Source organism: Homo sapiens, chromosome 10, assembly GCF_000001405.40.
Source record: "Homo sapiens chromosome 10, GRCh38.p14 Primary Assembly".
Classification (NCBI taxonomy): Eukaryota; Metazoa; Chordata; class Mammalia; order Primates; family Hominidae; genus Homo; species Homo sapiens.
Window position 1 is genome coordinate 87,981,835 of NC_000010.11, and position 1,153,433 is coordinate 89,135,267.

Sequence of the window (1,153,433 nt, forward strand, 5' to 3'; positions counted from 1 at the left end):
AACACCTGGGACTCGAAGTGTGTGCCACCACACCCAGTAAATTTTTTTTTAATTTTTAGTAGAGACGGGGTTTCACCGTGTTGCCCTGGATGGTCTTGAACTCCTGAGCTCAGGCGATCCATCTGCCTCGCCCTCCCAAAGTGTTGGAATTACAGGCGTGAGCCACTGGATCCAGCTTCCACAGACTTTCTTTGCGCTGCTTGGTCCAACCCTCGCACCTCTTTTATTCTCAGAAACTTCCTTTGCCTTCTACTGAATAGAGAAAATTAAGGCTATCATGCTGCCTGGACTGCTTCAACATCCTGTCCTTCTTTTCTCTATTATCAACCAACTCTCTACCTCCCTTGACCTGCCTCCCTCTCATTTTAGAGGAAAAAAATATTTCCTTTCTTGGTTTTTTTTTTTTTTCCCCAAGAGGGAATTTCGCTCCTGTTGCCCAGTCAGGAGTGCAATGTCACGAGTTCGGCTCACTGCAACCTCTGCTTCCCGGGTTCAGGTGATTCTCCTGCCTCAAGCCTCCTGAGTACTTGGGATTACAGGCATGCACCACCATGCCCGGCTAATTTTTGCATTTTTAGTAGAGACAGGGTTTCACCATGTTGGTCAGGCTGCTGTTGAACTCCTGACCTCAGGTGATCCGCCCACCCCAGCCTCCCAAAGTGCTGGGATTACAGGCGTGAGCCACCGTGCCTGGCCTCCCTTCTTGTTTAAAGCTAACTTTTCTACAGTGCTCTTTCTTTCCCAGGACAAAGATTGTGTTTTATTGGATTATCTCTTTCTCTTCTTATTTTCAACATTTGACTCTCTTTTGGATCATTTCTTGGAGTTGAAAAATATTCTTAAATCTCTCCATTTTTATCAATAAACAGAGAAAAAAGAAAGCTTTCTCTATCTTGTATTCTATTTAGTTATCACTCTCCTCTTTCTCTTAAAACTCAAGTTCAAAAAGGAAAATCTACCCTTGTCTCTACTTCCTCACATCTCATTCACTAATTTTTCTATTTGTAATATCTACTATTTTAATTTAGTTACAAATGCACATATGTGAAAGAATATATGTAAAATAATATATTTAATATCAATTTGGATATATTCTATACCCCCCTGACCCAATCATTTCCACTGACCTTTTCCTTCCCTCCACCCCAATCACCAGCTCCCATTGTAATAGGCTTGATTCTGCCATTTCCAGTTAGCAAAGATCTCGCAAACCTGTGTTTTCCAGCATCCACCTCTCTATCACCTCCAGAATTTTCACTCACTTATTTTTTTTTATTTTTTTTTTTTATTTTTTTTTTGAGACGGAGTCTCGCTCTGTCGCCCAGGATGGAGTGCAGTGGTGGGATCTCGGCTCACTGCAAGCTCCGCCTCCCGGGTTCACGCCATTCTCCTGCCTCAGCCTCCCAAGTAGCTGGGACTACAGGCGCCCGCCACTACGCCCGGCTAATTTTTTGTATTTTTAGTAGAGACGGGGTTTCACCGTTTTAGCCGGGATGGTCTCGATCTCCTGACCTCGTGATCCGCCCGCCTTGGCCTCCCAAAGTGCTGGGATTACAGGCGTGAGCCATCGCGCCCGGCCCACTCACTTATTTTTATACTACTTCTACTTCAGCATATTTAAACCTCATAAGTCTTAAAGTCCACTGAACCTAACTCTTTTTCATTATTCATTTCCCCTCTTCTATCCTTACATATGTTCCTACCCATTTCCTGGTTCATCATTATAATCACTCTCTTATAGCACATTATTAATTTCTTTGACACTCTCTTTCTCACTCATTTGCCTGGCAAATCTGAAATTGTGTATGTGCTACTGTATGCCTACACCTCAGCAGGGTGAAACACAACTGTGCTTTTTGGTCTCACTGGATGTTAATCCCCAAATATCAAAAATAGACATCACCACCCCACAGTAGTCTTACTTTTTCCTGATACTTTTCCTGGTACATTTACTTTCGCATTCTCTAAGATAACAATTTTATGACTTCTCACTCTTCAAACTTCCAAAACTGTGATCAGTGACTCAAACTTACATTTTATACACATCACCATGGAAATTATCACATGGAAACACTCACATCTTCTTACCACAGAATCTACTAACCTATCAGAATCAGTACCATGCTCCGTGCCTTTCTTCTTGTTACAGTCAATGAGTGATTTTACTCATTTCAAAGACCAATCTCTTCATATTGAATTATATCTCTTCTAGTGGTTTAAAACCTTTTTAATGCAATCATTTTCTCTAATTAGCAATTCTTTTCTTTATACTTGCTCATTCTTATTACCATACAAGCTCAAGTACTTCTACCACATAAACTCCCAAATCCTTAATACACCATACAAAACCTTCCATCATCTGGCTGCTCTTATCTTTCCATTTTCATCTCCCTGTGTCCTACTTTCCAGTTTCCATACAATTTGTCAAATGATTCTTCTGCTATGTGTGTCTAGGCCTTTGGTTACATTCAGTGCACAAAAAGCATGAAAATATGACCATAATCAGGAGGAAACCAATAATCCATTCACGATAATGCCCAGCAAACTAGGAATAGAGAGGAACTTCCTCAACTTGATAAAGAACGTCTACACAAAACCTGCTACTAACATCACACTTGATGGTGAGAAACCAGATGCTTTTCTGCTAAGATCAGAAACAAGGCAAGGATGAACTCTTTCACCACTGCTTTTAAATATCATCTGGAAGTCCTCGCTAATGAAATAAGAAAAAAGGAAATGAAAGATGTGTAGACTGGGAAGGAAGACATGAAACTGTTTTTGTTTGTAGATGACATGATTGTCTATGTAGAAAATCTGAAAGAATCATTAACAACAATGATAACCTTCTGGAACTAATAAGTGATTTTAAGAAGGTTGCAGCACGCAAGGTTAACATACAAAGTCAATTGCTTTCCTATATACCACCAATAAACAAGTGGAATTTGAAATTAAAAACACAATACCATTTACATTAGCACCCCTGCAAAATAAAATACTCAAATATAAATCTAACAAAATATGAACAAGATCTATGTGAAGAAAACTATAAAACTTTTATGAAATAAATCAAAGAACTACAAAAATGAAGAGATATTCCATGATCATGGATAAAAAGTCTCAATATTGTCAAGATGCTAGTTATCCTCAACTTGATACACAGATTCAATGCAATCCAAATCAAAATCTCAGCAAGTTAATTTGTGGATATTGACAAAATGATTCTAAAGTTTATATGAAGAGGCAAAAAATCCAGAATAACAAACACAATGTTAAAGGAAGAGAACAAAGTTGGAAGACTGACACTACCTAACTTCGAGATTTACTGTAAATGTACAGTAATCAAGACTGTGGTATTGGTGAGAGAACAGACAAAATAGACCAATGGAACAGAATAGAGAGCCCAGAAATAGCCCCACATAAATATAATCAACTAATTTTTGACAAAGGAGCAAAGACAATGCAATGGAGAAAGAACAATCTGTTCAATAAATGGTGCTGGAACAACTGGACGTCCACATACAAAAAAAAAAATAAATCTAGACATAGGCCTTATATCCTTCACAAAAATTAACTCAAAATGAATCATAGACTTAAATGTAAAATGCAAAGCTATAAAACTCCTAAGATAAAACAGAGAAAAAAAACTAGGCTGGGTGAGGTGGCTTACACCTGTAATCCCAACACTTTGGGAGGCTGAGGTGGGCAGATCACTTGAGGTCTGGAGTTCAAGACCAGCCTGGCCAACATGGTGAAACCCTGTCTCTACCAAAAATACAAAAATTAGCTGGGCATGGTGGCATGCACCTGTAGTCCCAGCTACTCAGGAGGCTGAAGCAGGAGAATCGCTTGAACCCGGGAGGGGGAGGTTGCAGTGAGCTGAGATAGAACCACCACAGTCCAGCCTGGGTGACAGAGTCAGACTCTGTCTCAAAAAAAAAAAAAAAAAAAAAAAAAAAAAAAAAAAAATTCTAGGTGACCTTGGGTATGGCGATGACTTTTTAGATACAACACCAAAGGTATACTCCATGAAAGAAATAATAAGCTGGAATTTATTATGTTAAAAACTTCCGTTATGTTTTTATATCTTCACATAAACACATAAACAGTCAAAAGAATGAAAAACAGTCAAAGAATGAGAAAACAAAGCCACAGAGTGGAGTAAAATATTTGTAAAAGACATACCTGATAAAGGACTATTTCCAAAATATATAAAGAACTACTAGGTTTCAACAATTAAAAAAGAACAACACAATTAAAAGTGGGCAAAATATCTAAACAGACACTTCATCAAAGAAGATATACAAATGGCAAATAGGCATATGAAAGGATACTCAGCAGCATATGTTATTGGTAAACTGCAAATTAAAACGAGATACCACTATAACCTATTAAAATGGCAAAAATAAATATCCAATGCTGGTGAGCATGTGGGGCAAAAGGAATTCTCATTCATTGCTGTTGGGAATGCAAAATGGTACACGTACATTGAAAGACAGTTTGGAAGTTTCTTATAAAACTAAACACACTCTTATCATAACCATATAATCCAGAAATTGTGCTCCTTGGTATTTACCAAAATCAGTTGCAAACTTATGTCCACACAAAACATACACATGACCCAAATGAGTTGCAAACCTACGTCAACACAAAAGCCCGCTCATGAGTCTTTACAGCAGGTTTATTCATAATTGTGAAAATTTGGAAGCAACCAGGATGTCCTTCAGTGGGTGAATGGATAAATAAACTGGGATGCATCTAGAAAATAGAGTATTATTCAGTGCTAACAAGGAATAAGCTATCAACTCAGGAAAAGACATGGAAGAACATTAGATGCATATGACTGAGTGAAAGAAGCCAATCCAAAAAGACTACATACTGTATTACTCCAACTATATGACATTTTGAAAAAGGCAAAACTATGGAGACAGCTTAAAGATCAGTGGTTGCCAGGGATTAGGGGTGAGGAAAGGATGAATCGGTAGGGCACAGAGGATTTTCAGGGCAGTAAAATTATTCAGTATAACACTATAATGGTAGATACATCATTACACATTTGTCCAAACCCACAGCATATATAACACCAAGAGGGAATCCTGACATAAACTAAAGACTTCGGGGTCATAAGGACGTGCCAGTGTTAGTTTGTTGAGTGTAACACATTTATGACTGTGGTGTAGGCTGTTGATAGTAGTGGAGACTATGTGTTTGTGGGAGCAGGGCTATATTAATGCTTTCTGTTCAATTTTGCCATGAATCCAAAAACTACTCTAAAAAATAAAGTCAATTATTGAAAAAAAATCAACCAATAAAAAGACACAGAAATAACAGAGATATTTTAAAGAATATTACAGTTATTATAAATCTTATATGTTAAAGGATGTAAAACAAAACATCAAAATAATGAAGAGAAAAATGGAACAGATAAAAATACAAATAGAAGTTACAGAGCTAAAAAATAAAATATCTGAAATAAAAGTACCGAATGAGGTTGAGGTTAAGAGCAATGTAGACACTGCAGATGAAAGATTAGGAAACGCAAGGGCATGGAAACAGGTGTTATCTAAAATACAGCAGAGTGGGAAAAGACTGAAAATAAAAATGACTAGAGCTTCAGTGAGTTGTGGGACAAAATTATATAATCTAATCTACAGGATTGTTTTCACAAAAGGAGAAGAGTAGGGAGAACTGAAATAAATATTCAAGGAAGTAATAGCCATAAAACTTTCAAATGTGATAAAAATTATAAGCCCATAGATTCAAGAATAAACATAAAGAAAACCACATCAAGGTATATCACAATCAAATTGTTGAGAATCAGTGATGAAGAGAAAAACCTTAAAAAGAAGGTGGGTGGGGTGGGGGAAAGGCACCATCTTCATCTGTTTTATGATGTTATAGCTGAATACCTGAGATGGGGTATAATTTATAAAGAACAGAAATTTATTTCCTACAATTCTAGAGGCTTCCCAGCCTCTAGACCTCTTGGACTTCCCAAGGAAAAGGTGGTGGCAGGTTTGGTGTCTGGTGAGGGCCTGGTCTCTGCTTCCAAGATGTTTTCTTGAATGCTGCATCCTATAGAGGGGAGGAACTCTGTTTCTCACATAGCAGAGTTGCTTAAGAGAGAGAACCCAGCTGGGCGCGGTGGCTCACCCCTGTAATCCCAACACTTTGCGAGGCCGAGGCAGGTGGATCACCTGAGGTCAGGAGTTTGAGACCAGCCTGACCAATATGGTGAAACCCCGTCTCTACTAAAAAAAAAATACAAAAATTAGCCAGGCATAGAGGTGTGTGCCTGTAGTCCCAGCTACTCAGGAGGCTGAGACAGGAGAATCACTTGAACCAGCAAGGTGAAGGTTGCAGTGAACTGAGATTGCACCACTGCACTCCAGCCTTGGTGACAGAGCGAGACTCTGTCTCAAAAAAAAAAAAAAAAAAAAAAAAAAAAAAAGGGAGAGAGAGAACCCATTTCCAGAACCCCTTTTATTAAGGCATTAAACCCACTCATGAGATCTCTCAAAGGCCCCACTCATCAATACCATTACATTGGCAATTAAATTTCAACACGAATTTTGAAGGGGACCAACACTCAAAGCATAGCAGATATCTTATAGAGAAACAAACATAAGAAGAGCAGTTTTCTTGTTGTAAACCATGTAGGCTACATGACAGTGGCATGATATCATTTTAGAGCTAAAGGAAAAAAGGTCAACCTAGCAATCTAAATCCAGGGAAAATATCTGTCAAAAATGAGGGGAAATGAAGACTATTTCAGAATAAAGGAAACTAAAAAATCAATTGCCAGAAAACTTGAAGAAGGAAAATGATATCATATTTGGATCTACACAAAGAAGTAAAGAACACCAGACATAGTAAGATTGTAAGTAAATATAAAATAAAATTTCTCTTATTTTTTAGCCATCTTAAACATAATTGTATTAGTCAAGATTTTCCAAAGAAACAGACCCAGCTGCATGTGGATCGATGGAGAGATAGATATAAATTTGTTTTAAGGAATTGACTCACAAAATTGTGGAAATTTGGTAAGTCCAAAATCTGCAGGGTAGGCTGGAAGACTAGAGGCTCAAGAAAGAGTGACAATTTTAGTCCAAAGGTAGAAGCTGTAATCCCAGGAGAGCCAGTGGTATAGTTCTAGTCCAAGTTTGAAGTCCTGAGAACAAGGAGGGCTGATGACATAAGTTCTAGTTCAAGGGCAGGAGATCATTGTCCCAGCTTAAAAACAGTCAGGCAGAGAGTGGATTCTCCCTTACCACTAACCATCCTTCCTTGATTCTATTCAGACTCCAGTGAATTGGATGAGGTGCATCCGCATTGAGGAGGTCAATCTGTTTTACTCAGTCTACCTATTCAAATGTTAATCTCTTGCAGAAACACCCCCAAAGACCATGCAGAATAATGTTTAATTAAACATCTGGACCCCCCATGGCCCAGTCAAGTTGACACACAACATTATTACAGGCAGTTTGCTGGCAGAATTCCTTCTTGCTCAGGAGAAGTCAGTCTTTGTTCTATTAAGGTCTTCATCTGATTGGATGAGGCACATCCACATTATGGTAGGTAATCTGATTACTCAAAGTCCACTGACTTAAATGTTCATCTCATCCAAAAAACACCTTCAGAGAAACACATCTAGAACAATGTTTGACCAAATATCTGGGCACTGTGGCCCAGTCAAGTTGACATGTAAAATTAGCCATCGCAATAATTGACTATTTAAAATAATAACAATGTACCATAAAATTTATAACATATGTAAAATTGAAATTTGTAATTTAAAATTGGTAAATATGAAGCATGACAAGCAATAGAAGGAAATAGAAGTATACTGTGGTAAGGTCTTTACACTATACTTGAGGTGGTATAAAATTACTTGTAGGTAGACTATGATTTGTTAAAGATGTATATTATAAATCCCAGGGCAACCACATCAAAACTAAAACAAAAAGGTGTAGCTGAATGCCAGGCATGGTAGCTCATGCCTATAATCCCAGCACTTTTGGAGGCCAAGGTGGGGAAGATCAGTTGAGCCCAGGAGCTTGAGACCAGCCTGGGCAACATAGCGGGACCCTGTCTCAACAAAAAATACAAAAATTAGCCGGCCATGGTGGCATGCACCTGTAGTCCCAGCTATTCAGGAGGCTGAGGTGGGAGGATCACCTGAGCCCTAGGAGGTTGAGGCTGCAGTGAGCTGAGATTGCATCACTGTACTCCAGCCTGGGTGATAGAGTGAGACCTCATCTCAGAAAAAAAAAAAATGTGTAGCCATTAGTGAAGATAAATGCTATCATAAAAAACAAATACTCAATCCAAAAGAAAGCAAGGATGGGGGAAAGGGAATAAAGAACACATGGAACAAATAGGAAATAGCAATAAGATAGATTTAAATTTAACCATATCAATAATTCATTATGTGTAAATGGTCTTAATACTCCAATTTAAAGGCAGAGATTGTTAGATTGGATAAAGAGAAAAACTATACTCAACTATGTGCTATAATGCAACTAATATTTCATATAAAGACAGGTTAAAAATTAAAACAATGGGAAAATATATACTATGCAACTACTTATCAAAAGAAATCTGGAGTGGCTTTATTAATATCAGAGAAGATAAACTTAAGAACAAGGAACATTACAAGTATTAAAGAAGGGCATTTTCTAATGATAAAGGGGTCAAGTCAACAAGAAGCCACAGCTATTTTAATTGTGGGTGCAGCTGATAACAGGGCTTTAAATATATTAAACAAAAGCTAAAGACCTGAAAGTACACATAGAAAACACTACAGTTATAGTTGGAGATTGTATTTGTAAATATAAAGTTAACTAAAATTAGGCAAAATTAATTTAATTTTCATTTATTTTGAATGTGTATTTCATTCATGGTTTAAAATCAGAAGGATATCTAGTGAAAGTCTTAACTACACTGTCACACATTTCTTAGCCAGTTCTCATTGAAAACAACCACTGTGACCATTTTTAAAATATTGCCTTAAGATATTTTACGTATATGTAAAAAATTTTATTCTTTTTCTTTGCTTTCTTTTTTTGACAGAGTCTCACTCTGTTGCCCAGGCTGGAGTGCAGTGGCGCGATCTCGATTCACTGCATCCTTCGCCTCACAGGTTCAAATGATTCTTGTGTCTCGGCCTCCTGAGTAGCTGGGATTACAGGCACGTGCAACCACACCCGGCTAATTTTTGTATTTTCAGTAGAGATGGGGTTTCACCATGTTGGCCAGGCTGGTCTTGAACTCCTGACCTCAAGTGATCTGCCCGCCTCGGCCTCCCAAAGTTCTGGGATTACAGGTGTAAGCCACTGCACCCGGCCCTCTTTTTTTTCTTTTTTAAAATTCAAATGGTAGCACACTATTCACATTTCAGAACTCCATTTTATTTTACCACTTATTAATGTTTTGATTCCATGACTGGTACATAAAACTCTAAGTAAGTTTTAGGGCTTGTCACTTTCTGCATAGCTCTGTGAATTCTTCTTTTGTATGCAATTGTGCATGCTATGGTTTGAAATTTTTAAACACGTTTCAGTGCCCCAGGGAGAGTGTATTCATTTTTTTTTAATTGAGATGTAATTCACACACTGTAACATTCACCTTTTTAAAGTGTACACTCGTGGTTTTTTGCTATACTCAGAAAGTGGTGCAGTCACCACCCCTTTCTTTTCCAAAGCATTTTCATCACTGTATCCACTAGCAATCATTCTCCATTTCCCTTTCCCCTATACTCTGAAACCAGTAATCTACTTTATGTCTCTACAGATTTGTTTTCTCTGGACAATTCATACAAATGGAGTCATATGATAATAGCCTTTTGTGTCTAGCTTCTTCACTTAGTATAATATTTTCAAGTTTCATCTATGTTGAATAACTTCATTCCTTTCTGTGGCTAAATATTTCATTTTGTGACTATATCATATTTTGTTTGTATTAAAATTTTAAACATTCTTCTTAACAATATACATCCTTGTATAATTCAATCAATACAGGACCAGGTGGCACTATCTAGTATACATTACAATAGAAGCCCCCTTAGGTTGTGAATTTGAAAAGGCCTATTTTCAATATATTACAATTTGATACTTTTTATAGGGATATTTAGACATGAGTTAAACACACTTAGGAGAATCAAGAAACCTTGCCACAGGTTTCTGGGAAAGATGGCAGTTTACATATAAGTTTCTGAAGCTTTTCTCAGAACTGGAAATGGCCAAGAGACTTTCAAAAAAACAAAATGCTCCCAACTAATTTGTTTTGAAACCAGGGAATGTTGCCAACCACATTCCACAAAATTCAAAGAATTTCTATTAGTTATGGTGCAATGAGCCCGGACTGAAGAGACAGAGAAAGGAAATCCTGGAAACCTAACTGGAACCCCTTAATTTAGAGAGAGGCTGAGGCAGAGTGGGAGATGTGGCTGTAAGAGCATAGCTTATACTGGGCCGGGCGCGGTGGCTCTCGCCTCTAATCCCAGCACTTTGGGAGGCCAAGGCGGGCAGATCACGAGGTCAAGAGATCGAGACCATCCTGGCCAACCAACATGGTGAAACCCCGTCTCTACTAAAAATACAAACATTAGCTAGGCGTAGTGGCGCACGTCTGTAGTCCCAGCTACTCGGGAGGCTGAGGCTGGAGAATCGCTTGAACCCGGGAGGCGGAGGTTGCAGTGAGCCGAGATCGCGCCACTGTACTCCAGCCTGGGCGACAGAGCGAGATTCTGTCTCAAAACAAAACAAAACAGCAAAACAAAAAAGAGTACAGCTTATAGTAACAAACAGTAAATTGAGTATTTTCTTTGATTCGTCTTCTCAGTAACTTAGGGCTTCACTTCAAGGAAAAGAAGGACTTTCCCAAACAGAACTATCAGTGCTCACTTTCCCACCAAGAGAAAGGGAATCTGTATCAAATGGTGGGTGTACCAAGAGCGACTATCAAACCAAAGAGCAATGGACATGGGAATCTACCTTCCTATGAGACAGGGTGAAATATAGAAGTCAAATAATAAAGATTATTTCCTCTTCCTCACCTGATCCCAGGCAGGCCTGGCCTCAGCTCTCTCCAATATTCTTTAGATTTCTTTTAGAACAGTTATGAGAAGACCATACATCATCAGCCCTCCAAATGGATCTAAGAGGCGATTTTTAAGTGGTGCCTAGGATTAATAAGGAGGCTCAGGAGAATACATACACACTATTTAGGGTAAGTATTCCAGTCCTGTGTTTACCTCCATATTTCTAAATAATATGTCAATACTCTCTTTGCTTTTTAACTTTAGAGATTATATTGGCTTCTCATTTTGGTAGTTGCTGTTTAGCACACATATCTCCCAAGCCCCAACTCTTATCCCTTTTTAATCCTCTGGAATAGTTATATCACTGTTTCTACTTAAATCACTATTAAATATTTTTATTAATGGACTAAATTAATACTGCTGTCAGCTTGGCCAAGCAGTGTACTGATTGTTTCTTTTTCTTATTCAACTTTCTGTTTTTCCTGTACATAGTAATTGCCTGATTTATTTTCATTTGTTCATTTCCTTGTACCTTGCAGCCTTTGCTAATTTTTCTTCCTTCTTTCAGTATGATGTCTGACATGGTCAAATCTGGCAGGAATCTATCCATTTCATTTATTTTTCTGAAGACCATCCTGTGATCTTCACTGATTACCCTCTAGGCCTGCTATCCAGCTGTCATTCTGGGACTTTCCTTTGCTTTTCTCCTGTGTTAGGTTCCCTATTTCCTGCCTATTGTATCCTCTTTCTTAGTTTAATCCCTATTTTCAGTGATGCTTATAATTCTGGAGCTTCCTGAGAAAAGGTGCAGAGGAAGTTAATTTTGGGGGTGACTTTGCATGCCTGAAAATATGTTTTTTTTTTTTTTTTTTTTTTCTAATTCCTGTAATCCCAGCACTTTGGGAGGCCAAGGTGGGTGGATCACCTGAGGTCAGGAGTTCAAGACCAGCATGGCCAACATGGCGAAACCCCATCTCTACTAAAAATACAAAAATTAGCTGGTGCTAATTACAGGCGAGCACCTGTAATCCCAGTTACTAGGAAGGCTGAGGCATGAGAATTGCTTAATCCTGGGAGGTGGAGGTTGCAGTGAGCCGAGATCGCACCACTGCACTCTAGCCTGGGTGAAAGAGACTCTGCCTAAAAAAAAAAAAAGATGTTTTTTTCTATTCTTATACCTATTTAAGAGTTTTAGTTAGGTACTGACTTGCAAGTGGCAGCTCATTTACTCATTTACCCTCAGAATTTAGAATACGTGTTCAATTTATCTTCCCTAGGTATATTTAGAAAATACTTAAATCGCAAATATTAGGTACCAGACACTGTTCTGCACGCTTATAAATACGAACCTACCTTATCCTCATAACAACACTATCATTACTCACAGAGTATAGAGTCAGGATTCAAACCCAGCAGCCAGGTTTCCAACCTTTCCCCTATGCTGCCACCTCTGATATAGCTGTTGTAAAGCCAAATACCATTTGGATTTCTGTCATTTCTATGGGACCTGTTTTTCTGTCTGGAAGCTTTTAGGATCTTCTTTTCATTTTTGATGTTCTAAAATTTTATGATAATGTGTCCTAGGGATCTTTTAATATTCATTGTGTGTAATTGTGGATCCTTTTAATTTATAGTTTTATGTCTTTTAATTCTGGGAATTAAGTGTGTGTATATAAAATAATTTCCCTCCCATTATTTTCTCTGTTCTTCTTCCTTTCTGGAACTCATCTTCTGGATTGATCCTGTTTTTTTCATCAGAGCTGCTGGCATTCATTACCACTCAGATGTGCCTACTAACATAGGCTTCATCAGAGGCTGGACTGATAATTTGATTGCAAAAAGCTTTCTCTTTTTTTTCTAAATTCTGGGAGGAAGTTTTCTGTATTATTATTAACAAGTCCTTAATTTCAAAGAAAAGTGAGGGATTTTCTTGGTTTGTATCTTCCAATTGCTCTATTGATTTTTAAAAAGTCATTGCAGTTGTATTTTTATTTCCAAGATCTCTTTCTTGTTCTCTGAATTTTTCTGTCTTTTTTTTTCTTTTTCTTTTTCTTTTTTTTTTTTTTTGAGACAGAGTCTCACTCTGTTGCTAGGATGGAGTGCAGTGGTGTGATCTCGACTCACTGCAACCTCTGCCTCCCGGGTTTGAGCGATTCTCCTGCTTCAGCCTTCCGAGCAGCTGGGACTACAGGTGTGCACCACCATGCCCAGCTTATTTTTGTATTTTTTAGTAGAGACGGGGTTTCACCATGTTGGCCAGGATGGTCTCAATCTCTTGACCTCATGATCTGTCTGCCTCGCCTCCCAACGCTTGTTGGGATTACAGGTGTGAGCCTCTGTGCCTGGCCGAACTTTTCTTTTATGTGGCTTCCTGTTGCTGATTTATACACACAATATATTCTTATCATTCTGAGAGGAGTAATTACAGTGTTTTAAATTTCAAGAGTTCTTCAGCTTTTATACTTTTTTTCCTCTTCAAGTTCCTTTTTACAGTTTGTTTGAATCTCTATTTTTATATTACTGTAAATGTCTGGAAATACTTGGTTGTCCATTCATATTGTGGCGCAAGAGATCCAAAATCCCAAGGCTCAATTTTCCATTTTTCTCCCTTTTTTATAGTACTGGATAACTCCATTTTCTGTGTCTTTTCAGGGTTAGGCAGAGTCAATCAACTTTCTTCTCATCAGTATCTCTCTGCAAGCACTTGTTTCACTTTCTACTGTTCCTATAGGTAGTTACTATCCTTCCACCTCTTTTCATCTTCATATTTTTGTTGGCTACAAATGTCTCTAGCATTCATTAAAGTTGGAATTTGTGTTTCTGTTCTCATTCTCTTTGTTGTTTGAAGGAGATTTCTGAGAGAAGTGTGTAGAAGTATCTTCATTTTGCCATTTTAAATGAAAGTCGACCACTGTTCTTGAAACACCTTTCTTTCTTGGCTTCTGTGACTCCACAGTCTTTGGGTCCTCCTTACATCTCTTCCTTCTCTACTACATGTCTAAACTTTGGAGTCCCTTAGGTTGTGGTGTTTGGCTACCTACTCATCTCCCTCTATACTTCTACCCAAGGTGCTCCAATCCATTCATGTTAAATACCTCTGTATCCTGATGACTTCTCAAGTTTCTATTTCCATCTACTATTTCTCCACAGAGTCTCCATGTTATCTATTTTTCACATGCATCTCAAGCTTAACATGTCCAAAACTGAATTCTTGATTTTCAGCCCTAACCCTGTTCTTCCCCTAGTCTTTCACATCTCAGTAAACAGCAGCACCGTCCACCTGGTTGTTCAAGCCAAAGGCCTAATATTTTTTTCTCCTTATTTAACAACCTTCTCTCCACCACATTTAATCCAATCCATTTAATCTAAGATTCTTATTCCAAAGTATAACTTTAGTCTTTCTCTCTTAATTCAAACTGCTATAATTTCTTACTGGGATTACTGACAAACCTTCCTAATTGGCCCTTGCTTCTCCTTTTTTCTTTCAACCCCATTCTTCAGATAGCAGTCCTAATAAACTTGAAGCATCGATCAGACCATGTCAGTCCTTTCCCCTAAAGATCCTAATAACTTCTCCTGGCATTTCCAAGAATGTCCAAGCTTGTACAACACTGGGAATGACCTGGTTTTTTCCAACCTCTTTATCTCCTGCAGAGTGATTAGGGTGGAGAGGAACTGGAGTGTTTCTGACCTCAGAGCTTTGCATGTGCTGGTATTTTTACCTTGTTCATTGTATTTTTTTTGAGACAGAGTCTTGCTCTGTCTCCCAGGCTAGAGTGCACTGATGTGGTCTTGGCTCGCTGCAACTTCTGCCTCCTGGGTTCAAGCAATTCCTGTGCCTCAGCCTCCTGAGTAGCTGAAATTACAGGTGTGCACCACCACGTCCGGCTAATTTTTTGTATTTTTAGTAGAGATGGCTTTCATCACGTTGGCTAGGCTGGTCTCGAACTCCTGACCTCAGGTGATCTGCCCACCCCAGCCTCCCAAAGTGCTGGGATTACAGGCATGAGCCACTGCACCTGGCCTAAATTTTATCTTAAATGGTACTTCTCAAGAGGTCTAGGGAATCACCCAAACAAAAGAGGTTCCCCAAAGTATTCTTTCTGATAGGACTCCCTTTTTCTTAAATGACTTTCCCCAGTTCACATTGGATATTTCTTTGCTTACTTGTTTAAAGATTTTTCACACTAGAAGATGAAACTGCAGGCTAGTGCTAAGATTTTTTTCTTTACCTTTATCTCAATAAATATATTTTGAAAATTATTTTATTTATCTATTTAAGATGGGATCTTGCTCTGTCACCCAGGCTGGAGTTCAGTGGCGTGATCACAGCTCACTGTGGCCTCCAACTCCTGTGTTCAAGCAATCTTCTCACCTTAGCCTCCCGAGTAGCTGGGACCATAGGTGCACGCCACCACACTAGGCTAATATTTTATTTTTAGAAGTGGTTTCAACTGTATTGCCCAGGCTGGTCTCGAACTCCTGTACTCAAGGGATCCTCCTGCCTCAGCCTCCCAAATTGCTGAGATTACAGGCATGTGCCGCTGCAACCCGTCTTATTTTTTAAATTAAATGAATGATTTCTAAAGTAAACAACAATGAAACGAAACAAAACAAAAAATGGGATATATAAAATATTCTGCCACATAAAAGTAGAAGATTACCATAGCATTCCCCAAACCAAAGGCTGAACATACTCCAGAAAAGACAGTTCAGTTTTAGGGAGCATTTGCTTAGAAATTTCAGGATACTTAAACAAATTATGATTTCTTTGAATAAGCGATAGAAGATGTTATGGTAAGACAACAGAATGAGAATAAAAAAGAAATGTAAGACTAAAATGTAAGGGAACAAGTAAGACCACAACAGACATTATAATGGCATATGAAGCAATGAAGAGTGGAATTACCACTGCAGAGAATCAAGCCAGTTAAATGAGATAAGTATAAGAAGCTTTGTAAGAACATAGAGGAAATAGGCAAGAAGACTAGAGAGTTAGAAGGAATATAAAAGATACAGGAGACAAATAATAATGGTGTAGCATGTGGATAATTGGTGATCCCAAAAGGGAGAGAACAAATAAAACAAAGATGTTTCTGAAAAAAACAATGATCCAGATATGCCTGTGGCTAATGTATAATTAATGACAAAATGAACAACACCTAGAATTGTCTTGGTGACGTTCTTGCCTTTAAAGTTTTATGGAATTATTCATTCAAAATTTAAATATAAGTAAATAAAACCTCTTGAAGTGAGAAATCATGGTATGGAAGGGCTAGTGACAGTAATAAGCCTTGAAACTATTCAATTTAGAACAGGGTACATAAAACTATGATAAACATCGTATATTAGGCCACTCTTGTGTTGCCATAAAGAAATGCCTGAGACTGGGTAGTTTATAAGCAAAGAGGTTTAATTGGCTCATGGTTCTGTGGGCTATCCAGGAAGCATGCTGCTGGTATCTGCTCTGCTTCTGGGGAAGCCTCAGGAAGCTTACAATTATGGCAGATGGTGAAGCAGGAGCAGGCACATCACATGGCACAAGCAAGAGCAGGAGAGAGAGAGTTGTGTGGGGGAGGTGCCACAACTTTTCAGTGACCAAATCTCATGAGAACTCACTATCATGAAGACAGTATCAAGCCATAAGGGATTTGTCCCCATGATCCAAATACCTTCCACCAGGCCCCACCTCCAACACTGGGGATTACAATTCAACATGAGATTTGGGTGGGGACAAATATCCAAACTATACCACATGGTTACCTAAAAGATTGCAAAAGTCACATTATTAAAAACTGCAGGTCAATATCCCTGATGAACTTCAATGCAAAAATATTCAATAAAGTACTGGCAGACTGAATCTAGCAGCTCATCAAAAGGCTTATCCACTACAATCCAGTTGGCTTCATACCCAGATGCAAGGCTGGTTCAATATATAAAAATCAATAAATGTAATTCATCACATAAACAGCACTAAAGACAAAAACCACATGATTATCTCAATAGACACAGAAAAAGCCTTCAATAAAATTCAACATCCCTTCATGTTAAAAACTTTCAGTAAACTAGGTATTGATGGAACATACCTACAAATAAGAAGAGCCATTCATGACAGACCTACAGCCAATATCATACGGAATGGGAAAAAGCTGGAAGCATTCCTCTTGAAAACCGGCACAAGACAGGATATCCTCTCTCACCACTCCTATTCAACATAGTATTGGAAGTTCTGGCCAGGGCAATCAGACAAGAGAAAGAAATAAAACGTATTCAAATAGGAAGAGAGGAAATCAAACTATCTCTGTTTGCAGATGACATAATCTTATATCTAGAAAACCCCATCATCTTAGCCCCAAAACTTCTTAAGCTAATAATCAACATCAGCAAAGTCTCAGCATAGAAAATCAATGTGCAAAAATCACAGGCATTCCTATACACCAACAATAGACAAGCAGAGAGCCAAATCATGAATGAACTTCCATTCTCATTAGATACAAAGAGAATAGAATACCTAGGAATACAGCTAACAAGGGAAGTAAAGGACCTCTTCAAGGAGAACTCAGACCACTGCTCAAGGAAATCAGAATGGACATGAACAAATGGAAAAACATTCCATGCTCACAGGTAGGCAGAATCAATATCATGAAAATGGCCATACTGCCCAAAGCAACTTATAGATTGAATGCTATTCCCATTAAATTACCATTGACATTCTTCACAGAATTAGAAATAACTACTTTAAAATTTATATGGAACCAAAAAAGAGTGCATATAGTGAAGACAATCCTAAGCAAAAAGAACAAAGCTGGAGGCATCATGCTACCTACTTCAAACTATACTACAAGGCTACAGTAACTGAAACAGCATGGTACTGGTACCAAAACAGACATATAGAACAATGGAACAGAATACAGAACTCAGAAATAAGACTGCACATCTACAACTATCTGATCTTCAACAAACCTGACAAAAACAAGCAATGGGGAAAGGATTTCCTACTTAATCAATGGTGCTGGGAGAACTGTCTAGTCATATGCAGAAAATTGAAACTGGACCCCTTCCTTACACATTATACAAAAATTAACTCAAGATGGATTAAAGACTTAAATGTAAAATCCAAAACTATAAAAACCCTAGAAGAAAATCTAGGCAATACCATTCAGCACATAAGCATGGGCAAAGATTTCAAGGTGAAAATGTCAAAAGCAATTGCAATGAAAACAAAAATTGACAATCGGGATCTCACTAAACTGAAGCACTTCTGCACAGAAAAAGAAACCATCATCAGAGTGAACAGACAACCTACAGAATGGGAGAAAATGTGTGCAGTCTATCCATCCGACAAAGGTCCAATAACCATAATCTACAAGGAACTTAAGCAAATTCACACTAAAAAGCAAACAACCCCCTTAAAATGTGGGCAAAGGACATGAATAGACACTTCTCAAAAGAAAACATTTATGTGGCCAACAAACATATTAAAAAAAGCTCAGCATTACTGATAATTAGATAAATGTAAATCAAAACTATGATGAGATACCATCTCATACCAGTCAGAATAGAGATTATCAGAAAGTCAAGAAACAACAGATGCTGGTGAGGCTGTGGAGAAATAGGAACACTTTTATGCTGTTCATGGGAATGTAAATTAGCTCAACCATTGTGGAAGACAGTGCGGTGATTCTTCCAAGACCTAGAACCAGAAATACCATTTGACACAGCTATCCCATTACTGGGTATATACTCAAAGGAATATAAATTATTCTGTTATAAAGATACATGCACACATATGTTCATTGCAGCACTATTCACAATAGCAAAGACATGAAATCAACCCAAATGTCTGTCAATGATAGACTGGATAAAGAAAATGTAGTACATGTACACCATGGAATACTATGCAGCCATAAAAGGGAATGAGATCATGTCCTTTGCAGGGACATGGATGGAGCTAGAAGCCATTATCCTCAGCAACCTAACACAGGAACAGACAACCAAACAGCACACCTTCTCATTTATAAGTGGGAGCTGAACAATGAGAACACATAGACACAGGGAGGGGAACAACACATGATGGGGCCTGTTGGTGGGGTGTGGGAAAGGGAGAGCATCAGGAAAAACAGCTAATGCATGCTGGGCTTAATACCTAGGTGATGGGTTGATAGGTGCAGCAAACCACCATGGCTCATGTTTACCTGTGTAACAAACCTGCACATCCTGCACGTGGATCCCAGAACTTTAAAACAAAAACAAACAAACAAAAAAAAAACCCATCACATTATCGAAAAAGAAGGATCACTGCGCAAACAATGATAATACTCTAAACATATACAGTGTTAACATTTACAATAATTTGCTGAGACAAAAGTCCCAAACCTTACCTCTCCCAACTGGCTAGATGGCAGGTAGAAGGGGAGGCCATAGGAGGAAGTATTTTTCATATGAAATGTCAATAGATACTCTTCAATTATAATATAGATTGAGAATATTGAAGGGAAGCATGGATTTAAGTAATTTTTTAAAAAGATAACTACTGGCAGAACTAAAACATTTCAAATTATTATCGAAGGAAAACACATCAGTGAAACAGATAAAAGTTAGAAAATAGTAATAAACATTTAAAAACACACAACAACATGACAGAAATAGGACCAAGTGTATATTACTTAAAAAAAATAAAAATGAAGTAAAATCACCTAAGAAAGAAAGAAAGTACCACACTGGGTCAAAAACGAAATCCAATAAGGTAATACCTAGAAGAGACATCTACAAGGAGTAACAAAGGAAGTGTAACCACTATTTATTGATTCAGTAGATCAATGAATCAAATTATTGCATGCCTACCATGTGCCTAGCACTGCTCCACATGCTGGGTTAAAAATGTAAGAATTAGCAAAACATGACATACAAATACAAACAAAAATAAAGCAGGAGTCCCAATTTTGACATAGGAGTATTTTATGTTCCTGTAAAAATCAACAAATAGGACAAAAGGATTACTGTTTTATTGCTGACATATAGAAACCTCAATAAATACCTAATTGTAGTGAAATTATGTACAATAAAAAACAACATAATGATAAAATACATAATGGAAAATCTGTTTGCGATGCGTGAAGAAAAAAATCTGTGGTGGGAGAACATTAGCATATTCCTGTGAGTCATTAACTAACCAAAGAGGAACAAATATGCATTATACTAGAGAAACTGAATAATATAATTAATGAGATTTATTTGAATATATAACAAATTTTATTGTTTGCCAAAAAACCTTTCTCCTTTTTTTTTTTTTGAGATGGAGTTTTGCTCTTGTTGCCCAGGCTGGAGTGCAATGGCACGATCTCAGCTCACTGCAACCTCTGCCTCCTGGGTTCAAGCGATTATCCTGCCTCAGCCTCTCAAGTAGCTGGGATTACCGGCGACCGCCACCATGCTTGGCTAATTTTTGTACTTTTAGTAGAGACGGGGTTTCACCATGTTGGACAGGCTGGTCTCGAACTCCTGACCTCAGGTGATCCACCTGCCTCGGCCTCCCAAAGTTCTGGGATTATAGGCATGAGCCACCATGCCCGGCCCAAAATCCTCCTTTTTGTGTCCACAGGACACTAAATGACAAATTCTTAATTCAAAATGACTCATGTATTTAATTTTATTTTAAAAATCTGTATCTGTAAACAAATATATTCATATAGATAAAAATAAAGCAAGATGGAGATTGCAGAATTAATGGTACTTTTACTGGGTGGTGGTATTTCTAGTTATCAATATTTTCCTTTTATGTATATGCATTTTCTAACATTTCTGCAATGAAGAGGTATATAATCATACATCTTAAAATTATACTTTAATTATAATTATAATTTAAAAAAGATAAAGGAGACAGCTGGAAAATCTATGCTAAATGAAGTATTAGAAGAGAGATGGACTGTCACAAAAGAAAGGTGATTAGTAGGAAGGAGGAAGTGTGCACAGAGGGAAGAAACCTTCAGCGTGTCTTGGGAAGCTTTATTAAACTACAAGAACTGAGAGAAATCCAAGAAAAATGCATTGTTAGTTCATATATGGAAAAGGAAGCCAAAGTGGTATATAACTAGAATGGAACTTCTCATCACAGGCAGAGCACGTTCCCAGAGCATACTGCAAAGTAAAGAACAGAAAGAGAAATAGATCTCAAAGGACTATAGATATTAAAATTAATGCTAACCCTGGAAGGATTATGTTACTATGCTGTTGATTTTGGAAAGTGAGGGAAATTTCAAGCCTCTTGAAATTATAAAAGACACAGTGGTATATTAACAAGAACCCGGTGGAATTGACATACTTGAGTCAGAATTCAAGGTTTGCCACTTAACCAGCTTGTAACCTCATTACTTAAAGGTCTCTTGCCCTCTGTTTTCTTATCTATAAAATAGAAAGATATGCTTTCTTTGAATGACTATACCGTTGAATCATCCAAAAAGCACATATACACATACATGTATGTACATATATATGAATATATGTATATATACACAGACATATGTAGCATCAGGCATAAGTGAATCCTGAGATGGTTAGGAAAAGCTTTCAAAAGAAATGGAATTGGATCTTGAAAGATTAATTTACTAATTAATATGTATTGAATACTTACCACAAGCCAGGCACAGGGGCCACTGAGGGAAACAATAGGAACGGCCACTGCCCTCAGGAAGCTTCTATTCCAGTGATGAGTAAGACTTTTTAAGGCAAAGAAGGTGCATCCCTGAGCTAGAGAATAGTGGAAGCTGGATTACATTCTATATGTCAAATACTGTAAAAACCTTGACCCAAATTGGTCTTAATTATTCACTAAAACCTTTAAATCACCCATTTACCTAGTATAGCAGTTTATGGGCAGAAAAATGTATTTACCCAACAAACAATGGCATGCTTCTGTAAACTCAGTACTCTGAGAGTCCTTTAAAGATAACATAATAAGAGCATGCGTATTATTTCTTTAAGAAACTCGTAGTGCAGTAGGAAAGTTAAGACATATGGAGCCATGTCTACAATGTAGTGCAAAATATTAGAGAAGGGACTAAGGTGGTGCATGAGAACAGAAAGGTTATGTTGGATAGGGAGGCATCATGGGAATTCCATAGAGGGATATTGGCATTCAAAATACACCTTGCAGGAAAGCCAGAATCTGGACATACTAATCCTTGGGCAGGAGGAAGTGTGATAGAGCACACTCCTGAGATATGAAAAGGGATGAAAAAAGGCCAGAGAAGAAAAATAAGTTATCAATAATCAAATAATTGGATTTGATTAGATTGATAATAATCACAGCATCATTTTTTTTCTTTCTACATAATTTCAAAGATTATGGTTTGGGCAGTAATAATGCAGGCCTATAGAACTGAATAGGTAATTATGGGACATTGGTAAAGATCAAATTCTTAAGTGTTAATTTCTTACTACCTATGATCAGCATTTCTTAAGACGAGTGGGAAATTAGGACCCACATGTTGAGTAAGATGTTCATGAGAATGTCAAGGAGCCTTGTCAACCTTGATGGACAACTGATGTTAAAAAGACAATAAAGTAATTCTCATAATTTAATGGAAAGAGATTGCTATTTAATGCCAGAAGAGGAAGAACTAATATATGCAAAGGCCTGTAGAAATGAGGAATATGAACAAAATAATCCCCTTTTTGTTTCAGGAAAATGTAAAGTAGTGCCCCAGGGACTGTTGGCAAATATTATCATCTTTGAAAGCTACTGCTTAACACAAATTCCGGGAAGCTGGAGGCTTCTGGGTAATGTGAATCACAAGGAAAGAATGCCCCATTTTGTGGCTGAAACTTTTAAATGGGATACTGGTTGATCTCAGTAAAGAAGTCTGGGGGTCAGAGTTAGTTTGGAAGAATTTTCAGCCTGTTGCTGTAGAGGCTGCTACACAGGGCCCTGACTTTGGTTTGCTTCTTTTTTGGCCTGTCTGATTAGAATGTTCCATGTGACCATCTGCTGTGGGAACCACTCACATCTCTAGGGACATGATTCTTTCTCCTCAATATATAGAATTATAACTGTTAAGAATTTTGCTGAAGATGTAGCTTAAGTAGGCACATTGGCTCACGCCTATAATCCTAGCACTTTGGGAGGCCGAGGCTGAGGTGGGTGAATTGCTTGAGCCAAGAGGTTGAGACCAGCCTGGGAAACATGATGAAACCCCATCTCTACAAAAAATACAAAAATTAGGCCAGGCATGGTGGTGCATGCCTGTAGTCCCACCTACTCGGGGTGCTGAGGTGGGAGGATCGCTTGAACCTAGGAGGCTGAGGTTGCGGTGAGCCGAGATCATGCCACTACACTCCAGCAAGGACGACAGAGCCGAACTCTGTCTTAAAAAACAAAACAAAACAACAAACACAGTGTAACAGGGTTCTACTCATTCTTTTAAATGAATATTTATTAAGCACTGATTGTATACATGGTTCCTGCCTTTGAGAATTTTTATTTCATTTAGTGGCAAAATATACATATTTCATATTTATATATATTGTGCATTTCACTGACTGGATCTTGAAAGAGAGAGAGCTATATAATATAAATATAACATTTAATAAATATAAAATATAAATTTATAAATAATAAATATATAAAATTTAATAAATATAAAATGTAAATATAAAATTTACCTTATATGTATCCTGATATGTGTATATATATCCTGATATATGTATATTTATGTTTTTTATATATATATGTATATATATGTGTGTATATATATATATATATTTTTTATTTATTTTTATTTTTTTGAGATGGAGTCTTGCTCTATCGCCCAGGCTGAAGTTCAGTGGCACGATCTCGGCTCACTGCAAGCTCCGCCTCCTGGGTTCACGCTATTCTCCTGCCTCAGCCTCCCAAGTAGCTGGGACTACAGGCACCCGCCACCATGCCCAGCTAATTTTTTGTATTTTTTAGTAGAGACGGGGTTTCACCATGTTAGCCAGGATGGTCTCGATCTCCTGACCTTGTGATCCACCGCCTCGGCCTCCCAAAGTGCTGGGATTACAGGCATGAGCCACTGTGCCCGGCCATATATATTTCTTTAAAGTAAAAATCCTGGCCAGTGCTAACTCATCATCCTACTTTAAAATAAACAAATATATATGTATATTGAGGTTGATATTTCTCTATATATTTATAAATATTTCTACAGAAATAAATATACATATATATACACACAAGTATCTAGTCAGTGAAATGCATGAAAAATGATTATAATGTGATCAGTGGTGTAGTAGGTCTCTATAGTAAATGCTATGGGAAGAGGCTGTATGAACCGCTTTGTGCTAGAGATAGCTTCAAAAAAGATATTATCTGAGCCTCTTTGTGAGGAATGGGAGGTTGGTGGTAGGAAAAGGCAGGGTGAAGGGTGGGGGAAGGAAAACACTTTGGGAGAGAGGGTAAAAGACTTGGATGGGCAAAGGCTTACACTATATGGTCAAGGAATTACAAAGAGCTCCGTGGGGTTAGAGCATCAATGAATGGGAATAATGCAGGACATGAGGCTGGAAAGAATTTGGGACCTGGCCAGGATCGGCCTTGTGCTTAGGATGAGGCATGAGCATTGGCCAGGACTGGCGAGAGTGTCATTGAAAGTTTCTACACAGATCTACGCCACGTGAAAATGTACTGAGCAAGAGACTGAAGAGAGGGAGGTGAGTTAGGAGGAGTAAAGAAAGGAGAAGACTTTCCTTTCTTTGACTTGCCACTGCATAGCAGACGGAGGGCAGGGAAACCTAGCAATGCCAACAATGTAGAATGTGTAGGATTTGGGGAACTAAATGTAAATGGTGAGGGGAGATAAGGTAATTCCCAGGGCGCCTGCTTGAGTTGAGTAAGTTGAGTAACCAATTGATAATGATGGTGCCATCTACTCAAGAAGAGTAAATTTGGTATTTTTCTTTGTGGTTGTCCCTATATGTTGATTTTTATTTTTGGCTGTAGTTCCAGAAGGTGATGGAATTCAACAAGCTGATGGGATTCAAAATGGAAAATGTTAAGCCTACCTAAATGGTGGCTGCCCCATTGCTGTTAGGGAGAGAGTAGATGGCACACCCATTGCTTTCTCCATTAGCAGCTTGCTTCCTAGAGAGACACAGATTATGCAAGCATAGAATAACAAGGCAAAGTGACAATTACAGAGTAGAGGTTGCTGAGCTGGGGGAGGAGTTAGCTTCCAACTTTGCTGGGGATAGAACCTGAGGTGGAGTGTTGCTAAAGGCTTCCTGTAGAAAGGGACTCTTTTTGTTTAATTAAAATTTTTTGTTTATAATTATTATTGGTACATAATAGTTCTATATATTTATGGAGTACATGTGATGTTTTGATATAGGCATACAATGTGTAATGATGAAATAATGATAATTGGGGTATCCATCAGCTCAAGCATAGACAAAATTTACTTCATGAACAACCTAAATGTCCATCAATAGACAAAAGGATAAAAAAATGTGGTACATATACATAATGAAGTACTATTCAGCCATAAAAAGAATGAAATCCTGTCATTTGCAACAACATGAATGGAACTGGAAGTCATTAAGTGAAATAAACCAGACACAGAAAGATGAATTTTACATGTTTTCACTCATATGTGGGAGCTAAAAATTTTAAAAACTGAATTCATGGAGATAGAGAGTAGAATGATGCTTATCAGAGACTGGGAAGAGTGGCAGGAGTGGAGGATAAAGTGAGGATGGTTAATGGGTACATAAATACATTTAGAATGAATAAGTTCTAGGGCCAGGTGTGGTGGCTCATTCCTGTAATCCCAGAACTTTGGGAGTACGAGGCAGGCAGATCACGTGAGGTCAGAAGTTCTAGACCAGCCTGGCCAACATGGTGAAACACTGTCTCTACTAAAAATACAAAAAATTAGCTGGGCATGGTGGCCTGCACCTGTAATCCCAGCTACTCGGGAGGCTGAGGCACAAGAATCGCTTGAACCTGGGAGGAAGAGGTTGCAGTGAACTGAGATTGTGCCACTGCACTCCAGCCTGGGTGACAGAGTGAGATTCTGTCTCAAAAAAACCCCTCAAACATGAATAAGATCCAGTCTTTTGTAGCATAATAGGGTGACTTTTTTTTTTTTTTTTTGAGACGGAGTTTCACTCTTATTGCCCAGGCTGGAGTGCAAGGGTGCTATCTTGGCTCACCACAACCTCCGCCTCCTGGGTTCAAGTGATTCTCCTGCCTCAGCCTCCCAAGTAGCTGGGATTACAGGCATGTGCCACTACGCTCAGCTAATTTTGTAATTTTAGTAGAGACAGGGTTTCTCCATGTTGGTCAGGCTGGTCTTGAACTCCCGACCTCAGGTGATCTGCCCACCTTGGCCTCCCAAAGTGCTGGGATCACAGGCATGAGCCACCGTACCTGGCCAATAGGGTGACTATTGTTAACATAATTTATTGTATAGCCTGAGCAACATAGTGAGACCCTGTCTCTACAAAAAATAAAAAAAAATTAGCTGGGCATGGTGACATGCACCTGTGGTCCAAGTTTCTAGGGAGGCCAATGTAGGAGGATCACTTGAGCCCAGAGATTGAGGCTGCAGTGAGCTGTGATCACGTCACTGTACTCTAGCCTGGGTGGCAAAGTGAGACCCTGTCTCAAAAAGAAGAAAAAATTTATTGTATATCTAAGTATAATTAAAGAGTGGAACTAGAATGCTCCTAACATGAAGGGACTCTTGAGCTGAGGCTTGAGGGATATGTGGAAGTTTTACAGGTGAAAAAGTGAGAAATGTACATGTAAAGACATAACATACGAGAAAATATGGCTTATTTAAGCAACGACAAATGGTCCAGTTTCATTAATACTAGTATGAGAGGGGAAGAATGACATGAAATGAGGCTAGAAAGGTAATCAGTAGCAGAACAGTAAAAGTAAGAAGTTACCATTTTTACCCTATAGTTGATGAAGAGGCATTGGAGAATTTTGAGGAGGATCTTGATAGCTGATCTGATCACTTGCTCATTCACTCATTCACTCACTCACCAAATATGATCTAGGTTCAATGTTGGGCCACTCTGGTAGCAATGTGAAAAATGAATAAATAAAAGATATTTGGCAGAGAACACCAGCTGTTTTCACCAAATGTACTTCTGCCTGGATACACAGCCAGACCACACATCTCAGTCTCTCTTGCAGTTAGGTGTGGTCATGTGACCTTAGTCTAGTCTATGGAATGTGTGCAAAAGTGAGTTGTGTTGTATTCTGTCCAGGCCCATTAAAACCTCACGTGTGCTGGGTTTTATGCTGGCTGACTGAGTTGAGATCTTGGAAACCAAGTCATGGAGATACTAGTGCTGTCACCAGAATAGGCCTCCCTACTGTCTTGAAACACATACTGGACTGTTAAGTGGGCCAGAAGTAAACATTTATGTGTTTACTTATAAGTTGAGTCATTGTGTATTTGGATCTGTTGCCATTGCTCAGCCTATCCTAATAACACAGAGTGACATAAGAAATTGGGTGAAAACATGAATATCTCAGCTGGGGGCAGTGGAAGTGGGGATAGAGAAAAGTAGGGGAGATAATAAATTGCTATTTAGGACATAGAGTCAACAGCATCTGAAAGATGGTTGGCTGTAGTTGGTGAGATTGGAGGCCAGGTCCAGCATGACTCCAAGGTTTCTGACTTGGGCAACTATACCAAGAAATCCCACAAAGACTAACATTATATCTTACCTTTACCATTTTGACTTGTGTTATTATTATTTAAAATTTCATAAGCTTTTTTTTGAGACTGGGTCTCTCTGTCACCCAGGCTGCAGTGCAGTGGTATGATCATGGCTCACTGCAGCCTCAGCTTCATAGGTTCAAGCAACCCTTCTGCCTCAGCTTCCCAAGTAGTTGGGACTACAGGCACACATCACCACACCTGACTCATTTTAAAAAAAACTTTTTTTGTGGAGAGAGGGTCTTGCTATGTTGCCCAGAATGGTCTTGAACTTCTGGCTTCAAGTGATCTTCTGCCTAGGCCTCCCAAAGTGCTGAGATTACAGGCATGAGCCACTGCACCCAGCCAATATAAACATGTTTTGATTCAAAGGATGTAATATTCTTGCTAAAGATATCTAGCTAGTATACCATTTACACTTATAAACTATTATAAATCAGTTAGTATTTATATTATATTTCCTTATTTAACTATTTGAAATATTTTAATTGTTTTTGTATGTGAAAATAGACAGCTTTTCACAACTGACATTATTATAATTTTACTTTTGTAGTAATACATATTTTTCAACTAACTGATAGAATTTCTGCATATATAGTTTTCAAGATTTTCACTCTGTTACATGTCAAACGTTTATATTTGAAAGTGAGTATTTTGATGTTAACAATAAATCTGAATGACAGACTTTTTCTATACTACTGTGATGTGGTCAAATATGATGGAAACCTATGTGATCACATGGTTGTCAGTATGCACAAGTTCAGGGGTGCCAGAAGTAGCAATGAAGTTGGCATTCAGTTATTTGGTCTTTATTGTTATTTATTTATTTATTTTGAGATGAAGTCTTGTTCTGTCGCCCAGGCTGGAGTGCAGTGGCGTGATCTCGGCTCACTGCAACCTCCACCTCCCGAGTTCAAGTGATTCTCCTGCCTCAGCCTCCCGAGTAGCTGGGATTACAGGTGCGCACCACCATGCCTGGCTAATTTTTGTATTTTTAGTAGAGATGGGATTTCACCATGTTGGCCAGGCTGGTCTTGAACTCCTGCCCTCAGGTGATCCGCCTGCCTCGGCCTCCCAAAGTGCTAGGATTACAGGTGTGAGCCACTGCGCCAGGCTAGTTATTTGGTCTTTCAAAGCTGAGCACTGAGGTAGAAGGACACTGAGAGAATGTCTAGATTAATAAGAGAATGAGGAACGAATAACTAATTAATTTAATAAATATTTATTTAGAGTCCATTATGGGTCAAGCACTGTTCTGGGTATTGGGATATGTTAGTGAAAAACACAGACAGATCTCTGTCTTTATGGAACATACATATTCTCATGTGATGGAATCAAGAAAAGTGAGGAAGAGAAAGCTTCAAGGAGGGAGGTATGATCAACAATTTCAAGTCTAAACAAATTAAAATAGGACTGAAAAATGTCTGTTGGGTTTGGCAGTTAAGGAGTTAAGCTGCTGGTCTAGAGGAATTATTGTATTGGAAGCCAGATTACCATGGGCTGAGTGTGAATGGGAGGTGAAGAAGTAGTGTCTTAGTCCATTTCTGCTGTTATAAGGAAATACTCTAGGCTGGGTTATTTACAAACAACAGAAATCTATTTCTCACAGTTCTGGAGGCTGGGAAGTCCAAGATTGAGGTACCAGCAGATTTCGTGTCTGGTGAGGGCTCATTCTTGAGAGATGGTGCCTTCTATGTGTCCTCACAGAGCAGAAAGGGCAAGGCAACTCCTTTCAACCTGTTGAAAATAAGGTCACTAAGCCCTCATGACTTAATTACTTCCTAAAACATTCCTCCTCTTAATGCTATCACATTGGGTATTAGTATTTTGTATAGTTTGGCTTTGTCCCCACTCAAATCTCTAATTGTAGCTCCCATAATTCCGCTGCGTTGTGGGAGGGACCTGGTGGGAGGTAATTGAATGATAAGGGCAGGTCTTTCCTGTGCTGTTCTTGTGACAGTGAATATGTCTCATGAGATCTGATGGTTTTATAAAGGTGAGTTCCCCTGCACATGCTCTCTCTTGCCTACTGCCATGTAAGACATGACTTTGCTTGTCATTCGCCTTCTGCCATGATTGTGAGGCCTCCCCAGCCATGTGGAACTGTGAATCCATTAAACCTCTTTCCTTTATAAATTACCCAGTCTCAGGTATGTCTTCATTAGCACTGTGAGAACAGACTAACACAGTATTCCAACATATAAATTTTGAGGGGACATGTACTTTCAGGCTATTGTATAGGAATCATTTAGAAGTTCAGCTATTAAGAGAAGGGGAAAGGTCAGTAGCTAGAAGAAAGGCTGAAAGGATATTTGTTGTAACCTGGGAAAGGCTTGAGTGTGTTATGCTGATGGTACAAAGGAGTGTCAACATCTGGAAGAATAAGGAGAATTAGTAAGAGGTCAGTGGTCAGGCATGAGGCGAGGTAGAGGTAGAGAGATCTTTGAAAGTGCCAAAGTCGATGGGAAGGAGAGCTGTAGGGAGAGAGTCTCCTTAGGTTGCTGGAATGACCTTAGCAATATGCTCTCCACTGTCACTAATGGGAAACAGTGACACACGTGGCACTTATTTTCAAGAGCCATGGCAAGAGATGATCTCCAACTCCTGGGTCCTTATTAGGATCCAACCTGCCTAAGCACAGTGCTTCCTTCCAAACCACAGAAAAGACAATCAGAAGTGGTGGGGACGCCACTCAAACCTGAAGCCACCGTGCAGGAAACTTAGGCCTTAGAAATGAGGAAATGGCAGGATTCCTTCTGCTTCATTTTGGTTTTCAGAAAATGAGGAGTTCTGCATAGGAACTTGGAGTGACAGACTCTGAGTGGTAGGATAAGGTCAAGCAGCTTGTTCACTGTTCAAGGGCACCTGGGCTAGGGAACAAATGGGGACCGAAAATCCTCTGTTCATCAAACTCATGCCTGGGGCATAGGACTGCAAAGAGACCTCTCTCTCTCTCTCTTTTAAAGAGACAGGGTCTCACTATGTTGCCCAGGCTGGTCTTGAACTCTTGGCCTTAAACAATCCTCCTGACCCAGCCTCCCAAAGTGCTGTGATTACAGGCATTAGCCACTGCCCTTGGCTTATTATTGTTATTATTTTCTAATTCATACAGACTGCTAGCAGCAATCCTGGCCAAACTCACATACTACTATAGAAGCTCTACCTACTGACTCAGAAATTATTCCTTATCTTTAAGGAGCTTAATTCCACACTCTTGAACACCCGGAACACAATTCTGTTCCCAGGGTGTAGTAGGGACTTCTTGAGTGGGTATTTTTAGAAGTGCTATTTTTGATAACCAAGTAATCATCCACAGATGCGTCACACAAGCAGTAATGTGAATATTAAAGAAACACGTGGGAAACATCTACAACCTCATTAGAAAGCAAAGAAAGTAGAATAGAGCAGCCTCGAGGCAACATTTTATACATAATCATATCAAAATTGAATGATTATGCCCTATGTGGGGAAGTGGGTGATAAAACTTACACTCACAGGGCAGCTGGCATCATTTGAGGACAAACCTGTTTGGAAAGCAGCATGACAACATGCAGCATGAATAATAAAGATGCCCCTCTTCTTTTTCCCCACGAAGTTATCCCATGCCTGAACATTTATCCCATGTTACTAATTCAGAAAAAAGCCTTATATATATGATATGAAGTTGTTCATTGCAATGTTATCTATAATGTCAGATAAATAGGAACTCAAGAAATAAATCATGCACTGATCAAGGAATAAATGAATAAGTTCCACGAAAGGAACATTCCATATAGGGTAGCTTCATAATAATGGTATGCTTCCAGAAGCCATATGTGCAAAATGTGTGCCACTCAAATACCATATACAAATTATACAGTGGTGTCTTTTGTTTTCACAAGTAATCTTAAACAAATTTTTTGCAAGGAAAAAAATCTAGGCATTGTTTAAATGCTTCCAATAGAGTAGTGAGTAGTGGTTCTCAAACTTAATTGTGTATCAGAATCACCTGGATCATCCCCCACTGCCCCTCAGAGATTCTGATTCAGTAGGTTTGGGTTTGGGCCTGAGCATCAGCTTTTTTTTTTTTTTTTTTTTGAGATGGAGTCTCACTCTGTCTCCAAGGCTGGAGTGCAGTGGTGCGATCTCGGCTCACTGCAATATTCACCTCCTGGGTTCAAGCGATTCCCCTGCCTCAGCCTCCCGAGTAGCTAGGATTACAGACGCGCACCACCACGCCCAGCTAATTTTTGTATTTTTAGTAGAGACGGGGTTTCGCCATGTTGGCCAGGCTGGTCTCGAACTCCCGACCTGAGCTGATCTGCCCACTGCGGCCTCCCAAAGTGCTGGGATTACAGACATGAGCCACCGCGCCTGGCTGAGCATCAGCATTTCTAACACATTCCCAGGAGATGCTGATGCTGCTGGTCCTGACACTTTACTTTGAGAAACACTAGTTTAGAAAAACTAGCTTTTGCCCAGGGAATCACAATTATCACTAAGCATCTAAGTAGAAAGCAAAAACAAAGACATACATTCCTTGAGGTCACAAATTGTGTCTTGCTTATCCATGCATCCTCGGCAACCTGACTCCATGCAGTGTCTACATAAATGCTTTTTGAATTGAGTTGCATCCATAGGCAGAAATTTCAATAAACAGTGGGGATCTTCACTTTCCAATTTCTTGTTATCAACTGGGTCATAGTAGCATTCATGTTGAAGCCATCACGGTCAGCACAGGCACTCTGAGCTGACCCTTAGAATAGTCAAACTGCTGCTGAGACTGGGCAATGAAGTAGGTGATGAATTTTGCTGTTGTTATATTCTGTGCCTCTTAGAACACTGAATTCTTAGCAACAGAAGCTGAAAAATCAACCCACTGGCCTAGCAGTGAGGAATGGTAAAGAGAAGTGCCTATGATGTCAGCAGACTTGAGTTTATAAAAGAGATGTACTACAATTAAATAAAATACTTCAATTACAATTAATATCTTTATACAAGCTTCTTTGTATTTTCCGAAATTGTGGAAATGCTAGTCACATGCTTTCAAATTGCTCTGCAAAAGGATTTTGCCAGGGATTTTAAATTTTACTTCTAGTAATAAAGTTTCTTTATAACTTTGCTGATATTGGATGCTATTAATCTTTTTATTCTTTATATTTTAGGGAAAAGTTATTTTTACTGTTTTAAGTTGCATTTCTTTGACTCTAGTGAGGTTAAGCAAATCTTATGTTTAAAGCAAATCATCTATTTGTATTTCTTGTGTGACTTGCTTGCTCTAATTTTTTGCTTATTTTCAATGCAGTTGCCTGTCTTTTCCCTACTTATTTGTAATTAGTTTTTCTGAATCGTAAGTAGTTATGCATTGTTGGTTATATGTTTTCTCAGTCCGTTGATTGTCTTTTAACATTTTTATGGTGCTTATCAGACACATATTTAAATTTTTATACAATTGATGCCATCATTTTTGGTTTTGGCTTCTGGGTTTTCTGACCCACATGAAAGATTTATAAGATTAAAAAAATACTTTTTGTATTTTAACCTTACACTTTATTTTAAAATATTTTGTTCTTTAATCAATCTGGAATTTATTTTTAGTATGGCACGAGGTAGTGATCTAATGAATATCCATTTTTATAATATCATAACTATACTTTCCCCATGAAATGCTACTTTATTTACAATCTTTTTTTTTTTTTTTTTTTTTTGAGACAGCGTCTCGCACTGTTGCCCGGGCTGGAGTGCAATGGCGCGATCTCGGCTCACTGCAACCTCCACCTCCCAGGTTCAAGCGATTCCCCTGCCTCAGTCTCCTGAGTAGCTGGGATTACAGGCATCTGCCACCATGCCTGGCTAATTTTTTGTATTTTTAGTAGAGATGGGGTTTCACTATGTTGGCCAGGCTGGTCTCGAACTCCTGACCTCATGATCCGCCTGCCTTGGCCTCCCAAAGTGCTGGGATTACAGGCATAAGCCACCACGCTTGGCTTACTTTTATAATTTTTAAGCTCCCATAGACATGTAGCATTTTTGAATATTTTGTATCAGTGGGCTAACTCTTTATTCATTAGCTAATACTACCTATTTTAACCTTGGCTTTTTGTTAGAGATTGTGGTGAGCCAAGATTGCACCACTGGACTCCAGCGTGGGGGACAGAGCAAGACTCCATCTCAAAAAAAAAAAAAAAAAGTTTTCCCTTACTGTTATTTAAAAAATTATTGGCTTCTCTCATTCATCTTCTTTTTAAAAATTAAAATTAATTAATTAATTCATTAATTTTTAGAGACAGGATTTTGCTTTATCTCCCAGGCTGGAGTGTTGTGCTCAAACATAGCTCATTGCAGCCTCCAATTCCTGGGTTCAAGCAGTCCTCCTGCCCCAGTCTCCCTAGCATCTAGGACTACAGGCATTCTCCACCATGCCCAGCTAATTTTTTTATTTTTTATTTTTTTTGGTAGAGGTAGAGATGAGGTCTCACTGTGGTGCCCTGGCTGGTCTCAAACTCCTGGCCCCAAGTGATCCTCCTGTCTCGGCTTCCCAAAGTGCTGGGATTATGATGTGAGTCACCATGCCCAACCCTCATTTTCTTTTATATAAAATTTAGAAGCAGTTCGTCAACTTCCAGAAAAGTTTGTGTTGGAATTTTGATTAAAAAATGTATTTTCTGTTTTGCAGTGGGCAGATGTATGCAAACCTATCCTAAAGTTCAAGGAAGCTGAGAGGCCGAAGAAAGAGGCTGACAAATCTAGTTTCTCAGAAAGAAACCTTTAACAGGGATTTAGGAACAGAAGCCATGTCTGGGTCTCAGACAGGGCAGGATGAGATGGTGAGTTCTTTGTGCCATTACCCCTGAGGCCCAGGGCTTATATACCATAGGAGAGGGGTGGTTTGGAAGAGATGTGTAGCGCCATTGAAGTACGAGAACATCAAGATTGTTTGACCTACAGGCAGGATTTATAGTAGTAAGTACCTGCTTTTATGCAAGGGACAATGTAGAGAAACTGGAACTCTCAGAGCCCTCTTGGAACTGGGGTTAATCAGAAGCCAACCTGGTGAAGTAGCATCCAAAGTGAAGTTGCTTCACCCGCCACAATTTCTATTTAAAACAACAGTATATTTCATTTATTTAGATTTTCTTTTATGTCATTCATATTATTCTTGAATGTTTCTTCTTGGGTTTATTCCAAGTTTGTTGCTTTAGGAATAGTACAGTATCTTTTTTCTTTTAACTTTCTAACTGATTATTATAGACAATTAGATATTCTATTAAATTTTGTGGTCTTGTACTAGCCATATTTACTCTCAGATGAGTTTCAGAAATTTCTTAGTTTATTCCCCTAATTTGTTACTTTATGTAGACAATTATATTATCTTCAAAGAATCATCACGTCTTTTCCTTTCTCATATACATATTTCATTAAAAGTTTTTTCCTATCTTATTTAATTTGTTAGCATGGCTAGTAAAATATTTATCGATTGCAGGGATGGCAGGTTTTCTGGTGCTTTGTATTATTTATTTGTTTATTTTTGAGACAGGGTCTCACTCTATTACCCAGGCTGGAGTGCAGTACCAGGATCACAGCTCACTGCAGCCTCAACATCCTGGGCTCAGGAGATCCTCCCACCTCAGCCCCCCAAGTAGCATGGACTACAGGTGTGCACCACCATGCCCAGTAAATTTTTTATTTTCGTAGAGTCAGGGTCTCACTATGTTGCCCAGGCTGATCTCCAGCTCCCGGCCTCAATCAATCTTCCCACCTCAGTCTCCCAAAGTGCTGAGATTACTGGTGTGAACCACTGTGCCTGGACCATATCTTTTACTTTAATGGGAATTTTAAAATGTTTTGGCATTAAAATGGTGCTTTCTATAGGCTTCTACTATATTCCCTTCCAACTTTTGTTAAGTTAAAGAAATGTCCTCTTATTCCTTTTCTAAGTTTCTTTCCTTTTAAAATTGAAATGTGTATTGAAATTTACCAAGTGCTTTTAAGCACTATTGAAATTTGTATATCATTTACTTTGATCTGTTATTGTTATTCTACCTGTATTCTACCTGTACAGGAATATTCTACCTGTATTCTACATAGAATACATAAAATAAATTCTACATATTTTACTTAGAATACACAGAGTAAATTCTACTTTGTCATAACATTTTATTCTCTTAATAATCTGCTGGATTCAGTTTTTCAAATAGTCTATTTGTATGAGCTCATTAGTGAAATTTGCTTATGAAGTATTAATCACAAGTTGATTGACCCAAGGCACCTTCCAGTCCTTGTGTCTATTCAATCTCAATTGAGGTTGTTGTGTGCTCTTCTAGTCTTTATAGTATTTTTCTCTTGCATATGTTTCTATTTTCAAACAATTACTCATGATTTCTAGTCACTGATGAGACTTTCTCCTATTTTCCAGGGCTTGTTGGGCTTATCCTTGTAATATTAAAAATATTTGGATGGGAGGATCAGCGGTCATCTGTGTTCAGTCTATTATCTTGAACCAATTCCAGTATAGTTGCTGCTGTATTTAAGAAAAATTTTATGCCTGTTTTATAACTTTCTGCCCCATTAAATTATCTTTTTTTGGACTAATAGTTTTGTATTAATTGTTCTGAGTGTTTTAGAAAGGGAATGATATTATATAAAAGCAACTTTAGGCTCGGTGCAATGGCTCACACCTGTAATCCCAGCACTTTGAGAGGCCAAGGCAGGGGGATCCCTTGAGCCCAAGACTTTGAGCCTAGGCAACATAGTAAGATCCTGTCTCTACAAAAAAATGAACAAAATTAGCTGAGTGTGATGGCATGCACCTGTAGTCCCAGCTACTTGGGAGGCTGAGATGAGAGGATGGCTTGAGCCTGGGAGGTCAAGGCTGCAGTGAGCCGAGATCACGCCACTACATCCAACCTGGGTGACAGAGTGAGACACTGTCTCAAAACAAAACAACAATAAAAATTTGTATCTCTTTTCCAAAAAGGATATCTTTTTTTTTCCTTTCCATGATCTTATTTTATTGGCTAGAGATTTCAGACCATGTTGAATGTGTATGGGGACAGAGGGTATCCTTATTACTAAAGTTAATAGGGCTCAATTTTGTACATGTATAGAATATTTGCTGCTGGTTTTGTAGACATTTTTTATCTCATTTGAGTTATATCTTTGTTCCCTTTACTTCTAGGTTACTAAGTAATTTTTAAAAAACTATGTATTGCTGTTGAATTATTATCAAATTCCTTTTTGACCTTTATTCAGAAGGTCTTCCTTCACCCCCCTTGACTTATTAAAATAAATAGATTTCCTAATTGAGGGAGATCACCGTCATCCTTTTCTCCATGGTTTTCTTTCATCATCACCCTATTGTCTTTGCAGTGCAGGATGAACAGCAAGACCCTGACAAGCAAAAGGGTGTCTTCAGCCAGTGAAGATGGCAAAATGGATAGACAGAAGTGTGCTTTTCTAGTTGTTTATTTTTTTTGTCTTTCCCATCATGTTAAAAAAATTTTCATCACTCTCCAAAATCCCAGTCCATCCCCAAATAAAACAAGGCCCTGCAGAGAGTCAGCTTTCTGGCTAGAGTGCAAGGTACATGCTGTAGCCATTGGACAAAACGAAGCCAATTGGGTAACAGGATAGAAACCATGACCCTGGCTCTTTATCGATGAAATAACCAGGCACAGACATCACAGGTTTTCTCTTTGCCAGTTCAAAATGCCAAAAAGGGATGCAGGGGAAGAATTAATGAAGATTCTCTCTGATGTAGCTTCTGTACTCCCTCCCCATAGCGTGTGTTTGCTTTTTGAGTAGGGGATTTGATTCTGAAATACACCATACTTGGCAATTTTCTTTAAAGCTTAAACTCTTAGAACTAAGTCTCAGGATTTTCGATGGCCATGGGCAAATGCTTTTTTTGTGGATACTGTTTGATGAATGTGCCCAGTTGACGCCTATGCTCACAATTTCCACAAGGAACATCCTGAACCTTTCTAACTAAACACAAGGCTAATGAATTATGTGTGGGAAACTCTCTCTACCTCTCTCTCTCTCTTTTTTAAGTATGTAGCAGTCATGGAAGTTGAGCCATCTTTCCATTAGTGCATGATTGCAAATGTCTTTCTTAGTATTTAACTACAGGATAAGACAATGGCCTAAAAACTAGGCCCTAGAGATGAGCCTAGTAGGCTAGTTTCCCAAATTGTGAGAGAGTATTCAGGATGTTCTTGCTACCCAACAGTATATTCCATGGAGGTAGATCTAGGAAACTCTGATAAGACTTCCGGGCTGCCACACTCAAGACCTCCAGCACCTTTGCCACTTGAACCAGTGAAGAGTCTCACAGCCTGCCCTAACCACAGCTCCCTTCTGAGAGGAAAAGCTGCTCACAGTGAGTGGTCATAGTTATGGTATTTATCCCCATTCCTACTGCCCCTATTCACACATATACATAACAAGCTAACTTAAGGGTGACCCAACCATAGGCTAGTGACCTTCCTCCAAATGCTTTTATTTATTCTATTATTTTTATTTTAGAGGCAGAGTCTTGGTCTGTCACCCAGGCTGGAGTGTAGTGGCATGATCTCAGCTCACTGCAACCTCCACCTCCCCGGTTCAAGCAATTCTTGTGCCTCAGCCTCCTGAGTAGCTGGGATTACAGGCATGTGCCACCATGCCAGGCTAATTTTTGTATTTTTAGTAGGGACAGCATTTTGCCATGTTGGCCAGGCTAGTCTTGAACTCCTGACCTCAAGTGATCTGCCCATCTCAGCCTTCCAAAGTGTTGGGATTACAGGCATGAGCCACCGTACCTGGACCCCCAAATGCTTTTAAACGAATCACATTGCTCTCTCAGCAAGGAAGAATTGGAACACTGAGAGACTAAGCCAGTTAGGTATCACAGGTGAAGTTGGGGCAGGCTGGATCTTAAGAGACCAAGTACAAGTTAAAGTTTTGAGGGAGAAAAGACTGAGAAAGCAGAGGACAGTGGATGGTAAGAAAGAGAAGAAAACAGATGTGCTGAGAAAAGCAGAGAAGTCCTACACATTAAGTGGCCATGGTTCCTATTGCTTCCCAAGCTCCAGTTCTCATGAGGCACCAGGATGTATTATAGTTTACCGTCTTTGGGAATCTATGAGATTCCTATGTATTCTCATAATATTAATCCTTTGTATGTGTCAACTTGAGTGTTCTTGCAATCAAAAGACCTGGCCTAAGATATGGGCAATGTGGGAAATCCACATTTAGGCAGGCAGTGGAAACTTTAAAACTCTGTCTTTAGTGCCAGCCAGTTACTTTTAATTTGTTTTCCTCATCATAGGAAACCTTATAGAATTGGAGTGTGAATTTCTTGGTGCAGGATGGGAATGCCCAGAGCTTGAGGATTTAGGGTTTACTGGCAGGGCTGAGATCTCTTCACACTCCTACTCAAGAGGCATGACTATCTTCCATCACCTCAAGAAGGTTTTAACTAATGCTTTCAAGATGTGAGTGATTGGTAATTTACAAATGATGCTGGGTAGACTGTCTCTGACATATCCACTTGCACCTCCAGAACTCTTTATATGAGCGATACTCACTTCTCAGTTCATTTGCTCAGTAAACAAAAGATCAAAGGGGAAAAAAAGGTAAGAATTAATAGTAGGAAATGAGCATTTTAGAGAAATGTCTGAAATCAGCTGAGTGCAGAAAGAGAAAGCTTGAATGTGATAGACATCAGCTCTAGAAATTTTCTGAACACTCTAGGATTCTTATGAACCTGCAGCCATCCTTCAAGGCCCAATTCATAGGGTATTCTTTTCTTGAATTGGGAATTGAAGGGTGGATAGGATTTAGATATGCTGACTTGAGAGCAGTGGCATCCCTTGTGGAGAAAATAGCATGAGTGAAGATCTGGAGAGGGTCGAGGCCACTATGTGTGGAAAACTAAGGACAATTCAGTTTAGCTGTGGGGCTAAGGGTACACAAATGGAGGAAGACGCATGTTAAACCAAAAAAGTAAATTGCGGCTTAACCCCTGTAATGGCCTCTAGGCAGGCAAAGTGAGTATCAGAGTTTCATGAGTGAGGGAGGGAGTGATTCATTAGCTGCCTTTAGGAATATTAACTTGGAAACACTGTGTTGTGAGGATTAGAGTGAGGAAGGAGTGGACATTGGGAGATCTGGCGCAAGATAAGAAAATAGGCTGGGTGTGGTGGCTCATGCCTGTAATCCCAACACTTTAGAAGGCTAAGGTGAGAGGTTCCCTTGAGTCCAGGAGTCTGAGGCGAGCCTGGTCAATGCTGTGAGACCCCCATCTCTACAAATAATTTTTTTTAATTAGCTGAGAGTGATGGCATGTGCCTGAAGTCCCAGCTACATGGGAGGCTGAGGCGGGAGAATGGCTTCAGTCCAGGAAGTTGAGGCTGCAGTGAGCTATGTTCTCACCACTGCACTCCAGCCTGGGTGACAAGGGAAACCCCATTTCAATCAATAATAATAATAACAATAATAATGTAGTTTTAATAAAAGGAGAACAGGAAGAGAGCAGATGAAAAAGAAATTAAATTACAGAGAAATGGCTCAAGTAGGCCTTGAAAAGAAGCAGTCTGTGTTACCCTTGGAAGTTGCCTGCTTGTGTTGTTGGCAGGATAATGGTACTTTTAGGAAAGTGGAGAATGCCAGAGAAGGAGAAGGAAGTGAGGAGGAGGAAGAAATAGGGGAGGAGAACTCATTCTTGAATCAGTTTAAGAAGCTTCAAAGACTCAATTGATGAGTGAACATCAGATTTAAATACACCCTGTCTCCATTAGGGAGATACCCAGAAAGATGCACTATGTCATGGCTAAATTAGGCTGAGTTTCATGTCTGCATGAAGAGAAGTGTATTGGTCTATGTCTGTAACATATATATCACTAAATTTTTCAATGTTTTTGTAATTTGTATAAAAATCTCAAAAAAAAAAAAACAGTCTTTTTTTTTTCCCAAGGGGATTAAGCTATCCTATGGCGTATAGCCTTGGGTTTTTATTTCATTGTAATAATTTTCTAGTCACTTAAAAAGTTCTTGCGTATTTAGAATTTATTACTCCAAGTTTGAAAAATCTAAGGCTTTGTGTCTTAGCACATTGCATCTCTGTTAAGACATTCTTTCCACAAAGACATTAGAAGGATCTCTGGAGGTGACTGATGAAACAATAATTTTGAGTGGATTTAGGGTTTTAATTACTGTTTTATTTAATTGTGAGTGGGCACTGTGGAAAAAAAATCCATCAACAAAGGAAACAATTGTTCCAAAGAATTACATCTGCATTTATTCTCTGTCAAAAATTTCTCATTAAAAATGTGTTTCTTTAAAAGTAACTCAAAGCAGCTGATGAAATACAAGAGCATGGAAAGTTTCAAATCCCAGTGCAAACTGGATTCATCCAAGATCATTTGCCAGAGACTTGACTCCATGGTAAAGAGCTTCTCACCATTTCTCACATCCATTAACTGGGTTTCATACTTACGCTCAGATGCTGGCAGTTTTATTTCCATAGGTGGATATTTTCCACTCAAACACTTCCTTTTCATAATACTTTTGATGTCTCTAGAGCATTAATACTGTTTGACTTTTCTCTTTAGTGATGACTCTGACTCATGTTTTTTTTACTTTAAGAGAGTGGGTGAAGAAAGAAAGAAGCCATAGGCAGCTCTACTAAAGAGGTGAAAATCCTAAAGACCATTCCACAATGTCTGAACCACCATCAAAGACTAGTGTGTGAGAAATGACAGTTACTGAGATTATTCCCAAACCATTCTCTAGTTTTTTTGGAAAGATCAGGCCTGCATGAGAGGCCACTGGGGTAAATCTTACAAAAAAATAAGACTGTAGGAAAAAATAGAACTACCATTTGATCTAGCTGTCCCTCTTTTGGGCATAAACCCAGAGATAATGAAATCACCACCTTTTTAAGATATCTTCACCCCCATGTTCACTGCAGAATTATTTACAATAGCCAAGATATGGAAACAACCTAAGTGTCAATCAGTGGACAAATGGATAAAGAAACTGTGGTGTGTATATACAATGGAATATTATTCAGCCCTAAAAAAGAGCAAGATCTTGCCATTTGCCACAACATGGATGAGCGTGGAGGATATTATACTAAGTGAAATAAGCCAGACACAGAAATACAAATACTGCATGATCTCATATGTGGAATATGACCTCACATGTAGAATATGCTGTCACATGTGGAATCTAAAAACAAATTCACTGTTGGGCCCTGTGACTCATGCCTGTAATCCCAGCACTTTGGGTGGCTGAGGTGGGAGAATCACTTGAGACCAGCCTGGGTAACATAGTGAGATCCTATCTCTACAAAACAAATTTAAAAGATAGCCAGGCATGATGGCACCCACCTGTAGTCCCAACTACTGAGGAGGCTGAGGTGGGAGGATAGCTTGAGTCCAGGAGGTCGAGGCTGCTGTGAGTCATGATCATGTCACTACATTCCAGCCTGGGTGACAAAGTGAGACTCTGTCTCAAAAAAAATAAATAAATAAAGTAAATACATTGAAAATATTTAGAGACAGAGAACAAAACAGTGATTACTGAGGCAGGGGTAGAGAGTGAAGACGAAATGGGGACATGTGGGTCAGAGGATAGAAAGTGGTAGATATGTAGGATGAACGAGTCTAGAAATCTCATCTACAACATGAAGATCTTAGGTAATTAAATTGTGCTGTGTATAGAATTCACTGTAAATGAGTAGATTTTAGCTGCTCTTGCCATGGGTAACTATGTGAAATGACGACTATGTTAATTTGTTTTCACTATAATAACCTTTTTACTATCTCTGTATATCCCTTAACATGTTATATACCTTAAATATACATAAAAACGTTTATTTTTTTAAAAAGATTACAGAAAAACATCTCTTTGAAGCTGGCACTGCTGATGAAAACTAAAGCAATAGATGGAGAAAAGAGGACGATAAAGAAAATTTGGGCTGATATTCTCCAGAAAAGGAAAGGGTGGCCACCTTGTCAATGGATTTGTTGAGCACCCATTATGTGTGGGAAGGGATTACCAAACGCTACAGAAATCTCTGTCTTGAGGTCATGTAACAGTCTATTGAGGGAACAAGGCACATATATACCAAAATGATTTAAATAGCAAGGTAAGAGTAGCATAATAATTCTCAGCAGCTACTGAGCGTTGTATAGACATTGCTTATTTAATACTTACCAAATCAGCCCATGAAGTAGATGGGTTTGTTAAAATGTATTTGCTGACTGGCAACAGAAAAGCCAAAAAAATATATACTGGCTTAAACAAGTAAGGAGGTTATTTATATCATGCTACAAAAAGCCTAGAGTTTGTTGCCCTGGTTAGGACCACCTGGGACACAGTCTCCTCCATATTTCTGCTCTACAGCCCTTAGCTCCACAGTCATAGTTGCTGCCCATTCAAGCATCACATCTGTGTGTAAAGCAGGATGAAGGATGGTGTAACGGGCGTGGGGCACTTATATAAGAAAAGGAATGTTTTCCCAGAAATTCAAGAATACTTCCTCTTATATACTATTAGCCAGAACAATGTCAGTAGGCTACCATCAGCTTTAAGGAAGCCAGTTGCTTGAGCATTTTAGCTGGGCACATTGTTACCCTGAACAAAACTGGGGCTCTATAAGAAGGAAAAATGAGGAGAGAACTTACATTGGGAACATAAATAGCAGTGTCTGCCATGGTGGGTTGACTATGTCATTTTACAGATAATAAACTGAGGCTCAAAGAGGTTAAATGGTTTGCTCAATTTATCATACAACCAGCAAATAGCAGAGCCAGGGTTAAAACCCAGATGTGAGTGAATCCAAAGTTTTTACTCGTAACTCCCATTCATTACTGTCATGTGGCGCTTCAAATGAATGATATAAATAACTTGATGGTAAATGCAGGGTGGGAGTAGATCAATACGATTTTGGTAGGTAGAAAATAGGGAGTAAAATCATGCAGAGAGAAAGATTTTTCCTACTGTTGGAGGCCTTTGGGGGACAGGAAAAAGTCCAAATTGATTATCAGAGAGTTATTGTTAGGGAAGAATGGGAAGAAAGCTCAGAAAGAAGTGCTGGGACACCAGGCTTCCTTGATAGCTCCCAAGTAACAAGTCCAAAATGGAATTTCTGATTTCTCTGTTCCCTAATCCACTTTATTCTCCATCTTTTCCCATCTCAGTAAAATTCACATTTATATGCCCAGCTGGTTAAACAGAAAATCTGAGGGTTGACATTCATCCTTCTGTTGCCCTCACTCTCACATCTGCAAGTTCTGAAGTATTTACCTCCAAAATATCTCTCACTATGTCCTTTCTGTCACTATCTCTGCCCCTTGCTCATCCAGCTTGCCACCAGCGTGTGCTTGAGAATGGAAACAGCCTCCTCCTAATGGGTCTGCTTGCTTCTTCTCTTGTCTCCTTTAGCCAGTTCTCCACTTGGCAATCTTGAATGAACTTTAAACATTGTAAGCCAGATCATATGACAGCATCCACTTAAAACCCTCCTGTGGTTTTTGTTGCACTTGGAAAGGACCCCAACTATGTCTTTGGCTTAGACCCCAGCTTTGTTTGTGACCCTGCACAGTCTAGTACTTCCTTACCTTTCCAATCCCATCTTGCACCGCATTCACCTTTGCTCACTCTTGGGCTCCAATTACAGTAGCTTCTTTGCAATTGTTGAAATGCTTCTTGCCTTGCCCAAGATCCTTCTTTATGGTTTGGAGTACTTTACCCCTGGTCAACTCCTGTTTCTTCATATTTATGCTTAAACATCATCTCCTCAGGCGGGGTTCCCCACGTGCTCTCTCTAAATCCAGTCCCTCTTGTTCTTCTCTATCAGAAACTTAATGATTTCATTTTTTTTCACATTCAGATTACTTTCCTACATATGTAATTATACCTTTATTTGTTATTTGTTTACCTTTTTCTGGTCTGTCTCCCCTGCCCCCTATTAAGAACAATGAGGGCAGAAGCTGTATTTGTTTTGCTGCTGCTATATATCTGGTAACACAGTGCTTGGCACAGAGTAGGTGCTCAATAAATGTTTGAATGAATGAATGAGTGAATGAATAAACAACTGACAAGATTGACTTGGCAAAGTCTCAAATGCCAGTAGAATGTGTTGCACACACAATTAGAAATAAAGCTTGTGGGCCGGGCGCGGTGGCTCACTCCTGTAGTCCCAGCACTTTGGGAGGCTGAGGCGGGAGGATCATGAGGTCAGGAGATCGAGACCATCCTGGCTAACACGGCGAAACCCTGTCTCTACTGAAAATACAAAAAATTAGCTGGGCGTGGTGGTGGGCACCTGTAGTCCCAGCTACTAGGGAGGCTGAGGCAGGAGAATGGTGTGAACCTGGGAAGTGGAGCTTGCAGTGAGCCTAGATTGCGCCACTGCACTCCAGACTGGGCGACAGAGCCAGACTCCGTCTCAAAAAAAAAAAAAAAGGAAATAAAGCTTGTGGCCGGGCACGGTGGCTCACGCCTGTAATCCCAGCACTTTGGGAAGCTGAGGCAGGCAGATCACCTGAGGTCAGGAGTTCGAGACCAGCCTGGCCAACATGGTGAAACCTCATCTCTACTAAAAATACAAAAATTAGCTGGGCGTGGTGGCGGGCGCCTGTAATCCCAGCTACTTGGCAGGCTGAGGCAGGAGAATCACTTGAACCTGGGAGACGGAGGTTGCAGTGAGCCGAGATAGTGCCATTGCACTACAGCCTTGGGGACAAGAGCAAGACTTTGTCTCAAAAACAAAACAAAAACAAAAACAAAAACAAACAAACAACAACAACAACAAAAAATCACAAAAGAAATAAAGCTTGTTAAAGCAATGTTTGACAAGAAGGATTCATTTTATTTACGAGAATCAAATCCAAATGGCAGGTGGGGGATGTCTCTATAGCAGTTACCAGGATGGTCTCTGATAATTTTATGGAAACAATAAGAACTACATGTATTTAATTCTATTTTAATTTAACCATTCTATGTTCAGGGGGTAGAATTTTGATGATGACAACTACTTCCTCTTCCCTGGAGCACTGTTGAGAAACATTGCCCAGTGTGGCCCTGGGGAGCAGTTTCTGTTCTGGCCTGATCTGGATTCCTCTTCTCCCAGCTTCTGCTGACCTCCTTCTGACTCTGATGCTGGTCCTTAACCGACACTTGTCCTTAACCTACGCTGCCTGCTCAGGAATCAGTCACTTCCTTCTTTCAGGGTCTTTATTACTTACTATTTGCGGATGATTCTTGGTGTCTGAAATGTGATTGCTCAAATTTCACTTTACATAAGTCTGCACCAGTTGATATTTAGAAAAGTTTTACTTCCCTCTAATATATGCGCAAAAAACTGCCTGCTTGTTCAACATCTATACCTGAGTTCTTTGCCTCAGTAATAACAAGGATGATATCTACAGCAATAGTAACATAGCTTCTACTATTTAGTACTTACTATGTAAAAGGCATTGTGCTACTCCTTTGAGTAATTAACTTAATATTTTCCACAGGTGAAGAAGCTGAGGTATACAGCATGTATTAAATAGAGTGTGATAACTACTGTAACACACAAAGCCTTATTTTATTGCTCATGTCCATGTACCTTAGTGGTCAAGGGTGTCTACTCCACATAGTTATTCACGGATTCAGGCTCCTTTCATATGGGTCTCAGAATCCTCCCTTAGGTCCTCTGAATCTGGTGGCACTGACAAGACAAAGGAGAGAGGAAGTGGAGATCATACAAAAGGGTTTAGAACCCAGGCCTAGAAGTAGTGTATTCCTTCTGCTCAAATTTTATTGGCCAGGAATCAATTACATGCCTTTGTTGAAATGCAAGGGGGCTGGGAAATATAATCTTCTTATACACCTAGGAGAAGAGGAAACAATTTTGGTGAGTATCTAGCCAGTCTCTGCCACACAGAAATTAAACAACTTGTCATACAATAAATAAGTGCAGATCTGGGACTCAAATACATATTGGTTGGACTAGAAGCCTAAGCTGTTAGGCACATGTCTATCCTCTCTTTACCTGTATATGTACATTTTTTAATATAAAAACTTTTATATATATATGAAAATACATTTTTAAAGACTGTGCTGCAGCCACATGGTGAAAGCAAGTTTATAGTCTGCTCTTCGTCAGGAAGACTCACTACCTGATTAAGGGCCAGGCTGAAAATGTCTTCTTTGATGAGACAGAAAAATGCATGCTGTGACACTTCCTGTGTGAAGCCATATAACCTTCCTTTTCATGTCAGCAGCTCAGGGATCCTGTTCCTGCTTAACCTATTCCAGCCAGAGATCATGAGATCATATTAGACTAAGGACTTTGGACCTTATCCTGTGGCCAGCCTGCTAATGAAACTCTTAACTGGATGCATTTAAAATGCAAGTGATAGTCTCTCTTTGCTGTATGGGGAGGGCCTTACACCAGTGTAATGGGTATAACTTTGTTCTATAAGTTCAGGTGTGTAAAAAATGTACTTTACATTTTCCTTTAACTCAAATTACCATATTTTATTAATTCCAATACATGCCTTTTTGTATGCTAACATCTCTGAAATGTGGATCTAATAATTGATGGCATGTTTGAATTGCTATTTGCTGGGTGGCAGTGCTGATTTATTTGCCATTGTCTGTATGTGTGTGAACATGGTCATAGGTATTTAGATATTGTTACCTCTTTAGTTGAATAATATGCACTGTTGGTATTACCCAGGCAGAGTTTAGTTGCTGTTTGCAATATTTTCAAAAAGATTATCCTGAGTTTCAGCAATGAAATGAAAACTTATAATGAACAGAAAGGCTCAGAAACAGTAGTGGAGTGTAAATATAGTAAAGCAAAAAAAAATTATAAGAATCACTTCAAAGCTACAGTGTCATACAGAGTAAGAGAATTAAATTACTATAAGTATACGAAACTGCGATACAGAGTTATGTTAAAAAGCATTGCATGTTAGTACATGCCAAGCAAGAGCGCACTCACATTAAACCTTTTTGTTTTTTTTGTTTTTTTTTTTCTTTGAGACGGAGTCTCCCTCTGTCGCCCAGGCTGGAGTGCAGTGGCACAATCTCAGCTCACTGGAAGCTCCGCTTCCCGGGTTCACGCCATTCTCCTGCCTCAGCCTCCTGAGTAGCTGGGACTACAGGCGCCCGCCACCGCACCTGGCTAATTTTTTGTATTTTTAGTAGAGACGGGGTTTCACCGTGGTCTCGATCTCCTGACCTCATGATCCGCCTGCCTCGGCCTCCCAAAGTGCTGGGATTACAGGCATGAGCCACTGCGCCTGGCTCACATTAAACCTTTAACAATGGGTGACAACATCTTGGAAGAAAACCTGGAGTCAAGAGTGAGGATACTAGTAAGAAATGTTTCATCACCAACAGAGAAAAATAGTGAGGAGAAAAATATAAACAGTGATGTGGAAGAGTTAGACTCTGAATGAAGAGATATGTTTAGGAATTTCTTAATACATTTATTTTCTTTTTTATGTGTACAAGAGTGACATGTAATAAAAGTCTACGTCCCAACAAGTCTTAAAGGGCTTCTCCAGCAAGTATAAAATAAAAATTTGAAACAAAGAGAAAGCATTGTTTCATAGATTAATTGGGGGCATCTTTCTTTCTTGGTGGCACACAAATTAATGATGTATTTTACAATCGATGGCATTTTAGTATCAATGAAATAGCTAACCTCTCATTTGCACTCCCATTCCTTTGAGTATTGGAAATTAAATTTCAGTCAGTTAAGCACCACCTCTTCCCATGATTACCTTGCATTTCCTGGGGGCTTACGTATGGAAGCCCCTGAGATGACCATCATTCGGCCTGGTTCCTGGTCCTCAGGCAACAGAGATCATTGCTAGGGACATTTCGTTCTCATCTCAGAGCTCTTTCAAAGCTGGCTGGCTCTTTCTGCTACTTCTGTGTCTCTCTTGGATGCAGTTCCTTGGACACAGGAACTTACTAAGGCTGATAAGGCCCTAGGCTTATCAGTGGGCCCTTGGGAGCATAAAAGGTATTCTGTCCCTCCATGTCCTGCTGGGTGGCTGGGTAGCTGAGTACTGGTAGAATTCACTCCTCGTGAGTGCTCTTAGGCATACAGGAATCCAGCCTCTCTTCTGCATCATTTTGGCATGGGGAAACTTAATTGCTTTGGGCTGCTTAGATCTCACATGGCCACATTTTCTCCTATGACATCTTGCAGCCTCCATGACTTTACCTGGAGAAAGGGGCACACATATCATCAAGCCTGCATGGGGTTTGAGGCATTTCCCTTCCCATTCCCACAAGGTCAGTGGGTTGGGCCAGGCTGCAGGACCCACTGTCGGGGATCCACCGGTGTCCAGCTCTCTTAGCTTGCTTTCCACGTCTCCCTTTCATCCTAGTCTGGGCAATGTTTTCTAATATGGAGGGTCAGCTAGACTTTCTCTCAATTTATGTCCCAAATTCTTCTACTCCTCACTAGCTTTGGGCTCTAAAACCCAGGCCAAGAACAGAATTGTGGTTTTCCTTTCTAAGACAGGGTCTCATTTTGAGATAGGGTCTTAGGTTTTCCTTTCTTTTTGAACAAGTGGTTCTGAATGCACAGCTCACTGAATGGAAGAAAGGTCTGAGTGAAAAGAAACATGATAAAACCACACTGAGGAGCATTTCAAAATACTTTCCTAATGCAAATTCTTACAGTGCCTACTCTTTCACTCTTATTTTAACATGTTCTTTTTGGTCAGTTTCTTACATTGCTTGTTTTCTATATCAGCAACCTGGTGGCTGATTTCAATGATCCATCAAGGCTCCTTCCATTTATTTTCCCTAATCACCTCAGTAACCAGGGTGAAGGTATAGCCATTCTCTTCCGCCTCTTCTCTCTTTTTTTTTTTGAGATGGAGTTTCACTCTTGTTGCCCAGGCTGGAGTGCAATGGCGTGACCTTGGCTCACGGCAACCTCTGCCTCCCAGGTTCAAGCAGTTCTCCTGCCTCAGCTCCCGAGTAGCTGGGATTACAGGCATGCACCACCATGCCCAGCTAATTTTGTATTTTTAGTAGAGACGGGGTTTCTCCATGTTGGTCGGGCTGGTCTCGAGCTCCCGACCTCAGGTGATCCACCCGCCTCGGCCTCCCAAAGTGCTGGGATTATAGGAATGAGCCACTGTGCCCAGCCCCTCCTCCTCTTTTTATTTTTATAATATAAGGTTTATAATTTCTATTTCATTGAAAGAAATGAGTAACATACAGACTAGTAGAAGAAAGGGAAAAAAATACATAAAACTTCACTAAGACATCCCCTGGTTGGTGACATTCTGTTGTTTTTCCTTCTAGTTATTTTTTAATGCTTACTTGGCGTGTGCGTGTGTGTGTGTGCGATTAGCATTACATCAGACATAGAACTGTATATCCGGTATTGTTCATTCAACACTATGACTATTTTTCCTTATTATTATAAAATCTTCAGAAACATCAGTGAGTTGACGCAGCAGAGTTTACTCAAACCATTTGCCTAGTATGGAGCATTTAGCTTATTCTCACTGTTGTGAGAATATTTATACATAAATAATAGCATTATGATTGATATCCTTGTGCATGAAGTTTTTCCTACATTTCTGCTTATTTTCTTGAGTTAGTCTCCCAGAATTGGGATTACTAGAAAGACTACCGTTATAAAAACATGCTATTTCCCTGGACTTCATGCAGTATTTCCTCTCCAAATACGAAAATCTTTTACCTGGATACCCTATATCACAGGCTGTACTTGATGTTTCCAGTGGGGAAAAAAATCCAACTGCTGCTGATGCAAGAACATTGTATATCCTCACAAAGGCAAGACTGATGATACAAAAAATATAAAGCCAAAATCTTTGTCTGTTCTTTCCCCCTTTATCGATAGTTATAATAACTTCTCTGAGAGCAGTATATACTATTTGAGTGGAAGATTTCCACAGGCTTCTTTCGTTCACCTCCAGCTTCCTTAGATCTTGACGGCTTTTTCTGATCTCGTAACAATAATTTGCCATTTATCCATAGGAGGAGATGTTCTGTACCTACAAGTGGAAAGTCTGACTCAAATAGTTACTTCTAAAGTTATATTATTTTAAAATCTAAGCTGAAGTTCCATGGTGGATTTAACTTTGAAGAAACACCCAAAGCCAATCCATTCAAAGCATTGTGTTCTCCAAGCAGCTACTGTAGGTGGCTGAGCTCATACTCCAACAATGTGTCATCACTCCAGATGTCTTAGGCCTCCTCTTCTGAAACTACTGTCAAAATCTCTGGCACGTTTTTGAATATCCTCAATGAAGAAAAATCTTAATCTTTTTTGAGGAAGAATTGGATCTTTTGAAACTTTCAGTAGTTTTCAGAATCTAACTGAGTGGACAATGAGATGAGTGGGAAAATGGGCAAGATTTAAAAAAATAAATCACCACAGTACTATTACAAAACCATGAGGCTGATTTTCTTGTGTGACTAGTAAATAGCACAGAATATGAAAACAATTCTCCCAGAGTAAGGAGTCAGATTTTAAGCTGCAGTAGATCATTAGGATATGAACATTAAGGAACCTGATGGCCAGGTTGAGACACTTATACTCTGAAGTGTATGTGTATATATTTAATTTAGGCTCATTCCTTATGAGTGATGCCATTTAAATGAAAACATGTGCATATTTTTAAAGAAAACTCAGCTTGAGATAAAGAAATAAAACAAAATCTATGTATTGACATTCATGGGCTTAATTAATTATAACAGTCCAGGGAGGACTCTGCGTCTTTTAAAACAATGTCATTTTATTCATTTAAAATAAGTACTACATACTTTTTATACAGAATTTGGAAAATCCAGAAATTTCTTTACTCAGAGCTATTCCCTCATAATATATATATTTTTAATATACTTAATTTTTTAGAGCAGTTTTAGGTTCACAGCAAAATTGAGCAGGTCAGAGAGTTCTCATATACCCACTTCCCTAACACGTGCAGATCCTCCCCCATTATCAACATTTCCTGCCAGAGTAGACATTTGTTACAACTGATGAACCTGCATCAAGATAACATTATCATCCAAAGTCCATAGTTTACAGTGGGGTTCATTCTTGTATATAGCATGAGTTTGGACAAATGTATAATGACATGTATCCACCAAAGTATGACATAGAATAGTTTCATTGCCCGCCAAATCTACCACGCTCCATCTCTTCATTATATTTTGATCTAAATATACCTTAGATTGGGTTCTCTGGAAACAGACTCTGAGAATTGCCTGCTGAATGCTTACTGGGAGCATGCTTTCAGGAGATGCTCCTTGTAAGAAAGTAAGGAAGGACCGCGCTGTGCAGAGGAGAATCTGACTCCAGATGCAGTTGCAACTGAGACTCAGCCAATCATGGAGGGAGCTGTGGAGCTGGGACGGCCCTTTAGAATTGACCCAAAGTAAAGTAACTGGCCCGGCTTTTGTATCCTTGCATCAGTGAGTCATTGGCCCCCTAGAGGGGCTAATTCTGGATGATTCTATTTTTTGGGGCCAAGGACAATTCCCAATAGGGGATGCAGCTGTGTGCTATCAGCAGTGATATTCCCAGCAGCTGGAGAGGGACAGGTACTTCACAAAGGGGAGTTGGGCAAAGACTGCATTCGGTATCCACTGCAATGTCATGTTAAAATTGGGATCATACAGTCCATGCAACTTCTCCACCTACTTTTTCACTCAACACTATTTGATGAATTTTTCCCATTTTGTTAACCTCTCTTTGAAATCAACATTTTAAATATCTGCTTATTTTATCATATGAAAGTATCATTTATTTAACTGTTCTCTTATTGTTGAACAATTAATTTTTGACACATTTTCACTATAATAAATAATATAATGAACATCTTTATATCTTTGTAATATACATGATACTAATAAAAATAAACTGTATTTAATTGAGAATGCTTACTATTGACTATGTCAGGCCAATATCTTTCTTGCCTTCCTTGTGGAGTTTTTACGAGAAATAAATGAGAGGCTGGATGCGGTGGGTCACGCCTTTAATCCCAGCACTTTGGGAGACCAAGGCAGGCAGGTCACTTAAGGTCAGGAGTTCAAGGCCAGCCTGGCCAACATGGTGAAACATGGTCTCTACTAAAATACAAATATGAGCAGAGCATGGTGGTGTGTGCCTGTAATCCTAGCTACTCAGGAGGCTGAGGCGTGAGAACCTCTTGAACCTGCGAGTGGAGGTTGCAGTGAGCCAAGATTGCACCAGTGCTCTCCAGCCTGGTTGAAAGAGAGAGACTCGGTCTCAAAAAAAAAAAAAGAGAGAAAATAAATGTAAATTATGTTGCACTTTTAAACTCATTTGATGTTAACTTTGTGATGCAGAGACCATTGTCATCTCCATTTTTCAGATGAGGAAACTTAGGCACAGAGGTTAAGTAGATCATCTAAGTGAGCATTAGAATAGTACAGGCACTATAAATCCAGAGTTTGAGCAAAACATGATACTATTTCCCTCATCCTGCTTTTCTGGTGCTTTTCCTAAGTTTATAACCTTAGAAGGAGAATTCCATAGTCAAGGGCTTGACTTACTTTAAAGCTCATGATAAGAATTGCCAGGTTATTTCCCAGAAGTAATGAGAACTTCCACCAGCAGAGTATGAGGGTTTTATTTCTCCATAGTCAACAACAAAGAACCCAAATTCTTAATTAGAACCATGATAAAGAATAAGTAATCTATTTTCTTGTCTTCCCTCAGGCATTATGAACATTCATTGTTCTTAAGCAGGCCTTTCCCTGGTTTGTTAGCATGCTCAATTATTTCAAGATCATCTTCTAAGTGTTCACTAAAATGGATGACATACATTTCAGAGAAGAATTTTTTGTTTGTGGAACGAATGCATGAATGAGGACAAGGAGAGGCCTGGATCACAACTTTGTACTGGAATATCAGGAGTTGTGTAAAGCAAGGAAGCGGAGACTCTGCAGAACAAAGCCCCTTCAAGACAAGGAAGTGATTTGTGACAATTGACCATTTTTCACATACTCTTCATTGGGGTCTTTTAAAATCTCAGTTGAATTCCTTATGTAATAAGCACTCATTGCAGTCCCTTTACCTGCCAGACTCTATCATGTGCTTGAAAACATTGATGTTTAATTCTGGAAGGAATTCAGGGTCATGTGATCCCATCCCTTATGACACAGAGGAGGAGCTTCAAGCCAGTGCCACCTCGTTGGGGCCTTTCCCTCTCCTGGGGGTGGACTGTAGGAGATGTGGGGAGGGGAGGATGGTTCTGTTTTCCTCCATTCAAGGTCAGAGGAACTCTTCAGAAATGTCTTAGAAGGCAGTCAGAGTTATTTTGTATTATTTTAGCATTGACTTAGACTGATCTTACCCTCACATAACTCCATAGTTAGTTCATTTCTGAATTCTGAGAGATTTCTTTGGAAACCCACAGTTTTTCCCTCACTTCTAAGCTTTGGCAACCTCTTTAAGTTCATTTACTTGCCATTCCCTCTACCATATAGGTTGTTGTGAGGCTGAAATGAACCCAAAGTATTTAAAATTCTTACAGTAATACTTACAAACAGTAAACAATTTATAAATATTGACTTTGGTTTCCTCCCTTCTTCTCTGCTCCCCATTTTCCTCCTTCCCAGAATGGTGTATAGCTGTGAGATATTTCTGAACCTCAACTTCCTCATCTAAAAATCATAAATTATACTTTACTATATATTCACCACACAGGGTTTTAGTGGGGATCAAATGAGGTAATCCATCTAAAGCAACTTTCACAGCACCTGGCGCAGAGCGGGCAGTCAATAATTTGTAGCTGGGATTACTTTAAAACCTGTTAATGTGCTTTAAGTCAGTTATCGAATTTTCTGCGCTGTCTAAAAGAATGAATCATATGCACTTGATTAATTTTCAGCCCTGTTGAATTTATTTCTTTTCTGCTCAGCTTTCCTGAGGTACAATTGACAAATTAAAATTGTGTATATTTAAGGTGTACTATGTGATGTTTTGATATACAGTAGTTCCCCCTAATTCATGGTTTTTCTTTGCATGGTTTCAGTTACTCACAGTCAACTGAGGTCTGAAAATCAGTGAATATAGTACAATAAAATATTTTGAGAAAGAGCGAGAGAGACCACCTTCATATAACTTTCATTATAGTATATTGTTATAATTGTTTATTTTTTTGCTAGTTTTCATTGTTACTATCTTACAGTGCCTAGTTTATAAGTTAAACTTTATCATAGATATGTATGTGCAGGACAAAACATAGTACATGTAGGGCTAAGTATTATCTGTGGTTTGAGGCACCCACTGGAGATCTTGGAACATATTCCCCTTGGATAAGGGGGGACAATTATATGCATAGGTTTGGAGTGATTTCACAATTAACATATCTGTCACCTCATACAGTTATTTTTTTTTTATGATTAGAACACTTAAGACCTGCTCTCTTGGCAAGTTTCAAGCATACAGTCTAGTATTAACTGTAGTTACCAGGTTGTATATTAGATCTATAGAACTTACGTCTTTTATGACTGAAATTTGGTACCCTTTGACCAAAATCTCCTCCCTGTATTGTATCCTGCATCCCCTGACCACCTTTCTACGCTCTGTTTCTATGAGTTTGATTTGTTTAGAATTCATATGTAAGTGATATCATGCATTGTTTGTCTTTCTGTGTCTGGCTTACTTTACTCTGCATAATGTCCTCTGGGTTCATCCATGTTGTCTCAAATGGTAGAATTTTCCTTGTTTTTTCAGTTAGCTCTGTTGAATTTAGATAAAGTATAAAGTTGATATAGAACGAGCATAACATAGATTTCATGGATGAGGTTAATTTCAGCCCTGTTATCTTCAATTTCTGTGTTTTTCTCATCTCTTTTTAAAATTTTTTTTCTTTCCCTTTCTCTTAGTCTCTATTGTTTTCTATTCATGATAACTGAAGTTCCCTTTTCCTATGGTTCAGTTTGAGTAGTAACTTGTGCCAGTGATAAGCAACTGAAATGACTGATGCCAGGCCATTGGCCTCTTGGTTGCTGAATATGTCAGATTCATTCTCCTGGCATCTGGACACTGCTGGACCCTCTTTTCCTGGGCCCGAGGAACAGCATTCCCTCTTTTTTTTTCCCTGTCTCTCTTCTCTGTAAAAAGGCCCCTCAGGGGCTTTTCCTCTTCCTTTACTACTGCTAAGTTCAGAAGTGCCCTGAATTTCCTGTGCAACTGTCTTCTCTCCTCACCTCCTACTCTTTCTGGGTAAGCTTCTCTCTTCCTGTGAGGGCTTCATCTGTATTGTGTTAAGCCCCAAATCTGTGCCTCTGACCTAGACTTCTCAGCAATGTTTAGTGAGAGGACATCTCATCTTGGGTATGCCACTGGCCAGTCCAACTCAATGGGTAGAGAATGAACCCATCATCGTTTTCCCCCAAACCAGCTCTACAACTCCAGCCCACAACCACTCTGCAACCACTAGTGCAAAGGTTGGTAGTTCAGAGGACACAATAGAGGGAATAAATGATGTATTTTGACTTTTCCAACTAGACTCTCACTTTAAAAATGTCATCTTCTCTATAAATACTGATTCAACCCATAATTCTTTTCTCTGCACCTATCTATGTTATATTATAGAATTGATTTTATTCTATTGCTGTGCTTCATTTATGTTTCTTTCCTTTTAGACCAGGGGTCAGTAGAATTTTTTGGTAAAGGGCCAGAGAGTAAATATTTTAGGCTTTACAGGCCATATGGTCTCTGTTGCAACTACTCAACTCTGCGGTTTTAGTGTGAAATCAGCCATAGACAAAACAAATGGATGAGCGTGGCTGTGTTCCAATAAAACTTTATTTACTGAAACAGGCAGTGGGCTGGATCTGGCCCACAAGCCAAGAGTTTACCGACCCCTGGTCTAGACTGTGGACTCCTAGAGAGTTACTTCATAAGAATTTAGAGTTTAGAGAGCCTTTTACCTGCCAGATGATGCTAGAGGTCTGAGAATCTAGAGACAAATGCTCTTCAGTTCCTGACCTCAGGGATCTCCCATGGAGACCAAGCGTGTGCTGTGGTTGAGGTGCAGATTAGTCTCCTAGGGCTGTCCTAACAAAGTGTCACAACTGGGAGGCTCTAAATAATAGAAATGTATTCCTCACAGCTCTGGAGGCTAGATGTCTGAAATCAGGGTGATGGCAGAGTTGGGTCCTTCTGGGTGCTGTGAGGGTGAGTCGGGCCCATGCCTCTCTTCCAGCTTCTCGTGGCTCCTTGACTTTGTAGATGCATCACTCCAATCCTCTACCTATACCTGGAGTTCTCCATGTGTCGTTCCTTTGTACATCTGTCTCTGTGTCCAAATTTTCTTTCTTTCTTTCTTCCTTTTTTTTTTTTTTTTGAGAAGGAGTCTTGCTGTGTTGCTCAGGCTGGAGTGCAGTGGCACAATCTTGGCTCACTGCAGCCTCTGCTCCCTGGGTTCAAGGAATTCTCCTGCCTCATCCTCCAGAGCAGCTGGGATTACACATGTGTGCCACCATGCCCAGCTAATTTTTGTATTTTTAGTAGAAATAAGGTTTCACCATGTTGGCCAGGCTGGTCTCGAACTCCTGACTTCAAGTGATCCGCCCGCTTTGGGGCCTCCCAAAGTGCTGGGATTACAGGCGTGTGCCACCACATCTGGCAAATTTTTTATTTTTAGTAGAGACGGGGTTTCACCCTGTTGGCCAAGCTGGTCTCGAACTCCTGACTTCAAGTGATTTGCCCTCCGTGGCCTCCCAAAGTGCTGGAATTACAGGCGTGAGCCACTGTGCTTGGCCTCCAAGTTTTCTTATTTTATCAGGACACTAGTCAGATTAGGGACCACCCTAATGACCTCATTTTAACTTGATTACTTCTGTAATCTGTAAGATTCTGTTTCCAAATAAGGTCACACACAAAGAGTCAGGACTTCACAATATCATCTTTGAGGGACACAGTTCAATCCATAATAAGGTGTATATATTAATATTTACCATTTGTATACCAAGAGAACTGAGGTGAGGAGGATTCATCCTGCTAAACAATGGGGGAGAAGAAAACGGAGGGCACAAAAACCAACACAACATTTGGCCTGGATGGATGACTAATATCTTGCTAGACTACAGAAATAGGAAAGGAAATTCCAGGTTGAGCAAACAACTTGAGCAAATGCAGGAGGGCAGGATCATAAGAACAAGAAATGTCTTTTGAATAATTACCCTGGTACAGCTGCAAAATGGTGAGGTTGGTAGAAGGGGCTCAAGTTGATTCTAGAAAGATAAGCTGGGGCAAGACCAAATGTGTGTAGGCTTCAAGAGCTGCTTGCATGATGTTTGTTGACTGAATGAAGTATCGAAGTCGAAAATGGGAACAGTGGTTGTGACAAATTCTTGGCTACGAAATCCCTTTCATTCAGTCTCTGGGGGCTAATTGTTGCAAGTACTTGTCAGCGTCTGGACCACTATCCTGCAATCTCTTTCACCAGTGCACTTGGGTTCACAGCTCCCTCGTAATTTTTATGCTTCCTTATGTGTTAGAAGAATGCAATGACAGTATAACTGAAGGTCTAGCCCATAAGCAAATATTCTCTGATGGAAATATGCAATATGTTTGTCTTTTGGTAATAATAATAGCTAACATTTGTTAAATGTTTACTCTGAACCAGCCACTGTTATAAGCATCTTATGTATTAACTCATTTAATCCACATGCTCCTGCATGAGATTCTAGTATCTCCACTTAATATACCAAGTAACTGAGCTTCAGAATGGTGAACTGGCCAATGTAACCCAGTTGGTAAATAACTATTCTCTAATCATTAGATTATATGCTTACTTCTCCCTTTGGCCTTCCTGTCCCCTCTCTCCTGCCATACTTGTCTTCCCATGGCCCCTCTTGGGTCATTCAGTTTGCTTTTGTTCACCTCCAATCATCCATCAATTAGTGTCTGATGTTCAGATTCTTCTCTGTCTCTTACTTCCCGTTTTCTCCCCTATTCTTATGCTTTTCCCCATTTCTTGGTCTTTCCTTCACTGTCCCTGTATTGGCTTATTAGTTTTTCCTACTTCTGGTGTCAGCAATAGATCCAGTTATTTTAAAGGACCTTTCCTTTTTCTTAATCCTCATTTCTAAATTCTTACCAGCTGCATATAAAAACATAGCCCCAGCCAGGTGCGGTGGCTCACACCTGTAATCCCAGCACTTTGGGAGGCCTAGGCAGGAGGATCACGAGGTCAGGAGTTCAGGACCAGCCTGGCCAGCATGGTGAAACCCCGTCTCTACTAAAAATACAAAAAATTAGCCAGGCATGGTGGCGGGTGCCTGTAATCCCAGCTACTCAGGAGGCTGAGGCAGGAGAATTGCTTGAATCCGAGAGGCGGAGTTTGCAGTGAACCAAGGTCGTGCCACTGCACTCCAGCCTGGGCAACAGAGCGAGACTCCATCTCAAAAAACAAACAAACAAGCAAAACAAACAAACAAAACAGCCCCTGCAGACCTCATAGCTAACACAATCCCTGGTTTTGGAGAGGTGGCGGATAGTCAATGGGCTGCATATTCCAACGTAAAAATAAGAAATGTCATTGTAGCCATGTAAGTCTCATTAAAGAGGATTATGGAAATGCTGACAATAATAAATTTGTAAGACACGTAAGAGTGTATAAAATACTGCCGCATCTTGTGCTAGTAGCCTAATTTCTGGATTACTGTTTTTCTGACATTTTACACAAGGCTTCATTTTACCTAGTTCAGTATTTAAGATTGAGATTTTTTTCCTAAATGTGTCATTTCTGATTCCATCGAAGGAGTAAGTTTAGAGAAACCTCATGGCTAATCATGCAACAGTAGCTTGCCGGAATAAAGGCCATGACGTTTTGGAATTTTAGAGGAGTGAGTCTTGAGACCAACTCTAGGATGGTGGTGAGAGGGAGGAGGGGTGGACAATGGGGCCATTTTCAAAATCATTACACTAGGTTAAGTTAGATTTTTCCTATAAAGCCTCCCTGAGGTGCCCTTGTGTTTTTTTATCTGGCAACTTTCTTGGATAGAAAATAAACAGAGGACTTTTGGCTCCTGTTCACCACTGTACCTACAGAAAGCAACGTTTTGGAACTTGCAAGCAGCTTATGTGTGCATGAGTGTGCGTGCAGGAATTTTCTGGAGAGGCATGAGGCACTACTTTAATTCCCATGGATGCTGTTTGTTCCCCAGAACGGAAAATGTTCTATTTTTGGCCACAAGACATTTCTGAGAAAAAAAAAAGTTAAACAAAGCATGGCGACAAGCTCGTTCGTGTCGTTGTCTGAGTTTCAAGAAGAGTTTGGTGCGTTTCAGGGAAGAACTTCTTCATGGAGGCAAGGGGTTGGAAGTGATAAGAGAAACTCTTTAACTTGGAATCCTGAGATAGGACTTGGGTTTCTGGGCAGAGGTTGCACAGGTGGGTGGGTCCTGGCTGTGAAGGCTGCAGCCTGGCCTTTGATTGGGGGTGGCAGGTTGACAGGTGCAGAAAAAAATTCTGTTGCACCTGAAAAAGGTAAACACTTGAAGATAGGTATTCTCTGCCTGGCTGCTTAGAATGAACTTATCTGGGGCTACAACCTAATATTTCCCCCAAAGCAAGAAAGCCCTGTTTGCATCCCTGCCTTAGCATTCCTGTTGGCCACAAGCCTTTGTGGGGAAGGACTTCTAGGGGCAGGTTTCCAGCAGCCTCTGATCTCCAGATAACTTGACCGGGCCAGTCACATAGTGAATGAAATCATTTTGGGCCCTTCCCCCATCAGACACTTTTCCAGGAAATAGCTTTTTGCTGCCATGACCTCTTTTGCTGCTGTTTGATATCCTTGATATGAAAAATGTGAATGGAGACGAGCACCCCATTAACCAGCAGCTCTTAGGCAGCATTGCTTGTTGGAGGTATCTTTTCACAGAGGTGAGCCGGCAGCGCCCTGGGCATTATGGGAGCATCCTGAAGGTACGGGGCCTCGTGCTGCAGCCATTGGAGTGGCTGGCAAGAGTGATCACAGAAACTGTAAAGCCCTAAGCCCCTGGAAATGGAGCGCCCTGCGGCTCTGATTAAGGCTTGTGGAGAGGGAGCTGTATAATTGGATACCCTGAAGCAAACCTCGAGCAGAATCCTGTAAGGCAGCTTGGGATTTTCTCTCCCCAATGTGCTGTTGAAACATCCGTGAATTCCAGTTGGTGGTTGTTTTCATCTGCTTCAAGCCTAGCCCTTGGGTACAGATGCAGCCGTGTTTCTGGGTAATGTTTCATTCTTGGTAGGAAGGGCTGTTTCCTTCTCATGAAGTGATTCGATATCTTTGGAGTTACGAAATGAAGTGCTGGTGAGACCTGTTGTTACTTGTTGTTCCTTAGGCAGAGCGTTTCTGAGGAGCCCTGTTCTTGAAAGCAGCACTGAATTGACGCCTTGCGAGCTTGGGAGTTTTCTTCTTGGTTAACAGTCTTTTGAAACATGTACTTGGGATTCAGGAACTTGCATTGCACGGGTTCAGAAATGTGTCTGTCCCGCATGACCTCCGTTACTTGGAAGCAGCTGGGTATCTTGTGCCTTTATCCTCATGTATTCAACAAATATGTATCAGGTGCCTACTATGTGCCAGGCACTAGGGCAATTACCAGGCAGTCTTGCTGATGGGGGAGACAGACCATACATAAATATCTTCCCATGCTGGAGAGTACTAAGAACAGAGCCAGAGAGAGAATAGTGGTAGATATATTTCTGGCAAGGGTGGGCAAGGATGTTCTTTCTGGGGTGTGTGTGTGAAATTTAAGGTAATATCAAAAGAAGCCAGTAATGTGAAGAAAGGGGGATGGGAATGAGACTTTCGGGTAGAAGAAACAGCAAGTGGGCAAAGGCCCTGAGGTGAGAGAGCTACACCTGCCTGAGGAGCCTAATAGCACCTGTGAAGCTGGAGCACAGAGGAAAGATGAGAAACCCCTGAGATGAGTTTGGAGAAGTAGCCATGGGGCTGGATCACATAGTGCCCTGTGGGCCAAGAAAGGAGTGTGAATGTTAACCTAAGAGTGTCGGAGGGCCTCTGGAGGGCTTGAAGCAGAGGCGTGACATGATCTTCCTACAGTTTGGAAAGAACAGTCGCTGCTGTGTGGAGACTGGATGGGGTTGGAGGCAAGAGTGGATGCTTTAGAAGGCTCTTCCCAATGTCCAGGCAGGAGCTGACAGTGGTTTAACCCTGGGCCAGAGGGGTGGGGTGGGATGGCAGCAGCTCCTTCCTATCTATGTTCATTCTGGTCTCCTTCCATGTATTGTCCTTCTCACCACTGTTTTCTGGGGGAAAAGCTGGCCTTCTTTTACAAGAGCTTCATGGTGGACTGCTACTTTATTTATTTATTTATTATGAAACAGAGTCTCGCTCTGTTGCCCAGGCTGGAGTGTAGTGGTGTAATCTCGGCTCAATGCAACCTCCGCCTTCCGGGTTCCAGCAATTCTCGTGCCTCAGCCTCTCGAGTAGCTGGAATTACAGGCACGCGCCATTATGCCAGGTTAATTTTTGTATTTTTAGTAGAGACAGGGTTTTGCCATGTTGGCCAGGCTGGTCTTGAACTCCTGACCTCATGTGATCTACCCACCTCGGCTTCCCAAAGTGCTGGGATTACAAGCATGAGCCACCATGCCCCACCAGGACTGGTACTTTAGACTCTTCCAAAGTTATTTAAGTAAATTGATCCATGTGATTATCTCAGTAATCCTGTGAGGGATACAGGGAGCTTAGGATATTGTCCTTCTGTGACAGATAAGCACGAGGGAGGTTCTGGAGGTTATAGAGAGTTCCTAGCAGAGCCAACTTCCTGCACACCCAGCCCAGGCCTCTCTGCTGCTCCATGGGACCTAACCTGTAGACTTTTGGTTTTGTACTGTCACTGTGGATTATGACTTTTATTTCTAAAAAAAAATTGTTAAAAAGGTAAAATCTGATTCAGGGAAATACAAAAGAAACACCCTTTTTTTTTTTTTTTTTTTTTTGAGCCAGAGCCTCTTTCTCTCACCTGGGCTGGAGTGCAATGGTGTGATCATGGCTCAATGTAGCCTCGACCTCCTGGGCTCCAGTGATCCTCCCATCTCAGCCTCCCAAGTAGCTAGGACTAAAAGCCTGTGCCACCAAAGATTTTATTTAATTCATTCATTAATGAGGGAACCAGTAAGATGGCATATCCTGTTCAAAGACTAAGAAGTGAGGATATTTATAGGCAATTTAATAAAAAAATTGTTAGGATAAGATTACTGGGTTAGATATAAACTGGTTAATGTCCAACAGGCCACAAATCTTTGAGGTTATATGTTCCAGCAGACAGAAATGATCAGTGTCTCTACTGGACAAAAATATACAAGATAATAGATAAATTCACTAAGTCAGAGACCTTAAGTCACTGGCAAGCAATGAAATGAACTAAGTATATTCTCCTGGGAAATTCTCTGGAGGACTTGGAAAGGTGTGCCACTCACCATTTTTGCCTTATTTCCAAGTTTTAGCTAATTTTTATGACCCCGTTACTCAGAGCAGCGATTCCCTTGGTATAATGCCTTTAAGATGATGTTTATGGAACACCTGGGGATTGAGGTCAAAAACCAATAAGGAATGGATACATTAAAATGCAACTCAAACTCCCCCAGAATGAGTTGGGACTCAGTCATTTATCAGACATCTATTGAGTCCTGCTCATGGGTATGCAGAGCCCTGTGCTAGGCTGTGGGAGCACAAAGCTTAATACAAAACAGTTCCTGCCCTATGGACCTCATAGTCTAGACAGGGAGGCAGACACGTAAACGGACACATTCCAATTCATCGTGATAAAAGCCAAGCAGAGATGTGGGGATTGTGTGGGCGCTGGGAAAGAGAGCGGTGCCCTCACCCTGAGAGATCCAGGGGCACTTCACAGAGAAGTTTTGGTTTGAGGGATGGGCAAAGGGTTGCCAAGTTGAGAAGGGGTGTCACAGGGAGGGCCATTTACGTGGGATGTCAATGACCACCCTGATAAATAGCATGGATGTGAGTAAAGAGATTTACATTTTTGGTATGGCAGATTTTAAAATTTATCCTCAATTCTCACAGCTAGTCTTAGAACGCTGAGGTTCTGGGGGGTGGGGAGGGAATGGGAGTGGAACAGGGAAGGAGAAGTTGGAGTCTCTTGGGCAAGCTTGCAAAATTTTCTTCAAATATTAGGTCAAATTCTCTATAAAAACCCTATTTAAAAGTTTTTGAAAGACTTTGAAGTCCCAAAGAAGCAGGAAGTTAATTAGAGTGGCTTTGATATCTTAGGGTATGTTTTAACAGCTGCTTAAGACAGTTTAAACAATAAGAACTTATGTGGTTTGGGATGCGTCTGTGATAGTCAGCCCCGGCCAGAGTGTAATATCATTGCATCTGAGAGTTAACAGCAGTTGGCTTTAATTTTAGAAAGAGTTCAAGCCAAAAAGTTCTCTAAAACCCAAGAGAGGAACTTCTAAAGAGGAAGATTGCTCTTGAAGAATGTGTTTGGGGGTCAAAGATGAATTGAGTAGGGAACAAATGATCTTAACTTTGTCCTCGCAGGAGCACAGAACATGCCCTTTTCTGAGCAATTCTCTTAAGTTGTGTTTAACCAGGGACATTTGTTGGCAGCCGCCATTTGCAAAGGGGTCCAAATGAGGTGAATTAACATCTGTAAGGAACACTTGAATAACACAAAGGGTGTCCAACCAATTTACATTTCCTGGGAATTGTCATTGTGCTTGAAGTAGTTTGTTTCCTTCCTCAATACCCTCAGCCTTCTTCAATATTTAAGACGTTTTTGACATACTGTTTCTTAGCCTCTTCCCCTGGTTGGATCTCCTCTATGCTGGAGAAGAACATGTTGAGAAATACTATGATGAACAGTAAGGATCTGCCTGGGGAACGGGATTTCAAGAGACGATGGGAAGGCTTGCTCTGGTGGCCCTATGTTGCTGCTGCTGCTAGGGTGCTGATGACGGCCATGATGATTGTGGTGGTGGTGGGTAGTTGATAGTGATGATAATGATGATAATGATGTTAGCTAACATTTGAGGCTAATATTTATATGATAGGCACTGTGCTGAGCATTTTATACTCATTCTCATGTGGTAGGTATATTTCCTCCATTTTACAGATGTGGAAACTGAGGTTCAGAGAGTGCCAGTGACTTGTCCATGCGTCCTTCCATCCATCTTATATTTGGCTTCCATTGAGTTTCCTACTTCTCCACAATTTACACAGTAGTATATTGCATCGTCTACCTTCATATGCAAAAATAGACTAAAAACATAAAAGTGGTTTGTAATAATACCACATGTTCTCACTTATACATAGGAACTGAACAGTGGATACTCATGAACATAAAGATGGCAGCAATAGGCACTGGGGACTGCTAGAGGAAGGAGGGCAGGGATTGAAACCTGTTGGGCACTATGCTCACTAACGGGGTGACAGGATCATTCATACCCCAACCTCAGCATCATGCAATGTACCCATGTAACAAACCTGTACATGTACCTTCTGAGTGAATCTAAAGTAAAAGTGGAAATTATGTTTTTATAAAAGTGGATGTAGAGAGGTACTTTTGGTAATGGGCCAACGACTGGCTGACAGATGACTATATTATTCCATTCAAGAGAGACAAATCTATTTTCCAAAAATACTTCCTTGGGAATGTCATGCCAGTCTTCCAAGGATTTCCCATTTTCCACAAAATAAACATGAAATTCTTCTGCCTGGACCATGCGTCCTGGCCACTCTGGTGGGATATGAGTCTGGGGCCTAATTGAGTCCTTGCTTGCTGCTGCAGTTGGAGAGTGTCTTGTGAAGGTTACTGTTTGTTTCTTTAAAAAGTGCCATCAGCACATCTTTTCTGAAGAAAAGCTTGGGTTTATTAATAAAATGAAATGAAAACTACACAAGACCACATTTTGGCAGCACACACACTCACGCTGAATGGACTGAGAAAAGATTGGCATGGGTCCTTCCTCAAAGGTAATGTGACTGTTTTTAAAAGTCTATCTTTGGTAGTAGCCATGTGAAGAACTTTAAAGTAGTTAGCTTTGTGAGTAGGGTGCATTTGTAAATGGGGAAATTCATAAAATGTCCATGCATAGACAATTCACTCCCACAATTAGTGAAGTTTTCTTGATAAAGTGTTGACCTCAAACTACTTCTCTACTTTTTTTTTTTTTTTTTTGCAATTCCTTCCTTCTTCCTTTCTTTTCTTTTCCTTTCCTTTCCTTTTTTTTCTTTCCCTTTCCCTTTCTCTTCCCCTTTCCTTTTCCTTTCTCTGTTCTTTTCTCTTTTTTTTCCCTCCTCTATAGACATTATAAGGTGAGTGAATGGGCTGCTCAAGTTCAGTGAGGGAAAGGGTATAAAAGATGCATAAGGAAAGTTTATATAGAAAACATAAAGGGAGTCATCCTTCTTAAAGGAGTAACATTTCCCATATAAAGGAGAGGGCTATGACTAGGTGTTCTCCAGCTCAATGTCTGCCATAAACCAGGGGCATGAGGTACAAAAATAAGGGAGGCTCTTAATTTGGCAACTTCTCTTTTGTCCTGTGCTTACTGGAGTTTTTGCCTATTTCTCAGGAAGCCTTCAGTGTTCATTGTGTGGGGGATGTTCTTTGAGGTCCCTGTCTCCTCTGATTTTACATAGTGTGGTAGGTTCTGATTCTTTCTTTGTCTGATTTACTGGGATAGGCTTTTCTCCTGACCTGTGACGCACAAATTTGGGTGGAAAATTTTGTCTAAAGTCTACACGTTACTCTGGAAAACAGAGCTTGGTTCTTCTTTCCTTTTGGCTTTAAATTTGGCTTTATCTTGCTTTTATTGGTCCTTGAAGTTCTAATAACCTATAGGTAGAAGATATTCATAGTATGACATCACTTCATCAAAAGCAGCCTGAATTCCATGCACTGTAGTAAGCCCTCTGTAATTCATAACCTATCCTATGTTTCTTGCTTGAGGGATTACATCAGCAATGACATGTTAGGAATCAGCTAGTGGGATGACTTGGGTAGGGACTGCTGCTGTTGCTTCAGAAAGCTAAAAGGAATGGGCTCTTGAGTGTGCAAATGGATGCATTTCATTACTACCATTTTATTTAAGAATTCTGGTGTTTCCAGATTTTCAACAGGTATTAATCTTTGAGGATGAGAAATCAAAACTCCCAGGAATTCTTAGGAATTCCTCAAATCCTAAGTTATTCTTAAAATATTTCAACATTCTTTGTGTTCATTTCTTATTATGATGGACATCTAAGAAAAATGTATTTAATAAGTTGGAAACATTAATTTTAGTAGTACATGTTGAGTATCCCTTATTTGAAATGCTTGGGACCAGAAGTGTTTTTTCAGATTTTGGAATATTTGCATTATACTTACTGGTTGAGCACCTCAAATCCAAAAATCTGAAAGCCAAAATGCTCCAGTGAGCATTTTCTTTGAGTGTCATGTAGGCTCTTAAGTAGTTTCAGATTTTGGAGCATTTCAGAGTTTGGATTTTTGGATTTGGGATGCTCATCCTGTAGTTACAAAGAACTTTAGCCTATAGTAAATATTCAAATGCTTGAAAATGCCAGCAAACATTATTGGGTAGCATTTGAAATTGAAATCACCAGTTTAAGGGCTTATTTTGTTGCCAAAAATTTTTATTCTTTGGAACACAACTTATAGGATTTTTATAAAGTATATATGCATATAAATTTATTAATATCACATTTTTTCCCCAAAATGACTCACCATTGTCAACAAACACAATCACAAACACATCCTTACAACATGGCCACAGCTGCAGGCAAGGTTGGTTAGGTTAGGGTGGCTTTCCTCCTATGTGTGCTGTACCAGTTCCTGGAAATGTCAACCTTAACCTTCAGCTGCAGGCTTTCATTTTGCTACGATGTTAGTGGAGTTCTTCAAACACGTGTCTTTGTATTGATTGTGAAGCTTTAATTCTTGCAGTAGAATTATAATACTTTTTCCTATTTTCCTGATTTCTTAATTAGCTTTTCTTGGGATTTTCGATTCTGAAAAACATATATTTCCAGATACATATTGGGAAATAATTCTCTCATGGAAACATTAAAATATTTAAGTTAGTTTCTATATTCCATCCATTTCAATATTACATGTCCGGTCTTGGATAGGATCACTCTTTCTGGGAGTAACTCAGGACACCACTGTTCAAAATGAGAGGACTCACTAAAGAAAGTTTCCACTAGCTGATCATGGACATCTACCACCACCATTATTCGATAGTGTTTGCAAGGTCTTCCTCCAGCAAAGAGCTACTTTAAAAATGTAAAAGTGGCCAGGCATGGTGGCTGATGCCTGTAATCCCAGCACTTTGGGAAACTGAGGCTGGTGGATCACAAGGTCAGGAGTTTGAGACCAGCCTGACCAACATGGTGAAAGCCTGCCTCTACTAAAAATACAAAAATTAGCCAGGCATGGTGGCACGTGCTTGTAATTCCAGCTATTCAGGAGGCTGAGGCAGGAGAATCGCTTGAACCCGGGAGGTGGAGGTTACAGTGAGCCGAAATTGGACCATTGCACTCCAGCCTGGGCAGCAGAGTGAGACTCTGTCTCCAAAAAAAAAAAAAAAAAAAAAAAAAAAAAAAAAAAAAAAAAAGGTAAAAGCTGGACCACAGCAGGCAGGGAAAATTCATACCTGGAATGGTTTGGAAGAAAATATTGATCTGAGAGCCCTCTGGGCCTTTGATGAAAATGGCTGCATTGGGCCATGTTGGTTACCTCATTTTATTATGGAGAACAGAATAACAGTAAGAGTATCAGATCACCTGAATTAAATTCCTGACACTAGTTGTGAGACACCGAGCAAGTGGCTTAACTTCTCTAGACCTCAGTTTTCTTGTCTGTATGGCCCTCATAGAGTGGGTGTGGGGATTAAGGCACGTGATAACTATGCACTAAGAAGAACCTGCTGTTTTCTTCTAGAAAATAACACATGGGATTACCGAGAGTGCATCTGACCAGCACTTGTTTTCATTATTCAGAGCTCTAAATGTTACTGGTGGTACTCACAGCTACATGGCATGCAGAGTCTGGCCATCTGACCTGGCACCATACATTCCTAAAAGGGTGTTGCCATGTTCAGGCTGAAGCCCTCAAACCAAATACAAACAATGGTGCCAGGAAAGGACCTTATGTTTGGTGACTTCTCGTCTTGACACATCACAGGACTGCTAGAGGCAGCTTTGGACTTAAGCGTTGTCCGGAACACATAGACGGAACAGACTGAATCGATGAATGGTGAGGCAGCCTTGAGACCAGCTGCAGGGCAGTGTGACCTCCCCTATGCCAGGGCAGCCTTTGAGGTGTTCTGCCCTTGTTCCTCTCCACATTTCCAGCTGTAAGTGCAGGTTTTGTAAAAGAAAGAGTCGAGAAGAGTTTGTCTTCAGAATCTATCTCAAAGAGATGGAGGACCTTTCAGTTACAGTCACATAATCTGAAGTCAGAGTCCCTTGGCTGGTTTGGTTCTCGGGTAGCCAGTAAAGAGTTTGCACTGGTTTATTGTAGGAAGGTTTAAATTAAGAGTACAAGTGCAAACTTTATTACACGTAGATTTAAAACTACTTTCTTCTCCTAATGGCTGTGTGATTTCGGATGAGTTCGTTATTATCTCTCAGGTTCTGTCTCCTTGGTTAAAAAAATGGGAATAACAATAGTACCAATCTCACAAAGTTATCTTGAGAGTTAAATAGAATCATATATGTAAAAAGCTCTCAATAGATTAGAGTTTCAGTTTTAGAAGGTATAAAGAGTTATGAAGAAGGGTGGTGGTGATGGTTATATAACATTATGAATATACTTAACACCATTCAACTGTTCACTTAAAAATGGCTAAAATGGTAAATTTTATGTTGTATGTATTTTACCACAATAACAAACTTGGAAGGAAAAAAGCTTTCAACAGAGATCCTAGAACACAGTGAACACTCAAAAAATATTAAGTATTTTTATTATTACAGTTGAGTCAAGGAGGTGTACCAATACTCCTCAGCATGCTTTAATGCGGCATCCTTTGGAACATCAAAAGTGATTTTCTCATAAAAATCTGGTAAAGAAGGGAATTAGGTGAGTTTAGTCATCCCTGGGGACTGAATTGTCTATCATCCATGCCTATATTTGCACAACCTGTTGTTCTTGGATGTGAACAGCATGGGGGTGGGTGGGTGAAAAGAAGGGAGAGATTGCTATGGGAGAGGGAGAGACCCCCTGTGTTAAGTGATTAGATATGGAAGAGGTAGGTCACAAGACTCCTGCCAACACCACTAGAGGTTGACGGCTGGGAAATCTTTAGCCTTTTCCTGTCAGTTGTTTAACTTATTCCAACCCATTTAACTTATTTGAATCCTGGCCTTGTTAAATCACAAGATTATTTTTAGAGGCTCTTGAGTAGTCTTTATGAATAAGGCTTTTAAATAGCACCCCAATCCACCACTCGTCATGCCTTGATGGCAGGAACAGTCTTTGCAAAGACCAGGTTTATCTAGTCTTTGCAAGGACCAGTGATAAGACTTCAGAAGATGCAAATATCACATTTCAGTGGGACCAGGCAGAAAATTATTCTTCAGTGTTGCTCTGATCAAAGACTGGCAAAGATGGATATTTAGGAAACAGCTCTGATTTTCTGATCCATCCTTATATTTCTGATTCATTAGTTATTAAAATGAAATTAAAAAGTATGAAGCCAGAAGCTTCCAGGGCCTCTTTCTCAGGCTACACCATGCACACTGCTGGGCTACTCCCACCCCACTTATAAAGCATGCACCATCAGCAGTCTCTGACTATACACAGTGCTCAGAATGTCTTCTCAGACCATATCCCTATTCCCCAAATGGAGGGATGGATTCCCAGCACCTATGCATACTGTGTGACTTCCCCACTTCCTGGAATGATTTCTGATTCAGTGCTTGTATGATAATAGTCAACAACATAGTAATAAAGTAGCTGTTTTCAGTGCCTTGTATGTGTTAGGCACTTACATCACTAGATATAATATAATGATATAATATATCACTAGATATAATATAATGATATAATATATCACTAGATTTAATATAGTGGTATACTATATCACTAGATATATTGTATTATTTCATTTAATCCTCAAAACTGGTTAAGTATCTCTAGCTTACAGATGAGGATATTGAGTTTTGGAGAAGACCAGTGATTTGCAATGAATGGAATTGGAATTTAAACCTAGATCTGTTTGACTCAAGGCCTTAGTCTTTAACTGCTCAACAGTGGGTAAGTGGACCTGGGCATAGCAGCAATCCCTCATTTTGGAGGATTGGAGCTACATATCAATGTATATGGCTTAGGAGTGTCTCTTCTTGACACCAGCCACGCCCTGCCATTTGACTCGGAGTACACGTCTCTCTCGGCTTTCTTCCTAAGACAGATGTTATCTCCATATTTTTGCCCCCAGGTGTGAACTACTGGCAGCTCTTGCCTTGAGCTTATGATATACACTTGTTGGCTGACATTTTAGTCTTGTGGTAATTAGCTAAGAACTTGACCCTGGAGTCAGATTCAAACTACAGCCCTTCTACTTGCTAGATCTGTGGCCCTGCAAAAGTTGTTTAATCTCTCTCAGTTTTCACATCTGTAAAATGGGAATAGTAGCAGCATGCAATTCGTGGGACTATTACGAAGACATGAGGTAAAGGCTTAGAATGGCAAATGGTTCATGGTAGCTGCTTAATACAATTATTCAAACTTGGGAGAGTTCACTGAATGTTACCTATAGCTAAAAACATGCTAAGAATTTGCATACTGTCCACTACAATCTTTAATTCCTTGACTTTGGTGTGATTCTTTTTTAATTTTTATTTTTTGAGACAGGGTCTCACTCTGTTGCCCAGGCTGGAGTGCAGTGGTGCGATCATGGCTTGCTGCAGCCCTGGCCTCTCAGACTAAGAGGTCCTCTCACCTCAGCCTCCCAAGTAGCTGGGATTACAGGAGCATGCCACCACACCTGGCTAATTTTTGAAGTTTTTTCTAGAGATGGGGTCTCCCTATATTGCCCAGGCTAGTCTTAAACTCCTGGGCTCAAGGGATCCTCCTACCTTGGCCTCCCAAAGTGCTAGGATTACAGGCATGAGCCACCATGCCTGGCCTGATTTGATTCTTTAGCAAATATTTATTGAGTGCTTATTACATGCTGCATACTGCACATATAGATGTCATGGATACAGAGAAGAATAAAGCCCCAATTGTCCCTGCTCTCAGGAAATGTGCTATGCCATGGGGTAGACAGTCCTGTTAGGACATACATTTAACTCAATGTGCTAAGAGTGCAGGGCTCATTAGGAGCCTGGAGGAGTGTACATGGATTAGCCTGGCTATTCAAGGAAGGAAGAGCAAAGAGTTAGCTACACGTGGAAAGATGGGAAAGGATTTCTATGCAAAGAGAACATATACTAAATATACAAAGGTGGGAAACGACCATGTGGTGAGAGGACCTATGAGTGGTTTCCTGATGTTGGAATATGCATTTTACACTAGGAAATGAGGCTGGAGACAAATGTGGGCGTGTGGAGCTTGGGTTTTATTCTGTAGGACATAGTGTGGGGGCACTAAAAGGATTTTAGTGGGGAAATTACAGTATAGAGTGAGGGTGTAAGGTGGTTGGAGGTCAAGACTGGAGCAGGGAGAGCAGGCAGGAGGCTTTTGACAGACAGAATGGCACAAACCGGAGCAGCCAAGGTGGGAATGAGCGAAAGGAATGAGTGGAGAAATATTTAGGAGGTGAGACTGCAGGACCCATAATTGATTGGATTTGCAGGAGCGGGAAGGAAAGGAGTCTTTGATGATTACCTTTTGCTGTTGTAAATCCTGAGTTAATGTACCCCTTCCCTGGGAGTTTTCATTTTAGAGGATGCTTCTTATTCTATATTTTCAGAAGGATCAGTTAGACAATTAGTTGCACAGGCTCCTAATGTTCAGTAGGGAAGCTACCTAAGGAGTTGGAGTCAGTTCTAAGCAGTCAACTTAAAAGGCAGTGGAGATACAGCATTTAGTGTCTCTGTGTCTCAGTTTTCTAATCTGTAAAGTCAATGCTCGCTCCATTGGATCCATGTGAGAACTAAATAAGACAAAGCTTTTATAATAGTATCTCCTGTAGAGCAAACCCTCAAAATAGTTGAGTTACAGTTAGTATTATGCTTTTTACTGTTATTCATTTTATAGCATAGCCTCATGAATCTGATTACCTAGGTTCAAACCCAAGCTCTGGGTGAAATGGAAAAAAGTTACCTAATGTCATTAAGCCTCAGTTTCTCATCTGTAAAATGGGGAAATAATAGACAATAATAAAAAAAAAAAGGGCCTATTGCATAGGCTTGTGTGTAGACGGGATGAAGGAATGCATACCAAACATGTAGCTCAGATCCTGGCTCACAGTAAGAAGTCGGGAAATGTAAGCTACGGCTCTATTCCTTGTTGTGTGCTAGGCACTTTTGTGTATGAGATACAATTTCATTTCCCCTGCATCCAATAGAGTGGGTTATATGATCCCCATTTTATAGATGAGGAGATTGAAGCATGGGGAGGTTAAGCAATTTGTTCAAGGTCCGCAGCCATAGATGATCTGGTATAAGTTATTCCATTTAGAATGACTTGATACTTTTAGAATCTTTAGGAAAGTTCCTGTAGGCCCATAGGAAAAGGAGTTTATAGTTACACCTAGTTCATGACTATATTAATTTATGTCAGAAGGGAATTAGAATCATCATCAAAAGTTAGAGTTGGAAGTAACTTTATTGAGTATTTGGAAAAATGAATTGCAACCTCATGTCTCCTGATGTGTAGTTTAAAACAAAACAAAGCAACAACAAACAACAACAACAACAACAATCCAACATACTACCAAATTTATGCCAAAACCCCAAATGGAAAACAGGTAATGTGGTTCTATGCTGGCTGGAGGACAGGCAGGACAGTTTGAGCCCTTTCCCCCACCTGTTCTAAAAGGGTGTCACAAAGCCCCAAGGCACACTTTAAAAATCACAAATCAGAAAAATCCGTGTTTGACTAATGAGGAAACTGAGGGTAGAGGCAGAAAGTGACTTTCCAATGTCACACACCAGGGACTCATTGGAGTCAAGGTTAGCAATTCATCTCTTTTGGTTGGCCCAGCTGTACAGTCACTGGTGTTGCCACCCCTTCCATGTGCTATGCAGACTGTTGAGGAAGGATGCTCCCTTTTGGACAAAAGCCTGTATTAATGTTCACAGTACTAATACTTAATTTATTTTTTTATTTTTTTTGTGCTTTTTAAATTTTCTATAATAAATATGTATTGCTTCTATAATCAGAAGAGATAACTTTTGGTTTTTAATTAATTAATTTTTTTTAAGAGATAGAGTCTTGCTCTGTCCTCCAGGCTGGAGTGTAGTTGTGTAATCATAGCTCACTGCATCCTCCAACTCCTGGGCTCAAGCAATCCTCCCACCTTAGTCTGCCAAGTAGCTAGGACTACAGGTGCGCACCACCATGCCCAGCTAATATTTTATTTTATTTTATTTTGTAGGGATGGGGTCTCCCTGTGTTGCCCAGACTGATCTCTAACTCCTGGCCTCAAGTGATCATCCTGCCTCAGTCTCCCAAAGTGCAGGGATTACAGGTGTAAGCCACTGTGCCCAGCCAGAAAAGATATTTTAAAAAATACTAAATTGATGAAGAGATGATTTGTATGCCTGGCATGGGGAATCCCAAGTTTTTGGACTTTTCTCATCTCTTGTGATTTCTCTGAGTGCTTGTTGTGATGATTTTGGGTTGGGTCTGGAGGCTGCTCCAGAGAGATATTATGTTGTTCTGTGATGGCGTGTTTGCTCTCTATTTGTTTATTTTTGATACTGCCCAAAGTAAGGCCCAGCATTAGAGACCTCCTCTCAACTGTCCCTAATCTTCCCCTCTAGTATCATCTCTTAAGACTCTAGTTAAAAATGGCTAATTGACTGTCAACCACACCAAGTCAATTGGTGCCAATTGCTGCCTTTCAGTTTTTACCCATATAGTTCCACCTGTCTAAGAATGCCTTTTCCCCCCAATCTCTGCTATTGAAGTACTGATACTGCCTTTCAAAGGCCCATTGCACACCCATTTCACTCATTCACTGATTTATTAATCTATCAACAAATATTTATTAAGGGCCTCCATCTGCCAGGCACTGACTGTTCTATGCCCTTGGATTAGAATGGTGAACAGAATAGACATGGTCTCTTTAATTACACAGGTAAATCTTCAGTGAGAGCCTGATAGTAAGCAAGTAAACATATGGAGTTCATACATCCATCTATCCATCCAATTTCAAAATGTGGTAAGTGCAATGAAAGAGGATAACGAGTGGCCCTATTTCAGGATGGGTGGTCAAAGAAGGCCTCTCGGGAGAAGTGCCCTTTGAGCTGACACTTGAAGAATATAAGGGAAGGACTGTGGGAATGAAGAGGGAAGAGCTTTTTAGGCAGAGGTCCTCAGCTAGAAGAGTTGGAAGAACTGAAGCAAGCCCAGCGAGGCTGGAGCAGAGTGGATGACTAATGACCACTCAAGTGCTAAATGTTTCACTGATGCATTTTGTATATTATTTGTCTCCCTCTGCTAGAGTGCAAAATTCAGGAAGGAAGGTATTTTTGTCTGATTTCTTTACTACTTTATCCTCAGTGTCTAAAACAGTGCTTTGAACATAGTAGGCACTCAGTAAATATGTTCGAGTGAATGAATGCATGAATAAATAAATAAGAGTGTGATGGAAGAAAACTGGAGAAGTAGGCAGGGATGACATCATACAGGGCCTGTGGGTTATGATAAATGCTTGGATTTTATTTTCATGAAGTGGCAAATAACGGGAATTTTAACGGAAGAATTACATGACCTAAGATAGCCTTTAAATATGTCCCCACCTGACTTTTAGGTGGAAAAAGGGTTGGAGGTTGGCAGTTGAAGAAGCAAGTTAAAAGTCTATTGCAGTAACTTGGCAGGAGGCATCATGGTACTGTTGGCAGTGTGGATGGAGAGGAAGAGATGAATTCATGATGGTTTTTGGAGGACAGACAATAGCAGGATTTGCTGATGGATTTTGTGGTTGACATTGTAGATTGATTTCCTAATATCCATTCTCCCTTTCTTTCCTATTAATATAATGTTATAGAATATAAATAATGTAACATTTATAATGTAAGTGTGGTTTGGGGGTGACAATGTACCTAACTAAAAAGAAAATTCTGTATTTTCCAGCTTCTCTTGCAACTAAGGGTAGTCATGTGATATAGTTCAGACCAATGAGATGTAAGAGGGAAATGCTGCATAGGGGATTCTGGAAAAGCTCTTTAAAAGGAAGTGGATTTAACTGCCAAATAAATTTTTCCCTTTGTTCTTCCTCTTCTTCTTGCTTGAATTGCAGATGCCATTTGGAGTAGCTACTTTGAGGACAAGAGACAAAAAGCCTGAGGAGAAAGTCACCATGAAGGAAACAGAAAGATTAAACAGCATGCGTGATCTTTGATTCAGAGTCCCCATCTCACCCTGGACTGCCTTCCTTTGGAATTCCCTTGTGGAAAAAAAAATTAAACTCTTATTTGGTTAAATAATTGTAAGTTAAATTTAGTTTATGTATCACCAAACTTATTTCTAACTGATTCAGATTGGATGTGGGAGAAGCAAGATAGGATAATTCTATTTTTTCCCCCTTCCCTCAAACAACTGTTTAAATGGAAGACTGGGTGAGGAACAGATTTTAAATGGAGGTTGTGTATGTCAGTATGTATATGTTTGTGTCTCTGTGTGTGTGTGTGTGTGTGTGTGTGTGAGAGAGAGAGAGAGAGAGAGACAGAGAGAGAGAGAGAGAGAGAGAGAGAGAAGATGAAATCCAAGACTTCCATTTTGGATAGTTAAAGCTTGAGATATCTGTTAGATATCCACATTGCAATGTTAACCAAACAGTTGGTTTTGTGACCTTGTCTTTCAAAGAAGAGTCTGGAATAAAGATAGAAATCTGGCAGTTGTCAGCATAGAGATGGTATTTAAAGTCATATAAATGGCTGAGATTTCCCAGAGCAGGAGAGTATGTAGATGGAAGAGCAAAAGGCCCATGGCTAAACCCTGAAAGTGTCAGCATTTAGAGGTGAGGAGAGGAAGAGTTGCTGTAGAAGAAGAAGGAATAGCCTGTGGGGATCACCAGGAGGGCAAAGTTACGTCAAGACAGTGGGTTTCCTGGGCCCACCTCGTTTTTGTGTGGCACACTCACGCAAATGGACACTTTTTACACCTTGCACTGGATATTAGTTCTCTTCTTGTGTGTGGGCTGCTTTCCCTCTTGTTGAGATTTCAGGTCTCCAGGGACTGGGGTCATGTCTGTCCTTTGTAGTTCCCCAAACCAGGCACAGCACTTCACCTTGAGGTGATGCTTGCTAATGCTTGGCAATGGTAATCTGTGCCCGCTGGGGGCAGGGAGAAAAAAGGGGGTGTTTAGAAACAGAAAGCTAGTTTGGAAAATGAAAAAATTGGAAAGTATGCTCAATCCTAGGTTGAAAGTCTCCTTGAGCAGCAGAATGAGATACATTATCTGACTAGAGAGAAGGCTTTTTAAGAATTTTGAGAGCATAGGTTGACTATAGGTCATAGGGCCTAGGAAAAATCGGAAAGATGAAAGAAGAGATGGTGCAGAATCCAAGAATTTCATTGTGTCAGGGTTCAGGTGGAGAGAGTAGCTTTCACCAGAAACACTAAGGGCTTATATTAGAAGTTGAGCAGGAAAGGACGGCGTGTTCCCAGGGCTGGGATGAGCTCATGATGGCTGCTGGGGTGAAATAAAGAGGAAGGAACAATAAAACCAAGACTACATGCTGACCCACAGTTATGGCATAGGCTTATTCTCGAGATTTCCTACAGTGGTCTTTGGCACAAAGTGCTGATGTCCTATTATGGAGGCCTAGGTTGTGGGAGGGAAGTGAAGCCCTGGGCTAGAAGGCCAAACTCCAAATCCTTCATTTATTCACACATTCATTCATATTTGGTATGCAATTACTATAAGCAAGTCCTGAGGATACGGTGGTGTAAAAGGCAAAACATATACCTGATTTCATGGAACTCACATTCTAGGGGTGGTTTGTGTATATATGAGAACAGTAACTAGAAAAAAATAATGAACAAGGTATTTTATGTAACGATAAGAGCTATGAAGAAAATCAGACATGACGATTTTCAGCTAGAGCTACCCAAAGCATGATCTTTGAGTCAACAACAACATATGAGCAATCAGTTTGTTAAAAATGCAGAATCTCAGAAGACGGCCTAGACCTACTGATTCAGAATCATCATTGTAACAGGATCCCCTTGTCATTTCTTTGCATGCTAATGTTTGAGAAGCACTGAGCTAGACAGTGGGAAATGGAAGGTTTCTCTGCCTAGGTGACATCTGAGCTGAGACTTGAATGAAGAAAAGCTGTCCATGTAAAGATCTGGGAGCAGAAGGATCCAGGCAGAGGAAATGGAAAGTACAAGGGGCTGGATGAGAGAACAAGCTTGGCTTGTTCGCAAAACAGAGAGACCCGTGTCTTCATCATGGAGCACCTCTTCTCCTCTCTCCTTACCTGGTTAGTCCTCACCCAGCTGTCAGACCTCAGCCTAGACCTCACTTCCTCTGGGAGCCTTCCCCGACCCTCAAACACCCTTCCTGTCCAGCCCCACCCACCCAATTCTAGTCCAGCATGAGAGTGGTCTGGCTGTTTTCCTCCCCAGCATGCCTGTGATCTTAGTACTGAATAGGTGGTATGTAATTTTGTTTAATGACAATTCAAATGAAAGTGAGAAATCTAGAAAGACGGAAGAGGCAGGCTATAGAAGCAGTTCATACCACATCTTTGTTTATGGGCAACGTTGGTAACTCTTGAAACCTTGTAGCCATAGCCTGGGCAGAAGCACCCCAGCCTCCTCTCTGTGGAGTCTTCGCACACTCCCTTTCTTTTGACCCTCATTGCTCTGAGATCTGTGGTCAGACACTCTGTAAATATTTCCTTTCAAGCAAGGATTCAGGGTGCAGCAGAGCTTATGGGCTGCTAGAAAGGCCATGCTATTGAATAAGCTACAATGCAATATGCTGGATGCAATCAGGTAGTGGAGAACAAGTAACTGTTGGAGCTCAGAGAAGGGCTGGGCACCAAATTCTGGAGAGATTTAGGAGGTTCCACTGGAGCTGGCTCTTAAGAGAGGAAGAAGAATTTTTTAAGTTCAAGGGGGTGGTGGCAAGGTGGCAGTAATTGGTGGTGAGGGTGATGGAGGGCAGTGATGGTGGTGGTGGTGGTGATGCTGGCTTTGAATGACGTGGGTGGCGATGATGGGAGATGGTGATGGTGGTGGTGATGACAGTGATGGTGGAAGTGGGTGGGAGTGGTGAAAAGGGTGATGGCATCAGTGGCCAGGTTGCTGTGGTGATGGTAGCAGTCATGGTAATCATGGTGATGGTGAAGTGTATTCTAGACGGAGGTCGCAGCATGCCCACGAACGTAAAGTCATGAAAGATCTCTTTAAGTCTAAAAACATGGTAGGGTGGCCACAGATGGACAGGTTGGAGCCAGATGTAAAGGCCTTGTGGGCCAAGACGAACTCATTTTCATTAAAGTTGAAGTAGGTAATGAGCTTGAAGAGAACTGGCTGCACTGTGAGGGAGGAAGTGATGTTTCCTGTTATAATTACCTTTCTCGTTTTATTTATTTTTAAGATAGAGTCTCACTCTGTTGCCCAGGCTGGAGTGCAATGGCGAGATCTCAGCTCACCGCAACCTCTGCCTCCCGGATTCAAGCTATTCTCCTGCCTCAGCCTCCTGAGTAGCTGGGACTACAGGTGTGTGCCACCACGCCCGACTAGCTTTGGTAGAGACGGGGTTTCACCATGTTGGCCAGGCTGATCTCGAACTCCTGACTTCAGGTGATCTGCCCACCTTGACCTCCCAAAGTGCTGGGATTACAGGTGTGAACCACCATGCCCGGCCCCTTTCTCGTTTTATAATTGTCCAGTGGGACACCAATAGGGAAGGGTCAAAGGAATGTATGGAATATACACAAATCTACTTCTCCTTAAATCCAGCATCCTAGAAACTGGAAGAATTTCCCCTTTGGGGCAAAGTAATATTGAAATTATTCAAGAAAGATATTTAGTTATCTCCTTTGTGTGTTTTCATCTACTCAGTCATTCATTAATTTCTTTACTCATTCAAAATGTTTTTATTGAATACTTGCAAAGTTCAATGCACAGGGTATGATGGCCAAAAAAACAAATAAATGACATATTCAGCCCTCAAGGAGATTACAATCTAGTGGAAATACAGGGATAGGACTGGGCAGAGTGCACAGCATTGAGAGAGTCCTGTGTGCTGAGCCTGACTTTGCAGACCAGGGCAGCTCATTAACTTCTTCATTTGTCACTTTCTTCCTGAGTCTTTATTGTGTTCATGCTGTGTTAAAGAATAAGAAGATAAGCAAAATAGTTCTTGCCCTAAGAAGCAAGACGTCTACAGTCTAAGGAGGAAATGTCTCCCGACCTCTTTACTCCTCATCTATATTATTTATATATTTGTGTATAGGGGGAGGTTGACCAGAAGATTTTTAAGGTCCTTTACAAATTTAATATTTTATGACAAGGAGATTCAAGATTTGTAGAGAGCACCTTCATTTTATATATAAACCCAAGTTAAAGTCTATATTTTATGCTAACTTTGCTAGATGCTCTAAAAGTACAGACCTCCCCTCCCCATCCCCCACCTCCTCACACAGAGTAAGTTATTTTGAATCCTTGTAAAATCTTATGGTGGATTTATGTGGGGTTGGTAGTCAGTTTTCAAACCTAGGTGCAGGGCGCATGGGCATCCGAGGGAATTTCAGGATCCTGAAGGACGTGGTTTGGGACGTAGTCACGTAATGAAAGAGCTGGTTGTTCTGTGTTCATGCTAGGGAATGTGGTTTGAGTGGCTGTGGGAACTTCAACTTTGTGACTTTCTGTGTAACTGAAATCTCAACCCCCAAGTGTGTCGCAGTGACTTCTCTGACACAGCACATGTAACTCAGCTCTCTCCTGATGTCTGTTTTTCTTGCTCTCAGGAGAAGAAATGGCCTAAACAATCTTCATTGGCCAGCAGTTGAAAAAATATTTGTTTTGGTTTTGTTGAGCACTTTCCCTGTTGAAACATGAACATTTTGAGGGGAGGGGAGATCCCCATTGTGTACGTTTGATTCATTTATCCTTAGCAAATCAATTGTTTCAAGTAGAGCCTTTATGTCCAAGAAGGCTATAGAAAGCTTTACTGCCCTTTTCCTTTCAAACAGGAAGTTGCATTTGGCCAAAAGTAAACAAATGTGAACCCGGGAAGGTTTGTTTAGTGTCTAATGCTGACTTCAGGACCTGAGAATGGAGTCTGTGCTTGGCAAAAATGCCTTCTCTGGGATCTGTCTGGGCCAAAATATTCTCTGCTTATGACCTGGCCTTTGTGCTCTGGTAAACATCCTCCTCTTACCAGCCCCCAGAAATTCACTGCCAAAGGCCACAGGCAGTTTTGCTTGCTTATCAGAAATATTCTAAAGGTGATGGCAACTTGGAAACATACTTTCAGCAGGACTTAGCTTTCTGGAGAGTGGCCACTGTGAAAATGGCCTGTAGCTTGGAAATCTCAGGGGGTGTGAATGTAATTTGACATTCTTTGTGCACAGGCATGGGCTAGCCCCTCTGGGTGAAGAAGCTTTCAGGAAAGTGACTGTTACTACTCAGCTAACAATGTAGTGCTGAGCACTTTGCAGGACCGAGCTCACGAAAGTCTCACACAAGTCCTAGGAGGAAGGTGCTATTATTATCTCCAGTATACAGATGAGAGAACTAAGGCTTGAGAAGGCCATGAAACTTGGCCCAAGCTCACACAACTAGTCAAGTGTCAGAGCCCTCAGCTCTCTCTGCCTTCTGATTTAGAGATTTTAATTAGTGCAAGTTCAATATCTAAACTCTAGGAAGTTGCTAAGTATTTGGGGTAGAACCACATGATTCAGGTGATGATCAGTGTATGACACTTTACTATGACAGGCCAAAGAATTGAGTAAGTAGCATTTAAAGTTTTTACTGAATGGGATTAATGTCTTGTTCCAGGAAGGATTGAAGGCAGCTGATATAAACTGGGCAATATGTGAGTAGGTAGAGATGGTGAGCTCCAGAGGAATTTGGGATGATTCTCAGAGGAGGGACTCTGGTTGGGCCTTGAAGGATGAGTGGGAATTAGGTAAGTAAAGAACATTTCAGATTTGGGGAATCAGAATCAACTCTCTTTTAGGAGGCTTGCATTTGAAGCTACTCCATGAAAATGTTCTAAGTACACACAGTGACCTTTCTTGGGCTATGCTCCTACACTTGCTGAGCTCTTATATTCTTGAGAGATGTTTTATCAGCCTAAGCATGCAAAGAAACATGTGACCTGTGAAGTAATCCTTCACCAAGAGCACGTGCCAAAGCTGGTCAATATTGGGCCAGAAATTCTCCCCATCCCACCCCACCCTGCCCTGTCATTAACCAATTCTCCCCACATCCTAGTGTCACTAGTCTTTTCATGGTTCTGAAAACATGTTATTGCTTAAGTGCATTTCTCTACCATACTTTACAGACATTATCACTAGTCCTCACAACTGCTCTAATAAGGTAAATGACATTAGGCCCATTTTACAGTGGAGGAAACTGAGACTGAGAGGTGTTAAGAACTTTGCCCAAGTCATACAACTTCTTGGTGGTGGAAGCAACTAATTCATGGAAGAAACAGATCTGATGCCAAAGCCCGTGTTCTCTCTACTCTACCACATACTCTCCTTAGAACCGAATGAAGACTCCCCAGGCAGTTTTTGCTAGTATTCTGGATTTGTTTAAAAATCCTCGTAAGATGTTAACAACTTTAAGTCCTGTGGTGGTATGGGGGACCTGAACACCTGGGTGCATTTTCTTTTATTTACTCTAACAGGGACACAGACCTCTGGCTTCTTTCATAGAAACCCCCCTTTTTGAAATGTCTCTGTTTTGTTCATTCAGGAGAACAGATCAGCATCTCTCATGCAAGGCCTGGCTCTGTGCCCATCTCACTTTTGCAATGAATTTAGCAACATCTGCTTTGCCCATTAAAGTGATTTTTCTCTTCCTGGCCCTGAGCCTGTATGCTTGCTGCAATTGATTACTAGCAATTTCCTTCCCAAACCAGAGAGTTCAGTGAACTCTAAATTGAATTGTTGCTCACTGGTCTCCTTTGGACCAATTGCATATGGCTTACGTGCAAAATGGTCAAGCCACTCAGTTCCCGAATCTATAGGCTGATGATTCTGGTTAAACGTGGGAGAGGACCTGATGAGTGACATTTCCCATTTTTGCACACAGTGGCCTAGGACTGTGGTCACTTCTGTGTTTCTCAATTTCAGGTGGGGGGAGGGGATGAAGCCACCTTGCTTACAGCAAGGCTGTTGAAGTACACACCCTCTTTCCTTTCAGTCATATTGCAGCACCAATGGCCTCAGATGTAGTTGCCTGGAAACCTTGTTTCAGAGACATCTGAGAAACATATATCTAGCTCCAGAAGTGGCTTAGAAAGACCTCAGGAAGATGCATATCACTGTACTCTTTTGAAGGCAGCAGTGGGTCCCTTTAAGTGGTTCAGGCAGCTTTTTAAGATAAAGCAACGCCCAAAGTGATGCTGAGCCTGTATACCTGGCCTGCTGCTCCATCTTGATTGGCGGATATCTAGTTATCCTTTGAGATGTAGTCTGAGTGTTACCTCTCAGGGAGTCTGCCCATGTCTCACTCAGCCCTGTATTCCCAATATCTAGCACAGTGAGTACATGTAGTGCACCCTCAGTGAAAGGACAAATGAGTGAAGGATGCTGCTCTTCTCGTGAGAAGATTTTAAACTGGTACTTTGCTCTGAGCTGTCCTTGAAGTGTCTCTCCTTCCCCACAGCCATGATAGCTTTACACAGGGACAGTGAGGAGTTGTTGGTTATTTAGAGAAGTGAAAGTCAGGAGTCTCCTCTGCCACATAGTCCTAAAAAAAAAAAACAACAAAAAACCCAAAACAAAGGAACTTATTACTGACCAAATTACTTCCATATATCAGGGAGGTTAATTTAAAGCTAGGAATCTATAAATAAGAAAAAGGTAGCATAAATGACTAACATCAAATAGTATTGACAATTGCTGGAAATCATTTGAGTCATTGCACATTCTGTCTCTTTGAGCAGACATTCCCCGTTTCCACCACAATTGCTGACTGCATACCTACCAGTATCAGCAGCCACTTCTGAAATGATTATCGCAGACGAGACTGCAAATATCCTATTCTTGCAGAACTCTGTCACAAACATCTTTAGCATCGAGCTTGGGGCTTTCTGCCTTTATTTCTGGAAGAGATCTCATTTATAGTATTACTATAGTGGAAAAAGATGAGAAAAAGCAGAGTATTCCGAAAAGCATGGCTCAGCTTGAAACTATGCGATCCATACCTCTTAACCAATGGGAGCTGCAACTCCAAAGTGTTTAGGGAGTCCTAGGGTTTTTAGCTTCTAGAAAGGCCTTAGGTCTTTATTTCTTCATTTAATCCCTGCACATTGGCAGGTGGCCCCTGTAGACCTACAGAGGAAATGGGCTAGTGAACTTCAAGGGAAACTTAGCTGGGCTTCATATGGCGATATGAAGTTAGGGAAAAGACATTCAGCATTTTTTTTCTAGCTTTGAGAACCTAACAGGAAAAAGGCTGGGGAAATATTCCAATTGTCTACTCTTGGACTTTACTATCCGTTTATCAGATGCAATTAAACTGGGTATCTTTCCTTTCTCCAGTCCCTGGCAGTAGAGAGGAAAGACCTCAGCCCCCCATGTAATGAAAGGAGATGGTCTGTGCTTAGTCATGCTGTTTCAGTTCTGCTGCCTGTCACCCTGGTAGCTGGGATTAAAATACATCCTTCCCCTTTCCAGAGTTTCTTGCTCAAACTGAACAGGACTTTTCCAAGAGAAATGGATCACTCTAAGGTTCAACTCCTCAGGCCCAGGCTCCGTCCAAAATTCCAGGTTGAACAAATCATTAAGGATAGGTATATGTTACAATCTACCCAGCGCTAACTAAACCTCCTCCACCATCAGATCGCCACCACTGCCATCAAAATGGCAGTTCACATAAAATTAATGCTGATCATGTGCCAGACGCTGCATAAGCACTTAACATATGCGATTTCATATGTGATCATCAGACAGCTCCATAAGGTAGGTTTTATAATCACTTTATACAAATAGAGAAACTGAAGGTCTTAAAATTTAATTTTTTTTTTTTAGGCAACAAGTGTTCATTGAGAGTGTGGGGCATGGTGCGAAATTCTGGGGACAGCACAGTCCCCCTGGGCTCTCAGTGAAAGCACATTGAAACTCGTGTGCTGCAACAGGTTACAGAGGAAGTCTTTGAGCGCTTCATGTGTAGCGGGTTTAATTCTTCTTTTTTCTTGATTTTCACACGCCCCTGCACTTCCTGCTCTTTCCTGGGCCTGGAAGCGGAAGTACTGAAATACTGAGACAAACTGTTCTTATGGTTTTTAGAGGTTGGTCAAAACCAGGAAGGACAAGACATCAGAAGGCTGGTTCTCTCTGGGTTTTCTCTGAGTAGGGGATAAGAGCTGGGTCTTGGGTCCCTTGACCATGTTTTTATTCTTCCTTTGAATTGGTTGGGCTCGGCAAAGTCAGTCAAGAACTTGATCTTAGCTGCAGCTGCATTGTTCAATGACAGGCTGATTATTGTGTTTTCAACTTCATTTTTCATCGATAACTGAAAGGATATGTCTTTAGTGGAAGGTGATGCTCATATTGATTTTGTGACTTCAGATTGGTATATGCACTGATTTATTTATCCAACAAATATTTATCAAGCATCTACTTGCATGTCCTTCATGAAAAGCCCTGATAGAGCTTATATTCCAATGGAGGAAAGAAAGTAAACAAAACAGTTAAATATGCAGCATGTGAGAAGATGAAATTACTATGGCGGAAATTAAAGTGAAGGGAGGATGGGGAATGTTTGGCTGGCAGGTATTGCAATTTTCATAGGGTTGTTAGGGAAGGCCTCAGGAAGAAGGTAATAGCCGAATGAAGATCTAAAGGAGTTGAGGGAGCAAGCTATGTGGATATGGGGGAAGAGGGCTCTAAGCAGAGAAAACAGCAAGTGCAAATGTCCTGAGGCTGGAAGCTGCCTGGTGTGCCTCAGGAACAGCAAGGTGGCCAGTATGGCTGGAGCACCATCAGGAAGGGGGAGAGAGGAAGGACCTATAGTCAGAGGAAATGGGGTCATATTGTGTCATGAGAATCCTGAGAACAGAGGAAGTCCATGAGGTTGTTCTGTGAGTGAGACAGGGAGCCTCTGGAAGGTTTTAGCAAAGAAGGGTTGTGATCTGACAAAGTAATGTTGAATTAGTTATTTTTGCAGAAGCACTGATGCCTCCTGCTGACACTGACTTGTGCATGAGAAGCAAGAGATAATGAATTTGAGATTTGATTGAGCCTCCTGACCCTCTGTGGGTACCACTCCCATTTAAGTGGAGGCCAGGAAGGCTCGGAGAGTTTTAGTGACTTCCTCATGCCATTAGCCATACAAGTAGTAAGTGGATGAGGTAGGTAAGGTAAGCGACATAGTTTAAGAATGCCTTATGGCTGTGCTCCTTCTAGAGGCTCAAGGAGAGAGCCCGTGTCCTTGCCTTGTATTGTGTTCAGAGGCTACCCACATTTCTTGGCTGTGGTCCTCTTCCTTCATCTCTAAAGCTAGCGGTATCACATCCCTATGACCCTTCTTCCTTTGTCAAGTCTCTTTCTCTGACCTTAGCTGGAAAACATTCTCCACTTTTAAGGGTTCATATGATTAAGCTGGGCCCACCCAGATAATCCAGAGTAATTTTCTCTTCTCAGAGCTTGTAACTTTAATCACACCTACAAGGTTGCTTTACAATGTCAGGTAACATATTCACAGGTTCTGGAGATTAGGGCATGGGCATTTTTGAAGGACTGCTATTTTGCCTAGAGCACCATAATTATTAAACACTTTCCATGTTTTATTACATTTAAATATGATGACAGCTACAACAGGCAGGCAAGAATGTTATTCCATTCTTTTCCCCAAGGTTAAATGGTTAGTGCATGTCAAGGAAATTTGGAAAAGCCTGTGATAATTAAGGGCAAGTCAGCTTATTAACAACAGGACTCAATGCCTTAAATTAACTAACACATTGTGAGTCTACAGAAAGTGTGGTTGTGGGAGGGGGTAGGAAATGGAGAGGGTAGATATTAGAATATAGCACTTGATCTTGGGTCCTTTGGCATCTTTAAATAGAAATTTGAGAGCTTAGTGGTCTGTGAACACACTGTAAAAATGCTACCCTAGACTATAAGCCATCCACAGGGCAGGAATTATCATTTGTTCCTCTTTATACCTTTGGGTTCTGGCAGAGTGCCTGGCTTATTAGTGATGCTGAATAAATATTTTATTCCTGAACTGAATTTCCTTCATTCCTCATGCCCTACATTTCGAGCTTTGAAGCACTTTCAACACTTTGTTCTATTTCTAACCAATTGTATATTTTATTGTGCATCATTCATGTGCCTTGGGTGGTGGGGATACCCAGACTTGTAGGATAATTCCCTACATTTTTCTAGTACTTGTCACTTTCAAAGTGTATTTACTTGTATAACTTTAAAATTAACTCTGCAAGACAGGTATTATTTGCTAATTTTATGGATAAGGAAATGGGGTAAGAGAAGTTTTCGGCTCATCTGATATTATCCAGCTGCTTCTGCGGTGGTATCTTAGCTGAACACTAGAAATTCTCATTTCATAGTTGCTAGTTTAGAATATGAGTTTCCTGTGGCTGCTCTAACACATTACCACAAATTCGAAGGTTTAAAACAACAGAAATTTCTTCTCTCACAGTTCTGGAGGCCAGAAGCCTGACATCAGTTTCACAGAGTCAAAATCAAGGTGTTGGCAGGATACTCTACAGTCCCTCTGGAGACTTTAGGTGAGAATCCATTCTTTGCTTTTTCCTGGTGGCTGCTGGCATTCCTTTGCTTGTGGCTGTGCCATTTGAAGGCCAATATCTTCAAGTGTCTCGATGCTATGTCTTCACATAGCCTTCTCCTATGGGTGTCTCCTCCACTCTGTGTCAAATATCCATGTAAAAAGGTTGCCTGTGATGGCATTTACAGCCTACCTGAATAACTCAGGACAATCTTCCCAACTCAAGATCCTTATCTTAAAACAACCCTTTTTCCAAGTAAGATAATACTCACAAGTTCTAAGGATTAGGACCAGATTCTTTTGGGGACCATTTTTCAGGCTTCCACAATACTTAATGTTCTCCCACCACCAAAGAAAATCTGTCTCTTTTATTTTCTTTATTTTGATGGTTATGAACGTAATTCAAGTTTCTTATCAAAAAGTGTCTTACTGAAAAACTCATAATTTAATATAGAAATGATTAATAATTAACCCTTGACATTTGGTATACTTCGTTTTGCTTTTTGCTGTGCCTAAATTTGCATGTGTGAATAAAATAAGGGTTATCCTCTGGGTCTTGTGTCGTTTTCACTTCCCCCGGTCGTTTTTCCTGACCACACGTTCTTCTCTTGAGGCAGGCATGGGCCCCTAAGGGATTTACATCACGCCACTTACAAGTGTTTGTTTGACTCTACAGTTTCAGCACACATGAGTCAGAGGAACAGGAGAGCTCTAGTTATCTAGTTATCCTTGGACGTTCCCTATCCATCTCCCTGCTTTTAATCAAGTCACAAGTCCTAAAGATTCCCTCTGCAAAGTCATCATTTGGCTACCCTAAATTCACACTTCTATTATGCTTCTCCTAGGGAATAACAAGAACCAGAGCTGGGGTGACAGTAACCCGTACTTCACCCATTTCCAGGGTTACTTCCCTCCAGCGCATCTCCAGTCCTGTTTTCAGCTCTCCATTGCCTGCCCCCTCCCCTGCCATTTGCATTAAATTAAGTGGAAAATTCTCAGTCCACTATTTAAGGCTAGTTATGTTATAACCCCACCTAATCATCTAACTGACTTGCATTCTATATCCCAGCTAAATAGACAGCAGGGACTTTCTGCCCTCATATAACTTCCTGGTCTCTGTACCATTGCTCAAGCATTTCTCCTTCTCTGGAATGCCTCCCATCCCTCTCCCCACTTTTTTGGTTGTTGAAATTCTACCGTCTTTCCTGGCTTATCTCAGATGCCATCTCAAATCTCCATGAAGTCTTTCTTGACCTTACCCGGCAGGCGTGACTTATCATTGAGCCTCTTCTATGGGACTTTGTACCTCCACTTTGGGGCTTATCCCATTTTACAGTTATTTGTGTGTTTGTCTTCTCTTTCCTACTAAATTATACTCTCTTTAGGCCAGGGACTAGGTCTCACTCTTTGTGAAGTTCTCCATGGAATGTTAGTGCCTTCTGAAGTTCCCAGAGCACACTTAGTGTCTTCTGAATGCTGGCCAAGTTGTCGGCAAGAGCATATGCAGTCAGGGCAGTGCTTTGCTTAATATGTCATTGCTGGGGTGAGTGAGAGAGCAAGTGCTCACTGAGGGGTAATTAGAACCCCTTGTATTTCTATGGACCACACTGATTTTTATTTCCACGTGCATTATCTTGGTGATTCACAAACACCAGTGAAGCCATCTCACTACCTTTGCTGTTTCTTTGTACCACCTCCACTATTATTTTGTTAGCATATATTTTTTGAATTGATCCACCTTGCCTATAACAAGCCTTGTCTTAAGCTATAAAAATCCTTGAAAATACTGGGTTTGATGTGATACCTACGCACATTAAATAATTACAAAACAATTAAGCATCTTCACCACATAATAGTATAAGGACTACACTTTGGAAAACCCTGCCTGAGACAGTGGTGGGACTTAAACAAGGTCACAGAGCCATTCTCATTCCACTGGCATATATCCTCAAAATACAAGGCCTAGAAATAGAACATATAGAGTCTGTGATACTGCATGCTCCATCAGGACAGAGGCCAAGACTGTTTTGCTCACCATCCTATGGCAGGCCCTCTATAATTATTTCTTGAATCAGTGTAGAACTTGGACATGCAGACACACATGCACACGTGAACTTGCACACGCACATGGAAAGTCAAAGTTAGTGGCTTTTCAATGTTTTGATTCACTATTGACTTTCCTCATCATGTTTTCCTCAGACCTTAATTTAATGGAGTGATATTTGTTTTCCATTCCCCCCAGCCTTTGGCTTCACCTGTGAAACTTAGCAAGCTGCTGCTGCAGTTGCTGTGCTGGGACCGGCCAGCCAATCCCTGGCTTGTTGCTTCCTCTGCCACCTCCTTTGGGGCAGTTCCCTTGCCCCTCTGTCCACTCACATCTGCCACACAGCTGTGAAGCACTTCCCAATACGCAGTGCACGAGAAATGCTTCGTAATTCCACCCAGGCCTTTTGATACTTGCTATGGTCAGTCACAAGAGCATCTGTCTCTGTGAATCTCTGAAGTGTCCTCACAGAAGAAAACAATTGCTCTGAAGAGATATTACAGACAGGAAATGCAGCATGGCAGTGTCACTTCAGGGTGACAGAGCTGCTCCAAGTTCCCTTTCTCCTCTACTGAATTGTTTAAGCACTTTGTTCATGTTAGACCCAGACTGGGACAAAGATGGATGCTTATACGTTGGGGATAGATTTTAACAGAATTTCTTCAGTGGAGTGCTCTGCTTCCTTGTTCTTCAGGAATGTGACAGATTGTGGGGAGAGATTGCCTGGTGTGAAAAGTGAGGGTTACCTGCAACTCCTTTTGCTTTCCCACCTCAGACCCCAGTGGAGCAAGGGAATGGGGAAGGGAGGCATGATGGGAGACCACAGGTTCTAAGACAGGTTGAGCATCCCCCGTCTGGAAAACGAAAGTCTGAAGTGCTCCAAAATCCGAAAATTTTTGAGCACTAACATGACACCACAAATGGAAAATTCTGCACCTGACCTCATATGATGGGTTGCATGCAAGATGTCTTACAGTCAAGACATAGTCACAACTTTGTTTCACGCACAAAATTATTTAAAATATTGTATAAAATTATCTTCAGTCTATGTGTACAAGGTGTATATACAACAAAATAATTTTGTATTTAGACTTGGGTCCCATCTCCAAGATATCTCATTATGTATATGCAAATATTCCCAAATCCAAAAATCTCCTGGTTCCAAGGATTTCGGATAAGGGATACTCAACCTCTAGAAGCAGCATTCATCAGCTCCAGGGTCAAAAAGAGTGGAGTTCAAATCTCAGCTCAGCTGATGTTAGCCTGTATGTTTCTTGCTTCAGTTTTATCACCTGTAGAAGGGGAAATGATTCCTGTTTCCCGACATTGCTGACAATGAGGATATATTGGAGGGAAACCATCTTATCACAAAGTATGGCACATAGTGGGTACTGAGAAATGTGAATTCCTTTCTCCTTGCTGCTAAATATTCCTGCATCATTTGGATCAACTTATTCTGGCATCCCGCTCTCCATTAATGTTTATGATGTCTTCCAATGCCGTGAGCTACAAAGACAAAACAGACACAGATGAAGCGACTTGAAATTTTTATAAGGTTGAGTCCAAATGTGCTTCTAGTAGAGCTCAAATTCGGTTGTGATGTTTACAAGAGGTTTCCAAGCACTGGGTAGGAGGCTGCACATAAAGGTCTTTAGCCTGCCTCTCCATTTAGAGATTCCGTAATTGGTACTCTTTGATCTCACATCATACGGAAGGTATCCATATAATTTGTTGTCCAAACTTGGAAACTTTTGAGAGCAAAAGGGGTTGCTATTAAAATCACACCTAGACCACATGTGTAAATTAGGACGCTCAGGTTAATAGAGTGTATTTTGATCCTGATTAGGGTGCACAACTTTGGCCCGAGCTCAGTGCAAGTTATACAAGTTCATTTACCCAGCTTTCATGTATTTTAAGTCATGCCAGTTCTTCTTTTCCTCTTTAGCCAATGACACTTGTTATCTAGGCAGGGACTTTGGGAAGGAAGGTTAACAATGTATGGCACATGATATAGGTAAATAACACACCAGATGTACATAAAGAGACATATGAAAGCCAGAGGGTGAGCCAGTCCAGGATCCAGATAGTCCTGCAGCTCCCCGCAGTGCCCCCCACCTTCCCCTTGTAGCCACCGTGACAATCAGCTGCCGAGGGAAGTGTCGTCTGGGGAAAGGCCAACCAGATGCTGCTCCCAGAAAATCCAGGCCAAATTTGACATCTGTTTGTGGTCTCAATGGTTGGCTCTAATGTTCCAAATTCATGAGGATGAAAATTAAAGGGAGAACTTTCATCACTGCAGTCCTCAGGTACCAAGTGAGCCTCTCAAATGTCTCTGGGGACCAAGATGCTGCAGCAGGTAGCTTAAACTTTACAATGAGTGCTGCCTAAATGGGGACAGGGATGTGGGAGGCAGGCCCAAAAGCGCAGACTGTGAGCTTGAAGGGGCCCTTAGGGATGTTTTGAGGCAAAGAGGAAGAAGATATGGGATTACAATGAGTAGATTTGGATTTTCCTGTCTGTTAGAGAGGAACCTTGGTGTTCTCACCTGGAAATTGGGGATAACCAATTTCCACCAATGTTCACTGTCCAGAGTCACTGGAAAGGTAAAATGAGATAATGAACAGGAAGGAGCTTACAAACCACAAATTCCTATATAAATGCCAGATGTCATCATTATTGGAGATCCTCAATTAAAACCCCTGAATTCACAGATAAAAACCTGAGGTTCAAGGAAGTCAAGATTCTGGCTCAGTGTCAACAAATCCATCAATAAGAAGGGATGTCAATGGCATATTTGTGATGAGGGAGGGGGACAAGTTCCTTCACAGGGAGGGATGTCCACGATGTGTGTGTGATGGGGGAGGGAGGACAGGTTCTTTCATAGTGGGGGACTGTTCATGGCATCTGTGTGATGGGGGAAGGAAAGTCCCTTCATGAACTGGGAAACAGTCCACGGCATATGTGTGATGGGGAGGGGGAAAAGTCTCTCTATGGAGGGGGATGCCCATGACATATGTTTGATGGGGGAGGGGGACAAGTGCTTTCATAGGAGGGGGACTGCCTCTGGCATGTGTGTGATGGGGAGGGGGACAAGTCCCTTCATGGGGGGATGTTCATGGCATGTGTGTGATGGGGAAGAGTTGACTGAGAAGGTAAAATTGAACTAAAACAGAAAACCAGGGACAAATCAAGAAGGCAAAAAATATTTTCAAGGAATGTAATTTAAATTTGTGCTAGATGAGATGAGAAAAATGATGCCATGGTTATTTTTTTAGGCAGCAGGAGCCTTCACATCTTTTAATTCCTCATCATCATGGACACTGACTAGAGTTGATTTCATCTGGACCTTTTCATCATGAGGCTTTGAGGCTATAGCCGATTATACTGGTAATCCAGCTGTGTCATCTCTGATTAAAAAGGCTCCTTGGGCTTGCCTGTCCTGCTCTTACACTAACGCATGCAACGGGGGCCTGGCCAGGTTGCAAAAGGATATGAGGGCCAGAGAAGATCTATCTTTAAGTAGGAGACGGTTGAGGCAGCTTAACAGAGCAACTAAGAGCACAGACCCTGGAGCCAGACTGGCTGGGGAAGAATCCCAGTGTTGCCGCTGACCAGCTTTGCCACCTTCAGCAAGTTACCTAACCTTTCTGTGCCTTGGTTTTCTCATCAGTAGAGTAAGAATATAATCAGTCTTCACATGATGTGAGGCTGAAACAAGTTAATACATTTTAAATGCTTAGAAAGGTACCTGGCAAACATTCAGCTCTATTTATTGTTTGTTATTTTATTAAAAATAAAATGAATGTTATCGATGGACATGGGTGAGAAGCAGTGAGGAGTAGAAAGAACATAAGCTTGGCCATCAGACAGACTTGCATTTGAATCCTGATTCCACAACCTTTTAAAATCAACATTTATATTTTTCTAATTATAAAAGGCATATGTATTTATAGCAGAAAATTTAGAAAATACAGGAAGTAAAGACCAACCCTAAATGTACCACAGGCAGATGGCCACCATATTTCGTGTTGTTGGCAATGATATTTGCACTGGAGCCTTGCTCTGATGCTAGTGGCTTCTTGGTTTTTATTATTCCTCCTCTCTTTGTATATCCCTCAGAGAGATATCTAGGAATCATTTCAGGGCGAGGCACTGTGAATGCTCAGTAAAGAAAATATTTTTTGACAATGAGAAGACCTTTGATATGTAACTCAGAGCCTTTAATCCACACTCTTTTTATAGTTTGTTCCTGACATTTAGGAGCTAGGGTTTCTGGTGATAAAGCATGCCAAACATTTAGATTGAAACTTATAAATTCCTTCTTCCAACTTCCCTGCTGTAATTACTTAGCTGCCCACATTATTGTTGTCAATTGCCAAGGGTGGCTGGTGAGTGAGAGGTAGGTTATTTGTACCTGGTGTGGGTCACACTCCCACTTGGTCTGAGTGTTTTGTTTAATGCTCCACAAGAAGGCCATCGATGGGTAACAGAGTAGAAGTAATAGGAGAAGTCTACTGGGTGATGATTTGGCAGCTCAAGGAAAGTTGTAAATTAGGCTCTCAGAAGGGAACTTTCTGGCAAACTCAGTGAACAAACACAAGGTATGCGCTGGCCAGAACTTGTAATAAGCTGACTTTCTCTTTCACTGGTGGTTTCCTCTTGTTGGTTTTTTGGTGAAGTGGTTAGACGTGTTAACTATTGCCCAAACAGAATATGGACTGTTCTGGGGTTGGGGATGCAGGGGTGGCCAACAGTGGGGAAGAGGAAGGGTGTAAATGTATGGATCCACAAGTCCGAGCAGTCTTCTATGATATTGGAGAAGGGTTGACAGTGTAACCAAATCTATGCCTGGTCACTATCCGTGAGCAACGGCGCACGGACTAAGTGCTCCCAATAACCCTTCTCTCTGCTTTCAACTTCAGGGGTGCAGAGGGCCTATAATGTAAAATCATGACACTGATAGAAACCTTAAGGAGGTTTCTCTCATTTCTCCCATTTAGTAAGCAAACTAGACCTTGTCATATATGGCGAATCCAATTGTGTAAGTTAATTTTCTTATCTTTAGTCATTGTAACAGCAACCTACACTAGTGGTGAAGCTAGAAATGGGTCTATCTTTCCCACCGAGGCCCATGTGAATATGGCCAAGTACCCACTTTAATTAGGGCAACCAAACATTTTAATTTGCCCAGGGCAGTCATAATTTATGCCTCTTGTTCTAAAGAATACATATCTATAAAACCCCCCTTTATTCTCAAAAATTTCCCAGTTAAAATAATAAATTATATGGGTCCCCCAACATGAACAAAATCAGGGAGGAGCCCTCCAACACACAGGCCAACTTTTCACACTGTCGCTTTGCTCAGAAAAAGTTCCATTGTCTCTAAAAGACTCTTAGCCCTGGGGTCATGGGCTGATTTCTTTTTTTTTTTTTTAATTTCTCTAGCAATATTGCTCCCCAACCAGGGACCACTGCCTTTTAGTGCATTGTTTTTCAAACTCTTTTCAGCAGCAGAATCTATTTTTTCAGATGAAAAGTTAGGCAGAGCTCCAATGTTTAAAGCAGATAAAGTAGAGCTTTTCCTGGTTGAAGTGGGGGCGGGAAGCTCAGATACCCACACATTTGGCCTCTCTTGTTCTTTCCTTCTGGTGTGGGTCCCTACTGAATTTTATGGTTTTGTGGAACATAGATTAAAATTTACCACCAGAGCATAACGCTACCATCAATTTAATGTGTTGCCAGTTTCTCGATGAAATAGTTTTGTTCCTTAGTAAAGTCAGGTTAGCAATACCGCATTTATTTTACCTTGGCATAAGTTAATAATGATCAGGCTCTTAAAAAATATTACCCCAGGTCTCACCCTCAATTCTAAGTTAGGCTACTCCATCGCCTTAATTCTTCCAACCAATGGAATCTTGACTACTTGTTTTGATGTCCTCTCCACGGAACATGTCTGAGGAATGACCATACCATGGCCTGTTTTACCAACCACAGGTCTCCTGGCCCCTGATCATGGTAATCCTCTGATCTCACTTGTTCCCTTTCTGGGCCCTTCTGCCCAATTCTAGCTTTATGGCTTCTCCTCTGTAACCTTATCGTTTGTCTAGGATTTGAAATGCTGTTCCAGCAGACTTATTTTTCTCCTCATCGTCTCAAATCTTGAGCAGGTCATCCTAGGTCCCCTCTTTTGTTGAATTCTCAGTCTATTTAAAAATTCTCTGTATTTTTAAAAATGCCTTCACAGAACCCATCATACATTAAAAACCCTCCCTCACTGAATCTCAGGAGTCCCTTCCAGCTTTGCCAGTTCCATTATTTTAGACAGCTTATCCAAATACAGTCTTTCATCAGAAACAGCCGCATACGTACTATTCCACACCTATATTTCAACCACAGTTGACTCACCAGCCTGAGGACCCCCGTCAATTCTCAATGATTCTGGGGATCAGGTTATTTTTCTTGGCACAAATCCAAAGCATTGAGGCTAGGATTCAATATTAAGCTGATCTCCCTAGGATGTCATTAAGAGGGTTTAGTTACTGAAACACCAAAGGATATTGTCATAACACAGCAATTTCATTCAAAATGGCCTCATGCCCCAGATCGTTGCAACTGCTGCATTATAAATCTCTAATGCCCTTGGGGTGGGGGTTGGGTGGAGTGGAGGCTCATCAGCAAAGGATGCCTTTGCATATTTGTTTATTTATTCAAAAATGTTTAAAATGAAGTATTTTCTTGACAGCTGATTTGAGGTACTAGTAATTGCTTCTAGATATATAGAAATATCCAAAGGTTTTCTTCAACTTTTTCTTATTTGAGATATTTGTGAAAAAGTCATTTATACCTTGAATGATATACATTCATATATATTGCACATTACATATAGAAAAGTTGGTCTGGATTTTTTTAAAAAGGATTTTTTTTCTGTATTTAATAAGCTCTTGTCATGCAATTCCTCAAACTTACATACTCTTATAAGGGGGAAGAATCAAAAAATAATTTCAACTTAAATCAGAGGATAGGGTCTCTCAACCTTGGCAATATTGACATTTTGGGCCAGATTTTTTCTTTGTTGTTGGGTACTGTCCTGTGCATTGTAGGGTTTAGCAGCATCCTTGACTTCTACCCAGTAGATACCAATAATATGCTCTCTCCGACCCAGCTGTGACAATCAAAAATGTTTCTGGATATTATCAATATGCTTTGGGGTGCTAAACTGATCTGGTTGAGGACCACTACCATAGAAAGCGGAATGATGCAAGAGGAAGAATTGTACATAGAACAGTCTATGGCATGATAGCAACTTCAACTCCAGCCCCATCCATCAGGGGTGATGGGGATCAAGAGTTGGCTTGCTTGCAGAATGAGGCAACATGGAACTATGAGAGATTTTCTTCCAACAGACGCTGGTATTTCTATTAAGTTTCTCCTTTTACAATTTTTTAAAGCACCTTTTGCCTTTGGAAGTAACCTCATGTAGAAAGCATGCAGAGTTCTAAAATGCTAAGTAACTGATATATATATATATATATATATATAAAATATATATTTATATATATTATGTATCTTTTTATATTGTATATATAAATATATATATATATTTAGGTAAAGCCAACAATTCAGGGATGTACTTATATCAGTTAGTTTTTGCTTCTAAGCAAACCAGTCCAAATCTCAGTGGCTAAAAAAGACACTTACTGCTCATGCATCAGGTTGGCTGGGGTTCCACACATCCAGGTTGGACTTGACTGGGCAGCTCTGCTTCCCAGTGTAGGTCTCTGGGTCAAGTGGGGCTGCAGCAGCTGGATGAGCTCTGCTTCATGTCTCCCTCCTTGTCCTGGGACCAGTGGGCTACTTGGGGGATGTTTGGCTCATGGTGATGGCAGAGGTATAAGAGGATAAGCAGAAACACATAAGACTTCTTGAGACCTAGGCTCAGAACTAGGATACCACCACTACTGCCTCATTTCATTGGCCAAAGCAAATCGCATGGCTGCCCCTTTAGTGGGGAGAGCTGCAAAGTCATATGGCAAAAGGCATATGGATACAGTGGGTGGGTGGTGGGGACGTGTGTGTCAGGGGAAAAGAACCATGGTCAATGACACGATCTATCACAGCTCTTACGTTTAGAGTAATAATTTTGCTTTTATATAATTTCAGAACTGCACTCCTTATTTTTTTTCTGGACACCTCTGTAATGAGAGAATATAATCACAGGACCGTTTTAAGAATGGAATCATCTGGTAGGGAAGAGTGAGCCAAACAAACTCTCAGAAATTTTATTTTAACTCCAGTTAGCTCAGTCTTGTATGAATTAAGCAGCATTATATTTCTGTGGTTTTTAGAAAATGGAAAAAGCTGGATTTGTCCAACACAGGGGCAGAGAAGAAATGCATTTTCAAAGATGTTTGTGAGATTAAAATGCAAAAACACCTATTTTTAAGGATTGGCAGATTGCAGATGTGTTGGCCAGAGGAATGTTGAGTGAAAATCTCTGGAATGTTTTAGCAACCTTTAAAATTTATTACCAGGAAATGTGTGCTGCTTGCCTTCTCTGCATCTTTTCAAAAGGTCTCTTGTAAATCCAGTCAAGCCTAGTCCAGGTAGGGAGGTTTGGAAACAGTGATAAGTAAAAGGCATTCTCTGCTGCTGTGCCTCAGCTCCAGCCTGACCAAACACCGTTAATATGTAACCCGAATCTGACCACTTCTTTTATGTTTACATTTGGTTTCAGTGTTATTTTTAACTGGTGAAAGAGCAGTTCAAAGTCATTTTTTTTTTCTTGGCACTTACCATAATCTCTCAAGGCTCAGTAGCAGAATGGCAATAAGTCACGTCAGGGGTCTTTAAACCTGGTGGAATTAAAAATCACTTACCTTATTACACATGTGAATGTGCTGAAGATGGATGGGTCAGGGTTTTCAAGGATAAGACATTATATCAGAAATCATGTTTAATTGTTTTTACTGAGACCTTAGATTTTGAGGATGGTCTACACATTTGGCACAATTCATCCAAAATGGGGGTGTACTCCACATCTATCAGAAGAGCTCAGAAACAATGAAACCAGACCAAACCAAAATGCTGAGCATGTAAGTACTGGAGAGGATACAGAGCAATGGGAACTTTCAAATATTGCTGTTAGAAATGTCAAATGGTTCAGCCACTTTGGAAAAGAGTTTTATAGTTTCTTAGTAAAATGTATGCTTACCATAAGACCCAGAATCTCACTCCTAGGTAGTAACCCCAAATAAATTAAAACTGTGTTCACACACAAACTTCTACATGGAAGTTGATTATGGCTTTAATTGGTGAATGGATAAACAAACTGTGGTGCATCTATACAGTGGAAAATTACTTAGCAATACATAGGAATGAACTACTGATACATGAAATTACATGGTTAAAGCTCAAAGGCATTATGCTGAGTAAAATAAGCCAGACTCAAAAGGCTATAAACTGTGTGATTCCATGTATATGACATTTTGAAAAAAAGCAAGCCTATAGAAAAAGAGAATATATTAGTGATTGCCAGAGGTTAGGGTCAGGGGCTAGCTATAAAGGGGCATACAAGAAATTTGGGGGGTGATGGAATTATTCTGTATCTTAATTGTGGGAGTGGTTACTTGACTGCATATGTATATCAAAACTCACAGAACTGCACACTAACAAGGGTGAATTTATCCTAAAATAAGCCTAATTTGTAAAAACTTGTGGTCCCCCAGAATCTCCTGTTTTTATATTTATCAATATAACATATATATTTGTATGGCCACCAACTCATGCCTGCTTCTTTGGAAATGGTTTCCTGCCCACAGTCCCTGCTGAAAGAATGGGCATAGACTATGCTTCTTCTAGCTGATTCCATATCCAGACCCCACTCGATGGGACCATGGGTAGACATCTACCCTGAACTGAAACAGTAAGATGCTCTCTGTTGAGAGTTTAAGAGACATTGAAATCCAGCCCAGAGGGTGTAGATTTTGGCCTGCAGGTATGTTTTGTTTGGCACAGTGTTTAAAGAAAATTAGTTGCCAGCATAAAAAAGTGGGAGATTTCACATAGAAATCCAGATTTCCGGCTTCTCTTGAAGAAATGGGAGGATCCGGTAAAATGGTCCCAAATTCCTGCATGAAGACAATGGCTGGAGCTGAGATCCATTGCCCCCTTCACACCAGTATGCACTCTCCATCTGCACAGCTCCTGCCACTCCCTGTGTGAAGCCCAGGGGTGGCTGTGCTGGTGCTATTAGTGGGCTTTTATAGTTATAGGAAATAGAAAATCTTTCTTATATTTTTTTCTGTATCAAAACTGGGAAAACTGAAGATAGGCCATATTTTATGAAAAATGGGAATAAGCATATGACTTTGTGAAAGTAATGACTCTTCTAGTGGCTTATAAGAAACAAACTAAATGTGTCTGCTGAAAGAATATACACTGATTCCTTTCTGAAACAAATGTAGCTTTCTGCACTCATCCATGCTGCCTTCCTGGTCTCTGTAGGGATTTGAGTTTGCCCTGCTCTCCCAGTCAAAAGGTTTCTGAGTAAAAGAGTGCTAAGGTTGCATAAAGTTGAAGATAAATAGGCACCATGACGAGCTATATCCACATGCAAGCTTGTGTCACTGGGGAGGAGAAATTGAGAGCCTTACAAAGAAGCAAGTCTATAGAGATTGAAAAATAAAGTGTGTGTGTGTGTGTGTGTGTGTGAGAGAGAGAGAGAGAGAGAGAAATTGAGAAGCATACAGCTGTTCAAAGGAGAGTATAAGTGAATTTTCTTTAATCACTTATAGAAGGAGGTGGGATTATAACCGAAGTCCTCCGATCAGTGCTTCTCAAACTTTAACAGGCACACATATCCTGGGGAGCTTGTGAAAATGGCCATTCTCATCCAGCACATCTGGAGTGAGGTCTGAGATTCTGCATTTGTAATGAGATCCCAGGTGATGTCAATGCTGCTGACCACATTTTGAGCAGCAAGGCCCCAAATCATACAGTCTACAAAGAAATGGTAAAAATTTACCAGCCTCAGTTTTGCTTTTTAACCACCATCTCTCCATTGAAGGACTTGGTATAATCAGTTTACGGTCACTTACCAAAGAATATCACTCCCCCTGAACAAGGTGCTATTTACAGGTTAGTGGGTGCTGGCACTCTGGAAAGAAAGAATAATTTTGTGATTGCCTGGCTGGCACCTTAAGAGAAGCCATCTGGATTAGCAGCCCAGCTGAGGGACTGTGCACCCTCCCTGCTTAGTCTTGGCTGGTTTGCTCTGTGGCCTTAGGCAAATCACCATAGTCTCTGCTTTCTCACCACTCAAACGGAAGTTAAGTTTTTGACCTTGTAGGATATTGTGAAAGATTTAATTAGCATTTGTGAAATCTTGCAAGATCTATAGAGGAAAGGTACTTCAGAAGAACACAATAATTTATAGTCACTATCATCATTTCATTACCAGTTTAGCTGATCTGCCAGGCAAGTCAGTCTAAAGGAAGCTGTCTCTGTAATCTACAACTCCCTCATGGTTGAAAATACTGCAAGGAGGAACATTACAGCTATCTGTGGAAGAAGAGAAATTGTGCTTCTTTTTCACAATTCCTGATATTACTCAGGTGTCTACCACTTCAGGTTTTAATATAATAGTTTTTTTCTCATGTAATGAAGGAAGATTCTCTTTTTAATTGTCCCTTCCTTCCAAATATGGGCCACTGTGATATCTGTTTAAAACTTTGGGGCTCTGGTTTGAAAGAAATGTTTTCTCATCTCTCTTTCTCTAGAGAAGCTCTGTCCAATAGAAATGCAATATGACAACAAAAGCAATTTAAAAATTCCTAGTAGCCACATTAAAAAAAAAATCAGATAAAATTATTTTTTAGAATGTGCTTATTTAACCTCATATTTCTAAAATTTTTTAATGTGTATAAATATAAAAATTGTTGAGATATTTTGCCTTTTTCCGGTATTGCCTTTGAAATTTGGCATATCTTACACTTGCAGCACGTTTCAAATGGGATGCTAAATTTTCCTTAAGAAATAGTCCTGGCTGGGCACGGTGGCTCATGCCTGTAACCAGCACTTTGGGAGGCTGAGGAGGGCGGATCACGAGGTCAGGAGTCCAAGGTCAGCCTGGCCAAAATGACAAAACTCTGTCTCTATTAAAAATACGAAATATTAGCCAGGCATGGTAGTGCACACCGGTCATCCTAGCTACTAGGGAGGCTGAGGTATGGGAATCTCTTGAACTCAGGAGGCAGAGGTTGCAGAGAATCAAGATTGTGCCACTGCACTCCAGCCTTGACAACAGAGCGAGACTCTACCTCAAAAAAAAAAAAAAAAAAAAAAGAGAGAGAGAGAGAGAGAGAGAGAGAGAGATAGTTAATCCTGGTTTAAACTTCCTAAAGTTTACAACTGAAAAAGTAGATTCACATATCCATATTATTCTAAACATTTTTATTTTTTCCAACTGAATAGAGTATCAGGTTTTAAATTTAAATGTCAAGTATGAAATGAAATAACACTTAAAAATCAGTTCCTTGGTGGGGGTTGGGGGGTACTGGTCATATTTCAAAGGCTCACATGTGGCTAGTGGCTGTCCTATATTGGACAGGGCAAGGCTAGACTCTCAGTGAGGGCTGCCGAAGGCATGAGATTGCAGAAGGCCTATTCCTGCTCCACCAGTAGTAGTTTATGTGTGTCCTTTGTCAATGGCATTGCCTCAGAGCAGACAAACCCTGTCAATGTGGTGAGAAGGCCTTCCCTCTGTCAATGCACATTATTTGCCTTCTACTATTTATGGCATTGCTGGTTATCGCTCTTCTGTCTCTCAGAATGGCTCTGTTCTCCAAAGGGACCTTGCAAAGATCCAAGCTGGGTGCCACTAGCCTAAAACAGCATCTACCCAAAAACAGCATCTACCCGCTCATGACTCCACTTATTCTTTCAACAAATATTTATAAAGCAAGTTTCTATGCCCAGCCCTACTAAACTTCAGCAGCTGCTTCAGCTATGAGAAAGGATGACGAGGTCACTGCCCTTATGAAATTAATGCCTAGAAGTGGTAGACAATAAATGGAAAAAGACAAATAACAAATGAATAGCAATACAATATTGGTAAAGAAAAGTACAGGTCTCCTTGAGACCATATGATCAGGAATCCTGTTGGAGGCTCAGTCAGTCTTCCTTAAGAAAATGATATTTCCACTGGGTCCTGAAGGGATTGGGCAGTGAAGAGCTGGGAGAGGGGTCTAGTCTAGGAAGACAATATAACAAATTCAAAAAAGTGGCAGAAGGTAGGGTGACTAGAGTGTGATGGGCCAAGAAAAATGGGGAGATAAGTAAAGGCCAGTTCTGAAGGGCCTTGAAGGCCTCAAGAAAGACTTTAGTCTTTGTCCTAACAGACTGGAGGTCACCAAAGGCTTTTAAGAATAATTTGATCAGATTCAGATTCCCCTTTTAGGCTTTACAAGATGGCATGTGGCTGCAGATCTTCCTTGTGATTGCCACCCTAAATTCAAACTGGCTGACAATGACTGTGGAAGAAAAATGACACTTTCATTTCATTACCTGTTTACTGGAAACAGCCCCCAGAAATCTCTGAAAAAGAAATACAAAGGCAGTCTGATGGCACTGAAGGAGTGACATAACAAAGGAAAACAAAACAAAAAACACAATGAACAGACAAAACCCTGCACATTCCAGCTCAAATTTAAATTGAGTCTGCCAGGGTTAAGACTCATTATTATTGTATTATCAATGGTGGTACTAGTATTAATAATGATGACCATTGCTACTATTTATTGAGGGCCCATTGCTTGTTAGTTTTATATATATACATAAATATATATTAGTTTTAATCTACAGAAAGACCTGCCTGCATAATAGATATTATTCCTATTGAAGCGGCATCATTGTCTGGGGTAAATACCCAGGGTTCGTCATCTCACGCCAAGAAGATTAAGGACACGGACACACACGAGGAGTGAGTTTAGGAACAAAGGTTTAATAGGCAAAAGAAAGAGAAAGGAGAACAGCTCTCTCCCTTGCCAGAGAGAGGTGAGCTCCTGAAAGGAAAAAGCTGGCCTGTGGGGCACTGCGCTGGATTTTATAGGCAGGCTTGAGGAAGCAGTGTCTGATTTATGTAGGGCCCACAGATTGGCTCTACCAAGTATGAGGTTTACATAGGGAGGGAAAGGCTGGTTGCCCCATTCTAATCTTATTATGCAAATGGGGTCTTTGCCTGGCTGGTGCCATATTGTCTTCTCCTTACTGTACACATGGTTTGGCAAAGAGAAGGGAAGATGGAGCCGCCATTTTGAACATGCTTAGTCCCAGGTAGCCTTTTCCTATTGGCACTACTGCCGGCGTTCACCCGTGCAAGCTTCCAGCTTGCTTGTCTATGTCTGCAGCTCGATTTTACAGGCTGTTCTTTGTTAGAAAAGAAAATGATTTGGGGGCTGCTTTTCATTAAAAGGAAAACCTTATGGAGGACTCCCGTACCCTCACTGTCTGCCTAAGTAATTTCTTCTTAACTCCTATATCACTATTTCATTTGATATACTAGGAAAGGGAGTTACACAAATGTTAAACAACTTGTCCAGAGTTGAGTTGGTAGTTCTAGTGGAGTTAGTATTGGAACGTATGTCTGTTTGGCTTCCAAGCCCTGATGTGTCCACGTCATCATTTTCCCTCTGACAGTTAGAGGCCAGGTGAGTTCTGACTTGAGCATCTGAGAAACAATACGAACGTGTTCACACAGGAAAAACACGATTTACTTTTGTGGCAGAAGTCAAGGCTCGACAGCAGTGTTAGGATGTTCGATACCTACTGAGACTTTGGATAGACTCACCCTCAAATTGTTCTTTCCAACATGCATCTTTTCCAAATGTTGTGTATGTAGGTCAATTTTTCTCTTTCCCTCTTATGCTCTGTAAGTTTGGGCCTTTTCTTTTTCCCTCTTGCTTCTCTATAGGTCAAGTACTTTATCTGCTTTTGTTGACTAGAGCTGGGCTCCCTTTCTGTAGCTTGTGCAATAGCTCAGCAGTCTGTAACTGGACATGACCTCCTTCTCCTGCTAGGGTGGTACGTGTGGGCAGCTTGTGCTGATACACATTAGGCACATGTTCTGTTCTAAGGCACAACAGACACAGCTGACAGACAGCATGAAGGAATGGCCCTCAGCACAAGGAGCTGCTACGTGCATTTGGGCAACACCTTCCTGCCAAGCTTGCAGAATACTTGGGCATTTTAATCTATTAATCTCTAATACTATTCTCAGAGGAGGAAAGTGACTACCATATCCCCACAAAAGGAAACAAGCTTGATTTAATAGTTAAGGGTGTGTATAAAAAGGCTTGTTCAAACTTCATTTATCCCACAAAACATTATTGAGCATCTAATATGGTCTAGGAATGACTCTAGGTGCTAGGATACAGCCATAAGCTAAACTGATTAAAAACAATCAAGCAAGTCAGCCATCAAACAAACAAACAGAAAAAAAAAAAACCCTTTCCAAATGGAGCTTTTATTCTAGTAGGGGAAGGCAGACAATATACCAAATAAAACATAAAATACAGAGTGTGTTTGATTTTGGTAAAAAATAAAAGAAAAATGAGAGTGAACATTTAGGGCAATCAGAGAAAGCCTCATGAAAAGGATGGCATTTGGACAGAGACCTGAAGAAAGTAAGGAGAACAATGACGGGGCAATCTGAAGAGAGAGCATTCCAGGTGGAGGAAACAGTAAGTGCAAATGTCTTGAGGCAGGAGTGTGCCTTGAGTGTTCTGTAACGGAAAAGAGACCAGTGTGGCTGGGACTATCTGTAGCAGAAGATGGGGTTGGAGAGATTATGGAGGCTTACAGGGCCTCTCAGTCACTGTTAAGACCTTTGGCTTTTCCTCTGAATGACATGAGAAGCCACTGGAGGCTTCTTAGTGGAAAGTAGCATTTTTCAGGACCAGCAGTGTGGAAAACAGACAGTGCAAGCACAAGGATGGAAGCAGGCGGGACAGTCAGGAAGCCATTGCCATCATGCTTGTGAGTGATGGCAGAGCTTAGACAAGGTAAGAGCAGGGGAGATACTGAAGAGTGGCTGAATTCTGCATATATTTTGAGGAACAGCCAACAGGATTTGCTGATGGATTGGATAAAGTAAGTGGATTATTTGAAGTTATTTTTTTCTCCCTACCCAAAAGTTATTGTAGCTATTTTCAGGCATAGATAGAAAACTACCTAGATGGTTTATTAGCCTTGGTTGGATACTTTTTTTTCTTTTTTTGAGACGGAGTCTCACTCTGTTGCCCAGGCTGGAGTGCAATGGTGCAATCTCGGCTCACTGCAACTTCCGCCTCCCAGTTTCAAGTGATTCTCCTGCCTCAGTCTCCCAAGTAGCTGGGATTCCAGGCATGCACCACCACGCCTGGCTAATTTTTGTATTTTTAGTAGAGACAGGCTTTTGCCCTGTTGGCCAGGCTGGCCTCGAACTCCTGGACTCAAGTGATCCGCCCACCTCGGCCTCCCAAATTGCTGGGATCACAGGTGTGGGTCACTGCACCTGGCCGGTTAGACATTTCTTATATTCCTTTAGACAATGTTTTAATGTATATGATATAAGTAAACCAAACCTTCTTATAAAAATCATATACAAAATGAAAACTCCCATTTGCTATCTCATGCTTCTTTTCTAAAAAATAGGTAATCCCTATTATGTTTGATTTTTTTATGTGTGCATTTACGTGTTTGAAAATTTATAGTTTCATTCTTTCATGTTGATGGGATCATATTGTTCACATTAATTTTTGCTTAATATATCTTGAAGACCTTTCCAAACTAGTACATAAAGACCCATTTCATTCTTTTAGATTACTTAGAAAATCCTCTAGAAATGCAGCTGACTCATTTCACTCCTGTCTCCTAATCACTGTCTACATTGGAAATCAAAGACAAGCACCCACATGCCCTAGGCAGAGTCTCTACTTCCAGAAAACATCCACAAGATGACATTTTAGAGTTGAGGGAATGATCCCAGCACGCATAGCCAACCTATTTGAAATGTCTTTCTTGTTCTTGGAAGGGATCACAGGGGCCTTGAGTCATTTTAAACTGCTTCTGCTGCAGAAAACTCTTTGGGCATTTTGTGCCCCTGGTTTCCCAAATCTCACTCCCTGGCATGCTTGGCTTGAGAAAGGTAAAAAGCCCAGGGTGGCAGGCTGGTCTGGCATTAAATGGTAAGTGAATTTGCCAAATCAAAACGGAAGCATCTGGCTCGACAAGGATAAGTAATGCAAATGAATGAAAAGAGCATGTATCTATGCTTTTCCCTTGGTTATTAGATATTGCATTCATTGTTATTTGTTGTAACTGTATGAAATTACAGGAAAATTACAAAATACAGAAAAAAGTTAAATGATAATCACCAGAAAGCCCCTTTCCTGCGCTGCCGCCTGCCTCCCCTGGCACCGCCGCCTGCCGCCCCGGAAGACTATTTGGGTATTTACAAGAGAATTAGAAATTGAGATTGTGGCTTACCTATCCTACATGGTCACCATAGTAAAAGCTTCTAACTCTGCCTGCCTCTTCTGCCTCTGTGTATGAATGTGTCATGAGGCAGGTAGGAGGGAGCACAAACACATCCTATTGGAAAACCAACTCCAGGAGTGCGCTTTCCAACACTGGGGACTCTTCATATGGGACGCAATATTATAATGCTAGAGGAAGTTGTGTTAGTTGACCAGGGTTTCCAGCAGTTGGAACAATGCTCAAAATTCAGCATCTGCCCTTCCCCCTGCTATACTACCCCCTGTCCCCCACCGAGGCAACTAGAACACAATCATGCCTTCTTCTCATGTTTGTTCACCTGTTTTCAATTAATGGCAGGGACCTAGTCCCTTAGCTTAGTTGGATTGGTACCTGCAGGATAGGAGACACAGCCAGGTGGGTGGGAGGAGCTGGGTCACAAGACACATTGGAGCTCAGTTCTTCCCAGCACAGCTGGGCTGGGTGTTTGCCTTGGCACCCAGTGCCACTCCACTCAGCTCTGACATGATGGCTGGAAACACTGGCCTGGAATAAAGTGGGAAGCATTCATGCATATTGTGCCAACAGGGTGCTGCATCAGCTGTTCTAGCTACTGAGTGCTAGTCATCTAGCCTTTTGCCTTTGGTGCAAATAATTAGGCTTATTATGGGTATTGAGTTGTCAAAAAAAGGCTTCTGTTTTATGACCAGCAATATTTATTAAACATAAGAATAGTGCTACAATGTGGGGTCTTAAGAAGTTATTAGACAGAGTCCTTGCCCTCAAGAAAAGACTCATAATCCAGTGGCAGGGAGAGAATGTGAGAGAAATAGAGAAATAGTATTTTCAGGCAGCAAGTGGTGAGTGCTACATGAATAGAACAGAAGTTAAACATTCATGGTGGTCAGCAGAAGAAGACATGACTATGTGCTAAAGTGGACATGAGATCAAAGCTTCATGAAAGAGGGAGAATTTGGTGTGGGACTTAAAGGAAGTCCAGGGTTTAGAGAAGTGGAGATGAGAGTTAGAAAATGTCAGGCAGACAAGACAGTTCAGGTAGAGGCTCTAGAGGTGGAAAGGAGATGTGCAAGAAGTAATACTGGTAAATATTGCAAAGGAAGAATCAAAAAGCACAAAAAAGTAGGAAAAGAGAGGAAAGGCAGGAGACATTTTAAACTTGTAAAGATAGATTATTGGCAAAATGATTGTCATTAGCTGAAGTGGGGATTTCTGGAAGAGTCATTAGTTTTGGGGGAAATGACTTTGGGAGTTGCTAAATTGAAGGATGAGAATGCATGTATGAAGGGAGTCTAGTCCAGGAGGGAAATCAAGACATATTTGGTAGTTCCAGTCTCCTGAAAACTCAGGTACCAAATGTCATGCACAGTGACTGGAGAGACATATTTGGAAGTCAGTTTCAAGGCCCAGTAAAATGATATGACTGGATGAGATCTCCAAAGATGGAGCAGCAGAAAACCACTGTCTGAATCTTGCTTGTGCACACGCGTCAGGGGGTGGAAGGAGGAAGTGGACACAGCAGATGTGGCGTACTGGCTTGCGTGGTCGTAGTAGGGTTAAAAGGTTCCCAACAGAAAAGGGAGGAGAGAGAGCCAAAGTGGAGCACTGTTGCCTTCTGGATTGCCACTGAGAAGCTGAGAAGGAGCACTGAGAATAAGCCACTGAACACCGCAACTAGAAGTCTTTGGTGGCTCTTGAGAAAGCAATTTCAGTAGTGAGCGCATCAGTTTAGCAGGTGTTTGGAGTGAATGGTAATGAAATAAATAGAGGACACATAGACCAGTGGTTTTTTGAACTTGGCTTGAACACTGTAATCACCTGGAGGGTTTTTAAAAATTACAAATTCCTAGACCTCACATCAGACCTTATGAGTCAAATCTTTAGTTGACAGGCCTAGGAAACTGAGTTTTTGCAGATGACTTAGATGAAGCCAGTTTATAGTCAGCATTTGTGAACCCACTGGGAGGTAATAAAAGATGAGAAATAGGAGACACTTGAGGGGACGGTAGGGTTGAGGAAGTTTTCTGGGTAGTATTTTTTTCTTGTTTCTTTTTAGAAAACAGGAGACTCAAGCTCCTTTTCCAGGCAGTGAAGATATGAGTGAGACCAAGTATCCTCATGGAGAAATCAGCTCTAGGAAATAGGAGAGGGACCTCCAAGCCAGGTGGGTGAAATCAGGCCTGGGAAGAGATAGATGGCAAGGTGGTAGGAGGTGGAGATTAAAGTGAGAATTCAAGGAAGTGAAGGCAACTCCTGCAATCTTTCCAAATTAAGCTTTGTGTAGTCTTTGAAGAGTGATTCAATTCACCTAAGAACCTTGCATATTCCTCCTTATGACTTTGTTGAGCATATTACATGGCACTTTCATAATGCCAGCTACCCAGGAAATGCAGGTTATGAAAGCTTAGAATTATGAAATGACACAGGTTGTGTGGTTAAACATGAGCTTATCTTTTGAAAGTTTCTATTTCACAGCTTCTGAGGGGATGCACTGTGCATGACTTTTGGTACCTGAGTTTTCAGGAGACTGGAACTGAAAGGAAGAATTCACCAACTACCTGTTTTAGCCCCAGGCAGCATCATCAGAGTCATGCTTGGAGGTGGAAGGGAACACCCTTGTGGCTGGGCCCACAGAACATGTTGAAAACGAGTTCTCAGTATTGTGGCAGGAAGTATTGGGTCACGAGTCGCAACTCACACCTTTCTATAGCTGGCTGTCTCAGCTCTTTGTGAAATCTGGGTCTGAAATCACCTCCTTCTCCCTTCTTCCCTGTGTCTGCACAGTCCAACTGCCCTTTGTGGATTATCTTTGCATCTCGTGAAGCACATACCTAGCATGTTCTTATGATAGCAGTGTGGTCCAGATAGTGAATAACAACCACTACAGCCTATTGAACTCTTATTCTGTGCATTTTATCTAGCCCTTCTTCTGGAATGTGCCTCTGCAAAACTTCTGTTTTAACATCTGTGACAATTAAGTGATTTTTTTCATATTATAAAAAACAATACAACAAATATTAATAACAGTGCTCATTGTATGCCAGGCACTGTTTTAAGTATTTTATGTATCTTGATGCACTTAAACTTCAGAACCACCCTGTGATGTAGTTATTCTGATCCCCATTTTACAGATGAGGGAATTGGAGCTCAGCGAGCAGACATGTGGCTCCAAAATCATATAGCTAATGAGTGATGGGTCAGTGTACTGATACCGAAGCCAGAGCTGTTAACTCATAAATGATGAAATAGATTGAAATGTAGTTCACTAGAAGGGGAAGACATCTTTAGGAATTTGCTATTGATTCAGGTTGCTCCCTGATTTTTTAGCACAAGCGTGGCAAGGCATTCTTCCAATAACCTCAGCTGAAATGCCTGCTTGGAGGACTCAGGTGCTCCATCTTCATCACGTATGTGCTGCTTGGGTTTAGAAAAGCCAGGTGGATCAGTCCCTGAAGCCTGTAATACTTTCCATCATCTCACAGAACACAAGAGTGAGGCTGACCCTCTGCCTACATCTCAGAAAACCTGAGGGACAGAGAGGTCATTTATTTACTCCTTCAACAAATAGTCCATTTCTTGCACACCTCTCTGTGACTTGTCCTGTGTTTGTGGTGTAGAAACAGAGGCATGGGGTGCAGTCCCAGGAGAGGGTGCTCGCAGGAGCACAGAGAAGACTACTCAGGGTGATCCACCCATGCCAGATGGACATACATAGGAGGGCCCTAACCCAGGTAGTGAGATGAGCATGTGTTAGTTTTGTGAACTGAAGCTTATCCCCGATATAGAGTGAAACCTTAGATTGCAGACTTTCAGGATTCAAGGTAGGAGGATGGTACATTCCCATGACGGTAGGCTACAGGGGTGCTGTGACTGTGATTTCTCTCTTGCCCATGGAGAAAAGTGTGACAAGGGCAACAGCCCTGACAACTGCTTGGTGAGAGGAGAGCATGATTATCTGGCACTGTGCCAGCAGTGCTGTGCGAGCTGGGGACTGAGGATCAGGCTGACCTTGATTGGAGGTCTTCCCCACGATTTGCTAGCCGGGTGACTTTAGGCAAGGTATTTGCCACTCTGAACCTCAGTTTCTTTATTTATAGAGATGGAGACAAGAATACCTACCTTACTGGGTTGTTGGGAGAATTCATGAGCCAATGAACATAAAGTATTCAGCATTCCTTCTAACAAATGCTCAGGAGAGACTGTAGCTAACACTCAGCCAGTGCTTACCAAAGGCCAGGCACTGTCCTGTGCCAGTGGTTCTCAACTAGGGGGTGATTTTGCCCCCAGAGGACATTGGGCAATATCTGGAGACATTTTTGATTCTCATGATTGGGAGGGAGGGTGCTGCAGATTTCTAGTGGGTAGAGGCCGGGGATGCCGCTAAACATCCTGCAATGCTCAGGACAGCTCTCCACAACAAACACTCACACCATGCAAATGTCCATAGTGCCCAACTTGGAAACTGTTCTTCGTATGTGTTAACACAAAAAATCCTCATAGGAACGCATGTGGGAGTACCATCTTTATTTTCCTGGTTTAGATCAGGAAATATTAGACAGTCCATTAAATGACTTGGAAATTAAATAGCATACTCAAGCACAAGCAGCTAGAGTAAGAGCCAGGATTTGAACCCTAGCAATCTTGCTCCAGAGTTCTTATGTTTAACCAGTTACCCTAGGTGAACTCTTGTAGGAGTGAGTCAAAAGGCAGTGTGTATGGGATATCGAGAGGCTTCCCTTTCTCCATGCCAGCCATTCTTAAACTCCTGTGAGCATCAGATGACTTGAAGAGCAGGCTAGAAATACAGATCCCAGGGCTCCACACCCAAGTGATTCTGATGCAGCTGCATTTGGGACTCTTACACTAGCCCTCAGGAAAGTTTCCACACATAATAGCAGCATGATACCAGACTTAGAGTCTTGGAGGTTGTTTTCTGAATCTCAATTTTTCAAAAAATACTATATGTAGAGCTTAACATAGTTTTAGAATGCTGTCTAAGAAAAACAAGTATAAGACAAATGCTTTTGAGGCTGGGGAATCACAATGTCTCCTTCAAGAGGACCCTCCAGTTATCTTGGTTTGCTCCTAGACCCTTTTTTTCATATGAGGACGGGACAGTTGCACGTGGCTGCTTTCCCATCACCTCAAGTGCTCAAAGCTGGACTTGTTATACCTTCTTTTCCTCACTCTCACACTTGCTCTTGATAATATTGTCCTCACTGCTGTCTCAGTTAGCCAATTACACAGGCCCTGAGCCCAAAGCACCTTGGAATTTGCCTTCCTTCCACTATGCAGCCAATCTTTAACGTCTTAAAATTCTTCTTTCAACACATTTCTCACGTTGATCATGAACTTCCTGGTTTTGTTCTTTATCACCCAGGCTTAGACTATTGTAGTAACCTCCTACCTGGGCTGCCATCCTCAACTCTTTCCTCCAATACGTCCAGCCAGGCAAATCATCTGAAAATTCAATTTTATTTTGTTTATGCATTCACTGATGTAGTCACAGGTATTTATTGAGCACTCCTCTGTGCTAGGCTCTGTCCTGTGCACACAAAGATGAATTTGACCCTATCAAGTCCCTGTCTTACTCGGAGTCTCCAGCTCCTTATACCATCACAACTGCCCTCCTACCCCACCCCACATTTCTCTGCACAGCTTCTCAGCTCTACTCATTACCCACTGGCTTGTCTTTGCTCATTACTACCTCTACAGCTTTGTCATGTTCTTCTCTACCCAAGGCATGCTTTCTCTCTTATCCATATGTCTAACTTCTATTCATCCTTCAAAACCCAGATCAAATCATGTTTCCTCAATAAATTCTTTCCTGAACATTCTTTCCCAGGACAATTTCTTCTGTCCCATGGTCTTATAGTATCTAATGTCACTATTATTTTTGGAACTGCTACTTATGCACACATGGATTCATTTTTTTGCATGTCTGGTAGGAGAAAAGGGGTTGCTGTTTGGAGCAGTTTATGGTAAAGGATTTAGCCACTCTGGGCAGCATGGTAGATGTAGACACAAAATAGGCGTCATTCTGCCAATTGTAGTTTTAAATTCCTGTGGATGGACCTCAGAGGCCAGATCTGTAGGCTACGTGTCTGGCTTACCCACTTGGACCAAGTGCTGCTACTCAGAATGGCCCAAACCCACAGAGGCCTTAGTTAGTATCTGTGTCTGGCAATAATTCCAAGAATTTCTGAATTTGCCTGTCAGTGAGTCTTCCCAGAGTTCTGTTAGCTAAACAGAAAGAGGAATGCTTTAGCAATAGCTCATATTTATGGAGTGTTTACGATGCATTGGACACTGTGTTAAGTACTTTACATGCATCAGCTTGTTCAACCCTCACAGTAACCACATAAAGTAGAGATTATTCATTTCATTTTGGATGTGAAGAAATGGAGGCTAAGAGTTAAGTCACTTGCCTAAGTTCACACGGCTGGTAGCAGGTGCAGTCACGGGAACCCAGGCCTTTCTCTTCCTACTGTTATCTTTTAACCCTTCTATGCATTCAAGGGTCAGCTACAAAAATATCAGGGACACCCAAGGCTTTCTGATTTTTAAATGAACCCTGGAACTTGTGGTATCCGTCATCTGAAAAGCTTTGTATTGAAATAAGGCTTATTTTAGAGACGACATGGTTCTAGCCGAAAAGATGTTAAGTCATATTCAGAAAAAAAAAAGATTTAAAATAACAGCTGCTTTGTCATAACCCCCTTCTATCCTCAAAGCCCGGCTCTGGGCAACCGATAAGATACTGTGTACAAGGGCACATGCATGACGTTTTCTAGGAAAACTGGTGGGTGAAAGGCTTCCTGAGAAATTTCACACTGGAAATAAACACTCTTGTAGGGTATGTTTCAAGGAAGATCTTGAAATCTTTTCTTCTGGGTACATGACTCTTGCCCTTTGTTTATAGTTGTCATTAGTTCAGGTGGTCTGAAATGCCTGATGTTGAAAATATTTGCCATTTCGAATTTCCCTTTGGCCGTGAGGGGGTGAAGGGACATCTCCTAGGCTTATAAAGGACAGAATCACATGACTTAGAGAGATGGAATTTGTACCCATTGGCAGAGGTACGGGTCTTTATGGATTTAAAGTGTGTCTATTTACAGAAGCAACCCTGATAGGGATAGTGGTTTCATAATTTTTAAAATGTGCTTTTATTTTTTTTAATAAAAATACAGATTTTGAGAAGCAAATAGCTGACATAAAGTGAGCCAACATTTTAGTCCCCCCTCCCCCGCCACCCCCCCAAAAAAAAGCAGAAAAGAATGAAGGTCTTGGTGATTCTCAATATTATATCTTTTCTTTGGAGTCAGTTATATTTTGGTAACAGTTCTTATTAAAATAATAGCAGACACCATTCTTAATAAAACTTTTTTAAAGCTGGATGAGTCCCTAAGGGAATTGCTAATGGTAAGAAGTATAAAAAATACTTCACTGAACCTGTTTTTAAATTCTCTAATGTTTAAATTCTCCTACTCTCTCAACATGCAGCTTCTCCCAGAAGAATGCCTCACCTTTAAAATTTGTCTTAATAATATGAAATATCAAGTCACTTTTACTCTTCATTTTTAATTTTAACATTAAATACGCCTTTTCCCTCTCATAGTTTTTACAGTTAATATACTTGGAATTATGTTGGAGAAATGTAATTTTGGTTTTATTTCTTTCAGAATTCGCTAATGTAAAAAATGCATTTTGAAAAATATTAGACTTACTGAGAGGTCAAATTTTTTCTTCAGTTTTTCAGAAGATGGAAGCAGTGGAATAGAATACTATTCTTCCCCAACTTGCATTAGGTGTTAAATAGCACTCTTTTTCTACTTTCCTGTTTACTTGTCGTATCTTTCCATCTATCACTCTTAGTTTGTGACTTCTATTATCAAGGATACCTCATGGTCTAAGAAGGCTGCTGAAGCTCCAGTCATTATTTTGGAGGTCTAGTTGGGCAATAGGAAGGAGAACTTCCTGAAGGACCTATTAATAACTTCTGCTTAGATCCCATTGGCCACCGCTGGCTGATGTGATGTGATGTGATGTGGATGATGTGATGTAATGTAATGTAATATATTTTTTCAGCTGGGAACATTGCCCAAGATTCTGTAGGTAAGAATAAAGAAAGAATGGATTACCAACGGAAGTCTCTGTCACAATGTCTGTGCTTTAGTCTGGCAAAGCTAAATTAAGCTGCAGCAACAAAGTAACCCCCAAATCCTGGTGACCTGATGCAACAAAGACATCTTTCTTGTTCATGAATTGCCTGATGTAAACCCAGTGGCTCTCCAGTGTAGTTCTCCAAGTGATGACTACCTCCTTTTAAGGTCCCTGCTTCTCAGCAGTGGCTTCTGGGATGCTAAGGTAAGAGAAGATAAAACTGGAGAGTCTCACAAAAGCTTTTCACTGCCCCAGACTGGAAATGACACACAGCACTTCTACTTACAGCTCTTTGGCCAAATCTAGTCTTGGAGTCCTTCCCAACTGCAATGGGCCTAGGAAGTATCATCTTCCTTGTGCCCAGGAAAGATCCTGTGATGATGACTTCTCTGTTTATGTAATTGAGTTCTATTTCCAAACTAAGACAATTATGTTACATAGATTCTGAAGCAATATAATATCCTGTTTTCAGCAACCTTTCACTAAGTGGTTACTACTTGCCAATGCATGGTGTCAGATGCTAGGGGAACAGACATGAAAAAGACACCAAGTCCCTTTCAAGGAACTTATTGATTAATAAAGGAGACATAAGCACACCTGAAGAATAATAAGGACAATAATAAAGTAAAAATAAGGTGCTATGGAGATTGAAGTTTGGGAAGATTTCTTCTAGTTGATGCCCAAGGAAAGGTTTCTGGAGGAGGTGATATTTAAAAGGGGTCTTGAAAGACTGGTAGAATTAACCTAGGTGATGTGGTTCAATCAACAGTGTCTCCTTCAAGAACTTTTCTGAATTAGTAGATATGTTGGGCTAAAATTTCAGTGCTGTCGGTGCCTAGCTATTTGATCTTGAACAAGTTTTTCTCCTCTGTAAGATGAGAGAGTTGGTGAAAATGGTCTCTATTCTCTCTTTCATCTCTGATAGTCTATCATTCTTCAATTTTTTAATTAACATTCTGAAAGCTTGGTACAGACAAAAAAAACTTTCAAAACAAAAATACATTTGATGCTTATTGAATACACTTAGAAAACAGAGAAAAGTAAAAGAGAAATCTTAATATCAGGCAATATTCACTCTCATTCACTCATTTTATTGCAGTTTCTTCTGGAATTTTTCATACATAGATTTAAATATTTTGCTTTAGTTTGTTTTGAACACAGTTGACATATAGAGCATAGGCTATACTAGAGCACTCTTTTTTTTTTTTTTTGAGATGAAGTCTTACTCACTCTGTTGCCCAGGCTAGAGCGCAGCGGTGAGACTTCAGCTCACTGCAACCTCCGCCTCCTGGGTTCAAGCAATTCTCCTGCCTCAGTCTCTTGAGTAGCTGAGATTATAGGCATGCGCCACCATGCCCGGCTAATTTTTAGTAGAGGTAGGCTTTCATCATGTTGGCCAGGCTGGCCTCGAACTCCTGATCTCAAGTGATCCGCCCACCTCATCCTCCTAAAGTGCTGGGATTACAGGCATGAACCACCACGCCCAGCCTAGAGCACTCTTTATTCTCTTAGTGAACTATAATGATTATCTCTTCAATGTTATTTCTCCTCTGTTAGAAACATCAGAAAGTATGTTAAGTATGATATTCAGGTTCATTTCTATGCCTCTGTTTGATGACAAGCTATTTAAGTGACAAGTGTTCCTCATGTACTAGTGAAACTTAGAAAAATAGAAAAGTATTGTAGTAACTTTAATCTTTGATAGCAGGCATCAGATTGCTTTTATTATAGTATGTTTTTTAAAACTTATACCTCACATTTGTTGAACACCAGTTATATGGCAGCAACTATTGTAAGTGCTTTGGGTAGATGACTTATTTACTGCTCCCAGTAGCAAATATTATTTTTCCCATTTTGCAGATGAGAAAACTGCAACTTAGAGAGATTGCATAACTTGCTTAGGGTCTCATAACTAGAAAAGTGACTGAACCAGTATCCACGTTTAGTTTCTGTGTTTTCGGAGTCTGCATAACCACTGCATGGTACTATCTGTCTCTATTGCAAGTGACAGAATCTGAACTTAAGCCAAAAGTGCTGCTATTTAAGATTCTAGAAAATCTTAGATTTTCTAGTGCTAGTTTCCAGGAAAAAAAAAAAAATGCTGCCATAGTTATAGCCCAGAGATAGTTCTTTCTTTAGGAAGGGCAGAATCCAGGTTTCCACTTGGTGTCCCTTTTGCCCATTTTTATCTTGCTCACCATTTTTTGTCCTTGCTCTTCCCTGTGTTGCATTGGTATAGAGTGTCTTACAGGTGGGATCTCTTGCCATGGTATTCCTGGCAGCTTCTCACAGCTGTGACTCAAGTGACAGGAGAGCTTTCTTTCCCAAAGTGCCCAGTATAAATTTGGGGTGGAGTCTCATTGGCCGGCTTTTCTAGGGGGCTATCCTCGAGCCAATCACAGTGGTGGGGGATAGAATATCTTGACTAATCAAACTTGAGTCACATGACCACCCTTTGAGTTGGTAGAGCAGTGGACTGGTAAATTTCAGCTCTGTCCATGTTTTATGGACTGAGAGCAGTGGGTGTTCCTCCAAAGGAAAAGTGAGGCTTTTTTTTTTTTTTTTTTTGATCAAAAGAAGGCAGAATGAGTGCTCGGTAGACAAAACCAATCGCTGTCCCCCACGCTGCCTCTGCAATTTCTCCCCACGAAGATATTTTTCCCCTGGCCTCCAAAGAACTTACACTTTGCCATGTGGTGCTACCTCCCAAGAACTCTTCACTTATGTCTTAGAAAAATAAATACACAGCCAATTTGCAGATTATACCTTCCTTAGTTCTGCTATAAATTATATGACTTGTTTTTGGCAAAGCCTGAAGTCAAAGCTGGCTTCTTCCCCCTCCTCCTCACCAGCTCAAAGAATGAGTGGCATTCACTGAGGTTGTATACAGAAGGATGAATTTGCCCACCTGAAGGGGATAGCTAAATTTATGGGAAGAATTGCAACTTTTCAAATAGTTCCAAGCATTAAGGCCAAGATGAGGAGCCTATGGGCAAGTAGGAAATTCTTTTTTTTTTTTTTTTTTCTATTGAACCCAGGCCAAACCTTCACTTATGGTATTTATGAAATCTGTGAATCTGGAGGAAACTCATTATGGTCACCTTAGCCACATTAAAATTCCAACAGTTTCTCAGCATATCCCACACAGTTTGAAAACAGCATAATGTATAGAGTTCTGGCAAAAGCTGATGAAAGAGGCAGTGGGAAAACACAACACTGGAAATCAAGAAGTGTGGGTTCTAGGCTCAGCTCTGGCCCTAACCAGCAGGGTGGTCTCAGGCTGGTCCCTTTGTGTTTCTGAGTCTTTGTTTCCTCCTCTATAAATTAAGGATTCAGTTTCTACGGGTTATTATGTGCTGAGAAACCATACCCCAGCTCAGATATTCCCTGAAAACAGAACTCACTGGGGCTTTGGAACTTCTCTCTAGAGATAAACAAATCTTGTGTCAAATCCTTTCGATATTGTTATTCCAAATCTTTTTGGAATTTTTACTCCTGGCTGTGATTTGCCTGCTTAGTACTATGCTCTTCTCTCTATAAATATACTGTATAGATTTGCTTTCACTATTTAAGAATGTGCAGTTGATTTTATTTTGAGAACCTTAAAAAGAGTTCAAGACTTTAATTGATATAACTGAAAGCATCTCAAACTTTGAGAATTCCCAATTCAAATCATTCATTGAGTAAAACTCTTTTGAGAATATTCTCAAGGCTTAAGTACTCTGTAGTCAAGCTTCCTGGTGCTTATTCAGTTTTTAGTTGGGCCACTATGTTGGGTTTTTTGATTCCTTATGAAAAGTCTGGGTGGCTTTCCTGCTATTTCCCAAAATGAATGCATTTTAAAAATCTTGTTTGTTAGAAAATTGAATGTGGGCTTTTCATATGTATACATTCATTCATCACTTATTGAGTGCATATTAGCTACTAGGTATTGTGAAAAGAATAAAGTTAGTAGCACAAATTTAAATAGCTCTGGCAAAAGAAGGCTCTTTTGAAAGTAGAGGCATAATTGGACACTAATTTCTTGAATGCTGATTCAGTGAAGCATAATTCACTTGTTACTACTAACTTCCCTTTTCTTACAGCCTGTTATACTTAAATTTTTGTTTACATTGTGATATAATTCAAATAACATAAAACTCATCATTTAAAAATGTGCACTTTAGTGGCTTTTAGTTTATTCACTAAATTAGTTTAGTTTGTGCAATCATCCCTACTGATTCCAGAACATTTCTGCCACCCCAAAAAGAAACCCCATACCCATTAGTAGTTAGTTCTGATCCCCACTCTCCCATCCCTTGACAACATGCATCTACTTTCTGTCCCTATGAATTTGCCTATTTTGGACATTCATATAATGAAATCATGTAATATATGATGTGTTATATCTGTGGTGTCTGGCTTCTTTCACTTAGCATGTTTTCAAGGTTCATCTATGTAGCAGGTAATTGTATTTCATTCCTTTTCATTGCCAAGTAATATTCCACTGTAAGAATATACTACATATTGTTTATCCATTCATCACTAGATGGACAATTGAGTTATTTCCACTTTTTGGCTATTATGAATAATGCTGCTATGAACATTTGGGTACACGTTTTTACGTGAACATATGTTTTCAATTCTCTAGGTATATACCTAGTATTGAAACTGCTGAGTTATTTGATAATTCTATGTTTTTTGTTTTGTTTTGTTTTGTTTAACATTTTGAGGAACTGTCAAACTGTTTTTTCCAAAGTGGCTGTACTATACCAGTTTATATTCCCATCATATATATAATAAAAATTAAATATTTGTAACTTCTCCAGGACTTAGGATAGTTTTCTTCCCAGTTTACTGATGATTTCAGTAAGGCAATAAACTGAAAAATGGTTTGCCAGAGACCAGATCCTTGGTTTATTCATTTCTTCAGTATTCATTGAGCCTCTATTTTGTTTCCAGTATTGTTTCTAGTACTGTGGTTACAGAGATAAATGAAACATGTTGTCTATGAGACACTGAGTCTTAAGTCTGTAAAATTTCTTTTGGAATCTTTAAAAATGGCAAAGACTCCCACTTGTGTGACTTGGTTTAGGTGGCATCTGCCCAGAACCAAAGGATGAACTGGATCAAATATCTGTCAGTACTGAACGAGTTTCTAATGGTGATCCTTAAATGTAGATCCAACTTCCTATTCTACATGATAAACTATCAATTTATATTTTATTTTCTTAACAGGGAAAATGTGTGAGCATCTGGCATTCGCTGTTTCTCTGAAACAATTTTATCATGAAATCATCTAATCCCAGGAATTTGGGAATAAGTGTATAACTTAAGTGGAGATAAAATAATAGTCCTGGGCCGTTGTATGATTCTTCACCTTTTCTAGAGTCATATTGTGTATGTTACCCTGTCCCGTGTCTCATTTGACCACAGTCCTGTAAGGTAGGCCAGGAAAGCACACATTATTTCCATTTCATGGATGATAACTGAACCTCAGAGTAATTTGCCCCAGGTCACAAGAAGGAGCCAGAAGGAGACACCTTGCTAAAGCAGTCATTCCCATATACTATTCCTTGGAGTGGCGCCAGTATTGGATAGCATTTTCACTGATGCATGAGGAAATGAAAAAGAAAGGGCAAGGCAGTGAGGTTTTTCACATCACTACATTTATTCAATTTTAAGAACAGTCTTTTATTCCAAAATTAAGTCTGTTTTATTTTTATGTTGGTAAAATGTCTCTTTTCTTTACTGAAATGTGGTGATAGTGGATAGTAACTTTTCCTTATTTTAATTTTTATTTGGCAAGACAAAATATTGGCAATCTCTATTAAAAATATATATATATACCATTCCATGAAATCTGCCTCAGAAGGGTCAGGCCTGGTTCAATCTTTCCTGGTTAATCACGTTGTATTTTCTTGTGAGCACTCTGCCCTAGGTAAAGTAGAAATTATGTTCTCTTCCAGACATGGCCATCTTTCACATGTGCCTGTGTCACACACGACCTTAACATCCAGTCTCCTGGTTTTAGCTAAACCCTCTTGGACCGCTATATTTCACAGATTCACAGATCGGTGGGAAAATATATAACCATGCAGGCAGAATGACTTATTCAGTCCTTCAGTTTCTAATTGTGAGTAAATATGTCTTACTGTTGGCTTTGTTAATTATTCTCATGACTTTTTGGAGCAGGGCTTGGGTATGATTTTTTTCTAGTAAAGTGCAATTGGCTTGTATTTGAAAGGATGTAGTAATTATTAATTTTATGCATAGATCTCTTTCTAGTGGAAAGCAAGACTTGAACCAGCTAGGTTAATTAACTTGCCCACATAACCTACTAATGTGAGGAACTAGAAGTGGAAAGACTTCTACTCCTAAATATTACTCATCAACTTCAAAGTGTAATCATGGGACCTGCATGCAAATCACCAATGGAAAAAATCCACTAGACTTTTGAGAAACATTGAGCAAAAATATGTAGTAGGATTGGAGCCTTCTGAAGTCCCCCTTGGTTGCTCCCCAGGGTTCATGTGAGGGAAGAAGGGGTTCCTGAGTGCCAGATACCCCCTACACTAAAGGACATTCAGAAGTGTTAGGTGAAGTGGGTTGCTACCCTCAAATAAGTTTGGAGAAAGAGAAAATTACACAAAATAAATTCTATTATGTAAAGTAGGAATTTGAATTTAATTTGTTACAGTGTATTGTAAATACCTAAGAGTAAGAAAGGTGCAACACTCCTCAACCTTTTGGTCTACAGAATCACCCCATTTTCCCAGTTGCTCCTCCTTGCTTCTTTCAGATGTCTCAGAACTAGACTTCTGCAGAAGGTACTGCTTTAAGTGTGTTCTCACTACCTCCTTATTTGAGTCTCATAACAGCCCTATGGGTGGTAAAATTTTCATTCCCATTTTACAGATGAAGAACCCAAGGCACAGAAAGGTTAAGAAACTTACCCAAAGTCACACAATGGCAAGGCTTGTATTCAAACCAGGCTCTTGGCATCTGAGGTAGTCTGAGAGCTCCTGCGCTGTGCTGCCTGCTATTGCAAAACAGTTCTCTTCTTTGTTGTCTTCTTTTTTCTTGATGACAGTGCGTTGCCTCATGTAAACAAAGTTAGTAATCTAACTAGAAAATAAACTGAGACTTTCACTATCCTCTGTGTGTTGGTGAATCCATTGCAGGTGTGATGGGAAGACCATGAATTTGGAGTGAAACATATCTGAGCCCACCTTGTTTTCCCAGCCACTTCTCCTGGTGTAAATTTGACTAGTTAGTTAACTCTAGGAGCCACAACTAATTCTTTGTACATTAGAGACAATAATGCTGTGACCCATCTTTTAAAGGAGTTGGCCTGGGAATATAAGTAAAGGCTTGGGGAGAGGACGGTTCATGGCCCACACCATAGGCTCTGCAAGGATATGTTTGTTATCTTTCCCTCTGTCCCACCCACCACCACCCTCTCCTACTCAGATGCTCATGTATGCTTGTTTTTCTCAAATGCTATGGATTTCCCCCCCGACTTATACTCACCTGCAACTTTATACAGAAACAAGAGTTATGGGGAAACCCCACGAGAAGCAGTACGGCATAAAACAATGAATTCAGAAAGGAGGCAAGGGTCCAGTGCAATGTTGTCTTAGGAAATTGGAAACAGCATTGAATCAAAAGAGTGGGTCCAGAGAAACCTGATTGTCCCCAATGGCCTCTTATACTAAAGGGAAATAAAAAATTGGAAAGAAAGGACAGACACTGGAGAATGAATCCTATTTCCTGTGTGCTGCAGGTTGAAGAAGCAGGAGAGCTGTGGGCTGGGGAGTCCTCTCTTGTGTGTGATCATGCCACCTGGGTTGGTCACACTGGCCTAAGGAACTTTCCCGATACCCCAGGATGCTCTCTTCAGATGACCCCAGGAATTTACCAAATTCAAGGAGTTGTCTTTGCTTCCCCAGTTTGGTTTTAAGAATGTGAATGTGGATTATAATTCCTTCTATTACTCAAATACTAGTCATCATCAGGAGAGATGGCTTCATATACTAGATAGCTATATATTCTATGTCTCCTCGGCAAAACTGAATATGTTTATTAGCAAGTAAATAGCACTGATTTAAAGAACTCAGCATTTTAAAAATTCTTTAATACTTTAATTTGAAGGATAAAGCAACAATATTAAAGATAATTTTGAAAATAGAATAAAAAAATCATGACTCTGCCAGCTTAAATTTCTGTTTTATTTTTATATATTAGATTTTATTGTTTTCCTTCTCATACAGACTTTTTTCATTATTTTAATCATAGAGCGTATTCCATTAGGTATATCATGGACCTGAGAATGTGCATCTACTTTTTTAATAATTATTCCTTTAATGGTTTATGTAGGAGGGGATAATATAGGTCCCTCTTAGAAATGGAGAATGAGTGGCTCTCAGGGACAGTTAATAATGATGTGACATTATTTGCTAAATCATGTCCCTATTGGTGATTGTTAACAGTTTTATGCAATTGTAGATTATCCTGTGTAGCAGCTAAGAAGTGCTTATAGCTACTAGAAATAGAGGCTCACCTATAGTATCTTAAACACATTAAAAAAAAAAAGCCAAATGTACTCTGTTCAGGGCTGGTCTGGTGTTGCAAGAAGGCATCAGCGGCCTAGCCTTCATTCGTTTTTCAAAAAGGGAGGTTTGCCATGCTTTTTGCATTGCTTTCAAGTTTAAAGTCACAATATGGTGCTGCTTGCACGATAGCCATAATGTCTGAATTTTAGGCAAGAAATGGGAAAAAGAGGGGAGGCAAAAGATTCCCTTTTCAACCTCCACCCACACTCTTTTCCCTTTAAAAGAACCTCCCCAAAAGTTTCATGTCAAATAGGTTCATTAGCTGTGGCATTGGGTAAGTTACAAAAACTCTTTGAGACTCAGTTTCTTAATTTCTATACAGAGAGTAATAATGTCTACCTCACTGGGTGTATGTGAAAGAACACTGCTAATCCAAAAAACGCTGTGCAATTTCAAGAGTTAAAATAACACTTGTAGTCCAATGCAGGCTGCAATAACTGAAATATTTCATATGCCTGTGTTCTTGCTGCAGAAGAACACATTGCAGTCATTTAAGATCACCCCCTTTCCCCACCCTAGAGTGCATTTAGGAAGGAGAGAAAGCAGAACTAGACCATGTTTGGTTAATGTCAAAGGGAAGTTTGAAAGCTACGAGATTCCAGGCAGTGGTAGAAGTAATGAAACCCCAAAGTCTCTCTGTGTTTCTTGCTGCCCTTGCTGTCTTGGAGGGGAATGTTACGCAGTGGAAATGGGACACTCCTAAGTTCAGAGGGAAACAGTCTTGACACAGGTGGTTCCCCAAGAACCTACAGGCCTCCAAGCCAATGGGCAAACTCCCCCATGGGTGGAGTGGCCCTTGTCTCAGTATCAAAAAATTGTAATCTCTCTGAGGGTAGGGACCCTATCTCTATTCACCTCTTTATCCAATGCCTGACACCTAGAAATCCTCAGTAAAAATCTATTTATTAATTCTGCCCCACCTATAAGACCGGCTCTGAACACTGAGAGTCAGCCTTGCGAGTGACCTACTTAAGTCCTCCTGACCCTCAGCCCCCATTGCTGACTGCAGCTAAGAAGAAATACCTTGGGTTGGTGCATATTTTGGAATAAAAATAGTTATAATGATAGTTATAGCTTAACCTATTGAGCGTTTACTGTGTGTAGGCACTTAGTACTTTACATATTGTAACTCACTGAATCCTTCCTTCTACCTTACAATAATAGTAGGTATAATGCTCATTCCGCAGAAGAGGAAACATGCTCAGATAGGGCAAGTAATTTGTCTAAGGTCACAAAGCTAAGAAAATGAGAAACCAGCTCAAAATTATTAAATCTGAACATAGATTTTCTTGGGAAATTACTGTTAAATTTCTCAAATAGATTGTAAGTGACCTTTAGAGACCTTCATTTCACTTACTTCATTTATTTATACATGACCCACCTAAGGCAAAGCATTTAGTTTCTTTAAGCGCAAGTTTCGTCATCTGAAGAATGGACAAATAATAATACCACCTCCCCCACCCCACCCCAGAGTTTCTGTGAGGATTAAATGAGATAATGCATATGCAGTGCCTGGCCCATAGTAGATGTTCAGTATATTTTTTACCATCATTTGTTAATTTGACAAGTAGTCAAATTAGTGATGCACATCAGAATCATCAGTGGAAACTTTTCAAATATTGAGGTCTGGGTCCCAAAGTGGGGTATTTTGAAAAGTTCCCCAAGTGATTCTGATTCACATTCCCTTATGAGAATCACTGCTGAATGTGACCAATATTCATTAAGGAAGCATTTTGCTCAAGGCATTTTGCTGTGTGCTAAGAGAGGTGTCAGATGCACAATAATGGCAAAAGTCACATAAAAATAAGTAAATTACTATGAGAGATGAGTGAGTCCTCCTGCAGCAATCAGGAAAGTCCTCATAGAGGCAATCACAGTGGGCTGGGCTTGAAGGCACAGCAGGGTTAGCTTGCCAAGAATGGTGGCAGGGCAGTGAGTGAAGGTAAGTGGCATGATGGTGCAAATAATGTCACTGGTGCCACTACTGGCTGGGACATGGAGTCTGGGGAGAGTCGGGAGATGAAGCCAGGTGGTTGGCTGCAGTCAGAGAATGGAAGCTCTTGGACTTCTGACCAGTTGGGTTTGCACTGCATTTAGAGGACCACGACAAGCCATTAAGATTTTCTGAGCCAGAGAGGGAAATGCTCAGAACTATCCTTTCACCTGTTAAGTCTGGCACTCAAATAAATTAGAAAGTATAGAACCCAAAGGCAAGAAATGAGCAAGGCCAGAGACATCTGTTGCATCAGCCCAGGCCTCAGAATAGGAGCTTGGACTAGGCAGGGTACTGACAGGTGGTTAGGCTAAAGGAACAACTATATAAACCTGGAGACTGAATTAGCTGTTGGGGGAGGGGTGGTGAGAGGAAGAAGAAGTGAAGATGACTTTGAGATTTGAGCCTGCGTGATGGGAAGAACAGCACTGTGACCAGAAAAAGGGAAGTGGGGGTATGAGCTGGGTGGGGGGAGGGAAGATGATGAGCTGAATGTGTTGAGCTGGAGATGCCTGGGCACAAGGTACACATATCTAGGAGTTAGGTGGCACTGTGGAGCTTAAAGGAGAGATCAGGGCTACACACAAACAAATAAATAGAACACAAAGTGAGTCAGCTGCACTGAGGGGTGTCGCTTCAGCCTTGGCAATGGTAGAACTCTGTGGGAAGGAGAGTAGAGCAGGGATTCTTAACCAAAGATCTGTGGATAGGATTTTTGTTTGAGGGTGTCTGTGAACTTTTTAACATTTTAAGCAGAATATTACTATGTATATTAAAAAGCCCACAATCTCATTGGATAAGTTACTCTAAACAAGGTTAAAACCTACTAATATATATATAGGAGAGGTGGGCTGAGATGCTTCTCATGGAATTTTCACATCGTAGGTAGGAACAAAATATTCCAGCCAATCTCTGCAGTCTTGACTGTCATACCTCAGACTGTGGTGGCTGTTTTATTATTATTTTTTTTAATCAGGGCCAGACTGTTTGGTCAAGATTGTCTTAAAAATGTTTCTTCTTTCCAAGATATTCAATGGGGAAAGAATAATCTTTCCACAAGTGTGGTGAGATAAGTGGATATCCACATGCAAAAGTATCCATCTGGACCCTCTGACTCTCACTAAATACAAAAGTTAACATAAAATTGGTCAAAGACCTAACTGTAATAGCTAAAACTATAAAACTCTTAGAAGGCAACATCCTCAAAGACATAATTTTTGTGACCTTAGTTTGGCCAATGATTTCTTAGATATGGCACCTGAAGCCCAAGCAACCAAAGAATAAACTGAACGTCATCAAAAATTCAACTTTTGTGTTTCAGGGACACTATCAAGAAAGCAAACAGACAACCCATAGAATGGTAGAAAATATTTATAAATTATATGTCTGATAAGAATCTAGAATATGTAAAGAACTTTTACAATTCAACAATAAAAAAATACAGTTAAAAATAGGCAAAGGATTTGAATAAACATGTATCCAAACAAAATATAAAACAGGCCAATAAGCACATGAAAATATGCTCAACATCATTAGCCATCAGAAAAATACAAATGAAAACCACAATGAGATACTACTTCACATTCACTAGAATGGCAATTGTCATCATGATCATCATCATCATCAGATAATATCATGTGTTGGCAAGGATGTAGAGAAACTGAAATCCTCTTACATTGCAGGTAGAGAGGTAAAAATGGTACAGCTACTTTAGAAAAACAATTTGGCAGTTTTTCAAAAAGTTAAATATAGAGTTACCTATGACCCAGAAATTTTGTTTTTAGGTATATAACCAAGATAATTGAAAACACATGTTTACACAAATAATTATATGCAAATATTTATAGCAGCATCATTCATAATAACCAGAAATAGAAACAACCTAAATGTCCACTAATTGATGAATGAATAAATAAAATGTGGCATATCAACACATATGGAATATTATTTAGCCATAAAGAGGAATGAAGTACTGATACATGCTACAACATGGGTGAGCCTTGAAAATATCATGCTAAGTGAAAAAAGCCAGACATAAATGGCAACATATTATATAATCCCATTTAAATTAAATATCTAGAATAGGTAAATCCATAGAGACAAAAAGTAGATTAGTGGTTGTCAGGAGCTGGGGGAGGAGAGGAGTTGGGAACAATAGCTAATGGGTACAGAGCTTCTTTTTGGGGTGATGAAAATATTCTGGAATTAGATAATGGTGATGGCTGCTCAAACTTGTGAATATACTAAAAACTACAGGTGGATTTTATGGTATGTGAAATTATACATCAATAAAAAATTTCTTCTGTCTTCTCAGTTTTTGGTTGTCCTTATTTGGGATGAAAATAATGTCCATTATCCAAGAAGAAGGAAGAGCATGAACAGTTACAGAGGAGGAAAAGTAAAGACAGTTGTTAGGGAATGGTAGATTTGGATGGAACATAGGTGTATGTATGGGAGAATCAGGAGAGGAAGCTGAAAAGGTTAAGTTAGGACCAGAATAGTAAGTAAGTTGGTCAGTCACTGGGTGAGTCACAAATATTTGAGGACTTACTCAGTGTCAGCCACTGTTCTGGATATGTGAACAAAAAGACCTGGTCCCCACCAACACAGGGTTGAGCAGTCTAGCTCTGGTGACATTAAACAAATACTTAAGAAATCATGAGGGTGTGAAGGGTGGGAAGTTGAGAGTGCCATAGGAACATGTTATGGGGGAGGCTACTTGGTGTGAGGGAATCCTGGAATGTTTTCCAAAGGAGCAGTTAGAGGTGAGAAGGGTCTAACTTGCTAGTGGATTTTAACCAAATAAGTAGGCAACTGGGAGCCCTTTAAAGGGGTCATGGCTGGTGAGATACATAATCAGAGCAGTGCCATAGGAAGATTTAGCCCGTCATGGTTCTTAAACTCACCATACAAGCCTTTTTGGGGTGGCAGTCTTGCTGAAACACCATGTACTGCCAGCAAAGCAGGGGAAAGACGAACCTTCCTCCAAAAGTGAAGGTTTGTGTGCTGTGTTTAGAGGACCTCTCTGGTATGCTTGCTCATCTTTCCAGAAGTTACTGGAGAAACGACACCAGTGACCTTTCATGAGAAGATGATGGACTAGCACAGCAGCCCTCTCTTCCTACTCATCATGGAAAGCAACTAACCAAGGGACTTTCTTGGTTTATTTATTTACTTTTTGGTCAGGCAGATAGAAAAGTCATCATATAGCTTCAAGTTTCAGGGTTACTTCTTCACCTTTAATTTGCCCCAATGGGAATTGTCAAAAAGAAGTAAATCATGACATATATATCCTTTAAGTGTGTGTGTGTGTACCTGTGTCAGGGAGAGTTGGAGAACAGAGCATTGAAAACAATATTGTTAAATACACACACTGTATATCATATATTAAATATTTGTTACATATATTTAACAGTATCATTCTCTCCTTCCCCACCATATATATATTCATTCATTTATCATTGCCCTTTCTTATAGAAAGGTCTCTAAGTTCTAGTCACAACAAGACTGAAAAAAGACGCAGAGGCTGAAAAAAGCAGAACTGCAGCCTTGAACCTCATGCTTTACTGACTGGCCATAGTGTTACCCTTGATGTAAAGACTAAGTTTTAGTTTTGATGTCCAAAGGTGAAGGGAGTGTTTGTCCTTCTGACCCGGAGCACAGCTTCCTAAAATTGTTCTCTTGACTCTTGGAGGAGGATCCACTGGAGTTCACTACTGGCCACTTCCACAGCAAGATATTTAAAAAAAAATTTTTTTATTTCCATAGGTTATTGGGGAACAAGTGCTGTTTGGTTACATGAGTAAGTTCTTTAGTGGTGATTTATGAGATTTTGGTGCATCCATCACCCGAGCAGTATACACTGCACACAATTTATAGTCTTTTATCCCTCACCCCCTTCCCACCCTTTCCCACGAGAGTCCCCAAAGTCCATTGTGTCATTCTCACGCCTTTGCATCTTCATAGCTTAGCTCCCACTTATGAGTGAGAACATAACGATGTTTGGTCTTCCATTCCTGAGTGACTTCACTTAGAATAATAGTCTCCAATCTCATCCAGGTCCTGCGAATGCCGTTAATTCATTCTTTTTTATGGATGAGTAGTATTCCATCATACTACTCACACCACAGTTTCTTTATCCACTCATGGATTGAAGGGCATTTGGATTTGTTTCATGTTTTTGCAATTGTGAATTGTGTTGCCATAAACATGCGTGTGCAAGTGTCTTTTTTGTATAATGACGTCTTTTCCACTGGGTAGATACCCAGTAGTGGGATTGCTAGATCAAATGGTAGTTCTACTTTCAGTTTTTTAAGGCATCTCCACACTGTTTTCTATAGTCATTGTACTAGTTTACCTTCCCACCAGCAGTGTAGGTGTGTTCCCTGTTCACCACATCCATGCCAACATCTATTATTTTTCTATTTTTTGATTATGGCCATTCTTATAGGAGAAAGGAGCCAAAGACTTTTAATTCTTGTCCCACGATCAGTGGTTCTCAAACATGGGGATAAGAATCCACCTGGGGAGCTTATCAAAATGCAATCCTGGCTGGGTGTGGTGGCTCACAACTGTAATCAAAGCACTTTGGGAGTCCGGGGCGGGTTGATCTCTTGAGCTCAGGAGTTCGAGACCAGTCTGGTCAACATGGTGAAACCCCATCTCTACTACAAATATAAAAAAATCAGTCAGGCGTGGTGGTGCATGTCTATAGTCCCAGCTACTTGGGAGGCTGAGGCATGAGAACTGCTTGAACCTGGGATGCGGAGGCTGCAGTGAGCCGAGATCACGTCACCACACTCCAGCCTGAGCGACAGAGTGAGATTCTGTCTCAAAACAAAAAAAAAAAGAAAAAAGAAAGAAAGAAAAGAAAAGAAACATGCAATTCTCTCTCCCAGATCTTTCTTCTGACTTAAGTAGGTAAGGGTGAAACCTTGAGATGTGCATTTTGGAGAGAATCCATGATCCCCCTACAGACGCCCACTTTAGGAAGCTCTGCTCTGGTTCCATGCCACCATGCAAGGTTGGCCTAACGCAGCGGCAGCAGGACTATCGTGAAGTCAGGTTTAGAATTAAATCCTGGCTTAGCAACTTGCAAACTGTGTGACAGTAGCCAAGTTACTTAGCCTCTCTGAGCTTCGTTTTCCTCATTTTCCATAAGGGGATAATAATATCCACACAAGTTGCCGTCCCAGATTTCATTTAACATAGGTCCCTTCACTGCCCTATCTCACTAGTTTGACTCATTTAGAGATTATAGGCATAATGTCAGGGAGAGGGGAGGGATTTGAGGGAAAAGAGAACTTCAAAAAAAATTTTTTTAAGCTTCTTAAATCCTACCTCATAGGAGGAAAAAAAGACAACAAAACACCATTATTAAGGGCTGACCATGTGCTAGGCCTTGTCAGTGCTAAGAAGAGTACTTTTCAGATCCAATGTAACTCAACGCTTCACTCACTTCACAGACTCTCCCCTGGGCCCTGTGGTTGGGCTTCCTGTTTCCACATCAAAATTTAGTTCAATGAGCATTTGTGAAGGGCCAGCCAGGCACCAGGCTCTATGGGAGGTCCTGAGTGGGTGAGAGGACACAAATGTGGATGACAGGTAGGCCTGGGCTCAGGGAGCTCTCCATCTACTGAGGGACACAGGTCTGGGTATAACTACAATATGGACCAAGTACTGTGGGAGCTCAGGGGAGGGAGAGACTAATTCCAACAGATGAAAAAGAAGGAAAAAATTCCATTGGGCAAGAGTTCTCATGACCAACATTTGATTGCAGGCTCCTTAAAGATGGGCTATTTTTTTTCCCTGTTGACTCTTCAGAGTGTCCTGAAAAGCCTTGGGCCCTGTGGCTCCTTGATGAGTTCATTAGACTCACTGACAAGTCCTGCAGACCTTTGCTTCTTGATGCCAGCTGTGTGCTGCTCTCTGAAGCTCCTTCTTTCACACCAAACAACAGTTTCCAGGGCTGGTGGGCGTTGGACAGTCTGGAGCGATTCTTGACTTGATTTACTAATACATACTATTGCAAGAAAACCTTTGTGAAAGTAGCCACCATCCTGTCTGCCTTTTTATTCTGAAGCTCCTCTTGCTCTCCCAGCCCCATGTTCTCATGCACACTGTCACAGTGAGTTGTTTAAGTGCTCAGATGTTATTACTTCCTGGGTAATCTACTTGGAGAGTTAAAGTTTGGCCTGTGGCCTGGGCTAGGCATTCCTTTTTCCTAGGATTGACTTTCTGGAAAGGAGGGTGATCCAGCCTGTTGGACTGAGCACAGCACTTTGAGAAAAGGGGAGCTTAGGAATGGAGCCCAGAGGAAGCCCCCTGGTTAGGAGGAGTTGTTTATTTTAGCTGTCAGGATGGCAAAGATGGTTTCTATTTGGCCTGCCCTGTTGTACTTACTGGCTGCTATTGGTTCATTTTGTTTGAAAAAAAAAAAAGGAAAGGAAAGTGGCTGATTGTTGAAGAAGCTTTCGTTCAATGGGAAAAAGTGCTTCTACCTTACAACAGGAAAAGCGTCAGCAATGGCAGGAGAAAGCAAAGTGGGCCATCTCTTCATGGAGCCATCTGGTGGCTCTTCGCTGTAAGCACCACTCCTGGAGTCTCCTGTGTGGGTGCAGAGCTCACTCCATGCATCTCTTCTCGGAGAAGTGGCCTCCTCCAGTGCAGGAAGGAAACTCCTCTCCGCCACGGTGCACCAGATGGCTGCCCACTTTGATTGGCTTCATCATGGCTTTCAGGGACCTGCAGGACCTGCCCCTGGGCTTTGTTCTCAGCCTCTACTCCAGATGCGCTTCTCCAGCTCCACCCCACCTGCCTGCCCCCTGCCCTCCTAGGGCCTTTGCATTTCCTCCCCTCTGCTCAGGATGCCTTTCTCCAACGTCTTCTTAAGGCTGATTCCTTCTCATTGCTTCTATTGCAACTCAGAGGAGCCTTCCTCAGAGAGGCCTTCCTTGACCACTCTTCCTAAAGCAGGCCCTGTCCCAAGTCACTGTTCGTGACAAGTGTCGGCTTTATTTTACTCATAGGATACTTAGTGGCATCTAAATCCTATTCATTCATGTTCTTCCCTCTTGTTTATTGCCTGTGTTAAATGCAAGAGAACAAAGCCTTATCTGATTATTTTATCTCTGTCTCCCTAACATCAAGAAAAGTACCTGGCTTGTACTGAATGTTCAGTAAATATATGCGAAAAAATGAATGAAACTAAAGACATAAAACATAGAAAGGGAGGTGCTTTAGAGCCCAGATATGTCTGTCTGAGGCTGTGCTGGACTCCTCCTCATTCCCTCTGTTTCTCCCTAGATAACAATCTATGGAAGGGGCTATTTCTCTGGCTAGCATCCATTTTTCTCTGGGATTCTATTCTGGTTGGCAGGAATTTGGTTCTTCCCACCATCAAACCCTCCCGGGTCTCTTTCTTGGTTCAGTTTTTCCTAATGTACATTCACACTCTTTAATAGCTTTAACAGTGACTGTTTATAGGGGGGAAGCTGTCTTCCAACTTTGAGGTGCTATGATTTTTAGACATTTCCAAATATTCTATATAAAACACAGAACCATCAAGAGAAATTCATACCTCATCTGATCACAATCTCCTGGTTAACTTCCTTCACTGTGGACAGCGCTTGGCCTGCATATCCACACTCCTTTGCAGCCAGCAGCTGCCTCTTCTCTTGATGCTGCCTTTTCGTTGCCTAGCCAGGAACCAAGGCTCTATCTGCCCAAGGCTCTATCTGCTCTATCTTTAGAGAAGAGCCCTCAGATTCCAGGGAGCAGCAGCTCATTTTTAGTGAGGTTTCCCCTGTACCTGGGCTGGTCAAATATTCTCCCTCGGCCTTTTCTTCAAGATTTTTTTTTCCACTCGTGTGTGTGTGTGTGTGCATTCACACACATGTGCATGGCCATTGCACCCCACATAGAGCCCCAGCCTCATCCAAATTGCTGGTTCTTCTCTTCATTATTCTCTCTTTTTCTCATCCTCATCCTTCCTGGATTCTTCCAACAAATTCCAAATTTCTTTCCCATTTGGTATTTAGAAAACATAAGCTTGAACCACCAACTCAATACACTGTGAGCATCTCACAATTTCTCCAAATTCCTTGGGGATTACTGTCTTGTAATCACTCCTGGCTTCTAACTCCTGCTTTTTAAATTTGTGGCTCTATGCTTTCTGTTGTTCTAATCCATGTTGACTCATACCTGAAATTGAGCCTCTTCCCTGAGTTCACCAACACAAACAAAAATCCCCACTTATTCATGAAAGTTTGCAGAGAAGATTTTAGAGTAGACTTAAGAGGAGGATGGAGACGGTCTTATTGCAACAGCACACAGCCACATATGAAAATAGTCATCCAAGTTCTGCCTTCCCATCCCTGAGATTTTTCACTGGCCATTGCACCCCACATAGAGCCTCAGCCTCATTCAAATTGCTGGTTCTTCTCTCCAGCCTTCTCTCTTTTTTCTCATCCTCATCCTTCCTGGGTTCTCCTGACAAATTCCAATTTTTCTTTTTAGTTATGCGGAGCAATTCAACTCTTCCCTGCCTTTCTTTCCACATCTTGCTCTGGGTCCATTTTGCATATCCAAACTCATCAAGGTACGCAGCAGATTCAAAGGGTTTCTTATTTATGAAGAGCTGCTCTCCATGGAAGGCAATTGTGGTTTAAGCAGCATTTCCTTCTCCTTTGTAAGCAAGTTATTCAAGAAAAGGCCAATAGGAACTGATGCCCTGTGTGTCATCCAAATAAAGAATCCACAAAATACCAAAACTAGGAGTGGCTTTTCTGAGGACCTACTCATTGTCTACTTACTGTCTATTTTGAGAGGGCAAATGGCTCAAAGAATCCTATGAGCCACTGAAATCAAACTGACAAAGCTTTTAGAGTCACTTTGCCTCCATAGGGCAACTAAGAGCCCCTGAGCTCTGTTTGCCCTTCTACTGGGGGTGTCTTTCCATCCTGGGTGAACTAGCAGTTTTCATGAGCTTTTCTCAGCATGAAACTTATTAAAAACAAAACAAAACAAAGAAAAGAAATCATCTTTCCACCTTTTGCACTGGCAGCGGTAGAGCTGTGTTGGCAAGGGAAGATTTACTGGGCCTGGAGTTGTTCTTGGAGCAGGTTGCTCTGTGGAGGGAATCTAGGAGTGAGAAAGAAATCAGAGTCATAGAATGTGCCAGTGGAGGGGTCCTCAGACAGCCCACAGAGAAGCGCCTCCCTTTGTAGCTGAGGAATCCTAAGCCCAGAGCAGTGAAGCGACTTATTTGCCCAAGGTCACACATCAAGGCTGTGTAATTTATGGTTCATTGTTCAATCTGGCTAGGGAAGTAGGAGCCCCTTGGTCTGCCCTGGCTGCAGAAATAGGCCCACATAAGGGGTGTCGGGGCTGCTTTAGAAAACCCACAGCACTTTGAATCAAGGAAAAATGAGTCAATTGGTTCTTCTTCTTCATTCTTGAACTTTAAAAATCTGAGTTGCGGTTCAGTATTTGAGGTGGTATGTGCATTTGGCTGAGGGGGCGGAAGGTGACAGGGAGGATTCAGAAGATGGTGATTAGGTTCTTTGAGATGTCTGGGGGAGGAGGAAGAGCACGGAAGGAGGTGGGTTCCTCCCTAGTAGTGGAAAAAGAAATGTAAGTGGGTCAATTTGATGTCAGCTCTTGCCCTTCTAGACTGCAATGAAAAGAATATGCAGTCAAGTTTTTCTTTGGCAGAATGACTGCTATGTACACTGGAATCAGAGAAAAAAAATGTTGCATAGGATGGTTTGTAGTAGAGAATCTGTTGTGACCAATTTAATTCAGCTCAACAAGAAATTGTCAAGCAGTGATTATACACCCATCACAAGGTCAGATGTCTTGTGGGGAGCAGGAAGAAAGGCTCTCCAGTATCACTATATCCAAGACCTGACAGTCTTATTAAGAAATTGAGACCCACCTACATGGAACAGATAAAAAATTGGATTCAATAGCTTAAATGCCAAAAGTCTTGGTACCGAAAATGTGTATTCTGGAAAGTTATGAGGAAAGGGGTTGGGGGAGGGGTCATGAGGAAGTGAAACCTGAGCCAGAGTGAAAGCTGTTTGTTTTGGGGACTGTGTCTTCTTCTGTGTTTTCACTAGAGAGAGGCTTTGTCCATAATAGGTGCTCACTAAAAACCTCCTCAGTGATGGAGGGAAAGTAGGTGGGCAAAAACAGAAGAGAAGATGCAGAGGTGGTCCAGAGGTTTGCAGCTGCAAAGGCCAGACAAACTTAGCAGAGCAGAGAGGGTACTTGGTAGAATTGTAGGTAGGACCAGGAGGCTGAAATGTTTTCAGATGCAGAATTTGGACTTGCTCTGTGGCCAAAGGGAAACACAGGAGAGGCAAGGGTAGGTGCTTTGGAAAGTACACGGGCCTGTGGGTGAGGATGATGTGGGTGCTATACTGGGCTCTGCCCTGATGCAGCTTTGGAGGCGCTATTGAATTCTCTTTGCCTTAGCTTTTTAACATGTCAGATACAAGGCTGGACTGTGAATTCTCTTTCATGTCTACCCTCTTAAGGAATAAATCTGAGGATGATGTGCAGGGTGGACACTTGGAGGCAGAGAAACAATTTGGTTGTGGGAATTCAGGCGCTGAAGACCTGGACCAGGGTGCTAGTAAAGGGAAAAGCAAAGGAGGGAAGGATTTGAGAAATTTGGAAGTGATTATAAGGATACCTTTAGATGTTACTTAACAGAGTAGCACAGTTTGCTTAAAGGGAAGAGAGATGTTTTAGAGGGTGGTATTTGGGGTGTGAGGTAACTGTGGGATGTCTCTGAAGCAGCTAGAAATGTAGGACTAGTGGTCGGCTGGGCAGGGCAGGCTATTTAAAAGTAGATCCTTGAAATCAGATGACATAGTTTTGAATCCTGACTCTAATGGCCCTGGGCACATGACTAGAGTAGGGTGAGCAACTCTTCCAGTGTGCATTAGGGCATTCCCAGCTTTAGCACTGAAAGTCCCATGTCTTGGGAAATTCCCCGGTCCCAGTCAAACTGGGACAGCTTGCCTGGGACCGTCCTCGTTTGAAAACCACAAGGCCTGCATGCCAGGAACTACTTTTGTGGTAGGCAAACTGGGAAAACTGGTGAAGATACTTGATCAATTTTAGCTTCAGGCTCCTCATCTGAAAAGTAAGGATAATAATATGCCTTCCTCAGAGGTTGTATGAATTAAATGAGATGATATATGTGAAGTACTCAGCATAAAGATTAGCACAAAGAAGCATAAGAGAAACATTTGTGAAAGGATGAGTTAGATGAATCCTGCAGATGAACCAGTTAGGTGCAGAGGAGATGGGTAAAGTAATCCAGTGTCAACACGGGACACCAGCAGAGTCAGCGGCTTTGTGTACAGAACTTGTAGCTGGGATTGACCTGTATTTGTGAAAGAAGGCTTGCCAAGAAAATTAGTAATGTAAACAAGGAAAATGTTAGCCCATTGAAGAGGGCAACATTTTAATAATACTTATGCTAATTATAAGTGAATAGGTACATTCCATCAAGGATTTCCAAGATTCTTTAAAGACATACATCCCTGCTTTCTGGCTCAATTGACACTGTGGCTATATGTGCTTAAATGAAATAAACCACATTTTGTTTCCATATTCATACATTCATTGGTTGAGGCACTCATTCAACAAATACTTATTGAGCATTTTTTATGTGTTAGGCACAATGCTAGGCTCTATGGAAACCACAAGAAATATAAAAAGTAGTCTGCAATCTTAGAAAATTTACTATAAAGTGGTTTTATTATACTTATTTTACTTATTTAAACATGAATCACCATTTCCCCTGCCTAATTCTTTCCCCACCAATATTGGGGACTTTTGACAGATACATATACGAATATGATTTTAATTACCTTCAAAGTTCTAGAAGCCAGAAACAGAGAAATCAGAAAGTCCCCACCAGGGCATCTTGAAGCGGTAGGACAAGAACAGGAAAGGTAGACTAGGACAGCAAAAGGACAGAGGAGGAGGGGAACTGAGAGAGAAGGGGACAGGAGCGAGGAAGGAGGGGGAAGCAGGAAGGAGGGGGGAAGCGGGAAGGAGGGGGGAAGCGGGAAGGAGGGGGAAGCAGGAAGGATGGGGGAAGCAGGAAGGAGGGGGGAAGCAGGAACGAGGGGGAAGCAGGAACGAGGGGGGAAGCAGGAGCGAGGAGGGAAGCAGGAACGAGGGGGAAGCAGGAACGAGGGGGAGCAGAAGGAGGGGGAACAAGAAGGAAAGGGAAGCAGGAAGGCGGGGGAGCAGGAAGGAGGGGAAAACAGGAAGGAGGGGGAACAAGAAGGAGAGGGGAACAGGAAGGAGGGGGAGCAGGAAGGAGGGTGAACAGGAAAGAAGGGTTTGAATGAAAGAGTCTGAGGCAGGAGAAAGTGGAGACAGCAGCAAGAGGACTGAGGAAAGAAAGGAGAAAGGAAGGAACCTGTGCATCGCGAGGCAGGTGGGGAGGGAAAGAGAACTTGAGGAGAGACAGCAATTGAGGCTGGAAGAGGCTCAGGGCTGCTGAGCCTTAGTCACCACCCAATGAATAGAAATGTTCAAATTACACACGAGGGTTGTTTTTTTTTTTCCCACAGCTAAGAGGAAACTGAGGTAAAGACCAGAGCAGAGGAGGTCTGTAATCCCACTTCAGCTCTGCCTCTCTCTCCATTTTGCCTGAGGTTAATCTGCTCCAGGCATGTGTCTGTCACCTCTTTCTGATACCACAGGAGCCAAAGATCCTGCCCTTTCTGTGTCCAGCTAAGGCTGGGTCTGCGTTGGCAGGGGCCACCTCCTCCAGGAGTCAGCAGCTCCCCTGAGCTGTGCAGGCTGCTACTTCCCCAAAGTGCTTCCCTCTCAGAACTGGCTCTGGTGCAACTTTGACAGCACCCTTCCTCCTCCTTCACCTGAAGAGGTGAAGCAGAGTCAGGGAGAACATTTGTTTTCTCCTCCTTTCTTTCATTTTTCTTCAACACTCATTCTCCCTTTCCATTTTCCTGTTTTATATATCCTAGAGGATTTCATAAAGTAAGAGATTCAAGATAAAATGCTCAACACCCTCCAAGCCTCAGAGTCCAAGAGAGGAGTTGTATGTAAGTAATCAGCTCACTTACCCTTGGAGAAGGACCAGGCTGGAAGGGCCTTCCGAGGGCATAATAGTTAGCCAAGAGCTGGGACCAGAAGGTTGAAAAATTCCATGATCCGAGCCAAGTGGTCAGATCCTCCATCAGCAAAACTCGAACGCATCTGGCTAGCCAAGCATGGCTGCCATTGTGCATCTCAGAGGCCCAGACTGGTTTATCTCTTGAGCTATGATTTCAAGGGACAAAACTATTATAGACTCTAGGCCTGAAAGGAAGCTGTGCTGCTGAATATCAATTTCTGGGCTTTAAATATATATATATAACCTATTTGAAGGATGCTAAGCTATTAAGTGCAATCAGCGAGGCAGCTCCTTTGTGAACACGCCTCTGCTGTACATCTCAGACCCTTTTGAGTCGGGGCTTCTACATTTCTGACTTGTTTTGATGCTTTGTATCATTAGACTCTTAGGATGCTTTTAGTTATTACTCGACTGCCTGGACAGTCCATATTTGGAAGAAAGTCATATAAATGGCAACTGTCCAGCATTTTCAGAGGCTCGGGGATAGCTTGGAGATGATTACATTAAATTATGCTTGCGTATCACATTATAGTTTGCAAGCACTTTCCCCATTCAGTAGCTCCCTGAATCTTGAAACAACTCTGCCAGATGGGTAGGATTATCCCCAATTTGTTGATGAGGAAATGAAGGTCTAGAGAGGTGAACCGACTAGCCAAAGTCTTACAGCCAGTGGTAGATACAGATTTCCTAACTTAAATTGTATGTTTTTCCACCAAAGCTATTGTCTGTAAATGACATACAAATGAAGACAATTATAAATATGGATTGAACTTTTACTCTTTGCCAGGCATCATGCTAAGTGCTTTAACACGCATTTTCTCATTTAGTTTTCCCAGCGGGCACCTGAAGAAATGGATATTATTATCCCCATACTACAGATGAGAAAAGTGAGACTTACTGAGATGAAGCAGCCTGCACACTGTCACATGAAGGAGTTGTAGAGACCTGTATTAGTCCATTTTCATACTGCTATAATGAACTGCCTGAGATGGGGGTAATTTATAAAGGAAAGAGGTTTAATTGACTCACAGTTCAGCATGGCTGGGGAGGCCTCAGGAAACTTACAATCATAGTGGAAGGTGAAGGAGAAGCAAGGCACCTTCTGGCAGGAAGGAAATGTGCCGAGTGAAGGGGGAAAGAGCTCCTTGTAAGGCCATCAGATCTCGTGAGAACTCTATCACGAGAACAGCATGGGGGAAACCGCCCCGATGATTCAATTACCTCCACCTGGCCTCTTCTTTGACACGTGGGGATTATGGGGATTATGAAGATTACAATTCAAGGTGAGATTTGATTTATCAAGACCTAAACCTAGCTAGTCTGATACCAGAACTGGTGTTCTTAACCCCTGATACCAAGCAGGAGAGAGAGAGAGAGCATTCAATCTGACTTGGGGCCCTGCGTTTAATTGTCTATCCATTTTCTTTGTCTCCTGTTTGAAAGTTTCCATTCCCTGGGATATCAGAAGTCCTGTTATCCAAGTCCTCTGCAGACAAAAATTAAATTGGTTGTCAGGTTTCCGGGGTTGGGGCACCAGCAGAACACAGGTTTTGGGGGAGAGAGGACAGCATAAGGCAGGGATGGAGATGGAGGAGGGGTTTCCCATTCAAGTATGGCCACAGTGACAGGGGCTGAAGGGCGTGACGGTGTCATGCACGTGCAGGGGACACAGTGCCATCCCTTCTTCCTAGCCATATGTGCTGCTCTGTCTTTTTTATAGTGCCACATATGGCACTTCCTTAATGAAATTTCTTATAATAATTTATCTGACCTGTATCATTCTGTTAGCTTTAACAAAAGAAATTCTGACAGGTTTTGATATTAAATCTAAAAATATGTTTTCAACTCACTGAGGAGCCATAAAGCAGGCTGAAATCATACTAATGATAATGGACAATCTGCTTTCTACCATCAAGTTCTGATTATTTACATGTAGCAAACCATCCAGAGATAATGTGAGCCTTGAGTCTCCTTTCAATTTTTACTAATCTTCCCGAATTTACCAAATGGGGGTAGTGGAGGCCTGAAAGAAGGCTCCCCAGGTCACCTTGGCATGCCCTTCTTGATGCCTCAGTGTGTCACATGAAGCCATCCCAGTGCAGCTGCTCATGAATCTCTGGGCTGACCCTCCTGCAGTGGGGCTGCAGGGCTGTTTCAGTTAAAAAGCTCATGGTTCAGGAAAGGGATTTGCAATCTGATTTTCACAGATGTTTCTTTTCAGGCATCTTCCCTGAAACAATCCTTGTGGCGTTCAGATGGGCAGAGTGAACAGCACTGCCCTTGAACATGGGCAGCTCCGGTAGAGCTGTGCTCTGGCCCCCTTCGTGCTATACCTCTTCCTGCAGGGCATTCAGTCTGCAGGACTGAGGGACAACATCCACTCAGAGCCCATGCCCCTCTAGACTTCAGGTGCCTGGGACCCCATATTCCTGCCCAAACAGCCCTGAACCCAACTTCACTCCCAGGTCTCTTCCTGGGTCTGACTTCCTGAGAGTCCATCCTGCTGACAGCCTGCACACTCCCTAGTTCTGAAGGGGTTTGGGAGGTTGCTGTCACAACAGCCTGTGGATGAAGTTTGGACATGTGGCCAGAGGGGTCTATCTGCATGTTAACAAGGTGCTTGCAGTGTGGGACAGAGCCAGGGGTGGCGGGAAGTGGGATGCAGCCTCAGGCTCCAGGATCCCCTCTCTCATGGGTCACGCTCACTGAGGAACTCTGAGGGGTTCTGAATTTCAACTTGGCCTTTCAGGTCATTATGAAGGTTCACTTGCCAAGGCAGGAGGATGAAACATATATTCCTCAGCAGTTTGTCAACTTGACTTACATCTGTTACACATTTAGACGTATGTCACGTGGGCCTCCATTTGTACTCTTGCTCCAGCCCATGACAATATGAGGATGGGCCTGATAGGGTGGGGACCGAGCTTGTGGACCAAACAGATGGAGTATGGGGCAGGTGGACACAAGGCTTCTTCTTGTCCCACTCTCAAGGTGATGGGTTCATGCATTTCATTGAAGAATAGGGGAAGAGGAGAACTTGGGTTCTCTCCTTGGATTTGTTATCAAGTGACTAAATATCTTGGGTAGTTCTTTTCATGGTCTCAGTTTCCTGGTCGGTTAAAGAGAGAAGAGGTAGATTAGCATTTCCCAGGGCATGTTCCTAGACAACTTGCTCTGCCAGACGACCTATGAAACAAGGATTCCATGATCAATTAAATTTAGGAAACAAATTCTTTCTTCTTTGAGAATCATAATGCAAATTTGCATAATAAAGCCTCCCATAAGTCCTGTAGCTAAAAAAAATGATTAATTTTAATTACCATAGTTTCATACACCAAAGATTTATTGAGTTCTTACTGTTTGCTAGGGACTATGCTATGTGTTTTACATGTAAATTTTATTTAACTATCACACCAGACCTATCATATAGATATTGTTAGTATTCCATTTTACAGATGTTGAAACCAGGGCTTGGAGAAGCTAGGAAACTTGCCCAGAGTCAGGAATGAAGCTTGCTATCTCTTTTGTCCAGTATAGGTCATTAAGCCATCTTATTTGTACTTTTTACCTTTGGTGGTTATCACTACAAGCTCAGAATGATCTCCTATGTACATCCTATTTATTAGAAACTATTCCTCATTATAAACATTTTTCTAAACTGAAAAAAAGATTTTGAATAATATTAAATATACAAATGACCAAAAAGCATATAAAAATATTCAATGTCATTAGTCATCAGGGAAATGCAAACTAAAACCACAGTACCATTCCATACCCACTAGGATGGCTATAATCAAAGAGCCAGAAGGGTAAGCATTGGTGAGGATGTGGAGAAACTGGAGTCATACACTGAAGGTGGGAATGTGAAATGGTGCAGTCACTTTGGAAAACATCCTTGCAGTTCCTCAAAAAGTTAAACGGAGTTACTATATGAACCAGAAATTTCATCCTAGCTATATACACAAGAGAAATGAAAATACTGTGCCCATATAAAAACTTATATATGAATGTTTATAGCAGCATTATTCATAATAGTCCAAAGGTAAAAAAACCCAAATGTCCATCAACTGATGAATAGATAAAACAAAAGATGATATGTCCATACGATGGAATATTATTCAGCCATAAAAAGGAATGAAGTAGTGATACATGCTACAACATGGGTGAGCCTTGAAAATATTATGCTAAGTGGAGGAAGCCAGATACAAAAGAACATATATCAGATTATTCCATTTAAATGAAAGATCCAGAATAGGTAAATCAATAGAGGCTGAAGATTAGTGGTTGTTTAGGGCTGAGGAGGACGGGTAGATTGGGTGGGGAGTGATAGCTAATGAATGTGGCAGTAGGGGGACTCTTTTTGTGGTAATAAAACTGTTCTAAAATTGATTGGGGTGATGATTTTATTATTCTGTGAATATACTAAAAACCATTGTTTTTTACAATTTTAATGGGTGAACTGTATGGTATGTGAATTATATCTCAATAAAGCTACACCCTTACCTCCCAAAACTCTCCGCAATATTAAAAACTATTTGAAAATGAGGTCAGCTCAATTACCCCAATATTCACAGGTTCTTATGTTTTATCTTCTCTTCTTGTCTGCATTTGCCGCGTTGAACACAGGTCCGCATGCATTCAGCTATTCACTCAAAGTGGGAAGCAGAGAGGCTAGTAGCAATGATATTTGCTCATTGGTTCCTTCACTGATTCACTCACTGATCATTCTTTTATTTTTTCATCCATCCAATGCACATCTGTTGAGCCCCTCCATATGCCAGGCACTGTGCCAGGTTCTAGGACACAGCTGTGAGAAAGATAGACAAGATCTCAGATGAAAAGGAGCTCACAGTCCACTTGGGGCAACTGAAAAGTGCACAGTCAATTGCAATGCAGTGTGATAGTGCTGACATAGAAAGCCTTGCTGTGGGGAAGGTCACGGATGCCTTCTCAAAGAAGTGATGCCTCAGATGATCACTGAGGGTGACATGTTTAGGCAATTTCTAAGGTCTCTAAACACTCAGAGCCAGGGCAGTTAGGGAGTGGGGTGAGTTAAGGTTGGAGGGGTATGTAGAGACCAGACAAAGGTGGGCCTAATGGCCATATTAAGGAGATTGTGTGGTGAGCCATTGAAGGCTTTGAAGCAGGGAATGACATATTTTAAAATTACTATAATTAAAACGTACATATTCTTTTGTATTCTCGAATGTTTCATTTTAAAAATATTTTTAATAAGTTTTGTAATTATTTTCAATGGCTGCACATGTAATCACATTGATACTCTATTTTACTGCAGTATATCTCTATTGTTGGATATTGAGGTTTTTTCCAGTTTTTGTCTCACAACCCTTCTTCTGTTTTAGTCAACATGACAATGGACATCCTTATTTTCTCATGCATATAAGCCTCTGTTCCCCATTCTGGTTAACATTGGAATGAATATTCTACTTACATAACTTTTCTAGGAGTTATTTCCAGGAGTGACTGTCAAAAAGATTGAACATTTTCTGGCTCTAATTTGGTTTCACCATCATGGTTTTAAACGGGCTATGCTAATTGATACTCTCTTTACCAGCACTAAATAACCAGGAGAATTTATTTCTTTGCACTCTCTCTCTTTCTCTTTCTCTCTCTTTTGGAAAAGGACCTTCTTTCTGTGTGTACCATTTGCTAAATTCACCTGATAATCTGTGTAAAGGCTGAACTACTCATTACATCTTAGGCATGACATGTAAAAAAGAAAACCACATAGAAATTGAGACTGTTAGTCAGGGATGGAGTCTTTGGAGAATGAAGGTGTTAGGGCCATGAGTTAAAGTAAAACTAAATTTAAATCACTGACGTTGTTGATGCAATTCTGCCAGGCTACCCTTCTCTATACATTGTTGTCAGAATTAAATTTTTTTTCCATAAGAACAATAGTGCTTTAAAAAATACTTTTTTGGGTGCTATTTCAGAGTCTTTTGTCCATCAAGAGAATCCAATATGGAAAGGCACTGGCCTTCAATATAATAAAAATTTATCTAAATAGAATGTGGCATTAATGCCTTTCTCTGAAATACTGTCAAAATAAAGATGACATTTAAACACCCTTGCTACTGCTGCACATAAAAAGAGAATTACCTCTCATTCTGTGGAGCCCTACAAGTGCTAACAATATTTACAACAGCAGTAGCAGTTATTTTAGCTGGATTTGTGTTTGCCTTTAGCAGGAAAAGTTGGGACCAGGAAGGTTTCAGCTGAAGGAGATTGTTTTGGCCAACGTTAGACAAGTAGGATGGGATATTATATAGTATGTTGGTTTCAAAATGATTGGTTTGAGACTTGAATGTTGAAATCCATCATTTCCTCTTTGAGATTTCTCTGCATGGGAGACTTTAAAGGAGGAGAAAGTATGCTATATAGGAAGTTAGGAGAACTGGAATCTAGTCTCTACTCTGCCCCTAATTAATTATTCTATTAATTATCTACAAGGTCCTGGATAAGTAACTTTTTGAGTCTTCTCATAAAGGCCACGTGGAATTACTGGTCTGAAAGTAACCTGAGATGGTTAGCACTTGCATAGCAAAGAACATTCACCTCTTCCTGTGGGTTGTCTAAACTACTGGCTAAACACATTGCCAATGCCTGGCACTGCCAATGCCAGGCAAGCTTGTCCAGGAGGCTGTGGGATTCAGTAATGGTAATGCTCATTGAGAGGTAGTGTGGAGCAGTAGAAAGAGGAGAGTGTGGACATCAGAATGCTTGAGTCTTGGCCTGGCTTCCCCTTCCTTGTTATTGGGACTTGAGCATTTTAAATACCTTCCCTGGTTTATCCAAAAGTATCCTCAGCTGTCAAATGAGTTAGCTGGTTTTGTGGTCTCCAGGAATTCCTTTGAGCTTGGGCATTTGGTGGTTCTATGATTTCTTTCTGAGAAAGTTCAGCCTTTACCTTTGTTTCTACACGGAACTTTCATGGCCTCAAATGGACCAACTCCTAGAACCAATTCCCAAAGAACTCCCTGTTGAGTTGAGGGGACTCCCCTGTGCTGTGTAGATCATACTTTTGAAGTGTGCTTGTGATGGCATATGTTATCATGTATTGTCAAGTGGAAGGTATTTTTAGAAACACAGGAAGAAAAAGACAACATTCATATTTCATTCAAGTTTTATAAGTGGTCAAATTACTGAAGGGCTTAGAGAACTAGGGATAATTACGTAGTGGTAGAATGACTGTTGGTGAAATGAACAGATATCAATAGGGTATTTAAAGATTAGGAAATTGGAACTGAGGAAAATTAGCTGGTGGCCCTAGTAGAGGACCTATGTCATTGATTTTGTTGAAAATGGATGCTGGTTGATTTTTAGCTCAGTAAGACAGACTTCACAATAGAGACTTCAATTAATGTCTCCCTACTGACAGGGTACAGGATACAGGAGACTTAGCATCATGTGAACATCTATTACTTTTTAGACATCATATTCAGCATTTGACAAGATACTTTGTCTTAGAGGGCGTGTGCACCTTATAAATAATGTCATTTTCCCGAGGCAAACAAGTGCCTCCTGATGCATGAACTGTTCACATAAGTAGATGCTTAGTGCTTGCCGGTTGCATGATTGCATCAATATAGTGAAAACTCTTCTTTCATTGTGTTCTTCATTTTCAATACAATTTCTTTTGTCATGCGATTAGATTTTATCCAAGTCTCAGGGTAGTTTTGGAAAGGAAATGTCTGGGGCTTTTTAACCAGCTTTGCTTTGGGAGGGTGAGAGTTGAAGAAGGGTGGGGAAGTGAGGAGGGGTCATTGTGTCCCAGCTAGATCCTTCTCTCTGAAGGTGATTTAGATGCAGAATTAATTGGACCTTTGAAGCATAGTCAGTACATCTTCTTCTCTTGTTTTCTACCCTCTGTCTCCATAAAACCAGCTCACTAATATGGGGCTTGAGCTTCAAGGTTTAAGGCCTTATGTTGAATTTGTAAACATTCCATCTTGAAGCTGTGCTGGGTTGAAAGAGCTCAGCTCAATGAAGAGAACCACTTCCAAATAGCTTTTCTGGGTTCTCATGACAGCCACCCACTTGGTTGTGCAATGTGGGAGGAGTTTGTTTTCATACACTGAGCCTCCTCTATAAGCTCAGGTGGCGTGTCACATTACTCCTTGGCCAAGGCACTATGTTCTTCTCATGATTAGTAAAGCCAAATTGTAACAATAGGAAGCTTAGATAATGCACTTTTTGTACCCATGGTTTATCTTTCTGAAGGCGGTTAGCAGTTAGGGAATCCCTAAGATTCCCCAATATTCTCTCTAGGCATAAGTCAGTTGCTGATTTAGAGGAATGAGGATAACATACTAAAGCGTCTTCAAAATATTACTACAGAGAACAATCAAAGCCTTTCATTAATGCACAAGCATTTATTTTCTGAGCACCTAAAATATGTCAAGCATGGGAATAACTGCAAAGCAAAGACATGGACTCTTACTTCAAAACACTCTCTCTCTCTGGTGGGGCAGATTACTGAGCAAACAGAAATTTCAATAGTGTAATGGGAGCAGTAAAAGACTACCCTTACTCAAAGGGATCAGGGCAGGCCATCCAGAGGAAGTCAGAGTTGAGCACCTCTGCAGGAACCTGTTGGTATCAACTTGAGGGGGCAACATATGCAAAATCACAGCCATAAAAAGTATGTAATTTTATAGGAACCACGAGTATGGGATGGCTAAAATACAGGTTATTTATATATATTTTGGAGTAAGGGAGAATGCATAAGTGGTGAGAGATGAAGTTGGAGAGGGAAACAGAGATAGAGCCATGAAGCCTCTGCCTTATGTATCATTTTAGGAGTTTGGCCTTTTTCCTTTACTGATAACATAGGGAAGCATGCAAAGATTTTAAGCGTGAAAATGACATTCACTTAGTAATTCAACAAATAGCACCCAGTACCTACCATGTGCCAGTTGTGGTTTTAGGGACTGAGGTTACAGCAATAGACAAGACCACTAGGTTCATGTCGGACATGATCTGATGTACATTTTAGAAGGAAGCTATGTGGCAGCAATATGGCGCTTAGATTGGGCTCAGGGACTGAGCGAGAAATGAGGATTTTAACTTCTTATTTTCTACATGCATTGAGACCATCTGGGATGTGTTGATCACAATTTTCAGTAGTCCCCAGAGAAGAACAGTAGCTTATTTGTGGTACTTAAAAAAATTGGAAACACCAGACCTGGGTAAGTACTAATGAGAAGCCTGATAAATCAGTAAGGTTGAACATTTATAGAAATAGAAGGCATAGGCTGGGCGTGGTGGCTCACGCCTGTAATCCCAGCACTTTGGGAGGCCGAGATGGGTGGATCACGAGATTGAGACCATCCTGGCCAACATGGTGAAACCCCATCTCTACTAAAAATACAATAATTAGCCAGGTGTGGTGGTGCACTCCTGTAATCCCAGCTACTTGGCAGGCTGAGGCAGGAGAATTACTTGAACCCAGGAGGCGGAGGTTGCAGTGAGCCGAGCAGGCGCCACTGCACTCCAGCCTGGCAACAGAGCAAGATTCCATCACACATACACACACGCGCACACACACACACACGAAAGAAATAGAAGGCATAATTTGTAGGTAGTAGGTTCCTAAAAAAAAAAAAACACATGAAAGATAGAGGAAATTGTGCAGTTTGGGAAGTAATCCTAGGACACACCTGTGGGGTAGTAGGAAAATTGGATAGGGATGGGGTGTGTTATACAACCAGTTACCACTATAGACAATGGAGTCTGATCTTACTAGGAATTTCTGGGAAATAGTGGAGAACACTCCTTAGAATTATCTCAACTAAGCAGCTAGGAAGCTGGGGTATTTATACACCAACTCATCATCTATCAGTGGTTAAAGCCTGTTTCTGAGGGCCTCAACAATGAAATTGGTTTGTGTGCAGAAAAACTGTACTCCTAAAGCCAGAGAGTCCCAGGCAGTTGTGGGAAGCCCCATCAGTGTACTGAGGTGAGAGCTGAGGGGATGTGGGTGGAGTGGTAATGGCATCTGCCACAGGATTTAATAATTCTTGGGTGCTTTTCTTTTGCTCATTCATAGGTACTGGACTCTCTATAATTGTACTAATATGTAAAAAACAACAATCCTAAAAATTGGGTTAGGTTAGTGGTTCTCCGCTGGGGGTGACTTACTACTCCCTCCCTCAAGGGGAATATTAGCCACTATCAGGAATCATTTATTTGGTTGTCACCACTGGGAGAGGGAGAGTGCTACTGGCATCTAGTGGGTAGGCCAGAGATGCTGCTAAATATTTTATAATGCACAGGACAGTTCCTCCCACCCCCACAAAAACATATCTAGTCCAAAATGTCAATAGTGCTGAGGTTGAGAAACTCTGGGCTAGATTAATGGTATTTCACAAATAACAACTCCAAGGTTAAGACAAGTTGAATAACTTCCTTGGGTTTCTAAACCCAGTGAATGGCCCAGCCAGGATTTGAATTGAGGTTTATCTGCTCCTAAAGCCTGTGCTTTTTGATTTATGTTGGTCTGCCTTCCAGAGAAGGAGAAAAAACCTGAATCTCAGAGACTCACTGAAAAAGCCCCAGCATTAGTACCGGTCATGGCTCCTGGGCCAGGACTTCAAAGGAGCCTGGAACTGGCTGTAACTGGAAGGAGGTGGGGGAATGAACACCTTTTCCATTTTTCCCTGGCCTCTCTCTCTCCTGGGCAAGTTGGGGCAGGCTGAGTGGGCACAGGTCCTGGATCTGCATACCAGGGCTGGCGAGGTGCCTTTCGCTGGAAGTCCTGACTCCTTCTCAATGCACAAGGACGCCCTTCTGCTGCCAAAGCTGGCTGGTGGTTCTTTCTGGAATGGCAGCTTTCCCCATCCCCCTTCAGGCTTGGGTCGATCTTCTGGCAGGCAAACGTACTAAAGAGTTACAGGTGGTGCAGATACGGTTTGGAAGGAATCCCAGCTGGGCCTCCTCCCAGAAGCCTTCTGATCACTCACCAGATAACTCTAGCTGCTTGCAGAGTCCTGGGAATCTTAGCTTCTCCAGGAAACCAGCTTCAAGGGCAACAAGAGGTTCTGAGGAGCTAGAATAATCTCGGAAGCTGAAACTGCTTTGTCCTTTTGCTTCCTTAGGTTGGAAATATTTTTGCAATACCACTGAATCCTCCAGTTTTTACCCCTTACGATGGGAAGTGAATACAGTATGAAAAGGGAGTGGGACATATGAGAGGAACGACAGGCTCAAAATATGAAGACTTAATCCAGACACCTCTGTGTCTCTGAACTTGCGTTGTTTCTTCTTTGGAGGTGAAGTACACATCGTTTTACTCCGGGCAGAGGACTTGTGCTCCTTTTGAGAACTTTCAGCTCTGTAGTGTCGAGTCTTCTGGTTTCCAGATCCACATCCTGCCCTGGGGGAATTGACATCCATCAGGTATACTGTTCTTGGTCTGTTTAATCAAACTTTCATGATGTCGGTTGGAATTTCACATGTGGAACAAGTATAGAAAAATTAAGTGATTCCAGCAGCTTAAGTCCAAAGGGATGCATTAACCTTTGATATCAAATACATTAAAACATAGTACATCTCAATAATCTGTTTTCGGAGGCACTGAGTAGTAGCTGGTTCACTTGTTCATTCATTACTTCACTTTTTTTCACTCATTCCACAAGCAATAATTGAGTACCTGCCAGGTGCTGTGGAGGATATTAAGGTAAATATGATAAAGCTCTTGCCCTTAAGGAGCTTAACATCTAATGGGAAAAGAGATCAATAGCTATCTCAGGTGGCAGGATATAAATATTACAAGAGAAATATGAAAAAGTGTAGTGATGCTATTTTGTTTTAGGCTATGAAATAGTCCTGGCATGGTGATGAGGCAGAAAATGTGGGCTATATTTTTAAGAAAATAGATACTGGAGAGGAAGAGAAAAATGGTCTTCAGTCTGAGGGATAGGTAAGGTTTGAGGATTATATATCAGTCAAGTACGCTTGGTTCCCAAATAATGTAAGTTTTCTTAAAAACTTCTTGTCCTCCAATTATTATCTCTGTTAAAGCAACAAACTTAGTGTATTAAATGTCAATACTACGCAAAATATGGCTTATGGACCCCTGCTGGTCTGCAAATTGTTAATATTCCATGATGAGAAAAGTATAGAAATTGATGATTTAGTAAGTTACGGCAATTTGACAATAATTTTGTTTGTTGACTCTAATAACTACAAAAAATTGGGGCTTATATTTTGTATATCTTTAGATAATTTTATTTTTCTAATCGTTTATTTTTATTGTGTTTTCCAAAAATAACAGTCTGTGACACATTGGAAATGAAAAAAGTGATTCCTTACCATAGATGATTTGAGAAGCACTGTATAAATGATTGCCTACATCTGTCTTCCTACTAAAATATAAGTTTCTCCAGGGCAGGAGCTGTATTTTTCATGTCTGTATTTCAGTCCCAAGCTTATGAGTAGGTGCTTCTTAATGATTTGTTGAATTGAATGAAAATATAAATGGGATTTCAGTCAACTGTAAGTAAATTATTTTCAGTTTTTGGAAAGCCCATTTGTATTTTTCAGCTTGAATTAGCTCTTGGATTCATACATTCATCCATGATGAAAGCAGTACTTGATTTTATTGTTCTAGTAATACTTTCAGACATCACAGTTGTAAGTCTGAGTTGCAATATTCTGTTCTTTTGTGACTGTGTACTTATTCACCTTATTAATGTCCTCATGAGTCTAAGAATTGAAGCCTTACTACCCTTATTCTTTTTCCATCACCCTCCAAATTCAGTATATTGGAACTTTTCCAGTTTTATATTTTTCTTAAAGTATAGAAGCAGGTCCTTTATAAGTTATTGCCTTTCACATAATGCCCATGGTTTTGCTGCCATTTTATTTACATATTCATTCACATATTCATTCACATATTCATTCATTCATTTACCACTTATTCCCAAACACTTATTAAGTACCTGTATGAGCTTGGCACTTTACTCGCACTGGAGATATAAAGAATAATAATATCCCTACCCTCAAGGAGTTTATAGTCTACTAGGGGAGTTAGGGATACAAATACAAAAATACAATAAGACATTACAGGTATTAGAATGGATATATACATGAGAAACAGAGAAGGCACAATATCCAGAGTAGTCAGTTCTCTGTTGTAGGCCAGGAGATGCTTCAGAGAACAGCTTCATGTTTCTTAAATTCAGGTGGAAATGTTAGTGACTATTTGCCAAGGAGACAGCATTGCTGGCAAAGAGCTGGCATAGGATGGCTGTTGAAAGAACTCCACCATCACCATCACCATCAACATCATGATAATCACAACTACCACAACCATGGCCACCACCATCATTATGGCCATCACCATCATTATAACCACCACTACCACTACTATCGCCATCACCATCACCATCATAATATGACCACCTCACCACCACCACTACAAAGACCATCATTATAACCACCACTACTACTACTATCACCATCATCACCATCATCGTATGACCACCTCACCGCCACTGTCACCAACACCAACGTTTACTAACATTCATCAGTTGCTTCGTATGCTTAGGCATAGTGCTGAGGAAGGACCTCATTTGGATTATCTCACGTAATCTTGCAACCTATGAAGCAGGCACTCTTAGCATTCCCAATTTATAAGTGAAGAAACAGAGGGATGGCATGGTTAAATAATTGGCGCCACTTCATGCATCTAACAAGTGACAGGATTCAAACTCAGGTTTGCTTGATTTCAACTAAGCTTTTAAGTGGGTCTCTTGCAAGTCTGAAACATTTAGCCTGATGTTTAACTTTATCATTTTGATAGGTATTTTACTGCCCAGAAGCTCTTTGTGTTATTGGCAGGCATTTTAGGATTTGATTTTTTAAGTCATCTATTCAAATGTTAAACAAGATTATTCAAAGAACAAATCTCTGGGGAACCCCAAAGTGAGCAATTTTTGACACAGTGAAGTATATGATTATCCCAATCTGTTGTGTCCTGTTTTAAAATACATTTCAAAGCCTTGAGATAGTCAGTTCTCTGATGCTATGTGACCCAATGTGGCCACAGGTATGAAATCTTATCACGGTTTTTTGAAAGTCTGAAATATTGTACATTACTAGTTATGCCTTATTCACATCCTCACTTATAGCAAACATTAATCAGGGGGTAGAGATGAGGATTGTGTTCTTCAATGATTAGTAAGTACCAAAAACTACGCTCAGCACAATCTACATTATTTTGATTTTCTCAGCCAAAATCTCCATTTTTCAGATGAAAATACTGAGACCCAGACTGATGAGGTACCTTGCTGTAGGTCCTGCTATTAGTAAGTATAGAAGCCGGGACTTGATCACTGCTCGAGATCTCTGCAGAGCCTGCAATTTTATACCACGACTCAGAAATGGGAGTAAAAATAGAAAATAGGGAATTTAGGGAAAATGTCAACTTCCCAAATGGCTCTATCTTTCAGAAGTGCTTACTTTATTTGGGCCTAATTTTCAAAAGCCTGTAGAAACAAGGCAGAGAAAATACACAGAATCATTGCCTGTGCTCATGAGTCTCTGAGCTACTTGGGGTGTGCTGGCTACCATCCCTATGGTTTCATAATGCACTTTCCCTCTCTCACCCCACATTCAGACACTGCTCCAAACAAGACAACCTGTCTGTTTTCCTGCCACAAATGGGTAAAGTTGTCGACTTACTCTATCTTGACAATTATTGTTTTGAAAGAAACTTCTAAAAGTTTAATCACAGAGAATGCTTAGTCACTGGATACAATTTCAAAGAGAATTTGGAAACAAAATAAATAGTCTTGCCTTTTCTACCCCATAAGGTGTTGTGGGGCCCAATAGGATACGTTAATTTTTGAAAATGATATGCCTTTATTCAAATAAATGTAGGAGGTGTTACCGGGTCTTGACTTTTGTACCTTATAAGCAAGGCCATCTTGCTGCAGTTGCTCTGAAAGAAGATAAATGAAGTTCAGCCAGAGATGCTGCAGGAGAGGAATGTATGGTGGGTGTGTTATTGATGAGATATGATGGTTTTCTAGTTCTGTGACCTATAATTTTCTTATAACTCTGTGCCTCAGTTTCTCTATTTGAAAGATGGAGATATTAATAGAAACTGTCCCTAGGGTTACTGAAACTATTAAGTATGCTAATACGTATAAAGGGCTTCACACAGGAACTACCTCAGAGCTGCCACAGCAGAAATGTTAGCTCTTTTATTGTTATTCTCCATCACTGCCTTGATCCACCTGCCTGAAAATCTCATCTACCCAGAACAGTGAGCCTCAAGTTGTCAACTGCCCTTTAGCACAACTTCTGATAGAAGGCTAGAAGGCTAGAAGGCTGCCTGGTTGCTGACCAAGGATTTTCTTTTGCCTCTTAAAATGCTATCATTTTCTCTGTGTAAACCATAAACACATTAACAGAAAACAGGGCCTCGTTCACTAGGCTGCCATGAGCCTAGCTCCCAGCAGCAGCAGTTCCTGATATAACAAAGTGGTTTCACCTTACTTAGGTAGAAAAGATTATGTTGATTTCCTAAGTAGAAAACTCCAAAATATTGGCCAGAGTGCTATTCCTCTCATCACTTATGTCTTCAGGTCTTTCTGAGGGAGAAAAAAAAAAAAAAAAAAACTTGAAAAGAAAAAAACTCAATGTTTCTTTTTCCGCCAGATTGCTTCTTTAATTGGTGGGTCTGAGTGTGGCCCCATTTACCCAGTGGCTGTGCTAAGGTTTAACGACTAGACCAGTGGTTTGCACTAGCACTTGTCCTAGTTATTTGACACTTTTTGCTGTAGGTCAAAGTGAGTAGACATTCTGGTTTTGCAGGGACTGTCCCCAGTGAATTGGCTCAAAGTGTTTCTTTTTAGCCACTTTATGATGTACTGTGGCCCTTTAATTCCCACCTAGCCCCACTCAGACTGCAGACATGAAGTGATTGCTTTTATAAAATGTTAATTGGAAGGATTAAACAATCATCTGCTTTTTTCCTTTCTTTTTTTTTTTTATATGGAGGCTGAAATAAAAACCGAGGAGGTACAGGGTTGCTGGTAATTGCAACCTAAAAAGGCTGGGGATTCTGAAAAACCATACTACAACATAATTTCTATAGGAGGAGGGGGCACAGCTTTGGTCAAGCCTGTTTGGAGAAGCAAGAGAGTGACTTATTAGAGCATGTTGAAAGTTAAGAACCTGGGGAAACAAACTACCAAGCCAGTGTTAAAAAGGAAGTTAACCCGATGAAGGCACTCAAAGCAGGGCAAAGAAAGTGGCTAGTGGAATATAAAGTTCCAGCCTTGACCCTTACTACATAGTTTTAAATAAACACCATGAATACACCTTTGTTGATAATTATTTTCCATTTGACTTCCTACATTTTGAATGTAATATTAGCCAATGGAATACTAGTATTCTAGGGTTAGAAGAATCATTGGAAGCCATCTAGTCCTACTCCCTGTTGAGAATATTTTGAGGGCATTTGTGTAGGCCAGGCTGTAGCTGTATCTCATCCATGTTTGTTATAATGAGATCTGGGAATTTACACTGGAAACTCTTTGTTCATTTGCAAAATTTAAATTGTTCTTGATTAGGTTGCTTCCCAGAGCACTTTTATATAATTAGAATAAAATAAATTGTGGTGGGGAAAGGTGCTTATACATCATCATTGGATTACCCATCTGCCTTTGAGATGTGGCTGTGTAAATGGTTCAGCTGTGGGCCACTTGCCATGTTGGAAACTGGTGTATTGTAGTGTGTGGGGGGTGGGTGGGGGTAGGTGCCTGGCTTAGTTTAGATATTCATGATCAGTAGAAGTTCACAAAATGTGGAATTAACTGGTAATCATTGTGTAACTTGTGATACGCTTTCTTGGGCTGGACTTCTGGGATTTCATATGGCAGGAAGAAAGAATCACAGCCTAATAACAGTAACAATAATATTCTTATATGGCAGCAAATTTTACTGAGTGCATACTGTTCTCTCTATATGTGTGTGTATGTGTGTATGTATGTGTGTGTATGCATATACACACACACATATATACATATACTGTGTATAAATATATGCATATAATTACGCATTTAATCCTTTATGACATTTCATCTTTATAACATCCTTTAAGGTAGAAACTATTATTATTCTCATTTTACAGATGAGAAAATTGAGGTATGGAAAGATTAAATGATTGGACAAGGTTATTCAAGCCCAAGTTAGATGGGGTCATATTTTAAAAATGTAGTAAAGCCTCCATTCACAAGTAGATGAACTTGGACCACAAGGAGATAATGTGGTTTTCTCAATAGCAGAGGTGAAACTGGAACACAGATCTACTCCTTGTCAGCTTCACTTTCATATGTCACTCCCTCCACTCTCTGCTGGCTAAGTGTTAAGCAAGGTGATTTCTAAGATCTTTCAGTCTCTAAGCTGATATATTTCTGAGTCGAGCAAACATGAAATTTAAGTGTTGTCCTGGAAAATCCCCCTCTACTTAAACCTTTTCCTTTCAGGGGATAGGCGTGTCTTTCCAGAAATAGAGTTCAACAGCATCAAGCTACCATCATCCAATGGAAGTGATAGGAAAAAAATTACCTAGATGACTCATTTATCTTGTGAACCATGGACTCATAAAGAAGAAAACACATAGCAGGAACATACATATGTTATTACATGCTGAGATAGTAAGGTTAAAGAAAGTTAGAGAAGGTAAGTTTACAACAGAATGGAATAAACTATGCAGATAAGCTGGAAGTACTATAGAATTCTCCAACCATCTCTCCTTCAGTGCTAGGAGTCTGATAATTACATCAAAACCAGAATTATTTGCATGCCCAGACATCTTCATGGAGACTGCCCTGTTTGTCTTTTGTTAGTCTAGCTCAGTGGTCCTTACACTTAAACATGCCTAAAAATTATTGTATAGGGCTGTATATACACAGGATAATGTATGCTGTCATGTGTGGATAAAATAGGGGGCTTTGTGAAGGGTATTTTTGACTATATGAAATTTTCCCCTGTAAGTGCAGGCTTTAAAACCTAACAATTGGAGGAGATGTATGCCCACTTTAAATCTACATGTCAAACTTATTGGCTTGTGAATTCAGTAAAATTAATAGCAACAGGAATAGCAATCATTACCATGGAGAATCATTTAGTGGGGTATTTTGCTGTTGCATAGACGTCATCAGAGAGGACATAGGAATCTTAATAGCATCTGTCAGAGAATTCAAAGGTATTAGATTTAGGGCTTTAAAAGTTTATGATTTTCTATCCAGTCAACTGACCCAAATATTATCCTCAAACACTCTTGGATCATTGAACATATGTTACATCTTTCATGAAGACTTCTTTGACTTAATTGCTTCTTTTGTTTGTTCGTTTGTTTGTTTGTTTTGTGAGACAGAGTCTTGCTTTGTCACCCAGGCTGGAGTGCAGTGGCATGATCTCAGCTCACTGCAATCTCCGCCTCCCAGTTCAAGCGATTCTCGTGTCTCAGCCACCCCAGTAGCTGGAATTACAGGCATGCACCACCATGCCTGGCTAATTTTTGTATTTTTAGTAGAGATAGAGTTTTGCCATGTTGGCCAGGCTGGTCTCAAACTCCTGGCCTCAAGTGATTCGCCTACCTCAGCCTCCTAAACTACTGGCGTTACAGGCATGAGCTTCTGTGCCCAGCCTTAATTGCTTCTTTAGTGCTGCCCCTGCACTTAACACAGAAATCTGTAGAAGTGATTATTCTCATTGTATGTTAAGGGCTTATTTGTGGATGACTATCTTCTCAAGTATCTTCCAAGGTAGAACATGTGCCTTTTTAGTGTTATTACCTCAATTTTTAGTAGAGATGGCCAACTCGCATCATTTGCTCAATAATTATTTATTGATTGACTCGATTAATCCGAGTCACTATAGCATTCTACTTTCTGAGGAATGGGAGGACTACAATCAGGGCCTAAGCTTTTAGCATACACTCAGTTTGCATTGTGCTAAATTTTCTGTTAAAAAGATAACATCTGCCTGCCCCAATAGGAGCTGGAGATTTCAGGCATCCTGCTTTGACCAGTTGGTTTATACCTGAAAGGTCTCTCTGTAGAGCTTTGGCAAGAAAACCTGTTACTAAGAAGAGGTTACAATTTCTTTCTCTAATGTGAGTTGACATTAGGGTCTGATTTGGGCCAGGGTCTGCCTCTGGCCTATAGATCTCCCAGAAAGAACCCATGCATATTTTGTCCCTAAAGACTGAATTACCATCTCTTTCTCCCTGCAGAGCTAAGGGGGCATTCTGGGATGCAGGTGGTGCTCAGGAATTTTCAGCTTTTCTTGAGGATCTGAAATTGCAGTAGTATCCTTTAGGTTGCAGTGGGTAGGCAGATATCTTTACCTGTTGGCTCTGAAAAGCCAGATCATCTATCTGATGAATGACCTAAAGTCCCTTCTTTCATATATTCCCTTTTTAACATGGTGACACTTTTCTGGCTTAGAGAATAAATGAAAAAAAAAAAAACACAAAAGAAAATAAACAAAACCCAGGAATTCAGCAATGGAAGAGATCTTGGTGATTATAGGGTCTGGTAACTTTTTTCTTTTCTTTAACTTTTCAAAAATTGTAAAATATAACATACATACAGAAAAGTATATAAAACAGATACACAATAATGTGAATAATTATAAAGCCAACACCTATGTTTCACACTGAGGTTAAGAAATAGAATGCTGCCAGCATTTTAGAAGCTTCCTGTGTTTCCTTCAGGATGACAGCTTTCTCCCTTGACCCTGGAGGGAATCACCATCCTCAATTCAATACAATACAATTCAATACAATCATCTCTTTGATCTTCTATGTAATTTGACTATCAAATTGGCATCTCTAACATTTTCTTTATGTAAATAGGATCAAATTACATACGTTGTTTTTTCATCAATATATTTGTAAGATTCACTCATGTTATTGTGTGTGGCTGTCATTTGCTTTCATTTCTCTTTAGCTTTCCAGTTGGTAATGTACCACAATTTATATCTGCAGTTGTCTCTTTTTTGGTTATTTCAGCCTGCTGTGTAGAACATTCTTTACACTCATCCTGGTGTACATGTGTGCAAGTTTCTGTAGTCTAGGGCATAGACCCAAGGTGGACACGTTTATATTATCAAACTGTTCTCCAAAGTAAGTGTATCAGTTTTTACTCTAATCACATTCTGGGCAACACTTGGTTTTGGCAGACCTTTTAATCTTTTGCCATTCTTATGAATGTGTATGGTAGTGGTATTGGTATTCTGTGGTTTTGACTTTCATTTCCTTAATTATTAATGAGGTTGAGCACTTTTCCATATGTTTATTGACCATTTGGACTTAGTAACTGTGAAGCGTCTGTTTACGACTTTTTGCCCATTTGTATTTGGTTTTCTGTCTTTTAAAATTTGATTTTTAGATATTCTTTACCGATTCTGGGATTGTATGCTTTTCAGATAATTTCTATAATTCTGTAGCTTGGTCATTTCACTTGCAATGTGGTGTCTTATGGTAAACTGAAATTCTTAATTTTAATGCAGTCAAATGTATCAGTCTTTTTCAATATGAATATTACTTTATGCATCTTGTTCAAAAAATTATCCTCTACCCCAAGATCATGAAGACCTACTGTATTTTTTTCTAAAAGCTTTATAGTTTTGTCTTTCACATTTGGCTCCATAATCCCCCTGGAGTTGACTTTTACATACAGTTTGAGCTAGGAATTCATTGGCATTTTTCTTTTTCCATTATAATTTATTAAAAAACCCTCTTTCCCCCATTAATTTGCAGTGCCACTTCTCATAAACTAAATCCATATATGTATGTTTCTGTTTTTGAGTTCTACGGTTTTATTTATCTACCCTTGAGCCAATACCACAACGTCTGTTACTGTATCTTTAAAATAAGTTTTGGTATCTGGTATACATAATTCTCCCACCTTGATTTTCTTCTTCAAGATTGTCTTAAAGAAGATACTTATTTTCCTTTTGCACTTCCATAGAAATTTTAGAATCAGCCTGTCAAAATCCTCAACAACCTATTGAGTTTTGACTGGAATTACAATGACTTTTAAAACAATGGTGAATTGACATTTTTGTAACACTAAGTTTCCCCATCCATGAACATGGAATAGCTCTCTTCTTTAATGACTGTTAATAAGGATTTCCAGTTTTCTTCATAGTAGTCTCACATATCTTTTGCTAGATTTATTCCAAGGAACTTGATATTTTTGATGCTGTACTAAATAATGTGATTTAAAAATGTTATTTTCTAGATTTTTATCAAAGGACTATAATAATACAGTTGATTTCTATATATTGAGTTTGTATCCAACAAATATGCCAAACCCTGTTATCAATTTTAATAATTTAAATATAGTTTCTAAGGGGTTTTCTACATTAAAAATTGTATTACAGTTTTGTTTCTTTCCAAACTTTATAGCTCTAATTTCTTTTCTTTTCTTTTTTTTCTTTTCTTCATGTTGTGCTGATAAGGGCCTCCAGTTCAATGATTAATAGAAGTGAAAGCAAGCTTGCATCCTTGCCTTTTTTCTGATCTCAAATGTAAATATTTTAACATTTCACCATTAAGCAAGACATTTTTGATGTAGATTTTTGTAGCTATCCTTTCTTATGATAAGGAAGTTATCTCTATACCTAATGTGCAAAGAGGATTATATATAATTTTATCATGAATGTATATTAAATTTTGTTGAATGCTTCCTTTTGTCTGTGAGATGATCATATGATTCTTTGATCTGCTAATGAAGTAAATTACATTGATTTATTTTCTAATTTTAAACAAAACTTGAATTCTTGGGATAAAGCCAACTCGGTCATTACCTATTATCTTTTCTATGTATTGCTTTAGTTAACTAATGATTTTGCTCAAGATTGCTTTCCTTTTTCATACTGAATTGTTTTGCTGGCCTCATCACATGAATTGAGAATTGTCTCCTCTTCCTCTCATTTCCCCAGAACAGAGCATAAGATTAAAGTTTTTTTGTTGTTGTTTTTTCTTGACTGTTTGGGTCTAGATTTTTTTGTTTGTTTTTTGAATGTGAGACTTTTTTAGTACAATTCAATTTCTTTAATGCTTATGAGATATTCGGATGGTATATTTTTTCTTGTGTTAGTTTTAGTAAGTTATATATATTCACAAGACATTTTTCTATTACATCAAAAAGTTTAATTTATTGGTATAAAACTATTTATAGTATTACTTGATTATCTTTGCGATGTCTGCAAGATTTGTAGTAAGGCCTTATTTTTTCCATTTATGATATAATGGTATCTTTTTTCTTTTTAAAATATCAGCTTTATCAGTGTTTTATTAATTTTCTTAGTCTTTTCAAAGAACCAATCTTAAGTTTTGTTGATAGTCTCTTGAACTATTTGTTTCATATTTTATTGATTGCTGTTCCTATCTTTACTCTTTCCCTTCTTTATATTTCTTAGGGTTTTTCTGATATTCCTTTCTTAACTTTTTGAGAGATATGTTTATTTTATTGATTTTAAGCCTTTCTACTTTCTGAATACCATACTTCATGTATTATAAGACAAACATTTTACACATTTTAACATCTTTGAAACTGAGATGCATCTTGCAACTGATGGCATGTCGTGATTCAGTTGCAAGCATTTTCTTCTCATTGTAGTACATAAATTATTGGCACATCTTACAATAGATACTATCATAGATTCAATAAAAGGAAGTATATGCAGTTGAGGCTATTACTCTCCCTTCAAGTGGTGCTTTTGCTTGGTTTCCACAAGCATGTTTTGTTAGCCTCTTCTCTCTCAGTTCTATATTTTGGATAGTTTCTTTCGTTCTTTTTTTCAGTTACTCTTACTTTCTTCTGACATGTGTAATGTGATGTTAAACATGTTCGTGTAATTTTTATTATAAATTTTTCCAGTTTTAGAAGTTGGTTTTTTAAATGACAATGCCACTCATTACCATTTTCTATTCTCTGAAGTATTTTTAAATTTATCCTTATTTATTTAAATACAGTAAACAGTTGTTGTTTTATTGTCTGTGTCTGACAATTCCACTATCTGAAGTCTTTTTGGTTTGTTTCTATTCTCTGTAGTTTCTTCTGGCTTTCTCTCATGGAGTTTTCTTCCTTTGTGTGCCTGACTATCTTTGACTGTGCTTGTCTTTACAATTTAAAAACATTTTTAAAAACCCAAGAATAATATACATACATTAAAGTGAACAAAACTTTGAATTGAATATATCCAATTTCTTAAGACTTTCTTATGACCTTTCCTAGTCAATGCCATCATCCCCTTTCTGGTAACCACTATTCTTTCTTCACCATCGTGAATCTGTCCTGCTGTAGTAGAAACTATATGTCCAGATACAGTAGAAATTATTTGTAACAACAATTTGAGAATTGTGATTGGTATGAGGAAATCTTTCAGAAGGGATTTTATTTGTTTTTTGGGTATATAGGGAAATAACAAGTTCAAATTTGTTATTCCCTAGACCACGCAAAGGACATAAACCCAGGCTATAAATACATGGGAAGGCTACTTGACCTTCAGGGGCCCAGTTTCAGAGGAGGGTGACTTACTAGAGAACCCACCTTGGGCAGAATCTGCACTTTGACTTGCGTCACCCGCAAGTCCACAAAAACTGCAGTTCCGATTTGTAGCTTTTGCTTTATACTGGCAAATGCCCTTAGGACAGAGTAACTTTGAATGTTATCTCTTTGGGTACTGCCTTTTTCTAGATGTTGTCCCAGGAATTTCTTACTATTTATTGTTCTTTAATATTTCAAATAGACTGTTTTGTTTTGATGTTCTATCTAGTTTTAAACATTGCTCTCAGAAGGAGGTTTTTCTGTTGTAATGGTATTTATTTATGTTTTAAACTTTATTTCTTTTGAGCTGTGGAAATTTTTTCTGAATTTTAGGCAGATTTATGATATATAAAATCCATAAAAGGAGAGAGTCATGCTTAAAATTATGCAGATGTTAGTGGGCCATGCATTTCTCCTAGAAGCCATTTTCTTTCTGGGATTAGGGACTGCTTCCTAGTTTCTGTTTGTATCCTGAGAGGTCTACATTTGTTTGGTTTGTTGTACCCCACCCTCTATCTTAAGGATCTTAACCAGGCCCTCTGAGTGGTCCGGCTATATTACAAAATGAAAAATAAATTGCCCAAAAGAATCACAAATATGGTTTATTTAAATTGTCTAGCAAATTAATACTTGGATGAAAATGTTGTGTTCATTCCCCTTCTAAACATAAGGCCTGGATCTAACGCTCTCCACCTACCTTGATAGGTCCTCTCTTAACTTTTGATCACTTACAATATTCTTTTGCTGGTCAGAACCCTAGTCATTCCTCATTGCCTCCAGAAAGATGAATTTATATACCTTGCCAGGCATGTGGTCCTTTCCTCCCCTCTCCTTCCCTCCCCTTCTCCTTCCCTTTTACCTTCCTCCTTCCCTTTTTCCCTTCTTCCCTCCCTCCCTCTCTTCTTTCCTTCCTCCTATTCCTTCCTTTTAGTAAATTATTGATTTTTGCCATTAGTTTCAGAAACTAGTTGTGATTACTAATGTGTCCTAGCTCCCCTGAGGCTCTGCTGTAAAATAGCCAGTGAATGAGGATTTTTTAAAGGTGATGAGTTGGCCAGTGATGAGGGAGGGCGAAGAGTGGCCGGTGGGGTGGGGTGGGGGGACACAGAAAGCATACATGTCTTGACTCAGTGTGGTTGATGGCCAGAACCCATTTTCAATCCTATGAAATCAGAGGTAGATTTACCAGACATTCTTGCTTCATAAAGTAGGCATGCTCTGTGCTCTTTGCCTCTGGATTTGAGTGGAATCCAGGCGGGTGTGTAGGAATCTTTGGTAACCCATTAGAACATAATCTATTCATGTTTTTCTCCCTCCTAGCCCATTTAGGAGAAGAAAACCTTGGTTTATTTCTCTCTCAAGTGAGGAAGATAAAGAACAAAACAAATAAAACTAAACACACATCTGAATTCCAGTCACTAAAATGATGACTTGGAGTTTTGCAAACAGAACAAGTCTTTGCATGGACTTGAGATCTTGGCCATGGAATCAAGACTGAGGGGTAAGCTTTGTTTCCCCAGTCAACTCACATATACGTAGAGCAGCATTTCTCAACTCAGCTTTTTTATACCAGTACTCTACTAGCAAAGAAGTTATAGTCAAGTTATATTTTCAAAGTCTGCATTATGACAGCAATGCATTTCATTTTCTAAATATAACACTAGATTATAATATTGATTGTACTTTTTCAAAATACTCTTCATCCCCCACCCCACTCCTATATTGTCCCTTTCTATTCCTCACCCTCTGATTTGAGGATCACTGAACAACATCATTCAGCTGTCCTACTTATGGTGCTATGAATCTAGAGCCAATTCTGGCCAAGGGTCTCAGGGTATTCTCCAAAGGAAGTTCAACAACAATCTTTGCATGCAATATGAATTAAAGTAGGAGAATTTTTGTTTTGTTTTGAGACGGAGTCTTGCTCTGTTGCCAGACTGGAATAAAGTGGCATGATCTCGGCTCACTGCAACCTCCGCCTCCCAGGTTCAAGTGATTCTCCTGCCTCAGCCTCCCGAGTAGCTGGGACTACAGGCACGTGCCACCGTGCCTGGCTAATTTTTGTATTTTTAGTAGAGATGGGGTTTCATCATGTTGGCTAGGAGGGCCTCGATCTCTTGACCTTGTGATCCACCCGCCTCGGCCTCCCAAAGTGCTGGGATTACAGGCATGAGGCACTACACCTGGCTGGAAGAAGCTAATTTTTGTCTGGTGTCCAGTGGTCAGAGAAATAGACAATTGGCAAATGAGAAGACAATGTCCAAAAAGGAAATTTTTTTCCAAGTCAAGAAATAAGCTAAAGCCTAGAATTCATCTTTGAGATTCCTCAGTGCCTAATATAGTGCTGGATGTATAAGTGGCTATCAGTAAATATGTTTAGACCAACAATTCAAATTCCCTGTGTGGACATACTTGATGGATCACCCTGTGGCTATGGTAGGAGATGTTGGATGAGGCAGCAGCAGCACAGAGGAAGGAGGAATAAAACCAGCCTTGGTTTCAAATGTCATCTCCGCCTCTTATTACGTGACCTTGGAAAAATTACTTAAATCTTCTTTGTCTCAATTGTGTCACTGTAAAAGAGGAATTAGAATACCTCACAACTTTATTATTTATAAAAATTAGAAATAGTGTAAGCAAAGTGCTTGGCGCATACACAACTCTCATTGAGTGGTGGCTGCTACTATTATTGGAAATAAAAGAACAAGAATATTAACTTAAGAAGATTTTACTAGGGAAAAGCTTCTTTAAGCAAACTCTCTTCCAAATCCGTGAAGCAGGGTCTGGCTTTGCCCCAAGTTTTTGAAACACGTAGCCTTGGTGTGAACTCTGTACCCAGTCCTTTTCTGTAATCCCTGTAGACCCCAAGTTCTGCTGACCCCAAAGTGCCTTAGTCATAGGGGAATTAATAGGACATTTGGCCAAAACCTCCAAATGGAGATCTTCCAAGGACAGAACATTCTGGAACCCATAGTGTTTTATATATTCTTCTCACAGTGGCTGGGGTCAAAACAAAGCCAGAAGGAAAACTGTGTTAGGAGACCCAGATCCAGACCCAAAGAAAGAAAGTTAAGAAGTTTTCGAATTTGCTTGTTGTAAATGATATATCTTGGCACCTAATTTAGCTTTCTCTTGGCAAACTGGCTGGTTTATTAGTAGTGAAGTTAATTTGAAAAATGAAATAACTTCCAACAAGTTAAAAAGTAATGCTTTAAAAATTTCACTGTATTAATTTTAACATTGGCTTTTCATGTTATTACGTTAATTTTATATGTGATGGTTCAAGTGAAAGGAGTTGTTCTATTTTAAATATGACATTCTATTTGTGAATACAATTCTGGAAATATTGGGAGAAACGTAATTGGTAAAAGTATTTTCTATTAAATTCTCTGGGGGTGGTGGTGGAATGTTTTCTTAAATTATTTTGGTTAGAGGGCAAACACTGTCTTTTAATGATCTTTGAATCAGCAGAACTTATTTAGCATAGAGACTGACATACAAAAGTTAATAAATAGATGCAAGAAAAACTAAAACACAGCATGAAGTGGTGGGGAGAACACTCCACACAAACCCAGAAGTCTTTCCCTTTGGCCTCAGCTCTATCACTAATATGCTGTGTGATGGAGACAATCACTTAACCTTTCTGCAGCAGACTCTTTCTTTATGCTGCAAGGCAGAGGAGTGAAATAATAGTGGTCTTAAAGAGTTGCTCTGCTTGCCTCATGTATTAGTCCATTTTCATGCTGCTGATAAAGACATACCCGAGACTGGGCAATTTACAAATGAAAGAGGTTTAATGGTCTCACGGTTCCACGTGGCTGGGGAGACCTCACAATCATGGCAAAAGGTGAAAGGCACGTCTCACATGGCAACAGACAAGAGAAGAGAGCTTGTGCAGGGAAACTCCCCTTTATAAAACCATCAGATCTCGTGAGACTTATTCACTGTCAGGAGAATAGCACAGGGAAGATTTGCTGCCATGATTCAATTACTTCCTACCAGGTCCCTCCCACAACACATGGGAATTGTGGGAGCTACAATTCAAGATGACATTTGGGTGGGGACACAGCCAAACCATATCACCTCACAAGAACAGCATAGGGTGCAAATGAGACAATGAATGTGCTTTGTACACCAGAATATATGACATAAATCATGACAAAAAATATAGAACTCTTTGCAGTTTTTTAATTTCTTAATCAAGATGCCTTCGGAGAAGTCAATCAAGTTGGGAACAGCTAATATTCTCACCTAGGCCATGCTGTATCATGACATAAATAATTGTAATAACATTGATAATGACTTATTTATTGAGCAATTATTATTATAAGCCAGATCCTGTGGTAGACAGATTACATTCTTTTCATCTTTAAAACAACCCTGTAAGTCAGGCATTGTTATTATTATCTTTATTTTAGAGATGGGAAAACAGAAGCTCAAGTCATATCCATCACTTTGTCTGTCTGACTCCAAAAGTCATCCTCTTGCCACTATGCCATATTGCCCCTCATAAAAAGTTTTAACAGGCTCTGAGCACCACTGTGATACAGGTTTCTTTACCTAGCAGATTTCATTGAATCCTCACCACAACAAATGAGGTAGAGTATTATTATTGTCCCCATTCTACAGTTGACAAAACTGAGGCACAGAGGGCCTAGGCAATGGGCTCTGTCTGATCCCAAGTGTGGCTGTTTTTCCTACACAATGTTAGAGTTTACAATACTTCTTTTTGTGATAGTGTAGAAACAGTGGGGCAAGAACTTAGGCATAATGTGTCCTATATTCCTCCCTAGCAGGTGACATTTTTATTTGTAGAAAGAAGTTAAGGAATAGCAATATTGAGTTCCAGTGGGAGCCTTTCTGCAAGGCAGAGGAGGGCCTAAAGCTAATCTCAGTGGACTTTGTGAAGGATACTAGCCCTCCGACTTTTGATTTGTCTTTCTGTTTTAGAGAAATGAATGAGTTATGAATCTTACTCCCCAAGTAGCTGCACAGAGTTCAAACCTAGACTTTTGTGCAGCAGGAAGGCAAGCACCGGACCTATGTCCAACCAATCACAAGCTCCCAGGGAGCCATCCCTTTGGAAGAGAGGGAGCGTGGGAACAAACAGGCCTGATGTCTGTCTTTTATTTTTACTATAATGGAGTCTGGTGTTCTGTGGAAGCAGCAGCAGAAGTGGCATAGAGCTGATGGAAGGAGGGGTGGCAGGCCCTGCTATAGAGATTTAAGGCAGACCTTGCCATTGACTGCTTGGCAGTGGTGAGGATTTTCTTATCCTGGTCTTGGACACTGCTACTGGAAGCCTAACGTTGATCTATGAATCACCTAAAATCTGTGAGCTATCTATACCTCTTGATTAAAATAGCCAGAGGTTTCTGTTTCTTGCAAATAAAACCCATGCCTGATTCAGTAGTCATGCAGTTCAGTCAATAGGAAGTCTCATCCACCTCCAGAGACTCTGGCCTCCAAGTGTGCACTGATCAGGGCATTGGATCAGTCTTCTCCACTGTCCTGGGCACCATAATAAGAAAATCCAAGTTCTCTATTCCCCAGAGTGCTCCTGGCATCCCTGGTGTACTGGCTTCTGAGAGCCAATAGTTAAATTTTTAGGAATTTTATGAGTCCATTGATATTTCTGGTACAGCAGTTCCCTCATCTCCATGATTTCACTTTCCTTGGTTTCAGTTACCTGGGGTTCAAAAATACAAAATGAAAAATTCTAGAAATAAACAATTCATAAGTTTAAAATTGCCTGCTGTTCCACGTAGCATGATGAAATCTGTGCCAGCCTTCTCCACCCAGACTTTGATGTGAGTCATCCCTTTGTCCAGTGTATCTGCATTGTAGATGCTCCTTGTCCATTAGTCACTTAGTGGCCTTTGCGGTTATCAAATCAAAAAGACACAGTAGAATCATGGGCCACATAACGAAGTTTCAGTCAACAATGGAACACATATAGGACAGTGGTCCCATAAGGTTATAATACTGTATTTTTACTGTATCTTTTCTATGTTTAGATACACAAACACTGTATCTTTTCTATGTTTAGATACACAAACACTTACCATTGTGTTACAGTTGCCTGCAGTATTCAGTACAGTAAAATACTATACAGATTTGTAGCCTAGGAACAATATTCTGTACCATAGAGCCCAGGTGTGTAGTAGGCTCTGCCATCTAGGTTTGTGTAAGTACACTCTATGATGTTTGCACAATGACAAAATCACCAAAAATTTATTTCTCGGAACTTATCCCTGTCCAGAAGCAACATATGACCGTATACATAGGGTTTGGTACTATCTGCAGATTCAGACATCCACTAGAGGTCTTGGATTGTATCCCCTTTGGATAAGGGGGGACTAATGAAGCTTAAAATCAGCTATGGTTGGAGTATTCACATCCTAGAAATGGGCAAATTCTACACATCAGGCCTCCCACACCTCCCAGTCCATTGTTAATTTACCAGCACATTACTGTCCTGATATCTTATAATTTTGAGCTTTTTGCTACAGACTTTTAATGAAATGTTCTGCTAAGCCTCATTCAATATTGATAACATTTGCTAAGATTTTTACTATGAATTAATCTCAAATAAAAAAATATAATTTGTAAGAACCTTGCTAGTGTTATTTGCTAATCCCTTCAACTGTTGAGACCCCTTCAACTGTTCTCCTATCTGATCCAGAAGAAATGTCACTTTCTCTGGGCCTTAACTGACCCCTCCATCCAGAATCAATTACTCCATCTTCTGAGCCATCCCCAGTACTAGGTGCATCAATGCACTTGCCTCATTATTGTTCTTAGAAAAACATTTACAGAATGCTTATACACATTAGGCTCTATTCTAGTGCTTTAGATATAGTAAGCAATTACTGAAACCTCATAACCATCCAATGAGGTAGGTACATTTGTATGTTGCTGAATTGGGCCATAGTTCCTCAGTTTCTATTTAGAAAATAAGGTCTCAGTTTCAGCTGATTTTAGTGCTAAAGTTTTAGAGCTGGGGCTGTGATTTAGGGAGGAGTGGGGACAACAAAGAACAGAGAGGGAAAGCCATTTGATAACAAAGAGATCCTCACTTCAAGGATAACCAGTTCCTCTCTACTACAGGAGATATCTTCTGGAACATTAAGGTGTGAAGAGGGGAGACTAAGATAAGACTTAAAAAGAGTAGGCTGCACTCATTAGGAATACTGTATTTGCTGGGCTGTATCAGCAGCAGAGGCTTCTGAAGAAATGGGCTCTCTCAGTTCGGGCCTTTGAACCCTACTCATCATCCATAATCCTACTCAAATGTCACTGTCTCTGGGAAGCCTTCTCTTTCTCCCTAGGCCTCACCTACTTAGCAGATTATCAAGGGCATTGTAGAATCCATCAAAGCATCTGAGGCTATTGTTGATACAGCCAGAACTCAGTCATCACTTGCTGAACACTTGAGTTTAGGCCAAGAATGAGAGAGATCTTGGAGAATCTTCCTGGGGTGGTTCTTCAAAGAAACTGCAATCTTTGCCTGCATAATCACCTCACTTCTCCACCTGGTTATGGCCATGGGAACATGACCACCATGTGCTACTAGAAAAACTTGCATCCATCTCCTATCACATCTTTTTTTCCGCAGAAGATTACTGAGATTGTGAAGTATGAAATCATGCTTCACCCACCACCACTCCAGTGATGGATGTGCCAGCGTATGTGTGTGTGTGTGTGTGTGTGTACTGCTGAACTGTCCTAGTGAAGTCCCATCTCACCAGACACCTCTCTGTGTATCATGTGACAGTTTCTTCGTTTAGAATACGGGGCCAGAGCAATGTTTGCCATCCAGGAAGCTGTGGAGAAGAGCCACAACGTGCCAAACCCAAGTGAGCATGCTAAGGAACAAGCAGTGATAACGTTATCCCAGGAGCAAAGTTCTGGTCAATTTAGTCTATAATTAGGTCAAGTTCTCTCCCACTTCCACCTCTGGTGTGTCTCTAGGAAATAATTTGCCTACCATGGTTATGTTGGGGCAGTCTCTGTTCTTCTGGACAGCCTTGGGGTGTAGCCTATGAAATAGGCCAGGATGAGCAGTCTGTATGAGCTCTTGGCTCATTGTTTAGGCTCAGTAATAGCAACCACATGGCACTGCAGAGGCCTTGCCATGCCTGGAGGGCTTGGGCCCTGCTCTTATCCAACAAGATCTGACTACAGCCAGACTGAAAGTGACATGGCCTGCTTAGTAACCTTCAATATCCTCTTACGGGATTCTCTGACTCAGAACTCACAGACAGGATGTGATCTCAGCTCCTCACATACCTTCCAGGCACATGGGCATGGTTGCATGTTTCCTCCAGTTTTAATTGGGGTGAGAAAAAATACTAAACATGTGTGTGTAGGAGACCAAGAGGAATTTCTTAGGGAGGATCTTGAAGATCCTTGGGGAGCTCCAGAGGACAGAGCTTTTGCTTCCTGACTTTTTGCTCTATTGTCTAGATCCCAGTAATTTATCCAGAGGTAACTATGGGCTTCTGGCTGGTCTCCCTGCCTTGAGTCTCTTAACCCCTCATTATCTGCCCAGAAATGTTAGAGACACCACCCTCAAGCACTGTTTCTTTCTGTCAAACCAAGTCTTCCCTCCCACATCCATTCTGGTCAGCAAAGTTATCTATTAACTTACCTGTATTCCATCTTCCCTACCTCTTACCATTCCTTCCTTTTGCTTCTCTATGGCCCGTTGGTCAGTCCCCTTGTAGTTCACCTCCTATAGCTCACCAGTTCTTCCAACTCAAAGTGGAATTTAATCCTTACTGGGAAGGCTTGCTTGTTCCACAGAGACCTTCCTAAAAATACTACCATCAGCACCAGCATCACTACCATCATCGATTTAGCACATCCTTCATGCCGGGCATTGTGTGAAGGACCTTACATGAATTATTCCATTTAATCCTCGTAGTAATCTTATAAAATAGTTACTATTATTATTTCCACTTTATGAAGGAGAAAACAGAGGATCAAAGAGATTAAGCCAGTGGTCAAAGACCTCAAGCGTATTAATTTCTAGCTCAAAGGTTTGAGTTTAGAATTGTGTGACATCAAAATGGACTCTTAACTGTGATGATATAAAGTTTCCCTATCCAAACCCATGTGCTTATTTTCTTTCCTTGAATTCCTTCAGTGTATATGTTTAGGATGCCATCTTTGGGCATTTGAATTGTTGGAGACTGGGAGGAATTTTTTAAGATTAGATGGTCTAACACTTTTTTTTAGTAGTTGATAAAACTAGCCTAGGCAACATACCAAGACCCTGTCTCTACAAAAAATAGAAAAATTAGCCAGGCATGGTGACACACACCTGTCCTTCCAGCTACTTGGGAGGCTGAGGCAGGAAGATTGCTTGAGCCTGGGAGGTTGAGACTGCAGTGAGCCATAATCGCGACATTGCACTCCAGCATGGGCAACAGAGCGAGATGCTGTCTCAAACAAACAAAAACAAACAACAAAAAAGACAAAGAAGAAACTGAAAATTAGAAGGACAAAGAGACGTATCTAGGATCCTGAAGTGGATTAATGGATTCTTGACTCAGGCACAATGCAGTGCTTGTTGTAGTATAGGATATATCATCCCTTTTGGGACTTGAAAATTTACTCTTCACATATTTTTAAATTCTATATCTTGCCCTCTCAATTACAGTATTAGTTATTTAAGGATAGAGAGTATGTTTTCTACTTAAAAATGTTTCCAATATTATGTAAAAAGTAGAAACTAAGTGTTAAAGGCAAGCAAGCAAGCTAGTTGGCAGAGAGGGAGTGCAAATGTTTACATGGTGGAGATGCTGGTAGTCCCTGGCACATAGTAATCTTTCAGTAAGTACTTTTCAAGTGAACGAATGGATGAATGAAATGGTGTTAGGAAGACTAGAGTTGAATTTGAACTGGGGGGCGGGTATTTCCAAGAATACAGATGAAGTTTTGCAACAAAGGAAGTAGATCCAGCTTTGGATGCTGCTGACAAACTAGTCTTTAAAGAAAATTACAGCACGTGTGTATAAAGAGGTGAGTCACTGGAGAAGAGTTATTGAACCTGACAGACATTGTGAAGAGAACAGCAATGGTCTCTGACTGTTCAGCAAGAACGCTGAACATCTGCTCAGCATCATCAAGACCGTCTTCTGCCTACTAACTGGTGGGATGTGCCTCTGTGCCAAACGATGGCCTCTCATGTTGGGCATCATTCATCTAAGGGCTCTGAAAGCTGTGATTATTGCAGTGGGTGAAGAGACAGGTGTTTCAGGCATGCTAGTGTAAAATATTATCTAGATCAGTGCTTTTCAAGCTTTAATGAGCATATGAATCATTTGGGCATCTTGTTAAAAGGCTGCTTCTACTGTAATAGGTCTTGGGTGGAGCCTAAGATTTTCTATTTCTCACACACTACAAGGTGTGATGAGAATGATGCTGATGCTGCTGTTCTGAGCAACCATACTTTGAGTAATAAGGTTCTAGCTGATCTATGGAAAAGTACTAGGGAATGTGACAATTAGAAGTAGTTCTATGTTGTCCTTTCAGCTTTGTCCTCTGATCAGGAATCTCCACTCTGTGGGCCAACTCTCCAACAACAGGCTGGCAATCCAATTGGTTGGTTATGCTGCTTCTATAGGGACTGATTGGATTTGGGGGTCATGAAGTTATTAAGGGAAAAAAATCAAGGAAGCATTAAAACTCATACTTCCTAGAGTGTTACACCTAAAGATCTGCACAAGGACTCATTTGCTTATGAATCACTTAGAAATTCATGTTTACTCCTAGGGCCCAGCACAGAGTAGGCCATCCAAAAATGCCAAATGAATGAAGAAAGGATAAAGAAGGAGGCTTCAATCAAAGCAGCTAGAGTCATACCACATCTCACTATTAATTTCACTTACAAGATGAAGAACTAAGCCAAAAAATCACCTATGTAAACAAAAATAGATGTCTCAAAGGCCATACATTAACTCTTAGGCATATTACTTCTGGAGAAGTTCTAAGTCAACTCAGAGCCTATTTGGGCTTTTATATTTTTAAATAAAAGAGTGAAATAGTTTATTATCATATAAACAGAGTGATGTGATTTCTCACCTTTTGTAAGATTTTATAGTTTGCAATGCACTTTAAAATAGCTTTATTGAGATATAATTCATATATCATAAAATTCACCCTTTTAAAGTGTTATTTGTACCTATTTTACAACCTATTTTATAAAGCTTGGCTGTCTATAGTAGAAGGGAAGAGGCAAGTTAGAGGGGTTTGGAGAGAACAAGAGATAGATATAGGCAGGCAAGGGCAAAAGAATAAAAGACAAGACAAAAAATATTAAATGAAGCACAGAGAAGTACTAAGAAAGCTCAGGCAGTAATCTGGAAATATTTAGTTTAGTGGAAACCTCTTTCCAACATGCTTCAAAATATCCCAAGAAGATGAGTGTATACAACCCAGTATAATAATGGATGTTCATGATGGTGCCCTTCTAGCTAATTCTAGTTGTTACATTCCCTAGTACTTTTCCATAGATCATCTAGAACCTTGTTACTCAAAATATGGTTGCTCAGAACAGCAGCATCAGCATCATTCATGATGGTCAGTTGTCAAGGAAAGGATAAGTTATACTCCACCTACTCGGCTTAAAAAGCCAAGGAAGTCTGTGACCCATTAAGACATTTTCATTACAAAGGTAATGGTGATATTTTGTCAAGTGTTGGGTGCTTTAAAAAGTAAGTCCTCAACTCTCTCCACAATGAGTCAGTTCATGGGGATTCCAGAAAGTTGATGTTTTATGGTATGGGCTGAGATATGTGACCAGAGGTCAGCCACATGCACACAGCTCTGCTGACTCAAGGGTGGAGGTCCTCACCAAGCACTGCCATGTGCATGAGTGAGGGCATCTGGGCTTTCAAGGCACATCTTTCTCCCAGGGACAACACCCTTCCTTCTTTTTTTGGACCCTGCTGTCTCCTGAGATCCTCCTGAGCATAATTTAACCCTTGCTGGGTGAGAATCAGAATGGTCCAGCAAGCGCTGGATTTTCTGTCAGAGTTTCCTTCGGTTTAAAAATCTGAAACTTGTTTGTCCCTCTGACTCTTCCCAGCTGCAACGAGGTACAAACACAAGGAGATGCAACTCAGAATGCCACTGTGCAGAGCTCTCTTAGTTTTGATTACACAACACATTTTCTAGTTTCTCTGAGGGTCTATGCCCTGGCCATATTAGGCAAGTCACTTTCTGAGCTTTAGTTTTCTAAGTTTCCTCATCTGTGACATGGAGTTGCAGCATCTGCTCTGGGCACCTCACAGGGTTAGTGTGAGGTCTATTAAAATTTTTAAAAGATAAATAAAATGTAGAGAGTGCTTACTATTTCTTCAGGCACCATGTGAAAGGCTTTGCATCTATTTCATTATAATACTTGGAAGTCAGTATTTTTATTATCCTCATTTCACAGATGAGAAAACTTCAGCTCATAGAGGTGACTGGTCCAGGATCACCATGGCTAAGAATTGGTAAAGACTGAGTTTAAATACAAGCCCTTCCATTTTAGAAATTAAATGAGATAATGCTTATAAAAGTGCATTGTAAAGGTCTATATCTATAAAGGCCTATAGAAATATATGAGATTAATACTGTTTCTAGAATTATTTTACAGAACTAAATTAGAGTCCACCTTCTACCTTCATCTTCCTAGCTTAGCCTTCCTGGTCAGCCCCCTTTCCAGGCCACAGTGAACTTCATGACCTCCGAGTCTCTTGTGCTGCTTTTCCTGACAATGCTGGGCCATAGGCATCTCTGGCTACAGGATCTTAGAGATCATGTTGGACTTGAATCTTTGACATTACTGATATTGATATATCACTGGTCTTGGCCTGACCCCACACTGGGGAGAAATGCTTCTTCCTAAAACTTTGGTAAGGAAGCATCCCAAATGTTTGCTTTTTCATTTCCTATCACGGGAAAATGCAGCCTCATTGTTTCTAGGATCAAAATAACTGGATTATACCTCCCAAAGATTCCCAAAGGCTGCTATTTCTTTTTTGAGTAAGAACTTCCACTCGCAATGACCATCTCAGATTGAAAACTGCTGCCCAGCATGGAACATGCTGCCCTGGGCCTAATCTCTGACACTCCAGTGGTAGGAAGTACCATGCTGATGGGGTATTCTCAGGAATACTTGAAAAGTTCCAGGATTTGTGAATATTTATTTCATTTCTAGACTGGCCCTTTAATGCAAAATGTCCATTTCCTTTGGTGTACTTGTTCTACACAAGAAAAAAAAATCCTCAGCCTCAGGTTTCTTCCTGGCTACTTCCTGTTTCTTTCCAATGGTCAAATCTAGTCATCCTTGCTCTGGTGTATGACTCAGTCTAAGAGTATCTCTGTGTTATCCAAGTTTATCCAGCTTATAAACATAAATTACTTCTTTTTCAATTACATTTTACAGACAGTATCCCAAACTTTTAGTATGGTTTTCTATTTAGGCTCAGAGCCAAAGTGTTTGCAGTCAATCTTTGTGCTTTTGATTCTTTTTTTAGTCGTTTTTGACTTCTATCCATTAAAACCTCTTATTATACCATTTTTTTACCAGCCATCATCCTCATAAGTCTCTGACACAAAAGAATCTTTCTGCCTGCCACAGCCAATTCCTGTTGCAACACCGTCTTGAAAGGACTCCATCAGCTCTACACCCTCACCATTTCCCTTCAAATCCCACCTGCTCCAAGTGTTTTCTTCTTGCTTAGACTTGATACATTTGCTTCTCAGATAAAGGATGGTGGTGAGCACACAGCTGGAACCAAGGAAGAAAACAGGGCCTTCGGGATGATAGCATTACTTTTCTCTAATCAATAATTCATTTTTAACTAGAATGTTTGTAGAAATTGAGACTTGGCCTTAAGTAGTTTTTCACAAGCAAAAGAAAATGAGAGAAGTCTAAAACAAAATACAGTTTGGGACATGGACCAAACAAAATGAAAACATCTTGCAGAGCGATAAAGACTGTGTAAACTTATTTATGATTCAATAGAATTGCTTTTGCAAAAAGCAAGGGCATGGCTCATGTTTTGTTTTGAAATGTATCTGTATTACATAAACACAGTAATTATGGCCTTTGACTTGTCCTTGTATGAATGGAAGTACCCTAAAATCTTACATAATTTGAATCCTGCAGTTTATGGAAGGCAAAGGCAATAAGGCACTTTATCACAGCAAATAAAATGCCTCACAAAGGAGACTATTGCCTATTCACATGTGGACAGGTCTCATCTTCCTATGGAGAAATTTACCAGGATCAGGAATTTCAGGAATGACTAACTGGCTTCTAACGTCCTGAGTGTCCATAAATGAGAATAATGCACTCTCCCCCACCCCTCAAATTCATCTTTTCTTCCCTGCCAGCCTACTTCCTGCTTTTTCTGCTCTCTTTCCCATGTCCTTACTTTATTCTTTTCATGCTCACAGGGGCTCATGTTTACTTGCTAAGCTTCGGCCTTTTCCACATTCCTCCTTTGATAGGCGAACATCCCAGCAGCTCCCCTGGGTCATTCCCAGGTGAGTCCACCAGACTTCCACAGCTTCACCCCGTGCCCTGTGTCATCATGACTAAAGCTGATCTGATCTCAGAAGTCTGAGAGCCCCAAGGTCTGAGGAACTTGCTTTAAGTTCCTCCTGCTCAAACCCATCTCAGCTGGATTCCCAGACCTCCCCTGGCCATCTTGGCTGTGGAGGTTTATTCCCTTTATGTATCCCTAACACACACACACACACACACAGTCACTCACTATATTATTACATATTATATCATTATATATAGTAATATTATTACTATTATTTATATTACTACTACCATTATTAATATCTATTATTATATGTATATAATACATATAATAGTAATAATATAAATATATATATAATGTAATATACTAATAATATAAATAATAGTAATAATAATAGTAACAATATAAATATATATAATGACATAATATATAAGAAAATAATATTATATTGTTATAATATTACCATAAGAAGGCCTTGCTAGGCATTGGCAAGTTTTCTCTTTGTTCTTCTGTCTCTCTTTTTGTGTCTGACTTTCAAGAGCCCACACCTGCCCCTTGACTCATATAAAATATCCGCTAGGAAGTAGTATTGTCACTTTAGAGTAAATTTAAAAAAAAATTGGGGGGCCGGGCATGGTGGCTTACGCCTGTAATCCCAGCATTTTGGGAGGCAAAGGTGGGCGGATCATGAGGTCAGGAGATTGAGACCATCCTGACCAACACGGTGAAACCCCGTCTCTACTAAAAATACAAAAAATTAGCCGGGCGTGGTGGTGGGTTCCTGTAGTCCCAGCTACTCGGGAGGCTGAGGCAGGAGAATGGCGTGAACCCGGGAGGCGGAGCTTGCAGTGAGCCGAGATCACGCCACTGCACTCCAGCCTGGGCAAAAGAGCGAGACTCCGTCTCAAAAAAAAAAAAAAAAAAAAAAAAAAAAAAAAAATCTGTGAATATGGAGAGGAATAAGAGCTTGAAGTTCAGGAAATGTTTAGAATCTGAGAATGTAGTCCGAATGGGGATGGGGAGATAGAAAAACAGGGAGAGGGGGAGTTGGCTTGAGGTTCCCCTCCCCTTACTCCCACCCTTCTTTTCCTTTTCCCAGAGTTCTCCTCCAATATAGCTATTATTCCAACATACAGCTTTTAGACAGCCACCACCTCCTCCTGTCAATGCAGTGCAGACTCTGCCCAGCCCCCCAACTCACCCCCCCAACAAAATTAAATTTCTTTCTAAAAAGCAAATGTAAACTGATTTGCACAGAAGGGGAGAATAATTTAAGAAATGAATTTATTATGCTTCTACTGGCATTTCTACTTTAAGGATAAAGGTTTCTTTAATGATGGTTTCTTGAGAAAGTATTTGCTAAGACCAGCTCCTGTTTATGAAATAGAAGGTTAGTAGACAACAAAGACCAATATTCTCTTCTGATGACCGTAAGAATGGCAGGACATGTTATTTGAGCAACAAAAAATGAAAATAAGTCTAATGTGGAGGTAGACACATCCATCGTAGTAGTTTGTTAAGCGTTTTTCCTTATTATAGGTGTGCTGGAGTTCAGGCTAGAGTGTGTTCTATGTACGTGCACTCATGGACTTGAATGTCATTTCTTATTGTTGCTGTTGATCACTGGCCATGGGTTCTCTCTGTAGGACCACTAGTTTGGAGAATTTAGTTTGGGGAAGGAACTTGTGGTATTTTCTCGCAGGGTGAAAAGGATCTTACATTAAAAGATTATATGTTCTAAGTTTTAACTAGTCTTTACTAGGGGTGACATGCTTCTGACAGTTTGGATGACTTTTAAGAACTTTTGCAAGGCTGCTATAAATATATTTTCAGTCATATTCATCATGAATATTCCTATACCCAGAAATAAGTTTGAAACAAAGAGAAGTATTTTGTCATTAGGTGGCCTCAGCAACACTCACTCTTTACTCTCCTAATCAAGTCTGGTCTGCCTCACACACAGGTCTTATCTAGACTTTTCTCTCTATCTTGATTTAGCTGTTGGCTCTGCAGATCCTAATGATAATTGAGATTAATCTTTAGGATATTTGTTTACTGTATATTTAGGAACTGCTAAGAAAACAGCCAATTTACAACAAGGTCTGCATACAAGATTTTCTGTCTATATGGCATTGAATTTGTCACCTAATTGTCTCCATAGGAAGTTTTATCTAAAAGCACCATGGTTTATTCCAGTGACACAGGCCTTTTCAAACTCCAGTTTGACAAAGGAAGCTCTTTTTTTGAAATACAAAAGCAAAGCAATCAAAACCATAAAATCAATAGCATGTATTTTCTTGCAGTGCTATCATTTAGAAGTGATTGAACAGATAGTGTTCAAGTTGAGGTTATTTGATTTGTTTTCTGCTTAGGATCTTCTGTCAGTCATCACTAGTTTTCTTTTTGGTGTTATTTGGCATTGTTCTATAGTCCATCAAAGCAGAAGCTTAAGAGAAAAATAACACTGAAGTTTTAGGAAGATATTTCATTGCATGTTTTACAATGTAAAAAAAATTATTGTGGAATTACAAATGATGGACCAAGAAAATTAGCAAAATGAAAAGAAACAGATGTGTGTTTATGTGTGTTTATCTCAGGCAGCAGATTATTGGGCAGGAACATTCCTGAGTAGAGTTTTTGACTCTTAGGAAAGGCTCAGGGTATGCTATGAAGGCCACAGCCATAGACAACCTAGCCATGGTTGCTCTGAATAAATCATGGATTCTGCCTAAGGCAGTGACCCTGTAGCTCAGCATTACCCAAATATATCTGTACAACATTAGTCCTCCAAGACGAATGAAGTTTCTATGGTCAAAGATGTTTGAGATGCTGATATGGTTTGCCTGTGCCCCCACCCAAATCTTATCTTGAATTGTACTTCCCATAATCCCCACGTGTAGTGGGAGGGATCCAGTGGGAGGTAATTGAATCATGGGGGTGGGTTTTTCCCATGCTGTTCTCATGCTAGTGAATAAGTCTCACAAGATCTGATGGTTTTATAAGTGGGAGGTCCCCTCCACAAGCTCTCTTGCCTGCTGCCATGTAAGACATACCTTTGCTCCTCTTTTGCCTTCTGTAATGATTGTGAGGCCTCCCCAGCCATGTGAAATTCTGAGTTCATTAAGTCTCTTTTTCTTTATAAATTACCCAGTCTCAGGTATGTCTTTATTAGCAGCGTGAGAACTAATACAGATGCAGATTCACAAACATAGTAGCAATCAGGAGTCATTTACAATATTGCTTAACCCAGTGTTCCTCAGAGCTATTCCCCTAGCTCTCTTTTCCCATCTAGTACCTATTGCTCACCTGTAAAAGTAGAGTCCTGGTGATCACACTTTGGGAAATGGCAATACCTTTTTACTCCTTAATTCCCTTCTGTGAGTCATAAGAACCATATCGACTACCTAATTTTGTTTATGAAGAGTGTGTTGTTATGGCTGGACAACTTTCTTACAATGATAACTTTAGATCTTGGCAATGTGCCACTTGTGTCTAACAGAGAGAAAAAAGAAAAAAAAATTTAAGATAACCCCAATGCTCCTAAAGAATTGTGGAATCTTTGTTAAGTCATTGAGCTCTCCATTCTGTCTTTTTACCAGTGAAATTAGGAGGCTGAACACTAGCTCCTCTCCCCTTTTCAAGGATTCTCCAAGCTCTGATATTCTGCAACCCTGATATAATGTTGCAGGTTCTTCTTTCCCCTCCCCAGCAGCATTCTCACATCCTCACACCCAGTGAGAGTCATTTCCTGATGGTCTACAGTCTGGTCAGTGTTCTATTCTCTCTGAAATCTCCAGTAACTGATTACAGGGGGTCAATGGGTTCTCATCATGTCTTTGAGGAGCTTCAAGATAACATTTTCTTGCTGAATTGTCAGTCCTTCACCTGAAAGTTTCAGAGCCACTTCCTTCCCTGAGCACGAGGCCTGAAGTTGCTTTCTGTGGAATAAGTGGGCCACTCCTAAAGGCCACCAACCCAGGTGAAATGCCATTGGATGGCAACAGTCACGTATCTTCTAGGCAGGGGCTAGGATGCCCAGTGGTGGGGGGTTCTGTCTTTGTCTTCTCTTATATATGATCCCAAGTAATTACTTTTCTTTTCCAACTTGATTTCAAATATACTACCTACTTACAGGAAATATGGAAAATTACACACACACACACACACACACACACACGGAAGAAAACAAAAATCACCCATAATAACAACGAAGAATAACATTGACCCAGGGGCTTTCTTTTTCATATAGCTCTGTCTCTATCTCTGTCATTAGGAGGGAATTTATTTCTTATTCCTGATGTTTCTTTCCATGTTGGGGAACACCCATTAGCCAAAACACTCCTAACTGCTTACCATAGCCCTTGCTTGACTCCTGGGGAGGTGGAGTGTTATTGAACTGGTGAGTTTGGGAGAGAAACAAGGTATGAACAGCCCCACTCCTACTTGTCTTTGTTTACTGGAGGGTGCTCCTGCCAAGGATATGTGGTCTCACTCGCTCTCAGCAAGCTAAGTGGGGAAGGTTTAAGGGAGGCCTGTGGAGTGGCCAGGTGGTTAAATCTGGCTGATTAGGTCCCCTGACCTAGACCTGAACTTCTGTACTCTACCAGATTCGCAGACATGCCTTGCTCTTTGTAAACCCCCTGAGTGAACACAACTCCAGTTCCCTTGTAGCCAGTCTTACCGTGCTTCAAACATACCCAGATCTTCCTGAACCCCCAGCAGTCAATGTTACATGGCAACATGATATTTCTGCTATAATGAAGTTATTATATTAATACTAATATATGTTTCTCTGATTGCTTTCATAAGCTAAAATTCCTTGAAGTAAAACGTCTAGGTCCAAGGGTGTGGACATTTTAAAGGATTTTGATATGTATTTCCATATTTGGGCTGATATTCAGATAATGGACCAAGCTCACTTTAGCATCAAAGGCATAGAGAATAGAATCCCTGTTTTGTTTTGAGCAGAAAGGCATCTTAGAAATTATCTGAAAATGTCAGCATCAGTCTTTCTTTGGTGGAGTCAACTCAATCATCAGACATCAATCTCTAATAATTCAAAATCACTGGGGGAAAACATCACAAACAAGTCTCTTATTTTTCTCCTTCCTATTCACCTCACAACCCTCCCAGTGGTCACACTGTTTCACAGGGCTCCAGTTCAGCCAGGTGGAAGGTCCGATCTCTGACTGCCTGGGGAAAGATGGTTTTAGAGTTATTGGTGCAGGACACACTCTGAGGAGCAGATTCACTGTTTCTCTAATCAGTCTGGCACCAGTGCCTTCATGGGGCAGTGCTGTAGAAGGATTCTTGCATTTCTCATCAAAAGATTAGGCTCTTAGGATCTCTTCATTTTTCTGAAAGCATTTGCTAAAGGTGTCCTCTGGAATTAGCACACATTGCCTGAAAATGCTGTGTGCTGACTGAGGGGGAAACATGGCTAGAACAGACCCTCTTTGTGCTGGGAGTACTGCCTGCTAGGGTGACCACCTGTCTTTGTTTTCTCAGGACAGTCCCAGGTTTAGCACTGACAGTCCAGGCAAACTAGGACAATCGGTTACCCTGCTCCCAAGTAAATGCCAGCCCTGAAATTCCTACCTTCAGGGTACTAACAAGTTAGACAATTAGACAGTGGAGATATTGATTTTGGAATGTCTGTTTAATATGTGGTAAAAATAATTTTGGGCTTAGAAACCAGAAGCTCAGCTTCTCTCTTCCCCTTGTTATGAGCTCTGAGATCTTGGGGGAGTTAACACTCCTCCCTGTGTTTCGTTTTTCTCATCTGTAAAACCTGAGTAGTAGACTTGCCCTGCCTGTTTCACCGAACGGCTCCAGGGAGCAAATGTAATATTGTATAAGAAGGCACTTTGTAAACTGTAAGAAGTGGGTCAGCGTAATGTGATTTTATTGTTCTAAGATATTTATGCATCAATAACACATGAGTCTCAGTTATGATTTATTCTATTTATTCTGAATTTTGTTTCTCATCCTCACAGTTAGGGGTAAACAAACACACATGTCATATGCTGTAGATGGTGACTGGGGCAAAATCTGGAGTTACAGCGAGGCTCAGGGAGCTGCTGAGATGTCATCCTTTGAAAAGGCAGGGTCATTACTTTTGGTGCCTGTAGGCCCCTCTGCCATCTGTGGGTCTCTTCCCTTTGCTGTCTCATAGGACAAAGAATGAGTTTGAGGTGAAGGTGGACTGAAGATTAATCCTATTCTGTCAGGCATGGAACAAGCTTTTCCAAAGAGCAATCAGTAAAGGAGTCAAGGATGGCAAAAAGAAGGAGATGCCTTGCCTTATTTCCTCCTTTTATTTTTTTCCATTTCCTAAGAGCCCAAGTTTGTGAAATGGGCCTCTAGTGGGAAGTGTTTTAAATGAGAAACTCCGTGGAACACAAAACATGATGGGCAATGTGAATTGCTTTTTGTGTTGAGTTTTTGGTACCCACATTTGCCTGACTGCAGTTTACTACTTGAGAGAGAGGAATAGAATGGAAAATGCTGTAGGCACTACAGAGGGCCCATTATCTCAAAATAATTCTTCCCTTTTAGAATGTCACTGCAGTAAGGCTGGGGGCAGAGAACAGATGTGGCTCCTAGTCAAGAATACTTAGAACCCAGACCAGAAATTGAACTATGGGAATAGCTGACATCCAGGACGAAAGGCCATTGTTGACTGGTTGGTACTGAGCAATAGTGTCTAGCCCCTCGAAATGCAAATGCTGTTGTTTGCAGCACAAAAGCACCAATTTTCCCTTTAACAGAGCGTGTACTATTAAAATAGCATGTCCTGTGTGTAGTTGCCGCACATTCTTTCCATTTTTTTTTTTTCTGTGTGAGTCAGAGTGCAGATTCTCGACAAGGCTGAAAAGAAAGAAAGCCATCTAATTTACATGGGCACAGAGTACCCACATCTGGATAGAGTTAGAATGAGCGGGAATTACTTGCAGCATTTAAATATAGGCGTGCAGACCTTCTTTCTTTTGACCATATGAGGCATTCACATGTAATTCCATGAAAGAAAAACCCAAAAGTCTACTTCTTATTAAAAGAGGCTGTTGTTGCTAGTGTGATTCAACCATTACAGGAACTGACCCAAACTTACAGGAATTGACCCAAACCTGGAGGCTGACATGAGTGGCATGAGGCCACCATACTCTCACCACCCTTCAGATGGTCAGAATTATACAATATTGTTGAAGGCATGCTAGTACCTACTTGTCTGTGCCAGGAGGTTGGCAGGATCTGAAATCTGTCCCAGTTGGAACTCATAAGCATTGTAGTAAGCTGCTGATGCTGGGGAAACTGGGTGGAAATTATCAATGGGGTCAGGCCCCACGCTGGATGAGTCTTGTGTGCTTTACCACCACCACTGATAGACCTGTTTCCAGTTCAAATAAGATGTGGGGAAAGGGAATATAAATAGCAGATACCCAGGCCCTAAAAATGTGAAAATGAATAGCTGATATACAGAAACCAGGAAAAATAGGGGAAAGATAAATGGCTGTCTTCTGAAACTAGGGCCTCATTAATACCTAATTACTGGCATTTAAGGAAGAACTATATAGATTTCACATATGAGTTGATACGTTTATTGATGTGTGGGTGGCAGTGGCATTACTAAAGACCTTAGTGAGGAAACTGGTAGACAATATAGAAGGTTATAATGTTAGAGAGTTAACAAGGCAGAAAGTATATATCACTTTATGGACTTGTTCTCAAAATGACCCACAAAGCATTATAACAACACTTAGCTCTATGCATTTGCTGAGTTCCACCTTCCCCATGTCAGATTTCTCTCAGATTATATCTGGTAGAATTTTAGGCATTTGGGCTTAACTTCCTCTATATGCTCCTCTCAGGCCTCTGACAGTCTTCTGAAGAAGCATGACAATATTATCATCTTTGCAGTTAGCTTTATCAGAGTTTCTTTCTGGGAGGGTAGCTGTCTTTATTTAGAAACAGTCCTTGATAAGTTGTGAATGATAAAAGTGAGACTCCTAAGGCAGGCATTGCACAGGCTGAAGAAAAGTGAAGAGAAAGCAAACTTGCTCTGCATTGGATAGAAGGTGAAAAATAAGACTGTGTGTTGAAGGAGAAGAAAGAGAGAATGAGGAGAGAAGACAATGAGATTGGAAAAGTTCCCAGCACTATGGCCATTGGGGACTGAAAAGACTTCCAAAAATAGAGATATCTGCTATTCAGTTTGAAGTTTCTTTTATTGCTGGGATGGGAAATCTTGTCTCCCCATAGTCAGGGCTTCAGTAAAGTCTACCTCTATAAATGTAAATTGCCTTTAGTGAGTGAATTTTTGGAGACCAAGGAACTGAGGAGTTTCACATTGGGTTTGATGAAATAGTGAATTGGGAGATAATGCATTAGCTGAAGTAACAGGAATTTGTAGGCAGAGGTATGGTAAGGACTGCTAAGTGATTACTGGTATCCCTCCTTTCTTTTCCTATCATAAAAAAACTGCTATGTTTTATCTGGGAATATTGCTGTCCAGGTAGAGACTGCATTTTCTTTTCTTTTCTTTTCTTTTCTTTTTTTTTTTTTTTTCTTTTTTCTTTTTGAGATGGAGTCTCCCTCTGTTGTCCAGGCTGGAGTGCAATGGCGCGATCTCGGCTCACTGCAACCTCTGCTTCCCGGGTTCAAGCAATTCTCGTACCTCAGCCTCCCAAGTAGCTGGGATTACAGGTGCCCACTACCATGCCTGACTAATTTTTGCATTTTTAGTAGATACGGGGTTTTACCATGTTGGCCAGGCTGGTCTTGAACTCCTGACCTCAGGTGATCCACCCACCTCGGACTCCCAAAGTGTTGGGAGTATAGGCATGAGACACCGCGCCCAGCCAAGAATGCATTTTCAAGCCTTTTTAAAAGTACGTGTCAACATGTGACTTAAGATGGTTAATATATGTGTAGAAACGATACGTATTTCTTTTAGGCTGTGCCTTTAAAGGAAATGAGCAAACATTCCCCTGCCACTTTCCCATTTTTGCTGGCTAGTAAATAATGAAAGAGCTGGAGCAGATATCTTGGACCCAAATATGGGTGGCAGATGTTGAGGATGATAGAGCCATCTTACTAATTCTTGCTTGCCAACATCTGGACTGTTATATGAGAGAAAAATGAAATTTTAGATGCAGTAAGTTGCAAAAGCACTATTATTTTATGTAACCTCAAGAAGAAAAATATACATACCCAGTTAAACTATGACATAATGCTTGAATGACATTGATTACAAAACACATTTCCATTTCAGAATTGTTTACAAGTGAAAATTTTGTATTTTAAAACAATACATTTCTTGTTTAAGCCACTGCACCTGGGATTCATTGTGTTAGTGGTTTATGCTATATTCCACCTAACATAGAATTTGCTATCAGAAGTGGGGTGCTGTCATAACATAACCCAAAATAAGTGGTTTAGTGGTTGGGCAGCAGGAGGCAAAGAAAAACATTGCAGGCTGAGAATCTGGTGACTCCTGTTACATCCTGACAAAATATTCAGAAAAATGTTCTCTAATAAAACTTTGAAAGACAGACTGTATGATGCTAGATCAAGAAACTTTGGTGAAACTGGTTGGAAAAGTCAGAATGTTGATGTAGTCTAGAAATTTCTTATCACTTTTAGATTGATGACATCAGTCTAGTTATAAAAGGTGACTCATAATCTAAAGTGGCAGCTTTAGCAAATGGTAGTGTTTTAGCCCAAGACTTTCCCATCACTTGCCAGCAAGACTTCCCATCCAAATGGTGAGAGCTAATCCAGAAGCAAAAATCAGATTAAGGGTGCTGCCTTCCCAACCAAATCTATTGTTTCAGATGGTCCCAAAGAAGCTATAATTAATGAGAAAATGAGAAAGAGAGAGTGAGAGTGAGAGTAAGAGAGAGAGAGAGAGAGTTGGAGCACAAAGACCAGTACATGTAAGATCAGTTTTTTTTGTTGTTTTTTTTTTTTTTAAAAAAAACTCTGTTTGGATGAACTCTTTGGCTGCAGTTAAATATATATGGAACCAATGGAACCAAATAGCCAGAAGCATAAAAATAGTTTTGAGAAATTTAATTGCCAAAAACCCACAAGTCTGGTTTCCAAAAGCCTCTTATTCTTCCATCCCTAAAACAACCCCAGTGGTATTAGTCCATTTTCATACTGCTATGAAGAAATATCTGAGACTGGGTAATTTATAAAGAAAAAGGGGTTTAATGGACTCACAGTTCCACATGGCTACGGAGGCCTCACAATCATGGCGGATGGCAAAGGAGGAGGAAAGGTATGTCTTACATGGTGGCAGGCAAGAGAGTATGTGCAACTTGCCCCCATGATTCAATTACTTCCCACTGGGTCACTCCCACGACACATGGGGATTATGGGAGCTACAACTGAAGATGAGATTTGGGTAGGGACACAGCCAAACCACATCACCAACCCTCCAAATATACCCCAAGCAGGAAATAAGTTACAAAAGCAGTACAGCTCTCAAGTCGGGCATGGTCTTCAATACTCACTTTATATGTGATAAGTGAGAATAATGGAGAAGGAAAAACTTCTAAGTAGGCAGAAGCAGGATCAAATTAAGGCAATTTATCCATTTAGGGAAGGGAGAATTTGGTAATTGCTATGGACAAATGACTGCTGTGTTTTTCCCTTTTTCTTTACATAATAGGAGTTTTAAATTGTAGTTCATTTGTTTCTACTCCATCATTGTAGACTGTGTGTGTGTGTATGTGTGTGTGTGTGTATGTGGAAGTGGAAGATAACTCTCCACTAGACCAAGAGAAATCCTATTTAGACTTGATGGAAAAGACTGCCCCTCATGGGAGAGCCCAGACTTGGAGCTAGACGGAATGTTGGGCTGGATTCCTCAGGGATGGGAAAAGTATGTTCCATTTGTTGGGGGAAAAAAAGGTGTGAATGGATATCTGAGTGGCTAGAGGCAGGATCTGATAGAGACTGCTGATTGTCCTCCAGCATCCATTTTTTCTTTCCTTTATGCATAGAATTTCCTTTTTGTAGTTTGATCTATGTCAGCCCAGGTAATGACTCCCATTCCAGGTCTTTTGCAGCTAGTTGTGCAGTGAGATGAGCTCTGGGCAATGGGGTATGAGCAGAAATAATGAGTGCCATTTCTGCACTATGCCTTTATAAGGCATAGACATGAGCTTTGTGTGTTATTTCCCTCTTCCTGCTATCTGGGATGCAGATATGATGGCAGGAGCTGGACCAGTCACCTTGAACTCAGGCATGTAATCTCAGGCATTGAAGATGGCTGAGTAGCTTTACCTTCCTTGTTCTGGAAATCTCTGGACCATTACTTAGGAGAGAGTAAACTTCTCTTGTGTTTAAGCCATTGCTGTTTTGAGCCTCTTTATTTTAGCAGCTTAGACTGAACCCCAAGTAATACAAGCCGTAACCAACCCATGAATTCACACAAATCTTGTGGAGAGCTTCTGAATTAGAGATTCAAGCCAAATCTTATCTATATCTCAAGGGGAAAATGAGGAGAGAAGATAAGATCTAGATATACTATAGGCCTTCCACTTCCCAGAACAGACCAGAAAACATAGACAGGAAATAAAGATACTAATACTGCCACAGCAGCCTCTGCCCCAAAATCTGGCCAGGAGGCAATGTGAATCTCACTCTGTCCAAAGATGTGGGTAATTTTTACATGTTTGTTCAGTGTTATCAGACTCCTTTCTGATATTATTGCTTAAAACCAATACTTTACTACTGGCATAGAGAGGAAGAGAGGCCAAAACACATATTTTTCCCCCAACAGAAAATGTCAGAGTTTTTAAACAGAGAAATGCAAGAGATATTTCAAAATTTATCAGTCACTGGACTAAATTGAGAAAGTTATGTTGTGGGTTTCTTGAGAGGTCTCATACAAAATAACAATGAACATGTATTAGGATTCTTGGAGCAGTCTTTCTATTTGAGTCACCTGGATGCTCAACTAGACGCATGCAAATAGGAAAATGTAGCTTTCTTTGCTGACTCCAGCCAGGCTCTGTCAGAAGCATTGATAAGGGCAACTGATGCAGGCTGAGAATACGGGCATTGAATAAATGCTGAGCCAATTGCTTATATCCTCATTTACTCACAGAAACATGGATGTTTTACATCCAGAGAAGCCTTGACCAATAACCTGGTTCTCATTTTACATTCATGGAAAACTGAAGTGACTTGACTATTAGAGACAGCAGTAGACTGGAACATGGTCTCCTGATATCCAGATCGTTGTTCTTTATTTTATTATTGTTAAATTTTTAGTTGACACATAATCATTGTACATATTTGTGGGATACAGAGTATAGTTCAATACATGTATATAATCAGGGTAATTTACATATCCATAACTTCAAATATTTATCATTTCTTTGTGTTGGGAACATTCAAGATCCTCTCTTCTGGCTATCTGAAAATATACAATGAATTATTGTTAACTATAATCACCCTACAGTGCTATAGAACACTGGAACTCATTTCTCTTATCTAGTTGTAATTTCATGTCTGTTAACCAGCTTCTCCTTATCTTTCCTTCCCCCTACCCTTCCCATCCTCTAATAATTACAATTCTACTCTCTACTTCTGTGTGCTTAACTTCATATGAGTGATTCTATGTCTGACTTATTTCACTTAACACAATGTCCTCCAGGCTTGGCCATATTGTGGTGAGTGTCAGGATTTCATTCTTTTTTATATCTGATATCTGATAGTATTCTACTGTGTATATAGAAAAGGCACACTACATTTTCTTTATCCATTCATCTGTTGACAGGTGAATGGGTCGATTCCATATCTTGGCTACTGTAAATAATACTGCAATAAACATGAGGGTACATATATCTCTTCAATATATTGATTTCCTTTCTTTTGGATAAATACCCAGTAGTGGAATTGTTGAATGATACAGTAGTTCTATTTTTAGTTTTTTGAGGGACGTCCATACTGTTTTCCACAGTGGCTGTACTAATTTATATTCATACCAACAATGTGTAAGAGTTTTCTTTTCTCAGCATCCTTGCAAGCATTTGATATTTTTTTTGTCTTTCTTGTAATAAGCACTGTCACTGGGGTAAGATGATATCTCATTGTGGTTTTGATTTGCATTTCCCTGATGATCAGTGATGTTAAGCATTTTTTTCATATACTTGTTGGCAATTTGTATATTTTCATTTGAGAAAGGTCTATTCAGATCCTTTCTCCATTTTTAGACTGGATTATTTGTATTTTTTTACTGTTGTTTGAATTTCTTATATATTCTAGACATTAGTCCCTTGTTGGATAAATAGATTGCAAATATTTTCTCTCATTCTACGGGTTGTCTCTTCACTCTGTGGATTGCTTCCTTGCCTATGCAGAAACTTTTTAGAGTGATATAGTCCCATTTATCTATGTTTGCTTTTGTTGCCTGTGCTTTTGAAGTCTTACTCATAAAATCTTTATCAAGACTAATGTCCTGAAGCATGTCTCCTATGTTTTCTTCTAAGAGTTTAATAGTTTGGGGTCTTACATTTAAACTTCTGTGCATTTTGAGTTGTTTTTTTTTTTTTTTTTTTTTTTTTTTTTTTTTAGATGGAGTCTCGCTCTGTCGCCCAGGCTGGAGTGCAGTGGTGTGATCTCGGCTCACTGCAACCTCCACCTCCCGGGTTCATGCCATTCTCCTGCCTCAGCCTCCCCACTAGCTGGGACTACAGGCACCCACCACCACGCCCAGCCAATTTTTTGTATTTTTTTAGTAGAGACAGGGTTTCACCATGTTAGCCAGGGTGGTCTCGATCTCCTGACCTTGTGATCAACCCACCTCAGCCTCCCAAAGTGCTGGGATTACAGGCATAAGCCACCGCGCCCGGCCGAGTGGATTTTTGTATATGGTGAGGGATAGAAATCTAATTTCACTGATACCCAGTTTTTCCATCACCATTTATTGAAGAAGCTGTCCTTTCTTCAATGCATTTTCTTGGTGCCTTTGTTAAAAAGCAGTTGGCTGTGAATGCATTGACTTATTTCTGGGTTCTCTAGTCTATTTCTTTGGTCTACATGTCTGTTTCTGTACCATTACCATACTATTTTGGTTACTATAGCCTTGTAGTATGTTTTAAAGTCAGGTAACGTGATGCCTCCAGCTTTGTTCTTTTTGCTCAGTATTGCTTTGGCTATTCATGGTTAATTGTTTCATACACATTTTAGGAGTTTCTTTTTTCTGTTTCTGTGAAGAATGCCATTGGTATTTTGATAAGGATTGCATTGAATTTGTAGATTTCTTTGGATAGCATGCTCATTTTAAGAATATTAATTCTTACAATCCAGGAATGTGAGATATTTTTCTGTTTGCTTGTGCCCTCTACAAGTTCAGTGGTTGTTTTTTTAGACTCCTTTTATGCAACAAAGTTCCATCAAAGCCAATTTTAAAAGGCTAGTGAAAACTAATTATTCTTGCTGCACTTTATACAAATAATCAGGCCAAGTATATAAACCAAATTGGTCTTTTTTTAAAAAAAAATTATGTCCATAGGTTTTGGGGGAACAGGTGGTATTTGGTTACATGAATAAGTTCCTTAGTGGTGATTTGTGAGATTTTGGTACACCCATCACTTAAGCAGTACACACTGAACCCAGTTTGAATTTCAGTGTTATGTAGTTTTCATTGTAGAGATCTTTAACCTGTTCAGAGAAATTTATTCCTTGGTATTTTTTTTTTTTGGAGTTATTGTAAATGGGATTACTTTCTTAATTTCTTTTTCAGCTAGTTCATTATTGGTATTAGAAGCATTACCAATTTTTGTAAGTTGATTTTGTATCTTGCAACTTTACTGAATTTGTTAGTTTTAAAAGGTTTTTTGGTGGAGTCTTTAGAATTTTTTTAATATGTAAGATTATGTCATCTGCAAAGAGAGACAATTTGACTTCTTCTTTTCCAATTTGAATGCTCTTCATTTTTTTTTTCTTTTGCATGATTGATCTGGCTAGAACTTCCAGTACTGTGTTGGATAAGAGCAGTGAAAGTTCTTGTTCCAGATCTTAGATGTCTTGTTCCAGATCTTAGATGAAAGCTTTCAATGTTTCCCCATACAGTATAATGTTAGCTGTGGGTTTGTCATATATGGTCTTTATTGTGTGAGGTATATTCCTTCTATACCAATTTGTTGAGAGTTTTTATCATGAAGGGATGTTGAATTTTATCACAGGCTTTTTCGGCATCTATTGAGATGATCATATGTTTTTTGTTCTTCATTTTTAGATGTGATGTATCACGTTTATTCATTTGCAGATGTTGGACCATCCTTGCATTCCTGAGTTAAATCTCACCCGATTATGGTGTATTAGCTTTTTGATATACTGCTGGATTTGGTTTGCTAGTATTTTGTTGACGATTTTTTGCAGCTACGTTCATCAGGCATAATGGTCTGTTTTGTGTATTTGTTGTTGTATCCTTTTCTGATTTTGGCATAAAGGTAATGCTGCCTTGTAAAATTAATTAGAAAGAATTCCCTCCTCTTAAATTTTTTGGAATAGTTTGCAAAGAATTGATGTTAGTTCTTCTTTAAAAGTTTGCTAGAATTCAAAAGTGAGGCCATTCTGTTGTGGACTTCTCTTTGTTGGGATACTTCTTATTAATGATTCAATCTTGTTACTTGTTATTGGACTGTTCAGGTATTCTATTTCTTCCTAGTTCAATTTTGTTAGCTTATATGTGACCAGATGTTTATTCATTTTCTCCAGGTTTTCAAATTTGTTGGCATATAGTTATTCAAGTAGCCTTTAATTATCCTTTGTATTTCTGTGGTATCAGTTGTAATGTCTCCTTTTTCATTTCTGATTTTATTTATTTGGATCTTCTCTCATAATTTTCTAGTCTAGCTAGTGGTTTGTGGATTTTGTTTATTTTTTCAAAAAAAATGAATTTTTTGTTCATCTTTTGTATTTTGGGGGCTGTATTTCATTTAGTTCTGGTCTGATTTTATAGTTTCCTTCTTTTTCCCAATTTGGGGTTTGGTTTGTTCTTGCTTTTCGAGATCCTTAGGTGCACTGTTAGGTTGTTTATTTGAAATCTCTACTTTTTTGATGTAGGCATTTACTGCTATAAAATTCCCTCTTAGTACTGATTTTGCTATAACCTCAGGTTTTGGTGTGTTATGTTTCTATTCTCATTGTTTCAAGAATTTTAAAATTTCCTTCTTCATTTCTTCATTGACTCATTGGTTATTCAGGAAGATATTTGTTAATTTCCATGTATTTGTACTTTTTCCAAAGTTCCTCTTGTTACTGATTTCTAGTTTTAGTCCATTGTGGTCTGAGAAGATACTTGATATAATTTTAATTTTAAAAAGCTTATTGAGACTTGTTTTGTGGCCCATCATATGATCTATCCTGGAGAACATTCCATATGCTGCTGAAAAGAATGTGTATTCTGTAGCTGTTAGATAAAATGTTCTGTAAAGGTCTGTTTGGTCCATTTGGTCTACAATTAAGTTTATGTTTAATTTTTTTTAAATTTTCTGTCCAGATGTGTTCAATGCTGAAAGTGGGGTGTTGAAGTCCCTCCCTGCTATTGTATTGGAGTCTATTTCTACCTTTAGATCTAATAATTTTTTCTTCATATATGAGTGTGCTCTGGTGTTGTGTGCACACATATTTAGAATTGCTATATATTTTTGCTGGATTGATCCCTTTATCATTGACCTTCTTTGTCTCTTTTTATGTTTTTGATATAATAGCAATTACTGCTTGCTTTTGGTTTCTGTTTGTGTGGAATATCGTATTCCATCCCTTCACTTTCAGGCTCTGTCTTTACAGGTGAAGTGAGTTTCTTGTAGGCATCATATAGTTAGGGATTTAAACAAAATTCATTTAGGCAGCCTTAGCCTATCTTTTTTTTTTTTTCTTTTTTGAGACGGAGTCTTGCTCTGTCGCCAGGTTGGAGTGCAGTGGCACAATCTCGGCTCACTGCAACCTCTGCCTCCCAGGTTCAAGAGATTCCCCTGCCTCAGCCTCCCAAGTAGCTGGGACTACAGGCATGTGCCACCACACCTGGCTAATTTTTTTGTATTTTAGTAGAGATGGGGTTTCACCATTTTGGCCAGCATGGTCTTGATCTTCTGACCTCATGATCCACCTGCCTTAGCCTCCCAAAGTGCTGGGATTACAGATGTGAGCCACTGCACCCAGCCAGCCTATCTTATAGTTAGCGAATTTAATTCATTTACATTCAAGGTTCTTATTGATAGGTAAGAATGTACATCATTTTGTTAATTATTTTTTGGCTGTTTTGCATATCTTTTGTTCCTTTATTACTCTCCTATTGTTTATCTTTGTGGTTTGGTGATTTACTGTGGTAATAATATTTGACTCTTTCCTTTTTCTAATTTCTGTATCTGCTCTACCAGTGAATTTTGTACTTTTGTGTGTTTTTTTTCTGTTTCTGTAATGGTAGATATTGTTCTTTTGCTTCCAGAAGTATAATTTTTGTAGGGACAGTCTTTTAATTTATGAATTCCCTCAGAGTTTGCTTGTCTGAGAAAGACTTTATTTCTCCTTCATTTCTGAGAGATAGCTTTGCTAGGAATAGTAGTCTTGTTTTACAGTGTTCTTTCAGCACTTGGAATATATCATTTCATTCTTTCCTGGCCTCTAAGAAATCTGCTGTTAGTCTGATGGTAATTCCCTTATGTGTGACTTGATGCTTTTCTGTTTTTGTTTTCAGAATTCTCTCTTCATCTTCATCTTTTGACACCTTAGCTATAATATGTCTCAGAGAGGTCCTTTGTGGGTTGAACCTATTTGGGGATATTTAAGCACCCTGTATCTGGATGTCTATATCTCTCACAAGACTTGGAAAGTTTTCAGCTATTATTTTATTAGTTATTTTTCTATGACTTTGCCTATCCTTTCTTCTGAAACTTCCATTATGCAAATATTTATTTGTGTAATGGTGTCCGTATGTCCCATATGGTTTCCTTATTCTTTCGTATTGTCTGCTTCTTTGTTTTTGTCTGACTGGGTTATTTTAAAAACCATCCTTCAAGTTCAGATATTCTTTCTTCTGTTTGAGCTCTTCTACTGTTGAAATGCTTAATTGTATTTTTTATTTCATTAATTAAATTCTTAAGTTCCAAGATTTCTATCTGGTTCTTTCTAATAATATCTATCTCTGTTGAATTTCTTATTCAGACCATGAATTGTTTTCCTGATTGGGTTGAACTGTCTATTTGTTTTCCTATATCTCACTGAATTTCCTTAAGATCATTGTGTTTCATTCATTTTCAGGCATTTCATAGATTTCCTTATCTTTGAGGTCTGTTACTGGAAAATTATTTTTTTCCTTTGTAAGTGTTATATTTCCTTGCTTCTTCATATTTCTTGTGTCCTTATGTTGATATTTGTGCATCTGGCAGAACAGTCACTTCTTCCAATTCTATAGAGTTGCTTTCGCAGGGAAAGACTTTTTCCTGTAGTGTTCTATAGTGTAGGTTGGGTAGGTTGCTCTGGCTTTGATGCTATGTGAGTGCAGTAGTCTCCATATGATTTATTTGACTGCAACTGCCTCAGTGGCCTAGGCTTTGGTTGTTTGTGGTGGCTGTGGCATGGTTTTGTTGAGGATGTGAACATTGGGTAGGCTGGTCCTTGTGCCTTTAGGTAGCACATGTGGGCATGCAGCATCCCTGCTGGAGGTGGCAGGGTCATTGGTGGGGAGCAGCAGCAAGCCATGGGTGGGCCATTTCTCTGGTCCCCAGGCAGGTGGTTCTCAGGTTCTGGAAGGGCACACATTGGCTCCCTGGGTTCTGTGGGCAGCCTTTCTGCTGCGCGGGACTTCCTGTTCCCCAGGGTGTAGGGTGCTACATGAACTTGGGTGCTGGGTTCTCAGCTGTACCTCTGGGTCCAGCTGGTGTCACAATGCTGCAGACCTTTGGATGAATGTGGTAAGATGTCAGTGAGTCCCAGGGATGTGGAAATGTTAATGTTATTGGGCCCTCTGTCAGGTTGTACTCTGGTGGTTTCTTTGCTCTCAAAATGCTATTTTGCTGCAGCAGCCTGGTTCCTGGGGAGTGAGGGCGACCAAGTGTGAATCTTCTTTCTGGAATAATGCAGCCACATTGGCTCCAGGTAGCTCCCCAGTATACTGGACTCAGGGCCTGTGAAGTCTGTGAGGACTCTCCTGTAGTTATGATTGTAGGTATCTGTGGTGAGAATGTGGATTTCTGGAGATCTTCTGCTTATCTTTTCCCTGCAGTGGGGAATCCCTCTTGACTCTGAATTCATCCTGGCTGCCTGCTTTGCTTCCCTCTCTATGCTGCCATCATGAATTTCCATGCCTTAGAGGGTCTTTGTCACTTTCTTGCTGGATTCCAGTGTTTTTCCTTAGATATTCCATACAAGAGTTATCTATTTATTGTTTTGGGTCTTTTCTATGGAGGAGGCAAGTGCTGGGAGCTTCTAGTCAGCCATCTTGATGATCCAGACTACTGTTCTGCCTCACTTTGTCAATTTAGAACTTCCACTGGAGATCTTATCAGGGGAGAAACACATACTATCTGGGGCTCCCATTAGGATTGTTGAGGGAGCTCTGAGTTGAATCTTTGATTCCATTTTAGACAAAGCCACTACTCTTCAAGGTAGTGGCTATTCACTCACTGAGCAAATATTTATAGAGATCAACTGTGAGTCAAGTGCTATTGTAGATGCTGAGGATATATTAACAATGTCAAACAGACACACTTCAGCCTGGGCAACAGAGTGAGATGTCATCTCTAAAAAAAGAAAAGAAAAGGACATACATCTCTGCTCTCCTGGAACTTATGTAACAGTAAACACAATAAATAAATTATGTGGAATGTTAAAAGTGCAGTAGAAGAAAAGAAATCAGGTAGGGGGAATGGGAGTACCAGATTGAGGGTGGTGGTGTAATTTTAAATTGGGTGACCAAGATGGGCTTCACTGAGAAGTTATTACTGCAAAGTCCTGAAGGAAGTGAGATAATGGACCATATGGATATTTCAGTGAGGAAGCATGTGGTTCAGAGAAAAGCCAGCTCAAAAGTCTTGAAGCAGGAGGGTAGCAGGCTAGTTAGTAGAATGTTAGCTTCTTGCACTCTTGGTAAATGGTCATGATTCTTTTAAAGAATCTCTCTCTCTCTCTCATCATGGATAATACTGTAAATAGTATTACTGTCTCCTTTACATGGTTCTCTTGCAACTACTATTACTAGCATATATCAGGCAGTGCTCCAAGTACTCTATATGTTTAATTCATTCAAACCTCAGAATAGTCTTTGAATTTAGGTAATATTATCTTTGTTTTACAAACTGGGAAATATAGAGATTAAATAATTGGTTTACAGTCACATAGAGATTAAAGGTCAGAGACAGGATTTGAACCCAATGATTTTGGTACCCCAGGACTTTGGCAGGAGAGCCCATACTTTTTAACCACAATGCTCTAAGGTGCCCCACCAGTCTGCTACTGATAGGACATGGTCTTCAGTCTATTCTTAGGTAGAAATCAAAGTATTTGCTATGTCTTTTAATTATTAAATCCACATTTGGAGACGGACTCTAAGTATAATCCCCAGGGTGGAGGTGAATCTTCCATAAACAGAAATGGTTGCTTAAGAAAAAACCCTATGTTTTCTTTAGAACAGAACATCCAAGTTACATGGGAATGCACCATATGATTGTTGTGAATTGAAGTCAATTTGGCACCAACAGAAATAACCTTAGGAACAAAGTTGTATACAGTATGTTCTTACGGAAACCACACTTAGAATGCAGAGTAAACTGTTAAGGATAGATCTTTCTTTCTGGAGTTGCACTAGCTGTCTTTGGGTGGGGACAGCAAATTGTTTCGTTTATAAGATTTGTACATCAAAGCTAGATCTGCTTATACTTTAAAACCAAAAGGAGGAGAAAGACTTATTTTTAGCTATCTGAAATTTAAACCAAACCCAACACTGACATATGGATGTTTCAGACTGCACCATGTCAGAAAATTTCTCAGAGATGACATTAAACAACAATATATTATTGCAGCTGTAGAGAGTCAGTGAGATCCTTCTCTTATAATTTTGTTTAATAGCTATTGGGACACTGGGATAAAGATTCGATTTTTCAGAACTAGAGCTGGGTGGCTGAGAACTAGAATTGGGTTCAGTCCCATGAGAGTGAGAATTTCACTATATCTTACAGAAACAGTTTTTGGTGCTTTAGGTTGGTCAATTGGCTGGCCAAAGGATTAGCTACTGCACTCTACTTATAAAAGAAAACTTTAATTTAAAAAATGTACGTGTGCGTGTGTTGTAGATAATATACTTATTCATTTTAGATAAGTTCAAAAATATATGTTAATCTAAAAGTATTCACCTGTAATCCCCAACCTCAGAAATAACCAATGAATATTTTGGGGTATACCTTTTTACCTAGATAGATATACAAGTATTGAACAGATGTAGAGCTAGGTAGAGATATACAGACCTGTCATACATATATCAAACAGATTTTTTTCACTCTACAAAAAAATGGGATGAAACCATCCATACTATTGAGTAACCTGTTTTTTAATTTTAATGTTTTTCAATGTGGTATTTTACTTAGCATTTTCTTATGCCAGTAATTTTTTAACACAATCACTTTTACTTATATTCCATTTAAGTTCATGCATATTCCATGCTTTATTTTACTGCTACCCTATTGTGATAGGTCCCCAAAGATCAACATGCCCTAATCCCTGGAATCTGTGAATATGTTAAATTACATGACAACTTCTTTTGTGCAGATAGAATTAAGGTTACTCATCTTTAGGCAGGGAGAATTTCTTGGGTTATCAGATGGGCCCAGTGTAATCACATGGCATTTCATAATGAAAGATGGAGGCAGAAGCACAGATCAGGGAGCTGTGATGTGAGAAGGACTGGCCCCATCATAAGCCAGGAAATTTGGAGGTCTCTAGAAGCTAGGAGCAGTTATCATCTGAGAATCAGTAAGAAAACAAAGATGTCAGTCCTACTACCAAGAGGAAACAGGGGCCTATTCTTCCCTACAACCTCCGCTATGGAATGCAGCTCCCCTGACACCTTGATTTTAGCTTGGTGAAGACTTGAAGCAGAGAACCCAGAAAAGCCCAATGGACTTCTGACTTACAGAACTTTAATATAATACATTTGTGCTGTTTTCGGCAACTAAGCCTGTGGTAATGTGTTATATGGCAATAGAAAACTGACACACCTTTTGTTGTATACCTGGGTCATTTTCAATTTCTCACTAATGAAATAAGACTGCCATGAACATCGTTGTAGCTAAACCTTGATGCACATCTTTGACTATTTATATAGGATCAGTTTATTTAAGGGTAAGTATGCATCAGTGGTCTATGAAATTTTCAGACTTTTCATGTGCAGTGCATTGCCGAATTTAAGGAACATCATTTCCTGATTGGGAGTTAGGCAAATGGATAAAGAAAGGCCATCATTCTTTTCTTTCAGCTATTGGTTCTAGCTATTTGGTTTCTATAGTGTTTACAGTATAACTCTTCTTTTCAGCTGGCCACAGAAGCCTTTGTGTTTTCTGTGTAGATGGAAATAATTGCTACATTTGTGGAATAATGGCCAACTCAAGAGCTGCTTGAAGAGATCTTTATGGTGAAGCTGCTCCCTAAAGTTTGAAATATTAGTCAAAGTGCATCAGACCAAGCTTTAGAACTGAAATGGAATTTGCTTTGCTCTTCAAACACCACTTATGCTGGCATTAGGGAAGGGTGTGGGGTAGGTCAAATATCCATTACTGGGCAAACAACTTGAAGTATGTTTATTTTATGGGGCTCTCTCCATATACATTAGAGTTGGTGAGAGGCTAACTGCCTCTTTTATGAGCCTCAAGGGTAGCTTTGCTCAAATACATCAACCACATCAGAACTCAAAAGTGTTGATTGGGAGGCAGCTAATGTAGATGAAGGATTTAGAAAAAAATATCACCCCAGGTGACCGGATGTACCTAACCATGTTCCCAGCTCAAAGCCAGCTCTCATCTTTCATGTTTAGAATGGCATAAAGTTTAAAACAATATTAGGTTTCAGATAACATATTTAACATTTTGGCTGTTTATTCTTTCTGAAGCCACACACTGATCATACTTTTTGCTTCAAAATGCGTGGGGGTCAGACTTTAGGATAACTCAGCTATATTCATATCTGAAATAATGAATAATGAGTAATACAGAAAGTAGCCACATTAATATATCATTCACTTTACAAAAATACCCATTCCAGCATTCTTTTAAAATATTCAAAGTCTCCAGGAAATTTAACGTTACACTTAATTTACAAAAATCAGAATTATACATAAGTAGTATACAGTGAAACTTTCTCTCTCTCTCTCCATGTATTTGTGTATGTGTGTGTGTGTGTGTGAGAGAGTGATTTTAAGTTCTTGTGATGTAGAACAGCTATTGCTTTTGGCAAACCAGAAACTTGTTCTTGACAAGTAATTTCATCAACAGTGAAGCTTTTTTTTGTTTGTTTTAAATTGGGACTCTAGTCAGTGACCTTAGAAACAATACCATTAGCAAGTTCAGTTGTGGAAAGGCAACCTAGTATAGTAAAAAGAACACAGATTGGGAGTTAGACAGACTGGCTTTGACTCCTACATGCCCGGCACTTACCAGTTGTGTTTTTTTGGGGAAATTTTCTGTAAACTCATTAAACTTCAGCTTACTCATCTGTAAAATGGGAACAATAATATTCATCTTGCAAAGTATGCATGCTGTCTAGCATATTAGCATGCTTCTTGACACAGATTTGGGGTTCAGTGAAGAAGGTACTTTCAGTTGTCTTGTCATTCCAGAGTAACATTATTCAGATGCAGGGGACCAAATCCATATTTTCCTTTGGATGCAAGCTATGATGGCTTGAATGCCTTGGATGTGGAAGAGAGAAAGACATATAAACAAATGAATTAATGAATAAAGCAAATAAGAGGCTGTTCTTCACTTTACATTCATGTCAGCTAATATGTGAAATTGCTCTAATAGAATTAATTTATTGGGTAGATGAAGCCTTCTTTTTCACTTTCACACAACTTCATAGACATTGAGAAAACTAATGTGTATATTAACAGTTTCCATTAAATATATAACTTTTCTATAAAAATGTAACTTCAATGCATTTAGCAAACTTCTCTGTGAAAGAACATTTTTAGTTGACATATTTGAAATTAAAGTGTCGTTTGAACTGAAATGGCACTTCCCTGTTCAAAAATCTTCAATGATTTCTCATGTTTTACAGAAAAAAATCCATACTACTTTGTTGCTGATCTTATATCAGTACTTCCTCCTATCATATTTTTCATTACTCCATTAAAGTAGTTTTTATTCATCTCAGATTGATCTGTATAATATCAAAATGCATTAGTGCTATAGGGAACATCTTGTGTTTTGCCTTTTCAGTAATATCTAATGATAACTAGTTGTTTATCCCCATTCCCTGATCCATGTAATGCCAGCTTGACCAATCAGGATGTTTCATCTTCCTTACTGTAGTGATTGGTTCAGGAACGAGTAGATAATTCAAGATGGTTGGAATCAATGGCGATACTGAGACTTTTGCGGATCAACTAGAGAGAAGTCATAGTTTTCACTGCTCTATGGGACAGCTGAGAATGGTGCACCATTTTGCTGCAACTGTTTGAGTGCCTTCCAGAATGTAAAGTTAACACAGAGGAAAAAAGAGCTGAGAGAAGATTAGAGGTAGTGTTCTGGTAGTGGTGTTTCAGTCCTTAAAGATGAACTCCTGGACTTTGTAGTGACATGAGCCAATAAATTCTCTATCTGGATTCAATTTGAAATAGGTGTTCTTCATCAGCACAGACACTTTCTGTGTGAGCCTATATTTCTCATTTCCTAAATATTCTGCCTTTTCTTCTCTACTCACTCAAGAGCTACCTGTCCTTGAAGGCCTCATTCAAGTTCCAGCTTATTGATGATACCTTATTCAACTACCCAGGCCTTGATCACTCACTCCCTGTAATACCCATAGACAATTAGTTCATTTGCGTTAAACAGTCATGTAGCTTTTTGAGTAGCTTTCTGATCTTTCCAGTATCTTTCAAGTTCTTCAATGGGTGTTTATTTGGGGGAGACATTGAAATTGAATAATCAGTATAGGTTTCTTTTTAAACTTGGTTTCAGTAATCATGCTGGGAGACAGAGATAGGTCCTTTTCTGTTCTTTTTTCTCCCCCCAGCCAAATGACTGAGAAAAAGAACTGAATTTAGCCCTCAAGTTTGCCTACACATTCATAACAACTATTAGGTCTGGGACCTTAGTCCACTGAGTTAAGATGACCCATCTTTTGCATAAATAAATAGGTCACCTGAGCAACAGTCCAAGAAGATTGCTCAGACATTGCATATAGTTGACAGTAAACTAAAATTATTGTTTATGAATGTCATACCAAGCTGATCTGGTGATATTCAAGTTTATTGCTAAAGCTCAACACTATGGAATGCTTTGCTGCAACCATAAATCTTCCTATGAAGTACCTTTTTGTGTCCTGAGGTACTCCAGATCTTAAGTGGTCAGGTAGCTTGTTGGCCACCAAGGTATCAATGCTCAGAGGCCGTGGAGAACAAAAGCATCAGAATGTTTTCAGCAACACCATTTTCTTTGTGCATTGGTCCCTTGCCTTTGTTCAGTCTTAAGGCAATTGAGATAAAGGAAGAACTGGATTTTTAAAATATCCTGTTGCCCTGCCTTTCCTAAAGCATCCACTGATCAGAAATATAGTCACTGAGGCCGAGGTTACATAGTAGACAAGAAAGGCAGATTGTTAATAATCTACTAGATTCAGACTAGGTGTGCCATGAAACACAAATATGGGGACGAGAGTGGATCTGGAAGTACTGGATTTTCCTTTTACCATCTATACAACACAGATTCATTAATTCATCCTTTGTCTTATTTTCACATTTCAGTCCTTACCACCTCTACCTCATTGGCCATTAAGATCTGCTCATTTTACCTTTGAAATGCCTTTCAGTCTATCCTTTTCTCTTCATTCTCACTGCTACTGGACTAGCTTTGGTCTCATTAAAAATGTCCCTTTAATGGTCTTTTTTCCATTTATATTGTTTTTTTAAATTCAATCTTTATACTAACAAGTTCATTTTGTTAAAACACAATGGAGATAACATACTATCTCTGCCTCAAAACTCTTCAAGGAGCTTCGTCTTCTACTTAGTACATTCCAATCTCCTCATCATAGTCTCTGGTGTCTTCCATGATGTGGTTCCAATTCATCTTTCATGTCTATTTTGGTCCATTTTATCACATAAGGACCCAGTATAGATTGGGCATTATTTTCTTTATTAAACAGACACATTCTTTGACTAAGCTCTGTCAATTAACCAAATCCTAGATACTTCAAGACCTGTTCTATGAGGAGGAGTCAGAGAAAAAAAAATGACAGGCTTAAGCTAACAAGGAAAAATAAAATACAGTATTAAATCTACTTCAATGGGCTATAAAAACCAGTAAAATTTTAATTAATGTCCTTTAAAATAAAACTGCATCAAATGCATTAAAAAACATTGGCCAAAGCACCTCCTAGTCTTGATTTTACTAAGCAATTTTAATGGAGAAGCCTTTTCTCACCAAGGGTCTGTTAATATTTCCAGGAAGCAGGTCCCCAAACTCTTCTTTCCTGGAAAATATTGCTTAACTGTACATTTCTAATGAAGCAAGTTCGGAGATTATGAGTGGAGACCAGAGGAGATAAGGAAAGTAAATAAATAAAATTAAATCTGCTGTTAAAATAAGAATATTTTCTAGCTTAATCAGCAAACACAAGGCAGAGAGTTTAAGCAGTCTTGAAACAAACCCAATGCTTTTTAATAAATGAGCAGAATAGGAAGTTAAATAAGGGATTCTGGCGCTGGGGTTCAGGGTCATGGAAGAAGCTACGTTAGAAGACCACTCTGGTTTCATGTATCTTAGCAGAATCGTCAGAGTAAAATCTGAATACCCCGATTATTTTTAAGCCCTCAGGATGGAGTTAACATCTCCCATAAATGACATATATCATATAGACGAACAGCCAAGTACTCATGCCTCACCATTCAATTCATGTAACACTTTCCCTCTCCTCAAAGAATGTGTGTTTTACACATGTCATCTCTGTTCATCTCTCGCCTCTCTGTGGAAACCCAGCAGAAGAATGTTGAGTGACTCAATCAAGGTTATGGCATGAAAGTGCTTGGGAGCTGGAAGGGAACCCAAGACACCCATTCAGTGCCATACACATGAGTTCACACTGCTGGGTAAAGCACATTGCAATTGAATGCATATTTAAGTGATATATCAGTGCTAAATGGTAACACATGTAATGCTTCCCACTTAGGATATATTCTTGGCTAACTCTGTTGGAAAATATTATATGGAGATTTCTTTACGGTAAAAAAAAAAATTTTGAGCAAAATTTAAACAAAAAAGGACAAGATCAGAAGCCCGAAATATTCCCACACCCACTTTTTGGGGAATGGTAGGGGCTCCAGCAACCTTAATTTATGGAGGCTATTAAGAGCTAAGGCAGAATTTGTACAGTTCAGGTATACTTTCTAGAGAGAATCATCAAATTAACGTAAGCAAAACCATGACCTGAAATAGAAAGTAATAGTACAAAGCAAACTCTTCATGGAAAAGAACAAAACCCTGTTACAACACTGAGCACTCAAATCTCACAACTGCCTAATCCGGGTGTTTCTGGGACTAGGAAATGTGTAGGCACCGCAGGAGTTGACAGAAAGCCCAATCTTTTGTAGGTTGAGAAACGCTGGCATCTGCTAAGAAGGCTGCTCAAAAAATATATATATATAATATATATAATATATATATAATATATATAATATATATAATATATATATAATATATATATATAGGACTTGTGCATCCCATGAAGGTAAAGAAGCTCCTGAGTATTTTGTTGTATAAACAAACAAATCAGTTTCTACATTTGTGTTGGCATTGATCGGAGTGTGACAAATTAAAAGGGGGCTGGAGAAATCTTCCTTAGAACAATCGAGAATTAACCTCCAACTTCTCCTAGCCTATATTTAGATGGAGACAGATTAGGGTCATATGGTGGGACAGACATTTGCCCCTCATAGAATATCCATATGCTCCCCACATCTCTCAGCCCCTTGGCAGGAAGGTAGCCAATGAGCTGCAGCATTTGAAAACTGATGTGCTACCTTTAGCTTTCTCTTCTGTTGTCATGGTGGCCTTGAAAGTACGTGCACCAAGATTCACAGCAATAAGATTTAAGCAGATTGAGTCCCTCAGCTGTCCTGGAGGACAAGTGGTCTGGTGGGATTGAGAAATAAGCCTTTCTGGGTTAAACCACTGAGATTTAGGGAAGTATTAGCTACCACAGCACAACCTAGCTTATTCAGACTAATACACATAGGACTGAGATAACTTTTCTTGTCTTGAGGGAACTTGAATAATTATGAATAATCTCTCTTTTTCCCGATTTACCTTATTTCTTACTTTCTGACTCTTTGACACATGGTTATGACTGTAAAATTCCAGTCAATGCTTTCACATGGGCAATAGTAGACGTTTAGTATTAATAATAAATATTTAGTATTCATGGACATTTAGCATTAAATCTGCATAAAACAAACATGCATTCCTGCAATATTGGTCCTGAAATGTTGGTGTGCATTTATTTGACACATGCCATGTCCTTTACTTGAAAATAAAAGTCCTCAGTTTCTTTTTCTTTTTTTTTGAGATGGAGTCTCGCTCTGTCACCAGGCTGGACTGCAGTGGTGCAATCTCAGCTCGCTGCAACCTCTGCCTCCTGGGTTGAAGCGATTATCCTGCCTCAGCCTCCTGCATAGCTAGGACTACAAGTGTGGGCCACCACACCCAGCTAATTTTTGTATTTTTAGTGGAGATGGGGTTTCACCATGTTTGCCAGGCTAGCCTCAAACTCCTGACCTCAAGTGATCCTCCTGCCTTGGCTTCCCAAAGTGCTAGGATTACAGGCATGAGCCACCACACCTGACCTCAGTTGTTTCTTTATCTTAAAGCCGGCAGCATTAGAGACTTTTTACTAAACTGTTAATGTGACATTTCTGATGTCAGATGTATTCTGTTTCAATAGCTGTTCTTTAAAATCAGGCTTTACAAGCAGACTATTATACTACAGGTGATTGTCCAACAGAAATTTTGGGTACGATGCTTTTCCTTTTGGACCAAATTCTAAAAGCAGTTGAGCTGCAAGGGTGCATTGTATAAATGGTCTAGACAATGCAACCAGTGGCTGAAGACCCACATAATTACTGTATAAACACTAATTTGTATGCTCTTTTGGGTTTATTTCAAAATTAATTACTTAGCTTTTTTAAAAAGCTAGCTCCAATTTCTAGGAGATGCACCATAGACACAAGACTACAGTCACCAGCTACAGTTACCAGCTGAACAACATAAATAAAAAGAACAGGAGAATATTTTAGAATTCATTGTTCATTTGACCTTTATTTTGTTAGTTAAAATGATCATGTTTTTGAGTCTCTTCTTAATTGCTCTTTGAAATCTCTGTGCTTTTTGTAGGTGCAAGAGTCTTACTTTCAAATTTGAGCTAATCCTTAAAATGATGTCAATTGAAACATCCCTTTGCTGGCAGCTAAGAGATGTGAGAGCCAGTTCTTAAACTGGTTCTTTGATCCTAAGTGATTACCTGGATTTCAGTTTTCTCGTTTCAAAAATGTTCTTAGAATATCAAGTTCTAATATTCTAAGCTTTCCTGGTATTGATGTACATTCTAAGGACACAAAGAGAACCACATATATGTATGTATATATGTACCTATCCATCTAAATAAATGTGTGGGTATGTATGCATAGATAGATGAAAGTATTAATATGTACATTCTCTTAACATTTCAGATATGACTTTAAAAGCTGTTAAGAGAGGCCAACATTTAAATACCATTTCCCTATGTCATTCATCTTATAATTATTCACATTTGCCTTTTGTGACTTTGGAGTGTCAATAACTTATTGTTTTACTCTGTGTATTTTAGGTTGATCAACAAAGTAACAACTTGGATCTCTAAAGGGATATAGTAATAATTTTGCTATATAGAAAACTTATCGTGGGGTTTAACCAGAACCTATGAAAATTACTCTTCCAAGACAATAATAATAAACAAAAAAAAATAATGAATCAGGGAGGGAGAGAGGAAGATAGGGAGGAAAGAAGGGAGATACGGTTTAGGCTGCATGGGACGCTTTCTTATGCCAGGGACTACTACTGTTCTTATTCCCCACAGTACTTGGTGCCTTGCACTGTGCCTGGCATGCAATAGGCAGTCAATAAGTATTTGCTAACTGAATGACAGTTTCAGAGTGGCTGACTGAAACAGAAGTTTTAGCATTTAAACAATGAATGACTGATTTTCAATTATTCTTATCTCTTAATGAATCTTTGACCAGGCATGCAATGCAGCGAAGCACTGGGGGATGAAAGTTTATGACATCTGTGTTGTTTTAAAGGAGTAAAAATTGTTTTTCTGTCCATTCTCTGCACCTTTACAGCTGTCTTAATCAAGGGTGGCCAGCATATTTAAAATACTGACTGAGTGCCCCTTCAGCATCCGCCCTTCGAAATGTCATAACCAGAACCATGACTCCTTCTTGGGGTTAGGGATGACTGAATGATGGTAGGAAGTGTGATCATAGACGAGGGCAGAGAGATTAGGGCCTCTGCCCTGGGATCAACCCTGTGTTTGGGGTCCCCACTCTTTGGTACTCTTTCTTCAATTTCTCTGAACCGCTGAGTTCTGAGTCTTCCCTGCCTTCAACTTATATAATTGTCTAACTCCTCAAGCTGTTTTTGTCTCCCTAGATTTTCAACTGGTGGTCTGCTGTGATGCAGAGGAACTGCTTCATTCTTTCAATCCCTCAGACCTGGACTTCTCATTCACCATCTGTTCTGATCTTGGCGACCTGCCTGAGACTTTGAGCCACATTTGAATCCTTGGCTGTTCTCTTCTGCTGCCTACACCCTGGCCTGACCCAGAGAACTTCATAAGGACACAGACAAACATAGGAGAAATAGTTACAGGACATGGCACATAAAGGGAAGGCCTATGTGAATTAGAGAGGTGAGGGATGATTTCCCAGAGGAGGTGGGACATGAAGGGTAGATTAACTCAGTTTTTCCTCTTCCTGTTGGTAGTAAGTGTTGCATGAACCCACATGTAATAAAATGGAATGTCTTTAGCATGCTATAATATATTAAGGCTCTTTATTCTTTTACAGCAAGTTTTCTAGTTTCCATACATTCTAAGATTTCTCTATTTTCCTTATATGCTATAAGCGCTTTATGGCCTGAATTGGTTGGGCATAGGTTCCTGTGTTCTCCACCCTCCTCCTCCACCCTTGTTTATACACATCTGTGCTTGCTTATTTCCCATCTTCTCAGATCATAGTTCATGGTCTGAAACAATCATCTCAGAGTTGGCTTTCCTCTTGGGGATCAACTGATTCAGCCATGTCTGCCATATTTTGTGCAGCCATCCTCACTACATCCTGAACAGGCTTCTCCAAGTGGTGAGGTCCAACGTGGGTCTTGTCCAGGGCAGACGGAAGCCCCCAGGGCCAAGTGACAGGCTTGTTCTGGCTCTGCCTGGCTCAACTCAGGGATTGGAAGGGGAGGCACAGAATTGTGCCAGGAGCTTTCTCTATGGGCTCCTCTGCTTAGACCCAGCTGGCTTGGCTTAGCAACAGTGACATCGAGGGGGCAGGATTCACATTCCCTTTTCAGAGGCTTTGGCAGCCTCTGCAGCTGTAGCGGTGGCTTGCCAGTCTTCCCACCCACACCAATCTTTAAAGGGGGCTCATCTGTTACCTTCCATTGACTCAGCAGCTCCCTTCTTTGGATGCGCATTGTATAGGGTGTCTACCTGCCATGGCAAGTAGGAGAATTTTGGAGAAGTTAAGGAATTACAGCCTGTACTGTACTCTTGGGTCTGAGTCCCAGGGAGTTCTCTCTCTTTTTAGTTTCTTTTTTTTCTGCATGTGTCTTTATCTATTAATTTTAATTAATTTTTTTCATTGACAAATAAAAATTATACATATTTATGGTGTATGATGTGATGTTTAATATAAGTTTACATTGTGGATTAATCAAATCAAGTCAATTAACCTAGAGAGTTCTACAGGATGAAATATACTTCTTGCTTAAGAAAAGGATGTTTTGATTTTTTCCCCTTTATTAAAGAAACCAAATGCAGGGATTAGAAGGCAAAGAGGTAAAACAGCTGAGCTATGCTCCTGGGGAGCCTGTGCTAGCTCCATTGTCAAGAGAGAATATGTTTTGGTTGCTTCTGTCATCAGAGAAGCTCAGTCGAAGCTACTCTCAATCTTCAAAATTAGCAGCAATGTAGTTATGTGTAGGAAAACATCCTAGACCAGGAAAGAGGAGCCCAGCTATTGCTGTGAGCCTTTGGGTGAAACACTATCTTGGGTCCAGTTTCCTCACTTGTGTGTAAAACGAGGTCTGAGATCTTGACTCTGGCTTCAATGTACTTTTGAGAACATGCCATCCCTTGATTTGTATACCTGTTGGCATTATCTACTGTGGCGTCTTCAGCTTGGGGTGCCCCATAGGCTCTTCTTCTATACCTTTGTCTCCAACTCATTATGATGAAAGAGTTTATTTAAACCACAGCACAGAGATATACACCCATGGGGTACCTAGGAGTAGCACAAGTACGTAAGGCACTTTCTCAACAAAAGAGACAGATTATCTTTATGTTCTTTGTCAGGGCAGCCCCTCTGAAACACTGTGCTTCCTATGCTGTGTTCCTTGTATTGTTTAAAGAAACATGCACCACGGGACCTTGCTGCCTGGATAACATGGACACCCCTACGGTGGATTTTAGTTTCTTCATCTGTAAAATAAGAGAATCCTATCTGCCTTGTAGGTATGAGAATCAAGTGAATTAATATTATGTAAATTATTTAGCACAGCACCTGGCACATGGGAAGTGCTTGCTAAATATCTAAGTACCCATGAAATGTTGGTAGATACACTACTTAAAAAAATAAATTAAAAGCCTTAAATAAAAGAAGTTTATTTGGAAAATCTGGGTTGATCAAAGTCAGACACATCTTTTTCTTTAGTATTTAGAATATTTAATGCCATCCCATGCGGGGGAATTTTGAAACTTCATCAGAGACTATGGAGGGCCTAGAGTATTGTTTGGAATTTTCCACACCTACTTGACTGTGGAGTTGCTTTTGTGGAACACCTAATATGGTCTCAGGGACCCTGAATGCGTTCATGGAACATAGTTTTGGGAACATGGCTCCAAGAACATGAAATCCTCTTGCTAATTTGTGCAACCTTCATCAAAAGTCTCTTCTGCTGGTTTGGTTCTCAGGGACTGCTTATCCAGAGGGATATCTGTCACTTTTGTGCTGTCTTCTACTTATACTTTTAGTATTTATAGGAAAGCTGCCATTTGTATTTACACTTTTACTTGAGTAACTACCTGCTAACTTTAAAGATTGAGAGTAGTTTAGGTGGTGGTACCCTGTTGAAGGAAGCAGTTTAAAATAAGTGTATATTGACATGGAGTTAGCATGGCTGGCTGCCTTGGTGAAAGAGCATGGACAACTAACCTACCTCCACTCATTCCTGACATCGAAGTATAGTGCTGGCTTTGTGAATAAGGAGAGGTGATCTTTGTGCTCCTGAGGTTAATGAGAGCCAGGAGCCTGGAAAATCTGGAAATTCTCCTTACACTCTTCACAGGACCTGCAAACAATCACATCTCTTACCTGTCACCCACAACTTAATGGTCAACAGGCCTCTAGAGAGCCGAGTCTGCAGGTGGAAAATGGGAACTGAGAAGAAGGGGAAAGGTGCAGCTAGACCCACAGAGCGAGTGTGTGCCTGCATGCCTTATTGACTCGCCCGAGAACTGTTTAGAGCTACGGGGATTAGATTAGGAATCAGAATCTCCCAGGATCAAGGACCTGGGTGGTCCTTTGGCTCCCCACAGAACAGAGTGCGAACACATTAGCCAAGCAGTCAGAACCTTCCCAAACGGGGTCAATTTCACTTCTCTCCCTCACATACCAATGAAACCTTCCTCTTCACTCATCTGGGACCACTATCCCCACCCCACCACCACCCTGTACATTTCTGCCTCTGAATCTTTGCTTGAATAACTTTGTTTCCATGTCTTCTGTCAAAATCATACGTATTTTTTAAGAGCAAACTCAAGAAATATCACATATGCTTCCCTGATCCTTCCTCCCATGCCTACCTAGTCTCCCTCCATCGGGACAGCCAGGTTCCCCTCTCCTATTTACTGTAGTTTCATATGCTGCATTTTGAGTTCATCTTGCTCCACTTTACATTATGAGTTTTGGGGTACACATGATCTCCACTCAGAAAATAATTTATTTGAGGGCAAGGACTGTGCTGTTTTTATCTATGTCCCTGGCCACATCTTAATGAGTTTGTGCTACAACAAAATTAGCTAAAACCAATTATTTAGACACACTGACCCACTACAATGTGGTTTTCTTAGTGTCAAAATTCGACATGCATGTGTCTATTAAGAGCTATTTATTTCGCATTGGTCATCACTACTCCTCTTGGCTAATTGTTTTGCAAGCACAGGTGATTTTTCTTATTTTTCTAAGCTTACTAAATATGAAATCACGTCTACATGCCTAATAATGGCATTCAAGACTCTCACCATCTGGGCTCAATATATCTTTTGGGCATGTGGAAATGGGGTGTAAACTCTCCAAATTCTCTTCAAAGAACAGCTGGGCCTAAAGCAGGATTTCTCAACCTCAGCCTGGTTGACACTTTGTGCTGGAGAAGGCTTTGTTGTGGAGGGGTGTACTCTGCATGACAGGATGTTTAGCAGCAACGCTGTCTCCACCCACCAGATGCAAGTAGCGTTCCTCACTGTCCCCCCTCATGCTGAGATTGTGATAGCCAAAAATGTCTCCAGATACTGTTAAATGTAGAGAGCAAAATTGCTCCTGGTTCAAAAGCACTGGTCTAGAGGTCTCCCATATTTTCCTCTGAGTCCTGGGACAAAGTGGCTCAAGCCTCCTTCTCTGATGACTCAGGTGATATCTCTCTCATCTTGGGCCAATCACAAATGAATATAGCCAGGGAGAGGCAAGTGCTTTCTGAAAAGCAAGAATAGGTCATGCTTTGTCATTCACTGGTAGAGTCAGAAGTAAGCCATAATACAAATGACTAAGAGTCAACCAAAGACAATCAGAAAGGTAATTAGACCAGTGATGTTCAAAGTCTTGTTTGTAAACCACATCTTCTGGAGAAATGATTAAAAATGGAAATTTTGCGGGTTATTATCTAGGTCTACTGTATTGAAATCTGGATTTTTAACAAACTCCCAAGGGGATTCTTATGCATCCAAGAGTATGAGAACCACTGTATTCAATAGCAATGCTTATTTACTTATCTTCAAAAATTGTTTATTTTGAAATAACCAGGGGCAGAATACTAAATAGTACAAAAAGAGGAACTAGGCTTTCATATAATAAAAAGTACTGTATCTTAACTTTGTTTTCTTTTTTAGCTTAAGTGCTTCCTAAAGACTAACACAATCCATATGTTCATGGAAAACAAAAATCCCCACCAGAATATGAGGTTGGTCAGGCATACTCGAGTGAGTCTGTCAAGCCCTAAGACCTGGTGGGTGTTGGATCCAAATTCCCTCTTCAACACAGTGTAAGCATCCAATGCATTCATCATCCCCTTTTCAAAATGCTTGGTCTGTGCGTCTTCTTTTTCCTGACCCTGAATGAGATATTTTTGAGACTTAAAAGGAAAAGTAAAAAGGAAAGCCAGCTTAGATAAGGTGCTCTTTGGCAAAAGAATAGGATAAAATGCATTGTAATTGCTTCTAAATTAGTTACCTTATCTGATTTGGGTCTGTCTTTTTATAAGCAAAGCTCAAAACACTTAACCCCTAGTTGTCCAGTTGTAGTGCAACTAAAGCCACTAAAGCTCTGAACCTAGTGAGTGGATAGACAATACTGCTTTTTGTGCAGAGAACATAATTTCACACCCCCCTCCTTTGCTACCCTCCATTGCCTGGCAACAATGCTGGGCACACCATGGGAGATCTGTAACTACTTGCTGAATGGAAGGAAGGGCTGAACAACCCTGTAGACCCTGTAGTTTGGGGTAAGAAGACATCTGGATGCTGACCTGTACACCAAGCTACATGAAGAATTTCCCCATAGTTCATTAGAGAGTGGGAGCAAGAGGGTACCCAGATGCCACACAGACCCCAAGAAAGAGCTCATCAAGTTTCCTTGCCTCTTGGGAACTGAAATAGTTAGCACTGTGGAGCTTGCCTAAATAGAATAGAAAAGAAAATGATACCAGGGAGATTTCTGCTGAAAAGACAGACCTATCCAGTTTTTCATTGGAACCATCTCCCTGATTCAAAAACAGCCCCATCATTAGAACTGCTGGACCAACTCAACAAAATGTAAATACAGCTCTATCCAGTAATGTGACATTGCTAGAGGCATTCCCTGGCTTTCTGTAATAAAATATGACCTGAGTCCTTTCCAATTTATGTTTCTAGGGTCTTTTGTCTTTTTGTTTAATTAGGATACTTGTTCCTATTTGTCATGCAGTTAGGATGGCGTCTGTGTTTACAGATTACAGAGGTGTAGATAAAATGGGGACTCTGAGACCCAAGTGCAAAGGTTTGCATTTTTCACAGAAATTTTCCAAATGCTACTTTTATAGATGGTTGAAATTTGAGACTTGAGGGATCTCTCTTTTTAGTCAGGCTTGCCTAATATTTTGGCATCCTACAATTTCGTATACTTTGTAAGGAAAAAGAAGGGGAAAGTGGGAGGGTGGGAGGGTTTGTCTTTAATTGTCTTCTTTGTTAGAGAAATGAGATGTGGTGTTTTATTCATAGGCAAAGCCCTTTCTGGCAAATCGTTTGAAAGTCAGTGGGATTGTATAGATCCTCTCTATCTATTCTATTCCCTCTACATTAGCCATTCCTTTCCAAATCAGAAAATGTCTTTGGTAGATGGAATTATTGACCTCATGCTTCAGCTGTTTTTGGGTCCACACCCTTTGCCATGTGATATTGCAGTCCCTCCCACAAAAGGCAGAGTCAATTTTTCCACTGGCTGTGACTTGCTTTGGTCAATGCAGTGTGGATGGCTGTGACCATGTACCAGTTCTGCACTTGGACTATAAGAGGCATCATTTCTCTCTCAGTTATCTGCTTCCCCTCAGCTTGAAGCCTAGAGGAATACATAAAGAACCCATAGCATGGGGCTAGGTGTAGCCAGACTTATAGCTTGAGGTAGAGCCACCTAGCTGAGCCCAGTTTAGACGAGACAATGCCCGGGTGACCTGCAGACCCGTGGGCAAGAATAAGTGGTTATTGTTTTAATTAATCCACTGAAGTATTACTTGTTACTCAGTAATAGCCAATTGATAAAATACCCTCAATCCCCTCATCTCTCCAGTTTATATATTAATTCTCAGCCCAATATGTTTTGGGGCAAATGGAGAATTTTTCTAGCCCTTTCCAAATGCTGCAAGAGCTAATTCTATACATTGGATACAGTGACATGTTGCTAGACATCAGCTCCTCCTTCTAATTAATAATGATTCTGGGAGATGGACCACATCTTCCAATCTTTTTGTCCATGGCATTGAGCTTGTACAGGAGATGAAAGTGCATGCGTGACTTTGGGATCCAATCTTGGAAATAAGTAAAGCTTCTGCCACTTAATAGCTATGTAACTTTGGCAAGGCCATTTTGTTTTTCTGAATCTCAGTTTCTCCATCTGTTGAGGTTGTTGGGAAAGAGTTGGTAGAGAGAATAAAGTGTTCAGCACATAGTAAGTGTTAAATAAATAATTGGCAGCTGTTAGTATGATTGTGTAATAAATAAATAAAGACTGTTTTCTTTTAGCATTGGTGACCTGCTCTTCTTTGTAAGGTCCTTACCTCTTCTTTCCTGCCCAATATGGCACCTTCCTGGGGCACTTCCTGGGGCCCGGCTGTTGGGTCTGCTATTGCATGTCAGCAGTGTCTCTTCCTTCCCTATTCCCTACTCAGTAGCTCCTGTCATGGTAGGTGTCAAGCAGTGGTTAGATGGTGCTCTGCAATTCTAACAACAACCACCGCAATTCGAATAATAAGAGATAATTATTGAGTTCTAACTAGATTCAAACACTACCTGGATGATGTAATTTTTAAAGAAACCCAATGACATGGATTGAATTGTTTCCCCCTCAAATTCATGTTAAAACCCTAACCCCCAATGTGACTATATTTTGAGACAGGGTCTTTAAGAGTAATTAAGGTTAAATGAGTTCCAAGGGTGGGGCCCTAATTCGATAAGATTGGTGGCCTCATTAAAGGACGAGGAGATAGGAGTTTGCTCTTGCTAAATTTGCACAGAGGAAAGGCCGTGTGTAGGCATAGTGAGAAGGCGGCTATCTACAAGCCAAGGAGAGGGTCTTCACCAGAAACTCACCATACTGGCACTCTGATCTTTACTTCTAGACTCCAGAAATGTGAGTAAGTAAGTTTCCATTGTTTAAACCACTTAGTCTGTGGTATTTTGCTAACAAAGCCCAAATGACTATAAAACAACCCCTGTGGTGAATACTATCATCTCCATTTTCCAGCAAGAAAACTGAAGTTCACAGGGAGGAAGTGATTGACTCTTGATCCCACCTCTAGCAGATGTTGAACCCAGCATTCCCAGGCCAGCAGCCCCACCCCAGGCCCTGTGCTTTTCATCACTCTGCTCTCCTGGGTAGTGAGTTGCTCTGACCACCTTAGTCATTGCAGGCAGCTTTCAGGCCTGGGCAGAATCCATACAGCCACCAACGTGTAGAGACCTGATGCCAAGAGAGCAGAGCATAGGCTCGTGCATTTCAGAGGTGGAGAGAGGCAAGCATGTGGCCTGTGAGCAGGGTTTCTTTTGATCAGGGTAGACCTTTTGGGAGCAGCCCAACGTTATTAGAGGGAAGGCTACCTAGGAAAAAGAAACCTAAAACAATACATTGCTTTGGTGTTTTGGTAGCAATAAATTCTTTATTGTGTAAATAGTTTCATACGATGCATATTTTATCAAGTTTTATGCCTGATGATATGGTTTGGATTTGTGTCTCTGCCCAAATCTCACGTTGAATTGTAATCCCCAATGTTGGAGGAGGGGCCTGATGGGAGGTGATTGGATCATGGTGATTGGATCATGGGTCACTCTTCTCATGATAGTGACTGAGTTCTCATGAGATCTGGTTGTTTAAAAGTGTGTAGCACCTCCCCCTTCTCTTTCTTCCTCCTGCTCCAGCCATGTAGCATGCCTGCTTCCCCTTCCCCTTCCACCATGATTCTAAGTTTTCTGAGGCCTCCCCAGCCATGCTTCCAGTGTAGCCTGTGAGCCAATTAAACCTCTTTGCTTCATAAATAACCCAGTGTCAAGTAGCTCTTACAGCAGTGCAAGAACAAACCAATACACCTTGCATAAGGAACACAGCTGGTTGTATGATATTATTAATACTAATAAAAGTGTAACAAGGCATTTTTGAAGTATCTCTCATTTTCTCCTCCTCAGTGATGTCAGCCTCTCTCCCTGCACTCATTCCACCATTTTGGCCCCAGCAAAGACTCCAGAGCAAACAACACCTCGGAAAGGAGAAGGAGGAAATGAAGTTGGGGAAATTGGTGTCCTACAGGAAAGGGTAGGAAATCCCACTGTTTCTGCCCCCAGTGAAAGGTGAGGAGAAGAGAAGTGGTTAGGGGTTCATGCCCTTATGTCCCCACGTCCTCCAATCTCAGAGTGGAAGCCTGAACTAGTGGGAGAGGGAGACACTGCTGTGCGGTGGAAACATCTAGATAGATTTAAGAAGAGTTGAGAATCTGAAATCTAGAGGCTGCCTTCTTTGGGTGTGGCCTGGGGGGTCCTGTGTAACTCTACATCAGATATTTGTCAACCTCAGCACCATTGACATTTTGGCCCAGATAATTCTTTGTTGTTGGCCGTCTGTCCCAAGCACTGTAGGATGTTTAGCAGCAACTCTGGCCAGTAGTACCTCCCAGTTGTAACAACCAAAAATGTCTCCCGATATTGCCAAATGTCTCCTGGAAGCAAAATTGTGCATCCCACCCCATGATGGTACTCAGAGGTGCTGGGAAGGCCAGCGGTACTGCAGAGGTCTGGAGCAAGTGACTGGATCCATGATTGTCAGTGTCATCAATGCCAGTGCAGGACGAAGACACACTCACTGCAGAGAAAAGCAAGAACCAGAGGTGGGCCTATGGGTCCCTGGCCTTCACCTCCCATATAGACCCTCTGACTCCATTTTTGGTGAGAAGTAGAGGGAAGGGAAAACATCTAGATGACCTAAACAAGACGAAGTCATTCCCCCAAAAAAGCGTTCAAGCCAGAGAGATTGAGGTCACTTAAGTTGACATATTTAAAATCTTCCCTTCCCTGACGAGTGGTGGCTCATGCCTGTAATCCCAGCATTTTGGGAAACTAAGGCAGGAGGATCCCTTCAGCCCAGGAGTTTGAGACTAGCCTAAGCAACATGGCAAGACCCTGTTTCTGCAAAAAATACAAAAGTTAGCTGTTCATGCTGGCATATGGCTGTTGTCCCAGCTACCCAGGAGGCTGAGGTGGGCCAATTACTTGAGCCTGGGAGGTCAAGGTTGCAGTGAGACATGATTGCACTACTGCACTCCAGCCTGGGTGACAGTGTGAGACTTTGTCTCAAAAATTAAATAAGTAAACTCTTCCCTTCCCAACTACCCACAGAGGTGAGGGACTCCTGAAGAATATTACATCCACAATGGCAAAATTAGAAAACTACATTTTCTTTGCACATCTGAAAAGCAGTGTGAATCCATGATGTGGTAAAGGTAGTAATAACAATAGCAGCTACCATGTATCACATGCTTACTGCACACTTAGTACTTTGCAGGGATTGTCTCCTTTAACCCTTTAACCAGCAGTCCTAGGAAGTAGATGTTTCTATTGTGGTCTTTTCCTTACCTATGAGGTCCAAGTGATGGAAAGTGATGAGGCATAGATACACACCCAGTCTAGGTGATTCCAGAGCCCAGATGCCTCATGACTCTACCACATTGCTTTCTTACTGCTGTAGTGCTTTGTATCTATGTCTGTCTCCAATTCATTCATTTATTCCTTTGTGGTACTTGTAGAACAAATCGTGCCATTCCATTTATTCTCCATAGCAATGTTTAAAGAGAGCTTTTCCAGCATTTAATTCCTATTGAGCAGGGATTTCTTTCTCTGCAGAGAGCTCAAATACTCTCAAGAACTGAGAAGGAACTAAAGGGACATTTGTTGTAGTAGATTATTCACGGTAAAGAATTTGCTGCACCCACAGCAACAAAGAACTGTTTGTGTGTAGACTGCAAGGGTCACTCTGAATACCATAAGCAGAGCATTGAACAATGAACTTATCTCCTGGTCCCGGGAAGTGGTCCACAGTAACAATGCTTTGTAGATAGAGCTACTGGCTACTCTTAGGCTTCCAGTGCCACTCTTTTTCTGAAACAGCCAAGGACTTAGCATTTTCAAAGATAAAAGTCAATTCCATTAAAATGAATCCTTTTTTTTTTTTTTAACAACTAATAGTTTCTATTTAAAAATAGCTTTTGGTCTATTTACAGTGTCTTCATGTCCCTGACCTTTCTTAGCAATCAGCTTCTTGTCTGGGTATGGAGAGCAGAGGCCATAGACCAGTCATTGGATATTGAAAAGTTTGGTTGCTTTAAGATGGTTGCATCTTTAAAATTACTGGTGTTGGTAGATTTAATTATGTTCGAAGATAATTTCTCTTTTCTATTTAAACACTGACTATGGCAAATTAGAAATGGCTGGAAATTTTCTGACATTCCTTCCATGGACCAGTGGGTTTTAGTTCTTCTCTATTTGAACCCATGTTGGCTTGTGACATTTTGATGAACAGAAGAGAGTGAAAGTGATGCATGCCAACCCTGGGCCTAGGCTTTAAAAGGACTGGCAGCTTCCACTTTGTTCTGTTGGAACACTGAGGTTCCATGGTAAAAGTCTGACTACCCTGAGGCTGTTGTGCTGTGAGAGGCACAAGCCACATACAGGGGCTCCAGCAGATAAATTGTCATGGTGGGGGTGAAAAGAAGTTGAAGAATCAGATAGGTGAGCACAGAAGCCATCCAGAATCTCAGAAATGGATCCTCCAGTCCCAGGTGCTACAGTTGACACCAAGGAGCAGAGAGGTGAATCCCCTCGCTGAACCCTTCTTAGATTCTTGACCCACAAAATTGTGAGCCAAAAAAAAAAAAGGTTGCTCTAAGTTTTGGGGTAGTTTATTACACAGTAACAGATAACCAACTTTTCAATTTCTAAAGTTTGTTACAGCAGATCCTAAGAAACTTCTCAGGTATCCAGAGATGTGAAAACACCAGGACTAACAGCTACTTGTCTTACAGCTAGGGCATTAACCATTATTTTAACAGCTTTGTGACTATCAGATAAAGCCATTTTTTGATCTTCCAATTTCTTAAGAAGATATTTATTACTGCCACTAAGTTCAGAATTGTGTTTTTACATGCTACTATAAAGACACATGCACACGTATGTTTATTGCAGCACTATTCACAATAGCAAAGACTTGGAACCAACCCAAATGTCCATCAACGATAGATTGGATTAAGAAAATGTGGCACATATACACCATGGAATACTATGCAGCCATAAAAAATGATGAGTTCATGTCCTTTGTAGGGACATGAATGAAGCTGGAAACCATCATTCTCAGCAAACTATCGCAAGGACAAAAAACCAAGCACCGCATGTTCGCACTCATAGGTGGGAATTGAACAATGAGAACACATGGACACAGGAAGGGGAACATCACACACCGGGGCCTGATGTGGGGTGGGGGGAGGGGGGAGGGATAGCATTAGGAGATATACCTAATGTTAAATGAAGAGTTAGTGGGTGCAGCACACCAACATGGCACACGCATACATATGTAACAAACCTGCACGTTGTGCACATGTACCCTAAAACTTAAAGTATAAAAAAAAAATGTATTTTTAGTTTCTTTCTCATCACTTTTACCCCACCCTGTACCAGCCCTCCATGGCAGAGCCCCTTGTGAGGGGACTCAGTCCAGCCCTGGTAGCCAGGGTCCTTCCTTTGTCCTTCTGCCACCTTATCCATGAGCAGAGTTTATTCAACTTCAAACGTAGAGAGGGCACAAAGGACATTGTGATTTGTGTTTTCAAGTTTCCTTCCTTCAGAACAGGCACCTGAGCTGTTCTACTGGGAGCCAAGAAAGGGCAGATCCCAGGACAGCAGGATTCGGGCAGGTTCCTGCATTATTTGCCTCTTGACGGGGCGCCCTGGTCCCTCAGATTCACCTCATCGTGTACACAGCTGCTACATACAGCAAACCAAAGCCCTGGATTCCCCCATGGCACACAGGGCTACATTTCTGTGGCCACATGTTCCTTGCAAACACTGGCCACATAACCTGGGGAAGGGGCAACTCACAGGATAATCCAGTTCAGCAGACTTCCTGCAGTTTAAACTGCTCTTGGTGGAGAGACCTTTCAAGAGGAGACCCTTTTGGCTTTCTCTGTCATTTCCTAGCTGAGGTCCAGGAAAAGGAGTCTCCACTACATTTGCCCTAGTCCTACTCAAGGAAAAGCACCTTAACTTTCAGAGACTAAATAGTTTTCCAAAATGGAAAAGAAAATCCACCTGTGTAAATGATGGGAATCTTATGCTCAGCGAGATAGTTGGGTTGGGAAAAACAGTTAAAACTCCAAGATGAATAGAAGGATAGCAAAAAGTGTGTGTGTGTGTGTGTGTGTGTGTGTGTGTGTGTGTGTGTATGTATATATATATATATATATATACGTATGTATATATATATATATACGTATGTATATATATATATATATACACGTATGTGTATATATATACGTATGTGTGTGTATATATATATATATATACACGTATGTGTATATATATATATATACACGTATGTGTATATATATATATACGTGTGTGTGTGTGTGTGTGTATATATATATATATATATATATATATATATATATATTTCAAGAGAGAAACTCCTAAACCTTAGACCAACATTTTAAAAGAGTGGTTCAAGGACCGTTTACATCAGAATTACACAGGAAGCCTGCTAAAATAAAGATTCCAGAGCTCCATTCTGGACCTACTGAATCAGGCTCTCTGGGGGTGAAAATAGAAATTTTCAGTGGCTCTCCAAGTGGTGCATGTGCTCACTGAAGTCTGAGAATGGTTGCCTTAGATTTATTTTACAAACAAATTTCATGAAACATTTTTTGAGAAGTCGATACAAATATTTATTATAAAATAATATTATAATTATATTAACTGTAGGAACATAGAGATACATGTTAGTTTTAATATGTGAGTAGTGTTATGTCATATATTAATATCTATACTAATATTACTATTATCCAGTTAAAGTAATACTAGCTGGATAATAACAGCCACAATAATAATGGTTAACATTTATCGAGCACTTACCAGGTGTTGTGTTCAGTCTTACACAAGTATTTTCTCATTTAATGTTCACCACGGATACTTTAGGTGCTCTCGCTTGGCATATCAGGAAATGAAGTTACACCAAGCCAGTAAATAGTGAGATAGTGATTTGAACCCAGAGCCCATTTTCCCCAATCAGCAGGTCACCCATCCTTACACCCTGGGGATCAGACCATGGTCTGTGCTTGGGCTGGAGCACTTGATCACATTCTGCCTTTTCTTATAGTGATTTATGAGTTGCCAGATCCTGGAGGGCAGGATCCAGTTTATTTCTGAAAGGCTTAGAACCCTAAGCCCTGTGCCTTGAATGTACAGATAAGCGTCGTTCAAATGTCTGTCGGAATCAGTTAAAATGCCACACTCCAAACAGGGTCAGACTTGCTGATGACAGTGGCAGCTTTCGTGTCTTGTATGCAGTTGCAGGATAGGTGCTGAGTATTTACAACTTATTTCTAGTGATAGCAGAAGGTCATCCCTGGATGACTTCTATATTTGTTTCACCCAGTAAGTACCAAAGCAATGGTTACCTAAACATTTGCAAAGTGCCAATTAGATTTCAGATGAATTCCAATGAACTACATAATAATAATGAGAATAATGACTATTGAGCACTTATCATGTGCCAAGCCTTATGCTAAATCTTTTGCAAAAATAATTTCATAGGCCTTACTGAGGTGGGTATTATTATCTTCTCCCCGTACATGAAAGTTGAATAACTTGCCCAAAGTCACCCAGCTAGTGAGTAACAAGGTTTGGATTTGAAATCCATCTGATTCCAAATAGTAGTTTTACTATTTTTCACTATTCTAATCAACTTATTTTTCCCTTCCCTTTCTTCTTTCTTTCCTTCAAAAAAAATGTATTGAATGCTTCCTCTGTATTAAGCCTGCATTAGGTGAATAATACAAAGATGAGCAAGAAAGACATGGTCCTTACCCTAAAGGGGTGTTGGGGGAAGTCGGAAGATGAAATGAACAATTGTAGCACACGGTGGTGAATGCTATGATAGAATATCCAGTGCGGTAAGAAGAGATGCATAAGAAGCCATGGCTCCTGGGTACCTTGCTCAAGCGCAGTTGAATTCTCACGGCAACTCTCTGACCTGTGTGTCAGTAGCTGCATTTGTATATGAAGACACAGTTTCAGAGGTCAGAACACTTACTCAAGGCTTCACAGACAAGTGGCAGGGCTACTATTCAAACCCCTATCTCCAAAACGCAAGGGTCATGCTCTCCTTGCTAGACCGTGTCATCTGGGACTAGCAAAAAGTAAACTAAAATGGAATGGCTGCCTTTCTCTGTGGTGGGTGATATGTTTTCTACTAAGTAAAATTGAGTTAAACTAATTTTTATCCTGAAGTGTGTGGAGGGATAATGAAGTCCCAAATTCCTGTGTTTGAGTGAGCCTCTCTGTGAACGACACAGAGGACACCCTTAAGATAATCAACAGACCCCATGTTGTTATTTGAAGTTCCGCAGTAATGGAGTTTGCTAGGAACATTATTCCTTAGTTCATATTTATTTAGATTTGAAACCTGTCCTACCTTGGATTAGTTGCAAGAATCAGTCGCTTCACTTTGGACTGTGATGAACTGACCAAAGAAGAGTACTAAATACTGAAAGAAATACAAAGAGGCCAAGGTACTAGACTGCTGGTACAAAATCAAAAAGGTCTGGTCCCAAGTGGCACTCAAGTTTTAACTGTTGACTTGCTGGAAGTTTTGGAGGCATTTAACCACTTGCTGATACTCTACATTTCCTTTTAAAAAATCAAATAGATATAATCGTGTGAAATGGCTTCAGAGGAGGGATAAGCCATCCCTCTGCTTTGAGAATATCATGTATACCCTGGAAGAGGAGATGAAGGAGACTCAGAGGCAATATTCTCTTTTAAAGGCAAATAGAAAATGTCCACTTCTCCAAACATACTGTTCATAGGATTCCAGGGCTGCTTTTGAAATCTTGTTGCAATGACCAACAGAGTAGCCTCAGAATGGCTAAGGAAAGTTTATGCCTATTGATCAAAATCAGCATCTAAGCTGTAGTAGAAGACAAGGTTCACGTGTTTTCAGAGCACTGGGGCTCAATAATTAACCTTAGCTTCTTTGGGGTTTCTGAAGTTTAATGCTGCAGTGGTTTCAGAGGTTTAGCAAAGGTTTTTCCCACTAAGTTTCTGCTGAAGCCCGTCTTTCCTTAGCCTGTGGACTGCAACATTCTGAAGCCTCTGTGCTCCACACATTGCACATTCTGAATGGCACTCTGCATTTTAGTGGTGTCTGATTGCACTTTTAAAAACCATTCCTGTGAGCAGTTTTTGGACAAGAGACAACTAATTTCCTGCATCATGTGTGGATTTCCAGAACAATGCCAGAGGGGCTAAGAACACTCTTTCTCTGTTGACTACACAAAAATATATTTAACATTTGCCCAGGGCCAGAATTTTGTCTCTTTCAGTGTATTAAAAATGCTATCCTGGAGAGCTGATATTAAAAGAAGAACATTTAATTAGACAAGTGCTTTTGAAATCGTCTTTTGAGTTCTGAGATAGCGCTGAAGAATAAAGGGCCCCAACTGGCAGGGACCCTAGTCACCTGAAAGCAAAATGTAAACAGAAAATTCTGGTTTTTCTCTGCCTTTTCTCCAAACCCCCTCTTCTCTACAACTTTCCTATTAAAGTTCAGGAATAGTTGGTTGCTGCGGTAGATTGCTAATACATCTTGCTAAAGTGAATGTCATTTTCATCTCCCGAGAACTCCAAGGAAGCCCAGACTCAGGAGAACGAAGCCATCGTTCATCTTTCAATGCTCAATAACAGGATTTAGACATCTCAATACTTTTGAAAAAGAAGGCCTTTTTTTTGTAAGAAAAAGATGACCCTGAACAAGACTGACTACAGTTTCTTATGATACATTATGTGTTGTGAAGTTAAGCCAGGGACTCTTTAGCCTTGCCTGATATAAAATTAGGGATACATGGGACAATTCTACAAGTAAAAGGTTATAAAGGTGGCCCACAGGCTAGACAGACCCCATAAATGTGTTTTGTTTTGGCCTACATACAATTTTAATACAGTTTAAAATTGATTTTTAGCATTTTAAAACGGAGAGATTATCTAAAAAGAAAACAGAAAATCTTTATGACCTTGGATTAGACAAAGATTTCTTAGATAGAACATCAAAATCATGATCCGTGAAAGAGAAACGAAGATAAGTGGAACTTCAGCAAAATTAAAAACGTATGTTACTGAAAGCCACTTAAGAGAATGAGAAGACAAGTTACAGATGGGCAGAAATATTTGAAAACCACTTATCTAGTAAAGGACATGCATACAGATTATACTAAGAACTGTCAAAACTCAGTAATAAGAAAACAAATGGCCCCATAAAAATGAGCAGAAGATTTAAATAGACACATCACCAATCAAGATATATGAATAGCAAATAAACACATAAAAAGACACTCAGCTGAACTGACCATTAGGGGAATGCAAATTAAAACCACAGTGAGATACTACTACACAGGTACTAGAATAGTCAAAATTTAAAAAGACTGGCTATACCAAGTGTTAGCAAGCATGTAGAGCAAATGGGACTCTCACACATTGCTTTAAAAGAATCTTTTAAAAAGAGAAGAAAAGTTGATAAAGCTTATGTAATTTGCCATAGCTAAAATCACAGGGCTCAAAAATTGAGCAGAGCATTTCCCAACATGATAGTCAGTCAATCCTTGGATAAAGGTTTTCTTTATGCTAGAACTCTCTGTTAGCAGGACTCTTAGTCCCCTATCACTGCTTCTAGGATACCTGTTTGCTTTACCAGGGCCTCTGGACAAGTCCATTCAGACTGCCTAGATTTTGGCACAGGGAGTCCAGAAATTCCTGTGCTGATCTAGACAACAATTCTACCCTTCCAGCCTCCCAGGGCCACATTAGGACTTCCCTGCTTTTGAGATTGATGTCTTCTGTTTATGGCTCAGCCGCCTCATCACATATGGAGGCTCACCCTAGAAGAGGGTCATCGTCTCTTCTCAGGCCGACACAGCCCCTTCCTTTGAAGTTCAGAGATTAGTATAGTCCACAAGCTAGCAGCACATCAAGCGACTGAAATGTCCCTCAAACTCTGGTGTGCTTTCTGTCTCTCTATAGGCGAATTGTACCACCCTTCCTCATGGCACCACTCTCTATTTAGCCAGGTTCTAATTTCTGCTGGGTTTCTCCTTCCATCTTCAGGTACTCACATCTTATGGAACCTGCCTTTAAGTCCTTCTGTCCTTATTTTTCTTTTTTAAGAGATGGTTTTATAAGGTTGGCTACAGGGAAATTTCCCATCATTTTGAAAATTAAAGCTCTGTTGTAATCTCAGTCTTCTTTAAGTAACTGTCTCCATACCCCAGAACTTAGTATAATAAAAAAGAATAATTTTATAAAAAGAACATATGGAAGATTAAATGAAAATAGTCAATAAAATTATTAAAAAGAAAAGCAGTGATATTTTACTAAAGAGTAATCCCCTAGAGCCACTGTAGTTACAATAATGTAGTATTGGCATAAAATACCAATGGACTAGAATAGAGAGCCAATAAATATATCCCAATGGCTATGGGAAGTTAACGTATGGCAAAGGTAATATTTCAATTTCAGGGAAAAAAAATTGCCATCTCCAATGGAAAGGTTTCACCTGAGACTGGGGACCATCCTTGACTTTCTGCTTGGATGAAAAGAAGTATAAATGCTGCTTATCTACAGAAATTTCTGATATTTCTGCAAATAAAAACCATATAACTACACAAATCTTGGAGAGTGAAAGTGAAAAAGGGGTAACTCAGCTTGAATCTGTCATGGCCAGATCAAATTTAGAGGAATGCTTCACTTTCATTGTTATTATTATTTTTTGAGAGAATAGCTCTTTGAGATGAGTGTCATTTGGCAAGCATAGGCATGCATGAATACATCCTCCCTCCCGTGTTTGTGGTGGGACAAAAGAGTGGTTTAAGTAAAGTTTTAAAAACCTAAAGAACATATACACAGAATCAGATATGATGGCTTTAAATTAATCGGATAGCTTTTCCCAGTGGTAGCTGGGAGCTTTTCCAATAAAGCTACCACTATCTGAAACATATCCGAAACTCTTCTTTTTTGCTAGCTTTTATAAAACCTGCATTGGATTATTTTGACTATCTTCAAGAGTGAAAAAAATATATTTGCTCTGGAGTTTGATTTTGGGGACTGTTCTGGGTTGAATAGGGCCCTCCAAATTCATGGCCATCCAGAACCTGTGAATGTGATCTTATTTGGAAATAGGGACATTGCAGATGTAGTTATTATAGTTAAGATGCCGTCATACTGGATTAGGGTGGGCCCTAAATCCATTATGACTGGTGTCTCATATAAAGAAGAGAAGACGCACAGAGACGAGACATCCAGGGACAACACCATGTGATGACGATGGCAGAGATTGGAGTGATGCATCTACAAGCCAGGGAATGTCAAGCATTGCTGGCAACCAGCAGGGCTAGGAAGAGGCAAGGAAGGATTCTCTTCAAGAGCCTTTAGAGAGAGAGCATGGCCTTCTAATACCTTGATTTCAAATTACTAACTTCCAGAATTGTGAGAGACTACAATTTTTGTTGTTGAAACCACCCAATGTGTGATACTTTGTAATGACAGTCCTAAGAAACATACACAGAAAATAAGTTGGATGACTGAAGAGTATTCATGCCAGGCAATTCTGCTGTTGGTTAAAAAAATCTATGATTAACCCAACAAGACTGATTTTATCTTTTAGATCTGAAACTAAACTTAAATGTCACCACTAATAATGGCTAACTTTGGTGGCAAGCCCACTCTGACTAGCAATTTTTATGCATTATCTCATTGATCCTCAAAAAGCTGTAGAGTGGCATCTTATCTCCATTTTACAAGAGAAAGAACCTCAGGAGCTGATAAATTAGGAAACTTGCCTATGGTCATGCAGCTGGTAATGGTCAGAATTCAAATTTATGGTTGTTTCACTACACCACACTGCCACTCAATGTCTGAAGATGGCTTCCAAAAATGTTTGTGCAATAGACATTTCTCTGAACTAATTGTACCGTGCCCTGAGGCGACGGATTTGCAGAACAGCTCTCTTGAATAGTAAGTGCTAGTATTTTTGTTTAAAAAATTCCCTGTCATTACTTTATAGCCTCACCTTGTCTATATTATATGGGATTCTTTGCTTGCCTAACTTATATTATCACTCCCCTGGGAGGGACTGAGACTTCTTTTCCATTTCATACAGAGTTTAAGAAGCTGTCAACACTTAGTAAATAATCAGTATTTAAGCCAGCACAGTGATCCCTACAAATTATGACCCTCAGGCTCTGAAGATGAAGAAAATGTTGAGTTGTGCAATTTTCCACTCTTCAAATAATCTTAATAGTGTGGATCATGTTAGTCCTAGTTTAATATTATAATCCAAACAACATTTGACTCTGAATGCAGAGCGAGGCTTGGGAATCACCCAGACCAGTGTATTCAGAGACGACTCATGGCAGCTGGCTGGGCTGTTTTGACCTTTCCAGTATTTGCAAACTGGCTGGGCATTTTGTCCCTCCTCTGCCTACATGACATTTACCACGCACATAATCACAGAACAATTGTAACATTTTAATGTTTTTCTTTTTCTTCTTCTTTTTGAATCTTAAGGACTAGCTCTGCCTTGTGGGTTAGGTAGATTGGGGACTTGCATGTTTGTTGCTACTCGAATTCCAGTGGAGTTGAGCTTGAGAGTGTCTATTTCCTATTCAACTGTGAATCTTCATTGTTCTGCGTCCTAAATCAAAGAAAAGTGGCTCACCTCATGTGGAAAGGGTTATTTTCAAACTCCTTGTGGGACTGTGTTCCCCCTTTTTAAGTGTGAGTGTGTCTGGGTGAGGCGAGTCCCAGTGTACATTCCATGGCACTGAAGGAGGTTGGCCTATGTGTGGTTTTGAGGATCAATGCTGGGTTGAGTCAAATCTTAAAAGTCCCCAAATAGTAGTATATTTTCTAAGAAGCATTTCAAGACTGTACTGCTGATTTCATGCCTCCTTCTTCATAACCCTTTCTTTTTGTGAAAGGAAATCTTTGACTTCCTTCTTTCTCCAAATTTGCCTCCCCATAAAATCAATTACATCTATTCTTTGCTTTAAATATCGATTTCATCGTCCCATGTTTTGTCACACTTTGTATTAAAAATCATTTAATAATGAGATGCTTTCAAGGAAACATTAAGAATTCTTGGCCTGTCATTCAAGGCCCACTACAATCCTCAATTCTCTCCCAATGCATGCATGCATCCATCCATCCATTCAACAAAACTTTACTGAATATCTAACAAGTGCCAGACATTACATTTTGTGCTTAGAGTACAGTGTGATGGAGACAGGCCTGGCCTCTGTCCTCAAGAAGTTTACAGCATGTTGGTGAAATGGAACACTAGACATGATCATGCAGAGTGCAGCAAGTGCTATGAGCAAAAAGCACAGGGTGTGCTGTAATAGAACTTGGGAGGGACACTGAAGACAAGGGACAATTTGAGGATGAAGTGCTATTTAGGCTGAAATCTAGTTTGTGAATAGGAGTCAGCCAGGTGAAAGACAGGGGAAAAGACGGGATAACATGTGTGAAGCCCAGGGGTGAGACAGCATAACATGCTGGGGAATTGAAAGAAGTTCAAAATAGCTGAAAGGTAGAGTGGGGTAGAGATGGAGCTGAGAAGGTGGGGAGTAGAGGAAGAAAACAGGGGCCAGATCCTACTGGACTTGAAAGCCTGGTGAGTTAGGACTTTCTTCAAGGTCAATGAAGGACTGCTGTAGGATTTTAAGCAGGAGAGGAAACTGATAAGATTTGCCTTTTTAAAACATCACTCTTGCTACCTTGAGGACAGTGGATCAGAAGAGACTGGAAATCCAGTTGCAAGCTGCAATTCAGATAAGAGATGATGGTATGAACAAGGAGCATGTCAGGGAGGACAAGATATGTGGACAGATTCAAGATCTTTAAATGTCAGTCTATCCCCAAAGATGTCACATAATAATTGCATTCCCATCATACATTTCCCTGCCAGGCAAACCTTGTTCCTGGCCATGGATTCAAATTCTACCCACATTGATGTCATCTTTTATGATGCCTTCTCTGACCCTCAGTCCTCAGAATCTATATAAATGGTTGCAAGACATTTTTTGTTTCCCTTACTTCACCAAGAGAACTGACTTGTAATATCAGTTCTTGTTTCCATAGCATCTTTCTCTTCTCAAGTGGGTAGCAAGCAAGATGAAGAGAAACCATGTTGATACATCATTTTTTCCCCTCCTCTTGGTACTTCCTACTTCATCTTGTGCAAGGTGTGTATGTAATACATATTTGTCCTGTGTGTATGTAATACATATTTGTCCTGTTGACCAACTGTGATCTTGCTCTCCTTCTAAAAGTTCTTCAGATGGTTCTCTTCCAGGTCTTATTTTAAATGGTACAACCAATAATCAATCTAGTAATTCACTCATTCATTTATCCATTTGCTCATACTTTTAATCATTCACTTAGCATATATTAAGTGTCTGTTATGCCGTAGGCACTATTCTAGGGCTGATTCTCTGCTTTTTTACTGAGCTGCTTATTTCATTTTGGATACTATGTTTTCCAACATAGAGACAGACTTCCTCTCCTGTTTATCATGTAAAATGAGGATTGAATGTACTAGAAATGTTTTTCTGCCATAAGCACACCTTAGCACCTGGTACCCAGATGAGCTATCTTATGGCATGGGTAAGGACTAAGTTGTGGAATGACTGTCGGTTTCCCAGGTGGAGTGTTGGCTGTCTGTAGTTGGCACATGTCTTGCCCAAGGGACCCAAACTTTGGAATTTGGATGTGCACTAGGCTGAATTAATCCTGCTCTGTTTTTTAAACAGTTCCTGATATTTGTCCAATAGAAGCAGAACAAAATAGTACCAGTTACTTCAAATGTGTGATTCAGAAGAATGTGAGTCCTAATGCAGAGCTCTTAATGTAAAGAAAAAATTTTGGCTTTTGCCACTGTCATTTCACAGCTCTCAGCCCACCATCGCCCTGCATTCTACCCTGCCAGGAATGGGCACTGGACTAGTTGCGGTTTGGGAGAGAAGCTTCTGAGATCCAAGATTCTTCTGCGCTGGCTTTAAAGTGATTTTTATGCTAACATTGCATCAAAGCCCTTTTTTGGCAAATAAATTGCCATATAAGATTAAAAATAATTTGGGGGGCAGGATTTCTACCAGGAATTGAACAAACGATGTACTGTCTGAAGCTGGTTCCAAATTCCTAATGCATCTGCTTTGTACAGTCCCCATTTCATAAAACTACAATTCCTCATTTGTCTGAGTGCCTTCTGCTTGTGTGCTAGAAGAATCATACCCCTTTATTTCTGGCCCTACAGGCACCTTCCCGAGTTTGGGAAAACTTCTCAAATAAGAACCCACAGAAGCCCTAAATAATGCAGTTGTTGCAAGCATCCTTGTTCAACATTTAGCAAGTGGTCCCGTGCTTTTTCTGATCAGGGCAGATATAAAACATCTGTCTCCTCAGCCAGTTTCCCAAGGAGAGTTCTCAATCCCTGCTCCCTGTTCCTGCCAGAGCCGCCATCTTGAATTCAGACACTTTTTCTAGTTTTCTCTTGAAACTCCCCAGTTGAAGAGATACGGCCACAGAGCATATTTAGATGTTTCTTTTGTTTGGTCAGTTATTTTTATCTGAAGGTACATGATGATTCTGTGGTTCAATTTGTAGAAATTTCTAGGATCAACAGGCTGTTGTACTGATTCTTCATTTAACTGATCCTAGACTTTTTCCCCGATTTGCTTATGCCTAGTTTAAATTTAGGTATTTCTTGATTTCGTTTGTTTATTTTTGATACTGGATCTCTATATCATTAGGTCACTTTAATTTGCAAGTAACAAAATCCTAACCTAAACTGGCTTAAACAAAAAGGGAATTCATGGGCTTACACAAACTGGAAAGCAGCATTGGGCACAGCTGGATTCAGGACTCAACAGGATAATCAGGACTCGGTTTCTCTCCATTTCTCGGCTCTGTCTTCTGCTATCATTGGCTTAAGTCTCAAGTTTCATGGGCAGTAGTTGTAGTAGTAGTAGCAGTTGGCAGTAGTGGTAGTACATTCTCTTAACTTTCAGGTTCTGTTAAAAGAAGTAAGTTTCTCTCTCCAAGATGTTCAACAAAATCCTGAATCTGCCTATCATTGGCTAGAATTTTTTTCACATACCCGTCTCTGGACCACTCCTGAGTCAGGGCAGGGAAGTCAGGCAAAGAGCCCTAGATACAGCAAAACAGAGCTAAGCTGCCTTTTACTCCAAAGTCATTTGGGGAACTGCAACTCCCTTTTCTCTTTCCTTTACCAATATAAGACTCAGGTTTGGTGTGAAGGAAAATCTGACCCTGTAAATTCATTTAAAACTCAGTTAACAGACATCGCGCCACTGCACTCCAGCCTGGGTGACAGAGCGAGACTCCGTCTCAAAAAAAAAAAAAAAAAAAAAAAAACTCAGTTAACAGGGTCTGAATGAACCATAATCATATGCATATTTATGATATTTTTACATTCATTGGTATTACCTTGTTTTTCTGTGTGATTTTTGTGGCATTGTTTTATTCAGTTTTTACCTTCATTTTCATTTTCAGTTTTCTTTCCATTTTATGCCTTATTTTAAAAACAAAATATTGTACAGTGCATTTAAAACATGTTCCTTTTTAAAAATTAATATGTCATTTTGCTTGCTATTTGTAGAGGCTGAACAAATGAATGGAATGTATTAACTTTCATATTTTTATAAAGTTTGTATAATTCAACTGTTGAAAGAGTGGTTAGTATTATCTTAAATGTGACATTTTGCTTGACTTGAAAGTAAGCAAAAATTGGTGTACAAAATCTTATATTTGAGCAATATGGTTTAGTCAAGGTATTTGTATTTAACTCAATCAAACCAACCAAAACATCCTTCTTTCTTCTCTTTGCTATCCTAATCCTTACATGCCAGGCTGAGAACACCAAGGCCTATCTATGGTAATTATTCTTAATCCTATTTGCAGGCCTAAAATTTTGGTTACAGCACACATATGAATTTTAAATAGGAGTGAGTAAACTCCTAGTATCTCTATTATTATTATTATTACTATTACTAGTTATATTAATTATAGTACAATTAATATTACTATTAGTAGTTATACTAATAATGGCTACCTATTATTGAGTGCTTACTATATGCTAGTGACCAAAGCACTTAGATTTAAAATTTCATTGACCCCTATGAGATGGTTCCATTCCTGGGTGAGGAAACCAAGGCTAAGAAAATAGACTGAACAATTCGACAAGGCTGGGAGTTTATATAACTAGTAAATAACAAACCTTGGAATTTAAATCCAAATCTGTCTAATTTCAAAGTTCCTGGTTTGTGTTTAGGTCTTTCTAACTGACAGATTTAGTCTTCAGGTCTATGGAAGAAAAATAACTTTGCCTTGGGAAGTCCTTTTCCCTAGCTCTGATGGACCAACTCTGGAGAGGGGCTTCGCTTAAATTGTAAATAATGTGTCCATGATCACTGTTTTGAGAACAAGGCACCAGTTTTGTGCATCAGACAGATTGCATGTTGCTGCTCCTCACATTTAGACCATTCATTATCTGTTAGCCCTTACATAGGGAAACCATCTGTAATTTTTTTTTTTTTTTTTTTTTTTCCGAGATGGAGTTTTGCTCTTGTTACCTGGGCTGGAGTGCAATGGCGTGATCTTGGCTCACTGCAATCTCCACCTCCCTGGTTCAAGCGATTCTCCTGCCTCAGCCTCCCGAGTAGCTGGGATTACAGGTGCACGCCACCATGCCAGGCTAATTTTTGTATTTTTAGTAGAGATGATGTTTTGCCATGTTCACCAGGCTAGTCTCTAACTCCTTACTTCAGGTGATCTACCCATCTTGGCCTCTCAAAGTGTTGGGATTAGGTGTAAGCCACCGTGCCCGGCCTCATCTGTAATTTTTGCTACTTATTCATTACTTAGTCATGTTTGGGAAAGAAAAGATCAAGGATATTGATTAAAATGAGTTGGAAATGATTGTAGAGTTCATAAAAGCTATATATCTCTATATCGTATCTTTGCAGATAAAATAGAAATGAATCAATCCATTCCTGGGTTTTAGCATATCAATAAGAATAGGAACCCTGCATTAATAATAGGCTCCAAGTCTCAAGGCATCAGGCTACAGAAGCTCTTCCAGGAAAGTAGCGTTTGCTCAAACTGCATTAAGCAGTAGAGGGAAATTTTTTGGCTAATGTAATTGAAAAGTTCAGGGGTAGTTAGCTTCAGGCACAGCTGGATCTAGGGGCTCAAATAATGTCATAAGATATCTGTATTTTTCCTATCTTTCATCTCTGATTTTGTGTCTTGGCTTAGTACTCTAGAAGGTGCTCCTTTTAAGTAATATAATGACCTCCCAGAAGCATCTAGGTTATAATCTATCAGCTTTCAAACCTAGCAGAAACACAGAATCTCTTTTCCAATAGGTCTAGCAAAAATCCTGAGAATGACACTTATTGGATTGGCTTGGGTCACACACCCACATCCTAAATTAACGGCTGAAAGCAGGGAAGCAAACTGACCTGGTGTGAGTTGTATGCTTTTCTCTGGAGCACAGAAGTGGCTCAACCCCTCAAGAACCATAAATGCTGGAAATGTGGAGAAAAAATGATTTTCCAAAAGAAAGGCAGGAAGAGGAATCAAAGGAATAAACCAACCTGCTAAACAACAACAACAACAAAAAAACCCGGGTGTTTAGCATACTTTCTCCACAACTCAATGTCTTTATCTGGAAATAATCCAACTCCACGATGCTGCAGTCCCTGGGTACCCACTGATGTGGGGGACAGGCAGAGAAAGGTGTGGTGTGTGGGCTGTTGCCCAGGCGCTGGTTAGGGCAACCAAGATAGGCTCTTGGCATTCTAGCAGTTAGTTCAGTAGGCCTGGAGGCTACAGTAATTATGAGTGAGTGCAGCTCAATTAGGGGGTGAGGGGTGGGATGGGAGACAGCAGGATCAGGCCTGGGGAAAAACAGATTGGTTTTCAAACATCCATTTGGGGTGGTTATTAAACAAGCCTTTAGAACACTTCTAAGACCAGTATTGTGCTACACCCTGCTGGGCGGCACTCTCAAGATATGACACTAGGAGATAACACCTGCTGTTACTAGTGACTAGAAAACAAGGAAGAAGCAGCAAAGTTCGTCAAACGAAACAGGACAGTCAGGGACAGACCACTCAGTTAATTAGAGGTCTTCTGAAAGGGTATGGACTCATATATTTTGCAGAAATAACCTTTTCATCAGTTGGGTTAAAATATATAACAGCTTTGTGGTTTTTGTTTTACCATTTTTAATTAAAAAATGAAAGATCACAACCTTCCTCAAAACATCTTGTCTTCCCAATGGTAGAAAGTGATCCTCACTCTAGGAGTGTGATCTGATACAGAAAGCCAAGATAACTTTGGTTCAAAGCAGGCTAACCCGGGTACACATTACTAGGTAATAGAATAAATTACAGGTTATTCAGAAAAATAAAACAGAGGGTCTCAGCTAGAAAGAGAAACTTGTAGAGATGCTCAAGGTCTGGAACTAGAGCACTATAGAGCAAATGAAAATTCTTATGGCTTTTCTAAACTCAGAAATTTAATTCAGTTTGATACTCAAGAAAATCTCTTATTGCCTTCAAATGAAAAAAAAAAAAAAAAGAGGGCTGGGCGCAGTGGCTCACGCCTGTAATCCCAGAACTTTGGGAGGCCAAAGCGGGTGGATCACCTGAGGTCAGGAGTTTGAGACTAGCCTGGCCAACATGGTGAAAACCCATCTCTACTAAAAATACAAAAATTAGCTGGTCATGGTGGCAGGCACCTGTAATCCCAGCTACTCAGCAGGCTGAGGTGAGAGAATCGCTTGAACCCAGGAGGCAGAGGTTGCAGTGAGCCGAGATCACGCCATTGCACTCCAGCCTGGGCAACAAGAGCAAAACCTCGTCTCAAAAAGAAAAACAAGGAAAAAAAAAATAAAAGACTCCCGATTTTCTGGTTTCTTGCTCTGTGATTAGCCCCAGAAAGCTGGGCTCCTGGGGCTAACTGATGCCACCTGGAATGGGTGCCCGCGCACTATGGTGGCCTGCCCTCAGTATGGACTAAAGGCAGTGCCTCCTCCATGCTAAAGCAGATGCTGGCCCAAGCAACAGCCCTGTGCCTGTCAAAATATAAGCTAAGTATGGCATATGAGACTAGAGAGGGATCACAGAACCTTAGACATTTCCAAGAAAAATGAATAATATAAGGCTAGGTCTCGGATGGTCTGCATCTTATTAATCCCCCTTTTCCACAATGGTGGGCGGGCTGCCGGGGATGTGGGCTGCAGATGGGAAGCACACTTTCCTGGGGTTTTGTTCCATTCTCCAGGCCCCTCCTAGGCACCAGAAGTATTCATTTCCTGGCATGAGCAGGGCTTGGAACACTGGTGTCCAATTTGTCCTTGGGACAGCTTGGACGGCTGGCTGGGCCCTGGAATATTTGAAAGGGCCAATGGACACCCACTGTTAGGATAAGCTATGCCTGACCCAGCCTCCCAGGCCTATCTCTTCACCTCTGGATAACCAGTGTAGGCCCCAGCTGAGCTCTCCTACCTCAATTCCCCTGCCTCTAACTCACCCCAAACAAGGTGGCTGGATTCTTCATCTTAAATCACCATTTAAAGTGGTGAGCTCTGTCTCAAAAGTCAGGAAGCCTTCCTCTTTGTTTCCAAGAGAGCATTTGAATACTTTCATCTCAGACAGGCCCCACCCTCAAGAGCCTTCAATACTCTCCTCATGCTTCCCTCCAAATCTTTGCCAAACTTTTCCCACAGCCTGGAATACTTCTTTGCCTCAACCACCTGCCCCCACCTGTCATTTACCTGCCCTATCCAGACATCCCCAGCTCTCAAGGAATTTTTCAACAGATTGTTTATATCATCCAGTATTTGCACTACTTCTTGGGTAACTAATTGTGTCCTATTTTGTATTTTTCTTTTTAACATATTTGTATACACTTATGCTGATGAGACCATGAATTTCTTCCTCTTTTGTATCTCCAAGAGGGATGACCACATAGTAAGTATTTAATAATTATTTGTTGAGTAAATGGTTACATAACTAAATGATATTGCATGGCACTCAAAACATCTTTGTTATTTGAGTAAATCACAGGTTAGAAAAATCACAGCCTAGCCTCATCATTGCTATTTCCAAGTCTAAATATGATCTATTTAGTAGGTCAACATGCCCTTCCTACCATTTATTCTCATCTGTGCAAAAAGAGGTACTAGAAATATCTTTCATCAATAGAATTTTCCTAATGTTCCTACTCTGCTTAGAAACCTACAGTGATTTCCTATTAGCACTCATGTGAATTACAAACAGCTCCCCTGACTTCTCTGGTCCTGTGACTTCTTGCTTTCATCAACTCCCAGCAAACTTAACTGTTGGTTTCTACCTAATTGTACTTCCCGGTTTCTACCTCATTTTCAGGAAGGGCACATCAGCCAGTCTTTGCTGCTTCCCTCCCTTAGTCATATGGTTGCTTTACCTGACTCCTGGGCACAGACCTAGGGCCTTCTGAAGTTTTATCTTTAAAAGCCATATAAAAGCTCCTCTTAAGGGGGAGTACCAAAAGGGAGGAATAGAACTCTAATTTACCATTCAGTGTCTGTGACTTGTTGAGATTTAAAAAAATAAACAAAAGCAGGCATATTTAAAGCATTAAAGACACATCAATTACTTCCAGCTTGTGCTATTTCCTTTTGAACTCTCCTCTTATGAATGTTACTGTCCCCCTGCTCCTGAGCTCCTTTGCCCCCTTCTGGGATCTGAGCCCACCCTTCAGGGGAATCTCCTCTGGGGAATGGGAAACCAGGAAAAGTGTGACGGTCCCTGAGCTGAGCTGGTACCCTGATGGCTCAGCACACCTTCCCTGCTACTCCCTTCCCACTGAACAAGCTGGTGTCCATCTGCAGTGAAGGGCCAAGGGTGGACAGGGCATTCTGACTTTCTTGGTGACTGAGAAGCATAAACCCTCTAATTAGCAGTTCCCGATTCACAGTTGAGGAGGCTGAAAATCCAGAAAGAGGACAATGCTGGTGCCAGTAGTTCATATGAATGAGTTGTGGCAGAAACACATCCCCAGCCCTCAATTCCACCCACGGCTATATACTTTGTTTTGAAATCTGCTTTCCTTTGCTTGGAGTCAGCTCGAAGAAGGAGCAAAGCATTTTAGGATTTTGGGGTGGGCAGGGTCAAGACTTCAGGTGCCATTAAGCCAAGGGACTGCTGGGGTCAGGGCTGCATTCTATGAACTTCCCTGGCACTTCGGTCTCATGCCCAAGACAGTGCTCAAATTATAGTGGATGCTTTCAGCTGCATGAAATACAGATATCAAAATAACTTTATTATTAAATGACATCTGAGAAGCCAGTCTTCCTTTGATAGATGAGAAAACTGGAGCCTAACAAGTTTACGTAAAATCTTTCTTGGATTTTCTTATTCGTGTATTTATTCATTCTGTAAATATTTATTTAATGCTGGCAGTGTGCAAGGCAGAGGGTCCAAGGACTCCAGTGCATTTGTAATAGAGCTGGGACCAGAACTCAGGGCTTCTCGCTCCTGCCCTAGTATTGTTTTTACTACAAAATATACTAAGACAGCATGTTTATTCATGACTGGACCTGACCATGTGTTGAGCACCTACTAAATGCCAGTTATCATGTATGGGTGTTTGACATAATTATCTCATTCAATTTTGACAGCATCCTTCTGAAAGATAGGTGGTGTTGTCTTTTGTTTGTGATGAGGAAACTGAGACCCAGAGAGGTTGCAAGGAAACCTGTGTTGGGATTCTGCAGCTAGCAAGTGACAGAGTTCGGATTGAGTTTGAGGTCGTCTAAGTGCCTAATCCAGGCTCTTTCCACTCTGGTGCATTTGCTTCTCAAGTGCTCCCAAGACTCCACCTGCTCCCATCAAAGGGCTGCACTCCTTCAGACCGGGAAGCTTTGTATATGCATCCCCCTACTTGGCATGCCCTCCTTTCTTCCTCTCTACCTTTGCAGTCCCACTTGTCCCTCGGGGCTCACATCTTGAAGAGCTCATACTTCAAGAATGTTTAGAGATGAAGAAATCTGGCCACCAAGGTTTAGCCTAGCCAAGCTTGCTGTTTAGAGAGCCATCATTCCTTCAAATGCCTTTCATTTTGTCAAGTTTTACTGACAAGCTTAGGTCAAACTGGTCAGCAGTACCACTTATATAAATGTTTGTCACTGGTCCTTTTGAAAATGAATGTAGACCTTGAACTGTCGTCTTTTCTTTTTTCTAGAATAAACTGCTTCTTGCCTGGGGGATGGTTATTTCCCATTATGCAGCCAAGTCAGAGAATGCTCTGAATAATCAAATATTCCAATGAATGGAGTTACATTACATGGATCAGCAGCTTTCAAGGAATCAGAATAAAATACACTTAACACAAATACTGTACTAAGCATAATGTAATTTTCTTGCTGGTTTTGCTGCTGATCCTGTGAGCATCAATTATCACTTAACAGGGAATCAAGTAACTCTGCCACTAACCTGCAAAGCGATTTTGGGCACACAATCTTCCATTTTGGAGTACTGTTTCCTCTTCTGTAAAACAAGCAAGTTGGATCAGATTGTGTCTGGTGTATGTGTTGCACATGTGTCATCATTCTCCACTCCTGAGCCCATGTCAGACATCACTAATCAATTGTGGCACTTTTTTTTTTCCTTTGATTTCTGACGGCCTCAGCATGCCTCTAAGCCCAGTGTTCCAGCAGCAAATCCGCTCTCAGTAGACTGGAGTAGACACATGAAATGAAATCTATTTGTTATAATTGAACTAGATGATCTCCAGGGTCTCAGCTTTTATGAGCTGCCTGAGGTGAATGCATGCTGGATGGAAAGTTGGGTGGTAGATAGTTTGTACTATCATTAAGCATTAAGTATTTTACCACTCAGCTGAGGGGTTGGGTTTTTTAATTATTATTTTTGTTTGCCTCCATTTCACTGACACATAGGCTTATGTGGCTACTGAAAACTGTGGCAGGAATTATATCTAAAATTCTGGTGGGTAGATTCAAGTGGATTGTGACAAGGGAAGTCTGGTCAGCTTGGCTCGTCCTAGGATTCAACCCACCTTGGAAGCTGTCCTAATAGAAACAGGCAGAAATAATCCAACCCACATCTGAGTTCCCTCATCCCACAGCACTAGGCTGGGACATGTCATTCTGTGTTATGGCTAGTAGGATGTGATATACAAACCTCCTGGTAGATTATAAACTCCTTGGAGTCTGGGAGGAGGCTCTAGTTATCATTTGAATTCACAGCCTGGTCCCACAACTAATAGGCTGTTTACCCCCTGACAAGTTACTTTCTCTGCCTCAATTTTCAATTTATAAAACTGGGGAAAAATAATAATAATATACCTTAGGGGTTTGTCATGAACCTCAGATGACAACATTGATGTAAATGCTTAAAAGACCTCCCGGAATATTGCTTTTTTTATTATTATAAAATCACAGCCTACACAACGCCTGATGAACAAGTGTTACTAGCATGTGTTGACTGATTTAGTTTTCAAATCACCATGAGAGGTAAGTGTCTAACCTTTGGAAGGACTGATCTAAGAAACAGCAGGGAAACAAATATGACAGGATCTGTCCACAAGACTGTGGGGAATTGAACAGGGCAGAGTTAGTACAAAGGGTTTGGATTCATCTGCTGCTGAGGCAACCAGAAATCAATTCGAGGGAGTCACACAGCAAAGGAGGCAGCTATAGTCAGCTTCCTGGCCTTAGGAGAGATTTTTATTCTTTTAACTAGCATCTTCCACTTTTGGAAGCATAGTCTCAAATCATGAAAATACTCTTGTGAGAGCACATTTTTATTTCATTGTGTCCTCAAACAAACCTGTGAGCTCAAGCTCAAGCTCAAGGCAGTATCACCCCTATATGATTAATGAGGCAAAGCTGAGGCCCAGAAAGGTTATGTAATTTGCCTAAGGATACATGGCTTGTGAGGGCAGAGCCTGGGCTGAGACTTTCAGTCTCACAATCTCCCCCATCCTCCTTCTATCCTGTTCTCTTCAGGAACATATTTCAGTTTTAGGTTTCCCGGCAGTTTTTTCTAAACACTATCAAGTAAAAGCAATTTTATTAGTTCATTGATATAAACAATGAGTTGATAAGGGACTTTTATTTTCCCCAAATCCTCCAACCCTATGTCAAATGTCAGATTTATTTTTTGGCTACGAGAAACCATAATGTAAAAATGAGCAAAAATATTCCCACAAAAGGAGTCTGAGAAGTATACCTGGGCATGACTGTGAAAAAGAGGACAGGAACAGCATATAATGCTTAATGAAACGTATAAAGGACAGTACTGGATTTTATTTGAAACACGATCTTCATGTTGCTGCCAAATAAAACAAGTATGAAATAGGCACAAACCACTGTTGGATGTGTTTCTCAAAAGACTTGGGCATAATGTGAAACCAGGAGTTCACATGTTGCCCTTTAAATAAAATACAGGAAAGTGTACTTTCTATGGAGATATGTCTTTTAGTTTTCTTCTTCACTGTAGAGATAGATTTGTGAGGGACCATTATCACTTTACCCCCCAATTCTCTTGGAGACTAGGGCATACAGTAGGCCCATTTATCACAGTTGCACCTCTACCGTGACCTGAAATGTGTGAACCTAGGTTATCATGTTTGCACACTCGAGAGCCCCAACTCTCCTTATGCTGTGGCTTCAGCTGATTAACATCGTCTGGCCCCAAGGAGAGCCACAGACTGGTAAAGCCAATCAGATCCCTTCTTTTAAGAGTTTTAAATCACAGAGAAGAAGATTCCAGTTGGTATAAATCCTTGAGTGAGGAGAAACTGGAGATTGAGGCTAAATTAGCAATATTGGACCATGCCCAAAATGAGCACTCAGAAAAAAAAAAAAAAAGGTAAGGAGAGAAACAGAGAAAAATGGAGTAGATGCACAAAGGGAGTCAGTCTGTTCAGGCTGCTGTAACAAAATACCTTAAACTGGGTAATTTATAAATAATAGACATGTATTGCTCACAATTTTAGAGGCTGGGAAGTCTAAGATCAAGGTGGCGGTAGGTTCAGTGTCTGGTGAGGGCTCTCTGCTTCACAGATGGTGTTTTCTTGCAGAGTTCTCACATGGCAGAAGGGCAAGACAGCTTCCTTTTCATCTTAACCACCTCCTAAAGCCTCACTTCTTAATACTATCACATTGGTCATTAAGCTTCAAAGTGAAATTTGGAGGACGCATTCAGATCATAGCAAAGGGTAATGAAGGCATGAGAAGATATGAGAAAGACCATGAAGGTTTTGAAAACTAGAAGGAATGGTTTCCAAACCCCGCCATGATATCTGATGGGACTTCTTTGCCACAAGATGCTGCCATGTTTTGGCAGAGAGTGGGCACTCTGTCTGTTGGATAAATTGTTGATGAAATAACCCTCCTTCTTTCTTGGGCTACTTTGAGTAGGTTTTTGTTCCTTATATCCAAAGGAGCTTCGATTGGTATTATATAACTTTCTGTAGCTGAAATAATAGGTTTGTAGCTCAATCCCACTGTCAGGCAAGCATTCTTGATTGGGGTTAATAGGGATCTCTTTATTCCCTCAGGTTACGTGCAATCTTTTCTGTTTATGTCAAGGTCATATGTATATGCATGTAATTCAAATGATAACACAAATCATTTACTGAGCACTTATTTTATGACAGTAAGTAGTGTATTATATGCATTGTCTCATTTAATCCCCAACCACTCCTATGAGATTGGACATTTTATTCTCACCATTTATAGATTAAGAAGCCAAGTCTTGGTGAGGACAAAGAAGATATTCAAGATCACCTGATAGGTATCTTACTGGAAAATCCAATGATTAAATTGCTATTGATTTGCTTCAGGCTACAATAGGAAGTATGTGGTGTATCAATGAAATGATATCTGTGTGGATATTTGGATTTAATTTTCATTTCTCTCACAGTTGGAAAAAACAATTTTCAGTTTCTACACCCACTAAATAAGGTGTACTGATATATGCCTCCTACTATCTCAGTGATGAGACCTCTTCACGAGTGTACACATACAGCTGCCAAAAGACAAAAAATTATTCAGCTTAGTGTTTTACGCTTTAGATTCTAAGGGGTCAGTAATGACATACCTTCTGAACTTTGTAAGAAAAAAAATCCAGATTTGTTACTGCCTGTTGAGCTAGCAAATGGAAGAAATTAAAGTTTCAATAACACCCTTTCCTTTTCTCAATTCCCTTCTCATTAAATAGTATAACTGTGGTTTAAAACAACTGGGAGCTGGGTGCGGTAGCTTACACCTATAATCCTAGCATTTGGGAGGCCAAGATGGGAGGCTTGCTTAAGTCCAGGAGTTTGAGACCAGCCTGGGCAACATAGCGAGACCTCATATCTACAGAAAATTTAAAAATTAGTCAGATGTGGTGGCAGGCATCTGTACTCCCAGCTACTGGGGAGGCTGAAGCAGAGGGATTATTTGGACCCAGGAGTTCAAGGGTGCAGTGAGCTATGATCAAACAACTGCACTCCAGCCTGGGCAACAGAGAAAGATCCTGACTCTACACAAAATAATAATAATAAAATAAAACAAGTAGGGACCAATATAGGGTTGCTAATGTATTATTTTACTAAGTAACTAGTTATTTAATTAAAAGTAATAAAATTTAGTTACTAAACACACAAATAGGCATAATTTAGACTAAAGGATGGCTCTTTAAATGAAATGCGCTTAGCTATATAAAATATTTACATCAGTGTCCTATTTTTTTTTTCATCTCACTAAGAACTAGGAAAACTTTGCTGTGAAATGAATTTTGTGAACTATTACTACTGGAGTGTTTTGTATTAGCTTGCAATGAAAGAGACAGAAAATTTGCTTAATATTTTAAAAATGTTATTGTGTTGGATCAATTTTTTGTGTGTACAGTTTTCCCAACTTTTGAACTGTTGAAGTTCTCCTCTGAGGCATTGCTTAAAGGCAAAGAAACTGAGAACACACAGTCATTGCCAGATATTACAATCCAAGACATATTTATTCAGCCCAATGTCAAAGACATCAAAATGGACATTTTTAGCCCTTTATCTATGCACGGTTTGTGCAACCCTTGGTTATCTAGCTTAAAAATGTTAATTTCAGTCTTCAATAAACAACTAGACTCAGAGATATTAATCCCTGCAATTAACGTCTATCCCAACTAGCCATATGCCTCTGGATATAGTTGGAGAAGAATTTCAGCTATCTAAGACTTATGAGGTCCCAGCTCCAGCTGGGACTCAAAATCATGTTTCCAGAACACAAAGAACACTTGATAAAGTTGGAGAGAGATATTTTTTGAAAATATGTCACTAGGCAGCTTGGGAGCAATTTAGCAGCACCATCCTACAGGGTATGAATTTAACCTTTGCTCTCTGAAATGAAGGTCAGCAAATTTGTTTTTACTCTACATATCTTATAATCAATTCAATGTCTGGGTAAATCAGTTTCTAAAGAAGAGGCTGTGTTTGCAGATAAGTGATACTTTCACCCTCTAATTTTTTAACCATTTAACCCTCTCTTCTCTGAATTAAAATTCTTCTCCCTTCACTTTTTTTTTTTTTTTTTTTTTTTTTTTTGGCAGTGGAGGAGGAATCTAAAAACTTAAGATGCAAAATATTAAAAGGGGAAAAATACCATACTGTTGTCTGCAGAGGGTAAAAAGAGTCCAGCAAAATGTCTTTTTTTTCCTTCTAAGAGATGAACATGTGAAAAGATACTTTAAAAATCTGTCTGTTCACCTGAAGCTTTCTTGCGAATCCATACTTTAAACCAGGGTTGACAAAGAATAGCCCATGGGCAAAATCCAACCCACTGCCTGGTTTTGTAAATAAAGTTTTAGTAGAACACAATCATGCCCATTCATTTAGTTATTATCTATGGTTTTTGGACTACAACAGCAGAGTTGAGTAGTTGCAAGAGAGGTCATATGGCCCAAAAAAGACTGAAATGTTTACTATCTGGCCCTTTATAGAACATGTTTGCTGATTCATGCTTTAAATCAAAGAAAGAGTCTTGGAGAAATGACATGGTGAAAATACATCCTTAGCCTAGATACAGCAATGGCTTAGGGGTAAAGGAGAGTAGATACTGGTTTTAATCCAAGCATTCACTTTGTAGAAACATAGAACAATATCAAGCTGATGAAATGAACAATAGTTGGGAATGCACTATAATGAGGTAAAGACATAATAACTAAATTTACTCCTCTGATTCTCCAGCAGCTTATCTAATAACAATATGCTATGGTAGCGATGAACCCAGCATCCTCAGCTAATGTCAGCCATTTGGGAATAAGAGTTTCTTCCCTGCAGCAGATGTGTGGCTCAAAGTTCACCACGAGTGCACTCACAGAGAGAGCACAGCATGTGTTGTTCTGTGAGGGACCAGTGCTGGCCTGTCAATGGAATAGCTAATTTAGTTAAAGGACTGGGGAAATAGTGGGGGTGGCAGGCTAGAACTTGGGAAAAGAAGAGTTTTAACCCTTTCTGGGTATGACTTTACTTTTCAAATAATGATAATTCTGCTGCCTATAGAATTTGAACCAAGAGAATGAAATGCAGTTTATATCATTCCTTGCCAGTCATCCTACATGGACAGCTGCCAGGAGGCTGATATGCAGAGGCGATCATTGCATGCATGGTTATTTCTGTCGTAGACGCTCGTCATCCCTTGAAATTGCTCTGCTCCTAAGATTCCAAATTCCAGCCTCTGCTTGCTTGTCTCAGAAGTCTAGTACGTGGACTAAGGAGGGTGGGCTTCCTCAACTTCCCTCTCCAACTAAAACTGCCGGGTATTCATCCTGGGCCTAGATTTTTACATCTCTCTTGGAAGAAGGGCGGAGACTCACCTCGTGGCTTGTGTGTTGCCATACTTTCTGATTTCTTTAGACCATTGCTTTGTCATCTTCAGGTTATTCCTCTCTTTCCATTTTCCTAGCAAACATGGTTTGGTCTTACTTACCATAAATATGTAAAAAATCAAAAACAAAAACAAAACTCTTTTCCTCAACTTTGCTGTTCTCTTTTGCTGCTTTCCTAGTGGCTTAAATAAGTTTATTTCTTGTACATGCAATGGCCACAGAAGATTGGGTGGCTTTTCTCAAGAGGACTTATGCTGTATTCAGTGATTCAGCAATCACGGGTTTTTCATCTTTCAGTTTTGTTGTTTCTGCACAGGGCCTCCCCCATGACCACTGCAGCAGGGATGAATCTGGCACAGGCTTTTCCCTGCCTCAGTCCAGAAAGAACCCACTTCACATTTCTCTGAAGAACTACCACATACTCTTCCACAGTGCAAGGACGCTGGGAAGTACCATTTTCCGTGTGCCTGGAACGGGAGTAGAACCAGATATTGGTGAATACAGTAATGCATTCCACAACAACTTCCATAAGGAAGTGCCACTACTTCTTCGGTGTCCACCACTGTCTTCCAACCCACATCTTCTCAAATCTGGTTTTTGCCACAATCACTCCACGAAACTACCTTTGTTTTTGCCTTATCTTTTCCTTACAGTGATCACCTTGTCTATCTAACCACATTATCTTTGCTACTTCTGCCTTGGTTTCTTGGCGGAATTTGATCCAAACTTTATCTCGTTTCTTCCTGAATTCACTTTTTGGTTTGCATAACAGCACATGTAGCATCTCAAGCTTTCCCTCATCCTTTTATACAGACCTTCTCTCAGTTTCTTTCACTGATTTCTCTTCCTCTTCCTCCTACTCAATGTAGGGAGTCCATGTAGCTCAGACTTTTCTTTGCATTCTCTATGTCCTCACCCTTGGGCTTCAGCCTTCAGCTCTGAGCATGTAACTCCTCAGTCAATCAATCAATCCATCAATCCACCCATCCATCCCCTTCTTCAGATCTAGAATTACACCTCTAAATTTCACTTACATTACACTTCCACTTTTAAATGGACATAAATTCATAAATTCATAAGGTCTAAAAATAAAAGATCTTCTTCCAACCTAACAATTTCTATTAATAGAACTGTATCTGTTAGAATACCTGGGATACATGACAGAATACCCCAATTCAAGTGCCTAAAATAAAGAAATGTATTATCTCAACTAGTGAGAAGTTGAGGTGCTTCTCTCAGCTCTGCCTCGATGTGTGTATCAGTTCTGGCTTCTGTTGGCTCCTCTCACAGTAGTTAGACCCCTCTAATAGCTCTAGTGGTCATATTTAGAGGCTATATTCAGCCTCCAGAGGAAAAGTAGCCAACTTTCTTGTTTCTGTTTAAGAGTGGCAGAAGCTTTCTTGGAAGTCTCCTTAGCAGTCTTCCCTTTGCTCCTTAAAAAAAATTACTAACAGCTTCATTGAGATACAGTTTACATATTATGTAAGTCACCTATTTAAAGTCTATAATTCAATGGCCTTTTAGTACATCCACAGAATTGTGTGGCCATAACCACAATAAATTTTATAACATTTTCATTGCCCCAAAAGAAACCCTTTGTCCATTAACAATCACTCCTTGCTCCCCTCTCTCCCCAGTCTCTGGCAACCATTAATACACTTTCTGTCCACATGGATTTATCTATTCTGAACAGTTTGTTTAAACAGACTCATATAATATGTGGCCTTTTGTGTCTCGCTTCTTTCATTTAGCATACTCTTTTGAGCTTATCATTGTTGTACTGTGAATCAGTACCTTATTCTTTTTTATTGCTGAATAATATTCCATTGTGTGGATATGCCACATTCTGCTTATCCATTTCTTGGTGGATGGGCATTGGGGTGGTTTCCATTCCTTTGCTTCTTTTGCTAAGAATTTCTGCAGCTGCTTATGCCTAATACAATCCCTGGAAAGCATGGACAAATGGAGCCACCTGGATGATGTGGACAAATGGAGCCACCTGCATGACTTGGAGAAATGGAGTTGTCTGGGACAAATCAAGACTCATTCCTCAGGTTGAAGATGAGTCAATCTTCTCTGAAGCAGTGGCCACTTAGAAGAGGCTGAATATTTGAACAAAACTGGATTTCTGTTAGAAATGAGGAAGGGAGGGCTGGTAGGGAATGTGGGATAGACAAAAACAAGCAAACAAACAAACAAAAACAAAAAACAAAGTAACAGACCTGCTGCAGGTAACAACCAATTTTTTTTGTAGTTCTGAAACTTTGTCTTTTTCTTTCTCCTGACCCGTGATATCCAACTGGTGGCCGAGCTTGTCTATTTGATCTCCATGGTTTCTTCTCTCTCGTTGCCCTCATCCACCTGAGTCGCCCCCTCTGCTTCATGCTGACATTACTTCTCAGCCATTCTTCCCTAACGGCCTCCTGCTGAGACCCGTCTTTCTGTCGTGCCTTCTTCCCCCTCCAATGCATCTCACACATCTTGGTGAGTGCAATCTTTCCACAGCGTACATCTACTGGTAATAATGTTACAGCCCCTGCTCAACTCTACTGCCTATAAAACTAAGTCCAAATTCATTACTCACACAAATAAGGTCAGTCTCAGCATCTCTTTATTTATCTGTCTTAGCCACAAATCTCTTCCTTTACTTATATAGCTCCAACCTATTATTTGAGACATCTTAGATAATAATAGCCAACATTTATTGAGATGTTGTGTGTCAGTGCTGTTCTAATACTCATGGGATTATCCCATTGGTTCCTCCCAAGAAGTCTATGGGATTGATACAATTATTAGTACCAATTAATAATTCATACAATTGTTAGTTAAATATGAGGAAATCAAGGCTAAATATGTTGTCTATGATGATATAGCCAGTAGGTAGTCAGGCCAGGATTTACTTCCAGGCAGTTTGATTCTTATGTGGAAACATCTCCTTCCTGAATCCTTTCCTGATTCCATATCCCTTTCCTTCATTACCTCCTCTAACCTCTCAACCCACCCTCAATTACTGCAATTTCTCCCTCCTTTTTAATCATATAGCATTTTCTTTATAGGGCTGAGCTTCATCCCCTTCAAATTCATATGTTAAAGTCCTGGCCCTCAGTACCTCAGAATGTGACTGTATTTGGAGACAAGGCTTTAAAGAGGCAATTAAGGTTAAATGAGGTCATTAGGTTAAGCCTCTAATTCAATATAACTGGTCTCCTTATAAAAAGAGGAGATTAGGATACAGATGTGCACGCACAGAGGAAAAACCCACGTGAGGACTCACTGAGAAGGTGGCCGTCTGCAAGCCCAGGAGAGAGGCCTCAGAAGAAACACCCTGCTGACATCTTCATCTTGGAATTCTAGCATCCAGAACAGTGAGCAAATACATTTCTGTTGTTTATGCCACCAGTGTGTGTGTGGTATTTGGTTATGGCAGTCCTTGGAAACGTATACACTTTCTGGACCTCAGTCACCTCATCTGTAAAATGGGTTGCTGGAGGATTTAGTGGAATAAATTTCTCAGCACAGTGCCAGGCACTTTCTTGTACAGCAACCAGCCAACAGCCATTTCTCCCTTCCTGTCATCCTAAGGTGACCTTTGGGGACAGAAGTGTCAGGGCTGGTAGGGGCGTAAGGCTGAAACCCCTGACCACTGGCAAATAAGCAAGTTAAGATGAGCCCAAAGAGTACCAGTAGCTACAAATAGAGACAGATTCCAAGATCAAGCACTAGGCAGACAGAAGTGAACTAGGAGACAGGGAGACATGTTGTATCTGTATCCACAAGTAACAGAAAGCCTGTCTCAAACAGAATTAAACAACAAAAAAAATTGGATGTATTTGGGCCTGCCAGTGAATAGTTCAGGGATGGGTACAGAAACTCAAAAGATGTCACAGGATTTCTGTGTGTGTGTGTGTGTGTGTGTGTGTGTCTGTCTCAGATGGCTGAGTTCCTTCTATTCCAGTTCTTCAAAAGATTCCATGTTTGTGGTTGTGAGATGTCTGTGGTGGTTCTAAGACTTCACTTGCTTGCAGTTTCAAAGTTTAGGAGGGGAAAGTTCATCCTTCTTTTAATCATCCAGGCAAGGCCTGGGACTAGATTTCCTTGCTTTTGTTTAGCTCCTCTTGAGTCGGGTGCCCAATGCTACACTCACCTCTTGGCAGGGGCAGGGGATCTGATGAGCTGGTGGCTTAGGCCTGTGTCACATGGGCCACGACTGCATCTGAACCACCCTCCAAAGAAGGTCTGAGGGAAGGGGACCAGAACAATGACCAGAAGAATGGTGATGAGATCCAGACACATGGCCACTACACCCACACCCACATAGAAAAAGAGGTGATTTTCAACAATAAAGCCAAGGAGTTCTCTTTTTCTCTCTCCATCTCTCTCTCCTTCTCCCTTTTCTACATCTTTTTCTTTTTTTAGAGACAGGATATCGCTATGCTTCCCAGGCTGAACTCCAACTCTTGGGCTCAAGGGATCCTCCCACTTTAGCCTCCCAAGTAGCTAGGACTACAGGCATGGCACCGTGCCCAGCTTCTTACTTCCACTTCTTAAAGTAGACTTCTGACTCCTAACACATTTTTGTTGTGACCTAGTTTAAGTTCATTTTGTCATCCGATCATTGGCTTTAAGGTGGCCAGTCTGCCAGCCTGCTGCAAGACTGAATGGGGCAGGGCCCCTAGTGACAGCAGTGGAGCCATCTTTCAACCAAGCCATCCTTTCCTGTCTACAAGTGCTTGACAGCCTTCTAGAGTCTCTTGCCTGCATTTCTAAGTCTCAGGCTCAAGTAGACTCAATTCCAGGTGGCACTTGTAATGTGTGACATACCAAAGACAATAGTAGTAATAATGGTTACTATTAAAGGAGTACCTACTATGGGTCAGGCACTGTGACAAGTATGTACATGTTCCAATCCTGTGTTACTCTCAACTCACCCGTGAGCATCCTCATTTTACTGATGCAGAAACGGAGGCCCAGAGAGGTTAAGCAACCTGCCTGATGTTTCGCAGGAGGAAGTGGAAGAACTGGAGTTCCAAATCAGGTCTGCCTGCGTCTAAACCCCTTACTCTTTATCACTCAGCCCCACCACACCGCCTCCACAGTTGGCAGGCCGGACTGGACTGCAGTCTGCAAGCAATTAGCGAAAGCAGCTCTCCAGCAAATCCAAGAAACAATCCAATCTGTAAAAGGGGAGGGGGAAGCCATCTTAAAAGAGAAAGCTTTTTTCCTCCCCAGCTGGTTAAGGGGGAGCAGTTTGCCACAGGCTGCTGAGGGCAAGGAAGGGGCAGAATGTTCACTGAATGTTCATTCTCCCAATTGTTTTTCTATGACATTGAGCTCACACTCCAGGGAAAATGCAGGGCCTGAGTTGAAATGTCGTCCAAAGCCATTCAGCTAGGGCTTTAAAAGGAGCTTTTGTTGGTGGAAATCTCTTTACTGACCTGACTTTCCCTGGGCTTGGGTTTGCCTGACAAAATAAAAGATGACCAGTTAAATTTGAATTTCAGATAAACAACGCGTAATCATCTGGGATAAGTACGTCCCATGCAATATATGGGATATACCTATCCTAGAAGATTATGCGTTATTTATCTGAAATTCAAATTCAAATGGGTGTCCTGTATTTTTACTTGCTAAATCTAGAAACTTTGTCAGTTTTGGACTTCAAGAGTAAGCCTGTTCCCTCTGTCTTGCTGCCCAACCAGAATCCAACAGGTTATTTTATTCCTGTGAAGGAAGCAGAATTTAAGGATGCATTCTGGAAGATGCATGCTTATGCATGCTCTATCTTTCCATCTTGCTTTTTAAAGAAAATGTTACAAAAATGATGTGGGCTTTGTAAATAATAACAAAGATAATAATAATCCTTTCAGGATCTGGGAAATGTCTTGAGGGTTTGGGGGAATCAACTTTCCACTGAAGTTCCTGGAAACCGGTCAGTACAATTTGTATTTAATAAAGAGCAGCCAACAGTGCTGCCACAGCATCTTGTGAGCGCATCCCACAGAGGAAGTGGGCGATGGCCCTGACCCCCCTGCAGCAGAGGCCCCTCCCTAAGGATTAGCCGTGAATTCCAAGCTCTGCAGGACCAAGTGACAATGGGAGATTGGGAGCAGGGAGGGAGAAGGAAGGGACCAGACGGAAAAGAGGAAGAGAGAGAGAGGAGGCTTTAGTGCAAATTCAACATCATTTCCCTCATCGCAATGCTCCCTGCTTCCCTCTCATTTATAAGTCTGGAGCACATTCTTGGCATTGAGACTCTCATGCTTGGACCCTTCTCTTCTCTTGGTTCCTGGCACGGTGAATTTGGCCATTTGCTGCAGTGATGGGCCATTCCAGGGAGTGCCCCATCTAACCAGCAGCAGGCCAGCTGTCCAAGGAGCCTTTTCAAAAGGGAAGACACCCTGGGAGGGCAAGTATTTGCCAAGTAACTAAGTGTCCCCTTGTTTCCAGGTGCTTAGTGTATGTTTGTGGGTGCGCACAGCAGTGAATACAAGGACCTATTGTGTCCTGTACTCTAAAGCTGGCTGAGGGCCTGGTAGCCAGGGTGGGTCACGATTCACTGCAACTCAACACATTTTTATTGAGCTCCTAGGTTCAACACCCTGTGCTCAGCCTGTAGGAAATGTAAAGATAAGGTCCGTCCTGAGTTTCAAGAGTCTTAAATTCTAATAGGGGATAAGGCAAAGAGACAGTAACAAAGCAGGCAGAACAAAGTCGGTATTGTCAGAGGGGTAAAAGTCAAAGCTTTTAAGATGCTCAAGACAGCAAGAAAATATATCTGCTTTTAGAAGAGACCAGGAAGGACTTCATGGAGGAGGTGGTGTTCAAGATGAGTCTTGCAGATAAGTGAGATTTCATTAGGGTGGGTATGGAGGGGTGGATATATTTGGCAATTGGTGTTTTATTGTGTTTCATGTAGAAATCCCTAACATGGGCCGGGCGCGGTGGCTCAAGCCTGTAATCCCAGCACTTTGGGAGGCCGAGGCGGGTGGATCACAAGGTCAGGAGATCGAGACCATCCTGGCTAACACGGTGAAACCCCGTCTCTACTAAAAATACAAAAAAATTAGCCGGGCGTCGGGGTGGTGGCGGGTGCCTGTAGTCCCAGCTACTAGGGAGGCTGAGGCAAGAGAATGGCGTGAACGCGGGAGGTGGAGCTTGCAGTGAGCCGAGATTGCGCCACTGCACTCCAGCCTGGGTGATAGAGCGAGACTCTATCTCAAAAAAAAAAAAAAAAAAAAAAAAGAAAGAAATCCCTAACATGGATCCAAAATGAATTCTGCTAGTGATAAATATGGTCATATGCTAGTATCCAAAGCAAACAAGCACGACTGATTTTATTACAAAGTTTTTCCTTGAGGAGTATCTAGGTGATATCAACGACTCACATGGACAGCTGAAACAAAACACCAAGCTCATGTGCCAGACATTGTGTTGTGTGATTTACATGTAATATATTACTCAATATGAATGAATGGCATTTTTCTGGATAATATTATCATATCAACTTCAAGATTAAGAATGTGGTCAAGTCAATTTATACAACCCCACTTCATCCACCCCTCCACCTAGATTCAAAAATTCTTCCATTGGTATTACAAAGTCTACTTTTTGTTCCCCTTCAGATTGTTTTCATTGATATGCCATTTTTGTCATTGTATGTATTCAGTAAAAATGACTAATATGGACAAATATATAGACAATTACTTTTTTCTCTTTATTTTTCATATATATATATAGACAGAGAGAGATAGAGAGGTTTTTTGTTGTTATTGCTGTTGTTTTGTTTTTTTGTTTTTTTTTGAGACAGGGTCTTGTTCTGTTGCCTAGGCTGGAGTGCAGTGGTGCTATCGCTGCTTACTCTAGCCTCAAGCTCCTAGGCTGAAGTGATCCTCCCACCTCAGCCTCCCTTAATTAACATTTACTTAAATAAGAAATTATGTGAAAATTTTGCTTGACTCTGATCAATATCCATTTATTTCTTTGTGATCTTTAAGTGTAGTATTTATGGAATGATTGCTACTGAACCCCTGCACTATGTTAAATACTGCTTAAGATATGGCAAGGTTTCTAAAATATTCTGAAGAAACCATGGTATAACATTGAAAATAGTTGGATTTTGCTTAATTGTGTCAAAGTTCTGGAGAAGAAAAAGCCCTGGCTTCTTTAAGAAAGAGGTGGAGGCTTTGGCAGCCTGTAAAAACTGTTGGCACACTTCTTGTCATAGAAACCACTTTCCAAGTCAAGGAAGTCTTGATAAAGGAGGAGGAGGTAGAGTTCTGAGCTGGCTCTATGGGGCCTAAGAAACCATTTCCTGATTTAGAAAAAAGGTCACAGGGAAACACTATTTTATAAGCCTTGATGGTTTAGCTTTCTTTTTAGCTAATCCTCTAGGGATGAAAAGAGGTTCTTCAACCTACAAGAAAAGAAAGGCTACCCTTGATAGTAGCCCTCCAGATATAATGAGGAGGGTGGTACCAAGGTAAATGGTTGCTCAACACAAGTGCTAGTCAGAGAGGTGGCAGTGCAAGTCAGGGCTCTACCAAGATCTCAGACAATTCATTTAGTCTATTCACACTTCAGTTTCTTCATACATTAAATGTGCATCATGCCGTTATTTCATAGAGCTGTTATAATCATTCATTTATTGAACAAATAGGTATTGAACGCTTACCATGTGCCAGGCCTGTGCAGATAAAGCAGACAGCCCCTGCTTTGATGGAATGATGAAATGAGATGATGCCTGCAGAGTCTACTGCAAGGAGTCAATAAATGCTGTGATGGAAGCTATTCTCCCAGTAGTGATAAGTACAAGCATCGAGAAAGGGCTATCTTCCAGGCTTTTTTTGTTGTTCATTGGAAGCACTGCTAAGTACAGGGCTACTTCGAAGTTCTAAAATTCAGGTAGACTACTGGAGTGTGTTTTTCTTACACTCCAGTGTAAGAAAACCCTGCTAAGATCAAGTTGGATAAAGTTGCCATTTATGATAAAGTCAGATCAAGTTGGATAAAGTTGCCATTTATGATAACAAAGTCTTATGAAGGAAACGTCTTCAAATTATATTTCTAGGGTTGGTTTTTTTTTCTTTTAAATTTCCTATACTGGCATATTTGTTACGTGAACATGTCAGTAGTTAACAAGTGGTCAAATTTTATATGTAGACACTTTGAGTCCCTCCCTCCCTCCCTCCCTCCCTTCCTTCCTTCCCTCCCTTTCTTCTTCTTTTTCTTTCATCCTTTTCCTTCCTCCCTCCCTCCCTTCCCTCTTCCCCTTCCTTCCTTCAATACAAAAGCATCATAAGTTAGATCTTGTCTGAAAAGCCTGATTCATTCATCTACAAAGGAATTGCCATAATCAAGGTGCCTCTGTCTACTACAGAAATGGATGTCATGAGCCTATTAGACATTAACAAATGTCTCTGGCAAGCAACAGAAAATGCTATAGCAGTGTTGTAATATTTGCGGTGATAATATTTATATACTTCCAATCTTATTTTATTTTATAAAATATATTATTCCCTCTTAAATACTGATGTCCAAAGCTAACTTGAGACCACAGAAAAGACTTTCTAAGACATTTCTTCTAAGCATGGGCTTATAAGAAAGTAGCAGAGAATGATGCTTTTTGTGTACTGCAAGCTTGGCTGCTATATGGCACAAATAAGGCTGTATTTCTATTACCTATCAATGAACAAATCTATCAACCAATGAACAATTATTTAGTATCTGCTTTGTGCAAGAACCATGTTGGATCCCAAGGGAGTTACCAAAAAAAGTAATTAAATAATAAAACAGAATTCTGCCCTCTGAGGACCATGTAGTTGAAGCGGTAACAAAAGGTTAATTAACAATTAAAAGTCAAGTGACAGTTGTTCCCCCCAAAATCATAAAGGGGAGAGTTTTGGGAAGGTTTTGTAAGGAAAGTACTCTTTCAAAGACAGGCAGGGTTTATTTTAGGTAACTCATTTTCTAAAACATGTCTAAAGGCAAACTAGGGAAAAATGTCTTCCTAGGAACTTGAGCTGCCATGTGGTACAAACCAGACTGTATTTCTCATATTTATCAGCCAACAGATTCAACAGTCAACAAGCATTCCTTGAATATCTGCTTTGTACAAGAACCAATGCTGGATTTTTAAAATTTGTTTTTTTAATTTTGGAACTTAATGAATTTTAGAACATATGTGTTGAATATTTGAGGACAGATTTGCAACCTCTGTAATGTTCTAGGAGAAGTTGAGCCCAATTTCCTTGAGCCAGCAGCCTCCCCAGCTTCCCAGAGCCTCGGAGGCTATGCTTTTGGCATTCCCCATAGCATAGATGAAACAAACACACCATTTGAAAGCCCAAAGTGTAAGAATGATTACATTCTGCTGAGCCCTTCTCTGATCACAGGAATTTTGCATCTGAGTAAACAGGGAGTTGAGGCTGGAGGCTGATGGATGTGAGGGGCTACTTCCTTAAACTTTAAAGCAAGCACGGTTCCTTTTATCAGACAGTGGAATTACTTTGGTTTAGAAGGAACTCATGCACAATAACCTGGTAACTCTCAAAGTGAAAATAGGGACTTGCTCCTTGTTCATTTCCAGGCTCATGGGAGCTGAACCATGAATTAAGAGTTTGGCTCATTAGGAAGGACAGACGATTGGGCACGCTGTGGAGCCAACATGTTTTATGAGGCTGGGAGTAGGTTACACAAAGTGGCACAGACTAAGAAAGGAAGATATTTGGAAATATTTTTTCTGCTTAAAGCTCTGAGATTGCAGAGGGTTTTCTTAGCTCTGTGGAATTTCTTTAACTGCCTTGGGATTTCTAGGTTTCTAAGAAGCTTGAGGTGGCTGTTAACCTAATACACAGTTGAAGGAAGCCAAGACAGCCTCCCTATGCCAGCCATGTGGTAGGATGTCTTCTTAAAAGACTCTTTGAAATCAAACATGTAAGGAAATCCTTCTTTTCTGAACTAGAGCCTCTGAAACTGGGTCAATAGCTCTCATCCTTGTCTCCTGCTTGCTTTGCTGAAGCACAGTGTAAGCAAATAAATATCAACGAATTGCTTAATGATTTTCATAAGGCTCCATCCTTTCAAGGCAAGGGGCTCTCCTGAAATGTTTGATCTGCTCTGTATGAATCTGTTTTCCAAATGGCCAGCACATGTCGAGGCCTGCTGTCCTCTGGGTTACAGGAAGATGCCTTTGATGGGTTAACCGCAGAGTAACTGAACTCTTTTCAAGTCCCTTTCCAAAGTTCCTTTGTCCTGCTGTGGATCTTGCCACTTGGATTGGATCAGCAGGAGACTGCTCCTGGCAGCAGGTTCTAGAACATTCTCCCTCTGATTTGAGCTTGGTCACTGGTTAATGCCATCTGAAATATGGCATTCCAAAGGTTGAAAGGCAAGCACCAGGCAGTGATGAAATAGTTACCCAAACTCTAGATGAGCCACTCAGACTTTTCCAGCATTCTGCACCCAATTTGTGCCTGAATGAATTTCCTTAAAGCCAGATGAAGTTATCATCATTTTCAACTGTCTTGTTATTAGCAAAACATCTCAGCAGCTGCCCGATGCTGCTTTCAGTTGGATATTACCACTTTGGTAGTGGCCTTCCACATTCTGTAGTGTCCTTTCTTTCCCAGGCTGGGTGGAAATGTTTAACCAATAACTTTCTCAATATCTTGCACATACATAATAAAATGGTAATTTGGTTTGGTTTATTTCTACAGATTTTGATACACATTCAAGTTACAGCATAATGGCTGGGACTTACATGGTTATCATCAAGTTGAGGGCAAACTGGAGAAAGTTTTCCCTTCTCCAACAAGAGGAAGAAGAAAAGGGCAATTCTGGTAGCTGCTAGCTGGTGGGTCCAGTGCCTTGGGCACAGAGGAATTATTGAGGACCAAAATATTATATTTTGTTATTTTCTACAAAATTTAACCTTTTGTGAAGAAATCTTAATGATAACCCAAAAATGTAATAACTATTTATAAAAACATAATGAAAGATATAATAGAGCAAGATGTAAGGAAATGGAGACATCTTTCCTTCTTCGCTCTGTTTTCAAAGTTAAAATACTTTTATCAATAACATTGCCATTATTAGGCAATACTTAACTCTACATTTTCTATATACTTACAAGGTAACCATGTTTTTTCTTACCTTCTGTGATTCTGGCTATCCAAAACCCTCATCTCCTTATCTATCCGTATACTGAGTAAACTGCTGGCAGCTTTGGGCTAGTGCAACAAATCTATATCAAGTAGTGACTCTGCCTGGCGCAGTACTAGCTTGGGCTTTAAAAGCCCATAATACTTTTTTTATTTTTCCTCTTGATATTAATTGAAATCAGGTGATGGCAAAAAGTCCTTTTTTTAAAAAAAAAAAAATTTAGGCTACTGGCACTAAATTCTCTTAAATAGTCATTTCCTTCTCATACAAGAAATACTTGCTAATTTCAGACCAATCTTCAAACTGTATTTTCTATTTTGGTTAATTGAATTACCATCCACCCAGCCACCTCGTCTAGAAAGCTGAGAGTCATAATAGACTCTTTTCTCTTCATTACAACCTTCCTCCCACATCCAATCAATCACCAGCTTCTATCAATCTTCCCTCTTAATTATTACTGAAATCCGCCCTCTCCTCTGTCTCTGGCATCAGAGCTTTTCTCCAGCCTTTGACATCTTGAATCTCCTATCTAGATTTGCCACCATGACCTCCTCCTAATCATTCCCTTAGCCTCTACTCTCTTTCCTCTTCTAATTTATTCTTCTCCATTTTCATACAAAGCTTATCTTTATCCAAATTAAAATTTAATAACTAATATATCATGGAGCTATGATTTAAACCAGTTGGCAAAGATTTTTTTTTTCAAAAAATCATGACTAGGTGTAAAATTTTACTGAATGTTTTTCATTATTTATCATCATATGTCTATAATAAATTATATAATTGATTTTCTTATGTTAAATTCTTACATGAAATGTAAGAATTATTTTCTATGATATTTATATATATATTCCATCTGGATTGCTTGCTAGCATTTATTTAGTACTTTGGCATGTCTGTTTGTATGTGAGGTTGATTCTCATTTTGTACTTTTCCGGGTTTGACATCAGGGTTATAATAGCTTTATAAAATATTTGTAAAATATTTTTCTTCTGGAATGGTTATTTGTTAGGGGTTATTATTTCTCCCTTTAATTTTTCAAAAAAAAAAAAAGTCCGCAAAGTTTTCTGGAGCTAGTCTTCTTTTGTGGAATATTTTTGACTATTGAATTAATTTTTTCCTCGCTGGTTATAGGTTTATTTAATGTCAATTTCTTCTCAACTTAATTTCCATAATTTATGCTTTCTAAAAATTGTACAATGTATCTAAAGTTTTAAATATATTGGCCTAAAGTTGTTCATGTGATTCTCTTATGATTTTTAAATATTTACTTTTTGTTTCAATGTCCCTTTTCATGTCTAGTACTGTTTATTTCTGCCTCTTAAAAAAATCAGTCATGCCAGGAGTTCATCTACTTACTTTTTTTGAAACAACCAGCTTTTCATTTTGTTGATCAGATGATCAGCCATTCATTCTTGACACCACCACAAGAGTAATTTTTTGGAAACTCAAATCCAGTTTTAAAAACCTATCAGTGGCTCTCCACACCATATTCAAGCTCCCACCTCCTAACAGATTCACTAGTTCATTTCTCCACACTTAGTCCTTCCTGTTCTCCCCTCCGGCAATATCAGATTCCTTCTAGGCCCCAAAATGTCAGCCCATTTCATGCTCTGTGCATTTATACAGACTTTTTTGTTGTTCTGTTTTCTATTTGGTCAAAATCTTTAAATTCCACCTCAAGTTTTCCTCTTTTCTCTCTCTGTCTCTCTGTCTCTGTAATTACTTCCTTCTCTGCTTTGTTTTTGTGCCTTACCCATATTCCTATGTTTTCCTCTATCATCATGTTTTATGTGTCTGCCTGCCTCCTGGACCAGGAGACCCTTGATGGAAGGTGCAATCTATTTTTCATCTCTGTATTCCTAGAACTTTTAACTTATTTCTCTTATCCCCATATCTTTCCTTTTTTAAACTGGAAAGGCAAAAAATAGAGAAGAGATTACCCAATGTCCCTTTCCTCTATTTTAAGAAAGGTTGGCATCCAACCCCTCCAACTAAGATGCTGACTAAACTTACTTTCCTCTTCCTCCCTTGTCAATATGCACTTAGCATTGAATCACCTATTTGCTAACATCTTCAATCTTTCAATTTTAGGCCAATATTTTCTTCTTATAGGGTCCAAAGTAGTTTATGTTCAGACATTTCAATGCATTAAAAATACCACAGTAGAATTTAATCAGGTTGCATAATGTTTTCCTCATAGCATTTATTTATAAACTTATGCACTATTTAAGTAGAAGGGAAGATAAAATTTTATGACCAATTCAACTACATTTTAAAACCTTCATATTTGGGCAAAATATTCTAAGTAGGTAATTCAAAAAAAAATCTCTGTTTTTTTTCTCATAGTTTGTCTCATCTAGGAACTTAAACTTTACAACAACCAACCTCGATATGAATTACACAGGACAAGATGCTGTTTAAAAGAAGCAGCTAAAGGGCTGTAAAAACCATAAGGGAGGCTGGGCACGGTGGCTTATGCCTGTAATCTCAGCACTTTGGGAGGCTGAGGCAGGCGGATGACCTGAGGTCAGGAGTTTGAGACCAGCCTCAACATGGAGAAACCCTGTCTCTACTAAAAATACAAAATTAGCCAGGCGTGGTGGTGCATGCCTGTAATCCCAGCTACTTGGGAGGCTGAGGCAGGAGAATTGCTTGAACCTGGGAGGTGGAGGTTGCGGTGAGCCAAGATCATGCCATTGCACTCCAGCCTGGGCAACAAGAGCGAAACTCTGTCAAAACAAACAAACAAACAAACAAACAAACAAACCCATAAGGGAGTGAGGAAACCTGGGTTTGGATACCAGCTCCACAGTTAGACTTCAAGCGGAACATTGATCAGTTTAAGTCTCATCAGTAAAACAGTGATAATAATATCTGACTCTCTAGATCCTTGTGAGGATTAAATCATATAATGTGTGGGAAAATGCCTCGCACAGTGCCAGGAACATAAGGGATACTCACTAAATTTTAAGTTAACTTGCATGCTAGGAAATCACAAATATGCCTACTTTGCAGATGATAAATTCAAATTTACAAGATTATTACTGAGGCATTCAATGTCAGCTTAATTAAAGAAAATCCCATTTTCCCTGAAGCTCTGCTGGCTTTCTGAACTTTTTGTCCTGGAACAATACTCTGTGCTAACCCATTTTATTTTCATTGGTTTAGTCAAAGGACAATGAGTCAGACACTGCAGTTTGGGAGTCTTGAGTTCCATTTTGAGCATGCATAGTCCAGTGACCTTGGACAATCAATGGGACATTTTTTTGTGAACCCTTTTTGCATTTCCCCAAAGGCAAAGCCTTAGTCCTATTCCTCCTTTCTGTCTGCTCAGCACAAACTTGGCAACATTCGTTACCAAAAATCAGGGCATCGATATTTTAATTCACAAGAAAAATCCAATTCATGTAATATCTTTATCCCTCTATGAACTGCGGGGAAAAACGGAAGTAAGCAAGCCCAAATGTTCAGCCTAAAGCATTTGCCGATATTCCTTTAAAGTAATAATCTCCCTGCAAGGCCAGCAGCTCTTTAACGGACACTTCACTTTGCTGTTGGAAAGAAAACCTTTTCTGTGTTCTCTGCCTCCACCTGAACTACTCAGTAACTGAAAGTCATTTTGTTTCTCCTATCACCCTTGGCAGCTATGTACACATTACCCATCCATTTCACTATCTAAATCAGGAGTTGAGGAAAAGTCCCTGTGGGAAGCCTGAATAGCCAGCAGCTGCGTTTGGCCTGGCCAGCTGAACTTCAGCCTGCATCTTGGCCCAACCCCAGGACTGATAACGCCTTTGCTAAGCTTTAGATTTCCCCAGCATTTGCGTGCAAAATGGAAAGGCTGGTTTCCTCTGTCCTGATGGCTTCTCTCAATGCTCTTCGGGCTTGTTAACTTGTTTTAGGCAAGAAGAGAGTGGGGGTGGGGGTTCCTGGGCCCAATCCGGGGTCTGCATGCTTCCAGCCTGCCCCAAGTTGTACAGCAAATGCTGACCTATATTCCAGTGACACACACCAGATATGAGTAGGACATAACTGCCCAGGGCGCTGCCCACTCCCTCCTCCTCCTTGTTCCTCAGCCAGGAGGGCAGCCAGATCCGTACACCATGTTCTGTCTTGTCAGCCGATGGTGTGACAGGCACCGGGGGGCTTATTAGGAGGCAACGCCCCCCCATAATATGAACCTCTGGGCCACACCACACTGTATTCTCTCCAGGAAGAGTAGCAGTAACCGAAAGGGTGCAGACAAGTTGATCTCTTGAGTTAGATCACAATGATTTCCTTCCAGCCATTGTTTTTGGACTGCTTTGCTGTGTTTCTTTAGAGTGGGCAGATGGCAGGATCCTGGAGGTGTAAAACAGCTACAAAAAACAAGATGATTCAAACAGAAGGAATATGTATAAACCCTGCTGTATCATCTCGATATTAATCAAGAGACTTGGCTTTTCCTTCCCCCTTTGCAGGATGTTTAAGGTTTTCATGCTTTTTTTTTTTTCTTTCTTTCTTTTTAAAAGAAGGACACACTGTGTAAATGGGCCACTTTTGGGGTTTTGGCTGAAAAGTTGGTGTCATTTTTGCATTCAGTTTATTTTGAGGACAAGCCCAACTGAGAGACTTTACAGCAAGACCACTTACTTTGAGTAAATGGAAGAAAGTAAAAATGGAACCTCCATAGAAAAAAAGCTAATGCTGGGTAGCAAGGATGGTGCCATCCAAAGTACAGGAACCGAGCCTAAAAGAGACAATTTCAAGTTGAGTTGTGGTTTGCCACAGTGTCCTCGTGATCAGTTGAGTGGTCAGATGTCAGGGGTGACTGAAAATAAGTTCATTTTCCCACAGGGTAAAGGGAGAGAAGAAAAAAAGGGGAAAAAAAGGAAAAGCTTTGCCCATATGAAACAAATACTTTAAAATTTCAGAGTTTATCTGGCATCAGCTCGAAGATTTACCATCATCCATGTGACTTTTGTGAAGAGCACTGAAGAAGAAATAACAGTTGTTGCTTTTGATTAGCATAACATTTTACCCCCCTCCCTTTTCTCCCTAATGATCACAAATAGTCCTTTATGGTGTGATTGCCCAGCACCATTGTTCGTTCAAAAGATCTGAGAGCAAGGGTCTTGGGCTTACGTTATTAAGGCGCTGGCAGGGAGAGGAGAGCTAGGCAGAATGATCTCAGGCAAAGAGCTGCAGTCTCAGAATCAGAACACTAACAGAACCCCGGACCTTCCTAATTCAACCTGAGGTACAGCTTGGCTTTATGATGGCAGCCGCAGAAACGTCTTTTCATGCTGCATGTGTGCAGGAGGACTCTGAGATTCAAAGAGTTAAAGTATCATCTGCAATGGGAAAAAAATGGCTTAACCACAAATTCACCCTGTGCTGGGCTAGTTGTGTGTTATTGCATATATGTGATTTTCTTTTCTTTTTCTTTTCATTTTTTTTTCTTTTCAAATACTATTCTATTTCATGATCTCATATCCTAAAATGTCTCCTTTCTAATTTAGTGAGAGGGACTTCTGGTTCACCACCTGGAACAGGGTGCTTTCTTCTATCATATATGCCAGAAAAGCATTAAAATCTCAAAGGTGAAAACCCAGAGCATCAAATCACCCATTGCAAAACCGAAGGCTTGATTCCTGATTTGGAAATCACGTAACAGGCAACCTCGAATCCCACCATCCTGATGCTTTTTCTTTCTGTTTATCTTTTTGTTCATGCATCCCAACCTAATTTCCTGATTTCACTGAGCCTGTAGCACCTTGAGCAATTCAGTGGCTATAAAATCTCCTGCCGACTTTGTTTTGGCTAGAATTGCAACCCACATGTGGGAGAATTAAGCTAAAACATCACAGAGCTAATAGCGTGCCTCTGTGCAGTGGCAGGCAGATCAGTAGAAAAAGGTGACATCATGGATATTCCGGGACTTCAGGTCTGCAGTGCAAAGCGGCTTCCTCACTACACATCAGAGTCAGAACCTGGATTTGAGACAAAAACAACTCTCCCTTCTCATAAATATCTGCTCTGGGGCTCAAAAATATTCTAAGTGCAACAGCTCAGAACTAGTCCCTTTCCCTTGGAGACTCATCTGACTTTCCAAATCCAATCACAAACTTTTTAATGGCATGTCATGAACCTCTCAGCTCATTATTTCTCTTCAAAGCCCTCCAGTTTGCCAGCTTAGAGCCTGTGAAGTGTTGTTTGATGATGTGCTGCACCATAAATAAGCACATAGGACATGCTAAAATCCATCCTTCACTACTTCTGGCTTTCCCACCAGGAATACTGCCATATAATCAGGGATGTGTGATTTGCAGCAGTTGTTCTGAACTGAGAGTTTTGTTGTTTTTTTTTTAATGCGTCCAGTGTGTAATGTAGGTAATATAACAGATTTATCATGTTTATATAAATCCCGCTTTTTTTTCCTTCCCGTTCCTTTCCCTTTCCTCCCACTCTCTCTCACGGCTAGAATTTTGGAAGCAAAGAAAGTAGGTGTAGAGACAGACCTTCTAAAATAGCCATCACAGCTTTAACCATTCCTTACTGCAAGAAATCAACGCATTGGATAATTTCCCAAGTCTCTTAACACCCAGCGTTCCCTCTGATGTCTAAGTTGTGAGCAGACAACCATTTTACATGTGTAACCAGCCATGAAGGTTAGCATACAGAATGGAGGTTACTGTTGTAATCAAATAAAGCTCACACAGGCTAATCTGACATGTGTTTTGACTATTTTTTCTAGCCGTATGGTAATTAGGCCAAAATGGAAAGCAGTTGACCCAAATAGCTGTCACTTGTATTGTTTTGTTATGAATCACGGTGAGATTAAGGAAGGATGTGTGCAAAGATCCTGAGGTGGGAAAAAATCTTGGTGACTTCAACAAGCTGAAAGAAGGTGAGAATGGCCAGAGTCGGGGAGAAAGTGGAGGAGAGATGAAGCTGGAGGAGGGCAGAGCCTGGCTTGGAGGGCCCTGATAAAGACAGGGCATTTTATTCTGAGAAAGGGCAGAAATGCACACAAATGATCAAACAAAATCACAATACATGCAACAGAGGGGGCTGGCCTCATTTGTAGAATCAGAGAGGACCCCAAGGAAGTGACATATACTTAGGAGTTTGCCAGATAAGAAGAAGGCAGTCAGATGAAGAAGGGGGAAGTGAGGGTTGAGCAGAGGGAACAACATATATAAAGGCCTTAAGGTCAGAAAAAATAGAATGAGTTCGGAGAATTGACTAGCAGAGCTGGACAGGCCTGGCATTGAGTGCCCAGTCTGCCATTTACTGTGTGACCTTGGGCCAGCTATTCTCTCTGAGTCTCAGTCGCCTCGTCTGTAAAACAGGAACAATAACAATGCCTACCTCAAGGGGTTGTGGTAAGGATTAAGTGAAGTACATTAAAAAGTGGCAAATAATAAGTGCTTGTGGTAGATAGACTAATAGCCTCCCAAAGATTCCTATATCCTAATCCCTGGAACCTGAGAGCCTGTTATGCTACCTGGCAAGCAGGTTGCATGTGGAATTAAGTTTGCAGATCTGCTGACTTTAAGATTAACCTGATCACCTGGGTAGGCCCAATATAATCACAAGGATCCTTTAAATGTTGAAGAGAGAGGCAGAAGAGTCAGTTTCAGAGTGATGAGATATGAGAAAGACTTAACCTGCCATTGCTAGCTTTGGACATGAAAAGGGGGCACTAGGCAAAGAATGCAGGCAGCCTCTAGTTGCTGGAAAAGGCAAGACAATGGATTCTCACCTAGAGCCTCCAGAAAGAAACACAGCCCTACTGACACCTTGATGTGAGCTCAGAGATGTTGTGGATTTCTGACCTCTGCAACTGTAAGATGATACGTACATGTTGACTTAAGCCACCAAGTTTTTAATAATTTTTTACAGCAGCTGTAGGAAACTATTACAGTACTTAATAAAATGTTAGCTGGTAATTTAAATTTTTCCCTTATTAAGTGATGTCCCTTTTGTGATGAGCAAGTTCAGAAAGATCTATATCACACTTACGTATCTAGAGTCTTCGTCTGGATTCATTTTCACTTTACCATCTACCTACTGTTCTCAAAATAAATGTTATACATAGTGGCAAAGAGCACAAATTCTTACTTATTGTAGTACTGACTGACTGCAAACAACAGAAATGGACTCTAACTTAATCAGGAAAGGCATTTGTTGTCAAAGTATTAGATAGTTCACAGAATTAACTGGAAGCCTGGAGGATCAGATTCAGAAAATTAGCAAGAGTCCAGAAAGATCACACAGCAGGTAAGAGGGCCAAGATCAAGACAAGGAGGGTTCAGAGGCTGCCCCTGGACACTCATTTCCAGTGGTGCTGGACTCCCAATGCCATCACTGATGCTATGGATAATTTTTCAACGCTCAATCTTTGTATTATTCAATATTCCAAGTTCTGGGCAAAAATGTCCAATTGGGATCATTTAGCTCTGACAGAGGTGGGGTCAGCCCCTTTGGTTTCCATATTGATTGATAGTACCCTCCCTCCCACCAAGATGTTTACAGCAGATGATTTCCCCAAGCATGAAGCTATTGTGGCCCAGGTAACTCCCAACATGACAAATGACCACCACAATTAACCTCTTGCAACTGCAGTTTTCTTGTCCGTACAGTGGGGATAAGAATCTCTACTACATTCCAATTGTGGAGAGTTAATTGAAGTTTCCTGAACATGCTGTCCATGTGCCTTCTGCTGTTCCTTCTGTCTGGAATGATATCTCTCCTTATCTGTCTAGTGACCCTCTACTCATTCTTCAAGACTAGTGTGCCAATCCTGGGCCTGGTCCCCTCTGATCCATTTCCTGCCTTCCCTTCGTCTGCTCTGTATTGCAAGCAAATGACCCTTGGAGGCTGTGTTTTGTAGGCTTCTGGATGGGTTATGCCAATGGAAGGCAATAGCAGAAGATATTAGGGCTGAAAGAGAAAGAAACAATTATTTCTCTTTTCCTTGGATGGTATCTTAAGCCCCAGCTGTTTCTCCCATTTTTAACTCTTTTGGAAAAGCCATGTTCTAACTTCTGCCAGGTAACCCTAAACCCTGAGCCTCATCAATACCAAATCCTCTGTTTCTCTGGCCTAGGGGTGGTAGAACTGCATTACCTGCCGTTGCTAATCTATGGGATGCCTAATCTATGGAATGTCTTGTTTGGTTTCTTAGCAATTCCATAACCTGTAATTCTGATTACTATTGCTGTGTAACAAATTACCCCAAAACTCAGTGGCTTAAAACAACCACTCCATGGGTCATGAATCTAGACAGGGTATAGCCAAGATGGTTTATCTCTTGGCCTCAATATCTGGGACCTCAGGTGTGAAGACTCAAAGACTCAGATGACTCCACACCTGGGGGCTGGAATCATCTGAATTTTATTTGCTCACATGTCTGGTGCCTGGGCTGGGATGACTCAAAGACTAAGACTGCTGGCTAGAGCATCCACACACAGCTTGACACGTGGCTTGATTCCTTACAGTGTGACAGCCTCAGAGTGGTCAGTCTGCTTTCATGGTGGTTCAGGGCCCCAAATGTGTGTGTGCCATTCAGCAAACAAGCTGAAGCTCTCTTTTATGTACTAGCTTCTGAAGTCATTCAGCATCACTTCCCACTATTCTGTAAGTTGCGATAGTCCCAAGTCCACTCAGATTCAAATGGGTGGTGGAAACACAAATCATGCCTGTGAATGGAAGGAGTGTCAAAATTTCTGGGGTCATGTTTTAAAACCATCATCCCTGGGTTACCAATCCATGGCATGAAACTGCCCATTTTACTAACTTGGAGTGTTTTCTGTTTTTCCAGTTGAACCCTAAACATTCAGTTCAGCTGTTGTTTGCGCTATTAAAGTTCCTTAAATTCCCCAATTAGAGCTGGTCTTTGTTGTCCCCACCTTTGTGCTACCGTGACTCATCATAGCATTTGGATAAACTGTGTTCTAATCACTTTGTTTCTCTCCCTCAATAGACTATAGGCTTCTGTAGGGACTGAGCCTTATTTATCTCAGTTTCCTCCATTATTAGCACATGTCTAGAACACAGCAGACAATAATATACATTGAGCAAATGAATGCATATTTCACTCTAATCCTATTGATCATCAAGAATCATTTTGCACTTAACACCCTGAGAAAATTCTTTGGAAGTCTCCATGTGGCTTTATAAAGATTTTGACCCCTGATATGAAGCAAAGGCTATGAACTCAAATGCCAACAGGGCCTGGCAGGTAAATGAATGAAATGAATGAAGCAGACAGGTATAGAGAAGAGGGTGTGAGGTGGACTGTGGGGAGCATTTACCATGTCTACCAAGGCCACCCTGTGCACAGCCCTCAACAATTCAGACCATCAGTGAGTGAGAATGTGGCTCAGTATTCCAAGAACTTCTGATATTTTTTAGAAGTCAGAGTCTCTATTTTTATTTCCTGATTTTTAAGTGTTGCAAATTAACTAAAAAATTTTAAAAACTTTGTGTGGACCAACACTCTGCAAGCCAAACCAAATATAACCAAAGGCCGGATTCCGCCCTCATTCATGTCCTCTGATTTAGAATTGCCTGGCAAGGATCCACAGATAACTTCATTAACTCAAACTTCAATAGCTTGAGATGTCATCCTAGAAATATAATTCGTGAAAGAGGCATGTAAATTTGTTAACTGGCTAGACTCTTTAACATTGTGTATTTAACATAACAAAATACACAATAATCGAATGAAATAATATGGCAAACTGCACTTGAAACTGTTAAATGTGTTTCATGCTACCCACCTTGATTGTTTTAAAAGCTACAAACCTAAAATTCATAATAATTTTATCTTTTGGGATCAAAATATTTTCTCCACATTTTGCCACTGAATAAAATGCTTGCATATTCAGAGGGAATACAGAGATAATGATGAAGAAATGAGATCACTCCTCCATGACTGCTCAGCCCCTAATAAAGATGACGGGCAGAATGATGCCTCTAACTTAAAAAATCTTAAATGTAAATTCCAGCATATAAAAGAAGAGCACTGCACTAGAAGTCCAGATAACTGCCTTCTAGTACTTGGGTTTGCCAGCATCCTGCACACAATGCCTGGCACCAGGAAGGTGCTCAGTAAGATGTGCATGAATGTGTACATAAAATTTATATGTGAGAGAATGAGCAGCATGTGACTTTGAACAATTTACCTAAATGACTTATTTCTTTATCTGTAAAATGAGGAATTTGAAAGAGCTCTTTTATCATTGATTAATGCACCCAGCACATGCTAAGCATACTAATAAACAGGTTCTCATTTAATCTCTATGGCCCCACAGCTCTAAATTTCTATAAAAACGGGCTTCCAAAGAGCATGGAATGGATTGGGTAGCTGTTATAAGGAGTTTGTTGGCATCTCTTCTCTTTAGTTTTGCACCAGGTAAAAATGGACAAAAGTCTGCAATTCACCAAAAGTCACACATGGCCAACACTACCACGTGCATACACACACGTATCTGTGGAAACACACAAAGCTGGAATGACACATTTTAGTATTTAATACCTTCTTGTGACTTAACTATGTGCATTAGAGAAGATGTTCATGGAACTGAAACCTCTGAGACCCCTTTGAAGATTCCTTTGCCCCACATTTCACCTATGCTTTGTTGAATCTGAGGCCCAGGTCCAGGAGACATCTAAATGGGTCAGCTAAGCTTTTCCCTGGCCTACAAAGCCTCTTCCAATGGTGCACCACACCACAGTGTATTTATCCCACATTTGGAGCATGTCAGAGACAACAGACCAGAAAGCCTTATGATGCTCTGCTGATATTTCTTCTCGTTCCAAGTAGCCATTCCTACTTGGTCTGGGAAGAGATAAAGTTGCTGGTCCACAGATAAAAATCAGCAGGTACACTAGCAAACTGCTGGTGGGTCACCTAACCTGCTCTGGACCTTTTTCCTTCCTTCTTTACTCCACCCCAGGACGCTTTTCCATCTCTCTTGTCTCTTCTCCCTCTATCTCGTCATATCCAATTTATGTGCCATCCCCCACAACCCGGTGCACAGTAGGTACTGTATGCATTTGATAAACTATTTAGATTGACCTCACTTGTTCTGACAAAAAACGCTGGTGGTTCTCTAAGCCGTCAATCAGAAAGTCAGATTTTATAACAAGTTGTGGAAGAGGGAAAGCCTTTATTTTCATTTTTAGGTGTCCAATCCCTTACCCCCATACAACTCCCACACAGACAAGTACACTGTGCAGTTTTCATGAACTCAGATCATGGCCAGACCTCACGAGGTGGGTGGGCAGAGGCTGTGGCCAGAGGGGCTAGGGGCTTCGATTTTCTTCCTCATCTTTACCTGCCCAAGTCTATAACTTTCTTTAGGACTCTGCAGTACTATCCTCTGCTGCAGAAAACATTCTCTGTGTGACTCCTGGAGATCCGGTTAAGTTTCTCTCATGGGTGCTAATCACCCTGTCCTTGGTCCTGTGAACATCAATCAGCCAGCACTGTCATTTCCCTTACTGGACTGGAGGTACCTTGAGCAGGGCTGAAGCTTATTCACATTCTATACACAGCTCCTATCACACTACCGGGCACATAGTAGGTGCCCAATTAATTGACTACCTTAGTGAATGTATGGCTATTTAATACATGTATTGTAGAGATAACTTTCTAAGTCTGTACTCTATAGGACATAGAGGCCTGGGCTCTGGATAAACACTGCTGAGTTGCACAAGTTGGTGATATTAAGGTTTTCAATTAAGGCAATAGTCATGGGAGCAGAAGGGAATGGGCTCTGACACCAGAACTCAGGCTTTTGGGCCTTGAACACTCACTCAAAGCCCTTAGGCTGAAGTGAATTTTTCTGGAGCTTGCTAAGATAAAAGCAGTGTTTAAGGGAACATTTGGGCATGTCTCAGGGCAGTGAACTTGAGCAATTTCAAAAACACTGGGTCTACTTTGTAGAGCGGGTTGTGGATGTGATTTACCCACTGTATTTCAGAGCCTCGGTCACTGTCCAGGCAAGAGTCTCAGGGGTCTGTCTCTGGGGTAGGAGTTAAGCTCTCACAATGCTCACAAAGTTGCTTCATAAGTCTTTGGTTTTAACATGACAGTGACCACCTGTCCTACCCAATCCCTGAGGGAAACATTAGAAGCAGCAGCACATTGACATTCAGGCTGGAAGATGCAGTGTGCCAAAGATTAAATGGAAAGACTTTTCCTGGGTTATTCTTATTGCATCCAGGGGTGGCAACTGGGGACAGGGGTGCCAGATGGACACAGAGGCTGCTGGGGTGGGTGTGGGATTATTTGTTTCTATAGAAACATTTCTATAGGACGTCTGTAGGGCCTTTGGAAGGTGGCACTGGTCTTGCCCTGAGAACCATGTGGTGCCCTTTCACAATGTTCCCAATGCCTTTTTATTACCAAAGGAGTTTTCTAGTAGCTGCCCTGTCTCTGGCCTGGAATTTACTGAGATTCTGTGAAAATGGAGTCTTCTGAATTCCAAGCCAGGTTTCTGCCTTTCCAGGAAGACAGGGTCTTAGTATCCACACACTGTGAAGAACGAGAAGCTTGGCCCCAGAGCCCTTGGCATTTTCCTGCCCCCCTCCCTCCCCTCCTCCTGGCCTGGGTTTGTCCCCCTGGGGCGTGGACCTCAGCCAGTTGTCAACTAATCCTTGCTAAGGTGTTAGGTGGCAAAGGCTCAAGGGTTATTAATCTTTGTAGGAGCTTTCCACATTAAACAAAGTTTTGTTATTAAATCAAAGGGCATTAAAAATTCACCACCATAGCATAAAAACAATTTCTTTGTGTCCTCTATAAATCCTTACCTTTAAAAGTGAGTTTAGTTATGATCATAATATATATGCAATATGTGGGACTTTTTCATAAAGAAGAACATTTTGCACATCTTCACATTTTTTAATGTCCCATTCTCACTCTCATAGTAGTTTGAAGGCAGCTTTTGCAGCATCTGTCCATTTCTTGATTTCTCCCCAGCATATCCAGCTGCCCTCCCTCTCTTCCTGCCTCCTGGCAATGAAGCGAGCCCCCAGGGCCATGGTGTAACTGTGACCCTGCCTCTACCTATGACTAACTCCTGCCACACTGAATAAACAGGAGTAGCACTAGATGCAAGATGAGTCAGAGTCTTTCTCCCCAAACTATGAAATTAAGGCCAGGAAAAGGACTTGTGTTGGTTTCTTTTTGGGTAGCTGAACCTGCAACATGTCAGCTTAGGAGTGGAGAAGTGGGTTTTCTCCAACAATGCTGTGGACCTAACAAGAGAAGAAGCTGAGAGAGGAGAATGAAGCAGATGTGCAGAGAAGGGCAGAGGTGACAGAACTTCCCTGAGGCCCAGGTATATTCCTGCTCTTGATTTCTGTGAGACACACCTGTATTTTTTGCTTAAGCCAGCTTTGTTTCATTTTTGTCACTTGCAAGCAAGAGTCCAAACTAATTATAAGAATAATAATATTAATGACATGGAACATTTGTGATGTATCAGATATTTACACACCGGGTATTTAATACCTTCAATCACCTAACGAGCTAACATAGAGATCCAGTAACCTTCTCAAGATAGTACCTCTTAATGAATTGTGGACTGGGATTTGAACCCTGATCTTGTCTGATTTTACAGTCTATGGTCTTAACTATTCCCTATGTGGACTCTCAAGGTAAGTGTGTCATCACAGAAGTGGGATGAATAGAGGGAAGAAACATCATGCCTTCCGAGAATAAATATAAAACACTCTCATTTCAGATGCCAGAAATAAGACATTTTGAGGCACAAGCCTCTTCCTGCTTAACCCCCGTCAAGTGACCCCATATAGACAGTACTGTTTTCCTTGTGTCTTGGCTTATGGATGTCCTTGCCTGGTGTTTGGTACCTCGGATGGGCCTACCCTTTCTCCAACAGCAAGGAAGACCTGTGTTGAGTCAGTTCTCTGCATACAAACATGTCTGCATGATCCAGCCGTGGTTTATTCATGATACATTTGTAAGAATTCTCCTCTTGCCATCAACTGTGCTCCTGGAACCACCTTTCATTGCTTCTAGTTGGTATATTCTTAAACATTTCAAACTAGTGGCAGTCACTCATGCATTTATTCACTATCTTTAACATGTTAGTTGACCACAGTCTATGGGCCTGTCTTAATCCCGGGAATACAGGACAAATCAAACAGCATGTCTGCCTCCTTAGAGATCACAGAGGCATTTGAAGACATTCCCTAATAACACCACACATTAACATCAGAGTAGAGGCACACACAGGCTGCCTTGGGAGCAAGGGAGGAGGAGTAGGGGTAGAGGGGTGATATGGGGTGTGTAAACTAACTCTATCTGTGGAAAAGGCTTAATGAACAACTAGACGTTGGAGGCTGTGAGCATTTGTACTAACCCAATCAACCTAAGTAAAGCAAATGCACAAGTTTTCGTCTGCTGTGATATTACGATAAATCATTTATCAGGAACAAAGGCTGAATTGCAGGGCTATGTCTCTCCATGTCTGTCTTCAAGGGCACCATGATTTTGGGAATTGATAGAATTGGTTACAAACCTTCATGTGTACTAAGAATTCCTAGCCAATCATCCAGGGATTTGCTTCAGCAGAGAGTTTTTGCGTGGAAGGACTGGTCTCACAGTTTCCCCCTAGGGCAGCACATCTCTTCAGAAATGCCAACCCAGTGGAGGGAAAGCAGCCCTGTGAGGATTCTCACATGCCCCTGGACATCTTCAAAGGTGGCAAACAGGAATCAAGAATTACGCAGAACTCATCTTCCTCTAGGATGGGTACACTGGAGCACAGTTGTAGCTGGAGTAGAAAGGCAGCTCAGGGAGGAGAATAAGTTTCAGGGAATTCAGACAAAACCAGCCCGTGGGGAATATTTTTAAATTCCAGGCAAATGATTGGATAGGAATACAATAAGCGTTCCTAGTGTAAAGGCTTTCCCTTCTCGATATTGATCTTGTGGCAACTCAGAAAGCTATTTGCAAGGAAATGGTCACTCTTTCCCTTTACATAACATTCATAAATGTGCAGCCAAATTCAATGTGTCATAGATGAAATTACCAACCCGCGTACCACCCGCCTGTCTCATGTGAGCTCGGTTTACGGTTCCAGTGTTCTCCAGCGAGCATCACAAATCCACATAATGTTCCGAGTGCTAAATTTGGAGCTCTGATGTAGCTGACAGATGTTTAAAATCACATTTAGTCGGACAACTCCCTGAGGAGGACACAGCTGCAGATGTGAAAGAGAGCAAGTTATTCCAGTTAAGGTCGGCGGGAACTCGGCCTGAAAACCTTCCGTCTCCATCCGCCTTCTTCAGACAGGAGGATATGGGCGAAGGAACTTTTTCATGCGGGGTCCGCCCACCTTCGGCCAAACCCTCCCTCACAAACCTCCATTTGAATTGTTGCCAAGATAAACATGGAGGCTGTATCTTGGGCAGAGTGTAGGGTGCTACACTTAGCCTTAATTGAGTACGAAAGAGGCTGCTTGCTTTTTAAAAACAGGCACAAAGCCACATTTTGGAGCCTGCTTTGCCCCTCTGGTGGCATCTTAGTCCCGAAAATGAATATGATTCTGGAATTTTGCTCTTCATGATCAGTTATTCAAACGTCAACCATTCTGGATGGGTTGAAGGGCCATTCACCCTCCCTCACTCCTCTGACATCTCGAATAGTTCCTCCTTCGTTTTTTAAAAACAACAAAATTAAAATTATCCTAAAATCTTTGCAAGATCACATATTTTAGGCTTGTTTCAAGACTCAGACTAAAATGGATTTGTTTAAAAAAATGGTCTGTGTATTTGATGTGGGAGACTAGTGACCTTTGGTGTGTTGTGCCAAAAAAAAAAAAATGTTTGATGTCTAAAATTTCCCTACTGAGCTTGTATTGTTTCTGGTCTCTTTCTGTGATTTTTCCATCCTCCATCATTCCCCACGTTCAAAATCAGTTCTTTATTTACTCAACGGAGGTTTTGACATAGTTATGAGCTCATCCTGATGGCAGCCTCAAATCAATGCAAATCACATTACGATGTCAAAATTGATGTGATGTGAGTGTAAGTTAAATGATTGTAAAACAATTTTAGGACAGAGACCAAGAGAGACTCTTACCATGTCAGGAGAATGGTAGGAAGGGATTAATGGGAGAACTCTGCCAGATTCATATCAGGACAATATAGCGTGCACACTATATTGGCTTTACTCCCAATTTAAAGTTCTTATAAAGGCATCCTTAGAGACCACAAAATACCCTCAGAGGAGGTTGATGGGCAGCTGGCTAGGGTGATAGAGTGGGTTTGGCTCACAATGTTTTAGGCACTGAGATGAGCAGATAGTATGTTAAGTGAATGACAACTGGGAACAAACCAAACTCAGTCAGTGCCGATGAATCCCTAGAGCCTAGTTTCTAAATGGTCAGGCTGGGAGACCTATAGCTAGGAAAGGAGATTCAGTAATGGGGTAAACAGGGGAAGAGAAATAGACTCTAGGGCCAGTGAGAAAATCTCAGGTGGATTCCTGTGCTAAAAGTAAAAAATCACACTTCCTAACTCCTTGGACTTCAGGACTCAGTCTACGATATTATCTTCAATTCATGGACTTTCACAGTCTGGAGTGGAACATTATACACCAATCCATGACTATAAATGACTTTGGGAGGGTGGAATTGGAAGAAGAAAGGGGAAGCGCATTAACATTAGAAGCAAATCTGTACTGTGTGGTTTGTTGTAATGCTTTTTCCTTTACTTAAAAAAAAATCCATTGAAATTAATTGAATGACATGTGCATAAACACACACCCTTTCCCCCACAAGAAATTTTACTGGATAAAGTTCAGGAAACTCTATAATTGACTAGCAAGTCCTTTGACCTCTGTGGGTGCCAGTTTCCTCGTCTCTGAGAAATCACAGTATTTCTGGGAGAATAAAATGCAATAGATAAGGATAGAGTTTTGAGAAGCTGAAAGGGGGGTTAGAGGGCAAAATGTTACTGCAATTATACAGGGCATAAAGGGTACTTTATAAATATTGTGACTGACGGTGACATTGGTGCAAATTCCTGTAAGAGATTCTTTTAGTCATATATTTCTCAAGGACTTTGGGCACTAAAGATAAATGTTCAGAATTATGTATTCTGGATCCTATTAAATAAAATCTAATTTGACTTGTGGACAGAGAAGTCTTTGGAGTCCGTTTTGAACCCTAACTCCACAACTCACTTGCTCTGATACATGTGGGCAGATTAGTTAATTTCTCTTAGCTTTAGTTTTCCAAGACTATAAAAAGAGGATTAATATTACCTTCCCCCTAGGACTGTTGTGGGAAATATGTGAGACAATGCATATAAACTGTCTAATCATGGCTGCTCCCATCACTGGGAGATCTCCATGCAAAGTGCAATCATTATTTGATGGTAACAAACATTCCTTCTTCTCTTTTACCAACAGAGAAACTGAAATAATGAGAAAAGTAATAAGTTGCAGCCACAGGATGAGATAAGGCAGTAGTTGGGAATAAACCCCAGGCCTAAAAGCTGCCATCAGGTCATAGTAGGAACTGTTTGATTATTTTCTGCAGAGGAACTCTTACCTTAGGAGTTTTAGGAACTACATCCACTCTTCTGATGTCTGGGTATTGGAAAAGACAGGGTCATTCCTTCACCAGAGACCTAGGGTGCTCTGCTGCTGTGATTGTGAAAATGTGGGGCAACAAAGTGCAGTCTTTAATGCTCTGTTACTGGCGAGCTCAAATCCCTGAAGCTAAAGAGCATTCCGGATGCCCTGGATTTCCCTCACATTCACTTTGTGTGGAGACTTAAATCATTCTGTAATTCTAAATACTGTGGGAACAGTAGCAAATGCTATCACACACTGGTTACTTTCTACTTATCATTATTTAAATGATCACCAACAAAGACACTGGTTTAGAAAAGCACACAGGAGTTGGCTAAGACCAGTTGGTTGGGAATCATGTCTGCCGGTCTCAACTTATGTCCATTTAGCAAAGTGAAGTCTTAAAGACAAAAGAGGGAGGAGTTTCCAAAGATTCTCACTCCTATCTGAGTGAGGAATGCAATCCCAATCTCCAACTTGGCAGAAACTATCACATCAATCTCTACAGGGCATTGATTTTAATTGGAGCCAGAGACATGGGTACTTCAAACAAAAAGAAATGGGTTATCATCACCATGCCAGGTAACTTTCAGTGCTAACACACATTTTCTCAATTTAAGTGGACATTATGTGTGCTTATGGGCGCAAAGGCTATGCATGAAAGTTCTACTTGGAAACGGTTTAAATGTCTATCTCTGGGAATCAGGTGAATGAATTTTGGCCAATCTGCACACATTTTCCACACTTGTAAATTGAGTGAGGCGGATCACTGCACTCTCACGCATAGTTACCAACTGGCTGCGTTCTAAAGTGAAAAGCCAGGTACTGAGTTGTGTGTAGAACATGCAAATTTTTTCCAAGTATATGGGAGGATTCAAAATATGGGCATAAAACTTAAATAGGATTCAACAGAAATTAAAGATAGACTTTTTTTGTTGTTGTTGTTCTTTGAGACCAAGTCTCGCTCTGTCACCAGGCTGGAGTGCAGTGGCGTGATCGTGGCTCACTGCAACCTTTACCTCCCGGGTTCAAGCAACTCTCCTGCCTCAGCCTCCCAACTCTAGGACTACAGGTAAGCGCCACCACGCCCAGCTAATTTTTGCAGTTTTAGTAGAGACGGGGTTTCACCATGTTGGCCAGGATGGTCTCGATTTCTTGACCTCGTGATCCGCCCGCCTCGGCCTCCCAAAGTGCTGGGATTACAAGCATGAGCCACAGCACCCGGCCAAAGATGGACTTTTAAGGAAAAAAAGAATTTGGTTTGGGCCTAGAGAATGTGTATGAAATTCTAACAGTACCCTACTCCTGGGCTCCCAAGAGAACACAATCTCTGCCTGTGACCAATCCCCCTCATAATTTCCTGACCAAGAAATTGCCTCAAAGAACAGGAAACATGAAGATAAGCAAACTTGAGCTGGTTTCTCTGAGTCCTGCAGCCACTTCCCTGTGGCAGTATTCTGATTTTCTTTTAACCTAAGCTATGCAGATGGACAGGTGTTATTTATGGCAAACTTAATACTATTCTTCATCAAATGTTTATCAGATAGTAGACAATAGTGTCAAGGGCTTTATCTATTTGAATTAATGCAAGTATGGAATCCTTATAGCAATTGTACAAAGGTAGCTGTAATTTACCCATCTTGCAGATGATAAAACTAAGGTTCTGAGTGGCTAGCTAAATTGACCACATCAAAGAACAAATAAAGGGCAGAATTTGAATGTGAACTCATTTGACTTTGAAACCCTGCTCTTAAACACTACCTAGTACTAGTCTGACTTCACGAACAGCATCTGTATTAAGCCTTCATGGTTGGAAGGGTTCTTGGGCTGAATTAGCCAAACAATAATATTTTCTTTAGCCTTGAATTTGTATTCTCCTCATCCTCCCTAATTTCAGTGCTTTACCAACTCATTGATACCACTGGCAAAGAGAGTTGACTTTTTTTAAAATAATAATTTCTTTAAGGAAAGCAAACCACACAAACATTTGTGTTTGCTATTTAATGGAAGGTTATGTTTGCTTAGCAGAAACTAAAAAGGAACTCTTGAAATGACTTTTAAAAATCTAACTAGAAAATGAACATGTGCTGACATGTTCTTTATTGCTTTCAGCAAAAGACAAATACTATATGTGCCCAAACCTTCCAGAGTTGCTGTGAGCAAAACCCAACACACCCAAAGTAGAATTAGGGGATGGAGATATTAACAGACTTGAGAAGAAGGATGGAATTTGCTTAGATATTCTCTGAAGGAATAGCTGCTCTACCAATTTCTGATAATGGCTGGAAACAGGAAAGGAAGTAATAATTAAAATGGTCAGTATGGAAGAAGATTGGTTTCATTCCTCTTTCTGTATTCCATAGAGATCTGGAAGATAAGCTTTAATATCAAACTTTAACATCAAGCTTTAACATCTGCTGAGTTTGAATCCTCCCTCTTCCACCTACCACCTGGGTGACCTCAATTCATTTATAAAAAGAGGATAATATTAGACACCCTCTGCCCCCCACCACACTAGTCAGGAGAGGCTTAGTTATGCTGCAGTAACAAACACCAGTTATCAGTGATTTCAAACAACAAATATTTATTTTTCATCCATGCTGTGTCCAACATGGGTCAGCAGGGGGTCACTGAGCCTTCACTACCTTATAATGATGCCTGCCCAATACAAGGCTTTAGGATCCACCATTGCAAGGGGAAAGAGTACCTCTTATTAGATGATTATACATGGAAGTGACACATGTCACTTCTGCTTAAATTTCATCCATCAAAGCAAGTCATGTGGCCACCCCTAGCTTCAAGAAGAGAACCAGAAATCTTGGTAAGCACTGGTCATGTCCACTTCTACCACACCCTCCCTTTAGGATTATTGTAGAGATTAAATGTTAATTATTATTGTTATGATTTACTTCAATACCCCTAGTGCCCACATATTAGATAATTAAAAAGAATGAACAACACAGTGACCATGACTTTCAGCAGCTCAGAATTTAATGTAGGGAACAAAATCAAACCAAAAACCAAACTACAATGTGATAAGTGCCAAAAGCCCAAAGAACTGTGTGTTGAGAGAGCAGAAGAGAATCAATGTAATCTTTTAGATGGAGGAGTGGGAAATGAGGTCTTCACATGGGAAGCTTCACTGGGAAGGTGACACTTCTGAGTTTTGACAAATGAGTAGGAGTTCATAGGGTGAAGAATAAGGAGAAAGGCAAACCGGCTGGAGAAAACCTACACAGAGGCGGAGGCAGGAGAGGGTATAGTGAGTACCTTCTGGGCAGGATTCATGCTGGGGAATTGTGGGAAGTGATGGTGGCTAGGTAGGCAGAGTCTAGACTAGCAAACGCCTTGTATATCTATCTATGCCATAGACAGGAATTTTTTTTTAATGTAGGTTTACCAGTGTCGCACCTAACAGTGTGTCTTTAACAATGAGAGCAGAATGTGCAGTGGGAAGTCCTCTAAACTCACCTCATAATCTGTTCATTAATTCTGCTGAAGGAACAATGTTCATTAGCTCTGTGAACTTTGGCATCTCAAGGTCTCATGGCCTTTATTTATAAATAAAAAGGTTTAAATAAGTGAAATTTGAGGTTCTTTCACACATTCAAGTTCAAGGAACAGGACTCAGATCGGCACCCTCTGTGGTGCTTCAGCCCCAGGAAGATGGCCATGCCAGTGTGACTCATAATTTTACCCCTCACCTAGGTTCCTGAGACACTATTTCTGATTGGCTACTAGTTTTCAGGGGTAGTATATCTTTCTGGCACAGATAATTCATGATAATGACTAAAGAAGTATAATACCTATGATAAGTGTGTAAATTTAGGCACTACCAAGCTTACTCTTTGGATTTCAAAATTTGTAACCCAGAGAAAAATATACTGTACTTTACATCACAGAATCACACATTTTCAAGGTCTCCCGTGTCTCAGAATTGCTGATTTGACTGAAAACACATTTCTGTTCTTGCACTATTCAGAGGTGCCAGAAGGGGATTCTGGTCAAAGTATGTGACTCGCGGGACATCTAGCCTTGTATTTGGTACTTGATCAAGACATTATGATTGTTATACTTCATTCTCGCCTCTATGGAGTCTGCTTGTGTTAATGTCTGATTTACCCAGGCTATTTGAGGCACTATGTTGAAGTGGTTAAGAGTGTAAATTTCAGAGACAAACTATTTCCTCTCTTAGGGCCTCAGTTTTCTCATCTGAAAAATGGAAATGATACTAGGTTTCTTCATAGGTGAGAAAACAGCTTAGGGCAATATGTGGTCTAGCACACATTGTGAGTAGTAAGTGTAATAATAATAGTAATAATAATGATAATAATAAAGATGTTGAAAGAGAGGTAAACCCAATAGATATTCAAGGAAAACTGAAGAGAATTTGAGGCAAGGGGAAGTGAAATTCATGACGAGAATTTGAGCAGGTAGGATGTGATTCTGACTCAGAGAAATTATATGGTGTCTGGAAAGGGGGCATGTGGGATCTCTGAGTGTCTAGAACAATTTTGTTACCTAAAAAATATCTTAAAGTCCTAAGCCAATGAAATTTCATATATTTGGATTTGAAGAATAATTTTTATTCTTCATATTAACATTGTTGTCAATAACAGCACCATCACAATCAAAAGTAGATTTACTGTGAAGATAATGAGGCTGTAGCTTCAGCCCCTCTCATTTGCAGGGACCCCTTCTAAAACTCTGTGTTTGCTTTGTTTTCATTTTTTTTTCTTTTTCTTGAAGAGGGTTGCCACTGCTCCCAAGCCCAACCCAAAATTGTTTTACTTCAGGGTCCTCAAAATCTGAACCTGCCTTAATTGCACTGATTGGGAAATAGGGGGGTATTGTTAAGGCCACACATTCTGGAGTCAGAATGACCTGAGTTCAAGTCTCAGCTCAGCTATTTGCTAACTAGGTTACTTTAGGCAGATGATTTAAACTTTCTGAGCCTAGGCATTCTCATCTGTCCAAGGAGAATAATGGCAATGTCTTCTTCTTCTTCTTCTTCTTTTAATTTAAATAGGTTTTTGGGAAACAGGTGGTGTTTTATTATATGAATAAGCTCTATAGTGGTGATTTCTGAGATTTTGGTGCACTCATACCCAAGCAGTATACACTGTACCCAATGTGTAGCCTTTTATCCCTCACCCACCTCCCACCCTTTCTCCCAAGTCCCCAAAGTCCATTGTATCATTCTTATGACTTTGCATCCTCATAGCTTAGTTCCCACTTATGAGTGAGAACATATGACGTTTGGTTTTCCATTCCCTTAGTTACTTCACTTAGAATAATGGTCTCCAATTCCATCCAGGTTGCAGTGAATATCATTATTTCATTCCTTTTTATGGCTGAGTAGTATTCCACAGTATATATATACCACAATGTATTTTATCCACTTGTTGATTGATGGACATTTGGGCTGGTTCCATATGTTTGCAATTGTGAATTGTGCTGCTATAAACATGCATGTGGAAGTATCTTTTTCATATAATGACTTATTTTCCTCTGGGTAGATACCAGTAGTGGTATTGCTAGATCAAATGGTAGTTCTATTTTTAGTTCTTTATGGAATCTCTATACTGTTTTCATAGCGGTTGTACTAGTTTACATTTCTACCAGAGGTGTAAAAGTGTTCTCTTTTCACCACATCCCCACCAACATCTATTATTTTTTGATTTTTTGATTATGGCCATTCTTGTAGGAGTAAGGTGGTATCACATTGTGGTTTTGATGTGCATTTCCCTGATCATTAGTGATGTTGTGCATTTTTCAGTTGTGCATTTCTTCATATGTTGGTTGCCCATTTGTATATCTTCTTTCAAGAATTGTCTATTCATGTCCTTAGCCCACTTTTTGATGGGATTGTTTGTTTTATTCTTGCTAATTTGTTTGAATTCCTTGTAGATTCTGGATATTAGGCCTTGGTTGGATGTACAGATTGTGAAAATTTTCTCCCATTCTGTGGTTGTTTGTTTACTCTGCTGATTGTTTCTTTTGCTGTGCACAAACTTACCAGTTTAATTGAGTTCCATCTATTTATCTTTGTTTTTGTTGCGATTGCTTTTGCATTCTTGGTCATGAAGTCTTTGCCTAAGCCTATGTCTAGAAGGGTTTTTCCAATGTTATCTTCTAGAATTTTTATGGCTTCAGGTCTTCTGTTTAAGTCTTTGATCCTTCTTGAGTAGATTTTTGTACAAGGTGAGAGATGAGGATCCAGTTTTATTCTTCTACATGTGGCTTGCCAATTAGCCCAGCACCATTTGTTGAATAGGGTGTCCTTTCCCTACTTTGTTTTTGTTTGCTTTGTCGAAGATCAGTTGGCTGTGAGTATTTAGGTTTATTTCTGGGTTCGCTTTTCTGTTCCATTGGTCTATGTGCCAATTTTTATACCAGTATCATGATGTTTTGGTGACTATGGCCTTATAGTATAGTTTGAAGTCAGGCAATGTGATGCCTCCAGATTTGTTCTTTTGCTTAGTCTTGCTTTGGCTATGCAGGGTTTTTCTTTTTTTTTTTTTTTTTTTTTTTTGGTTCCATATGAATTTTAGGATTTTTTTCTAGTTCTGTGAAGAATGATGGTATTTTAAAGGGAATTGCATTGAAATTGTAGATTGCTTTTGGCAGTATGGTCATTTTCACAATATTAATTTTATCCATCCATGAGCATGGGATGTGTTTCCATTTGTTTGTGTTGTCTATGACTTCTTTCAGCAGTGTTTTGTAGTTTTCTTTGTAGAGGTCTTTCATGTCCTTGGTTAGGTATATTCCTAGGTATTTTATTTTATTTTGCAGCTATCGTGAAAGGGGTTGAGTGTTTTATTTGATTCGTAGCTTGGTCGCTGTTGGTGTATAGCAGAACTACTGATTTGTGTACATTAATTTTGTATCCTCTAACTTTGCTGAATGTATTTATCAGTTGTAGGAGCTTTTTGGAGAAGTCTTCTTTAGAGTGTTGTTCTAAATATAAAATGAGATCATTCAGAAGTGCACAATTAATATTGCTTGTTATAACTGATTTGTCTTTCCCTTTTGAGTAATAGGAGGGTCTGAGTTTACTCATGGGTGTCCCAAATGGCGAATTAGTCATTCATCCCTTTAGGAATAGTTCCATGCTTTACTTTTCTCCGAATTCCTTTCCTTCATCTCCCCAGCAGCCAGCATGAGGCAGCTCACATTAGAGAAATTCACCTAGAAAATGTCATAAGGATTGTAGAAGTGACTGTAATTTCCTGGGCTTTTTTATCTAGGGCACTTTATTGGCAGAAGATGGGCTGGTAAAATTTGATGCATATGGGTAAATTCTGAGTGCTTTTTTACCAGGCTGGCTAGTCACGTGATGCTAAGCCAGGAGGTCCTTAGGATGGGCAGGCCAGTCACTTCTAGGCAGGCTCACCCACTCTAATAACAATGATTCACTTCTCCACAGGCTCCCCTGAGAAGATGAATGCTGGATTTACAGCAGATTTGTGCAAAAAGCCCTATGGAGAAAGAAACATAGGGCAGTGGAAAAATGCTCTCAAGGCTTACGTTCTTTAGAGCTTTGGAAATCAAATGGTAATGTCTGGGTCACTGGGGAGGCTGCTCCTAAAATAACTCCCCTGATTCCTGGCCAAAACAGAGGGCTTTTCCCCCTTTACAACTAACACAGGATGTTGGATGCCCAGCAGTCTCAGTATACTTTGCCTTGGCTGATTTTCATTTCTAATCCCATTGCTTTGTAAAGTGTAGAATTATTCTCTTTTGACCAAGCCAACAGTCTAGAAGTTGTGGGTGGGACTTGGTCTTGCAAACAGAAATATTCTATTGTGGTTTGCATTGTTTTTATCATGTCACAGTTCAGACTCCTACTTCCAAGGCAATCTCTTTTCTTTTAAATACACACACACACACACACACACACACACACACACACACACACCCCACACACACCACAAATGCCAAACAACTTCTACTTAAAAAAAAAAGTCATCATGCATGGCTGCCAGCATGTACATCACTCAGATTCTCCCTTTAAGAGAACCTGCTGTGAGAAAGGTAGCTGGCTGCTGGTGTCAGCTGCTATCAGAGCACAAAAGCTGGGCCATTTTCTTCCTCTAACAGTCAATCTTTGCTCTGGGGATCTGCAGTGGCCAGGCTGAGGTCATCTCAAATTTGAATCGTTGTCTTTGGTCTTCATAGCCAGTCCTCCTTCCCTCCTTCTTTGTCTCCCAGTGCAGGTGTCAGACCTGTGTCACTGTCTGAAAGCTGTCCCTGCCTACTCCTGTTCCCTGTACCCTTTATCTTTCATAGGCATTTTCCTTCTAATTTGGTCTTTGTGTCTGTTTTGCAGAGGACCCAAATTAATACACCATAAATTCTAGTTTTAGTGAATTACAAATCTCCCAGGGTGAAGACTCTAGCATCTTGTCAGATGTTTGAGCTCACATTGCTGCAAACCCAGGAAGCAATATATAAGAGATGCTATAAAGCAAAAGGAGGCTGGGCACAGTGGCTCACATCTGCAATCACAGCACTTTGGGAGGCTCAGTCAGGAGGATTGCTTGATCCCAGAGTTTGAGACCAGCCTGGGCAACATAGCGAGACCCCCTCTTCACCAAAGGGGAAAAAATTAGCTGAGTATGGTGGCGCAAATCTATAGTCCTTGCTACCCAGGAGGCTGAGGCAAGAGGATTGCTTGAGTCCAGGATTTCAAGGCGCAGTGAGCTACAATCACACCACTGTGCTCCAGCTTGGGCAACAGAGTGAGACCCTGTCTCTAGAAACAGAACAAAACAAACAACTACCCCCTGTCAAGGAGTGGTTGGACTCCTGGATGAAAATACCACCAATACATACTTTAAGTCTAACCAGGAGAACACAAAACCTACAAATTGAGCACATCTGAACAATAAAGTCAGACCTTCCCATTTTGAGTTAGGGTGCATTTTTAAAAAGATGGCCAATGGCAGAAAGGCTCAGAAAGGAGGAAGAAGTGAGGAATAGAGAATTTGGATGTGGAAGTTGAGAAGTCATGTGATTCAGTGTCTTCTTAAAGGTCTCAGAGGCCACAGAAGGGAAGAGAGCCTGCCATGGCTGTGCTGTTCCCAGAGAAATTTTGATTTTAAATATCTTGGTAAGAAAATTAAATTCTACAGCCTTATAGGGGAGAAACGTTGGTGTAAGATTTTTTCATAAACAGAAAGGTTCTGTGAATTTTGGCAGTGCTCAAAGAAGGTATTCGAGACAACACTTGGTTTTATTTTACGCTTTTCAAAGATTTTGAACTGCATATGGATTCTTCTATTAAATAATCACTAATTGGATCTCTTTTCAGACCTACCATAGTTCAGGGTTGCGTTATTTCAATATGCAAGCTCACCCTCTGAAGGCTTCTCAATGGTGGCGCTATTGGCATTTTGGGTGGACTATCTTGTGTTAGGCAGGATAGTCCCATACCTCTCAAGACCATTTAGCATCCCTGGCCTGTGTCCATTAAATGTCACTTGTGTTCCCCACTTCCCAGTCATTGAAAAAACTTGAAAGCTCTCCATATATTTCCCGATGCCCTCCTCACCTTCAAAGATGTGCTACCATGCCAGATTGGTGAAAAACAAATGAACAGACAATTCCCAATGATTAGACATGGCCAAACCATGCAATAGGACCATGTGGGAGGTGGCTGTGGGGGGGTTGATTCCATGGCCCCTGCATGCTGTATATCTCTCTCACTAGAATGACAGTTTCAAAAATGAATCAGGATGGCTTAAGCGAAAGAAGAACTTATTGATTCCTACAGGCAGACAGGCCAGGGCTGAATTCAGAGCTCAAATGATGCCATCAGGTCTCAGTTTATCTCCATCTCTTGGCTCTCCCATCCTCTGTGTTAACTTTATTCTTGACCTTCCTATGGGGACCCTGGCAGCTCTAGACTTGCCCCACAGAGTGGCATGGCTACCAGCAGCTTTGGCTCAGATCTTTTGCTTCAAGTCCAGTGGGAAACTCTTGCAATGTTCTGAGTCCCAGTCTGACAGAATGAATTTATTTCAAGTTTATTTTACCTCTGAACCAGTTGGTGTGGCCAATACAACATGAAGCACTGACTAACTCAGGCTTAGGGGTTCTGACCACTCCAGCACATGGTGGCTTGCCCCACCCCAGGCCACACGGACTGAGGGTAGTGAAAGGAAGCCTACTCAAATAAAACCTCTGGAAAGAAAGGCTGTTAAGCCCTGATGTTAGGGGGACAATCAACAAATGTTCACTAGAGTCAGAAAATTGCTGGAATCTATAATAAAGATCAGTGAAACTCAAAGAGACATATCCTCTTTGGGGAGAAAGCAATATAATGCAAAATGCAGGTGCATCAAATCTTTCAGACTTCTTTGGCCACTTTTAAACATATTTGACAACCATGAGATTGAATAAAATATTTTCATACACAGGGCCCTGGTTTGGCATTCACAGGGAGTGGATATGAACTGATACTTCTCTGAATCAAGGAGTATTTACAATGAGATTCCTGAGAATAGGTTGTCTATATGTAAATAGGGCTAGTATACTAAGCTGAGGTCCTATGCATGAAACTATTTTATTAGTCCTCCCTCCCTAATTTCATGTTTTTTCACTGCTTGCTTGATGCTTTGGCAGAAAAACCAAAGTGACAGCTATATTAGGCAGGTCTGAGCCGTCATTCTTACCCATCATCAAACTAGGGCCTGGCCTAACTGACTCCTGCTGAAACAGGAGGCTCTGGGTTTACAAGGTCTTGATCCATTATTTGGGTGACTGCCCCACAACAGGCCAAAGACAGAAGTCATGGATGTCTGAGGGGCATTTTAAAAAAGGGTTTCAGAATTGGGCAACAGGGGCCTGAGAAGTCTCCTTTATCCATGGCTTACACTGCTTTGAGGGGGCCTTAGAGGAATACAATGTGTTCCTTCTTTAACTTGTAGTGCTGCTCTTCTTTGGACTTGATTTATGTACACAACAATAGAAGGTTTTATTTGAATATAACTTCTATGACTATAGCACAGTTTGTTATTTTGTTTTATCATTATTATTATTTTTTGAGACAGAGTCTCGCTCTGTTGCCCAGGCTGGAGTGCAGTGGCAAGATCTTGTCTCATTATAACCTCCGCCTCCTGGGTTCAAGTGGTTCTCCTCTCTCAGCCTCCCGAGTAGCTGGGACTCCAGGCGTGCGTGACCACGCCCAGCTTATAGTGCAGTTTGAAATCCACTTGTCTAACCAAACCCTTCATATTTCTGACAAAGCCCTGAGAAGAAGAGTCATTTCTTTAAGCCAGCCGGGAACATGAGTCTTCTAAACTTTGAGGCCCTCTTTGACAAGAGGAGAGAGGAGTAAACGAAACAATGACACTTATTTCTACCTATAATCTCCGTTGATCGACCTTTGTACTCCACGGTGAGTCTTGCAGCTAAGAGACGCAAATTAGACCTATTTGCACTCCTAGTGCGGTCAAGTGCAGTCAAGATCTCCTTCTCCTTGAGCATCAGGTGGTGTCTCCTGGCTGCTCTCCACATCTTTTATTCTGAGGATTTAGCTGGCTTGCCTCAGTCTTCAGGCCAGGCACTCCAAAGGCAATTTAGGGGACAAGTCTTGCTTGTTAGATACTGGGTCCCTTCAGCCTCAGTTGCTGTCTTGTGCCTCAGGGGTTCCTAAACTCGAAGTGGTGGCCCAGAGTTTCCTTCAGGTGCTATGACACTGATTTGAGAAAGAAACCTAAGTTTCAGCTGCCCACTGTTTCCCTCTGTGAGCAACTTGAGTCTGGTTCCACTCAGGATCCTCTGAGAACTTAGCTCAATACTTGTCCAATAGTAAACACTCCATAATGTTTGCCTGTTTGAATCTATAATCAAAATCTCCAGTAGGAGAAGGCCCTTGTATTTCTGTTTCATTTTTTTTGCTAGTTGGTGGGAGAACACACTTTTCAAAATACTAATAGTTCACCACCGGACAAGAGATACATACAACCCCAACTTCCAAGTAAATGGAAAATACCTTTTCTGGGTACGTTTATTTGGAAAGGGTTTCTTCACTTGAAGAAAGAATTAACAAACCCCTGTTTGGGAGGATAAAACAAGAAATTCCTTTGGGATGTCTCAAGTTTCTAGAGAGCCAGGCTCTCGCAGGCTGAGGTGGCTTCCACACTGTTCATGAACTGCTCTTGGCGGGCTGGTGGCCTGTTTGATATTCTGAGGTCTAGCAAAGATTTAGCTCCAGGGGGTCATCAAGAGGTCATGGTCTTGATCATTTCCTCTGTTATTTATCTTTGGCTTGTGGTACTGGAGCCTGCCTTTGATACAGGGCATTTCTACCACAGCTGCACAGAATCAAGCATTTCAGTGATTTGGTTTGAGGTGAAGGAGGCTTGGCTTCTAATGCTGCGAAAATGTCACTGGGTACATCTGAGAATATCTAGCTCTGTCCTTCACTGATGAGCAAATTCATTTCTGGGGGTTTACCAGTGGCACTTCCCAGACTTGGGTCAGGAAAGGAATCCTCCTGGTGAGGACAGCAGTTTTCAGTTTGAGTAATTCCATTTTCAGTTCCTTCTGAGACATTTTTCTTGCTCTGAGCTGGAGATAAAAGCAGCATGTCTCAGGCCTCTAGGGTGGATCTCTACTTTTCAACACTGTTTATGACTCACCTGTGACTGCCCTCAGTGCAGCCAAGGGGACCATTTATGCTGAATTAGCCTTTGGATTTTTCTTCTTAGTGACAGCAAAACTTCCGTGACAGCAAACAAGTAAACCACAGGAACATCCCTGGTCTGCTCAGCACAGCAGGCTCTTGGGTTCTCAGAGAGCCTGGGAGGACTTTTCAGCTTGTCTTATGTGGGTTTGTTCACCCCGTCCGGTTTCATTTTTATTTAAAACAATTGGTATCTTTCATCTTGGTTGCCAAGTATGGGTTGCATATGGTTTTGACCTGATATGAAGGGCCCAAATCAAATACCCAGGACTTGGCCTGGAAAATTGGTTGTATAAGACCTGCTCTCTTGTTCCCCTAAAAAGCAGCCTAGCAAATGGAAGCAATGGGTCCCAGGAGTTCGTTTCTGTATGCGGCTCTAACTCTGCCACGAAGGCCAGGACAGATAGTGTGCAGTGCTCTGTCATGTCTACCAGAGAAAATGATGCAACATGTGCTGGAGACTTTACCATCTGTGCAAGAGTGCAGCCCTAGGCTCAATCCAAAAGAAAAAGGAAGTGGCATTATAGCAGGGATATTCCCAGTGAGTCAAATTCCCAGAACAGCCTGTCCCTCCTCAAGGTGGTCAGTGTGCCCCAGCATCTCACCTCCAGATTTGGACTAAAACAGAACTGTTGCGTGCAGGGGTTAGAGAGGACTAGAGCAGTGATGTATTTTATATATCATATTTTCTAGCAATGGTTTTCCATCTGAAACCCAGTTTACATTGTGGCCCAGGGCACAGAAACAGAAGCTTTATGAAACAAGTTACTGTTTCCATGTGTCAGCATTCTAATTTTCCTTTCCTTTTCCTGTTCTTTTTTCTGTTATTTTAATTTTTTAAAAAAGCTTCTTGACTCACTAAATTACTATAACAAACCACTTATGAGTCAAAGCCCATATTTTGAAAAACAACATTGCATTAGTGTATACAGGCAGCACCTTGGGAACATTTATAGAATATGGATTCTTGGGTCCCTCTCCAGGGATTCTAATTCAGTCATTCCTGGGCCCAAGAATCTACGTTTTATGTTAACCTGACCTAAATGTGACCATTATGAGGGCAGGAAACGGTTTTGATCCCTAACATATCCCAAGTGCTTTACATGAAGAACTTGGTACAGCACAGGCTCTTGGTCATTGGTGGTTGAATAAATAAATGAATGAAAAAGTATTGATCTTCAAATGATTCCATCCTTCAACCCCAGCCGTGCCTCCCTTTGCATCTATACTGTTGTCTTCGTTTTTTTAAGATAGATACTCAAATAGTCTCTAGACCTTTGAATTGCAAAATTGCTTTGAATCTCCAAGTTGGAAGCTGCCTTGAAAGTCTCTAATCTAGGGATTCTCAGGTGTAGAAACTTTGTCTCGCTGCTTTAGAATTCCTTGGGGAAGTTTAAGGCAAATACATATCCCTAGACCCCAGCCCTGGAGTTTCAATCCAGGTAGATAGGGTTCATGGCCCAGGAATCTGCATTCTATCCTCCCTCGGGTGATGCTGTGGCCCAGCCAGGGTTGGGATGCACTGTTCTTGTGACCTCTCCCCACTGTGGATCACTGTGGATGGTGGTCACCCAGCCTCTGCTGGAAACATTTTGGGCTGGCAGAAAGAAACTCCCAGAGGTCTGCTCCACATTGAAAAGCTCTGCTTATTGGAAATTTCTTACTGATATTAGCTTCAATCACTTTCCTACTGCTGCTAGTCTTGGTTCTGCCCTCTGGAGCACCTCAACACAAGGCCAATTGGCTGCCTGACTGCTCATTGTGAAAATACAGAAAAAATATAAAGAAAGAAATGAAAATTTTTTAAAATCCCACCACCTTGAAGACATTGAATATTTCTTTTGGTCTTAATATATGTACACACATAAATGCATGTTATACTCACTTGATGTTTTTTAGAAATGACAAGCATCCTGTATTCTTGACTTAGCATTACATATTGTGGGTTTTCTCTTAACATTATATCACAAAAAATATCCCAGATAGAAAAATTTGCTTTAAACCCACATTTTAAAATGACTGCATTAAATTCCACTGTTTTGATCTATTAGAATTTATTCAGCCATTTCCTGTTAGTGTTGATTTAGGTTATTTCCAGTTTTCCACTATCATAACTAATGCTTAAATAAACATATTGCAAATAAACCATCGTCTGCATCCTGGATTATTTCTTTAAGCCAGACTCCTAGATGAAATTTATTGAGTTAGAAAACATGCTTTAAAAAACACTTGATACATATTGCCACTTACTATGCGAACAGGATGTGAAAGTTTTCACTTGTACCAGTCATTTTAATCCCTGATTAGAATTTAGTCATTCAAAAAAAAATGCCAAATTGATAGGTTAAAAAATTACGTTTCATTATAGTTTTTAATTTGTATACTTTTTGTTTACTCATAAGGCAGAACACGATTTTAAATATAAACACACATACATAAACATACATATGTACACATTTTGATTACTCATGAGGCAAAACATGTTCATATATATTTGTGTGTGTGTATTTTTTCCCATTTGTTTTGGCATTTCCCTTAAACAGGATGTTAAAAGATAAAGAAATAGATTTAGTCTATTTTTCTGCTAGAGAGAGGGGCCTCACACTTCTTGTTGATTTGCAAATGCCCTTCTCCTCTTTGTAAGTATAAGAAATATCAACTTCTTTATTTATTGTGGTAAATATACATAACATAAAAGTGATGATTTTAACCACATTTAAATGTGCAGTTCTGTGGCATTAAGTACATTCACACTGTTGAGCACCCATAACCATCATCCATCTCCAGAACTTTTTACCTTCCCAAACTAAAACTCTGACCCACTAAACACTCACTCTCCATTGCCCTCTTCTCCCAGCCCTTGGCAACCACCATTCTATTTTCTGTCTCTGTGAAACTGACTGCTCTAGATTCCTCATATAAGTAGAATTATGTAATATTATTTTTTGTGATAGGCTTATTCCACTTTGCATAATGACTTTAAGCTTCATCCATATTGCAGCATGTCAGAATTTCCTTCCCTTTTAAGGCTAAACAATAGCCCATTGTATGTTTATACCACATTTTATTTATCTATTCATCTATCCATGGACACTGGGTTGCTTCCACCTTTTGGCTGTTGTGAATAAAGCCGCTGTGAACATTGGTGTACAAATGTTCGTTCAAGTCCCTACTTTCACTTCTTTTGGATAGATATCCAGATGTGGAACTGCAGATCATACAGCAATTCTATATTTCATTTCTAAAGAAATTGCCGTATCATTTTCCATAGTAGCTACATCATTTTACATTCCCACCGGCACTGCACAAGGGAATCCAATATCTCCACATCCTTGCCAACATTTATCTTCTGTTTTGCTTCTAAATAATAGCTATCCTAAAGGCTGTGAAGTGGTATCCTTAAAAAAAAAAATCAAATAAAACCTGACTGTGTGCTCCAATTTCCAGGAAGTCAGATGGGAAATCCAATCGCCATCATCCAGGGGCTCTTCGCACATCCTAGAATCACACCAGCACTTGGTACCTGAAAATCAAAGGAATATCCTTCAACCCCAGTGCCACCCAACACAATGGCCTCTGACACCTTGTCTACACTAATAGTGGTTCTTTGCTTTCACGGAACATATATAGACCTGGAATGGGGAGGGTTCTGGCTCTATAGGTGGTCTTGCTAACTTTTTGAGGAGCTGCCACCAAGCAGGACCCCCCATTTTACATTCTTTATCCTAACCTTGTCCCACTTATTTCAGTTATAAAAAATTCTATCAGTTGGCTTTAAAATACTCTTCATAATTGTTATCTTCTATTAATCTTCAAATTATTATTTAAAACATATAGAATATATAAAAAATTAACATATTCCTTTGAATGCAGGTCTCAGTTTTAATACATTTTAACATTTTGCCTTATAAAAACTCTTGCACAAGGGTAAAAAGAGAAATGTGCAAACATATTTATTGCAACAATGTTGCAACAGTAAAAATTTAGAGCAACCTGATGTCTATCAGTAGGGAAATGGACAAATAAATTGTGATATATTCATAAAATGGAAGAGTGTACAGTAGTAAAAATCAACGAAATATATCTATGTATATCGACATGGAAAAATACTAAAAATACAACCCTGGGGGAATAAAGTTCTAAATACATACAATATGCTGTAAAATTAAAAACGCACAGAACATTACCATAATTTATGGATACATACATATGGTATCAAAGTAGGAAAATATGGTGGTGTTACTACAATTAAAAAGACATGTAAGTTGGGCACAATGGCTCACATCTGTAATCCTAGCACTTTGGGAGGCTGAGGCAAGAAGATCACTTGACGGCAGGAGTTTGAGTCTTACTTGGGCAACATAGTAATACCTCATTAGAACAACAACAAAAAAATTAGCCTAATGTAGGGGTGTGTGCCTGTAGTCCCAGCTATTCGGGAGGCTGAGGCAGGAGGATCCCTTGAGCCCAGGAATTTGAGGCTGCTGTGAGCCATGATCAGGCCACTATACTCCAGCTTAGGTGACAGAGCAAGACACTGTCTCTAAAAATAACAAAACAAAACAAAAACATGCGAATAATAAAAAACAAAAAATAAAACAGATGGACTTTAGTCCTATCTGTATCATTTTTAACTCTTAAAAAATTGAGCTAAAATTTTAACTTTTGTTGTTTTCTCTACATTAAGGACATACTTTTATTATAAATTGTTGTATATGTATTTTTCTTAACTGGTCTGTAATCTTTTAGTTTTGTTTTCTAAGAGTTTTAAAATATAATCAAGTAGACCAATTTGTATTTTTATGATTTCTTTTGTTAATTTCTAGAACTTCTTTTGCAACCTAGAAATAGGTTAAACATTTATCTATATTCTCCTCTATATGGTTTTGGGGGAGGCATGTATTATATATTTGTTTATATTTATCCCTTTAATCCATCTGGAAATTATAGTAATATACGGTAGAATCACATTTGATTTTTTTCTAAAACTAAATACCTTGCTAATTTTCCTCAAATTATTTGTTAAATAATTATTGCTTTCTCATTGGTTTTGTATTGATTCAGTTATCACATTAAAGGGCTATTTTATAGTTATTATTTCCACTGATTTGTATCAATTCCTGAATCAACAGTAAACTGCTTATTTATCTAATTTTATCGTATGTCATAATAGCAGATGAAAGTGCCATTTTGCAGGAAGGTACTTACTACCTTCTTGCTCAAACTTGTTAGTTATTTTTACCTGTTAATTTGTTTCCAGATGGACTTAAAATTATTTTTTCAGGTTAACGAAATCCCACTGTGATTTTGTGCAACCTATAAATTAATCAGGGGATAATGGAAAAAATTCATAATATTTGCAATTTCCCTCTAGGGACATGGTATATCCTCCCTTGTTCAAATGTTTCAAAATGTCACTCCATAAAATTTTGGAAATATTTCCTTGCATAAATTCTGGATCCTAACGATAGTCCTTTGTTGATTATAAACCATGCTACTATAAAGACACATGCACACGTATGTTTACTGTGGCACTATTCACAATAGCAAAGACTTGGAACCAACCCAAATGTCCATCAATGATAGACTGGATTAAGAAAATGTGGCACATATACACTATGGAATATTATGCAGCCATAAAAAAGGGTAAGTTCATGTCCTTTGCAGGGACATGGATGAAGCTGGAAACCATCATTCTCAGAAACTATCACAAGGACAGAAAACCAAACACTGCATGTTCTCACTCATAGGTGGGAATTGAACAATAAGAACACTTGGACACAGGGCGGGGAGCATTGCAAACCAGGGTGCCTGCCGGGGAGGTGGGGGGTTGGGGGAGGGATAGCATTGGGAGAAATGCCTAATGTGGATGACGAGTTGATGGGTGCAGCAAACCAACATGGCACATGTATACCTATGTAACAAATCTGCACGTTGTGCACAGGTACCCTAGAACTTAAAGTATAATAAAAGAAAAAAAAAGATAGTCCTTTGCATTCCATTTTTTGTTAACAACATTATATATAAGATACATTTGCTTTGATTATTTTGGCATACAGAAGAGTTATTGACCTTTGAATGTTTGTAATTCAGCCACTCTACTTATTTCTCATCAATCTAAAAGTTGGTGCACCTGAGTTTTCTAGGAGTATAATCATATTAACACAATTTGTAACCACTTTGCCTTCTGTTTCCCAACATTCACACCCCTTAAATATTTTCCATGCCTTAATGCATACCCTAGAAATTTTAGAACATTGATGTAAGAATCTTTGACTTCTCCCTAATTTAATATAGATGGTTCTAGTGATTTATTCTTAATTTAATGTTTTTTATAGTTTTAAAATAGAAGTCCTTATTCCTTTAAGGTAGTATCCCGTTTCTAAATTTATCATGTTTTAGCAGCAATGTATATTAAAGTTTGCCAAATTTAACTTTTCACAAATTTTAGCAGATTTGTCAAAAATTTTCAGCATCTGTTGAAATAATTATAAAGTTTTTATTGTTTCAACTATTAACATTTCTTAGTATGAATAGTTAAAATGGTTTATTTAGTGAGTGGGTTTCCTGATTTTAGGCACATAATGAATGGGTTTCCTGCTTCTAGGCACATTCTTGTAGCTCTTTCCTATAATATAGAGCTAATTGGTTAGAGTGCTGTTCAGCCATAATGGTCAACATCTCAATTTCTCAATTAGGTGATGCTTGCCAATTTTTTTTTTCTCCACAACGGTCTCTGTATCACTAACATTCAGTTTTCTGACAGTCTTTTGGTTCACAGAAAATAGTTTTGATTATTTTCCGAAGGATAAATAAACATGGCTTATTGTAATGGTTAAAATATATGGTGCAAGTTTGAGGTTGGCAACTGTCTTGCAGAAGTGGGTGCAACTAACTCTAGGCCTAACTCTTGCCACCTTTAGAGCAATTCAATTTAAAAAGTATCGAAAAAATAAGAATGTCAGTCAATAAACCCTGCTTACATGTCATTGGTAGGTGATAAAATCACAATAACAGAATACACTGCTACAGAAGCTATGTTGATTGTTTGCACAAGGACAGCACCATTCCCCTCCCCTCTCCCACGCTAGCACACACATGTGCATACACAACATACCAACTACATAGAGATGGCCCATTTTAAGTACCATATTTCTAATGGTAGAGCAACTCTCCCGCCTTCCCCCAACCTCTTCCAAAATATAATGGGATGTAGTATAAAGTAAAGACTTTCTGAAATCACCTAATGACTTTGAATAGAAACCACATAAAGCAAATATAGATACTATTGTAATTATTGCCTCTGTTAAGGATGAGGTTAGTACATTTTTGTTCTGTGAGATAATTCTGTGTCAGCAAGATTTTCCTTTGGTACTTACTAATATTAGAATAAAAAAAGTTAATTAGTTAAGTTCATTCATTCATTCTTTGGATCAACAGATATTTACTGAGTAACTCCTATGTGCCAGGTCCCACTTTTGTGGCTATTGCAATTTTGGCAGAAAGCAGATATTGAACAAGTAAGTACACATGGGGTAAGTATCACAAGAGTGGGGAGGCTAGATCGGCTGGGGGAGAACACAGTGCCATGCAAGGTCTCTGAAAGAGCACAGCCACAAACCACAGACAGCATTTATTCATTCAAGAGTCAGTAAGAATTTTTGAAGAGGCCTACCTTAAGGTGGCACTTAAATACAGTCACCAGTGAGTTCTACAAATACTGAAGTGGCTTCCTAGCTAGATCTAAAGCTACCTATAGATGTAGTGACGGCTATCAAAGGGGATTATTTTCCTAAATCATATTTTACTATTATAATAGTAATAATAATGGCCAGCATTTATGGAGTGTTTTCTCTACGCAGGACACAATGCTTACACTTTGCATGTACATACTATAACCCTCAGAATAATCCTACAGTAGGTAAAATTGTATCCACATTTCATAGACGAGGGCCCTGCGGCTCGAGACAGAGACAAAGGAATTGGACCAAGATCATACATCTAGTAAGTGGCATATTCAGGATGTCACCGACCCCACCAGGAATTGAGCTGTTTAAAATGAAGGCCAGGGACAGGAAATGAATCTGCATACTTAGCCAAACACTTAGGAGTGTGAAATAACTCACTCCTAGTTTTCACAGTGTTTCGGAGATTCACTAATCTTCAGCAGAATCCAATCCAAGCGTGCAATTCTTTGCATTCAGCACATATGGTTGCTAAGAAAAAAGACAACGTTCTTGCAGAGAATGCTTCTATTTTATACCATCACTACTCCTGGTAATGACCTTTCCTAGTGTCTTTCCAAGGACTACATTAGAGCAAACCACCTTTTCCCCAGGTAAGCTGTCTACTTACTCACTGTAGTTGGAAAACAGAAAGTGGCCCAGAGCTGGTCACCAGGAGACACTGACTGCTATTCTGTCTCATGGTTTTGAAGCAACCTAGAGCTTTTAAGCTTCTGGGTTTCACCATGTTTTGCTGTCTATCCACTAACTCTCCTTATCATCAATTCTCCTGTGTCCTATGTGACTACAGAGGAAATTGGCCTTCACAGAGGCCTCAGAGGCACCGGGTTAAACTCTTCCTCCCCTCTCCTCTCCTCCTCCCCCCTTTATGATCAACATCATCATTGTTATTATTTACTAAGTACTTACTATGTGTTCAGCACTCTCTTAAGGTTTTATATGAACGTAAGCCTCACAACAATCTTATGAGGTAGCTATCAATAACTCATTTTGCCGATGACAAAGGAAGCTAAGTGAGATTGTTTAACTGCATCAAGGTCACACAATGAGGGGCAAACTTTAGATTAAAGCGCAGATCTAACTGCAGATGATGTGTTCTTAACTGCAAAGTTATAGGCTTGCCTTAAGGGATTTACAACGTGGCATAGGATCAAGGAACAATGGACCAGACGTGTGGATCAAAGATAAGATCATATTTACGTAAAGTGATAGGTTTAAGATTTAGAGGTTCTCCTTGGACCCCTGAGTGTCTACAGACAGATGTGTGGGGGGAGGGGTTGAACCTAAAACAGGGGTCAGTAAACATTTTCTTAAAGGACTACATAGTAACTATTTTAGATTTTGCAGGCCATATGGTCTCTGTCAAAAACACTTATCTCTACTGCTGTAGTGCAAAACAGTCACAGGTAATACACAAATGAATGGGTGAGGCTGTGTTCCAATAAAACTTTATTTACAAAAACAAGCAGCTGGTCAGCAGGCATTAAATGGTATGCAAATTCTATGTGCTCATATGCATAGTTGTCTTTGTTGTTGTTATTAGGAGATCCATAGCTTTCTATAGCTTCTTAAACAGGTTCAAAATCCAAGATGGTTAAGAACTGGTCTAAATGGTTTCCAAACCTCTCTAAGCTTAGATATTCCACAGGGTTCCATAATTCAACCAGCCTTTTACATTAACAACCCCTTAGAGATTCCTTCTCCTTAGCAGGCTCTTTTGTGGGATTCTGCTGTGAACTGTTGAGTGGACAATAATTACTGTCTATTGAGAAGGAAACGTGAGTCATACTACCATTCTACCTTCCTTGGTTTACCTGGTCAGATGATACTGGCTAAAACACAAATATATTCCAGACTGAAATACAGCAGTTTGGTCCTGCACCAGATCATCTGATGTTTGCTGAGACTTTTTTCTCCTGCCACAGACCTCTTTCTCTGTTCTGCTGAGCTTTCTGCACAGTAAGAACTTATTTGTGCTGAGCACACTAATATGCAGTTTGGATTCTGAAGTCAGCCAGGTCAACCCAGGTATGGTGTGGAGGGGAGGGATATTGCTGGATGTATTTGACTGAGGCGTCTCTGTATTTGTTCAGGGATCCTTTCTCCCCAAAGGAAACATTTCTCTTAGGACTCCCTAGCTTCACGAATTAGAGCATCTTATTCACTGCCTGTGACCTTGTCAACATGTACCTCTACTCTGTCTCCCACTCCAGGGGTCTTGTCTTCTCCTAAGTAGAATCTCTGGGTGGGGATTGCTGATTATATTCCATTGTGTACACTACGCAGCCTGGTCCCAGGCTTTGCACACGTGTGACAGGAAGAGTAAAGAATTGGTGTAAAGAAACCATACAAGTCATGTTTTAGTTTATTAGCACTGAGATCCCTGAAAGCTATGGCCAGTTTTAAATTCTTGCATCACTTTCGAAAATCAACATAAGGGTTGTCCAATCAACTTGAATAACAAACAGGATCATCCCTCTGGGATGGCTTCCAGCTTTACATTTTAAGAACAGCCACAACAAAACCCTGATATATTAAAACCTGGAAGTACAAATACTATGAATCATAAGGTGATTGCATTCATATTCCCGGTTTTTCTGAGAATGTAGAATTAGGCATAGGAGAAGAGGCAGGAAAAAAAATAGAAGGGGAGGAAGAAATGGCAGAAACTGGAAGAAAAGAAGAGAGCAAAACAAGGGGAACAAAGAAACAAAGAGGAATCAGATGGAAAGGATGAACGCACGGTGAGTCTGTACTGTAACCAGCTACAGCTGGGTTGAAATTCAGTGTCATTAGCATGCAGCTATTTCTCACAGCAAGTACCCCCCAAAGAAGGAAATAAACCAGCAAATGAAAGTAACAGGAGTATGAATCACTTAGCCAGTACTTACAGAGACTTTATCCCATATTAGACTCCTGTATATATCACATCAGGATTAGTGTTAACTCTCTGAAATGAAACATCAATAAGAAGACCACATGATGCGGACTGTACCCCCAACTAATATTTCAGTTCAGTTTTAATTAGCATGTTCATCTGGCAGCAGCATGGTGCCTGTAAATAGAAACGGGTCATGAGGGGCTTGGGCTCTTGTCCTGGAATAACATTACGTGACCCTGGTTGGCCAAGATCTGTGCCTTGGTTTCCTCACTTGTTAAATGTAAATAAGAATTCTCTGCTCTGCTTATTTCACAGAGGTGTTAGGAGGATGAAAAGTGAAAATACACACACACACACACACACACACACACACACACACACACACACACACGCTTGGATGAGTATAAAATGCCAGAAAAATGTAAAATTGACCCTGTTCTCTTCAGTTAACAAGGTAGTGGGTAGGCGGGGGGTGGGGACCATGGCATTTTGCACAGAAGGCTTGATGACTCAACGAAGTGTCTTCCTCCCCGCCCTCCCCCCAGTAATATCTGGTCTGGGATTACTGCTGCTTTCTTGATGTTTTTAGACATACTCTTCTCCTTCAGAAATGCCAAAGGTGAAAAATACTATTTCACTGCTATAATTTGTCACCCTTGCTGCCTGAGCAAGACGTGCATAGACAGTTTAGTAATTAAGCTTTTCAACACTGCATCATAAAGTTTTATTCTGGCAAAGGCTATATTTATCAGCTAACAAGTATTAAATCACCCCACTGCTCAAGCCGTTTCTCACTTGAATACGCTCCTTTCAAAACAGAACAGCTTTCCTTGGCTGGCTTGATTAATAAAAGTTCTTGTTTGGAAATACTGTGATGATGTGTGGCCCCGTGGGGCTAACATACATACACCTTGGCCACTGTTCTACCTGGTGCTGACTCCCATCTCCCAGGGGAGTTTGATATCTTAGCCTTGTGTCTCTCAGAGCATCCTGGCCAGCTGAATTTTATGGCCGTCTGGGATGGCTTCCAGGAGGAGATATTTCTACCATTTCATTTCTAATGGGGAAGAATTGAAAGAAAATCTAAATGTAAAATAAGTTTTCAAAATAATTAAAATAGCAAAGTAACAATGATCTACATATCAAGTAGGGTTTTTCCTCATATTGCCATAGTCTTATAAAAACAGATGCAGAGTTAGAAAGAATAGATATTAAAAGTCATTAGTAATGGCTTAGAGGAGTACGGTCTCCAAGCAACCCATCCCAGCTTTACAAATTCCCTCCCCCTCCTTTGGAGGACATAAATTCATAAAACAAATATAGCATTGTTTTTAAAGGTTCAGGGTGCTTTCAGTCAAATGGCTCCTGAATTATATTTGTTAAAAACAAAATAGTTAATTTGAATGACCTTTCTACCATATTTTAAGGGTAAATATGGTAGAATATGGATAAAGAAAATGTGGTACATACATAGCATGGAATATGATGCACCCATAAAAAAGAATGAGATCATGTCCTTGGCAGGAACATGGATGGAGCTGGAGGCCATTATCTTTAACAAACTAATGAGGGAACAGAAAACCAAATACCACAGGTTCTCACTAACAAGAGGGAGCTAAATGATAAGAACATATGGACACATACAGGGGACAACAGAAAGTGGGGCCTACCTGAGAGTAGAGGGTGGGAGGGAGGAGAGGATCAGGAAAAATAACTAATGGGTACTAGGCTTAACTCCTGGGTGACAAAATAATCCGTACAACAAATCTCTGTCACACAAGTTTACCTATATAACAAACCTGTATATGTATCCCTACATTTAAAATTTAAAAAATATAAATAAAGACAAATGTTAGTCAAATATGGGCGAAAATAACAAAAAATCACTATTTTTCATCATTTTATAGAGACTACAAATTTCCTTCTTCCTCCCTCTGCTTTCAAAATAAGTGACATTAACCACATGTTGGCATTTAAGTTTTTCACCAATTTATTGCTAAGAGGAAACATATAATAATATGCTATAGGGTCATAAAACCCACTTTGCAGCTATAGAAGCAAGTTCTGCCTGTGCCTGTGTATGTGTATGTATGACAGTGGACATGTAAGTGTGAAACTTTAAACACTATTACAGTAAGAAGTCTTTTGTTGAACTTTTGTTAGTTTGAGAGGCTGCAATGATTTTTCTCCTTTCAAAATGCTGAAATAGAACTCATCATTTTGCTTTTCAAATTAGCAACAGGTAGCTGGTTTGGAAGGCTGGAGATTGATTTCTCTCCAGCTAGCAAGTCGTGGGGTCAGGTCACTGAAGCATGTGGGTGATATGCTGAACCACCAACTTGGCAAATATTGAACTATTTTAAGTGCATCTATTTTCTGGTTCAGTAAATTTTTTGTTGTGTTAAATTCATTAAACTCGACACAGTCTAAATGCCACAGCACATACTGGAGAACCCATAAAGTAACAGCAACAGCTATAAAATATAGCAAAAGGTAAGGATCGATATACTTTCTCTCTGTTTCTATTTAATTTTTATCTTTCATATTAGGACTGGAATTTGTTTGAAAGTTAAAAAGTACTGTGTGGCTGGGAAAATCATGTGGAATCTTATACTTTCTGAAAATCTGAAGGAAGGTCTCTTTATCAGTCAAGTTGCCCTCCACACTAAGATGATGACATATATGACCTACAATTCAGGATCACTTAATAACTTGGGGGATAAATGAGAAATAAGAATTACACTCTGTTACCTACATTTTGGAAAAATCTTGTTTTGTATAATTTGCAAAAATATTGATTCAAGGACACATCCGAAGACTTAAGATGGGGCTTTGATAATGTGATTATTCTTTATTCAGAATTGAAATTTTCATAAGGATAATCAAGTTTTTGGCACACAAACTGTTATTGTGATTTAATGTAATTTTTTTGAGAGAGTCGTTTGTTATTTTTTAAGTACCACTTTTCCTCCAACAAGGAGTAGTCATAGCAATTCAGAAAAGTAGGGAAGGTGCAAGGTGTGAGGAATTTCCATTCTAGCATGGGTTGTAACTATCAAAATTACAAAATTGATTTTATACTCCACATGAAAAATGATAATAAGTGAAGAACAATTTTCCAGTAATTTTTCTTAGCAAAATAGAAAACAAAATAATCAATAACAGAAAATTGTGAAAATAAAAACCCAATACACATGTAGAGAATAAGGATATAGGCACTAAATATAATTCTTTAAAGCTTCCAGAACACATAGGGCAGAAGTGATGCAGCCATCAAAGTTGGACTGAGTAAATCCATCCCCTCCACATGCAAGGAAAGGTTTGTGATGCAGAGTCATTTGGCCAGGACAGTTGGCAGCAGCATTTGTAACCTGAAAAAGTAAAAAGAGGATTGCAATTGACATTCTGTGCTCTATTGTGCTGTCATGGCAACACCCACCTGGAAAAGGTTAGTCTACCTGGAGAAATCAAGATTTCTCACAAGAAGCACCAAACAAACAAAAAAAATGCACACACAAGAAACAAAAAACAAACCAAGACTCACTAAACGCCCCTCAACCCCAGTTCAAGTGTTTATATTTATATTCTTAAATGTTTAAATTTTCAGTTATTAGATAAGGTAATCAGAAGTGGGCTGAACTTCAAAATTAGTAGGGGCTATAGTCTGAAGGTTTATCCCCCTGAAATTCATATGTTGAAGTCCTAACCCCCGAGGTGATGATATTAGAAGGTGGGGCATTTTGGGAGGTGATTAGATCATGGGCAAACTCCTCATGAATGGAATCAGCTCCTTATAAAACAGGCCCAAGGAAGCTTGTTGGTCCTTTCCACCATGTGAGGACACAGCCAGAGGTGCCATCTATGAGAATGAGGGCTCTCACCAGACACTGGATCTGCCAGTGCCTTGATCTTGCTCTTCCCAGACCCCAGAACTGCCAGAAAGAAATTTCTGTTTATCAGCCACCCACTCTATGGTATTTTGCTATAGCAGCCCAAATTGACCAATACATCCTTCTTCAGTTTCTCTCCACTACTCCTCATCCCATGGTTCCTTCTTCCTCACATATTTCCTGAGCGCTGTTCTGGCCCAGGCTCCATGCTGAACATTGGAGCAGGAGAATTTTAAAATTTCACAACCTTGTCCTTAAGGAAATTTCAGTCCTGAGAGTAGACTGACCCCAAAGCAGTCTTTTTAAACAGCTTTTTATTTTCATATCTGAAAGTATGAAAAAAGACACAGAGATTGTTTTTCTGGAGAAAATATTCTCAAAATTTGGATGGATGATGGCTAATAAGCATTTGCAGTAAGGAGAATGAGTGGGAGGTGAATGTAGTTATGTTGGACACTGAGATGATTTGGCCACTGAAACACCAAAAACCCTCTAAAAAACCAGAATATGAAAACTTGTTGTAATGGCCATCTCACTTGGGACTGCTTCACTGTACAACTTCAGGGGGCTCCATTCACCTGGATGACAATATGACAGTTCTAGTCTCTCTTATACAGTGTTTTCATGGATAGTAATAGAGTAAGGCCCATGAGGATTTACTCATTTAAAAATCAGGAAAAAAAAATCAAGAAATGTAATAAATTCTATTTAAATTATGGTTCTGAGATCTTTGTTCTAGATAGGCTGAGTCAGTATATTCCCTTACAGTTTTTTTTTTTCTTCTAGAGATAGGGTCTTGCTCTGTTGCCCAGGCTGAAGTGCCATGGCATGATCATAGCTCACTGCACTCTTGAACTCCTAGGCCAAGAGATTCTCCTGCCTTAGCTTCCTGGTAGCTAGGACTGTAAGTGCACACCACCATGCCTGACTAATTAAAAAAAAATTTAGAGATGGGGTCTCACTATGTTGCCCAGGCTGGTCTTGAACTCCTGGCCTCAAGCTATTCTCCTGTCTTGGCTTCCCAAAGTGTTGGGATTACAGGCATAAGCCACCATGCCTGGCTTACAGAGCCTGCAGTTTTCTTAAAGCAGAAAAAGTTTGCCATAGATATTTTTTATTTATATGTTATATTTGCTTTTTTAAAAGAGATGGTACTATTATTTCCCTGTTGAACCTCTAAAGACATGGGCCTCTGTAGACCTGTGTCACTGAGATACAAAAGTGAAATATTAAGAGTATCCTCTCATGTTTCTGGAGGTCTCTTACAGCAACATCATCTATCACAAACATAGCTGATAATCTTGAAATCAGCAGACAAGATCTTTGAGTGGCTAAAAGAGGCAGCACATAGTGCAGTCACTGAAGCACAGACTTGGGTGATCAATTAGAGCTTTTAACCTGCTTTAGATAGAATGTTATCAAGTTGGATTATTTAATTTGTCAGTAAAACACTACAGGAAGAAGAAAACGGCTAGGATTCTAGATATTAGTGATTTCAGAATGTGATAACCAATAGTCTAATAGCAAGGGATATGTATTAGTTCATTCTCACACTGCTATTAAGAACTTCCCTGAGACTGGGTAATTTATAAAGAAAAGAGGTTTAATTGACTCACAGTTCCAAATGGCTGAGGAGGCCTCGAGAAACTTATAATCATGGCAGAAGGAAAGCAGGCACGTCTTACATGGCAGCAGGCAAGAGAGAGAGAGCATGTGAAGGAGGAACTGTCAAACACTTACAAAACCATCAGATCTCATGAAAACTCACTCACTATCATGAGCACAGAATAGCGGAAACTGCCAACATGATCCAATCACCTCCCACCAGGTACCTCCCTCAACACATGGGAATTATGGGGATTACAGTTCAAGATGAGACTTGGATGGGGACACAGAGCCAAACCATATTGGGATGCTATATAAAAACTCAAAACCCAGACAAGACTGGGAAGAATCCTGGCAGACTGGGGCAATTAAATGGAGAGGCAAATAACTTTCTGGCTCTTAATAGGAGCTGAGGGCATCAGTTATTAGTTGTCCTACAATCATTAATGTTCACCATGATGGCCCCAGCTTTCAAGAAGCAATTCTAATATGCATAAAATATTCATTGCTAGCATTTCTTGAATGTCCACTGCCTATCAAATGCTGTATATGCACACCCCATTTAATTCACATAGCAACCCTATGAGGTGGTTACTATTGTTCTTATTTTATACATAAGAAAGTTGAGGCTCAGAAAGATTACTACTTGCCCAAAGACGGAAAGTCAGTAGATAAAGAAACAGGGATTCGAACATAGCAGGCTGACTCCAGAACTTACATTTCCAGCACTTTCAGAAATATTTCCATAAAGACTCGATGAAGTAAAACAAAACAAAAATTTTTGATTAGTCACTTAGCTTTAGGCATCTGGAAAATTCACATCAATAGAATAAAGCATTCACACATATTCATATCTATACATATATGTGTGTGTCTATGTATAATTTGCATATACATAAATCTCCATTTGTGGTAAAATTTTGATACATTCCTGTTGACATCCCTGTATAGATAAACTGTGGCACTATTAAACATTGCACAAGTATTAACCAGGAAGGAGTTTAAGGAAAAAGGTTTTGCCCAGTCATGAGGTGGTAATTTATTGGTGCTGTGTAATTTAATTTGATGAGTGGTAAATGCCAGATGCCAGATCACATGGCTGGAAAACTGGGCCACTGATTAGCCAGTCGGCAGTTTGGATGAAATCAATCTCACTGCATTTAGGTGGAATCACCCATTTTGCAATTACCCAATGAGGAAAATATGAAAACATGGAGCATGTATTGGCAAGCTCCTTCACCCATGTAAAGTAAGAGCCCTGCAGTGGAGGAGCACGTAATTGTCAAAGCCACAATCTCACAATAATGCAGCCTTTGGCTATGCTTTCAGCCACAGTGAGGAACCACAGCTCAATGACTGTGTTTAAGAGAGATGTCAGGGCTGAAACAACCCCTTGCAAATCCAGGTTGCTTTGGCTCACATGTGTGCCAGGGCTGGTCAGAAAGAACTCTTGCCTGCTCTAGAGTAGCAAATGCAATGTTTCTATAAACTTAGGCGATAACTGGACTGGGTATATAAATAAAGCTGAAGAAGTGGTTTTATTTCTAAGCAATTTAAACCCATGTCAATGTGTTTTGTTATATAAAATGCAAACGCCAAAGCCCCTCATGGAGAGCTCTTCATAACCAGGATCTTACTTCCATTAAAATCTCACCTCGTGCCACTTCTCTCACCTTTGTCACCCTTGTCCTTGCCACTTCTCTCGCCTTTGTCCTATCTATATTCAAACTCAGGTTCTTTTTCTTGTACTTCTGTGGCTTGGAACAAACCATTTTGCTGGGTGATGTTGCATTATTCCTCCTCTTTGCTGACAAGTAAATTGCTCATCCTTCAAGACTCAGTATAAACATCACCTGCTCTGAGGCATTGTTGCTCAGCCAGGCAAGGTCAATGCCTTTTCAGCATGTTATTTCTATCTATTATATTACTTGCTATTTTGCACTGTAATGATGTCCATGCCTGTCTCCTCTCCTCCTAGACTGCAAGCTTCTAAGAATAGGGACTCTGACTCACTGATCTTTGTATCCAAGGCTGAGAACAGTGCCTGGACCATATGAAAGTGTGCAATAAATGTTTATTGTGTTAAAAAAAGATATTGTACACAGTTGATCAAATGAAGTTCTTGACAGAAAACCTACACAAAAAGTATTATTCAGAGGCTCCCCATATAGCTGAGGAGAAGCTCAAATGGAGGAACTATTGTATTTAGAAGACTCTTAATAATGATGAATGAAGGGGTGTCCTCTGGCCTCAGACTGTGCACTGCTTTAATGACTGTCTCCTGTCATGTATTAAGTTGAACCACATAAACTTGCTGATTCCGTCGGTCAAAAATGGGAAAATATTGTCAATTTGTATATGGTTCAGCCTAATAGTTTCTTTGCATCATGATTACTAATTGTAAAAGTTCACACAAAAAAGTGCTTTTGGTGTGAAAATGAAATTAAAGATGAAAGGAAAGAGGTAGGCAGACAAGTAGGCTGAGTATTTTCACAAAATGATAGTTGATTATTTGCAAAATAATTCAAATAATGTCCATTCTTCCTTTCATATCTATGCTAAAGCTACAGTGCGTCCCTGGACTAGGAGACATTTCCCCATAGAGAACAGTCATTTGTCTGGCCTATAGAGTGGCTTTATTTTAGGCTGACCTATTCAGCCATCCAGCCCATAATTTGGTTACTTAAACAAACCTTTCTGAAACATGGCAACAGGTGACATTCAAGTGGGTAGGCAAGAATTAAGGTTTTATAAATTCTAATTCTAGATATGAAACTAATGTGATCAGGGAGACTGGACAATGAATAATCAAGTTTTTCCTGCTACATTTCCTCACTTACACCATGAATGCAAATTATGCCACATTTCATTGAATCTAAGGCACCATAAAACACAACAATATTTTATGTACCAATGAGAAAGAAAAAATGGTGTCAACATGACACAAAACTTTATTTTATACTTAATAGAAAAGTTCTTTCAGATTTATCTACATGTATCTTTTGCAAACATAAAAAGGAAATAAAAGAGAAATACATTGGTGAAGCCATTCTAAAGGCTCGCATTTAGAGATGGACTTCTCCGAACCACTCTTTAACTCAGACATGCTGATGTCTGATATCCATGCACTTCCTATGCAGTCTGTCCTCTGTGCTGTCTAAAACACTGGCAATGTGGCATTTCTTACAAGGATGTTCCACTGAATTATTTTTTCTTGGGTTTTCTTCTGAGCTGCTGACACTGTTCTCCAAGTATGGATTATGCTTTTTTCTCTTCACTGGGAAAGAAAGGTTTTCAGACAGCAACTAGACCTCATATTCTTTCCTCAAATTGTTCTTAAGTAATTTGTTAGTTTAAATATCAAGAAGTTACAGCTGCCCACTCCAAGAGCACCAGAAATAACCAAGTTCACACATGTGAAAACTACATCTTGACTATCTCCTGGTGTATACTGATGGAGTGGCATCTTATAGTTGAAGAAATATGGCAAGTACTAAGTAAGGTGAGGGGAGAGGGACAGTAAATACTCTACAGTTTCTCAATGCATGACAAGTCAAAAGATAATGAATGGTAGGATCCTTTAAGCGGTGCTTTTTCAGTTAAGTAGCATTGTTGCTGTTAGGACTTCTAATGTCTTTAGCATTGCTGGTTTAAACACTCCACTTTCTCAGCTCACCCAAATGAGCAGCGTCAGGTGAAACTGACAGAGATATACTGGTTATCTAAGAATCCATTTGTTCATTTTCAAAGGAAGGTAAATGTACCAATTCCAGAACCAAGTCTGGTTGTCTTCCCAGATCATTCATCTTGCTGGGCAAATTTCCCCAACTGTATCACAGATTATGGGGGTGACACAGGTGCAGCAACTCCTGACAGACATCACTAATCAATTGTGGCATTCTTTCCAGGAAGCCCAACAGGGCCTCAGCATCCTTCTCTCTTCCGTGCCTCAGGCAGCCACCACCAGTCAATTGGAGTTGGCATTTGAGAGGAATTCTATATACCAACCCTGGATTAGAAGATTACAGAAGGAACACATAATTAGAAATGAGGGAACTAAATATTCTTTACTGTTTTTTTTCTCTCCTTTCCCATTAAATTACTATAGCTTGATGCATTGCCTTTCTCCAAGCCAGAGACCCTTTAATGCCAAGAAACAGATCACATCAGGAGCCATTTCCTCTAGATGCCGCTGCAAACCCAATTACAATTCCTTCTAACAACCTTCTAAGACCCCTCTCCAGGACACTACCCTTCTCTGGGTCACACAGGTGCTTTGGCTGCTGTGTGAAAATAAAATACAGGCGTTTTAGCTACAACCATAGTTCTACAAAATTGTATGCTAAAAATATCAGGGCTTGTGGAAAAAACAGATTTGGGGGCAGATGACTCAAAGCCTATGGAACTTTGAACCAAGCACTAACAAAACCAATAAACATCATAGTAAAGTGGCTAGTACAGTTAACATTCTTCCAGCTTCTGCATCTAGCTACAGTGGTACACTCTTTGCAGCCTAGATCCTGGGGCTTGTGTTTCTCCTTTGAGATATGGGTCTTGGAGGACAGTTGCTTCTAAAATAGAACATTTTGAGCTAAATTGAAAATATGATCTAGGATGCTGCCTTTTTCATCAGTCTGTCATGTTAATATAGGGGAAATATCTTTGTGGTTTCACCATCTGGACTTCCACTTTTGCTAAAGAGCTTAACATGGTAGAAAACCAGCAATTCTTTAAGCCATTGGAACAGCCACTATTTGCACTAAAGGAAAGCATGTTTGTAGATTTTTAGTTTTTATTCCTAAGACCTTCACATTTAGCAAGGCTTTATCTTTGCCTGTAAGAAAACTTACTCCAATTACTTCAAAATATAAATGAGTTTGAAACCAATATGAGTCTCCTGATACTGATCTCTTATTTCTCAACTGCATACAAGGTAACTCACATTAAAAAAAAAAAAAAAACCTAGTTGCAAAAGACTGTAGATAATTTTACCACTTTCTTATGTTATATTACCTTCCTGCAGGTCATTTTAATAAGCTTTTGGTATGCATGAGCCTTGACAGCAGATGGAGATGTCTAAGCCATCCCTTGTATTTTGATACTCACACTGCATCTTTTAATAACAATTTTCGGCCAAGCGTGGTGGCTCACACCTGTAATCCCAGCACTTTGGGAGGCTGAGACGGGTGGATCATGAGGTCAGGAGATTGAGACCATCCTGGCCAACATGGTGAAACCCTGTCTCTACTTAGAAAAAAAAAAATACAAAAATTAGCTGGGCGTGGTGGCACGTGCCTGTAATCCCAGCTACTTGGGAGGCTGAGGCAGGAGAATGGCTTGAACCAGAGTTGGAGGTTGCAGTGGGCTGAGATCATGCCATTGCACTCCAGCCTGGTGACAGAGTGAGACTCTGTCTCAAAACAAATAACAAGAAACAAAAAAAAAATTTTCATCCACTCCAATGTCTGACAGTGACTTTTTACTTAAATTGTTCCTGAATTCAGAGAAATGCTATTGTTTACTGGTTGCACACTAACTTGACTGGGGAAAACTTTGAGTAATAATCTTCTTGCCTTGGCATTTCCCCTGCTCATTGCGTATGTGAGGTATTGACCATACTGGCAATAATAAATAGCTCTGAAGGCTAAGATGGTATGGAGCTGATTCATACATTTTCTCACTTCCTTGCATTTCTCTACTCTGCTGCCATTGTAAACATAAGCCCATGCCATGGTACATAAACAGCAGAAATTGAATATTTGGTTAACTTGTTCTTTTATAGCCCCTATCTATGCAAAGCACAAAGGTAGTTTTTCCCAAAAGGCAATCTGTGGCAAGATGAAAAAAAAGTAAGAATTCTGAGCTTTTTCATGGAGCTAAGTGCATTTTATATATATAATATGTATAAATCTGTTATGAGGTTGTAACTTTATTTTTGGGTTTATTCTTTTGTTTAAATTCTTGTAGCTGTGTTTTTGCCTTTTAAATTTTTAATTGAAGAATTAAAAGATAACAATATTACCTTAGTTCCCAAAACATCTAGAGAGATTTTACTGGTCCATGAAAAAAAAAATGCTTGGAACCACTGCTCTGGGGTAAGGCTTGACACAGCTCAAAGCAGAGTCTCTGTCAGTCTGAAGAATGTTTTCCATGAAAGGGAGAGATGGCGGCTAGGGAGGAGCTAATGTGAGCTTTGAAAACCCATCAGTAATTTCCATTATCACTGGATAACCTGAGTGTGGGTGTGGTGAGTGGATGAGTAATTTCTAAAAATGGAATGAAATCTTGTATAAAACATGTTTCCCAGAAATCTGCACAATCTCTTTTTTATACAAATATTACTCTAGATAAAACTAGAATCTACAGTAACACATGGTTCGTTTGTTCACCCATGGTTAAATATTTAGGTAGTAACCATCTAAGGGTTGGAGGAAAATAGGGATTGGGGGAAAATGACTTAATCAAATGTGGAATAAATTCAAATTACATGTGGCCTAGAGAGTGAATGCGGTTCATATTGATTCTCTGTATATATCTCCCTAATCTTACCATATTCCCAAGGCATTGATTATAGCATTAATCACATGCCTGTTTACACACACAGGGAGAAGTGTCAATAAATGAAGGAGAGACCAGAACTTATTCTGATGTCAATGGAAATGCCTGTTTACCTATTTGCATATAGGAAACTAGTCCAGGCACTCTGAAAAAGATATAACTTCAGTGTTGTGGCTACAGTGGAACAATACTATTAGCCACTGAATAAAGTTCCATAATATAAGAAAGGAAGGGCTGGGACATGAAAGTTGAAAACAGGTTTTTTTTTTAAATTTATACACAAAATATTTTCTATTGGCCAAATTCAAAATGTAATGTTCCTGCTTCTACTAGGGGTGTATTTACCCTTAACGTTCTCCTATTTTTAAAAAATCCTTTTGGGGTTTGACGAAAATCCAACAAAATGTTGCTAATTCCTCTACACACAACTAACCAAAATGCAATTTGGTAAGAGATATTTGATGTTTAAAAGCCTTTTGAGTCCTTAAAGTAGCAAGCTATGGGGGCTGTGTCTTACTCATCTTTGTATTTCTGGTATCTATTACTCCACTGTATATGACTGGCATTGAATAAATATTTGCTCAAAGAATGAATGAACACAAGCCAACAAAAAAGCTAATTCAAAGTCTTGAAATTTTTATATTTTCAGTGTTCAAATGTTCTCTAAGGGTGGTGGAATTTTTTTCTCTATGGAAATAATTTTCTTTAGTTTCTGAGTCTCTAAATTTTGCTTTTCCGCCCCCACCCTCCAAATAACCATGCTATTAACCACCTTCTCTTTTGTCACACTTAACCCCTCACCACTCTATCCCAGTTCCTGAGCAACTGAATTGCCCAGGACAACACCTATTCTGATTTAATTTAAAAAATTCTTTCTTAAAACAGTTGATTCTCCATGCTCAGATTTTTGTAGTGAAGTAGAAATCATATACATATGAAATATATTTGTTATATTATTAAGAAAAGTGAGGATAAAGATTATTTCTTAACCATACACTGAATCTTATTACAGATAACTGATACTCCAAACTGGGATAATAATGATAAATTGGGGTGCTGATTATACCATTTAATCTATTTTTAGGTATCCTTCTTTGATAATTGAATCTCTTTTGGCCACAGATTTTTGAGGCTCTCAGTTCTAATCATCTTATGCTACAGTACCTAATATTCATAAAGAGCTTTATCAACACACGGGTGCTTTCCTGCAGAGATGGTACATTTTTAATTGGTTCTTATGTGTTGTGTTCATCATTTCATCTTTCCTCTGTTCTCATCTCTCCAGTGTTCTATTATATTTAACGGTGATTTCATAAACCCATTTCTTTGTTGTGCTTTAGGGAAAGACTTACTTGTATTGTGGACTCCTGATTACAGAGCTCTGTATCTGGTACTACAGAGAGCTGCTGTGAAATTACTATTGGTTGGAATACCTTAGGTGTGAAGAAAGCAATGTGGTTTGGTCAATTCTCAGTGGAGCTTTTCATTTTATTGGCATTTGTCTATTCTATTTTAATAAACCATTGGGTAGATGCAGGCAGAATGTGCCACAAATCAATTATATGATCCATGTAGCAGCTTTAGTGGGCTCAAACTGCAAAGGACATACTTTGCTGAAATTGTATATTCAATTGCTGAGGTCTACATTGACTCTATTTAGATCTATTCTATCTTTTAAAACCCTGAAAACACTGGAGCAAACTCTTTTGACGAGGACTTGTTCAGAAGAAGCACACAATAAAGAATGAAATACGGTTTTCTCTAGAACTATTGAAGTAATAATGGACAGAACAATAGTCATATTACATTATCCTTTAGAGTTTTTAATTTAATAGAAAATTGTTCTGCCCTTCAGCAAGTTGTAGTATATTCATTCATTAATTCTTCAAATATTTGTTTTGTTCCCAGTAGTTGCTGAGCACTATGAAAAGTGTGAGGGTAAAAAACCAGCTCCTTTCTGTAAACTGATTTAACAGATTTGGAATTATTTTGTTTTCATCTAAATATAAACGTTCTGTCACAATTTCTCAAAGGATCCAATTGCTTGGGAGTCTAGGATGCAAAGGACTGAAAGTGCTTTCCATGGTGAGTCCAGAGATAAGCTGAAAATCACTTTTCCTCCTGAACTGGGCCTCACTACTACCTCTTCCTGCTCTGTAGGTTGACAGCTGGTTAATTTCCTGCAGACTCGATTTTTCTGCATTTCATCTCCCATTCCCTATTTATTCTTCTTGATGACCCAGAAGCATGGCATTGACATTTCTTTCTGGTTCTCATTCATGTTAAATGGACTCAATGACTTTATATCTGGGCCATAGGATTATGGCAAAAAAGAATGCAGGCATTTTGATCTTCAGGTCTAGAAACGAACTTCCTTCTACTTTTAATAGTGTGAAAATTAAATTGAAAGTATTAAAAAATTTAATGTTGTGTTCCTCAGAAAGACAATAATGGAGAATAAAAAACAGGTGGTTTTAAAAGTCAGCTTAATTGAACCTATATACAGTAAAATTTATTTTTTGTGTGTATTGTTCTATATTTTGACAACATATACAGTTGTGTAACAGCCACTAGAAATAACAGAGAACATTTCCACCACCCCCTAAATTTCCCTTATGCCCCACTGCAGTTAATCCCTTCCTCTCAATCACAGCCCCTGCTAACACTAATCTGTTTTTTGTCTCTACAGTTTTACCTTTTCCAGAAAGTCATAAACACAGACTGAGTCTGACTTCTTTCACTGAGATAATGCTTCTGAGATTCATTTACATTATTATAAATATTTCTAGTTTGTTCCTTTTTATTACTGAGTAGTTTTTCATTTATGGATGTGTAATATTTACCCACTTAGCAGGTGATGAATATTTGGGTTATTTCCACTATTCAGCAATTATTAATAAAGCTGCTAATATTATTTGGTTATAGGTTTTTGTGAGGATGCATGTCTTCATTGTTCTTGGGTAAATCTCTAAGAGTGGGGTTGCTGGGTCACGTGGTAAGTGCATGTTTAACTTTGTAAGAAACTGCCAAAGTATTTCTCAAAGTGGCTGTGCCATTTTGCATTCCTACCAGTGATATGTGAGAGTTACAGTTGTTTCACATCCTTGCCAGCATTTGTCATCTTCAGAGTTTCTGATCTGAGCCGTGACTGGTTTCTTTCACATAGCATGTTTTCTTGTAGGCATGTCGTAGTATTTCATCATGGTTGTAATTTGAACTCCCTTAATGACCATTGATGGTCATTGTCTTTCTGTGTGCTCAGTTGCCATTCACATCTCCTCTTTTTTGTGTGTTTGGTGAAATACACATAAAATTTGCAATTAGTGACCGGTAAACACTAATCTGCTTTCTGTCTCTATGGATTTGCCTATACTGCATGTTTCATATGAATGGAATCATTCAAGAGATGTTATCTTTATGACTGGCTTCTTTCATATAACATGTTTTCAAGGTTCATTCATGTTATAGCATGTATCAGTACTTCATCCCTTTTTATGGCTGAATGATATTCCCCTGTATGGATATAATATATATTGTTTATCCATTCATTAGTTGATAGACATTTGGGATGTTTCCACTTGTGGCTAAAGTGTGTTGTTGTGAACATTTGTGTATGCAGTTTTGTTTGAACACATGCTTTCATTTCTTTTGATTATACATCTAGGAGTGGAATTGCTGGGTCATATTGTAATTCTATGCTTAACTTGAGGAACCACCAAGCTGTTTTCCACAGTGGCTGCACCATTTTACATTCCCACTAGCAAAGTACAAGTGTTCCATTTCTTCACATCCTCTCTAACACTTATTATTCTGTATCTTGTAGCCATCCTAATGGTAGTGAAATAGTATCTTATTGTGATTTTGATTTGCATTTCCCAAAGGAATAATGATTTTTACCTTTTCATGTGCTTATTGGCCATTTGTATTTCTTCTTTGGGAAAATGTCTATTCAACTCCTTTGCTCATTTTTTAATTGGGTTGGTTTTTTTATTTTTATTTTTTATTTTTTGCTGTTGTAAGAGTTCTTTATACATTCTAGATAGTAGATTCTTATCAGATATGTGACTCATAAATATTTTCTCCCATCCTTTGGGTTATCTTTTCACTGTTTTGATAATACTTTGATGAACAAAAGTATTGAATTTTGATGCAGTCCAGTCCAAATTATCTTTTCTTTTGTTGGTTATATTTTTGGTGTTGTATCTAAGAAACCATTGCCAAATCCGAGGTTATGAAGATTTACCAGTATGTTTTCTTCTAGAAGTTTTATTATTTTACCTTGCATATTTAGGTTTTTGATCCATTTTGGGTGAATTTTCGTGTGCAGTGTGATGTAAGGGTCCAGCTCACTCTTTTGTATGTGGATATCAAGTTGTTCCTGCACTATATAAGGAAAAGATTATTCTTTCTCCATTGAATGTTCTTAAGAATATTGTCATAAATCAATTGACTATAGGTATAGGTTTATTTCTGAACTTTCAATTACATTCCATTGATCTATGCCTGTCCTTATGTCAGTACCACACTGTCTTGATTACTGTAGTTTTGCAGTAAGATTTGAAAAGAGAACGTGTGAGTCCTCTAACTTTGTTCTTTTTTTCAAGATTGTTTTGGCTATCAGGGGGTCCTTGTGGTTCCGTATAAATTTTGGCTCTTTCATTTCTGCAAAGGCCATTGCAATTTTGATAGAGCCTGAAACGAGTCTGTAGATCACTCTGGTTAATACTGCCATCTTAAAAATATTACCTCTTTCAATATATGATGTGTTTTTATTTATTTAGGTCTTTTTAAATGTCTTTCAGCAATGTTTTGTAGTTTTCAGTGTAGAATTCTTATAACTCCATAGTAAATTCACATCTCTTCTTTAGTGAAGTACTCTTTTAAGTCTTTTGCCCATTTTTTAGATAATTGTGCTGTTTGTTTTTTAAATTATTGATTTGTGAGAGTTCTTTGCATATTCTGAATACTAGCCTTTTACTGATAAATGCTTTTACAGATATGTCCTTTGCAACATTTTCTCCAAGTCTGTGGCTGTCTTTTCATTTTCCTAATAGTGTCTTTCAAAGACACTGTTTTTGATTTTAATTAAGCTCAATTTATCAGTTTCTTTCTGTATGGTTTGCGCTTTTCTGTGTTCTATCTAAGAAATGTTGCCAGGCATGGGTGGTTCACGCCTGTAATCCCAGCACTTTGGGAGGCTGAGACAGGCGGATCACTTGAGGTCAGGAGTTTAAGACCAGCCTGGCCAAGATGGTGAAACCCCATCTCTACTAAAAATACAAAAAAATTAGCCAGGCACCGTGGCGTGCGCCTGTAATCCCAGCTACTCAGGAGCCTGAGGCAGGAGAATTGCTTGACCCCGTGAGGTGGAGGTTGCAGTGAGCCAAGATTGTGCCACTGTACTCCAGCCTGCGCAATAGAGCAAGACTCCATTTCAAAAAAAGAGAAATGTTTACTAAATCCAAGGTCTTAAAGATTTTCTCTTATGTTTTCATCTAGCAGTTTTAGAATTTAAGGTGTTATGTTCAGGTCTATGATCCATTTTTAGTTAATTTTTGTATATTCTGTGAAACATCAACTTTTGAATATAAAGTTGTGTCTTCCAAATTCTATTTTGTTGTTCACTAGTTCTTTAAGAAAAATGTTCAATAGGAACATTGATTTCCTCATTTAAAGTAAAGATAATATTTACTTCCTGATCTGTCAGAACAGTTGTGAGGATCAAATGAAAACAAGTATACAAGTGTTTTCTAAAATCAGAGTATAAATGTTAACTATGATTATTTCTAGCTGACAGCAGCAAAAAAAGAATGATATAAGAAGGTGTCATAATTGGGAGAAAGCCAGAACTCAAAAAATTACTGCAGTGAAGTGAGGTGTTTAAAAGCACTAGCTTTTAAATAGGACTGCATTTGAATGCCAGCTTTGCCACTTCCTAGCAGCTGAAACACACATAAGATATCTGAGCCCTCTAATCCTCAGTTTTCTCATCTATGTGATGAGGAAGGGATACAAACTCCACAAGGTGGTTGGAGTATAAAGTGAGTTAACATAAAGAGCCCAGTGAGCTACAGTGAGTAAGGAATTAATAAGTTGCATTCTTGAAAGAGAGAGAGAAAGAGAGACTGTCTAATAAAATGCTGATGTGAATTATCATGGTATACAAAAGTGCTACAATACACGATGGCAAAGACCAAGTTCAATTTCAGCCAAACTGAGCTACTGGTCATTCCTCAAGTATTCTTTGCCTCTTTTGCTTCTGAAAAAGTACATGTGTTCTTGGAACACTGCTCCAACATCACTAACTTTACCTGTCTCCCTCATTTTGAAGGATTTAGCTCAAGTGACATCTTCTTTTAGGAGCTACTTCTTACCACTTCCTCCCAAAGTCTGCTCTGTGCTCACATAGTATATTGTACATAGTTTTTGTATGGCAAACTGTACTATATCAGGATTATGTGCTTATTGGTTACCCTTGCTGATTGATTATATGGAAAACTCTTTAAAGGAAGGGAGCTGTCTTTGAGTCTTTAGAACCCAGTTCAATGTTTGACACATAGTGGAAGCTCAACAAATATGTGTTTAATGAAAAGATGAGTATATAGTATTAATTTATAATCTGGATATGACTACTAAACTTTTTTTGTTTGTTAGTTTTATAGCATAATACTGATGTTTACTTAAATAGACCAAGTAGATTTACTCTTTATGGGAAAGTGCTGAAATAGGGCCTATTTCTTGCAGAGCATCTATGCCTATGTAATAACATCCACCGTCCAATTTTAAGTATTAATGCTGGGGGCAAGTGAATATATTTAGTATTTGCCCAGTGCCAATGACACAGACTCCTTTTTAAAGTTTTTTATAAAGTATTTGCTGGTCAAAATAATTAGTTATTCTGAATAAGTGTGATACTGACTACATGGCAGAGTAAGTCCCAAGAGTATATGAGAAAAAAATGACTTCATTAAATTCTTATGTGTTAAAACATTTAATAGTTTATGTAATATGGAATTTTGCGAAAAGGGGAAATACCTGCCTATATAAACTTCAATTAAACTGTGAGTGTACATCCTAATTCAATGATCAGAATTTCTCAGGTGATGATCTCACACATATGTACTACCTCATAATAAACTGAAACAAGTGGTTAGTTATGTGCTGATGACAAGGAGGTGGGCAATTACTCAACGCAATGCTTATGATTGACACCTGTTAGGTTTCCTGATGTTGATAAATTGGGTCATACTACAGTCCACCTGTCCCAAAGGGCCCATTTTGGTTATCCGAAGGTCACTATAACTTATGATACATAGGCAAGATACTCTTGTGGCCATAATTTCTTGTTGGGAAATGTTGACTCATGGCCCAACTGTGTTAAATTATCAAACACTGGAAAATGTGCAAGTTAGTTTAGGAATGATTGGTAAGAAGCTGGAAAATCTTTAAGCTTAAAAACCAACAACAACAAACCAACTGGCAAGAGTTCCTTGTGTCCACAGGGATCTATCACTTTCATCGCACCTTGTTCTGATGTTATTCAACAGTCCCTTATGGTAATGACTAAGTGTCATAGTCCCTGGCATTGAATTGGTCCTATCCAGACTATTTACTTATGTAAAACAGAGAGAAGAGAAAAGAGATAAACTTTGAAAAGATAAAAGAGTGAGAAACAAAAGAGAAAAAGTGGGACATGTGGGCATGAAGAGAGGTAATCAAGAAAAGAGAGCAACGAACACAGAGCTAAGCTACCAACAAAGAAATGACCATCAAAGCACTGTCACCTCATCTCCTCCTCCTCTTATTACTACTACTGGTAATATTAATTGATAACTTGCTTTGTACTAATGTCTGTAGTAAATGTTTTCTACTGTGTTCTCTCATTTCACCTTAACCACAAGTCTAAGAGGCATGTTCAGTTGTTACCATTTACAGATGAGGACCTTGAGACATAGAGTTATGGTCCAGCCTGCCCAAAGGTTTGAAATGACTCTGCATTATGCCAAAGTCCAAGATCATAATTATATCACATTATTAAAAATCCAGGAATTATAAAGCACAAATATGGGAGAAAAGTCATAGGAATAGTGACAGAATAACCAAAAGAGCTTGATTTTATTATGGAAAAGAACTACGAAACAAAACACCTAATGTACTCTAACTGATAAACACAATTGATTGTTGTCTTTCAAAGTACTTATCTTAGAAGGCTATGTATTTATATCCATGACGATGAACTGGCCAATGTCTTTGAAGGTTGCCAGATTCAAAATTGCTATTAAAATCAGCTTACTGGCTACATTAAAACAGATAAACAAATATAAGCCAGTTGTATTTCTTTAGTTACCTCTAAATTTTTTTTAATTGTTAAGACTGACCATCCATTTGATTTAAATGAGTTAAGTACAAATGACTGTGGTTTTAAAAACAATAAATTGAACCTCAAGTTTCAAAGACCTGATCCAACTGATGATATGTTGAAGAATATGTGTCAGACTATGAAAGAGATGCCCAATTTTATTGAAATAAGGGTGTAGTTTGTCGAGGTGGCTGACTACTTTGAAGAGGACAACAATCTTTTGGATTTACAAGTTTGGTATATACATGATATCAGCCACTACCTTCCAGTTCCAACTCATCTAAAAGGAGAAAATGAGGGTAATAGAAAAATGCAGGGAGAGGGGGGAGGCAAGATGGCTGACTAGATGCAGCCAGGTGGAATGGCTCCCACTGAGGGACCAAGACAACTGACATGCTCCTAATAGATCTTCAGAAGGAAGGCACCCAAAGTGGACTGAGGGAAGACACAGAAGCTGTACTAAAGAAGGAGAAAGCTGGGAACACTGCATGGGGCTACTGCACACCTGGACTCATTCCTGGCCACAGTGGCTCCAGGGGAATGGGTAAGTTAAACTGGCAAGGAGCAACCTGCTCTCACCATAGGCCTGTGGAACTCTGGCAGGAGAAGATTCCTTAATCACCATGGAAATCAAGTTGGCAGGGAGAGCTGCTTAGAGAAGAGGTAGGGGCAGCAAGCCAGCTGATGTGGAGCCCAGATGGTTTGGTGCAGGAGGATCAGTAGTGAAGTACAGCCAGGGATGGCCATGCCCCTAGGCTTGACTTGCTCCTAGGAGACTTTAGCTCTAGAGGAACTGTTGGACCTGATCTCCGAAAGACAATCTTGCCCATTAGATGGGGCTATGCTGACCTGAGCACCAGCTCAGGCCATGCCTGCTTGCAGGGCAGTCCCAGGTATCCTGCGGCCCTACACTATAGCTTCTGTACTGGTGGACTGTGCCTGACGAGTGCAGAGCTGCAGTAGGGCAGCCTCTACAACCATGCACCAGCCTGCCCACTCCTTCCCTGTACTACAGCTTCCCTCAGGCCCATGGCAACTGTCCACATTGCTTTGCTTTGCTTTGCTTTGCCGGTGCATGTCTGTATGGGGTGGGTTTTGCAGTCCGCCCACCCTCCCCCTACCAATCACCATTGCAGACAGCCTTGATGGGCACAAAACCAGCCAGCCTTACCTCCATCAGTGCCCCACCCTTGTATTAATACTGCACAGAGAACAGCAGATCTTCCCCTTCCCCTTCACTCCCACTTCCAGTGCAAAGAGAAGGCACCCAGACCTGTGCCAGCCAGCACCCTGCCCCCAGGCCAAGACCACTTCCAGTGCGACTGTGTACACAGTCACCAGCTGCATTACCTCCACCAATGTGGTGAACACTCACAGGGAGGCAAGCACCCTGGCATCTGCTAATACTCTGCTGCAGCAGCCATACCTTGGTCCCACCATCACAGTGGGCTGCTAACCTTGAGGAGCCAGAGAACAAAGTTGGGGCCCACTACAAGTCTTGCAGAGTTACAGCATGCAGACCAGGAGTTGGGAGCTAAGTGTTGGCCCCCTACAGTCTTTCAGAAATGAAGCCAGTTGGTTTAATCAACCTTATGCCACAATCAAACTCTCAAGGTCATCAAATAGGATAAAAGGGGCAAAAAATCCAAAGGTCAGCAACCTCAAAGATTGAAGATAGATAAGCTCACAAAGATGAGAAGGAATCAGTGCAAGAACCCTGAAAACTCAAAAAGCCAGAGTGCCTTCTTTCCTCCAAATGACCACATTACCTCTCTAGCAAGAGTTCTGAACTGGCTGAGATGGCCAAAATGACGGAAATAGAATTCAGAATATGGATAGGAATGAAGAACACTGAGCTTCATGTTGAAACCCAATCCAAGGAAGCCAAAAATAATGATAAAACAAGGCAAGAGCTGACAGACAAAATAATTGGTATAGAAAATAACATAACTGACCTGAAAGAGCTGAAAAACACATTACAAGAATTTCATAATGCAATCACTAGTATTAGCAGCAGAATAGACCAAGTGGAGGAAAGAATCTCGGCGCTTAAAGACTGGCTTTCTGAAATAAGATGGTCAGGCAAGAATAGAGAAAAAAGAATGAAAAGGAGTGAACTAAACCTCCAAGAAATATGGGATTATGTAAAGAGACCAAATCTATAAATCATTGGTGTCCCTGAAAGAGATGAAAAGAATAGAACCAACTTGGAAAACATATTTCAGGACATTGTCCATGAGAGCCTCCCCATCCTAGCTAGAGAAACCAACATTCAAAATCAGGAAATACAGAGAACCCTAGTAAGATACTTCACAAGAAGATCATCCCCAAGATACATAATTGTGAGATTCTCCAAGGTCAAAATGAAAAAAATAATGTTAAAGGCAGCAAGAGAGGAAGGTCAGGTCATCTACAAAGGGAAATCTATCAGACTAACAGCGGACCTCTCAGCAGAAACTCTACAAGCCAGAAAAGATTGGTGGCCAGTATTCAATATTCTTAAAGGAAGGAAATTCCAACCCAGAATTTCATATCTGGCAAAACCAAGCTTCATAAGCTTAAAGAAGAAGAAGAAGAAATAAGAATCTTTACAGACAAGCAAATACTGAGGGAACTCGTTACCACCAGACCTGTCTTACAAGAGCTCCTGTAGGAAGCACTAAATATGGAAAGGAAAGACGGTTACCAGCCATTACAAAAACACACTGAAGACCAGTGACACCATAAAGCAACCACATAAACAAGTCTGCAAAATAACAAGCTAACATCATGATAACAGGATCAAGTATACACATATCAGTACAAAACTTGAATATAAATGGGCTAAATATCCCAACTAAAAGACAAAGAGTGGCAAGCTGGATAAAAAACCAAAACCCATTATGCTGTCTTCAAGAGACCCATCTCACATGCAATGATGCATATAGGCTCAAAATAAAGGGATCTACCAAGGAAATGGAAAAGAGAAGAAAGCAGGGGTTGCAATCCTAGTTTCAGACAAAACAGATTTTAAACCAACAAAGATAAAAAAAGAAGGGCATTACATAATGGTAAGGGGTTCAATTCAACAAGAAGATCTAACTATCCTAAATATATATGCACCCAATACAGGAGCACCTAGATGCATAAATCAAGTTCTTAGATACTTTCAAATAGACTTAGACTCTGACACAATAATAGTGGGGATCTTTAACACCCCACTGATAACATTAGGCAGATGATACAGACAGAAAATTAACAAAGATATTCAGAACTTAAACTCAGCACTGGATCAAATGGAGCTGATAGATATCTACAGAACTGTCCACCAAAAACAACAGACTATACATTCTTCTCATTGTCATCTGGCACACATTCTAAAATTGATCACATTATAGGAAGTAAAAAACTCCTCAGCAAATGCAAAAGAACTGAAATCATAACAAACAATCTCTCAGACCACAGCACAATCAAATTAGAAATCAAGACTAAGACATTCACTCAAAACCATATAGTTACATGAAAACTGAATAACCTGCTCCTGAATAACATCTGGGTAAATAATGAAATAAAGACAGAAATCAGGAATTTATTTGAAATTAATGAGAACAACGATACAACATATCCAAATCTCTGGAACACAGCAAAGGCAGTGTTAAGAGGGAAATTTATAGTACTAAATGTCCACCTGAAAAAGTTGGAAAGATCTCAAGCTAACAATTAACACCAAAACTAAAATAATTACAGAACCAAGAGCAAATACATACCAAAGCTAGCAGAGACAAGAAATACCCAAAATCAGTGCTGAACTGAAAGAGATTGAGACACAAAAAAACCATTCAAAATATCGATGAATTCAGGAGCTGTTTTCTGGAAAAAAATTAATAAAATACACAGACTGCTAGCTAGACTAATAAAGAAGAAAAGAGAGAAGATCCAAATAAACACAATACGAAAAAACAAGCAGGATATTACCACTGACCCTACAGAAATACAAACAACCATCAGAGAATATTATGAACACCTCTATGATTATTAACTAGAAAATATACAATAAATGAATATATTCCTGGATACATACACCCTCCCAAGACTAAACCAGGAAGAAACGGATTTCCTGAACAGACCAATAATAAGCTCTGAAGTTGAGTCAGTAACAAGTAGCCTACGAACCAAAAAAATCTCAGGACCAAACAGATTCACCATTGAATTCTATCAGATGTACAAAGAGCTGGTACCATTCCTGCTGAAACTATTCCAAAAATTTGAGGAGAAGGGACCCCTCCCTAACTCATTCTATGAGGTCAACATCATCCTGATACCAAAACGTAGCACAGACATGACAAAAAAAGAAAACTTCAGGCCAATATCCTTGAACATTGATGCAAAAATCTTCAATAAAATACTGGTAAACAAATCCAGCAGCACATCAAAATCTTATCCACCATGATCAAGTAGGCTTTATCCCTGGGATACAAGGTTAGTTCAACATATGCAAATCAATAAATATGATTCATCATGTGAACAGAACTAAATACAAAAACCACATGATTACCTCAATAGATGCAGAAAAGGTTTTTGATAAAATTCAATACCCTTTCATGTGAAAAACTCTCGATAAACTAGGTATTGAAGGAACATACCTCAAAATAATAAGAGCCATCCATGACAATCCACAGCCAACATCATACTGGATGGGCAAAAGCTAGGAGTATTCCCTTTGAAAACCAGCAAAAGACAAGAATGCTCTCTCTCACCACTCCTATTCAACATAATATTGGAAGTCCTGGCCCACCTGGGCAATCAGGCAAGAGAAAGAAATAAGGGACATCCAAATAGGAAGAGGAAGTTGAACTACCCTGTTTGTAGATGGCATGATCCTATATCTAGAAAACCTCACTGTCAGCCCAAATGCTTCTTAAGCTAATAAACAACTTCAGCAAAGTCTCAGGATACAAAATCAACGTGCAAAAATCACTAAATCACTAACATTCCTATGTACCAACAATAGTCAAGCCAAGGGCCAAATCAGGAATGCAATCCCATTCACAATTGCCACAAAAAGAATGAAACACCTAGGAACACAGCTAACCAGGGAGGTGGAAGATCTCTTCAAGGAGAACTACAAAACACTGCTCCAAGAAGACAGAGATGACACAAACAAATGGAAAAGCATTTCATGCTCATGGATAGGAAGAATCAATATTGTTAAAATGGCGATGCTGCCCACAGCAATTTATAGATTCAATGCTATTGCTATTAAACCACCATTAACATTCTTCAAAAAACTAGAAAAAACTATTTTAAAATTTATATGGAACCAAAAAAGAGCCTGAATAGCCACGGCAATCCTAAGCAAAAGGAACAAAGCTGGAGGCACTGAAACAGCATGATATTGGTACAAAAACAGACACATAGCCCAATGGAACAGAATAGAGAACTCAGAAATAAGGCCACACACCTACAACTATCTGATCTTTGACAAAAACAAGCAATGGGGAAAGGATTCCCTATTCAATAAATGATGCTGGGATAACTGGCTAGCCATATGCAGAAGATTGAAACTGGACCCCTTCCTTACACCATATGCAAAAATTAACTCAAAATGAATTAAGGACTTAAGTGAAAAACCCAACGCTATAAACACCCTGGAAGACAACCTAGGCAATCCATTCTGGACATAGGAAGAGGCAAAGATTTCATGGCAAAGATGCCAAAAGCAATTGCGCCAAAAGCAATTGCAACAAAAGCAAAAATTGACAAATGAGATCTATTTGAAGAGCTGTGTAGCAAAGGAAACTAACAACAGAGTGAACAGACAGCCTATAGAATAAGAGAAAATTTTTGCAAACTATGCATCTGACAAAGGTCTAATATCCAGCAACTATAAGGAACTTAACAAATTTACAAAAAATAAAAAAAAAACCCCATTAACAAGTGGGCAAAGGACAAGCACAGACACTTCAAAAGCAGACATACATATGGCCAAAATTCAGATGAAAAAAAAGCTGAACATCGCTGATCATTAGAGAAATGCAAATCAAAACCACAGTGAAATCTCACACCAGTCAGAATGGCTACTATTAAAAAATAACAGATGCTGGTGAGGTTGAGGAGAAAAAGGAGTGCTTACACATTGTTGGTGGGATTGTAAATTAGTTCAACCATTGTGGAAGACAGTGTGGCGATTCCTTAAAGACCTAAAATCACAAATGTCATTCAACCCAGTAATCTTATTACTAGATGCATACCCAAAGGAATATAAGTTGTTCTATTATAAGATACATGTACACATATGTTCATTGCAGTGCTATTCACAATAGCAAATACATAGAATGAACCTAAATTCCCATCAATGATAGACTGGATAAAGAAAATGTGATACATCTACACCATGGAACACTATGCAGTTATAAAAAAGAATGGGATCATGTCCTTTGCAGGAAAACATGGACGAAGCTGGGGGCCATTCTCCTTAGCAAACTAATGCGGGAACAGAAAACCACATATCACATGTTCTCACTTAAAAGTGGGAGCTAAATGATGAGAACACATGGACACATAGAGGGGAACAATACACCCAAGGGCCTATCAGAGGGTGGAGGGTATAGGGTGGGAGAAGGGAGAGGATCAGGAGAAATAATGGGTACTAGGCTTAATACCCGGGTGATAAAATAATCTGTACAACAAACCCCTATGATACAAATTTACCCATACAACAAACCTGCACGCGTACCCCTGAACTTAAAAGTTAAAAAATAAGGAAAAGAAAAAGAAAATGCATGGGAAAAAGCAAGAAAAAATTAAAATATCAATCACCACCTGACTTTTCAATGCTGAAATTAGACACTATTACTCACCAGAAATTAATCTCATGAGGGGATAATGTAAACGTACGGGTGGTCTCAAGCTCTTCTGTGTGCACATCCACTTCCCCCACCAAACAAAATCTGTAAGAAAAATTCTGCCCTTCAGCCATTGCACATTTCCCCTTTTCTCTCTTACTCCTTTTAACTCCTAGCAGTACTATGGGTAACTGAGGTAATCAGCTGGAAAAGGCCTGAAGGAGCCAAATGGAAACTTTGTATTGAAAAGGGCAAAGACTTCCTTGTTTAAGAGGTGGGAGGGGAATAAAAGGATAGAGTCAAAAGTAAAGAATGTGAATGGAAGGTTGAAGAAAGGAAAGAAAAAATGACAAGCCGACATGGCTAATTGTCAGAGAAAGTTTCTGTGGGTTATTAAGAGAGCAAAGAGAGGATTCGAGGGAGTTTTCGTTAAGAGGGCCATGCAAGGAATGAGAAGAGAGCTTTCCAAAAGAGTTGTTGTGAATGATACATTTTGGAAATTCTTTAAAGTTCTATAAGAGATACCAGTAAAGATTGGAGTTATTTTAAATACTGTTTGCGGCCAGGTGTGGTGCTCATACTTATAATCCTAGCATTTTGGGAGGCCAAGGCAGGCAGATCGCTTGAGTCCTGGAGTTCAAGACCAGCCTCAGCAACATGATGAAACCTCACCTCTACAAAAAAATACAAAAAATTAGCCGCAGATGGGGTGGAGTGTGCCTGTAGCCCCAGCTACTTGGGGGCTGAGGAGGATTGCTTGAGCCGGGGAAGTCGAGGCTGCAGTGAACTGAGGTCATAACCACTGCACTCCAGCCTGGGTGATAAAGCGAGACCCTGTCTCAAAAAATGTATGCGTAAATAAATACTTTTTGATTGCTGGATTATATCTTTTTGACTGCAACAATATGCCAAGACTGGGCCACGAGAGACTCTTGATTTATTCAGGTAATAGCGGTATAACATTTACAGCAGGTGTTCCTAACACTGGATTCATGGAAGGAATTTAGGTTGCCAATAAATCCTGATAATTGTGTGTACTTTTTGTGTTTATGTGTACATGTATTTTTTTTAATAAAGAGAATGTTTATGTTTATAGCTTTCATTAGATCCTTTAAAAATTCATGATCCTTCTCTTTAAACAACTGAAAGAGGCTTATGACTGTAATCCTAGCATTTTGGGAGGCCAAAGCAGGAGGATCACTTCAGGCCAGGAGTTTGAGACCAGCCTGGGCAACATAGCAAGACCCCGTGACTACAAACATTTTAAAAAATTAACCGGGAACAGTAGTGTGCACCTGTAATCCCAGCTACTCAGGAGGCTGAGGTGAGAGGATCACTTGAGCTCAGAAGTTTGAGGCAGGCTGCTGTAGTCAGCTCTGATCATGCACTGCACTCCAGCCTGGGTGACAGATTTAGAGCCTACCTCTGCCAAAAAAAAAAAAAAAAAAAAAAAAAAGAAAGAAAAGGAAGAGAAAAGGTACAAGCTCAGGGCAAAATATTGAGTTATTAAGTGAAGATATATAACTACAGAAGATAACTGATTTCTAATTGTACTGTACAAGCTTACTATGCTAGTCCACATCCATTTATTTTTCCAAAGATATTGAATATCAATGTATTCATTCATTTCCTGCCCCTAAGTTCCTCTCCTGATTTCCTTGGTATCTGAATGTACATTTGGAGATTAAAAAATAAAGTAATCATGAGAGTGCTACATAAGGTAAGGAAAAGGGCCACTCACATTTTCTGGAATTGAAGAAAGAGGGGGAAAATTAGAGCTAAACCTGAATGCAAATCAGAAATTTACTATAGTTTGAGAAGGGCATCATGATAGACACTGAAACAAAGGAAAGCACAGCATAAAATAATGGTCAGAGTATTACGGTTATCAAACTGATTAAATGTCCCCTGTCAAGGTACATGGAAAGACATTTTCAGTAATTCTGCTTCTAGTGAAAGAAAGAGTTAATATATCATACTTGTTACAGAAACCTTAATTCAATGCATAACAGACTAAGCATCAAGTTATATTAACTGGCTAAACATTTAAATTATGGAAGGCAAATAGCTGCAAAAGGGAGGAACTGAGAACCACAAAAAGTCTGCCATTGCTTTTCTGTTTGTTTGAACCACCTACTCAAGTGCTTTATTCAAATTAAAAATGGGATGCACAGAAACAGCTCCCAAGTCTTTCAAAAAACGCCTTCTTTCTTCACCTGCCTCTTTCCTCATTTAAGAGTAGCACCCACAAGAATGCACCATTAGCTTGCCCTAGACAAACTTCAATTTAGAGTCTTAGGAGAAGGCCGTCAGCAAATATTAGTCTCTAGGGTTTCCTGAGCAGAGTACTAGCCATATTGTAGGCATTCATTAAACGCTTATTGAATAAATGAGTTACCAAATGAAAAAATGAAAAAACATTTTTTACCCCACTGTTGCAATTGTGGATATGGATATGCGACATTAGGAACAGCACTAGGCTTGGGAGAGCAACACCAGGGAAATCAGAAACTGTCCCCACACAAAATACTCCTCTTATCTCTTGCAGATAGCAGGTGTTCCCTTAGGGAGGCTTGAGCCTTACATGGCTGATGCTCTCTCCAGAGGTTTTATGAGGAAGAAGGAAACAATGCCTCATCAAGGGGATCCATCAAGGGATTTGGGAGAAAGGAGGGTGTGGCAGGCAGAAGTAATGCCCCTACCACAGACATCCATGTCTTAATCCCTGGAACCTACAAATATGTTACGTCAATGGAAAGGAAGATTTTAGGTTGCAGATGGATTAAAATTATGAGTGAGCTGAAGCTGAGATGGGATAAGTATCTTGGACCACACAGGTGGGCCCAATGTCATCACAAGGGTGAGGCAGAAGAAAAGGTCAGAGTGGAAGAAGGATTTGACCTGCTGTTGCTGGCTTTGAAGATGGGAGGGGTCTCAAGCTGAGGAATGTGGGCAGCTTCTAGAAGATGACAAAGGCAAGAAAATGGATTCTCTCCTAGGGCCTCTAGAAAGAAATGCAGCCTGACCACACCTGGATTTTATTCCAGTGAGACCCATTTTCGACTCTGACCTCCAGGACTGTAAGATAATAAATTTGTGTTGTTTCCCACTACCAAGTTTTTGAGAATTTGTTACAACAACAATAGGAAATATAAGGTGGGTGAAGAGGATGGAAGGACTTGAGAGGCAGGTAGACTGGTTTTGTCATTATTAGCTGTGGGGATTGAAGGAAGTTATTTCATCTCTGTGAGGCTTCGTGTGCTCATCACTATAGAGAGTTAAAACTAACAAACTCATAAGACTGCTTTTAAAACATATATATTTAAAATAATCTATTTAGGGCTTATCTTTACCACTAGATACATTTTTAATTTGAATTTTTTCTATTTTTAAATTGACTTCACTTTTTTTTTTCAGAACAGTTTTAGGTTCATAGCAAAACTGAGAGGAAGTTATAGAGATTTCCAATATGCCCCCTACCCTCCCACATTTCTACCATAAATGACAATGTTATGTTCTGTAAAATGGTCCTCAAGTTACTGTGAGAAGTATATGAATAGTGGAATATGCAAACTTCTAAGTCTGGATGATAACTTACTCCCTTTCAGGTTTTGCAGCCAATGTAGACTTCATGACTTCAGAGTCGTAAATATAGTGAGATAATTTCAACATCCAAATTGTAACAAAATCATTGCTAGGGTTTGGAGGTACATTGTGTTCAAAGATTTTTATTAAATTTTGTGATATTGCACAACTTTGATTAGACCATTTTGTGGTTAGGACAAATCTATTTTTATTAACACATCAAATTTTAAGAAATAAGTAGATTTTAAATCCACTTTTTCAGTTTATTAATAAATTACGAGAAAGGCACAAGAGGAAACCTCATAAACGAATGTTTCTTTTAAAGAAGTATTTATAAATCACAAAGTGACTTGATGTGTAATATATCTAGCTTCAAAGTATATCAACAAGATTATTTCCCTGTTTTCTTTTTCAAGCCAACTTAAAATTGAGTTCAATATCACTTAAAGATAATAGCTATTTAGATTTTTCAATGCTTTTAAAAGGAAAAAGTAAAGTCTTCTAAAGTGACCATGACATGCTTAAGTAAATATTTTTCCCCAAAGATTCACTGTGTAATTTGACTTGAGAAGATATGAGTAAAACATAGACCTGCTACAATATTTTAGGAAATAATTTACTATTTCCTCTGATTTTGGAAAGCCCTTTAAAATATACAAAATCAACTGCAATTTCCCACAACACCACTTTTTCTACAGGCTTCACAGCTTGGATAACCAATAGGGCTGATAAATCAGTTCGTCAACAAGCTCAGAAATCCCAGGAAAAAAATGGACAACTCACTGCTTTTTCTCCTGTATCTGCCCTTTGCTTCGTTGTCCCCTAAATGACTTCACTACTGAGTTTACGGATCAAAAGACTTTTTCTATGAATACTCACTTCCATTGAAATATGCAGAAATTTTCAGAAAAAGTCAACATTTACTTAGTATAAGGAGCTTTAAGTTTGAACTAGTAGAGTGATCAGCAGGTTTAATTTAACCCTGAAAAACAGCTCAACTAGCTGTCCTATGCAGGTACTTATCTCTCTCCCCCAGAGAGCTCAGCTGGCAGCAGTCAAAACCAAAGTGGAAACTTAATAAAAATGAAAATTGTGGTAGCAAAATACACTTACAAGGTTAATTTGACATATTGCAAAATCTTGGGAAGTTATAGTGGTTTCTAAATATCCACAGTACTGATCTAGAAAAACCCCAAAGAAACAGCTGCATTTGGAGATATAACCTGCCTTATCTGAAGAGAAGACCTCGGAATATCAAGGTTTGTAAGTCTTGAGATGCTTGAATTTGAAGACAACATTGGTGGAAATTCTATGCACTTCTTGTTGAGAAACAGCAGGACCATAAAACCCATAGAAGTTATATTTATGTGTTGGGCAAACACATATTTGCTCCAAGGATCACATAGTTAATTTATTTCACTAGAGAGTGCAAAGGATAAAGAAGTAACATCAGTTCTGTGAGCCTGTTAAGAAAATTGTTGTGCTTAGACCACTGGATTCTTTGATTACCTGTGAATGTCTCCATTTTTGGCATTTGGTAGCAATTGGCTGAGGCAAACCCGGCAAAATGTTTTCCAGCTGCTGGAAGACTAACTCTTGCACATCCTCAATGCTGTGTTCCAAGTATGTAACTCCAAATGGGACAGTGGTGTGAATCACGAGGGAAGGCCCAATTTCTGATGACTCTGTGGCATAAGAGGATCATAAAGATGCATCTTAAAGTGGGTAGCAGGCAAGCATCTCTCAGGATTTCAATTCAGACTTAAGAACTGATCACAATAATCAAGCAATAAATGGAGGAAAAACTTATTCTAATCTCTAAAGCATAAATTAGGCATTTCTGAAATTCAAAATCAAACTTCTCTGAAGAGGAAGACAGATTAAAGAGAAGTTTTAGTGAAAAATTGTCAGATATTGCTAAAGAACTGGAAGAAAGGGTAGAAGTGCATTTAATATGAACTGCCTTGGATATAATTATATTTAGGTTTGTCTTCTCTCATTCACAAAATTGCTAGCTCTTCAGGGCAGGGTCCATTTTTTTTATACAGAGTCTATATTCTTCATAAATTCTGAGAACAAAGTATATATTCAATAAATACCTGTCTCATTCAATTAATGCTTAATGGGTTGAAATATATTTTGTTGAAATTACACAAATGTCAGAACAAAAAGAAACCAAGCTCCTCTCTGAAAACAGGCTTGTCCTCATAATATTCTTCTCTATGTTTTAATTACCATTTCTTTATGTTTTAATCAGCATTAAAAATAAAAGTCTGTCTCATTCAAAACATGAAACAACTTTCCATTTTTGTTTGCCATTGATTTTTTTGCTGTCTGTTCGTAATCACAAATAATGAATATCTGCTTTGTATCATTCACTCCTTAGTAGAATAAAGAGCAATCAAAGTCTGAGTTGAAAGAAACCTAAGTAACTGACTCTTTAGAAAGCACCATCTTGGAAGAATGTTAACAAGAATTTGTCTGCTATTATTTGTTTGAATCATGCAGAAGAGAAAGCTGAGGGGAAAACAATGATAGATGTGAAACATATGAATATAATATGAAAATTGGAACCTCCCCCTCCTGAGAGAAGAGAATATTAAAGTGTATAAGGCACTGATAGGAGATGTCAAACCTGATTCTGGAAATTCTTTAACTTGGGATTGTAAATGGTAATACAATGATCTATTTGAGTTACAGCAGTACAACTGACACAGGAAAGAAAGAGTTGACATAAGCCACTTACTCACTATGTGCCCGCTTAACCTCTTTACATTTCAGGTTTTTTTTTTTTTTTAATGAGAATAAGTTAGTAGCCACCACTTTTTTTTTTTAATGAGAATAAGTTAGTAGCCACCACATAGGTCTATGATGTGCATTAAATAACATAGTACACATGAAATACTCAGCACAGTTTCTGACACAGAATAGGTGCTTAATAAATCTAAGCTATGGGAATGGAAGCAATAAGCCAGAGACACGCGTAAAGCTTCCTCAGTGTTGCCTAAATTATAGGTGTGAGTCATGTTTTGTGAAAGTACTTCATTTTTCCTTTGCACTCAGCACAAGGAACCCTGGTTTATGAATTTTATGGCAAAACACAAGAGAAGAGAGTCCCAACATGCTGCAAACTTTTTAAAGTGAAGTGAATGCTTCCAAGGAGTTTCACATATACGAGGTGAGGGACCTGAATTCAGAATTTGTGCAGTAAATGCAATGGTAAGCTGGGCTGTACAGTATTTTCACCTCACAGTAGCTGGAACAACTTGAAAGAGGAAATAGAGGGGCCATCTCTTTGAATGTTCAATGTGTAACCTGTCAGTGAAGACTTTACAGGTTCTGTACAGAGGGAAGGACTCAGGAGTGGAAAATCTCAATTTCTTTCACAGAATACCACCACAGTGAGAAATCTATTGCATATTGCCTTAGGAAGTTTTATTTATGTTATCAGTTAATAAACTCAGGGAGGCTTGTTCACAGTGACGGGGTATCAATGCCACCCCTCTTCCATACAGTACCACATCTTCCCAGCAACAGAGAAAACTACTAGGTCAGCATTCTGAAGCAGGGAAGTTGGGGCTCTGAGTTGACTTATCTATGTCAGGCTTCAAAGGAAAATGAATGCTAGCTGCATGCTGAGAATTGGGAGGTTGCACTGACCCAGCTATTTGTTCCAGGGGAAACTCGTAAAGTCACTAAGACCAGTGATGGTGTGATGCCAGGTTTCTCCCATTTACATTAACCATCCACTCCACGGAGAGCAATAAAACATGAAATTTAAGACCTAAAGTGAAATAGTTCTCGCATAACAATGAGAGAACAACCTGCCTACTTATTTTTATTTGAATTGTACATTTATTTTGAAAATTTAGATGAAAATTTGAATAGCTATGACTGAAAACAGTAAGTTTTGGGGAAAAGCTCCCCCAACCCTAAATCAGAGTGTGTTTTCAGAAGCTAAAGTCTAAAAATACAAAGAGTCAAGCAGAATTTAAACGTGATCAAAGTTTGAAAATAGAGCAGTATAAAAAGCCACAAATATGTTAATAGGATCTAGAGCATAAATTCAGCATAATCATTATTCCTTGGTCACGGGGAAGTTAATGATGCTATTTTTCTTTTTCTTTTCTTTATTCAGTTTAACAAGAATATCACCTAGCTTTTGGCATTTTAAATGTAAAGCTCACAGTAAGTTGACAATTATTTCTCTACTTTGGGAAATCAATGGCTATAGAGTCAGAAGATAAGTATTTGAACCTCTGCATCCTTTAATAGCCCTGTAATCTTGGACAACTTAATCTCTCAGGCTTCACTTTTTTCCATCAATTAAAAGGGAGCAACACTACTGACCTTACAAGGCTGCCATGAGGATTAAATGAATTACTCACATAAAAGCCTTCCTTCAAACATAAAGTGCTACACAAACAGAAGGCATTCCTAGGTAATATTCTTGTTTCCACCTCTCCACTGTTGAAAGAGCAGCTTTAGAAAGGGATAACAGAATTGACTTCTCTCAAAGCATTAAGACTGATCATTACATCAACACCCCAGCGACAATGGAAGACTATTCCTGGGTATAGGCAGAGCAGGATTTGATTTTTTTGTGTGTGTTTCGTAAAATATACATAAAATTTACTGTTTTAACCTATTTTACATATACAGTTCAGTAGCATTGAGTATGTTCACTTTGTTCTATAACAGTCACCATCAAGCTGCTGGTTTTCAAGATGCCTGTCTAGTGACATCAGATGCCAGCTCTTTTCAGAAAGATCAAAGTTATCTGTGAATGGACAAGTTCCAAATGCAAAACTTACAGAAGAGATCCAGGACCTGACAGAGTGCCCAGGGGAAAAAGCTGAGATGCAGAAAAAAAAAGCAGCAAGGGTCTGGCAGAGATTGACCCCTGAGGAACTCAGAACCCTGTGCTAAGGGGTAGTGGGTGTGCTTCTCTGCTCCCTTCACCCCTGCAACAATTCACTGACTGTCAAACTGTTGGGGAGCCCCTCTGCCCTCTGGATCACGGGCAATGCTGTCAGTGGTGACTTGGGGGAATTTTCCAGGGGCAAAGAACCAGGTGGCCAGCTCATGTTAAGCATGCCTACACTCCCCTCAGACCTGAACTGACATGGCTGAACTGAGCCATGCTGGTTGTGCACCTGTGGTGGGACACTGCCCTGCCCAGGGAATCTCTGCCCTTGAGTCACCACACCACGAGATTCCCCACAAACATACCCCACAACCCATTCTGTCTCTGGCAAACATGGGGCTGTTGGGTCCCTGTGGAGCTGTGGGAGCCCTGGAGATCTCACCCTTGGTGGGCTGCCCTGAAGGCAATGGGGAGCACAGCCCACTAAAGTCTCCCTTGGGACAAAGGAAATGAAGGAAGTGGCACCAATCGGTGAAGGGGGTAGCACTGATGGCTAGGAAGGGTTGTGGAGAGGGAGTCATCCACCCCTTGCCACCTTTAGCCACTGTTGAGGATGCAGTAGTGGTTCTTCTGGCTGGGGGCTGGTATATGTGCACCTGGAGAAAGCACTTATCACACTTTTTGTAGTGAATCCACACTCGCTGAAAGTGAGCCCATGCTGCTTGGGCTTGCACAAAGGGCAGGGCCCAACTCCCTGACCCTACACAAAACAGCAGCATCCTGGCAATGGAGGACACAGACAAGCCACAGAGTTGTCTGCTCTGGACTGGGGGAAGGGGCTCTGCCCCAAGACCATCTTGGTGGTAGCTGCCAAAATGGTATATCAGTAGCCCATAGCCACATTGCAGCTGGGAACCAAAGGAAAAAGTCTTTATGAACTGAAGGCTGGGAGCCCTGTGACATGGTGTGATAGGGGAAGCAGCTGGCATTCCTGCCTGGTCAGGATGAGGAGCTGGTGCACTTCCCCAACTGCTCCTTCCCCAAAGACCTCAGCATGCTCCAACAAAATCTCCTCCCCTCTATATCAGGGCAGGTGCTTCCGCTCATCATCAATCTACCTGTGGGTGGGCCAGCTCTTACTCTTAAGTGCCACCTACTGGACTAGAGCTTGAACTCCACCACCAAATAAAACACCTGCTGCCAGAAGGGCTGAGTGCTAGTGTATGTGATGAGACTTCCATACCCTCAGCCAAGCAGTAGATAGAGTGTTAGCTCATATGTCAAATATATTGCTACAACAAGCAGCATCCGAGAAAGCCACCACACAAAAGCTACCCACAATGAAGGACCCATACAGCACCTTGGTCCTCTGAAAGCACCTGGAAAGGAGGCCAAATGATCATACACAACATACAACATACCCTCAAGATAAAAAAGAATTACAAAATGTAAAAGTCCTATCAAAAGGACAGAAAATTAAAAAATAAACGTGACAGATCCCTCATATGAGAAGGAATCAGTGCAAGAACTCTAGTAGCAAAAAAAAACCTAGAGTGGATTGACACCTCCAAAGTATTTCATTTGCTCTGTAGCAATAGGTCCTAACAAAAATGAAAAGTCTGAAATGGCAGACAAATAATTCAAAATATGGATTTTAAGGAAACTCAATGAGATCCAAGAGAAAGTTGAAATCCAATACAAAGAAACCAGAAAAACAATTCAGGCTATAAAAGATGAGACAGCTATGTCAAAAAAAGAAAAAAAACCCAAACAATTAGAACTTCTGGAATGAAAAAATTCATGGAAAGAATTTCAAAATACAGTTGGAAGCTTTAACAATAACCTAGACAAGCAGAAGAAAGAATTTCAGAGCTTGAAATGTGGTCTTTCAAATTAATCCAGTCAGACAAAAATAAAAAAGAATTTAGAAAAATGAAGAAAGCCTTTGAAAAATATGGGATTATGTAAAGTGAACAAACATACAACTGGTTGGTATTCCTGAGAGAGAAGAAGAAAAAGAAAGCAACCTGGAAAACATATTGGAGACAGTAATTCAGGAAAATCTTACTAACCTTGCTAGAATCATCAACATCCAGATATAAGAAATTTAGAAAACTCTCGCAAGATACTACAGAAGATGATAGTCACCAAGGCCTATAATTATCAGACTATCCAAGGTCAACATGAAAAAAAAATTCTCAAAGGGAGGCACCTGAAAAAAAGGGATAAATTACCCATAAAGGAAATACCATTAGACTAACAGTGGACTTCTCTGTAGAAGCCTTACAAGCAAGAAGAGATTGGGGGTATATTTTTAACTCTCTAAAGGAAAAAAAAAAAAAGTCAGCCAAGAATTTTATACCCTGCCAAACTACACCTCATAAATGAAGGACAAATAAAGTTTTCCCAGATGAGCAAATGCTAAGGGAACTCTTCTTTACCAGACCAGTCCTACAAGAAAAGCTCAAAGAAGTTCTAAACATGAAAACAAAAGAACAATGCTTGCTACCATAAAAGTACACATAAGGCCAAAGTACACGGATCCTATAAAGCAATTACACAATTGAGAATACAAAGTAACTAGCTAACAACACTATGGCAGGAACAAAACCTCACATATCAATATTAACCTTGAACATAACAGCATAAAAGCCCCACCTGAGAAACACAGATTGGCAAACTAGATTAAAAAAAACAAGACCCAACCATCTACTGTTTTCAAGAGACCAATGTCACACATTATGACAGCCACAGTCTCAAAACAACAGAATGGAGAAAGATCTATCACACAAATGGAAAACAAAAAAGAGTAAGGGTTGCTATTCCTGTGTGAGATAGAAGAGACTTTAAAACAAACACATTAAAAAAAAAAGACAAAGAAGGGTATTATATAATGATAAAGGGTTCAATTCAATCAGAAAATTCTACTATTTTAAATGTATGTTTACTCAACATCGGAGCACCAAGATTTAGAAAACAAATACTACTAGACCTAAAGAGAAGAGATAGACAGCCTTACAATAATAGTAGGGGGTTTCAACACCATGCTGACGGCACTAGATAGAACACTGAGGCAGAAAACAACAAAGAAAATCTGGACTTAAATTGGACTCTTGACCAAATGGACCCAGTAAACACCACAGAACACTGCATCCAACAACCACAGAATGTATGTTTTTCTCATCTGTGCACAGAACAGTCTCTAAAATTGACTATATGATTGGCCATATAGCAAATCTTAATACATTTAAAAACATCAAAATCATATCAAGCATCTTCTCAGACCACAGTGGAATAAAATCAGGAATCATACCAAGAGGAACTATCAAAAACCACATAAGAACATGGAAACCAAACAAACAACTTGCTGCTGAATGACTTTTGGGTAAACAAAAGAATTAAAGCACAAATCAAAATATGTTTTGAAACAAGTGAAAATAGAAACAAAATATCCAAATCCCTGGGATACAGCAAAAGCAGGGCTAAGAGGAAAGTTTATTCTGCTAAATGTTTACATCAAAAAGATAGAAAGATCTCAGATTAACAACCCAATGTCACATCTAAAAGAACTAGAAAAATGAGAACAAACCAAACCCAAAGATAGAAGAACAAAAGAATTAACAAAGATCAGAGCAGAATGACATAAAATTGTGACCAACAAAATATACTAAAGATCAACGAAATGAAAAGTTGGTTCTCTGAAAGGATGAACAACATTGATAGACCAGTAGCTACATTAACCAAGAAAAAGAATATTCAAATAAGCATAATCAAAAAATGACAAGGGTGACATTACAACTGATACTGCATAAATACAAAAGATTCTCAGAAGCTATTATGAATATCTCTATGCACACCACCTAGAAAACCTAGAGGAGATGGATAAATTCCTGGAAACACACAACTTCACAAGATTGAATCAAGATGAAATTAAAATGCTGAACAGACCAATAATGAGCTAGAAAATTGAATTAGTAACAAAAAATCTACAAACCAAAAAAGAAAAACAAAAATTCAGGACTAGACAGACTCATGGCCAAATTCTACCAGACTTACAAAGAAGCTGGTACCAATCTCAATGAAACGATTCCAAAACACTGAGGCGGAGGCATTCTTCCCCAACTCATTCTATGAAACCAGTATCATCCAAAATCTGGCAAGGACACAATCAAGGAAGAAAACTATAGGCCAATATCCCTGATGTACACAGACACAAACATTCTTAATGAAATGCTAGCAAATTGAATCTAGCTGCACATCAAAAAGATATTTCATCGTGATCAAGTGGGTTTTATTTCTGGTATGCCAGGATGGTTCAGCATACACAAATCAAGGTGATTCACCACATAAACAAAAACCATATTATTATCTCAATAAATGCAAAAAATGCATTCAATAAAATCCAACATCCTTTCACAATAAAAACCCTCCAACGAACTAGGCATCAAAGGAACTTAACTAAAAATAATAAGAGCCATACATGGCAAACCCACAGCCAACATCATACTGAATGGTGAAAAATTGAAAGCATTTCCCCGATATGGTTTGGGCTCTGTGTCCCCAACCAAATCTAATCTCAAATTGTAATCCCCATGTGTCGGGGGTTGGGGGTGATTAGGTCATGGGGGCAGTTTTCCCCATGCTGTTCTCATGACAGTGAGTTCTCACAAGATCTGATGGTATTTAAAGTGTTTGACGGTTCCTCCTTCACAGGTGCTCTCTCATGTGCTGCCATGTAAGAAGTGCCTGCTTCCCCTTCTGCCATGATTATAAGTTTCCTGGGGCCTTCCCAGCCATGCAGAACTGTTAGTCAATTAAACTTCTTTACTTTATAAATTATCTCTGGCAGTTCTTTATAGCAGTGTAAAAATGGACTAATACACTCCCTAGGAATGGGAGCAAGACAAGGATGTCTACTCTCATTTCTCCTATTCAACATATTACTGGAAGTCCTAGTCAGAGCAATTAGGTGTGAAGAAGATATAAAAGTAATACAAATAGGAAAAGAAGAAGTAGAATTATCTCTGCTAGCTGATGACATGATCCTATACCTAGAAAGCCTAATGACTGCTCCAAAGGACTCCTAGACCTGATAAATGACTTCAGTACAGTTTCAGGATACAAAAATAATGCACAAAAAAATCAGTTGCATTCCTATACACCAGCAACACTCAAGCTGAGAACCAAATCAAACACTCAATCCCACTTACATTTGCCACAAAAAATACTATATCTAAAAATGCATTTAACTAATAAGGTAAAAGATCTATACAAGGAGAACAACAGAATACTGATGAAAGAACACATAGATGACACAAACAAATTGGAAAACATCCCATGCTCATACAGAGGAAGAATCAAGATTGTTAAAATGATTATACTGCCCAAAGCAATCTACAGATTCAGTGAAGTTCCTACCAAATTACCTACATCATTTTTCACAGAATTAGAAAAAAACAATTCTAATTAGCCAAAGCAATCCTAAGCAAAGAGAACAAGGCTGGAGGCATCACATTACCCAAACTCAAAGTATACTACAAGGCTACAGTATCCAAAACAGCATGGTATTGGTACAAAAACAGACAAAGATCAATGGAACAGAATACGGAACACAGAAATAAATCCATATACCTACAACTAACTGATATTGACAAAGTCAATAAAAACAAACAATGAAGAAAGTACACCCTATTCAGTAAATTATGTGGGGGAAAACTGGCTAGGGATACGCAGTAGAATGAAACTGGAACACCACCTTTCACCACAGACAAAAATTAAGTCAAGATAGATTAAATACTTAAATGTAAGACCTGCAACTATAAAAATACTAGAAGAAAACCTAGGAAAAACTACTTTGGACGTTGGCATATTCAAAGAATATATGACTAAGACCTCAAGAGCAAATGTAACAAAAACAAAAACAGACAAATGGGATTTAATTAAACTAATTAACAGAGTAAATAGACAATTTACAGAATGGGAGACAATATCCACAAACTGTGCATCTGACAAAGGTCTAATATCCAGAATCTATAAGGAGCTTATACAAATCAACAAGAAAAACAAAACAAAACAACCCCATTAAAAAGTGGGGCAAGGTCATGAACAGATACTTCTCAAAAGAAGACATACAAGCAACCAACAAACATATGGATAAATGTTCAACATCACTAATCATCAGAGAAATGCAAATCAAAATCGCAATGAGTTACCATCTCACACCAGTCAGCATGGCTATTATTAAAAAGTCAAAAAACAATAGATGCTGGCAAGGCTGCAGAGAAAAGGAACGCTTATACACTGTTGGTGGGAACGTAAATTAGTTTAACCCCTACGGAAAACGGTATGGAGATTTCACAAGGAACTAAAAATAGAACTACCATTCTACTCAGCAATCCCACTACTGGGTATCTACCCAAAGGAAAAAAAAATCATTTTATCAAGAAGACACCTGCACACGTACGTTCACTGCAGCACTATTCATAATAGCAAAGTCAGGGAATCAAGCTAAGTGTCCATCAATTGTGAACTGGATAAAGAAAATGTGGTATACATACACCACAGAATACTATGCAGCCATAAAAAACGAAATTGTGTCCTTTGCAAAAAAAAAAAAAAAACTAAAACAGAAGATCAAATACCCCATATTTTCACTTATAAGTAAGAGCTAATCAATGGGTACACATGATATAAAGATGGAAAGAATGGGATATGCATTCTAGACACTGGGCACTCCAGAAAGGGTAAGGATGGGAGTGGGGAGAGAGTTGAAAAATTCCCTATTGGGTACTATGTTCAATATTTGGGTAATGGGTTTACTAGAAGCCCAAACGCCAGCATTACACAATATACGCATGTAACAAATCTGCACAGGTGCCACCTGAATTTATTTTTTAAAAGCCAACAATGACCACTATCCATCTCCTAAACTTTTTCATCTTCCTAAACTGAAACTCCATATCCCTTAAACAATAAGTAACTATTCTCCCTTCCCCAGCCCTGGCAACTACCATTCTATTTCTGTCTGTATTAATTTGACTACTCTAGGCACCTCGTATAAATGGAGTCATACAGTATTTGTCCTTTTGTAACTGGTTTATTTCACTTAGCATGATGTCCTCAAAGTTCATATATTTTGTAGTAGGTCAGGGTTTCCTTCCTTCTTAAGGCCAAATGATATTCCACCATATGTATATGTCACAATTTGCTTATCCATTCACCCTTCAATGGACGCTTGAGTTGCTTCTACCTTTTAGCTATTGTAAATGATGCTGCTATGAACATTGCTGTACAAATTCAGTTCAAGTCCCTGCTTTCACTTCTTTTGGGTAGATACTCAGAAGTGGAATTGCTGGATCATATGGGAAATCTATCTTTAATTTTTTGATAACCACATCATTTTCCATAGGCTGTACCATTTGCATTCCCACCAGAAATGCACAAGGGTTCCAATTTCTCCACATCCTCACCAATACTTATTTGCTGTTTGTTCTGTTTTTGTTTTTAATAATAGCCATCCTAATGAGTGTGAAATAGCCACAGCAGTTTTTAGTCTACAATTTTGAGTGAAGGTCAGGACACCGAATGTTGATAAAAACAGCAGCAACCCCAGCAGTAGCAGCAGCATTATAATCATCAGCTGCTAATAGAGCACTAAGATTTAGAAGGCTCAAGCATTAAATACTTACAATCAAAAGCTACAGAAGTTGCCGACTCTCCAAACAGAAATTAACATTTGTTTTGAAGTAAGCACTGTAGCTGCCTCAGATTCATGGTCATGACAGTTGTAACCATTAATAGGTTAAATGTACTTATTTAAAGAAAAAGATTGTCATAATGGGTCACATCCAACTACATGCTGCTTATCATAACACGCATTTTTAAAAATAAATTCTATCTCAATTGTGTTGGTCTCTCTATGATTGACATGGTTTGGCTGTGTCCTCACCCAAATCTCATCTTGAATTGTAATCCCTATAATCCTCATGTGTCTAGGGAGAGAACTGGTGTGAGGTGATTGGATCATAGGGTTGGTTTCCCTTCATGCTGTTCTTGTAATAGTGAGTGACTTCTCATGAGATCTGATGGTTTTGTAAGAGGTTCTCCCCACTTCGCTCCTCACTCTTTTCTCTGTCCTGCCGCCATGTGAGAAGGCCCAAGCTTGCTTCCTCTTTGCCTTCCGCCATGATTGTAAATTCCTTGAGGCCTCCCCAGCCATGCAAAACTGTAAGTCAATTAAACCTCTTTTCTTTATAAGTTACCCAGTCTTGGGTATGTCTTCATAGCTGTGTGAAAACAGACTAATACAGTAAATTGGTACCTCAGAGAGTGGGGTATTGATACAAAAATACCTGAAAATGTGGAAGAGAATTTGCAGTTGGGTAACAGGCAGAGGTTGGAACAGTTTAGAGGGCTCAGAAGAAGACAGGAAGATGTGGGGAAGTTTGGAACTTCCTAGAGACTTGTTGAATGGTTTTGACCAAAATTCTGATAGTGATACAGACAATAAAGTCCAGGATGAGGTGATCTCAGATGGAGATGAGGAACTTATTGGGAACTAGAGCGAAGGTCACTCTTGCCATGCTTTAGCAAAGAGACTAGTGGCATTTTGTCCCTGCCCTAGAGATGTGTGGAACTTTGAACTTGAGAGAGATGACTTAAGGCATCTGGTGGAAGAAATTTGTAAGCAGCAAAGTGTTCAAGATGTGGTCTGTGTGCTCTTAAAAGCATTCAGTTTTATGCATTCACAAATAGATGATTTGAAATTGGAACTTATGTTTAAAAGGGATACAGAGCATAAAAGTGGAAAATTTGCAGCCTGATGATGCGATAGAAAACAACCCATTTTCTGGGGAGAAACTCAAGCTAGCTGGAGCTGTGAGAAGAGGGCCACCATCTTCTAGATCCCAGAATGGTAGATCCAATGGCAGCTTGCACCATGCAGCTGGAAAAGCTGCAGACACTCAATGCCAGCCTGTGAAAGCAGCTGGGAGGAGGGCTGTATCTTGCAAAACCACAAGGGTAGAGCTGCCCAAGACTGTGTGAGTCCACCTCTTGCATCAGTGTGACCTGGATGTGAGACATGGAGTCAAAGGAGATCATTTCAGAGCTTTAAGATTGAATAGCTGCCCTGCTGGGTTTTAGACTTGCATGGGGACTGTAACCCCTTTATTTTGGCCAATTTCTCCCATTTGGAATGGGAGCATTTATCCAATGCCTATACCCCCATTGTATCTAGGAAGTAACTAACCTGCTTTTAATTTTACAGGCTCGTAGGTGGAAGGGACTTGCCTTTTCTCAGATGAAACTTTGGACTTGGACATTTGGGTTTATGCTGGAATGAGTTAGTTAGGACTTTGGCAGACTGTTGGAAAGGCATGATTGTGTTTTGAAATGTGAGGACATGAGATTTGGGAGGGGCCAGGGATGGAATGATATAATTTGGCTGTGTCTCCACCCAAATCTCATCTTGAATTGTAATCCCTATAATACCCATGTGTCTAGGAGAGACTGATGTGAGGTGATTGGATCATGGGGGTGGTTTCCCCTACACTGTTTTTGTGAAAGTGAGTGAGTTCTCATGAGATCTGATGGTTTTATAAGGGGCTCTTCCCCCTTCACTCCTCACTCTTCTCTCTCCTGCTGCCACATGAGAAAGGTCTAAGGTTGCTTCCCCTTTGCCTTCTGCCATGATTATAAGTTTCCTGAGGCCTCCCCAGCCATGCAGAACTGTGAGTCAATTAAACCTCTGTTCTTTATAAATTATCTAGTCTCAGGGAAGTTCATTATAGCAGAGTGAAAATAGACTAAGGCAATGCTACTTTAAGATTTGTTGATTGGCCTCATATATAGTCAGTTCTTATAAGTGTTTTATGTGTACTTGAATAGAATTTTCTAGGTATTGAATTGACATTTTGTATGTATGTATGTATGTACGTATGTATGTATTTTTGTATTTTAGTAGAGACGGAGTTTCACCATGTTGCCCAGGCTGGTCTCAAACTCCTGAGCTCAGGCAATCTGCCCGCCTCGGCCTCCCAAAGTGCTAGGATTATAGGCGTGAGCCACTGCGCCCAGCCAATTTATTTATTTATTTTTAATTTGAGATAGAGTCTTGCTCTGTCACCCAGGCTAGAGTGCAGTGGCACAATCTTGGCTCACTGCAACCTCTGCCTCCCAGGTTCAAGTGATTCTTGTGCCTCGCATCCTGAGTGGCTGAGACTACAGGCGTGCACCACCATACCCAGCTAATTTTTGTATTTTTAGTAGAGACAGGGTTTCGCCATGTTGGCCAGGCTGGTCTCAAATTCCTGGCCTCATGTGATCTGCCCAGTTCAGCCTCCCAAAGTGCTGGGATTATAGGCAGAAGCCACCGTGCCTGGCCTGAATTAACATTTTACAAAAGTTAATTAGAACAATCTCATTGATTGTATAGTTCTCATGAATTGCATTATGATTTTTTTTGTCCACTTCAGTTATTGAAAGAAGTATCTCTCCTGATGATGGTAAATTTGCCAATTTCTGCTTTCAGTCTTGACAATTTTTGCTTTATATCTAAGTTAGGTTAATAGTTTCCTGATGTTTGAATATTTTAACAATACATTGTGAACCTCTTTACAACTAGATGTGCTTTTTAAGGGGTATTTTTTCTTTGTATTTGTCCCACTTATTCAGCATGCATGTTTGCACGTTTCTTTTTTAAATTCAAAAAAGTCTTCTTTTTGATTAAACCATGTTTACATTTTATTCCATTTTCCCCTTCTACTATCTTGGAAATTATATAGTTATATTTTTAGCGAATACTGATATATTTAAGCATACATATTAAATTAAAATTGAAAGTGAACAAATACCTTTATCCTTCTCCTAAATAATACTAGAGCCTTAGATTACTAACTCTAAGTTTATATGCTTTTATTGTTCAGGATTATTTTATTTCTTTGGTTCTATCTTATACAGTTAATGTTTGTTTTTATTCATGAAAAGCGTCTTTCTTGGATCTCAGATTCTCCCTCTAGGCTCATTTTCCTCTTCCAAAAGTATTCTGTGAAGTTCTTAAAATGAACTTCTAATGGAGATAGAACTCTCTCAGATTTTGCTTTCCTTAAAATGTCTTTATTTTATCTGCATTTGTGAAATATAATTTTTCTTGGTATATAATAATAAATTGAAAATATTTTTCTCAAGACTTTAAAGATATGATACCAATGTAGTTTAGCTTCTTTTGAGACTGTTAGGAAGTCAAGTGTTTTTTGTTTTTCTTTTTTTTTTTTTGCTCTCTCACCCAGGTTTGAAGTACAGTGGTGCAATCATAGCTCACTACAGCCTTGAACTCTCAGACTCAAGCAATCCTCCTGCCTCAGCTTCCCAGGTAGCTAAGACCACCACACCCAGCTAGTTTTTTATTTTTTATAGAGACAGGGTCTTGCTATGTTGCCCAGGTGGTCTTGAACTCCTGGCCTCAAACGATCCTCCTGCCTTAGCTTCCCAAAGTGCTGGGATGTAAGTGTGAGCCACCATGTCCAGCCTGAGAGGTCTTTCTTAATTTGGCTGTAGGTCCTTTGCAGTTAATTTTTCTTTTATATCTAGCTGCTTTTATGGTTTTTTCTTTGTCTTTGATGTTGTGCAGTTTTATTCAGTTATTTTAAGATTTGAGGTTTTTTTTGGTTTACCTTTGTTGACTTCATTGGGATTTCTGAATCTGAAGACTTAATTTTGTAATTAATTTTGGAAATTGTTCAGCTATTAGTTCTCCCAATATTTCCTTATTCCCATTCTCTCTAACCTCTTTTCATGAAATTCTAATTAGGGATATACTAGATATTCTCATTCTATCTTCACATATTTTGATCTATTTTCAGTATTTTCTATCTCTATCTCTCCATGCTAAATTCTGTGTAATTTTTTGTGATTTATCTTTTAGTTCACCATTCTCCTTACATCTGTGGTTTTTTTGATGTTCAATTTGTCCTTTGAGTTTCAAATTTAAATTATTTTATTTTTCATTTGTAAACGTTCTATTTGGCTCTTTTTCAAATCTGCATGATCAATTTTGATAGTCTCTTTCTCCCTAGTCATACTGTCAGTACTCTTATTTCTTCCAACATATTCAACATAGTTATTCTATATTGTGTGTCTGGTTATTCCAAAATTTTCAGGCTTTATAAGGTTGGCTCTGGCTTTTTTTGTTGTTGTTCTTGTTGGACGACTATTGCTCATAATTGCATGGTTTTCTGTCTGTTTTGAGATATATATATATATATATATAAATATAAATATATATACACACACTATATATATACACACACACACAATTTTATATTATCTCTCTCTATATATATTTCTTTATATATGTTTATTTATAATACATATATATTTCTATTGTGAGCTCATGCTCCTAGGAACTTTATCTGAAAGATTCTTTGTGCCTGCATTTAAATAATGTTCCTTTGGAAACGTGCTTTGGTTTCTGCCAGAGGCCTTAGGGCAATATTGCCCATGACCACTTTAACTAGATTTATACAATATGCTGGCAGAATGAATTCTGGCACCAAATCTGCTTAAGGGTGGGTTTGTGGTTTGGCATCTCAGTAAGACATTTTGTTAAGTAACTTCCTCAAAATGAGATAGAATATCTCTCTTAAGCTGATGGTTTATAGCATATCTTATAATTAAATAATATAGGCTTTTTAAATAAAATCAGAAACTAAAATTCTTAGTAACACCAATAGTATTTAACATTGCTCTGGTTGGTACAATAAGATAAAAAATGGAAAAAAGATGTATAATTATTAGAAAGAAGGAAAACATGGTTGAAAACAGTAGTGAATCCAATAAACTTGATCAAGTTGAAATATTTTTACATAAAATTGATTTCCTTATATATCAGTGATAACTAGTAAGAAAAATGATTTTTAATTAATTATGCAACATCCTTTACAATTTGACAAAATGACGCTAAAGGTAAAATACAATAATAATATTTAAAATTTTTTGTAAAGAAATTCAATGAGTAGAGACTTGCTTTGTCATATATTTAAATACATTATAAAGCTACAGTAATTAAAATAGGCTGGTACTATTTAATAATAATGATGAACCAGAATAGTTATCTCTGAAAAAAATCCTAAACCATATTAAGTATTATAACAGAAACTTAACAAAGCACTGGGGAACAAATGCATTTTAATATTGGCTAGAAAATTGGATATAAGGAAAAAATTAACTTAGGTATTCTTTTTCCACTTCTGAGACACATTTCTCACCCATTTCTAATTTTCTACTTCTGTAGCCATATGAAGAATGTACCTTCTTAGGTATACAGCATCTCTGCTCCTAGGTTTGCTCTCACAACTTTATATTAAAAGTTCAAACTCCCTGGGACACCCTTATTCACATGCAAACACATCAGAGACTTTTTCCATCTGAAAAATTAAATTTTTGGCAGTGTGTATCAAGGGTCAGAGGTTGCGTTCCCAAAGGCCAGCTCTAAATTATATCTCTGACAGGGAAATAGAGGACTAAAGAAATTTAAGGAGTGGAAGACTTTAATGTTAGAGACCAAGACCAAAAAGAAATGGGTGAAATATTTCTTCAATTATTGATTCAGTCAAATGAGCATCCTGGTGTCTGGCATTTGTTGCCATGAGACACAGTATTAAGGTCTTTCAAGAGTTTACATCTTACTGGGGGAAATGAAACACATGCAAAGTAATAACAGAATCATTATCCACTAAACGGTATACTATTGATGTGTGTGCAAATGAACGTTCTAAGTAAAGGGGAGGACTTAGTTCAGAAAACAGATTCACATGAGGAGAGAAGTTGGACAAGGAGCTGGGGGCCACACTGTTTTAGGGGTGGTGGTCTGCTCTCCTTTCTCATGGCGGTGGAGGTTGATGATACGTTTGCCCTTCTCCAGTCCATTTGGAACTGGCTGGCTCAACTGCCCTCTAGCCACGAGAGTTACTACAATTTAGCTCTTTTATATGGCTCCCAGGCTCAGCAGCACCTGTAATGAAGAGCAAGCCAATCATATCAGTAAGTCCAACAAAAAAAATCTAACTTTCCCTGGATGATAAAAGATAGCCAGGGAGAGAGAGGGGAGAAAGATGGGAAAGGGAGGCTGAGAGAGAAGTAAACATGCTCCTGATGTCTCTCTCTCCTCTTTCTTGCCTTGCTAGCAGAACCAAGCCAAAGGAGCACAAAGTACTCTCTGCCTTTTGGCATTCTACCTCCTTGGCTGCGTGTCTACTGCTGGTCCCAGGTCAAGAACTAGGCCTCACTATTCAGAGGGACCACCTGCAGATTTTACTTGCTTTTTAAAAATCTCAGATCTAGTTCTTATATATAGGTTACAGCAGCCAAAATTCAGCTATGATAACACTCCTCACCAAATATGTCCTGGGCAACTTTGTTACCTCCAACTTTATCTACGGCAGGGACTTTTGTAGTATTTATAATCATTCAACACAATTTTACAGTTTTAATTGAAGAGTAAAGTTCTGGAAGTAAATACTTCTGAAATGATGGCATGGGCCATGCGGAGAAAAGATGGTTTTACTCACAGTCCTTCCCTTTACATATTTCACTCTTATACTGTCATCTTTGAGGAAAAGTACTTGTTTTACTTTCTTCCATATTATGTCCCTGGAGGTAGGGGGCTATATTAATTGATAAAAGCAGTTGTTTACATATCTAGTTAAAACCGTTGAAGAGGTTTGAATTAACAGCCTCATTTGGGAGACTTAAGGATTATAAGATCTAAAGAAGTGATAGGAGAAGGTAATTGGCCTGGAAAAGATTCAGAAAGATAAATGAATGTGGAAATTGTATTCTTGTCAGCAGACACCAAAATTGCCTGACAAACCCTTACTTCCCTTTTTACAGGTTAACTATCTATTTTAAAAGGGGGAAATGATAGAGGTGAAATGACACCCTTCTAAATGTCAGGAAATATAATTCAAGTAAAAAAGTGTGTGGTTTTTTTCTCCTCTTCCTGCTGAGGGTTATACCTACCTCTTCCTAGGAAACTATGATGTACCATTTAAGATTTATAGAAAATTCTGGAGTAATGTTTTTACCCCTAAGAAACAAGATATGATTCATTTAGCATAAGCAACTCAGGTCTCTTTCTCCATCCTGATTGTACACTTTTGAGGAATATCAATTGAGCTTCAGATCTTGAGTCTGAAATTCTGTCTCCCTACTCCCTGCCTGTATGACTTTAGGCTGCTTGTTGTTTTGTAATTTCTTAAGTCAGTGCCTCCCACAGGAACCATGACATATTAATAGTTATTAGGCAAAACAACAACAAAATTCTTTGGACGAATATATTTTTGAAATGCCTGGCTTAAATAAAATTAAGTGGAACTTCTCGGTCCCTGATATGGTTATGTACAGTGTAAATCTTTAATGGAAAGATATTATTAAATTATTTTTGGTGTTTTAAAACTACTTTTATCTGAATTACAAAACTTTTTAAAAAGTTATTCAAACATGATGAAAGTGTATAAAGTGAAAAAATAAAAGTACTGCTTTGGTATCAGAACTGGCAGCCCCATTCTCCAGGGTAACTACTGTCAGTGGTTTCTTAATACCCTTCCTGAAATTTTCTACAAATGAGCCCGCATATTTACTTCCCGTTTAATAACGGAAACACAATCTTACCATAGCTATCATTTATATCTTGCTTTTGTTAAAGCAACATATCTTGGACAGATTTCTAGCAGTTCATGGGGACCTACCTAATTTAATAACATGAATTGCCATGGTTTACTAGTCTTTCAGAGCTGGGAATTTCATTTTTTTTCCAGTTTGTTGCTGTTAGAAACAATGCTGCAACAAACACATTTATTCTGTTATGGTCTGAAGGTTTGTGTCTCCCCAAAACTCGTATGTGAAATCTAATTTCCAATGTGTTCGTATTTAGAGGTGGGGCCGTTAGGAGGTGATTTGGTCATGAGGGCTACGACTTCTTGAATGGGACTAGTGACCTTACAAAAGAGGCTTGAGGGAACTTGTTTCCCCCTTCCACTGTGTGAGGATGCAGCAAGAAGTCGCCACCTCTGAAGGAGAGAGTGAACCCTCACCAGATGTCAAATCTACCAGTATCTTGATCTTGAATTTCCCAGTCTCCAGAGCTGTGAGCAATAAATTTATACTGCTTAGAAACTACCCTGTCTAAGGTATTTTGTTATAGGAGCACAAACTAATTGACTAAGACAATTCACATACCTTTGTTGAACTTCTGTGAGACTATCTCCAGGATAAATTCCTAGTAATAGAACTGCTGAGTCAAAGGGTAAGCATATTTAAAATTATTTCTGATATAGCTAAATGGCCCTTCAAAATCACAATCCCCCCAATAGTAAATGAGAGCTCTTATTTCTCCACATTCTTAACACTGGGTAATGTTTGCTAATCTGTTAGTTTAAAACATATCTTATTTTATTTTTAGTTTTCAGTTAGTTATGTATGAGTGTGGCATTTTTGCATACAAATCCAATTTGTAAACTCTTTCCCAAAGATCTGACTTTTTCTTGCCCCACTAGAAACAACAATGCCAACCTCAGGATTACTGTACAGATTCAATCCATGTAAAGTGAGAAGTTCAGGGTTTGGCACACAATAAGTGCTCATCAAATGCTATTTGAAAAACCAACCTATCAAGCCTGACTCACTTCATTTGAAAGGATTAGAGTTACTGAGGTTTTATTGTACCTCACTTCATCAATGGGAAATGCAGATTTCAGAAAACAATGTAGATGGGAGGAAAGTGCTCTCCACACTTACAGTATTTATCACATTGTATTTTCATTGTCTATTTGTCTGTCTCCCCTCTAGATTGAGGGGTACCTGAATTTATGGATATTGTCTTATTTTACATTTCTTTTTTTTCCCTTGAAATCATGATTTTATTGAGTTGAAGGCATTTCAACCACAGGTGATTAGTATCATCTGAATCTACCCACAGCTCAATCAAGTCTAAGGCTAAAAACATTCAATCTCTTAAAAAAAAATGAGCAAGCAATTTTTCCTCTGTAGTTCAAGTTCATTGAGTTGATAACTCTTGTCCCAGAAGGAAAAAACTGCTATCTTATAAGCCACAAACTAAACATATGTAGTTAATTAACAAATTAATTAACGTGAGATACCAACTCAGTCAAAATTTCAACAACTTACATTAAAATAAGCAAAGTCTTTCCAGTCATCTTCAAATTCTTCCTAAAATTTATTTTAAAAAGTGAAACTATCAAAATATCTATTTATTTATACTTTCATCACATTTAGCAGTGAATTTGATTTATAAACTTTAAGCATAAGCTTCCATAATAAAGAATACATTGTATACTGGTACATTGACTTTTTGATTTGAGCTTTCTTTTCTTTTACTTTTTTTTTTTTTTCTTTGCGACAATGTCTTGCTCTATTACCCAGGCTGGAGTGCAGTGGCTCAATTTTGGCTCACTGCAACCTCCACCTCCTGGGCTCAAGCAATCCTCCCACCTCAGCCTCTCAAGTAGCTGGGACTGCCAGGTGTGTGCCACCATGCCTGGCTAATTATTTTATTTTTTATAGAGATGGGGGTCTTGCTCTGTTGCCCAGGCTGGTCTCAAACTCCTAAACTCAAGGGATTCACCCACTTTAGCCTCTCAAAGTTTTGGGATTACAGGTGTGAGCCACCACACCCAGCCCCTCTTTTACATTTCAGATGGCCCATGTGAATTGTTTCTAAATGTAGGCCAAAAATTTTATAATCCTCACTTAATGGTGGCTAAGAGCTGCCTCATTAGCTATATTAGTTCATTAGACAAAGACACATTTATTAAAAATAAGAAGCAGGTGGAATGTAGTGGTAACGCAGATTTAATTTGTTCAAAATAACTACATTGTGGGTTTGGAAGTATAAGAGAGGTTGCTCTGTGATCCTTTCCTGCCAAACAAAGCCTCACTATGGGTTGATTTTTAGCAATAAATATAAAGAGACTTGAAAATGTCAGTTTTGTATAAAGCTAGGATGATTGTTATTCAGTGTTTTATTCTTTTACTATTAAATTTTAGAAATGCAATTTTACATTTCTAATAGTAACTACTTTGGGGTTTGGCAATTGGTAAGCAATGAATAATTGTTGAATACTTGGATGAAGAGATGAATGAATGAGGTATCAGTTCTGTTCTCAGGACCTAAGAAGTATGGATAGATAAAGCAAGATTTTTCTCCATCTACTGAATGAACACGGCAGGGTCAGCAGTACTGGACAAAGCTATGACACATTTAGAATCTGACAGCATTGAATGCACACAGCAGAGCAATTACAGCTCTAGTTCCATAGGCAACCCTAAGAAACTTTTCTATCATTGAGGTGGAAATACTAGCTTTTAAAAAACCGACACACCTATTAGCTTCTTTTCTTCTTTAGGTCTTTGACTTGTTTATTCTAGGCCTGTGGGTACTAATAGATCTGTGGATGTATGCATTTGCCATTTTAAATAAAGGCTAGGAAGGGAAGTTTTAAAACTAATACGCATGTATGTTTGTAATCGTTGTTATTCAAGGCTACATAAGTTTGGATTTCTTATGTTTAAACAAGACACACAGACATCCTCTAAACAACTCCACATAAGATAACCATTCTGATAGGCATTTAGTTAAATATAAACAAGTGTGTAAAACCCCACACGATGAATTGAAAATAAAATGAGAACTCCCCTAAAGTTCCTACTTCCAGTTTCAGAAGATGTTTCTCCATAGCTACAACATAAGTAAATGTATACAAGTTTAGGAAATAATCTTCCAGTAAACAATGAAAAATTGTTCACACAAGAGTGTGTTCTGTCTTCGTCAGCTGAGAAAGTAAATGATAGCATTCACCAGCAATATAAACTACCTGAATAATAAACAAAATGTTATCTATTTTAGCAATACTTTCGGGTGCTGGATAGAGGCTATGGGACAGGGTAGGAAGGCAAGAGCTGGGGCTGGGTTGGGCAACTAGGGATAATTTCCTACTGATTGTAGTTGCATTCTAAAGCCCTGAGAGCGGAGTAGATGTAACATCAAGGTGTTGTGTTAAATCATCACACTAGATAAGACTTTATAATAGACTAAGCGATCAGTGGAAATGGCTGACTTAGGGGTCATTAAGCCTGACACATTAGGTCATTAGGCTGACATAGGGGTGAGGGATGACAGGCAAGGCTGGGCCTGAGAGATGGGGCAGAGAGTACTCCCTATTTTAGGGAGAAAAAAATACATTGCCCTCACAAATTGATTTTAATCTTTATTTTCCTACTGGATTGGCTTTGGGTCTCATGAAGGGGCTCAAAACAGTTCACAGATGGTAAAGGTCTTCTGTCTGGTAATCTACATAATAGATGCAAGAAATCCAGGACCCTGTTGAGGGATGGCATGATGTAGTGTAGCTAACTAACTACTGACCTCCAGGCTAGTTAGGAGGACCAGATGAGAGAACGTCTGTGTGGTGGATGTCAGCTGCTCAGCATCCACTACCTCTTTTGGGGGAACATTATCCAAATTTTGTTTTAGGGGAATCACCCCTCCTCTACTTTCAGCCTTGATGAAAGTAGCCTAGGTTACAACTAATCAGTTTATCCATCCCTCCTGGCCACAGTGACTGGCTGGATAATGGGTACATAACTAAAGCCAGGCCAATCAGGTCAATAAGACTCAATTCCAAAATTATTGTGCTTTGAGGAAAATGGTCTTGCTCTCTCTCTGTTTTTTAAAAATAATCATACTTGGCATTGAAATCCTTGGTACTACCTGGTGTCATCATGAATGAATCCAATGCAGCAGAAAGTAGAGTCAAGAAATTGAGCAGAAGCTAAGTTTGCATGATGTTGATCGAATCTATCTAGAGTTGCCTATAGCTTTACTCCTGGATTTTTCAGGAACAATAATAAGTCTCCCCACTCCTTTTCTTGCTTAAGCCATTTGAGATGAGTTTTATGTCACTTGCAACTTAAACTATTCTAGTGTGTGAAGCCTTTAGTACTGTGTCTGGCATATTTATGCTCGTTCTTACAAATATCAGTTTTATTTTCTTTTTCTTTTCCCTCTCCTTCTCCTCCTCCCATCTCCCCCAAATCTTACTTTATATCTCTAGTGTAAAACAGAAGATTAGATTTGACTATTTCCTTTAGAAAGCATGACCAAATAATTACTGGAAACACTTCTTCTGGGCCTCAATTTCTTCATATGTGAAGTAAAGGGGTTGCAGAAGTCCATCTTATTCTTTCAGCCTTAATTTTCCAGCAGTCTAAAAATCAGTTGGCAGTGATGATTTGAGAAGAAAAGTTCATCCTTCCCAACCACTCCTTGATTTTTCTAGTGTGGAAATTTGTGTCTTTAGAGAAGAGACTAAAACTAAGAAACTGCAGGGCCAAAATGATGGAAACGCTTCCCTTCAACTGAGCTTTCTCAATCCTTGAGCCACTGTGAATTTTAGGCCTTCACTTCCATCCTACTTTTGAGTTTAAATACAACGGACTATTTTGTAGTTTGGTAAGAAAAAGCACTGCATTATTTAAGAAAGCTTTGGTCTAGTTTAGCTCTGCTACTATCTAACGGTTCTTGACATAGCACATGTATGCAATTCACATACTGAAACGGACAAGTGATTCACAAGCGTCACAGATCCATGGAAAGTCATGTGTAACTAACAGCAGGTAAATTGATATATACAGAATCTGGATGACTTATAATACTTTTTAAAGATATCTTAAGATGAATCCAAGTTTATCCCTAAAATAACATTACTCTTGCTCACATGTAGTTTGATATACGTGCTCTTGAGCACGAGAGAACACTGAGCTTCTTGGGATTCCTAATAACTTGAGTTATCTTCATGAATCATGCCATGAGTTTGAATATCACTCATCATGTGAGTGACAGTAGGAAAGCTAGATTTCCTTTTTTTTTTTTTTTTTTTTTTGAGACGGAGTCTCGCTCTGTTGCCAGGCTGGAGTGCAGTGGCGCGATCTCGGCTCACTGCAAGCTCCGCCTCCCGGGCTCACGCCGTTCTCCCGCCTCAGCCTCCTGAGTAGCTGGGACTACAGGCGCCCGCCACCATGCCTGGCTAATTTTTTGTATTTTTAGTGGAGACGGGGTTTCACCGTGTTAGCCAGGATGGTCTGGATCTCCTGACCTCATGATCCTGCCCGCCTCGGCCTCCCAAAGTGCCGAGCCACCGTGTGAGCCACTGCGCCCAGCCAGAAAGCTAGATTTCTAAGGTTCTTCCATTTCCAGGATTTTGGATGGTAGACATGGTGGTGGCTGTGGAATGTGAGGATTTGTGGTAGAGACACGGACTGAGGATTTCATTAACCCAAATCTGGGAAATATGTGAGGGGAGCAAGTTAAGTTTGAACTACCACATTTGGTGTTATAATCTCTTCTTGAGCAAATAAATTTTAAAAGCTACAGCTATTTTCTTTATACAAATGACAGAATGCATAGATTAGGTAGGATATGAAAGAGAAGACTCTAGTTTCTAGGTATCAGTCAATTTCAATGTGTTGCAGAGTAGGTGGTGGGGAAAGAAGTAAGTGTTCCTGGGGTGTTTTTTATTAAGGTCTTCAGGGCAGAGATTTTTTTACTTTTATCAAAAAAGTACGATTTGGAGACAAACTAAGCTCAGGTTGAAGTCATGGTCTTCCTTAATTTCTCTAAACTTTAGTTTTCTCAACTATAAAATAGGGATAATAATATTTACCTCATAGGGTTGTTGTGATGATAAAATGCAATAAAACATGTAAAGCACACAACATGGTACCTGGCTCACAGTGACCAGGGACAAGCTGAATTAAGATTACAGGTGTGGTGTTTTAAAGATTGAGCAATGTTGTTCTAGTTTTTAATTTCATTTCTTTTTATTTTTCAAACTCCTGATACAAATTATTCTAAATTCCACTATAAATGCTTCTCTTTGGTTCATATATAGAAATAAGTTCTGCTAAAGGATGAGACACACTTAGCACACACACAAGTGAATATGTATGTATGTACTGACACAGCAAGAGGGAGGCAGAAGCTGATGTTGGGCTGTGAGGCAGACCTGTGAGGCAGATCCATGGTTTCCCTGACACCCAGATATACATTGTGTAAATGACAGCTCAAGACTCATATGCATTTCTATATCACATGGCGTTTTAGATAACATTCTCTCCCTACACCTCGTTCTTAGGACTTGAGACTTCTTTGATTATTCCAGTCACATCTAACTACTGAATTGGAAATTCTCAATATCTTGCAATAATTCAGACCTTTACAGAGGAAGCAATATCTTGAAGGTTTCCAGTGTGGAAAACCAAGGAGGTGAGATTTCCAGGTTCCCAAGCACAGGATAAAAATCCTTGTAGCTCTACAGAATCCCTGCTGCAGGGTGCCTTAGGAAGTTCTGAACCAGAGAAGTTTTCCACTTGGCCAAGAACTCATGTTAGAGTTCATTCCTCTCCATCATTTTTTAGGCTTCTGACTTTACTTGCAAGTGCAGGAAATAGATTTGGTTTTGTGAGACAGATCTCTCCTATGAAATACTTTCGTATGGAGGATAAACCTCAGGAGATTGATTTCAAATTAGAGGATCATTTCCTTTCTCTTTGATGGAGTATATATAGTCTCAAAGTTTACAAGTGTCTCTTTAAAAGAAGGTACATTTTTACATTCCTGTAAGTGTAACTCAAGGATTTCTAAAGACCCAACTAGGATTACCAGTCAGATAAAAAGACATTGTTTTATGATACTACCTCTTCAATCCAATAAACATTCCATTGCATAAACTTTAAAATATATATACTCCAGAAATTTGTAGAAATAAAAGAAAAAAGGAAAACACTAAACATGGTGATATTTTATTTATAAGGAATTCTAACTATTTATTATTATGCAGGAATATATTTTAATATTCCCTGTAGAATGTAAGTACAAGGAGAGGCTGGGTGCGGTGGCTCTCACCTGTAATCCCAGCACTTTGGGAGGCCGAGGCGGGCAGATCACGAGGTCAGGAGTTCGAGACCAGCCTGACCAACATGGTGAAACCCCATCTCTACTAAAAATACAAAATTAGCTGGGCATGGTGGCACGTGCCTGTAATCCCAGCTACTCGGGAGGCTGAGGCAGGAGAATCGCTTGAACCTGAGAGGCAGAGGTTGCAGTGAGCCAAGATCGTGCCACTGCACTCCAGCTGGGGTAACAGAGCAAGATTCTGTCTCAAAAAAAAAAAAACAAAAAACAGCAATTTGGGAGGCCTAGGCGGGCGGATCACCTGAGGTCGGGAGTTCGAGACCAGCCTGACCAACGTGGAGAAACTCTGCCTCTACTAAAAATACAAAATTAGCCGGGTGTGGTGGTGCATGCCTGTAATCCCAGCTACTTGGGAGGCTGAGGCAGGAGAATTGCTTGAACCTGGAAAGCAGAGGTTGCGGTGAGCCGAGATCATGCCATTGCACTCCAGCCTGGGCAATGAGAGCAAAACTCCATCTCAAAAAAAAAAAAAAAAAAAAAGAATGAGAACAAACAAGAATATTGGCTGTATCATTCACCAGAATACCTAGAACAATGCCTAGCCCATGGAGTGCAATAAATAGACACTGAATGTATAAACAATGAATTACTTATGTAGACATAAGTACTTTCAGAGGCAAAGAGAACATACATATATATTCCTTTTCTTGTGAAGATCATTTCACTACAGTCAATTTTTTTATTTTGATCTTTTACTTGTAAAAAGAAACGTGCCATATAATTATTTAAAAGTAACCAAAACATAGAGTACATAGAAAAATCATGGCTCATAACATGAAATTATTAAAAATGAGTATTTTGCTCTACCATACTTTAAAGGGTTTTGTGGAAAACAGCCTGAGGGAAGCATGAGAGGAAGACACCCAGGTTTACTACCAAGTGAGATGCTAGCTTAAATGTACTAAATTGTAAAATAAAACTTAAGAAAAGCTTTTTACAAATGGTAAAAGATATAACCTATTTCATACTAATCTGTGAGGTTTATAGTATTTTCATATAACCAATTTTCCTTAATATTAGGAAATATATTTAAAAGATTTTTTATATTCTCTCAAAAAGATAGTTTCTACTCACCACATATTCTAGGTGCTCCCTGAGTACTCCCAGTCTACTTGGCAGGAAAGTTGCAGCCATGTAACTATTAGGTTGGTGCAAAAGTAACTGTGGTTTTACCATTACTTTTAATACTTTTTTGGTCAATGGATTAGGAGGGAAAGTAAAGTGTATCAACCTTAGGCCAAAGCTGTTCAAAGCTCTTGTGCTTCCTCCATTTCTTTCCTATTTCCAGGCTGACTTTTGGGGCTTATCTTCCAAGTGGCAGAGCTACCAGATGAAGTAGAGCTGCTCAACCTGCATCTGACTTTGTGTAAGCCACAGTGTGTCAGCCACAAGCGCCTTTGTAGCAGTAAGATTTGGGACATGCCTATTCATCACCCTGGTTAATACATATTCCCTATTTCAAGTATAGAACTTTTAAAATGACCTACCTTAGGAATAAATGAACTCAAGAAAAGCATCTCATATTTCAGATCTCAGATTCCCAAATTGTTATCTTTTGTTTTCTGCTCCCTTGTTTTGATCAGATCTCATTAATTCACTATTTACTTAACAAACATTTCATTGAGAATTTACTGTGTATTAAGCTATGTGCCAGGTGCTAGAGATACAATGATATCCAATTTCTTAATTCATGGACCTTACAACTTGAAGGTAAAACAGGCATTAAACACATAATCACATAAATCAATGTATAGTTACAGAAAATTAAAATATAAGTATAAAATAAATCATAAAAATAAAATAGAGAAACCATTTTAATTAAATTAGGACTTCAGGAATGCCCTCTGTGGAAAGGACATTTAAACTGAGACAGTCTAGGTAGAGAACAGAATAGACAAAGGTCTCGAGGTGGAAAAAAGTATGGGAGGAAAGAGAGGTGTGACTGGAGAGCTAAGGAGTGAGGAGATAGTGAGATCAGGGGTTGGCAAACTATGGGCTTCAGGCCAAATCTGGCCTGCCACTTGTGTTTGTAAATAAAGTTTTATTAGAACACAGCCACGCCCATTCTTTTATATGTCTATTGCTTGGGTTACATCAGTAGATTTGAGTAGCTGCAACAGACTGTATGGCTTGCAAAGTCTAAAGTATCTGGCCTTTATAAAACATCTGCTGACCCCTGTACTAGATCATTCAGGACCTTGCCAGCCATGTTAAGGATGTGAGATTTAATCTCATGTGCAAAGGGAAGGCATTAAAGGGCTTTGAACAGGAAAGTGAGTGGCATGAACAGATGTGTGCTCTAAGAAAACCATTCTGGTTATTTGAAGAATGAACTGGAAAGGGGCAAGGATGGAAAAGCCAGTTAAAATAAGACAGTGTCTTGACAGTGACAGTGACGATGAAGAGAAGTGAATTCAAAGTCTATTTTTGAAAAAAATATCAATACGATTTGGTTTCAGATTGCATATTGTGGTGCAGGAGTGGAAAATATCAAGGATGATTTCGGATTTTTGCCCAAAAAAGCTAGGAGATTGGTGGCTCCATTTTCAAAAATGGGAAAGATGGGGGAGGAAAAAGTTCAGAATAATGAAAGTAGGCAATCAAGAGCCAGTGATGAACGTAAGTTTGATCTTAACATATATATATATTTTCCAAAAACAACAAAAAAGGAGTAAAACAACTCTCAAAAATATATTCTGAATTCTACTTTCTGTCCAGGGCTGGGATAATTTTCCTCTATTTTCCTTGTATTCGTTCCTTTAAAAATTCCATAGATTCTGTCCATTCAAAGAAAAGGCCACATTTAGTGAGACTGCATATATTTCAGGATCTGTTTGGGAGAAGATTTTCTTTGGCCGACACCTCCCAAGCTTCATGAAAACATCTATTTATCCTGGGACACAAGGAGATTTTCAGTCTGTTGCAGCTTTTATTTGCACTGCCAAAAGGAAAAACGAAAGGGTTTCAATAGTCCTTTAATTGAAACGTCCCTGGAGCAGAGGATTTGTCCTAACTCACATTTGGTTTTCCAGGCTCTCACTGGAGTTCTCCTTCCACAATGCCTAAAAAAGCCCTGGTTTTCTATGATGACAGTCCACTAAAATGCTCCACTTTCCCAATACTCACCAGCAGTATGCAGCCACCCCTTATTATACATTGTTATTTTGGCCTACTCAGCATTATGCCCTCTATGAAATTTTGTGTTAAGTGGTATTATGATTGGACTATTTTCCTGAATTGGGCAAGGTTTTCCCCTTGAGCCAGCATACTGGTTTGCCTCTAAGGATATCACTTTATCACTGCAGTTGCATAATTGGGTTCAGCTTTAGATTTGTAGCTGCTCAAATGAGCAAAATACATCTCAGGGCTGGGGGATTTGACCTAAAGCTTTGCTGTCATCCATTTGGTTTAGTAAAGAGAAGTTTTTGCCTTGACATTATAAAATGCTGAATTTGAAAAATTGAGACTAAGCAGATGGTGAAATTTTTATTTATGATAGTGTCAAAATATTCCTGGCTCCTTTTGTGGAGGAAATCTACTGGTTTACTGTGGACATTCTTATCTTCTTTCCTAATAAGACAAATGGAGTTACTCTTCCTGTTATATTTTGACAGGAAAAACAACGATTGGATCTGGGTATTTTGGCAAAAGCTCTTAAATCAGAGGGACTATAATCTTTATGATATTGTTAGCCACTCCCGAGAAACTACTATTATGAATACAGTAAACAAATAGGCATTTTATTTTTAATAAAAAAGAGTGAATTAGGTTCAACTGACCTCAAGGTTCTAAAGTGCCTTTCCTGACTCTGTTAAATAATGTAAGGATATATAACAACAGCAAGAATTCACTTGCTATATTTATAATAGAAATCTATTTTAGTGAGGAAAACTATATTTTAAATTCAAGGATGCTTCATTTTTTACAAACATGAATTTGGAATATTTTATACTAAAGAATTCCCCTAGTCCCACAGATCAGTTATAAATATTAATGGAATTTCAAGAGATTCTTTTCTGATTCCAGTGCTTAATATTCATTCATATTATGCAGGGAATTCAATGTCCTGTACAGTACATATGGATTCTTCTCATTATATAAATGAGCACATATATGGAATCTGTAGGGGCAATGACAATTAAAAATAGCAGGGCCCACATACGATTTTAGAGGGCATATAAAAGCCTTCTCAGCTCACTTAATAACAAGAAATTTACTGGTAATAAACCAAAGGACTCTTTAGGCTCAATTTACTCAATAATGTCACATCTGGGCAAAAAGATGGATTGGTGATTCTGAACAGAGTTAAAAATGCTAACTGATATAAAGTATTTATGAAACGCAATGAAGTGATTTCCTGTGGTGAGATTCTGCAGTCAGACTTCGAAACCTGCTCTTGAATTAGTCTCAGCTCTTTGATTTGCTAACGATTTACTTCACAGTGCTTAGTCTTCTCAGACTATTTGTAGTGTAAATTTTTTTTGGAAAAATTCTTATTCAAAAAATGATTTGACATCCCATAAAAAGAACTGCATCTAACTTCATGTTCTCTGAGTTTAATAACTTATTCAGGTAATAAGATATTGTTTAGCCTTCCTAATGTGTAAGTATAAGTATTATTTTTAACAAAGGGTGATTTTTAACTAAACCTGCACTATTAGTGTGTCATTCTCTCTTCTGTCTCTCAAAATAAAAATTTATATAACTAATGGACCAAAACCATAAAATAATTTGTATGTGACAACAATTATAAAGTTGGCATTTACTATGCACCTATGTGCCAGGCATGATATTAGAAGTTTTGGATATACTATCTCATTCAATCTTTATAACATTTCTGGGAGCCATTATAGTTACAGTTCAGGTAAGTAAGTGAAGCTCAGAGAGATTAAGAAGATTAATCATGATCACAGAGCTATTAGGTTGAATCACATGAAAATGCTGATATTGGACCATTTTTAATCTATAAAGACAGCAATATCATATGCTTCAACCTAATTCTAAGTGCTGAGTTACAGTATGAAAATAGGTCTGTGTGATTCAGAAGTCCATTGCAGTATATTAGATAATACTGGTTATTTTTTACCACTCATAATAATAAAAACCAAATCATGAATTATACAATAAAGAATTAATCACTCACCAAGTTGGGTTAATATGAACTCATCATTTATGGCAAGATTCCAATGCAAGATAGCATTTCATTTTAATATCATTCTGATATAAAAAGAGAGATAATTGCTAAACTGTGGCAGAGAAATGGCACATTTACAGAGCTTATCATATATTTTCTAAGTTAAATATCTCAGCTGGAGCACAGTTGTTCTTTAACAAACTATTAAAAAGAAATATCCTTCACAAAGAGAACAGTGGGATTCTTTGAAGTGTAACCTTGGAAATCACGGTTTGTGTTACGGGGCATCATTCAAAGCAGATGTATACTCCTCAGAGACCACAGTAAAACTGTTGCTAAGAATACTTGTTTCTCCTTTTCAGGTTTTACTGACAATACTATATAGTCAAGTATTCCCAGTGTTCTAGGCATGGTACAGAACATCCAAAAAGAGGCTTCTAATCATTCTAATTGCGAAGAACTCACATATGCTTTTCAGTGGCTTTCAGATTCAGCAATTAAACGAAGAGCTTATTCATTTTATGTGATTTAAAGGGTAGTGGTAACAGACATCTAGACTGTTTTAGAGATAAACAATTTGCTGACTAGCCATTACTTTTCCTTGCTTGCTAAGTGGGTGACCAGTGCTGAAGTATTAATTCTCAATGTTATTTCAGGAGCAGGGAAGGGCATTTCAGAGTTGCAAAAAGGACTACTGGCTCAGCAAATATTTATCAAGCACTGAATACACATTCCTATTATGCCGTGATGTTAGTGTCTCTTATTTTCAATCTTGATCAAGATAAGAAGTATCAACAGATGTGTCACATGTGTGATGGATTGTGGCATGTATTCCCACTAATGGAGAAAGCTTCTAATTTTGGAGAAAGCAGCAGGCTCTGCAGTCAGAGCGTATTACTTCTTTAGCCCATGAGACATTTAGACTGATCTGAAGAGGAATTCTTGACAGTGAGGAAAGTGGTGAAATCTTTTCTGAGGGAGCTCTAGGCAAAGGAATGATCCCATCTCTTTGGGATAATGTTGTCATGGTCCCAGATAAAAATGGACCACAATGAAGACTTGTCAAATTCTTATCCAGCTCAAGTCTTTACTGTTTCCCAGGACCTGAGGCTCACAAGCAGTCTGTGATTTACGCAGTTTTATGATACTGTTCTCAACTTGCAAAGGTTTTGAGATGCCTCCAGAATGATGAAAACCAGGCACTTATCTGGGAAGCAGAGCAGCTCACATTATTTTGAGCCCTGGGCTTACGACCCAGAGTGTTGACAGCTTCACTTCAGACCACAGTAAGGACTTAACTTCAAGATCCTTCAAAACAGCTCAGTCCCACAGACAGCCTTTTTCCAGGTTCCCTCTCTGAACAGATTGACATGGTGCAGGTATTATGGAAACAGCAAGCTGAGCTTTCTATATTTGAGATTCAGAGTATGAAGAGCTCTGTTTTAATTCAAAATAAGGTTATCAAATAGATGTCGATATTGCCATTTAGGCAGCAGACTAAATTTCTGCAAAGGAACCAACCTAAAGAAACCATAACGTTCCTATCTAAGTTCATCCTAGATATTCCAAAAAGTGTCTGGGCTATCTTAATTTAAACACCAACCCCCCCCAATAAAAAAGCAATGATGGATATAAAGCAACTGCTCACACCAGAACCATACTGAGGTTGTAGAGAGTTGTGGGAGGGCCACAAAGTAAACTAAACAGCAAACAAGTTTAAAATCTACATATTAATCCCTCTGGTCAAGCTGGAACTTCCACCACCTGGTTTTCTTTTCGCCCTTTCTTTGTTCCTTCCCCTCCCCCATTGCCTCAGGATATCTGAAATTTTCTCCTCAATTAGGCAGAGTAATTTAGCTCTCTCTCCTCCCATTTTCAAACTAGCATCTTATCTTTATAAATGCTCCCCAGAAGAAAGAATAATCCTATTAAAAGGACTGTAATTATAATAGCAAAAGTAAGTTGCTATTATATTTAATACAGCAGTTTTTTCACTACAGAATAGTTTGTTACACACTTATTACTTGACCTTTGTTAGTGGGGAGGTCTGAAAGACTGCGCCAGTTCCCACCTGTGACCCTTGCTGGTTTTCCCTCTGTCTTTACATTGGCCATCCCTATCTCTTTACAGAGCCAACACACAGTGGGGTTTCCTCTTGCTGTTTCCTTTCTCAGTTGGCAGCAGAGACGGTGGCCTCTGTCCATGTTTTCTGATGCTCTCATCTCATCTATGACCTATAAATTTCAGATCCACACATTTATTCATCATGAACAGTCATCTGATTCTCATTCCTGCTTTCCCCCGGACAAATGATGGATAGAAACTATACTCAGTCCCCACCACATCTGGCTGGCTCTTAGATTCTGAACCAATTCTTGGCCAACCTGAAGGTCTTTTATAAATCTCAGCCTGACAGCCACACATTTAGGCCTATCCACAAGGGAAAATATCATTTTCAGAGAGCAAGGCAGGCAGAACATGAGGTGTAATGTTGACACAAATGGGACTTAGGGTATTTAATGTTTAAGACTCACGTTTTAGTATGGATGCTGTATAGATCTGTAATTTGGACTTGTTTATAGCTATAGAAATGCCAGGCAGCTGTAGACTTAACCTTTTGCTATTTCTTGGACATTTCATGACTTATATGCATCTATTGAACTTTTTTGGCATCCCCAGGAGAAAGTTAAATCATATTCCCTATTAAAGTTTCTGATTTATTCATGGATTTAAATGTTCCATAGCCCTCATTTTTCATTTCCTCACCTTAAAGAAAAGAGATTATTGGGTTAATGTTGACAGAAGACCATAACTTTTCCTTTGAAAGCTCATAATATTGTCACAAGGCAACATGGCCCTTCCTGGTTTTGATCATGAGTGTGAGTTAGCATTCTATATATTGTATAGATCCGAGCATCTTTTTATATTCATGAGAACTCTTACTTGACTGCAAATTACGAGTGCAACAGAGCATCACCTTACTTCCTTCAGAATTTCTCATTTGAGCAGACTTCATGAAACTGTGTTTCATGACGGTAGGGACTATGGAGTCCTCAGTTCTTAGCACAATGCCTGGCACACAGAAGGAATTCAATACATATTTGTATATATTTGTTCAATTGAATGAGGATGAAAGACACAAATATTTGGGAGTTCAATTGTGCTGAAAGACACTTCCACAGCAGTATATTCCATAAGATGTATTTAAAGTTTATTTTTGATTTCTATAGTTAGCTGATTTTCTACTTTCATTCCATCTCTGGCATTGATTTTCATACTGAGTTAAGTTGCTTTGCAAGTGAGAGGGCAAATGTTGTCTTAGATGTAAATCTTTCCCCTTGAGGATAACTTGACAGGGAAACTAGAGGCTGAAAGGGGTCTGTTGTTTGTTTTTACTTTGTGTGCAAATGTTCTCCTTACAAAATGGGCTGGGTTATTTCATTCTCTAATAAAAGTCCCCTCCCCTTTATTTTAAATAACAGAGATGGAGTTGGGATCTACATATTCCAGGCTGGTGTGAACTCCTGGCCTCAGGCAATCCTCCTGCCTTGGCCTCCCAAAGTGGTGAGATTATAGGCATGAGCAAGTGAACCTGGTCCCCATATTTGGTTTTAAAAGTGAGAAATATATGAAATCACAATATTCTATTTTATAATTTGTGCCTATTAATTTAAATAACAAAAAATATTTATTTTTACGTATGTATATATGTGTATATACACATATTGTATATAAGTACATATATACATTGTGTATATATATATATTTTTCTTCCTGAGAGACCACCCCAAGATCTGATATTACTATCACATGATATTCTATGACAACACTAAAATAATGAGATGAATATTTGCAATTAGTATTTGACAGCTGTTAATTAAATTGCTTTAACAGATTTATAGGGAAAACATCAGTTACATAACTGAATTACAAATAACTATGTCTATTATATAAATGACAAAATGTCATGATTACTAGTCACTGCTTATTATTTTAAGATGAGGATTACTAATTTATCTGAGAGGTCTGATATTTTAAAACAAAAGCCCAAACGGGAAACCTGACAGTTTTTCATGATTATGGTTCTTCTTTTCTTTTCCTTCTCTCCTTTTCCCTTCTTCTCAGTCTTCCTTTTTTGTTCTACTTAAAAAGTTTTGCCTGTCTGGATTGCATTTTCTGCAAGTTCAAATGGTTCCATGTTCATTCAATTCTTTTTTTTTTTTAATATGTATACATTTTTATTATACTTTAAGTTCTAGGGTACATGTGCACAACGTGCAGGTTTGTTACATATGTATACATGTGCCATGTTGATGTGCTGCATCCATTAACTCATAATTTACATTCGGTATATCTCCTAATGCTATCCCTCCCCCCTCCTCCCACCCCATGACATGCCCTGGTGTGCGATGTTCTCCTTCCTGTGTCCAAGTGTTCTCATTGTTCAATTCCCACCTATGAGTGAGAACATGCGGTGTTTGGTTTTTTGTCCTTGCGATAGTTTGCTGAGAATGACGGTTTCCAGCTTCATCCATGTCCCTACAAAGGACATGAACTCATCCTTTTTTATGGCTGCATAGTATTCCATGGTGTATATGTGCCACATTTTCTTAATCCAGTCTATCATTGTTGGACATTCGGGTTGGTTCCAAGTCTTTGCTATTGTGAGTAGTGCTGCAATAAATGTATGTGTGCATGTGTCTTTATAGCAGCATGATTTATATTCCTTTGGGTATACACCCAGTAATGGGTTGGCTGGGTCAAATGGTATTTCTAGTTCTAGATCCCTGAGGAATCGCCGCACTGTATTCCACAAGGGTTGAACTAGTTTACAGTCCCACCAACAGTGTAAAAGTGTTCCTATTTCTCCACATCCTCTCCAGCACCTGTTGTTTCCTGACATTTTAATGATCACTATTCTAACTGGTGTGAGATGATATCTCATTGTGGTTTTGTTTTGCATTTCTCTGATGGCCAGTGATAAGGAGCATTTTTTCATGTGTCTGCTGGCTGCACAAATGTCTTCTTTTGAGAAGTGTCTGTTCATATCCTTCGCCCACTTGTTGGTGGGGTTGTTTTTTTTCTTGTAAATTTGTTTGAGTTCTTTCTAGATTCAGGATATTAGTCCTTTGTCAGATGAGTAGATTGCAAAAATTTTTTCCCATTCTGTAGGTTGCCCATTCACTCTGATGGTAGTTTCTTTTGCTGTGCAGAAGCTCTTTAGTTTAATTAGATCCCATTTGTCAATTTTGGCTTTTGTTGCCATTGCTTTTGGTGCTTTAGACATGAAGTCCTTGCCCATCCCTATGTCCTAAATGGTAATGCCTATGTTTTCTTCTATGGTTTTTATGGTTTTAGGTCTAACATTTAAGTCTTTAATCCATCTTGAATTAATTTTTGTGTACGGTGTAAGGAAGGGATCCAGTTTCAGCTTCCTACATATGGCTAGCCAGTTTTCCCAGCACCATTTGTTAAATAGGGAATCCTTTCCCCATTTCTTGTCTTTGTCAGGTTTGTCAAAAATCAGATAGTTGTAGATGTGTGGTATTATTTCTGAGGGCTCTGTTCTGTTCCATTGGTCTATATCGCTGTTTTGGTACCAGTACCATGCTGTTTTGGTTACTGTAGCCTTGTAGTATAGTTTGAAGTCAGGTAGCGTGATGCCTCCAGCTTTGTTAGCAGGCTCTTTTTTGGTTCCATATGAACTTTAAAGTAGTTTTTTCCAATTCTGTGAAGAAAGTCATTGGTAGCTTGATGGGGATGGCATTGAATCTATAAATTACCTTGGGCAGTATGGCCATTTTCATGATATTGATTCTTCCTATCCATAAGCATGGAATGTTCTTCCATTTGTTTGTGTCCTCTTTTATTTTGTTGAGTAGTGGTTTGTAGTTCTCCTTGAAGAGGTCCTTCACATCCCTTGTAAGTTGGCTTCCTAGTATTTTATTGTCTTTGAAGCAATTGTGAATGGGATTTCACTCATGATTTGGCTCTCTGTCTGTTATTGGTGTATAAGAATGCTTGTGATTTTTGTACATTGATTTTGTATCCTGAGACTTTGCTGAAGTTGCTTATCAGCTTAAGGAGATTTTGTGGTGAGATGATGGGGTTTTCTAGATATACAGTCATGTCATCTGCAAACAGGGACAATTTGACTTCCTCTTTTCCTAATTGAATACCCTTTATTTCTTTCTCCTGCCTGATTGCCCTGGCCAGAACTTCCAACACTATGTTGAATAGGAGTGGTGAGAGAGGGCATCCCTGTCTTGTGCCAGTTTTCAAAGGGAATGCTTCCAGTTTTTGCCCATTCAGGATGATATTGGTTGTGGGTTTGTCATAAATAGCTCTTATTATTTTGAGATACATCCCATCAATACATAATTTATTGAGAGTTTTTAGCATGAAGGGTTGTTGAATTTTGTCAAAGGCCTTTTCTGCATCTATTGAGATAATCCTGTGGCTTTTGTCTTTGGTTCTGTTTACATGCTGGATTACGTTTATTGATTTGCATATGTTGAACCAGCCTTGCATCCCAGTGATGAAGCTCACTTGATCATGGTAGATAAGCTTTTTGATGTGCTGCTGGATTTGGTTTGCCAGTATCTTATTGAGGATTTTTGCATCGATGTTCATCAGGGATATTGGCCTAAGGTTCTCTTTTTTTGTTGTGTCTCTGCCAGGCTTTGGTATCAGCATGATGCTGGCCTCATAAAATGAGTTAGGGAGGATTCCCTCTTTTTCTACCGATTGGAATAGTTTCAGAAGGAATGGTACCAGCTCCTCCTTGTACCTCTGGTGGAATTCGGTGGTGAATCTGTCTGGTCCTCGACTTTTTTTGGTTGGTAAGCTATTAATTATTGCCTCAATTTCAGAGCCTGTTATTGGTCTATTAAGAGATTCAACTTCTTCCTGGTTTAGTCTTAGGAAGGTGTATGTGTCCAGGAATTTATCCATTTCTTCTAGATTTTATAGTTTATTTGCGTAGAGGTGTTTATAGTATTCTGTGATGGTACTTGGTATTTCTGTGGGATCAGTGGGGATATCCCCTTTATCATTTTTTATTGCACCTATTTGATTCTTCTCTGTTTTCTTCTTTTTTAGTCTTGGTAGCGGTCTATCAATTTTGCTGATCTTTTCAAAAAACCAGCTCCTGGATTCATTGATTTTTTGAAGGGTTTTAATAACTCTATCTCCTTAGTTATTTAGCTTAGCTAGCTCTGATCTTAGTTATTTCCTGCCTTCTGCTAGCTTTTGAATGTGTTTGCTCTTGCTTCTCTAGTTCTTTTAATTGTGATGTTAGGGTGTCAATTTTAGATCTTTCCTGCTTTCTCTTGTGGGCATTTAGTGCTATAAATTTCCCTCTACACACTGCTGTAAATGTGTCCCAGAGATTCTGGTATGTTGTGTCTTTGTTCTCGTTGGTTTCAAAGAACATCTTTATTTCTGCCTTCATTTCATTATGTAGCCAGTAGTCATTCAGGAGCAGCTTGTTCAGTTTCCATGTAGTTGAGCAGTTTTGAGTGAGTTTCTTAATCCTGAGTTCTTGTTTGATTGCACTGTCGTCTCAGAGACAGTTTGTTATAATTTCTGTTCTTTTACATTTGCTGAGGAGTGCTTTACTTCCAACTATGTGGTCAATTTTGGAATAGGTGCAGTGTGGTGCTGAGAAGAATGTATATTCTGTTGATTTGAGGTGGAGAGTTCTGTAGATGTCTATTAGGTCTGCTGGGTGCAGATCTGAATTCAATTCCTGGATATCCTTGTTAAGTTTCTGTCTCGTTGATCTATCTGATGTTGACAATGAGGTGTTAAATCTCCCATTATTATTGTATGGGAGTCTAAGTCTCTTTGTAGGTCTCTAAGGACTTGCTTTATGAATCTGGGTGCTCCTGTATTGGGTGCATATATATTTAGGATAGTTAGCTCTTCTTGTTGAATTGATCCCTTTACCATTATGTAATGGTCTTCTTTGTCTCTTTTGATCTTTGTTGGTTTAAAGTCTGTTTTATCAGAGACTAGGATTGCAACCCCTGCCTTTGTTTTCCATTTGCTTGGTATGCTTGGTAGATCTTCCTCCATCCCTTTATTTTGAGCCTATGTGTGTCTCTGCAAGTGAGATGGGTTTCCTGAATACAGCACACTGATGGGTCTTGACTCTTTATCCAATTTGCCAGTCTCTGTCTTTTGATTGGAGCATTTAGCCTGTTTACATGTAAAGTTAATATTGTTATGTATGAATTTGATCCTGTCATTATGATGTTAGCTGGTTATTTTGCTCGTTAGTTGATGCGGTTTCTTCCTAGCATCAATGGTCTTTACAATTTGGCATGTTTTTGCAGTGGCTGGTACCAGTTGTTCCTTTCCATGTTTAGTGCTTCCTTCAGGAGCTCTTGTAGGGCAGGCCTGGTGGTGACAAAAATCTCTCAGCATTTGCTTGTCTGTAAAGGATTTTAATTCTCTTTCACTTATGAAGCTTAGTTTGGCTGGATATGAAATTCTGGGTTGAAAATTCTTTCCTTTAAGAATGTTGAATATTGGCCCCCCCTCTCTTCTGGCTTGTAATTTCTGCCGAGAGATCAGCTGTTAGTCTGATGGGCTTCCCCTTGAGGGTAACCGGACCTTTCTCTCTGGCTGCCCTTAACATTTTTTCCTTCATTTCAACTTTGGTGAATCTGACAATTATGTGTCTTGGAGTTGCTCTTCTCGACAATTATCTTTGTGGCGTTCTCTCTATTTCCTGAATTTGAATGTTGGCCTGCTTTGCTAGGTTCAGGAAATTCTCTGGATAACATCCTGCAGAGTGTTTTCCAAGTTGGTTCCATTCTCCCCTTCACTTTCGGGTACACCAATCAGACGTAGATTTGGTCTTTTCACATAGTCCTATATTTCTTGGAGGCTTTGTTTGTTTCTATTTATTCTTTTTTCTCTAAACTTCTCTTCTCGCTTCATTTCATTCATCTGATCATCCATCATTGATACCCTTTCTTCCAGTTGATTGAATCGGCTACTGAAGCTTGTGCATTCGTCACGTAGTTCTTGTGCCATGGTTTTCAGCTCCATCAGGTCCTTTAAGGACTTCTCTGCATTGGTTATTCTAGTTAGCCATTTGTCTAATCTTTTTTCAAGGTTTTTAACTTCTTCGCCATGGGTTAGAACTTCCTCCTTTAGCTTGGAGAAGTTTGATCATCTGAAGCCTTCTTCTCTCAACTTGTCAAAGTCATTCTCTGTCCTGTTTTGTTCCGTTGCTGGTGAGGAGCTGCATTCCTTTGGAGGAGGAGAGGCGCTCTGATTTTTAGAATTTTCAGTTTTTCTGTTCTGTTTTTTCCCCATCTTTGCAGTTTTATCTACCTTTGGTCTTTGATGATGCTGACGTACAGATGGGGTTTTGGTGTGGATGTCCTTTCTGTTTGTTAGTTTTCCTTCTAACAGTCAGGACCCTCAGCTGCAGGTCTGTTGGAGTTTTCTGGAGATCCACTCCAGACCGTTTGCCTGGGTATCAGCAGTGGAGGCTGCAGAACAGGGAATATTGCTGAACAGCAAATGTTGCTGTCTGATTGTTCCTGTGGAGGTTTCGTCTCAGCAGGATACCTGGCCGTGTGACGTGTCAGTCTGCCCCTACTGAGGGGTGCCTCCGAGATAGGCTACTCGGGGGTCAGGGGCCCACTTGAGGAGGCAGTCTGTCCGTTCTCAGATCTCAAACTCCATTCTGGGAGAACCACTACTCTCTTCAAAGCTGTCAGGCAGGGACATTTAAGTCTGCAGAGGTTTCTGCTGCCTTTTGTTTGGCTATGCCCTGCCCCCAGAGGTGGGGTCTACAGAGGCAGGCAGGCCTCCTTGAGCTGCGGTGGGCTCCACCCAGTTCGAGCTTCCAGATCGCTTTGTTTACCTACTCGAACTTCAGCAATGGTGGGCACCCCTCCCCCAGCCTCGCTGCTGCCTTGCAGTTCGATCTCAGACTGCTGTGCTGGCAACGAGAGATGAGCAAGGCTCCGTGGGCATGGGACCCTCTGATCCTTGCGCGGGATATAATCTCCTGGTGTGCCGTTTGCTAAGACCATTGGAAAAGAGCAGTATTAGGGTGGGAGTGACTGATTTTCCAAGTGCTGTCTGTCGCAGCTTTGCTTGGCTATGAAAGGGAATTCCCTACCCCTTGCGCTTCCCACGTGAGGCGATGCCTCTCCCTGCTTTGGCTCATGCTCGGTGTCCTGCACCCACCATTCTGCACCCACTGTCCAACAAGCCCCAGTGAGATGAACCCGGTACCTCAGTTGGAAATGCAGAAATCACCTGTCTTCTGCGTTACTCATGCCGGGAGCTGTAGACTGGAGCTGTTCCTATTCAGCCGTCTTGGAACTGCCCCCCGATTCAATTCTTAAGTGGACAATTTTGTGTTATAAAGTTCACGGCTATTTGTTTAATTGGAATAATCATGAACTCTTTTAAGTGTCACAAGGTGACAGGATTTAAAGCCTCAGGCCCATCCCAGTTATTTATAACATCTCATATTATGTCCTTCTTTTTATAAAGAGTTGACGTAATAAATAGCCATATGGAATAACACTTCTGCATATTTTGCAAAACAGCCATTGAAGGTATTATATATTATATTAGTGTTTGTTACTCAAAGATTCTAACAATAAAATTCTTGTGAGGATAAATTCTATGAATACATTCTAAGTTTGTTCATTTGCTTTTCTTCTTTTAAGATGAGTTGGATTATTTTCTTTGATAAGATATTGAAAACTATGTCATTATGGCTATTGGCCATCACATCTCTAGAATTCAGATAGATTGTCTTAATCTCCTCAGATTGCTGACTATTGGCTATTGGCCATCACATCTCTAGAATTCAGATAGATTGTCTTAATCTCCTCAGATTGCTGCCTATTGGCTATTTTATTGATCATTAACACTCCTCAGATGGTGACAAGGAAAGAATGCTAAATTTCTGATCATTTTCAGGGTTGCTTACTCATTTTATTTATTTAAGTTGCCCTAACTCCTATCTGTATTGGTAACAGAGGCTGCATTCACCTAAGTTAGACTTTTATATTTATGCCCTTTGCTTCAGAGACTATAATATCCAAATTGAAGACTGGAACTGTTAATTATAATAATACGTACCATAAATACTTACTTTCTAAATGCCACACAAAGTCTTCATATGTTCGAATCATTTAATTCTCAGTAACCCTTTGGTATTGGTATGGTATTATTTTACTTATCTTATTGAGGAGGCAACAGATAGTTTAATTTACCCAAAGTTACACAGCTAGTAAATGGTGGAACTGAGTTGAGTCTGGACTCCTGGACAGTCTAACTTCAAATTTAAGATCCTGGGATGGACCTCAGAGATCTTCTTGAGAGGTAAATGTATCTCACTTGTGGCACTATTCCTTATGTTCTCTACATGACAGATATTGCTGATTGTTGGAAGATCTTTTTCTACTGAGTCTATACCCAGCCTGGGAATCATTCTTAGTTGTTGTTCTAGGTGGCAACTACTTATTGAATGATTCTCACTTGTGTTGAAACCTATTTATCATTCACACAGGTATAATCTGTTCCTTTTACAGAACAATTTATACTAAATGTTTTAGTAGAAACTGGCTAGATGTTCACCAAATCCACTTTTTCTTCTTCCTACATATATAGGTAGACTACATTTCCAGCTTTCCTTCCAAATAAGTGTGGTCACATAACTGTGTCCTAACCAACAGAATGTGAGCACACTTGAGGTGCACCATTTCTAGGCCTACCCCTAAAAACTCCTCTGGCTCTCCTCCATCCTCTTTCCATCCACAGATTGATGCCTATGAGCACACTGACTCTGGTAGTTACCTGATGAAGTTGGCAGAGTCAAAAAATGGATGGAGCCTGGGTTCCTAAATAAAGCTTTGAAGAAAGCTACCTATCAATCACAAACACCTGTTTGGGCTTTAGGTGAGCAAGAAATAAACCTCAGTCATGTTCAGGCCATTAAAGTTTTTGGGTATGTTTACTAAAAACACTAGCGTTACAAATACAAGACCTATACAAAAGTACAACAGTAGCATTTTTCAGAACCAGAATCTGAATGTAGGTCTTGTGAGTCCAAATACTTCCCACTACGCCAATCTTACTAATTTTAAAAACTACCCAAGTTAATATGATAAACACCTTATTTTAACATAAATTTTCTCAAATTTTAACTCCATGAAGATTTGAGTTTATTGGCAACAAGGGTTCTTTCATTTCTAAAAAAAATCTCAAGTATTTCCCAATTGATGCCTTCAGGAACGAACCTCCCACTCCAATTATCTGGCCTACAATTCCTGCCCAGGTGTGAAGCATGAAAGGTGACATCAAGTCAGGGTTTCTCAAATATATACTTGGGAACCATTTCTGTGGGATGTTAGTAGGTTTGGTGCTGAAATACAATATCCCATGATAAAGTACATTTAGGAAATTCTAGATTAAAAGAAGTAAAAAGGTGTCTTTTCTGTAGGAATATCCTTTAAAAAGATAATATGTCCTGATATTCTCCAAAATAAATGTCTGTAGTATTTTGCAAATTTATTTGATGACAGAGCCCTTTTTCAAAGAGCAACTCAAGGAAATAGTGTTCCACTGAACACATTTTGGGAAACACAAACAAGGATATTGGGGCATATTCATAACTATTGTTACTTGAAGTCGGTCTAGTACATCTTGGAATCTACTCCCTCTGCCTAAGGAAATTTTGGTTCTGGCTGTGGCTTTCTACATCTACTGTACTACCTATTCCTGACTTCTAACAAATTATTATGCCTTGATCTTTGGGCTACTTCTATATCCTCTAGCTCTCTTCAAGACTTAACAACTGACTGTATTTTGTGGTCTCAACCATGCCAGACTTTGTTTATCTTGTTGCTTCTCTACCTTGACAGAACACAAATGTTTCATTGGTTGTGTATGTACATTGTAGTATTAATTATTGATTCAATCAAACACCCCACATAAAGCAAGGGTGTGGGGTAGTGTTACTGGCATAAAGAAACATCTCCTGGCCGGGTACAGTGGCTCATGCCTGTAATCCCAGCACTTTGGGAGGCCAAGGCAGTTGGATCATTTGAGGTCAGGGGTTCAAGACCAGACTGGCCAACTTGGTGAAGCCCCGTCTCTACTACAAGTACAAAAATAATTAGCTGGGCATGGAGGCGGGCACCTGTACTCCCAGCTACTTGGGAGCCTGAGGCAGGAGAATCGCTTAAGCTCAGGAGGCAGAGGTTGCAGTGAGCAGAGATCTTGCCACTACACTACAGCCTGGGCCACAGAGCGAAACTACATTAAAAAAAAAAAACAAAAAAACTCTTACTGTCCTAGTTAAATATCAATATCAATAAAATAGAGTGAAGTTACATTACATGGGCATTTGTAGTATGCGAATTCAACTAGACCCATTTAGTACCCTGGCCCCCAGATAGTGAGAAAAAAATAGTTTAAATGCAAAGCAGTTAGATTTTACGTTATGAAATGCCATTACTGGCATTCTGTCTCACTTAATTTAAAACTCGCATAATTGAAGATTAATTTCCCATACAGTTGTCAAAGAAAAGCAGGTATTTCTTTGCTTGCTGAAGTGGCACCACCATGGGCTTTAGCAAAAACATGGTTTCCAATTCATGTAGCCACTCCTTTCAATATTGTATGATTGCTGATATAAAAAATTTTTAAAATTCTATTATTTCAAATGCTTCCAATCATGAGATAATTTATTAATATTTTATGTTGTACTCTTTCAAATTTGCATAATTTTATAAATTATTACTGCACTGTACTGTGGGTGCTTTTACCCACCATCCCACTCCATTTTTATAGCAGATGTATAGTCCGTTAGGAGATATGACTCTGCTATTTCTTTCCTTCCTGTGTGCCTTTCATAGTAGAAAATATCACTGGGTCCTATAAATCCAAATCAACTTTTAATCTGGCTTCACCAAAGAAACAGAAATCTATTGAATGTTGGGAAAATAGTTGTACTGAATTTACTGAAAGATGTTACATCATTCTCTAAAATGTCATGTGGTTTTAAGAAACTTTGAAGGTAATTTTGAATGTACATGACTCTTTTTATGTGACAACTTTAGAACTTTACCTCCCATATAAGATGTGACTCTACTTGAAGATAATGGACATTATTGATTGCTAATCCAGCATTTAGTACTTCCTTCCTTCTTCCTAACAAAACTCTATTTTATTCAGGTAGCACTCCTCATAACTAAAGGAAAGATGACCCTAGTACCAGTTCCAGGAGTAGAACTGGACTTGTATAGGCTTATCACATTGCTTCCACCCTCTTTGCTAGCACCTGGTTTTGGAGTACTCAAGTAATCCAATTCTGGCCTGTGGCACATGAGGAGAAGTCTATTAAAGGGCTTCTGTAAAGATTTCCTTGATTAGTATTATTATTTATTGTTATTATTTTTTGAGATGGAGTCTTGCACTGTCACCCAGGCTGGTGTGCAGTGGCACGATCTTTGCTCACTGCAACCTCTGCCTCCTGGGTTCAAGAGTGATTCTCCTGCCTCAGCCTCCCGAGTAGCTGGAATTACAGGCGCTTGTCACCATGCCCAGCTAGTTTTTTGTATTTTTAGTAGAGATAGGGTTTCATTACATTGGCCAGTCTGGTCTTGAACTCCTGACCTCTTGATCCACCCACCTTGGCCTCCCAAGATTTCCTTGATTCTTAGAAAGGAACAGAGCCAGTGATAGTTCATTTCATTCCTAAGCATGTTGTTAAGTTCAGTGTGACTCCAACAGCTATTGCCATCTTGCTGCCAGTCCTCTGAGGATGTCAGTATTGGGAGTGGAAGAGAGCAGAGAAAGATAAAACCTAGGTCTTTGAAGAGATTGCTCAGTTCCTGAATCAATGAACCCTGAAGTCTCTCCAATCTTCTCCTTAGATAATGTATTAGTCAACTCAGGCTACCATAACAAAATACCATAGACTGGGTGACTTAAACAACAGAAATTTCTCACAGTTCTGGAGGCTGAGAAGTCCAAGATCAAGGTGCTGGTAGATTTGGCTTAGCTGGGGCTATCTTCCTGGCTTGCAGACAGCTGCCTTCTTACTATGTCCTCACATGGTGTGTGCAAGCCGGGATAGAAAGAGAGAGCTTTCTCTTTTGCTCTTCTTTTAAGGTCATCAACCCCACAGGGTTAGGGCGCTACCTTTAGGACCTCATTTAATCTTAATTACCTCCTAAAAGTCCTATCTCTAAATACAACCATATTGGGATTAGGGCTTCAACCTATGTCTGTGGAGGAGACACAATTCAGTCCATAGCAGATAATATAACAAATGTCTTTATGCTATTAAACAAGTTTAAATTTTTTTTTCTGTTATAGACAACTTAATACACCCTGACAGATATCATATCTTATGATGAAATATACACAGGATAATGTCTAATTCATGGCATATAACATGAAAAGATCAAGGGTTAGTCTCCTTTTCTCAGAACAAAGCAGTTGTAGAGTTAAAAATAGTCCATTGAAGTTCTAAGGCATTTTATGAACTGCTGATTGTACATATATGTGGTATCATGTTAACATAAACAGTCCAGCCCTAAGGGAGTTTTAAGTTATAAAAGAAACATTTTTCTAAGATCATGAGCTCTGATATAAAAACCATACTCCAGCCCAGTTCTATCATTATGAAGGTCTGGCGAGCCAAGAGACATTAGTTGGTGATTTTATCAAGCCAGACTTCTAACTAATGGCTTGGTGAAGCCATTACTGTCCCATAAAACACTGTAACAGATTGACAGGACAATTCAAGAGTTTTAGTCATTTTACATCCTTAACGGTTATTCCACAAAAAGCAGCATTCTCAGGGATCACTGCAGTCCTACAAATGAGAATACACTTTCTTCACCTTTTTGCCTAAAAGGAATCAGTTATGTTTTTCTTACAATTCAAATCTAATTTTTATAACTATCTTCAACAAAAAGGGTGGAGTGTAGATTCACCACATTCTAGTGAAGCTCTCATAAAACATTTTACCCGTTACATTGTTTATAAAGTAAATTTACCATTTTTCCCCAGATAAAATGTAAATAAACAATAAAATTATATTGAAATGAAGGATTTTCATAACATAGTAAAATTCTCCTTTAATTTCTAGCCGAGGGAGTGGAAGAGCAGCACTTATCAAATTAAAAAAAAATACCCAAACCAAACAAACAAAAACAAACTTCACCAAGAAACAAATGAGAGATACATGTGCATATAGATGCATCCATATTAAAGCAATAGAACTTGGGCCATTTTGAAATCTTAAACCTTCTGACACTATTTTCATGAACTCAGTAATATAAACCATGTGGTGAATGAAATTCTGAAAAACTTTGCTGGTTTCACTGTGTATTTTATTACTGGCCAAATGTGACATTAAATTTTATCCCCTGTGGCTTGGAGTTAAATGCTTGCTCTGTTCAGAATGGCAACACTCAATTAAACAGCATTTTTCATGATCTACACCCACCATTGTTGCTGTATTTAAGGGAAATAATAGGGGTACTGACCTATATTGCGCTTCTTATTATCAATGGAGACGAAGCGTATGCAGGGATTACTGGTGATGTACTGCCCAGCCCAAGGGACATCAATCTTCGTACCAGCTTCATAAAAGAGGCCCAGAGCATATCGAGAGGAGTAGCTCACAGCCTCCAGTTGCTGCCTTTGGCATTCACTAATTACTGTGGAAGAAAAAATAAAAGGCATCAAACTTAAAAATACCATCTTTCCTTTTAGCACATCAAATATAAAATTCCTTTAAACCAGTTACAACAGCTTCCACCAACTCCATCTCACTTACAATGAATTTTGAAAGGTAATGTAAAATAGCACCAGCTCTAATTTCTTTTTGGAATAATTATTAACTTTGGCAAATTGTTTTTATCAAGCTGAAGGTCCACATTCTTTGGAATGGCGTTCAAGGTTCTCAAAATCTGGCTCCAAATTGCTTTTCTAGTCTGGTATCCCAGTCCTTGGACTGTCTGGCCACATTATAGATTCCATACACTGACCCCTTACTACAAGTTAGGGTATTTGCTATATACTTGACATAAGCATTTCACTCTATCATAACAACAGTTTTGAAAGGTAGAGTATTATTTCCAAGTTACAGATGAGGAGGCTGATGCTCCATCTGTTATGACCTCTTAAATTATTCCATGGATACAAGGGGGGAATAACACACACTGGGGTCTGTTGGGGATGGGGGCATTGGGGAGGGACAGCATCAGGATGAAGAGCTAATGGATGCTGGGCTTAATACCTAGGGGATGGGATGATCTGTGCAGCAAACCACCATGGCACATGATTACCTATGTAACAAACCTGAGCATCCTGCACATGTACACCTGAACTTAAAAGTTGCAGAACACAAACAAAAACTGCTACACACACACACATACACACATGCACACAAATTCTTCCATGTCATAGAGTGATTTGTTTGCCTGTCATTTTTCTGCCAGTGGATTATGGGCAGAAAGATGCCAATAATTAAGTCCCTCTACTTAAGCAGAGGGACCACACCTTAGTCATCTTTGTTTATAGGTCCCTACCCTACTCATTACAAGCACACCAAAGATGAAACTTTAAAGGGATAGAAAGGCAAACACAGACATGCAAAGAAATAATGTCTGTGTCAACTTCTTCACAAAAGAAGTTGAAATGTAGGAGGTAAATAATAGGAAAAGCCTGGAAAAGGAATTGAGCAGGTTTAGGTTCAAATCCTGACTCTCCACTTACCAGATATGTGACACTGGTCAAACTACTTAATTGCTCTGATTATAGTTCTCTTGTCTATACTGGCAATAATAGTACAGAATGCATTAGTCTGTTGTGAGGATTATATGAAATAATGCATAGCACAGTGCTTGGCATATAATAAGTGTTCATTAAATAGTAACTTTTTCTACTATAGATAGAAAAAATATTTAGGAAAATGGGACAAGAAAAAATACTTAGGAAAATGGGACAGTGTTCCATCTTGAGGTGGGGAAAGAAGACATTTCTTCTACTTTTTACTTTCTATCTCCAATACCCCTACCTTTAAGGTCTCAGGGAGCTGCTTGTTTATGTATGTACAACATTAATAGTTTGGGTTTCAGAGAAGGTCATAGTTCTGTTCTGCCTTAGGAAGGCTCATTCAGACATGGAACATATGAGAAATTCTCATTTAATTGGGGTAAAATATCCTAATCTACAACAGTAGGGATAAGTGAACCTCAAGGATGAGGGGGAAACTTTAGTTAAATCTTACAGAAGTGGCTTTAGGAGGTAGAGAGAGGCAGGAAAGGGATTCAATAAATTATTATAGCACAGTAATAATCCTATACATTATTTCAGCTACAAAACATTTTTAGAACCATGACCTCATTTAGTCTTCACAAAAGCCATCCTCATTTTACATCCCCAGGAAGGTGAGATTCAGATTGGTTAACTAACCTGCTTTAGGTTACAAAGCTTCCAGATTGCGTGGTCAGGATGAAGGTAGAGCTCCCATATTAGAGTTACACATATATTCTTACTACCCTATACTTTCCTCTGCTCATCTGCAAGTCTGAGTTTCAGAATAAACTTTGACATTGCTTTCTCCTGTGACATTAATGGCTATTTTGTATTCATAAATAAAAGCCATATTTCCCTTTAACTATAATTTTCTGCCTTATTAAAAGCTGTAACTACTTGATGAACGAATGATCTGACATTGGCCTCATTACACTCAATGAATTTGGAACTTCATTTTTTAATTTAATCTGCTTTTAAAGTTATGGCTTGATATTATAGTTACTGTTTTCTAAGAGGGAGGAGGTGAAACATTAATGCTAGCAGCTGAGCACATAATCACTGTTTCCCATTTTTTAAATAAAAAAACAAAACAAAACTGTGTAGTTAGCTACTTAGTAACTGAAAGGGCCTAAAACTTTTATTTTTTTTAACCAACACTGAAGGATCAATAGGTTGACAACCAAATTGGTCCTCTCCCCACCCCCCTTTTTGCTAGCTTTTAGACAAAGTGCCAAGTGGTAAATCCCACTAGGTAGCCCTTTGAAAAGGTAATTGATATCTATATAGAAACAGCAATTAACCTTACACACCCTTGTCTATTCCAGGGGCTCTACAATTCATTCCGAGAACAGGGAGGTGAGACTTCTGACTGAAACAATCTCAATTTCTGGACATTCACTGACAAAAACTTTGTCTTCAGAGGCTTAAAAGTTTTTTATTCTTGCAAGGCGGGCAAGATCTTAAAAAAAAGTCTTACTTTGTTTAAAAAAGTTTCTAGTGCAAAATACTAAAGAAACCAGCCCTAGGTCCCACATATTTTGGCAAGCAAAACAATATTCTTTCTTATCATGTTTTCAAATAGAACAAACGACCACAAATCAAGGCTTATATAAAAAGGCCCAATTCCAATATAATAAATCTTTACCTGGCTGTCATCCTCATTTAATTCTCAGCCAATAGGATTATATAACACACACACACACACACACACACACACACACACACACACGTACGTATATGTAGGATATGTTATATATTATATATAACATATCTTACACATACATAATATAAAATATATTTTATGACTATGAGTAAAATGGCTAAAAATTGTAGTGAACAGAGTAGTTCACATGCATACTTTCATTAATGAGGAAAATTGTTCTTATTTCATTCTCCTTGTGCCAGTGTCTTTGTGTGCATGAGTGGGTTTGTGGGAGGTGAAGAGCAGAGGGAGAAAAAGAGAGAGAAGAGGAGGGTGAGAGAGAGGAACAGAAGACCTGGCTGTACTCCTGAATAACACTGAGTAAGTAATTTCATTTTCTTTGTTTCCTCACATAATTTTATTCTCTTAGTTTCCAAACCTATAAAAGAAGGCTAATAATACATATTCTGCCCATTTTCTACATTTTTTGGTGACAATCAAATCAATCTATTCATCCATCCATCCATCCATTATGCCATGCACTTTTCTAGACGTGAAGGCTGTAAAGCAGAAAGATAAAGTCCCTGCTCTCCTGTAGCCTACATACTCGTGGCAGAAAGGCCATTATAAATAAATAATCAAGTAAATGGTATGTCAGTTGGTGATAAGAACTATAAGGAAAAATAAAGCAGGTAAAGGGATACATAACAGGTTTGAGTGAGGCTATTTTATATAGACTGTCAGGGATATGTGTTACCTCTGAGGATTTTACTTGGATTTACACGGGAAGCTACTACTCGTTATGAGCCAAGGACAGACATGGCATGCCTTCTGTCTTAAAATTCTCATTCTGGCTACTGGTGAAGATACAGGGGTGCAAGAGTGGAACTGGGGCAAGCAGCTATTGCAGAAGTCTTAGATTAGAGAGAACAGTAGAGGAAGCCAGAAGTGGCTACAGTTTGGATGAAATATATAGGTGTGTGTGTGTTTGTGTGTGTGTGTGAATATGTGTATATACTCTTAAATAAAAATTATGAGAGGCTATTGATTTGGGCTAAGATCTTGTACTAGGTCCCAATAGTCCAACCTAAACTGGAGTCACTCATGCTAATGTTCCTGATCACCAAACCAAAACCTAAGCTGTTTACTTGCAAGGTCTGACCTGAGAGATTAGGGGAGAAAGTAAGTTTTCTGAAAAAAAAAAAAAAAAAAAAAAAAAAAAGGAAATCCACAGCAACCAATTAAAAGGGCCCAGTCAACCTGAGCTGAGCGGGCATAATAACCAAGTCCCCTCTGCTTTAATCCATACAAGGAGAGTAACCTTTAGTAACCTGATGTTAACCAATTTACCTTTTGCACTAGATGTTTCCTTGTTCCCGCTCAAGTTGCCTTACAAGAACCAACTCACGGCCAGTGGAGCTCTCTATTAAACCAATTCACTGCCCATGACTTCATGGCCAGTGGAGCTCTTGTCTATTTTATAGACTGGATGCTGTCTGGTTCATGAATTGCTAATAAAAGTCAACTAACTCATTAAAACTTCATTTGTTGAAATGTTGTCATTTCACATACATGCACACAATATATGTACACATAAATATATAATATATATAATGTAAATTTTAATAGAGGTTTAACATACATAGAGAAAATTATGCCTTGATGAATTTTCATAAAGTGAACACATCTGTAAAACTGGCAGTCAGATCAAGAAACAGAGCATTACCAGAACCCCAGAAGCTACCTTCTGCTCCTTTTCCAGGCACTCTCTTCCTGCTGCAGGTAATCAGTAATCAATTCCAACATCATAGATTACTTTAGCTGTTTTTGAACTTTACATAAACAGAATGATATGGTATATATTTTTTGTGTCTGGCTTCTTTCACTCAATATTATGTTTGTTATATAAATGTTGTTAGATGTAGTTGTAGTTAATTAATTCTCATTGTGGGACAGTATTGCTTATACGTATACACTACAAGTTACTTATCCATTCCACTGTTGATGAACATAGGGATTGTTTGTAGATTTTGGTTATTACATATTTAATGTGAAGAACATATGTATGTGATTCTCTAGTACTGGAATTCCGGAATCATGGAGCGCACTTAATTCAGCTTTAGTAAATACTGCCAAATGGTTTTCTAAAGTGATTGTACCAGTTTGTACTTCCACCAGGTGTGTATGAAAGCTGAGTTGCTCCACATTGTTGCCAGAATTGGCTACTATCTGTCTTTTTAATCTGGGATGTAGAGATACTATTACATTGTCGTTTTAATTTGTATTCCATGGTGACTAATATTTGAAAATCCTTGCATGTTTGTCATTCATATATGCTTTTGTCACTGCCTGTTCAAATCTTTGCCCATTTTTCTTTTGGGCTGTCTTTTTCTTATTGTGATATAGGAGTTCTTTATATATTGTGGATATGAATCTTAAATATGAATTTACTTAAAACTTCCTTCCTAAGTGGCCTGCCTTTTAACCCTCTTAATAGTATGATTTGATGAATAGAGTTTTAATTTTAATATAGCCTAACTTATTTTTTTCATTTATAGTTAACACTTCTGTGTCCTGCTTAAGATGTTTTTGCCAATAGCCTACTTCAAGATCATAAAGATATTTTCTTATGGTTTTTTTTTTCCTGAAAACTTTATTAGTTTACATTTCATGAGATTTTGGATATATTTTAAAGTAATAGGCAGCCAGGATTCCTATTGGCTTTGAAAGGTGGTGTGAGGGAAAGAGACCAAATATATCGAATACTACTTCCCCTCATCCACCCTAATTTAATAAATGATAGCTTTATTATCCTATTATTTTGGAAATTACAATATAAAAATAAGACACTAGATTGTAAGCAACTTGAGGCAAAGACTGTGCTTCATGAGCTTTGTATGTCCAGGTCCCAGGACAGTGACTAGTGCAACAATGGCATTCAATAAATATTAATGAATATATCCTCATTTCAGAAAATTTGGCAAGTAGGCAAGGATATAAAGAGGGAAAATGTAAAAATATCACCATATTTTCATTATTCTGATAAGTAACATTTTGATATTTTTCCTTTAGTGTGTTATGTTTTTTCTCTAAACATGGTTGTGATCACATCGTACATATAATTTTGCGTACCGAATTTCTGCTTACCATAAGACCAAAAGCCCTCATTGTAAATATTTTAATGCCTCTATAATATTTGATGAAATGTATGTTGCATAATTTGGTTAATCGTTTCATTAATGTTGAACATTCGTTTCCTTTTTTCCTTTATAATTAACACTATTATGCACATCTTTGTGCAGATTTTTATCTATGTTTCTAATTATTTCCTTAAGATAGATATTGAAAGTGGAATTACTGTTAAATAGATTTTCAGAAACACTATACCAATTTATAGTTTCTATTAGTGGTATACAAAAGACCCATTTCACTGTATCCTTGCTTATATTAAGTAATTTTTGTTACTTGCTAGGAAGAATAGATCTCGCTTTGGTTCTAATATAGTAAGACTAAACATTCTTCATATGACTAAAAGCCCATATATATTTTCTCTTTTGCAAACAGTCTGTTCATGTCATTTTGCTAACTGGTCTATTAGATTCTTCATGTTATTAAATTGATTTCTATTAATGGGTGATATAGGCATTCTAAATTTATTGTATATTATAAAATTTTTCCTGTTTACTTTTTAGTATTGCATATATTATAATATTTACATGGATAATCAGTTTCTTTCCTCCCTCCCCATGACTCTTCTTTCTTTGAATAGACAAGAAGTCTATTTATGCTGGTTATTCTTGCTCTCCCATGTCCATTCCTTGCCCTTCTCTGCTTTGATCTGTGCCCAGGGAGACTGGCCCCTTTATGGGCTGAATTCCCTAGAGTTCTGGTTTCTGGAAGGTTTTGGTCAATTGGTGACATAGGCAGGGGATTCTCAGGTAGGAGACAGAGGCTGGGATATTGATTCCTCCTGTTCCTTCCTGCTTTGCCAGGTGTTGGCAATGGTGAGCTCCTTTACAGCTAAAGTTCCTTTCAGGTGGCTCTTTTCCCCTGGTTCCAACTCTCATGGGGCATTGATTGGTAACCTTTTCTTCCCTCACCCATTTAGGCCTAGGAGTAGTAACGGCTTCCTGCTGTTACTAGTTCCTAGGTGCCACAACATCCCTGGCTGGCTGCCTTAACCGTGCCCACTGTTTTGTAAATACCCCTTCCTTAAATTCTTTTTTTGGAGACAGAATCTCACTCTGTTGCCTAGGATGGAGTGCAGAGGTGCAATCTTTGCTCACTGCAACCTCCGCCTCCTGGGTTCAAGCTATTCTCCTGCCTCATCCTCCCAAGTAACTGGGATTACAGGCACATGCCACACACCTGGCTAATTTTGCGGGTGTGTATTTTTAGCAGAGACAGGATTTCACCATGTTGGCCAGGCTGGTTTTGAACTCCTGACCTCAAATGATCCACCCGCCTTGGCCTCCCAAAGTGTTGGGATTACAGGTGTGAGCCAGTGTGCCCAGCCCCTTAAATTCTTTACATAAAACTCTTTCACATATACCATCTATTTCTTGCTGGGACCCTGACTGAAACAATATTTAACTATATTTTCATCTAGCTTCTTCTAGGAAAGCACTCTGAAGCCAAGTTGAAACATTATACTCTCAGGCAGTAGTAGAGATCAACCTCTTAAAACCAAATCCATGGGCCCAGGAGTATGGTAAGAATATTTTGCAATTTATAAAGGTCTATTTTTTCATAAGTAAATAAGGTACTGCTTTCAGATGCATTTCTCTTCACATTATACTGACTTTGAGGGCATGATTATGAAGATTTTAATGTTAATAGTAAAATAAACACTTTTAAAAAGTGTATCAAGGTATTTATTACCAATATTATAGTTATTGTTAAATGCTGCTCACATTGATACTTGGTGCTCAAAGCCTTTAAGCTCCCACCAGAAGTTTTGTTGTTTACAGCTAATTAGAGAAGATCGCTAATTTCCTGATTTACCACCATATATAAAGCATTTTAGCTCAGGGACAGCTGAAGTTAGGAAGCCAATTTGTATTATAACTAAGTTCTGATCAAGGAAACAGCTCTTGATTTAGTTATTACCTTTATTTTTTATGGTGAATTCCAAGAACGTCAAGAAATGTTGTGCACGAATTCAACTCCTTAGATTAGATCATCTAGCTTTGTGCACTTTGTGGGTACACAAGGACAATAGTATCTTAGCCAGAATAGCTGGTTCCTCTTGACTCAAAGTGGCTGTAGAAATAGTGCTGAAAGTCCCATTTTCCATAAACAGTTCTCCTAGCAGACCAGGAGAGTTTGAAATTTTACCACTCATGAGTCACTCCTTTCCTATAAAAGCACGGAATCAGTCTTGTTTCACTTCACCTGGAATAAATTGAATGTTAACTTGGACTCTATAGGTATAGAAGTCATTAGGGCTAGAAGCACAGTTTTAGAAATAGTCTTGGCAAGCAATAAATCTAGAGTTTATTGGTGACAGACTTCAGCAGTTATATCTATGTGGGATTTCCCTGAGGAAATATTTCTTTCATCCTGAGAAGCATCTCTGGAGTCAGAAAAATTTGGGTTTGAATTCTGTTTCTGACATTTATCTGTGTGACATTGGACGAGCTACTTAATCCCTCTAAGCATCTGTTTTCCTGTAAAATAAGAGTAATAATACTGCCTGCCTTAAAGATTGTTAAAAAAAATTAAACAAGATAATAGTAAGTGTTTAACACAATACCTAGCACATAACAAGTGTATTGCAAAAATCCAACATGACCGTACTTGATTTTAAAAGCCTTCAGGGGTGTCTATGTGTATATCACACTTTAGAAACGTTTTAAAAAAGCCTTTAGAGGTGGCATCCTAATAGTCAAGCATATCAGGACGATACTAAATCAAAGACACGTCTTTGTCTAGTAAACTGCACGGCTACACTTCACTTTTCAGAGTAGAGAATAAAAACAAAACAAAACAAAACTTTACGGAGTATTAAGAATGTCAAAAGTATTTCGGGCAATAATTTTTGAAAAATTAACATACATTGTGGAATTCTTTGGTTATCTTTCTACTTTAGAAGGCTGAATGTTCAAAGATTTGTCTTTGGAAATTAATGAAAACCAAATTTTGGATCATTACTCTAGCATTATATTTCTTAATCCTATCTCACAATCGTATAAAAATAAAGGGCACCAAAGAAGTGGCTTTCTCTGTATTGCCTTCTGCTCACTAGAGATTATTTTCTGGTAAACATTTAGGATTAAGCTGTTTTTACACTCGTGTTTATGGAGAATGCTAATCATTACCTGAATACAAATCATGACTTGAATACACCGTCTAACAGGTAAATTCCGCCTAGTTATGCATAGCTGGCTTTTTTTGGAAGTTGTCAGAAGGAAAGCATTGGTGTTATAGGACAATAAAGTTCATATCTAGCAAGATAAAGTTATCTTAATGCTTCCCAAATTGTGTGGGACCCTAACAATCAATGCTTTAAGTGGCATTTAAAAGGAAAGAAAAGAACATAAAGACACTTGAAGTTTCTAAAATACAATAATACTTAATAGATCATGACTTTTGTTCCCATAGGATAAAAATAAACAAGGCATTTTTTTAGAAGCAAGTTCTTCAGCTTCCGTGATTAAACAGGTGATCCTGCCATACTGGGGGCAGATGTCATGCCAAAAGGCCTTTGCAGCATTGTAAAGGCTCAAACTGTTAGTGTGTTACCAGTATTTGTGATTAATCAGGTCCCCTCCCCTCTCCCCCTGGCAATCAGGGAGCGTTTTCTAATCCCTGCTGATTCCCTATCTTTTTAATCATAAAGAACAATCTGTCAAGGAAAAAAGGGTTTTCTCTCTAGTCCCTGCTTTACTGCCTTTTGCCACTCTGTCCCAGCAGCCATTGTAAAAGACTATCTAGCTATGTAGATGTGACGGTAGCTGGTTTTTCATAAAATCTTATGACTTTCTCCCAATCATATGAAGTCTGCTGCTTTACAAACTACCCACTCTTCTCTTTATCCGGAGGTCCTGTGAAACCGAAATGACATTCAGTCGTTTCTATAGCAACACGTTCTAAGCATGGGATTAGAAAAAAATGAACATTTTTAAACGCAGGAACTGTTTTCTGAAACCAAGAAAGATTAGTTAACTCAAGCAACATTATTGTAGGCCTACTATGCATCCAGCACTATGCTAATCACTATAAAAAATCTCTCAACCACTTAGCAGAGTCTAGAATTAATTTTGGACTGACATGTAAAATAATTTCACTCTAGTTATTATCAGTTTTATCCTTGGGAATCTTCTCTTCACGTATTTGGCTTTCTTGTTTTCTTTACAGAACACATACACTAAGTCTGCAAACCACAATAATATGGTTGGAAAATGCTTTCCTTATTTCCATGCATTCTAAACTTTTTAGACTATTATGCCATCATTCTTTTTGTTGGGAAAAATGCTGAGTTTCAGATGGGCAAGAACATGAAAATAAAACATTGTGTGTGCTATTATACAAAATGTCACAGAATATCATACATATTTATTTTACAGCCACTCTTCCCAGCCTATCCATCTAATTACTTTATGGCCATGCCATTCATGAGCAATATAGTCATTCTAAAATCCATAACAATAAAAACTTTATTACATGTCACCTCATATTTTTATACAGATACATATTTTTACATTTATGGCTAGAGATACTTTATACCAAGGCAATGACTTGGAGAATTAATATTCTAATTAAAAAGTTTTATAGTTTTGGAAATCAGAAAGCACTGTTTGCAAACACCTGAAATCTGTGGTATTGAAGCAAAACATCAGAATCTGGTGGTATAAGCTCTAGGACACTAAACAATATGTTCATTTTGTACTTTGCAGATCCACTAGCTTCTTTTCTGTTTACATAATAACAACTCTTCACAAAGCTTAGCTAAAGCCAAAGCAAATAAACTAAACTTGGGAATAAAAAGTGTAAGAGGCAACAGCCTTCATCTTGTGGAAGCCTACAGCATTTTATTTATTTTAAAATTATGCTTTCATAACTAACAAAAATCTCAATTTGATGAAAAGCACAATTATTTTTGATCTTCATATCAGCCTACCATTTCTTTGCAAATTAGCTTTTATCTTCATATCAGCCTACCATTTCTTTGCAATGTTTTAAAAGTTAATTTTATTAATGTACTGGTGTTCACACATTAGTAAAATATTGTTCATTTTTCTTGGTTATCTTTGTTTCCATATTATTATCTTTGTTTTGTTTCCATAATATGAAAATGGGTGATTGAAATAGGTTTCAATCATTTTCCCTTATTTCCCACCTGAGATTCACGTCACTGCAAATGCTGAACCTGAAAAATTTGATGATGGAGGTTATTTTTAACTGAACACTTGCATTTCTGACCCTCAGCAAAAGACTGTGTGTGTCTGTATAAATAACTGTATAATAATATAATGTGATGTACAAATCTTATATCACTGAGCTTCAGTTAGCCCCATCTGTTAAGCAGAAGTATGATCTACCTTAAAGGGCTGTTATGAAGATTAGAAAATTAGAAATTTTATATATTAATATATAGCTGACACAAAATAGGGGCAAAAAATAATAACAATTATTGTTATTGTTGCAGGAAAAGAGTTCAATAAAATGGCCTTAACTGGTATAAGAAGTTACAATTGTTAAAAGGAGATTCAGCTGTGATAGCAAAAGAGAAAGAAAATGAAAAAGTTGTCCTGGCTCATCTCTGGAAAGACATGATATTTCATAACCTCAAGGTGTTTGCTTCTGACCTATAACTTCAATTATAGACCAGGTTATCCAAAAGTTCTCCTTATTAACAAGGTATCTGTTTTTACCAGGTGTCTGTTATTAATTAGTTAGTATATAATTTAATGCAATTAACCAAAGCACCTCTTATGCCTAGAACATAGCAGGTGGTTTACTTCTTTCTTATGACATATTCAAGACTCATGGTTTTCCCATTTTTAGAGTCAAAAACATAAATTCCTCCTTTTGCTTTCCTGCGCTAACATATCCACCTCACACACCTGTTTACTCTTTGTTTGCAGGGAAATGTGTACATCTGCTAGGGCGTGATCTCGATGATGAGGTGACATATGGGATGTCATTCCATTATTTAAAGAACAAATTCCAAAGATCAAACTTTTCTCCCCACACTTGTGAGTGATACATGGGTCTTCTCAGGGACATTAAAATGGAGCTAGTCTCACTGATTTCATGGACATTTAGCATACAATTATTGAGTTACCTGCTGAAATCTCTTCATACATATCTGGTTTCACCCTAGGTTATGAATATCCATGCAGACTATTTTTCCAAGCTTCTACGCAACTAACCTTGGCACTTACCCCCAGCTCAGGCAGCAAGCAAATTATTCTGGCTTGATGTCCATCTGATGGTTTACTCTTGCTACCTCCTACTCCCTACTATAACCACAAATGACCTCCTCCCCACTTGCTCTCATTCTTACCAGAAGTTTTCAGTTAACAGCTCACTACTAAGCCAGTTTCCTTCTTAAAGTATATATATCCTTTTAAAATTTCCAGTCTTGTTACTCTCTCTCTTCCTCTTCAATTTCTTGTCCTGTTGTCACAAGATCTCTTCTTAGCTCACCAAATTATCTTCTCTTCCCTTTCTCTTTTATTCCATTTATGAACAAGACACCAACTTCTACCACAACAACAGAACAAAACAACCCCTAGCTTCAAAGAGAACAAAAAAACCCCAAAATAAATTAAAAATGGCTTTAATGCTTAGAGTTGCAGGGACAAGAAAAACCACATTCTTTTAAAATGAAATTAGATGTCATAAAGGACTATGAACTAGTAAGAGTTCCCCGAAGTCCCCTTCCGAATCTCACAAAAGACTCCATCTCCTTCTTCATCTGGCTTTTTGTTAATAACCAATGTCCAATATAAATAGAAACATTGCTTTGTTTTGATTGTATTGCTCTTTCATTTGTGCAAATGGTAGTATTTCTATTGTATCAATGATAAACTTTTTCAGGCAAGCCTGAGATGGCAGATTACAACATTATTTCTATGGGAACACCCATTCCTAATTGGAAACAATCAGATTACCAACAGAGAGTTCATAAACTGAGAGCTGCCTGCAATGAGAACTGATTTACACTCTGGTTTCTAATTTAGAAACAATTTCACTGTGCTAGTTTCTCCTTTTGCACAAAGATTTAGGATGGTGCAGTAGGGTAAGGAAAAATGGCTTCCCTTCAGTCTGCTAGGTTCTTTGGCTGGGCTACAAATTAAATTGCCATAAAACAGATTAATAGGAGAAAACCATATTTAATAACATGTATGCATGGGAGTCCCATAAAATATGGGATTGGAAGAAGGATCAGATGATTATATAGCATCCTGAGGTACAGAAAGGAGTAGGGGCTTGGCACTTCCAGGGGATGGTGGCAACACAAGCAATGGGAGGATAAGGGGAGACAATGTATGGTGAATAAATGGTTGTCTTACGCAGACATAAGGTCTCTCACGTAATACAAGTTATCTGGGAGCAGCCCTCAGAAAAATAGGTGTTAATCTGTGGGGTCATGGTGTCCACCTCCAATCTCCTCTCCTGTGATCGAAGTTAATCTTCCTTGGTTGATAAGATTCCCAGGGAGGGGATTCATGACAATTTAGTTCCTTTTGGGGGCTGTCTTTAGGAAGACTAAAGGGAGCTCAGAGGAAGCCTCTGCCGGCATCCACTGTTCCCCAAGTGTCCTCAGTTCAAAGCAATAAACATACCAATGTGTCATATTTTGGGGTGGCATTTCCTGAATCCCTTTAGTGAAAAAAGGAGAAAATAAGAATAGGCACCTCATAGAAAAATTTACCTCTATTTCAAATAATGCATATTGGGAAATTGAATTGAATGATGAAGCAAATAAAATATTTATTTATTGTATGTAATATAGATGAGTCAATGTCGCTTTGAGAAATTTAACTTTTTAATTTGCTAACTTGGTGTTTGTATTGCATTAGCAATTGCAAATGAATATTATTCTCTTGCAAGTGTCAAAAAGATAATGTTGTGGGGAAAGCAGCTCCAACTGTTACTCAGGCATGGCTGGAAAAAGCTTGCACTCTTCATTGTCTTTTTCTAGTCACTGAATCGCCAGCTTTATTTCTATGGTGGCAGGTATACCAAAATCAGAATGGGATTACACTCACATATTAGTATATACAGCAACCTGCCTGTGTGAAATATATGCAAATCTTCCCCTACATACCATGTAGTTAACTCTACAATGAACAATATATAAATATTGTGGGTAAAGTAAATCAATATAAAATCATACATTCACATTCACAATATTTTAAAAATATCAAAATGGTTTTGGCTAAGAACATAAAACATTTTATTTTTGGAAAAGGAAGTCTGTTTCAATAGTCTTGTTAAAAATACTACCATATAAACTATGCACTTAAGATACAAAAAAAGAGTAACACTTAACTTCATAAGAAATATCAAACCATTTATTATAAATTATTCATTAAACGTAGTGAATTATTTTATATGGGAAAATTCTCTTTGAAATAATATTTGTATGGCTTCCTAAAATCAGACAAGGTTAGCTACACTTGAGTTTCTTACTTTCTTGCATATAAGTCAGAAATATTCTTTGAAAAGCTCAAATACAAGATAAGGTGTATTCTCCACATCTCTGTGTGTGTGTGTCGCATGCATGCACACACATTATCTCCACATACACACACATATACACACACACACACACACGCACACATCCTTATTGTTATTTTCTTCTCATCTTCTAAATGTATTTATTTGACTCCCAGTAGAAGACAACTGTAAGCTACAGGGAAAAAATGCAATTAAATTTATGTTCAGAAGAACATAAACAATGGGAATATGTTCTGAGAAATTCATCATTAGGTGATTTTGCATTATGTGAATATCATAGAGAGTACTTACACAAATGTAGCTAGTATAACCTACTACATACCTAGGCTATATGGTCTAGTGGATTGCTCCTAGGCTACAAATCTGTACAGATGTTACTGTACTGAATACTACAGGTGACTGTAACACATGTTACGTATTTGTGTATCTACACATAGAAAAGGTACAATAAAAATACAGTGTAGAAGATAAACAATGGTACATGTGTATGGACACTTACCATAGATAGAGATTGCAAGATGAAAGTTGCTGTGGGTGAGTCAGTGAGTCAATGGTGAATGAATGTGAAGGCCTAGGACATTGCTGTAATCTTCTGTAGACTTTATATACACTGTACACATAGGCTACTCTAAATTTATTTTAACAAATTTTCTTCAATAATAAATTAATCTTAGCTTCCTTAACATTTGTACTTTGTAAACTTTTTTTTAAACTTTCTCTTTTGTAATAACACTTAGCTTAAAACACACATTGCATAGCTGTACGAAAATATTTTCTTTATATCCTTATTTTATAAATTTGTATTTTTAATTTTTTTTTTACTTTTTAAGCTTTATCATTAAAAACTAAGACATAAACACACAGATTAGCTTAGGTATACACAGGGTCAGGGTCGTCAATATCACTGTCTTCCACCTCCCCGTACTGTCCCACTAGAAGGTCTTCAAGGAGCATTAACACACATGAAGCTGTTTATCTCCTATAACAATGTCTTCTTTAGGAATACTTACTGAAGGAACTGCCTGAGGCCATTTTACAGCTAACTAAAAAAAAAATAAGTCTAAGAAGTACACTCTAAAATAATGATAAAAAATATGGTATTGGAGCTCAGAAAACAGTACCTCAAAAGGAAGGCCTCAGAAGCAAAAGGTTCTCCCTGATCTTTTGCCATCCTGTTTCTGGCCACTCATTCTCTCTTAAGGCTGGCCATTGAAACTAGAATCCCTTCTTCCCAAGGCACGTCATAGAAACCAGAACCCTTTTCCCCAAAGCCAGCTTAAAAATATTACTTTAACTTAAAATAAAATTTTAAAATATTACTTTAACTCCCACCTCACCCCTGCCTTTCTGTATAAAAATTGGCCATAAAAAATTATCTCACCTACCTTGTTTGACTGTAGGTCATAAGACCCCCCATTCTAGAGAGGCTCCTGCCCCTTACCCAGAAGTAAGGAACGCTGCACAGAAAGGCCAGGAAGAATCTAAACAGACAGGCCTTACTGGGTTCTCCCACTCAGTCTATTAGCATTAGATCATACCCTTTTTGTCCAATCATATTTGCACATGCTATACATACTTTGTTGAACCAAAGTATAAAAATGGACTGTTTCCTTCATCTTTGTGTCTTCATTCTAAAGGCTCCCAAGTCATGTAAAATTATAATAAATTTGTATTTGCCTTTTTTATTAATCTGCTGTTTTGTCAGTTGATTTCCATCAAACCTTCAGAGGGTGAAGGAGAAGTTTTCCCTGGGTCCCTACAATAGTATAGATAAATACATAAACCAGTAACATAGTCATTTACTACCACTATAAAGTATTATGTACTGTATATATTTGTATGTGCTATACTTTTATATGACTGGCAAAGCAATAGGTTTATTTACAGCAGCATCACCACAAACATATGAGCAATGCATTTTGCTCTGGCATTATGATGGCTACAACATCACGAGGTCATAGGAATTTTTCAGCTCCATTACAATCTTATAGGACCACTAGTGTCATTAACTGGAATGTTGTTGTGTGGCACTTGACCATATATGTTTTAATGTTGAAGAGTGAATTAAATTAATAACAGGGAATTTCTTTGCTTTGGTTTACTTAAATGTGAAAATGGATTGCTATTTAAGCAGAGTGTACAAAATAAATACTTTTTTCACATTCTAGTAAAATGGCCAGTTTAATAATATTTTGAACAAAAAAAATTCCCCCCAGACCAAGGTGTTTTTTATTTAATAGGGAAAAATAGTGCTAAAATTTCAAATGATTTTTTTTTTCTTTCTTTTCTGTCACTCCTCTGGCTCTTTTTCCCAATGAATGAATGAACCTGGGAAGAATTATCAGTCTGATACGTGGTAAGTAAGTGGTTTCTAGGTATTTAATATGCCTTTTCCTGATAACTAATTTGCCAGATAGATTTTCCAAAAATGGTTGCAACAATATCTCCCATCCCTGATTCTCTTCTTAAATATGACTTTGACAACTTTTCTATCAAGAGGTAGGGTCTATATCCCCTTCCCTTGAAACTAAGAGGGTCTGTGGTTAAGGCAGAACTGACACTCAGTGACTTTTGAGCTAAGTCATAAAAGATGATACAACTTATGGCTGGTTCTGACTCAATCTTGGAACCCAGCCATCATGTTGTGAAGAATCTCAGGACATTTACAGAGGCTTCATAGGTTTCTGGCAGACAGCTCCAGCTTACAACAGCATCAACCAACAGACTTGTGAGTGAAGATGGCTCCTGAAGGTATCAGCCCCCCGCTGTCCAGTCACCTCCCAGCTTTTGAGTCTTTCCAGCCGAGACCCCAGACACCAAGGCACAGAGACAAACGTCTGCATTGTAACCTGTCCAAAATTCTGACCCACAGAGTTCTTGGCATAATATAATGATTGTTTTATGTCACTAAAGTTTGGAGTGGCTTGTCACATTGCAATAAAAAATTGCAACAACGAAGGAGGTTGATTATCTTTTCATGCTTATTGATCATTTGCATTTCTTCTGTGTACTGTCTATTCACAAATTTTGCCTGTTTGACTCTTGGGTTATTTGTCTTGCTCATATTTTCTGCATATTAATCCTACTTTTGTTACCTATATTGCAAATGTATTCAACCAGTTGCTTGCTAGGTAATAGAGAAATTTGAGTTTTATGTATCCGTTCATTGTTTTCATTTTTTAGTCTTGGGGTTTTGTATCTTTTTTTTTTTTTTTTTTTTTTTTTTTGAGACGACGGAGTCTCTCTCTGTCACCCAGGCTGGAGTGCAGTGGCGTGATCTCCGCTCACTGCAAGCTCTGCCTCCCGGGTTCATGCTGTTTTCCTGCCTCAGCCTCCCAAATAGCTGGGACCACAGGCGCCCGCCACCATGCCCAGCTAATTTTTTTTTTTTTTGTATTTTTTAGTAGAGACGGGGTTTCACTGTGTTAGCCAGGATGGTCTCGATCTCCTGACCTCGTGATCCGCCAGCCTCGGCCTCCCGAAGTGCTGGGATTACAGGCGTGAGCCACTGTGCCCGGCCGGTTTTGTGTCTTTTTTAGAAAAAGGCTTTCCCATTTGAAGAATATAAAAATATCCTATACTTTCTTCTAGCACTTTTATACCTTTTCTTATTCATCATAAGATCAGTCTCTGACTCTATCTTGAATTTATTATTTTACATGGTATGGGACAGTGAAAATCTAACTCTTTTTAGATGGATAGTCAGTTGTCTCTGTACCATTTATTTAAATCATCCATTCTTTTTCCATTGATTTGAAATGCCTCCTTTATGAACTAAATTCTTAAATAAATATATGTCTATTTCTAGACTGTCTATTCTGAACCATTAAACTGTTTGATCATTACTACAAAAGTGCCATTTTATTTTAATTTATATAGCTTTTTGATATGTTCTGATATCCAGTAGAACGCATAGTATAGTCTAATTTTTCTTCCCCCAGAAATATCTTTGCAGATTTTAAGAATTTCGTCTTTCAGATAAATTTCAGAATAAACTCGCCAAGTGCCTTGCTTGGCACTTAAGTCACAGCCTTGCTTTGACTTAATAAATTAATGTGTAGCAAACTGACATATTTATTATGTCTTCTTGTATATTAACATGGTATATTTCCCCATATATCCAGGTCATTTTGTAGATCCTTTAGCAAAGTTTTAGAAGTTTTCTTCATCTACTCACGTACAATTATTTTAGGCTTATTCCTAGGTAGTCTGTTGTTTTCGTTATTCTTGTGGATAGTTTTTTAAAAATACAATATTTTCAAATTGGCCATTGCTGAAGTATAGTAAAACTACTGAATTATGTATATATTTGTATGTGTATTTATATATATATACATATTAAAAGTATTTTTTGTTTTTTATATTCAGCTTTTAAAAAATTCTTTTATTAGTGATAATAGGCTTTCAGTTGATTCTCCTTGAATTTTCCCTCTAATTGTAGATGACCGTCCCTTTGAATTATAGATTACACTAGGTTTCTGTGATTAAACAAATATTAAGATGATATATCAAACAGAGACAGTTTTAAAGTACAAATTATATATCACTTAAAAGTTTCTAAATTTTAGAAAAATATTTATCAATGTTTTCTGAAATCTACTTTATACTTAGTTACCTAGAACAGGGGTTGGTAAACTACCATCCATGGGCCAAATCTGACCCCTGTCTGGTTTTTTTATATCCCCCCAGCTGATATAATGGTCTTTAAATTTTTAAGTGATTGAAAAATACAAAAATAACAATTTTTTGGTACATACAAATTATATGAAGTTCAAATTTCAGTATCCATAAATAAAGTTTTATTGGAACCAGCCATGCTCTTTCTTTCATATATATATCTATTATCTATGATCACTTTCCCACTACGATGGCAGAGTAGAGTAGTTGTGACATATTGACTGTATATGTTGCTTTTATTGCTTTGCAGTGCTGCTGGGTACACTACAAATCATACTGACATAGTTATCATTTGATTGTGTTTTACATGCCACGTTGTACTGTGACATCTTATTTTTTAAACTGCCATTTCATACCTATCATCTCAAAACAGTAAAAGAAGAGAAAAGTGGACTTCAAATGACAGGTACAGTGGAGTGTAGATGACTGTTATCAAATTAGATGGCAAAGCATTGTGTCTATTGTGCATGACACTTTGGCTATGCTAAAAAAATACAATATATACAGGCATTTCTAGGTTAAACACTCATCACATTATTCTCAACTCACCAGTAACCAATAGTCATAGAAATAAAAAATTAAATTGAATATATCATCACAGTAGAATTTTTTCACAAAAATAAAAAGTGCAAATAACACTGCATCAAAAATAATTTTCTGAGTAGCTCATTTGTTTCCCAAGCAAGGAAAGCTATTTACTGAGGATGAATAAATTAAATTGTGTTTGATTATAGCAGTTGAATAAATTATCCAGATAGAACAAACCTGTTTAAGACTATTAGCTTTTTGGTGAGAACAGTTGCTTGAATAGTTGAGAATACTGGAAGCAATGGCAATTGTTGATTAAAAGACAAGGCAAGTAATTTTGAGTGGTTTTCCTTGCATCTTGATGAGTTGACAGATATAGCTGATACCACTCAGTTATTATTTATTTGAGGAGTCAATTCTGAGTCTACAGTGATTAAAGAATTAGCCTAATGAATAGCCTGCATTGTAAAACTATAGGTGACAACATTTCCAAAAAAACTGAGAGAACACAAATTCTGCACAACCTGAAGGGGAATCTTCTAAGATGTGTTCCAATAGACGGTGGTAAAATATTTATTTTAAAGCAGAAAAAGGGTTTAATTGTACAAATTCATATAGCTTTTCAAAATGTAAGGCATCTTAAACCTATAGTGACTCATATTATTCATCAGCGGTGCTTTGTGGAACATCTTTAAATCTATCATGTGTAATTGAAACAGTAGTGTCAATGGTGATATTCATTTACTTTTGCGGACTTAACCATCATTAGTCCTGTAAAGTTTTGTTAGAATAGAATCTGAATATTCTACTTCTCTATCACATGGCAGAAACAATTGCTAAGTAGTAGTAACATTTCATTATGATTTGTTTGAGCTCAGGGCCAAGATTGAAATTTTTATGAATGAGATGCACCACTATCACCTATAATTGAATACTGAATAGTTTTGGAAATGAGCTTTCCTACAGACTGTTAATGTTTCTTTAAAAATTCAACCTAAAATTGTTAGGCAAAACAGCACTTACAAGTGAAATTTATACTGTGGTAAAGTCATTTCAGTGACAACTAATGTTGTTTGAATCACATGTAATGTCAAACTGCTTTCTACATTTCCTGTGCTGTCAAAAGTTAAAACAAGAAGCAAGACCTCCATTTCCACACAAACGTGCAGCAGATATATCTTTTGAGTTCAAACTACAATTCCAGCAGTGGATTTTTTTGGACTTTGATGCAAGTGCAAATGAAATTTCCTTATTTCAAAATCCATTTAACTGTGCAATTGAGGAGCTTCCACCTACCCTTCAATTGGAAGTAATTAATATAATGACATGCTAAAAGGCAAATACCAAGAGAAGAATCTAATAGAATTCTTTAAGTGCTTTTTAAGTAATGATTGTGCTAAATTAAAATCATATGTTCATCAACAGATATTAGTATTTGACAGTATCTATTTGTGTGAAAAGATATTTTCAAAGACAAAATATGTAAAACCTCATTATGAATCAGCATTAACAGATGGGCATGGGCAATTGATTCTGATGATAGGAAGCACTAACTTTGAACCCCAATTAAGTGAAATGTTATCACTCTCCCACAATAAAAGAATTCAATTTTTCTCATCAGTAGACCTATATTATAGAAAATTATACTTAACTATTATTATCAAATTTTCCATTTTTGTCAATAAAGATTTATAGAAATTTGTTTTCTATCTTGTCATGTAATTGCCCACATAATATCCTTGATTTTGACTCTTGGCCTAAAAAGTCTAACATATTTACTTTTTGGGTCTTAACAGAAAAATGTTGCCAATCCCTGACATAGACTATTCTCTTATGTCCTTTATTGTCAAAGGTGTCTACTAAAGATAATTCTCAAAATAATTGTATAAGTTCATGTTTGTTGAGTGCTTACTATGTGCAAAGCTGTTTAAGTTCAGAGACTTTCTCAAGGTCAAACACTGGTAAATGAATTAACCATTATTTAGATGGTTAACAATGATATAGATAGTACTGTAGTTATAATTCCCATTTTACACATGAAAAAACTTAGGCTCAGAGAGGCTAAGTAATTCCTCAAAGCCACACAACCTAGGCTTTGCAGCCAGGAAGATGAGATTAAATCATGCTTAATTCCCTTACCAGTGTATGACCTTGGGAAAGGCTGTGAACTTCAATTTCTCTACACTATAAATTGAAAATTATAGTACTGACTATATCATAGGGTTGATTTCAATATTAGATTAATTACTATATAGAAAGCACTTAGAACAACTATAGCTCTAGTGTGGAGTAGTCAGAAATGGCCTGGAAGTTCATTTTTAGTAAAGAGATTAATAAAATAGTTTATTATGTACCAGGAGTTGATGGAGAACAGTTCCCAATTCAGCTGTCAATTTGAGCTTTTCGCTTATGAAATCTATGCTATTGAGTTGACGTTTGTTAAGGAAAAGAACCTAATGTCTGATAAACAGGCAAAAATTAACTATTACATTTAAATGTGACTATTGCAGATGTACTAAGTAGTTGAGAAAGCCAGTTGGGGTCATACTCACTTAGGCTTACACCTAGCTTTGCCTCCTTGTTAGCTGTGTGACCTTGGTCAAATCACTTAACCTTTCTGAGCTGAGGTACCCTCCTCTATAAAATGTGGATTTTAAGTAGGCTATTATAGAGGATGATGTGAGGATTTTAAAAGACCATGCATCAAAAGTACCTAAGATGAAGCCTGATTTAAGAATGAGCTCAGCAAATGCTAGCTCATTTCCTTGGATTAGCCTTTCTACACTGACCCAAGGCTTGCAAGGCAAAGCAAAACTAAATAAAAGCAAAATGAAGTTAAAAAGCCCAAACAAATAAAAACCAATTTGTTAATTGGGTGTTGGTGGATAAAAAGACTCTGAAAGTACATCCAGTCAAATTTGAATTTCAGGTAAACTATGAAATTATTTGTAGTATAAGTATATAAGTATGTAGTGTAAGTATCCCAAGCATTGCATGGGATATACTTACACTCACTAAATTCTTCACTGTTTATTCAAAATTCCAATTTAACTGGATGTCAGGTATTTCTATTTATTAAACCCGGCAGCCTAGACATGGTAGAATTTAGTAAGCCCAGACATGACAGACTCCTGAATAGCCAAGGCACAGAATTCAAAAGAGTCAAATGTGTTTCCAACTTGCTAACTGCAAAAGCATCAAGGAAAAGGTTGACCCCACCCTCTCTGTCTCTGCCAAGCAAAGAGCCCAGATGGGAAACCCCAGGTGAGTGATTTAGCCTCCTGTGCATACTCTATGGGATCCTGGTGCAGAGGTTGCTGGGAAAACCGTGGCAGCCTGCCCTAGGTTTTCCTTCGGGTGGGGCCCTGTGGTTATGGTGTGGTGACTCTTTGTCACGGTGCCCCTGCCACGCCCTGCTTAGTCCACCTGGTGGTTGGGGGTAGGGGAGAAGAGAAGTTACAGGCAGAAAAAAAGGACTTATCAATGTAACATATTTCTTAGGTGGTTTGTGCATTGCTGTTTGGGCTTGCAAAACTTTAATTATTACTTTGATGCAGAGTGGCTGCAGATTGTCACTGCCAGGCCTGATTTAATAGCCTGCTTGCACAAAGTCCGACAGAGATTGCTTTTGTTGCACTTTCTAACAGCTCGTGATGGTGGCTTTTTTACGTTAAGGAGGAAACTCTGTGGTTAAACTGTAGCCTAGGTATTTTTAGAGCCGTTACCATGTTAACCGAAATTTCGTACATTTCACCTGCAGGATATGCAGTCGTGCTTAGGGCCTTCCTTAAACTCTAACAAAAAATATAATTTAACAGTTGTTAATACTGTGCTTAGGACCAACTCCATGTTATCAGAAAAGCTACTGACCAAATACTGGACTGCTAAGAATCCTTTTTTTGGATGGGTGGTACTGTGCCATTAGAGAGTATTTTTTTTTCCTTGATATAAAACGAGTTGAAGGAACATAACCAAAAGGCTAAAATTGGTTAGTTCTAAAGGTCAGAGCCTGAAGGCAGTGACCCATTTGTTAATCATTAAGCTTTTCTAAGCCGTCTCTGACAGAATTCTGGCTTTCTGCCACTTCTCTGGTCATTTTAAACTGCAAATTCTTGTACTGTTTCAGTTTTTAAGTAGGTTTCAAAGGTTATGAGAAAGGCATAACTTGTTAGCTATTTTTCCTTATCAAACGTCTTTAGGGTTTTGGAAGGCAGAGCTGTTCTGTGTTAAGAGAATCCTCACAGCATACCCAGCCATACAGCATTTAAAGATGGACTCTTGGGTCCTCTGAAAAGGGTGGATTTCTAGCTATCATTCCCATGTTACTTAGTTTCCATAGATAAGCAGGATGTGAGGGCTGAGGACACCCACTTAGCCATTAGGTATTAGTTCCCAAATCACTGCTATCTCAGGGTAGTTGTCTCCAATAATCCCAGCACTGAAAGTTCAAAAAACAGGAGCAAAATAACCACAATGTATTTATCATCTTCTGTCATCAGTTATAAAGTGGAAGTACTTTAAAATATTTTGAATGCATTTTTGTAAAGCCCAGTGAGGTTCCAGTGCTATGACGTTTCATTGCCAGAAAACTCAATGCCAGTTTATGCTCTAGTCCATCTGAATAAAAAGTGATCTGTACACCCAAAACACATAAACAGAACTAAATTTTATGTAGCCAAGGGACATTAAGCTGCTAAAACATTTGCTTCAATATTGAACATGGAATAGCTGTCCTCTATTTCTCAAGGGAAAAAATATACAGTCAAACCTTGCTTATCCATAACCCAAACTTCCGGAAGCCTTAAGTATTTGGAACTGCTCCAAACCCAGAAGAGGGGAGGAGTGAGAGGAATAGAGTGGGGGTGGGAGAAGTGGGGAGCAGAGAGAGACAGAGAATGAACTAGCGGAAAGCAAGCAAGTCAGCTTTTAGAAGTAGACCTGAAGCCCTAGCAACACTGAAAAGAGACCTGGAGCTTACATCTGATTGGCTTTCCAGCCAGAAGGAATAGAGAGCTCTGATTGGCTGGTGATGATGTCTCCAAATAACCAGCCTTTTTCAGGAAAGCAAATTTATGTGGCAGAAAGGACAAGAGACAGAAGAAGCACGCAAGAAGAAAAGCGAGGAGAACAGAGCAAAAAAAAAAAAAAAAAAAAAAGGAAGATTATTTGTTACAGTGGTGGAGACTGAGACAAAAATGAGAATAACAAGCCTATTTACGTAACTGCTTACAGTTTACAAAGTGCTTTTACATGTAATCATTGATATTGTCTTTACAAAGACCTGCAGGGCTCCCAGAAGTTAAATGGCATGCCCCAGGTCACCCAGCTAGTAAGAAAAATAGTGCATGTCTTCTGGCTAAAAATCTAACACTTTTGATATGGAGCAGGTGTTGTGGAGATAATGATTTAGAGTTGTCCTGTAGGACAGAGGGAAGCAAATGCTCTGACAGCAGAAAAGAAAATCAGAAGGCACGTCAGCCTGTAGTTTAGCGGGCAATGCAGACAGGAGTGAAGGGCTCCCTGTTCTTCACGACCACACACCTTGAAAACATAGATATAGGAAACATCTCTGTGGGTATTTGGAAGGGGAGATGGTTGTGGTACAAATGAAACCTATGTCTAGAGGGCTCAGAGGGCAGTCCTGAATATATTTCCCTGGGGTGTATCACAGTCGCCTTTCATTTAACACGTAGAAGTTGGATACCTAATTATTCCTTCCATCTATCCTTGAAAGCTGTTCCTTCCTCAGGCTTAGTCGACAACATAACCATTCACCCAGTTGCTCAAGCTAAGAACCTGTAAGTCATCTTTGTCTTAATTTTCTTTCCATGTTTAATTTATCAGCAAGTCCTGTAGATTCTACTTCTAAAACACACCTTGAATAAGGCTACTCTGTTCATCTCCATAATCACCATTGTTTTCTCCTTCTGAGCCACTGCAATAACTTGCTATTTGGTTTCAATACTTTCTGGCACCCTGTCTTCCCCAGCTCTTGCCTCCTTCCCTTGAAATCCATTCTCTGGACTATGCCATCCTGCTTAAAACATGCCTGAGAATAATTCAAAATCCTTCCCAGGATCTGGCCCCAGTTTAATTTGCCTCACTCTGCCTAGGACTCACTGTTCTAGCTATGGAGGCCTCCTTTTTGTTATCAGAACACAGCACAGTCTTTCCAGCTGAAGAGACTTAAATATTTTGCTGGTCCCTGTCTCCATGTTATCACATGGCTAGCTCTTTCTCCTATCTCATGCTATCTACACAGACAGTCCTACTCTCACAAGCTGTGTGAGAGTTCCCTTCATTCTCATAGAACCTTTTTATTAACTTTCTGTGACCTCTCAAACTGAAATTACTTATGTTTTTATTTGATTCCTTGTTTATCATCGTCTTTTTATATGACTTCCCCCTACTAGTAATCAAACTCCATTAAGACAAGGATCAGGTCAATTGCCCTCATCACTGTATCCCCAGAGCTTACAACGTGGTACACAGGAGATACTCAATAACTATGTGTCGAATGAATAAGTGAATAAATATCAGGGAATTAACATACCCTACATGTTACATAGTACCATGCATCAGTGGAGCCATGGATATGAGACACTGTGTTTCCTGTTTGTAACCTGTTATTTGTTAATTCCTGTCAGAGTTGAGAGCTCTGATAGTAGCTGCCATCATCTGGGGAGTTCTATGGAATCTTGCCACCATGAGTTCTGGAAAAGGGAATCTGTTTGTGTTGGGACTTGAGGGATGGTATAAATTAACTCCCAAGGTTTATTAGTAGTAAACAATTAAAATCCACCCTGAAATTGGAGCTTTACTAAAGATGGCTATTTTGTAGCATGTAGGAAATTACGATATTGGTTTACCTCCTAGGATTCAAAAAGCATTCATTCTCTTTTGGAGCCAGAAAAGGAGAGGTATGTCTCCTAACAGAACTGTGCTGGGTTTTTTTTTGTTATTGTTGTTTTCTTTTTTTGACAGTCTGTGGAGCTCACACATTGGCCATAATAAAGCCTGCTATCTATTTTTGATTTGTCAAAGTTGTGCTTGAGAGTGATTAACATACCCTTAGCAAAATGAATCATTCTATAGAGATTTAAAAGTCACGATGGAATAAATATCTTGGTCAAAGGTATTGCTGCTTTAATTACATTCATTTGTTTCAATATTTCGGTTTTAGGGATTTCTTAACTGAGTTGTTAAGGATCCTTTTAGGGATTTCTTAACTGAGTTGTTAAGGATCCTTTTGAAAGTGAAGTTTACCATGGTGCCCTCTGGTGGAATGAAATTCGCACAGTTTTTAAAGCTAAAGCCCTATCTAGTGAGAATGCATACAGAAATAAAAGGAGCAACATTAAATACAAATGTCCAAAAACTATAAGCAGGGTACTCTTGCTATTGGGGGACTACAAGATATACCTGCCTCAGAATATTTACAGATTCAGGGATAGGGCATGTAGTTGCTATAAAGGAAGAGCAATGACATAAATACATACAATTCCAAATCCATTAGAAAATGAGGGCCAGAAGCCACAGCATTTCATATCATCTGGCAACACTGACACTGACTAATTAGGTATTATATTGAGAAAGTCAGAAGAAGGTGATGGCAATTACAGCATTTGCAACAATATTCATAAATAGCTAGGAACACAAGGGGGAAATACAATTTGGTTGTGGTCTATCAAGAACCAGTGGATATTCATTTGATAGGACTTTTGTAATTAGGCTCACCATCAAAGCTGATAAAATCATCAAAATGGTAAGTGTCCCAGTGTTGGTTCCTTGAAACTGTGTTGTGACCAGACTTAGTGACTCCTTGATAAAGCAGCTTTCACGTGTCTTCACAAGGAAATAAAGTGAAAGTCTCTGGGACGCTATCTGGGTCACACACCACAGGGATCCTGCTCAGAGGATTTAGAACATTGGACCAGCTCACTAAGGAAAGATGTCAAGGCCCTTCTTTGAGGACCTAAGGAAGTTTTTAATATTCGTTCGTCTGAATGCACTAAATAAAACTCTCATTCCAAATAAGATAAAAGAGGGGAAAAAAGTGTTTGAGCATCCAATCCCCCAAAGTGTCTGCAAATTATTTAGTATTATTTCAGTACTCAAACTTCCTGAAAGGTGGAATGTGGGGCAGAGGAGTAGTGAGCAGGGACCATAGCACACATGCATTTAGTCAGCTTGTTGGTTTTCTTATTGGGGACCTTTCTTTGAAACTTGGTGCACCTCAGATTTTAAAAAACCCAAAGCCAAAAAACAACTAACAGCTGGCTCTTCTAAAGCAGTGGCTCTCAGAGGAATGGTACTGCCTTCTAGGGGATATTTTGGAAGTTTATGAGGGCCATTTTTCTTGGGAAGGGTGTCTCAAAGTATAAATTATTATGGGACTGTTAACTGACATTCAGTGGGTAGTAGTCAGGGAGGTAAGGGGAAGTTCCATATCATGTTAGATTTTACTGTCCCACCAACTATTCATGTAGATTTTTAAAAAATCTGTATGTAATGATTTAAGCCTAGGACCAAATTCAATCTTACATAAAAAATTAAATATTTCTTTTCATGGTTTTAATAGACACCTAATTTCCCATAAATGCAAATCCAATGTAAACTAACTGAAGACTATACTTTGTTTCATTTGAACCTTACTGAGAATTGTTAATCATTTTTGAAAATTATAATATCAATATCCATGGCACATATGACATTTGAATCCTCTGAAAATATAACTGCAATAATTTGTAACATCCCAATTCAAAGTGATTATACAAACAGGTGTGTCTGATTATGTCTTCCAGTGTAGTTGTCCCCAAGCATTTTCAATTATTATTATGATATTCCTTTCTTCTTCTTTAAATTACAATTAGGCAATCATATTAGTAATTTTAAAATAATGTGTACTGGCCAGGAATAGTGGCTCATGCCTGTAATCCCAGCACTTTGGGAGTTCCGAGGCCGGTGGATCACAAGGTCAAGAGGCCGAGACCATCCTGGCCAACATGGTGAAACCCCATCTCTACTAAAAATACAAAAATTAGCCGGGCATGGTGGTAGGCACCTGTAGTCCCAGCTACTTGGGAGGCTGAGGCAGGAGAATTGCTTGAACCCAGGAGGTGGAGGTTGCAGTAAGCCAAGGTCGCGCCACTGCACTCCAGCCTGGCGACAGAGCGAGACTCCGTCTAAAAAACAAAAAAATGTCTTGGTAGGTTATGTTATCCATGAATTTCATTTTAGAATAGTTAGAGATGTTATTAAAAATATTTGTTATTAAAAGAGGACATGGGGTGATAATGAAAATGGCAAAATAAGGGACTCTGAAAACCCTCTCCTCCATACAAGCAATAAAAATACTGGCAAAAATTGTCAGTGTAAACTTTTTCAGAACTCTGGAAATTAATCAAAGACTAGCAGAAATCAGGTAAGCTTTTATTTAAAAAAATGGCTGAATGTCAGTAAAAACTAAGCTTTTTTGTCTTTTACTCTGCTCTTTTCTCATTCTCCCTCCCCTGCCCCCAGCTCTGCAATAACCTGGGAAACCAACAACTTGCAATCATGATAAACACTGGCAGTCTGGCAGCCCCCGGAGGGGATAGAACAGGGTTAGCGCTCTCTCCAAACTCCATTTCCAGAGAACTATCATTATTTGACCTGTCTGATGGTTCCCTGAAATATTCCACTCATAATATTGTCTCTATGTGACTTGACTTAGAGTTCACCCAATGTGAATATTTTTCTTAACAGAAATGATTTTCAATTATTTGTAGAAAAGACTGAGTGGCAATTGTTTCACATCACTGTTGCCTGAGGCAGTACATAAGAGTTGAAGCAAATAATCAGCTTACCAAAAGCTTAAAAGGAGAAGCTGTGGAAAGATACGTCCACAGGATGATTTGAAAAGCACAGACATAATGCTGGGAAACTAGAAGTACAAGTTCATGTGTAGGGATGTGAGCATACTCAGTGCTATCTGCATGCTCAGCTAAGACCTGAGAAAGATCTAAATTCTCAACTCTGCCTAACCTTGTGGCTCTATGGAGGCAGGAAGTGAAAGTGAAGGCAGAGTTTCATACTGCCTGCTGGAGTGTTCAAGGTGTGCTCCAAATGCACACAGAGCCCTTAGGCAAAGATTGGAGGACTTGTGAGCTCCAGGAATTTAAGAAAATCTTTGTCCAATCATTAGCTGAACACTAAGTCAGCTATCAGAGACTCCAATGGCCACCTATGACAAAGAAATCACATATTAAATAATTAGCTCAAACAAAACAAGCACCAACTACAAACAGCAACTTTCACAAACCCTGGGGAGGTAGGAGATTCTGATTTCAAGAGTTGCAACATTTTTTAAAATGTAGTTTCAACAAAAAATTAGGAGACATTCAAAGAAACTAAAAGTATGGCACACATGCAGTACAAAAGCAGTCAATATAAACTGTCTCTCAGGCACATCAAAAAGCTTATCCACCATGATCAAGTGGGCTTCATCCCTGGGATGCAAGGCTGGTTCAACATATGCAAATCAATAAATGTAATCCAGCATATAAACAGAACCAAAGACAAAAACCACATGATTATCTCAATAGATGCAGAAAAGGCCTCTGACAAAACAAAATTCAACAACCCTTCATGCTAAAAACTCTCAATAAATTAGGTATTGATGGAACGTATCTCAAAATAATAAGAGCTATTTATGACAAACCCACAGCCAATATCATACTGAATGGGCAAAAACTGGAAGCAGTCCCTTTGAAAACTGGCACAAGACAGGGATGCCCTCTCTTACCACTCCTATTCAACATAGTGTTGGAAGTTCTGGCCAGGGCAATCAGGCAGGAGAAAGAAATAAAGGGTATTCAATTAGGAAAAGAGGAAGTCAAATTGTCCCTGTTTGCAGATGACATGATTGTATATCTAGAAAACCCCATCGTCTCAGCCCAAAATCTCCTCAAGCTGATAAGCAACTTCAGCAAAGTCTCAGGATACAAAATCAATGTACAAAAATCACAAGCATTCTTATACACCAATAACAGACAAACAGAGAGCCAAATCATGAGTGAACTCCCATTCACAATTGCTTCAAAGACAATAAAATACCTAGGAATCCAACTTACAAGGGATGTGAAGGACCTCTTCAAGGAGAACTACAAACCACTGCTCAATGAAGTAAAAGAGGATACAAACAAATGGAAGAACATTCCATGCTCATGGGTAGGCAGAATCAATATCGTGAAAATGGCCATACTGCCCAAGGTAATTTATAGATTCAATGCCATCCCCATCAAGCTACCAATGACTTTCTTCACAGAATTGGAAAAAACTACTTTAAAGTTCATATGGAACCAAAAAAGAGCCTGCATTGCCAAGTCAATCTTAAGCCAAAAGGACAAAGCTGGAGGCATCACGCTACCTGACTTCAAACTATACTACAAGGCTACAGTAACCAAAACAGCATCATACTGGTACCAAAACAGAGATATACACCAATGGAACAGAACAGAGCCCTGAGAAATAATGCCGTATATCTACAACTATCTGATCTTTGACAAACCTGACAAAAACAAGCAATGGGGAAAGGATTCCCTATTTAATAAATGGTGCTGGGAAAACTGGCTAGCCATATGTAGAAAGCTGAAACTGGATCCCTTCCTTACACCTTATACAAAAATTAATTCAAATGGATTAAAGACTTAAATGTTAGACCTAAAACCATAAAAACCCTAGAAGAAAACATAGGCAATACCATTAAGGACATAGGCATGGGCAAGGACTTTCATGTCTAAAACACCAAAAGCAATGGCAACAAAAACCAAAATTGACAAATAGGATCTAATTAAACTAAAGAACTTCTGCACAACAAAAGAAACTACCATCAGAGTGAACAGGCAACCTATAGCATGGGAGAAAATTTTTGCCACCTACTCATCTCACAAAGGGCTAATATCCAGAATCTACAATGAACTCAAACGAATTTACAAGAAAAAAACAAACAACCCCATCAAAAAGTGGGCAAAGGATATGAACAGGCACTTCTCAAAAGAAGACATTAATGCAGCCAAAAAACACATGAAAAAATGCTCATCATCACTGGCCATCAGAAAAATGCAAATCAAAACCACAATGAGATACCATCTCACGCCAGTTAGAATGGCGTTCATTAAAAAGTCAGGAAACAACAGGTGCTGGAGAGAATGTGGAGAAATAGGAACACTTTTACACTGTTGGTGGGACTGTAAACTAGTTCAACCATTGTGGAAGTCAGTGTGGCGATTCCTCAGGGATCTAGAACTAGAAATACCATTTGACCCAGCCATCCCATTACTGGGTATATACCCAAAGGATTATAAATCATGCTGCTATAAAGACACATGCACACGTATGTTTATAGCGGCACTATTCACAATAGCAGATACTTGGAACCAACCTAAATGTCCAACAATGATAGACTGGATTAAGAAAATGTGGCACATAAACACCATGGAATACTATGCAGCCATAAAAATTATGAGTTCATGTCCTTTGTAGGGACATGGATGAAACTGGAAACAATCATTCTCAGCAAACTATTGCAAGGACAAAAAACCAAACACCGCATGTTCTCACTCATAGGTGGGAATTGAACAATGAGAACACATGTACACAGGAAGGGGAACATCACACACCGGGGACTGTTGTGGGGTGGGGGGACGGGAGAGGGATAGCATTAGGAGATATACCTAATGCTAAATGACGAGTTAATGGATGCAGCACACCAACATGGCACATGTATACATATGTAACAAACCTGCATGTTGCGCACATGTACCCTAAAACTTAAAGTATAATAATAATAAAATTAAAAAAAAAGTATCAAGAACTTTAAAAGATGAAAAAAAAAAAAAACCTCTCTGAGGAAGCCCAGACATTGTACTTACTAGACAAAGATTTAAATAAGCCATTTTAGTTGCATTCAAAGAATTAAAGAAAACTATGTCCGAGGAACTAAAGACAAGCATGAGAATGATTTTGCATCAAATAGAGATCAATAAATAGATAGAAATATAAAATAGAGCAAAACAGAAATTCTGGAATTGAGAAGTAAAATAACAGAAGAAAAAATTTTACTAGAGGGGCTCGATAGAAGATTTGAGCAGGCAGAATAAAGAATCAGCAAACTTGAAGATGAGTCAACTGATGCTATCAAGTCTGAGGAGCAGAAGGAAAAAAGAATGAGGAAAAATGAACAAAGCCTCAGACATTTGGGGAACACCATCAAATATATGCACAGTGGGAGTCACAGGAGAGGAGAGAAAGGAGTGGAAAGAATATATATATAAATAATGGCTAAAACTTTCCAGTTTGATAAAAAATCATGAATCTACATCCAACAAACTCAACACACTCTATGTAGAATAAAATCAGAGAGATTCATACCTATATGCATCATAGTCAAACCACTGAAATACAAAGACAAAGAGAATCTTGAAGCAGCAAGAAAGAAGTGACTCATTATGTTCCAGGGATTCTCAATAGGATTAGCAGCTGATTTCTCATCAGAAACTATGGTGGTCAGAATGCAGTGGCATGACATGCAAAAAGCTGAGAGAAAAAAACATCTACCAAGAATTCTACATTCAGCAAAACTATCCTTCAGAAATGAAGGAGAAATCAAGACACTTTCAAATAAGCAAAAAAACTGTGGTAACTCATTGGCAGCAAATCTGCTCTTCAAAAACTACTCAAGGAAGTCCTTCAGGCTAAAATGAAAGGTCAATAGACTATAATTTGAATCCATATGAAGAAATAAAGAAAACTGGTAAAGATACCTAAAAAGTAAATATAAAAGAAAGCACAAATTTCTTTCTGTTTGTAGCTCTTTATCGGATTTGAAAGACAACTTTAGAAAGTAATAATTATAAATCTGTGTTAATGTGTATACAATGTACAAAGATGTAATTTGTATGACCAAGGAAGCACAACAAAACAGGGAGAGACTGGAGCTATATAGGAGCAGAGGTTTGGTATACTATTGAAATTAAGTTCATATTAATCCAAACTAGATTGTTGTAAATTAAGATATTAACTGCAAGCCCCAGGTTGACTACTAATAAAATAACTTTAAAAAATATATTAGTATTAATAATATAATAAATGACAAGAAAATTAAAATGATACACTAGAAGAATTCTACTTAATACCAAAGAAGGCAGTAATGGAGAAATAGGGGAATAAAAAATGACTTAAGACATATAGAAAACAAATAGCAAAATGGCAGACATAAATCCTATCTTATCAGGAATTACATTAAATGTAAATTAATTAAACGCTGATTTAAGGCTTAGTTTGGCATAATGGATTAAAAAAAAAAAAACCTGATCCAACTCTATGCTCTCTATAAGAGGTGCACTTTAGATCCTAGGTTGAAGGTAAAAGGTTGGGAAAAGATATACCATACAAACAAAAACTAAAATAGAACTAGAGTGGTTACACTAATACCAGAAAAAATAAAATTTAAGAAAAAATCCCTTACTAGAGACAAGATTATTTTATAATAATAAAAGGGTTAATCCACTAAGAAAATATAACAATAATACACAAATGTGCACCAAACAACAGGGTCCCAAAATACATGATGCAAAAACTTACAGAAGTGAATGGAAAAATAATATTTGAAGACATCACTTTCCCACTTTCAATAATGGATAGAACAGCCAGACAGAAGATCAATAAAGAAATAGAGGACTTGAACAACACTATAAACCAATTAAACCTGACATGCATATACAAAATATTTCACTCAATAACAGCAGAATAATACATTCTTCTCAAGTGTACATGAGACATTCTCCAGGATGAAGCCTGTGTTAGGCCATAAAAAGAAGTTTCAGTAAATTTAAAAGAATTAAAATGATAAAAAGCATGTTCCCTGGTAGCAATGAAATGATATTAGAAACCAATAATAGACAGAAACATAGACAGAAATTTGGAAAATTTACAAATACATGTGAATTAAGCAACACACACCTAAATAGGACAAAGATCTAACAAGGGACGTTAGAAAATACTTTGAAATAAATGAAAATGAAAACACAATATACCAAGCCTTACTGGATGTAGGTAAGCAGTGCTTAGAGTAAAATTTGTAGGTGTAAATGCTTATATTAAAAGAAAGAAAGATCTTAAATCAATAATCTGACATTCCAACTTACAAAACTAGAAAAATAAGAGCAAAATAGGCCCAAAGAAAGCAGAAGAAAAAAAATAATAACTATTAGAATACAGATAAACAAAATAGAGATAGAAAACAGAGAGATCAATGATTCATAGATCCAACACAATCGCTATAAAATCCCTGCTGCTTTTATTTTGCAGAAATTAACAAGCTTATTTTAAAAGTCATATGAAAATTCACACAGCTAAAATAGCCAATACAATCTTGAAAAAGAAAAAAAAAAGTGAAGGACTCACACTTCCCAATTTCAAAACTTACTACACAGCTACAGAAATCAAGACAGTGTGGTACTGGCCATAAGGTAGACATCTAGATCAATGAAATAAAATTGAGAGTCCAGAAATAAACCCATATATCTATAGTAAATTGATTTTGACTGGGGACCAAGACCACTCAGTGGGGGAAATAATGGTCTTTTTGACAAATGGTTCTGGGGCAACTGGATATCTACATAAAAAAGAATGAAGCCATGTTTTCGTACATGTTTTTAAGATTATTTGGGCATGGCAAGGCCAACAGATCAGAAGATGACTGCCATTGCAAAGACAGTTTGTTATACTCATAGATCCCAAAAGAAGAGGCACACCACACCACGGAAGGCCACACATGGGAGATCCAGGATCAACAAGAGGCAGAGGAAAAGGGAAAATTGTGAACAAGAGCCTTAACTGTAATTTTTGTGAAAGGAATAAGTGAGTCAGGGTAAGCAGATGTAGGATTGGCTACTTTGAATAATTTTAGTGGGCTTTGGAGCATAGGGGAAGTCCCTAGTTGTATGGTACCTGGCCTTAGGCAATTAAGGTAGGTGGATAGTGGCCCAGAGTGTGAGAGCTGGTTAAAGAAGATGGTTGAGGTTAAAAGCTCTGGATTGGGTGATTAGCATTTGAAAGAAATCCTCATGGGCTGGTGGTTTACTATATCTAAGAATTGACTAACTCTAAAAGGGTCAGTTCCTCCAGCATCATCAGGGCCCAAGACACTAAAACATCAGAATATAGAAAATAAAAGACATGGTTAATACAAGGTGGATATCTACTTTACACGGTCTACAAAAATCAACCCAGAATAGAGCAAAGATATGAATGTAAGAGCAAAAACTATAAGACTCTTAGAAGAAAACAGGCATAAATTTTCAGGACCTTGGCTTAGGCAATGGTTTGTTAGGTATCAACAGAACAAACAACCAAAGGGGGGCAAAAAGATAAATTGGACTTCATCAAAATTAAAAACTTTGTGCTTCAGAGACTAGAAACAAGAAGTTAAAAAGTCAACACATTGAATAGTAAAATATTTGCATATCATATATCCAATAGGGAACTTCTATCTAAAATACACAAAGAACTCTTATAATTCAATAATAAAAACATAAATAACCCAATTAAACAGTGGACAAAAAATCTGAATAGATGTTTTTTCCAAAGATTATAAACAAATGGCCAAAAAGCACATGAAAAGATGCTTAACATCATTAGTCATTAGGGAAATGGAAATCAAAACCACAATGGCATATCATTTCATACCTCCTAGGATGGCTAAAATCAAAGAGACAATAACAAGTACTGGCAGGAATATAGTGTCATTGGAACCCTCATACATTGCCACTGGGAATATAAATGGTACAACTCCTTTGGAAAACAATTCCTCAAAAAATTATACATAGAGTTACCATATAACTTAGTGATTTCACTCCTAGGTGTATACCGAAGACAACTAAAAAGAAATGTTCAGACAGAAACTTGTACATGAATGTTCGTAAAATTTTTATAGCAATAATATTTATAATAGCCAAAAAGTTGAAGCAACCCAAATGTGCATTAATTGATGAATGGATAAACAATTACGGTATATCCATACAATGGAATATTATGCAGTCAGAAGAAGCAATGAAGTACTCATTCATGCTATAACATGGATGATCCTTGAAAATATTATTCTAAGTGAAAAAAAGCAGACACACAAGTCCACAACTGTATTATACAAAACATCCAGAATAGGCAAATGCATAGAAACAGGAAGTAGATTAATGGTTGCCAGAGGTGGGAATGGAGAGTAACTACCAATGGGCATGGAGTTTCTTTTTGACGTGATGAAAATATTCTAGAATTATACAGAGGTGCTTGTTACACATCTCTGTGAATACATAAGGGTGATTTTTATGGTATGTGAATTATATCCCAATTTTTAAAAAAGGACAATGGGTTGGTATTAGCTCCCTGTGGTTGCTACTTGGTGGCTTAAAACAACAGAAATTTATTTTCTTAGAGTTCTGGAGTCTATAAGTCAGCAGTTTCATTGGGTAAAAACCAAGTTGTTGGTAGGGTTCACTGTCCCAGAAGGATCTAAGGGAGAAGTTGTTCCTTGACTCTTCCAGCTTCCGGTGGCTGTCAGCATTCCTTGCCTTGTGGCTATTTCACTCGAATCTCTTACTCTGTGGTCACATTGCCTCCTCAGTGTTTCTGTCAAATCTTTCTTTGCCACTCTCTTATAGGGACACTTGTGACTGGATACAGGGCCCACCTGGATGATCCAGGTTAAGCTCTCCATCTAAAGATCTTTAACTTAATCACATCTATAAAGACCTTTCCTTCCTTATAAGGTAACATTTACAAGTTCCAGAGAATAGAATTTAATATATTTGAGTGGCCCATTATTAACCTGTGGGGTTTCATAGGATTGAAAATTACCAATCTACAAGATAGAGTCTCTTTAGCATGACATACAGGAATCCCTATTTTCCTTTGATCTCCCTTTGTAGCTTCATTTATTTCCTCCTCAGATTCTCTGGTCTAGTCACATTGAACATAATGCAATCTTTTGTCATACATCCATGCCCTTGTATATACTGTTCACTCCACTGAATATACTCTTTCCTCTTTGTCACACTTCCAATCTTTCGGGACCTTATTAATCACCTCTCTGTGAGTACTAGGAAGTGATATCTCTATCCTCTTTACTGTGTGCTGCTTCCATTTTGAAACATATCATATGACATTTTATGAATCTGTTTACATTCCTGGTTAATCTACTAGACCATATTTGTCAAATGCAGGGATAACATCATATTAACTTCCTTATGTGTTAAGAACGGGGCTTGACATATAAAATACATGTATCTTGAATGAATGACTTAAGAGTTTATTATTGATGTGCCATTTTAAGTACCCAAGCATCAGGAACAGGCATTTATTAAATTCTACTTATTTAGGACTTTTGCTGCTTATGGGAGGGTCCTTGTTTCTCAATTTTGAGAGTTTTCAATGCCCCTATGTGACCTAGATTTGTTTAGAAGAATACCTTAACTTTTTACAAATACAGATATGTAACTCAAATTCCTTAATGTACTATTCAATATAATTTATTGAATATTATTTCCTAGATATTATAATTTTTAAATAATATTCAGTTCTTCTGTCCTTTAATGAACATTTTAATTTTCCTTCAGAAAACAATAATTCAAATTGTATTGGATGTTGAATTCCAGGAGTTCTCCCAATTTCCCCCCTACTCACCCCTTTTACCATAACCTTATGGTTGCCATTGATTTGTAAGGTAAATTTCACCTTTAGGAAAGACACACTTCAGAGAAATGCACTTCTGATTATTCTGAGAAAAATCAATTGAAAAATCAATGTGACAAAAAAGAAAAATCAACATGCTTTCCATAAACCAGAAGTTATAAATTCTTTCTAAATACAGTAAACATATTCTTAGTAAATTAACCATAATAAATATTGAGACAGGTCTTTATAACATATATGTTGAAATTCGGTCCTAGAAAACATTGGACTAGTTGAACAGAACTCAGTTACTCTTAGCATTCACAGCCTCAGAATGTCAAAATACTAAACACCAGAATAGAGTGTTCTAATTATTTATTGAAAATGAGTTTTTTAGTAAATTAAAAGTTAGTCAGAGACTTTCTTTTTCTGATGGTTCAAGATTTTGCATTGCCCAAGTGTTAGAATTATCATGAGCAATTCTCTTGCAGTTCTACTGTAGGTTAAAAGTTTTATGGCTAAGGACTTGGAAATACCACACAAAATGATGTCTTATATCATCTTTTTGTTGTTGATTTGCTTATTTTTAAAAGATAATGTGGGGCAAAATTCTGGGCAGATACAGTATAGATGTACTTACATTCTACAAAAATAGAACAACTAAGATAGCAAAATCAAAGGCCCGCAGACAACATCTAAAGCAAAATGAGGTGACAGAATGTATGTGCATAAATCATACATGGCTGCTGAATTGGGAGGGTGTTTTGCCTAATCCAACTATGGGTAGTGCACAGTGTCTGTGACTCATTAAGGTCTTATGGTGCTAGATCAATCTGGGCCAGACAAATTCTTAAAAGCATTTAACCAAAGCCCCCTAACAAGACAGGATCCTATTCCACACTATGGAGAAACTCCTGGGAAGAGAATCCAAATTGAATAGGACTGGAGCAATAAGATACAGAAAAGAGAGGGTCTAGTTAAAAATGGGGTAGGAGCAGGGAAAGCACATTTCAAAGAATGAGGATTTTTTTATCATGCCTTTCAAAAGAGGGAGCTCTAGAGTTCTGAATCAAAAAAATTTATTCTTGCCCGCACCTCCCTTCTCACAGTACAGAAACACTTACTCACTGAAACCAACTGAGCAGCAGAATAAAACTGTCCATACAAAGGCATTATAAGACAAAATAGAAAGGGCAGAATAACTTCTCTACAGATGATGAAAGTATGCCAGAGAGACACATATGGGAGTTCCAGAAGAAGAAAATCAGAGCAATGAAACAGAACAAATACTAAACTTGTTTTTTAAAAGAAATATGATCGATATTACACATTGAAAGAGTGTATCATGTCTCTGGAAAAAAAAACCAATAACAGCCATTGCTGAGACATACTCTAACAAAACTAGGAGACTTTAATAGTTTTACAGCTAAAAGTTTCTTTTTTATAATACTAATAAATCGTTGGGGTTTCCAGGCAAAAAGACCAAGTCATTTATAATGAAAAGAAACTCAGATTATTATCAAACTTTTTGACAGCAACATTTTATGCAGAAGACAATGTAGTGTAAGCCAGAGACTTTATATCTAGCCCAAATGATATTTAAGTAAAAAGATGACATTCTATTTTATAGAATGTTCTAGAAAATTCTATCTTATAGAATGTTCCTGAGTTCCTGCACCGTTACTGAGTAATCTCTAAAAGTACAAGCTATAGACAAGCAGTTACGAATGAGATATTGACAAAAGTACTGACAAGTGGGCAATTAGTTAACAAGTGGAATGTTCTTTAGAAACATTCTAGCGAATAAAGTAAAATATATTTTTTGCAATTCCTAATGAATTAACAGACCTCAGCAATAGTTAATAACAGCTTATCTCCTGATAGAATAATACAATACTATAAAGTAGTCTCTCACGGCCCCCAGTGAATCTGATCAAGCCTCTGGACATAACCATCAATTTATAGGAAATACAAGACTCAGATGAATGTTAAGTGACATCATGGGGACGTTTTCAGCCAAATGCAGACCACAGAAACCATACAGGGCAAAAATAATCCCTGGTTTCTTCAACAAAAGATTACAAGGGGAAAAATGAGAAAAAAAACCTGTAGAATAAAAGAGATTTAAGAGACATATCAGTTAATTACTTATATTGCAATTGCATTTCTATTACAAAACCTTATTTTGATCTTGATCAAACATACAAACTTATATATACATGTGCACATATGAAGATCAAAGAAATATGAACATTGGCTGGCTATTTGATGATATTAATTTTGTGATGGTGTACATGGTAAATAGAAATTATTGTTAATATTTGTGCCTGTGATAACTTTTGTTATGGTTTAAAACAAGTACCTTTATCTTGGAGAAATATACACTGAAATATTTACAGATGAAATAATATGATGCCTGAAATTTCCATCAAATAATTTTGGGTCACATTGGGATTATAGATAAAACAAGGTTGACTATATGTTGACAATTGCTGAATCTAGATTCAATATTCTGTAATTTCTATATTTGCACACACTTGAAGATTTATATAATAAGCTTTAAAATAAAAGACAATTTAGTGGGAAGGACCCATTTTAATTAATTAAAGGATTCTTGTAGCTTTTTTTTTTCCTGGCTAACTAAAATACATAAATTTGTCTAGTTTAATACAGGATGGGCTGTGCCTGGGGGCTTCACCTGTAATCCAGGTGCTTTGCAAGGCCGATGCAGGAGGATCACTTGAGCTCAGGAGTTTGAGACCATCCTGGGCAATATAGGGAGACCCTGTCTCTACAAAATAAAACATAAAAAAAAAATTAGTTGTGTGTGGTGGTGCATGGCTATAAGACCCAGTTATTTGGAAGGCTGAGGCAGTAAAATCACTTACGCCAAGGAGTTCAAGGTTACAGTGAGCTATGATCACACCAATGAACTCCAGCCTCGGCAACAGAGCAAGGCCTTGCCTACAGAAAACAAAAAAGGACAAAAAAAATGGAAGTCTAGTTCTATAATCCATACTATTTACTGATAAGATTGTGGAATTTACAACAAAAGCAGTTTTCTGTTAAATTCCTTTAAACTTCTAATTTTCATATCATTCTCATCGGCAATCCTAGCTTGTTAACTTTGTTATTATACATGAGGTATGGTTGAAAGGCTTCAGTGTATTGTAGAAAGTGCATGCAACTGAGAATCAATTGATCTTGGTTTCAATCCTGCCTCTGTTCCCAAGAATCTTTGTGACCTGGGACAAATTGTTTAATCATTCTAAGCCTGTTTCATCATCTGGATAATGAAAGAGTTCTGTAAACTTCTCTACAATTCAGATATTACCACCTCTAAGGTGTTTTTCTTTCCCCCAGACATTTTATTCTGCTGAAAAAGTACTATGGGATTTTCCTAACGTCAAATAGGTAGAAGTTTAAAATGAGGTCTAAACCCCTAAGTCATAGGCCAAGTGACAATAGAATAGTAATGTATCCAGGAGACATAATTTTAAGTTAGAAGATGAGGAAAACATGGCTTAAGTTTGACGGGAAAGCTCTAAATATAAGAATGGATCCTAAACTTATGAGGAAGTAGCAAAATAATGCTACTGTGGAAAAATGAAGCTTGGTAACACAAGATGAATAAAGAACTGCAGCAAAGAGAAACCAGGAGGTTACCCAGACACTTGACTCAGCACTTCCCAAATTCTACCTCGTTTATTCTTAGGTATTAAGTGAAATACAGTGTACTTGGGAATGGCAGGCATGAACCTGTCAAAAAGGTCACAAAATAGGCAAAGCTAAGGCAACTAAGATCACTTGGCCCAGGGAATGCTGAAGTGGAGGGAAACTACAAAAACAATTCTTCAAATTGGCAAATAAATATTCTCCAGATGAAGATAAGCAGCTGTTTTAGTCAGCTGGGTAGTATCTGGGCTTATATTACAGAAGAGAGAATTATAGTTAGGCTTAGGAAAAACTTCCTGGTACCTGGCAGTTGGAAATGTTCCTTCTCTGGGGATCTTTAAGCACAGGGCCGAATACTGCCTTGAGATGATTTTAGTGTAGCCTTCTTGAAGTTGTGAGGATAACCAAATGTTGCATATCTAGTGATTTACATTCAAATCTCATAGATGTGGGTAAAACTAATTGGTTTGGTGCAGATACAATTCTGGCAGATACAATTCGGGCAGATGTAGATCAGACCTCATTTCCTTCTCTGATTATTTCAATTTCCTACTCCCCTGAACTATCATAATTATCAACATCGTTTCTTAGGTCTATCAGCAATTGTTTTATAAATTTGGGAGCTCCAGTGTTAGGTGCATATATGTTTAGGACTGTGATATTTTCCTGTTGGACAAGGCCTTTTACCATTATATAATGTCCATCTTTGTCTCTTTTAACTGCTGTTGCTTTAAAGTTTATTTTGTCTGATATAAGAATAGCTACCCCTGCTTGCTTTTGGTGTCCTTTCGCATGAAATGTCTTTTTCCAACCCTTTACTTAAATTTTTTTGAGTCCTTATGTGTTAGGTGAGTCTCCTGAAGGGTGCAGATGGTTGTTTGGTGAGTTCTTATCCATTCTGCAGTTCTGTATCTTTTAAGTGGAGCATTTAGGCCATTTACATTCAATGTTAGTATTGAAATGTGAGGTACCATTGCATTCATCATGCTCTTTATTGGCTGTGTGCTTTGGGTTTATTTTTATTTTTTGTTCTTGCTTTTTAACTTGTATTTTTGATTTATAGGTCCTGAGTGATTTATACTTTAAAGAGGTTCTGTTTTGATGTATTTCCAGGATTTGTTTTAAGATTTAGAGCTCCTTTTAGCAGTTCTTGTAGTGGTGGCTTGTTAATGGCAAATTATCTCAGCATTTGCTTGTCTGAAAAATACCTCATCTTTCCTTCATATATGATGCTTAGTTTCGCTGGATACAAAATTCTTGGCTGATAATTGTTTTGTTTGAGGAGGCTGAAGATAGGGCCCCAATCCCTTCTAGCTTGTAGGGTTTTTGCTGAGAAATCTGCTGTTAATCTGATAGGTTTTCCTGTAAAGGTTACTTGGTGCTTCTGTCTCATAGCTCTTAAAATTCTTTCCTTTGTCTTAACTTTGGATAACCTAATGACAATGTGCCTAGGCAAAGATATTTTTGCGATTAATTTCCTGGATGTTCTTTGTGCTTCTTGTATTTGGATGTCTAGGTGTCTAGCAAGGCTGGGGAAGTTTTCCTCGATTACCCCCCAAATATGTTTTCTAAGCTTTTAGAATTCTCTTCTTCCTCAGGAACATTGATTATTCTTAGATTTGGTTGTTTAACATAAACCCAGACTTCTCAGAGGCTTTGTTCATATTTTCTTATTCTTTTTTCTTTGTCTTTCTTGGATTGGGATAATTCGAAGACCTTGTCTTTGAGTTCTGAATTTCTTTCTTCTACTTGTTCAATGCTATTGCTGAGACTTTCCAGAGCATTTCACATTTCCAAAAATGTGACCAAAGTTTCCTGATGTGGTGATCAGGGAACACTTCTACACTGCTGGAGGGAATGTAAACTAGTACAGCTGCTATGGAAAACAGTGTGGAGACTCCTTAAAGAACTAAAAGTAGAACTATCATTTGATCCAGCAATCCCACTACTGGGTATCTACCCAGAGGAAAAGAAGTCATTATTCAAAGAAGACACTTGCACACGCATGTTTATAGCAGCACAATTCACAATTGCAAAATCATGAAACCAACCCAAATCCCCATCAATCAACAAGTGGATAAAGAAACTGTGGTATATGATGAAATACTACACAGCCATAAAAAGGAATGAATTAACAGCATCTGCAGTGACCTGGATGAGATTGGAGACTATTATTCTAAGTGAAGTAACTCAGGAATGTAAAACCAAACATCGCGTGTTCTCACTGATATGTGGGAGCTAAGCTATAAGGACGCAAAGGCATAAGAATGATACAATGGACTTTGGGGACTTGGGGGGAAGAATGGGAGGAGGGTGAGGGATAAAAGACTACAAATATGGTGCAGTGTACACTGCTCAGATGATAGGTGCATCAAAATCTCACAAATCACCACTAAAGAACTTACTCATGTAACCAAATACCTCCTGAATCCCAATAACTTATGGAAAAAAATAGTCAACATCAAAAACTTCTCAAACTCCGTGTGCATGTGGAATACGCCAGCCCACTACCAATGAAAAGAACATAATATCTATCCTTTTGAGTATCTAGTCCCTATCCTCATGAAAAAAATGCAACATTTATTGTTTTTGTTGCTAGTTTGGTTAGGTTTGTGATTCATTTTTCTATGGCTATGCTCTCTTAGATTCCTTTATGATGAGAGGGTGAGAAAAAGGTGGTTATATATGGATTGATGTGAGAGGAGAAATTTAATAAATTAAATTAATAAAAAAATTAACAATAGTACAAAGAAAGAGAAGGGAGTGAGAATTAAGGTAACTAATTATCATGAGAAAAAAAGGCAGAGAAAATAGCAGAAATGAAGAAAGGACAACTCTAACTCCTTCGGTAGGTCAAGAAATACTTACTAGTACCAGAAGTAAAAGGGTAAATAAAACAGTCACAGTTCTACCCCTTGTGGTACCTACTGCTGCCCTACTACAGTTGCTGGCCTAACCTAGGGAATCACAATTGTCAGAGCTAAAAACAATAGCTGGTCCCTGCTTTGAAAGTTATTATTAGGGCACTCTGATTTCATTATTAGTATTTGCTCTGTAGCACATGGAAATCTCTTTGTGTGCAAAACATAAATGACACAGGTGACCTGACTTGCAAATTGGGTTAATATATAGCATAAAATGCTTCCATCTAAGGAAATAATTATGAATATAAACTTTGACTCTGCTGTCCTCTCTACTTTTGTGCTGGATTTTTAATGTACTTGTCTTTACCCCCACCTCCCACCCTCATTCCCAGTAGTGTGCTGATGAAAGATGAAAGAAAAAGCAAGTTCTTAAAGAGATAGGGCACATATTATATACATGCAATTATTAAATGTGTTTAAACTGCATATAGTTCTGCACCTCAACTAAGGATGTCTGGAAATTGTCCAAAATATAGTTTAAAAACATAATCATGGCGGCTTTATGTAGAGAAGAATTGTTCAATTGAATGTGAAAGCTTTTATTTCTCCATTTCCTTTTTATTTTCTTCCTTTTTTTGTTTCCTCTATAAGCATTATGCAATGAGATGAAACTTCTCCCTTTCCACATTTTAGACACTGAATAATACTGTTGCTATGGTCTGAATGTTGGTGTTCCTCCAAAATTCATATGTTAGAACCTAATACCAAATATGATAGTAGTAAGAGGTGATGCGTTTTGAGAAGAGCCCTAATGAATAAGTTTAGTGCCCTAATGAAAAGAAGTCAAAAGGAGCTGCCTTGCCCTCACTGCCACATGAGGACACCCCAAGAGAGAACCATCCTGCCTCAGCCTCCTGAAGTACTGAGGTTACAGGTGTAAGCCACTGCACCCGGCCAATAAATTTTTTTTCATAAACTACTCAGTCTAAGGTATCTTGTTACAGAAACCCAAATGAACTATTATCAATTTGGTGTTTTATATAATGCAATTTATTTATTTGGAATTTTTTTTGGCATACTATTTTTTTATAAACTTCTTTGTTTCAAGCATAATTTTTAGTAAATTATATTTCTCTATGAAAAGTTTGATTTGTTTTCATTGGGATTATGTTTTCTTAAATAATATGTTGAGAACAAAATCTTAGTGGAGACCTATTTCTGAAAATGCAATTTAAATAAATGGTAAAATACGATTATTAGCAAATTATATTTCTCTATGAAAAGTTAGATTTGTTTTAATTAGGAAAATGTTTTTAAAAATGATGTGTTGAGAACAAAACCTTAGTGGAGACCCATTTCTGAAAATGTAATTTAAATAACTAGCAAAGTATGATTCACTTTACAAAAAATGTTACTTTATACCAAATTATGTTAAGGAAATTATTTACTGTTTAAAATTTTTTCACACAGATGATGTAGATGAGAACAGGTAAAAATCTATACACAATATCCTTTAGTCATTAGTTGAATGTGCACCAAAGCCACCATTTTCAATCAGAGGGATCACAAATTACTTCTCAGTTTCAGGTATTTTATATGAATATTTTCACAGTAATGCAATGAGAAAGTTAATTTAATTAGCCCTATTTACCATTTGGGATACAAAATTGAGAAAAGAACATGTGCAAGAACACACATCTAAAAGCGTTAAACATGCATTTCTCCACCTTGTGCTATAAGAACAAAGCACATACGCTAATATTAGATGAATCATGATTCTTTCTTACTTCTGCAAGAGCTATCACATATATGAATCATTAATTTCAGTTTCAAATGATTTAAATAGAACTCAGAAAGATTCTGTGAGTCATGAGAGTCTCTAACTTAGTGATTTTACATCTTATCTCCATTTTCCTACAAGAAAACAGTTCTAGATTGCAGTCCATATCCCCCATATTTGAAAATGTATGTTACTTAAGATTTTCAAAGGATTATATAAAATAGTGGAGCCAAATAACTCACTTACTGTGCTCATAAAATGCCAGTCATTAATCTTCTAAACATACATGGTGGTGAGTAAGAAACTTCTGTCCATTAGTTGTTGGAAAAAATTAATGGCAGAGCTGAAATTCATTTCTGATGACTGGCAACTTTTGTTTTAAAATCTTTTTATTTTTCATTTTTTAAGAGAAATTGCCTTTAAGTTTGTCAGCCTAGTAGCTCTGTGTTGCATATAATAAAGAGGAAGCTTTATTTGTTTTAATATTCATTGTTAATATTAAAGGTCAGGAAACTTTTTCTGTAAAGTGTCAGACAGCAAATACTTTAGGCATTGTGGGACATACAGTGTCCCTTGCAACTACTCAGCTCTGACATTAGATCATGAAAGCAGCCACAGACAATGTGTAAATGAATGTGTGGCTGTGTTCAGCAAAACTTTACTTACAAAAGCAAGCAACAGGCTGGATTTGGCCCACTCAGCTGTAGTTGACAACTTTTGATCTATATTAGGACAATAGTCACAAAACAGTAGAGAATATAGGAAACGTTCTATGCCAAGTTTAACAAAGAATAAAAGTTCAAAGACCTTTTAAATAAGTTTTTAAAAATATTCATAGTTTTATTATTCAAATTAATTCAATCAGAGAATTTGAAATTTCGACCATAATTTAATATCAGAGTTAATGATTTTTACCATATAATTGTTTTCCTTATTATACTTTACTTTATTCTTATTTTCATTGTAACTTCAGAAAATAAAACTTGATTTTGGACCATACCAGTATAAAAGCCCCAAAGAGTTAAATTTATAAATTATCAGTATACTCTCTTGACATTTTGTTACTAAGTTCAAACAAGAAATGTGCTGTAACAACTGTGGTGAAATAATAATTTCAGTTCCAGGGAATCACAAAATGAACTTGTCCCCATAAATATATGATGAGTTATTGATTATCCTAACTTTGTTAAAACTCCAACCTTCCCTGGTTTTCATCTCAATGGTATAATGAGTTCTAAACATTTATCAACTGAGTTTGGAACCACAGAGATATTAGTGTAGATCTCATCTTTGTCATCTTGTGAACCTGAGCAAATTACTTAACCCAAGTCAGTGAGTTTCTTCATCCATAAAACTAGGTGCTTGTATCTTCATTCAACACCCCCGCTTACACTGTTGTTATTAAAGAATAAATAAGAAATAAATTCACTAAGAAATAAATTCAGTGGTCAATGCTAAAATATAACAGTTTGAGACTTAACAATACAACATCACTAGCTCTTTCTTGTGTATTGAGGTACTTCAAGGGAATCTTTATAAGAGAGTTAAAGCCATGGAAATGCACATGGACACACATGATTTCAACATCATTCTCCTCTTGGTGCTGTTACATGGCTAGGCTCAGAGTTCCTTCTCAAAGGAGGCTAAATTCTCATGATTCCACAAGACAAGTCTATTTCCTGTAACGGCCTTTGCTATTTCTCATCTCAGCCAACGAGCTCTACAGGAGTTGGTCACTGCACAGTCAATTAGCCAACCCCATGGCTCACATTATTGATTACATGTGAGCATTTGATTACATTGAGATTATGTTTTCTTAAATGATATGTTGAGAACAAAACCTTAGTGGAGACCTATTTCTGAAAATGCAATTTTCAGAATTGCAATTGATTATTGCTCCATGTTCTAGAACTTAAATATGCCCCTATATATTTATTTGCTTTTGAAAAAGTAGAAACTGTTTCCTCAGCGGACCACAGAAAAAAACACATATGTTGTACACATGTTTGTTATTAGGCAGAGTCTAATTCTGTTTCATACTGCCTTCATTATTGATTTTGCAAATCTTCCCCTTTACTCTTGGTTCATTCACTCTCACATTTGGACTGACTTAAGCCCCATCTTCTGTTTTTTTTTTTTCCACTTTTCCAATTCTGTTTTGTATGCCAAAGCACTAACACTCACACTTATGTAATTAGGCCAACAAACATGTATTGAACATACTAGGTTTCAGGCTCTATGAAAAGAACTGGGAGCAAACATACAGTCCCTCATGGAGAACATACCTAAATGGGAAGACAGATAAGCAGAACTAATGGTTAAAACATAATGTATGCATTAGATAATACTGAACCACTTCAGAGTGAGATCTAACTCTGTCTGTTTTGGGAAGAAGTAAGAAGGATATAATGGTGAGCTGAATCCTGAAGAACATACAGAAGTTTTCCAGGCAGAAAAGAGTGTTCCAAGTAGAACATGAGTCACATGCGATGACATGGAGCTGTGTGAGTGCACAGAGCAGTCTGGGAACTAGGATCATTCAACATGGCCATAGTAAAGGGCGAAGGAAGCTTTTGTGGTTAATGTGGGCAGAGATGAGCCTGGGTCACATCAGGTTTAGGAGTTTGAGCCGTTTATCTGACAGGTCACTGGATTCCACTGATGAATTTTAAGAAGGATGGTGATATGATCAGATTTGCATTTTGGAAAGCCCCTAGGTGGAGAGTAGAATGAAGCCATGAGAGATTGAAGGCAGGGGGGTCAGGTGAGAAGGCCGCTGCAATAATTCAGAGAGGAGGGCCTCAAGTTATGGCAGTAGTAGTGCAGATAGAGAAAAGGGGAACCAAAATGGAACTCTTACGTGGATCCTATTATTTTACTATGTGCCAGGTACCAGGCTTTAACTTCATAAAATCCTTAAAAACAACAGTGTAAGCGGGGGTGTTGAATGAAGATACAAGCACCTAGTTTTATGGATGAAGAAACTCACTGACTTGGGTTAAGTAATTTGCTCAGGTTCACAAGATGACAAAGATGAGATCTACACTAATATCTCTGTGGTTCCAAACTCAGTTGATAAATGTTTAGAACTCATTATATCATTGAGATGAAAACCAGGGAAGGTTGGAGTTTTAATAAAGTTAGAACAATCAATAATATCAAGTGCTGCAACAAAAGTTGAAAAAAAAATACCTGAGCAAAGTTCAAAGAATTAGGCAGTCATATATGGCGTCATAGGAAGGTAGTTTCCAAGTAGCCAGGAGGCTCGAGTCAGATGGCATAGGGAAGAGAAATGAATGAGAGGTGAGATGATGTGTAAACCTTAAGACACTTAGCAATAATAAAAATAAAGTGATCCTAAATATTCTGTAGCTTCCCAATTGCTTTCTATAGATTGTGTCTCAAAATAGTGAACTACTCAAAGTAAAGGGTAGTTACCCCTGCCTAGAATAATATCTGGCAAATAGCAGATGCTCCCTAAATATTTGTTGAGTGAATAAACTTTCATCCTTAGCACTGATTCAGAAAAGAAACTAGAAATACTTAAAGCATATGTTTTGGACACAGATCTGTTGATGATGTCCAGCCCCAAAGGAAAAGTATCCATTCACTACTGTGTTTAAGGAATCTCTTATGCTCCCTTAAAAGTGGGAGAGAATGTCAGTAACAGGAAAATATGAAGTCAGATTAACTGTCTGAGGTCATATAATGCATCGAGGTGGAGGGTTGAGACAAAGGTTTCCTGGTTCCCACTCAAAAGCTTCCAGATACCTTGCTCCCATATCCTTCTGCTCTAGTAGTAAATGTCTTTCTTTCTTTGATCTTTTCTTATGCTCTGCTCTTCACTAATCTTGATCTTATGTCCCAGCTCTGTTAATAGCTTTTGATGGCCTGAAGCTTCTTTCATTTATCACATGTGCAAATTGGAACTTAATTCCCAACATTACCTGACATGCATCCATTCACTTATTCTACAAATATTAAGTGCCTTTGTGCTAACAACATTGCTTCTGGCACTGTGAAAATAGCAAAGGACAGCGTGTTTCCCTCTCTCATAAAGCTAAGTCTACTTTTAAGGATTTCTCACCTACTTGGTATTATACCTACTGGATTTTACATCAACTGGATCTTACGTCATCCCTGCTTTGTGTTTGTGGTCTTCCTCCAGGCAGCTGACCAAATGCTCGCTGTTCTATTTGTAGCTAGGTCCAAACTATTAAGCATCACTGAGGTGAAATGATGGGGGTTGTATTTTCCACTTAATTTTAAAGGCCTCTTCCTTCCTCTTTCAGATAACTCTTTTCAGATATCTTCAGTGGTTCTTTGGTTGACAGATAGGATTTGTTTTCATTGTCTCCAATCCTTCTGCTCAGAAATGTTTCAATTTATGAGTGGATCTGCCCTATTTTATTCTCTATTACTTTTGAGGGCAGTGAAGAAGTTTTCCTATGTCAATACTTCCTACTCATCATTTGAGTATAATAGGTAAACTACTGAGAACCTGGACCTTATTTTGTTCCTCTAATTTTATCTTTTGTACCAAAAATAAACAGCCTTCACAATCACATCTGTACCAAAATTAAATACATGGGAAACACTTTCTATCTGAAGGTATTAATATAAATATCATGTCATTTTCTTATTTAGGTTGTTTCTAGTATACATACTTTCCATTTTAAAGACATTTTAGGAAGTTTTTGTTTGTTTATTTTTTGACACCTCTTCACCATGAAGCAAATATTCTGAATCTATGTGGTCTTCTGTTAACTTGTCTTTAGAGATTGTATCATTACCATTGCAAGAGTATAATAAAAACAGGCTTTCTGTGAGCATACGAAAAAAAGTGGTAAAAAAAAAAAGTCCTAGAGTTGACAAAACATGAGAGATTAGGAAATTTGAATGGCTTCATTTTAGGAATGAGGAAACCAGGTTGGAAGGATGAGGCTGTTATTTAAAGACTGGTGTTAGGGTATAGTTTCCATTTCTTTTCTTTACAACTGCTCACATGATGGGATCTTATTGCAGTATTTCTATGTGTGTGTATATATAACTCTTATCAGATTCTTGAAGAAGATTAAAAACTACCATTTGAGACTATTGATTTTAGAGTTCAGCTTGGACTATGATGCCCTCTTATGTGAAATCTGAAAATACATTTATGGATTTTGCTCACTGTGTGCATGGAAAAATTGCAAAAGCAGAAAGGCCCTTTTGAAGTTAACAATCAAATGTGGCCACTGGCAACCTTTTGGAGCTTTTTGACTCTTATTTGAATAATATATAAGATGGGAGTTGGAAGTATTGTTAGTATTGAGAAAATTTTCTTGCTCCAGAAATGGTCCGTTCTATCAACCTGCCCATTAGGGATTCATTTAGTTAACCAAAATTGTTTTTTAAATTGATTATAATTTGTTCACCAGATTGATTCTGTGCCTCTCACATCTACTGCAATGAATAAATAGAAGTTTGGTCTTGGCCAGGGAGGAATTCTTTTGAGAGGAGCATTCAGGAAGTCAGCCTGTGGGTATCTAGAGCTCTGAGAAAGATGGGTAGAGAGAAGACTGAAAAGGTGCCCCAAAACTCTGGGTTTTGATGCTGCCTTCAACCAAAATACTGCTTATATTGAAAGAAAGCGCACAGATACTGTATGTGTGAGCTCTTAGCAGACAATGCTCCTGGCATGTAGGATGGTCTTGCTTTGAACAAAGATACTCCAGGGTGTTGGAAAGGTAAAAGATTCACTGAGGATCAGGGTAAACATTCCTGAGCATATGGGCAAATGAACCTGAGAAAGGGTTTTGTGGAATGCTAAAATATTTATTTCTCCTTGCCTATAAACAATGTCAGCTCCTAACCTCTCCCCAAATAAACAATTGATGTTGGGAATAACTGGAGCTCATTAAGAAGGTTAGGAAAGGTATATGGCATTTGAAAGAACTGGCATTCAAGAGTGCATTGAGGTTGTGTTTACTTCAAAAGACAGATTATTAATTTTGACTGAATTGGCTAGACTGATGATTTCTTATCCAAAACAAAATCTCAACCATCCTATTTATTAGACTGGTGCTTTTTTAAATGACTTTTTTCCCCCCTCAACAAACTGGTCAATATAGTGAATATAGTGACACTGGTTTGTGTATCTATAGAAAAACTAAAAAAATAAAAGTTAACTTCATTATCATTTATTGGTTATGTGATTGAGCAAATTACTTGATCTCTTTAGGCCTAAGTTTTGCCATTTGTAAAATGGTGCTAATAATAGTCCCGTCTCATTGGGTTGCTGTTAGGATGAAATGAGATATGCATGTATGCTTCTTAGAATAGTATTTGGCACACAGTAAGTACTCAGTCAGTGTTAGCCATCACACTGTAAAGCCTGTCTGTTCTTGCTCCCAGACTAGAGTGCTCACACAGCACTCTAGTGCCATGCACAGATGGGTTAACCTGAAAGTTAAGATCAGGTGGTGGAGGAGAAGATATTAAGGTTTTCTAGCAGTCTTGTTTTCTCCTCCCTGTGACTGATCTGACTTCTGAACTCTTCTGTGGGTCTGATCTGTGGGCTCCTCCTTCCTTGCCCTCCTTCCACTTTCAGTGTTCTGATGGCAGTTAGCATGACAAAGCCTATTTCTGACCTTCATGACCCCTACTTCCATTCTTGTTTCTGTCCTAATGAGTAGGGCACATTAAAAAACTCCTACTCTCCTTTGCTTGGAGAATACTATACAATGAATTCTAGGTAGGTGAAGTTTTCAAAATTATTCAGTTGCTACCTGATAACCTGACCTTATTTTTTCTCTTTGTTCTATGAAAAAAATATATCTGAATTATATATATATATATAATTTTTATTTTATTTTATTTTTATTTATTTATTTTAGATGGAGTTTCGCTCTTGTTGCCCAGGCTGGAGTGCAATGGCGTGATCTTGGCTCACCGCAACCTCTGCCTCCTGGGTTCAAGCGATTCTCCTGCCTTAGCCTCCTGAGTAGCTGGGATTACAGGCATGTGCCAACACGCCCGGCTAATTTCGTATTTTTAGTAGAGATGGGTTTTCTCCATGTTGGTCAGGCTAGTCTCAAATTCCAGACCTCAGGTGATCCTCCCACCTTGGCCTCCCAAAGTGCTGGGATTACAGGAGTGAGCCACTGCGCCCAGCCCTGAATTATATTAATTGGCAAAGTCTATTAGATTTCTTTTGAGGACTTTCATTATTTTATTTTTATATGTGTTTCTTTCTTCAAATGTTTTACAATAAGCATATGCCATTTTTGTACTTGAAAAACCCCACATATGCAAATATAATCATATTACTCCTCTGCTTAAAATTCAATTTGTCCTATGTGTCCTAGCTCCCATCCTATTGAAAACTGGATTAAAAAGGATGTGGCAATTTTACAAATATCCTATTGTCTTTTTATGGCAATGCAGTTGCTGAATGACTGACTGAATTCTTGGAAACCCAGGAAACAGAATATTGGGGCCCCAAGATGATCTCTTCCCACTTAACATCTGGAGCTTAATTAAGGGCAAAGATCAAATCTTAAAAAAGTTTATGTTTATTGTTTATAAACCAGATTCTTGTCCTATGTCTCTCTATGAGAATTTCCGCAAGGAAAGTTTCTGAATTCTTTCACAGATTTCCCTGTGGGAATTCTCAGAGAGTTATATAGGATGAGAATCTGGCCTTCCTAGACTTTATGATATGTTTGGAAAGGGGAGTGGGAGCCCAGCTAAGTTATTTTTATTTTCTGCAGTATTCTTCTGGGAGAAGTTGTAATTTTTGAATCAAGATTTTATATGTTTTGAAATTTCCAAAGCCTTTTGAACAGCAGGGTCTAAACACTATTGTATTGTTTAGTAGCCTCAAACTTGGATTTGTACTTGTGGTTTGAGAAGATATTTCACAAATTTTTTAAATTTGGTGTTTCCTTTTATATGCTTCCTACAGTTAGAAAACCTTGGTATAAAATGCCATATTTATGTTGGAATTTGGATTTAAAAGCCTTTGATTAATAAAGTGGTTCTTTTTAAAACAGCAAGAGTCCACATTTATGGAGAATTTTTATCAGTAAAACTTTACATAAAACAGCTGTAAACAGTCTACTACGTTAATTTGACAGGCAAATTAAAAAATGGTATAACAGTGTGAAAGATAATACAGCATGTTTCCCAAAAAGGTCAAAGTGCCAACAGAGCTGAATAAAATGGTACTCTTGTTCCTTGAGGCCACTCAAAGGCCAGCTCCTGAAATATGAGCCATAGCCCTTTAAATATCTGTGTTATTATGACAATGCCAAGGACTTTAGCCATAACTTCCACATCTAGCCTAGAGGATGGGAACAAAGAAAGTGCATTAAAAATGTTCTTCAAGCTTAGGACATCAGCAAGTTATTTTCTTTGGAATCTTTACCGTTTTGGCTTTTTGTTGTTCATGTGTCACAACTTTATGCACTATAGAAGCCTTCTCTTTAAGATGCAGATACGAATACTGTTTTAAGTGATCATGTTGACATTCCTGCCTCACTCTATGTTGTATAATTACTCACTTTCCCTTTTGGAGTTAGTGATCTGAAACTGATTTCTATTGACTTTTAAAATACATAAAAATATTCACATAAAATGAAGCCAAGTTTTAGTAAGAATGTCCAGAATGGAAAGTTCAGGATGGAAAAAGTGAGCTTTTGTCTTTTTTTTTTTTTTTTTAAATTCCTAGGTGGAGATGTAGGAAGAAACAGCCACATTTTTGCCTCATCGAAGCTAAAGATTCAACAGAATTTTTTTACTGCATGCCTATATGTGCTAAATGCTTTCCCATGTTATCTTGTTTGTTTCTTGCAATAAATTAGTTATCCTGGTAAGTAAGGATAACTAACTTGGAGTTAAAGTTCAGGAAATAAAAGCTCAGAGGTAAAATGACTTTTCCTCAGTCACTCAGATGTATGTGGCCCATTTGAAACTTGGATCTAACCTTGACTCCTAACACTGGGCTCTGCTCACTATAATACAACATAAAACTTGAAGACAGTATATTAGTTAGTTTAGAAAAGATGCATTGTTAATCCATCACATTGTGCTATACCTGTGAATACTTCTTTCATTATGATGTTATTGAAAATAGCAGTGTTTCCTCAACTTTAGCCATCCAAAATGGCTGTTTGTTTCATCAAAGCCTTACAAAATCTGATGTTAAAAATATCCTGAAGAAATAGCTAAAAAGGCTCTCATTTGAGATAAGAATCAAACATACAATTTCTTTCTTCTGTCTCTATTAGCAGAGTTCTCATGGAATTGCACAAGTGGTTCAAGCAGTCAGGATAAGTTGGTTACACCTCTCCATCTACTAAAACTTAACCACATCTCGGGGTATGTGTGTATACAATGGAGTATATACTACAAATGGTGTTTAAGTTCCTGGGATAAAGAAGTCTTTACAAATGGTATGGAGAACCTAGGAGTTTTCTATTACAGCAGATAACCTGTTGGTTCCAGGGAAAGAGAGTCCTTTCTGTAAAGGACTGTATATACTACAGATACCCCTAAAAAGCAATTTTCTTAATGACTTTGCTCTGAGAGCCTGGCCTACTTTCTCCTGTTCTCTCTTGCTGAGCCCTGAAAGGTGAGCCCCAATTTGCGCAGAGTTGCTTAACCACTCCACTGGCCAACCTTAGGGTTAGGGAGGCCTAGATTCCTTAGGATTCCCTTTAAATCTGACCTCAGATTGTTTGCTAAAGCCTATTGCAGGGTTCATATGGTGCAAAGTGGGGCATTAGCAGCCCCCTCCCACCCACAGACATACTATCTAAGTGCAAATGGTGTCCTTGCTGTGCAAATGGTATTTAAAGGAAGTCTCCTAGCTCTTCCTTCCAAGAAAGCTGATGCTTCTGAAACCTCTAAACCCAGAACTAACTCTAGCCAAAAGGAATCTAGAAACATAATGCAAGAATTCTGTCTTAGAGATCATTCATATGGCCACTGCCAGAAGACTAGTCTATCAGGGGCCACTCTCCCAGGATCTGAGTACTCCTCTGTCCATCAGGAACTCTGACTTCACCATGGAGAACAAGAGGTGAGGAGAGTCGAGGAAAACAAGACTGATTCAATGTTTTCTTTTTTTTCCAAGTCACGATCTTTATTTTTCAGGTTTAATTCCTGTTTCTTTTTATTCTTTTGCATTTTTAAAGATGTAACAATCAGAAGGAAAAAACTATTAAACTATTCAGTTGCCTTTTGAAAAAAAATTTGATTTCTTCATTTACAAATTTTGAAGAGTGCTTTCTTCCTCATGATTCCTTTCTGCTGCATAAAGACACTTAATAAAAAAGGCACTGGCTGGGGGCGGTGGCTCACGCCTGTAATACCGGCACTTTGAGAGGCCGAGGCGGGCGGATCACCTGAGGTCAGGAGTTTGAGACCAGCTTGGCCAGCATGGTGAAACCCTGTCTCTACTAAAAAAAAGTACAAAAAATTAGCCATGCATGGTGGTACATGGCTGTAATCCCAGCTACTCTGGAGGCTGAGGCAGGTGAATCGCTTGAACCTGGGAGGTGGAGGTTGTGATGAGCTGAGGTCATGCCCTTGCACTCCAGCCTGGGCAACAAGTGTGAAACTCCATCTCAAAATAAATAAATAAATAAATAAATAAATAAATAAATAAATAAATAAATGAATGAATAAATAAATAAATAAAATAATAAGAGCATTGGATTTAGAGTCAGAAGGTCCAATCTTGGCTCTACCTAGATATGTAGTTCATGTCTATTAAGATCCTGGAGGAGGGCTAGTATATAATAGGCGTGCAATTTATAGAGCCAATATTTTTATTATTATACATAATATCATGTAAAGACTAGATCTTTCTTTTTGGTCACCAGAGTGCCATATAAACTGTTAAGACGTACAGTCCATTAAATATAAAGCTGGCTGATGCTAACTGATTTTTCAATACAGCTATCTTAGTTTTCTAGGTCTATTGTACAAATTATCACAAATTTGATGGCCTAAAACAATATAAATTTATTCTTACACAGTTTTGGAAGCCAGAAGTCCAAACTCAAGGTGTTGTAGGGTCATACTCCTTACAGAGGCTCTAGTGGCAAATCTGTTCCATAGCTCTTCTAGTTTCAGATGGTTGCTGGCTTCTTTACTTGCAGCTATGTCACTCAAGTCTCTGCCTCTTTTATCACATTGCCTTCTTCTCTGCGTATCTCTTAGGAGGACATTTATTGTATATAGAGCCCACCTGGATAATCCAGAATGACCCTCATCTCAGGAGCCATAACTTAATTACATCTGCTAAGACAATTTTTCCAAATAAGATAACATTTACAGATTCCAAAGGTCATAATGTGAACATACGTGGGGAGGAAGCATCCTTCAATTTACTACAATAGCAGTTTGAGTTTAGGCGCTAATGCTATGTTTGAATTATAAGGGTGTGTCTGGCTTTGGTTATGTTTTAGAAAGTTACTTGTGCCTGAGCACATCACCTGAATGCCTGGCTACTCTTAATCAGATCAAGTCTATACCTATAACCCTAAAATAGAGAGGGCCCAAAGGGCCCCTTCTTGGGAAGTCTCAGGCAAGCCCTTGCATGTGGTCCAAAATGTTTCTGAGGCATATGCTGAGACCACTGAGGAACGTCCCACCCCTGTTTCATGGGATAAGAAAAGTATCAGTTCCTTGGGAGATGAGAGGCTGCAGGAACAAGCCTATCACTCTCTGCCAGCAAAGTAACAGCTTGGAGAGGTAACCAAACCCTTAACTCCCCCTTTCTGCCAAGGGTCCTCCCTTTTCTTCATTACTTGGTTTCAGGTGAACAGGAAGCGTTATTAATATTGTTGATGATATTTTACCCATAGCCTATGATTCTGTGTGCCCTGTCCTTTCTGTGTAAAGCCCTACTCATAGAATAAAAAGAAGCTTCTCTTTATTCACCTCTGAAAGAAAAATATGTAGCGTTTAATCAGACTAGCAAACGCTAACAATTAAGGATCCAACATATTGCTGTTTACCCAAGCTTTAAAAGCTAATCATCTGTGACACGGCCTTGTCCCTCATGCAGTCACTCTGTAGGCAGTTCTAATATCTTCAAAAAGCTTCTCATATGTGTTCATTTCACTGCCATCTCCCTGGTGTGTGCTGTCTACAAGTCTGGACTTGTGAAGTGGTCTTCTAATTAGATCACCTGCCTCTAATCACTCTCCTTTCTAATCCATATTGTATCTTATTATTGAATTAATCTTCCAAAAATACTCCTCCTTTGCCCCATTACATGTATGATCAGTGAAAAACCTCCGATGGCTGTCTTATTGGCTACAGAAGGAAATACCAATTTTATATCATGGCATTTAAGGTTCCATATAACCTAGATATAACCTGTTGCTCCAGCCAGTCTGATCCACTGTCCCAATTACGTTTCCTCTGACCTTTGCTGCTGGTCATTCTTCCACCTAGAACATTCTTTATCTTTGACTCCTCCTCCTCCTCTCTTAAGAAGCTCCCCGCAAAAGCCCCACACATCGCTTTCCTCTTTACTGCTCATTATACAAGATCACACCATATTGTGATTCATCTTTGATGTACATGTCTTGTCTTATCTGTACTTGGTTTCTCAAGGGCAAGGTTGTGTTGGTTTTTTAAGAATAGCTTTCTACACTCAACACTTCTACTGTCCTAGCTAACTCTTGAGAAGGATAAAGCTTCTGGAGGGAGAAGCTCTATCTTTATTTCATTAACTTCTGCTCTGTTTAAAACAGTTACTTAAACATTAAATGATAGCTCCAAATACTAAAGGTAGCCGTCCTATCGGAAGAATGAAAATGCACTATTCCCTTATATCTTACCTTGTTTTCTGCTAACACTGCCTTATTCAGTGCACTTATGCTTTAAAAACCATTTTATATGGAAGGATGGGGGATACGAATTCGAAGCCTGAAAGAAAAAAGGAGCTTCCCAAGTTATATATAACACTTTATATTTCAAAACCAATCTATACCTTATAGCAAATCACTAAAAATATTTCAGTATTTCCTTGAAGGAATTAGAAATGGAATTTTGTGATGGCCTGGATTTATTTCCTTTAATGAAACAGGGTATGCTGCTTCCTTATACTTTCTTTCGGGTAACTGGAAATTTTGAGGTTTAACAAATTGAGTTTCATTAGGGTCTTCTGTTTACTAATTGTGGCTAAACCTCAGAACCTTTGGTTCAAAAGTGTTGCTATTTCGTGATTTGGCCCTCCTCAAGTGACAAGTTTGATAGAAATCCCATAAAAGATAAGATTAAGAAAAAGAACAATGGAAGAAATTATTTTCTTTCTGTGTTGTTGCCATTATATAGTTATTGCCATTTTTCCAATTAGATGGCCCTTTTTTTTTTTTGACACAAGGTCTCATTCTGTCATCCATGGTGGAATGCAGAGGCATGAGGCATGATTGTTGTTTATTGCAGCCTCAAACTTCTGGACTCAAGCAATCCTCCCGCCTCAGCCTCCTGAGTAGCTAGGACTACCACCACGTCCATCTGGTTTTTAATTTTTTTAAAGAACGGTCTTCTATGTTGCCCAGGTTGTCTCAAACTCTTGGCCTCAAGTGATCCACCCACCTCACCCTCTCAAAGTGTTGGGATTATAGGTGTGAGCCACGGTGCCTGGCCTAGTAGGCTTTTATAAAGAAAACACTTTTCGAAATGCAACAAACAATAGTTATAAATCCAAAAATCACTGAATACTAGTTCTGTTTTAAGGTAAGGCATTCTATTCTCTTCATGCTTCCAAACCATCCTACATGAAATCTAATTTCTATTTTCCCTAGTGGTACTGTTAATGACCCTGACTTGTAAAGAATGGCATGATTAGGCTTGCTTTGCGTTTGCATATATGCTACACGTATGCTGACATACAACCTGTCAGCATTTTCCATATCTCTTATATCATTAGAACAGGTTCTGTTCATTTGGACCCAGAAGTTTTATTAATAGACACTGTTGTATAGCCAGTGCTTTTAACACTTCTTTAGAAACTAATTTCATGGAAGTGGACAAAGATTAACTTTGTTAAGATTAATTACTCAGTATTCACCACATCTGAAGGAATATTGACCAAGAGATTTGCTTTACTGAACAAGGAGTGTGGTGCTGAGTTTATGGGTTTAAGAATCTCCTGAAATTAGCACAATTTATACTTGCAATAGATTTGTCAGATGCAATCTCAGATTTCAAACTGAGGCTTTTATGTAAATGCTTACAAAGCCTACTTATTGGATTTATAAAAAGCTGACTATATTGGCAATCTTGCTATTTATCTGTTAAACCTTGTTTGTTGGTTGATCTGCTTTCAATAAATAGGACTATGCATTGGTACTCCAAATTCTCCTCAATTCCTTGTGTCCTCACACTGTGTTAATTCTTATTGCAGTGCTATCTACAGCAGGTATGGACCCTTCCCCTGGAAATACTCTCAGCAATCCACTACAGAATGTTGTGGGGTCAAGAGCACAGCTTGGTGCAGTGTTGAAGAGCTCTTGAGCCAGGCATCTGGGCTTTGAATCTGGCTTGGTCACTCACTGTGTGACCTAGGGACAAGTGTCCCTCTCATGTCTTGTTTTTCTTATCTCTCATGTAAAGTCTTGTCTCACCACCTCATTTCCACCCCCTGCCCTCCCTTACCCTGTTATATTTCCCTTCATGGCTTTGATTACCACATGGCATGATGTGTGTTTGTCTACTTTGTTAACTCTCTGAATCCCTCCATCGGAACTGAAGGTCCATGAATGCTGAAGCTTTGCTTGTTCCACCAACATGCATAATAGTGCCTGGCACATACCAGGTGCATCTATATAAGTTGACAGAGGGATGAATAAATGAGTGAATGGAAAATGGAGATAGCGGCTGAATGTGCAAAATATCAGTTCTTTTTGACACTCTGGAAGACTGGATGAAGCAAGGAAAAACTGGAAGTTCAACACTGGATAAAGGAAATAATCCAGGAATGGTAAGAAAAGGTGTTTGATAACTAGAGGAGAGGAATAGGTGGCTTGAATGTAGTTTCATAAAAATGCATGGACTATGCATCTGTCAGATGCAGACCACAAGAAAAGCAGCATGCAAACTGAGCTGAAGTAGAGGTTACCTAAAAGAGATGGCTCTATGCCCAGCTGATGACTTGAGGCAGCCCACACCAATCATAAAGTGTTCTATCACATCTAAAAACAAATGGGACTTGATTCTCCTTTATGGATATACAATCAAAGGCAAATGTCAATAGGGTAACGAGTAAAAGAAGCTGCTAATCTAGCCTCCATATAATGCTGACACATTACTCAGATGATAGTAAATACACGATGACTAGATATAAAAATTTTTAACGCGTGAATGCAGAGTAAGGAAAATGCATAGGACCCGAGCTGTTGAGCACTGGGGCAGAGGAAGTGTTCAGTATAAAAGACAACCTTGGTCCTTGGCACAAGATCTTTGTGCTGCTCTGAGATTTGGAGCAACGTTTGGTCATGCTTTTTTCTTCATCTACATTTTTAAAAGACTCATTCACTAGAATATAAAATATGTAACAAGAACTTACATGACCTTCCAGCATCCTGCTCGTTTTTCACACTGCTTTGGATTTGGTAGCTCCATGTATTAAGATAATCAGGATGCTCAAATATATTGCCACACACCGTAAAACTGGGTGATATCCATGCCACAGCCATTGGCAGCATGTTACTGAAAGTTTTGAAGGGGAGGAAGGGAACTGTGCATATAATATTTCACCCCCATCTATTCTTTCCCCACGCTTCATCAGAACAGATGGCAGAGATGCATTAGTTGTCTCGTTTTGTTTTGAAATGTTTCATTGTAAAATAAACAATTCTTCAGTAGAGTTTTTGTTAGTACATAAAACTAGACTTAGAGTAAAGTTAAATGCCTTTTCCCCACTACCCCTGCCCCAAAGCATAAATAAAACAAAAATTAAAAGATGCATCAAACCAAATACAAATAAAGCAAAAAGTCAAAAGGAGCTAATAAAGTTGAAACTGCTGGCAACTTCTGTCTTTGTCCTAATGTGTTTCTGTACAATGAATCTTCCTATTTACCCACAAATTAATGTTTTCATTATGCTGCATTTAGTTTTATATTGCCTGGCAGTATGTCTAAGGTGGCTTTGAGTAAGCCACCTCATTAACAATGATTTATTGGGTATTCCACCTAGTATGAGGTACAGAAGTATAAGACATGATCATTGCTCTCAAGGAATTTAAAATCTGTTTAAGTATTTTTCTTAAAAATGATAGCTAAAAATACAAAACTGTATGTGTTAAGTGACAGCTAATTGGTTTAGACATCAGCTGCTATAGAAGGTTAGAAAAAGGTGAAATGACTTACACTTAGGGTAGAGAAAAAAACGTTGATGTGAGGTGTGAGCTAAAGATTCAGATAAGTAGAAAAAGACATTCCAAAAAGAATGGTAAGAGTAGGGCACAGATACAGGAAAACACAAAGTGTGTTTGGAGTAGGGGGTCAATGAACTGTGGCAGGAATGATAAAATTAGGGAGGGAGAAAGACCTAGAATAGAATGCACAAGTGTCCCTGAAAATTTTAAAGTTCCAGAATTATCCCAAAACTAACTTGGAAGTTTACTCTGTTGCTGGACAGAGGGCTAGAATAGTATACTTTCAATATGACTTCATTCATTCATTTAGTTTGTTATATGGCAGTTTAGCGGTATGTGTATTAGGTGCTGTAGACACAATGAAATTAGAATATGGCTCTTTGTACTCAAGAAGATCACAGTCTAATGTGGAACACAGAGAAGTACACAAGAATTAAAACCCATACTGAAGGTCATACCATGTCAAACTTGGGGCACATTTGGCAGTTCACCAAAATCCTGTTCCAATGAAGTAGGCTCATGTGAATAGTGGGAAACACAGAATAGAGGCCAAGGAGGGAGTCATCATCATTTATGTCTTCAATATTGTAACATAGGACATTTGTACTGACAACTTATGAGGGCTGTAAGTTATATATAGAAAACATTCCCCCCAATTCCCCCTTTTTTTACTGTTGGGAAAAAGAAAAGGAGGAGATACAGGGAAAAAAAATTCACAAGAGGAAGTCAGGCCCCCTTAATAAGCAAATGTTTTTAGAAGAGAAAAAAGATGAAGAAATTTTGTTATTTCTAATTGCTAGCATTTAATCATAGCTATCACTCACAGATCACATACTACTTGCCTGGCACTGTTCTAGATGCTTTGCATGTATTAACTCAGTTACCACAACAACCCCATGAGACAGGTACTATTATTATCCCCTTCCATACATACCTTCTTAGAGATGGCCAAGGCACCAAAGACAGTAAGGAGGAGGAGCCAGGGTTCAAGTTCAGCCCTGTTCTTAACCAGCACATAACACAGCTTTCTCATAAGTGTGAAGATCCTAGGGGGTAACAGTAGTACATGGGGAGGGGAAGCCCTCAGAAAGATGTCAGATAAAGATCAGTTAAACCTAAGAAAAGCTAAAATGGGTGGAGTAAATTGATGGGAAGAGCCTACATTATTTTACTTTGTAATGGTGGTTAGAATTACATAAACAGGAAATGGTTTCCTTTTAGTAACTAATAAAAACAGTATCTAATATTGATTAAGCATCTATATGTGTCTGGTACTCCCCACAGGTACCATTATTACCACCATTTTGCAAAAAGAAAATTGGAGATTCGTGGTTAAATAGAAAGAGGTTTGTTTAATCTTTATCACAATTCACACAGTTAGCAAGGACTAGTGCGTCTAATCTTTACTACCACACTATACTCATTATCCCTACAATTACCTTATGGTTATCAGCCTTGTGGATTCTACTGATCTGTTAGAATGCCAAAAGTCCTACTGTGCTGGAGTGGAATCAGGGTATGGCATTGAGGGGTAAGTCTATATTTCTTTGACAGGGTGGCTGGCTCTTTATGGCATTTCAGAACAAGAAGAATTATTTGAGATTTTGGATAATCCATGTCTCTGCCTCCATCCAAGGGTGGACAATTGTTGATCTCTTTCCAATATCTAATATTTGCATATTAACTGCTCTTTCTCTTAAAGTAAGATATTTCACCTACCTGACACATTTCAACTTGTAAACTCCAGATGCAGGCATGAAAATCATATCTCTTTTCAAGTTCAAAGAACAGAAAACCATAATCAACTATAGTACAGGAATTGGAGATTGCATTATTCCTGTTGAATTCTGGTGGCCAAATAAAAATCTACTTACTATTTGATACAAATAAAGGAAAATGTATCAACAACTCCATAGAACAGAGAGAAATCAGTCATATTCTTAAAGTCATTAAAGGGAAAAGATACAAATGATGTTGATTGGATATCTTCCATATGCTGTGCATTTGACATACTTTATAGTAACTCATGTTGTTCTCAGAATGATCCATGGCTTATGATCTCACTTCATATAGGAAGCAACTGAACTACAGCATGGTTAAGTAAGTTCCTCCCAGTCAAAAAGCTGAGTAGCAGAGACAGCTTAGATATGCTTACGTTTTCTTTGTACTATGTTGCCTTTACTAGGAGACAGTAGAGTGGAAATCAACTCTCTGTTTCTGTCAGAATTGTTATGAAGACTGGACATACCTTGAACAATAAAAAAAAAGACTAGAGGTTTAAAGGCAGAAATAATGCAAAGCAAAAGGGCAAAGACTGTTGTTAACATTGGACAAAAGATCTGTATGTTAGCATTTAAAAGAATTTTATTTCTGATCATAATTTCCCGAATCTCTCGCTCCATTTCCATTTCTCATGAAGATGTGCAAGTGTAACACTGAATTTATTTTCCAAGGAAAAGAGCTAGGACTATTACTAATAAGAAAACACACTTTTGCATTTCTGTAGTTTTATAAAGTGTCCCCCACCTCCTTCCAAATGTTAAATGCTTGACTATAATGTGAAAGGTTCACTTTTATTCATTTACCTTTCTCAAATTTGTCTTTTGCAAGAAATGTGCTGGTCTAAATTTGATTCTGTTAACGACACTCTACTTAGGCTTTAAATGGCTTAACTGTGTCTAAGAGCACAACCGAAGACTAATCTGACTGAGACTGATAAGACTGTCCATGTGGTTTTGACCCTTGGAGAGGATAGTGGGAGGATATTATCCTTTCTACTTTGTGCTGTTCTCAGAGGACAGTCACAAATGTGTAAACAAATGTGAAAGAGAAATAAAGGGGACAGCCAGATTGCCAGAGATCCATTACTTTACCCCTGGGGTATGTGGCTATTATAGAACTGGGGCAAATGCCAAGAGCACTGAATTCAAAGGGACACTCCCTGAAGTGATTCATCTATTTAGACAACATCAGAGGAATATCAGATCAGATCCTACTGTGTGAAGAGGTTACACCATGGGCATTTGGTAGTCACTTTGGGAATTATATTAATTTACAGCAGCCTGAGTACACAGTGCCAATGTGTCATTAAAGGTGAAGGCAGAATCTATTTCTATTCAAGATGGAAAGGGCAGTTGGTTGTGCATTTTTTCCTTTCAGCCACACTTGCAAACATGGATGGTAGCCATGGTGAGTTTGAAAGATAAAGGCTTACTAAGTAATATTCTGGTGTCTTAAAAGAGTTAATGCTTTCATTAATCTCATCTAGTAAGAACTGACTTAAAGAAGCTTTAAAAAAAATCAGGGACCAATTCACCATTCTGTAAAGAGAGGCAAAGTGAAACAGGAGAAAAACAACCAGGCTCTGAAGTCAGGAAACCTGGGTTGGAGCCAGGGCCGCCACTTTCTAGCAGTGGAATCTTGGACAAGTAATTAAACCTATCTGAGACTTAGTTTACTCATATGTAAGATGGACATACTAACAACATCCTCTTTACAAAGCTGCTGTGTAATCAAGATGATATATAGAAAATCCATCTATAACTTGAACTCTGCTATACAAAGTTTAGTCATTACTGCTATATTGGAAAATAAAAACATACAAACAAAAAGAATTCCTTTGAATGTAATTCAAATTTTAGTTTCCTGAACAGGAATGTTGAATAAATTTGGAGTTCACGTTCATCATCTGTCTTCCAGGGTTCAAAAAGACAAAGGTGGCTGGAGTCATTTCCTGACCCCAAATCCAATGATCAATTTGTTCTTTTATGGATCATATTTTTGGTGTTATACCTAAGAAATCTTCACCTAATCCCAAGCCATAAAGATTTATTTTCTATGTTTTCTTTTAGAAGTTTTGTAATTTTAGGTTTTATATTTAGGCCTGTGATTCACTTTGAGTTAATTTTTATACATTGTGAGATAAAGATCACAGTTCAGCTTTTCATTTTTTATTCTATAATTTTTTTCATGCATATAGCCTTCCAATTACTCCAGCACAATATGTTGAAAAGACTGTCATTTCTCCACTGAACTGCTCTCACATCTTTGTCAAAAATCAATTGTCTATATACAAGTGAAATGATTTCTATTCGGTTCCGCTGATCCTGTCTATCTGTATGCCAATACCATATAGCTTTATGATATTCTTGAAATCAGGCTATGTTAGCTCTCCAACTGTGTTCTGTTTTCAAATTGTTTTCCCTATTCTAGGTCCTTTGCATTTACACATGAATTTTAGAATCAGTTTTCAATTTCCACAAAAAACCTGTAGGGAATTTGATTGGGACTGCATTAAATGTATAAATCAATATGGGGAGAATATTGATTCTTCCAAGCCATGAAAAAGGTATTTTCTTTTATTTGTCCATTTACTTAGGTCTTCTGTATGTCTTTCAGTAATGTTTTATAGTTTTCCATGTATATATCTCATATATCTTTTGTCAGATATATTCCTATGTTTCATTTTTAAATGCTATTATAAATGTATTCTTTTAAACATTTTTATTTCTAATTGTCATTACTAATATAAACAAATACAGTTAAATTTTGCATATTTCTCTAGTAGATAGCAGCCTTGCTCAACTCACTTATTCTACTAGCTGCTTTTGTGGATTTCACTGAATTTTCTATATAGACACTTGTGTCATCTGTAAATAGAGACAGCTTTACATCTTCCTTTCCAATCTGGATACTTTATATTTCTTTTTCTCCCTATTGTACTGTCTAACCCCCCTAGTTAAATGTTGAACAAAAGTAGTAACAGCAGCCATCCTTATCTTGTACTCAACAGTAGTAGGAAAGAAAGCATTTGGTTTTTTTACTACGAAGTATGGTGTTGGTTTTTCACAGATGGCCATTGATTGAGAAAGTTCCCTTCTATTCCTGGTTTGCTATTCCTGGTTTGCTAACAGTTTTTATCAGAAATAGATATTGGATTTTGTTAAATGCTTTTCCTGCATCTACTGGGATGATCATAGATTTTTCTAGTTTTTTAATATGGTGAGTTAAATTAAATTTTGAATGTTAGACAAACCTTCCATTTATGGGATAAACCCCATTTTGTCGTGGTCTTTTGTATATGTTGTTGAATTAAATTTGCTACAATGTTTTTCAGAATTTTTTTTCTCTTTTTATAGAGATATTGACCTGTAGTTCTGTTTTCTTGCAATGTCTTTGTTTTTGATATTTGAGTAATGCTGGCTTCATGAATTAGGTTGGAAAGTATTGCCTCTAGTACTTCAATTTTCTGGAAGAATTGTGTAGGATTGGTATTATGTCTTAAATATTTGGTAGAATTTTTCCAATTAAACTATATGTCCTGGAATTTTCTTTGTTAGAAGGTTTTAACTACAAATTCAATTTCTTTAGTAGGTCTAGGGCTGTTCAGGTTATCTATTTATTTTTGAGTGTGCTTTGGTAATTTGTGTTTTTCAAGAAATGTGTCCATTTCATCTAAATGTCACATTTATAGGCATAAGCTGTTCACAATATTTCTTTATTGTGTAGATATACCAGTATCTCTACAGACTTGGTAATTACGTCATCTCTCTCATTACTGATATTAGCAATTTGTGTCTCTTATTTTCATGATCAGTCTGGCTAGAGAATTACTAATTTTACTTAATCTTGTCAAAGAAGCAAATTTTGGTTTCACTTGTTTTTCTATTGTTTTTCTGTTTCCTATTTCATTAATTTCCACTTTAAGCTATATCATTTCATTTCTTCCTCTAATTTTGGGCTTTCTTTGCTCTTTAATTTCTATCTTCCTGAGGTAGAAAATGAGGTTACTGATTTGAGACCTTTCTTCTTTACCAAGATAAGCATTTAGCACATAAATTTCCTCCAACATATTGGTTTAGCAGTATCCCAGAAATTCTGATACGTTGTATTTTCGCATTAATTCAGTTCAAAATACTTCCTAATTTCCCCTGTTGACTTTCCCCTTGAGCTATTTGGAAGTATGTTATGTAGTTTTTCAAATATTTGAGGATTTCTCAGAAATGTGTCATTGATTTTAAATTTAATTCTACTGTATTTAGAGAACATACTTTGTATTACTTGAATCTTTTAAAGTTTACTGACAATGTCTTTATGGCCCAGGATATTGTCTATAATGGTAAATTTTTCATGTACATTTGAAAGGAATGTGTATTCTGTCGTTGTTGAGTGAAATGTTCTATAAATCAATTGGGTCAAGTTGATTGATAGTGTTATATCATTGATGATTTTATATCTTCTTGTTCTATAAATTATTGACAAAGGGGCTTTGATAACTCTAGCAATTATTGTGGATTTTGTCTACTTCTTCTTATGGCTTTATCATTTTTTTTCCTCATTATCATGTATTTTGCAATTTGGTAATTAGGTATACATGTATTTAGGACTGTTTTGTTCTTTTGAATTAGCCCACTTATCATTATGAAATTATCTCCTTTAACCCTTTTAATATTCTTTGTTCTAAAACCTACTTTGTCTAATGTTTATATAGCCACTTCAGCTTTCTTTTGATTAGTGTTAGCATGGCATATATTATTCATCCTTTTTACTTTTAATCTAGCCGTATCTTTATATTTAAAGTGTGTTTGTTTTTGGCAGCATATAGTTATGTCCTGATTTTAAAAATCTAATCTAACAATCCTTGTTTTTTTATTGGAGCATTTAGACCACTTACATTTATTGTCATTGTTGGTATAATTAGGTTTAGGTCTATCACTATCACTATTTGTTTTCTATTTTCACCATATATTCCTTGTTCCATCTTTTCTCTTTTTTTTCTGTCTTCTTCTGGATTAACCAAGTATTTTTTATGACTCCTATTTTATCTCCTTTGTTGATTTATGAGCTATAGCTCTTGGTTTTGTTATTTTAGTGAATGTAAAGCATTTTTTAAAGTGAAAGTTTTCCAACAAAATGCCAAGGAAGATACAAATCTGACTCTCTGTAAGACTCTATGGTTATGTATTTTGTCTTCAATTTTTGGAGGGGCATTCTATGAATGGGCTGAAACCTCAAGATGAAATGAATGCTGGCAATTAACAATCTCTTAAATGGGGCCAAGATTCCAGAATACATCTTATTGTTTATAAGCAAATTCAATCATAGCTACTGCAGAGCTGAAGTGAGATTTTTTTCAACTAGCTGAAAATTCCTATTTTTAAATGATGTATAGCTCTTAGTGATGCCATGCTGAATTTCTTAATAAGTATTAAACATTAGACATTGTGTTTACTCAGGCAAAAGATTAATAGCTGGCACTTAAAATAACTGACTAAAAAGTCATGTTAACCTAAAGGTCACAGGAAGAAAATTATTTTTGGTAAAATAAAGAGAAACTCCAGATTGTTTTACATATTTCTGTGATTTTTTGCTGGATATACAGGTCTGATGACTTGAGGTAGAAGGACAGAACAGAGAAATTCCAAGAGTTCTGTGATGTCAGTGAATGCTAAGACCCAAATATCTGTAAGGTGGAAGGTCCCTTTCTGAAAGATGAAAAATTCCAGTAGTCCAGAGTTGTTCTTCTGAGCATTGCTAGGGAAGCAAGGCAGTGTGGTATAACCATGAGGGTTCAGAGAGAGATGGCTAGAGTATGAGTTTTGGTTTCATCATTTGATCACTTGCAAGCAGTGCTACCCAGAGAACGTCACTTAACCTTTCAGAATATATTCCCTTATCTTCCTATCGAATTATCATAATTTAGATATCATCTAAATACCATAATATTTATTTTACAATATTTTGATTGGAGTTAAAAGAGGCAATTTTACTAAAAATTATCTATAATTAGGCAGTTTCAAATGTAAATGATTGTTCCTATTAATTTACTTCCTTTGCTTTTCATTAGTACAACAACAGAAGTTAGGTAGTAGGAATGTAATGAATGCAATGTAATATTAGCAATCATAACTAATGAAGGGAGTAAGTGAGTACTTAGATCAAACCTGTTTTTTCAGCAGAGGCAATGGCATTTACTTCAGCCACACCCGTCATCACTGATATTTAATGCTTTCTGCCTTTATACTCTTCCACTGAGAGTAAAAGGACCTAGGTTACAGTGCTGAAATCAAAATAATGTAATGCAATATGCTTATAATTATTTCATCCCAGGCTTGCTATTTTATCTCTGGTTGATAGTGACAGTCTTTTGGAAGCAAGCAGTGCAATGTTGTTGCTTAAGAGAAGCTTGGTGTTATTTGAAGTGTCTAGAGGCAGCCTGGTCTACCAGACTCCCCAGTTGAATAGATTCTTTAGTAAGTTTCTGACTTGTTGAGGTTTTCTCTTTGATACAGCTGGCTCTTTCTCTTTTATTTCCAAGCATGTTGCACAACTACCTTAAAACAAAGATGTATAACTTTTGGAGCATCGAGGCCATATTGGAAATCTTTTGCAAACCTAAGGGCTAATTCTTTGATGTATGCTTGCATGAAACATCAATGCACTAGTCGATGTAGTCATATCGAAAACAAGCCAGGTTTTGCCACTTGCAATCTCCCAACAGTGTAAGGGTGTGTGTGGGTGTATTAACAAGATAATTTTGAAAAAAGAATAACAACAGGACCAAGGCCTAATATAAACATACATAAACTGGTTGAGAATTAGGAAATTTGAGCTCTACTTTGGGTTCTACACTGTGAGGTTTTGCAGTGTGGAGGCAAAGCTTTTTTTGGTACCCAGAGTTCTTATTATGTGGTGTTAATTATTTGATGCATGTGTAAAAATATTTGCTACATGACACTATTAAATGTGAGTTTCTGAGCTAGTTGCTTAACATTGCTGAATCTGTTTCCTTATCAATAAACTGGGATAACAGTCATGGTATTATACCTTACAGGTAATACTGTGTGGATAAAACGAGCCATTGTATGTGATTATACATAAACTTAAAAGCCTGTATTAAAAATCAGAATACATATTATTTGTGCACACAGGCTCTAGCATCAGAGGATTTGGTTAGAATAGCTAGAGTTTGAGATTCTTGGGTACATTCTTTAAGCTAACTAAAGTTATTTAATCTGTGAAATAGGAATAAAGATTGCATTAAAATAGTTGATTAAATCAAGGAATCTCTGCCTCTTCCCATACAAAATTCCTTGAGTGATAGAAAAGGTATTAAAAAATATTAAACCACATAGCAGTAGAAAATAGGAATTTGTGCCAATAAAGGGCTAGAGATTTTGAATCATTAGTGAAAGTCAGAAATCAGATGAAGACTAAGACTGGAGGAAACTGTGCCCCCAAATACAAGCAGAAGAGCACTTTGTAAAGGACAGAGCAGTTAAAAATGTGCTGTGTACTTAGTGTAAACCAATATAAGTAGCAGAAGCATCTCTGTGTGACTAGTCAGTGAACTAAATTCTGATCAGCTGTCTTGTTACTTTCCTTCTCTGCCTCTTCCATTTGCTGAAATACAGAGAAAGGGCCCTGGTACTTGGCAGACAGGCACCACTCAGTATAACTGGAGACCTTTAGGAAATGCAAGGCACCTCCAAACCTAGAGGGAAAGTTTCCAGCACACTGCAATGAGCATACTTATTTCCTTTTCCTTTTATTTTAGAGCACCAATAATTAGAATCTACATCTTCTCCATACCACCCCCACCAAGAAGATTTCCAAAAGCTAAGAGACAGAAATCAAATTACCAAATATTTGGGGGTAAACCAAAAACATTAAAAAAATAAAAAAAGACCAAAAAAATTAAAATTATAAGTAAACAGTAGAACTAGTAGAATACTTCAGTACTTTAAATAAAAACAACATCCTAAGAATCTTGAGGGTAGCAGAGGTATAAAATAAGAAAAGCCTTAAGAAAATGAAACATTAATGCATCTGGAATTAGAAGTTTCCAGACAACACAAAAACTATCTCAATAGATAGCTGGATAGCAAAAGGGACACAGCTGCAGGGCAAAAGGAAAATAATATTCAGGCACAAAGTGGAGATAATGATAGTGACCCCTCATAGTTCTGCTGAGAGGATTAAAGAAGAGAAACCATGTATGATCACCTAGTCCAGTGGCTACCATGTGGAAACCTTATAATAAAAGCAATTTTATTATTATTGTTGTTATCCATGTTGTTGTTACAGTCATACTCCATACTCCATTCCTGGTTACTAATGTTATAACAATTATAATAATTATTATATTATCAGTAAAATGAAAGGGTATCAATGAGTGATCTCTCTGCAAAATCCCAGATTTAACACTAAGAATTGATGACATTAGGAGGGAGATTGAGGTGGGAAGGAGCCAGGGAAGTGGGATGAGAGGATCCTGGGGCAGAATGATGACACTCATGAGAGTGTTGGTAAGGGACTGTAGGAAGCCAGATGTGAGGACAAGAAAGAAAGGGACATGGGAAAGTAAAGAGTAATCCCTTGCCTTATATTCAGAGAGGGTCAGCCACTGGGTTGGTGTTGTGGGCTCATTCTGAGTTCTGATAAGGTAACTTACCTTTACTAAGTAAAAGTGTGATGAGACCCAGGGGCTGGATGGAGGCCCTGCATGTGTAGGATGCCACACAGAGGGTCAGCAAGAGACTCATCCGGCAGCCTCTTATTCCCTATCCTACAAAGATCCATATTGCTACTTTCAATCAGGTATAACCTCGGGCCAGGGCAGTTCTGAATCAAAACCAAATTCTAGCCCCCTGTTCCACAGCAAATCCACAGATTTATGCCAGTTGTATATTTTATACCTGTCAAGATTGACAAAGCCACTCACAATGATATTTCTTAATCAATCCAAGCTTTTACCATTTAATATGTATATTGGGAGCAATGAAATTTTCAGTTTACTAGTGAGAAATGTTGCCAGGATACAGACCATTATATGCATCCACAAAGTCCCAAATACAGACAAACCTCTAAGTGCCTTTTAACAGATTTGTTTCTATAAAACTATTCTTTGGGCGTCAAGTTGGTCTTTGTCCCTCAGAATTCTATCATTTACCCCTATAATTAGATAAAAGTCTTTTTTTTTTTAAAGGGAATGCAGGAAAGCTTGGGACCCATTTTTATATTTTCATAAAGAAGTCAGCCAACTAAACATTATACTTTATTACCATTAAGTGCCCAATAATAAAATCAGTTTGCAGATACAATCTACATTTCCATATATTATTGATACAAGCTTGCGCTTTGTAATTTCAAGACCAAAAAAATGTTGGTAGAAATTTGCATATTATTGAAATGGCATGATTTATTGATGAAACACACAAATAATAGAGGTGATGCTTACAGCAGTTTGGGGGCTAATGTATAATTTACAATACTAAACAACTTCATGAACAAGAGTGAAAATTGCACATTATGCCCTGCCTGAAAAATACTAGCTATAAAACTAAGACATTTTAGCATTATTTTTTGTAACAAGGATCTCTTGATGGGAAAGTGATAGACTGTTGGCCTTCAATCTGTGAGTGGTATAAAGAAGTATCAATCTGCTTGAAGAGAGAAGGCGGGAAGTCATCTTCCTGCCTGCCTGCCTCTCCAGTCCAACCTTTCATTAACATTTGCTTGCAGAAAAGATATCAATAAAAGATTGCATTTAATGCCCCAAATAGATGGGGCAGAATTTTAAATCAACAATATTGCTCAAAACCAGACAAATTTATGGTACAATTTATTTTAGAACCAAGATATTTATCTTATAATAAGAATTATTACAATCATTGTATCCAAGCTTTATGTCTTAGGGGGAAATCCAATTCAAGGTTTACCCAGTGGACCAGTTTTCTACAAAGCATTTCCAGATTCCAGGATAATGGACTGTGCTAGACACAGTTGGAAGCCTTCCCAATTCTTATTTCCACACCCTGTTTTCAAATAAAACATTGATTCCATTCATTAACCCTATGTAACTCATGAGTCATGCAAGGTTGACTTTATCCTCATTTTCAGGGAATAGAGGGAGGATGTTATTTAGTCTAAGCCAATCATGGTACTCTCATCCCTAGTTCTTATGAATGCCCCCAAGGTCCAATCCTACCCAATGAGATGTGAGGGAAAATCTGCTGGGTGCTTCTGGGAAAGGTTTCTCCACTCCTAAGAAAGAAGCTCAGGAGGCCGGGCGTGGTGGCTCATGCCTGTAATCTCAGCACTTTGGGAGGCCGAGGTGGGCAGATCACCTGAGGTTGGGAGTTCGAGACCAGCCTGACCAGCATGGAGAAACCCCGTCTCTACTAAAAATACAAAATTAGCTGGGCGTGGTAGCACATGCCTGTAATCCCAGCTACTTGGGAGGCTGAGACAGGAGAATCACTTGAACCCAGGAGGCGGAGGTTGCGGTGAGCTGAGATTGCACCACTGCACTCCAGCCTGGGCAACAAGAGTGAAACTCCTAAAAAAAAAAAAAAAAAAAGAAGCTCAGGAAAAGATGGACCCATTCCTTCCTCAGACTTTGTCATATCTGGATGTGATACCTGAAACTGCTGCATCTACCTTGCAGCCATGAGTCAATCCAGGCAGAGGGCAAAATTGACACTCTGACGATGGCAGAAGGAGAAAATAGAAAGAACCTGGAGCATGGTGACTTTATTGAGCTGCTGATTCAATCAGTTTTAAAGACTGCCCCCACTCCAGACTTCTTGTTATATAAATGAATAAGTTCCCTTCTTATTTATGTATATTTTAATAAAAATTTATGCTACTTATAACTGAAGACATTAAAACTTACCTACAGATCATTTGTCATTTTTTGACTGCCCAGCATTTGTTCCCCCATCTGATGCCAGCTTTTAGGAATTTGTTTATTACTGTTGTGTAAGAAGTAATCTTGGTAATAGAGTAGGCTTCCAATAAAGAAGCAGAAAAGGTCAGATCCTTTCTTTCCCTCTCTCTCGAGAACCACAGAATGGGTGGGTGATCTGAGTTTGGGTGAATGTTTCACCCCTTGCCTTTAAACAGCTGGCATAAGAATAAAAGAATACAGGTGATAATATTTATTTCAACAGTGTGGGCTGACCAGAAGTCTACTGGAAACTTTGGTTGCTCCTCTTGGCTCACTGGAGGTTCCTTGGTCTCTGTGCATTCCCAAGCCCAATCTTCTAGTCTTCTTTTAATTCTTCAGGCTGCACTTAATATATATATCCATATTATCATAATAAATTCCCTTTTGCTTAGGTTAACCAGAATCGATTTCTGTATTTTGCCAAGAACAACAACAAGTAACTGACTGATATCACCGGGGGCGGGTGGGAGTGGGGGCGCCTTAGTTGCAGCACCAACAGGCAAAAGTGAACTTGTACTGATACACACAGGTCAATCCAACATATTCTCATGTGCAGCCCAGTAGTTTTGCTCCCTATTACATCTCGTTTTGTTTATTTCCCCTTTCTCATATATCAAAACCCATTTTAACCTTAAAAGCACAACACTAAACTCAAGACTCTTTTCAGTCATAAAAGATTAGACAGTTATTGTTACTGTGGCTGCTTTAAATAAATCTCAAAGGGCTGCTAGTGGATATTCAGTAAGAACATGTAATCTTAAGCTCCAGATGTTGCTGGTGTAATTTAATTTAACCTTCTAATTATTGCTGGCATTATAAGCCCCAACACTTCCAGGTAAGTATATCAGATAGTAGGAAATATAACAAATGTCTTCCTGTTTTCCTCAGAGCAATTTTAGGCTCTGAAACCAACAAAGGGACATCCTGCCACTATGCTTTTGTTTATTAACTGGTGAAAACATTTTTGTGAGTTAGGGTGGTTTTGAGGACCTATTCAAGCAGCACAAACTTTAAAAAGGAATATATAAGTATGATTAGGGTCAACTTTTGGCCAAAGAATAAAATTCATGGTTGTGTATAGCATTGGCATCTCTTGAGACATTTGTAGAATCATGACACGCTGGAGTTGGAAGATCCCTTACAGGTGACCCACTCAAATCCTCAATTTACAAATAAGGAAACCAAGGTGCAGAGTAGTACACAGTGATTTGCCCAAAGTGACAGATGAAACTCAGACACAGGTTTCCCAGCTCTGAGTCCAGACTAACACTCCACATCCAGGTCTTGCTTTATTGTTTCAATTAAATTCACTGTAAGTTTCAACTGTCTGGACTGTCCTTTCCCCATTTCTTGAAGTCCTATCTACCCAGATCCAGGGCAGATGTCATTTCCTGTCTGAAATCTTCTCCAATTCCTCCTGTAAGAAGTAATCAAGGCTGTTCTCAAGGCTCTCTATGGCACATTGATTCCTTCATGAACTGCTTGTTATATCACTGTGTGCATATCTGTCACTCCCACTAGATTATAAATTTTTTGAGGGCAAGGGCTATATCTTCATCTTCAATCTTATTTTCTTTATAGGTCCTAACAGGATTTATGTGATAAATGTTTGTTGAGTCTCTCTGAAGTGTACTCAACAAACATTTGTACTCTCATAAATGTTTGTGGGGAATTAATGGTTGAAGATGTCAGTCCTCTTGACATCTTAACAAGCACCTCCATGGATACACAGTGCTTTAGGCTAAAGTAGTCATTAATGGTCAGGATTTCATGTCTGGCATTAGACTGGTAGAAAAGATCATCTGTGGTTGATACTCCTCCAATCAAAGCACTAGAGTAGTCACTGACTTCAATTACCAGCAGTCTTCCCAGACATACATATAAAATGGTAATCACAAATGTATAATTCAAGATACCTTCAGGTGCAAAGAAAGAAAAGTGCTACTCACTTTGACTTAAATAATAATGATATAAATTATCTCATACAATGGGAAGCCCCCATGGAGGAAAGACTTCAAGTTTAGCTGATTCACTGGCCATATCATGTCCCCCTAGGCTAAATTCTTTGTATCCCTTACCTCTATAATCCTTGATGTTGGCTTTTCCTCAGTCAGGTTTGCCTGCTGGTGATGAGATATCTTCTGGTAGCAATGAGGACTACACACTTCCTTAGTCAATGTGAAGCAAGAGAAAGGAAACCTCTTTCCCAACTAGGCAATAAAAATCTTTCCATTTAGACTGAATCTAGGGCATATGACCAACACTAGACCAGTTGCAGTCACTACAGGACAGTATGACCCTGCCTGGCTGAGAAATTCAGAACTGTCCCTGGCACTAGTTAGTGTCCCCTTAGTCTGCTGAGATGCTTGAGGGAGGGGTGGATAAACAAACAAATTCAGGTTCTGTTCAGGAGAAAGAAAGAATGGAAGGGAATCATCAGTGTACACGATCTAAGGGTGACAATTCTTCAAATTATAAATTAGCACAAAAAAATCCTTTTATGGAATTATGAGTCGAGTTGAGAGAAATAAATCAGTTTCCTTTTTTAAAAACTCATGTGTTATAAATAATAGATATTTCAGTGTTATCTTTTCATTGGATCGAGTGACTTATATCCTAGTTACTTACAAACAGATCAGGGGAAAATTCTTCTTTTCTATGCCTATTAACGTGCTTTTGGGAACCCATGGCAATTTATAAATCCCTACCTTGAACAATCATTGTATCAGAACATTCACTTGACTGTGCCTTCCTATTCTTCTGAGTTTCTATCTATGCAGCACTTATTTAGAGCAAGCCCTTCCTTCCCACCTACGTATACACAAGTTGATGGTGATTCACTGAAATCGTGCTTTGCTAATCATGATGATTAAAGAATGAGAGGAACACATTATTGTGCTGGGAAGTAGGCATTTTTCTCAGGATAAAACAAATTGATACTGAAAGGCACATTACTTATGAGTCTGAAAAGTCTCCTAGCATATCTGCAGTGTTCAGTGCTGACCTCTCTATACAGAGTAGGTAAATGCTAGGTTTGGGATGCCTGTTGCTTCATGATTGGGGATATTTAGAATTAATTCTATTTTCACAGTGAAGCCTGGGTGCGCTCTCTTCAGTCACAGAATGCTTAGCAGGCATAGCAGTGAGGGCTGCCTTTCTATGGTATGTGAAGTAATTCAAGGGGTACATTTCCTGGGGAAGAAATTGTTCTGTAAGCATCGGAAATACAATCAAACAAACATCTAAGATGGGCCGGAGATGCAATGGCTGCTCTCAAATGTTACCGTGTTTATTCTAGGATTAATAAACATAGAAAGGAAGTAGAAAACCTTGACAGGTCTTAATGGGGTTCCTGAGGAGGGCAGCTCCTAGCTGTGATGCCTTCCTTTACCCATGCAGGCAACTTGAAAATTCTATGTGCAAGGAAGAAAATAGTTTCTTTGAGGCAGAGGCAGCCGGGTTACTATCCCCTATGGTGATGCCCTCCCAAAAGGTTCTCTGCAACAGGAATGACAGGCTCACATAACACGACAGGAGGCTGGGAACATTTCTTTGGAATTTGGAAAGATTTAGAAGCCCTTCTGCAGAGACAGGGATCCTCATAGGTCTTCAATCACATGATATATAAACAGAAAAGGAGTTATAATTCTCTTATATGTAGGATAATATGTTTCAATGTAGGATTTTGTTGTTACTTAGCATTTCCAGAAGGTAAAGAGAAAGCAAATAGTTTACAGCTGTGGAATATTTTTCTCTTAAGTATATTGTTTATTTATTATACCAAAACTTCATTCACTTAGAAAGGGTGTCTCTATATGAAATACCAAATTAAACTTCCCTTATATTCACATGATTGGTCATTCAGCTGATTAAAACTTGGTTAATTCAGAATATGGTTTAAAATTAAAAAATGGATTTCTAATCCCTCCATTAATTCAACACCTCCACTTTTGTTTCTTGTTAATCGAGAAAAAGCAGAACTCATTACCTATTCTCTCCTTATGCCAGAGCCCTGATGGTTTTAATCTTCACTTGCTTCCTAATTTTTTTTTCTGTTTTTATTTTACAGGTCTCTGCTGACCACACTTTTCTTACCTCTCTCACCCCTGGATTTTGTGCCCTATCTCCTTGGCTCTCCTCCTTTCCTCTCAACAGTTCCTTCTTACTTGCCCCTGAGGATTCTTTTCTTCTGCCTACACCACGTTCCCTAGGATTTTTCCCTCTGCCTTTGACTTCTCCTCCTTGCCACAGTCCTCCTGATTGATCATCTTGCCCACACGCCTGCTGTCAGCAGTCACTTTTATGTTAGCTCGTATCAGTACTTCCAGCTCCAACACTTGGCTGAGCCACAGATCCTAACATGAGGCCCTCCACCAGACATTGCTATTTCATGTCCCTTGGGTATGTCAAATTTAATACAGCCAGATCTGAACTTGGTATTTCCCCTTAAATTTGGCGTTCCCTGTTCCAGAGATTGAAAGTATTTTCACAATTGCTCAATGACTTTAGAAACTTCAGTCTCATTTTCCCTCTCAACTTCCACATCCAACGCCTGAAGATTTAATCTGTTAAACATCTTCTATTTCTTCCCCTCCTTTGTATTCCACTGTCTTTATTTGGGTTTTTACCACTCGCTATACAAATTTTACAATTTTATGACTTTTGTCCCTTTTAATTTGGGATTTTCCATAAAAATGCAATCCAATTTTTTACATTTTCTACACTGCGGCCAGAGTGAGTTTTCTAAAACTGCGTATTTTATATGACACCACCCTCCTGAAAATCCTTTTGTAATATTAAGTTTTCAAAGTTAAATTCCATGGGCAGTTCCAAGATGGCCAAATAGGAACAGCTCCAGTCTACAGCTCCCAGCGTGAGCGACACAGAAGACGGGTGATTTCTGCATTTCCAACTGAGGTACCGGGTTCATCTCACTGGGCTTGTCGGACAGTGGGTGCAGGACAGTGGGTGCAGCACACCGAGCGTGAGCCGAAGCAGGGCGAGGCATCACCTCACCCGGGAAGTGCAAGGGGTCAGGGAATTTCCTTTCATAGCCAAGCAAAGCTGTGACAGACGGCACCTGGAAAATCAGGTCACTCCCACCCTAATACTGCACTTTTCCAATGGTCTTAGCAAATGGCACACCAGGAGATTATATCCCGTGCATGGCTTGGAGGGTCCCATGCCCACAGAGCGTTGCTCATCTCTTGTAGCTAGCACAGCAGTCTGAGAACCAACTGCAATGCGGCAGTGAGGCTGGGGAAGGGGCGCCCGCCATTGCTGAGGCTTGAGTAGGTAAACAAAGCAGCCAGGAAGCTCCAACTGGGTGGAGCCCACTGCAGCTCAAGGAGGCCTGCCTGCCTCTGTAGACTCCACCTCTCGGGGCAGGGCATAGCCGAACAAAAGGCAGCAGAAACCTCTGCAGACTTAAATGTCCCTGTCTGACAGCTTTGAAGAGAGTTGTGGTTCTCCCAGAATGGAGTTTGAGATGTGAGAACGGACAGACTGCCTCCTCAAGTAGGTCTCTGAACCCCGAGTAGCCTAACTGGGAGGCACCCCCCAGTAGGGGAAGACTGACACCTCACACGGCTGGGTACCCCTCTGAGATGAAACTTCCAGAAGAACGATCAGGTAGCAACATTTGCTGATCAGCAATATTCGCTGTTCTGCAGCCTCTGCTGCTGATACCTAGGCAAACAGGGTCTGGAGTGGACCTCTAGCAAATTCCAACAGACCTGCAGCTGAGGGTCCTGACTGTTAGAAGGAAAACTAACAAACAGAAAGGACATCCACACCAAAACCCCACCTGTACGTCACCATCATCAAAGACCAAAGGTAGATAAAACCACAAAGATAGGGAAAAAACAGAGCAGAAAAGCTGAAAATTCTAAAAATCAGAGCACCTCTCCCCCTCCAAAGGAACGCAGCTCCTCACCAGCAACAGAACAAAGCTGGACAGAGAATGACTTTGACGAGTTGAGAGAAGAAGGCTTCAGACGATCAAACTTCTCCAAGCTAAAGGAGGAAGTTTGAACCCAACGCAAAGAAGCTAAAAACCTTGAAAAAAAATTAGACGAATGGCTAACTAGAGTAACCAGAGTAGAGAAGTCCTTAAATGACCTGATGGAGCTGAAAACCATGGCACGAGAACTACATGATGAATGCACAAGCTTCAGTAGCCGATTCGATCAACTGGAAGAAAGGGTGTCAGTGATTGAAGATCAAATGAATGAAATGAAGCAAGAAGAGAAGTTTAGAGAAAAAAGAGTAAATAGAAATGAACAAAGCCTCCAAGAAATATGGGACTATGTGAAAAGACCAAATCTACGTCTGATTGGTGTACCTGAAAGTAACAGGGAGAATGGAACCAAGTTGGAAAACACTGCAGGATATTATTCAGGAGAACTTCCCCAACCTAGCAAGGCAGGCCAACATTCAAATTCAGGAAATACAGAGAATGCCATAAAGATACTCCTCGAGAAGAACAACTCCAAGACACATAATGTCAGATTCACCAAAGTTGAAATGACCGAAAAAATGTTAAGGGCAGCCACAGAGAAAGGTTGGGTTACCCACAAAGGGAAGCCCAACAGACTAACAGTGGATCACTTGGCAGAAATTCTACAAGCCAGAAGAGAGTGAGGACCAACATTCAACATTCGTAAAGAAAAGAATTTTCAAGCCAGAATTTCATATCCAGCCAAACTAAGCTTCATAAGTGAAGGAGAATTAAAATCCTTTACAGACAACCAAATGCTGAGAGACTCTGTTACCACCAGGCCTGCCCTACAAGAGCTCCTGAAGGAAGCACTAAACATGGAAAGGAACAACTGGTACCAGCCACTGCAAAAACATGCCAAATTGTAAAGACCATCAATGCTAGGAAGAAACTGCAAGTAACGAGCAAAATAACCAGCTCACATCATAATGAAAGGATCAAATTCACACATAACAATATTAACCTTAAATGTAAATGGGCTAAATGCTCCAATTAAAAGACACAGACTGGCAAATTGGATAGAGTCAAGACTCATCAGTGTGCTGTATTCAGGAGACCCATCTCACATGTAGCGACACACATAGGCTCAAAATAAAGGGATGGAGGAAGATCTACCAAGCAAATGGAAAACAAAAAAAGGCAGGGGTTGCAATCCTAGTCTCTGATAAAACAGACTGTAAACCAACAAAGATCAAAAGAGACAAACAAGGCCATTACATAACGATAAAGAGATCAATTCCACAGGAAGAGCTAACTATCCTAAATATACATGCACCCAATACAGGAGCACCCAAATTCATAAAGCAAGTCCTTAGAGACCTACAAAGAGACTTAGACTCTCACACAATAATAATGGGAAACTTTAATACCCCACTGTCAACATTAGACAGATCAACAAGACAGAAAGTTAATAAGGATATCCAGGAATTGAACTCAGCTCTGCACCAAGCGGACCTAACAGACATCTGTAGAACTCTCCACCACAAATCAACAGAATATACATTCTTCTCAGCACCACATCGCACTTATTCCAAAATTGACCACATAGTTGGAAGTAAAGCACTCCTCAGCAGATGTAAAAGAACAGAAATTATAACAAACTGTCTCTCAGACCACAGTGCAATCAAACTAGAACTCAGGATTAAGAAACTCACTCAAAACCGCTCAACTACATGGAAACTGAACAACCTGCTCCTGAATGACTACTGGCTACATAACAAAATGAAGGCAGAAATAAAGATGTTCTTTGAAACCAACGAGAACAAAGACACAACATACCAGAATCTCTGGGACACATTTAAATCAGTGTGTAGAGGGAAATTTATAGCACTAAATGCCCACAAGAGAAAGTAGGAAAGATCTAAAATTGACACCTTAACATCACAATTAAGAGAACTAGAGAAGCAAGAGCAAACACATTCAAAAGCTAGCAGAAGGCAAGAAATAACTAAGATCAGAGCAGAACTGAAGGAGATAGAGACACAAAAAACCCTTCAAAAAATTAATGGATCCAGGAGCAGATTTTTTGAAATGATCAAGAAAATTGATAGAATGCTAGTAAGACTAATAAAGAAGAAAATAGAGGAGAATCAAATAGATGCAATAAAAATGATAAAGGGGATATCACCACCGATCCCACAGAAATGCAAACTACCATCAGAGAATACTATAAACACCTCTACCTGGCAGAGACACAACAAAAGAAGAGAATTTTAGACCAATATCCCTGATGAACATCGATGCAAAAATCCTCAATAAGATACTGGCAAACTGAATCCAGCAACACATCAAAAAGCTTACCCACCATGATCAAGTGGGCTTCACCCCTGAGATGCAAGGCTGGTTCAACATATGCAAATCAATAACATAATCCAGCATATACACAGAACCAAACACAAAAACCACATGATTATCTCAATAAATGCAGAAAAGTCCTTTGACAAAATTCAGCAGCCCTTCAGGCTAAAAACTCTCAATAAATTAGGTATTGATGGGATGTATCTCAAAACAATAAGAGCTATTTATGACAAACCCACAGCCAATATCATACTGAATGGGCAAAAACTGGAAGCATTCCCTTTGAAAACTGGCACACGACAGGGATGTCCTCTCTCACCATTCCTATTCAACACAGTGTTGGAAGTTCTGGCCAGGAAAATCAGGCAGGAGAAGGAAATAAAGGGTATTCATTTAGGAAAAGAGGAAGTCAAATTGTCCCTGTTTGCAGATGTCATGATTGTATATCTAGAAAACCCCATCGTCTTACCACAAAATCTCCTTAAGCTGATAAGCAACTTCAGCAAAGTCTCAGGATACAAAATTAATGTGCAAAAATCACAAGCATTCTTATACACCAATAACAGACAGAGAGCCAAAGCATGAATGAACTCCCATTCACAATTGCTTCAAAGAGAATAAATACCTAGGAATCCATCTTACAAGGGCTGTGAAGGACCTCTTCAAGGAGAACTACAAACCACTGCTCAACGAAATAAAAGAGGACACAAACAAACAGAAGAACATTCCATGCTCATGGGTAGGAAGAATCAATATCAGGAAAATGGCCATACTGCCCAAGGTAATTTATAGACTCAATGCCATCCCCATCAAACCACCAATGACTTTCTTCACAGAATTGGAAAAAACTACTTTAGAGTTCATATGGAACCAAAAAAGAGCCCGCATTGCCAAGTCAATCCTAAGCCAAAGAACAAAGCTGGAGGCATCATGCTACCTGACTTCAAACTAAACTACAAGGCTACAGTAACCAAAACAGCAGGGTACTGGTACCAAAACAGAGATATAGACCAAGGGAACAGAAAAGAGCCCTCAGAAATAATACCACACATCTACAACCATCTGATCTTTGACAAACCTGACAAAAACAAGAAATGGGGAAAGGATTCCCTATTTAATAAATGGTGCTGGGAAAACTGGCTAGCTATATGTAGAAAGCTATAACTGCATCCTTTCCTTACACCTTATACAAAAATTAATTCAAGATGGATTAAAGACTTAAATGTTAGACCTAAAACCATAAAAACCATAGAAGAAAGCCTAGGCAATACCATTGAGGACATAGGCATGGGCAAGGACTTCATGTTTAAAACACCAAAAGCAATGGCAACAAAAGCCAAAATTGACAAATGGGATCTAATTAAACTAAAGAGCTTCTGCACAGCAAAAGAAACTACCATCAGAGTGAACAGGCAACCTACAGAATGGGAAAAAGTGTTTGCAATATACTCATCTGACAAAGGACTAATATCCAGAATCTACAAAGAAATTTACAAGAAAAAAACAAACAACCCCATCAAAAAGTGGGCAAAAGATATGAACAGACACTTCTCAAAAGAAGACATTTATGCAGCCAACAGACACATGAAAAAATGCTCATCATCACTGGCCATCAGAGAAATGCAAATCAAAACCACAATGAGATACCATCTCACACCAGTTAGAATGGCGATCATTAAAAAGTCAGGAAACAACAGGTGCTGGAGAGGATGTGGAGAAATAGGAACACTTTTACACTGTTGGTGGGACTGTAAACTAGTTCAACCATTGTGGAAGACAGTGTGGCGATTTCTTACAGATCTAGAACTAGAAATACCATTTGACCCAGCCATCCCATTACTGGGTATATACCCAAAGGATTATAAATCATGCTGCTATATAGACACATGCACATGTATGTTTATTGAGGCACTGTTCACAATAGCAAAGACTTGGAACCAACCCACATATCCATCAGTGACAGACTGGATTAAGAAAATGTGGCACATATACACCATGCAATTCTATGCAGCCATAAAAAATGATGAGTTCATGTCCTTTGTAGGGACATGGATGAAGCTGGAAACCATCAATCTCAGCAAACTATGGCAAAGACAAGAGCCAAACACTGCATGTTCTCACCCATAGGTGGGAATTGAACAATGAGAACACTTGGACACAGGAAGGGGAACATCACACACCGGGGCCTGTTGTGCAGTGCGGGGAGGGAGAAGGGATAGGATTAGGAGATATACCTAATGTAAATGAAGAGTTAATAGGTGCAGCACACCAACGTGGCACATGTATACATATGTAACAAACCTGCACGTTGTGCACATGTACCCTAGAACTTAAAGTATAATAATAAACAAAACAAAACAAAACAAAAAAACACAATGTTTAATTCAAACTAATAAGCACAAAATGTCCTCTGGATCTATTTATTGAATACTAATCTCATCTCTCCACTGCCTTCCTCTCTGATCACCAAAGACTCCTTACTTCTTCTAGGCACAATTAAATGCTTGTTATTCCCAAACATACTTCCATTTATTCATGTATCCAGATCCCTGTGGATGGAATAAAACTCTTTTCCACGTGTTTAATTAGCTGAACAGGCAAAACCCAGCTCAAGTGTCACCTTCTCTAGGAAGCTGTTTTGGATTCCTCATTCTGATTAATTTATAGCCTTCTCCTCTGAGTTATCTTGGTTTTAACTTTCCACTTTCCTTAGATTAACTAATAATAATTTTTATTAACTCATGAACTCATGAAGGGCAAGGACTCTCATTTGTCTTTTTGTCAACAGCTCTTAGTACTCAATAAATATTTGTCTAACAAATCAATCCAGGTGCTCTGAGGAATATAAAAGACGTCTCTGACTTCTCTGCCCTAAGGAATCTTAAATTTTTAATACTAGAGTTAAGACATTAGAGGACAATTAAAAAATGCAAGGCCATATAATTAAAAGTAGAAAACTGGCATGAGCTTCTAGTATAGCAAAATATTATAAAATAAAATATATTGTTCCTTTTATTAATTTTTTAAGTATCTTTTGGTGTTTCTAACATTAAACTAAAGAATGTTGGAGCTCTCTGCTTCTGGGAGGGTAGGACACAAAAGAAGCATCAAGAACAAAATGTCCAATTCTTGGCTTTGAGTTCCAAAATATGTCCTTGAAATTCATGACAGAGTTAACAGTTTTGAAAGCCAAGGAGCTCTTGATTTGTAAGAGCTGGGCCTTTTGGGAGGAAAAAAAAAAAAGATCTGTAAGTTGTAGTAAAGTCTGGAAGCCTTAACATGTGGAAGTTATATAAGAATCTTACAGTAGGGTAAGCTACAGAACATGATACAGGACGTAGAAAGGAAATCAACACCCTCTAGGAACAAGGGGTGGGGATTGGAGAGAGAATGTCAAAAGATGGAAGAAAGGCTAGACATGAGCATGGGCTGCCTGCTCTCTGTCTCCCACTCTAGGCTGAGTTCTTTAGAACTAGATGTCATAACATATCAGATAAGTTGAGATAGGTGGTAGAAGAGAATCACAAGGTAGAGCCAGGGAAGCCTGTGCTTATCAGAAAATCCTCATTCTGATGTGCCATTTGTGAGGTAGTGTCAGGGCAGATGAATCTCAGGTCAGACTCACAGGATTCTTCACACTCCAGCAGGGTGTGAAGAGAGCAGCTGAGAGGTTTTCTGTTTCCTTTATGGAAGGTCCATAAGTACTGAGAAGGCCATAAAACCGGAAGTCAAAGGAGGACTATGAATACTAGGAGATACCAATACATAGTGGTACAGACCACATAAAACTGTCATTGGTCAGTGAGGAAAACGGGGGCCTACAGGCCAATCCCTTTGTTGGAATGCAGATCATCAACCAAAAGAAAGAGAAGAAAAGGATGGAAGGGAGTCTTGAATCAATAACATGAAAAACTTAACTGACCCTGGAAATGACTTGTTTACAGTAAGTTGACAGGATTAACACTATTAGCAGAAATGGAGGTTTATGTGCAAAGATATATTTAGTTAAAAATAATTAAAGAATATCATATCTTTGTACATGAGTTGTGAGTATAAATAACAACAAACAGGAGAGGTTAGGATAGGGAGAGTTGTCAGAGAAGGGTTTGTGAAGGAAGCAGAATTAGATGGGGCTGTTTAAAAGGCAGGAAGAACTTGGCTCAGGAGGAGGAAAGAATGTGACAGGAAAAAAGTTGTCCAAAGGCCTAAACCTGGGACTAGCAGGAGTCAGTAGGACTAATAGGAATACAGAGGCTAGGATATGAGAGGTGAGATGCAAGTGTCAGATTACGAAGGTCCTTGGGTGCAAAGATGAGGGGCATAGACCCTTCAGGACTTAAGCAGTCTGAGTGGCATTTGGGAAAGGATTCATTCATTAGAGGTCTGCCTAGCAGGAAGAAAGATAATCTACCTCCCAAATGGCAACTTTCCCTCTGCCTTCTGGTATGCACACTCCTCCCATATCATGGAGACTGAGATAGAGGGAGTTTTATTCACCAGAATTTGTAGTTGGGGATAGAAGTGACTGGAGAAGACAACGTGGTTTGGCTGCCCCATCCCCTGTGAGAGAAGCCCCCACCGCATGGGGCTTTGTAGCGTACGTCTAGAGCCCAGGTTTTGGAAGGGACTGGAACATAAGGAACTGATCCATGAGATGGAAATGTCAAAGAGAGAAGGGAGCCCCACTGAGCAATGCAGCCAAAGAAAGACTTTAGGGAGCATTCAGATGTCTCATGGGATCTTGAATTGTCTTCTGGGTAATATGCAATGTAAATTTTCTCATATATCTCCCACAATATCTTCAATAAAATCTATAATTCTTTAAAGTGGATGTAAGAAGTGCAGAGTGTAGTTTCAGGGTTGGTGCTTCTGTAAAAGCTGTAGGTAGCACTGAATCAAGAGGGTCTATTCTCTGCCCCACCCATCAACCCTCAATATACACATATAAAACAAGTAACTTGACCCTATTGCCTATATGGCTTAAAAGTTAAACATCACAGAATGATCTACACCCACTACCTTTATTTTTCCTTTCTTCTCCGATACTTTTCTCTGATGCTAGGTTGACACCATGGCAACTAGTACAGTAGAAAGAACTTGGGCTTCAGAGTCAGGCTTTTGTTCGGGTCCCAGGTGAGCCACTTCCCAGGGGCATAACCCACTGCAAGTTGCCTAACTAGAAGGAGTCTCTGTCTTTTCATATGGAGAACAGGAATAACACATATTTTACAATATCCTCGTAAGGATTAAAAGAGATTATTATATGTGTGGAGGTTAAGCAATACAGTAGAAAGGGCCCTAACTTTAGAGTAGGTCTGAATCTTGGCTCTCACAATTATTACTTTATGTGACACTGGTGAAGTAGAGAACTCTTTTGAGACTCAGATTCTTTATCTGTAAAATGTGGGTAAGAGATGACTAATGATAGTCTAGTACAAAGATCATATCAAGTGGTCATGATCTTGTTAGGGTTCAAAAGTGGGAACTACGGTGATGTAAAGTGCCTAGTACACTTTGAAGGCACATTGAAGGTACACATAAATGGGATCCATTACTATAATCACACACTGCATGCTCTGGAAGTTCTGGCTTGACAGAGTAATAAAATGGTCTGTTGAATGTACAGTTTGAGGTAACATTTTAGGGAGAATTCCCTGAAAGGAAGAGGTTCCATCCTTCAGGATGTAGTGTAGACTTTATGTATGTCCCCAGTAGGAATAAAACATGGGAAGGTGTAAAAGTGTAAGTGATCCCACTTATCATCACTCCTAAGTGACCCACAGCTGTTCCTACAACTCTGGGCTCTGCGACTTAGAAATCCTGGTTTCTAAAGGGGAAATGCTTCATCTAGATAACACAATAAGAAGCCCATTAAATCTCAAGCTATGGCTACCACCCCGTCATGTCATGTTGCTTGAGACAAGACCCAGGAAGTGAGAAGGGTCAACATCCTGGCAAATATAACCAACATGGATCATCAGGCACAGGTTCGGCTGCTGCTACAGAATGAGGGCAGGAAATATGTTCACCAGTCAAGTAATTCGGTGTCTCTTGGTACTCTCTTGCTCAATTTTGATGATAAAAATACAAGTTCAGTGTTATGGTCTGAAAAGAATGTGGTGATCATGGGGCTCAAAACCATGTCCAGATCATCCCATATGTAAGCCACCTAAACAGGCAGAGGTGCTAGTTGATGGTGAGGGGAATTCTGAATGGTTGGATAGTGGAGGAGAAGGATAATGAGTATTTGTTAAGGCCATGAGACCAGCTGCAGTGGCAGGAGCTGTAGCTCATCTCACTAATCCACCTGAAGGCCTAGAACTTATTATAAGAAGCAAGCGGGTATGAATGGTTGCAAGGAGTACACCGTAGTGGATACCATGGAATACTGCCTAAATTTCTACCTCCAAAACTATAGTACTTACACCTCCAGCTGCAGGAAGTTTTAGAAACCAACAGCTCTTAGTGACATTCCCTCTAAGGGTCATATGTTCAGCTCAAGAAAACCGCCTTACCCAAAGTCATGCTCCTTCCCGGCGGTAGCCCACATCCAATGACTGGGTGATAGAAGGGTCTAAAGGCCTGTCCCTTTGCTTCCCATTTAGGGAACTTTAAGGAGTTATTGCAGCTGCAAAGGTCTCACTGGGATCATCAGAGACTTTGTTGTGATTGAATGGCAGTTCAAGCTCCCTTCAGCCCAATCCAGTTTCTTTCATTCTCCCATAGGTATCCAGCCAAGAGCATCCCCTCTTCCTGCATGCAAATCTTGTCCAGAGCCTGCTTTCTGGGAAACCTAACCTGTGACAAACATGCTATTTCTGAGTATCTGCAGATCATTCATGTGGAGAAATTTGCTCCTTATTTATGTGTTCTCTGCTGGTATTACTCCTTCTACTCTCGTAACAAAGCTGTTAACTAGCATTTTAGAATCACTGATGACATCCTTTCTTTCTAAGTTCTTCCTCTAAATTTCCTGGTTTGATCTGAGTTTTCTTATTTAGTGCTTTCAAAATATTCTTGAGTATTACCACTGCACTCTGTTTATATTACCTGTTTTTTAACAGCAGAGACTCTTTGTATTCTCACTGTTTACTATGACACAGTAACTTGTTGAATATTTGTGGAATTAAAAACAAACAAGAACATATTGATCTAGAATATGAATAGTGATCTGGTTGGCAATATCAATTTCACAGAGTTATTGGAATACAGACTAGAAACTATGGGAGTGGATGAGATTCCTGATGGATTATGGGTAGAATTAGAAGAGAAGATAGCTTATCACAGAACCCTGAGAAATACCAACACTTATGGGCTGAAAAGAGAAGAAAGAGTCCATGAAAGAATGGTTGGTGAGAGAAGAGATAATCCTGGAAGCCTAGGGTAGAAAGAAATTCAAGAAAGATGTATTCAACAGAGTCAAATAACAAATTGAGTATCAAATAAAACAAATGACTATCAGATTTGATAATTAGGAGGCCTTGGTGCCATTTTCCAGCCATATTTTGATGGCATTGTGGGAGGAAATATACAGGATCAATTTTGTATGTAGATCCACCTTTTCCCTTAGGTAGTTGCTGTATCCATGTCTGGAGAAGTCAGAGGAAGCATGGACTTCAGCTTCCTGTTTAAGCCATGTTCTCACATCCCATTTTAGCAGGGGCTTTGTTCTTTAGGAGTCCACAGGGTTCCATTAATAATGCTGTGATATCCACTTGGCTCTTTGTATCTGTTAGAATTTATAAATGGCAGGTAAATGATTATGACCTTCAAACCTCCAACAAGGTCAACTCCTTACTGAAAGTTATAAAGCCTAACCAACAATTACCCAGAGCTCAAATAAACCAGAGGTGCTTAAGTCACTCAGGGGAAACATATTAAAGTCAATTACAACTCAATCTGGGTAGATTTATCAGACATCTTTCCCCTGTGACCAAAGAGGCAAGAAGTAGAACTTGTTCCAAAGTGTGGGGATAAACGTAGGGGTGTATGGAGGTCTGGTAGATAACACAGAAGCAAGGAGAATAGATGATTCCTGCCTATTCCCCTAAGAGTTAGTTAAGCAAGTCTGGACATATTTCCTGAATTGGAACTATTTGATCTATATAAATACTCATTTTTATTCAATTCAACAGCTATTTATTGAATACTGTTATCTGTCAGGCAGATAACAGATATACTAGGAACTGAGAAACAAGATTGAAAGAATAAAAACAAGCATAAAAATAAACAACATATGTTCTGTTCTCAAGAAGTTCACAGACTAGTAGCTAGAGAAGCACACAAACTGCCATATAATTTCAAAGGCACTGTGAGAGTAGTATGTACTAAGTACTATGGAGCCACAGAGAAGTGGGCAATTCAGCCAGCCTTAGGAAGAAGGTATAACCAGGATGGCTACAGGTGTGGATGTATCTCTTGCAGGTTGATTGGAATGATGGACAATCAAAGTAAAGGGAAAAAAAAATCAATTGCTTTCTAGAAAATTTATAGAAATAAACGTTCCAAACCTACTAGGGCAACTAGTTCAGATATTTAAAAACCCATGCAAGCAAGGAATTCTTCCTGTAATTACCTCTAACTACATGGCCTTATAATTAATTTTTTTGTTTTGTTTTGAGACAGAGTCTTGCTCTGTTGCCCAGGCTGGAGTGCAGTGGTGCGATTTCGGCTCACTGCAAGCTCCACCTCCCGGGTTCACGCCATTCTCCTGCCTCAGCCTCCCGAGTAGCTGGGACTACAGGCACCCATCACCACACCCAGCTAATTTTTTGTATTTTTAGTAGAGACAGGGTTTCACCGTGTTAGCCAGGATGGTCTTGATCTCTTGATCTCGTGATCCGCCTGCCTCGACCTCCGAAAGTGCTGGAATTACAGGCGTGAGCCACCACGCCTGGCCTGTAATTAATTTTAAATCCTCCCTTTTCTCTTTTTCCTCATGAGAAAAAACTGGGAACAGATAGTCAACACAGTATTTACATTTCTGTTAGAAAAAACTCCCAGTGACTTGGTTATTTCCCACAAAACAAAACAAAACAAAACAAAAATCGCTTTATCCCAATGCATGCCCACTCATCATTTGATCTTTTTGTTTTAAAATGAATAGTAATCTACCTCCATTAAAAGCCTCCCAAGAGGACTTAGCTCCAGTGAGCATCGAACAGTTTTAACTGATGGGCTCAAGGGATGGAAGAAGCTGGATGAGATGTCAGCAAGAACATTCTTTGACAAAACCCAGTCCTAAGCCAAATTCTTAAGATTTGGAAAGAAAATAATTTTGTCTTACTGCCAGCAGACTCTCCTGTTTTCTGTTTCAACTAAGCAAATTAGGAATGGTTATTTCCATGCAATGTCTCCCCATGCTGGGCACTAAAACTCAAGGTACTCCAAAGTATCTAAGAAGGTTGAATAAACACCCAAAGCTTTAGCAAAACTAAAATTCTTATGGGTTTCCTGAGTATACTTTCAGTTTACTTTTATTACTATTACAACTTTCCTTAATTTTATATATATGATATATTTTATTTCTATCATATATTTTCTTGATGATATATATAATATTTATTTATTTATTCTCACAATGTAATAGAGGGTATATTGTATAGAAGGTAAAAATATGAGTATGAGAAAATGTTAGAAATTGTAGGGACCATGGTGATTACTGGCAGATAACGCAAAACCAAAGTTACACAAATGTCAAAGGTCAAGTAGCAATTTAAGAGCAGAGCTGAGAATAGAATTCAGGTGAGGAAATCAGGTCCTGTGCCTGTGACATCACAGGTAGGGCCGCCCACTATACAACTCAAAGGGTAGCATTTATACAGAATGGGCAACATACAGCAAGGGCCAGGCCTGGAACTGACCTTTGTGGGGACTCTCATGAGTCCTATAATGCAGCAGCTTCAGTCACCAGAAACCTTGTAATTGTCTCATTATTCTTAAATTTGAGGGACCTGACCAATTTTTTAAAAAAATTCAAAGTGAGCAGTGTACTGTCAGTTTTGGTCCCACTATAGGGTTGGTTTCCTCCAGAAATGGAGGCTTTGTGGTGTACCTCACCATCAGAATTCTTAAGATTTAAAATGTTTTCTTCACGGCCTTCTTGCACAATATCAGTGGCTTTTAGAAGGATCGTATTGAGTCATACTTGTAGGATTTATACAGCATAAACCTTCCAAATGGTCGGTGAAGCAAAATAGAAAATAAAGGCAGCCTCCCTCCTCCACCCACATTTTTTAAAAATCCACAAGTTTTAGGAAAAAATCCAGCTCTAGCTAAAATCCCTGAAGCCCTTGTGAAACCTCAAGAGTTTTTCTTCCTCACCATGACCCATGAATTTTCATTTGGTGGTGTGGCAGTGGCTTGAGGGATTTTAACTTGAAGCAGTTTACCCCATTTACTCTGTTGTTTGGGTGACATAGTTGATACTAAACAACAAAATTGCTGTACCTCCCTAAAACATGAACATATAATGGTTGTTTTTGTAAAGAGTTTGGGGATATGTGTGGCTAAAGGAGGTAATAAAGTATAACAAGGTCACAGTAAATGCTAGTTCATTATCTGAAGCACTGGTCCACCTCAGTGAGAAAAATATCAGAAGCGGGGTGGCAACAATGAAGATAAAGATGATGCAAATCATTAAAGAAAACCATTTGCCACCTCAACTGCATAATAAACTCAATACAGCCTGCTGTAGTCCTACATTCATGGTAAACCTAACAGATTTTCTGCTGAAAAATGCAATGACGTTGAAACCAATGCAATGCACTGTCTCTGGTGTGAGGTACCTTACAAGGTAAAGGATTTAGGGTTTATGAGGTTTCTGTTGTTGATATTTTATAATTTTTAGCAAAGCATTTGAGTTTTAACTCAGACCCAGGAGGTGCATTTTATTAGAACGTTTAATCCTTCCAAAAGGCTTTGTGAAATCCCTCTCCTCTGATGTCTCCCTATCCCTATCAGTCTTCAGCATCTAGGTGTCCCAATCAACAAAGCCTCCTGAACTCTCAAACAGAACATTCTGTAGCAGCTGTGAATGTCTTGAAGCTAGATTTGACGTCACAGACAGCAGGCAGCACAGAGGAGACATGCCACCTGTTGGTGCCAAGCGTGTCCTACCTTGGAAACATGAGCAATCAATGTGCTGACCTTTCTTCCTGGAGAGTTTGAGGTCAGGCAGACTCCTTGAAAACAATGCCCCATTTAATATACACCCTTAAGCCTGAATGGTAACATTTGCATATTTTTACTGATTCCTCACCCAAATTATTTTCCTCTTCAATGAACCTGTCCTTCCAGGACATCCATCATGGGTTGGATGCCACCCCATCTCCCATCTGGGTTAGCTTTCCCTTCTAGCAGGACATGTTAGCCAAGTAGGTTTCAAATTGTTCTCATTGGTCATTCCCCACAATCTTCCAACTAGGTAGTGCCACATCCATTCTGCAGAACATGTGTGGCAGAAGCATAGCAAAACCTACCAGTGCCAAGATTCCACTCTGTTGGACAGATTCCAAATGGAGCTTCCTTTCTGTGAAGCAAGGACCCTCACGCACAGTTCCTTCCTCCTCCGGTAATGTCTTCCCCCTCCTCTTTGCTTCTTTCCCATCCCTCTATCTCTAAACACTTCCTACATTCACACCCACCCAATCTCTCTGAAGAATTCATCCTGCCTCTCCCTAGCTGCACCAGCCTGCAGTTCTTTCTGCATTCTCTGCTGAATTCTTACTGGCATTTGTGGTAACTGTGCTGGTAACTGTCTTATACTGGACGTAGTACTTGGTGTGGTTAATTTTCTTTTTCTATATAGAGGTATTGAGTTCAGTATGCTATCAGCTCTGAAAAATGGGGCCTTGTCTACCTGTCCCTACAGGGTCGAGAAGAATACTGCACACAAAGGTTCACAAGAAGAATAGTATTTGTGTATGGATTATGTCAGGAAAAAAAACCCATGATAACAGTCCTCAACCGGGCTTTGAAAACAGCAAGTATGTTCCTCAATTCTAGTTTTGCTTTGGTTTATATTTTAGATGTGAACCTCTAGCTAGAAATCTAAGGGCATATTTCACAGAAAATACTAGAAAATGGCATATAAAAATGGATGGCAGAAAACTTTTTCAAGTGGAAAAGGAAGAAAGGAAGGAAAGAAAGAAGGGCAGACTACCTGGTGGTATAGGCCCTTATATCTAGAACTCTCACTCAATGCTTCCAACACTTTTTCATAAACCACAAAACCAGAAATTTACTGTTCAATAACAGAAACATATGGTGTGGAGCTTTCTAGCTTTTTCTTTTTTCTTTTTTTTTTTTTTGATGGTAAAGAGGTAGCAAGGAGAGAGGATCTAGTTGGGGAGGTGGGTAGGACAAGAAGAAGTGGGAGTGAATGTTTTCAAAAAGCTTTTGGTAGATAAGGACTTTCTCTCATTCATTTTTAAATTTTCCTATTAAAATATGTACTTTATAGCTTCTCGACTTTACAAGAGGCATGTTTTTTGATGGAAACATATTCTGGTGTGCACAGTGATTAGGTCCATTAGTGGATAAATTCAGCGTTCACTCAAGAGACCATGCCACAAGACCAAATCCACTACTTTTATTGGAAATACTGGGGCTGAGAAAGAGAGTAAATTCATTAATGCTAAGCCTATACAAAGCAGTTTGCTCTTTTTGTCTGTTTCGTATTGTACCATTGCAGAAAGGTTGAGTGTACCTCCGCTACTAAAACAGTCCATGTATCCAGGGAGCTTGCTAATCAATTTTAGAGTCAACAGAGCCCCAGGACACCGTTAAGAAATTCAAGGTTTTCAGGGATAGTTGAAAAAGAAAACAAATGACTGGGCATGTTCCTCTCTGTGTTTCCCTTCCACTGCTTGGAAGAGGACAAACAGTGTTCACTGGCGACGGACAATGTGATGCTCCATTGACTTCTTTCCAGCACAGTTTAAGCTATCAGGTCAGCCTTCTGTTCACTGAAAGACATTTGTGTTTCTACATATCTGTACTCACGATTAAAGGGCACTGAATCACTCTAGACCTTTAACAGCACTAAATGGGCTATTAGGCAAAATTGAAATTGAATTCCCTACAATTCACAGCTGAGAAATACATGGCCACTGAATAATTACCTCATATCCCAGACACTTTCTGGTGTCTTTTAGACTGACACTGGAAAAAGAAGGCAAAAAGGGAAAAAGCTAATACTGATGAAGCATTTTTTTGAGTTCAGCATGGTGTTAAGCAGTTTATTAGTTTATTTAATCCTCGTGAGATCCTTCAGACAGGTGAGTTTTTATGCTTCTTTTACAGGAGAAACTAAGGCTCAGGTAGGTAAGAGAACCTTGTCACCATGAGATAATGTGCTGTGGCCATGCAAGATGCTAGTAAAACATCCCTCCATAAAATCTCTTTATTAGACAGGAGAGAAATCTGATCATTACACTTTCCTTCTTTTCTAACTTCTGTTTTCTTGCTTGTTAAATGAAGAATAATGACATCCCCAAGTGGTTGTTGTGAAATACAAAGAGAATAGCTCTTGTTATCTGTACATTTGTAGTTCCTTCTGCCTGACTTTTCGCATAGCTGTCTCCTACTCATCCTTTAGTTCTCAGCTTAAATGACATTGCCTCCAAGAGGCCTTCCCAGATTATCCACCTGAGGTCTCATCAACCTCATTATCACATCACAACTCACTATCACATTTCCCGTTTATCACCTTAATAGCACCTATCACAATCTATGATTGCCTCATTACTATCCCTCCTCCCCATCAGAATAAAGCCTCCGTGAAAGACAAGAGCATTCCTATATTGCTCATGTTCTATGCCTACTACAGTGCCTGGCATATAGTGCTACCCCCAAATACTAGTTGAGTGAATGCATGAATGACTGAAAGAAAATGCACCTATAATTTAGAACTACTAAATAAATGAAAGTTCCCTTCTATTTCCCACTTTCCCTCTGACTGTTTTTGGGTTCACTTCCATTTGACCTCTTTTCATCTCAGTCACCAGTGATCCTGTATCATGTTACACTGAACTTCAGTTGATGCAGGAGAGGAAAGCTGACTTTGCTCCTGCTCTGTAGCAAAAGGACTTGGACTGTTTCTCTCTCGTCTCAGGGAAGAGGCCTGTCTATACTGGGCCTGAGTACAGGACATGTAAGTGGGTACAGATCAAAGATCTGGTGACACCCTGTGTCTGTGGAAAGGTGGAGATATTTAACAATGGGAGGGAAGAAGTGGCTTCTATGGTGCAGAGAAACTTGCCCTGACCTCCTTCATCCTTTTCAGGGAGCTTCTGAAAATGTTTCTCCACAGTGCCAATCTGCCCTTAGCTTTTGGGGACATGCAATGGCTAAAAGCCCTTGTTGGATACTGAACTTCTAAACTCAAGTTATGTCCTCAAGGCTCAGCATCTATCCAGGGCTCAAGCAGAAATTAAAGGTTGCCAAGGGCTAAGAGCATGGGAAGAGGCTTTGGGTGTTTTTGGTTGGGCTCTGCTCTCCTTGCATGAAATTGCTAACCATTCAAAGTCAAGTTGAGGTAAAAATGAATGGTCTGAACACCCCCTTAAAGTCCACCAAATTTAAAGCAAGCAGGCTTTCTCCATGAAAGTCGGCTTCTCTTTTACTTAGGTAACCTTTCAGTAATCATAGATCAAAGCCCAGGCTGAACGTTTCTATCCTTTGGGAAACTTTCTCTGGCTTCCTTGGGCATATAGGAGAGTTCTACCCTTTCCCACAACACCATCTTTTGCCTCTATCAGGGTTTATCTATCTTGTGGAATAGTCACATTCTTATGTGTCTTGCAACCACATCCAGCTGTTGGTCCCTGGAGGCAATGTGTCTCATACATTTTTGGACCCTTCAATCAAGATCTTTGTATCTTGCTAAATGCTAGGAATATACCAAGTACACAATATATAAAGTAGGAGGTATGTTTGAATAATAAAGTTTTGGAGATAAAAGGGTCCCAACTCATAGTTTGATATTTTATGAAGCCCAAAGAAAGATAAAGTTATTGCCCAAGGTAGCCACAAAGTAACAGATAGGATCTACTCAAATAAATATTATTTATTACTTGAAATTACATCATCATGAAAAAGACTTCCCAAAAGTTTTAAAATGTAAAGCAATTTGAAATGCTTTCTATCTAATTATAATGCTTAGACTTTATTTAAAATCTTTCACAGTTTCAAGGGACCATATGCTTTATGCTTCTAAGAATTTGTCAAATAGTTGTTGCCCTATAAATTAAGTATTGGTTCTTCTATTACTCTTGAGAATACATGCTTCGTGAATACTAATTTGGGTTAATTTTTTGCCACTTTATATTTGTGTGTTTTGACAAACCACTGACCAGACAATAGGTATATAGACTATATTAGATATACATATTTTTAATTTTAAACTTTTAATTTTTATGGGTACATAGTAGGTGTATATATTTCTGAGGCACATGAGATATTTTGATACAAGTATGCAATGTGTAATAATCACATCAGGGTAAATAGGGTATCCATCACCTTAAGCACTTATCCTTTGTGTTACAAACAATCCAATTATACTCTTTATATTAGATAACATTTGATTTGAGACATCTTCTAGTCCTAAAATTATCTGCCTCCATCAACTCTTCTATGTTGATTTCATCTTTAATGAACATTTATTGGATGTTTAATGTATCCCAAGCATTATGTCCAGGATTCTCTACCAGGTACTAGGAAAATAATATACTGTCTTATAAATAAGATAGACAATCCAGTTCTCAAGTTACTCACAGTCTAACAGTCTAATGGAGGAGTCAGGCATTAAAAAAATGATTTTAATGAATGTAAAATACTACAATAGAGGCATGTACTTAATATTGTGGAAGCAGAGAAAAGGGAATAATAACCTGCCTGTGGGGAATTAGAGAATGCTGCCTTCTAAATAACCTTTTAAATAAAGTGGAGATGGAAGTTGAGGATCAAAAACTTATCAAGAATTCACTCAAAGTAAATGAAAATATTTGTCCTGCTAAGGAAAAAAAAATAGACAAGAGGAAAGCCTATAAAAATCAAATCAGTATCTCAAGGTGATGAAACAATTCTGTATATTCTTAATCTCCAGGTAGTGTGGTCTTGAATTATAGGGACTTTATTTAAAAGTACATGATGGATTTAATGATAGTAAATGATTAAAGTAAATACTTGCCACTTGCATCTTCCTTTCCAGATAGATGGGAAACCATACTGCCTATATTTAGATTTTTCCTGTTTAATGTCACTAAACAAAGCATTAATCTTTTCTTAAGTAGACTGTGTTATGGGTTGGATCTATATATTGAAGTCCTAAGCCCCAGTACCTCATAATATGACCTTATTTGGAAATAGGATCATTGCAACTGTCATTAGTTAAGGTGAGGTCATACTAGAGTAAGGTGTGCCATTAACTCAGAATAACTGGACTGGACATTTTGACCCAGATATGCACACAAGGAGAATGCTATGTGAAGATAAATGCAGAAGTTATAGTCATTCTTCTACAAGCCAAAGAATGCCAACAATTACCAGAAAACTACCATAAGCTAGGGGAAAGGCATAGAGTAGATTTTTCCCCAAAATCCTCAGAAGGAACTAACCGTACCAATGCTATGAAGACTTCTAGCCTGCAGAGCTGTGAAACAATAAATTTCTATTGTTTAAGCCACCCAGTCTGTGGTACTTTGTTACAGCATCCCTGGCAAACTCATACAAACTGTAAATTCTTCTTGGAAACATGATGAAGGATCATGGAAATTTTAAACTAGATTTTACACAGTACTGGAATATCAACTTCACTGAGAAAAATAATACCTAAAGCAGTTAATTGAGAGATTGCTACTCATTTCTAAGTTTATGTAGTAACTCAGGGCATTCAAACATATAATAAATAATTTTTTTCAATGTTAACTTCAGGTCAGTCTAGTATTTGGCTAAAAAATAAAATACAGTTTTATATCTCTTCATCCTAGGTTCTTAAGTTACCTGTATGTGTGTTTATCTCTGTGTGTGTGTGTGTCTGTGTGTATGTGTGATTCTTTGGAAACTTAACTCTATGATGACTTTGAGGCCTCAAAATAATTGCCATTTAGCAAGAGAATTTCTCTTTAACTTTTCTTCCTAAGGTACAATATTGACCATCATCTTAAACAAACAAACCTTGAGTATGTAGAACAATGAAAAGAGTGCCAAGCTAGATGTCTGGAAACCAGGAGTCTAGCCTCATTTTGGTCCTAATAAACTGTGTGGCCTTGGACAAGTGCTTAATTTTCAAATAGCTATTAGCTCAAGAAAAATGCGGGCCAGAGCAGCTTTTGATATTGCCTATGATCCACTATTTGCAAAAATAGCTAATATCCATGCATTAAAATGAAAAAGAGCTCAGCAGAAAGCTTGTAGAAACAGCACTGGAAATCGATATCATCAGCAAGGGAAAGAAGTGATGACGAGAAAAATATTCCTTTATTTTCTTCTATTTAACAAAAGAATCTCTGCTTACCATTTTCCTCTTCTTAGTGTACAAGGGCAACTTTAAAATGTGAGTTAACAAAAGCGAATGATTCAGAGCTAATATTTTGTTGTCCCTAAAGTTACAGCAGCATCAAATGATTTTATAGCCCACTGGGGCCAGAAAAATCACTTGGAAGCAGAGCATACCTACATGAGCAAGTTGTACTACATAAAGTGACAAATGATCTTAGACAATTACAGAAACATTTATATCTCAATCAGTACCCTGGAGACAGCTGATAATGTTTGCACATACTGCTAAAACCGTCAGCAATAAGATGTGAGGAAAACCCAAACCAGAACTTTTTACAAATTATGAGGTTCTGAAAAAGAGCAGAAACCTCTGTGGTAACGGCTTACATTAACAATACAGCTGCCTCTTAAAGCTCCTCAAGTCATAAAACACTAACAGCAAAGAACTGAAAAAAAAATGTGCACACTACAAGGAAAATGAACGTCAGTGAAAATGGACTTCACAAGGAGTATGGTGGCTGCCAAACTAAATGCTGAAGACTGGCAATCCCCTGATACAAAATCAGAGTCAACCATGACATGCTCATAGGGAAGGACATCAGTGGGCCTGTTTATCTCATCCATACAGCATGGTGCCTAAAGGTGGTTCAAACTGGAATGGCTGGGTTCAAACCACTAGCCATGGCTTGGGCAAGTAGCTAGTTTCTTTATCTGTAAAATATGAATAATGGCAGTGCTCACGATATAGGCTGTTATGAAGATTAGATGAGATAGTATAGGTAAAGCATTTCGAAGAGTGCCTCCTAATTGAATACTCAATAAATATTATTACCATAACTCCTATTATTGCTACTAGTAGGCAATGAGCCCTTGTCAAATAAAACAAGACCGTTTTTCCAAATATTTAATTAAAACCAGAATGTATTCTAGAATGCCAGCAACTGAATTCAAGAGTTGTTATTTAGGCACAAATCCCTAAATTTAAATTTTGTTTATTTATTCATCTCGTCATTGATTTACATAACAAATAATTCTTGAGTATAGTGCTAAGGTAGTGTCCTAGCACTAGGGTTCCAACAATGAATAAGATATATAGTCTCTGAACCCAAAGAGCTCATCCTAGTTGTGGAGAATAGACAGAAAATTCCAAGGATCCACATTTGAACTATGTGGCTCAAGCTATGTGCAGTGCCAGTAAAAAGAGTGAGGAGAGAGGCAAGAGGATCACTTGATCCAGAATAGGTGGGTGCAGGGGGATGGTCAGGCATTATTCCCTAGAGATGATAGCTGGACTCAAATGTGGGGTAATCCTGTTTTAGTTAGAATACAGATGGCCAATCGAATTGAGGGTAATAGCCAGAATACCTTGAATCCCTTAGTATTGTTGACAAAGAGCCTAAAATATGTTCTTAAAGTTAATGCCTGTCTTTATTTATTTATTTCTACTATTAGTAGTTGCTTACACAATCTTTATATGTCATAATTGTATATTATTTGCTTGTCAAAGGAAATATTACTCTTAATGATTGCAGCATACAGTTATAAATAATAATTTACTTCAATCAGTCACACTTGTGTAAGGTATTTTGGGATACATGGAGTCCTAGGGCTTCAGGTCAACCACTACTGGCCAGTAATGAGGTTCTCTAAATTGAAACCCTGGGGCAGAGCTACTCTGCCACACCATTGTGTAACTGGGGTTTAGTTATGCCACAGTCAGGCATGAGGTAAAGGTGATGAGTTCTGTATCCATTGTTAGAAGGAGAAGACAAAGAGGGAGAAAAGGACATTCACTATGAGCAGATGGGATGCCAGGGAGAGATATTAGGTGACATTGTGGGAAGTCTGATTGTCCTGCCCAATATACCCATTAGAAGGACAAGCTAAACTGGAGAAAAGCAACAGTTCCTTTCTGAATATGGGGAGACAGCTATCATTGAAAAAAAGTCCCACACCAATAAGCAAAAATAAAAAATTCTGTCATGAGGGCCGGGGATAGTATAATAGCTCACACCTGCAATCCCAGCATTTTGGGAAGCTGAGGTGAGAAAACAGTTAGAGCTCAGGAGTTTGAGACCAGCCTGGGCAGCATAGGAAGACTCTGTCTCACAAAATGAAAATTCTGTCATGAAATTGATCAATGTTTATGTTAACATAGACATATGACAGACATTTTAGAAACAGCCTTGGAAATTTTTCAGTGAAAGCACACAAATTGTGAATGGGCTTCCTATTGTTCAATTCAGCTTTCCTTCCTTTGCAACCCGCCTCCACCTTTAAAAACGAGCAACAGGCTCAATATCTTCAAAGAATGGAACTGTGTCCCACCCTAGTTCTGCACAGGAAAAATAGCACAGAACATTTTTCTCCCTTCTTATTGAGTTGTGACCCCAAAAGTGTATTTTTTAAATTCAAAGAGTCCTCCAAACATTTGGTAATTTAAACATTTGGTTTAAAAATATATGAACAAACTAGGTTGCATTTGTTAGAAATCAAGACCACTTGGGAAAAAATAGAGACGCAAAGAATGTTTGAGCACAGTGGATGCTTCATTCTTTTTAAAACCACATTTCACTTGCTCAATGAAAAATAAAAAAACCTTCTTTTATTTTTAAAACCCCTTTCAAGCTGACATTGTCTATGACCAAGCCATAGCCTAGAGCACAATTTTACAGCTGAGTAACAAACCTCTTAAAACTCAGATTTATAATGGAAATGCTGTCCGAGAGTTAATTACAGTGGACTCCAGTAGGGTACAATTTTTTTCATCAGTTTGGAGTTTGGAAAGCTCACTAGCCTGACGCAACCATATTTATCTCAAACCTCAGACTCCATTATTTCATTTTGTTGGGCTGTAAGGCAAGGCCAGTGAGTAGGTCCCTCTTACCTTTGCTTTATAGCCTCAGTTTGCCTGAAGCTTTCAGAAAAGGAAAAGTTTTTTTCAAAAAAGTCCAGGCTCTACACTGGTGTTGTGTGGGAAATTAAAAAAAATAAATAAAAGAAAGAAAAAAAGAGTCCAAGATCAATAACAGGAACTTTAAATTAGGATAGCCTAATGGCAGGAAAGAACTCCTGCCTGCTCTTAGGGGAGAAAGCACAAACACACTCAAGAAAAACAAAACCAAAAAATTTTTAAAAATCTTAACAACTATCTTTAGACTTCTTTTAGGACTTTGACAGGGTAGGGTTTACTCTTCCTAGGAGGTCTGTTTTCCAAAAGCACACCTGGTGCCTCATCAATGACTACAGAATTTAGCTTGTGACCTAACTAAGAGACTAACTGAGACAATTTACCAACCTTTTGCTCTAAGCCAGTGCCTCTCAAATACTGGAATCACCTGGGGGAATTAAAAAAAAATGCCTGAGTCCCAACACTAGTGATTCAGATTTAATTAGCTTGGGTGCAGCCTGGGTGTCAGGAGACTTAAGAGCTCCCTAGTGGATTCTAATGAGCAGCCAAGACTCAAAACCAATGCTCTCGCCCTTTCTTTAAAGTGGGGACCATGGACCAGCAACATCAGCAACACGTGGAGGCTTATTAGAAAGGTAGAATCTCAGGCTCCACCTGCTGAGTCAGAATCTGTATTTTAACAAGATCTTCAGGAGATCTGCATGCATATTACACTTTGGGAAGCATTGCCTTTTGCTACAGCCATTCCAAACAATTTCCTGGCAGTCTTGCAAGAATTCCAAAATACCCACTGAAAATATGATCTGCTTAACATTCCTTGAAATAAAAATAGATAGGGAGTGTTCCTTGATCCGATTAGGAGTTGAAAAGAACAACAGGATGAGACTGATGGAAAGAGCTTGGTGCATTTCAGGTAAAGGCAGAAAGCTTTAACCTCCTTAGAGAGCAAAAAGTAGAACTAGATTGCTTTTGCTCAGCACTCACAAATTAGCAACAACAAAAAATGCTCTGGGGTGGGCTCAAAGAAAAATGATTTTACCAAACATCTAATGACTAGCATAACATGATCATTGATGAATCATAACTCATTTCAGCCACTGTTGCTCCACAACTCCCTAATCATCCCACTTCCTGGCTCTGTATCTCCCCTGGACCAGGAGCATAGAATTTGACTTTCAGTTATCCGGTAACCTAACGAGAATGTATGTCAACTATGTTGACAACTAGTCAACATGATTTATAATAAAACTGACCCTGGATTGGTAAGTGGCATCTAGACTAATACAACTACAAATAACTGATAGGAACCACAGTTTTGGTCTTTCTGAGTGTAGAGCTCTTGTAACTGGATGTGTCCTTTACTGGGACTTTGAAAGCTATGCTTATAGATTTGCTGTAAGAGCTACTGGCTTCTTTGAGGGAAATAAGGCTTTTACACCAGGAAAACTCCTGCACTTACCTAGTATGCATCTCATCTCTTTGCACATGAGCTGCTATGGGCTGCTGCAAGGCCTCCTATAGGTAAGAAATAACCATCACTGCCCTTCTAGGAAGCCATGTTCCCGTACTACGTCCCTTTAGAGTAGAATGGTGAAATGGGCTTATGAATATGAATGTCAAGTTGAACCAAGAACTCTTGATGCAGAATGTGCAACACAGAGTTTTTTTAACATAGCATAAACTGGGAACAAACTAAATGCCTTTGAGTTGTTAAATAAAGTATGGTCCATTGATAAAATGGCATATATACAGTTCTAAAAGCTCATGTTTTTGAAGAATATTTAATGTCAGGGAAAATAAATGTTCATGATACATTAAAAAATGTGAGAGTGGATATATGGTACATATATACCATATTTATTTTATAAAACACACAAGGAGTTTCAATAAAAAAGCAGATAAAGAGAGTAAAGCAGCATGTCAGACACCTTATGTATTGTCATCTTTTCACTCCCTTCTTTTCCTTGCAGAAACTCATTTTCCTCACTCAAATAATGTGATTCATGTCATTCTGGTCATCACAAAGTTCAGTGCCCTGGCCACAGTGCTCAGCCTGGGATCCAGGCTGATTAATAGAGGTATCTTATCCCCTTTTCCACAGTGACTGTTTGAGGCATGTGGCTCAGATAGAGACAATCAGAGTCATTCCTGGGGATCTTGACTGTATAAATACTGGGACATATAAATTGAGGCTCTTGAAATATCTTTGGATAGAGAGATGAGAAAATACTTGCTGCCAGTGCCCAGGTTCCTATGACGAGGGAAGCAGCAGCATTCTATGGGGTGCTCAGGTACAGACAGTCAGGTGGCAGAAGTGTTATATAGTTGCACAATTAAAGAAATACTGAATTAAAGAAGGGTTTATTGCAGGACTTCTTTGATATACATATTAGCACTAGCATAAGGAGAGGACGCAGTATACAGTGTCTGTCAAATTTACTTAAACATCAAAACCTTTCTTTTTTCTTTTCTGTTTCTTTTTTCTTTTTTGAGAAAACCTGCTAGCATCTCTGCTTATGTGATTGTTCTTAGAAGACAAAAAATATATGCTGCTCCAAGGAAATAATGGATCCATCTATGGGTCAATATTTTTATGTGTGTGCGTGTGTGTGTGTGTGTGTGTGTGTGTGTGTGTGTGTGTGCTTTGCTCCACTTTCTAAATTTCTTACACCTAAAGTTATGTTGAATACATACATACATATATATACAAAGTATATGTATATAGTATCTTATACATATACATATGTATATCTCATATATATTTATATATAGTCTGTTTCTATAAGTGAAACAACCCAAGTACTCTTTATTTTCATAAATGAATTAGTAGTATTTCTAACATATATTAATAGTTTCTTATTGCCCAAAGTTTAGAATCAAGAGTCCCTTTCCTTTTACCCATGGAAACACACAGATTTTATTTTTAATTTCAGTTCTCCATTACATGTTTTTTTTTAAGCTTTTATTTTAAGTTCAGGGATACATGTGCAGGTTTGTTATAGAGGTAAATAGTGTGTCAAGGGGGTTTGCTGTACAGATTATTTTGTCACCCAGGTAATAAGCATAGTACCCGATAGGTAGACACATGAACACATATGTCCATCACAGCACTATTCGCAATAGTAAAGACATGGAATCAACCTAAATGCCCATCAATGGTAGACTGGAGAAAGAAAATGTGGTACATAAGTTCTCTGTTTTATATACCCTGCATGAGGGCAGCCAAGTTAATGCTATAATCATCACTTAGTGTATTTGGGAGAAAAGAAGTTACCTGTTACCTGTTCTACAAATTAATAAATATTTCTGCATTTTTGTTTCCTATGCAAATGTACATATACACACATATATGGTTTATAAAAATGGTAACATACTATACAAATGTTTTGTAATTTTAATTTTTTTTTTTTTTTTGAGACAGAGTCTCGCTCTGTTGCCCAGGCTGGAGTGCTGTGGCACAATCTTGGCTCACTGCAACCTCCACCTCCTGGATTCAAGCAATTCTCCTGCCTCAGCCTCCTGAGTAGCTGGGATTACAGGAGCATGCTACCATGCCCGGCTAATTTTTGTATTTTTAGTAGAGACGGGGTTTCACCATGTTGGTCAGGCTGGTCTCAAACTCCTGACCTTGTGATCCACCCGCCTCGGCCTCCCAAAGTGCTGGGATTACAGGTGTGAGCCACCACAGCCGGCCTGTAATTTTAATTTTTAAACTTAATGAGGTATGATAAGCATCTTTCCATGCCAGCGTATAGAGTTCTACCACTCTTCATTAACACTGCCTGGTATAAATTGTGTGGATGGAGTCATATATATCTTAGCCCTGTAATCTCATTTAACTTCTAGGTACCTCAATGTTTGTCTAAGTAAAGGTAACCTACCTACAAGGAAGATTTTCAAGGAAAATATTTAAGTAAAGCACTTAGCACAAGGCTGGAACAGAATGTGCTCAGTACATGGAGCTATATCAATATATCTATTCCATAATATTACTATTAAGGGATTATTCTATTAATATTGTCATTAATAGATAACTGAATTATTTCCAATTTTGACTTCAATAAATAAGACTGCAACACACTAATTGCAGCCTTGGGTGTGGATTTCTACAGAATAAACTCCAAAAAAGTGGAACTGCTAGGTCAATGTTATGCCCATTTTAAGTTTTGCTAACATGGCCAAATTTCTTTTCAGAGAGGCCTTTTCCAGTGGGCACTCTCACCAGCAATGGGTGCTGCTTGCTGGCTACCTTTTGGGGAAGGCAAAGTAAGGGGAAGGGATTTTATCAGTCTCTGGAAGAATGTATAGAGTACTGTAAGGCGAAAAGAGAGGGCCATTCTGTGGAGAGGTGTCACGAGTTCCCAAGGCCACTTTCAGGCTTGATGATTCATGAGAAGAACTTACAGGCTTCAGAAAAGCTGTTAAATTCACAGGGTATCGTTTACTATAGTGAAAGGACGCAGATTAAAATTAGCAAAGGAAAGGGAGAAGGTACATGTTTGGAAGTCCAGAAGAAACCAGGTGCAAGGTTTTTGTGGTCCCCTCCCCATGGAGTCTCATGGGGATGTGTCTAATTCTCCCAGCAACAATGTATGACAACACATGCTCAATGTTGCCAACCAGAAAGGCTCACATGAGCCTTGGTGTCCAGAGTTGTTATTGGAGATCAGCAATATAGGCCCCTTAACTGACCTCAGCTACTGAGATTCCAGCCTCCCCCTACCTAAAAGAAAAAAAAAAGTCTTCACCATAAATCACATCGTCAGGATAAATTTATCTGTACAGCATGGTCCAAGGCCTCAGGCATACAAAAAGACTCTTATCTGGAAGAATATTTCAAGAGCTCAGAGGTTAATTCCCAGGAGCTGACCAAGGGCTAGTCCTGAAGGCAGGCATTTCTTTGAAATGTGCAGGATTTGAATAACCCAGGCCTGCTGAGTTAACCCCTTCCTTCCTGCCCAGGGCTGGGAAGGGGATGGCATAAGCAAAGCAGTGAGAAGGAGGTGTATAAAGCACAATTAGGGACAAGAGTGGGATCTGGTATTTTAAAGAGAAGAAGAGAAGGAAATTAAGGGGAAAAGTAGGTTGAGTCAAATCATGAAGAGTCTTAAATACAGATAAGCACAGGTTTGAGGAAGATTAATCTGGTAGTGGTTTTAAAGATGAGTTGAAGTCAAAAGAGTCTGGAGCCTGGGGAACCTGTTAACAAGCCCGAGACAGGAGGTGCTAAAGCAGCACGATAGGCATGAAAATGGAAGGGATCTGCCCAAACAAGACTTCAAGAGTTGCCGAAAATAGGTGGACAAAGGTGAGGGGAAGGAAAAGGTAAGAATTTCCTAGGAATATAAGCTTCTGTGGTTATAGGTAAAAGCCTCTGTTGACAGGAATAAAGCTGTTAGTACAGCCACATTCATATATTCATATAGTCACATTCATATATTCAACAACTATTTATTAGAGGCTTATTAAGTACCAAACTATTTGTCTTCATAGTGTGTTCCATGAACTACAGGCACCCCATCACCTGGGGGAGCTTGTTGACAAAGCATTTCACTCTTCCCAAGAGCTACTGAATTCAAGTCTCTAGCACAGGGTTTGGAAATCTACATTTTTAACAAGCACTCAGATACTCTTATCACCCACAAAGTCTGAAATTCTCTGTTAATTATGGGTCCCAGAAAATCGTCTATGTTGGGAATTTAACTAGTCATGCATAACTTAACCGTGAGGATATGTTCTAAGAAATATAAGGCAATTTTGTTGTTTTGCAAACATCATAGAGTGTACTAACACAAACCTTGATGAACAGTCTACTACACACCTAGGCTAGGTGATACAGCCTATTGCTCCTAGGCTACAAACCTGTACAGCATGTTACTGTACTGAATACTGTAGGCAACTGTAGCAAAATGGTATTTGTGTATCTAAACACAGGTAAAAATAGAAAAGGTACAGTAAAAATATCGTAGGATAATCTTATAGGACCACTGACGTATATGTGATCTGGTGTTGACTGAAACACCATTATGTGGCACATGACTGTATATCTCAAACGGTGAAAATAGGAAGAAGAAAAATGGCATAAAGAAAGATCCTTTTTTTCCTACCAGCAACTCAAGATGAGAGTTTGTCTTGCATGATATGTGTTTCAAATGTAGGCACTTGGGTGAAGCAGAAACTACCATTTTATTTTTCTGGGTAGTAAAACACACACACACACACACACAAATATGGCACACAGGCCTTGATGTTATAAAATGATGGTTAAACTTTGGAGACTTGAGTCATGTTCAAGTGTACAGTCCAGGTATGCAATCTATGATTATGAAAAGCACAGCCCTTCTTTACCAAGCATGACAAGGTCTTTGCCTAGTACAACCCATGACTGCTACAAAAAATATATACCATGCATTTATTTTAGAAAGAAGCACATTAAGAAGACGTCTTTAAATATAGAAAGTAGAAAATCTTATTTAAATTTGGGCAACCCTTTAGACCTTAGAATGTTTATAAAGGAGATTTTTTAAAAATGAAGTTTCAGAGGAAGGAAACATTGCAATTGACAGGTCAGGGCTCAGTGTATAAGACTAATTAAATAAAAAGCCATATATATATATTTTTCTCTCCTCTCTTCTTCACCAAGCTTCTCTCTTTCCTCCTTCTTTTCCTTTCATAAATGAGTCTTTTCTGCTCCTGGTTGTCAGTGCAGAAGACAGCATGTTCCAGAATATGCAGCTTTCCTTGTTTAATACAATGTTGATGGTTTCTTTCATTAAATTTTAGCATCCTTGTGAAAATCTGGCAAATACTATGATACATGCTATCTCCATTAAATGTATTAAAATAACATTCAATCAGGAAATTAGTTAAGTATTCTCTAAATAAATTATATTTGAGATGCTGCATATAAAATATGGTAATTGTGGGAGCAAATCAAATTATACATAATATTTTAATGTTCTGTTAGATGAAGTTGAATTGAGCAGAAAAAAAAACAACCTTTAGAGCCAGACAGATCTCAGTTTGATTTATGGCTCCAGATTCAGGGAAGTTATTTAGGCTTTCTGAATCCATTATTAAATTCTCATCCATTATCATTGTTTCTGAATGGGGCATAATTGGCATTTGAGGCAGGAGAATTCTTTGTTGCGTGAGGTATTTCTCAGCATTGCATGGCAGTTCCCACACCTATGTCCCTCCTTCTTCTAGCAATTAAATGCTAGCAGCATTCCCACCTCCAGTATTCCCACAACCAAATACCTGGACAAATTTGCAAATGCCCTGTAGGAAGGCGGTGACTCTCCTAGTTCACAGCAAGTGTATTAAATGGATTATAATAATACCTCTTCAAGTTGGAAGGCTTAAATGAGAACATTTTCCTGGCACTTTTGAGTAAACAAAAAGGTAGTTAAGAAAATGTGTTGAGGTCAGTCAGACCTGGGCTCTGTTCCAGCCCTGTCAATAGTGTCTCTGTGTAGCAAATTGCTTAATCTAAACCTGAGCATCTCATCTATAAAATTACAATAGGTGTAATACCTGACTCAGAGGATTATTTGAGGATTCAATGAAGTAACATATGCCAAGCTCTAAGCACTGATCCTGGTGCAGTCAGCTCTTAGTCAAGTTGGCTATAGTTGCTGCCTCATTATTAAGGCCAGACTCCTGAGACTGGGGAAAAGCAGGTAGCAAAGAAATATGATGCCTTGTTTGAGAAGTTTTACAAAAACAGGATATAAAAAGTAGTTGGAGAAAGTAGTCAGCTCCCCCCGGCAACAAGATAGTGGACTGCCATGTATGTTTGAAGGCAGAGGGAAAGTAGACACTGGCGAAACTGAGGCTGAGATCCAAGAAGATAGAAAGGTGACAATGTGAGATGTAATGAAGAAGTCAGGAGGCTTGGGCACACAGGGCGACAGGGCAGCCCTGGCATTCACTGTGGCTTTTCCAAGTATGAAGCTGTTTTTACACATTTGTAGAGTTAGCCCAATTTCATTGGGATTTTCACCTGCTCCACACTTTATTAGTGCCTCACACTAAAAGTGATGGCCAGCAACCAACCGAGCCGCTTTAATGTTATCAAACTCAAGAGAAAGGCATCTGGAACTGAGTGTTCTGGCTAAAAATAAGGAAGCCCAATCTAGTTTGAAATGAAGCAATCTTCTCCCTAAAAATTCTTCCTGGGGCTAGATCTTAGCCTCAGAGCCCTGAAATCTAATAGCAATTTAAGGAACACTTTTTCATTTTCTTCGAGTACATTTTCAATGATCTTTTTAACCCTCAGTTGTCCTTTCTTTTCTTCTAACTTCTATTAGCAGCATTAAAAAACCTTTTCTTTTCGGATTCATTCCAATGTCCTTTCAGTCTCTAATCTCACCTTCCTATGTCAAGAGGTATTTTGCAACACAATTATTTTCCTTCCTAAAAACTGCAGCTGTTCCCTCTACACTCTCTGTGAGGATCCAGAGATCACAGGAAAAACATGGTCTCTGGCTTTTGGGGGGTGGGACTTTGTGTCTTCTTGAGCATTTGGTCAGCCTTTTAAAATTTTTAATTAAGAAAATACAAAATCCATGAAATTAGAAAAATAGTAACATTGATTACAATGGTAATATTGCAGGCTGCATTTCAAAAATTAAAAAATTAAGGGGAAAAATCAAGTTTTAAAAATGATAGTCCTATTCTAAAGCTGCATAGGAAGCAACTGAAAAGTTAAAAATAGCAGAAAAATACTAACTCTTTAGGTAAAGGATCCTCTACAGGACATTACTCTTTGGAGATGTTCTATAAATCCAGGGGTTTATGATTCAGGAGACTCTTCTTACCCTGCCTTCACTTGGAGGTTCACAATGCAGATCCTGGGAGTCCAGAAGACAATAACTTACATGATTTATTTTATATCAGTCCCTTCCAAACCTATCTAAGGAACGGATGTGCTTTTTATGGAATGCCTATTAAAATCTCACAGAACAAATTAATATGTTGAAGAAACAGGATTTACATTTTGTTTTTGTTTTGGTGGTTGTTACTGTTTTTCATTTTCTTAAACTTCTAATGCATTGATGACTTAGATTTTTGTTAAATACAAAAATCATATATTTGGATGTCATGACAATAGCAAATTACTACAGAAGTTTCTAATCACTTTTCAATATCTAATCCATTGTAAACTAATTACACATAGTTTGCTGATGGGCACTGGTCCATGGACCACACCAAGGAGCTATTCTTTTATCCATGCTGTATACCCTTTAATCTTGATGCATATTATGAGGACGGGGACAACAGAGTAAATAAAAAGCTTTTCCCTCTAAAAAGTAGAATAATGGGTACATGACTTATTGAAAAGCAACATTCCTTTATCTTATTCATCAAAGGCACTTTATACACAAACAATCTTGTAATATTTCAAAGCAGAAGTCAGGACAAAATATAAACTACCTCACTAAGTTGATGTTTTAAAAGAACACATGGTCAACAGGAAGCCCCTTTCCCAAAAATATATGTATTTAGCAATAATAAAACAATGGTCAAATTCTTTTCATTATCTCTTTTTAAAAAACCTTCATGAAAGGGTTGAGAGGTAGTTCAGAAGGGCCTGTTTTCCACTCTTCATTTAGCAGGGTGCTGATGTTCATAAAACATGCAAACCCAAACAGCAAAGTCAATGTTGTTCTTATGCAACAAGGCCTGCTGAATTCAAATTTAATTAAATTTATTTAAACAGAGATAAGCTTGTAAATGCTTTATGCTGTGCAGTTTTGCCACAAAAAGTAAGAAAGCGATAATAGTGTGGCCTTTTTTTTTCAAGCAGTTGATCTGCTATATTATAAATGAAACTCAAATTCTTGGATTAACCCAAAACAAGAGTAATTCAAGCAAATTATATTTTTGTATCAATATCATTAAATAATAGATACTATCTATTATTAGAACAAGAACTGGAAAATGGTACAGTGTGACTAAGCTAACAATAACCATTCAAAGACTGTTCCATGTGTACATCTGCCCTATGGAGAAAGTGCAAAGTGCTGATATTCAGGACTTGCTCACAGAAAAACTGACGAAGGAACAACAAAGCAGGTGCCTTGATGGTATGAGCAAGATGATAAGGATGATGGTGAAGTTAGGGATGAAGGTGACAATGGGATGTCAGTTATGATGGTGATGACCGGGATGACAGGGAAGGAGAGAAAGATGGTGAAGACAGAGATAATGATGATGGGGATGACAGCGATGGTGGGGATGACAATGGGGAAGAGGATGATGGTGACAACAGCAACGCTGATGTAAACACTGACAATTGTGATGATGGTGAAGACAGGGATGATGGTGAAACAAGGATGGCAACGATGACAAGGATGATAGTGATGACAGGGATGACAGAAATTTGAAGACTGTGGAAGACAATAACAGTGGTATGTGACAGATAACACTGATCATCTTCTGTGTGCTTGACACTAGGCTAAAGGCTTCACATGCATCATCCCCCTTAATTTCCATGACCTTCCTATGAGGTGGGTGCTATCATGATCTTTGTTTCACATCTAAGAAGCTTCAGAATGATAGAGGGTAAGTATTTTGCCAAGTTCACACAGCTGTCCAGAGCAGGAGCTGATATGGCCCAAGTTCTGCCTGACTCTAGAGGACACACTGTTCATTACTAAGCTATGACACCAACTACTATGCAATACTAGCTGGAGGTTCACAGTATGTGTCTGTTGAATGCAATCATGCATGGAATCTTATGAGGCCATATGGCCCAGTGCCTATTTCAGATAGATTAACATTTATCCTGGATAGATTTTTATCTGGTAACTTCTTAAAAGTAAAGAATTATTAAAACTTAAGATTAGCTGTCTCAGGACCTACTGTGGATTGAAGTCAACTATCAACAAGGACTTTAAAATCCATTCCAAAATGGCTCTCATGTTATCTTTCAAACATTTAAAAAACATTTACTTTCTCCTACCTAAATGCATTCCTTGTCCCAGTTTCTTGGTGCCAGTTATTCTAATCTCCCAAGTTTCTTAGGCTTGAAAACGCGAGCCCATCTGACTCCCCACTTTCTCTTATTCCTTCTATCCAGTTAGTATCTGATATTTGGTAATATGTCTTCAACATTTCTGTCAGATTCATCATTTCATTTTTAGGCCCACTCCTAGCTTGCCAGTATTTTATCACCTCAGGGCCAATTGCTAATTTTAACCAGATGGCTGGGTTTCATTATGACACATGATCCCTCACTACCTATCATCTCAAGTTCAAATACCTCACTCTGTTATTAAAGATCCCTTTATATGTGGCCCTACCTTATCCCACATATACCTCTAGTCATCAAAGCATGCCTGGGCAGGTTGGTATACTTGAAGTCTCTCCACTGTCCCCCCAGATAAAAAATAAACCCACAAGACACAGGGCTTATCCATCCTCAACTGCCCTTTCCAGCTTCCGTTCACTCGAAATATGCTCTGCTCATTCCCATACAACTTATAATATACTCTGTACCATTTTCTGGCACACAAACCCATCACTTTAAGGATACTGAAGCTACTTGTTCAAACTGGTTCAAAATGACTTTTCCCTTTTCCTGACTTCACATAGCCTTAACTAATTTACCTTTTTTTCTTTTTCCTTCTTTCTTTCATTTCTTTCTTTCTCTTTCTTTCTTTCTTTCTCTTTCTTTCTTTCTCTCTCTCTCTCTTTCTGTCTGTCTCTCAAGCCATGCTGAGGAGCCCAAGTACCTGGGTTTGAATCCTAGTTCTGTCATTAACTAGGTACTATTTCTTCATCTGTAAGATGAGGATGATAGTAGCTACTTCATAGGGTTGTTGTGAAGACTAAATGAACATATAGTGATCAACAATCATTTGCTAAAACTATTATAGAACATTAAATATGTTTCAGTCTTGTTTCTTCTTTGTATATCCTAGCATGGCATCTGAAAACATATTAAGCATATAACAGGTATTCAACAACCTCTTGTTGCCTTTAATTATATCAGAGCGAAAAGTCAATGGCTTTGCTTTGAGGCCAATATTCCCTTACTTGGATCATGAAGCATCGTTACATAGAATTCCTATAATTTTAGGAAGACAAATAAACCTTGGCAGCTAGAGTGTTGCAAATCATTTTCATGTTTCCACCTGAAGCAGTAAGTAGGACACATTTTAATAGCACTGTTTTCATCTGAGGAAAATTATATACAGTTTTCTATTCTGAAAAATGGAGCTAATTTAAGTATTCACCACATAATATGATTATGAAGTTAAATAAGACAACCCATGTAAATGGTAAGCATTAGTCCTCTATAAATATTAGTGTCAATTTTAGAAATATCAGTATCATCATCATCATCATCATCATTGGATTTGTCTAAGCAAAGACGACCTTGAACTAGAAATAACAGCTGTTGATTCTTAGCCTAGTTTTAAAAATTATGCTGCCATCTCTTAGCCTTTCCCATTTTCAGAAAAGTAACCCAAATTCCTTTTATTTGCCCTTTTGAAGGACCTATTTTCCATTCATGACTTTTTCATATCAGCCATTCTTCTCTGGACTTTCTTTTCTTTTTTTCTTTTTTTTTTTTTTTAAGTTCCTACTTTCTAAAAGGTATAGTAGAAAAAAATCCAGATGCAACATATGAATACAAATTTACCAAAAGATCATAATAAAAAGATTCTTCCTTAAAACTTGTATGTCACACTCTTTTTAAATAAACTCTTGCATTGTATTAGTTCTCTGCACAAGCTCACATTCATCAAGTGTTTGCCTATTAGTTTGAGCTCTTTCTGTGAAACTTAAACTTACTCAGTCTTGGTCTATCATATTCTTAAATTACTGAGTTTTTGCATTGTACTTGGCTTGCCAGAACTTCATCTAATTTGCATAGGCCTATTTTCCTATTTAATAACATATTTTAAATTTTACTTCTACCTTTGAGACAATCTTAGAAATGTCACCTCATACAGGACCTTTAACTCTAGTAAGCATATTCCACGTTCCTTTACCTAGGTAATCAATTAAGTACAAGTTCTTAGACATAGCTTTAGGCTGAATTTGAGAGGTTCTTCAAAGTTGAAAACCTCTGATAATTACCCCTTAGGGGAAATCTTTAGTCTAATTTATTGTTTCCTGAGATTCTTATAAGATCATAAGTCAAGTTTCTCCTTCCCTAAGATTTATGGGAAACTACAGTCAAATTCATACTTTTCTTTTTTTTGAGACGGAGTCTCACTCTTGTTGCCTAGGCGGGAGTGCAATGGTGCAACCTTGGCTCACTACAACCTCTGCCTCCCGGCTTCAAGCGATTCTCCTGCCTCAGCCTCCCAAGTAGCTGGGATTACAGGCATGCGTCACCACGCCCAGCTAATTTTGTATTTTTTAGTAGAGATGGAGTTTCTCCATGTTGATCAGGCTGGTTTCGAACTCCCGACCTCAGGTGATCCACCAGCCTTGGCCTCCCAAAGTGCTGGCATTACAGGCATGAGCCACTGTGCCCGGCCAAACCAAATTCATACTTTTCTAAAATTCTTATGGAACTGCATTAGTACTGTTTATTCCTGTGTCTTTGTGTGTGTGTGTGTGTGTGTGTGTGTGTGTGTATGTGTTCTATTACAAATGGAATTTATATCTGTCTGGTATAATATTATTTTACAAAGATATGACTAGTGACAACCAAATATTTTATGTTTTTTAGTTGACTGAAATTAATCAATTCAGTTCCATGATTTGTTCTATTTCTCTTTTCGATTTTGTCAGTTTTTGCTTCATGTATTTTGGGGCTCTATTGCCAGGTGTGTTTATATTTATAATTTTTGTATATTCCTGGTTTATTGACCCTTTATCATAAAATAGCCCTCTATAGCATATTTCTTGTCTTAAAGTCTATTTTATCTGGTAACAGTATAGCCACTACAGCTTTCTTATGGTTACTGTTTGCATAATATATCTTTTTCTATCTACTTACTTTTAACTAGTGTCTTTGAATCTAAATTGTATATCTGTAGACAGCATTTTGGTTAGATCTTGCTTTTTAAAATCCAGTTTGTCAACCTCTGTCTTCTGACTGAGATGTTTAGGCCATTCACATTTAATTATCATGGCTGGACTTACATTTTCCATTTTGCTATTTGTTTTCTAAGCCTCTTGTGTTTTTTTGTTTTTCTATCCCTTCTTTACTGCCTTTTTTGTGTTAAGTGTATTTTTAGTGTACCATTTTAATTCCTATATTGATTTTCTAAATTTATTTGGAATTATTTTCTTAATGGATGCTTTAGCAATTACAATATGCATCCTGACTTATCACAATCAACTGCAGACTAATAATAAATAATTGTCGTGAAACATAGAAAATCTGCTCATTTGTAGCTCCATCCTCTCCCCATTTCTTGCAGTATTACTGTCATATAAATTACATATATGTATGTAAACTTAACGATAATATACTCAGTAATAATTATAATAACTGCTTTATGAAATCCTATGTATTTTAAAGAAGTTACTATGTGAGAAAAAAATACAGAGCCTTTTATATTATTAACCTACATATCTACCATTTCCATTGCTTTTCATTTTTTTTCTGTGAATTTGAGTTATCTTTTGGTGTCACTTACTTTTAGCCTGAAAGACTTCCTTTGGTATTCTCATAAGACAGGTCTGTTAGCAATGGATTCCTGTCTTTTTAAAAATTTGGTCATGTCTTTATTTCACCTCCACTTTTTCAAGGCTAGTTTTAATGAATATAGAATTCTTCGTTGATTTTTTTTTCTTCCAGTATCTTTCAAATGAGAAATCAGTCATTAATTGCATAAATTCCTCTCTATGTCATGAGCTGTTTTATCTCTTGCTGCTTTCAAGATTTTCTCATTTTCTTTGGCTCTCAACAGTTTGACTGTTGTGTGTCGAGATGTGGATGGTTTTGTGTTCATACTACTTAGGGTTAATTGGGTTTCTTGTATCTGTAATGTTGGCTTTCAAATTTGGCAACTCTTTGGCCATTACTTCATCACACTTTGTTTTTTCTCTACTGCTTTCTCTCCTTATAAGACTCCTATTACGTCTATGTTGGTACACTCAATGTTGTCCCACTGCTCTGCAAGGCTCTGCTCATTTTCCTTCAGTCTTTTTCTCTGTGTTCTCCAGGTTGAATAATTTCTATTGATTTGTCTCAAGTTAACTGATTCTCTCTCCTATCATCTCAAATCTGCTACTGAGAGACTCTAGTGACTTTTTCATTTCAGGTCCTGTATTTTCAGCTCCAGAGTTTCCATTTAATTCTTTTTTCTTTTTATAACTTATATCCCCTCATTGAGATTTATTACTTGTTGAGTCACGTTGTCATAATTTCCTATAATTCTTTAAATCTGAATTTTAGTTCTTTGAACATGCTTATAATAGCTGCTTTGAAGTCCTTGTCTACAAAATCTAACATTTGGGGATCCTCAGAGGCAATTTCTATGATAATTTTTTCCTTGGTTACACTTTCTAGTTTCTTTGCATGTCTCTGAATTTTTGTTAAAAATTGAACATTTTAGGTAATATATTGTAGAAACTCTGGAGTACAACCTTTTCCCTGAAAGTAGTTGTTGTTTTTTATTGTTGCCATTTGTTTTTTGTTTAGTAACCTGCCAGGGCTAAATCTGTGAAATCTGTCTCCCTGTGGGGTGTAGCCGCTGATATCCCTGCTCAGTTTTCCTTCCCTTCCTTCCTTCCCTCCCTCACTCCTTCCTTCCTCCCTTTCTCCTTCTTTTCCTTCCTCCATCCCTTTCTTCCTTTTTGTAGAGACAGGGTCTTGCTATATCTTTTTAAAATTCTTATTGTAATTTTTAAACCTGGATTCCTACAGGTTACCCTTCTGACTGTATAGTTTAATGGGCAGCCAATGATTGGACTAAGGTTGTGCTCCTACATCTTGAGCCAGTAAAGCATTCATCCTCTGGAAGCTTTCATATATTCAAAATTTAGCAGTTTTTCAAGGATAAAGTTTATCAGATTATCATATGCCTCTGTCTGATTCCATAGCTGTTAAATGGTTATTTTTGTCAGTTTTTTCTGGCTTTACAACCCCTTTTGGGAAAAGCATCTTCAAGCCCATCCCTTGGCCACAGCCAGTAGTCTCTGAGCTCAGGGTCTTGACTTTGTACCTTTATATTCCAGGCCTTAGCACACAGTAGACTCTCAGTAAATGCTGGCAAAATTTCTCTTTTTTATTTCCTTTTCCTAAGCCCGATAAATTTCCTAAAATCCGCTTGGCAAATTTTCTTGTTAACTGTGATTTTTCAATTGATGGCTACTAATTTTGTAATAACATTTACAAATTTCATAATTGTCATATGATGTATGTCATAGACCTTGTTTACTTGAATAATTTTAGTCTTTCTTGGTACTCTTAATTATTTCTTCTATTATAGAAGTTGCGTTTTTTATATTTCTGTTTCTCAAAGACCAAATGCCATTTTTTCTTGACAATTTCTGGTTTCCATTTCTTTGCTTGCTATATTTTGTTCACACTTCTTTCCAGAGAATCAATAACCTCATACCACATATTTTGTATTAAAAAAACCCTTCATATTTTGTACTGTGGAAGTAATTTTACTCAAAATTACATTACAAAAGAACCTTACAAATTGGTAGTAGTAACTGAGACTCTTTTGCAGATTACCTAATTTTGAAAATTATTTAGTGAATATAATAAAGATAATTAAGGATATTGTATCACAGTATGTATTCACTTTATTTATTGTACCCAAGATAACATAGTGTTAGTTATGTCTTACTGAAGATGCTCTTGTGAATAACGTAATTTATTATAACACACGATTCTGAAAAGTCATATCTTGGTAACACAATACTTCAGCTATAACTCATATCAAGTCTTTGACAAGATGAAATCCGAAAACAAATTTTTGTAAAAATTATTAATCTTAAGGATGAAGGATGCATAACACAAAAATTCATGAGGGTTTTAGTAATAGCTTATTTTAATCTCAACAGCTACCAAACCAACTTTATTAGATAATTTAACCAATTTCATAATTCTAAATCTTTTATAATGACAAATTCTTCAAAAAGATAGGCTTCCTTCTTGAGAAATGTACTTCACATATGTTCTGAGTATTCATGGATTAAACACATTAACAGATTTAGAAGGCAGAATCTGATATTTAAATGTGCATGTTTGTACTTTCCCACTATTATCAATCCTCACTCATCTATGATAATGAGGAACACAGAATGGGGACAGGAAGGATAAGTGAAATCCCTAAACACAGCATTCAATATCTTTTTCCATAAAAGTTTTTAATAACAAGGGGAAAAAGAACTTATGAGTTCAGTCTCATTTCTTCTCCCCACTCCTAGCTACTACAGAAGATTATAATGAGAAGAGTAAGTGCCACAAGACAGAAAAATGGAAGAAGAGAAAAAACAAAGTGCCTGGATAATATATAGAGCAGTTAATGATTTCATGAATAATTTATTTATCAACACCACTTTTCTAAACTTTCCATCTATCACTTTTTCATTAGTAACTGAAGGTAGAGGTAAATAGCACACCCTTAAATTTATTAGGTCTTCTTTAAAGTTGGACTGCCAGACAGAGAAAAAAAATACAAGACATTTAAAGTATGGCAAAACTTTAAAATAGTCAGTTGAGGCATTTATCTCCATGTATTTATATCTTCAATTTTGCTTAGCAATTTTGTTTGTTTGTTTGTTTCAGTGTATATATCTCATATATTTTGTCAGAATTATCCTTAAGCATCTCATGTTATTTGATGCTTTTTCATAAGTCAGAAGGCTCAATATTGTTAAGACGTTAATTGTATCCAAATTTATCTACACTGTCAACACAATCCCAATCAAAATCCCAGCAGGTTTCTTTGTAGAAATTGAAAAGCTGATTCTAAAACACATAGGGATAGAAAAGAACCTAGAATTGAAAAAGCAGCTTCAAGAAGAAAGAACAAACTTGGAAGAATGTCTGGTTTCAAAATTTATTATTAATATATACTAGTCAAGACAGTGTGGTATTGATGTTAAGACAGACAATCAGGTCAATGGGATAGAGTAGAGAGTCCGGAAATAGACCTATATATATATGGGCAATTGATTTTTGACAAAGGCAATTCAGTGGAGAAAGAAGAGTCTGTTCAAAAAGTTGTTCTGGAACAACTGGATATCCATATAAAAATATGAACTTTGAGCCATACCTGACACTATATATAAGAATTCATTCAAAATAGATCATACACTTAATAGAAAACCTAAAATTCATAAAACTTCTTGAAGAAAAGTTTGAAAAAATCTTTGTAACATCAAATCTATGATAATAAAAGAATTACTCCAATATTGCCATACCAGATCACTCTTCTTTTTAGTTGTGACAGGCATATTAGGCCTGAACTTTATATACAATGAAAAACCAAAAAAAAAAAAAAAAAACGAATATGAGCCATTTGCAGTTAACAATATAAATTACTGCTCTAATCACAATATTCTTTTTCTGGTATGAGCTCATTTTGCAGGTTAATTATAACTGTGTGAGAATAACTTGTATCTAAAAAATAGAGACATAAAGAAAGAGACATTAATTTTTAAATCAGTACGCACCGACTGAATGGAAATCTTGACACTGAAAATTTCTTTCAAAAGAAAAAAGTACTAAAAATCAATAAAATTGTACCAGTGGTATAAAGTAACCTAGTCATTAACCAATAAAATATTAATTCTGATCAAAGAACAAATACTTAAATTGAACATCTTCAAAATTAAAAATTTTTATTTTTTAAAAGATATTGTTAAGGAGAGGAAAAGATAGCCACAGACTGAGAGAAAATAGTTGCAAAGCATACATCTAATGATGAACTTGAATCTAGACTATGTCAAAAACAACCAATGGGGAAAGGACTCCCTATTCAATAAATGATGCTGGTATAACTGGCTAGCCATATGCAGAAAATTGAAACTGGGCCCCTTCCTTATATCATATACAAAAATTAACTCAAGATGGATTAAAGACTTAAATGTAAAACCTAAAACAATAAAAACCTGGAAGACAACATAGGCAATACTATCCTGGAAGTAGGAACAGGCAAAGATTTCATGACAAAGATGCCAAAAGCAATTGCAGCAAAAGTAAAATTTGACAAATGAGATCTAATTAAACTTAAGAGCTTCTGCACAACAAAAGAAACTATCAACAGAGTAAACAGCCTACAGAATGGGAGAAAATATTTGTAAACCATGCATCCGACAAAGGCCTAATATCAAGCATCTGTAAGGAACTTAAACAAATTTACAAGAAAAAAAAACCATTAAAAAGTGGGAAAAGGACATAAACAGATACTTTTCAAAAGAAGACATATATGCAGCTAACAAGCATATTAAAAAAAGCTCAACATCACTGATCACTAGAGAACTGCAAATCAAAACCACAATGAGATACTGTCTCACACCAGTCAGAATGGCTACTATTAAAAAGTTAAAAAAATAACAGATGCTGGTGAGGTTGCAGAGAAAAGGGAACACTTATACATTGTTGGTGGGAGTGTAAATTAGTTCAACCATTGTAGAAGACAGTGTGGTGATTCCTCAAAGACCTAAAAACAGAAATATCATTCAACCCAGCAATCCCATTACTGGGTATATACCTAGCAGAATATAAATCATTCTACCATAAAGACACATGGACACAAATGTTTATGGCAGCACTATTCACAATAGTAAAACATTTAACCTAAATGCTCATCAATGACAGATTGGATGAAGAAAATGTGGTACATATACACAATGGAATACAATGCAGCCATAAAAAAGAAGGAGATCATGTCTTTTGCAAAAACATGGATGAAGCCAGAGGCCATTATCCTTAGCAAACACAGGAACAGAAAACCAAATACTGCATGTTCTCATTTATAAGTGGGAGCTAAATGACGCAAATTCACGGAGACAAAGCAGGACCAACAGACACTGGGGCCTAGTTGAGAGTAGAAGGTGGGAGGAGCGAGACAAGCATAAAATATACCTATTGGGTACTAGGCTTAGTGCCTGGATGCTGAAATAACCTGTACAATAAACCGCCATGACACATGCACCCCTGAACCTAAAATAAAAGTTTAATAAAGTCATCTTTGAAAAAGAAAAAAAAAGAGCTCTTAAAATTCAAAAATAAGAAGCAACTGGTTAAAAAAATGCATAAAAGATTTGAATAGACAGTTTACTGAAGAAGACATATAGATGGTAAATAAGCACATGAAATAATGTTCTACATCATCAGTTATTACAGAAATATAAATTAAAATCATAATGAGATACCACTACACACTCGTTAAAATGGCTAAAATGCAAAAGACTTATCAGACTATGTGTTGGCAGAAAGGTGGAGAAAATGGAACTCTCATATACTGCCAGTAGGAAAATGTAAACTAGTGAAACCACTTGGAAAATAATTTGACAATTTCTTAAAAGTTTAAGCATATATTTAACATATGATCCAGCCATTTCAGTCCAAGGTATTTACCTAAGAGAAAAGAAAATACATGTTCATACAGACTTGCCCACAAATGATCATAGCAGTTTGTCATAGTCGCAAATGGGAAATAATCCAAATTTTCACGAACAGATGAATAAATAAACACAGTTGTATATCCATAAAAGGGATACTAATCAGCAATAAAAAGGAATGAACTATTGATGCATACAATAATGCAGATGATTCCTCAAATTATTGTGAGTAAAGAACTAAGACAAGAAAAGGGCACATAATCTGTAATTCCATTTATATAAAATTCTAGAAAATGCAAACCTATCTATATAGAGAGAAGGCAGATCCGTGGTTACCTGAGGATGCAAGGGCTGGAGATGGGAGAAGGTATGAATTACAAAGAATCATGAGGAAATTTGGGGGAGTAGTGATGGATATATTCACAATTTTAAGTGGTTTCATGAGTGTATACATAATATAAAACATTAAATTATATACTTTCGATATGTGCAGGTTATTGTATATCAAATACACCTCAATGAATCTGTTAAAAAATGATCAGAGGCTGGGCATGGTGGCTTACACCTGTAATCCCAGCACTTTGGGAGGCCAAGGCAGGCAGATCACCTGAGGTTGGGAGTTCGAGATCAGCCTGACCAACATGGAGAAACTCCGTCTCTACTAAAAATACAAAATTAGCTGGACATGGTGGTGCATGCCTGTAATCCCAGCTACTTGGGAGTCTGAGGCAGGAGAATTGCTTGAACCTGGGAGGCCAAGGTTGTGGTGAGCTGACATTGCGCCATTGCACTCCAGCCTAGGCAACAAGAGCAGAACTCCGTCTCAAAAAAAAAAAAAAAAAAAAAGATCGGAAATTACCTTAAAAACTTCAAAGAGGTAAATGTAAAGAACAATATATAAATTAGAGAAAATACACATAATACTAAAATATGAGCAAGCAAAATGAAAAATTAAATGTGAAAAAAAAAGTTGACGGCTAATAGAGCAAAAGTGCCAGAAGCCAAATTTTCCGTGATTACAGTCACAGCAGTGAGTGTGCTACGTTATTATGTAAAAGCGGAAAGTGAAGTAATTTGGCTTCAATTAAAATGTTTGAAGGAGGAATTTGGGTCATAGTTGCGAATGGCAAAGCTGCCAACATTTAAAATGAAATGTATGCATCTGAATATTTAAAAGATCTTAAAAAAATTCTTTGTAGTCAGTTCAGACTGCATGGCCTCTTTTAAACTGCAATATGCTTTTCAGGACAGACAAGTGATTAAAGAGAGGATCATTATCTGTAATAAGACACACTGTACAAAGTGGTCTTACCTCGAAATTCAAGCATTCTGAGTCCTGGTCCCAATTCCATTATGGTTCTGAAGTCATCTTGAGAGCAAATGATTTGTTTTTTCTATACTTTCAATTTAAAAAAGAAAAAAGAGAGGCCTGTGTTCTATATGTGGAGAGGTCAATTAAGGTTTCCAATATTTTTGGTCCCTGGAGATAGTCACTGCCAAAGTAAAGTTATTAATTAAATGGCATCTTGGCTTTATCATCACTGTTCTCATAAAGTAAATAGTAAGTGTCCTCTCACTCCCATTGCTTCTGAGAGGACTGCTTTTGTCTGTTCAGAAAATGAAAGAGAAAATCAATCCTCCAGTACACTGGCTGATTACCTATGTATTTCAATGGCACTTTATCACCATGGTACCCAGGTACTCGGACCCTAGCAATAAATTGGGAACAAGAACATCAAAACCACAGCTCTGTGTGATGAGGCTGGTATGAATACTAGGGCAAGAGCCCTTTGAAGTTGTTCCCTTTGTGTAAACAAAGAAAATGCCAAAATGGATGTGGAGGCTATGGTTCCCAAGGTGATTCAAATTAAAACTTAATAGCAAGGACCTCATCAATTTGAGTCCCCCATTTTCTCACAAGAACAGATACCTCCTGCAGAGAGGGCCACATCAATGCATCAGTCCTGTGACAGAGACGCACATGTCAGCTAATTTTACCAAATAGCCATGTCTGTTGGATCTGTAAGGCTCAGTTCATCATCTGAGATTTGCAGAGTGTTTCAACCATCAGTTTGTATTCTAGAGCTTTTTCTACATCAGAGCAAGGCATTCAGGCTGTAATTTTTTGTGAGGCAAGACGGAAAATTCAAAAGTCTGGCCTTGACTGAACCCCTAACTCTTTTATGAATTACTGATTTTCTATGTTGAGCAACTAGAGATGAGATATTGCTAGAAGGCTGTCCATTGTATGGCTAGAGGGACCAGCTGTATTGGCAAATTGACTAGAATAACATGAAAAGGCTCTTAAAGCTCTTTTAAAAATAAATGTTTTATATGGATTTTTGGCTAGGTCTTACAGGGAAAAAATATGCTGTAAAATGCTAATTTCAATTTGTTCACTTAATAGTAATCCAAATGACATAATTTAAGCTGATTTTAGAGCAAGCTGTAGCAAAACATTACCTTTTAGAAGCTGAATCAGTGAAATTAATTTGCAGTGCCTCAACGTTATTTTGTAATACGTGATTTATAAGTTTATAAAATATCAAATAGTCTGAGGTTATCTTAAAAGAGGCAAATGTAGTGTGCACTTACTTTAACTGTAGCTAAATTCTCTATTGCATAATTTTAAACTGAAAGATTTTCATTAATCTTACCTCTGAACTTTTTAAGCTCTAAACATAAAAGAATGTGCATATACAAAGTGAACGTCAGCCAGAATTCTGATAATAAATTACTAAACGAAATCAGATAATACAGAAAGTTGTCTGTTTTGATACAGTCAAGAATCCTGTTTACTGTTAGCAAATGTAAAGCATACATTTTGCAGGAGTAACGTCTTCTAGCTTTCCTAAAAATAACTTTATGAACTGCAAGCTACAGTAACAACCTACTTTAAAAATATACTTATTTTTTAAAATGTGCATTCATTCATTTTCATGTGCAGCCAGTTCCAAACATCAATTTCTTCTCACCTAAAACAGGGATTTTCAAAATTTAAACCTTTTTCTTATAACATTTCCTGAAGTGACTACAGCTACATGGGTAAGCCACAACACACAAACCACTTGAGTTGTGACATACTGAAACCTCAAACAGGAGGGAAAAACAACTAAAACCCTGGGGCATTTCAAAATCCTATCAAAAATATTTTCTTTGTTATTGGATAAAAATAAATTAACATAGACTATCAATTTATATACAATGAAATAACAATAAAATGTTACAAGTCTATGTTTATCTTCATAGTATTCTTATAAGTTGTGTGATAAGAGCCACGCCATGTTAATTTTTGTATCTGTAAGAAAGCACACAGATTGAGGGGCTTAGAAAATGACTCTTGGTCATGGCAAACCTGTGGATGACAAGTCTCATTATCTCCCTTTTTTGAGGGAACTGAGGCAGAGGGGAACAACCAGTCTGCTTCAGAAAACACTGCTAGTGCTAGTGGTTCATATTTAGCACCTCACACTCTAGGTTTCTTTCCAGGATTTCCAGTCTCACTCTTCTCTGACTGATTGCAAAACATACTGAAGAGAGGAAAAGGTACTGGATTTAGAAGACCCAGTAAGATGCACACATTATTTCGGGATAAGAGTAGCCTACCTGCACCTGCTTCTCATCTGTGCCTGTTAGGAGAGTGGACCTGGTTCATTGCCCGTAGTGGACAGGCTTATGGTATAGGTGCATACAAGGGAGCTTCTAAATGCCTTGCTTTTCAGGAAGTTATAAACCTATAAAAACTAGGCCTAAAAATATCTAGGGCTGATGGCAGGGATATATGTTTCTGAGTGCCACAAAAACTCCTTCAGAATGCAGAAGTGAGGCAGAAGTTTCCATTGTCTCTTGAATATGTAAAAGCTTAAAACAAATGAACAAACTATTCCCAGAGAAAACCTATTTAGTACTATGGCCTATATTTCAAAACTGTATTAAATGTATAATTAATTTCTTATTAGCTTACTATATTATTTGTTAAGATTTCCTCATTATGAACAAACAATGCTAAGAAGACTATCCACACACCCAAGTATCTGCAGAATATGTGGAAGAAGAAGTGATTACTTGCTATAATTATCACTGATAAAAGATCTTGAAGAGCTAGTGATGATATGAAATGGAGGTAATAAAGGACCATTAAGATGAAGTGTAAAGATTCCAACCCAATTCTCACCCAAAGTGAGAGTATTAGTTCTCATAATATGTTAAAGGGTATTAGGGAGAAAAAGAGTTTTGTTTTTTTTTTTTTTTTTAGGGGTAAAATAAAATCAGTAGCCTAAAATAAAAGGTTAGAAAGGTAAAAAGAAAAATCAAAACTAGATTTGAGAAAAGATGGAATAAACAAAGTTAATAATCTGCTTTACAGCAGAGTCATTCATATAGTAACACGTGTTACATATTTTGAGGGAAAAATAGACTGTGTGAGAACCTCCCAAACTGATTTTCCCAGCAACCTGACCCCTGCTGCCATTGCTTCCCCACTCTTTAGAGCATTTCCTAGGATATACTCTGGGAAAAGATGTTCCACTGTGTTTTAGAAAGTAATTTTTGGGGTAGCATTTAGTCCTCTTAAGAAACATCAGAAAAAGTCCAATAAGTGGTATTGGAGGCAGCTCTGGAAAATGGCATGCAAGCTGCTAACGTATTTATAGAAATAAAATGTAAATTATCCACCTGCTTTTTAATTTTTTTTCTTTTTCTTTTTTTTTTTTTTTGAGACAGAGTCTTGCTCTGCCATCCAGGCTGGAGTGCAGTGGCGTGATCTAGGCTCACTGCAACCTCTGCCTCCCAGGCTCAAGCGATTCTCCTGCCTCAGCCTCCCGAGTAGCTAGGATTAAAGGTGTGCACCACCATGCCTGGCTAATTTTTGTATTTTCTGTAGAGACGGAGATTCTCTCTGTTGGCCAGGCTGGTCTCAAACTCCTGACCTCAAGTAATCCACCCACCTTGGCCTTCTAGAGTGCTAGGATTACAGGTGTGAGCCACTGCGCCTGGCCCTTTTAAACTTTTTAACATACTTTTTTCTCCCCAGTTTTGTGTGTGTGCAGCTACCCAATTCTTTTTCAATCTCATCATCCCCAAATATTTACTAAAGGACAATTTATGAAAGGTTCCTGAAAGTAGGGAAGCAGAATGACCAAACTTAGAGACATGATATGTTTTCTTCTCTCCCAATGTTTACATCAGTTCACTTTCTACCCAGGATAAAGTTCTGAACATGAAATTTTTAATATTTGAAAATGACAAAATGTATGAAATTATTTAAGTATATCTATAACTCAAAACATTTGTGGATGTTACCTACACCAACTGACATTTTATACTACTAATCTTTTTCGGTTATTTGAGAAATTAAATCAGTATAATGGACTCCTATTTCTTATTATCCTACCAGTACATGTTATTTCTGCTCTGGCATGTGTTCTACTTGTAAACCAGCTTTAAATGAACCATTATGAAAATCTGGTGCATATTTAAAATGGATAATAAATGAATATTTAATAGGAGTTACATCTATTATAATTTTTTTCCATCAATGATGGAAAATTTTTCTGATAATCTAGCAAAGTAGATAATAATTGTAGTAAATGGATATTTAATAGAGGCTTAAGCAGATTATAATCTTGTTTTTCCCCATCTCATACAGATCATCTTCTGATGTTAACAGAAATCATATATAAGAACAGAGGGAAGCATGTAAGTTGTGCATCAGCTATTGGTTAATGAATAGCTACAATATGACATCAATTATTGTGATTTAAAAAAAAACACTCAGCAAATTGCCCTCTCCTAGATAATTTTCTAATTTGAAAGTTTCTCATTTTTTTCCTGACAATTTACTTTTTAAAAAATGAGTGATCTATTTGTTCTTGTCATTTTATAAATCAGCTCAAGATTGCTGTATTACATTGTTGCAGGGATAGATCTATGAACTTAGGGGCTTTTTTAAATTGTAGGAGAATACAGTTTCCCTTCCATTTCTCTCTCTCCTTCTCCCTCTCTTTGCTTTTTCACTGTAAGGTCAACAGCTTAAGAGGCACAAATCTCAACTACTGTGATTGTTTCCTTTTATATGATGGGGGATGTAAAGTCATTCAGAGCTGCATCTGTCAGTGGTGCTTTCTACCACTGCTGACGACTGGGTTATAAAAACATTCCTGAACAATTGTGAACATTGGCAGACCATAAACAAAATGGAGAACACTGGAAGACATTCAAACGATGATGTCTTAAATCCTGGCTCTAAAATTAAACTAAAAGAAAACTGATTATCCTTTGTCATGATATGCATGCCAAGAGCCATGCATGATATGCACAGTAGACACACACACAAAAATAAGGTAATAAAAATAAGAAACATATGGATTCTGTTAAAACACATGCATTCACAATGACAGATATTGAAAAGAACAAGGAAAGCAAGAGTTGAGGATATTCAGATTTTGAACAGCACTGTAATTAGCTTCAGAGGAGAGAAAGTTCCACAATAGGAAGTTACACGGAAAAATGTTACATACTGTTTGTAAAATGGTGAAAATATGAAAAAGCTTAGTGGCTTTCACTTCCTTAATAATCAGCATATAAATGGAGTATTTGTTCACCTATCCTTTCAGTAAGACATTTTCTTCAGTCATGCCATGAACAAGTCTCTCTTCTGGGCCAGTGGGGAACAAAAGAATAAGTAAAGAGCTTAAATGTGAGTGAATAAAATTAATAAAAGATTCTGTAATGTAATGGAACCATATTTATTATTTTCTTTTCATTTCATTAAAGTATTTACTTGAACCTCTACTTACTTTTAGAAAATATTCATTGCATTGTTTCTAAGGTGACTCAAGATTATTCAGAAATTATGTGTTAAGTTTTTCTGAATATGAATGGTACATATTCAAAAACCAGCCTGGTGGAGGAACTATTTTCAAGGAGTAATATTACCAGTGTGAAGGAGATATATCAGAAGAGGATTAGAGTTGGGCCTAGAGACCTTGGCCAACTTGTGGTACCAATGTTCACCAATTGTGTGATTTGGAAGCAACTCTGATAGGTGCCTGCCAAATTTAGTGGTGAACCCTTTCTCTAGACCAGACTTAAGTTTTGGTTCTTTTAAATTAAACAGTTCAGCAGAAATTTCAGGACATCAAGAAAACAGCCAAGGGTTACTCTGAGGTCCCTATATTCTTTACTCAGGAGAATAAGTAACAACATTCAACTACTGCCACTTCCTTCCTATGTCTGAAAAAGTCCAGGCATCCTTCCCCAAATTTTTACAGGTTTGACACTTAGATTCGCCTCTAATTCAGCAACTACTTTGAAGGGGAAAGATGTCCTATATATTTTTTATAACCTCTCCTACAACAGATATAATTCCTAGTGATGACAGCAAATCCTATTTCCATTACCTAATTTTAGATATGTTAAACATCCCACTCTTTTTTTAAGAAGCAATGTTAAATAATAAACTGGTACAACTTCTGGACAAAGATTTTTGTACAGGGACTTTCCAAGCATTGCATGTTTTACTTGTTGCAAAAATATGAAAGTTATCTTTCTAAGAAAGGTACACACAGATGTTGATATGACTTGAGAAAAATAGTCAATAGAGTCAATTTGTTATCTCCATCTTTAGCTGCAAGAGGGAGGGGGGATCATTAGATAAACCAAGTATGACAAGGAGGCTTTGGGTCTATAACTCTTATGGCAAATGGTTATATTATGTTAGACAAGTAGATTAAACTTTGCAAGCTTCAGATATTATCTTTGTAAAAAAGTGTATATAATACATCTGCTCTCATTACCGCACAAGGATTATGTCAAAGTAATCTCCATTTAAGTGAGTGGAACATACTGAAAAGAAATCAAAAAGGGCTACCAGTGGGGGATGAGAGAGGAGGAAAATTTGCAGAGAAGGAGAGAATATAGAAATGGAAATGAGAGAGAGCAGTGTATTGAGAGGAGGGCAGCATAAGAATGAGTAAAGAAGAGTGGGGCAGGGATGGGATGAGAAATGGAAGGGATATGGAAAACTGGTTTGGGTTTAGCTAGGGCAAAGCCCAAGTGACAAGGAATCCGTGGTTAAAGGCAGTATGACTGGAAATGAGCGAATTTAGGAATATGCATCTCAGCATTTTTTTCTTTTGGTTCAGGATTTTGGTGAGTGTCAGGTGTCGGCTTCAAGTGGGAATTTTGAAAGAAAAAAAGACAGAACATATTTGAAAAACTGGGGCAGGATAGAGGAAGGCAGCTTTAAAAAGTCGTGGTTGGGGATGCAGAAGACAAAAAGGGAAATAAGACAAACATTTTTAACTTGTCTGTTTTGCTTTCCATATGGGTTGCAGAAGGCAAAGGGGACAGAAGGAAGAGGGGAGAGAACATTTATGCAGCTTCTGGAAGGGGAGAAGTACCCCAGAAAAACACTTGTAAGGGAAAACAATTTGAAATTATCTATGAAAGGTAGAGAGCAATTACCCAACAGACAGAGTGGTTATAGACAAGACTGTATGAATCCAAGCCAGTAATTAAAACCCCAGGAATTAAGGAATTGATAAGATCTTCAAGTTGTAAAACTGGGTTCCCTCAGGGGATTATATTATGAGAAAAGAACCGAAAATTTCCAAGAGAACTATTTAGAATTTCATTAACCTGGCAAATGCTAAACCCAGTGCACGCTTCAGGAATGCCATAGCAGAAGGAAGAAGCAGTGGCCTGACGCTTTACTTCTTCAGACACTGAAATGCAGAAAAACTAGCCTGGTTAACTTCTGGACTGGAGAATATGAACTTGAACCAGAATTGGAGAAAGGGAGGCAGGATGCTCTTCAGAATTTGATGAAACTATAAGCTCTCTCTCAAGGGAAATGCACAAAAATCTGCACACAATTTCTAAGACTTCAGAATCTATCTGTGGCCATGTTCCCCACCCCATCCCCACATGCAACAGACAACACACAGCATTCCTTCTAAAGAACACTTGATTTCATAGAGGAGAAGGGTTAAAGCTGGGATAGGCAAATACATGCTCTATGGCTCAAGAAATGATATTAATAGATAGAGTTTAAGAGCATCTTCCTATGATATGCAGCCAGAGAAGGTTTCAAGTTTGAGAACTATAATCTACTTAGTCTTTCTTATGAGGGATACTATGTGGAACTCTTGTGGCAATATAAACATAGCTATGGAGATGGTCAAAGAGTAGGGCATTCTAAAAGGGAGGAAAGGATAGGCACACTAAAGTTTGAGAACCTCTAATTGAATATATTGTTACCCTGGGAAACATATTAAAATGAAAATGAAAGAAAAGAGAAAAATGAACACATTATGTAATGAGTCCCAGGAAGAATGAACCTGATTGCTAGTAGCATCAGAGGTAGGGTCAGACATGGAGTCTGAGGTAAATGGAAAATGAATTAATTAATTTTTAAAAATGAGTTCAAAGTTGTTTTGGAAGACAAACGGAAATTGTTGAAAATATTATAGAAATACAACTTAACAGTAATACAGATAATGAACACAAGTCAGTTTTCTGGAAGCAGAGGGGTAGACAGAAACAGTGCAGAATTTGCTTATTCTAATTTTTATAATTCTAAGTTTAACATTAAGACAAAAGAAGATGGCAACCACTAGAAAGTAGGCTTCAGATTACAGTAGCCCTCACTGAAAGATTTATAATGCCTTGATTTTGGTTAGTAGGTTGATCCAAATACATAAATAAATAAATATAAATAAATAAGATAGCTTGATGAAGGTGATTTGCAAAAGCTAAAAGGGGAGAGATACAAAAAGGGAGGATAAGTAAAGCAAATAACAGAGTTGGAAAATAAATGCCATGATTTAAAACAACAACAACAAAAATGGGAAAGTCTTTTAACAACAGAGTTGTCAAAGGCCTAAACTTAAGAAATAGAAATGGATGGATTGGAGGATGTGGTCATTACAAAGAAAAGATTTTTGTTTAAAACCAGGAACAAGCAGGAGAAAAACTAGGACAAAGCAGAAATGTCATGTGAAATATCTTACATAACAAGCTGATGGCTTAAGCCAATAAAAGTTCTGGGAGAAAAGAAGCACCTGTCCAAAGGGAAGGTGTGAGGAGGAAGAGACACAACAACACCTGGTCTCTGAATATACCATAAAAAAGTTTGTGCCAACTAGCTATAATTTTGGGGAAAAAAAAACTTTGAGTAAAGTAGATTTATAAAAATAGTGTTCAAGAGGTTATTGAAGAGAAAAAAAAAAACCCAAAAAGTCCTAGTCAAGAGCATAAAATTTATCTGGATATGATTCAGGCAAGAATCAATGGATGCCAAAAACCAGTAGGTGAAAGTTTGATGAGAAACAGGATATTTACATAGTTTCAAAATATCTCCCAACAAATTACTTATTCATTACAAAGGGAAAAATAGTAGCCTAAGAATGAAGAAATCTGACAAACCACCTAGACCAAGTGATCATCACCAGTTAACATCGCCAAGTTAACATCACCAGTGATGATATATATCAATATTATGTGTCTCCTTAACATAAAGTACTGAGAAGGACACAATTTAACATCTGGCTCAAAAATGCAAAGCCTGAATCTAATTCTGAGGAAACATCAGACAAACTCAAATGAAGGGCAACTTTGGATTAAAACTTTCTGGTATTCTTCAACTTTTCAAATATACCAGGGTCATGAAAGAAAAAGAAAGACCAAGGAATAGTTCTAGATTAAAGAAAATCAGAGAAACAACTAAACATAATATGTGCTCCTGAAGCAGAAAAAGTTTTTTTTTCTGTTGTTATAAAGGGCATTACTGAGACAACTGGTGAAATTTGAATAAGGTCTGCATACTAGATAATAATATTGTAATTATGTTACTGATTTTGATAATTGTCAAAATGTAATTATTGTCAATATGTAATTATGTTACTAATTTTGACAATTGTCCTATGCATGGTTATTTATGAAAATGCCCTTGTTTTAAGAAGGCACACAATGGAGTATATACAGATAGGAGGTGTCACTTCTACAAATTACTCTTGAACAGTTCAAAAAGAAAGACTAATGTGTGTATATACGTAGAGAGATTGATAAAACAAATGTGGTAAAGTGTTAACCTTTGGGGAATCTGGGTGAAAGATGTATAGGAATTCTTTGTAAATCTTTTTCGAAGTCTAAAATTATTCCAAAATTATAAACTAAAAATTATCTGGAAAGAACAAACTAAAACAACTCATGAACTTTGATTAGATCTTGGTTCAGGGAATAAAACCACTATGAAAGACATTTTGAGAGAAGTGGGAAAATCTGATTATAGATAAAATATGAGATGAAATTATGGAATTATTATAATTTTTCTCAACTTTGACAATGGTAGTGTGCTTATGCAGGGGAATGTCCTTAGTCTTAGAAGATCAGTGCCGAAGTGATTAAAAGTGTTATGCACATGGAGGAGTCCATTGTTGCTCACAAAGCATGGCAGTAGCAGCTAGACACTTCACCACTCTACTGCTCTGCCCAACACAGTATTCTCTACCTTCCTTACTTAGGTAGGCATGGCCATTTCTCTGCTAGTGATTGTCTTGATCTCTCAGGGTGCAAAGCTTCCCATTTGTTTAACACTGTTAGAAGGCTTTAAAGCAGAATTTCTCAGTTCCAGTGAGTCTCAAAATTTAGTGAAAATGGCTTCTGAGCATTTCTTTATAGTTCTTCCTCCCCCAGCTCCCTCCAAACAACCTGCCCCAGATTCAGGCCTGTGTTCGTAACAGATAATATGTTAGAAGTTCTTACGAAAAATTTTGTTATTGTGAGTGCTTTATCAGATCTGGCTTTTTATTTTATTTTATTTTTTGCAGGGGTGGGGTGAGGCACAGGATGCATTCTCCCCCTCTCACCTCCCCTGTCTTGGGATGTTTCTCAGCTGTTCTTTTAATAGACTTCTTTGGACCATCCCCACAGTAACCAGATCGAAGTGAACCCCAGAAGTGAATGCTGCCTGAGCTATTTCTCAAGAAGCTTTTCAGTGCTTCTCCCTAGCCTACCACCTGGGCAATCAACTTCTGCCAGCCCTGACCCAGCACATCTGTCTTCATACGCTTGTGCCCCAGCAGTGGGCCCCACTTATCATCCAGCTGAAATTCTAAGAAGTACATATAAGAAATAGGCAGACAAGCAAGAAGGGTATACTTGCAGTCTAAAGACAAGTGTCAAACAGATAAAAGAGGGTAAGCAATACTTTTTGCATATACTTATAAGCTATGCAGGTTTTTAAAAATTCTTCTACTGGCAGGTGAGGCTTGGAGAAAGAATTCTAAGAATGTATGATTGTAAGTAGCCTTTACAGTCAACCTGTAAAGATTTAATGAGAGCAAAGCTCTGCCTCTAGTTAGTACACAATTTTAACGGTGTTTACTAAGCAGGCATTTATGTCAATGCACCAAACGGAAGTTCTGAATAACGAGACACAAAATTTGAGGGCTTATTCTCAAATAATTTAGTTATAAGTTAGTTCCTGGTGTAGTCTGAACAGAAGGTCACTGATTCATTATTTCACTGACAAATCATCTCCTACACTAATTCCACAGGAGGTATTCAGGAGAGCCATATGACTCATTTAGAACACTGAGATTAAGACAAAAGATACAATTTGTTCCAGCTAAATGAACTTATCTGCATTTGAAGCATCTGTATTTTCCAAACTAGAAGTAAACTTTCCTCTTCAGTGATTTTGGACTAAATTGGAGTCAGTTCTGGACTCTTGTTTAGGAACACGTGATGGGGTTGTGAACGTTTCTCTAATTGCCTGGATTTTTTAGTTGCATTTCAACTTTTACATGCTTGTTTTATTTCACTCAAGACAAAAGCAATTTTTTAAAACTGCAGATACAAACTAAGGCAAGCAAATCATGCTATTTAATGTTGACAACTCTCTGAAAATAGAAATATATTGGGTTGATGCAAAAGTAATTGCGCTTTTTCCCATTTTAATGGCAAAACTAATAACCTAATAACTTTCGATCATTAGTGTTTAATCCAAAGACTCATTTTAAATAATCATCCTCTCCAAAAAGTTTGGCTTGGTTGTTTTATTTCTCCTCTGATCTTACCCCTTTAAGAGATTACTCACAAGTAATGTAGTAGTGGGAGATATGCAATAATTGTGTAACTTGGGCTAGCAATTGCATAAATTGGATTTGCTTTCCCTTATCCTAAATAAACAGCCATCTATGTAATGAGATTATTGTTTTAATTTAGGGGGAAATATATAATGTGTGTATATCTATATATTTATGTATATATATGTGTGTGTGTATATATATCTCTGTGTGTGTGTGTGTGTGTATATATGTACACTAAACACCATACCTAATTCATAAGTGCTTAATATAAGTCAGCCATTATTATTATTTTGAAACTACTGAACTAGAAGCTTCCTCTTGCTTGATTATTATTAGAAAAGGTTAATCTCAACAATACTAATTTAACTCCATACCAAAAGGAAACTGATTTGATCACCTGGGGATATATACATGATCAATAATTATGAATTAGCTGTAAAAGTCATTACCTTTAATAATTTAGTCATTATCTGTGTCCCTGTCATCAAAATGGTGATACTACCTATATCTCATAATTTGGTTGTAAAGAAAATATTTCACATTAGACATTCAATTAACTGTTAGTTCTCTCCCCAAACACTATGCCTTCCACAGCAATGCAAAGAGTAGTATACAATCTTATTCACAAAATCGATTTTACTTGAACAATGAGGTGGCCAAATGGTAACACCTGAATTCTCAATAGTGTGGATTCTTAAACACTCTCTCAGTATTCCTGAACAGATTGGAAAAATTAAGATAATGACTGCCCATTGCACCCCTGAGTTCCTCTAAGGTCTACGGATACATTTAAGTGAGTTGATCTTCTGAACCGCAATGCGTTAGTTCTTAAAATATCTTCGTCATTTGCACATTTTGTATTCAAAGCGTGTGGATTCCTCTTTAATTCATAACCTAAAACCCTGGTACTCATCAGACATCATCTATAAAATGAACAATTTTCAGCACTTGCCAAGACTAGCTTGAAACATTTGATTCTTTAAAAAAGCAAACAATTATATATTTCTCTATATTTCCAAAGCTCTCTCTTATTTTGCTCATCCAGACAAGAAATTTGTTCCATATGATCTTCACTCCCTGTTGAGACCTGGTATAATAATATGGAAACAGCCCGATTCTGTTTACTCCTATTATAACACTTATTGCATATCTGTCTCCTCTGTTAGTTTACAAGTTTCTGGAGGAAATGGAGCATAATATAGGAACATCACATTCATCTTTGTATCCATTGTTCTGCCTTACTTGTAAGGGTGTCCTTGCTATAAATCCATACAAGATATATCAAATTAGGGTCCATCTATCACTGAAATCAGAAACACCCAGGGGTACTTGTTTAAAATGCAGATTTCTTTATTCTATCCAAATATTCTAAATTATAATGGCTACGCTATGGCTTGAATATGGTTTGTCTCTACCAAAACTCATGTTGAAATTTGATCCCCAATGTGGCAGTGTAAGGAGGAGGCCCTTTAGCAGAGGTGGGGTAGGGTTGAATGAGTTCTCCTGGGAGGTGGGCGGGGGGGCGGGGTGGGGAGGTGAGGAGGGGGAATAGATTACTTCCTGAAGAGCAGAGAGTAGGTTGTTAAAAAGAGCATGGCTTCCCAGGTTTATCTCTCTTGCTTTCTCTCTAATGCATCCTCAGTCTCTACATGATCCCCTTGCACAGGGCTGCTCCTCTTTCGCTTTCCACCTTGAGTGGAAGTAGCATGAGGCCCTCACCAGATGTAGCTGCCCAGTCTTGGACTTTTCAGCCAGCAGAATCATAAGCCAAATAAACCTCTTTTCTTTATACATTACCCACCCTCAGGTATTTTGTTATAGCAATACAAAACAGACTAAGACAGGCTGGTATTGGGCACTGGGACATTTTATCATGCTCTACAGGTGATTCTGTGTATAATAAAGTTTTGGAATCCTATCACAGAAGAAGGGCTACACATTAGGAACCTGAGGTTCTTCCTGATGACCCAGAAAACCTGATAGTTCTCAGAAGAATAACAAATCTGTTTTTTCCCAATGATCAAAAGCGCATATTCTCTGATCACAATAAATCTTTAAAAACAAAAAATGAAAATATAGGGAGAGAGAAGTTTTTTTTTCTTTTTATCTTTTGCATACAGGAAAACTTTAAACAAATACATAAAAGTAGATTAAATACCACTGTGATTCCCCAGGTACTGGCCCATCACCCAGCTTCACCAATCAATCCGTAGCCAATCATTTTTTATCTATCACTACCCATGTCCCAACCCCAAACAAGCTTTCTTTAAAAATCATTGTCCTGGTCAGGTGTGGTGGCTCACACCTGTAATCCCAGCACTCTGGGAGGCCAAGGTGGGAGGATTACTTGAGGTCAGGAGTTTGAAACCAGTCTGGCAAACACAGTGAAACCCTGTATCTACTAAAAATACAAAAACTAGCTGGGCATGGTGGCACATGCCTGTAATCCCAGCTACTTGGGAGGCTGAGGCATGAGAATCACTTGAACATGGGAGGTAGAGATTGCAGTGAGCTGAGATTGCACCACTGCACTCCAGCCTGGGCAATGAAGTGAAACTGTTTCAAAAATAGAAAACAGAAATAAAAATAAAAATAAATCATTGTCCTCAAAGCTTTAAACAAAAGCTAAGACACTGAAAAACAGAAAGATGTAAGACAAACTACTCAAATTTTTTTAATATTGAATATAATTATACAAACAGATTTATAACCTGGAACCATCATTAGAACTACAAAGTTGCAATTCAATGGATGTGTAGTTATACTCTAGAGCAAGTACAAGATGGTTGTTAGGACTCCAATGAGATAATATTTGTAACAGCATCTAGCACAGGTGCTATCATACATAGAACAAATGTTGTGAGCTTGAGGACTGTGAATAAGACAATGTGGTAGTTTTCAAGATATGTTCACATCTTTTTGACACTTCTCTTTTCAACAGGTAGAGATTATTCCCTCCCCTTCCCTTGAGTATGGGCTGGACGTGGTGACTCACTTCTAGTTTATAAAATATAGCAGACAGGATTGGATGTCACTGTTAATATTAGGTTATAAAATGACTATGGTTTTTGCCTTAGATGTGGGGATAGGTGGATGAATATGCTTTCTCTCTCATCATATTCTACAGGAAGATAGCTACCATGTCAGAAAGCAGCCCTGGAGAGAGGGAAGCCAACTGCCATGTCTTGAGGATTCTCAGGTAGCCTATGGAGAAGTCTAAACAGCAAGAAACAAAAGCCTGCCAGCAACCACGTGAGTGAGCTAGGAAGTAGATTTTCCAGTCCCAGCTAAACCTTATGAAAACTGGCCCATAGCTTCATTTCAAACTCATGAGAGATCCTGAATCAAGACAGCTAAGCTACTTAGATTACTTATAACAGCAAAACTTTGGGAACAACCTAAATATCCATCCCTAGGAGACTGGTTAAATTGCCTACAGTGCATGCACAATGGGTTATATGTACCTGTGAGAAAAAAGAAGGAAGATCTTTATGAGTTGATACTAGGGTGATTCCCAGGATATAATATTAGGTTTCTTTTTTTTAAAAAAAGGTGCCAAAGAATGTATAATGAATAATACGCCTCTTTTGTATAATAAATAGGGGTAAATGTTTATATTTTTATTTACTTTTATCAAAAATAAGCACAGGAAAATAAACCTGAAACTAGTAAATACAAATAGAATGGAAACTTTTCCATTTTTATGTAGTTTTAACTTTGACTATGGAAATAATTTACATATTCAAAAATTAAATTAAAATAGTTGGAAAAAGTAAACCCTAAAAGGGAATAACAAAGAAACAATTGTAATACACTCTATATCAAGTTGATAATACAAACAAAAATGATAATTAAAGGAACTCTTGCATTCAGCACTCAGACTGTATACACTCTACTAAATTCGAAGAACAATAATTGTAAGAAAATCTAATTTTCTCAGTAGTTTTGTTATTGTTGGTTGAAGTATTATTGCTGTAATTCTGAATCTATTTTGTATGTATTGGAGCAAATTAGAGAGAGAGAGACAGAGTGTGTGTGTGTGTGTGTGTGTGTGTGTGTGTGTGTAGATATTTTTATTTTTTTAAGTATCAAGGTTCTCACTGTAGATAAATGGGGATGCCAATAGGATCTGGGGGGAGATGATGAAGAAACCCGTGGTGCTGCATTTGAACTGGAGTTTGTCAGCATGATCTCATCACTTCTTAAAAAATTAAATCTATGGTCTGTCTTAGCAGCAATGACATTCCAAATAGCAACAAGAACCCCAAAAACCCAGATATTGGCTTCTAAATAACATTCCCTATTAAAAGAAACCAACCAAAAGAAATGGTTGATTCCAGATCTAGGGCAGAAAAAGAACAAGGTAAGATTTGAATACCTTTTGCCAGAAAGCCAGGAAGTGCTTAACAATAGCTATGGCATCATCTGAAAAGGACACAGGAGAGGTTCTCAATTAAAAAAAAAAAGAATCTGGAAGCTTCAAAAAGAATAACAATGTATTAAATCATAACACTGGGAGGTAAAAAGAGGGAAAGGAGGAAAGGTAGAGGAAGAGAGAGAAAGAGAAGTAGCAGAGACACTCTGTTTGTGAGTGTGAGTGAGACAGAGAAAAACTGTGTGCATGTGTGTTGGAGAAAGGGAGGACGGGAAGGAGAGACAGAAAGAGAGAGAGGAGGAGGCAAGAAAGTAGGGGAGAGAGAAAAGGAAGGATTCAAGGAAGAGAGAGGAGAGGGTGGGAGAGAAGAAGGAATAATAAAAAAAAGTTTTTTAAAGAATAATGACAATTAATTCAGGCAAGGATCATCACTGGATGTTAAAACCTGGTTGTTAAGGAACAGAAATTTATATCACCTTTCCCTTAAAGATTATTTATTAATTTCAGAGAATAAATCCCACAGATAACTCATTAATTACAAAGGAGAAAAAATGAATCTTTACAACGGAGAGATCTAGCAGTCACTATGTCACCCAAATGATCAAACTTGTCACTAACAGTAAAACCAGATGCCACCATGTGTCCTTGATGTAATGCAATAAGGAATGCACATGTTATCAGTGTGAAAAATGTGAAACCCAGTGGTTCTCAAAGTGTAGTCCTGAGACAGCAGCATGGGTATTAACTTACAGACTTACTTGTTAAACTTGTGAACTTGTTAGAAATTCAAATGACTGGGCTCCAACACAGACCCCAGGAACTCTGGGGGTGGGGCCAAGCCATCTATGTTTAACAATCCCTCTAGATGGCTCTGAAATACCCTAAAGTTTGAGAACCACTGGTTTAACCTGAATTTAATAAGGAAACAGTGAGACAAATCCAGACTTTCATATATATTCTACTGACCTGAACTCTTCAAAAAAGTCAAGTTCACAAAGAACAAAAAAAGCAGAGCCAGGAAGAAATGGTGGAAGGAAACTTTAGATTAAACTAAAAAGACATAACAACCTAATACAATGAGTAGATTTTAATTGGATCCTGAATTAAAAAGAAAATTAAAACTAAGAGAATTTTCAAGGCAACTGAGAAAACTGAAATACGGACTTTATATTAGATCACAGTGTGCATTTATCATTACCTATCTTAGATGTAATAATGTATTTTGATTATAAAACAGAATATCCTTACTTTTAAGTGATGCATGCTGAAGTACTAAGGAATAAAATGTCTTAATATCTACAACTTAGCAACTTTCTTTCAAATGATTCAGGAAAAATAAAACAAATGAGCAAAAATTAAAAAATAAATAAGAATTTAAAAATAAATAAAATTTATACATTTATATCTATATATAAGAAGAGAAAATAAGTCAGAAACAATGGTAACAATTGATACATTAAGGCAAAAGATGTCTTTTTTCCAACTGTTTTTCAACTTTTCTGTATTTGAAACATTTTCATAATAAAAAGATGGATAAAATTTCATGCAACACATGCCTAGAAATTGGAAAAGGGTGAGTATTCTAAAAAACCAAAAAGTCAGAAAACAAAGTAAGTCTGTAAGTTTATGTTTTCAAAGTGAAAGACTAAAGCATTCTGAAGCAACTAAAATGCTCCACCACTGAAGTGGCAGAGTGGAGGTAACGGGGTTGGTCACTTACTGAGCTCTGACAGAATTTCCAGCTCATAGCTTATAGCCACCCACATGTGAACTATATTAAAAAGTGATGCACTTCCAGTTTTCCCTTCACTACAGAGGAAATGCAGAGAGTCAATAACATCATCAACCATAAGCTTTTAAGGTTCAACATCCTAATAAAACTGATGAATCTTGACTTGCAGCCTCAGCAGTTAAATTACTGCTATGAAAATCACGGCCAATGGCCAAGTTGCATGAAAGAATAATGATACATATTTACTGTTAACCATCAGTCAAGTCCAAGAGCTATGAGAGATGAAATATAAAATGTAATAAATGTGAATGTCATCTGAGGGCACCTGTCCCAAAGACACACACACGCACACACACACACAATGAATATAATAATTTTCTTTGAATATTTTTCCTGGTAATTAAAAAAAGCTATTGAAAAATACAAAACAGTAAATCCTAAATGATACTCCTAAAAGAAGGAGTCCAATCAGCTGTAAACAAATCAATAAGAAAGTGCTATGATAAGGTAATGCTAATAAAGTATTAAACCTTTCCTTTCACAATCATTTGTTCTTGAGCAACTGTACTAACCATAGCAAGACACTCTCCCCATATTTAAAGCCCATGATTTATGGCTCACTTTCTTCCACAGCTTTTATGAGAAGGCGTTTTTTAGATGTCCCATGTGAGCTGCTAACATCTGCACTGATGAAAGAATTGTAAAGGGCAAAATTCACAAAGGATTACCACTATCAGGTTTTTTAAAAGAGATACAATACATTATAATTTGATGTACTGATAGTTTTTGAAGTACTTTCCAATGTAAACTTCAAAAGATCATAATGAATATTTAATTTCAATCACAGCACACATTGAGAGTTCAAAATTACTGGCCACTAGGAAACTAAATCTACTGATAAAAGAATGCAACCACTTATTACAGCCACAAGCATGATTTTGAGCTATGATTACATGTAAATCTAATGTCTCTACAATTGATAACAGTGGGATTAACTGGATATTTCTGCCACCTTAAAATAGGGTAAACAGTCAATAGTGAGAGGAGTTAATTAGTTAATAGTTAGCAGTTGCAGCTGCAAAATGAATCACCATTCTTTGAAAGTCTGAATTTTAATCTTGAGTGGTCTCTGTATTTTAAGTAAGCACTATGTTGAAAGCTTTTATTAGTAAGTCTCTTATCCTGTCTTCAGTTGCCAACTGTGTATGTGCTGGACTTGGGAAAAATAATGAATTCTGATTGACGAACAGCTTGAAATGAGGGTTTGTGAGTGAGGTAAAAGGTCAGAGATTCTGAAGAGGAACCATAGCTTCGTGGTTATGATTGTTTTCTATGCAAATAGACAGATCTGTGTTTGAATAACTCCATCACTTACAAGCTGTGTAACCTAAGGAAAATTACATGATTTTTCCATGCCTTTATTTCCTCATCTGTAAGACGGGGACATTAATAGTTTTCTACCATGTGGATATGTTGTGATGACCCAATGAGATAATGTATGATAAGGTCTTTGCTACAGTGTCTGGCACATAGTGAATACTCAGTACATGTGGCTAGGATTATTAGTGCATGTTGTTATTTGGCATCAGTGTTTGGTATAATTCTAATGACCTTTATTAGTGTTTTCCTATCAGTTGCCTGTGAGTTGTTAGTAATGATGGTGGCAGTGGCTGTAGCAGCCCACAATGAGAATATTTCACATTACTGGTGCCAATGTTTCTTTAAATTTTGGCATTGTTTAGTGAAGAGTTAAAAGACTACAGCCTTGTCTTTTGGTGGAGGCCCATTTACCATAATTCCCCTCTACTGCTTTCCCAATATTCTACTCCAGTTAGGAATGTCCCTTTGAGACACTGTTTATACAGAGGAAAACTACGCAAAAATTTAAGGAAAAAAAAAGAAACATTAGCACCAATAATGTCAAATATTCTCATCGTTAGCTTAATGCCTAAATACAACTGCCAGTTTCCTGATTTACTATCACTCTCCACCCATTCTCAAAGGCACTGCACATTTTTCCCTGCATCCTGGAATACAATCATTTTAGAATGACTACTTTTTCTTTGGCAAGACATTCACTTTTGGTGGGGGTGGGGGGGCTGGTTCATAAACCCCTTCTAAGATTGCCTATGTAGGTCTCTTCCTTCATTCCTGAATGGAATTCCTCTGTGGCTCTTATTTGGCTCACAGTAAAGTGATGTTGAACAAAATGTAGAACTTTCAAGTTCAATGTTATGACGCTAATAAAAACCTAGATGGACTCATCACTTTTTAAAAAACTGTATGATTATGATTTTGTGATGGGCTGGTCTTTGACACTGGCAAACAAAGACAGGCAACTGTTGCACATTATCCTAAATGAGGGACAGAATTGCACTTGTCTGTGAACTCCATCTGAAAATGGACTGCATGTATCTTGTTCCCCATTGCATTCACAATACGTAGCATAGTGGCAGATCTGGGTAGGTTTAGAAAAAGTATTGATGAATGATAGAATTAGTGGAAGAAAGGAAATAAGAGAGAGAGAGAAAAAAAAGGAGAGAAGAGGAGAGGAGAGGGGAGGAGAGGAGGAGGGGGAGGGGACAGGAGGGCGGGGGAGAAGGGCAGTTCTAATCTCAGTTCTGAAGAAAGATTAAAATATATAAAGCATTTGATTGCCTTTTTAAAAATGCCACAAAATGGTTAAGTTGAATCTTTAAGAACATTAGCTTAAAAAATGAAAGATTAGGAGACAACTCAAAAATAAGTGCAAAAAGTTATTTTATAGGCCAGGTGTTCTCTACCAAGCACATAATAAAAAGGTGGGTGGGGGGAAGGGGAGAAGGAAGGCTTAAATAGTAACACCTATAAAGAAAGATTAAGGAAAGATTTCCTCACAGCTATGATTATTAAATACCAAAATAAGATACCAATTGGTCATATAACCTTTCTTCCTCAAATATCCTTAAAAGCAATAAGAGTGATACTCATCTGCCTGGAACAATATAGGACTGTTTCTGCCAAGATGACTTATCAAGCCCCATTCCACCTCTGATAAATTTTTCATAGTCTCCTTTGTGGCTATGTCCAAATGACCATTGTAAGTAATCCCCTAGGATATTAACATTTGGAGTACATATGCCTACTGAGGCTTTTAATATAAATGAACATTTAGAAAATAATTTAGGATTAGAAGTCTCAACCATTTCACACTTCATGGAAGTGTGTCAAATTTATGTTAGGCTTTTAGATGAAGGACCATATTTTCCCCAATAGAATAGCACGGTGTATATATAAATTGAATGCACACTTGGGATAATATGCAGCTGTACTGTGTAACAGAAGAGAGGACTCCACATTTTAAAACATTTAAAGAAAAAAAAAATGAGGCAGATAATTCTATCCATCCTGATATAAACTGGCAAGAAAATAGACAAAAACTGAAACATATAATTTGTTTAAATTATTCAAATTAGCAAGAGATTTTTTAATAGTGTCCCTTAAAAACTCCACTGACTCACATCACAAGCAGCTTCAGAACAAAGTTTTTGCTAAATTTCTCATATCTCTAAAATGCTCCACTCAGTAGCAATCAATTTATGTAAGTATCTCTATTATAAATAGGATATATGTATATCACCAGAGGTAAAAATAAGTAACAGATAAGTAATAGTTAATATTTTATTAAGGGTTTACACTTTGGGAGGCCGAGGCGGGCGGATCACAAGTTCAGGAGTTTGAGAACAGCCTGGCCAACATGGTAAAATCCCGTCTCTAATAAAAATATAAAAAATTAGCCGGGCATGGTGGTGCGCGCCTGTAATACACCCAGCTACTCAGGAGGCTGAAGCAGGAGAATCGCTTGAACCCAGAAGGCAGAGGTTACAGTGAGCCAAGATCGCGCCACTGCACACCAGCCTGAGCAACAGAGCAAGATTCTGTTTCGAGAAAAAAAAAAAAGTTTACATAATAAACCTTTATGTTCTTTATTTTATAATATAAAATACTAATATATTAATTAGTATTACCTTTTTTTAAAGCCTTACCTGCTTTAAAAAAATTCATCCACGTAAGAAGACAATATGAGGCCCAGGCAATTATTATGCCCATTTTACAAATGAAAAAAAAAAAAACCAAAAACCTGAGGTTTTGAATTGAAACAATGGGAGACATAAGAATATGGATTAAGACGAGGGAGAAATCTATTCTAAAATTTGAATTCAATGGGACATTATCTCCTTCCCTCACTATCAGGCCAACCGTTGTTAGGTTCCAAGCCTTCTACAGCTGCACTGAGAAACTCAGTCCTTCATTTCTCAGGAGAATCACCTCTCTATGATGTACAGGCCACAGGCGATGACAGCAGCTCTCTCACTCCCTAGGTAACCAAAATGTGAGATGTCAAAGAGAAGAGCCCATGATAATGGCATGACTTTTGGCCTGAGCAACTGGAGTCAGAAAGACTTGCCATTTTCTCAAACAGTGAAGATTGTTGAAAGAATGTAAAGGAAAGAACCAGAAGTTTATCTTGTATAAGTTCAGTATGGTGCACTTACTTGACAAGCAGGTGGAATTCCTGAGCAGACTGGAGTTCAGGGGAGATACCCAAGCTGAAGATGTGTGTTTGGGACTTAATGTCCTGAAACTGGATGAGAAGGTATAGATGGGGAAGGGTAAAGAAAATTGGATTGAGTCCTGGGTTATGCCAACATTTATAGGCCTGAGAAGATGAGCGGGAATGAGGAAAACAAGAGAAGTTAAGAAGGATGCAAGAGGGAGTGCTGTCCCAGAAGCCAAGTGAAGACAGTATTTAAAGAAGGCAGGAGTGATCGTGATCTACACTCAAATGCTCCAGGCAGGTCAAGTACAATGATGGCTGAGGATTAATAGTTGGATTTAACAACCTGGAAGTCACTCATGTTCTTAACAAAGTGATAGTCATGCTGTAGATACAATTTTGTTTTCTATTTTTTATTGGCCATTAATAACTCTTTGAAATCCTATTTTCGATGCCTGCATAATATCCCATAATATAAATGCACAATAATTTATTTAAACAAACTGCTATTGTGGATATTTAAGTTGTTTCCAATTTTTTACTTTTATAAATAACAATGTAAAATCATCCTTGAATGTAAATCAGTAACACTATATTTAAATGAATTCAAATGAGTCAGCATGCATTAAAATGCAAGGGAAATTTTGCTAGTAAATAACATACATGTACACTAAATACTGCAACAAAGAAGTTGAGAAAATTCTGATACATAGATATCCCTCAATAGTGCCAGCTATTTGTATTACTTTCTTTTTAAAAGGAAGATGCGATTTAGAGAAAAAAATGGGAAGCAGTCTGTTTGCACCCTTTTATGTCAGAAATAAGTCCTCTTTGGACACAATTCTTTCTAAAGTAAATTATCTCTGTGTAGTTCTATTTGGTAGGTTTCTAATACAGAAAAGTAGGATCTTCTTCATAGGTCTATAAAAAATGTAATTTATAATGAAAAGCACTTTGCAGTTCATAAAATATTTCTTATTCATTACTTCACAGATACTCACCAAACAACATAGGTAATACAGGCTCCCCATTAAGCCAGTTGCCCAAACTTGTCGTTTTTTTATGCCTGCCTATCCTTCACCATACAGGATCAAAAAGTAATTTTTAAAAGCTTTATTTAACATCACCTATGGCTCCTAAGTATCTGTAAGACAGAGTACACATTTCATAATGTAGTGTCTAAGTTTCCTTTACAGTCTGGCCTGTAGTTTTCATCTACATTCTCTCCCATTACTCTCCACAATGCATCTTACACTCCAACTACTCTACACTGCTCACAGGTGCCCAACGAGCACTTTACTCTCCCACCTTTGTGCCTTTTGCTTAGGCTGACTTCTCTGTCTGGAATGCCACACTCCTCTCATTACTGGCAGTGCAAAGTTACACCTACGTTTCAACTATGCCTTTCTCCTTTATTAGTTGTATGGTGCTGGATAAATTATTAAGCTTCTCAGAACCTCTCTTTTTCTCAAGTGCAAATGGTAATAATAATAATACCTACCTCACAGGCTGACAGTGAGAATTACATAAAGTAAGACATCGGAAGTATCTGGCCCAATAAGTATTATGTTTTTAAACTCTACCTCTGAATGGACAGTGAATGCACATGATTCAAAATTCAAAAATGTAGAAAAAAATATACCTCCCCTCCACTCCTTCCTCCACAAGAAGTTCTCCTACCAGAGGCTATATTTTTTCCCAATTTTTTGCACAGCCTTTCAGAGCCATTATATACAAATGGTGGTCTTATACATAGTCTTTGACATCTTTCTTATTTCACTTCATAATATATCTTGCAGACCCTTCCCTATCTGGACACAAACATCTGTCTCATTCTTTTTTAAAACAGCTGTCATGTTCCATAATATGGATGCACTATCACTAAGTAAACCATGTCCCTGTGGTCAGACTTTAAGATTATTAGCAAACTTTTTCCCCAACATTTTATTATAAAAGTTTTCAAATGTACACAAAAGTTGAAATAATTTTATATTAAACACTCAGACACAAACCAGATAGTTTCTATAAATAATATTTTAGTATTACTTGCCTTACCATATACCTAATCATCCCTTCATCACTCTATGAATCCATTGTAATTTTTTATTAATTTCTGAATAAGTTGCAGATATCACTACACCTCCCCTGAAATACTTAATGAATATTATTAACTATTAGATGTTAAACTTTTGTCATTACAATTAGTACTGTAATGAAAACTTGCATAAACACCTTTTCACACATGTATGCATATTTCCTAGAAATTAAATTGCTGGGATTGTGCATTTATAATTTTCAGAGATATTGCCAAATTTTGCACCGTCGAGATTGTAACAGTTAACACTCCCACCAGCAATGTAGGTGAGTGCCTGTTTTTCTTTGCCTTTATAACATACTATCATCAAATGTTTAAATACATGACAATACCAAAGATGAAAAGGGATCTTGTAGTAGTGTTGTTCTACATTTATTTTAGTGAAGTTCAACATTTTTTTTCATGTTTAATAACTACTTGCATTTTCTTTTGGGTACAACGTTCTATCGATAATACCTTCTATTTATTTGTCTTATTATGGTAAGAACATTTAACATGAGAGCTACTATCTTATATTAGTCTGTTTTCACACTGCAATAAACAACTGCCCGAGACTGGGTAATTTATAAAAAAAAAAAAAAAGGTTTAATTGACTCATAGTTTCACATGGCTGGGGAGGCCTCAGGAAACTTACAATCATGGCAGAAGGAGAAGCAAGTATGTCTTACATGGCAACAGCTGAGAGAGAGAAAGAGAAGGGCAAAGAGCCGCTTATAAAACCTTCCGATCCCATGAGAACTCACTCACTATCACAAGAACAGCATGGGGGAAACCACCCCCATGATCCAATCACCTCCTACCAGGTCCCTCCCTCGACACATGGGGATTATGGGGATTACAATTTGAAATGAGATTTGGGTGGGGACACACAGCCAAACAATATCACCTCTTAAAAAACATTTAAATGTACAATACAATATTGTTAACTAGAGGCACAATGCTGTACAGCCAATCTCTAGAACTTATTCATTTTGCATAATGGAAATTTTATACACACTGAACAGTAACCACTATTTCTTCCTGTCCCCAACCCTTGGAAATCACAATTCTACTCTCTGTTTTCTTGCGTTTGACTCTTTTAGATACCTCATATAAGTGGAATCATGTAGTATATGTCCTTTTATGGCATGCTTATTTCACTTAGTATAATGTCCTTCAGGTTCATCCATGTTGCAGCACATGGTAAGATTTCCTTCTTTTTTAACACCAAATAATATTAAGTTGCCTGTATAGACCACATTTTCTTCCATATCTTGGCTATTGTGAAAAACACTGCAATAAACATGGAAATGCTGATATCTCTCTAAGAGCCTGATTTCAGGGTGTTTTGGGATATATACTCAGAAGCGGGATTGGATTGCTAGATCATATGATAATTCCATGTTTAATTTTTGGAGGAAACTCCATATTGTTTTCCATAGTGGCTGTTCATTCTACATTCTTACCAACAAGGGTTCCAGTTTCTGCATATGTTCACCAATACGTGCTTTTTTAAATAATGGCTACATTTTTTTTCTTTCAACTCTAGTCCATTGTGCATTTTTCTACTATCTTACTGGCCTTTTCACACTGATTCATAGAACTCTCTATATTAAGGAAACTAGCTATTTCTGCTCTGAGTTCTTAATATTTTTTCCAAGTTTGTCATTTCTATCTTGATTTTAATATGACTTATTTTTCCAAGCATAAATTTATTTTTATATAAATTTATTTGTAAATGGTACCAAATGCTGATTCAGTATTTCTCCATTACTTACTGTTCCTGTCTCAACCTTCAAAACTGCTTCACTTAAACTCTACTGAATTACTTGCAGGGTCCAATTATGCCATGTCTTTCCCATCTATGGGCTCTTGTATATGTTGCTTCTTCTTTGTGCAACGTTCTCTCAATACTTTTCTCCTGACTAATTGCTACTGGTCATTCAAGACTTGGCTAAAAGGCTGCTTTTACAGCAAAGGCTTTCCTTAACTCCTCAAGGCTGGTTTCAATGGCCTTGCCCTATTCTTTCATAGCATCTTATGTGCACTCTGATCAGAACATCACCCTTCTGTAATGTAATTAGCTACTTCCCTGCTTTCTCCCTTAGATCATTAAGGGAAAAAACTATATTTCATTCATTAATTATTGTATCTTCAGCCTCTAGCCCACTGGCTAGCATACAAAGCAGGTGCTCAATAAGTGTTTAAGAAAAAAGTAAGGAAATAAGAAAAAGCAAAGGATGGAGAGAGAGTGGGAGTGAAACATAGAGGGCAATATGGGCTGAATTGTGTCTCCCTTAAGTTCATGTGTTGAAGCCCTAACCCCTGGTGTCTCAGAATGTGACTGTATTAGGAGATAGAGCATTTAGAAAGGTGATTAGGATAAAGTGAAGCCTTTAGGGTGGGCCCTAATCCAATTTGACTGGTGTCCTTAAGAGGACAGGAAATGTGGACACTAAGAAATACACCAAGGATGCACAACACAAAATAAAGACCTTGTAAGGACACAGCGAGAAGGCAACCATCTGCAAGCCACAGAGAGAAGCCTCAGATGAAACCAACCTGCCATCACCTTGATCTTGGACTTCTAGCTCCAGAACCGTGAGAAAATAAATTTCTGTTGTTTAAGCTATCCAGTCTGTGCCATTTTGTTATGGCAGCCCTAGCAAACTAACACAAAGGGTTAGAAGATATAGAAGGAAAAATGGTTGGATAAGGAAATATCTAAATCTGGACATTAGAGGAATACAGAAACATTCATGAGTTCTGGCAAGAAAGTCACAACTGAGGAAAAAATTATAATTCTTTATTTTCCATTCAGGACAAAGAGATAAAGCTGATTTTAAACTAAAACCTTTGTTCTTTAGATTATAATGTGAATATGTAATTAAATTTTATTTTGATTAGGCAAGGCTCTTTCAGTTATAATTCTTACGGAATTAAGTCATAAACTACAATGGAATTACATGGTATGAGAACTTAGTCTGATTATAATAAGCCACTCAAGCTTAAGAAGGCATATGCATTCATGGCTATATTTCATTGTTGAGACTGCAAAGAAGTCCCTAAAATTTCTAGTCCATCTATAAAGTTGGTATTTTTCTGATTTAGTATTTTCCTCTTTACTACAGGGATAGTTTGTTTCAAAAAGATGCTTTTCTTAGAAAATGAAGTTTGACACAAAGGCATACTGGATTGCATTATAAAAAAAGAAAAATTAATTATTGGACACCAAGTCCTTGAGAGTGCTTTTGTAGTCATATGTTTCATCTCTGTTGACAGCTGTATTTTTGTACAGCATTTAAAACCATCTACTGACTTTGACAAACTGTCCATTTCCCTTCAGATATACCGACTTTGACAAACTGTTCATTTTCCTTCAGATTTTGGGAAATTCAATATGTCTATGACAATACACCAACCATTAAGTGAGATCAAGTCATATCTAGTTTTCATTTCAAAATATGATAGAACTGTGTGGAATTATATTCTATCTATATTATGATAGCTATGATCTGGAGGTGACATGGTTAATTTCCCTGGCAGACTATAAAATCACCCAGCTAGGAATGGTGAAAGCTGTTAATCAGAAAGATAACCTTTGAAAGCCTTACTCCTTTCATAATGGTTGCTAGTTAAATATGAACATCTGGGAAACAATTATGAATTCATTGTGCATAAATCTATTGCCCTATGTACAGAACTCCTTTTTATTACAAACAGACTTTACATAATAAGGAAAGAATAAATGTATCAACTTTTCATTTTTTACCACATACTTATTTGATGCACCATTTATTAACAAAATCAACATTGTCCTTGGATGTCCATAACACTGGTTATAAAATAGAGATAATAATATTTGGTTGAGAACATATCTAAAAGGTTTAATGTTTTAGCAATGCTTTGAAATTTTAAATGGTTTGAATGTGCTAATTTTTACAATATTGTCTCAAACGTTTACTTTGATATTTATTTTACATGGTATGTAATATGAACTGAGAAAAATGGCCTTTGTTTTTTACATAAATACATAACGGTTGATAAATTTTAAAAAGTGACTTCCATGAGCCATTTATTCATCTAATATTTTTACTGCCAATTTTAAGATAATCTTTCAACATGGGCACCTATACTATTCAGTTAAAGAAATTTCTTCGAAACTTCTCATAAACACAAATGCCTGAAGGCCTAAATTACTTATAAAAAGTGAAAAGCGAAAGAGACTCATATAATCTTTAACTGAATAAATATTTTTCCACCTAACCAAATCTGACTGCCAACACCAGAAGGTTTGGAGAGAAAATTTTCATACCATTTGAAAAGGAACACTGAATTTTACACAATGGGAAAAAAATAAATAGATTATAGCTCTGGCTAATGGTATTAAAACATTAAGATTCTTTTGTTATAAATCTTAATTTTGTGAAGTATGTAACTAGGACAGGCCCTAATCCCAAATGAAATTTAATTGAAAGTTGTTTTTGGAAACATGGTAAGAGAGATTTCTCTTTTTAGTGTTGCCAAATAGAGCTGACTCTAGATGCTTCTTCATTGTCACTTCAGCCAAGTTAGACCATAATGAGAACTAGTCTTTTTGTCTTTAATCCAACAGCTTAAATAAAATTTAAGCCCTAGATTTTTTATTAAAATACATGAAAAAGGGGCTTTCAGAAAACTTGGCATTAAGGATACACATATTTACCCATAACAGTAAGTAGCATGCATATGTATAATGTAACCCACAGGCAAAATATAGTATGCATCTGTTCATTTATACTTGTGGATAAGGGATTTTTATTCCCTACAGTAAACCTTTCTACATTAACATTGAAGGAAAAAAATTCTGTCAATACATCAATATGAAAAAAAGGATTGCTAAAGAAGAAGGCTAAAATACACTGTAAATTAAGTTAGAAAATCTTGTTAGAGATCCTTACAACATGTCATTTACATTTGTGACATTTAACAAAATTGCAATTGAATAAATATCAGTATAATTGGTTTGCTGTTCATCTCTCCCATTATACTATGAACTGCAAAAGCTTAATCTTGAGTATCTAGCAAGATAGGCACATGATCAAATACAAACAGATGGAAAGCTAAAGTCCAGGGTAAACCTGGGATGCTTAAGCACTTGTTTTGGAAAAAAATCACTGTCTACCTAGAGAGAGGAGAAAAGGAACAGTAAGAAGTAACGTGGATTGTCCACCTACTATGGGTACTACAGGTCAGCTCCTATGGTATAGATGTATCGCTGCTGTTAATACAATAGCTCTAGAGAGAAAGTATCACAGCCTCCATTAGACAGCTGGGAAACTGATAAGAAAGAGATTAAGTGACCCTCCTCATTAGTAAAGTCCAGGACTACATCCCTGTACTCTTTCCATTTGACCCTTGTATATCTCTAAAGAAAGAAAAGATAGTCCTTTAGCTTTTAGTTTCATAAAGGAGAAAACTAATACTTTCTCCATCTTCCACATTAGTGATTCAAAAGCTTGGCTGCTCATTAGAACCATTTGAGAACTGTTTAAAAAGCATCTGAGTCCTACAGCCAGATATCCTGATTCAGAGATCTGGGATCCTCCCAGGCATTTCTGTATTTAAAAATCTCCACAGGTGAACCTAATGTGCATTCAGGCTTGAACTGCTATTCTTTTCTAAGCCTATCAAATATTCTATCCTTATCCTGCCCCAAATTATAAGCATCTTCCTGATTGAAAGGATATTAGAAATGTTTGCACACTTCTAAATTCCAGGCATTGTATAAAAGGGTTTCATATATATATTGCCTCCCACATGTAATCTCATTTATTAGACAGTAGACTAATGCTTACATAGGCATAATTATCATTCCCTTAATCTTATAAAAACAACATATATATATTTATATAATTTCTAAAACATACCTTGTGTCTCTCTTAAAAATGTCAAATATGTTGTTCATTTCAAGATGTCTTTAACAACCAGAAAAAAAAAAGAAACAGAAAAAAGGCTTCCACTAAGCCCAAGAAGCTTAAGGATTCTATTTGTGCTGCTTCCTGACCCTACCTATTAAAATGCAGTATCTCTAATGTCCTACAAAGCCCTTCACAAATATTTATGGATCCCCAAGGGTTATCTTATGTGTGCTCTTGAATAAGCACTGCCAGCTACATAGATATATATCTGATATATATCACATATATATGATATATATCACATATATATGATATATATCATATATAGATGATACCTGACATTTTGTTCTCTTTTCCTGCACTAGGTATCCCCCATATCCATGATGTCTGAAACTCAGTCTCTGAGGTCTTCAATGTTGTCTAAATGTATTTAGCGCTGCCTCCAGCTGACATATCACTAATTTACCACTGTAACTTGCTGGATACTGCTGCCTTTGCCAAACATTGTGCCCATGTCTTATGGATACCACAATCTCCTGTTGCATTCTGGCCAGTGAACCTGAGTCCCCGAAGACCTAAAGTTGCTCTGGGTTCTCTGAAATTCATAATATGTAGAAGTTACTCTGTGTTGCATGAAAAGTGGACAGCTGTCTGGAAGTGCCTCATTCCCTGATTCAGGGATGTAATTTTTCACACAAATACTGAAGAGGTACTGCTCCAAAGGCTCCCAAGACTTTAGTGAGAAGTTCTTTGTTTTTCTCTACAGTTCTTTCCTGCCTATCTCCCTATAAGAGTCACAGGGTATTTTAAGGGGGAATGTCCAGTACATGAATCAAGTGATGGGCACAATGATATTCTCAGAAGTATCACTCGCAACAATTATTAAAGTTTTGTTAATAGTTCAACTTTGTCTACCTTCATCCTCCCTGGGAAGGAGTTCTCTCCCCAGAAATGCTATCTAGTCTCTCTTGTGAATTGTCTTCTGGCAGGTCAGTTTCACCAATCTCATAGACATGCCCAAACGTGTGGGCATTTGGGTGACAGGGCTGGCTTAGGCTCAAGCTAGGGACACCATGATAGCCACATAAATGTGAAACTGTTTCTTGGCATATTAGTTAAGAAAAGAAATTGATGATTGAGGTAGTAAGAGGCAGGTAATCCTATATGTTGCCTCTTATTTGCCATCTTCCACATCTCACACATATGGCACAGATGATCCATATCTCTGAATAAATATTTTATTCAACATATGCATAAAAACCTCCTCCTGGAGGAAAAGTTCTAAATCCAGAATAGAATCATGTCCCCAGAATACTGGCCTATTAAAACAAACTTGGAAGAGTTGTAGGAAGGGGTAAATTATCAGATGCCAAGATCCTATGTAAATACTAGTTTATACTACCTTAACAGTCTTCCTGAAGATTTCACTTTTTTTCCCCTTCTATGAATCTGTTCTTTGCTCTGCCTCCCTCTCTCTCCAACCATCAAAGTCTTGGCTGGGCTTCTCGTTCTTCCTCATGGGATATCATTTCCTGTTCACGGGTGTTGCTGCTTCAGGTCTTTATGAAAAATGTGCTTAAAATTTCTTCCATCCAGTCATCTTATTCCTGAGTCAGTTTCTTCTGGTTCGAATCTTAATCCTGGGTAATCTATTTACCTTGTCCCAACTTTCAAAGATACTGCCTTTTAGGAGTTTCTAAAAATCTCAAGTTTCCATGAAGGTAGAAGCTTCTACCATGATAAAATGTAGGTGATTTCATCAAGTCCTGTAATGTCTACACCTGCATCACTCTAATTCTTTAACCCACTACACCTGAGCTATGTTTGTTTCCCTGATAAAGACTATGCTTTGACAGAATTGATTGGATGATTGGAGCAATGGCAAAAGCAAGGCCCTAGAATAATTGTGTTTAATATCCTGACTCTGTTTCGTTCACAGGTTCATGTGGTCTGAAATGTTGGGACTTCCTCCTGCAGATGATGGGGAACTACTGCAGGTTTTAGATCAGGGTTATATAATACAATTCAGTCTGTCCCTAATGGGCAATATGAATTAATGAAGGAGGACACTAAGGCAGGTGATAATTAGAATATAACAGAATAAGAGGGCAACAGAATTTTTAAAAATAAATGAGGTTTAAGGTGAAGAATGTGTGTGTCAGCTATGGAAATGCAACTATCATAACTGGCAACAATTTGAAAGACAATAAAATGTACTAGGTTTAGGACAAAACACATTTCAGATAATGGTATTTAAGTTAGCTGATGACACAGAACTGGGGCTTGGAGACAGAAAGTATAAACATAAGTAAAAAGAAAAAGAGTTAAAATTGTGGTACAGAATCATATCACCAAAGAAAATGACAGAGAGAATAGAACACCAAGGACTAAGTCAACCTGGGAATAGCCATAGTTAGCAGAATGTCAGGGGAGAAAAGTGAGGTTCAGATTTTAGCTAATAAGTGAACATTAGAAGGCCGATTTCCATCATAAAGCTTGTTAAATGGTGTTACCCAAGAAACAATAACTCTTGCTTAACCTTTACCCTGGAGCAAATGCTCAAACCAGCTTTGGCAGGCTCAGTTCACTGGCTGGTACTATACCAGAACTCCACTCTAATACTATTTTTGAAGACTCATCTTCTAATGAGGTGTTTTCCATGGTTCATTACTACAGTTCCCTGAAATGGGGCCAATGCACCCTTGCTTTGGGCTGAAATAAGGTTGTAGTGTGATTCCAAAATATTTGTCAATACATTAATAGTTTGCATGGTAGTAGTACAGACAGTGCCTGAAATAAACAGGTTTAATAAGCAGATGTTGAAGAAATAAATGACTGGTTGGATGTGCAAAAATTTAATCCTATGCAAAGTGGGTACAGAAATTTGAATATTGAATAAAAATCCTTAATGACAATAATATTGTAGGAGTTGGCAAATAGATGCAATCAAAAAGATTCAGTAGTGTAAATTTCCCTAAGCAAAACCATTCTGAACCAATAAAGATTTAGCAGGCCTGGTATTGAGTGTCCATGATATGAAAACTTGAGCTCCTGTGAAAACTGCAGGTTAAATACAAGCCAATGATGTTATGCTATAATTTTAAAACCAAGATTTATACAAAAATATTTTCAATAAGAAACACAGGGCAATTATCTCTTCAGGCTCACCACTGGTCAACCCTCTATAAGGGTACTTATTAGGTTCAATGTTAGGCCCACAAACTAAAAATTTCTCTAAAGGATTTGGAAGGAGTCCTGAGGAAACTAATCAAAGAGATTAAAGGAACAAAAAAATGATGAGAAAATTGGCCCCAAAGAGAAACACAAAAGAAACACCATTTATTTAACCTAAGAAGAAGAAGCTGAAAAGCAAATAACAATCTTCAAATATTTTGCCAATGTGGCCAGCAGCTGTTCTGTATCACTGTAAGCAGGACAAAAGAAAATGAACTTCCAGAGCAAAGGCAGCAAAGTGCAAATGCACCACTGGTTTTTCCCCAAAGAACTTCCTGGCTGCAGGAGCTGGGACGTACTGTTTGATAGGAACTCAAGAGACAGTGGCATTTCCCTCTCTCTGGACCTTCCTTAGCATGAGTGTGCAGCTATATATTTAAACAGCTGTCCAGGGAAGAGGGAGCAATTCTATAAACAAATCAAAAAAAACCCTTTTCTATCTTTACAGTTGTCAAAATCATCACATACAGTTAAGTCACAAGAGATGTGAAAAGAAACTTTCAGAAGAGTCATTTTTCTCAAGATTCCTTAAAGGGAGGATTCTGAACCTTCATCATAAAAACGGTTTCCTTAAATAAAATAATGCTATTGGTTAGCTATAAGTCTGCTTTCCATGCATCCCACTGTGCCATTCAGAAAATAACTGGATTGTATATTTGCAGGCAAGTGTAAAAGGACACTCTACTTTCTATTATTCCAAAAAGCTGAGCATTTATAGACTTTTTGAAAATATGTTACATACTTTCTGAAAGGAATTATTCAAATGTCAGTTTAAGCCTATAAAGCAATACAACTAGATGGCATTTATTATTATTCCACTTCACTTCCTTTCTCCTTTAGGAGCAAGGGATCGCTTTACATCAGGTTCCAAGCTCAGAAACATTTGGCTACAGTCCTTTCTAATCTTTGAGTCAGAAATTACAAAGAACAAAACAAAAGATGATTCTCTCCCATCTCTTTCATGTATTCCAAATTCTCACTGAAATCCAGGAAAGAGTTATTACAGTGTTTTGGTTGGATATTCAGTTTTAAAAAGAAGCCAAAGAAAGTCCTTTGTAGATACTGTATAGAAATGCAGAACCTAGCTGGGATTCTCAAGGCAAGCGTGGTTTCAGAATCACCTGCATAGGAGCCGCATCACTACTCAATTTATAAATTCACTCCTTCCTCCCTTACCATTGAGCCAGGACAATAAGGAAAATGAGTGGCAGGTCCATACCTCTGCCGACCTACATCTTCCTGGTACATGGATTTTCCACAAGGATCACTGTCACTCAGCTGTAACATTGAACAATATTATATCTGGTTAAACATCAGCTTCCTGGAATGTACTGTTGACTGTGCTAAACTTGCAATAATTTCTGTTTGGCTTTGGCCCTTGTTTCTATCACAGCTTTTTGAACTCTATCTTCTCGTAATTTTTGACCACACATCATTCCTTAAAACTGATTATATTAAAAAAAAAAGCTCTTTAGGTTTCCTGGCTCTATCCTCTTTCCCTGGCTATAGGCAGTGCCCCCTGATGGCTTCCTGGGCCCTGCTTGTCTATCCTGTTCTGTAACAGCAATAGAACCACTGGCGCCTTCCAACCTCAATTGGTCAGCTTCATGTATATATTGTGACGTTAAAAAGGTTTTCATTTATTTGGAGCCCAATTCAGCAACAGACAACTTATTTACCTCAGCATCTAGCATAATATAGTAAGCACAGTATGGTATAGTATATAGTAGGTTCTTAACATTTGTTGAGTATATGTATGAATGAATGAAAGAAATCCTGACCTGCACCATAGTCATGCTACTAAAGTGATTTTGTTTTAGAGACTAGACATGCTGTGCAAAATAACTTAACTCTGTTATCTATATTTCCAGGCAATTGTAAAATAATCCTATTTTCTATTAGCTATTTAAATTAATTAAAATTAAACAAAATTTAACATTCAGTTCTTCAGTTATACTAACCACATTTCAACAGCTAAACAGCCACATGTGCCTATGTCTACCATGTCAGACAGTGCAGATATAGAACATTTCCAGGATCACATAAAGTTCTATTCAACAGTACTAGATTCGACCACTTTCTCATTTGTCCATATAAATACTGGTCCTTTATATACTCTTCTGTCAAATACTGGCTGTATCTAACCTTTCCGTATTCTTCAAGTACTAAAACTCCTTGCCTTAATCCAAAATAAAATCACGCTTCAGCTTATTTTCCCAGTCTGGCAACCTAATGGCAAGGATCATTTAAACTCCATGTATGCCATATATATATATATATGGCACACACATACATATATATATATATATATATATATATATATATATATATACACACACACACATACTATGTACCCACAAAAATTAAAATAAATAAATAAATAAACTGCAGCAAGGAGAAACTTTAGTTGCTCAAGTTATCTGGAGCATAAAATACATTGTATTCTTGGTGTGTTTGTGTGTATGTGTGTGTATAAGAGACACTTAAACCAAACATTTAATACCATAATTAATTACTTCATTCTATACCCTATCCCATACAAATCCTGATCATCACTAATATGAAATATATTCTATGGAACACGAGAGAACCTGTAACTTCACATTTTTTCACTAATATAAACTTTCTTCATATTTATAAAGGCACTGGGAAAGCCCTATTTAACTGCGTGTAGAGCATCTAAGTAATGAAATAGTTCAGATGAAAGAATCTATAGCAATGCAGAAGGCCATTCAATGCTAAGGGAAGGTGTTTAAGCAGAAAGCAGGTTTTTAGCAGACCTCATTTTTATTTTTAATTTTATTTATTTTTGTTAATATGGAACTATGTTTACAAATAGTGCTGCAGAAACTTGCAATGGCTTCCTGGGCCCTGCGTATGTAGTAGTGCAGTTACTACATACGCAAACACTTACTGGTATTCAAACTAATCCTGTGCTGAAAGAAGAGATCCTCATATCTTCCAGACCACAGTATCTTAGTAAATTAGATATTGTGATTTGTTATTAAGATCTTACAAATAGATATTCACCCACAAAGGAGAATAATTCAGGTCAAGTAGGTGGTAAAGAATATTACTTTTTATTTATTTGACTAGAGTATTGCTGTGGGGTACAACTAGGCTAATAAAAACATTGTATGTTCTGGTACATTTCTGTATTTATAACATTAAATCACAGTTTTATCAGACACTAGAGATTATCATACCTCCCAGTAATAGCACAAATATGAATTAGCTGCCCAGGTCTCCTCAGCCCCTTAGGAAATCATGATATGACTCACTAAAAAAACTGGCCGAATGCCCACAGAAGCCAATCAACTTTTGTGGGATGAGGTGAAGTCCAAGTGACTTTGCTTACCAAGGTGCAATGAATCCAGCAAAGCTGCAACTTAACTCTTGTTTAAACCTACTTCATCTTCACAATCTTACAGTGGCCATAGCATCTCAACTACTGCAAATAAAAATCAAAAACAGACTCTGCCAAGTAGGTCTTTTGATTTTATAAAAAAGATCAAAAGAGTCAGAGCAATCAGTGCAGCAAATGGTCACCTTGAGAAAAATATAGCAAATCTTTAACACATTTAGAAATCATACTAGATGAATTTATGCAAAAAATCAGAATTGCAGAGCCTCTGCCCTGAATGATAAAGAAGTTAGGAACTTTCAATTAAGCATGAAGAATTAAGCATTGTGTTTATTTACGCTTCCTTATTTCCTACTAAAATGACAATAAAAACTGAATAAATCTAAAAGGACAAACAAAACCTGAGAAGACACAACAGCAGACAAAACAGCAACAAAATTTTGGAAGCTGGACAGGCACGCTAGCTCAGGTCTGTAATCCCAACACTTTGGGAGGCTGAGGTGGGAGGATCACTTGAGGCCAGGAGTTCAAGACAAACCTGGGCAACATAGGGAGGCCCTACCTCTACAAAAAAATTTAAAAACGTAGCCAGGCATAGTGGTTCATGCCTGTAGTCCTAGCTACTCAGGAGGCTGAGGCATATAGATCAACTTGAGCTCAGGAGTTTGAGGTTACAGTGAGCTGGAATCACGCCACTGCACTCCAGTCTGGGTGACAGAGCAAGACTCTGTCTCAAAAAAAAAAAAAATCTGGAAGCTACTGAATAGTAGAAAAGATAACTGCCCTTCACTAAAGAAAGCTCAATTCTAAGTTTGCAAAGGAGGTTAGCAGTGGGAAACCAGTAAAGCCGCAGAACTGCAGAAATGTTAAGGAACTGGAGGCACCAGGTGTCTCTGGAGGCACCAGGTGTCTCTGGAGGCAGAGGTGAGGGGTAGAAAAGAAAAAAAAAGAGGGCAGTTAAGTACTTGGGTTCTAGGGATCTGCATATTTCTTCCTCCCTCCTTTACAATCAGAAGACTTCTCAACCTCATCAAGGCAGAAGACTGGAAGTTTATTCTCTGAAGGTGCAGAATCATGTAGGTGTACAAATCTGTGTGGGTCACTCTCCTTCACTTAACTAGGGAATTAAGTGAAAGTCTACAGACATAATGGAGAGGCACTCTCGCCTCCCCAGCTTCATTTTGCCAGACCTTCAGCTTCTCCCTACACCAGCAACCTTCCCCATCCCCAGGCAGAACACTAAAGGTCTATCTCTGAGAAACTGGCCTGTTTATGAGAAAGGCCTAAAGATATTAACATTTGGGAGCAGGACCCTCACATAGTTTCTCCAGTTTTTATCTTTACCAGGGACATTGGCTGAAGGTGAGTGAGGGATAAAATCCAAGCCCTGCTCCACTTACCAAGCCCTGTGCCCTGGGGAGGGGCTTTGTTAGGCCAGGGGGAGGGGCTACCTTTTTCTAATTAGCATAAAGGCACCAACTGATAAACAACTCACATGCCTCATGGGATATCTTTTTCTATTTCATACAATGGAGCCATATAGATTAATTGTAATTCTATTGAGAGGTCCCCCTTGAAATGGTCGAAATCTTTCCTGATTTTCCTTGGTGAAATGTGCCAGTCCACAGGCAATCCCTCTTCCCCCCACATATACACAAATACATAGAGCTTCCAGTTGGCATTTTAGTTGTGCACCTTTAAAATACGAATGGACAGCCAAGGGTCACCCATTATGAAGAAAATCTGCAACACCAAAAGGAAAAAGACTCAACTAAGCCAAAAAAGGAATTGAAAGAAAAGAAAGATAAAACTTGAAAAAAAAATAAAATCTGGGAAAAAAGTTTGTTATCCTCAGAGAGATAAGATAGTGCATCCAGAAAATAAGAAAGGACACTACAATAAAAATAAAAAAAAATCATAAAAGAAAATTCAGCAGAAGGTTTGAAAGATAATATGGAAGAAATCTAAATGGTAGTACTAAAAAACAGAAAAGTAGAAAATAGAGAAGAGTTAATAAAATGTGAGACTGAGTGAACAAAAAATATTCAGAAAAGAAAAGAAAATGAAGGATATACATATATGCATATATTGGCACAGGGCTACAAAATTTCAGAAGATATGAATAAAAAGAAGAATCTAAAAGCTTCCAGGAAGAAAAAAAAGAAGTTAGAAAAGGGCTAAGACATCAGAATGATGCCACATTTTTAGCAGTAAAACTAGAAGGTGGAAGACAACAAATCAGTATCTTTAGAAATCTAAGAGGAAATCATACTTAGAATTCTTGCTTAGTCAAATTACAACTCAAGTAGGAGAAAGATAGGCCTGTGTGGAAAATGTATGTCCTATGTACTTATTAGGAAGCTGCAAAAGGATGTACTTTACCCAAACAAGGGGATAAAGAAAGAAAGCAGGAAACAGGATACAACATAGGGAAGAGGTGATGAGAATGCCCTGGATGATAATGAAAGATGTGAGCTCTGAGGCAGATCTAGAGATAAACTAGTCCTGAGAGTAGTAAGAGAAAGGACAGGGCTGGGCATGGTGGCTCACTCCTCTGTAATCCCAGCACTTTGGGAGGCCGAGGCGGGCGGATCACTTGAGGCCAGGAGTTCAAGACTAGCCTGGCTAACGTGGTGAAACCTCTTCTCTACTAAAAATACAAATTACAAAAATTAGCTGGGCATGGTGGCACATGCCTGTAATCCCAGCTACTCAGGAGGTTAAGTCAGGAGAATTGCTTGAACCCAGGAGGCGGAGGTTGCAGTGAGCCAAGACCGCACCACTGCACTCCAGCCTGGGTGACAGTGCAAGACTCCGTCTCAAAAAAAAAAAAAAAAAAGGACAGAACTAAGAAGTAATGTCTCCAGAAAAATCCATCAATCAATCAATAGAATATCTAATGTGGTTAACTGGATTGAAAGAATGTTTTTAGTTGTGCCAACAATTTGGCTATAAATTAATGCTAGGAATGTCCTCAAAATTCCTAATATCCCATGCATCTGGAAGGAACAGAAGGCACTGTTATTTGAGTGGATTGGGAAAGGATGTAGAAATATTTCTTCCTTACTCTTTATACTTCCATTAGGATAATTTTCTCTAAAAAATCTCCATCCCTCCTCCCACTCCTCAGTCCTCTACAGATGTGAATTTAGGAGAGAGGGAGGCACTTGAAGGAGGAACAGGGTATGCAAAATCCAGCGTCTTCCTCTATTTCTAGAGGAAACCTCAAGTTTGATCTGCTTCTCCCTACCATAAATTGTATAGGGGCAGGTTCTCCCCTGCAAAGGTATGTGGTTTTCTAGTGCTGCCTCTGACTGGGTGGGCAGGTCTGTTCAGTATTAAATGGCTACGTTTAGCTATACACATTCTTCCAACATGCTATATCAGTAACAAAAGTGGTTTGCTTTGCATTTGCCTGATTCCTTTCCTCTTTCTCTCTCTCAGCTGGTTCTAAATTTTGGTAATGAAAAGGATTGTTATTTATTGCTCTCCCAAACATCAACACTGTTATGATTGTATATGTGTGTAATGATGGGTAGTAGTGTATTTTACTGAGTAAGCAGTATGCAAAAAGGATAATTACTCATATTTAAAATTCAGGATTAAATGTCTAATTTCTGAAGGTGAGGAAGAGAGCAAAGTCTACTTCCCATAATTATTTCAAGAGAAGATATTTTAATTATGAAACATTCCAAACATATGAAAAGAACAGAGAATACTATAAAAACACTTACAGATCATCACTCAGCCTTAACAAATCTGAACATTGTTATTTTTGTTCATACAATATATTGAGAAACCAGCACAAAATAGATCTGAAGTCCTCTGAAATCACTTACTTGTTTCTTCTCCCTCTCCCACTATCCTGAAATTGTTAGATACCATTCTGATGAATGTGTTTTTCCAATACTTTTACTATACACATAGGTATACACCATATAGTATTGTTTTATTCACTTTAGCATTTAAATATGTGGTATCATATGGCAAATAGAATTCTGCAGCTTATGTTTTCCAGGCAACATTACTAATGAAAAAACAATTCGAGTCAATGCTAGTCAGCTCAAGAGTGCCTGACCTGGATCAAATCCTGGCTCCAAGGCCTTTAAGGCAAGTGACTTTATCTCCAAATTGATATCCTCATTTACAAAATGGTAATAATAACGTCCCTTCCTCATGGGCCTCTTGTGAAAAGCGAATGGGTAGATACTCATACAGCACTCAGAACTGCACCTGGCACATACCAAAGTATCTGCAATAGATCTTGTTTCTAAATGGTGACTTTGATCTGTTGACAAGATGTTGACTACAAATACATTAAACTTATTTCTACCACCTTATTCTTTGTTTCCTGTTTCTTTTGTTTCTTTTTCTCTGTTTTTGTGACTTTTAGTTAATTGACATTTCTAACTTTCATGTTTTTTCCTCTGTCAATTTAGAAGTTACAATTTTATGTAGTTATTTTTTTGTGGTACTCAAAATTTAACTACTCGTTCAACATATGTATATGCACCTCTTTGTTGTTGTTTAGCATTTTAGTTTAATGTTTAACAAACTAAAAAGAAAATGCTATTTGTTTACAGCCAACAGCTAATTACATTTACAAATATCTTTCTGTGCTCACCATTGCCTCTCATACCTCATTTTTTCCCTTTGCTTTTGCTTTTCTTAAACATAACTTTTGATAATTCTCATAGTGACTGTATGTAAATGATAATCCATTATTATTTTTAGTACTGAAAATATAACATTTTTCTCACAAAATATGGCTTTGATTCTGGCTAAATATAATGCCATGCTCAGCAAAAGCTTTCGCCTAATAAATACATGCCAAACGAATGAACAAATGAATAGGTAAATCCACAGGAAACAAAGAGGGAGCACCAAGGCAGGATCATCAAAGAAGCCTGATGAGATAACATAATGTTTTCAGAAATGCACATAATTTCACTTCTTAATAAATAAAAAATAATTCACTTTACAAAATAAAAGACGCTAGATGGGAAGGAAAAAAAGTTTGAATTAAGTATTATTTAATAGAAGTTAAACTGAGTAAATGTTCTCAGTGAATGTCCCTAAAGCCACTGGTCCCAATATTTATAAGTAGAGGAACCAATCATTACAGAGTACAACATCTGATTTTAGTTTTCAGGATTACATGGAAGGATACAGAAGTACACCAGAGGTCAGCCTTGCTTTATCAATATTCCTACAAGTTTGTAGGTATTGCTAGGCAACAAAGAGAAACATAAAAGCAGAAGGGCTTGTTGAAGTACTGAAAAAAAAAAAAAGGCAACTATAAGGGAATGTTTTTTAAACTCATCTTTTAGATAAGTTGTATGTATTTTCATTTATCTTGACTCCAAATTGAATTTGAGCATTTGAAAAACCCCCGTTAGATTAGGTACATTACGATTCCACTTAGTCTAGATAAAAGCTTTATAGAAAGAGCAAGGACATTCAAGTTATGAAGGCAAAGTGCTTTTTTCCTGGTTAGATGTTAGCAATGCAGGCACTCCCCACTCAAACCACTCTGTAGATCTCAGCACCACTCAATCATAGCTGCATATTTCCACCAATTCTGGATTTTTGCCACCTTTATTCATTCAGTAATTTTTATATAATGGCACATACTAAGTCAGGGCACCATCTTCTGCCAGAAATTCCCTTTTAAAAGCTCATTCCACTATCCCAGTGATAGTTTTTATGGGTTTCCAGCGATCTGTGAAGTATTCTTATGACTAAATATTACGTAGATTGACATTACTTTTTGCTCTGGTGTAGAATTTCTTTGTTCTGAGATTGAATACCTTTAACTTGAAAAAGGAGAGAGTGAATGAGGAAAATTTTAGATCAGCTCTTTAGGGCCAGAAACAAAATCATTATCCCTCCAAAAACAAATATTGAGTAATCCCTACAATTAGATGAGGCAGAACTACCTAATCTTGCTTGCTTCCTCCAACCCCCATCTCTACTTAGCAGTAAAAGGGAGTATCAGCTCAAGTCTTAGTTGAGTGAAGCTTTTGAAAGAATTAGGTCATTAAAGTCATTCTTCAAAGTCCCTTCTAAATTTTAGAAGAGTTTTTGTTGTCAGAATCTTAATTCATGTTTACGACAGCCTTTACATTTCTGTTAAATGCATAATCTAATTTGTATCTTTACATTTTACATACATATAATACACACAATCATTGTGTATAATACACTGATGCACACTTTACAAGACTTAGAATATGGAATATGTTTTTATTACTTTAAGTTATCACAGAAGATTTTAGTTATTATAACTTTTATGATACTCCAATGGTTATATCTAAAATTGAGCCTGATAAGGAATGCAAATACTTACTAGTATACTGCTCCTATGGGAAAAATAAATGATTGATTTTTCCATAATCTAGTTTTATGATATTGTTTCTAATGATGAAATGTAATGAAAAGCAAAGATTGGTTCCATTTGGGAACCAATCAACAATAGAATTTAGCAAACACTTATTAACCTTTTACTATGTATAAGCTATTCACATAAATTCTGTGGAGGGTACAATTAAAATAAAGCATAATTATTGCCTCAAGAAACTTAACACTTGGTAGATCAGATATGTACTCAAACAGTTAAACCATCGTAAATTCTATAGAAATCCTAAGGATAAAGTGTTAGATAATCACAGAGAGTTCTGCAGATTGTCTAATAATTACAGTATCAATACTAATCTTCTGAAAAGGGAAATCATAGATATTGAAAAATCTGCCCATTTACATAAAGGCAATGAAAATAGAGATGGCAGAGAACCACTCAAATCACATGCAAATAAGGATTTGGAAGAGAAAAACCAATTAACTTAAGAAGGGACTAAGGACTGACATGATATTTTAAGAAATGAAATAATAAGAAGGTGCTCTAGGTAAAACTGAGTTTCTAGAATACTTTTTCATGAAATATTTATGTTGGTGCTGCAAAAGTCAAAATCATGTTATTGAATTATTCTGTCATACAATTGTTAGAAAATTGTGCCCCAACAAAATAAACATTTAATTGCTCTTTGTATATTCTAAGAATTAGCACATAATTTCAATTACAACCTAAATTTATTAATTATAAGTAAATAAACATGTTTGTAATGTATAATCTTTAGTTTCATTTTTCAAGTTAGAGTGCCAGTCAATTCTCTTATTCTTATTTATTAAGAAATGTTGGCCACAGCTTGGCCTTTTCTTTAGTACAAATCATCATTGGTTAAAGAGCACCACCAAGTATTACTTTTGGCTGAGGATAGAATAAAAGGATAAAAGGAGGCAGCCTTGAAGGATGAACTGAGTCTTAACAGAAACATGGAAATACTTTCTAAAGAAAAAAACAGTGTTAGAAAAAAGATACAGAAATGGAAACATATAGACATGTCAAGAAGAAAAGAAATACTTTGATTTGACCTTAAAGGTCAGTTGAAATCAGATTTTTAAAAGGGTTTTGAAGACCCAATTTTAGTCCATAAGCACTGGGGAACCCCTCAAAGTTTATTTGCACAGGAGAGCAAAATTACCTAAGGTACTGTTAGGAATAGTACTTTAGTTTCAGTTGTGAGGATGGAGTGAAGTGGGATTTGACTAACGATAGGCAGATCCCTTAAAGGGCTTCTATAGAAGTGCAGGCAAGAGGTAAGGGAAGCAGGGGATTCTGACAGACAGAATGACAAGACAGGGAGTGACACTGCACTGAACATGAAGAGAGAAACAGGTTTGGTGAGGACAGTGATGTCTAAAGTAACCATACACAAGTAGAATCCCACAAATAGTCTAAACCCTAGGTCTAAATCTTGGAGGAGAAATCAGTCTAAAAATAAAGATTTGAAATCTTCAGCACGGAAAGCCTTGGGGTAGATGAAATTGCTAATGAAGGGAGCAACGAAAACGAAGGTCCAAGACAAAGCCTTGAAAATTGCCTATATTTTAGGAGGAGAGAGAAGAAATAACTAACAAAGAAGGAAGAGAAGGTGTGATTAGAGTTAGAAGTAGAACAAGGAGAGTTTCAATCCTGATTAGCTAAGGGAAGAAGAAATTTATAAAGAAGGCACTGAAACAAGGAAGGCAGACTATAGGCTAATTTAGATGTCATGATGAGGAGGTCACTGGGGATGGCCTTTAAGAGAATGATTTAGCAAAGGACAAACAAAAGTGGTTTAAATTTGTTTTATGGACTGGAGACCTGCAGCATTATGTAACATAGAAGCCCTGAATTAGGCAACATTTAGCAAGAGTTCTACCCTTGGCTCCCCTGTGTAGCTGTGTGACCTAATACTGGTCATATAAATCCTCTGGACATGAACATCCTCACCTTTTAAAATAGGAGACAGCAGAGGCTTGAAATAGGGAATTGCTCTGAGCTGGCATTTCATACTAACTACAATTATAAGAAATAATAAAAAATTATTCTTCAATAAATAAAGATTTTAGAAGTTATTAAAAGCATTGGCTTGAGAGTCAGATACACCTGAGATTGGTGCTAGCTTGAACCCCTAATAGTACTGAAGAAGTGGTTTAATCTCTAAACCGTGGATTCCTCTTGTGTCAATGAAATCAGTATCAGCAATTCCATCATAGGCTGTGTTGAGAATTACACAAGCCATGAAAAGATAACAGTATAGTTCCTGGACTCTAAAAAGGCTTCATAAATATTTGTTGGCTAAATGAATAAATCTCAACTTGTATTCTTAGAAAGGACCAAAAGCAGGATAGAATCCTGTGAGGAAACATCATCTGGAGGAGATGAGACCTTGAAATAAATAGGAAATGTGGGAGTTGGAGGGAGACATTTACATGGACACTAACAGACAGTCAGGTATCAGCTGGGTTCAAATATAAGCACTGTCATTTAGTAGCAGTGTGACTTGAGCAAGTCACCTAATCCTAAACCTTGGAGACAGAAAAAATCAAAGCAAAAATGGCAAATACTTTACATAAATAAATATGAGAGACGGGTCCCTGAGTGTCAGTTATATTGTTCATGGGTTTTTAAAAATACATTTGTAACATTTCATAATTAAAAAGTTTTGATCAATTGGGGCAATAATATCTATATAACATGAGGATTAAATAAAGTAATATTAAAAATCATGACAGTGTTTTTCACATAGTTCTCAATAAATGGTTACTGCTATTTCTTACTGTAAGTATTGTTATTTTCCCATTCTAGGAGGAGACAGGATTAAAGACAAACAATGGAACAAACACAAGTGTGTAATGTGTATAAGTGAGTATGTGTGGTGAGAGGAGGGTAGTGAACAAAGCAGAGATAAAATCAGGTTGACTGAAACCAAGAAGGCAGTCTGGGAGTAGTTGTATAGGTTGGAAACGGGAGAGGGAAGAAGGACTTATTATACAGAAGGTTTTAAAAGCCAGGTAGTGGGGGAGGGGTTGGGGGAGGGAGAACATCAGGAAGAATAGTTAATGGATGCTGGGCTTAATACCTAGGAGATGGGATGATCTGTTCAGCAAACCACCATGGCACACGTTTACCTACGTAACAAACCTGCACATCCTGCACATGTACCCCTGAACTTAAAAGTTGGAAAAAAAAAGATAAAAAAAACCTAGGTAGTAGGACTCATTACTGATAAAATAAACAATAATGAGTCCCTACAGCTGAAGTTTGGGTCAGGGGAAATACAAAATGAGAGTAGTGCTTGAAGAGTCAAATGATAGAAATAATAAACTAGAGTAGAAGAAAGTGTTGAGAAACTATCTCAGTAACTCAAGTCAAGAGGAACCACAGCTAGGATTCTAGGGAAGGTTGAAAGTGGAAATGGCATATCTCAGATGAACCTTTTCTTAGAAAGAAATCTGCAAAGAAATAAGATGACTTAAAGGCTATTAAAGAAATAAAGAGAAAGTAGAGAGAAGAATAAAAGATAATGCTAAGATTTTGAAGATGAAATATCCTCCATCTCAGTAAAATAAAATAGAATTGAGAGATCTGAGAGATGGTATCTAGAGGTGATAAGGAGCATGGACTTTCCAATCAGACAGGCCTGAGTTTGAAGCCTGGCTCTGATACCTAACAATAGGTGCAATACCACATAAGTGATTTCACTTCTCTGAGCCTGTTTCCTTGGCCATATACTGGGTATAATAGTGGTACCTCCCTCACAGGGGTGTTATGTGAAATACCTAATGTTTGGAAAGGTATTAGCATAGTTACAGTCATCTTTATGCTCCTTGTTCTCACACCAAATATCCAGTCCATCTGAACATCCCACTGAGACTACCTTAAAAAACAAAAAGCAACCGTCAATTCTCAGCCCACTTTCTCCTTTGCGCAAGCAATCATAATTTCTCGCTTGAATCACTACAGTCTTCTTCCTGCACTTTCCAGTCTTGCCACCTTCCCCCACCACCAATCTATTCTCCACATAGCAGTCAGAGAGAGCATTTAAAATATAGATCAAATTACATCACTTTGATTATTTAAATCCTTTAATGGCTTCTCATCTTATAATGTTCTACAAGATCCTTTATACTCTAGCTCCTATCTACCTCACCAGCATCATCTCCTACTACGCTGTCCCTCATTCAGCCTGCTCTGCGTCACACTGGCTTCCTTGCCGACTCCCAAATACACCACACACGCTGTTATCTCAGAGCCCTGGCACTTGTTCCCTCTGTCTGGGACATTCTTCCCCCCATGCAACATGGCCTCCCTCCTCAAGTCTCCACTCAGAAGTAACCTCTTCAGAGACCATCCTTCACTACCCTATCCTTCACAGCAGCACCCCTACCTCAAAACCAAGCTGTCAACTTTCCCCTTACCTTTACTTTGTTTTAAATCCAAAACACCTGGCATTACAGTCAATATTGGTTTATATGTTGATTGTCTGTCTTCCACTGGTCTTTATCCAATTTGTTTATTGTTGTATACTCTGCTCAAGGTGAGTTCTCAACAAATGTCAGTGAATAAATGAATGAATGAGCGAGTAGCATATTACCAATTTTTAAAAGCAACCTGGATTATTAAGTAATGTGGAAAATAATGGATGTTTAACAATGGTTCTAGGGTTCCTGAACTTCTAGAGATCTTGGAAGGCAGCAATGAGGAATCCAGTAGCTATTTTATGAGTTTCTAAATGTCTAGTAAAAAGCAAACCTTTACTCACAAGAAGAATTAAGAATATAACTAAAATGTTAAGCTTCTATGCTTTAGAAAAAAATTACTATCAACTCAATACAGTAACTCCGGTTGATTCCTGCTGATCAGAAGTTATTGAGTTATATAAGTTTTTCACTAATAAAACTGAAAATTAAAATATGTATAATCTCCTACAGCCAAGTATATATGCAACAGAAATATACACAAATTGTTCAACATGAGAAATGTACAAGAATGTTCACAGGAGCGCTATTTATAATAGTACAGACTGGAAAACTACCCAAATGCCCACCAAGGGTGAAATGGATAACATATGCTAGGTTCATACCATGTGGTACTGCACAGCAGTAAGAATGAACCATTTCTAACTACGTGTAACATTAAGAGATTACTCAGAAATAATGCTGAGTGGGAGAAACTAAACATATAAGAGTACACACTGTTTGATTTCATTTAAATGAAGCACAAAAACAGGCAAAAAAAACAATCTATGCTGTCAGAAGTCTGGGTAATGGCTAGCCACTCAGGGTGGGAGAATGGGAGAGTTAGGGGCTGGAAGGGAGCTAAGGGGGGCTTCTCAAGTGCTAATGTGTTTTATTTCTTGATTAGGGTGCTGACTATATGGATTTTTGTTCAATTTGTAAAAATTCATCAAGATGTGTACTTAATATGGTTGTGCTTTTCTATATGGATATTATATTTGAATAAAAAGTTTTTTAAAGACAATGAAAAAGATAGTATTGATGATGATAAGTTTGCAGGCAATTCTCTCCAAATCAGGGTTCCCCAGGGGAACTTGGAGAAAAAAAGAATAATGCCTCTTACAAACTTTTTGTACTTGTGAAATCACTTGAGAGTTTCAGCAGTGGAAAAATATAATTAATGTTCAGAGATGGTTAATGCAGCACAATTATGTGGAAATAATTTGTACACAAATTCAAAACAAGCCTCAGATGTAGAGAGCCAGACAGGGTCTTTATTTACTCATTTGTGATTCCGAATGAAAGCAATCTTTCTTTGGAGATTAACCTGTGACTCCCACAAATACATGAAAGTGTCTGGCATGCACATAAGGGAAGATTGACTCTTAGCCCAGAAGTTCCCTGATTTTGAAATGCATGTGCTAAGAAAGAACCTTATTTAGAAGAGATGACCAGAACAGCTGCACTTTGTCGTCAGAATCAAATCCACAAGTATTCTAAGACTTCAAAAAATACAACAAACAATGTGACCTCATTAACCCTTAGAAAAGACATTTCTGCCACTGTTGTATCTGATCACCATTTATCTCCCCTCAAAATCTCTTGCAATGCCTGTCTTCAGAGATTCTTCCAGAAAAGCGTAAAAGTAAAACTTGAAAGAAATAATAAAATACTCCTTAATTCCTAGTGATAATACCAGTGAAATCTGATTTTATTTTTCTTTTCTTAGTAAGTTTTCAGCATGTTCCATTGCAGTTTAATCTTATGAGGGCCTAATTATGGATTGAGGCATTTAAGGCAATAAGAAAACAATAGAAAAATTAAGGAAGATTTAGGAGATGGTTTTAGACCTTATTCTACCATTTCCTTTCTTTCAGTTTTCCACCCTATGAAATTTATTTAAGAAAATGTATATGGCTGCTGACTTGGGCTACGGAAGGAAGTTATAACATCTACTTGATGGAAAACATTTAATGTAAAAGTTACTAGCCCCATTTAATTATTTGGAATCACTTCTCCCCAACAGGAGGTGGCCAAATAGGGTGTCTCCCAGATTTATGACTTCATTTTGTTTTCTGCTTCCATAAACAATATTAAGAGTCCCTCTTTAATGGGGTGACACATTCTGTGCCCACCAGAAAACATAATCTCTAAATCATAGTGAACATAAACTGTAGTTTTAAGAGATTTGGAAACTGTTTCTAAAAGACTAAGGAAGATGGACAATGGATAAATTAATCCGCAAATTCAGGCAATTTTAGAGAGGGAGAATAAAAGACCTTCAGAATAGCAGTTTTATTATCTGCATAACTAGGCAAGTCTACATTGTACTTTGTGTGCATATATCTTCTTGTTGAATAACAACACTGCTTTACAGTTTAAAATGTTTACAGTTTACAAGTTACTTTCACATATAGTATGCACATATAATATCACATATTGAAAATACTAAAAATTGGAGGGGTAGAACTAGATCAATTAAGATGACAAAGGAGAATGCAGAAAATAATAGCATAAATTTTAATCCAGAAGCATTTTAGAGACAGAATACAAATTCGTCACACTTTAAAGAACAGAACCCAGATACTTGGCATTAAACTTTTCCATGGGACACCAAGCTGCTACAGAGGCTCCCAGTTTGGCCTATTTTCTTGGTAGCCCCATAGTCACTTGAGTATGAGCTCCATATAGCAAGGATGCTACCTATTTTTCCACCACATATTTATCCATAGCATCTCATGCAGCCTCTGGAACCACAGTTATCCCTCAGTACATCTGTGTTATGAATCAATCTCTGTAAATATCTAACTTACTTTTTAACATGGGATATCTAATACTTTCTTGAGTCTGATTTCAGGTTCATGATTTTAGAGTCAATATAACATATTAAAGTGAAATCACATAAAAGAAACATTTATACAAGTCAATCTGTATTTATTTTTAAATATCCATCAAGATAATTTATCAAATATCATTCATGATCTAATTTTTCAATATTCACCTTTATTTGTTCCATCAATAGATTTTTCACCACAGTCTACATACAAGATACTATGCTATCACTTTAATACTACAGCCCGTAAACTAACAAAAGTTGAGTTAGATACCACCTTCACCAAAATAATGGCAATATAATTCAAATATAAAAGTTATATTGTGGTAAAAAGTATCTCAAATAATTCTCTGGTTTTCGAAATGTATGTATTTTCTATTTTGTGACCTTGTTAACACATTTTTATAACTAAAGGATATAGTTTCTAAAAATGCCTGTGGAACAACTGCAATATGCTACGCTATCATGCAAAATTACAAGATCACGTATTCCTCCAAAGGCCAAAGACAAGCATTTCATAAGCTATTAGAACAGCAACTGTATTCAGCTGTAAAAAAGTAAAACTTTCTTAAAGTAAAACAAGGCATCCACTACTTCACCCTTGGAGATGTGACTATAAAAGTATTATAATTTTTCAACAAAGGTAATAATTAACACATCCAGATGATTATGCTATTTCAAAAGTGTTACTATTTTACCCAAGTTGTTACTATTATAACTATTTTGAAAGTCCCCTTCTGGAATTACTTTTAGAGAATGCAGCTTAATCGGTTGACTATCTGAAAGCAAAGCAAATATTTTCCCTTTGAAAGTGCAAAATAGTTCTGGAAGAGTCAATAATTATTCAGGCCATGACAAGTGAAGTAGGTGTGTATCACAAAGAATGTGTGGCTACAACAGCAATTTGAAGAATTTTTCCAGAGTGGCTTCAAGTTCCCAAATCTATTCTTACATTTGTAATAAATGTCAAATAATCTTTTTAAAGAATTGTGGAATAAGTGTACTTTTCCAGAGAAACTCTCTCAAGGACAACATACATTTTTAAGAAATTATAAATAATTTAAAAACCAAGCCTCATTACTTTACAGGCATGCCACATATAGTAGCATATTTTTTCACACATCAAATCTAGATTAGGCAATGTGTATCATAATTTACTACAAAGAAAGATAATTTGCTACCCTCAATCAAAAACTGAGTTGTGGAAACTCCAGGTTTCGATGTCACCATGATCAGAGTCACATTTTGTTATATTATGGTCATCATAAGTCCCTCCTTACTGCCAAAAAAAAAAAAAAAGTACATTTCTTAACTAGCTTGAAACTAAAATTCTAAAATATGGTTTATGTAAAAAATGTCAACTTCTACCAGTTCTCACCCTTGAGAAGTCTCTGTTAAAAATGCAGCCTGACCATTTCTGTTATATAGAAAGGAAAGATTTAAACTTTATGAGCAGTTTCAGAATGGAACATAAATCAATATAAAAACTGAATTCTTTAAAAGTTTTCTAAGTTCCAATGACAAGTTTAATACTTTTGTCTAAACAACACTATTTAGATAACGATCGAAAGGAACGACATATCTGTGTACGTGTCTTAACTCCTTTTCACTACTATGTAAGTCATTTACTTCATGTTGATTTTGGCAGATCCTGGCTTTTCACAATGAAAACAGATACTTGGCCATGATCTGAAATTAAATGCTGAAACAGGATCAAACATACTCTTGAATATCCACATATCCTTTTTTATTAATACGTAGTATGTTATGCAAATGACCTACAGTGTCTGACACATTCAACCCCTTTGGCCTTTGACAAGTAGCAACAAAATAAGAAGCACATGAACCTCTCTAGACTGTTCCAAGAATTAGTCTTGAGAACACATTGTACTAAGAATCAGGAAATCAGGGTGAAAAGATTATGTTTTCAAAAGAAAATAATCGTAACTTCTTTAGCTGTAGAAGACAGTTGACTCTACCAATGGCTCCTTCTTTAGCCTTAAAATTGGAATATATGTATTCTTGTCTGGGTCTGGGTCAAATTGACCCTTGAGGCAAAGAGAAATATCCTGGTTGTGCCCCTCTGGGTCAGTGTAGGATACAAACAAGGACTTCCTGCCTTTGAAGTTTATTTGAGGGTTCTTTATAGTGGAGGGAGCCTAGGAAGGTGATGTGTCTGTCTGGTGAGCATAGGGCATGAGGAACTAGGGAGCTGGGAAAGATGAGGATATTAAATGGAACCCTCCACAGCACAGGCCAAGGACATGATGAGGTATTTCTGGGGGAGAAGGAGAGAGATAAAAGACGCCTTTGCATTTTCCTTGGAGGACCAGTTATATGACTGTAAGAGCCCCTTTCCACTGAGTTTCTGTTTAATTATATCTCTTGTTTTAAGATAGATCCCTGTGATATAAAAACTTCAAGTTATAGTGAATGAAAAGCTATCATATCAGAATAATCCAGGCCCCTCTCTAAATCGTTGAACCTCACATCTCAGAATCAGCTCTGAGGGCCTGACTGTGAGGCTAGATTCAAGCATGATTACTCCATGCTGCGTGCACAGGAGTTTTGGTGAAAAAAGAATGAAGTCCAGGGAGTCAGCACGTGACTGGGAATGAGAAGCACAGATTTCCCTTTTTGGTTCTGTTGTACTCTCATTAAGTGCACTTGAAAAAATATACCCTTGTTTGTCTTTGTTTTATCTAAAAAGACAACGTGTACATCTTCTAGATGGGGGAGCACATTCACAATTCCAGCACAAACTTTTTCTGTCAATGGGCAGCCATACTTGGTGTGACACTGGTGACCTCACAGTGAGGCTTGTCCATGTCACAGAAAAGGTTAAATGATTAATTTGCCAGATTCGATTGCTAGGAAGAGATGGGACAATTCCAGTCAGTATAAATCAGCTAAGCATTTAGAAACTATTATCAGGAGCACTAGACAGCACTGCATGATCTTCTGCAAACCACAAGTGATGTCAAAGCTGCAAGGCTGCCGAACTGCCAGGGCTGAAGCACCGATAATAGATGCTAAAATTACTGCTGAAGAAGCATATTTGATTACAAAGGGCCCCTAGAGCAGTAAAGCACTTGGAAGCCTTCCCTCCGAGTTTTACAAGAAATAAGATAAGCAGCATCTCCAACTGTAATCACAAAATATAATAAAAAATGCTCCAGGTTCTCATGAGACATACAAGTGTATTTTCCTTGAATGATTTAAAACCATTATTTTCCTAACACACAACAATGAGGACAAAGTTACCAGTAAACTGAGGCAACCTCTAGTTGGTAACACAGACAACTCCATGAGGAGTTTTTGTTTTTGTTTTTCAGTATGCTTTAAAAAGAGGTGGGCTTATTTAAATTGACCTCAACCTATGCATTCCCACCTTTCTACTCTTTCCCCTTGTTCTCAAGCCTCAAATCTTAAAGGATTACTACAGAATCCTTTCTGCTCAGTAGTTTCCAGCCTAATTCCTCATGCTATTTGCTGATCTGATATTGCTGCCAGCCTCTTTCCTCTGCCGCACTATGACTCCATCCTCTCCCCAGCCCCCATTTTCATCCACAGCTCCCAGTGTTCCCATCCTAGGTTCTGCCTGTTTGTGAAGGAGAAAGTTGAGGCAGTGATAACTGTCAGGAACAACCAAACACCAACATACAAAGAAATTTGCTCCAATATTTTTTAAAGTTCTAAAATTGGTTATCAAGCAATTCCCCCATCTTTTTCAGTAACTTCTTAACTGCTACTTTATATTTTCTTGTTATATGTTTTACAATTTAGATGAACCAATGGGCTGTCTAGTTGTGAAAGTTTAATCTGATTAAAAAAGACACATAGGAAATGAATTAAAGTTTCAAGAAAATGTTTCAGGAAGAGCAAACCTAAAATACACAAAGACAATTATTTAACAGAAACAATCCATTAAAAGGTACTAAGTACACACAAAAAAACTTCGTATGTCTCAAAATAAAATCAACCATAATAAAATGCAAGACATGCCAAATGCAAAGATTCTGAATGCATTAAAATGACAACAGAGGGCATCTTTGACCAGTGGGTTCCTACAAGTTAGTCACTAAAAACCAGTTTGTAAAATAGGTCTTGAGATTTGAATCCTCAAATAAAATATATATTATTTGCTTTGTTTGAGACAGCATAAGGGTTTTGGATAGAATTGTGAGATCTTAGTAATCTGACTACAGAGAAAACACTATATTCAAAATAGAAAATCTATTTTCTGTTAAGTCTGAAAAATCCAAGGCACAGCAGTTTAGGTCTGTAGAGCCAGATGGCCTAGGAAGGAACCCTCGCTCAGGCTCAGTCACTTATAAGCTCTGTGACTTTGGGCAAGCTACTTACCTTTTCCATACTTAAGTTCATCAGGTAAATGGGATTATAATGTGAGGACTAGTACAAGAATTAAATTAGCTAATATATTTAAAACACCTTGAAGAGGATCTGGTGGATAGTAAGCACTGTTTAACTGTTAGCTATTCTTTTTGTTACTCCTTTCTCCTTTTCATTCAGAGAGAGAGAATTTCTCTACATACTTCTAAGATTGCCTCATTTAAAAGTACCTGGTGGAATAAGGAATGATAAACATCTGCATAGTTTTTCCCTATATGACTGGTCTGTGGCAGAGATAAATGCACTCTTCCTCATTTGTTTCTACTGCCAGTTTCTACCAGAGTGAGGCACTGATATTTGTCAATCTTCTCTTTTATATTTCTGTTTTGTCCCATTTCTTCTTACTACATTCATAATACAATTAGATAAAAGTCTGGTGAAATTTGGGTAGAGAAAAACTTAATAAAGTAGGTCTAATTATTTGGCTATCAAACTAAAAGTTTTGACTCACAAGAATCTTTTCCAGAGTTCTCCCTGCATTCAGATAATCCAAAAATGACTTCGACTTAAAATGTCAAGTGTGGCCTGTGGGTAAGCAACTCTGAGAAGAACGGACATGTTGCATTCTTTGGTTTTGAAATTACAAACAAATATGGGTACCTGAATGGTATATAGCCACTCTAGGAGACACAACTTCAATTCCTTAAATGTATTTAGATGAACACTGAATTTCAGTCTTCTTTCATGGCTTTGGTGGGAAATATGACTATGGAAAGGATGCTTTCATATAGCAGATAAAGGTTTGTTTTGAGTTTGATTTTTTTCAACTAAAAGTTTGAAAGATGGTATATACCATTTTTGTTGTACAGTGTAGAATGCAGAATTAGTGTGTCTACCATAAAACCCATGTACCGCTGGGATAATCACATTTGGTAGCTATTTGATAAAGACAAATACACTCCAGGGTGTGTTATCCTGGATACCTCTGCTTTTTGGGTGTCTTACATTAGCAGCTTGTCTCATAATGTCCCTTTGCTTTTCTTACTCTAGAAGCCCCCTTCTTAGCTGGAGCGATTCTTCTAAGATCATTAATTTTCAGGCATTTAGCACTACAATCTGTATTTTCAATGTAGTAAACTACTAAGATTTTCCCTTATCTTATCTTGGAAGTTTTATCTTCCCTTTTCTAGAATACAGACCAAAAATATAATAAACAGAGAAAGACTAATAAAAAAGAAAAAGTAACTGTATTAGTCCATTCTCATACTGCTATGAAGAAACACCCAAGACTGGGTAATTTATAAAGAAAAAGAGGTTTAATGGACTCACAGTTCCACATGCTGGAAAGGCCTCACAATCACGGTGGAAGACAAAGAAAGAGCAAAGGCATGACTTACGTGGTGGCAGGCAAGACAGCATATGTACAACTGCCCTTTACAAAACCATCAGATCTCACAAGACTTATTCACTATCACAAGTACAGCACGGGAAAAACCTGCCCCCATGATTCAGTTACCTCCCACTGGGTCCCTCCCATGACACGTGGGGATTATGTGAGTTAAATTCAATTGGAGAACTGGGTGGGGACACAGCCAAACCATATCAGTAACAATACAGAGTCAAAATAAATTGAAGAGTATAATTCAGCATTATACTGCTATTATGTTAAAGGGTTGACAGTTTAGTTCTCAGGAACTACATTATCTCAAAAGATAATTTTTCATTGGTTTCTGCCATATCTATGTATATATCTAAGTAAAAACATAATGCCAGACTTGGCTGTTTCAGGTAAAAATATCCAAATGTATATACTTTAAATGGAAATTCTAAGTAAACACATATTTTATCAATAGCACTAATGAATGATAACAATTAGCTAAGAAAATCTGAGTCACCATTCATTCATTCAATAAATAATTATTAAATTAAAAATTATGTGAAGGGCCATGTGAAATTAAGTGCCCTAAACTGGTAGGGGGGAGGGATATTGAGAAAAATATATATATGACAAGTACAGTGCCATTAAGAGGTAATTATGAGGAATATAGAATATTTTCAATATTACATTTTTAATGGCAGAAAAACTGCAATTACTCTTATAAGTTAAAATTAAAAATTTAAAACTATATAATTCTTTAAGTATCATAAGTATGTTTGAGTTCCCTTGGTTTATTCATATAAATATATATAGCTCCATATTCAATCATTTATATCTATCTGATTATAAAGTCATTTTGTAAATGTAAGAGTATTGTGGCACTCTTGTCCATTCAGAACATTTTATATTATTATAAAAAGAAAAAATGATTTGCTGATCTTTCCATCTGCTTGAACCAGAAATGAAAAATATAAAATTGTAAAATAAATAATGGTGACTCTTAAAAACTCTGAAAAGTTAATACAAAGAGTTCCCTGATTTATGTTAACTTTGAGAATTAAGTCAGAGAATTAAGTTTTGCCCTTTGTGCTTATTGCTAATAGACATTTTGAGTTTTTTTCCTATTTTCATATTAGAAACAATGAATAAGCCAATGAAAACATTATCACTGGAGAAACTTCCGATAATGACAATGGTAAAATCTAGTCCAGATTGTTGGCTTCGTGTGAGGGAAAAATAGAAATTTTGTAATCTCATTCATGGTTCACAAAACTTGTGTCATATGTCAATAATTAAACAAGAAATAATCCAGGCAAGAAATGTTAAAATCTTTGCCAACTAGCCATAAACTTATTATTGAATGGGCTAGATAAAATTTCTGGATAATAAGTGTTAGAAAATTCAACAATACTACTTCAAAGGCAGCCAGACGTTGCAAGTCCAAAATTGATTTCTTACCATGAAACCAAAAAAAAAAAAAAATGGTTAGACAGAAGACTGTACCATGTGAATGACAGGGGAAAACATTATAGAAAGACTATGATGCATCCAAAGCAGATATCTAAAATATTTAGTGGGCTAAATTGATAGTATGTGCCTGTGTGCTTTATTGTTTGGGAATGAAAGGTTGAACAGGAGCGTGAGCTTTTTCATTTCATTATTCTGAAGCAGTGATCCTAAAGGAGATATCAACACCTTGCGATAATCTTCAGAGATGTCAGGTTCTGAGTTCAAGTCTTCCTTTTCTTATTTACTTTTAAGTTATTTTCCCTCTTTTCACATTGATTCATGATAGCACTAACCCAAAGAACACACTTGAAGTCCATGATCACTGGGCTCAAAGTGGAAACATGTGTGCAAGTGCATCCATCTGCCTGTCCTGGCACATGCATGTTAGCCCTGGTATGCCATTTTGAACTTTGCAAATTTGAAAAGCAAGTATTTCTTCAAATATTCTAAACTAGTAAGGTTTTACAAAATCTACTAATATACATATCTTTGCAACATGCTAAGAGAAATACAGATAAAATAGACTATATCTGGGTTAAAGTAAATATATTTCCAAAATGTCAGCATTTTGAAACTTTAGAGAAATTTTGGTTTTTCTAGTTATGGGTAGGATATAAATCTTCTTTGAAGGGACAAACCTTTTTCTCTAGACATAAAGAGAATTATAAGCATAGCACTAAAATGTCTATGCTTAAATGAGTCCCTAAACATTTCCAAGTGAATTGTTCAAAAGTTCTTAGAAGTTTTAGTGATCTGTTGCATTGCATGGGGATCATAGTTAATAATAATGTATTATGTATTTCAAAATTGCTAAAAGAATAAATTTTTAATGTACTCACCACAAAATAATGATAAATTGGTGTTTATAGACATGTTGATTGGCTTGAATGAATCTTTCTGCAATGCATACATAGATCAAAACATCACATTGTACCCCATAAAAATACACAATTATTATTTGTCAATTAAAAATAAATTAATAAACAAAGAAAAAGAATCTACATTGAAGGAGTGGAATACAAAAAGAAAACAAGGCTGGGCACAGTGGCTCACGCCTGTAATCCCAGCACTTTGGGAGGCTGAGGCGGGGAGGGTGCCTGAGCTCAGGAGTTCGCAACTAGCCTGGGGAACGCGGTGAAACCCCATCTCTACTAAAATACAAAAAATTAGCTGGGCATGGTGGCGTGTGCCTGTAGTCCCAGCTACTCCGGAGGCTGAGGCAGGAGAATTGCTTGAACCCGGGAGGCGGAGGTTGCAGTGAGCCGAGATCACGCCATTGCACTCCAGCCTGGGCGACAGAGCAAGACTCCGTCTCAAAAAAAAAAAAAAAAAAAAAAAAAAAAAAAAGAAAAGAAAAAAGAAAATAAAATTAAATAGGGCAAGTGACTTATAAACTGTCAAATAATAGAATCATATGTAAAAATACAGTTTTCCTGTAATCCCAGCACTTTGGGAGGCTGAGATGGGTGGATCACTTGAGGTCAGGAGTTCAAGACCCGCTGGCCAATAAAGCAAAACCCTATCTCTACTAAAAATACAAAAATTAGCCAGGCATGGTGGTGGGCGCCTGTAATCTCAGCCACTAGGGAGGCTGAGACACAAGAATTGCTTGAACCCGAGAGGCGGAGGTTGCAGTGAACCTAGATCACAACACTGCACTCCAGCCTGGGTGACGAAGCGAGACTCTGTCTCAAAATATACATATATATATATATAATATTTAATACATATATACATTTATATATAATATATATTATATTTAATACATATATATTAAATATATATGGCCATATATTTGTGTGTACATATATGTAGCCCTATGTATAATAGAGTATATTATAGTTTTCCATAATTCTATAATTCTGAATAAATCTGTATCTTGCAAAAAATAAAAATAAAGCATACATACAAAACTGTCACATTATAACAGTATCAACATGAATTTAGATATGCTGACACAGAGGCATTAATAAGGAGAGTGGGCTGATACACATGGATTTATAGCATAACAGCTTAGGTAATGTCTCTTATTTCACATTTGGTGGAGTGATACTGGCAGGACTGAATGGATAGAAAGTAACAGATGGTATTCAATGTGAAAAATCCCTTTGAATGCCTCAAGGACTATTGGGTCACAGGAACAAGCTACAGCTTTTGTCATATAGTTGTAGTGCTATACTGTCTCATCTCCTAAAACTTGGTTCCACATTTCAAAATACAAAAATTTTGCCAATACATGTAAAAATATTATTTTTAAAATGTCCAATTTGCTTCCTATTTTTAATTCTTTCATAAAGTAAACTACAAAAAGTAAAACTAAAAAAAAAATATTTTATGGTGGCTCATGCCTGCAATTCTAGCACTTTGGGAGGCCAAGGAAGGGGGATCACTTGAGGCCAAGAGTTTGAGACCTGCCTGGGCAACACAGCAAAACCCTGTCCCTACAAAAAATTAAAAAAAAAAAAAACAAGTTGTCAGGCGTGGTGGTATGCACCTATAGTCCCAGCTACTCGGGAGGCTGAAGCAGGAGGATCAATTAAGCCCAGGGGTTCAGGGCCCCAGTGAGCTATGATTGTGCTACTACACTCTAGCTTGGGTGACACAGTAAGACCCTGTTTCTAAAAATAAATAAATAAATTCTTTTCTAGATGAGATGAATAGAACACGGTAAAAAAGCAGTGTCAGGGAGATGAATTTAAAGTAGAAGAATGCCACACTAGAGTAAAACTATAAAGCCAGTATTACAGCCGACTGATCAGTTAATTTACACTATCAGCAAATGCTTGGTGCTAAAAGAAATCTGCAACATCATTTATCCTAGTCCTCTGAGTTATAGTTAAGGAGGTTGAGGCCCAGAAAAAGAAGTTGTTTAATTTGTTATATATTCACAAATTGAAATCTGTTTTTTAAAACTTCTCCATGTATAAAATATTATTAGATTTAAAACAACTAATGTTGAAATGTATTGCTCCACTTAATACTAAACTCATGATTTGCTTCACAGAATGTACAAATAACTAAAATCCCATTCCTCTTCCAAGACAACACCCACACTCACACATACACATACAATCTCTAAAGTTTTGGGGGGTTGTTGCTATGTTTTCTTGTTACTTTATGTATGCCTTTTTAAAACAAACCAGGAGAAAAGTCCTATCCAAATTTCTACTATATTTCATTCAGTAGTTTTATTGTGTAAATAAAACTGCTTACCAGAAATAAAGATTATTTATGTTTATAAAACTTCAAAGAATCATTCTGCTAGACATTAAAGATATTATAGTTTACTTTTCTTAATGAAAGGTCAGTGAAGGGACAGGATAAAAGGAATTTGTTTTCCTTTGGTAACTGATTTTTTTTCCTTCAATGTAACTTATGTAGATATTAGGTGATGGAATAGTTGAGGCCACAGAAGAGTACAAATTGAGGGAATCTAATTTTCTCCTATTTGTCTGCAATATTTAATCAAGTACAACGGGGATTTTGTCATTCAATTAATAATTCATTCATTTAAGAAATATTTACTTGGGGAAGTACAAAGTGGTAGAGATAGAGAAAGACTCAAGAAACTCAAATTCAGTGGTTGAAAAAGACAAATAAACTAACCATTTTTTAAAATCCAATTGGATCCTGGTTTGAATATAAGCCTTTTTGTTTCCTCCCCCAAAATCTAATGTATTCAGCAAAGGTGTAAATGTGTTAACTAAGGTGTTTATAAACAACAATAAAATATTTCTCTCTCACTCACCCACATTAACATTTTATAAACACATTTTCTGATATCTACATCCTATGAATTTGTGTTTAACTAATTCACACTTCAAACAGCAATTACACACACACATATGCCTGCCTCTTCAGAGAATCATTTTAGATTGGATTTAGATTGAGAAGGGATCTTAGAGATCTAGGGTTCAATGGTCTCATTTTACAGAGGAGAAAGATGAAGTCCAGATAGATTGGCATTTGCCCGAGGTAACCATTTAGAGGCTGATATTTAGGATTCTATATAGAACTATAATTATTCTGATTCAATTTTATAGTTTGTTCAGTTTTTCCAAAGAAAATACACACCCGCAAATTCCCCTTTCTCAAATCAGGAACTCTTGCTATATTAAACCCAGAAGGCATGGCTCATCAAGTGAACCACATGGATCAGCTGTCCACCTCCTTAACTGCGCCGTCTCTTCTTCGTGCCTGATGTCCCCAGGCCACCCAGGCCAAGATATAGAAGAAAAGCCAAAAAACTACTTTACTGAAGCCAGCATAGGTTTTCAAAATTTGCCTCATATGTCTAAAGTTAAAATATCAAAACAAACCTCTTATTAAAAATCAAAATGGTCAATTTTATCTAAAATTTTTTAATATTTTCAAAAGTCTAAAGAAAGAAACCACTGCTTCCCCCTTTAAAAAGAATTCTGCTTTCAGCTGATACAGAAAAATCAACTAATGTGGATGGCAAGATCTGAGAACTATTTAGGGAACTTCGGCCTGTCCATGGACTAATAGTCACACTTATTTATGAAAATGCGTATTTCTGTATTTTTAACTTGTTAATGACATCATTGGGCATATGGATTTGAATTGGTGCTCAAGTGAAAACTTCTACTGCTCCTACTTTGGAGTTTGTGCTCAAATGAAAACATCTAGTGCTTGTGATCATAATACACATGAATTTTTCAAAAAATCTTTAAAATATTTTAGAATTGGAAGAGACTGGAGAAAATGACTGGTTGCAAAAAAAAAAAGAAGAAGAACACAAGCTTTGTAGTCAGTATTTTGGCTCTTCTGGTGGGTAGTTTTGCAGGGTTAGAAGGTCACTTTTATCTCTCCCATCTTGCTCTATATGGTGGGGATAATAACAACGCTGGGTTGTTTTAAGAATTGTTACCAACCAGTAAAATATCTAGCACATAATGGGTACTCATAAGTTGGAGCTATTGTTATTTACTCTAGTTCTAAATTCCCATCTGACGATGTGTTTGAAGAAAGTGCAGCAGCAAGGGAATGAAAACGAACTAAAGTTTGTTTCTTAGCAATTGAGTGCCAGGCACATAACGAACACAAGTCAAATGGCAGCAGCAGTTTCTTTCATTGACCACTTAGCATATGCCAGCAATTTACTAGATGCTTTAACACATTATCTTATTTATTAATCTTCCCAAATGCCCTCATGAGGTAGGACTTATCACTTCATTACACAGAAGAGGAATCAGAGACTCAGAGAGATCAAGTAACTGTCCCCAAGGTCACACAGCTAACAAGCAGCAGAGCCAGAACTGGTAAGAAAGGCAGAAGAAATGAGCAGAGGCTGCCCTAAAGCCAACCTGTAAACAAAGCAGGGAAGCTCAGAAGCAACTAGAAGATAAGTGCAACAGACATGTCTTCCCACTGTGAGCTCCTTAAGAACTAGGCTAGGTCTCATTAAAGGATGGAAGCCCAGACTCTGGGACAATTCCAGGAACACAGTGAGTGCTGAACAGATGTATGTGTATTATAATAAATTGGAATGCAATAAGCATTTGGGCAATAAGGAATCACATTTGCTCTAAGCAAAGTGTTTGCGATAACAGCAAATGTAAAAGGTAGAAGAGTAGTAAGGATATTCATGCTTAAGGACAACAGTTACTGATTAAAATATTTTATAAATCTATTGTCTGATAATGACAATTGTGTTCACAGATTTTTCCTCAATTATATTATTATATAAAGATTTCAATCACTGAGTGCTATCATCTTAAAATGTGAAGGACTATGATGAGGATACATACACACTATACACACAGACACACATATACACACACATATATAGGGAATAGCTTAAAATGTATTCTATTGTATATGCTATATGGAAAAAATCTACATGAAAGAAAATTCTCTATGAACGTTGTAAAAATAACCCAACAGCTTAGTTTTCTTTCATTCAAATAATACCTATGACTTAAAGTCATGATAAAAATCAATTCACAATTTATTAAGTTAGATATGTGCAACTACATTTATACAAATAAAACCTCGGTAATTTGATAGCTTACTATTTTAGGGGGAATAGGGACTATTATGAAAACAAAGAGAACCTTAGTCTATCAGAATTTTCAAAAAGACAAACAAAAACATGGGTCAAACTAAAATTCTCCATAGGAACAACCTACATACAGACACATCCAGTGACTAAATTGTGTTTATGTATTTCTTAAGCAATGGATGGAGTTCATTTTGACAATTTGTTTACTAAGAATTGCACCAGAAAACTGCCTATTCATTTTCTTTCTGTTTGGCAAACAAAGCATGACACATAGCAATATAAAAGAAAAATATAATCCTGGGATGCATTTGCAATCATCACAGAGAACTGCCCTAAATTGTCTTAAGCCTGTGGCATTGGCTTTCAGAAGAACATTTAAACACTGCCACATGCTGTTCATCTGTGTGTCCTGCAGTCTGAGAGTTCCAGGTCCCCACTTGGCCTCAATAGAAGGTTGAATCACAAGTACTGTCAGGCTTATAAAGCTCTTAACTTCTCAAAACCACCAAATGGTCTTGAAAAAGAGAAGTATAACAATCTTAAGAATCTAATGGTAATCTCTCATTAAGATTTTATATAGTACACAATTGTAGTCATGACAAAGCACAGTCTCCATGAGCACACTGCTTCCTAGTAAAGGAGCAGAGACCCTACCATTAAGATTTTATATATAATGCACTAAATTTACTAATGTGTTTGAATTTTTTCTTTTATGAATTTCGTAACATTCCGTCTTTATTAATGCTAATTCTACATTGTACCACATAGAAGCCTGGTTCTTTAAATATATTAGTTCAAGTCTACCTCTATGTACGCTAAAGAAACATATACCCACCTCGTCTAAAAACTAGAAAAACATCCAGATGCCTATAATATACTTCAAGGTAGAAATCATGCTTTATTCAGTTTTGTCTTTTCTGTGACTGGTAAGAGAAGAGATCCTAAGAAAATATTTATTGAAAAAATAAATGGATACATAAATGTTTTAAGCAGAGTTCACAATTTCTAAAGAATGAACACCACATCCTGAAAGAAACTACCATTTACTTTTAGTTTCCTTTTTTTATAAAAATATATATGGAAAGATTCAAAATTAGTTGTCAGTTTTACATACTTCGCCCACAATGAGCAACATCACCAACCAAAAGAAAAAAGGCACTGAATCATTGTTGAAATCATTGTTGATTTTAATTAGTTTGATCCAAAAAAAAAAAGCTGAACTTGGGCATGTTATTCTATGTTCTTATTTGAAGTCCTTAATTTTAACATTTGTTGTATAAAACATTCCAATTGAAAACATATAAATAGTAAATGGAAAAAATCTTACATGTATGCAGCGTAAATAGCATTAACTAACTTTTTGATTCATTTATTCATTCACTCAAATATTTAAAGTATGTAATGTGCTTAGAGAAGATCAAGTCGTGGAGGGGAAAAATATTGACTGATTGCAGTTTAAACTTATGATCACTAATTTGAATTGAGTCTTAGTGCTGCCTAGCTATCCTACTATATTCTACTCAATTCACCCCCACTACATGACCACAGAACACTTCCCCTCTCTCTACAAATCTTCAACGTCTTCAGCCCCTCTTCAATCTCAGCTGATGATCTTGCTTCTTGTTTCTCTGGGAAAACAAATCAAGCAGAAGAGGACTTCCACAGGCCCTCACCTCCAAAAGTATCATCTATCTGTGTTGATGTGCTCTGCCCTCCTTTGTGTATTATTTTGGGAGAACTGTCTGGTTCCCATCTGAGGCCCATCCTCTGTCTCTTATTCAAGACCATGACTTCTGTAACTGTTCAATCTTGCTCCTACATAATCAATTTTCCCCTTTCTACTAGATTGTTTCCATCAGCACCTAAACATATTATAATGTATCCTATCTTAAAAATACAATACAATACAATAAAAACTTGATCCAACCTCATCTTCTAACAGCCTAATTATTTGCCCTGCTTCACAGAAAAGCTCATCTAAAAAATTGTCTATTCCGTGCCATTCTCAATAGGAGTGATATCACTCCAGAAGGTCAAAAATTAATTCTTTCAGGCAAAAATTACTTGCTCTTTGTATATGTAAGGCATAGATATATATATACAATACATAACAAAAGTATACCTGTGATACTGGAATTTCATGGAGAGGGGAGGATTAGAAAAAAATGTCTAAGAAAGCTCTTTAAGGAGGTGATCATGAAAAAGTGAGAAACACTGGTCTAAACACACTGTCTCGGTGTCCTCCCTTCCCATTTGTTTCTTGAGCCTTCTCCAATCTGGCTTTCATTCCCAGCATACCATACAAACTGCTATTGTCAATGTCACCTTTATCCTCTGACATGATTTCAGTGTTTGTCTCCTCCAAATGTCATGTTGAAATGTGATCCTCGGTGTTGAAGGTGGGCCTAGTGGGAGGTGTTTGGTCATGGGGGCGGATCTCTCATGAGTGCCTTGGTGCCTTCCCTATGTAATGAGCTCACATGACAGCTGGTTGTTTAAAAGAACCTGGCATCTCTCTCTTGTTCCCTCTCTCCTCATGTGATGCTCCAGTTCCCCCTTCACGCTTCACCATGACTAAAAGCTTCCTGAAGCCTCACCAGAAGCTGAGCAGCTGCTGGTGCCATGCTTGTATAGCCCGCAGAACTGTTAGCCAAAATATATCTCTTCCAGCTTCAAGTATTTCTTTACAGCAACGTGAAATGGACTGACACACCCTCCACATTGCGAAATCCAATGGGCAACTCTTAGATGAAACTATAGTCAGTATTTGGTACAGCTGATGACTTCCTCCTTCTTCAAACACTTTCTTGGCCTATGGGACAACATACATGTTTGGTTTTCCCCCTCACTCACTGGCATCTCCCTCTCAGTCTTTCTTGGGGTTCCTCTTAATCTTCTAGTTTCCAAACATTGCAGTTTCTCTGGGTTCAATCTTGGACCTCATCCAGTTCCATGGCTTTAAATACTATTTCTCTACTGATGATTTTCAAATATATCTCTCCAGCTCAGACATTGCTCCTGAAACCTTCTATATTCAACTGCATAAGTATTCCCACTTGAATCTCTATTAAGCAACTCAAACCCAATCCAAGACCAAATTTCTCTTCTTGATTCCCAGTTCACTACCTGCCTCACAAACCTACTTCTCCCTCAGTTTTCTCCCTTTGGTAGAAGACAACTCTGTTTTTGCAATTATTCAATCCCAAAACAGTGATTTCACTCTGGAAACCACTGTCACAGTCCATATCTATACATCAGCAAATCCTGGCAGCCATACTTTTGAAATCAAGTGTCTGTAGCAACCTGAACCCTTTAGAATTGATGCAAAAATGAGGGATCCTTGTACATCTGGATTGCACCTACTGCTCAATGTACCACCAGTATTGCTGTAGTCCATGCCACCATCATTTCTGGTCTCTGCATTGACAACATCAGTTCATCTGGTCATCTCAGCCCTCTTACAGTCTAACTTCCAAAACAACAGCAAGGTAAATTCATAATCCCTAAATCTAAGTCACATAAGGTCTTTCCTGAAATGGCTTCCCATCTGATGGAGAGTAAAATCCAATGTCTCTATCACAGTTCACAAAGCCCTATTTAATTGAGCCTCCTGCTTCCTCTCTGCTCTCATCTTCTGCCACTGTCCCTTTCATATACACTGCATGACAGCCACACTGGCTGCCTTATAAAACTTCTCACTGCTTGGGGCCTTCCTACTTGTTCCAAGGAACTTCTATTTGGATATCCCTCCAGAGATTCTCTTGGTTTACACTTTCACTACCTTCAGGTGTCTACTGTTTAAAAATCACCTTGTCACAGACCTGCTCACACTATATACAAGAGTATTCCTTGTCATTTTCTATTTCTCCTATCTTGTTTTCTCTTCCCTCAGCATGTACCATCATTTCACATAGATATTCACTTATTTTTCCTCCACCCCCTGGATCAAATACTATACAATATTATGCCTCCTTCCACTAGAATAGAAGTTCCTTGGAGCTTTTAATGTTTGGTTCACTGCTGTACCCAGGGTGTCTAGAACAGTGTCTAGCACATAGTAGATGTTCAATATCTGTAAAATGAAAAAAAAATGAATTTGACATCTTAATAAAAGATGACAAGTGCCATTTAAAAATAAAACTGAATTTTAATTTCTCTTCTTGGAGTAAAATCTCATATTTTCATATGCATTTGGCAAGTAAAATTATAAGATGCAAAAAGTATCTAAAAAGTCACAGAAATAGAAAGCAAATTCTGCTTCAGATATGATGATTTCCTTTGGCTATTTCATGTAGCAAATTTTAGGAGAGATCAACATTTAAATATCTTACTCAAACCAACAGAGACTTCTAGACTAGTAAATACTACAAAAGTGTTCTGTGCTGGCTACTCAAATACATTTTAGATTTTCTCTCATTATTTTCTAGACATAAACATTCAAGTCAGAATGAAAAAATGTCAGACTTTGGAAACAGGACTTCAGAAGAATGACGGTCAGAAATGTCCAGTCAGTGTATAAACAAGTCTCATAAATCTGAGGCAATATAATACAAAACTACTTATATAAGATACATTTGTGAAGAAAAAAAACAAATTTGGACTAAAGCTTATCCAGTGAAGAATGCCAGTATTCCTCCCATTCTTTTTTTTATCCTTCCCTTCCTCTCTTTTCACTAATATTTAGAATTCCCTACTTTAAAATTAGTAGTTGATTGTGGTAATACTTTCTTATTTGGATTTAGCACATTATATTTGAATCTTCAGAGATTTCTGCCAGAAAGCTAAAATCTTACTTCTCAAATTTCTTCTCTTTTGAAAATGCCTTTGCCAGCTCAGATGGGGAAAAGTTTAATTCAATTCAGTTGATGACTCAGTTGGTGATAATGACGCAATTCCATAAATTATAGCTCTCTGCTCTTTCATCTCATCCCCATCTCTAGTATGGACATTTCCTTTTAAAGCTTTTCTGTTATCGAAGAACTCTAAATGAAAAATAGGGCTCCAAGTTCTAAAAGAAGCACACAGTCAGTAAGGCAGCATTAAGGGGGAAACTTTCCTTCTGTTAGGGTAGCAACCTGGTGGCCTAGTTTAAAACATCACACATCTACTGACAGCATGTGTATGAGAACAAAACTATGAAAATATTTACATCATGATGCGTTTATATCAAGCATGGAGAGATTGCACACATTGGTAAAGGATAAATTGCTAGGAGAGGGGCAAAAAGGTATACCGCTCCAATTACTAAAGCCTGGAGAAGATTTGGATTCCATAATTGGTTCTACCACTCAACAGCTAGAGAGCCTTAAGCAAGTTAACATAATTTCTCACTTTCCTCCTCTATAAAATGGGAATAATAATATTTCTCATGAAGTGGTTGTGAAGGGTAAAAATTATAATTTAGGAAAGTGCTTAACATAAGTATTCACAAAATTGTGTTGATATTGGAATTATCATCATCTTCCAGCTATCCTCAACTTTATGTTGTTATTTTTTTTCTGACACAACTAATTAGTTCCCCAGAGGGACACTTAAGTAGGTAAACTCCCTCTGTCCTGCCAGGAGCAGAAGTGAGTAATAACTGCAATAACAGAAGTGCCAGATCACCCTAAACTCCAAGATGATGGAAGTCTCCGCTGTTTCTACTGATGTCCCCATTTGTGGAAGGTGGCAGAGAGGTGAAGATTCAGTTGGGCAGCCTCTCAGGCACTTAGAGAAAGAAAGATTAAGTAGAACAGACTCCCAATCTGCCATTTAGCAAATAATAAATTTAAAAAGACAAGAGAATTAGGAAATAATAAATATAAAAATACAAGAACATGATAAAATATCAAAGGTGACAATATTTAATTAATACATTAAAAATGTAAGGCTAATAACTGTTTTTTCTAAAATTAAGATCCCAGTTTATAAGTTTGCAGGCAGCCCAACAGACCAGCTCGTGTCAGAAGTTTAGAAACTGAATATTTCCCCCTCCTATGGAGATGGTCTGCTGAAAAATGCAATGAAGCATACTATTTGATGAAAACAGGACTTTCGTTCTTTGTGCTTTTAATAAAACTCTTTTCAGCAAAATGTCAAGGAAAAAATCAAGAATTAGAAACGTCTTTTAGTAAAAGTATTTCGTTCTCATTTTTCCATCAAGAATTATGGAAAATTCTAGAAGTTATAGAAAGGAAGTTGAAGGTATTCATTATGGGTAGTATTTTATCATTATATTCTACAGTGCATAATAAATTTTGCATCTTTGTAGTATAACTTATTCATGTTTTACGTGTCAGTTTAAGCATATGTTAAGGTTAACAGCCTTTAGAACAACATTTCTCAAAGTCTTAAGAGTGTTTTCTTTCTTCCAATCTAATTAGATAAAGTTATTTACCACCTCAATGTATCCAGCCAGGTTTTGAAAGATAGATTCAGTATTTTTGATGAACTAAGACCCCTGTCATTTGTTCAACAGATGTTCCCCTCCAAGGCTCACCATAATCTGCCCCAAATCCATCTCTCTGGTTTTATCTTCTAAAATTCCCCACCATAAAGCCTAGCTCCTACCAAATCAGTCCATTTTCAGCCTCCCAAATATAAAATGAACATTTCTATTTCAAACTTTATGATAAGACCATTCTTCTCTCTAAAGCACTCTCTCCCTTTCCCACTGAATGTCCTCCAAGACGTTTTCAGATTGTTTCACTCATTCATTCATTCATTCATTCAATGCAGACTGAGAGCCTACATATACGAGGCACTCACAAAGGAATCCTGGGAAAACAGGAACAGGTAAGTCCAAGCAAGTACCTGTTTGAGTGGACTCTATATTCTACCAGAAAAGACACACATTGCACAATGGATTAAACTGTTAATTAATTAAAGTTGTGATAAGTGTTAAAAATACAAGTCACCGAAAACTACGAGCACATGTAATGGGAAAAATGGCCTGGTCTTGGGGGTCAGAAAGACTTTTTTTTTCTTGTATTTTTTATTAATATATCATAGTTTTACATATTTTTAGAGTACATGTGATATTTTGATACATGTATAAATATGTGATGATCAAATCAGGATAACTGGAATACCTATCACTTCAAATATTTATCTTTTCTTTGTGTTGGTTACATTATAATTCTTCTATTAGGAAGACTTTCTTGAGGAAGTGGTTTTGAGCTGAGGTTGAAGGATGAAAAAGGGCCTAAAGTAGGGCAGAGGGAGGTCAATAAACAAATCTGCTTGATGGTTATTATAAAATTAAGATATATTAGTAAAGATATGGCAAGGAAATTCTTGCCTTCCAGGCATTAAAACTTATTGCAACAGTATTTCTCCCAATTACTCTTGCTTTCTGTAAAGCTGGGGACAAAAAAAAAACCCAGTAATGATCTTACATTTAAAGAAGCCACCAGGAAAAGGTGTTAGCCAACAGCTCTCAAAAGATCTGGGAAACGATCAGTCAAAACTGGTCCCACTACCCTGAGCCCCACTACCCTGAGCCCCACAGCCCAGGCAATATAGGAAAAATATTCAAACAGATGTGAAAGCTTGGCCCTACAGAGAGTGCAATGTTTCTGGAGAGCTTTATCTTCCAAACCCCGTAAGCAGAGAGTAGTAGCTCCTCCTTAGGAGCCTACTGGAGAATGATTCAGAAGCAAACTCTGGGAGGGAGCTCCCAGGAGGAGTAACAGAGACCTGGTTCCCTGGCTATGTACTTGCTGAACTGTTGAACCCATGGGGACTAGGGCAAAGCTCTGCTGGTAGGGCTGCCTATAAGGAGGGGACTGTTAACAGCAACAGAAAGGTTCATAGGAGGCTAAACACTACCCACTGGCCAAAGAAACACACCACACATATGGTCTACATATAGACCATCATGGAGGAACAGGCAAGAGCAGCCAATTGCCCCTCCCTACCACCAAGAAGTCAGTCTTAGAGGCAATCAATGGTTCTGTAAGCTTATAGTTTGTAGATGTTCAGAGATAACACACACACACACACACACACACACACACACATACACACACAGACCCATAATCCACTCTGCTACAACTCTCTAGCACCACAGGTGCCACAGACAGGTCTAGCTGGAGTTTAGGGTAGAGAGAATGAGCTCCAAACTGAGACCGAAGTTTAAACATAAATACAGCGAGTCTTCAAAACCAAAGTGAGACTGTTCTAATGGCCAAAAGTGACCAGAAAGTTATAGCAAAGGACCAAGATGTCATTAAGGAATCCTCTCTAGATAGACATGGAGTTCAACATAGAGACGTTGAGGGCAGTTCTGGGAAAAAATAAAGCTGTCTCATGTTTACAGGTCAAATAGTTCAGACTCCTTAAAAATGACTTAAAACCACAAATTGATTATAATGAAAACAATGACGATATTGCAACACAAGTAAATAAATGGAACAGAACAGATATCCAGAGACAGACTCAAGTATATATGGAATTTAACATACGGCAAATGAGGAATTTCAATTTAGTGGGCAAAAAAATAATCTCTTATTAAATAAATGGTGCTGATATAATGGATTTCACTCTGGAAAGACAAAAAACAAAGCTAGATACCTTTCTCATATTTTATATAAACATATATTCCATATAAAGATTTTAATGTAAAGGATAAAAATTAAAAATATTAGGAATATAATTCAGAATACTTATATGACTTTAGAGTGAGGGAGATAATCCTTAGCAATCAGGAAGTCAAGTATCTATTAAAGAAAAAGACACACTTGACTAAATAAAAATCTTAAGAAATTATTATGGCAAATGAAATAATAAACAAAAGCAAAAGATAAATAAATGCTAGTCTAGGAAATATATGTAGTACTATATTACAAATATTGATATCCTTCATGTGTGAAATGCTCATAAAAAACAAATAATCCACTAGAAAAGTAAGCATAGGACATGACTGGGACATTTCACAGAAGAAAAACTCTAAATGACCAATAAGCTTATGAAAAGAGGCTCAATTTTACTTTTGGTCAAGGGAAATGCAAATTAATGCAAGAGCAATCAACCTGTTTTTACTTATCACTTTGGCAGAAATGTTAAGATTGATAAAAATTTAAAATATCCGGTCCTGATGAGTATATAGGCAAACAGGCATTGTCAAACGTAAGAGTGAGAATCATGACAAACTTTTTGGAAGGTAATATGGCAATACTTATTATAACATACAGGTTTTTTGAGCCAGAAATTTCACTTTGGGGATCTTATCACCCAATATAGCATTAAGAGCATCAGTTTATAAGAATATGTAAACAAGGATGTTTTTCAAGGCATAGCATTTAATAGAGAAAAAAACTGGAAACCACATGAAAGTCCATAGATAAACAAGAGATGAAAGACTAAATTCCAGTACTCCCAAACTAAAAAACTTTATGCAGCTGTTAAATAAAAATAAATCAGATGTTTATCTAAAATAATGTTGAGTAAATAAGCAAAGTGCAAAACAATAATTTTAGAAGGCACGCACAGTCATCCAAAGCTTTATATGGTTGGAACAAAGTGTGGAAGGGCACTCACTGAACTGTTAACATCAGTTAGCTCTGGGGAATGGAAAGGAGGGCAGGGCCAGGAATAAATAGGTTTGTAAGGAATAAGAAGAGAACCATGAATGAAATGACAATTTGTTGGGCATTCTATGAATAGACTGTGTGGGAAGGAATAAAGAGATACTTGATAAAACCAGCAAAAATTTAAAAATAGAAAAAAGTAAATAGTAGGCACCAATGAAAAGGATAAAAACAACATAGTACTTACCCCAATAAATGTAAAAGGGTTGAACTCATCTATCAAAAGAAAAAAATAAATAGTAGATACCAACGGAAAAGATAACAACACAGCAGTTATCTCAATAAATATAAAAGGGTTAAACTCTCCTATTGAAAGAAAGAGATTTTTCATGCTGGATTTAAAAACTCAGGTAGGTATATTGTTCTCTGGAAACATCTAAAACCAAGTAACCATAAATCAACAAAAGTGATCTTATTCACAATCTCCATAAATATTATAAAATATTTCTTAACATGCCTAATAAGTAATGTGTAAGATCTTATGATAAAAGCTATAAAATTTTACTGAGGACATTAAAAATACCTAAATAAGTGGAGAAATGTTTCATTTTCTTAGATGAGAAGATGATCTATTATAAAGATGCCAATTCTTCCTAAACTAATGCAGTGTAATTGAGTGTAATTCAAATCAATATTCCAACAGGAGTTTTTAATGAAACCTGATTCTAAAGTACACTCAGAGAAATAAAAAATAGATTAGCTAAGAAAAAACAGGACAAAAATCAAGCGGGCTTTATTCTACTCTACATCAACATAACTGTTTCCATAGGAAAAGAGTTTAGTGAAAAGAATCTTTATTTCATATTGGCAGTATTAAAGCCACACTTTGTTATACTGTAAATCTCCTAAATGCCCATCAAACTGGTTTACTACATTAAGGTAAATCAAAAGACGAGAGCACTACACAGTAAAAATAATGATGCACATGAATATTCACTGGCACTGAAAAGATACTCTTAATATACTGTAATATAGTTTTGAAAAATCCACTGAACAATTTCACATATCTTAAGTATAGCATTAAGGTCCAAGTTGATGATTAGATAGCTGAAGCCAGAGAATGTAGCCAGAGGTTGGAAAGAACAGAGTGACAGGAGGATGTGAGAAGCTTTGTTTTGCGTACCAGAGCATTATGTGAGGAAAGGAGTGGGATGGTATACAGGTCACCACTGAGAAAGCAGTTATTGAGTATCCCTGGAAAGTTAGAAAGGTACCCCCAAGATCTTTATTTTAATAGTTCATTTAAAAACCTAGCATCTATAAATGTACTGGAACTTTCAGAAACTATTATACTGGATGAACAAGTGCTATAATTTTTAAATGTAAGCAAAATTATTCAGTCAAATAATGTCTTATTAATTGAAAACTTTTCTACATTGAAATAAAGTAGCATTTCCTTAATTTGTGGTTGTATTTTAGAATTTTAAAAACAATTCCATGTTCTCCTAAATTATAATTAAACATACATATGCATATCTGTTCTATATCTGCATCTATTGGCATTGTAGATCTGTGAAGCTCTATATTTCTAGATAAAGAAATTTTATTTCTGTTATTCATATATTCACATATGGATGTGATCCTTTGGTTATTAGAGTTTGCCTTCTTGAGATCTTCTCCGCTTTTATTACATCTTTGCTATCACACAGCAACTAGAAATTAAAAAATTTACAAGGATAAATTATTTAGGGAAAACAAACTCCTTTCCCCATCCTCCAATCTAGGAAAGAGAAGCTCAACATTGTGTTTTGAAAGGTTGTGATGACTGCAAATACACACACACACACACACACACACACACACATGCACACACACACATGAGAAAGTAAAGCATCTTTCTCTTGCAGGATCTTAAGGTGGATTAAACTGGTGAATCCCTGAAAATCAGAGGGTGGGGGGTGGAGATGAGTGCTATAACTAGAAGTAAAACTAGGAGGAGAGATTAGGAATTCCTGAATCTAATGTTTAAGGGTCAGGGGTTTGAGGAATTTCTGTGCATGGTAGAGAGGAAGATCAAGTACACATGGAAGAGCTATGCATAACAGTGGTTAAGAGTACAAGCTCTGGAGTCATTTTACTGAGGTTCACATCTCAGTTTCACCAAGAATTGAGACAATAATAATGCCTAGCATTACTTTGAGGATTAAGTGATATAATCTTTGTAATAAGAATATAGAGAAAGTAGCACTATTATAGAATCAGAAAGTAAATCATAAGAGGGTCACAATATGATACATGAGGTTTCTCTATTCTCCCAGCTGGGAGGAAGTTTAATAAATGTAATAAATAATTGCCAAATGAAAAAACAATTACATCTGCTTCTTCCATAAGAAGCAAAATAGAGAGAGTTGGATGACAGAAAATCCAGACCACTCTATAATGTAAAGGGAATTCTTTCACATAAGATATGATACTTATGTTAATCCTAAAGGCTACATATGATTAGAAAGAGAGAGAAAGAGAATGAGAATGAGAAGAAAAACACAGGAAGCTACAGACGTGGCTGTTCATAGTCTGTACAAATGTGAAACATGTAGTACATTCCTAATTCTGTCACTCATTAATCAAGCACTTTTTGGTAAGTTATGTAATTCTAATGGGCCTAAATTTATTTCCCTGTGATATGCAGTTTTGTGAATATTATAGTTATAGTGTTATTCTATGTTTCTGTCATTTTCACAGTCCTCTCTAGTTTAGATTCTAAGGGGAACTACAATATATATTTCACACACTAGATGGCAATATATGGCTTTGTAAGTGGATGTCTTTTTCACAGAAGCCTAAGACGTCTAATAATCAAATAAGAGCTGATTTTTCTCCAGAAAACACAGAGAGAAGGGTAGACATTAACCAATTCTTCATACTGAGGTCATGTTTTAATCCCTTTGATTTGACCCACAGATGTTAAAGGATCTTGTGGGGACATTCTAGTTTAAGTCTTTAGTGCCAGAGAGAATTATTTCATAACAATGAATTAAACACAAAATGATTTCCATGGGGGTCCAATTCTGAATTGAGTCAGCTCAATATAACATCCAAAGACCCTCATCCTCAGTCAAATATACCAAGTCAATTATTCTTAAACTTTTTCATCATAAAGAGCCTACATATGGCACAATACTCCTCCACTAAAAAAAAAGGAAAGAAGATCTATTTCTTTTCAGCATGATACATTTTTTTAAAACAGTGTCAACGTTATCTTTCTTTTTTTTTTTTTTTTTTTTTGAGAGGGAGTCTCGCTCTGTCACCAGGCTGGAGTGCAGTGGCGTGATCTTGGCTCACTGCAACCTCCGCCTCCCAGGTTCAAGCGATTCTCCTGCCTCAGCCTCCTGAGTAGCTGGGACTACAGGCGCACTCCACCACACCCAGCTAATTTTTGTATTTTTGGTAGAGATGGGTTTCATCATGTTGGCCAGGATGGTCTCGATCTCTTGACCTCGTGATCCGCCCACCTCAGACTCCCAAAGTGTTGGGATTACAGGCAGAAGCCACCGCGCCCGGCCAATATCATTTTTTATAATAAGAGTAAACTATTCTTATTTTTAAAGTTATGATTATTCAAAAAATCGTAAAGAAGAAAATGAAAATCATATCTGAGCAATAGCCAATGTTAATGTTTGTCAAATTATTTCTGATTCATGAAAAAATATATAAATACATACTTTAATCTTCTTTCCAAGTTAAAAATATTTATAAATATTTCTGTTAATAAATATATTATTATATTAGTGGTCACTACCATTCTATTTTTCATGGGTATATATTTACAAAATGTACACAGGAAGTGTTCTGAGAACACATACCTTAACTGAAAAGTCTGGTCTTGCCCCACAACACTATTTTTCACAAAATTGACAGAATTGGTCCCATTTAAAGATGAGTAATGATTAACAAGAGACATATGCAGAGAAAAGGAGAAAGACAACAGAACAGAAAAGAACAGAACCTAAGAAATGAGCTGATGAAAAATACATATCAGAAAAATTTTGCCAGGAAGCAAATTAGTTCAACAAACACTCGGGCATTAGTTCAGTAACAGTAAAAGAATACAGGACCTCTTTGAAACAATACCTCAAGGAAGGGGCCAAAAGGAACTCTTGAAAATTACATGGATGACATGGAGAAAAGGCTAGAAAAAAAGTAATGCAAAGATCAAAGTTGAAAGTGAGTTAAAAGAAAACAGAAGCTTTGAGAGGGAGATACTTTAAGCTTTTGTAGATACTCTGAGATCATAATAAATGAAACAAATAAATCTTCCAATAAGTATTAGAAGGAAACTTACCTAAATAAGAGAAGAGCTGAATGTTCAAGGCAAAAGTGGACAACATAGCCCATGAAAAATGAACACAAAACTAGTAACAATAAGATATATACTTATGAAATTACTGGGCTCAAAGATAAAAAATATAAAAGAGATGGCTCTAAAGTAAAATATCCCTGAAAGGTTTAGAGGAAAAAGCATACACCAGAAAAAAGAAAATAAAAGAGAGAACATTTCATTTATAAAAGTTTATTTGAAAGCAAAATAAAATTAAAATGAAACTAAAGAGAGAACTTTTTAAGTCAAAGGATATAATTTTAATGAGGGTCTAGTACAAATCAAATAAAATCATAAAGCAAAAATTGCCACAAAAAAACCCAGGAAAGACAGAAAGAAAAGTAATAATAGTAGGTGAGTTAAGTTATCTTTCTCAGCCAAACACAGCTCAAGTGCACACACAAAATATAAGATGTAAAAAGAGCTAAATAAAATTATTAATTAGCAAGCCCTTAAACACATTTAGGAGACAGTCTATGACACGGTGTTGCTTTAGATGTCACTAATACAAATATTGAGAAATACTTTCAAAATGTAATGTTAAAGGATCTCTCTTGATATACAAAACTATGCAGTTTTTAAATATTGGAGTATGTAATTTACAGCACAAATGAATGTCCTGACTGATGGCTACACTGTATTTTTATAAAATGTTATAGTATGTTATTAAAACAATCTCAAAATCAATCCAATTATTGCCAACCTCCATGGCAATAAATTATCCTACTTTAAATGTCATTGGCAACAAACTAGAAGTAGATTCATGAAGAGATCATTCAAATTAGTCTCCCACTTTGCCTACAGGCATCTAATAAATATTCCAATTTCTTCTATATTATTATCACACACTGTACTAGAAAATAAGCTATATTATTTCTGCATAGTAGAAATGATACTCAAGGAAAAAAATGCTTTCAAAATTTAACAGCAGCTATACCCTTCCTCAGAAAACAATTTCTTCTATAGTTCTAAATCTAAGATCTATAAAACATATTTATTACCAGTTTTCTTTCTATTAGTGGCATAAAAAGCCATTTCTCTATCAAAACCAAGGTCAATGTTAGCTGTGCAACAAAGTCAAAAGCTACAGGCATATCAATACCCACTGCCATCCCACAGCCCTGAAGCCTTGTCCACCACGACCAGACTCTGTTATAGCTCATGGGCTTCAGGAAAGATGAGGTACCCTCTACAATTCAATGACTTGACGGGCCAGGGTCAGTGAGCCATGATGAAAGCAGGAGAAAATAAGTGAAATCTGTGCAGATACTGACAAAACAGAGCCACAAAAAAGTAAGAACATGCCATATTTTGTTTTCTGTTCCTGCATTAATTTGCTAAGGATGAGGGCCTCCAGCTCCATCATGACCTTTTATCTGGAATCCAGGTAATAGGGAAATCTATAGGGACAGATAGTAGATTAATGATTGCTTAGGGCTGGGGGCAGGGATGGGGATGGAGGGATGGGGGTGATAGCTAAAGGGGACAGAATTTCTTTTTGAGGTGATAAAAAATTCCAAAATTTACTAATTACAGACATTGATAATGGTTGCCTATATCAGTTATTATACTAAAAACCACTGAATTGTACATTTTAGATAGGTGAATTGTATGGTATGTGACTTATAATCTTAAAGCTATTTTTTTGTGTGTGTCGTTGTTGTTTTGTTTTGTTTTAAGAGGTGTGTCTTAGGGGTTGAGGAAGAAGTCAGGGAAGAGGTGAGCCAAGAGGTCCCAAGCAGGGAAGAGCATAAGACAGAGACTCAAGAGTAATCCAAGATGAGATGTCGCATGGGTTCATATAATCAATATACGCAAAGCAAAGGTGCAAATGTGAGGAAAAGAGATACAAATTGTTTGGACAGGCTGATGCTTTATGACAGCAGTTCTCAACCCTGGCTGCACAGTAGCATTACTTGTTTACAAGGCGAGTCACTTTTTGAAGATACATTCGTTGCTCTGTTCCAGAAACAAGTAGATTTGCTAAGGCACGGTATTAATAATAATTCTCACAGTGCGGCTTTGAACTGAATCTTCAGCATCACCTAGAAACTTGTAAAAAATGCAAATTGTCCATGCATACCTCGATACAACCAGAAACTCAGACTGTGGCCCAGTAATCTGTGTTTTAACAAGTCTTCCAGGTGATTCAGATGCAGGCATAAAAACAAACCAAAACAATGGCAACAAAAATCCACTAGAGACAGGGTGAACATTCTGCACCCAGACCCTTGATGTGAACATAATATGGTGTACCCTTCTAGTTCTTTTTGTCAGGCTTGGGAATAGCTATTACCAAGCAATTTTTCTAAGAAACTTTTGTTTTAACCTTTGTTAAGGAAAGCAAAACCCAGGTTTTAGCTATATTGTTCACAGACCTGAAAAGGAACTGAAACAGATGTTTTAGATATTTAAGGTTTTAACAGGAAAGTATTCCAATTTAAAAACCAAGATGTCACTTTTTTTTTTTTGTAACAGCAAAGTTGTGAGAAATCGGAAGTTCTCTCAAAGATTTAATATTTCAATTCTAGGGCATATAGATATTAGATTGGACTTCCCAGACACACTGGATGAAGGAGAGAGACAGCAGCTGGAGTACCAAAAAGGATGTCAATTCACATTCCTGGCATGATTCAGGACACCCTTCTTACCTGGTAAATAGAAATTCATACAGAGCAACATACTATTTGAAAATAAGTAAGTTGATAAAAAGTAAATGAATCAAAATGAACATATAGAACTAATTAAGTTAATGAAAGTCAAAGGAATATGTAAATACAATTTTCAGATCTGAACTTAAGCATAAACAACTAGTATTTTAAAAAATAAGGTCTACTGCAAAACAAGCAATGGGGAAAAGACTCCCTATTTAATAAGTGGTGTTGGGACAACTGGCTAGCCAGATGAACAAGATTGACACATGTTCACCTACGTAACAAACCTTCACATGTACCTCCAAACCTAAAATAAAAGCTAAAAAAATAAAAAATAAAAAATAAAGATTATATCATAGTATTCTAGCACCTTGACAAAAAAAGAATAAACAAACAAGTCTGAATAGATTCCTTTAAGAAATGGAATCTGTAATTTAAAATTTTACCACAAAGAAAACTCTAGGCCTAAATGGTTTTACCAGTGAATTCTTCTAAACATTTAGGAAAGAAATAACACCAAACTTGTATTAAAATGCTTCCCCTGAACAGAAACAGGAAAAATTTCCCAAATAATTCTATGAGGCCTACATACCTCCATGTCCAACAACTGGAGAAATTAATACAAGAAAAAATACTACAGCTCAATCACTCTCATGGACATGAATGCAAAAATCCTAAACAACATATTAGCAAGCCAAATTCAGATTTACATAAAAAGCATTAAAAAATAAGGTCCATTGTCAATATAGAGTTTTTCTTTCTTTCTTCATACAAATCCATATTTAATGAAAATAGAATATGAATAGAATAAGAAAAAAGTCTATTATGGGATTCTATTAATGAGAATTTTACAGAGAATGTGAAGAAGTAATACGGACCAGTGAAGTTTTTCCTTAGGTCTTTTGGAAACACATTCATTCAGTTGGTCAGTTGGTCATTCACTCAATTCGCAAATATTAAAGAACACCTATGCAGTAAACACTCATTGTTCTTGATTACTCAGCACACAAGTTCTCTTCATGGCAGTACCTATATTTATTTTGAGGTGTTACTTTGTCCCATTGATTACATGCAATGCAATAGGATTATAATCCAAGATGCTGCAATTCCCTAGCCATGAGGTGGGAATAAGACCCATGTCAGGTCAATAGGATGCTCTCTTGAAATTTAAGTCTTGGGCAGAGGCACAATGATACTGATGGGGCACATCTTTTCTAAAGGTCATATTCTCACCAGATTGTTGCCAGCTAGGGCTTTTTATATAATTCTTGTTCCACGGGGTTGGGGAATTAAAAACAGGGCACTTCAGTCAGAAGTTTCAAGGTTTCAATTATGCAAGGTAAGTAAATCCTGGAGATCCCCTGTATAGCCTAGCAACTATAGTTAATAATATCATATTGTATACTTAAAAAATTGTTAAAATAGTACATCTAATATGTTGTATATTCTTTTTTTTTTTTTTTTTTTTGGTTTGTTTTTTTTTTTTGACACAAGGTCTTGCTCTGTCACCCAGGCTAGAGGGCAGTGGCACAGTCAGGGCCTACTGCAGCCTTGACTTCCCAGGCTTAGGCAATTCCCCGCCTCAGCCTTTTGAGTAACTGGGATTACAGGAACATACCACTATGCTTTGCTACTTTATTTTTTTTTGTAGAGATGAGGTCTTGCTATATTTCCCAGGCTGACCTCGAACACCTGGGCTCAAGCAACCCTCCTGCCTCACCCTCCCAAAGTGCTGGGATTATAGGCATGAGCTACCACACCTGGCCTATGTTAAGCATTCTTATTACAAAAGAAAAAAATAACAAATAAAGGGGAAAAAGCTTTTGGAGGTGATGTGGATATGTTTATGGCATAGACTGTGGTAATGGTTTTAAGAATGTATACTTATCTCCAAATTCATCACACTGTATACAGTATGTACAGCTTTTCATATGTCAATCATACTCAAAGTGATTTAATAAAAGAGGACTCATGCAAGGGCTAAAAGATGAGACCACATGCTCTCTAAGACTCCCTTCAATTCTGAGTTTCTATGATTAAAATGAACACCGTCAGCTAGGATTGTAGTATCAGTAAGGAAAACTGGCCTGATGAAACAAAAGCTAACTGAGCAAGTGCAACTTCTTGGAGAAATGTATCCTCCCTGCCCCAGTACTTAATACCTTTATTCCCTTTTTGTTTCTCATATCTGAATTCCTTCCTACTACTTAGTACAGGAATTTTAGCTTTCAGACTCCTCACATGTGCCTTTTGCTGACATTACTTCCCTGTTCACCTCTGGATCTCAGAGTTGACTTAGAATAAACCCAAAGTCTCCTGTTGTTCACATGTATACTAGAAATTCTAATTTGGCCACTGGCTTACTATCTTCTCCTTCCCACTATCCCCAGCATTTCTGGCAGTAAGAGTGCAAATTCTACCACTGCCATCCCACCTGCACTGAGTTACATCTCATCTGTGCTGAGTCAAAGTGGCAGGAAAAAGATGTCTGTGGATTTATCACAAGTTTCTGGTGGCAGTGCACCAGGAACCCTCAGGAATCACGAAGAAAATCTTAGGTATCTACCTAAGAAAATCTTAGCTATCCACCTCCCCTACTCCCACCTCTGAGAGTAAATAGCTGCTGTCAACTAGGAAAGATATAAGCATGTAAATGACATTTCTAAATTGGCTATTTGTAGTTTAGAGTCTACTTTGGGGAAAGATAGGAAATCAAACCCTCTGCACATACTTTCCCCACCACATGTTTTATATCAAAAAGAAATTAAACAAAGGTTACTATCTAAGGTAAAGTGAATAATGCTAAACCAACTGCAGTATCCAAAGGCTTAGAAAGGATAAAAATTTTCTTTGACTTTTAGTTCCTTTATTAAAATTTGGCTCTTCTGGCATAATTTCAGCTTCTTCAGCAAAATTTACTCATCCCCTCTCACCCATCCCTTGTCATGCCTCTCGTTCACAAAAGAGCTAGCTAGACAATTGCCTCAGACAGAAGTAAACACAATTAGAGAGCAACCCAGAGAACAAGAACATAGGAAAGGAGGCAATCCAAGCAAGTACTTGTACATAAAAATCTTTTCTCAAAAATGGCCACAAAAACTGCTCTTCCTTTAGGCAAAATCATTTCATATCCATCAAAAATACTGACGTGTTGAAGACATGGGCAATAAGAAAAGTGTTCAACTTTTAACCAGCTTTAAAAACATTCTATGGGTTTCACCTTGGCCTAGATTAATATCATGACGACGGCCGTAAGTATCAGTTTTTAAGACAGGCAAATCAATAGAGTCTATCACTTGTCCTTTGCGAAGAGAGTTAAACCAAATTCATGCTTTGTCAAAAGAAATCCCATTCCCTGAGGCAGGTAAATGGCAAAAGCAGACTCACAGGTGGTGATGTCACCTTGAAGCTGCAGAATCTCAGGAACTGGCATTGTGAGAACAATAAGATCAAACTGCTCAGGGGAGCCTGTTTGTTTGGATACTTCCCATTTGTCATCTCTTAGGTTGATCTGTGTCACACGATGTCTGAAGTAGACTTCTGCACCTGTTCCAAAAGCAAAATCATGTCCCCATTATCAGAATTGCATATATGAATAAAGGGGATGTGAGTAGTCACAAACTGAATCCATTCAAGTGAACAAAATGGCCAAGACTGTCTTCTACTGTCCTCCAGCTCTCTTCCTTTACTTTCTTTCTAATTTAGTGGGAATTCATCCCTACCTGGCATCCTTGGACTTCCCTATCAGTGCCTGCTCTGAATCAAAAACTACTCCTACAATTAGTGATAAAAATAAAAATAATAACTATAGCTACTTTTCATTAAGCAGCTACTATATGCCAGCTGCTTGGTACACATTATACTAATTTATCTCACAGACAAGGAAATAGATTGAGAAATAGCATGCCATGATTTAAAACTATAACCATCTGACTCTAAAGCTCATCATTTTTGCAGAACAAGTATACACTTCAGTAAACATGTGTGTTAGCAATGAAATAAGAAGAGCAATATTCTCTATTAAAGGAATTAATATTTCCCATTAAAGGACCTGAAAAAGGTTCTCTGTAAGGGAAATGCAAGTTCTCATCAATAGATCAATTGTCTTCATTAAGAAGAATCAGAATTTAGAAACATACTCTAGAGTACCCTCCCATAACATTTTCCTTCTTAGCACTTAACACAAGGATATTTTAATAATTATTTCTTTAATATTGTCTTCCCTTTTAATCTGTAAGGCCCATGAGCTACAAATTATACCTGTTTTATTTCTATGTATAGCATATAGTATACATAGCATAGAATTTATTAGTTAAGTATTTATTTAAAATAATGAATTATGAGGCCAGGCACGGTGGCTCACACCTGTAATCCCAGCACTTTGGGAGGCTGAAGTGGGTGGATCACTTGAGGTCAGGAGTTTGAGACCAGCCTGGCCAACATGGTGAAACCCCATCTCTACTAAAAATACAAAAACTAGCTGGGTATGGTAGTGCATGCCTGCAATCCCAGCTACTAAGCAGGCTAAGACACGAGAATCGCTTGAACTCGGGAGGCAGAGGTTGCAGTGAGCTGAAATCGCACCACTACCCTCCAGCCTAGGCAACATAACAAATAAAAAGAATGAATTATGAACCATAAACTGAAAGAAAGTACAATTGGGTCATTAAGTCTCCTTAGTAAACTAGTACTCACCTTCCAGTTTTCAAAAAATTTTGATTTACAAGCAAATCTACTTTTATTCAGCTTTGTGTATAGAAAAAGAAAGAAATGAAGATGGAATGAGGGAGGAAAAAAGCACACTGAAAGATCCTGTTCATCTTTACCTGGGAAATCTCACGTTCCTAGTCACTAAAAATCCAGCTAAAGTTCATCCCAAAGCTTCCTTTCTGTAGCCACTCCAGCTCAGTGTGATCCTTCCTCTCTATGATATTCTTCAACCATCACTGCCTTTAGTACTAATTTTGACATTGATTCAAAATATCTGCATGCTTTAGTTGTATCTTATCTATGTAATAATACTCAAGGCTCCTTCATGTCGGGTCTTCAGATCTCATACACTTTCATCTCTTTCATTGACCCTTAAATAATGCTACACCCTAGTAAGCACTCCAGTTTTTAAAAAATCAAATGTAAATGTTAGAAGAAACATAGTTCTAGCTAGCCCAAGAGATCAATCTCTGTTCAAGACAGTGTGCATCATTCTGTTCAAAGATTAGAGCAAGGGGCTTGTAAACAGTACTCCATCTTGCCTGAGGGCTTTTCTAAGGCCCCTGCTTGGGGAAGGTGCAAATAATTTGCACTTTCAACACATATCCACCATCTCCTTTATTCCAACAAGGGCAGCTCTGCTTCACTCTGTTTTTATTTATTTAGGATGCCTCACCCTACTTGCCTCACTTAGTCCATGGCCCTGTCCCAGACCTCAGCTAAGTTAACTGATTCTACGTTTTCTCATAATATTCCTTTGAAGAGAACAATATGCTGTTATTGTTGGTGGTATGAGTGTGTGTTTAAGGGGACTTAAGTTCACAGTCCTAGAAAATTCTTCATGCCCCAGATGAACGCCTTGAAAATGTATCCCAATGGCCACAAGGTGTTCTGCAAAGTATATATATATATATATATATATATATATATATATACACACACACACACACACACATATTATATATATATACTATATATATATGTGTGTGTATATATATATATATATATACACATATATATACACCAAGGTGTATATGTATATGTGTGTGTGTGTGTGTATATATATATATGTCAGTGGTTCTCTAAGTATGAACCCCAGACCAGCAGCACCTATGTACTAGAAAATGCACATTCCTGGGCCCCAACCCGACCATACTGAATAAGAAACTCTGGGAATTGAGCCTCGCAATCCATGTTTAACAAGCTCCCTTAGTCTTGTCATGATGCGCGCTAAAGTATGAGAACCACTGGGGTAGGTGGACACGCCCAAATCAAACACCACTGGCAAAACCACCCAAAAAGCAGCATTTATCAAGAGGTAGGAGAAATGGTATAGCCTCTCTTATTAACCAGAAAGGCTTCCTTTCCAACTGCTTGGAGCAAAGTTTTTGGGAAAGTGGCATTTCCTTGTGAAAGTAATTAATAACTTTCACAAAGACTATGTGTTTAAATCTATAAGCTCTGAAAAACCCAATTTTAAAATGGATAAATAAATAGTCTCAAGAGTTATGTCTGAGCTTAGTAAATTTGACCATGTCCCTCTCTTGCATAAAACCCTTCAATGGCTTCCCATCGCACTTAGAGTATAAAATCTTTAACATTGCTTACAAAGCCCTGTATAACCTGGCCCTGCCTTAGTCTTGAGCATCATCTTTTACCATTTTCTCCCTCACTCACTACCGTCCAGTCATAATGATCTTTTATTCCTTGAATGCACTAACCTCCTCCTACTGCTTCAAAACAGTTCCAATTTGATGTGTCCACTGCATTGAACTCTCATCATTCAGCTCTCAGCCTAATTCCCTCTTGCCCACCTTTCAGGTACCCATGAAAATATCAGTTCCTCAGGGATGCTTTCCCTAACACATCTCCCCCATCACTCCTCTAAAACCTACTGGGCTAGGTCCTTTTATTGTAAGTTCTCTCATAATGCTCTCACTCTTTCTTCTTAACATTTATCATGCATCTTTTCTTTGTATGTATAATTAGTTTAATGTCTTTTCTTCCCACTATACTCTACATTAACAGAGGCCAGGATCATGTCTCTTATTGACTTTTGTTTCCCCAGCACATAATATTTAATTAGAATAAAATGATCTTCAGATAGCTATAAAGATATCAGAAGTCTAAGAAGGTTTAAACATTTTACAAAGGCAAATGTGTTTCTGTTATATATTTATTCAATTTTATCCCTGGCCTTCCTCCATTTTAAGGAGAAAATCCAAGTTTATGTTTCTCCTATGATTTCCCACAAATAGGTTTTAGTGAGCAGCAGTCAGAACTGCTCAGGTGGGACCTGAAGTGATGTGAACCATCTCTAACTGACTACACAGCTTGAAGTAAATAGAAGAATGCTTAACCTGGTTTTCATGCCATCCTCTAGCTTCTCTAAAAAGGACATCGTTACGGATGAGTGCCAGGATCACCTGCTGGGAGAAATTTTGAGACAGAACCACCCAGACTCACTTCCCCTCTATCAATTTTAGAAAGAAAATAGGCACAAAAGTAAAAAGAGAGAGAATAATAAAAGTAAATATTACAATACAGAAGCCATCCTAGCTAATGGCATCTGCCACCTAAACCATTTTTTTCTAATAAATTGATCTTGTCAATTTTGACAGGTTACTTTGCAAATGTTGACTTTCTGGATCGCTAGCCAATGTCCTTTTTAGGTAGATGATAAAATAAAAACAAATAAATGCAGCAACAGCCCTCCCTATTGGTAGGACAAGCTAAATAAAAGCTGCTCACTCTGTGTCCTGGAAGCTAAATTCATCTTTTTTGAATAATTTAGTAACATGGGACCTTATTCAAAAGCAAAAGGACCTGGCCCATCATTTTCCATGTCATAGGCAGGAACCATCAGGTGACCAATTTCCCAGGTTGCATAAAGAACTAAGGTGGTATTACTCTTCAATATCCACTTCCCCCTATGTCAGGAATTAACTGATGAAAGAGGGAAACTAGGGGCACAGGGAACTATGAGGTTGTTCTATTGAACCATGTGTCTACTGACACGTAGCACCAGGTGGGATGGGTACAATCTTCATACTATAGGAAAATAATCAATAAGGAAAGAGAAGGCTCTACAAAATAGATGTTAAATTGGAGAGTATGAGCACCTCTCATTGCCCTCCATGAGAGACTTAATAGAAAAAAACAACATGATTAATTGCAAAGGCACTTCAGTTCTGTTACCAACTAGCCAAGCCACCTTAGACAAAGTACCTGAGTCTCATTCTTCGCATTAACAAATAGGGATGATGATTAACTCCCTTGAAAATTTACTGTGAGAATTAGAAACTACATACGTAAAGTACCTCAGGTAGTATTAGATAAATAGTCAGCACTTAATAACTGATAGCTAGAATCACTTTTGCTATTGTCAATTCTCACCCCAGCATAATGACAACTAGTATAAAAAAAGAACAAAAGAAAATCATGTTTCACTCACTCAAGAAGATTGTATTAATGGAGAAGGCAGGCAGTCAGTGAAATTGATGCCAATAAATACAGCTTTCTCTGCAATGAGGTTAATGTGAACACATCGGACAATAAATTAAAATAGAACATAAGGTCAAGAAGAAAGCATCTATTTCCTTTACCTTTTACTATTTGTTCTGGGAAATTGGTCTAGTTAAATATTGGCTTTAAAGGTTTGAACCTATTCTAAAGCATGCCTGATTAGGCATATCCCAGACAAATAATTGCCCTGGGAGTCTGGTCCCAATCTGAATGACCACTGGTTGGTCCATCAGATTGTGGGGTTTTAAACTCAACTAGATTCCAAAATATAGAGTATTTTTGAAAATAGTTGGCAATTTGATTTCTTAAAGTAAGGAATATATGAAGGTCAGCTTCATTCAAGTACAATATTTTTTAAACTAACATTTTTCAAGAGATTACTATGTGACTGGCTTACTACTTGCTTGAATTTGAGTGCATTATATCTTTCATTCCTCACAACACTTTGTAGCAAGAACTTCCATTACAATATTCTGTAGTAAGTACCCTCATTTTTGCATTTCATTACGCTCATTTTTTTCAATGAAAGAACTGAGGTACAGATTTTAAACTTTCCTAATATTACATGAACAGAAAGGGATGGTAGGACATTAACTGGAATCCAGGTCATTCTGATTTCAGGGACTGTCTTAGCTTATAGTGTGGAAAAACCAAAATGTTTTTGTGGACCATTTATAGAATAGAAAGGTTAAAGGGACTTAAAGAATGTTTAAAAGGGATATAATTATAAAATTAAAAATATTATAGATAGGGTCCAACAAATCCTATAGATAATAGATCGGGGTAGAGGAGAATCTCGAAGTATTACAAGAATAACATTAAATAGCATTAAAATAAACAAAGAAAAATTTATATAAACTCAAGTTAAATAGACCATGAACTTGATATAAAATAAATTTTTAACATTTATATCACTCTACCTACTATGTAGGAGGTACTATTAGTTTCTGAGTGAGGTACAAGGAATTAAAAATAATCTCTTCTCTGAAAAGCTTAAAAAGCAAAATTGGAAGTTAAAACGTATGTATTCCCCCAAACACATAACAAAATAAGGAGATAGATGCAATGTATTCAAAGATGTTTCTCTGCCAGGACATCAACTCCATGAAGGCAAGGACATTGGTTCTTGTATCATTAGTACCTAGAACAATGTTTGGCATTATGGTAAGTATTCAATGAATGTTTATTGAACAAAAGGATATGTGTATGTATGTATATATGCATGTGTAGGGGTGAAATTTCAGTAAAAATCAACTGACAAAAGGCATACTAATATGAGAAAAAGCATACAAATTTATTTAATCATAGTTTTGCATGACACTGAAACCTTCAGACTGAAGACCCAAAGATACAGGAGTCCATTTTTATGCTTAGATTCAACAAAGTATGGACAGCTCTGCAGCAATATGATTGGACAAAGGGTTATATCTATGGCTAACAAACTGGTAAAACCCACCAAGGCCTGTCTGTCTAGATTCTTCTTGTCCTCTCTGTGCAGCATTCTTTCTTTATGGTTATAGGTCATGACCCTCTCTGGAACTGTTGTGAGCTACAATCAAACACGGTAGGTCAGATAATTTCTTTATGGCCAGTTTTTACAAAGGAAGGCAGGGGAAAGCTAGAGTGATAGTTTTAGGTTTTATGGCTGGTTTGGGGGGAAAAGGGGTTCTTATTTCTACGACCTGCCTTGGGAAAAGAGATTCTATTTTCTAGGGCTAGCCTCAGGGATGAATGCAAGGCCAGAGATAGGAGGGCAGGAGAAGGTCAGAGAGAGCTACTTCTGAGGGCTCCATTTTGGGATATCATTTTCTAAGCTCCTGCACATGCATGCATGCACGCATATCAGTTAGTAAGTACCTGATGATTTCAATAGGTATACTCATCCAACCTGGGTCAGGGGAAAATCATGGTGGAAATGAGATTTTTTAAAGTGATATGGCCACACTATATGAAGCTGATAGTAACATTCTACAAAACGTCCAATAGTGTCACCATCTGTGATGGTCAATTTTATGTGTCAACTTGACTTGGCCATAGGATGCCTACATATTTGGTCAAACACTATTCTGGGTGTTTCTATGAGCACGTTTTTAGAAGAGATTAACATTTATTATCAGTAGATCAAGTAATGCAGATTGCCCTCCCTAATGTGGGTAGGCCTCATCCAATCAGTTGAAGGCCTACATAGGACAAACGCATTGATCCTCCTTCACATAAAGGAGAATTCTTCCTGCCTGAAAGCCTTTGAACTGGCTCATCAGCTTTTTTCCAGCCTTCAGAGTAGAACTGAAACATTGGCTCTTCCTGAGTCTTGAGCCTGCCAGCCTTTGGACTAGAAGTATACCACCAGCTTTCCTGGGTGTCTACCTTGCTGGATCACCCTGCAGATCTTGGGACTTACCAACCAACATAATCATGTGAGCCAATTCCTTATAATAAATCTCTCTCTTTATCCATACTCACATATACACATGCATGCACACATACATACACACACATACCCTATTGGTTCTGTTTCTCTGGAGTAGTCTAACATACCATCTATATACTGAATCTCGAATGGAGAAATGGTCTAAGCCAGAATGGTATTTATTATGTTCTCATGTTGTTTATTCAATCTTACTGACCTCTCTGATGCCCAGTGTCAAGGATTCTTGGGGTTCTCAATAAGTAATATTTGATGATAAAGATCAAAACAGTAATTATGCTGGAAATGGCTTATAAAAAAATTCTTAGCCTATATCCTTTCTCAGTTATCTCAACTTGGGTACTTAACTGAATTATGATTTATCAAGAAGCTTCATTCTCCTTTAAAAATAATCATCAATTATCCAAGAAAAATTCTATTTTCTTTTTTAAAAGGTCCATTTTCAAAACGCTCATAAAATATATAAGGAACAAATGAAAATCCTAATAGAAAATGGGCAAAGGTTATGAATAAGACATTCACAGAAGAAAACTGCAAAGAGCTGGCTAATAAAACAAAAACAATGCATAAACTCATTTGTAATTAAAGAAATGCAAATTAAAACCACGAAGAGATCCAATTTTTAACCTATTACACTGGCAAAAATTAAAAATTTCCATTATACCCAAATGTGGGGAAAGAAACATTCTCATCACTATTGGTGAGATGTTCTTTAAGATTAATACACAGCACAACCTAGCTAAGTTAAAAATGCAAATATCGTTTGACATAGCTATTCTTCTGTGAGGAATTGATCCTAAATAAAGATATGCTTCCAAAAGCATGTCAACAATAGACATGCATCAATGTTTGTATTAGCAAAAACCAAAACAATCTCCCAACCCCATACAGCCTAAATATTTACCAGAAAGCTAATAGTTAAATAAGTGATGGTACGCATATGTCATAAATACTAGACAATCATTAAAGAAAATGGATTACACTAAATTTGCTGATATGAAAATAGATCCAAGATATGAGTCAAACAAGGTATAGAATCATTTATGCAAAATTATTCCCTTTTATATTTTTAAAAGAATAAATATAAAGAAATATATATGTATGTGTGTGTGTGTGTATATATATATATATATATATACATCTATAATATCTATATTATAGATAAATAGAGACAGCCATGTAGCTCAATAGAGAGATGCATAAACATTGTTCCGGAAATATACACTGGAAGCTTATCAATGATTACTTTGGGGAAGGACTAGCTATTGATCAGCAAATAGAGCACCTAATATTTATAATTTCCTGTATAGTATTAATATGTAACTATGTGTGTAACTTGTTTTTAAATGCTAATTTTAAAATTTAGGCAGAGAAAATCTTACTCCCACCTGATTCTTTCAAGTAATGCTTAATAATTGAAGAAATTCCTTGAGGTGCCACAAAGTTACAGTCTCCTTCTTTCATCACCATTCCTTCAATAGGCGAGCTTAGAGGCCTCAAAACGCCATAGGCTAACAGTTCATCATAAAAACTGAAATAAATCAATATGTATATTTAATGTAATTATATACCATGAATAGCTCTAAAAGACTATATTTTCTTTCAATAATTCTCAGAGGTTATAATTCAAAATCAAAATTAGATATCTTCCTATGAATATTTTGTATTAAATAAAATGTATAATTTGTGTTAAATAAAACTTATAATACAGGTGAAGAAGAGAAATATTTTGAGAATCCATAGGTCGTTTGCTGACTTTAGTCAAAGGCCTATTTCTCTGTAAGCATATTTTAAAAGTAAAGTTAATGAAAACAAACAAATGTATTTAGTATATCAATTTTAAATTTGGTTCAGAAGATTGACTCCCATCACAGCTAGTTGCCTTCTTCCATAACACCAACATAGCAATTGATATTTATCGAGCCCTTACTATGTTCCATTTATCAGCTAATCTAATCTTCACAACAACCCTATGACATCACACAACTGCTAAGATTGATTCCACTCCTTGCAACTAACTCACCGTTGGTGTTTTTTGGCATAATGAGGAGTGCAGGTGATGTACTGAGCACCCAAGTCAGCTGTGCACTGAGGATTATGAGGACTGCAGGCTGTAGTCATTCTTCCCCCTTGAATTAATCCACAGGAAAATGTCTTACTGCATGACAATGAGCCTTAGCAATTAATTCAATGCACCTTAGGTTACCCCAAACAGATTACTTCAAAAATATCTTAAGAAACTTTTTTAAGTTGAAGTATTTGATCAGATTGTGAGATTTTAGAAGGAGTCATGAACAATGTAACAGTGTCCAGCACCATTATAGTGCATATATTTAGTAATAGGAGTCAGTGAATGGATAAAACTAAAAATGATGAAAGAAATGTCAGAATAAATGAGTCAACTAATGCTCTTTCATTCATACAGTCAATCTTCATGAGAATGACAGGATTCTGCAAACTAGATCTTCAGAAAATCTTGGTCTATGATCACTTTGGGAGTCTCATAATCTGCAGAAAGCTGCAAAGCCAACAGACAGACCAAGACAAAAAATCTATTTATTAGGGACAGCAGTAGGCCCAAGCTTTGCAAACTCGGGTCGGGGCCCCTCCCACGCCGCTGTCTCAGGTCTCCCTCTGTAGAGCGCGGGGTACTCCTGCCGGGCCCCCACCCTCGCCCCCACCCTCGCCCCTTCTTGGGCCTTTTCCCGGGCGGCGGAAGTCCCCGATCACGTGACGAGGCGCGCCACTCGGCGCATGGGCCGCGCTACACGGCCGCTCAGGGAGCTGAGGGTATAGCGTTTTCGCCTTAGACTTTCTTGGGTGCAGGCCCACACCACCTCAGCAGCCTGCCCGGCAGTCCTCTTTTCCCAGGTTTTGGCGTTTAGACAACCCACCTGAGTCCTCAGCCTTGTCCCACACAGCAAGGTACAAGGGACCGGACGTCTGCCTCCTCAGCAGCGCAGCGCACAAGCTTCCTGTCATCCCGGCGCCCACGATCAGCACCTGCGCCATGGCGAGAGGGAGCAGCGATCCGCGCTGAGTCTCTGCGGCGGGGCCGTTCGGCCCGGGCTTTCTGGAAAGGCGGCCGAACCGGCGCTAGCGCTCTTTGGTTCCGTGCTCCCTGGGCCGACCTGGGCCCTGAGCTTTCCTCCGGCCGGCCTGCAGGGGGCGGAAAGGAGGCGGCCGGAGCTGAGAGGCCCCTCCGTCCTTGAGGAGCAAACCTGGGGCTGCGGAGAACCGGGGCTGTCTGTCTTCTCGCTTTGGGGGCCGGGCGCCCTGCCCCTCGCCCAGAAAAGCCTGGAAATGGTGTGGGCTATTGTTGGGAGAACCCGCCTCGCAACAGAGCTGACGTTGACCACAGCAGAGAAGCAGCTTAACCTATCTACTGCGATAACTCTCATGCCTGTTGGGATTTTTGCTGTTTTACTATTCTAGATTTGAAAGTGGGAAGAAGAATTTACCAGCGATACCACGGGCAACCTTTCCTCTAATGCTTGAACGGCCACTATTAGCATAATAGAAACATCTTTTGGAATCTGGGAGACATTTTTCTTAGACCTGGGACTTTGTGTAACCTTCCTGAACCTCAATTTCTCCATCTGGGAAATGGAAACAATAACGTATACCTTTCAAACTTGTAAAGATTAAAGACAGTTGATTCATCAGAAAATTCCAAATTACTCTTCAATAAGTTCTATGTCAGAACGCATTCCGTATGTTCTAAGGAATATAAAGATGAACAACAAGAGAAGGATTGGTGCCATTGCCGTTGTTTTTTTCCCCCTCCTGACATTGTACTGGAAGTTCTCAATGAAACAACAAAGGCAATGGTAATACTGAACTATTAAAAAACAAATAATTAAGTTACGCTGACTTGCAGATAAATTATTACCTGGAAAACTAAGAAACCGAATAAGTATCAGAACCAATAAGAAAATTGACAATGGTAGCCAATTATAATGGAAACATTTAAAAATCAGAATATTTACTTCATGTCCACATCATGAAAAAAATTACCATGTATCAAATGGGTGACGAATTAATACTAGATATATCTAATAAAAGAACTAGAAGAAAATGTAGACGGGCATATATGACTAAGAAGACATTTTTAAGCATAAAAATGAAAGATGGAATTGAACAGAAAATACATAATCATTTACAACTTGTGTGTTACAAAATACACAAAACAAAATACAAATAGTAAATTTCTGAAAGGTGTATGAAAGATTAAAGTTAATATTATTTAAAAACATTATTCAAAGTCTTAAAGACACAAATGACAAAAGCCAAAAGGAAAATGTGTATATATTGGATAGAGTTCTTGAATAAAAAGAAATACGTAAGTCCAATAAGCATGTGTTTAATTTTTTATATTCAAATACAAATTAAAATGAGGTACTATTTTTCATTTGTTGAGTTTTTTGTTTTTTCTTTCTTGAGACAGGGTCTTGTGTCACTCAGGCAAGAGTGCAGTGGCACGATCAGGGCTCACTGCAGCCTTGACCTCTTAGGCTCAAGCTATTCTCCTGCCTCAGCCACCTGAGTAGCTGGGACTACAGGTGCCCACCGCCACGTGTGGCTCATTTTGTGGGTGTGTATACTTTATGTAGAGATAAGGTTTTGCCATGTTCCCCGGGTTAGGAATTACTTTTGTAAATGTAAAAATGTCTTTTTTTCAGGGATACAGCAAAATACACAATGGTATATTACTGATGGAAGTGTACTAGACAAATTTGTCATAATACAGTCTGATACTATGTCAAAAGCCTTAAAAATATGCCATTTAAAGCAGACATTTATCTTGGGGAAATAGTGTACAATTATACATTGAAGTTTATGATTTTTCTGAAATTAAAAGTTCAGATTTCTCTGAAATTAAAAGCTTAATGTGATTCACAGCCATAGCCCTAAAATCTCAAAATCGTCAATCTGGAAAGTACATTTGCAGTAATCTATTTCAACTGTCCTCTGCCACCATTTTATACACGTTAATACAGACACTAAGTTCAAGTGAGTTTGCCCAAGGTTACCTATCATCTCAACGGTGAAGCAAGGGCAGGCCTTCATGGTCTTCTGAGTCTGCTCTCCTGCTCTTTTCCATCCTTTCCAGCTTCCTCATTTCTATTAATAATTTGATCATCATGGACAATGAGACTTGAAACTTCATAATTATCTTCTATAGCTTCTTTTTTCTCATCCTTGATACCTATCAGCCCTCAGGTCTTTTTGACCGTTTCTCCATTGTCTCTTGAATCATCCAGTCACATCAGATTGTACAACAGAAAAGTTGCTCAAATTCCATTTCCACCAGCAATGGTAGAAAACAGTGAACAGAATATGGTAAGGTCGGAACTTTCTCTTCACTGCACTCTGCCCACTGTGAACGTTTAACATTTCAAAGAGTAATTGCCAAAAAACGAATTCACTACTTGAGTTCAAGCCATTAGGTTTTTTTTTTTAAGCCAGTCAAATTTAGCAGTGGAGGGTTGTGTATCAACTTTAGTGACACTAATGTTAATAAATTCTGATAACCCACTATCATCACACCAGTTCAGGCCATCAGTTCTTACTGGGATTATTACCGTAGCTTTCTAACTAGTCTTCCTACTTCCCAGTTCTGCACCCAGCTTCTAGATGTCATTACTATCCTCAAAAACTTTCTGTAGCTCTCAGTTTCATACAGAATTAAGTTCCATTCATTCATTTGGCATAAAAATGTTCAATAATATATTATCATCCTACAGTTATCACTTACATTTGTGTCTTCATTTGTTCTGTGCTTTCGCTAAACTGAATATCTTTCTTTTCCTTGAACACATCCTCAGATTTTCCACTTATCTATGGCAGAAGAAAACCTTTACTTACGCTGTTCTCTGTGTATACAGCATCGTTTTTGCTTGCATCTCCTGCAGTTGTGAATCCGCATTTATCTTTGTCTTTTTTCTTTCTCCCTATGATCATACGCTCTTTCAAAAACAGTTATCCAGAATTTTGGATTGCTATGGTCATCGAATGGAAATAGCCATAGTGGTTTGCAATTTCTCATTACGCCCCAACCTCCATGGGTTACATCTGATTTCACAGTTAATAGCATAATGGGTCCTTGGTTGACTACTTGGCAGTAGTGCAGCTTTCTGGAAAGGTAAGAATGACTAGATGACCTAGAATGACTAGATCACCTAGGATTGCAAGATAGGTGAGACAGCCCCCATGTCTAATATTTATTTTTTCCTAATCACCTTGACCTTTTCCCTTGACTTTTTTCCTATTCTTGATCTTTTCAAGGCTGACTCCTTGAATGACTTCATTCAAATCAGCTTAAAAGCCACCTAAAAGAGGTCTTCTCTAACCACTTGACCTAAAATAGCCACCCAGTGACTCCCTAGTCCATTAAATGATGGAAAAATGAATGCTTTATTTTCTTCATCTCAATCCCTTTTAGAAGTAATCTCACTTTTTTACCTGTTTACTTATTTATTATTTATTGTTTATCCTACTAGAATTTAAGCACCAAGAGGGTAGAAATTTTGTCATGTTCAACGCAGTTTCCCTGGCAACTAGAATCAAAGTTAGAATTCTCAGAGACTATGAGGGTTCACTATCTGTTTGCTGGAAGATATACAAGACTTTTGAGGATAATACTTAAATGAAGATAGACCGGATGGTAATTCAGTTGGATAATGATCAGTGACGTTGAACTTCTTTTCATGTGTTCATTGGCCGTGTAAATGTCTTCTTTTGAGACCTAACAATACTTTTAAGACTGTTGCTTCTATATTTGAACTCCTTTAAGTCATTATAGACTGCATAGTCACTACTTGTTGCTGTTATTACAATAACTGCCAGACAGAAAAATAAATCTACTTCAGACTTTTAAGGAAGTTTCATATCTTAATACTTTTAATTGCTTTTTAATGGACACTAGCGGGAAACTATCACTAACAACCTCTGTAGTGGTTTTCTCATTTTCGTCAAGATGTGAATGTATTTGGATTAACGTATGGGAAAGGGGCTTGAAAAAAATAGGAAGCTGAATTTAATATTGCCTTGAGCTAAATGTTCTCTTTTTATTTTTTCTTTTTAGTATAATATGCTTTTTCTTAGCTTTCCTATGACTCTACTTAGCAACTTTTGCTAAAAGAAACACAATATATGACTGACTACTTTGAAGACACATATATTGGACACTTAAAATCAACAAAAGCAGAGAGGTATGATATAATACTTTTCATTGTTGTGTGTTGTACCTAGAGTCAAACTAATCATTTTAATGGCAGAAGCTAAAGAAACATAATTCTCAAGTCATCTTTTAGGAAATTATATTGTAGTTGTGGATTAATGTTATTAATATTACAGATATTTGATATCTTCATATTTTGTTTAAGTACTTTTGCTAAATGGGTGATAGCTTTTAAAAATCATTATTTAAAATTCTGGCAACCTCCAGTTTTAGTGCTGTGGTACAAAACTACACTTTTTACTCACTTTCATCTTTGGCTGCCTTATGAAAGTTTGCCTCTTAGCAGAGCAAACACCAGTGATTTGCTCCATGGAATAGTATCTCACCAGGCAACCAGCATGGATGGAAAATTATGGCAAGTAACTCAAATTGAAGTAATAATGATTACCTGCTCCATTAGGTACAAGGTTTACAGGCCAAGGTAATATTTTAATCTAGTAGTAGTGATTACTTCTATGATATCTTGCATGAACTTAATAAATAGCAAACGATTTTATCCAAATTATTATTTCAACATGTATTAGAAAAATTATTGATGAGATATTTTACATTATCTTTTTTTGTAAACCTTCAAAATCCAGAGTTTATTTTACATGTATAAAAGATCTTAATTCTGGAGCTAAATTTGTATTAGACACACTTGAGGTGTTTTTAGAGTTCATAAAATTTACACCTACAAGAGTAGTTTCACATACCTAAATTGTTTGAAACATATTTAAAAGTTTCAGTAACTGAATTGACTATAAATAAACAATTTTCTCTTATATTTGCATCTACTATGACAAAATTATTTATCTTTTTTAGAAAAATTGATTAGACTTTGAAGTAAAAACATATCAACTTAAAAACTCTATCTCTCCAAGTTAAGTATATTTAAATAGCTCATGTCAACTTAAAATTATTAATATCAAATTCAAGTTTGAGTTGCAAAGCAACTCTAAATTTATTAATATCAACTATTTTTCTTGTAGTTTTGTAGCCAATTTATATAAATGCTGTTGTTTAGAATTAAAATCTGCATATTGATTCATGTTAGAAAAATGTGTAAATCATTATTATTGAATTGCATTATGGAAAGTTTTCATTTCAACATAAAGTCTAGTAGCAGTTTATTAAGGTAATAAATGAGCTTTTCCATTCAGCATGATATGGATGAAAAAACACGTCATCCTGCCATTTTCTTGTTTTCAGTTATGGGATATTTGACAAGTATTGCTTTTGTTTCAAGACAGTCTTGAATTTGGATTAACAATACAGAAAATCTTATAAAAATTTAAAGTTGTGTTTAACAGAAAAATATTTTACACTGCTTTAGCTTTCATATTAAAATTAATTTAACTAAAATAAAATATTCAGTTTCTCACTGGCCACATTTCAAGTGCTCAATGGCCACATTCTAGACTTTAGTGAACTTTTTCACTAGTTGCTTTGTATGGTTGATGAGTCACTGCAAATAATAAGGTTAATTTCATTCAGTTTAAACATTTCCCATTGGTGGTTATTAGGAGTACCACAACTATATATCAAAGGCTTATCCCTCTGTGTTTTCTTTGTATAAAAATATTAAAATTTGGGTAAATATTTGAGGCTATAAATTGGGCAGTCAAAACCTACATGCCTGGAACAGTCCAGATTATGCCTATTTTCCCAAGAAAATTATTAATAGAATTTTATTTTAAAAGGTATCTTGTTTCAGATGATAGTCTATACATTCCTTCTAGATATAATGCAAAGCATCTTAAAACCTCAGCTAGGAAGCAAGCAGTGTGTAGTAAGCTACAATATCAGTTAATACATTGTACAGACAGAGAAAATATTTCTTCCCAAGCTATTTCCATGTACTTATCTGAGACAGCCCATGAGGAGAGAGAACTGAGTAGACTTGCTGCCTGCTGAGCACTTTTCCAAGAATACAACCAAAGAGGAATATCTAAATGTGATTCCAAATGTTATAAAGTTTTTCCATGTGCAGTTAAATTAGCAGCTCTTGCTCTTCTCTTTGGTAGAAGATATTGATAATGCTGTTTTAAACTTTGCTGTTGCCTTCAATGAAAACCACAGATATTATACCAAATATAAATACCTGGACCAAAGGAAAGAAGTGCAGCTTCTGTAAATTAAAGTTTTCAGTTAGAAAGTGTTTTTTTAAAAATGAATGCACTTTAAAACTTTCAGATTTACATAATTTTTTTCAAGCGGTCAGTGCACAGGAAACTGGACTAATAAATATGTAAGAAAGACATATCAAGTATGTGCATGTAAATTATCTCCCTAAATTGCTTGTAATTTGTTCTCTTGCATAAGGAGGATTGTTACATATTAATGTCAGCTCTATGACAGATATTACACTAATACATCATATTACATTGATCAGATTTAAGTTTTATAACAATCCTGAGAAGTAGGTATTAGTTGCATTTTGTAGGCAGGGAAACTGATGATCACAGAGGTTAAGTAATCTGCTTTAAGTCACCTAGCTAATGAGTGGTGGAGCTAGGGGTTTTATAATCCTTGAATCATGTCCTTCTGAGTATAGTGGTTGGCTTATTATACAAGGCTCATAAGATTAGTAAGTCATGCTTTTGGGGGGAGAATCTGGATGGCAGCCTCTGTGGGTACCTGGTTTATTGTTTTAAGAAAAAACTTAAGAGTTCTGCCTTCCTAGAATTTAGGAGACTCAAAAATCACCTATCTGTAAAAAAAGTAAAATGAGTTGCTGAATGAAAGTTATCCAAGCTTCCAAATCTCCCCGTTCTTTCCCCTCCCCGCTAAAAAAACAATTAAATATATGTTAAATAAATGTTAGGCTGGTAATAATACTATTACAGCATTAATTCACACATCAATTAATTTGTAATACATGATAAAGCTCTCAGAATTGGACTGTGCAATACTACAATGGAGACTTCTAAGAGGGAATTTATCTACAAAATAGGGTAGCCAGAAAAGCATGGACTTTGAAATTAAGCAGTCCTGAATCTGAATTCTGACTGCCAGTTATACATTTTATGGTTTTAGCCAAGTTATTTAATTCTTCAAAGCCTCTGTTTTCTTACCTGAAAACAGTAATATTTCCTACCTCATAGAATTATTGGCTGCAGTTTTATAAATGGTATTATTTGCTGCAATTTTAACTGTATAAACATCTCCCTTTTATATATAGGTCCCAAACGTGGTATCTTTTCACAATGATGTATTTTATCCGAATTCTTGGAATTACTCATGGTGTCTTTCAAAATTAAAGATCTGTGAAACCTGAAGCAGATATGAATATTGTAAGTTGTTAGAAAATAAATCTGGACTGCTGAAATAACAGAGAATGCTACTTTTCAAATTTGGAATTTTAACTTAATAGATTTACAGTCAAACGTATACATCTATATGTTAATATTTCTCATCTGCTATTCTATAGCTTAGTTTCTCCTTCAGCCTTATTCTATCTTTGTAATGAAAAATGTGTAACTATATTCATACTTTCACATATTTGAAATATATATTCATATATATGAAGGTATGAATATATATCTCCTTCTCTTCTACATATTTATAAATATACAAATTTCAGATATAAGATTAGATATACACATAGACATGCAAACATTTATGGATGCATGTATATTTTTAAATTGTATACGAGTGGGTAGGTAAAAGTATGAGAGACTAGTAGTTAAAAAAGAAAATATTCTTGAGATATCTCTTTGAGGGTAGGGGTTTGTTTGTTTGTTTATTTATTTTATTCTTTCAATCCCTAGTATATAAAACTGCTGCTCAGTAGGTATTTTACAAATATTTATTATCTGTATGAATCAGTAAATTAGTGAAAATAAAAATAGATAGGCTTGAGGTTGAGAGAGAATACCAAGGTTCATTGTCACATAATGCGTTAGAAATGGCAAACCATTCAACTTAATTGGATAACAATTTTATGCTAAAAGATTTGCTTTTTCTTTATCTAGAGCCAGATTATTTCCTACTGGGGCTACCCTGATGAAGAATATGATATTGTAACCGAAGATGGTTATATCCTTGGCCTTTATAGAATTCCTTATTGGAGGACAGACAATAATAAAAATCTAGGTAATATTCAATTGAAGATGGATTGGTGACAATCTGGGGCCTGAAGTTCTTAATTGCTCCAATTGACGGAGAACATAGGACAAGAAAAGCATCTTAAGATTAAGTGAATAGTTAACTTCCCATGTATCTTCTCGCATGCTACAAGAAGAGTCACACAAGAAGATACACCGGCCTTCTGGTCACAGAGAGGTTGTGATGGAACACAAGCTGTTCTTCCCAGGTTTCCTTTGTGGATCACTTTGCTCTTACATGTTGATTCTCTAGAATTTTCTTTTTCTGATGAGAAATTAGAAATGCTCTGAAACACAATAACATTATTATGCTCTAGGTTTTGAAGAAAGGCTGGTACAAATTTCCTTTTTTGTCTTTCTGATTCTCTCCTCTAGAAATAGCAGAGAGATGAGGTTAGTAGCAGCCTCAGGGCTCTTTATTCCAACAGTAAGTATCATCAGAGTGTGGTGCAAAATGCACTGGAATTTGTTAGGAGATCTGGGTTGTAATCCTAGATCTGCCACTTACTAGTAGAATATGTAATGGATTACTTTTTCTTATTCATATAATTACCCAAATAAAAGCCAAGTATTTTCTCCTTAGCTTTTCTTCCTGAAAGAATGTTTCTTTCAGAAGGAAACAGGATGTGAAACAAATAGAATGTTTCTTATATTATAGGGCATCCTCTCAAGTTATTTTGAACATTAAAGTACACTTCAGAGAGGATATTAATTTGAAACAACCTCAATTAACATAATTTTGCATATTTATAAAGGTTATACCCAGTAGCAGAAAATCTTAACATAGATTTTATATAATAATAGTAATTATCCCCCAAGCTATGACCTCATTTTACAAGTACTGTATTAAAGATTTAAAGATAATTTTAAAACACAGCAAGTGCCTTAGAGTGCTCTAAAGGCAGAGCCTGAGAGAGGGGTTCAGGTACATGTGACTGATTGATGAAATACTGTCAGGAGGCAGTAACGTGGAAATTAGGATAAAGTAGGGTAAAGAGTTAAGGAATAATATAATATGACTCAGCTTGGGGCTAGCTAAAAGATGATCTCAGAGGAGTTCAAGGTTCCCATAAAAATTACACTACAGAGGTGGTCCCACCCTGAGATTAGAGAGCCAGCTTTTTGCATTCCTAAATCAGTTAATCATTGCCTGAAGGCTACCCCTAGAAGGAGGTGTGATCTCTTAGGTGAGGCAGTTCCAATTTGGCCATGGGCAATTCTACAGAGAAAGGAGCAATAGTAAACCCTTAAAAAGCAACACTAGGGCCATAACTAGTATTCATAAATGTCCTCCTCCACTATCCATTCTAGATTTCTTTACCTCTCAGCTAGCCTGCCTGATGAGCAATAGTAAACCCTTAAAAAGCAACCTAAGGCCATAACTAGTACTCATAAATGTCCTCCTCCACCATCTATTCTAGCTTTCTCTACCTCTCAGCTAGCCTGCCTGATAGGGTAAGCCAGACCTTCATCCCTAGGGGCTAACATATTCATATCAGGTGATGGTTGCACTTGTTCATGTACAGTTAAAACAGGGCATAGAAGTAGGAAAAGATGACTCAGTGGATCTCCTGAAGAGCAAATGTATTTCTCCCTTTCCTCGTTTTGTAGCAGCAGACCTACTTCCTTATGATGATCAGGGTCAATGAACTTCCTGGTCTTCAGTAATGAAGAGCCCAAAGTGACCAGGCGGTGGTCATAGCCTTGTTTGTTAGGATGCTTACAGTGCCTTGGTGGAAGCATTTTCTCTCTGGAGACCAGGGCCTCTAGATATGTAGAGGCTAAAATTGTGAGAACAGATCCCTAAATGGGTTACTAGGAGTCATGGCAAGCTCTTGTTCCTCAGACTCCTGTATTCTACTTATTGGGGAATCACTAATATATTCTCACCATTTTTAAAAGATGTACAATAAATCCTGAAGGATAGTGCCCATACTTACAGGATGTCATCTCCCAGCTGGCTTTTTCCCAGCTGGCTTTTACTGAGCATTCAAGGGCTTGTTTCATTTTTCTATCAGGTTGGCAGCCTCTTGTTGGGAGTTATATGGTAGGACCAGTGGATACCATGGCCATGTGCCAATGGATGTGTCAACTTTGCTATGTAATTGATCCCTGATTTAAAATGTGTTACTTAAAATGTGTATGAGTGCTTGAATTACTATAAAATTTTTTATTATTTTCTCTCAGTAAAATGTACATATTTAAGTGTGATGTGACCTAATTGCTCACTTGGTTATTTGAAAGACATCCATTAGTGAACTGTATTAAACAGCTCTGTCATACAACGGGATTAAATCTTAATAACTTACCCCACTTATGAAAACAATTTTTTAAAATCTTTAAACTGTCATGTACTAAAAGTTTGAATTTCAGATAAAAGATTTTCATATAGATAACTACAAAATTTATAAAGAACTTTCTACATTTTTTTCTCAGCTCAGAGGGTTGTTGTATACTTGCAACATGGTTTGCTTACATCTGCCAGCAGCTGGATTTCCAATCTTCCCAACAATAGTCTGGGCTTCATTCTGGCAGATGCTGGTTATGATGTGTGGATGGGAAATAGCAGAGGAAATACCTGGTCCAGGAAACACTTGTACCTAGAAACGAGTTCCAAAGAATTCTGGGCTTTCAGGTACAAATAAAATGAAGTAACATTTCATTTTATAAGTGTATACAAATTTTTCATTTTGAATGCAATAAAATAAAATTTAGGTCTTACTATTTTCACAATTTAGGACTTTCCATAGACTATTACAATTTATGTGAATTTTTGCTTGAAAATTAAAGAGTACTTGTGTGATTTTGAGTTTGATTCTTACGTTTCAGCAATAATCTTTATTTCTTACTTAGTACCTTACTGACCAACCCCATCCTTCCTTTAACTACTCTTCTACTCTATAACTCATATATTTTGTCTACCCTACTCTATTTTTCATATACAAACACCCTCTTTATAAGACTGCCTTGTGATTTTATTTCCTTGAGTTTGAGTTCCCACAGAAGTCTCTATTCAGAAGATATATTATACCGTATAACTTCCTTATTAATAACTAGAGTAGAAAATTGCCTTTATTCAGTTATCTCTTCATTATTTTCAAATACTAACATAACATTAGTAGAAAGTGCTATTTTTATTTTCCTCTTTCTTTTGTAGTTTTGATGAGATGGCAAAATATGACCTTCCAGCCTCTATTGATTTCACTGTGAAGCAAACCAGACAAGAGGAAATATTTTATGTAGGCCATTCACAGGGTACTACTATTGGTATGCCAAGAAAGATTATTGCTAATATCCCTTAATTTCTTTTTTAAGGTTGTGCATATACTTCTTAAAGTTGTAGATAAGCTTCTAGACCTGTAAGTAAAACAAAAACTGTGAGACAAACATAGTACAGCAGAATGCCCTGGAATCTTACATGCTGCTTTGATCCCCCATGGAGTCTTCTCTAGTCACAAAGAATTGATTGTAAAGACAAGGTTGGTTGTGGTTTTGTTTGTTTCAAATTGTATAAAAGTTGGATATCTATGTTATTTAAGATCAAAGTGAGATTGCCACTATTATTTGTTCTACAAATAGAACTTTCACATTATTTTTCCTTTTAAAAATGTAGCATAGGATATTATGAGTGGAAAAGATGAAAAAGCTATGTATGTTTTTGCATTTCGGACTGATCAAACTTAAGAAATGAACAAAAATCAGGAAATTCTTTCTATATTTAAAGATGACTAGAAAAGAACTTTAATCAGAACTCTAATGCCTATCTAATACATAACAACTTTACTTTCGGAAATAAATGACCTATGACCTAACATAATTCTCTTGCATGGTACTGTAAACCTCTTTACCCACTTTGCAGGGAGAAAAAGCCATCTTATAATGAAGCTAATATTAAGTAAGTCATTTCTAAGCTGAAGACTATAATTTTCTTATAGAAATAATCCACTTCCTATTAGAAAAAGCATGTTGAGTAACAATCTAATCCCATTTTGTATAGATCTTTTCTCTGACATGTATTAGCCATATATGTGACTTTTAGTCCAAATTCTCATCAACTATTCAATTATTTAAAACCAGGAATGCCTGAAAATGTAGAAATAAGAAAAAAAAGTGAGTAATGAGTGTCAGAGCTTGTGGACTTACTATATGATATATAATTCTTTGGCTGTTTGGCTTCTCAGAACCTGACCTAAATAAATAAATAATAAATAAATAATCAATCAGAATATTGATGTGTAAGTAGATAGCTTGATAAGATGGCAAAGGGAAAAATGACTATTTTTCACATTAATGCCTCTAAATTGCCAATAAAATAAGATGCTTAGTATCCTCTGTATAAGAAGATAAGGAGTTTTAAAATATATTGAAGATAAATATTAAAATGATGGGACATTTATTAAGCCTGTCACCTAAATTATAAGATTCATCTGTCTGAAAATTTCACATATTTCATTTTCACCACTGCAAGTTATAAAAAATGTTCAATCTTGCTCCTAATTTTTAAACTATGGCATTACATGTCTGATTTATTGCTAAATTATCATTCTTTATGGTCTATACATTTTAGAAACCCAAATTATCAGCATTATATTATGATCAATATAATGTTGTATACTAGGTGATTTAAAAATGTTTGATAAATGAATTAAGAAATAAGTTAATTGTTCAGAAACTATTTTTGAACTTACTCTTATTCTCCTTGGTGTCATCTCTTACATGCTAGTAATTGCTTAAGAATAGCTTACTAATTTATATCTTATTTTATTTTAGGTTTCATAACATTTTCTACTATATCAAAGATAGCTGAAAGAATCAAAATATTTTTTGCTTTAGCACCAGTTTTTTCCACAAAGTACTTAAAAAGTCCTTTAATTAGAATGACATACAAATGGAAGTCAATAGTCATGGTATGTTCTACCTTTATTTTATGTCATTGATAACCCAAAGTGATAATTTTATGCTTTCAAATAAGAGATCTTGACTATACGTAGACAACCACAAGTATGGATTGAAATTTTTGGTTTCATTTACACTACATTCTTGTTTTTGTTTCTGCAAAGGAATACAATTTTACTTATTATAACTTTAGAACCCTACTGTGAGAAGAAATTCAGTGGCCAAACCATCTCCACACCCTGCTTCCAAGTTTTTTCCTTTATTTAAAATTTTCAAACTACTGTGAGATAATTTATTTGGTTTTATAGATAGTGAATTACCACAACATTTCTTTAGCACTTATTGTGGTCATCCAAATGTGGATAAAATAAATTTATTTTACAGGCTTTTTCAGGCAACAAAGACTTCTTGCCTAAAACCTCATTTAAAAAATTCATTGGTTCAAAGCTGTGTCCACTACAGATTTTTGATAAGATTTGCCTCAATATCTTGTTTATGATGTTTGGATATGACCCAAAAAACTTAAATATGGTAAGAACAAGTTGTATTTGAAATATATATATTTTCCAATATTTGGAAAGTATAATAATAATAGTGCTTGTGTTATACCTTGTGTCATTTTGTGTTTCATCCACATACACTAGTAGTCAGATTCTTAGCCTATCTGATTTTATGACTACACCAACATTGTACAACTAACTTGCATGAACATGCTGGGATTATTTTACTTCCATATTTGTCTTGCTGTCTGTAAATATTCGAGAGCAGCTGATGTGATGGGTATCTTTATTGACCTTTGCTATTGGGTATTAGTTTCCTGAGACTTCTAAGATTTAGGTCCTCTTCTATTCATTTGTTTCCTGTAACTCCATAACTGCTCCTCCTGGTTCCTAATACTCCTTCCTATCCTTGTTGATCCTTCCATAATTAGAATTAGTGCCTTCCAATTATCTTTAAGTTTCTAGCTTTTATCAATACTCTTGGAGTGGGAAACTATTGTGGTACTCAAGGTACTATTACCAAAACCTTTGGATTGATTGTGTATAGGTTCTCTTAAGAATATAGGCATTCATTCTAAGTGTTTTTCATCACATTAAATTAAACATCCAGATTTGGCAGAAGCAAATGTGCCATTTGGACTAGAGGTTGGTTCTTGTACCTGGACCTTTTAAGAGCTTCTCAAAGAGAGCCAATATAGACATTCAAAGAAAGATAGGTATTCTCTTAATTCCCAAACACATTTTTATGCCACAAGGACATGTTTGTTGACTTTGTTGATTTTGTTCAACCTTACTTTATTTTTAGAATGCTATAAGAAACTCAGTTCTCGTCTTTTCCACCCATAAAGATATGAGAAGGCAGAAAGGATTACTTTCATATTCCCTCTTTTTCATATTTTTCTGTTCATCTAGTGCTAAGCACCTACTATGAGGGGCCTGGAAGAATCATAAATACAATGTTTATTTTTACTTATCCACTCATTCTATGTTTTAGGTAGTATATTTGGCCAATTCTATATTTTTTTGTAATTATAATGTGATGTCTCTGAGAACTCTTTTTTGTGTATAAATTATTAGAAAAGCTTACACTCTGGTTTTCTAGCCTCCAAAACTGTGGCATTTCTTCTGCAACAGAAGTTGACAGTGTTGTAGATTGTAATATGACTGTGTCTTAATTTAGCTGAAATTGTAGGAAGTTGGAAGTAGAAAATTTTCACGCACAGTGTGTTTGGAAATAGTTAATTGTGAAACTGTGGTTCAGCTTGAATCAGTCTCTTGAGCCTAGCAAGATCTGTGGAGGAAGTAGGGTCTGGCTTAAAATTATTTGCTTAGAGCCAGTATGAAAAACCAAAAGAGAATCTGGTAGTTTGTGAAAAGGCAGTGAGTGGAATCTGACTGATGTCACTCAGGTGTGGAAAACCAACCAGAGAATTGAAAGCAAGTCATGAGAACTGAAAGCAAGTCATGATGCAAGAAAAAACAGATGATAAAAATGCTCACAATGTGACTTGGAAAATGTATCATCAAACAACCAAAGTTTTGACCTTGTCCAGGTGTTACAATTTTTTGGTGATGATTTACAAAAAGAAATTCTAACTCTTATGAGGGGAAATGAGGCTGAGATATCTGAGTGCAGCTGTCAAGGGTGTGTGATTATTATTTAGGTCCCTTTCAGGGAATGGATTCCTTCTTATCTTTCTGATAAAGGTGAAGTAGAGACTCTGGTAAACATTTCATATTGCTCACAGATAGGCCTGACAGGTGTTTATGAAAGCTACTGTGCACTTCTTCATCCAGAAGGATGAACAGAACAGTGCGATTTGGGTTGTATAAGCCTCTGACCTACATTAAGGTAAACAGTAGTGACCCATGATGGAAGGAATATCTGGAGTGTACCAGAAAACTAAGCATTATATTGGAGCTTATTTCAAATACAGAGAAGAATTATAATTAGAGGACATAATAAATACCTGAGTTTTAATTTATACCTGAGTTTAAATTTATATAATTTAATTATATTTAATAATATAATATTTTATATTGTATTTAATAATATAATATATTATATTATTACAATAATATAAAATATTATATTATATTATAATAATATATTATATTAATTTAATATATAGAGGACATGATAAATACCTGAGAAGAATGTTTCTGTTAAAAATTTCTGTACAGGCTATTTAAAATTGTTCAGTCAGAACTTTATTTTTGACAGTTTCAAGTAGCCTGAATGGCAATGGAAACAAAAGAAATTTTCTCTCTTTTTATTGAGGTACAATTGACAAATAAATACATTGTGAAATAATTGCCACAATCAAGTTTAACACATCTATCACCTCACATAGTCATATTTTTGGTGATAATGCTTAAGATCTATTCTCTTAACAAATTTCAAGTATACAGTACAGTATTATTAGCTAGTCACCATCCTGTACATTAAATCCTCAAAATGTATTTACTATATAACTGAAAGTTTATACCCTTTGACCACCATGTCCCCATTTTTCCCACCTGCCAGACCCTGGCAACCACCATTTTACTCTGTTTCTATGAGCTCACTCTTTTATTTATTTATTTATTTAAGATTCTACGTAGGAGTGATACCATACAGTACTTGTCTTTCTCTATTTGGCTTATTTAACTTACTAGTACCCTCCAGGTTCATGTATGCTGTCACAAATGGCAGAATTTTTTCTTTTCTATGGTTGATTAATATTCCACAGTGTGTATGTATGTATATATATACACATACATTTATATATACATACATATATACACACACACACACACACACACATATATATATATACACATCTTCAATCTGATGAGTCAATTTTTATGGTTTTTTTTGTTCTTATTGTTCCTCAAAGATATTTTAAAGCTTGTCTTTTATGTCTTCAGTTATAGTATTAACAATATTTTCATTTGACAATCTTTGCCTTTTAATTGAATTACAGTATTTAGTAAATTTATTTTTATATAATTATTAAGATTAGATTTATGGCTATCATCCTGCTATATGCTTTTTGTTTGTCCTATCTGGTATTCTTTTTATTTCACATTTCTTGACTACTTTTGTGTTTCTGAAATACATTTTAATACTTTACTTTATCTTCTCTTATTTTGTTACTGCTCTAAGAAATATTTTTTATTATTCTCTTAGAAATTATAAAATGTATCATTTATTATTACTTATGTTAAGTTTGTGTTTATATCCACATCCTAAATAATGCAAAAACTTTATACCAGTTTAACTGGGGTTCACTGTTTGGGATACACTGAATTTCTTTCATCAAACTTAAACATTCTCAGCCATTAGCATTTCAATTCTTTTTCTTCTTTCAAAATATTGGACCACTTGACAGTGGCCAACATCTTTCTTTGCTCTATTTTATTTTTCTTTGTGCTTAAGTTTGAATATTTTATATAGGCTTGAATTTGAGTTCAATAATCCTGTCTCTTGCTGTGTATAGTCTGCTTTTAAATCCATCTAATAAATTTTAAAGTTTATACATTGTATTTTTATTTTGAGTGTCCATTTGACTATAAAATAAATTCTAATTATCTGTTAAAATATTCTACCTTCATGACCATTTTAAACTTTAAAAAATATTTTATTTAGCATATTAATCATACTTTATTTTAAAGCTTTTGCTAACTCTAATGTTTGCAGCATCTCTGCATCTGCTTTTGCTGATTGTTTTATGTGCTAATTGTTGGCTGTGTTTTCCTGTTTCACTCTATGACTAGGAATGATTGCAGGGGACTGTGAATAGTATGCTGCACATTCTCTTGGTTAAATTACTGTCTTAGTGCATTTTGTGTTGCTATAACAGAATACCCAAGACTGGGTTATGTATAATGAACAGAAATGTATTGGTTCACACTTCTGGAGGCTGGGAAGTCCAAGATCAAGGCACTGACATCTGGCAATGGCCTTCTTGCTATGCCACCACATGGTGAAGGGCATAGGGCAAAGAAGCAACAATGAAGCAAAAGGGAGCCAAACTCACCCTTTTATTTTATCTTATTTTTTATTTTTTATTTTTTTTGAGACAGAGTTTTGCTGTGTCAGCCAAGCTGGAGTGCAGTGGTGCAATCTTGGCTCACTGCAACTTCTGCCTCCCGGGTTCAGGCAATTCTCCTCTCTCAGCCTCCCAAGTAGCTCAGACTACCGACACACGCCACCATGACTGGCTAATTTTTGTATTTTTAGTAGAGATGGGGTTCACCATATTGGTCAGGCTGGTCTCGAACTCCTGACCTCAGGTGATCCACCCACCTCGGCTTCCCAAACTGCTGGGATTTAATGGCATTAATCCCATCCATGAGGGCAGAGCCTTTACAGCTCAATCACCTCGCAAAGATCCCACCTAACACCACCACAATGGCAACCAACAGGAATTTTGGAGGGAACAAACATTCAAACCATGGCAGTTACCCTTTCAAGAGTTTTGGCTCATTTAGCTAATTGTCAGTGCCCATTTTTTGACTTTAGGGTTGGCCTTATTTCATTCACTTCTCTTTAATTCAGGAGACTACTTCTCCTGGTAATCTATGGCCTTTAGTCCAACTCTATAGCACCCACACAGACCGATTTCTGTTTCTTCTGCCCAGCAAGACTACCATTCTCTGTTTGGCTCTAATTCCCTGCACCATATTGGAAAATGTCCGCAGGATGAAAGTTGGGATTAATGAAAGGTTTGCTTCTTGTATTTTTCTTCTCTTAAGGTTCCTGTCCTCTGGTGGTTGCTTTACAATTTCTGTAAACCTGAATAATTTTTTATAGTCTGCATCTGATAACATCAAAAATATTTGTGAGGCTTCTTAAAATAATTTTTTTCATTTTTGCTTGTTCTTACATGATACCTCTCTCTTCATATACTTGCTTTTCTTTGAGTAGGGTTAACTGATTTTGAGAAATTTTTACTAAGAATTGGAATAGTAAGACAGGCCTTTTCTTCTTGTGGAAATAAAACTTGCTTGCTTTTTCAAGGCACCTGAGGTCACTTTGAGATCAGTACTCTACATGTCTGGTTCACTGAGGTTCCAGGAACTATCTAGGCAATGCAAACATAGATTACAGATTAACATTATGGCTTTACCTTGGGCACTATAGAATTTGAGGCCCTTATGGAGAGTGTTTCTTTTTAAAATCTTTCAACTTTGACAGGCCTTAGACTTTGATTTTTTGTTTTTTTCAACAAGCTAAGGTCTCAGAATGAAACTTCACATTCTCCTGGACTGACAAATAACCTTAAACAAACTGACTTTGTTTCTTTGCTTGTCTTTGGGGGTTCTTTATTTCTCTCCTCAATTTATTTTTGTAATTTACTTCTATCTTGTTAGTTCTTTAATGCTTTCAAAAGGTGTATGTGTATGTGTCTGTATAGGTGTGTGTCAGTCACATTTGATTGTTTCCAGTAGAGTGAGTGGCAGACGAAATAACTTAGAAATTCAATAATAGCTTCTATATTAATTTAAAAATTGTACAATTGAATAAGTATATTTAATTAAAATAATTTGATGATTTGTTTATTAATATGATTAATTTTAAATTAAATTTTCTTGAAATAATTTAGTTCAATAAATATTAAAAGATTATGCTCTCTATGATTCAACTTATATAAAAATGCTTTTTTTTTTTTTTTTACCCCTCAGAGTCGTTTGGATGTGTATTTTTCACACAACCCAGCAGGAACATCTGTTCAAAATATGCTTCATTGGAGTCAGGTATAACTGCTAAAGTGCATTTCCATACAATTTAATTCATGCTACTCATGGTTTACCTCATTATTCTAGGGATCATACCATGGCCATAGAGTAATAAATTTATAAGGATAAAATGAAATTATTATATATTTCTATAATTCCTTACAGTTTATAAAATATTGAGGCTGGGCGCAATGGCTCAGGCCTATAATCCCAGCACTTTGGGAGGCCGAGGCGGGTGGATCACCTGAGGTCAGGAGTTTGAGACTAACCTGGCCAACATGATGAAACCCTATCTCTACTAAAAATACAAAAATTAGCCAGGTGTGGTGGCACATGCCTGTAATTCCAGTTACTTGGGAGGCTGAGGTGGGAGAATCACTTGAACCCGGGAGGTGGAGGTTGCAATGAGCCAATACTGTACTGCTGCACTCCAGCCTGGGTGACAGAGTAAGACTCTGTCTCAATAAATAAATAAAAATAAAATGTTAGTATCATAATTTAATTAATTCTCTAAACCTAAGTACTGTTACAGCAATATAAATATCAGTTTTACAAATAAGAAAATGTTACAACAGTAGACTAGGGATTATTTAGGCCATGTCCCACAGTCGACTTGCCCAATGCTTCAAAGCTATTCCACTTTTAAAATCTGACCGGAACACAGTTAGTTATCCTAATGCCTACTCTGAAACGCTTTCACTAGACTGCACTTTCTCCTCCGTTAAATTGTCAACTCCTGAGAACCATGAGAAGTTTTGTTCACGTTTGTATTTCCAAGGTCAACAGTTCTTAGCATATAGTAGATACTCAACTAATATTTGTTCAATTAATGATATTGATAAAAAAAATCCAGTGTGAATGCAATCTTAATGTTGAAAACCAGGATAACATAGTAGAAAGAACACTTTTCTCAGATCAAAAGACCAGAAATTAAATCCTTTCTCTGGCCCTTAGTGGCAGGGTGACATTGAGCATCTCATTTAATCTTCCTGAATCAGTTTCCTTTATTTTTAAAGTAAAATTAATAATTCTCTGATTTAACTAAGAAAAATATTGTAAGAATTGAAAAGGCTAATGATTATGAATGTACATTAAAGTTAATAAACACTAGGTAACTTTAAAGTATTGTTAAGATATTGGGTAAGGCTTTTTCATTTACGAAAGTTTAAATCTATAATGTAATTGATTTGATATAAATTATTGAAAACATTTATTATAACTTATATTTAGGTAAGTTATACTTTCTTCTCTGGTGATGCGTAGACTAGAAAAATCTAAACAACCTTTGCAATTATTTAACCATTGTAACAATATTTATTGTATACCTACTATGTCCCTATAATATTCTGTGTTCATGGGCTACATCAGTGAACAAAACAAGAACTCCTGTCATCCTCAAGCTTACATATTATTTGTAGGTATATAGATTATAAACAATAACCATGTCAACTTTAAAAACTATTATAATGTGTTAGAAGGGAATAGAACTATGGAGAAATTGGGGTAAAAGAGTAGGGAAAAGGTATTAGGCATGCTGGGAAGTGGGTTGTACTTTTGAATAGAAAGGTTAGGCCAGGCTTCAGTGAGATGGTGACATTTGGAACATGGAAACTTAGGGAAAGGAGGCAAAAATAATGAGTAAGACAGGGATCTGCATGTCATTGTAAGGACTTTGGCATTCACTCTGTGTGAAGTGAGTAGGCACTGCATGATTTTGAGCAGGAAAGTGATATGATATAGTTTACACTTTTAAAAGGAACACATTGGCTGCTATGTTGAGTAGACTATAGTAGAACAAGAGTGAAAGCAGTGAGAGAGTTAGAAAATTACTGCAATCATCCAAATGGGAAATGATGATTGTTTGGACTGATGTGTTGACAGTGGAGGTGGTGAAAATGAATGGAGTCTGAATAAACATATGTATATCATGAACATGCAGGCAACAAGATTTAATGAAGGACTCTATAAGAGGTGAGTGAGAAAGAGAGTCTTGGATGATTCTAAAGTTCCTGACTTATGTAATGAAAAGGTAATATTGCCATTAAAGGAGATAGGGAGGTTTGATGATGAAGGTTTTGGAGGAAAGGTAAAATAAGTTTTAGATATTTAATTGATGACATTGAGTAAGCAGTTGTATATAGGAGCCTAGAATTTAGGAAAGACTTATAAAAGAAGATAAACACTTTGAATATAAATGACATGTAAAGCCAAGAGAGTGAGAATACAAAAAGCCAGAGGCAAAAATGCAAATGAAGTGAGTATAGACAGAAGAGCAAGATCCTTTCGAGCAAGGATTGGGTATTGAGATCTGAAAAGATTAACAGGTCAGGTGGCAGAAACTAAGTTGGCTAAACAAAGCTGAAAAGGAACAAAGTAAAAATGAAGATAAAGAAATTGTGGTATTCTAGAAGCTAAGTGAAGGAAAGATCTCAAGGATGAGGGAATGAACAACTATGTCAAGTGCTGCCAACGGATAACATGAAAAAGTTCCTCAGAATTGATCAAAGTGTTAGAAATGTCAAGGTCATAAGTAACCTTGGCCAGAAAGTGGTGGTGAGGCTGTGAGTGTAAAGGGGTAAAGAAAAAAGTGACTTCTGGGACAAACTCTTGAGCCCTATTGTTTGAAGCATGGTGTTTTAGGCGGGTGTTATCTTAGTCTCAGTGCAAGACACTCAGCGTTGACCTCTGTTGATGAAGCTGAAGATTTGAGGGAGCCTGATGTTACTTCTCCCAAAAGAGGCCCCCCTCTGGGTAGAAAAAGGCCCTGGGTATATGTACATTCATATAAAGACAATGGAATTATTTCTTTAGATTCCCCTGCCCCCATCTCCAACCCCTTCCATTTATTTCCCTATCCAAAGGAAAAGAAGAACGAAGAAGCCCACCTGCATAAATACCAGCAGACCCAGTACAATGGGGGTATATATGCATTGCATGCTTAACTTGCTCAGCTGCCACTGTAATGAACAAATGATATGGTCTTATTTTTTGTTTCTCTTTCAGCTTTTAAATTCTACTCATTTGAAAGCTTATGACTGGGGCAGTCCTGATCTGAACTTGGTTCATTATAATCAGGTACATAATTCTCTATAAAAACTCTCTACCTTACTGACTTTTTCAGATAACTTTGCTATAGATCAAGGATCAACTGTAAATCCCCACAGTACAATAACACACTGATTAAGGACCAGCAGATGAAGATAATGTTTATTTGGATACGTATTGTCACATCCAACCAAAGTGGCTTTTCCATGTTTTCTATGTATTTTAACAACAAATAACCCGGATAAGTCCAGAAAAATTGACAGGCAGTAGAAGAAGTTATTATCTCTCAAGAGGAAAAATACTGCGTTTTTTATATCCATAGCTTTACACTTGGTTAAATAAGAAGTAAAAGGCATAATATATTTATTCACCCTAAAACCAGTTATTCTATTTGGAAAGATAAGAAAACATATATAATAATTAGGAAAAATTAGAAGTAAATGAGAATGTGGTAAAAATTGTATAAGGACAAAATTATTGAAGTACTAGAACCCAAGTCTGTCTGACTCCAAAGTTTATGCTTTTCCTCCATACTTTTCTGTCTCATCTAAACGCCAGGCTGATGTGATCTGTTCATATAAAAGTCTGATCTTCATATAAAATTTGAAGATCAAATTCAAAGAGATCAGAGTTGACGTGGACTGCCAATACTTATAATTTATTGACAAACATATTGACAGTAATACTGCTACAGAAAATTTGATTTAAAATCTTTCATGTTTTATAAACAGTACTGAAATTACCTCTGTGAAATGTTCGAATATTTTGAATTAGAACAAACTGTCTAGTTTAGATTTATGTATGACTTATTTTCAAGTAAAACTTGTAATCCCTATTCATACTTTCATACCTTTGTCTCAACAGATCCAGTAAGTTGAATCCATTAGATTTGACTTATTTTAAAACAGTATTTAAACTCATCATTTTAACAATTAGTAATTAAAACCTTCTACTGTATCATCTCCTATGAAAACTATTTTTTCACTCATTTATTTTCAGACAACGTCTCCATTATACAACATGACAAACATGAATGTGGCAACTGCAATTTGGAATGGTAAAAGTGACTTGTTGGCTGACCCTGAAGACGTTAACATTTTACATTCTGAAATCACAAACCACATTTATTATAAAACTATTTCTTACTACAATCATATAGACTCTTTGTTTGGATTAGATGTCTATGATCAAGTTTACCATGAAATCATTGATATTATCCAAGACAATCTATAAAGAACCATGGCGCTGTGTGTTTAAAGATCTACATCATTCCTAATGAAATCCAATTCTTATTTTTTTTTACCTGTGTATGTTCTTTCATTTTTAAAACTAAATATGTAGTTTTTTCCTCTATATTCTCATTGACCTTAGGCCCTCCAGTCATTAAATCAGTGTCATTCATCATCTCAGGGGAAATGGCAGATTATAAATCAATCTAAGAAGCCTGTTGAGTTTCAAAATAGAATTTACATAACATATCAAAAACAATAATCTTTAACATTTCAATTGCAGGAGATAACTTTTTAAGAAAGTTTTTTTCAAAAGTACATGGAATTACATATATTATAAAAATAGAGTTTTGAGAAATACTTGATATGAAAGTTAATGTTCCTCTATGCTAAATGAAGAGTAAAAACACTTTTCAAGTTTTATAAAGGAGTTTGGGGAGAAAAGAAAAAGAAGGAGAGCCTGGATGCCAATGTAATATTGCTTGCCTTGTGATTATTTCAGGCAAAGTCCCAGATGTAGGGAGATCATAGAAACCGTAGAGGGGCTGTGCCTCACTTCCCAGAGTGTATAGCTTGAGAAGAGGGAAGTTGCCTTTCCAGCCTATTGTGTGTTAAGAGCAGCAATGGTTGAGTTATATTCCTAGGTAACTAGATCTGAGGCTGGACTCATAAAACATTATGCACTGTCGCTTGGTGCATATAAGATCCAAGAATTTCTTATACATGAGATGTGTAGATATATTCAAGAGAGTACTAGAAGATGGAAAGAGGACTAAGATTTGGAATGAAAGGATACTGTCAATAAATGCAACACATATAATAGGAAGCACGGAATGTGGCAAGACAATGGGCATCACCAGGAGATGTACACTAAACTCTCTCTCAAAATTGCATGCAGACTTCCTGTTTCCAGTTTATCACATAAGAAGATTGAAAGTCACCACTCAGTCCAAACAACAAATAAAAGTTCAGTAGACTGAAAAATCAATAATTCCTCTTGTCAATCTTTTTGACACTTAACATATTTTTGTAAGTTTTATTTTCAAGAGCTTGATCAGGTTCTCACAGTAAATATTGGAGAAAAATTCTCTTGTGCTCTAGCAGACAGAGAAAAATAGAAACCGTTTTGAAACAGGTGACAACACTCTGCTCTTAACAAGGCCTGTCCTCAGAAGAAACTAGTTAACCATAGCCTAACCTGCAGGGTTTTATCAAAGCCTAATGAACCTGAAGGAAAGATCATACTCAACTCCTGCCTACTCTAGCTATCTCCTCAAAGTGGAACTGAGAAGCACTTCTGAAGTTCACAGTCCAGAGGCACAGGCTCACTAAAAGACTGAGACCTAACAACGGGACTATAGAACGCTTCGCCTCTCTCACATCTCACCACTATGTTACCACCTACTCTGGTGGAGGATGTTGTTAACGAGGGAGGCTATGAATGTGCAGGGCCAGGAAATATATGGGAAATCTTTGTACCTTCCTCACAGTTTTGCTGTGAACCTCAAATTAGTCTAAAAAATAATTCCTTAAAAAAATTGCATGCAAGGATATATGCCACAGGGGAAGATAAACTTTTCTTCATTCCATTTCCTGAATACTGCATAACTTCCGGGGACATTTGTAGTCCCCAGGGAGACCAAGATGCTAAGAAGAAAGTCTAGAATTGAGTGTGAATTTACCACATAAAGACTAACAAAAACGATCCATAATTTGCTGCATTGGAGAATTAAGTTTTCTGCATTAAGCAAAACAGGAGTTGAAAGGCAAGTTCAGCTAGTTTTGAGGTTGATAAATTTGTAGTTAACACATACTTATGGACATCTGAAATTATTATACAAATGAGGCAGGAAAATAGGGTCCAAAGGCAGGGATCCTAAGGACTTCCTAGAACTAAATCAAATGGAAAAAAAACTCCAACTCTATAGAGCAAGAAAATAACTTTGTAACTCCACTTCAGCTATGTCAGGAAACATCCTCTTTATTTGCATAGGGTGTACAACAAGTAAATATCTTTGTAACTTCACTTCATCCTCTCCAATTACACAGGGCTTACACCAAGCAACCAGTGGGAAACCTCTAGAGGATATTTAAATCCCAGAAAATTATGTAACCAGGGTTTTGAGCCGCTTGTTCAGGCCTGCTCCCCCCTGTGGAGTATACTTTTGTTTTCAATAAATCTCTGCTTTTGCTGCTTCATTCTTTCCGTTCTTTGTGCATTTTGTCCAATTCTTTGTTCAAAATGCCAAGAACCTGGACCCCCTCCACCAGTAACACAAATATAAATTAAACATACAGATAGAGAAATAAAATATGTGTATAGGTTATTATGAATGCTGCTAGGGAAGGTAAATAATAACTTGCAAAATTATAGTTGAGGCTATGAAGAAGTCCTTGTTTTCTTTGGTAAACCTTGGCACTAAAATAGTACTGAGAATAGATACATCTTTAGAGATATCTTTTTAAAGAGCTCCGGAATGTTAATATGACTTAAACATTACTTCAGTGGTTTCAAATGATCCTTCAAAGAAGGCAAATATAATGGGATAATAATTCAGAAGTATTACTCATGTTGATATTTAAAGAATAAATTGGAAGTCTCTGATAATGGTGGACTAAATAACTTAGATCTGGAAAAAGCATAAAAAGTATCTGATTGCAGACAATGGAAAGCTAAAAACACAATGAAGAATTTCAGTCAAGAAAAGGAAACCCTACCGGGTGCAGTGGCGCACGCCTGTAATCCCAGCACTTTGAGAGGCTGAGGCGGGTGGATCACGAGGTCAAGAGATCGGGACCATCCTGGCCAACATGGTGAAACCCTGTCTGTACTAAAAATACAAAAATTAGCTGGGCGTGGTGGTGTGCACCTGTAGTCCCAGCTACTCGGGAGGCTGAGGCAGGAGAATCGCTTGAACCCGGGAGGCAGAGGTTGCAGTAAGCCGAGATCATGCCACTGCACTCCAGCCTGGGCGACAGAGCGAGACTCTGTCTCAAAAAAAAAAAAAAAAAAAAGGAAACCTGAAGAAGTGAGAGGGTGCTGTATGTATCTACATCCCAGCAACATCTACTTATTGGGGAAGTATGGCTAAAAGCCCCCCAATTAATGGAGAATAGAAATTGGAATTCAGTCCACCAACAGGAAGTTTCCTCTGATAAGCCTCAATCCTCAGCCTTTGGGTTGTAACCCCAGAGTACTGTACCCCAAGAATAAGGTTAAAATGAAAATTGATCACTTATTTAGGAGCTGTAGTCCAGCTTTGAATCATAATGATTACTAATGTACTAAAGTGATCTAGAAATACTAATACCCTAGCTGTCAAAAGCAAAAGTAAATCCTCTCTGGCAGAAAGTTAAATTATCCAAGGTGCTAGAAATAATGATATAATTTTGGCATGCCACAGAATAGGTCAATATAAATTATATTTTTATGTACTAGCGTCATCAATTGCAAAATGAAATTGAAAATATTATGCCATTTTCAATATTATGAAAATATTTAAATACTTAAAAATACAGATAAATACGTTCACATTGGCAGATGCAATATTATTAAGATATCCACTCTTCCCAAATTTATTCAAATATTCATAGCAATTCTAATCAAAATCCCCTGGGCTCTTTTTTTCTTACCCTAGAAATTGTTATATTAATTCTAAAATTTTTATAAAATTACAATTGCCAAAACAATTTTAAAAAATTTTATAGAATTTACACTACCTAATTGCAAGACTTACCACAAACCTGCATTAACTAAGACAGTGCGGTATTAGCATAAAAAGATGTCTACATCCATGGAGCAGTACAGAGTTTGGAACTAGACCACACCTATGTAGTCAGTTGATCTTTAACAAAGATGCTTAAGTAATTCCACAGAGTGAAGGATTGTTTTCAGAAATGGACAGCATAATTTTAAAAAAGACGAACTTTAACCTCTACATTACATCAGATATAAAATTTAATTTGAAATTAGTCATAGAATTAAGTCTAAAATCTTAAACTATAAAACTTCTAGAAGAAAACAGAGGAGAAAGTCTTTCTAACTTCAGGCTAGGCAAACATATCTTAGAAGAGACGCAGAAAAACCGAAGATCCTCACAGAACCCACTTCACTCCCCTGCTACCTCCACCAGAGCAGTGCTGGTATCCACAGCTGCAAGACCTGAAGATGGATCACATCACAGTTCTCTTTGCAGACACTCCCCAGTACCAGCCTAGAGCCCAGTACCTCCACTGGATGGCTAGACCCAGAAGAGCAAAAACGATCATTACAGTTTGGCTCTCAGGAAGCCCCATTCCCAGGGGAAGAAGGAGAACACCACACCAAGGGAGCACCCCATGGGACAAAGTAATCTGAACAGCTACCCTTGAATCCCAGATATTCCCTGTGACATAGTCTACCTAAATGAGAGGGAACCAGAAAAACAATTCTGGTAATATGACAAAAAAAGTTACTTTAACACCCCAAAAGATCATACCAGCTCACCAGCAATGGATCCAAACCAAGACAAAATCTCTGAATTGCTAGAAAAAGAATTCAGAAAGTTGATTATTAAGCTAATTAAGGAGGAACCAGAGAAAGGTGAAGTCCAACTTCAAGAAATCAAAAACATGATGTAGAATAAGAAAGGAAAATTCTTAGTGAAATAGAGAGCATAAGCAAAAAACAATTACCACTTCTGGAAATCAAGGACACACTTAGAGAAATGCAAAATGTACTGGAAAGCCTCAGGAATAGAATCGAACAGGCAGAAGAAAGAACTTCAGAGCTTGAAAACAAGGCTTTTGAATTAACCCCATCCATACAAGACAAAGAAAAAAGAATTTTAAAAAATGAACAAAGCCTCCAAGAAGTTTGGGACTATGTTAAACATCCAAACCTAAGAATAATTGGTGTCCCTGAGGAAGAAGAGAAATCTAAAAGTTTGGAAAACATATTTGGGGGAATAATCAAGGAAAACTTATTCAGCCTTGCTAGAGATCTAGACATCCAAATACAAGAAGGTCAAAGAACAACTGGGAAATTAATTGCAAAAAGATCATTGCCTAGGCACATAGTCATCAGGTTATCTAAAGTCAAGACAAAGGAAAGAATCTTAAGAGCTGTGAGGTAAAAGCATCACATAACCTATTAAGGAAAACCTATCAGATTAACAGCAGGTGTCTCGGCAGAAACCCTACAAGCTAGAAAGGATTGGAGACCTATTTTTAGCCTCCTTACACAAAACAATTATCACCTAAGAATTTTGTATCCAGCAAAACTAAGCTTCATAAATGAAGGAAAGATACAGTCTTTTCCAGACAAATGCTGAGAGAATCTGTCACTACCAAACCAGCACTACAAGAACTGCTAAAAGGAGCTCTAAATCTTGAAACAAATCCTTTGAATACACCAAAATAGAACCTCCTTAAAGCATAAATCTCACAGGACCTGTATAATAATAACACAATGAATAAAAAACAAGGTATTCATTTACATTCATAACATTGAATGTAAATGGCCTGAATGCTCCACTTAAAAGATACAGAATGGCAGAATGGGTAAGAACTCACCAACCAAATTTCTCCTGTCTTCAGGGGACTCACCTAACATAACACATAAGATCTCACAGAAACTCAAGGTAAAGCAGTGGAAAAAGATATTCCATGCAAATGGACACCAAAAGCTAGCAGGAGTAGGATTTTTATGTCAGACAAAACAAACTTTAAAGCAACAGCAGTTAAAAAAGACAAAGAGAGACATTATATAATGATAAAAGGCCCATTCCAACAGGAAAATATCACAATTCTAAATATATACGCACCTTACACTGGAGATCCCAAATTTATGAAACAATTACGACTAGACCTAAGAAATGAGAGAGATGGCAACACAATAATAATGGGGAACTTTAATACTCAACTGACAGCACTAGATAGGTCATCAAGACAGAAAATCAACAAAGAAACAATGGACCTAAACTATACCCTATGACAAACGTATTTAACAGATATTTACAGAATATTCTACCCAACAACTGAAGAATATACACTGTATTCATCAGCACATGGAACATTCTTCAAGATAGACCATATGATAGGCCACAAAACAAGTCTCAGTAAATGTAAGAAAACTGAAATTATATCAAGTACTCTCTCAGACCACAGTGGAATATTCAATATTTATGTGGTAATCAAAATTGGATGTTTTTAGAAGCTAGCGTAGTTGCAGGGTGGTGGAGGGGCAGTGGGCAGAGGATTTAGCTGGTATAGAAAAAGATCTTGTTTCTTCGGGGCAATAGCAGGCATCATTCCACAAAAAAACTTAGCATGTTTTCTAGTTTTCTAAGAGACCTATAGGTGACAAAGGGAAGAATAGGGGCCTAGGTGAAATATAAGTGTCTTCTCCAGGCGGGAACTATTGTAACTATTCCTGAAGATAAATAAGCATAACATATGACTCCCAGTGCTTATGTCAGATCACAGGTTTACCCAGTGAATGCTAAGTGGTTGTAGAGAACAGAAGGTAGCATATATGAGAGATGGGGAGGCGGGGAATGAAAAAAAGGTAAAAAGAGATTGAGTTATTTTTCACTGGTTGTATACATGATTTGATGGAGAGTGTATAGGGAAGAGGGTAATGAGGGTGCAATGGAATCTCACTTAGCAAGGAAAGAGAATGCACAATTGATAAACACAATCAACTGATGAATCTCTAAGATTCCATTTATATGACATTCTCAGAAAGAGAACACAGCAGTGATAGAAAGCAGATTAGTGATTGCCAGGGAGTAGGAAAAGAAGTATGACTGGGGATAGCATAAGGGAGATCTTCCTGGTGATGAAACTAAAGGCATCCTGATATATATATATATATATGTGTGTGTGTATATATATATATATATATATATATATATATGTGTGTGTGTGTGTGTATATATATATATGTGTGTATATATATATGTATATATGTGTATATATATGTATCTTATATATGTTACATATATATGTAAAAATTATATAAAAATATGTTAAAAATGTATAAACTGTACACCAAATTTTTAAAAGTCAGTTTTACTGTATAATGTTTTTAGTTTAAAAATTAGAAAAAATACTTAAAGAGGAAAAGGCATCAATGGATTAAATTCACAAAATGGAAACAAAAGGCAACATGTGACTCTTATTTGGATCTTAAGCACAAAACTGTGGGAGAGAAAAGCATGAGGTAGTTTAAAAAATTTGAACGATAATTGGTTATTTGATGATATTAAATGTTAAAAATATTTTAGTAATAATATTTCAGAAGTATAGTTGTGTTGTTTTAAGAAATCCTTTTAGAGATGTATGGTGAAATATTTACAAAAGAAAATATATATTTTAGATTTGCTTCAAAATAATTCAGTGCAGGGGAGAAAGTCTGAGGTATAGATTAAACAAAATTAGCCATGAATTGATGACTGCTGAAGGTAGCTGATAAGTAGGTTGGGATTCATTGTATTATTTTTCTCTACTTTGTACCTCTGTTAAATTTTCCATAATCAAAAGTTAAAGAATAAACATTTTAAAAAATTAAAAACATTTACAGTAGCATCAGAAGTATGAAATACCTTGAAATAAACCTAGCAAAAAATGTGTCAAACCTGTGTATTAAAATACTATTTTGAAACATTAAAACAATCAAACTGTGAGGAGAACTATAGATGTTCATGATTGAAGACTTGGTATTGTTGATATCAGTTTTACCCAAATTGAACTATACAATTAATACAATCCCAATTAAAATCCTTTTTTGTAAAAAAGTTATAAGTTGAATCTAAATTTTATATAGAATTGCTAGTGGTAAAAAATAGTGAAGAAAATTGTTTTCAAAAGTATTAATATTGGAGGATTTACCCTATTAAATATCAAGAATTATAAAATTACAGTACTTAAGACAGTGAAAGATTTTTGCAAGGATAGAAAAATATGCTAACGAAATAAACTAGAGAGTCTAGAAGCAGAGTCATACATGTATGGTCATCTGATTTGATAAAATGACAGTGCCATATGGGGAAAACTTTGGGGTTTACAATAAAACAATTAGAGATTACATACATTATGTATATCTTATATCCTGTTTTGTACACTATAACAATAATTCAGGTGAAGTGCTGATCTTAATGTAAAAGGCAAAACAATAAAGCTTCTAGAGGAAAACATAATATTTTCAAGAACTTAGAGTAAGCAAAGATTTCTTAAACAGAGCACACAAAGCATGATCCTAAAGGAAAAGGCTGGTAAATTGAATTATATTAAAATCAGGAACTTCAAAGGGATTGTAATATACAAAGAATTTCTACAAATTGATTTTAAAAATACAGACAAGCAAATTTAGAAATGAGCAAAAGACTTGAATAGGTACTTTGCAAGAGAAGAAATTCAAATCTCTCTGATAAACAGAAAAAGATGTTCAACCTCATTAGCCATCAGGGATCATAGAAATACCCTAACAGACCCCTGTCTCTACTAAAAATACAAAAAATTAGCCAGACGTGGTGGCAGGCACCTGTAATCCCAGCTACTTGGGAGGGTGGGGCAGGAGAATCACTTGAACCTGTGAGGTGGAGATTGCAGTGAGCCAAGATTGTGCCACTGCTTTGGGAGGGTGGGGCAGGGGAATCACTTGAACCTGTGAGGCAGAGGTTGCAGTGAGCCAAGATTGTGCCACTGCACTCCAGCTCCAGCAACAGTGTGAGACTCCACCTCAAAAAAAAAAAAAAAAAAAAAAAACAGAAAGAAATACCCTAACATACATACTAGAATGGCCCAAAGAAAAATGATTGACAATACAAACTTGGTCAACATACAGAAAAACAAAACTCTTAAACACTGCTGTAAAATGGCACAATCATTTGGAGAGTGGCCTGGAAATATCTACTAAAGCTAAACATATATCTACTATGTGACTTAGCAATTAAATTCCTAGGAATATACAGAATGTTCAGAGCAACATTATTCACAATATCCCAAAATGGAAATAAACCAAATGTTATCAACAATAAAATGGAGGCCTGGCCCCATGGCTCAGGCCTGTAACTCCAACACTTTGGGAAGCCAAGGTGGGAGGATCGCATGAGGCTATAAATCGGAGACCAGCTTGGGCAACATAGCAAGACCCCATCTCTACAAAAAAGAAACAAAAACAAGCAAAAACAATAAAATGGATACATAAGTTTTGGTGTGTTCTCACAATGGAATACTCTTGTAGAATAATGACAGTGATTAAACAGCTAATGCATACAAAAACATAGACAAATCTCCAGCCACAAATAAAACTAGAATTTTATTTCCATTTGCCTGTTTTCCCCTGGGAAAACACTGTTTCCTTGCAGAGGACTTTCCTGTTAGTGACCCCGCGGGGAAAGCCTCCCAGGCTGAAGGCACTTCACCTATCTCAGCAGTTAGAACAAGCCCTTCAGGGTCCTCATAAAAGTCCCTGGCCTGCGTCAGGGAGAGGCTGATCCCCCAGGGCCGACTGGAATCTGAGCTCAGACCATTAGGAAGCAGGCTCAAAGCATAAGATCCTCGGTGAACAGGCTGTGCAAACGCCAGGTCGAGCTCAGTTGGCGCCGAGCGCCCTTAACCGCACCTAGAGGCCCGACCTGCTGAGGCCCTCAAAGCAGGAGCTGAGGCGGGGGATCCTCAGGCAGGCACTGAGGACAAGGAGGACTTCCATGGGATTACGGCCGCCTACAGAAGAAGTGGACGCCCACCAATAAAGACCAGGCCTGGAAGACTCTGACGGAGCACTACAGCATCCTGAAGTTGCTGGATGGGTATCCCGCAACCCCTGCCTCAGGCTGAGGCTGCCTGCTCTCTGGCCTGGAGAAGGGGAGATGAAGAGAGGAGGCAAGCCTGCTTCCTGGGGCTTTGCCAGAAGCCACAGCCTGCAGCTGCTCTGTCAAATGGCTACAGTCTCTAGAGGACTGAAACCCTTCTCTGAGGCCTTTTGGCCCAGCTCTGTGAAAACAGGACATGGAGGCCCTGCTGGGCTGGTGCTCAGTCTCTGCTTGGTCCCCAGTGTGTAAGTGGCTTCTTTTCTGGGCCTTTCTCTTCCCCCTCTTTACTAACCCCTAATCCCATAGCCCCACCACTCTCTTCCCTTCATGGAGTTCTGCTTTGTGATTTTGTAAAGAAGAAACCTAAAATTTAAGCTAAATTAAAAACAAAACAAACAAACAAAAACCAGACTGCTGAAGGAGGGGATCTTGGTGATGCCAAACATGCTCTCGGGACAAGACAGATCAGTGATTCAAAGCCCGGCTGAGCCATGACAGAGTAAGAAACATGGAGGCCTTCAACAGGTGTCTCAGAATAACTTACGGCAGTCGCTAGAGATTAGATACCTGAAGTTAGGTGAGATAGGATTAGACAATGATAATTTGAGAAATCAATAAATATGAAGCTTTAAAAATTCTTTAAAAATTCAGAGGAACCACTCAGTAAATCTGCCTACATAATAATTATTATATCAAAGATATTTAAAATAAGAAGAAAGTAAATACCAGGAATACGTCTCCTACTTTCCATGTATTCCTTTGACTGCATTATTTGTTCATTCTGCAATGGTCCAGAAATATCAGTTTTTGTCACTGACATAAGAACGGAGAAGACAGAGAGGAGGGAAGGAAAAGAAGAGCTCATTAGTGAAGAGGAGAGAATACATGAGGGAAATGATGAAGAAAGGGGAAAGCTATGGTTGTACAGAGAGAAAACAGGAATTAAGGATGCTAAGTGCACAGCTTCCCTTCACCTGAGTGAACTAGTTGGTACTATTGAACATATATCTGGTACCTCATTCTTTGCAAGAAGTTCTGGAAGCTTCAGAAAGCTCCTCTAAAGATAGTGTCAGAAAGGAGTGAGGGGCTGGAGATAAAGGAAGAAATGGGAACAGCTTTAAAAATCATAGCAGTTTCCAAGTCATATCAAATAATTTTTTAAGCAACAAAATTACTCTCTCTACTAGTAGATTGAATCAAATGAAAGCTACTTTGGAATAAATTTGATGTTGCTCAATGGACTATTGCTAACTCCAAAGATAACAGCACTCTCCCTAGATGATCTTACACTTTTCATGCTTCAGTTGTCACATATGAGAAAAAGTTGAGTTTGTCATAATGCTTTCGGGCCTGGAAACCTCTTAAGCCAGATCAACCTCAATAATTAGGTCAGCATCACCCAATCTGCATGTACAATCTGCATGTGGATATTTTTTTCAAGCTGGTATTTTTTTTTCAATTTGAAAGCAGTCATTGTCTATTAACTGATGAGATTACAACAATAATCATGGTAGATACCTTGTTTTATCTTTCTAATAAGCCTATTGATCTAGCCTTCCCTGTTGCTGGCATTTTCACCTACAAATGGGTGGCCTTTTTCTTTATTCTGTGGAGAAGATAACTTGAAGGGCATAAGAAGTTATTTGCTTCTTTGAAGTATTTTCCAGCTGTATAGATCTCATGAATCAGATTCTTCATGCAGATGATACCAGATTTATCAAGAGATCAAGAAATCAAAGTGTTATCTGTCAAGGCAATTCACTTCTTACTGATTTTGCCATAACCATGCTTATATATTAGTTTATTTTCTGACTTCAGGTTCGGGTACCCCCCTGCAATATGTGGTTCTAAAGCCTCAGCATATTCATTGAGGCCTTGAGCTTAACAAAGTTTCTGTTGAAAATCTGGCAAAGGCAAAAGAGTTGCAACACCTTTTGGACTCACACCATTGATACCTCTGACCCTGATGACAAATGCCAATTTGGGTTCTGCCAGTATATAGCAGTTGCCAGCTTTTTTTGCCAGCCTAGCCATTTGAATCTCAGTTATGGGCATCTGCCTATAGTCCTTGTGATAGTGCTTAGCTTTTTCATAGATAAGCTTCCTCCTTGCCTTTTGAAGCATATTTTCCTTCTTAGGCATTTTGATCTTCAGCTCTGTGAAATTCTTTTGCTCTTTCTTAAAAGTTTCTGGCACAGCAGGAACCTTCTTTTTCTTCTCTTCAGCACCCTTCATGGTTCCAGCCAGAAAAGACATCAAACTGTTTTGTACTTCAGGATTTTAATTTATTTTTGTTAACTATGCGTACATATTAGGAAGAAGAAAATAATTGCCTTTGCTGATACTTGCTTTCTGTTGGTACTGGTATTCTGTGGTATGATAGGAAGTGCGCAGATTTATGAACTGATTGGCATATATTAATGATATAACCCGGGCAACCCGCTTGGGTCCCCTTCCACGCTGTGGAAGCTTTGTTCTTTCACTCTTCACAATAAACCTTGCTACTGCTAAAAAAAAAAAAAAAAAAAGCTGTAACCCACACATTAACCAGCTGTATGGTCTGGGCAAGTCACTTCGCATCACCTAGACTCCATTTACTTTTCTATAATATGAGTACATTGGTATAGATAGTATCTAAAGTTTTTTTTCTTCTAATTCATACATATAAAAGTTTTGATTTTATAATTGCCAAATAATAGAAAAAATAATTGCTAAAAATTGATGTTTATGCAGTAGAAAAATCCCCCTCTTGCCACACACACACACACACATATCCCTTTTGTCTGGTTGCTGGCAAGCTTTGATCCCTAAGAATTGGTTATGGCTTTGGCCCCATGGCCTACAGCAGGAACAGAGAAGGAGTGGGGGTTGATGATTGCCTTGTCCATGAGTTACTGTTAAATTCATTATTTTTATTGGGTTTTTTTTTCTATTTCTGGGGTCCTTAAAACCTTTCCTCTTGAATTCTAAAAAGAGTATATATGTAATATCAATTTTGGAATGTTTTAAAATAAACTTTGACACATACATCACACAAACATGAAGCAAAAATGGATTGCAGAGCCAAAAATCTAAATGTAAACCCCAAAGCATAAAACTTCTATAGAAAACATGGGAGAAAATCTTTGTGATCTTGAGTCAGGCAAAGATTATTTAGATAAGATACAAAAAGCACGATCTATGAAAGAAAAGAAAGGATAAATTAGATTTAAAAAAATTAAAAACTTCTGCATTTTGAAAAGACACTAAAAAAATAAAAAAACAAGCAACAAACTTGGAGAAATATTTGCACAATTTATCATTAAAAGACCCCCAAACCTCAGCAATTTAAAGAAACAAACAACTAATTAAAAATGAGACATTCTTTAACAAATGCATAACCTCATTTGAATTATGGGAAAACTTTTTTTTTGTTAAATTGAGGGACCTTCGGCAAAATAACTGAAGTGTTATTTAAAACTGTGAAAATTATGAAAAACAAGGAAAGAACGAGGAGCTATTACAGACTGAAAAGTACTAAAGAGGAAAAAATAATTAAATGTAATGTGGAATCCAAAATAGGATTCTGGAACAGATAAACAACATTCCAATAGGAAGATTAGAAAAGTTCAAATAAGGAGTATAGCTTAGTTAATGATCCTGTACCAATGACAATTTCTTGTTCTGGATAATTATATTATTATGATTATGAAAGATGTTAATAGAAGTGAGATCAAAGATAACAGAAAACTCAACTATTTTTGCAACTTTTCTGTGGCTCAAAATTAAAATTTTAAATTCTAAAAATGGGAAAGATTTAACCAAATACTTTACTAAAGAAGATATATAGATGGGAAAGGACTACACAAAAGGATGCTCAACATCATTAATCATGTGGGGAAGGACCTCACCAGTACTACCACACACCTGTTAGAATGGCTGAAAAAAAATAACCTCACAATACCAAGTGTTAGTAAGAATGCATAGCAGCTGGAGCTCTCTTACATTCCTGGTTTGGATGACCAAATAGTACAAGTTCTTTGGATAACTGTTGAGTAGTTTCTTACAAAGTTAAAAACACACTTATCCTATATCTTAGTCGGCTCAGGCTGCAATAAAAGATACTATAAACTGAGTGGCTTAAACAGTAGAATTTATTTCTCACAGTTCTAGAGGCTGGGAAGTCCAAGATTCAGGCACTGGCAGATCCAGGGTCTGGTGTGGGCCCACTTCATGGTTTCCTCTTGGGCATTTTCTTACTGTGTCCTCGCATGGTGGAGAGCAGAAAGAGACCATTTTTCTCATGTCTCTTCTTAATGGGCAGTAATCCATTCCTGAAGATTCTACTCTCATGACCTAATTACCTTACAAACGCCCCACGTCCAAATAGTGTCACATGGAGTATTCAGGCTTCAACTTATGAATTTTTGGGGAATGCAAACGTTCAATTCATAGCGCCATATGATGCAACAATCATATACACACAAAAATAATGAAAATTTAAATTTACACAAACTCCTGTAGGCAAATGTTTATAGCAGCTTTCTTTATAATTGCCAAAACTAGGGGGTGAGAAGAACCTAATACATTTCAACTGGTGAGTGATAAACAGAGTGTGGTACATCCATACAATGAAATACTAGTTACCAATAAAAGGGAATGGAGTCTTGATAGATGCAATAACATGGGCAAATCTCAAATGCATTATGCTGAGTGAAAAGAGCTAGACTCAAGGGGCTACATACTGCATGATTCCATTTATATAACATTCTGGAAAAGGCAAAATGATAGAACAGAAAAAAGTTCAATTGTTACCAGAGGCTAGAGATAAGAAGAGATCTGGTTGAAAATGGGCAAAAGAGAATTTCTTGTGGCAAAGTAACTCTTACATTTTTTGACTTTGTTAATAATTTACACAATTGTACATTTGTAAAAACTTATAGAACTGTACCCTTAGAAAATTAGTAAATTTTACTATATGAATTTTATTCATCAATAAGCCTGACCTAAAAAAAAAGTATTAGGAGGAGAACAGGGTGTTGCTGTTTTAGATAGGGTGGTAAGAGACGGCCTCACTAACACAATGATATTTGACCTAAGGAAAAGTCAGTGTTCCGCTATTTTCTTTTGAATATGGTTTCTGGAGAGAGCAGAGGTAAACATGTATGCTCCACTATATTTCAGCCTTGATTCTTATTTCTTGGTCAGAAAGAATTATCACTGTTTAAAGGTAACCATTATCTTATGAGTAATTAAGAAGAATCCGAGTAAGAGAGAGTCGGGGATGCATCTGGATATAGTACTACCTATTGGTGCCCTGCTCAGACCCAGTTTAACAGGCTGGTGCAGCCAGCTTTCAGCAGCTTCGAGTGTTGACTGCTAAGAAATCACAGCTGTATGCTCCTCCTGAGCTCACCCTTGGCTGATAGAAAGCACGTCACCTCTGTAATGTCTGACAGTTTATTATCTTCTCACAGGGCAGCTCACAATAGTTGACTGACTGATTTTGGACTACAAAAACTGGACTTTTCTCCAGGTGTAACACTCATACTTCAGAGCTCCCTGTGGGATTCCACTAAGACTTAGCTTCTTCCCCTTCTTTATCCTTCTCCCTTGTTTCCTTACAGATTTTACCGTGAGCACTCCCTCAGCAAATCAGTTAGTAAGAACCCCTGTCTCAAGCTCTGTTTTCTAAAGAACCCCACCTAAAGTACTGACGGAAAATATTTTAAGCAGAGGAAACAATTAAGGCAGTTCTGAAACTTTAGCCTGCATCTCAGTTATCTGGAGAGCTTGATAAACAGAGATTTCCAGGCTCCATCCCCAAAATAACTAATTCAGTAGATCTCAGGTGGGCTCGAGAATTTGCATTTCTAATAAGTTCCCAGATGATTCTGACAGTACTGACCCAGGGACCAGACTTTGAAAAGGCTTAAGTGGGACAAAGCACTAAGGGGAGGATGCTAAGTGGCCAGTGTGGCTCTAGAAGCCTGACTAAGGAGGGAGGAGTCAGAGGTGAAATCAGAGAGGGAACTAGAGGCAACACAGTGCAGGATAATTCAGTTTATTAGAAAGCACTATGGACTTTACTCTGTGTGAGATGGAGAGCTTAGAGCAAAGAGGGACATGAAGTGTTTACATTTTTAACATGGTCACCCTGATGGCTGCATTGACAGAGAAAAATGGTGGAAACAAGGAGATCTGTTAAGAGGCCATTTTGTACTAATCCAGATGAGAGCTGATGGTGGCTTAGATCATGATTCAAATTTTTAAATTATGTAAATATGTAGCTTTGATAAAAATTAAAAGAATATTGAGATAATATCAACAATTCTCTTTAACTTTTCAGATATGGTCCATCTACATTGGAAACCATTCTATACCTCTAAGTGTCCAATGTGGCTCTTCAGCAAATCCTGGCCAATTATAAAGCAATCTGTATGTTTTCTGACTAGTCTGATTTGGTTGTTGGAGGTACTGAAATAATTGTAAGTAAAATACAGTTTTTACATTCTTGAGAAAACTGTATTTAGATATTTGTCATACATCAAGTTACTGAATTTCCCATCCCCAAATTACATCGACCACACTGCTACATGGGCATGTGATAATAAGTAGAAGCAGAGGTGAAATGTGCTGGCATTTGGCTTTCTCACCAGCTGAGTGTCCTGTCAGCTCATGGGTAACTGAGCACATTTCCCACTTTCAAATTATGCATTTGCACATATTCAAGTGTATTGCAGAGTCACTATAAATTGGTGAAACTATAATAAAATCTAAATTTCAAAATTTGATTATAATAGAATATGAATCAAGTGGTTCAGTCCCAGAGAGGTATTCCAGTTAAAAGAAGACACAGTGCAGATTTCAAATTAATAACATCCTTTACTTGTATTTTCCCAAACACCATGAGGGAAAAATAAGTCTCCCACAAAATGCTTTTTACCTGTTTTGTGCCGTCCTCTCCTTGATCTAATGGCTATATAGCACCGTTGTTCCTTTCAAAAACATTTACAAACTACTACTCCTGGGATTATTTTTTGTTCATTTTTTCCTTGTCATTTTCTCTAAATCTTCATTATGATACAAATCTTTTGTCCCAGGATAGTAAGGCAGGGTCCCTTATCCTGAAAATAGATTGAATTGTCTTTATGATTCTGTAGAAAGAGCTGGAGGGATGGTAACATTCTTGAATTAATTATCTTATAAAATTAGTTACATGTGTTGTGAAAACATGTGATCACTTAGTAAGTAATTTCACTAAATCCCAACTTGAAACAAATGTATTTATACATGTCCACTATCTTATCTATGCCATCAAGAGACCTACTTAAGAGCCACATGTTTAAAAAATAAATTCCATTTATGCCTAATAACACCTTGACTTTCAGCGTGTGTATAAGTCATAAAACTACCCTTCTGCCATGCTCCCATCATATACCTCGCCAAGAGATAAAACACAGGCCTGCCTTGGCCAGAGAATTTCTAGGATGTCTGGTATGGAATAGCAAGGGGAACATAGTAGAATGTGGAAGTCAGGTAGTAGCAGGAGGTCAGGAGGCACGGGGCCTTATATTGTTAGAATTTAAATCTTTATATGAAGTGAAATGAGGAGTCATTGCAGTGATTTAGCAGAGAGGGACACGGCCTGACTAATAATGCCTTAAAAAGAATGAGATATGTTGCATTAGAATGGACTGGAGGAGAAACAAGTGAGAGCAGAGAGACCAATTAAGAGAATGTTGTGATGGTAATCTACAGGAGACATGGTATGGGAGGCCAAGGTCATAGCAGTGAAGGTATAAAATATAGATGGTTGGCAGATATATTATTAATGCAACGCCCATATGATTTCCTGACTGAAAATGGGATGTGAGAGCAGAAGGAAAGTACAACTCCAGAGTTTTTTTCCTGAGGGACAGAAAGAAAGATTTCATAGAGGAAATGACAATTTCATGCCTAGGGAGAAGCAGGAGCTCATTAAAGAGGTGAGAAAGAGCCCAATGCTCTGAGGTGTGATTAGTTCAGGAGAACCTGATAATGAGGACTTCTTAAATGGAGGTGCTAATATCCCATAAATCATACTGACAGGAGGGAGGAAGTATCTGAAGTCACCGGATAAACAGAGATCTTCCTTATACATCCATCTTACTTAAATGGTAAATTATTAAAATTTTTGTTTTATTGTGTACATTTATGAACTACAATACAAATCATACAAGTGTTAAAGTTAAATCAAGAGACTCCAAACAGCTTCTCAAATGAGATGTCCCATCTGAGTGTGTCAGGGTTAAGAAAGCATTCTCCTATGAATAATGCTTGAAGCAATCTGAAGGACAAGAATTACCTTTTAAGCCCTTAGGTTAATATTAAAACTGTCAGGTTTTCAGCCAAGCAGTTTGGAGCTAAACTCAAGAACCATTTAGGGGTTTGAAAATAGATTTCCTGCTAGCCTCTTACATACTTCTTTCTCAGTTGATGGTCATATGCTAGTTTCTTGTGAAATAGAAAATAGAAATGTCAAGTTAAGGAGAGTAAGAACATGAAAATGTCAAGTTAAGGTGATTAATTGTAGTGTGTGCTCCTCTTCACTGATATTTAGAGATTCATGAATCAGATAACTCTTTGGGGGCTTTGTAACTTCAGATTAGAGGCCTTGGCTACTTTTTCTCCATTGTCCATTTATCCCAGAAACATCAATTCTCTCCTCCATAGTGGCTTTTCCCCTTAAAATAGATGAGGATTCCTTACTCGCATTAGAGGTAGATCTCAACACAGGTATAAGTGACATCTCTGGACATTTCATAAGGTTAGTATATTTTGTTAGTTTTTATGTGAATAATATTTCCATAAATACTAAAAAAGTGAAATAAATAATTATGTGAACATTTATGTCCCAAATTTCCTGACTTTGCTATATGTCATTCTGTTTTAGTGACAAAAAAATTCTAAAAATCACGTAGAATTTACATGTTAGTGAAATGAATATGTAGAGTAAAATGAAAAATGGATAATTTTCCAGCAATCTCCAGTTAGTCTGAAAGAGGCAGCTGAATACAGTAAGAGGGGCAATGGCCTGAGTCAGGAAAATTAGTTTTAGTCCTGTGCAAGTAACTAGGTTTCTTCTGTTCTCTCATGAATTATCTATTCCTAGGACTGTAGAAACCATGATCTTTATTTAGTACTATATTTTGTTACCCAAGTTCTCTATATTTTAGTCTCAGTCTGATACTCTAATTAGAGGCTAGAGTGTATGCCAAAACAAGTATTTTATGAGTCATTGATAGAGTTATATAGGGGCTCATGGATATAGTCATTGAAGTAGCATTTGTTGTGTGTCTTGTATTTCTAGAATAATTCAAACGCTTTTGAGGAAGACATGAATTTTCTTGAAACAATGCCTTTTTTGAGTGATATAATTTAAGAAAACATAGTAAACAATGGATATATTTTACAATCAGTGGCTTTTTCTAAATATTTATATGATATAATCAATTACATTTGTTAACATGACTGTCTCTTATAAGGATATGTACTCCTTAGAACAGAAAGTATCTCATCTAAGATGCTCTAAAATTGAGCATGCATTAGCTATCTGTCCTAATGCTCTCCCTCCCTGTGCGCCCTACCCCCTGACAGGCCCAGGTTTGTGTTGTTCCCCTCCCTGTGTCCATGTGTTCCTATAGTTCAACCCCCACTTAAGAGTGAGAACATGTGGTGCTTGTTTTTCTGTTCCTGTGTTAGCTTGCTGAGGATGATGGCTTCCAGCTTCATCCATGTCCCTGAAATGATATGATCTCATTGTTTTTTATGACTGCATAGTATTCCATGGTGTATATGTAGTACATTTTCTTTATCCAGTCTATCATTGATGGGCATTTGGGTTGGTTCCATGTCTTTGCTATTGTAAATAGTGCTGCAATAAACATACATGTGCATGTGTCTTTATAGTAGAATGATTTATATTCCTTTGGGTATATACCCAGTAATGCGATTGTTGGATCAAATGGTATTTCTGGTTCTAGATCCTTGAGGAATCACCACACTGTCTTCCACAATGGTTGAACTAATTTACATTCCCACCAACAGTGTAAAAGCATTCCTATTTCTCCACAGCCTCTCCAGCATCTATTGTTTCTTGACTTTAATAATCACCATTCTGACTGGCATGAGATGGTATCTCATTGTGGTTTTGATTTGCATTTCTCTAATAATCAGTAATGGTGAACTTTTTTCATAACGTTTGTTGGCCACATAAATGTCTTCTTTTGAGAAGTGTTTGTTCATATCCTTTGTCCACTTTTTGATGGGGTTGTTTGCTTGTTTGTTTGTAAATTTGTTCAAGTTCCTTCTAGGTTCTTGATATTAGACCTTTACCAGATTAGTAGATTGCAAAATTTTTCTCCCATTCTGTAGGTTGCATGTTCACTCTGATGATAGTTGCTTTTGCTCTGCAGAAGCTCTTCAGTTTAATTAGATCCCATTTGTCAATTATGGCTTTTGTTGCAATGCTTTTGGAATTTTCATCATGAGATCTTTGCACATGCCTATGTCCTGAATGGTATTGCCTAGGTTTTCTTCTAGAGTTTTTATGGTTTTGGGTTTTACATTTAAGTCTTTAAGCCACCTTGAGTTAATTTTTGTGTAAGGTGTAAGGAAGGGGTCCAGTTTCAATTTTCTCCGTATGGCTGGTCAGTTTTCCCAGCACCATTTATTGAATAGGAGATCCTTTCCCCATTGCTTGTTTTTGTCAGGTTTGTCGAAGATCAGATGGTTGTAGATGTGTATTGTTATTTCTGAAGTCTCTGTTCTGTTCCATTGGTCTATATGTCTGTTTTGGTAACAGTACCATGCTGTTTTTGTTACTGTAGTCTTGTTGTATAGTTTGTACACGTTACTGTAGCCTTGTTGTATAGTTTGAAGTCAGGTAGCGTGATGCCTCCACTTTGTTCTTTTTGCTTAGGATTTTCTTGGCTATATGGGGTCTTCTTTGATTCCATATGAAATTTAAAGTAGTTTTTTCTACTTCTGTGAAGAATGTCAATGGTAGTTTGATGGGAATAGCACTGCATCTATAAATTACCTTGGGAAATATGGCCATTTTCATGATATTGATTCTTCTGATCCATGAGGATAGAATGTTTTTTCCATTTGTTGGTACCCTCTTTTATTTCCTTGAGCAGTGGTTTGTAGTTCTCCTTGAAGAGGTCCTTCACATTACTTGTTAGCTGTATTCCTAGGTGTTTTATTCTCTTTGTAGCAATTGTGAATGGGAGTTCATTCACGATTTGGCTCTGGTATAAAGGAATGCTTGTGATTTTTGCACATTTATTTTGTATCCTGAGACTTTGATGAAGTTGCTTATCAGCCTAAGGAGTTTTTGGGCTGAGATGATGGGGTTTTCTAAATACAGAATTATGTTGTCTGCCAAAAGAGACAATTAGACTTCCTCTGTCCCTATTTGAATACCCTTCATTTCTTTTGCTTGCCTGATTGCCCTGGCCAGAACTTCCAATACTATGTTGAATAGGAGTAGTGTGAGAGGGTATCCTTGTCTTCTGCCAGTTTTCAAAGGGAATGTTTCCAGCTTTTGCCCATTCAATATGATATTGGCAGTGGGTTTGTCATAAATAGCTCTTATCATTTTGAGATATGGTCCATCAATACCTAGTATATTGAAAGTTTTTTACCATGAAGCGATGTTGAATTTTATCAAAGGCCTTTTCACACACACACACACACACACACACACACACACACACATATATATATATATATATATATATTATACTTTATGTTCTAGGGTGCACAACGTGCAGGTTAGTTACATATGTATACATGTGCCATGTTGGTGTGCTGCACCCATTAACTCGTCATTTACATTAGGTATATCTCCTAATGCTATCCCTCCCCACTTCCCCCACCCCACAACAGGCCCCGGTGTGTGATGTTACCCTTCCTGTGTCCAAGTGTTCTCATTGTTCAATTCCCACCTATGATTGAGAACATGTGGTGTTTGGTTTTTTGTGCTTGTAATAGTTTGCTGAGAATGATGGTTTCCAACTTCATCCATGTCCCTACAAAGGACATGAACTCGTCTTTTTTATGGCTGCATAGTATTCCACGGTGTATATGTGCCACATTTTCTTAATCCAGTCTATCACTGATGGACATTTGGGTTGCTTCCAAGTCTTTGCGATTGTGAATAGTGCCGCAATAAACATACATGTGCATGTGTCTTTATAGCACCATGACTTATAATCCTTTGGGCATATACCCCGTAATAGGATGGCGGAGTCAAATGGTATTTCTAGTTCTAGATCCCCGAGGAATCACCACACTGTCTTCCACAATGGTTGAACTAGTTTATAGTCCCACCAACAGTGTAAAAGTGTTCCTATTTCTCCACATCCTCTCCAGCACCTGTTGTTTCCTGACTTTTTAATAATCACCATTCTAACTGGTGTGAGATGGTATCTCATTGTGGTTTTGATTTGCATTTCTCTGATGGCCAGTGATGGTGAGCATTTTTTCATGTGTCTGTTGGCTGCATAAATGTCTTCTTTTGAGAAATGTCTGTTCATGTCCTTCGCCCACTTGTTGATGGGGTTGTTTGTTTTTTTCTTGTAAATTTGTTTGAGTTCTTCGTAGATTCTGGATATTAGCCCTTTGTCAGATGAGTAGATTGCAAAAATTTTCTCCCATTCTGTAGGTTGCCTGTTCACTCTGATGGTAGTTTCTTTTGCTGTGCAGAAGCTCTTTAGTTTAATTAGATCCCATTTGTCAATTTTGGCTTTTGTTACCATTGCTTTTGGTGTTTTAGGCATGAAGTCCTTGCCCATGCCTATGTCCTGAATGGTATTGCCTAGGTTTTCTTCTAGGGTTTTTATGGTTTTAGGTCTAACATGTAAGTCTTTAATCCATCTTGAATTAATTTTTGTATAAGGTGTAAGGAAGGGATCCAGTTTCAGCTTTCTACATATGGCTAGCCAGTTTTCCCAGCACCATTTGTTAAATAGGGAATCCTTTCCCCATTTCTTGTTTTTGTCACGTTTGTCAAAGATCAGATGGTTGTAGATGTGTGGCATTATTTCTGAGGGGTTTGTTCTGTTCCATTAGTCTGTATCTCTGTTTTGGTACCAGTACCATGCTGTTTTGGTTACTGTAGCCTTGTAGTATAGTTTGTAGTATAGTATAGCCTTGTAGTATAGCCTTGTAGTATAGTATAGCCTTGTAACTATAGTATAGCCTTGTAACTATAGTACAGTATAGTTGCTGTAGCCTTGTAGTACAGCCTTGTAGTATAGCCTTTGTAGTATAGCCAGGTAGTGTAATGCCTCCAGCTTTGTTCTTTTGGCTTAGGATTGACTTAGCAATGAGGGCTCTTTTTTGGTTCCATATGAACTTTAAAGTAGTTTTTTCCAATTCCTGTGAAGAAAGTCATTGGTAGCTTGATGGGGATGGCATTGAATCTATAAATTACCTTGGGCAGTATGGCCATTTTCATGATATTGATTCTTCCTATCCATGAGCATGGAATGTTCTTCCATTTGTTTGTGTCCTCTTTTATTTCATTGAGCAGTGGTTTGTAGTTCTCCTTGAAGAGGTCCTTCACATCCCTTGTAAGTTGGATTCCTGGGTATTTTATTCTCTTTGTAGCAATTGTGAATGGGAGTTCACTCATGATTTGGCTCTCTGTCTGTTATTAGTGTATAAGAATGCTTGTGATTTTTGCACATTGATTTTATATCCTGAGGTTTTGGTGAAGATGCTTATTAGCTTAAGGAGATTTTGGGCTGAGACGATGGGGTTTTCTAGATATACAATCATGTCATCTGCAAACAGGGACAATTTGACTTCCTCTTTTCCTAATTGAATACCCTTTATTTCTTTCTCCTGCCTGATTGCCCTGGCCAGAACTTACAACACTATGTTGAATAGGAGTGGTGAGTGTTGAATAGGAGTGGCATCCCTGTCTTGTGCCAGTTTTCAAAGGGAATGCTTCCAGTTTTTGCCCATTCAGTATGATATTGGCTGTGGGTTTGTCATAAATAGCTCTTATTATTTTGAGATACATCCCATCAATACCTAATTTATTGAGAGTTTTCAGCATGAAGGGCTGCTGAATTTTGTCAAAGGCCTTTTCTGCATCTATTGAGATAATCATGTGGCTTTTGTCTTTGGATCTGTTTATATGCTGGATTACGTTTATTGATTTGCATATGTTGAACCAGCCTTGCATCCCAGGGATGAAGCCCACTTGATCATGGTGGATAAGCTTTTTAATGTGCTGCTGGATTTGGTTTGCCAGTATTTTGTTGAGGATTTTTGCATCAATGTTCATCAGGGATATTGGTCTAAAATTCTCTTTTTTTGTTCTATCTCTGCCAGGTTTTGCTATCAGGATGATGCTGGCCTCATAAAATGAGTTAGGGAGGATTCCCTCTTTTTCTATTGATTGGAATAGTTTCAGAAGGAATGGTACCAGCTCCTCCTTGTACCCCTGGTAGAATTCGGCTGTGAATCCGTCTCGTCCTGGACTTTTTTTGGTTGGTAAGCTATTAATTATTGCCTCAATTTTAGAGCCTGTTATTCGTCTATTCAGAGATTCAACTTCTTCCTGGTTTAGTCTTGGGAGGGTGTATGTGTCCAGGAATTTTTCCGTTTCTTCTAGATTTTCTAGTTTATTTGCGTAGAGGTGTTTATTATAGTATTCTCTGATGGTAGTTTGTATTTCTGTGGCATCAGTGGTGATATCCCCTTTATCATTTTTTATTATCCCCTTTATCATTTATATCTATTTGATTCTTCTCTCTTTTCTTCTTTACTAGTCTTGCTAGCAGTCTATCAATTTTGTTGATCTTTTCAAAAAACGAGCTCCTGGATTCATTGATTTTTTAAGGGTTTTTTGTGTCTCTGTCTCCTTCAGTTCTGCTCTGATCTTAGTTATTTCTTGCCTTCTGCTAGCTTTTGAATGTGTTTGCTCTTGCTTCTCTAGTTCTTTTAATTTTGATGTTAGGGTGTCAATTTTAGATCTTTCCTGCTTTCTCTTGTGGGCATTTAGTGCTACAAATTTCCCTCTACACACTGCTTTAAATGTGTCCCAGAGATTCTGGTATGTTGTGTCTTTGTTCTCGTTGGTTTCAAAGACTATCTTTAATTCTGCCTTCATTTCGTTATGTAGCCAGTAGTCATTCAGGAACAGGTTGTTCAGTTTCCATGTAGTTGAGTGGTTCTGAGTGAGTTTCTTAATCCTGAGTTCTAGTTTGATTGCACTGTGGTCTGAGAAACAGTGTGTTATAATTTCTGCTCTTTTGCATTTGCTGAGGAGGGCTTTACTTCCAACTATGTGGTCAATTTTGGAATAAGTGTCATGTGGTGCTGAGAATAATGTATATTCTATTGATTTGGGGTGGAGAGTTCTGTAGAAGTCTATTAGGTCTGCTTGGTGCAGAGCTGAGTTCAATTCCTGGATATCCTTGTTAACTTTCTGTCTCGTTGATCTGTCTAATGTTGACAGTGGGGTGTTAAAGTCTCCCATTATTATTGTGTGGGAGTCTAAGTCTCTTTGTAGGTCTCTAAGGACTTGCTTTATGCATCTGGGTGCTCCTGTATTGGGTGCATATATATTTAGGATAGTTAGCTCTTCTTGTTGAATTGATCCCTTTACCATTATGTAATGGCCTTCTTTGTCTCTTTTGATCTTTGTTGGTTTAAAGTCTGTTTTATCAGAGACTAGGATTGCAACCCCTGCCTTTTTTTGTTTTCCATTTCCTTGGTAGATCTTCCTCCATCCCTTTATTTTGAGCCTATGTGTGTCTCTGCACGTGAGATGGGTTTCCTGAATACAGCACACTGATGGGTCTTGACTCTTTATCCAATTTGCCAGTCTGTGTCTTTTAATTGGAGCATTTAGCCTATTTACATTCAAGGTTAATATTGTTATGTGTGAATTTGATCCTGTCATTATGATGTTAGCTGGTTATTTTGCTCGTTAGTTGATGTGGTTTCTTCCTAGCATCAATGGTCTTTACAATTTGGCATGTCTTTGCAGTGGCTGGTACCAGTTGTTCTTTTCCATGTTTAGTGCTTCCTTCAGGAGCTCTTATAGGGCAGGCTTGGTGGTGACAAAATCTCTCAGCATTTGCTTGTCTGTAAAGGATTTTATTTCTCCTTCACTTATGAAGCTTAGTTTGGCTGGATATGAAATTCTGGGTTGAAAATTCTTTTCTTTAAGAATGTTGAACATTGGCCCCCACCCTCTTCTGGCTTGTAGAGTTTCTGCCGAGAGATCTGCTGTTAGTCTGATGGGCTTCCCTTTGTGGGTAACCCGACCTTTCTCTCTGGCTGCCCTTAACAATTTTTCCTTCATTTCAACTTTGGTGAATCTGACAATTATGTGTCTTGGAGTTGCTCTCATCGAGGAGTATTTTTGTGGCGTTCTCTGTATTTCCTGAATTTGAATGGTGGCCTACCTTGCTAGATTGGGGAAGTTCTCCTGGATAATATCCTGCAGTGTTTTCCAACTTGGTTACATTCTCCCCGTCACTTCAGGTACACCAATCAGACATAGATTTGGTCTTTTCACATAGTCCCATATTTCTTGGAGGCTTTGTTTCTTTTTATTCTTTTTTTCTCTAAACTTCTCTTCTCAGTTCATTTCATTCATTTGATCTTCAATCACTGATACCCTTTCTTCCATTTGATCGAATCGGCTACTGAAGATTCTGCATTTGTCATGTAGTTCTCGTGCCATGGTTTTCAGCTCCATCAGGTCATTTAGGGACTTCTCTACATTGGTTATTCTAGTTAGCCCTTCATCTAATCTTTTTTCAAGGTTTTTAACTTCTTTGCAATGGGTTTGAACTTCCTCCTTTAGCTCAGAGAAGTTTGGTCATCTGAAGACTTCTTCTCTCAACTCATTGAAATCATTCTCCATCCAGCTTTGTTCTGTTGCTGGTGAGGAGCTGCATTCCTTTGGAGGAGGAAAGGCACTCTGATTTTTAGAATTTTCAGCTTTTCTGCTCTGTTTTTTCCCCATCTTTGTGGTTTTATCTACCTTTGGTCTTTGATGATGGTGACGTACAGATGGGGTTTTGGTGTGGATGTCCTTTCTGTTTGTTAGTTTTCCTTCTAACAGTCAGGACTCTCAGCTGCAGGTCTGTTGGAGTTTGCTGGAGGTCCACTCCAGACGCTGTTTGCCTGGGTATCAGCAGCAGAGGCTGCAGAACAGCGAATAATGCTGAACAGCAAATGTTGCTGCCTGATCTTTCCTCTGGAAGTTTCATTTCAGAGGGGTACTCGGCCATGTGAGGTGTCAGTCTGCCCCTACTGGGAGGTGCCTCCCAGTTAGGCTACTCGGTGATCAGGGACCCACTTGAGGAGGCACTCTGTCCGTTCTCAGATCTCAAACTCCGTGCTGGGAGACCCACTACTCTCTTCAAAGCTGTCAAACAGGGACATTTAAGTCTGCAGAGGTTTCTGCTGCCTTTTGTTCGGCTATGCCCTGCCCCCAGAGATGCAGTCTACAGAGGCAGGCAGGCCTCCTTGAGCTGCGGTGGGCTGCACACAGTTCGAGCTTCCTGGCTGCTTTGTTTACCTACTCAAGCCTCAGCAATGGCAGGTGCCCCTCCCCCAGCCTCGCTGCTGCCTTGCAGTTCAATCTCAGACTGCTGTGCTAGCAATGAGTGAGGCTCCGTGGGCATGGGACCCTCCAAGCTAGGTGCAGGATATAATCTTCTGGTGTGCCATTTGCTAACACCATTGGAAAAGTGCAGTATTAGGGTGGGAGTGACCCGATTTTCCAGGTGCTGTCTGTCAGAGCTTTGCTTGGCTAGGAAAGGGAATTCCCTGACCCCTTGCGCTTCCTGGGTGAGGTGATGCCTTGCCCTGCTTCGGCTCACACTCGGTGTGCTGTACCCACTGTCCTGCACTCACTGTCCGACAAGCCCCAGTGAGATGAACCCGGTACCTCAGTTGGAAATGCAGAAATCACCTGTCTTCTGCATCGCTCATGCTGGGAGCTGTAGACTGGAGCTGTTCCTATTTGGCCATCTTGGAATGGCCCTCAAAGGCCTTTTCTACATCTGTTGAGATAATCATGTGGTTTTTGTCTTTGGTTCTGTTTATGTGATGGATTATGTTTATTGATTTGCGTATGCTGAACTAGACTTGCATAACAGGGGTGAAGCCAACTTGATCATGGTAGATAAGTTTTTTGGTTTGCTGCTGGATTTGGTTTCCCAGTATTTTATTGAGGATTTTTGCATTGATGTTAATCAGGGATATTGGCCTGAAATTTTCTTTTTTGTTGTTGTGTCTCTGCCAGGTTTTGGTATCAGGATGATGCTGGCTTCATAAAATGAGGTAGAGAGGAGTCCCTCCTTTTCAATTGTTTGAAATAATTTCAGAAGGAATGGTACCAGCTCCTCTTCGTACTTCTGATCGAATTTGGCTATGAATCCGTGTGGTCCTGGGCTTTTTTTGGTTGGTAGGCTATTAATTACTGCCTTAATTTCAGAACTTGTTATTGGTCTATTCAGCGATTTGACTTCTTCCTGACTTAGTCTTGAGAGGGTGTATGTGTCCAGGGATTCATCCATTTCTTCTAGATTTTCTAGTTTATTTGCATAGAGGAGTTTATAGTATTTTCTGATGGTAGTTTGTATTTCTGTAGGGTCAGTGGTGGTATCCCCTTTATCTTTTTTTAATTGTGTCTATTTGTTCTTTTCTCTTTTCTTCTTTATTAGTCTAGCTAGGGGTCTATCTATTTTATTAAAAATTTTTTTTTCTCAAAAATCCAGCTCCTGGATTCATTCATTGATTTTGTGGAGGATTTTTCTTGTCTCTATCTCCTTCAATTCTGCTCTGATCTTAGTTATTTCTTGTCTTTGGCTAGCTTTTGGATTTGTTTGCTCTTTCTTCTCTAGCTCTTTTAATTATAATGTTAAGATGTCTATTTGAGATCTGTCTAGCTTTCTGATGTGGGAATTTAGTGCCATAAACTTCCCTCAATACTGCTTTAGCTGTGTCCCAGAGATTTTGGTACATTGCCTCTTTGTTTTCATTGGTTTCAAAGACTTGGTTTTTGCCTTAATTTCAATATTTACCCAGGAGTCATTCCAGAGCAGATTGTTCAATTTCCATGTAATTGTGTGGTTTTTAGTTGAGTTTCTTAATTCTGAGTTCTAATTTGTTTGCACTGTATTCTGAGAGACTGTTTGTGATGATTTCAGTTCTTTTGCATTTGCTGAAGAGTGTTTTACTTCGAATTATGTGGTCAATTTTAGAATAAGTGCCATGTGGCACTGAGAAGAATGTATATTCTGTTGATTTGGGGTGGATAGTTCTATAGATGTCTATTAGGTCCACTTGATACAGAGCTGAGTTCAAGTCCTGAATATCCTTGTTAATTTTCTGTCCCATTGATCTGTCTAATATTGACAGTGGGGTGTTAAAGTCTCTCACTATTATTATGTGGGAGTCTAAGTCTCTTTGTAGGTCTCTAAGAACTTATTTTATGAATCTGGGTGTTCCTGTATTGAGTGTGTATATACTTAGGATACTTAGCTTTTTTGTTGAATTGATCCCCTTACCATTATGTAATGCCCTTCTTTGTCTTTTTTGATCTTTGTTCGTTTAAAGTCTGTTTTGTCAAAGACTAGGATTGCAACCCTTGCTTTTTTTTTTTTTCTTTCCATTTGCTCGGTAAATATTCTTCTATCCCTTTATTTTGAGCCTATGTGTGTCTTTGCACACGAGATGGGTCTCCTGAATACAGCACACCGATGGGTCTTGACTCTTTATTCAATCTGTCAGTCTGTGTCTTTTAATTATGGCATTTAGCTCATTTACATTTAAGATTAGTATTGTTATGCATAAATTTGATCCTATCTTCCTGATGCTATCTAGTTATTTTGCACACTAGTTGTTGCATAGTGTCATTGGTCTTTATATTTTGTTGTGTTTTTGCAGTGACTGGTACTGGTTTTTCCTTTCCATATTTAGTGCTTCCCTCAGGAGCTCTTGCAAAGCAGGCTTGTTGGTGACAAAATCCCTCAGGATTTGCTTGTCTGGAAAGGATTTTATTTTGCCTTCACTTATGAAGCTTAGTTTGGCTGGATATGAAATTCTGGGTTGAAAATTCTTTTCTTTTAGAATGTTGAATATTGGCCCCCACTCTCTTCTGGCTCGTAGGGTTTCTGCTGAGAGGTCTGCTGTTAGTCTGAGGGGCTTCCCTTTGTAGGTGACCTGGCCTTTCTCTCTAGCTGCTGTTAACATCTTTTCCTTCATTTCGACCTTGGAGAATCTGCTGATTATGGGTCTTGGGGCTGAAATTCTCATGGAGTATCTTAGTGGTGTTCTCTATATTTCCTGAATCTGAATGTTGGCCTGTCTTGGTAGGTTGGGGAAGTTCTCCTGGATAATATCCTGAAGTGTGCTTTCCAGCTTGTTTCCTTTCTCCGTGTCTCCTTTAGGTACTCCAATCAGTCATAGGTTCAGTCTTTTTATGTAGCCCCATATTTCTTGGAGGCTTTGTTTGTTCCTTTTCATTCTTTTTTCTCTAATCTTGTCTGCATGCCTTATTTCAGCAAGATGGTCTTCAAACTCTGATACCCTTTCTTCCACTTGGTAGACTTGGCTATTGATACTTTTGTATGCTTCATGAAGTTCATGTGCTGTGTTTCTCTGCTCCACTCATGTCATTTATGTTCCTTTCTAAACTGGTTATTCTAGTTAGCAGCTCCTCTAACCTTTTATCAAAGTTCTTAGCTTCTTTGCATTGGGTTAGAACATGCTGTTTTAGCTCAGCAGAGTTTTTTATTACCCATCTTCTGAAGCCTACTTCTGTCAATTCGTCCATCTCATCCTTTGTTCAGTTCTGCATGCTTTCTGGAGAGGCACTGCAATCATTTGGAGGAGAAGAGGCACTCTGGCCTTTTGGGTTTTCAGCATTTTTTTCACTGATTCTTTCTCAGCTTTGTGAGTTTTTCTAGTTTCGATCTTTGAGCCTGCTGACCCTTGGGTGGGGCTTTTGTGGGGACTTTTTGTTGTTACTGATGATTTTTTGCTGTTTTTTAGTTTTTCTTTCAATGGTCAGGTCCCTCTTCTGTAGGGCTGCTGCGGTTTGCTGGGGGTTCACTTCAGGCCCTATTCCTCTTATTCACTCCCGCACCTGGAGATGTCACTGAAGGAGCCTGGAGAACAGCAAAGATGGGTGCCTGCTCCTTCTTCTGGGATCTCCGACCTTGAGGGGCACCAACCTGATAGGCTGTCTGACAACTCCTTCTATTTGCGTCAGTTTCCTTGCTTACAAAATGGAAACAAGATCACCTTTGAGGGCTGCCTATGTTGCTGAATAATCAGTAATTTGACTCTGGATTCCTAGGAATGTCATTTCTATCTTCTTTCTTTCTTCAAGTTAAAGTCACACTGCACAGGGAGTGGAGCCAAAGCTCCTGGTAGCACAAGTGCAGAGCTCCTCACAGCAGACCCCTGCTATCCTGGTTACAGACTCCAGACTTTCAATTTACTTTGTTGAGGAAAGTAGTGATTCCATGTGAGTAATCATTATCTATGGCAGCAAAGGCCTTCTGAAATGTATTTTTTAAATAATTGGATTTGAAAGTTAAAATTACTTCTTGATACATGGGCTGCAGAATAGATATTATGGTAGCAGGCATGAAAAACAAATTAATCTCATTGAACATCTCCACCAGAGCTTTTGGGGGACCAGGTGCATTGTCAAGAGCAGTAATATTTTGAAAGAAATTTTTTTCTCTGAGCAGTAGGTCTCAACAGTGGGCTTAAAATATTCAGTAAATCATGCTGTAAATAGATATGCTGGCATCCAAGCTTTATTGTTACTTTTATAGAGCACAAGCAGAGCAGATTTAGAGTAATTGTTAAGGGCCCTGGGATATTCAAAATGGTCAGTGAGGATTGGCTTCAACTTAAAGTCACCAGCTGCATTACCCCCTAACAAAGCCTATCCTCTGAAGCTTTGAAGCCACATATTGACTTCTTTTCTTTAGCTCTGAAAGTCCTAGATGGCACTTTCTTCCAATAGAAGGCTATTTTGTCTACATTGAAAATCTTGTGTAGTGTAGCCACCTTCGTAAATTATCTTAAGTAGATCTTCTGAATAATTTGCTGCAGCTTTTACAGCAGGACTTGCTGCTTCACCTTGCACTTTTATATTGATACATAATGGATGTACATATTTTGGGGGTACATGTGATAATTTGATATATTAATATAATATGTAAAGATCAAGTCAGGGTAATTGTGATATCCCTCACCTTAAATATTTATCTTTTATTGACATTAGAAACATTCAAATTATTCTTTTCTATTTTGAAATGTATATTAGATTATTGTTAACTATAGTGTATTTGATAGATCTACTGATCTATCAAACACTAGATCTTGTTTCTTTTATCTAACTCTATACTTGTACCCATTAATCGACCTCTCTTCATCACCTTCTCCACCCTACCCTTCCTGGACTCTGATTACCATCAGTCTACTCTCTGTGTTCATAAAATGTACTTTTTTAGCTCCGATGTATGTGCGAGAACATGCTATATTTGTCTTTCTGAACCTTGCACTTTTGTGTTATGGAGGTTATTTTAAGCTCATGAACAAATTTGTTCTAGCTTCAGCCTTTTCTTCTGCAGCTTTCTCACCTCTCTTAGACTTCATAGAATGGAGAAGAATTAGAACCTTTCTCTGGATTAGAATTTGGCTTAAGGGAATATTGTGGCTGGTTTGATGTTTTACCCAGACCACTAAAACTTTCTCCATATAGCCATAAATCTGTTTCACTTTCTTATCATTCATGTGTTCACTAGAGTAACACTTTTAATTTCCTTCAACACCTTTTCCTTTGCATTCACACCTTGGCTAACTGTTTGTCACAAGAAGCCTAGCTTTTGGCCTATCTCAGCTTTTGACATGCTTTCTTCACTAAGCTTATCATTTCTAGCTTTTTATTTAAAATTAGACTTTTCCTTTCACTTGAACAGCTTAGAGGCTATTGTAGGGTTGTTAATTGGCCTGCTTTAAATATTGTTGCCTCCCAGGAGAGGGAGCAAAATGGGGGAACAGCTGGTTTCATAGCCTATGGTTTTCCAACCTCTTATCCAGACCCAGATTGCTGGTTAAAGTGAAAACAATAGTTCTGATTAAATTTTGAGATCTATAAATCTTCTCTAAGGAGTCCCCAAATCCTTCCTTCATAAGGTTCTCTAGGTATTACTTCTGAATTTATGTACATGTATTCATAAGAAAGAGAAAGGAGAAGGAAAAGGAAGAGAAGACAGGGGTTATGGAAGACAGGAAAGGGAAAAAGCAGCAGAATTGAGGACTGCTGAGAAAATAATCTGAGCACAGCCTTTGCACATCTTAGGAAACTGTTTGTATTTTATTTCTATCTTTTGCATAAATGTCCTTAAGATAATTCAGAATGTTCTTTCAGGTGTTACTAATGTTAGCTCACACTACACACAGAGAACAAAAGGTATTAAAATGTCTACCTATTTAAAAAGTCCAAATAATAAGTCTTTTATTTTCCTCTATGTACCCACTTTTATTTACCCAGCAAGTAAAATGTAGTTAATTTCAAAGATAAAATTTCCTACATAAGATTATCTTATCTTCATCCTCCAGTCAATAGCCCTCAGAAGTGCATGCTGGTTGTTTACCTTAAAGTCGAGGAAAAGTCTAAGGCTATGTTAACTGTACCAAGTTGACATTATCCATATGTACACTCGGGGAACTGAATGTTTTCAAACTATTGCTCATTGTTCTCCTTTCAGCAATTTTTGAACATCAAGCAAAAGCTTATGATACTTTATGTTTGGTGATCTTATAGCCATCCTGAGTTATGCATTATAATGGAAAGTTCACAGGACTATATTCTAGTTGGAATCCTGCTATTAACCAGCTATATGTGCCTTTTGGACAAATCACCTCACCTCTCTGTCTTCACTTCACCCTTTGAAACAAGAGGTTTGGGCTAGATGAGTCTAAAGGTACTTTAATTTCTGTCCTAAAATATTTATGATAGGTCAATACCATTAAAATTAAATCTGATTTTTCAAGGTGTAATTGATAAACTGAAAAACATACAGGGAGACCCAAGCCCTATTTTTATGGGTGCTAGAAAGCTTCATTTCAAGGATATGTGTGGGTACTCCTTGCACGTAGCAAAACAACAGCAGGAGAATTGAGATATAATTAAATAAATTATTATCTTCTCTATGAAGCAGCTGTGCTTTCTGCTTCTTGATCTCAGAGGTGGAATCATTATCTAGTAAGCATTAGGAGTCCTTTTTTTTTCTTTTTTTTTTTTTCCTTTTTAACCTTTTTGGTGGCCCTCTGGTGAATATGAGGGAATTGTGAATAGAGAAACAGGGAGGAGAAATAGTTATTTTTCAACTTAATCTTTCAGTAAATGTTTATACCCTTATGATCTACCCCACTCCTCAGAATATTACTTGTATATATGGTGTTTCCTATTTCCTATGCTCTTCAAATGCGAGAGATAATCTAGTCGGATCCTGGTACCCAAGAGCAAGCAATAAACTTGAGACAAGAGTTGAAATTTCCTTTCATTTATAGAACTCACGCCTGTAATCCCAACACTTTGGGAGGCTGAGGTGGGCAGATCACTTGAAGTCAGGAGCTTGATAACAGCCTGGCCAACATCATGAAACCCCATCTCTACTAAAAGCACAAAAATTAGCCAGGCATGGTGGCACGTGCCCGTAATCCCAGCTAATCAGGAGGCTGAGGCAGAAGAATCGTTTGAATCGAGAGGTAGAGGTTACAGTGAGCCAAGATCACACCACTGCACTCCAGCCTGGGCAACAGAGCAAGACTTCGTCTAAAAAAAAATAAAGCACTTGTTCTGGGGTCACTACATAGTCTGGAATGTGAGGGAGTGAAAGCAGACTTCATCTTCATGGACGCTTCAAGTGATCCATACTTTCTACTCACAGAGCCAGGAAGCAATAAACAGATTAACCTTGATGTCTGAGCTAAAGACAAGATGGAGTTGACCAAGGTGATCAAAGCTCGGATTTTCTGTAGCTGGGTGCAAAGGTATTTCTAGGGCCCTGAGGCTAAGTGGCCTATGGTTAATCATAGAATCACTTATTAGAATCAACTCCAACTCTCAATTAAGAGACAAGAACATTTACATCCCAAGAGACTGAGACAAGTGCCCCAGCAGTTGATTAGAGTTTGATTCTTGGCTCAGTATTTTTTGTCTTGAGTTCCATCTTACTATCATTCTCTGACCAAAACCTTGGTGAGTTACTAATTTCATAATGATGAGTTATATTCCACCCCATGTTTCATGATGTATATTAAAATCAAATATCAGTGGATGAGTTTTAAAATGTATTTGGTCATCAATATAAGATACAAGTAGTAAATGATCTTGACAAACAGTTCTATATGACTTTCCCAAATCATTCTCCTAAAGAACCTGAAGAGTAGCAGATGGGGTTTGTGTGCCTGTTTATTGTTTGATGTTCACATTATGTTATCCTCTTTCGTCTTTTAAAAGTCAAATGACTGATGGATTAATAGTAGGTTCTCTTCTCACGTAAACTTTATAAGATATTGCAACTATTCTTATGCCTTCAGGTGCTATTTTTATATTAATGACCTCAAATTTTATTTCTTCTGCTCAAACCTCATCCTTTAGTGCCAGGTCTATAGCTCAAATTGCCTTCTCAATGACTCAAATTGAATGATTCACATGTGTTTCAAACTAAACACACCCCATCTAAACCTATCATCTTACCTTTCGGTCATGACCCCTTCGGGGCTCCAATCTCTGTAAATGGCACATTATCACCAATCTGCCCAAGACAGAAACTGATCGTTATCCTTGTCACGTCCACCTTGTTAATCCTTTATAGCCAATTAATCATTAAGTCCTGTTGATTCTTCCTGCTAAATGTGTTTTAAATCTGCCATCTTTCTTTAATATCACCATCCTTTTCCAGGTCACTATCATATTTCACTAGGAATTGTGGAAGGGCCTTGTAACTTTCCCAGAGGCAGTCTTGCCTCTCTGGGCAATTCTCCACACTACCATTAGAATGAGGTTTGTAGAAAGCAAATATAATTTTGTCAATTCCTTCCCTGCTTAATACAACTCAGTGGCTTCCTTTCTTCTTAGAACAAAATTCCAAATTCTAAACACAACCCATAAGGTCCTATGTGATACAGTCTCTGTCATTCTAAGTAGTCTCGCCTTTGGCACTACCTTGAAAATCAGATCTTCATTCACATTATCCTTCTTCCAGTTTTTGAAATTATCATTTTCATGCTACTATAAGGGCTTCATAGGTGCCATTTCCTCTACCTGAATGATTTGCCTCCATCAAACTAACTTTGTTAAAATCTTGCTTTCAAGATTTGTCAAATATTTCTTACTCATTCTGCTCATCCAGTGTGAATGTCATCTGCTCAAAGTCAGCATTTCCTCAATTGCCAGACTAGTTTATGAATCAGCATTACACTATTTCATAATACTACACACTTCTCTTTAGTGGCAGATAACACTGTGCAAAGAAAGCCATGCTTAAATAAATACAGATTTTTGAAGTTATGGCTGAAGTCAGAATTTTTATTTTGCTTCATATTTTTTGTCAAACTTTTGTCTTGTTGACTAAAATACCATGAATATAGAAATTCAGAGAGGGACTGCAAGGAGGAAAATTAAAGCCAATTGCTTCTGAGAAGGAAGAAAAATAAGAAGAAAGGACTATGTGGCTACTATTAGAGGTAGTAGAAAGTTTATAGAAAAAGCGATATACCTAAAAGAGGAGTTTTAAAACTTTGGGATTGCTATGCAATGTAAACACTCTTCTCAGTCTCCTTACAAATTTTAGTTCATTTTCTGCCTTCATATTACTGCTTTCAGAGTTGGAAGGTTGTTTGTTTCATAAGAAGATTGCAGAAGGCAGGTGCAGTGGCTCATGCCTGTAATCCCGGCGCATTTGGAGGCTGAGGCAGGAGGATACCTTGAGTCCAGGAGTTTGAGACCACCCTGGGCAAGACAGTGAGACCCTGGTCTCTATTAAATACCTAATAAGGCATGCTTCCTATATCAAGTTATATAGCGTTATTGAAAAATAGACATGTGAACCAAACATGTCAAAACAATATGATAGAAGTTATTCAAAAATTAGGGCCAAAGAAAAATGATGGCACAAAGGAGGAATGACATTTGTTTGGGGAGAACGTAGTAGAATCCATAGCAGAAATATTTGAAATTGACTAGAGGTTGCCCACATGGAAAACGGCATTGAAATCATTTTAGGACAAGGATGCAGAAGTACCAAACTGAAGAGGTGAACAAGAACATAGTGCTTTTTAGAATCTATTAGTAGTTCAATGTAGAGTCATAATTCTCAAACTAGAGATCTCCCAGGGACACACCTAGATGTCAGAGACAGGAGTAAGAAATGTGAAACTGAAGGAATAGAGGGAATGAAGGAGGAAAGTAATACCAGGGTGGGTAATAGAGTGGTGGTGAAGAGGTGATCATTTCAAACTTAATGTGTCCAAATCTCACCTCTGGATTTCCCTTTAATAACTTTTCAGTTTCCTAGTCTTTACCAGCTCATTAAATGGCAAAATAATAACTTCATTGGGCCAGGTGAGAAATCTGCTCATGTCTAAAAACTCCAAGTCTAGCTCATTCTAGCTCTTAAATTTATCTCAAATCTGTCTGCACCCAGGCCATCACTCTAGTCCAAGCGACTGTTAGTTCTCTGCTGTTGACCTGAGTCTCTGCCTTTGACCTGTGTTTATGTGAACCCCTCTAACACATCTTTCTCATAGTTGCCAGGGCAATCTCCTAACAGGCTAAATTGTTTATCATCATTCCACTTATCTCACACAACTCTCGTCCTCATTCTCAATTCTTCAGTAATTTGGCCTACTTTCAGCTCCTCAAACAAGCATCTTCCAAGCTGAGAGTTTTAAGATCTGTTCCCTGAAATAATTTCCCCACACTCCCCACCCAGCTAGCACCTTCTCATCCTTCAGTTCTCACATTTAAATACTACTTTCTCAAATCATTCTCTGACTATGAAAGCAGTTTCACCTTTTCCTACCTTCTACACTTTAGTCTTTTTGTTCCTGTATTCACCACATTGCCCTTATGTAAGTATCTGTGTGCCAACTTGTTTAATGTCTGTCATAAGCCACTACACTGTAAACTCTGTAAGGACAGGAAACAGATCTACTTTGGCATGATTTACCTAATATAATGTCTAGAAAACAGTAGATTCCTGATGAATCAATCAATCAGTGATAAAACTGGTGTCACTTGGAGTGCTTATTTACATAAATCCCAGGCCCTAGCCCAGGAAATTTTGATTCAGCAGGCCTGGAGCTGACTGCAGGTATCTACAATTTTAATTAGCACTTTAGGTGATTCAGAGACATGTGACCCACAGAACACTCTAAGAGAAACATTGAGTTTGGAGTTTGATGCCATAATGAAGGCAAAATAATGAGGTTTTGAACTAAGGTGGAGGAACTGAATGGAAAGAAGCAGCCAGTGACACAATAGCACCTTTAATTCACTAAGAGTTAGGAATGTTACTACCTACATATTGTGATGTCATGGATCTCAGAAATACGCTTCAAATTTATTTCCTGTATCTTTTTTCCTGAATTCTTCATTTTTGCTGTCACCTCTTTGGAGGTTTTCTTTTTCTTTTTTTTTTTTTTTAATCTGCAGCAGTAAGGCAAAAACCAGTGTACATATCAGATAAAATGCGTTCATGTGATTAAACCAAAATAGCCATTAATACCCAATAGGCTGCAAACCAAAAGCAGAAATTGCCAAAGGCCCAAAGTATATGAAAACACAGAGAATGTAAAGGGAGATAGCATTTGTTCTATGGGAGAGTGAGAGAGATGCTACAGAAAGGGAGAGGATGGGGCAGATTCTCCAAAGGTCACTGTGAACACTGGAATTAGGGGATAAGAAAAGGTGAACAAGAGAAAGAAACTCAGAAGATCAACTCTGCTTCTTTTATGGTGTCATAAGAACTGCAGCAGAAGGGAAGACATGCAAGAAAAGAAGATTTGGGGGATCAGACTCAGAGATTCAGTCGAGGAATAGACGCTTTCCCTCTTCTCTTTGTGACATTTGTGTAATATTTTGATGTAGAACAGGTAACAAATTGACAAGTTGGCAATAAATTCATCTCTGTAAGAATCGTTTATGGAGCCTTGGATTTAACAACTCAGGTCATTTAGTGGCTGCAGTAGGCTCAGATGATAGAGCTCATTTTCCTTCTTGCCATTGTCCATTCCTCACAAGAAAAACCCTCCTTCTCAGTCATGTCATCTTTGCTTCAAAACATTTCTACTTATTGAAGTTGAACTGTTTACTTGCAGCAAAACTTCAGTTATAAATGTAGTCCCAGATAATTCACCAAAGTCACTGTACTAAATTAGGGCTGATAAAGGGAGGATATCATTTTTAAGGAGCATAGAAAAATAACAAAATGTAAACACTAAATTTAAATATGAATACTGAAAAACTATACACTTTGGGCATTAGAACAATGATTCAGAACTATAGTAATTGCTTTCCAAGTAAAACCATTTATCAAGTTTAAATCAAGTATTTACAAACGATGACCTATGTGTGAAAAATAATACATAAAAATATTAAATTATTTTGCATCATTTGAAAGAAGGCATTGGTATAATGAAGAGAGAAGTGACTTGGTAGTCACCCCTGAATCTATCAGTAACAAGATTTGTGACATTTTCACAACTCTGTCAATCTCCTAGAGCCTTAGTTTCCTAGCCTATAATACTTGAGGACCTGAGGCAAACCAGATGATTCTCTTCTACTCTTAATATTTAATTCTAGGTCTTGCAAAAAGAATGGAAAAAGAAGTTAATGCATTGCTTTCCTTTGAAGTACTCACAGCCTAGTTTGGGAGATCACAGAAAACAAGCCACTCCATTTATAATTGTTCTTTTTTCTTAATCACACTGAATAAACACAAAATCAGTTGCAACTTTTTTTCTATATCTCTCTCTCTCACCTGATTCTGAGTGCCACAAAAGTAGGGACTATGATTTAATTAGTCCCAGCGATGTGAGCCTGGAAGCTGGAGCACCTTAAATGCTTAGTGAATCTCTATACAAATGAGAAAATTAAAAAAAGAAAGAAAGAGAGAAAGAAAGAGAGAAAAGAACAAAAAAGGCTCAAAACCAAAAACCATAAAAGTTATCATTAAATCCAGGAAAAACTGAGTGAGCTCTTCTTGAACTTGGCACTTAATTGTCTCCATGCTCCTGCCTTTTCTGAGTCCTGCCAGTCCCTCTAGAATAATGCACACATGTATGCAAGCACACAAACTACAAACAAGGAAATCTGTCAAGCATTGCATATGCCATGAAGATGAGGGAAAATGTCCGGGGAAGGCTTGGGATCAGCTGAAAGGGGGAAGATGCTGAGGGCATCTAGCCAAGAACTCCCAGGTCATGAGGTGGGCAGGAGAAGGCTTTCCCCAATAGTTCTCTATGTTCCGTGGGAGGGAAAGTACTCATTAGTCTCTACTTCTGCACTGTGCCCATAAAGTGAAAATAAAGGAAGTAATCAACCAGACTTAGATTCTTTCAGTACCATGTACCCTCTCCTATTCATAAACTTGAAGTGTTAAGGTCTCACACTTGCTATGAAACTTCCTGTTGAGATGTCCAAGAGGAAAAAGATCATTAGAACTGGGGCTGCTGGAAAATTCTGATTAGTCATATAAAGTTGAATTAAGATTGAGGTTAAAGAATCTCCTTCACTCCTTTCACACCACCATTCCCAAGTCTAAAAACTTGCTATTTCCAAACTTTCTGCATTTCTTTAGACATTGCCATTGAGTTGTCAGGTACCGAGGGAAACAAGAAGAAGAAAGAGGGGATTCTGAAGAAGTTAAAATATGTTTTCATCTCAGACATACACAACTTTTAAGAATGCAAGTGACTAAAAATGTAAAATTGTGTGATTCCTTTAGAAAAACAGTTTAACAGTTTCTTCAAAAGTTAAACATACACTTACTATATGACCCAGAAATTTCACTCCTACATATTTACTCAAAAAAATGAAAGGGTATATCATTCCAAAGACTTGTACACAAATGTTTATAGCAGCCTTAACTCTAATAGCAAAAAAACTGTAAACAAAGTATCAGAGGTAAATAGATAAATTGTGGTATATTCAGACAGTAAATACTACTCAGCAGTATCAAAAAACAAACTATTGGCACATGCAACAACATAGATGAATCTCACAGCTGCAATGCTGAATGAAAAAGAGTACATACTGTATGATTTACATTGATTATAGGAAAACAATCTATATCAATAGAAATCAGGTTACTGTTTCCTTGGGGAAGGGGATAGAGAATGATTGACTACAATGGAGGAGCTTAAGGGAACTGGGTAGATAGCAATGTTCTAGAACTTTACTGGCTGGTGGTTACATGGATAAGGAGGTCATCAAACTCATTTAAGTGTTTACTTAAATGGTGTGAATTTTCTTGTATATAAGTTAGACCTCAATAAAATTAATTTTAACAAAATTCAAAATTACTCTAAAGCTGAAGTTTTGTGGTATCCTTTATGGGTATCAGAAATGAAAAGAAAATACTAGATCCATATAGTTAATCACCACCTACCAGCTCTCCCCAACTCTAATCACCTATATAAATCCCAGGGAGAAATCAGTGATTAAAATATGTAATGCTGAAGTCAAAATGAGAGAAATTGGAGCATAGAGTATGCTGTATAGGATGTAAATTAGGAATATATTTATTTAAACAAAAATAGTACTGACATAAATTTTAGAAGAATAAAGTGATCACTCGATCAAAGCATCAATCTGAAAGTTGTTTAATCTAGCAGGAGCCAGGTGTGGTGGCTCACACCTGTAATCCCAGCCCTTTGGGAGGCGAAGGGGGGCAGATCACTTGAGGCCCAGAGTTGGAGTCCAGCCTGGCCAATGTGGTGAAACCTCGTCTCTACTAAAAAATACAAAAACTAGCCAGGCGTGGTGGCAGGTGCTGTAATTCCAGCTACTTGGGAGGCCGAGGTGCAAGAATCACTTGAACCTGGGAAGTGGAGGTTGCAGTGAGCCAAGATCATGCCACTACACTCCAGACTGGGTGACAGAGTGAGACTTCATCTCAAAATAATAATAATAATGATAATAATAATCCAGTAGGAAGAAGGTTAATGTTACATATCTTCATGCAGTAAGAAAAACTTAATAGCTAGGACTGAGGTGGGAGGTTGATCTGAGCCCAGGGAGGTCGAGGCTTCAGTGAGCACTGATTACAACACTGCATTCCAGTCTGAGTGACAGAGTGAGATCCTGAAGAAAGGAAAAGAAAGAAAGGGAGGGAAGAAAAGGAAGAAAAGGAAGGAAAGGAAGAAAGAAAGAAGGGAGGGTGGTAGGGAGGGAGGGGGGAGGGAGGGAAAATCTTAATAGTGGTCATAATAGTTACCATTAATTGTATGCTTATTGTATGCCAGGTGCTTTACATACACTGTCTCACTGAATTCTTAATACTTTGCAGTAGGTATTAACAATCTTATTTTAGAGTGAAGAAGTGAATTTATAGTGATTAAATAACTTGCCATGGATCCTACAAATAGTAAATAACAGAACCAAGATTAGATCCCAAAATGACAGTTGGATATATGGTATTGAAGTTTAGGAGAAAGATTGGGTTAGAGATATTGGAAGTCATATCTGTACAAATTAAATGGGCTGGACAAAGAAAGGATGAGAAGAGTGAGAAAACCAACAGGATGATGACAGGATGTTACAGCGTTGGACCTGAATATACATGTAATACATATATGTAGGAAATATGTATTATATGTACATATATTAAATATATAAATAGTAGATATGTATTATACGTACATGTAATACATATACGGTAAATATATATTATATATACATACATGTATTATGTATATAAAATATATTACACACACATGAAGTTATTTAATTATTTATTTTCTCTTTAAAGAAGAGGGCTTTCTGCATCTGGGAATTGTGGAGAGAGTGTTGCTATGGGGCTTACTTGGATTTCTAGTCCCCACCCTTCTATTAACTATGAAACACCTTTAGCAAAGTTTTTTGTTACAGAGCTCCTTTCTTTTTAATGGCTTAGCACCTGTGATTCTTTATTTCCAAATAGCCATAACTTTTTCTTAAATTACTATTTTATCTCTTTATAACATAAACGTATTCTAAAAAGAAAATAGTTGCATAATAACTATTATATATATTATTGTCTTAATCACATATTTTCAATATGAAGAAAATTTAAAAAATACCAATTTTATACTACTCGAATGATTTTCCCAGAATAATTGAGCTGTATATATCAAAGTCTGGTCAGAATAAAGAAGCCACTCTAAGTATTCCAAGCAGAAAGTGTTCTTATATGTGGAATTAGATGCTTACAGAACTGATGGAACTTCTCAAGCAATGAAGATCAAAAAAAAGTCACGGCTAGAAATGAGTGATTTACAGGAACTTTCCTGGGAGTTGCTGCAAGTGAAGCTCAGGAATAAAAGGGGAGCCATGATGGCAGATTTCAGGTGCCTGCAGCACTGTGTGGGTGATTCCCAGGAGTTCACCCAGAAGCCACCATAAGTTTCTGTTATCAGCCTGTGCACCTGCTCACAACTGCCCCAATGAATGAAAACCCTTTCATTAAGACAAAAGCAGAAACACATCATAGGAAAGAGAATTCAAACATGCTCCCCTTCTAAACAGAGGAGAATATAGAAAGGATTATGGGTGATGTCAAACTAATACCATATAAAACAGCACCAGAAATGATCAGTTTTTATATCTCGCTCCGGGTAGCTGTATATGAATCAAATCTAGGATTCCCAACAAACATTAATGTATAAATGAAGTGACGTAGATGTGATAGGACAAGTTGGACTAATTCTATGATATACATAATGAATTCTTTAATTGATTATGAATATTTTAATAAAGTATAACTTAAAGTACTTTCATAATCATATGAATGCATTATTTGTCTTTTATTGCTGTTATTGCAGTAGATTGAATGCAGACACAAATATAAAAATCCAACTGCTTTGTGGAGCCAGACGTGAAAGAGATTTGCAAAACTATAAAGCACTTGTCTCACTAATTTTATATACATATAACCCACATTTTTTAAAAAAGCTTTTGAAAGTCCTAATAATTTTAAGAGTGTAAAGGGTCTTGAAAACAAAAAGTGAGAATTACTGAATTAGAAAAGTGAATCCTCAATTGACTTTCTGATAAACATATTTTCTTGGAGCATATCTTCAAACCACAAGTTAACTGCCATTTTATCTTACACTAAACTTTTTTAAAAATCTCATTGCATTAGAAAAGTTTGCATTGACTGCAGCATTTGCCAAATAGCTTCATGACTCACAACTAAAGATAGGTTACACATTGGAAATTCAAGAGACCAAGAAACCAACTAGTAGGTAATGAAGGACCTCATGAACCTTGAGTCCCTTGTTGGGAAATACTTTCAAGATAAGTGATTTAGGATAAAAAGTCCAAATGAGATAGCCTTCATTTTTCAAGAGAAAAACAGAATATAATCTGAGCTTTGACTCATTCCACACATTATGTTCTAATTTATGTAAAATAGTTTTTGGATTAATCATGACTTTTTCTTGGACTCCTTCACTATTTCTTACTCATCCCTGACATCAGAGGCTGTTTGGCTTTCTGGAGCCAGAGTACAAAAATGCAGATGGAAGGCAGGAAGCAAAATTACATGGCTGGATTTGGGGGATTTTTCACATGAAAATATGAATCTAAAAAAACCACAAACTCTGAAATAAGAATTCTGTAAAGCTCCCTACACGTTAAGCACATTTATATACAATTGTATTTTGTAGTTCTAATATCAATATTCAGTTCTGCCTAAGTTAGTCCTTTACCTCAGTGATCACAATAGTATTTTCTGTTTGTGTTCAATCAGAATTTCTTTCTAAGCTTTATTAGATGTCATCCCATTCTTGTCCCTTGCTACTTTATGCTGGGATGATCATTTATATTTTGTAGCTGTTAGTGCTCTTGGAAGATTTCCTCAGTTTCTGCTAATGTAATTTCCAAAATTTATTCAAATATAGATTATTTTTATTTAATTTTCTCCAGTGCACTCTGAGAAATGCTTGGCACTATTAATCTGTTAACCCAGAGATTGCATCTAGGTTTAAAATCTTGAATCTTACTTTCTATTTTTCTCTAACTCCCTGTTGCCCTTCTCCTTAATAATGGGAAACCCTAATTCTTTCCCTTTGGCAGTAACTTCCTGTTTTGAATAAGAGTAAAAAATTAATTTCCTGATGTAAAATATACATTTTTTTTTGAGACAGAGTCTCGCTCTATCACCCAGGCTGGAGTGCAGTGGCATGATCTTGGCTCACTGCAACCTCCACCTCCTGGGTTCAAGCAATTCTCCTGCCTCAGCCTCCCAAGTAGGTGGGATTACAGGCACACACTACCATGCCCGGCTAATTTTTGTATCTTTAGTAGAGATGGGGTTTCACCATGTTGGCCAGGCTGGCCTCGAACTCCTGACCTCAAGTGTTCTGCCCACCTCGGCCTCCCAAAGTGCTGGAATTACATGCGTGAGCCACTGCGCCTGGCAGAAATACACACTCTATCACACATAATGGGAAAAACCATTAAACATTCCTGCTGGTTACTTTAGATCACACTTTTAACTGCTTCTTTATTTTAATCACAGTATTTAAGCTATATCAAAAATAGTTTACTAAGTAAAAGTTACAGAAAAAAATAAATTGGGGAGGGGAAAAGATAGAGAATGGAAAATATTGGAGACGATTAGAGAGGCAGATCGATCTGGACTGGGAAACACCTCCTCTTTTACTGTTTGCTTCATTCTTTCTTCATTTTAGCTCTCTTCCAATGAAATCTTAAAATTTTCAAGCTGATTTTAAGCAGGATGTATCCAATAAAATCAACTATGGTTGAAGATTAAATAAGGATGACTAATGAGATTGATGTTTTCAAAAGTATGTTTATCACCAAGTGGAGATTTTTAACTCCAGTGTAGTATCCCTTAAAAGGGATGGAACAGTGAAAATGGGGAATAGGAGATAATTAAAGGAAGGTGCCTTGTCCTACTTTTCAATACTGATAAAAGCCCCAAAAAGTCTTAATTGGATCATAGCTGTTTTATAGCCTATGAGGAGACATCTTTCCTTAGCTTTGCAAGTGGCTTTATATACTACTGAGAGAAATCAAAATAATCTCATTCCTTAAAGAGAATGTGGTTTGGCTTAAAGAAAAAATGTTAAAAAGTGCTCAAATTTTGAAGTTGTGTAGCTATGAATACAAGACCTTTTTTTCTTCAAAACTGTGTAGTCGTAGAGTACATGTAAGTTGACTAGGTCGATAAAAATGGCTTGTGGGTATAGCTGCCTCAAAAGACTCAAATACTGGAAGAGCCTTAGTTAAACTAAACTCTGGTTTATTCATACTTACATCTAAAAGGTAGACATACTTGTAAATTAAAAAATGTTGTTTTTAACTTTTAGCCAAATCAAGTAAACCTAGAATTAACTATTGAAAACCTTGAAAGTGTAATGTCTTGGTAGAAATATTGTTTTTCCCAAGATACCAAACCAGGTCATAATATAGTAGTAAAATTTAACTAATAGATGATATTATTTTATTAAATAATCAATTCGACTTTACCTGATTACTAATTTTATTTTCTTAAATGAAATATATTTTAATAAGATGTATTTATTACTAAAAGAAGGTACATTTTACTTGTTTTATTGGTATTTGTTTACATAGTATGCCATGGCTACAGTATGATTAATTTTATAAATCTGTTTGATATGACTGGCCTTCCATATTCTTAAGTACATTGGTCAATGCAAGAGGTAATTGTGGAATTTTATTTATTTATTTTATTATACTTTAAATTGTGAAATTTTATAATGTTCCCAGAGGATGCCTAAGTTTCAGTGGAACTTTATTCTTTTCAGTAAATATAAAAGAGAAAGTAGAGATTCTTTCTATTGTGGACAATAATTTCTGAATTTTCTGTTTTGGTTAATTTGATGTCAAGTAACAAAGGAATTAGTAAACATCTCATTAAATATGTGCTCTGAAATTGTTTATTTAGTATTGTTTCTAATAGAATGTTTCAGATGGAAAATGTGTCATATATTAAGAATTTTGCCAATTAAACTTCTAATTACCCCAGGGCATATAGCCATCCTTGGCTTCCCTAAATATTTATCTGGATGTGTGAAGATTCCTCTAAAGCATAGACATTCCAATCAAGTTTTTTTTTTATATACTTTAAGTTCTAGGGTACATGTGCACAACGTGCAGGTTTGTTACATATGTATACATGTGCCATGTTGGTGTGCTGCACCCATTAACTCGTCATTTACATTAGGTATATCTCCTAATGCTTCCCTCCCCCGTCCCCCCACCCCACAACAGGCCCTGGTGTGTGATCAAGTTGTTAACCAACTAATTTAAGATCCACAGGCTCTAAATGCAACTCCCCTCAAAGCCACAGATTTCACATAGCTTCTGCAGTCTGGAAGTCTGAGCCAGCATTTCTGATACTAAGGAAGCTTCACGGATGTTACATTAGGTCATAAGAAGAAGCAAGTTATATGCTTGCTTGGGGTCTCTTATTTGGGATGGGTCTCTCATTTGCTTTGCCTTGGAAAATTTCTCAGGAGTCATGGGCTGACAAGTGAACTTTTTACATCTACTAGGTTTACAGCATTATGGAATTACCTAATTTTTAGTTTGCTGAGCTAATGTTGTGAAAAATTTCTTAATTGTTGACCTTAATGAAACAAAAGTCCTGAGCCCCACTGTCATTTATTTCTGCTCACAACCAGGAAAACAAACCAAAGAAAAAACTGTAAAGTTTGGCATGACTAAATTGTTCTAATTGAAGCTAAAAAAGATTCATTTTTGATTTTTAATATTCAAATTTATATTATAAAAAGTGTTTCAGGTACTGCAAATTTCATTTTATCACACATGATTTATAAATATTAAGTGAATAAGGACATAGTTTTGTTATTGGTGACTCTTATGGTCTGAACCGTATCATCCCAAAATTTATATGTTGAAGTCCTAACCTTCCATACATTAGAACGTGACTATTTTTGGATAGAGTCTTTAAAGAGGTAATTAGGTTAAATGAGGTCTTTTGGATGAGCTCTAACACCATATCACTGGTGTGCTTATAAGGAGAGGAAATCTGGATGCAGCAGGTACAGAGGGAAGATGATGTAAAGACAGAGGGAGAAAATTGTCATCTACAAGTCGAGGACAGAGGGTCCTCAGAAGACACTAACCCTGGAACGCCTTGATGTTGAACATCCAGCCTCCAAAATTGTAAGAAAATAAATTTATGTTGTTTAGGCCACCCAGTCTGTAGCATTTTGTTATCGCAGCCCTAGCAAACTAATACAGTGACTTTCAATGGATGCTCCAGAGAATCCCAGTGTAAACCAGAAGATGAACTAAGTCCATGAGCAGAAACCCTGCTCCTAGCTCCTCCAGTCTCCAGCTGCATGCCATGAGTCCAATGGGCCTACCTGAGCTGGTGTTCACACTTGTAAACCAATGACATTTAATGGCTACCTCACAGATAGGCTTTGAATATTGCATATAACAACGCAAGTGAAAGCACATATAATGTACAAAATGTTGTCTAAAACTAATGAAACCTTAATATTCTTGAATCTGTTTAACCTACTCTAGTCATCATATGACACAGCCAATGACAATTTTGTCTTCATGCTTCTGTCATATTACTTGGGTATTGCCTAGGGCAGCAGATTCTGTCTATAAATTCATAGTCAGAGCATCCAGGGTTTTCTCTCCCCAAAGTAGTTTTTTACAATTCTCTCTCTTGGCCAAAGCCTCCTCAGCTTTCTTTCTTGGCTCTCTGCTTGCCTCCTTTGTGTCAGGGACTCCTTGAAAACTTATCTTACCCAAGTAATGTTGGGGGTAAGGTGGGAGGCAGACCTAGGCAGGATTAGGGCTAAACCTTGTTCACTCTAAGGGTGTGGTCAACACCCTTATCACTAGACCCAAGGGATCAACTTAGGATAAATTTGCCAGAGTAGGAGACTAGCCAGCCACCCAGACTGGTCTTTGTCTAGAAATTCTAAAACACACCTATCATAATCCCTTCAGAAAAGTCAACAAAGCAAATCCGGTTTGATTTTTAACAGTCGATTTTACTGTTGCCTTAAAAGATTAGGAATAAAAATATTGTCCAACCTCTAATCTCAGTCTGTTCATAGAAGGGCACCAAATAACTTGCCAGGTGTAGTTGAGCTACTCTGATGTGGACCTTTTCCATTTTGCTAATATGCAAGTGGTCTTTCTTCTAGAAGCTATACATGTTAAGGCCAGCTCACTGTCACCAATAGTAACATAAATAATTAAGATACACATTCTCTTCTAGTAAAATGTGGTTTTACAAAGACCTAATAGTACTTTTAAGTGGGATTAATTGTGAAATCTCTTTTCTTTCTTTGTATTCATTTAGCCTACTCCTCTAGAATCCCATGTAACCAACAAAGAAATCCCAGCTGTACTGTGAATGGGAAAAAAATCTTACTGTCTGACCCTAAAGATGTCAGCAACTTACTCTATCAAATCTCTAACTTCATTCACCTTCTGTTTCTGCCTTCCTATAATCAATTGGATTTATTCTAAAATCATGGTGCACTTCAGGATATTTACTTTTAAATCATAGAAACAATAAAGAAGGTCTTACTAGATGCAAGGCTCAGGATTTTTTTCTATTATTGTATTGCCATCACTATTTTTTAAGAAAAATATCAGACTTTGTTGATAATGGGATTTTTCTCTTGATGTTATTATATATATATATATATATATGCCTTTTATATGTTTTCAAAATATTCCTTGTTTCACTGTAATATTTTAGTACTCTAAAATAGTTACAGAAATAATCATTATCACATTTATGACCTGTCCTTTAATGCTGACATTGACTTCATAAGGCATATAAAATAACCTTTCGCATGATATTTTTTACCTACAGAAAATCCTTCTATCATCACGAATATTCTTCTTTCAGTTTTACATTGTTACTCGATCTCACTCATGCACTTATTGAACATGTTGTAATTGTTATTTGAAAGATTGTTACAGTATTTATAATTCTTAACCTTTTAATTGGTGAAGGATAAATTTAAGAGTCTAATGGAAGCCATGAAACTACTCACCTTAGAAATTCACACAAATTTACATGAACTTTGGGTTACAAATGTCTGCTCTTAATAATGTCACTGTCAACTATTCAGAGTGACAAAGGCCACCCTAGGTTTCTAAGAAGAGTTGTGATGACAATGTAATCAGTTGCCCACAAATGAGTTAAAAAAAAAAGACTTTGGAAATTAATGAAGACAATCAAATAAACTCATTTGCTAAGCACCTAGAGTTGTCTCATGTATTTGTGAAATGATGATGGGAATAATCTAATTTAATATCTAAAATACTAATGTGCTCTGTAGTGATATATACATGTATTCTAATGAAGTTCATTTTCTTGAGCTAATAGGGCATGCTCTGAAGTCATTAAGAAGCAATATAAAACTATAGAGATTTAAGGACCAAGATGAGTTTTATAGTTACCAAGGTGCAATGGGAGGTCATAGGAAACAGAGGGATCAACTGGCGTTGGGAATTTTAGGAATACTCTTATTTCCTGGAATGGAGGGGAGTCTCTAAAAATGCCTATTTGTTGAATGAAGTACATTCTTTGCTATTTAAACTCTATTCACAGGACAGTGATAGCCATTTCTAATTTTCAAGCCAAAGGTGATACAATTGGACTTGAACTGTAAATTGAGAAACAGTTTGCTAATGCACTGAATAATGGAAAATTAGTTTCTAGAATGCCAGTGAAGAGTGACAGCAAAAATCATAGCTGAAGTGTAATAAAAGCCTAGAACAAAAAAAAAAGGGGAATGAGGAATGAAAGTAATTGAAAAAATAAAAGCATCAAAGATCAGCAGTAGACTTGGGGACTGATTGAATGTAAAGACAAAGGAGGTGAGCTTATAAAAATGATTCAAGGCCAGGCAGGCTGGCTCATGCCTGTAATCCCAGCACTTTGGGAGCTGAGGCAGGAGGATTTCTTGAGTCCAGGAGTTTAAGACCAGCCTGGACAACACGGTGAAATCCCATCTCTAAAAAATACAAAAATTAGCCAGGGGGCACACAGCTGTCATCCCAGCTACTCAGGAGACTGAAGTGGGAGGATCACTTGAGCCCACAAGATTGAGTCTGCAATGAGCCATGATTGCACTTTTGCACTCCAGCCTGAGTCACAGAGTGAGACTCTAGAAAGGGAAACATAATCTACATTATAAATGGGTTGATTCCTAAGAGATGGTAGCTCAGCTAGAACAGATATTCTCAACATGCATGGACTTCATGGAATCTGCACAAGCCCTCAGAAATCATAGGCAACATTTTGTTTGCATGAGTGTATATGCATTGCTGGGGAGGCCTAAATACAAAAGGTAAAACAATAAAGTTTATAAAGAAAAACATAACTTCATGACCTTGATGTAGACAAAGATTTTTACATATGGCATTAAAAGTACCATAAAAGAACTGAGGAATTGGATTTTATTAAAATTAATGTTCTTTCCATCAAAATATATCATTAAAAGACTGTAAAAACAAGACACTGAGAAACTAGAAGAAAACATTCACAAGATATGCATCTAACAAATGATCGATATCCAAATTATATACAGAATTTCTGCAAATCAACAATTAAAAGAAAAACAAGTTGGTCGGTTTTGGTGGCTCATGTCTGTAATTCCAGCATTTGGGAGGCTGAGGCGGGTGGATCATTTGAGGCTGGGAATTTGAGACCAGCTTGGCCAACATGGTGAAACCCCATTGCTACTAAGAATACAAAAATTAGCCAGGCATGGTGGTGCATGCCTGTAATCGCAGCTACTTAGGAGGCTGAAGCAGGAGAATCACTTGAACCCAAAGAGCAAGAGGTTGAAGTGAGCTAAGGTTGTGCCACTGCACTTCAGCCTGGACAACAGAGTAAGTGAGACTCTGTCTGAAAAAAAAAAAAAAAAAAAAAAAAAAGAAGAATAAAAATAAAGAAAGAAAAAGAAAAATAAGTCAACACAATTGGCCAAAAGTTTTGAACAGGGACTTCGCTAAGAGGATAACTAAATGCTCAGTAAGTATGTTAAATGTTTCTCATTGTTTCTCACTGGTCAGGAGTTCAAGACCAGCCTGACCAACATGGTGAAACCTTGTGTCTACTAAAAATACAAAAAAATAGCTGGGTGTAGTGGCGGGCGCCTATAATCCCAACTACTTGGGAGGCCGAGGCAGGAGAATCACTGGAACCCAGGAGGCGGAGGTTGCAGTGAGCCAAGATCGCACCATTGCACTCCAGCCTGGGTGACAAGAGCAAAACTCTGTCTCAAAAAAAAAAAGAAGTCTCCCATTATTTATCAAGAAAGGCAAAGTAAAACTACAATGAAATACCACTTCACATCCACCAGAATTGCTACAAATTAAAAGAATGATAATATTAAGTGTTGGTGAGTCTATGGAATATTGGAACTCCCATTTATTGCTGGAGGGGGTGTAAGTTTGCATAACCACTCTGGAAAACTGTGTGGCAAGATCTTCTAAAGGCAGATGTAGACCTATCCTAAGGAACCAGCAATTCCATTCCTAGAAAAATACCCAGTAGAAAAGTAAACGTATGTCCATCAGAAACCATGTATAGAATGGTTATAACAGCTTTACCGATAAGTGCCAATAAGCTGGAAGCAACCCAAATATCTATAAATGGAAGACTAGATGAATTGTATTAACTAAGTTTATGCAATTGAAAATTATGGAGCTACAAAAAAGAATGAACTGTTGATATATGGAATAACATGGATGAAGTTCAGAGAAATAAAGCTGAGCAAAAGTAGCCAGACACAAGAGTACATATTGTGTAATTCTTTTTATAAGGAGTTTAATACGGGCAAAACTAATCCATGACTATATAATCAGAAAATTGCTTTCTTCCTGGAGGTGAGGGAGATATGAATCTGGAAGAGAAACAAAAGATCCTTTTAGGGTGTTGGAAAGTTTCATATCTGGATCTGAGTGGCAGTTACTCCAGTGTCTACAGGTACACAAAGTAATCAAAATGTGCACTTAAGATGTATACAGTACACTTTATTATGTATATATTATGCTTCAAAGAAAAATAAATTTTAAAACACTACATCTGTCCTCAGCATACTTGACCTCTTAGTAACACTGAAACCAGTTAGCCACACTATTTTAAACCCTTTCCTCTCTTGAGAGTACCAAGTTTGTCTATTTTCAGTCTTTTGGGCTGCTCCTTGTCAGTTCTCTTTAGTGGGAATCTTAGTTCTCTAAGTATTGTAGTGTCTCAGAGCTCAATCTAGGGCCACTTTCTCTTCTCTTTCTAAAATCTCTCCCTGGGTCAGTGGTTCTCAGCACTCAAGAATGGGTCAGAATTAATCTAACGGCTTCTTTTTTAATATTCATGTCCAACTAACACCCTAGGGCTTCTTATTCAATTGATCAGGGCTGGGATTTGGCATCTGTATTTAAAAGTTCCCCAGGGGAATCTAGTACGTAGTCAAAATTGAGAGCTACTTCCCTAAGTGATTTTATCCCATTGCAAGGCTTAGATACCATTTGTGTACTAATTACAGTCACATGTGTTTCCAATACAAATGTTTCCTTAAACACAATAGTATTATGAAAAATATCTATTTCATATTTTCATCTATGAGTCAAAATATCCAAAATGGATTTCCTGACTTTCTACCTCCCACTCCCATCTGCTCCTTCCTGAGGCTTCCCTGTGTAATTAACCATCCAATCTACCATCCACCCAGCTGGTTAAAGCAGAAACCTACGAATCATTCTTATTTCTCCTTTTTTTTCTCCCACCCTGACCTCTCCTGAATCCAACGTTAGTAAATTCTATCAGACTAACACCCAGAAGATACCTTGAATCAGCTCTTATTACCTTTTCTGCTACGATTCTGATCAAAGCTGTATCATCTTTCAGCTGAAACACTGAAAAAGCTCCTAACTGCCATTCCTGTTTCCATTCTTTCCTTTCTTTCTTCATCTTTATACAGTCTCCAGGTTGATTTTTAAAAAAACATACAGCATATCACTACCCTGCTTCAAACCCTTCAGTGCATTCTATTCCTCTTAAAATGAATTCAAAGCTCCTTATCTTGAGCCTTATGATCTGCACCTGGCTTATTTTCCAACATTACCTTATACCATTCTCACCCTCACTCCCTGTGCCTCAGCCATATCCTGGCCTCTTTTCTGTTCACTGAAGATGACAAGTCATTTCCCACTTCATGCTCTTTGAACTTGGCCTGGAATGCATTTCACTGGCTCTTCACAAGGCTGGTTCCTTCCTGTCATTTAGGTCCCAGTTGCTTCCTGAGAGAAGCCTTCCATGGCTACTTCATCCTAAGTGATCCACCTCTGCTTATTCTCTTTCATATAACTCTGTTTCTTCACAGTGCTTTTCAAGGTCTGTTTAAGATTTTTGTCCCTTTCTTCATTGTTTGTCTCTCTGTACTGTAATATGTAAGCTCCTACAGGACAGGAATCTCTTTTGCCTTTTTAATAAGTATTTCTACCTTCTGAAACAGTGTTGAACACGCAATAGGCACTTGATAAATATTTGTTCTCAATGAATGAATGAGGTCTTGAGAAATTAGTAAATTTATTCATAATAAAAATAAAAAGTACCATTTACTGAGCATCTATACTATGCCTTTTGCTAAGTATATTAAGAATTATCTCACTTAATTAATTATCTCATTTAATTTTTAACAACAACAATCTGAGAGGTAGGCAATGTTATCCCAATCTTATAAAAGAAGGAAGTGAGAGACTGAAGTTGACATAAATTCATACAGGAAGCAAGTGGTAGTGCAAAAATTTGAGCTTAATCAGTTTAACCCCAGAGCTCATGCTTTTGTGCTTATGCTATTCTTCTCCCTGTCAGAAAAAAAAAGGTAAATAAATTTTCACAGTATATAAAGGGCAGCATCTGCTTATGAACAGGCTGGGGCACTCTTGTGGATCTTGCTATGTTTCTTCAGTGAGGCCAACATGAAACACTATTGATAATACTGTCTTATATTTATGTCCCGAGTTCTTTAAATTTTCTAAAGTATGCGCTATTTTATTAACTTCTTTGGTCTCTACTCATGTGCTAATTTATTATATATAACATATAATATATAAATATATATAATATGTATAATATATATATATATTCTATCCACCCTTTCATTCGTTATACACAGTCTAGATAGGAAACAGACAGCTTATATTTAAAGCACAAAAACTGTGAGAAGTGTGGTATGCATGAAGACCTAGGACAACCAGGGGAAGAATGAACTAACTCTGTTGGACAATTCAGAGAAGTCCTCATCATGGAGATGACATTTGAAGTGAAACTTAAATCTTGAATCATGAGTAAAACGTACCAAGCAAAAAACAGACAATTTGATCTTTGACGAACCTGACACAAGCAATGGGGAAAGGATTCTCTATTTAATTAATGGTGTTGGGAAAACTGGCTAGCCATAGGCAGAAAACTGAAACCAGACCCCTTCCTTATACCTTATACAAAAATTAACTCAAGATGGATTAAAGACTTAAAATAAGACCTAAAACCATAAAAACCCTAGAAGAAAACCTAGGCAATACCATTCAGGACATAGGCATGGGCAAAGTCTTCATGTTTAAAACACCAAAAGCAACGGCAGCAAAAGCCAAAATTGACAAATGGGATCTAATTAAACTAAAGAGCTTCTATGCAGCAAACGAAGCTATCATCAGAGTGAATAGGCAACCTAAAGAATGGGAGAAATTTTTACAATCTATCCATTTGACGAAGGGCTAATATCCAGAATCTACAAGGAACTTAAACAAATTTACAAGAAAAAAACAACCCCATCAAAAAGTGGTTGAAGGATATGAACAGACATTTCTCAAAAGAAGACAGTTATGCCACCAACAAACATATGAAAAAAAAGCTCATCATCACTGGTCATTAGAGAAATGCAAATCAAAACCACAATGAGATACCATCTCACTCCAGTTAGAATGGCGATCATTAAAAAGTCAGGAAATAACAGATGCTGGAGAGGATGTGGAGAAATAGGAACGCTTTTTCACTGTTGGTGGGAGTGTAAATTAGTTCAACCATTGTGGAAGACAGTGTGGCAATTCCTCAAGGATCTAGAACCAGAAATACCATTTGACCCAGCAATCCCATTACTGGGTATATACCCCAAGGATTGTAAATCATTCCACTGTAGGGAACACATGCACACATATGTTTATTGCAGCACTATTCACAATAGCAAAGACTTGGAACCAACCCAAATGCCCATCAATAATAGACTGGATAAAGAAAATGTGGCACATATACACCATGGAATACTATGCAGCCATGAAAAAGGATGAGTTCATGTCCTTCACAGGGACATGGATAAAGCTGGAAAGCATCATTCTCAGCAAACTAACACAGGAAGAGAAAACCAAACACCGCATGTTCTCATTCATAAGTGGGAGTTGAACAATGAGAACACATGGACACAGGGAAGGGAACGTCACACACCAGGGCCTGCCAGGGGCTAGGGGACAATGGGAGGGATAGCACTAGGAGAAATACCTAATGTAGATGATGGGTGGATTGGTGCAGCAAACCACCATGGCGCATGTATACTATGCAGCAAACCTGCACATTCCGCACATGTATCCCACGAGCAACAGATGCTCATGATGGTTGTAAAGGATCAACTGTATTTTAAAACATAATTTAATATATACTTTTAATAAACACATTCATATTGTTCAAACTATAACCCATAGATTTTTTTGTTTCCTTTTTTTTAACTTTTATTTTAAGTTTAGGGGTACAAGTGCAGGTTTGTTACATAGGTAAACCTGTGTCCTGGAGATTTGTTGTACAGATTGTTTCATCGTCCAGGTATTAAGCCTAGATTTCTTAGAAGGAAAAAGACACCAAAAATATGTTCTTAAAGGTCAAGGGCTGGGTTTTGTATGATAGCTAGACCATTATCTGTAGGATTTGAGACCCTGGTCAAAGACCATAATAAAATATTAATCTTTGCTGAACACATTCACTTATCTAACCATCTAGTCAAAATAGCTTATGCGCTGCATTTTTAAAGAATAACAGGTGGCCTTTTGTCATTTTATGCCTCTCTATCTGAGCCAAACTATATAATCATTTGCATTATACCTTTGGCTCAAAAACGTTTATATGTTTAGGCTATCAAGGATTATTTTTAATGGTTCCTAAATCATTTTAATCCTCAGAACTACTTTGGCCAATATTTGTCTTTGTTAAAAGTTAAAGGTGAGCACTCAGTATTATGTGAAAATGAATGCAATATTTAATTTTTAGTTTTGTCCTGTTAACATTAGATGATGCCCAGATAGTAAGTCTTTTTGGTAATGTAATCAGTGGATGAGGAATCTGACCATTGTTGAAGGTTTTGTATATAAGAAGTCAATACAACATTGACCAAAATACTAACCAGCCAGAGAAACAGAATCCTAACTATTTCTGAGGAAACTGTAAGTAGAACTTCTGCTGAACAAAATTGTTATTTGAATTATTAGATTTTTTCTTTATCCCAAGTGATGCATTTTTAAAGGCTTAGATATTTGTTGCATATTCACCTGCATAAATGTATCTGTTTAAATTATGGCTTATTCCTCTAGGATTTGATTTATTTTATTCTTTTTTTTGTATGGACATGAGACTCTTAATTATGGAATGACAAATTTGTTTATTATTGCAATTAGTGCCTAATGTGAAAGTCTCATAATTTCTTAACTATTGAATTACAAATTTGTTTATTAAGTTCCTAATGTGAAAGTCTAGTCTCTGTGACTCTTCTTTTTGAGAAGGAATAGATCAGTAATCTAGTGACATATAATTGGCTGTATTAATATGCTATGTTTAATATTTAATATCATCCAAATCAACTGCTGTTGAATTGATCATTATTAATACGATTGTGAAACCTTATAGGCTATTAAAACATTTATTTAAATTATAAACTTTTCAAAACAGAAGTCTAGACCAAATTATATAAATCTCCCTGGGGATGTCCCTATAAAAGCTGGCCCAGGGTCATACTGAAGGAGTATTACAGTGGGGAAGAACATAGCCTTTGGAAATAGACTAGTTTAAAATATGGGCTCCACTACTTTCTATATATTTGGTTGGGCGAGTCCTCTTTTAGCCTTACCTTGCTTATTTGTAAAATGGATAATATAATGCTACCTACTTCATAGAGTTGCTATGAGAATTAAATGAGATAATAGTCATAATAACTATATTTAACTAACGTTTATGAGATGCCCAGCATGTTAAGAACTTTACTTTTGTTATCATAATGAATTCCCCTAACATAGAGAAATGTACTATTACAGGCCCTGTTTTATAGATGAGAACACTGTCTTAGCAAGATAGTTCATTTCACGTATACCATGTTGAACACACAGTACAGCACACAGTGAGTCCTCTGTATGTGTTAATTACTGGTATTTTCCTAGGACTTGGCAACAAGCATTTTGAGAAATTTATTCTGCCCTTGAACATCTTTGAGCCCATTGAGATGTTCTCCAACGCAAACAGTAGGTTAAGTGTCCTCACTTTACAATGGCAAATCACTTAATGGAGGTCATGTGGGTTCCTGAAATGTTTGATGAAAGCCTCTGGTTTGAATGTTACAACACTACTGGTTAGTCTTTATATATTAGTTTATCTCTTCCTAAAATATCACGGTAAAAACAAGGCTTAGTTAAAAACTGATTTTTTTTTTTTTTTTTTTTTTTTGAGACGGAGTCTCACACTGTCTCCTGGGCTGGAGTGCAATGGTGCGATCTCCGCTCACTGCAACCTCCGCCTCCTCGGTTCAAGGACTCTTGCGTCTCAGCCTCCCAAGTAGCTGAAATTACAGGCGCGCACACCCGGCTAATTTTTTTGTATTTTTAGTAGAGACGTGGTTTCACCGTGTTAGCCAGGATGGCCTCGATCTCCTGACCTCCTGATCCGCCCGCCTCGGCCTCCCAAAGTGCTGGGTTTGCAGGCATGAGCTACCGCGCTCTGCCAAAAACTGATTTTTAAGAGATACCCTTAAATCTAATCCTATACTAAACCAGTGGGCAAACTATTAGACCAGAGGGTCAGATTTAGGCCTTGAGAGTTCTGGTCTGGTTTTACTGTAAATCAGGAACTATGCTATGTGCTCTGCATGAATTACTATAAACGGGTTTTCTTGAAATATTATCAGCAACTGGGAAGTCACCACTTTTCAAAGAATTCCACTTGAATCCAAAGATCCAAATATTACACATTCTTCACTGTATTCAAGTCAAATATTTCTACATATGATCTCGAAGTATTGCTCCTAACATACAATTTCTCAATAAATATTTATTGAATAATTTATTTCTGACACACTAAAAATGAAGTGATTTAAAACTGTCCTCTACATGGCTTCCCTTCAAATATTTGAGGACAATATCACTTCTCTATTGAAGCTTTTTCACCAGCTTAATATCTGAAGATTCTCAAACTTATAATCAGTGACTACAACATAGAAGGAAGTTCAGGTGTTGTGGGCCTAATACCAAATATTGTCTATAAGGCTAGGTGTGGTGGCTTATGTCTATAATCCCAGTGCTTTGGGAAGCCCAGGCGGGAAGATACCTTGAGGCCAGGAGTTCGAGACCAGTCTGAGTAATGTAGAAACACCCTATCTCTAAAAAAAAGAAAAAAAATTAGCCAGATGAACACCTGTAGTCCCAGCTACCCTGGAAGCAGAGGTGGGAAAATCACATAATAACCTCAAATCAGTAAATGTTTATGGAATAACTATTATAAACAACATTTAAAATCACCATGATTACTTTGAACACACGTTATACAGAGATTGGATATAGAGAAGTCAAAGGCCCACACATCCCTCACCCAAATCTGGGCTCTCAAAATAAGCAGGCAAAAGTCTTAAACACAAAGCATAATAAGGACACATTGTTATGCCAATTAGAGGCTTTTTTTTTTTGCCAATTAAGATTAATTCAGTATGGCTTGAAACCAAGTGGAAAATGTTCTTAAACAAAAGGAATCAAACAGTGAAAACAAGTTAAGCATTAAAAGCTTAAACATGTTAAGCATTAAAACATGTTAAGCATTAAGTTACCTGTGCTGACATCCATATGTCTCATTTTATTGCCCAATGGAATATAATCAAACCCAAGCATTCCTCTACTTAGCACAAAGGTAAAATTGGCATAAAATATAAGCATTATGAAAGTATAATGGATTAACCATGGCACGGGTTATTCTTTTCTTTCAGGCAGGTCCAAAATGTGGCTGCTTTTAACAATGGCAAGTTTGATATCTGTACTGGGGACTACACATGGTTTGTTTGGAAAATTACATCCTGGAAGCCCTGAAGTGACTATGAACATTGTAAGTTACTCTGGGGAAAAACTCTATAAAACTAAAAGATGCTATTATTTAAAATCATAATGAGTTAAAGATTTTATATGACCAATTAAAAATAAACAGTAATATTCATTTATTAGATATATCTAAAAATCAACTAAAATTTAAACTTTTGGGTTTGCTTCCTCAGAGTCAGATGATTACTTATTGGGGATACCCAAATGAAGAATATGAAGTTGTGACTGAAGATGGTTATATTCTTGAAGTCAATAGAATTCCTTATGGGAAGAAAAATTCAGGGAATACAGGTATATATAAGCTTCTTTTCTTCCTTCCTTTCTCTCTTTTTTCCTTTCCTTCTTTCTTCTTCCTTCCCTCTCTCCTTTCTTCCTCCAACTTTTCCTTCTTTTGTTCTTCCCTTTTTCCTCCTTTTATTTCTTGCTAAAAATGTAATGTCTTGCTCATTCTGGAAATGCAAAAATAAGCTATATTTTCAGTCTTCAAGGAGATCATCATCAAGCCAATGAAATAGATAAGTAAATGAGTGATTATAATAATATGTGATAAGCTCAAGCTACAACTGTACATAGGATATTAAACTGAAGGTTTTAATAAAATTACCTAACTCAGCTAAGGGAGTCAAGGAAAGCTCACTCTCAGAAACAGTAACTGGATGAAGATCTAAGGATCAGGAAGAGTTAGCCAGGGTGTGTGTTGCAGAGGGGAAGATGGGGAACCAATTCAAGGCTCATTTCCTAAACACATACAGGCTAATTTTCACTAGTACTATTAAAAATTTACCTTTTACTCATTGTAGAAATGTTATGAAGTACAAAAAGAAAAAAAAAAGATTACTCGTAATTTTACCACTCACAGTTTACCAAATTTAACATTGTGCTGAATTACCTGAGAATATAATTTTTTCAATAGTTTTATTGAGATGTAACTGGCATATAATAAGCTGCTCATATTTAAGGTGTGCAGTTTCATAAGTTTTGGCATCTGAGAAATCAACTCCCTGAGAAATCATCACCACAATTACGATAAGATATTCAAAAATAATCAACTCAATCAGGCAAATGTATTTAGTGCTAGTCATATGGAAGACTGTTTCTAGCCTCACATTTATCCTAGAATAAGGAATACATTTATAAAGTTTATAAACATTTTCTTCCTTAGGCCAGAGACCTGTTGTGTTTTTGCAGCATGGTTTGCTTGCATCAGCCACAAACTGGATTTCCAACCTGCCGAACAACAGCCTTGCCTTCATTCTGGCAGATGCTGGTTATGATGTGTGGCTGGGCAACAGCAGAGGAAACACCTGGGCCAGAAGAAACTTGTACTATTCACCAGATTCAGTTGAATTCTGGGCTTTCAGGTAAACAAAAGGGACAATTAAAAATAAACACTGGGCTTTAAAAGCATAGGCATTTGCCCCTTCTAATCCAGTCCCATTTTAACAAATTACACTCCAAGTAGGAGGATAAACAAGTCATTTTCATTCTAATCCATTCTTGGATTCTTCCATGTACCTCATTCCTAGGGTAGCTTTTCCTTCAAACTTTTGTGATCTCAGGAGTCTCCATTAGGGATTTCCAGAAAGTGATTTTCCAAATGGAATGAACAATATGGCTGAAGCAAGGAAACTCACAGCCCCTGGAAAATTCCAAAGGAATGTCCATATGGATTCAAGAGAGAAGTAAAAACCCATTTAGGGGTAGGAGAACAGCAATCTGAATCATCATCAATAGGAGGGGTGGGGAGAGTGAAATTCAGATATCATGGAGAGATTATCATGGGCTTCTCTCACTGGTCTTCTTGTGCCTTATTCCTGGAAATTACTGATGGAGGTAGAGAACAGAACAAAACCTGGCTGCTGATGCTAAGGCATGAAAGTGTTTCAAGAGTTCTAGGAGCTGAAAGGAAACCTGTGTGTCCCAGGTGTAGCGGGAAAAGGGAAAATGACATGAGTGAAGACTGAGGTGCAGATGGGGCAGTAGTGGTGATAGTGAGAGCCTTGGGCCTCATTCTGAGTGCACTGAGAAGTTTTAAAAAGAGGAGTGGCATAATACAGTTTTCATTTTCAAAATATCATGTTGGCTGATTTGTGAAAAATAAAATAGAGAAAGACAGGATTTATATTAAATGACATGGAACACAGCATACACATTATTATTAAATCTGACATTTCATTTCAGGGATAGAAATAATTCCCACCTACAGATACTATCTTGTTTGGATTCAATTGTGGCTGCAATGCTGCGCTTCAGAAATGATGTCAGTTGTTTATAAGAAGCTGCCCCAAAGGGCACCTGACATCCACTGATGGTCTATAAGCATCAATGTTTAGAGAATCCAGTTTTCTGTATCCCAAAGGGATCATTAGCTATAAATGCTTGAATTTTAGAAACAATAGCAAGGAAATGTATTCACTTTCATTTTGTCTTTTTCCTTTCAGCTTTGATGAAATGGCTAAATATGACCTTCCAGCCACAATCGACTTCATTGTAAAGAAAACTGGACAGAAGCAGCTACACTATGTTGGCCATTCCCAGGGCACCACCATTGGTAAGTAATGGCAGTCAAGGCCAAGTGGTTTACTTCTCATAAACACTTTCCCAGTGGTTATGGTAGGCATGTTAGCAACCACACTAATTGCTTTCCATTCATTTAATGCCTCCAACAACACAATGACATAGGGACAATTATAATTCCTATTATATGGGAAAACAAAACAAGGGGATACAGTTCGTGCAAGGTTACATGGATTATTACCAATAGGGTAGCTCAGGCAGTCTGACTCCCAAGCACATACTCTGAAGCATTATACCATACAGCCACTGACCTAAGTTTATTCTATTCATTTGACCATATTTATGGGGCAGGCTCCTATGATGTATCAAAAGAATACAGAAATAAATAAAATAGATGAAAACTTCTGCCTTTGTACCATTTATACTCTAGAGATAGGAGGCAGAGAAAATAAAAAAGGTTAAAAAGTAAAATGTAATATATTTTAGATAATGCTAAAGCTATGGAGAGAAAATAACCCAGGGAATTACATTAGAGAGCACCAGAGGGGTTCACAGAAATTGTAGATTGGTAACACAAGCACTCTTTGGGTAAAGTCATGATGAAGGTCAGAGAGTGAGTCATGTGCCTACCTAGTAGGCATCAGATGTTCCAGGAAGACAGAATAGCAAGTGAGAAGAATCTGAAGCTGGAGCACACCTAGTTTGTTCAAGGAACAGCAGTGAGGCTATGCCTTGTGTGGATGAATCAAATTGAGAAAGAGACAGAGAGAGTGAGAGATGAGATCACAGATGTTGGGGAGGAAAGACTGTTCGGGGCTCTTTGGCTGTTGTAGGGATTTTAGCTTTCACTCTGATAAAAAAAGAAAACTGCAGAATAATTTTGAATCGAAGAGTTACATGATTCATAACAGGATCCCTTTTGTTGCCAGGGGCAAAGAGGCAGGAGCAGAGAACCAATTAGAGGACTCTTATAGTACCCATGCAGGAGATGGTGGTGACCTGGATGAAGGGTGTTCTTGGAAAAACCATTCTTCCACAAATAGAACCAGACTACATATTATATAGTTGTCTATATCTGAAAGGGTTTTTTTTAGGCCATTCTTGAGTATCATCGATATGTCATTATTGACAGTGGGAGGGCCTTGCCTATGTAGCTATACTGCAGCGTTAAACTTGATAACTACTTGATCACATCCTCATCTGCCAGTATACTACTGCTTACAAAATTAATTCATTACTGAATGTATTTACTATGTATAGATATTTGAATTCTCTTGGGTCCTTATTTATCAAGCATTTACTATGTGCCAAGAATCATGATAAATTCTTTCTTTACATGATTTACTTCCTTTAGTTCCTAACAATCTAATGAAGCACTCACCACTATCCTTGTATTTCAGAGAGGGAAACAGTGGTTCTTAGAGATTAGGTGGCTTGTCCAAGGTCACAAAGCTAATAAACCACAGAGCCAGGATTCAAATTGAGTTTGGTCATATTTAAATTTCTACTCTTAACCTTTCCACTTATATACTCTACTCATATTAAGTGTTAATTAATTATCTCATTGTAATGAGATACATTTAAATTCATAAAAAATATAAATTCATAAAGAAATTCATAAAAAAATTTTTTGTAACCATATGAGTATCCTAAATTTGGTCTATTTTCTAAGGTCAGATAAAGGTTTATGATAACTTTTAAAACGTTCCAGCCTCATGTCCCCATAGAAAAATCTATGAAAATAAAACAAATATACCAAAATCTAATCACTGAGCCAGCAGAGATGCCAATTTCTCAGGCTGTCTCAAACACCATCCTTAGTAAGTCCAAAATAATGTCACACTTATAAAAACAAACAAAACAACAACAACAACACACACACACACCTTTTTCACCAGTTCCTTGTTCTTTTTCAGGTTTTATTGCCTTTTCCACCAATCCCAGCCTGGCTAAAAGAATCAAAACCTTCTATGCTCTAGCTCCTGTTGCCACTGTGAAGTATACAAAAAGCCTTATAAACAAACTTAGATTTGTTCCTCAATCCCTCTTCAAGGTATGCAATTCTCTTTAATTAAGTGAATCTAAGACCCTTGATTGCCCATGGATTTTAAAGTTATAGAAAGAGAACAGAGTTATAAAAAGAGAACAATCATTTTTATATCCAAAAATGGAACTGTTCGCATCTGTATTATTTCTTCCATAGCACTGACCATGTTTGAATCTCCTTACAGCCTGCGAGATCCCCCTTTCTTTCTTTGTTCTTCATGTGAGTCAGCAATGCCTGGGAGTAGTTTTGCTTTTTCACAGATGGTTTGTTTATTAAGCACTCTACACAGTTGTGTCAAGGCTGTGATTCCACTCCAGGAGGAGGGAAGATGAAATAAAAACAAAACAAAATAGTCAAATGAGAAGACTAACCCACTTGGGCCAGAGAGACTGGAAAGAGGAGGGAAAGGAAGGGGAGGGAAAGGGAGAAAAGGAGGAAATAAATCAGTGATTGAGTGAGGCAAACACCTTGAGATCTCTCATGGCTTTCCCTTTTGGCTTTCCTAAGAGCTCCTTCATCTTTAAATGGGCGATCTCATAAGTCAGTGGTGTGGATTTCAATAAATTATAAATATTAAGTGCCTTATGCAGTAGGCACACATGTTATGGAATTAATCGTTTTGTTTGACAATGCTTAATACCCTAATTCTCTCACCCAGTAAAACCAACACACACACACACACACACACACACACACACACACACACACACACTCTCTCTCTCTCTCTCTCTCTTTCCTTTAGGGGAACGGTTTAGCCTCAGGTTATAAAATATAAGGATTCCATTTCCTTCTATGGTTTTGTACTATTCATCTCTTTTCATTCTGTATTAATATGTATGTCTAAAGCCTAAGAGAACTTACCTATAGGCAAACTACATTTGGAAAACTTTTATTAAAATCTAAAATTTTTTGATGGCCCAGAAATATTTATTGGCTACATTGATTGAGAACTTATTTCCTACTCATACTCAGATTTTCTGATAGGCAATGCAGACGTAGATTAAAATTTAGAAAAGCAATAGACCTCAAGTTAGAGGCTTGGGTAAGGATTCTAGGTATAATCGAGCTCTAATTAGCCCAAGACCCTAACTCATGTTAACCTCATGTTTCCTCGTGTATAAAATAGAGATGACAAAATATCTGCCTTCCTCAAAGAGAGTTGGGGCAAACTCTTTCAATTCTTATACTGAGCCTCATTGCCTCTGTAAAGGCTTTGCTGAAAATATGGCCAAGTCACCATTTCTCCTCCCAAACTTTTCACAATTTATTGCTGAAATCTCACATCTTGGCACTTCATTATGACAGTCTGTCATGTGTTTTTAAGATTTTATCCCACAACTCCTATCACCCCAACTAGATTGTAACTCTTTGTGTCTTATACTTCCTCTCAGCAGCCAGTACAGTTCTCAGTGCCACAATAGATACCTAGTATTGATATCTGTGCTGCCCATTTCACAACTTTATTAGGGAATTAACTAAATGAAAGTATTGGAAATTCCTAAAACAACATGTAAGAATAAGAATATATCATCATCCTCATCACACATGTATAAGTAGATTAGATAAACTAGTGAGTCTTTTCTGCAGCTTGATTGCTACAACCCTCTAATAGTGCCTTTATTTTTCAGTTTATATTTGGTGACAAAATATTCTACCCACACAACTTCTTTGATCAATTTCTTGCTACTGAAGTGTGCTCCCGTGAGATGCTGAATCTCCTTTGCAGCAATGCCTTATTTATAATTTGTGGATTTGACAGTAAGAACTTTAACACGGTTAGTATGCATTTCAATTTCTATATTTTGAGCAACATCTTTGATTACTTGTTTCATTGCCACTTAGAAGTGGTACTTTATGAGAACTAGGAGTAGGTTCAGAACTGCGATATCCTGATAAACATGAGAGAAATCACAAATCATTGCTCCCAATTTAATCACTTCCAGCATCCTTCCATCACCCCAGTTGCCCCTAAACCAAATAAACAACATGAAGAAAAAACACAATTCACTACTCACTTATGACCACCTAAATACTAGGTGTTACATTTAAATTCTGTAAGAGAAAGGACTGAACCATATATTTTAGCAGGCTCCTTTGTGAGAAAAATGTCTAGATATTGAATAAATGTTTTCAATAAATATTTCTAATGCTGACAGTCATTTTGATAAATCTTACAGACTATATTTCTGAGCAACTATTTATGTAAGACTTTGCCCATATTCTTTTTTTGAGATAGAGTCTCGCTGTCACCCAGGCTGGAGTGCAGTGGCGCAATCTCGGCTCATAGCAAGCTCCGCCTCTTGGGTTCACGCCATTCTCCTGCCTCAGCCTCCCGAGTAGCTGGAACTACAGGCGCCCGCCACCACGCCCGGCTAATTTTTTGTATTTTTAGTACAGTCGGGGTTTCATCGCGTTAGCCAGGATGGTCTCAATTTCCTGACCTCATGATCCACACGCCTCAGCTTCCCAAAGTGCTGGGATTACAGGCGTGAGCCACCACGCCCGGCTGACTTTGCCCATATTCTTTATCTACCTTTTCATTCACTTTGTATTGAGTTGGAGTTTCAAAACATATGGACAAAATACACTATCATAGTTAAGAGTATGGATTTAGATCAGTTTAAATTCAAACCCTACATTTGGAACTGACTTAAACGTCTCTGTCTTGATTTCCTCATCCACAAAATGGGTTATTGGGAAGATCAAATGAGCTAGTATGTTTAAAGCATATAGAACATTGTACAAAGCATATAGCACATAGTAATAGCATATAAGGTTTTCTACTACTATTCATAGACAACTATCTCCCCTCCAAATTGTCACTTTAGTTATATACCCTTGAACACCTAAGAAAATTACATCTATTGATAAGAAGGTATAATTCTATGAAGTGTTGTGGTTACTTGTCATTCCATATGTGGAGTTTAACAGAGAGTAGCCTGTCCTCATCACACGAACAAAAGGCAGAACAAATTACTGTATTCCATTAGTGAGAGTCTTATAAGAAAAATAATAGTAAAATAAGACAAAGGAAACAAAGGAAATTAGAGATTTCATCTTCTGCGTAATAATTTGCAGAAGACCATCTTCAGTCTCCAATGAAGATGGCCAATTTGTTTCACTATGGCCACAGTCCGCTATATTAATGGCATTAAGAGTCACTATGAAGTGGCCTTCTGCAACTGGAGAAAGGAACTTCAGTTTGTTGCTTGGGGTTCTGCAAAGCAAGAGGCCTGTGTGTGAATATTTAACCTACAGCACTCTAGCACTGGGTAGAGAAGCATAAAAGCTGAGAATTTAGACTCAGAGACCCAAATTAAAGTATCTGTCTCCATTCTGTGTGGATCTTGGACATTTCTTTAAACTTCTTTGTGCCCCAATTTTCATGTTGATAAAATGGAACTAATAAGTTCTCCTCATTAGGCAGCTACAAATTAAATGGGTTAACACATGCAATTGCACTTTGCAAATTCTGAAGTGACATACAAATGTGTTGTTCATATCCTTCCAGTAAATGCTACCTTTAAACACTTGACCTGAATCAGAAAACATAAATCTTTACTGTTTTTAAGAAACTGAGTATGTGTCTTAGTATGTATATAATATGTGTGTCTGTTGATTTCTAGAGTCGCTTGGATGTGTATCTATCACATAATCCAGCAGGAACTTCTGTTCAAAACATGTTCCATTGGACCCAGGTATTCTTTTCCAAATGCTGTTAAAATGTATTTTGTGAGTCTCAACCCTTTTCACTTTACCTAAACACATTCTTAAAATATCCTGCTGAGTACACCTGGAAGGTAATTTTTCTGGCACTGACTACCATACAAAAATAACTATGAATTTATTTCAAAGAAGAAAATGCTTTTTATTTTATTTTATTATTATTATACTTTAAGTTTTAAGGTACATGTGTACAACGTGCAGGTTTGTTACATATGTATACATGTGCCATGTTGGTGTGCTGCACCCACTAACTCGTCATTTAGCATTAGGTATATCTCCTAATGCTATCCCTCCCCCCAGCAAATGCTTTTTATGACTTGGTATGCAAGAAAAATTATTTTGAGTGAAGCTGCATTTAAACTTACATAAATACCTTGTCCTAGATTATTAATAATCTTTTGGAATGAGAAAAATGTTTCTTAATAATTGTTTAAATTGAAAATAAACTGCTTGGAAATGTTTGAATTTTATTTTTCACAATATAATAATTTTTATTTGTTTGCTTTTAATTTCTCTATGTTAGGCTGTTAAGTCTGGGAAATTCCAAGCTTATGACTGGGGAAGCCCAGTTCAGAATAGGATGCACTATGATCAGGTAAGCTTCTTAAAGATGGAATTATTCACATTTTGAACAACAATACTAACTATTTAAATGTTAAAGAAGAAATTATGTTAACTGCGCATCTGTTTTCCAAAGGAATGTTGATGTTCTGTCTCTCATTCTCCCACATGACTATGCATTCCTGCTCTGGTGGCTACGCTCATTTAAAGAGGTTTACAAAGCTGCCCTCAAAGTACTACACCCCTGTGTGTGAGAGACTTCCCAGGACTTACCACTACCCATTGCCATTACACAGACCTGTCCCATATCCCAGATCCCCAGCACACTGTCCTCTCCTTTCTGAAGTACTAATACCTGATATAATAAGCTAATAATTCTAACTGTTCATGGAATTTCTGGTCTTCTTAAACAATACCCTTTCCTTTGTTGACAGCCAGAGGAGTGATTTCAATGGGATATATTCCCAAATAGAAGAAAAAGATGCCGTGCTTGCAGGTCAAGGCTGGAAATATTTTACAATAGGCAGAGGCCTTTGGCATAGGCAGACATATTAAGCAGTCCTCACACTTGCTGTAATAAGAATCCAGACTTTGGAGCTTATCTTATCTGCAGTCAATATGAGTTTGGGCAGTCATTTCTTCATCTCTCCACCCAGGCTCAGGAAGTTGTTGACAGGATTTAGTGCTATAATATCTATAAGCTCTTAGCTCAGGGTAAGCTCTCGGGTTATCACTGACTATTTTTGAACAAGGGAAGCACCCTATAGTATTTTGTAACCTTCTCTTCTTCCTTTTCACCACATCCAATTTTTCCATCCAAGTAGTAGCTGAACAACTCTACTAATTTTCATTTGTTTCCATGACTTAAAATTTAGAAGGAATTTATATGTTTTAACAACAATGTCTTATGTGTAGAGAAGGTGCCCCCCAACCTTGATTTTGCATTTTTGATATCTTTAAAGTTTTCAGAATAGCATGAGATCAAACTTTTGTTGAAAACATTTTTTCCTCCACCATCACTTTCTCAAATCTCCAAAACACACAGGCTTGCTTTGAGTCTCTCTTTCTACTGGACTCTAATACTCATAATCAGAGGACTTCATCTTAGAGGAACAAGAAACCCAGTCCCCAAGTCCACCCTTCTTCCAACTAAACCAATAATATACCAGGTTGGTCTTTAACTAACTGAAGCAATGACACTAATTTAAGAGCCAGGGCCAGCATCTAGAAAACTCTTTGAATAATAGGATGTAAGTAAAATAAGCTGGGTTTATAATTATGAATATTCTCCACACACTCCCTTTTCTCTAATATTTAGGAAATATAATAGAAATCATGAAAATATTAGGGAAAATTACATATCATAAAATATTTTGCTATGGCAAGTTGGCTATTACACAAAATGTGAGAATACAGAAACTTTTAGTATATTGGATTACTATTCTTGAAACTATGATCTAAAAAAATCTAACAAAATTCTCTCTGGGCAGCAAGAAAATTTGAGATAATTCTCTTATTCCTTTTTCTGCTTTGTAAACCTCTTTAAAATCTATGTGTGAATTGTGATTTTCGAGAAACAGGACATGGGGATGATAATACCCTTTCTCAGAATTTGAAGCAACATTTTGTAAATACTCAGGTAAGTATTCAACAATTACAGCTCCATAACTGAAACAACTGACCTATCCCCTGACCATAACTGGGAAGTCAATACAAAGCCAAAATAAATGACTCAGGACATTTTGAGATCATATTTTAGAGTGTTTGGGTAGAAACAACCTATTAACAATTAGAATCTAATCAAATCCATTTCCCTTAGCTTGAGTTGCAATCTATGTTCTTAATTTGTAAGACTTACTGTCCAAAGCCTTGCTATTCAGAGCATGGTTTGGAGCCAATGGCATCAGCATCACCTATGAATGCAGAATCTCAGGCTGTTCCCCAGATCTACTGAAACAGAATTTTTACTTCAACAAGATCTTCAGGTAATTCACAGGCCCATTAGAATTTGACAAGCACTTATCTAAAACATATTGCATTCACTTTGCTCTGTGGATAAAGGTGGTTTTCTCTGTGCAATCATTGCTAGAATTCACTTATAAAACCGCCAGTTAATGTTATACACTCTACTTGAATAGTAAGTACTGGGTTTAAAGTGTGGTTACCTAAACTCTGGTTCTTTCTCTTGTGTTTTCTAGTCCCAACCTCCCTACTACAATGTGACAGCCATGAATGTACCAATTGCAGTGTGGAACGGTGGCAAGGACCTGTTGGCTGACCCCCAAGATGTTGGCCTTTTGCTTCCAAAACTCCCCAATCTTATTTACCACAAGGAGATTCCTTTTTACAATCACTTGGACTTTATCTGGGCAATGGATGCCCCTCAAGAAGTTTACAATGACATTGTTTCTATGATATCAGAAGATAAAAAGTAGTTCTGGATTTAAAGAATTATCCGTTTGTTTTTCCAAAATACTTTATTCTCTCATACATAGTATTTTCATAATGTTTGACATGCAGTGCTTCTTTCTGTAATTTTGACTTTAGAAATATATTGGCATCAACAAACTTCCATTTGTCATTTTGAATTTTTTTAATTTAAAGAAATTTGATTTTTCACCTGGAAATTTATCTAGAAATACTTGAGAGAATATATTTCTGGGGAGGTGAAACTTCTCATTTTCCCATTCAGTTTCTCTTCTGAACTCACTTATATATGAGCTGTGAGCCATAAGTGTTTCTAAAGGACAGTGTTGGCTTCATATTCGCTCTGCTTATGTACACTTGATACTGAGTATATTGCTTTCTATTGTTGATGAAGCTAAGTCTTTCCATCTGTGTAGTGGGGCCTATCACTTGCTATTTTGCATATTTAACCCCATGGAAAGGCCAATTGGGATATAAACTGAATCAACTCACTTTCACTTCCCAGGGAGTGGAGAGCAAGGGTAGTTTGGGAAGCAGCAGATGAAGTCAACCCTGAGTCAGGAATTTGGGAAGAAAAGGGTATGCTCTATTATTATTATTATTATTATTATTATTATTATTATTATTATTGTTCTGCCCTCATGTTTTTGGGTCTTGACCACCAAATAGGCACCAACTAACCAAACTATTTTTGAAATCTCTGCCACAGTGCTGGAAACCACAGGATCCAGAAACATCCCCATTGATATATCAATTAGGATGTACAACTGCCATCAGTAACAACAAAAAAAAAGGCTCACCCAAACTTTCAAAATTTCTAAACACACACAGCCTTACCTTGGAAATTTTATTAACCCCACAAATTTGTGACCTCATATTTTATGCAATTAAGTTATTCAGATCACACCTATTATACTATGTTACGGTTTGATGTATAAAATATAAATGAGATAAGGAATATCTTGTACCCAGCATAGTGTATAAAACATAGTGAGTATTCACAAAAACCTGTTAACAATGTTTATTATATTGTCACATCCCTCAACCTTTGTTAGGAAGCCCCAAACTTAATTTGTTTTAAGCAAGAAATTGCTAAAAGAAGATAACTTGGGAGACTTTATTTCAATATTTCAGTGAACTTTGTTGTTAGACTTTACTAAACTGACATGAACATGTCGGTGACTAGTTACAAATGTTCATGGTGGTGGAAGCAGTTGAGGACTCAGATGTTTTATCAACTCTACTTCCTCGAGAAAAGAACAATCATTAGATTCTTGCAGTCTCCTATGCTATTCCAGCTAACTGCCTTTCTTTTAGTCGGTACTCAGCAGATACAGGAAGTTTTGGTTTGGATTTTGAACACAATTAAATACTATCTTATTGCTCCTACAGCAGCTTTGCTATCTCCCATTTGTTAATTTGAACTGTCAATTTATCAGCTAATTTTCAAGAGTTTATTTCTATCTGCCTGCTGTAATCACAATTTTCAAGTGTTTATTTCTATCTGCCTGCTGTAATCACTCCTTGGGCAACCTCCTGCCATGTCAAACTCAATCATTTCAAACTCAAATTCATCATCCCCACATCTCTGAGCCAAATAAGTGTCAAGTTAATGAAGTTCTCCCAGTAACCAGGGAGTGAGACTCTGGAATCAACTTTGAATACCGCCTCTCCTCTAGTTATCCTTTCCCTTTGTAAAATAGAAACTGTTAAACATAGATAATTTTAGACAGAACAGTTTAATAATCCCCTTTGTATGCATTACTCGGTTTCAACTATTATCAATACATAGCCTTCTTTCATAATCTGGTTTTATCTGTATCTCTAGCCACTTCTCTCATCTTAATTTGAAGCAAATCTCAAGCATCACATATTTCATCCATGAGGATTTCAGGATGAATTACTAAAAGATAAAGCCTCTGTTTTAACATAATAATACTGTTCTTACATCTAAAATTTTAAAAATATCTAGCCAGTGCTCAGATTTCCAATTATTTCATTAATAATGTTTATTTATGAAATGTTTTATACTTTGTTTAGATTGAAATTCAAATAAGGCCTTTATCTTTTATTACTTGATGTTGTCTCATGTTTCTTTAGATATACAGGTCCATTTGCCCTTGCCCTTTTTTTTTTTTTTTCTTGAGACGGAGTCTTGCTCTGTCACCCAGGTAGGAGTGCAGTGGCATGATCTCAGCTCACTGCAACCTTTGCCTCTGGGGTTCAAAGGATTCTCCCGCCTCAGCCTCCCCAGTAGCTGGGATTACAGGTGCACACCACCACGCCCAGCTAATTTTGTATTTTTAGTAGAGATGTGGTTTCACCATGTTGGCCAGGCTGGTCTCAAAATCTTGACCTTGTGATCCACCCGCCTCAGCCTCCCAGAGTGCTGGGATTACAGGGGTGAGTTAGTACACCTGGCCTTGTTGTTGTTTTTGTTGTTGAAGAAACTGTGGTTTGTGTTGTAGTTTCATACCATAGGAATTTTGCTGATTATATTCCACATTCCTCGCCTTTCATATTTCCTGTGACTCAAGCGTTCTTAACCTCAACACTATTGATATTTTTGGTAAGGTCATTTTTTCCCTAATTGAATATTCTTTTCTAATTATTTTTATAGATTCAGGGAGTACAAGTGCAGTTCTGTTACGTGGATATATTATGCAGCAGTGAAGTCTGAGCTTTTAGTGCACCCATCACCCAAATAGTGAACTTTGTACCCAATAGGTGATTTTTCAACCTTCAAGGTAATTTTTTTATTATTGGAGTTGTCCTGAGTATTGGAGGATGTTTAGCAGTATCTCTAGCTAGATCCCAGCAGCACACACATCCCAAGTTGTAACAGTCAACTATGTCTCCTGACATTGCCAAATATCATCTTGATGGCAAAATGCCCACCCTACTAAGTTAAGAACCAGTACTGTAAATTATAACCTTAATAAGATTAAGATTTTAAAAAAAAAATATTTTATAGACCGTATGGTGTTCTACTATAATGAGGCTGACAATGCACAGCTGTTTCTCTTTTTTAGAATGTCAGAGACTACTGCTTTTCAATACACAAACCCAAGAGTTAATTAGGAGATTAAAAATGGTGGCATTCCAATTTGATCAGTTCTTCGTTTATTAACTGAATACTTCCATAAAGAGGAATTGTTGTCACATATATTTAAGTTATCCAAAATCCATGATTCTTTCCCTTTATTTATGAATTTCCAAAATTGGTTTTTCTTCGTTTAGTATTATAATAAATATATGGTTCTATGCATATTTGATGTTTCAAATCTGTAAGGATTATTATCCTTACTGATATTAAAATTATACCCTCTGTTTCTTGTGAGAGCTTCTATAAGTTGGCTCCAAAGTTCTTTTACCAAACCTGTCATCCTGAATGTTTGCTGCTTCTGCTCAGTTATTTCCCTAAGAGGTCCCAATTCCTTTTTAATGTGGAATTTTACAAGATCATATTCTATAAGTGAGGATGATCATTGTTATTAGGTCGTTATTTGTAGGACTTTTCAATGCAGAGACCTAGGAAATTTTTTTGAGATAAGATATGCCAGTACTTCATATTTATTTATTTGTCAGTTAAAAAAAAAAACCTCAGCTCTTCATCTCCTTCTCCATCATGATAGCTGTCAACACACAATGTTTGAACTGTTAAAGTAGCATCTTAAATGGTCTACCTTTCTCTTGCCTCTGCTTAACATTCCAAATTGATTCCTAAAATCCTCTTCATTGTTCCACCTAAGTTCAAATTGGTCAACCTACCATGTAAAATCCTCATAAAGCTGGTTACTTACATATACTATCTCTTTTCCAACTACCTTAACTAGTAGCCGCCCTTCCAGTCAAGTTTTCTCTTTATTATGCCTCAAATACACCTCTAAACTTGTATCATCATATTGTTGTTCACGTTTCCCTCCAAAATTCTGTCTAACACTGTCTTGAGGCTGCAGGTAGTTTTCTATGCTTTTGTGCATAACTCACATGAAAACCAATACATATGAACCGAGAACCGTGTTGCAATCTAAAACCCACTAGAAATAACATGACTCATATTTTTAAAAATCATGGTATTTTAGAATTTGAAGAGATCTAAGCAGTTATCTAGTCTAATCCTATTATTTTCCAAGTGAGGATATTAAAGTTAATAGAAGTTCAGCACTTTGATAAAGGTCATACAGTTGGCAGTGTTAGAGATGGAATCAACATCTCCTAATCCAAGTATTCTTCTCCTTTTGCTGCACAAGGCTGATATGAAAAGCTCTGTTACAGTGTCAGATATTTCCAGAGTTGTCTGCGGGAGAAAATGGAAGGGGGATTGCTAAGGGTTTTAGCAAGTATTATTCAGGGTAATACTGAGTATCTCAGCTTCTAGAGTGTACACAGAAATCTGGTGAAAGAAAAATGCCAGTTGAATGTAAGCTTTCTCTGAAAGTGTGAGAGAAAGTGAGAAGTAGCAGTTAGATATTAGAAGGAAAAAGCAGGAATGGAGGCAAGAAGGAGGTAAAGAAAGGAAGATATTAGAAGACATAGAAAGGGACTTGAGCTTCCAGGTGCAAACATTACCTGCATATCTCAGTTGTCCATTATCCTAGCCCTACTGGAAAAATTCTAAAAGCTATATATAATCTAAGCCAAACCAGAAAAAGTATTTAAAGCATACAAGGAGGATGCCACTCTAGAATTTTCTTTTGAAAGTAACATTCTGAAAAACAAATAAAAATACAGATGAGGCCAGGTGTGGTGGCTCACGCTTGTAATCCCAGAACTTTGGGAGGCTGAGGTGGGTGGATCACCTGAGATCAAGAGTTTGAGATCAGCCTGGCCAATGTGGTAAAACCCTATCTCTACTAAAAAAACAAAAATTAGTAGGGTGTGGTGGCACATGCCTGTAATCCTAGCTACTTGGGAGGCTGAGGCATGAGAATCACTTGAACCCAGGAGGCAGATGTTGCAGTGAGCCAAGATGGTGCCACAGCACTCCAGCCTGGGCAACAGAGACTGTGTCTCAAAATAAATAAATAAATAAATAAATAAATAAAAATAAAAATACAGATGAGATTAACTATTTGCTGAAATAACCCACCCTGCGAAGTAGTTTACAAGTGGGTTGCTGATGATAACCGTGAGTCCAAAATTTCAAGGATTTTAAATTATCACTAAAATAAACTATTAAACAATGCAAAGTATCATAACAAGGTAATCCCATAATAAAATCTATAGTAGGTATGGATAAATGAAAGCCTAAAACAGAGTATTCTAGCCAGTGTGAAGGTGGAGAAGAATACATACATTTTCAAGCAACCCGTTTAACAAAATTGTTATAAACACGGAGAGTCAGAGTGACCTGGATTCGAGTTCCTGGCCAGCCATTTAATAAATGGGAAAAGTTATTAACTTCATGAGCTTTAATTTCCTTCACTGAAAATAGTGAGTGTATACCTCCCAGAGTTGTGAGGATTTTTGTGTTTATTTCTTGAACAAATATCTATTGAATGGCTTCTTTATATTGAGCATTTTAATATAATTAGCGTATGATCCGTGGTATTGCTTAATTAATATTACCCACCATTATTGGTTTTATAACTGCAAGGTATTACTTATTAGGATTATTATTCCTTTGCTCTTACATATTAGACAATCTTCTTATAATAACTTATAGGCTATTATAAGTTATTATAACTTATAGTAGGTGAGTCAAGATAGACTCATCTACTAAATGGGAAATTGGTAGAGCAGCCTATATAAGTATCTGATTACAGAACAATGGATAATTTCTCCGCTCACATAAAACATTGATACTCTGGCTTATCAGGTCTTCTTTGTGGTTTTGTTTCATATAAATCAGTTCCTAGAAGTCTGATTACCTTTCAGTAACCTAATAAAAGCATATTCATAAGTGTGCAAAGCAAAGCTTACATACAATTATTGAACCAAATAAGGCCAAATCTCAGAAACCAGCCAGCTTCCATTTAATAATTTTATTTTAATATTTACATTTTGTCACTTAGTAAATTATATTTCTCTGAATTTTAACCTTCTTGTGTACTTACTTCAAGGTTTGTTTTCAAGACCAAGAGCATGTGAAAAATTTTGTCGTCCTGTATTCATTTGGTTTCTCTGCTCATTCTGCCCAGGTTCTCTTCTCATCTGTTTATATCATCCAGTTATATCTGTGAGTTTAATATTTAACTTACAGATATGGTTGATCTGGAGAGCCAGCTGGATGATATGAATTGCCATATCTGTGAGTTCAATATTTAAGAAAAACATCTATGCTTTTCTAAATTTCCTCAAAGGTCTTCCTATAAGTGCTAAGAATCCCTTGTTCTTTATTGGAGTAAACCCAATTCATGTGTGCCAGTAGATTACCTGACTTACTATCTTACTGTTCAATTTATGTCACTGTAGCTAAGTCAGTACCTACTAATTGGAAAGGTATGATCCAAGAACATTTACTGGGAGTTGGGTGGCTCTGCTTTGTGAATCCTTATCTCAAATATTTTAGTTAAGGTTATAAGACACTGAAGATAAAGAACATATGCTCATTATGTGAGTGTATATACGTGTGTGTGTATACACTATATATTTGTAAATACACATTTACAAATAAATATACTTCTACTGAGAATGTGTGTATCCAGATATAGGCACACAGAAAAAGAATTACATTTCTTTCAATAAATATTTTGACAAATAATTTCAATCATCTAAGCTTTAATATTCCTTTTCTGAGAGCTTCATTAATGTACATTCTAGTGAATTTAGAATTCTGTGCTTCATGCCTTCATTTTGCAGCACCTCACAGCAAGTACTTACTATTCTTTAGAATTCCAAAAGCTACTTGAATTCAAAACAGGTCAAATCAGCAAAGGAGGTTAAAAGATTAGAAGATCTGCAAATGGTTTGGCTCTAAAGCAAGTTCAAACCAAAAATGAGCTAAGAAGGCACTGGAAATTGTATATCCTGGGGCTATTTAATATGCCTTCTGCCAGATGCATGTCAAGGCAATGATACAAAATGTGACTGAACTTACTAACAAAACAGGCCAAAAATTGATCTGATTAAATTTAAAATAAAAAAATGCTTCTTGGCCTATTAAATCTGCACTGCTTGGGAAAGATATATTCATTTGATAAATTTAAATCATATATATTATATTGATATTTGTTTAATATTTATGTCTAATGAATATTTATCAAAACAAACAGTGTTCTTTTTGTTCTAGGAACAAAAGACAAACCCCTTGACCTGACAGAGCTTACATTTTAGTGGTGGAGGTTGATAATTATAATCAGATATATTATTATATTAGGTAAGAATAATTGCTGATAAAATACAGTAGGTTATGGAGTAGAAATGAATGACAAAAGGCACTATTTGTTTTTTCTTTTTTGAATTATTATGGGTACATAATAATTGTATATACTTATGGGGTACATGTGATGTTTTGATACAGGCATAAAATGTGTAATGATTCAAATCAGGGTAATTAGAGTATCTGTCACCCAAGCATTGATCATTTCTCTGTGTTAGTAACAATCCAGTTCTAATTTTAAAGTTATTTTAAATAGACAGTAGATTATTGTTAATTATATCACCCTATTGTGCTACAGAATATTAGATCTTATTCACTCTATCGAGCTGTATTTTTGTGCCCATTAACCATTTCCAATGTATCCTTACCTCCCCACTACCCTTCACATCGTCTGGTAACCATCATTGTACTCCCTTCATCTCCATGAGTTCAATATTTTTCATTTTTAGCTCCTACAAATAAGTGAAAATGTGAGAAATCTGTTCTTCTGTGCAAGATACTATTTTAAATAGAGTGGTCAGAAAAAGCTCCCCTGGGAAATGACACCTGAGCAGAGAAGTGGCTAAAGTGAGAAAGATCCATTTTAATTGAGTGTTCTGGTCCTGTAGTTCTAAACTGCAAAGGACCCCAAAGAGTCTTATAGGCTAACAAAGTAGCCTGCCACAATTTCACAGATGCTGGCAGGAGACAGGAAACTCTTGGGTCAAAGACAAAGGACTTGTATCACAGCGGACCTCATCACCTTCACGTTCTCCTTGTTCCACAAGTCCATAGAGAAGATGCAGAAGTGGACCCAGGTGGATGTTGCACATACAATAAGCCTATGTCACAGTGAAGAATTCCAAGTTTAGGAACCTCCCAATCTTATAAAGGGGCTGCCAGCAAAACTGTCCAATCTTTGCCCCATATGAAGACATCTTTATTATACTGGTTAGGAACAAATCTACCCTCTACACTGGAGGGAGACGGTCTTCTGTCTTTCAAGGCTTTTCACTAAACACACATCATTGAAAAGATAGTCTGGGACAAAAACTGATCTGAGATATGAAGAAATGCCCTGGAGAATAGTCTCCTAACATCAACTTTTAGCATACACCAGAATCACCTGGAGTTCGCCAATCTCCAGTGTTCCTGCTTTAGTAGGTCTAGGCCCTGTCTAAGAATTTGCATTTCAAACAAGTTCCCAGCTAATGCTGATACCACTGGTCAGGAATTTCTACTTTGAGAACTACTGTTTTGAGTCTTAAACAGATCACATTTTGTTGCACTATCGTTGATTTGCTTTCATTTGGCTGTGCTTTATAATCAGCAACCCACAATTCTAGATTACTTAGGCCTATTATTTTCTTTGATTTCATTAAATATAGTGAATAACATATCTCTTATTAGAGACAACTCTCATATCTTACAATGTGGTTGAGCTTATTGACACATATATTTCTTCCCCAAACAAACCTTTGCTAGTATCAACTTCAGATTATCCAGATGTGAAACAAAGGAGACAATTGAAATAATAGAGAAAAAAAATCCTGCTTCTGAGGGTATCATAATAATTGTAATATTAACCTTGTATCTAACGTTAGTATTGATGACATTCTGGTCTATAGCTACAAAATGCACCGATTGAAGCACAGATGATGTGTATCATTTAAAGAGTGTTGATAATTTTGTTTTTTCTCTGTCATTATTTTCTATCCCTATAACATATTCAGTTTCTTCATCTTTAAAAAGCTTTTGAAGTCAAAATTGAGTTTAAATAACCAAATAGCATTTAGACTTCTCAAATTAACACAGGCCCAGAAATCTATACCATTAATAAGGAAATTATGCTTTGTGATTACATCAGAATTGCTGCAAATCTAGCAGTGTTTTGTTACCACAGCTCTAAAATTTAACTCCTTTTTGAAATTAGTTCTGTAAGTGACCAAACAAGGACATGCAGCCAATAACCCTATGAAAAAAAACACTTACTGTTATTTAAAATAACATTTTTACATTCACAATCTATTTTCACAGAATTTGATAGAACTATGCAGTTATCCAGATTTGCCACTAGAGGGTAGGGTAGATTTGGAGGCTGCTTGTGTTTTTCCTCCTAATCCAGGGGCATTTACTCTATTTAATCAATAGATGATGCCTGTACTCATTTTACTTAGCATGTCAGCCCCTTTATTAAAAATTGTGAAAAAAAAGACTACCTAAATAAGCAAAACCCAATCAGGAATTAAATTTTAGAGAAGTTCCCAGATGGAAGATAGGAAAAGCTAACATTCTGCTAAGTACTTTATATATGGAAAAACAATTAATACCCACAAAAGTACTATAAAATTGGTAATATTATGCCAATTTTATGTTAATTATACAAATATATACATAATATAAATATATAATATTGGCACAGTGTGCCAATTTTTTATTATAACATGTAAAGTAGGGAGATGTAGAATGAATTATATGTGCAAATTCTCATGAAAAATAGTGAATTCAGGTCTTCCTGACTCAAAAATCCAAATCTGTCCAATATACCACATTAACAGATCAAATCAAGCCTTAATATAAATAAATCTCTCACATGATCCCCTGCTAAACAGTACATTTGTTACCTTTGCTATCAATCTTACTTCTTTGTTTTCTATAGTTGGAGTACGTGTGATGTGTTTTTATCATTGCTTCTAGATTTATGAACTCTGTAAATTCGGGTAACCCATGTTGCACCTCATGATATGTCCTCTACTGCATGGCAACCATCCACATGGGAGCTCTTCTTTAATTATTGGAGCTTATTATTATGTGCCTATATAATAAATGCCTTATGAGCAAATAATTTAACAACTAATTGTTTTTCTCTCTGTTGATAATCTGTTTTGTTCTTTACTGTGTCAGATTACTTTTTAAAATTATATTTAAATAGCAAATATACTTGAGATTGGCTTAATCATTACAAAATGTAGTCCCAGATCCACGGTTCTAGAAAGGCAGAGCAAGATGGAAAGCCAGAGCAAATAGATGCCTCTACTGATTGTCAAAGCAAAAGAACAAATAGAAGCCCCCACCAGTCATCCTCCCCACAAGAACACCAAATTTGACAACTATCTACATAAAAAAGCGCCTTCATCAGGAGCAAAAATCAGCTTAGGTGCCAACTTGACCACCGTGGGGTAGAGTACCAAACAGGCACTTGAGTCCCCAATTCCAGGCCTTGGGTCTTGGATGGCATTTCTGGATCTGGGTTGGACCAGAGGAGAGCCCACTCTCCTGAAAGGTGAGTCCCAGGGCTGGAAGCATTCACCACAAGCCGACTGAAGAGCCACTGGGCCTCGAGTGAGTTTGGCGGTAGCCTGGCAATACTCACCACAGGCCTGGGGTGGTGGTGGCCATGGGGAGAGACTCCTCTGTTTATGGAAGGGTGAAGGGAGAGTGGGAAGGATTTTGACTTGTGGTTTGGGTGCCAGCTCAGCTGCAGTAGAATAAGGCACCAGGCGGATTCCTAAGATATCCAACTCCAGGCTCTGACTCCTGGATGACATCGCTGGACCCGCTTGGGGCTGAGGGTAACTCACCACCTTGAAAGGAAGGACACAAGGCTGGCTGGCTTCATCATCTGCTAATCGTAGAGCCCTAGGGCCATGAATAAACATAGGCGGCAGCCAGGTAATGGTTACAGCAGGCCTTGGGCGAGACTCAGTGCTGTGCTGGCTTCAGGTCTGACCCAGCACAGTCCCAGTGGCAGTGGCTACAGGGTAGTGCTTGTATTACCCACCCCTCAACTTCAGGAAGCTCAGCACAGAGACAGACCCTCCATTTGTTTAGGGGAAAGTAAGGGAAAAGAACAAGATACTCTGCCTGGTAATCCAGAGAATTCTTCTGGATCTTATCCAAAACCACCAAGGTGGTACCTCTATAAGTCTGCAAGAGCTACAGTGTTACTGGGCTAAGGGTGCCTCCTAACGCAGATATGGCTGCAGTGACCAAGAACTTAGATCACAGCACTCAAGTCCCTTTGAATACCTAGAAAGCCTTCCAATAAGGGTGGGTACAAACAAGCCCAGACTGTGAAGACTACAACAAATACATAACTCTTAAATGCCCAGACACTGACAAACGTCTGCAAACATCAAGACCGTCTAGGAAAATATGACCTCACCAAGTAAACTAAATAAGCCACCAGGGACCAACCCCAGAGAGACAGAGAAATGTGACCTTTCAGATATAAACTTCAGAATAGCTGTTTTGAGGAAACTCACAGAAATTCAAGACAACACAGAGAAGGAATTCAGGACTCTATCAGATAAATTTAACAAAGAGATTGAAATAATTACAAAGAATCAAGCAGAAATTCTGGAATTGAAAAATGCAATCGACATACTGAAGAATGCATGAGAGTCTCTTAGCAGAATTGAACAAGCAGTAGAAAGAATTAGTAAGCTTGAAGACAGGCTATTTGAAAATGCAGCCAGAGGGTGGAGCATGGTGGCTCACGCCTGTAATCCAAGCACTTTGCCTGACTAACATGGTGAAACCCCATCTCTACTAAAAGAAATACAAAAAAATTAGCCAAGCGTAGTGGCGGGTGCCTGTAATCCCAGCTACTCAGGAGGCTGAGGCAGGAGAATCGCTTGAACCTGGGAGGCGGAGGTTGCAATGAGCTGAGATCATGCCACTGCACTCCAACCTGGGCGACAGAGCAAGACTCCGTCTCAAAAAAAAAAAAAAAAGAAAGAAAGAAAGAAAATACAGTCAGAGAAAAAAGAATGAAAAAGAACAAAGCACAAAAGCACACCTACAAAATCTAGAAAATAGCTTCAAAGCGCAAATATAAGAGTCACTGGCCGTAAAAAGGAGGTAGAGAGAGAGATAGGGGTAGAAAGTTTATTCAAAGGGATATAAGAGAACTTCCCAAAGCTAGAGACAGTTATCAATGTTCATGTACAAGAAGCCTATAGAATACCAAGCAGACTTATCCCAAAGAAGACTTAATAATCAAACTCCCAAAGGTCTAGGATAAAGAAAGGATCCTAAAAGCAGTAAGAGAGGGAGGGAGAGAGGGAGAGAGAAAGAGAGAGAGAGAGAGAACATTCAAGGGAGCTCCAGTATGTCTGGCAGAAGACTTTTCAGTGGAAACCTTTCAGGTCGGGAGAAAGTGGCATGACATATTTAAAGCGCTGAAGGAAAAAAAAAAAAAAAACACCTTTTACCCTAGAATAGTATATCTGGTGAAAATATCCTTCAAACATGTAGGAGAAATAAAGACTTTCCCAGACAAACAAAAGCTGAGGCATTTCATTAACAGCAGACCTGTCCTATAAGAAATGCTAAAGAGAGTTCTTCAATTTGAAAGAAAAGGACATTAATGAGCAATAAGAAATCTGAAGGTACAAAACTCACTGGTAATAGTAAGTACACAGAAAAACAGAATATTATAATACTGTAATTGTGGTGTGTAAACTGTTCACAAGTAGAAAGGCTAAAAGAACCAATCAAAAATAATAACGACAAGTAATTTTCAAGAAATATACAGTACAATAAGATATAAATAGAAACAACTAAAAGTTTAAAAGCGGGATGAAGTTAAAGTGTAGAATTTTTGTTAGTTTTCTCTTTGCTTGTTTATGCAATCAGTGTTAAGTTGTCATCAGTTGAAAATAATGGGTTATATTATTTGCAAGCGTCGTAGAAACCTCAAATAAAAAAACATACAACAGTTCCACAAACAATAAAAAAGCAATACATTGGCTGGGTGTGATGGCTCAATAATCCCAGCACTTTAGGAGGCTGAGGCAGGAGGATTACTTGAGGTCAGAAGTTCAAGATCAGCCTGGCCAAAATGGTGAAACCTATCTCTACTAAAAATACAAAAATTAGCCAGGTGTGGTGATGAGTGCCTGTAATCCCAGCTACTTGGGAGGCTGAGGCAGGAGAATCGATTGAACCTGGGAGGTGGAGGTTGCAGGTTGCAGTGAGTTGAGATGGTGCCACTGCACCACTCAAGCCTGGGTGACAGATTGAGACTCCATCTCAAAAAAAAAAGCAATAGATTAATACATATCACCAGAGAAAATCATTAAAAGGAAGACAGGAAGGAAGGAAACAAGGAAGAGAAGACCACAAAACAATCAGAAAACAACTAACAAAATAGCAGGAGTAAGTCTTCACTTATCAATAATAACATTGAATGTAAATGGACTAGACTCTCCAATCAAAAACAGAGAGTAGCTAATCTTGTCATTTGCAACAACCTGGATGGAATTGGATGTCATGTCATAAGTGAAATAAGCCAGACACAGAAAGATAAACTTCTCATGTTCTCACTTGTTTGTGGGAGCTAAAAATTAAAACAACTGAATTCATGGAGATAGAGACTAGAATGTTGGTTACCAGAGTCTGGGAAGGGTTTTTTTTGTGTTGCGGGGGAGGGGAGTGAAGTGGAGATGCTTACTGGGCACAAATATAGAATAAATAAGATAGAGTATTTGATAGCACAATAGAATTACTAGTCAATGATAATTTAATGTACATTTAAAAATAACTAAAAGTGTATAGTTGAATTGCTTGTAACACAAAGGATCAATGCTTGAGGGGATAGATACCTCATTTACCCTGATATGATTATTACTCATTTATGCCTGCATCAAAATATCTCATGTACTCCATATATACACCTACTATGTACCCACAAAATTAAAAATAAAAAAGTATTCCCAAACTTAATACAAAACTTTTAGTTCTCTGAGTTTGATTTACTTCATCTTCATTGTTATTTCTTTTGTAACTTTATATTATAAAGATTTTCAAACACACAAGAATTAAGAAAATAGTATAACCCGAAGCGCCCATTTTCTAGCCTCAATAATTATTAGCATATGGTCAATTTCATTTTATCTATACCCTAACACAGCTGGCAATAAAATATTTTAAAGAAAACTTCCAGACACATATCATTTCCTTTGAAAATATTTTATAAGGTAATTTTAAAACATAGGAGATTTTAAAAATAATCACAATACACAAACATCATGCCTAAAAACCAAGCAGATCAAAAATCTTTTAATAATATAAAATATGCAGGCAATCATTCAAATTTCCATGATTATCTCATAAATGTGTGTTTTTTAAAAAACAAATTTGTCCAAATCAGGATATAAATAGTGCCAGGCATCATATTTGATTTATAGGTATCACAAGACTCACTCTATACTAGCTCTTTCCTCCTGTTTTATTTTTAACCATTTATTTATTGATGCTATTCCTCAGTCCTGATAATATGATCCATCTTTGAGAATACTTTACACAAATTTGTTTTTGCCAAGGGCAATTCTTTTGCTTTAAGACTATCAGTTCTAATTTATATTTCCATTTTAGCTTTTAACATTCAACTTTTTTTCCCAAAAGGGCCTCTTTAAATTCAGTCTATACAAATACTTACATCCCCAATAAAATTTTACTCCCTCTTTCCATCATCTCCTCCCATATAACATCAAAAGTATAAGGCTCCCATCTTCAACTTTATATATGAGAGCTGGAATGTCTAAGCCTTAGTGTTGTCGTGCCATCTCTACTCGTCAAATCCAAAACAGTCTCTCACACTTGCAGTTTTTGATTTAACCAAGAGAGGGCTTAATTCCTAAATTAATATCAAGTTTATTTCTGAGTTTCTCTTAAATGGTCTTTTTCAGTCATGATATGATAGGTTATATGATTATAAATATCCTTATATTTTTAAGAAGTTGTTATCATTTCCTGGATTTCCACTCTCCTATCAAAATATCAAAGTATGCCTTCAAGAATAATTAGTATGTGATGGGGAGGTTTTTCTTGCTCGACTTGTTTGCTTCCTCGTTAACAACTAAAAGCTCTTTCTGAAATCTCTATTATATCCTGTGAATGAGCAGTATGGTGGAATCAGAAAAACATTTGGGTCCAGAGGAGCTCTGATCACAAAGGACAGAGTAAGGCAGTTGCTTGAGAACCACCAGCACAAAGTCATTCTTATTTGTTCCTAAGATGTTAAAGTTAATCTCTTTATTCAAAAGAATGTCTTGGAATCTCACTGCAAATGGCTCAAAATATAACTTTCCCTGTATTAGAAACCCAAAGTCAATACACAGCACAGTTAGGGAATTTATTTAGTCTGATTACTGAGCAATTAATTCAGGTAATTGCACTGTCAGTCTGAAGTAATTGAGATGAAAAAAAATTGAAAATCCTATTAGCACAGCAAAGATTTGAAATCATAAAAGAATCCTGATCATTAAAATATTTTAAAATACTTGTTGATCTTAAAGTCTTAGTTTATATAGAAGATATAAATATAGGCTGAATAAAAGACACCTCCCACCCCCCACCACTTATTCCTTATCTTTTTTTCTCCTGTATTCCAAGGCAGAGTAGTGGAACACAGGCTTTAAATAGAGCTCAGTCTGAATCCAGTTTGCAATTTATAACTAATGGTGTCAATTTTGAAAATCATCTCAAATTTGAAAATGTTTTATATTTATTCATTCCTGCTAGATGCAACACATTTGCTCTAAGACCACAAAAACCTATCAAATTTATTTTCCAATTTAACATTTATCTTTAACATTAGTCTTTTCTCTTCTGCTGATGTATACTCTTTATTATATAATATGCGATATATTATATTTTGCTATTTTTTAATTGGTTGTGACCTTTCTTTTTCACTTTTGTAGATCTGTGGTCAATTCTTGCTCTATGACACACTTTTAAAATGTTTAGCTTTAAAATTCATTTTAAAACTTTATTGCCACAAGGTACAGTGGCTCAAGCCTCTTATCCCAGCACTTTGGGAGGCTAAAGCAGGAGGAGCACTTGAGGTCAGGATTTGAGGCCAGTCTGGGTAACATGGTAAGACCCTGTCTCTACCTTAAAAAATATAAATATATATATTATATATTATTATATATACAATATATTATATATATATAATTTATTTAGTCAGATTACTGAGCAATTAATTCAGGTAATTGCACTGTCAGTCTGAAGTAATTGAGATGAAAAAAACCAAAAATCCTATTAACACAGCAAAGATTTGAAATCATAAAAGAATCCTGATCATTAAAATATTTTAAAATACATATTTAATATTAATATTTAAAATATATAATATATATAGGGTAAGTAGATAATAGATAAGGTAAGTAGATAGATAAATACACTTACTATATATATACACACACACATATATATTTTATATCTATCTACTTACCATATATACATAAATATATATATAAAATATTATATATATTTTATATATATTATATATTGTATATATATATGTAATATATATATACATATATATTTATTACATATACATATATATTTATGTATATATATATATACATAAATATATATATAAAAAATAGTTGGGTAAGCATGTGTGTGTATGTGTATGTGTGTGTGTATACATATATATATAGTAAGTGTATTTATCTATCTACTTACCCTATCTATTTATCTACTTACCCTATATATATAGTAAGTATATATATTTACCATATATATATATATGTATGGTAAGTAGATATATATATATCCACTTACTACAGATTTATATATATAGGGTAAATATATATACTTACTATATATATATATGGTATATATATCTGTATATCTCTATATATCTACTATATATATCTATAATATATATAGGATATATATATAGAGAATATATATATAGGGTAAGTAAATTGATAGTTGGGTGTGTATATATATAGTAAATTTGTGTGTGTCTGTGTGTGTGTGTGTGTGTGTGTGTGTACTTGGTTAAGTCCTATCTTGTTATTCTGCTTTAAATCAATATTCTTAAATATTTTTGCCGTTTTCTTCTCAAGAAAATTATGTTTTCAACAAGTTTGAAAAAAATTCACCAGAATTTTAATTGAAATTGCATTAAGCCTTTTTAATAATTTAAGAGTTGAACAATTTTCAAAGCTCATACTCCTTCAAAACATTGAATGGCTTACTTTTTTTTTAATCTATGTCCCTCAGTAAAACTGTGCTGTTTTCTACATATAGGTCACCCTCATTTTTTATTCAAGGTATTTCTAGAGATTTTGTAATATCGTTGCTAACATAAAGTACATTTTTTAGCATATATCCTAGCTAGTTATTGCTTGTTTATAACTGTGACTATCAACAGAGGAGTTTCATAATTATCAGTGGGTTTATTCAAACTGTATTCATATCACCCTCAGAGATTCTGATACATCTTCTAGAAGAGAGCCTGTATTAGTTCTCACACTGCTATAAAGAATATCCGAGACTGGGTAATTTGTGAGGAAAAGGTTTAATGGGCTCACAGTTCCACATGGCTGGGGAGGCCTCAGGAAACTTAGAGTCATGGCAGGTGAAAGGGAAGCAAGGCATATCTTCACACGGCAGCAGGAGAGAGACAGAGAGCAAAGGGAGAAGTGCTACACACTTTCAAACAACCAGATCTCATGAGAACTCACTGACTATCATGAGAACAGCAAGGGGAAAGTCTGCCCCCATGATTCAATAACCTCCCACCAGGTTGGTCTCTCCTCCAACACATGGGCTTACAATTCGACATGAGGTTTGGGTGGGGACACAGAACCAAACCATATCAGAGCTGTACCCACCCTTACTGATAATATGTCACCCTCAGGATTGGAGAGAAAAGCAATGTTAAGTTGCACTGAAGCAAAACAAGGCTATTGGGTTAAATTTTTTTCATAGAATCATTTTAATATTTTTATTACCTCTAGGAGTTTTTTTAAAAATACAGAACAATTTGTTTTCTAAAACAAAACTCAAGCATTTCCTTGAAAACGAAAAAAAATCACCTCTATTAATCAATTAGCACTCAATCTACTATGTGCAAAAAACCGTGCCAAAAGCTTTTGGAATACGCAATCCTATAGATCTGAACTTTGCCTTTGGTCAGTCAGGTTTGGGTAGGAAGTGGCACTTGAGAGTGGGTTAATTGAGCTAAGCTGAAAATAGAGCACAACATACATAAGAATGTGTATTTTTATTAACCTTATCAACAGTCTGTCCTTCTGAATACAGGCAACATATAAGTGAAAATACGATTGCCGAAGTAGCGTGTTGGGGCAGGAATAAACCTAAATTCTAAAAATTTCAGCCAAACTTTAGCTTTTCTGCATAAGTGTACCTTTTTCTGTTCTCACAAATCAGGTGCGTGTGGGAACCTTATGTTGGCCAAGGATGTACAAATGAATCATGGTCTTAAGGGTGGAAGACACTGGAAAGAGAGGTTTTACTATCTGATGTACTCCTTGGAGACAGTGTCAATAGCCCTCTACTCATTTTCATAAAGTCAGCCATGCCTGCACTTAATAATGGGTTGTCTATAAATGTGTTAACTTCTAAATTGCTACTCTGAAACTTGCAACACATTTTGCTATGAAAATGGTGCTGTAGGTCAGAGCTTTTCAGACTTTACCATGCCCAGAAATCTCCTGGAGATCTTGGTGAAACACAGAGACCCAAGTCCAGAGACCCTGATTCAGTGTATTTGTAGTGCAACCCAAGGAAATCGCATTTTAACAAGCTCCTGCTGCTGCTGGTGCTATGTCCACAGACCACAATTTGAGTAGCACTGCTCTATACAATGGCTGAATTTCTACATCATCTCACCTAAGTCTATTTAAATCATCATATACTACTATGTCATATTAATGGAATCTAAATCTGCACTAGAACTACAACAGAAAACTCCAGGAACATATATCCTTTCCAACTGCAGTCTCAGTTATAATCCCCAATGAAAACACACACTCCTACACCATCACGTGAAGCATTTCCTCCACTTCACAAGGCTTCAATCAACTATCAAAAGAGGCAGCAAAGACCCTGATAGTGACGGCTACTGGGCCCGAGTAGGAAAAAAGGATTTTGGCAACAGGAGAAGTTTAAGAAATATGTATTAGGTGGAGGAGGTGTCAGCAGCTGCCTTACTGAAGGATTAGGCAGGAGAGGAAAGACTCTTGGATTAGGGCTTCTTTTGGTGACTATCAGGTTCCATGGGACTCTAACGGTGAGAGAATGTGGCCACCAATCACAATGAACCCTCAGACAAGTGAAGTGGACCTAGAAGGAAGGAGAAATATAGGATTTCATGATATTGGCTTTCCAGAGTACCGCTCTCCCATTTCTTGTCAACTCAGCGTGTCATCTTTTCCTACCATAGTTAAATATGTAACCTAGATCTTGCCTAAAGAGGAAAGGGGACTGATATTTATTTAATATCTACTAAACATCATGCACTGTGTTAAGCACATTGTATGCATCATCGCATTCACATTTTGTCTACATTTTACAAATGAAAACCTACTGTGGAAAGAGCAAGAGCAGTTTCCTCCCTGACCTGGATGAGTGACTTTAAATAAAGTGCTTAATCTCTCCAAGCACGGGTTCTTCATTTATAAGTGAGGGCAACTATTCATACTTTGTAGGCTTGTACTAAGGACTAAAACATATAGGTCAAATCCTTAGCTCAGTGCCTGGCCCATAGTTGATGTTCAATAAATGGTAGCTACATCACTACAATTACCATAATTGTTTTTATTTCAAAAATTGCCAGAGAAGCTTCCAAAAGCTCAACTACTTTGTAAGCAACTGAGTCAAAATTCAAATCTAGGTGCTTTTTCCCAAACTTCAACTCAAGAATAATCTGCGTATTTGAGTGTGTATGTGTTCACAGTTATATATATATGTGTGTACCTATACAAATGCAATGTTCTTTATGACTTTTGGTTAAAGAACACAGTAATGTAGTAAAATTAATACTGGGCAGGAAATCAGTTCTAACCTTAGTTCTGCTACAAACCTTCAGTCAATCTTAATTTCTTAAAGTGCAAGCTTCCTTTAAATAAAGCAATATGAATACATAATCTCTAAGGACCCCAGGAGCTCTAAAATTCCATAATTCTATGAGGAAATTTCATGGAGCAACTGAAGAGATACAGACAAAGAGGGGAATAAGTGAAAATTTAATATAATTATCAACTGAATTCATTGCTTTTGAAGTGTTCTTATGACACTTATGGAATTGTAAAACTATTGAAAGTTTTATATAGTTTAATCTATTAATGATTTATTGTCATGAATTCTGCCTTAGGTATCATATTTAGAAAGCCTTTTCTCATTCTAATATAAAAATATGTACCTACATTTTCTTTGGGTTTTGATATTGTTCTGTTTGATATTTAAATCCTTAATTTACTTGTAAATTCTTTGGTATTTCAAATGGGGTATTTAGCTTTATTTTGTTTCAAATATTTAGTCAATTTTCTAATGTTATCCAAAAAATAATTCATCCTTTACCCACAAATCTTTCATTTAAAAAAAATTTTTTTAAGAGACAGGATCTTGGAGCTTCTATATAGCTGAATATCTGGACGTTCCTAGAGACTGGGGCACAAGGGAGGGCTTGGAAACTCTGTACCCCTTCTCCCTGCATACCTTTTTATCTTCATGTGATGTGCCAGGCATGGGACACAGTGATTGAAAAGTTGACATAGAGCTTATATTCAAATAAGGGAGAGAGACCATGAATAAGTAAACTGATGATGTCTGAAATGAAAATCCTATGAATAGCTGACCAGAACTCTTACTGGTCAGCTGGTCAGGGCCCAAAAGAAATAGGCTTTCTCATCCACCATGCAGGCCCATGTGGACATGGTAGTGCAAAAGAGAAATAAGGGGCTGGAGTCCCTTGGCAAAGCAGATAAATACCTGCAAACTACCTTTTCAAAATGGAAGCCAGACTGTGACGGTGCCTTTTTTGAATGTGGAAAAGCAGGGCTTCCAAGCAAGCTGGCATGATGTTGAAGGAGATGCAGAAACAACCAGTCTGCGTGATGTATCGAGAAAACAGCACCCCTGACCCAGCAACCTCAGAAGTGGTGGAGCAAGCTGGAAAGCTCATAGAAAATGTAGATCCAGAAAAGGCTGTACAATTGTATCAATAAACAGCAATGTGTTTGAAAATGTGCAATGCCTCAACAGGCAGTTGAACACTTAGGAAAAGCTTCAGGACTGCTAGTGTAAAGATGCAGGATTGATGGGGGAGCACTTTCTATTCAGAAAGAAAAATATTTTTAAGGAAATGGAGAATTATTCAACTGGTTATAAGAAAAGAGTCGCTCAAGTCTTATTTCACTTACACAGTAATGACTATGCAGCTGGGACAGTGGTGGCAGGAGAGCTCCGGCATAGCAGGAGTCCATGGAGGTGATGGCTGAGCTGTACTGGATCAGCTCCCAGAAGGGTTTGCCCAGCAAGACCAAGCTGCATTTCAGAGGTCTGCAACTCTCCACTTTTCAAGCATATTGGCAATGATTATGCTAGCCCCAGCCTGAGTTTAGGGGTTCCAGAATGGGACATCAATAAATCATCAGGAATGGTTTGCACAGCCACATGAATGTACTTAATGACACATTAAGTGTACACTTAAAGGGGGTTAAAATGATTTATTTTATGTTGTGTGTATTTTACCATAGTAAAAAAAATTAAGAAGAAGGAATAAGAGGAAGAAGAGGAGTTGGAGAGAAGAAGAAGAGGAGGAGGAAAAAGAAGAGTTAGAAGAAAAAAGAGGAGAAACAGAAGGAAAAGAGGAGGAGGAAAATGGGGGAAAATTAGCAACACCAGTCATGGCTGGTGGCATCACCTCCATGGCTGCTGTTAAGGAAGACAAATATTCAGGACTATGCTAGTATTTTGCTTTGCAAATAAATAAATAATACATAGATAACAGAAAAAGTATCACATGGCGTTTCAGGGACTTGGAATTTGTTTAAGAGTATTCCATACTTCATTGTAGCCACGGTTTGAATGCTAATACTCTAATTTTTAGTTATTAATTCCCCAAATTAAAAAAAAAGCCAGAGACAGACCTCACTCTATTACTTATCCTGTAATGCAGTGGCACCATCATAGTTCACTATAGCCTCCAACTCCTGGGTTTATGCAATCCTCCCACTTTAGCCTCTTGAATAGCTGAGGTTACAGACATGCACCACCATGCCATGCACCACCACTCCAAGCCTAGATAACTTTCTTTTTTTGTATCTTTTTTTTTTTTGGTAGAAATGGAGGTCTTGCTATATTGCCCAGGCTAATCTTGAACACGTGGACTCAAGCAGTTCTCCCATTTTGGCCTTCCAAAGTGCTGGGACTATAGGCATGAGCCACCACACCCGGCCTACCCACAAATCTTAACCAACCTTTATTGTGTTCTAAAGTCTTGGCATTAAAACGCATTTTATATTGGAAGATTTCATTATATTATTCTACCTTTGCACAGCTAGAATGAGCCCTACTTGGTGGATTATATTTGCTAATACTTAGCAATAATGCATCACAATTTATAAGTAAGCATGGTCTGTAGTTGTTTCTAACCTTCTAAATTTTTTAATATCAGGATTATTCTAGCCTGTCAGGTGCATTAGAAAATTTCATTTTTAAATCCCCCTGTAATAGATTAGATAGCATAAGAATTGTCTATTCCTTGATGACTTGATAGAACTATAATCTATAACCCCTTTAAGCATGAATTTTTCATGAAGAGATGTTTTATTGTCTTTTAAACTCAATGATTTCTTCAGGTTTTTTTTATGACCTCTGGAGTTAATGTTGATCATTTATTATTTCCCAATAAAGCCTTCCATTTCATCCAGAGCGTTTGTAAAGCTGATATGCATTAAGAATCTCTAAGAGCACAAAGTAGTTTTTTTAAACTTTTTTGTTCAAGAATATGTTGCTGTTTAATTCATTCTTTTGTACAAATATTTTTCTAAGTTAGGCACTTTGAAAAATGCTAACACACTGTCTTAAAGCATTCTCTTAAATTTGTTTTCAAATTATCTCTGCACAAAGAATTAAATTCCTTTTCTTAGTCTGAATCTTGTATATTACTTTTTCTGTTATAATTGTTAGTATTTATCCAAAGAATTATCTCTTGAACATATGTATTAATTCTTCTATTTTCCTAGATATTTTTTCTTTTAAAATATGAATTCTTAAAGACAGGCATTATAGACAACCAGTCTGTGGAGAAAATATTTTGAGAGGAGGAGGAATTTTATTTTGCCTCCTTCCATTTTATAGGAGGAACAGATTTATACCCTGTTTACACATGTAGCTTATTGGATAATAACATGAACGAATAATATTGACTTAGAAACTTTATTTGGACTAAGTTATAAATTGTATTTCTTATTATACAATAATGGGAATATAATTTCTACATTCCAAAACATGTACAGGTAGCCATTTGGACTATGAGACCTACAACAAAATATCAAGTATCTACATAGTACGGCAACCAGGCATTTGGTGCTCTATGAATTAAAGGTCTCAATGAAGGGCTATACATTATATTATTTAGACTTCATCTGCAGGTTCTCTAAGCATGTTATAATTTCTATGAATTTCAGTTTCCATACCTGTAAAATGGAGATTATACACCTACTGTGCAAAGTTTGGGTAACAATTAGAGTTAACAGATAACCTGTCTCAAGACCCTTTTCCCAGTAGCTGTGGCCTCTTAAAGCCCCTACAAAATTTGAAGAAGAGATCTTTGGGCCTTGCAAAATCCTAGGTAATTTCACTTTATCAAAAGCCAAAGCATGTGAGTGTTTTAACTCATCTGAATCATAAAATAAATCATTACGAAGAGTTAACAGTCCTTGGATTAGAATAAACTACCTTTCATTGATTTCAAAGTGCATTTTTGTTTTACATTTTTGTATCTCTACTCAGAATGCTCCTTAAAATTGATGATGTCTTAAAAATATAACTGACATTGCTTTTCTTGTCTAGGAGTATGTAATACAATGGTACATTTTACAAATGAGGACATCTTAGGGTAAAAACATACTGTAATACCTTCCTCAGTTGTTTTCCAATTTACCACCCCCTTCCTAGGAAAATCCACACGCCTTAATGAATTGCTACAGTCATTAGCAAAGGGAGTAAGTTTTGATGTTTGTCTTGTCTGTGGGCCTTGTTTCCCTCTGACTCATAAGCTCTAATATACTCCAGCCATTCAAAATACCAGGTCCACATACATAGGTGCACTTACAAAAGGTCCTCATTGCACACCATTGAAGAATCACATACCCTAAATTCGAGATTTTAAACCTCAGATACAGATAGCCTAGGTCCCTACCAACAGTCTCACAAAAAATGCAAACCTCAGGGGATGGTACTCCAAAGTAATTAACCAAAACAAGAGTAGTTGTTATGCAAATACCAAGGAATTTAATCTCCTTAAGAAAACAATAAATTCCTGGTTCAGACCTAAAGGCACAAATTTTAAAATGTGTGTAGATTACAGACTCAGCTCAGCTCCATTCTAAAAGATGCATTCTCTATAAGACCTCCCTAACACCTGGAATACAAGCAGCTGGGTAAACATCCTGGCCATGCAGTATGGGCAGCATGAGTCAGTTAGAGGGCAAGGTTCTTTCTCTTGATCCGCCCACATACCTTGGGGGTGTTAGAAGCCTTGATGGAAGTAGGAGATGAAGTGTTTCATGGAAAAACACCTACTTCCGCATGATAAGGCAAGGAGAGGGAGTGAAAGAGAAGATGGGCCCTACCCTTCTGCAGGGCCCTAAAGCCACTACCAAGACAGGAGAAGGGAAAGCCCCTTTATTTTGTGTCCTGGGATTGGAGAAATAATTTTTTAAAGACCCTAAAATCATAAATATTACTATACAAGTATGTGTGTAAACAGAGATGGATTTCTGTTCAATGAATTAAATCATAAATGAAAAGAGAAATGGCTAGGCGTGGTGGCTCATGCCTGTAATCCCAGAACTTTGGGAGGCCAAGGCAGGTGGATCACTTGAGGTTAGGAGTTTGAGACCAGCCTGGCCAACATAGTGAAACCCTGTCTCTACCAAACAGAAAAATTAGCCGGGCATGGTGGTGCACACCTGTAGTCCCAGCTACTTGGGAGGCTGAGGCAGAAGAGTCACTTGAGTCCCGGAGGCAGAGGTTGCAGTGAGCTGAGATCGCACCACTGCACTCCAGCCTGGGCCACAGAGCAAAACTACGTTAAAAAAAAAAAAAAAAAAAAACGAAAAAGAAAAGAGAAATGACAGATTGACAGAAATAGACTAGCAAACTGAGTGGGAAATGAATACTCAGCACTGTTGATGGAAGTGCATAGCCTATTTCTGGAATAATCCGGAAATATATAGTAAAATTGATCAACCATATGACCTATGACCAAAAAATTCTCATTCCTAGATGTATGGCATGCACACTATTCCATCGTGGGGCATATAAATGCTGACATATTTAATGGTGCAGAATTTAAGGGAATGAAATTATCGGTCATTGGGGAATAGGACAGTTTAAAGGTGGAGGTTTTACAGTAAGAAGTAACAAACAACATATGCTTAATGCAACATGTTGGATTCTCACAAGCCAGGCCTGCTTTATAGATGTGTGAAATATGCAACTCTAGAGGATTAGAAGGTGTGGTTAGAAGGCCCTCACACTTAGACACTTTGTTGTCATCATCTTTAAATTATTATTCATAAGAAGTCCCATATTTAAAATTTGGCACTGGGCCCCACAAATTATGGAGACAATCCAGTTCACAGGCATAATGTACAGTAAGAAAAGTAGGAAACAATGAGATTTATAATAAAATAATATATGAAAATCTCATATATGCTATATACTTTACAGTGATATGGTCACTCTTTAGGATAAACTAGAGATTGAATGAAAGTAGGGATCAGGGACAAAGGTCAAAATAAATTAAATAAAATTTATAAAAGAATAAACAAAGCAGTAAAGGGTCCTTATATGGATGAATAACCCATTCAGTGTAAAAGTGCCCCAAACTACAATGATTTGGATTTCCTGTGGGTAGGAATGCATTGCAGAAAATGTTTGGCAAAATAGTTCAAGATCAACTATGTAATAATTGAAAATTCCATCGTTTCTTTTCTTTTTTCCCCAAGAATATCTGTGTTTTCTAGTATAGAAATGTTTGTATTTGCTAGCATAGACTAGATTCCAGCAGTTTGTATATTGCCAAAACATGAACTATCTTTCCAGTTGCTATGTTTTATTTCAGAGACTCAAATTGGCATGCCAGTAGAATGTACTACATTTTAAGTGGAATTATACATTAAAAATATAAGAATATAAAACGTTTCTCATAAATCAAGTAAATCTGTAAATAATTAAGTGGTTGAAACTATTATAGTAATGGAAGCAAAGCCAATTCCAACTACAATTTCCAATCAAACTGACTCTAATGGAACCTAATTAGTAACTGACACAATCCAAAGAAACTTGAAGGTATTTAAACTAACCTCATGCCACTAAGTCCTACCTGACTAAAATGCACGTTCTGATACAAGTGTGTTTGCAATTCTTTCCTATGCTCTGCGTGTATATAGACATGTCTGAACCAATGATGAAAATTCAGGAAATAATTCAGGAATACTCTTCCTCTTCAGATTACTTTGAAGCATGGAAAATATTAGTTTTGAGATCATTTTAGAAATTTGGTTGTTTTAATTTACCCAAACTGGACTTGTAATTACCCTTGTAATTTTCGATAATATAAATGCCCACTACTGAAAATAGAGCTCTATGCAGTTCTGGAATTCCAGATTATCTGATTTCAAACTTTCATGGAGTGCAGACACAAGACAGCTTACATGGCAAGAAAGAGATTGGTTGGAGAGTAGAAAAAAAAAGCCAGTTTTGTTTTTGTTTATTTGCCTTTAGCTAGCTAGAGATCTTGAAAGAATTGGATATACTATTTCCTACCAATTCTAATGCCCAATTTACATACCAAGGTAAAAGAAATTCAGAAAAGCCAAAGCAATAATTGACAATGTGGTAGCATTAGAAGTGATGCAGCTGGATGAGGCAGGAGGATGTGGCATTTTACAGAGATGCTCGTATGACTGGGGTCATTTCATCCACCCTTGGTGGAAATTATTTTCTAAGTAGAGAGTCTCAGATTCTGCTGAGAATCTTCCAATTCATCTGACCCTTGAGGCATGGAACATGAGGATTGGCTTGGCAGGAGTGAGAATTTTAGTCTCAATCACATTCTTTTTCATCACTGGCTAAGAACTCACCTAACAAGTTTACCTTAGTAGCATCTGTTATATTTGAAACCATGATTAATCTGCTTCCAGTTGAGAAATTTCTAGTTGCGCCATCTTTTGAGCTGTTTAAAACAGAGCATGTTCCACTGACAGTTGCCTCTGGAAGGATCTGGAATGCACCTGAAGCTCCCAGGACTTGAAGACAGACCTCCAAAGACTTGGATCAGGTAATGACTTTTCATCTATTTGCAGAGCCTGGATCATAGTGTATTAGTGAGACATAGGAAACCTTCAGAGGGACAGAACTTTACATGTTGATGATGAATATTGTATTTTGATTCTATCAGGTTAAGCAAGATACAGCAAGAGTATAATGTGACAACTTCAGATGGAGAGTCTTCTAGGTATGTTATGACAAGTTTTCCCTTTCAGAAAGCTGCAGCATCTAGAAAGCAGACATCACTATATTTGAACCTCAGTGAGAGGAGGTATCACAAGTCTACACTTGGAAAAATCTAGCAATAAATAATTTTATGAACCTCTCTTTTGAGTCTTGCATCTAGGGGTTTGGGAAATAATGTTTGGATAATGTTCTCAAAACCATTTACCATTTTTTAGGAAGCCCTTTATGTTCTCATTCCAATGGCCTTGAGTATGAATATTCTTTTTTATGATCAGGGTCATCTGCAGGGGAATATGAAGCAAAGTGACTGTCAAGAGTGACACAACTGCTTATGAAATCAATCATTTGTGGAGGACACACCATTCTCTTTTTCTGCTGCTTTGTAATAAATAGTTTGACTGGGAGAGGAGTGAAAATGTGGTTCACATTAATGTAGATGATATTTAAGAGTATCATGCTCCTGTCACCCTTTAAATTGCAGACCTGATTGGAAGCTAGAAAGATGAAGATGAGTCAACTGGATGGACTAATATTCCCTCTAGACATAGAGAGATTAAATAATTATTCTTTAATTCTATGTGTCAAAGCCAAACTGTTATTTTTTGTTTGTTTTTACAAAATAGTTATCCTTTGTTTTCTTTTTCTAGAAATAAGAAAGCAGTTTTTACCAGGCTTTCTTTGTGTCTGAAAACAGAAACCAACTCAAATATATAGCACCTTGGCATACTTAGCACTTCAGGCTGTAAATATGAGAGTATGGAACTGAGTTTTGGAATAACAATATGAAGTTAAAGTGCCATTTTACTCTAAAATGACTTGGTTTCATATTCCTTCACTGGACTATCCTGTCTCTCCCTTACTTTGTAAGGACATTGAGGGAAAAATTATTTCCTTCACTGCTCTTCCTTTGTGGTTTATTTTATTTAATTTTTGCCTTTAATTTGAAGGAACAATCTTTCAGACCCTATTTTACCAGGCAGGACAAGTGTTTTGTCCTTCATATTATCGAAGACATGTGAAATATAATGCTCTTTAAATGTTTGTTATTCATTTTTTTCTGCCTTGGCATTTTATTTCCCATTTATCCCAAGACTCTTGTTCTTTTCTGCTTGCCTCTAGGCTTAGAGCACAGAGCTACTGGCCTCTTAACCTATTTGAAAATTCCATCAAAGTTGCCTAGTCTTTCTTCCTGATTCAAATGTGCTAGGTGTTTAATTCTCAAATCTACAATTTTTAGGACTGGATATCCTATTAGGTAAAGATTTCCTTTCATTCACTTGTTAATAGTCTCCTCAGTCTTCCTGATTCATTGTCTTTCACCCTGTGGGTGGGGGAAAAACAGGGAAGCAATTTAAATCTAGTTTCTGACTAACCTGACCACTAATAGTTGTGAGTCACTCTGTTTTGGTAAGAGGTTAAAAGTATTAGAGCTTTATGAAGGATGCTGAGGTAGGAGCAAGACAGATCCTAAATCTCTGTAAACACCCAGTGGGTTTTTAGATTTAAAATGTCAGATAAAAAGGAAAAATGTGGCAGATGCAAAAACATTCTAATTGATAAACAACAGTCTTCTGGCAAACCCAGTCATTTGTATGGCTGCCAAGAATCTTTTAATAAACAAAAACTATGCGATACTGCTGAAATGATTATTACAAGATGGAAGTACTAAAACTTCTGAACTTTGCCCCTAAGAAGACATCTAGGACATTTACTCACAGGTCATTGAGTTTAAATTTATACATAATTATTTCTAAATGTCATAACCTTTGCTATTATTATAAGGATGATTCAAGCTAATAAATTCATCAAGAAAAATATATAACCAATAAGTAAATTAGTGGAAGAGAGAAAATGTTTATTCCCAGTGACCAAATATAACCATTTTCATTTTGGAGTAATTCTTCTAGTCTTTTGAAGACCATACTTTTTTGTTTATTTGTTTTAGAAGTTTAAAAACAATAAAAATTTAAAAATATATAACAGTTGCTTAAATATTATTTTTGCTTCTATAGTCCCAAAGTTTGCAAAACTCTGTAAGTGACTGCAAATTTTTAGGTTGGCATATAAAATTTATGTCATATTTTTAAATCATTGCTAAGGTGCACTTTATGGCACATTGTAAATATTAATAGTTTAAAATTAAATTGCTACACAATTTTCAAAATGAATCCAATAGAATAATGATTTGATGCCTAATATCATCCATTTAAAAATTCCCTTAATGAATTTAAAGTTTTACATCTTTTATTTTTCTCTTTCTATTCATATTCTCATTCCAGTCATTTCTACAGATGTTTTACATATTCCTACAAATATATTTTAATATAACATATTTGTGTTATTATTTCTTTTATTGATCAGTAGATTATTCTCTGCAACTAAAAGGTCCATATACATTAAAACTTAAATTGTTTTCATTTCCTGTGACCATAAGGTTGCATTTTGTAAAAAGTTTTTAATGATGTGTGATTTTAATTTTTCTTTGTATATAATTGTCCAAAGGATCATAACACATTAAAAGTTTAATGAAAAATGATTAAGCATTAGGAGTAAAACTTTATTGGTGATGCTTTTCTTAATGACGTAAATAGATCTTTGCCTTTTAAATTCTGCATCCATTGATGATGATTATTTATTGACAGAATGAAACAAAATTCATCATCAATTCTTTTTCATTTTTTGAATAGATGTGAGTGCTGAGAAACCATGTTTACATAATGCCACAATTTTTTGAACTCTTTATGAAGCTCTGTGTCACAAATCACATAGTGATGCATCAACAAAAATTATTTTATTTTTTTATTATACTTTAAGTTCTGGGATACATGTGCAGAATGTGTAGGTTTGTTACATAGGTATACATGTGCCACGGTGGTTTGCTGCACCTATCAACCCGTCATCTACATTAGGTATTTCTCCTAATGCTATCCTTCTCCTTGTCCCCCACCCCCCGACAGGCCCCAGTGTGTGATGTTCCCCTCCCTGTGTTCTCATTGTTCAACTCTCACCTATGAGTGAGAACATGCGGTGTTTGGATTTTTGTTCCTGTTAGCTGGCTGAGAATGATGGCTTCCAGCCAAGACACAAAAATTATTTTTTATGATCTATCTACTAACCACTCAAGTGCATCCTCTTTCTATTTTTTTTTTTTTAAGCAAAGAATTCGAAACCGACTTGCAGAAGTTAAATGCCCTTGGAAAGGGACTGCTATTTTATTAAGGTCAGTTCCTTTCCCAATACCAATGTCAATATTGTCAATTATTCTCTTGTTAGGGAGTCTCAGCCATTTATACAGCCTAGAACAATTCACATCGTAAGATTCAGGAAAGGAGAGGGTTGGGCTTTTCCTTTGCAAAGTTAGAAAAGGAGACCCTGCTTCAAACCAGAAATTCTCAGGCCAAATTAGTATTACAAAAGAGTGTAGATGAGAGTCAAAGGTCTAGAATTTCATTCTTTTAAAACTAGGTATGTGCCTATGTATTTCTTGAAAGTTATTGTATACTCTATAGACTATTGGTATATACAATTCTTTTGCCCAACAACTTTTTCCTCTATTTAACATAATGTTATAAGTATGCTTTCATGTTTTTATATAGTCTTTAAAATAATTTAATGGACTTATCTACAAGATTAAATTAATATATTATAGTTTATTTTAAAATTCTCTTGTAATTGAAAACATGTTTTTAATTTTTATTACAAATAACAAGAATTAAAGCAATCTTGTACAAAAAGATCCCTCTCCAAGTTGAGAATTTATCTTTTTAGCATGTATTTATTGAGTGGAACTACTGGGATATAAAATGTGGATGTTCTTTAAAATTCCTAGTAATTACAGCAATATGTCAAATAAGTTTTACTAGTTTACACCAGCACTAGTAAATGTTGAAAACACCTGCTTTGCAACAGTTTCCAGTTTCCTTTTAATTGTGGTATAATTACATTCAGTAAAATGCACAGATCTGAATTGTACAGTTTGATGAATCTTAGCAATTACCCCAGTCAAAATTTGCCCTAGAACCAAGCAAACACTATTGTGATTTCTATTCCTATGAATTAGTTTTATCTGTTTTTGACCTTTACAGAAATTCAACCGCAGAGTATGCACTCCTTTGCGCTTTTTTCATTCGGCATAACGTTTGTGATATTTATCCAGGCTGTTGAATGTGTCGATGAGTAGTAAGCATTCCATTACATAAATATAACATGATTATGTGTCCATTCTACTACTAATGGACATTTGTATTATTTTCAATAATTTGCTATTTGTGAATAAATCTTCAGCGAACAATCTTGCAAACCAATATTTTCTTTTATTTTAAGCAACTACCTAAAGGCAGAATTGCTATCTCACAGGATTTTCAGAAACTGTTAGAGTTTCTGAGAGTCACTGTGATATTATAAACTATAAATATATATCCCATCATCAATATATGGAAAGGTCCAGTAGCTCCTCATCTTCCCCAACATTTGGTGCAGTTGATGTTAGCTAGTCTAGTGAGTATGCAGTAGTATCTCTCTAGGGTTTAACTTTGCATTTCTTTCTGATGACTAACAATGTTGAACATCTTTTCTTGTGTTTATTGACCTTCCATCTATTCTCTTTTGTTTACTGTCTGTCCAAGTATTTTGTCCATTTTTTAAATTTAATTTTTTTGTTGTTATTTATTTCTGGAGTTCTTGAAATTTCCTAGAGTCCTTTATCAAATATCTGTTGCAAATATTTTCCTTTTGTCTGTGAATTGTCTTTTTATTTTATTATTGCATATATTTTAATGTGAATAACGTGATGTTTTGCTATATATATATGTAGTGAAATGGTTACTATAGTCAAACAAATTAACGTATCAATAATCTTACCTAGTTACCCTTTGTGTGCGTGGCAAGAGCGCTTAAAATGTACTCTTTTAGCCAAAATTCCAAGTACAATACAATAAACTATAGCCCTCAAGTTGTACATTAGCTGTTTTGTTTCTTCTCTTTTCCTTTGCTTTTTGAGACAGTCTCACTCTATCACCCAGGCTGGAGTGCAGTGGCACAATCTCGGCTCACTGCAACCTCCACCTCCTGGGTTCAAGTGATTATCATATCTCAGCCTCCTATGAGTAGCTGGGATTACAAGCATGCACCAACATGCCTGGTTAATTTTTGAATTTTTAGTAGAGATGGGGTTTTACCATGTTGGCCAGGTGGGTCTTGAGCTCCTGGCCTCAAGTGATCCACCTGCCTTGGCTTCCCAAAGTACTGGGATTACAAGCGTGAGCCACTGTGTCCGGCCTATTTTTTTGATGATGTTTTTGAAGAACAGAAGTTTTTTATTTTAATAATTTTTTAATCTTTTTTTTGCTTATGGTTAGTTGTCTACCCCAAACGTGTAAAGATATTATTCTTTGTTATCTTCTAACAACTTTGTACTTAAGCTTTTAGTTTTAGATTTGCAATCTGAGGTATATTTTTGTATCTGGTTTGGGAAATGTATCAAGGTTACTTTTTTCAAAATTGATTTCCAATTGTTCCTGCAGGAATAATTGTTGAAAATACTTTCTCATTGAAATACATTGAAACCTATGTCAAAAGTTATTAAACAACATATAATTTAATCTGTTGAGTCTGTTGATGTATAAACAAAGTATATCTCTCTATGTATTTGGATTTGTTTTGTAATTTTCAGTGTAAAGATTTTACAGATCTTCTGCTCAATGTATTTCTCATTATTTTGATTTTTGTTAGCATAGCAAGTGTAGTGCAATGATGACTCTGAACTCTCTCAGTTGAAATCATATTTTACCACTTTTTAATAGATAAAATTTTACAATGTTTCAGTAATTTTTTTAGCTAAAAAGAACTAAAACTAGCTATGACAGCAACAATAAAAATGACTGGTAACAATGCAAGTAAGCTTCATTTACCTACTTACTATTCATGCACTTATTCAGCAAATCCATACTGTGGACCTACCATAATGTGGACCTAACATTTACCTGTTAATGGCCTAAATTCTCATACATGCTGAACAGATAAGGTGTCTATTGTAAATATAGTACTGCTCCCTCCCATATTCTTTGTGAAAGTCATATCCTTGTTCCAGATAATGTTTTTTTTTATTAATTCCAGGCTCCATACTCTGAATCATCTGAGCCACTTCTCATTAACACATACATCAGCTTAGCCTAATTATAGCTTTTGCAGGGATTTATCTGAGCTGATGTATCTGTACTGTTTCCATTTACTTTTCTGCTTATTTTCTTCAGAGAACAGTCCTATTTAAAATGAAAATGCTAGTGTGATTCTTACTGTTACCATGGGAAGAAGAGAGAGAAAGAGAAAGCTTTGAAATAGTGCATTGCAATAGTCCATAATTTCTTTCTCTTGAATAAAGAGTTTTATTTTGTTTTTAACCAGAGGGTCAGATATAAGGAAACTGAAAGAAAAGATGACCAACTTCTTTTGAATAAGATTTTCAGCCTGTAACTCTATATTAGCTATAGGTTACTGGAATTTCATGAAATGTATGCATCCTGGTAGTCATTTAAAGAAATGAAATACATGGGATACTCCATCATCACACAGGAGACACAGTATAGAGAGGTGGTTACATCTGTAGACTCTGGGATCAAACCAATCAGATACAAATATCGCTATAGCAATTTCTAGCTATGTGAATTTAGCTAACCTACTTACCCTCTCTTTGCATGAGTTCCACTTTCTGTACAACAAACCAACAAAAAGAGGATAATAGAGATAATAATAGTAGCACCTACCAATAGAGTTGTTTGTAACTTAATTCTTATAAATCACTTTTTAAAGTCAACGCCATATAGTTATTTCCAATTGTTATTATATGTGATAGATACCAAAAATTATAGCTGTTATTGTCCTAATTGCATTTTGATTTTTTGTTGTATTACCATAACAGTGTTTTTATTTCTGGCGACTAGAAAAAAAGAGGGATAAACTTTCAAAGCAAGAAAATACAGTTCTGAAAGAAGCATAGTTTTATGAACTATCTACTTTATCAGCATAAGAAAAAACAATTGCTTTTTAAATATTAGCTTTGTATCTTAATACTTTTCTCTGTATTCATCTATTAGATATAGTGGGTTTTGTGTAGACTAGTTAGGATTTTCTATGTGCATCACCACACCATGTAAAAATAAATTTAGGCTGGGCGTGGTGGCTCACACCTGTAATCCCAGCACTTTGGGAGGCCGAGGTGGGCGGATTACCTGAGGTCAGGTGTTTGAAACCAGCCTGGCCAACATGGTGAAACCCCATCTCTACTAAAAATACAAAAATTAGCCAGGCGCAGTGGTGGGCACCTGTAATCCCAGCTACTTGCAGGGCAGAGGCAGGAGAATCACTTGAACCCAGGAGAGGCTCACTGCAGAGGTTGCAGTGAGCCAAGACCATGCCATTGCACTCCAGCCTGGGTGTCAGAGCAAGACTCTGTCTCAAAAAAATAAAAATAAAAATAAAATAAAATAAAATAAATTTAGTGTTGTTTCTACTTTCCCATCTTTGTTGTTGTTGTTGTTTTCTCTTTCGATTTATTTTATTTAATAGCACCTCCAGTATCACGGTAAATGGAGGTGATAAGAAAGACATGCTTTCTCTTGTTTCATTCTTAAGGTGAAAGTATTCAATATGTTAGCATTAATTATAATTGTACCTGGAGGATATTTTATAGAATTCCTTCATCTGATTGAGTTCCTTTTCATTTCTATTTTCCTAAAAATTTTTTATTATAAAGTGGTGTTGAGTTTTGTCAAACGTACTTCCCAATTTTAAAACTGATCATTTTAAACTATTTGCTCCTTTGATTAATTTCCATATTATTCTAATAACCTTGGCTCCAATTTATCCATCAGAACACTAAGAATAGTTTGTCAAGAAGGGTTGTATGCTAACAACTTCAGGGACACATGAACAACTTCAGTGTTATAACTCTGTAAAATCGTCGATGAGTGTAATAATTTCTTCCGCATATTAGATAGGATGCTCACCAATGAAACTATGTGGATCTGTAATTTTTGTCCATGCACGTGGAAATATTTTATAAAACAAATTCAACTTTTAAAGTAGATATAGAAATGTTCTTTTTCTTCTGGAAATGGTTTTTTAAGTTGTGTTTTTCAAGGAATTTGTCTAGTTAATATAATTTATCAAATTTATTTGCAGTTTTCAGAATATTCTCTTATTTTATTGTTTGTATTGTTAATGATATGTACTATTTTATTTCTGATATTGGCACATATTGTAGCTCTATTTTTCCTTGATTAGTTTTGTTAGGGTTACTTGATTTTTATTAATTTTTTCCAAGGACCAACTTTTGGCTTTATTAATTTTCTCTAATATGTTTATTTATTTTATTATTTCCTCTTTATTATTCCTCTCCTCATACTACTTTGATATTAATTTGATTCTCTTTTTCTAACTTTTTATGGTAGAAACTCAGATAATTGATTATAAACTTTTTTCTAACACTGGCAGTTAAATCACTAAATTTATTTCTAAGCAGTACTTTGGCTGTATGTCAAATTTTGATATGTCATGTTTTATTATCATTTAGTTGCAAATATCTTCTATTTTCCATTTTTATTGCTTCAGTTTCTATGGGTTCTTTAGGCATGTTCTGCAAATGTCAATTATAACAAATTGGTTAATAGTGCTGTTCAGGTTTTCTATATTTCTATATTATTTCTGTCTAATTTTTCTGCCAATTATTGAAAGAGATATGTTGAAACATACAGCTATGAAACTGAATAATTACCTGTATCTCTATCAGTTTGATCTTCTCATATTCTGAAGTTCTATTATTGGATGCCTACATATTTAGGGTTGTTTTATCTTCCTGATGAATTGACTTTTGTCTTCTAGATGAATTAACATTATGAAATATCTCACTTTGACTCTGATAATGTTCATTGTCTTGAAGCCTACTTTGTCTGTTATAAATTTGACAGCTTTCTTATTCTTACTGCTTGTATGATATATTTATTTCTTTTACTTTCAACCCATTTTCCTTTACATTTAAAGTGTGCTTTTGTTGAAAGTACATAGTTGGGCCCCGCTTTTTTTATACATATTATAGTCTGACAATATTTGCCTTTTTTTAGAGTATTTTCTGTATTAGCATTTAATGTAATTTTTGGTACAGTTTTGTTTAAATCTGCCATTCTGATCTTTCACTATTTGTTTTCCACTTGTCCTCTTTCTTCCTTTTCTTTCTTTTTTCTTTCTTTCTGTTTCTCTTTCTTTCTTTCTTTCCTTTCTTTCTCTCTCTCTTTCTTTCTCCTTCCTTCCTTCCTGCTTTCCTTCCTTCCTTGCCTGTTTTCTGCCTTATTCTAGGATAATAAAATATTAGCATTCTGTCATGATTCCTCTATTGAGTTTTTAAAATATGCCTACCTCAAGATTGCAAATTTGTACCCTATTATCTGATGACTGAAAACAATTGACTTGTATATTTGATCTAGTGAGAGAACTAGTCTTGTATGAGTTACACCACCATATTTGGAAGTGGAAGTTTTTCATTATGGTTTCTCAAATGGATATTTAATATGATAAAATGATTTTGTAAAAATTAATCTTTTGGCAACATACATAACGATTCGACTCATAAAGACTCAAAAATGAAAAACCAGGCAGGAGACCAGTATAATGATATAAGATATTAGGAATTAGATACTAGACTAGATAGGTAATAGTAATAATTGAAAACTTTTTAAAAAGAATGACAGAGAAAAGAGATAATTGAGCAAAGTTTTGAAAAGGAGTTTGAAAATATTTGAAAGAATATCACTATTTATTAAGAGATTGGCAATAGAGTTTGAGGAAATCAGAGAATTCAGGAAAATTTCTTTTTTTTTTTTTTTTTTTGAGACAGAGTCTCATTCTGTCATTCAGGTGGGAGTGCAGTGGCCCGATCTCGGTTCACTGCAACCTCTGCCTCTCGGGTTCAAGTGATTCTCCTGCCTCAGCCTCCCGAGTAGCTGGGACTACAGGCGTGTGCCACCACAACTGGCTAATTTTTGTATTTTCAGTAGAGACAGATTTCACCATGTTAGCCAGGCTGGTCTGGAACTCCTGGCCTCAGGTGATCCACACGCCTCGGCCTCCCAAAGTGCTGGGATTACAGGCATGAGCCACTGAGCCTGGCCAGAATATAGGAAAATTTCAGTTTCCAGCTTTCAAGATTGGGAGGATACAGATTCTGGAATTGAAATAAAAGAGGAATTGAAAAAGAAAAAGAGAATAATTCTATTTGAGGGGATACTGGATTAAAGACTGCAAAAAGAAATCAAAGTGGAAGTATCCTGAAGGCTTGAGGGAATATGGAATTAGAGGTTCACATGTGGGATGTATGGATTTGGATTTTTTTTTCTCACCTAGGGAATATATGAAAGTATGTGATTAGTGAGAGATACTTGAGAGAATGAGTTTGGGGAGAAAGAAAGAGTGAGCAGCAGACAGATGATAAGATGCTGTTGGATCAAGGAGAATGGGGAAAGAGACCAGTGCATGTAGCTAGCAAAGGGTGGAGCTGGGAGTCAGAACACCAGAGATGAAGAAGCGGATGGGTGACTAGGAGACAGCAGGAGAGATCCCACATGTTTGATTCCAGGATTTGTCTGTTTTGTCATCCAGTTCATTTAAATAGTAAACATAGGGATGAGCTCTCAAACCATCTGCTAAATACCTGGTTGTGAATACCAGATTCCTTTGGAATGTCTCTCTGCTCCCTTCTAGATCTTTTCATTCAAATGATTGTAAAGGAAAGGTTCGTCTTGGTCCTTAACTTTGCTTGAGTTATTTTAGAAACATAGCAGAAGATATTCACCTTCTACTCTTGGGTTTTTCTGTAAAGAAGATGCATCCTGCCTTATATTCCGGTATTTTCTATTTTTTTATGATTTAGTTATGCTGTCTTTAGCATTATTTCTTTGGAACTTTGCAACAACCTCATGAGGAAGGTGGCATAGGCATTTTTAAGGTCCACGTGTTTTCCCAGATAGGAAAAGAAAGGCCCACACTATAGGTCTTCTGTTTTTCGGACTCTTTTTCTAGAATTCTTTCATTAACTCCCAGTAACTCTCCTAATTGTGCATTGTGATAGAGAAGAGGATAATAAACTTTTCCTCCTCAGCACACAGTTGGGAAATAATGATGTACCATCTGATCTACAGACAAAAATAAGCTGAATGCACAATTGCCATAAAATTCCTGCTAATATCTCATCTGGAAATATATAGAAATATATTACTCAAGACCAGCCATTCCATTGTTTACCAACAACTGAACATGTAAAAATTGCTCAAACATAGCTTATTAAGATAAGAAGTGAAAAAACATCACTCAGGTTGCCTAAACTTGTATTATTTAATGTTTTTTTTTTTCTGATTTATTTCTTCCCCACTCTCTTTTTCTTTGCCTTCCTGGCTCCTTTCTTTAACTTTTCTCATTTTCTGTCTCTCTCTTGGGGCAGGAAAGAGGCTCTTTCAGTTTTTTGTTTAGCCTTCTTAAGATCATATAGGTAATATCGATTCATTATAAATATGGACCTTTTATCCTTTTGTCCAAATAATGATCTGTTATATAATTGCTTTCTTCCTCCCATGCATTCTACATTCCCACATTTCTTTTCCATATCTTTCTTAGCTCACTAATCAAGAAAAGATGAAACAAAAAATGTATGCCATAACTGATGACAGGCAAGATATGGTTTCATGTCTTTCACTAATATTATACTTGGCTTCCTTCTATATATATACATACATATTATTTAGGAAATTTTATATATATAGATCTATATATATAGAAGGAAGCCAAGTATAATATAGGATGAAAATTTTATATATATACTTTAGAAAATTATATATTATATATATAAATTTTTATCCCATTTGTCATGTCTTCCTTGGGCTGTGAGAATGTCATACATTTTGCTTACATTTTATTGTGCATGTTGACATCAGCTTTGTTTTGTGTCTTTTATTTGTTTACCAGGTAACCTGCATATACAAGAAATTTTCTATTTTCATTTTTCTGGGCCCTATCCTATTTTTTACTTTGTCACTCATAAGAATTTTATACTCAAATTTGTTAAGACAAAATTGTTCCTCTCTTGTAATCTTCCAATGAGTTACACTGTTCCCAAACTATCTTCATAAGGGGTAGTAAGACCCAGTGAAAAGAAATTGAGTAAAACAGATATTGTTCAAATTCTAAATTGACATTTACGTTTGCTAGCGATGGAAAAATAATGATTATAATGATTAAGCATATAGATGCTCAGTCCATGGTATATAAATTATAGATTAAATAGGTAAAGTACTCTATACAGTGAAAAATGAATATTATTAATAGAATTAATAAGTAAACAGAAATTCTTGGCTGCTCTTATTCTATTTGAGAAGTGTTGGTACAAAATATGTTGTTATTTTTCATAAGTCAATTGAAATAATTGTGCCATATTCAGTATGAGCAAAACTAGAGACACAGAAGATTTAAAAAGTTATAAATACGAAGTATTTGTATTTATAATATAAAGTATAATATGTGGTTCTTGTCCTTAAGAAGCTTATGAACTAGTTGAAGAACCAAGACATACATCTGAAATAATCACAGAAGTAGAAGACATGGTATAACAAGAGCTACCATTTACTGAGAGTCAAGCATTGTTAGATGTTTTATAGACATTATTTATCATCTTATTTATCACATCTTTATCATCTTAAGCCAACCCTACACGTAGGTGTTATTATCCTCACCATACAGATAAGAAAATTAAGTTTCAGAGAAGTTTAATTGCCTAGCAATCACACAACTAATAATAAAAACAGTAATAGTCAATAGTTAGGAAGTGTCTACAATGTGCGGCTTCACTGGGAAGCTAGTGATGGAGTTGAGACACAGGAGCTGTGGCTCATAGCCAGTTTTGCTCCCTGCAGTTGAAGCTCTGACAGCTGCATTCTCATGGCTGCCATATCTTCTGAAGGACAGAGTTAGAATTTTAACTCAGAATTCTCCACAAAGCATTCAGGGATTCATCATTAGCTTTATTTTACCATTGATCAAACTGAAATTCTTCTGTAGAAACTGACCCCTTTGCATTTTTTAAACTTAAGAGTTTTCCAAACTTAGAGCTTAGAGTTTTCTGTGGGGTCTTTGTACCTGCACACTCTGGCCAATTCTCACCTCCATTTACGAATACAGTGAAGAATTAGGGTGGGGACTGGTTAAGAATGCTCTCCAAGCATTGCCATAAGTTGTTATTAAGTGTTTGCTTGATGAGCCTGATAGTTCCTATTATTGGGCAATGAGAAAAATGGAATTAAGGTCTCTATTACTTCTGATATTCTTTTGTTGAGAAATTGCTATCCTTGATTTCACCATCAATGTATTTGTCAGTGCAAAATGCATTACTTATGAGAGCTGCCTACATATAATCCACATGCATTTGATATACAATATGTAAACCCAGTATAAAATCAAACATGCATCAAGGCAATATTCTCTTGAAAGTCTCATATTTCCTACTGACTGCAGTAGCTAGAGGGGTTGGGGGCAGGGAGCGGACAAAAAGCAACTATTGGAGAAAGGGAGATTTTGAGCATGGGAAGAGGGTCTTGCAAGTAATGTACCTTTTTCCAACCAAATTTGAGTAAAAGTAGCAGCTGTCTCCACTGTCATGTAGAGCATCTGCCTGAAGAAACTTTTGAAAGAGACATTTCCAATTTTTGCCCACTTATTTTAGCCTTTCCTTCATTATATAGATTTTTTTGGTATAGTAAATAGAGAAAGAAATATTAAATCAGCATTTAATAATTCATGGACACAAAGAGGGGAATGACAGACACTGGGGCCTACTTGAGGGTGGAGGGTAGGAGGAGGAAGAGGATCAGAAAAAGTAACTATTTGGTACTAGGTTTAGTACCTGGGCAACGAAATACTCTGTGCAACCAACCTCCATGACACAAGTTTACGTATATAACAAACCTGCACATCTACCCCTGAATCCAAAATAAAATTTTTAAAAAAGACGGCAGAAAAGTAGGTTAAATAAAGTTAAATAGAGTCTTGACTGCAGGACTATAGTGAACCTTAATTATAAACTAAGGCTCTCCAAATAAGTGATGTTTATAGCATTTATATAAGTGTATCCAGATACATGTGTGTGTATGTGTGTGTGTAGTCTGAATATCCAAGCAAGTTTTATGCACACACACACACACACAGTCTATAAGTCTCCAAGGAAGTCATATATATAATATGTACACATACATATATAGTTGAACATATATTTGCCCATGGCCTCTTTATACAAATAGCATTTTATGGGAGTCATGTTTTGTAGGATGGCAATGTGAAAAGCTGATTTACAGTGATAAATCAATAAAATCTATTATAGATTATATCTATAATAAAATATACAATAAATATAATCTATTGTGATTTAATCTGAGTACTTGCAACCAAGGGTCACATCTTTAAAAACTGAGAATCCCCTGAATTTATCATGTCTGCTTTTTTCTTAGTCTAAAATCCTTATATGCATTAGCATATCCTTAGTCTAATATCCTTATATTTATTAGTCTAATATCTTTATATTTCTTAGTCTAATATCCTTATATGCATTAGCATATAAGGATATATGAAACAGGATATAAGGATATATGATATTATATAGAATATAAGGATATATGAACCAGCAGAATGTCGATGTGGGACACATGAGAAGGCAATATTCATCAGGGAGCTGTCACAGAAACAGGTCAAAGAAATAAAAAAACTCAGAGTATTATTAAGAGAGGTTCCTGAATCAAGCACCCTTACCCAACAATTATAGTTAATGCTATAAAGCTTGGATAGGCAAAGCAGGTAAGAACATCCCTTGTAAGAGGTGCTGGAAGACAGGCTGTTTAGATTGGACTTGACACTCCTTCCTAAATGGAACACGTATAGACTCCTCTTGCTGCGGTGTGTCATCCTTCTATATCCAGATCCATATAACACAGGGGAACAAAACAAAGGCAGCTGATGGGCTGTATGTCATGGTTACAAAAGGCAATCTGTCATGGCTAGTATATCCTTGTGCCATCCCTTGGGGCTGGCTCCCAGCTCTTCCTATAAGCAGCACATTGTGCTAGCTCACAGCCCTCTTCCCCTGCAACATTACAACACCGACAGGATTAGCCATTTCAGAAGAGAGCTGGATCTGCTCCAACACAAGGACCCCAGGTTTACTTACTGGTGATTTTGATTCAGAGGCCTCAAAACGCCAGCCACTCAGCAGAAATGAGACCATGTTAACTGTCAAAGCCTTGAGAGAGAAGACCAATTTTTACACATTTCCCTACTACTTTGCCATAAAATATAATCCTGAGGTAAGGACCTGATCAACATTCGAAGCTTACTCTCAGTGAGGAATGATGAAGTGGAATAAAATCAAACCAGTGAAGCAATATGTAATATAAAATAGTGAGTCAATTTGGCATAGTCATTAAGATTAAATAACATGGCCAGGTGCGGTGGCTCACTCCTGTAATCCCAGCACTTTGGGAGGCCAAGGTGGGTGGATCAGCAGGAGTCAGGAGTTCGAGACCAGCCTGACCAAAATGGTGAAACCCCGTCTCTACTAAAACTACAAAAAATTAGGTGTGGCGGCACGCGCCTGTAATCCCAGCTATTCCGGGGGCTGGGGCAAGAGAATCCCTTGAACCCAGAAGACAGATGTTGCAGTGAGCCGGGGTCGCACCATTATACTCCAGCCTGGGCAACAAGAGCAAAACTCCGTCTCAGGAAAAAAAAGATTAAATAACATATTCATGTACTCCTTCATCCATCCATTTTATTGGCATTTATAAAAACCTGCATGCTAGGTCTCAGATAAACAGAAACAAGAATGAAGTAGTTTATCTTCTGAAAGAATCCAACCAGTCTGGCTGTTTTTTAAACTTTAGAATGCATATGAACCACTTGTAATGATGGTTTAAAATGCAGATTGCTGGGCCAAGCCCCCTCAATAGATTCTCCTTCAGCTAGGCGGTGGTGAGGTCTAAGGGTTTTCAGTGTGATGTCTAAGAGTCTTCAGTGTTTTTCATGGTGATTATGATGCCTGTGGTCTATGGGCCATACTTAGAAAAACACTAATTAGACACACAGAAGCCAGAGGGCCCCTGTAAAACTAGTCTGAATGGACGGAGTGGTTAAGAGCACAGTCTTCATTTGCATTTCCTAGAGTCAGGCAACCTGAGTTCAGATTCTGCCTCCATGACCATCTGTTTGATGTTGGGCAAATTACTTGACTTTGTAAGACCCAGTTTTATTTTAAATAAAATGAGGACAATATTTCCCATCCTTTTTTAAATTGTTTTTCTTCTTTTCTTTTTTCTTTTTTTTTTTTGACAGGGTTTCACTCTGTCACCGAGGCTGGCGTTCAGTGGTGGTGCTATTACAGCTCACTGGAGTCTCAAACTCCTGGGCCCAGGTGATCCTCTCACCTCAGCCCCATGAGTAGCTGGGACTACAGGTGCATGCCACCATGGCTGGCTAATTTTTTGTATTTGTTTTAGAAACAGGGTTTTCCGTGTTGCCCAGGCTGGTCTCGTACTCCTGGACTGAAGTGATCAGCCCGTCTCAGCCTTCCAAAGTGCTGGGATTACAGGCATGAGCCATCATGCCCAGCCCAATATTTCCTACCCTTTAGAATTATTTTGAGAATAAAATAAAATCATATATGTCCGGCACATTATTTGGTACATAATAGGTGCTCAATACATAGTTATAAGAGCAGTTATGACAGCAATAATAATTATTGCTTCTGAAGGTGATATTATTATTGCTGCCATAGAGTTGCACCAGAATCAAGCTATATTAACCTGTATTAATTTATATGTCAATATATTATATTACTATACAATAGCAAAACAGATTAGCAGGGAGGGTGTATTTTCTAACATAATTTGAAGATCTGTATTTTATAAGTAACTGTAAAAGGAAGCCCTCTTGAAAAATGTTCCCCTTGGTTGTTTTTGCAAAGTTGTTCTTTGCTTTAAACTTAAGTAGTTTCAAAGACAAATGAGAAATACTCATAATCTTTTTCTCTCCACAATGTTCACAATTTTAAAAAAAGTTTAAATAATAATGTTTTTCCTATGATAAAGTAATACTGGATATAGAAAATTTAGAAAGTGTGAAAAACACTTTAAAAATGAGAAAATAATCATCCAAATATTCACCATCTAGATATAACTATAATTAAAATTTGATGTTTAGGTTTTTTTTTTCTATTATGGTTTGTGTCATCATTGAACTCAAAATATATGCACAATTTGAAGTCTGTTTTTCCCTACGTATTATGTAGTAGGAATTTTCACATATCACACATAAGCATAATATTTGATGACTGAATAATTCCATTTTTTCTCACCCATAATTTAGGTCAACAGTCTCTTACTTTGGGAAATTTTACTGTCTTAAGATATATAATAAGAAATAATTTTATACCCAGTGTTTATATACACGTCATTTTTCTTTTAGATAGATTCCTGAAAACAAAATTACTGAGTGAAGGTTATGAATACTTTTAAATTTACAAGACATGTTAACAAATTTTTTTCATAAAGGTTTTGCCAATGATTAACTCTACCATCAGAAAAAAGTACCAACCAATCTAGTAACTAGAGATACCAAATGTGCTTTGATTAATTTATTGGCCATTATATTTCTTTTCTACACATTATCTATTCCCTCTTTTGTCCAGTTATCTACTGGAAACTTGATTGATTGGTTTCTCTGTTCCTTTCCATTCATTCCCTCTTTTCTTCTTTCCTTGTGCCTTTTCTTTTCTTACTAAAAAGTCATTTTAGATTTTTCATGGAATGAATGTTGTATAATTCAGTATTCTACTGGTTAAAGCACAGCCTAGAAGTATGTTTCTGCTCTCTCTCATAGCAGTGTTATAAAAAGATTACACCAAATTTCACTTCGTAGAATTTATCTTTGATGACAAATATATTAAATTTCCTTTCCTAGGCAGATCCCAAATGTGGCAGCTTTTAGCAGCAGCATGCTGGATGCTTCTTCTTGGATCTATGTATGGTTATGACAAGAAAGGAAACAATGCAAACCCTGAAGCTAATATGAATATTGTAAGTCATTTATTCAGAAAAAAATGCTAAAATAAGGAATTATTCATATTTCAGCATTTTAGATACAACTGGTGTGCCTTCTTAGTTTTCAGCAATTCCTCCAGTGACTAAGTCTGTGCTTCCTCTCCTGTTTCTTGATATGGCTAACTAATCCAAGAATTAAAAGATCTGACCCAAGTTGGGGCAGTAATAGTCCATCTCCTGGTGGTTTGAACTACCATCCAGTGGTGGCTTCCTAAAGAGAAGTTTCATGACTTAATACAGATGATCTCTATAGAGTACCTTTGAGTTTTCCCCGAGATTTTTGATAGAGCAGTTTCTTTGATTTTGTGAGCTATCCCAATATGCTTTTTTGGTTTCATAAGCCAGTGTTGGTTTCTGTTGTTTATTACCAAAGTATTTTAACATTCAGGAATTCATATCAGAAGTGGAATGGAATAGTGTTAGGCAAAGAAAAAAAGGCCAAATGACAAATATCTACTACAGAATTCATTCAGATAATATACTCCATTCTCCTATATAAACGGCGCACAATTGCTGTCCTGTACCATACGCAAGTTGTATCAGAACCATAAAAAGAACGAAACTGCCAAAGTTTTTTTTCATTAGTATCTCTTCTTGTTCCTCTCTCCAAAGTATCCAGCAAGTACCCTTGATCTCCTACCAAACTGTTGAACTCACATAATTTTTCTCTCTCTAGCATGAGGGATTTTTAGCTTTTAATCCTTCTATAATGATAAGAACAATCATCTATAAAGCATTTATGTTAGGCATTATTCTACACATATTACATATAATCCTCACAATGTCACAGTCTGTCTCCAGAGCCTGGGCTCTTCACCATTGCTCTGTGTAGCCCACAATTTATACATGCATCTCTGTGTCTGACTTGGGAAAATGCATAATCCTTTGATTAAGGCATAAGCTTTGGAGTTAAACTTACTTTAGCATTAATCTTTTTATCTCTTCCTGGTATATAATCTTGGATAAATTGTTAATCTACCTGAACATAAGTTCTCTCAACTGTAAATGGTACAATTCCATCTCAAAGGCCTCTTATAAGTTTAATGAGAAAAGGAATGTAAACCTCTACGCAGAAGATACCAGTAATCACTAATTCCCCTCTTCTTTGTATATCTGCAGGTGGGGTATCTTTTCTGACCCCTCTAGGCTCACTCTCTGTTCTTTAACACCTTTCTCTCTGCCCAAGAGGCTGAACTGTAAGGACAGGTCAACAAGCTCCCTTGACTTTTGGTTTTCAGTTCAATTCAGCCAATGGAAATGGTGAGCAGGAGATGGAAAGAAATAGGCCAGTAAGGTTTCATTTTTTATTGCCCTGGCTTCCTCCCTGTGAAGTCAACTTAGACAAGCTGTCTTCCTCAATTTGGTTATCTCAGCTTAACTTTCTCCTTCGGGCTTCCAGTAACTGCTTCCTCCCCTCTTCTTTCAAGTCTGTTTGGTAATAGATCACTTGTTATTAGCCACAGGGTACTCCACAATTCCCTGTGGTTTCCCTCATTAGATGACCATATAATTTTCATCAAAGCAAACTAGGGTGCTTTAATAATACCAGGCCAGCAGGCAAAACCAGAGTGTCCTGAGCAAACAAGAATGTAGGGTCACCCCACCCAGACTTACCTATGCCTCTTTATGTAACTCCTAGAAATCCCTCTTAAATTATCCTCATAGGAATATTACATGCCGTCACGGCACATAGAGTGATAAACAGTAGGTGCAATTTAAAGTACTACATTGTGGCCAGGCAGGGAGGCTCACACCTATAATCCTAGCACTTTGGGAGGCTAAGGCAGGGGAACGAATGCCTTGAGCTGAGGAGTTTAAGACCAGCCTGGGCAACATGGTGAAACCCCATCTCTACAAAAACATACAAAAAATGTAGCTGGCCATTGGGACAGGTGCCTTTAGTTCCAGCTACTTGGAAGACTGAGGTGGGAGGATAGCTTGAGCCGAGGAGGCGAAGGCTGCAGTGAGCCAAGATCACACCACTGCACTCCAGCCCAGGGAACACAGTGAGACCCGTCTCAAACAAACAAACAAACAGACAAATAAAGTACTATGTTGTAATTCATGTGTAAAAATTAAGAGATTATAACATGAAGGTATATATTTCCTTTCCTCTTTTTAGAGCCAGATTATTTCTTACTGGGGTTATCCTTATGAAGAGTATGATGTTACAACAAAAGATGGTTATATCCTTGGAATTTATAGGATTCCACATGGAAGAGGATGCCCAGGGAGGACAGGTATTATTTATTTTGTTATGAAAGGAAAAATACTTAAAGCAGAGGTACTTAGATGTCCTGGGAGAAGTCAAGCAGTTTTTGTTCTGAAATTCTTAACAGTCCTTTCCATTAAAGGAGAAAAATTATCGCCCCCCATCTCTCTGTTTAATTTGTGTAACTTTGAAGTTTTAAGTCACTTTTACATACACTGTTTATCTGGTCACTCCTTTTCTTCATGACTTTGTCTTCCTACCAAGCAAACACAAAAACACATCGTGTTCTTACCCTAGTGATACCTCTGTCCCGTTTTGAAAATCAGAAATCTAGGGGTTATTCTTGATACCAACTCTCCCTCACCTTCTACATGCAACCTATCATCGCCATCTATCAATTTTGCCTTCTAAATTTCTCCCTAATCTGACAACTTTCAGCTTCAATAATCTTTCAAATCCAGGTTTGGATATAATGTCTTCAACTACTACAATGCCTCCTCACTGGTATTAAACTATTTGTAGTCAGTTCTGGACCCAAGTCTGTGTGATTTCATGGTTTAAAGTAAATATTACCCTATTAGCTCCCACCTAGCAACAGCATCTCAGCTTGTCAAATCACCATCTAGTTTAGCCTACCTACCTTCACTCCAGCCTCCACCATGTCCATCAGGGTGACCCAGAACTCCGCCTTCAGCAGCTGTTGGTACAGGAGCATACCCAGTGCTTGTATCAGAACCTCAAGCTTCTTCCAGGTAGGTAGCAGCTTTCTGGGTGGCCTGGGCACCAGCATGGGTCTGGGTGAGGTCTATGCTGGGGCTGGTGATATGGGAGGCATCACAATTTTCACTGTGACCCAGAGTCTGCTGAGCTCCCTAAAAGTGGAGGTGGATCCCAACATCCATGCTGTGAACACCCAGGAGAAGAAGCAGATCAAGACCCTGAACAAGTTTGCCTCCTTCATTGACAAAGTGTGGTTCCTGGAGCAGCAGAACAAGATGCTGGAGACCATGTGGAGCCTGCAGCAGCAGAAGACAGCTGGGAGAACGTGGACAACATGGAGAGCTGCATCAACAACTTTCTGCGGCAGCTGGACACATGGGACCAGAAGCTGAAGGTGGAGGTGGAGCTTGACAACATGCAGGGGCTGGTGGAGGACTTCAAGAGTAAGTACCAGGATGAGATCAACAAGCATATAGAGATGGAGAATGAATTTTCCTCATCAAGAAGGATGTGGTTAAAGCTTACATGAACAACGTAGAATAAGTAGTCTCGCCTAAAAGGGCTGCCCCAGGAGAAGAGAAGATCCGTGAGCTGCAGTCCCAGATCTCGGCCACATCTCTGGTCCTATCCTTGGACAACAGCCGAGTCCTGGACATGGATGGCATCATCTCGACGTCTCCGCCCAGTACCAGGAGATCGCCAGCCGCAGCTGGGCCAAGGCCGAGAGCATGCACCACCAGGTCGAGTATGAGGTGCTGCAGGCCTTGGCTGGGAAGGCTGAGAATGAGCTGTGTCGCAGGAAGAGGATCTTCCAGGTGAACCGAAACATCAGCCGGCTCCACCATGAGACTGAAGGCCTCAAAGGCCAGAGAACGCAGAGCAGCGTGGGGAGTCCGCCATTAAGGACTCAACGCTGAGCCTGCAGAGCTGGAGGCCGCCCTATAGCGGACCAAACAGGAGAGGGCGCCGTAGCTTCACCGGAACCTGGAGCTGATGAATGTCAAGCTGGCCTTGGGCATCGAGAGCGCCACCTACAGGAAGCTGCTGGAGGGCGAGGAGAGCCCGCTGGAGTCTGGGACGCAGAGCAGGTGTATGCATAGGAAGACAAGCAGTGGCTACCCAGGTGGGCTGGGCTCGGCCTCACAAGCTCTGCCCTCAGCTATGGCCTGGACTTCTTCCAGTCCAGCTTTGACTGTGGCGGGGACTCCGGCTCTTTCAGCCGCACCAGCTCCTGCAGGGCCATAGTTGTGAAGAAGATTGACCCCTGCAATGGGAAGCTGGTATCCGAGTCCTCTGATGTCCTGCCCAAGTGAATGTCCACGGCAGCACTTCTTAGCTTACCCTTCCTGTGGCTGTCCCACATCCTGCTGGGGAGGCAGCTGTGCAGGGGAGCATGGGCAACTGGAGACCCATCTGACGCTCAGCCCTAGTTCTCAGCCCACCCTACAGGGATAGTTTGCTGCCTAGGGTACACCTCTTGCCCTTGCCTCCAGCTGAAAAAACAAGTCTATTTTTTTTTTCTGAAACAGAGCCTCAGGTATCCTCAGGAATCTCTGCAAAAAAGACCCTATTAGTTCCTATCAGTTCTGTGCTTAAACTTCATTAAAGAGCCAATTCTAGCTCCCCGCAATGCAGGTGGCTATCTGTTGGGGGGGGGGGGCGGGGGAAGAGCAATTCATTTCCCAGAAACTATTTGCTCTTGCTTTCTTCTCTCTCTTCTTAGTTCATTTTATACTTTGACATGTCGAATAACAAAACTTCTCAATATCAGAAAGACTATTTATTTAAAGAAAAACTCTAGATTTCTAAAAAGAGAGGAAGATATAATGGTGTTGCTGGCTTTACAGAGCCAATTATTTCCCAAAATAACTCCATAATTACAAATAACTTTGTAAATACTCAAGAGAACTTTTAAGTCTCTCCAAACTTTTCTCTTGTCATTTCTATCACGTAGCTGCCAAAATTCATGAGACAAAAAGCTGTACAATGAGAAACTCTTTTTCTAATCTGAGATCCCTGTGATTTGTCTCAGACTCAGATCAAAGAGGCCTGATGGTACTTGACTATTTAATGGTACTTAACTTTGGCAGAGTTAGTAACACCTCTTCTTTCCCTCTATTCCAAATGGTGGAAAAATGGACATAGACTCTTAGTTCCTTGGTCCCGATGGCTGAAGGCTCTCTGAGAGTACAACTTACTCACTCTCAGGAAGCCACTCTAGTTCCAAAAGTGACCTGAGGTAGAGTCCTGAGATAACAACACAGCATCACAAACCACTTATAAAGCACAGGAAAAGTCTAGTCACTTCTTCCCTCTCTTCTCTCTTTTTCCACACTTTCTCACTTCTTTCTTTTTCCTTTCTCTTTTTTAGTTGAAATGTTCCTATTTTACATTGGGAATAGGATTTTTGTATCATATTAACAATTTTAAACTGTAAATTTCTACTTACAACCTTGTTTTTTGCTTTCTAACAATTCAAATGAAATGAAGCAGTGCCTATAAAACTTAGCATAGTGCTTGACATTCAATGAGCATTCAACAAATGGCATTTTAATTATTGTTTTTATTATTTTGAAAAAAATTTAAGTTTTTAATCAGATGAATCTTGAAAAATATAATGCTATTAATATAAGTAACAGTAATAGAGCTAATATATATTTACTGTGCCAGACAGCTTTTTTTTGTTTTGTTTTATTTTGTTTTGAGACGGAGTCTTGCTCTGTCGCCCAGGCTGGAGTGCAGTGTGGCGATCTCGGCTCACTGCAAGCTCCGCCTCCCGGGTTCACGCCATTTTCCTGCCTCAGCCTCCCGAGTAGCTGGGACTACAACGCCCGCCACCATGCCCGGCTAGTTTTTTTGTATTTTTTAGTAGAGATGGGGTTTCACTGTGTTAGCCAGGATGGCCTCGATCTCCTGACCTCGTGATCTGCCCGCCTCAGCTCCCAAAGTGCTGAGATTATAGGCGTGAGCCACCGCGCCTGGCAACCAGACAGCCTTTTACATGTTTTAGTTCTCATCGAATTCTTATAAATACCCTAGGAGATAGCATTTATTATTATTTCCCATTATACAGATAGGTTAACTGAGGCACAAAGGAGTTCATGCGTATCGAAGGGATTTTGAACTAGGGCAAACTAACTTCCACACTTACATAATACAATACATTGTATATAATCCCTTACAAATGAGAAAACAAGACAGAGAACTTAAATAACTTACCCAAGTAAGTAGCTCAGAAGGGACTAGATCCCAGGTTTGCCTGGCATCAAATTTTATCTCTTAACCTTTCTTTTATACTACAGAAATTCAGGAATGAGATTTTTCTTGTAGACACTGAGAAAGTTCAAATATGAAATTCTTGTTGCCTGTGTTTTGCAGCTCCAAAGCCTGCTGTGTATTTGCAGCATGGCTTAATTGCATCTGCCAGTAACTGGATTTGCAACCTGCCCAACAACAGTTTGGCTTTCCTTCTGGCAGATAGTGGTTATGACGTGTGGTTGGGGAACAGCCGAGGAAACACTTGGTCCAGAAAACACCTTAAATTGTCACCGAAATCACCGGAATACTGGGCCTTCAGGTAAAGAGAAACCTATTAATGAATAAAATGTGTACTTTCCTCATGCATATGTATGAACACCTAGTGATTTTTTTCCTGTTTTGTGTCCAAATGCACCCAATGGAATCCACAAGAAGGAAACAAACCTTTCTTTCTCTACCCAAACTTTCTTCACAGGCTCTAAAGAACTGCCATTATTATTGCATGGCTGTTTTAGAACTCCTGCCTCCGTCCTGGTGTCTGCGTGTGAGTGAGTGTGTGTGTGTATGTTCTGGGGGAAGTAAGAAGAAAGCCTGATTACAGAATAGCTAAGCAACAGTGCTGCCAGCAGCAGCGCCTGAGGGTGCTGTCTACTTCAGAAGCCACGCCTACCCGGTCACAGGAGCAAACTGATGCACTGGCATAGGAGCTAAGAACCATGCCTTGGAGGTCATGAAAATCCTGTGTTCCTTGGCCTCGTTGCCTGCCTTCTTTCTGGAAACCACTGGGATTTCCTAATTCTATGCCATAGTCCATTGCACCCTTGCAAATGACTAGAAAATTCCCTAGGTAAGTATTTCTTAAACTATACATAGGATCAGAAGTAACTGAGGTCATTGTTAAATATGCAGATTACTGGGTCTCTTCCCAGGAAATTCTGATTCAGTCAGTCTGGGCTGAGGTCTGCAAATCTGTTTGCTTTATTATTCTCTCCTTTAGATAAGCATTCCAGGTAATTGCTCTTTTCAGAGGAGCTTGGTAAATCTGTTATAGAATTAAGTGAATACGACTAGCCTTGCAAGAAAAGCATCAGTAGGCCTCGACAAATCAAATTTTTCTGATTTCAGTTTCTTAAAAATGTTGACTTGCAATCAAGGTGACACCCTTAAAAGTTGCATAGTTGCCTAATATCATATATCGACACTAGTCTTATATTTAACAAAATCAAAGTATTTATGTCTTCACTGAACGTGTTTAAATGTTCTAGGCCTAACAATGAGATGACTTTTCTAATTTGTTATTCCTTCTTTTTGATAGTTTGGATGAGATGGCTAAATATGACCTTCCAGCCACAATCAATTTTATCATAGAGAAAACTGGACAGAAGCGACTCTACTACGTGGGCCACTCACAAGGCACCACCATAGGTGTGTTTGGGGCAGATGTGATCAGAGAATGTCAGGGGCTCTTCTTCCATATGGCTACATTTACTACAACTTAAAATGAACAAATAATTATCTGAAAACTATGAACTACTGTCTTCTTCCATTTCAGCTTTTATAGCATTTTCTACAAACCCAGAACTGGCTAAAAAGATTAAGATATTTTTTGCACTGGCTCCAGTTGTCACAGTTAAATACACCCAAAGTCCTATGAAAAAACTAACAACCCTTTCCAGGCGAGTAGTTAAGGTATGTGACTTCCCAAGTTTTAATCTGAAATAACTAAAAGTAGCTCTATTTCCATTGATTTCAACAGAAGACCAATGACATTTTACAAACTTCTGAGAAAATAATAGGTATTCAAGATATCCATGTAAGTTCACTGATGATGTATGCAATCTTATTAGCAGAGTTCAGGGAACTCCCCCTGTTGCTAATCTGCCCTACTTTCTTCATCTATGTCTAGAAACGTGTCTGCTGCGCCATTCCTCAACCACAGATAGAGAGAACTTATTTGATTGATTGGTTTGTTGAATTTAGTAGATTGAATTTTTCTAGTGATCCCTAATTTTTTAGGGGCAGTGGTGGTTGAGTTCACAGCATGGAATCAGATGGTGTGTGTTTGAATGTTATTTCTATGATTTGCAAGCTGGGTAAATTTGGTCAAGACCTTAAGTTCTCTTCATCTGTAATGTGGGGATAATAATAGTTCTTACTCATAGGGCTACCCTGAGGACTAAGTAAATTAATACAGCATATCCTCTAAAACAATGTATTGCATATTGTAAACCTTTAATAAATGTTAACAATTGTTTTTGTTATCATTAGTTTTATAGAATGTACCCTCCTCCATCACTAAATGCCCAACCTTGTTTCATTTCCTGACACTTTACAGGCTGTCATTTTGACAATTCCCAAAACCCAGGCAAAACTCTAGGCCTCCTAATCTCCTCTAGTTGACAGCTAACTAATCTGATCATTTATCTAGTCCAGGTAAATTGCATTGCATGGGTTGGTGTGTTTTCTTCTTGTATTTTAACATGGGCTTCTCCCATGGTAATAACTCCCATGGTGGTGATTGCACGGTTCAGTGATTTCAATGAGAGCAGATGAAAGTGAAACAATTCTGACAGAAGCCTGAAGATTTACCGAAGATTCTCATTGTTGAGAGCTAAGCAAATTAGCCTATGGTGATTGAAGTTCATATCTATACATCCCAGAAAGACAGGTAGCAGAAAAACCACCTGAAAATAACAAAACATGCTTACATTGCCTGTTGGTACTTGGGCCTCTTATACCATTGAGATTTCACTCTGGCCTGCTCCTACTATTAAGTAAACAATGTCAGACTTTTTGCTTAATTATTTCAGTATTCCCACACAATTAAGAGATATTTTGGGATGGTGAGATCTTTCCATTCCTCTTCATTTGCACAGCTCTCTTCAAACTTCTGCATACCCTGACGTGTGTAGGACGTGGTGCAATTCAAGTTAATTCAGCCAAAAGATATCTAGGAGCTACTACTTCAAGGCCCTGGCATTAGGAAACAGCTATGTCTACAAGGAAACTTTCCAGCTTGTTGGTATGAGTAAAAACTAGGGTGTATGTGAGAGTAGAATGGGATTCAACTAAGGAGGTATTAGGGGGCAATGGAAGGAAGTGGTGTCATGTCTAGGAGTTTAGACTTTGTTCTGTTAATGAAGGGAGGCCATTGAAGAATATTAAATAGAAAAGTGGCTTGATCAAATCTATAACTTTAGAATGATTGCCCTTTCTAAATTATAACTCCAATAGAGGAACTATAGTACCAATAGAAGAACTGCCACATATGACCTACTAATTCCTAGTAGAAATTCCAGTATTATAATGACAGAGTAAAAACATTGCTAGGCAAACTCAGAGAAAAGAAAAATACTGCTAGCTGTTGGAATCACAAAATACTTTTTGGATAAGATGGCATTTTAGTTTGGGCTTAAGGATATGATTTCATTATAGAGTGTGGTATAGAAAGGCTTTCTGAAACAAGAGAGAAACATGAGCAACATTGAAGTGGTGAAGCTCAGGCCATGGAGAACCACACATAACTCACTTTACTGGAGATTTATATTAGTATTTGTGAAGGAGAGTATGAGAAATCATGTTGGAAATGTAGAGGCAGATGATAAAGGGATTTGAGCGCCAAATTAATGAATTTGGAATGTATTATATAAGTAATTGGGGAGCATGGAAATATTTGCACAGGGGAATGACACGCATAATGCCCCTTTTTAGAAAGATTCCCCTGGGAACCAAATGTAAGCAGATGAGGGTAAAGGACATCAAGAAGGGTGAAAGATTAGGAGAATCATTATGGAGTTATTGTTAACACATCAGTTGATAGATGTTGGGGATTGGACAAGAGTTGTGCACTGATGAGAAGAATGATTATGGGGTTATTGTTAACACATCAGCTGATAGATATTGGGGATTGGAACAAGAGTTGTGCAACAAAAAATAATCTGTAAGATATGACAATGAAATGATAGACAACGTTTAGGTATATTTTTGACTTTTTGAGGAACGGGCTTTCTTTCTCCTCTCCTCTCCCATCAGCCAGATGCTCGCAGGCATGCTTGGTGAAAGGCTTCCTTTTTTATGGGAGCTTCTGGACTGAGACAACCTTTTTTCTCTCTCTGATTAGCACTTCCTTTTCATTGATGCTGCCAGTTCTTTCAATTGCTCCATTTCTATTACATTCAACTCAGTTCATGAGAGTTGAACTGAATTGAGTATAAAGCATAAAGACTTAAGTCAGACAGAACTGGGTTCACATTCTGCCCCTGCCTCCTGCCTATTGTAACCTTGGACAAGTTATTTAACCATGCTAAGCCTCAATTTTCACATTGATAGAATGAGTAGAGTTCGTCAAGTTGAGAAATTCATTCATCCATTCCCCCTTCCTCACCTCCCATTTTGCCCCTGGACATTTATGCGTTTGTGTTCTTGTCATTCTACTTTCTTTCTGACCTATAGATTGCTTTGATCCTTTGCTTTTGACGTGTCTCTACAACATTAAAGATTGTTAGTACTGTCTCCATTTCTTAAAAGAAGAACTTGAGGCTCAGAGAACCTAAGCAGCCTGTCCCGAGTCACCCAGCTAATGGACGGCAGAGCGAGAATTTGAACCCAGATCTGACCAGGCAACCCATGGTCAACAGTCTTTTTTATAGGTGGAAAAAAAAGTCTTTTTCCACTTTTTCAATGCCAACCTGAAGAAGTTAGTGAACAAGGGTGACCAGCTCAGTGGGTTGTTGAGGACTGAAACCAGCCCATGTTCTGCTTTGGCAAGCCATATGCCCTGGCATGGGGCCATGTTGCCAGAAAGAGGGGTGCCTTTTCTAATTCTCACACATACCAAAAGAGCTACTAGAAGGAGCCTGGCTCCCTGCTGTTATGTGACAAATATGCCTCCTCCAGAGCCAACTTGGAATTATATCTACAAGTTGGCATGTTTGCTACTCTGTATATGGGTGCTATACTGCTGGCTGGCCTGCATTAATATCCTCTCTTTTAGCTTAGGGTAAAGGAGAAATTATTCACCTTTGAGTAAATGCATAGTAATTTTGCTGAGTCACAGGATATTGAGGTAGAATGGAGTCAGAGAATGTCCTGCTAATTTACTCCGTATTTGGGAAAGCTAACTCCAGGTTTCAGAACAGAGATTATCTTGTATAGTCAGATATAATCTTTATTTAATGGAATATTTGATATTCCATGGAATATTAATGGAATAAAAGAAGTACCAAGATTTCATACTCCTCTTCCTGTCCAAGAGAGGAAGAGAGGGATGGAGCCAGGGAAAAAGGAAGGGAAGGAGGGAGAGGGAGAGGGAGAGAAGACAGAAGGAAGAGGAGGAGGAAGAAGAGGAGGAAGAAGAAAAAGGGAAGGGAAAGGAAGGACAACAATATGTTAAACTAGTTCAAACCATACTTCTCAATTCTTTAGGTCTGGAAAGTAATAATAAGCCTTGTACATATTATCTGATTGATTCCAGACTCTTCATTTTATCTCAATCACTAGGACACTTAGATAATACCCTAGATAATTAAACTTGCCAAATTGTAATTCTTCCAGTGTAAATGTCCCCATAATAATTTAATAATAGTAGCAGCATACACTCATAAAATGAGCTTCTCTTTTAAAATTATGTTGACATTTACTTCATGTTTTCAAGTGTGACAATTTAAATAGATTGTCACACAAATAAATAATTAAAGTAAAAGGCAGGATCTGACTTTAACCGGTAAACAAATTTATTTTTTATTTATCAATAACTTGCTTTATTTATCAATCCATGCTTGGCAAAACAAATCCATGTGAAAGAAAATAGCCACTTCATAAAATAATCAACAATTAAAATACGGTGTTAAGAAACAGGTGACATCTACCATAATGGATTCTTGGTTCTCTGTTCTGAAACCTGGAGTTGGCTTTTCCAAATACGGAGTAAAGATCTTAAAGTGAATTAGATCTTAAATGAATAAATGCTAGTTATTACTGTTCTTTAGTTGTAATTTCTGGTTAATAAAGAATTCTAGAAGAAATGTGTGTTTATTTTTACTGTAAATAGGTGTTTCCAAAGTTTTAAGAACTAAAAAATGTCTTTTTACCTTTATATCTAGTTTATTATGCCAAGATTATAAAACTAGTAGCTGTGAAGCAAAGAAACTCACTTGCAACACTGCCTGAAATTACACTAGTAAAGATTCATTTATGTGGGTTAAGCTTTTGTCATAGAATTCATTGAAGGATTCTGGAAGGAATGGCTCAAGTCTGTATTAGTCACTAATTATGATAGTAATAATAATTACATTAATTTATACTTTAATTAAATAATACTTTGCATGTGCGCTAGATGCTAGGAACTGCACTAATTGTCTTTTAAACATGACCTACTAACTTCACAACAGCCCTACCCAGTAGAAAATTTTTCCATTTTATAGATGAGAAAATTCATAATAATAGAAATTTAAAACTCTCCTAAGGTATAGAACGTGTTTGAATCCAGAATGAAACACATGTATGCCTCACTCCAAAGTCTTACTAATTTCCTGTGGGAACTAGTTTCTCAAGGGGCATTCTAAAAACCACCCCAATTAAAGATTTTTGGGAAAAGCCATTAAGAGGTGCATTGGAAGGATTACAAAGCTAATAACAAGCCTCATGATTTCACTAAGGACCAACACTGAGCAGATGTCACCTAATACTGTGCAGTCCTTCTTTGAACTATCTCTTTCTCCACTTTTGATATCCACGCCTGTAAGATTTGATGGTGTTTTAAATTATCTTGTAGGTGTTGTTTGGTGACAAAATGTTCCACCCTCATACATTGTTTGACCAATTCATTGCCACCAAAGTGTGCAATCGAAAGCTATTCCGTCGTATTTGCAGCAACTTCCTATTTACTCTGAGTGGATTTGATCCGCAAAACTTAAATATGGTAGGTGTAAGTAATTGGGTCTGGGAAAACATTTGTTTTGTTGCACAGAAGTGATGAAAGTTATCCTGGATTGTATGGCAACTGCAATTCAAGGTTTCCTTTTTGCATTTGGAATGTAATTAGTACATTTATGGCTTCCAATGAGGGTTGAGAGTCCACTTGCTTTCATAGGAGGATTTGAGAAGAAAGCTTTTCTGCCAACAATTCTCATCTCTTCTTACCCGAAACGTCCTTCGCTTAGATAAAGGCTATGGTTTTGATATTTATCTTGCTGTGCCTACGCCTTATGTCAGACCCACTGAAGTAGAATCTCAGGGGGTGAGTCCAGACATTTGCATTTTTATTTGTTTACCAATTTTCCACTTTCACAGTTGATTTGGAAAGTTATTTTGTGAACAACTTACTTCCTTAACCCAAAAGGATAAAAGGAGGCATGGTTCTTCAACAACAGCTACAAATTTATTGTTCAAGGGGTACCGAGAGGGATCAGTGTCAGGGTTCTTGTCAAGTAATTTCTAATTTAACTGAGATCCTTTCCATGATGACCCAAGGAGTTGGGGAAGGGAGGAGGGAAAGAGAGGAGTTGTGTTTGAAACCAGAAGTAGGATAAGGCTGAAGTTGGTCTCCACCTCTCTCACAAACTTCTGCCCAGAGCCTACTCTCCCAGTCAGTAGAAAGCACTGATTAAAATTTTTCTTGCTTTCAGGCAAGATTTATAAAAGGCTTTTTATGCAAAACATGTCTTAGCCATTGCCTTTCTATGTTCCTCTCTCACTTTCTCAGTGTACAATGGAAACTATGCTTCCTATCACTTAGATGCAAGGATATATGTAGGTGAGAGCATATCATGCAGGCAGAGCTGAGTAAAAAGACCTTGAAGCAAATAAAAAAGAGTGTATTTTAAAAGCACCCTCTCAGCATAGCCTAAGAGTTTGCTAAAGAAAGACATCACAAAATAACACCCTTGAGTATTCATTGGCCCTTGTTGTCCATATGGACACCTTTTGTCAGATCACCTTTTGTCTTTCTGCCAAAAAGCAAAACTTACAGAATATTACAGCACCTTCAAGGACATTTGTTTCAAAGAACCATAGCCAGGGGTACATAAGTAATATTGGTGGAACTTTGAAAAAATACACATGTCCAGAACTCAACCTTTGAGATTTTGATTTTTATTCAGTACATTTGGATAGCTTATAAGTAGGTTAAAATATTTTTAAAGCCCTAAGATGTTTCTGATGCTTACTTTGGTGGAAAATAACTCTTTTAATTTAAAAAATAGTGCAATTGAAAATATGAGAGAATCAAGAGTTTTTGTGTGTGTTTTGTTTTTGTTTTTGTTCTTGTGTGTGTTTGTGGTTGTTTATCCATAAGATATCTAAATATACCGACTGAATTAATTCTGTTACACAAAATTTCAGAGTCCTGTAGAATACTCATCACATTTTAAAATTCAGAAAACGAACGTCAACATACAGATCTATTCTTAGTGTCTTAGGGCCAACAGCTCTCTTTGAATGTCCTTTGGGACTTAACACGGGGTGAAGGAGAAGATCACTGGGGTTTTTATTCTTTAATCCCCTATACCCTTGAACCTATGGGAGTTGAGTCTGGAAAAAGATAGATTTCCTTTTGTCTTTGCCCCGTGGGATGCCCTCTGTAGGCTTTCTGAAGACACTGCTGAGGACAGGACAGAGCTGGTGGAGGAAAAATTCTTCAAAGATGGGCTTTTTTGGTTAATATGTCTTCAGATTATATGGTACATGTTTTTTCCTTAAAGAAAGGGAAAAGACGCCAGGTGCAGTGGCTCACACCTGTAATCCCAGCACTTTGGGAAGCTGAGGCAGGCGGATCACGAGGTCAGGAGAGCGAGACCATCCTGGCTGACACAGTGAAACCCTGTCTCTACTAAAAGTACAAACACAAAATTAGCCAGGCGTGGTGGTGCGCACCTGTAGTCCTAGCTACTCGGGAGGCTAAGGCAGGAGAATGGAACCCAGGAGGTGGAGCCTGCAGTGAGCTGAGATTGCACCACTGCACTCCAGCCTGGGTGACAGAGCGAGACTCCAACTCAAAAATAAAAATAAAAATAAAAATAAAAAAAAGAAAGAAAGGGAAAAGAGGAAAAGAAGAAACTTTTTAAATTTCTCTCAAATGTTTACTTGTGGTATGATGATATGATTAGCCTCTAGATGAGAAGTAATCTCTTTGCAGAGTCGCTTGGATGTTTATTTGTCACACAATCCTGCGGGAACATCTGTTCAGAATATGCTGCACTGGGCTCAGGTAAGTGCTTCTTATTCCTGCTTGATGCACACATATCTCTGCAAGACCCTCAAGAAGTGCTCTCAGAGAGCTCACTGCAGGGTTCTGCTGGCACCTGCCACTGCCACATTGATGTTTTTGGAATCAGCATCAACTCTTCATTTTTATTTACTTCATTCCCATTTCTTCTCCTTGTCCTCAGTGTCTGGGTTTTGAGCATGGTTCTCAGATATTCTGACTGGGTTCTGATCCTTAGATGATTCCAAACTACATTTTAAGGGAAGACTTTTATTTCCTCTTTCAGAAAGTCATCAGCTCTAATAGAACTTTATATAAAATGATGCATCTTATTCCAGAAAGAGCTGTTCATCCTCCAATCAATATATGGGGCATTTCAGAATGTGGAAATGATGCTTTATTCAGAGAAGATTGAATGCTAGGGAAGAATTAAAATGGATTTATGGCTTATGTTTTTACCTTCAGCTAAAGTTTTATTTGTTTTATTTTATTACTCAATATACAGAAAGCTCAGAGATAAGTCTAATCCAGTTGGTGTGGCTTTCTGAGCCTTGTGTGTGTGTGTGTCTTTGTGTGTGCATGCGCACACACGTGCATGCACATTCATTTGTTTATTATGTAATATTTGCCTATATTCTTGGCTGGTGGCTCAGTCACAACGCCTTTTGAAAAGTGAACAAAATATACATAATTCTATGACGGGGAAAGTGGTGGTGTCTTCTTAAAGGTTTAATATATCTGAGACCCCCCCCCAACCAGGAATTTGCATTTTAATATATATCCTACTAAATTTGCTCCCTGTTTTAGAGAATCGCTACTATAGATAGCCTGAAATACTTGGTGAGGATTTCCAAAATACTTGGAAGAGTTTGATCCCAGGAGATAAGGCTTCAAGTTCCTCTACGAAGAAAGATGTTCAGGATATAGGGCTTCCTACTGACGAGGAGACAGATAGGTCCTCTTATGAGCATGGCCTTCCAGGTACTACACATTTAACTTCACAGTTATTGAGCACTTAATATATGCTCTTCTTGCTGCTCATACATATGATTTTATTCAGTCTCACTGAATTATTATAACAATTTTTTAGTAAAGGCATTGATATCCCCCCACTCTACAAATGTCATAGCATATTCTTTTATTTATTTATTTTTTAAGACAGGGTCTCAAAAAAAAGCGTGCAGTGGTACAATCACGTTACCCAGGCTGAAGTACAGTGGTAGAATCATGGCTCACTGTAGCCTTGACATCCTGGGTTTAAGCAATCCTCCCATCTCAGCTTCCTGAGTAGCTGGCACCACAGGCATGCACCACCATGCCCAGATAACGTTTGTTTCTTTTTACAAAGATGAGGTCTTGTTTTGTTGCCTAGGCTGGTCTTGGACTGCTGGACTCAAGCAATCCTCCCACCTCAGCCTACCAGAGTGCTGGGATTACAGGCGTGAGCACTGCGCATGGCTGCCTGTTCCTTATACATTTTACAATTGACTTCTCTTAAGAAAAACTTTTCCCCTTTGACAGAGAGTCCTCTTCAGGATAGAAATAAGTGGGGATGGTGGGGGGCATGGTGAATATTTGGTTATAAGTTACATAGGCAGCTAAGGCAAGAGTGATGATCATGATGATGGGAGTAATACTAGTGAAAAAAAGCTGTTTGTTGGGTATTATTAGGTGCTACATGCTTTATAGGTGTTAACATAATCTTCACAATCCTAAGAAAGAATGTTACTATCATTCTCATTTCACAAATATCTTGCCTTGAATCACAGATTCAGTAGTCTATTAAGCCTGGATACAATCAAGGTATATTAGTGTCTTTCACACTACTATAAAGAGCTACCTGAGACTGGATAATTTATGAAGACAAGTGTTTTAACAGACTCACAGCTCCACAGGCTGTACAGGAAGCATGGCTAGGAGGCCTCAAGAAACTTACAATCAATCACCGTGGAAAGTGAAGGGGAAGCAAGCACGTCTTACCACGGTGGAGCAGGAGAGAGAGAGCACAAAGTGGGAAGTGCCACACACTTTCAAACAACCAGATCTTGTGAGAACTCACTCACTATCAGGAGAACAGCAAAGGGGAAGTCCGCCCCCATGATTCAGTCTCCTCCCACCAGGCCCCTCACCTGACAAGTGTGGTTACAATTAGAGATGAGATTTGGGTGGGGACACAGAGCCAAACCAAATCATCAGATTTGATCCTAGAGCCCAAGTTCCTAAGTAGTACGTCCTATTGCCTCTCATTTCTAAAAGCTTGCAGAATTTCAACAGCAGCAGACTGCTGCCTCTCTGAATATAAATCATGATGAGAATAATTTTAAACTAAAAATCAGGACTAAATTGGTAAGTGGGAAAAATATCTGAGATTCAAGCTAAGAAAGAAAAACACAGAATAGTCTGAGAATAATTTAATGAAGTGCTTGACATAAATGTCAAAATTATCTGCCTCATCAATCCTATATGGGTGGCAAATAACAGAAAAATGAAGTGCTGCATATATGCATGACCTTATATTCTAATATTTGAAGTTTCAATACCAAAATGCAAAAGTAGTCATGCACAGTGTCTCAGTCAGCCCATGGCTACATTATGCACATCACAGCAGGTGGCTTGACTCCACATATGGGAGGCAGAGAGCAGCCATGTACCTTACACAGAACTGCGGAAGCTCAGTGGGTGAATATTTCTTTTAATAGTAAAAAAAAAAAGTTTAAGGATAGGGAATATAATCATAACAGTTTAGACCACATCATGAGGATAAGGTACAAAGTTGTATAATAACAATAGCAGTAATTTTTAAATGTAAGAAATGTATAGCTAATGCCTTTTTAAAAAAATTATTAAAATTCCTGAAGCAAAGATATTCAAGAATCATTCAATTCCGCATCTTTAAAAAATATTTCTGTGTGTAACATGGTAACATTTAAAGGCATTGGATTTAAATGAAAAATCTGAGGATTTTCACTGGAAAGATACAGGAATGAGTAAAAGATTGTACCAATTCTGTGAATTACGATAAGATTTATCATTTTTATTACTTATTTTCTTAATCTTTATTGAAATTTAGCTTATGTTTCTAAAGACTGGGGCATAATGTTAATCTTCTTTGTATATTTCTTCTGTACTGTCTTTAAATGTACACTATTTTCTTATATTATTTTAACGTGCTTATTTTATTTTAGGCTGTTAATTCTGGTCAGCTCCAAGCTTTTGATTGGGGAAACTCTGATCAGAACATGATGCACTTCCATCAGGTACAAAAATAATCCTCATAATCAGTTCCATGCTGCAAATGAACTAACAAAAATAGTGTCTACTCATGAAGCACCTGCCACTTCCATTTAACCACACTGGATATTGCTTATTGCTGTTCTCACAGGCTGCTTATTGGGTTCTTGCCATATGCCATATCATTATTTCTAATTCTTACAAGGACCTTGCAAGGTAAATATTATTATCCCTATTTTTTTCAGAGGTTCAGAGAGGGTAGGTAAATTACCAGAGTTATTCGCTAGTAAACAACCAGAGACAGGGGCTCAAGATGGTCAACTGGATACAGCCAGGAAGAGTTTCTCCCATTAAGAGACAAGACCATCAAGAAGATTGGAACACTCTGAGCAGATCTTCAGAAGAAAGGCATTGAGAGTGAATGGAGGTAGGATGTGGAGCCTGGGCTAGAGGGAGGATTCTGGGAAGCCTGAACGGGGTTGCTGAGCACCAGGACTCACTTCAGGCCCTGAGTAGCTCCTGGGGAAGAGGTGAGTTAAATAGGAGTGCAATGGCCCATTCTTACTATGGACCTACCTGTAGGACACCCCACAACCCCCATAGACATTTGAGCTAGTAGGCAGAGCTGTTTGGGGAGTTGGCAGGGACAGGACTCTTGCCTGTGCAAAGCCCAAAGGGTTTGGTGCAGGAACGGTTGCAGTGAAGTATGGCCAGGGACATCCATTCCCTAAGGCTCGCCAAGCACCTCTAGGTAGCGCTGGCCTTTGTTGACTGTTGAACCTGAACAGAACAGGGCTATCTTACCCACGGGACAGGGCCAGTGTAATCTGAGCACATCCCTGTCTGCTGGCCTTTCTCAGGGTTCCTGCCTGGCTGCACCTGCTTGCAGCACAGCCTCACATGCCCAACCAGAGTGCCTCCCTGTGGTCACTGCCATACCTCCTTCACTGGCAGATTCTGCCTAGGCATAGGACAGCTTTTGCAGATGGGTCCCTACCAGTGTGAACATACTTGCAGCCTCCCCTGACTGCTTTGCAAGCATGCGTGTGTGCAAACCTTGCCACCACCACCACGATGAAGTGCTTTTGCCCCACCTCCCATCAGAGTGTTGTTGCCAGTATATGAGGAACATCTCAGCCTCTCCAGTGCAGCAGTGGCCAGAGAACAAAGCTTTGCACATGGTCCCACCTACCAAGGTTATAGCACCCAGCCCAGGAGTGCTGAGCTGAGCCCTGGTACCCTGAAGTCATCCAGAAATGAAGCCAGTCAACTAAACACAACTTATATCACAGTCATATTCTCAAGGGCTTCAAAGAATATAAAAGCAAAAAGCCTCATCCAAAGGACAGCAACTTCAAAGATTAAAGGAATATCAGCCAAAACAGTTGAGAAGGAATCAGTGCAAGAACTCTGGACATTTGAAAAGGCAAATGACCTCTAAATGACCACACTAACTCTCCAGCAATTGTTCTTAACCAGATTTAAATGACTGAAATGACAGATACACAGTTCAGAATCTGGACGGCAACAGAGATCATTGAAATTCAGGAGAAAGTTGAAACTCAGTCCAAGGAATCTAAGGAATCCAGTAAAATAATTTAAGAGCTGAAAGATGAAATAGCCATTTTAAGAAATAACCAAATTGATCTGATAGAGCTGGGAAACTCACTATAAGAATTTCATAATATAACCAGAAGTATTAATAGCAGAATAGACCAAGCTTAGGAAAAAATCTCAGAGATTGAAGACTGGTTATTTCAGTGAACCCAGTCAGACAAAAATAAAGAAAAAAGAATTTAAAAAATGAACAAAATCTGCAGAAAATATAGGATTATGTAAAGACACCAAACCTACAGCTCTCTGGCATTCCTGAAAGAGAGGAAGAGAGAGGAAGTAACTTGGAAAACATATTTGATGATATTGTCTATGAAAATTTCCCCAACCTCACTAGAGCGGTCAACATTTAAATTTGGGAAATTCAGAGAACCCCTGCAAGATAGTATATAAGACAACCATCCCCAAGACACATAGTCATCAGATTCTCCAAGGTCTATATGAAAGAAAAAATATTAAAGGCAGCTAGAGAGAAGGGGCAGTTCACCAACAAAGGGAACCTCATCAGGCTAACTGTGGACCTTTCAGCAGAAACCCTACAAGCCAGAAGAGATTACGGGCTTGTATTCAACATCCTTAAAGAAAAGAAATTCTAACCAAGAATTTCACATACAGACAAACTAAGCTTTATAAGTGAAGAAAATATAAAATATTTTTCAGACAAAATTGCTAAGGGAATTTATTACCACCAGACCTGCCTTCCAAGAGGTCCTTAATGGAATGCTAAACATGGAAATAAAGACTGGTACCAGATACTACAAAAGCACACTTAAATACATAGACCGTTGACACTAGAAAGCAGCTACATAATCAAGCCTACATAAGAACCAGCTAACAACACAATGACAGGATCAAATCTACACATATTGATATTAACCTTGAATGCAAACAGGCTAAATGCCTCACTTAAAATGCAAAGAGTTGCAAGTTGCATAAAGAAGCAAGACCTAACTGTATGCTGCCTACCTGAGACCTATCTTGCATGCAGTGACACTCCTGGGCTCAAAGAAAAGGGAGGGAGAAATATCTATCAAACAAATGGAAAAGAAAAAAGACCAGGGGTTGCTATTCTTGCTTCAGACAAAACAGAATTTAAATAAACAATTATCAAAAGGAACAGAGAAGGACATTAAATAAAGATAAAGGGTTGAATTTAACAAGAATACAACTATCCTAAATATATATGCACCCAACACAGGAGCACCCAGATTCATAAAACAAGTCCTTAGAGACCTACAAAGAGACTTAGATAACCACACAACAATAGTGGGAGACTTCAACACCCCACTGACAGTACTAGACAGATCTTTGATGCAGAAAGCTAACAAAGATATTTGGGACCTAAACTTGACACCTAACCAAATAGACTGAGCAGACATCTAGAGAACACTCGACCCAATAACAGCAGAATACATATTCTTCTCATGTGCACATGGCATATACTCTAAAATCGACCACACACTCAACCATAAAGCAATTCTCAACAAATTAAAAAAAAACTGAAATTATACTATGTACACTCATGAATCACAGTACAATAAAAGTAGAAATCAATACCAAGATGATCCATCAAAACCATGCAATTAGACAACCTTCTCCTGAATGACTTTTGGGTAAATAATGAAACACAGGCAGAAATCAAGAAATTCTTTGAAACTAATGAAAACAAAGATACAATATACCAGAATCTCTGGGACACAGCTAAAGGAGTGTTAAGAGGAAAGCTTATAGTGCTAAACATCCACATCAAAAAGTTAGAAAGATCTCAAATTAAGAACCTAACATCACACCTAGAGAAACTAGAAAAACAAGAGCAAACCAACTCCAGAGCTAGCAGAAGAAAAAATAACCAAAATTACAGCTTAACTGAATGAAACTGAGATGCAAAGAAACATACAAAAGATCAACAAAATCACAAGTTGCTTCCTTGACAGAATAAATAAAATTGATAGACTGCTAGCTAGACTAATAAATAATAAAGAGAGAAGATTCAAATAAATACAGTCAGAAATGACAATGGGGACATTACCACCACCCCACAGATACATAATAATCCCTCAGAGACTATCATTATCACCTCTACACACACAAACTAGAAAATCTAGAAGAAATGCATAAATTCCGGGAAGCATAACACCTCCAAAGATTAAATCAGGAAGCAATTGAAATCCTAAACAGATCAATAACAAGTTCCAAAACTGAATCAGTACTAAAACACTACCAACCAGAAAAAGCCCTGGACCAGAATGAATTACAGTCCAATTTTACCATACATGTAAGAAGAGCTGGTGCCAATCTTATTGAAATAATTCCAAAAAATCGAGGAGGAGGGACTCTTCTCTAACTCATTTTATGAAGCCAGCATCCATCATTCTGATGCCAAAATCTGGCAGAAACACAATGAATAAAGAAAACTTCAGGCCAATATCCCTGATAAACATATATGCAAAAATTCTCAGTGAAATACTAGTGAACCTAATACAGCAACACATCAAAAAGCTAGTCCACAACAATCAAGTAGGCTTTATTCCTGGGTTGCAAAGTTGGTCCAAAATATGCAAATCAATATGTTTCAGGCATCACATAAACAGAACTAAAAACAAAAATCACAAGATTATCTCAATAGACACAGAAAAGACTCTTAAGAAAATTCCACATCCCTTCATGTTAAAAACCCTCAACAAACTAAGCATCAAAGAAACTTACCTCAAAATAATAAAAGCCATCTCAACAAACATATGAAAAAAAGCTCAACATCACTGATCATCAGAGAAATGAAAATCAAAACCACAATGAGATACCATCTCATGCCAGAGAGAATGGTGATTATTAAAAAGTCAGGAAACAATAGATGCTGGCGAGGCTGTGGAGAAATAGGAACACTTTTACACTGTTGATGGGAATGTGAATTAATTCAACCATTGTGGAAGATAGCATGGCTATTCCTCAAGGATCTAGAATCAAAAATACCATTTGACCCAGCAATCCCATTACTGGGTATATACCCAAAGGAATATAAACCATTCTACTATAAAGATACATGCACATGTATGTTTACTGCAGCACTGTTTACAATAACAAAGACATGGAACCAACGGAAATGCCCATCAATAATAGACTGGATAAAGAATATGTGGTACATATGCACCATGGAATACTATGCAGTCATAGTACCATGCAGCCAATGAGATAATGTACTTTGCAGGGACACGGATGCAGCTGGAAGCCATCATCCTCAGCAAACTAACACAGGAACAGAATATCAAATACCACATGTTCTTACTCATAAGTGGGAGTTGAACAATGAGAACACATGGACACAGAGAGGGGAACAACACACAGCCGGGCCTGTGTGTGAGGGTTGGATGGCGAGGGAAGGGAACTTAGAGGATGAGTCAATAGGAGCATCAAACTACCATGGCATATGTACACCTATGTAACAAACTTGCACATTGTGCACATGTATCCTGTCTGAGGCGGGCAGATCACTTGAGGTCAGGGGTATGAGACTAGCCTGGCCAACATGGTGAAACCTCATCTCTATTAAAAATACAAAAATTAGCTGGGTGTGGTGGCAGGCACCTGTAATTCCAGCTACTTGGGAGGCTAAGGCACCAGAATAGCTTAAACCCAGGAGGCAGAGGTTGCAGTGGGCTGAGATTGTGCCATGGCACTCCAGCCTAAGTGACAGAGCAAGACTCCGTCTCAAAAAAAAAAAAAAAAGAAAACAATAATAATATTAAATGCCATTTCTGACAAACCCACAGCCAACATAATACTGAATAGGCAAAAGCTTGAAGCATTCCCCTTGAGAACTGAAACAAGACAAGAATGTCCACTGTCACCACTCCTATTGAGCATAGTACTGGAAGTCCTAGCCAGAGCAATCACACAAGAGAAAGAAATAAATGGCATTCGAATAGGAAGAGAGGAAGTCAAACTACTTCTTTTCATGGATGATGTGATTCTATATCTAAAAAACCCCATAGTCTCATTCTAAAGGCTCCTTACACTGATAAATAACTTCAGTAATGTTTTAGGATACAAAATCAATGTACCAAAATCAGTAACAATGTCCAAGCTGACAGCCAAGTCAAGAACATAATCCCAATCATAATAGCCACAAAAAGAATAAAATGTGAATACAGCTAATCAGGGAAATGAAAGATCTCTACAATGAGAACTTTAAAACACTGCTCAAAGAAATCAGAGATGATACAAATGGAAAAACATTCCATGTTCATGGATAGGAAGAATCAATATCATTAAAATGGCCATACTGTCCAAATCAATTTACAGATTCAATGCTACTCCTATCAAAATACAAATGACATCTAACACAGAATTAGAAAAACTATTTTAAAATTCATATGAAACCCAAAAGAAGCCTGAATAGTCAAGGCAATCTTAAGCAAAAAGAGCAAAGCTGGAGGCATTACTTGACTTCAAACTATACTACAAGGCTACAGTAACCAAAACAGCATGGTATTGGTACAAAAACAGACACATAGACCAATGGAATGGGTTAGAGAACCCAGAAATAAAGTTGAACACCTGCAATCATTTGATCTTCGACAAAGTTGACAATAACAAGCAATGGGGAAAGGATGGTCTATTCAATAATTGGTGCTGAGATAACTGGCTAGCCATATGCAGAAGATTGAAACTGGACCCCTTCTTTTTCCCATATACAAAAATTAACTCAAGATGGATTAAAGACTTAAATGTATAACCTACAACTATAAAAACCCTAAAAGAAAACCTAGGAAATACCGTTCTGGACATAGGACCTGGCAAAAATTTCATGATAAAGATGCAAAAATTTCATGATAAAGATGCAAAAATTTCATGATAAAGATGCCAAAAGTAATTGCAACAAAAAACAATTGACAAGTGGAACCTAATTAAACTAAAGAGCTTTTGAATAGCAAAAGAAACTATCAATAGAGGAAGCAGACAACCTAAGAATAAGAGAAAACATTTTCAAATTATGCATTTGACAAAGATCTAATATCCAAAGTCTGTAAGAAACTTAAGCAAACTAACAAGCAAAAAAACCAAACACCCCCATTAAAAAGTTAGCAAAGTACATGAACAAACACTTCTCAAAAGAAGACATACATGCATCTAATAAGCATATGAAAAATGGTCAATATCAATAATCATTAGAGAAATGAAAATCAAAACCATGATGAGATAGCATCTCACACCAGTCAGAATGGCTATTATTTAAAAGTCAAAAAATAACAGATGCTGGTGAGGTTGTGGAGAAAGAATGGTCATACACCACTGGTGGGAATGTAAATTAATTCAGCCATTGTGGAAAGCAATGTGACAATTTCTCAAAGAACTTAAAACAGAACTATGATTTGACTTAGGAATCCCATTACTAGGTATATACTCAAAGGAATATAAATCGTTCTATCAAAAAGACACATGTACCCGTATGTTCATTGTGCACCTATTCACAATAGCAAAGACATGGAATCTAGATGCCCATAAGAGGTGAACTGAATAAAGAAAATGTGGTACATATACACCATGGAATACTATGCAGCTATTGAAAAGAATGAAATAATGTCCTTTGCAGCAATGTGGATGCAGGTGGAGGCCATTATCCTAAGTAAATTAACACAGGCACAGAAAACCAAATATCACATGCTCTCACTTATAAGTGGGGGCTAAACATTGAGTTTACATGGACACAAAGAGGGGAACAATAGACACTGGGGCCTACTTGAGGGTGGAGGCTGGGAGGAGAGTGAGGATTGAAAAACTACCTATTGGGTACTGTGCTCATTACCTGGATGACAAAATCATTTGTAAGCCAAACCTCCATGATATGCAATTTACTTATGTGGCAAGCCTGCACATGTACCCCCTGAATCTAAAATAAAAGTTGGAAGGGGAAAAAAATCAACCAGAATACGACCCAGGTTTCCTGGATTTAAAGTCTAGTCTTCTCCACTACACTTATTCCTTCTCAAAAAAACAAAAACAAAAAACAAACAAACAAACAAAAAACATGTTTGTTTTTAAAGTATATTCTCTGACTTCTTATCTATGTTTAATAACTAAGACTGCCTAATAGTTCTTTAGGATGTCATTTACTAGCCACTTTTTAAATACCATTATATGGATCATTAAAGATATAAGTAAGAAGTATCATTTTTAGGAGGTAGTAGTATCTGCCAGGGATAGTGTGCCTTAGCATGTCATTCCCTAGCAAATAGTACTATTTTCGATCTGGTGTGTCACCAGATCTACGAAAACTTTTAGAGAAAAGTTTTATATTAAAGGGAAATGTGTATTGTTATTGTTATTTTATTCCCAAGTATGTGAGGAAATCCAATAATGATTTTGGCTTCTTGCCGATAGACTGAGCTTAAACTGAAAAAGTAGTCATGAATGATACTTGGGTTTTTCAAATCTAGGATGTAGAAATTTGGGAAAAAAAAATTCTTTTTTTTAATTTCTTTTTTCTTTTACCTTTAAAAATAAAGTCAGGGTCTCATTATGTTGTAAAGGCTAATCTTGAACTCCTGGCTCAAGCGATTCTCTTGCTTCAGTGTCTCAAAGTGCTGGGATTACAGGCGTGAGCCACCATGCCCAGCCAAAAAATTTTAATGTGGGAATTTTTAATGTCATCATAACAACTACTATAACAACTATAATAGTGAAAATGTATAACTCAACTCTAACTGTTGTGAAAAACCTGACTTTTCTCCCCAGCTGCTATAGTTAGATGTACGTGGCAGGAGTGGGGTGGGGATATGCCACACACACACACTGTTTCAGAATACGGTTGTCTCTTGTGAGGAAACAGTGGTGACTAGGTTTACTTAGTTCATATAGTTTTTCCAAAGGCCCCCTAACCCCAACTCCCACCAAAAGATACTATATTCTCAATGGCTATGGCAAAAAGTTCTAGAGGGACCTCTGGCCCAGTTTTAGTCACGTGCCCATCTCTCATACAATCACTGTGACCTGAAGAATGGAGGACGAATTGGCCAGACCTGGTTACCTGGAACAGAGGTTGTGTTGTATCAATACAAGAAAGAAGCGGTAAGGGAAAACTTGCTGAGAGTTTATAGAGTGCTATAGCCACTCTAGTTATTTGTAACAGACTGACTCCTTTTTAGCATCATACTTCAAATGTCTTTCATGCCTTGGTCTCAATGCTCCCTGAAGAGTCTGCTGATTCCCAAATATTAATAATGCCACTGAGCCCAGATTTGTGACTAAGAGAAGGGATATTTATCCTATCCGACATTTTGTTTGAAAAGGTCACATTCTGAGATCAAATGCTAACTAGAAAGATGATCCCCCATGGAAAAAAGAATGCTCTTCCTCCAGAATCTTTTATTTTCCCAAACGTGCAAGTCAGAAATACAATAATTGAATTGTTTTTTTCGATTCACAATTCATATTACTGCACGAGAATGGTTTCAAGTATTTTTAACATTTTAATGTTTATATACCATTAAGTGTAAACTAATTGTACACTTGTAGCATTTAAAGAACTTGCTCAACAGCTGACAGTTAATGTTACTTCTATAATGTAATATTCTGTAAAAACTTTTCTCTCTCTCTTTTATTGTATTTAGCTTACACCTCCTTTATACAACATTACTAAGATGGAAGTTCCAACAGCAATATGGAATGGTGGACAGGACATTGTGGCTGATCCCAAGGATGTTGAAAATTTACTTCCTCAAATTGCTAACCTTATTTATTACAAGCTGATTCCACACTACAATCATGTGGATTTTTACCTTGGAGAGGATGCACCTCAGGAAATTTACCAAGACCTAATTATATTGATGGAAGAATATTTACAAAATTAAATGCACTTTACTTTCTCTAAGCAAGTGGATTTTCATAATAATAATGAGATGAACAGACACTAGAGTGATCCCCAGTGATTTCCAGCTTCTAGTATCTATGCCTTTGTATAATCTCCTCCCATTCAATGTGGGTGGGATATGAGACTTCTTTCAAGCCAACAGAACTGGCAAAGGTGTAAGATGTCACACCCTTGATTAGGTTTTGTCATATGGCAAAGGTGATAAAATGTCAATCCCTGATTACATTATACAAGAAGTTGGCGGGGCTTGGTGGCTCACGCCTGTAATCCTAGCACTTTGGGAGGCCGAAGCTGGAGGAGCACTTGAGGTCAGGAGTTCCAGACCAGCCTGGCCAACATGGTGAAACCCTGCCTCTACTAATAATACAAAAATTAGCCGGATGTGGTGGCATGCACCTGTAATCCCAGCTTCTTGTAAGGCTGAGGCAGAAGAATCGCTTAAACCCAGCAGGCAGAGGTTGCAGTGAGCCAAGATCATGCCACTGCACGTCATCTTAGCAGATTGGAGCAAAAGATTCTCCTTGTTAGCTTGATGGAATAAACAGATATGTTGAGAAAACTGACCTTACAAGGAACTGAGCATAGCTTTTGGAATCTGAGGGTGGCTTCCAGCTGATAAAACAGCAAAACACCAAGGCCTTCAGTCACATAACCTCAAGAAAATGAATTCTGCCCAAACCTGAATAAACTTGGAAGCCCATTCTTCCCTAGTAACCTCCCATTGAGAGAGCATCCTGGCCAACACCTTGAAGGTAACGTGGGGAGATCCTGAGCAGAGGACCCAGTTATGCCATGCCTGGACTACTGACACACAGAAACAGTGAGATAATAAATGTATATTGTTTTAAACTGCTAAGCTTGTGGTAATTTGTTATCAGCAATAGTAAACTACTACTACTATTTGTTATTGTTATATAACAATTATATTAATTATATGTTTGATTATATTAATTACATAACATAATATGATATTATATAATTTATAATTACATTATATACAATATATTAAAATATAATTATGTATTAAAGAATTAGATAACAATGTATAATAAATATGTAATATACTACATATGATATGTTATCTGTTATAATAAAATTATATATAATATTAATATATGATGATTATTATTCTGTCTCTTTGGTTAAAAGTTTGATAGATCTAAATTCTTGAGTTAACATATTTTAATATACATTTTCACATATTTTCTGCTAATTCAGTCACCTCTGTCATTTGGGAATTTGTTCTATAGATTGATTTTTCTCTTAGTTATGGGTCCTGCCTTATTGCATGCTTAATAATATTATATTGAATGCCAGACACTGAATTTTGCATTGCTGATTGCTGAATTTGTTTTTATTTCTTTATATAGGGTTGGAAAACAATCACCCAGGCACAAAGTCAATGATCAATGAATACATGTTTGGTGACTGGGAGTGTCAAGTAACATGAAGCACTTGATTGAGCCCTGTAGAAATTGGGGTATTTTACAACATGTAATTAATATAAACTTGGCTAAGACTCATTTATCAAGAATTTCCTGGCATAAATAAAGGGGCTGTAGACATGATGGGGAGGATATTAAAGGAGATCTGAGTCTTAGCAGGGGAAGGCTGGCTGGCAGGGCACCAGAAGCCTTCACAGGGAGACACCTCTTTGGTGGCTATGGCATATCATACTGGCATATCCTGACACTGATCTTGTCACTGCCCCAGAAATGACTGCACTTACACATGCTGATTCATGCAACTGAAATGTACAAGGATCTGCAGAACATAAAACAAAACACATGTTTATAATTTATATCAAGAACTACTATTTGGCCAGACTAGTGTTTTCTTTTCCTGTAATAAAACACATGGGAAATTCTAGTATGAAACTGTTGCTTGGTGTACATGGAAGAAAACACAGAAGTATATGGTTTGACAAAAATCATCCCCTCCACGATCATTCAAGTTCACTGAGCCTTTTCCATGAGGAAATAATAGTGTAAGCATTTTACATGAATGGTATCATTTAATCTTCATGATAGCCTTATAACATGGTATCATTCTTATCACTTTACAGATCAGGAAACTGAAGTTTAGAGATACTGGGCAACTTCTCTAAAATATTAGTTCTCTGAACTCTGAAACCTTGACTTTAGGTAACCAAGCTCTTAACCTTTATGCTTTAATATTATAAGTATGTATTATAAACTAGCCATTCAGAACAAGAAGAATGATAAGGAAAACACTGTTCCTGCCCAAGTGGCACTCAGAGTAATGAAAACATCAGATACTATACAGCTATAGTTTGAGTATCCTATGTCCAAAATGCTTGAGACCAGACATATTTTGAATTTTGTAGTATTTTCATATCATAATAAGATATGTTAGGGATGGAATCCAAATCTAAACATAAAATTCACTTATGTTTCATATACACTATACAAATAGGCTGAAAGTAAGCTTGTATGGTATTTTAAATAATTTTGTGCATGAAACAAAAGTTTTGACTGTGTTTTGAGCGTAACCTGTCGTATAAGGTCAGGTGTAGAATTTTTCACTTGTGGCATTTCAGTGCTCAAGAAGTTTTAGATTTTGGAGCATTTCAGATTTGGGATTTTTGTATTAGGAATGCTCAACCTATACTAATTTACATACTTAAATCTTTAATTTTAATTTAATAATTGTGATGAAGTCATCAAAAAGAAGTACACCCTCCCCAGGGTGGACAGGGAAGTCTTCTCTGAAGACATGAAATTTTGGCTGATATCCGTGATATCTGCCAGATATTACAGGTAGGGTACCAACTCAGGGGTGAGGAGCTAGGTTAAATTAAGAAAATTAAAGAAGCCCAAGGAGCCAAAGAGAGAATGGGTTGAGATGAGCTCAAAGGGGTAGGCAGAGTCTGGTTTTAGGCTCTCCTAGCCACTCACGGAATATTGAAAACAAAATCATTGAAGTCTTATTTTCAAGAATACTTAAAAGATAAGATCACATATGTGATTTTAAATGATGATAATAGCTATGATGTGGAGAAAAAAGAACTTCCTGAGACTGGGTAATTTATAAAGGAAAGGTGTTTAATTGACTCACAGTTCTGCAAGGCTGGGGAAGCCTAAGGAAATTTACACTCATAGTGGAAGGGGAAACAAACACGTCTTACATGGTGACAGACGAGAGAAGTGCAAGCAGGGGAAACACCAGATGCTTATGAAACTATCGGATCTCATAAGAACTCACTCAATATCATGAGAGCAGCATGAGGGACAGCACCCCCATGATCAAATCACCTCATACCAGGTCTCTCCCTTGAGATGAGATTTGGGTGGAGACACAGCCAAACCATATCAGAAAATATTTCACTAATAATGATATTGACTACATATGGAAATGATAATATTTTGAACACATTGGTTTAAATAAAATGCATTTTAAAATTTAATTTCACCTTTTATACTTTTTAAAAATGTGGCCATTAGAAAATTTAAATTAAATACCTAATTCACATTATATTTCTATTGGACCATGCTCAGATAGTGAAAAGAGTAAGGTAACTATCCCCTGAAAATTCTGGTTATTTCTAGGAAAATGGAATATCTCTGCATTTATAAGATTTTTTAAATGTATGGAAAAATGAAAAAATACAGACTGTGTAAAAGATATCAGATTGTGCTATAGTGGTTACTAGGTTTAAGAATAATTTGGAGGCTGAAAAAGAGAAAAAATGCTATCAGGTAGCAATTTTTAAATTGTATTCGTGTGGTTTGCAATCTGTAAATAGCAATGTATCTCTTCCAATTTAGTTAAAAAACAGGACAAGATTGAATTTTTCCCGTGAATTTCCTGTTTTCTATTAAATTTAGTAGGTAATGTTAAGAAAAATTTCCTTTGTAACAGCAAAGAAAGCCAGTGGAATTTACAGCCAAGTTGGTAGCATATCAAAGTAAAATACCTGACACATACTATGTACTTAATAAATAATAAATAATTCACTATTATTATTTATAATAACATTATTAGTATTCTTCAGTAACTAAGCTGCATTCTCTGGACTTCCAGAATCATCTATTCAATCACTCATTCACTCAGTCCGCAAAAATTTTTGATGATGATGGTGATTAGAGGAGGAATGAAATTAAGAAACTCTAAAAACAATTTATCTATTTTCAGGGGTGCTGGTGAGATTTGAAGGTGATTTAATAGTAACTCAAAATAGAACATTAACTCAGGAAAAAAAAACAGGAGCATATATCAAAACAACAATGTTACCTCTTTGCACATTCCAATCACCATTTATTTACTCTTGCAAATTAGATGAGACAAATTAAAACTAGATCCAACTTGAATGTCTAGCTAAGTGTCCTGTGTCTTTTTTTTTTTAAAGAATCTACATTTGAATATACCTCCTACAGAAATTCAAATACAAAATGAGCTCTAGAGAATACCACACATACATGCTGCACATTAAGCAGGAAGCGAGGAAGGTAGATCCGCCTGGGGCAGGAAAATGATATAATTTTCCTCATATTCAATGGTATGGCCCTTCCTCTTCATTCTCACAAGGATTTGACCTTTGTCACAAACACGGATGGTCCTGATCGTGTCACTCCGGAACATGGACGTTATCAAGGACAGCTGCCGGCACTCTTGGTAATAATTTCTCTTTAAATGTAAGTGATCTTTCCTTTGAACATTTTGAGTTGAGATGGATGTGTGTTCAATAAACTTATTATGGCCTCTTCAAAAATCTTTAATATTTTAGTTAACTATGATTGATAGATCTTTTTGTCACTTCTCTCTTCTATTATAGCCATTATTGTTTTTAAAGATGGATGTAGTATAGATGTCACTGAAACAGAGATTCATTTTCACTAACACTAAAAGAAAGCATGTTCTACGCTAATATGTAATCTCAAAAACAACACTGTTTCTTGTAGTAATTATGAACATTCCCAACTTCGCTTTGAGTAAAGAGATGAAATTTTAAAATATAAAGTATTTTCTCTTAAGCAAAAGTGTGCTAATTAATAATTTTACACACACACATATAGACTTATGGACACTTATGGTTCTATTGAGCACTGTTTGAATTTTAGGATGCAAAATAAATTAGATAAATTATCTAGTGAGCAAGAGACAAAATCCAGGTTCTTGTTCATGCACAGTCTTTTTACTGTAGGGTGAAATTTGTCTCAAAAGTGTGAGGTTCAAATTATTTATTTTTCAAAATTCTCACTAGTTTCCATTTTGCTGGTTATGGCCTAACCTTTTTAACTTTGAGTTATTTTCAAGAGAAAATTTGAAAAAGCAGCCTTTGAGGAGAAAGAAGCAATCCAACAAACAAAAAGATAACCACACTGTAATAGGAAATGTGTTTTGAATAGGACATTGGAAGAAAAATAATAATCATTTTTACAGGTAGATCCCAAAGTCAAGGATCTATGTTCAACCATGTGTGTTCCACCATCTTCACAATTGAATGAGTAACCATCATTAAGCAGTTAGCTTAGGCCGTAATATGATTCTTGGACTGAGATTTCAAAAATACCACAGGCCTTCTGAAAGGTTACCCCTTTCTAGCTCCACTATCATCTAATTTTATTAAAAAAAAAAAAAAGGAAAAATTTGAGCTTCTAGAGAGTAGGGGCTACCATTTTGTATCCCACAGGGCCAAGGAACAAGTTTTAATGTATTCATTTAAATTAATTTCAGTATGAGTATTGAAATATATAATAGAAATATTGTAACATTATATATTTTCTATATACTTTTATTATATAGAAAATATATATTACAGAATATATTATTAAATATTGTAGAACAATATATAATACAGAAAAATATATAATACTCAGTAATATATTAAATACTTATTAAAATAGCAAGCTTATATAGGAAGAGTGATGGAGCATTGTGAGAAAGTTTCAGCTTTATTTCTTTGACATTACTTTGTTTCTGCACAAACAAAAGAATTACAGGAATTGTCCAGATTATTCAAATAACTCGAAGTTGAGGAGGGAATATAAGTCAATGATGTAGAAACTCTTTTAAGATTTGAGCTAGCCTACAATCTGTAAAGATCTGTGAAATTGAACTATATTTGTGCTATTTCCATATTAAGTCAAGGCAACAAATCAATATTAATAATAATAACATAGCACTTCTAGAACTTTCTAAAGAGTCCAATAAAGTTTTGTTAGAAAGGATTGTTTTTGAAGTTAAAAACCATGAGAAATTCCAGGAAAATCCACATACCTATGCCATCATACTATCAATCAGGGCAAAACATGCTTGAGTCTTTCATCAAGACTAAATGATTAAGGAGTGGTACATAACTTTTCCCTGTTCTGACTAGCTGAACACTTCCTTTTACTCCACATTTGTTTAATTGGCATGAAATTTCCCACTCCACTAAAACAGATCTTAGGATTTGGACAACACAAAATATCATTTTTTTTGAAAGGATTTGAGGATAAATCCAAACTAATAGAACTGAAACTTCTATATTATGCTGGGTAGCAACTTAGTTTTCCCTACCCTTCTTCATGCTGGGAGATGAAAGAGATTCAGTTACGGCTTAAGCTCCACAGGCATACAAAGTGAAGCAGAAAACTGAGGCACGTGTGCCTCCATTATCTGGTATCTCATGTGGGGCTTAGAGGTAAATTGTCGTTATTTGGCCTCCATTTCTGCCTTTAACCACTGGTGTAAACAAAGGTTACTGTGCCAAAGTTGACAGCAACCCAAATCCCTTTGGCATGTGAATTAGTTTCCTCTGCCATACTGCTAGTTCCAAATTCCTTCTGGTTTCAGGATTTAGGAGTCAGGGTTGCCTCATCTTCTCAAATGAGTTACAGTCACGCACATCCCTACGCACTGCATGGTTGGCACTAGTTCCTTGATATATGTTACTCCGTTTGATCCTCATGAAGGATCAAATGGGGAAGGGAGATACTATTGTCTCTGATTGTCCATTAAGATCTTGAGTATGTTCTACTTCCCTGTTTGACACACTGGTTTGAAAATGTTGCTAAGTCTTCCCAACAATGACAGATACTCAGTGGAAACATGAAGGATTCCGTCAAACTGGTTATTTTGCATCATGTAGACCACTATTTCCCAACCTGCAAGTGCATCATGGCCTTTGGTGTGTCAGGGACACGCCTTGGGTGTGTGTCTCAGTCTAAAGCTTCCTCCTTTTCACAAGCTTCCTGTTTCTCATCTCTCTAGCTTCTAACTGTCACTGTAATCATCTCTTACTCTTCAGCCTGATGTCAAAAGCAAAAGTTCAGAAGTTCCTCATCAATAAGGAGTCCTTGTGAGCAGGTGAAGCTCATCTAACTAGGTAAGATGAAGATCTATCATAACCAGGAGGCAGGTTGGAAGGTGCCAGTTGCACTGGCAGTCAGGTGCAAGAGCTCTGCAGTGAGGCTGCCTGAGTGTCCATCCTAGATCTCTCACCTCTTGGCTCTGTGACCTTGAGCAGGTCTTAAATCTCTCTAAGCCTTTGTTTTTTTAATTGATAAAATGAGGATAATAATAGTACCAAAATTAGGGAGATTTTCAGAGCTTAAATAACATACGTGAACTATTTAGAGTAATGCCTGCCATAAGGGGACTCAGTAGCTTATTATTAGTTTCATACAATTTGAAAAGTTTCATAATATTTGCAGATATAAGATGATCTTCAACCAGATAGCTAATGTATGCAAAGCTATTTAGCTTCAGAAGTAAACTCTGCATTTCTAGAAGTTAAATATTACTTTGTTATAGTGAATTATCTGTAATATTTATCTCTTGCTCACTTTTATAAGAAAAATAGTGAAAGCATTTATTAAGAACTTACACTGCACTAAATGTTATATATGACTTAATCCTCACTATAACCCTATGAGATAGGTTACATTATTGTCCTAATTTTACTAACAAGGAAACCAAGAGACAAAGCTACTAAAACACTTGCCTGAGGTTAGACATCTTCTTCTGTGGTGAGGCTGGATTTCAAATTTAGACCATTTGACTGTAGCACTTATATGATGAGCACGCTGTTTAGTGTTATAGTGTTGGTCTACCTTTGAATAGACATACTTTTAAACCATGGCAAGGAAGTGAGACTGCACATTGAAATACGCAAAATTTGCCTTTGGGTGCCACGTGAGAAATAATCACATCACTAGAAACTAATCATAAGCTTTTGTGTTTGGTTAAAGTTTTATTGATCCATTTTTCTTGTTTACTTTGTGGGATACTGGGCTTAACTAGGGGATACCTCCACTTTTTACTTGGCCATGGTATGAAAACCTGTCCTCTGAATCTTTAGATATTTTGTCAAATTGTAGGCAAACAAAGACTTAAAGCAATTCAACCTTGATTAAAATAAGACCAAAAATGCCTCCATACTTGATTAAATTTATTTCATTTTAGGAACTGGATTATAATCAAGACAACTTCTACATGAAAAAATAGATTAATAGTGCTCCAAGTTAGTTCACTGTATTTATTCCTTTTTATACATTATCTGCCTTCGGTGTTATTCAAGTTTTCATTAATCATTAATAATTTCACTAATCATTTTATTTCATTAATCAACATTGATAGTTAAAATTAATCTGTGAATATTAAATGTTTTATGCCAGGCATTTCTATGATGTGGCTGCTTTTAACAACAACTTGTTTGATCTGTGGAACTTTAAATGCTGGTGGATTCCTTGATTTGGAAAATGAAGTGAATCCTGAGGTGTGGATGAATACTGTAAGTCATGGAAAACTGTGAAGAACATCAAATAAAGCAGGACTAATGGAGTATGAGGTTACGAAAGGTCCTGTTGTAACAGAAAATCTCTGATAAAACAGATAAAATGTAGATGGTTTTTAACCTCTGCAAGAGTCAAGCTAGTTAGATCTTTGTCTGAAAAACAAATACTGTCCGGTAATGAAAACCAAATTGTGCTATTGTGCTATCTATCTATCTATCTATCTATCTATCTATCTATCTATCTATGTATCTATCTATCTATTTATCTATCTATCTATCTATCTATAGATAGAACCTCCTCTTTTGAATTTATGTTTTAAGAATATCAAGCTATTTGTTGATGTACATGATTGCCTTCTATTGATCTATAGTTCTATTACTTTTAAAGCAAGAGGGGTCTCAAAAGACAATTGACTTGATAATATAGCTTTGTCAGAAAGAATGGGTCAATGCTAAATTTTCCCCCAACCCCCCAAAATATTAGCCAATAGTAGATATTTTTTAAAATTCTACTTATTTTGTATTAAGACTTTATTTATTAATTTTACAGTTACCTGGTGCTACAAATTTCAGATAATTCACCCTAATAAGCACACAACAGATGGTTTGTTTTGATTCCTTTTTATATCCTTTGGAGAAGTTCCACTAACGACTGTATTTTTACTGGGCAGAGTGAAATCATCATCTACAATGGCTACCCCAGTGAAGAGTATGAAGTCACCACTGAAGATGGGTATATACTCCTTGTCAACAGAATTCCTTATGGGCGAACACATGCTAGGAGCACAGGTACAAGATATGTCTCTCCTGAAAAGGGGACTGCATTGACCTCCTGCTTCTCAGGAGGAATTTAATGCTAGATATGCATCAACAGAGTTTATCAAAATTGGTTTGAATTATTGGATTAGTCTTTAAATAGTTATCAGGGAGGCTCACTCTTTGCCTGATAATTCTCTGAAGACAGACAGGAACCTAAAAATACAAACAGCAAGACTGATCTTGCTAACTGCAACCAGAGGTACTTGTTAGGGTGTAAACAGAAAGGCAGAGCCTGCATTTTGTCACCTCATTACTGATTTATCATGTGGAAAATTGCTTTGTCCCAGGAAAATGGATCCTCTCATTGTCAGAAGGAGATTTTCTAGGTTGTATGAAATTGACTCTGGGGCACCCAAGAAGAACCTCTCCTGCTCCCACTAAAATTAAGGGGCCTCCCTCTGCAGGATAAAAAACAATCTAGTTAAATGACAACGCATTTCTGAAAAGTTTTCCAGGACTGAAAACCTTAACATCCACATACACTTTGATCTAAGGGACAGACGGTTCATAGAATGAAAGAGTATGGTGTCAATAAGGCTTGAATTCTAGAATGAGGAGCCAGCCATGCCATAGCAGGGGAATGATACTCCTTAAAAGGGAAAATTTAACTACAAATCCTCTGAAGTAGAAATGATAAGAATAACCAAAATATCTGCAATGGTTCAATAGCAAATAATTTATTGGCAGCTGCTTACCGTGTTCATTTTGCATCTTTTTTCCCACCACACATATTAAGGAGCAGCTGAGGTCATGTTTGACATTCTCTCCCTCTTTTATCTCCAGTTTCAGAATGAAAAATGAGAGTGAGATATGAGTAGTTTTACTAGTTAAAATATGAAACACCCAGTTAAATTTGAAGGTCAGATAAACAACAAATAATTTTGTATAAGTCTCATTTTAAGATAATACTAAAAAGTCATTATTTATTCACTATTATCACTATTTATAAAATTTTGTAGAGCATCCTGGAACTTTTTGCTTACTTTTGTTTTTATTTTTTGCTAAATCTGGCAATCCCAGGCACATGTGTGAAGGAGCTGTGAAATATAAAAGGAGAAAACTTTTATGGGAAAGATTTGGCTTAAGGAGAGATAATTTTGGAAAGATTTAGAATTAAAGATCATTCATTAGATGTAATGTTCTAAATACTTTATATCAGTTAAACTTCTCATCAACAATATGAGATGGGTACCACTAATAGTCACCATTTCACAAATGATGAAATTAAGGCACAACCGGTTATGTTAAGAGGCCTAAAGTCCACAAATAGCAAGCTGACAGACCAGAATTTAAGCCCAGGCATGCTGGCTCCAGAGCCTGTGCTCTTAGTCATTAAATTATAGTGCCTTACTTGACCTTCCACCCTGGTTCTTTGGATCTCCCTGAATGCTCTCTCTCCCTCAGAAATCTGGAAGTTGGCAGAGGGACACTGAGCTGAGCATATTATTGTAGTTTTTAAATGCTCTCCACTGGACAGAGGATGGGGATTTGAATAGAAATTTGGTGAGGAACTAATCAGTGTCCATTTACACTCACCTCCTCTTCCTCCCTGGAAGAGCTATAGGACTTGAGTAAGCATGATAAATTTTGTGTCTTTGTAAACCACACCCAGGAAATTTGTATATACAAATACATAGAGCACAGTAGTTATCAGGACAGACTTTGACATAAAAAGAACTGGGTTTGAGTCCCTGCTCTGGCCTTCTTATCTGGGTGGCCCTCTGGGAAAGTTACTTAACTACATAAAGTTTTGTTTCCATATCTACAAAATGAGGTTTCTCAAAATAGCAGCTAGTTTATAGAGTTGTTGCAAGAATTTAGTAAGCTAATACATATAAATACGTCAACATAGCACCAGGTACAAAAATATGTGCTCAAGAAACTGAAGTTACCTGATTATAATGCTCTATACTATTGACAAGGGAAAAGTGAAAACAGTTTTTGTTTTACCATGTGTGTATGTGTGTGTGTCTGTGATGTTTCCGACATGCTCTATTTAACATAAATTACTCTCACTCTTTCTCTCTCTCTCTTTCTCTTTCTCCCTCTCTCATCTTACCCTTTCCCCCACCAGGTCCCCGGCCAGTTGTGTATATGCAGCATGCCCTGTTTGCAGACAATGCCTACTGGCTTGAGAATTATGCTAATGGAAGCCTTGGATTCCTTCTAGCAGATGCAGGTTATGATGTATGGATGGGAAACAGTCGGGGAAACACTTGGTCAAGAAGACACAAAACACTCTCAGAGACAGATGAGAAATTCTGGGCCTTTAGGTAAATATTAGCTAAGAAAACTCAAGGGGGAAATTGGAGGCAATTTAAAAAAAATAACGTGGACGCTATTAATGATTATCTTTGACGCTTGAAGTCATATAGCTCCTTGTAGTTTCTGTTAAGATCTCAAAGGAGGGTAACAGCAAGAAGCTCTGATTTTTCACTGATTCTCCCACAGGCAAAGTATGGCATTTCAACAAGATCATTTTTACATCCAATTCTGTGAATTCTATGCATTAAAAGTATGTCCAAAGAGACAGCTCAGGAAATTATCATGACCAATGTGCACATTCATTCAGCCAATGTTTACTGAGTGGCTACTGTATGCGCTGTTCTAGGCCCCGAACATTCAAACAGGGAACAGACAAACTCTCTGACCTCACAAAGCTTATGTTCATTTTAGTGATAATTTTACAAGTCATTGCTCCTGGATGGCCAATCAACTGTGTAAAGATGATTTGGACCAGGACCTTATTGATTTAGAGAAACTGTGATTGATTTAGAGAAACTGAGATCGCACATAGTACCATTTTCAGGAAAACTCCAATATTAGATTTTTAAAACCTTTTTAATGGGCAATGAAGAAGAATCTTTTTTGATATCTTGTTTCTTTTAATGGAAGAGTTTTCTGCTGTCACCAGAGGACAGGCTGATGCCTGCGATAGACTTTTCTTTCTTCAGGCCTAAGCTCCCTGTTGGTTTGTAAACCTGATGCTAGAACAGAGTGTGTATTCCTACTACATTAATAAAACATTCAGTACCCACTGAAAGTTTGAGAATAGTGGAGGAATAGAATAGAATGTTATAGTCTGAGTTCTTGGGCAGGGGCAAGCATCAGGAAATATTGAATCATTAGTCTTTAGGAGGTGTCACAACAATTCTCCTATTCTTGTAAGTCCCAATCTATAGATTTCCTCACATGTTCTTTTAATAAACAGGCTTCTAGCTTATGGAATACTTGATTTGACTAAATGTTATATAGGCCCTTTTGTTCCTCCTGTCTGAAGAACAAAATACTAGTACTATGGAATATTGGTATATATTAAATATATATCTATATATCCATGTGGACAGGAATACTACTACTAACAACATCTTACTGAGCACCCACTGGCAGCCAGAGTCGTTTCTTTCATACTATTAAACCCCGTTAGCAGCCCCGTAAACCAGGTACTACCCTGTTTATTTCCCAAATGAGAAAACATAGGCTCAGAGCATTTCAGTAATTTCTCAAGAGTTGCAAAGGCCATAAATAGTAGAATCATGATTTACAAAACCCCTGTTTCCAAAGATGGGTATTAAATGGTCCTAACAATTGTGAAGCCTCATGTGGGAGTCAGAAGTAGAGGCACACAAGCCAGATGGGGAAAGGGAGGGCAAAGAAAAGCAAGAGAAGGGAAGGAAGAGGAGGGATCATAAGGTTGAACTTCAAATATCATACACAAGTTTCGAAAGTGTTCCTCTTATAAGGAAGTAAAATGTACATATGCAGAAAAACAAAAAGCTACAATAGCCTACATATAATTGGATAAATAATGAAATACACATTGAATCTAAGTAAACAGCATAGAATCTGGGTGTAAAAAAGAAGTGAGCAAGTGCTCTGAGTTTTAAACTTAAACTTGCAAGTATTTATAAAAGCCCCTGTTTTATTTTGCAGTTTTGATGAAATGGCCAAATATGATCTCCCAGGAGTAATAGACTTCATTGTAAATAAAACTGGTCAGGAGAAATTGTATTTCATTGGACATTCACTTGGCACTACAATAGGTATGTTTATGAGGGTCACTGTTAGGTGTGTTTTTGAGGGTCAGTTTTCTCAGAGTCTTACAGGAGTTCACCTTTATGTTGGAATAAAACAACTGTTACTTATAGTGCCCTCAATTCCCTGTCCTCTGCTGGGAATAACCCTAGTACTCTAAGTAGCTGTGAGCCTGCAGTGCACAGACTATATGTAGGGCAAACCTTTCCTGGGTCTCTGGTCACAGCAGCATATTGACTACGGTGATGCAACTTCCCAGGAATAACATGTGTTCCAAATTCAAAGAAATAATTCCACAGAGTAAGTTTCTAGATTCCCTCTGAGCTGAAAAAGTAAAATTCAATGCCATGGAATATGGCTGAAACATAATAAATGTGCATCAATCATCTCTTTCTCACAACCCAAATGGGATTTTTAAAAAATAAAAGGGAAGGGCTTATACCTATATTTAAACAAACTGAAAAGGCATGGTTATATTTGTTTGTGAGTTGGAACACACAAGCTTACTATAATAAATCAATTGAGCTTATCTATTCAGTGTGTGATTTAGTATTTATGAAATAGCAAGTAAATGTAAGCACTATGTAGAAATTTCTAAAGTTTTTTAAGCTGACAACTTACTTCTTAATTTACTTACTTTACTTAATTTACTTTACAATTTACTTTCCAGGTATTTTGGAAAGAAATCAATAATCTAGTTCCAAGTAAAAGTTGAAAGGAACCCACACTAATAAAAGCTTTGAATTTGTCATTGAACTTCCACTAAAGTTTCCAATTTTAAGAGAATAAATCATGTGAAAGTGCAATATTTCAGTTTAGGGAAATATTTTCATTATCACCACTATCATCAGTAACAAACATATATTCATTAGTATTTTAGATTGACAGGCACTTTCCAAGCTCAGAACAGGCAGTTAGCATCAGTCAGCATATACTAAAAAAGTATCAAAGAACTCATAGGAGATCAAAAATGCCACCAATAGGCAAATAATTACAGTATCTAACACTTATTGAGCATTCGTTATGTGTAGGGTCTTGTGTTCAGGACCTTCCCCACAGTATCTCCCTCTGATCTTCAAAACAACCCGAATGTTATTATCCCCATCTCATAGAAGAAGAAACACAAGTTCAGAACACAGATTCAAACCAGATGTATCTGATTTCACCAATAGGGTGTGTAAGGATTCCGGAGAAATGGTGTAGAGAAGAAGAAATGACTTTAGTTGGTTTTGGAAAGTGGGTAGGACTTAGATATGCTCTTATACTTGATCTGCAAAAAAAAAAAAAAAAAAAAAAAAAAAAAAAAAAAAAAAAAAAAAAAACCATGGAGAATTTGATTATCTGTGCTCTGTGTTTCATTTAGGACATAAATATTTTTAGTGACTGTTGTTTGCATTTTGGACAGAGCAATTTCTGTTATGTAAGGAGCACCCACTCTTTGTAGGACATTTAGTAGGTCCCAGCCCATTAAACAGGGCTCTGCAGTCAGCGTGACCCTCAAAAATCTCACCTCCACACATTTCCAAACACCCTCTGGGGAAGTACTATTCCTGATTCAGAGTCTTTTTATCAATTGTTCAGTCAATTATTTCAGTTCTTCTTTTTCTGGCCAAGACAGTTTTAATGTTCCAACAAGTGTTTCAGTACACACACACACACACACACACACACACACACACACACACACACACATGCCAGTGGAGGCCCAGGAAGGGACCTCTGGAAACCAAATTATATGGATATTCTCCCTAGCCTACCCAGTGTTGTGCTAATCTCCATCCTCACAGATATACAAAGGGGTGCAATGCTACTGCTGAAAGAGCAAAGCAAATGGAGATGCCTGGTCCTTACTGGGCCATCGTGGATGCTAGGGAAAGCCCCTTTCTTTTTGGAAACAGGGAAGAGTCTAGAGGGTTGAAAAACACCCAGTAAGACACTGGGAGCAGTGAAATTTCATTCCATAGTGAGAAAGAAAACCTGTTAGAATAACTGGGTGATGCTGCAGAAAGAAATCAATTCACCTCCTGTGACTGATTATTTGCTTCTGGAAACTCTGTGATTCATTCTGGCATCTCAGAGTTAGGGATGAAATGAGAATGTTGCCAGCATTTACCCCATGCTTGGGAAGTTTACACAGCAGTAGCTACTCCAGCAGCTTAACCATCACCTTTCCCCTGCCAACTACTCCATTTCCCCCAATCAAGTCAAACTGTCCATAAATAGAATAAAATAAAATTGGAGACTTGAGAGCAGAGAAGACTGAAGGCAGATTATCTTTATAGAATAACTCAGAAGACTTCCAATTCATCCCCAGTATGATCACGATAGAAGGAAAAAATGACTAAGCAGAGCCCCAATTTTGTTAGAAACACTGCGTAAGTATTTATTTTTACAAGATTGTCTTATCTCCTGTTCTCTCAGGGTTTGTAGCCTTTTCCACCATGCCTGAACTGGCACAAAGAATCAAAATGAATTTTGCCTTGGGTCCTACGATCTCATTCAAATATCCCACGGGCATTTTTACCAGGTTTTTTCTACTTCCAAATTCCATAATCAAGGTAGGCTCCTTTCAACAAAATGTACCTGAGGATCTCATTTTGGATCATAAATCCTTATTATTTTCAAATCTACTGTAAAGTAAAAGTAGGAAATTTAGATAAAATCTATAGAACTTAGACTCTGTGGGTATGTGCTTGTGTATGTGTGTCCCTGCGTGTGCGCATGTCTGTGCCATAGTATCTGCAGGTTCTGTAATACAATTTACTATACAAGGTCATCAGCAGGCTGAGTATATGTCAGAATTTCTAGCTGAACTGAGTGCTATATGACAACAAGGATTTTTCTTGTTTTCCCAAGTGTTTTTTGTTCCATTTAGTCAGGTAGGTCAATGAATTCACATTGCCCAAATGAAAGACACTTCAAGTTACCCATAATCACTGATGTGTCCAATTTTGACATTAGAAAAACCTGATTAATATATTCCTTCCAATATGGAAACTTGCCCTAATAACTAAAGCTAAGATTCCAAAGCCTAAATGTATTACAGCTCAAGTATTAATTCAAATATTTATTGGTTATTTTTCAGGAGTTGAAAAAGTCATTTGGTTGCCAATTGTGGATTTGGGATTTTATCTATTAAAGGGTTTTTTTTTTTTTTCTCTTTGCTTTTGTTTCTCTACAAAGGTCATTGCCACAATGAACACAGCATTTAATCAAATTCCAGATTGGCCTTTGAACTTGGGATGATGGATAAAATGGATTTGGGCCAAAATTGAAGTCAAGGAGACCAGTTAGAATATCAAAATAATTCATATATAAGAAAATGAGACGTTGGTTTGGGGTAGAGTGGTAGGAATGAAAAAAATTATTTGTGAGCTAACACAAGGAATAATTTCCATAGGGCCTAATAATAGTTAGGTCTGATAATACTATGGTCTGATAATAGTTTTATTGTATTGTTTACTGAGAGCACAAATGATGTAACTTCCTTATTCAAGAGCTTTTCTAGTTTATTTAAAAATGTGTTGACATCAGTTAGGTTTTAATGTTTTCTATATTTGGACAGTGTGAGCAAACTAATTTGTTAAATTAAATTCAGAGAGAGATACATCTATCTGTAAATACATATATGCGTTGTTTGTGTTGCTCTTCCTACATAGGTCAGCTATAAGGCAAATAATGTTCCTGGGTTATCTCAGTTTCACATTTCCCACTGTCAATATTCCTGCTACTTTTAAGTCCCATATCCTGCTCTTTTCTTCCGTCAGTTTCCCCCAGAAGCTCCAAGACCCCACCAGGAATCCCCATCCAAGTTTACTTTCCCAACTCCTGGAAGTTTCAATTGTGCTGCCTTTGTGACATTATCATATCTTTTCTGTTCAATGGTTGCTTCTCTTTGGCTCACTGTTCTCTACTTTTCAGCCTGAGAGCTGGCTAATCTGGGACAGTACTCGAATGCAGTGTACACATGGGTAACATGGAAAACCCCGATTTTCCCTTATATTCAAGGTATTATTTGACCTTAAGAAAAACTGTTCTACATTTCATACCAATTAATGAGAAAAAAATATTGGCAAGCACTGACTGGGCAGAATACAGGGAAGCTTCACTATGGAGAAGTGAATTTGGGATTGAGGGCCTTTATTGCAATCTCCTTGTAAATAATATTTGATACTCTTCCTCATCTGGAGACACATTCCTAAGTAACTTTTCCTGAATAATTTGGTCTCCTTGACTGAATCAGTAAGTACAAATAGATCCCCAAGCATGGCTCTTTCCTAGAATGAAAGAAATGTCAAGAAGTCTGAAGATGATTCTTGAATTTTGGTTTTTTGCTATTGCTATTTGGGCTTGTTGTCCTTGTTGTTGCTATTGAGTTGAGCTCCTTATATATTCTGGTTACTAATCCCTTGTAATATGGATAGTCTGCAAATATTTTATCTCATTCAAAGATAATTATTATTTACTTTCATAGGCTGTTTTTGGTACCAAAGGTTTCTTTTTAGAAGATAAGAAAACGAAGATAGCTTCTACCAAAATCTGCAACAATAAGATACTCTGGTTGATATGTAGCGAATTTATGTCCTTATGGGCTGGATCCAACAAGAAAAATATGAATCAGGTATGTATGATAATTATAGGGCCATTTGATACCTTAAGAAATTCCAGCTTTCCTTTGACTCATTTTGATATATCTATTTACTGTATAAATTCATATGGTATTCCAAACCCTTAAAGACAGATTTTTTTTTGCTTTTAAAAATGTTTATGGGTATATAATAGTTGTACATATTTATGAGACACATATATTTTGATATAAGCATACAATGTGTAATGACCAAATCAGGGTAATTGGGATATCCATCACCTCAAGCATTTATCATTTCTTTTTGTTAGAGACATTCTAATTTGACTCTTCTAGTTATTTTGAAATATACAATGAATTATTGTTAACTATAGTCATCCTATTGTGCATGCCAGACTTTAGTCCTTCTAACGGTATTTTGGTACCCATTAACCAATGCCTCTTTATCCTTCCCCCTCCCCTACTACCTTTCCCAGCCTCTGGTAACCATCATTCTTCTCACTATCTCTATAAGGTCAGTTTTTTTTTAAACTCCCCTATATGAGTGAGAACATGCAGTATTTGTCTTTTTGTGCCTGGCTTATTTCACTTAATGTAATGTTCTCTAATTTCATCCACATTATTGCAAATGACATGATTTCATTCTTCTTATGGCTGTCTATATGTACCACATTTTATTTATCCACTCATCTGTTGATGGACACTTAGGCTGATTTCATATCTTGGTCATTGTGAATAGTGCTGTACTAAACATGGGGGTGCAGATGTCTCTTCCATGGATTGATTTCCTTTTTTTTTTTTTGAATATAGACCTAGCACTGGAATTGCTGGATCATATGGTAATTCTACTTTTAGTTTTTTGAGGATCCCTCATACTCTTCCCCATAGTTCCTGTACTAATTTACATTCCTACCAACAGTCTGTGCAAGAGTTCTCTTTTCTCCACATTCTTGTCAGCATCCATTATTGCCTATCTTTTTGATAAAAGCTATTTTAACTGGAGTGAGATAGTACTTCATTGTAGTTTTAGTTCGCATTTCTCTAATGATTAGTAATGTTGAACATTGTTTTTAATGTACCTCTTGGCTATTTGTATGTCTTCTTTTGAGAAATGTCTACTCAGATCTTTTGTCCATTTTTAAATCAGATTTTTTTTTTTTGCAATTGAGTTATATGACCTCTTTATATATTCTGGTTACTAATCCCTTGTCAGATGGGTAGTTTACAAATATTTTCTCTCATTCAACAGGTTCTTTAGTTCACTTTGTTGATGGTCTCCTTTGCTTTGCAGAAGCTTTTTAGCTTGACGTAATCTAATTTGTTCATGTTTGCTTTGGTTGCCTGTGCATTTGAGGGCTTACCTCAAATTGGCCCAGACCAATGTCCCGGAGTGCTTCTGTAATGTTTGTTTTTTAGTAGTTTCATAGTTTTAGGTCTTAAATGTGTCTTTAATCCATTTTGATTTTGTTTTTGTATCTGGCAAGAGATAGAGATCTAATTTCATTCTTCTGCATATGGATATCTAGTTTTCCCAGCATCATTTCTTGTGGAAATTGTCCTTTGCCCAATGTATGTTCTTGATGCCTTTGTTGAAAATTAGTTGACTATAAATGTGTGGGTTTATTTGTGGGTTCTTTATTCTGTTCCATTGGTCTATGTGTCTGTTTTTATGCCAGTATCATGCAGTTTTGATTATTACAGGTTTGTAGTATAATTTGAAGTCAGGTCATGTGATGCCTCCAGCTTTGTTCTTTTTTCTCAGAATCTTATATTTAGAAAAACCTAAAGACTCCAACAAAAAACCTGCTAGAACTGATAAACAAATTCATTAAATTTGCAGGATACAACATCAACATACAAAATTCAGCAGCATTTCAATATGCCAAGAGCAAATAATCTTAAAAAAAAAGAAAGAAAAAAAAAACAAGAAATAATCCCATTTATAATAGCTACAAATAAAATAAAACACCTAGGAATAAACCATACCAAAGAAGTGAAAGATTTCTACAATGAAAACTATAAAACACTGATGAAAGAAATTGAAAATGACATTAAAAAATGGAAAGGTATTCCATGTTCATGGATTGCAAGAATCAATATTGTTAAAATGTCCATATGATCCAAAACAATCTACAGATTCAATGCAATCCCTATCAAAATACCAATGACATTCTTCATTGAAATAAAAAAAAAAGCCTAAAATTTAAGTGGAACCATGAAGGTAGATGTCTGCTATACATAGAAGATTAAGTACTCAACAAACCTTGAATATGAAGACTGGGGAAGTGAATAGGCAGCTTCACTCTTCTATTCCCTGGTGAAATTTAGGAGAATGGATGTTTTATAATGGGTAGCAGTTTCTTACATGTTCTCAATCAGCCATAACTTACTACAGTCAATTTGAATTTATTGCATTTGAATATATTGGATTAAAAATAAAATCCTAAAAAAGGAGAGAAGCACATATAAACCTGCGTCTTATTTCATGTGTTCCTTTCTTTGTGGGTGACTTTTGTTTTGAAGTAAAACCTGCAAAATAACAGGACAGGGTGGAAGGGAGATGGGATCCCCTCTTTATGAAGAAGCAGCAGTCCTGTTTTATCACCTCTTCATTTTCTGTTATTGAGAATTCAAGAAGAAGGAGGAGGAAGAGTTCACATCCACAGACTGGTGTGGTTGAATAGTTGTCTCTACTGTATTCCAAATAGCAGCCAATGAGGCTGTTACAGTGAAGCCAGTCCCAAGATAATTGTTCTGTACCCCTATTCTCTAAGAAGCTAAATTGTGTTAGACTGAAACCCATAAGGAACCATTGTTCAAAGTTGGCTTGCTCAAAAGTAAAGATTTTTAATAGTTTCTCTTAATTAGATTATTTTCTAAGACATAGAATTATGATTACTATTTTATCTCTATAATTTTCATCTCTATAACGTTTACAAATACTGAAATAACCTTTGGAAAAAATTGGCTTTTAGCTTTACTTTTGCAATATTTTATTTTATCCCCATAAAAGCCTAGGAAATTGGTACTATGACTTTTAGTATGTTCATTTAATAGATGAAAACACAGAAACTCAAAGATGTTAAATATGGTGGCCAAGTTCACAAAGCTGATCATTAACAACAACAGGGCCTGAACTCCTGGTTTTCTGATTTAATCTGTGACAGTGCACCTGGGTGCGCATGCATGCATCACCCCCACACTTGCACATAGAACCTTTCCTAGTTGGCTTTGCTCCATGATGACCATTACTGTTCCTTCTACTTCAAAATAAGCAAATTATCCTACAGATTCAGAGCTGGTACAGGTGTGCTGTCAAGCAGCCCATTCCATTAGTCAGCTTGTGGTTCACTCACATTAAAGTATTGACCTAAATGGTATATTTATCTAGATAATTCTACCTTGTTATTTTCAAAGCCCCAGTCTTGTTTGCTAATTCTGTGCATCATTTTTCTCTGATTCTGAAAGGCAAAATTTTGTTGGGCAATTGCTGTAATATGAGTTTTATCTCCTTTAGAGTCGAATGGATGTGTATATGTCACATGCTCCCACTGGTTCATCAGTACACAACATTCTGCATATAAAACAGGTAGAGTCTTAGTCATGGAAAACCATTCCAATCCTTATTTTCAATATATTTAAAAAGACAGAATTGACCCTGTTAACAGGCCTACCCTAAGAATCTTAAGAGCTTGCTTCCAGTTTGTCCTTGCTGCCTTCTGTATGCCTTGATTTCCCTGGAATTTAAGAGAAAGGATGTTATGGTACAGACCAAGTAGATGACATAAATGAACACCACCTTAAATCAGAGTTTTAAAAATAGGCCCTGAACTGAAGCAAGAGGTAAACTAGGGAAGCCTCAGGAGAACTGAGACTTCTCCAGAGAGAAGTATCTGGGATTTAACTTCTTTCTAATGAGGCTTGGTTTTCCATGAACTTTTCCTTTAAACCAAGGGGGGTATTGCTCATCTTTCTGTTGAGCCCCGTTTGTCATAATTGTAAAATGGGTGGTTACATCCTTCTGGTGATCTAGGAGCCCTATTTTCGTCCTAGCATACAGCATTTTTCTAAAATTTGCTGTTAGCTTTCATGATTCTTACCCTAACTATTCTTTTTCTAAAAAACATTTGTTTCAGCTTTACCACTCTGATGAATTCAGAGCTTATGACTGGGGAAATGACGCTGATAATATGAAACATTACAATCAGGTGAGCTATTTACAGTAACCCCAGCATGCTGATTTTGATAAATTATAATAAAAAATTATTTGAGGGTGGAAAGACTCCTACCTGTCATTTGGTGGCATTTATACTGATAGAACTTTTTTTTAAAAAAATTTTAATTTTAATTTTAATTTATTTCAGAAAATTTATAAATTAAAGAAGCATATACAAAGAAACTTACATCATGTGTAATCCTTCCATCCAGAGATAACTAGATGTACTAACATTTTGGTGTATTTATTCCAATTTTCTCAGTATTATATTGCTTTTAGACAACTTTTAATCTTTCTATTTTACTTAAGCTATAGTAAGAGATAACTAATATAACTGAGGGATTTTTAAATGCATTTTTAATGGCTACATAATAGAAATTATTTCATAAAAATCTTTACAGCATAAATGAATATACACTTTTTAATACCAACAGAAAAATTAGAATTCCATATGAAAGTTGAATAAGTATTACCCAACATTGAAGACTTGGGTCGTAAGGCATCTTTCTCCATATAGCTTTATGACATAAAAATCTGTAGCCTTGTTTAGCACCGTACTTTTAATTAATCCTGTCACCATTTTTCTGTTCTCATAGCCAGGGGCTTGGCTTATAAGTATGAACTAAGCAAACTAAATTAAATTGTTTTAAGTATTTTCCCAGGCTATCATATTTTAAGCTATTTACTGGTGCAACTATAGATTATTAATAAGTTGTTTCTGAGGATCAAAACAATCAGACTAATCAATTTCTCAATAATGAATTGGCCTGTTAGAGGAATAATTCTACTAATCCTTAAAACCACTACAAGAGATAGACCATGTATATTTTATTTATTTTTAAAAATAAGTTTAAGATGTGATTTACATACAAGAACATTACTAATTTTGTGTGTCCCATTTAATAAGTTTTGACAAATATATTTATTTGTGTAACCACACCACAATCTAAATATAGGACGTTTATATCACCACTAAAAGTTTTTTTCCTGCTCCTGAGACTATTTATAGACACAAATGCGTGTATTTGCAAATGCTTAGAAAAGGTCTAGAAAAAAAAACAGTAAATGTTAAAGTGGTTATCTTCAGAGAGAAGAAAGAAGAAAAGAAGTGGATGGACATGAAACAGTAAAGGACCCTCATTTTGGACTTTACATATGTCTGTTTTCTTCCATTATTTTGAATAAACATGCTATATTTATAAATTATTTACATTTACAAGAAAATGAAACAAAATCAACACGCACATTCAAGATCATTATGGTCAAGTACTAAAGTATGTGAGAGTGTTAATGTCCTTAGAATTTGTCCACAGTTAGCTGGTCCTACTCTGCTCCAAGCCGGTCCTATTTTGTGAATTAATCTCATTTGATGCCAATTTTTATTACATTCTCTCCAAAAAACTAGTCTCAACAGTTTGCTCTCTCCTCAAGTTCACAGCATTATCTCTGCTATATCTATATTTTATTGAGTATAAGAGAATTAACCCATGTAAGCTCCATGAGGGTAGGGATTTCTCATCATTTTGTTCACCAGTGTTTTCTCATCTGGAAGAGTACATGACAATTACTGGGCTCCCAGTATCTATGTGTTGCATTAATGAAATTTCTTAACTTTAATCTACCTCAAAATGTCTCTATCTTCTTGATTCTCTCCTTCCTTTCTCTATCAGAAAATGATGGTCCTCTTATTTTCCAAGTTATTCCGGTCCTGTGCCCTTGATCCCATCTCTTCTCACTTCCCCTTCCTTCCTGCCTCCATTCTCCTGTCCCTTATGAAAAACAAGCAAGACCATCAATTCTATCAAGTTATCATTATGTCACTCTGTTCTTATCAACATATTTTTAGTATTGAAGAGGGCTTCTTCTACTTACTCCTTAACCTTGTACAATGTAGTTTAGGTCTTCATCTTTTTATCATAGCTACCTTATTTAAAGTCACCCATGGCTTTTAATTGCCAAATTCAATGGCCTATCTTCACCTTTTGAAATGTGTTATGTTCGTTACCACAGTCTCCTTGAAACTCAGTCCCCTGACTTGGACTTCCATAACACAATGATTTCTGATTTTCCTTCTGTTTGTGATTGTTCCTTTTGTCCCAGGCACTGGCTACTCCACCTTCCACCTCTCTGAAATCATTAGCATTCCCCAAGGATTCTTCAAAACTCTCTTTCTTCCTTGGAGAAGTCAGCATAGCTTTAATTTGGACCATTTCTATGGCTTATCTAGATTTTTTCAGGACTTGCCTTCAACCTATTCTTTCTGTAGGTGATTCCATTAACTGTTGCCCATATGGTAGTCCGAAGACAGACCTCCGAGAAATGACCCTTGTCTCCAAAACTTCCGCAATATGTCCAAATTTCCTAGCCTGACATTCAGACTTTGATTATCTGCCTCCAAGTTTATATCCTATCATATTCCTTTACATATTCTGTTCTCCAGGTACACTGGGAAGCTTGCCATTCCTGATCATAGCCTACAAACTCTTCCTGCCTCCCACTCACCCTCATCTCTGCTGTCAAAATGCAACCTTCCCTCAAGAGTCATTTCACAGGACCCCTCTTTCTATGAAGCCCTCAGGTGGAAATAATTTTTTGCCTTTTTTTCCATTTTATTTTTGGAGTGTTTATGGCATTTAACATACCTTACTTTGTATACAAATATTTGCCTTGCTCCCTCTTTTGCAAATTTCTTAAAGGTAGAGACCATTGTATGTTTTCTTCATATGTTGCTGGTGCCTAACAGAACTATGGCCATTGTCCACATTCATTTAGCAGCCTTTGTAGTTATTGCTTTGAGGAGCTTCCTCTCATGAATGCCCTTGCTTTCTCTCCCACAGAGTCATCCCCCTATATATGACCTGACTGCCATGAAAGTGCCTACTGCTATTTGGGCTGGTGGACATGATGTCCTCGTAACACCCCAGGATGTGGCCAGGATACTCCCTCAAATCAAGAGTCTTCATTACTTTAAGCTATTGCCAGATTGGAACCACTTTGATTTTGTCTGGGGCCTCGATGCCCCTCAACGGATGTACAGTGAAATCATAGCTTTAATGAAGGCATATTCCTAAATGCAATGCATTTACTTTTCAATTAAAAGTTGCTTCCAAGCCCATAAGGGACTTTAGAAAAAATAGTAACCAACAATGAGGTTGTCCCCCAGCACCCTGGGGGAGATGCACAGTGGAGTCTGTTTTCCAAGTCAATTGTGTTAGTGTTATTTATGTTTAGAGACATCTTTGCATGGGACCATCTACAGGTCCTTATAAACAATGAGGTAGATTAGGCAAAAAGATAAACAAGTTGCTACTCTATCTGGCATTTAAGTCTAATTAAATTGTAATTTTTAGGGCATACCATGAAGTATAGAAATGTCTGAAGCTTCAAAGGAACAGTGAAATTCCTTTAAGGTCCTATATGGAAACCTCTGTTGTCATTTTATTTATATGGATTGCTATGGCAATGGACAGAGTGTGGGATTAGGAGGAGGGCCTGTAACTTCTTTATAAAAGTTTCTTAGCTATCCTGAAGATGTATAGACATTTTTACTTTTTTAGGTATTTTCAACATCAGAAATTCAAAAAAGTCCCCAAAGATTCTTCCAGAGAAGCCCTCTTTTCTTACAATCTTATCCCTGGCTATCTGCGTAAACGGAATCTTGAACCCATAATAGGATACATGTATAAAATCTTCCTTATTAAAGCAGAAATAAATTGTACAGCATCAATATCATTTTATAATCATAGGGAGGCTTCTTTGTTTAGCATGTAATGCCCCCTTTACAGGCTTTTTGTTCTTTGAGGGGTTTGAACATTCCATGAAAAACTGACAGATAGGAAACTGACAATAAAAGATTGAGCTAAAGATGGAAGCAGAAAGTACTAGGCTAGATAGTCTCTAAACATTAAGTATTTTCTTCCTCCATCTTAAAAGCAATGAGAAGCCACCAAAATATTTTACCTAATGGAAACCTGATTGCCGCATTTTTGTAACCACCACTTTGGCTGCTACATAGAGAATGGATTAGAAGATGCCAACAAAAGATTCTGAGCAAGACTGTAAATCTGATCAAGTGTTCTGATGCAGGCTGATATCCTTCTGTGCTAAGAGAGATGATCCTTGGAAAATCCAGAGCCAGCTCCATAATACTTTCCTGCTCTGCTGGCAAATCCACAAGCTGCTGGCCCCTGGAGCCATTCTTCTCTCAAAACTAGCATTCATCAATTTAATGTATACGTATTGATGGGGAATAATGGTCACTATGAAAACCATGTGATAATATGGAAAAATACCCATGATATAATGTTATGTGAAGAGGAGAAAATGAAACTGGTAGAACTATGTGATTGCAAATATATACAAATATTAAAACAATTATATGACTTTATAAAATATTTGTATATAATGAAAACTGAAGCAATATAAAAAATAAAATTAGTTGTGTCAGGGTAGTAACATGATGAGTGATTAATAGTTTTTAATTTTTAATATAGTAATGACATAATGTTACAACTTGTCCAAATCTCACAAACATAATATTCAGTAAAGGAAGATAAACATAAAAGAATACATATTTTATTATACATTTTTATGTAGGCTAATTGATGGTTCTGAAAGCCTTAAAAAGCTTACTTTTAGGAGGAGAATCATGCCTTGGAGGACTCTAGGGTCCAGAAAAATGTCCTAATACTAGAGCTAGGTGCAGTCAGATTAATTATAATACATTTCATTATTTTGTCTGGAATACCAAGATGACTTCCAAGCAGGAATGGAGTCTAGCAACACTTTACTGATGGGGAACTTGGCCACAGACTTGTAATACAAATTTTTGGATATGTTGACAATGTTTCTCCTTATTTTTCTTACTTATACAAAGCAAGAAATTTGGCTCACAACCTTGAAACAGACTTACCAGGTTCCTCCAGTTTCCCAAGCCTCAATATCTCATTGCTATTTTTAATAGAACAAGGTAAATAATAACATGAATGTTATTCAATACAAATTGATGTCAAATGTAAATTCTGACTCAGAACATTGGTGAATTTCTTTCAATCGGTATAATCAATCAGTTTCAGAGAGGCGAAGTCTTGCTCAAGTGACAGCCTTTTTGAGACTCATTAACCAAAGAACAAGGCACGTGTTTCACCATCAGGGCTTTGTTCAACTTTGATCACCTCTGCATTCTCCTCTCATAGGAAGGTTACCCACATTTTCCAAGGTCTGGCCACAATACCACCATTTCTGAAACGTTTTGCCTGAACTATATGTTCTAGAATTACTGTTCCCTCTTCTAAATCACTTTTTTTTTTTAGACAGGGTTTCACTGTTGCCCAGTGAAGTTGCCCAGGCTGGAGTACAATGGTGCGATCTCAGTTCACTGCAACCTCTGCCTCCTAGGTTCTAGCAATTCTCCTGCCTCAGCCTCCCAAGTAGCTGGGAGTACAGGTGCCCATCACATGCCCAGCTAATTTTTTGTATTTTTAGTAGAGATAGGGTTTCACTATGTTGGCCAGGCTGATCTCGAACTCCTGACCTCAGGCAATCCACCCCGCCTCGGCCTCTCAAAGTGCTGGGATTACAGGCATGAGCCACCGCGCCCAGCTTAAATCACTTTTTATTATGCTTCTGAATTATCTTTTTGGAGAGTTCTGTGTAAGTCTACTGCCCTAATAAATTTTAAGTAGCTTGAAAACAGAAGCATTTAAGATATAGAACTCTCCATTACCACACTAAATTCACTTTTGCTATTCCTTTATGGTCAACCACCACTACCACCATGACCAGCTCTCCTTGAACTTGATCCCTGACAACTTATCTGTTCTCCATTGCTATAATGTCTTATAAATAAAATCATGGAGTATGTGGCCTTGATATTGGCTTTTTTTTACTCAGCATGATGTCCTTGAGATCTATCCAAGTTGTTGCATATATCAAGTTTGTTCCTCCTTATTGCTGAATAGCATTGCACGGTATGCATGCACCACAGTTTGTTTAACTATTCACTCACTGAAAAACACGTGGGTTATTTCCAAGTTTTGGCTTTATCTTTTTGGTGTTTCACTGCTTAATGGCATGTCTTGAAAATAAAAAAAAAAACACTCCGCTCAGATTCATTAATTTGACTTAATTGCAAGTCCCACCCAAAGCTAAATTTTCTGTGCTAATACCTTTTGTAATCTGTACACTGCCTCAAGGGAAAATGTTACTCAAGTCAGAGTTCCCATTGACTTGACTACACAATCCTTGATTCATATTTTAATTTGGCATTTAGAGATTGCAAAACAGTGACGTGGTTCTCATTACATTTTTGAGTTCTAATGTGATTTAAGAAGTGCTTTGGAGTAGGGTGAAAACAGATTGCTAGTATTTATACCTTGATTGACTATGAAGTCCTTCCTCCAGCCATTGTCAAGATGTGACATGTCTTTAGCTCTGTCAAAACCTCCATCAGCATCATCATATCTCCCACAGAGCCAAACCAAATAAAAGTAATCACAGTAATAATAGTGTGCAATCATTAAAAATCTATGTGAAGTATTAATATAAAACACCAACAATTTTTAGTATATAGATATAAAAAGGTAAATTCTATAAAAACAGTACGCTTTCTATGGAATGCACCTTCAAGAAAGTTTCATCATTCTCCTCCATTCTATTTCCTATAAGATTGTCCATAAATTCCATTTATGGAGGAATTCTGGAGTCAAACCTTTCTTCTTTTTGTACCTTCTACACATATTGGCCATTTTAGTTGGTGTGTGAATTTCTTTCCTTATCAAAGCAGTCAACTTAGCTAAGAAAGATTATTTATTTGGGATATGATGTGGCCTTAATAAGCTTAATCAAAATAAGCACTTGTATGGTATTTGATAGCACAACAGGGTGACTATAGTCAATAATTTAATTGTACATTTAAAAATAACTAAGAGTATAATTGGATGGTTTGTAACACAAAGGATAAATGCTTGAGGTGATGAGTACCCTATTTACCCTGATGTGATTATATATTATATGACTGTATCAAAGTATCTCATATATCCCATAAATATATACACCCACTATATACCCCCACAAAAATTAAAAATTAAAAACAAAATAAGCACTTAAAAATACCTTCCACATCCTGCCACTCTACCCCTACCTCAAAGAGAAGATTCCCAAGGAAACTCTAGGTAATGAAAACCTGGTCCTACAGTCTATGAAAGTATGACTTCAACAGTGTGTGGTTCAGGGAGTTCTGAACATTCAAAACAGAAGCAAACAAATCAGTATTGGGGTGAAGCCAAGGGAAAATTACTGACCACATACTCCACAAGACTTGTCTCAGGTGTACATGGAACCTGAGAATGTTTAATGTTATAATGAAATACGTATTCATATTACAAAGTTACACGTATATTTTAATAATTATAAAATGCAAATATCGTAAGTATAGTGTGATACTCAATAGCTTCAAGTGTATTTTTTGGCATTGGCATAATACATATGTGTATTTCCATAGTTATTTATATGTATCTAATTTTAACTTTGTTTTCCACTTTTTTGATATACCTGCTAGCCATTTGATATGTTTCAAGTAATTTTTTTCACGAAGAAATATGTTTTAAATATTGTTTGCACCCTTGAGTGTCTGAGAATGTTTTTTGTTGCCTTAACACAAAAGGTTAAAACATCTTTCTACCACAAAATTCTGTAGACATTTCTCTATTTTCTTCCAGAGTTTAGCATTACAACAGAAGTGTGTAAAGTCACCTTTGTTTTTATCTATTTGTAGGTAACCCGTTGTGGATTTTTAGAAAATAATTAACTTTCTGCTTATATACTTGTTTTATATTATTATGGTTTGGTTTTCATCTCTGTAATGAAATGAACTTAGCAAGCATATTTTTGCAAAGGTATCCCCTTTGATTTCAATTTTGCAGCGAACTCTTTCAATCTGCACTTACATGTTTCTTCAACCCAAGTTTTCTTCTATCATGCCTTCGAATATTGACATCAATTCCTTTTCGTCCTTTGTTTTAATCTAGTCAATAATCTGTTACCTATATGTTTTTTCAATGTCTACCATCTTCTCTGTCAAAGAGTATTTTTATTTCTTTGTCTTTTTCTCTGACCTGTGGGCTTGGTAATCAAGTCTTTCTCAGGATCACTAACGTACTTCTATGCAATTCTGTGCTTTACAGTCTCCAGTGTGTTTAATCATTTTTAGTTTTCTTTCAGTTTTTCTTTATCTTGTCCATCTTTCTTTATCCATCAAACTCTTGCATTTTTATTATGAACAATTGCAGACCTGCAAAACCATATAAAATACACTACACTGAACATCTATATTTACTACCAGGGTCTGGAAATTAAACATTACAAATGAAGTTTGTCTCACTGCATCAATTTTGGTATGTTTTTCCAGGATATTGTTTGTTTCACCTAAATGTATGTATCTTTCTATGTATGTATATTAATATATGTATTAAATTGTACATATCTATGCATATATTTCTGGATAGGTGTATGTAAAATATTACATATGAAAGCCACCTTTTTGACCTTTTTTCTTTTTATTTCATACCGTATTCTTTTTATTTCAGTATATTCTTGTTTCTTATATTTTATTCTGAGTTTTTTTAAAAAAAATCTTAGCATTAGCTGTGCTAAAAAATGAAAGTACTCCCCAAAGAAGATGCAATATTTTTATCAGCTGCGATTCACATGTGGCCAGGCTTAATGGTAACCACATCCTTCCTGAGTGACCTTTGGAGATCATCCACCATCTCACCATAGGCTGGTAACCATATTTCTCAGCTTACTCCACGTGTTTTCTTCCCTTTCCAGAATGGGAAAACTTGTGATTGGAAGTCAGGTATCTTAATTTCTAAAAGCAAGCATCTATATCTGTTTAGTTCATTTGATTTTTGGAGGTTTATTTTGTTTTACCTTGAGCAAGTCACATTTTCTGGGCCTCATTGTCTTCCAACATAAAACAAAATAATCTGATTAGATGATTTTTTTCTGTTATCTTCAAATAAGCACCTTATTATCAAATAGTTCAGTATCAGAACAAGATTCCTAATTCCAAAGGAGTTTTATTTACATAATATTATATTGTGAGATACATATTAGAAGAATCTGACACTATGTTCCATTCCAGTTTCTCTTTTGCAATTGAGTGACTTGTTTTGATCTAAAATGTATAAATTCTCATGCCTGTAATTCCAGCACTTTAGGAGGCCAAGGCAGGTGGATCATTTGAGGTCAGGAGTTCAAGACCACCCTGGCCAACATGATGAAACCCCACCTCTACTAAAGATACAAAAAATTAGCCAGGCATGGTGGTGCATGCCTGTAATCCCAGATACTTAGGAGGCTACAGCAGGAGAACTGCTTGAACCTGGGAGGCAAAGGTTGCAGTGAGCCAAGATTGCACTGCTGCACTCCAGTCTGGGTGACAGAGCGAGACTCTCTCTAAATAAATAAATAAATAGTATAAATTTATCTCATTCTTATTAATGGTGCCCATGAAATGTAAGTATTAGTTCCTTTTCAGATAGTACTTTATAATTATACTACTGCCAGATTAAAAGACCTATTTTGTAGTGACATGAAAGCCAACTACAAGAAAAATACATAGTCTTTTTCACTTACAGAGGCAAGTCCCTCAACACAGAGCAAAGTAAAGGACCTTATGTCATTATGTGAGGCACATCAATACAGGGATTTCATTCAAAAATAATACTTCATACTCAATAATCCCATGTGAGAAATTAATGACTCAGAGTAAATAGAAAATCAAAATTAGCCCTTGGATCTTGGGCAATTTAATAGCCAAGGCCTTTTGGCGAATTGTAATTAATGCTCTAAATTAGCCACTATTTCTCAGAATCATGTACCAGAAGAATAAGAACTTCAGTAATTACAGAGTATTTTAGATTTATTTTGTGCAAGTACTTCATCGAGTACTCCACAACTAAAGCTATTATCCGGGCGTACTGAAGATTTATAATAAATTGAGTGCCTATTATATGCAAGGCACCATGCTGGGTACTGACAATGTGGTAGGAACAGCACTCCTTATCAGGCTGTCTATGTGGTATCGCTGAATAACAGAATGTTTGGGCCAGAATAGCATATACTGAGACCAGGGTACAAAAGGTACCAACTTAAGTGACTCAAAAGAGGAAATGGTAAAGAACGTATTTCATTTTTTTTCCTTGGCCTTAGTCACATCTGATCAGAGTATTCAATGCTTTCTACATAAACTCTGGATTTAGTAAGATGAAAATTACTCGCCACCATCCTTCTTTTGACAGACGCAAGTACTCAGCCAAATGTAACTCTTCAAACATAGTATCAATTCAAGAGAAATGATTATTTCTGGCTTTTGCAGGAGAAATAGAAAGGTTCAGAAACTCCTTTTCTGAAGATGGGATCCATTTTTAAAGGCTTTAACTCTGCTTTCTTTTCTGATAAAGTTCTTCAGGAGATCATAGTCCGTTTATGCAAAGCCTGAAATTTGTTACTATAGTCAGATGGTTTATGCAAAACCTGAAGCAGACTTCTTCCAAATCCCAGGCGTCATACTTCACAACAGCCGAGAGCAGAGGGACTGCACTCTGCTCACGGATGCCTTGCTTGATTGTTGGCAGAGCTTTTTTCAAATGATTTTCTTTATAAAATGTAGCCAAATCTTGCAATCCTACTGCCTCCTCAGGAGAAAGACTGATGCTGTTTGTGTACAGGTATTCCAGGAAGGCCCAGTAAACAGAGTATGAAAATTCACTCATTTCTACAATAACATCCTCATTACCTTCCAGCAATGAATGAACATGCTCACATACATCAAATTTTGAGGACTTTATGTGCATAAATATACTTTCCACTGACCACAAATTTCAAGACTGCAGTGTCCAGGTTGTCAAATTCCCTCTTCAGTAACTCGGCCACTGCGAGGGTGGTCATCAGGTTCCACAGAGAGGAGGCGCCATGGATGGCAGGAGCAGCAAAGCAGATAAATGTGTCATCAGTGCAGACGTGGGTGAGGTGAGGGAATATCATCAACTGGCCCTGGCCCCACATGTACACACACCCACCCTGGGTCTTGGCAGCAGATGTGTGGGAAGAGTGACAGACTGCAATCTCTATAATCCTGTCCTTTTCCACAATGACAAAGGTAGGATAGGAATGGTTGCTTTTATTGCCAGTGCCCAACTGCCCATAATTGGCACCCCAAGCATATACTTGGCCTTCATCTGTTAATACTAATGTATGTCTGTAGGTTCAAGTAGCCTCCCCAGTGTCTACCGCCACCATGGAGCACACCTGCCCACATGCTGTGTTCACAGCCTTTTTATTCCGTAAGCAGCCAGTGACTCCCTGAGCGATTGGCTGATTAACTGTTGATCCATATCTTACATGCCTAGAGTTACTATAACCCCAGGCAAATACCTCTCCATCAGATATTAGCGCCAAAGAATGGTGAGACCCATAGGCAACTTCAATGACTTGTTTGACAAATTCGTAGAGAAACCATGATTAGTTGTCCCAGATCCCAGCTGGCTATACACGTTATGGCCCCCAAGTAAAGACTTCTTCTTCTATTGCAAGGACAATGTGTATACTACTCCCACAGCTAAGGCTGGCTATCTTTTTGCCACTTAAAAAATCCAGTCTCTGAGGTTTGATGGTGCTCTGGATGTTACCTATCCTCAAACAGCCACAGCAGTTTGTGCCAGGATATTATTGTAGGATATAAAACTTCATGACCAGCACTGCCAAAGACAAAGGTGATGAATTAACTGCAGTTCTCCCACTTTCCCACATCTAACTTATTCAAAGATGACCGAGTAGCCTGTATTGGCTTTTGGGGATTTCCTACCATTATAACATTTTATATGTAATAAAGTAATTTTATTGCTGATTCTGTGAATCCATTCATTTATTTTATGAAACCTTGCCACTTTCTTCCTAGAGAAGATGAAGTTCTTCCATATGGACTCAGTCTTGGGCAGTTCCTTGGTCAACTTTTCTCTGGGATTGGAAAGTTCCAAATCACTGTGAAGAGCAGACTTCTCAATTTTCAGCTCCACTGAAGAATATATGATCTGCTAAGCTGATGGTTACAAATTTCTGGAGCCCAGTATTCAGTCATCTTTAATCCTGTCCCTTTTAGTTCCTTTGTAAAGTTGTCTTCTAGAGCAAAGTTAATGTGACTCAGTACAGCCTGAGCCATGTCCACTCTGCCTCCTGGATCACTGTTACTGCTTGGATGATTTTAACTTTAATATGAATGAGTCTAGCTACATACTGTTCTGTCCAATACAGTAGCCACTAGCCACATGTGGCTATATTAATTTAAATTCTAATTAATTCAAATCAAATAAAATAAATTTAGTCCTCAGTCTTAGTCACATTTTATGTGCTTGATACCACATGTAACTAGTGGTTACTGCACACATATGAAGTATTTCCATCAGCGCTGTCTGTTGGACAGCTCTGGATAAAGCCCTAGGAAAAAGCTGCTGAGTGAGACTGGGTAAGTTCTAGCTGAAGTTGGACATATTGACACGGAGCTCGATTAGTTCGATTAGTTCAATTAGTTCCAGACTGGGAGAATCACTTCAGACCAAAGCTGCTGAAATCAGTTTATTGCAGGGCAAGCTTATCAACATTGCAACCAGACAGCACTTGAAGAAAACGTCTGCTACTTACAGGCTATATGATCTCAGGCAAGTAAGACTCAGCTTGCACTTCTGAAAAATGGAAGTAAGAAAACCAGCCTCATTGCTTTAGCAGTTGTAGCATTAATCATATAGTAGCATGTATGGAGTCCCAAGCGTAGTGTCTGGCAAGTAGTTGGTACTCAGGAAAACTTCCTAATACTGAAAATACCATCAGGAAAAAAACCTAAAGTGTTGGTGATAATGAGGCCCCCACCCTAAATGCTTCTTGAGAAAATTCTTGGCAAAGTTTCTGAAGAAAAACTGTCTTCACCATGAAGAGTTTCCTGATCCTCCCTATTCTCACTCTATTCCATCCCCTGCTTCCAACTAAAAGGATCACCTCTCTGTCTAAACTCCACAGCACTGTATTGTTCCTTTTCCTATGAACCCATCCCTTTTCTACCTTTAACTGCCCTGACTTGTAGTCCTCTACCAGAAAGGGGCTCACACCTGTAATGCAGGGACTTGCCTTTTCCTCTCAGCAAATCTTGGAAGGAGATTTGCATATAGCCAATGACCAATACATAATGTCCCAGAGATTTGCCATTGTCAATTTTCATTCTTCATGAATAAAAGGGATAGTACCTCTCCCTGTCTTGCTGGCTCACCCTCTATCCCTGTAAAGAATCAACTGTCAAAAGAAGCAGAAAGAAAATAGCATCACATTCCTCAAGAGAGGCCTCATACAGAGCTAAGGGAGGGATCATAGTCATCCCCAAACAACATGACTCTTCCCTAATCTTAATAGGGCAGTATTCTCCTATGGCAATATTTCCCAAACGCTAGTCATTCACATTCTTCATTCACAATGTTTGCAAAATCTGCATGCTACCAATAATATTGTTTGCTTAAAAGTCTCAAAATTAATTCACTATTTCACTTTTTAAAAGAAATTTTATGCAGCTATAGTGTAAATGAGAAAAAAATAAAATATCATTTGCCAAAACTTGAAGGTAACCATAACATAATAAAAAGTAGATGACTGATAATAAAGTAGATAGATGCCATGCCTAGCCAGTGCACCTGAGTTTAATATCTGCCTTCTTTTTGTTAAATGCATGCTCTTTGTTTGAAAGGGAGATTAGCAAGTGCTAGAAACAATGCCATAAGCAAAAGCTAGACTTCCTCCTTGATGTGCTCAGAAGACTGAAGGAAACTTGATAGGGAGACTGTAATAAGATAGGATGAATAATGGCCCCCAATGATGTCCATATTCTAATCTCAGGAGCCTGTGAATATGTTACCTTATATGGCAAAAGGAACTTTGCATATGTGATTAAGTTGGGATCTTGAAGTAAGGAGATCATGCTGGGTCATCTGGTTAGGCCCAGTGTAATCACAAGGGCCCTTATAGGAGAGAGGCAAGTAGGCCAAAGTTAGAAAAAGGAGATGTTACAATGGACCCAAGGTTGGAGTGATGTGCTAGGAGCCAAGGAATGGAGGCAGTCTCTAGTAGCTAGAAGTAAAAAAGTCAAGGAAGTGGGTTCTTCTCTGGTCTCCAGAGGAATATAGCCCTACCAACACCTTGATCTTAGAATTATGACCTCCAGAAGGTAAGAGAATAAATTTATGTGCTTTTTAAGCCACTGAGTTTGTGGAAATTTGTTATGGCAGCAAGAAGAAACTAATAACAGAGACTGATTGGCATATTATGTTATTCAAGGTCACATAATATCATGTTCATCTATCAGCTAAAACCTTCCACAGCCCCAGTGATGTACACCTACACATCGGGACACTGCCTAATGAATTCCCACTAGGCAGACAGGGAAAATGGTATCCATAAATTAAAGCAGCTACAGAAGAATTTAGGCCTGAGGCAGCGAAGCTGGTTGCTAAGGTGATGGCTGATTATAGGGAAAGCTCTGCATGGTCAATGTCCTGTTTCCTCCACTACTTTGGCTTTCCTTTATAATATAGCATCCGACCTGAGGAAAAGCCATTCCAGAATCAGCCGTCCTTCAACAAATGGACTCTGCATTTAGGTAGGTCATGCCCGTGGCTCTTTCCACTCCTAAATTGAACTATTGTTCTCTTAGATGAAAATAGACTTGGCAATACTTTCTTAAATTAAATAAAAACTTACTGTATTTTGTCTAATTATAAAAATAAGATGTGTTTATTATAGCCATTTTAGAAAATAGAAACTAACAAAAATTATAATTTCCTTTTCACCCAGAGAAACCTACTTGGTTAATATTTTGATAGATTTCTCTCTGGTCCCATTTCTGTTCATGTCCATTTATAATTGGAAAAGTATTCAATAAGTATTATTTAGCAGCCTTCGTTTTCTCTGTTAAAACATATTATGAACACTTTTGTACTACCTATAATATACCTCTATAATATTTTTGTAATGACTGAATATTTTGTTGTAAACACGAATTATAATTTCTATAACCAGTTCACTCACATGACTATTTATGCCACTTCCAATTTTTCACTATTTTCTTATAAATATTTTGGTTCACCACAGATGGCTCCTAAAAATAAATTTATGAGTTAGGAGTATTTAAATTTTTTACACACATTGCCAAATTTCCCATGAGGGAGTTATACAAATTTATCTATAAATAAGAATAATTTTAAAGGGAATTAATCGCAAATTTGAGTAAATATTAAAGAAGGAAATAAGTGGTAAACTTTTTTTGGGGAAAGAAAGAAAACCTTTTATTTTGTATTCATGTGTTAAGCAAGATAATCTGCTTGCCTTTTTGCCTTCCTCTTGACCTAACAATCTACTGGAGAAAGAGGGAAGAAAGAGATGCATGGAAATGGAGTAACTTCTTAAAGCGGAAAAAATAAGTGAGATTTTTTTTTTTTTCCCTAGAACAGTTAGATGGAAAACACTGTCAGGGCCAGGCACAGTGGCTCACACCTGTAATCGCAGCACTGTGGAAGGCCAAGGCAGGCAGATCGCTCTAGACCAGAAGTTTGAGGCCAGCCTCCTGGGCTCAAGGAGCAACATGGCAAAACCTGTCTCTGCAAAAAACACAAAAATTAGCCAGGCATGGTTTCATGCACCTGCAGTCCTAGATACTTGGGAGGCTGAAGTGGAAGGATCACATGAATGTGAGAGATTGAGGCTGTAGTGAGCTGTGATCACACCACTGCTCCAGCCTGTGCAACAGAGCAAGACCCTGCCTAAAACAAATTTAAAAACACAGTAAAATAAAAACAAAAACACTAGTAGTATCAGTGTTTTGGGGTGTCAGATAGGTTTTGTGGATGGACAAACCTCATTATGGCAAAATGTAGAAAGTCTTTTAGGCCTGCCTATTTCAAAATTCTCGTGGTACATAGCCAACCAACAATAGATCTGATGATTTAATCAATACAGAGATTCAATCTGTATAGCCTTAAAGTACATTTCTGCTTTGGCTGTCTACACAAATTGCTACATAGAGAACATCCAAATTACTCACTTGCTAAGTATTGATGTGGCAAAGCCCATGGCATCCACAGTAGCTGAGTACTAGTTCAGCTGGAGCTAAACCCAGCCCAGTAAAGTGTAATTACTACAGAGCATGGTCTACTGTTGAGATTGCCTGTTGCAGCCTTCTTTTATATTAATATTTTAACTGAAAAATGAGATAGAAGATTTCTAAGTAATCAGCTTCACTTCTAATTTTTTCTATCTCAAGCCTACAAACTGATATTCATCCTAATAATAACAATAAATAGCAACAACATCTTAAGTAGCTTCTGTACGCCAGGTGCCATGCTGTGCAACTCACACCTATATTTTACTTAGGCTTTACAACAGTGCTGTGAGGAAGATGCTGTTATTAGTCGTTTATGAGTGAGCAATCTGAAAACAGAAATGTGTCCAAGGGCCCACAGCTGGTGACAGGCAGAGCTGGAATTTGAACCCAGGTCTGTTGAACTCCACCCTTCTCTATTTTTTTTTTCTGTAGATGAGAAACTTTATTTTTTCCAGAGGACTGTTTATTGGATTTTTTTAAATTATGCTTTAAGTTCTAGGGTACAGGTGCACAACGTGCAGGTTTGTTACATATGTATACATGTGCCATGTTGGTAGCAAACTATCGCAAGGACAAAAAACCAAACACTGCATGTTCTCACTCATAGGTGGAAATTGAACAATGAGAACACTCAGACACAGGAAGGGGAACTCTACTGTATCTTGTAAGTGAGACTCCCTGCTAGGTGACCCTGTGGCTTTAAGGCTTCGTCTGGGATTCCCAGGCCCCAAACCAAGTCTGCACATCTTTGTGCCTGGCCCTCTAGTGGCCCTGGGAAAAAAGTTTTAAAGAAATCCAATGACAACTGGAGTCTTTTCTGATCCTTGATTGTCCCATCTTTCCTTAGGTATATTACAGGTTTGAAGGGATGGGAAAGGGGGAAACAATTTTCTTCTATATCTTTAAGGGCATTGTTTTTTTAAATTGTCTATAAAGTTTCTGGATTTTTTTGTTGTGCGTTTTGATTTATTTTGTTTGGTATGTATTAATGTGATTAAGAATAGGCTCTATTTCCTCTGTTGGAAAGATATGCCAGACATCACAGACAATCAAATAAACACTCTAGGTCAGGAACCTTTGGGGGAAAGCTTTTGGGAATGATATATGTCAACATTAGCGACAGTTAAAGGTAGGCAACATGCTGATACGTTCTGGAAATGGAGCTGAGACTCCCAAGGCCTCAATCCAAAAGCCAGAATGTGTTAAGGAGAGGCAATCTCTGAATACAGAGACACTTACCATTTACTTCTTTTAAAGGGCTGGGATGTCTCCTGAATGCTATGAGGTGCTTGAAAGGGCCTCTTCTTACCCGACTTGCTCTCTCTCATCTCTTCATTTCCTTCTGCCCCTTGCTTGCCTTAGCCTCCATCATGCTGAAGCTGATCTTAAACATTTGGGCAAGTTGTTTCCCTTTTCTTGGTCTGAGTTTACTCATCTGATCTGCCAGGGGTTTGTCAGCCTCAACACCACATAGTCCTGTGATGTAATAACTTTAAAAATCAGAGCAGGACAAAAGCAGAGTTGCACAACCTTGCCCTTCTGCCCCACACCAGCCAGGGAAACCGCAATGCCTGCCACTTCAGTGTCTGGGTGGTTCTCCCATCATATAGTTCCCCTCTTCCTCCGTAAAGGTTTGTGGTGCTTTGTGCTGCTTGCTGGCTGATCCTAAACCCTAAATTTGGAAGCCGCACAAGCCTGACTCCCCTCTAAGTGCTCCAGGACTAAAATAATTCCCAGCCATTTCTCTACTTCCTACTTCAAATTCGCAAAGGCTGAAAATACAAGTAGATATTTTCTAATTTTTTAAAAGGATCTAGATATAATGTCAGAGGAGAGAAGGATTATAGAAACCAACTTATCCAGGGACATATTTAGAAGCAAATCTTTTCAAACAAAAAATGTTGTAGAGGCTTCAACACATATAAAGTAAATGAGTAGCAGTAGTATATATTTATCATATACAATTCAAATTTATGACCTTCACATATCATGAAGTACAGTGATAAGGGTGACACTACTTCAGTGATCCCCAAAATTAGAAATGGTATTACAAATAACAGAACTTTGGTTATATCTGCCTAGACTTACACAGTAGTGCTTTGTTTTATTTGGCTATATGATATGATAGAATCTGCACAGATAAGTAGTTGAAGTCATAGTTGTTTTTAAACAAACATTTTAAACAACTTCAATTATCTTGTATAAGATAGCAAAGGAAGTTTTACTTGAAAGTTCTAGCAAGTTAGTGAATATGTGGCCACTGATGTTTTGCAATTTGATAATATAATATCCAATTTTTGGGATTAAAAGTGAAGCAAAATGCATCTATGTGCAGCATTAGGTGATTCACAGCATTTTCCAATTGGAATTCTGCAGACCAAATCCATGTGATCCTATTCTCTAGGCTTTGCTATATTTGTTAAATGCAAGCTGGTTTTACGATGCTTAATTAATATTTAAATCCACTTTGAGATCAAAGAAAACTGAACCAACATAAACTATCATTAGCTGTCACAGAAACGAGTAACTGGCATGGTTTTGTCTTCAATCCCTGTAGTTTCTCCTTACACATTTTAAAACCTCAAAGAGGTCATGGTTAGTATGAGTCACCATTTTACTACATTTTTGATGTGGTGAATATAGGAAAATCTTTAACCCTAAAAAAACTAGTCTTCTTTCACTTTCTTATTTTTATTTTTAATTTCTTCACTATCCTACTGCAGACATGAATCTTTCAGTTTCTGAGACCAAATTCCTCTCTGGAGAAAGAAGCCAAGCTGGGAGAATTTGTAGCATGGGGATTAGAGCTTCTCTTCCTGCAGGTAGCCTGCCTGTGAGTGTGGCACAGCACTGGCTCCCAAACTCAGCTCACCCTCAGAATCATTTGGTTCACCTCATGAAAATACAAAGTCCTAGGCCCCAAACCTGGAATCTTTGCTTCCGTGGGTCTGGAGTAGGACCTGAAATCATTACCATTAATTTGGTGTTTCTGATGATTCTGTGTCTGATTTTTTTTTTTAATATGAAAGGTAAAGTCATGGTTGAAAATTTGTTTCCACTTGGCATGACTAAAACCAGTGCTTTGAAAAGAACACACAATTATGATATGCCGTTGCTATCCAAAGGATTCAATGTCTGTTCTAGAGTTGGTGAGAATGAAAAATTTCAGTGTCATGAAGAACAGGGAGCATCTCATAGAAATGAAGTATCATTGCTCCTGAGACAATGAGAAAAGCTCACATCTTTTTCTCACCTGGAAAATGGACATCTACTAACTCACAATGGCAAGCTTATATGCAAACAACTTTTGGAAGATTTATCAACAGATACTAAAGGCTAATAATTTTAAATACCTTAAAAACATGTTTAAATACCTTTATTAAGTAAATTTTTTTATGACCAGTATTTATATACTGTGATGATTCCAAGATTTCTCAACCTCAGCACGATTGACATTTTAGGACAGATAATTTCTTGTGGGGGGCCTGTCTTGTGCATTTTAGGATGTTTAGCAACATCCTTGGCTTCTACCACTAAATGCCAGCAGCACTCTCCTAGTAATTACAACCAGACATTTCTCCATACATTGCCAAATATTCCTTGGCAGGGCAGACTTCCCCCAGTTGTAAAGCATCCCTCTAGAAAAATCACATAATCTCTCTGGGGCTTCAGATTTCTATAATGTAAGATCAGGTAGTAAAGCAGCATTCATAGCAGCAGAATCAGAAAAGACAAATACAGGTAAAATTAAATAACTGGTTAGAAAAAGAATAATTCAGACTTAATGCCAACCCATACAGAAAAATAAATCTCAAATGGTCTCGAATTTCAAATGAAGAAAGAAGTTAAAATATTGAGAAAATATAAAGAATATATTTTACAGCCTTAGGGTAAAGAAGACTTGCCTAAGAAAAAGAGAAAACATGGAAGCTAAAATTGAAAACCCCAAAAGACTTAACTCTATAACATTTTACCACTTCTCTTTGATGAAATAATAACTAAATAAAGGCAAAACATGTAAACTTTTAAAAAATGGAAAAAGAAAAAAAATCTGTAACATTTATAACTGAAGATCAATATTCATAATAAAGAAAAAGCCCAAGCAAATCATTAAAAAAATTAAAAATAAATGGAAAACAGGTTAACAATTTGAAAAAGCAATTCCTAACTAAAAATTAAATAGCCAAAATACATAAAAAAATTTCAGTCTCATTATAACTCAGAAAAATACAAACTAAAACTACAATGAGATATCATTTTGATCCTATCATATTGGCAAAGTTAAAAATACTTGTGAAAATTAAAAAGAATTGATGAAAAAAAGCAGGAGAAACAGCCATGTTCATGCCCTATTATGTTACATTGGTTCAATCTTTTAAGGGTCAATTTTGCAGTAGCTGTCAAAATGTAGACTGTGCATGACCTTTCACCTAGTGTTCTACCTCTATACATCTAGTCTATTAAAAAAAACAGTTTCATACAAGGATTACTTGCTACAGTATTGCTTTTAATAGCTAAACATTGCAAGCCAACTAAGGGCTATGATTGACACATCATCATATAGTGATACATTCATATAAGGTAGCTTTATGCAGTAGTTAAATAAGCCATATTTAAAATATTGAAAGGAAAAGGATTTTGGATGACAATATTTCAGAACTGTATATAAATATGTAAATATAGACATATTTTAATAATCTATTTATATAGTTATATATGTTTATCTGTCTGTATATAAAATTTTGTGTATATCTATGCACATAACAATCTCTTGAAGCATTCACATCAAACTGTTAACAGAAATTAATTTCAGGGAGAAAAGTATTTTGTCCATATTATTGTATGTATTTTATAGTGTTTGAAGTTTTACCACAAACATGTATTTTATAATTTTTAATTATATAATTTTAAAATAAATAAATGAGGATATTGAATTAAATGATTTCTGAAATCTATGACTTCAGCCCTAACAGACTGTGATTTAATTAATTCTGGTTTAGAAATAACATGGAAAATTTAGGCTGGGCACAGTGGCTCACACCTATAATCCCAACACTTTGGGAGGCTAGCGCAGGAGGATTGCTTGAGCTCAGGAGTTTGAGGCCAGCCTGGGCAACATGGTAAAACTGTTTTTACAGAAAATACAAAAATTAGCTGGGCATGGTGGCATGTGCCTGTGGTCCCAGATACTTAGGTGGCTGAGGTGGGAGGATTGCTTGAGCCCAGGAGGTTGAGGCTGCAGTGAGCCATGATGGTGCCATTGCACTCCAGATTGGATGACACAATGAAACTGTTTCTTAAAAAAGAAAGAAAGAAAGAAAGAAAAAAAAAAGAAAGAAAATTTAAGCTACCATAACTGTGTTCGTACGACAAATTCCTTTAAGAAGGAAAAGAAAAGGGGAAAGGCATTACAATTCTTTAAGCCCCTGCTATATGCTTGTTCCATGTGGCGTAGATTTACGCATTGATCCTCACAGCACCTTATTTTCACGTTAGATTAACTGAGGCTCGGAGAGGTTAAGTGGCCTGACCAAGATCATTGGCTCAGAAAGGGAAGGAGCCAGGATTCACACTTGAATCAGTCTGGGGGAAATATTATTGCTGCTCTACAGCAGATGTTTTGTAGTTTCATGAGTTGATGGAGAAACTCTGGTTTATCTTATAAACTTCAAGGCAGAACAGCAAGAGGCCATGGTGGAGAAGCAACTGTCCAGTAGCATAACCATTACAACCTGCAGGAAGTAAAATTGCTGAGGTGTGATGGATGCTTATTCTGCACCAGGTCCTGCATTCATACCACACTTAACTCTCACAGCAACCTTAAGAGGGAGGTACCATACTGTTACCATTTTGCAAATGAGGATGCAGGCTCAGCAAAGGTAGAAAAGTTGCCCAAAGTCACATATATAGAAAGTAGTGGAGCTATTGGTCTGACTCCTCATCCTATGTTAATTACTGGATACACAGACTAGGGTAGAAATTATTGGCTACTAGCTGGACTTTGAAAAAAGAACCTTAAAACTGTAAGATGGTAGGTCTTTAAGCAATTCGTAGGCTAATGCCCAGAGTCAGAGATAAGGTTGTTTGCTTACTTTGATATGGAATGGTTTGTAATATTTCAACACTGGAGTATAGTATATGAAGAACAATTACATGTTGATTGATGTAGCTAAGATACCAATTAGAGTCTAAGAGCACATGCAGGCATGTCTGACAAACTGGGAGGGCAAGTAATCCAAACACTCTGAAGACCATTTGCCTGAAGACCTCGGGGTATCTTATGAGATAACTCATATTAAGAGAAGGAGTGGAACATAAGCTTGACTCAGTACAACAGTTTTGGTCATTATTATAGACTGGTTCTCACAAAAGCATTGACTCTGACTTTCAGATTGCTTCCATAGCACAGCCCCACACTAAACGGTGTAGTTTTCAAAACCTGAAAGAATAGTTTTAATAAAACTCAGTAACTCAGTCCAACACTGGGGTAGAACAGCACTATCTTGAAAGCCCTCTAACCTGTAACTCAAACAGAAAACATTCTGCCGCCAGTTTCTTTGCTAAAACATAGCAAGAGTCCAGTTTCCAACAAGTTCCTCATCTCCATCTGAGACCACCTCAGCCTGGATTTCATTGTCCATATCACTATTAGCCTTTTGATCAAAGCCATTCAACAAGTCTCTAGGAAGTTCCAAAATTTCCCACATTTTCCTGTCTTCTGAGCCCTCCAAACTATTCCAACCCCTGCCTGTTACCCGGTTCCAAAGTTGCTTCCACATTTTCAGGTATCTTTTCAGCAGCGCCCCACTCTACTGGTGCCAATTTACTGTATTAGTCCATTTTCACGCTGCTGATAAACACATACCCAAGAATGGGCAATTTACAAAAGACAGAGGTTTACTGGACTTAGAGCTCCCCGTGGCTTGGGAGGCCTCAAAGGCTGTCTTGAATGGCGGCAGACAAGAGAAAAGAGCTTACGCACGGAAACTTCCGTTTTTAAAACCATCAGATCTCATGAGACTTACTCACTATCACGAGAACAGCAGAGGAAAGACCTGCTCCCATGATTCAGTTACCTCCCACCAGGTTCGTCCAATGACACGTGGGAATTGTGGGAGCTACAATGCAAGATGAGATTTGGGTGAGGACACAGCCAAACCATATCAAAGCCCAACGGCTCTGCAGAAGAAATGCAAGAGGACCATGCGTCCCTTGAAAAATTATGAAATTTAGCATGGAGATGCAAATGTACATATTTCTGAGGAGACAGTCTTGTTTTTGTCAGCATCTCAAAACATTATGTAACTTAAAAATGTTTAGAAACAATTGTTGGAATTTTGATTTTTATGTATTCTAAAGCCAAATAAATGTGAGGAAAAGTATATTTCAGTGCATACATATTACCGGGGATACTCACAAACTGTGGGCATAAATTGGGTCACATTAATAGTACATTCTGATTCTTGAATCCTCACTTGAACCAGGATTTGTAGAAGCTCTAATTTTTTTTTTTTACTATTTCATTAATTTTTGAGAGGAATTATTTCTCATGTCCAAATAGAGTTAATCCTTGAGAGTTTGACCTCATATTCAAAAGATGAAGGTAAATGTTATGGTTTTACACCTCATGGTTCAAATGAAATGTAGAAGGGACTTACTTACTAAGCCAATTTGAGGTGCGCTTTACTGGGTACCGTGTATAAAGGGTGGAAGTTTCTGAGGCTGATTTTGACACGTACTCTTTGCTCCCACCTCTTTCCTTCAGGTTAGGGAATGTTTTTGTTTTTACAGCTTCAAGCCTTTTTTTTTTCCTTATTCTTGTGTTATTGTTTTTATTTTGTACCATTTTATTGGTTTGGTTGGTTTTTTAGCTGTTTTGGTTTTTACAGTTTTTACACATGGTATATGAATGTGTAGGGCCACAGGTTGATTTTCATTCACTTTTTTATTAGAAAGCTTTTTCTTAATGTTTATTCTACTTGACCTGTTGCTTTTCTGTATTTTAATATTAATTTATAGATAGTGTACATTAAGGGAGATCAATTTTCTTCATTTTAAGAAATCCAGATACTTCAGATCCTACTTCTTTATGTACTCAGATGACAAAAATCCATTTTCTAAGGTCACAGAGTTCCTGAATAGAAGCGTCTAAAGAGAAATCTCTCAAGATCAGCACCTTGAAGTGGGCAGACACACTGGCACACTTGGACTCCCATCTCTCTCTCTCTCTTTTTTTTTTTTTTTCTGAGATAGAGTTTCACTCTTGTTGCCCAGGCTGGAGTGTAGTGGCAGGACCTTGGCTCATTGCAACCTCCGCCTTCTGGTTTCAAGCGATTCTCCTGCCTCAGCCTCCCAAATAGCTGGGATTACAGGCGACCTCCACCACTCCTGGCTAATTTTTGTATTTTTAGTAGAGACAGGGTTTCACCATGTTGGCCAGGCTGGTCTCAAACTCCTGACCTCATGATCCACCTGCCTCAGCCTCCCAAAGTGCTGGGATTACAGGTGTGAGCCACCACGCCCGGCCCCCTCCCATCTCTTTTATCATGTTTCTGATGCTCTCCATGGGCTGGGGATTGCTAAGGTGGTAAGGGTGTTGTAAAATTCTGCAGTGGGGAAGAACTGCACTTATTTAATATTTGCTCAAAATGTCGCTCTTTGAGCTGACTTGGGAAGTGACTTTGCCTGCTTCCAAAATGACAGTTATGACCTTATAAAGTTCCCCAGGAATTTGAGAGCCAAATTTAATTATATTTTCTCTGCAATGTACTCAGTACCCAAGGCTGCAGCTGCAGAAAGCTAAAAAATAAAAGGAATAAAATAAAAAGGAATGGGTGGGGGATTGAACCAATCAGTTTATTGCCATAAACTCTCTCCTAAAAAAGTCTCTACAGTATTCACAAGCATATTAATCTAATGCGGGAGTTGATCTTACCTGAACATATTACAGCAAAGTAATATGGTATCTGACAGATGGTATTTGACAGATGGTATCTGTCAAACTCATAATGACATCATTGGGAATTATTCTGAATTTTAAATCCAGAAGATAACTTTTTAAAAAGACAGTTCACAGAGATTGATGTAATTGCTTCCTGTTAGTAGGTTAGGCTTCATCTTTGATGGAGAAGAGGACATCGAAGTGTTATATATTTTCCCATGTAGTCATAATGCTAAACAGCAAATTAAAATATCTGAATCTCAGTTCTGGCCTTGCCACAGTCTAGCTAGGCAATGTGGGGCAAGTCATTTAATGTGTCTTCACATTTCTGAAAATGAAAGCTGAATGATATCTTTTTTTCTGGCTATATAACATTTACAAATCCTAAAATGTCAGTGATGGGAGCCCATATTCTTTTCTGAAATCTCATCTTGCCTACCTTGAGGGAGAACTCATGGGGTGCTGAAGACACAGGGCTCTGCAGAGTGTTGGATAAGTGTTTTCTCTGCTCTTCTAATTAGGTCAAATGGCTCCTCTAGCTGGCATCAGATTAGCTGTGTTAGTGACATTCACACTGGTCCAGATAAGGATGCAGACTTACCTCTTCACACCCATGCAACCAGCCCAAAGTGGAGGAGGCTGAGTCATGTGGGAAGATATGTTCTGACAGACTTATCTTTCTGGTTTCAGCATCTGGCTCCTTCACCCACCACATTCCAAAAGTCTGCATATTGGTGTGGCTGCTGTTAGCTCAACCCTGAAGAATTGATGTAATAGAGAAATATTTCACTTTAAGTAATATTTTTTTAACTTTTAACACATTCTTTACTTAAAACGACAAATAAATCAACCCTCCTGACCTGCTCAATCATTAGTATGCTAAGGGATTGTTCACATTTGCCTCACATTCAGTTGAACTGAGACATTTAGTTCATGAAAATAACTAGGCTGCAACCCATTATTTTAAACAATAGCTTTGTAGATTCTGGATATTATCCCTTAAACAACCCCATCAAAAAGTGGGCGAAGGATATGAACAGACACTTCTCAAAAGAAGACACTTATGCAGCCAACAGACACATGAAAAAATGCTCATCATCACTGGCCATCAGAGAAATGCAAATCAAAACCACAATGAGATATCATCTCACACCAGTTAGAATGGGGATCATTAAAAAGTCAGGAAACAACAGGTGCTGGAGAGGATGTGGAGAAATAGGAACACTTACACTGTTGGTGGGACTGTAAACTAGTTCAACCATTGTGGAAGACAGTGTGGCGATTCCTCAGGGATCTAGAACTAGAAATACCATTTGACCCAGCCATCCCATTACTGGGTATATACCCAAAGGAATATAAATCGTGCTGCTATAAAGACACATGCACATGTATGTTTATTGCAGCACTGTTCACAATAGCAAAGACTTGGAACCAACTCAAGTGTCCAACAATGATAGACTGGATTAAGAAAATGTGGCACCTATACACCATGGAATACTATGCAGCCATAAAAAAGGAAGCATTCATGTCCTTTGTAGGGACATGGATGAAGCTGGAAACCATCATTCTCAGCAGACTATCACAAGGACAAAAAGCCAAACACTGCATGTTCTCACTCATAGGTGGGAATTGAACAATGAGAACACTTGGACACAGGAAGGGGAATATCACACACCGGGGTCTGTCGTGGGGTGGGGGAAGTGGGGAGGGATAGCATTAGGAGATATACCTAATGTAAATGACAAGTTAATGGGTGCAGCACACCAACATGGCACTTATATACTTACATAACAAACCTGCACGTTGTGCACATGTACCCTAGAACTTAAAATATAATAAATATATATAAAAAACTAAAATACACAATAGCTGATGATTTATTTACTAGATAATCCATCTAGTCATATCCCAGTGATTAACTAGTGATTACAACTTAAAATAAAAATTTTGTGTATATCTATTTAATTGAACTAGACGAAATGGGCTAAACATGGAAGATTCATTTTCTTCTAATCAATGTTCTCACCCATCCCTAAAAGTAGAAAATGTCCATAAAATTTTAGATATTTTAAATAAAAGCACTTATCACAACACTTATCTTTAACCAAAAAACAGTGATCATTGAAGACCCAGAATATGACTATAGAAACTTTCAGTGCTTTCTGTAGACTCCATCTTTTGCTATCTATCAAAGAAAGATAAAATCTAGGAGTGGAAGGAAAGAGGTTCCCTACACTCCTTATTACCTGGTGATAAAGTACAGGGGTTTTAATAGGCTGTATCAAATGCACAAAATTCCAGGTCACATCAAAGAAAGTTCTACACACCTGGAAGTTGAAGGATTAGGGATTACAAGTTGTGTGAGGGAGGAATGGGAGGAGTCAGATAGTATTGGGACATCCTAGGCAATGTTTCCAGCCTACTTTGTGTTCTTTCCCTACCAACTAAGCTTGCCTAATTTGCTTCAGAATTGGAAGAGGGAATTGCAGCAGGAAAATATGTGAAGAGTTTTTAAACCCACAAATTCTTCTTACTTTAGAATTAGTTGTTACATTGGCAGGAAAAAATAAATGCAGATGTTGGACCATGTTGGAAACCTTGTCAAGACAGTGGATTGTCTCACACAGAATGGAAATGTGGCTTCTGATTCTGGTGGCGTATATGTTCCAGAGAAATGTGAATTCAGTACATATGCCAACTAAAGCTGTGGACCCAGAAGCATTCATGAATATTGTAAGTTGGGATTTCTGGGAAATGAGGTACTTAACATGTTAACGTTTGTATCTGTGTATTATTTACATTATGTATTATATTTATACATGGTGGTGATTCATACTAGAAGAGCATAGTGATGAAGTAGCAAATTGTACTGGAAAGAATGCTAAACTGGATGTCAGTAGACCTGGGGTCTCCTCACACAAATTTAGTAAACTTGGGCAAATGACTTAATCTCTTTGAGCTTCAAACACAATTTAACTTTTCCTTGAACACTTTGGTTCATCCTATGAGTGGAGAAGTAATTAAGGCCTTTTAAGTTCACCCCAGTCCCTTGATTATTTCCATTTTGTCTGTACCTTTTATTCTTTTATTCTTTTTTTCCATATTGCAAAGGTGTCAGCCTTTGCTTCTTGCTATCAGGGCACACACTTCTAGTAGCATCTTATACCATTCTAATCTACTCTTTTTATCCTGTTTCTGGACTGGTACTTTGCTGAATAGCAATAAAAGGACCCCGAGTTAGTGCTACACAGAACCTCCTACAAGTAAAATGCATAAATGACAGTACATCTCTTTAGTTTTCCCAGGAGGTTTTTTTTTTTTTTTTTTTTGGTAGCTTTTCAAATTCTAAGCTGGGTTTTAGTAATGGTCACCCTATGGTAACACTTATCCCATAGCAGGGATTATGACACAAGCAGAGATACTATTCTATTTCAATTTCATTGCCCTGTGCAGTAGATAGGATCATTCACATATTTCAAATCTAGATACTGAGATTAAAGAGGTTAAACAAGTTGAACAAGGCCATACCAATGTAATAGCATAGCTACTATTTAAATTCAGGACTGCCTAAACACAAAGTCTATAATTATAAATACTACGCAATAAACCCTCCCAGGTGAGAAAGAGGAGAGGCTACCTCCAGATGAGTAAGACGATCATGTGCAATGTTCATGTTCCAGAGATTTATCTAACAAACTCTCAGAAAATGGAACTTTAACATGTATTTATACCGATTTAAGACCCTTTCTACAGAAGCTTCCTTATATGGGTTCAAAAACTGAGAGGAAATAGAAATATTCTGTATCTGCATGGTGCTGAATATCAGGTTTCTTTTGACTATTCAATGATTAGGTGGTTTGTCTAGGTAGTTAGCACATTGGTGTCAGTCCTCAGGAGTCATCCTTCTGGCCCTGAGACTGTCCCACTTGAATTCCTCTGGTTTGGAGGTGAGGGGAATCTCTGCAGTGGCAGACAGAGATGATCTTCCTGGGCCCCACCCACTGCGTGTACCCAGCACCTATACACTACTGGGGCTTCAGGAGTCTGTAGACTAAAGCCCATTGAATTGGGCTCTGCCTTTAAGCAGCTATGCCTGGAAAAAAACAAAGTAAAATAGAAAATTCGTACGATTGGTGTAAATTCAACAAAATAGAATAAAAGTAGTTGCAAGTTTGAACTGGTTCTGAGGTAGGAGAAGGGCAGGACTTACTTTCTGGTCCCAACAGGATACAGTGAATAAACAAGCACAAACCAGCAGGTGGTGAAAAAAAAACAGCAAGAACCAGCAGTGGCCTGGAAGGCATCCTTTAGTTGCCCCGGCTGCTCATTAGCATAAGACACTCCTACCAGAACCATGACAGTTTACAAATGTCATAGCAATGACCCACGAGTTAGTACCCCTTTCCATGGCAATGGCCCAGAAGTTACTGTCCCGTTTCTGGAGATTTCTGAATAACCTGCCCCTTAATTTGCATGAAATTAATAGTTATAAGTAGGCATAAATACAGCTGCCAATAGCCCATACACTGCTGACTCTGGGAGCACTGCCTATGAATTAGCTCTGCTTTTCAAGGAGCAGTACCATTCAGTAAAAGATTACTGTCTAGTATTACCGGCTCACCCTTGAATTCTTTCCTGGGCAAAGCCAAGAACCTTCCCAGGGTAAGCCCCAATTTTGGAGCTTGTCTGTCCTGCATTGATTTGACTCTGTATATTCATGCATATGGATTATGGTCTATCTTATACTTTGATGAATAACTGGCCTTATGCATGTATTTTTTAAGCAAGTGTTTACTGAGCACCTACTAGGTCCATGATATTGTGTTATGTACTAAGGTTAGACAGATCTAAGAATATTAAAAGCCCTGACTTTATGGAGCTTATAGTCCAGCAGGAAGGACAGATCATCAATTAGTCATTATAAAAGCAATGAAATAAAAGAAGAAAACATAAAATAGGGGGAACTAATCCAGAAAGCTTTGCTGAAGAAGGGTTTCAAAGCCTGAAATCTGAAAGATAAATGGCAGTTGCTTGAGAGGGTGGTAGCAAAAAGGTCAGCACATAGGACAGCTGGAGCAGCTAAGAACATGCCAGATTCAAGGAGCTGAAAGCAGCTTATATCTGGATGGTCTTTTAAACATTGACTTTTTTATACTATTACAAAAGCAATATATGCTCATTATAGAAAATTTAAAAAATACAAAAGAAGGCAATAGTCACCAATGTACTCTGCACCAAGAACTGCTTTGTCATGCCTTTATCTTCATTCTAAATCTGTGAGGTTTTGTTTTCTTAAGAAGAAATGTCATGCACAATTTACTATTTTCCAACGTTTTTTCTGCTAAACAATGTATATCATGAAGAATTTCCCAACGTTTTAAATACCCTTCTACAACATCATTTCACCTTGCTGCATTATGTTCCATTTTTTTAAATAAGTATTTGCCCCAGGTTGGATTTTCTGGGGGACAGACTCTGAGGCAGAATTCATACAATAATGTTTATTAAGGAGAATCATCATCATCGCCTGTGGAAAGGAAGTAGAGAATCAGGAGTAAGGAAAGAGATAAATCAAACTGTGATACAGACTTCAAAACAGCCAGACTCAACTCCATGAGGAGCTATGGAGCTAAAACTGCTCTTCAGAGATGTCCTACGTTGGGCTGAGATGACCAGGCCTTTAGACCGCAAACAGGTCAGTCACTGGATGTGGCAGGAAGGGACGTGAACTTGGAGGAAGTGGCTTTCTACAGCTAAGGCCATTCCTACAGAAAATGACAGCCAAGGGTGATCTGTTGACAGCACTTCCAGTGGATGGGACCAGTCCTTTATTGCCTGCATAAATTTTCCTGCCAAGTATAGCATGTTGACCATCTTGCCACCTGTAGACAATGTTTGCAGCATTTGTAGTTCTTTTTCTTCTCAGATGTCCATGTCCCTATCCCTACCTCCTTGGCTCTTTTGAGCAACTTCTATTCAATCCTCAAGGCCCAGTTCAAATTCTTCCTCCATAAGACCTTGCCTGTCCAGCCCTGCTCATTTTGCTCCTCCTGCTCAGAATTCCTTTGCTCCTTCCTTCACTCTCATCCTTCATCCCTCATCTGACACATTACACATATCCTCTCAATAACTACTTGTCAGATGTCCTCCATTCTCATGTTTTTATATATATTTAACTCCCCAAATAGTTGACAACAGTGGTTCCTGAAGGATAGTTGTCAGATCAGCAACATCTGCTTTGCCTGGGAACTTGTATATCAATTTTTTGGGTTCCACACAGACCTGCTGTATCAGACTGTGAGTGGGGTCCCGCAATTTGTGTTTTAACAAACCCTCTAAGTAATTCTGATGCATGCTAAAATTTGAGACACTTCTATAAATTTTTTTTTCTTTGAGATGGAGTCTCCCTCTGTCACCAGGTTGGAGTGCAGTGGCGCGATCTTGGCTCACTGTAACCTCCGCCTCCCAGATTCAAGCAATTCCTCTTCCTCAGCCTCCCAAGTAGCTAGGACTATAGGCATGCACCACCACGCCCGGCTAATTTTTTTTATTATTATTTTAGTAGAGATGGTGTTTCACCATGTTGGCCAGGATGGTCTCGATCTCCTGACCTTGTGATCCACCCACCTCAACCTCCCAAAGTGCTGGGATTACAGGTGTGAGCCACTGTGCCCGGCCTATACATTTTTTTAAGGTTAAGTATACAATGGTGTCTCACACACATACATGCACACATATACACTGCATTCCATAATATTCGGTTAATTGAGTTTTAATTATAGTGGTAGTTAATGCTTATTGAGTTCCTACTATGTGCTGGGAATTACAGTTAGTGTTATATGTGCATTATCTTTTTGCATTTATTGCAACAGTCCCATGGAGTATGAACCATTAGAATTCCTAATTTACAGATGCATGAACTGAAGCATAGGAGCAGTTTAACTAAATTTCTCAAGATTATACAGCTAGTTTATGTAATAGTGTTAGAACCAGTGTTAAAACTCAAACAGTGGGACCCAGGAGCTTTCTCCTAATGACTATGCTTTGTTTTTGCCCTATATTCTACCTGGGCATGTGATGTTTGGCCTTCTCTCTTGCTCTTTTTTAAAGCAGCCCCTGATGCAAATGGTTCTCTCCTTCTCTCTGAGTGATAACAATGGGCAAGAATAGTGAGGATGCTTAGAAGATATTTGCAGCTACAAATTTTCCAGAGAATGTCTACATGTAACTACTGTATAGAGTAAGGATTCTTAACCAGGGGTTCGTATGTAGGCAACAAGATATCTGAAACTCCTGAAATTGAATGCAAAACCATGTTTTTGTATCCATTGTATATCCATTTTTATAGTTCTCCTCAAATTCACAGAGGGAACTTTAACCTGAAAATGTTAGGAATCAATGCTCTTGAGTCTGTGGTTTTAGAACTGGAAAGAACCTTAGGAAATGCATGGCCCAGGAATGCTCATAAGTTGTCCTGGAACAGGTGCCCCACTGGCTGCTTTAGAACCATCTTATCTGTAACCTGAAGTGGGCTCAAGACTCTGTATGTTTCAATGCCCAGAAGATTCTGATGCACAACGAGGTTTTGGAATCAATGTTCTGATCCAGTGGTTCTCAAACATTAGGGTACATCAAAATTCCCTAAAGAGCTTGAGACACAAACTGCTGGGCCCAGTCCTCTGAGTTCCTGATTCAGTAGGTTTGGTTGGAATTTGCATATCTAACAGATTAGTCCAAGTGATGCTGATGCCTTTGTCCCAAGGCCCATACTTTGAGAACCATAATTCTATTCCGGTTTCCATATTAAGACAAAGAAAGTAAGGACTAGAGAGGGTTAGCAGATTTTTCTAAGGTAACATGATTAGCTAGGGAAAAGCAAGGACTTTCACTGTGTTTTACAGCATCAAGGAATCTACTCTTACTTTTGGATCATTGAGAATATGGCCACAGAGAACTGAACCTAAAAGAAATTGTGCTTTTTCCATAGAGTGAAATCATCCAACATCAAGGCTATCCCTGTGAGGAATATGAAGTCGCAACTGAAGATGGGTATATCCTTTCTGTTAACAGGATTCCTCGAGGCCTAGTGCAACCTAAGAAGACAGGTGTGGGTCACCCCATGTCACCGCAACACAGCAGTCTTCTCTGCAGTCACGATTTCCTTGTGATTTGAATGTAGAAGAGAGCCTGGGTTCTTAGTGCAGAGTGAGGTCCATTGTTCAGGTCAAAGGATGGTGTCAGTTCCCCCATAGTCTCCATCACCACCACCGTGTCCGTCCCCACTGCCACCAATTATCTCAATTAAACATACAGTGTTTGCTTTTCAAAACACTCCTTCAAGAAAAGTTCATTTCTTGACTTATTTTAGCGCTTAACCCATTCCCCAAAACTCCTCCTATGTAGACATTCTAAAATATTTACTGACAATTCCTTGAACAGACCATATCAGCCTCTGATTATGAAGAATTCAAGCTTCTTTATGGCACCTGGTACCCGCTCCTGTATACTCTGTATTCCTCATCTAAAGAGCACTTAAAATATTTAAGATGTTGCCTAGCTTTTTACTAAGGGCTTTTGAAAAACGAAAGTTCTATACATACATTTTATTTTATTTTATTTTATTTTATTTTATTTTATTTTATTTTATTTTATTTTATTTTTGAGGTGGAGTTTTGCACTTGTTGCCCAGGCTGGAGTGCAGTGGTAGGATCTCAGCTCACCGCAACCTCCGCCTCCTGGGTTCAAGCAATTCTCCTGCTTCAGCCTCCCAAGTAGCTGGGATTACAGGCATACACCACCACACCTGGCTAATTTTTGTATTTTTGGTAGAGACAGAGTTTCTCCATGTTGGTCAGGCTGGTCTTGAACTCCCGACCTCAGGTGATCCACCCGCCTCCACCTCCCAAAGTGCTGGGATTACAGGCATGAGCCACCGCGCCTGGCTATACATACATTTTAAATGTTTGATACATGTCTCCATAGTTCATACAATTCCACCCTTTTGTATGTGGGATTTTCAGCTATTGTTATTTTTTAAACATTTGTTTTCATTACTAAAATATGCCTATTTTTCATTTCTATTTGGCTGGATTCTTTTTAATACTCTAGCAGTAGGTTTATAGTAGCAACTATATTGTCTTTCTTGTGTATAGGTAATATAATTTCTTGTGTTATTTTGATATGCCAGATACACTGATAAGTGCTTTATTTGTATTAGTCTCATTTAATTTTCACAATTACCCTAAGAAACTGCTACTCACATATGTTAAGCAACTTGCCCAAAACGTCTGTGCTAGTGCTTGCTAGTGAGTTGTAAAACCTGCACTCAAATCAAATCTGTCTCTCTGCCATTATAGCCCGTGTTCTTAACTAGGACCAGAAAATGCTGGACAAATGCTATTGGGCTTTGGTGTAAAGAAACGTTGGGGTTCTGTTTTACTCCAATTTGTACTTGTGTAGCTTTTTGAAACCACCTTTTTTTTTCTCACTAGCTGCACAGCTGCGCCTTATACATGTCTAGCGTGCACCTGCCTTAGTGTCTTTGAACTTAAATTTCTCCCTCTGGACCACTGTTTCATCAGATGTCTATGCAGCTTGCCTTGGCCCTTCTTTCAGCCAACTTTATCAGAGTTCTTCCCTGGCCACCCTATTCAAAGTTGCAGCTCTTTGCTACCTATTGAGTTCTAGCCCCTTACCCTGCTTACTTTTCCATATAGCACTTACCATCACCTGATATAATAGATATTTGCATGTTTGTCTATTGTCTGTCTCCCCCCAGTCAGAGTGTAAACTCAGTGAGAGCAGAGACATCATTTGTTTTGCTCAAGGCTAGAACCAGTAACTAAATGAGTGCTGAGCACATTCTGGTGCTAATAAATATTTGCGGGATGAATTATAGATTTTGTATAAATAAATGAATAGCCTGGGGACACAGCCCCACGAATCTCAGGGGAGTGGTAAAAGCACAGTTCTTCCAAGCAGTCGAGTGACTTAGCAATTACTAAGCATGGGGGTCACCTGCAGCCCCTATTCTATGGATGGAATTTGTTTTCTTACATCCTGTTGATTCAGACTGTTCACACATTGCCCAGGTGTTTGAGGTTCAAGGAATCTGCCTCCTTGTTCCAGTCCGTGCAGAATACTTCCCTCTAGTGGCCAATGTTGTTGGCATGTGCCTCTTCAGAGGCAATCTCCCATATCAAAAAAAAAAAAAAAATTCACCAACCAAGAAAGCCAGTGAAATTCTTATTGAAAACAACTGAAAAATGTTTACTGTAAAGCTTATAGCTTGTGGTAGCGGCCTTTTTATCTTTATCAAAGAATCTTAGTTGGCTTCAATATCAAGAGAGAAAATAGGCTGGGCCATCCTCAGAAATGACAGCTGTGTAAGTGTAGCCCTTACACACTTACCTGCTGGGTGTAAATTAAATAGAAGACCTAGGGGATGTTTGAAATGATATAAATGAGCCATTCCTCTTGTTAGGGGAATCACAAGAACAAACTATATGACTAAGTAGAACCAAGGTGACCTTAACCATGGGAAATGCCCGGACTCTCAAGGGGAGCATTGATCACCTTGGTTTGATTGTCCTGTGTTAACACAGCTGAGGTCACCTCCCTGAGAACTAAGAGGATGAACTAAATGACCAGATTAGATTTTCAAGGAAAATCTAAAATAACACTGAGTTCCTTCCTCCTGGCCCTTCACTCACAGTCCACAGTGACCCACACGTTCTCTCCCTTGAGAGACAAAATGAGGCAGATGGAATTCATGAAGACTGTCAAGATGCTGGATGAGTTTGGTGTAGAAGGCTTTTGTCCTACAGGGAGACTGCATGTGTGTTTGGTGCCCGTTTATAGCAATAACAACAAGAGCTACCCATCTGATCTGAGGTCGGGCAGCATGCTGAGTGCTTAATGCACAGTACCGCATTTAACCCTCCCCTGCCAAAACCCTGTGAGGTGGGCAATTGTCCTCATTTTGCTAATGAGAACACTGAAGCTCAGAAAGTCACTTGCTTTAGAGAATTATAACAATAATAATGAAAGCAATAAGGCTGTTTTTTACTGCAGGCTTCTTCTGAGCCAATACTGAGGTGTGGATATTGCATTCATGATTTGATTTAATTCTCACAAGTCCTGTTGAGGGCATGACATATTTTTTACTCCTAATAGGGCAGCACCTTATTAATCTTTCAGCCAAATTTGCTAATGTCAAAATAATATATATGCCTTAATTTATTGAACATATTAGAATTCTTAAAACCCTTCATCCTTCTCTATTCTCTACTGATATTCTTATAATTCTTTATTTTGATATAATTTCCAATTTATGGAAAAGTCCTGGGAATAGTACAAGGGACTTCCATATGCCCTTTGCCCTGATTTACCAACTGTTTACAGTTTTACCCCATTTATTTTATCATTATCTCTCCCCCATCTCTTACGTGTATCTTAATACTTTTTCCAAAACCTTTGATGGTAAATTTGAGACATACATCATGCCTATTTGCCCCTAAGTACTTCAGTGAGTATTTTCTAAGAACAAGAGTATTCTCTTCTATAACTGCAATACCTTTATCAAAGTTAGAAAACAAACATTGATTGACATTAGTGTTTAATTCGTAGTCTATATCCAAATTTTGTCAATTGTCCCAAAGTCCTTTACAGCTGTTTTCCCTCCTCTGGTCCATAATCTAATCCAGGATCATTTACTATACATTTGGCCACCAAGTCTGTCTCCTTCATAAACAAACAATTCCTAAGGTTTTGTCTTTTTGATTTTTGCATTTTTGAAGAGTTTTGGACAGGGATTTAATTTGCTTTATCTGATGTTTCTTCATGGTGTGATTCAAGTTATATGTTTTTGGCAGGAATAACCCAAAAGTGAAGTTATATCTTTCTTGGTTCATCATATTATGAAGCAAATAATGTTGGCTTGTTCCAATACTGATAATAACTTTAATGACTTCATTAAGGTGGTATCTGCCAGGTTTTTCTAAAGTTAGTATTTTTCCTTTTGTAATTAACAAATAAGTTATGGGAAGATAATTTCAGGATATGTAGTATTCTGTCTTTAAATTTTACTCACTAATTTTAACATTCACTGATAATTTCAATCTTTCTGAATTTGTTAGTGGGTATTGTACTGTAAATCAATGTTTTGTATTTACTAATTGGCATTCTGTAAATAAGAGCTTTTCCTTCCAATTATTTATTTGTTCATTTATTTATTGGTCTCTATATGGACTTGAACATTCTTAATTTATTCAATGGGATATAATTATTTACTATAATTATTTTGATGCTCAATATTTCTGTATTTGAACAGTGGGAGCTCCTTCAAGCTGGCTTGTGGGTCCTTTTGACATGAAGGTCTCTTAATCACTAAACCATTATATATATGTGGTATACATATACCTTAATAATCATACTATACCATCTACTGGGGCACTTTCAATATTTCTGAAGAGCCCAGACAAGTCTGATAATAATTACACAAAACAAAGAACAGAAGTTAAACTTTATAGATTCTTTTTCTGCCGGGCAACATGCCATCCATTTCTTGTGCTCTATTTTATTAAAGCATAACAAAAATCTTATTTTACTGATGAGGAAATCAAGGCACACACCAAAGGTCAAGTAATTGGCCAAGATAACTAAGCTAGCAAGCAGCTGAATCAAGATCTGAACACAGGTTTGTTTGATTTGAAAGCTCTTATTCATTACTGGACAACAAGAAAGGGAGAGAACATTTCATACAGTTGAAATTTTCTCTTTTTGCAGGTTCCAGGCCTGTGGTGTTACTGCAGCATGGCCTAGTTGGAGGTGCTAGCAACTGGATTTCCAACCTGCCCAACAATAGCCTGGGCTTCATTCTGGCAGATGCTGGTTTTGACGTGTGGATGGGGAACAGCAGGGGAAACGCCTGGTCTCGAAAACACAAGACACTCTCCATAGACCAAGATGAGTTCTGGGCTTTCAGGTATATGATAATCTCGAGAACAGAGGTAGACATGTCTGTCTTTCAAAAAAAATGGGTAAAAAATTACGGCTTCTAGTATTTGGTTGATTTATTTTGGTTGAGTCATCATTATCTTAACATGATATCCCCCAGTTTTCTTAATTAACTAGTGATTCCTTGGTTGAAGTAGTGAGGAATGCTGAGTTCCCCATGTAGAAGGTGGGTCTAGCTAATAGGGTGAGAATGGTGGTTGGTGTCAGGTGACTAAGATTGGAATGAGAGAAGTGTAGATCAATTTCCTCATGGGGAGGGGCGGGTAATAGTATAATAGTACTCCAGAAGGAAAAGAGACCAGGCAGCATTAAAAAAAAAGAAAGGAAACTATTAAGCCTAGTGTGTTAGTCCGTTTTCACACTGCTGTAAAGAACTGCCCGAGACTAAGTAATTTATAAAGTAAAGGGTTTTAATTTACTCACAGTTCAGCGGGGCTGGGGAGGCCTCAGGAAACTTACAATCATGGCAGAAGGTGAAGGGGAAGCAAGGCACCCTTTTCACAAGGCTGCAGCAAGAAGTGCTGAGCAAAAGGGGGAAGAGCCCTTTATAAAACAATCAGATCTTATGAGAACTCACTATCACGAGAACAGCACAGGGGAAACCACTCCCATGATTCAACTACCTCCACCTGGTCTCTCCCTTGACACATGGGGATTACAGGGATTATGGGGATTACAATTCAAGATGAGATTTGAGTGGGAACACAAGGCCTAACCATATCACCTAGGGACCATCGATTTGACTTACCTCTCATGTTCTTACAAAAGATTTTTAACTCTTTTATTTAAATTACCTATTGATGTTCAACTCACTTTTTATGGCTATCAGAGACGGACCACTTCAGCATCTTTACAACTATTCCTGTAAATGAATCTGCAGAGCCCTGTGCGGTTCTGCTTAACAGTAGAACAGGACACTTCCACTAGCAGTTGCGTTATGTGCTCAGTAAATATTCACTGAAGATAGTTATTGCTACGTGATAACATCTAGAGAAAACAGCAGTTTGCTGACAGCCTGTGACTCCAGAGGCACCCATGCTTCATAGGTTTGAAAGAAATCCATTCTGAGTGTTGTGAGGGACACGGTAACAAGCTGTCAGAGTTGACAACTCAAGGGCTTGTTTGTAAACCTGGTGTCGGGGGGAGCTTTTGTTTGTTTCTGATTATAATTTTTCATATAACTTTGTCTTTTCCCCTTGTAGTTATGATGAGATGGCTAGGTTTGACCTTCCTGCAGTGATAAACTTTATTTTGCAGAAAACGGGCCAGGAAAAGATCTATTATGTCGGCTATTCACAGGGCACCACCATGGGTAGGTTCAAAGAAAAGCAGGTTTGTATACTCGGAAGAAATGTGAGCATACGACACTAGCTATCCCTGAAATCTGTCACCTTGTGCTTCCTTCAGACCTGCTCTTTTCATCTTCAGAATCATGTAGTCCCCAGCAATGTGTCTAGCATATAGACATATGTGCTAGATATAGCATATCTCTGTGCTATATGTGTCTAGATATAGCATATCTCTCAATATAAATATTTTCTCAAAGCCAACATCGTGTTATTCAATTATTTATTTAACTCATTGAGCACCTACTACTTGAAAGCAAATATGCTGGTGTCATAAGGACCTTATAATTTTATAGGAGAGGTAAGATGCAGTCACATATATACTTATTGAAATATGTATTTAAAAGCAAAATATACATTTTATGAGTTCTAAAAATATTTCGTATTCATGTTGACATATTTCTTCTTTTGCAGGCTTTATTGCATTTTCCACCATGCCAGAGCTGGCTCAGAAAATCAAAATGTATTTTGCTTTAGCACCCATAGCCACTGTTAAGCATGCAAAAAGCCCCGGGACCAAATTTTTGTTGCTGCCAGATATGATGATCAAGGTATGAGACTCCTCAGAAAACTTCCTGTGTACGTAGAAAAATCTTCCAGCCCAATTTCCTAAAACATAAACTTTTAAATTACAGTCACATCTTTTCTGTCTGTCATGTCTATGTCACTTCATATTTTCACAGGGATTGTTTGGCAAAAAAGAATTTCTGTATCAGACCAGATTTCTCAGACAACTTGTTATTTACCTTTGTGGCCAGGTGATTCTTGATCAGATTTGTAGTAATATCATGTTACTTCTGGGTGGATTCAACACCAACAATATGAACATGGTAAGTGGGAGCCTAGTAAATTCCCAGCATCCCAGCATAAAGCTGGGAGTCATATGGCTCACCCCTGGAGGGAGAGCTAATGCCAGTGAAGACTCAGAGTAATGATATATTCTCAGTAACTCAGTTCTCTGCAAACTGTAAGGAAATAAGGGAAATGCTTCAGTATGGACTGAAACAAGGTTAACATAAGGGCATTGCTGATATTAAATCACAGATTATAGATGGAAGAGGTCTGAAAGCAGCTTTACTACAGTGAATTAAATTAAAAAGAGCAATTAGCACATGTTAGACAACAGAGACAACTGTCATGCATCATCCACCTCTACCCTGCACTGGGGTCCTGTAGGTTTGTAGTTTAAGTTCTTTGATGGAACATCAGGGACCTTCATTTTGGCTTAGGCTACCAGTTGGTATCACTGGGTGGGTTCCCTAGGAAGCATACTCTGAGATGGAGGTTAATGTGAACAATGATTTGGGTCCTGCTCTAGGGATAATACCTAGAGAAGGAAAAGAAACAGGACTAGGTAGGTGAAAAAGTCAAGTAGTGATGCAGTCTCAATAGGAGACTTAGTTGATCCTGCAGGGATTTTTGAAGATAGGATGACCCTTCAGAACCGTCTCAAGTTAGGAAGAGAGGGTTGGGTCTTTATACACCATATCAGTCAGTCATTTAATGTAGCCATACCAGTAACAGGGTAGCACTGGGCAATGTATCTGCCTACAATTGGTGCAATCCTCAAAGCAGACTGAGAGTGGAGGGCTGTTTGCCAGCAGCACTCCCAGCAGCTGGGGCAACATTTCCTTAATTCTGAATATTTTTTCTTCTTCTTTAAGATTAATAATTTGATTTATAGTAAGGATATGAAAAGTATATATTATGTATCAGGCTAATTTATTACCTATACCAAGCCTATGAGTGTTATTAATATCCCCACTTTGCAGATTAGTATACTAAGATTTAGTAGATTAAGTGACTCACTCAAATTCACCTAAAAATTAAACTGCAGAACTAGGATTTGAATACAGGCCCAATGCTAGAGCCCTCATCCTAAATATCACTAGTAAAATTTTTTTTAATTAGGGGCCAGATCTCTGATGAGAACCTATTCTCAGATGAAAAATACCGGTGTCTGGCAATACATTTAATGACATTTTATTTACGTGCATGTACATATTTTTGTTTCATAGATAATTGCTGATAACTTAATAATGTTACCATTTCTTAGTCTGACACCCTGGAGATTTGGTCTTGACAGGGTATACATCTTGTGAGTTTTTCTATGTCCCCCAGAATACTCATGGTTTGTTACAGAGCCGAGCAAGTGTATATGCTGCCCACACTCTTGCTGGAACATCTGTGCAAAATATTCTACACTGGAGCCAGGTAAGAATGTTGAATTTGCAGTCTTTGCTAAATGTCCTGTTATATTTTGTGTAGAATAGTCAAAGGACACCATTTAGATAAGCCAGGGATTATTTCACACTTATTCTAAGATGAAATGCAGTATCGTCGATGCTATTTTGATGGAGAATTTGATCTAGATCACTGAAACTTTTCAAGAAATGGGAAGAAAGGACAGAAGTAGCCTAAGAACTTCTTTAGATCTTAAAAGTATGAATTTAGATGATCCAAGTGAGACTTCTCTCTGTCTCTAGACACCTCAAAGATGTGGCTGGAGATAATTATGTTTCTACATCTTCTCTTCAGCTCCTCCAACAATACAGTCAAGTAGAAACAAAAATGCTAATGTGGGGTCTGTCAAAAGAGATATTCACAGGAGTCCTTCACACTGCAAACTTTACCTGCAATTACAGGAAACACACACCTCTGTGTGTCTATGTGGTGTGTGTGAAAGAGAGGGATGGGGGAAGGAGAGAGTTCTCTCTGTTGACAGGTAGGGAGAGACAGAGAGAGAGAGAGCAATTGTACCATCAAAACCAGAGAAGAATTATAAGTTCAATTAAATTTTGGTTGCTATCTTCCAGGATCACCACATTGCACAATTCCAGGGCACGATTCCCCATTGTAGCCCACACAGTTGTGGAGGATACCCACTCACATTAATTACAATGAAGATGCACTTCCTGGAGTTGCTAATGCAATGATCAAGAATTTATGTAGTCCCTCTTTCTTCTCAAAAGGCCTCATTCTTGTCTTACCATTTTCCTGAGACGCTTATCCCAACATTGAATGGAAGAGCAGCTCAACCATTGCTCTCTCCTTCCCTCATGAGTGCACACTGGGTAGCACATTTCCACCACCCCACCACGCTTATCCACTGAGACGTTGGAATTCCTTGTAAATTTTTGTCTCCTTTTAGGCAGTGAATTCTGGTGAACTCCGGGCATTTGACTGGGGGAGTGAGACCAAAAATCTGGAAAAATGCAATCAGGTAAGAAAATCAAATACCATCTGCTGAAAATATATACATTGGAAATGTATGACAGGGACGTTATAATGACAGTTTATTCTAGATATGGGAATAAAATATGAAAATTTAAGCAGAAAATAATGGTTCATGTTTGACTCCATTTGAAAATGGTTAAGTTCACAGCTGATCCAAGAAACCTCTCTGCTTTTACAATGGAGTAGGAGGCCTTTTTAGCTGAGGCTGTCTCCCTAAACAAGGTACTGGGCTTCTCAGGAGCAAGATGAAGTAGATTTAGTCAAGAGAAGAGTGTAGTCTATGGTGGATACTAGAAGGATTATTTTAGAATTAAAAAAAATGGGATGGTGGCAGTAAGTTTGTTTCATGGCACAGTAAAAGGAACATTAAATGGCAAGTGAGGATTGCTGTGTAAGTTTTGCCTCTGCACTATAAACTTCTGTAATAGGAGGGAGGCTGCTTTAATTTTTCAGGCTTCAATTTCTTTACCTTGAAAATAAAAATTTTGGGCTTAGAAAATCCATAGGCATTCTCCCTAGTTATACTTTAAATGAATCTGTAATTTGCAAGTTACATTTTTTAAAAATGTTATTACATTACCCAAGAAAATATGTAGCTAATGCTATGAACTAAAATTAGATATCAAAGTGTGGAGATTCAGAATTGCACAGGTATGCCCTTTAGAACATAAAATCTTCTGAAGATTTTTGGTAATCATGTGTATGAATGTAAATAAATATTTACCATAGAAACAATACTGGAAGGGGCAGATTAGACACAGCTTAGTCTTTCTTTGAGACCCTCACATCATAAATTAACATCCGCTGCCATATGTCTATCTAGATGTAAAATGCTAGGAAACTGGACAAACTGTGCAGTGCCCCTGGATAGTGAACTCTCAATCTCTGGTATCAGCTGCTTCTCTTGAAGTCTTTCTTCACTGTTTCCCAAAATATGTCTTTAGAGAAAGTATTTCTGTTCAAAGATGTTTTTTTAATTATATTTATTTACTTTTGAGACAGAATCTTGCTCTGTCACCCAGGCTGGAGTGCAGTGGCGCAGTCTCGGCTCACTGAAAACTCTGCCTCCTAGCTTTGAGCCATTCTCTTGCCTCAGCCTCCCGAGTAGCTGGGACTACAGGTGCACGCCACCATGCTCAGCTAATTTTTTTTTTGTACTTTTAGGGATGGGGTTTCACCATGTTGGTCAGGCTGGTCTCAAACTCCTGACCTCAAGTGATCCACCTACCTCAGCCTCCCAAAGTGCTGGGATTACAGGCGTGAGCCACTGTGCCCGGCCCTAAGATGGCTTTAATTTATCAACATTTAATGGACTGAGTTCTAGAGAAATTGATTCATGCAGAATAGGCACCAGAAAATGGGAGTGGAAGGGAAGAGTAAACAAACACACAAAAAAAATCATAGAATCACAGAAACTCAGAGCGAGATATGACATTCAGTTCAATCTTTTCACCTGTAAGATGACAAAAAAAATTACTAGCCCCATAGAATTTTTCAACCTTCCTTATCCAAATTAGGCCATAACTGAGCCACAAAGAGAAACCAGAGCATCTAGGATTGGAGCCAAGACTCCATGGTGGATTTCCTGAGTAAGAAATGGGCCTTACCACTTCTGAGGAAAGTTCTGGATGCTGATTAATCTCAAGGGCTCAGCCGGCTAGGCTAATTCTACTAACACTGCATAAATACGGAAAGTTCCCAGGTATTAGGAATACTAATTGGTATATTTGGTGGGGAAGGGTGAGGAATAAGGATTGGAGCAGGTATTTAACTTTTACTTCCCTTTAGCTCAAATTACCTGAGTGCCATAGGCCATGGTTCTGGCAAATGCAGTCAAGCCGGGTCTGCCTCAAAGGCTGCCTGGGATCACATAAAGACTGTGAAGATGCAGAGCCCTTCCCAGCAGATTCCTTGCTTTTCTCTGTGGAATATAATTCTTCTTTCATGAAATGTTTGTGAAATTATCTTTTAAAAGAACAGGGGCATTATTTTTAAAAACAATTTATTTACAAAATATTTAATAGGAAGAAAAAAGAAATACAAGGCATTACATGTTTTTATGTGTTTTGTCATTTGATCTAGCAAGTTATTACAGATATTATCCCCAGTCACAGAAGAAGAAACTGAGGTTCAATAATGTTAAGTAATTTTACCTTAAAGTAAGGGCGGGAACAGAAATTCTTAACAGAGTTGTGTGGCTCTAACACCCATGTACCCTTCACCACAACAGATGGCATGTTTATTATGTCTATTTGAAACATAAATTATGAGCCTGAAAGTCCAAATGTTACCTAGAGTTAAGAACTATTCCTTTTCTCTAGCCAACTCCTGTAAGGTACAGAGTCAGAGATATGACGGTCCCTACAGCAATGTGGACAGGAGGTCAGGACTGGCTTTCAAATCCAGAAGACGTGAAAATGCTGCTCTCTGAGGTGACCAACCTCATCTACCATAAGAATATTCCTGAATGGGCTCACGTGGATTTCATCTGGGGTTTGGATGCTCCTCACCGTATGTACAATGAAATCATCCATCTGATGCAGCAGGAGGAGACCAACCTTTCCCAGGGACGGTGTGAGGCCGTATTGTGAAGCATCTGACACTGACGATCTTAGGACAACCTCCTGAGGGATGGGGCTAGGACCCATGAAGGCAGAATTACGGAGAGCAGAGACCTAGTATACATTTTTCAGATTCCCTGCACTTGGCACTAAATCCGACACTTACATTTACATTTTTTTTCTGTAAATTAAAGTACTTATTAGGTAAATAGAGGTTTTGTATGCTATTATATATTCTACCATCTTGAAGGGTAGGTTTTACCTGATAGCCAGAAAATATCTAGACATTCTCTATATCATTCAGGTAAATCTCTTTAAAACACCTATTGTTTTTTCTATAAGCCATATTTTTGGAGCACTAAAGTAAAATGGCAAATTGGGACAGATATTGAGGTCTGGAGTCTGTGGATTATTGTTGACTTTGACAAAATAAGCTAGACATTTTCACCTTGTTGCCACAGAGACATAACACTACCTCAGGAAGCTGAGCTGCTTTAAGGACAACAACAACAAAATCAGTGTTACAGTATGGATGAAATCTATGTTAAGCATTCTCAGAATAAGGCCAAGTTTTATAGTTGCATCTCAGGGAAGAAAATTTTATAGGATGTTTATGAGTTCTCCAATAAATGCATTCTGCATTACATAAAGCATGTATGTGCATTTCAGTGTCTAGATTCTAGTCCAAGCTTGTTGGAAGGTTTACAGCTTGTTGCTAGGAGACCTAATGACTAAAAATTTCTGGCTCAATTTTCTGCCTCCAAAAATTAAAAGCTAGGGAGAAAATTGCATAATGTCATGAGCATGATGAAACAAATTGTCATATACTTTATCCTTTAATCTTGACAAAGTTAATGTCAGACAGTCTCTGCAACTCATTGACAAACCATGATTTATTTCTTCAGAAAATTATTCCACTTTTACACAATTTCAAAGATGACAGTTGTAAATTACATTGGTACTATTTTGCAAAATCTCTGAAACCAAATCAAAGGTTTGTGTGTGTCAAAAGTATATTGTTGAAGGTATACTGGTGTGTGAAATTCACTTGTGTGGGTTTTTTGTCCCCAAGGGTCACCTGGTAGCTCAGCTCAATGCCAGTGAATCTTAATTTATTAAGACACGTTTAAAGACTTCAGAATCTATATCTACACACTATTACTTCCTTCATAAAATAAGTTTCTTAAATCCTGTACACAGTTGAATATATATTGCTGGATTTGATTTTCATTAGAGCTTTCAAGGATGGTAAATCTTTCATTCTTATACTGTACTTGTTACCACATACAAAGAGGCTGGCTTAGTTCCTGTCTGCAGCTATGTGAGATTCAGTCTTGATTTTCAAAATTCAGTCATATTTTTAAAGTGAATTTATTTCTACTCTGTGTCATTCACAGAAGAAGTGAGACAGATATTTTGATATTCGCAATCTCTCACTTAGACAAATAATCCAGATCCTACCTCATTGTATAGCTCTGTTTCTTTTGAAGAACTTTATCCAAATAAGTTACAATAATATTTTACATCTATCAATAAAATAAACAAAACTAACAAGCTTGGCAACCACCTTGTATTTACAAAAGGATCATGAAGATTTTTTTAAACGAACATTTTCATAGTTGCATAGTCTTGCTCAAACCAAGATGGCTTTTATTTGTAAACCGAAATCTCTAGTGGTATGCTGGTAAACGAACTTTATGGAAAGTAAAAAACAAAAAAACAAAAACAAACTCTGATTTGTCAATTTGCCAATTTCTGTGGTGTAAACACACTCACCGCTGACACTTGATAGATGTTTTTATTGAAATTCCTTCACCAAAGGAATATTTACTTGTGAATCTCTAAGCCCACACACATACACAAATACCATTCTGTACAAACATACGTATTTAATAATTTGATTCTTCTGCTCAATACTCAAAGGGGGCTGGGAGGAACAGTTTGTCTCCTAGGGCATGACATAGACTGGACAGTCTTTTTATAAGAGTGATACAACTGGGAAGGGAGAACGCTGTTTCAGAAGATAACTCAGATCCTCTTCTTCAGGAAAGACTGAGTTTGGAACACCAGGGCTTTTTTTTTTTTTTTTTTTTTTGAGACAGGGTCTCGCTGTGTTGCCCTGGCTGCTCTCAAACTCCTGAGTTCAAGTGATCCTCCCACCTCAGCCTCCCAAGTAGCTGGGATTACAGGCATGTACCACTGTGCCTAGCTGAAACATCAGTTTCTGACTGAAGTGGAGACTACAACAACTTTAGTGTTTCCCTTAGAAGGATTACGGCCATGGTGAACTTGACTGAGTAAACAATGCTATAAATAAAAAGCTCTTCCAAAACATTAACCATGGTAAGCATCATTATCCCCATAAAATGGTGGCATCCAGGTTAAATGGCCCACAGACCAAAAGTCTAAAATGAAGATAGAATCCAGTCGTTAACTTTTTCTGTATCTCCATCGGTGTGGTCACAAGGATTACAATGCTTTCCTTAGCATTAATTCAATCTGGGAAAATTTTAATCTCCGTGCAATATCCAGTGAGCTCTCACCATGCTGAGGGGGGAAAAATATACAGTTATTTCCAATAGAGTGCCCAAGATCTCGTACGTAGCTTAGACCAATTGACTCTCTGTGTTGGCAAGGGCTTTAAAAGGCAATCAGTCCTAATAGTAATAGGATAACTTCATTCCTTAATGAGGATGATTAATTTTACTGTTGTTTACGTCAGAGGCAAATAATTTACTTCAACATAAGGCCTAGATTAGAAGATGCTGCTGCTAGAGGAACCTCAGACCACGGTCCACCCTCCCTTACCTTATTCTTTATTGTGGGGTCTGCACGGGCTTCCAAGAGCAGAGGGATAAGAGACTGGTTTTTCATTTCACAGGCATAATGTAATGCGGTACAGCCATACTGAAACACAAAGGGCCAAAACTTCAGCTCATAAGTCGGGCCCTCCACAGACCATAGCATGTGGCTTCATTGGCAAATCCTTTTCACACTTTGTAGTATACAACTAAGCAGAAAAATAGTCTGCAAACCATTGATAGACAACTATTTCTAGTACTTAAAAAATTTTTCGCCGGGCGCGGTGGCTCACGCCTGTAATCCCAGCACTTTGGGAGGCCGAGGCGGGCGGATCACGAGGTCAGAGGATCGAGACCGTCCTGGCTAACACGGTGAAACCCTGTCTCTACTAAAAGATACAAAAAATTAGCCGGGCGCGGTGGCGGGTGCCTGTAGTCCCAGCTACTCCGGAGGCTGAGGCAGGAGAATGGCTCGAACCCGGGAGGCGGAGCTTGCAGTGAGCCGAGATTGCGCCACTGCGCTCCAGCCTGGGCGACAGAGCGAGACTCCGTCTCAAAAAAAAAAAAAAAAAAATTTCTTCTCTGTCTCAATGTATATGTATGTTAGTGTCATATAAGCCATCAATCTCTGCCTTTTTGTTTTCCATTTTCTGTTCTAAAGAATGCAACTTAAAAAAGCTGATGCTGAATTGTGCCAAAGTTTCTTTGTCGCATGCTATATGCCTCGGTGATCATCACCTTGATCATGTCACCATCTTTCCCTTAAAGAGTCTCCACATGGCCCTTTACATAAACATTATCCTCTATGGTTTTGGTGATGATTCCTACTGAAGAAGTCGGGTGCTCTTGCTGCAGGACACCTGCAAGATCAGTGCAGTTCTACAGAGACATTTCCCAAACGTGATTTGTTATAGCTTATATTATGTGTTATAAGCTAGTGCATCTACTCTGTTGGTACTAATTTAAAACACTACAGGTCAAAAAAATTATAGCTAGGGCATTAGTGTCCAAAATTTGGCCTTTGGAAAAGTAGCCAAGCAACCATGGTGCTGGTGAGTGAAGAAATAGTACCTTTGGCTATCAAGACAGGTTTAGCTCTGGATCCCATTCCCTAGAAACACCTCTAAAATTATAGGAGATCATGTTGCAATTATTTATTTTTATTAAGTGGTGGCATGACAAATGGAAGTTCTGGCTCTGAATTTTGTCATGTGAAATAGAGTCTAATTATCCAAAAATACAAAACACTGTCTTACCTAGAAAGTAGATTTTAATACTCAGATAGTTTTTGAAAAAATTTTGGTATTAGAAGTGGTGTCTGTGTGTGTACCTGCATGTGTCTCAAACTCCTGAGTTCAAGGGATCCTCCCATCTCAGCCTTCCAAGTAGCTGGGACTACAGGCTAGTGTCACTGTGCCTAGCTGAAGGAATGCAATATCTCTATCTAGAGAGAGAAATACACATAAATTGCTGAGAAAATATCCTAGAGAAATTTTGGTCACAGGCAGGAATATTAAATCTATTGAATTTAAATGAAAAGACCAAGAAAAACCTTCAACAAACTTTTAACTTCATCTTTAATAATCTCTTACTTAATATATTTCAAAGCTATCTAAAGAAATGGTAATGCACAGTAACTGTCAATACAAATTTATCCAAAAGTTCTATTTGAAATAAAAGGGAATATAAATTTCATAAAGTTATTTTCTTTTGCTCTCTCTCTCTCTCTCTCTCTCTCTCACACACACACACACACACACACACACACACAACTGCCTGCATTTAAACATGATACCAGCATAGGCAAAACCGAAATGATGTAAATAATTGATAGAAACAGGAATGGGGCCATGGTCTCTATCATAAAACAATGGTAATACACACAGATGTGCACACACGTAAAATATGTTAGGCATCACAAATAGAATGTTAGTATTTTGGAATCAAATTTCCACTTGCCTACTTTTTCAATAAGGAACTGGGAATCCAAAATTTTATTCAATCACCATAAGCAAAACACCATAGAAATAAACTTTTGTCTTTCTGTGATCATTGAGAAAGAAAGATGAGTGCAAGAGCACAGAGGTGAAAGTGAAAACAACACCTTATGCTCATAAACAGGAAGAAGTGAGCGGATGCTGCTACTGTTGTTATCACTGCTCTTACCATCAGTGGGATTTTTCTTTGACCTTTGTCTTATTTATCTGTAGTTTGCACACGGGGCCTCTCATCAGTGGGTTGGGATTTTGGCTGCAGTGGCAGCTGTTGCCATTCAATGAGCACTTACTACATTCTGAGCATGTGCTAAGTGCTTTACATGAACAAGCCCAATGAGATAAGTATTATCCATATCCCCATTTTACCGATGAGGACACTGAAAGTAAAATAAGTTTACAACTTGCTCAAACTCATAGAAGTAAAAAGTGGCAAGCCCAGAGTTTACTCATGGGCATTCTCACTCCAGCTTCTTAACTATTATGGCTGGTATTTTGTTATCGGAGCCTTAGTTTTCCTTAACGTCTCAACAACATTAAAGCCAATTATTTTAAAAATGCTTTATAATCAATAGAGGTATTATTCCCATGAGTTCAGCAGAATATAAATAACCTCAAGGTTGCCTGTCAGTGGGAAAAAAAAGGAGAAAATAAAAGAAAACTAAATGTAAAATTGTCTAGGAAAATAAAGCAACTGTACAGATGACAAATACGCTACCTACAAATACCATTTTGAATATTTTTTCAAAATGGCTAAAAGTATAAACTTACACAATCTGTAGCATTAACTTCGACGCCAGCATCAAGTAGCATTCGTACAAGAGCCTCATTCTGCTTTGTCTTTGATACCTATTACAAATGGTAATTATAAGAAAGGCTTATTTACAAATAGTTTCTCCAATTTATGCCTGAGACTATTTAATCAATAGGCTTCATTTTAATCCCAACACTCCTATGCATGCATGCACCCTTCCTAAAATTTCCCCCAGCTTCTCACTCACTCTAATATCAATTAATTAAAGCCAGGTTCTCAGACTGTGGTCCTGAAGTAGCGGCACTGACACCTAAGAACCTTAGAAATGTACTTCTCAGGTCCCACCCCAAACCTACCTAATTCCACTGAGGATGGGGCCTAGTACCTGTCTTTCCCTTCCTGGCTCAAAGCTGTGCAATTACTTCCCATTGCTCTGAGGACAAAAGTAAACTCTTCAGCATGACCTACAAAGCCCCGTATGTTTTGGCTCCACGTATGGCCCTGCCCTGGCCTCTCTCTCACTCTGCGCCTCCTGGCTCACTCTGTTCTACTTACATTGGCCTTTGTTAATCTTTCATTCTCAGAGAATCATTGCACAGGAAGTTCCTTCTGCCTAGAAGCCTCCTCCCTCTCTTCTTTGCCTGGCATATTCACCTTTCATTCATCAGCCCAAGTCCCTCTTTCTCTAAGAAGCTTTCCCTGACCCACCTGACCAGGTGAAATCCCTCTTTTTTAGCTATCCTAACACCAGTCGCCTTTCTGTATCACCCGCTTTATGGTAATTTTACATGTGTTTGTGCCATTTGATTAATGACTCTCCCCACCACCCTCTAACTCTCATGGGGTAAAAAACTATGCCTATTTTGTTCATCATTGTGTCCCTAACAGCTAGCACAGCGTCTGGCACATAGTAGGTCCATAATAAACATACGTTAAAGAATTGAACAAATTAATGAAATGAACTAGGACTCCTCAGAAATTCACTTTTCCTTCCCAGTCTCCTGAGCTTCTGACCACAAGCCTGTTGGAGTCTTCCCCAACTTCCAGTCTCCTGAAGAGGCAAAGCTCTCCCTGCTCAGCTGGGTATAGCCCTGGAGTTCAACCCTGTCATCACCTGGGAAGCTCCATCCAGTTCTCTCTCCTTAGGCTTCCCTCTTGTGTCACCTCCTAAACTGCCTTTCTCTGCCTACTTTTCTCTGAAATAACCCAATGCTTTCCTCTCTCCTCCCCTATCATTTCCTCTCATGTCACTTATTTGTTAATTCATCACAAATTTACAACTTTAGGCCCCATTAATAAATTGCACGTGCATGAAACTAGAGTTGAGCTATTCATTACGATTACTATTTTTGCCCAGTCCTCCAGCCTCTAAACATTGAACCATCTTAGAAAGCAGAGTTGTGTGTCAATAAATTCTGAATGAGCCTTCTAATCACAGTTGTAATTTTTACCTTTAGAATCTCTAAAAATGTTTGTAAATAAATAACAGATTCTCCCTGCCCCCAAAATACATGTATTTAAATGCTATGTGCTAAATACATAATGAATTTTTAAAGAATTCTTCGAGGATATGAGCAGATTATATTTTTATTAGTGAATTAAAGTTCTTTTCTCTCTCCTATAAATCCAAATATAAAAATCAACATTGTCATGTTTAATTATAGTTCCTCAAATTCTGTGGCATTTAAATACCCAATGAAATAATAACATTTTTGACGGGCAGACTTGTTCTGCGGCTGATGTTAACAGGTGTAACCAATATTCACAGTTTATGAGCTACAACAAGGAGGGAGCTTGGTCATTTAATTAAAGTAAATTATGCATCTCTTGAGTCATGTCTGAGAAGTGGAACTGGGCACAAAGGAAACTAGATGGATAAAAGTGAGTAAGTCAGTGCAGATCTGTTACCCTATTGGGAAAAAAAACCAAAAACCATCTCAAGCTTCATCTTCTACTCCTCATATGACTGCATCTCTATACCAACTACATCTTTCTTTATTCAAGAAAATTGCTGTCTGCCAAGATTCATCCAAGCATGAAGAAATTCATCAAGGTGAAAATGGGCTTAAATTCTCAACAAGTATCTTCTGTGTGTGTCAGCTTCTGGATGCAAACTTTTAGGATCTGTTTTTCAACACACCACCAGAGGAGTACTTAAAAATCAGTAAGTCAGAAAGATAAATCCAAAAACACAAACTCCTCTTTTAAAAAAAGGAGAAAAAAATATTAGAAGGGGTGTTTTTTAATATTCAGAATTTTTTTGCTCCCTTCAGAAAAGTCTTAGTTAAGGTTAAATTATTTTTCTAAATCAACATTGCATGGATTATGTTACCATTGATTAACTATTTTTGCTAGCTTTCTTCTTGCTGTACTTCAATTATAGCATTGGATGTATGTTGAACATGTCAATTACAGAATACAAACCAAAGGCTTTTTTTGTTTTTATTTCTTTTCAACATCTCACTGGCCTGGCAAGAGTCAATGAGTCACACCATCGATCTCCACATTTGCCCTTTGCTCTACAAGTGTTGTACTCACCATGAGGAAATACCCAATAAGCAGAACAGGCATTAAGAGGATAATTAGTAGATAATCAATGAAGGTAAATTTTTTCTTCACAGCATAATGCAAGCAGGTTCTCTCTTTCTAAAAATTAAGAAAAGGATTCTTTACTAATAAAGCATTTCAATTCAAAATTTATTCAGATGGCCATCTCAAAAAGTTTAGTTTGTGCTTTTTGTTTTTCCGGTACCCATGGCATCTTTTCCTGTGGGATACATCTGATTACTGAATGCGGCTTTCCATGGAGCAGAACAGAGAACTCGGTCCAGTGTAAAGGAAAAGCTAGGGAAGGGCTCCTGGGAGTCAACAAAGGTGAAATGTACACAGCAGAGCTCATCAGAAGACAGATTCTTATACCCACTTAGTTTTTGGAAAAAAAGATACACTGAGATATAAACTTAGGACTGAATTTACTATGAAAATTGATAGTTATCCCTTAATCATCTACCATGTGTACGATTATCCATTTTGTGGTTTGTTCATAGGAAAACTCTTAACCACATGGCTGTTTTTCATGTTCCTTCATGTGCATAGTCTAGAAGAATGCATATAACTCAATTTTATTCTTCAAATATGTGAATACTTATCAGGTAATAGATGTCAGCTTCCAAGGGTTGTGGGAGATGTGAACTCTTAGGGCCTCATAATCAAAGATGGACAGAAATATGCACAAATAAATATAAGGCAAAACAGAAGGTGGTAATTGGAATACCAATCAAATCAGTAAGAGGAGAGGGAGCCCAAGAGAAAGAAAGGAGGTTAGTTTCCACTTATGCAAGGCACTGTACCTAAATAAGAACACTTTTTGTTTTTCTAATATGAAGGCATTTATATTTTCTGTAAAAAAATTTTAGAAACTAGAGAGGAACATAACGATAGAATTTTAAATTGCCCATTATTATATTAAATGGTCCAGAGTTAACTGTTGACATTTTGTTGTATTTTCTTCCAGTCTTCTTAAATGCATAAATGTGGAATTTTGAAATGTAGAATGATATTGCATATGCAATATCATATCTTGCTTTTTTCAGTTCAGAAACGTATATTTAGAATATGTACATTTTTCCATGCAATTCAATATTTTTAAACATATGATTGTAATGGCTGCATGGCTTAGTATTGAGTGGAACTACTCTGATGTATTTAGCTAAGCCCTGCCTTTTGAACATTTCATGGTTTTTGAGGGTTTTGTTTTTGTTTTTGTTTTTCTGTGAGACAGGATCTTGCTTTGCCACCTAGGCGGGAGTGCAGTGGCACAATCCTAGCTCACTGCAGCCTTGACTTCCTGGTCTCAAGCGATCCTTCAACTTCAGCCTCCAAAGTAGCTGGGACTACAAACATGTGCCACCACACCTGGATAATTTTTTACTTATTATTATTTTGTGTAGAGATGCGGGGGTCTTGCTATGTTGCCTAGGCAGGTCTTGAACTCCTGGTCTCAAACTATCCTTCCACCTTGGCCTCCCAAAATGCTGGGATTCCAGACATGAGCCACTGCACATGGCCCGTTTCAAGTTTTAAACTTTTCATTTTTATAAATAATATTGCCTGAACCTGCTCATTCATAAATTTTTGTCAACATTTCCAAATTTGTCCTTTGCCTACATTTCTAAAAATAGAATTCCTGGCATAAAAAGTATTAATGCTTTTCATATTGCGCTATCAAATTGTGTTCTAATAAGACAATAATAACTTAAACTTTCTGATCAACATTTGTTTTCTTTTTTAATCTTGGTCAGTTTGACAGACAAAAACAAGGATCTTTATGTTTTAATTTAATTTGCTATCAATAGAATCCATAGGCTTGTGCTTCTGAATCTCCAGCAGAGCTTTTTGTTTGTTTGTTTGTTTTTAAGGTGTTTGTTTGTTTAGTGTTTCTGGAAATAATTTATAAACAGATTTCAGACATGAGAAATCACAGGTTCAAATTATTAATGTACAAATATTAATATTTGGAGAAAATAAAAATATTAAATGCTAACATTAGAAACATTTGAAAGTGGAAAATGCAAACCAAAAACTTCTACTGATAAAATCTATTAATCTAATGTATCCACTAAAGTCTTTTTCATGGTTTTTATGATACCAGAAAATCCCAGCAGGCTGGCTGAGGCCCTCCTCTTCTGCAAAGCGGAGATAAAAGTGTCTCCTCAGCCTTGCCCATGGGCTAACGTCTCCTCCCTCAGTTTCCTAACGAGCGCACCTCTTAAAAGAGCGCAGGAACCCACAGACATCTGTCTTCTGGCACTACCACTCACTGCAACTCCACATATCTGGTTTCACAGCAGTGATCTACAGAGATCCTATTATAGTCCACGATGTTGCATATCTGTTCCATTCAGCACAGGCATGACTTGCTTTTAATCGCAACCAAACCAAAAATAGTAAGCATAAATAAAAAAGTCCAGTAATGATCAATTTTCTGATAATACATTGTTACTCCTGATGAGCTAGTCTCCAAATGACTTAGAAGGGGCAAGGGGGGATTTCCAGTGTTTTCTCGCCTTGAATGCATATAAGTGGGTACAGGACAGTCATAATGATTGCAAAAAAATGGCTTAATATTTATTCAGTGTAATTTAAATATTGCCTTCACTACGATGCAAATGCTAGATGTTCAGAAAGGGCTCCACAAGGATTTTCACAGCAATACACACATATTCTTCTCTTTCTTGGTCCTGAAGGCTCCAAAGTAGCTAATATTGCATCTTTAAATATATTCTTTACACCTTTTTGTGTGACTTCAAGTAACCTCTGGCTCATGAGCTTATTTGTCCTTGGTAAATTTCTCAATAGTACTCTTTCATTCTACAAGAACACTATAGGATCCTCTGGAGATCAGGACATTAATATAGCAGGTAAAAATCTAACTAATGAAACAGCATTTCTTTTCCAAGAAATCTTTGCCATTGCTTCTGTGTTAGTAATGAGAAAGAGGGGAGAGGAAGAAAGAGGAGGATGAAGAGAGGAAGAAGGAAAAGAAAGAAGCTCTATCCAGCCAAATAAGTGAACCAGAGGTAAAAAGACATAATTTATCACAAATTATGCCTGCTGATTGAACTATGTTTTATTTTGCTGTTTAGCCTAATAAAATGTCCTTGGTATGTGTCAGTCTTTCTAAAGTAGGCTAAGATAATTGTTCGTATTAGGAGCTGCAAGCAATTTAAAAAATGACATGCACCACTTCTAGTGATTCAAAGAGAAAAGAATTATCATGAACAATTACACTCTCCATTCATGTCATGACCTCACCTGGTTTTTGAGGTTGACATTAGCATTTCTTCTTAAAAGGAAGGAAACGATTCTCACATGCCCTCGCCTGCAAGCACAGATCAGGGGCGTGTCTCCATTAAAGCCATCTTGAACGTTGGCATAGCTGCTGTCTTCTTTCACCCACCGCCACACTTGTCCAAAGTCATTCTGATAGGCTGCTTGGCAGATGGGCTGGGTCGGGAAAAACAAAAGCAGGTTTTGAAATACTGGCATAATTAAACCACAAAAACGAAAAAAAAGTCATAACCCAATACATTAAAATTTAAATGTTTTAAAATTGTAATATATTGCTTTGCAGGTGAGATTTTTTGGTCTCAGTTATGCCTAGCTTTAAGTCTAGATCAAGAATTAGCCCATGAGGAACCTCCTACATTTTCCTAAGTTTTCTTGGCACACACTTATGTCCATCAAATGGATGAATAAATAAATGAAATACTACAAATTCAACTCAGTAAGGAAACTATGTATAGTGCTTACAGGTAGGTGGGCCTGTCGGAAAAGCATTCATTTTCTTTACTAAAGATAAAATACCTTTATCTTTATCTTTACTAAAGACAAAATACCTTTATCTTTATCTTTACTAAAGACAAAATACCTTTATCTTTATCTTTACTAAAGATAAAATATCTTTATCTTTAGTAAAGACAAAATGTCTTTATCTTTATCTTTACTAAAGATAAAATGTCTTTATCTTTATCTTTACTAAAGATAAAATAGAAAACAAGCATATGGGGAGGAGTTTAGGGCAGTACTAGTGATGAAATAAGACCTACATAGCACCCTGTATTCAAGGAGCTCAACAGAGCAGAAAAGACAGTTTTTTAGGCAAATAATATACAAATTATATGGTTAACTACACTTGATTAGATGCTGTTTATAAAAAGCATTATACAGAGCTTCACAAGGCACCATGGGAGTTTAATAGCAAGACTTCAGGTAGCATGATCTTGTCCTCTTTCCCTCCTCTGCTCCAGCCTTTCTCGACTTCTGTTCTTCAAAGTTTGGTTGAACCAAACCATGTTTGGTACCTTCCATCTGGGCTTCTGCCCTGAATACTCTCTCTGCATAAAACACACCACCTGCCTTTCTTCTGAATAACACCTAGCTCACCCTTCATGTCATAATTTAATTTTCATTTTATCCAAGAAGTCTTTTCTTACTCCCAACATTCAGTATCTCTCCCTCACAGCAACTGACATACTGTAATTCTTTTCTTAATTATGTACAATCATGTATTTAGGGCTAGCATGAATCAGGAGAGGTTTGAGGCAGTGCTGAGAAGGAAGGCACTGAAGTTCAGGCCGTAAACCCCATTTTATTTACTGCTATTTCTCCAGCATTCAACACAGCACTCAGCACATGGGAGGCAAACACTGAATATTTTTAGACTAATCTTCAGATGATGTCTTTTAAAAAGCATTTAGAGTAATACCTGGCATATGGATGGTGCTTAGTGTATGAAAGTTATCATTATTGCAATTGTCATTCTTTAATAATCAAGTCAAATCCCTGCTGTGTGCCAGTCACAGGTACCAGAGAATAAAATATGTTATCTTATCCATGTAAAATGTATCTGTCAAGTGGGGAAATAGGACAGAGACACACATACACAGAGTAAATGACAAGAAAAAAATTTTTTGGTATGGGTAGGTACATAAGCACCTGTGGAAACTGGGACGTATCAAGGGGAAAGTCAAGTGGGTGTATTTGCTAATAAACTGAGGTTCTAACATAGCCAAATATCACAATAAGTGAACTATGTTATACTCTTAAACCTAAAGGCCTACTCATGAAAGAAACATCCTAACAGAAAATTAACTCAGCAGCAATTAAAGGCAAACTTCTGTACCTTAAAAATGAAATGAACATGATACATGGGCTTTAAGTTTCACTAGAAATGCACAATTTCACAAATCACCTATTCTGTTATCCTGAAGTCTTCCCTTTACTAAGCTTTCCAACAGTTGGGCACTTCAGTGTCTCAGCATACTGTGTGGCTGATGCAGAAAGGACTGGGGCAGTTGAAACACTTGTCTCATGTCAGAAAAACAGGATGTAATTGTGGCTCTGTTACTACCTCCCCCGGTGACTGTGGACAATTCACTTCCCTACTGTATCTCAGTGTCCTCAGTCATTAAATGAAGGAGTAAGGCAGAAGTTCCCTTGGGTTTTCATATTCGATTATTTCTGGGACTCTAGTCTCAACCAACAAATCTTCCACATCACTGCTGGAGTCCAGGGTTATGTCAACACAATAGTGCTTAAATAAAACCTTCAGTGACTTGCCATTGTCCTAGCAGCAATGCCCAGTCATTTGGAGTTCAAAAATAAGTAAAACAAAACTAAATGCAACAAGACAGTGTTAAGTCACCAACTCTTAATTTTTCAATTAAATGTATTTAAAACAATACTATTATTTCATAAAAGATATTTTAACAAATACAAAGATAAATGAAGGGTATTTTAACAAAATATGTAAGAATATAATCACCAGGGGGAAAGCAGTTCTTTATATTGGGTAGATTTAGTTAGCTTTATAGAAAAATTCATTTTATTGTCCTTTTAAAAGATTTTACCATAAACTAGTGAAAATTTAATAATGGAGTGATTAGCAGTGAGCACTACTCATCAAGCATTTGGAAATTGGTGGTCTACCATGAATAGCTTGGAAACAAGTGGCTTTAGAGCTCTTTTTCTCTTTTCTCAAATATTTAAATAACTTAACAACATTTAAAAAACTAGAATATTTCATGTATTAATCTGGCTTTCCAGCTTCTCTTTAAAAATGGAAAGTTTTGGCTGGGCGCGATGGCTTACGCCTGTAATCCTAGCACTTTGGGAGGCCGAGGTGGGTGGATCACCTGAGGTCAGGAGTTCGAGATCAGCCTGGCCAACATGGAGAAACCCCATCCCTATTAAAAATACAAAAATAAAAAAATTAGCAGGGCATGGTGTCTGGTGCCTATAATCCCAGCTACTCTGGAGGCTGAGACAGGAGAATCGCTTGATTCGGCAGTGAGCCGAAATCGCGCCACTTCATTCCAGCCTGGGCGACACAGCGAAACTCTGCCTCAAAAAAAGAAAAAAAAAGAAAGAAAAAAAAGAGAAAGTTTTGCTAACACTGGGCCCATATTCCTGTAGGATACCAAATAACTGGTGCTTAGTGGCAGTGACTCCAATTCTCCACAGTCCCCACCACTCGCCATCACATTACACTGGTTCTCTTCACTCATCTATGTTACCTGCCTGGTAACATAGACCTCCAGGAGCTCTCTGCTTAGGCTTCTCAAAGTCTTTACTAAGAGCTAACTAAAAAGAAGAAGAGGAAAAGATGGGGAGTTGTTCTGCAAGAGTCACTCAGTGCTTTTGAGGGCTTTCTCAACCCCATTTGAGCAATATTATGTAAAATACTAACCCTATCTTTAGTCTTTCTTAGGCTTCCTAGATCCAAGACACAGAGTTACCAGGAAGCTAAGTGTCTTCCTTCTCGGCTGAGATGCACAAGTACAGTCATACTTCACTTCACAACAGGGATACGTTCTGAGAAATGTGTTGTTAGGTGATTTTGTCATTGTGGGAACATCACAGAGTTTACTTACACAAACCTAGATGGTAGAGCCTATTACTAATATGGTATAGCCTGTGGCTTCTAGGCTAAAAACCTATACAGCATGTTACTGTACAGAATACTATAGGCAGTTGTAACACAATTGTAAGTATTTGTGCATCTAAACATAGGTGAACATATAAAAATATACAGTAAAAATATAGCGTAAAAGATAAAATGGTACACCTGTATAGGGCAGCTCCATTATAATCTTATAGGAACACTGCTGTATATGCTGTTCATTGCTGATCGTGACATCATGTGGTGCATGACTATAATTTAATGTGAGAGTCGCACTAACGCTGAAGACTCCATGCTGTTATGAACTTGCGGTTTCCACTAGGGGGCAGCGCAGCGTAAGAAAAGCACTGACAGCGGGCAGAAGGGAAGTCCAATAGAAAGTGCTGGTTCACAAGCCAGGTATGAAAAAGAGAAGAGGTTGTCCATTTGGGTTGCTGGAAAAGCTATCATAAACCCCTTTTAACCCCTTAAGCTCTGTAATTTGGGGGCACCCTGGGTGTAGAAGAAACACACTTGGGAAATTATTATAATAACTCTATCCCCTAATAGTCTCAGAACCCTTCTGTCCATCCTCACTGCTAAAGTACTGCTTCAGATCTTCATCATTCTCACCAAGACTATTGCACACAATTCTTTCAATCTCACGTGTTCCATATGCCGTTTTTACAACTTCATCTCCTACCACTGTCTTATCCACACCCTTGATCTAAATAAAGGTATGTGTGTTATTAACAGCCATCTCCCCAGCTAGACTGTAAGCTATATAAGGGCACTGTGACTACATGAGGCTACATTTTGTCTGTACTGATTCATCATTGTACCCCCATAACATAGTGCCTGGCACATGGTAGGCATTCAATATGTACTTAGTGAGTAAATAAGAGAAGGAAGAAATTATAAGATGAGCTAACAGTTATTGAGTAGCTCAGTTATTCTATATTAATCCTCACAACAACCCTCTAAAGTAGTATTAATATACCTGTTTTGCACAGATGAAACTAAGGGAAATTGTTTTCCTTGCCCAAAGTGACATAGTTCACAACTGGCATGGCCAAGAGTCAAATCAAGGGGAATGACTGCAGAATGCGTACATTCTATCTCCAATCACTTTAGTCTTAAAAATCAGCCTTCAAAATGTCTTCTGGCTACAAGACTTCGCATTTGATATTTGTGTCCAAAATTAAGCTACAGTCTGTATTCGGGATATTGATCTGTCCACTTGTGGCACTGACTTGCTGGTTATACTGGTTATACATCCAGACTCCTTCTCCAACCTGACCTAGAATCAGCAATATCCACCAAGAGATAAGAAGTGTCATCAGAGAGTCTGCAGAAGAAACAGAAAAACGTTAAGACTCAAAGGCAAAGAAGTGAAAGTTTCAAGAAGGAAGACAAAGATCATTGAATGTGATCATTAGCAGCCATGCAGAGGCCAATTTTCATACAGTGATGGGGCTGAAGGAAGAATACAGAGGCCTGAGCACATTGTCTATGAAGAATTAGAGGATGCAATTGGAGAGGAATTGTAGTCAGTTTGGCAGTGAAAAAGCTGTTAGGGAAAGCTAGAGACTTCAAAGAGGGGGGTAGCAGTGTCCAGCCAACGTTCCACACGTTTGTAGGCAAAGTGGTGTCATCAAGTGGTTACAAATCCAGGCTCTGGAAACAAACTCTCTGGGTTCCAATCTCAACTCTGCGACTTAACAGCTATGTTATTTGGACAAGTTACCTAGACTCTTCATGCTAAGTTTCCTTCTGCTTTTGATAATCATGCCTTCTTTATAAGTTTCAGAAAGAATTAAATGTAACTGTGCAGATGAAGCACTTAGCTCAGATCTGAGTCACAGTAAACCCTCAATTAATGTTAGCTACTCTTATAATTATTAAAGCATAAGGAGCCAATGAAGATGGACAGGAGTGGTTATGAGAGGGTAGATAATTGATCAAAGAGAGTGAAGAGATGATAGGATAGAGAGCATTAAGATGGAAACATTAGTCTCCTACATAGAAGGAAAATTCTGGCTCTAAGGCCAAAGCAAGGGAGAAAAGAGAGCTACATGGATGGAAAGAAGTTTAGACTGACTGAAATTTTTGCCAGAAAGTCAGAGGTTTGATCTTCATTCATTATACTACTATATATTTGTCATAAATAAATAGATACATCTAGATAACTAATATGGTTTGGCTGTGTCTCCACCCAAATCTCATCTTGAATTGTAGCTCCTATAATTCCCACATGTCATGGGAGGGACCCAGTGGGAAGTAATTGAATCATAGGGGTGGGTCTTTCCCATGCTGTTCTCATGATAGTGAATAAGTCTCACTAGATCTGATAGTTTTATACAGGGGAGTTCCCCTACACAAGCTCTCTTTTGCCAGCTGCCATGATTGACTTTGCTCCTCATTTGCCTTTTGCCAGATTGTGAGGCCTTCTCAGCCATGAGGAATTGTGAGTCAATTAAACTTCTTCCTTTATAAATTACCCAGTCTTGGGTATATCTTTATTAGCAGCATGAGAACAGACTAATCCAATAACTAAATAAATAGCATTGACATTTAAAAAGATGAATGGATTAATGACAGGAGATGTGATTGAGACAAGGGTAGATGAGACTTTTGAGCATGATGGGGAAGATTTTGGACCATCGTAATTAAAACTGTCTACATGAAATGAATAAAAATATAAAATGGCTTTGAAAACCAGGTTGTAGAAACACAGTAAGAAGATAGAGTTGACTGAGCCTGCCATGTGAGTTTGTGATTTTCTTCAGCAAACCTAGATGAGGGAAGAGTACAGAAAGTGAAGAGGGCAAGAGCAAGGATTAGGAAACATGTCTGTCAGGCAAGAGAAATGAGAGGAGAGTGGTTTACCATTAAATTCAGTCTTAATGGGCATCATATGTAAGCCAGATAAAGACAAATGAACTTGCAAAAAGAGAGAGACAAGCAAATAGAAACACAGAGAAGGATCAGAGCACAGTTCGTACATGTGGTCTATTAGAAAAGTAACCAGTTTAGAAGTTATCAGAGAGATGTTACAGATAAACTCTGTCTAGGGATGAGAAGTCAAGGGTGGCCTTGTTGGGTATCTGATTTGGAGTAGAAACACAGGTCAAGAAGGGAGAATGAAGCTTATGGATGTTGAGGTCACTGAGGATGACCCCGGGGGACAGAAAGAAAGGGGAACTTGTGTTCCAGGGAGGTGGAAGTGGGCCCTGGAATACAGTGGACAGAAGGGAGAATGTAGAGAAAGGGCCATAAGCAGAGATTTCAAGTAAGAAATTGAACCATGGTCAAAAAACAACGGTGACCAAGAAGTAGACTGAATCAGCAGCCACCATAAGAGAAGGTGTCATAATGCCCAGGAAAAGCCAGATTTCAGTGAAGGCACAGAGGAAAACAGACTAGTAGGCGAGGAGGAGATTGAAGAGAAGGAGTATTTACCAGCAGGGTGCATGAGTTCCCATGGGCTAACCTGTGAACAGCGCTCCCTAGAGCCGTGCTCTGGACAACCTGAAAAGCTAAGACACAGGATTGATAGGGCCCACTGACTAACTTTTCTCTTCAGCCTCATCTATCAATCTCCCTTTTGCTCACAACTTTGTGGTGATTTCTGGGGCATTCCAGGTTCATTTCTGTCTTCTGGCCTTTACACTTGCATGTGACCTATATGGCGGGCTTCCTGCTAGGCCAGATCAAGTATCAGCCCATGAATCACCTCCTCAGAGAGGACTTCCCTGACCACTCAGCCTCCCAGCCCAGGAACTTTCTCTCTCTCACATAATCTTGTTTTATCTTTTTAAATTGCACTAATTGGTATTGAAATGGGGTGTAATGTGCCCAAGTTCCTAGAAAGTGAGGTATCTATGACTTTTACCTGGTTTTTAAAGTGCCCCTCAGTGGGCCAACTGTGTATAAACCACTGCTGTTCTGCAAGCTCTCCCATCTCTGGTCAGGTCAATTTCCTCACTTCTATGTTTGGGCTACTGGCTTGCCATCCTTATCTTTTAAATTGTGCTATCTATTCTTCAAGGCCCATCTCATGGTTCATCTCCAAGAAATCTCTTTCATCTTTCCTACCTGCAGCAGGAAATATACAGAACCTCAAGCAGCTCATTGGCCTTAAATGAGCTAGTGGGTTAAATGTAGTCTCCTTAACTAGACTGTAACCCTCCTGAAGTTAGGCTTCCATAAGGTCAAGCACCCAGAACATGGATAAAAGTCATTTGTTGGTTGACACATGGATTCATCCGATCTGGCTGGGAAGTGAGGCTAGGAAAGGGGTTGATGTTTAGAAGGTAATCGATCATGTAAGGACCAGGACAATATTTCGCCTCAGTGGTTCTCAACCTTGGCTAAATATTGCAATCATGTTTGCACCAACTTAATGTTTAAAACACGACCCAGGCCCCACTATTGACCAGTTAAATAAGAATCTGTAAGAATAGGATTGGGGCATTAGTGCTCTTTAAATTTCCCTGGTGATTCTGATGCACAGTGAGGGTTGAGAATCTCTGCAAAGGTAAAAGAAACAAGCCCCCCATAATGGAAGTAAAAATTTAATGTAACATTGCAGCTTTTAAACTCACATTAGCTAAGGAGCATTCAAAACTCTGGAATAATGGAACATTAGGAAAAATTTTTTGTGTCCTTTTGCCTTCCCACATGTTTGTCTTTAAAAGGAGTCAAGAATTTGGAGGTAAGGTTTCACTCTGTTCACTTCCATCTTACTTGCCCAGGCACTAAAATTTAAGAAGCGTCCATGGGTAGAATATGACGCATCCGGTATGTTGATGATTAACTAAAATAATCAGCATGTTGATGATTAACTGTATGTATTACTTAATAATATTTTGCACTGCTCTAAGTACAATAGATATCACAGCTGAAAAAATATTTGTTGTTATTTTAATAGTGTAGAAACATCTGAACAACTTGTACCACTATGGATGTCTTTAAAAGCAAAGCTTCCCCCAAATTACCCCCACTTTTTAGTGTTGTTTTCCCTAAAGTATAATGGAGCTTCTGTAATTCCCAATCTAAGGAAAGACTGTGTAGAACTTTGCCTGTGGCTCAGAGGAATTGGTTCACTGTTTATTAGCCATCTCCATGCTACAAGCTCCCCTCACTTAAAATGTTCCATGAAAACTTCTGAGAAGGATTTGTAGGTTTTGGAGCAAAATGATTCCGGTAAAGAGCCTTGTGATTCACGAAATGTCTTCTCAGAAAAGGAAGGAAGATGTTTTTCTTTCTCTTCAAGTTAAGAAACCTTGGAGAATGATAATAAAAACCTATTGGGTTTAATTTGATTTCTACAATTAATCCCAAGCCTTTGTTTCTGATAACTCACTCTTCACATACTGTATTTTATAAATTCCTTAGGAAATGTCTTCTTTCAGACAAATAAAAAAGTCGCAATAATTTTTTAAAGGCTGTTCTAGGCCCACTCCGTCTCTGTGTAACATGGAGGAAGGTCCCACCACTGGCTGGAACGTGTAGAGAAGTCATAGTTCCTCATGAACGATAGCAGAAGGGGAAATAGAAGCAGGGCACATATTGATCTATGTTTTCTACTCTTTATCCTGAAAGGTCTGTTTGAGAACATGAAGTTATGTTCCTTGCCAGGAAGCTAAAAAAACCCCATTGCCACACTTCTGACTCCAGGACATCAGAAACTCTGAGGTCATGAGGACCAGGGGAAAGCAGAAGATCCTTCACCTCCAGCGAGGAGTAAGGGTGGAGGAAGAGTGGGTTCTGGCTGCTAGAAAATGGCAAATCAGAAGCCCTGATATTCCCCTACTACCTCAGACCACCACAGAGGTATTCACAGAGAAGAGAGAAGGCAGTAGGGTGCCCATAACTAGGTAACATCCAGTTCTACAAAAGGAGGGAGTAAGAGAAAAAAAAAGAAAGAAAGAAAACCTTTGTGGTCTTCTTCCATTTCATTGGTGTAACCACTCCCACCTGGCTAGTTTCAACCTACAAAAGAGAGAGCAACGAACTCAGAGTTGAGCAAAATTGGCTTTCACAAACCAGTTCAAGCTGACTCAAGCCAGCTCCAGCCTGCTCCAATACACCAGCAACAGGAACTGGCATATATTTCCGTTAAAGTAAGTTATAATGGAGACCAGGCTTGAAGAATCTCTGGGCCAGACAAATCCATTTAGACCTCATAAGTGACCTTAACCTTGCTCAATTTGCAAACATAAGCAAAACTTAACTTCAGCTATTTCTTATAAATCCCTATATTAAAGAAAAATGAAACCAAGTTAACTAATCAGAAGCCTAACTTACATAGAGACTTTCCAGCAGAATCGACCAAATAAAGCAACTCTATAACTGCAACCAATCAAATATTTTCTGTGCTTTACTCCCTTTTTCACCCTATAAAAGCCTTCTCCTTGCATTCCCTCCAAAAAGCCTGCAAACCACAGCTGTCCAATTCCTGAATCGGTATTTGCTCAAATAAATTCTTTTGAGCTTAACCGTGCCTCATTTTACCTTTTGACATCCCAAGACTTTTCTACACTGTCTTATTCTTAACGTAGAAGACAGTTTGGCTGGGGAAGGGCCCAGGATTTGAACTCTCAGCAGCCAATGTCTCTAAACATTTAATGGACCTAAACAGGTATTTTAGCACTAAATCTCTAAATGTAAGTCTCCTTTGGGAAAAATAAAAAATAACAGTAAAAAGTTTCACAGTAATAATACCTACTATATACTGAACTCTTTTTATATACCATCTGTAATGCTAAGCACCTTAGCAGCATCTCATTTAACCCTTACAGCAATCTTAGAACAAAAATAATATTATCCCTCTTTACAGATGAGAAAACAGGCTCAGAGCTCTTTATAGCTAGTGAGTAGCATAACTAGAATTTATACTCTGGTCTATCTAACTCCAGAACCAGTGTTTTAACCCATTAAGCCTCTCTCCACTCCTATGCAACTCCATGCACTAATTTATAATAAACTCTACCCACAAAAGTTCCAGGAGTGCCTATAGTCCTTGATTATTTTCTTCAATTCAATTCAACAGACTTTGAGATCTCAATACTTTCCAAGAGAACTGTGCTAGGCTCTAGGGATACAGAGATGATGAAAACCCAGTAGATACTCACAAGAGGTACATAATAGCATTCATCACATTCTGTATCATGTTATACGACAAACCTTCCCAAGCATCTGCAGAGTTAACAAAATTACTAAAATCCCCTTAAATTCAGTTAAAGAATTTGGATTAGAGGACTAGCATGTAAGTGAACCTATAAAAACAACTATAAATGTTTCACATACTTGGAAAAATAATGACAGGAAAAAAATATCAGTAACATTTCACACATTGTAATGTGGTAATAATAGACATAGTGTTATGAATTGTTACTTGCCAATTCTTGCTTACAGGAAATTTTATAGGTCTACTGTGATTTGCAGTTTCAATAATATATTTGCAAATAGTTTTTACTCCATTTTGGATCATACTAATACTGAAGACAATTATTTTTTTCCTCTCTGGTCCTTCATTCAAATGTATGATGACTTTCTGATTTTATGTCCCAGAAATTACCACTACTTCCCAGGTAGGGGCTGACTTCCATTAGCGTGCAGCTCTGAAGCCACTGTTTCTTGACCTCATCTTCATTTACTTTTCTCAAGGAAGGCTTCTCTATAAAAGCTTCTTCTCTTGCCTGCCATCTACTTCACCTCCTTTTCCTAAAATCAACTCTTACCTCCAATTCCTTGTGTCTTGAATATTCTGTGGCGGAAGAAATTCTCATTCACATATATAGAAACGGGAAGTCCTGAGGTTGCTGAAAGACCTCATCCCACCTTGTTTTAAGCATAATATGATCTTGATACCTGCCAAAGGTCAACTGTTGGTAAAGCCACAAAACCATAGTGCTAAAATCCCCTTTCAAATCCTCATCACGCCTAATCTTAAGCATGTTGGGAGAAAACGTTGCCTTTGCAGAAATGCTTGCTTGATTCTGAAGATTCATGTGGTCTGATGGTGCATCAAGGCAATTAGCATCTTTTTCATTTTTCAAAATTGTTTACTTTAGTGGCACCAATTAGCTAAAAAAGGGTGTGGACTTTAGGGTTCCAGGATTAGTTGTATTATTTCAGTGTAACAAGTAAGTTTTTGGTTATTACTATAAAGTCCAATTAAAATAAATTTGACCATTAAAGGCAGGAAAGTTGAGTTGTGGCAAATTAGAAATCAACTAACATCAAGAATTTCCCACAAGGGATTTCATTGGGAGAATTATTTGTGTCTGGCCTTATGACTGCAGTAAATTCTTTGGAGAAAACAAATGTTTTATTCTTACATTCTTGTAACTCTCACATAACCTACTATATTATTTTCTACAAGATAGACACATGTTTATTAAACCGACATTTAGGTCAGGGAAGCTATCATTATACCTTTCTCTTCGGCAACCTGCAAACTGGGAATCATAAAAATCATAACACATAGGACTCTCAAATCCACTTTCATCTAACAAACCCGACATTTTTAAAAATTATAATACTTCAGTAAAGCACAGTAAGAGAATACATAAAGAATGACAAAGCCACTCTTTTAGATCTCTTGAAGGTGAGATTCAAGCAGAGATCCATGATCTGTCTTAAGTGAAGGAATGAGCCAGGTAACTTTCAGGAGGAAGAAACTTCCAGACAAAGGGAATCCAACTGTCAAGCCCTTTGAGACAAGAGCTCGATTTGATGTGTTCTAGGAATAGCAGGAAGGTCAGCATGGCTGCATGAGCAAGGGGAGTGGCGGGAAATTTGGGAAGCAAATGGGACCAAGGAAAATTGGGTCTCGTAGACCATGGTTAGGACTTTGAATTTTATTTTATGTTTGATGGGAAATGTTAGCAGAGTTTTGACAAAATCTACCTTCAGTTTAGAAAGTTAGTGTTAAGACTTCCCAGTTAATTAGTATGTAAACCATTTTGTTGTATTAAATAGTACTTTATGGGTTTCCAAATAGTAAACGCCTCCCATTCTCATCTCTTTTTCAGTTTTCCAAAAAAGGTATTTCTAATCTTAATAACTTTAAGATTAGGGGAGCTATGTATCAAGAGCTGTTTCTATAACATAAGTAAACATTACAGATTTTTAATTAAAGTAATTATTGTTTAGAATCTAAGGAATCTTTATGGTTAAAAGTAAAAGATCCCTTTTATGCCTTCTTATCTCATCTCAGATAATCTAGATTTCCTTTAAAATTACAAGTGGGATTTCCTTAGTTGATTAAAAAAAAGCCACAATTTTTCTAGCTGAAAATTATTTGTTATTTCAATAGATATGCACACATATATGAAATAAAAGCTTATATTGTAGAAGGCATATACAAATAAAATGACTTATTTTTCCCCTTAGAAAACAAGTTTATTCGGGGATTTTTTTCTCTCCCACTTTCTCCTTGATAATAGTGGAGATGAGCTTTGAACCTGTCTTTCTGAGCTCAACAGCTGGCTTCTTAGCTGGCTTCTTAACAATTATACATTCCTGCTGTGGGCTCTTAGACAAGGAGAACTTCTGGGGCACAAGCTGTTTTTGTCTTGTCCTGTCCTCTTACAAAACTTGAGAAACTCACTTCTCCTCACCACTTTTGGTGCTGATCAGCTCACTTCACATACAAAAGTTGAAACTCCCTAAGTTTTCAATGTTGAATAAAGAAAAATGTGTTTCCCCCTCAACCCCAGAAAATCTCCTGTTTGACTAAATGCGTATGTTTCTTGAGTGTTACAAGCTCCAAGGGTGCTCAAAGGAGGTTGTCCTTTAATATTGCCTTCCTTCTCTGGCAAGACCATACCTTCCTACAATGACCTGGTATCCTTTGCTATCTCTACATTCTTTCCATGTCTAAACTCATCCCTTCTCTTGGCGTTAAATACCATGTATATGCAGACAACTCCTAAATTATTATCTCTTGCCCGAGCCTCTCCTTAAAGGTACATTTCCTGTATTCATCTTCCATCCCCACCTAGATGTCTCATGGATATCGCTAAAGTACCATGTCCAAATAGAACCCTGAAATGTGTCTTTCCTTCTGCCCCTCTCTGAGTGTTCCCATCTCATCAGCACCACCATCCACTGGCTGGCCTAAGGCAGAATACTGAGTATCAACTTTAATTTCTTACTTTCCTTCACTGCCAACCTACAAACCAGGAAATCTTTTAGTTAAAAATTTATCTAAAATTCACCCATTAGTCTAATGCAACCATCATTATCACTCCATAAACTACTGTAACAGCTTCCTTCCAAGATCCAGCTTTCCCTCTGGCATCTCTCAAATTTATTCTCCCATGCTACCAGAGTGGCCTTTTTAAACCCTAATGGTCATATTATTCCTCTCTTAAGATCCTTTACCCGCTTTCCATTGTGTTTTGCATAAAATCTAAATTTTTCACCTTGGCCTACAAGACCTGCCTGATCTGGCCCCTGACAAAGTCTTTACAGTGTTAACCACCATCGTCATTATTGCTATTATCACAATCATCTTGATTCAGAACCATTTCAGCTATTTCACCATTGGTTAATAAATGAACAACTGGAGCCTCATTATCAGTGTTAAAAATTTCTTCAATATCAACTTCTTCCAACTTACTGGTGGACTCTGAAGGTACTTTTTTTTGCGTATGTATGGTCAGACATCTTTTTTTTTTCTCATTTGACATACAGAATCATTCAAAGTCACTTTATTTATAATACTTACTGAACATAGTTGCAGGACAGAGGTTATGCCAGGTATGCACAACTGTCTTTAGTTACTGCATTACAAGCATTGGCAACAGCATATACAACATCCTTTATGCGAAACACCCACACCTATGTTCACTGCTGATAACATACTGTTTACGAAAATGTTTTATATTTACACTGATTGATCTAAGGACACCATTCTCACATGGCTAAATTAATAAAGTCACATTTGGGGAAAAGCACATGGAATAAGTATTACTTTTGATGAGAATTTTAGCTGAAGAATAAGCATAAAAGTTGTCAAGGAATAACAAAATCTTGCAGCCTTCATCCAGTCCAGCTTCCCTGCAGTGAGCATGAGCCATTGCTACAAAATGTTGTGAAAACAATCACAAAAGATGTCCCTGGTGACCCATGCCTTTTGTTAGCATGATAATGGACTAGTAAGAAATTTACTCTTTGAAAATAGTGAGAATTCAAGCTTTTGCCTATTACAGCAGGTTTACATTTGTGTGTGCCTGCTGCATTAGCACATCCCAGCGCAATTATCCTGTCCTTGGTATCCTGATTGCCCACAAGGCCTGTCTCATCGGCTGAAGTCAGTGTCTTTCTGAAGCAATAATGCCAAAACAGTGATGTTTCATCAGCACTATAGACTTGATCTAGTGTGAGAATTTTTATCAGTGATGATCTTGGCAAACTCATCAATAAATTTCTCTGCTGCTTTCTGATCAGCAGATGTTTCGTCACTACAAATATTTGAAAATTTAATGCCATGTTTTTTCTTAAATTTATGCCAAAGAACTACGCATATTCGCAGTTCTTTTAAATTTTCAGTTCATCGTGATAGATCTTTTCCTGTTTCATGATCAGCATACCATTAAGTGGCATGTGTTCTTTGTGATACTGATGGATCCACTTTCTCAATACACAATTGGGATCTTCATTTGTAGCTTTGTGGAATGTTTTTTTACATTTTTCATTAACTTCAGCATAGGACTTAAACAGTTTATCCTTCTATTTCTTTGAGTCATATATGGTGGTCATTTCAACACCATACTCTTTTTTTATTGTTACTTTTTTGAGATGGAGACTCACTCTGTTGCCCAGGCTGGAGTGCAGTGATGTGATCTCAGCTCACTACAACCTCTGCCTCCCAGGTTCAAGCAATTTTCCTGCCTCAGCCTCCCAAGTAGCTGGGATTACAGGCACATGCCTCCACACCCAGCTAATTTTTCTGTTTTTAGTAGAGACAGGGTTTCACCTTGTTGGCCAGGCTGGTCTCAAACTCCCAACCTCAGGTGATCCACCTGCCTCAGCTTCCCAAAGTGCTGGAATTACAGGCATGAGCCACTGCGCCTGGCCTCAACACCATACTCTTCTATCAGACATTTTATACCTATACCACTGTCCAATTTATCCAAAAGCTTGACTTTCTGTGTTATAAGTATACATAAATGCTTCCTTTTTTTTTCTTATCACTGTTACCCATAAGTATCTGCAGACCTTTTTGATATTTTCAACAGTATATTTACATCACAGAGTAGAGAAAAAGCAAAACAAAAACAAAATAAAAAAAAACCCCAAAAAACAAAAAAAGACACACACAGAGAAATACACACAAATCTTGGCCCCATGGAGGCAGAGTGGCAAATCTGCTATAGGCTCATTCATCCTGCACAGGTGCCATTTTTTACCCTTTGTGGACTTGCTTTCATGGGAAAAACTGGGTGTTCAAGAAAAAGATATATCACAGCCGAAAGGGGCTGGGAAATTCTTTTTTCTCTTGTTAATTCTGAGTAAACTGTGCATTGTGTACCTGCATTTTGACTGTGACCCATCACATGAGGTCAAGTAGGAAATTTTCTACTTGTTTCATGTTTGTGCTCAAAAATTTGGAGTTTTGGAGCACTTCCACTCAAATTTTCAGATTAGGGATGCCCAACATATATGCGTGTATATATATATATGTATATATGTGTATATATATATGTATATATGTATATATACATATATATATACATATATACACCAGGAACTAGAAGATGCCTGAAACATAGTATGTACTCAATAAATATGGTTGATTAAACAAATGGATGGGTGAATGAATAAATAAATAAAGGTATACACATTTTCAATCCTGGTGTCTTTTCATATGTGAAAGTTATCATTTTCTCTCTGAACTTTTGTGACTTAGCACAACATTTTAATTTGTAAAATTACTTTCAATATACAAGGAAAGAATTAGAAAACCAGTTGGGATGAAAACGCCTGATGCTCTTCTTGCATATGTTGTTGAATACCAAAATCTTGCTAGGAGTTCATACATAAACAAGGTAGATGGAGAGAGCTGGGAAGATTGTGAGAATGCAATTTTTTCCCCATTGTCTCTGCCTAGCCTTTCTCATATCACAGAATGACACGATGTTAAATGTGAAACCAGATCTCATTCAGCTCTCTTGTTTTGTAATATTAAAACTGTGACTCAGAGAGGTTAAATGACTTCCTCTCAAATCCCTTGAAGTTCCTGGCACAATCAGGTCTAAAATATAGGATTGCTTGACTTTCAGTCCAATGGCCATTCAATTAGTCACATCTCTATTCCTGTATTCCCTGACTTCTCCTCCTCAACTGTACCAGCTTTTCCAATAAAACTTGCTTGATCTAAATTGCTCTCCCTAGGCATTGTATATTTCAAGACAATCTTTCTGTTTTTTGAACTATATTTCCTTTTTCTGTAGTAACATCAGCTTCTCTGAAAAACATATCCATTGCCAAAGGATTAATTTTAAGTTTGTGTGTGTGCATGTGCATGTGTGTGTGTGTGTGTGTGTGGGTGTGTGTGCATCCTTTTACTTACAGCCTTATAATGAGAACTTCCCAATGTTTAAAGGAATACATCATTTAAGATATGATTTTCAAGAAACGCTTTTTGGGGCCTGTGTCTGCAACTGAAGAGACCAAAAGTCTGTAAAAGATTCTTTAAGTCTCCTAAGTATTAGTTCCTGAACTCTTTTAAGTTCTCAGCATTTTTCTTCTTTCCGATTTTTGTGCTACTTCACAATGCAACAGTTCTCTGTTGCAAGGTAGCAGTAGAATGTACCTCATTGGACCTGGATTTAGTTTACTCATTCTTTCCACTAAGGGAACAGGGCACCATCCTGGTTAGAACAGTGGCAGAACACCAGAGTGGTTAAGACCAATTCTCTTATGGAGCATGACATATCTGTTGAAATAACAAGTAGTAGAAAAATTTAGTAGTTCAGCAGTGATGTAAGAAGAATCTCTTTGAATGAGTAAACACAGGACTCATCCTAGCCACCAATCTCCAGCCAATAAGCACTTTTCAACTGTGTAACTATGAGCCAGTGACTACCTTTTCCTCAGTTTCTTCATTTGTAAAATAAGGATACTAAAAGTGACTCTTACAAGATTGCTGTATTAAATGAGTTAATACATATATAAAGTGCTTAAAATAGGGCCTAATCTATAAGAAGCCCTAAATACATGTTTGTTGCTATTGTAAATATTATGAACAAATACCTTTGATAAGGGTTTAAATGAATCAGCCTTGTTTAAAAGTCCATCTTACGCAGTTGGAGTTACTTATTCAAAATTAGGGCCTCTCACTGAGCTCTAAGCTTATCCTCTAGTGCAGATTTCAGGACCAGCTCTCTGGGATCCTCCCTCATTCTCTCCTTCTTTCTTAAAAATATATATTGCATAACTATTAGCACTGCAAAGCTCTAAGGAAAAATGATAACCCTATGTCCCCAATCTAGAGGAGCTTCCCGCACTCAAATTGGGGGAAGTTTTTTTTTTTTTTTTGAATAGATTCTTCCAGGCAACATAGGACCAGGGATCCAGCAGGCTTTTTTCTTGTCCTTAATGAGTAGCTCACAATCTTTATCCTTAGGAAACACAGAGCAAATGATATATTACAAATGAGTAGGCTATGTTTAAATATTTAAGAGATTACTATTTAATTTTAAAGAGTCTCAAACTCTTTAAAACTATAGATGAAAGGTCCTACTTCCAACTTTCTACATCAGAATACCTGAGGATGAGACTAGGCTTTTTTTTTTCCTTTTTCCAAATCACATATAATTCCCACATGCAATCTGAAAAAGCAACCAAAATGCAGAATCTTAGGTCCCACCCAGGTCTACAAACTAAGAATCTGCATTTAAACAAGACCTTCAGAAGATCTGTATAGACATTAAAAACGGGAAAGCACTGGCCTGTGGCAGTCTTTCTTTCTCAGGATGGTGGTAAACAGATCACCCCTATGTCAGAACCACCTGGGATGCTCCTTTTAAAAAGTATACTTTTGTATCCTACCATAGACTGAGTGAAACAGACTCTCTGGGTTGGAGTCCCTTGAAACTGCATTTCAAACAAACTTCTCTCCCTGACACTTGGGCAGTCTAAAGTTTGAGAGTTACCAGAGTAGCATTTAAAAGCACTATATGTTTTGTCATTTTCATGTATATGATCCCTTCATGAGGCTAAAATCACTGAGCAAGACATACCTAGAGTTATAAACCAATCAAACACTGCATTTGCACACACGGAGAGATATATACACACATGGCATTAGAAATAACTGCAAATAAACTGTCTTTAATACTAGATCAAAACTATCCAAGAAGGTTCCCCTGAGCATCTGCAATGAAATGCAGATTAACCAGTTAATTGTGTCAGAGGAGAGAGAGAGTAAATTATGTATAATGACATCATTACACCTCTTGTACTCTTGTCTAAACATTCCTTGCTTGTACTTTCTTGAAACATCATTAAAAATCCATTTGATTCTAATAAGTTACTTCCAATACAAGTAAAAGTACCTCAGTATTTATCAGATGTGAAAAGAAAATAATCAAATCATCAAAATATGTTATTATTCCTCTTCTTCATAGTGATAGTCTTTACTAATATTTACTAAAGGTGAATCTCCCTTCAAATACCAAGCTGAAAGGCATTACTCTGGTCATGTGGTTCCATAAAAGAGGCAGTCAATCTTTTGGATATTTAGAAAATCCAATTGAGTACAATTTTCTCTTTTTCTCTGAGTGTTTGTCATGAGAAAAGCACAACTCAAACTCGATTTTGTCCAAATTATCCTTGCAAACATCCAGATACTATGAAATGTGTATTATATTCATCTCAACTTAGATCTAGCTAATATTTTAGAATTACAAAATACTTTGTCTTAAACTATTAAGAATATCAACAAGAATAACACATAGGACTTTATTTTTTCTGACTTAATGCTCCCCCAGGGAGTTGAACAGACAAAACAGAAATATATTAACAGGGATAGAAAATTGCATCTGAAAAGCATGAGTAACTTTTAACATCTTTGGAACTCTGCTTTCAGAAAGGTGATGTACCTCAGAGTATAGGATTCCCATGCTGGTCCTTCACAGGCTTACTTCACCTCTACAGCTCCTTGAATCTTCTGGAGGTATTTCTGATGAATATCAAAATCCTTCCTGGCTGAGAGGAAAGTCCCTAGAAGTCCAAGCTGGTGGCAAGCTCCAGGAGTGCTTTTCTAGCAAACACCTGTCAGTGCTTTTCCAGCAGCTCAGGCAGCAGCACACCTTCCAGAGAGCCCAGCCCAATGAAACAAAGGCACTGGTGTCATGTGTAACGACCCAAGCCTGTATCATCTAATGTTACAACCCTGAGGAGCCGGTTTCTGAGTCATATTTGCTCTGCCAGTGGTAACATGCAGGAAAGAAGGAAGCAAAGTTAAGGGAGGAAGAAAAGTTCTTACATTGGCAGGAAGGACTCACGGTTCAAACCAAGATACTGTATTTCAGACATTTCGTAATCAAAATCTGGTTTTCAGTGGCCATTGAGAAAGGCTAGAGACCAACAAACTTACTTGTGAGAGCCACACGTGTCTGGCAAAGAACTTGAAAAATAATCTTCAAAATTCTCAGCCTAACAAGTAACGCTTTTCCAGCTATTTATGCAGTTTTGTAAACTAATAAATTTACTAACATAATAAATCTTAAGTTGTTTTAAATATTCCAATACTATTCACACATTTAGCCAAATTACTTTATAATATTCAATTTAAAAATCATAAGTCTAAAATCAAATACTCTGTTATGCATTTTAAATTGCATCATCAATTTATTTATCAAACATGCTAGTATGCCCAATCTCTTAAATATTGTAAACATTTTATATGCTATATATGATATCATTCACACATTTTCCTTGAACTGAATACAATCACATCAAACTTTCCCAGAATTGAAACACTCGACCGTCCACACACCCATTATAACCATGGGACCAGCCCAAATGGGCCGTACTTTGTTGATAACAAATGTCAATTTACTCTGTAGATATAACAGAGCCAAAAACTGTAAGTCATTTAGCCCAGGCATGCACAATAAAAATGTTTTTGCCTCTAACAGAACCTAGAACAAATGATCCCTCCCCTGGGAACCAAGAAGACAAGGACATGACGGGAACCTAAATGCAGGACCTCTTTCAGAAGCTAGGGGCTCATTGGCCCAAAAGATCCAGGGCTGAAATCTGCCTCAACATACCTTACCTTTAGTGGTCAAATTTGAAGCCCTTCAATCAGTCCCTGCCAAACCAACATTCCTAAATCCTTTCCCTCACCCTCTAAGCCATACATTTTCTCAGATTCCAAACTGGGGAGGCAGATTTGAGCCCACCTCCTGTCTCCTTGCTGACCTGTCTTGCAATAAAGTTTTTCTTTCCTCAAAACCCAGTGTCCAGATATTGGCTTCTGTGAGCAGGGGGCAGCAAGCCTATTTGCTCAATAATATCATGGAAGAAATAGTTCAACCATCTCAAACCAATTGATGTGATTTTCCCAATCAGTTGAGGCTCCTTAGTGGCCAGAAACTAGTGACCAGGATACTAGGCCTGTGCTTATAAATATTCAGGGAAATTCTTCTTACTCCACTGGTGGATATACTGAGCTATTTTTATAATTATTTCAAAGATTTTATGTTTCACTATGCAGTTGACATCGAGGCCAGCCTCTCTGGAGTTTAAGAATTAGCTAATTCTTCCGTTGGAGGAGAGGGAAGTCTGCAATACCCACTAAAATTGCAGCTGACTTCCTCTTTGGCTTGGTTTGATTTTGTATTTCTGTAGACTCTTAAGACATTTAAGTGTCTTCCCATTGACTTAGAAAAACATTAATGGTATATCCATTGGGTACTTCACTCTGTTATGCAATATTTTGTAACCTCTGGTAGCCTCTTTTGTAACCTCTTTCAACTAATTTGTGTGGACAGAACTCTTCACTGTCATTGCTTCTCTCCTAAGGTTGCTGCTAGCTTTCTTCTTCAAGCTCTTTCCTCCCTGACTGAGCTCTAAATGTTTCTTTAACTTTCAATCAGGATCAAAACTCATTTTATTAGATTCTGCATCTCTTGACAACATCTGGTTCTAAAGGAACAGTACTCATTATAATTGCAAATGATGTAGGGTTAGCTCAAAAAACAAACCAATGAAAAAAGCAGTTGACTCATTGTTATTTGTAAAACACTTGGATTTAACTCTAGGCCATTGGGTCTCAACCAGGGGTTATCTCGCCCCCAGATAGACTGCAGATTTAGCAACGAAAAAGATAAGATGTTCAGTTAAATTTGAATTTCAGATAAATTTCTGAAATGTCATATGGGACATACATACACTAAAAAATTATGTTGCTTAATGGAGAACGTCGTTTTATTGGAAACTAAAGACATTTGGCAATGTCTGGAGACATTTTTGGTGGTCACAACTAGGAGTGGGAGCATGGTACTCTAATGTGGGGAGCAGAGGCCAGGGAAGCTGCTAATCATCCTACAGTGCACAGGACAGCCTCTCAGAGCAAAGAATTACCCAGCTCAGAAGAGTGCTAATGTAGAGAAACTCTAGTCTAAGCCAAAAGGAGAATTAAAGGTGAAGGAAGAGGACTTCGTAAACTATAGTGTCAAATTGGAATACGGAGGCATATTGTCAGAATGAAGTTGGATAAACAGATATATTTTTAAGTGTTTAGGGTTCTTCCTCTGGCAATTTTGAGCCTATAATTACAAAGACAGGTAAAGAAAAGAAGTTCCAGAAAACAGCTTTCACAGGTAAATGTCTTCTGTCAAGAAATAACACTGTCAAGAAGACAAATGTCTTCTGTCAAGAAATAAACCTAGTGTTTAATCTGAATTAAACACTAGGGACTTAAAATTAGTGGCATCCTTTGATCCTGGCTGTAAATGCAGCCAACCTCCACTGACCAGCAGCCAACTGTCTGTGAGAGATGAGTCTCTTGTAAGGTGTATCCCAAAGACTTCCCCCCAAGAGGGGTTCAGTAGAGCATAACAAAGAAGTATAGTCCACAGAAACTCAGTTTTACGCTGATATCTTAATCCTTCAACATTATCTAACATTGTCCAACATTGACATTAGCAGTGGAAGTTATCTGAGTCACACGGCACCAAAATATGTCACCAGCCAGCAGTGAATCTGTGTGGGTTTGCAGCAAACTCAATTCTTGCCTTCTCAGAAGAAAGAATTCAACTGGGGGCCATAGGATGGAAGAAGAGACCAAGGCAAGTTTTAGAGCAGGAGCGACAGTTTATTAAAAAGCTTTAGAGCAGGAATAAACAAAGTAAAGTACATTTGGAAGAGGACCAAGTGGGCAACTTGAAAGACAAGTGTGCAGTTTGACTTTTGACTCGGGGTTTTTATACGTTGGCATACTTCCAGGGTCCTGCATTCCTTCTCCCCTGATTCTGCCCTTTGGTGGGCTGTCCACATGTGCAGTGGCCCACCAGGATTTGGGAGGGGAGCATGCACAGTGTGTTTACTGGAGTTGTATGCATGCTTACTTGAAGCACTCTTCTCTTACCAGCTGAATGTCCCTAGAAGGTAATATACCAGTTAAACTCTGCCATTCTGCCTCTTAATGTGCATGCTTGAACCCACTCGCCCAACTCCTGAGATCTTATCAGGAAGCTGCTGATCACCAGTTTCAAGTTTTTTCTGTCTATTGGGAGACTGCCTTTCCCTGGCACTGGCTGTGACCAATTGTTATTTTATATATATATATATATATATATATATATATATAATTTTTTTTTTTTTGAGATGGAGTCTTGCTCTGTTGCCCAGGCTGGAGTGCAGTGGTACAATCACAGCTCATTACAACCTCCACCTCCCAGGTTCAAGCGATTCTCCTGCCTCAGCTTCCAGAGTCGCTGGGATTACAGACACCTGCCACCTGTATTTTTGTATTTTTAGTAGAGACGGGGTTTCACCATGTTGGCCAGGCTGGTCTCAAACTCCTGACCTGAGGTGATCTGCCCACCTCGACCTCCTAAAGTGCTGGAATTGCAAGCATGAGCCACCACGCCTGGCCCTCAACTATTATTTTAGAGAGACGGTTAACAACCTCCTTACTATCACCTGATGTTCACCTGACATTCCTGGTGGGTGGGGGGAGCCCTCTCCTACTCTGCTCATGTCTGACTAGCTACTTACTGTAAAATTGGCTCCCATTGGAGAGATTTGAGTAGAGGAGTGTTGTAATCAGAATTTTATTTATATAATAAAGCTCACTCTGGCTGTTGTACAGAGAGTGGATCTGAGGCAGGAAAAAAGAAACAGCAACTAGTTAGGAGGTTATTGCATTAGGTCAGCTGCATGATAATAGTTACCTGGGGCAGAAGAGCAGCAGTGTGGATAGAGAGAATAGGATAAACTCTAGAGTTTAGGAGGTAGAAATAACAGACTTTGCCAACTATGAGTTATTAAGCTATCTCCTAGCATTGAACACACTTTTCTATGTTTGGTTCTTCAATGCCTACCCTGGCATTCTGCAAGCTAGCTTTTTTTTTTTCCTACTGGTATGTGGAGACAAAATTAACTTCATCTTGGATGCTAATCCACCATGTTGACTTCTCATTAACCCCAGTCCCATAAATGCCTTCGGATTCCTACTTTATTTACTGTCCTTAGTGTAAGAACACATACTTACTGTAAATCCTGCCTTTAGACCAAAGCAAACTTGATGTTATCACACAAATATAGGTTATGATGCACACAGCACTCTTGCCTGTTCTGGGGGGTTGTCTTTAATTGTCTCTATAGAGCATGTATCCCCTTTCCTTATGATATATAAGCCCGGGGTCTGGGGTGTATTGGTGTGGAGATCTATTTGTCTTGCTACTGCAGGCCACACTTCTGTCTGTAAGTTCCCCCAATAAATTACCCTTTATCAAAAAACTGATTTTGTCTGCCTTATTATTTGGTTTCTTGGCTCCTTCCTTGTTTGGAGATTGCTTTGCATATATGACCCTTTCTTGAAACCTGGTCTATTTTCTAAGGAGCACTCCATGTGAGATTACAACGCTAAAGAGGGAGAAAGAGATCTACTCATTTCTATATGCTTGCAATCCTATCGGCCTCATCCCACCAATAGCTCTTCATCCAAGAAAAAGCAATTGATCGAGCTTATTTTCCACATTCCCAGAACCAGCCTATTTATACCTTTCAGAGGTGCCCAGCACTAATTGTTTCTCTCCCCGAACCCAAATTCATGCAATTCCTTCCTTGCGATTCTGAGGTATGAGCAGCTACCAAGAAATGGCCCCTCCTCAAGGCCTGGGGCCCAGAATTTCAAGGCCCTTTTCTCTCCTAAGTTCTAATAACCCCAACCTCACTCTGTTCCCTCAGTCCAAGGGGTGGTAGCTGTTCCTGCAATTCTATCTCTGTGTTACCTTAATATTCTCTTTTTACTTTCTAGTCTTCCAATACCTACTTAACCAATTCCAGACATTCAATTCTTTGTGTTTAAATAACTAGGTTGTTTTCTTTACTTAAGTTGGACTAACATAGTACTATGGAGATGTTTAGAAGCTAGAAATAACAGAATTATCCATCTGATATAAGATACATGGGAAATGGCAGAACAAGGATAATATGCATGTATCTGGCTTTGGAAATTTGGTAGATTTTTATCTTTCAAAGAAAACTCTGGAAGAGCAAGATTAGGGAAAGCCTGGGAAGAGATGATTAGCTCAGGTATGCACAAATTTTATTTAAGGAACATATTTCTAGCACACTAAGTGGAGATGCCAATAGAAAGCTTGTTATATGATTCTGGAGTTTTAGAGTAAGGGTTACACTAGAGATTAAGCTTTTTGAGGGTCATTAGCATTAGATTAATAATCCTCAATGTAAGAAATAGAAGAGTTGGGAAACCTTATTAAAGTTATTTTTTTCCTCTAAAACTTTGTAAAGTCCTTGGTTGTACAGAGTTATTTCTTCTTTAACTCACTCAAGGACATTTTTTATTGTATGCCTTTTAATGTTGACAGTTACTATTTAATTAAATAAGTACATTTGCTAATCAGGATGTTTATGTTTCTGAGTTTTAAGCATTGGAACCCTGCTATCTTTTTCTATTTTTCTCTTACTTGTGGAGGCTTTTTGATTTTGAATGTTAACTTTAAGTTAAGTACAGGAGTCAGAGGCCAAATTGCAATAGTAATTATTGCTTTACACTAACATAGGGTCTTTATTCCTTTTAAAAGGTAAACTGAGGCACAATAAAACTCTAAAGAGTTGATTTGAACAAATAACAATTCATGTATTAGACAGCACCAAACCAGAAGTGGTTTGGGATCTCTTTGGAGGAAATGCAAGGGGAACAAAGATGAACATGGAATTAAAGCAAAGAAAATATTTGATTGATTATAGTAATGCAGTTGCCTTATTTGGTTTATTCTGCTGAAAAGTCCCTAGCCATATGCTAATTAGGTGGTGACTTCTGATTAGCTAACTTTAAGTTTCCTTTTTCTTTAATATAGAGATTTAAAAGAAAAGGCCCAAATAAGTTTTGCTTATGTTTGCAAATCAAGCAAGGTTAAGGTCACTTATGAGGCCTGACTGACTTTGTGTGCTCAGGGATTCTTCAGGCCTGGTCTCTAATTTAATTCACTTTAACTCTCCCAAGACTCAAAAAATCTTGTAAAATTTGGAATCAATTTTGAATTTTCTAGTAACTAAGAAACTTTTTCTATGGAGGAGGAAATGGTATCAGCCAGTCCTTAAAATAAAAATATTGGCATTATAAGTTTAAATTAAAAATAAGCCACTTAATTGTTTACCACTTATGCAACACTTAATTTCTTGCTGTGTTCTATTTCTTTGTCATCCTCTACCATGTACTTGCAGCATTAGTTATTATCATTTGCTTTAATGAAAACACACAGAGTACATGTCATGATCAATGTCCCATAGTCATTGAAATGTTGTGATTTGTGTTTCTTAATTTATGAGATAATATATCTAAGACAAGGGAGTTTACATTTCTTGGTAAAAATAGAATAAGAAATAACTCTATTACTGATAAATCCTTACTGAGAAATCCTGTTGTGCTCGATGACTGTTTCCAGAAATAGTCACCTGCTTCTGCAAACTGTCCATTACTCCTCCAGTGACTCAGGAATTGTGTAGTAAAACCAGTTTCACAGTATGAGACAAGCTATACTTTTTATGGTATAAGTCTACTACTCTGACCTAAGATGAAGGGTGCTGCCTACTTTAAACTTTGCACTACATTTTTTTTCTTATTTCACGTGCCTTTTCAGGTTGAAAAAGAGATGTTGTATCTCAACTCCCTGGCAGGTCCTTAATGTTCATGCATCACATTCCACTCTGAGTCTATAAAATGTAGTCTCATATTTTCACAAGGTTTTGTCTGTTTATTTGTTTTGTCCTTTTTTATATATAATAAAGGGTTATTTGGACTGTGTTGGAGGGAGAAGGTTTGCTTCTCTTTTTAAATTAAGTTGTTAAGGTCATGGCAGTCTGCCTTTAGGTTGGCCAGATGCCTATCCTTCCTCTCTAAAATCCGACCTACTTCCCCGCTACTTCTTGGTAATACTCAGACCTTTTACAACCAACCTTTTATCATGAAATAAGGCAGCTATCCAAAGAAATACTATCACATACCTCATTATCAAATCAAAACATTCTTTCTTTTCCTCTATCACTCACAAATCCACCAAAACAAGTGAACAGAACCCATTCACCAACCTGAAAGAAAACATTCTATTCTGTCGACTTTAAAATTGCTTTGAAAGGACTAAGAATTGAGCATCTAAAAGACTTAAAAACTATAAGACTAAAACTTCATTCATGGCCAACCATTTTATAAGGCACTTATCATACTACTATAGAGAAGATTTTTTTCCATGTTCTTAGCCTCTTTTCTCCTCTACTTTACATTTCTTAACCCCAAAATTATGTTTTGAGCCAGGTGTATGATGCAGTATTTAAAAAGACTAATAAAACTGTGACAGAGAGAAATTCGGCTGACATTTAGTGTATAAGAGACATCACAAATCTTTATTTTTTAAATCAAATTATAAGTGTCTTGAGCCTTTCCAAAGCTTTGAAGAAATCCAGTATTGAACCAGTTTCCTAGGATTTCCTTTTCCTTGAGATGAGCAAGAATTCTTGGTGTCTGGCACTCAGTAATCTATGTATTTTCTCTATCATTGTCATTAGTATCATCCTCAGCATCATTGTGTAATGTGCCTAAGAATAACTTGGGGGCCACACATGGTGGCTCACGCCTGTAATCCCAGCACTTTGGGAGGCTGAGGTGGGCTGATCACGAGGTCAGGAGTTCGAGACCAGCCTGGCCAACATGGTGAAACCCCATCTCTACTAAAACTACAAAAATTAGCCAGGCACAGTTGGCACACACCTGTAATCCCAGCTACTTGGGAGGCTGAGGCAGGAGAACTGCTTGGACCCAGGAGGTGGAGGTTTCAGTGAGCAGAGACCCAGCCACTGCACTGCAGCCTAGGTGACAGAGCAAGACTCATCTCAGAAAAAAAAAAAAGAAAGAATAACTTGGGGGCTTACTAAAATGTAAATACCCTCCCACCCCCCACAACATGAGAAGTAATGAATCAGAATCTCTAGGTGAGGATGTGGGAACCTGCATTTGAATAAGCATTCCAATAAGTGATTCAAAAGTTAGGGGTACTGGGCCACTTAGAAAAAAGACAATTTTTGATCTTTCCAACACAAAAGCCTAGAGAGGAAATAGCACAATGGGAAATTTCACATTTTATCTGGCTTCAGGTGCACTTTTGCACTTATATTTAAATGCGTTTGGGTTTGAGATTCTGATAATTCTTTACATAAAATTAATGAAGGTGTATAATGAATAACGTTCCTAATGTTACTCTTTCAACAGCTGTACTCATCTTTTGATGGGCATTTTTGGGGCCAGAACTGCCTGCTCATTTCTATTCCAGGCATGAAACTCAAAACAGCCCTTGTGGTAAATAACCCATGAAATATCAACAGGTTTGTTTGTGTATCTGAATTGCTACTACCAGGATTTTGACCTACTAAACTTCCTAGACACTATAGCTTTCTTCCTTGACCATTAATATGGGGTTGTTTTTTGTATTTTAACTCATACATTCTCAATGAGAGTAATATTGTTTTCCCAGGAAATGAAATTTCTTCTTGAGGGGAAAAAAGTCTATTATCCTTATAAACATAGCACAGATAGAAATATAATATGTAGGGGAGGGGGCAAAAAACTTTCTTCTGCCTTCTTTATGTTTAGCCACCAGGGCCCGTGAATCAGACTAACAAAAAACAGATTAACAGGAGAAAATTACAATGTTTATTCATTCATGCAACATGCGTACATGTGGGAGAGCTTGGTGATGAGTAACTCAAAGGGGTGGTTAGAATTTGGGGCTTATATACCATTTTAATAAGTAAAGGGATAAAGGCACTTATGGGAAACAAATGACTTTTTGGAAAAATAAATGCATTTGCAGGAGAAAAAACAGGCAATAAGAAAGTTTGTGAAAATGTCTACACAGGACAAAATGGTCTTTCATCTCCTTCAGGGTCATAAAACCCTCCTGGAGAAGAGATTTGGGGTAGGTTTTATTTTCTCTCTCTCTTCTGGGAGTAGACATGCCCTGAAAAGGATTTGTGACAATCTTGTTTCCCAGAAGTTGCTCCTTTAGTCAGAAAAGGGAAGCTTCAAAGTTGCTTTTTCTTTTTCCCCTTTTCTAAATTTGTTCAATCACAAATGTCTTCAACTTAAAATTATCTTTTTACCAATGTAGCATATTTTGGAATGGCATATTCTGGTTCCCTTCAAGTACATAAATGGATATACAGTATATATATACGGTAATAAAATTTATGGAGGAAGGATAATTTAAAAGAAAAAGTCTACAAAGATTCCTTGGTGGGGGACAATGAAAAAAGATTGAGAAATACTGCTTCAACTGATCCCAACTGATTTTCTAGTCTTTAAAATAAAAACTTTGAAATTTGGAAAATAGAAAAGAAAAAAAATTCCAAGAATTCTGCCACATACATATAATACACACACACATAGCATCTTCAAATATATAGATAGTATTTGTTGTACCAGAAAATAGTCTAACCCCTTTACGTGTACTAACACTTTTAACAGGGTCAACAATCCTGTGGGGTAGGTACTATTACCATCCCCTTTTAACAGATGAGAAAGCTGAGGCACAGAGACATCAAGTAATTTGTCTAGGGTCACACAGCTAATACATGGTAATACAAGGATTCAAAGCCAGGAGATTTAGCTTCAGTATCTATTACTTTAACCATTAAAGTATATGGCATCTCTTTGGGTATATAACCTAATCTCCTTCATATGGATATGTACACAATTTATGTATTTGCAAAAAATGAGACTTTGTGCACATTTTACAATCTACACTTGCCTTTTAAAAGTATATGACATCCTTCCATGTTATAAAATAGGCTTCAATATCATTTTTAGTGACTACCTAGCATTTACTTGATACTGATAGTAACAGTCCTCATTTATTTAGCACTCAGCATATGCTGAGCCCTCTGCCACGTGCGTAACACATATTGTCTATTCAGTCGTCATGATAGTCTCTTTAGATAATAATGAAAAATAATGGCTTTTTGGAATAACGTTTGTAAAAAATAGTAATAATGGCTAGTATTCATTGAGTGATTCCTGTTCACTGGACATAGCTCACGAACCTTATCCACATGGCACCCTTTAATGCTCTTTTACAGTAGCCCTAGAAGACTGACACTATTATTATTCCCTTTTTACTGATAAGGAAATTAAGACTCTGAGAGGTAAAATTATCTGCTCAAATGAACAGACATCAGGTAAAATTATCTGCTCAAGATGAACAGACATCATCTCAGACTCAATCTCAGATGCTTGCCTCTAAAGTCCTCCTCCGTACTATTATACACTCCTGCTCCCCCTAGGAACTGTAGTTTATTTCATTTGAATGAGCTTTATTCCTTAAACTAATGTAGACTTTCTGCTATCATTAATGGTTTCTCGGCTTCCAGACCTTGACTCGTTTTGGCCTCTAAGAACCATTGAACCATTGACACTCCATATTGCTAATTGTGATCTTGCACTCCCTGACCTTTCTATTATAAAATACAACTTAACCAGCTATTGTCCTGTTGCATTACAACACTGGTGTTATTAACACTATATATAAATGTCATGGTGGGCAAATTCACAGTTCTTAATCTTTCCCTCTCAGAGCAAAACCCCTCTGACACTGGCCCAGAGGCAAACAGCATGAGGCAGAATCCTTCACAGGTGTTCCAACAAGAAGGCTGAATTAGCTAGGAGCTGATGTGAGATTTTCTGTACATTTTCCCAGTCCTTCACCTCAGGGCTCCTCTCTCCCATGGCTCCTGATCACATAGAACAGGTGGAAACAATCATTAGTTCACCTCTGCCTCCTGGATCGCCAAGCACATCCAAGGGGCTCAACACTCAGCAGGTCATAACACTCAGATGTGATAATGGGGAGCCCTGCAGGCACGGCCACAGATGCTGAGTTATTTGGGTGAGCCGGAGTGGCAGGTGCTTCTCTGGGGCTTTGGATGTCTAAGACCAATATAGGACTTTGGTTCAAGCTCCTGCTCTGATCCCTGTATGAATTTAAACCTACTTAGGCTTCACTTTTCTCTTCTGGCCCTTGAACTCAAAGTTGTTTAAATTTACACCCAAATTGTATCCTAACCAATACTGCAAAAACGAGAAATGCTGTAGGTAACTAAAAAGAACACCAACTTCTTCGAAAAAAAAAAAAAGAGAGAGAGAGAAGAAGATCCCTTCCCTGGCTTTATCATTACAAGATTGATGACTTTGGGCATTTATTTGACCTACAGATTTCTGAACATCAGTTTCTTCATCTGAAAAGTGGAAGAATAAGCTGGGCACAGTGGCTTATGCTTGTAATCCAAGCTACTTGGGAGGCTGATGCATGAGGATTGCTTGAACTCTGGAGTTCAAGATTAGCCTAGGCAACATAGCAAGACTTTGTCTTTAAAAAAAAACCCATCAAATTTGCAGAACAGTGAAATAATAGTCATCAAAATTAGATGAACTAATGATTTGAAGTGTCAAGAACATGAAGAGTGTAGGAAATTGTCTGCAAAGGTGGCCACCAACAATTTCTCCCATACCTGTGCCTGCAGACTGCTCTTGCCGTCAATATGGGCTAGTCTTGGGACTTGCTTTGACCACTAGGATGTGCCAGAAGGGATGGTATGCCAGTTCTGCACCTAAATCTTAAGAGGTCTGCCAGTTTCTTTTCTGCCTTCTTTCGAAATCCAGCCACCACAAAAAGAAACCCAGGTTAGGCTACCAAATGATGAGTGGCCATTATCTTTCCCTGTCCTCCAAATTTTTCCCATATAATCAGAATAGGAGAAAGTAGGGATATGACTCTGGTACATATATTCAAAGTTTCTCAACAGATACAACTTACCCTGGAAACAAAGGGAGAAGCCAACCTGATTAAGTGCACTTAATATGAGTTCTCTGGACTCAAGAAGAGGCTAAACCTGGGATGAACAAGGGACCAGCCTTAGATGAGGTAACTCATTGACCTTGAATGTTTCTTTCAGCTCTTAATTCAGTTGCTTGGACCCACAGCTGGATTACCCATATGGTGTAGTCAGGATATTAAATGCTAGGTCCAACATGCTTGGTTGAAATAACTGCCACTAATGTATTTGCATCAATACATCAGCGATTCAGAGAGCCCAGAAAAACATTTAGATTCTCCTTTTAATGGATCTCCTGTCCTTCCAATCTCCATTCATCTCTTGTCTCAATAGCTCTTTATGTATCTTAATCTTGGTGGAGCCTCATCAATTAGTGTAAAAATTGAATTGAACACTTCTCTTCAATAGTACAGTGTAGAAATTAAAAGCACATGGTCTAAACTCAGAGTTGAGTCCACTTGTTGTAGAACAAATTACTTACTTTTATGTATTAATTCTGTCAATAAATATGTATTGAGTATGTACTTTGTGTGAAGCATGCTGGTCTTCCACATTTAACTTCAGTGCAGGTAGGAGTATAAGTTGCTACAAAACTCTGGATTGTTTGGAAGTATGTATTAAATTTCTACACATGAACATCCTATTACCAAGAAATTTTCCTAGAATCTACCCAATGAAAATATAAACATGCCTGCATCAAGACATACAAAAATGTTCAAGTAGCATTATTTGCAGTAGACAAATGTTAGCTTAACCTCAATTCCATCAATTGTGGAACAGATAAATAAAATTTGATACACTAATATAATAAAATACTACATAGCAATAAAAATTTAAAAATTATTATTACCTGCAAAAGCATAGATAAATTGCACAAATATAATATTGACCAAATAAGCCAGATACAAAAGAAGATGTAATTCCATTTTGATAAATTTTAGAAGAGGCAAACTAATGCATGATGTTAAAATCAGAGTAGTGGTTACTTTTGAGGAATGAAAAGGGATGGTAGTTGGAAAACAGCTTTTAGGGAGTTTCTGGGGTGTTGGCAATGTTCTATTTCTTGATTTGGATTGTGGTTTTGTAGGCATATTCACTGTAGGATAATCAGTTGACTTTATGATCTGTACATGTTTCTATATGTATGTTGCTCTTAAATTTAAAATACACACACACACACACACACACACACACACACAGAGCTCGAGCAGGACAAATGGGATTAAAATTAGTTCCCAAGAACTGTGATTTTCTAGGACCCTCTCCTGTGAGTGCTGCTTTCCCACTCCCACTAACTCACCATCCTCTAAGAGAATTCCCATCCTCAGTCTTTCCACCTTCTTGCTGTCCCAGGTAGTAGTGGCTCGGTCCCACCTACGGTTATGTAAGGGCTTGGACACCCTTAGCACATGCCTCATCCAAGCTCTGAATCACCCATGGCACCACTGGAAGCAATCTTATTTAAGAAGCGTGGTAGGAAAAACTGGGATGTATCCCTCTACTTTTCCTACTTTTCCTGGACTCCGATGTGCACTGACTTGCCCTCCCATTAATAGGCTATGGGAGATGAAAACACTTCATTCAATTTAGTTAGAAGAAAACAGAAGTAGAATTACAACTTAGAGTGCCATCTGGTGTATTTTTGCCAAGTGACACAAACAACTCTGCTAAGAGCCATGGACTGTAAGGCCTTTCCCTGAGGGATGTTATAGACCTATTTTTGTTATTGTTGTTGGAATGAGCCTTTGACAGAGTCAAATTCCAATTATGTATCAATTTAAAAAATACAGAATGACTGCTAACAGTAGACATTTGTCTATGATTTTGGCTGTGGTCCCAAGCAAGCTATGTTTGGAGAATTTCCTACCATGGAAATTGTAAAAAAAAAAAAAAAATAGACTTCTCAGATTCCTTTTCACCTTAGACATATGACCTGGGGTCCAACATTGTAAAACAATTAGAAGTACCTGCCATCTGAGCATGGAATTAGAAACTCGGAAGAGAAGAAGTTGATATTCTGCCATTTCCATTCTAGTGTCTGCCTCTAATCTCTAAAAGCAGTAATGGCAACAATTCTAGCAGAAAGATGCAAAAACTGTGAAGGTTTTGAGATTTTACACTACTCACTGGCTACCAGGTTAATCTGCCGTTTTAAGGAATCCTGGTAGAAGACATGAGACCCACGGGTCATAGACAAAAGTCTCTACTACTCAAGGCACATCAAGCCACATGAACATAGCATGTACCCTGTTCCCCCGACCTGCATTTTTTTTAGAGAAGATATGGATGGGCTCACATAGATGCCTGAACAAACAATGGCTGTGTTACAAAAGAGGAACCTGAATCCTTTATAATGGGCACTAAGCATGTCTGCCCTTTGCTCTGGAGGAAAATACTGTATCTTCCAAGGCTTTCGCTGCATGAACATACTTGAAAAGTTAATCTGGAACAAAGGCAAACCAGTGCTTCTGCTTCTGCTTGCAAGATGTGAAGAAATGCAAGACACCAATGAAGAATTGTCTCCTAAGACAGGTTTCAATAACCAGTGTTGGCTCAATGATTAGTGACTCAACCTGACAATGGTGCCAGTGGTATATCCACCAGACCAGTTCTGCCGCATAATTTTCATCATTGGCCCTGGCTGCATTGTCTTCAAACCTGATTCTTGGACCCATCTGGAGTTTGTGAGCTCTAGCCAATATTTTCTGCTTGGTTTCTTTCATTCACAACTATTAACCCTGTCTAAAACACTAAAGAAGTGGTTGCTTCTCCTTAGAAAATGCCTATACACACCCATTTCTTGTCCTTTATTTTGGTTGATTAATTTAGCCTCTTAGACATTGGGTAAATCATCTGCCTTCCCATTTACTAAAGCCAGGTGTAAGATCTATCCTAGGTTCAATCTTAAAGAAAAAGGAACTGGGTATTTATATCATCCAGAAGGCCTGGACCTGGGGTAAACTCTTCAAACAATACAATTTCTAAAAGTGTTAAATCCCTGACCTGCAAGTTTCTAGAATCTTAGAGATTTTATCTTAATCTATATGAAAAAACACTTCTTCATGAGGACCGCTGATGAGAGTAACTGCTTGTTGGTTGCTTACTCTGCAACAATGCTTCCTGGAATAGTGTTTCTCAGTTCTTGTGAGATACAATTTTTGTTCCTTGATTTATACAAGTACATTTATACTAGTTGGGTAATGATCTAAGTTTAAATATTTCTTGATTAACGTACACTTCAATGCTGAGATTATAAAATAAAGTGTTATACCTGAAGGATTGCTTCTCAAAAAGTTCACAATATAGACTTTCTGATCTAAAAGTGTTCTGCCTCGTCCTTATAGTAAAACAAAATAATATTTTTCTAGCAATTTTCCAAAGTGAATTGTACATATTATATCATCTTCCTTCTAAGATAAGCTGCTTTGATTATGTTCGCATTTCTATGATTTACATTAATTAAATGTCACATTGCACTCTCCCTTAAAGAATTATAGACTGTTAGAGTCAGAAGGGGCCTTATGGATCATCTTCTGGTTTACTGCTCAATTTAAACAGGAGGAGGGAGTCCCACATGCTACAAATTCTTGTTTGTACTCTTATTTTTTTTAAAACATAACATTTGCTAGATTTTAATCAAAGCAAAAAAGTAACACTTATTTTTTTTTAATTGGAAAATAAAGAAACATGATTCTAAAAACTCATTTAGGGAAAATTCACTATCAATATCTATGTGCATTTTTTTCCAATCATTTTATTTCTCTCTGTGTATATTTTCACATGCTTTGATTTAAAATGCATATTTTATTTGCATCTTGATTGTTTTACCAAGCTGCATGTCACTTTTTGTTATTTAAGTGCCAATGATTCTAAAGATGCAAAGATGTCCTCCCTCTTTCCCCTAAGTGGTGAGAAAAGTGTATTAGGGTTCTCTTAGAGGGACAGAATTAATAGGAGATACACACACACACACACACACACACACACACGTATATGTATATGGGAGTTTATGAAGTATTGACTTACATGATCACAAGTTCCCACAACAGGATGTCTGCAAGCAGAGGAGAAAGGAGAGCCAGTCCGAGTCCCAAAACTGAAGAACTTGGAGTCCGATGTTCGAGGGCAGAAAGCATAGCACGGGAGAAAGATGTAGGCTAGGAGGCTAGGCCCATCGGGTCTCTCCATATTTTTCTGCCTGCTTTATATTTGCTGGAGGCTGATTAGATGGTGCCTACCCAATTAAGGATGGGTCTGCCTTCCCCAGCCCACTGACTCAAATGTTAATCTCCTTTGGCAATACCCTCACAGACACACCCAGGATCCATATTGCACCCCTCAACCCAATCAAGTTGACACTCAGTATTAACCATCACAAAAAAGTTAAGTTTTATAAAATAATTGTATGATATTACATTGTTTTCAAATTTATTTTTTGCTTTCATATGAATAGTCTGTTGTTAATTTTTTCCTAATAGTAATTTTGAATTAGGCTTCCTTAGATTTGAATGGAATGGTAGGCATACAGTGTATATGGCTATGAACAAATGTAAAGTTAGATTTTATGTGTCTTTACTGATGTAAATGAAGACTGGGCTGGTTATTTCCAGACCAACACAGTGGCTAATGTGCTGTGAAACAATACAACGCCCCAAGAAGGAAAAAGAAGACAGGAATTTTCACTGGAAAATGGACTACTGGGTCAGGATGATCAACGCCTTTGAAAGATATGGTAGAGACAAGCTCAATACTATTATAAATAATGCTAACAGTGATATTTAATACTGACTGTTTACTACATGCTAGGAACCTTGATCAGCACCTTAAGTGCATCACCTTAATGAATCACCCCACAAACACTGAAGTCAATATAATGTTCATTGCTATTTTAGAGATCTGGAAATTGAGACTTAGAGTCAGTAACTTACCTAAGAATAAAGAGCTTGTAAGTGGCAGAACTGGGACTCCTGTAGCATCTCTCAGTGCTGGACATTTAGAAGTCATCTGGTGACAATTTGTTGAGCTGATGTAATTGGATGTAAAGATTGTAAGATTTTTTTTTAATGTAGGAAAATGTTCTCCATTTGTTAAAAGAAAAAAGTTATTAAGGAACATGCATATTCTAATACTAGTTTGGTAAAATAAACATAGAATGATATATGGAGTAGTATGTGTGTTTGTATAAATAGATGTATCTAAGAGTAGATAAGCCAAAGTGCTGGATCTTTCTGGGTGGTGAGATCACAAGATGATTTTAATTTTTCTGTTTTTAGATCTTTATTTTAAAAACATTCTAGTTTTATATGAAGAAGAGGTAAATAGTTGGCTGTTTGCCTCAAAGTTTGGTTGGGTAATTCGTTAAATGGCATCCTAAAAGTCTGGGGATAAGAGAGGCGAAATGTTTGTCTGATCAGAAAAGGAGCAGTGTAGGAGGCAGATGTGAGTCCCAGCAGTTTTTCCAGAGCCCCCAGGCTCATCCTAGACCTCCTCTGTCAGGAACACCTAGTTTAAGGCAAGTCCTCAGGGGCATGTCCTAGATCCCCTCATCAGAGGACTCACTGGAGGTCATCAGCTCATGGAAATCCTTTAGAGCAACCAGATTTGTCTCCTGCAGCATTAAATATCTTTATTCTTCAATGATATATATTTTTTCTTTTTTTACAGTGAGTAGGAAGACCAAAATGAGAACATATTGGGGAAAGACCTAAGGTTTTACCATCTTAAGCCCAGATGATTGCTTCGAGTCTGTCTCCTCTCCAAATCATCTTGAACACAGTGGCCTGAAGCCCCTTTCAAAATGGCCTTTTACAGTGGTGTATTAGAGAGAAGATGTATTTCTTTTACAACTTTAAAAATTTTTATTATTATACAAATAATAGATTTTTTTCAGAAATATTGGAAAAGCAGAGAAATAATACCATTCAAAAAATAAAGGAAAAAGAAGAAACTGAAGATCACACGTAATTCCATCCCCCATCATCCAAGAGCTTCTGGAATTCAACTCATTCTCCAGGCACTGAGATAATGCTAGAGGAAGTTATTTATGTTGCAAAAGCTTCCTTAGGCTAAGTCAATATAGATTTTAATCAAGCTAGTATCAAATCTTAATGAAACATGTGCTAAGAGATGCATTTTGTTTCCTTTGTCTCCTAGCCTGCATTGCAAATGTCTCTTTTTGGCCCTGACATCAGGGCTGAAACAGAAACTAAATACTTAAGTAAAGTGCATCATTGTCCAGAAAAGTAAGCTTGGATATTTGCATGTTAAATGCCCTGTAAATACAAAGACAGATTTTGCTTCCCCCACCACACACAACTTCCTATTGCTGTGTGTGTGAATTAATGAACTTACAGGATAGCTCAGGGATGTCTCTTCATCTGTTTCAGCCTTAACTACTACTTCCTAATTGAGAATTGTCTTTTACTACTAACCATGATGATGATAATTTATTGGGTATCCACACAGGCTAAGCACTTTAGTAGACCAGCTCACGAATATTTACAAACTTTCTTTAAATTAGGATTATTCTCCCTGTCGTATAGATGAGGAAACAGAAATTAATTTACTGGCTCAAAGGCCACAAAAATGCAAAGTGGCAAACTAAGCTTCCCAGGTCTATCTGGTTCCAGAGCTTTTTGTCTTAACCATTGGAGTAAATAGCTTCACTTTCTGCCAAAGTGGCTTGTGCTCATGGTTCCAATAATCCAAGTAGAGAAGAACATTTTGGATCAAGAGGGTACAGGGTCATCGACTCAACCTTAATTTTCTAAAGATCACACCTGATGACCTAAAATTCAACTGTCTTGGGGCCAATAATGGCTGTTTGGTTGAACACAGGTGCCTATCGAATTTTTTTTTTATATATATACTTTAAGTTCTGGGATACATGTGCAGAACGTGCAAGTTTGTTACATAGATATACACGTGCCATGGTGGTTTGCTGCACCCAACAGCCTGTCATCTACATTAGGTATTTATCCTAATGTTATCCCTCCCCTTGCTCCCCTCCCCCTGTCATGCCCCCGTGTATGATGTTCCCCTTCCTGTGCCCATATGTTCTCATGGTTCAACTCCCACTTATGAGTGAGAACATGCGGTGTTTGGTTTTCTGTTCCTGTGTTAGTTTGCTAAGAATGATGGTTTCCAGCTTCATCCATGTCCCTGCAAAGGACATGAACTCATTTTTTATGGCTGCATAGTATTCCATGCTGTATATGTGCTACGTTTTCTTTATCCAGTCTATCATTGATGGGCATTTGGGTTGGTTCCATGCCTTTGCTATTGTGAATAGTGCTGCAATAAGCATACTTGTACATGTGTCTTTGGAGTAGAATGATTTATTATCCTTTGGATATATATCCAGTAATTAGATTGCCAGGTCAAATGGTATTTCTAGTTCTAGATCCTTGAAGAATTGCCACACTGTCATCCACAATGGTTGAATTAATTTACACTACCACCAACAGTGTAAAAGCATTCCTATTTCTCCAGCATCTATTGTTTCCAGCATCTATTGTTTCCAGACTTTTTAATAATCACCATTCTAACTGATGTGAGATCGTATCTCATTGTGGTTTTGATTTGAATTTCTTGAATGACCAGTGATGATGAAGTTTTTTTCACATGTTTGTTGGCTGCATAAATGTCTTCTTTTGAAAAGTGTCTGTTCATATCCTTTGCCCACTTTTTGATGGGGTTTTTTTTTCTTGTAAATTTGTTTAAGTTCTTTGTAGATTCTGCATATTAGCCCTTTGTCAGTTGGATAGATTGCAAAAATTTTCTCCCATTCTGTAGGTTGTCTGTTCGCTCTGATGATAGTTTCTTTTGCTGTGCAGAAGCTCTCTCTTTAGTTTAATTAGATCCCATTTGTCAGTTTTGGCTTTTGTTGCCATTGCCTTTAGTGTTTTAGTCATGAAGTCTTTGCCCATGCCTATGTCCTGAATGGTATTGCCTAGGTTTTCTTTTAGGGTTTTTATGGTTTTAGGTCTTATGTTTAAATCTTTAATCCATCTTTAAGAAACCTAGGTAGTAGCAAGTTAATCATGTTTCCTGATCAGAATGGAACAGATAACTAGATGTAGTACAGTCTTCAATGACTTGGATAAGTTATTGGCACTTTCAAGATCTGTTTTCTCTTTTATAAAGTAAGGAAATTGGACTAAATGATATTTCTGATACCTTCTGATACTAAAACTCGAAGGTTCTTCTTGCTCAGAGGGCACCCTGTTTTCCACCTCAAAGAATGATAGCGGTTTCTCTGATTAAAATAAAATTATTAAGTCAAAGAAAGACAGTATCAACAACTTATTAGAAATTCTCCTTCTCTTTTTGGAGAGGGGCATGCATTTCTTTGTGTTCACTCAAGCCTCTGAAAATATAAATAATATATTATGACAGAGTGAATTATGATGACAAAGTTTGGCATTTAATCAGAAAAATTGAATAAATTAATGTATAAAATGACCAATCCATGATTACAACTCCTTTGTAATGCTGTAGTTCCTCAGAGACAGGTATGCAACTATGTGGCTTCATCCAAGGTCTATTTTGTACTTACTTTCAAATGGCAAATAACAGGTAACCTCCCAAAATTCATATGTGAAAGTTCTAGCCCCCAATGTGACTGTATTTAGAGAAAGGGTTTTTAGGAGGTAATTAAGGTTAAATGAAGTCATACGGGTAGGCACCAATCTGATAGGACTGCTGACCTTACAGAGATCTCACTCTCAGCCTTATGAGGGCATAGCTAGAAGGCAGCAATCTGCAAGCCAGGAATAGGACCTTTACCAGGACTGAATCAGCAGGTACCTTGACCTTGGACTTCTCTGTCTCCAGAACTGTGAGAAACAGATTTCTGTTGTTTAAACCAATCAGTCTGTGACATTTTGTTATTGCAGCCTGAACAGACTAAGACATAGTGTTACAGCATTATGAGCCTGAGTGTTAAGCCCAGAAACATGCCCAAATATGTACTTAGGGATTTGCAATTTTTAATATTTGTCCTTGGAAAGGTCACGTCTTTGCTGATATAGCCATAGATAAATTTAAGAGTTGCATTTTAAGATAGCATTATTTACTCCAGTAAAATATCCAGTGGTCACATTTTTCTTTAAACAGATTTTTTTTTCCTGACCAAAGAAAATTTAAATACCGATACAGTGCCATCTTGTATATCTACCACTTTTCTTTTAAAAGGAAGCTGCTCAAACCTACTGTATAGGTGTTAAATAATAGCAAAAGTCTATGATGGAAGGATTTCTGTTGCACCGGAGCAGCCCCAGGGGAGATGCAATTTTTACAGAGTATATTTATATATTTTGATTGTGGGGATCAGATGCTGTTCTATGACCTCCCGCCAGGTCTCCTTCCACCTTTCTGCCCTTGTAAACATATATTTTACATTTGTAAATCAGCCTGCAAAAAAGGTATTTTAAAAAAATCTAACACCCCAAACACTATTAATATTTGGTCCACATTTACCAATGCCTTATGTACCTAAATCGAAGGGGTTAAATAATATCAGCAGAAAAGAGAATTTACATTTTTCATCAAATGTCTGCCTGTATATTGAAATGTTTACTAGTAGTAAGCCTTATATTAATATCTGCAAAGCACATAATTTTTCAGAATGCTTTTTCACTTCCTTCATAACTACCTTAAGAGCAATCCAGAGCCATTATTCCCCGTTTTCAAATGGGAAAAAATAAGCTCAGGTAGCTTAGGTCCAGGACAATTTGCAAATGGCAGCAGAGGAAAAGATTCCATGTATTTCCCAAACCTCATTCAGTATCTGGATATGGGGACATAATGGATACAAAATTGTCTTAGTTTAAAGTAACAGGAAGAAAGCACCAAAATAAATCACATGAGTGGAAAAAATTAACTGTGCCTGCCATTTCCAGTTTTGGAGCAATTGAGTTGCTTCCTGCATTTAATGACACGGGCTAAATTACCATAGTTATAATTCCTCAAATAAAAAAATAGGTTATTTGGAACTTATTACTCTTTAATAGCATAGACCAGTGTTTCTCAAACGTTTTGGCCTAAAGGTTTCTTTATGTTTTTAAAAACTATCTTTAAAAATGATTCAGGATTCCAGAGAGCTTTTGTTTCTGTGGGTTATATCTACCCATGTTTACTGCATTGAAAAATAAAGCAAAAACTTTAAACATATTTTATTAATTTATTTAAAAATAGTAAATTAATGACGTTAAACTAAATAAATATTCACATTTTTATTACAATTTATTTCCCAAAACGAAACAAAAATTAGTGAGAAAACTGTCATTGCTTTCTATTTTTACAAATATATTTTGAGTCTGGCTTAAGGATGACTGGATTCTCCTATCTGCATTTGCATTCTAGTTGTGGTGATATCATACGTGTAGCTGACACACTCCACTGCAAATCCATGAGAATGACAGTGAAAAAGCCAAATAATGTGTTTGTGGTTTTTTTTTTTAAATAGTTTTGATCTTACAGGCTGTCAGGGATCCCTAAGCCATATTTTGAGAACTACTGATAAAAACAATAACAAAGCCAGAATTTTAAAAATATGTGTTTTCAATAATATAACAATTTCTGAGGCACATACTTTAAAGTGCATAATAATCTCTGAGAAGGATATTTTTTTCCAGTAGAATCATTTGAGTCTTAGTTCTTTTCTTTCCCTGGATGCTTTGTCTTTAGAGATAATCCAGAGCCTGGAAATTCTAAATTTAAAACAAAGAACAAGGACTCCAGCCTATCTGGTGTCAGCAAGAACAGTCAATGAGAACCACCACTTTGTGTGCATACACCAAACGATTCCAGTACAGTATATGAAAATAGTTTTAATCTCCTGACTAAGGTAAATTCAACACTAAATATTCTCTTTTTGTACCATCAGTTCGAAGAAATAAGATCCTAGTAGGGCATTGCCAGATGGGGAGACGAGAGATTACTCCAAGCTCATGGCCTTTGGGGTACCTTAAAGATAGAGTGACAGACCTCCATATTAAGACCAGTCAGAGGCAGGAAAGGTCCTCTTTGTCTTGAATACCAACACTTTGAGGCTATGGCAGCTTCTCAGAACAGATCTAGCTCTGATGTTGTAGAACAGAAAAAAATCTGAGTGCTGGCTCCATATTTCCCTTTCAGTGAGAAAGGCATTAATGTCTTGTCACTTGTCATCAGTTGGGAAATGCTCAAATGCAGCATTAGTTAATGAACCTATTTAGAATGTAATGGCCTATTTCCATGTATGGCATAAACTAAGCAAATGACAGGGGAGACACAATCACTCAATTCATCACTCTTCTTTATGAAATAATGTGCCTTTCCTTCCTTCCTCTCTTCTTTATTCTTACCTTTGTCCTTTTCTCAAATATTTATATTGTACCCATCATGAATGAGGTACTGTGGCAGATTCCACTTCATATTTATCTGGCTGCCAAATCTGTTTTCTTTTTTTTTTTCAATTTTTTATTTTTGGAGACATGGTCTCATTCTTTTGCCCAGGCTAGAGCCCAATGGCAGTATCACAGCTCATGGCAGCCTCAACCTCCCAGGCTCAGGTGATTCCCCCACGTCTGCCTCCTGAGTAGCTGGGACTACAGTGTGCACCATCATACCTGGCTAATTTTTTGTATTTTTAGTAGAGGCTGGTCTTGAATTCCTGGGCTCACGTGATCCACCCACCTCAGCCACCCAAAGGGCTAGGATTACAGGCATAAGCCACCACGCCAGGACTGTTTATGTTTTAATTACTAAATATTTTTTCTTCCAAAATAAAAGGAAAGCATGTCCTTTATAGAAAAATTAAAATTATAGTATAAAGAAGTCAACCATAATTGCCCATAACCAATCTCTAGGAGGCCATTTAAATAATTTCTTCTGGATTTCCTCCTGTATTCTTATCTATTTAAGATTTACCTACTTGAGATATATACGCATGCAATTTTGTGTCGTTTGCTTAACATTGTATCATAAGCAATTTCAACATCATTAAAAGTCCGTCATAAACATAATTTTAATACCCAAAGTTGGTGATAAATATCTCAGTGGAGGAATCTTATTCTTTATTTCAGATTTCCTTAGGATAAATTGCTTCTTAGAAGTGGAATTACTGTAGGAGATGGGAAGAGTACATTTTAGAATGTTCCTTGACACACTGACGAATTCCTTTCCAGCACTGTAACAGAATCACACCACCAGATAAGAGGGCTGATTTCATTGGACCCTCACCAGAAATGAAGAAATGTTTATTGATAAGCAACATTTGTTAATATTACTGGTAAGAGAAAAAAAATCCTATCTTTTAAAAAAGTCTGGAGTTGGTATAGTCTGAGACAGTATGGCTGCGGCATTTTGGTCCTCCAGATGAGCTCTTCTGCCAGCGCTGCAGATTTCAGTGTATCCCGGGATGAGAGGCTCCGGCTCCACCTGCTGCCACTGTCCTCTTGGAGCAAAAAGATATCTACTTACAGATAATATTATGAAATTAAAAGAATTTCAGCATAAGAAGGTGGCTGTTGAATATAATCTTCCTGGCACCAAATAAATCTATTTTAGAAACTTGGAAGAGAAATTGAACTAGAACAAGCTCATCTTGAAGGGGAAGTTGAGAACCCTACTTCATTTGCGTGAGTCCTGGGACCATGTGGAACTGGCTAAAAACATCATTTGCAAGTACCATACAGAAAACAAAAATGTCACTTTGGCGGAATTTAAGTTTGGACCACTTTTCATAAGACTGTGTTACGACTCGAATCTTGAGGAATCTGCAATGGAGCTCAGGAAAGATGAATATTTACAACGGTTCTCAGACTCCACACAATTTACTATTTTGATGGTTATGTTATTTATCAAAAGCAAATATATAAGTGCTTTGGAAATATTGACAGAGATGAAAAACCCAGATGGAAAGTTCACCAGGATACCTATGTTCTTGATTTTGCAATTGGCCACAAAATGAATAGCTCTGAATCTTTCTAAGTCTGTACTACATTAAGAAAAGAAGCCCTAATCAAAGGAGTTCTCTCCAGGAGAGCATCCTGTTTCCTGTGACATCAGAACCAGGTGGCAAAAGCTATGTCCATTTTTTCTCACATCATGAATCCAGAAAGCATAAAGTTTACTAATTTAAACATGATCATCCATATCCAGTCAAATATGTTAGCAACTGTGATGGAGATACTAAAGGGCGTTGCAGAAGGAAATGTATCAAGATTCGTTGAAAGACGTGAGTTCTCAGAGGAACTGCTGGCCAAAGTGAGGAAAAAAGGGAAAGTTGCGCTTGTCTTTGTGGCCAGATTTCATGAGATGTATGGAAAACTGCACATCGTTGTCCAGGTCACCACTTACACTTTGGATGTTCTGCTCTGCGACATCCGTTTAAAAATGTAAGGGACGGGAAATCCCACATGTTGCCATAAAACAACAGGATGGTCACCTGTTAGACCTTCCAGGCACTGGGCCAGTCCCTGTTGGCTGAGTAAACCCTAGTTTCAATCCACCTGTGGGTATGAAGACCTGCTTCCAGTGAGTTATTGGCTTCCCTAAGAAGCAGGCATCGCACTTCAGCAGACACTACAGTGACACTTGATTTCCTCCCTAAAATCACTGAATGGTGGCATGCTGCTCTCTGAGAAGTTATGTCGTGCCACTGTGAAGATCTAGATACAAGCACAGAAAGCTCAGCTCCCTCAGAAAGCAGGCTTCCCCTGTGCACACTACTGAGGATCCGTGAAGGAACATGGTCACTGTCTCCAGTCCAGCTTCCAGTACTGGAGTGGAACCCAGTAGGCACTATCAGGAATGAATTTCACTACAAGTGTGGTCAACTCTGATTTTCAAGGGAGTAATTACTTGCAAATTATACCCTTGCTGAATTCAGGAGGTCCGAAACCCTGTTCTACCATATCAGAAAATAGCCCAGGATTTCCTCACTGCTCTGCCTTCATGTATTCTGTAACTTGAGCCCTCATTTTCTCATCTGCAAAATAATAGTGCTTATGTGTATTTGCATATAGATTTGAAATCTTCATTCAAGGTTTAGTAGGGTAAAATTGTCTCAAAAATAAGAGAAACAAAAGTTCTGGAGCAAAAAGAAATCTGGATTTTAAATTACTATTGAGATTGAATCTTTAAAAATGCAAGTAAAACTATAGGTCACTTAAAAATTCTCTAAGATAAAAGTTGTATAAATACACTGGTGCTTGCTCTTCATTAACTCAATTAATAAAAGGGAAATAAATCACACCTAAAGTTGCTATATCAGAGTTCTTGGTCACAACGCTGAAATCATTTCTGGCTAACTGAATCAGAAGAGAAATATATTGGAAAGTCGTTAAGTAGCATACCAAAGAGACAGGAAGTTTGGCAAATAAGTCTCCTTACACAGGAAGGGAAGCTTAGCAGCTGAAATTACAACAGGTGGGTCATCACACCATTCAAATAGCTCACTTAGGACACCACTGACATTGCCGCAGTGTTACCTCTGGCACTACTGTCCCTGAACACAAAACCCACTTCACAGATAATGGAGACATTTCTAAAATGTTTCTTCTTGAAACACATAATCCAGATTCAAATAACTGTACAGGAGTCTCTGAGGCTGATGTTGGGTCACAAAATGGTACTCTAGCCGCTGGGGAGCAGGGGACGATGGGTATTGGGCCATTTTGGCTTTTATGAGAATTTGGATGCTAGATAGCAAGACCATGATCAATGACCACTCTAAATACGTACGTGGAATTTTTTGTTTCATAATGCTTTTTAGGAATCTGGCTAACCTTCTTAATTACCACTGAATTTTAAATTGTCCAGTAGGTCATGAGATTATCTGGTTCAATACTGCAAACTCAAATGCCTACCATATTCTCAAATGTCAGTGAGGTGGGGGTGTATGGGAGTGGTGGGGACTGTGGAAAACTGAAGAGTGTCTTCACAGTCTAAAGGCGACACCTGCTATTCAGCTTCAGCTGATGGTTGCTAGAACTCGCCATGGACCAAATGTCTGATGTTACGATTTTACAGAAAATGTGAAAAGTCTGAATTTCTGTGAAATTTCCTAACTTCAACATTTGGAACCAACTTAAAACTAAGCAAAACAACACTGTTGCTTCTTAAAAATCAAGGCTGCAGGCTGCCTCCAACAATCAAACTCTTCATTTAAAAAAAAAAAAAGAATCCAGGGAGATGAGGCTTAAGAAGGTGAAATGCTTGAGACCAAATAACTCAGTTGGTGGCTGAGCCAGGGCTAGAATTTTGGTTTCCAGAGGAAAGGCTAACTAAGAAAAGCCAGTGTTTCCCCACCCCACTCTGCAGCCATTTCTCTCACTTGGAAGTAAGCTCCCAACCAAGCTCAAGAAAAGCGACTCTATTTCATCCAGCAGCAGCAGTCTCCATAAAATGTTTATCAGTTAATAGAACCTGTGAAGCCAATAGAAACAGCTTTCAGTGTTGGATCAGAGTTTAAATTTCAGCTTCTACTGCTTTCTAGGTGAGTAACCTGGGATAAATTATTTTACTTCTCTGTCTCTCGTTCATGGAAAAAACAAAAACAAAAACAAAAAATGAGTCCCTTTTATATACAGGGTTGTGGCAGATGGACTAAGATTTTGTGTACCGACTGCCTGACACAGTGCCAGAACTGTAGTAAGAACACCACACGTGATAGTAACATAACATCCAGGAGATATTCTAATACTTCTTATTTTCCAAGTACACACAAATTGGGGGTAGGGGGAAGGGCTAAGATGCTTAATAGTGGGCGTAGCCAGTTGTGGATAAATATCAAAAAGGGAATCCTAACATGAAGTATAAGTGGGATTTTCACCAAAACCCTATCCTTCCCCAGACTCCAGTGACAGTTTAACGGTCAGCTGCATCAAGGCTTGTGTACTGTGCAGTCTTAAAAGGCACCACTCCTGTCCATCTCGGTGAAATTGATGGTGGAGCAAAAGGGAGTTTAGGTGGTTCCGGTCTGGGGAGAAGACGTGCAGGGTTTCAGATGCGAAAGTCGCACCCAACCGCTTCACTCGGGCTCTAGGCCATCCGCAGGGGCCCTGCTTCCTTCCACCTGCGAGCTTTTTCTGCAGAATGCGGGAAGCCGCCGCCGCCGCCACAGAGGAGGGGGCGGAGGCAGAGGCGGAGGCGGCACCCAGGGGCCGGGGCAGGGGAGGCCGGGACCATCGCAGTGACAATTTATTTTCCTGCAGCAGCGGCAGCAGGGACGGTTGCTGCAGGTTCGGGGTCGGCCGGCCTGCGCGTGGGCTTGCGAGGACGCTGTTCGTCCCCTGCGCTGGGGTGTCCGACAGCGAGGAGGAGAACGACGCACGGAGCCCGCGCGACTGGAACCAGCAAAGCTCCATCTGTCGGCAGAGGAGAAGGGGGAGGAGGCACGGCCGAGGCAAACGAGCGGACGCCTCGTCGCCGGGTGCCGGTATCACCCCGCTGCAACGCCTTCCAGCAAAAGCCACCGCGGCCCGGGTTGCAGCAGCCGGACGGATGCCAAGGCCACACGGCAGCCACGGGGGCAGCCGTCGCAGTCGCCGTCCCACACGGGCTGCGGACACCAAGGGTTGCTAGTGAGTAGCGGCGCGCGCGCGTGAGTGAGAGCGCGCACCGGACGGGGAAGTGCGCACGGCGGGTGCGTCTGCCTCGTGGCCTGGCGCGCGCCGGCCCTTCCGCTGGCAGCGTCCGGTCCCGGGCTGGCTCTAGGGGAGGAAAAAATGCACTTTGGCGGCTGATCGCTTCCTTCCTGCCAGTCATGCAATCGGCCGCCTCCATCGGCGCCGCCTGTATGCGCCCCTCCGCTGGGCCCTCTGGGTTAGTTTCACCTTGATAGGGAGGCAGGAAGACCTGGCTGCTGGTGGCAGGGCGGGACTCTGGCCGTGACCTATACGTGGGTGCGCCTGTTTTTTTGGTTCAGCCCTGGGTTGCAGCCTTGGAGATGATGTCGACCTTGGGAGAGACCACTGCACTGTCTCTAGCGGCGCGGTGTGGAGGAGGGAGGGGCGAGGGTTAGAAAAACGGACCTTTACCCCGGCCGAGCAGGTGCCATGCCTTTCCAGATGATGTTACTTTTATGCCCTTTATGAGCGACTAAGACATTGCCCCTCACCTGAATAACTTAAAGCTTTCGCTGAAAGCCCCCAGTGAGATGCACAAAGAAATGGAATGTCTCCAAAACATATTTTTTTCAGAACTTTCTCTAAAACAACCCACGCTGCTGATACCCCCAGAGCCTAAGGTGCCATAATTGCTGAAGTTTAAAAGAAAATTTATGTAAGGAATAAGTAATTCAGGAAACGGAACCCAATCTAGAGGTTTGAAAAAAAAAATCAAGTGCCTGGGAAGTGGGGTGGGGTGGCTTGCTTCCTGGAAATCAGTGTTCGGTAGTAAGTAAAAAAGACAGCTTTCAAAGTAAGCCCCAGTGAGCACACTGCTTTCCAAACATCTTGCTCATTACTGACAATAACATGAAGTCCTGGATTTTAAGCTATTTCCGAAGACATAATAGATATCACTAGGATGCTTGTTTATGGTCTCATGATTTAAGGCCCTGTCAAGGTCAATAACGTAGATTTGTTCCAGCAGATAAATTATACCTGAATGTTTGATTGTTCGTGTCAATTTTTTTGAGGGTAGGTTTTGACGGTTGTTTTACACAGAAATTAAGCCACCGTGTTTTGTTTTTATCCCGACCTTGTTTCCATTGGAAATTTTGTGTTTTCAGGATGGATGCTACATTGCACTTCAAAAATATACTCTGCCACTGGATTGTAGTGGGCATTGTGTAGCTACACTATACATATCTTTATTTTTAATACAAGTTAATGTGTCGCTGAGCAGTAGGCTCTTTTTGTTTACCATTTGCACCATGAGAGCTTCTCCATTCAAAGGCATAAAATGTTATTGGAATCTACCTGCAAAATGAATTGGCTGATTGTTTTCTGTTCAGACACAGATACAGCAAATTGCCACTAAGAATCTGCTTTTGCGTATACGTTGGCTGTAATTTATGTAGCAACTGGTTCTTGGGAATTTCAAGAAGAAACTTGTTTTCTTATCCTCACCTATAAAGTAAGCACCAAAATTTAAATTATAAGGCAGATAACCTAAGTCCTTTACCTCTATCTCAACCTTCAAGGCCTGTTTCTTGGTACTCTTGCCCTGTTTCATAGGATTCTTACGGTTTGTGGGAGGCTTGGAGGGAGTAGTGAGGAACCAGTTTCCTGAGGATGTCCTCAATAGAGAGATTTGCTTCTGGAGGAGAGAGTGTCTTTGGGGTTGATTCCTAAGAAGGACTGATAAAAATAGTTATAAAGAATTGTTAGTAATAGTTCTCTCTTCTTACTTTCAGCACATAGGACTTAATTAACACCGTTTGATCATTTCCTTCCTTTAGGACCCTTCCCAGCTGTAAGAATTTACAGCTACAATCCAAGAAATGAGATTGCATTTTACAAGAAAAGAAAACTGATGATTCTTGCCCAAAACATGAGAAGTAGAAGGAATGTGAGAGAAAATAATGTAGATTCCGTCCAGGAAGTGCTAGGTGCTTTCCTGGTGGGTACATTTACAAATTAGGGACATTTTAATTAATCTACTGGATTTGTGATTCTGTCTGCTACTATCTTCTTTTTCTTGACCTTATGAAAGATTTATAGATGGCTTCAACTGAAACTACAGGAAATGACTCATGGTTATCCCTGAAGATATTAGAGCCAGATTTCCATTCCTTAGGGCTGATGCATAGCAGCTCTTTGATAAATATTTGCTAAATAAATGACAAATTTTAGAATGTCTTTTTATTATTATTGTACTTTAACTTCTAGGGTACATGTGCACAACTTGCAGGTTTGTTACATATGTATACATGTGCCATGTTGGTGTGCTGCACCCATTAACTCGTCATTTACATTAGGTATATCTCGTAATGCTATCTCTCCCCCCTCCCCCCACCCCACGACAGGCCCGAGTGTGTGATGTTCCCCTTCCTGTGTCCAAGTGTTCTTATTGTTCAATTCCCACCTATGAGTGAGAACATGCGGTGTTTGGTTTTTTGCCCTTGCGATAGTTTGCTGAGAATGATGGTTTCCAGCTTCATCCGTGTCCCTACAGAGGACATGAACTCATCCTTTTTTACTACATCACCTCTTCTGCTATTTTTTAAATCATAACTTTATATGAATCACCAAACATTTCATCAAATTGAATCCCAGTTCATATAATCAACTAAGAAGGCCAACATCCTCGATTGAAGAAACAGTAACAAAATCAAAACAAAACAAAAACAAAACTCTAAAACAAAACTAAAACCAACAAAAAATACTATTGGTACCTGTTGACTTGCTTATTCCACCTATCTGAACATGTGAACTGTCCAATTGAACGTGTGAATGTACATTCAGAAATCCTGAGTTGACATCAGAATGTTCAACTCAGGAATAATCTGGATGTAGCTACATCTGGATGTGGCTTTTGTCAGAAATTATTTGCATTTCTAAGCAAATCAGATTAACGTCTAGTACAATCTTCCATCTCTGCATGTCAAGTGGACAGGCCAATTTAACATTTGGCATACTGCTGAGTCTTCAAAACACATATTGTTTGATGCTCTAACTTTTAAATTAAATCTGTGTTATTTTTTTCCATTGATGTGGTTGGCTTAGAGACATTAATTTGACTGGTGGTTGCTTAGTAACTTGTGTTTATTAAAAGAAGTCCCTTGATATAAACACCAGTAATTCTTATGTCTTGATTTGCTGTAGTTAACCTTTCAAGGTACTCTTTTGGAAATGGGTGCATTGTCTTGAATATTAAGGATGTTATGACTCCTTTTTTTTTGTTTTTGTTTTAGTTCTGACTTTCCATCTCCTGTCATTAGAAAGTCTCCCAGTTATTCAGGTTCCACTTTCAGGATGACAGATTAGAAAGCTATCTGAAATTTACCTGGATATTAACTTTCTAGTGGGTAATAATAATGCAAATTTTATTCCTGAAATTCTTCCTTTCATGTCCTTCTCTGATCAAGCTTGTTTCATTCTGAATGAAAGTCAAATGAGATTCTCAATTTATTTTAAAAAATTGGGCTATGTCCAAAGATAAATACATAAAAGTAAAATATTATGTAAAATAAAAAACTGCTTATCACTGTTCTGAAGTAGCACAAACACAGCTATTCTCTGCATAATGAAACGTGGCCGTTCCTACCAAGTATTTATTTGACAAGTAGGCTCTTAAGCACTTGAACAGAAGTGAAAAGCGGGTTTCCTCCATGTCATATTAAGGCCCTTGAAAGGTGGGGGTGGAATTTTGATTTGAGGTGGTAGCCAATTGTAGGTTCCTTGAAAGGGAGCAAGTGAGGAAAGCATGTTGTCAGAAGAACACTTTGGCAGTTGGGTGGAGAGTGGATTAGTATTAGGGAGTGAAGGCAATAATCCAGTGTCTGATGATGACAGCCTGATCTCAGATCCCATTGAGATGGAGAAAAGAAAACCTTAGGCAGATATCAGGATTCTTTGTTTTATGTGAAAGAGATTGAAAACCTGTGGCACAAGTGTGATCACTAATACCTTCCACACCCACAGAGACATCACCAGTGGATTACAGCATTCTTTCCTGCGGAGCCCTGGTGTAACCTCAGAATCTTGCAAACATTTGACAAATATTTATTAATAGCTGTTAGTTATTGAAGATGTGCTATATGCCAGGCACTGTACTAAGCCTTAACACAAGTTTATCTCAATGATGATGGAGTGGTTGGAAACAGGATACTTTTTCCCCACGTACTAGTAGTGTACCCTTGGACAAGTTACTAACTTCTGTGAGTCTCAGTTTCCTTGCTTTTCAATTGAAACGTTAGTTTCTATCTCAGAAGGTTTTAGGGAGGATTAAATAAATAGCTGTAAATGCAAAGTGGTTAGAACAATGTCTGGCACAAAATTAAGTGCTATATGTGTTCGTTGTTATTCTTTTTACTATTCTTTAAACAACCTTATGCCTAAGTACCATTTTGCAGATTAAAAAATGTGCAAATGAGCTATGTGAATTGCTCAGCATCATAGGCTGGTAAATGATAGAGCTGGCCGTCAAACCCAGGCAATATGACTCCAACACCTATTTTCCTAACTTGTATGGATCCCTGTCTTCTATACTGCATGCCAGGTGCTGGGGATACTGATTAGAGCAAGAAAAGTAGGGGCTTGTCCTCATGGAGCTTCAGTGTTCCAGTCCTCTCTAATGTAGATCTGCCATCTCCAATGTAGAATTAGTAGCCAGATTATAACTGTTTCTCCTTGATGTTTTCGTATTTTGTAAGTAATGTTTTTATTAAGTTCTTTATTAAGAAGTGCTCCAATTTGTGTTTTCATATATGCTTTGAAAATGGATTATTTTCTGGGTCTTTACCCTAACACAGTTGGCATATACAATACTTATGTCTCTCCTTATACTCAAGGCTTCTTATGCCTCCCTCATATAATAGATCAGATTCTGGGGCAAGCTTTAGTATTCTGAAAAACTTCTGTGCCATCCACTTCCCTCCATACTCCCAGAGTCTCAGGTATCTCCCATTGTGAGCTGTGGTGGAGTGATAATGACATTTCTAACCACCTTTTAATTCAGCTTATTCAGAATATTTTATAGAGTAATGGCAAAGCAAATTTTAGTTGTTCTTTGACTTGTTGAAGTAATTATGTCTAATTATAAGAAGACAGATTTTATTTATAGGTGGGAAGACTCCTGTGGCAGTGAAGAATAAGCAATTCTTAACTCCTTCAGAGCTTTAGGATGGAATCTGCCATCACTGATTCCAATATTTTGACTTTATTGCATTAATTCTTATAAATGTATGTTCTCATAACTCTCAGAAATCTATAGCTAGTATTGTGTTGTTCTAAGTAAGTGAAACTTTTTCTTGGTCTTGTATAAAGTTGAATTTGCCTCCAGCAAAAAATCATTGAGTAGAAGGAGAGATATATGTGTTGTGTATGTCAACAGTGTTACACAAAACAAAAACAAAATAAACAATTTTTTAAAGCATAGGTGAAAACGCAAATTGGAACACTTCTTAATAAAGAACTTAATAAAAAGCATTACTTACAAAATACCAAAACGTCAAGGAAAACTAGCAATCATCTGGGTACTAATTTTACATTGAAGATGATAGATTTACTTTGGAGATGGTTGGAACCCTGAAGTGCTGTGAGGGCAAGCCCCCACTTTTCTTGCCCTAGTCAGTATCCTTGGTACCCAGCATGCAAGTATAAAACACTAATAATTTTGTTGTGGGAAATTTTGAAATCTCACCCTTAAAAATATACTCTGCATCCTTTGATTTACTTTTTTTGGAAGTTACATATTATATTATTTGGCAAAAGTTCAATTCTTTTTAAAGAAACATTTTAAATTTCATGAGTTTAAATTTGATTAAAGATGAAAGAATTTGAGATTTAGTGAATTTGGCTTTTTTTTTTAAACGGCTGCAATGCTTAGGTATAGTGGCATCACAGTAACTAAACCAGATTCAGCAAAAGCTCAAGCAAGAGATAACTGTTAAGAGGCCCATCAGGAATTATTCATTTTAATTGTGTGATTTGATGCTTCTCTGGGTTAATTTAGAAACAGGAGGCCAGTGGTGACTCATTTTTAACCCTTTTTAGCTCCCTGTGAACACTGCCTGCCTGTTTTGCATTTGGCTGTGTTCAGAGACAGGCTCAGGTGCAGGTTCCCCTTTAGAGTGTTACATTTCAAACTTGCCTGCTAGTGCACTAATCAGCTATGCACCTTTAATTAAAAGTGTAGGGAAAACTATAGCCAGGAATGATGATTATGGCTAAATTTGGCTCATCTGAGGACCCTGTGATTCTATTTATCCTGTCACTACAACTGTATCATTTAACACTAGAAATACAGAGAGGCTGTTCTGCCTTTGGGCTCATGCTTCGGTCTTCTGGTGGGTTGACTCTGGCTTTTTTTCCCCAATCTGTTTTGTCCTTGAAAGGTTGGTTTATAAATTGTTCCACAAGATAAGTTTTCTTTAACTATAGGAACAAATGGACATGGTGGATGGAATGAGATTGGGAAAGAGAGGCCTGAAATATGCCCTTCCTATGCTAATGTTCCTGTTAACCTGGGCAAAGAAACTGCTTACTTAATCTATAAAGTACTTAAGCTAAATAAATAAATTGATAAATAAGATGAAAATCACTCAAAATCATTGGTGGGTGTAGAACTTTGTTTTTTTTCAATTCATGAAAAATTTAATAAATTAAAATGTGGATCTTGAAAGAAATATAACTATCATATTCTTATGGCACACGTAGTTATTTTTCTTTCGTCAAGTATAATATTACTGAATAACTTAGGTAACTAGGGCAGTGATTCTCAAACTAGGCTCAAAGTAAGAAAATGTCCTCCATCCCACCCCTAGAGATGATTATTCAAAAGGTTTGGGTGGAGCCTGGCAGCCTTCCTTTATATCTTTTTAAAACAAGGGTCGTGGTCTGTCACCCAGGCTGGAATGCAATGGCGTGATCATAGCTCACTGCAGCCTTGACCTCGTGGGTTCAAGCGATTAGCCTTCTAAGTAGCTGGGACTACAGGTGCGTGCTGCCACACCTAGCTATTTTTAATTTTTTTTTTGGTAGAGACGAGGTTTCACCATGTTGCCCAGGCTGATCTTGAATTTCTGGGCTCAAGTGATCTTTCCACCTCAGCCACTCAGAGTACTGGGATCACAGGCATGAGCCACTGCACCCAACAGCCTTCCTTTTAACAATCTTCTCAGGAGATTCTGATGCAGGTGCTCAGTAAACCACCCTTTTGAGAAGAATCCGCTTAAGAGCTAAATCTAATCTTATATTCAAATTCTTTCTTCTACTTTTATGTTTTGAACATTTATTTCTCCTGATTTCGATAGACAGTTTCATGTAATAATATATATGTCAGTGCTGCCTTGGAGTTCTCATAAAGGTACGATATATTGCCTTTCCTAGTCTTAATATGATCTATCTTTTGATGGGTGGAATCAGGAAACCACAGGGTTGGTGGGAATTTTTAGAGATAATGTACATTCTTCTGAGTGACAGATATTTGGATAGGGCAGAGATGGATTTGATCAAAGGAAAGTAAGAGAAGACATTAGTGAGTAGTGGAAGACACAGAGAAGGGGAAAGGCTCAGATAACAGAGGGCACTGAAGGGCTGGCGAGGGTTTAGACCTCTTCTGGCAGGCGCTGAGTTACTATGGTGCAGTTTTTGAGCCGGGGACTAACTGGATGCAAACAAGTGTACACCTGAGCTAGAGACACACAGTACCTTGTCCAGAAACAGAGGATCAAGGAACAGGTGGGTGAAGCAGGCTGGTTTGTCACCATAAAGGCAGAAAGAAACAAGGGTGAGGACTTGGGGCCCAGAATTTGGCTGGACTGACTTTCAAGGGTTTATGCAGTAGGGTTCTCCAACTCTGTGTTCCTAAAGGTCTATAGCTTTTTGGTAAATTGCTTTTTCCTACTATTGATGTTATGGTGTATACATGAAGGCCACCTAGCTCAGCTTCAGGCCAGGATTTAGGAAGTCCTTGAATAATTGCTACAACTACCAGTACCTTAATATTGTGAGGCAAGGAAGGCACAATTATTCTTAACTTTGGACAAGAGAAATAGACTCAGAGAGTTAAGTAATTTACCAGAATTTACACATGTAGAAATTGGCAGGGCTAGGATTCAAGTTCAGGGCAACCTATTCAAAACTTGTAGGTTTTATAAAAAAGTATAATTTGTCTGATTACATAAAGTGATACATACTTATAACAAATTGTACAGCAATGAATAAATAAAAAGTGAAAGTCCCTCATGATCCCACCCTTGAGAGAACAGCTGAGAAAAATTCAGTAAATGTTGTTCCAGACTTGTTTCTTAAAAAATTCCAGTATACTTAATGAATACATTTGTATTCATATTACAAGGATGGAGCTATATTTTATATGTTATTCCACAGCTAGCTGTTTTCACTTAATGCTCTAACTTGGATGACATCCTGGTTCAGTACAAATAGATGTAAGTCCTTTCTAACAGTTTCATATGCTATAGAGATTCTTTATTTTAAGTATTCCTCTTTTGATGGCTATTTATTTTAAAACCATGCTGCAGTGTGTGTGTATATATTAAATGGTCAAGGAAATCTATGGGGAGATCTTAAAATTGGAATTGCTTAGTCAACAGGAATGCATATTATTTTAAAAACTGACATTTTTTTCAATCCTCATCCATATTGAGTTGGACCAATCATATACATTTTACCAATCAAATACATTAAATACCTGGCTTAAATTCAGTTTCTTAATTACTAGTGAATTTAGATGTTTATTTCTTGTGACTTAACTGTTTATATTTCTCTTAATTACTTGCTCATGTCACTTGCCCATTTTTACTCTTTTTCTTACTGTTATGCAAATGTTTCCTATAGTTTACAGATAATAAATATTATAGCTGTCAGTGGTGCAAACTTTTTTATTCTTTTACTTGTTGAAAAGATTTTTAAAAGTACTATTCAAGCATTTACAGAATATTTTATTTTAAAATAATTTTAGACTTTCAAAAGATTGTGGAAACAGTACACAAAGTTTTTATACAACCTTTACCCTGATTCCTCAAATATTAACACCTTGCAAAACCACAGTAGTCATCAAAATCAGTAAATTAACACTGACACAATACTATTGTCTAATCTACAGATCTTATTCAAATTTCACCGAAGTCCTTCTGGGCAAGGATCCTTTCTGGGATCATACATTGAATTCATTTGTTATGCCTCCTTAGTCTCTTTTAATCTGCAATAGTTCCTAAGTCTTTCTGTCTTTCATGATCTTGACACTTTTTAAGAGCATTGGCTGATTGTTTCCTAGAAAATCCCTTGATTTGGGTTTATTTGATGTTTCTTCATGAGTATGTAATCAAGAGAGTGACCTAGTCTGATGATGGTCAAAAATAACTTGCCTGAAAAAGAGATGCTTAAGCTAACACCAGAAAGATGGGTAGAAAGTGGAAGTATGAACTGAGGATGGGGTGCCTTTGCATTGACTTTGCATAGTGCATCTAAGCAACTGAAAGAAGCCAGTGGAGGAGGTGGTGTGAAAGAAGGCTCTAAGGAGGCAGTCTGGTCAGACCCAGCTTTGTGGGACTTATTAAGGTTATAGGATATTAACAGCAATAGAACATCATTCAAGGGCTTTAAGCAAAGGAATGGCAATATCTGAATCAGGTTTTTAAAAGATCACTACAGGTAGATTCTTCACCAGGTAGAATTAATCAAAGGGGAGCAAGATAGAAACAAATACAACAACTAGGAGGCAGTTCTAGCAATGCAGGCAGAGAAAAGGGTGGGGTGTACATTAAGGAGCCTCCCCGCAAAGACGGTGAAAACCTGCAGTTTTGAGAGATGTTTTGGAGGGTGAATCTGAATCTGCACATGCAGGTGATAGATTGGATGTGGGGTTAAGGGAAGGGGTAGGTGCAGGATTGCTAATATCAGCGTTTGCCAGATATTTGTGTAAGTGATTGGATGTTGGTACCATCCATGGAGATGAAAGAGACAATTCTTCACCTCTGATAGTGAAGTCAGAAGCATCACCATCTCCAATTCTTTTAGATGCCAACATTTACAATATATTTGCTTATTTATGCTTCTGTATCTCATTATAGCCACTTAGCTTCCAAGTTCTATGGTTTTTCCTCAGAATCTTTCCCAATAACTGTTTGTCCTTCTCCATTTCTTTCACTGCTCTTCAGTTTGGACAAGGGTTTCCTCATTCCAGTGTTGCATACTTGCTTCCTCTCTGGGCTACCAATTCCTCTATTCTCTGTAACTTTATCCATCGCTTCCAGAGTATGTGTGTTTAATAAATATGTACTAAGTGCCTCGTTTGGGCAGATCACTTTGTTGGGAAGAGTTGGGAATTAAGTAAGTTAAGTATATTTCATGGAACTGGAGTCAATTCCGAGTTATAATTGAGGCAGAAGGAAAAAGGCCATTCTGCCTAGCGGTCAAGAAAGGACCATATTCTTCTTTCACTCCTTACAAAAAATAAATTCCACACAGGTCAAATGTATTTATCCAAAAATGACTAACCACAGAAGTACCAGAAGAAAAGATCAGTAGACATATTTTAAAATTGTTTATGATGAGTAAGTTTGAAGACCTTTTAAAGAATGTTGAGAAACCTAGATACCATAAAGAAAATAGGTCCACTTGAAAGCTTAAATTTTAAAAATTCCATGTAAAAATTAAACAGCTTTCAAGCAAGAATGTCAGCTGAACTAATAATTATAGAAGGAAAAATAGAAATAGAAAAATGGCCACTTTCAAACACCACAATAATTGTCTCAGGGAAAAAAATCTTCAAATGCTAAAATTAGTGGGCAATGGTATATTTGCATAGTTTCCCTACAAGATACTTTTCAATTATAAAGAGAAAAATAGTATCGTGGAGAAACCTGACCGATATAACTTAAACAAATATCACGATTAACATCATTAATAATTGAACAAATCAATAACATATGTCTCCTGATACATCATGGAGGATACACCATCACTTATAAGGTATTTTTTTGCCAAAAAAATGCATAACTCTCATTGTTTTCTGTATTTCATCTTTCTCACAGTCACCACAATCTTTATTAGATAATTGTGTAGATAATTGTTTATTATTTTTACACCTCTCTGCCCCATTCCTGGTCCTTAGCAGAATGTAAGGTCCATAAAAGCACAAAGTAGGGGCTTTATAAGTAACATTGAATAAATGAATGAATAAATAAATTTATTTGGAGCTATCAGTTTTTACAGGAAAGATCCATTTAGCCTTGGATTGTATTGAATGAAAAATAACAGTTGGGTATCCTGGTGGAAATGGATGGAGGACATTTGAAGGTACAATGCTAAAGCTCAAATTAAGCTGAAGCCATGAAAAAAAAAGGTGTCTTATAGAATAAAGATATATCAAGAAAAAAAGATGAAATATTAATATTTGAGATGCAGGGTGAGGGAGGAGAAAGGAAACACCTCCACTTCAGAGAGGCCAAGGCAGGAGTTGATTTTAAATAGGGAAAGTTCAGCTGATCAGGGCCAGGTGCTTAGTGGGGGTTTGTAACTGTTTAATGCAGTGAGTCTCAAGTTTTAATGTGCATAAAAACATCCTGGGCTGGAGATCCCTGGGGCACCCTTCCCAGAAATTTTGACTCAGTGGGGCCTAGAAATCTGTGGGGTTTGTGTATGTGTCTGTGTGTGTGCGTGTGCGTGTGTGTGTGTGTGTGTGTGTGTGGCCAGCACACCCCTCCTCCACCAAGTCATTGTAATGCAGGCAAGTTATCCAGGAACCACTCCCAGAGGGAACATGGCATCCAAATCAGGGGGATGTCAGCTCTAGGGTAGGAAGGTAGGAAGGGGATGAATGGTGAGCAAATTTGGACAGCAGATGACCACTTGCTAACAACTTTGCCAGAATAAGGAGCTCTTCAAGAAAACTCTTTAAAATGGATTGCCAGGGAAAGTTAAGAAGGAAACTTTTTTCTGTTTCTGCCTACTGCATTGAAGAGATTGTCCAGTGCAAAACCAAATGTATGAATACAGCCTCTGCTGTGACATGTTAAACAGTTAAGATTCTTGTGGTTGGAGAACACTGGAGAAGCAGTGGATGACAAGTACTTCAGGATGGCCCTCTTTTGCTTTTGAATAATAGTGCTGGACTCAGTCCATTTTGTAGAACTACTGTCCTTAAGAAAGTTATGAAAATTAAATAAAATTGATTAATAATGCCCAAGGACTAACTACATTTCTGAGCTTTCAGGCAACTGGCAGGCAGGAAAATGATGCTATTTCAAACATTTATTTGTGACTCATTATACTTCATTGAACTAAGTATCTTTTGGATAGTATTTTCTTAAAAGCAAAATTCCAATAAAAAAGGAAGTATATTAAAAGGTACATTAAAGTTTAGTGCCTTATGGGTAGCTTATCTTTAGAAATGCATTATTTCCAGGAATGTTTAGTATTTTAACAGGAGGAGAGCAAATTAGCAAGTTCATATGAATTTGTGGTGAAAAAATATCTGTGTACAAATATGAATCTCTCTCCAGCACCTCAAATTCATTTGCCAAGTGTTTTATAATGCATATTAATTGAATCATCACATTTAGAAAAGAATCTAAAATTAGCACATTGATGAGCATATGAAATGCCTTTGATATAGCACAAAAATGTAGAATTTATATTAAAAACCAGCAAATATTTTGAATTGAACTGTGTCTAGATAGAATAATTATGGATTTGAATTTCTTAACTACATATACCATGTAGTCAGTCCACAAACACTGAATCATTCTGCCGATGAAAAAAGTGAAGGGAGCTGGGCACGGTGGCTCACACCTGTAATCCCAGTACTTTGGGAGGCCGAGGCGGGCGGATCACCTGAGGTCAGGAGTTCGAGACCAGCCTGGCCAACATAGTGAAACCCCGTCTCTACTAAAAATACAAAATTAGCCAGGCATGGTAGTGCATGCCTGTAATCCCAGCTACTTAGGAAGCTGAAAGAGGAGAATCGCTTGAACCTAGGAAGCGGAGGTTGCAGTGAGCTGAGATTGCACCATTGCACTCCAGCCTGGGCAACAAGAGTGAAATTTCCTCTCCAACAAAAAAATGTGAAGGGAATGAATGTCCTTTTATTTCTTTGGCAGGGAGGAGATAATGAATCAGATAGTTGTAATGCTGAACTGAAATCTTCATTTCCACAGTAAATTTTTTCATTCTTGTCCAAGGCCCAAGGATGTGACCTTCTCTTGGATTTTCCTGATTATTATGAGAGGCAAGTCGTTAGTGTTGCAGTGTGACTGTGAGTATAAGCCCTGAACTCCTGTGCACTTAGAGTCCCTGCTCTGTCATTTGCTTGAATTACTTATCTCTTCTAGGCTTTAGTTTTCTTATCTGTAAAATGGAAATCATGGTCGTAATCATTTGAGTGTTTCCTGGCACCAAGCATTGTGCTATATGTTTTACAAGCATTATCTCACTTTACCTTCTCAGTACCCCTATTCATTATCAACCTCCTTTGCAGTTTGGGAAGCTGCAGTTCTGCTGTTAGTGGTTCCTGGAGCCAGAATTTGAATTCAGATGTTCTAACCCTGGAGACTGCATGTCTAATCCCAAGGCTCAACTACCTCCTATTGGAGAAGGCTAACTGAGATCATGTGTGTTCATGCATCCAGTTAGCCAGGGAACGAAAGCATTCTGCTAATGGTACCTATTGTTTTATACAGGTTTTTTTTTTGGCTATCTTTTTCTATTGAAGGCGACATAGTACCTTGCCTGCCCAGAATTCAGCTCACTCTTACCTAGAAGGCAGTCTAGAAAAAACAAGATAAAAGGCATTTTGAGCAGCAAAATTAGAAATCATGTAGCACATTCACTGTAATCAGCAGGTGGTTCACTCACAGAAGATCTCTCCTGATGCACACCTAGTCTATACTTTCATTCTGTAAATAATCTCAAATAATTTTTATCAATGAGAGAAAATAGATTAAAGGAGGAAAAAGACCGAATTCAAGAAGTTTAGTAAATAAGTTGCCTTTTAAGTGATTTTTTTCTAAATGAATGACAGATTAAACGGAGCAAATTAGAAATGGAGGGAAGCATTGTTAATGTTGAATTATGAAGAAAGGGTTAATGTTTCTATTTTAAGTTAAGGAGTAAATAATATATCTTAGAACTGTTTCCTTCAAAAATATTTAAATCTCATAATATTTTATGATTATTATTTACTATTTTACTATTCAGAATCACCTCTTTTGTCACGGGATTCATATAGCTAAAGATTTTCTTATATTTCCAGAGGAATCCTATGCTAATTAGGGAGCATATTACAGAATCCTAAGAGTGCCTTTTGTAATGGCATTTTAAATCTTATATAATAACAATTTAGAAGAGAACGGTTTTAGGGTAAGATCAGCAGCTCAGCCATGTGAGCAAGGAGCCAGGCTCATTCCACCCTTGGGTTCTGCCATCCTCCAGACACTGGCTGTCCTTGGACTTGACCCTTCTAGGTTGCAAAATGGCTGCTGCCTTTTAAAACTTATGTGAAGTCACATGTTCAGCTGATGAAAAGGCATATATTCCCTAGGATGTCTCTTTGTATTAGAGATGAAAATTTCTCACAGAATCCTCCCAACAGATTTCCCCTCAGGTCTCATTGTCCAATATTTGGTTACTTGCCAACCAGCCAAGTCCTGACTACAAGGGAGACTGAGAAAGTGACTATCTCTAGTGGGACTGGGCCCTGCTGGTGAGGAAGAAGTAGTGGTGGCTAGGGGATAGATAACTGTCTGTCAAAAGCTCATTGCAAAGAAGCAAGTAGTTACACATCAACCGACCATCTGATATCTGTAATAGAAGTCAACTTTTAGCAGAGGTCATTAACCTCACCTCTCCAACATTTGCTGTGAGAAAGAACTGATTTTCTTTGAGTTTCTTCCTGCAAGCTGGGAACTATAATGGAACTTTATTACCTCATTTAAGCTTTAGTTGAATTCTTCTGGAAAGCTATTGTTGTGCCTATTTAATAGATGAAGATAAGGTGCACAAAAAGGTTAAATAAGCTGCTGTAGCACTCCCAACTAGTGATAGAAACTGGCCCCTCCTAAAGTAGTATATGGCCCCCAAACCTGAGCTCTTCGTGCTAAGGGCACCGAACCACTTCATCTTGGTGGCTGGATAAAAAGTTTGTATTACACTATGCAAAATAATTATTTTATGGCCCAGTATGTGACTTTCTTGCACTCACAGTAGCCTAGATCTACCTCAAGGTAATTTAACACATGCATCAGGAGTGGTTTGTTTAATCATCTTTCCTGTAACAACTACATTCTTGCTCATTGATCTAATATAAACCATTCTGTTGTGACTGGTATATTTAATGTGGAATATACCTCTAGAAGTAACAGACAAGCACCTGGCACCTAGTAAATGATAATATATAGTACTTACAAATATAGGGAAAAAATCCAATAAAAGCTATTTCTAATATTATGATCATTTCGTTTTTATCTTATCAATATTTTAGTAAAGATAATTTATCATCTATGTCACAGCATATTTCTGATTGCAGATATTATAGAAGATAAGTGTAAAAACAAATCAATGTAATCTTTGCTTTTGATGTCTGAATTTTTAAAATCCTTCAAAAGGGACATGAAGGGTGGGCCTAGATTTATTTATTTTTCCTGAAGTAGGGCCCAATCTGTAAGACTGTGACTCAGGAGATCCTTCTTTGTGTCTCTGTCATTTAAGACATGGGAATGACCCTTTACCTCTCTTTATCTAAATCAGATTAGGTCATTGCAGCCTACAGGCTGAGTTACAATAATTTTCTTTGTCTACCTCCAACTGAGTAAATTGCACCATGTTCTTCCTGGAAAACATGACCACTAACCCAGTGGCTGTTGGTTTGGCCAATTAGAAATGAGACTGCTGGAGGTGGTATAAGGTGCTCTGTCCTCTCTTAACTGCCAATGGGCCACACCTACTTATCCAGGTCACTAGGGCACTCAAGTCAAAAGAAGTGCCTGGGAGAAAATGGCACATTTGGGTGATGGTCTCGCTGGCTGTTTACTGTATGCTGAGTCTCTTAGGAGACCGTTCACTGCCTGGTAATCATCTGCTTTCTGAATTCTGGAAAATATTTCTCTGTGGATGAAAATGGGTCAGGATTCTGAACTTTGCCACACACACACAAACACACACATACATGCACGCACGCACACACACACACTATTTTAAGAAAAAGAAAGAAAGAAAAGAAAAGGAAATTAAGGCTGAAAAAATCACAAAATAAGCACCATGCTAGGTCAGATATTTTCCTCTGTTCATTCTTGCATTGTTTGCTGCTGATTTTAAAGGGCAGAATTGTTGAGACTCTTCCATGTTTCCATGGGGGACTTCAGACTTGGAAACATTGCAGGGACACAAAAGCCAAGAGGATTTTGCTATGGTTATGTAGAGAATAAACTGTTACAAGCTCAGAGCTGTGAAATACCAATTTGGAGAGGATACTTACCCCCTCCCAGGCCACTTATGGATGAGACAGCATTTTGGCCACATCCCCTCTGGGCACAGTCGACTGCTCAGTTGGTTCTGGGAGCTACTTGTTAGCTGAATCTCTGGGACAGGGGTTGGCCTCCATGTGCTCATTGTGAATATGTATGGTTCTGACACCATGATTCCCCACATTCTTGTGAGTCGGATTAACAGAAAGCAGACACTCCCCTACTCCTCTATAAAAGGTCAGATTAAAGAAAAAAAATGATGATGTCTTTGGAGGTTATGGTCAGGAAAAGGGGCTAGCAATAAAAGCAAGAAGGCAAGAGCTCTGAAGCAAGAACTCTGAAGAGATATCTTAGAGGTTAAACAGATCACAAGGCTGTAGTTCAGATGATCAGATGTTATCAAGCCACAAGAATGTGAGGTAGAGGTCAGGGAGTAGGCTGAGATTAAAGCGGGCGTTTCTGATGAATGTTTTCCATTAGTTTTAAGCCACTCTAAAAGCAGCGAAGTGTGGCTGTGACAAGCGCCCTGCCGAATGAGTAAAGTAAACCTTGGAGGGGGCTCAGTAAAGGATATTTAGCAAGCAAATGATAGAGCCTAGACTCAACACCCAGGCTTATCTCACTCCAAAGGCTGTTTGCACCGTGTGCTTTGTAGCACTTTGGACCTCCACTTTGGAGGGGGAATTTATTTTATTCTTGCATGATACTGAATACTTCCCATTAGTTAGCATCTGTGGATCTCAAGTACTATGAGGTGAAGTACCTCTTACTGTACCCTCAGTTCAAATTTTCTAATTGTTTTAGTAAGACCACAGTAGCACAAATGGCAAGTGGTACTTGCTGTTAATTTTTCCTGTTTTAGATTCTCCTGGCCCACTTTATTTCTGATTAGATTGAGGTAGCATAGTGAGTTTTTGTTTTGTTTATTCATTTGCATTGTTGATCTAGAGCCGTGGTTTTCAGACTTTATTGGTCTTGGAACCCCTTTACACTCTTAATTACTAAGGACACTAAAAAGCTTTGTTTATGTGAGTTATATCTATTTATATTTACTGTATTAAAAATCAAAACAGACATTTATAAGAGTATGCAAGTAAGCATTCCATTAACTCTTGTACCCTCTGGAAATCTCCACTATACAACTGTGAAAGATTGATATTTAAAAAGTCAAATAATGCTTTAGTAATATTATGAAAGTAATATTGACCTCACAGACTCCCTGACAGGATCGTGGGGAACCTGGACCACATTTTGAGAGCCACTGAACTAGAAAACATACCTGTTTATGTTGATCTTGCAATTGTTTATAATGCAACTGTAAGTGCCAGGACTAGGGGGCAAAAAGATAAAGGAATTAAGACAGGACCATCAGCTAATACATGGTTCAAAAAATAAGTTGACTGACCAGTCTGTGAACTTCTTTCATCTTAGATTTGAGGGGAGTTGGCTTCTATTTCTGAATTATTAATATATTCATATGTGGGAGTGAATAGTTTTTATCTATAGTAATTTAATAAACTCTGATGTTTAAGATATGTTTAAACATTTCATACATATAGAAGCTCATTACAGAGATGTTTGTTTCATTGTTTCTGCTCACACTTAGCATTGTTTTCTGGTCACCCAGCCCTGAATCCACCTTTCCTCTCTTGGCATATCCCACTGCCTCCTACAGGAGGATAAAGTGCTAGATATTTACATTTTCGGCCATCTTTTCAGCCAGGCTGCAGGCATGGGACCCAGACTTTGCCAGTCAGACATCTGCATCTCATGCTTTGAAATAGAAACTAGAGACATGCAGAAGTACATGGCGGCTGCACATCGTTCCCAGGGCAGCAGCTAGTTGCTGGAGTTGCTGGTGTTGGTAGTAGAAGCTGTAGAATCCCCTGTTCATCAAGTGATAGAGATAGCAGAGGTGTTTTCACCAGACCAATGCTGCTGTGTAGTCTGGGGCAGTGTTCTTGGATATGTAGCTTCCAAACCTGATTTCTCTGGCCTTCCTAGAAGTTTGTGTTTTTTTTCATTATCCTTCTGTGAATTCAAGAGTCAGACCTTTGCCTGCAATTAAGAATCCTGCTTAATTCATTCTGAAATGCAGTGTCTCTCAAAGTATTGTTTGGAAACCTCATGTATTGGAATGACTGGGCCATATCTGACAATACCTACTTGTGGGCTTAAAACCGATGGATTCAGAATCCTTAGGGTGGGTCTTAGGAGACTGCATTTTAAACAGATCTCAGGTTTATGTGATTTTAGATGCAGTAAAATGTAAAAACCGCTATCCTAATATTTTCAACCTTTTAAATTCTATGCTCTCTCTTTATGGATCTGAGCAATCATCAAAAGAAATAATTCTACTTTTTAAATATTTTATTTTTGAGCTGGAGTCTCGCTCTGTCACCCAGGCTAGAGTGTAGTGGTGCCATCTCAACTCACTGCATCCTCCGCCCCATGGATTCAAGCAATTCTCCTGCCTCAGCCTCCCTAGTAGCTGGGATTACAGGCGTGCACTACCACGCCTGGCTAATTTTTGTATTTTCAGTAGAGACGGAGTTTCACCACGTTGCCCAGACTGGTCTTGAACTCCTGACCTCAGGTGATCCGCCTGCCTCGGCCTCCCAAAGTGCTGGGATTACAGGCGTGAATCACTGTGTCTGGCCAATTCTACTCTTTTATAAGGCCCTAATAAATGACTTACTAGTGTTTTCTTGTTCCCCTCCCTCCCCGGCTTCACATTCCCCATAAGCCTTTGCTCTGTCTTTTTAACGCTTTTAACGTCTTTTTTTCCTGGTTTATTTCTTCTCACTGAGAAGTATTAATTCCTCAGTTGGGATTGCCTACATTCAGTGGTGCCAAAATTGTTAACTCAGCTTCTAAACTACACTGTGATGAACCATGTTTTTTCTTTCTTGGGCATTTTTTAGCCTGCAGGCTTAGAGCTCAATGTTTACCCCAGGGATTACTGGAGACAATGGAGGGGAAAGACTGGAATACAAGAGTAATTTTTCTTGAAGGGTTCCTCCACCATGGATTTAGGCCAGAAAATAGCACTGGAGCTGTTGATTGATCTACTTCTGAGATTTCTAGAATCACTGAATATTATAACTGAAAGGAATCCATCTTAACCCCTTGTTTCCTAAGTGAGGAACTGAGGAGAAGATCCATGTTCAAAGTCATCTAAGTGATGAATGGGGTATAAAGGACAAAATAAATTTAGAAGTGGAAAGTGGTGATACAGAGCTTGACCTAAACTAGCATAAAAAGGATGGGAATTACTAATATTTATTGAATTAATATTTAAACTTGGGTACATTCACTTGACTTCTCTGAGCCTCAGTTGTCTCAACTATAAAATAAAGATTCTAATAATAGCTAACATTGATAAAATATTGACTATATGCTAGGAGCTATTGATACTCTAAAGACTTTATGTGCTAACTCATTTGATCCTAGAACAACCACATGATGTAGGAACCACTGTTTCTCCCATTTTGTAGATGCACAGAAAGGCTATATAACTTCCCTGCAGTCACACAGCTAAACATATTTGTTTTCTATTGCTGCTTTACAAATTTTTATGAAATTAAAGGCTTAAATATACATGTATTATCTTGCTGCTTTTTGGTTCAGGAGTCTAGGCACAGCTTATCTAGATCCTCTACTCATGGTCTCACAAGGCAGCAATTGACTTGTTGACATGGGCTAGAGTCTCATCAGAGGCTTGCAGTCATCTTCCAAGCTTGTATGATCATTGGCAGAATTAATTTCCTTGCAGCTTTGGAACTTGTGGTGGCTGAGTCTTTAAGGCCAGCAGGAGAGAATCTACTTCTTTTAAAGGTCTTACCTGATTAGATCCAGACCACTCAGGATAATTTTTCTTTTAATTAGCTTAACATTATTAGGGGGATTCTTATATCTACAATATCTCTTCATCTTTGTCATGTGATTCAACATATTCATGGGAATAATATTCCATGACCTTTGCTGTCTTCTATTGGTTAGAAGCCAACTACAGGTCTTAAACACACTCAAGTGGAGAGGATTACACAAACCTACAGATATCAAGGGGCAGGAATCACAGAGCTATCTTAGAATTCTGCCTGTTATAGTTCTAAGGTTGAGTTTAAATCCAGACTGGCTCTAAGTTTAACAGTCCATGCTTCTAATCAGTATTATCTTCTTTATTCCTTTGAAGAAAGCAAACCTACTTTATAACCTTGCATAGAGTTCTAAGTAAGGTATCCCGCAGCAGATTCATACTGGGTGTCAGTCAAATGTGAATTATTTTCACACCTTCACTTTTAAAGATCAGCTTCAGGAAACTATAACCACTTGCAGTTTTGTATTTTCAGGAAGAGATTTCCAACAGTCTCTCTAAACACTCAGGTTATATAGGTTATTTCAATTTGTTCCTGTTTGTCTGAGGCAGAGATAACCCTGGGGTTTGGGATTTCAAACTTGGGTCTCAAAAAATAACTTTAGTTCTGCTTCTTGTTTTTGAAACAGATGAAGTGATTGAGAAGAAACAGTGAACATCCTCATTTCACAGATAAGACAACATGGATCAGCCTTTTACTGTGAATTCTCTGGTAGGTCACACCAGCTGATATCTAACATTTGGTTGGAAAGCCCAAAAAGAAGAACAGAAACATACAAATGTGAAATGAGTCACAATTACTTTAAGAAGTTTAGCACTTGTAGTTTTTCATCCATCTGTGTGGTTGTCTTCTTTGAGGAAGTGACTAATAAAGCTATCTTTGTAAGACTTAAAAATAAATTTTATTTTCCACAAAAGTCTAAAATTTTAGTTTATCTAGCTAGATTCCAGGAGTGTAGTCCTTTGGCAAAACACCGGAGAGAAGAATTTCAGAGTTGATATCTGAGGAGCTACTTAAAGCTCTTTGTGCCTCAGCTACTTTATGGATAAGAATTGGAGGCTCACCTTGTATGGCGTTAACTGAGAAAAACATACATAACACCTAGGTACTGCTTTGGATCCTCGTGTAAATGTCTTTGTACTTGAAGCTCTTGTTCTTCTCACTTTTCCCCTCACTGCCCAGCACTGTGCACACTTTCTCTAGCTACATCACATGGGCTTATTCTGTGTCCTAGATCAGTCTCTGAGTGTGAATATAGACACATTATGTAATCTCCATGGCCCTGATTTTGTACTTTTTGCTCAATGACAATTGGAAACAATATTTTTGATGGTCCTAGCCTACCAGGATGGTACGATAAATGGAAACTGTCATTCCCATTTTCCTCCTCTTGATGACCCTCCCCAGCCACTCATGGTGACCTTGTAGGAGTAGCCCCATGAGCTGCAGTATACTAAATACCCTGTACGCACAAAGACTAGCACCAGGACATAAAGAAAGAGAGGGCCTGGTTCTTGTACTGAAATAGGTTGTGACCTAATGTTTTTTCTTTTTTTTTTTGAGGCGGAGTCTCGCTCTGTCACTCAGGCTGGAGTGCCAATGGCACAATCTCGGCTCACTGCAAGCCCCACCTCCCAGGTTCATGCCATTCTCCTGCCTCAGCCTCCTGAGTAGTTGGGAGTATAGGCTGCCGCCACCACGCCCAGCTAATTTTTTGTATTTTTAGTAGAGACAGGTTTCACCGTGTTAGCCAAGATGGTCTCCATCTCCTGACCTCGTGATCAGCCCACCTCGGCCTCCCAGATTGCTGGGATTACAGGTGTGAGCCACCGCACCCGGCCCCTAATGTTTTTTCTTGACCAAGAAAGTCATTCACAAAAATTAGTTGTCTTCAGAGTATATTTGGAAAGGTAGACAATTGCAGAAACATTTTCACTTTCTGTCCCCATGTTGTTGTTCCACTATGGTTAATAAAGACTGACCCATTTCCACCTCTCCAGAGGAAGGAGTCATACTTATGAGATGTCTTCTGTGTTTTTCTAGAACATTATATAACAATAATTAAAATTTTATTGTATATGTCACTGTAAAAATGAACACAAAGGCTTTTTATCTGGAAAATTTGTGTTTTCATCCAAGAAGTCTGCATGCAAATGAAATATTATAGATTGATGAAGACTTTAGGTTATTTTCCAGCTTATCTTTGAAATCAGTTTTAAATTTGGGAAGGTCCATTCAGAAGAGGAAAAATCAATCTAATTTTCATTTTCAGGGAAAAAAAACTAATTATAATCTCTTGTTGCTTCCTTCTCTCACTTCCGTCTGTCTTTTATTTGATATACCTATTAATCATCACTTATGTGGCAGGGAATATGCTACATTCTAGGGAACAGAGATAAATGGAAAATGATCCCTTTTAAAACCCCAAGGAGTTCATAAGGGATCAGATACACTTGTACAGAAATAATTATAACTCAGTGTGGACTAAGTAGTAGTAAAATATGAATACATTACTTTTATACATATGAGAGGCTGGAACCCCCTTTAGAGAACATTCTGATTTTCATAGATTTTTTTTCTAGTCATTTTTCTGATGTCATTGAAGCAATTATCTGTGTCAAATGACAATATTTTCTTTTGGTGCTGTTGAGTTCTATAGCCGAGTGTGGTTAGGGAAAAGTGGATGGATTGCTGTAGCTTTTGAGACATCTCAATTGAAAAGACTATATACTGAAGCCCGAGGCTCAAAGTTCAGAAACTCCAATTTCTGTCTCTGATGTGGGGAAGCCACGTAATAAAATGTACAAGGGACATGGTATGGTTCTTACTTAATGAAGCCTTGAGAAACAAGTTTATGGGTCTCTGGTTACATATTAAACCTTTAGGACCAAGAATCATTTCAGATCTCTGAGGTTCTATTGGCTATAAAATTACCACCAAAGTAGACCAGATGGCATTGGAAGAACTCCAGATATCTAATTCACTATACCCTGTCCCTGAAGGTTGGCTCGGTAATTCATGGCCAGACTAAAAGTATGCTTACCTTGACTTCTTTTATAGCTTTCTACAGACTTGAATGAAGTGCTCCACCCACACAGTAGTCAGACTTGCAACCTACCCTTAACTGACCAAGGCGGCCTTGAGAAGCTAAATTTGCTCTAGACTAACTCTGTTCTGGGAGCATCCAGCAATGGTAGAAGGGGTTGGTCTAAAGCCTTGCTTCTCAAACTGTACAGGCATAAGTACCTCTGGAAAGATGGATTAAAACATTGATTCTCCTGCCTAACTCCAGAGATCCTGACTATAGGTCTGAGGTGAGACCTGTTAGGAATTTGCATTTGTAAGAAACTCCCAGTTGATGCTGATGCTGCCAGTACATGGACCATGCTTTGAAACATGCTGGTCTAAAGCAGGGGTCAGCAAACTATGGTGTAAGGGCCAAACCACCCACTTGCTTTTATAAATAAACATTTAGGGGACACAGCCAGGGTCATTTTTATCCATATTGTTTATGGTGACTTTCATGCTGAGAGCTGAATTCAAGTTGCAATGGAAACCATATGGCTAGCAGAGCCTAAGATACTTGCTATGTGGCACTTAACAGAGAAAATTTCCTTTCTGAAGCACCGACTTTTTATTGAATAATTATTCTGAATTGCATATGTTCTATGCTTTACCAAAAGTGTATAGATGCTGTTTTTATTAATAAAATTCAAATTGCTATCACTGACATTTCTTAGTAACATATCATTATTTTCTTAGTCAAGGACTAATTTAACAGTGTACTTACTATTATATGGAGGTCTGAGATTCTTTTTATGTTAAAAAAAATGGGAGGGGCATTCTTATGCTTGAAAAGGCTTCTCCAGGACTTACTTGTGGGTTGTTTTTTTTTTAACTCAATGAAGATGCAGAGAAGCCCTGAAAATTTCTTACTAAACAACACTTATTCTGGAATAGAATTGAATCTTTATAGTAACTTGAATCCAAGTTACCTCCTTGGAGACCCTTCAGAGTAGACTGACATGAACCCTACAATGGCAGGAATTCATCTTATGACCTGCTTCAGATGATCCCAGATAGAAGCATGCACAGGGATATGAGGAGCAATGATATTTTACCTAAAATGACCTGAAACATTTGCATACCCTGAAACCTAAAGTGAGATCCCACTCCAATAAAACTGTATGTTTACCTTGGAGGTTTGTCTTTTTGTTGTATAAACCATGTATTTTTGTTGTATAAAGCATGTTTAAGCAAAAATGCTTTACTTTGATTATATCATTAACTTATGAAAAGATTTCCTTAGGTAATGGTGTTAGGTTCCTCATAAAGAACATATGTCCATAATATTAGTCATATCCTTTTCTTACTATAATCAACAGTTAATCAGAGATTTAAATTTTGCTTTGCAGAAAAAGTTAGCTGCTATGCCTGACCATACAGATGTTTCCCTAAGCCCAGAAGAGCGAGTCCGTGCCCTAAGCAAGCTTGGTTGTAATATCACCATCAGTGAAGACATCACTCCACGACGTTACTTTAGGTCTGGAGTAGAGATGGAGAGGATGGCGTCTGTGTATTTGGAAGAAGGAAATTTGGAAAATGCCTTTGTTCTTTATAATAAATTTATAACGTAAGTGTTTTAAAGGCCTCTGAAGTGAGAAAATTGGAAAAATATTTACATAGTTATTTTGATGTGGCAGTTTGGGTATCAGTAATGTTTTCATATTCAGACCAATTGCACAGTCTCTAGGAGCATTAAATGTTCAAGTTTTTAAATTACCAACTAATGTACTCACAGGCATCCCAACACCATCTCTGAGGCTTAGGGTCAGGGAGGGCAGGAGGCTCAGGGTTATCAGATTTCCTTTCCAAGGCCAGCATAGTAATCTATTTAATACATGTTTCACTCTTCTTAAATATAATTTATTTTTTCATGCGATTTTCCCCGACAGAAATGGAAGCTTTATGAGAGCAGGAACTACAGTGCAGCTCCATTTATAGCACCTAGAACATGCCATCAACATTTAAAAAATTTGATTTGGTGGGTTGAGTCTAGGGGACAAGTTGGGAGACACAGGAAAGATCTGATTCAGGTTCAGGGATAGGTTCAGGAAACTCATTCAAGTTTCATATAGCACTTATTATTTCTTTTTAAAAAACATTTTATTTGGCTATTAAGAACACTATGTACAAAAGAGCTGTCAAAATGTTGAGTAAAAGTGGCTACATCAAAACAGCCATGTCAGAGTATCATGTTTCCTATTAGACAGATATTTGTTAGTGACATATCCTAGTTTAAGAGTTAACAGAAATGGGACTTCGTCTTTCCTTACTATAAATCTGGTAACTTACTAGTTGAAAGGATGTCCTGTCATCAATAATTATATCTTCTAAGATGAACCTTCTTTTTTTTAATTGAAAGTCACATGCCGATTACTTTTGCTAGCTTATTATTTATTAATTTTATTTAAGTTGACAAATAAAAATTATATGTATTTGTGGTATGCAACATGTTTTGATACATATATGCTTATATTGTGGAATGACCAAGTCAAGACAATTAACATATTTATTACCTCACAGACCTTTTATTGAGACAGGGTCTCCCTGTTGCACAGGCTGAGTGCAGTGGCACAATCATAGCTCACTGCAGCCTCGACCTCCCTGGCTCAAGTGATCCTCCCACCTCAGCCTCCCGAGTAGCTGGGACTACAGGCATGTGTCACCATGCTCAGCTAATTTTTTATTTTTGTAGAGATGGGATCTTACTATGTTGCCCAGGCTGATCTCCAACTCCTGGATGCAAGTGATCCTCCTGCTTTGACCTCCCAAAGTCCTGGGATTATAGGCATGAGCTACTGTGCCAGACCCAAGCTGCATAATTATGCAATACATTGTTATTAAGTATAATCATCATATACACTGGACCTCCTGAACTTATTCCTCCTGTCTAACTGAAATTTTGTATCCTTTGACCAACATCTCACCCCCATCCTCAACTGCTGGAACTCTGATAGCTACCAGACTACTCTCTGCCCCCCTGTGAATTCAACTATTTTAGATTCCTTCTACATTGTAAGTGAGATCATGCAGTATTTGTGTTTCTGTGCCTGGCTTATTTCACATATAATATCACTAGCTTAGTCAGGGGCTTAGCCTGAGAACATTTAAGAAGTTGAAAGATACAATATTTTAAAAATTGCCTTCCATGATTCTACCGAGGGCAAAATTAAAGGCAGTTTACATGGTATGCAAAAATTGAGATCTGCATTTTATTCAAGTTACTGAACTTGAAAATTTAGAGAATGGTTGGCAACCTTCACCCTACCTGGGAAAATCACTTGTTTTTAGAAAGTTAAGTAATAAATATGAAATTAGAAGTTATTCTCCACCATTGATAGCCAAACTTTTCCAATAATTTTTGTTTCTGAATAAGTTACCAATTAATAATATTTCTTTTTCACCTTCTGCTCTGATCTTGCATATGTTCCTATGGAATTGTGAGCCTGGTGAAAAGGAAAAGGCCCCTATATCTCAGAATTACTGTGTAATCAAAATATTTGAATTCTCTTGTATTATTAGTTGTATGATAATTTGTAATTCACTTATTCTTCCTGGGCCTTAGTTCCTCATCTACAAATGAAAGATTTATGGGAGAAAATCTCTGAGGTCCCCTCTGCTCTAAATGTCTTTGAATTTATTCTATTTATAAAGGCTTAGATAGCTAACAACTTTTAAAGCTTCTTTAAGCCTTAATTTTCTCATTTAAAATGGGAATTATGCTAACATTTCTGTCTAACCTATAACCTTGTGATCAGATGAAATTAAATGATGAGTATATGTGTGTATGATTTGATTTACAGAATCAGTAAGTATAAGGCATATTGTTTGATCAGAAATAGCATTTACAGCTCATTATGATTTATCAAGGAAGGGTTATTCATTCATTTTGCAAATATTTATTGAGCACTTATTATGAGCTGGATGCTATTCTTCAGGCTGAGGATACATCAGTGCATAAAAAAGAGAATTCCCTGCCTTTGTGGTAGCAGTTTCTTCACTTTACCTGGAAGCGATGCACCTGGTTTGCTGTAGGAATTTCCTTTCACTGCTGCTGTCTCTTGTTCCTCAAACGGTGACGAAAAATAATGAATTCCTAATTAGCAACTCCTAATTCACTAGGGATTCTGGTTGTCACTTTTCTTAGTTATGAGTTTTCGGTTAAGAGTTTTTTGATACACGATGGCGCTGCTGATTCATCAGTGGTCGTTTGAGTTTTTTTCAAGAGTGAGAAGGGATTTACATCACTCTTTCCATGCTCTGATATTTTTATGTGATTCTCTCTGTTGCCAGCAGTATGCTAAAGTAAGGTGGTGCTCTTTTGGGGCTAAGCATGCAGTACCTGAGAAAGATCAAAGTGACTTGAACTGTTTGGAAAGTACCCTGACCTTAATCTTGTTAGCTTTGGTGCTTAGTTGGTTGAGCTTAACCATTAATACCAAAATAATACTCATGCCAGACTTTAGTGAAAAGGCAGATGGCAAGACTGAAGGTAAATGAATAAGTTATTAAACATGTCATTTTTGAAAAAGGATCCTCATTCCCTTATTAGAAAGCATTATTGAACTTTTGCTGTCACATAATGCTAAGGACATGTTTTCTCTTCCTTAGCTTATTTGTAGAAAAGCTTCCTAACCATCGAGATTACCAGCAATGTGCAGTACCTGAAAAGCAGGATATTATGAAGGTATTGTGGGTTTTCTTCTCCACTGTGGAATCAAATGCTCCATAAGTATCCATTATTGATTCACCCTTCCCCTTCCTCCCCTTTCTCTTTCTCTTGAGAGTTTGAGCGCAAGAAATTCATTCCATTAACTATGATGTTTCGATTTTTTCTTAGACATTTAATGATCATCACTGAGCCAGTGTGGTTTGTCTAATTGATGCTGGGGGAAAAGAAAGAAATACGTTACCTAATAGTGTGAGGAAGGAATTATTTTACAATAATCTCTCCCAGAGGTTAAGAGAATGTTGTGTATTTCTGCGAACTTCTTTCAGATGGTCATTTTGGCTGCTTTTGATTATTTTATACAGCCCTGAACTCAATAACTGTTTGAAAATTAGTGTTAGTTATTAAGGCAGCCACAAAGTTCTAGCTATTTACATCTTATAGGACTGGAATTATAGATTAGAAAGTGTTGTGGGGGAAGCAGGAGGTGGTAGACTAAAATACTATAAAGGAAAAAGAGTGTTGCAATTTATCATCAATTTTTTAATGATTTATCACCAATAATTGCTATATCTATAATTTTGGTTATGTCTAGCTGTGAATATATTCTTTTAAATAAACATTTACAATGTTTCCCATTTATTTGTCTTTAATAGTTTGTGTTGGTCTTATATGAAGGAAGATAAAATCATGTACACAAAGCCAATTGTAGCATGAAATTTTAAATAATTTTTGAAAAACACTTTACCAAATAATGAAATAAAGGCTTTCCTATGAGTATTTTCAGACCTGAGGATGCATAAGCAAAATGCAGATTTTGTCAAATGGTCATCTACATTATTTATTTATTTATTTATTTAGAGTCAGAGTCTTGCTCTGTCACCTAGGCTGGAGTGAAGTGGCGCAATCTCGGCTCACTGCAACCCCCGCCTCCTGGGTTCAAGCAATTCTCTGCCTCAGCTTCCTGAGTAGCTGGGATTACAGGCACCTGCCACCATGCCCAGCTAATTTTTGTATTTTTAATAGAGATGGGGTTTCACCATGTTGGCCAGGCTGGTCTTGAACTCCTGACCTCAAGTGATCCACCTGCCTCTGCCTCCCAAAGTGTTAGGATTACAGGTGTGAGCCACCGCACCCAGCCAACTTTTTTAATGTCTACAGTCACTTACCTGAAGTATCATTTATTATCATGTCTTTGTGTAACATTTCCCCTCAGTTCTCTTGTTCATTCAACCTCAGAGAGTTCTGTTTGGAAACCAAAGGTACCAGGCTGTCACGGTGACTCATGTACTATAACTTAGGGTTATGCTTATTTTTTTTGTAGGAGAAAAATTCTCCAAAACCATATACATTTCCCTTGTTTATGCTTATTGAATAGATATATGAATAAATACATAAATGAATGACAAAGGATTAAGAGAATAGAAATTTGGTGAAAGAGCTAGAGTCAGGAGACTTGAGTTCCAGTCCTAAATGGGCCGCTAGCTGGTTGCATAATACCGAACAGGACTTTCAGTCTCTCCAGGCCTTTGTATCCTCAACTCTAAAAAAGAAGAGGTAGTTGGACTATATAAGAATTCCCAGATTTTCCTGCCATTAACGATCTCTGAGGAAGCTGTTTGAGATCCAGATTCCCAGACCCCTTCTCTACAGGTGTTAATTCAGTAGATCCAGATTAGGCTTGGGGGGGTCTGTATTTTTATAAAAAGTGCCTCAGCTATTCTTTTTACAGTCTAGCATGTCTGGAAATCCCTATCCACCATATATTCTCTCACATCCCTTCTAATTCTGATGCTACATGATTTATGTACTATAGAACAAGTCATTGATCTCAAACTCACTGCCTAAAAATGGGGTACCACAAAGGTAGCCACAAAGTTCTAGCTATTTACATTTTATAGCATTGGGCTATAACAAAATGCTTATCCAATCAGTGGGGCCAATAAAGGTCTTACAAAAGGGATAATAGTGTTTCTTTCCTGCTGGAAAGTTATATTTTGGACCCATAAAAAAGAGATTTATTTTTCTGCCATCATCTTTGGTTACTCATGACTTTATTTGCAGTATACCTACCAGCTGTTTTTCTTTCTCACCTGATGATCTGAAAGAGTGTATTGAAAATCCCACTAATCAATATGTATATATATTTTTAAAAGAAACTGAAGGAGATTGCATTCCCAAGGACAGATGAATTGAAAAACGACCTTTTAAAGAAATATAACGTAGAATACCAAGAATATTTGCAAAGCAAAGTAAGTTCAGTTGGTACATTTATTTCATGACTATTTTATGTACAAGTATTTTTTGAATTTCATTTTTATGTGATGAGTTTTTCAAATGTTTTGTGCATTTAAATTAAAAATTAAAGATGCAGTGATATGGAACCAATAAAAAATTTATGCTGATATCCAGGTTAAGCAGTTTCACCAACAATGTGGTATTTCTATTTCCCTACAATATCTAACAAAGCAATGTGTTAGAAAACAGATTTCCTGCAGCGATTTAAGTAGAACTTTTTGATTAACTCTTGAGCCAGATAACCTTGAGCCAGATGGCTGCTCTTTTGCCAGATGAACAGCCAGTAGGAGGTAGGGAGAGCAGTATATGGTTTCTGATGTGCCTAATGATGTAGGCCTTAGAAATGTGAATTTGATTCTTAGAATGTTACAGTCAGTATTGCATTGAGATAGAATAACAGCTAACCTTGTGGTTGAAATGTAATCATATCACCCAAAAGTGGTGGCTTCTGGATTGTTATTAATAAAGAGTGAACATTATGATAATGTCTGAGAGGCAGAAAGGCATTGGAAGAAGAAATTGGCCAGTGAATGTATGGGATACTCACGTTCAACATAGCATCATTATAGATGTTATTTTGCTTTTTTGTTTGTGTTTTATTTGCTTTAGGGGTTACCACCTTCACTGACTCTCACTTCAGTTCAATCTCATCATCTCTGAGAATGCTCATTGAGCTTTTTGACTTTCTATGGGCATAGGTGGAAGGCTGGCTTGAGTGGAGAGTTTTAACGAAGTGGTAGAGGGAATGGTGAAATTGGAAATGTCCCTCAAGTGTGTATATTAATAATGTGACTTGAAATATGAAAGATAGAAATTTTCTTGGAGGGTAAGACAAAGCAACAACAGCAAGGGAGACGAAAGCCCAGTTCAAGTCTCCTTTCCACGGTCAGCAATGTGTATGATCTTCCTCTTCATGATCTTCCTGGGAGGAACAGGCTCTGCAGCTGTTGCATGTTTTGCCTTTGATACCAGTCACTTCATAGCCTACAGTGGTGACCCATGTGGGAATCTCTGTGGGTTTAGAATAGCAGGACTGAGCCTAGGAGAGATAAACAGCAATGCCTGTGAGCCCTTGCTTCACCAGCATTAGCATCATTTGGAAGCTTGTTAGACACGCAGAATCTCAGGCCCCACCCCAGACCTGCTGAATCAGGATTTGCAACTGCAATTAGCCCCAGGATGATTTGTATGCACCTGAATGTGCCACTATAAGCTGTGTCCCCCATGCTACCGCCATCTTACAGTAGCTCCCAAATCTAGTTTCTATCAAAATCACCTGAAAGGCTCATTAATATTTCATATTATCTGACCTAATAAGCCTGGATATTTTGTTAGAACTGGAGAGCTTGGGACTCCTCCTTTTTAGCAAAACTCTGGGTTAGTGGTGACAGAGAAGGTTGGAACACATTTTAATAACCATTTTTTAGTGATTCCTTCTTATCCATAAATTTCCAGCAGAGTATGAGTTCTAGAGTCAAATGCGAAAGGTTCTAGGGCAGCACTGTTCAATAGAACTCCTGTGATGATGGAAGTGTTCTGTTTGGCACTTTCCAATATGGTATCCACTAGCCACATGTGGCTTCTGGGTACTTAAATGTGACTGACTAGTGTCCCTGAGGTACTGAATTTCTAATTTTGTTTAATTTTAATCAAGTTCAAATAACCACATGTGGCTAGTGGCCACTATATTAGAAGTGCAGTAGGGGTGAGATATTTTGTTTCATATGGTCTTGTTGGTCTGACTGAGCAAACAACCTTGACGTTGATTTTCCAGTATTTAAAAGCATTAGGGAATGAAGGGATCCTGATTGTCATGGCCTGTCTCTGGTAAAATATCAGTGGATTTAGAACTGCTATGTTAATCAGATCAAGGGGCTTTTGCCCTGATGTTATGTATTTCTCTCACTGTTCCATGAGTGTCCCTGTGGGCATATCACAGTATCTAGCATTTTCTCTGTCTGCTTGAAGACTGAAAATGTCTAATTCCAGTTCAATGTTTCTCCTTGGAAACTAACCTTCTCTTCTGGCTGCCACACTTTTTAGAACAAATATAAAGCTGAAATTCTCAAAAAATTGGAGCATCAGAGATTGATAGAGGCAGAAAGGAAGCGGATTGCTCAGATGCGCCAGCAGCAGCTAGAATCGGAGCAGTTTCTGTTTTTCGAAGATCAACTCAAGAAGCAAGAGTTAGCCCGAGGTCAAATGCGAAGTCAGCAAACCTCAGGGCTGTCAGAGCAGATTGATGGGAGCGCTTTGTCCTGCTTTTCCACACACCAGAACAATTCCTTGCTGAATGTATTTGCAGATCAACCTAATAAAAGTGATGCAACCAATTATGCTAGCCACTCTCCTCCTGTAAACAGGGCCTTAACGCCAGCTGCTACTCTAAGTGCTGTTCAGAGTAAGTGATGAAATGCACCCATGTGAGACACTGAGCCTCATCGGATGGAACCATATTTCTATAGCATCTGGGAGGGTCCTTCTCATTTCATTATTAATTGTAGTAGGACCCCTGCATAATATGGTATGAATGAAAGAATTAACCTTTCAATACTCTCTAGCTTTTACTATATATAATCTTAAAATTCAGGAAATATGATGCCCCCGATAGAGCAGAGACTCTATAATAAATGGGAAGTATTTTGTCATTGACAGAGGTTTTAAATGAGAAGAATTTCAAGTACTTTTGTCTTCTATGTATTTTAACTAAGAAATACATACATCTTAAATACATCCATCTTTCTGGGGAGAAAAGGTGTGAGAAAATTGTTTATCTAGACCTTTGCTCAGCAATAAATGTTTATACTCAATATGTTTAGCATCATCCTTGGACTGAGAGAATCTCATACACATAGATAATTAACCTCCAAATGGACCGTGTGTTTCCGCAAGAATTAGTGCTGCTCAGTACTGCCAGATCAGTGCTGGCAAGTTTCCAAAACACAGAATTCTTCTTCGCAGACACTGTCAGATAGAATTTGTGTTCCCATTTATTTGAAATGAGCGATAATAGGCAACCATTTTGAAAGTTACTTTACTGCTGATTGTTTACCAAAACGTTGTGCTTTTACTTACTGATCACCAACTTTCATGAAGATAGAAGTAACATGATAAACACAATATTTATCTATGTCTTATAGGATATGAGATGCATTCTATGCAGCCTATGCATTTAACCCTATATTTGCTTCATGCCTAAAGATAACATAACATGTAAATAGTTAACCCAAGATACAAACATGTAAAAGTGCTTGTACCTTCTGATTTTGCTTATAAAATAATTTATATACATAATTTAATTTTACTTCTAGTTAATGTTTACTTCTAAGAGTTTTAAAATAAAATATGGAAAGTGGAACACCTGATACTTTTATTTTTGAAATTTATGTCCAACTGCAACTGTTTGCCAATAACAATTTTGAAAGATGGGACATATAGTTTGTTTTTTAGCCTTTTCTCCCTTTTTTGTTTCTTAGATTTAGTGGTTGAAGGACTGCGATGTGTAGTTTTGCCAGAAGATCTTTGCCACAAATTTCTGCAACTGGCAGAATCTAATACAGTGAGAGGAATAGAAACCTGTGGAATACTCTGTGGAAAACTGGTATGATCTTTTTATATAAATATATATATATATATATCTGCATAGGATACTTTTAATAGTACTAGATTTCTTCTGATAAGTGGAACAGAATAAAACCATGCTAAGAGTTATCAATATTATGAAATTAACGTTACACAGATTAACTTTATAAAACTATTGTCATTACTAATGGAATGATCCTTTTAGAAAATAGATTGTAAAATTTCAGAGACACTATAAAAACTTGTCCTAAAGAATCAACCTATAAATTAAATCTTTGATTAGAAAAATGGTACGAAATATAGGTCTTCAGATTTCCAAATCTATCTGGTTGCCAAATCAAATTTTCATTGTAATTGTTAGTTTCACATACATTCATATAATTAACTTCATCTGTGGCATGTATTATCTTGCTGTTCTTTTTCAGATACACGTGGAATAAAACTAGGATTTTGTAGTTTCCTTTAGTTTAAGGCAGTAGTTTCAACAAAAGCCTATAAGCACAGGACATACTTAATTATGGAAGATGTCATCATAAGTATGTGATGAAAGACAATGTCATAATAGAAGGGATGAAAGAGAGGAGATGCATTCAATTTCCTATCTACAACAGAGATAATGTTTCTTTGGACGTGTCCTTTCATAGTCTGTTTTGAGTACCAGTTTATATATCTGGGTCCAGGTATATTTTCAGTTCTCAAAATTTAGCTTAGGAACCTCTGCTTTATTGAATAATAATACATTGTATTCAGTACACAATCTCCTGCTGCATTCCAGTGTTTTGTCATCACTTTCCCTCCAAGAGATAGGAAGCCATTGGTGGCAGCACAGGAGAATGGGCATCTATAGTCGCCTCTGTTGCACTTAAGGGGACAGTGTGCTATTGAAGCATTCACCCCCACATCGTGTTGTATTCAGATTGGTTGACTGATTCGTTCACTCCATTGTCAGACAAACATTTACCGAATATCTAAATGTGCCAGGCACTGTGCTGGTTATTAGCATTTGGTATCCTGCAACAGCCACGGTCCCTGCCTCACGATGCTTACGATGCTGTGAAGACCCAGACAGATGACTAATAATAAGTGGGGCTAAGTGCTGTCTGTGCAAGTGTAGGGCATCATGGGAGTTTGTAACTGGGAAATCTAACCTTGTCTGAGGGGTCAAGAAGGGTTTCCCTGAGAAGTGATGTTTGAGCTAGGCCTGAAGAATACATAAAGGAGGAGGTTGGATGGAGGGAAGAGTTGAAATCAGGGCAAAGGAGCAGTGCATAGTGTGCAGGAAAGCCCTAAGGCTAGAGAGAGGATGGTCCTCTGGATGGGAGAAAGGCCAGCCTGCCTGGGGGAAGATAGCCTCTCATTGCACAAACATCTGTTCCTTGAGGATCCCGTGGCACTTCACAACCCTCTTCCTCTCAACTCTTATCTTTTGCCTAAGGGGGGTAATTTGTTTTTTCCTTTCTCTTTATCTGATTGCAAATCCAAAACATTATCTTAATTACAGAAGATCCTAGTAAGTCCTCCCAGCATTCGAAGAATGTCTTAAGTCTTGAAGTGACATTAAATATAATTAGTAAAACAGAAACAAAACCATCAACCTTCACAACCCTAAGAAATGCCTTTTGGTAACACCACAAAATTATTTAACTAGTGTCTCCCCCTCCAAATAAATCTGTCTTTGTTTTGTTCAGTTTTTCCATTATAGATATATCAAGACATCATTTATTAACTAAACTTCCACAGACCAGCCTGGAATGCAAGTTCCTATTTCTGTTATGTTTTCTATTGTGAAACTGGGTTTCAAGCTACAAACAACTGATTCTCAAAGTTTTGGCAAAGAATCCATTTTTACTGTTGGGACTTTGTTTTTGAATTGGAAAGGGTGGTGTGTCCAGGTACAGGGAGGGATGATGTAAGTGGTCCCTGTACCTGGACACACCCCCCTGCTGGGGGACTCTTTAGTCTTAAACATTTCATTTCCTGTTCAGTTATTTTTTTTTTTTCTGTGAGATGCATGTCATTCTTTCTGCTATTGTTTTTTAGACACATAATGAATTTACTATTACCCATGTAATTGTGCCAAAGCAGTCTGCGGGACCAGACTATTGTGACATGGAGAATGTAGAGGAATTATTCAATGTTCAGGATCAACATGATCTCCTCACTCTAGGATGGATCCATGTACGTTTGACCTTTTGGGTTTCAGTTTTTTTGTGTGTGTGGCATGCTATTTTCCTCCTTGAAGAAAAGTTTAGCTTCATTTAAATAGCTTCTTCTTTTTAATTTTTTCAAATGTAATAAAGGTTGTCATTTAAGTAGTGGTTCTCAAGCAAAGAGAAAAGAATAACAGATATTAAAAAAATAAAGGTCATCATATTATAGCATATTTTTCAGTGTTAGACTGTGCCTAAACCTGTCAAATCTGGATTTGGAGAACGTGTATCTTATGCTTTTTTGTATCATCTGAAGTTAAAAGACATAGAAAGAAAGCGAGTAACATTTGGAAATCAGTGATTTGTTTTAGATGATTTTACATAGCCTAGTGAAGGCTTAGCCAAATTGTTAACTGATTTGGCTAGACAACTGTTAGTGTGGGTCTAAATTAGATTATTTTAAGAAAATATCTGAAAGTGTTTCTTTTAAACATGTGTTTGTATATATCAGCCACACTCCCTGACACCCCTCAGACAGGCAAACGATGTATGGGATCACTGTACAAACAGCCACATAGTAAGGCAAGAGGATAGGGCCCAAAACATTGAATTCCAACATCCACCAGGCCATCATAGGAGCAAATCAAGTAGACATGAGGTTAAATCTTGGCTCTGGTAAGAATTCACTATAGGAGCATTGGCAAGTTATTAAGCAATCCGAGCATCAGTTTTATCATCCATAAAGTGGAGATCATAATAATTGACTTCACAGGATGTTTCATATTAAATGAGATACTATTGGTGAGTTTCATAGCACATTTTTTGAGGGACTCAGAAAATTGTAACTGTTATAATTGGTGATAATAATCTATCCTTTCTAGCCATAGTGCAATCCAGCTGAGGGAAGTTTTTTCCATTCAGTCTTACATAAGCTGGATCTAGGATAATGTCTTGGTGTGTTTTTGCTGCTATAACAAAATGCCTAATACAGGATAATTTAAAAAGAACAGAAATTTATTTTGTCTGGTCTTGGAGACTGGAAAGTCCAAGATCAAGGCACCAGCATTGATGTCTAGTGAGGGCTGCTCTCAGCTTCCATGAGCAGCCTTCACTACACACCCATGGCACCTTGTTGCTGTGTCCTCACAGGGTGGAAGGCAGAAGGGCAAGAGAGCACTCCCTTCAACCTTGAGCCCTTTCACAAGGGTCTTAATACCATTCACTAGAGTGGAGCCCTCATGATTCATCACCTCCCAAAGACCACACTTCTTAATACTGTTGCATTGAGGATTAAGTTTCATCGTGAATATTGGTGGAAACCCCACCATTCAAACCATAGCATGTTAGGATAAGCCATCCCACTGAGATGGGATACTGGCCAAGAAAATTTCCAGGACACATTCTGGGGACCTCCAAGTGCCCTTGAGGAATGATACATGATCATTTTGTATTTTACTTGCTTTATAGAGAAGCACTGGGGAGGAGCAGCATGCACACACACACACACACACACACATACACACACACACACACACATTTCCTAAGCATTTGGTATTATGCAGTTCTGGAGGGTACAGGAGACTTTAGTCCCAACTCTTCCTGTAAATTACTATGTGCTATCAGTTAGGACTTCTAGCCTCATTTCCAGATTTCCTCATTGACTGAGTGAGGCTAATGAATACCTTCTCTCCTCACTGGATTTCTGTGAACAGGAAACAAGATACCAGGTGTGAAAGCTCTTTGAAAAGTATAAACTGCCTGTCAAATGCAAGAAATTATTTATAATGAAGAGTTTGTAAAACTCTTCATATGTCTATTTGCGTTACTTAACAGTGAGTAATATGCATTACACTTTGCCTGGAAATTGCTATATTATTTAGCTTAACATGATTTCTATAAAAAGAATGCCTTATTTAGCGTAACATGATTTCTGTAACAAGAATGCATTTTAAAGCAAAACAAATTCTAGCAAGAATGACAGTCCATTAAATTATGCATTTACACTGACAAGTCAATGTTAGTTTATCTAACAAAACATTTTCCAAATTAGAAACAAAAATTTTCCCCTTATGACCTACCGTGGACATAATGCATGCAATTATGAAGGTAAGTTGTTTAATAAGTTTAGCATAATTCTTGAATTTTAGGACTTTTTGTTAAACTCATTTCACCGTATCAAATTATTGTGGTTGGATGAAAATACAAAAATGTTACATTTCTAAACCTAAGTGATTGTAATGACTTTTTATGACGGTTTTTATTAAGTATAATAATAGCAACAAATTCCAGAGCTGGCTTTTTTCAAATACAAATTAGTCATAGGAATAAAAGGTCTGAAACATAGTCAGACAGACATGTATTTGACTTTAGACATTTTGGTTTAACTAGTTTTATGAGCATCAGCAAGTTACTCACTTTCCTGCTTACCTCAGTTTCCTCATCTGCAAAATGGGGATTATAATAGTACTTATCTTGTTGCTGTGAGAATTCAATGATATGACTCATGAAAAGTGATTAGTTCACATTATACAGTTGCAATAAATGGCATCTGCTGCCATTGTTATCATCATCATCATCATTTTCATTTCTGTAGAGTGAGGGAATGGGAGCCTCATTCTCCCATGGGAAAACTGTCCTAATTGGAATGGACATAATTCCTTTTGGTAGAAATGAAGGACTCAGGTCATGTGGTGTGCATTCTGTGTTCAAATAACTTGACAAGCAGAGTGATTTGTCTGTTTAATAACCTGCTTGCTGCCTCCACAGCACTGTGGTTTCTTTGAACAATTTTTAATTTCTCACGAAGACATAGACGGCTCTATTTTACAAAGAGAAGGTATTCCTTGTAAGATAACAGGCTGTCAGATACTCCCACTCATACCCCCTACTGAAGATTTGCATTTTAAAAGTTAGGATAATTTCCATTCCTTTGTTGATCTAAGTTTTTATATGCCAAGTGTTATTTTTTCCTTGCAGAACATGTACCTTTCTGTAAATCATCATCTGATTTTACCTTCATTCTATTAAAGCCGAAAAAAAACGTTGTCTTGCCTTTTTTTTTTTCAAGACAGGATCTTGCTCTGTTGTCCAGGCTGGAGTGCAGTAGAGTGATCACAGCTCACTGCAGCCTCAACCTCCCTGGCTCAAGCGCTCCTCTCACCTCAGCCCCCTCAAGTAGTTGAGACTACAGGCACATGCCACCATGCCTAGCTAATTAAAAAAACTTTTTTTTTGTTTGTTTTGGAGAGATGGAGTCTACCTATATTGTCCAGGCTGGTCTTGAACTCTTGGGCTCAACTGATCCTCTCACCTTGGCCACCCAAAGTGTTGGGATTACAGGCATGAGCCGGTATGCCTGGCCTAAAAATAGTTTTAAAATCTTACATTTCTTTAATAGAATATAGTTTTGTGTAAAGGCATTTAGCTACTACTATGGCTCTGTGCCTTTTAGTTAATAAATACATTTAATATAACACTAGCAATAACAACAGCTAATGACTTTTATTTCTATGCGCTAAGCACTGTTCCAGGAATTTTAATGGACTGTCCTATTTGATCTTCATAACAATCCCATGCAGAAAATATTATCCCAATTTTACAGATGATGAAATGGGCAAGAGAAGGTTAAGAAATCTTCAGCGTCATATAGCTAGTGAGTAATGGAGTCAGGACCTAGAGAGTGGTGCCAAGAATCTTTGTTTCATGATTAAAATAGTCACATTCTTTTTTCTAAGAGTAATTAGGGTTTAATATGAATTTCTAAAATAACTAGGTGTGCATTTATTTTTTATATTCAAATATGAACCTCCGATTGGCCATGCATAAACACATTTGTATATAGCCAGAAACTTGGCAGATTTCTTGTAATTTATAATCCCCCTTTTTTTCTCCCCATGTATTTAGTTGCTATGCGAGATTAGTCCCAAATACCTTCAACAACTTGGAGTCTCCCATTCTCCCATTTATAGGAAATGACAATCCACAAAAGGATACACAGCAGCATGTGGTCTATTTAGTGAAAACTTTCTTTTAATGTTCATAATGTTGTATATATGTATCTTGTGCCCAGGGTTTCCAATCACAGCTCTGCTCCTTACCAGCCGTGTGACCACAGGCACATTATGTAACCTCCCTTAGTTTTGGGATCCTTGTATGTAAAATTGAGATAATAAAATAAGTATCTCATAAATGAGTTGTGATAATTATATGAGAATCTATTTAAAGCCCCTAGCAAATTAATTTCCAGCTCTTTCTTTCCCAAAAAGAAGAAAGTACACTAACACTTCTAGGAGCCTCTTCTCAGAATTGTAGTTATTCCAAAATAGCAAATAGTTGGCATAAAGGGAAGGATTATGTCAGCAAAACCTTTTTAAAAATCCTTATTTGATTAATGATGGTAAAAACTAAAAAAAAACAGAGTTTTCTATTAAAATAGCCTATGGCCTTGGCTAAGACAGCTATCCTAGTAAGATTATCTTATTTTCTATTTATAGACACATCCCACTCAAACTGCATTTTTATCCAGCGTTGATCTTCACACTCACTGTTCCTATCAACTCATGTTGCCAGAGGCCATTGCCATTGTTTGCTCACCAAAGCATAAAGAGTAAGTGTAACTCTTCAGGGGAGACCAAAGAAGGCTTTGTCCAGGGCTGCTGGGTTCCTGTGTGTCCAGACACCAGGTTGTGGTACTTGGATTGGCAAGCACACAACGCCCTCGGGAAAAAGAGATGGGTAGTAGTCAGCTGCCATAGACCTATAGCTCTGCAGTTTAAGGTCCTTTCAGTGGCAGAATTACTGATTTTCTTTCTTCAGTTAGCGTGACTTTGAAGTGAATAACATTTAAGAAAGATGCTATCCCAGTTAGCCTTTTTAGGACTTATTTCTACTGTATTATGTTCTACCATAAGAAATGTTCTTGCCTTAGCTGAGAAAAAAACCTTTCTAGCTTTGGGGAACAATGATTATTGTAGAGTAGTTATGAGCATGGGAATCAAAAAAACATATTGAAATCCTGGCTCCACCCCTCAAGTGGTGTGTTAGGCAGGATACTTGACCACTGTGGGTCTCTGCCTCTTCATCCCTGATACCTGCCCATCGGGGATGGATGTAAAGATGAAATTAGATAATAGTTTATGTACAGTGCTCAGCATAGTGCCTGGTACCACAGCAGGTACTCAATACATATTTGCTATTGCTATAATCTGTATTAACATAATTAGAAGATTCGAAATATCTGCCACTTGTAATTTCCTCTCATGAGACTCTCTAGTGGGGCTTTGGCCTTTCCTCTGGGGTCACACACGATAGCTTATTTGCCTTGTCCCCTTAACGGTCCTGCAGGCTCTTAGCAGCAGCATTGCCTCCTCCTGGGTTTCTCTCCTCTGGACCAGTCATTGGTTTAAAAAAAAAATCACTATGGAATTCCTAGTTTGTGATTTCTCAATCCCATCTGAGGAATATGTATGTGTGTGCTGTTCAAATAAAGCATCTGGAATGCCCAAATGATCCTTAATTTTTCTATCTTGTTTTTGCTCTGAAATTTAGCACTGGCATCTTCAGGCTCACCAATGCTGGCATGCTTGAGGTTTCTGCTTGTAAAAAAAAGGGCTTTCATCCACACACCAAGGAGCCCAGGCTGTTCAGTGTGAGTACATCATATTAGTTATTTTTCCAGGTATTTCTTGTTCACTGCCCCCCCAATCTGTTTTTAAATAAATAGTAGCAGTCTAATATAAGATAAAATACTGTACTGCTTAGTTTGGAGTTTTATCTCAGAAAATTAATCTATCTGTATACTTAATTTCTGATTTATTCTCAAAATAATTGTATTTACAAGGAAACATCAGTATTTCTGTAGCAGAATTAATGGTGCACAAAGTTACCTTTCCGCTTATGTATATGTATGATATTTAAAAGTTTTCTTCAGAGTCCAAATAAGTAAACAATTATCATAGAAAATGACATTTAAAATGTTGCATGAATTCTTTCTGCTTGATATGGCCAAATTAGTTTTTTCATAGCAATTGATGGAAACTATGATCATACTTCTTGATTACCTTTGCATAGTCCAAAAGAAACATTTGACTACGCCTTTTTTTTTCCTAATTTTCTTGGAGGTTCTGTGGCTATAACATCAGAGAACATTATATTGACGTTAGAATTTACTTAAAATGAAAATTATTTGGCAACCCCTGTAAATATTTTTGTTGTTGTTGAAAATGAATAAATGTGATTGTATTTGTTCTGATTGGAAATATTTTAAAAATCAGGAACAAATTAAAATTAGGAAATCTATACTTCCTCCCTAAAGAAAATCATATGGTAAACATTATGGTGAAATCAAACATATGGTAAAACCAATTTTTTCTTTCCTAGATATGCAAACATGTGTTGGTAAAAGACATAAAAATAATTGTGTTGGATCTGAGGTGATATGTTCTGAATGTAAGCACCGTCAACATCAGACACCTACTCATGGACATGTGGTTGCCGGATTTTCTTAAGATGTTTCCAGAAATGACTGATATTTTATATTTATACATTTTAGATGACAAAGCTTGATATTTATTGCTGTTGCACATTTTAAAGTTTTCTTTTTGGGTTGCTCTGTGTCAAGAGAGGTTACATGGTGTTAAATCGGTACCTGATAATGTACCCAAATACTATGGCCAGATAATAAATTGTGCTGCAAACAACATGTCTTGTATTTATAGAGGTCTCTGCATACATTTTTAGAGCTTTAGATGATTTGCTATATTTTTTATTCATGTAAAATGTAATTCCAAATAAGAAATTCTGAGTGTATATAGTCTCCAAAGCAGACCATCTGTTTCTGAAACCTTCCCCTGAGGTAGGTGAACAGCTTCCATGTGTAGATGAAATATGGCTGCCATTGATAAAGCTTGTTCTGTGTTTTCAGTGTCATGAAATCCCAGGCTCAGAGAGATATCTCTGCAGTGAATCATTGTGTAAGATACAAGAACAACACTTCTATTCAGGGATCAGGTGTCAGAGGGCCTGGGATAGCAGACAATTCATTAATTTGATTTAGAAGACTAAAAGTAGAGAAGCTTGAGAGAGGATTTTTTTTTTAAAAAAAGACTCAGATAAAAGTACAAAACCTGTTACTGTGAAAATGAACAGGGGTGATAGGAAGAAGAAATGAGACATAAGAAATAACTGATAATTCTTAGTCAACTTGCTAACTCTGTTAGCAAGTTGAATTGGTAGGAAAAACCTGAGGATGGAAACAGTGTGGAGAAATCTTAGCTGCAGATACACAGAGGGCAGAATGGAAGTGATATTGTTGAGTTATTTGAGAATAGGTCCTTTGGGACACTGAAGACTAGTTCTGCAGGTGAAATCTTTATCTTGGAAGACATTGCTCCCAGGCACATTGGGAAATCCTGGGCTGACAGCCCTTTCCTTGATCGAGAAACTTGTGATCACTTCTTAGTCTCCCTTTTCATCCTTTAGGGCCTTACATTACTCTAGTCTAGCTTTCTTCTTTTTTCTTTTCAACGTTTAAGTTTCCTTCTCCAGCCATCTCTCCCTGGATCTCCACAACTTTTCAACAGGGCCAAACTAATCCTATGAAACCTTCTGTCTTCCCAATGTCTTCTGTGCCAGCCACAGCTCTCCCTGCCTTTGCTTTCCTCATGACATTGTATCTGAGTTGCCTAAACAACTCATGTTTCCATGTACTAGCTTCCACTGCTTAGTTCAATGATTTCCATATTCCAGAGTGGTATTTCCTGTACTCTGTGCTTGGATGGGTTAACATCTGATATGGTTTGGCTGTGTCCCCACCCAAATCTCATCTTAAATCATAGTAGGAGGGACCTGGTGGGAGGTAATTGAATCATTGGGGTGGTTACCTCCATGCTGTTCTCATGATAGTGAGTGAGTTCTCAGGATATCTGATGGTTTCATAGGGGGCTTTTTCCCTTTTGCTCAGCACTTCTTCCTGCCATTATGTGAAGAAGGACGTGTTTTGCTTCCCTTTCCGCAATGATTTTAAGTTTCTTGAGGCCTCCCCAGCAATGCAGAACTGTGAGTCAATTAAACCTCTTTCCTTTAGAAATTGCTCAGCCTTGGTCAGTTCTTTATAGTAGCATGAGAATGGACTAATGCATCAACCCTCCCTGCTTGTCTAGTTCTCAATTCTGGTATCATGTCACCTGAATTCTGTTCCTGTTCTCATTTATACAGAACCACCTACTATGGGCAAGTCAGTGGCTTGTTTCTGTTTCATGGAATCTTCTAGCTATGGAGAGCTCAGGTATCAGACTTCAGAAGTAGAGCTTGGCTTGCCTTGTGCATGGAGACTTTAGTCTATGGCCACCACTAGTTAAGAGCAGATTAACTCTGCAAGGCTGGCTCCATAGACACCTCACTTTTTCCTGAGTGGTGCTGTCCTCAGTGTCTTAACACTTAAACACACCATGATATTCTGATATGCTTGATCAAAGGAAAATGTTATATTCTTTATTCAAGTAAAAATAATTGTTGGGACAATGGATAGTTGAGAAATGAGTGAGATCCTTTGTATAGAATTAAAAATTATAGTAATACACTAAGAGGATGTAAAATGAGAGTTGTCCGATGAAAAAGCTATGGACATTGAATGGTGCCTAAAGATAGAAAGGACTCAGTTGAGGGCCAAGAACATTTAGCATCTTAGATTTCCAGAAAGACTAGAAAGAGAAGCTATGAGTATGCAAAACCATTATGTCCCTTCTGAATAGCAAACTAGAAGAGAACTCATTTTCACTAAGAAAGTATATTGTATTTCCTAAATAAAGGAGACATTCTTGGCACTTTTTTGTAGGTTTTTTTTTTTTTTTTTTTTTTTTTTTTTTTGCCAAGTACAAACCAAATTAACCAGGATCTCACAGAGTGGGACTGTTGGAGGCGGCAAACCAGAGCCTGACTTTGGCTGGCAGAATGAGGCCCTGGGGCTGTGTCTGAAAGAACCAACAGAAATGTGACCACATCACTAAGTAATGGACTGGTCGTGAGGCAGAGACCCTGTTAACCAACCTGGAGACGCCACTACACACACATGTGCATGAGCACCAGTGTTCATTGGATAAACTATCTATGGAAGGTCTCTTTCACAACAGGCAGACAGCACCTTCTCTTTTTTTGAGACAAGGTCTCACACTGTTGCCCAGGCTGGAGTGTAATGGCATAATCATGGGTCACCGCAGCCTTGATCTCGTAGGCTCAAGCGATCCTCCCATCTCAGCCTCCCGAGTAGCTGGGACTACAGGCACTCACCACCACACCTGGCTATTTTTTTTCTATTTTGTAGAAATGAGGTCTTGCTGTGTTGCTAGGGCAGGAGATCCTTCTTTTGAATATGAATCAGTTCCAAAGCTCCATTTGCCACATCCTAAGGCAAAGATGGTTCTTCATTTCTTTTCAGATTTGTGTTTCTGTAGAAAAAAAAGAAACAATTAAGAACTTCCTTTGATTTTCAGTGCTAGTCAGTTTGCACACAGTGCCTGACACCTCATGTGTATTTGTTATAGGCTGAATTGTGTCCCCCAAATTCATGTGTTGAGGTCCTTAACCCCCCAATACCTCAGAATATGACTGAGTTTGGAGATAGGGCCTTTACACAAATAATTAAGTTAAAATGAGGCTAGTAGAGTGGGCACTAATCCAGTATGAGTTGTGTCCTTATAATTAGAGATTAGGACAGACATACACAGAAGGAAGACCATGGGAAAACAGAAAGAAGACTGCCATCTGCAAGCCAAAGAGAGAGAGATCTCAGAAGAAACCATCCCTGCCAAAACCTAGATCTCAGACTTCCAGCCTCCGGAACTGTGAGAAAATAATTTTCTGTTGTTTAAGCCATCTGGTCTGTGGTATTCTGTTTGGCAGCCCTCACAAACTAATGTAGTATCCGGTAAATATTTGCTGAAGTTGTTTGTTTCCTTTTCTCTTACAGACTGAATTGGAAATGGCTTTCTTTGTTGTCATGCAGGGCAGAAATCATTCTTTCCATAGGCCTTGTCAGTTGTAGAAGAGCAAAGCAGAATGTTTGTGGATTATTCTCAGCTACTCAAATTGTTCCTAGTTTCTTTTTAGTAGGATTTTGCTTGTGGAAATTTGACATTTTATTTGGCGCCACACTGGTTCACTTCTGTTTTCTCCCAATTCATTTCACATTGCAACCACATCAACTGTGTTGGAGACTGTGTTATTACAATGATTTGACCTTAGGTTGAGGTTTCTGTTGCAAAACCAGCTGAGGAGGTCCTAAATGTGGAAAGCAGATGTTTCTCTTCTGGCATGTCTTGCAGAATTATCTGGCAAGAGAATATCTTCTGTGAAAAGAATGCGTGAGAAATGTCATGCATTTGGCAATGATTAAGAAAGAAAGGTAAACCTTCAACTCCTTGTTCTTAAAAGAATTTGGCTTGTTATTTACTGGGAAGACAACTAAGATGCAAAGAGCTTTTCTGCTCTTTGCAACAAATTTCTTAAAATTTGTTTTCTTTTCTACTCTTTTGTTCTTCATAAGGCCAGAATATATTATCTCGGGGAGAGCTGATGAAAACATGACTTAGTGGCTCTTAGAGATTTAGCATACTGATGTCCAAGAAGACGTTGTTGTTTTTTAAACTATCAAAAGGCAGGCCTTCATTTGGACTGCTACAACAAAAATACCATAAACTGGGTGACGTAAACAACACTGTATTTCTGTCACCCAGTTCTGGTGGCTGGAATTTGATATCTGGGTGCCAGCATAGTCCAGTTCTTGATGAGGACTCCCTTCCTTATTTGCAGATGGCTACCTTCTTGCCCTACCCTCAAATGGGGGAGAGAGAAATCATCTCTCATGTCTCTGCTTATAAGGACACAAATACTATCACGAGGGCCTGACCCTACCTTCATGACCTAATTATCTCCCAACGCCCAACGACCCCACCTCCAAATACCATTGCAACGAGGATGAGGTTTCAGCATATTAATGGCGGGGGCACCAATATTTGATCCGTAACTATGCGAGTGCCAACTAGCTAGTTTCTTGTCTTTTTTCAGTGCCATATGGAGGCTCTGCTGTACATCTTCTGAGATCCCATAGTTACTATATTAAAAAGTACCATTCTGATGAGAATGTGAATAGCTTTTATTATATTACCTTTGATCTGGTGTGAAGATGCCTTCAAATAGATTTAAGAAATTACTCATTAAAAGGATATTTTTCAAAAGGAATTGCCAGTTGATTAAATAATACTAGGTATTAAATTTTACCTCATGGAAGAACAAACTTGTTTGACAAAAAAACATTTCTTAATTAAAGCCATATATTTTCATATTAGTAATGTTGCTATATAATTATAATATTTTTAATTTTGTAATGTTTTTATAATTAAAGGACTTAGTAAAATCCATATTCCTGTATATGTTTGAATAACCAGACAGAGAAATGGAAAAGGGAAAGAAAATCCAGGGAAGGGAATATTATTTAGAAAGGAAGCCTGTGATACTCTTAAGGTCTGTCACTACAGCTTGCTGGACTTCAGGATGGGGATAGGAGATGCAGAAGACAAGAGAGGAAAAAACAGAGAAGGACTCTGGGGGAGGGAAGGTAGATTAAGAGCATTGCAGACTGGCTTTATTTAATTTGTTTGTTTGAAGTAAATGCCTTGACATTATCTGGACGACAAGACATTCTAAAACCAAATGGAGATAATTAGATTTTTTTTTCTCAATCAAGGAGCATTACCCGTGCATCTCTATCAGGTAAACAAGAGATGGCAGTGAAAAATTACAGTTGTTTACATGAATTATTCATTGTCTCACTGGGTCCCAGATGTACCAATGGAATGCATGGTGAATTCATATTCTTGAGCCTGAAGAGGAGGTTTAAAAATTCTCCTTTGCACTTTTTCCAAGAGAAAAAGGCATTTACAGATTGATTTAAAAAGAAAAAAAGCTCAATTATGTTTCCTTCTAATATAAAGGCTGACAAGGAAAGCAAAGCAAGCAACTAGAAGACATTTGCTGTGCTCTTGACTTTGGGAAAGACCATGGGCAAATTATATCACTTTTAGGAAATTTAATTTCCTTACCTACAGAAATAAGGCATGTGAATCAACTGATTCAGCAGGCTGTCTTCAGCAATAAAATTTTGTACTTATCAAGGTTCTTTCCAAGGCAGTATGTTTTTTATTTTTAAAAAATAACTTATTGAAGCTCAATTCACATAACTTAAAATTAACCATTTTAATATGAACAATTTAGTGGCATTTAGCACATTCAGTGTTGTGCAACCACCGTCCCTATCTAGTTCCAAAAGATTTCTGTCACTCCAGAGTAAAATCCCTTGTCCACTGTACTAGTCTGTTTTCACCCTGCTGATAAAGACATACCTGAGACTGGGTAATTTATAAAGAAAAAGAGGTTTAATGGACTCACAGTTCCACTTGGCTGGGGAGGTCTCACAATCATGATGGAAGACGAAAGGCGTGTTTTACAGGGCAGCAGAAAAGAGAGAATGAGAGCCAAGTGAAAGCGGTTTCCCCTTATAAAGCATCAGGTCTCGTGAGACTTACTACCACGAGAACAATATGGGGGAACCACCCCCATGATTCAATTATCTCCCATTGGGTCCCTCCCACAACATGTGGGAATTATGGGAGCTACAATTCAAGATGAGATTTGGGTGGGGACACAGCCAAACCATATCACCCACTAAGCAGTTGCTCCCCTTCCCTCCCTCTCCCCCCCAGCTCCTAGCAACTGTCAATCTGCATTCTATATGGATCTATCTATTTTGGATATTTCATACAAGTAGAATTGTACAATATGTGAGCTGTTGTGTCTGGCTTCTTTCACTTAACGTATCATTTTGAAGGTTTATCCATGTTGTAGTATGTATCAGTCCTTTATTCATCTTTATGGATGAATTATGTATATAAATTTATGTATATACCACATTTTGTTTATTCATCCGTTGATGGACATTGATGGACATCCATTGATGGATATTGATGACATTTTGTTTATTCATCCATTAATGGGCACAATAACCAAAAAGACATTTCCTTTTGGTTATTGTGAGTAGTAGTGCTATAAACATGCATGTACATGCATTTGTTTGAGTACCTGTTTCAATTCTTTTGGATCTACACCTAGAAGTGGAATTGCAGGGTTATCGGTAACTCTAGGCTTAGGTTTTTGAGAGACCTCCAAACTGTTTTTCACAACAGCTGTACCATGTTATATTCCGAACAGCAACATATAAAGTATCTGATTTCTCTACATCCTATTACAGCCATCCTAGTAAATGTAAAGTAGCATCTCATTCTCCTTTTGACAGAGCAATATGTGATCAGCTTAATTCCTCTAAAGTCAAATTTCAGTAGTAAAATAAAGTTGATGATGAAGATGTCTGAGGCCTCCAGAATTCACTCACTCCAATCACTCTCTTAGTGTTGTGGGACACCAGTCCTGACTCTTTATCAAGGTCACTAGCACCATGTTTAGAGGGAGAATTTATTTTTATCAAGGATAGTCAGGTCAGCTGTTTCAGCTGGGTAGGATTAGAAATACAAAGAGAGAGCAACCAACAAAAGGCACTAGTCATGGCACTTTAGAATACTACTCTTGCTTTCCATCAAAGTCAGTGGTTTAAGCATTCATAAGGAAGAATACTATGTTGAGGCATCTCTCTGAAATCACGGACTTTTTTAAGTCTTAAGAGCAAGAGCTCATGTTAAATTTGAAAAATAGAATTTACTTGTTTAATATATTTTTGCCTGAGTAGGTGATGTCATTTTTTTTTTTAAAGGAAGGCCTGAAGTTACATGATTTTAGGTCATTTTGTAGGGAATTTCAGGTTATGGCATATGCAGAGAGGTCTTAAAGGAAGAAAAATAATTGATTCAATGAAGGGACAGAGGACTAAGGCTCAAAACTAAATGTGCAGGGAAAGAAACAGAAGGCAAGAACTAAGAAGAGTATAAAAAGAACACCTTTTGATGTGGTGTGTCTGCAATACCACATACTTTTCTCCAAGGATAAGGAAATCTGCTTAAGGACCCCTGAATTTTAGGCCTCTGGAAAACTGTCATTAACCTCACGATACGGAAGCCTGTTCCATCATCAGTTTTCCTTGAGGATAGCATTGTTTCAAACCCAGACAAATAGTAATCATTTTTATTCCCTTTAGCCAAGAAGGGGCTAGAAATTGCTCTAAGGAGGACATTCTGGGAGAGCTACAGCCTCCATGAGTAAATTAGACTGAGAGGTGGCAATGTTTGCATGTTCATTTCCCAGATGTGAGATGAATAATTTAACCTGAAAGGTGAAATGCTCAGGAAAAGCAATAATTTAACCTGAAAGGTGAAATGCTCAGGAAAAGCAGATGGTCCAGAGATGCCATACTTCTCATGCAACATTGCTTCCATTGCTTGAAATTGGTGTCTGATTTTTTCATAGAAAAAATGTTATGAATATTACTTTGGAAAATTGTAGTGAAGTCATGGTCACACTTGTGTGTGTGGTCCAGTTCTTTGGGGTTCTCTTTTTCCCAGGTATGCAGCACTTTTACATCTCTGGGCCTCTGCTTGGAACACATCCCATGCAGGTCCTACTTCCCCTTCCCAAACCTTAACCCCTTCTAGCCCCCAGCCCTTTTTTTTGTCTACTCAATTCTTACCCTTTAAGCTTCTGCTTAAGCACTATCTTCTCAGGGAGGCAGCCTCTCCTGAGCTCCTGGCTCAAGTTAGAGCCCATGGCTATAAAAGCCAGTACCCCATATAATTCTTCTTTTGAACCCCTGACAATGTACCCAACTGCTTATTTAGTGCCCATCTTCCTCACTTGGCTGCAGGTTCCATCCAGGCAGAACCTTGCCTAGTTCTATTTCCTTGACACTGCTCTCTGTCCTAGCTCATAGTGCTCTTCAGACATTACTTAAGTTGACTCTGCTCTCCCAGGAATAAACATTACTTCATACTCTGAAAAGGAAGAACCCTATCTCAGGCTGCCCCATTTTCTCTCCCTCTCTCTTTTTTTTTTTTTTTTTTGGCTGTCTCTTTCTGAATAAACTGAGCTGCGCTGCAGCAATGGCTTCTGGTTGCCTGCAAGTGTGTGTTGGTCCAGACAGCCTCCTCCCTAACTACAGTCAGACGTTCTTCTCCAAGCTGTTCTGTTAGAAATTCTTCTAAAGAGAATTTCCTAGCTACACAAATGATACCACATTAACAACAGAGGATTATTATTATTATTATTATTATTATTATTTTGAGGCGGAGTTCCACTCCTTTTTGCCCAGATTGGAGTACAATGATGCGATCTTGGCTCACTGCAACCCCTGTCCCTGGGTTTCAAGCAATTCTCCTGCCTCAGATGCCTGAGTAGCTGGGATTACAGGTGCGTGCCACCACGCTTGGCTAATTATGTATTTTTAGTAGAGATGGGGTTTCACCATGTTGGCCAGGCTGGTCTTGAACTCCTGACCTCAGGTGATCTGTCTGCCTCGGCCTCCCAAGACAACAGAGGATTATTTTTAAGTAAATAATGCCTCTTCCCACACATCTGCTCACAGTAATGGCAGCATGATGTGAATTAATGTCATTAGAAACCCATGCTGTCCTCCAGAGTTGCAAAAGCCTGTCATAGGAAAATTTTATAGTCATAGAAGGATGTTCCCCTCCTTTGAGAGTCTGGTTTGCTATTGTTAGAGGAGAGAAGAGGATTCAGAAGGCTGCCAAACCTGTATGTTGCTGGTTTTGTCTCCTCTGGAGATTGGTGTGACGCTCATGAAGGGGACTCAGCCACCTGTGCAAAGCCCAGCCCTTTATTAAGTCACTGGGCATCTCATGGAGTCAGGGGATGAATTACTGATAGATGACTGGGAGGAGGGTGCTTAGGCACTGCAGTTGAGTGGCTCACAAGGAGCTAAAATTTCACTAATGCGTATTCAGTGGGTGGTTCTGGTTTGCCTGATTTTTGCCTCTGGGCATGGCTGTTTCAGCCTGAGAGGCTGTTCCAAGAATGTTGCTTTACTAGGAGCTCATGCCGCCTGGTGGTAAATATGAAGTACAGCAGTGCAACAGACCAGTTTTACTCCAAGGAAACCCTGTAGAGATGACAGCAATGGTTGGTGATTTCTGCCTCAATTATGAAAGTGATCTGGTGGCAAGTATCTGCACACTAATCCTTAAGTTTAAATCTAGTGGCTATGAGGTGCCCCTGCATGGCAAGCATGAATTTGCAGCTGGAAGATTTCCCTCGATCATATTCCAGTGGTTCTTAAATTTTGATGTACATAAGAATCACCAGGGAAATCTGATTGAAGTTCAGGTTTCCAGCTTCAGCTCCAGAGATTCTAGCTCAGCGGGTGTTAGATGTGACCCAGGGCTCTACCCATTTAAAATGAGCTTCCGATGAGGTTGGTCCGTGTAGCCTATTCTTTGGGAAATGCTGGCCTAATGGCTAAAAACATGAATTGGAAACCAAGCACAAGAAGGAGCAAGCTGATACTTCTGCCAGCAGCATGACATTGGGCTGCTGCTAGCCTCAGTTACTCTTCTGTAAAAAGGCAGTAATGGCCAGGTGCTGTGCCTCACGCATGTAATCCCAGCACTTTAGGAGGCCAAAAAGTGGGAGGATCGTTTGAGCCCAGGAGTTCAAGACCAGCCTGGGCAACATGGCAAGATCCCATCTCTATTTTTTTTTAAAGTCAGGCAAAATTCACAGGGCTGTTGCAGGAGAAAATGGGATCCTAATATAAAGAGCTTGATTCAGGCTCTGGTCATGGCAGGCACCAGTACATCCCAGCTCTTATTATTTGTGGTATTAATCCTAATTATCTGCAAGTTACAGGGCCAGAGAAGACTAGGGGAGTTCGGGTTTTCTAGACCAAACAGACACTCAGTCCTGGGCCTGGAGGTCTCTGCAGTGAGGTGCTGCCACAGACAGAGCCACCTTAACTCCTCAGGACAACCAGTGGCTTCCGACACACACTATGCACTGGAGGGCAAGCAGCTCTCAGCTTGGGAGCAACTGAGGATGGTGAACAGCCTGGGCAAGGAGTGCTCTGAGGCTAAGACCCTGAACAGCAGGGTCAGTATTTTTTTATATCTTTGTGCCTTTCAGGCCAAATGGAAGTTGGTAGCTCTCCTATCCCATTGCATTTCTAGAGCAATCTCTGTCTCCTCAATTATAAAGTGCGCTGATAATACTTCCCCAGATAGTTGTGAAGAACAGCTGAGAGATGATATGTGTAAAACCCTTACCTGATGATTGATGCTAATGGTCCTTGGAAAGTATTGTTCTCTCTCTCATTCCTTCTGGCGTGAATATATCCATAGTATCCTTTTCAAAGACAGATAGATCAAGAGAAGGGAAACAGATGGTCCAGATGTGTAGTGAGATTTTAAGGCAGTGTTTCTCAATGTTTTTTAAAAAATCCATGTTTCCCTCAATAAACATAAAAGTCAGACCACCTGTTTCTATATGTATATATGTATGTGTATATATATGTATATAAGTTTAATACATAGTATATGCATTAAAAGTCATATCTTGTATATTAAAAGTCACACACATATATATGTATATATGTATGGGAAATGTATCTATATGTGTGTGTGTGACTTTTAATATACAAGATATGACTTTTAAGATATATAGGCACAGCGGCTTATGCCTATAATTCCAGCATTTTGGAAAGTCAAGAGGAGAGAATTGCTTGAGCCTAGAAGTTCAAGGCTGCATCAAGGCTGCAATGAGCTATTATTACATCATTGCACTCCAGCCTGGGTGACAGAGTGAGACCTTATCTCTAATACACACACACACACACACACACACATATATATATATACACACATACATATATATATGTACACACACACATACATATATATGTGTGTATATGTGTATATATACGTGTGTGTGTGTGTGTAATTATTTTCTTTTCACCCATCAGGTTACCAGTACTGGGGTTATGAGTGTAAAGTAATATAATCACTTTGCAAGTTGTGAGGTACTGTAGATTATCCCATTGATACACTTTAATCCATGTTATTTTTTAAAATCTCCAATGTATTCTCAAATTATTCCTCTTTACAGAACCGAAGTGCAGCTCCCCACTTCAGGTAATGTGATTCTACCCTTTGCCTGAGAAACATATCCATCCTAATTGCCATGTGCTCAGCTGGACCACTAGAGGGAGCCATCCTGTAACGGGTGAGGTCAACCTAACAAATGGTATCAGTCGAGTATTGATCGGAGGCCAACGCAAGAAGTTACCAGTAGCCTATTTCAGATTTATTAAAAAACACATAGGTAACGAGTCAGAGCTTTGGCTAGGAATGATTTGGAAAAGAACTGAAGGCATAATTCCACAGGACATTCACAGTTGTGTGCTAGAGACAGAGAGGAGCAGGAAAGTGTTTTAGAAGCATTTGCGGTGGACAATGGAAGGCCCGGCTTCATCGTATTCCTGTTTGCTGATCCACATCTGCTGGAAGGTGGACAGAGAGGCCAGGATGGAGCCACCGATCCAGACAGAGTATTTGCGCTCCGGAGGGGCAATGATCTGTCAGTCAAGATGAAAAAGAATGGTCATTAATGTCATCATTAGTGCAGTCGTTAGTGCGGTAGGACAGAGCCTGGATGTTCTACCATGGCCTAGTTTCTTGTTCAGCAGGGACACAGGCTTGTCTGTTAGATGCCAATTGTGTCCTAATTGTGTCATGTTCTTGGCAGGACCGCCAGAGGGAGCCATGGATTTAGAAATTCTTCAGTAAGCACATTCGTTTTTCTCACCTGTAACTCTTCGACCACATTATTGAGCAAACTGAAAGTTGGCTCCAAATCCAGCCATGGCCCCCACTTAAGAACCCTGGCAATGCCTCTGATTTCCATGAACTCTGCCTCAGAATTCAACACGATACACTTTCTGTAGAAACAAACCCTAGCCTATTCAAAGGAGAAGTTTTAATTGTGCTAGGACTTAGTATACAAATGTGTTTCCACGTGGTGAAGTGAACTACCACTTTTCACCCAGATGCTCTGTTTAACATTGGGGAACTCAGGGTCCCCTGCTGGGGACATTCCCTTGCAATAGGTGCCTCTTAAGCTGCACTGGTTGGCCTTTCCCAGTGCACAGGCCTAACCTGCAAGGCATGCTCATGTTTCTTAAATAAATGAATGGTTTAGGCACAGAGAACAGTGAAAACTGGCTAACCAGTTTAATCTTTATCTTCTGAGCATTTACTTCTTAATACAAAGTACTGATATTTACTGAGCATGTAATTATATGCCAGGCACTATGCTAAGCATTTTACATGTATTATCTCATTTGATTCTCATAAACATCTTGAAGAATAAGTCTTAAATTACTCCCATATTACATATGAGGAAACAGAGGCTGAGAAAGTTTAAGTAACTGGCCCAGGTAACACCGGTTATATCAGTGTCAGATCTGATATTCAAACCTGGGTTCTCCCAGGTGGTTTTATGTTTTGGTTTGGTTTTAAAAATAACCTTTTTATTTTGGAACAATTTTAGATTTTCAGAAAAGTTGTAAAGAATTTAGTATAGTTTGGATATCTCCTCCAAATCTCATGTTGAGATGTAATCCCCCGTGTTGGAGGTGGGGCCTGGTAGGAGGTGTTTGGATCACGTGGGTGGATCTCTCATGAATGGCTTAGGACATCTCCTTGGTGATAAGTGAGCTCTTCTTCCGAGTTCACATGAAATCTGGTTATTTCAAAGTGTGTGGCACCCTCCCCCCACCCCTGCCCTCTCTGTTGCCCCTGCTTTTGCCATGTGAGGTGTCTGCCCCTGCTTCGCCTTCCACCATGATTCGAAGCTTTCTGAGACTGAGGCCTCCCCAGAAGCTGATGCTAGAGCTATGCTTCCTGTACAGCCTGCTGAACTGTGAGCCAGTTAAACCTCTTTTCTTTACAAATTACCCAAGTCTTAGGTATTTCTTTATAGCAACGCAAGAACAGCCTATGACAAATTCTATGGGAGTTCCCATAGGTCTCTCATCCAGTTTCATTTTTGCCAAATGTTATCATCTTATTGTCCTAGGTTTTTCTTGGTTCTCTATACTATCTCATTACATCGGGGCCCAGAGTTTCACATTAATTTCTATTCAAGAAACCAAGTTTAGAGAACTAGGAACTGCCCAACTCTAGCAATAGCCTCTTTCTGTTATCGACCCTCATGAGATCAACTCAGTAGTGAGCCCAGCTACTGGCTTCATTCACCTCCCTCTTGTGTGGAAGTAAGGGGGGTAAGAGCTGATCAGAATGGCATCCAAGAAACACAAACGCTGTTGGAAAACAGTCTCTCTTCTCTCATGCTGAAGTCTTTTAGGGCAGGACTAGCCAGAGCCTATCATGGAGAGAGAAAGTGTGCATGTTTCAGTCTAGCACACTCTCTAGTGTTAGCTGCATACTCCTTCTAAAAACAGAAGGGAGTGCAAAGAGGAGATAATTTGTTTAAATACCCACGTGTGTGAACTGCACTAGAATTGCCCCTCTACTTCCTGTGACATGGGTCAGAGGGTCCCAAGTGTGGCCTTCTGACTTCAGAGAGTGATAATAACCTTTGAGAAGTGACCCAGCCACAGGTTAAGTTTGCCTCCAAAGAATTATCTCCATTTAATCCCCGAGTTCCCTTCACTAGGGCTCAACATTCACACCACATACAGGGGTCCTGGGTGGCTCAGGGACTGAGCTTGGTCATCCTAGAGTCATTCTGTGCTTTTGAGCACCTGTACCAAAAGATGTGCTAGACAGAGGAATGAGGATAAAATTTGAATTCTTGGCCACAGGATTGAGGTTAGTAGTGGAGGAAGAGTATAAGCTCCTCCTAAATCTACAGTGTTTGAAGTTCTTCAGAAATAAGTCTAGGTCATCAGTATTTTTAAAAAATGTGTTACATGCATGATGCACTATTTTTGTGTCGAGAAAAACAACAAAATGCATATTTTAAAGAGAGATGAGCATGTGGGGAGCTCTGTTGACTTTGACTGCAGCTACTGAAAGTAGCTGACAGACAAGGATAAATAGAGATCAAATTTTATATAAAGTAACTCAATTTTTCTTATGAACTAGATTGACTTACATCCTGTAAAATATGAGATTTGTGTCCATTACCTACCCCTAAAACCCACAATTGCATGTCACCAAAATACAGTCTCTGAAGAGTTCTTATCTGTGGTTATAGGGCTGACACTGCTGGCGGCATTGCCACTGGGTCTGTCACTGAACAGTACCTTGATCTTCATGGTGCTGGGTGCTAGGGCCGTGATCTCCTTCTGCATTCGGTCGGCAATGCCAGGGTACATAGTGGTGCCCCCTGATAGGACATTGTTAGCATAGAGGTCCTTCCTGATGTCAATATCACACTTCATGATGCTGTTGTAGGTGGTTTCATGGATGCCAGCAGACTCCATCCCTGGAAAAGAGACACAGGCCATGGTCCTTAAGTGGAGAGTAAAACCCAGGCTAGACATGGAAGACCAGACTTGAACATCTGGATGATCTTGCAGTGGACTGAGGCTGGGAAGACATAATAATCTAGGAACCACCTGTCTGAGAGACAAAAGGGTCTTGTTATGCTCTATGTCTTCCTGCCTGCCTTCTAATGAGGAAGGCCTGCTGCAGCATCCTGAGGTGTGGGCTACAACAGGTATCACTGATTTTTTAATAGACTCACTACTCACTCCATGTGGTTTAAATAAGGGATGAAGCCTTCCAATTCCCTGCAAAGCTTCCACGCTGAGCCAATGTTGCAACAACTCTTCAGAGCTCTCCCAGGTCTCCATTTAACAGCTACGTTGCATCTGCCCCAGCCCCCAAAGCTAATGGGGCTGGATTATCAGGGAAACTTACTCTATTTTTTATCCTGTTGGAAAAGGCTCATTTTTCCAATCTTGCTAACATTTTTTTTGGGTGGGGGTGGGGGTCTGGACTTTTGTTAATTTCTGACGCAGGTGTTTTCAAAAAACCTCTAGGTGCCCTTTCATCTTCTGCAGTGCTGTGATGTAATGATAACGTTAACAATAGCACTACCTGATTATTAATTACTAGTGATATCTGATAATTATTGAATGCTTGCTTTTGCCAGGCAGTGGGCTAAGTGCTCTTTATCTATCTCCTGTAATTCTCACAGCCATCCTAGGACATAAGTAATATTACAGTCTCCGCTTTATACATGAGGAGACTAGTTGGGAGGTTAAGTGACTTTCCCAAGATCAAGAGAACTAAGACTGAAACCCAGGCTCACCCCTCTCAGAGCCTGCCTCTGTAAACAACTATGCAAACCTGTCTCTCCAAGACAATGTGAATGTAGGAACAGACTCACTTTGAGTGCTCTTCTATTTTTCTCTCCCCCAGCATTCCCAAATTCTCAGCCTTCAGCACACCCTTGCTACCCTTTCCGCTGTCTCCAAAGCACAGGCATTATTTAATTCTTTCATCATACACCATGAATGCTTTGGGCTTAACTGCAACATAGATAGTGTTTTCTTAGGAAGAAAACCTTTTTCCTGGCCTCATTATGTCTTCTCGCCTTGAAAATGTGGCACTTTCCCTTTTTCTGGTTTAGAAATGCTTTTGGTCTTGGGGCAACCGTCACTTGTCTCCATGTTCTGGAGGCTGGCTTGATATGGAAGAAGACAATGACTCCCCTTCCCAGGAAAAGGGCGTTTGTTGCCTACCGATGAAGGATGGCTGGAACAGGGTCTCTGGGCAGCGGAAACGTTCATTTCCGATGGTGATCACTTGCCCATCAGGCAACTCGTAACTCTTCTCAAGGGAGGATGAGGATGCGGCAGTGGCCATCTCATTTTCAAAGTCCAGAGCTACATAACACAGTTTCTCCTTGATGTCCCGGACAATCTCACGCTCAGCTGTCAACCAGATACAAACATTGTGGCAAACATTAGGGTCTGCACAGGTGGCAAAGATTCACCTGCCCTACTGCAGTCTCTCCCTCAAGACATGTGCCATCAAAAAATGTGTCAGTTCAATATTCTGCAATCCAAAATCCACAATGATAATGACGTAGTAGGGCCACCAGGGAACCACCTCTGTTCCTAGGACAGTGTCTCATGCATAGTAGGCCCTCAGCATGCATTGTCTGGGAAATGCATAACAAGAATAAAATGAGCTAGCTAGAGAAAGGCACACAGTAGCGGATCCTTTTGTACCATAACATTTTTTGGGGTGGGTGGGCAGGATAACTACTCTGTGTTATAATTATTTTATGACAGAAAGTTTGTTATATTGTATTTTCAGTTAACCAGGATATCTTATGCTGAATCAGCTCCTCAGGGGCCTCACAATTTTCAAAAAGTCTGAGATCCTGTTGCCTGGGCCAGTGGATAGCAGGTTAAACCTTTGGCACATTTCTCACCCTCCAGGAAAGAGGTGGTGCTGTCTCAGGACCAGGCCTAGTCCAGAAGGTTTCAGCGGTGCATACTGAACGAGATACGGAAGAAGTGGGCAGGGAGAGACCTTTCAGACTTCTGCTCTCTGAAGTTCTAGGCTATTAATTATATCTGAGGCTCTAGGAACCTTTTAGAGGCATCTTGGGATTCTTTGTAGGGAGCAGAGGAGGAATGCAATTATTCAACTTCATATTGCAAGTGGAGACTTTAACATTGGCAGGGTTCAAGTCTCAAGCCTCAAATTTGGAGCATAAAATAAGCCTCAGGCATGTTCAGAAACCTAAATGTTTGGACAATACCAAATTGCTAAGGGGAGGACAGGTAGCTGGAGCCACCAGCACTGAGGACATACAATGTTTCTGGCAATGCTGACACTTTCCTCTTGTGAAGGGAGGACTGGGTGCACCGGCTTAGAATCTGAATACACATATGTCACTGTGTTAGCTATTAATAAGTATCACTGTTAATAGCTAACAATTATTGAATGCTTACTCTATGTCAAGTATTCCACATGCGTTCTTCCATTTAATACTGATAACAATCATGTGATATAGGGTCTATTATTATCCCCATTTTACAAATAAAGAGACTATGGTTGGTTAACTTGTCCAAGCTCACAGAGCTACTGAGTAGCAGAGTTGGGACTCGAGTCCTATCACAATGTCTCCTGCCAATCACCACACCATGCCATCTTCAGTCTCTGCACAATCTTCTTCTATTTGCTAATGGAGGGGATTAAAAAAAGATCAATTATACAACACTGACTAATGCATAACACTGGGTGTCTATAACTGTTCTCCTCAAGGAAATAGTGTAATCATTTTGCAACTTCACACAGCAAAGAAAGATGTGCTTTGCTCTGTGCATTAGAGCCAGGCCTTGCCATTTGCAAAACTTCATCCCATCATCTCCTTGGATAGTGAGGATGGTCCTGGAAGTTACTGAGCAACACACTGCTCCCCTCTCCCCCTTATCTCCCACAGGCCTCACCAGTAGTAACGAAGGAATAGCCACGCTCAGTCAGGATCTTCATGAGGTAGTCAGTGAGATCTCGGCCAGCCAGATCCAGACGCATGATGGCATGGGGCAAGGCATAGCCCTCATAGATGGGGACATTGTGGGTGACACCATCTCCAGAGTCCAGCACGATGCCTGGGAGACAATTGGGCGTGATAAGTCACCATGGCAGCTGGCATGTGGTTACTTGCTGGACAAGTAGAGGGAAGCCTTGGGGGAGAGGGAATTTCCGAGCCTCTTATTTAAAAAGAGAAAACAGGGCATGTGATAGGAGAGGTGAGGTGGGACAGGGCTCGGGGAAGATGAAAAAAAGTAAAGAACAGGAAGAGGAAAACAGTAGAAAAAAGTTCTGCTAGAAATATGAGATCAAGGGCTTATTTTGAACACTAGAAGAAGATCTTTTAGGGCTGGGTTCAGCCGTGTCCATTCTAACTCAACTCCAGTCCGTCACCCCCACGTGTTAACGACCATTCAATCCCATCTCTGGCAGTGCGCTCCAACCAGCTTGCTGTCCCGCCCAGCCACCTACCAGTTGTGCGTCCAGAGGCATAGAGAGACAGCACCGCCTGGATAGCCACATACATGGCTGGGACATTGAAAGTCTCAAACATAATCTGCAAAGCAATCCAAAGAGCTGAGTTAGTGAAGGTGCCCATCTGACAAAGAATGGTCAGGAGAGCACACCTGGTTGATGGATGCAGAGGGGCCTGACCTGTTCTGGGCAGAGGAGGCCAAAGTAAGGAGGTTCAGAACAGCCCTGGTCACGTTAAAGAGGAGAAATGAAGGTGTGAATGGGGAGCCATCACATCAATGGCCTGACAGGGTGGGGAGGGGAAGAAACAGTGTGCACACAAGGTTTGGCCAGGGGAAAGGAAAGTCCAGCTTCTGGCTCTGGTCCTGGCTTTGACTAATAGTCACCAAACTAATAGTTGATTAATAGTGGCTTTATTCCAGGTCTCTTAACAGAGGAGGAGTTTGGACTAAATGAGATCTCCCATTTTTCCAGTGCAGACATCCTAGGGCTTGTTAACTATGTCAAAGCCAGAAGAAAAAGAGAAGACAACATCCAGGTTTTGATTTCCCTGGTATAAAGAAAGAGAACTTTTAAATCTGAAGCTCAGGCTGGCTAGGTTTAGCCCCATTTCTGTGATTTGTCTGAGGTTCTATTTAATCTATTCCACTTTTTTATGTAGTTACTGGGTCAATGCTAACCCTAGAATCTGAGGCCATTCTGGTTGCAGTGGGAGAGGCCCTGGTTCCTGGAAGACAGGACCAGCCCAATGGTAATAGAGGACCACATAGAATGTCAGTGCCCCAGTTGGTGCAGTCCAGGGACAAGATTAGAACCAAGCCCCTCCAGGTCACTTGTGAGAAGTTTGTGCATCAGGAGATGTCCGTGGGTCTTCATTTCTCCATCTGTAAGACCCTTCCTACTCTATTAACCAGAATGTCTGACATCATTTGCTAGCAAGCCATAATTTCCAACCATTTTTTTTTTTTTGCCTTCACACCACTGACAGGAACAATAATTCATCAGAAGCAACATCTCTTGCGACGTGCAGTGATTCCCAGGCCCACAGATGTTCCCCTGTAGAGAACAAGTGCTAGTGGGTTGGTGCAAGCACCAGGAGCTCTTCTGAGGAAAAGGCCTTGCAGTTATTTACATTTATGATTCTTCAATGCTGGAAGATCGTGGATCAATCCCAGGCTTTGCCAGTTCTAGCTGTGTGACCCTGGGAGAATTACTTAATGTATCTGAGCCTCAATTTCTTCATTTATGTAGTCAATATAATCATAGTTCCTGCTTCACATTGCTAGAACTTAAAGAGACAATGAATGTAAAATGCTGAGCCCAGTACTTGACCATAACAAGTATAGAATTGACACTAGACGTTGTTATTTAATAGCTCTTCCAAACTAGAAAACTCAGAGCTCTGTCTGGTGGGCTGGATGGGATTCTATTGTGAGGTCTTTAGCTTCAAACAAGTAATAATAATGACAATAGTAAGTACTATATTTTGGATGTTTATTAGGAACCATGATACACATCTGTCATTTCACCTCATTAATGTTCACATCAATCCTTGGAAAAATGATAGTATTAATATTACTCCCAACTTATAGACAAGGAAACTGAGGCTCTGAGAAATTAACGGAGTTCTTTAAGGTCACATAACTGATAAGTGGCAGATCCAGTTTTCAAACCTAGATATGTCTGACTCTGGAACCCAAATTCCTATTGTATGTGATGCTGCATTTTGAAGTGACTTCTCCTTAGACATTATAACTTAAACGTGGCCCCTTCTCAGTGAAATCTTTTAAATTTCCTATTGCTTTTGGAGGCAAAGGGCTGGTCCCTGCAGGAAGGATGCAAGTACTTTCAAGCTGTTCCTGTCCTTTGGGATCCCTGAGTTCACTGAAGGCTGTTAGTCTGTTGGTGGACTCCTAGCTCCGGCCTTCTCTCTGCTGTGCTGCATAGCCTCCTTCTAACAGAAGTTTCCCCAGACCCCACAGTGTTGTGTGCTGGGGTAGCATACTTACTTGAGTCATTTTCTCCCGGTTGGCCTTGGGGTTCAGGGGTGCCTCCGTGAGCAGGGTGGGATGCTCTTCAGGGGCAACACGAAGCTCATTGTAGAAAGAGTGGTGCCAGATCTAGTGAGTTGGGGGACAGAGGAGAAACACAATGATGTGCTGTCATGAGGTCCTGCATTTCCCAAAAAGGGACCAGAAGCTACTTGAAACCAAGACCAAAGGAAATGCTACAAGTACTCATGCATGTGTCCATGGTTTTATAGATGCAGAGACTGAAGCTCAAAGTGTGTAAGTACCTTCCCAAAGGATTCACATCTACTAAGTGACTGAGCAGAATCCCTAACCCAGATCTGTGAGGCAGGATGGTATGGCAGTTAAGGGCACAACCCTTGATCAAACCTTGGGTTCAAAGCCCAGCTCGGACACTTCTTAGTTGTGTGAGCTTAGGCAAGTTTTTAACCCTTCTCAGCTTCAGTCTCATGATTGGTAATAGGGAGATGAAAATAATTAGTGTGTACCTCATCGGGTCTTTGTGTAAATAAATAAGGTAACCCTCGAGTTATTGTCCAGCCCAGTGTCTGGTCCAGAATCAATGTTATTATTATTCAACTCTATTTTCTTTGTTCTCTCTTCCCATTTTAATGTTCATGGGAAAATGATTTAATTTTGTAAATAAAAAGACAAATGAATGTATATATGAATAAATGACGCTTACTTGAAAACCTAATTGACACTTTTAATGCTTCTAGAGAAGTTGCCCTTTGCAGTGTACATGAAGAAGAGAACAGGGCTCTCTGACTCTTGCCTCCATCACCCTCTTTGCTCTCGAGGGATGAGAAAAGCTTCCTCTATCAGCACACTCTGGATCTTCCACTCACAGTCAGACATTTGGCCTTCAGGTGTTTCCAAAAGGCCCACGCCTGTGTATAGTGTGTCTATGTGAAGGTACTTTGGACATAACTACATTTATTTATGGTTGAGCACTTTCTTTAATTCCTAGATGCCGAAAAGAACAAACCATTGCAAAAAGGACTAAATTAATTAATCTTTAAAAGCACGAAAATTCTCCACCAGAGCCAGGAATATGAGATTCACTCAAAATCAAAACAGAGCAAAACAAGAACTGCTGGTGAAAGCTTACAAATTAGCAAAACCAAGATTAGCTTTAAAGACTATCTTATTCCACTTTCTTTTGTTTTGGATTTGTGGTTTATAGAAGGGAAATGAAACTTCTGAAAGTTTTGTTTCTTTAGTGGAGTGAAAGCAGCAGACTGCTCAAAAAATCCTGCCAGTCACAGCAAGCAACCTTTCTCCTCTCTCTCTCTTCGTCCCCACCAGAAGATACTTTGAATTTAAATTTTAGAAATAAGGAAAGTTTTTTCTTCCAATAGTCTCTGTCTAGGACGATACATTCTAAGATGTTGTCAGCTCCATGGAGAAATTCTAAAAGAATATTTTCCTATTGATATTGATATCTTTTTCTCTGTGCAAACTGCAATCTTACCAAATCTAGAATCCTCAAGCAAACCTACTGATATGAAATTTTTGTAGAAAGATAGAGCTTGGAGCATTACTGCTGATAAATTCTAACAACATTATGTATTTTTCTTTTAAGTGATAAATTGTGTGCGTAGTAGTAGTAGTGAGCCGATAGATAAATAAAAGGCCAGATATCGTGATTCTGATATATCTTGCTGCATTTAAAATTTTTTATGTCACTTTCTCATTATTTCTTCTGTTTTTTTCTCTGATCACTGGTGTCTGTAATGTTTAATGACCAAACATCAAAATCTTAGAATTTAGCTCTTCTTCTCATTAGCTCTTTTATTAAGTGTCTGGGAGATAAGGCCTCATGTAATGCAACACAGATAAATAATTTTTAAAATATTTATCATATAGCTTTTTTCAGTGGCTCTTGTGCTTCAGTGTGTGGAGAGGCATTCAGAAATGTACCAAACCTGCAATGTTACACTCCTGTTTACTATAGTGAAAACAAAAACATTTTTAATTTAGATGTTTAGAGTGAGTTAATGAAAACCTTTCAAGAATGGGCTGTTTAAGACTACTCCCAGCATTTCAAGCCCCTTTAGCTATATTGCACTGAGAGGGATAACCATGCAGCCCCTGATGAAAATGAAAGGAGGGTTTTCATTCTCTGAGCTGCTGCTCATGCACTGCTTGTCCTAGGAGGGCAACAGAGTTGACGTGAGCAACAGATGATTAATTCCCTGCAGTGGCAAAGGGCTACTCTTCTCATCTACAGAACTATCATCCTTTAATTAGTTAATAAAACCTAATAGGCAAGGACATTTTTTTCCTTTTCTTTAGAGACAGAGTCTTGCTCTGTTGCCCAGGCTGGAGTGCAACAGCTGATGGTATGATCAGCTCACTGCAGCTTCGAACTCCTGGGCTCGAATGATGCTACCACCTCAGCCTCCTGAGTAGCTGGGACTACAGTTGCATGCCACCACACACTGTTAATTAAACCTTTTTTTTTTTTTTTTTTTCAGTAGAAACAGGGTTTTGCTATGTTGCTCAGGCTGGTCTCAAACTCCTGGCCTCAAGTGATCCAGTGCTGAGATTACAGGTGTGAGTCACTGTGCCCTGCAGGATTTTTTTCTTCTTTTTTTTGAGATAGGATCTCACTCTGTCACCTAGGCTGGAGTAGGATCTTGGCCCACTGCAGCCTCCATATCCCAGGCTCAAGTGATCCTCCCACCTCAATCTTTCAAGTAGCTGGGACTGAGGTGTGTGCCACCATGCCTGGCTAATTTCATTTATTTTTTGTAGAGACAGGATCTTACTATGTTACCCAGCCTGGTCTCAAACTCCTGGGCCAAGCGATCCTCCCACCTTGGCCTCCCAAAGTGTTGGGATTACACGTGTGAGCAACCATGCCTGGCAAGGGATTTTTTTTTAAAGAAACATTTTAGGATTTTTTTTTCTTTTTTTTTTAAATTTTATTATTATTATACTTTAAGTTTTAGGGTACATGTGCACAACGTGCAGGTTTGTTACATATGTATACATGTGCCATGTTGGTGTGCTGCACCCATTAACTCGTCATTTACATTAGGTATATCTCCTAATGCTATTCCTCCCCCTCCCCCCACCCCACAACAGTCCCCGGTGTGTGATGTTCCCCTTCCTGTGTCCATGTGTTCTCGTTGTTCAATTCCCACCTATGAGTGAGAACATGCGGTGTTTGGTTTTTTGTCCTTGCGACAGTTTGCTGAGGATGATGGTTTCCAGCTTCATCCATGTCCCTACAAAGGACATGAACTCATCATTTTTTATGGCTACAAGGATTTTTTTTTCAATGGGTAATAACCCAGAATGAACATTAACAAGTAAAAGTACAGTTGAGCAATGTGAGCCAGTTATTTCCCCAGCAGTAGTGTGGTGTTCTGTATCAGAGAACACAGGGATTATGCATCCTGAGGGCCCAAGCTGCAGCAAACCTCCCATACCTTTTCCATGTCGTCCCAGTTGGTGATGATGCCATGTTCTATCGGGTACTTCAGGGTCAGGATTCCTCTTTTGCTCTGTGCTTCGTCACCCACGTAGCTGTCTTTTTGTCCCATTCCCACCATCACCCCCTAAAAAGGTTCAACACATTATGAGTCAGCATCTCCCAAAACTTGTGAATCAATTACAGCCAAGCCACAAAAGGTTAAGTCATTGAGATGGGAAGTTCCTCTTCTGATTATCAGCAACAATAAACATATTGAGTCTCATTGCCACTATGCTCTTAAGCAAAATTCTGCAGTTGATTGGAAAAAGACCTGAATTGCCTCCAAATAACAGGAGATGTTGGGGGAAAGTCAACTTTACTTTGTATTTTTATCTCCTATGTTCCTTGATGAGCTTTTTTAGGGCAGAGATCATGTCTGTCTTGTCCATCACTATAGCAAATTGCATGGCACATATGTGGCACTCAATAATTATTTGTTGAAAGAATGTATACAATTTTACATATTTGTTAAATGGCATTTTGTGTCTTATAAATCCTTTAAACTGTACTTTTAAAGTCATCACCTACCCAAAAGAATATGAGCATTATTTTCTAACTATTATAAGCAAAAGCATTGCATCTACAAATAACCACTTGAGGCTTGATTTCTAATGGATAAGTTCATACCAATCAACTGTTAAGACATTTGCCTAAATTAGTCAGCTGCATTTAAAAAAAATCATTAAGGTGAAGTTCTTAAAAAATTATTGTTACTAGATTTTAAATTGCACTGCAGTGACTATTTTAGAACTACAAAACAGCCATGGCTACTATGGACCCATAAAATAGCGGCTTGTGCAGAATATCTCCACTGCATAAAGATCAATGAATTCAGACAGACTGCATTCATTGGGAGAGGTTTCTATTATTTATTCTCATGAATATATCCCAAGCAGAGAGGCATAAACATCAATCAGATAGCCTCAATGCACAAACTACATTTCTGATGTGAAGAAGAATTTCTGAGGTGAAATTACTGAGTTTTTACCATGTGATGCCACCAATACTTTGTTTACACATAATGTGTAAAATTACCATGCGGCTGTCCAAATATATTTTGTTGACAGGTAATATTATGTAAAATTGCATTTGGTATCGATGCTTGCTTTCATCTAACATCAGCCCTGTATGGTTAAGTGACCTGGACTTTTATTTTAGTTTCTTTCCAAACAGTAGCTTTGGTATACATCAGGATAATGTATAAGCATTTCTGATGGTGATGAAATGATTTGATGATGATGATGATGATGATAATGACTATATTTAGACAAAAAGGACATGAAAAAGGGGCAGACTTTGTATCTGATAGATGCCCATCAGATAATCTGTCTACATTATATGTGAAATTGGCATTTACTCCTGGACCTTAATCATTAGAGGTCTATTTGTAACAAGGTTACATAACTTCTGGGCAGAAAGAGATAGACAATCTGGGGATAAACATGAACACAGAGGAACCTAATCTGTGTCCTGTTATGTTCCAATCATAATTTTCCTCACCTGATGTCTGGGACGTCCCACAATGGATGGGAAAACAGCCCTGGGAGCATCGTCCCCAGCAAAGCCGGCCTTACAGAGCCCAGAGCCATTGTCACACACCAAGGCAGTGCTGTCCTCTTCTTCACACATAGCTGGAGCTGCTTCACAGGATTCTATAGAAAACAGGGAGGAAGCAGCCTCAGCTGTAATTGGGCATTTGTGGCACTTACCTGACAACTCCCACCTCCAAGGCTGGGTTTGGGGGCCCTCCTCTGTGTCCTAGTGCTATCCTCTGACCCTTATCTAATATAGCATGTATCTGGAAGTACTTTAGTTACACTATAAGCTTTCAGTAAGCTGAAACTCTGACTTCTGAAACTCTGACTTCTATGTTGATACAACCTTAGTGTAGTGACCGGCATATCATGTGTTCTCGTGAGCACTTTAAAGGTGGATAGAGCCAGTGAATGAATAAACAAACTGCAGAGCACAGATGGGAAATCCAGAGTCTGAGACCAGATCTTTGCAGAGACAAGTTGCCTACCTTATGTTAAAGAAGCATCTAGATTTTCCTGTCTGTATCAACCCAAATGCACATTTTTCTAGATATGCTATACCTTTTTGAAATTTTTTCAAAAAGCTAGATTTTTGAGGGACAGGCAGCATGTAAAAATTTAGAAATGTTAAAATGGTCAAGTGTTTAATGGAAAAATCTTTTTGAATCATGAGGACTTTTACTTTACCCTCAGAGAAGCTTTGAAATAAAATTTTCTGAGAAGGTGCTTTAAATTTTAGGGGCTGCAATTATCCACCGTTAATAAAAGTCACTGTTAAGCTAACAGTCCAACAAGTGAGGGTGAGCCTGATGGATTATATATCATATGGTAGAATACTTTACTGCCATTAAAAAGGTAGAGTAAGAGGATAAGCAAAAGGTAGTTCTTATGTAAGAGTAATAGGTTAGAAAAAGTAACATTGTAAATCTCATTAAAAATGTATTTTTTATGCATTGCAAAAAGATTAATCATATTTACCAAGATGTTGACTGAGGTTATTATGAAGTGGTGGGTTTTATAGGTGTTTTTAATTATTTTCCCATGGTTCTGTCATATTTTTTTAATTTTCTATATTGAATGTGTATTTCTTTGGTAATAAAACAAAATTTTAAATAACCCATTTTATACTTGGATCTTATACTTGGATCCTTTCATAAAATTAGAAAGGCTGGAGCAGCCTATCAACTTACAAATTTGAGAAATTGAAGGCATATTAGAGGACATTTTCATCCAATGCTCTCATTTTCACAAATAAGAAAATCAGGAAGTGATTGCTCAAGGGCACACAGGGCATTAGAGGCAGAGCTCCAGCCAGACATCAGGTACTCTTTAGCCACCCCTTGGCTTCCAGTTCAAGACCTCTTCCACTTTTCTAATCACAATTAGGTCGAAATGTTCCGTTAAGAGAAGGACACCCAGAGTTATCTGCCTGGCATTGAGATCTCAATTAGGATTTCAAATTGAGAAAATTTCTTCTTCTAAATGGGTTAACTGATTGCACCTCCAAATCCATATAAAAAAGGCAGTTCTTTTAAGGAAACATCTGAGAAGTAGGGAAATAAAATAGCTATTACAGAGTTGGAGTTCTGCCAAAACATTCCCACAAAATCAAACCTGCATCTTGCCAAAGGCCTAAAACTTCCTTAGCAGTGCTTCATGTAAAATAACTCTTTGCAAAGAACATAAAACTGCAATTGAGATGACATATTTTAAAGTCAAGGCATGTAATATTATCTTCAACTGACAAGGAAACCAAGGCTTAAGGAGTTGAAGTGACTTGTCCAAGAGCCTTGAACTGATACATTTAGGACAACGAAGATTTCAGATCACAGTGATTATGAGCTTAGACTCTGAAGTCAGACTGCCTGGATTTGAGTCCAGGCTCCAACAGTTAAAAGCTGTGTGATTTCAGTTATTTAACATCTCTAAACCACAATTTCCTTACTATAAAACAGTAATGATATCAGGACATACCTCATGGAGTTCTTATAGAGATTGGGTTTTTTAAAGTGTTTAAAATAATTTATAGTGGCAGAGATACTCTAAGTTCTCAATAAATACTAATTTCATCATCATTATTATTACTATCACTGTGTGATTATTTTCATTATCCAGAACTCTTTGTTTCTAACCTTTGCTTTCTTTCCACACTGCTCCAGGCTTAGAATAAAAATAATCAACGTGTGGATTCCACTTGCAAGAATGGACATGGGACTCATGAATGGCTTGCCCTTTCCTTTCCCACCCTTCTTTTCCCTTTCCAGATGCTGAATTATTTTGGCATTCCTGTGATTTGGCTTCCCTCAGAGCAGATTAAGAAGCTTTAGAAAAGAGGCGAGAACTATAAAGGAGAAAAAAGGGAAGAAGCCTAAGAGCCTGGGGTATCTGTCAGAAGCAGCCAGCCCCAGGGGATAAGCAGGCACTCTATGGATGTGCTAAGTGCATTTTCCAAACCAAAAGTAAGGGCTGAAAAGAGGATAAAACATTTCAAATTAGGATGGTCTCTGAAAATGGGAAGGTATGGTTACCATGAATGCTGGGATATTTTTAATAACTGTTTTGTTGGGCAGTGATGGCTTGGGAGGAGGGGTTGACTATACTCAGAAAAAGGAGACTGGCCCTCAGCATCAGCAAGAATGCAGAAAAATGTTTTTTACTTGGCCAAAAAAAAAAGAAAAAGAAAAAGAAAATCTAGGAAGAATGTTATAATGTCCAAAAGGAGCACTGTCATTGAAGAAGTCACTGTGTCCCCGGAAAGAGTCAGCTCAGTGGTTTACAGCTCCTCTCTAACCTGAATGAGCAGTTCGGTTTGGAGCAAAGCATTTCCTAATTAGGTAAAACACGCTCGAGTGTCTGCTTTTGGAACTGCACCCGGGTCAGGGGATTTGCTCCAACTGACTAGAGTGCGTCTTGTGCCAAAAATGAGTTGATGGGAGGGGAAAGAACAGTACAGTTCCCAGCTCATTGGTCTTGAAACACAAACCATATTTAGTCATGAAACACAAAATGCTAGGAAAATCTCAGCATGAAAACTCCAGTCTGGGCTGAAGCTGCCAAACCTTGATTTGCAGTGAAACTCAGCCTGGGTTGGCAGGGCTGGCTGCACAGTCACACTTGCCTCACCAGGCTGAAGGGAGCTTTAAGCTGAGGGAGATGCAAACCAGATATCCGGCCGGGAGGCACACACAGCTGTCAGATGCAGGCTCTGCTCCCTCCCTCTTTCTTTCCAGAGAAAAATTCAGCAGGTCACCTGCTGCGCTCTGCTGCAAATGACCAATGATGTAGATCCAAACTTGTAAGGTCACACATACACATTTCCAACAAAAAAGAGATATACATTTCCAACAAAAGACACTACCAGTTAGAGCCAGGGAAACCCAGAAGGGAATACACAAATTCAGGCACAATCAAAGACTAGGCAACTATTCTTCTGTTCACTTCCAAAATCCACTTCCAGACACCTAAGCTGCACCAAAAATACAGCCCAGTGAAAGAAAACCCCTACAACAAATCAGAACCAGAAAGAAATCTGAGTTTCCAGTGCCTAAATACAAATAAATGTATAACTTACTGCACACAGCTAACCTGCATACCTGTATTGTGCTGCAAGATCTGGGCTGTTTGTTTAGGATGAACATTTTACAGAAGACATGCATTAATAAAATTTTCATATTCTTCTCTACCCCTTCCATCATACCAAACTACATATTAGCCCTGTCTTTAACGTTAGATCATTAAAGCCAAAAGCTACAATCATTTTAGTAGTACAATCTTCATTCAGAAATATCAGTGCATGAACCCAGCCAAATCCCTGCAGATGATGTCTTATTATACCGGGTAATTAAAAGAGCCACTGGAATCTATAAGTCACATCCTTGGCCTGGCGCCACTTACCCTGACAGTGCTTGGCTGGGCTGCTCCACACTGGGTGGTGTTCAGGGAAGCTGAAAGCTGAAGGGTTATATAGCCCCTTGGCCTGCTCTCCTCCCACTTGCTTCCCAAACAAGGAGCAAAGACAGACTTGAGCCTGTCGTTCAGTCTAACACAACCATATAGGGACCTCAGCACAAAACTCTCTAATCTGGGTGGCCGGAGGCCTGGGTCTCTTCCACTGCATTCCACTGGTCTGCTCATGAAACGGGAGGCGGTTCAGCCGCCTGTGGGAGATAAACACGCCAAGCCTTCAGAACAACTGCAGAAATGCCCAGAGACACTGAGCTAGGGTAATGGGCAGATGCAGGCATGGTTTGCACATTCCACAGAGGATGCCAGCTTGCTATCATGCTGGAATTTCAGGCCATTTCCTAATAAACTGAGAACAGAAAGGGGCAGAAAGGGCTGCCTCTGCCTAGCACGGACTTTTAAAACCCTTCTACCACGGTAGCATGCAAAGAAGAAAGATATTCCTTCAGTCGTCTATAAATACATAGAGGGAGTGATGATTTTATGGTAGGCACACTGTTTATAAATCAAGTTCTTGAGGGAGGTGAGTGGAAATAGGAATTGAAGTATGGAGACAAGGTTGACAGGCCTATGTCTTACAAAGAGGAATTTGGATGTTAGCATTACTATAACTACATTCATTTTTTTGGTGCATTAGCTTTGTCTACTAATTTGTCACCGAGCAATTTAGCAGCATAAGTAGGGACCATCCTTTGACCAGAGAGTCTACCCAGCAGCCTGTCAAAGAAGTAGTTTGGAAAAGAAAGGAGATTGTTCAAAGGAAGCCTCTGTAGCCCTCCTCTCTGCCCACTAACCTCCTTGACAGGAAGTAGAGAGACCAGGTGATATGGTTTGGTTCTACGTCCCCACCCAAATCTCGTCTCGAATTCTAATCTCCATAATCCCATGTCCAGAGAAAGGCTAGGTGGGAGGTGACTGGATCATGGGGGCGTTTTCTCCCATGCTGTTCTCATGAAAGTGAGTGAGTTCTCACGATATCTGATGGTTTTATAAGGCAGTTTTCCCTGCTCTTGCTTGCTCTCTCTCGCCTGCTGCCATGTAAGACACGCCTCTTCCCCTTTTGCCATGAGTTTAAGTTTCTTGAGGCCTCCCCAGCCATGCAGAACTGTGAGTAAATTAAACCTCTTTTCTTTATAAATTACCCAGTCTTGGGTATGTCTTTATAGCAATGTGAAAATGGACTAAGATACCAGGTGACCCTCTCATTTCTCAAAGATATAAGCCCTCATCTCAAGCATCAATGAATAGCTTCAGTGATTTTATATTTGTCTACTAGGTTCTCACTAAACTCATAAAGAAATATTTTTGTGGGTACTGTGAGTATTTCTGGACTGTGGACATGTGAGAAAAATCCCAAAATGAGTGGCTTTATTTTACAGCCATGACCAGCTGTTCACTCATGTTACTATGTCAGATCTGTTTGATTAATGGTGCCCACACATATACATACATATATATCTTTGAAGAATTGCACTATTGATTAGAAAATTTTAAATAGCTTAAGACTAAATCATAACAGGATTTCTCTATACTGCTCGGGATTTGTCTAGCTTTTACCAACCAGAAAACACGGCCATTAGAATGTTAAAATATAAAATCTACACAGTACAACATAAAGTTGGGCATTTGGGGTTAATTCATTAATTTTCATCACAGGAATCATGTGAAGCAAAATTTCCATATTTTCTTGAGTAGGAGGGCAATTTGAGTAGAGGAAGGATTCCCCTTCCTCCTGCTTTTGACTCACGCAGTGTCTGTGTAGTCCTTGCGATCTTTATGAAGTGACTGTTCATCTAAACACCAAAGAGAAGAGTTTTTGCATTCACTTTTATGATTCTTACATCATTTCTACCATTAGTGTACATCCAAAGCTCTGATAATAATCAGACTATGATGAAATAAAGAGACATATTGGAAGAGGACTCAAGGTTTAGTTTTTCTTGCAAGATTTTTTTTCAAATAATCTATGACACTAACCAGGAAAGACTTATAATTGAAAATAAATTTCTAAACAAGTGATTAAATGATCTTATTGCCTGGGTTTGAGATTTATAGTTTCACATCCCATCCAAGTCTCTTCAGTGAGAGAAACCAGCACTGCATGGGTATGAGTGTGTGTGCAAAGATATCTCCAGCCAAGCGGCCAGATACTTCCTGGGGCCAGCAGCCATGTATCCAAGGGGTTATGGAACAATTAGAAAAACAGTAGTGTCACACAAAAAAAAAAAAAAAAAGAAGAAGAAGGAAAGAAAGAAAAACAGTAGTGTCGGATAACTTGGTTGCAGTTCAGGGACACTATAAAATAAATTCCAAGCTAAAGAACATATCCAACAATCATTTCCAGACACGTTGTTCTGCAAACATCATGCACCATCTTAGTAAGATTATTTAGTTATGATTTATTGTAAATTCCTTGAGCGCTGGGGCAGCACTCTGTAGATTTAGATTAGGCCATGTAACTACTGGCAAATAGCCGTATAATATTGATGTCTGGTAAGGAAAATGATTTTCTGCTGGTGCCGAAAAATTGGGCTGTAGAAATTGTTTTTTTCTAGACTGATCATATGCATTGGCTATTTTGTTCAGTTCATAAAATTCATTTTTCTGAGAAGACACAGTGAGAGCAAGGAAACCTTTCCATTTCCCACCTTTGGAATTCCCCAGGAGAGTCACAAACAGTTCTCCTAAGATAGCCCATGAAGACAAAGGCATGGAGTCTACGCTGGCACAATGGCCATCCTGCCACATCTGCAGGGATTTGCCAGGCTCTGCTCTGTTCCTCATTTGAGCATAATTAATATTCTTTATGGGAAATTTGACTGGACACTTTCTATGAAGGTCTAAAGGCTGGTATTTCAGGGATTTATTTTCATAATGTTTTCATTTATTTCAAAATGTGAGAAGATCAGAGAGAAGATACATGGTATATTAAATGTGAGAAAAACCATGCAACATGAGGATGTGAGGAAGGAATGCAGTGACAATTGGCCCTCAGACCTTGACTTTGTGTAAAGGCAAACATTTTGGATCAATACACGGGGGTTATGATTCAGAGTTGAAATTCCAAAGCTATCATTTACTACCACTGTATCCCCTCTGTGCCTTAGCTTTCTTATAAGAAAAATAGGGTTAATATTCATGCCTTATCACAAGGTGGCAATGAGATATGAGGCGTTAATAGGTTAGAAGCACCTAGAACACTGCCTGGCCCATGGTGAGCACGATGTAATTATTAGCTATTATTATTGTCGGATGCTCCATAATGAGGAAGTTAGTTCTAGAGGTGAGACAGACACTTTTTCAGACAAAAGTGCAGAGGTAAACTCTTACCCAGAAGACTCTGACACCCTGTGTTGGTTTCCTATTGCTGCTCTAACAAATTATGAAAAACTTACTGGCCTCAAACAACACAAATGTATTCTGTTACAATTCTTGAGGTCAGAAGTCCAAAACAGGTTTTCAATGGGCTAAAATCAAGGCATTCCTTCTGGAAGCTCTTGTGGGGGTCTATGTCTTTGTATTTTCTAGTCTCTAGAGTCCACTTGACTCATGGCTGCTTCCTCTTTCTTCAAAGCCTGCAGCAGAGCATCTTCAAACTCTCTTTCTGACACTAATCCTCCTGTCTCCCTCTTAGAAGGACCTTCGTGAATATATTGGGCTCTAATGGATAATCGAGGATAGTTCAACATAATCTTCCCATTTTAAGATTATCGATTTAATCATATCTGCAAAGTCACCATTTTGTGTGTAAGGTAACATATCCACAGGTTTAGGGGATTAGTAGGTGAACATCTTGCAGGGAGGATTCATTATCCCGCCTATTACATACCCCCATCTCACCACCCAATGTGTTTGCCATTACATGTCAAGGCTTTTATACCAGTTTCTCAGTTTCCAAAAAGTATTTCTACCAATGGTGTTGGCATCAGATGTACTTACTACACTTAAATAAACACTACCTTAGACTGTTTGTGCTGCTGTAACTAAATAGCTGAGACTGGATAGTTTATTTAAAAACGAGATTTATTTCTCACATTTCTGGAAGCCAGGAAGTCCAGGATCAAGGTGCCAGCATCTGGTGAGGGCCTTCTTGATGTGCCATCCCATGGTGGAAGAAAAGGTGAACCTGCTCCCACAAGTCCTATTTATAGTGGCATTAATCCATTCATGGAGGTGGAGCCCTTATCAATTAAACACCTCCCATTAGGCCTCATCTCTCAACACTGTTGCCCTAGGGTTTAAGTTCCCAACACATGAATTTTGGGAGACATATTAAGATCGTAGCAGACACTTAAGACACGGTACACAAGTCTTATCTTAGGAAAGGGATCAGAAAACTGTAAAGCTACATGCCCATGATCCTGTAATGGCCAACTAGGAAAGTGGAATAAACTTGTATCACTCCTTTATGCTTTTCAGAATGTCTAGATAATGTAATGTATTTATAAGATTCACGAGGCACCTTCAAGAACTTTATTGCATTTTATTTTTGTTTATGAAAGAACAAAATACATGTCAGATTGCAGAATAGCACCTGTTAGATTTAGGAGACAGAACAACTTTTAGCATTCTCTTTGTCACCAAAGATAACTTGAGAAATTAGGTTTAACTATGAAGAACAGAGAGCTTTAAAAGATGTTTTAAATTCCTGGAAAAGAAGGAAAATACCTATTACTCCTTTGTCAATTGCACTTACATTTTTTCCTGCCTCTCCTGCCTTATCTACCCCAACTCACAACTAATATGTGCCAACATTGCCCCGGTGATATGGAACAATGGACTTTCCCATTAACAAGTCAGACAAGCTCTTAACTGAGGACCTTTGCTCATGCTGCTCCTCTGCCTGAAACAGTATTTCCCCCTTGTACTCCTCTAACTCCTTTCCTAATGCCATCTCTTCTTTTAGCACACTTTACATATCCTCCTAAACTCAGCTTAAGTATCCCCTTCCCCTAGGAAGCCCTCTCTACCCACTTCTTTTTTTTTGAGCTGGAGTCTTGCTCTGTCACCCAGGCTGGAGTGCAGTGGTGCGACCTCGGCTCACTGCAACAACCGCCTACCGGGTTCAAGTGATTCTCCTGCCTCAGCCTCCCAAGTAGCTGGAATTACAGGCACCTGCCACTGTGCCTGGCTAATTTTTGTATTTTTAGTAGAGACGGGGCTTTACCATCTTGGCCAGGCTGATCTCGAACTCCTGACCTCGTGATCTGCCTGCCTCAGCCTCCCAAAGTGCTGGGATTACAGACGTGACTCCCTACCCACTTCTACCCAACTAATTTTGGTTAAGGGTGCCTCCTCTGTTTATCCATACTACTTTGTGTTTGCCTCTCTCGTAGCACTCACTATATTGTTCTATAATAATATGTCCAACTATAATATGTTTGAAGGCAGACTAAATTGATTTCGTCTTTGCATTCCTAGAACCTGGAACATTCAGTAAATGTTGATTGAACTGAACTGAATAAAGCACAGAAAATGCTTAGCAAATGGTCAAGGATATTCTGAAGTGAGGGCAAATAAAAATAAGTCAACTAATAGTTATCAGACAATGCTATGAGCTATTTGCTCTACATACATAAACTCATTTAATCCTCACAGCAGCCATAAGGAATACTATTTTTCCCATTTACAGATGAGGAAATGGAGGATCAGATAAGCCAAATAACTTGCATGGCCCCAGAGCTGGTAAGTGGTAGAGCAGGGATTCAAACCCAGACCCATCTGACACCAGAAATTGAGTTCAAGCACATGCACAGAGGTGTGGGTAGTGGCCTGTATGTCAGGCTCCACCCAGGTAGTAGGGAGCGTGAGGTTAAATCATCAAGCAAAAGCAGATGACTTCACTATTCAACATCCCTGCCTCATGAAAGCCTGGGCACACAGGACAATATTGGCACCAGCTAGCTCAAGTGAACCCAGTATTAGCTCTTTTCTCTCAAGCTGACTAGACCCAACTGCCCCAGCTTCCTAGTGATTGAAGCTCTCCTTCACAAAAGACTTTGGATCTACAGGATGACCAAGGTTCCTGGTGTACCCGACGGGTTTCCTCGGTCCTCGGGGGGAAGGGAGGATATGAGACTTTCAGTGCCTTAAAAGTCCCAGGAAATCTAGGATGAGTTGATTATTTGAATCATCACCAATGATTAGAGCAGCCTGTCCTGTATATTACTCATAGGGACTCTTCCTTTCAGAAGCCTTTGGAGAAGACCACAAACAAGCCATTTATACCAATGGTATTGACCAGCGTTGTCCAACAGAACTTATTGCAATGACGGAAATATTCAACATCAGTGCTGTCCAATACAGTAACTACTAGCCACATGTGACTATTGATCATTGAAATGTCTATAGGCTTTTTAAATTTTATTTAATCTTAATTACATTTTAATTTGAATAGCCACATGTGGCTACTGACTTCCATATTGGACAGCACAGGAGTAATAAGTTTTAAATTTGGCTGCAACTGAAATTGCCTAAGGGGCTTAAAAAATCCCAATGCACAGGCTACACTCTAGATCAATTAAATCAGAGCATCTGAGATGGGACACAGATGTCTAATGTGTATCCAAGAATAAGAACCTTCAGAATAGACCAGGGATCCCAAAATATGGCCTACGAATTGACTGCATCAGAATCAACAGAGGAGTGTATTAATAATATGCAAAGCTGACTCTCTTTCCCCTTAAAAACACCTCCTAAATTACAATCCCTGGAGAAGACCTTAGAGTCAATTTTCCAAAATAAACTTTTCATATTAGAATAGAAAAGTTGTGAAGATAATACAGAGAGTTCTCATGTACCCTACACCTAGTTTCCCCTAATATTAACATCTCACATTACTGTGGTACATTTTCCATAATTAATGAACTGATATTTATACATTTTTAAGGAATCTTCAGAATTCATTCTGATTTCCTCAGCTTTTACTTAATGTTCCTTTTTTGTTCAAGGATACCATGCTGCATTTAAGTCAAGTCTCTTTAGCCATGTCCTCTTAGCTGTGACAGTTTCTCAGACTTTTCTTATTTTTAATGACCTTGACAGTTTTGAGGAGTATTGATCAGATGTTTTGTAAACTGTCTCTCAGTTTGGATTTGTCTGATGTTTTTCTCATGATTAGACTGAAATCACATGTTTTTGAGAAAAAGACCCTAGAGGTAAGTTGCTATTCTCATCCCTTGATATCAAGACAAGATGCTACCAGGATGACTTATCACTATAGATGTTCATCTTAATCACTTGACTAATGTTTGCCAGGTTTCTCTACTGTAAAATTATTTTTCTGTCAGTATCTTCCATACTATACTCTTTGGATAGTAGTTACTAAGTACAGCACACACTTAAAGAATGGGGAGTTACACTTCACCCCCTTGAGGACAGAGTATTTATATAAATTATCCAGAATAAAAATCTATTTTTGATACAATCCTCAATGATTCTTATTCATAACAAAATTTGGGAATCACTCAGACAAACAGCTGAAGGAGGCAGAACCACATGACATCCAGTTTGACCCTGATTCTCTGAGTGTGGATGACATGGTGAACTGGCGGATTTGCTAGACTTCTGTGAAGACTAGCTGATAGTCACTTATTTAGTCTAGAAACCAGATCACTGCTCCTCTAAACGCAAAACAGTGAATAAACATAGAATTGTTGATATTACCACCGAGTGTTTTGGAGTTGGAATCCAGCATATTGGAGGAGAAAAAAGCCATACCAAGAAGGATACATATAGTGCTTTGGACCAAAATCATAGCGACCAAGAGGCATTCCCTAAAGAAGACAAAATATCAGTGGTATCAGGTAGAGAAATAGGGAACTGGTGGCCCGAAGGTTCCTGGAATATATGGCCATGTGAAGAGGACCACCATGACCCATTGGCATGTACAGGACACTTTAGAGCTACAATACCATTATTGACAACAATGACAAACATTCACTAAGTCGTTAGCAGAGTTAGTTTACGGTGTAAAGGGTGATTCAGAAACTCATTTGTCACTAGTGGATTCCTTGAACTAGTAACAAAGCTATCTTACCAAGGGGAAATTGTTTTACTATTGCTGCTTATAAGCCACAGAAAGTCTCTGTTCTCTGGATCCCTGCTTGGCTTTGGTAAAGCTACAGTTAGAGACTCAACCTCTTGGTTTCTCAGAACATTAATTAGTGCATTGTTCAATTTTAGTAATCAAGGAGTGTGTGTGTTGAGAATTGTGGGAGGTTTAGAAGCCTGGTCACACCCAGGAGCAGCTCTGAGTAACTGAGAATGCTTAGTCAGAAGTGAGGACTATGGGGAGACACTTAATGCACTGAAGTGATGTGAGGTAGAAGAGTGAGCGTCTTTCATGTTCCCTGTGAAAATATAAGTAGCACTCATGGGTTATGTCTACAGAGAAATAGATTTCCTTCACCTTCACCTAGAAACATAAGTTAAAGTTTCTAACAACCTAGCAACACAGAGGACAGATTGCCTTATGGGATAGTGAGTGTTTTGTCCATTGAATTAAGTAAGTGGATGCAAGATGACCTCAGGGCTATTATAGAAAAGGTTTGTGTACTATGTAGAAAATGTGAAGAGACTTTTAAGTATCCTTTAATTCTTTCACTTTCCATCCTCTTGATATAGTATGAGTGACACCTTGCCAACTGTCTGGGATGTCACTGCTCATCTCTGTTTCTTCATCAGTGTCAGCTGTTACACATATGCAATGTGCACTTAGAAGAGTGTGATGCTTTTCTTAAACTGGCTGATTTATACACATCAGAGGAAGACATAACTTAGGCAAGAATAGCCACAGAGTAAGAGAGAGACCCTCAGTGTAGAGATCCACAGTCCTGACTTTGCCATCAAGATGCTATTATGAAAGAGGACAAGATCTTTACATCTCTGAATCTCAATAATCTTTCCTAAAATGAAGACTTTGTGCTAATTCACCTCTCAGTTTTCTTCTAGTTCTGACATTCTATGCAGTCTTCCCTTTGTCCTTATTCTCTGATGGTGTTTGCTAGGTTTCAATGAAAAGGTACTAGGCTTTATTATTCAGTGAAAATCACAAACCTTAGTGTTTACTGATGGTGCCTTAGAAAATATAAATGACAGGATTATAATGGCTGCATTGATTTGCCTTTCTACTTCTTAACTTCTTAACTTCTCTGTGTGCACACCCTTTATATGATATTTTTGCCATGCATCAGTAATCTATATTCCAAAATCTAAGACAAGTTTTGCAAATTCAGATGCCTATTGGGGCAAGGATGACTGAAAAGGCCAAGTGGTACTTCTGATAAACAGAGGACCTAGGTCTCCTGCAAGGGATTGGCCACCACTCAGCCCCATCTGTTGTTGTAATGCTAGTTCAGAGTTGCCAGATCTTCCACTTTTTATGAGAAGGTAGAAATTGTAACCTTTGTGCAAAAATCCCTTCATTTAAAATGATGGCAATTAACTAACATTTTTAAAAAAGGACAACAGGCTAAATCAATGTTTGCTGTGGGTCTTCAGTTTGTAAATTCTGATCTACAAACAATAACCAATCCAATCACAGCTCCAGTGCTTCCTGACAACCCAACCTACAGTATTTCAATAGGTAATTAAATAATAAGAAAACAAAAGTATGAAATGTCATCAAGGATTAGTGGTTTAAAAAAAGAGGAGATAGTCTCAGTTAGGATATTTCAGACAGGCATCTGCCTGCCTTACTTTGTTATCAGCTTCTTAGATGTGGTTCTGTAAGTTTTGCTTAGGAAGGAAGTAGTAACAAAAGCTCTTGGCTAATTGTCTTTGGTGACAAATACCACAGATGGTGTTATATCCCAAGTGTATGAACGTAAGAGTGTCACACACTATTTCAGTGTCTAAAATAAAAAGAAATGACCATTTTATCAGCACGTGATTACCATGATGTGGAATAAACTTCATAAGTGTATTACTCTGTTCTCATGCTGCTAATAAAGACATAACCTGAGACTGGGTAACTTATAAAGGAAAGAGGTTTAATGGACTCACAGTTCCACATGGCTGAGGAGGCCTCACAATCATGGTGGAAGGTGAAGGAAGAGCAAAGGGACTTCTTAAATGGCAGCAGGCAAGAGAGTGAGTGCAGGGGAATGCCCCATATATATATATATATATATATATATATATATATATATATATATATATATATATATATATATATAATATTTTTTTTTTTGCAAAAAGGCACATGGATGAAGCTGGAACGCCCCTTTATGAAACCATCAGATCTCATGAGACTTATTCACTGTCACGAGAACAGCACAGAAAAGACCCACCCCCATGATTCAATTACCTCCCACCAGGTCACTTCCATGACATGGGGATTATGGGAGCTACAATTCAAGATGAGACTTGGGTGGGGACACAGCCAAACCATATCAGTAAGAAAATCAGAAAATTTCCAGGATGCCAATTTTCTGGGAAGCTTTTGAGCAGCATAGGTTTGGAGCAAATGCCTACTAATGTCTTAGTGTAAATTTATTTCCAGAGATTCTCAGAGGGGAATGGAACTTACATTTATTTAATGCCTACCATGTCCCCAAGTATAGTACTTATTACATAGATAATAAGATGAATAAAGTAGTTTATTTCTTACTCGTCAGGAGTAAGTCTGACTTACTAGGAAAGGGATGACTAGAATCTCATGAGAATTTTAAATTTTTTACACTCACCTTATTTTATTTAGTCAAGACATTTTTTGTCCCTCTCCTAGAGGTCACTCTGGGAAGTTCAGCAGTTTCAGCAATGCTTACCAATGCTCAGATCTCTGGACCTATTTAAACCAATAGCAAATACTTTTGGATCACTGTAGTGTTGGCACGTCTCTGTCCCTGGAGGGTGAATTTGATTTTTGTCTGCAGCCAAATGCCATTCTCATTGGAGGCTAGTGAAGAAGGTGAGTTGACAAGCTTGGGCATTACCATTTTGGGTCAAAAAAGAAGTAGGTTCTGGAGTAATCAAACTAATATCCGTGTTTGGCTTGTAAAGAACCAGGATGGGATGTACAGTCTTTGTTTAGCTATACATTCCGGCAGGTTTTCTTAAACTTGTCTTTTTTTCTGCATGTCCACACTTTATTACAATGCTACAGTTTCTAATCCTCTTTTAGCTAGACTAAAAGGCTCTTTCCTACTTTGGCGTCTAATTTTGTATTCCTAGTTTTCCTAACAGGCCCTACCTAAGTTTAGTTCTATATTAGTTTACTTTACTTTGGTTTAGTTTCATATGTTTTTATATTTTTTTATTTTATTCTATAATTTGTGTATTTTGTTATATATTTTAGTTTACTTTAGTTTCATATATTTACTTTAGTTTAATATATTTTAGTTTAGTTTCACATATTTTGCATTGTATGGGAGGAAAAAAGAATTCTCTCTCTATTCTTCCGAATTCTTATCTGGAACCCCTGCAAAAAAAGGCAGATGAAAAAGAAAAAAGCGAACAGAAGTTTATTAACAAATAGGCTTCACGTATATATGGGAGATACCCAGGGAATGAGCAATTCTCAAAGAAGTGGCTTAGAACTCTGGTTTATGTGGCATCATCAACAAAGAACAACACATTGGTGGGGAAGTAACAAGACAAGGGGAAAGGATCTTGAGTTTCTAGGGGTGGCAAATTGTGGGAAAACAAATACATGGGAAACTAATGATAGACAAAAGGTTATATAGTAAAGTCTGTTATGTAGATTTCCCTGTGCCATCTTCAGGCAAGCAAGGGCCTAAGGTCATCCCTGGTGATCAACCTTTGTCCTTCTTGGTAGAGAGGGAAGGAGGGACACCTTTATAAGTGTATGTCCTGCTTTTAAGCAAATAGGGGTAGGGCAGAGAGATTTTTTGTATCTACTTCTCGATTGCTTTCAACCCAAAATAATCCTTATGCCAGAGAGGCATATTTTGGGGTGGCATATTCAGCTACCCTTCAGCAAAAAGTATCTACATATCTTGTACCAACTGGTCTCCTTCCCTGTTTGCAGCTGTACAAATTAAGGTATTATGAAAGCATGGTCATTCAAAGGAGGCACCCGTTCTGCTGCTCCTTTGTAACTTTCTTTTGCCCGCCTGTTTTTCCTCTGCCCTCCTGTTTGCTGCTCCTTTGCAACTTTCACTCCAAGCTTTACAAACATTTTTAGTGTCTTAAGTTTCCTCCTTCCCCACAACACACAAATTCATATAGTCCAGCCCTGTGTATTCTATTTCCAGAGCCGGGGATAGCTTCCCTTTTCTTCTTCTGCCAAATCATGTTTCTGCCTTATTTTAAAAGTCTACTCAAAATTCATCTACAGCAAACCTTCTTAGATGCATTTTTTCTACAGGGAGAATGCTCCAATCACTCCAGTGATTTCATCAGCACACTTACTTGATGTAAGCTCTTATATTTTCTCACATTTGCAGTATATTCACCATTAGGTTGTAAACTTTTGGAGGCAGCCAGTGTGTTCATTTTTCCCTTAGGGCACCCTGCCCTTCTACATATAGTAGAAACTCAGGAATTTGGTTAAGCAACTTTCTATTTTCCCCAAACCTTAAAAGAGCTGTCTGCAATGACCATCTCAGACGTTGTTAGTTTCAGAAAGTTTCCCTAATTTATTTTAAGGAAAGAACAGATAAGATGCATAAGATAAGGGACATTCTCTGGCTGTAGGCTTTCTTTAGCACATTTCAGGATTATTATAACATAAAAGCCTTGCCCTATTTTCCTTAAGCAGCACGCGGCTGCCTAGTGTACTTGCCTTAGGAGGTCAAACACATTAGGTATACCAACATATCGACCACCAAAAGCCAATGCACAGAACAGAGGTCCTCGGGCAAACAGGTTGAACCATAGTTGCAAGGTCAAGCCATTATAATGCAAAGCATCCAAGGGTGACCATCATGCTTTCCCCTGCGTTTCTGCAAAGCACAGATTTTCCCAGGGATTGCTGAGCAAAGAGCCCCTTACTAAAGAAACAGCAGACTCCATGGAAGAGTGTCAATTTTATGATCCACTGCTGGTTTGGGCTGATTTGCTTTTAACTAATTATTGATCACCGTAATGACTAACTTTTGAGAGAGCCCTGCCAAAAATAAATATTCCTTAAATGAGGTACACCAATGTTTTTTTCCACTCCAGTCCTTGAAAATGGTGAGTTAGAGCAGAGTTTCCTAAAGCATGGCCTGAATTTACGGAACCATGGTCAACAGAATCACTTGGGCAATTTGTTAAAATGTATTAGGTTGGTGCAAAAGTAATCACGGTTTTTGCCATTGAAAGTAAGGGTCCTAATACATTCCTGGGGCTCACCTGAGCCAGGATTTCTGGCATGGGGCCTAGAGATCTGCATTTAAACAAGAGCCACACAGAAGCACTTGGACAGAGGGTAAGAAGGGAATGTGATACTGAAGTCTCAAAAATACAGAAGAATAGTAAGGAATGATCTTCATCAATATTATCATAGCTTTTTCTTGTTAGATTATAGGATCCCAGGCTTATGTCCTCAGAGAACAGAATGGAGAGCAGATTTATAGACAGGGAAGGGGATTGGACAGGACTGTGGGCCTGCATTCTATTTTAGGCCCTGCCTCTGATTGTCTGTGTGGCTTTGAAGAGTTCACTAAGCCCTTTGGCCCTCATTTTGTAATCTATAAGTGTGTGGGCCTATTATTTTAATATCCTGTCTACCTCTAACAATTTCTGATTGAAATATTGAATTTGAAAATATAAATAGGCAGTATAAACTCTTCTGTTTATCTGTGGCGTCTGTGAGGTAATAAGCAGAAGAGGTTGATAGTTTCACAAAAGGAAAGCATGACTTAGACAGAGTGCCTAAAATTCTGTCCCGGGAACCATGATCTCCTCATCTACTGGCTGTCTGTGTTTGGGCAATCACCTGCATATCAGTTTCCTCATCTGCAAAATGACAATGGCACTTGCCAGCCACCACTTTTCAGGGCTCCTGAGCAGGTCAAAGACGTAACCTGCTCAAATGTTTTGAAAACTATTAAGTGCCAATCAGATTATCAGTTGTCACTCAAATTTGGATTAATTAGGTCAGATATTAGGTGTCAGGTGGTGTTTAAATCCTTGTTGTCCAGAGTGACATGGGAAGCACTGGAAGCTTAGGATACCATTAGGAGATCCTGAGGCTTGAGTGAGAAGATCCCATAAAGAGCAACACGGCTCAAACAGCGCCAAGAGGGCAGGCTGTGTGCCAAGATCAGCCTGGGAGTTTATACAACACTTATTTTAGCTTCAGACATACTTTAGCCCCTAGAAAAGAAAGTGAACAGGAAGAGACCCTCGAGATATCTTTGGATGCATCAAGAATTTTAAAAGCTGCAACTTGGAATTCAAAGCATTCACTTCCTTTTCCAACAAAATTGAGACCCTATAGGGTAATTTTATACTGAAGAGCTCCCAGTTCTTTAAACCTGATTGGAATTTGAGATAGTTGGAACAGGACAAGACTCTTATTACCTATGATAAAAGGCATCATCAGGTAGGGGCAAGAGTATGGACTCTGGAGGTAGGTTGGATTCATATCCCAGTTTTCAACAATTTATTTTGAGTCCCTTGGCAAATCATCTAGCATCTCACCTCAGTTTTTTCATCTATAAAATGAGAAGGATGTAACACCTGCTTCATCAGGTGGCGATGAGGACAGATGCGAGAATACAGTGGAATACTGAATTCTGGTGACTTTCAATATTCTATTCCTCAGCACTAACCCATGCTTACATGCATTTTATGACAATCCACGTTACCTAAGCCCAAATTATTACCTGCAACGCAGCTTGGCAACCTTCAAACACTAACCAAATCAGGTATCAGAGCCCTTGTTTCTTGAACTTTCAAAGACAGAAGATGAACATATAAAATAGAATATTTTGTTTCATGATTTTGTTACTGTAAGCCATGTCTGGTAAAGACCAATACAAGGAAAATGGGCTGAATCTGTGAATTACATCAGCAGGTTCAGAATAAATGATGGCTCACACACCAGAACTCATTTCAATCATCCCTAAATTTAAAACAGGAAAATGGTTGGCAAAGTTGTTCCCTTTCTTCCTCTGGAGAAACTACTTGAAATAAATATGAATTTGAATTTTACATGAATGATATCTCAAGAGTTTGTTAGTATGATTATCATACTTCAAGTTTATGGCTTATCCAGAAATCAAACAACTATAGTAACCAGATAAAAGTCCTTTTTTTTTTCTGTAACATATAACAGTAATTAGAGTTTTCTACTTGTGACCTTAAGGTGTGTTGTCATGGTCTTGACATTTCTGCAGAAGTAAACTATTCAATTCAGTAGTTTCTGTGTTTGCAGTTATATGTATTTAACTTGTATTTTGCATATTTAATTTGTATTTAAATCGCTAAAAACTGGTAACTCAGAAATGTTACGTATAGACATCCTCATTTATCCAGAATATTTGACTAACCAGACACCTAATTATGTTTTGAGTGGTCCTATCTATGCATTTAATGAATGTTCTTATTTTGTAGCCAGCATATGTAATACAGGTGATTCCTTTCAGCGATGGGAGCTGGACAAATCTATATGCAGGGTTTTTGATCATCTTGGGTTTAAAACTCATAATGGAGCAATTAAAACCATGTTTGTTTTCCTGAATCCATGACAACAATAACTTTATCCCAAAACCAGCTGTGAATGTTGGTAACACGGGCACTCTGCTGACCTGAAGGAATGCAGGCACAGTGCATTTTGCACACATGTTTGTCGGTAGAGTACTTTTTTGGTAGAGAGGAAGAGAAAATTCTGGCTTCTTTAGAGAAGTGGATGTAGGCAATCCCTCCTCCAAAAGTAGTCAAAATACCACTCCAGAGAACCTTGACTTTATAAGGGAAGGCAGCTTCTGAATCACTGAAAGCCTTTTCCTCCTTAATTCTCACTGGCTGGCCTGGAATGAGGCTCTGCTAAAAATGTTAGAGGCAGCTGTTGATATAGGCATTTCTGTCCTCTTTTCTAGTACCATAATGTGTGCATGTTAAAGAGATTCTGCAGGTCCCTTATACCTTATTCATCCCTTTTAAAGCCTTCTTCTTGGAAAGTAGATGTGGAGGATCTAGAATTGGAAAAGTTTCTGTCTTTCAGAACTTTGTGTAGGTTTGGTATTCATAAAACATTACATTATTTGATGTCTCCCCCCAACCCCCACCCCGCAATACTACACAGAGATGAAAAATGTGTTTAGGTAGAAGATCCTCCTAAATAAGAAGGAAGGGTCTGGAAAGCTGTTATCTGGGTTGTATTACAACTTTGTGTTTTTTTCTCTCTTATTAAATAATACTCAAGACAAACACTTTTATAAGTAGGATCTTGATTATTGAGGCAAGAAGTATAATCTTAAGCAGTGAGAATGGGGGAAATTGGAACACATTGTTATTCCCATAGGATCAGCATAGATTTCCGTAATGTCCAAATTACCTTGCCATTTCTTTCATTTCCCAAAAAAAGCTCTTTAGTGTCAATTTTCCATCAAAAAAAAATCTTTGGAAGAAGTGAGTATTTCCACATTCTGCTATGCCTTAGGGCATCAGCTGTGCCCAAACTCATGCTTGTAAGGCTGAATGGTCACTCTGCTTTTGATGTCTCTATTTGAAAAAGCCTACAAATCCAAAGAAAGCATGCCCCCATTGGCATAGTCTCTGTTGTGCAAAGGAGACTTTCAGAGCTTTAGGCTCCATCTGTCATGATCATTTTTCAAACAGACTATTTTTTAGATCAGTTTTATGTTTGCAGCATCAAGATCACTTTTTTTTTTGGCTGGTTTACTCCTACTCAAATTGTTTCTGGCTCTCTGGGATGACCAGTTTCTCAAGGAAAGAAACCTCCTCTGACCACCATATCATCCTCCCAACTATATCTTTTCATATACGTTAATAGCACTCTATCTTTCCTTCATAGTACTTACTGTAGTTTGTAGTAATACATTTGATACAATTATTTCATTCGTATACATCTTCCTCACCAGCCTAGGGAAGGGACACTGATTGTTCACCATCATATCCCAGTATCTAGCACAGTGCCTAAGGGATAGGAGGGGCTCAGTAAATATCTCTTGCAAGGATGTTGTTAAATTGTAAACTCTGCCAAGGCCTTTATGTTGAATGAATGAATGAACGAATGAATGAATGCCTCTAACTCTTCATAAAATAAACACTTTTTGGAAAAAATTGCTCATGGCAGACGTCAGATGTAACCACACTGATAACTGGAAAGAAAAATGAATTTAGATGGGTTTTAGAGATAGAACAATGTTTCTAATATTCAAGCAGTCCATAAATCCCTTATACTTAATGTTAAAATTCAGGATATGATACCTAAAGAAAGGTTTTACTGTACTTGGATCAAGGCACCTACCAACTTTTTCTCTACTCATAGGCAAAGTCACTACCCTGTTTAAGGAGGTCTTTGGACGTTTCCATCTCAAGAAACAGCTCTTCAATCTCTCCCTTGTATTCCACCTTCCAGAACCACCCAGAAATTCCAGTAAAGTCTTATTGACCTGATTGTCTGTCCTCTTCGCTGAGTTCCTTTTGAATGCAGCAAATTGCTGTGCCCTTTTCTGACTTCCATTTCACTTTTATCCAGCTTCATAGGAGCTTAGGCCCCTGCTTGTTGAGGAGGGCGTTCAGTTAGTGCTGAGACTACCTGAATAGGTCTGGTTCTAGCTACTCACAACTCAGAGAGGTAGTGAATGCTAGGAGGTAGGAAGAAGGACATTCAACCAGAATACTAAAATTGCATTTAGATAGTCCAGAAATTAGACAGTTGGCACAGCATTAGAATTCCCCATTTATCCTTACAATAGTTTGCTGAGAATGATGGTTGGGAATTGAACAATGAGAACACTTGGACACAGGAAGAGGAACATCACACACCGGGGCCTGTTGTGGGGTGGGGAGAGCGGGGAGGGATAGCATTAGGAGATATACCTAATGTAAATGACAAGTTAATGGGTACAGCACACCAACATGGCACGTGTATACATATGTAACAAACCTGCACGTTGTGCACATGTACCCTAGAACTTAAAGTATAATAAAAAAGTGTGTGTGTGTGTGTGTGTGTGTATATATATAAAGAATTCCCCACTTAATATTTATACATCCAAAAACTGACAAAAATAATGTCTGAACTCATGTCTGACATTCAGATTCCTCCGCCCAAAGGCAATAAATAAAATAATACTAAGATGTAAAGGCAAACCTTGTCTTCTGTCATGATCTACAGATGGCACAAATAATAGACATTTTCCCGAATAATGGCGTCTGATTTTCAAGCAATGCTTAGCCAATTGTAGATTTGGGCAGAAAAAGTTTGTACCAAGCATTTGAGCTGGAAAAGGCAGATATTTTTCTTGACCTCACTTTTCCTAAAGTTCACAACTTCTGCTACTTAAATGAGTATCTCATCTCTAAGTGTGTGAAGTAACAGATGATGTATCTGTTTTTCATCCTCAAAGAGTTAACTTGATAAAATAAGTACAGCTAAGGACAAACACAAACACAAAATGAGAAAACTTCATGCAGTATGTTTTGTGTTTTGTAAAGGGTGCCAATGGCATGGAGCCATCTGATTCTGTTGCAGTCTTTGGCAACACGGCCCATTTAAATTCAAGTTAGGATCTGAGTGTTTGGGTAAACAGAATAAGCTAAGAATGAGTGGCAGACATATTTCCTCAAATCCCATCTGATACAGGTTTAGATCCAGATTTTGTCATTTGACTAACTCCTTCCTTTTTTAGATGATTTGGATTTGCCTTTTTTTCTTATAATAAAAGTCATAATGCCAACCACTTTAAGAGTTCTTTTGCTGCTCTTTTTTGTTGCTATCTTTTTGTAACTAATAGGACACGTGTAAGACTATAATACAAACAGGAGTCCTAGCATGTAATGGCTTTAGCAATTTGTGCAATATCCCTCTTTTTGTCCTTCCTGCATATTTTCTCCCTAGAAAGCAGCCAAGAATTGGTGTTCAGAGGGTGATGCTCTGATGGTGAGCAGATCTACAGTTTGCCTAACAGTTTATTTAAGCCAAATTTATAGTTTCTGAAGCGCTAGAAGGCTGCTGTCCAAGGGGACTACTTTTTTTTTTTTTTTTAGATGGAGTCTTGCTCTGTCGCCAGGCTGGAGTGCAGAGGCGTGATCTCAGCTCACTGCAACTTCTGCCTCCCCAGTTCATGCTATTCTCCTGCTTCAGTCTCCTAAGGAGCTGGGACTACAGGCTCACACCACCACGCCCAGTTAATTTTTGTATTTTTAGTAGAGACAGGGTTTCACCATGTTGGCCAGGATGGTCTCAATCTCTTGACCTTGTGATCCACCCGCCTCAGCCTCCCAAAGTGCTGAGATTACAGGCATGAGCCACCACGCCCAGCCAGGGACTACTTATTAACTGGCCATTTAAAATGAAATGAAACAAGGTCCTCAATTGCTAACGATTAAGGGGAGAGGAGTGTAAATTCAGCTATTGTCTTGTCTTCAGGCAGCAGGAAATTAAGGGATTGGTAACTGTTATTTGTAATAGTAATTGATGTCACAAAAGGAGTTTTGAGAACAGGGAGTTTAGGAAAAAAATTGATCTCCTTTTATTTTTAGTCTGTTAATATTTAATGTAATATTTGATACAGTTCGATTTAGATTTACTGTTCTTTGATCTATTTTTATTTTTTGCCTTTTTTGTTGTTCTCTTTCTTCTCTCCTGCCTTCTTTTATATTGTTTAATTTTTTTTCTAAATTTCATTGTAATTTATCTATTAGCTTTTTAACTATATCTTTTGGCATTATTTTTACAAAGTTGCTCTAGGGATTACAATATACATCCTTAAATACTCACCATCTACTTCATGGAAATTACTGTAACCTTACAAATGTATAAATCGATTTTACCCTTGTTCATCCCATTATAATGTATATTATAAGCCTCATACAATGGTATGATTTTTACTTTTTCTCTGCGTTGTTTCTAGTTAACTATATGTGCTATCAAAGTGAGACCCCATTTATCTTTTAATCTGTTTCTGATTGTTTTTCCAGTGTCTACTTAACTGAGACTCTTACAGGTAATTTTGTAGGATACTAGGTGTTTTAGATGGCAAATATAAAGATTGTGTTTGTGTATGTGTATGTGTTTATATGTGAGGGCCAATCTATTGAAAAGAAACACTGCAGAATACTAAAGCAAAATTGAAACCATTTAGAGTTTGTAGTTGTTTTATTTTAAAAGCTAACCTTGTAAGTACTTAGTCTTTCAAAAAATAATTTTAACTTCTATGTTTTATTTTTCTATTTTAATTTTTCCTGGGCCTTGCCTCCCAATCCTCTCACCTTCCCTTTCTTCTGTGTGACCTATAGATTCAGAAATTCCTTTCTGGGATAATTTCTGGCACTGCTTTGGAGATGGAGCCCCTGAAAATTGGCTATGGACCAAATGGATTCCCACTCTTGGGGATCTCTAGGTCATCATCACCATCTGAACAGCTCTGAGAGAGACAAGAAGTGGAATGGAGAAGGTGATTAGGTAATCCAAGAATTGCCAGGCGAACAATTGTGAAAATCTTTCATAGAGTTCCCGATGAAAACAACTCTTTCTTGTTAGCCATTATCTCTGCCTTTCCTTTCTAAAGAAAAACACGTCATTTCATCTTGATTATCAGTTTCTCAAGTACTCATGGATGTGAGGCCAGGTACCCTGTCACCTTGGCTCTGTTTGGGATGCAATGTTGTGTTTGTCACCACTTCCCATTCCCCAAAAGCATCTTTAACATAGACCATTCATTCTTCAGATTCAAAATGCTTAAGCTGAACTAACCTCAAAGGGCCCTCATTAATTTACAGACATTTGAATAACACCCATATTCATTTCTGCTACTGAACCAAAGCCTTTTCCAAAAAAATCATCTAGCAAACTGTTTTTGCCAGGCCAAATATTAACAGGTATATATATTTGCATACATAAATATTTACCTCTATGTCTTGTGTGTTTTTGTTATGAGACAGAGTCTCACTCTGTCGCCCAGGCTGGAGTGCAGTGGCACAGTCTCAGCTCACTGCAACCTCCACCTCCCAGGTTCAAGCGATTCTCATGCCTCAGCCTCCCGAGTAGCGAGGACTACAGGCGTGCACCACCACGCCCAGCTAATTTTTGTATTTTTAGTAGAGATGGGGTTTTACCCTGTTGGCCAGGGTGGTCTCGAATTCCTGACCTCTGATGATCTACCCGCCTGGACCTCTCAAAGTGCTGGGATTACAGACATGAGCCACTGTGCCCTGCCTCTGTTTTGTGTATTTACATAAATACATGTCTCCAGAGCTTTAAATTCTTCTTAAATTTTAAAACTAGAACTAAACCAGACATTGAGAGGACCCAGAAATATACCCTGACTAACGTGGGTGGAATTTCATTTGGCTTGACTCTTTGGTGAAAAAAAAAAAAATCAGGCTCTCAAGGACTCAATTTGGTGAACCAATGCCAAATAGAAAAATGTTCTTGACATTTTCCCCAAAATAGATGTCTAAAGATTTTGCACTTCAAATTGGTACTTTATGTATTAAAAGTGATATTGAAACTAAATTCCTACCCAATTAGTTGAAAAATATGAAAAAAGCAATTGCTAGAGAATGCAATTTATTAAATGTTGGTGGTCTTTTAAAAAATGAATTCCTCTTGTAGCCAGTGAGATCAGTTATTTATTTATTTATTTTAATAGTAACAAGGTCTCACTATATTGTCCAGGCTGATCTTGAACTCCTGGCCTCAAGCTGTCCTCCCATCTCAGCTTCCCAAAGTGCTGAGATTATAGGCATGAGCCACCATGCCTGGCTAGTTAATGGTTATTAAGTAATACAAACATTTCTGTGAATTCCACCAGATCATTGACTTTGGCATAGTTCACTTAAGACTTTGTTTGATAAAATAAATCTCTTTCACTCTAATTAGGAAGCATTTTTGGGATCCTGATTAATGCTCTAATATTGTGGGGCCAAAAAATATGTGGAACGTGGCCCTGCAGTTAGATGAGCTGAGATCACTATAGTACTATATAGCGCTCTAAATCCTAAATGCTAGATCACTGTAATACTGTACAGATCAGCCACTTGCTGGCTTGTGACTCTGGGCCATTTACTTCACCTCTCAAAAGGCATATTTAAAGTGAGGAAAATAATAAGTTTATTTTGGAAATTCAGTTAGATGATGCAAATTGTTTACTGTAATTTCTAGCATGTAGTTCGTGCTCCATGCATTTAACTGTTATTACAGGTTGTATTAGTATCACATTAAATTACCCACTGAAGTGAAAGTGAAACCAGAATGCTGTCAACGATTAAAAAAAAAAAAAACTCTCAAGCAAGAGCAAACAATGATACTGCCTCTACATTTTCCAAATCTTTGAATGCTTGGCTATTTTAAGGTTTGTGAGGAAAAGATTGCTAAATTTATACAAAAGGAAGGAGATAAATCAGAGGCGGAAGAAACCGTGTACAGAGCAGCGTGTGCATTTGAATGAGGTATTAGCTCCATGCAGAAAAATTAGTTGAGAAGGACAATAGTACTGTCATACTTTTTAAAAACTGAAAGTACCTGAAAGTGTTTGTTTTTTTCTTATTACAGACTAGACATAATAACAATTTTCCTGTCATTCCTGCTTTCCCAGTTCTCCAATACGTAAAGAATCAGGTGGAACAGTAGAGATGGTACAGGAAGGGGCATGGAGAGCAAAGGGAACTATCAGCAAATAAATGTGTGGGCTCTGGGCTTAGGAAAATGGGGCCCTGACTACTTTTCCACTGGATCGTAAGTTCCATGAGAGTAGGATTTTTTTTTTTCAATGTTGGTCAATGCTGCGCCTCCAGGTCATAAAACAGTGCCTGGCACATATTGGCCTCTTAATAAATATTCGAGAATTAAAGAAAGGCCACAAACCAGGAGATACTTGACAGAGCAGGAGGTGACTTGGTGACTTGAGCTTTTGAGGCTCACCTCCATTGAATCTGTCCTCTATGCTTAGATTCGGGGAGTTTTTAGTGCACTATCAGTATACAGTACTACTCCCATTGTGTTATACCATAATACTATGCAGTGAGATTAATAGAAGCCAAATTTCTTTCCTCTTCATTTGGCTGACAAATTAATTGTCACCAAAATCTGATGTCTCTTTCAAGTTTGAGGCAAGGTCAAATGACCCAGCCACTGAATCTTATGTCCCATCCCGATTAGGACCCAACCATACATTACTATTATCAATTAGTTATAGTGATAATATAATGTGTAATACAGGGGTGTCCAATCTTTTAGCTTCCCTGGGCCACATTGGAAGACTAAGAATTGTCTTGGGCCACACATAAAATACACTAACACTAACTATAGCTGATGAGCTAAAAAAAAAATCGCCAAAAATCTCATAATGTTTTAAGAAAGTTTACGAATTCGTGTTGGGCTGCATTCAAAGCCATCCTGGGCTGCATGTGGCCCACGGGCCGTGGGTTGGACAAGGTTGGTATAATAGATAACATATAATTAATATATTGATATTATCACAAATGCCAGAGTAAACAAGGGGAAACTATTTAGTCTCTAACAAAAGGATTGATAGGCCAAGGAAAATATATTGGTTCATTATGAGGATCACGGAAAATGGAGAAAATTAGTACATTAATTACATTTGAATAGTCCTTCCATTGTACTGAACTAATTCAAGTGTTTTGACCCTAAAATTTTGTAGTTCTATAGCAAAAACCCACTTCCTTTCCACTAAATTGAAAATGACTAACATATCTCTAATGTACCCTGAACATAATCAGCAGCAATTCAATGATATTGTGTTATTTTAAAATACACACCAACTATTGAGACAGATGATTATAATTTTAAATTAACAAAATTGTATTCATAATTAAGAAGCTATGATAGAAATAAAGTGTTGAACAGAATTTCTTGAAAGTATTTTTACTAAATAAAACCAAATGTAAAGGTCCAGGTGCTGGGTAGAGTTGAAGTTTGAAAATTGAATAAAATAATTCTTTCATTAAATATTATTAGAGCTTCTTAGAGGCTCAAACCAATGCTGATGTTTGTAGAGAAGTTGCATTGTGCTTGAGATCCTTATATCTGGTGAAGGTAATTTTTGCCCACATTCCCCAGATTCCTTTAGATTAGCAGCAAAATGTATGCCTACATATCCCAAAGGAGAAGCTTATTTTCTGCTATTTTGACATCTAATGAATTAATGCTTGTGTGGACTGAATTGTTAAAAAATTTAAGATAATTTTCTCCCATTTTGTAGGTTGCCTGTTCACTCTGATGGTAGTTTCTTTTGCTGTGCAGAAGCTCTGTAGTTTAATTAGATCCCATTTGTCAATTTTGGCTTTTGTTGCCATTGCTTTTGGTGTTTTAGACATGAAGTCCTTGCCCATGCCTATGTCCTGAATGGTAATGCCTAGGTTTTCTTCTAGGGTTTTTATGGTTTTAGGTCTAACATTTAAGTCTTTAATCCATCTTGAATTGATTTTTGTATAAGGTGTAAGGAAGGGATCCAGTTTCAGCTTTCTACATATGGCTAGCCAGTTTTCCCAGCACCATTTATTAAATAGGGAATCCTTTCCCCATTGCTTGTTTTTCTCAGGTTTGTCAAAGATCAGATAGTTGTAGATATGCGGCGTTCAACCTACTCATCTGACAAAGGGCTAATATCCAGAATCTACAATGAACTCAAACAAATTTACAAGAAAAAAACAAACAGCCCCATCAAAAAGTGGGCAAAGGACATGAACAGACACTTCTCAAAAGAAGACATTTATGCAGCCAAAAAACACATGAAAAAATGCTCATCATCACTGGCCATCAGAGAAATGCAAATGAAAACCACAATGAGATACCATCTCACACCAGTTAGAATGGCAATCATTAAAAAGTCAGGAAACAACAGGTGCTGGAGAGGATGTGGAGAAATAGGAACACTTTTACACTGTTGGTGGGACTGTAAACTAGTTCAACCATTGTGGAAGTCAGTGTGGCGATTCCTCAGGGATCTAGAACTGGAAATACCATTTGACCCAGCCATCCCATTACTGGGTATATACCCAAAGGACTATAAATCATGCTGCTATAAAGACACATGCACACGTATGTTTATTGCAGCATTATTCACAATAGCAAAGACTTGGAACCAACCCAAATGTCCAACAATGATAGACTGGATTAAGAAAATGTGGCACATATACACCATGGAATACTATGCAGCCATAAAAAATGATGAGTTCATGTCCTTTGTAGGGACATGGATGAAATTGGAAATCATCATTCTCAGTAAACTATCGCAAGAACAAAAAACCAAACACCGCATATTCTCACTCATAGGTGGGAATTGAACAATGAGATCACATGGACACTGGAAGGGGAATATCACACTCTGGGGACTGTTGTGGGGTGGGGGGAGGGGGGAGGGATAGCATCGGGAGATATACCTAATGCTAGATGACGAGTTAGTGGGTGCAGCGCACCAGCATGGCACATGTATACATATGTAACTAACCTGCATAATGTGCACATGTACCCTAAAACTTAAAGTATAATAAAAAATAAATAAATAAATAAATAAAATTTAAGATAAGCTCTTGACTGTCCTTTTCACATAAGTGGGTGAAGTTGAGAAAACATAACTGTGAATACATTTGTTGTACTCTGCTCAGCCTTTCATCACCCCTGCTCTGACCTGTTGGAAAGTGGTAAGAGAGAGAAAAGATTCTGTTCTATTGAAAGCCAATCTCAATGGAAAGAAGTGACAACCAGTCAGGCTCATGCTGAGAGATGGGTCTAGTCATGAGCCAGGCTCAGTTCATTTGCACCACGGCTCCAGCTCACCCTACTTCAGGGAACTGAAGATGTCTAGGTGTCTGGGTCACCCTGAGAGGGGGAGTTTATTAAAATGAATCCTCTCTTCTACAAATTCATGCTAAATTGTTCCACGTCTAATGGTAATTTCTCCAAAAAGCCTTCTATGACACCTGAAGCTATTAGAAGCAACCTTCCTTATTCTTTCTGTCCTTGAATTTGATCTCTTCTCTATTATTATTATTATATTATTATTATTAATAGGAACTAATATTCATCAAGAATTTACTGTTTCTGGCACTGCATAGCATCTTTTCTATGAATTACCTCCTTTCATCCTCCTAATAAGCATATAAAGTTTATTCTGTTAATATTTGTTTTATAAATCAGAAAACTGAAAGCTCAGAAAACCTTTTTATGTTTAAAAACACTGTCCACTGCCTGAAACACTGAAAACAAAATGGATAAAAATTAAGTACAATTAAAATTATAGATTCTTTAGCTTCTACTAAGCTGGTTTTAATGGGTTATGATGTTGTGTATGAGCGTAGGGATCTGGGGAGGAGAGATAAGGAAGGGAAGAAAGTGAGTACTGAGACAAAAAAGCAGAAAAAAAAAAATGAGGTCAGCGAGTTTCCCGGCTCTGCCGCAGGGTGCCTTGCCAGCCTTGGCTCCTAGGAAGGGAAGACTTGTGGCTCACCACAGACCAGATTCCTGCTGACTTCAAAGAGAGACGTTCACAAGGAGAAGATGCCAGCATTCAGGACAGATGAGAGTCTGGCCAAATAATTGTCAGGAACCCTTAAAATGTAGGCTACTCATCTTGGGATGATTTTAAACAGTAATAAGTGTAGGCAGCAATAACCCTAATGAAGTATGGGGAAAGAGAATGTGAGAGTCTCACACTAGGGCTGTTCTCTCTCACTCTCCCTCTCTTTTAATTGTTAATGATGACTTTTTTTTTTTAACAAGTCTACATAACCTGAGAGATGGGGCGAGAACAGCATAAATGCCATGGTTTTGATCCTCCTATCAAAAATCAGGACAAAATCTAAACTCAATTCGATCAGAAAAGGTTACATGTGCTTGACTGTATAATTTGCTAGCCATTTGTTTAGTCCTGACTCTCTAATCAAATGCCAGGAGGATCCAGAGAGCAACAGCAAAGGTCATTTCTAGTGCCTGTGTCCTCACCACACACCTCCTCACACATGTGTAAAGCACCTACAAAGGCTTTGGGGTAGATCCTGGCAAAATGGAATAATAGAAGATATAGTTCTTACGTTCAAAGAGCTTCCAAGCTATTTATGGAGCTTGACAGATGCAGAAAAAGGCAACGCTAATTTGCAAAGTCTGTAGTTTCAGAAGATGGCCAGCTGAGCCGAAAGATAAAGTGGACTTCTTTCCACTTGAAATTTTATTTCATTTATTAATTTTTAAGTTTTGTTCACCACTTCTACTTTTCCCACCCTTCTGGTCTGGACAGAAATGAAATAGTTCAGTTTTAGGCACGATAAGAATTCAAGGTGGTGAGTGGAACATGAGCAGGAATTAAACATAATGCACTTTAAATGTACAACTAAGAAGTCAGGGCATGAGGTATAGATTTGAAGAGCATCTGGGAAGAGGTGATGGTTGACACTTCAGGCCTTCTTTGAAGCTAGGGGACCTGAGGACTGAGGAGAGCACATTAGCAAGCATCAGGACGCTGAACATAACCACAGTGGAGGTGACAGGGAAGCAACAGCCAGGGATAAATAAGAGCCAGAACTGTGGTGTCTGGTGAGCCAAAAGAGAGACGCATTTCACAGGCAAAGAGAGGCCAGGCCTGATGCTTATAATTACTCTAATTTGTCATCCCCAGTAATCTGTAGAGTCCAGGAAGGCAAGGAATGTTCTTATCCTGCCTACTGCTATTCCCTGAGGCCTAACACAGTCCATGGTACAAAGTAGGTACTCGTAAGTATTCGTTTAGTTAAGGAAAATTGTTGGGATCTTAGACTTAAGCTCAAAGCCTCCATTCAAAGAAAGTGGCCAAAATGTCCCCCCTCTGGAGCAAGTTGCATTCTGATTAGGAATGAGACTCGAGCCATATAAAGTCAAGTACAGTTACAAGGCAATGATAAGAAAGAATGAGGTAGCTCAATTCCAAATGAATCTGGATTTATCTGATATGTAAATTTAAAAAGAGAGAGATAATTTTCCCAGACTCCAAATGCCAAATCAGTTTCACTCCCTCCTCAAAAGTGCTGAGAAAGTTCTAAATTTGGAAAGGTCACAAAGGGATAAAGTGAGTCAGAGGAGGCTTTGGTTTGCCTTATATGAAAAGTGGGATTTGGACTATGGAGGAATAGGGTCCTTCCAGAGGGGATGTTTGAATGACAGAGTAGGAACAGGGCATGGGGAGGCCAACTGCGAGGAAGTCAGCACAAGCAAAGGGCAGGCCCAGCAATATCCAAGAGAGAGCGGGGCCAGTCCACAGGGTGTTCAGTGTGGAGCCTCCAGACCTGTGTCCTAACTCGAGCTCTGCCACATACTCGCTGTGTGCAAATTAGTTAAACTCACCTAACCTATGTTTCTTAATCTGTAAAATGAGGATAATATTAGATGTTAAGATTAGGTGAGGATCAAATGAGACATTGTGTGCATAAAGCACTTTTCCTGTGCAGTTAAACCCTTGATAAATATTAGCCACTTATTAACCATCGGGTTAAGAGAGAAATGACTTTTTTTTTTTAAAGAACTGGCCATTGCTTTATCTTCCATCGTCGTGATTTATACTTTTTAACTATATTCACACCAGGAAAAGTTGATAGTAAATTTCATTTTGGGTGAGGTCTAGACTAGTATCCGTGGAAAGGAAGGCAAATTGAAGAGGTATGATCCTAGGACAGAGGAAGAACCAAGGTCAAAACAGGGACATTTCCCAATTCAATCCAACAGCTGCTTTGTTAACAGTACCACAAGCAGTGGGGTGGGCAGAGTGGGAGACGCATCATATCCTGGGAAGGGAACACTGTAGGGAGGGAGAGAGAGGCTGGATGGGGGAAACGGTAGATAAAAGATTGGGCAAAGTAATTTAGTCCCAGTCCCAGATACTACGTGTTTCAGTCTGTGCTCGTGGGTATGTAAAGGTTTCAGATGGGCTTTCCATGAAAAACAGCAATGAGGCAAACCGTCCCATTCACTAAAAAGACAGGCATTATCATGATACTGTGCAAAGAGCCCAGGCTTTAGAGTCAAGCAAATCTTGATACCTTTACTTGACACATGAACTTGATCGAGTTACCTCTATGTGAATCAGGAAAGTTATTCTTTCCCTGTAGGTGTGGGTATGAGAATTAAATAAGTTAGTATATATAAAAGGGTCTAACACATAGTGAGTGCTTGATTAACTGGTATGTGTTAGTTCAAGAAGGCAGTATGTTGTTATATGCGAGAAGCAATTGCTTTGGTTCAAACCCCAGCTCTACAGCTTACTGGTTGGGTGACTACTGCAAGATCCTCAAGTGCTTGGGCCCATGTTTGTTTCACCTATATTGTGCACACAATAAGAAGACCTACCTCCCAAGATTTTTATGAGCATTGAATGAAATCATATTTATAAAACCCACTAAATGGTACCTGGCTCATACTAAGTGATCTAAATGAAGAGGTATTATCATTAAGAAGCAATTAAAAGTTGCATGTGTATGAAGTTAACAGCTTTTAACATAAAAGACAATGGATTATTTGGTAAGAGATCTCACCGAGCTTAAATGTGTTTTTTTCTTTTTTTTTTTGAAATGAGGAAAGGAAGACATAAATGGCAGAATATGTGGTACAGAACTGTAAGATACATGTCCCACGACAGAAATAAAAAAGGCAGAGATTCACTGAGGGGGGAATTCATGGACATTTATGGTCACATTATCCTGATTGGCTGAGGGAGTCAGCAGGCTTCTAGCCAGTTTTCTTGCTGTTCACAGAAATAAAAGCTCAGTGTCTTTGAAAATGAACTAAGTTTTTTTTTCTTTTTCTTGATAGGAAAATGTATTTATGTAGTCAAGTAAGACTTGTTTCTGCTAAGTAAAAATTCAGCCTAAGCAGTGTAATATGAAGCTAAATGGAGACTGGATACAAATATGTTTATAATGAGATTACTGAATTTGTTGATTTCCCTACATTTCCCATCTACTACCACTAAAGAAATGCTGTAATAATAATATAACTGGCCAAAGTGGTAAAAGTGGGGTTAATTGGTCCTTATCTGTTTGAGGTAAACAACCGAACTGATGAGTGGTTTCCCTGAGCAAAGACTCTTGCTACTTCATGTGTCCTTTCCAGAACGTGGCATCAACATCACATGGGAGCTGGTGAGAAATTCATAACCTCATACTTAGACCTACCGAATCAGAATCTTAATCTTAATAATATTGACAGGTAGTTTATATCCATATTGAGGTTTGAAATGCACTGAGTTAGAGTGTGGAGTTATGGCCACACTGTCTTAATTAGATTATCTTTATTTCAATCCAATTTGCATGGCTATGTGAGCTATGATTCTTAGAGGAGTGAACATAAACAGCAAAAATTCTTACTTAGCAGACTTACCCAGTGCAAGAAAGAGTTCCCTTATCTCACTGTATTATGATCTTAGTCAATATGACCCGGAATTTAAGAAAATAATATGACAAGAGTATGGTTTTAATCAACCGGAAACCATGTGTTCAACAGAACAACAAAACAAGAAGGCTTTGTACTTACTTAGGGAGTTTACATCTTGATGATAAGGCCACTGAGGTAACTAAAGAGGAAATGGATTCAGCATAGGCTTTGGAAGTTCACTTCTGTTACCTAGTAACTGTGTGACTTTGGGCAAGTCTTTCCAAGTTTCTTTTCTATAAAATAGGATGGTAACAGGACCTACTTTACAGGGAGTTGTAAGGTTTAGATAAGTTAACAGGTTATGCAAAAAAAAAAAAAAAAAAAAAAAAAAAAAACACACACACACACACACACACAAATGTTCTGGACATTATATAAGCATTAGATATTACTGATATCTTATTTTTGTTTATTTTTAAATGTCTGTCCCTTTAAACCATTCCTTTCAACATATTTGTGTGGTTTAAATAAAAATAAGTTTGAAGAAATTTCAGAAAGAACTTTGATAAACCCATTGAATGACTTGGAAATTCCAAGGGGATTTCAAAGCCAGGTGGAGGAATGCCTGCTTAGTGTCTTTCCTCAGTGCAAAGGCTGATAAAGGCCTCAATTTCTCCCTCAGTTTACTGTGATCAGAGACTTAGGCTGCCTAGTTATCCTTGTTGCCTGGACAAAAAACTCTTTAGATGCATGCAGGTTTGTGTAGAGTTTGTGGGGAGGTTTCAGATGGTAAAATGCCTCTTCCTACCTCAGGTGAGGGGAGGGTTACTATCATTCCTTTTTCACAGAGCTATTCTAGTTCTGTTTATAAGTAGTGTTCTTTGTATAGTGGATGTTGAGCAAACACTTGTTAAACTATAGGAAGTTATAACATCGGGAGAATTTCTAACAACTGCAAAGTGTTCTGATATGTAATAAATTGCCTTGAGAAATAGTAGGAGCCAGTGCTGGAAGGAGTCAAGCTAAGGCTGGTGTAGTCTCCTAGGGCTGTTGTAGAGAAGAGTCTAAAGTGGGAGGTGTTGATCTTATGGTCCCAGAGGTCTCTCCCATACTACCTTTCTGCCTGTATAGGTCAGAATCTATTAAGAGTGAGTAGGAATGGATTACACCCCACAGTCATGAAGGGCCTTAAATGATAGTAGCACACTAGTGTCATATGTCAAGTGGCAAATGACACTAGCACCAAATGTGATTCTGCATTTAAGTTCTAAGTATTAAATGCATCTATTTGCTATATGAAAACATAAGATATCCCAGTGTTTGCAAACTGGTTCAATATTGTGTTGATTTTTGTTTTGCTTTAATACACTAAGGGAACTTCAAAAGGCTGATGTGGTCCATGCTCTCTGAGCCAGGCCTCTCTTGACTTCTTATGTTTAGTTATTCATGAAACCACTGGGCCTGTCTAAATGGCCAAGTCATATAGGAAGAGACAGAGTGAAAGGGAGAGCAAGAGCTAGAGTGAGAGAAAGAGAGAGAGACATCTTCTCACCTTCAGACCTGATCAGAGGCAATAATGGGAGACCATGGGAGGGGAGAGCCTGATCTGATGATTCCTTTTCAGTTATTTTCTGGAAAGTTTAAAAAATATGGTATTCTTCATGGAGAAGCCAAGATGTTAGGCTGCAGGCAGTGCTTATGCTCTCTAGCCTAGTGAGGAGGAAAGCAGTATAGGTAAATAAAATGACATTTAGTTGGTAATATAGGCAGGGCCTATATCAACTGCCACCTATAAAAGGCGTTGGTGATGGTCTTTAGGGGGCCATTGGCAAATTGCTACAACAAAATAATAAAATAAATAAAATAACAAAATCCAAGTTTATCTCCCAGAATCTATCTGGGCATATCATTACTGTTGGAAAGACTTATGTTTACCAGGTGAGAAAACTGATGCTGAGAGGGGTTAAATATTATGCACAGCTTCTCACATCTAGTGAAGTAACTGAACTAGGATTTATATCTAGGGACTCTGTCCTTCATAGGACAAGTTGCTAATTTGGGGGTGTTCTCAGGGAGAGGAAAATGTCTATATGCTCATATGCACAGATTATCCAAATCAAAACTCTTTCTCCCCATTGTCCTTTCTCAGTTGAACTAGATGTTAATACCACTATTGTATTAGTCGACTAACATTGCCTTCTGCAGAAAACCACCTATGTCTCCTTTCTACCCAAGTGCTCTGGGGCTCCTCCCCTGCCCATTCTCCTCCAACATCCCATTCCACATTCTCTTTCTATCTCTGCAGGACTCCCTGTAGTCCTCCCTGCCCATCCATTATCTCCCTCAAGCTGTCCCCTCAGCCTTTTCTAACAGGGAAAGGCTGGTGCCCTGGTAAAGAGTCCCCCACCCCCATCCCACTCCCTGGCACTAGATGGGCTTGGGAGACAATGACTGCCCCTCCCTCATGCTGTTCTGATGTCTCTTGTTCCTTCCAGTCACCTCCCTTCCAGGCCCATGAGGAGGGCCTGAGGCCCACACTAGCTAGTCTTTTCTCTGGAGGTTGTTTGGGGGCAGGGAGGAAGTCTAAAGTAGAGAGAAAGCGCTGCCATGCCTTAAGCCAACCTTTCCAGAAGTATAATGCCCTTGCCACTAGTAGTTTGGGAAACAATTTTTATTGGCATGCAGGCAAATATTTTGTTTCAATAGTGGCATATTTATTTTTATGGATACCTTCTATTTTTGGCAAGGAATGCTGATTTTCCATTTATGGTTATAATGTAATGTTTTATTTTAAAAACAAAATGACTTAGGGAACAAAATAAGTTGACTTAAAAATAAATTATTAGTTAAATATATATTTAGTATATACAAGTAGACTACAGAAATGGCAAAATAGATTGAAGTTGAAGAAACATTGCCTTAAGCTAAGCCCACTCAGGATGAAATTTTATCTGCCCCCAAATCAACATCTCTTGAAAAGTGGTCCCTATCTTTCCTTGTGTCAGTTCTTAACACCCAGGGGGTAGGCATGCTTCTCATGTTTGTTTTCATAGAATATCTGTGTTTTCAGGGGACCACCATATGCAAAAATGTCAGGGGAGGGGTACTCAATTGGATTAAGAAGCCAGGGCCCACAGAACAGATGTTTTCACCCTACTAACCCAATTGCTGTCTGCTTTTTAGTTGCCACAGTCTAAACATTCTTTAATGCATTGTCTTTTTCAGTCATTGCTCAAGAGGTAGGTTAGTATACCAGTTTTCATAGTGGGAAAAATTAGGAGACTTAATAATTTGCTGCATATCTTGGTGGCCAAGTTTTCCAGCCCTGGTCAGTTAGGCTTTAGGACACTTTTCTTAGGCTTCAGGAATGTGAGCATGGAAGTAGTACAGAAAGGAAGTAGTACAGAAAGGAAGTAATACAGGAAGGAAGTAGTGCAGGAAGGAAGTAGTGCAGGAAGGAAGTGGTACAGGAAGGAAGTGGTACAGGAAGGAAGTAGTGCAGGAAGGAAGAAGTATAGGAAGGAAGTAGTGGAGGAAGGAAGTAGTACAGGAAAAGTGGTTGTAAGCCATTTAACTTACTTTTTTTCATCTGAACTGTGACCCCCAAATTATCAATTTGTCTTGTGAAGTCACTTCATTTAGGAAAAGCAATGTAAAAGTAAAAATTAGTATTTATTGTGTGTACTAGGTGATTTGCATATGTCATTTCTTTAATCCTGTAGGAAATAATATGTTCTCCAGGAGGTGACAATGTCTATATGATTAGATTCACAGATTACCTATCCAAATCTAAGATCTCCGTCCTCTCTCTTCCTTTCCCAAGAACCCATACATATTTCTATTAATTGGTAGAAATAATTATTAATAGACTTTGTCACTTGGCCACTGTGGGCTCTGACGCCCTCTAGTGACAGAAAAATTCTTTGGTAGAAGAAGTAATATCCCTAGATAGCAGTCTACAGAATTGTTTAAGCAATTATCTTTACTTGAGCTTGAAACTAGAATAGCTAATTTGTAACAATTAACTTTTGTAACAAAAGAATTATTATACTGATCAAAGTTCTGATAATTTATCAGTTAAGATTTTTTCAGTTGTAAGAATCTAGCTTAAGCAGAAACTAAGAATTTGTAGAGTTGGGTAACTTTGGGTGGTCCAGGGTTCAATTTCAGAACCAAATGCATCCAGAACTTGGATAGCTCTACCAACCTTGATCTTTCAGCATGGTTTCCTCTCAGTGTGGTTTCCTCTCAGCATGAGTTGACTGTTTTCAGCTCTGGCAGGGCCACAAGCTCCCTTCACAACCAACCACATCAGTTTCACATCTCACATATTTCTACTTCAAATCCAATGAAAAAGAAAGGGTTTGTGTCCCAGTGTTTCCAGTAAAGATCCCAAAATCTACTCCAACTGAATGTGATGTGCTGATTGGCTTAAGCCAAGTCACATTTCCCACCCACTACCTCCCTCCACCTACACATATACCCAAGCCCTGGGATTGGTACCAATGCCACTGTGATGGTTAATTTTATGTATCAAATTAGCTAGGCCATGGCACTTGGCTATTTAGTCAAACACTATCTTAGATGTTTCTGTAAAGCAATGTTTTGGATGGGATTAACATTTAAATCTTTACACTTTGAGTAAAACATTTGCTTTCTATAATGTCAATAGGCCTTATCCAGTTAGTTGAAGGCCTTAAAAAAGAAAAAAAAAAAGACTGACTTCCACTGAGTGAGTGAGAATTATGCCAGCAGACGGCCTTTGGACTTGAACTATAACTTTTTCATGGGTCTCCAGCCTGTTGGCCAATGCTAAAGTTTTGGACTTGCCAGCCTCTACAATCACGTGAGCCAACTCCTATCTATCTTTCCATTTATTCATTCTCTTGGTTCTATTTCTCTAGAGAACCCTGACTAAAAGAACCACTCACATCAAATAGTTAAGAAGAGGGGAGAGGGACAGTTTTTCTAAAGACAACTTGGAAGTACTATTACCAGAAGGAAGAAGAAGGAGAAAGGCAGGATAAACAGTCATGGATATACACTATAGCTGGGAGTTATTAAAATCAACTTATTGCAATTTAGTAAAAACAATTTGGTTGACAACATTTTTTAAACATTAGGACCAAAGGGGAAAAGAACAAAAGTCTTAGTGGTAAAAAGATGTAGAAGTTTTTTTTTTTTTTTGTTTTGTTTTTTATCTTAACTCTTCCTGTTTTTTTACATAGTCAAGATTCTTGTTTAAGTGTTATTCAGAATGTTCAGAAACCAGGATATCTTTTGAGTAGAAGCTTTAACTTATATGGTATGGTTTGAATAAGGATGGTTGTCCAAAATATCTCCAACATCTGTTGGAGTGCCTGAAATTCTATTATTAAAATTTTATTTCTTTGCCCTTGAAGGCCTGAGGACTCTCAGGAATATGCTGGTAAAATAAAAATAACCTTTAGAGATGCCCAAACTGTTTTCCCCAGAACACCAGCATTCATTAGGTGTTCATTCAATAGATTCTTCAAAGGATTCCAAAGGCAAAGAAGTTTGGGGAACAGTATATATAATTACCCAACCCTTTGACATTAGCATACTAAGGGCCCTGAGAAGTTTTGGATTCAGAAAGTTTTCAAATTAAAGTAACCCAGAATTTTCTAAGATTATTTGACCATGAAACATATGTCTCCCCACAAAGCACATATTCCTATCTCCTTGAACTTGAGGATAATTAGACGTACGTGGGCAGAGGGTAGGGGAAGGGGGTATGGCATAGAAAGAGCAGGACCTTGGGAGCAAGAATATCTAAGTTTAATTCCTGACTCTGCTATTTATTAACTAACCATCTTTGCCAATGTTGCTTAAGCTTTTTTGGCTACATTTTTTTATTTGTAAAGTAAGTTTAATAATCACTCATCTCACTGGGCTATAATGATAAGTATTAAGTAAGGAAGATCCACATATGTGAGTTGCTGGCTTATAATTCACACTCAAGAGATACTGATTTTGTCAATTGTCCTTTCCCCTTTTTTTCTCTCTTCCCTCCTTCCATTCCTTCTTCCCTTACCTCTCCTTTCCTTCCCTCACACCCCTTTTCCTTCCTTCTTTTTACATTTTTTTATTTAAATGAACTTTTCATTTTGGAATAGTTTTAGGATTTCAAAAAATTTGCAGAGATAATACAGAGAATGCCCATATACCATCCTCCTTATCCCACTTCTTTTTGTGTCTATTAGATGCTCAGAGTGTGTGCACAAGGCTGGCACGCCCAGGGTCTTCCTCATGGCACTAACAGTCTACTGAAAGGTGGAACAGAGACAAGCCTATCAACACCTACAAGACTGGTGGTAAGTGCAGTGACAGATGCAAAACACAGGGTGATGGAAAGCCCTCAGGAGGGTAACCTAACCTAGATTTGAGGGCCCAAACAGGCTCCAGAAGAAAATGTCAACTGAGAGGAAGCCTGAAGGATGAACAGTGGGCTAAGCAAAGGGTTATTAATGTGTTATTAATGGGTTGAATCTAATTGGGAAGGGAGAGAGGTTGCAGAGTGAGGTGCAGAGCTTGGTGGACGATGCCAAAGGAATACTGAAACCTTTAGTGTGTCCAGTCTGGAACTGCATCCAAATTCAGGTTCAGTAATGATGTCATTATCCAAACATACCTTCTGTAAAATTCATGCTAAACTACCTAAGAGCTATCTACCGTTCCAAAGCAATAGTGACTTTGAACAGTGTTCACCAGAGCACGAAAGAATTACAAGATTTTTTTTTAAAGAAAATTGGCCAGGAAATAATGAGTAACGAAGGACAGGAAGTAATTGTGAATGTTTAATATAGCTGGGGCTATGCGATTTGGCTTAAGTTGTTAGCTTTGTTTTCCTCTTGAGAAATAAAAACTAAGGGGCCCTCCCTTTTCAGAGCCCTATGGCGCAACATCTGTACTTTTTCATATGGTTAACTGTCCATTCCAGAAACGTCTGTGAGCCTCTCATGTTGCAGCCACAACATGGACAGCCCAGTCAAATGCCCCGCAAGTCTTTCTCTGAGTGACTCCAGCAATTAGCCAAGGCTCCTGTACCCAGGCAGGACCTCTGCGCTCTGAGCTCCATTCTCCTTCAAGACCTCCCCAACTTCCCAGGTTGAACTACAGCAGAAGCCTTTAGAAAGGGCAGGAGGCCGGCTCTCGAGGTCCTCACCTGAAGTGAGCATGCCAGCCACTGCAGGAACGCCCCGGGACAGGAATGCCCATTTGTGCAACGAACCCTGACTCCTTCCTCACCCTGACTTCTCCCCCTCCCTACCCGCGCGCAGGCCAAGTTGCTGAATCAATGGAGCCCTCCCCAACCCGGGCGTTCCCCAGCGAGGCTTCCTTCCCATCCTCCTGACCACCGGGGCTTTTCGTGAGCTCGTCTCTGATCTCGCGCAAGAGTGACACACAGGTGTTCAAAGACGCTTCTGGGGAGTGAGGGAAGCGGTTTACGAGTGACTTGGCTGGAGCCTCAGGGGCGGGCACTGGCACGGAACACACCCTGAGGCCAGCCCTGGCTGCCCAGGCGGAGCTGCCTCTTCTCCCGCGGGTTGGTGGACCCGCTCAGTACGGAGTTGGGGAAGCTCTTTCACTTCGGAGGATTGCTCAACAACCATGCTGGGCATCTGGACCCTCCTACCTCTGGTGAGCCCTCTCCTGCCCGGGTGGAGGCTTACCCCGTCTTAGTCCCGGGGATAGGCAAAGTGGGGCGGGCGCGGGACGCGTGCGGGATTGCGGCGGCAGCGGCGCACGCGGGCACCTGGGAGCGGCGGGCTGCTGCGGGAGGCGTTGGAGACTGGCTCCCGGGGGCTGTTAGGACCTTCCCTCAGGCCCGGGTGCTCAGAACGCTGGAGGACTTGCTTTTCTTGGGCCTTGATGCGAAGTGCTGACCCCGCTGGGCAGGCGGGGCAGCTCCGGCGCTCCTCGGAGACCACTGCGCTCCACGTTGAGGTGGGCGTGGGGTGCGGACAGGAATTGAAGCGGAAGTCTGGGAAGCTTTAGGGTCGCTGGAGGGGGACCCCGGTTGGAGAGAGGAGCGGAACTCCTGGACAAGCCCTGACAAGCCAAGCCAAAGGTCCGCTCCGGCGCGGGTGGGTGAGTGCGCGCCGCCCCGCGGGGGCGGGGAGAGAGCCTGCAGCCTTCAGAACAGATATTGCTCATTTTCTGGCAGTTCTCAGACGTAGGAAATAAGTCAGCACCGAAGCAGTGGTTAAGCCGGAGGGCTCGGAAGAACGGCACCTTTTCTTTCTCGAAAAAGTTATATGGGGGCTGAATGAGCTTCTGGAGGCTTGTTTACCGTTTTTTATTGTCACACAGAAAAAGAAACTGCCTTGTCTCCCTTCCGGGAATTCTCTCTTTAAGACTGTAAGTCGCTGCCTGAGTGGTTTCATTTTGTTTTGTTTTTCTGCCCTTCTCTTTCTTCTTTTGCCCTTTCTTAGCTTGCACTCCCATGGTGATTTCTGCTTGGTCTCCTGCTGGGGTTGGTGGTACTCGTTCCCACCGCACAGAACCCGGCGCCTATTATTGGCCAAGAAACTTGAGCAGCCTGTTTTGAAAAGTCCCTCGCTCAGAAATGCCAGCTTGCAGATGGCTAATCAAAGAGACGTGGATCCAGGAGGCTCATTTGAGTACCGGAGCCTCTGAGAGTCCATGGATTTTTATTTTATTGGGCCCCAACAAAGTGCCAGGCATAGCGAGAGAAGTGTTTACAAATGTGATCTCCGCGGATTCTCACGAGAGCCATGTAGTGGGGAAGATAACCACATCCCCATTTTACAGATGGCGAAATGAGGTTCAGAGAGCTTCAGTAATTCAGCCAAGATCACACAGCTAGTAAATGGGAGATATGGGATTGAACTCAGATCTAATTCCAAAACTCAGGCTGTTCGCTGATTGCATCTGATATCCAGATTACACCAAGAGGCTGAGATGTCTGGGTCCATTTTATGATTAGAAAAAAAAATCCTGTTCCTTTCAGAAATAGTGTGCACTATTTGGGATTCTTTAGAAACTTCCTTGGAGAAAATTAATGATTCAAGATTGAGAAAACATTTATACAACCTCAGGCCACACTCTTCTCTCTCTTGTTATTAACCATTGCACCACTGCAATGTTGGCTGCTTTGAAAATCTCATAGTTTTTGGACAGCAGTATTAGTAAAGTGTAAGAAAATTGTCAAAGCTTGGAGCTATGCTTGTTGAACTTTTGTACCAATAGCACCTTTACCAGAGGCTGCGTGTTTAAAGCCCGAAGAAAACTTTGCTTTTCTGAAAGAATACACACACACACGCATATGTAAATATTCATACATTTATGTATATATACATATTATAATACCTATAAGTTAGGTATAACTTATATTTGTATATGATATATGGCCTAGGAAATTAAGGCTTATTAAATAAAATTTATAAATGCAGATGAGTCAAATACAAAGATCAGACATAACTCTATCACCTAAGTAATCATTGTTTACGTTTTGCAGTTTATCTTCCATTTCTCCCCTCTAATATGACTCTTTTAAATTTAGTTACACAGAAATTGGTTTTGCGCTCACGACATGCCTAACATCAGGCCTTTATCCTTAAAGAAGTTTCAACACTCTTGTGTCACCTCATGTGTCTACAGAAAATGTTTGCTTTTATGCCTTCACGGTTATGTTTTCTTAGTAGTAGCAATAAATAAAATAGATGCAAAGTGCTAATTACTTGGAATACAGAAGCAAATTTTAATTCTATTAATGGGCTGGACATAGATGGGTGGGGAGCTGTTTTCTGCTTTTCCCCTCTTCCCCTAGTCCTCTGACTCTGGTGATAACTATAGTCAACAAGTATCCCCATCCTTAACCCCTTTTGCTTCTCTTTCTCTTTCCTTCTCTCAACCTTCCTGGTGTTAGTTTTCTCTTTCCTATTTCTGAGTGTTTTTACTCCGACACTTACAATAAAAAAGTTTGAAATCCCAAAAAGTTGACAAATTTCTAAAGGAGACAGAAAAAGAGTCAAACTTACTTTACAAATTAATTTGAGAAATAGCTGTGGGTTGCATTTTTTTTTTTTATTGTGCATGACCCTGTTATTGGCCAAGAAACTTGAGCAGCCTGTTTTGGAAAGTCCCTCGCTCAGAAATGCCAGCTTGCTAATTGAAGGGATGTGGATCCATGAGGCTCATTTGAATTCCGAAGCCTCTAAGAGTCCATGGATTTTTATTTTATTGGGCCCCAACAGGTTTTGTCTTGCATTATTTAGGACATTGGCCAGGCAATCACTGGACAGCCAGTTTGCTCTCCTTTACATTTTGTAGAATGGTTATCTTATGGTCAAAGGAAAGGGAGAGGGCCTTTGGAAAATAAAGCTGTGTATTTACAAGCAGTCATACAGAATAGTTTTGTGGGGAAAATAAAGAACAGTTATTTAATTTGTAATTTAATCATTTTTCTTAAACCAACCCAAAGAGCATAAAATGGAATATTTATTTATTTTTGTAGCTTAATTTGTAATTTAATAATTTTTCTTAAGCCAACCTAACGAACATATTGGGCTGTTTATTTTCATTTTTAATGGGCCATATTTACATCACAAAGGACTTGAGAAGTCTTACAAATACAATAAAATGATAAAATATGAATTAAGACATTAGCAACCAGGATGGAAAAACACAAATTTGTAAATGATGGCCAGGTTTGCAAGCAAAAATTAAATTGATAAATGGCAGCACCCCCACTACCAGCTATAGTTAGACTGATGAAAAATCCTCTAATGTTCATGCCTGAAATACAGTTACCACCCTTAGCAGCAAATTAGAGGCAAAGAAGTTCTGGAATTTGGACGTTGTCTCTGAGTAAGCTCTTTGAGACACTGGACAAGTAATTTCCTTCTGAATACTCTTATACTGACACATAGGAGAAGTGTCAGTGTTTCAAAGGAATCTCTTTGAAGGCTACTACATTGCTTTAGGGGTGCCAGATTACCAGAGTAAACTGCCAGTTTGAGAGAATAACTGTTTCTTAAGAGATGGTCTGAAACCTAAGTAAGGAAATCCCCCCACTTGAAAGCCCCTAGGAAGTTAATTGCTTTTGGCAAATTATCTTGGGCCCCAAAAGTCCCTTGATGAGCACATGTTTTGTAATAGGTACTAAAGACTATTTACTTATGATGAAAAATAAAATAACACAATTTAAAACTTGAAATTGATAAAAAGCAACTTGAAACCAAATTTAGGACAGTGAACCCATCCCTTTCTTATTTTTAAATAGGTAAATATAGAAAAAATGACCACATGATGTGAAACAAAAAGCAAATATTTAAAAACTACATTTATACTTTATCTCACCACACTAATGTAAAGAATTTTGATTTTACTTATAAATTCTTAGCCTTGTCTACACATATACATAATTGCATGTTTAATTTGAGCTATATATAGTCTGTTTTTTGTTCCTTTGCATGTTACACAAACCTTTTTCTATTTCTACATAATTTTTATCTCATATTTTTTATTGGATACATTATAGAGAGAGCATTTATTAAATGAGCTGGGATTACTATAATTTTTATTATTTATTTTTTAATTTATTACTTATTTTTATAATTTACTATTGAAAAAAAGCATTTCTTAAATGTACTGGGATACATATATATATATGACTTTTTCTTGTTACTAAAAAATTACTCATAGAACTTACATATTAAAATTTTAGGACTTGTGATGAAAAATAATAAAATAATTCAAAACGATAAAAAGCAACATAATTTTATATGTTGTACCTTGTACTTCCTTATAAGGTACAACACTACAATAGCCTTAGTGTGTAGTTTTCTTTTTGCTATGTATGTATATATATATTCATAAAAGTGGAAAAATAACATTTAATAAATCCTCTTTATTTTCTGGAAAATCCTTGCTTTAAAAAAAGTCTTTAGCTTTTTATATAGTTCTACTTCTAACACCAATTAAATATCTTCAATTCAGTCTCAAGCAGGAACAAATCTTCAGTCCACTTGCCTACCTTTACTGTCTTTGAAGTGACAGTGTGAGTAGTAAAGCCCAAATCAGAGAGAAATTGACTTTTGTAAGATTGGTAACTTCACCTTCCCCGGAAGGAAATGAGGTGGTTCTTCCCTTTGATCACAACTGCTTTCTTGATTTGAAATAAACTGTTGTACAGCCCAGTCACCCCATCTTTAGACATTTAGAAATGGCAATCATAGTTATATAGGACAACTAGCCTGAGTCCCACTAAGTAGAAATGATAGTGAATTTAGTATAAGATTATACCTTTAGGCTGGGCAGGTGACTCACACCTGTCACCCAGCACTTCAGGAGGCCAAGGTGGGTGGATCATGGATCACTTGAGATTAGGAGTTTGAGACCAGCCTGGCCAACATGGCAAAAACCCAACTCTACTGAAAATACACAAATTAGCTGGGTGTGGTGGCGTGCCTGTTATCTCAGCTACTCGGGAGGTCGCGGCAGGAGAATCACTGGAACCTGGGAGGTGGAAGTTGCAGTGAGCCAAGATCATGCCACTGCACTCCAGGCTGGGCGACAGAGTGAGACTCCGTCTACAAAGAAAACAAAGAAACAAAAAATCATACCTTTAGAGCAAGGCCAGCCTTGTGAATTAGCAAATCTGACTACAAATTCAATCAGCAGATGTACTCAGCCCAGCAAAGTGAGCAAGCTTACTATAGGTTGTGTTAAGGCATGGACTGGGATAAACTGGCAAAATTAGAGTAAATTTGACAATTTGACATTGGATTCATTAATGATAGCCTGTCCTTCAATGAAGTCAGGCAGCATTGTGTTTCTATTCACCTCTGTGTTTTGTGAGGCTATAAAAATATAAGATATGAGAAATGTGAATACTTTTTATTTGTGAGGGCAGATATCTTGAAAAAGAGAGCGAGAGGAAGTCAGAGTATGCGGGTGAAGACTCTTGTTTTTTTGCTGAGGATTTAGCTTTGGTTTTTAGCCATTCTCACAGAGATCATTGGTCCTAATTAACTGGTTGTTGTTGTTTTTTTTCATGTGAATGTCTGTAAGGTTTCAGGCTTGATTTTAAAAATTGGGCCTATACTCACAGAAAGACAAATACTGCATGATCTCGTTTATATGTGGAATCTAAAAGTTTTGAATCCATAAAAGTAGAGAGTAGAATAGTGGTTACCAGAGGCTAGTTGGGGGCAAAGTTGGGGGATTTAGGGAGATATTGGTCAAAGGATACAAAATTTCAGTTAGGAGGAATAAGTTCAAGAGATCTAGTGTACAACTTGATGTCTATAGCTAATAACAATGTATTGTATACTTGAAAATTACTAAGAGTAGATTTTAAGTGTTCTCGCCACACACACACAAAAGAAAATGATAAGTATGTGAAGGAATGCCCAATGTAATTAGCTCGATTTAGCTAATTATCTTCCAAAATATGTACATAATTATCTTCCAAAATATGTACATAATTCAAGACATCATGTTATATACCATAAATATATATAATTTTTTTATTTGTCGAATAAAAATAATACAAAAAAACCCTGGGCCTATACTGCCCACAGGTAGTGGCCACAGGCAGAGCTGGTCCCAAGCCCCTCCCTCTCTCTGTAGTCCCTTATCCCAGGTTGCTTTATTCTTGTATGACCCACGTGGCCCCTCTGGGCTTGTAAGGGCTCTGGGGCTGTATTTTAGGACTCTATAGCCCTTACATTACCCATTTCCTCTACCAAAGGTCATTTCTCTTATCTTCAAGCTTATTTTTGGAAGGGTCATTATTTCTTCATGAGAAGTCAAATTCTGATTTGCAAGTGCTGAACACAGATGCCATTAGTCTATAAAACTCTTATATTCTCACATGTAAATGTAGTAACCTGCTAACCTCAGATTCTGCTTCCTCTAACCTAGTTGCCCTGCAACTGTGATGAACCTCAAAATCACCAAGGGTACTTCCCCATTCTCAGAGATCCTGATTCCTTAGGTCTATGTAGGGGCCTTAGCACTTTTTATTAAATAATGCATCACTACAGGATTCTGATGTCTGTCGGGGTCTTGAGAACTATTTTTCTGACTCTAGCACTAAACTCAAAATGTAATTTCAGATGGAATTTCCTAGGCTCATTCATTTTATTTTATTTATGGCTTGGCCAGTCATGGATCTAATCAGTAACTTGCAACTGTTGCTTCAACTACCTCTGTCCTGGACTTTCCAGAGATTGGCTTTAAGAAAGAAAGAGGACATCCCTGGGATAAGATTACCATGTGTATTTTTATGTACAGATTTTGAAAAACATACAAATGAATGGGATCTTTGCTTATCTCTTCCATGTAGAAAAATTTATTTTACTTCTATTTCAGGTTTTCAATAATGTAGTAGGACAAGATGACATCACTATATCCCTGTTTTTTACACAGATATATTAGAGATGCATTATCTTATTGGAAATTTTAAACTATTCAATAATAAACTATTAGTCTTTTAGAATTTCTTTTTCCTCAAGTGTTGATAAGTAACTGAAAGTCTACAAGCAGACAAGCAGAATTAGTCGGTGGAACTTCATTTCTTGCTCCATTTTTGTCCTCAGCAGTAGAGGGTGGTGAGATTTCAACCCAGCCTAGCAGGACCAATAAGTCTGGAAAGAAGTAGCTCTAGTTCATATTGGCACCTGCTAATTCTAGTTCTGAAGACCATGGGAAATCTCTTGCCTATTTAGCTCAGTGATCATCCAAGATGGGAAATTCTTGGGCTCAGCTGTGAGGGATCCCAAGTTTATATGTAACACTAATGTCTCACAAATCAAGAATCCAAGAGAATCAAGAGACTATAGTTCATTCCTTATATTAAATTCTTAGGACTGCCAACTGGGTGGCTACAGTTTTGGGGGCTAGAAGTCTGATATCAAGGTGCCAACTGGACTGGTTCCTTCTGAGGACCACGAGGGCAGGATCTGTTCAGGCTTGTAGATGGCCTTCTTTTCCATGTGTCTTCACATTATCTTCCTCTGTTTGTATGTGTGTCCAAATTTCCTCTTCTTTTTTTTTAATTTAGAAATTTATACTGTCTACAAGCTTTATATAGCTTTAGTTAAAAAAAAGCAAAAAAAAAAAAAAATCAAAACAAAAACAGTGAAGCCAAGACACTCTTCCAAAGTCTGGACCCTTCCGGCCTTCCAAATACAAGAGCTCTGGAAGTTGTATATACCAAATTTCCTCTTCTTAAAATGTCACCAGTCACATTGGATTAAGGCTTACCCTATTAACACCATTTTAACTTAATCACCTCTGTAAAGACCCTATCTCCTGATACAGTCACATTCGGATGCTCAGGAAGTTAGGGTATCAGTATCACTATATGAATTTGGGAGTTGGGGGAGGACACAGTTTAGCCCATGACAGTCCTGAATCTCCTTTGCTAGATGCATGACTGTGGGCCAGTCACTTCACCAGTTGGGATACTGCCATCTCTATCAGAAAAGGGGTTTGGGCTAGGTCATCTATAAAGTCCTTTCTGCTCTAAATTGTAAATATAATGAGATACCAACATTTAGTTTAATTGTTTAAAATTTTAGAAGCTAACTGGATGCTTTGCTGGTGTCAACACTCCCCTTTACAAAAAAAAATTCGGCCGGGCATGGTGGCTCACGCCTGTAATCCCAACACTTTGGGAGGCCGAGGCAGGCGGATCACGGGGTCGAGAGATTGAGACCATCTGGCCAACATGGTGAAACCCCGTCTCTACTAAAAACACAAAAATTAGCTGGGCCTGGTGGTGCACATCTGTAGTCCCAGCTACTCGGGAAGCTGAGGCAGGAGAGTCACTTGAACCCGGGAGGCGGAGCTTGCAGTGAGCCGAGATCGCGCCACTGCACCTCCAGCCTGGCAACAGAGCGAGACTCCGTCTCAAAAAAATAAATAAATAAATAAAATAAAATAAAATAAAATAAAATCTCACTTTCTGTTTCTACTGTTCTCTCAAGTACCCCTCTGCCTTCTGTTACTTCTTTGCTGCATTCTGAGAGGAATGGGGTGGGGAGCACTCTTTCCTGTAGAACCCCATAACCCATCTATTTTCATCAATTTATTTGAAATTCAAAGCCAGGGGTTAAAATGTCCACTTTCAATTTGAGATGTCTAACTTTCAGATAAATCTATTAACATGCATTTCTAAGTGACTTTTAAGCTAAGCATTTTATTTTATTGAGCTCGTATGGAAGGGTAACTATTATACTTGTATAATAAAGTGCACTTTCAAAAATACTCGGTTCAAATGTAAAATAATATTCGTAATATTTTAAGACAAACCTCCTAGAACTTATATGTGTCTTTCTTCCCAGAGCAGTCTCTATGGGTGCCTAAACAATACTGCATTATTAGATTTTTTTCAGTTTATAAGCCACACAAGAAAGTTAACCCATGTCATCTCTAGAGGCATAAAAATAGACAGTTGTTCTGAGAAACATATCTGTTTATTCCTAGTTCAGTAACAGCGCAATGAGATCCTAAATTATGAGGTACTTTTTGTTTATCTTATTGTCTCATTGGCAACCAGCAACTCCTGTTGCATTTTTGACATGGGAATCTATCAGGGTGTGGTTAATAAAGTACATTTCCATGGTAAGTATTCTTTAAGAAAAAATAAACCAAGATTTCATCAGAGACAGAAATTACTGCAAACTGTACTTACCAGTTTCTGGTGATTTGTATAACTGAGCTTTCAATTTCAAAAATTAAAAAGTTCTCTTTAGTGTAACATATTTTTGTGTCCAGTAATTTTACTTCAAAAATAAAAGAGAATTTTCTTTACCATCAAACAACGTTGCTGTAATGAGTGGTGATATATTTAGTCCTAGAGGACCAAAGAGAAATAAAATGGCTTTGATTATGCTGGTTTAAGAAAATATATCCGATGAAACAGAGGTTAATATTTGTGATGTTTGATTTAGTAAAATTATAAGACTACCAAAGAAAACTAGAAGAGCAAAATAACCAAAATTTATATAAAGAATTCAATGTTGATAATTCAAAGGTTTAGAATTTTTTCCACCTTTCAAATACTAAGTTGCTGTTATAGATTTACTACCATTATTACCCAGATTTTCTATTTTACTAAAAAATAATAACACAGTTCGTTATGATAAATCAGTATAGATCTTTAGGCTCAACACAACCCTGCTACCTTTTAAACTTTTTTATTATACAACAAACACATATGCATTATCAAGAAAAGATGAGTTTAGCAAAATGAAGAAAAATAGTCTTATCAACTAGAAATAAGCACCATTAAAATTTCTGTGTGTTAAAAGATAATATGCTGCTGAAACTTTTTTTTTCTTGAAATGTCCCTCTTTTCTTTCACTTTTCATTTTCTTAATCCCTAACCTTCTACTGTTGAATTTTCTGGACCACCGTTATACCCCCTCATCAATAGGGCATTTTTTTCTGCAGTAGCTGAGCACAATGGTCATATTGAAGAAATTCCCTTGTGGGGGCTTTGCCTAGAGGTAAAATCCTCTTGGCCGGGTGCGTTGGCTCATGCCTGTAATCCCAGCACTTTGGGAAGCTGAGGCGGGAGCATCTTCTGAGGTCAGGAGTTTGAGATTAGCCTGGCCAACGTGGTGAAATGCCGTCTCTACTAAAAATACAAAAAATTAGCCGTCATAGTGTGCATTCCTGTAATCCCACCTACTCGGGAGGCTGAGGCAGGAGAATTGCTTGAATGCCGGAGGCAGAGGTTGTAGTGAGCCAAGATCTAGATTGTGCCACTGTGCTCCAGCCTGGGTGACAGAGCAAGACTCCGTCTAAAACAAAACAAAACAAAACAACAACAACAAAAACAAAGTAAAACCCTCTTCACTGTGATGACTCTAAAGCTTGCTTTTGTCTCTCTAAATCACAACAAACCGTTTGCAGTGTGATGCTGTGCTCAAAATTGAGAATTCTCACTGACTGTTCCAGGCATCTGTCTACTCATTCTTGCCATGCTGAGGGCTGTCATTTCTCACCACTGAATGCCTTTTTTTTTTTTTTTGTGCTTCTTTTTAAAAGTCTTTTCCTGTTTGCTTTGAACTTCAATAAAAACAGGGGGTAAGAAGGTAATATGCTTTTATTTTGTCTGTGGGGTTTTTTTCTTCCTTCTTTTGGTTCCTTTTCAGATCCTAGCTCATCAAGGCCATTTGCCACACTGACACTGGAATAAGCCTGAATGGGGGTCTATATTTCTTCCAGTAGTTAGTTTAATTCGGTCATTGAGCTGTTGCTCTATTTGTAACCGTCATGCTAGATCCGAGGGCTGACTATTCCTGAGAAAGTGTGGAGATCCTTTCAGACTGCCATGGTGCTAGGGCAGAGTTTCAGTCATTATCTTCTGTGTCTGCTAATTCTTGCATCATTTCTTCTACTCTGTAACCTGGTTGGCTATGAAAAGTGATTCTTCCTCACTGATGCTGCAGGCAATGGGTGAATATCCAATTGTTCTCTCAGGTTCTTGTCATCGGATACAAAGAACAAATTTCATGTGTCCCTGTTTCTGAGAGGTTCAAAGGGAGCAAATGCACAGATTCTAGCTTAGGATGACTTCCAGCTTCTAACTATTTGTCTGTGCATTCCATTTCCTCACCCCTGCGAGAGGTTGCAGTCATGGTAACGGCTGTTCTGAGAAATTCAGTGCCCAAACTGGAGGGAGGGGAACACAAACTCAGCTTCTTCCCAAGCTTCAGGGCAGGGCTGGCAAGTTTTGCCTTCCCCGCCAGCAAGAGCCCTGGCTTTAGGGGTCTTGCTACAGTTTTCCCAGACTGGAGGTCTTGGGGCTGGATTCTGGTTCTTAGCGAATTCTTGCCAAACACCTCCCCTTTCCCCAGTATCCATTTGTTTTGAAGGTTCTTTGCAGGCTTCTTGCCAATAATTGTCTTAAAACAAATGGAGTTGTTTGCATACCTAGATGGAGTAAAATATTTAGGAAACTATTCTACAAATATGAAACAGCCCAGATTTGGGCCAGAAGTCCTGGTCCTGAGTCTCTTGTTAGCCACTCTTAACTGTGAATTATTGGACAAATCATTTCTCGCACTCTGTGTAATCTGTCACCTGGGTACTTGATGATTTAAACCAGGAATTGTGGCCCTTCTCATAATACTGTCTCCTAAATATTGGGTGAATTTAGTATATCAAGGAGGGCAGGGCACTATACCCGTAGGGGACTCTCTCTCTCCCTCTGTCTCTTTGCCTTTCTCAGATATGCATCTTTGGTGGCAGACCTGGGGTTCAAACCACAGTTGTTTTGAAATTTCTCTTTCCTTCTCCACTATGCTCCCCCTCACTGAAACTTTAATAATAAAAGTAGCACACTTATTGGGCATGTATTTGTTATGTGCCAGGTTCTGTGCTAACAGCTTTAAGTGCATTATTCCACGTATTTTCACAACAAGCCTGTGAGGAAGAGGTTATTTCCACTTATAGATAAAGAAACTGAGACTTGGAGAATGTAAGTGATTTTACCCACAAACACAGGGCAGTAAGTGGGAGGCCCTGTTCACCTTAGAACACCTGGCTTCTATCATTCATGGTGCTGTTTCTAGTGTGGTTTGAAGAACCTGAGATCCAAACTGCTATACAAGTGACCTGCTGCTTTCTTGGAGAGAGAAATCTGAAAGACAGTGGAGCCCTCACATTGTCTTTGCCTGTGCACAGCAGATACTGCCAATTTTGGGTGGGTTACACTTGTTTACCACGTTGCTTACTTCAGAAATCAATAAAATTCTCTTCATGCTTTTATTTTACAGGTTCTTACGTCTGTTGCTAGATTATCGTCCAAAAGTGTTAATGCCCAAGTGACTGACATCAACTCCAAGGGATTGGAATTGAGGAAGACTGTTACTACAGTTGAGACTCAGAACTTGGAAGGCCTGCATCATGATGGCCAATTCTGCCATAAGCCCTGTCCTCCAGGTATGTTACACAAAACATCCAGAGATTACAGTGAAAGTCACAGTTAGGAGTAGCACATAGTAATCATGACTATAATAATTTTACAGTTTTTGGTTCCCCTATATTATATAACATAACTGAGAGAAAAACAACTATGAAATTATTTTCCAAAGATGAGTTTTATTTATATTTATCACGCTTATTTGATGTGGTTATGGATAAATTTAATTTACAAGTGACATGCACCTCTGAAATGAGAAGACTGGTCTATTTGGCTCCATTTTTTTCTAAGCAAAAATGACTCATTTGTGAATATGAAAGCTTATCATGTCAAAACTGATTAGGATCTACCATAACAATAGTGGAACTCTGAAAGCAAGAGACTTCTCCTCTTAAGGGATATGTCTCAGCACTTCCCTTCAATCAGAAGGTCTCTAAGAAAGCTGTCCTGGCACTGAAGCCTGCAAAATATATTTGCATTTTGCAGCTGAATAACTAGACGAATAAGAAAAGCAACAGGCAGAAACCAACAGCTTTTTTTTTTAAATCAATACTTTGAAGGGCAAACTAATTTCAGATCACAAATCCTTCAAACACTGGTAAATTAGAAGCTAAGCAAAATGCAATTGTGCAAACATTTCTTCAACTTTGAGTAGAGTTGAAAAAAGGAAAATAGCACATGGGTTCATGTGATAGATTAATAGAACAAAAAAGGACTGTAGTATGTTTCATGGTTGTCCTCCCAGGCTTCCAGCACTCAAGCTGTAAAACAGGATGGGTCCTGTTTGTGAAAAGATTCTACCAGTCTCCCTGTGCTTCATGTCCAGATTTTAATAACCGTTATGGAAAAATCTCCCCTATAACCCAACCCATTTATACTTAAACCCATTTACACTTAAATCTTCTCCAACACGAATAAAGAATGGCGTCCTGGCTTTATTATAACCTGCTAAACACAATCAATTTGCTCTATGAATTGAAATCTTTGTTCATAATTTTAAAACCTAAAATGTAAATTAAAATGAACAAAATATGCTTTGCACATCAAACTGTCAAGGATTTTTGTCTATTGCTTTTTCGGTTTTGCTTTGTTTTATTTTAATTTAAGAAGTGAATGTAAATTGTTACAAACTTTTAAGAAATACATTTGGATATATGAGTCAAAAATTTGAAAAAAAATTTTTTTTAACTTTTTTTTCTTATTATTATACTTTAAGTTTTAGGGTACACATGCACAATCTGCAGGTTAGTTACATATGTATACATGTGCCATGCTGGTGCACTGCACCCACTAACTCGTCATCTAGCATTAGGTATATCTCCCAATGCTATCCCTCCCCCCTCCCCCCAACCCACTGTTTATACTTGCTAAGATAGCAATTAATTTATACGAAAATACCCTGAGAAAATAATCAAAAATAAAGGAAAATATTGTACACATGATATTTCATTATCAATATGATGTAGGATTCCTTAGGTAAATTCTGGAATATTTAAAGACTGAAATAGTATGTATCAAAGTCATGTTTTCTGATATATTTCTAATATAATCCTCAATTATATAAACCTTCTTAAGTAATTTCCAACTGATCTGGCTGGATTAACTGATTCTCCCTGATCCGTCTATAAAATATCCTGGATGGCATCCAACCATGTTAAATACTCTTCCCACTTCAATTCCCTCTTGTTGAATTTTAGGCTTATCAATATCTAAGTTGCTTCCAAATCTGTTTATGCTCATTAGTGTTGTGATATTCATATGTAATTTGATTGAATATTGCATAAATTAATGAAATACAAATACAGAGAAAAGACAGATTTTATTTCTAAGAAAACTAGGTTGAGTGCTTTGGAGAATTCAATAAAGATGAGCTGCTAAAATGTTGTTGATGAATTTTGTGAGGGAAAAATAAAAGTTAAGTAGTAGGAAAAATCACAAAAATCTCTAAAGCCATTCATAGAGATTATTGGTATGTTTATGTTTTCCTTTCATCAAAAACGAAGGGAGGGAGGGAGGGAGGGAGGGAGGAGAAAAAAAGAAAGAAATGAAAAAGGAAGAGAAAAATAGACAAACAGGAAATTATAGGTGATGCATTATGGATGTGACTTAAGAAAGAACCTGGGATTATAATAACTTCTATATCACAAAATTGTCAAATGATTATATAGTTATATTTTATAAATTAAAACAAAATATTTACAGTATTTTTAAGTGATTTCCTATGTAAATTGACATTTTTGATTAAATGATCAAAGAAGTCCTCCCCACATCATCATATTCAATAAGAAGGATTCTATGGTATACTGCACACATATTTCATATATACACATTGTACATATATATATATACACACCTGTTATATATATGCTCATGCATATACATGTATGTATGTATTATATGCATAGGAATGCAACAAAATAACGGCAATATCTCCAGATTGTTGATATATAGTTTTTTGTTTGTTTGTTTGTCTGTTTTTTTGAGATGGAGTCTCACTCTGTAGTCCAGGCTGAAGTGCAGTGGCATGATCTCAGCTCACTGCAACCTCTGCCTTCTGGGTTCAAGCAATTCTGCAGCCTCAGCCTCCCAAGTAGCTGGGACTACAGGAGCACACCACAACACCGGGATAATTTTTTGTGTTTTTAATAGAGGCGGGGTTTCACCATGTTGGTCAGTCTGGTCTCAAACTCCTGACCTCAGGTGATCTGCCTGCCTTGGCCTCCCAATCTGCTGGGATTACAGACATGACCCACTGTGCCCGGCCTGATACATAAGTTCTTATTATACTTTCCTGCCTTTTCCAACATTTCTATAATAAGCATATGTACCATTATACTAAAAAAAGTATTTTAAAATCTGATTTTCAATAAAACAACTACTTATTTTCTTATTTTAATAAATTTTGTTTTCATACTTTGGAGGAACGAAAGAACCTGTGGTTTACTGTATCTCCATTATACCAAGGAAGTTGTGCTAGGCACATTCTGTAAGATAATTCATTAAAGAGACCAATTCATTCAGAGACCAGTATAATACCACTAGCAAAAAATAAAATTATACTTGGACTTGGGTTCTGTTTTCTTTAAATATTGCTACAATGTTATATAGCCCTATGCACTATTTTTGAATTTTGTTCTGGGAATCTCCAGTTTGTTTTTTACTATTGACAGACTATTATCTTTACTTACTAAAATAGCATATATATTTACATGTCATAATTTGCTCATGTAGTAAATATTTTGTTTTATCAAAAAGAATATATGAAGTTATTAAGGAATTCATGTTCCTAGGAAACACAGCAGAAATTAATTTTGCTGTATAGGTGAGCAGAGCAGATTAAACTGCTTATATTTTTAAAACTAGTTATACCATTAACAATTAGAGTCACTAGTAATGTTTTTCTCACACTTCCCTTGATATTTTCTGTCACTTTCTTCTTAATTCTCTATTCCCTTACCTTCATCTAGCTTTCCCCATAGCATTTTTTTAGCACTTGATATCAATATATTTATTTGTGTATTGTCTGCCTGCATCCCAAGAAGGTGAAGTCTTTGGTGATGAAGGGTTTATCTTATTTCCTGCATAATATCAAACTTCTAAAAAGTTCCTAGGACTCAATAGGCATTTAATAAACACCTATCAGATAAATGAATTTTTTAAGAGAACACATTACATAATGCTTTCTAATAGCAATACAGTGACAAACTTTATTTTTAAGTAAATTAATGCAAATATGTATATTATTTAAAATTGTTTGTTTTTAAGATAACAAGCCTGATAGATAATAAATTTTGGCATAAATATGTTAATGCTTATCAAAACTCATCAGTACATATCCTGTCTTTTGATGAAAAAGTAATAGAAAGGGGAGAACAAAGAGAACTCTCATGCTCACTAGGCAGGCCGAGTGCAGCTCTGACAGCAATGCAAGAGAAATATTACTATCTCCATCATATGCAGGATGAAATTTAGGCTTGGAGAAAACAACACTTCGTTAAAGATTTTATAGCTGCTCAAGATTTGACCAAGGCTTTTAAAACTTCAAATGTTCTTTTCCTTATTACACTGTTTCTTATCAGGATTTGTGGACTTTGGAAAGTAAAATGAAAAGTCAGAGCAATGTGAGTTAGTTTGATAATCTCAGTGGCCAGTAACAGCTATCCCCACTCTGAATATATACCAACCAACCTCTCCCCTTTCTCCAAGGAAGTTAGTTCTTGGCAAAGGCATTTCATGCAGTGTACTTTGTCATTCTAACCTTCCTTTTTTTTTGTATGCTCCTGTTGCTAATCATCCTATTTCTATGGGCTTCAGTCACTCTTTTAGCTTTTGTCTTGGGAGACTTTCTGTCTGTTGACATGACTTTTAAAATAATCTTCTCCCCCATTGTATTTATATCTCATTAGCCTACCCCCCCTCCCCTTGTGTTTTAGAAGAGTTTTATTGTCTGTCATCCCTCTATAGTTCCCACCCTGTTACCTGCCCGTGTCCTGTTCAAACACTTGCTCCTTTTTTCCTTGGGCAGGTGAAAGGAAAGCTAGGGACTGCACAGTCAATGGGGATGAACCAGACTGCGTGCCCTGCCAAGAAGGGAAGGAGTACACAGACAAAGCCCATTTTTCTTCCAAATGCAGAAGATGTAGATTGTGTGATGAAGGACATGGTAAGAGTCTTAAAATGCAATTGAAAGAGGCCAATCTTGGAATTTCATGTAGAACCATTTATAAGACAATTTGAAATTGGGGCCTACTGTGGTGCTATGTTGACACACAGGAAAGGGAAGGACAGGTGGCTAGGGTACCGCAGAACCAGGTGCCGAGCTAACTACTGGTCTAGACCTTTATGAGTAAGTCTAGGCAATTCTTCCAGATATAGGAGAATGAGTAAATATGAACCCTAGGAACAGGGTTCATCAGCTCAAATCAAAAGCTCAGAAATTATTTTTTTTCTGGCCTTGACTTACGCTTATATAATGGTGCTCGTTCATGGCCAGAAAAATTCAGAAGCCTGCAGATACAAGGACACAGAAATCCAAAAGGTAGGTAGGAATGCTCCCCCTTTCTTTGGGGATTTAGTTTGTCCTGATAATTCCATCTGGGGACCTGAATTTTCATGGATATCTCAATGTATTCTAAGGACCCAGATTGAAGTATAACAGAAGTGTTTCTAGTTTTGTTTGACATGAAGAAACCTCTGGACATAAAGCTTTTCCCATCCCTATTCAGCCTATAAAGCAATGTTTCTCATCCCTGGCAGTGCATTAGAATTGCTTAGGGAGCTACTAAAAATGTTTCATGTTTAGGTCCCATCTCAGGGCAATTACATCAGAGTCTCTGAGTGAGGACCTTGGTATTGGCCTGATGGAGTAAGTCTGGGGTAGAGCCTAACATTCTACATTTTTAACAAGCTCCCAGGTGATGCTCATGCTGCCAGTCCCCAGGTCACCCTTTGAGTGTTAAGGCTAGAGACTAGAGGAACAGGGGAGACGTCTAAGTATTGGTGAGGTTTGTCTTGGTTGCTGCTAAATGATTGCTGGCCATTTCAACCTGGGGTTTCCTGTTCTGTGTTTAAACACTGACTGTATTACTGGTGTCATGCTGTGACTGTTGATATAAGCAGTGGATCTCAAAAATCCATGCAGCTCCTGCCCACCATTTTCATAGTCTGCTTATAATTAGCCGCTATAACTAATAGTTTCCAAACTGATTTTCTAGGCTTAGAAGTGGAAATAAACTGCACCCGGACCCAGAATACCAAGTGCAGATGTAAACCAAACTTTTTTTGTAACTCTACTGTATGTGAACACTGTGACCCTTGCACCAAGTAAGTTTTAGTCTTTCTCTGATTAAAACACTAGATATAACATGAGAGTTATCATTTTCCTAGGGAAGTAACACTGACTGAGAGTTAAGAATTAGGGTTCTAGTCCTGCTTTGCCTCCAAGCAACTAGATGACTGTTTGCTCATTTAAACACTGGTGAACTTCCTGTGTAGGTGACACTTTGCTGGCCACTTAAGCTAAAGATATGAGCCAGACATATGCCTGGCATCAAGGTATCAGTCCAGAAGCACAGACAGTCAAGGAAAGCAATGGTTATTGTGTTTCAACAGCATGAGAATAGCATCAGAAGAGACTTATGTTCCAGGTGTTACAAATTATACAGAAAAACTTTTCAACTCTGCCTGAGGAGATGGAGGTGAAGACATGAATGTGTCTCATGACTTGAATCTTGAAGAAAGAAAAGAAAGAGCATTAACAGGTGCACATGGATGGAATGCACATTATAGGCAGGGAAACAGCAGCTGCAAAGAGACAAAGGAAGCTCAGGAAAACAGAATACCTGGCTGGAGTGTAGGAAAGACTGAGAAGCGTTCAGGGCTGAATCATGAAGGGCCTTGTCTTTTAGGCTAAAGAGGTTGGTTTTGACCCAAAGTTAGAGAACCTGCCTTGTAAGTCATCTTGGGAAGCTTTTAGGAGTTCATCTAATAGGCTTAAGAAATAAGCACATGATGCCTTATGTTTTATTTGCTAGGAAAATTTTATGTACAGTTGTCCCAGGCTCTCCCCTGGCCACAAGTGTCTGAGAGTGCCCCTATGATGACAGGCTAGGTAGGCATTGGGGAAGCAGCTGACTTAGTAAAATAATAACAATAATAGTAATTCCAAATATTTCATAATCTTGATTTAATTTTCTTGTCATCATAACCTTTTGAAATAGATAATATTATTTCCATGTTATTGATGAGATAAAAGGCTCATGGCAGTGTGACTTCCCAAGCTCACCTAGTCAGGTAATGGGCAGAGGCTGTGAACTCAGACAACCTGATTGTGAATGTTTGTCTGTCTGAAGGAAATCACACATGAACCTCTTGAGTCTCCTGATCACCACCGGTTGCTAAAAGTGGCAGCCTCTAAGGGCCAGCTGAGTACCCTCCCTGAGCTACATCATGGGCGTGGCTATCACCTGGCCATTTTCTTGGTCTATAGGAATTTTTTGAAATTACTTTTGACAGTTTATTTTAAGAGCTAGTTTAAGCTATAGGATTTACGTGTTCAGTTTATTACTAGGTTTAAGTTTATTTTTGTATCCACTTCATCTCTCTTGTGTGTCACTATTTTCCTATCTTCCTTTAACTCTTGAAATCTTAAGACAGAGTCATTCCTTATGATATTTTTCATCCAGCCATCCAAATTATATTAACTTGTGCCAGCTTTAGATACTAATTTAGAAATATTTGAAGGAATACGTTTGCCAGAGATGCAAAGATGAATAAAATGGCCCCTAATTTACAAAGTGCCATTGAAAATTATAAAGGAATTATTCTGCCAGGCTTTTGAATTTCTCCTGTATTTTTTTTTCTAGATGTGAACATGGAATCATCAAGGAATGCACACTCACCAGCAACACCAAGTGCAAAGAGGAAGGTAATTATTTTTTTACGGTTATATTCTCCTTTCCCCCAACCCCATGGAAAGATGTGAAGAAAAACCAATCACTCTTGATTACTAGAAAGTCCTTTATTTAATCTTAAAGATTGCTTATTTTCATATAAAATGTCCAATGTTCCAACCTACAGGATCCAGATCTAACTTGGGGTGGCTTTGTCTTCTTCTTTTGCCAATTCCACTAATTGTTTGGGGTAAGTTCTTGCTTTGTTCAAACTGCAGATTGAAATAACTTGGGAAGTAGTTCACAAAGATTTGCCTCATTCTTACCTATAAAAAGCTACCACTTTGGTAGATTTATGTATTGTTAATTTCTTGCCCCTGAATGCAGCCTTGAGAGCTGACTGATAAGAACAAATGAAATTATTCCTCAGCTAGTTTCTGAGCAACAGTTTTGGGGCATTGAGTGGTATTCTCATCCTTCCTATGAACAGGTGTTCTCTGCAGCAGCAGAATTGGCCAAAAATCAGAAGCAATTCTTCACTATTCATTGAGATCTCCCTATGCAAAAAGAGAACACAAGAAGCAAAGGCATTCCCAGGAAACACATTGCAGGGAACACTTTAAAAACTTGTACTTCACTGCCTCCTCTTCCTCGGCCTAATTGCTTGTTTTTAATTATTTCTCCTTCTTAACTTAAAATACTATGGGGACACATGTTATACAAAGGTGACTTAGTAGAGTCAGTAGAAAAGCCAAAATTAGATATTATCATAATTAGTCTAGAAAAATCCCTTTAAGTCATTCATCAACTACAGGGTCACACCAACTTTCAGTAACTTAGAAGTATTCAATTTTCCCTTCTCAGAACAATTATCTGTTTCTTCAGTTCAGTTGAAGAAGAAAGTTTGCCTTGCCTTTAGCGGTTGTTTAGCTGAAAATACATTTGGGATATTTAAGCACTGTAATTGTGCTCAGAGACATACAGATTCTTCTATCTCACATTGACTTTAATGCATACACCTATTGAGTATGTATGCTTGAGTTATTTGTGTGTGTATTTCATTTCTGGGCATCCATAGCAAGTTGATGTTGACTTGCTTGTCCTACGGCTTCTGCATCCTGCCATAGTCTTGCCGTCCACATCTTTGCTGGACAGAGAGTGGTGCTTGCCATATGGTAAGTCAAAAGCCATCTCCTTGCTAGGCCAGCCTGTGGTAATTAGATGACTAATTAAGATATGTCCTTTCACTAGAACACTTGACTTAGTAGTACGAAAGTTCCAAAATCAGCGGTCTCCTGCGATGTTTGGCCACTTTTAAGTTTCACTGAATTTCTCCTTTTTCCTTCTTATATTTCTCTTAGTGTGAAAGTATGTTCTCACATGCATTCTACAAGGCTGAGACCTGAGTTGATAAAATTTCTTTGTTCTTTCAGTGAAGAGAAAGGAAGTACAGAAAACATGCAGAAAGCACAGAAAGGAAAACCAAGGTTCTCATGAATCTCCAACTTTAAATCCTGTAGGTATTGAAATAGGTATCAGCTTTCCTTGAAAAGAAAAATAGAGAAATTAGTGATTTGGCTTTTTGTTACTTCCTTTTACTTTTTTGTTTCTTGTTTGTTTCATTTTGTTTGAGATGGAGTCTTGCTCCATAGCCCAGGCTGGAGTGCAGGGGTGCAATCATGGCTCACTGCAGCCTCAAAGTCCTGGGCTCAAGTGATCCTCCTGCCTCAACTGTGACCCTGGGACTACAGGCATGCACCACCATGCCAGGTTAATTTTTTATTTTTATTTTTTATAGAGACAGGGTTCACTTTGTTGCCCAGGCTGGTCTCAAACTTTTGACCTCAAGCAATCCTTCTGCCTCAGCCTCCCAAAGTTCTGGGATTATAGGTGTGAGCCATCACATCCGGCCTGTTACTTTCTTTATTTAAACATTGCTTGTGTTTGTGGGTGCATAGGTTAAAGGGGCCTCACAGATGAATTATGATATGGTACCCAAATTAAAAGTAAACTTGTACACAAAAACCGTAAGAATCAACAAAGGAGGGAATTGAGAGTGTGCTGAAAATGAGCTGAAAAAAGAACTTGGCCAACCTCCATGTTCCGTGTTGTTGTTATCCCTGCAGAGAAACAGCCTTTACCAGGCATGGGTTCAGTATCCAAGCCTGAGCAAAGAGATTGCTCTTAAAGTTTGTCATAAGGGCACAGCTTAACTTTCTCTGGCTGCCGGTTGACCTTATGTCTCACCATATCTTTTCCCAACATGGTATCAATATATTTCAGATAGCAAGAAATACACCGAGAAAAGAAACCAGTTGCACTTAATGGAATTATTTTCTTATTTGGGGCCAGGGCTCAGTGGGAGTTAGGATTCTTTAAATTAATATGGTAAAAAAAATTTCAATTTGAGCCATTTTCTGGTATTAAGAATAAGAATAGTTACAGGGAAGAAAATTTTAGAGTAGTTATATTTATTATTTATTTTAATAAGTCTATATGAAAAATAACCTCAACCTATTTTATGAATTCTTTAGGTTTCTTGCCTTTAAAAACTAAGACAATATTGCTTAGTTTCTGGCAAGGCCGGAACCTTTCAGAATAAAAATTGAATGGTAAAAGTAACCTTCTTAATCACTTAATCTAGCTTCCTAATTTTATACATCAAGCAACTGATTGTACTTCTTTCTGAATTAAGGAAAAATTAGAAGTTCACATTTAGAATATTCTAAAGATATATTTTTATTTGTCTTTCTCTGCTTCCATTTTTTGCTTTCTAGGAAACAGTGGCAATAAATTTATCTGGTAAGGCTTTTATCATTTTATTTCATAGAGATGGCATCCTTTAGAGTAATAGGCCAATTTCAGAGTAAAATAATGTTACTAATTTCAGTGACATATTATGGGATCTTGTTATTTCTCATACAATTCTACCTGCTCAGCATAAAGCATTTATCAGGCAGTTTGTTTAAATTTATAATGAATACTCATAGTTAAAAATAATCAAGTAACAATAAGACACAATAGTCTGAGGCTTAAGAAACTTTTCCTTCATAATCAGCTAGATGTATTACAGAACTCCTGCCTAAAAAGATCTAGAGGTTAAAGTGTACTGTAGACTCAGGTATTATCAGTGTACCCAACTCTATAACAACATACATGATTCCATTCAGTTGTTCTTTGATCTGTGATTTAGAGATAAGATGATCATAAACTCTTTGCTTATACTTTTAGATTTGTGGGTCATTGATCATTGGATCCATAAGAGATGTTATAGGTGATCTTTTCCAATCCTCTTAATTTATAAATGAGAAAAGAAGATACAGAAATGTTATGTATTGTGGCCCAGGTTATTTAACAAATTACTGGGTATATGGCAGGATTTGGAGTTAGAACTCAAGGTTGTCTTGTTTCTGTATTCCCCTAGTCAGCTCTTCATAGACCTTTAGGACTTAGCTATATTCTGAAGTACTATAAAAAGAGAAATAAACATGGTTTTCACTAATGGGAATTTCATTTAGAAAAACAAATTTTCAGACTATTTTCTATTTTTCAGATGTTGACTTGAGTAAATATATCACCACTATTGCTGGAGTCATGACACTAAGTCAAGTTAAAGGCTTTGTTCGAAAGAATGGTGTCAATGAAGCCAAAATAGATGAGATCAAGAATGACAATGTCCAAGACACAGCAGAACAGAAAGTTCAACTGCTTCGTAATTGGCATCAACTTCATGGAAAGAAAGAAGCGTATGACACATTGATTAAAGATCTCAAAAAAGCCAATCTTTGTACTCTTGCAGAGAAAATTCAGACTATCATCCTCAAGGACATTACTAGTGACTCAGAAAATTCAAACTTCAGAAATGAAATCCAAAGCTTGGTCTAGAGTGAAAAACAACAAATTCAGTTCTGAGTATATGCAATTAGTGTTTGAAAAGATTCTTAATAGCTGGCTGTAAATACTGCTTGGTTTTTTACTGGGTACATTTTATCATTTATTAGCGCTGAAGAGCCAACATATTTGTAGATTTTTAATATCTCATGATTCTGCCTCCAAGGATGTTTAAAATCTAGTTGGGAAAACAAACTTCATCAAGAGTAAATGCAGTGGCATGCTAAGTACCCAAATAGGAGTGTATGCAGAGGATGAAAGATTAAGATTATGCTCTGGCATCTAACATATGATTCTGTAGTATGAATGTAATCAGTGTATGTTAGTACAAATGTCTATCCACAGGCTAACCCCACTCTATGAATCAATAGAAGAAGCTATGACCTTTTGCTGAAATATCAGTTACTGAACAGGCAGGCCACTTTGCCTCTAAATTACCTCTGATAATTCTAGAGATTTTACCATATTTCTAAACTTTGTTTATAACTCTGAGAAGATCATATTTATGTAAAGTATATGTATTTGAGTGCAGAATTTAAATAAGGCTCTACCTCAAAGACCTTTGCACAGTTTATTGGTGTCATATTATACAATATTTCAATTGTGAATTCACATAGAAAACATTAAATTATAATGTTTGACTATTATATATGTGTATGCATTTTACTGGCTCAAAACTACCTACTTCTTTCTCAGGCATCAAAAGCATTTTGAGCAGGAGAGTATTACTAGAGCTTTGCCACCTCTCCATTTTTGCCTTGGTGCTCATCTTAATGGCCTAATGCACCCCCAAACATGGAAATATCACCAAAAAATACTTAATAGTCCACCAAAAGGCAAGACTGCCCTTAGAAATTCTAGCCTGGTTTGGAGATACTAACTGCTCTCAGAGAAAGTAGCTTTGTGACATGTCATGAACCCATGTTTGCAATCAAAGATGATAAAATAGATTCTTATTTTTCCCCCACCCCCGAAAATGTTCAATAATGTCCCATGTAAAACCTGCTACAAATGGCAGCTTATACATAGCAATGGTAAAATCATCATCTGGATTTAGGAATTGCTCTTGTCATACCCCCAAGTTTCTAAGATTTAAGATTCTCCTTACTACTATCCTACGTTTAAATATCTTTGAAAGTTTGTATTAAATGTGAATTTTAAGAAATAATATTTATATTTCTGTAAATGTAAACTGTGAAGATAGTTATAAACTGAAGCAGATACCTGGAACCACCTAAAGAACTTCCATTTATGGAGGATTTTTTTGCCCCTTGTGTTTGGAATTATAAAATATAGGTAAAAGTACGTAATTAAATAATGTTTTTGGTATTTCTGGTTTTCTCTTTTTTGGTAGGGGCTTGCTTTTTGGTTTTGTCTTCCTTTTCTCTAACTGATGCTAAATATAACTTGTCTTTAATGCTTCTTGGATCCCTTAGAAGGTACTTCCTTTTTAACCTTAACCCTTTTAGTAGTTAAATAATTATTTCCATAGGTTGCTATTGCCAAGAAGACCTCTTCCAAACAGCACATGATTATTCGTCAAACAGTTTCGTATTCCAGATACTGGAATGTGGATAAGAAAGTATACATTTCAAGGGGTAGGTTTTATTATTAAGAAAGCCAAATGAGGATTTTGAAATATTCTTTCCTGCATATTATCCATTCTAGCTACATGCTGGCCAGTGGGCCACCTTTCTTTTCTGCAATTTAATGCTAGTAATATATTCTATTTAACCCATGAGTCCCAAAGTATTAGCATTTCAACATGTAAGCATGTCGGTAAGATAGTTGTGCTTTGCTTAGGGTTCCCTCCTGTGTTATGGTCTGGAAAGTGTCTTTAGGCAGAAAGTCTGAGTGATCACAGGGTTCACTCATTAATTTCTCTTTTCTGAGCCATCATAGTCTGTGCTGTCTGCTCTCCAGTTTTCTATTTCTAGACAGAAGTAGGGCAAGTTAGGTACTAGTTATTCTTCATGGCCAGAAGTGCAAGTTCTACTTTGCAAGACAAGATTAAGTTAGAGAACACCCTATTCCACTTTGGTGAACTCAGAGCAAGAACTTTGAGTTCCTTTGGGAGGAAGACAGTGGAGAAGTCTTTGTACTTGGTGATGTGGTTTTTTTCCTCATGGCTTCACCTAGTGGCCCCAAGCATGACTTCTCCCATGTCAATGAGCACAGCCACATTCCCGAGTTGAGGTGACCCCACGGTCCAGAATCATCCTCATTCTGGTGAACCTGGTTCTCTTTGTGGTGGGCATACTGGGTAGGAGAATCACCCAAAGGTCACCCATGAGCTGCAGAAAAAAAGGCTATTTGCAGAAGGAGCTCACAGATCACATTGAAAGCATTGCATATTCAAACATCTTGGTCTTCTTTATTGGCATGCCCACAGGGTCTTCTGACCTCTGATTAGATCAGACACTTTTTAGATATTGAATCATCAGTTTCTGTACAACTATCTGAATAAGGTATATAATCAATGAAATTTAGAATTTTTTTCTATGCTTACTCCTGATTGGTAATTTGTTTGGGTTTAGAATTCTATACAAGGCCATTTGTAATTTTCCTCAGCACTTTAAAAATATTAAACCATGTTTTCTTAACATCTGTTGCTGTTGATTATGTCTGCTCTTGGTGTAAATATCATTCCTTTGTAGGTAATCTGTAATTTTTTTTCCTCTGGTAATTTTTAAAGCTTCCCCTACTACTTTCCTATGTGTTCTGCAGTTTCACAACAATGACTTTCAATGTGTATTTATTTTTACTTAATCTATTTAATAAGATTTAATTAGAAAGGCAGGGCTTTCATCATTTCTGGAAAAAATCCCAGCTATTTTCTCTTTAAATAGTGTTTCTTTACCATTCTCATTCTCTTCTTCTGAAACTGTTGTTATTATTTGTTGAAGCTTCTTGAGTTATTTTCTAGGTCTCTTAATTTTTTTTAAAACAATAATTGTCTCCGTATGTTGCATTTTAGGAAATTTCTCATTACTCTTTTTAAATTAACTGTTAGTTTTTACTAAGCCCGGCTAGAATAGTCTATCCACTGAGGTATGTATTTTGTTTTCTATATTTTTCATTCTTAATGTTTCTTATTGTTCCTTTTACATTTTTACTTGTATATGTTTCATTCCTGCTTTTTTTAATTTTCTTTCTTCTTTCCCTTTTCTCTCTTTTTTTTTTTCTTCTTGCAGTGCAGACAGACTTTATTAGTACAGCAGAGGTGCCCACAGAGCAGGCAGAAGGGATCAGTGCCTGGATCTGTCCCTTCCTCCTTCTGCCCTCGCTGAGCCCTAGTGTGTCCGGAATTGGTGGGTTCTTGGTCTCACTGACTTCAAGAATGAAGCCGCGGACCCTCACGGTGAGTGTTACAGTTCTTAAAGGCAGCGTGTCCGGAGTTCATTCCTTCTGATGTTCGGATGTGTTCAGAGTTTCTTCCTTCTGGTGGGTTTGTGGTCTCGCTGGCTCAGGAGTGAAGCTACAGACCTTCGCGGTGAGCATTACAGCTCTTAAGGCGGCCCGTCTGGAGTTGTTCGTTCCTCCCGGTGGGTTCATGGTCTCGCTGGCTTCAGGAGTTAAGCTGCAAACTTTCGCAGTGAGTGTTACAGCTCATGAAGGCAGTGTAGACCTAAAGAGTGAGCAGCAGCAAAATTTATTGAAAAGAGTGAAAGAACAAAACTTCCACCCTATGGAAGGGGACCCGGGCCAGTTGCCACTGCTGGCTCTGGCAGCCTGCTTTTATTTTGTTATCTGGCCCCACCCACATCCTGCTGATTGGTCCATTTTACAGAGAGCCGATTGGTCCATTTTACAGAGAGCTGATTGGTGCGTTTTGACAGGGTGCTGACTGGTGCGTTTACAATCCCTGAGCTAGACACAAAAGTTCTCAACGTCCCCACTAGATCAGCTAGATACAGAGTATCAACACAAAGGTTCTCCAAGTCACCACCAGAGTAGCTAGATACAGAGTGTCGATTGGTGCATTCACAAACCCTGAGCTAGACACAGGGTGATGATTGGTGTGTTTACAAACCTTGAGCTAGATACAGAGTGCCGATTGGTGTATTTACAATCCCTTAGCTAGACATAAAGGTTCCCTAAGTCCCTACCAGACTCAGAAGCCCAGCTGGCTTCACCCCGTGGATCCTGCACCGGGGCTGCAGGTGGAGCTGCCTGCCAGTCCCGCGCCATGCTCCCGCACTCCTCAGCCCTTGGATGGTCAATGCGACTGGGAGCCTTAGAGCAGGGGGCGGTGATCGTTGGGGAGGCTTGGGCATGGTGGGCTGCAGGTCCCGAGCCCTGCCCCATGGGGAGGCAGCTAAGGCCTGGTGAGAAGTCAAGCACAGCAGCTGCTGGCCCAGGTGCTAAGCCCCTCACTGCCCCAGGGCCGGCGGGGCTGGCTGGCCGCTCCCAGTGCAGGGTCTGCTGAGCCCACGCCCACCTGGAACTCATGCTGGCCCACAAGCACCATGTGCAGCCCCGGTTCCCGCCCATGCCTCTCCCTCCACACCTCCCTGCAAGCTGAGGGAGCCGGCTCCGACCTTCGCCAGCCCAGAAAGGGGCTCCCACAGTGCAGCAGCGGGCTGAAGGGCTCCTCAAGCACAGCCAGAGTGGGCGCCAAGGCTGAGGAGGTGCTGAGAGCGAGCAAGGGCTGTGAGGGCTGCCAGCACACTGTCACCTCTCACTAGGAGGCTGGGGCCTGGCCTGGACCAGTTTCTCTTGTTCCACCTGAAACACATGAGAATGGAGAGCTCAGGGCTGGCCTTGCTTCTGGCTCCTATTGTCATAACTCTAATGTTATCACTTCATTGAAAAGATTAGACCTCTCCTTCCCCAGTCCCTAGGCAGGGAACCCCAGCCACTGGGGAGAGACAACTTTGTGGGGCCTGGGCTTAGGTATATCCTCTAGACACTTCCGACCCCACCCCACACCCTTTAGTTCTCTGAGGCTCAACGCACTTTCTTTATTTCATTGACAATTTATCATAGTTTAATATAACTTATTCCATTATTTACCTTCTTGAAGATCCTACTGAGTTATTTTAGAGTCTTTTTTAGAGTTGCTCTATTATTTTAATTTTAACTGCAGTGATTTCATGCTGACCTTGTAGGCTGGCTTTCCTCATGTGATTTTCCTTATGAATTTTTGAAATTTGTAGGCTTATCTTGAATAGCCCATTTTTTTCTCTCTGCACTCATCTCTCCATATTTAATAGTTCTGTGTGTTCTTTTGCCAGTTCTTCCAGAGTCCCCAGTTCTGAGCCAAGATTTACTGAGATAATCTTGAGGCTCATACATCATGGTGATATCAGGACTATCACAGATTCAGTCATGCATTTGGGGGCAGCTTGGCTCAGCCACTGGTCATAGGCTGTGCCGAATCTTCTCAGACCCTTAGGCCTGTAGCTTCCTAGAAGCCACAGTCCCAGGGAGTGTTTGGCAGTAGGTCTGTCTTAGTAGCTCTGTCTTAGCTGTCTTCCACAAGACAGAAAGTTCAGAGAGAGAAGAAGGAAAAGAAACTGGTTAGGCAGACAGTTAGGAGGGGTCCTTGGTAAAACTCCTTCAAACAGAGAAATAGCCTGAAAAAATCAAAGCTACAGGCACAGATAGAGCAGCCTGGGGAAAAATTTAGCTTTAGCTGCAGAGATAAGGGAGCAAGGCCTAACAAAGAAGCCTTTGTTCTTTGGATAATCAGCGGGCTCCCAGGAAAAAGTTTCCTCCCCTTTTCAGACATGTACATGATGGGCTCCATGGGAACTTGCACAGGGAGAGGGGCTTACCTAAAACATACCCACAGTTTCATAAACAAGAGAAGCTGTACTTTGTGCTTACCTAAGACATACCTGCAGCTGCACAGGTAAGGAGAGTTACACAGACAGCTACTACACAGTTAAGGGAAGTTACACAAACAGCTACAGAGATGAAAGGAGTTTTTTCTTATAAAAGCTTTTGGATTCAACTGTAAAAGTGGCAACCCTCTTTCAGCCTCCTCTTTGCTGCGGAGAGCTTTCTTCTTTCAATTATTAAACTTTTACTCCAACCTCACCCTTGTGTCCAGGCTCCTTAATTTTCTTGGTCATGAGACAAAGAACTCCAGGTACTACCTCAGACAACAAGACTGAAACATTGTGGTGCACTGGCAAGACTGCAACAGTTCTACATCAGCCCGTGGTTTTAAGAAGGGAGCCTGGTTCCTGTTCTGCCTCAGGTGGGGCACATTTATTCCGTACCAAACCTAAAAGCAGGCTTTGCTTTGCTTCCAAGCATTGATCCAACTAAGCTTTGGCTTGTTGTGCACAAGTCATCATCTTGTAGTTGTTTCCATTCTTATACCATGAAAGGATTGATCTTATTTTTGAGCTTGGCTATGCCTTTTTATTTTCCTTTAGAGACGTTCTATGTATCATTGCTATTTGCTCAGATTGGTAGGAGGTGGCCCTCAAGAAATGAACTTACAATTTGGTATTAACCCCAGGGCCCATTAGATAACTAGAAACAATGTTTTGTTTTGTTTTACATTTTTAAGTTAAAACTAAGGATCAAGTTGTTTTTCAGTTATATAGGGCCCTTTGACAGGACTTGATATGGTTTGGATCTGTGTCCCCACCCAAATCCCATGTCGAATTGTAATCCCTAATGTTGGAGGTAGGGCCTGATTGGAGGTGATTGGATCATGGGGGCGGAGTTCTCATTAATGGTTTAGCACCAATCCCTTGGTGCTGTTCTTGTGATAGTGAGTGAGTAATTGTGAGATCTGGTTGTTTTAGAAGTGTGTAGCAAAGGCCGGGCACAGTGACTCACACCTGTAATGCCAGCACTTTAGGAGGCTAGGGCGGGCAGATCACCTGAGATCAGGAGCTTGAGACCAGCCTGGCCAACATGGTGAAACCCCGTCTCTACTAAAGATACAAAAAATTAGCTGGGCGTGGTGGCACACGTCTGTAGTCCCAGCTACTATGGAGGCTGAAGCAGGGAGAATCACTTGAACCCAGGAGGTGGAGGTTGCATTGAGCTGAGATCGTGCCATTGCACTCCAGCCTGGGCAACAGAGCGAGACTCCATCCCAAAAAGAAAAAGAGAAGTGTGTACCACCTCCCCTGACCCTTGCTCCTTCCCTGGTCATGTAAGACATGCATGCTTTCCCTTCACCTCCCACCATGTTTGTAAGTTTCCTGAGGCCTTCCCAGAAGCAGAAGAAGCTACATTTCCTGTACAGCTTCCAGAACCATGAGCCAATTAAACATCTTTTATTTATAAATTACCCAGTCTCGGCTGGGTGCGGTGACTCATGCCTGTAATTCCAGCACTTTGGGAGGCCAACGCAGGCAGATCACAAGGTCAGGTGTATGAGACCAGCCTGGCCAACATAGTGAAACCCCATCTCTACTAAAAATACAAAAAATTAGCCGGGTGTGGTGGCGGGCACCTGTAATCACAGCTATTCGAGAGGCTGAGGCAGGAGAACTGCTTGAACCCAGGAGGCAGAGGTTAAAGTGATCCAAGATTGTGCCATTACACTCCAGCCTGGGTGACAGAGCGAGACTCCATCTCAAAAAACAAACAAACAAAAAATTACCCAGTCTCAGTTATTTATACCAATGCAAGAACAGACAAATACAGGACTCAGGAGAAAAGAAAAGAGACTGTAGGGTTTCCCACATAGGTCTGCATCTTATGATAGTGGTGAATTGAGAGTCATACAGATCTGGGATCAAATATTTATTTTCCTCATAAAGGTAGAAACAAATGGCTTAATCTCTTCGAGTCTTAATTTCCTTATTTTTTGTGAAGATTAAAGTGTATATGAAGTATCTACCAGTGTTTAGCTCTGTACCTTGATAGATGGTAACAACAACAATAAAAAACCTCAGATGCTTAAGCAAAATGGAAATTTATTGACATATGTTACTAGATGCTCAGATATGGGGTGGGTTTGACTAACCTAAACCAGTGCCTCCAGTCAAGATTCCTTGTTATTTTCTTGAATCTACCCTCTTCATTTATCTACTTCTTGTCCATCTCTTCATATATTTGCTTGCCAAACTGGTAGTGACAAGGTGCCTGCAACCATTCTCGACCTATCTAAATATCACAGTCCAGAAGAAATGACACTTATGCCCCCCGTCCTCCAAGCACCTCCCCTGACCCTTGCTCCTGCTGCTCCTTGCTGCTGAGAGCCATTCTTATTCAACTGTTTAGATCATAAGCGACCTCTGAATTAATGACTTATGATTGGAGAATTGGATATGTCGATTGGCTTAATCCACAGGCCCCATTCTTGGAGCCTGGCATAGGATCAGCTTCCCCTGAGTGTCAAAAGATTGGGAGTGGGGAGGCAGGAGGACTTCTGTTAAGAGGATGATAGAGGGTTCTGGGTAGGAGTGTCAGGATGTGTTTAGGTACTCAAGCTGACTTAAACTGTAGAAAAAAATGTATTACCTCATATGACAGGCAGTCCAAAGGTGTGGCTCACTGAAGCCTACTTGTACCAGCTCACAAGAGCTAATTACTAAATTCTTAGGAATTTTGAAAGCCAGTTGTTAAATCGTTGATAGCTTGATATTGTCATACTGGGAGTATTTACACTATAGAAATTGTCAAAGGCTACAGATCAGGAATCTCCCCCGACCCCCACAAAGACAGTTACTGGCTACTGGGCAGAAGTCAGTGTTGGTGGCTGATTCAGTGTCTCAATGATACTATCAGGGTCACAGGATTCTTTTCTAGTTTTCCAATCTGTAGCTTCAACATTGGCATTCAATTAGAGTTATTTGTTTTTGCATGGTCATCCAATGGCTTTATCAGTGAATCAACAGCATGATTCTTTATCCGTATTCAATAGCAAAGAAAAAGAGAGAAAAACATGAAAAAATTCTCCCCTCAGATATGGATCATATACCTGGCCTTTTAGTATGATTGAGCCAAATTTAGTCGTCTGCCTACCTGTGTGGTCTGCCATATACTGATTGACTCAGGCAACTCAGGAGCCACCTCTGGAGCTGTGGACAGGATCAGTTTCTCCTAAGCTTTATGAGTTATGGGAAAAAGTAGATCAGAATGGAAATACTACTAGAAAAACAAAAGGGTGAAATGGATGCTGAATAGTCTCCTCTGTAGAAAAGAACAAACAATATCAACTACACATATTCTCCATGTCCCTCACAAGTTGAGTAGGCACTTATAGAGAAAATCTAGATCCTAGGGCAAAAGGAAGTTCATTGTTATTGGCCTTACTGTTTCAGAACCCCCAAAACAGACACATGGACTTTTTTATGAAGTAAAGAGATCTTCAAGAATCTTTACACCTTTTAAATGACCTCAACTGAGTCTAGGTCAAGTCATGGCTGCTGGAGAATGTTTTTGATTGGATTTCTTTGAAAGAAGCCTTGAGGCAAGGTTTGGGTACAGGTGGTTCATTTAAGACGTGATTCCAGGAAACATGGTGATGATGTTGTAAAGTAAGACAGGGAATAAGGAAAAGCCCATAGTGCAGGCCCTGATAACTATGCTATTGCTATAGACAAGTGGGGCCCAATTCTACTGGGGTCCCTCTGAAAGGCTATGTAGGACAAACCTCCACATTGTACCAACAAGGCACAGGGAAGCTGAGTCTTGACACCAACTCCAGTCTTTCATTGGTTGAGGGGTCTTTCTAGGGCATTAACTCCCTAATATCCCTAATACTTCTGGCCTGTCTTCTTCCCTCCAGCTTTGGTATCCTGAGGACAGACACCTTTAAGCAGAGAGATGGAGGAGGCCATGTGTCACATTTGTTAGCAGGTGATCTCTTGATGATCCAGGGTCCAATAGTGTCTATGGCAAACAGCAGGCTGCTGAGATGTCTAAGTATAGAAGGACTAGGGTATCTCATGGGATAACTCGTTCTGCATGAAAAAGGTAATGGGCATGGTGAATTTTGTTTATTAAGAACACCTTAGTTGGTGACATTAATTTTCAGTATAGATTGGCGTCTATTGCTTAAATCTCTTGCCCATGGATGAAAGCAAAGAAAAATCAATAAAGAAAGTTGAAAGAGCTATTTTACAAAGCTTGGAAAAACACTGGTCTCTCATCCCTGTGTCAAAATATAGTGCAGATTTATCCAGACATCCAATCTTCCTTTCCTTTCCTCGCTTCTCCCCTCTCCTCCTTAACACGTGCATATTGTCCAAACCACCATCTTGCTTTGGTATAAGGGGAATTCCACTCTTGTGGGTGTCCAAAGGCCACTCCTGTGGAATTCTTACCCTTATGCCATCTAAACCATGCACCTCTGATATGCACTCACATATAATTGTCTTCTGTAGATGTTTAATTATCTCCCCTTTGCTAGGCCATAAGCCATCTGAGGGCAGAAATCATGATTAGCACAGAGTAGGTGTTCAGTCAACATTTCTTGAATGAATCAGTTAATGAAGGAACATTATGTATGCAGTAGTCATTTGTGTTCTGTATGACTGGCATTTGATGGAAAAGTCACAGCGAGTGTTAGGGAAGCTGAACTTTTTTTTTTTTTTAAACATTGTATCATTAATTTATCACGTGTATCCAAGCTCCTTTGAGTTTCCCTGCCCCCATCCCTGTGTCATTCCAGCCATATCCAGCTACTCCTTCCATGCTTCCCCCATTCTTGTTTCTGACTCTATTACTCCCAGTCCAAATCTTGCTCTTCACTGTCTGCACCTTGTGCTCTCCTCTCTCTCAAAAAAATCTACCCAAATTCCACCCCTCTTCACAGGCCCAGGGAAATCACTAGTTCCCGCAGGAGGCTGTAGGCTGTAACCAACTCTCTGAAAGCTTTGAGTCCTCTCTGAGGTCATCTGTGCTTGTCCTCGTTCCATCAGGCACTCCTATGTTACTTGACCTGTGGTCTGCATGTACAGATCTTGTACCCCATATACATTGTAAGGTCCTTGAAGGCAGAAAAGGAAGCATAAAGAAGTGGGTAGGAGTGTAAGCTCTGAAGACTGTGCATTTGAATCCCTGCCATTCCTAGATTTGGGACCTTGTCACCTTGGGCAACTTATTTACCTCCTCTGGGCCTTAGTTTTCTCACTTCTAGAAGAGGGAAAATGATAGTATCTGCCATGTAGTGCTGCTCTGAGGATTAAATGAGATACTCCACTTAGAGCCCATGGAATGGTATCTGGCATGTGATAAGCGCTAAATATAGCTTTCCTATAATTACAGTAATGCCCAGGGCTCCACAGGCCCAGCCCAGCACCAGTACAGGAATAGTATGACATTGATGCTAGAGTTGGCAGATTGAGGAGAACACACAAAGGGCTAATGATGTTCAAATACACATCAGATTTCACACAGAGCTTTGGGCTTGACTTCCCCAGCTGCAGGATTCTTCTGGCTATCTGCTTTATAAATAAAAAGCACAAGTCTGCAGTAAAATGCAGGGAAGTGACAAGAAGGCTCATTCAAAGGTCATGGCAAATGAAATAGCCACAGGTAAAAGTTTCCCTTCATTGTATGCTTTCTGTCCATTCTTGTGGATGCTGCTGCAGCAAGGAATTTGGGAAAGGGCCATTGGTGGGAGCAATGTGTCCTAGTCACCTAAACGAAAGACACTGAAGTGAGTGCAACAAAATGGACTTTCTTTTCCAGGGTGGCACCCTCCCACCAACCATCCAAACCCCTCTGTCTAAAGAGCGCAGCTTAACCTCTGGATTATAAGGATTTCAGATTTGTTTCCTAAATCTGGAACTCAAAGCTTTCTCCTCCTCAATCTACCCCCAATAACCTTGTCTCTTTTGGAAGCCTTCCCTGCAGTTCTAACAAACTAAATGGTTCATAACTTGACCTCATGAATGCCTCTCTTCTATATGTTTTCTTAGCTTTTGACCTGGAATTCCCTTCTTCCCATCCATGAAGGTCAAATGCCACCCCTCTTTCAAGTCTTAGTTGGAGGCCACCTCTTTATGAAACCTTCTCTGGTGTCTCAGGCTAAAGACACTGTAGGCCACATCTGTTTATTAGGGCCAACAATGCCTCCCTCATTTTTTGTGGTATGGATTAAAGACAATTCTGAAAAGCACCTAGAACAGTGTCTGGCTTACTCAAAAATGGTAGACATTATTATCATTATCACTCTCATCCTAATTAATTATATATAGAGCTTATTATCCTAAAGGCAGTGGAAGGGAGTAAGGATTATGTTTGACTAATTTTACAGGTCTAGGCATCAAAGAAAAATTTGCTGTACAAATGATCATACAAATTAATGAGCGAAAAGATATCTAACTCATCCCTGAGACAACATGAGGTGCAAACAACTGTGTGTTTCTAAATCTGCAGTACAACCCAGCAAGTATATCATTGTTTTTCCTCCTGATTATGAAGCCAGTACATAGTCAGCTAGAAAATTCAAGCAATACAAAACAGTTTTAAAAAGAAAGTGCAAAAGGCCGGGTGTGGTGGCTCATGCCTGTAATCCCAGCACTTTGGGAGGCCGAGGAGGGTGCATCACCTGAAGTCAGGAGTTCGAGACCAGCCTGGCACCATGGTGAAACCCCGTCTCTACTAAAAATACAAAAATTATCTGGGCGTGGTGGCACGTGCCTGTAATCCCAGCTACTCAGGAGGCCAAGGCAGGAAAATCACTTGAACTTGGGAGGCGGAGATTGCAGTGAGCCAAGATCATGCTACTGTACTTCAGCCTGGGCAACAGAGTGAGATCTGTTTAAAAAAAAAAAAAGTGCAAATTAATCCCAATCCCACTGTTCAAAGGTAACTCTTGTGAATTTTTAGATATCTACACACACACAAAGTTAAAGAAAGGTGATCACACCATACACGCTTATAACATGCTTTTTACTCAACAATGGGTTATGGTTGCTATTCCATGTTAATAAATAAAAATAATTTCTTTTTAATATTCCTTTTAAATATAATTGTTATGGTTTGGCTGTGTCCCCACCCAAATCTCATCTTGAATTGTAGTTCCTATAATTCCCATGTGTCATGGGAAGGACGTGATGGGAGGTAACTGAATCATGGGGATGGGTCTTTACCATGTTGTTCTTATGATAGTGAATACGTCTCATGAGATCTGATGGTTTTATAAAGGGGAGCTCCCCTGCACATACCCTCTTGCCTCCTACCATGTAAGACATGACTTTGCTCCTCTTTTGCCTTCAGCCATCATTGTGAGGCCTCCCCAGCCATGTGGAACTGTGAGTCCGTTAAACCTCTTTCCTTTATAAATTACCCAGTCTCAGTTATGTCTTTATTAGCAGTGTGAAAACAGACTAATACAATAATATTCTTTTTTGGTACATAGTATTTCACTGCTTTGGGGTATCATATGTTGGTAAAATACAAATGTTATCATAATTTATTTTGCTGAAATACAAATGCTATTAAAGAATGTGAAGACATTTAACCACTATGGGTCATGAACACTTTAGTTCTTACTTGACTTATTTAACCTTAAACTAAAGACTTGGTGGGGGAGGGCAAGGAGGCCATGCCCCAGGAATTGGGCATAGGTCTGCTGTGTTAGCAGGCTCAGGTGAACAGAGTGTCTCCAGATGGCTGAGGAAAGGGAGAGCTCTGGACAAAGGATGAAAGAGAAGAGGTTGATGTTGAAATGGACTTCTCTAGGTAGATACACTTGGGTTGGCCCTGTCTGGGGCTTTGGGCCTCTCTAACTCTCAACTTCCAGTATAAGTCTAAGCCAAGTTCAAAGGTATAGGTTCTGGAGCTTCTCCCAACAGAACAAGGTCGTTTCCATATGACTCAATACTGGCCAAACAGCTAGCCAGTAAGTTATGGGGAGGAGGGAAAAAAAAAGAAAGTACTTAATTAAAGAGGGAGGAAATTAACTTTATTGAGTGCCTACTATGTACCATCGTATATGCTTACACAAAAAAGTGTTTGGCAAAATTCAATATCTACTTATGACAAAAATTTTTATGAAACTAGAAATAGGAGGGAACATTTTCAATTTGGTGAAAGGCATCTAGGAAAAACCATTGACTAACATCAGACTTAATGGAAAAGAATTGAGTGTATGTTATCTGACTACTCCATCCAATGGTTCTGTTATCCCCACTTTACAGATAGAGGAGACAAGGGCTGAAAATATCAATTAACTTGCATAAAGTTATACAAAGAAAATTCTAAGAAATCAGGAGGCTATTGTTAAGAACACTTGCAATCTTTAACGTCCTGCTAGGACTAAAAAATTGTGTCTATCCTCTTCCTACTTTGAAATTTGAGTTTGATAGATAGGGTTTCAGCAGCAACTTGGAGATGCTAAACAACAAATAATATCAGATTCACTCTGGAGGCTGCAGCAGAAAGATCATCAAAGATATGGTTTGGAAGATGTGACTTGAGGGGAATAAAAATGAAGTTATTGAACCAAAATTAGCCCTGTTTATGGGTTTGTTCATTCATTCAATAAATGCTTATTGTATTTCTACTCTGTGCCAGGCACTGTACTAGGTCTGGCTTATATACATGGTTACCTCCTGGAACCATTAGTCAAGAGGCAGACACTAATGGGATAGTGACACAGTTAAATGCTAAACACAACTTTGGCAGATGTCATTAGAAGAAAATGTAATGTGGGAGCATGACAGGAGGACTTGACTTAGTGTGTGAAGTCAGGAAAGTGACCAAGGATCTGAAATCTCACGAAACGAAGGTCTTGCTAAAGGTTCCCTGGCAGGAGCAAGAAAGAGGAGCAGAGAGATTGGAGGAAAGGAGATCAAGAACAGCCTGAAGCCTGTTCATGTGGGGGTAGTCACTGACTGTGGCTTTACTTATACAGCAGCTTGGGAGGTTTGACATTCAAGGCAGGAGAAGTACTTGTAAAGATTGCCCAAACTGAGGACTTATTAATAGCTGACAACTTCCACAGATTCCTGGGATGGCTTGAGCAAACTTTTTTGTTATCTTGAAGGCTGAATGTTTCATGTTTTTGTCCGCCTAGCCATACAGCACTAGCTGTGTTTGGGGCCCTCCACGTAATTCTGTGGTCTGTATCATGTGTCTGCCAAGTGAAACCCCCCATGAAGATTTTCTTGTGAATTTCCAGATGTTAGTGTGTTGAAATTGAATGGAGAAGAGTCCCTCTTATCTCTGTATATTCCTGGGAATTGAAAGGGATGGCGGTCCCTCTTCCCAACATTGAAATCAGCCTTGGCTTCTTCAGGAAGATTTTGTAACTATGACAAATATATATATATATATTTTTAAAATTTTCATTTTAGGGCCAAAGTTCTAGAAAGCTAGACATGTGTCAGCTGCAGAAAGTATCCACCGAGATGAATGGTTTTGGCTCTGCTGGCTATTGCATGGCATGATGACCTCGTGTTCCCAGCCCTAAATGAGTAAATTAACCTCAGCTAGGAGAAAAAATCTTAGCTACAAAACCAAAGGCCAAAGTCCAGAGGACTCGTCAGCTTCATCAGTAGAGAGTGAGTATAGCTCAACACAAATCCATCACTGAAAGCAGTGCAACCAAGGCAGCGGCGAGGTTGGTGGGGGCTGGGAGGAATCAACTTCTCTAATGACAGACAAGGCTGTGCTTCACTTCCACATGGCCACAAGGTGGCAGTGTTTCTCCTGGTACTAAAATTTGCCCCTGCTTGTATGAAAAAGACTTATTCCCTATGGAAACAATGTCTGTCATTTCACATTTTGATTCATTTTTTTTCCTCAACAGAGAAACAGGCCAGCATGGGGTAAGGCAAGGATTAAATGTGAAATCGGGTAGTCCAGGTTCTAATTCTAGCTCTGCCGTGAACTAACTGTATAACTTTGGATTTACCATGTCTGAGTTTCAATTTGCTCATCCACAAAATGGAGATACATCTCGCCTGCTCTTCTTATAATTGTCAGGCACAATAATAAACTATATATGCAAGTGTGATCAATTATAACGTACCATAACACTGGTTCTTAACTTTTAATATAAGAATCACATGAGGAAATTTTAAAAATACACACCCTCAAGGCCCAGCTTCTAAAGATGTTTCAAGAAGTCCAGGCCTATGCCTTAGAGTTTGTATACTACTACATATTCATCTGCAGGTATCAAGATGATGAAGGCCTAGGGACCACAATTTGAGAAACTACACTATGCAAATATATACCAGTAGAAAGTGAGAGGTTAAGGCACAGAAGTTTCTCTTACCTTTTCATGTAATGGTATTTATTTTTCTCTATTTTGAGTAAAAGTTTTACAAACACTCCACTACCCTTAGATTAACTAACTGAGGGCAGAAGTCTATATTTTATTCACCTCCTTATGTTCACAGCAATTGTTAGGATGTTAATTGGATAATAATCAGATAACAATGGTTATCTGAATCTTTGATGGAGGTAATCTGTAGAGCATCCCTAGCAATGTCACTCCATTTACAGGGATATTTGGTGATAGGACCTGGCAGACTCAATAGAATTCACCTGAGCTTTGCCTTTGTACCCCCATGGGCTCATTTTTGTCACCTAGTAAGTGACCAGTGCCATTTAGCAATTGCTGAATCATGGGCTTCACTGTGCTGAAACAGTTGTGCAGGAAATTTAGCAATGAGGTTCCATAAAACTCCCGGAGTTTTCTGTCACTATGGTTATCACAGATCACCAGGGCTTTTCAACCAGCACCGGCAGTATTTTCAGGGTCTTTAAGAGAGACTTAGCCCCCTTACTCCTCAGAGGGTGCTCCCTGCTGAGCTGTTGCCCTAAGAGAGGGTCTAGTTCAAAGGTGAATATAGCAGGAGAGATGTGCAGTCTGGCACCTTGGGCCTGTGGCCAGGGTACAATAGCTCGAATGTGATATCCCCAGCACCTGAATGTGGATATTCAAATCTCCTCTTAGGTAACAGCAAAGAAGACTCTTAGCAAAGTTGTCAGAGGCAGCTACGGAAACTTGCTGTATTCAAATTTCACATTGATAGAGAAAGGAAAGTGCTTAAATTGAACCATGGGCTTTTAAATCTTTCAGCAAATATTTATTGAGCAACAGTTGTTTTTCAGCAGGAACCATTCTAGGCCTTTGATTAAAATGTGAGTAAAATATCCAAAGACTCTGCTATTCTGAGGTTGAGATTCCAGCAGCAGGAGATGGAAAAATAATAAACATAATGATTACATAAAATACTTTATGTTAGGAAGGGATATATGATCTGGTAAGTAATGCAGGGTATAGGAGATTGGGGAGAAGTCAGTGAGGGGAAGAAGCAAGGTGTATTATTAAATAGAATGGTGAGGAGAGGCCCCTGTGAGATTGGAACAAAGACTTGAAGAAGAGTTGTTCAAACAGAGAAAATAACAAGAGCAAGGGTCTAGGGCCAGAGCACGCCAGGCACTCAGGAGGCATAGCAAAGATGCCAGTGCAGCTGCAGTGGATGAGCTCAGGGAGATCACGGGAATCCAGACCACATAGACTTGGTCCTACTGGAGGACAAGGATTTTGCTGAAGGTATCTTTGTATCCTCAAGGACGAATATTGTGTTTTGCTTGCACCAGAGGCTCGAATGGATTGGCCTCAGGATAGGATAAAGCCTTGGGGGAGGTTGTGCCACAGGAAAGAGCTGAAGGTCTAGCCTTCAGGGAATGGGCACCCCTTTGGGAAAAGAGATAATTCACGAGAAGTGGGTATAGTATGCATGCTGGAGTCAATTGCAGTGTGGAGAGCTGCAGAAGAGCATTTGCTGAATTAGTGGGACCCTAAATCAGTATGGGGAAAGGTCCCCACTGCAGCACTTTCTACACCTCATCCTCCTATATTCTACTTGTGCCTGTGGCCTTTTCTCCACCCCGCCCCCTGCCCACTCAGCACTCAACTGACCTATGCATAACACCTTAGTCATCCTTTCACTGAGAAAGGACTTTCTTAAGAACTTAGAATGCGGAAAGTCCCTTTCTCCTTTTCCTCTTTTTGTTTTCAATTGAGATGAAGATCACATAACATAACAATTAACCATTTTAAAGTATACAATTTCGTGGCATTTAGCACATTCACAATGTTGTGCAATCGCCACTTCCATCTAGTGCCAGAACATTTTCTTCACCTCAAAAGAAAATCCATTAAGCAGTCACTCCCCACCCCTCCCTCTCCTCAGTCCCTGGAAACCACTAATCTGATTTCTGTCTTAATGAGACGAACTCTTCCAGATATTTTATGTAAATAGAATCATATTCTGTGTAGCCTTGTGTGTCCAGTTTCATTCACGGAAATGCGTTTCTTAACTCTAAAAACAATCCAGTAAAGATGCAAATTTTAATTACTGCACAGTCAGGAAGGTAATGCAGTGGCAGCTAGTTATGTCTGATGGCAGCAGTCCAAGGCTTTCAAGATTTCTTCAGCTTCTGAAGGTGACATGAGGAAAATGAAATGTACATAATGCTTGTCAGACTTCTATTTCCTAGAGCCAGTAAGCTTTGGATAAAGATCCAGAATATGGACGACATCAGTAATAGCTCTGATAGATCACCTCACAGCCTTACCTCATGTTCCGCCCTTAACTGTCAATAACAGCAAGTGTTAGAACAGGTAAGTTTACTGTGCTGGTTTCCTGTGGAGGGTGGGAGTGAAGAGAGGTTTGAGGTTGTCTTATTCTTCAGTCTGGGTGTATTATCATCAGTCCATGCAAGAACACTTGAAAACATTTTTTCATTTATGTATTTTATTCCCAGACTCCACTTCTATTGGCATTCCTAATAGGTAGCCATTCTAATGTATTTAAAATGCACGTTTCTCTTTGTGTGTAGTAATGTGAACTATTTATTGCTGTCTTGTGTACCTACATTTTTTTTTTTTTTTTTGAGATGGAGTGTTGCTCTTGTTGCCCAGGCTGGAGTGCAGTGGTGCGATCTCGGCTCACCACAACCTCCACCTCCCAGGTTGATTGTATGTTAACATATCTCATGATATTTCCACTCAATATGATGTTTTGAAGATCAATCCATATATATGTACGTAAATAAGTCAATAAACTTTTGTATATTAACCTGTATATATAATTCATATATTTGTAAGCATCATGTATATCACACACATGCATACACATATATCTAAATATACATCATATATCATATATCATATGACATCATATACATCATATATATCACAGCACCTTGCACAAACTTGGTGTTAAATAAATTAGTATCAACAGAAGGATCAAGTTTTGCTTTTCATACCCACAAAATAGTTTCTTTCTAAACTAATCTACCTTTTTGAAATGCAGGATAAATATAATACTATTATTCAAGATAATAAAATCACTTCATACACACACGCACACACACACATATATATATACACATATACATACATATGTATGTATATGTATGTATATGTGTATGTGTATATATATACTGGAGGACAAGGACTTTGCTGAAGTCATCTTTGCATCCTCAAGGACGAATATTGTATTTTACGTGTACCAGATATATATATTCCATTTTGCAGTGGGTCTTATTACCCTCATTTTAAAGATAAAGAAACTGAGGCTCCAAGAAGATGACTTTGTACATATTCACACCTCTTGCTGCTGACAATTCAAACTGAATTCTTGTACTCCAGAGAGACTCCTGATATCATGAGTAGTGTCATTTGTTGGAAATCATGGTCATGCCTTCACTGGAAGCCTAGTGAACTTTCACTGAACACCAACAGGCATCTGGCCTGAGATCTAGAGTTAACTGAGTGGGTGCTTTTCCCCCACCCCGAGTCAGTTCTCAACTGATGCTTTTTTTAAGGTGAACAGACCAGGCTCAGGTCAGCCAGGTACTTTCTGTGCCTCATACTGTCTTTCACAAATGTGGGGTGTGTGTGTGTGTGTGTGTGTATGTGTTGTGAAGTCCCTATTCTGTATTCTGTTTCCAGCTTACAAGATCCAGTGGTTTCTAACAAGAGCTACAGTGGCCTTGTTTGTTTCCAGGTGATTCTTTCTTGATGGCATTTGGCAATATGATTGAGACGACAGCTCGCTGACTTTAGAAACATATGTACACACCTGTAATGTGACATTTTGTTAACTGAAAAAATATGTATTGAATATTTGTCCAACTACATCCTAGCACTCATCTAAACGCTGCGCATATAGCAATGTACTCAATGTTATTACCACAATGAGTTTACCTCATGATGAAAATATACAGCAGAAAATAAATATAGTAATTAAATATTTTCTACTCTAATAAAGAATATCAAGAAAAAGTACAGATGCTATGAACTGATATAGCAAGAAAACCTTATTTAGACTGGGGCGTGGGTGGAAGATCAGGGGGAGGCTTCCCAAGGAAATGACCTATGTTTCCTTCCATGTCTAAATGTATCTCTGTATAGACATGAACGGATAATCATGAAAACTTAAAGGTGACTATCTCCAGGCAGTGGAATTATGTGGGATTATTTTTTCCATATATATTTATATAATATGGGAGGAAGGTTTTTCTCAACCCTCTTAGGGTCCCTGAGAGAGCTGACACAGACAGATTAGCAGGAGAGAAGCATTACGAATTTATTTAACATAAGTTTGATGTGACACAGAAGCCTTCAGAAATGAAGATCCAAAGACCTGTTGTCCCAGCCACTGGGGAGGCAGAGGAGGGGAGATCAATTGAGCCCAGGGGTTTGAGGCTGCAGTGAGCTATGATTGCAGCACTACATTCCAGTCTGAGAGACAGAGCTAGACTCTGTCCTAAAGAAAAAAAAAAAAAAGATCCAAAGACACAGGTAAACTTGTTTATTTTTAATGCTGGGTTTGATGAGATGGATGGACATGAGCAAGTAGGATTGGACAACGGTGGTATGATCTAACGGTAGTAATTGAGAAGAACTTAGCAAAGCCTGTTTGTTCAGATTCCTCTTGACATTTCTGTGTCTTTGAAGATAAGAATGCTTCTTTCCTCTGGGTATAGGGAAGGTACCTCTTGAATGAGGGTCTTACGACCTGCTTAAGGGGAGAAGGGCAGTGTAAGGTGAGAGTGACCTTCCTGCTTCTGCTATTTTTTCAAGTTCCGAGGTGCCATATTTTGGGGCAGAATGTCCTGAATCCCAACAACATCCACAAGAATTATATTTCAAAGGCATTTACTATGCAGATAAAGTACATAGGCATTTATTGAAGGCACAGTTGATTCAAATCTATAGGGGATTTACCCTTTGCTGATTTTGTGCCTTTGACTTTGTAGCACTGACTTAATCAGGAACTATTTGATACTTACAGAGGGACTTGGGAAATCTCAGAGACTGCATTTTTCTCAAGGGACAGATTGCAAAATATTCATTACAAACTTAAATATAGTCAGCGTCTGCTGGACTCTAATAGAAGCCATCACACATGGCTAATTTTCCTGCAGCACCAAGAATTGAACCTCCTTGATGAAGAAGCCACTCAAGTCAGAGCACCTATACCATGTGTGCATGCAAAGGAAGATGTTGAAGAGAGTTTGCACTACTTGGGAGCTTGCTGTCTAGTGGAAAAGCCAAGCCAAGCACATATAAACACATTCTGAGTGCACATTGGTAGCATTCTTTTGCAACCCAGGATGGCAGGTTGGTCATCTTAACTGTGGTCATTTAACATACGGCAGTGAGCGTGCATGATTACTTGGTGGGAGGGATGTTTAAAATGTGGAGGACTGTACTCATGCCTGAGATTTTAATTCAGAGGTGCAGCACAGAGATCTAAATCCCTAATGTGTTCCCATTGATAACCCCTTCAGAAATAAGGAACCTGTAGATGGTCTTCAAGGGGCTTTGAATCCTCTAAAATTATATATTAAATTTGGCTTGCAAATAAATTTGTCTAGGAAGCAATGCCTTTTGTTCATCAGCTTTTTAAAATCCATGTTGAAAATAAGTTAAAAATCACCACCAAGAAGAATAAATATTGCTGCACAATTACCAAGTGACTGGCCCACAGCGGGACACTTTAGACACATTGTCTTATTCCAACAAAAACCCATGAACTGTATTTATGTCTCCATTTTACAAATTATGAAACTGAGGCTCAGAGAAGTTAAATATTTCTTCTTCTCCCGAAACCCCCACCCGCTCTAGTTACATAGCTCATAGGTAAAGACAGAATTTGGACTATAGTCTTTTTTTCTTCTATCTCTTTACTTTGTATGTGTGTGTGTGCATGTACACATGGTTAATTTTTAAAAAATATTGTGGGTACAGAATAGTAATATATATTTATGGGGTACATGAGACATTTTGATACAGGCATGCAATGCATAAAAATCATCACATCAGAATAAATGGGGTATTCATCACTTTAAGCATTTATCCTTTCTTTGTGTTACAAAAAATTAAATCATACTTTTAGTTGTTTTTAAATGCACAATAAATTATTGTTGATTGTAGCTACACTGTTGTGATATCAAATACTAGATCTTATTTATTCTTTCTAAGTATAGTTTTGTACCCATTAACCAGCCCCACCTCTACCCTCCCACCCCCACCCCCACCCCCAATACACTTCTCAGCCTCTGGTAACCATCATTCTACTTTCTATCTACATGAGTTCAATTGTTTTCATTTTTTTAGCTACCACAAATAAGTGAGAACATGCAAAGTTTGTCTTTCTGTGCCTGGCTTATTTCAGTTAACATAATGGCCTCCAGTTCCATCCATGCTTTTAAAAATGGCAGATCTCATTCTTTTATATGGATGAATAGTTTTCCATTATGTATATGTGCCAAATTTCTTTATTCATTCATCTGTTAAGGAACATTTAGGTTGCTTCCAAATCTTAGCTATTGCAATTAACATGGAGTGCAGATATCCCTTCAATATAATGGTTTCCTCTCTTTTGAGTGTATACGTAGCAATGGGATTGCTGAATCATATGGCAGTTCTTTTTTTAGTTTTTTGAGGAACCTCTAAACTGTTCTTCATAGTGGTTGTGCTAATTTACATTCCCACCAACTCTGTATAAGGGTTCCTTTTCTCCACGTTTTCACCATCATTCGTTATTGCCTATCTTTTGGATAAAAGCAGTTTTAGCTGGGGTGAATGATAACTTATTGTAGTTTTGATTTTCATTTCTCTGATATTGAGCATAACTGTTTACCATTTGTATGTCTTATTTTGAGAAAAGTCTATTTATGTCTTATGCCCATTCTTTCATTGGATTATTAGATTTTTTCCTATAGAGTTGTTTGAGCTGATTATATATCCTGGTTATTAATCATTTGTCAGATGGATAGTTTGCACACATTTTCTCCCACTCTCTTGATTGCCTCTTCACTTCATTGACTGTTTCCTTTGCTGTGCAGATGCTTTTTAACTTGATGTGATCCCATTTGTCTATTTTTGCTTTAGTTGCCTGTGCTTTTGGGGCATTACTCAAGATATCTTTGTCCAGTCCAGTATCCTATAGAGTTTCCCCAATGTTTTCTTTTAGTAGTTTCATAGTTTGAGGTCTTATATTTATATTTTTAATCCATTTTGATTTGGTTTTTGTATATGGTGAGAAATATGGCTCTAGTTTCATTCTCCTGCTTATGGATAGCTGGTTTTCTCAGCACCATTTATTGAAGAGACCGTCCTTTTTTCATTGCATGTTCTCGGCACCTTTGTAAAAAATGAGTTCACTGTAGATACATGGATTTATTTCTGGGTTATCTATTCTGTTCCATTGGTATATATATCTTTTTTTTATGCCAGTACCATGCTGTTCAGGTTACTGTAGCTCGGTAGTGTAATGTGAAGTCAGATCATGTGATTCCTCTCATTTTGTTCTTTTTGCTCAGGATTACTTCACTATTCTGGGTCTTTTGTGGTTTCATATAAATTTTAGTATTATTTTTCTATTTATGTGAAGATATCATGGTTATTTTGATAGAGATTGCATTAAGTCTGTAGATTATTTCTTTGGGTAGTATAGACATTTTAACAATATTGATTCTTCTAATCCATGAACATGGAGTATTTTTCTCTCTCTTTTTGGTATCCTCTTCAATTTCTTGCATCAGTGTTTTTTAGTTATCATTGTAGAGATATTTCACTTCTTTGGTTAATTCTTGGGTATTTTATTTTATTTTTAGCTACTAAATGAGACTACTTTTTTGTTTTTCAATTTGTTAGCTAATGGCATACTGAAATACTACTGATTATTGTATGTTGATTTTATATCCTGCAACTTGACTGAATTTCAGTTCTCATAGTTTGTGTGTGTGTATGTGAAGTCTTAGGTTTTTCTAAAAACAAGATCATATCATCTGCAAGCAAGGATAACTTGACTTCTTCCTTTTAAATTTGGAAGCCTTTTATTTCTTTCTCTTGTCTGATTGCTCTAGCTAGGACTTCCAGTACTAGGTTGAATAACAGTGGTGAAAGTGGGCATCCTTGTTGTGTTCCAGATCTTAGAGGAAAGGCTTTCAATTTTTCCCCACTTGATATGACACTAGTTGTGAGTCTGTTGTATATGGCTTTTATTATGTTGAGATATATTTGTTCTATACTCAGTTTTTTGAGGGTTTTTTCCATGAAGAGATGTTGAATTTTATCAAATGCCTTTTCAGCATCAATTGAAATGATCATATGATTTTTGTCCTTTACTCTGTTTATATGATGTATCACATTGATTGATTTGCATATGTTAATTATCCTTACATTCCTGGAATAAATCCCACCTGATCATAATGAATGATCATTTTAATGTGTTGTTGAATTTGGTTTCCTAGTATTTTATTGAGGACTTTTGCATCAATGTTCATTAGGGATGTTGGCCTATAGTTTTCTTTTTTTAATGTGCCTTTCTTTGGTTTTGGTATCAGGGTCATATTGACCTCATGTGATAAGTTGGAAAGTATTCCATCCTAGTCTATTTTTCAGAATAGTCTGAGTAGGATTGGCATTAGTTTTCCTTTAAATGTTTAGCTAAATTCAGCAGTAAAGCCATTAGCTTTTTTATTTTTATTACAGGCTTCAATCTCATTACTTGTTATCTGCCTGTTCAGGTTTTGGATTCCTCATGGTTCAATTTTGGTAGGTTGTGTGTACCTAGGAATTTATCCATTTCCTCTAGATTTTCCAATTTATTGGAATATAGTTGCTCATAGCAGCCATGAATGATCCTTTGAATTTCTGCAGTATCAGTTGTAATGTTTCCTTTTTAATCTCTGATTTTATTTATTTAGGTGTCTTTGTTTCTTAGTTAGTCAGGCTAAAGGTTTTTCAGTTTTGTTTACCTTTTCCAAAAACCAACTTTTTGTTTCATTGATTATTTGTATTTATTTGTTTCAATTTCATTTATTTCTGTTCCGACCTTCATTATTTATTTTCTTCTACCAGTTTTGTGTTTGGTTGGCTCTTGCTTTTCTATTTCTTTAAGATGCGTTGTTATATTGTTTATTTGAAGTTTTTCTACTTTTTTGATGTAGGTGCTAATTGCTATAAACTTTCCTCTTAGTACTACTTTTACTGAATCCCATAGGTTTTGGTATTTTTTGTTTCCATTTTGTTTTGTTTCAAGACATTTTTAAATTTCCTTCTTAATTTCTTCATTGGCCCATTTGTCATTCAGGAGCATATTGTTTAATTTCCATGTTTGTGAAGTTTCCAAAACTCCTCTTGCTATTGATTTCTAGATTTATTTTATTTTGGCCAATGTTTTTGAATGTTTTAAGGCTTGTTTTATGGCCTACCATATGGTCTATCCTTGAGAATGATCCATGTGCTGAGAGGAAGAATGTGTGTTCTGCAGCCATTGGATGAAATGTTCTGTAAATATCTATCAGGTCCATTTGTTATATAGTGCTGATTAAGCCCTATGTTACTTTGTTGATTTTCTGTCTGGATGATCTGTCCAATGCTAAAAGTGGGGTGTTGAAGTCTCCAGCTACTATTGTATTGAGGTCTATTGTTCTCTTTAGCTCTAATAATATTTGCTTTATATATCTGTTGAGTGAATATATATTTAAAATTGTTTCGTCCTCTTGCTGAATTGACCACTTTATCATTATATGATGACCTTTTTTGTTTCTTTTTATACTTTTGGTCTTGGCATCTATTTTGTCTGATATCACTACAGCTACTCCTGCTCTTTTTTGAATTTCATTTGTGTTGGATATCTTTTTGCATGACTAATCTATAGTTTTGTTTATCTTTTCCAAAAACCAAAAACTATTTTATAGTCATGCAAAAAGACATGCTTGTATTTATAGGTAAAATGTGTTTCTGGTAGGCAACAGATCATTAGGTCTTGCTTATTTATTTATTCACCCACTATGTCTTTTGATTAAAGGGTTGAGTACATTTACATTCAATGTTATTATTGATTGGTAAGGACTACTCCTGGCATTTTGTTATGTGTTTTATGGTTGTTTTGTGGTCTTCTATTCCTTCTTTCCTTCCTTCCTGTCTTCTTTTTTGTGAAGACAATTTTCTCAGCTGGTATGTTTTAATTTCTTGCTTTTTATTTTGTGTGTACCTGTTGTATGTTTTTTGATGTTAGGTTACCATGAGGCTTGTAAATAATATCTTATAACTTATACTATCTTATTACTTATACTATCTTTAAACTGATTACTTATAATTTATACTATCTTTAAACTGATGAGAACTTAACACTGATTGCATAAACAAACAAACAAAGAGAAAACTAATAAAAACCCCACACATTAACTTCATCCCCCCATTTTTAAACTTTTTTGTTGTTTCTTTTTATATCTTATTATGTTGTGTATTTCTTGAAATGTTTCTGTAGTTATTTTTTATAGGTTCATCTTTTAGTATTCTACTCAAGATATGAGTCGCTTACACACTTCAATTACAGTTTACAATATTCTGTGTTTTGCGTACTTACTATTACCAGTGAGTTTTATACCTTCAGATGAGTTCTTAATGCCCATTAAGGTCTTTTTCTTTCAGATTGAAGAACTCTCTTTAGCTAGCACTTCTTGTAGGACAGGTCTGGTGTTGATGAAGATTCTTTGTAATTATGTCAGTCTCTTTGTTACATTTATCTGACAGGATTCTGAATTCCTTCTCTGTGTTATCTTGGAGTTCATTGGGCTTCTTCAAAATAGCTATTTTAAATTCTCTGTCTGAAATGTCACAGATGTCTGTCTCTCCAGGATTGCTCTTGAGGTCTTATTTATGCATTTGGTGAAATTATGTTTTCCTGGGTGGTCTTGATGCTTGTGGATGTTTGTTGGTGTCTGGGCATTGGGGACTTAGGTATTTATTGTAGTCTTCACAGTCTGGGCTTTTTTGTACCCATCCTTCTTGGGAAGGCTTTCCAAGTATTTAAAGGGACTTGGGTGTTGTGATCTAAATCTTTGGTCACTGCAGCTGTATCTGTTTTGGCCACTGCAGCTGTATCTGTAACACTGTGGCTCTTGCAGACTCATAAATGTACTGCCTTGGTGGTCTGGGATAAAATTCAGGATAATTGCCTGGTTTACCAACAATTATTCTTCTCTTCTCTTACTTTCCCATTGATAAAGAGTCTCTCTCTCTCTCTCTCTCTCTCTCTCTCTCTCTCTCTCTCTCTCTCTCTCTGTGCTGAGCTGCCTGGACCTGTGGGAGTGGGTGACACAGTACCCCTGTGGCCTCCATCCCTGGGACTCCACCCAAAGCCAGCACAGCACTGGGATGCATCAAAGACCTGCAGTGACAAATGCCTGGCTATTGCCTATGTTCACTTTAGGCCCATGGGCTCTACAATCAGCAGGTGGAAGACCAGCCAGGCTTGTGTCTTTCCCTTCAGGACAGTGAGTTCCTCCCAGCCCTGCGTGGATCTGGAGATACTTTCAAGAGCCAAGGCCTGGAGACAGGAACTTTAGGAATCTACCTGGCACTCTATTCTACTCTGGCTGAGCTGGCACCTAAGCTGCAAGACAATGCCCTCCCCACTCTTCCCTGCCATTTCCTCAAACAGGACTCCCCATGGCCACCACCACTCAGGCCCATGGCAAGTATTGCCTGGCACCGCCAATGTTCACTCAAGGCCCAAGGACTCTTCAGTCATTATTTGGTGAATGCTGCCAGGCCTGGGACTCTCTTTAGGGAAGTGGGCTCCCCTCTCACCCAGGGCAGTTGCAGAAATGCCATCCAAGAACCAAAGCCAAAAGTTGGGGACCTCAGGAGTCCACTTGGTGCTCTACCCCACTGTGGCTAAGCTGGTACCCAAGCTGCAAGGCAAAGTCCCCTTTACCCTTCCCTCTCCTTTCCTCAAGCAGAAGGAGCCTCTCCCTGTAGCCACCACAACTGGATTGTGCTGGGTCACACCCTAAAGCCAGCACAGCTCTGAGTCTTACCCAAAGCCTGTAGCAAGTACTACCTGGCTACCATTGCTGATTATGGAATGCCCAAGGGCTCTTTAGTCAGCAGGTAATGAATTCTGCCAGGATTGCCTCATTCCTTTCAAGTCACTGGCTTCCCTTCTGGCACAAAGTACATCTGTAAACGTTGTCTTAGGAGCTAGGGCCTGGACTCTGCCTGGTGCCGTATCCTACTGTAGCTTAGTTGGTATCCAAGTTATAAGACAAAGTCCTCTTTTCTCTTGTTTCTCTTCTCAAGCAGAGGGAAGGAATCTCTCCCATAGCTATGAGCTACACTTTTGGGGGCTGGGGAAGGGAAACACAAGCATTCCCTTGGCCACCTCAGCTGGTATCTCACTAGGTCGTGTGTTCCAAAAGTCCTCTGTCTCTGAGCCAGCACAACACCAGAACTTGCCCAGGAATTGCAGTCCTTGTGGACTAGGCTGGTCTTTAAGTTTATTATGACCCCGGGGAATTTTAGCTCACAGTAGCAGGGCTTGACAGAACTCAGGTTCCAATAGCTGGGATGGATGATTTGCCTCTGGCTAGGGCTGGTCTAAATTCTTCCTCTGTATATGCTGGCTAAGTTCTGCCTGGTATTGCTTTCCGCTGTGACAGGTCCACACTGGGCTCCAATGCAAAGTCCTACAATCATATACTCTCCCTTCCCCAAGTTCGCAGATTGAACTTGGCTCTGTGCCATGCAGCCACTGTAGGGGAATCAGGGAGGGGTGGTATAGGCAATTCAAGACTACCTTTATGCTCCTCTTCAGTGCCTCTTTCCTTAATTTGATGTCAAAACCAGGTACTATGATTGCTAACCTGATTTTTGGTTCTTATAAAGGTGTTCTTATTTGTAGATAGTTGTTAAATTTGGTGCTCCTGTGAAGGAAATAATTGCTGGAGACTTTTATTTGACCATCTTGTTTTGCCTTTTCTGCATAACTTTTTAAAAACAAACAAATTTTATTTTTTTTCAACTTTTATTTTAGATGCAGGGGGTCTTTGTGTGGTTTGTTAGATGGGTAAATTGTGTATCACCGTACTTTGGAGTACAAATGATTTCATCACCCGGGTAGTGAGCATAGTACCCAAAGGGTAGTTTTTTGAACCTCATCCTCCACCTACCCTCTCCCTGTAAGCAGGCCTCAGTGTTTATTGTTCTCACCTTTGTGCCCATGTGTACTCAATGTTTAGCTTCCACTTATAAGTGAGAACATGTGGTATCTGGTTTTCTGTTCCTGTGTTAATTCATTTAGGATAATGGCCTCCAGCTGCATGCACGTTTCGGGTAAGAACATGATTTTGCTTTTCCTGCGGTTGCATAGTATTATATGGCTGTATATGTGCCACATTTTCTTTTTCCAGCCTACCATTAATAGGTATATAGATTGAGTCCGTATATTTGCTATTGTGAATAGTGCTGCAATGAAGATATGAGTGTATGTATCTTTTTGGTAGAATAGATATATACTTTGAGTATATACTCAGTAATGGGATTGCTGGGTCAAATGGTAGTTTTGTTTTTGTTCTTAGAGAAATTTCCAATCTGCTTTCAACAGTGGCTGAATTAATTTACAGTCCCACCAGCAATTTATAAGTGTTCACAACCTCACTAACATCTGCTATTTTTTGACTTTTTTTTTTTTTTGAGATGGAGTCTCACTCTGTCGCCCATGCTAGAGTGCAGTGGCGTGATCTCGGCTCACTGCAAACTCCACCTCCCAGGTTCAAGCGATTCACCTGCCTCAGCCTTCCAAGTAGCTGGGATTATAGGCGCCTGCCACCGCGCCCAGCTAATTTTTGTATTTTTAGTAGAGACAGGGTTTCACCATGTTGGCCAGGCTGGTCTTGAATTCCTGACCTCATGATCCACCCACCTCGGCCTCCCAAAGTGCTGGGATTACAGGCGTGAGCCACAGTGCCAGGCCTGACTTTTTAACAATATCCATTCTGACTGGTGTGAGATGGTATCTCATTGTGGTTTTGATTTGCATTTCTCTGATGATTAGTGATCGTGAGCATTTTTTCATGTTTGTTGGCCTCTTGTAAGTCTTCTTTTGAGACGTGTCTGTTCATTTTCTTTGCCCATTTGTAATGGGGTTATTTGTTGTTGTATATTTTTTTTTTTTTTGCTTGTAAATTTAAGTTCCTTATAGATTCTGGATATTAGACCTTTGTTGGATACATAGTTTGCAAGTATTTTCTCCTATTCTGTAGGTTGGATACATAGTTTGCAAGTATTTTCTCCTATTCTGCAGGTTGCCTATTTACTCTGTTGATAGTTTCTTTTGTTGTGCAGAAGCTCTTTAGTTTAATTAGGCCCTGCTTATGAATTTTTGGTTTTGCCGCAGTTGTTTTTGGAGTCTTTTTCATGAAATCTTTGCCAAGGCCTATGTACAGAATAGTACTTCCTAAGTATTCCTCTAGCATTTTTATAGTGTTGGGTTTTACATTTAATTTTTTAATCCATCTTGGCATAATTTTTGTATATGGTGAAAGGAAGGGATCCAGTTTCAATCTTCTGCATACAGCTCGCCAATTATCTCAGCATCATTTATTGAATAGGGAGTTCTTTCCCCATTGTTCGTTTTTGTCAACTTTGTCAAAGATCAGATGATTGTAGGTGTATCACTTTATTTCTGGATTTTCTTTTCTTTTCCCTTGGTCTATGTGTCTGTTTTTGTGCTGGTACCATGCTGTTTTGGTTACTGTAGTCTTGTATAGTTTGAAGTTGGGTAGTATGATGCCTCCGGCTTTGTTCTTTTTGCTCAGGATTGCTTTGGCTATTTGGGCTGTTTTGTGTTCCATATAAATTTTAGAGCCTTTTTTTCTAATTCTGTGAAAAATGATGCAGATTGTTTGATAGAAATAGCATCGTGATCACTTATTTACTTCAGTAGTATTTTGTAATTCTTGTTGTTGAGGTCTTTCATCTCCTTGGTTAGCTGTATTCCTGGATATTTTGTTCTTTTTAAGGCTATAGTAAGTGGAATTTTGTTCTTAATTTAGCTCTTAACTTGAATGTTATTGGTGTCTAGAAATGCTACTGATTTTTGTACATTGATTTTATATCCTGAAAGTTTACTGAAGTTGTCTGTCAGTTCTAGGACCCTTTGGGCAGAGACTGTGGGATTTTCTAAGTATAAATCATATCATCTGTGAAGAGAGATAGTTTGACTTCCTCTCTTCCTATTTGCATGTCTTTTCTTTCTTTCTCTTGCCTGATTGTTTTGGCTAGGACTTCTAGTACTATTCTGAATAGGAGTGATGAGATTGGAAATCCTTTTCTTGTTCTGGTTTTCAAGGGGAATGTGACCAGCTTTTGTCCATTCAGTATGAACATGATATTGGCTGTGAGTTTGTCATAGATGGCTCTTATTATTTTGAGGTATGTTCCTTTGATGCTTAGTTTGTTGTTGGTTTTTAACACAGAGGAATGTTGAATTTTATTGCAAGCCCTTTCGGTGTCTATTGAGATGATCGTGTGGTTTTGGTTTTTAGGTCTGTTTATGTAACGAATCACATTTATTGATTTACGCATTTTGAACTAACACTGCTTTTCAGAAATAAAGCATACTTATCGTGGTGAATTAGCTTTTTGATGTGCGGCTGGATTTGGTATTTTTTTTTAGGATTTTTGTGTCTATATTCATCAGAGATATTGGCCTGAAGTTTTATTATTATTTTGTTGTTGTTTTGTCTCTGTCAGGTTTTGCTATCAGAATGATGCTGGCCTCACTGAATCAGTTAGGGAGGAGTCCCTCCTCCTAGATTTTTTGAAATAACATCAGTCAGATTGATACTAGCCCTTCTTTGTACGTCTGGTAGAATTCAGCTGTGATTCGATTTGTTTCAGGGTTTTTTTGGTTGGTAGGTTTTTTATTAACAATTCAATTTCAGGACTCATTATTGTTCTGTTAAGGATTTCAATTTCTTCCTGATTCAACATTGTATGTAGTTTTTGGGATACCATTAGCTTCATAATTCTTTAATAACTACAGAAGCCAAGAATCATTGCATATGTAAAGTAACTCTTTTATTCATACTATGTAGATTCCTACCTACTTCATTTGGAGAAAATATGTGAGAATGGGCAGGAGATTTTAGTTCAGTTTTCTGAGACATTAAATTTTAACATAGGAAGTATGTTATAATGTAGCCTATAAGAGGACAAAAGCATAGAAGTTTAACCCTCATAAACAACTTTTAGTTATCTACTAGATCAGTGTGACCTATAGAAAAATCTCAGGTGTTAGAACCAAGCAAACTGGGTTTGAATTCTAGCCTCAACACTTACTAGCCATGTGGCCTTTGTCAACACATATTATGCCTCTGAACCTTAATGTCCTTATGTGTAAAACGTGTATAGGGTTGATGTGAAGATCAGGTGATATGTATCAAACACTTAGTGTGATGCCTCCGCCAGTGAAAAAGAAGGATGAATTATGTATGGGACATGGATCTTATGACCCCTTCAGTTTCCTCCAACTCCACCTATCTTCACAGCTACTACCCCACCTGTCACTACCCTAATTTCTCCTTAATCCTCATTGTTCTGCTGCCTGAGAACACTCAGTAACTTTCCCTGAGTGTGTTGGATCTTTTGCCTTGGCTGAACACATGCACACCTGGAGTTTCTGGTTCTTACCATCAGTTCTGGTTTTAAATAAACACTACACAGCAAAGTTTGGGACCTAGCATCTCAAGATGTCACTGAAGAGACTGGATGACACAACCCAGAAGTGCAGGGACATTATCTCCTTGTGGGACAAAAATTTGACCATTGCGAAACAGCAGTTGGGAAGAATCTTGGCAGACAAATACTCTCTACATCCTGTTTTCTTACAGGATAGTTTCTCCTTGCCACCCAAAAGGATACTATCCAATTAGACATGCCTTCTGAGCAATACTTGCATATTTTCATCACTTGCTTGGAGCAGTAGGCAGCATCATTTCAGAGCACATCGTTCCTGGTCAGGAATACTTAGACATGCATTTCAGAAGAGTTCAGGTCTACATAGTATTGCCATCACTTCCCATCTTGGGCTAAGATGTTTTTATGCAGATTCTGGGCAGGAAATTGCTAAGGCCTGTGACACAAACTGATAAACTAATAGAAAACTCATTTCTTCATCATAGTGTTCCTGGAAACCTCTTTTGCAGAAGATTAATCTATCTGGAAAGCTGGAAATAGTAACATAGGGAAGAAACACCCCAGCTGTGTGTTTCATCTTAATGAGGAATTATTTAACCTAGAAAACTCAAGCATCCTCACCATCTTTTTCTCTCTCACCTTCCACATCCTATTTATTACCTATGCTAGTCAATGTAACTTATTAATACTTTCCCTGTTCTTTGTCTCATTATGGTTCAGACTCATCACTTTCCTGGACAAAATCCTCAGACCTTCTGATCTGCTAGCCTCCAATCTCACCCTACTTGAACCCTTTCTCCAAACTACTGTCAGGTCAGTCTTCCTAAAATATAAGGCAGATTCCTTTACCCCTCTACTCACAAATCCTCAATAATCCCTCACTGCCTTTTACAGAAAGCCTCCGGTTAAACTCATTCTATGACCATTCCTCAACCCCCGACCCCCTGCTATTACAGAATAATTCTGAAACAGTGTAATAAATATTGCAGAGGGAAATGCTAAGTGCTGTTCTCTGTTATGTATCATAACAGTATGCACTCATGAATAGGATTAGTGCTCTTAATAAAAGAAACTCCAGAGAGCTCTCTCACCCCCCTTGCACCATGTGAGGGTGCAAAGAGAAGATGGTCATCTATGTACCAGAAAGCTGGTCTTCACCAAACACTGAATCTGCTGGCCCCTTGATCTTGAACTTCCCAGCCTCTAGAACTGTAAGAGACAAATTTCTATTGTTTGAAAGCCATCTAACTTATGTTACTTTGTTATAGCAGCCCGAACAAAGACAATAACTTCAATTCCACCTGAAAGTAGTGTCAATTCATCTTATCAGGTAATGTCATGTTAATAGTATTACTCTGGTTTTCTTTACACAAATAGTTTTTCATCCCTGGGAAATTAATAATAAAAGGTAAACCAAACTTGTAGATTTACAATTTATGTGCTAGGTTTAAGAATAAGTGACCAGCCTGGCCAATATGGTTAAACCCTGTCTCTACTAAAAAATACAAAAATTAACCAGGCATGGTGGTGCTCACCTGTACTCCCAGCTACTCAGGAGGCTGAGGCAGGAGAATTGCTTGAACCTAGGAGGCAGAGGTTGCAGTGAGCCGAGATCGTGCCACTGCAGTCCAGCCTTGGCGACAGAGTAAGACTCTGTCAAAAAAAAAAAAAAAAAAAAAAAAAAATAAAGGAGAATAAGTTTTGGATAGTCTCCCAATATTTGAATTTAAAATGTTTGTAGTGTTTAAGAGATTGTGACATATAAAGCTTGCAATTCCTAATAAACTATGTGATTAATTTTAGAGTTTTGGAATTAAGCTGAATGTTATAAAATAATTTGCCAAAATAAATAAACTGTATTGTGTGCTTAAGGTATTTGAGATTAACTATATTTGTAAGTTAATTTATTAAGTGTATGATTAAGTATTTAGGAAAAACTTGATAGGGCTCCAAATTTTAAAGTATTTAAAAAGAAAATTGAATGTAATTAGGAATGCATTTAAAATATTTAAATAATTTAATTTACTAAATTTGTAAATAGTCTAATTTTTAAAAATTGAGGTAATTGAACACTTATCAAAGCCTCTTCCAGAAGTAATAGTTCTGATTTGTAAAACATTGACTCAATACATAAGTTTATAAGATTGACAAAAGACATAAAACCTTGAAAAAACCTAGGTTTTAAAATTTCTACTGTAATAAATGAATATTAATTTAAAACCCAGGTAGCTTCAAATAGTTTATTTAAACTTGAAAGCTTTCCTCAGAAGACAAAAACTGGAGATCAGAAACTCAATTTCCATTTTTAAAAGTATAGGAATTTCAAGTCAGAAACCATTACAATTAGAATTAACGTTCTTTTATTTATGGGGACAAGAAAAGAATAGTCTGAGAGATTTTGCAAAGACTCAAAAAATACAATAGCCGTATACACTTTTTAGGAAAAAAAAAGGTTCAAACGTAAACTTTTAATGGCAAAGAGATTTATTAAAATTAAAATATCAGGAATAAAAATGCGAATGTACATATTCCTTACAGGTCTTCATCTTTACCATCAATTTAAAACTAAAAATTCCAGACCCTGCTAGTAAGATTCTAGAGTTTGGGGGCCAGTGCTTGGCTGTGTAGTGTCTTACTTAGTTTTCCTCTTCTGCTTTATTCTCAGTACTGAGAAATGTGTTTTCTGGAAACTCATTCTTCATTCGATTAGTTGGTTGGAATCTCTTGCCATTTTTTGAGTAAAAATCATAATCATCCTACCGGTAATATTCTATTAAGTAGCTGTACATCAACAATGGCTTAGCTCTTTATACTTTTAGGTATTGGTCTGTATGAATTACAAAGAAGGGATGTATGATAACCATTTTAATTGCCAAGTAATTTGCAAAATTATTTTTTTAATAAAATGTTATACTAAGTGATTTGAATCATTGATCACATCTTACAAAAAAACACTTACAAAACACACAAAAACTTCCATTCTAAGAGTTTATCCTTGTGCCTTGAATAAAGTAGGAAGTTAAGATTTACAGCCTCAGGAAAATTAAAATGACAATTACAATACAAAATTCTAAGAAATAGGAACTTATTAAAATTGTGTGCTTAAGAGAAAAGAAAAATATATATATTTCTCTTTTTCTTTTTTTTCTTTTTTTTTTTTGAGACGGAGTTTCACTCTTGTTGCCCAAGCTGGAGTGCAATGGCACAATCTCGGCTCACTGCAACCTCCGTCTGCCGGATTCAAGCGATTCTCCTGCCTCAGCCTCCCGAGTACTGGGATTACAGGCGCGCATCACCATGCCCAGCTAATTTTTTGTACTTTTAGTAGAAACGGGGTTTCACCATGTTAGCCAGGCTGGTCTTGAACTCCTGACCTCAGGTGATCCACCAGCCTCAGCCTCCCAAAGTGCTGGGATTACATGCCTCAGCCACCGCGCCCAGCCTATTTCTCTTTTTAATTAGGAAGAAATCAATAAATAATTCAGAGACAAATATTCTCTTTCATCAACATATTTTCCATACTGTGTTCCTTTGAGGACCAAAGAATGTGTTAAGTAAGCTTAATATGTTAAAATGTTCATACTGAGTTATGTGCTGTATATGACTTTAGCTTTTTATGCATTTTGTATTATTAAATCTATCTCTCATAGCATGTATTACTTTTATAATTTGAATAAATTGACATTTAAAAATGAATATATACAACAGTCTGAATGTCATATAAGATAGCATACTTATATAAAAATATATGCCCTGCAGGAACTAACTAAAAGAGCTGCCAATGGCTAAAGCTGGAACAATTTGAGCAACAAAATAACATAGTATTGGATTATAACCTAAAGTAGAAAATAAACATCCACAAGTCCACACTGATAGAAACAGATAATTGAATAAATTAATAAATAGGGGAAAAGAGACAAATTCTCCATGCAGAAAAATTCCAAATAATTGATGTAGACACTCCCCACTCCTTAGGCATGGGCTGTGCAGGGTGACTTCCCTTGCAAAGAGATGAGAGTCAGTGGGGGTGGGGGGAAGTAACTTTACAATGGAAGAACTGAACAAACACTATCACATCCAGGTAATTGAGGCCAACATCAAAGCCATTAAGCGTGTTGATAGTATGAACCCTAGATATGATGTGGTGAGAATGGCACTTTACCTATGTGATCGTCCTTCCAAGACCCATAAACCCAGTATAATCAAGGGAAAACATTAGACAAATCCCAGTTGAGAGACATTCTACAATATACCTGACATGCAGTCCTCAAAACTCTCAAAGTCATTAAAAACAAGGAAACTGTCATAGCCAAGAAGAGCCTTAGAAGACATAACAACAAAATATAATCCAGTATCCAGGTGGGATCCTGGAACAGAATAAGACAAATGCTCCCTATTCCTGAGACCAACTCTAAATCCTGTTAATATTTAAATATGTAAATTCATGTTGATGCTGGGTGCAGGATGTTACTGTGAGGAGTGTTCCTGCTGCCAAGAACTTGGGAGTACAATAACTTGGGAAGAGTTTGTGTCTATTTTGAAAAATTTAATTGTAATACAATACTATATATTTCATATGTTTACAGTATATAGAAGTATAATATAACATTATACAATATAGTGCATTAATAAAATATTTATGTTCCCATTACCCAGGTGTAATAAATATCAGCAGTTTGTCATATTTGTTTCAAATTTTAACAAAAGAAAAAATTAAAAATATTTTCCAGAAAAAAAACACTTATAAAACACACAAAAACTTCCATTCTAAGAAGTTTATCCTTGTGCCTTGAATCAAGTAGGAAGTTAAGATTTATAGCCTCAGGAAAATTAAAATGACAATTACAATACAAAATTCTAAGAAATAGGAACTTATTAAAAATTGTATACTTAAGAGAAAAGAAAACTATCACATGCGTTTCCTCTTAGAGTATTAGGAAGTCATTTACTTGAAAAAAATACGGAAAGACTAAAACACAATGTTAGATCTACCTTTCCTGGAAAAACAACAGAGGTGCAAACACACACACACACACACACACACACACACACACCGGTACATCCGCACACACCCTCTCTCTTTCTCTCTTTAATTTGCTCCAGTGATTTTTTCTTCCTGGAACTTCCAAAATCATCAAGAGGTCACATTTACTTTGTTTCTAATTCCTTTGGCTCTTACTGTTTAGACAACCATCATCTTATCATTTATTATGACATTCCTTGATTTAGACAGCTAAATGGTTTATTACATAACTCTATAATGCTGTTAGGTCTCATCACTAATTATTTTATAATTTCATGTCTTATCTCTTCAACTGGGTTATAAATTAATAGGCGCTTGAATATTATTATGATTTTGGAGTCTCAGAGTTTACTGATTTAAGAAATTGTGCACATTGTATTTATTGAATCAACAAATACTGCTTAAGTGAACTGGTATTTTTGATCTACGTGTTCAATGGGTTCTTTTTAAACTTCCTGTATTAACTCAGAGCAAATGCTTTCTATTCCTGAGACCGTCTCTAAATCCTAAAAGTCCATCTCAAGCCCATACTTCTGTATGAAGACTTCTAAAGTCCTCCAAAACCACAGACATTGATATTTTTAATCTGTACAGTTCATTTGGAAGTTTATCATGTACTTTTGGGGGATAAATCTTATATTTTAGTTTACTTAGTGCATTATAACTTATATTTTCATATTTTGTAACCATATTGTGAGCAATTTGACAGCAGAAATACCACATTATAAAGTCAGAGGCCTGGCTTGGAACCATGGTTCAGTCACTGATTGGTTACAGAACCTCGATTTGATGCCTAGTAGGTGCTCCCTGAATGTTTGTGGGACACATGGATACATAATTTAGACCATCTGAGTCTCAGTTTCTTCATTTATTAAGCAGGTGTAATTGTATATAACTTAGAGGAATGTTGTGGAGACTAAAAGACATACTGTGTTAAATACAATCATCTATAATATAAAATATGTTTATTTCAGGACATACTACAGGTATTTACCTGCCTTTATGTTTTCCACAGACTTAGTGTGTTTTCTTTGTTAGGATTCCCAAGACACCTTTCTTTTTGCCTTTGAAAGAAAATAAACTGAATTCATCTTTTATTCCTTCCCTCATTGTACCCCATTTATTGCCTTCATGACATTTACCCTGATGCATATTTTTTGGTGCTCTTAGGACTTTATTGTTAGTGTGCTTCTCTAAACATCCAACCACACTGTGTGTTGTTCACCTTTATGACCCATGTGCCTCTTGGCCAGAGCCTGCCAACCCACTTGGACCTTCTTCGGAGGCTTATCACATACAGGCTGATTAAATATAGACTGTACTCGGGGGTCACTTGTGTGAGTCACCCTCAGGATAAGAGGAAACAACCTCTGCTGCCAGCCCAACCCTATGGTGAGACACCGAGAATGAATTATCCTTCCCTAGGAGGCCGTGTTGGAGGGTCCCTGGCGGGAGCTTGTGGAAAATTCCCCACCAAGGCCTAGAAGTGCATTTGCTCACCAGAGAGGTCTATTAACTCAGTCAGACAAACAGACTCATTCCCTAAGGACCATCTTTAGCAGGAGTGTTCTAATATTTGAGTGTATAAAAATATTTGAGTACATAAAAACCACCAAAGGAATTTGTTTAAAAATTCAGAGGAGTATCACCCAGGAATCTGCATTTAACAATCACAACTCTTTCCCCTGCCCATTATGTTGATGCAGGTGGTCCCAGTTCAGGAAGGGTTGTCAGGCTACCAATAATTCTTTTCTCCACATTGGTCAGCACCTTCCTTGGCAGGGCCATGTCAGTCCCAAAGCCACATATAATACTAATGGTGCTGGTAGGATGATTTTTTTTTTTTTTTTTTTTTTTTTTTTAGTGACAGAGTTTTGCTCTTGTTGCCCAGGCTGGAGTGCAGTGGCACGATCTCGGCTCACGGCAACCTCCGCCTCCCAGGTTCAAGCAATTCACCTGCGTCAGCCTCCTGAGTAGCTGGGATTACAGGCATGTGCCACCACACCCGGCTAATTTTGCATTTTTAGTAGAGACGGGGTTTCTCCATGTTGGTCAGGCTGGTCTCAAACTCCCGACCTTAGGTGATCCGCCCGCCTCGGCCTCCCAAAGTGGTGGGATTACAGGTGTGAGCTACCGCACCCGGCCAATATGATATCTTTACTGCTTGACTGGTTGCTTTGGCAACATTAATTCTAGCAGAACCAGAAGCAATCAACTGACTTAGCCTTTCGGATTTTCAACAGTTTAAAAGATAGACTCATGACTACCTAAAAATTGTTTCCAGTTCTACATGACTTCCGGTATATGTTCAGAAAAAAAGATCAAGTCATACGTGGAGTGGCTGGCAGATCTGAAGGGCCTGGGGACCATGGGAAGAACGTTGTCTTCAGGTAGCTAAACCAATGTTCTCACAATGTTGTGAGAAGTTGGGGTGGGTGGTGGGGTCTTCATCTGTGCAGCGCCAGGAACGCAATGAGCCCAGCAGAATGCATCCTGATCTACACCCAAGTCTCACTGTGTTCAGCTCAATAATTTGTCTCACAAACACTGCTGTGACTACTATGGTATCAGTTTATAGCCAAAACAAATTTAAATAATGATCAAAATTTGGTCAACTCTTTGAAGTTGAGAATACTATTTTACTTTCTAAGGAATTTCAAATTGTCCTTATCCTTTCCTCATTCTATCTCCAGGTCTTTGCTGACTGAGTTTCCACTTTCTGAGATGTCTTTCTTTCTGCTTCTGTACCTGGTGAATTCCTACTTATTTTTAAAATTAAACAATTCCTCTGGGAAACCCTCCTTAATTTCCAGGCAGAGCTAATTCTCCATGGATCTTGTGTTTCTGCCTGCCTAGTGAGTGAGGCACCAGCTGTCCTTTTGTTCCTTTCTTTTTAAGAATGTTTACGTGGCAAATAGCTTTGGAAGATAGATGTAATGTCTCTCTCTGAAGGAAATGGCAGATTTGCTCACCGTGTGGTATGAAAGACACAGGCTCCCTAAGCTCAGGGGCCCTCAGCTGTGAAATAAATCTACTGCTTGTCCAGCATCTATCTAAAGCGCTCTTGTGGGAATGGTTGGGAAAAAGGAACTGAAGCAAAGAGGACACTTACGTTTGTGTCATGAGTAATAGAGTTCTTCGTCTTTGATGCTATAGTCTTGTGTCTTTTGCCAGCTTCTATGAAATTGTGTTAGATTAATTTGTTACCCTGCTAAGAAAATAAAATTCCAGATCCTTCACAGCTCTTGATAAGTGCTCCCCCTTTTGACTGCTTTTATGATAGTATTGTTCATCTTTTTTGTGGAAATACTCAGCTTATATTGTGAGATCCTCAAGGGAAGTGGCTGTTTTATTCATCTTTGTACTTCCAGCATCTAGTACATGATAAGGTCTGTCATTATACAATAGAAGGTCTTCTGGGCCCGGTGCGGTGGCTCAGCCTGTAATCCCAGCACTTTGGGAGGCAGAGGTGGGCAGATCACTAGAGGCCAGGAGTTTGAGACCAGGCTGGCCGACATGGTGAAACTCCGTCTCTACTAAAAATACAAAAATTAGTTGGGTGTGGTGGCGGGTGCTTGTAGTCCCAGCTTCTTGGGAGGCTGAGGCAGGAGAATAGCTTGAACCCAGGAGGCAGAGGTTGCAGTGAGCCAAGATTGCGCCACTGCACTCCAGCCTGGGCAATAGAGAGACACTTCATCTCAAAAAAGTGGGGGAGGGGGAAGGCTTCTGCTTAAGAACAAGGAAAGCTTCATAAGGCTGTTTGTTTCAAAGTTTAAAGTGACATACTAGTGAATGAGAAAACTGTTAGTGGTAGAAAGGGTTGATATGCTTTTGCTTGTATGTATACCTTGTGTGAATGTTTATAAATTTAGAAATTTATAACTAGAGGAATTTGATTCACCTCAACTGACCAATGAATTGTGTTGAATTAAATTAAATTATTATTTGCAATTCCTCCCTTTAAATGTACTTGTTGAAAGTAAACTTCTTAGAATAGAGAAGACTAGGAGGAGTGAAAATGAGGGTGAAGTTATAAAAAATCAGGAGCAATTTAAGGACACATATTTAGGGCTAGGAGAAAGGTCCTTCAGAGAACAAGAAATGGATTGGTCTAAGGGAGCATTATTACATTATTACATCCAGCCAGCCCAGTGTTCAGTCAGGATCTTCCCGCTAATATTTTTCACCTAATTTTTACCCCTACTTATTTCCAAATGGTTATCATCTATCTCCCATGCCTTTTCTGATTCAGTACCATAAACTACAGGAACACATGACCCAGGATCAGAATTGGTACTTACCCCAACACACATCCATAGTGAACATCTTAGCATTCTTTTCTGCTAAAGCAGGAATCAGTTTATTAACCTAGTTCTCCAGCTACCCATACTCATCAAGAGGAGTTGATTCATGCATTAAATCAATATGCCATTCCAGACAAATCTCTCAGGGATAATTCTGTGGAATGTGGTATACATAAACGATAAACCCACCCAAAAAGGTAACTCTGAACTAATGATAAACCTAGGCACTAGGCCCAGAAGAAGTGCAAAAAATAATTTTCAGAATGAAGAATCAAACACCCATGGAGATAAGCACCATATTCCATAAAAAGCACAGACACCCTTGACCACAGCAGCTCCATAGCTCTTTGGCTCACTGTTGTCCTTTGCCCTGTCAGCTGCTTTTTCCTCACAGAGAAAGGAGGAGTGAGGGGAGGCAGGAGGAGTTACTGTCCTGCCTGCTCATCATGTAACTAAGCCATAGTCCTTGGAACCCAACCATTTCTTCTCTCTCAAGGGTTCTTTCCCCAGAGTAGAACTTATATCCCTAAGCTGCACCAACACTCCCAGCATAGCTCCAGCTCTGTGATTGCTGTCTCTCACTGCATGCCCCTCAAGTTTCCCTGCAGCACTGGTATTTGGCCTGTTACAGGCCTACACAATCTAAGTCAGTCTCTCTGTGCCTTCAGTAGGGCTAATCTGATTTAATCCATCTATGGTACTATACTTTTGCCATAGGGCCTCACTCTCCTCAGAGGTTACAAGAGCATTTTAGCAACAGTCTTCCAAATGAAAGGCCAGCAACTTTGTTGTCTGCTCAAAAGTGTGAGTCTTTGGAGACAGTTCAGTATAAGCAGGATTATCTCTGGATTGTATAGAAGGTTCACGGAGTGAGGAGGAATAGTGGAACACAGCATTTAAGAACTTTGGCTCTCCCATCAGATGGACTGCATTGAAATGCTAGATTTGCCACTTATTAACTGTGCGGACTTCAGCAAGTCATTTGGTTTCTCCCAGTTTCCTTTTCTATAAGGTCAGAATGAAAATTACAGTGAATGAAGTCCTGCATTATACTTGGCCTACTGCCTGGTACATAGTAAGCACTCAGTAAATATTAACTGGTCTCACTACTTTTATTATTACTTATGTCACATCTCATTTCACATCGCAGAAATAGCAACATATCTGATAGTATAACCTATCCAGATGGATCTTGTTCAGGAAGTCTCCTCCTCAACATTTCTACTGGTTGCTAGAAGCCAGAGATCTTGCCATTTTGTTTGTCCTTTCTTTTCCCATGGAATATGCATAGTATAATTTTTTAGTAGACCCTACAAAAATTGTGGATGATGGATTTGAGCTTTTTCTATATTGTTGGTTGGCCCAATGTTTTCTTTGAACTACTTGGGAAATCATACAGATACCAAGACTTGAAGATTTAAAATTTGCTTCTCGAAGTTTTACTTGATCTGCTCAGACAGCTATGGTGCCAGATAAATGACTTCAGACTAGGAAGCTCTTTTTCTTTTATGACAGAGCTACCATCTTGGCATCTGAATTTGAAATCCTAGTAGCTTTTGCCTCTTTTTCTTCCCCTTTTTCTTTATTTCATTTTAGGAGTGACCTTTTTATCTGTAAAAGTATCCTTATGAAAGGAATACATGTTCACTGTAAGAAAGCTGAAGCGATTAAAACATACATAAGGTGAAAACAGAAGTTCACTTGGCTCAGCAATAATTCCACTTCTCCTGTATTTCCCTCTAGCCTTTTCTCTATGCACATATACATGAAATCATGTATAGAAGTGTTGGTATAACTAAACATTAATTTACCTTTGCAAGATAATGGAGTAATATTCTAGGTATTGTGGCAGGCACTGCCCACTCAATGTCTATTATCCTTTCTTAACTAACATAAACTCCAATTTTGTTCAAAGCAGCTTTGTATCCAATTCAAAAACTACTTTTCCTAACATTACTTATAGCTACGGATCATCTTGTGCCACAGTTCTAGCTAATGAGATGGAAGCAGAAATCTGCTGAAGATTTCTAAAAGTTTTGCTCTCCTAATGTAGGTGCCATCCCTGCTTCTTCATTTTTCCTTCTCACTCCTACCTGAAAGGAAAATGGAAGACCAGAGATGGAAACTTGTGACCAAAGCTTCCTGTTAAGGATCACAGAGAAGAAATATAGGAAGGAGCTGGGTCCCTGATGAAATTTGTGGTGCTTTACACTAAGTTCTCCCTGGGTTTATGCCCTTTGATTCCTTGTTACAGAAGAAAAGTAAGTCTTATTATGTATAGCAGGGCCACAGTTGTGTAACAGCTATGCGGAGATATTGATCCTTGCATCCCTCTGAGTTGAAATGTAAAAGAGAGGATGAGGGGGCCTGGGAAGAGATGTCCTTAGTTGACTCCTTCAGTCCACAAATAGCCCTCTCCTCCCATATTTTATAAAAATATAATATATTTTATACGATATTATAAAAATATAATTGTGTATGAGTATCATGATGGAAAAAAGAAATTAAACCTGCATGTGTAGATTTCTGTATTAGATTTGAATCAATCCTAATTGATACAGCTATTGGTCTTCATTTTCCTTTTTATACTACAGAATATCTTAACTATCTATTCATTCATATATATAGCATTTTCTTTACATATCAATACAGTATTCTGTGCCATAGATGTTCTACGGCATGGCATTCTCTATATGATAGTTGTTCATTTTCTTTTTTCTTTCATTCTCTCTCTCTCTCTCTTTTCTCCTCATTTCACCAATACTGCACTGAGTATTTCTATGAGTATTTGTGCACTTTTATAATTTTCCCTTCAGAAAAAAATTACAAAAGTGGAATTGCTTGGTGAAGAATATGTATCATTTAAGTGTTTAACTGCTCACAGATACTGACATAATCAAATTGCCTTTCAAACTGATACCAATGTACATTTCCACCAACAGTAAATCTGCTTGTTTTCCCAACCCTAGCCATTATGGGTTGCAATCCATCTTTTTATTCATTATCAATCTTATTTTTTCTGTTTTGCCATCTTTGGTCTGAAGGTTGAAAGCAGAGAAAAAAATAGAGATTGAGATATCTAAAATCTTCATCCCATCATATGACTGTAATATGAGAAAAACGCTAGAGGAAAACTAACCATGAAGCTATATCTCATAAAGAGCTTATGTGGCACTGAAGTTTTCAGGGGAAATTTGGGAAAATGCATTTTATATTTCTGGGGAAAATTACCAAATGTAGTTTATTGCCAACACCATTTGGTGTTCCAGAGAAATGGGCCCTTTCTTACAATGTTGTGGTTTATATCAATTGGTGTTAACATTTCATAGTAATTTTGCAATGAGAATTAAACATTTAGAAGTGTATCCATCTCTATTTCAATATTTTTAAAAAGTTCTAATAGTCATAAAATCAAATATTTATTTACAAGGATGTTTGCTATAGCATTATTCGGAATAGAAAAAATTATCTGAAAATAAAATTTGAAACTACCAATAAGTACTTTATTAAATAGTTTATTTGATACCCACACATTTGATGCCCATAGTATTATTTAGTAATTTAAAAAGTCATGTTTAAATGATAATTTTTGAGTGAGAAAATATTTCTGAAATATCAAGAGACAAAGAAGGATACACAAGAATATATATATATAATATGACACCCTTTTAATGGTACATATGGAAGATATTTACACCAAAATATTCACCATGAGTATAAAAGATATGATATGGCTTGGATCTGTGGCCCTGCCCAAATGTCATGTCAAATTGTAATCCCCAACATTGGAGGTGGGGCCTGGTGGGAATTGATTAGATCATGGGGGCAGTTTCTCATCAATGGTTTAGCACCATCTCTCTTGGTGCTGTTCTCATGAGAGAGTTCTCATGAAATCTGGTTGGTTAAGTGTGTCTGTAGCACCTCCCCACCTCTCTCTTGATCCTGCTCTGGCTGTGTAAGAAGGGCCTGCTTCCCCTTTGCCTTCCTCCATTACTGTAAGTTTCCTAAGGCCTCCCTAGAAGCCAAGCTGATGCCAGCATCACGCTTGTTATACAGTCTGCAGAACTGTGAGCCAATAAACCTGTTTCCTTATAAATTACCCAGTCTCAGGTATTTCTTCATAGCAATGCAAGAATACACTAATACAAGATGGTTGAGATCACGAATGAAATTTTATTGACTTCCTCTCTTCTTTTTTAGTAGTTTAAAGTTTTATACTTTAAATAATTATTCTTTATGCAATCAGAAAAAGGATATATTAACAAAATAGTGAAAAACTTAAAAATAGTAGTGATGTTCCTTTAAATTTCCTAGGGAAGATGGTGTGGCCTTTTTATTTTCACATCACACAGGTAACATGCCACAGTCACAACAATTTTTGAGGGAAGCTCATCTCACACATGAGCCTAAAAACCCAGTCACACTTGTGAGATACAAAAGAATCAATGTGTTCTTTTGAGAAATACAAGTAGGGTTGAGAAATATAAGTAAGTTTGAGAAAAAGCTGAAAGCCTAATAAATAAGTACTAAAGCCATGCTAATGAATAAAGAGACTCGACATGGTAAAAATGTCTACAAATTTAATGAAAATTCAATCAAATTTCAAACAAGTTTGTGTGTATGTGTATGTGTGTGTAAGTGTGTACATGTAGAAAGTAACAAGATGTCTCTATAATTTATATCAGAAATGCAAAATCTAAGAAATGCAAAAATCTAAGACAATATTACAGAGGAAAAACAAACCTTACTAGCTTATACACTACTAGATGTTAAGAAATGTTGTAATTAAGCAGTTTCAGTGTGGTACTTGTGCAAGAATAGACACACAGACCAATGAAACAGATAGAGGGTCCAGAAACAGACCTACATATTCAAGGTCACTTGATTGTTGGAGTGCAGTGGGGTCACGGAAAGGATGATTTTAATAAACGATGTTGAGCCAAGTGGATATACATATTGAACAAAATAAAGTTTCATTCCTAATTTTTGTTTTCACTGGAAATAGAAATTAATTTCAGATGGACAGATGGTAGACTGAAATACGATAGGTAAAGCAATGAAGTTCCTAGGTTAAAACTTAGTAAGAATGTCTTTATGACCTTGATGCAATCTAGAAGCACTAACCATAAAGAAAAAAAGATACATTGGATGCTACTGTAATTAAGAATGAGAGTCCATCAAATCATATTTTTAAGGCAGTGATAAGACAAGCCACAGAATGAACAAAGATATTGCAATACAGATATCACCAAAAATTTCATATACAGAATATATATTTTAAAACTCCCAAAAGTGAATAGAAAAAAAATCAGATAACATAATAGATAAAGTAGGCAAAAGAAATGAAAAGACACTTTACAAAAGAAGATATTCAAATGACCAACCAACGTAGGAAAAAAGTTCAAATGCTGATTGAAACCAATATAATTTCACAATTACAAGAATAGCTAAAATAAATAAGCAATCCCAAGTGTTGGTGATTTTGTGAATCAACCAGAACTCTCCTAAATTCTTGGTGGGAGTATGGGTTGATATAAATACTTTGGAATACTATTTGACTGTATCTAGGAAAGCTGACCATGAACATTCTCTATGACTTGGCAATTTCCTTTGCGAGCGTATGTCCAGAAGAAATGCATACATATAGTCACAATAAAACATGTAAAAAAATGTGCATGGCAGAATTTTTTGTGCCAGCACCAAACCAAAACTATCTCAAATGTCCATCAAGAATAGAATGAATGCCTAAATTGTGGAATTTTCATACAACAGCAGAAAAACAATGCTACATGTAACATATATAATTTTCACAAATATAATGTTGAACAAAAGAAGCCGGTATAAACTGTATTATTTCACTAGTATAAATAAAAAGCAGGAAAGAAGTAATCTATGTGTTATATATGAGCATAGTGGCTATCCTTGGAAGAGTAGTACCTGGTAAGGGCATAAAGGTACTGATAATGTTTTATGTATTGATTTACTTGCTGATTATCTGGTATGTTCACTTGTAAAATTTCACTAAGCTGAACACTTGAATGTGTGTTATACTTTAATAAAATATATACTTTAAAAGAAGCTGCTAAAGAAACCATTTGTATGTTTATATCAAGTTACCTGGTGGAAAAATTAGTTAGAACATGATTTAAAAACTTTTTTTAAGTTTAAGATAAACCTAGTTGCCAAAAACCCAGTGTGGCCTCAAGCTTCTATGTGTGTTGAAGTCTTGAGACCTAGACAGGATATAGGTTCCAATCATATTTTCTTCTTCAAGTTTCCTGATCTCTGAATTGGCTCTTCCAGTAAGTTCTTGACTTGGCCCCTCTTGGTAATTGTCTGATTTTGGTGCTCCAGTCCTTGGCTTCCTGCCTGACTCCAGCTTGGCTCAGCCCCAGTGTGTGATACCAGGTCCCAGTCCATGACTGACTTTTTGTCTGAATCGACTCATGGTTTCATCTCCCCAGTTTTTGCCCCATACCAGCAGTGTCTGATAAGCTTCCAACATGGGTTGATGAAATCACTTTTCAGATAAACCTTGAGAGAAAAAATTAAAACATTGAAAAAGATTTGTAGACAAAAATAGATTTTCTCTCCATTATGACTTATATAAAAGAAACAAAAGCAGAAACAAAAACTTTTGCTTTACCGTCTTTTTTCTGTGATAGAGATTCTTTGCTTTGTTAGAAACAAAAAGCAAAGAATCTCTATCACAGAAAAAAGATAGTAATAAGCACAGATGCCCAAAGAAGCCAGGCAGACTTTTTTTTTAAAGGTTTAAGTTTTATATAAAATGAACTTTTCTATTAAAAGAAAAACAGATGATTTTTTTCCATTTTTTTCTAGAATTATACAGCTCTCAGTCTAAATTTGTAACACAGAGAAATATGTGCTTACTATATATATGAAAAATAACAGTGCCAATACCTATTAATAGTAATCCCTTTTAGGGCAAACGTGGACTGTAGTAAGTTGTAGAGCCTATGCCTTATCTACAGCAAGTAGCTGCTATTCTGTTCCGTGTGTGATATTGTGGAGATGTGCAGACCTAGTGCAAGAAGAGATAGAACCTATGCTTTTAGGTAAAATCTCCTGGTTTGTAAATTTAAATTCAAACAATTTAAAAGACTGTGAATGTCAAATAAAATATGTTTGGAGCTGGATTTGGCTCAGAGACAATTAGTTTGTAACCTCTTCTAAGGGTTAGCTGTATATTCAAGATCTCTTCATTAAAGAAATTCCGGAGGACTATTCACGATGAAAATAACTAGAGATTTCAGTGTCCTGTAAAAGTCTTGGACCAATCAAGGAAGAGTCCATTTCAACCACTTTTTTTTTCTCAGATTCAGAGACAGAATCAGATTTAAGTAGATTAGCCCATTCATTCATTTATTTATTAACTCAACAAGCATTTATTTGGCAGCTGCTCTTTCCAGATGTACCTCAACTTGTTTCAATTCAAATTATTTAATTAGTTTCAAGTGGAAAACCAAATGAAAGCAAATTCACAAATAACAAAAGATTTTGCTCAAATGATAGCCCTAGGCTTAAATTTCAAAACCATGACCCCTCTCTGGAAAAATATTTGTGCATCAATTGGCTTTTATGGTAGTAACTTAGAGGTCATTCAAGGAATCTGGAAGAAAATTAAAAGCCTCTGAAAGCTGACTTTTTCAACCAAAGGGAAAAAAAGACTCAGTAGGCACAAACAATTCAATAAATGAATGCATGCAGAATGATATTTAGAAGTGAAAATAGCAATTAGGGCTAAGGTTCTAAGGGTCAAGGAGAGTTTTAAGAGTAAAATTTTGTACATATGTAAGTGGTCTCACTATTCCACTTCCAAGTCTATTTTTGTTTTAAAGGGAAAGGCATAAAGAATAAAATGTCAGTCACCCCAACATTTTTTTTTTACTTTTGTGTGTGTGTGTGTGTGCTTTTTCTTCCCTAATAGGAGGAGAGTTGAGATCACTACTCTTTTCTCTTGTTATTGTCTCTGGGGTCTAGTTTTTCCTTCTACAGGCCAATCTTTAATAAATATTTTTCTTCTCACAATGTCACTCGAAGAACCCAAACACTAATTCTTTTAAATGACAATGATTATCCTTTTATGCAACATCAATTCTCCAAGCTACTCGGGGGCTTCCCAGAGAAGATGTTGAAGCTGCCAACTCAACTCTTATTGAGTGGAGTCACTGTGAATTCTTTCCTGGAACCAAAGTGCGTCTTTTCCAAACTCTGTTTACAAAATTCAATTTCTTCACTCTTCAGTTCCAATACAGCTACTGACAAAGAAAAACGAGCACATTCTTTAGCAATTCCAAGGTCAAGATCATGGGACAAAAGGGCTCTGTGGTTTGTTTCTTCTTACCAATATCTTGTGCAGATGAAAAAGGGCTGGTAAATTTCCCTATAATAAGGTCGTCAAACTCATGTTTGATTCAGAGAAAAAAACTGTGGACTGTATTTTGTTTGCTTAGCCCTCATCCTAAGTAGAAAAGAATGGAAATGCTTAGAAAACTCTCCCTGGCAAGCTCTCCCTGTCTGCCCGTAACCTTCCTGAGCCTGTATTCCTTTCTCCATACCTGCTTCTCCTGGCCTCACATCTGCTGATTTATGAGCATAGGATGATGCCTTGGTGACAACAGGATATGGCTCCCTGCCTCCTAGATTTCTCTGCAATGACATTTTCTAGAAGAAGACAGTCTGTGAAGTTTACCTAGCACGATATTTTAAAAGTCCTAGATTTAGAGTCAGAATTCTAGCTGGATAAATCAACCTCGATAGCTATAGTTTCCTTATCTATATAATGGTGTTAAATATCCACATCACACAATTGAAATAAAAATTAAATTGAAAAATATAAAATATCCAGAATGGTGCTTTGTGCAAAGGAAGTTCTCTATTAATGATGGCTGAATTTGAATTCCTAAGAGAAATGGCATCTTGAACATTGATCATGTATTATTTGCAAAACTTTAAGAGAAGAGGCAATGCAAATTATCCACAAATATGTCTGTTTTCTTTCTCCAAAAGAATTGAATATATTACAATATTAGTAAACTAAACACAAATTATTTTGTCAAAATAGATGCAGACTTCCAAGCTGTATAGTTAGTAACACTATCACTGGAAAACTCACATTTTTCCCCAAAGAAACCCCTACAAGCTTTGAAATTCCAAATTCAACTATCCAGAAAATTAATATAAAGGTCAATATGGGACAGTCTTTCTAGTTGAAAATACTATTGATTTTTTTTCCACTCAACCATTTTTGAAATCTGAAAAATAGGTTAACTATATTTTAAACATTCACTTTGGTCTATCTGGTTCTTTATGGTTAAAAGTTATGGGATCTGGCCAGGCTTTTCTCTGGAATCAAGGATCATTGTCTGAGAAAGATCAAAACCACTCACTGTCTTGAGAGACTGACAGTTTGCCCTCTTCACTGAGCCTCTGCAGGGAAAACTGCATACATGTACTTTAAAAGCATTCTATTGAAGTACAACATACCTGCAGAAAAGTATGTACATCCTAAGTGTTCAGCACAACAAATTTTCACAAACTAATCACATTTACATAACCAGAAGCCAAATAAAAAATCAGGATAACAACAGGATCTCAGAAACCCCCCCAGGCTCCCTCCAGCCCTGCCCATCCAGGGGTAACCTAGCAGCATAGAGGAGTTCCACTAGTTTTTGTGTTATATAAAATGGCTCATACAGTATGTACTCTTTTTTGGTCTGGCTTTTTTCGCTCAACACCATGTCTGTGAGACTCCTCCATATTTTTGCATGTGTCTGTAGATCAGTGTAATATTTCATTGTGTGGATATATCACATTTGTTCACCTATCATGCTGATGGGTATTGGGGATTGCCCCCCACACCCAGTTTTTGACTTTTACAACTAATGCTGCAATAAGCATTTCAGTGATTGTATTTTGAGGAGCATATTGCATGTTATTTTTTTGGTTATATACCTAAAAGTGGAATTGCCAGATCAAAAAATAAGGATGCCTTTAGCTTTAGTAGATAATAAATACTAACTGTACAAAGTGGCTATTTCAAATTATACTCAACTGAAGTATGTGAGAATTCTGATTTATCCACATATTCATTAATCCTTACTATTATCAGTCTTTTTAAATATTAGCCATTCTTGTTTGTGTATAGTGATATTATATAGAAATCTCATGTGTATTTATTTTCAAATACACTTATTTGAAGGAAGAAAAAAGTGATATATCATCCTGATCCTGAAGAAGTGCAATCAGAGAAGGAATTTTTAGAATCAATAACCAAACTCCCACAGAGATGAACTACCAACATATTCACAGAGACATTTGAGCACAGCACAGCTGTGTAATATTATCCAGCTTCCTAATTTGTCCAGTCTAACAAGTAAGGTGACAGTTGATTTTTTTTAATTTGACTATTAGACTACTTATCTAGTAGTCTATTATTGTTTTTCTTGTTGATTTGCAGGAGCTTCTTGTATTTTCCAGATATTAATCCCTTACAAGTTTTAAATACCAAAAGCTTCTTATAAGCAGCCATACTTATGAATTATTTACAGTACTCATTTAATATATCTAAATTTGTGTTGTGTCCAAAATCCTTTTTCATTCTATTTCACTTATACCTTCCCGTTTTATTATTGATCAGTCTTGCAAATAAATAAGAATGCTATTTATAAAAGGATAAATGTAGTGAACCAAAGTCCTATAAATGTATCATTTCTTCTCAAAATAATTTCCAAGTTTAATACAATCAATTGAAAATATCACTAGATGATTTTTTAGAAACCTGGTACAATGATTTCAAAGTTCATCTGTATGAATAAAGATAATGGAGTAGTTAGGAAAAAAATTGAAAAATTAAAACAGTGAGAATTGACCTCACAGGTATTAAAATGCATTTGAAACTACCAAAAGAAAGAAAGAAACAGAGAATGGCATTGATTCATGACAGAACAGGAAGACCAGGATAGCAATTAAAATAATTGGAGTATATGTACTCACATACACATTAAAGGAAAATCACACAACAGCAAGAAAAGTGTAAATTATTAAATAAATGAGATTGAAAGGCAGTATAGCAAAGTGCACCATGGACTCTGGAGCCCACCTGCCTAACTCCAAATCTGGGCTCATCTATTTACTCCCATTTTTTTTTACCTAAGATAAGTCACTTAACCTCTCTGTGTCACTGTTTCCTCATTCGCAAAGTGAAGATTATTAGTTATTACATGAAAAAATGCTTTGAATAGTACCTGGCATATACAAAGTAAAGTATTTAAGTGTTAGCTATTATTTTTCTCTTTTAAGATGCCAAATTAAAGTTCTAATCATTTCCTTCTTTGTGATTCAATACAAAATCACAAAAAAGGGACAATGAAACACAGAATCTGTAACCCAAGCCATTACAGAAGAAAGGTTGTCAAGCGTAGGGAAGATCAAACTAAGCTTTGAAATGCCACTGAAGGAGAATACCTAAAGCTGGCAGAGAAGGGGCTGCAAAGAAAGTGATACAACCCAGGAGGCAAAGTCAGCAATTCTTTGTTTGGAACGGGGCATGAAGGCCAGAAGCTGAAGTTTCCTTGGTCTTATTTGTCTCCATGGAAGAGCAGAGAAGAGATAACTGAAGGGGGAAACTCACAAACCCACAATCTTTGTAGGAAGTAGTCTGTCAGTGAGACAGGGAAAGGAGAGAGACTAAATTCTGAGCAACTCTGACGTTGCTGTCCTTGTTTTCTGGGGAGAAGTAATATTAATAGCTAAAAGAATTCTCTTTTAATGCTTTTTTATTACGATTATGAAACACAATGGGAGATTAAAGACCATTAAAAGACCATTAAGACCATTAAAAACCATTAAGACCATTAAAAACATATTAGGTGTATGTTTATTTAACAAACACAATTTGTTGATTGTGTTTGGTGTTTAGTTATCTTCACTAAATAAAGCCAAACACAGATAGAGAAAGATTTTTTTTAAAGCAGTGAAAAAAGAAAGCACAACAAAATTAAGACATAATATATCTGTATTATCAAAAAAAAGTAAATAGGATAACATTACCTACTGCAGGGACAAGTTGATTTCTGGGCAGAAGACATTGGAAGAGACAAATAAGTGTCCTATATAATGATAAAATGTCAAATCCATGTAGATGAATAATAGCATCAATATTCATAAAGTGAAATTGTAGAAAACACAAGAAATAGAAATATAGTCACAGTTGAAGATGTTAATTTGTATCTATTGACCTACAACAGGACAAATTCAAAACTCTGAGAAACAGAGAACAAAATAATTTAATAGATTATATGTTCATACACATTCACAAACACATAAACATTCACAGAATTTGTACATTTTTTAGTGATTATGAAACACAATAAGAGACCATATATTAAGATACAAATAACACTGAATAAATTCCAAAAAATAGAACATACACATGATATTTCCATAATATAATAAAATTAAAACATAAAAACAAAACTAGGAGGAAAAGCTTATCACCTGGAGATTAATTTTCTTAAAAAGCCCTCTTTCTTCAAATCTAGGAACAAAATAAAAGTCAACATCTAAATTACAAAATATCTAGAAAATATTAGTTAAATTTGTCTATAAGAGAACCCATGGAGGTGCAGCTATTCTGCTCAGAGTGGGGTAAAGTGATGTTGGGGAATTCAGATACTTTGGGATAAAATTTTTTAACCTCTTAATCTGAAACAAAATAAGTTTGAGATGGATTGAAGAATTAAATGTATTAAGAAGTTGGAGAGAGACTACAAAAGAGAGATAAAAAGGAGTATAATGGAATAGTATACAGCTGACAAACACTCACACTGAAAACAATTAGAATAGAGAAAAACTAGCAGAAAACATCTGCTTTAAGCCACCAGAAAGTTTTCAAAGTAACCGGAACCTAAGACAAAATACAGAGAAGGGATCACTGCAACAGAGATGAGCTGCCATTCTGAATCCATTTTTTCATTCAAGGCATTTGCTACTAAAAGAAATTGAGTATGCGGGTGGAAGGCTCAGGCCACCTGCCAGGAAGCAGAAAAGCCAGCAAAGCTTTTGGCTGACTCTTTGGGTTAGACTAACCAAAATTAGAGACCTTGAGGGCCAAGAAGTCTCCTGAAAAGGAAAGAGTAGCGAACTGAGTCCAATGTTTTGCTATCTTTCTCCTTAAGACATTTGTTGAATTCTGAAGTTGCACATGGAAGGAGGCTAAGAAGTGGAACAGAAAACCTCTGAGAAGCAGAGAGGCATTAGGGCAGTTTCCAAGCGTTGATACGACAGCTAGAATGCAGGATCCACCTGTAGCAAGAGATCCCAGAGACCAACTCTGGATTTCAAGTAGGACACTGGGAGGCCATATTGTGTTAACAGGGTCCCCGAGTCCCTGAGAAATAAGCCCCTTGTCTACCTGGTGTTCAGTCTCAGGGGTTAAGAGGTAGCCGCTATTTCCTGGTTACTTAGGGTTTTAGCCCTAGTGACCAGGTGTGATAGCTAATTTTATGTGTCAGCTTGGTGAGGCAATGGTGCCCAGTTATTTGGTTGAACACTAGCCTGATGCTGCAATGAGGTATTTTGTAGATCTGATTAATCTTTACAATCAGTTGACTTTACAGACAGGAGATTATTCTTGATAATGGAGTGAGCTTCATTCAATCAGGATTTAAGAGCAGAAACTGGGGGTTACTGAAGAATAAGCATTTTTGCCTCAAGACTGAAACATAGAAATCCTGCCTGAGTATCCAGCTTGCTGGTCAGACCTACAGATTTTAGGCTCAGGACAGAGACTTCCAACTCTTGCCTGAGTTTCCAGCCTGCTACCCACACAAGACAGTTCAAACTTACCAGCACCACAATGATATGAGCTAATTCTTTCAATCTCCCCCTCTCTCTCCTCTCTCTCTCTTTCTTACCATATATATTAATATATGATATATATCATACATCCAGCCACCAATCCCAACAAGGCCTTCACATAAAGGAGATCCCTTAAAACATGTCTGAATTCTGAGGGCCCACAAATAATGGTACTTTATCAGGGGAAACTCAATATATTACTTGTAACTTATAATCTCACTGAAGGCAAATTTGTTAAAAGAGACTGACAGTACCTTCATTTCAATATGAGGCTGTGTTAGGCTGTGATTAAACAGGTCAAATTATGCACTTTTAAATGACATATTTAACAAACCCATTTATTGTAGCTTAAAGGACCAGCTGTAGACACTTCTAATATAGCTGCTTGAACCAGCTGCAATACCACAATGATTATTTTCAGATTGAATTGCTTATGTTTTAGCCTAGTTTATGAAATATTTTAAGGTCTTAATTTGTATTAAAGATAACATGCATTGTATTTAATGCTATAGCCCACAGAACATATTGCAGGGATGGATTTAATTTAAGCTAAAAATTCTTTAATTACTGCATAAGGAACCACCATGTTGAGTGCAGAAATTGAACTTGCATTCTGGGGCAAAATTTCCATGAGAGTAATAAATTAAATTAAAGCTGAAAAAGTGCCAATGATTCTCTTTAATTACTGCATAAGGAATAATCATATTGAGTGCAGAAATTGAACTTGCATTCTGAGGCAAAATTTCCATGAGCGTAATAAATTAAATTAAAGCTGAAAAATGCCAATGTTTCTTTATTGAGTCAAAATATAATATTTGTTTTGAAGGCATCTATGTTTTGTATTAAGCACCCTCTCCTCTATCTCAGCAGCTGTAACTCAAGTATGTCAATCATGGGAAGACCCTTTTGGACCTCTGTCCCCTCTCTCCTTTCCCACCTTCCGCCACACCACAATCTCCTCCATCAGCCTCTCACAGTCTTTCTCATCTTCAATATATGAGATGGGTTCTACTTAATAGCATTTTCAAATCAGTTAAAATCAGTTAAAATCATTTCAAACAATACACTAAGTTATTAATCTCTCATTCTGAAAGTCCACATTCAGAAAATGGAAGTTAGCTAAAATATATTTTCATTGATATACTATTTTTCTTTGTTAGAATCAGAGGTAGGATTCTAGCCCAAATATAAGTTCTCTGAAGGCAAAAACTTATTCATTACTATTTAACAAACATTTGAATTTTCCTCTGTAATACAGACACGACTTTATTATGGATTTTAATCACTGTACAGCAGGTTTTTTTTGAAATATTTATTTGTGATAGAAATACACGTAACATAAAATTGACCCTCCTATTTTTAAGTGTACAGTTCAGTAGTGTTAATTACATTCACATTATGTGCAACCAATCTCCAGAACGCTTTTCATCTTGCAAAACTCAAACTTTGTATTCATTAAACAAGAAATCCTCTTGTCTCCTCCAAGCCCTTGGCAACCACCATTCTACTTTCTGTCTCTATGGATTTGAATATGCTAAGTATCTCATATACACAGAATCATATAATATTTGACTTTTTGTTACTGGCCTATTTCACTTAGCATAATGTCCTAAAGGTTTATCCATATCATAGGATGTGTCAGAATTCCCTTCCTTTTAAAGGTAATTTTATAAATAATATGCCATTGTATGTACCTGAGGAGATTTTTTGTTTTTATTATTATTTTTCATTTCAATAAGTTTTGGGGGAACAGGTGGTGTTTGGTTACATGAGTAAGTTCTTTAGTGGTGATTTCTGAGATTTTGGTGCACCCATCACGCAAGCAGTGTACACTGTACCCAGTGTATAGTCTTTTATCTCTCACCTGCCTCCAACCCTTTCCCCAAGTCCCCAAAGTCCAATATATTATTCTTATGCCTTTACGTCCTCATAGCTTTGTCACACTTATGAGTGAGAACATACGATGTTTGGTTTTCCATTCCTGAGTTACTTCACTTGGAGTAATGGTCTCCAATTCCATACAGGTTGCTGCAAGTGCTATTATTTCATTCCTTTTTATGGCTGGGTAGTATTCCATGGTGTATATATACCACATTTTTTTTATCCGCTTGTTGATTGGTGGGCATTTGGGCTGGTTCCATATTTTTGCAATTGCAAATTGTGCTGCTATAAATATGCATGTGCAGGTGTCTTTTTTGTATAATGACTACTTGTTCTCTGGGTAGATACCCAATAATGGGATTGCTGGATCAAATGGTAGATCTACTTTTAGGTCTTTAAGGAATCTCCACACTGTTTATCATAGTGGCTGTACTAGTTTACATTCCCATCAGCAGAGTAAAAGTGTTCCCTTTCCACCACGTCCACACCAACATCTATTATTTTTTTATTTTTTGATTATGGCCATTCTTGCAGGAGTAAGTTGATATCATATTGTGATTTTGATTTGCGTTTCCCTGATAATTAGTGATGTTGAACATTTTTTCGTATGTTTGTCAGTCATTTGTATATCTTCTTTTTAGAATTGTCTATTTATGTCCTTAGGCCACTTTTTGAAGAGATCATTTGTTTTTTATTGCTGATTTGCTTGAGTTCCTTGTAGATTCTGGATATTAGTCTTTTGTCAGGCACCCCATTGCAGTAGCCATGTTCTCTTTATTGGAAGTGAGTTACTAGGTCCTGCTGACACTCAGGAAAGTGAGATTACACAAGGACATGAATATTAGGAGGCAGGGATCAGGGGCCGTTTGTAGAGGTTGCCTACCACTGTACCCAAACATGGTAGCAATAACAGAGCTAGCATTTAATATGAGTTTACCACCTGCCAGGAAAAACACACTGTACATATTATTCTCACACAGTCCTGTGAGGGAGGTAAAGTTATTAGCCTCATTTAATGAATGAGGAAACTGAGGCAAATGAAGGTTAAATAATGAAAGTCCCACAGTTTGTGTGTAGCATCCTCAGGCTTCAAAATGTGATAATCTGACTCCAGATACCATGCGTTTAACCTCAATGCTAAATTTTCTCTGATTAAATAGCTCAACAAATGGTAGCTGTTGTCATTAAATGCAAGGGCAATTGATGTGGCAAAGAATATTAAAGGAGGGAGCAGTGGGGAAAGAAAATCCAGGAGATGGGTTCACCAGCTATCCTGGGTAGCTCTACTCAAGAAACTGAGAAAGGAGATGAAATTCCCTAGCCAGGAGAAAATGTGGCAATTTCTTTTGGGTTAAGTCCAAGAACCACCATTAAGTCTTGGAGACTAGGGTTATCAGGAGAGCATCTTTAAGGCTAAAAGGCAGGGGTCTGACTCAGAAAGAAAAGAGCCTTGCTAAAGACAGCATTGTAGTCTCAAGAGACAGGACGGCATCCTAGACATGGATACTTGGGAAAGAGCTTTAGAGCCTTAAACATCGGCAACCAAATTGTGATTTTTATTTTCTAACTCAGAGGCCTTTGGGGTAAAAGTTTTGGTCTGGGACTCCCAGATAAGGTTATTGTTTTTGGCAAGAGAGAAAAAGAAAAAAAATAGAGCATTTACTGAAATAACATGTACTCTTTCATCTGTTTCCTTATATTTGAAAATGTTGTTTCAAAAAAGATTCATGATTCAAAGGCTAAGATTGCATTACATCCCTGGAAAGGAAATAATGGCCATGCACGTGACACCTGGCAAACAGTTCCGCCACCCAGGGCCTTGGGAGCACTTATCATTCTAGCAAAAACTGGCTTTTAGGGAGTGAAACGACAGCCTCTCCTTTCTAAGCCAAACATGTGGTCAGAACATTTGGTTAGAGGGCAGGAAACAGCAAATAAAGGTAGTTTCATTTGGACTCTTGGTCACTAGTTACATCCAAAAAGAGATTCTTAATGGAAGTCACAGCTGGTGCTCAGGTAGTTAGTCAATGGTGCTAGCAAAATCATAACAGACAGTGGCATATGTTACTGGGTTTTTTGAGGAAAGAGAAAAAAAATCACTTCTTCACTACTGTCCAACTCAGGGCCAGAATACGGAGTGGAGAAGTGTGAATAGCATGTAACAAGCTCTTCTCATCTTGAGATATGGTTCACTTTAAGAATGCAATGTGAGTTTTTTTTTTCAATTGGAGAATGAATTATTTTAAGGATAACTACTTTGCATTTATAAGTATTGTTTAATTTAGGAAAAGATTCTATTAAGACTTCAGAGTTCCCATCCATCAAAATTTTGTTTGGAAGCATGCTTGAAATCACGGCCTTGCAAAATTTTGAAGCTCAAGGAGACACTGGAGGTCAGCACAGATCTGGGAATCTTAGGGATCGTTGTTTGGGGAATAGAGACCGGGAAGGAGATCACATTGCTACTAGCAAAATAAAACTTTCCTTAACTTGATTGTGACAGGTCGGAAATAAGGTTGGGACAAGAGGCAGGCTGGATGTATCCATGGAATTTGTTTCCTTCCCTAACTAATGGCTGTAGCTTGAAAGAAAGATGCATCAAAAAATTGTCTTTCTGAAGTTTTTGCTTTGTATTTACTAGATTTTCTTCATCCCAAAGCAGTTTAAAGGAATCTCTTTATTCCTGAAGAGAATCTGATATCCAAGTTCTAGTAAAGGGGTGAGATCTCAGATATGTTGAAAATTGTGGAATTCTGTTATTTTCTTTGATTACTATTATACCACTAGTTCACTCTTCACCACCTCAATCAGTATAAAACATCTAAATATAAACTATTTTAGGTCTTTAGGTCAGAATTCACTCTATGTCATCTTTGCATTCACCATTCTGCCCAAGATGCTCAGCATGTTGCTGTGAACATTGGGTAAATGGTAACACTTTCTAGTATGTCAGTAGTGAAGGCTCAGATCAGACACAATGCCTGCAGCCTAATAACAACAGTCTCTGCTTCTCACAATCTGAGCAAATTATACCCAAATACAAGGGTTGAAAGCATTGAAGGAAAGTTTTTTAAAGTCCTAGTTGATCCACAAGAACATGCATCCATTAATTAACTTTTAAAAAAGTTATTGAGCACCTGCATTTCAGGCACTCTCCTGGGTGCTGAGGCTTACGGTATAAGCAAGACACAATACTTCCTAGAAAAGGACTCTTTCTCTTACATTAAAAACATAATTTGATTTATACAAATTCTGTTTACATTTCACTTATCAAAAATATGTCTATTTTTGCCTACATCTGTGTATATCTGTAGTATCATTTATTATTAAAAGACGCCAAATAATATGCAATCTGGCCCTGGAATTACCTCATCATCTTTCCTTAAGGATGGGAAATGGTGAGAGCTATTACTTTGGGAAATGATCCCAGTTTCATCTGAAATAACTTTGCTTCTTTTTCTTCTAACCCTTTTGTATCTTCTGTATATAGTTTGGTCAAGCCAACAGCATTGGAATAATTATTTTCAGGATAACTTTCAAATATATTTTACAATCAGTATAGCTCAGGCAACAATGGGACATAGGCCATGGAGCTGAAGCCCTATTCTGAGTGCCACTTGTTAATCTGGATGTACTTTCTTTAGATTCTGGGTCTTCAGGGAATTCAGAGAAAGGTCCTGTGGAGGGGGCTACAGTGTTAGAATGATGGAAATGTTCAGGCTCAGGACAGTACCTACCTACCAAGCTATAAGGGAGTATCTCAACATTTCCACAAATGGCAGAGACACACCAGATGCTACATAAAGCATCTTTATAGCTAGTCTCTGGCTACTGCAGAGTTCCATGTAATGCTGAGTTATAGGAAATCTTACTCACTTTCCACATACTCTGCAAAATGAAACTGGCCACCACTATAACCCACATTTCGAAGTGTCATATGCAGACTTCTACATATATATACAAGCCTTTTACTTTTTATTAAAATGGCAACTTTTATTTTGTGCCTACCCCAAACGGCTCTTCATTGGGTAGAAATTGCAGCATAGACCTAGTACTACATCATGTGGATTTCCTAGACTGGCAGATCATGCACTGAAAGTTCTAAGATGTTGACATTTCAGTTGCTGCTATACCTTGTTTATGCAGATTGTTATTTGTTTTTTAAAAATTGTATGGGTTTCTTCTGGTTGTTTGGAATCAGAGGAAGAATAAGGAAGGCAAGGAATAATTGTTCTTTTCCAGTTCAAAACACAGAGATGAGCTCATTTTGCTGTAGAGGTTTGGGGGATACCTGGAGAAGCCAGAGAGGTCAAGTGGAGGCCCCTTGGAAGGTGGCTGCTCCTGAGACGTGGAGAAAAGACAAGGGACAAGGGCAAAAACGTCCCCCCCCCCACCCCCATGAGGAGATGCAGCCTGGTGGGTGCCCTGCTTTTTGCAAAGTTTGAGGAAAAGTTTACTGTGCACTAAACTGAGAAAGACCAAGAGAAAAAGAAACAATTCTGAGGAATAACAATGCAGAAAACGAAGGAGTGTGATGGCTCACGCCTGTAATCCCAGCACTTTGGGAGGCCAAGGCGAGTGGATTGCTTGAACCCAGGAGTTCGAGACCAGCCTGGGCAAATGGTGAAACCCTGTCTCTACAAAAAAGACAAAAATTACAAAAATTAGCTGGGCATGGTGACACAGCCTGTGGTCCCAGCTATGCGGTAGGCTGAGATGGGAGGATTCCCTGAGCCCAGGAGACAGAGGTTTCAGTGAGTCGAGATCATGTCACTGCACTCCTGTCTGGGTGACAGAGTGACACATGTTTCAAACAAAGATAAAAATTAAAAAATAACAATAATGCAAAAACAGTCTTGTTTTACTTGGACTTCTGTCTGGCTTTTCCCAGATTAATGATCAGTTGTAATATCAATTCATTTAGCACAATGAAAAAGGTTTTAACAATGTTAACAAAATAAAGAGAGTGGCAATTTTGACCTACGGAAATAAATTATTCACCCTCTTTCCTTTTCCTCCCCCTTCTCTGTTGTTTTCTTCCCTCCTGTCTACTGAATCCCTCACCTCTTCCTGTCTTCCTTTCCTTTCTTTTCTCCTCTTTCTTCTCCCATCCTTCCCTGAAGGAAGAAAGGGACTTTTTAGTTGGCTTCCACAAGGCTTAACTCAGAAATGCAGTATCACCTGTGCTCTCTAAAAATTAAATCTCACTAGTAACCAATGTGCATCTAGCACCTAGTATGTTTAAACAGATAACTGCAATATTTGCCAAGGTTTTCCTGTTTGCCAGCTTTACCCACACCCCACTCTCCAACCCCAACCCAACATACACACTAAGACAACCTTCAAGTGTCAGCTTAAGCTGAGAAGAAATCCATGACTTGCTGATTTTTGGAGTACAGCAGACCATCAATGCTCTCACACTGTTTCTCCATTTCCTAGCATAATACCTAACACACAGGAGGCATCCAGAGAAAACTTCTCAAATAAATTATGACAAAGTCATAAATATTGTCTAAATACAGAAAGTCTAAAATGTAAACTTCCTACAGTGCCACATTTTCATGAAAAATCTTCAGCATTTCCTGAGCAATTTCACAACAAAAGTTAATTGATTTTAGCAAGTTTTACCCCTTACCTCGAGGTCATTTTTACAACAGAGAGTGTATTACTTGACAAGAATTATATGGTGGCAAGCAATAAGCAGCAACATCAGAATTCTTTTTTATTCAGCAGGTATTTATCATGTTAAACACTGTGATGGGTGCCAGGGATAAAATCATGAAAAAGAATCAGTTTGTGTCCTCATAGAACTTATTTTCTCGTGGGTACTTAAGCTGCCTAGACTGGGAAATGGCCCAGACTCTTCAGAGCTGGGTGATTCTCTCCAGCATATTATTTAAAACTTTTAATTACTACATGTGACAGATAGTCACTGGCAGAAAACTGTAGAAATTAAGGTCATGAATGCTAAGTTATACCACATGTACATCTAAGCACTTAGCACATCCAGTGCCTCTGGAAGACGGTCTTCTCTTTCTCCTAGAATCAATGTCACTTCCTTATATCAATCAGGGAAGTGCTTTAATATGCATCTTACCTTTTTAGCTCAGAAAATAATAATTTAGAGTTTGGAATTTGCTCCATTTTCAAATTGTCTGAATGCTCAGTTGTCAATTGTCTTAATGCCAAAATTTCGACAACTGACCTATATTCAGTCCAGTGTACAAGTAGAGTTATTTTTTCCAAGATTGACATAGATTAGTATTATTTGCACCACATCTTAGGGCAAGTTTCCTCTGCAAATAATTGTTAACATGTGAAAGTCAGACCACGGGTGTAGCTCATCTCCTGGAACAAGTTTTTGCCAACCCAAACTGGGAATGGCTTGTGGTGGGTTTAAAACCACTGTGCAATCCATTCCTGGGCCCAGCTCAGGGCCAGGCCTTGCCCATGGAACTGCCTGTGTGTGCAACACACAGTGAGACATGGCTTCGGTCCCGACCAAAACAAGCAAACAAGCATCATTACTCACAGAGTTGTTCATGGAATAATTAAACCAAAAGCAGAAATCCACGGTAAAAAAATGTTTTTAAAGTCGGAAGTATGGAGACCAAACTGAAATAAAAATGGTGGAGTAGGAGGAGTCTGAATATCAACAGTCCAATATTAGAAAGAGGAACAAAAACAGAAAACTGTTTCAAAAAGAGAGACAGGGTATGTCAGGGTCGAGGCACAGCAGTAAGAATTCAAGAATAAGGTCTTGAACACCAAGTATTTTTAAAAATTCTTGTGCCCTGACACAAAATGCAAGTCATGGCAGTATATAAAAAAGTAGAAGCAGGCTAGAAAATAACTTACATAGTTTATATGGACATGACTTGCTCTAGGAAAAAAATCTGCTTTCAGTATTCCATTCATTCTCAATTACTGAACCTCCCAGACAAGACCTCTTCTGTCTTCTCCCCTTCCTAAGGCACATTACCCCCACCGTAATTACATAAAAATGTCTGTTAACCAAATTTTGTCCCTTTGCCTTGAGCTCCTGATGTGATTAGAAATCGTGGTGAAAGGACAGAATAATATGAATAATTGCAACGGAGATGAATAGTTCTCTTGGTCATCCAGATGCTTAAACATATCTAGATTTTTGTCTCCATGCCAAGAAAACATTTGAGATAATTTAGTGCATTTTGCATTTTTCCTCCATGGGTGAAATCACAAATAATTTGTGCCTTTTAGCCACATTCTTTCCAAGAAATGGAAAATTTTATCCCCAAAATTAAGATTCCCAAGATACCTAACACCTAAATCTAATTATTTCCAAATTCCCAAAGAGAATTTTTCTCCAAATAAATTTGTTCAAATAAATGTCTTTTGATGTACCATCCATTTAGAGAAGCTTGTGATGAGCACGTTGCTTGACGAACAAGTTTTAAATAGACCAGTCTTCTTAATTCTCTGACAAAGACACAAACAAATAAGTCAATAAATAAAAAATGAAGATAAAGTTGCATTAGGTGAACCAGTGGTCTCCAGTCTTATAACTTAAGGGGGCCTGTTGATCTTAAAACTTGACCTAATATGTAGCATGTGATGAAGTTATTTAAAGAAACGTAAAACACTAAAATTGATTAATGTTTCCTGGCTCTCTCAGTAATGTTCCAAATGATCTCTTACATGTTTCTATTGTGGCACATGACACTTTGTCTTCTAGCTATTATTTACACATGTGGCAGGAAGCTACTCCAAATGACTAATAGATGTGCTCCTTTTCCCCCTGCTTCCTCTCCTTCCAAATCCTGAGGTTATCCCAGTCCTGTTCTTGCCTAGGACATCATGTGTCACCTATTGCCTTAGGTAGGGTAAAGTCTCAGAGAAAAACCACAGAAGCAGCATCTCTGGCCTGTGAATTTAAAAACTGAGGGGAAGCTGTAAACTGAAAGATTTGGAAGAATAGAGGAACTGTTTCCTCCTTCTCCTAACATCTACTAGACCGAGAATGGGGAATGGGGAGAGAAGAGAGATTCCAAGAAAGGGGAAAGCATAAATCGAGGAGTGAAGTCAACATGAAGAAGCAATCTACGTTCATGCATTCATGCAACTAAACATCACTAATTGCCAACACCAGGAAATTTTGTGGGGGTTGAATTTGAAACCATCAACCTTAGGATCTCCATTTGAGGACGTTGCATGTATGCAGCTGGGGAGCTGCATGGGTTTTCCTTCGCATTGTACTCCTTCGAGAAGCATCCATGGGTGGTAGCCAGCATCTCACCTGTTGATCATCCTACAGTATGAATGCCCATCTATGTTTCAAAACTTTGCTTAGGACCTACCCCACCCCCCACCTCCAGTCTACCTACTTCCTGTTGATAGCTCTTTATTCTGTTGCCCAAGTTGTTCATAGCTATCTCTTACCCTCCAGAAACTTAGATTGGAGTCGATATTGTAGGAAGAAAGTGCTCTTACACATAAACAATTTGGAAATAGATAAACATTTGTGTTTCATGTTGAGTCATTTCTGGTTTATCATACTTTTCTAGTAATTTCTTCATTTTGTTTAAGTTTTTAAAGTTGTTCACTTATAATTGTTAATAATATTACCTTATCTTTTTAACTCTCTGCTATATCTGTAGTTGCATATTCTCTTTTTTTCCATATTATTAATGTGTGCTTTTTCTAATTTCTTGTGATTAATCTTCTCAGAGTTTGGTCTATTTTATTAGTTTCTTTAAAAAAAAACCACCCTTTTTCTTTTGTGTTTTTCTCTATTATATATTTATTTTCTATTTCATTGATTTCTACTGCTATTTTAATTATATCTTTCCTTCTACTTTTGGGGGTTTATTCTATTTTATTTCTTTTCTTGTCTCTTAAGGTGCACATTTAGCTCTTTTTTTTTTAATTCTTCCTTTGGTTTTCTAATACAATTATTTATGGTTACATCTTTTCTTCAAAACACCATTTTTTTCTATAGCTACAAATTTTGTTAGTCTGTTAAAATATTATACAGTACTGTCTTTGAAAATCTTTATTATAATTTATTTTATAGACCATGAATTATATAGAAATTTGTTTTTTTTTTCTAAGTATGTGAGGTTTACCTATTAATATATTTAAAATGAATTTGTAACTTACACTTGTGGTCAGAAATCATGCTCTATGTGATTCTGATTCTTTGAAATGTGTGGAGGCTTTCATTATGGCTTAGTGCATGATCAATTTCTGTGTGTACTTGAAAAAAATGTATTTTCTCTATCAGATGTAGAAATCTACATGTGCCTATTAGATCAAAAATGGTTTTTTTGTATTATTTAGATCTTCTATATCTTTGCTGATTGATGTGTCTAACTTAGTAATGGAGAGTGATATGTTGAATCACCTTCTATGATAATGAGTTAATAATTTTATTCCTACAATTATATCAATTTTGCTTTATCTATGGCAATACTTTTATTAGATGCATATATGCTTAAGATTGCTCTATATTCTTAGTAATTTGAAACTTTCATTTGTATATAGTGATGGTCTTCATCACTAATAATATTTTTGTTTTAAAGTCTATTTCATCTGATATAAGTAGAGCCACACCACTTTCTTGGGCAGCTACACCAGTTCAAGATCTTGTCCCTACCACTTACCTTCCGAAGAAAATGTTTTGGAAATAATCCCCCAACAAATGCATGTACACATCCACACACACACACACACAAATACATCCACATCCACATCCACACACACACACATCCACACTCATAGACAGATATATGCCTCCCCACCGGACAAACCGAATTTTAACTCTGAAAAGTTTAGAGAGCATTTGGGATGAATCATGTTAGGCAGGTTTATGTTATGCTATTATTGTGCTTCCTTGTTCCCGTTACTCCCCTTCCTTTTCTAGAAACGAAGTGCTTTTAATACTATTGTATGCTATTAACAAATAGTTTAACTCTCACATATGCATGTTCCAATTCACCAGCTAGACTTTTTGATAGGAGTCCTAGACAGTCAAATTCTATGACCTGATATTCCCCATATATTCTGGCATAATAATATGAGCAGGTGTTCCCCTCTCTGACCAGAGTTGAGGCTGCTGATACCCTGTTTTCAGCTGAAAGTTGCTCCAACTTCTGCCTCTTTGAATTGTGCTCCCTTTTTAAAGGTCTTTCTTCTCTTCATCCTTTCTGTTTTGTGCCTATAAACTCACCTTCTGCCCAGCTATTTTTTTCTTTATGTTTCATGTTTTAATTTTGAAGATTTTAATTATAAAATTATATTAATAATGAATAATGTAAATAAGATATTTTAAATACAGAAAAAATTTAATATCTCCAGCAATCACACCTCTTAGAGACCACCATTACTAATATTTTGCTATATCCCCCCAATGATTCATATATATATATATACTTTTTTTTCATTACCAAACTGCCATTACTTTCTACATTCTGCTTTATGGCTTTCTTCTTACTTAAGATTATATCATAAGTATTTTATCATGGCAATAACTACAGTTAAGGACATGTCTTTATGTTAGCATTTGGTTGCAATTCTTTTTCAATCATATAGCTATACCAGAAGTTATTTAATTTATGTTCTATTCTTGGACATTTGGGCTGTTACCAATTTATTGATATTACAATGCTGATATGAACATGCTTGCTTGTAAATTCTTGTATCCATCTCTGATTGGTTCCTTATGACAAAGTCTTAGAAGTGAATGTTAACCAAGTGTTTTTCCTTTTTTAAATTTCACCGGGTTGCTATGTTTTGTATCATTCCCTTTGACAAGTGACCATCAACTTAGGCTTCTACAATATTGCATCCCAGCCAGAGTCTATGGCCCCATCAGGCTTCAGTTTGGGAAAAGAGAAGAAATGCATAGCAGATGCTCCTTTAAATTTTATTCATGTGTAAGTCTTCTCGAGGTCATAAATGTAGCCTATCCATTTACAACATCAAATTCATAGCAAGAAATAGTGAGAAAAGATCCTTTATAACCCTCCTTGACTAGCACCTAATGATATGGGAGCACTGGCCACTTTTTCAGTCGTCTTGTGCCTGGTTATGAAAATTATGGTTAAACGTCATGACTTTGAGATAATTTGAAGCATTTGGAATCCAAGTTTGTTTCTTCTTTTAATCTAGGTACATTTGCTGGCATCTCCTGATGTTCTGTCTTTCCATAGTTAAAATTTGGGCTGAGCTTTAAGGAAATTAAGGAAAGACTACTTTCACCTTTTGAGGCTCCCACTGTTCTGATAGGCAAGCTTGAATAGCTAGGCTACAGGACAGCGCATTTTTCATTTTCCCATTTGGGACCAGAATTGCAGCCTATATGCAATTACCAAGACTAGTCTCTGAGGCAGTAGTCTCTGACCATCCACTTCAACTGCACTCCTGCATGATGCCCTTACATTTCTGTTGTCTGTGTTGAGGAAAATCTGGGACATGAACGCATGTGGTAAACTACAGAACAATAGTAATAAAATAGTTTTCATTTGTGAAACCCTTCTTTGTTCTAGAAGCTGTACTCTATAGTTTACAGGCCATCTCCTTCAGTACTGTCATCACCAAGAGGTGGATATTATTGTCCCTTCCATTTTACAAGTGAGAAAATTGAGGCCAAGTTAGGTGGGTAGTTTAATATAAGACTCTGCCTCAGGAGAGGTATGCAGGATTAAAAATAAATTTAGAGGCCCAGCGTGGTGGCTCACACCTGTAATCCCAGCTCTTTGAGAGGCCGAGGCAGGCGGATCACAAGGTTAAGAGATCAAGACCATCCTGTCCAACATGGTGAAACTCCATCTCTACTAAAAATAAAAAAAATTAGCTGGGCAAGGTGGCACATACCTGTAGTCCCAGCTACTCAGGAGGCTGAGGCAGGAGGATCACTTGAATTCGGGAGGCAGAGGTTGCAGTGAGCCGATATCATGCCACTGCACTCCACCCTGGTGGCAGAGCGAGACTCCGTCTAAAAAAAAGAAAAAAGAAAAAAGAAAAAAACCAAAAATGAAAACAAAAAATAAAAATAAAAAAATAAATTTAGAAACTCACAGCTCACAGCCCACACAGATACCATGGACTTTCACTTTCCATGGTTGCATCAGAATAACATATGAAATAGAAAGTGAAAGAACTAAAGACAGAACTTTGAGCAACATCAATATTTAAGTGGCAGGAGGAGATAGATGAGTCAATGAAGGTGACTACAAAGAAACAGTCACATTAAAGAAGAACTGGAAGAAAATGAAAAAGGAGCAGTGGTTTTCAAAAAGGGAGGAGATGTCAACAAATATCACCAAACACCAGAGTAATAACATAAGGTCTAGAGATGTCTTTTATTCAAATGTCCATCAGTAGGAAAATGTATGAATAAAATGTGTTATATTTGCATATATTTGACTAGTTATTATATAGCAGTAAAAATTAATGAAATCAATTGACATGCAACAGTATGGATGAATCTTAGCAATATAACATTAATTGAAAACAGTTTCTAGGAGAATTGTACATAGTATGATACTCTTTTAAAAAATGTTCAAAACTAAAATAAAGGAGTGATGAACATAGCATTTAATATAATGAGTTACCTGGGTGAAGGGAGTAAGGGGAATGAAATGGTGGTTTGAGCATAGTTAGGGGTAGGTTATTTTTGAGGCCTTGACTTTTATTTCATTGCTATATTTTAAAAATACTTTATCAAAATTAACTAAAGGTAAATGGGCATTGAATGACCAATAATAAATATGGCATGAACCAGGATTATGACTGACCTAATTCTGTTCATTGAAGGAACAAGAGAAAGGGCGAGAGAGTGGAGAGGAAAGGGAAAAAACATGTCTCTTGGATTGAGCAAGCTGGAAGTTAGTCACCAGTGTCCCTAAGCAACACTTTCAGAGGACTGCAGAAACAGAAGACAATTTGCAATGTAGAAAGTGTAAGTAGTGCCCATGTTTTGAAAAGGTTGGTTGAGAAGTAAAAGGAGGAGGTAGAATGTTGAAGGGGGAGTACGGAACAGCCCGGTGGCCTCTAGGCCAGACTTCCTGGGTCCGATTCCTAGCTCTGACATTAATTAATAAACTAGGTGACTTCAGGAAGGTTACTTGACTTCTCTGTGTCTCAGATGTCTCAAATATGAAACTGAGAAAGGGAATGTTTAATAGTGTCACTGTGAATATTAAATGAGTTGTGAAAAAATTGGAACAATACCTTATGTGTTTGCTAGATAAGCATTGCTAGAGGAGATGCAGAGTAAAGGAAGTTTTGTTTTGTTTTTTAAATTTTAAAATGAACGATATTGGAGAAAAAGTTTGACTCTAGAAGAGAAATGAAGTAATTAATGGAGTAAGGTCCTGGAAGAGGCAGGCAGGAATGGAGTCTAGAGGACAGATAAAGAGATTTTTTTCTGGATAGGGAGAAGATCAGAACTTGTCCTAAGAATAGAGAAAAGGAGTGGTGAGTGCAGGAGGAGAGACTTGAAGAGGCAGCATAGGAGAGAGGTTCTAGGATAGGAAGTTTGCCCCTAGAGAATAGTCATTATTATTCTCTAGGACAAGTGTGCAGAGACACTTGCAGCTAAAAGAGAGGATTTTAAATGTTCTCACCAAAAAGAAAAGATAAATATATGAGGTGATGGATATGCCAATTTGACTGATTTAATTATTCCACAATATATACATGTATTGAAACATCACCTTGTGCTCCATTCCAGAACTTGCTGGAATGTCCACCATGAGTACTGAGAGAGGAAGCTTATTAGGGGCACACACATTCACACACAAAAAAATTGGGGAGTGGTGGTGAATATCCACTCAAGTTGGATACAAGCAATTATACTAATACCAATGCCCATAACTCTGTGTGCGTGTGTGTGTGTGTGTGTGTGTGTGTGTGTGTGTGTGTTTCAATAAGTGGTTGTAGAAGGCAGACAGTTGGATGGTGGATGGCACCCAGGTTTAGTACTTACAGGTTGGATATTTAGGGCAGAAAAGAGAGCTGGGATGTTGGAGATTCTGGCAGGAGGATGAAGTGGATTAAACAATACCTCATGGATAAAGCTTGCACACATAAAGAAGTAAAGTAGGAGGGGGTGGCATTTGGGCAAAAAAGGCAGTTGCAGAGGGACTAGTAAACTTCATTTGCTTAAAGTGACATCTTACGAATAACAGAGTTAAAGGGAGAAGAGGCTATGATCAGAAAACAGCATACTAGTTTCTGCTGCAGAACATCTCCAGTTGATGTAAAGAACAAGTATGACCATAGAAAAATAGAGAAGAATGAAAGTAAAGGCCATTGTAATCATGAAAATCAAGGAAACTTGAAGTGAGGAAGTTGCTTCAGTAATTCCTCCACCATCTTATATACACAACAGAGGACTCTACCCTGCCTACCAGCAGGGTGCCAGCTGCTTACTGGTAACAGCTGTGGTGGCAGAATGGACCTTTCTCTTGGAAATAGTCATTGTCTTCTCAGTAAGCTAATGACATGATGCAATCAAAAGGAAATGGAGTGCGAGCTTACAGTCTGATGAATCTTCAGACCTCTTGGATGAGGACAGCTAATGATGCAAGTCAAGGGCGCAGCTGGAGACCCACAGAAGGCACAGCAGTGAGTCACGTGAGCTCCTCAGAACCGGCCACCAGAACTTCACCACCCGCCCTCACACATGGCGGGCGGAAGTTCTAAAAATGTCCCAGAAGGGGACTCAGTCCCAAAGGCAGAACCACTTCTGGCAGACTGCATCGTCCCTCCCTAAGTGCTTTTGGAAATGTGGGAACAGACATTTTCTCTGGTCTCCGGAAGAACGTATGAAGACTAAACTGCTGTGGGTTTGGGAAAAACTGATGTCAGAGATGCTTATTTTCTCTAGTCACTGGAACTCATTCAAATCAGTAAATGCTTTTTGCTGAGCTTTTCCCATTTCCTTGAACGTAGGAGATCAAACCTCACCAACACGACTGCCTCCACCCAGCTACACAATGCAGCCCTCAGAAACAGATGTTCTCAGTTCCGGTTAAAGTTAGTATTTAGTAACCCTGCTCTCTTAAAGACTCCAACTGTTGCCACCCACAGAGCACACAGATTTTCCACCCATATAAGAAGATATGGAGGGAATATTGGGGAGAGGGGAAGGGCAATGTTTTATGCTTCTGTGCAATGGAAAATATGAATCCCAGAACCTGTTAGATTTGAATGTGAATCCTGGCTCTATTATCTTAAGAAATTAACCTCTTTCAGCCTCAATTTCTTCATCTGGAAAATGGAAACAATAATATTTTATAGAATTAATGACAGGATTAATCATGATAATATGTGTAAAATGCTGTGTATGGTAGGAAGAGTAAGTTCTGATGTTCTATTACACCACACAGTGACTGCAGTTAACAATAATGTATATTTCAAAATAGCTAAAAGAGAGGATTTTTTTTTTTTTTTTAGACAGAGTCTCGCTCTGTTGCCCAGGCTGGAGTGCACTCGGCTCACTGCAAACTCCACCTCCCAGGTTCAAGCGATTTTCTTGCCTCAGCTTCCTGTAGCTGGTATTACAGGCACATGTCACCACTACCGGCTAGTTTTTGTACTTCTAGTAGAGACATGGTTTCACCATGTTTGTCAAGCTGGTCTCGAACTCTTGACCTGGTGATCTACCCACCTCAGCCTCCCAAAGTGCTGGGATTACAGGCATGAGCCACCGCGTTTTAAATGTTCTCACGAAAAAGAAATGATAAATATTTGAGGTGATGGATATGCCAATTTGACTGACTTGATCATTCCACAATATATGCGTGTATTGAAACATCACCTTGTACTCCATAAATATATGTAAATATTATTTGCCAATTAAAAATAAAACAGATTAAAAATAGTAGGTGATCAGGTAATGAGCCTACATATTCTCCTCATATTACTTTTTATAAGTGGCATGTCCTGGGGACAGTGACATGGCAGGATATAACATGTCACCTTATATTCTGCTATTAAATTCCTAAGACTATAATATACTCATAATTTCTCTCCTGTGAGTTGATTTTTACATTCTTTCAATTGTTACTTATTTCCCAGTTGACCTCTACCTCCTTGCATGATTCTTCATCTTCTGTCTTTAGATGGTGTTTACCATAGGAAGACAAGCTCTTTGGGATACCAGTCTCTGGAATACTAGCCAACAGCAATGCTAGATACTATGTCACTGCCGAACTCATGCAGTGCACACTCAAGGGTTTTTGAGTTATTAATCCTTTTGAAATTACCTTCACAATATCAAAAACTCACTAGAAATGCATGTTAATATAAGACTAGCTTTTTAAAAATATGTGATCTTGTTAGAAATGTGAGCATCATATATGCAAACAAAGTTATTTACATATTATAGTTAATTATCCTTCAGAGTTAGAAATCAATTAGGACAGGAGTTCTCAAACTTTGCTGCACACTGGATTCACATGGGGACCTTTAAGAAATACAGGTTTCTCTTTGCCACTTTCAGACATCTGTAACTCAATTATTACAAGGCATGACCTGAGCATCTGGATTTTTCCAGATAACTCTAACATGCAGCAAAGTCTGGGAACTGCTGTTAGTGGCTATTATGCACCCAAGGACCATCGTTAAAAGATGCTTACATCTGTACACGTGTGTTTATATTAATGCTACTCAGCTTGCATTCACTGATTCATTCAATAAATATTTGTATAAGACATTAGGAGATACAATGTTGTTAAAATATATTATTTTTAAGAGTACTACTTCCTCACAGTTGGTTACATAATTAGGGAAAACACCTTATTCAAGATGCAGCATAAAATGTATTAGTCAAGAAGAGGACTTTTTTCAGTAAAAAGATAAGCCTTACCAACTCTATGACAAAATAGTCTGCTATCAGACTTACCTCTTTCTCTCTCTCTCTTTTGAACTTTTAGGTTCATGGGTATATGTGCAGGTTTGTTATATAGGTAAACTGCATGTCACAGGGATTTGGTGTACAAATTATTTTGTCACCAGCTGATAAACATGTACCTGATAGGTATTTGTTGTGATCCTCTCCCTCCTCCTCCCACCCGCTACCCTCACGTAGGCTCCAGTGTCTGTTGTTCCCCTCTTTGTGTTCATGTGTTCTCATTATTTAGCTCTCACTTATGAGTAAGAACATGTGGTATTTGGCTTTCTGTTCCAGCATTAGTTCACTTAGGATAATGGCCTCCCTCCAACTCCATCCATGTTCTCTCTCTTTTTTTTTTTTTTTTTTTTTTTTGAGATGGAGTCTCTCTCTGTCCCCCAGGCTGGAGTGCAGTGGTGCCATCTTGGCTCACTGCAACCTCTGGATCCCGGGGTCAAGCGATTCTCCTGCCTCAGCCTCCCAAGTAGCTGGGATTACAGGCACCTGCCACCACGCCCAGCTAAATTTTTGTATTTTTAGTAGAGATGGGGTTTCACTATGTTGGCCAGGCTGGTCTCGAACTCCTGACCTCAAGGGATCCACCTGCCTCGGCCTCCCAAAGTGCTGGGATTACAGGCGTGAGCCACCACGCCTGGCCTGTCTCTCTCTTTTTTAACTCTGCTTTTAGCCTTACAAAAGTATAAAGCCAAGTTGAGTGAAGGGTAGTGTGTTTGTGTGTGTGTGTGTGTGTGTTCGCTCAGGTACAGCAAGGCTTACTTATAGCTTATAAAAGCCACGGTGACACATTTCCCAGTTTCCTCCTACTCTACCTGTCTCTATTTTCTCCTCCTGTGCTACTCATCCTCAATCCCTTTTCACCTTCCATTTCTCTCTGCCTCATCCCCACTTTCCATAGAAATGAGAGAGCACTCATCATGCACAAGATTATGGAATGAATGACTGTCCACATCTTTCCACCTTGTGTATTTGCCTGGAGATGTGGTGGGAGATTAAAAAGTTGGAATAAACTGAAAATGGGCATTGGAGCAAAAATAGCTTGTTAATTTAACATGCGATATTTGTATTTTTGTGCATGACTTATGTCACTTAACATAATGGCCTCCAAGCGCATTCATGTTGCTGCAAATGAGAAGAATTTCATTCCTTTTTATGGCTGAATATTATTGCATTGTGTGTGTATATGTTATATATATATATGTTATATATATAATATACATTTATATGTTATATATATAATATACATATATGTTATACATATTATATACATATATGTTATACATATTATATACATATATATGTTATACATATTATATACATATATGTTTTATATGTATTATATACATATATGTTTTATATATATATTATGTACATATATATGTTTTATATATATAATATTTTCTTTGTCAATTCATCCATTGACAGACACAAGTTGCTTCCATATGTTGGCTGTTGTGAATAGTGCCGCAATAAACATGAGAAGTAGTTATCTCTTTGATATACTGATTTTCCTTCTTTTGGCTGTATATCCAGCAGTGGGATTGCTCAATCTTATGGCAGTTCTATTTTTAGTTGCCTTAGGAACCTCCATACTATTTTCCACAGTGGCTGTACTAATTTACATTCCCACTAACTGCCACAAAGTATTTTGGCTGCTCGTTTTGGTGTTGTTAGGAAGGAGAATGCTAGTAGAGCTTGAATGTTGGCATAACTGATGAACCAGTGAAAAGCTTAGGAATGTTATGAAACAGAGAGACCAAAAGCAAGTAGCTATGGTTGTTTTTAAGAGCCTACCCCTATTCAATCCATTAGATGTGGGTTCACATATCAGTACAATTAGCTTGATATTTAGTTCCCTGTTTTCAGGACCTCTCATTCTCCAGTTCAAGGAAAAGTAGGCTATAAAAAGCAGAACAACGCATTTTCTTAGTACTAACTTCCTTTGTTCTAAGAATACTTTTGTAATACTTTCGTTTAATCAAGAGTATGTGACCTTTCACGTTAATTATCAAGAATGGAACAAATAATTTTTTAAGTAAATTCAAATCATTTCGGTATACTTTTCAAAGGAGGAATCTGGGTTGTTTATAATAGCAGTTATGCATATCCAGATACCTTTTGTCATTCACACGAATCTGTAGGCTAATCTTTAATTTTCCCTGTCTGGAAAGAACACGTAGAAGATAATGCTGTCATGCTCTGGCTTTCTTTTTTACATAAAACCTATGGGAGGCAAAATTTCTGAATTATCCAAAGAGAAATAACCAGGTCGACAGAACACTACCATTTAGCTTGAAAGGCATTACAAGTATCCTCTTGCATAATTTAGATATTTCAGCTCAAGCAGGCTTGGTGATCTTTCAAATATGAGTCATGCTTAGGAGAGAGATGTCAAACATAAATTTGAAGGGGTCCTAAGGACACATAGTTCGCAGCCTAGCCATCTCTGAAAACAATTATTAATTTAAAACTCAAAGAACCTTTGGAGCTTCTGTACCAGCAGAGCCTCTGCAGGGGTTGCTTTCTTACTCTGCTTGGTTGCTTAGACATGAGGACAATATCTCCTTGGCTTTCTAAACCGGACTGCCAGCATTCAAATCTGGCTATTCAAGGGGCTAACTGGACTAGTACATGTCCGCAGCGGGCCCTGGGAGGCTGCAGAATGGGAAGTTGTTAAAACGTCAACTGCAGCAGAGATTCCAAAGTGACCTAAAGGAAATTCGAATTTCTTCTGCCCCATTTCCTATATGCTCAAAGTCAAGGCCCTGTTCTGTGTCACTGTCTCCTGTCTGCAAAGAAGCATCATTTAGTGGTGGCCCTCCTCGCCTCAGCTTCCCTCTTCAAGCTTTCTCTCTTACAAGTACTGCCACAGCTTGTCACGCCAAAGCATTTCATGGTCATCTTTTTTTGAGGAGCAAAATAGTTTCCTACACATGTACGACCTGCTAGAAGAGGCTAGTCCTTTCCTATAACCAAAACAATTGGGTGTTTTTACTCATAGAATGCTTTTTTCACTTGTCCTTTTAAAAACAAACAAACAAACAAACAAAGAACTTGCTCCTGTGTCCACACCAAACATACTTGACATACTAGGCTATACTATATGTTAGAGAGTGTGCTGGTGTTTTTTGTCTCTATGAAATAAACTATTTATGCCCATATATATATATTGTTGTTGTTGTTTTTGTTTTTTCAACTTCCATTTTACTATCAGGGTGTACATGTGCAGGTCTGTTACAAAGCTATAGTGCATGATGCTGACTCTGAGGTTTGGGGTATGACTAAACCTGTCATACGAGTAGTGAGCATAGTACCCAGTAAGCAGTGTTTCAGCCCTTGCTCCCTTCCCTCACTTCCCTGCCCTGGTAGTCCACAGTGTCTATTGATCCCATCTTTCTGGCCATGTGTATCCAATGGTTACACCCACATCTTTATCTCTGGGTTTGCTCTGCCTAATCATCTGGCTCTGCCAAGTCCTCCTCACTTGGGATCTTGGTTAGGGCACTTTTCTCCATTTTAACTCAGTACTTTTTCACTCCTAACCTTTCTCCCTGTCTCTATCCCTGGCCCTCCATGTCCGTAAAGAGGCAGGAGACCTTAGTTTTGGGCTCCTTAGCAGCGAGGTGACTTTTCCTGTCTGAGCTGCATGTCATCTGATCCTCAGCAGTGTCCTTCCTTGAAGAAAAGTGGAATACTGAGGAGCCAGTGCTTCTCTTTTGGACAGCTTGCTTGCATTGCTACAGTGAGTTTTAAAAGGCTTGATTGCTACTTTCAGTTTGGTTCATTGTCTTAGCTGAGCACTTTGACACTTGGAAGCTTGGCAACATTACCTGGACCATCGTGGCTGTGCAGAGGCACTCATGTCCAACAGCTTGGCTGTCACAGTGAAGGTATGCTCTTGGCTTGATTCCGATTCCGAGTGATGGAATGTTGTTGTCAGAGATGTGGCAAGGAAATGCACCTCCATTTAAATATCACAGTCGTGATTCCAAAAGATAACCCAGGTATCATGTGAAACTTCCCTAGACTTTGGTGAGTTTTTTTTAAACTTGACTCCAATCCCCAGTGTTTTAGTTTGTGTTAATTCAACAACCATTTTTTTTTCTTTTTCAACTTCTATTTTGATAGAAATAGATAATGATATCAATAAATCCCTACTCTTACTTCCCCAGGGCACCTTATCTCCTGTGCTGCCATGGGGCCTAGGCACTTTTGATCTGAACACAAAATTTATCTGTTTGCCACTTTCCACTAGAAATTCAATCTCAGTAAGCATATTATAATTTTTTGGCTTTACTAGTAATTATGAGATCACAGAGAGGGAGCTCTTCACTTCTTTTGGGGACCCTTCCACTATACCGTGAGATAAACATTTTAATCTCTTATTCCAGAGGTTTCTTTCTTGGGGAGCAGCTCTGGCTTCCCAATCTGAATTCTCCAGCTCCACTAGGAATTCTACTAGATAAAAACAGCTAAACTTTATGATATTATGTTTATTCTCCGTGACCCACATGCAAGAGTCTCCGTGGGGACACTGTGTCTCAGGAGACACAATCCGGCAACCAAAAATAATCCCAAGGAAATTCAAGATGGTTTCTTGAGTTTTTCAAATACCACAAGGGTGATTCTTGCCTTCTTTTTCTATCCAACTATCCAATTTCCCCTCATGCCACAGATTCTCCCATTTCTCTTTCTCAAAACTCTTTGAAATGTTTCTCCCATATCCAAGCAGCATGTTCCTCTTTGTATTCTCCATGTTTTCCAGATCAAAGGTGATGGAACTAAAGAGGTAAAACTCTTGTTAGTGGGTGAGTTTGGAAAGGATGTGGCAAAATCTTGTAACAGTTTTTGTCCTCTCACAACTATAAAAAGTGACCCAATGCTGAGCAAATCAACATCAACTAGAAGAGCACTGGTGTCGAGACAACAATGTTAGTTTAAACCTCACCTTGACTTTCAAGGTATTTGATAGTGGGAAATTTACTTAACTTCTCTCAAAGTTCCTGTCTTCTTTTGTAAAATGTATGTTAATACCTACTTTATACCTGCTTTACAGATAAGGTTTGTAAAATATTTAGCTTTTGGGCCTGGCACACAGTGAGCTCACAACAATCTGTAGCTACGGTCTCCCTGAAAAAAGTTAAATTGTTATCTGGAGCCAGATGTGGTGGCTCACACCTATAATCCCAGTGCTTTTGGAGGCCAAGGTAGGGGGATCACATGAGGCCAGGAGTTTGAGCCATCCTGGGCAACAAAGCCAAACCCCCATTTCTACAAAAAAAAAAAAAAAAAAATTGTAAAAATTAGCCAAGTGTAGTGGCACGCACCTGTAGTCCCAGCTACTCAGAAGGCTAAGGCAGGAGTATAACTTGAGCCTGGGAGTTGAGACTACACTGAGCTATGATCATGCCACTGCACTCCAGCCTAAGTGACAGAGTAAAACTTTAAAAGAGAATTTATCTGGAATCCCTTATTCCATGTTTCTGGTGCCCATCCAGTGTTCATAAAAACACTGTTTCCCTGCAAGGTTATTAGTGGCTCAAGTAATTCTGTCCTCTTATTCTGCTCCATTATATGAACCACAGGGAATCATGTGGCCCCTTCCTCAATTATTGAGAGTGCTTCTAAAGGAAGAGTCAGTGTGGAGGGCAAGCAGATAGCAGAAGATGAAAGTTGTACCAATTTTAAAACCTTTCTGCCTGGATGGAGGTGACTGATTTCTGTTTAGCTCTTTTTTGAACGTGGTTTTGTTGTAAAACACAGTTATAGTAGAAAGTAATTAAATAAGATAGGACCTGATATACTAATTTAACACTGAGGTTGAAGGCAATTTTGTTGCCATTGAATCACAAGGTAAATTGTCCTCTTAGGTGAGATCTAGTTGTTGTATAGCCTTTTTCCATTATCTGAGGAAAATGAAGGGGAAATTCAAGTGGAAAACTATGCCCGCTATAATTCTCCATGGATTTGGTTAGAACTTTAACTTTCTTCGTAGCATTATTAAATCACTGCTTCAGTTCATTTCTCTAGTTTGCGTGCATTGACAAAATGAAAAAGAAGATTTCAAAGACAGTGAAAATATCCTTTAAATAAATTAGACCTAGTGAATTTAATAATTGTAGGACATCCTGTAATTTCCATAAAACACAAGTATTAGTATAAGTCTCCAAAACGGTATTACAGAAATGGCAATATTGTGACATAACAGAGTAACAACAAACCTAGCCTATGCATGGATGATGTATAACATGCCCTCCTTCATTCTTTGAAATATTTTCCTCCCATGTAACAACAACAATCTCTGACATTATATTCATTATACTCATGATATTATACGCATTCATTAGCTTTTATCTGAAAACTACCAGATATCTGGAATCCTGAAAGCAGCACAATGATAGTGTAAGATTAGTGAGAGAAGAGGGAGCAAGTCAGGCAGGAAAGCCTGGCCAGAATTCAGACAATAAAAGTTAAGATTGGAGCACAGTAATAAAAGTGTCATTCCAGAACAAAGCATGATCTGAAATACCCACACAGGTTTTCTACTTAGGTCTGGACTGACAGGTTAGGTCTAAAGATTTATAGTTGCAACCTAACTCTTTTGTCATAAGTATCATTCATTCATAGTTAAATCAACATTTGGAGTGTACTGCTCAAAGCCCCTTAAGGCCTATTGTTAAAAATATGGGAAAGATACATTCCTTCTCAGTCTAATGTATTAAATACCATGATGAAATGAGTTAGTATCCAGGATCATTAAAATGTAAAAAGAAAAGAGAGACACACCTCAGAAATAAAGGATGCCAACTTCCTTGGTAGCTGGCCTATGTAGGTCAAGCCACTTTCATAGGAGGCTCTGAACTACTCACTTGACCTTTTGGTTCACAGACATTTCCGTATATGGAACTATTTTCTGTTGTCTAAAGAGATAGAACTATTTTCTGTTCTCTAAAAAGATAGCTTTTTCTCCCAGAGCTTTCAGTCTGTTCCTTATCCCAAATATCTGGAAGCTGGGTTCAGCTATCTTTGCCTGGTATTCTTTCCCTGATGGAGTGTAATATGTAGACAGAGGGGGGCAACTGGCGACTCTGGGCTGAGGAAGCTCTCCAGCCCTGGGTGTAAAGCAGCCTCCACCTCCCACACTCCTACTGATCAAGGATGCCTCAAAAAAAAAAAGATGCCACTGAAATCACTCCTTAGAGTTAGTTTTCACCTGTTTCTACCTGACTTCAGAGGGTCAACTCAATAAGTCTGACTTTATTTTTTTCACTCAGTGTGATGGAAACTGGAAATAGGTGAGGTTGTGGCTTGAGGACAAGAATCGTCTTTCATCCATCTCGGTATATGCAGGGCCTAGACTGTTGCCTGGCATGTGACAGGCGCTTAGTAAAAGTTCAGTAAAATAAACATAAATGAAATGAGAATATTTAATGAAGGGATGCTAAAATGGAAGGAGAAAAGTTCCAGAAAGTGGAGATCAATAATTCATCTTCTCTCTGTCTTTGCTAAAACTGATCCTCTAGGATCATCTCACTTGCCAGAGGCCTCTATACACTTTCTGCTAACAAGCTTCCAAGACAGACTACCCTGCTCTCTAGCACCATTCCTCCCTCCTCTCTCATCTAGAGGTCCTTAATAGTGGAGACGTCTCTCCAGGAACTTGAATCTGCAAATCTTTGCATTCTCAGAAGGTACATTCTACATGTTCTGGGAGCAGGAAGACAACAGCTTAACCTGCAGTGCATGAGAAAGGCAAAAGCAGGAAAGTTAGATGTTTGGATGGCAAGGTTAACTGTGCACCTCTGGGGTACTTTAAACTTCACAAAGAGATATAGACATGGGTAGTTTTAAGTGAGACAGTTTTCAGATCCTTGCATGCTTCTACCCACTTTTAATATTTAAAAACTTCAAAAATGCAGAATAAAATCCATATGACCTTTACCTAGATTCAGCAATTGTTCACATTTTGCCACATTTCTCTGGCCCTTCTCTACACAACACACACACACACATACACACACACACTTTTTTTGTTCAAGAATTCGGAAGTTTCAGATACCATAATATTTATTCCTAAGTACTTAAATATGCATCACCTAACAATAAAGGAATTGCTCTATGTAACCACAATTTCTCCATATGACCAGCCCAGGCTCCTGATTGCTTTGTCGCAACTTTTTACCAAAAAGAGCACTAACAAAGGCCTGGAGGTAAAGAGTAGAAGCTCAACATCACATCATTATCTCATCTAAGAAAATTAATGCTAATTTATTAATTAAATTAATACTAACTTATTATTAATATCATCTAATATTCAAAATTTTCTATAGTTGTCCCCCTAAGCATTCTAACTTCATAGTTTCATTTTTTAAAAAAAAATCTTAGATCTAATTACAGTTTATTCTCTGTAATCATTTATTATGTACCTTTCACCTAAACACAGTGATTCCCTCTTATCCACACAGGATATGTTTCAAGACCCACAGTGAACACCTGAAATTGTGGATAGTACCAAACCCTATATATACTGTTTTTTTCTGTATGTACATACCTATGATAAAGTTTGATTCATAAATTAGCTACAGTAATAGGTTAACAATAACTGGTAATAAAACAGAAAAATTATAACAATATATTGTAATAAAAGTGAATGTGGACTCTTTCAAAATATCTTTTTGTACTGTACTCACCTATATCAGACAGTGGTAATTCACAGGTAATTGAAACCACAGAAAGTGAAACTGAACTGAGGATAAGTGTGGACTACTGCAGTTGCCCCAACTATTCTTTTTATGACATGGATTTTTATGTCATTTTTAATAATTCATGTCACCTGACTTCTAGAACATCCCATTTTCTGAATTTGTATGATTGATTGTTCCTCATGATGAGATTTAGGTTAAACTTTTCTGGCAGGAATACTACATAGTTGGTATTGTGTCTCTCTTCTGATATCAGAAGTCACATTATGTCAGATTGTTTCATTATTGGGGATGTTAAGTTTGAGCACATGGTTAAGGTAGTGTCCCCCAGATCTCTCCATAGTAAACGTACATTTTTCCTTTTGTCATTAATAAATAACCTGCAGGGTCATTGCTTAGACCACATAAGCCGCTGCTCCCCATCTGTTAGCCAGCGATTTTACCATCCATTGATGATTCTTGATGCTTGACACAAGAAACCTTTGAACCCAAGACAGCCAATGGGGTGTAGGCTGTGACAGGGTTAGCTACATGGAATGATCATAGTAATATCCATGGTGGTGGGATAACCAGAGATCTACCATTACTACTGCCAGCAGTTCCCAGCTCAGGTGCCAAAAGAGAGAGAGAGAGAGAGATGCACAGCTCTGATCAAGCTTCATGCTGACCCTGGCATCCTTACAGACTTCTGCTGACTCCCTCAGGCAGTCATGCCCCTGAGACATGAGAGAGACTCTCTTCCTCAGTCCTCTCCCTCATCCCTATCTCCCTCACCTATTCAAGTGGAATCCCGCAGCAAAGTCGCTTCAATCCTGAAGTGTTAACAAAATTCGCTGAGAGAGCTCTTTCAATTCAGTCACAGTCCACTTTCTCCAAGATGTATGTACTCCTATTTCCAGGTGTGTCCATCTCAACTATAGGCAGTAGACAGAACTTAAAGCTCTCTCAGCCTTAGGCCTTGACCAGCCCAGGCTCCTGATTGCTTTGTCACAACTTTTTACCGAAAAGAGCACAAACAAAGGCCTGGAGGTAAAGAGTGGAGGCCCAACACCAATTGGCCCCAATGCACATGGTAGCACAGGGAGAAGAATGTTGTCTCTTTCCTGTCATCAGTACCATGCAATCATAGCTCCAGCTCAAAGACAACAGGGACCAGCTGACACAAGAGTGTATCCAGAATGATAATCAGTGGACCTACACTTGTCAGATTTTAACCTCCACCTAGACATTAGGGCAGAATCATTTAGTTCATTCCCTCACTTTATACATAAGAGAACTAAGGTCCAAAGAGAGGAAAAGACTTGCTGATGTTGATACAACTTGCAAATAAGAGAGTTAGTACTTGAATAGCAACTTTCCTGGGCCAAGATAGGTGCCTTGTCTGCCAGACTGATCTCTCTCTCTCTCTCTCTTTTCTTAGCAGATGGGGTCTTGTTCTCTCTCCCAGGTCTGGAGTGCATTGGCACAATCACAGCTCACTGCATCCTTGAATTCCCAGACTTAAGTGATCCTCTCACCTCAGCCTCTCAAAGTAGCTGGGACTATAGGTATGCACCACCACACCTGACTAGGCTCTCTCTCCTTTATAAGACTTCTTTAAAAATTCTGTTTTGATGTTCTGCTAAATAAGGGGCCTGTGTTTTGTCTAGAACAAATTATCAATTTACAAATAGTCCATGAGTCAGTAGTCATAAAAGTTGGGGAAAATTTAAAGACATGAGACCAATCTAGTAACAATTGTTTTAGGTCAATGACTCAAAGGAGCAAGGACATAACGTGGTTTCTAAATTAATTTTAAATGGGTCCTTAAATAAATTCTGGGGCTAATGTTTTGAGATGTTTCCCCCCATGCATTAGGTGGTGACTCAAAGGTACTAGCAAAGCCACTTTCATTTTAAGAGGATCTAGACAATATACTAGAAAATTAGCCCAAACCTTCTCCTTGCCCTACTCCTACCACAATCAAGGAAGAGGGACAAGGTTTTCCATTCCCTTCATCCTCTGCAGTGATGATTTTGTGGCTTAATTCTTTTCTTCAATGCTCTTGCTATTCAGCTTATATTGATATCACTTGGAGAGATTTGTGTTGTAGGCACAATGAATTCATTCACTTGGAATAAATCAAGCGAAACCTCCCTGCTCTTAGTTCCCAAACACCCTGTTGCTCCTTCTCTCTCGACTTCCAGAAAGGATTGAAGTACATGAAATTTTAAGTATATAAAAAGGAATATTTAAAACATGGCTAATGTCCAAAGAAAGACAATCAAATAAACATAGGTATACCTACCACCCGGCTTAAGAAAGAGAATATTGATTGGGATTCTGACCCCTGCTTGTCCATCCTGTCTTAGTCCTTCAGCCACCCTCCCCCAACAGAGTATCAGCAATCTCAAATTTTGTGCTAATTATTCCTTGCTTTCTTATTGTTTTATTACCTATGCTTGTATTCCTTGCTTTATTGTTATTTTACCACTCATATTCATATCTCTGAACAACAAGGAAACACCATGTATCTGAAATTTTTATAACTAGAGTCATATTGTGTTTGTTCTCCTCCTCCTTTCATTTTTGTTCAATATTATGTTTCTGAGATTACTTTCTCCTACTTTCGTTTTTGTTCAATATTATGTTTCTGAGATTACTTATAACTAATATGCAGTTCCAATTTAGTCCTTTCTGCCATGATATAATGTTCTACTTTACGAAAATACTACAGTTCATCTACTCATTCTTCTAAAAATGGACACTAGGACTCTTTCCAATCAAGAGTTATTTTAAACACTACGGTAGTGAATGTTCTTACGCATCTGATAAACATGCACAAAAGCTTCTCCACAGTATGAGCCCTGTGGTGAAATTCTTGGATCATAATTGACCTTTTCAAGTACTATTGCTATTACTACTAGTAATAGCTGAGATTTTTAGAGCACTCAACAAAAGCTGGTCTTAGATTAAGCCTTCTGTTTCATTCCTTTTTAAAATTTATTTTTTACTTAACAAATACAAATTGTATATTTATCACGTATAACATGATTATTTGAAATATGTATACATTGCTTAAAGACTAAATTTAACTAATTAACATGTAAAATTACCCCGCATGCTTTTTATGTTTTTTTGTAGTGAAAACACTTAAAATCTACTATCCAAGTAATTTTCAAGAATAAAATACATTGTTATTAACTATAGGCACCATGTTGTACAATAGATCTCTTGAACTTATTCTTCGTGTCTGTCGGGAATTTTGTATCCTTTGACCAACATCTTCCCAACACTGCCCCCTCCTCCTTGTAACCGCCATTCTCCTCGCTAGCTCTGAGTTCAGCTTTTTAATTTCTATATATAAGACCACATGATATTTGTCTTTCTGTGTCTGGCTTATTTCACTTAATATAATGTCCCCCAGGTTCAGCCATGTTGTTGCAAGTGACAGGATTTTCTTCTTTTTTTTTTAAGGCTGAATTCTGTTGTGTATGTACCTGCTTTATTTCATTTAATTTTCACAGATGACTGACATAGGTGTTATATCGTCTTCCATTTGTTAAAATAATAAGTTGATGGCAAAATATAACACACAAGCAAATAGATGCATGAGACATAATGGTATATCCTGTTGAGTAATTACAAACAAAACACTTGTTTAACAACCACCCAACTCAAAATATAAGAAATGGCCAGCACACAGAAATACGCCCTTCCTGCTCCTGCTGTGCAGATATTAAAGTCTCTGCTCAGTTTGTTTGATGGTCAGCAAATGATTGGACAGAGATTTCCTTAAATTCCTTGAATGAATATGCTTCCCAGCATTTGCCAAGGGAGTTGGGTTATGTTGGGTTATGCCTTCAACACTCGGGCAGACAGTTTACAACTATTCCTTGTGTTTACTTTTTGCTTGCACTGAGCCACACAGTCAGGCAAAGACGAGAGATTAGGGCCTTCTGCTGTCTTGAGCATATGCACAACCCTGAATATGCCGGTAGCCTTCCAGATTCCCAGGAGTATATATGAGCTTTTCAAAGTCTAGTATGATGTGAATGTTTGTGTCCCTCCAAAACATGTGGGTTGGAACCTAATACCCAATGCCATACTATCAAGAGGTGTGGCCTTCAGGAAGTGAGTAAGTCACGAGGGCTCCACCTTCATGAATGGGATTAGTGACATCAAAAAAATGCCAGGGAGCTGTTTGCCCCTGCCACCTAAGGAGGACACAGCTAGAAGGCACCATCTACAAGGAATGGGGCCCTCACCAGACGTGAAATCTTCCTGCACTTTGATCTTAAACTTTCCAACCTTCAGAATTGTTAGAAATGAGTTTTTGTTTATAAATTACCCAGCCTATGATATTTTTGTTATAGCAGCCCAAACAGACCAAGACGAAGCTGATTAGGGACATCTCATTTCTGTTTTTCAAGTTTTCTCAGTCAGTCTCTTGTTAGCCCCACCTGGTATCCACAACACAGGCACCTGTGGTGTTAAACAATTCCTGCTTCTTGTTTTCAACAAAAACCCTGGGAATAGGACTTTTTGCACAGAAATATTTCTAGTCAAGTCAAATAAAGCCAGGCCCTGAAGATGGAGTTTTTCAGGAAGCTGCCAGACAGGTCAAATGGTTACAATTCTCTTCGATGCAGCTGTTTTAGGGAACTCCAAACTCATTTTCCCCCTTTCCCACCTCCAGTGGCTGCTAGGCTTCCGGTTGTCAGTTATCATAGGCATGGGGAGGATAGTTTTCAAGACTACCATGGAGATGGGGAGAAGGTGATGGGAGTAGGGCAAGTTAAAACTCCACACAGCTCACTCACTCTGCTTACTGATATTTAGTAATTTTTCTCGAATAAACACTCCTTGGAGTGTTGCAAGCCTTTGATTATTTCTGGAGTTCTGAGAAGCTGATGTTGGCAGTCTTTACCAGTGCTTCTGTTACTTCTATGGAGCAGATTTTGAGACATTCTTACTCTACTATTTCTGAAGTGCTTCTGTTCCCTTCTGCGTTAGTTTTCTAGGGCTGCCACAACAAAGCAGCAACAAAAATGTATTTTCTGAGTTTGAGAGGCTAGAAGTCTGAGACCAAGGTGTTGGCAGGGTAGGTTACTTCTGAGGTCTCTCTTCTTGACTTGGGGATGCTCATCTCCCTGTGTCTCCACATCATCTTCCCTTGGTACACGCCTAGGTTCAAATTTCCTCTTCTTATAAGGACACCACTTAGATTAGTGGCCATCCCAATGAATTCATTTTAACTTAACTAACTCTGTAAAGGCCCTGTCTCCAAATAGTCACAATTCTAAAGTACTGGGGATTAAGAGTGCAACAATGAATTTTTAGATGGACATATACATGCAGTTTTGCATAGATATAGTTTGTTTTTGCTACTCTGTTGCATTCTTGGTATGATTATACTACAAATTATTTATCAAATTTCCTGTTGATAACTTTTTTCCAAGTTAGTGTTCACTGTGAATTATAATGCATGAATATTCTTGTAGATGTATTTTGTGGTCCATAAACTTTTTTTTCTGGATATATATCTAGAAGTAGAATTCACAGATCATAAGTTAAGCATATGCTCAACTTTAATAGATAATGTCATGTCTTTCCAATGTAGTTGTACCAATATTGGAGCATTATTACATTGTGGTTCTAATTTGTTTCCTTAACAAATGAATTTTATTGCCTTAATATGCCTACTGGTCATTTTAATAGCATTATTTGTGAAGATCTTGCTGAAGTCTCTGAGCATTTTTTATTGGGTTGCTTGTCTTTTGCTTATTTCCTGTATTGTGAATTTATTTTGGATCTTAACCGTCTGTCTATTATATGTATTGCAATTATCTTCTCCAATTTTGTGGCTTAGATTTTCACTCTATTTATATTTTGAAGTGTTTGATTTTAGTGTGATTAAATTTATTTATCTTCACCTTTATTCGTGCTTTTAGCTTCTTTCTTTAAAAATCTTTGCTTGCTCTAAGGCCTATATTAGTATGTGTGTGTACACATATATTTGTGTGTGTGTACATACATATACACACATACATGTATACATACATGTTAATATATAAAAAACATATATAGAGTATTATATATGTATATATATGTGTGTGTGTGTATATATATATATATATTTCCTCTTCTAGAATCTTAATTATTTTACTCCCACACTAAAATTCACAATCACTGGAATTGACTTGTCTATATTTTGTGGTAAGGGCTTATTTTTTCATTTTCCATATGAAAATTCAATTGACCCAGCATCATTCCTGAATATACCATTTCTTAATAGAGCCACAGTTCTCATAAATCAAGTATCTGTATTTCTGAGGGTCTGCTTCTGGACATTTATTTTTTACATATTTCTATTTGTTCTTATTCCAATGCCACATTTTTAACACTAAAGCTTTACAAAGCCTCAATAATTAATAGAGCCATCTTCCCACTTCATTTTTCTGCTTCGTTATTATCTTGGTTTTGGCTCTTTTTATTTCCACATGACTTTATCAACTGGTTTCTCGATTCTCACAAAACTGTCATGTGGATTTTAATTGGTATTCCATTGAATCTGTAGATCCCTTTGAGGAATTTGATACCTTTATAGTAAAGAAGCTCACAGTACATCAACCTGGCATATCCCTCCATTTATTTGTCTCTCAATAATGTTTGATGGATTTTTCTGTACCTATCAAAAGCACATTTTATCAGATTTATTCCTAGCTATTTTATATTTTTGATATTTAGCAATTGATAAAATATTTTACTTCATAGTTTGCTTGTTATATGCAGAAATGCAATAGATTTGTCAAGGTTATGCTTATATTTAACATCTGTGAAACTTACAAATTCTATAATTTATCTGTAGATTTCTGCTCCACGTGCATACAATCATGTAAATAATGGCAGTTTTATTTTTTCCTTTCTAATTTTATTCTTTTGTTCTTTTTTGTGCTTTATTGTGCTGGTAAGTGCATCAAGAGGACAAATTATGGTATTGAATATCATTTTCTTATTTCTTATCTTGGAAATTTTTCAATGTTTCACTGTTATGTTGTATGTTTCTTGTAGGATTTTTATGCGTATTTTTTCATATTAAGGAAGTTCCTTCTACTCTTAGCTTACTAAGAAATCTTATGAATTGATATTGAACTTTATCACATGCTTTTTCCACATCTATCAATGCAGAAAATTATATTGCTCTTTGTTTTGTTAATATGGTCAATTATATTGATTGAATTTCCAATATTGAAACCCTTGCATTTCAGAAATACCTTACTTTATTAGTCAGGGTTCTCCAGAGGGACAGAACGATCACAAGGTGAAGTTCCCCAGTAGTCCATCTGTAAGCCAAGTCCTAGTCCCAAAACCTCAAAAGTAAGGAAGCTGACAGTGCAGCCGTCAGTCTAGGGATGAAGACCCGAGAGCCACTGGCAAACCACTGGTGTAAGTCCAAGAGTCCAAAAGCTGGAACTTGGGGTCCGATGTTCGAGGGCAGGAAGTAGCCAGCATGGGAGAAAGATGAAGTCCAGAAGACTCAGCTAGTCTGCTCTTTCACCTTTTTCTGCCTGCTTCATTCTAGCTGCGCTGGCAGCTGATTAGATGCTGCCCACCCAGATTGAGCGTGGGTCTGCCTCTTCCAGTCCACTGACTCATATGTTAATCTCCTTTTGCAACACCCTCACAGACACCCAGGAACAATACTTTGCATCCTTCAATCCAATCAAGTTAACACCAATATTAAACATTAGACTTATTTTAACATTTTACTCATTTTAATTTTCCTGCATTTCATTCCTATGTAAGAAGGTATTAATTTTTATTCAATTTCTTTAAGAATAAAGAACTCAATGTTTTTCTGTTTCTTTTTGAGTGAGGATTGTGTTTTTTTCCTTTACATTTTCAAGTTAATGTCATATTTGACATTAATTTATTCATAATAATCCTTTACTATTTTCTTACTATCTGAGGGATCAGTAATAATGTTTCCTTTTTATTCCAGATACTGATCATTTTGTGACTTTTAATTTATTTTGAGAATTCTCAGTAGGGGTTCACCAATTTTACTCATTTTTTAAAGAAAGATTTTGGCTTTCTTAATCCATTGACAATGCATGTTTGCTTCATATTTGATTTCTGTCTGTCCAGTTCGCACTAGTAACTTCTCTCTACTTTCTTTGGGCTTAATACTAGCTTTTTGATTGATGTTTAGATCATTGATTATTATGCTTTTTTCATTTTTAATATCCATTTAAGGACATAACATTTTCTCTAAGTTCTTATTTAACCGTATAACACAAGACTTTAATTTATCACATTGCCATTGTCATTCAGTTAAAATATTTTATAATTTGTCATAGTTTCTTTTTAAAGCCATTGGTAACTTAGAAGTGAAATGCCTGATTTTCAAACATAGGTAGATTTACTAGTTATCATTTTGTGATTTACTTCTAATTGAATTACAAGAGGTCAGAGAAATTTGTAATGAGTTATTTTTGTGGCCCAGAATTTGACTAATTTTTGTAACTTTTGTCTGTGTTCTTGAAAATATATATTTGGAAAATAGACTCTGTTTGGCATATCCTTACTGATTACACAGTCCATGTGTGTCCAAGCAAGAAAATTAATATTAAATTTGATTGAAGATGGAAGAATATTCCGGAGGTGTATTCCCACAAGTGTTTCGTAGGAAAAAAAAATAATAACAAAGATGTGGTCAGAATTTTAAAACATTTTAAAATTATTCAGGAGAAAAATGTACCATGACAGAGTCAGTGAACATTAAATAGTGATTAGAGCCCCACAAATTTTAGATGATGGAGTTTTTCAAAATAAAATAAAAATGAGCATGTTTAAAATGATTCAAGGCAGAAACTTAAAAATCAAATTTCCAAGAAAAATACAGGCCATTTGGGAAATAATAAAGTAAAACTTCTAGAAATAACAATTTAAGTGAATAATTCAATGGATACTCCCCACAGTAAGTGTATAAAAGTGGTAAATTCTCTTGATCTTTATCCAAAAATGTCTAATTTGTCTTCACATTCGTGTAATTATTTGGCTGGTATAGAATTATAAGTTGACAATTGTTTTTTCCCAGAACTTTGAAAATATTATTCCATTATTGGTCCAAAGATTCAACACTGTTAAAGAGAGAATTGGCTATCTGGAAGGAAAACTTCCCACAAAATTAATCAGAAGAGAAAATTAAAGCTATGGAGAATATTTTAAAAATTTTTAAATATAGGCCGGCCACGGTGGCTCACGCCTGTAATCCCAGCACTTTGGGAGGCTGAGGCGGGCGGATCACCTAAGGTCAGGAGTTCAAGACCAGCCTGGCCAACATGGTGAAACCCCGTCTCTACTAAAAATACAAAAATTAGCCAGGTGTAGTGGAGGGCACCTGTAATCCCAGCTACTCGGGGGGCTGAGGCAGGACAATTGCTTGAACTGGGGAGGCGGAGGTTGCAGTGAACCAAGATCGCACCATTGCACTCCAAACTGGGTGACAGAGCAAGATTCTGTCTCAAAAAAATAAAAAAATAAAAAAAAATGTACAAGTTAAAGTAAAAGCGTTGAACATTTTACTTTTATTTGTCTAATATAATTTCTAAAAGAAGAAAAGGGGACAATAGTGAATAGATCATATTCAAAGAGATAATGCTAAGAGTTTTCTAGAATTATTAAAAAAAATTTCTCAGATTAACGAAGTTTTTAGAAGAATAAATGTAAGTAAATCCATACTACAGCTGACCCTCGAACAACTCTGGGATTAGAGATGCCGATCTCTATGCAGTCAACAATCCATGTATAACTTTTGACTTCCTGAAAACATGACTAATAGCCTACTGTGGTGTTACTGATAACATAAACAGTCAACTAATATGTATTTTATGTTATATGTATTATTATATACTGTATTCTAAAATAAACTAGATAAAAGAAAATGGACCAATGACTTTCTTTGAAGAATTGTAAAAAACTAAAGTTCATATGGAACCAAAAAAGAGCCTGCATTGCCAAGACAATCTTAAGCCAAAAGAACAAAGCTGGAGGCATCACGCTACCTGACTTCAAACTATACTACAAGGCTACAGTAACCAAAACAGCATGGTACTGGTACCAAAACAGGGATATACACTAATGGAACAGAACAGAGCCCTCAGAAATAATACCACACATCTACAACCATCTTATCTTTTACAAACCTGACAAAAACAAGAAATGGGGAAAGGATTCTCTATTTAATAAATGGTGCTGGGAAAACTGGCTAGCCATATGTAGAAAGCTGAAACTGGATCCCTTCCTTACATCTTATACAAAAATTAATTCAAGATGGATTAAAGACTTAAATGCTAGACCTAAAGCCAAAAAAACCCTAGAAGAAAACCTAGGCAATACCATTCAGGACACAGGCATGGGCAAGGACTTCATGGCTAAAACACCAAAAGCAATGGCAACAAAAGCCAAAATTGACAAATGGAATTTAATTAAACTAAAGAGCTTCTGCACAGCAAAAGAAACTACCATCAGAGTGAACAGGCAACCTACAGAATGGGAGAAAATTTTTGCAATCCACTCATGTGACAAAGGGCTAATATCCAGAATCTACAAAGAACTCAAACAAATTTACAAGAAAAAAAAACAACCCCATCAAAAAGTGGGCAAAGGATATGAACAGACACTTCTCAAAAGAAGACATTTATGCAGCCAACAGACACATGAAAAAATGCTCATCATCACTGGCCATCAGAGAAATGCAAACCAAAACCACAATGAGCTACCATCTCACACCAGTTAGAATGGCCATCATTAAAAAGTCAGGAAACAACAGGTGCTGGAGAGGATGTGGAGAAATAGGAACACTTTTACACTGTTGGTGGGACTGTAATCTAGTTCAACCACTGTGGAAGACAGTGTGGCGATTCCTCAAAGATCTAGAACTAGAAATACCATTTGACCCAGCCATCCCATTACTGGGTATATACCTAAAGGATTATAAATCATACTGCTATAAAGATACATGCACACATATGTTTATTGTGGCACTATTCACAATAGCAAAGACTGAGAACCAACCCAAATGTCCATTAATGATAGACTGGATTAAGAAAATGTGGCACATATACACCATGGAATATTATGCAGCCATAAAAAATGATGAGTTCATGTCCTTTGTAGGGACATGGATGAAGCTGGAAACCATCATTCTCAGCAAACTATCGCAAGGACAGAAAACCAAACACTGCATGTTCTCACTCATAGGTGGGAACTGAACAATGAGAACACTTGGACACAGGAAGGGAAACATCACACACCAGGGCCTGTCATGGGGTCGGGGGAGTGGGGAGGGATAGCATTGGGAGATATACCTAATGTAAATGATGAGTCAATGGGTGCAGCACACCAACATGGCACATGTATACATATGTAACAAACCTGCATGTTGTGCACATGTGCCCTAGAACTTAAAGCATAATAAAAAAATTATAAGAAAGAAAAATATATTTGCTATTCATTAAGTGGAAATGGATCATCATAAAGGTCTTCATCCTCCTTGTTATTGTTGAGTAGCGCTGAGGAGGAGGAGGAAGAGGAAGGGTTGGTGTTGATGTCTCAAAGGTGGAAGAGGCAGAAGAAAACTTCCTCATAAGTGGACCTACTTAGTTTAACCCTGTGTTATTTAAGGGTCAATTCTGTGTATATATTGAAGTGATACTGTAGAACAATAAATGCAAAGAGAAATTTTTTAAAGCAATCACATACAAAGATAATTTACCTACAAAGAAACAAACATCAGGCAACAGCAGATTCTCAAAAGCAACAAGAGAAGTAAGGAAAGTAATGAATATTTTCAGATTGTGGAGGGAAAGTAAATGTGACTTAAGAATTCCATACCATCCAAACTATTATAACAGAATGAAGGAAAACAATCGACATTCTCAAACAAAGACTGAGACCGTCTATCACTCTCCTACATTTGCTGAAAGAGCAATAAATAAATATATTTCAGGAAGAAGAATTTAATGGTGTATATTATTTTGTGCTTATGGTTAAATGTTTCAAAGTTAAAACTTGAGGATAGAGATGCCTTCATACCACTAAATTGCAAGTTTTCATAGAGTAATGTCTTTGTTTTATTAAACTTTGTATGCTCAATCTTGTCTAATGCCTGTCATAAAATCATGCCCGCAAAACATTTTTTGTTTGTTTGCTTTCATTGAATTGACAATAACAAAAAGAGTAAGACTGATGGAAAAATCATTGGATTTAAGTTATGGTAGTCCCTCAAGTTTTCCTGGAAGTTTTTTGTTTTATGACCTGCGTGCCTTTGTGCATGCACACACACACACCCACACACATTAATGTGGGATAGTTATCACTGAAATAGTCTATTGTATGACTTGTATTTGTTAATCTGGTAGGGTGGATTGTTTACTGCATTAGGATATCCCATTCTTATTTCCCTTCTGCATCTCCACACCTGATTGCTTGAAACAATTATCAGTCTCACAACAAACTGCCCTTTGTTTCCTGTAGAAAGAGGCATAATTTGTTTCAGCTCGTTCCTTTTCCTGCCATCAACCTGCTCTTAGTATATTCGGTCTTCTGCCAGTCCTGGACAAAGTCTTTAAACGTTCATGATGTAAAACTTTGAAATTTTTCAGAAAAATTTTTTTGTAAATGTGAGTTTATATCATGTATCTGAGAGTTTCTCTAAAAATTCGAAAGAGCAACCTGGTCATAAGTCATGTGCCTATGTCCTAAGAGAGAATTCTTTTCATGTATTGCAGTTGTAGAATGTGAAAGAAATTATTTTGGTGTCAATGCCAACATATTCAAATTTAAATTTAATTCCTTAATTTAAAATAATATTTTTTAAGCAGAAAGGAAATCAAGGTTATTAAAGGGATGTAAACTTCAATGGGTAAACTTTAATGGAAAAGCAATGTTGTCTGTTTAATAAGAGGTAATTTTATTTGTATAGTATTTTTAAACTCCTGAAGGAGGTAACTTTTATGAAAACCCACAGGAAGTAAATATTTTCTCCTCTGGTAATGAAAGTTCAAATGAGGTCATCTATGTATGTGCCTGGTGCAGAGGCTGGCACGTGCATATTGAATGTGATGGACAATCAATAAACTTTCATTCTCAACCCTCTGCTCTACTTAAAATTGACTAGGATAATAGCTAACAATTATTGGGCACTTATACATTACCTACGATTTTTACTTTAATTATTTCATTTAATTTCCATAAAAACTCTGTGAATTAAGTACTAGCTTAAATCCATTTTAGATCTCAGAAAGTTTGAAGCATCTAGCCATTTGTAATTTGCCCATGGTCACACAGCTAGTAAGGGGTAGACCAAGAATTTGAACTCGAATCTGTCTAGCTCCAGAATGTGTACTCTTTTTTTTATAATTGTCTATAGCTGTATGGTACAATGTGTTTTTTATATAAGTATACATTGTGGAATAATTAAATGAGGCTAATTAGCACATCTATCACCTTAAATATTTGTCATTTGCTTGCAGTGAGATTATTTAAAATCTCTTTTAGCTATTTTGAAATATACATGATTATTACTTACAGTCACTGTGCAATATAATAGAACACCAGAATTTATTCCTCCTATTTAACTGAAATTTTGTACCTGTCTACTGATGTCTCCCTTTTCTTCATTCACCCCCCACCCCCAGCCTTTGGCAAGCACCATTCTACTCTCTACTTCTATGAGTTCAACTTTTTCACTTAACATAATGTCCTCTATGTTCAGACATGTCAAAAATGACAGGAGTTCTTCTTCTTCTTCTTTTTTTTTTTTTTTTTGAAACAGAGTCTTGCTGTGTCACCCAGGCTGCAGTACAGTGGTGTGATCTCAGCTTACTGCAACCTCTGCCTCCTGGGTTCAAGCAATTCTCCTGCCCCAGCCTCCTGAGTAGCTGGGATTACAGGTGTGCGCCACCACGTGGCTAATTTTTGTATTTTTAGTAGAGGCAGGGTTTCACCATGTTGGCCAGGCTGGTCTCGAACTCCTGACCTCATGATCCGCTCACATCTTTCTTCTTTTTTAAAGGCCAAACAGCATTCCATTGTGTATATATATATCATGTTATAAAATTCATTCATCCACTAATGGATTCTTGGGTTGTTTCCATATCTTCCCTGTTGCATATAGTGCTGCAATGAAGATGGAAGTGCATATATCTCTTTGACATACTGATTTCAATTCCATTGGGTATAGAACCAATAGTGGGATTGCTGGGACATATGGTAGTTCTATTTTTAGTTTTGCAAGAAATCTCCATGCTGTTTTCCAAAATGACTGTGCTAATTTACAATACCACCAACAGTATACAAGTGTTCCCTTTTCTTCACATCCTCACCAGCACTTGTTATCTTTCATCTTTTTGATAGTGGCCAATCCATTAGGTATAAGGTGATGTCTCATTGTGGTCTTAATTTGCACTTCTCTGATAATTAGAGACGTTGAACACTTTTTCATATATTTGTTGTCCATTTTTATGTCCTCATTTGAGAAATGTCTGTTTATGTGTTATATCCATTTTTATAGGGTTATTTTCTTGCTATTGTGTAGTTTGAGTTCCTTGTATATTTTGAATATTAGCCCTTTATCTGATGGATGATTTACAAATATTTTCTCCTAATCTGTGAGCTGTTTCTTGACTTTATTATTTACTTGGCTATGCAGAAGCTTTTAGTTTGAGGGAATTTCATTTGTCTATTTTTGTTTCCATTGTCTGTGCCTTTGGAGTCATAACCAAGAAATCACTGCCCAGACCAATGTCATGCGGCTTTTCCTAAATGTTTTCTTCTAGTTATTTTATAGTTTCAGGTCTTATATTTAAGTCATTAATTCACTTTGAGTTGATTCTGGTACAAAGGGTGAGATAGGAATTCATCTTCCTTCTTCTGTATGTGGATATAGTTTTCTCAACACTGTTTATTGAAGAGACTGTACCCACTGTGTTCTTGGCACATTTGTCAAGAATTAGTTGACTGTAGGCAAGTGGGTTTATTTCTGGGTTTTCTACCCTATTCCATTTTTCAGTGTATCTGTTTGTATGCCAGTGGCACATTTGTCAAGAATTAGTTGACTGTAGACATGTGGGTTTATTTCTGGGTTCTCTACCCTATTCCATTGGTCAGTGTATCTGTTTGTATGCCAGTGTCATATTGTTTTGAGGACTATAGCTTTGCAGTACATTTTAAAGTCCAGCAGTGTGATGCCTACAGCTTCATTCTTTTTGGTAAAGATTACTATGGCTATTCAGGATGTTTTGTGGTTCCATACAAATTTTAGGATTGTTTTTTCTATGTCTTTGAAAATGCCATTGGGATTGTGTTGTTGTTATTGTTGTAGAGACAGGGTCTCACTGTGTTGCCCAGGTTGGTCTTGATCTTCTGGTATCAAGCAATCCTCCTACTTTGGCCTCCCAAAGTGCTGGGATTACAAGAATGAGCTACCACGCCCATCCAGCATTGGAATTTTAATAGAGGTTGCATTGAATCTAAAGATTTCTGTGGGTAGTATGGATATTTTAACAATATTAATTTTTCCAGTCCATGAACAAGGATATATTTCCACTTATTTGAGTCATCTTCAATTTCTTTCATGAATGTTTTATTGTTTTCAGTATATAGCTCTTTCACTTCCTTGGTTAAATTTACTACTGAGTTGTTTTTGGTGTTTTGGTTGTCGTTGTTGTTGTTGTTGTTTTTTGCTGCCATTATAAATGGGATTGTCTTAATTTCTCTTTCAGGTAGTTGATTGTTAATATTTAGAAACGCTATTTTTGTAAGTCAATTTTGTATTCTATAACTTTACTGAATTTGTTTATGAGTTCTAACACATTTTGTTGTGGAGTTTTTAGGATTTTATCTGTAAGATCAAGTCATCAGCAAACAGAATTGTGCTCTTTGTGTACTATGCCTTTCACCTCCAAGCTATCATTTTAGCTTGGAATGGCTAGGTAAAAGCTTCAAAGAAAAGAAACCATAATGTAAGTCTGTACATCAAGTCTGTAGTACATCACAACATTTGTATAAATATCAGAAAGTTCAATCAGTAATGCATGTTGGAAAACATATAGCCAATGTAAGAAATTCAGTTTTTATTTATACTGCCAAAAATTAAAGAGACATTGTCTAAATTTCCAAGTTGGAATGTAAAACTTCGGCCACTGGATTTCCAGTTGACTCTGACAAAATTCATACCAGAGAAAATATAGTAAACTTCAAGAGATGAGAATCGTGTGTAATATACACTACCATCTTTAGAAAATCAAAGTACAGTAGTAAAATTCAGTACTTTTAAAATCCAACATGGCTTTTTATCTAGAACTAGTAATATAGATGCAGTTGCCTAAGGTTTAGTTGGGTAAACAAATACAATTAGATGTTATTTTTTCAGAAAACATCTGGTCATCACTAACCTAGATTAAAGTACTGTGTTTGGGGAGACCCAGTAAACAAAAGTAAATTAAATAGATCTGCATGCTACACAAGGAGTTTGTAATCTTAAGTTTATAATAAAATGAATTCACTGATGGCAGCAATCCAGAGAAGTATGCTAAATTCATTGACATGTTGGTAATTATCACCAAAGTTGTACAAAGAACAATAGGAGTTCAAAGAAGGAGAGATCACCTGAAGTTCAGATAATCAGAGAAGAATCAAGGTAACATCTGAGCTGAGCATTGAATGGATGGATAATATTTGGGGAGGAACTGTCAGAATGAAAATCCAGACATTAAGAAATAATGCAAGCAAATCATTCTGGTAACTACCAGGCCTTGAATGTACCTGAATACACCCCTATTAAAGATTTCACCACTTTTTTATTAGTTTACTTTACTAATGTTTTACAAATCTAAAAAAAAATTGATCTCTACTGAATGTACGTTAATGTTCATAAAATGTATTCATTCAATTATTTCTTCTATGTGTCAGAAACTGTGTTATGGCTGAGAGGCAGAAGAAAGCCTATCTCCTGTCTCTAAGGAAACTGGTTTGTTTAGTAGCAGACAAGTAAGCACATTGTTAATTAAATATATGTGTGTTTATATATATAATTAAATATATATGTGTTTATATATATACACACATATATATAAACACATATATAGTAATAACACAATTTGAGATTTTCTGGATTTGGGAATAAGAGATCATGTCAAGCTTGTAGAAAAATAATTTTTAATGACTCCCAAAAGAATCTACTAATCTCTAAGTTAAAAAAAAATATTTTTGTCTAGAATAGAGAACAATGGGGAGGAAGGGCAAAGGGACTCAAATATCTGCAGTTAAAGGAAAAGGAAAATGAGTCAGAAAAGGTATTAAAAGAATTTGAAGAGAGTTTTGGTTTGAGAAGAATAGCATTTTGGAATAGCAGAAGATTCCTGGGATCAAGGCAAAGATGACATCCAAAGAAAGAATTCATGTCAGGAAACCTGGTAAGAGCCAAATTAAATGAAATAACTACCAAAACTATCTATTCCAGTAGCTGCTATGCATGTATCACCTTATAATGGATTTGGGGGATGGAAATTTCAGATTAAAAATATGAACTCTATATTACTATATGATCATACATTGACAATAAAATTTTTCTCTCTCCTCCTGATGACAGAGCTGAGATTCACTAGTCTCAAAATGTTGAGTGTTTTAATCTCTAAAGTTGTTGTATTTTTAAGCCATAGGAACCTCATCAAGGCATAACGTTTGTTGTTGTTGTTGTTGTTTGAGATGGAGTTTTGCTCTTGTTGCCCAGGCTGGAGTGTAATGGCATGATCTCAGCTCACTGCAACCTCTGCCTCCCAGGTTCAAGCGATTCTCCTGTCTGTCTCCCAAGTAGCTCGGATCACAGGCATGCACCACCATGCCTGGCTAATTTTTTTGTATTTAGTAGAGATGGGGTTTCACCATGTTAGTCAGGCTGGTGGTGAACTCCTGACCTCAGGTGATCCACCTGGCTCAGCCTCCCAAAATGCTGGGATTACAGATGTGCGCCACCGCGCCCGGCCGGCATAACGTTTTAATATATACTACATAAAGAAAATGGTGACTAAATAAAATATATAGCATTTTATACCAAATTATCCATATTGGAGAAGAGAAAGTATTGAAGGGTAACTAATCAAAATACATATTAAAATAATAAGGTTGGACACTGGGAGAAGACAAGTTTGGCTGCCAATCTGACAATGGCCCTTGGCATTTGCACTGTATAGGGTCCTGTCCTCTAGTCGCAGTTCATTAAAATAGTGATGACATCTGACTCAAGAAATGCCAAAGAGTCTTTTCAAGAATTTAAATGACTCATTGACTCCAGGGAGTCAACTCCTGGAACTTGAACTAAGAAGCCCTGTTGGGAACTGGGGTAACCATGAGCAAGCAGAGAAAAGCACCAAGATCAGACAGAAGCAGGGAAGGGTAATGAGAGAAAAGGAGAAGCACAGAAAGAAGTCAGTACACACCATTTGGAGATAGGGAAGTCAGTATAGGAGAAGGTGGTGAAGAGACAGGGGAAAGTTTCTGATGGCTTTCCTTCTTTTGCAGATGGTTCTTTGTGTAGTTCAAATGTGCTTCCTGCCTTGGATTCTAAAACCACTGCATTGAAAGTCCCCTTTATTTCCAAGTAAGCTATTTTGAATAACTTTTTAAAAATTAAGTTAGTGTGAATAAAAAGAAGTAGCCCCCGAGAAACAGAATGTCCTATATTTCAAAGTCATACTATTTTAAAATATTTGTTCTTATTCATCCAGGTCATAGTGTCACTATCTCTGATATCACTAAGGATTTCATATCTCTGCTATTACTAAGGATTTCATAGTTACTTGCTACTCCTTTTAAAAAGGGTGGATAGAAGAACTTCTCTAAATGTCTAGTAACTTTAGGGTTTTTGTATATTAAAAGATGCCAGGTGAGAGAAGACAAAGAGAAAACAAGTGGAAATATGGTTTTCTGTGGAAGGTATGATAGAATAATGCCCCACTTCCAACCCCAAAGATGTCTACATCCTAATCCCCAGACACTGTGACGTGAATGTGTTACTTCACATAGTCAAAGGGACTTGCAAATGTAAAAGTGAAGAACGTTGAGATTGGGAGATTATCTTGGACTATTCATGTGATTCCTACTAGGGAAGAAGAATGTACCAGAGAAGTGAGATGAAAGGAGGAAAGATTCAAATACAAAAGGACTTCAAATCACAGTTTCTGACTTTGAAGATGGAAGAAGGGAACCATAAGCCAAGAAATGTAGGGGCCTCTAGAAGCCAGGAAAGGCCCTCAATGGATAACTGCAATAAAAAAGGAGACCTCAGTCCTAAAATCACAAGGAATTGAATTCTGCCAACAGCCCAAAGGAGCAAGAAAATGAATCTTGTCCTAGAGCCTACAAAAGGAATGCAGGTGCCCTGCCAATGCCTTGATTTTAGCCCAGTGAAATTCATGCCAGACTACAGAACTGTAAGATAATACACTTGTGATGTTTTAAGCCACTAAGTTTGTGGAAAACTGTCACAGAAGCCATAGAAAACTACTATACCTTTTAAATCAAATTCTATGATTCTCAGTCTAGTAGGATATGACAGAAAAATGAAGTCAGACTTTTTCCTCAAGAACTGTTTTATCTTCAGTTGCTTTAACGATCACGTTTTCCTACTATGGTGCTGATTAGTTTTTTGGTAAGATTCTTGATCACAGAAGATATCAAATACACAGACTGAAGTTCAACACTTATTTTGAAGCTAGAAAATAAAAATATATATACATTCTTGGAATAATCTATTGCATACATACAGTATGAAAAAAATGAAGTAACTTCATAAAACAGTATCCATTTGTAAAATTCACTAGAGAATTCCAGTGTATTTCCATGGAACTATGCATTGTCAAGTTTTTAATTAGTCACACTAATTTCCCCCTTTGGTGTTAACTATCAAAGCATACTCAAATCTTCCTCATTGGCATTACACATTGGAGTTGCTCAATAAATGTATGTTGGACTTCAGTGTGGTGTTCTGCTAAGTACTTAAAATTCAATAGGGAAAAATAATCACAAGAATTTCTGTTAGGAGTTTGAGATAATTTGGTGGATAATTATGTGCCTTCCTATTACTGCTGGAGGGTAACAGCTGTCATGTATGACCCAAGTGCTGTTGTGAAGTGTGGTTTTGTGCATTCTTCAAAGATAACTAAGCATCTTTCATGTGTTACGACTTGTGTAGTCCTGAGTGATTAATCACTTTGATCCTTGAATCAAATGGGCTCTTAGGTGAAAGAAATATAAACACTTATGCAATGGGACAAGGGCTATAATTCAGTTATCTATAATTCACTTATTAAGAATCTACTATGCACTGGGTACTGGGAAGGGGGGTAGGCCCTGGGGAAACATAGATTAATCCCCTTGAGTATGGGCCAGGCTTTGTGACTCGTTTCTAATAAATGGAAGCTTCATGGATGAGGCTGCTGACTTCCAGTTCAGGTCATAAAAGACATCCTGCTTTCACCTGGTTCTCTAACCCCTCTTCCTGCCACTGTTCTTTAAGGAAGCCAAACAGCCACATGGAAAGACCACATTTAGGTGTTCTGAACACAGTCCCAACTGAGCCAATATCAGCTGTCAGACATGTAAGTCTGTGATATCTCAGATAATTCTAGCCCCCAGTCTGGGAACTGCCACAGGTGGCAATGAAAGGACCAGAGATGAGTTATCATTGGTGAGCCAGATCCATACTGCAGATTTTTGAGTAAAGTAAATGTTGCTTTAAGGCTCTAGGCTTGAGACAGCTTATTACATAGCTATAGATAGTAGAAACATGCTTTTTAAGAAAATATATTTATACCTACATTTATTTATGTTCTGTCTTTTTCCGTTTAACTTTAAGTTGCTTGAGGACAGAGAACCCATCTGTTTTCAGTGCTTGGGACAGTAGCTTGCTTGCGTATAATGGTTGGTTAATATTTCTGAAAAAAAAAAAAAAGAATGAATTTATTGTATGATATACATCTTAGAAAACACTATTCTGGCTTTGGAAAAGATAATTATATAGATCCAAGACAGGAAGACAAGCTGGGAAACTTGCAATAATCCAGGTAAGAACTGACAGTAGAAACTGTGGATATGATTGAAATCACTAGGCAGAAAATGTAGAATGAGGAGGAAAGAAAAAAAAAATCCAGATCAAAGCTTCAAGAAAGACAAAGCAAGGAGCAATTAATGGTTAAAGACCCTTTTAAAAAGTTTGTTAATTATGGAAAATTTCGGATATTCCCAAAAGTAGAGAGAATAGTAAAATGAACTCTTATGTATCCATCACCAAAGTTCAAAATTTAGCCATTTTGTGCTGTTTGTATTTTGTCTACAATTATATTATTTTAGGCTGTTCACAAGGATATAAAAGATTCAAGCAATATTTCTTGGTGCCTACTATTGAGAGGGACTACTTAGTGGTTTAGGATGATAAAAGTATGAATAAAACTGGGTATCACAGATTTTGGATTGCTGATAGAGAGTTGGGAAAGTGTACTATATCAGCAAGTCCAAGAAGAAAACACATACACAGGCAAACAGCATATCTAAGGAGTGTTTAATAAAGGAATTATTTACAAAGCTGTGAGTAAGGTTAAAGAAAACAAACAAGGAATGGTAAAATACACCAGCAAGGGGGTGTTTCTATCCTTAGGCCTGAAGAAGCAAAGGGAGAGAGCTCAGAGAGGGTAGCCGCAGCCTTTGACAGGGCCAGCTAAAAGAGCCATGGCCTTTAATAGAGGGAGGGAGCCAACTAGGAGCAGCTGGCAGAGAAGGAGGGGGTAAGTAAACACTCCCTCCTCACTCTCCTTTCACTCTGCTCTTGCTGGTGCTTCCTCTTGGTTGAACCCAACTGGAGTAAAAGTAAGCTTATTGACACACTCAATCCAGGAAAGTTTCCTGGAATACAGAGTTTTCCTGGAATACAGAGTGTGCCAGAGAAGGAAGCAAAGGGAATCTAAAGGGGCAAACAGAAAATATCCAACAAAAAGGCAAAATATCCAACAAAAATGTAGCCCTGTACATTTCAATTCAGTGTGACCAAAGCAACTACAAAGAAAAAATGCACACAATACAGAGATAGCTAGAAGTAAATAATTCCCTTTATCTTGCAAAAATAGTGCTTGAGTTGGCTTTGGGTTTTCTTTCAACTTTTTGTTAAAACATAATTCATAAAGGTTAAAAAATCATAATACATCTCAATAAATTTTCAGAAAGTGAGCACACATATATAATTAGCACCCAGATCAAAAAAGAAAACACTACCAGCATCCCAGAGTTCCCCATATTGCCTCCTCCAGCCATTATTCTCCTCAAGGGACACCACTATCCTGTCTTCTAATACCACAGATGAATTTTGTATGATTGTTGAACTTGATATGAAGTGAATTAAGTAGCATGTATTCTTTTGTGTCTGGCTTGTTGTGCTCAATTATTTGTGAGTGTTACCTATGTTGTTGTGTGTAGTTGCATTCTGCTCTATTTCATTGTTATATAATATCCTATTGTGTGAATATACAACAATTTATTCATTCTATGGTAGTGGAAATCCATAAGATTCCCAGTTTTTACATATTAAAAATAATACAGAGATGAACATTTGGGTTTTGAACAAAGACTAGGAAGTGACATTTGTGAAATGGACACAGAAGTGGGACTTTCTTGTGAAGGACAAACCGTGAACAATGGGATGGAGGCATGAAATAGCACAGTGTTTTGGGGCACCTCTAGGAAGCTGGACATCGCTGGGTTGTGGCAGGTGAGGTGAGAGTGACAGGACCTGAGTCTGGAGAAGCAGGAAGGGTCCAGATTCTTCAACAAGGTATGGGGATGGGCTTCAGTGAAGACTGAAAACAAAGGACTGGCTGTACCTGATAAGGATTTTAGAAAAATGACTGTCACAGTGATACTGAGAATGGATTGGAGTAAGAATCAGTCAGAAAACAGGAGGGCTATTTCGTGGGTTTCTTCCACATTCCAACACGGATAATTAACTGTGCTACAATGTTTAAATACTGGAATTTCCCCAGTCTTTAGAAATATCTTCCTTAGGAATGCTGCATTCTTGTGTCCTCAACTTTTGAAAGACTTTGGTTCTAGGTCAGCTTGCGTTCTCTTGGGGCTTTGATGCAGAAATCAGCAAAAGCCACTTGAGTCTCAGCACAAAGTGGAATCTTCACTATAGTTTTATATATTTATTTAAGTATTTATGAGGAAAAATCTGGCTTCTTATGTATATAAGAATACATGCTGGATGGGGAATCTAATCAGGCTAGAGAAGGAGAATCTTGTCCATCATAAAGAGTAGTCACTTCCCTTTTAAGATGCAGCAGGATCCCAATGGCAATAGCCGAAGTTGAGCAAAAAGGCTCAGTAAGTCACATGGGGGAAGTGGTTCCTGTAATAATTTGGGGGTAGTCAGCAGGGAGACAGTGTTGTTGTTGCCTCCACTACATTTTGTTTTGCTTTGTTGAAAAATAGCACTTATATGAAGATTCATCTATCAGCAGTAAAATATTAGGTTCATGCCTCACACCTGCATACATTGTAGTTCAAAGAAAGTACTGGTGACATATAACCAAAGGACACAAAACATGACACTTTACTTTCATGAGTGCGCAAGAGAGAATGAGAGAGAGAAGTAGATGGGCAAGGATATAGACAATATCATTACAAATGATGAAAGTGCTACTTACAAAGACAAAGCCAGTTATTGCTATTTTGCAAGTCAATGCTAAACCAGACTAGGATTAGTGAATTTAGTGAATTTTAAGAAGTTAGGAAGGGTGATGTAATCAATTTAGACAGAAAACAGAACAAATATTTTTGATGCAGACTGTTCAGAATTGGTGCATAATTCTGGACTTCCCATGCAATCAAGCAATTTCATGGCCATGTTGGGTATGGGGTCTATCACCAGCCAGAAACTTGCAGAGCAGGCAGCCATTCAGAAGTATTTAATAAAATCAAAATTCTTTAAAAACTGTAATATTTAACTTTGTGATCTGATGGTACCTGAAGTTTTAATAGGATCTGGGGCTCAGCAAAGGAACCCATGACCAAAGCTTGGCACCTCACCACATTCAGAAGAATGATTGAGACAACAAGTGGTTTTTGAGTTTGATTATGTATCTAGCTCTTAGCAAAGAAAGAAAAATAAGGGGAAAAATAAGACATGTGTCCTATCCCTCTCACATACACTCTGTTATCAAGTATCAAACTCCATAGAAGGGGTCATAAATGTTAAATAATAAGAGAGATCAATTAGGATGAAATGGAGAAGACTTTTGGAACAGATATGAGGCTGGAAGAACTGGTAGAATTTGGACATGTGAAGAGGTGGAAATCAGTTGTTCTGGAATAGAGTGTGTATATATATGTATGTGCTATGTTCTGGGAGTTTTAGAGGAACAGTAACAGCACCAATGTGTCTAGAAGAAATGAAAAGTGCTCAGCCTTAGACAGTGCTCAGCCTCAGCAGAGGTTCAGATGATGAAGGCCCTGAACAATAAAGCAGAGGGGTGGGCCTTGTTAGGCCGGGCAACAATGAGTCATTGTAATTTACCGGCTAGGAGGAAGCTATGGTGTATTAGTTTCCAGTGGCTGTATAACAAATCATCACAAATTTAGTGGCTTAAAAGCAACACAAATTTATTATTGTACAGTTCTGGATGTTAGAAATCTAAAATGAGTCTCACCGGCCTAAAGCCAATGTACAGGCAGGACTGTACTCTTTCTGCAGGCTCTATGAAGTAATCTGTTTACTTCCCTTTCCAGTTTCTGGAGGCTACGTACATCTGTTGCCTTGTTGCCCCTTCCTCCAGCTTCAAAGCCAGTAATGACATCACTCCAGCTTCTGCTTCCATCCTGACTTCTCTTCTGACTGTCTTGCTTCTCCCACCTTTTGAAGATCTTTGGGATTATACTAGGCCCACCTATATAATCTAGGATACTCTCCCTATGTTAAGATCCTTAACTTAATCACGACTGCCATGAAAGGTAACCTATTCATAGGTTCTGGGGATTAGGATGTGGACGCTTTTGGGGGACCATTATTCTGCCTGCCGCATATGATCTAGTGACCTAATCCTAGCCCTGAATCAGTAAATAGATGTCAGCTCTTTAAAGTTGTCACTGATGCAAAGATACTAAAGTGGAATGTATAACAGGTCTTAATCTTTATAATGACTGCTTTCGTCCCCCTGTGTTTCCAATGCACATAAAAATTCCAGAAACCACCTACATAGAAGAGAGTACTGTGTGCCTAAAAAATACACCTTTCTCTCCATTCCTCACCACAGGGAATTCAGACTGGCCTACAACTTGAGAATTCTGCAAGCACAGACAACTTGGAAAGGACAGAACCCCCAGCAGATGGAAAATTACAGTACTCTGAGACTTTAGGAAATGGTACAGTCATATCTAAAATGAGTGACCGTAGGAAGGAACCAGATCATGTTAACAAATCCACTGAGTCCTAGATTTCACTTCTTCTTTTAACATTAGTTTTATTTCCTTCATCAGTTACAAATATAAGTTGTTATTTTGGTCACATGAACGGAGGAAATGTCCATGTGTCTACTCCATTGCAAGGAGAAGTAATGACGTTTCTTTTCTTTTTTTTTTTTTTTTTTGAGATGGAGTATTTCTCTGTTGCCCAGGCTGGAGTGCAATGGCGCAATCTCAGCTCACTGCAACCTCTGCCTCCCAGGTTCAAGCAATTCTCCTGCCTCAGCCTCCCGTGTAGCTGGGATTACAGGTACATGCCACCATGCCCGGCTAATTCTTGCATTTTTAGTAGATGCGAGGTTTCACCATGTTGGCCAGGCTGGTCTCGAACTCCTGGCCTCAGGTGATCCTCCCACCTTGGCCTCTCAAAGTGCTGGGATTACAGGCGTGAGCCACTGTGTCCGGTGTAATGATGTTTCTAACTTATTTCATAGTAATAGCTGAGAGCTAACTCAATCATTCTTTTAACAGATACATATTACATATTAGTGCCAGACACAAAGGACAGAAAAATGAGCATCAGTCAATCAATTTCCTCATGTTTCTAGTAATCCTCACAATGGTCATGTGAGGTAGTTGTATTACCTCTCACTTCCAGGTAAAGGAAAAAAGCCTCCAAAAAGTTAAATAACTCATCCTAGGACATACAGCTAAGAAAAGAAAGGACAGGAATTTAAGCAGTTCCCCTCGTAGCTAAAACCCATCTTATTCCTACCATACCATACAGATTTCTCCTGGCCTCAGACTCTTTTGTAAATCCTCACGTTTTTGGTTCATATTCTGCCAAATGCTTATATTCACTAACATGGAGAGAGTTCATAACATTGCAAAAATTTACAAATCTTTTTTTTTTCTGTCACTCATATGTAACAGGGCCCTGGAATTCTGATATCTATTGACTCAGATGTCAGTGGTGTTTATGGTATGTTCACCCCATCTTAACACTGATACACACAGTTGATGATTAAAAAAATACTTAAGAGACCTTTATTGTCGGCAAATGCTGCTGGAGCTCAGAGGGGGCACATAGAGCTGTGGCCTGGGGAAGGTCAGTGAAAGTTTCAGGAAGAAGGTCAGATTTTGGCCGGGCACGGTGGCTCACACCTGTAATCCCAGCACTTTGGGAGGCCGAGACGGATGAGAGCGAGGCCATCCTGGCTAAGATGGTGAAACCCCATCTCTACTACAAATACAAAAAAATTAGCTGGGCGTGGTGGCAGGCGCCTGTAGCCCCAGCTACTAGGGAGGATGAGGCAGGAGAATGGCGTGAACCCGGGAGGCGGAGCTTGCAGTGAGCTGAGATCTCACCACTGCACTCCAGGCTGGGCGACAGAGTGAGACTCCGTCTCAAAAAAAAAAAAAAAAGAAGGTCAGATTTTAACTGAGTCTTAAGGAGTGGTTCAAATTTGGAAGGCAGATGGGGTAAGAGCAACCAGATCACAGAAGAGTAAAAGGCAAGAAAGATGGGAAGCCCATAGCCTTTTCAAAGACAATGAGACAATTAGTTTGGAAGGAGAAAGTGATAGGCAAATATGGAATGTAACCTAAAGGGTTGTACAAAAGCTCTTAATCCTTCCAGACAATTAATCCCTTCCTTCTCTATGTTCTTATAACATTTTGAAAACGCATTTCTATTGTAGCATTTAATACTTTGCATCATAAGTATTTTTGTGCGATATCTTTTTTACTATTAAATCCATGGCATGAAGCTCAAAGTAGGGCAGCAATAAATTATTAATTGATTAATCAAATCAGTGAATGAACGAATGAATACCTCTTCCATTAGTTGTGAACTCTAAGAACAAAGCTTGTGTCTTACTCATCTTTGTATCTCTAGCTCTAAGCCAATGCCTATAGGTTCTCAATAAATGTTCATAGAAATGAACATTTATTCAGTCTAACTCCTACTCATTCTTTAAGGATTCTCCATTCTTTCCTTCTTACTTTCCTCCATTTTCCCCCTTTGAAGTCTTTTCTAATGACTAGCCAGACAAATGTAACACAAACCCACAAAGTAGGCAACCCTCCCCTCTGCACCAGTAGTTCCCCATGCACAAGGGTGCTATTTACAATGGTGTGCTGGAGCCACTGCATATCGGATCCTGAGAGCCGATTATAAATCATCAGGAATTTTGCAAACCAGTTGTTAAACCTAACCAGTCTACAAAAGCAAATTGTATAAGCTTAAAATTAATTATATTTTAAAACTCATTACTTTGTGATTATTTTACTATATTTTACTATTATCTATGTCCCTGTGATTATTTATGCTGATCATAACTATATGGTGCAAATATATAACCATGATCTACTGTGCATCTCTTCCCAACTCCATGTTCAGTGATGTCATGTCGGTAGCTTGAAATTGGCCTTGGAGTATTTACAATATGTAAATTGGCAAGCACTACAGAACGGAGTGTGATTTATCATTTTGTTGATTGTCTATACCATGGATTAGTAAATTTTTTTATAAAGATCCAGGTAATAAATATTTTAGACTTTATAGGCAATCTCTATTGCAACTACTCAACTGTGTAGTTGTAGCTTGGAAGTAGCTACAACTAAAAACAGAGACAATATAAAAACAAATGGGTATGCTTGTGTTCTAATAAAACTTTTTTATACAATCAAGGTGGATTGGGATGATGGGGTAGTTTTGGTTGTAATTTGACCTTACTTGGTCTATACCTAAGAAAGCAATGGAGATACATTAACTATGCAGATTAAACTTAAAAGTGGATCATAGCTTTTACATTGTGAATAGTACCAACAATTAGGAAATATTCCTCTATTATTCTAAAACCAATTCAGCAACAAAGCCACACACAGAATTGGTGAATGAGTGAGGTTCTAACATATGTCATTATTTTTTCACTTTCATCTTATTCATTAATGTACACAAAGATATCAATAACCATTCATAGCAAAGCTACCTTCTTTTTTCAGTTGTAACCAGAAGTTGATGATGGATACAAGAGTTCAGCAAAAAAACAATAAAAACATTATTAGTAAAATTTATAATACTTGTATGTATGTATATATGTATTCCTCCTGCCCCCAGATTGCTGGTTGGTAAGCATTTATCAGCAGACACTGGTACTATTATTCACATAGTAATTTCCAATGGTTTATATACATCTTTTTATTTATCTCAAGACTTAGAGCATCTTGAAAATAGGGATCATGTCTTACTTATTTCTTTGGTCTCCAAGTCTAAGACAAAGTTTAGCCTTTATTAGCTCAGTAAAGATGTATTTTTGAAAGTGATTATATTAATGATCATGATGGCACTGTCTTATGTATACTAAGCCTTTACGATTTGACAGGAACTGTGCAAAGTACTTTATATGTTCATTTAATCCTCATAACAACTTACAAAGTAGGTGGTATTTTCTCCATTTTATAGCTGAGGAGACTGAGGATTTGAAAACCTAAGTGGTTTGTTCAAAGCAATACACTTAGTAAACACTGAAGCTAGAATTTGAAACCAGACAGTGTCACATCACAACTTGAACCCACAATGATGGCTGTGGAGCTTCCACACCACCTCCCATTTGTATTAATATTTGCTGAATATTTTTTAATTGATTCACTTCTTTCATTTAAATGTGGTCAGTCTCATTTGTGAAATCACACGTTTGATAATCTGCCCATATATTTCCAAATATATTAAAATATACATGCAACTATAAATAAAAATGTTTCACCTTTCATGGCTTACTTTTAGAAACATTAGTCCTTTCTATACTGCTCTGTAGGATGACATCAGTGAAAATGCCTGTTAGAACACCCTAAGCCATCACCCTATGCCACCCCAGTAGTGAGTTAGCTGGCTAAGGTTTCTCCTGAAGGACAGTGGCCTCTGTTTGTCAGCATGGAAGACAAATATAATTTGGGGTGTTAGACTGGTATTTGGGTTTAGGAACAATAAAGAGGTTGTTTAGCACACTAGCCAAACCACTTTCTCAAGTCTAGGTTACCAGGGCTGTATGGATTATGGTTTTGGACCCTAGATGAGATTAAATTAAACGGTATTTTGTCTTTTCCTATCCTTGGTCCTCAGTTGTGATTCAATCTTTGTTACTTAAGAGGTAGTATATAGTTATATCTGAGTCTTCTGGTCAAATGACACTGCATGGAACCCTAATCTCAAATTAGTGTATAAAAGACACATTTTCTGAAACCAACTCCGTGGGGACACAGACACTCTATGGAGAATTAAATTAAATTTTAAAGAGAGTTAAAGATTGTTTATGAAATGGCTAAAGTCTTTAAACAAAAGTCTCATCTAAACAAGTTTTATTACTATTTAGTCTGACATACGTAATCCAGTCATCTTTTATTTTGTGGAAGCACAACTGACTTGATTAAACTGCACTCCAGAGTGGGTTTAAAAATAAGAGACAACATTCTGAGACAGGATGGCTTTAAAGGGGAGAGATAGTGTTTGATCACTTGCCCTCTCCCTCTGCTTTAACAAGCCGTTATCCCTGCCAAGAAAGATATTTCTAGTTTGTTTAAAGCATTGAAGATTAAAAGATTATATAATAGCTCGGAATCAAAATGTTGTTTTGATGAAGGAAACACAGTGGTTGAAGAAAAATTCTCACCATATACAGTTAGTAGAGAAAAGAAAATTATGCTCACTGCTGCTCGGCTTCAGTGCTCAAATATGTCTTCAAATGAGTGTGTGTGACCAGTATGATCAGCTCAGAGCCCTAAGCATCTGAGAACAGGCTTCCCTGAGAAGACTTCAGTGATGCTCCCAAGGAAACTCAGTCCCCTTAGCTCGATCATGTGGGGAGCACAACCCTAGGCTGGCAGTACCACGTTGGGTTGCCATTGTTTCTCTGGCTATTGCTCCATCTGTGAACAATTTGGCATGAAAAATTATATCCTATTACCTTTGTAAACCAATTCCTAAAATATTTGTGGATGCATAGTCAATGTCCTATAAAAATGTTATTGCCTGGAGGCATGAAAGTAAGTTAGAGAGTTTCTGAAAAGGTTAGGTGTCTTACTACCAGTTTTATGTCTTGTCACAATTGATAAGTCTTACCAAATAATACTGTGAGAGTGAGAAGGTGGAAATAATTTAAATTATTTGAGGAAAAAACAGAAACACAGGGAGGTTGAGTTTGACTAGTCACAAAGATGTTGGCTGGAAGATCAGGAATAAACTTCTAGGCTTGATGCAGAGTTGAGTTATAATCATGACAAACAGGAAATTTAGGAGGCCAAATAGGGCATAAATTTTGATAATCAATGGATTATAGAAGTTGTAGATGAGATGCAAGAAGCTTGGCTTAAAAAGAACATTCAATAATGCTAGAAAAAATAATGATGAGTAGTTTTGTTTGGGTTTGTTCAGGCAGTCAGATACTTGAAAATTCCAATAATTAGAATTATTCCATAAAGATCATCTAAAAGAATAGGTTCCCTTTGCCTTCCCTTAAGGCAAAATGATTATTTTATCCTTTTAGCAAAGATTGATTTATCTGATTACCACACTCCATTGCTAACATTCTTTTTAGCTTCAAATACAAGACAGGTATAATCAGAAAAGGGTTAGGCAGGTGTGGATCTGTTTAGGGCAATAATTCTCAATATTGACTATACAGCAAATCGCCAGAGAGGCTTTTAATAATAGAGATTCCCAGGCCACAGCCAAAGCATTTAGATTAGACTCTTTGGGAATTACACCTCAGGCATCTGTCTTCTGAAAGCTTTGCGGATAACTATAATGCAGAGGTAATCCAGGTTTGTGGGTCAGTCATACCTCAGAAAACTAGATTTGCAGGGCTAGAAGGAGCTTACTTTTTAATAAATTACCCTAATTTCATGGATTAACAAATTTTCCTAAAACAATGGATTTGTCTTTAATTAGTAGTATAAGAAAAAACATGTGTTTCAACAGAAAACTACATGTTGTCTACAGCACACTGTTCCAGGTTATCTTAATGTAATTCTGCAGAAACTACTTCATAAATCTGAAAAGGATGAATAACTGACAAATTATTGTCCATAGACTTGCAATTTTGTCCTGTCTAGTAGAGGCTTAATGGGCTTCTCTCTCCAACTAGGAAAAAATTAGTGTTGCCTCCTCATGCACATTCATTTCAGCATTCCTTTACTTAATATAAAAGTGTGCTTTTGTGACTTCTCCTTTTAACTGCTTAGAACATGTCCATAGTTATAACTGTATGAGTTAAATATTTAAGTTCATTTTTCATCCCTATAAGAGCGATGATCCTTTTATCCACTATCATTTATCCTTTTTTTGAAAATTAACTTTTAACAGTGATAATTCTCTTTAGAACAACATGGCAGGTCTTTTTACTTTCTGGTATCTTTCTGTGGGCCAGATTGCCACCACTTCCTGATCCCATACCACCCTTACGACCGGCCATGGTCCAGCCACAAATAGGATCTGAACTCACCACAGATGTTGGGCCTGGACCTAACCCAAGAAAATCATGCCCATGGCTAAGGTTGAGTAACACTATGGCGTGTCTGTGGTTTCATGTAAAACAGATCGCATACTGATGAAATCTTGGAAATCAAATTATATATAAAACTAGCAAACTGCTGAATTTGCTAATTTCTCTTTTATTTTTTCCTAACAGATTCAATTTCCAGTATTTTTTCTAGTCATGTGCTGCATTCATTTCAACAAACATTTTTAGGGGACTTTCTTTTCTAGCACCATGATGAAATAGATATACTGAAAAACTCCCCCTTTAAAATAGCTGGAAATGACGGGAAAAATCAAATAAGTATTCTTTTAAATACACAGCTAAGCTTAAAAGGAAATAGGATGAATAGTGCTGAAACAATTGAACATCTACATGAAAAAAAAAACCTAGACCCACATTTTACACTCTTCATAAAAATAAACACCAAATAGATCATAGACCTAAATGTAAAACACAAAATGATAAAACTCCTTAAAAGATAGCATAGGAGAAAATCTAGATGACCTGAAGTATGGTGATAATATTTCAGATACGACACCAAAGGTGCAATCTGTGAAAGAAATAACTGATAAGCTAGACTTCATTAAAATTAAAACTCCTCTGCAAAACACGCTGTCAAGAGATTGAGACAAGCAACAGACTAGGAGAGAATATATGGAAAAGATATATCTGATAAAGAATTGTTATCCAAAACATATGAAGAACTCTTAAAATTCAACAATAAAAAAAAATTTTTTGGCCAGGCTCAGTGGCTCACGCTTGTAATCCCAGCACTCTGGGAGGCCGAGGCAAGTGGATCACCTGAGGTCAGGAGTTCGAGACCAGCCTGGCCAATATCGCGAAACCTCGTCTCTACTAAAAAATACAAAAATTAGCTGGGCATGCTGGCAGGCACCTGCAATCCCAGCTACTTGGGAGGCTGATGCAGGAGAATAGCTTGACCCAGGGAGGCAGAGGTTGCAGTGAGCCAAGATCAAGCCATTGCACTCTATCCTGGGAGACAAGAGCAAAACTCCATCTCAAAAAAAAAAATTAAAAACAAAAATCTGTACAGACACCTCACCAAAGATGATATGTAAATGGTAAATAAGCATATGAAAAGATGCTCAACATCATGTCATTAGATAAATACAAATTGAAACAATATTAAGATATTAATATCATTACATATCTATTATAATGGCCAAAATTCAAAGCACTGACAACATCAAATGCTGACGAGGATATGAATTAACAGGAGCTCTCATTTATTGCTGGTGAAAATGTAAAATGGTACACCTACATTAGAAGACAGTTTGGCAGTTTCTTATAAAACTAAACATACTCTTACCATATGATCCAGCAATTGTGTTCTTTGCTATTTACCCAAATAAGATGAAAACTGATATCCATACAAAAACCTGCACATAGATGTTTAGAGCAGCTTTAAATGGTTCATTTGGCAATTATAAAATCATCAAAACTTGAACACAACCAAGATGTCCTACAGTAAGTGAAGAGATAGAAATTCTGTGATGAATCGAGACAATGGAATATTTTTCAGCACTAAAAAGAAACGTGCTATCAAGCCATGAAAAGACATGAAGAAACCTTAAATGTATATTACTAAGTGAAAGAAGCCAATCTGAGAAGGCTAAATAATTCCAACTATATGACATCCTGGAGAAGGCAAAACTATGGAGACAGTAAAAAAAAAATCAGCGATGGCCAGGCATGGTGGCTCATGGCTGTAATCCCAGCACTTTGGGAGGCCGAGGCAGGCAGATCACTTGAGGTCAGGAGTTCGAGACCAGCCTAACCAACATGGCGAAACCCTGTCTCTACTAAAATTACAAAAATTAGCCGGGTGTGGTGGTGCACGCCTGTAATCCCAGCTACTCTGGAGGCTGAGGCAGGAGAATTGCTTGAACCCAGGAAGCAGAGGCTGCAGTGAGCTGAGATTGCACCAGTGCAATCCAGCATGAGCCACAGAGTGAGACTCTGTCACAAAAGACAAAAAAGAAAAAAAAAAAAGATCAGTGATTACCACCGCAAAGTAACTACCAGATTATCAGAATAAGAGAGCACGGGGATTTTTAGGGCAGTGAAACCATTGTGCTGGATACATGTCATTATGCATTTGCCCAAGCTGTAAACTATGGACTTTGGGTGATAATGATGCATCAATGTAGATTCATCAATTGTAAAAAATGTAGTACTCTGGTGTGTGTTGTTGAGTCCAGGATGTGGATGGGATTGGGTCCAGAGGATATATGGGAGATTTCTGACTTTTCCCCTAATTTTGCTGTGAATCTAAAACCACTCTAAAAAATAAGATCTATCCCGGGAGGTGGAGGTTGCGGTGAGCCAAGATTGCACCACTGCACTCCAGCCTGGGTAACAGAGCGAGACTCCATCTCAAATAATAATAATAATAATATCTATTTTTAAAAAAGATTAAAGAACAGAAAACATGAAAATTAAATCAAAGCTAACTAATCTTCCTACAAAGAAAACACCAGTCCTAGACAATTTTAAAAGGGAAGTATTCACGAATACTGAAATAATACATAATTCTAATTTTACACAAAATATGTCATACTGTAGAAAATTAAGGAGAACTTCACAGCTCATTTTATCAATTTTGCACAATCTTGACAGCTAGCTCCAAAGAATAGACACTGTCTATCTTACATTCAGCCTGGACACTATGAACCAAAACCACACCTCATGGGCTATGTTATCATGACTTGGTGGTATCCTTTTGTCCTCATTAGCATGACTTTTGCCTTCTAGGAGTATCTTGCTCAGACACATAGTTTTCTGATTCTTCATTATAGAAAGTTCCTAAAAGACCCAATAAATCTTCGATGGTAAACATCAACAAACAGTTTGCACTCTACAGTTGTTTAATCCTTCCCAGTATTTTCCCCTATGCTGAACAGTTACATCTTGATGTTTACCCAATCCTAATTAGCCAGCCTCCACCACCTTTGAAAGAGCCTTCTTTTTTTTCTCTCTCTAAATATTTTTTATTATACTTTAAGTTCTAGGGTACATGTGCACAATGTGCAGGTTTGTTACATATGTATACATGTGCCATGTTGGTGTGCTGCACCCATTAACTCGTCATTTACATTAGATATGTCTCCTAATGCTATCCCTCCCCCCTCCCTTAAATCAAACTTCCAATTCAATAAATTTGCCCTTACCTCCGCTCTTCAGAGACATTGCTAAAGCTCTGCAGAGTTAGTATTCTCTTACTGCTGTGAGCATTTGTCTCATCAAACTGTCATCTTTGTCTCATCAACAGGTTGTGTTGGTAATGTTTGGGGAGCCAGCTTTTGACATTTCAAAACAGTGAGCTACGATCACACCACTGCACTCCAGCCTGGGTGACAGGTCAAGAATTACAGGTCAATCCTACTTATAGAGATAGACACAAAAATTCTAAATGAAATATTATATAACTAAATATAGTAATGTATAATGTATAACTGATTATAATGCAATAACAATTAATATGTGATGACCAAGTTCTATTTATCCCAGGAAGGTAAAGTTGGATTAATATTAAAATATCAATTAGTGTAATTTGCTACATTAATAAATTAAAGGAGAAAAATTATTTGATCAACTTAATGCAGAGAACCTTCTGATAAAAGTCAACATTCTCACACATAATTAAAGTAAATCTAAAACCAATTTTTATCACAATTACAGAAATTTATTAAGCAAATATATATTTATAAGCGATTCAAAACAGCTTATATAACCTGTCCTAAACCTTGTACCTGACCAAATAGACTTAGGTAGGTCCATTACTAAGGATAGGTAAAGTAAACATATTTAATAGTAAAGTGCTGAAAGCTTTTCCTTTTAGATCAGCATGAGACCGGGGTACTTTCTATCACCATCTTTTCTTTTCAACATTATATTAGAAGTCCTAGCCAATGCAGTAAGAAAAGAAAAGGCTAAAGATTAGAAAGGACAAAATAAAATCTCTTTAATTCGATGATAAATTTGTAATCTTAGAAACCCAAGGAATCTTTAAAATGATTTGAATTTATCGGAGTTGGACTGATTAAGTGGCTGGGAAAATTTAAAAAGAGGGGGAAAAAAGGAATTTATAAGAGTTTAGCTAATTGTAAAATCAGAATAATAAATTGTTTGCATTTCTATACAACACACAGAAACTATAATTTTAAGAAAAAAGACTGTCATTTACAATAACTTCCATAAATGTAAAGTACCTAATAGTACAGCTAACAAAAAACGTGTAAGATATCTATGGGGGAAAATTAAAACATTATTCAAAAGTGGTTTTAAAGACCTATATAAATTAAGAGAAAAAACAGGTTCAATGTGTTAGAAGATGTAATACTATAAAGATATTCATTCTTCCGCAAATTCATCTAAGAATTCAAAGTGATTCCAATCAGAATACAAACAGGTTTTTGTTTTTTTGTTTTGGGGGCATGTATTTTTTAGAAACTGATAATGTAATGTGAAAAGTAAAAATGCTACAAATGCTCAAAACATTTCTAAAAATCAAAGAACAAGGAGGGGCAATGGCCCTTACTGGATAGTTAGAATTATTATAAAATTGTAATTATTAAAACCATGTATTATTAGTGGAAGAAAACCATAAAAGTGTGAATGAAACAATAGATTGCCTAGAAAACGAATGCATATGTATATGTACCATTGATGTATAATATACGTGGCTGTGAAAATCAGGGAGGATAGTTTTTTTAAGTGTGCTGGGAAAATTGTTATCTATACTTTTAAAAGGTAAAATTGGATCACTATCTCAATCAAAATTAAATCAAAATTCTAGCAGGGTTTTTTTTTTTTGTAGAAACTGACAAGCTGATTCTAAAATTTATATGGCATTTAAAAAGGCCCAGAGGAGCCTAAACTGTTTAGAAAAAGTAGGACAAAGTAGCAAGATGTATATACCTGATTAAAAATTAACTATACAATTACAGAAATAGAGTGTGGTGTTGATGTCAGAATAAGCAAATAGGTCAATGGAGCAGAAGGGAAGTCCAGAAATAGATGCACACATATGTACAGTCATTTAACTTTAGACCAGTTGGGAAATGGGGAAATGGAGAAAGGACTGTCTTTTTAACAAATGGTGCTGAAAACCTTAAATCTCTATATAGAAAACAACAAACCTCAACCCTTACCTCACACCATG

General features: G+C 38.1%; 11 protein-coding genes, 7 long non-coding RNA genes, 4 other non-coding genes and 7 pseudogenes across 109 annotated transcripts, besides 31 other annotated features; 15 read left to right on the forward strand and 14 right to left on the reverse strand.

Annotated features, from left to right (window-relative positions):
* Positions 1–12,783: 12,783 nt before the first annotated feature.
* Positions 12,784–12,861, reverse strand: LOC124900295 (small nucleolar RNA SNORD74). The gene has a single exon (XR_007062401.1). It is a non-coding gene; the product is annotated as a small nucleolar RNA SNORD74 (small nucleolar RNA).
* Positions 24,858–25,415: an enhancer, noted in NCBI's record as "NANOG hESC enhancer chr10:89766449-89767006 (GRCh37/hg19 assembly coordinates)". NCBI's record gives its function as "activates a minimal SCP1, AML or CMV promoter by ChIP-STARR-seq in naive H9 embryonic stem cells {active_cell/tissue: H9 hESC(naive)}" and the evidence as "EXISTENCE:reporter gene assay evidence [ECO:0000049][PMID:30033119]".
* Positions 45,773–45,822: a silencer, noted in NCBI's record as "silent region_2588". NCBI's record gives its function as "represses an Ori minimal core promoter by ATAC-STARR-seq in GM12878 lymphoblastoid cells {active_cell/tissue: GM12878}" and the evidence as "EXISTENCE:reporter gene assay evidence [ECO:0000049][PMID:35858748]".
* Positions 60,432–76,343, forward strand: LOC105378414 (uncharacterized). 2 transcript variants are annotated; one of them, XR_001747303.1, is made up of 2 exons: positions 60,432–60,649; positions 76,160–76,343. It is a non-coding gene; the product is annotated as an uncharacterized LOC105378414 (long non-coding RNA). The 2 variants fall into 2 exon arrangements; XR_001747304.1 differs by lacking the exon at positions 60,432–60,649 and adding an exon at positions 60,867–60,978.
* Positions 60,498–60,792: a silencer, noted in NCBI's record as "tiled region #1114; HepG2 Repressive non-DNase unmatched - State 22:ReprW, and K562 Repressive non-DNase unmatched - State 3:PromF". NCBI's record gives its function as "represses a minimal TATA promoter and a strong SV40 promoter by Sharpr-MPRA in HepG2 and K562 cells {active_cell/tissue: HepG2 | K562}" and the evidence as "EXISTENCE:reporter gene assay evidence [ECO:0000049][PMID:27701403]".
* On the reverse strand, positions 66,317–66,822 carry MED6P1 (mediator complex subunit 6 pseudogene 1; annotated as a pseudogene).
* Positions 80,588–80,647: an enhancer, noted in NCBI's record as "active region_3717". NCBI's record gives its function as "activates an Ori minimal core promoter by ATAC-STARR-seq in GM12878 lymphoblastoid cells {active_cell/tissue: GM12878}" and the evidence as "EXISTENCE:reporter gene assay evidence [ECO:0000049][PMID:35858748]".
* Positions 90,896–122,559, reverse strand: LOC105378415 (uncharacterized). Its single transcript, XR_007062225.1, has 6 exons — positions 122,479–122,559; positions 107,756–107,908; positions 103,415–103,444; positions 100,948–101,006; positions 97,550–98,703; positions 90,896–91,357 (listed from the first exon to the last, which is right to left on the reverse strand). It is a non-coding gene; the product is annotated as an uncharacterized LOC105378415 (long non-coding RNA).
* Positions 98,378–98,672: an enhancer, noted in NCBI's record as "tiled region #10781; HepG2 Activating DNase matched - State 8:EnhW". NCBI's record gives its function as "activates a minimal TATA promoter and a strong SV40 promoter by Sharpr-MPRA in HepG2 cells {active_cell/tissue: HepG2}" and the evidence as "EXISTENCE:reporter gene assay evidence [ECO:0000049][PMID:27701403]".
* Positions 109,961–110,010: an enhancer, noted in NCBI's record as "active region_3718". NCBI's record gives its function as "activates an Ori minimal core promoter by ATAC-STARR-seq in GM12878 lymphoblastoid cells {active_cell/tissue: GM12878}" and the evidence as "EXISTENCE:reporter gene assay evidence [ECO:0000049][PMID:35858748]".
* Positions 132,681–133,020: an enhancer, noted in NCBI's record as "active region_3719". NCBI's record gives its function as "activates an Ori minimal core promoter by ATAC-STARR-seq in GM12878 lymphoblastoid cells {active_cell/tissue: GM12878}" and the evidence as "EXISTENCE:reporter gene assay evidence [ECO:0000049][PMID:35858748]".
* On the forward strand, positions 138,479–143,810 carry LOC105378416 (uncharacterized). Its single transcript, XR_946178.3, has 3 exons — positions 138,479–138,596; positions 139,150–139,227; positions 140,126–143,810. It is a non-coding gene; the product is annotated as an uncharacterized LOC105378416 (long non-coding RNA).
* Positions 143,811–150,277: 6,467 nt separating this feature from the next.
* On the forward strand, positions 150,278–398,287 carry LOC101929727 (uncharacterized). 2 transcript variants are annotated; one of them, XR_007062226.1, is made up of 4 exons: positions 383,764–384,016; positions 388,245–388,346; positions 392,286–392,497; positions 397,666–398,287. It is a non-coding gene; the product is annotated as an uncharacterized LOC101929727 (long non-coding RNA). The 2 variants fall into 2 exon arrangements; XR_001747537.3 differs by lacking the exon at positions 383,764–384,016 and adding an exon at positions 150,278–150,719 and having other exon boundaries at positions 392,286–398,287.
* Positions 170,810–170,949: an enhancer, noted in NCBI's record as "active region_3720". NCBI's record gives its function as "activates an Ori minimal core promoter by ATAC-STARR-seq in GM12878 lymphoblastoid cells {active_cell/tissue: GM12878}" and the evidence as "EXISTENCE:reporter gene assay evidence [ECO:0000049][PMID:35858748]".
* RNLS (renalase, FAD dependent amine oxidase) lies at positions 189,689–601,484 on the reverse strand. 15 transcript variants are annotated; one of them, XR_001747122.3, is made up of 9 exons: positions 601,239–601,484; positions 600,368–600,473; positions 599,733–599,875; positions 591,069–591,227; positions 380,718–380,891; positions 332,632–332,807; positions 293,099–293,198; positions 201,117–201,370; positions 189,689–197,216 (listed from the first exon to the last, which is right to left on the reverse strand). XR_001747122.3 is itself a non-coding variant. In XM_011539924.4 (8 exons), exons 1-7 carry the CDS (start codon positions 601,354–601,356, stop codon positions 293,127–293,129), a joined length of 948 nt encoding a protein of 315 aa, XP_011538226.1. In that variant the 5' UTR covers positions 601,357–601,484; the 3' UTR covers positions 189,689–201,370; positions 293,099–293,126. The 15 variants fall into 15 exon arrangements, 14 of the variants coding, with proteins under 14 accessions (XP_011538226.1, XP_016871871.1, XP_016871869.1 ...); XM_011539924.4 differs by having other exon boundaries at positions 189,689–201,370; XM_017016380.3 differs by lacking the exons at positions 189,689–197,216; positions 201,117–201,370 and adding an exon at positions 260,551–284,172.
* Positions 276,723–277,469, reverse strand: VN1R55P (vomeronasal 1 receptor 55 pseudogene; annotated as a pseudogene).
* Positions 280,993–281,052: an enhancer, noted in NCBI's record as "active region_3721". NCBI's record gives its function as "activates an Ori minimal core promoter by ATAC-STARR-seq in GM12878 lymphoblastoid cells {active_cell/tissue: GM12878}" and the evidence as "EXISTENCE:reporter gene assay evidence [ECO:0000049][PMID:35858748]".
* Positions 289,767–289,816: an enhancer, noted in NCBI's record as "active region_3722". NCBI's record gives its function as "activates an Ori minimal core promoter by ATAC-STARR-seq in GM12878 lymphoblastoid cells {active_cell/tissue: GM12878}" and the evidence as "EXISTENCE:reporter gene assay evidence [ECO:0000049][PMID:35858748]".
* Positions 365,691–366,354: an enhancer, noted in NCBI's record as "NANOG-H3K4me1 hESC enhancer chr10:90107282-90107945 (GRCh37/hg19 assembly coordinates)". NCBI's record gives its function as "activates a minimal SCP1, AML or CMV promoter by ChIP-STARR-seq in primed H9 embryonic stem cells {active_cell/tissue: H9 hESC(primed)}" and the evidence as "EXISTENCE:reporter gene assay evidence [ECO:0000049][PMID:30033119]".
* Positions 601,035–601,284: an enhancer, noted in NCBI's record as "active region_3723". NCBI's record gives its function as "activates an Ori minimal core promoter by ATAC-STARR-seq in GM12878 lymphoblastoid cells {active_cell/tissue: GM12878}" and the evidence as "EXISTENCE:reporter gene assay evidence [ECO:0000049][PMID:35858748]".
* On the forward strand, positions 601,073–641,350 carry LIPJ (lipase family member J). 10 transcript variants are annotated; one of them, XM_047424642.1, is made up of 12 exons: positions 604,928–605,011; positions 605,432–605,558; positions 608,751–608,862; positions 609,544–609,664; positions 612,112–612,310; positions 612,833–612,942; positions 614,446–614,582; positions 614,956–615,102; positions 620,742–620,813; positions 623,799–623,870; positions 624,840–624,897; positions 641,195–641,350. In XM_047424642.1, the coding sequence occupies exons 3-12, from the start codon at positions 608,854–608,856 to the stop codon at positions 641,329–641,331; spliced, it is 1,062 nt and encodes a 353-aa protein (XP_047280598.1). In that variant the 5' UTR covers positions 604,928–605,011; positions 605,432–605,558; positions 608,751–608,853; the 3' UTR covers positions 641,332–641,350. The 10 variants fall into 10 exon arrangements, 9 of the variants coding, with proteins under 9 accessions (XP_006717698.1, XP_047280598.1, XP_047280599.1 ...); NR_172141.1 differs by lacking the exons at positions 604,928–605,011; positions 612,833–612,942; positions 641,195–641,350 and adding exons at positions 601,073–602,174; positions 612,991–613,154 and having other exon boundaries at positions 624,840–625,142; XM_006717635.4 differs by lacking the exons at positions 604,928–605,011; positions 641,195–641,350 and adding an exon at positions 601,073–602,174 and having other exon boundaries at positions 624,840–625,142.
* Positions 616,524–616,663: an enhancer, noted in NCBI's record as "active region_3724". NCBI's record gives its function as "activates an Ori minimal core promoter by ATAC-STARR-seq in GM12878 lymphoblastoid cells {active_cell/tissue: GM12878}" and the evidence as "EXISTENCE:reporter gene assay evidence [ECO:0000049][PMID:35858748]".
* RPL7P34 (ribosomal protein L7 pseudogene 34) lies at positions 636,548–637,117 on the reverse strand (annotated as a pseudogene).
* Positions 641,351–682,607: 41,257 nt separating the features above from the next.
* Positions 682,608–696,980, forward strand: LIPF (lipase F, gastric type). Of its 5 annotated transcripts, none has more exons than NM_001198829.2 (11): positions 682,608–682,657; positions 683,645–683,725; positions 685,453–685,568; positions 685,735–685,852; positions 686,724–686,922; positions 688,003–688,112; positions 689,995–690,131; positions 691,754–691,900; positions 693,752–693,823; positions 694,375–694,446; positions 696,611–696,980. In NM_001198829.2, the coding sequence occupies exons 2-11, from the start codon at positions 683,707–683,709 to the stop codon at positions 696,845–696,847; spliced, it is 1,227 nt and encodes a 408-aa protein (NP_001185758.1). In that variant the 5' UTR covers positions 682,608–682,657; positions 683,645–683,706; the 3' UTR covers positions 696,848–696,980. The 5 variants fall into 5 exon arrangements, with proteins under 5 accessions (NP_001185758.1, NP_001185759.1, NP_004181.1 ...); NM_001198830.2 differs by having other exon boundaries at positions 686,823–686,922; NM_004190.4 differs by lacking the exon at positions 683,645–683,725.
* NAPGP1 (N-ethylmaleimide-sensitive factor attachment protein, gamma pseudogene 1) lies at positions 717,847–718,567 on the forward strand (annotated as a pseudogene).
* Positions 720,995–721,844: an enhancer, noted in NCBI's record as "OCT4-NANOG hESC enhancer chr10:90462586-90463435 (GRCh37/hg19 assembly coordinates)". NCBI's record gives its function as "activates a minimal SCP1, AML or CMV promoter by ChIP-STARR-seq in naive H9 embryonic stem cells {active_cell/tissue: H9 hESC(naive)}" and the evidence as "EXISTENCE:reporter gene assay evidence [ECO:0000049][PMID:30033119]".
* On the forward strand, positions 724,415–770,942 carry LIPK (lipase family member K). 11 transcript variants are annotated; one of them, XR_001747183.3, is made up of 11 exons: positions 724,415–724,486; positions 742,703–742,814; positions 744,961–745,078; positions 749,149–749,347; positions 750,344–750,453; positions 750,581–750,717; positions 755,801–755,947; positions 758,162–758,233; positions 761,416–761,487; positions 761,707–761,888; positions 770,683–770,942. XR_001747183.3 is itself a non-coding variant. In XM_011540075.2 (11 exons), exons 2-11 carry the CDS (start codon positions 724,648–724,650, stop codon positions 770,920–770,922), a joined length of 1,227 nt encoding a protein of 408 aa, XP_011538377.1. In that variant the 5' UTR covers positions 724,415–724,486; positions 724,607–724,647; the 3' UTR covers positions 770,923–770,942. The 11 variants fall into 11 exon arrangements, 9 of the variants coding, with proteins under 9 accessions (XP_011538377.1, NP_001365020.1, NP_001073987.1 ...); XM_011540075.2 differs by lacking the exon at positions 761,707–761,888 and adding an exon at positions 724,607–724,663 and having other exon boundaries at positions 742,699–742,814; NM_001378091.1 differs by lacking the exon at positions 761,707–761,888 and adding an exon at positions 724,607–724,663 and having other exon boundaries at positions 742,699–742,814; positions 749,248–749,347.
* KRT8P38 (keratin 8 pseudogene 38) lies at positions 745,737–747,278 on the forward strand (annotated as a pseudogene).
* LIPN (lipase family member N) lies at positions 775,392–797,792 on the forward strand. 7 transcript variants are annotated; one of them, XM_005270049.4, is made up of 11 exons: positions 775,392–775,597; positions 778,195–778,272; positions 779,564–779,679; positions 780,354–780,471; positions 782,576–782,774; positions 784,435–784,544; positions 786,958–787,094; positions 789,011–789,157; positions 792,639–792,710; positions 793,258–793,329; positions 796,175–797,792. In XM_005270049.4, exons 3-11 carry the CDS (start codon positions 779,572–779,574, stop codon positions 796,406–796,408), a joined length of 1,197 nt encoding a protein of 398 aa, XP_005270106.1. In that variant the 5' UTR covers positions 775,392–775,597; positions 778,195–778,272; positions 779,564–779,571; the 3' UTR covers positions 796,409–797,792. The 7 variants fall into 7 exon arrangements, with proteins under 7 accessions (XP_005270106.1, XP_011538386.1, XP_047281598.1 ...); XM_047425642.1 differs by lacking the exon at positions 775,392–775,597 and adding an exon at positions 779,352–779,409 and having other exon boundaries at positions 778,186–778,272; XM_011540084.3 differs by lacking the exon at positions 778,195–778,272.
* Positions 777,341–778,540: an enhancer, noted in NCBI's record as "BRD4-independent group 4 enhancer chr10:90518932-90520131 (GRCh37/hg19 assembly coordinates)". NCBI's record gives its function as "activates an origin of replication core promoter dependent on BRD2, P300/CBP, MED14 and CDK7 cofactors, and independent of BRD4, by STARR-seq in HCT116 cells {active_cell/tissue: HCT116}" and the evidence as "EXISTENCE:reporter gene assay evidence [ECO:0000049][PMID:35650434]".
* Positions 802,342–805,592, reverse strand: RCBTB2P1 (RCC1 and BTB domain containing protein 2 pseudogene 1; annotated as a pseudogene).
* On the forward strand, positions 820,896–838,712 carry LIPM (lipase family member M). Of its 4 annotated transcripts, none has more exons than XM_011539748.4 (9): positions 820,896–821,209; positions 826,464–826,581; positions 831,263–831,461; positions 832,696–832,805; positions 833,254–833,390; positions 833,523–833,669; positions 834,961–835,053; positions 835,991–836,062; positions 838,398–838,712. In XM_011539748.4, exons 1-9 carry the CDS (start codon positions 821,063–821,065, stop codon positions 838,665–838,667), a joined length of 1,293 nt encoding a protein of 430 aa, XP_011538050.1. In that variant the 5' UTR covers positions 820,896–821,062; the 3' UTR covers positions 838,668–838,712. The 4 variants fall into 4 exon arrangements, with proteins under 4 accessions (XP_011538050.1, NP_001121687.1, XP_011538053.1 ...); NM_001128215.1 differs by having other exon boundaries at positions 834,982–835,053; XM_011539751.4 differs by lacking the exons at positions 820,896–821,209; positions 826,464–826,581 and adding an exon at positions 829,074–831,173.
* Positions 838,062–870,010, reverse strand: ANKRD22 (ankyrin repeat domain 22). Its single transcript, NM_144590.3, has 6 exons — positions 869,753–870,010; positions 850,001–850,192; positions 846,725–846,832; positions 844,204–844,281; positions 841,446–841,544; positions 838,062–841,184 (listed from the first exon to the last, which is right to left on the reverse strand). The coding sequence occupies exons 1-6, from the start codon at positions 869,771–869,773 to the stop codon at positions 841,107–841,109; spliced, it is 576 nt and encodes a 191-aa protein (NP_653191.2). The 5' UTR covers positions 869,774–870,010; the 3' UTR covers positions 838,062–841,106.
* Positions 843,501–843,590: an enhancer, noted in NCBI's record as "active region_3725". NCBI's record gives its function as "activates an Ori minimal core promoter by ATAC-STARR-seq in GM12878 lymphoblastoid cells {active_cell/tissue: GM12878}" and the evidence as "EXISTENCE:reporter gene assay evidence [ECO:0000049][PMID:35858748]".
* Positions 854,116–854,265: an enhancer, noted in NCBI's record as "active region_3726". NCBI's record gives its function as "activates an Ori minimal core promoter by ATAC-STARR-seq in GM12878 lymphoblastoid cells {active_cell/tissue: GM12878}" and the evidence as "EXISTENCE:reporter gene assay evidence [ECO:0000049][PMID:35858748]".
* Positions 894,553–895,708, forward strand: PTCD2P2 (pentatricopeptide repeat domain 2 pseudogene 2; annotated as a pseudogene).
* On the reverse strand, positions 897,900–898,830 carry LOC124902551 (uncharacterized). The gene has a single exon (XM_047426134.1). The coding sequence runs from the start codon at positions 898,586–898,588 to the stop codon at positions 898,061–898,063; it is 528 nt and encodes a 175-aa protein (XP_047282090.1). The 5' UTR covers positions 898,589–898,830; the 3' UTR covers positions 897,900–898,060.
* Positions 898,300–898,429: a silencer, noted in NCBI's record as "silent region_2589". NCBI's record gives its function as "represses an Ori minimal core promoter by ATAC-STARR-seq in GM12878 lymphoblastoid cells {active_cell/tissue: GM12878}" and the evidence as "EXISTENCE:reporter gene assay evidence [ECO:0000049][PMID:35858748]".
* STAMBPL1 (STAM binding protein like 1) lies at positions 898,411–941,653 on the forward strand. Of its 12 annotated transcripts, XM_047425554.1 has the most exons (14): positions 898,903–899,045; positions 900,181–900,302; positions 900,628–900,788; positions 912,037–912,514; positions 919,822–919,904; positions 923,609–923,826; positions 926,868–926,943; positions 929,082–929,177; positions 931,267–931,624; positions 932,700–932,824; positions 934,846–934,983; positions 939,449–939,561; positions 940,503–940,602; positions 941,334–941,653. In XM_047425554.1, the coding sequence occupies exons 5-14, from the start codon at positions 919,875–919,877 to the stop codon at positions 941,388–941,390; spliced, it is 1,311 nt and encodes a 436-aa protein (XP_047281510.1). In that variant the 5' UTR covers positions 898,903–899,045; positions 900,181–900,302; positions 900,628–900,788; positions 912,037–912,514; positions 919,822–919,874; the 3' UTR covers positions 941,391–941,653. The 12 variants fall into 12 exon arrangements, with proteins under 12 accessions (XP_047281507.1, XP_047281509.1, XP_047281508.1 ...); XM_047425551.1 differs by having other exon boundaries at positions 898,411–900,302; XM_047425553.1 differs by lacking the exons at positions 898,903–899,045; positions 900,181–900,302 and adding an exon at positions 898,411–898,804.
* Positions 899,010–899,119: an enhancer, noted in NCBI's record as "active region_3727". NCBI's record gives its function as "activates an Ori minimal core promoter by ATAC-STARR-seq in GM12878 lymphoblastoid cells {active_cell/tissue: GM12878}" and the evidence as "EXISTENCE:reporter gene assay evidence [ECO:0000049][PMID:35858748]".
* Positions 900,140–901,339: an enhancer, noted in NCBI's record as "MED14-independent group 3 enhancer chr10:90641731-90642930 (GRCh37/hg19 assembly coordinates)". NCBI's record gives its function as "activates an origin of replication core promoter dependent on BRD2, BRD4, P300/CBP and CDK7 cofactors, and independent of MED14, by STARR-seq in HCT116 cells {active_cell/tissue: HCT116}" and the evidence as "EXISTENCE:reporter gene assay evidence [ECO:0000049][PMID:35650434]".
* Positions 917,005–917,094: an enhancer, noted in NCBI's record as "active region_3728". NCBI's record gives its function as "activates an Ori minimal core promoter by ATAC-STARR-seq in GM12878 lymphoblastoid cells {active_cell/tissue: GM12878}" and the evidence as "EXISTENCE:reporter gene assay evidence [ECO:0000049][PMID:35858748]".
* Positions 920,072–920,121: an enhancer, noted in NCBI's record as "active region_3729". NCBI's record gives its function as "activates an Ori minimal core promoter by ATAC-STARR-seq in GM12878 lymphoblastoid cells {active_cell/tissue: GM12878}" and the evidence as "EXISTENCE:reporter gene assay evidence [ECO:0000049][PMID:35858748]".
* Positions 920,252–920,351: an enhancer, noted in NCBI's record as "active region_3730". NCBI's record gives its function as "activates an Ori minimal core promoter by ATAC-STARR-seq in GM12878 lymphoblastoid cells {active_cell/tissue: GM12878}" and the evidence as "EXISTENCE:reporter gene assay evidence [ECO:0000049][PMID:35858748]".
* Positions 950,441–950,540: an enhancer, noted in NCBI's record as "active region_3731". NCBI's record gives its function as "activates an Ori minimal core promoter by ATAC-STARR-seq in GM12878 lymphoblastoid cells {active_cell/tissue: GM12878}" and the evidence as "EXISTENCE:reporter gene assay evidence [ECO:0000049][PMID:35858748]".
* ACTA2-AS1 (ACTA2 antisense RNA 1) lies at positions 950,850–958,140 on the forward strand. The gene is made up of 5 exons (NR_125373.1): positions 950,850–951,125; positions 951,807–952,052; positions 953,064–953,739; positions 956,378–956,642; positions 957,561–958,140. It is a non-coding gene; the product is annotated as an ACTA2 antisense RNA 1 (long non-coding RNA).
* Positions 953,240–1,009,503, reverse strand: ACTA2 (actin alpha 2, smooth muscle). Of its 11 annotated transcripts, none has more exons than NM_001406462.1 (10): positions 1,009,188–1,009,503; positions 1,002,963–1,003,120; positions 966,968–967,119; positions 965,424–965,552; positions 961,963–962,073; positions 959,951–960,035; positions 959,395–959,556; positions 957,673–957,864; positions 956,227–956,408; positions 953,240–953,532 (listed from the first exon to the last, which is right to left on the reverse strand). In NM_001406462.1, the coding sequence occupies exons 3-10, from the start codon at positions 967,094–967,096 to the stop codon at positions 953,389–953,391; spliced, it is 1,134 nt and encodes a 377-aa protein (NP_001393391.1). In that variant the 5' UTR covers positions 967,097–967,119; positions 1,002,963–1,003,120; positions 1,009,188–1,009,503; the 3' UTR covers positions 953,240–953,388. The 11 variants fall into 11 exon arrangements, with proteins under 11 accessions (NP_001393391.1, NP_001393392.1, NP_001393393.1 ...); NM_001406463.1 differs by having other exon boundaries at positions 1,009,105–1,009,503; NM_001406464.1 differs by lacking the exons at positions 1,002,963–1,003,120; positions 1,009,188–1,009,503 and adding exons at positions 970,121–970,265; positions 970,897–970,939.
* On the forward strand, positions 982,216–1,035,225 carry FAS (Fas cell surface death receptor). Of its 19 annotated transcripts, none has more exons than XM_006717819.4 (10): positions 982,216–991,513; positions 1,007,635–1,007,745; positions 1,021,195–1,021,360; positions 1,025,866–1,026,003; positions 1,027,055–1,027,163; positions 1,028,705–1,028,766; positions 1,028,919–1,028,981; positions 1,030,165–1,030,247; positions 1,031,509–1,031,533; positions 1,032,285–1,035,225. In XM_006717819.4, the coding sequence occupies exons 2-10, from the start codon at positions 1,007,635–1,007,637 to the stop codon at positions 1,032,614–1,032,616; spliced, it is 1,089 nt and encodes a 362-aa protein (XP_006717882.1). In that variant the 5' UTR covers positions 982,216–991,513; the 3' UTR covers positions 1,032,617–1,035,225. The 19 variants fall into 19 exon arrangements, 12 of the variants coding, with proteins under 12 accessions (XP_006717882.1, XP_011538066.1, XP_011538067.1 ...); XM_011539764.3 differs by lacking the exon at positions 982,216–991,513 and adding an exon at positions 998,262–1,001,178; XM_011539766.3 differs by lacking the exon at positions 982,216–991,513 and adding an exon at positions 1,004,924–1,004,971.
* Positions 1,007,660–1,007,709: a silencer, noted in NCBI's record as "silent region_2590". NCBI's record gives its function as "represses an Ori minimal core promoter by ATAC-STARR-seq in GM12878 lymphoblastoid cells {active_cell/tissue: GM12878}" and the evidence as "EXISTENCE:reporter gene assay evidence [ECO:0000049][PMID:35858748]".
* Positions 1,008,117–1,008,628: an enhancer, noted in NCBI's record as "H3K4me1 hESC enhancer chr10:90749708-90750219 (GRCh37/hg19 assembly coordinates)". NCBI's record gives its function as "activates a minimal SCP1, AML or CMV promoter by ChIP-STARR-seq in primed H9 embryonic stem cells {active_cell/tissue: H9 hESC(primed)}" and the evidence as "EXISTENCE:reporter gene assay evidence [ECO:0000049][PMID:30033119]".
* Positions 1,008,629–1,009,139: an enhancer, noted in NCBI's record as "H3K4me1 hESC enhancer chr10:90750220-90750730 (GRCh37/hg19 assembly coordinates)". NCBI's record gives its function as "activates a minimal SCP1, AML or CMV promoter by ChIP-STARR-seq in naive and primed H9 embryonic stem cells {active_cell/tissue: H9 hESC(naive and primed)}" and the evidence as "EXISTENCE:reporter gene assay evidence [ECO:0000049][PMID:30033119]".
* Positions 1,009,280–1,009,689: an enhancer, noted in NCBI's record as "active region_3732". NCBI's record gives its function as "activates an Ori minimal core promoter by ATAC-STARR-seq in GM12878 lymphoblastoid cells {active_cell/tissue: GM12878}" and the evidence as "EXISTENCE:reporter gene assay evidence [ECO:0000049][PMID:35858748]".
* FAS-AS1 (FAS antisense RNA 1) lies at positions 1,009,588–1,011,141 on the reverse strand. Its single transcript, NR_028371.1, has one exon. It is a non-coding gene; the product is annotated as an FAS antisense RNA 1 (long non-coding RNA).
* Positions 1,009,820–1,009,899: an enhancer, noted in NCBI's record as "active region_3733". NCBI's record gives its function as "activates an Ori minimal core promoter by ATAC-STARR-seq in GM12878 lymphoblastoid cells {active_cell/tissue: GM12878}" and the evidence as "EXISTENCE:reporter gene assay evidence [ECO:0000049][PMID:35858748]".
* LOC124902587 (small nucleolar RNA U13) lies at positions 1,079,197–1,079,297 on the reverse strand. Its single transcript, XR_007062420.1, has one exon. It is a non-coding gene; the product is annotated as a small nucleolar RNA U13 (small nucleolar RNA).
* A 2,203-nt stretch (positions 1,079,298–1,081,500) lies between these two features.
* On the reverse strand, positions 1,081,501–1,081,577 carry MIR4679-2 (microRNA 4679-2). Its single transcript, NR_039827.1, has one exon. It is a non-coding gene; the product is annotated as a microRNA 4679-2 (primary transcript).
* On the forward strand, positions 1,081,502–1,081,576 carry MIR4679-1 (microRNA 4679-1). Its single transcript, NR_039826.1, has one exon. It is a non-coding gene; the product is annotated as a microRNA 4679-1 (primary transcript).
* Positions 1,081,578–1,096,316: 14,739 nt separating the features above from the next.
* On the reverse strand, positions 1,096,317–1,105,240 carry LOC124902552 (uncharacterized). The gene is made up of 3 exons (XR_007062379.1): positions 1,105,143–1,105,240; positions 1,102,473–1,102,593; positions 1,096,317–1,098,077 (listed from the first exon to the last, which is right to left on the reverse strand). It is a non-coding gene; the product is annotated as an uncharacterized LOC124902552 (long non-coding RNA).
* Positions 1,102,682–1,102,881: an enhancer, noted in NCBI's record as "active region_3734". NCBI's record gives its function as "activates an Ori minimal core promoter by ATAC-STARR-seq in GM12878 lymphoblastoid cells {active_cell/tissue: GM12878}" and the evidence as "EXISTENCE:reporter gene assay evidence [ECO:0000049][PMID:35858748]".
* Positions 1,104,762–1,105,294: an enhancer, noted in NCBI's record as "OCT4-NANOG-H3K27ac hESC enhancer chr10:90846353-90846885 (GRCh37/hg19 assembly coordinates)". NCBI's record gives its function as "activates a minimal SCP1, AML or CMV promoter by ChIP-STARR-seq in primed H9 embryonic stem cells {active_cell/tissue: H9 hESC(primed)}" and the evidence as "EXISTENCE:reporter gene assay evidence [ECO:0000049][PMID:30033119]".

Excerpts from the sequence above, each read along its gene's own strand:
- RNLS (NM_001031709.3), bottom strand. The coding sequence starts at position 601,356 with ATGGCGCAGGTGCTGATCGTGGGCGCCGGGATGACAGGAAGCTTGTGC. Across the intron at positions 600,474-601,238 it reads GGACAAGGCTGAGGACTCAG|GGGGAAGAATGACTACAGCC; the intron begins GTGGGTTGTCTA and ends GATTAATTCAAG. Across the intron at positions 303,673-332,631 it reads AAAAATGGAGACATTCACAG|GTTACAAATGCTGCTGCCAA; the intron begins GTAATCAAAGAA and ends TTACTTTTTCAG.
- LIPJ (XM_006717635.4), top strand. Across the intron at positions 612,311-612,832 it reads AAAGAATTCTGGGCTTTCAG|TTTTGATGAGATGGCAAAAT; the intron begins GTACAAATAAAA and ends TTTCTTTTGTAG. Across the intron at positions 615,103-620,741 it reads ACCCAAAAAACTTAAATATG|AGTCGTTTGGATGTGTATTT; the intron begins GTAAGAACAAGT and ends TTTACCCCTCAG.
- LIPN (XM_005270049.4), top strand. The coding sequence starts at position 779,572 with ATGATGTGGCTGCTTTTAACAACAACTTGTTTGATCTGTGGAACTTTA. Across the intron at positions 779,680-780,353 it reads CTGAGGTGTGGATGAATACT|AGTGAAATCATCATCTACAA; the intron begins GTAAGTCATGGA and ends TTTACTGGGCAG. Across the intron at positions 784,545-786,957 it reads TTCACTTGGCACTACAATAG|GGTTTGTAGCCTTTTCCACC; the intron begins GTATGTTTATGA and ends CTGTTCTCTCAG.
- LOC124902551 (XM_047426134.1), bottom strand. The coding sequence starts at position 898,588 with ATGGAGCTTTGCTGGTTCCAGTCGCGCGGGCTCCGTGCGTCGTTCTCC.
- STAMBPL1 (XM_047425551.1), top strand. The coding sequence starts at position 919,875 with ATGGATCAGCCTTTTACTGTGAATTCTCTG. Across the intron at positions 926,944-929,081 it reads AAAAGCAGGATATTATGAAG|AAACTGAAGGAGATTGCATT; the intron begins GTATTGTGGGTT and ends TATTTTTAAAAG. Across the intron at positions 929,178-931,266 it reads AAGAATATTTGCAAAGCAAA|AACAAATATAAAGCTGAAAT; the intron begins GTAAGTTCAGTT and ends CACACTTTTTAG.
- LIPF (NM_001198829.2), top strand. Across the intron at positions 693,824-694,374 it reads ACATGTTCCATTGGACCCAG|GCTGTTAAGTCTGGGAAATT; the intron begins GTATTCTTTTCC and ends TCTCTATGTTAG. Across the intron at positions 694,447-696,610 it reads ATAGGATGCACTATGATCAG|TCCCAACCTCCCTACTACAA; the intron begins GTAAGCTTCTTA and ends TGTGTTTTCTAG.
- FAS (XM_011539764.3), top strand. The coding sequence starts at position 1,001,098 with ATGAGTGGTTTCCCTGAGCAAAGACTCTTGCTACTTCATGTGTCCTTT. Across the intron at positions 1,027,164-1,028,704 it reads CACTGTGACCCTTGCACCAA|ATGTGAACATGGAATCATCA; the intron begins GTAAGTTTTAGT and ends TTTTTTTTCTAG. Across the intron at positions 1,030,248-1,031,508 it reads AATCTCCAACTTTAAATCCT|GAAACAGTGGCAATAAATTT; the intron begins GTAGGTATTGAA and ends TTTGCTTTCTAG.
- ACTA2 (NM_001320855.2), bottom strand. The coding sequence starts at position 967,096 with ATGTGTGAAGAAGAGGACAGCACTGCCTTGGTGTGTGACAATGGCTCT. Across the intron at positions 957,865-959,394 it reads CTATTCCTTCGTTACTACTG|CTGAGCGTGAGATTGTCCGG; the intron begins GTGAGGCCTGTG and ends TCTGGTTGACAG. Across the intron at positions 953,533-956,226 it reads CCAGCACCATGAAGATCAAG|ATCATTGCCCCTCCGGAGCG; the intron begins GTACTGTTCAGT and ends CTTGACTGACAG.
- LIPM (XM_011539748.4), top strand. The coding sequence starts at position 821,063 with ATGTTGGAAACCTTGTCAAGACAGTGGATTGTCTCACACAGAATGGAA. Across the intron at positions 821,210-826,463 it reads CAGAAGCATTCATGAATATT|AGTGAAATCATCCAACATCA; the intron begins GTAAGTTGGGAT and ends CTTTTTCCATAG. Across the intron at positions 836,063-838,397 it reads ATCTGGAAAAATGCAATCAG|CCAACTCCTGTAAGGTACAG; the intron begins GTAAGAAAATCA and ends CCTTTTCTCTAG.
- LIPK (XM_011540073.4), top strand. The coding sequence starts at position 724,434 with ATGCACCTGAAGCTCCCAGGACTTGAAGACAGACCTCCAAAGACTTGG. Across the intron at positions 745,079-749,148 it reads AGGATGCCCAGGGAGGACAG|CTCCAAAGCCTGCTGTGTAT; the intron begins GTATTATTTATT and ends TGTGTTTTGCAG. Across the intron at positions 750,454-750,580 it reads CTCACAAGGCACCACCATAG|CTTTTATAGCATTTTCTACA; the intron begins GTGTGTTTGGGG and ends CTTCCATTTCAG.
- ANKRD22 (NM_144590.3), bottom strand. The coding sequence starts at position 869,773 with ATGGGAATCCTATACTCTGAG. Across the intron at positions 850,193-869,752 it reads TGGGAATCCTATACTCTGAG|CCCATCTGCCAAGCAGCCTA; the intron begins GTACATCACCTT and ends TTCCCGACCCAG. Across the intron at positions 841,185-841,445 it reads ACCCCACAATAAAGAATAAG|CATGGTGAGAGCTCACTGGA; the intron begins GTAAGGGAGGGT and ends TTCCCCCCTCAG.